The sequence below is a fragment of the Schistocerca gregaria genome, chromosome X (assembly GCF_023897955.1).
Source record: "Schistocerca gregaria isolate iqSchGreg1 chromosome X, iqSchGreg1.2, whole genome shotgun sequence".
In the NCBI taxonomy this organism is placed as follows: domain Eukaryota; kingdom Metazoa; phylum Arthropoda; class Insecta; order Orthoptera; family Acrididae; genus Schistocerca; species Schistocerca gregaria.
In genome coordinates, this window is record NC_064931.1 from 671,247,950 (window position 1) to 672,401,382 (window position 1,153,433).

Below are 1,153,433 nucleotides of genomic sequence, written 5' to 3' on the forward strand. Positions count from 1 at the left end.
GCCATATAACAGGATCCCCCCTTTTGAGCCATTTCCCTGGAAATGTTCAGTCTAAATACCGTCGCACATTAATTCCGAAGTATGGAGGCGCACCATCATGTTGGAAACGTATCTTTTGCCGGACTTGAAGTGGAACATCTTCCAGTGCGTCAGCCAAATATTTTGAGAGAAATGCATGACACCTTCGTGCAATCAATCAGTCAGGCAACAAGCAGAGACACAAACTGCTGTCTCCCAATATTCTGGCCTAGAATGTTGATGCCAAAGTGGTATCTACGTCGCGGGTGACATGTGGGCTAACGTCACACCAATGGTGGGCGTTGTGCATATTCAAAACACCCTCACCAGCGAACGGTGCTTCATCCTACCGTATTACACAGCTTATGAAGTCGTCGTTGGCTTCGTGTTGTTGTTGGAACCATTCACAGAATAGTATCCGCAGATGGCAGACTGAAGGACACAGGTGTTTTGTTAAAGTATAATGACTGGGATGCAGCCCACGCTCGTGCAGCACGTAAACGACCGTGAGCAGCTACCTTGCTACCTTAAGTTTACTTCGCTGGGGTTCTTGGTGTATGACCAGTATAGTTTCTCAGTAACTGAAGTACGGCAAGTCAATGGACGACCTCTGTCACATGATGGTGGAAGGAGAGAACCTGTCTGCCACAGGCGAAGCTCCTGACGACGGAACACATTTTTATCTGGATGATTCTACCAGGATATCCAGCAGCACAATCAAGAGCAGCAACACCAGCTCAGTTATTGGTGCGCCATGGAACAGACGCATATTCACACTTTGCTGAAGGAATCAAAGTTGGTTCATTGTTTGCGTGCGCCTTACTTCTGCCACACAGTTTTAGAATAACAAAAGGAGAGAATACAATATGTGTACGAATGTACATGGAGTCTTGTCACGGGCGCGTTACTCCGTTAGCTACTGGTCCCTGTCTAGTGAACAGCGCAAACAGTATAAACACGCCATTAGTCGCAACGCGCGTCATCTCTCTTGTAGCTTTTGTTCTGCATGATTCATCCTGAATTGCTAATTGTGAAATGTTCGTTTTGGAATTACACCGTTTCCCTAATGGTAATGGACGAGATTTTTCCACATTTCCATCGACAGTAAAAATAATAATAATAATAATAATAACATTAATAGTAACGCATGGAGATATTACTAAGCAGCATCCAATTTTCAGACTCAATGCTGAAGAGTATAATTTGTGGTTCCATGGTGATAATATATACAAATGTTAACCGAGTTTGGAAATTATTAGCAAAGAACGTTGCTAGCCATGTTGGAGACGTAAATTCCTAACGAAATGTAATGGACGTGAACGTGGCTAGCATAATAATTGGTACCAATAGATGAGACTATTGGGGGGGGGGGGGGTTACTCAGAAAGCAGGTTTGAAATCTAGTAGATGCAGTGTACGAAACTATTTGGATCCACATGTGAAAAAGGCTTCTTTAAAACCTTACCAATCAAAACGATTGTACTTCCATGCGCTTAAGTACAAATTTTTTGTAGAGTACCCACTGTAATCGCTGCATGACGACTACGACGCCTGATACCATACCACGCAGACTTCATTTAACAAATAAAAACAAATACCCTTCGACCGAGAACCGAAGCCCCGACCTTCTGCATACCAAGCCAAGGCGCTAGACACTGCACCAATTGCACAGCACTATTCGTGTATCCGAAAAGAGCTAGTTGCCGTGCATGTGTGCCAGATTGCCAATCATTAATGTCCAGTTATTGCCGGAAATATGCGCCAGACGAAATTTTATGAGAGACATTTTTGTCACTATGTTTGTAAGGAATCGCGCTGTGAAGTCCGAGTGCCCGAATTTTTCTTCACCCGGTATGTGATATATATACTGTTAATTCACTGATGTTTCCATAATGCTTTAACGTTGGCTTCCTCAGACTTGAAGTAGGCTAAGACCCGACTATTTCGATGACGTGCTTTTAATTTCTGTATCATAGACTTAGGATCTTGCAATGCCCAACTGACCCACACAAAATTTGGGAAAACTGCACTCCAATCTAAACCATCGTCTTAATTGCCGCAATTAAGTGTAAACTGCTCCGTAAATCATATAGAAGAAAGTTGCGGGTTTGCAGCTTTTACAGGGAAAAAGGGAGGAAGGATGGAAGATTAATGTTTAATGACCTGTCGATATCGAGGTCATTAGAGACGGAGCACACGCGCGGAATGGTTCAAGGATAGAGAAGGAAATCGGTAGTGTCCTTCGAAAGGAACCATCCCGACATCTGTCTGGAGTGATTTAGGAAACTCACGAAAAACCTAAATCGGGATGGCTGTACGAGAATTTGAATCAGGAGTGCAGTGTGCTAATCAGTGCACCGCCTTGCTAGTTTTCACTTAGGAGGAAAATATTTCGGAAATGAAGGTCGAGAAACTGAGTTCTTGTACTGAAGCGAAAAATGTTCAAATGGTTCAAATGGCTCTGAGCACTATGGGACTTAACATCTGAGGTAATCAGTCCCCTAGAACTTAGAACTACTTAAACCTAATTAACCTAAGGACATCACACACATCCAAGCCCGAGACAGGATTCCAACCTGCAACCGTAGCGGTCGCGCGACTGAAGCGCCTAGAACCGCTCGGCCTCTGCGGCCGGCGCGAAAATGTCCAGCAAGCTATAAAGCTACAATATTTACATCGACATTCGCATCAGTAACCAAACAAATGTGTGATGCAAAAATCACTTTCAGGCAGTTGTAACAACAGAAATTGGAATAAACACATGTTGCTGTAAGTGGTCCTGCAAAGATTCGCTTTCTGTGAAGTCAATTGTCTCTTTCAGGACGTCAGAAGATACATACAATAAAAGTGCACACAGATTCACAATGTCGTCACAACACACGAATACGAAAAATTTAATATTTTACCTATAATCTTGCCTTTCCTTTATGAATGACAGATAAACATTTACGAAGGCAATAGACCTCAAAAAATATGTTTAAAATCGTCAGACCACTCCAAAAGTGTTCTGCCTGAAGAATCAGAAGAGGAATCACCAGCCAGGGCCGGAAAAGTTAGCCTAGTGTCCACGTGGAGCACCAAGATGAGAGGGGCCCCAGAGGCAAAACATGTTCACAGGGCATAAAACAATAGGTGTCGAAAACTGGCAGGGGTGAAAGTATATAATAATAAAAGGAAAAACATAACGGTAAACATGGATCCACAAACGAATTATTTGTGAGGTGATTGCGAATGTGTGGTTGCGAGCAGTTCTTGAATTCAGTGTCAAATATTGTCCCAGTTACCATGAATTTATTAAATTATTTGATTACGTTCCCATCTAATTGGGGTCAAATTTCACCCAAGGCTACCTTAACAAGAAATAGTACATACTTCAGCACTTGACATGTCACAATTTTTTTGGAACTCTTGCCTGTTGAAGGAGGTATTGCACTTTCTGTAACCCATTTCCAGAGTCACTAGAGTTAGACTTATTTTTAAAGGTCCTGCCAAGAGTCCAAGGATACACAACTAGTGTCTGACTGGAGGTGAATGATCCATCAGTTTTGTGGAAAAATGTTCTCAACCTGGCCATCTCCAGCAGAATGTATGACCTCGGAAGTAAGCAAGAGGGAAACCATAAAGACCCTCAAAGGAGCCGCCAATCGCCACAGGTTCACCTTCTCAGTGCAAAGCAAGAGACAAAGAAAAACACATCAAAAAGAAAGCCACCAAAATAAGAGATCAGCAAACAACCCATATGCTGTACAGTCACAAGGCTTATTCTTTCATTCCTTACTACCCTTGAATCTAAGGCCACACGTGTTTGCACAGATGAAAGCGATGCAAACCATTTTTGAGCAGCTTATTGTGAAGAACAAGATTGGGTCATGCAGAGCGTTGCTAGACCACATAAACTGTTCTGCTAGTTCCATTCAAATATGTAAAATCATTAGAACTATTTTTGAAAAACATAGTAATCCACCTATAGCAACTGTAGCCTTACAGAAGAAGAGATAGCTTCAGATGACACCTGGATTCTTCACCTACACAATAACAAAGAATTTCACTAAAACCGCCACTGTTCTCAGCCTGCATTGTGCATTCTGTCATTACTGTCTCATAAAGTAGCTGCCTGTGTCGTAATTAAGATTCAACAGTGATGAAACCTGTGTCTACCTGTGCTTGACATTAATTCAGCTCTCTTGGAGTATCATGGTACTGCACCTTACTATGCCTGAAAAAGTATAACATATCCAGGATTAATGAAAATGAACCAATGGAAATCTTCATAGAACTTTTTAATAAAATTCGAGTGACAAGTCAGTTTCCATTTCTAGGAGGGAAGCAATATTAGTCATCCTTCTCAAACAGTTGAAGGATGTTGGTGCCCCAGTATCAGTTGTTATCAAGGTACATACAAATAATCTTGTAGCAAATGGTAAGCCATCATTTTGTAGCCATCATTTGGTCTGGACCCTAGAGACCAGGAACTTCATCAGCCAGTCTTCATGGGATTCAGGTGTTATGTCTTCCCTCCATTGTAAAATGGAGTGTACCAACCATGTGATCTTACATTGGACAGATTTGGACAGGTGAATGTCATCACTTATGGAAGTGGCTTAAATTTAACCCTTGTTGCCATAATTACTGTAAGAGAGAGAAAGAGAGAGAGAGAGAGAGAGAGAGAGAGAGAGAGAGAGAGAGTTGTTTCATCTGCTTTCATTTTTAACTATTCTCATTGTGTTTTTAATTTACATATTTTGCAAGTGAGGCTGTAAGGATCAGTGAGGACTGTTTATCTTTACACTATCAATACTATCTATCAGCCCCACATGTTTCTTCAAGACTAACCTAACACTTAGCCTCTACACTGAGAATGGGGCTCTGTCATTTGGCATCCAATGGCAGCTACTAGTGATGCCTCAGGAATCCAGATTCTTTGCTTGTCCAGAATCATTGACATACTGTATTGTGGTACCAGTACCAATGCTAACTGAGGGCTGCAGATTACTGCTGGTCTGTTTGTCAAAGAAGCTCAGAATTATTGCAGATTTTTAGAGGCACAGAAGACTTGGTACTCCTGAACATGTTTTACCTCTATGCTTCATGAAATTTTTAAGAGCACACTGAAAATACAAACCAGTATTCAAAAACGGGTCAAATCAGAGGGAGTCCTTTGCCTGCTCTGTAATCTTCCCAGAGTATGTCTTCAATACTCATTTACCAAGTGAATTCATTGTAAAATATGAAATAAATAATGAAAAAATAAAAAATAATCAGAAAGAGATTTCCCCATATGCAGTACACAATCTGATTAGGTTTGTTTTACCCAAACACACTCCAGCACTTTCTCTGCTATCGTCAGTGGTTTTTCTTATTTACTTTGTTTCTCATGTGACACTATTAGTTATGTATGTATCAACATAAATAACTGATAGTGTCATGTGAGAAAGAAAGTAAATATAAACCCACTGAAGATAGCACAGAAAGTGCTGAAACATGTTTTGGTAAAACAAAACTAATAAAACAGTGTCTTGCACAAGGTGAAATTTCTCTCCAACTTTTATTAGCAAGCAAAGAAAATAAAAAGAGCTACAACATCAACTAGATGATTATTTTTGCAACAAAGCTTCCTTGTCTGCTCCAACAATCTGGGTGCCCTTTAGGCTACACAGTCCCTGTACACATCAGGTTAATTAGTCCATACTGTCTATGATACCCTTCTCCACCTACATAGATTGGGTAAGGATGTATCATTCTGCTGTTTGCCAAGTAATGTGAGATTTTGTATTATGCTATTACCTAATTCACGATATTTAGAGTCATGCATCAGTGGAAAAAGGATTGGCTGAAAGTGATGGGCAACACACAACACTTGGCAAGTCAACTGTTTGGTTGTGATGTACCTTGCTTCAGCCATTTAGATGAGGTGGAGCCATCCCAAATTGTTTACAGGTAGGAAAAAGTCCAGTGACACATGTCTTGCTGGTCTGGTAAGTGCTTGTGGTGTAAGGATTTATGTATGCCACAATCTGACAGATTGTATGTGTATATTAAGACAATAAAGCAAAGTCCAGATTATCAGCTGACCTGCAGTCAATTTTAGCAGATTACTGACCTGATGTAGTAAAACCTGTGAAGTTTTCAGAATAGTCCAAGCTGCACCAAAATTATTAGGTGGTGACAGATTTTAATATTTTCTTTTCTTTTTTTTCCATGGTGGATGAATCATCCATGTTATTTATAAGTGATTAATGAACCACACATTCTTGATTTGTTATTTTAGCAGTTATTCTGTTAGTGTCCCTAAGTGTTTAGAAGGCTTAGGTCATCAATAATACAGTATTTAAAGCTTTATAATCTGAGTGACAGGGAGGGTGAACACAACTGAAAATGAGAGAGAGTGAGTGCAATGATAACTAAGTTTGTGTTTCATACATTTATAGTTTGACACATTTAAAACATATTGTCTCAAATTAACTGACCATAGATGTTAACAACCTCACCAATGACTATCATAAATATGCAAGCACACATTATTATTGTTATTATCATTAATGTTATTAAACTATACCTCTTGCATGAAAATCAGAATGTTGCTGTATATTAAATGTCACCACTTGATACTCTGCCCCCCTCCTCATAGTTTATGCTCAAATGTTGTCTCACATCTGACTGACCAACTGACTCTTGACACTCATTCTATTTTCTTGCATCCACACCACTGCTGTAAAGAGATCTTCTAACTTTGTAATAAAACATCAGACCATATGCAAACATTCTAATGATAGAGTGAATATTAGTGCCTACACCAGTCATCATCACACTTCCCTTTGGTGCAATGGACAATTATTTTTACTTTCTCTGAAATTCCTTTTCTTAATCTTACCCTTTGGATTCTGCCAATTAGAAATGCCTTTGTAGGAGCTACCATTCTGTCTTCAATTCCAGTAATTCTTAATTTTTTTATTAAGAGCCCATGGCAAACTGTGTCCTATAACTTTTATAGCCCCTCACTGAAAGAACGTAGCTGCCCCCCACCCCTCTCCTCCTCTAAATAGGTGTGACTATCAATTTCTGTGATAATCCTACAAGTTTAATTTAAAGAGCGTAATTCCCTGAAACCATGCTGAAAATCTTTAACCCGTTGCACTGACTTGGATCTTGTATATATATATACAGTAGTTGGCTATTAACATTCCCATTATTTGCTGATGCAGATGTTATAGTGACTGACCAATAATTTCCAGCATCATAGGAATCACAGTGGCTACCCATCAGTTTTCTTGTGATTCCTCTCTCTCCAACTGAGTTTAACCAATTGCCACCATTTTAGGTACAATGTGTGAGTCAACCTGTCTCAGAAGACCAGCAGGCCCACATGGCTTGCCAGCATTGCTCTTTGTAACTACTTTTGCTATGTCCTTTACTTATATTTGAAAATTCCTTGAGCCAGCTATTGCTATCATCCCATCTAACTCTTCCATTAGTATATGGTTTGTGCACAACAGTTTACACACTGTCTCCCCTAATAGATTACTAAATGTGTCTGTATTTGTCTTGTTAGGTATAAATTGTTCTGTGTGCCGGACCGAGACTCGAACTCGGGACCTTTGCCTTTCCCAGGCAAGTGCTCTACCAACTGAGCTACCCAAGCACGACTCACGCCCCGTCCTCACAACTTTACCTCTGCCAGTACCTCGTCTCCTACCTTCCAAACTTTCATAACAGCGCACACTCCACTGCAGAGTGAAAATCTCATTCTGGATAAATGGTTCTGTCTACACCCTTCTCAGACACTGAATTCTTTCATTTCATTTCACATTTGATACATAATTATACAAACTTCTGCATAGTAAAATAGTTCTGGTATAATGTAAATACTTCCAGAGTAAAGGAGACCACTCACTGAAAAGTAGAAGTGTTGTGTCATCAACAGGGGTACACAAAAAGATAGAAAACCACAGACACATGCACACATGCACATATATAAATGTACTGCTGGAGACACAATGCTAGGATTGTAGTTTGAAAGGTGCACTAGGGTGGGGTAGAGGTTGTGTCAGATGGACTGGGTAGAGGGAGAGAGCAATGGGAGACAGTTAGAGGGGTTGAGTGGGTAGCTGGCAACTCAGATAAAGGCAACCAGTTTGTCAGCTGGGAATGTGGGATGAAGGGGTGGTAGGTGCACTAGTTAGGTATGTGGAAATGGGTGTCAATGCTGGTGGGGAACAGGGCACGATGAAGGGGACATGGAGATGTGAATTGAGAAAGAGTGATAGGACAGAGGAAGGGGTAACTGTTGTGTGGAGGATATAGGGAAAGTAGGTTAATGGAGATTGAGGCCAGGAACATTAAAGGAGCAAAGGATGTGTTGCGAGGATAACTCCCAGCTGTGCAGTTCGAAAAAGCTGCTGGTGGAGGGAAGGACCCAGATGATCTGGGTTATGTAGGTTGGGTGGACAATGGAACACCAGTGTAGGAGGGTGGGAAAGATCTTGGGTAGAATGTCCATCATTTCAGGGCAAATATGCCAGTCCAGGGTGATATTGGGTGACAAGTAGGGTGCCCCTTTGTGGATGATTCTTGTGGATGCTGGAAGGATTAGGGAGGGTCTGAAGGGATAGCATGGGAAATCAGTTGGCACACTATGTTTGGGAGGTAGTGCCTGTCTGTGAAGGCCCTCGTGAGACTTCGCATATTGGGAAAGGAAATCTCACCACTGCAGATAGACTGACCATGGGTGATCAGGCAGTATCAGAGCAATATTTTTGGAATGGAAGGGATAACAGCTGTCAAAATGGAGCTACTGTTGATTAGTGAGTCTGACATGGCCAGAGGTGTGGATGGAACCATTTGAGCAGTGGAGGTCAACATTCAGGAAGGGGGCATGTTGGGGAGACTGTGATGGAATGAGGATAAGGCGTCTTGGCCTTGAGTCCAGATAATGAAGGTATCATCAATGAACCTGAACCAGATGAGGAGTTTGGAATTTTGGGAGGCTAGGAATGTTTCCTGTAGAGGGCCATAAAAAGGCTTGCATAAATGTGTGCCATGCTTGTGCCAATTACTGTGCTGTGGACCTGTAACTTCTCCTCAAAGGAGAAATAGTTGTGTGCCAGGGTATAGGTGGTAATATGTATGAGGAATGAGGTAGTGTGTGTGATGTCTGAAGGATGTTGAGAGAGGTACCATTCAATAGTGGCAAGGCCAGGGGTGCTAGGGATATTGGAATATGGGAGTTATCCTTGCAACACATCCTTCCCTCCCATAATCCTTCTGACCTCAATATCTTTTAACCCACTGTCTCCACTCTCTTCACCCTTCACCTCTCACCATCTTCAACACCTGTGACCACATGCCTAGGCTGTGCACTTGTCACCACTTCCTCCTGCATCCCTAGCCAACAAACTGGCTGCCTTCCTCTAAGACACTAGCTAACCACCTCAATCCCTCTTCCTGTCTCCCACCTCTCTCCCCTTCCACACACCTCACCCAATCCAGTCCACCTGCTCAATTGCAATCCTGGGATTCTGTGTAGGGGCATAGGGGTGCAGGTGTGTGTGTGTGTGTGTGTGTGTGTGTGTGTGTGTGTGTGTGTGTTTGGATGGATGGGTGGGTGGGATTGTATTGTAGCTTGAGAAAGCACTTATTCCAAAAGCTAGCATGTTTTCTGTTTTTTTCTGTATGTCCCTGTCAATGACACAATGCTTCTGCTTTTCAGTGAGATGTCTCCATTACTGCTGAAGTATTTGCATCATACAGTCTTCTTATCTTTCCCTTATTTGTTATTGTATTCCCTACCACATTCAACATGAAACCATATCTTGCTCCCTATATAGCAGCCAGACAGTTCTCTCTTTCTTCCTCTTAAGTTTTCTGTGTGACTAACCCCTTTTTGACCTTATTATGTTCTGTTATGCATTATCCTTTTAAAAAATCTTTTACTTTTTGGTTATAGTACACTGGCTCCAATTATAGCTGCTTGTTTGTCACTAATGTCACCCATTACATTTGCTCTGTGAGATAAACTATGCGGTCTTGCCAAAAATACATTCAGAATTTGTTTTTTGCTTTTGCTGACCATCACCACTTACTTAAAAACCCTCACCTGTCAATTCGTTATCTGTTGCTTTTTAGTTCTCATCTTTGTAAATCCTCTCTATTTACTTACTCTGTCTTAATGTTTATAAGCTTCCATAAGTAAACTCCTTGCTCAAGTGTAAAGACTTCACAGAGAAGTATATTACTATTAATCAAGACCCAATAACAATTACAACATGGCACTCATACATTTCTAACAGTTGCTAGAAACTTTCCAATTGTCCTACGACACTGCAAAAGTTTACCAGCAGTAGGTCTTAAGTTGTCCACTCTGTCAAAATTTTTTACATTCACTTCTTTCATTTCTGAGGAATGGTGTTTCAGTTAAAATCCACCTAAGGCAACTTAGTTTCTGAAACTCACTTGTGAAGCACTTTTCCAAAAGTTTCAAAGATAAAGTGACACTTTTCTGTTGAGTTAGTACCTCTTGTGTAAACACTGTTTCTGATCCACAGATTTGTCTCTATGAATAGTATGTTTTAGCACCTGAGAATCTGTCAGTTCCTTGTTTTACATACTAAATGAATGTCCAACCACGGGACTGTCAACTTAATTAACTGAGATGGTCTTAACCCCCCTCCCCCCCCCCCCCCCCCCCCCCACTTCATTATTAACAAGTTTGTAGTCTGTAGAGGCAGATACATACAGAAAATTAATTTTGTATTCCTCTTTTCCAATCACTCTTTTTCTACAGGTCACTGTAAATTTATTCAGTGATATACCATCATTTAACTCATCTCTTTCCTCTGCTGCCTCTTACTGCATAATAAAATGGATCAGTTTTCAATACTTGGTTGACACCACATGCATACACAATCTGTTTGTTGTCAAGAGTACAGGTTATACTGTCAGAATGATTATAATTTGCAAAATCTCAGCAATTAAAATTTTGTTATTCAACTTCATGTCTTCCCAACATTCGTCTTTTATAATATTGTTATAAAGTGAAAATACCATGACTGGTATTTGGTCATTATTGTTAGAAGCACTTCTACATCTTCTCCTTTTGTCTACTTGTAAGTAGCCTCAGACTGTCTTTTTTTGCTACACATGTATTTCCAAAGATATCTACACTTACTGTTCCAATCTTGCTTTCACAGTAGACTTCATACAGAATTTTGAATGTCTCACAATGTGGACTTCCATTTCCACAGATTTAAACGTTACACCTGAAAAATTACCCTGGACATTTAAGTGCATATTGCTGTTATTTTTGTAGTCATAATTTTTATACCTCAAAATTCACATTAAATACACAAACTCTTGCCATAAATTTTAATAGCTTGATCAGTAGGACCTTGGGCTTTATCATGCTCTTCATATATTATCATCTCTCTTTCTTATAAACTCTTCTATTTTATAACATCTCTTATTCCATTGTCTAATCATATTCTGTAGTGCTGATAGTGTGGGGCTACACCAGAATCTTTCTTTTGAAGCTGATGTGTAAGAAGTTGTCACAGAAAAGGATATGCATCAATTTATTGTACTAATTGTTATCAAGGGTTTTCTTTTCAGCCAGCACCATATTTTTTATCACTCTTTCCAATATGCACATCTATATTGCTTGTAACTGCTTTATTTCATGTTCCCCTAGAGTTTTAATCTTAGTCTGATGATTTGGAGTACCCTCAACAATTGTCTTTACAAAGATATTTCCTATTTCTGTAACATGTATGAGAGCATGCTGAAAGGTAATGCCGCAAACATTTTTTATCTGACAGCACTTCAAGTTTTTTAAGTGTAACAAACATTATCAACATTCTGCAGCTTCATTCTTCTTGTCTGCTTATTTATTTCTCAACACAGTCACCCAGTTAATGAACACATTACTGCCAACAAGAGACCAGTTTGTTGATACCATCACTGTAGAATGTTTGACTTTGATAACAGAGCCACAACCTCAACTCTGCTGGCATCACTTTATCACTATCAAAGTGAAGTTCTCAAAGATGTTTTTTAAGTCCTGAAAACTGACAAAAATCGGATAGGGCCATGTTGCAAATGTATTGTGTATGATCGATGACAGGGAACACAAGGTGTCAAATACTTGCAGATGTTGCAACTGTCATGTGTGGTGTGGCATTGTGATGTTGAAGGAGAGGTTGCTCCATGTGAGGATGAACACTTTGAATTTGTTCTTTCAAAAACTCAATTGCAGCACACTGTTTCACATGCATGGACATAGTTAAGGTACATTCCACCATGTTACACAATACAAATTAGGGTCTTCCAGTGGCAGAGGATTGCACCTTGCATCAGTAAAGTGGGAACTCAACCAAGAAATAAGCATGATATCAACCAATGTTGAGAACAAATTAAAAAATTCTGAGCCATTGCTCTTCAGCATGCCCTCATAGTTGCTCATTAACAGCAGTCTTTTGTTTCTAACATCTTTATCAGTCATAGTGATTCTTCCATTTGGACAATAACAATCTGAGATTAAACATACAGAAAACTCAGTATCTGTAATGTGGTGGTAGACTAATGGCACCATCATGATAAAGAACAAACCATTCAGCAAAACTATACAGTTAAAAATCTTGAATACCTAATAATTTTGCACATTTGCTATGCTACTGCTCTTCCACTCACACTGTCTATCACTAATTAGGAATGACCATGACTCAACCAGTAGGCACTGGGCAAAAATGATAGCAATTGTATGAAGTGACTACTTGAATTGCCATTCTGTAGTATGTATTTATTGGTAACATGATGAATTCAAGCTACAAGTTACTAAACTTATGAAATTTATACAGAATTCTGGCATCCACTGTTACCAGACACAATTACTCTAACCTTGTCCCCACAAGCACTATGGGAGTGTTACATGGGGCGCTGCAATGTTTTCCTAAAGTCATCATTTAAAGCTGGTTCCAAAATTGTCATAAGTAGGATTTACTGGGATAGTTTACACATGTTTTCTAAAGTCTGTCAGTTCAGTTTCTGTAGCACATCCGTGACACTCCCATAGATCAAACAAACTTGTGACCACTCATGCTGCCCTTCTTTGTATATGTTCAGTATTTCTGTTAGCCTTATTTGGTACATGTCCCACACACTTGAGCATTTTTCTAGGATGGGTCACATGAATGATTTGTAAACAATCTCCTTTGTAGACTGATTGCATTTCCCCCGTATTCTACCATTCAACTGAAATCACTACCTGCTTTATCCACAACTGAGTCTATGTGATCATTCCATTTCATATCCCTACAAAATGTTACACCCAGGTATTTGTATAAGTTAAGTGATTCCAACTGTGCCTCACCAATATCATATTCATAGGATATAACACTTTGTTAGCTTTGTCAAGAGCACAATTTTACATTTCTGAACATTTAAAGCAAGTTGTCAATCTTTTCACCACTTCAGAATGTTACCAAGATTGACTGAATATTTATGCATCTCTTCTTAGACAGTACTTCATTATAGATGACTGCATCATCTGAAAAAAAAAATTGACGTTTCTATTAATATTGTCCACATATTCATTATATGCAACATGAACAGCAAGAGTACCAACATGCTTCTTTGAGGCACACCCAAAGTTACTTCAACATCTGTTGATGACTCTCCTTCAAAAATAACTTGCTGCATGCTCGCTACAAAAAAATGCTCAGTTTAGTCACAAAATTCACTTTATACCCCATACAGTCATACTTTTGATAATGAACATACATGTGGTGAGTGAAATGCTTTCTCTAAATCAAGGTTTACTGCATCTACTTGACTGCCTTGATCAAAAGCTTTCAGGATATCATGTGAGAAAAGTGTGAGTTGAATCTCACATGTCCAATCCTCGCTGGTTGACATGGAGGAAGTCATTCTGTTTGAGATACCTCATTATGTTGGAGCTCAGAATATATTGTAATATTGTAAGATTCTACAAGAAATTGATGTCAAGAATACTGAATAGTTTTGTGGATTATTTCTACTACCCTTCTTGCAAACAGGAATGACATGTGCTTTCTTCCAACAACTGGGCATGGTTTTTTGTTCAAGGAATCTGTGACAGATTACAGCTAAAAAATGGGCTAACTTAGTCACACAATTAGTACAGAAAATTATAGGGATTCCATCAGGCCCTGGAGCTTTGTTCAATTTTAATGACTTCAGCTATTTCTCTACACCATTGGCAGTTATATGTGCTGTGTTTCACTCAGTTTTTCAGAGGCATGGAATTAAAATGGGAGAGTTCTATTGCATTTTCCTGCATCTGCATCTACATCTACAGAGACATGATTACTCAGGAACTCACAATTAAGAGCCTGGCAAAGGGTTCACCTAACCACTCCACTTTCAAACAGCATTTAGCAAGAATGAACACTTAAAGTTTTCCCTGTGAGTTCTGATTTCTCGTATTTTATTATGATGATCATTCCTGCTATGTAGATTGGTTCCAACAAAATATTTTAGCATCTGCAGGAGAAAGTTCATGATTTAAATTTCATGATAAAACCCTGCCACAACAAACAACACCATTGTTTTAATGATTGCCACCTCAGTGTACATATCATATCCACGTCACTCTTCATTCTCTTCCTTTGTAAAGGAACATTATAAAACTACGTTAGGCATTTCTAATTTTGCTTTGCTACCCTTAATTTTAGTTCTTGTCTCATCTGTGAGTGACTGGACACTAACTTTGGTGCCTCTAATGGCCTTTATATGTGACCAGAAGTTCTTTGGGTTTTGTTAAAAGTCATTAGATAAAATGCTGGTATAGTAGTCACAGAAGGCTTCACACACTGCTCTCTTGACAACCAAATGTGTTTCATTCAGTATCTAAGTATCTTACTACTCATTTTTCCAAAGCATCATATCCTATGGTATTATTTTATGGGAAAACTCCACTTGTGTGTGTGATATACTATTGCTGCAAAAAAAGCTATTAGGATAATTACAGGCTCACCATACAAGGCTCATTGTACACCTTTGTTTACTCAACAAAAAATCATGACAGTAATAAACCTATATATTTATTATGTTTTAATCTACACAAAAAAGAACTTACCTAAAGTAAAATGCAGGGCAAATATACATTGTTAGAGCACTAGGACAAACAGCTCTATCTATATGCCCTGCCACAGACAGTCAAAATCAGTTAACAGTTATGAACTTATGGGCCACAAATTATTTAACAAACTTCCACAAGCTATACAAAATTTACCAGAGCAACAATACAAACAAACACTTTATGACTGGTTAGTTGTAAACCCATTCTACAATATAAAGGATTTCATGACCTGTCATATTAAACTAATGTTCTGAACAATTCTGTTCTTTTATAGCATGTACTGTACTGTATTGTATTATGTGTATGACTTTGTCTATTGCTGTAATGGCTTAAAGACAATAAAATTATTATTATTATTATTATTATTATTATTATTATAGCACTATGCTTTGTTTTACAAATATTATGCAACTGTCTCTGTTTATTTAAAAGTTTCTTTGCAATGACTGTATACCATGAAGTGTCCCTCCCATTATGAACTGTTCTACTGGATGCATGGTCAACTGTTCTTCTAAACTTGGGCCACAGTTCCTCTACATTCTCCAGTCCTGAGCTTAAAGTTTCAAGATCCTCATTAATATATGACACTACTGCTTTTTATCTGGTTTACTAAATATGCATATCTTTCTAATATTTTAGTTGCCCATTATACTTGGTAATAATTGTTGCCACAACCATATTGTGGTCATTAATACTAGTTTCAAAGTGGACATCCTCAAAGAGGTTAGGTCTGTTTGTTGTCATTATATTTGAAATATTTCCATCATGAAAGGGGTTCCAAACTATTGGTTCTAGATACCTTCGTTTTCAAAGAGAGGCTGTCTTGTCATGCCCATCACTAACAAAACTGTAATTCTCCCAGTTGATTATTAGGTGATTTAAGTCTCTTCCAGCAGTTACAGTAGGACTAGGCAACTTAAGAACAAGCAAACTTAGTTTTCTCTTACGTTTTTGGTTACATGAGGAGGTGAGTCTGGTGGTCAATGGAATGATCCAATTACAGTTTTAAGCCAACCAATGATACTGAGTCTTGCCCAAAGGATTTCACTTGCAGTTTCAGTCTCTTTCATGGTGGATTTGAATTTCTTGTCTACTGTGACAAATACACCGCTTCAGTTTACCATTTGCTTAGCCTTTTGATCCTTACCCTTTCATATTTTCTCCAAAAATTGCATTGCTATCAACTTTCTGCACCCAGTATTATGTGATGTTCACTCCTTGTCATGAATGCTACAAGCTCTGGCACTTTGTTGTGAATGCTTCAGTAGTTAAATACTATGATCTTAATGCTCTTGTCTGTGTAACGCATTCTTTTGGATCTTACACTAATACTTTTAAGTCTCCTACAGTTATCATTACCTGTTTTGGATAGAACATCGCCTAATAAAAAGACCCTAGTGTGTATGCCACACACAGTTAACTACTTGGGTAGCGGTCTCTGATGTGTAGTGCACAGCTGATCCATTTAGGGGGACCCTTCAGTTTTCAACCATATGGCACAAGTCCAGAAAATAATGCCCTAGCTTGCGACAGAACCTTCAAAGTCTCTGGTTCAATCCTTTGACTTGACTCAGAATCAGAGGTCCAAAAGAAATTTCATGTACAGTAAATAGGGGCAAAGCTAAGGGCAGTATCAACATACTTCATCAAAATATCAGGGGAATAAAAATAAATTAGATGAGCTATTAGTGTGTTTAGATGATCTCAAAAATAAAAGTGAGATTGATATACTCTGTCTGTCTGAACACCATGTAACTGTGGAGATGGATAGCATCAGTATAAATGGGTATAATTTAGCGTCTTCCACTTGTAGACCTAGGATGGATAAAGGAGGAGTTGTCCTTTTCATAACACAAGGGTATAATTACAAACTGTAGAAGTAAGCAAATTTTGTGTTCATCAGCACTTTGAGGTTTGTGCATGTGAACTTCAACTAGATAATGTAGTATTGATGTTAGCAACATTGCAAAGGTCCCCATTAGGAGACAGGGAGCTACTCATAAAAAAGTTTGACTCCCTATTGTCAGACAAAAAGAAGAAGTTATTAATCTGTGGTGACTCCAGTGTAAACTTTTTAAGTAATTCTGATAGGAAAAGTGAACTAGAAGTATTATCAACAACATACAACTTAGATTCAGTGGTCAATTTCCCTACATGTATAGCTCAAGACAGTAGCACTCTAACAGATAATGTATTTGTACAGAAAGAGGATATAAAACAAACACATGCTTTGCCTGTGGTAAATGGATTGTCAGACCATGATGAACAACTGATTAACTTACAAAACCTAATAGGGTGTACAGTTCAGAAATCATTAAGTAAAAATGTAAGGCTGCTCAATCCAGTATCTATAAAGCACTTCACAGAAAGTTTAAGAAATGTTAATTGGGGAGATGTATATAATGAGCCAAATGCTAATGAAAAATGCAACATATTTCTTGATAAATTTAGATCCCTTTATTAACATTGTTTCACAAGGAAAACTACTGAATGTAACAGCACATACTTTTCAAAGAAAGATTGGACTACCACAGGTATTAAAGTGTCTTCAGAAATAAAAAGAAAACTGTATGACACAGCGATAACTAGTAAAGATACAGAAGTAGTTTTAAACTATAAAAATTATCGTAACACACTGAGAAAATTTTTAAGAAAATTAAGAAATATGTATGTTAGAGAAGAAATTAACAACTCCAGCAATAAAATCAAGTCAATTGGGAGTGTTGGTAGAAGGGAGACAGGAAAAGTAACCATTGGGGTAGGTAGTACTACTATTAAAGAGAATGAGAGCATTCTAACCAATAGTACACAAGTAGCTAATGTATTTAACAACCATTTCTTAAGTGTAGGAGAAAAAATTAGTGAGAATAGTTCAAAAGAAAAAGCCAGGCAGTACATGGAAGAGTCAGTTTTGAAAACTTTTAGTCATATTAAGTTTCACCTAACAACCTCTTGTGAAATAAGTAAAATTATTAAATATTTGAAAAATAAATGCTCTGTTCGAGTAGATGATATCTCTAATAATATATTAAAACAATGTGGAGCAATTATAGCTGATGTTCTGAGTCACATATGTAATGCATCACTAACTCAAGGTATTTTCCCAGACAGGTTAAAATATGCCATTGTCAGGCCACTCTACAAAAAGGGTGCACCACAGATGTCATTAACTATCGGCCAGTATCCTTGCTTACAGCATTTTCAAAAATCTTTGACAAAATAATGTACTCAAGAGTGGTTAGCCATCTCAACAGTAATGGGATACTTAGTAAATCACAGTTCGGATTTCAAATATGCTGTTCCACTGAGACAGCAATATACAATTTCACTGTCCACATAATACAGTCTTTAAATAGTAAAATATCACCAATAGGAATTTTCTGTGACTTGTCCAAAGCATCTGACTGTGTGAACCATGACATTATGTTAAAGAAATTACAATTCTATGTATAAATGGAATAGCATATGAGTGGTTCAAGTCATACCTACAGAACAGGAAACAAAAAGTTTCCTTATATGGGTCAAGTGATTCAAATAAGTTTGCCATTTCACCTAACTGGAGTGAAATTACATTAGGTATTCCACAGGATTCAATCATAGGTCCCCTTCTGTTCTTGATATATGTGAACGACCTCCCTTCTTATCTGAAACAAGAAGCTGAACTGATACTGTTTGCTGGTGATACAAGCATCATTATTAATCCAGTAAAAAAAACTACAATTGAAAATGATACAAATAAGGCCTTTGGGAAAGTCATTAATTGGTTTTCTGCAAATGGGCTGGCTCTAAACTATGAAAAGAACACAGTACATCCAAATTTCTGCTGGAGAAAGTACAGTTCCTTCAATAAATATAACACATCAATAGAAGTCAGTAGACAGAGTAGAGCATAGATAGATGAGAATCTTAATTGGAAAATTAATATTTTTGATCTTCTAAAGCAACTAGGTTCGGCAACTTTTGCAATCAGAATAATTGCCAATTTTGGGGATACAGAAATTAGTAAGCTAACATACTTTACATACTTTCGCTCTGTGATGCCATATGGAATAACATTTTGGGTTAACTCAACACTTAGACAACAAGTATCACTGCTCAAAAGAAAGTGGTTAGAATAATGCTCAGGGTTCAAAGTCATGTGTCTTGTAGGCATATTTTTTAAAAGATTGGGAATTCTTACAACAGCCTCACAGTACATTTACTCACTAATGAAATTTGTTCTCAACAACATGGACCAGTTTAAAAAGAACAGTGACATTCTTGATTATAATACCAGAAAAAAGGAAGACTTACACTATCCTTTACTCAACCTATCTTCGGCACAGAAAGGGGTAAAATAAGCTGCTATAAGATTTTTTGATGGATTACTAGATGGAATAAAATGTCTGACAGACAGCAGTAACAGCTTCAAAAATAAATTGAAATCATATCTCCTTAATAACTCCTTCTATACCATAGATGATAAATCAATTGATATAGTACTCTACTGGACATTAAAATTGCTACACCACGAAGATGATGCACTATAGGCGTGAAATTTAACTGACAAGAAGAAGATGCTGTGATGTGCAAATGATTAGCTTTTCAGAGCATTCACACAAGGTTGGCGCTGGTGGCAGCACCTGCAACGTGCTGACATGAGGAAAGTTTCCAACCCATTTATCATACACAAACAGAAGTTGACCGGTGTTGCCTGGTGAAACGTTGTTGTGATGCCTCCTGTAAGGAGGAGAAATGCATACCATAACATTTCTGACTTTGATAAAGGTCGGATTTTAGCTTATCGTGATCACAGTTTATTGTATTGCAACATTGTTGGTTGAGATACAATAACTGTTGGACGAGACACAATGACTGTTAGCAGAATATGGAATCGGTGAGTTCAAGAGGGTAATACAGAATGCCATGCTGGATCCCAATGGCCTCTTATCACTAGCAGTCGAGATGATAGGCCTCTTATCCATATGGCTGTAACAGATTGTGCAGCCATGTCTCAATCCCTGAGTCAACAGATGGGGACGTTTGCAAGACAACAACTATCTACACGAACAGTTTGACAACATTTGCAGCAGCATGGACTATCAGCTTGGGGACCATGGCTGCGGTTACTGTTTGATGTGTATGGAGAAGCGTGGACCACATAAAGAAAGCTACTGAAAAAATAAAGTTTCAAATTTGTCTACCAGAAGTTTCAATATAGTAGGGTCTTTAACAAAAGTACACATGATGTGGGCTGCACATGACTTGTGAGAACTTCTTAACTGTTTGAGTGGAAGATGACCTGCATGCTGTTGACGTGCGATGGTGTACTCAACAGCAAACCTGGGTGCACGAATGGCAAAACGTCATTTTTTTGGGTGAATCCAGGTTCTGTTTACAGCATCATGATGGTTGCATCCATGTTTGGTGACATTGCAGTGAACACACATTGGAAGTGTGTATTTGTCATTGCCATACTGGAGTATCACCCGCCATAATGGTATGGAGTGCCATTGGTTACACGTCTCAGTCACCTCTTGTTTGCATTGATAGCCCTTTGAACAGTGGACATTACATTTCAGATGTGTTACGACCCGTGGCTCTACCCTTCATTTGATCACTGTGAAACCCTACATTTCAGCAGGATAATGCATGACCACATATTGCAGGTCCTGTACAGGCCTTTCTGGATACAGAAAATATTGACTGCTGCCCTGGCCAGCACATCCTCCAGATCTCTCACCAATAGAAAACATCTGGTCAATGGTGGCCGAGCAACTGGCTCATCACAATACGCCAATCACTACTCTTGATGAACTGTGGTATCGTGTTGAAGCTGCATGGGCAGCTGTACTTGTAAATACCAACCAAGCTCTGTTTGAGTCAATGCCCAGGTGTATCAAGGCCATTATTATGGCCAGAAGTGGTTGTTCTGGGTACTAATTTCTCAGGATCTATGCGCCCAAATTGCATGAAAATGTAATCACATGTCAGTTCTAGTGTAAGATATTTGTCCAATGAATACCTGTTTATAATCTGCATTTCTTCTTGGTTTAGCAGTTTTAATAGCTAGTAGTGTATATGCATGTTGTGCCATTTAAGGGACTGGGGTAAAAAATATGTGCATTTCTTGTGCACTTGAAATGTTCCACATCATAACGTTTTCCATACCATGCATCTGATCAGTGGAACACACAGCCAACTAACTGACTATCAGCTACTTCACAATAGGATATATGGGTGAATTTAAATTTAGTGGGGTTACATAAACTGGAAACAGGGTACACGTTTGGCAGTGAAAGTTCATGTTTTACATGGATTTATGAAGTGGCTGTTAAATGCTTCACAGATTTGTATAGGGTCACAAAGAGTCTCACTTTCAACCACTGTTTCAAGTTTCGATTGTCTGCCGTTTTTTATACCTATTTCATTCTTTACAATGGTCCAATTTGCTTTAGACTTATTTTTAGCATTTCAAATGTAACTGTTATTCACCAATTTTTTGGCTTGTCTGACAAGTTTATCAAAGATTTTCTTATATTGCATTACATAATTTAAGAATTCTGGGTCTCTTTTCCTCATGGTTGAAATCTGAATACCTCTTGTTATTCATGAGCCCATCTTAGGTGTGTCAGTTTTTATAGTTATAAAAGGAAAGCATTCATTGAATACCATCAAGAAGGCCTCCATCAAGTTATTGGAATTTTCATTTACTTAGGACTTAGCAGCAAATGGCCATGGTATGAGGTTGATTTTATTGATGAACATTTCTATATTTTCACACACACATAAAGGTTGGCAACAATCAAAAACATAAACAAAAACAAACAAATAAGCATAAACACTACAGCAGTGATGAATGAAGAACAGTTAAGAAAGTCAATTATAAACAGTGAAGAACAGGTAATAATGCAAAATGCTAAAAACTGCAGATGTGAAATGAAGCCTGTTGACATCAGCCACTGCTAGCAAGAGAGGAAGGTGTAGACTATGTAAAGAAACACTGTAAGTAGCTTACAGACTAACTTTGTAAAGAAAACACTGTTTTTAACCTAAAAGATTCCAAAAATAAATGTACAAATGTATGTATCCAATTTAGAGAATGCCACAGAAGATGCTGTATAAATAAAAGCGAAACACGTCTGGTGTAATTCTTTTTAATTTCATTGCAGTCAACATAAGACAGATAACCTATAATAACAGAAGTCAGTATTCAGTTTTATCTTTATGTCCAATTTGTCACTCCTGTTTGTAATGTCAACTACATACTTTTAAACTTTCATTTCTTAATTGTAGCAATAGAGTCAAACAAAATTATCTACCAGTGCATTTTGAATTCTAGAAAATCATAATCCATACTTAATTTTTTCAATATCTGCTCCTGCTCCATGCAGTTCCTCAATCTGAGCTAAAAATCAGCATGTTATTTTATTAATCAGACACAGAACCTCACTGCAGTTACTGAAGTTTTGTCACATAGAAAGAATCTGTAATATATATTTTTACTTACAAAATGTTCTGAAATTCTCTCTCCAAAGTAAAATGGGTTGTGAAAGGCACAAAACTGAGCAATTATTGACAAAGAAAACTGAGCCATAAAAGTTACATTTACATACTAGAGCATGCAAGTCAGTTGTACAGATGGTAAACATTAGCGGAAGTGGAAGGATATTTTTTTGAAATAATGGACTGCAAATGGAAATAGACAAACTGTTTGACGTGTGTGGAGGGGAGTGGGCCACATAAAGAAACCTACTGCAATAATAAAGTTTCAAATTTGTCCACCAGAAGTTTCAATATAGTAGGGTCTTTAACAAACGTACACATGATGTGGGCTGCACATGACTTGTGAGAATTTCTTAACTGTTTGAGTGGAAGATGACGTGCATGCTGTTGACCTTATCTATATATGGGCACAAAAGTTAATGCCTGTAGGTTTGGTATAAGACATTCACTCATGTAAATGGCTTTAAATGATGAAGGTTTACATTGGGTAAAAACTTTCAGAATGGAAACCATCCTGAAACTAGTTATTCAAAACACAGTTGAATTAACATAGATGTAACTGTCAACATCACAATTCACATGTGTGGGAACATAATAACCTTCATGTGCCATGCCCACATGCCTACTAATAATTGTTTAACGTGTGTTTGGATATGGTTCACAATTATATTTTTGGATCACATATCTTATTTTGCCACTCAAATTGGCTCACATACAAGAGACACAACCATAATATCTGGTCACTGTACCTGGGTTTATTCAGTAACTTATGTATCTTTCAATGAGTGGAGTGTCTGCAGTTTTTTGCACATATCAGATAATGCCTGGAAACTGTATATTTCTGTAAAAGGATTGGTAGAGTCACCCAGTTCTTTGGGGTTCTCATTTACCTGATCTATCAAGTCTGTATCTTCTCAGGAGTGGGTGCTAAAGATCAGAATATCAAAGGGCCTAAATCTTGCATCACCATTGTATTTTCAAGGGTGCACTTAAATAGCACCAATCTTCCTTGACTTCAAACAAGATTCCATTGCTAGTCTCACTGCTGCAGCTGGAAAGGCTTAAGATTGGGTGGTTGGGTGGTGTGTGTGTGTGTGTGTGTGTGTGTGTGTGTGTGTGTGTGAAGTAAACACTGCACTGTCTCGTTTACAGTTATTGCAAAACAGAAATATTAATTATTATTTCATTAAATGTTCTGCAATAACATGTTATTTGACTACAGAAAGGTTTTTGCTTCAAAATTGATACCAATACAGCGTGTACATAAAATCTGGGAACATATTCAATTATTTATTACACAAGAACTAAACAATGTATAGATGTCATACATATTGCATTTTGACGAAAAACTCTGAAAGTTTCTTTTACAAACATTTGATATGCATGATGCACCAGTTTCTTTGGACTCCTTATGAATGACTCTTGTAGGTGCTCCACACTCACTTTACTCAAGCTGGGACATAGGCTTCTCTTTGCTGGGCACAAGCAACCTGTCATAACAAATTTGTTGTGCCAGTGGTAAACGGCCTTCCTTGTTGATGGCTTCTTACAGTACTTGGTTCTAAACATCTGTTGAACAACTGTAGCACATTTGTTTTTGTCGAACTCCAATGCACAGAAAGCTCGATCCACTCCTGAACTTGCCATATTTGCGACTATTGACAGGTTACCAAACTATGCTGTGGTGGTATACATGAAGGAAAAAAAAATTTCAAGGTTTCTCTTCAAAATGACATATGTATGTTATCTGTACAATATTTGGTTCTTGTGCAATAAATAATTGAAAGTGTTCCCAGACTTCATATACAACCCTGTATTTGACATATACCTTCCTCTTGAGACTGAGTGAAACGGTGTAGCGCCACCATTGCACTTGTATTCAGAAGAACATCAGTTCAAATCTCTGTCTTACCATATAGATTTAGGTTTCCTGTGATGTCCCAAAATCACTTTAGCTAAATGTCAAAACAGTTCCTTTCAAAGGGTACGGTCAGTTTCCTACTCCATTCTTCTCTACCCTGAGCTTATTCTCTGGCTCTAATGACCTTGCCATTGACAGGATGTCAAATCCTAATCTTCCTTTTTCCCCTTGAGCAAAATAAACCAAGACACTGCTCAACAAATAATGTCTATCAATTGTAAATGACTACAGTGTCAACATGGAATCAGATGATAAAGTTGGCCAAAGTGTATGAAATTACCACAATGAATAAGAAATGGTGTTAATAAATTTACATTAACTGTTCTCAGTTGTCAAGAATGGATCATATAAATTCATCTTCATTAAAATGACAGTAGTATTATGTTTAGAAATTTATATAATTTTTCAGCTTAATGAAATAATAATAATGCTAACAATAAAAGAACAAGAATGTAGCAAGGAATAGAAACATGAAAATACCAGAACGTGAGATCTCATTCTGGAAACATCCCCCAGGCTGTGGGTAAGCCATGTCTCCCCTATATCCTTTCTTTCAGGAGTGCTAGTTCTGCAAGGTTCGCAGAAGAGCTTCTGTAAAGTTTGGAAGGTAGGAGTCGAGATACTGGCAGAAGTAAAGCTGTGAGTACCGGGCGTGAGTCGTGCTTCAGTAGCTCAGATGGTAGAGCACTTGCCCATGAAAGGCAAAGGTCCCGAGTTTGAGTCTCGGTCAGGCACACAGTTTTAATCTGCCAGGAAGTTTCATATTAGCGTACACTCCGCTGCAGAGTGAAAATCTCATTCTGGAAACATCCCCCAGGCTGTGGCTAAGCCATGTCTCCGCTATATCCTTTCTTTCAGGAGTGCTAGTTCTGCAAGGTTCGCAGAAGAGCTTCTGTGTAGTTTGGAAGGTAGGAGTTGAGATACTGGCAGAAGTAAAGCTGTGAGTACTGGGTGTGAGTCGTGCTTCAGTAGCTCAGATGGTAGAGCACTTGCCCACGAAAGGCAAAGGTCCCGAGTTCGAGTCTCGGTCGGGCACACAGTTTTAATCTGCCAGGAAGTTTCATATCAGCGCACACTCCGCTGCAGAGTGAAAATCTCATTCTGGAAACATCCCCCAGGCTGTGGCTAAGCCATGTCTCCACTATATCCTTTCTTTCAGGAGTGCTAGTTCTGCAAGGTTCGCAGAAGAGCTTCTGTATAGTTTGGAAGGTAGGAGTTGAGATACTGGCAGAAGTAAAGCTGTGAGTACTGGGCGTGAGTCGTGCTTCGGTAGCTCAGATGGTAGAGCACTTGCCCGCGAAAAGCAAAGGTCCCGAGTTCGAGTCTCGGTCAGGCACACAGTTTTAATCTGCCAGGAAGTTTCAATATTATTTGTAGTTGTGCAGAAATCAGGGCCCATTCATGCACGGTGAGCATGCACATGTATAGTGTTGTTACACCTAATATTACAATTTGGAGTACATTGTAACACAACATGATCGAGTGTCATGACCTCTCCACATTCATATATGTCACACTGCCTTTTGTTGATTTTATTACATGTACTGATTCTCCAGCAATTTAATTGCATTTTTTCATGATTTTGTTCCCACTGATGTCTTTCACACCCTCAATGTACAATCAGTAAAATGCTCTCCCATACCTGGCTGTTCCATTGGCATAATACAGTCACATACTCCCTTACAGTTCTTCTGCTGGTGGCCTGTTAATCTTAGAATTACAGCTCACTGCTTTGCCCATACACTTGTGAAAATCTAACAATGACAGTGGAGATGGCACTATGATATTGCCCATTACTGTAAACAGTATTACCTATAGACACAATTCCAACTCAAAATATATTTCACATAACTTTGTTAGTTTTCACAGAGACTTTTTCATCTAACCATAATCCTAAATATTTTCATAGTTGCCTCTTGTGAATGAAAATTCCTCATGATTTATGAATAGGATTTCTAGTTAGGGACAATCAACCTTCCATAATAAACAGCTTGCCTTATGGGCAGATGTTGTGGGTTTATTGTTTACATACTTCTGCTGCATCAGCAATACAACACTTGTTACTTTTGCCTCAAGATTTGCCCTCAGATCTTTTGAGACAACTACCTGCCTGTGATCTGTGTATGTGATGACACTGTTTACATCATCCTCTCCATACACCATGGCTATTAAGTGGCTGATAATTAAACATCAAAAATTTGGGCTGCAGATAAAAATTAGTGGGCATCCTTTGTAAGTGTGTTTGATGACCTTAACCTTTCAATTTTGCCAGTAAACAATTTGTCCTCTACAGTAATTAACCACACTATTGTGTATGCAGATCTCTTAACTGGACAAATATTCCAGGCCACCAAAAGCTGTTGAATGCATTTACAGTTACTACCATTAGAGCCATAACATATTTCCTAGTGATGCCTCCCACTATGTGTATTGACCTATCAATGACTTCACCAATAGGTTTCTTCTTACGAATCCGAAATTACTCACACTATTAAGCTTACTGTGAGCTTCCAAATGGCTACACAGGAGCCTCTCCTCGATTTATACAGAGTAATCTTGATATATCTGGGTCTATAACTCTTCAGAAGTGATGTGTCTTTATCTTCTCCTTTTTTAAGAATTATTTCCCTTAGTGTTTTCCAGATCTGCAGAACACCACCTACAAAAATGAAAAAAGAATTATGTGCATAGTTTAAATTGATAGTAAATTGTACTATGTTGAGATACAGGGGATAGACAAAATAATGTGAACATCTGTACTTTCTTGGGAATGGTTTATGAATAACGGACTGGACCCCCATTTGTCTGTAATACAGCTGCAATTCTTCTTGGAATACTGGCATATAATGACTGTATAGTCTCCAGTGAAATGTTATGCCACTCTTCTAACTACTGTAGTGACAGGGGAGGTGGGAATCTGCTCCAGAGTCTGTGCTCCAATACCGCCCACAAGGGTTCGATAATGTTAAAGTCCAGGGACAGTGCTGGCCAAGGAAGAGACTGCAATTCAGTTGCTTGCTCCTCATACCACGAGTATACTGTCCTGGCTGTGTGAATGGGTACATTATCATCCTGAGATACAGTGACATTGTTGGGAAAAATATTTGGATCATGGGGTGCACCTGATCACCTAAAGTGTTCACATAGTCGTTGGCTCTAACACTGCCTTTGAGGGTAATGCTGGGATGAGCAGAATATCATGATATGGCTACCCACACCATCACACTTCCACCTCCATGCTTAACTGTTGGAATCAAGGACTCAGGATTGTAGGCTTCTTTTCGTGTTCTCCAAATGTAAACTCAGCCCGAAGTTGGAAATAATGAAAATGTTGCCTCGTCAGAGCATATGACATGTTTCCACTGGTCAACCATCCAGAGTTTATGTTCCTGATACCATTTTTATGCTTATTTGTGTTGGTTGTCATCACTAACGTCTTTCATATAGCAGCTTGTCCATGAATACTCACTTTATGAAGTTCTCAGTGGACAGTGTCGATAGATACGGGGTCTTTAAGCCACCATAGTTTTGTGTTGTTTTGATTCAATTCATGTTAGCATATGACAATTTCTGTCATTTAGTTTAGATTTCCAGCCACTATTACATTTACACAATGATGTCTTTTCATGTTTTGTGTAGGTTGTCATGACTGTTGAAACAGTTGCACTTGAAACATTCAATAAGTCAGCTGTCTTGTTTACTGATACTACAGCTGATCAGGCTCCCACAGTTTGTCCTCTTTGGAACTCTGTTAGGTCTTTCATTGTGCATCGACTTCAACCTCTGAATGCAAATATGAAGTGTGCACTACTCGTAAACAATCTGCACTGATGCTGGCACCTGTGCTTAACATGCACAGTCCAGCACACCATGTGCCTTGCCTGCTTTCTTGACCATCAAACACAACCATCCCATCACTACCACTGTTCACATTATTTTGCCTACCCCCTGTATGTGCCATGTAAGTGGACTGAGGATAGAGCTTCCTTCATACATTAGCAAAATCTCTTGCCAAGAATCCTAAAAAATTCTGGTTCTACATAAAATGACTAAGTGAGTTAAGGGCTTCTATTCAGACACTTGTAGACCAGTCACATGTGACCATATAAGGCAGTAAAAGGAAAGCTGAAGCTTTAAATTTCATATTTACAAAATCATTGACACAGGAGGGTCATAGAGATGTGCAATAGTTTGACTTCCACACAAATTATATATGGACAACTTAGGAATAGGCAACCCTGGTATGGGAAAGCAACTGAAAGATTTGAGAGGAAATAAGTTGCCAGGTCCAGATGGAGCATATTTTAAATTCTAATATAATAAATTTGCTTGAGGGAACTTATATCCACAAGTCTACATGGATCTAGAAAGCATTGGTCATGTAAAACTCAACTGCTCACAGTATCCTGTAAAGCATGGATGAAGGGTAATATGCAAAGTCCATACTCATAGATTTCCGTAAAGTGTTTGACACCCTGTCATACTGCAGGCCCTTAACAAAAGTCTTGAAGACTTTTTTATTAATAGAAGCCAATACGTTGTCCTGGATGGTGAGAGTTCACCAGAGACAAAGGCATCATCAAGGGTGCCCAGATAGCACTGTTTTCTGATGATCCTGTAGTGTACAGGAAAAGTTGTCTTCGAACGACTATAGGAGGATAATGAGTGACATGGGCTAATTTCTGTTTTCTGTGATAAATGGCAGCTTGCTCTAATTGTGGGAAAATCAAAGTTAATCAATATGGTTAGGAAAAACATGCCTGTAGTTTTTGACTACAGCATTAATGGTGTGCTGCTTGACATAGTTACAGCTATTAAATATCTGGGTGCAACATTGCAAAGTGACATAAAATGGAATAAGCATGTAAGGTCTGTTGTAGGGAAGACAAATGGTTGCCTTTGGTTTATTGATAAAATTCTGGGGAAGTATAGCTCATCTATAAAGTTGATCACATACACAACAGTTTTGGAACCCATTCTTCAGTACTGTTCAAATGATGGGGGGTCTCCAAAGGGTCAAATTAAAGGAAGACATTAAGGCAATTCAGAGATATACTACTGGGTATTACAGTAATGCTCCATGAACTTAGATGGGTATCCCTGGAGGGAAAAAGACCTCCTTTTCACAAAACGCAGATGAGAAAATTTAGAAAACTGTCGTTTGTGATAGACTACAAAACAATCCAACTAGCATCAACATAAATCTTGCATAAGGACTATTAAGGGAAAAGTAATCAGCTTGTATGAAAGCATACAGACAGTAATTGTTCCCTCACTCCATTTGTGAATGGAAAATTAATGGGAATGATTAACAGTGCTACAGGTAATGTGAACAATGTTGGATCATGGTTTACTGGATGTGAACAACATCTGACCAGGATTATACAAGGGGTTTAAAGGAGATTTATTTGTAATAAATGAAGCATGCTCTGCTTGCTTTTATTCTATTAGATCATGCAGGATCATATTTTGGGATAGATCCACAAACCAATAGAGTTTTAGGGTACAAAAGCATGTAATAAGCCTCATTTGTGCTGTAAATAGAAAAGAATAGCATGTTTAACCCTATTCAAACAACTAGATATACTAATTTCTGCTTCTCAGTATGTCTGTTCCTTAGCAAGTAATATATATCTTTTTCCACTTCTTTGAACCAAACTGTCTTCCTTCTGTGGGAGCATGAACAGGAAAAGGACTGTATGTTGACAACAATATTGATCAATATATGAAAACTTTTTGAGTTCTGTCAGTCAGGGAATTTGAACTCTGCAGGAGTAATATTTATGACCGTGAACACTGGTGAAACATGTTGGAGAAATCAGCAATTTAAAACAAATAGCTTTAATGTGTGTTATCCTGAGAAATACTGGAGAGTTGGTCACCATAGTGCAAGGTTCCCTATGTCATGCAGTGTATGGTGACTTGCAGAGTATATATGTAGATGTAGACTTAAGAACAGATGTTAAAGAAAGCACTATTTGTGGAGCAGTATCCTGCAAGATCTCTGAATAAATGTTGTCAGAATCTGAAGCTTTACCTTTCATCGTCTTATAGATGACTGAGGTCGAACCCTTCTTTGGAAAAGAAGGTACCACACCACTGTTAAGATAGTTAATATGCATTTCATTTTGAAGGTGACTGTGATTCTCACTGTCTGTATAGCAGCATGCTCATTAGCAATAAATGTCCAGAGAAGGTGTTCTGCTGAGTCCACAAAGCTCCTAGGTAAACTCCTGTTATCTCTTCATAGATGTGAAATAATTGCAAGTGATTTAACTTTTTCATCCAGGAATATGTATTGCTTTCAATATGCATTGAACATTAAATGGTTATATACACTCCTGGAAATTGAAATAAGAACACTGTGAATTCATTGTCCCAGGAAGGGGAAACTTTATTGACACATTATTGGGGTCAGATACATCACATGATCACACTGACAGCACCACAGGCACATAGACACAGGCAACAGAGCATGCACAATGTCGGCACTAGTACAGTGTATCTCCACCTTTCGGAGCAATGCAGGCTGCTATTCTCCCATGGAGACGATCGTAGAGATGCTGGATGTAGTCCTGTGGAACGGCTTGCCATGCCATTTCCACCTGGCGCCTCAGTTGGACCAGCGTTCGTGCTGGACGTGCAGACCGTGTGAGACGATGCTTCATCCAGTCCCAAACATGCTCAATGGGGGACAGATCCGGAGATCTTGCTGGCCAGGGTAGTTGACTTACACCTTCTAGAGCATGTTGGGTGGCACGGGATACATGCGGACGTGCATTGTCCTGTTGAAACAGCAAGTTCCCTTGCCAGTCTAGGAATGGTAGAACGATGGGTTCGATGACGGTTTGGATGTACCGTGCACTATTCAGTGTCCCCTCGACGATCTCCAGAGGTGTACGGCCAGTGTAGGAGATCGCTCCCCACACCATGATGCCGGGTGTTGGCCCTGTGTGCCTCGGTCGTATGCAGTCCTGATTGTAGCGCTCACCTGCACGGCGCCAAACACGCATACGACCATCATTGGCACCAAGGCAGAAGCGACTCTCATCGCTGAAGATGACACGTCTCCATTCGTCCCTCCATTCACGCCTGTCGCGACACCACTGGAGGCGGGCTGCACGATGTTGGGGCGTGAGTGGAAGACGGCCTAACGGTGTGCGGGACCGTAGCCCAGCTTGATGGAGACGGTTGCGAATGGTCCTTGCCGATACCCCAGGAGCAACAGTGTCCCTAATTTGCTGGGAAGTGGCAGTGCGGTCCCCTACGGCACTGCGTAGGATCCTACGGTCTTGGCGTGCATCCGTGCGTCGCTGCGGTCCGGTCCTATGTCGACGGGCACGTGCACCTTCCGCCGACCACTGGCGACAACATCGATGTACTGTGGAGACCTCACGCCCCACGTGTTGAGCAATTCGGCGGTATGTCCACCCGGCCTCCCGCATGCCCACTATATGCCCTCGCTCAAAGTCCGTCAACTGCACATACGGTTCACGTCCACACTGTCGTGGCATGCTACCAGTGTTAAAGACTGCGATAGAGCTCCGTATGCCACTGCAAACTGGCTGACACTGACGGCGGCGGTGCACAAATGCTGCGCAGCTAGCGCCATTCGACGGCCAACACCGCGGTTCCTGGTGTGTCCGCTGTGCCGTGCGTGTGATCATTGCTTGTACAGCCCTCTCGCAGTGTCCGGAGCAAGTATGGTGGGTCTGACACACCGGTGTCAATGTGTTCTTTTTTCCATTTCCAGGAGTGTAGATAATGTTCACAATGCACAAGTTTATGATTAATAGATTTATCTTGTACTCCCCTTTTAATTGTGGCTATTCTCTAAACTTAGATTATGTTCGTGTGTTGGAATTGATCAATGGTAAACTCTTCGTGGTTCATATCATTGTTCTTAAATTGATCAGTTCTCCACTCCACGTTGTTCTGGTTTTAAATTTTGTACCCCATAGTTAACAGACATTATAACACTTCTATCAGTTTATGTGCTATTTAACTGACATTGCCTTCATCATAGGGCATGGAAACAGCTCTATTACATGAGGTATAAGATAACAGTTGACATTTTTCAGGTCAAAAGCAGTTTCCATTGAAGTCTGTTCAGTCCAATTCACATTTGGAATTCCTTGATGAAATGTGATGACACAGTGGTTACTCATAGTGATACTTTTTACAGTTCAACCATGATTCTCTCCATTCAATATACACAAACAAATGTGCATACTTATAACCATTACTATGAAAATAACTTTGACTATACGGTACCTTTGTTGGTCTAACCTTTATTACTGGCTGCTAGAAAGAGAGTCACTAACAGTAAAAGAGCTATTATATCTGTGTTTCTCCAAGCACATTAAGTGACAGAACACTATGTGTTGTCCAAAAGTGAACACATCAGTAAACACATTGTATTACATAAGGTACAATCCAATTAGTACACATAATGTGGGACTTTGTATATAAAGTACACACAACTGTCTTGCTGTGTATTGTAAGAAATTGTAATATTAATTGTAAATGAAACTGGCATAGGTCACCCACATGAAATATTTTGGAATGTAATAACATTTGTGTACTGAGAATGAATAAATCAAATTTTATGAATTATTATGATTTTTATTTCTGAAATTTGTTACATTGAGTCTGAAATATATCAATTTACAACTGACTTATGATTAAAGTAAATATTTTATATGTTTTGCCTTTTGGGTGACAGTGGCTTCCACAAAGGCAATTAAACAATATTTCTGTGAACTACAACTTCCAACACAAGTTTTGTTTCAGAATGCAGCATGAGTAGCAGGAATAATGAAGTCGGGTGCCATTAGGCATCATAATTTATCTTGGTTTATGTGAACAGAAATTATTGGCCGCAGGAATAAATACCTCAAGAAAGCTATGAAGGCCATAGTCATACCTTTCTTCAGAACACCTCTGATTGACCCGTAATTAGACATATCTTTTTGCACCCTGCCAGAAATTATTTCTTGTCTGGAATGCCTGTTTACCATATGTGTTCCGAAGCAAACACACAAACTTATGAACACTGCCAGAAAGTGACTATGAATTATAGTCTTGCATCAAATCAGCCTACTAGGTAATGCCATATTTAATTCTTTATTTACATTTTCTTTGCATGGAGCCATCACAATATGACTTTTGCAAACAGGAATTATACACTAGTGTTTGTCGAAATTGCAACACCAAGAAGGAAATGCATGAATTCAATACCACAGGTTAGGTACATGACAAGTAACAAATGATTGCATATTCAAATCTGTACATGTCATTTGAGCCCTACTATTCAGTATGTCTTGTGGCCACCAAGCACTGCAATTACAGCTGCTGTACACCATGACATTGAATCAATAGGGTTCTGAATACATTCCTGAGAGATTTCCCTCCACACAGTTTGTATCAGAGCCCACAAATCCATGACACCAGTTACTGGAGGACTGTGATGCACTATGTGCTGACCAACCTTATGCCAGACATGTTCCATGGGCAACATGTCTGGCAAATGTGCAGGCCAGGAAAGCAATGATACCTGTCACTCTTCAGAGAAAGCCTGTACATTCCTTGGAATATGTGTCCAGGCATTGTCCTGTTGAAATGTGGCCTGTGGAGATGCCTGAAACAGGGGGAGTACCTCAGGCTCCACAACCTCTGTTAGATACTGGTTGCTGTTCAAAGTGCCTGCAATACATATGAAGCGAGATTGGTTGCTGTAACCAATGGGCGTCCCAAATCATCATGCCTGGTGTTTGTCCACTATGCTGCTCCATAATGCAGCCTACCAGGTTGCGCTCACTATGGTACCACAAGACATGTATGCAGCCATCACTGTATGACATGTTGTAGTGGGACTCATCCGAAAAGGTTACATGTTGCCACTCAGCACCCCAGTGATAGTGTTCACATGCCCATTGCAGTCAGAGGAGCTTGTGGTTTCTGGACAAAGGAAGCCAATGTAATGGAGTGTGTGCAACCAGTCCAACCTGTAGCAGATGGTGACAGCCCGTCAACGCAGACAAGTTCACACCTGTTGCAGTTCTCCACCAATGAGCCAACACTGTGGATGACGCTGTATGATCTGTAATGGCCATGCAGACAAGATGATGGTAATCACATGCTTGGTCATGTTCCATGGTCCAGTTACCATGTGTCACTGCATTCGACCTTCCTCTATCCACTGCTTCCACACACGCATCACTGTTGTAGCAACATGCCCTGTGCGAGCCAAACTGTCACAGTATGACAACCTCGTTTCCCAAAGACCGATCATTCTGACCTGTTTGAAATCGCTCACATGCCAATATGGCTCCCTTTGACATTGACAAGGCATACTGGCACTCACTGTATTGTTTACACCTTGTGTGACAGCTCTGCACCAACTACACTGGACGCAACACCGACCCTATCGGACCGACACGATAGGCTGCTGTTCGGCCTACATGTACCCCATCTCACTGCAAAATGTATCACGTATTGCTTGCATACATGTGGCCACTTCCACCAAGTGTGACACTATTCAGGTAACTCCTTCTAAGTGTTGCACTTTCCACAAATGGCAATATAGTATTACAATATTTACATTACAAAATATCAGTACATATTATAAATAAAAGTCTGCTGCCATGTTTTTCTGTCTGTATGTGAAGGTAATCTCAGAAACTGCTGCAGAGATTTAAATACAGTTTTCACTAACAGATAGAATGATTCACAAGAAAGGTTTGTATATATAATTAATTGCCTCTAAACCAGCAAAGTCGTGCAGCCACAGACACGTGGTAACTTCTGACCCCTTGCAGTAGGTGAGGAAATAGCAACATCAACACTCATTAACTTATTGAACACAGTTTTATTTGCAAATATCAAATACACAAGAACACACTATGCTAAACAACCAGCACACAAAACATGAAAGTGAAGTTAAACCAAAGAGTCTCTTCAACCAAAGCCCAAAGGTGCTGTTTGAGTGGTCAATAGCCAGCACATAGACCTCACACCCCAGTAGTTCAGAGCACAGTGGAGAAAGTGGATAGGATATGCTGATCACAACAAAGTCCTCTAGCCATGTAGGAGCACAAAGGCAAAATCGTGCATGAGAGGGAGGAGGTTCATCGATGGAAATGTGGTCCACAAATGGCAGCCATAGAGGGACGATAATAAAGAGTGCACCATCACCTGAAATTTTAGCCATGAAGTGGTCCTCATCTGCATCTGCCAGCATATGGAATGTGGGTTGTGAATGTGTCAAGTTGTACTGTCAGAGAGACAAGGAAAGTGGAGGCTGTACCATCTCGTACCTCAATGGAGAGTTCATCACAGTTAAGGCTCACATCAACTGTAAATGTTGTGGATGGGAGAGGGGAGGTGGAGGGATAGAGAGTGATGTGTTACATGGGAACATGATGTCATTGGACAGAAGTTGTCCGCTGGCAGAAGAAAGCAATTAGATATACTTTTAATTTAAGTAACTTAATTCCTTTTGTTGAGCATAAAATGCTTGCAGTCCCCAGTCTATACGTACTCAAAGTACTTACACATGCCAGACAGAAGGTGCAGATGTACATTCATATGGATTGACAAAGAAGAACTTCTTGGACATTTCTTGGACTAGGTTGAGTAAAGCCAAAAATAATTTTATACATGTTAACCAAATGTTTTTCACATGACACATAGAATTGCTTGAAAATGGTAGAGTCACGCATAAAAGAAAAAGCATTCTATAACATAAATGATTTCATAGATAAAGAAAAAAGTATGACCTTTAACTATAAATGTGAATGTGTACAAAACAGCACAGGACTTAATTTGTAGTCTCATGTAATTTGTGTAAAGAAATTAAGTAGTACTTAATGACTACAAAATAAAATGAGGTGCCACATCATTATACCCGTTAGTTCCTCTGTTTTTAATTTGCAAAGAAAGCATTATGTGCTTCTGTAAATTCCTCAGAAAATAATCATATAATTTATATTCTTACTGATCACCTAGGATTTTTTTTTTTTTTTAAATTTGTACCGCAAACTGTAATAGCATGGTGAAAGACTCAAAATAACAGTAAAGGAAAGAACACTCAGGCATCAATCATGCAGGGAAGCAGATTTAATTTCCCACAGCAACATCTGCCTCACTTCTCTGTGGAAAAAACTAATCTGGCTGGCTTTTGGTCTCACAGTATTTCTTCCCAGTTACTGACATCTTCTAAGAAAATATTAACTATTTCTTCTCCTGTGAAATGTGTGTAATCTGCACTTAATTTGATGATCCCAGAGACCTTAAAGAATTATAAGTCAATCAGTAGTTCAGCTTCTGAAGTATATCGTTCATGGCCATCTGAATAAATTATTATACTATAAATTATAAACCTAAGTGAGAAATTTGTATGTACCGCAGTATGAAAACTGTGTTAGTTACAGTAACTTCTAACAAAACATATGCCAAAATCAAACTCCAGATCGCAACACACTCTTAAAAGAGCTTCCACATTATGGCATTAAAGACAAATCTTTGATTGGATAGAATCATACTTACAGAACAGGAAGCAAAGGGTTGCCTTAAGTGAGACAGGTACAGCATTAAAATCGGACTAGGGGGAAATATAAAGTATTGAGTTCTGCAGGGCTCGATTCTTGGGCCACTACTTTTCCTGATCTACATTAATGATCTACAAATCACAATTAATAAGAGCAAAAATAGTAATGTTTGCCAAAGATACAAGTATCCTCATAAAAGGACCCAACTCCACAGTGCAGGATACAGCCATGGCAGTCTCTACTGAAGTACACAAATGGGTTACGAGACTGTTAGTGTAGTTCAGTTATTATTAATAGTTGTGGATTTACCATTTGAGCTTTTATCTCTCAGTGATCAACATTGGCAATTGTTCCAATAGAATCACCTGTAATTTTATAAAGTTCATTATTTGCAATGATTATGATGTTTATAATTTTTGCAGATTTTTGAATGGTAGATATTTACAAACTCCTCCTGACAGCACTACTTGCTGCTTACTCAGTGTCATAACAGCCAGTTCACACTGGCATTTTACCCACATCTCTGTCTGTCACAACATAACTTCTCTTAGCTATTCGACTATCCAAATCTTGAGGTAAGAATCTGACCTCTTCTGCTGATTTCCTCTCCAATCAACGCTAAATGCCATCCTTTGCAGACTCAGTTCCTTACTAGGCATATGTTTATTAATGAAGGTTTATGTAACAAGATAAATAACACATCTCATTAGACATAACTTGTTGTCAGGAAAGGGTGGACAACAGAAAATGCAAGTTATTCTTTTTTTTACTTGCAAAACTGAACAAAAATTTGGGAGCATTTGGTATCTACATGTACAAAAGGCATGGAAAAGAAGAGAAGGATGATTAGGGTTTAATATCTCATCAATGACTAGTTCATTAGTGATCAAGTACAACCTCAAAAAAGGAAGGGAAATTGGCAGTTCCCTTCCAAAGAAATAATCTTAGCATTTGTTTAGGCAATTCAGGGGGAAACACACACAGATACATTTGGATGTTTTCCTCACAATATTCTCTTGTGTAAATTGTAACATTGTGGAATCAGTGAAAAAGCATATCACAGATTCCTTTTACTTTCTAGAAAAAAAAACAGAAATAGAAGTGTTTATAATGTCAACAAAAAATGAAGAAATTAAAATCTTAGTGTGGTGTCACTGATTTCCTGAACATTTTAATTGTCTTCTACAAAATATGAGAATTATTTTAAAATTACAGTTCCTAATGATTTAATTATCATTTTGGAATGCAGGAAATGAAATGTAAATTACTTAGGAACTGGCTTATTAAAAACAAATGCACACATAGTTATGCGCATAAAATTTCATCTAATGGCAACAAGACACTGCATACCATTTCAGACAAGAATAGACATAAAAGTAAGGTCTTTACTGTTGTACTATTTTAAGATTGAACATTTTAGATTTTTTATAGACCACATGTGCTTCTCTCTTCAACTACAGGGTGTTTCAAAAATGACCGGTATATTTGAAACGGCAATACAAACTAAACGAGCAGCGATAGAAATACACCGTTTGTTGCAATATGCTTGGGACAACAGTACATTTTCAGGCAGACAAACTTTCGAAATTACAGTAGTTACAATTGTCAACAACAGATGGCGCTGCAGTCTGGGAAACTCTATAGTACGATATTTTCCACATATCCACCATGCGTAGCAATAATATGGCGTAGTCTCTGAATGAAATTACCCGAAACCTTTGACAACTTGTCTGGCGGAATGGCTTCACATGCAGATGAGATGTACTGCTTCAGCTGTTCAATTGTTTCTGGATTCTGGCGGTACACCTGATCTTTCAAGTGTCCCCACAGAAAGAAGTCACAGGGGTTCATGTCTGGCGAATAGGGAGGCCAATCCACGCCGCCTCCTGTATGTTTCGGATAGCCCAAAGCAATCACACGATCATCGAAATATTCATTCAGGAAATTAAAGACGTCGGCCGTGCGATGTGGCCGGGCACCATCTTGCATAAACCACGAGGTGTTCGCAGTGTCGTCTAAGGCAGTTTGTACCACCACAAATTCACGAAAAATGTCCAGATAGCGTGATGCAGTAATCGTTTCGGATCTGAAAAATGGGCCAATGATTCCTTTGGAAGAAATGGCGGCCCAGACCAGTACTTTTTGAGGATGCAGGGACGATGGGACTGCAACATGGGGCTTTTCGGTTCCCCATATGCACCAGTTCTGTTTATTGACGAAGCGGTCCAGGTAAAAATAAGCTTTGTCAGTAAACCAAATGCTGCCTACATGCATATCGCCGTCATCAATCCTGTGCACTATATCGTTAGCGAATGTCTCTCGTGCAGCAATGGTAGCGGCGCTCAGGGGTTGCCGCGTTTGAATTTTGTATGGATAGAGGTGTAAACTCTGGCGCATGAGACGATACATGGACGTTGGCGTCATTTGGACCGCAGCTGCAACACGGCGAACGGAAACCCGAGGCCGCTGTTGGATCACCTGCTGCACTAGCTGCGCCTTGCCCTCTGTGGTTGCCGTACGCGGTCGCCCTACCTTTCCAGCACGTTCATCCATCACGTTCCCAGTCCATTGAAATTTTTCAAACAGATCCTTTATTGTATCACTTTTCGGTCCTTTGGTTACATTAAACCTCCGTTGAAAACTTCGTCTTGTTGCAACAACACTGTGTTCTAGGCGGTGGAATTCCAACACCAGAAAAATCCTCTGTTCTAAGGAATAAACCATGTTGTCCACAGCACACTTGCACGTTGTGAACAGCACACGCTTACAGCAGAAAGACGACGTACAGAATGGCGCACCCACAGACTGCATTGTCTTCTATATCTTTCACATCACTTGCAGCGCCATCTGTTGTTGAAAATTGTAACTACTGTAATTTCGAAAGTTTGTCCGCCTGAAAATGTACTGTTGTCCCAAGCATATTGCAACAAACGGTGTATTTCTATCACTGCTCGTTTAGTTTGTATTGCCGTTTCAAATATACCAGTCATTTTTGAAACACCCTGTACCAAATCAGTCACCAATGAAACACAGAAGCTTATGTATTTTGTTTATTTACAGGATATTTTGTTCACTGGTATTATGTTGTCATATTATTTGGTAGCTGTGCATTCACAAAGGATAATCTTAGCCAAGAAAAATATCATCAAAATTCCCATGGACGAAACTGAGAAATGTACAGCAATCAGTTTCTAATAATCTGTTTATAACAAATCCAGCTAGATTTGAAGAAGTGTTTTGCTACAGTCAGTGTAGAAAAGAGCAAGTTAAATCATCATCAATATTGACATGGACAGTCTACTAGGGGGCATTTGTTTTGCCAAGTGATGGTGGTGATTTGACTTTCATCTTAACACACTGATGATACCCACACAGTGGTTGAAATCTAGCTAGAGGTGCAATACAGAGATTATTAGCGACTGATTGCTGTACATTTCTCAGTTTCCATAAACACAGTCACTGATTACACCCATTCCATATGAAGTCTAATCTGATTTCCATAGGCCATTCCAGTACATACATTATCTCAATGGATTTATAATTTCATTCAAAAGAAACTCATAAACACTAGTCCAAAAATATTCTTTTGGTTCATACTTTCTTAAAAATAGTTCTAGTGCACAAAAGTGTCATCATTCTTCCAAGTTCTGTTTTCGGTAGGCTGCCAACAGAAATGAAATCACAAACTTAATATTTTCAAATTTAATATGAATGGCTTTCTGGTCGAGCATTTATTTGATTTTGAAAAGAAGTTCCAGTAATTTACAGCCCTTACTTGTATGTATATACTACTACATATCGATTTTTATCAGCATTTTATGAATTATGTAGTACCGCATTACTTGACTGAAGTATTTTGACTCAGATTTACTATGGAGCCTAGAAATTTAATTCACAAATTAGCAATTTTCTCTTTGACTGTCTCATACAAAATGCAACTGTTGTGTCTTGTGTACTAATTAGTATTATAACTAAAGATGTTTTTCTTTTAGGTGTGTAATATATGTGCAGTTCATTCAATTTAATTTTATACAAAAACTGGAAAATGCTCACTTTGGTTCTCTGAATATTATTAATGCGGCTTCTGGCAATAAGCAAATGTGTATAGGTGAAACAATATGAAAGAGGTTATTAATATTATAGGTGCTTCATTCTTGAAGAGTGTAATACCTGTTCTATTAATAAAGTGGAATATGTGGCATCTTTGTGTAGACAGGTAGTCCTTTGTATTTTTTGCAGTTCATAAAGTGGCCTTGTATATAACTACATCACATTATTTAGAAACAAGTTGATAATATCGGTAAGGAAAGTATTTCAAGGGTATGAGCACATTTTGTATTAAAGAACTGCCAATTTCATAAACTAATTCATGACTATATAAATCACAGACAGTAACTTCCAGTACTTAGCTAAATGTGATTCTGCTCTTGTTACTATTGTGTTGTCCTAGAAATAAATTTGTTCAATTTGACGTTATAACAAATGACAACGAGGTAGTGAATTTTTCTTTTTCATCATTGACCCACAGGTTTCCATGGCTACTTTAGAACAACTATTGCAAGGTCTCATTGAACATCAAACGCTTCTCACATCTGCGATTCGTGATTTTGTCACGGCATCCAATGCAGGGCGTCTCTTGTCATTGTCTCTACCTACTTTTCCTCCTTATGACAAGACGACGGAAGAATGGCCTGATTACGAAAAATGTCTTTGACAGCCCTTCTTGGCATTTCATGTCGTGGATGACCAAACATGTAAGTCTCTGTTCCTTTCTTGGATTTCAACCTCAAATGTATTGGTTGTTGTCGCAATTGGCTCCTTTGAAAGATCCTGCATATTTGCCCTTTGCTGAAATGTGCTCACTTCTTTCCGTATATTTTCAAAAGCATACGCATGTGGTAGCCTCTCGTGTTGCCTTTTATTGTTGTCAAAAACAACCAAATCAATCCTATCATGCTTGGGCTGCTGAACTTCATGGCCTCAGTCGAAGGTGTCAATTTGTTACTGATGTTCACAAAGAGTCCTGCGCCGATTCCATGGTATGGGATGCTATTATCCGGTCGGTGCACAACAAAGAAGTTAGGCAATGTGCCCTTCAGTTGGCAAATTTGACTCTAGATGAAGTCCTATCCATCGCTCAGTCTTTTGAAATTTCTCGTGCCGCTGGAGCGCAAATAGAGGCGTGGGGTGATGTCAGGCAAGTACAACCTCTGTGCGCTGTTGACAAAGCTTGTGGCGTGTCCCCGCCGACCGACATAGCCGCAGTATGCTCCCAAATGCAGCCTCAGCCTGACCATAAACAAACCTCTAAGAAACTGCAGCAAAACCCATGGCAACTTCCTTCATGTCTGCGGTGTTTTACGAGACATTCAGGGGAGGATTTTCCCCAACGTTGGGCCACGTGTTACAAATGCAAAAAGAAGGGTCATGTGTCATCTGTTTGCAAATCCAACCACATACCTGACATTTATGAACGTGACGCTGATTCTGCTTCTGTTTTGTCTGGCAATGGTACTTCTTCCCTTTCAGGGAAGTTATTCCTCACTGTACAAATCTTTGATCGGGATGTTTGCATGCAGGTGGATGCTGGTTCTGCTGCCACTATCATCAATTCTCAGATGTATCTTCAGTTGGATTCTCCAATCCTATCACCTGTCACTAGGCAATTACGGACGTACAGTAAACAGAAGATTTCTCTCTTGGGACAATTTAATGCTGAGGTTTCTTACAAATCCGTCATTCGCACTGTTCCCATATTTGTGGTCAACCATAGTAACAAGGAGGATCTTTTTGGTTTTGATGCCTTTCACGTTTTTGGGTTGTCCATAGATGACTCTGTCAATATTGTCTCTGATGCTATTCCTTATGCTCAGTTGGATTCCTTGTCAACAACATTTTCGTCCCTTTTTTCTTCTGGCTTAGGCCGTGCAAATGACTTTGAAGCTCATATCGTGCTCAAACCCACTGCTCAGCCTAAGTTTTTTTGGGCTCGGCCCATTCCTGTGGCCCTCCGTGATCAGGTCAAATGGGAGCTGGATCGTCTCACTGCTTTAGGGGTCTTGCTTCCTGTCACTTCCAGTGAGTGGTCCTCTCCTGTCATTGTCGTTACTAATTCCAATGGCGATATTCATCTCTGTGGCGATTTCAAATCCACTGTAGATGCTCAGTACCTCATCGACACTTACCCTATGCCCTGACCTGAAGAATTGTTCACTAAACTTGCTGGAGGCCAGTATTTTTCTAAACTTAACCTGTCAGAAGCTTAACATCAACTTCTTCTTGACGCTGCTTCCTGGCAGTTCCTGGTCTTTAACATGCTTTTCGGCCTCTGTCAATACCAACTATTGCCATTTGGGGTTGCCAGCGCACCTGCTCTCTTTCGGCAATTCTTGGAACAATTATTGCTCCCTGTCCCTGGGTGTATAAATTACATGGATGACATTGTTGTCACTGGCTCCACCACTGAAGAACATCTTCAGAATCTCCACACACTTTTTCATGTCTTACAGACTGCCGGTCTTAAGTGTAATCTTCAGAAATCAAACTTTTTTCAGGCATCTATCACATACTTGGGGTTTCAACTCTCTCGGGATGGTATTCGTCCGCTTCAGCAAACTGTCACTGTGATCAATGCCCTTCCTCGCCCTACATCTGTTAAGGAACTGCAGGCCTTCTTGGGGAAAATGGCATACTATCACAGGTTTTTACCATCTACGGCTTCGGTGGCTCAGCCCTTGCATCGCCTGTTGCATAAAAATGTGCCCTTTGACTGATCTGCGTCATGCGATGCGGCTTTCCAGAAACTGAAGACTATGCTGAAACAGGCCCCGTGCCTGGCTACTTATCGACCTGGCCAACATCTTGTTTTTTCCACGGATGCCTCTCAATACAGGCTCGGTGCAGCCCTTGCGCACCATTTTTCTGATGGTTCTGAACAACCCATTGCTTACACCTCCAAAACGCTCACAGATGCCCAACGAAAATATTCTCAAATTGAAAAAGAAGCTATGGGCATTATTTATGCTCTTCATAAGTTTGGTGTTTTTCTCTATGGATCCAAATTTCATCTTGTTATGGACCACAAACCACTTGTTTCCTTGTTTCATCCATCAATGTTGCTTCCCGGCAAGGCTGCACACTGCCGCCAGCATTGGGCTCTTTACGTGTCACATTTCAATTATGAGATTCATTTCCGGCTGACAGCTCAACATGCAAAAGCTCATGCACTGGCTCACCTTCCCATGGGTCCTGATCTGGCATACAGTAGGGACGAACTTTTGTATTTCCACCTGGATGTTGCCGAGCAGCGGCTTGTGCACAGGTTCCCCATCGCCGGGGACTGGCTGGCGACTGCTACGGGTTGTGCTCCTACCCTCTCCCAGGTTTTACGCTGTATTCAGAACGGTTGGCCAGATTGTCTGTCCACTAAGACTTCTGATCCATTGCGGAACTACTACGCTTTGCGTTACCACCTCACAGCTAGGAATGGTGTTATCCTCCTTTCCACCGACAATGCTTCTCCGCGTATTGTGGTACCTGCGTCTTTGCATGCTTCAGTCTTGTGCCTCCTTCACCAAGGGCACTGGGGTGTCTCTCACACAAAATCTCTGGCGTACCATCATGTGTACTGGCCCAGCATTGACTCTGAAATCACACACATGGTCGCTGCCTGCGGCCCTTGTGCGTCACAGGCCGCCACCCCGAAGTCATCTTTGTCACCGTGACCTTCGCCTGAGAAGCCCTGGGAGTGTATTCATGCTGACTTTTCGGGACCTTTTCTAGGTACTTATTGGCTTATCATTATTGACGCCTACTCTAACTTTCCTTTCATTGTCTGTTGCATGTTGCCTACCACCGCAGCAACCACCAATGCTCTAACTTGCATTTTCTCTTTGGAAGGCCTTCCCTCTACTCTTGTTACTGATAATGGTCTGCAATTTGCCTCTTCCAATTTTGCGGATTTTTGTGCCCGTCATGGCGTCATGCATGTCACGGCCCCTCCATTCCATCCACAATCAAATGGTGAGGCTGAATGATTGGTCCGCACAGTTAAGGCTCAGATGAGGAAACACTTGACTTCTTCTGCTGCTGATGATGCGCTTCTCCAATTTCTGGCTTCTTACCATTTCACCCTCATGGGCGACCACAGCTCTGCTTAGCTCTTACATGGCCAGCAGCCTCGCACACTACTTCATCTTCTGCGGCCTTCCACCTCATGACCGCGGGTGCATTTGCTTGGCCGGTTCACCACCGGCGACCTTGTATGGGTACGGGAATATGGCAGGCAGCCAAAATGGAATCCTGGCCGCATCTTACAACACCGTGGCTGATGCCTGTATGAAATCCAGACAGACACGGGTGTTGCAGTACATCATTCAGACCAGCTCCGGCCTTGTGTGCCGGCAACGCCTGTTCCGAATGCCGCTACACCACCTTCGGCTCTACCTGACGCTCAGGATCTTGGAATCTCCCATTACTCACAATGCAGTCCTCTCACCATCATCTCGGTGCCAGCACAAGAATTGACACCACCAGGAGACGTGCCCATGCAGGAACCAGATGACCATCATCTGTCGGAGCAACTCTACTCGCCTTATTCTCCTACGGACGCCAACACATTGCCCATGTCTCTTGTTATAACAACCGGACTTGCCGCAATGGGCAGATTGTGGCACGGGGCCCCAGCAGATTCGTCCCCCACGTCTCCTGTCATCTCAACCCGTTATCATCGGGGACACTTCCGTCCATACGAGAAGCCTCCTCCTCGAGACTTTAAGGCCAGTCAAACAACACCTATGGACGTTAGCAATCTACAGGCCACCTCCATCAAGACCAGTGCAAAAAATGCAAAGGGGTAAAAGTGTTGTGACTCGCTGATCTTTCAAACTGCTGCTGCGCAGTTACGCACATCCTCTACGTGCGGCGCTGTCTTCCGGCCATGCAGCAGCCACGCCACCTAAGTGACCAGCCAGTCAGCGGCTGCTAGACTTGGACTCAGTGCTGATTTGACTACTGCAGTGTACACACGTCTTACTTTGTTTACTTGATCTGAAACTTACATGTATTGTGTCATCCTGGAAATATATTTGTTCAACTGGACGTTATAACAGCTACACGTTTGCGTTGTTTCCAAATTCTGCATACATGCTTCTGCTATTCTGCTGTTCAAAATTACACTTACACCCTTAACATTATCCTTACATTGTTTCCAGAAACACATTTTTGCTTAGGCATTGTCTTACTGTTTGCATTTTGACATAAGTGAAGTTATTAACACTTACTATCACTTTTTGTTCAACAGTTTGGCAGTCATTCAGTCTTGTACTTTTTTTTTTTAAAATGCTCACGGCAAACTAAAGTGTTGCAGCAAAACTTGTTACTGGTATATGATATTAAATCATAAACAAGAAAACCTTTTCAATTTTATTCATATATCCACTCACAATAATTCAGTTACAATGTATGTGGTACTGTCATGTGGAATGTCCTATTGTTTTCCACTGAGAACAAGAAACAGTAAGGGTTAACGTGGTAAAAATCAAGGACACTTCTAATCAATGCTATATTTGCTATTAGCAAGAGACCAGTAAATAAAGCAATCTCCATCTACAAGAAACATTAATAAGTTCTATATGGGAGACTACTCTAAGTCTGAACAAATGGACAGCATGAGGGGATCAGTTCTTAAGAGAGACACAGTCTAACAGTAATCGTAGCTGTGTTAAGTCCTGGAAGATGTCACAAGGAATTTGATTGTTTTGGTTAAAATTATACTCGTAAAGGAAGCCCAAATTTCAGAGTAATTGATGCAGGTGTTAACATCCGTTGTAGTGTAACTAAAAGAGCTAAACTATTTCAGATAGAAGGAAATTTTGATGATGAAATGTTCCAGTAACGTTTGAGTGAGTTTATCTATGTTCTGTTGTTAATGGCAAACATACCATATAACCAAGAACAACTTGACAGAGATGAATGCAGAGAATTAAGTCTGACATTCTGCATCTTGTAACTGCCTGGTCTGTAACACTCACTGGAGATGCCTTTCATTACACTATGTTATTTCCATGGCTGATAAATAATATATAGGGAGTCCATAAAGCCCCTTTACAACTTCAGAATTGTATTTCAATGGCAGTTGTTGAAATATTTTAACAAAATTTCTTTTATTGTAATCACTATTTACTAAATTTTTTATATACAGGGTGTTACAAAAAGGTAGAGCCAAACTTTCAGGAAACATTCCTCACATACAAAGAAATAAAATTTGTTATGTGGACATGTGTCTGGAAATGCTTACTTTCCATGTTACAGCTCATTTTATTACTTCTCTACAAATCACATTAATCATGATATGGAAACACACAGCAACAGAACAAACCAGGGTGACTTCAAACACTTTGTTACAGGAAATGTTCAAAACGTCCTCCTTTAGCGAGGATACATGCATCCACCCTCCATCGCATGGAATCCCTGATGCGCTGATGCAGCCATGGAGAATGGTGTATAGTATCACAGCTGTCCACAATACGAGCACGAAGAGTCTCTACATTTGGTATCGGGGTTGTGTAGACAAGAGCTTTCAAATGCCCCCATAAATGAAAGTCAAGAGGGTTGAGGTCAGGAGAGTGTGGAGGCCATGGAATTGGTCTGCCTCTACCAATCCATCGGTCACTGAATCTGTTGTTGAGAAGTGTACGAACACTTCGACTGAAATGCGCAGGAGCTCCTTCATGCATGAACCACATGTTGTGTCGTACTTGTAAAGGCACATGTTCTAGCAGCACACGTAGAGTATCCCATATGAAATCATGATAACTTGCTCCATTGAGCATAGGTGGAAGAACATGGGGCCCAATCAAGACATCACCAACATTGCCTGACCAAACGTTCACAGAAAATCTGTGTTGATGAAGTGATTGCACAATTGGGTGTGGATTCTCGTCAGCACACACATGTTGATTGTGAAAATTTGCAATTTGATCACGTTGGAATGAAGCATCATCCATAAAGAGAACATTTGCACTGAAATGAGGATTGACACACTGTTGGATGAACCATTTGCAGAAGTGTACCCATGGAGGCCAATCAGCTGCTGATAGTGCCAGCACACACTGTACATGGTACGGAAACAACTGGTTCTCCTGTAGCACTCTCCATACAGTGACGTGGTCAACGTTACCTTGTACAGCAGCAACTTCTCTGATGCTGACATTAGGGTTATCGTCAACTGCACGAAGAATTGCCTCGTCCATTGCAGGTGTCCTCATCGTTCTAGGTCTTCCCCAGTTGCGAGTCATAGGCTGGAATGTTCCATGCTCCCTAAGACGTAGATCAATTGCTTTAAACGTCTTCCTGTCAGGACACCTTCATTCTGGAAATCTGACTCGATACAAACATACCGTACCAAGGGTAATGTCCCGTGCTAATCCATATATCAAATTGGCATCTGCCAACTCCACATTTGTAAACATTGCACTGACTGCAAAACCAAGTTCGTGATGAACACTAACCTGTTGATGCTACATACTGATGTGCTTGATGCTAGTACTGTAGAGCAATGAGTAGCATGTCAACACAAGCACTGACGTCAACATTACCTTCCTTCAGTTGGGCCAACTGGTGGTGAATTGAGGAAGTACAAGGATATAAGATGAACATCAACAAAAGAAAAATGAGGATAATGGAATGTAGTCAAATTAAGTCGGGTGATGCTGAGGGAATTAGATTAGGAAATGAGACACTTAAAGTAGTAAAGGAGTTTTGCTATTTGGGGAGCAAAATAACTGATGATGGTCGAAGTAGAGAGGATATAAAATGTAGACTGGCAATGGCAAGGAAAGCGTTTCTGAAGAAGAGAAATTTGTTAACATCGAGTATAGATTTAAGTGTCAGGAAGTCGTTTCTGAAATTATTTGTGTGGAGTGTAGCCATGTATGGAAGTGAAACATGGACGATAAATAGTTTAGATAAGAAGAGAATAGAAGTTTTCGAAATGTGGTGCTACAGAAGAATGCTGAAGATTAGATGGGTAGATCACATAACTGATAAGGAGGTATCGAAGAGAATTGGGGAGAAGAGGAGTTTGTGTCACAACTTGACAAGAAGAAGGGACCGATTGGTAGGACATGTTCTGAGGCATCAAGGGCTCACAAATTTAGCATTGGAGGGCAGCGTGGAGGGTAAAAATTGTAGAGGGAGACAAAGAGAAGATTACACGAAGCAGATTCAGAAGGATGTAGGTTGCAGTAAGTACAGGGAGATGAAGAAGCTTGCACAGGATAGAGTAGCATGGAGAGCTGCATCAAACCAGTCACAGGACTGAAGACCACAACAGCAACAACAACACCAACAACAGTACATACTGACGAAACTAAAATGAGCTTTAACATGGAAATTAAGCGTTTACAGACACATGTCCACATAACATCTTTTCTTTATTTGTGTGTGAGGAATGTTTCCTGAAAGTTTGGCCGTACCTTTTTATAACACCCTGTATACTAAAATGTTGTGTTTCAGATACTCTGTTGATGGAAGGACTGAACCTTTATAAAATGGCAACTCCTCAAGAGAAGGCAAAATGTGTGTCCTGGTTTATTGAGACAAAATCGGATGTTCAGACTCAATGAAACTTCAGAATAATGTATGCAAGAAATCCATCATCGCACCCTTCAATCTGTGCATGGCTCAAAAAATTTATGGAGACAGGGACAATGTTGGATAAAGGGAGGAGCGAGCAACCAAGAACATCCGAGGAAAACATCGATCGCGTTTTAATCATCATCTCCCATTCACCTAGATAGTCCATCCGCACTGCTGCCAGACAGTTGCAACTACCACATTCAGCTGTGCATAAGGTCTTCCACAAGAACATATGGTTGTATGCTTACAAAGTGCAACTGTTACTGACTCTTGAGCCAAATGACAAGCCAAAATGGACAGAGTTTGCACTCAACATGCTGGAATGCCTTTCGGAGTATGAAGCATTCCTCAAGCGAGTTTGTTTCAGTGACGAGGCAGCTTTCATGTTTCTGGGACATTAAACAGACACAATGTGAGAATGTGGGGATCTGAACACCTCCATACGACTAGGGAGCTTCACCGGATAGTCCAAAACTGAATGTGTGGTGTGGATTCATGTGCAATTCAATATTTGGTCCATTTTTCTTCAACGAGTCAACAATTACTGCAGATGTTTACCTCAACCTTCTGACTGAATATATAGCACCACAACTGACTGACTTACAACCATCATTTTCCAGCAAGATGGTTCACTTCAACATTGGGAACTGCATGTTCGTCAGTTCCTCAATGAAACATTTCCAGGCAGATGGATTAGTAGGGATGGGCCAATTCCTTGGCCACCACGTTTGCCAGATATCACTCCCTTGGACTTTTTTATGGGGGTATGTAAAATATAGTGTGTATCAAACACAGATATGGGACACTGCTGACTTGAAGCAAAGGATCCGTAATGCAATTGCCACCATTGATGATGCTATGCTACAGCGAACAAGGCAAGAAATCAAGTACTGTCTTGATGTGCTTCATGCATCTAAAGGCACTCATATAGAAGTCTTTTAAAGACTCTCAAAAAACTTTTATAAACACTGATTCCAATAAAAGAAATGTTGTTAAAATATTTCAACAACTGCCATTGTAATAAAATTTTTATGTTGTAAAGGGACTTTGTGGGCATCCTGTATACCATTTGTCACTAGTATAGTTACTTGTAGGAGGCATAACTTGATCTTCCAATACCTGCTGATGTTTCATTTCAGCTTCCATGAAATTACACTTTTTAACACTGAAATAAAATTTAGATGGTTAGTTATGTGTTCAAGTAAATCCTGCTGATGAGACACTGCAATTCTGTTGAAGTAGGCACAGACAGCTACTGGTACTCCAAAATTTGAGAAATGTCCCATTTGCTGGTAGGGATGGGATTTGAGATCAACAACTTCTCAATGCTTTTCTCGTTAGGCACTTTTAATTAAAATCTCAAAATAATGAGCACATTTCTTACAAACACATAGGGACAAGAAGCTTTGACTTCTCATCCAATGGAATAATGCACACTGTTCCAGCTCATGTATCCACTACTGGGCAGCAAGGTGCCCATGGGCACAGGCTGGCAAACAGCTAACATGTGGGCAGTGAGGCAGCTGGGCCATAGCCTAGAAAATATATGGCATCAGTTGAAAACATGTATACAGGTGTGGTCAAGTGCTTACACATGAACAGAATGAGTGCAATTGGTCTGCCACATGGTAACCTATACTAGCTGTGTCTGCCTCAGCATGAGCTGAGAATGCCCAGAGTTGTCTTTACCTTATGGTGGGATTGCTGGAACAGCCTGCAGTAATGGAGATACTAATATCTTGCATTCTAATGCACTCTTAAAGTAGTATTTGAGCCAACTAATAGTACGTCTGGAACACAGTACAATGAATCAAAGGAAAAGATAAGTTTCCATTTCCTCTGAGCCTAATCACTTAGCACACAGAACAGCATCACACCAACAACAAGAAAAATCTGTACCATATATTATTACAGTGCCCGTGTTATTTTGAATACGCTGCATGCATGCACGTCCACAGGAGCAGGCACTGTAGCGACTACAGCCATTATGGAATACACAAAATTATTTGCAATTGCAAATATGTACAACCATCAGCTGTAGAATCGAATGACAACCAAGATAATTTGTGCCAGACCGATACTCAAACCTAGATTTCCCACTTATCGAGAGCAGTCACCTCACCTCTCGGCTATCTGTGCACGACTCATGGCCAGACATAAACTTCCATTCATTGTCAACCAGGCATCTACAACCTGTACTCGTACATCCATTATGTATATTCCCATCCAGATGAGACATTTTACTTGAGAGTCGCTTGCCCAGTTTCAGTGGATAAATACAATATTGCAGTGCCTGTGTTATTTTGAATAAAGTGCAAAGTTCCTTGAGACATGCATATATATCCAAAGGAACAGGCACTGTGGTGGCTACAGCCACTGGGAAATACATATAATGTACTTGCAATTGTGAATATGGAGTGATGACAACGAACACCTGTATGGGAATATACATAATGAATGTATGTGTAAAGGTGTAGGCACATGCTTGATGAAGTACGGAACTTTGGGTCTGGCTGTGAGTCACACACAGATAGCCAAATGGTAAGGTGACTATTCACAAAAAGCAGTAAATCCAAGAACAAGCCCCAGTCCAACGCAAATTTCCATTGTTGTCATTCCATTCTAGAGCTGATGGTTGTCCATTTTTGCAATTGTGAATACATTTAATGTGTTCCATAATGTCTGTATTCATTGCAGTGCCTGTTCCTTTGGACATGCATGCGTGTACAAAGGAACTTTGAATCACATTCAGAACAACACAGGCACTGCAATAATGTATTTATCCACCTACACAGGGAAACTGACTGTCAAGTAAAATGTCTCACCTGTACAGGAATATAAATAATGGATGTATGAGTACAGGTTGTAAATCCATAGTTGATGACATATGGAAGTTTGGATCTGGCTGTGAGTCATGCTTGGATTGCCACACAGTAAGGCAACTGCTCACAATAAGCAGGAAATCTGGGTTCAATTTCCAGTGTGGCACAAGTTTTCATTGTGGTCATTCCATTTTACAACTGATGGTTGTCTGTAATAGGGGAGAGAATGTGGCAGATATGATACGCGAGTTGGGATGGAAGTCATTAAAGCAAAGACGTTTCTCATCGCGGCGAGATCTACTTATGAAATTTCAATCACCAACTTTCTCTTCCGAATGTGAAAATATTTTGTTGAGCCCAACCTACATAGGTAGGAATGATCATCAAAATAAAATAAGAGAAATCAGAGCTCGAACAGAAAGGTTTAGGTGTTCGTTTTTCCCGCGCGCTGTTCGGGAGTGGAACGGTAGAGAGATACTATGATTGTGGTTCGATGAACCCTCTGCCAAGCACTTAAATGTGAATTGCAAAGTAATCTTGTAGATGTAGATGTATTCACAATTGAGAATATATTTAATGTAGATCTGTACCAAGCACATAACACACAGTTTCACTTACACATTACAGTTTATTGACGTACAGCTTTCAATGGCAAGCATCTATTATCAAGTTTCCTACAAAAATCTAAAATTACGGAAAATGTTCAAATTCTATTAACTGAACATCACATAAGTAATTCACAATGTAATATAGTATAAACTTTTTGTAAAGCCCCTGAGAAAGTGATACTTTCATCACTATTTGCAAGCCTTTTGGCAAATCAATATTGTAAGTAGATTTCTTGTAGATTTTGAACATTGTCATTAGTTGTAGATTTTAGCTTTTTTTAGATGACTTGATAATGGATGCTTGTCATCCAAAACCAGTTGTCCATCAATTGGAATGTGAAAGTGATACTGTATACTACACACTATGTTCCGACCGGTTGCTGTTATTCTGTGCAAACATAGCAATTATTACCAAGTCCTGCCTTTAATCCAAAAAGTGCTTGTGTAGAATAGTTGTTTCACATTGCTGGACAGAGGTGCATACCTCACTGGAAAGATACGTAGAAGCCTAAGTTCTCACTAACCTTAGATTTTTCTTGTGAGACCAAATGAGAAGATACTTTTGAAAATAAGTGATAAAACTGATATGTAAACTGCCAAAATGGTATAAAATGGAAAGATTTCCTGACTGAGATGAATAACTAGAGGAAATCATAGATTTTGGAATATTTTGTGAATATCATGTCATTTTAGAGAGTAAAAGTAAAATTTCATCATTTTTGTGGATTAGGGGCCCTTTTGATGTGTAATATCCCAATTGAAAAGGATTTTCTTTGTGGATAAACATTTAGCTTGGTAAATTTCCTCTTGATTATAACATATATTGAAATTTCTGACACGAGAGGATAAATTGGTACAAAGTCCGCCAAAATTTGCTCAAAAAGTGGTTTAATGAACCCAAAGAGTTTTCTTTATGTTCTGTTTCTCTTATAAAACACTGAAAAAAACACTGGAAAATGCAAAAAACTTCAGCCAACAATATTCATCAAGTCTTGCTTTGATTTGTTCCTAGAATTCAATCTTCTGCTTGCTTGCTGGCCTCTAACATATTATTTTCATTTTGTGTGAATTCTCTGTTACTTCTTTTGCCCAACTCTCTATGAACTGTCCATGACATGGCCACTTTGAAACTTGCATTGGCTCTTCAAAAAGTTTCTTATTTCTGATAGTTTGAGTACACAAGTAAGTGGAGGTTCATACATGTATTCTGAGTGGCCTATCAGTTCCAAGAGTGAAGTTGCATGTGGATTTACTGCAGGTATCTTCCTAGGCCAAACAGATGTCTCCTAACGTGTTGTCATCTTTATTCCTCATTTCAATTGTGTTCTGGACCCCTGCCCTTTCTTCTTAGTCTTCTGAGCATAAAAGTGTCTGGAACACCATGTCATGACTTCTTTAAAGAAAAAAAAAGGAAAAAAGAAAAAAAGATAAAATAAAAAAAACCTCTCATATTTTAGATGAGTTGATTGTAAACCAGTAGTGGCAGAAAACGCAAACCATGTTTTCGCAAGCAGTTGTAACATCAAGTTGTTGCCTTTAAGGCCATGTTTTGAAATCAATCTGTGACAAATCCTATTTCCAGTTGTTTACTACAGACAGTGGATTATAGGTCCAATTTCTAATGATGCCAGATCAGTTCGAAGTGCAACTGTCCCTAAAACCTGAGTTACCCTGTAATCATAAGCCTGATCTGCAGAGACATCTGTGACAACAGTGTCACTCAATGGAACCAAAGGCTCTGGAAAGGATATTTTGACAAATGAGGGTTTGATTTCAAGTTCTCTTGCAGTATCAAGCATGTTGCCAACCTTACCACTCCACTTGTTGTTAGACAGTTTTCTCATCCAACTGCTTGATCAAGTGGCACAAAAGTAGCTCATTGGTATGAAGAGCACAAACAAACCAGATGAGTTTACAATTCAACTTTGTATCAATCCAATGCATGACTCCTCAACAAGTGTTCAAATTCCCTGAGTCACCAATAGCCTCCGAACTTTTATCAATGCTGGTTTTATTTAAAAACTCCAAAAGATTGTTAGCAATAACTTCAGCAGGTTTCCTTTTAGGTAACTCTTTCTCTGGAGTAAAATATCAAAGATGCCTGTAACATCTGCTTGTAACATAACTTTAATGGAATCTTGACATCAATCAGAGAACATACATTCAAGCTCACTTATCGTGTGTTGAGCATGAATTATTCATAAAGTGATTTTCTGACTTTTTCTTGGGCTCTTTTTACTTTGTTGTGATCAACCACAAGTCTCCTTCACTAATTAATTCAGCATCCAAATGTAGAGCTGTTGTAATGGCAGCTCTTCCAAATAGACCAACACTGTAACTAATACTTTGCAATGCAACATTGCAAAGTTATAATGTGTTATATTAATATATACGTGAAGCAGAAGGTACATCAAAATCATCACACAGTATCTCCAAAAGGATCTCCAGATTCTTCATCTTTAACATCAGTTGTCTCTTCATCTTCTTTGGAGAAAAGAATTTAATTTGATTGCAATGTTAACTCTTCTTTCCTTTTTTGCTTATATTCAGAAATTCTTCTGAACTCGTCTTCTTGCCTCCTCTGATTTTTAAATTGTATCTTTGCTCAGGTAGCTCTAGTAACCCAATTTGATTCTGGCCAACAGATCCATCTTTCTCTGTTTGACATTTAATACTGTAGTTCTTTGACAGGAATCTTCATATCCTTAGAACAAGAGCACGAGACATACACTTCACATTTACAGTCAGCACCACTTAGGCATGGACCCTCAAATTCTGAACATACTTAATCTCTCATGTGAAACTGAGAACTGAAAGCAGCTTGTCTAATGTTCCTGTGAAAGCCTCTTTCACTTCCAGTTATCCTATGCCAAGTAACAGCTTTTATACAGTTTATACAATACTATGCATTAATTTGTATTTCTTGAGTTTATGCCCGAGTACAGGAAATCAGGTACCATACGTTGTTTTGAACTTTTTTTTGTTTTTGAAACTTTACAGACCATCCACACACGTACTGAACCGAACAGAGTGGACCATGCGACCGCCAGTAGGCACACATCGTCAGACACAACTCTGTGCTGTTTATTGAAAAGCATCTTCATGACCTGCATATGAAATGTTTATTTGACAAATCGGTATTAGGGTGTATAACCCATCATCAATGGCATCTGATACAGAGGAACAACCAACTGTAAATACATCAATTTCTACATAATTTTAATATATCAAAGATATGACAGCAATAATATATATGACAACCTTTTCTGTGTACCATGTGATAGGATATGAAATCCATTCTATCATACTGACATGTTATTATTACAGAGATAAATTATATAATTAAATTTATATTTCTGTTATACACAGTGGTCCACTTACACATTTCCTTGCAAATATATCTGAAATAATAGATACTGAAAAACAACTTTTAACAGCTGGGAACGTAAGGCAAGGGCTCATGAAAGCAAATACTATGAGACATCCTATAAATTTAGTAATTTTTAACACAAAATTGTTTTTTAACACTTTCGCTGCGGCTGACACTTATAAGCATCACAACAGGCCATGAGCCAGTGTGGCTGACGCTTATAAGCATTTGCACTCACTATCAGATTACTGCCTAGTTGCAGCGTCTAAGCTAGCATTAATGCGTGTAAACTTCTGTTTTGTGTGATCAGTTATCGAATGTATATTGTTCGTAATGGATCCAATGTGAAGAGCAGGAAAAGTGTTAAATTGACAGAGGAACAGTTACTTAGTGTACTAGATGACAGTGATTTTCTGTGTAGTGAGGACGAGGCATACCACGGAGATTGTCATTTAGAGGCTGCAAAAGAATTGCAGAGTGATGATAGCATGGAAGCACAGCTTTCAAATTGTTTCGTGACAGTTCCGAATCTGACGATATGGATCACGATTGTGTGGAAATCGACGACAAAAAAGAGCCTGACTTGTCACACTGAGATAATCCAGGTGAGTCCTGGTATAAAGAACCACATAATATGTAGTATCACACATTTACAAAGGAATAAGTTCCGCAAATTCATCCTGCTGGCAATTCTCCTACAGATTTCCCCAAATTATTGGTAACAGACAAAGTGTTGCAACTTGTAGTTGACGAAACAAACGATAAAGCAGTCAACATATTGCTGACCTAAAATACAAAAGAGTGATCTAGGATGTGTAAATGGAAACCCCTAAATATAGGCGAATTACTAGTTTTCCTGGGAGTTTCGTTACATACGCCTAACATATATATCCGCGATTACAAGACTACTGGAAGAAAGAACCGTTGTTTTAGAATAGAGGAACAGTGATGAGATCAGTATTTGATCGTATTACACTCTCTGCATTTTGCAAAAATCCACTTCCAGGAAACCCGAAACAAGACTATCGTTCATATAATACACAACCTATATTGGATTATTTTAACACAAGAATGTCTCAAGTGTATTACCTGGGAAGACACTTAACAGTAGATGAATCAGTGATTCTTTGGAGGGGAAGACTGTCATTTAGACAATTCACAAAAAGCAAACATAATAAAATGGCATTAAGGTATACATGGAATCCAAATTTTTCATGAATGCAGTGGGTTTGTTGCTTGTTTGAATTGTATTTTTTGTTACATTATCAACAAATCACGAACATTTGAATGACACCTGTGACCCCTATAGGTGTCAGACAGCAAACATACTTTAAAACATGACCACAATACAGTCTAAACTTATTTGAAGTAATGCATCTAAGGTGGCATTAAGTCAGTATAGAGCATGATCCTACATATCTCACAAGGACTTGACATCAGCCTGTAGCTCAGGTGTGCTCAGGAGCGTCTGCTCCAAAAGGTACCTGCGGTTTCAGTGTTACCGGCCAGACATCGCACTGGAGAGTTCCGCGCCAGCATCGGTGCCGCAGCGGAAGTTAAATGGACACACAATGTTTCTTACACAGTTAATAACATGAAAAAAATCACAAAAAAGGTTTTGGTTGCATCACAATATGTCAGTTACATCCAGAGAAATTGAAAAGTATTGGCGATGCCTTAACTAAATAAAATGCCCCTCTATTGCACATTAGGAGACGCTATTTGAACCCCATATTGCTCATAATCGCAATGTAATTTTCGTACTATGATGCAACAAATGCTTTACTTACTGATATTTACACTTAAGTGGACTGGAAACATTTATGTACATTCATCAGTTTGCTACTCTGCATCAAGTACCATTACCAATGGATCATACACCTATGCACTGGTTTTACACATTTCAAGTGCAGTTCATGTTTTGAATATGTTCTTTCATAGCTATATTAAAGCTGCAGAGTACCAAGCATTCAAGATGTTAATCCTCTGCTATGTTAGCTGGCAGCCTCGAAGCAGTCAACGTTGTTAGCAATTAGGGCATGGATTTAATTGTCTGTTGAATGAAATATTGATAATGCCATTTATGGCAGCTTTAGCACGAGTTAAGTTGCCAACAAATCACATCACACATTTAAGATCTATTTCAACTTGCTGTAGCTAATCACATACCTACACATTATGTTTGGTGACAGATGCTTCATTAGTGAAAAAAATAACTGCAGGGAAACACTAAACACTACACGTGAGTCCAGGTTTTCTCAGCGAATTTCATGTATGAAGTCTTCACGGGTTGTCAGCCGAGTAGCTTCGTCATCTCGTAGCAACGTTTCGATGGAATGCGTCACAGCAGATTTCCTGCTCTGACAACATACATGCCTGATGTGTTCATTGCGGCACTGAGATGCAACGCTGCATCTGTCCTGTATATTGCATACCACATTCGCATCCAATCTTGTACACACCAGGTGCCGTCAGACCTAGTGGATCCTTGGTTGAATCGATAAGTGATTTTTTCCGCTGCACGGAAAAGGGACTCCACTTTATGTTTTTGAGAATTCTCACTATCTTGGCCGTTACAAGATACTGCAGAAGCTACAGAGCAAAAAGGGGAAGCTGCTTAGCAGGTTGGCCTTCTTACTCCAATGTCGGTATAACGAAATGATGCCCAAGTTCGCCAACTTACAGCATCCTGTCAATACCAACAGGACGAGACATCTTACGACAGGCGAGCATGGCCCTGGTACGAGAACACATCAGGGTCGTAAGACGAACTCGAGAAGAACGCTAGAAGCCTGCTTTCTTTAATCCTCTGATTGGCTTCCTGTCTCCTGGAACACACCTGGGATTGGACAGAAGGCAATACCTTTACCAATGGTGAATAGTCCAAGAAGAAAGCCACCGAAAGACAGTGCAAGAAATTCCTTCAACTTCCGAAGTGTGACAACAGAAAGAAAAACCATCTCCCAACAATGTGGTAATTAATCTAATCAAACAAGGAACTGGATGGGCCAACACAAGGGGTGCTGTCCAAAGGAATAAACTTCGCCCTGTTCCGAAGATCCTGCCGAAACAGGACATCATAAGTGGGGTAGAGCAAGCTGTAAGGAGACTACCTGAAGAGGCTGCAGATGAAGTACAGACACATCTGCATAGTAATAGACAAAGGAAAGATGCCAAAGAATAACATTTCGGCAGCAGAACACAAGGCACTACGGGCACTCAGGGAGGACCAGGAGACAGTGGTCCTGGCAGTGGACAAAGTGAATGTGACGGTGTTGCTTAAATCAGAAGACTATTGGCAAAAAATCGACTTCCTCCTGTAGGATCCTGCCTACAAATGACTAGGGAAGGATCCCACCCCAACAGTGACTCGCAAGACCGTTGACATGCTAAACAACTCGGGACTTAAGAAGAATATCATCAAGAATCTGTACCCGAGCGCACCAACCACCTCATCTCGATGGCCTCCCAAAGGTCCACAAAGAAGGCACCTCATTACGACCTATTTTGAACACTAGTAACTCACTGACATATGGTATTGCAAAGCATTTATCACATATGCTAAAACCTGTGAAAAACGCAGCTGAGTTTGTGAAGGTACTACAGGGCATGCGGCTGGAAAACTAAGACCTTTGATGTGGCATTCTTATTCACATGAGTACCAATAGAAGACTACCTGGCTTTACTCAAAGAACACTTCGAGGAGGATATCATCAAGGTCTTTCGCCATGTGCTAATAACCACCTATTTCAAATGTGGTCGGAAGTTCTACAAACAGATAGATGGTGTAGCTATGGGATCCCTTAGCAATAGGCATGGCCAACCTATACATGGAGCACTTCGAAAAGCTAGCACTGGACACTGTTAAACACAAGCCAAAAGCCTTCTACAGGTACGTTGATATTTTAGTTTGGCCACATGGCAGGGACAAACTGCTAGAGTTCCATCAACACCTCAATGGGATACATGGAAATATCAAATTTACCATGGAGATAGAAGAACAGAAGCTTACCGTTTCTGGATATCCTCATCACAAGAAACATGGACAGCACACTGGGACACACCGTGTACAGAACCCCCGCCCCCCCCCCCCCCCCCCCCCCCCCCCACACACACACACACACACACACACACACACACACACACACACACACACACACACACACACACACACACACACACACACACACCCCTCTATCTTAATGCCAGTAGTTGCCACCACCCTGCGCAACCCAATTCTGTACTCAACACTTTAGTGCACAGGGTGAGGTCCATCTGCGATAAGGCAAGTTTGCCAGGAGAATTGCACCACCACAAGGACACCGTCAAGAAAAATGGATACAGTGAAACACAAATAAGGAGAGCTCTGAAGACCGACCACAAGGGGAGAGAAGAGACCAGATGAAGACTAAGCAATGGGCTGTGCATTCTTGCCATATGCCATTTTCCGTGCAGTGGGAAAAAAATCAAAGACCACCTAAGTTCAACCAATGATCCACTAGGTCTGACGGCACCTGCTGTGTACCAGATCGGATGCGAATGAGGGATGCAATATACATGACAGATGCAGCGTTGCATCTCACAGCACCGCAATGAACACATCAGGCATGTACGCTTGGGTCAGACCAACGTATCTGCTGTGCCAGAACATACTATTGACAAGAAGCACACCTTTGATTTTGAGGACACAAAAAAAATGCAGTACAAACGGATTTTGGGACTCAGTAGGCAAAGAGTCCATAAAAATACTGTTACACGACAACATAATCAACCATGACAGTGGCTACCATCTCAGCATAGCCTGGGAGCCTGCAATCAAGAAAATCAAACATTCCATTCCACCAAGGGCCATGGACAGAGCAGACAGACGGATGTCGGGACACTAACCCCGCACACGCGTCCCACCACCGGCAGCTCCAGGTGCATCGGGCGATTCCGCGGACGATTATACGGCAGCGGGAAGCAAAGAGTGGTCCAGCAGAGCCCACGACCGACGATATCCCGACACTTCACCTGAAGATGGAGAGACAGTCCATCGAAACTTTACTACGAGACTATGACGCTACTTGGCTGACAACATGTGGAGACTCCATATACCAAACACTAAACTTTTAGGAAAATACGATATGAATACTACGGGCAACTTAACCTTTCCAGGGTTTCACGTTCCACTGGCAATAACGCTAACCATTTTTGCAAACAGGAATTAATCTGGTACACTACAGACCCTTGTAGCAATCACATCAACTGATGCAAAGAAAACTCAACTCATAACTGCTTCCTGTTGTCTTCTTAAATACACACAAACTTTGGTCCCCTTCACTTTACACAACAAAAATGCAGAACTCGACCTCTTCACCATTCACATACGCACCTGCCTACACACGTGTGCTCTGCATTACCTTCTTGAGTTTCCTACATAACTGAACTACTACTATTGAGACTTGTTTCACATGTTTTGAACCTGCAAGTGACAAACCACAAGTTCGCATTTGATAACTAAGTTAACTCAATTTTTGTCTCTCTCAACAATAGCACAAACAGCAGTTGGCTGAAATGCTTAATACAATTCTCTAATTACCCCACAGAAGCTTTTTCAGCCCATGACAACCATCTTCCCCTTCACACCTTACCCACAATTTTTCTTACCTCACTGCACAAGACGAACTAATTATTTTTTAATGACACTACACACACAATCTTCTTACCTCTTAACTTTCTCGTAACAGTAAAGGGCATCTTACAAGTGGATACTTGCTTCATGTGAAGTAGACAAGTAACCCACATTTATTCGGGGACTAAGTTTTCAGCTCTCATCATAATACATTGCTAAAAACAGCTTGGACCAGTAGCAAGAACTTTAGTAACAGCAAAATTTTATTCACAGTTGAAATCATGCCATTTAAAATTTATTACAATAAATTTCTTCATTGCTAAACCTAGCACTCTTCTTACTTCGTTTGGTCATTGTGCCTATTGTTCTTGCACTCTGGATGAAATTTCAAATCAGATCCCACAATTCTCCACAGTCACTTAAATATTTGAAATTCTTTATCCCAAGTAATTTTCTCTCCACCTTTTACCCAAGAGTTTAGTTGCAAGGAGATGGTGTGCTTTTTATAAATATAGCACAAAAAAAGCATTAGACATGATTTTATTATAATTCTGATACAATATATTTTATTGCACTTCTGCAATGAAATTTTTATATATGATTGAAACAATATATTAAGTACAAACTGAAGCCAAGCACAGCAAAGGGACCAGATAAATATATAACATCTAAAATATAGTTTCCAAATTCATAGAACGCTAAAAATCCTTGCAACAACAACATTCATAAAATACCAACACCATATTTCTCATGGCAATCTTCATAAAAGAACGAAATAAAGTTGGGGGGGGGGGGGGGGGGGGGGGGGGTGAAAGGGCAGGAGACAAAGGGCAGGTTGTAAATACCCACCAAATTTATACAAATTCAGTATAATCAATAGTTAGAAACAGTTCATTTCACAAGTAACAGGAACATCAAGGACTGTTACTTCTTATTAACAAATTATTATATTGTTCACAAAAATTGCAATATATTCTCAAGTATACATAATTACATATGACATTAAAAGAAGGGACTATATATAAACAAAGTAAATAAAGTTATGTAAAATTACACTGAAAAAAAGAATACAAAAGTACGTCCATAGTAGTATTTAAATGCAAATAAGTTACAACAGATAACATGATTCAAATTATGTATCACTGCCATTTTTATAATTTGAACTTAACCTGTGGCAGCAACAAGTTAGCTCAAATTGTTTGTTTTCAACATACTGACTTTGGTGGAAATCAATCAACACCTTGAAATACGTCTTTTATATACTATGCGTTCCACACGACATAGTATCAGTTTACCTGTTTGATATTTGCAGATTTTCTTATGTTACTTATTTGCATCAGTTGAACTAAATAAAGCAGTCGATCTTATTTCACCAGTGACCCACCCATTCAAATTTCATAACTACTTCAAAATATTTTTCGAAATTTTTTCCACGAATCCTGATAAGCTATCTTTTACATTAACATTTAATACTACTTTTGGCAATAGTTTTTATCTGCCCATGTATACAGCCTCTTTACACAACTCAATGTGTGTCTAATATAACCACTTGCAACAACAGATATGATTTTCCTTGGCTTACAAGGCATGCAAGGTGAGAAATACTGATTACTAAAACACTGTTAGCACTTCATGATGGTTGCAAGGGTAAGTGGAATGACTTATAGCGGGATGGCAGTAAGATCCAAGAGTTTAGTGTGGAATATGCACCTCAGCTGATGCTCCATAACTTATTACTCAAGGTATTAATACTATTGATGTTATAATTATTATTAAGGTTATTGTTATGATTCACACTTGAAGTAGTTAACTGAATAAGCAACTGGTGTTATATCTCAACCGCACATAACCATACGAACAAATTCTTCATAATTAATATTTCTTGAGAATCTTCCTGACCAGCAAGTAGTTGCTCAACTTCTTCATCTGTCAGTTTTTCGCCTGTAAAATAGTACGTTTGTCTCAGTATAATTTCACAAACAGTAAGTGAACATATCACTACTAAAAAATCGGAAGAGAAGCTGAAATCAACAGAAAGTCTCAAGTAATCTTTAACTCAACAGAACTATTACTTGTTCCACAGCAGCACATAAATCTCAAATTTTTATTAGCAATTCACATGCAGTGGTGGTAGTGTATTACATACACATTAAGAAGACACACAGCGAGGAGGTTGATGTGATTAGTTTGGTCAACAGAATCTGATACTGACGCACTGATCAAGTTCTGGTCATTACCAACCACCTTTAGATGTCAAGCAACCTTTTCGTGCAACTGTCTACAAAAGCAGAAGTACAACAAAATTAATGGTCACTTAATGTCATATGTAATTGAGTAATTAATTTATTGACATTTGAAGTGTAGTCTGCTAACTAACATTGGCACTGCCCCAAGAAGAGTCAATAACAGCTTACATCAGATTTCCATCAGTAACTATTTACATGCACCAGCCACCTTACCATGCAGTATCTCATTAAGGGACCATTAATTTTGTTTTTGTAGGCAGATGCATGAAAGGGTTGCTTGTTAGCTAAAGTTGGTTGGTAACGACGAAAAATTGGCCAACACCAGTCAGCGTCAGTTTCTACAGATTCAGCTAACCCCGTTAACCTCCTCCTCTGTCTGTGTGTGTGTGTGTGTGTGTGTGTTGTGTGTGTGTGTATTAATATACCACAACATTTGAATTGCACACACAAATTTATTTGAAGTTTGTGTGCTGCTGTCGAGAGAGAGAGAGAGAGAGAGAGAGAGAGAGAGAGAGAGAGAGAGAGAGAGAGAGAGAGAGACAGACAAAACACACGATACTCTCCTGAAGTTAAACACAATGTTAAATATTTACAAAAGAAAACAATTTTACATTAACAGTACATTGTACTGTTACCATACCTAAAGTTGACAATAAATGACGTAATTCAGCTGACGAAATATATCCATTCCATCTTTATCAAATGCCTCAACCCTTCGATGAAATCATCTGCAGTGTCTGAAGTGCGGTTCTTTGAAATAGCTTGGTAAATTGGCAGAAACACCTCAAAACTTATTCTTTCATCTGCAAAAGAAAAACAAAAGTGATGTTAAGTATATGAGACCTGTAAATGACTGCCAGTTTGTGAACAGCAGTTTCACATCCAGCAAATAAAATGTTGACTAGTGTTCTCAAATGTTATCAGATTCACATACAACAATAATTTCCTACTCAGGAGATCCTAGGAAACAGAACACGAGTTATCAGTTGTAATTCTATGAATATCACCACAGAAAGCATTATTTTCTACGATCAGCAACGATGGAAAAAATATTTAATCTTACTGTAATATATTCTTTGTTTTAAGTTCTACTATCAGTAAAGTAAAATACCACAAAGCAAACAAAGGTATCACTGTTGCTATCAACTACAACAGTAAAACTAATATGCACACCTCCCTGAAAGACCTACACTACCATACAGCAGTAACTACATTTTACAGAGAGGACTTTTGCATCATCACATGAAGTGCGATACAAGGTGACAAAGCCAAAAGCTGCACCAATATAACAACACTGCAGATCTGTGAAGAAACTTGTCTTATTTTACACTGCTGTTTGAATTTTACTGTGATGCATAAGAGCTTCTGGCAACAAGAAATCCACACTTTCTTATATGAAGTCACTTATCCATGAAATGAATGCTAAGTTTCAATTACAATGCTACCATTTGTGTTTGGTGTATATTGCAACTCGTTATGACCTGGCCTCAAGATAGAGTTGGTTAGAATGTGTCAAAGTTCGTTCCACACCAATGAAAGTTGAAAAAATCATTCTTCTTGAATTTAAGTCTAACTGCAACAAGATGTACATGATTTTAAATGTTAGATTTAATCAACTGTAACTGTTACTCACAACTTATGGTGCTGTGATTTTCACATTAGGAAGGTAATTTTTTACTAAACTCAAGAATTCCAATAAAAATGAAGGTCAAATTTTTTGAAATGCAGGTCTTTTGTTAACACAAGTAATACGGCTTATGACCTACATGGCTTTTCAGTGAACCCCGTGAATCTGTCTAAGAAATGGCTTTGGAAATGCAATGCAAGAGCAAAACAAAGCTGACAATTTTCCAATCTATGAAAAAATCATACCCCTTTAAGGCAGATGCCAGTTTCAACACTATTTCTGTCCAAGTAGTAATTAAGCAGCACCTCACATACAGAACGCAATATACTTCGGCACTTTTCCTTTAAGATGGGATCCTCTGCAAACTGAGTTGATCCTGGGCTTACAATTTTAAAATAATCCGATTCATACTGGGGCTATATGGTTTTTCACATACTATTCACATATTATTGGTAAAATACTGCAAGCTATCAGCAGGGAAAAACCAGACCAACAAATTGATGAACATTACTTCCCTCCCCTTCTAAAAAAAAAAAAAAAAAAAAAAAAAAAAAAAAAAAAAAATATCCTCACTAATTATACAATAAGGAAATTCCATGTCAAGTAGTGGAGTACAGGTTTCTACATCTACATCCATACTCCACAAGCCACCTGATGGTGTGTGGCGGAGGGTACCTTTAGTACCTCTACTGGCTCTCCCTTCTATTCCAGTCTCGTATTGCTCGTTGAAAGAAAGATTGTCAGTATGCCTCTGTGTGGGCTCTAATCTCTGATTTTATCCTCATGGCCTCTTCGCGAGATATATGTAGGAGGGAACAATATACTGCTTGACTCCTCGGTGAAGATATGTTCTCGAAACTTCAACAAAAGCCCGTACCAAGCTACTGAGCGTCCCTCTTACAGAGTCTTCCACTGGAATTCATCTATCATCTCCGTAACACTTTTGCAATCACTAAATGATCCTGTAACGAAGTGCACTGCTCTCCCTTGGATCTTCTCTATCTCGTCTATCAACCCTATCTGGTACGGATCCCACACCAGTGAGCAGTATTCAAGCAGTGGGCGAACAAGTGTACTATAACCTACTTCCTTTGTTTTCAGACTGCATTTCCTTAGGATTCTTCCAATGAACCTCAGTCTGGCATCTGCTTTACCGACAATTTTATATGGTCATTCCATTTTAAATCACTCCTAATGCCGACTCCCACATAATTTATGGAATTAACTACTTCCAGTTGCTGAACTGCTATATTGTAGCTAAGTGATAAAGGATCTTTCTTTCTATGTATTCACAGCACATTACACTTTTCTACATCAAGATTTAATTGCCATTCCCTGCGCCATGCGTCAATTTGTTGCAGATTTCAGTACAATTTTCCGTTGTTACAACCTCTCGATATACTACAGCATCATCCACAAAAAGCATAGCAATGGTCCTATGACACTCCCCTGCAGCACAACTGTAATCTCTTACTTTAGAAGACTTCTCTCCATCGAGAATGACATACTGTGTTCTGTTATCTAGGAACTCTTTAATCCAATCACACAATTGGTCTGATAGTCCATATGCTCTTACTTTGTTCATTAAACGACTATGGAGAACTGTATCAAATGCCTTACGGAAGTCAAGAAACACGGCGTCTACCTGGAAACCCAAGTCTATGGCCCTCAGTCTCGTGGACGAATAGCACGAGCTGGGTTTCACACGATCTTTTTTGAAACCCATGCTGATTCTTACAGAGTAGATTTCTAGTCTCCAGAAAAGTCATATTCAAACGTAATACGTGTTCCAAAATTCTACAACTGATCGATGTTAGAGATATAGGTTTGTAGTTCCTCACATCTGTTCGACATTCCTTCTTCAAAACAGGGATGAACTGTGCCCTTTCCCAATCTTTTGGAATACTACGCTCTTCTAGAGACCTATGGTACACAGCTGCAAGAAGGGAGGCTAGTTCTTTTGCATACTCAAGAATATATTTTTGATTAGATTTTTAAATACATCTGTTGACAGCTGTACTTCAAAAAAAGCAGGAATTTGAGTGACAGAGCCTATCTTTATCAGCCATAAATAAGATTTATGGATGGATTGATTTAGCACCAAGTTTGTGATAAGACCCATAATCATGATGCCTTGTGCTTTCTGTACAACAGTCTTGACCTCTGTCAAAATATATTTGTCTGCAAATTTGATGTAAACATTTCTGGTGATAAATTGTGGATAGTTTTGTGGTTGCACATCTCATCTATGTATTTGAATCATTTTATCTTGCTATATCTCTAAAGATTCTGAAATGGAGGAGAAACATTTCGAGAACATTTTCAGAATCAGCTGCTGCCTTATTTGGTTCCAGGTTTTGTAACTGTTATGGACAATGCAAGCTATCACTGCTATAGCAGAGCAGAGCCGTTTAAGCTTGTTAAGATTTCGAAGGTGAAAATATACAAAAGTATTTCCATACTTCTGAAACACGGCCACAGGGTTACAAGGTAATACAAATACCACCCCATTGCCATTATAATCCAATAGACCTGGGGTTAGCATTGAAGAAGAGGTATGTGATAGATAAAAATACTATGTTTAAAGTAGCAGACACAAAAGCTGAGCCATGAAGCAACAGACAAAAATCATTGATGATTGAGAAGCCTGCATATCACACTGAAAACTGCAAGAAAATCATCCGAAAGAAGCAGAGATGAAATAATGGCTTTGTTAATCATCAGTCTGGCACACACATCCAGAGACTGCAGTTTGAAAGGCAGCAATAGTTAAACATCTCAGTTATGAGATACATGAATGTATTGTAAATTTATTTTGTAATTTTCATGTATCATTTACTTTCTTGTAAAGCTGTATGTGCAGTAGAAAGTAGTTCATAGCATAATGTGTTCTGTAATGGAAATTTCATTTTACTTAATCTCACTATTCTGACCACAGTACAGCATAATATAAAATGATGTTCATCTGCTGTTTTTTAGATTCAATTCTTTCATTGTTATGTTAATTAATTAAGGGGCAACAGAACATGTACTCTGTTCTGTAAGATGAAATGTTACAGAATTCATTCTGCACCGTGACAATCTGTATAACAGATTTCTCTTCATGTCGTCATGTCTGGGGAACATGACAAATTTGTTTCCGTAACATGTATCTCACACTTATTAGGTACAATTGAATTTATCATGAAATAGTTTGCAGCACACAGTGAACCTGACCATAGCAAGGTAGGTTAAATGTCCACTATTGCAGCTGTCTGATGGGTCTGCTGTCTATTCGCTTTCAAACAAGTTGACAACATAGCATTCCTTTTGAGCTGCACAGAAGGAGGCCATTATCACTGTTGCCTACTATAGACACATCATGAAACTGTAAGGGTTTACAACACCATTGGTTCTACAGATTCATGGTCTGGAAAGCCACCATTTCATTTTAAATAAAGAAGCCTTTATTTGTGGCAACTGAAAAAACCTTGCAGATGCTGAAAGGATCACTTTGATGGATTTTGCTGGTCAAGGGTTTCATTGGGAGAACAGACAAGCCACATTACATACCTCTGTGGTTTGCTTTGGTGGTGAAGAGCTACAGATTATCAGAGACTGTTGTATTAGTGACTGCCTTGACCATGGTAACATTGTAGTTCATGCATCCATAATGAGGCTGATTAAATATTTGAGAATAACAATGGGTGAAATCTAGCATATTCTTTCATTTTGCAATTTATCTGCAGTCCAATACAAGAATTGTATCAATTTATGAAAAGGACTTTGGTATCTCTGAAGAGAGCAATTTCTTTGCAACCAGCCAGAGAAAATCTCCTTGTGAGGGAATTTGAGGACCAACTGAAAGATTAGCAATTCATGCCAATTTGCAAAAGCCTCTAAACAAATACTGATGCTTTAATTTTATCAAGTTCTGCAATGACAACACTTCAGACATCTCAAACAGAAAGGAAGTGAAAAATGCAGTTTGATCAGGAAAGAAGGTTTGCCAAAGCCCACACAATTTCTGGGACACAAGAAATCACTATCCCAACCCTACAAGTACTTATGCATAGCGAAGTTCATATAAGTGAGCAATACAGGTAAAGCAGTACATCTCACGTGGCATGCATATTTGCAAAAGATGTTATTTTGAGATGTCACATGCCAGACTGTAGGCAGCAGACTTGAGGACCAACATTTCAGTTTTGTGCCAGCTGGCATTTATCTTAGATCAAAATGCAGGAGAGACAGCTTTTATAATATACTATTTCACATTGGAAATGAAGAAACAGACTATGTTATGAGGCAAAACCCGTCATCGGACATACACAAAGATTGTACTGAACACAGGACACAATCTCCAATTATGAGAGAGAGAGAGAGAGAGAGAGAGAGAGAGAGAGAGAGAGAGAGAGAGAGAGAGAGAGAGAGAGAGGAGAGAGAGAGAGAGAGAGAGAGAGAGGGGGGGGAAGCTGTCATAAAGGAATAATTACAATTTTTCAAATAATTCATGTGATCTTCAACCTATTGATGCCACATAAGGGCCATGTCAAAAAATAAAGCCTTATCACAAAAATAGTAAATTTTCCAACTGCATCAGGGTGGACTTGACACAGGATTATGAGGGAAGGGTAGGGAGTGGGTAAGACATGTTTAAGTAGTTGATATTGGGGAGGTGGAGGGTAAAGTGGGAGGAGAGTGGGAAAATTGACAAGGGATGGTGGGGAGAGGGAGGATGGGAGGTGGACAGAACTGAGGAACTGGAAGGAAGAGTTGCATGAAGGGATGGAGGGGAACAAAGAAGGAAGGGAACAGGGATAAATGTTACTCCAATGGCAGATTTTCACTAAGTTTTATAACAAACAAATCATTAATTTAAAATTACATTATAACAGAAATGACATGAATTTTTCAGCAATTTTTTAAAAAATTAGACCATTAACATGAAACCTCATGAATGTGTTTACATGCATGACAGTGCCATTACAGAATATTACTGGAGAGGAACGGAAAATGCAATATGCAAATACATAACATTATTCAAGTAGGAAATGCAACTACATCACATTATATAAATACGATGAGGAAACATTGTGCGCATAAAAAGAGAGAGAGAGAGAGAGAGAGAGAGAGAGAGAGAGAGAGAGAGAGAGAGAGAGAGAGAGAGATTCAAATGGCTCTGAGCACTATGGGACTTAACATCTTAGGTCATCGGTCTCCTAGAACTTAGAACTACTTAAACCTAAGTAACCTAAGGACATCACACACATCCATGCCTGAGGCAGGATTTGAACCTGCGACCGTAGCAGTCACGCGGTTCCGGACTGAGCGCCTAGAACAGCTAGACCACTGCGGCCGGCCATAACCCACATACAATAAAAATGTATACCTCTTAGTTTAGAATAAAAATTAAAATGAAGACCTCTGATGGGTCATGTCTAGAAGACAAATCATCATATACAACAAAATTTTTAGACGTGTTAGGGTGAACAGGGATAGATACAAGGGGAAATGGGGGGAGGGGGGAAGTGGCAGATGGTATGGATGCTAATTAGTTGAGAATGGGGAGGGGGGAGGGGGAGCAAAGGATCAACAGTATTAAAATTCCCCCTTCCGGTAACATGCTCTAATGACATTGTTATACATATAAACATATTCATGAGATATCAGCTTAATGGTTTACATTTAAAGAGAATAATGTAGTGGGGGTAAAAACCATGGTCATTTCTGTTATGTAATTTTAAATATCATTATGGTTTGTTACATAAAGTTTAGTGAAAGTGTGCTACTGGACTAACTTTCTCCACCCCCCCCCCCCCCCGCCCTTCTATTTTCCCTCCATCCTATCATGCTACCCTTCCTTCCAGTTCCTCAGTCCTCCCCCACCCCACCACCCTTTACCAATTTTCATACTCTACTCCCACTGTCCCCCCACCCTCCCCTGCAACTAATTCAACATCTGTCTTATCTGCTCTCTACCCTGCCCCCCGAGTGCCACTGCCCCCCCCCCCCCCAATATTCTTATCTACCTCCAGTCCATCCCGACAATTTTTTGTTTTTTGGTCTCATTATGTTGAAGGTAGCGTGCTTTGTTCGCAAAACAGCAAATTAACAATTGTAATTTTTTCCTTTATAGTGGTCTTTACATTGCTCCCTCTGAACAGAAAATTTGGACATTGTGTCTTGTATGCTGCACAATCTTTGTATTATGTCCCATACCATGTTTTGACTCTTAATATATTCTATGTTTGATTTTTTCACTGAAGATACACTTATTGTAGAAAAATGTTTACTTTTCTTCTATATTATGAAATCTATGTCCTGTTCTGTTTCCATCTGAGATCAATGCCATCTGCCACCATGTTGAAATAATATGCCCCTCAAGTCTGCTGCCTTCAGTTTGGCACATCTCAATATCTGTTGCAAATACACCTAATGGCAACTGAACATAAGATTTTTCATTTTTCTTGTATTGCTCACTTATATGAGATTTCCTAAGCATACTGTAAGTACTAGTCCTCAGTGTGTAACAGTTCTTCCATTTCTGTTGTTACACTGACCTTGTAATATTTGTATATAAGATACCTTAATTTGTCTTTTCCGCAAATTTTGCCAGTTATCTGCTAATTACTCAAAATATGTCAAAGTTTCAAGCAAGGAAGACGTTTCCACATAATTACCACAGGCCAAGTCTGGATGGTTGTATACCCTACACATGGAGGACTGCAGGAATTTATAGTTTAAGCATTTAAATTAATCAAGTCCAGCTGCTTCAATAACAGCATTACAAACAGGGAGGGGTACGTTGCTTGTATGGCGACAATGCTTTATGTCTGGGAAATTTGTGTGTGGTTTCATTAGAATGAGAAGACACTTCGGTCACCTTTATGCATCCCCAGAGTCCTACCCATTTCTTCCACTTGCTATCTACTCAATATATTTGCTAGATTCAAGAGCAACACACATTTAAAACCAAAAGCACCATCAACAACACTGGGAAGGTTATGTATTTACCCAGAATCTGAATCAGTTTTAGCAATTTATTTTATCTGAAGAGAGAATCATTCCAGCCATACAGTGTTTTTAAAGTTTTAACTTCATGGAGTTTCACTTTTAACTTAACTATACTGTTTACTCATTAACATCACACTCATGCTTATATACTGTATGGAAAGTGAATTTTGAGCATTGGTTTTCTAACATAAGCAAGCATGGGTCAAAAATTGGGTTACACAGCTTCTGAAGCTTAAAGAATACTCTCTCTACATACAAAAGATTAGAGAACATACAGTTGACATCTGGGTCCCCAAAAGTAACCAAAATTTGGCACCCAAAACATTTTCTTCAAATTCTTAGATGCATATATTTTAATGTATGAGGAAAGAGGCTACTGTATAAAAAGGACAAGAAGACAGCATGGTTGTGTGTCAATTATTGGCTGGATCTGCCTGTTAAAAGACTTCTGATGTCTGGTTGGTTTAAGATGAGTACCCCAAATCACAAATTTTCTGCCATTTATGAAGTACAGCTGTCATCGGATGCATTTAAAACCTAATTAGTAACATATTCAGAAAAAATATGTTGTTTAAATATACAAAACCATGTGCTTTTATGTTACGAAAAACTTTCATAGAAGTTATCCAAAGTTGGCACTTCATCATACACGTAGGTGGTGCAAACTTGGGATCCCTATCTAGGAGAGACTGCAGAAATGGAACCAAAGACAATATGAAGCTGAAAATTTGTGCATGTTCATCCAAGATGTTGCTGTACCAACTCAAAAAATTTCATTGGATTCAGAAATGGTTGAGCAGGTACCATCTCTAAAAATGGTCCACTTTACATAGAATGACTGAATAAGCTGCTTACACTGCTGAAGCACAATTATACAGTAACACAAATGAACACAAGTTTGTAATTATCATATGCTGTAAGTAATAGACCAAAAAAATATATTAAAGATAATTCTGTAAAGGAGAAATTTATCAGGAACAAGGAAATAGCAGCATAAAAATTTGCAGATATTAAAAGGCAGTAAAAAAGCCGCAGGTCTCATGATCTGCTAGAAATGACTCTTACAAATAATGAAAAATCAAGAAAACAACTTAATATAAAAATGTGAGTGACAAGTTGTCTACTATATACTACTCCAACATTCTGTAAGATTACCATGTTGTCAAAATACAACAGATATATTTTATGAATTTTACTATTTGAAAAGTCTAAGTCATCAATGTCTCATCCAAAATAGATGAAGCAATGTGCCAAATATTTCCAGAAAATTACTGTACTTGCACAGTTGACAATAAAAAGGCAAATGTCAGTTGCTATATGTATATTTTTTCACTTTTTACACTTTTGAAATTTGTGAAATATACAGGACAATGCTGAAAATTCCTCAGTTTTTAAATTTAACTACTATGGAAGTTAAAAATTATTAAAATAAAATCCCCAAATATCAATAGATGTCAGAGCAATGTTCTGGTCACATACTATATTACTCAACCTGAGTAAAAGCCAGTCTACAGCTATAGTGTCAGTTTAAGGACAAAAGACCAACAATGACAAGAGTTTCAGAACAAGATTGGTCTACCCAAATTCCCCAATTTCTGAATCACTGTTGATGGAGAATGAAGTTTCGTGTTGATTTTGGCATGCACTTTGGTCACACGAGTTAAGGCAATTTTTTAGTGACAGAGCACCTATGCAGTATCCCCAAATATCTATGTCTTGCCTTGTTTTTTGGTAAGCATCAAGAATTTGACCACATTTTCATTTGCTGTTTTAACTGTGTTTAATAGTGAATTCAAGTCTGATGAACAACAAATGTCTGTGCAAGATCAGTTTTACTTATGATGCAAAAAGTATTCAAAACTTACATTTTTCTGTAAATTGAGTGAGCACTACAGTTATTTTGAGCGAAGAAGCCTGATGTGAACTCCTTGTGCAAAGCTTCTCTTGTGTTCCCTTGAACTGTGTAGCCTATTGGGAATTAACCACATTTAGTTTGCCTTTTGTTGACTGTTCAGATTTCTTTTGTGCCCACCACCCACTTCAAGGTTGGTATGGACACACTAAAGTCCAGCACATTTTTTATTGGCACGAAGTGGAGCCAAGTCTGCCTAACACATTTATGAACTTAAATTACATTTGGTATTAAATCATCCTTAACAATACATTTTGCAATTGTGTCAATTTTGCTGTGCAGATACTGACAACTGCTGTTTTAACCTGTACAGAGTAAATGGTAATTGACAAATTTAGAATGATGCTTGTGAAAGCTAAACCAACTTCTATGAAAAATAAGCACACTGACAGTAGAAATAAACACTAAGTTTTTTTAAGAAACAAAAAGAATACTATCGAATCAAATGTAGTGTTGTGTGCAAAAACCAAGCCAAAACAGAAATTCTAAGTAAATTTAGTGACTTAGATCATATTACTTCCCCTGAAAATTAAAAGAACAATAACAAAATCATTGCACAACAGTATAAATATTAACAAGTAGGTTTATGTCAATGTACATTTCCAGTTAAGTGTTTTAATTAGAAGATAGAAACAATGGAATGTATTTATGGTGTAACATAAATCTCTTTAATAACTGTGAAATATCTTTATATTTTAATGTCAGGTGGATTCGTTATAATTTCTTGAAATTACCACTACTTCACTGGAAATTAATTTTGGTCATTGGGGCATTATCTCAAGGCAATAACAAGAAACCTAACCAGACAAGTACAAGTTGAACTCTCAGTCTGGGGGTTGTTTTATTATTATTATTGGTGCATGTCTCTATTGGACATCACTTTGGCCCTTACCTACCACAGCTATTCAAACCATGTGTCTTTTCTGGAGACTCCTCACATAGCTGAGTTAAGGCTATGTTAAAACAGATTAAAAATCTGCTGTTCAACCAACATTTGATCCCCCGATCTGTTTCCAGGCAAGTGCTTTATGAAACTGCCTATTGGCTTCTGTCTCTGGTTTTTCGGCTGGTGTCTAATGATTTTACTGACGTTTTGCCAGCACAAGTGCTTGGCATTGTCAAAGCTTCACCCTCCATTGCCGATGGTGAACAATTCACCACCAACAATGGAGAGCGAAGCTTTGAAAATGCCAACCACTTGTGCTGGTGAAACATCAGTAAAATCATTAGATGAACATCTGCCTAAGAACCCAAGACAGAAGCCAATAGGCAGTTTGTCAACAAGTGGCGGCAAAAGCCTTAACAATTTTGTAAGTGCTTTATCACTAGACCACCAGGCCCAACATGTATGTAAATAGGTTTAGAGAGAGAGAGAGAGAGAGAGAGAGAGAGAGAGAGAGAGAGAGAGAGAGAGAGAGAGAGAGAGAGAGAGAGAACTTCTACATAGGTGTCACACGCTGTGTACCAAGTAATTTCACAATCTTACACAGCACTGCACTGTTTGCCACACTAAAACTACAGTATTTCAAATTGGTAAATATATCAGACACTTTACAGCAAACAAACCAGTCATAAATGCTTTCTACAGTGGGACAGCTGGAAACTGGCAGTAAAATCCCACAATAACATTTGTACAATATTAAAAATAAGTGAACAGTTCCACTCTTTCATTATACTGTTCCACTGATTTGTGCTTTATATAATTTGTTACCTCCTGAAGCAAACTAGATAAGTACACACACAGTTTTCCCACTAACTGCAAAACCAATTCACTATCATGCAGCTGTGCCTCAATAATTCACACCCAGCTACACTCCTGATTATTGTTTTTATAGTTGCATTGCCAGAAAATTTTCATACTGTGGTACAAAGAGAAATTTGTCACTATCAGATCAATTCGAATGCGTAAGTGCTGCTGAGCTGTCCACTGATTAACATTTCTGCAAAGTGTCAGCAGCTTAGGAAAATATGCCTCTTTTTATATTAAAAATATCATTTGGCTTTCAGGTGCACTTCTTTGACACTAAGTGGCTCATGTATTACTTTACTGCTCATTTATTCAAATGTTTTGGGCTTTATGAGGTACAACAAACCTTGTTCCAACAAAGAAAAATTTGAGACTCACCAGGATTGTACCCTGGGGTCTTCTATACAAGCTACTGATGCTAACCTCTCGACCATTACGCAATCTATCTGTGGCTGACAACAAGAAATGGTATAGCAAAATTAAACATACAAATTCTGTTACACTAAGATTGTCTTCAGGATCTCAACCATAACCCACAGCTTCTCTAAAACTTTCCTTATCAATGAAATACATGACTTTTTCCGATACATACATAATGTCTGACAACAGTGTTCCTTATTCTGACAGATGACTGAAGTTTTATCCAAGAAAATGTAATAAGAGACTCAGTCCTACATAATTATGAAACTAGAGAATTCCAATGAATATTAAAATTAAGTTTCATCTCCAAAGAATCTACAGTGCTTATGCAAATCTTTCAGATAACAATTTTTGGAACCTGTAATTCTAAAGATGTGACAATTACCTGGCTTATGTTGCTGGGTGAATTTCTTGACGTCTGATTCTGTTGGATTCTGTCCCAAAGCACGCAGAACATCACCTATCTGAGTCACGTGGATTTTCCCATCACCACGGGAGTCAAACAGCTGGAATGCCTCTTGAAATTCTGTAAAATTACACAAAATATAAACTGATAAATATGACACAGAGAAGCACTTAGAAAAAGTTTTACACATACACTTCCTTACCGTATCAGTGTCAAGGTTTATGTATGTTCTGCTATCATTTGCTAGTTCAGGAAATATCAGTAGCACCAGTAATAAATTTTGATGACATTTCTTAAAGTAACAATACAAACGTTTCCATTTACGAACAGTTACTGGCAAGACTGCAATGCTTCGTCTAGAGTCTAGACAGTATTAAGATCTAGATTTTGTCTCACTTTTCTGAGAAACTAGAAGGCAAGTTCCCTACCTAAGTCTGTACACTTGTCCTAAAACAAAAAATTAACTGATAGAATATGGCATACTGTGAGCTGAATGCCACAAGCAAAACACAGTAGAGGCCCTCCATCATAGAGGATGAAACATTCAGTGAATGATCAAGGTAAATTTGTACCACCTGTGCCAGCAGTGAGATGTGTGCCATGTCCAAACATATTTTTATTTTCTCAATGACATCCGATTACCACTTCTCAACATCAGCCATTTTTAAGGGAATGGAAACAGTCACACTACATCCCCAGCAGGTGACCTTGGCCACTATGAATGTGTGTTCATAGCCCCTCCAGTATGACCTCGACAATGTCTAGTCTATGGAACACCATTCCTCAATTCAACACTTTTAAGGTACTTGTGTGCATACAGGAAATAACCATGGACACTCAAACAACTGAAGATTTGGTGAAACAATATGATGGAGTTACAGAATTTTGCCCATGCTACCCTAAAGGTAGTAACTTTTCAAAAATTTGATATATAGTCCAACTTCTGCAGAATCCCTTCCAAGGTTTTTAAGCTGTCCTGATGCGTCAGCAGCAAGATTGATTGTGATATTGTTGTGATTCATCAATAGACACTGCGCACTCAATCAAAGCCAGTTAGGTATAAGCAGTCCCATTTGCCTTAGTAACAAGGGGAACTCCTCATTGCACCCCAGCAGATTTAGTGGAAGAGGGCCCAGTGGACTGTCTGTAAAAAAACTGAACAGAGAGAAAAATAGCATCGCAGTTAAGTGGTTATGGTGTTGGACTGCCAAGAGAGCGAGCCATATTCAAACCTCCCTCATGCCAATCCTTTTCCTGTTATTCAAATTTGTGTGTTTGTGTGTGTGTGTGTGTGTGTGTGTGTGTGTGTGTGTGTGTGTGTGTGTGTGTGTGTGTGTGTCGTAGTGTAAAGTCCATTTGCAACAGCAAGGTTTAAGGTAGGGACCTATAATGACAGCTAATTCTGCACAACCACTATTAGCAGCAGAAAGGAAGTGGCTTTTGAATGGGAACCGTATACATTTGATGAGAATGTGGAAAGTCAACCAAAACCTCCACCTAAAAACACATCTGATGTGTCATACACAGGATTAAAGGCAGTACGTGTGTCATATGAGAAGAGACTCCTGTTGACACACCTAACTTGTATGACTGGTAAGTGAAATATGCCGCCTTGGCTGATATAGATGTTCATATGAATGTGATCACTCCCAAGGATATGTGAACATGACAGTTTGTCACATACACTGCAACAAATGAATGCACCAGTTTCACAATCACACAGTTTCTCTGTGCTTTGTCAAAACACGTTTTTAACTTTTTTGAAGTTGCATTCCATTTTGGAAGTCTTGATTCTTGACTTCCTTTGTTGTACCATAGTTCACACTTGTTTGTTGTTTTCACTTCTGTGAGCTGTCTATGTTTTATCTTGCCTGCTCTCACTAAGTCATCACGTTTACTTGCGATGATAATATTCTTACCACATGACTCATTCTACAGCCAGTATATACGACTACGGAAAGAGGATCAACATTTCAATTACCGGACAGACAGTTCATAATGTTGCGAAAACTGAACTGCAGTTATCTACTAGAACACCACAGAAAATGTGATGATCACTTACGAGTAGCATCTCTTGTATTTTACTGATAAGCCAAAATATATGACCCACTGCTTAATAGTTTGTGTCCACCTTTAGAATGGAAAACAGTAGCAATTTTACATGGCAGAAGTCTTGACAGTTCTTTGTTAGGTTTCCAGAGATTTTTGGTACAAAATCTCTCTGCGAAAGTCAGATGTTCAACATCATTCCAGACATGTCCCACAAAGTTAAAATCAGATGAATTTGGTAACTAAGACATCAAAACATATTCACTACCACACTCCACAAACCACTACACAATATTTCTTGCCTTTGGCGAAGACACTTTTCCTGCTAGGAGAGACAGCCATAGGGTAGTGTATCAAATATGAAAGGATGAATGTTATCTTCAATAATGTTCATGTGAAACATCTATCGCTGTGCCTTCGATTACTACCGCAGGTCCCATGGTTGCCCACATGATTATCCTGCACAGCATAACATTGTCTCCATCGATGTGTGTCATTTGCAGGGAGACGGTTTCGAGAAGCCCATCACCCGGATGATTGTGTATCCAGACAACTTATCTGGAGCAACAAGACTCCAGGACCGTCACCAGAGATCACTGCCTATGCTGCTTTAGAGAGCAGGTAAGCCTCCAACCTCCATGTTCTGTGATGCGTTTATGTCTATTTGACCTACTCATGGTTCCACTGACCTCCAACCAGTTTCCATAGATGCTCATGACACCAGCACATGAGCAGTCAATTAGTTCCATTGTTTCCTATATTCTCTTTTCCAGGTACCAGGCCATAATTTGCCCCACACTGCTGCTAGGATGATTTTCCATCTCTGATCTGGTGATATACTTTCCTTACTTGACATGCCTGCAATAACACCAGGAGGTATTCAATCTCACAGTGGTCCTAACATTGGTTCGTCAGTATTTATCCATTACACAAATACTTTACTATATATGGGAGAGTTTCATTAAGTTTCATAGCTATTTGATGTTCACTCATAATTTGCTGATAGTATTTGCCTAGTCTGATGGTGGTAGCGAACTATGCTATGTATTCCATTTTTAAGATGATTCAATAACTTTAGTGTGTGTGCTTTTGCTTTGCCCTCAAGAGGCTTTTGCACAGGGCAGGGAAACATCTTTTCAAATCACCCATCCATCCTTTCATTAATCAAAATGCCACTCAAAAATATCCACCTGATACAATTAAGAGCACTTAATATTTTATTATTGCTCCCTGAAAGTACACCCATCCAGATGGAGTGTTTTTGCTTTTAGAATTTGATGAATGGGAGTTTCCAACAGACTCACTGGTATTATTGATCCCTTTACCTTTAACAGTAAGCCAGTAGGAGGAAGAAAGAGTAGAAGTTAAACATGAATCCAGACAGAAACATCGAAGGTTTCCCCGGTCAATGTTTCGCCACAACAGCCATCCACCTTATCGACAAGCAACCCACTTTGAGGTTAATTTGTGCACTCTAAAGTGACTACAAAATTTAACACCCACAACAGAACCAGCAATTCAAAACAGGTTGTCATTAAATTCCTAAATATTATGAATAAAACTTTATGCTACCACAAATACAGATATCCCTTACAATGTTTTACATCTACAACACTTTGCAAATCACTGAAGTGCATGGCAGAGGGTCTGTTCACTATACCCGTTATTAGGGATTTTCTCCAGTCCATTCATGAACAATGATTGTTTGAACACCTCTGTGTGTGCTGTAATTAATCTATTCTTATACTCATGATCCCTATGTTAGTAACATAGGGAGTTTTAGTATATTCCCAGTCACCATTTAAAACCAATGCTTGAAACTGTCAGCAGACTTTCTTGGGATAGTTTCCATCTATTTTAGAGTCTGCCAGCATCTCAATGACTGTGGGTCAAACAAACTTGTGACCATTCATGCTTCCTTTCTCTGTATATAAAGAGCGTGTAAAAAATGAGCAGGGGGGGGATAATTACAGAAACCAGTACCTGTATGTAATAAGTATTGACCCTGGCTGTTATGACACTTGTCTCACTACAACAAGGCGGTAAATGGTTGTCTCATAAAATTCCCGGGGCTGTGATGGTAATCAGTTGCGCATGTACAGCTAGATGTCATCGTCCGAGGTGAAAAGTTTGCCCTCGGAGCCTTTTTAAGGGGAGCAAAAATGGCGTAATCACAGGGGGAGAGAGGTCCGGACTGTATGGAGGGAGGCCGAGAACATCCTATCTGAATTTCTGCAGTAGTGCCGTGACTGTTGACCGTATGAGGCTTTGTATTGTCGTGGAGCAGAATGACCCCGAGGGTGAGACTGCTTGGTGGTTTTTATTTGGTCACTTGGAAAGGGTGGTCAAGATTCGGAGGTAACACAGGGGCATTCACTGTTGTTCCGTGCTGCAAGAAGTGAATCAGAAAGGGGCCATCTTGGTTAAAGAAGAAAGTCAGCATAACGGTTCACCTCTGATGATGACATGCTGCTGTACATGCACAACTGGTGAACATTGCAGCCCTGGCAATTTTATGAGACAGCCATTCACTGCCTTGTGTCACAGTGGGGCAAGTGTCTCAACAGCCAGGGTCAATACTTCTAACATACAGATACTGGTTTCTGTAATTACACCTTCAGCTCCTTTCTTTTCGAATGCCTCATAGATTCAATATCCCCTGCTAATTCTATTTGGTAGGTTACCCACACACTAGCAATATCCTAGGATGGGTCACACATGAGCTTTGTAAGCAATCTCCTTTGTAGATTGACTGCACTTCCCCAGAATTCTACCAATAAACCAAAGACTGCTACCTGATTTACGACAACAGCCTATGTTATTGTTTCACTTCACATCCCTATTATGTCTTACATCCAAATATTTGTGCAAGTTTATAGATTCGAACTGTGACTCACTAATATTATATTCATAGGGTACTAATTTCTTCATTTTGTGTTAAGATACAAATGAAAAATATCAAGATAGAGTAATTCCATTTGTACCATAGCCATACCACACAGTAACAGCATCTTCATAATGCCTTTATTTCCATTTGTACCATAGCCATACCACACAGTAACAGCATCTTCATAATGCCTTTATTATAGACAAATCTTTTCCACAGATTTCAATAGGTAGTCTAACACAGGTAAACACTTCTGTTTAATCAGGGTGTATAAAGGGACAACGAAAAAAATTGCCAGATTTTTCCCAGATTTCCTGGTTAAAAACACTTTCCTATACGAAAACACTTTTTTGTGTTAAGTGACAATATTTTCCTTCATAACTGTAGAACTTGTAAATCCTGGGAATGGTTGTGGTTTTATACATAAACATATAATTTCCCAGCACTTTAGAAAACAAAACTCAGGGGAAAATCACATTTAGGAAATATCTTTGATAAGCAGCAACATGGACACTGCATATTTTCGTATTACGAAAGTATAAATTCCAATTCCACCAAACACCGCATTGTACTTTCCAAAGCATTGAAATGAAGGTTGTGATGTGCTTTTTTAAGCCCGTCATAGCTCATGTCACGTGATCTTGCCAGTTGATGACATCGGTTATTCAGAGCATAGGACACATGATGTAGTCAGCCAATAGCAAGATAACTTAAGTAGTACAAACACACAAACAGGAAAAGTAAATGGTTTAAATTAATATACATAGCATTACAAAAAAGCAAAGCTAAGCTTTTCACATATAATGTTGACCTTTTTTTGCACATTTTACACTTTAAGATGTATCACACTCGTGCCAGTAAAATTTTTAACATAAATGTCTCTTCTTCTGGGCTCCAGAGCACCAACATCCAAGTGCCTATTACGCCTACTACAAGCAAAAAGCTTTGTGTTAGGAAATAGTTTCACATTCACTCACATGCTCCAGTTTCTCAAGCACGAGATTGAAAAGTAGTAGTAGTAGGAAATTTTTAAATAAGTTTGAAATCGTCATATTCTTCCATAATTTGTGTGATGTCCCCACTTCTCCTTCCTCATTCTAATAAACAATCTTATCACTAATTCTGTAACTATTCCTGCCACTGCCAACTTATTCGCTCTTCAGTTCAGTTATCCTGCAATTATTCTCCGGTTAGGGAGTTTTTACATGTTTGTACAACACATTGCTATTTCCAGAATAGAACTTAAGCGACTGCTAGCTGGGAACTGTACCACTGGACCCTAGCGTTGTAGCGATCTGGCGAAAAATTTGTCAAAATTTCATTTTCTTGGGTATACCGAGAAGATAATGCATAGTCTTTATTACGTGTTATTCCTGTTAGTAGTTTATTTCCACCCTGGTAGCCTGAATCTATGGATTTCGCTAGTAATTATAACAACATTGATCATTCACAAACCCAATCAACCACATATGCAAACAACAATTGGCGTTCACCCGATTGGCTTTACTCCACTCAGCTATAGCCCTGTCCTCTTTCATCTGCAGGACAGTTTATTTCTAGATGTGACGAGGATTCCCCTGAGACATGACATGTACACTATGCACGCATTTGGAAACCAACTTCTTATTTGTTCAGAAATCAACTGACGGTGTGTTCAAAAATGGTCGAAAATCAACAGGGCTGCATTTCAAAATCATATGAATAATCTATAGATCAACTTGCGCTGGAGGCTAGTTGCTTTTTGTAACGTCTTCCCCCCCTCAAGAGTATCAATATGGCACCCCCCCCCCCCATTTATTGCCAACCACATCGGATATCTCAGTTTGCCCCCTGTATCCTCTGTTACAGTTTCAATTCTTACCAGTCAAAATTACAGAAAATTAAGTTGAAACTAAAACAATGAAAAATTCCCAGAATTCTAAACAATTTGCGGGCTCCTCACAGTTTTCTCCCAGATGAAAAAATTCCCAGGTTTTTCCCGGATCTCTTGGGTCATACACACCCTGCTAATATAATTTTGAATTTCTCTGCAAGAGAAAGGATGTGAGGAAGTTAAGCTTTGGTACACCATGACAACCCTGACTATTTTGACAAATTAAGCAAGGATGTGACAAAATACACCAAAAGCTGCTTAACCTGTGTACAAAGTCCAGAGTCAAAACCTGTGTAGTGTAGTTGCAGGCATTTATTCTGCTGTTTAAAACAGATACTACACAGATTCTGGTTCAGAATGTACATGTCAAATGCTTCACATGCAGTGGTCACAAAAAATCTATTCCAACAGAATATTAGGTAACTGTAACCTGGCAGGTTTTACACAAACATGCTGGTGATTTGTCAAACTGTAAATCTGGAATTTCTCAAAAGACAGATAATGTTAAAAAAGCCAACCTACTTTAATATTAGTAGGCCCTAATTCACTGCCAAATTGCTCTCACATAGTAAATTCTATATTCCAAGAGAACAGAGGGGAAAAAATTCAATCTGCATTCTCAAAGCATTACTCTTTTCCATTTCTGTACTGTACAAATGTATGATAAGGAACTTCGTAGAGTCGACAATGTTCTTTGGTTTGTGGTCCCAACATAATCTTAAATAGGAAAGGGGGAGGCATATTGGAGAAGAAATTATACATTGCATGCTACTTTAATGGGAATATTAGAAGGATGCTGTAACAAAGAGATTGAGAACTGTATACTATGCCTACATGCACTCACAACTGAAATACACAATTCTCTTTTGGGATAATTCTCTCAGTCAAAAACTCTTTAGGCTACAAAATGGCATTGTAATAATGGAAGAAATAAAATAGAACAAAACCTGTAAACCATTCCTTAAAAAGCTGGAAATTCTCCCACTTCCATGTATTTGTGCGCATGAGAACTGTTTCGTGGAGAAGAAAATGCAATGGGAAATCCAGCTCTTCCCCAAAAAATGAAAATGTTCATTCCCATAACACCATGCACAAATAAAACTTTCACACAGAGCCAATAAAGACTAGCCTAAATAATGGCATGTCCAAATTTAACACTAGTAAAAGCAACACATTCTCCATGTTGACTACCAAGGAGGGGCATCTTTTGTGCCCACCACAAAATAAATAATTTCACTATTTGTTGTTAACAACAAAATACTATTTAAATAGTATGGTAATGGACCCAAAACTATCTTTTAGCACAATCTTTGCAATACCAACATTTTTTGAAATGTGTACACCAATGGGAAGGTTACTTTAGGATTCCCACTATTTTTTAAGCAAACTTCTGAAACACATTTACTTTTACTTGCAACATACTTTTTTAAAGAGATCCACAGGCCTGTATGGAAGATATATCCCACATGGGGAAACAGGAATGACATTTGTTGGGAAAATGTTGTATTCACTGCTAATGTTTTGGATTAAATTTTACTGAAAATGTGAAACAATTACTGAATATGGCAAAAAAATGTTTACAAATATTTCCAAAATTTTAAAGTATGAAGTATACAACTATATGATATATTTGAAAGATGGAGATAACACACCCTCCCCAGTACTGTGACAAGTTACCCACCAAAGCATAATTGACTCACTACTACTGTGACTTGCTCAAGTTCCTACAGGAAGTACACAAAATATTTATCTTTGTCCCTTAATGATTTCTATAAATGCTACTCCAATACAAATATTGCTTTAACTATACAGTATATACAATCTCTCCACCTGTACAATATAACGGTCTGTATGTATAACTTTGCACGCATTTTATGTAAAATTACAATATAAATTAAATCATTAATACATTTTGTTATACACTTACTTCCCCTAATCAGCATAAACCATTTGTGTAATATTTTATTACTAGGACTAATAAAGATCTATTAGATAAGGTCTTAAAGTGTAATTGCTCTGACAAATCATACAGGATGAAAATGATAACTTGAGCAAGGGGTAATCAAATGTTAAATTTTATTGTGTGTTTTATAACGAAATTTTATAACTGTGATGCTGTTTGTTAACATCATCTGTTCTTTGTTTATGGTGAAATTTTACCACAATTTGACGTGTCTCTTGTACCTGAATCAAAGGATTTAGATTATGTATGTTGTGAGACAAACAAAACAATTCACAATGCATTTTTAAAATGTTAAAATAGTACAGAGAGAGGTAACTGTGTGTCCTAGGCAAATGGGCAGTCATTATTGTCTGTTTTTAATTTATGTTACAGCCAATGAAGAAAGGTTAACAGATGTCCCTCCAGATACTAAATATGTGCAGTACAGTGGTAAATTATGAATAGTCTTGCACATAGGAACTTCGTCAATAACTACATAATTAAGGAGTTAACCACAATCCAAATTACACTGTGTGTGTGTGTGTGGGGGGGGGGGGGGGGGGTGAACTTAAACAGGTTTTATTAGAAACTTGCCAACACATCGTGTAGTCAAAAGAAATATATGCACAAAAACAGCAAGAACTCATGGAAAAAAAAAAAAAAAAAAAAAAAAATGCTGTATGGGTGGAAAGGGGAGGGGAGGGGGCACAAATTCACTGTACTGAGATGTTATCACCTGGCCCACTGACAAAAGTATTCATTCTAGTTGTATGTGATACAGGGTTTTAGTCACTTCCAGTTCCCCATTTTATTCCAACCCACTACAAAGAATTCTTCTAGCATACAGAAATAACTAGTCTCTGATTCCACACAATGAAGTGAAGTGCCACAGGTAAATTATATCCTTAACTGACAGCAGTAGCCAATAGCAATTAGAGACCACACACACACACACACACACACACACACACACACACACACACATCGTGGAACAACACCTACAAATTGATATAGTGAAATCAACTATCGCAGATGTAGGCGAATATGCAATCACCTAGTAAACAAATTACATGGGAAACTAGCACCCGTAAAATATCAGGTTAAGTAGTTGGGATCATTTAACCAATTATTACTGTAACACATCATGATGGTTCCCAAATGTACAGAATTATCACAATAAGCAGCGAGGTGTTGCTCGTTCAGATCCTAACTGTCTAAAACAATTTTAATACCTGCTCCGGTTTAATTAACATTTCCGTTCTAACTTCATTCAAACAGAACTGTAGTAACAAACTTACTTACATGAAGCTACTGCAAACACAAAAATCGAAACAAACTTCATTGTGCATCAAAACTGACATATTCGCATGAATTTCACAAACAGTATTAATTGCTCCTCTTCTGTATCTTTAAACTGTGCACGCATACAAAGACGAAACCTTAAAAAAATCTCTGAAACGTTCACAGTTTGTATGGTGCGTATGCAGAGTATTTTCTCAAGTTTTTGTTTCGCTGATGTATGGTTTCTTACTTTGGGGGGGGGGGGGGGGGGGGGGGCGTGGTTCTAATATACATTCTGATACATTCGGTGCCTTACACAAAGCACACCTCTAGCACAACATTAGATCAAAGCTCGTTTAAATTTATATGGTACACCATCCAAACTGCCATACGCCTACTTACTACAATTAATGCTCGCACCAAAACAACAATACATTACGTACCCTCAACGGATGTCATTATCTTATTTGACACTTCGTAACCGTACATTTTGATGCAGTGTAACGCAGTGCACACGGAATATGAACAGAGCTCGAAGACAGTCTCAAACGTACTGATGCGAGGTACTTCTGCACATAATCCACAAAAAGCAAGCACACCGCAACCAGTTATTTAGCTTTCAAAGTACTGCCTAATAAGGAAAAGTTTGGCGCGGGGCGTGCCCAGAATGAATCATGATGTAAAAGTTGACCTCCTTTTACAATGCCTTTCAGCACTTACCGGCCAGCTGGTCCTCTGTATAAGAAACCTGCAAATATTAACAGAAGGATTTCAATTTCAGAACAACAACAGTAACTCAAAAATCTGAAATAATCGACTAATTAAAAGAATATCGAAATCTACCATTCCGCCTATCTGCTATCACAGCTTCTTTCAAGAATGGAATGTACCATAGATTATGACACCTGTAGAAGTGCAACTGCACCTTAGCGCCACTCTTTGGTTTAGACAGAGGTGTACCACAATAATGAAGTCTAGGATGTAGGTCATTCATGAACAACCTATAACAATACGTTGGAATTAAACGTTCTTCACTTCGCAATCGGTAAGTATTTTTCTATCGTCATCCCAAGGGTTCTTTTTAATGGAAAAGTGCAACTGGTGTTACATATCTGTTTGACGCTCGTAAAGTTTTCAAATGTAACCACAACGGTATTCCGTAAAAATATAAAAATATAAATGTATCCACCAGTCACGATTTCGTTACTTAACGTAACCTATAAATGATGAAAAGTACGTAGGATCCCGAAAATTAATCCATAAGAAGCGATACTAACATGAAACGAATACTCTAAAATTTTGTCTCGTGTGAAACGTTATCGTTCTTTATTTTTGTTTTTCTTCTTTGAGGTAACGTACCTTTTAACTGATAAAAATGGAATATCTGTAATTTGCGTGTAAAATCTCAAAGGATAACAAAACGAATGAACATGTGATTTGGTTGGATGTCTGTATCTAATAAACATATGGATAGTATGATCTCTTTTAGAATATGATTTAATAACCTGAGTTTGGAATGCAGATTTTAATCGGATGCCTACCTATGGTTTGATATCCAGTTCCCGTTGGCTAGATCTCGAGAAACAGACTGCCACATGTGTGTACTCATTCTATTCCGTTGAATGATGTAGTATTGAACTTTTGAGTTTTCAGCTTTCACTGTTAAGCAAAATGTAGACTAAGCTTTCCCAGCTAATGTTTGAATTTTAAATTCAGTCACAGTGTGCCTATATGGCATGTTTGTCTATCATTTTTCAACATATTTCTGTAAATGTTTTAAGTTTAATGTTCAATCTATTCAAATACGCCAGTGTACTCGTTCTATCCCGTTGAATGATGTAGTGTTGAGTTTCCAGCGTCCACCGTTAAACACAACGTAAACCAAGCTTTCCCAAGTAGTGTGACAGTTTACTGAACAGTATAGTATGTTACGAAATTTTGTCCAGTTGAGAAGACTAAACTTTATGAGTTTATATACGACACGTTTTATTTCACAAGTTATCTGTGAAGTTTAAAATCAAATTCTAGGCATTTAGTACACCATAACATCTGCACTGGCGAATAGTTATCCATTTCACTTATCAATAATTCGAGCGACGGTAAAAATCTTGTAACAGTGCTTACATCTCACCTTGTGCAGATAAGATCAGGAACCCTGTGATCACTTTATCAGTTTAAGTGTACACATGGCCTAAGTACTGCTGTCGGAAATACATTATTCTGATTCTATGTTAGAGAGGCTTATTATTCGTAAAGGACAAACTGAGTAACTGTTTCAGACTTTTGACAGTGGCATTCAAGCGACAAATATCACGAATATCTCTTCAGCTTTTAAGCGAACATGCTATACTATGTAATACAGTGATTAACATTTGTATCCCATGTGACATGTTTTATACACATGAAATACGAAACCAGATCTCCCACTTGTCAAATGTGACCGATTTTTACCAATTTCTCGCATCAGACAGGCCCAACTCAAGCTCTGAATGTCATACGACTTAGCCTCAAATATTGTTGGAGTATATATTAAGTTTTCATCTATTTAAATAGTATTGTTCACCACGGCGGTATGAAGCTCTATTATCATCCGGCTGTACCCTCTGTTGTGATGCTCTCAAGCTACAGAAACGAATTGCTTTCTCTAATTTCAAAAACACATTTTCAAAATTGTTGCAATTAGGATGAAGATCTACATAACGAACTCCATATGCCTTCTGTATGGAGCTTTTTGCGTAATACATCAGTGTTGCCAAGAAACATTTATAAAGTATCATTAAATACTGCCAAAATTTAAAAAAATCCTGAGCAGCTTCTCAAGTCATTAAATGAATCATATCACGTATTAGTGAAATGCATTTCTATTTCTGACAAACTGTTGCATGCTTCACAAGGTTACACATTTGCAACTTTCAGTGGAGCACACCAGACACAGACGTCACAGCAGTTGCAGAAGCTGATTTTGGCGAAACAACAATTCACTTGATACCGAGTGTATTCGTGGCAGTATGATAGTTTTCTATTTTTTGTGCATGACTCCCTTTGAGATGCCACTTGTTTGGACATGTTTTGTGGATACTGCAGCACTGTGTCTGCTAATATTAATACAGCACAGCTTATAAAAAATATGTCTGCTGTGTACAATGTTAATGTAACCCTTGTGTGTCTGTATATTTATAAGGCACAGTTCTGCGTTTTAATGGCTGTCTAAAGTATATTTCCGCCATCTTTAGTATGGATAGACACTGTGACTACTGTGTTCAGACGTGAGCTGAGTTTGTGATCCTCGCCACAGCTCCATAAAGTCGTGGCTTCGGTCATGCCGGCCAGAAGTGGGGATCTAAGGGTTTTCCAGCACGTCCCAGGTGTCCCCAATTAGTCCACTACTGTGGCCATCCAAGGTACTGCCTGCACTGAGGTTGACACATAAACTGTGGATGAGTGGAAAGTCATTCCAAGGTGTGGCCGCCATAGGAAGGCTTCCTGTGGCGTCGATTGAAGGACATCTTCGGTATATCTCATGATCAAGTATCAGGAAACCCCTGTTCCAAGGCAAGTCTTTTGGCCTACAAGATCTGGGCAGTCACAGAGGGTGGGATTCCTGGCAGTTGGGAGCTCCATCATTATGTGTTTCTTGAGGCCCCTTAGAGGTATCTCTGCCAGGGAGGATAAGAAATCCAGTGTGCATTCTGTGTGTATACTGGGAGGAGTGATGCCATATGTGAAACGGTGCTTTCATATGCCATGAAGGGCACACGGTGCAGCCAACTGCAGTCAGCTTATGTCAGTACAAACAATATGTGTCGAGTTTGGATCAGAAGAGAGTGTCTCTGATTTTGGGCAGCTATCTTAAGTGGTAATGATGACCTGTCTTGCTTGTGAGATAAAGGTGGAGCTCACCCTTTGTAGTATCATCACCAGGAACTACTGCAGACCTTTGGTAAAGAACCAGCTGGAGGGTCTGAATCAAAGGCTCAGACCGGTTTGCAAATGTGTAGCCTGCAGATTCCTCGACTTGCGCCATAGGATGGTGGATTTTCGGTTTCCACTTAATGATTCAGTGGTCCATTACACATAGGAAGCGGCTACACATGTGGTGGGGGCTGTGTGTAGAGGACCTGGAGCTTTTTCAAATTAAAGGGTCACAGGAAACTACAAAAAGGGCGTCAATCTAAAAGGGTGTAGTTGTATAGTGTTGTAGCTGTGGTGGAAAATAACCAGAGTTTCAAGTGCTAATAGAAAGCACTAAAGCTCAAATCGTTATAGGTACTGAAAGCAGGATAAAACCAGATACAAGTTTAGCAGAAATTTTTACAAAGGACCTAACCCGTTCAGAAAGGATAGATTAAATACAACTGGTGGTGGTGTTCATTGTGATCATAACTAATTTGCCTTATAGTGAAATTGAAGTAGATAGTTCCTATGAATTAGGTTGGAGAGAACCAGAATAAATTAATAATTGGTTCCTTTTACTGATCACCCTGACTCAGATGATAACGAAACTTGAGTCTCATTCCAAACAGGTACCTCACTCATACGAATATAGTTGGTGGTGATTTCAATCTACCCTCGCTTTGTTGGTGGAATTACATGTTTAAAGTCGGTGGTAGGCGTAAAACGTCATCCAAAGTCATACTGAGTGCTTTTGATTTTTCTGAAAACTATTTTGAACTGTTAGTTCAGGTGCCCTCTTAAAGTGTAAATGGTTCCAAAGTCGTATTTGGCGTCTTAGCAACAAATAATCCTGAACATACAGGAAGTATTATGAAGAATACAGGAATTACTGACCACAAGGGCGTTGTAGACTGAATACAGTAAAATTCAATAGTTTGAAGATGGTTTGACAAAACCTCTGATAAGCACTTAATTGTGAACTGCAGAGTAGTCATGTAGATGTGTTTGATTTGTTCTCATATTTTACGTTGAGCCATATGATTCCTATATACAGATATAAACTGTAATATTTAGATGACAAAATGTTATGCAGACGTGACTGACATGTATTGATATCTTTCCCAGATACACTTGATCATGGTTCAAAAGGTGATACTGTTATAGTGAAAACAATAAAAAAACATACAGTCATACGATGTCAGTGTTATGAAAACTATGCGTATGGTATGCAATAAAGGACAGATATTTACACTCTTTACCGAAGAAACTGGTAATAAACTGTAATCTGAGTCTTTGTCATACTTTTCCCGCTTAATATCAGTTATTACAAGAATGATGTGGTGACTTATCAATATTTGACTTCAAAACTTTAAGCAAGGGATTTCAGGACATGGTAGCAGAATATGGTACTGCATTATTAGGTAGAGACAAATTTCTTATAAAAGCTTTGAGTGACACAATACAAATTGCAGTTAAGCAAAATGCGACACAGTCTCCAACATTTTTGTGTGACTGGCCTTCTGTGCGTGTTTTGTCTAAATAGGATGACTAATCGTTAATTTTATCGGTGGAGTGATATTTTGGGGTAACTCTTCAAGTCAAACAAAAGTTTCCAGAGTCCAAAACCGTGTAATACGTATTATTTGTGGAGTAAACTCACGGACGTCTTGTAGAAACGTCTGCAAAGAACTGGGTATACTAACTACTGCCTCTCAGTATATTTACTCCTTAATGAAATTTGTCCTAAATAATATATCTCTTTTTCCAACAAACAGCTCAGTTCATACATACAATACCAGGAACAAAAATGATCTGCACAAGGACTTAAAGGCACTTACTTTAGTTCATAAAGGGGTCCACTACTCAGGAACACTCATTTTCAATAATTTGCCAGCAAACATAAAAAATTTAGTTACAAATAGAGATCAGTTTAAAAGGAGCCTGAAAGACTGACTAGTGGCCAACTCCTTCTATTCCATTGACGAATTTTTTAATAGAAACAAATGATGTGTTGTTTATATTTATACTATCAGTATTGTTATTTCAGCTTAAAAAAAAATAAAAAAAAATGTGACATGTTCCACACCCACAAGGATCTCCTCAACACGGATCTATGGAACGAAAAACTAATCTAATCTAATCTAAAATCTAATCTGGCCATCAACGGAATAGAAGGTAATGTTACCAGCAAATGGCAGTGTGTTCATACTGGATGAAACATCAGTATAATATCATATTGCTTAGCTCAGTGCTGAATGGTGAAAGGGATGTTATGAGAAACCATCTGCCTCACTGAGAGTCAGGTGATACAGAACAACAGAGATAGTGGCATTAATTAATCACTCACAGGCATTACTAAAGAAACTAGCACTAGCAGTAGAGTTCATTAATGGTCAGAGCAAAATTCGTTATGGATATTCTCAACAATGATGGTTTAGTAGGCTTTTCGCACTGATGAGAAGTGAAAGAATAGGAAAAGTCATGATCAAAAGTTTGAAAAATCAACATTTATTTCTATGACAAAATATATTCATACAAACATGTGAATCAATATTTAATGGGCAAAGAATAGCGCCCTTTTATTCTATTTACAGTGTTTTACCTTCTTTCTCAGTGTCAAATAATGTCAAAGAGACTGTATTTTCCTCCTACCATGGCTAAAAAAGGTCCTAGAGTTTCATTTATTTGTATGTATATTTATGCACACTATAGTGTTCTTTCTTTTTCCAGATACTCTAAAAACTAAATATTTCTTCACTTTTCGAAGTTTGGCCTCTTTTGTGGAAGAACACTCATAGAGAAAATACACAAATCCTGCGTCTTTTGCAATATTTCACAAAACAAAGCAAATAATTAAAAGTAAAGACTAAGAAGATACATAAGCACATAATCCACTACCATACATTAAATGAGTGCGGCGCTAATAGGTTAACTTTCCATGTTAGTAGACGACACCACTGTACCCTCCATCGCTGTCAGTGTCAAAACTTTCTTCCTGAGATTCCTTGATGTTGACATTCCATTTCATCCCACTTTGTTGATGGTCAGTATTTATTCCATCATTTGAAATGTAATGTGGACCATTATGATGTACAAGTCTGTTCTGTTCCACGATGTCCGCTGTGAATCGAGCCTTATCCAGCGAACCACATGTACCTATATGGGTGATGATAAACACCCTAGAATCACAATGATGCTGACTAGCAGGTTCAATGCAATATGATGTGAGGGGTTGAATTGAGACAGCACATTCCTTCATGACTCGAGAGATATGTCACACTGAGACACAGGCAATGCAGAAGATTATAGTTTATTTCTGGAAAGGGTTTCAAACCAAGGGTTTTAATTTCACTATTTAACTGTCTAAAATTGGTTTTTCAATGATATATGAATTGAGCTAATAAAATCCAACTGAAAGAGTTAGTTTTACTGTGCTGAGTAATGTTTAGCTTGTTGCTCACATATGGTTTCAAAATAAAAGTATACATTATCTTTTGATTATTAAATTAGCTGAATAAAATATTAATAAAACTTCCCTTTGTATTTTATATGGAAGTAAAATAAGTTAAAAAAATATGGGTTGATATTGCAGGACAGTGGCGCTGTAGTACATCTGTTCTACAGTACCACAGCAATCATGAAAGAATCCTGGTTACTCACGGCAAGATTTTTAATATCTAAACGTAATGAAGCAATGCTTAAATTTTCTGTATATTTACTATCATACAGCAGAATAAGGTTACCCATTTACTACACATAATCTAAATGCATGTATCCAGTTTGCAATGAGGCAGAGTAGACACCAACAATTGATGTTGATAATGATTTTACATGCACTTCCAACTATGAAAGCATAGTATAATTTTTTGGGCACTGCCCTTTCAAACAGTATTGATTAACAATTGACATTTATATTATAGTGCCCAATGAATAACATAAAGAACTGAAAATTCATGAGTATATAAAATGAGCATACTCAGAAATTTATCCAAGAGAAGGCAATATTCTAAAATTGCTGTTTTTGGTGTAATTTGTTTGATATGTTTGAAGGTATGTCACACACTAACATTTACAAGAGATACAAAAAACAGGCCACATCTCAAAAATGATAGGTGTCCACTCAATACGTTTTTGGTAGATTACTTTAATATTTAAAAGGTAGGTATATTTCATTAGCATGCATAAGTTACACCTCTTTAGTTTATTAATATGATTATGGATACCATATTTTTTGAGTTAATGATCACAAACTACACCTGCATATGACTCAAATGAAGTACATTCAAGAGTTATGAAATATAGATAGTAAAGCTAGTATATAACGATAATATTGAGTCTACATTGAATATTAGAGACGTAAAAATTAACTTACTCCCCGAAATCCTTTTGGATATCAATAAAAACAAGCAGCAAACAAATACCACCAATAAATATTCTAGATTGTGGAGACAGAGGAACCAAACTTTAAAAACCCCTAGTCTATTCAACTTTGATCACATCTGTAACCCTGTGTGCCTACAAAGCTTCACATTCGATTGTGTTAATGAATTTCTATCATCATTTCTTCTATTTTTGAATGTCAACTGACATAATTAAAGCTTGTCCAAATGCGTTATGGAAGCCACATTTTTCGTGTAGTTTGCATAAAATTCTTTCCACGCCTAGATGAATGTCAGAGACTTCACAAAACTACTACCAAACTGGCTTTTAGAAGTGACCCTTAGCAGCCTAGGACAGAAACAAGAATTTCTTCACATCACTTGCCAGACACCTTATTATGCAGCCTTTCCATCTGAACTGAGAAATCTGTAACTTTTTGACAGCATGTTGCATTGAGTTGCAGTCTGTAGAGACTAAAGAAGTTTGCGCTTCTCAAGGGGATATCTTTTCGACATTACAACTTGACATAATTTGTCTGTTTTCTAGCACAGAAAATAGCATTTTGTGTTTGTGACTTTGCATCCACAGCCAAATCATAGATGGGCGCATCTACAATATAGCGTGCCCATTTTTTCAGGGTCTGCTACAATTCCTGCACTGAATGTAGCCCTAGAAAGCCCTCATAGATCTAAGTTGTGCAAGATAGGAAGGGAGAGGCTTTGCAAGATTTTAAGATGGATTCCGCCCAGGTATGTTACAGGCACATTCATGTTCTGCTATTGAGGGAGGAAAGGAGTGTCTGGGTAATTAGCATCAGACTCAGCTTTCAGCTTCTGACCACTCCTTTTTATAGCTCAATAAGGGCTCCACAAGCAAGCGATGAAAAAAAACTGGGATCTCTATTTTGGCAATGTTCTATAAAATTCACATTCTCTTTGAATGCAAGGCAGCAATGAAGCCAGCATTGTGGGAATAACATATTTTTCTATGAACAACATAACAACGAAATAAACTTTAACTGTGTGCCAACTGTTAAATTCACACATTATTAGAGACTGCCCACCTTGGAATGGAGGACCAAGCATACAGATTAGGTTCCCAAATGAACGAGAAACTCGAAGACTTCTTAAGTAGCAGAATCCAGAATATTGTCCTCGATGTTGAGTGTTCATCACCACCAAGCGTATCGCCACGAGTAGCACAGGGAAATGCGTTAGGGCCACTCTTATTCTCTGTATAAATAAATGATCTGATGCACAGGGTGAGCAGTAATTTAGACTGAGGTGACAAAAGTTATAAGATAGAGATGCACATATGTAGAGGGTGGATGTATCCCATATAAAAGGTATAAAAGGACAGTGCATTGGCAGAGCTGTGATTTGTACTCAGGTCACTTATGTGAATAGGTGTCTGTCATGATTATGGCCACGCAATGGGAATTAACAGACTTTGAACATGAAATGGTAGCTGGAGCAAGACACACGGGTCATTCCATTTTGTAAATGGTTTGAAAATTCAATATTTCGAAATCCATAGAGTCAAGAGTTTGCTGGGAATACAAAAGTTCAGGCATTACCTCTCACCATGGACAACGCAGTGGCTGACAGCTATTGTATTGTATTGTGTGTTAACCGGGGGCCTAGAAACGACGGAGAGGCTCCGTCCCTGCCGCAGCTGCAGTGGTCCACAACCTCACGATGGATACCGCAGTCCACTTCACCCCTCTGCCGCCCCAAACCGAACCACTCTTTCAGGGTTATTGTGCAGTATGGTCCCCAATGAAACACCCCCCCCCCCCTCCCCAAGGAAACGTCTCACACCAGATGAGTGTAACCCATATGTATGGATGGTAGAGTAATGTTGGTGTATGCATATGTGGAAATAAAAGGAACCAGACCGCATTCGCCGAGGCAGATGGAAAACTGCTTAAAAACCATCCACAGACTGGCCGGCTCTCTGGGCTTCGACACAAGTCCGTCGAACGGATTGGTGCTGGGAACCAGGCGCTCCTTCCCAATCGAGAAAGCAGTGCGTTAGCCTGCACGGCTAACTAGGCGGTCTGCCGACGTCCATCACTTGCCGACCGAGAGCAGGGGCATTTGCATAGAGTTGTCAGTGCAAACAAAAGCAACACTGTGTGAAATAACCATAGAAATAAATGTGGGACCTTACGACGAACGTACCTCTTATGACAGTGTGGCGCAATTTGGCGTTAATAGGCTATGGCAGCAGAAGACTGACGTGAGTGCCTTTGCTAACAGCATGACATCGCCTGCAGGGCCATATAGGACGGACGCTAGATGACTGGAAAACCGTGACCTGGTCAGATGAGTCCAGATTTTAGTTGATAAGAGCTGATGCTAGGGTTCGAGTGTGGCGCATACTCCATGAATCCTTGGACCCAAGTAGTCAACAAGGCACTGTACAAGGTGGTGGTGGCTCCATATTGGTGTGGGCTTTGTTTACATGCAATAGACTGGGTCCTATGGTCAACTGAATCGATCATGGATTGGAAATGATTATGCTTGGCCACTTGAAGACTATTCACAGCGATTCATGGACTTCATATTCCCTAACGATGATGTCCTGTCATCAGGCCACGGTTGTTCACGATTGGTTTGAAGAACAGTCTGGACAATTAAATAAAATGATTTTCCCATGAAGATCGCCCGACATGAATCTATCGAACGTTTATGGGACATAATAGAGAGGTCAGCTCATACACAACATCTTGCACCGGCAACAGTTTTGCAATTATGGACCAGTGTAGAGGTAGCATGGCTCAATATTTGTGTAGTGGACTTCCAACGACTAGTAGAATCCATTCCACGGTGAGCTGCTGCGCTACGCCAGGCAAAAGGATGTCCAACCCGATATTAGGAGGTATCCCATGACTTTTTCTCACTTCAGTGCATAGCTGTTTGCAGGCAACATTGTGGTACATGGGAAGTTGTCGTTGAGTGAGTGAAGGAGGATACACGATGACTTAGAATTTCTGGTGGGTGTGATGAATGGTAACTTACTCTAAATGTAGAAAAATGTAAGTTACTGCGCATAAGTAAGAAAAACAATCATGGAACGTTAGAATACAGAAGGAGTAGTATGGTGCTTGACACAGCCACATTAATTAAATATCTAGGCAAAACGTTGTAAAGTGTTATGAAATGGAACGATCACATCAGACTGGTAGTAGGAAGAAGAATTTTGGGAAAATGTAGCTCATCTATCAAGAAGAGGGTGCATAGTTTATTAGTGCGACACATTGTTGGATACTTCTCGAGTATTTGGGATCCACACCAGTTCGTGTTAAAGGAAGACATCGAAGCAATTCAGATAGATGCTGCCAGATTTGTCCCTGTTAGGACTGATCAGCACACATTTATTATGGAGATGCTTCGTGAACTCAAATGGGAGTACCTGGAAGAAAGACAATAGTCTTTTCGTGAGGCACTATTGACGAAATTTCTTGCGAGTATAACATGAAAGGAAATGCCTAACAGTGATATGTGATACCCTCCACCATGCACCGTATGGTGGGTTGCGGAATATGTATGTGGATGTAGAACGCAGCTATTCAAACTCAAACTTGCATGTCGAACCCTCTCACACAAAACGCAATGAAAGCTATACCTCGATGGAATAACTTCGTGGCCGGCCGCGGTGGTCTCGCGGTTCTAGGCGCACAGTCCGGAACCGTGCCACTGCTACGGTTCGAATCCTGCCTCGGGCATGGATGTGTGTGATGTCCTTAGGTTAGTTAGGTTTAAGTAGTTCTAAGTTCTAGGGGACTAGATGACCACAGCTGTTAAGTCCCATAGTGCTCAGAGCCATTTTTGAATAACTTCGTGATTGGCGTTTGTGCGAAGGTGATGAACTTCCGAACGTTATTTTTCACGCACACTTTTCCCGCTTCATACAACTTGGTTCTCCCGTCTCCTCCTCTCGTCTCACTGGGAACTGCATTTTGGTCCAGAATTTTGTGACACAACCCGGTGACCCCACCTTTTTTAATTTGTAAAATCGACAACAACGCCGCTTTTCAAACAGCAACATTTTCTATCTCCTCGCCTCTCTTTTTAGGTAAAGAAAAACTGGTGGTCATCATTCGTTTCCTTCTTTCATCCTAGCCAGATCCTCCTCCTGAGGTAGATACTCATCGAGCTTCGTACTTGCTCTGCCACTCTTGGTTACTTTTCTGGTAAAACGTTTGGCAAATTTTTCTTATGTCTTGCATGATATGTTCGTTACATCTTAGTTTTACGAAGGGATTTTTACAATCAGACATCTTTGGGAACGCGTTGGGTATGTATGTGACACAAAGCCCCATGCTTAAGTACGTAGAAGCAATAGACGGTGACGAGGGGTGGGCGGAGGGGGAACCACAGCCCGGGTCTTGAAAAGTAGGCAGAAATCTATATATGCAGAGAAATTAAAAGGGATAGTAAGTACGACGAGCTAAGTTAAAAAATCAAGTAGCATATATTAGAAGAGGTGATTAAACTACAAGACCGGTGGAAAATTTCATTCGTTACTGCCACCATACTCTCCCCCAGTTGTTGCGTAAAATCCTCTACAATGGACAATTCGTGCGAAACTGAAACTGGGAGCAATCTGACACCAGTGTAAGTGTAGTGCATAGCACAACTAAGCGGGTTCACTCGCATTCCTTGCTGCTCCCTGCGAGATCTACTGCATTTAACAAACATTTTCTTTAGTTTTGTTATACAGTACACTTTTGCTTTGTTGACGGATAACCATTCGATTCAGTTTCGCAGAAATTGACCATTATTTTGATCTGACTACGCTACTGTGTAGGAGAGAGCACATATCGTACCACGAATTTGTTGATGCTATGTCATAATAATTAGTGCCAACACAATCAAAATATCCACGGGTGTACTGCCGGTCTATAGTGTCCAACGAGCACAATATTTCGGCGGTCAAACATGTCGCCATCATCAGGTGAACTGACGGACTGAGCTCCTGTGAACGTGCCGGCACGGAGATCCGTACGCTATGGCTGCTCAGGGGGACCTGGGTTCGGTCGCGGCGGCGGCCGATTTAAATACCCTCCGCCCGCGGCGCGCTCCCTCCGCCGTCCGCGCCCTGCGCCACGGTAGTGCGGTGGAACAGATTGCGACGGCGTCTGAGATGACGTCGGTGTGATGCCTCTGTCCGCCGTGGTCGTCACAACTATGCGTTTGCTCGATTTACTCTTGATTAACCCAATCGCTGGTTCCCAAGCCATTCTAAGATTATAGCCACAGTCACGGCTTATGAGGTCGTCATTGATGCGAATTTCGATGGCCTCTCTAACAACGCTGTCCCAGTATCTCGACGTCTGTACCAGAATCCTCGTGCGGTCATACTCCATAGCGTGATTTTCCAACAAACAATGTTCAGCGACCGCCGACTTGCTCGGATACATCAGTCGAGTGTGCCTCTGGTGTTCACGGCATCGATCTTCGACGGTACGCATCGTCTGACCAATATACGACTTGCCACATTGACACGGAATCTGGTACACGCCGGCCTTCCTCAAACCGAGGACATCTTTGGCGCTCCCCACCAGTGCACGAGTTTTATTCGGAGGACAAAACACAGTTCCGACCCGGTGTTTCTTCAGAATGCGGGCGATTTTCCCCGAGAGTGCGCCTGTGTTTGGAATAAATGCAGTGCCTACCTCCTCCCTCGTGACTTCATCCATCTCAACAGGTTGTGCTGCAGTGGTTGAGCGGAGAGCACGTTGGATCTGCCACTCTGAGTATCCATTCTTTCGAAACACAGTTCTCAGATGTTCCAATTCCTGGGGTAGACTCTCTGTGTCAGAGATAGTGCGCGCCCTATGTACTAGAGTTTTAAGTACCCCATTCCTTTGTGAAGGGTGGTGGCAGCAGTCTGCGTGCAAATACAGATCAGTGTGTGTTGTCTTTCGATACACCCCATGACCTAGGGTGCCGTCAGCCCTTCTCCTGACCAAGACGTCAAGGAAAGGTAATTTACCCTCTGTTTCAGTCTCCATAGTGAATTTGATGTTGGGGTGTATGGAGTTTAGATGTGTAAGGAAGTCAAAGAGTTTATCCATACCATGTGGCCAGATGACGAACGTGTCGTCCACGTAACGGAAAAAGCAAGTAGGTTTCCATTCGGATGACGACAGGGCTTCCTCCTCGAAGTTCTCCGTGTACAAATTCGCTACCACCGGTGAGAGTGGGCTACCCATGGCGACTCCTTCCGTTTGTTCGTAGTATTCTCCATTAAAAAGAAAATACGTGGAAGTTAAGACATGCCTAAAAAGTTCAGTGGTATTCTCGTCAAACCTCTGACCAATCAACTCTAGCGACTCTCGCAGGGGTACCCTCGTAAACAAGGAAACGACGTCAAAACTCACCATGATATCTGACTCATCCAACCTGAAGCTATCAAGGCGTTTAACAAAATCCACGGAATTACGGATGTGATGAGGGCATTTACCCACATAAGGACTTAATATTCCCGTCAGGTATTTGGCCAACAAATATGTAGGTGCCCTGATGTTGCTGACAATGGGGCGTAATGGTACCGCCTCCTTGTGAACCTTCGGGAGTCCATATAGTCTAGGCGGTACCGGATCTTGGGGTAACAATTTCTTAGCGTCACCCTCCGGTAAATCTGCGTCCTTGAGAAGAACCCTCGTCTTGTTCTCCACCTTCTTTGTAGGGTCAACGCTGATCTTCCGGTAGGAATCGTCATTTAGCAGGCTCTGCATCTTATCAGTGTAGTGCTTATGAGAGACAACAACTGTAGCATTGCCTTTGCCAGCCGGTAAGACAACAATTTCAGAGCGTTCCCTCAGATCACGAATGGCCGCCCTCTCTTTACTGCTGATATTTGACTTCATCGGCTTGGATTTCGTCAACGCACAACAAGTTTCACGACGTATTTCCTCGGCTGATTTTGGCGGAAGTCGAGCTGCAACCTGTTCAACAGCACTGACAATTTCTGCGACCGGAGTGAACTTGCGGTTGGGAGCGAAGTTGAGACCTTTCTGCAAAACCGAGACCGCATCATCACTCAACACCATGCCACTCAAATTGATGACAGTCTTGCACGGAACCTGCAGAGATGGTTTGTCAAGGAGACGTGAGAACTTATCTGTTTGACGTCCCGTAGCCTTCTTATGGGCGGAATCAGCTGACACCCAGGTGACACCATCAATCCAATCCCAGGAAAAAGAAGTGAACTTAGTAGCCAGTTGCAAATGTAATTTGAGTAATTCCTGTGAGATAAACTCAAGGCTCCGGCGGGTGAAATGCACTCTCTCACGTACCAATGCGAGGCTGGCTCGTTTCTTGATTCTCCTAGCTGCTGCAGAATCGATGTGATGCACAACCTTAGCAAAATTTGGAACAACATTCTCTGAACGACATCTCTTTAGAAAGGCAAGAGTACTTAGGAAACCACATCTACGTTTTGACGTCGTTTCCTTGTTTACGAGGGTACCCCTGCGAGAGTCGCTAGAGTTGATTGGTCAGAGGTTTGACGAGAATACCACTGAACTTTTTAGGCATGTCTTAACTTCCACGTATTTTCTTTTTAATGGAGAATACTACGAACAAACGGAAGGAGTCACCATGGGTAGCCCACTCTCACCGGTGGTAGCGAATTTGTACACGGAGAACTTCGAGGAGGAAGCCCTGTCGTCATCCGAATGGAAACCTACTTGCTTTTTCCGTTACGTGGACGACACGTTCGTCATCTGGCCACATGGTATGGATAAACTCTTTGACTTCCTTACACATCTAAACTCCATACACCCCAACATCAAATTCACTATGGAGACTGAAACAGAGGGTAAATTACCTTTCCTTGACGTCTTTGTCAGGAGAAGGGCTGACGGCACCCTAGGTCATGGGGTGTATCGAAAGACAACACACACTGATCTGTATTTGCACGCAGACAGCTGCCACCACCCTTCACAAAGGAATGGGGTACTTAAAACTCTAGTACATAGGGCGCGCACTATCTCTGACACAGAGAGTCTACCCCAGGAATTGGAACATCTGAGAACTGTGTTTCGAAAGAATGGGTACTCAGAGTGGCAGATCCAACGTGCTCTCCGCCCAACCACTGCAGCACAAACTGTTGAGATGGATGAAGTCACGAGGGAGGAGGTAGGCACTGCATTTATTCCATACACAGGCGCACTCTCGGGGAAAATCGCCCGCATTCTGAAGAAACACCGGGTCGGAACTGTGTTTTGTCCTCCGAATAAAACTCGTGCACTGGTGGGGAGCGCCAAAGATGACCTCGTTTTGAGGAAGGCCGGCGTGTACCAGATTCCGTGTCAATGTGGCAAGTCGTATATTGGTCAGACGATGCGTACCGTCGAAGATCGATGCCGTGAACACCAGAGGCACACTCGACTGATGTATCCGAGCAAGTCGGCGGTCGCTGAACATTGTTTGTCGGAAAATCACGCTATGGAGTATGACCGCACGAGGATTCTGGTACAGACGTCGAGATACTGGGACAGCGTTGTTAGAGAGGCCATCGAAATTCGCACCAATGACGACCTCATAAACCGTGACTGTGGCTATAATCTTAGCAAGGCTTGGGAACCAGCGATTGGGTTAATCAAGAGTAAATCGAGCAAACGCATAGTTGTGACGACCACGGCAGACAGAGCCATCACACCGACGTCATCTCAGACGCCGTCGCAATCTGTTCCACCGCGCTACCGTGGCGCAGGGCGCGGACGGCGGAGGGAGCGCGCCGCGGGCGGAGGGTATTTTACTTCACTAGGGCATTTGACTCCGTGTGGCACGACGGCCTCGTGTACAAACTATTCGTGCACGGGGTCCCGACATCGCAGGGGGTGCTACTGAAGTCCTACCTCGAAAACCGGACCTTTCATGTGCGCCTTGAGGAGGAAGTGTCTACCCAACGACCGATCCAGGCTGGAGTGCCGCAGGGGTCCGTACTCGGCCCCCTGCTGTACTCCCTCTACACTGCAGATGCTCCACGAGTGGCGCGAGTGTCGTTCGCATTATATGCTGACGACACTGCGCTGCTCGTCCGGAGCATGAATTTGCAAGAAATGAGACGGCGTCTCCAGCTAGGGTGTGAGGCTTTAGGAAGCTGGTCCACGAAATGGTGGCTGAAATTTAACGCTGCCAAAAGTCAGGCAATAATATTCACAAAAAGAGTGCTGCCACCTGACTTAGAGCCAGTGACGATCACGGGAGGGCCCATCCCGTGGTGTAAAACGGCCAAATATCTCGGGGTAACCCTAGACCAGCGGTTAACATGGCGTCCCCACATAAAGGAGGTAAAGGGTAGAGCTGCAGGGCGTCTTCGTGTCCTGTACCCCCTACTCAACCCGACTTCGACGCTTCCCCCTCGCCACGGCATCACCTTATACCTGGCACTGGTTCGCCCGGTGCTGGAGTATGCAGCCGTGATGTGGGGAAATGCAGCCGAAACCCATATTGTCGAACTCCAGAGGGTGCAGAACAGAGCACTTCGGCTCGCCCTCCGTCTACCCCGGCGATATCCATCTGCCCAGCTTCACCAACAAACTGGTATACCTCTGCTGAGAGATCGCTTCCGACAGTCAGCGAGACAGTTCTATCAAGAGGCCAACAGGTCTCAAAATCGGCTCATACAGGCACTGGGCCACCAAATACACCACAGGCCGACCACACGTTGGCCCGACCTGTTGCGAGCATTAAAACTCGCAGCAGCCAATGGATGCAACGCATCCGATAGGCCAGCCCGAATTAAGCCAGTTCCCTCCCACACCTTGTAAGACAAGATTAGCAGGAATAGCACCTGATGCTCACCCTGCCTCTTCACGAGCACAGGACTGCTCGCAAGTAATAGTGAGTGAGTGAGTGACCGAACCCAGTTCCCCCTGAGCAGCCATAGCGTACGGATCTCCGTGCCGGCACGTTCACAGGAGCTCAGTCCGTCAGTTCACCTGATGATGGCGACATGTTTGATCGCCGAAATATTGTGCCCGTTGGACACTATAGACCGGCAGTACACCCGTGGATATTTTGACTATCAAACACGCCGGGAGAAACTCAAGAATCACAGTGTCAACACAGTTTTCATTGTGTAACATTGTTTTAGTAATACTTTTCGTTTTCTTACTTTTATGTTTCGGAAAAATTTCTCTTCCACTGATCAGGATGCCAATTCCTTTTCCTGGACGAACCGTCAGTCTTAGTCATTTGCAACTACTACAATGGGTTCGACTTCTGGCTGAATCTTACTGTTTCAATTACTTCCACTTCGTTTATACCATCTTCTACATTTAAACCGTCCACGAAATCAGTCATTTTCTTCAAAACACTCACACAAATACGTCAGCAAATACCCTACTGATCAGCTGAATTGTGCTTATCAGCCTATATTTCGACAATGCATGGGCAGCGAGAGCTTCATTGTTACGTACGCGTTCGATACAGTGTAGCCAACCTAACTCTGAATAAGAAAAATATCCCTTTTAATCGTAAAAATCTGATAGGTCACTTTGAATGTCTCGACTGATAAGTCTGATATCAGTTGGCGTGCTTTGCATCCGGCCATGGCACAGCGGCTGCCATAGCTGTTTTTGCAATATTTGGACTTCTGGCGGACTTTACATCCGAAGACAACGTGCAGTTAGCAGCTTTTGCAACCGAACACGATTTTATACGACCATTTTCAACGGTTTTTTAGCGGGTTTTGCACCCAGAAACTTATTCCATCGTATAGGCGCTGAAAAACTCTATACTGCAGCGTGGCCAAGTCAGAATCGACAAAAACGTACACTACTGGCCATTACATTTGCTACACCTTGAAGATGACGTGATACAGACACGAAATTTAACCGACAGGAAGAAGATGCTGTGACGTGCAAATGATTAGCTTTTCAGACCATTCACACGAGGTTGGCGCCGGTGGCGACACCTACAACGTGCTGACATGAGGAAAGTTTCCAACCGATTTCTCATACACAAACAGCCGCTGACCGGCGTTGCCTAGTGAAACGCTGTTGTGATGCCTCGTGTAAGGAGAAGAAATGCATACCATTACGTTTCCGACTTTAATTAAGGTCGGATTGCGGTTCATCGTATCGCGACATTGCTGCTCGCGTTGGTCGAGATCCAATGACTGTTAGCAGAATATGGAATCGGTGGGTTCAGGAGGGTAATACGGAACGCCGTGCTGGATCCCAACAGCGTCGTATCACTAGCAGTCAAGATGACAGGCATCTTATCCGTATGTCTGTAACGGATCGTGCAGCCACGTCTCGATCCCTGACTCAAAAGATGGGGACGTTTGCAAGACAACAACCATCTGCACGAACAGTTCGACGACGTTTGCAGCAGCATGGACTATCAGCTCGGAGACCGTGGCTGCGGTTACCCTTGAAGCTGCATCACAGACAGGAGCGCCTGCGATGGTGTACTCAACGACGATCCCGGATGCACGAATGGCAAAATGTCATTTTTTCGGATGAATCCAGGTTCTGTTTACAGCATCATGATGGTCCCATCACTGTTTGGCGACATAGAGGTGAACACACATTGGGAACGTGGATTCGTCATCGCCATACTGGCATATCACCCGGCGTGAGGGTATGGGGTGCCATTGGTTACACGTCTCGGTCACCTATTGTTCGCATTGACAGCACTTTGATGTTACATTTCAAACGTATTACGACCCGTGGCTCTACCCTTCATTCAATCCCTGCGAAACCCTACATTTCAGCAGGAGAATGCACGACCGCATGTTGCAGGTCCCGTACGGACCTTTCTGGATACAGAAAATGTTCGACTGCTGTCCTGGTCAGCACATTCTCCAGATCTCTCACCAATTGAAAACGTCTCGTCAATGGTGGCCGATCAACTGGCTTGCCACAATACGCCAGTCACTCTTCTTGACGAACTGTGGTATCGTGTTGAAGTTGCACGGGCAGCTGTACCTGTACACGCCATCCAAGCTCTGTTTGACTCAATGCCCAGGCGTATCAAGGCCGTTATTATGGCCAGAACTGGTTGTTGTGGGCACTGATTTCTCAAGATCTATGCACACCAGTTTTGTGAAAATGTAATCACATGTCAGTTCTAGTATAATATATCTGCCCAATAAATACCCATTTATCATCTGCATTTGTTCTTGGTGTAGCAATTTTAATGGCCAGTAGTGTATTTAGCGGCTTTTTCATCTGGGCTACCAAATTTTGGCACAATATCAACTGAAACACTGCACGTTACCTTTGGATTGCCGCCGCTTGATGTACATTTCAGAGAAAAACAGACATCTGATCGTGGAAGAAAGGCCAGCTACATAAAGCAAATGAAACTCTTGCGAACCGAGCAGGTAATCGCATCTCCATTACGGGGTATATATTAGATTAAAGACAAGAGAGATGGCACGTCTCTACCCTTGGAAGACGAACGCATTTTTTTGCGATACGTCAGAAAGGAATTCCAAATGGTTCACACTGGACCAAATACTGTCCTTGCTCGCTATGTGGCAGGACACTGTCCCTATCTAGAATATCTGCTTTGAATTAAACTGTGGAACAACAGGTACCTCTGACTGCTACCGGAATGTCCAGTTTATGAAACATCGATGGCGGAGGGGAGACAGTAATTGCGGTACTTTCTTGTCTAGGAAGCATTGTGCAATGAAGCGAAATGCAGCTCTGAGAACGCAATAGTTGCAATTTTCTCAGAGGCAAACAAAAATAGTGCCCGCTGATTAGCTAATGAATACTCGTGGCAGCAGGACACGACATGCTGCGCAGGAAGGATAGGGATTAACATCTACATCTACATATACATGATTACTCTGCTATTTACAATAAAGTGCCTAGCACAGGGTTCAATGAACCACCTTCATGCTTCTCTTTACCATTCCACTCTGGAACGGCACGCGGGAAAAACGAGCACTTAAATTTTTCCGTGCGAGCCCTAATTTCTCTTATTTTACCGTGATGATCATTTCTTCCTATGTAGGTGGGTGTCAGCAGAATGTTTTCGCAATCGGAGGAGAAAACTGGAGATTTAAATTTCATGAGAAGATCCCGTCGCAACGAAAATCGCCTTTGTTTTAATGATTGCCACTCCAATTCACGTATCATGTATGTGACACTATATCCCCTATTTCGTGATAATAAAAAACGAGCTGCCCTTCTTTGTAATTTTTCGATGTCATTCGTCAGTCACAGCTGATGCGGATCCCACACCGCGCAGCAGTACTCCAGAATAGGGCGGACAAGGGTAGTGTAAGCAGTCTCTTTGGTAGACCTGTTGCACCTTCTAAGTGTTCTGCCAATGAATCGCCGTCTTTGGTTTGCTTTACCCACAATACTATCTATGTGATCGTTCCACTTTAGGTTATTTGTATTTGTAATCCCTAAGTATTTAGTTGAATTTACAGCCCTCAGATTTGTGTGACTTATTGCGTAACAAAATTTAGCTGATTTCTTTTAGTATTCATGTGAATAACTTCGCAATTTTCTTTATTCAGGGTCAATAGCCACTTTTCGCACCATACAGATATCTAGATCATTTTGCAAGTTGTTTTGATCATCTGATGACTTTACAAGACGGTAAATGACAACATCATCTGCAAACAATCTAAGACGGCTACTCAGATTGTCTCCTGTGTTGTTAATATAGATCAGGAACAATAGAGGGCCTATAACAATTCCTTGGGGAACGCAGGATATTACTCCTGTTTTACTCGATGACTTTCCGTCTATTAGTAAGAACTGTGACCTTTCTGACAGGAAATCGCGAATCCAGTTGCACAACTGAGGCTATACTCCGTAGACCCGCAGTTTGATTAGAAGACGCTTGTGAGGAACGGTGTCGAAAGCCTTCTGGAAATCTAAAAATATGGAATCAATTTGACATCCCCTGTCGATAGCACTTATTACTTCATGTGTGTAAAGAGCTACATGTGTTTCACAAGAACGATATTTTCTGGATCCGTGCTGACTATATGTCAATAAATCGTTTTCTTCGAGGTACTTCACAATGTTCGAATACAGTATATGTTCTAAAACCCTACTGCAAATCGATGTTAGTGATATAGGCCGCCGGTCGGAGTAGCCGTTCGGTTCTAGGCACTACAGTCTGGAACCGAGCGACCGCTACTGTCGCAGGTTCGGATCCTGCCTCGGGTATGAATGTGTGTGAAGTCCTTAGGTTAGTTAGGTTTAATTAGTTCTAAGTTCTAGGCGACTGATGACCTCAGAAGTTAAGTCGCATAGTGCTCAGAGCCATTTGACATAGGCCTGTAATTCAGCGGATTACTCCTACTTCTCTTTTTGAGTATTGGTGTGACTTAAGCAATTTTTCAGTCTTTAGGTACGTATCTTTCAGTGAGCGACTGGTTGTAGCTGAACGAAAGCACATAGCTTAAGTAAATTGTCAACTTGTCTTCAGATGCATAGCAGAAATACGGAAAGAGACTGGATCTCGAGTATCTTATGTACCACTGCCTGAAAAACAAAACCTTAACCACACAGAAAACATAGTCGGACGTCAATGTAACTTAGTACACGTACACACCACTGGCCGATATCTAAGTGGCACCAGAAGTCATCAGTGTCGTTCGAGCTTAACGCTATTACCAGGCCTGGTAGGATGTATAAGGGGCCCGAATAGCGTTAGACGTTGAGTAAACACTGTGAATAACACGAAGATACCGCGTACTTGAGTAAGACAGCGTTATCAGCACCTGACAACGTTTGAAAGGGGCCTAATTGTGTGTCTTCATTTGATGGGTTGGTCGAATCGTGCAATAACCATATTTATGGGGCATCGGATGTGACAGTCGCCCAATGTTAGATTACGTGGGAACGTAAGGGCAGGCATATTCGTCGTCAAGGTTCTTGTCGACCACGTCTGGCCACCACAAGGAAGGATCGCCGTATTGTGCACCAAACGCATCTTTAACCCCTTCACAACTGAGCCTGTCACCTGAGAACAAGTAATGGACTCTCTGCGACATTCTGTGTCATCTTGAACCATTGGTCAGAAACTAGCAGCAGATAGTCTAGAAAGTTACCGTCGCAAACGTGGGCCGCCGTGAACACCACAGCACAAACGGCTGCATGTGGAGTTGTACCGTATCCAGGAAGCATGGAATGCTGATGAATGACGTCGTACTGTGTTCAGCGATGAATCACAGTTCTGCATTAATCTGTATAACCATTGTGGTCTTGTATGGTGGCGACCTGGGGAGAGGCCCCTTTCTTCCAACATTTTGGAGGGGCACAGCGGTGTTATCCCTGGCGTCATAGTGTGGGAAGCCATCGGCCATGACTACAGGTTACAAGTGGTAATGACTGAGGGAACTCTGACGGCACAACGGTGTGTCACAGGTGTCACAGACATCCAGCGTCCTCATGTGTTACCTCTCATGCGACAGTATGTTGGTGCCATTTTTCGGAAGGATTATGCTCGTTCATACATGCCACGTGTCTCTGTGAACTGTTTAAGTGTTGCTGAGGTACTCCCACGGCCATTAAGATCCCCAGATCTGTCCCCAATTGAACACAGGTGGCAGCAGTTCGGACATCAAATCTGTCCGTATGTAAGTATCCAGGATATCAAGGACCAGTTACAACAGTTGTGAGACAGCTTGCATCAGGAGAGAATACAACTGATTTGTGCTCACCTTCCCAACCGAATTAGAGCGTGTATCCAGGACAGAGGAAACGAAATGAAACTTCAAGGTTGGACAGGCTATGTGATGTTATTTCAGTTGTTACAAATTCGAGTCAAATTTACAGAGAACTCGACAGTAAGAGCTCCCTTATCTCTATGACGTTGTAGTCCCTCTTGCCTGGAGGTATACTCTGAATCGGTTGGGAAGGGTGTCATAAAGCCGTTGAATCCTCTCCTGGGGCAAGGTGGCCCACGCCTGTTATAACTAGTCCTTCTACATCTACATTTACTCTGCAAATCACATTTAAGAGCCTGGCAGAGGGTTCATCGAACCACCTTCACTATTCCCTATTATTCCAACCTCGTATAGCGCGCCGGTCTTAGTGGCCGAGCGGTTCTAGGCGCTACAGTCTGGAACCGCGAGGCCGCTACGTTCGCAGCTTCGAATCCTGCCTCGGGCATGGATGTGTGTGATGTCCTTAAGTTAGTTAGGTTTAAGTAGTTCTAAGTTCTAGGGGACTGATGACCTCAGAAGTTAAGTCCCATAGTGTTCACCGAGCGAGGCGGCGCAGTAGTTAGCGCACTGGACTCGCATTCGGGAGGACGACAGTTCAATCCTGTCTCCAGCCATCCTGATTTAGGTTTCCCGTGATATCCCTAGATCGTTTCAGGCAAATGCCGGGATGGTTCCTTTGAAAGGGCACGGCCGATTTCCTTCCTAACCCTTCCCTAACCTGAGCTTTCGCCCCGTCTCTAATGACCTCGTTGTCGACGGGACGTTAAACACTAACCACCACCACCACCATAGTGCTCAGAGCCATTTGAACAATTTTTTTTTCGCGCGGAAAGAATGAACACCCATATCTTTCCGTACGAGCTCTGATTTCCCTTATTTTATCGTGGTGGTCGTTCCTCCCTGTATAGGTCGGTGTCAACGAAATATTTTCGCATTCGTAGGAGAAAGTTGGTGACTGGAATTTCGTGAGAAGATTCCGTCGCAACGAAAAACGACTTTGTTTTAATGATGTCCAGCCCAAATCCTGTACCATTTCTGTGACACTCTCTCCCATATTTCGCGATAATACAAAACGTGCTGCCTTTCTTTGGACTTTTCGATGTACTCCGTCAGTCCTATCTGGTAAGGATCCCACACCGTGCAGCAGTATTCTAAAAGAGGACGGACAAGCGTAGTGTAGGCAGTCGCCTTAGTAGGTCTGTTACATTTTCTAAGTGTCCTGCCAATAAAACGCAGTCTTTATTAGCCTTCCCCACAACATTTTCTATGTGTTCCTTCTAATTTAAGTTGTTTGTAATCGTAATACCTAGGTATTTAGTTGAATTTACGGCTTTTAGATTAGACTGATTTATCGTGTAACAGAAGTTTAACGAATTACTTTTAGCACTCTTGTGGATGACCTCACACTTTTCGTTATTTAGGGTCAACTGCCACTTTTCGCACCATTCAGATATCTTTTGTAAATAGTTTTGAAATTTGTTTTGATCTTCTGATGACTTTATTAGTCGATAAGCGACAGTATCATCTGCAAACAACCTAAGACTGCTGCTCAAATTGTCTCCCAAATCGTTTGTATAGACAAGGAACAGCAAAGGGCCTATAACACTACCTTGTGGAATGCCAGAAATCACTTCTGTTTTACTCGAAGACTTTCCGTCAATTACTACGAACTGTGAACTCTCTGACAGGAAATCACAAATCCAGTCACGTAACTGAGACGATATTCCATAAGCACGCAATTTCACTACAAGCCGCTTGTGTGGTACTGTGTCAAAAGCCTTCCAGAAATCCAGAAATACGTAATCGATCTGAAATCCGGTGTCAATAGCACTCAACACTTCATGTGAATAAAGAACTAATTGTGTTTCACAGGAACGATGTTTTCTAAACCCATGTGTGTAAATAGACCGTTTCCTTCGAGGTGATTCATAATGTTCGAACACTATGTATGTTCCAAAAGCCTGCTGCATATCGACGTTAGCGATGTGGGCCTGTAATTTAGTGCATTACTCCTACTATCTTTCTTGAGTATTCCTGGATACTGGCACCGGAGATGACGTTCGGGCTGGTACCATGCATATTTAACCAGGAACAGATTGGGAATCTTGCTCGCCATGGAAGTGCCTCAACATCACGTAGACACTTCATAGAGACACATATCATGTGTGTATGAGCATTGTCCTGTTGAAGACTAGCACCATAATATCGTCGCATGGAAGGTAACACAAGAGGACGTAGAATGTACTTGATATACCGTTGTGCGATCAGAATCCCTTCAGTCACTACCAGTCACTAACTAAAGTCATACCCGATGGTTGTCCACATCATGAGGCCAGGAGTAACATCACTGTGCCTCTCCAAAACATTGGAAGAATGGTACCTCTCTCCAGGTCGGCGCAGTAGACGTTGACAATGGCCATTCGGGGTAATGTGGAACCAATGCTTCGCCATTCTTCAGCAGCCCATGCTTCCCAGTCATCACATCACTCCAGCAGCCGTTTTTGTTGTCGTGTTAACAACAGACTCCGCACAGGGCGGAAGTTCCTTAGTCTGGTTGCTGCTAGTCTCTGACCAGTGGTCAGTTTATCAGAAACAGTCTGAAAAGCTTGTAAGGTTGTTGCAGGAGATGTTGTGCTGAGAAATCATTGTTAAGAAAAAGTCGATACTTGAGACCCTTTTCGAGTTATTTAGTATTGAAGTTAACTAATTGCGTCGTCACGCGCGCTAATTTAAGCAGCCTGCCAGACACAATGTCGCCAAACGTGTCCGTTTGGTTTCCTCAAACCCAAAGAACGTAGCTTTTTCTCACCTACCTTCAATTTGTCACTTCCGGAAAGGCACGGTTTAACTGGTAATGAACATTCGAGCAAGTGGTAACTCATGAAGGCACAAACGTCTGTGCATTACCGCATTTTAACGCGCGCAAGTGCTTAAGTTTGCGCAAGCTGCAACCTGACTGTCTAACTGCAGTGCTAAACAACTCGAAAACGAAGTGTATATAATTTTTTTTTCTTAACAGTTATTTCTTAGCACAGCCTCGCCTGCACCACCCTTAAAATCTTTTCTGACTGTTTCTGATCATCTTGTATATTTGTACACACTACCAGGCCAGTTATCAACACTAAACAGGAACAACACTAATACACTCTAGTGGCCGTTCTGCCCATCACGAAGAAATGAATTGCAACTAAATTTTAGCAAACGTAAACACCACTCAGGGGTTAGGCGATATGTTTCTTCCGACTGGCCAACTGTGGCTTGCAAGACTGTAGGGGGAGCGATGTATGATCGCGGGTCATGTGATTAGCATGTCGTCCATCCCTCCAGCCATTATGGAGACGAATGCTGACGATACTGTCACTTCTCTATTCAAGCAGCTCCTGATTTGGCGTCAAAAGGGATGAGTGGACCCTTTGCCAGACCTTCCAACTTCAGAAAAAGAATCTTAATAGGTACCAGTAATCGAATCCGCGTCCTGCCATACAGAAGTCAGTGACGATACCCTGTTCGTGTACAGAGTCGATCGAGAACCTCACCTCTAATCATTTACACGCCTGCCAATGGTGTGTACATACACCAAGTTACACTACTGGCCATTAAAATTGCTACACCACGAAGACGACGTGCTACAGACGCGAAATTTAACCGACAGGAAGAAGATGCTGTGATATGCAAACGATTAGCTTCTCAAAGAATTCACACAAGGTTGACACCCGGGCGACACCTACAACGTGCTGACATGAGGAAAGTTTCCAACCGATTTCTCATACATAAACAGCAGTTGATCGGCGTTGCCTGGTGAAACGTTGTTGTGATGCCTCGTGTAAGGAGGAGAAATGCGTACCATCATATTTCCGACTTTGATTACGGTCGGATTGTAGCCTATCACGATTGCGGTTTATCGTATCGAGACATTGCTGCTCGCGTTGGTCGAGATCCAATGACTGTTAGCAGAATATGGAATCGGTGGGTTCAGGAGGGTAATACGGAACGCCGTGCTGGATCCCAACGGCCTCGTGCCATTTGCAATCGAGATGACAGGCATCTTATAAGCATGACTGTTACGGGTCGTACAGCCACATCTCGATCCCTGAGTCAACAGATGGGGACGTTTGCAAGACGACAACCATCTGCACGAACAGTTCGACGACGTTTGCAGCAGCATGGACTATCAGCTCGGAGACCATGGCTGCGGTTACCCTTGACGCGCATGCGATGGTGTACTCAACGACGAACCTGGGTGCACGAATGGCAAAATGTCATTTTTTCGGATGAATCCAGGTTCTGTTTGCAGCATCATGATGGTCGCATCCGTGTTTGGCGACATCGCGGTGAACCCACACTGGAATAGTGTATTCGTCTTTGGCACACTGGCGTATCCGCCATCTCTCTTCCCACGTCCACCACTGCTGGCGGCTCACCTCCAACTGAGCAACGCTACGCGCCGTTAGCATCCAGCTGCCGTTGCCCGACACTACAATGGCAGACAACAATGCAAACTAAACACAGACTGTGCACAGCACAGCCAGTTATTTTTCATACGGAGCGCTAAGCGGCGTTACCAATAAGAAAATGTAAGCAGCCTACTTACAATATACTTAGGTTGGAACTTATCACTGCTGTGGAGACACTATGCAATGGAATCTATCATTGTCGTTGATTGCACACGTTGTTGACGTACCTACCTTACCAACGAGCAAATGGACTCTTCCGTCCCACGTCACCAGCGTGCGCACAATCGAGGGAAACAGTCACTTGTCAGCGAGCGGCCTAACGTAACGGTGTCACCATGTTTTTGAAACAGGAACAACGGAGTTGGATCAAGATTAAATGTGGCAGAGGTCGTACAGCACGACAATGTCATCAAGGTTTTCAGGAGGCGTGCGGGGATTCGGCTTTGCCCCAGTGTGGTGAAAGTTATGGTGATTCTCGTGTACGACTGTGATGGTGTTGTCCTAACGCATTACGTTCCTCCACGGCAGACCGTCAGTGCACAGTATTACTGTTCGTTTATGGAGCATCATCTGCGATCAGCCTTGTGAACGAAGCGGCGACACTTTCTGCGCAACCCACCCATCATTTGCACGACAATGCGCGGGCGCATTCAGCGCAAGATGTGGCTGCTCTGTTCGGTCGATGGGACTGGGAAGTACTGTACTAGCCACCATACTCCCCGGACTTAAGTCCTTGTGACTTTGATTTGATTCCGAAGATGAAGGAACCACTTCGTGACATTCGCGTCATCTACATCTACATCCATACTCCGCAAGCCACCTGACGGTGTGTGGCGGAGGGTACCCTGAGTACCTCCATCGGTTCTCCCTTCTATTCCAGTCTCGTATTGTACGTGGAAAGAAGGATTGTCGGTATGCTTCTGTGTGGGCTCTAATCTCTCTGATTTTATCCTCATGGTCTCTTCGCGAGATATACGTAGGAGGGAGCAAAATACTGCTTGACTCTTCGGTGAAGGTATGTTCTCAAAACTTTAACAAAAGCCCGTACCGAGCTACTGAGCGTCTCTCCTGCAGAGTCTTCCACTGGAGTTTATCTATCATCTCCGTAACGCTTTCGCAATTACTAAATGATCCTGTAACGAAGCGCGCTGCTCTCCGTTGGATCTTCTCTATCTCTTCTATCAACCCTACCTGGTGCGGATCCCACACTGCTGAGCAGTATTCAAGCATTGGGCGAACAAGCGTACTGTAACCTACTTCCTTTGTTGTCGGATTGCATTTCCTTAGGATTCTTCCAATGAACCTCAGTCTGGCATCTGCTTTACCGACGATCAACTTTATATGATCATTCCATTTTAAATCACTCCTAATGCGTACTCCCAGATAATTTATGGAATTAACTGCTTCCAGTTGCTGACCTGCTATTTTGTAGCTAAATGATAAGGGACCTATCTTTCTATGTATTCGCATCACATTACACTTGTCTACATTGAGATTCAATTGCCATTCCGTGCACCATGCGTCAATTCGCTGCAGATCCTCCTGCATTTCAGTACAATTTTCCATTGTTGCAACCTCTCGATACACCACAGCATCATCTGCAAAAAGCCTCAGTGAACTTCCGATGTCATCCACCAGGTCATTTATGTATACTGTGAACAGCAACGGTCCTATGACACTCCCCTGCGGCACACCTGAAATCACTCTTACTTCGGAAAACTTCTCTCCATTGAGAATGACATGCTGCGTTCTGTTATCTAGGATCTCCTCAATCCAGTCACACAATTGATCTGATAGTCCGTATGCTCTTACTTTGTTCATTAAACGACTGTGGGGAACTGTGTCAAACGCCTTGCGGAAGTCAAGAAACACGGCATCTACCTGTGAACCCGTGTCTAAGGCCATCTGAGTCTCGTGGACGAATAGCGCGAGCTGGGTTTCACACGACCGTCTTTTTCGAAACCCATTCTGATTCCTACAGAGTAGATTTCTAGCCTCCAGAAAAGACATTATACTCGAACATAATACGTGTTCCAAAATTCTACAACTGATCGACGTTAGAGATATAGGTCTATAGTTCTGCACATCTGTTCGACGTCCCTTCTTGAAAACGGGGATGACCTGTGCCCTTTTCCAATCCTTTGGAACGCTTCGCTCTACTAGATACCTACGGTACACCGCTGCAAGAAGGGGGGCAAGTTCCTTCGCGTACTCTGTGTAAAATCGAACTGGTATTCCATCAGGACCAGCGGCCTTTCCTCTTTTGAGCGATTTTAATTGTTTCTCTATCCCTCTGTCGTCTACTTCGATATCTACCATTTTGTCAACTGTGCGACAATCTAGAGAGGGAAGCACAGTGCAGTCTTCCTCTGTGAAACAGCTTTGGAAGACGACATTTAGTAATTCGGCCTTTAGTCTGTCATCCTCTGTTTCAGTACCATTTTGGTCACAGAGTGTCTGGACATTTTGTTTTGATCCACCTACCGCTTTGACATAGGACCAAAATTTCTTAGGATTTTCTGCCAAGTCAGTACATAGAACTTTGCTTTCGAATTCATTGAAAGCCTCTCGCATAGCCCTCCTCACACTGCATTTCGCTTCGCGTAATTTTTGTTTGTCTGCAAGGCTATGGCTATGTTTATGTTTGCTGTGAAGTTCCCTTTGCTTCCGCAGCAGTTTTCTAACTCGGTTTCAGAGATTCGACAGGCATTAGACAGCTCCATTCGCACAATCAACAGAACAGGCTCTGCTAACGTTATATTATGCCTTCCACATCGCTGGCAACGGATTCTACACAACGTTGGTGAATATTTTGAAGCACAGCAACAGGTTCAAACATGTAACTCTTTTGTATCGGCTGTCAATAAATACACTCCTGGAAATGGAAAAAAGAACACATTGACACCGGTGTGTCAGACCCACCATACTTGCTCCGGACACTGCGAGAGGGCTGTACAAGCAATGATCACACGCACGGCACAGCGGACACACAAGGAACCGCGGTGTTGGCCGTCGAATGGCGCTAGCTGCGCAGCATTTGTGCACCGCCGCCGTCAGTGTCAGCCAGTTTGCCGTGGCATACGGAGCTCCATCGCAGTCTTTAACACTGGTAGCATGCCGCGACAGCGTGGACGTGAACCGTATGTGCAGTTGACGGACTTTGAGCGAGGGCGTATAGTGGGCATGCGGGAGGCCGGGTGGACGTACCGCCGAATTGCTCAACACGTGGGGCGTGAGATCTCCACAGTACATCGATTTGTCGCCAGTGGTCGGCGGAAGGTGCACGTGCCCGTCGACCTGGGACCGGACCGCAGCGACGCACGGATGCACGCCAAGACCGGAGGATCCTACGCAGTGCCGTAGGGGACCGCACCGCCACTTCCCAGCAAATTAGGGACACTGTTGCTCCTGGGGTATCGGCGAGGACCATTCGCAACCGTCTCCATCAAGCTGGGCTACGGTCCCGCACACCGTTAGGCCGTCTTCCGCTCACGCCCCAACATCGTGCAGCCCGCCTCCAGTGGTGTCGCGACAGGCGTGAATGGAGGGACGAATGGAGACGTGTCGTCTTCAGCGATGAGAGTCGCTTCTGCCTTGGTGCCAATGATGGTCGTATGCGTGTTTGGCGCCGTGCAGGTGAGCGCCACAATCAGGACTGGATACGACCGAGGCACACAGGGCCAACACCCGGCATCATGGTGTGGGGAGCGATCTCCTACACTGACCGTACACCTCTGGTGATCGTCGAGGGGACACTGAATAGTGCACGGTACATCCAAACCGTCATCGAACCCATCGTTCTACCATTCCTAGACCGGCAAGGGAACTTGGTGTTCCAACAGGACAATGCACGTCCGCATGTATCCCGTGCCACCCAACGTGCTCTAGAAGGTGTAAGTCAACTACCCTGGCCAGCAAGATCTCCGGATCTGTCCCCCATTGAGCATGTTTGGGACTGGATGAAGCGTCGTCTCACGCGGTCTGCACGTCCAGCACGAACGCTGGTCCAACTGAGGCGCCAGGTGGAAATGGCATGGCAAGCCGTTCCACAGGACTACATCCAGCATCTCTACGATCGTCTCCATGGGAGAATAGCAGCCTGCATTGCTGTGAAAGGTGGATATACACTGTACTAGTGCCGACCTTGTGCATGCTCTGTTGCCTGTGTCTATGTGCCTGTGGTTCTGTCAGTGTGATCATGTGATGTATCTGACCCCAGGAATGTGTCAATAAAGTTTCCCCTTCCTGGGACAATGAATTCACGGTGTTCTTATTTCAATTTCCAGGAGTGTATATTTGACTAATGTAGTGTCACGTGACAGGACACAGGACAGAGGATAGTGGACAAAGGTCGTGGTCTTTTGATCGTTGTCCGTCGCTGCGGTAAAGTCGGTGCGGCTAAGAGCCGCCGACATAGTATCACGTGGCCATCAGTTTGTTTTGTGGATGTGATTCAGTAAAATAAAAACGTTTTCATTCTAAACTGTTGTCGGTGTACATCATTTGTGAACGATCGTGATTTAGACAAATACTTGAATTCATTCACATTCATTGACTGCTGTACTTAGGCTGGCTATTTACTCAGTATAGGGCGCGAATGCAACTGTGCACAACCGAACACCTTTTGCAGACGAGTCATGATAAAAGGTTGTGTACAAGCCCGAGTGAAGCTGCGGGACGCAAAAGAAGGATTGAAAATATCTAGATTATTCCTTCGCGTGTAGTGTAGTTTCGGGTCATGCCTCCGATGAGACATTATTTCCAAGCGCAACGGAGCTTGATCGCACGGACCACTCCGTATCACGTGAGGTCGGTCACACCTTGCTGCCTCCGACGGCGTTCAACTGCTACGAAAACTCTACATCCACAATTCTTCTCTCAGCTTCAATTCAGTACACCATTGATCTGAGGATGGAAAACTTATGAAATTCTAAAACTGCACATTAATACCTTGTATTTTTATACTTCTGAGAATACTCTGATTCTGTCACTAATATCTGGCCAGAAATTGTTTTTAATAATTTCCAGAGTCAGTTGAGTAATTACACTCCAATAGTACACAAAAAAATTTCAGGTCAGTATAGAGATAGCTGTTAAATAACTGCGTTATGTGATCATTGCAAAATGTTAATAAATCTTTCTTTGAATTTAATTAATTTGAAAGGGTCCAACGGGAATCAGCCTTTAATATTCGTTACGTAAGAAAATTTCTTGAGTTATTTTGTGTAAATGCGTATTGTATACCGTCACGATCCTATCCGCTAACTTGTTCCGTTCAGCCGTGCAGTGGGTTGCAATGGGACGGAAGAAACCAATACAACGTCTGACTAGAGATAACTAACCTCTTTCACCACGGGGAGAGTCACAGTCAAAGAGATACTGCTAATTTGTTGAGTATGCACAGAAGTGTGGTTGGGGATATTAAAAGATGATTTGAGATTAACGATTCCATACAGTCTGTCCCTCAAAACGGACAGCAAAGTGAGCTAATCGAAAGAGAAGCGTGATTAATCATGACAAACATTATGCGTAATCTTCGATTAATTGCTCTTAAGACTGCAATCCATCTGCTGTAAGACTGTGGTAAGCAAGTAAGTGAATCATAAGTCCAGAGGATTATAAGAGAATAAGGATACAACGAGAAAAGAGCAACAAAGAAATAACGTCAAAAATTGAACTGCAGCAAAAGGTACCAGTTCGCAATGAACCACATTAACAAAGGGACAGAATGGTAAAATGATGTTATGCTTGCTGATGAGAGCAAATCCAACTTCTTTTCAACAGATGGAGAAACTATAGTGTCGCAAAAGTCTAATCATGAGTTGCAGGCTTAACATTTGCAACCTAGAATAAAACATGGATGCGAAGTTCTTTCGTATGGTGCTGTGTTTCGTCATCTGGTGTGGAAGACAGCACGTTAAAAAAGGAGGGGCACCTCAGCTACCAGATGGAAACTATTCAGAAGATTGCTGAGAAGTTGGAGATTAGATCTATATTCAAACTTTTCTAAGACAATGACCTGAAAGGGCATATCACACCCTGTAAAAGAATGACTTCTTTATAACAGCCTCGGAATTATTCAGACCCCATTTCAGTATGCACACTTTAACCTCATAGAGAACGGACAATCTCGATATGAAGAGAACTACAATTAACTGGAAATAACAACTGGAAAATACACTGAAGGCAGGATTTTTGCATATACCTCTAAAAACAGTGGTACCATGCAAGAGCGTTTTCAAAGAGGTTGTAAAGCAGCGGGGATATCCTTCAAAGTTCTGAGCTCGAACATTACTCCTGTAGTCAAGAACCATTTTATTTTGACAGTATAAATGTCTAGCTTATTGCTTGCTGCTCGGCTTGCGTAGGCTGTATGGTCTGCACAAATCTTCTTGTTTATCTTTAATCGAGTGTTTATGTTTTTCACAAATGGTAACACCTACTACACTTTTCATGCTAATTTAGACCCTAGAAGTATGATATTTTCGAAATGTACTTATGACTAAAATGCGATTCTGGTAGCTGGAGTCCAAAGTTTTTGTTAATCATGCTTTTTGTATTCTTGCGGTGATATTTCCATGGAAACTTTATTCCTTAACACATATTTCTCTATATGTAACCGAGAGGAGAAAAGCGAATTTCATAGATCTGGCTTTAATAACTTTTTAATACAACGAAATATTTTCTTAATAATTTTCAAACCGTATTTCACCCCCTTTGGGAATGAAGTGAAACACATATTCTTTTTTTATTTCTAGCAGAGAAGCCAAATACAACTTTTCATAGATTTAGATTTGAAAATTTTTTCGTAATAAAATAGTTCCATAAAATCTTTCATCACCTATTTCACTCACGTAGGGGGGTTGAAAAGTCTACAAGTGCTATTTTACTTCGTTAGTGGTTGAATTTTCAAATATGCTGAAACACAAATGGTTTTTGTATCTGATTGAGATACCAAACACCAATTTCCGTAGTTATGAGTGGTATTTAAAACAGTTCCTTCTAAAACGATGCCTACAGTAAAAGATCAACACCCTGTCCAAATTTCAACTTTTATCCTTCGCAGATTGAGGAGAGCGATGATGAGTCAGTGAATACGTTTTGCCCTATATCACCCTCTCAGGGGTTGAATATCGAAAAATAGTGAAATGTGTATATTTCATTACCAACCAAGAAGCCAAATTCAATATTTCGTAGATTTAGCTTTAAAAATCCTCACATAATGAAATAGTTTCATAAAACATTTCATCCCCTTTTCCACCCTCTGAAGGGATGAATTTCCAAAAACACTAATAACGATTTATTTCCAAAAACCTTTTGCCCACTATTACACCATCATAAGCGTTAAATTTCTGAAACCGCACACATGTTTCTTTATTTCTGACTGTGAAACCAAATACCAGTTTTTGTAGGTCTAGCTTCAAAATCGCCTGAATAGCGATATAGCACCAAAAAACTTTTCATCCCTTATTTCACCTCTTTATAAGTGGTATTTCGAACAATCCTTTTTTTAAACAGTGCCTACAGCAGAAGATCTACACCATGTACACATTTCAACTTTCTATCCTTAGCAGCTTGGGGAGGGCGATGATCAGTCAGTGGCTCAGTCTTGCCCTATATCACTCTTTTCGGGACGGAATATCCAAAAACAGTGAAATGCGTATATTTCATTTCAAACCGAGAAGTCAAATTGAAAATTTAGTAGATTAAGCTTTAAAAATGTTTCCATGATGAAATAATTTCATAAAACATTTCATCCCCTTTTTCACGCTCTTAAGAGATGAGTTTCCAAAAACACTGATATGCGAGGAGTCAAATACCTATTTTCATAGTTGTAGCTTTAAAACTAGTTTAGTAATTCTCTAATAATGATTTATTTCCAAAAAGCTTTTGCCCAATGTTACACCATTATAGGGGTTAAATTTCCGAAGCTGCTGAAACACATGTTTCTTTATTTCTGACTGCGAAGCCAAATACCAGTTCTCGTAGGTCTAGCTTCAAAATCGCCTGAAGAGGAGGTTTACTATCTTTTGGTTTAAAAAAAAGATTTTTTTAAATTGCACTTTTGGATGCATAAAAGTGCTTAGAATCCAGCCCTGACACAGTTTTTTCGAATACGGAACGGAAATATTTGTTATTCGCGGTGGAACAAAAAAATGCACCTGCCTGAAAGCAGCCTTTTTCATGCACGAGTTTCTTTCTTTCGGAAGACTACACAAAATTGAAATCAAAGTTAGAACGCATGTGTTTGGAAGTAAGCCCCCCAAGCATTTGCATTCTGGTGCGAAAAATGTGGAGATTGCGACTTTCCTAGCAGTGAGCAGCTTCATCGAAGGGTTTACAGCAATTCTGAAGACCATGACAACGATGGACGCCACCCTGGGACTCTATTCGACGCGTTTGCCAAGCATTCGGACGACTACCGGATTCAAGCGGCCGAAAACCGCTTGCCATCAGCCGTACGAGCAGCTCTGGAACAACGCAGGATGGCCCAGATCGAGCAGAACGCCCTCTATGAGGAAGACAAAGGACTTTTTAATGGACTCGGAATAGCACATTGAACGTACGTTGTATAATACTGCATTTATATGTAGTCAAAACTTCAAACCTGTTTTTCTCGAAATGATTTTTTTTTTATCGCGGTATGGTAACTTCAAATCTACTGAAGCGATTGGCATGATTCCTTGTTTGCGACGAAGCTTACTAAATTGTCTATGAATTGTACCACTTTTGTTGTACTACTTTTATTCCGATCCATCAACTATAAATATTTTTACTTGGCCGACGAAGTCGGAAAAACAAAGAAACAAAACCCTATTTTTTTTCAAATGGCCGCCATCTTGTTTCCTAAGATCCAAATACCTTAAGCGAGGCACAAAGGCTAAATAATCGTATATATTTCGCTAATGTTAATTCAATTTTGATATCAAACGAGCCGGCTGCCCCCTGACATACTGCGCTTGGAGGTCTACACCGAAACTTTGTTTCGTTCCGACGCCACTTCCGCCTTTGCTCATCCACATTTCCTGTCGAAAAAATTCCAGTTTATAGAGGAAATATCAATAAACATTGTGACCAAATTTGACATTGATATCAATAACAAATCCCGAGAAAAAAACTCTCAAAGAACATGCTTTTTCGGGCCAAAGATAGTAAACGTCCCCTTAGTAGCGATATAGTTCCAAAAAGCCTTTCATCCCTTTTTCATCTCTTTATGAGTGGTATTTCGAACAATCCCTTTTTAAACAGTGCCTAAAGCAAAAGATCTAAACGCTGCCCAAATTTCAACTTCCTATCCTTAGCAATTCGGGGAGGGCGGTGATGAGTCGCTGGATCAGTCTTGCCCTATATCACCCTTTTAGGGATTGAATTTCCAAAAAAGAGAAATGCTTATATTTAATTTCCAAGCGAAAAGCCAAATTAAAAATTTCATAGATTTAGCTTTAAAAATCCCCACGTAATGAAATAGCTCCATAAAAAATTTCATCCCCTTTTCCACCCTCTTAAGGGATGAAATACCAGAAACACTGATACGCGAGAATTCAAATAACTATTCTCATAGATGTAGCTGTAAAAATACTTCAGTAGCTTTCTAATAATGATTTATTTTTTAAAAAAATTGCCCACTATCACACCACCACCATAGGGATTAAATTTACGAAACTGCTGAAACACATGTTTCTTTATTTCTGACAGCGGAACCCAATACCTTTTTTCGTTGGTCTAGCTACAAAATCGCTTTAATAGCGATATAGTTAAAAAAAACTTTCATCCCTTATATCAGCCCTGTATGAGTGGTATTTCGAACATCCCCTTCTTATACGATGTCTATAGTAGACAATCAACATCCTGTCCAAATTTCAGCTTTCATCCTTAGCAGTTTGGGGAGGGCGATGGTGAGTCAGTGCATCAGTCTTGCCCTTGCCCTTTAGGGACTGAATTTCCGAAAACAGTGGAATGCGTATATTTCATTTCCAACCGAGAAGCCAAATTCAAAATCTCGTGGATTTAGCTTTAATAATGTTTTCATAATAAAATAGTTTCATAAAACATTTCATTCCCTTTTCCACGCTCTTACGGGATGAATTTACAAAAGCACCGATATGCAAGGCGTCAAATGCCTGTTTTAACAGTTGTAGCTTTAAAAATGGTTTAGAACCTCTCTAATAATGATTTATTTCCAAATGAACCTTTTGCCCACTATTACACCACCATATGAGTTTAATTTCCGAAACTGCTGAAACACATGTTCTCTGTTTCTAACAGCGAAACCAAATACCATTTTTCGTTGGCCTAGCTTCAAAATCAGCTTAATAGCGGCATAGTTCCAAAAAAACCGTTCATCCCCTATTTCACCTCTTTATGAGTGGTAATTCGAACAATCCCTTTTTATACAGTGCCTGCACTAAAAGATTTGCACGCTGTCCACATTTCAACTTTCTATCCTTAGCAGTTTGGTGAGGGCGACGATGAGTCAGTGGATCAGTGTTACCCTACATCACTCTTTTAGGGACTGAATGTCCAAAAAATTTTAATGCTTCTATCTCATTTCCAAGCAAGAAACCAAATTCAAAATTTCATAGATTTAGCTTTAGAAATGCTCACATAATGAAATAGTTTCATAAAACACTTCATCCCCTTTCCACCCTCTTCAGGGATTAATTTTCCGCCGGCCGCGGTGGTCTCGCGGTTCTAGGCGCGCAGTCCGGAACCGTATGACTGCTACGGTCGCAGGTTCGAATCCTGCCTCGGGCATGGATGTGTGTGATGTCCTTAGGTTAGTTAGGTTTAAGTAGTTCTAAGTTCTAGGGGACTAATGACCACAGCAGTTGAGCCCCATAGTGCTCAGAGCCATTTGAACCATTTGATTAATTTCCAAAAACACTGATATCCAAGAAGTCAAATACCTATTTTCATAGTTGTAGCATTGAAAATACTTTTGTAGCGCTCTAATAATGATTTATTTCCAAATAAACTTTATGCCCATTATTACAACACCATAGGGGTTAAATTTCCGAAACTGCTGAAACACGTTTCTTTATTTCTGACTGCGAAACAAAATACCAGATTTCGTAGGTCTAGATTCAAAATCGGCTTAAAACCAATATAGTTCCAAGATACCTTTCATTCCTTATTTCATTTTTTTATGAGTGGTATTTCGAACAATCCCTCTTCAGACAGTGCCTACAGTAAAAGATCTACACCCTGTCCATATTTCATCTGTGTATCCTTACCAGTTTGTGGAGGGCGACAATGAGTCAGTGGATCAATCTTACCCTAATCAGCCATTTAGGGTCTGAATTACCAAAAAAGGAAAATGCTTGTATTTCATTTCCAACCGAGAAGCCAAATTCCAAATTTCATAGATTTAGCTTCAAAAATGCTAACATAATGAAATAATTTCATAAAATACCTCATTTCCTTTTCCATCCTATTAAGGGATGAACTCCAAAAACGTGATATCCGAGAAGTCAAAAACCTATTCTCATAGTTGTAGCCTTGAAAATACTTTAGTAGTTCTCTAATAACGATTTATTTCCAAATAAACGTTATGCCCACTATTACACCACCATAGTGGTTAAATTTCCGAATCTGCTGAAACACATGTTTCTTTATTTCTAACCCCAGAACCAAATGCCAGTCTTTGTAGGTCTAGCTCCGAATTCTCTGTAATACCGATACAGTTTCAAAAAACCATTCCATTATTTCACTGGGTATGAGTAGTATTTCACTGGGTACGAGTAGTATTTCGAACAACCCCTTCTTAAACGATGCCTACAGTTGATCAACGCCGTGTCCAAATTCCATCTTCCATCCTTAGCAGTTTGGGGAGGGTGATGGTGAGTCAGTGGATTAGTGTTGCCCTACTTTTATTGAGTGGATTTTCAAAAAAAAAAAAAAAAAGTTGAAATGTTTACATTTCATTTCCAACCGAGAAGCCAAATTGAAATTTCATAGTTTTAGCTATAAAAGTTCTAACATAATAAAACAGTTTCATAAAACACTTCATCTCCTTTTCCATTCTCCTAAGGGATGAAGTTCCAAAAAAAAAAAAAAAAAAAAAACATTGATATCCGAGAAGTCAAATACCTACACTCATAGTTGTAGCTTTGACAATACTTCAATAGCTCTCTAATAATGTTTCATTTCCAAGAAAACCATTTGCCCACTATTACAACACCAAAGAGGTTAAATTTCCGAAACTGCTGAAACACGTTTCTTTATTTCTGACCGGTAAACCCAATACCAGTTTTCATAGGTCTAGCTTCAAAATCTCCTTAATAGCGATGTAATTCCAAAAAACCTCTCATCCCTTATTTCACCCCTGTATGAGTGGGTATGAGTGGTATTTCGAACAACCCCTTCTTAAACGATACATAAAGTAGAAGATCAACACCTTGTCCATATTCCATCTTCCATCCTTAGCAGTTTTGGGAGGGCGATGGTGAGTCAGTGGATCAGTTTTGCCTACCTGCTAGGGACTGAATTGCCAAAAAAGTGAAATGTTTATATTTCATTTCCAACCGAGAAGCCAAATTCAAAATTTCATAGATTTAGCTTTAAAGAAATAGTTTCATAAAACATTTCATTCCGTTTTCCTCCCTCTTAATGAATGATTTTCCGAAAACACTCATATCCGAGAAGTCAATAACCTATTTTCATAGATGTAGCTTTAAGGAAACTCTAGTAGCTCTCTAATAATGATTTATCTCAAAATAAACATTTTGCCCACTACTACACCAATATAGGGGTCAAATTTCCGAAACTGCTGAAACACGTTTCTTTATTTTTTACTGGGAAAAAATAATACTAGTTTTCGTAGGACTACCTTCACAATCTCCTTAACAGCGATAGAGTTCCAAAAAACCTATCATCTCTTACTTCAGCTCTTTATGAGTGGTATTTCGAAAAATAACTTTTCAAACAGTGCCTACAGTAAGAGATCTACAGCCTGTCCACATGGCGACTTTCTATCCTTAACAGTTTGGGGAGGGCGACAATGAGTCAGTGGATCAGTCTTCCCCTATATTATCGTTTTAGGGATTGAATTTACAAAAAAGTGAAATGCTTATATTTCATTTCCAACCGAGAATTCAAATTCAGAAGTTAATAGATTTACCTTTGAAAATGCTCACATTATGAAATAGTATCGTATAACACTTCATCTCCTTTTCCATACTCTTAATGGATAATTTTCCAAAAACACTGATATCCGAGAAGTCAAATACCTATTATAATAGTTGTAGCTTAGAAATACTTAAGTAGCTCTCTAATAACGATTTATTTCCAAATAAACCTTTTGTCCACTATTACGTCACCATAGGGGTTATATTTCGGAAACTGATGAAACACCTGTTTCTTTATTTATAACCACAGAACCAAATACCAGTTTTCGTAGGTCTAGCTTCAAAATCGCCTTAATAGCTACATACTTCCAGAAAACCTTTCATCCCTTCTTTCACCCCTGTATGAGTGGTGTTTCGAACAACTCCTTCTTAAGCGATGCCTACAGTAGAAGATCAACATCCTGTCCAAATTCCAATTGCCATCCTTAGCAGTTTTGGGAGGGCGATGGTGAGTCAGTATATCAGTCTTGCCCTACTTTTACAAACTGAATTTCCAAAAAAGTGAAATGTTTATATTTCATTTCCAACCGAGAAGCCAAATTCAAAATTTCATTGATTTAGCTTTAGAAATGCTCACATAATGAAATAGTATCATAAAACTTTTCATCCCCTTTTCCATCCTCGTAAGGGATTAATTTCCAAAAACACTGATATCCGAGAAGTCAAATACCTATTGTGATAGTTGTAGCTTTGAAAATATTTTAGTAGCTCTCTAATAATGATTTATCTTGAAATAAACTTTATTCTCACTATTACACCACCACAGCGGTTAAATTTACTATAATGCAGAAATACATGTTTCTTTATTTCTGACCACAGAACCAAATACCAGTTTTCGTAGGTCTAGCTCCAAAGTCGCCTGAATAGCGATATAGTTCCAAAAAACCTTTCAGCCCTTATTTCGCCTTTTTAAGTGGTATTTCGAATAACTCGCTTCTTAAACGATGCCTACATTAAACGATAAACACCCCATCCAAATCTGAAGTTTCTATCCTTAGTAGTTTGGGATGAGCGATGATCAGTCAGTGAGCCAGTCTTACTCTATATAGCCCTCTTACGGATGGAATTTCGAAAAATTCCTCCTTAAACTGTCACCTACGGTATAAGAACAACAGTCTCTCCAAATTTCAATGTTCGATTCTTTGCGATTTGGGCTGGGCGGTCGATCAGGACATTAAAGTATTATTTCAGTAAATACTGTCTTATTTACTTAAAAACTGTATGCCGTTGTTCAAATTTTTTAAGGGAATGCATTTTTCATTTATTGATATTTCATTTGTGTGTTGTAAGTCTATGTGAAACAGGGAAGTAATCGAATACTAACGGCATGCTCTGTAATTTTATGTTTCTTTGTGAATACACAATCTGACGAATTATTATGCGGTACTGAATAATTTGCTGACTGTGTTTCTTTGTACGTACTCCCATTGCCAAATTTCCATGCTTCCCTGGTATTGCTGAAATGCTACTTTTGTATGACACGAGATTGAACCTAGACACATACCATTTGGAAGTCAAAGGTTCAGAATTAGTAAAGTTTTGGGGAGGTATATGTTACAGACCATTTTTGTTTCATTAAAATAAACCTTTGTCGTAAAATTATCATGATAAGTAGCAATTCATGTGTATTAGTATTGTGCATATTTTCGTTGCGTTCCTCTGCTGTTTTATTGCACATTACCGAGGAACATTAGAGAAAAATGAATATTAAACAATACTTTATCATTATCTACAACACTCTTGATGGCATTCGTGTAGTTTTTCGATTCTACGCTTCTATATGCCTTTGATTTGGGGTTAAATAAATCGCCAAGCCAAATTTGAAGCGCATTTTCATCCGTGAAACAGTGTTCTCGAAGGTTGTTCGATAGTACACGAAAGAGGTAAACAGCTGAGGGTGAATCATCAGGATGAGTGCGTCAACTTCCCAAGCAAGATGGTAAATTAATTCAGCAAAGTGCTGGCGGTGGTTATTGTTCAGTAGTAATACTCGATTTAGCCTTTTTGGTAGTTTTTCTTTTATTAAAGCCAACAGCCACTCTGGTAGTTGGCAACAAATGTCAACTGCGATGGCCACACCCTACGGAAGTATTTCGTAAAACACAACACTATCTTTGCGCCACTTTGTGCCTGCAAACTGACCTTTGTTTGAGGGAAACGTATTCGTTAGGGCTCAGCCACCACTTACATTTTATAAGTTAACGCAAAGGCACCGCATCTTGTCACCAACAGCGATATTTAGTGTGAATACTCCGTGTTGTTCACGAGCCAACCGATAACGTTCAAGCAAAAGTGCAAATATGGCAATCCATAGGTTTTTGTTGTTTTGAACAAGCGCATGCACTACCATACACCGCACTTTACAGCCTAAGCTATTGAAAATAAATGTCTCATCAAGGTTAAATGGTTGCTGTTCATCAAAACTGTCATACGTCGGGTAAAATGTCGTCAACCATCGTCGATTAGTGTTCATCTAATTGTTTCAGAACGACTGTCCATGAAACAAGAAAACTATTTTCTGATGAGATATTTCCGATGGCGCTGTTCCATGGCACAAAAGTTTCGGAATGCCTCTTGCTACCAACACTCTGCTATTAAAATGTTAGCTTTTTCCTAGTTGAAACTCCATTTCCTGATGTCCGTAACTGCATTTCAAAATACAAAAATCAATATCTACCCGCAAGAACAATACCAGAGCTTCAAATAACAATAGTAATTGATAAGTGCGCTCGTAACAACCTTCACGCAACAGCATCAAACAACGACGATACGAATTTACGCACCAACATAATTTTTCAGATGAATTTAACGGCGACGGTACAGTACATACTTTAATAGTCCTCATGCTGAATGCAGCATGAGCAGTTGTTACATCGCTGTGCACGGTGGTCACTTGGTTTATCGTAGACATTTCACGTTGAAACTCACGTTACAAAAACAAATATTTTTACGCGCAAAGCGAGAGCAGCTACATGCACTGTAGATCATAGGCGTAGGTGCGATCACTTACCTGGGCGGGCACCGGCTGCGACGAACCGGCTCGTGGTCTTCCGACGCCTGGAAGTCATACTCCCGAGCAGAAAGAGTTCTGAGTAACCACGGACTCCTTCACAGAAAGTGAAATAAATTATCATAGTAGTTCTATCTGGCAGATAATTTTACCAACTAGAATAAATGCAGTTTAAAATATTTACCGGTAAGAGAAGAGTGGCCTCAAGCGCGTCCACAGCACGGGGAGTTGCGCACCAGGCACTAGACCACCAGACTACTACCACACAAAGCGGTGTAACAGCACGAGCAGACGACAAAGTCTCCTCCTGACACTGACGCATGCCACAGTGTTGCCAGTTTGGGCAGAGATCGATATTTGGATTTGAGGGTGGCTAATCGACTCGTAAAATTTATTTATGTTTATCGAATTAGAGCTAGATGATCTTAATTATTTTTATTTTCGTCTTTTAGAAATGGTGTTAGTGGCCTGTTCTGCTAAACAAAACTTTTAGCGTCATAGCGCCAACTCCTTGGCTATTTTAATGTCAATGAAATAAGCTCTGTTTTGGAGTTACGAGGTTTAAAATATTATGTTGGATGTCGATCTGGTTCCCTGATATAATGGTATGATCATGGGTTAAATTTTATTTCGCAGTACTGTTGATTTTTACCGCTAATAATACACCCATATAAACCCGTTCAACAGCAAGCAAATTAATTACACTCTGGCTAGGTATTTCTATGTTACTGAGTTTGGGCTGTCTTTGAATGACTCTGCGATCGACATGTCTTCATGCGATAGCTCGCAGAAACCTTCGATTATTAATCCAAGTTCGCATGAGCCAGTTACACTTTTCACTATAGTTTCACAGTCAGATTCGCCTTCGACCTCACTAGAGCTAATATTTTTTCTCGCAACTTCAAATACTCTACCTGTTGCAAGATCTAACCTAATAGTAGTGTAGAGTTCAAGGCTCAAAATAAAGATGGTAGCGAGCTTTCCCACTACTTTCAGATAGGAGAAGTCGGAGGTAACATTCCGTCCCCCTCTGCTCTCTGACTGGTTTAAGCACACTAATCCTAAGTACAAGCAAAAATATGAGGGAAAATCGGAAAATAGCACAACCCTAAAAGTGGAAATGGTAGAAAAATTGCTATAGTGTCCTCACAATGCCCTTCCTCTGCAGATTGAGCGTATAATCCTCGTACGCGTATTTACACCCAAGATGTCATGAGTTTGGGCCCTGACAACAGCAGTTATCCGAAAATTACCTAATTTTCACCATTTATGCACTTTCCAAAGAAACACAATGTTGTTACTTGGTTAATTTACTTGTTTTACTACTAAACAAGCTGTTTTATCAATTATGGATTTATTATTTTCTGGTTTTGACAACTGTTGAAAGTATGCACATATGCCTTTGGTATGTCAATATTGCTCTGTACCAGAAGCAACTCTTGTGTGACAAGAATTTGTTTCATGTCTTCAAGCAGCCCTATCAGCTGTTTCAAATAGCTGCGGATGAAGTAACAATCGTATTTTAGAGTCGTTCACAAATAACTTCAAGTCTTACACTACACTTAGCTCAAAGTTTGTACAAAAAATGTATGTTTTGTCAATTTAGGCAATCATGTTGCGAGTCTAATCAGTTTTAACAATGATCTGTTCATATCGGGTTACTTGAAATTAAAAAAAGGGAATGCGTTGTGCATATATTATACAGTATCTGCTGGACTTCTGCCAGTGTAGCGAAACCAATCTTGAAGCTACAGTATAGTGCAAGAACAGTTTCTTTCGGAGAGTTGATGCTGAAAAGACTCGTGGTTTGGTTTGGTTGTTGGTTGTTTTGGGAAGAAGACCAGACAGCGTGGTCATCGGTAAAAGACTCGTGATTTCATCCTTATTATCAAGTCATCTCATGATACAGTTTCAAATAAAATGTCTCCAAGGATCCAAATCTACATCTTCACACATATTCTGCAACCACCATGAAGCGCATGGGGGTGGGTACGTCCCATCGTACTACTCCTACGTCTGCATATAGACACTTTGAGAGCCATGGTACGGTGCATAGCGGAGAGTACCATTTACTACTAGTAGTCATTTCCTTTCCTGTTCCACTCCCAAAGAAAGCGAGGGAAAAGCGAATGTCTATAAGCCGCTGTATGAGTCCTAATTGTTCTTGGTACTTACGCGAAAGGTACGTTGGCGGCGGCAGATGGTGATCCTCTAAATGTCCGAAATAGTGCCTCGCGAATAGAGCGGCGTCTACAATTCAGGAATTCCTGTTTCAGATTAAGAAACAACTCTGTAACACTTGCTTGCTGATCGAACCTACCGGTGACACATCTATAGCACCCCTCTGAATTGCTTCGGTGTCTGTCTTTAATCCGACCTGGTGGGGATCCCAAATACTCAAGCAGTTCTCAAGAATGGGTCGTTCTAGCATTCTATACGCCGTCTCTTTCATAGATGCGTTACACTTTCCTAAAATTCGCCCAGTAAAACAAAGTCGAGGACTTGCCTTCCCTGCCACGAACCTGATGTGCTCTTTCCATTTCTTATCGCTTTGCAATGTTACGCCTAAGTATTTAATAGATGTTACTGTGTCCAGCATCACACTACTAATGCAACATTCAAACATTACAGGATTGTGACACCAGATTACAGGTTTACTGACACCAGACTCAACATATTTCCCATCAGGTGAAATATTTCTCACTTGCTTTGATTCACTTTCAGTGGATGACGACACCTCGAACTTGTTAGTTAGTGGGACAGGTGCAATACCCTGAGTTCTCCCTCTCTCCCCTGTACAAGGTTCTAGATTTACCACTGAAATGTCAATCACAGTCAAGTTGACGACTGGTGACAGATCTTGCACCTCCTGTAGAGAAAACAGTATCCATTGGAGAATACAGAGCTTGAAGTCTCTTTGGTGTCTCTGGTATATGTATCTCGGTAGCTCTTCCAACATACTGATCAGCAGCAGCTTCCAACCGCTTGACAGCAGTGAGGTCAATTTCTGGCTGCTTATGAACAACAACTAACTCATCCGGTGACCGGGAACAATGTTGACAGTGAGGTTAAGTTTTGGCTGGAGCAATATTCCATACAACTGTAACAACACAGCTTTCAGTTAAGCTCGCTCTGAGTCTCTTTAAATTTCTGGATCTTCTATGCTGTAAGGATTATAAGTTATCTTTAAGAACAACAAAGGGATTTTTGTTGAGAGGATTAAAACCCGTTTCGGTTCATTCAGAACCATCTTCAGATCTGATATTTCAGTTACAAGAGTAACCCGTCCAAATCCAGCAGTTTTCACATGCATGTGACGTAGCATGTGAAAACTGCTGGATTTGGACGGGTTACTCTTGTAACTGAAATATCAGATCTGAAGATGGTTCTGAATGAACCGAAACCGGTCATATGAATAAAAATATTTGCAATCAAGACGGTTTTTAAGTAACATTATAATTTCACTGATTGCTGTTGTCCCATAAGACATTATGTCTGTTTTTGCAAAGATTAAAACCCGGTTAAAAATTATGTTCAGCGTCGCATTGTTTTTTTCTTTTTTTGTAACAGACTCGAAAATACTGGAAATTTACGTATAAATTCTTGTCACTGTCGCTTGAGTCGCAATACTGTAGTGACAAATTTAGCTTCACGCCCCGCGCTGCGCTAACGTTATGTAGTGCTGGGTTTCTTATTTAATCAAGGTTAAATTTATTAATTATACCTCAATTGAATTTGAGAGCAGGTTTAGCAAAATAGTATTAAACAAAGGATCTGGGCACACCAGCTGCAAGAACGTGAATGAATTATGCTATAAGTACTTATTTACAGAAAAGGAAATGTTCACGACAACGGCTATTAATCTCAGTTACCATTTTAAAATTACAGTTACAAAATAATTAACGCCTCTTTATCATTGCTAATGAAATAATGAAATAAAAATTTTCTTGCAGCGTGGTTGTCAGGGTTTGTAGTTATTGTTGCTAATAGACAAACTGGCTGTTGACAGGTGGACATTGATGGGAATGCTGAGGTGCAAGTTTTTTACCGGGTAGTGATCTGTCTCTTGGCTGATTACAGACGAGCGTCGGCTGAGAGCATCTACGGGACATGGCTGGTAGTAAATGTCTTTCTGCGTAAGCGGCAGTGATTCTCAGAAGTGTGCATCACAGAAGTAACTCAACTGAGGGCTACAGCTGAAGCGTCTACCTCGAAATCTAGCAGTGGTGTGGCTTCTCCGAAGTCTCGCCGTGCAGTCCCACACTGGGACGATCTCTCTTCTAGCATTCCTCAAATATTACTCTTCGTATATCCCTTCATTCGAGTGTTCTGCTCTGGTTTGTTAGCACTTTACAACAACTTTCACCGTTGTTGCATTCGGAACGCAGTTCCCGCAGTAAAAATGTAGGGGATGAACGAAAATATGGAAACAGCAAAAACACAATACACCGACGCGACAAAAGTCATGGGATAGCGATACACACCTACACAGACGACGAGCCGGCCGAAGTAGCCGAGCGGTTCTAGGCGCTACAGTCTGGAACTGCGCGACCGCTACGGTCGCAGGCTCGACTCCTGCCACGGGCATGGATGTGTGTGATGTCCTTATTCCTGTGAAAAGTTTTCGGCGTGATTATGGCCGCACTTCGAAAATTACCAGACTTTGAACGGGGAATGGTGGGTGGAGCTAGACACATGGGATATTCCGTTTCGGATATCGTTACCAAATTCAATATCCCGAGATCAACAGGGTCAAGAGTGTGGCGAGAACACAAAATTTCCGACGTTACCTCTCACGAGGAACAACGCTGTGGTCGACGGCCTTCACTTAACGATCGAGAGCAGCGGCGTTTGCGTAGACATGTCAGTGCTAACAGACAAGCAATACTGTGTGAAATAACCGCAGAAATCAATGTGGGACGTACGGCGAACTTATCTGTTAGGATAGTGTGACTAAATTTGCGGTTAATGGGCTATGGCAGCAGACGATAGAAGTGAGTGCCTTTGCTTATAGCACGACATCGCCTGCAGCTCTTCTCCTGGACTCTTGATCATGTCACTTAGACCCTAGATGACTGGAAAACCGTGGCCTGGTCAGATGAGTCACGACTTCAGTTTTTAAGAGCTAATGGCAGGATTAGAATACGGTCCACACCCTTCAAAGCTATGGCCCCAAGTTGTCAACAAGGCACTGTACAAGCTGGTAGTGGTTCCAAAATGGTGTGGGCTGTGTTTACATGGAATGGACAGGATCCGTTGGTCTAACTGAACCGATCACTGCCTGGAAATGGCTATGTTTGGCTACATGGGGACCATTTGAAGCCATTCGTAGACTTCATTTTCGCCGCGCGGAGTGGCCGCGTGGTTAGAGGCGCCATATCACTGATTGTGCGGCTATTCCCGCCGGAGGTTCTAGTCCTCCCTCGAGCATGGGTGTGTGTGTGTTGTTCTTAGCATAAGTTAGTTTAAGTAGTGTGTAAGTCTAGGGATCGATGACCTCAGCAGTTTGGTCCCTTAGGAATTCACACACATTTGAACTTAATGTCCCCAAAAAAAGATGAAATTTTTGTGGATGACAATGCGCCATGTCATCAGCACACAGTTGTTCGCGACTGGTCTGAAGAACCATTCAGAGGAAGTCATGCTTCCAAGTAGAGAAGGAATTGGTAAAAAATTGGTTGAAATGGCTCTGAGTACTATGGGACTTAACTTCTGAGGTCATCAGTCCCCTAGAACTTAGAACTACTTAAACCTAACTAACCTAAGGACATCACACAATCCATGCCCGAGGCAGAATTCGAATCTGCGACCGTAGCGGTCGATCGGTTCCAGACTGTAGCGCCTAGAACCGCTTGGCCACTGCGGCCGGCGGGAATGAGCATATTTCATCAAAATAAAAGAGGTATTAGAGATAAAGTTAATGAATTGCTTATAGATGTTGACTCTGAAATTAATGGTGTATCTGAGCGCCACTTAAATAATTTGACAACTCAGAGGCATCCTTTTTCAGGATACAGATTAGCTGGCTGTTTTTCAAGGAGTTCCTTGCGGGGTGGAGGAGTGGCTATGTACATAAAAAACAATATTCCATTTCAGTCCATAGACGTATTACGGCACTGCAGTGAACAGATATTTGAATGTTGTGCAGGGGCAGTTGAATTTAGTGAAACTAAACTTCTAATTGTTTTTACTTATACGTCCCCTAATTCTGACTTCAGAGCATTTCTGCTCAAGGTAGAGAGGGTTCTTGATTCACTTTGCAGGAAGTACCAGCAGTTAGTTATATGTGGTGACTTCAATATAAATTTTGTGTATGGTGGTGCAAGAAAGAGGATGTTGGTAGATCTCTTAAATTCATATGATCTGATGCAGACTGTTTTTCCCAGCTAGCGTGCAGGGGAACAGTAGCACAGCCACAGACAATATTTTTATTCATTCTTCAATACTAGAGGGGCATTCTGTTAGTAAAAGGATGAATGGTCTTTCAGACCATAATGCACAAATTTTAACATTAAAAAGCTTTTGTACTCAAACAAATGTCACATGTAATTACAAACTGTGTAGGAAAGTTAATCCAACAGCAATAGAGTTTTTTTTAAACCTTGTCAATGACAAAGAGTGGCAGGATGTTTATAGTGCCAATAACATAGATGATGAACATAATGCTTTCCTTAACACATTTCTCATGCTCTTCGAGAGCCGCTTTCCATTAGAACGTCCTGAACAGGGTACTAGCAGTAATAGGCAGCGCAGGTGGTTGACTAGTGGGATAAGGATACTATGTAGAATAAAGCAGGAATTATATCAAAATGTTACAAGTGGTCACAGTCAAGCTACAGTAGTCCATTACAAACATTGTAAGGTACTTAAACATGTTATTAGGAAGGCAAAGAGTATGTGGTATGCAGACAGAATAATTAATTCACAGGTTAAAATTAAAACCATATGGTCAGTTGTGAAGGAAGTGTCTGGTCAGCAGCAGAAGGTCAACGATATGAAGTTAGTTCATAGTAAAAATATTTCTGCTTCTGATAAATCATATATATGTACAGTGTTTAAGAATCATTTTTTGAGCATTGCTGGTGAATTAAATAAAAATTTAGTTTTTACAGGGAATCATATAACTTTCTTGGCAAATGCCTTTCCGAGATTGATGTCTGAAATACTCCTCTGTGATACAGACAAGGGGGAGATTGAGTCAATAATTAAATCACTAAAGACTAAGGACTCTCATGGATACGATGGCGTGCCTAGCAGAATATTAAAGTACTGTGCTGCACATGTTAGCCCTGTATTTAGCCATATCTCTAATTTTCCCATTAAGAATTGTCAGTTTCGTGAACTACTAAAATACTCAGTAGTAAGGTTGCCTTATAAAAAGGGAGAAAGAGATAATGTAGACAATTTTAGACCTATTTCTATGCCACCAGTGTTTGATAAAGTTATTGAAAAGACTGTGTATGTAAGAACAATTGATCATTTTATATCGCACGATTTGCTTTCAAATATACACTTCGGCTTTAGAAGTCGTTTAACAACTGAAAATGCTATATTCTCTTTTCTTTGTGAGGTGCTGGCTGCATTAAACAAAAGGTTTCGAAAGCTAGATATATATTTTGATTTAACTAAGGCATTTGATTGTGTTAATCACAAAATATTGCTCCTGAATTTGGGCCATTACGCATACTGGGAGTCGCTCATAGTTGGTTCACTTCTTACTTTAGCAACAGGCCGCAGATCGTCATTATTCACATTGTTGAGAATGGCTGTTATGTGGGGTCTCAGTGGGGTACTGTCAAGTGGGGGGTGCCCCAGGGATCAGTGTTGGGGCCACTCCTGATCCTTATTTATATAAATGATATGCCCTTTAGTATTACTGGTAGCTCTAAAATATTTCTGTTTGCTGCTGACACTAACTTGGTAGTAAAGGATGTTGTCTTTAGCATTGGCTCGGTTTCAAATAGTGTGGTTCGTGACATAAGTTCATGGCTTATAGAAAATAAGCTAACGCTAAAACACAGTAAGACTCAATTTTTACAGTTTCTAGCACACAATTCAACAAAACCTGACGTTTTAATTTCACAGAATGGGCATACGATTAGTGAAACTGAACAGTGCAAATTTATAGGTGTTCAGAGAGACAGTAAACTGTCGTGGAAAGCCCACATTCAGGATCTTGTTCAAAGACTTAATGCTGCCATTTTTACTATTCGAACGATATCTGAAGTGAGTGATCGTTCGTTTCGAAAATTAGCCTACTTTGCTTATTTTCATTCGCTTATGTTGTATGGTAATATATTTTGGGGCAACTCTACCCATTCTAAAAGGATATTTTTGGCTCAGAAACGGGCGGTTCGAGCAATAAGTGGTGTAGGTTCACGAACCTCTTGTCGAACCCTGTTCACGAGTCTGCGTATTTTGACATCGGCCTCTCAATTTATATATTCCTAACTGTCATTTCTTGTTAACAGTATTAGCTTATTACCAAGAATAAACACCATTCACTCAGGTAACACTCGGCAGAAATCAAACCTGCTTTTGGATAATAGTTCCTTAACTCTTGTGCAGAAAGGTGTGCAGTATACTGCTGCATCTATTTACAATAAGCTACCACTCGAATTCAAACTTCTTAGCAGTAATACACGCGCTTTCAAATCGAAACTGAAGAGTTTCCTCATGACACACTCCTTCTATTCTGTCGAGGAGGTCCTGAAAAAATTATGCTGATTCTTGTGGTGTTGTTGATTGCGTTTACTTAAACTTATGGATAGACATTTTTCGGGTTCATAAACATTTTATTTTTATCTGTTATTATTTTTATGTTGTAATTCCATGTACTGACATGTTCCATGATCTTGGATATTTGCTCCTCAATTTGGTCCTGCGGTACTTGACGTGTAAATAAAAATTAAAACATTCTGGACAATTCGAGCGAATGATTTAGCCACCCAAATCGCCCAACGTGAATGCCATCGAAGATGTAAGGGGCATAATAGAGAGGTCAGTTCAGTTCGTGCACAAAATCCTGCACCGGTAACATTTTCGCAGTTTTGGACCGCTGTAGAGGCAGCATGGCTCAATATTTGTGCAGTGGGCTTCCAACGATTTGTAGAATCCACGGTTCTAGGCGCTACAGTCTGAAACCGCGCGACCGCTACGGTCGCAGGTTCGAATCATGCCTCGGGCATGGATGTGTGTGTTGTCCTTACGTTAGTTAGGTTTAAGGAGTTCTAAGTTCTAGGGGACTGATGACATCAGAAGTTAAATCCCATAGTGCTCAGAGCCATTTGAACCATGTTTTTTGTAGAATCCATTCCACGTTGAGCTGCTGCACTGCGCTGGGCAAAAGGAGGTCTTACGCGATATTAGGAGGTATTCCATGATTTTTGTCACTTCAGTGTACATTACGTTGCCTAATCGGTGCCGGCCGGAGTGGTCGAGCGGCTCTAGGCGATTCAGTCTGGAACCGAGCGATCGCTACGTTTACAGGTTCGAATCCTGCCTTGGGCATGGCTGTGTGTGATGTCCTCAGGTTAGTTAGGTTTAAGTAGTTCTACGTTCTAGGGGACTGATGAGCTCAGATATTAAGTCCCATAGTGCTCAGAGCCATTTCACCAAAGCCTAATCGGTGAAAAGTACCTTTGGCATTGAAAACATCTTCCAATCGCCTCGGAATGGATAAATACAGGTCCTGTATGGTTTTCAAGGGAATCTTATTTCATTTTACCTGCAACATAGTGGGGAGTTCAGCTAACCATTATGGAGCTGGATAGCGATCACAACCTTCTTTCCTGTGTAGATCACCAAGACTCCATTATACTGAAATCGGATGGCTGTAGTGGCCAGGGGAGATGCGACAATGCACCATAGTGCTGACAAAGCTAGTGCTTGACGATGCGAACTTTGTGAACAGGACCCTGTCGTGTGGGAACACAGCATCACCATTGACGAACAAACATTGTACCGTAGAATGGACCTGGCCAACTAAAATGGTCACAAAATCCTTGGCAGTAATGTGACCTTGCAGAATAAGCCTAGAGGCCCTGAAATACTACGATATGACCGCCCTAATCGTCACCGAACCCTCGCCATGTACCACTCTTGATACGTAAACTTGGCCACAAGCTGGGAATACGTGAAACAAGACTCATCCGACCGAATGACTTTCTTGCATTGTTCCACAGTCCGGATTTTATGACTTCGGCAACAAGTTTTCATTTTAAGGGCATTTGCATCACTGGTCAGTGGTTTTTGAATTCCGGTTGGCCCAGCACTCTCAGCTTTTGGAGCTCCCTTAGTGTTGTTTTGATGCTGACAAGGTTCGCGGGTGTGACATTGGATATTGCAGTGACTTTTACAGCTATTATCCACTTATTTTTCGTAACAATCCTCTTCAATGACCGTCCGTCACTATCACTCAACACGTACTTTCGTCCACGTTGCGACTTTTACGCTTTCCTTTGTTGTTGTTGTTATGGTCTTCAGTCCAGAGACTGGTTTGATGCAGCTCTCCTTGCTAGTCCATATAGTAAAGCTGCATGCTCTCGGGAAAAAATTACGGCTGTAGTTTCCCCTTGCTTTCAGCCGTTCGCAGTACCAGAACAGCAAGGCCGTTTTGGTTAGTGTTACAAGGCCAGATCAGTCAATCATCCAGACTGTTGCCCCTGCAACTACTGAAAAGGCTGCTCCCCCTCTTCAGGAACCACACGTTTGTCTGGCCTCTCAACAGATACCCCTCTGTTGTGGTTGCACCTACGGTACGGCTACCTGTACCGCTGAGGCATGCAAGCCTCCCCACCAACGGCAAGGTCCATGGTTCATGGGGCGGGGGGGGGGGGGGGGGGCGGTTTCCATTATGCGGTATGAATCTTTGGTACGGTGCCTCTTGAAACACAAAACACTTCGGCTACCTCGGTTAAGGAAACACGCCACCACACGAGCACCATCAATTTGACCACACGTAATAACGGGTTGGTTCATAACTTCGTATCGATTTTATTTTTTTTTGCATGTTGGTATTCCGGGTTCTGTGGGTTTATTTATCGATTGTAATTTTTTTATTTGTAGTTCGCTGTTGTTATTTGAGTTTACGTATTGTGATTCTGTCATTTGTAGATAGTGAATGGAGCTGTGGACGCTAGAAAATGGAGTACGAAGTGGAAAAATGGGAACATTTCCGACGTATCCTTCTGTTTGCGTTCAATAGAGAGGTGACAGCCGCGGATGCAGCCGGAAACATTTGCGCCGCGTATGGCAGTAATGCCATTAGACACACACAGCAAGAAAATTGTTAACTCGTTTAAAGGATTATCGATTTGACATTAATGACACTCCACGTTCGCCGGTCGGAGCGGTCGAGCAGTTCTAGGCGCTTCAGTGTAGAACCGCGCGACCGCTACGGTCGCAGGTTCGAATCCTGCCTCGGGAATGGGTCTGTGTGATGTCCTAAGGTTAGTTAGGTTTAAGTAGTTCTAAGTTCTAGGGGACTGATGACCTCAGATGTTTAGTCCCATAGTGCTCAGAGCCATTTGAACCATTTGAACTCTACGTTCAGGGAAAGGTTGCTCAACAGCACACGTCCGTTTGCCCGCACACATCTCCACGCCCGCCGTTTACACCTGTCATCAATGGCCCGAAGAGTAACACAGTTGCCTCGTCGCTGGTTTTGAAGAATGCCATTTTCCCATGCAAGACATATCGTAGCCGTAGCGGTTCACGAACAGTTTACAAACGTAGTTTATTCGGAAGTGCTTCCACCCTCGGCTCGAAAGCCAATGACCATGTCATTTTTGACGTAAGACGAATCGCTCCGTTTCCGCATTACAACGACTGCACTGTTGTGAGCGCCTCGCTTCTTTCCCCTTCTCCTGACATGCTTGATTTATCCATCTCTGCTGGCGCGACCACGTGCCGTCTGTGTGCGGTTATTGGGTTATTGCACGTTGACGTCAAACTAGGCTGTGGTCACATTAATGTGACTGGAGTACGTATCTTAGACGCAAAGGGCACACGTAGTAATTTGTCGCCACTCTAAAGTAGATTCATAGTGATAAACGCACGAGCTGTCTCAATAGACCTATTTCCTACGAGACAAATATTAAGTGAACCAGTTATTCATTCTACCTTGAAAATCGTGAACTTTAAATTTGTCCTAAAACTCTGTAGAATGCCACAGTCGAATATCTTAGACATATCACAACAATTTCGGATGGTAGAATTCCGATATTTAATACACGGTCGGTGAAATGGCAACTGACGCATTCTGTCGAGAGTTCGTTTTGGAATACAAACTTCGAAAGACATATACTATCAATCATTCCTAGCCACATTCAGTTTTACTAAGCTTTTCAAATGGAAGTTAAAAGTGAAACTGTTCTTTAATATTCGTTCCAATACAATTTTTAAAGAGAACTCTAGCAGTGGCACGCTTTAGTCTACCTGGATAGATATCAAATGAAAGCAATGCATTACATTCACGGCTGAGTGCAGTGGTTGTTCCAGAAGAACATGCTTTTAATATTGGTCATTGTCGTTTGGTATTACAAACTCGTTTCTTGTATTAAATCGTCTTGGCACCAGTTTTCTCCCCCGCCGAACAAATCTACCCGAAACACATGGTGAGAGAAATTTTCACATTTGGCTGCCACATGCTGCTGGCCACGGGGACGTTCCTTCTACGACAGTCAGGTTTCGAGATAGTTTTCTTTGTCCAGTTGGACGGGCCAGGGTTTAGAGAGGTACGACAAACCGTCTGCCGACAAGCAGCTAACAAGTATTTTCCAGGAAAACCTTTTCTTGTAGTAGCGCGGTACACCGCGCTCCCACGATATGCCGTTGTGAATTGAGCTCTTCACAGTGACTACGTCAGTGTATGGAATCATATCACACGCAAGTAAAATCACGCCATATTAAGTCACTTAGCTACTACGTTTGGTACCCACATAGTGTTCTGTCACAGGAGAATAAAACTGCTACACGTTAGTTTGTAATTGGAAATTCTGGAAATTTGAGGTAAGTTCCTATGGGACCAAACTGCGGAGTCCCTAGGCCTACACGCAACTTAATCAGCATAAGCTAACTTACTCTAAGGACAACACACACACCCCTGCTGAGGGAGGACACGAACCTCCGACGGGGCGAGCCGTGCGAACCGTGACAAGACGTCCTAGACCACGCAGCTACTCCGCGCGGCAGTTTGTAATTGTTGAGTAATATTTTCATATCATGGTTTTGCCCCGGCTTCTTCAAACAATTAATACTGAAATCACCACAAATTATTATCGATATTTATCTCTATGGCAGGTGACTAAACAGTGTTCCGCAGTACCCTAGAAACGTCTAAAACTTTCCTGGTGGCGAACTCTAAAAATAATAATAATAATAACAATACTAATAAGTGTGCCGATAGGCACTACCACTCTTCACATGCAGATGTTCTCACATATGCATTCTGTAAAATATAATAATTGTAAGTGCGCTAATAGTCAGCAACAATCCACATGCACGTGCTTTTCTTGCATACGTGGCAACTTATTTTTCTCCATGTTTATTTTGCAATAACTAACTGCTAATTTGTAATTCTTGAAGTTTAGCATTTCTATTCCTCTGTTTAAATGGTGCTTAGACAGGCATATTGCATCAACAGCGTATTCAGTTCCTCACTACTTAAGCAAACAGTACGTTTATTAACTTTATTTTTCAAACCTCTGACGTTTTGGTTCATGACACAAAATATCCTCATCATTTTGTTTTTATTTACAGGATTTGTAAAGTCAATTATTTTACTGTTTTTTAGTATTTTCTTTCTGAATGGACAGGCTAACGTAAATAAAGGAGCCCCAGCCACACTATTAACTAAAAGAATTTTGTCGCATGTGATTGCACTCCACTTCCATCACTTTACTCAACTAAACTGTCTTGTAAGCAATGTTTCCTCTTCCTTCTAAGTTCTAAGAATCTTTGTGTATTTCCAACTCCCAGTAGCACCAAGAGGCACAGCTCTCAAATGAGCCCCATCCGAAGGGAACACAAACCACCCGAGTTACTAGTCCTCAGGTGTACAGCTTTGTTAAGCCAAAGTACATCACACAGAACGTCGGGAACACTGACGTTTGTGCGCACAGTTGCTGCTCATAGCCTGTCCACGTCATCCTTAATACTACTGCTCACATTCCTGATGAGGCTCTATCTACGCCCTCAAACATCAGTAACTTATCCTCCTCACAAATTCCCCAGATAAGCCCTCAATATTCTGTACGACCTAGTCAAGGTTCGCACTTGGTTTCGTAATGATTGTTACCTGGAAATCGGAGCTTAAGGGGATGTAAATAAAATTAGTCAAATATGTTCAATCTCCCCTCCCCCCCACAAACACACTTGACAGTTCTATAGCATGTTAGAAATACTGTCTCCAATTTTTAAAGTTCGGTACGTGCAACAAATGATGTAAAAAACCATCTTGTTTCAACCAATGTGCAGTGACGCGTTCCGTTTTCTACACGACTGTGTAATTGTTTGAGGTGTTTTATTATTTCTTACCGTCAGAGAAGCATCTGAAGAAGTCTTAAATGTCAAAGCCAACATTTCAGTATTTAACTCAGCCAGATTTATTTGCACATGCACGCATGGTGCAACAAAAAACTAAAATGAAAGTTTTAATAACCTCATTTAACCCCTATGAAACTGGGATTTGACGACGTTGCTTCTCTGAAAACCAGTTGATGAAGATTGATAATGCGCGTAGTGCTAGTTTTGAAATGTCAGCGAAAAATGCCGCCAAAAGGGCATGCCATCAGGGCCAGATTAGAAGAAAAGGGTCACATCAAGACCAAGAAGACCAAATGTCTGTTTATTGCGAACATTAACGTACTTGTTTATGGCATAATTGCTAATAAAATCTTCTTTTTGCCTTACCCGCAACTTCCATTTTCCAGTGCGTAAGGGACGTTTTCCGTTGGAAAATTGCATATACTCGCAAAAAGGTGAAATTTGCTACAGACTTTGTAAATGCTGTAACACTACTTCCTGTGGTACAAGATTTTTCAAAGTGTGTTACTGCCTGATTTATTACAATTTTTGTGGGATAAAAATTTGTGTTCATCGTACACATAAATTTAAAAAAGTTGTTGCGAGAGTACTGAGAATGATATATTTATCTGATCACTAAGAATAACCTACCACATTGTGAAAGTGATAAGTAAAGTAATCTTTGATAAAATGTTCTTCATGTCATAGTATGTGTACTAAAAGTGTCCAGAAATGCGATACCCCACGCGCCCAGAATTGCTACAGAGTGGCTCCAGGAACACTCTTCTGAGTTTAAACACTTCCGGTGCCCACCAGATCCCCCCAGACATGAACATTATTGAGCATTTTTGGGATGCCTTGCAACGTGCTGTTCAGAAGCGATCTCCAGCCCTTCTTACTCTTACTGATTTATGGACAGCCCTGCAGGATTCGTGGTGTCAGTTCCATCCAGCACTACTTCAGACATTACTCGAGTCCATGCTACGTCGTGTGGCGGCACTTCTGCGTGCTCGCGGGGGCCCATTAGGCAGGTGCACCAGTTTCTTTGGCCCTTCATTGTATGTACCTGTGTATTTTCTTGTAAGACCTCCTCTTAACTTTTTCTCGGCAGCTGGCCTATACGTCACGCTTCGTTACCGGGTTTTCCCTCCCGCCTCCCTCTGTCTCCTGATGAAGTTGCGATAAAGTTGCCTCACTTTCTGTCTTCCCGTACTTCCATCGATGACATCGACAATGTTAACATTTAGCAATACCCACTAGTGCTAAGTAAATACGACATGAAATTAAAAATTTTTGAGGCAAATATCAGGATTATTTGTTGTATATGTCCACTTGTACTAAATAAATAAGAGTAACCATGGTGAATCTTGTTAAAGCTTAAAAATCTCCGAAGCGACGTGGATGGCACTGAGGCAAATAATTTCATAGGAGGCACATGGAGTCCCAAATGTTGGGGAATTTCTAAAAAGTGGATTACAAGTGTTGAACATACGACGTCACTAGGTCACTAGATACCGTGCCTCCTGCCCACATGCAGCGGTTGAGCTTTTCGGTGTATCGCATCTTATCATCCCAACCCAAGTATCCACGTCGGTGAGGCTCTGGACCCAAGTGCTCGACTTCAACGTGTGGGACTCAGGGTTCGAGTCTTGTGTCTGATAGGAATTTTTTTGTTTTTTGGTTTTCATCGCGATGAGCAATTATGTGTTTACATTGAGGTATTTTATTTACCGGTATTACGGTCTCCGCTGGTTTAGTGCAAAGTACAGTACAAAAAAGAAGCCTACCGTAAATGAGTATAAGGTTCCGAATTGCACCGTTACCAGTAAATGACTACGTTTTCTTCACTGAATAATGTCTGTAAACGTGATATAAGGGACAAAAGAAAAGAAACACAAAACAAGAACAGCTTTTACTTGGTTAGAGCGAGGACAATAATTTTGTAACTTTTACGTTTATAACAGATAGCATATACAAAAGGTGTTCGAAATATGCACTGTTTGCTCGAAAGCAAGTAGTGCATCGCTCAATCATCACTTCACTCTCAAGCCTAACCGCTGCAAGTGCTGTGAAATAAGTCACGTGTTCAACATTTCTGATCCGTTTCTAGGTTATTTCCCGACATTTGCGACCCAATGTGTCGTATATTAAATTTATTTTCCTAACATCACCTACGTTGCTTCGGGGGTTTCTAAACGTTAATAAGAATTACCCTGTAGAGATAGGACTTCTTACCCTTCCCCACTACCGAGCGAGGTGGCGCAGTGGTAAACACACTGGACTCGCATTCGGAAGGGTTACGGTTCAAACCTGCGTCCGGCCATCCTGATTTAGGTTTTCCGTGATTTCCCTAAATCGCTTCAGGCAAATGCCGGGATGGGTCCTTTGAAAGGAAACGGCCGACTTCCTTCCCTAATATGGTGGGACCGATGACCTCGCTGTTTGGTCCCTTCCCCCAAATCAATCAACCTTCTCCACGGGGTGAAAACGCAAGCATCATAAACAGTTCAAAAGTCCTGCTGTCCTCTGGGGCAAAGCCTTAAGTGTGCACACTTCATCATGTGGTTCGACTTGCCATGTTCTCGCAGTTTTTATAATTGCATTGTTTTCGCACATTGCAAATATTGCATAAGTGGCAGTTGCGCTAACTGCCGCTTTCAAATCATCACGGCTCAAAGTATTATAAATGCTTGTGTGTAAGGGTGGGTTGAGGAAAGGATTCGTAATATTTTTCCCAACAAGTGTACAAGGTTGTAAGGAAGAATTTATGCATTTATATCAAAGTTGCATTTTAGTAATATTACTGGGCTAGTTTCGAGCGTGATTCATGTTAACTAAAAGCACTCCGTCGTCAGGCCACGAGTGGCCTACCGGGACCATCCGACCGCCGTGTCATCCTTAGTGGAGGATGCGGATAGGAGGGGCGTGGGGTCAGCACACCGCTCTCCCAGTCGTTATGATGGTGTTCTTGACCGAAGCCGCTACTATTCGGTCGAGTAGCTCCTCAATTGGCATCGCGAGGCTGAGTGCACCTCTAAAAGTGGCAACAGCGCATGGCGGCCTGGATGGTTACCCATCCAAGTGCCGACCACCCCCGACAGCGTGTTAATGCGACCCGTAATAAACGTCTGCGCAACAAGAATATCTTGTCGACGGCCGTGAATATGTAATGCGGCTTGGGAAGGAGATTCACCTCATTAGTCACGGGCCTGTCGAGTAACACATCAACTCCAGACGCTCTCACGCAGCGTGAGTCACTGCAGTTCGCTCGCTACCTAGGACAAACACTTATCAGAGCTGAGTGCATGTTCGTCGCGTTTGGAATTCATGATGCGTCCCTTGAGAGTCACGCCTGTGATGAGTCACACTTCCTTCCTAAACTGACTGACAGACATGCGGCGACCGTATGAAGATCAGGCTAGCTCTAATCTAGTTCAGCTAAACAATAATAAAATACAACTTTGTTATGAATGCGTAACACCTTTCCGACAACAAAAATGAGTTGCTGGGCGTGAGGGACCGGAAAATTCTTCTAGAGTGTGAGGGTGACAGCTGGTAGGAATTGGAGCACATAATGAATTCAAAGTTTACGCACAATAATAACTCACACTTTGATGGTTTGCACGAAGCTGTAGAAGTGTACACGGTAACAGTAATAATATCCTCTTCCTCTAAAAAAGACACCTCTCTATGAATGCTATAATTCTCATACTTTTCGTTCGTTTTCCTTGATTAGGTTCAAACATTACTTGCTCAATTTGTTTCTCAATATGACTATTAGATATGGAGCTCTGATAATGAATGGTAATAAATTGAAGGTTTCTTCTTATTAAATAAGAGAAACGTAAGATAATATATTTTTTGTGTATTCAGATTCAAGACCTTACGTAATAGGAAATACAAAAATTATGCAATACTTTTAATTAGCGGTCTGCATCAATTTTTATGCAAAATATAGAATTCATATACATTTACAGCAATATGCGTATCCGAAAGCCGAGGTACTGTGCATGGCGCATGAAACTTCTTACCAATATTAGCGATTTTTTGTCCTATTACATTCCTGTATGGAGCGAGTCTATATGCCTATGTGCCTTAATCTCTCTCGTCATATTCTTATGATCCATAGACGAGATATAAAACGAGGGCATCAGAACTGTTCCTTACGAATAAGTGACTGCTCTGAAATTCACACTTAAAGTGTGGGACAGAGGGTTCATCGATCCACTTGCTGACTGTTACCCTTCTGTTCTGCTATCGAATAGCAAGTGGGAAAGACGAACACCTAAATCTTTCTGTGTGAGTTCCGATTTCTGTTATTCTATTACGATGATCTTTTTTCCCTGTATACATGGGAGTCAACAAAATATTTTAGCATTCAGAGGCCAAATTTGGTGACTGAAATTTTGTGAAATGATCTCGCCACAATGAGAAACCCCTTTTTATCATCGCGTCTTTATTAGGTCACTTTCTTGTCTGTCTGCCTATCTGTTCGGTACAAAGTCTGCATTTAACATTAAACTAACCTCTTGATGAGCTAGAGACTTGAAACTTAAAAGCAGCTCAGAATTAGATGACAATGCAATATTGACCTTCTTTCTTGTCGGTCTGTTCGGTGCAGGTGAGGATGGGGCTAAAAAAGGTTCTTTAATGCCTCACGTCTCAACTGCACTCCTGCAGCAGCATGTTGTGCAGGTAGTACCAGAATCTGTGCTAGGCTGTATGCGAGTGTGCGAGTGGAAGGGCACGCATTGGCAGTGAGTGACACGGGCGGGGGGGGGGGGGGGGGGGGGGGTAGGGGGGGAGGGGGAGGGGGGTTATGAGGTGGAGGATTGAGGTGGAGGACTGAGGGGGAGGACGAGATGTGAGCAATATATGTGACATATGTATACTCGGGCGGAACTATGTGTTAAAAGCTTGTAAGGATGTTGCAGGGTAGGTAGTGCTGAGAAAGAATTGTTAAGAAAAAAACGCTGCGGCGTTTCCGATTTAATTAACATTGAAGTTAACCAATCAGGTCATTGCGTGCGCAATTTTAAGCAGCTTCACAGAGGAAGTGTCGCCAAACGCGTTCTTCGTTTGGTTTCCTAACTTAAAATTATCACTTCCGAAAAAGGCCGTTTAAACTAGTAATGAGCATTTGAAGAAGTGGAAACTAAAAATGTCACAAATGGCTGTGCATTATGGCATCTTAGTGCAAGTGCTCGATTTTGCGCGCGGGCGACGTGCTTGGCTAACTTCAATGCTAAATAACTCGGAAAGGGCGCAACGTATCTAATTTTTTGTAAACAGTTATTTCTCAGCACAACCTCCTCTGCAACACTCTTAGATCTACAAGCTTCTCACACTATTCCTGACCACGCTGTAAAACTAGTAATTTAAATAAAAAATATAATTTCATTAAAAAGGTTTAAAATGCAGGACTAAAAAGCAGAATATAATTATTTAACTAAAAATAAATTTTTAATGACTAAAAACTATAAAATGATTTATCCTAACCCCATACAGGCAGCCCTGAAAATTTTTGCTTGTAAAATTTTAATAGGTATGACAGTATTTGTAAAATTTATAGTGGAAAACGTTGGGTGCCTGCATTGCATACGACCCACGTTCTTCGTTTTAAATTTCACAAGTATTGCCGTTCAAAAAGGTAAAGTTCCGCGTTCTGGCCATAGACGGGCCAGTCGGTCCCGACTGACCGCCATGTCAACCTCTGACAATAGTGTCATTGGATGCGGTATAGAGAGTCATGTGGTCACCACACCACTCAACCGGTCGTTGTCGGGTTCCTTGACCTTGGAACCCCCATTTATCGGTCGAGTAGCTCGTCAGTTCGGTTCGCCTCACGAGGCTAAGTGCACATATACCAGCGCTACCAATCTTGATAGTTAACTTGTAATGGTGCAGATATCAGATACCGGCCAGCGTTGCCGAGAGCGCTAACGCGCTGCTTCCTGGACTCGGGTAGGCGCACCGACCCCGGATCGAATCACCGCGGCGGATTAATGACAAGGGCCGGTGCGCCAGCCACTCTGGATGTGGTTTTAGGTGGTTTTCCACATCCCGCTATGTGAATACCGGGGTGGTCCCCACGTTCCACCTCAGTTACATGGCTCGCAGGCATCTGCACACATTCGCACTATTCCGTGGATTACCCTAGACGCAGACAATTGGGGTACACTAATTCCTTCCGGGGGGGGGGGGGGGGTACACAGGTGGCGACAGGAAGGGCATCCGGCCACCCCTTCCAATTAATATGCCACATCCGACTAGCCAGCGTAGAAGAGATGTGTTTCAGTGCAGTGAAGGTTAAGAAGTGACCATAGCTTTTAAGATTTGCACTTTAGAGACTATGTTTACTGCATGGATAGCAAAGAGCTTGCAGTAGAAGAGATTTGTTTCACAGTGTCGCAGACTAAGAAATGCTCATAGCTCTTAATATACGCGTTTTACAGCCTATGTTTACTGGGCTTATATGCTTCGAATGATCGTTTCCTTCCGTATCCCTGAATATTGATGATTTCTCCTGGGGCACCCTGCAGATGCTTTCTGGCATCTGCCGATGTGGCGTGTGGGTGTCTGATGTGGGCCACCTGCAAAGCGAATAGCAGGATAACAAGACGTGCACAAACGCGCATCCTTGTGTGGAAAGTAGGCGCTGAAAGAAATATTTATCAATTCACGTTATTTTTGTGTGAAAAGGAGTACGCACATAATACTTTTATGGTGAACAGGCTGAATCTGCAAAGCAATGATTAACTCAAGTGAAGTTATGATATCGTGTGAATGCTAATGTATTGTGGATGGATGAACTTTGGACATTGTAGGGACATTTTCTATGAATTTAAAATATGATAAAGTTAGTGTTTGATGTAAACTGTTTCTGATTCCAATAGACCTTTCTCGCCATTTTTATGAGTTATGTGGAGAACTGAGAGTAGGTGTTTGATAGGTATGTGTCACTTAGACAAACGTTTAGAAACTTTGTCATTGTGAAACTTGTGAATCTTGTGAAACTTGTACTTTGGGAGTAAAGCCACCAACCAATGCTGTAAAAATCAGGACTCTGGTGCCATACGAATACGACAGCAATCTAAAGAATTCAGTATTCAAGAACCAAAATTTAATGTAAATATATCCTGCGGGGGCTACAAACTCATATGAGTTCTGAATACAGTGCAAGTGTTTGTTTCTGCACGATGTCGACATTATGTCAGCAAGTAGTAAAGTAAAGACCACCCTCCCGTTGGCAGATCTGAAACATACTAGTGAATATTTAACCACAGGATCTTCGCTGAAGGCTCTCCAGGCCCATGTTCCTTAAACTCTAAGAATTGTCCTAGGATAGTTGCTTTGAAAAAGACACAGTCTATTTCCTTCTCGATCGTTTCCCAACCCTAACTTGCAGTCCTAGTCTTTCCTCCTTCTTCCTAAGAAACGATTTTTCTTATCATTCCACCAACGAGATAGGCAAATGTAATCACACAGAGCAGCCTCCAGATATTACACTAGTGGGCCTGAATCTCCAAATCTTTTGTAATGGCAAAATTTCAGTACAGCAATATTTGCTCTCCATCGAGAGTGTGTCCAAACCTCAAGAAGTTTTGAAAATCCAACTTTCCAAACTACCGTAACAAAATAGATGGGAGCTTTACTTCTATAGAAATTATGTACACAATAGAGAAAAATCCTATTTTAAAATGCACATTACATAAAGGGTAATAGCCATTATGTTCTACATGTCTGGTTATCTCATCATTAACGTTATCAAATAGGGTAGAGAAATAGCTGCTGGCCGAGAGAGTCGATAAGTCATTATCCAGTACAACTTTGGCAGTGTCAACTACATTACTCCAGTTCTCCTGTCAAGTCGACAATGATGATGATGATGATGATGATGATGATGATGATGATGGTGGTGGTGGTGGTGGTGATGTTTGGTTTGTGGGGCGCTCAACTGCGCGATCCTCAGCGCCTGTACATAGTTCCAATTTTGTACACAGTCCAATTGTTTTTACACAGTCCAATCGAGCCACAGTCACGAATGATTAGGATGATGATGAAATGATGAGGACAACACAAACACCCAGTCCCCACGCAGGGAAAATCCCGAACAAGGTCGGGAATCGAAACCGGGACCCCGTGATCCAGAGGTAGCAACGCTAGGCAGTAGATCACGAGCTGCGGACCTGTCTAGTCGAAAAGCTTAGTATTAAACAGTGTATCGTTCAATATACCTCACATAGAAGTGGTATAGAAGCATATTGGATAACCAATATGTAATCCAGTTTATGCTCCCCATCCAAATCAATACCCATAAAAATCTTTAGTCATTGTAACTGTGAAGCATCGACAGGTACGTTCTCAACCATATTTGGTCGTAGCGAGAACACGGCGATAAAAGACATATTATCATCGCAAAAGAAAAATTCATAAGTGTACAAACAAGGCTACCTACAGGACCTTAAAACACACACACACACACACACACACACACACACACACACAAAATTGCAAAAAGAATTTCTTACTGTAACTTCCAGTTACTTCGATTTACTCGACTGTTATTCCTCTGTTGCTGAATAGCTCTCGCTCATGGTGTAGTGTCTGGCTGGGTAGCGCATATTTTACCGGCCTGCCGCGATAGCATAGTAAAGCAACGGTGGCAGTGGAGATGACTTTAAGGTCATGACCTATCAAAAAAAAGGGAAAAATGTTAAGTGTATATTCTGCACTGAGCTTCAGCCTCTCTCTCTCTCTCTCTCTCTCTCTCTCTCTCTCTCTCTCTCTCTCTCTCACACACACACACACACTCACGCATACACACACACTCACACACACACACACACACACACACACACAGTGGAAAATAGTGATACAAAAGATACTTTGGTTTCATTCCAGGTGTCTAACTGACTGTAGCAAAATCAACATACCTGCCATTAAGATATTCTAGTGATGTGTTACATGCATTCGCTGATTAACTGTACAGGCACTGCTCTATACTACCTTTTCAGAAAGGAAGATTGGGAGGAAGAAGTGGAAGGGGGTGGGAGGGGAAGGATGGGATAGGGTGCTTTGGTTTTCCCAAGGGATACGTTTATATTGGAGAGAGAGAGAACCCAGTTTTCCAATAATTTATTTTTATTTATTTTCTACCCTTTTCCCTATAGATTCGTTCATGTACGCGTTTGACACATATATTGCACAAATCTCTCCCCCCTCTCTTTGTTCATATTCTCTGCCTCCCCTTTCCGACCATATTTTGCTGCCCCCATCCATCTGTCCATATACTCTTCCCATTCTCTCTGTCTGACTCCTCCTTGCCTTCGTCCTTTCCCCCTTGCCCTCTGCACAACTATATATTCCACCTGCCTCCTTCATTTCCCACACCACCCCTGTCGCTATCTGTCTCCTCCTCCCACTCTCTCTGACCATCTCCTCCCCCATCTCTCCATACATCTGCTCTTCCTGCCCTGTTTGTCCATTCCCTTCTCGCTTTTCTCTCTGTTCATCTTCTCTGCCCCCCACTCTTCGTCTGTTTCATTCTCATGCAAATTCGCTCTTTACATCTCCTCCTCCCCACTCTATCCCTGTCCATCTCATCTTCCACCTCTTTCTGTTTCTATTCCCCTCATCCCATCTCTCTGTCGATCACCTCCTCCCTCTCTCCATCATCTCCTTCTCCCACTCTTTTTTCGTCTCCACCGTCTCCTCTTTCCGACCATATTTTCCTCCCCTGTTCCTCTGTCCAAATCCCCCTGCACCTCCTTCTGTCCATCACCTCCTTCCTTCCTTCTCTCGAGAATCTCCTCCTATCCCCCTCACTGTCTATCTACTCCTCCTCCCTCACTACCTACCTCCTCTTCTTCCTCTTTGTGTCCATCTACTCCTCCTTCCTATTCTCTCTCTGTCCATCGCCTCCTTCTCTCTCTCCCGCTTTGTCCATATCTTCTTCCACCCTCTCTCTCTCTGTTTATATCCTCCTGCCCCCTCCCTCTGTCCATCTCCTCCTCCAACCTCTCTCTATTCATCTCCAGCCCCCATCTCGTTGTGCATCTCTTCCTGCCCCCTATATATTACATAAAATTCTTTAGTGCCTTTCGTAGTAGTATATATGTACTGATATTTTACACACGATTCTACTTGTGATTTTAACAAGAGGTGAATGCTTCTCGTTTTTCTTGGATCTTCTCCTTCAGATGATTTTGTGATAAAGACTCATAATCTTCCATGTTCATTATTATGGCGTATACAAACACTTGTAGCAACCACACAAATTTTTAGATGCCCTGAACAATCAATGTGCATTTGACGTGGTCAAATTTTCTCAGTCACTGTGGCTTGTCATTGTATGAAATCAATGTATCATTCCAAGAAATACGATGATGGCTATTACTGTTTGTAGAACTTGGGGGATGTGGGGAGTAGAGAAAGCAAATTCAGACAGCATTCAACTGCCACAGGGCTAAGAGCGATGCGAAGGTAGCAATTTACACTTCCCTTGCTTGGTGTTGATATAACACATATACTTATACTTTGTCTTTCGCACCGAGCAACAGTAAAAAAGTAGAAGTGACACCTGGAAGTAAGGAAACTTGAAATATTTCATGGAAGTTGCTTATTGACATGCTCGTTTTCAAAATTGGTACCAGCCATCATGGGCGTCCACAGAAATTTTCCAAGGGGGAGAGAGGTCGGGAAAGCCTCTTAATTTGCCATTTTTGATTTAAATCAACATTTTGACAACTACACAAACGTAAGTTATACAGCAACTGCTAAAGCCATAGTAGTAAACCACTGTGAAGGAGAAGTTTGGTGGCATCAGCGGAAATAATTTCTAGAAATGTATGAGAATTCTGTAGTGAATAAAAACTCTGGACTTCATATTCCAAGTGAGAGGGGGAGTGGGCGACTAGTGCCCCATCTTGCCCTCCTCCCCCCTTTCATTTGCGCACGCCCATGATAATTGTTACAAGCTCTTTGACAGCTCTCAGAAGTAAACTACGCAATACCTGCTACAATGCTACACACCAAATTTCTACTGTGAAATATGTAACGTTGGCAGTGGTCCTACGTAAAACACTATTATCCGAAAGTCTTTCGATTTGTGCTGATTAAGAACTAGAGAGCCCAACGCTCAAGAATAGCACAGAAAATAGTGGTAAATACTTGGAAGTCTTTTTTTTGTGTTTTGGCATTTCAGCAATGCTAACAACCTGCTTGACGCTACAGACATATTGATTGTTGTTCATTGCAGAGAATAGGATTTACCATTTGTGCATTTGATTGATTTTCTTTTACTCGATATGAGTGACAGAATGAAAGATAGATCTCACATAGAAAGAGAAAAACTCGTCCAGCCGCAAGGTACTGTAGAGATAAAAGTGTTCAATCATGAATATCTTAAAATTAGCAACCTGAAAATTTCGGCTACCAGTGTCTTATGATTTTCCTTTACATCTATAATATAAGCTTTTGTAACCTCAAATTCTAGTGTAAGTTGCAACTCACTGAATTCAAATGATTTTATGAATTACGGATTTAATATTTTCAGTGTAGGTCCATGTTATAAATATGAACACATTCAGTAGCAGTCTGTACTATAATCAGCTCGTGTATTAATATATGAAACGTATTCTCGTTAATGGCAAGGAACCCAGTTATCTGTTTCAGCTGATTATATACAGTGTAACTTATGGTTCAAATGGCGCTGAGCACTATGGGACGTAACATCTGAGGTCATAGTCCCCTAGAACTCAGAATTACTTAAACCTAACTAACCTAAGGACATAACACACATCGATGCCCGAGGCAGGATTAGAACCTGGGACCGTAGCAGTCGCGCCTAGAACCGCTTGGCCACAACGGCTGGCAGTGTAACTTAACTAGTCAGTTGGCAATCTTTTATGTTAGCTTATCATCCTGAGTTTTCTCTACACTTAGCTCAGATTACTAACAAACATGATTATTTTCTTGTAAGATGAGGCAACCCCAACATTCTGAGTACGATCAGATACAATGCAGTTCACTTCATCGGTAAAAGTGACAGCATGCGCTATCTATGTCCCAAAACGCCACGCATTGAAACGGGGTCATACCTCGGGTCATACCTGTTGGTGACTGAAAGGTAGGGTAAAGTTTTTTTGGATTGCCTTTGTGCTTAAGATAATTTGTACACCCAACAGAAGGATTGTATTACTGTAACTATCCTACAGTGCAAGGCCAAAATTTGAATATTGCACATTTCCTTTAGCTCAAGCAAATGGAATAAATCTGTTGTTCTTTCTACATTGGATTTGGTCTATGGTGCGCCTTAAGGGGCTTATGGGGGCACTATTTAGTTCATGGACTGTTCCTGATAAAACTCGTAAAAAATGGTTTTTGGGCATCAAAACCGAGTCATGGATTGCAAGCCGGTTACGCATAGCAAATGGCTGAAAGTTTTAGAATACATTCCTAAGATCTAGATCTCATAAAGTGTTAAAAATTTTATTGATATCTTTAGCGATTGAGTAGTAGGTGTGAGCAAGTTACATTTAGGGGAGCTTGTGCAAGTGAGAGGTGAGTTACATGTTGAAAAGAGCGCGAACATGTTGTTGTTGTTGTTGTCTTCAGTCCTGAGACTGGTTTGATGCAGCTCTCCATGCTACTCTATCCTGTGCAAGCTGCTTCATCTCCCAGTACCTACTGCAACCTACATCCTTCTGAATCTGCTTAGTGTACTCATCTCTCGGTCTCCCTCTACGATTTTTACCCTCCACGCTGCCCTCCAATGCTAAATTTGTGATCCCTTGATGCCTCAAAACATGTCCTACCAACCGATCCCTTCTTCTAGTCAAGTTGTGCCACAAACTTCTCTTCTCCCCAATCCTATTCAATACCTCCTCATTAGTTACGTGATCTATCCACCTTATCTTCAGTATTCTTCTGTAGCACCACATTTCGAAAGCTTCTATTCTCTTCTTGTCCAAACTAGTTATCGTCCATGTTTCACTTCCATACATGGCTACACTCCAAACAAATAGTTTCAGAAACGACTTCTTGATACATAAATCTATATTCGATGTTAACAAATTTCTCTTCTTCAGAAACGCTTTCCTTGCCATTGCCAGTCTACATTTTATATCCTCTCTACTTCGACCATCATCAGTTATTTTACTTCCTAAATAGCAAAACTCCTTTACTACTTCAAGTGTCTTATTTCCTAATCTAATTCCCTCAGCATCACCCGATTTAATTTGACTACATTCCATTATCCTCGTTTTGCTTTTGTTAATGTTCATCTTATATCCTCCTTTCAAGACACTGTCCATTCCGTTCAACTGCTCTTCCAAGTCCTTTGCCGTCTCTGACAGAATTACAATGTCATCGGCGAACCTCAAAGTTTTTACTTCGTCTCCATGAATTTTAATACCTACTCCAAATTTTTCTTTTGTTTCCTTTACTGCTTGCTCAATATACAGATTGAATAACATCGGGGAGAGGCTACAACCCTGTCTCACTCCTTTCCCAACCACTGCTTCCCTTTTATGCCCCTCGACTCTTATTACTGCCATCTGGTTTCTGTACAAATTATAAATAGCCTTTCGCTCCCTGTATTTTACCCCTGCCACCTTTAGAATTTGAAAAAGAGTATTCCAGTCAACATTGTCAAAAGCTTTCTCTAAGTCTACAAATGCTAGAAACGTAGGTTTGCCTTTTCTTAATCTTTCTTCTAAGATAAGTCGTAAGGTCAGTATTGCCTCACGTGTTCCAACATTTTGACGGAATCCAAACTAATCCTCCCCGAGGTCTGCATCTACCAGTTTTTCCATTCGTCTGTAAAGAATTCGCGTTAGTATTTTGCAGCCGTGGCTTATTAAACTGATAGTTCGGTAATTTTCACATCTGTCAGCACCTGCTTTCTTTGGGATTGGAATTATTATATTCTTCTTGAAGTCTGAGGGTATTTCGCCTGTCTCATACATCTTGCTCACCAGCTGGTAGAGTTTTGTCATGACTGGCTCTCCCAAGGCAGTCAGTAGTTCTAATGGAATGTTGTCTACTCCGGGGGCCTTGTTTCGACTCAGGTCTTTCAGTGCTCTGTCAAACTCTTCACGCAGTATCGTATCTCCCATTTCGTCTTCATCTACATCCTCTTCTATTTCCATAATATTGTCCTCAAGTACATCGCCCTTGTATAAGCCTTCTATATACTCCTTCCACCTTTCTGCCTTCCCTTCTTTGCTTAGAACTGGGCTGCCATCTGAGCTCTTGATATTCATACACGTGGTTCTCTTCTCTCCAAAGGTCTCTTTAATTTTCCTGTAGGCAGTATCTATCTTACCCCTAGTGAGATAAGCTTCTACATCCTTACATTTGTCCTCTAGCCATTCCTGTTTAGCCATTTTGCACTTCCTGTCGATCTCATTTTTGAGACGTTTGTATTCCTTTTTGCCTGCTTCATTTACTGCATTTTTATATTTTCTCCTTTCATCAATTAAATTGAATATTTCTTCTGTTACCCAAGGATTTCTAGCAGCCCTCGTCTTTGTACCTACTTTATCCTCTGCTGCCTTCACTACTACATCCCTCAGAGCTACCCATTCTTCTTCTACTGTATTTCTTTCCCCTATTCCTGTCAATTGTTCCCTTATGCTCTCTCTGAAACTCTGTACAACCTCTGGTTCTTTCAGTTTATCCAGGTCCCATCTCCTTAATTTCTCATATTTTTGCAGTTTCTTCAGTTTTAATCTACAGGTCATAACCAATAGATTGTGGTCAGAGTCCACATCTGCCCCTGGAAATGTCTTACAACTTAAAACCTGGTTCCTAAATCTCTGTCTTACCATTATATAATCTATCTGATACCTTTTAGTATCTCCAGGGTTCTTCCACGTATACAACCTTCTTTCATGATTCTTAAACCAAGTGTTAGCTATGATTAAGTTGTGCTCTGTGCAAAATTCTACTAGGCGGCTTCCTCTTTCATTTCTTAGCCCCAATCCATATTCACCTACTATGTTTCCTTCTCTCCCTTTTCCTACTGAAGAATTCCAGTCACCCATTACTATTAAATTTTCGTCTCCCTTCACTATCTGAATAATTTCTTTTATTTCATCATACATTTCTTCAATTTCTTCATCATCTGCAGAGCTAGTTGGCATATAAACTTGTACTACTGTAGTAGGTGTGGGCTTCGTATCTATCTTGGCCACAATAATGCGTTCACTATGCTGTTTGTAGTAGCTTACCCGCATTCCTATTTTCCTATTCATTATTAAACCTACTCCTGCATTACCCCTATTTGATTTTGTGTTTATAACCCTGTAGTCACCTGACCAGAAGTCTTGTTCCTCCTGCCACCGAACCTCACTAATTCCCACTATATCTAACTTTAACCTATCCATTTCCCTTTTTAAATTTTCTAACCTACCTGCCCGATTAAGGGATCTGACATTCCACGCTCCGATCCGTAGAATGCCAGTTTTCTTTCTCCTGATAACGACATCCTCCTGAGTAGTCCCCGCCCGGAGATCCGAATGGGGGACTATTTTACCTCCGGAATATTTTACCCAAGAGGATGCCATCATCATTTAATCATACAGTAAAGCTGCATGTCCTCGGGAAAAATTACGGCTGTAGTTTCCCCTTGCTTTCAGCCGTTCGCAGTACCAGCACAGCAAGGCTGTTTTGGTTAATGTTGCAAGGCCAGATCAGTCAATCATCCAGACTGTTGCCCCTGCAACTACAAAAAAGGCTGCTGCCCCTCTTCAGGAACCACACGTTTGTCTGGCCTCTCAACAGATACCCCTCCGTTGTGGTTGCACCTACGGTACGGCCATCTGTATCGCTGAGGCACGCAAGCCTCCCCACCAACGGCAAGGTCCATTAAAATTTTAGGGAAAATTTATGAAGGTACTGAGGACGGTAGAATGAGGCAGCTGGTAACTCAATTTTCAGAGTCTTTGTGCTTCGATAGGAGCATTTTCAGTCTTGAGGGATAGAGCTTCAATGTATATAAAAAAGTTAGATTAGAATGTTAAGGCTCCATGATATTAACCGGAAACGCGAAATACGTCATTACTACTAAACAGTGAAGCAAATGGTCACTGTGAAAAATATTAAAGACAAAAACCGCTCAGCCAGCCGGGGTGGCCGAGTGGTTCTAGGCGCTACAGTCTGGAACCGCGCGACCGCTACGGTCGCAAGTTCGAATCCTGCCTGGGACATGGATGTGTGTGATGTCCTTAGGTTAGTTAGGTTTAAGTTGTTCTAAGTTATAGGGGACTGATGACCTCAGAAGTTGAGTCCCATAGTGCTCAGAGCCATTTGAACCAAGAGCTGCTCACCGTCTTTAGTACCTCTGGTGATACCAAGCGTGTCTTATTTTGCTTCTGTCTCCACAAAAGTCAAATGGAGCGTTATGTTGCTCCATTATGCTTAAGACTCAGTGATCTGATGTTTGGATACTTCTCTTCCTCTCCCTCTATCTATCTGTCTGTCAATCTGTCTATCTACATGGCGTATTTCGAAAGTAACGTCCGATCGGTCACGAAATGGAAACCACAGTAAAAATCAAAAGTGTTTACTTTGCAATAGTTAGCCACACTTTCCAACGACCTCTCTACATAGTCACCGGCCGATGTGGCCGAGCTGTTCTAGGCGCTTCAGTCCGGAACCGAGCTGCTGCTACGGTCGCAGGTTCGAATCCTGCCTCAGGCATGGATGTGTGTGATGTCCATAGGTTAGTTAGGTTTACGTAGTTCTAAGTATAGGGGACTGATGACCTCAGATGTTAAGCCCCATAGTGCTTCGAGCCATTTGAACCATCTCTACATAGTCGCCGCTCCGTCTGAGACATTTGTCGTAGCGTTGTACCAACTTTCCAGTACCTTCGTCATAGAAGGTGGTCGCCAGCACTTGTCGCCGATTCTCTACGCTGATCTGCAGTTCGTTGTCTGTGCCAAGACGTTGACTCCATAGCCAGCGGTTCATGTCAGCAGAGATGAAAATCAGAGAGAGAGAAGTTCGGGCTGTATGGAGGGCGATTAAACACTTCCCATCGGAAACGATGCGATGCAGGGGCGTCCTCATTGCCCCTGCAGAGTGCGGCCGATGATGATGATGATGATGATGATGATGATGATGATGTTCGGTGTGTTGAGTGCTCAGCAGCGCGGTCTTCAGCGCCCGTACGAGGTCCCAATTTTTACATAGTCCAATTTTTACACTGTCTAATTTTTACACAATCCAATCTAGCCAATGTTACGCATGATGATGATGAAAGTGCGGCTGAGAAGAAGGAAATGCATGACTGTTATGTTGTATGGGCTACATCAAATCAGGCGAAATCTCTCATGAACACTCAAACTTCGCGGGAGACACTGTGCGCTCATAACAGAAAAGACACACGTACCGCAATCAACAGGCACACTAGAAACACCGTCGAACACACCTATTAAAAGATTTACCGGATTGTCACTGTGGTTTCCATTTCACGACCGATCGGACCTTACTTTCGGAATACGCCTCGTATCTATCTCTACTCTTTAGTGGTCAACTCTGAAGTTGATTTGCAGCAGTGTACAGTTCACTCTTCTATCTATCTTTCTCGTCATTCCTGCCTATGTAGCACATTTCACATCAATCAAAATCTGTTACACACATGGTATTCTTGTTCATCCCTAACGATTCCTTCCCTCAGCATCTCCTTGAGTTATCGCTTCACTGATGCAGTTCTATCTTAAAGTGTATCATATAGGCATTTTTCTTCTTGTCTGAATGTGCTTCCAGAGTGATCTAATTTCTTGTATTCTTTCAGTAGCTTCTCACTTTTAACTCCGCCTCTCCATCTGATCTTTAACATCATCTGGCAGCACCAATTCTCTGGGGCAGGATGTTCCAACACAGCTTCATAGGGCACGGTAAGGATGTGAAAAACCAACTCGTTAAATCCGATACCGGTATTTTGTTATGAATAACTGGTATTTTTCTGTATTTGTTTGGCCTCGGTTTTAACAGGTGTTTTTTTGTTTTTGTTTTTTACTAATAACAGGTAAGAAAACGAAATATCAATTATACATAGCAGCAGTGCAAAAAGTTTTGGTTTTTAAATAAGCCTTTTCTAAAACAATTTTTATTCGTAAAGTTTCCATTGCTTTGAAATATTGCGCTACAATGGAAAATGGGGATAAGCGATAATAACAATGCTGACAGAAACGAGCAATAAACACATGGCGTAAGAATTGGAACAGCGTTGCTGAGACAGTAATATGCCTGTTACCATGTGGCATGGCCTACTGATGGTACACACGTATATGCAATGTGTAATATTTCCTCCATCTGTCGTTATCGGACACAGTTGTATTACAAAATGGCACCATCCTCAGTCTGGAAGTATTATGAGAAGTGCGTTTTCAGTGAAGTACAATGCTTCATTTGTTCTAAGAGATTTTAAAACGGGGGAATTCACATCAAACTTGTGACGTCATATGGGGAGAAAACTGAAAAGTTCATAATTAATTCATAGTTTACGAGAAAAACAGAAAGTAGCTGATCTGCTACCTATGTCTACTTAATATGCCTTTATCTGAAAACGGACAAATTAACAAGAGAAATAGAGTTCTTCAGTCTCAGTTTTCACCCTTTAGCGCTGACTATTCGTAATGGCCAAATAGTGGCATGATCCTCGATTAAAATGTGATTTTTGAGCAGAGTTTAAAAAAATTAGAACCAATAAGAGAAATTTTTTATGCAAACAACCACTGTAGCATTCAACAACTTTTCACTTTTTGGAGAAAAGCAGCGAACGGTGGACGGACTACATTTTCTGTTATTTGCCAACTTATTTTACACTACTGGCCATTAAAATTGCTACACCAAGAAGAAATGCAGATGATAAACGGGTATTCATTGGACAAATATATTATACTAGAACTAACATGTGATTACATTTTCATGCAATGTAGGTGCATAGATCCTGAGAAATCAGTACCCAGAACAACCACCTCTGGCCGTAATAACGGCCTTTATACGCCTGGGCATTGAGTCAAACAGAGCTTGGATGGCGTGTACAGATGCAGCTGCCCATGTAGCTTCAACCCGAGACCACAGTTCATCAGGAGTAGTGACTGGCGTATTGTGACGAGACAGTTACTTGGCTACCATTGACCAGATGTTTTCAATCGGTGAAAGATCTGGAGAATGTGCTGGCCAGGGCAGCAGTCGAACCTTTTCTGTATCCAGAAAGGCCCGTACAGGAACTGCAACATGCGGTCGTGTATTATCCTGCTGAAATGTAGAGTTTCGCAGGGATCGGATGAAGGGTAGAGCCACGGGTCGTAACACATCTGAAATGTAACGTCCACTGTTCAAATTGCCGTCAATGCGAACAAGAGGTGACCGAGACGTGTAACCAATTGCACCCATACCATCACGCCGGGTGATACGCCAGTATGGCGATGACGAATACACGCTTCCAATGTGCGTTCACCGTTATATCCCCAAATACGGATGCGACCATCATGAAGCTGTAAACAGAACTTGGATTCATCCGAAAAAATGACGTTTTGCCATTCGTGCACCCAGGTTCGTCGTTGAGTACACCGCTCCTGTCTGTGATGTAGCGTCAAGGGTAACCGCAGCCATGGTCTCCGAGCTGATAGTCCATGCTGCTGCAAACGTCGTCGAACTGTTCGTGCAGATGATTGTCGTCTTGCAAACGCCCCCATCTGTTGACTCAGGGATCGAGACGTGGCTGCACGATCCGTTACAGCCATGCGGATAAGACGCCTGTCATCTCGACTGCTAGTGATACGAGGTCTTTGGGATCCAGCATGCCGTTCCGTATTAACCTTCTGAATCCACCAATTCCATATTCTGCTAACAGTCATTGGATCTCGACCAACGCGAGCAGCAGTGTCGCGATACGATGAACCGAAATCGCGATTGGCTACAGTCCGACCTTTATCAAAGTCGGAAACGTGATGGTATGCATTTCTCCTCCTTACACGAGGCATCACAACAACGTTTCACCAGGCAACGCCGGTCAACTGCTGTTTGTGTATGAGAAATGGGTTGGAAACTTTATCCTAATGTCAGCACGTTGTAGGTGTCGCCACCGGCGCCAGCCTTGTGTGAATGCTCTGAAAAGCTAATCATTTGCATATCACAGCATCTTCTTCCCGTCGATTAAATTTCGCGTCTGTATCACGTCATCTTCGTGGTGTATCAATTTTAATGGCCAGTAGTGTAACATTTTTATTCCAAATATCTAGAAAGTAAGGGAGTAAAAATTTTTCAATCTTTGTTCGATTTCTGAGCTCATTGCTGGGAATAATAGGAACAGAAAACCTAAAATCGGTTATTTCGGAAAGCGGTTATTTTGAGCAGTTTTAACAATCAGGATGCAATGGTGCTGAGAAAGAAACGATATAATCGAAAACCGGTTGTTTCAGCAATAACTGCCATCCCTAGGACACGGCGCGCGCATGCGACCGCCAGCTCTCCCACAGACAGGAGCAAGTAGTATAGGCTACCCGTCAGACGACATCATTGTGTGCGTTCTGTGCACGCAAGACCTGCTTGGCTATACCTGCCAGTGCTCACCATATACCTGCATGTACATACATACTCCGAAAGCAACCGTTTGATGCATGATGGGGGGTCCGCTGTACCACTACTAGTCGTGTTGTTCCACTCGTAAGTACGACGAGGGAAGAACTCATGTCTATAAGCCTCCGCACGGGCCCCAGTTTCTCTTACCTTCGTGGTCCTTACGCGAGATGTACGCTGGAGGCAGTAGCATCGTTCTGTGGTGAGCTACAAATGCCGGATCTCTTAATTTTCTCGGTAGAGTTTAGCGAAAAGAACGTCACCTTGCTTCCGGGGAATCCCATTTGAGTTCACAAAGCACCTCCGTAATACTCGAGTGTTGATCGAATCTGCCGGTAACAAATCCAGCAACTCGCCTCTGAATTTGTTCGATGTCTTCCTTCAATTCGACCTGGTAGGGATCCCAACTACTCTAGCAGTATTGAAGAATGGGTCGCTCTAATGTTCTGCACGCTGTCTCCTTTATAAATGAGCTACACTTTCCTAAAATTCTCCAAAGAAACCGAATCCGACCATTAGGCCTCTCTACTACCGCTCTCACGTGCTAGCTCCATTTCATATCGCTTTGAAACGTTATGCACAGACGTTTAATCGACATGACTGTATCAAGCAGCACACTAAGAACGCTGTATTTGCACATTATGGGATTGTTTTTCTCCTCATCTACATTTACTTACATTTTTCTGCATTTAGAGCCAGCTGCCATATATCGCACTAACTAGAAATTTTGTCTAAGTCTGTCTTTATCCTCCTACAGTTATTCAACGACGATAACTTCCCGTACACCACAGCGTCATCAGCAAATAGCACCAGATTGTTTGCCACTCTGCCAGTCAGATAATTAATGTATGTAAAGAATAAAAGCGGTCCTCTCACACTTTCCTAGGGTTCTTCCGACGATATCATTGTCTCTGACAACGTACTGGGTTCCATTACATAAGGGGTCTTCGAGCCACTCACAAATCTGGGAACCTAATCCCTAGGTTCACAACATCTGTAGTGGGGCACCGTGTCAAGTGGTTTCCGGAAATTTAGTACGTGGAATCTGCCTGTTGCCCTACATTCATGCTTCGCAGGATATCATGCACTGAATTTAGAAAAAGTGATGCTTTCTATATCCGTGCTTTTCTATCTCAAGGAAAATTATCGTATTGAACATATGTTCAAGAATGCAAACGAATGTAAAGGATATAGGTCGGCAATTCTGCGGGTCCTTCCTTTTAGCTTCATTGTATAACCTGTGATTTTTTCCAATCTCTTGTGACTTTATGCTGGGCGAGAGATTCGCGATAAATGCAAGCTAAGTAAGGAGACAGTGCCATAGAGTACACTCTGTAAAACCGAATTGGGATTCCATACCGACCTGGCGACTTGTTAGTTTTTAACTCTTTCTGCTGCTTCTCCACGCCAGGGATGCCAAGTTCTATGTCCTCCATACCAGGGCCAGCGCGACGCTCGAACAACTGTATGTTTGTACAATCCTCCAGCGTGAATGGTTTCTTAAACGCAAAATTTTCAACAACAGCTTTTGTTTTGTTTTCTTCTTGTACTACACTAGTGTGATCAACGAGTGGCTGTACAGAAGTCTTCGAACAGCTTAGCGATCTTACGTAGGACCAGAATTTTCTCGGTTCGTGGCGAGATCTTTTGCTGAGGTTTGACGCTTGCAGTTGTTGTACACTTCGCACGACGATCTTTTTACATACGCCCGAATTTCTACTAACTTCTGCCTGTCGTCAGTGGCGCTTTTTTAAAGCGAGAGGCGAAAAGGCTGTGCTTCCTTAGCTTTTCCGAATTTTGTTATTAAACCACGGAGGGTCTTTTCCGTCCGTAATCCACTCACTCGGCACACACTACTCCAGATCGTGATTTACAGTCAGTTTAAACTTTTCCCATAATACCTCTATATCCGTCATATTAGAAATAAATAATGCCTTTTCATTGTGTAAGTGGAATGCTAACAACTGATTATCTGCTCTTGCTAGCAAAACTACTTTCCTAGCCTTCTTCATGGATTTAACTTCGGTAACCATTGTCTGAATGATGAGATCATGATCACTAATCCCCAGCGATGAATTCAGAGGGTGACCCGGGGGGAGAAATTCTCCTCTCCCCCCCCCCCCCCCACCCGAAAATTAAAAATACGATTTTAGACCATCAAGATGAAAAAAAATTCTCCGCGATAAACACTTATCGTTAACGGTAGACGAATGCACACGTGTTTCTAATCAAAGCGAATTGTCTTTGCTAGTTCGTTATGTTGCGCCGTCTGCGTCTTTTGAAGTGAAGAAAAGTTTTTTTATGTCTTGTTGAACTGAAGGGTACTACAGTAAATTGAAGGTGAACTAAAGTAACGAAAACTCTCTGATGAAAATTAATAACATGCTCTTTCGATGGTGCTGCTAATTTTCGTTATTCTGTCAGTGTAGTCCATGCTCAGTTATCAAACAAAAGGGGGCACGAGTTGCTATACATTCACTGAAGAGCACATGTTTTGTCAATTGCTGCCACTAACTGTTTGCAATAAACACCCTATAATAAAACGCACGTTGCATATTGCTAAGGACATTTGCAGACTTTTTCATGCTTCTCTTAAACGAGGAAAGTTATTGCATGAAATTTAGTGTGCTTTAGGACAACCTGTTTTAAAAATACCCGAAGCTGTTGGCAGCCGCTGGTTGATAACCTATCACACCGTTCATGCTCTATTAATATGCCATATGCCATTATGATGACATGTGAACATATACACGAGGACGATGTGGATTTAGCAAGTTGTGCATTAGGAATTTTGTTGGAAATGATGAGTTATAATTTATTGCGAGCTAGCACCCCAAAGATGTTTGGGCTCACATGCGGTTCCCCTTCATCGAAATGTCTTGGCTCAAACTCGTCGAGGGGCTGAACCGCACAGACATCGTTTCTATTTTACTCAATGACTTTCCATCAGTTACTACGAACTGTGACCTCTCTAACAGGAAATCACGAATTCAGTCACATAACTGAGACAATATTCCATAAGCACAGAATTCTAATGCAAGCCACTTGAGTGGTACAGTGTCAAAAGCCTCCTGGAAACCTATAAATATGGAATCAATTTGAAATTTCCTGGCAATAGCACTCAACACTTCGTGTGAGTAAAGAGCTAGTTGTGTTTCACAAGAACGATGTTTTGTAAATCCGTGTTGACTGTGTGTCAATAGACCGTTGTCTTCGAAGTAATGCATAAAGTTTGAACACAATATATGTTCCAGAATCCTGCTCCATATCGACGTTAATGATATGGGACTGTAATTTAGTGGATTACTCCCACTACCTTTCTTGAATATTGGTGTGAACTGTGCAACTTTCCAGTTTTTGGGTGCGGGTCTTTCGTCGAGGGAACGGTTGTGTGTGATAGTTAAGTATGGAGCTATTGTATCAGCAAACTCTGAAAGGAACCGCAAGACTTCCTTTTGTTATGTGATTTAAGTTGCTTCACTACTCCGAGGCTACCTGTTTTTAAATTACTTATGTTTGCAGCTATTGTTGATTCGAATTCTGGAATATTTACTTCGTCTTCTTTGGTGAAGGAATTTCGGAAGGCTGTGTTTAGTAATTCGGCTTTGTCAGCACTGTCGTCGATAGTATTTCCCTTGCTGTCGCGTAGAGAAGGCATTGATTGTGTCTTGGCGCTAACATACTTCACGTACGATCAAAATCTCTTTGGATTTTCTGCTAGCTTGCGACACAACGTTCGTTGTGGAAACTATTATAAGCGTCTCGCATTGAAGTCCGCACTAAATTTCGAGCTTCTGTAAAAGATCGCCAATCTGAGAGATTTTGCTCCCGTTTAAATTTGGCATATTTTTTTCGTTGTTTCTACAAGAGTGTTCTGACCTGTTTTGTGTACCAACGAGGATCAGCTCCGTCGTTTATAAATTTTTTTTGGTATAAATCTTTCAATTGCTACCGATACTATTTCTTTGAATTCAACACACATCCGGACTACACTTACATTGTTAATTTGGAAAGAGTGGAGATTGTCTCTCAGGAAGGCGACAAATGAATTTTTATCTGATTTTTTTGAATAAGCATATTTTTCGTTTATTTTTGGAGGATTTGGAGGTTGCAGTATTCTGTCTCGCTACAACAACCCTGTGTTCACTAATCCCTGTGTCCGTTTTGATGGTTGTTAGTAGCTCAGGATTATTTGTTGCTAAGAGGTCAAGTGTGTTTTCACAACCATGTACTATTCGTGTGGGCTTATGAACTAACTGCTCAAAATAATTTTCAGAGAATGCATTTAGCACGGCTTTATGAGTACCTCCGGATTTTAACATGTATTTTCACTAATATACTGAGGGTAAATTAAAGTCTCCAACGTCAAAGTATGAGTCGGGTACATGTTTGAAATTAAAATAAAGTTTTCTTTGAACCTTTCAGCAATTGCATCGTCTGAGATGAGAGGTCGGTAAAAGGATCCAATTATTATTTTATTCCGGTTTTAAATTATTGCACGCAATTATATTATTTTATTGAGTCTCATTATTTTATTGTTTAAGGTAATTAATTAATTTAGACTATACCTGTTTATTACCAACACATAATTTAATGAAATATCAGAGATGAAAGTATGAACTGTTGCTATCTTTAGCACGGTATCACTAAAATTTGAAGTCTGAAGTATTAACTGTTGCTATTTTTAGCGCAGTGTCACTAAAATTTGAAGCCTACACCATTACACGCCTCCCCAGTCAAGCTTAATATGCCCCCTCTCACCCGAAGGAAAATGGCTTCATTCATCAACGCTAATCCTTGTCTCTATACTGACACTGTTCTTAAGATCAGGCCTGTTTGTAGCTACAAGGACTAAAATATTTCCACTGCGTGTAGGCTGTCGAACTACCTGCTCAAGACAGTTTTCTGGAAATTTGTTTAAAACTGCTTCACAAGACTTTCTCTGCTTTCCACCTCCAATAAATCCATAGGAATCCCACTCTATACTCTGTAGGTCAAAGTCGCTTTCAGCTGTTATTGCATGCTTTGGGTACTCCGCGCGGCCGTAGTCTACGAGATATAGAGCCTGCAACAATTAACAGATAGCCCACATGACTCCGGTGGAGAGGCAGGAAGACTCCTACGTGAAATTCCGCTGCAATCTTAACAAATCCCTTGGGTTCCAGCCGAGACCTAATCCCGTCAAAGGCAGTATTGTATACCTCAAATATTCATAAGTTAAATATCACATGGGCAGTGTGTCTTTTTGGTAAAAAATAAAAGTGTCAGTTTCGCAATCTTTTTTCAAGAGCAGTATTTAGTTGGCAGAGTAGAATTTATTCAGATTGTTACTTCGTGGTGGGATGTTTTGAACGTTCGTTCTCCTAAAACTAATTTCCTCTGATATACGTTGCTAGAACCACTACACAGTGTTGATGATGCCAATATTCATTACTTGAAAAAGTTATCACATTGCAACCACACGCCCGTCTCCATAGCTTAGTGATCAGCATGTCTGGCTGCTATGCTGAGGACCCACGTTCGAATTCTGATACTTCCAGGGATTTTTCCTTGGTACGAATGTAGCCCTCAGACTTTTCGAAGACGTTTAGAGCAGATGGCGAAGTCGCAGCTGCTGTCTAGTCCATACCTATTACAAAGTGAGAGTTGTTGTTGTTGTGGTCCTCAGTCCTGAGACTGGTTTGATGCAGCTCTCCGTGCTATTCTATCATGTGCAAGCTTCTTCATCTCCCAGTGCCTACTGCAGCCTACATCCTTCTTAATCTGCTTAGTGTATTCATCTCTTGGTCACCGTCTACGATTTTTACCCTCCACGCTGCCCTCCAGTGCTAAATTGGTGATCCCTTGATGCCTCAGAACATGTCCTACCAACCGATCCCTTCTTCTAGTCAAGTCGTGCCACAAACTCCTCTTCTCCCCAATTCTATTCAATACCTCCTCATTAGTTATGTGATCTACCCATCTAATCTTCAGCATTCTTCTGTAGCACCACATTTCGAAAGCTTCTATTCTCTTCTTGTCTAAACTACACTCCTGGAAATGGAAAAAAGAACACATTGACACCGGTGTGTCAGACCCACCATACTTGCTCCGGACACTGCGAGAGGGCTGTACAAGCAATGATCACATGCACGGCACAGCGGACACACCAGGAACCGCGGTGTTGGCCGTCAAATGGCGCTAGCTGTGCAGCATTTGTGCACCGCCGCCGTCAGTGTCAGCCAGTTTGCCGTGGCATACGGAGCTCCATCGCAGTCTTTAACACTGGTAGCATGCCGCGACAGCGTGGACGTAAACCGTATGTGCAGTTGACGGACTTTAAGCGAGGGCGTATAGTGGGCATGCGGGAGGCCGGGTGGACGTACCGCCGAATTGCTCAACACGTGGGGCGTGAGGTCTCCACAGTACATCGATGTTGTCGCCAGTGGTCGGCGGAAGGTGCACGTGCCCGTCGACCTAGGACCGGACCGCAGCGACGCACGGATGCACGCCAAGACCGGAGGATCCTACGCAGTGCCGTAGGGGACCACACCGCCACTTCCCAGCAAATTAGGGACACTGTTGCTCCTGGGGTATCGGCGAGGACCATTCGCAACCGTCTCCATGAAACTGGGCTACGGTCCCGCACACCATTATGCCGTCTTCCGCTCACGCCCCAAAATCGTGCAGCCCGCCTCCAGTGGTGTCGCGACAGGCGTGAATGGAGGGACGAATGGAGACGTGTCGTCTTCAGCGATGAGAGTCGCTTCTGCCTTGGTGCCAATGATGGTCGTATGCGTGTTTGGCGCCGTGCAGGTGAGCGCCACAATCAGGACTGCATACGACCGAGGCACACAGGGCCAACAGCCAGCATCATGGTGTGGGGAGCGATCTCCTACGCTGGCCGTACACCTCTGGTGATCGTCGAGGGGACACTGAATAGTGCACGGTACATCCAAACCGTCATCGAACCCATCGTTCTACCATTCCTAGACCGGCAAGGGAACTTGGTGTTCCAACAGGACAATGCACGTCCGCATGTATCCCGTGCCACCCAACGTGCTCTAGAAGGTGTAAGTCAACTACCCTGGCCAGCAAGATCTCCGGATTTGTCCCCCATTGAGCATGTTTGGGACTGGATGAAGCGTCGTCTCACGCGGTCTGCACGTCCAGCACGAACGCTGGTCCAACTGTGGCGCCAGGTGGAAATGGCATGGCAAGCCGTTCCACAGGACTACATCCAGCATCTCTACGATCGTCTCCATGGGAGAATAGCAGCCTGCGTTGCTGCGAAAGGTGGATATATACTGTACCAGTGCCGACATTGTGCACGCTCTGTTGCCTGTGTCTGTGTGCCTGTGGTTCTGTCAGTGTGATCAAGTGATGTATCTGACCCCAGGAATGTGTCAATAAAGTTTCCCCTTCCTGGGACAATGAATTCACGGTGTTCTTATTTCAATTTCCAGGAGTGTATTTATCGTTCATGTCTCACTTCCATACATGGCTACACTCCATACAAATATTTTCAGAAACGACTTCCTGCCACTTAAATCAATAGTAGATGTTAACAAATTTCTCTTCTATTTATAACCCTGTATTCAGGGTATATATATTTGTTCAAAATGGTTGAAATGGCTCTGAGCACTATGGGACATAACATCTATGGTCATCAGTCCCCTAGAACTTAGAACTACTTAAACCTAACCAACCTAAGGACAGCACACAACACCCAGTCATCACGAGGTAGAGAAAATCTCTGACCCCACCGGGAATCGAACCCGGGAACCCGGGCGTGGGAAGCCATATATATTTGTTCCTCCTACCACCGAACTTCACTAATTCCCACTATATCTAACTTTAACTTATCCATTTCCCTTTTTAAATTTTCTAACCTACCTGCCCCATTAAGGGATCTGACATTCCACGCTCCGATCCGTAGAACTCCAGTTTTTTTTCTCCTGATAACGATGTCCTCTTGAGTAGTCCCCGCCCGGAGATCCGAATGGGGGACTATTTTACCTCCGGAATATTTTATCCAAGAGGACGCCATCATCATTTAATCATACAGTAAAGCTGCATGCCCTCGGGAAAAATTACGGCTGTAGTTTCCCTTGAGAGAGGACAATAAAATTGTAGCCTAATTTCCAATCACAGATTCAGATTGTTTAGGCCGAACTGCCCTTCTGGAGAAAGCCTAAGGGACCATCGGCGTGTCCACCGCTAATTAAATTGACTAGAGGAACCTTTTTCTCTCGGAGGAAGCAAGCAGTTGTTGACGTCAGATGTAACAAAACTGCTGAAGACGCCCTCTCGGCCTCATTTCGTTACTCTTCCTGGTAGACATCACTTCATGACCAACTCTAGTGCGGTATTTGCCGCCTTTTTAATGATGCATGTGTTTTTTTCCACCACTTTGAAAGCAGTCGCACACAGTTACGTTCAGATTTCGTCAAGACGTCCGCGGTAGAATGCTTGTAGCACAGAAGTCCGTGGTTAAGTTGCAAATATTCAACTGGCAACACAAGGAATTAACTTCACGCTATCTACAGTGCATCGCGCTGCCCTCGTTATTTTCGTTCTTTATTTTAGATTTCCAGGGCTTTCTCTGATTTTTTTGATTCATACTCTCTCTAGCGACTGGACGATGGTCATTATTTAAAATGTGGTTCTGTATCTTTTCTCGTACATTTGGTTTGATACACAGCAAGCCTGCGGATCGCTGTACAGTCCAGAATTGTGGGCTGGGAAAGTCACACTTTATGTAACGAGACTGCATCGCATTTCTGTGTTTCCTTAATAACAAATCCCTGCCGCCGTTGGATAAGCAGCTGCTGCAGCAAGTCGTATAACCCTAGCTTACTTATTTGTTAGATAGTTTAATTAATTTCTTTGCGTGTTTTTGGGTATTTGCATTGTTTAATTCATATATTTCGGGCGTATTATAGTATTTGAGGGTTGTAGCATCGCGCCTTAGTACCTGAATAGTGTAAATTCGCGTAGTCGTCTGTCTTCTGTTTTTGTTTTGAACGGCCAGTGTCGGTTGGTCAGTCAGTCAGTGTGCTCCCGGCCGCCGTTGGATAAGCAGCTGCTGCAGCAAGTCGTATAACCCTAGCTTACTTATTTGTTAGATAGTTTAATTAATTTCTTTGCGTGTTTTTGGGTACTTGCATTGTTTAATTCATATATTTCGGGCGTATTATAGTATTTGACAGTTGTAGCATCGCGCTTTAGTGTTTACATCGTAGATTCTTATTTAAATTGCGTGTGAGTTTCGTATAGGAGGTGCAATTTCGAGTTTTAGTTACTGTAATCGTAAATTCAGCAGATTGTAGCGCAGTCGTTAGGCATTTGTACAGGTTAGTTGATACATTCTTTGTGTGTTCCGCTTGCGTTATCTAGGCACGGACTCGTGTTTCAGTAACTGTTGTTAAACATCAATTAGAATGGACAGGGACTGCGATTGCTGTGTTCAGATGAGGGCTGACTTGGCATCCCTTCGCTCACAGCTGCAATCGGCGCTGACTTCGGTCGCGCAGCTTGAGGCTGTTGCCAATGGGCACCACTGTGGGGAGCCGGACTCGGGTATCACGGGGATGTCAACCTCATCCCGTCTGTCCCCAGATCGGTCTGCCGCTGTGGTTGCCCCGGTTGCTGCCCGCAGTGGGGCTGAGCCCTCGCCTGTGGTTGATTGGGAGGTCGTTCCAAGGCGTGGCAGGCAGCGAAAGGCGTCCCCGGAGGCTGATCAGAAAGCCTCCCCGGTGCGTCTGACAAACCGGTTTCAGGCACTGTCTCTGGCTGAGCCAGATGCAGCTGCCTGCCCTGTTTCAGAGGATCATTCTCAGCCTTCAAGGTCCGGGCAATCGCAGAGGGTGGGCTTATTGGTAGTTGGGAGCTCCAATGTTAAGCGCGTAATGGGGCCCCTTAGGGATATGGCGGCTAAGGAGGGGAAGAAATCCAGTGTGCACTCCGTGTGCATTCCGGGAGGAGTCATTCCTGATGTGGAAAGGGTCCTTCCGGATGCCATGAAGAGCACAGGGTGCAGCCAGCTGCAGGTGGTGGCACATGTCGGCACTAATGACGTGTGTCGCTTTGGATCTGAGGAAATTCTCTCTGGATTCCAGCGGCTATCTGATTTGGTGAAGGCTGCCGGTCTTGCTTACGAGATGAAGGCAGAGCTCACCATCTGCAGCATCGTTGACAGAACCGACTGCGGACCTTTGGTGCAGAGCCGGGTGGAGGGTCTGAATCAGAGGCTCAGACGGTTTTGCGACCGTATTGGCTGCAGATTCCTTGACTTGCGCCATAGGGTGGTGGGGTTTCGGGTTCCGCTGAATAGGTCAGGAGTTCACTACACTCAGCTGGCGGCTACACGGGTAGCGGAGGCTGTGTGGCATGGACTGGGCGGTTTTTTAGGTTAGAAGGCCTCGGGAAAGTGCGGGATGGGCTGCAATGTCAAAGGGTGCTTGGCAATTACAGGACATGCTTGGATCAAGGAACAGTCGGAATTATAGTTGTAAACTGTTGTAGTTGCGCTGGAAAAGTCCCTGAGCTTCAAGCGCTAATAGAAAGCACAGAAGCTGATATCGTTATAGGTACAGAAAGCTGGCTAAAGCCTGAAATAAGTTCTGCAGAAATTTTTACGAAGTCTCAGACGGTGTTCAGGAAAGATAGATTAGGCAGAATTGGTGGTGGAGTGTTGGTGTCTGTCAGTAGTGGTTTATCTTGTAGTGAAGTCGAAGTAGATACTCCGTGCGAATTGGTGTGGGTGGAGGTTATACTTAACAGCCGAATTAAGTTAATAATTGGCTCCTTCTACCGACCCCCAGACTCCGATGATACAGTTGCGGAACAGTTCAGAGAAAGTTTGAGTCTCGTAACAAATAAATACCCCACTCATACGGTTATAGTTGGTGGGGACTTCAACCTACCCTCGGTATGTTGGCAAAAATACTTGTTCAAAACCGGTGGTAGGCAGAAAACGTCTTCCGAGATTGTCCTAAATGCATTCTCCGAAAATTATTTAGAGCAGTTAGTCCACGAACCCACGCGAATTGTGGATGGTTGCGAAAACACACTTGACCTCTTGGCCACAAACAATCCAGAGCTGATAGAGAGCATCATGACTGATACCGGGATTAGTGATCATAAGGTCATTGTAGCTAGGCTCAATACCATTTCTTCCAAATCCATCAGAAACAAACGCAAAATAATTTTATTTAAAAAAGCGGATAAAGTGCCACTAGAAGCCTTCCTAAAAGACAATTTCCATTCCTTCCGAACTGACTATGCGAAAGTAGACAAGATGTGGCTCAAATTCAAAGATATAGTAGCAACAGCAATTGAGATATTCATACCTCATAAATTGGTAAGAGATGGAACGGATCCCCCGTGGTACACAAAAAAGGTCCGAACGCTGTTGCAGAGGCAACGGAAAAAGCATGCGAAGTTCAGAAGAACGCGAAATCCTGAAGATGGGCTAAAATTTACAGACGCGCGAAATTTGGCACGTACTTCGATGCGAGATGCCTTTAATAGGTTCCACAACGAAATATTGTCTCGAAATTTGGTAGAAAATCCGAAGAAATTCTGGTCGTATGTAAAGTACACAAGCGGCAAGACGCAGTCAATACCTTCGCTGCGCAGTGCCGATGGTACTGTTATCGACGACTGTGCCGCTAAAGCGGAGTTATTGAACGCAGTTTTCCGAAATTCCTTCACCAGGGAAGACGAATGGAATATTCCAGAATTTGAAACACGAACATCTGCTAGCATGAGTTTCTTAGAAGTAGATACCTTAGGGGTTGCGAAGCAACTCAAATCGCTTGATACGGGCAAGTCTTCAGGTCCAGATTGTATACCGATTAGGTTCCTTTCAGATTACGCTGATACTATAGCTCCCTACTTAGCACTCATATACAACCGCTCGCTCACCGATAGATCTGTACCTACAGATTGGAAAATTGCGCAGGTCGCACCAGTGTTCAAGAAGGGTAGTAGGAGTAATCCATTTAACTACAGACCTATATCATTGACGTCGGTTTGCAGTAGGGTTTTGGAGCATATACTGTATTCAAACATTATGAATCACCTCGAAGGGAACGATCTGTTGACACGTAATCAGCATGGCTTCAGAAAACATCGCTCTTGTGCAACGCAGCTAGCTCTTTATTCGCACGAAGTAATGGCCGCTATCGACAGGGGATCTCAAGTTGATTCCGTATTTCTAGATTTCCGGAAAGCTTTTGACACCGTTCCTCACAAGCGACTTCTAATCAAGCTGCGGAGCTATGGGGTATCGTCTCAGTTGTGCGACTGGATTCGTGATTTCCTGTCAGGAAGGTCGCAGTTCATTGTAATAGACGGAAAATCATCGAGTAAAACTGAAGTGATATCAGGTGTTCCCCAGGGAAGCGTCCTGGGACCTCTACTGTTCCTGATCTATATAAATGACATGGGTGACAATCTGAGCAGTTCTCTTAGGTTGTTCGCAGATGATGCTGTAATTTACCGTCTAGTAAGGTCATCCGAAGACCAGTATCAGCTGCAAAGCGATTTAGAAAAGATTGCTGTATGGTGTGTCAGGTGGCAGTTGACGCTAAATAACGAAAAGTGTGAGATGATCCACATGAGTTCGAAAAGAAATCCGTTGGAATTTGATTACTCGATAAATAGTACAATTCTCAAGGCTGTCAATTCAACTAAGTACCTGGGTGTTAAAATTACGAACAACTTCAGTTGGAAGGACCACATAGATAATATTGTCGGGAAGGCGAGCCAAAGGTTGCGTTTCATTGGCAGGACACTTAGAAGATGCAACAAGTCCACTAAAGAGACAGCTTACACTACACTCGTTCGTCCTCTGTTAGAATATTGCTGCGCGGTGTGGGATCCTTACCAGGTGGGATTGACGGAGGACATCGAGAGGGTGCAAAGAAGGGCAGCTCGTTTTGTATTATCGCGTTATAGGGGAGAGAGTGTGGCAGATATGATACACGAGTTGGGATGGAAGTCATTACAGCATAGACGTTTTTCGTCGCGGCGAGAGCTTTTTACGAAATTTCAGTCACCAACTTTCTCTTCCGAATGCGAAAATATTTTGTTGAGCCCAACCTACATAGGTAGGAATGATCATCAAAATAAAATAAGAGAAATCAGAGCTCGAACAGAAAGGTTTAGGTGTTCGTTTTTCCCGCTCGCTGTTCGGGAGTGGAATAGTAGAGAGATAGTATGATTGTGGTTCGATGAACCCTCTGCCAAGCACTTAAATGTGAATTGCAGAGTAGTCATGTAGATGTAGATGTAGATGTATCCGTCTGATAGTGATCTGTAGATTCTCCTTGTTCCCTTTATTAGTCGTTTATTTACTTATTTCGGCAACTGAATTCCCTCCCGTATAAGAATAAAGCCAATGCCACCACGGTCCAGGGAGCAGAGATTATCAAGTGGGGTCACTTTAATCTGACGGTATAGGAAGTAGTAACAAGTAGAGTTCTTTTACTTCTTACAATTATCCGAGTATTCGGCTTGCATTTATTCCAGTCTTCTATTATTCCATCTCCTCCTTTCTCCTCTCTCTGTGGCTCTCCTCCCCTTCTCTCTATCCATCTTTTCCTCTCCCTCTCTTTGTCCATCTCCTCCTGCCTGCTCTCTCTGTCTATCTCTTCCTCGTCTCTCTCTCTGTCCATCTCCTGCTCTTCCCTTTATTTTTCCTTCCCCTCTTCCTTCCTTTCTCTGTCCATCTCCTTCTCTCCACTCTGTATCCATCTCCTCTTTTTTCCCTTCTGTCCATTTCCCCATCCCCCTTTCTCTGTCCATCTCCACCGTCACCCTACACCCTATCTGTGACCATCTCTTCCTTCCCTCTCTCTGTCCGTCCATCGCCTCTTACCCTTTCTCTCTCTACATTATTACCCCTGCCCCATTACGAGGTTGCTGGTTCTTAAACCCATAGTATTTCTTTCCATATAGTAAGTAGTATGTGTACCAAGTTCGGTTGAAATTGATACTAGGTTTTGGGAGGAGCTTTTTACCCATGGCTTTGTCCACGTATGCCACATATACACTACAGGCCATCAAAATTGCTACACCACGAAGATGACGTACTACAGACGCGAAATTTAACCGACAGGAAGAAAATGCTGTGATATGCAAATGATTAGCTTTTCAGAGCATTCACACAAGGTTGGCGCCGGTGGCGACACCTACAACGTTCTGACATGAGGGAAGTTTCCAACCGATTTCTCATACATAAACAGCAGTTGACCGGCGTTGCCTGGTGAAACGTTGGTGAGATGCCTCGTGTAGGGAGGAGAAATGCATACCATCACGTTTCCGCCTTTGATAAAGGTCGGATTGTAGCCTATCGCGATTGCGGTTTATCATATGGCGACAATGCTGCTCGCGTTGGTCGAGATCCAATGACTATTGGCAGAATATGGAATCGGTGGGTTTACCACTCACTACTCTTGATGAACTGTGGTATCGTGTTGAAGCTGCATGGGCAGCTGTAGCTGTACACACCACCCAAGCTCTGTTTGACTCAAAGCCCAGCCGTATCAAGGCCGTTATTACGGCCAGAGGTGGTTGCTCTGGATACTGATTTCTCAGAATCTATGCACCCAAATAGCGTGAAAATGTAGTCACATGTCAGTTCTAGTATAATATATTTGTCCAATGAATACTCGTTTATCATCTGCATTTGTTCTTGGTGTAGCAATTTTAATGGCCAGTAGTGTATTTAACATATATCAAAGATATTTGTACACGTAGTTCATCTGCATCTCTAACGAATTTCGCCCTGCAGTTTCGTCCTTACGCAGCTCAATTTCTATAACGTCATATCTCCTGAACTGCGTGTCGTACAATGATATAGTTATGCAGGTACATTCAGTGGTACGTATGAATACTGCGTACATAATGCGTCACGGATACAATTAGTAGTAAATAGGCAATTTCATGCATGATGCGGCAGTTTTATCGCATGAACAAAGAAACTGTGGTAAGCGATAAACTTTTCTCCTTGCGTCATTTTGTGGGGGTTGTAGCGAGAGTGAGTTTCGTGAAGGTTTGAGTTTATGTGTGAAGATTGTCGCAAGGCACTAAGTGCTCTCATTCTCACATTCTGGGTGAATAGATCCGGGTAGCCACGTGTCGTGGGCCACACCTTTTTTAACGCCTCCCCCTCCCCCCTCTACTTTTGATAGGAAGGTGGCTCCTACCCCCACAGCGATTCATCCCAGACAGTATTGGATATGTATACCACGTTTCGATGAAATCGGTCCATTGGTTTAGGAGGAGATACGGAACATACATACCTACAGGTGTGTGTATATTCACCTTTGAGCCTCTATTTCTCCCTCAATTAGCATCTCAAGGCTGAGTGCACCCCGCCCCAGTCCTCCAGAAGATGATTGAGACCTTGGCTGAATGGAACATCTACTGGACCATCCACTGGAGGACTGGAAGTGGGGGGGGGGGGGGTGCACTCAGCCTCATGATGGAAGTTAGGAGCTACTTGAGGAAGTAGCGGCTCCAAAGTGAAGAAAGCCGACAAGTCCGGGTAAACGGTGTGCTGACGCCATGACTCTCCATATCACATCCTAATGACGCCACTGGCAGAGAATTAGACTGCGGTCGGTAGGATCCATCCGATTTTCCCATCTGTACCAGAAAGTGGAGCTTTACTTTGCTTCTGGAAATACGCCGGAAAGGTTTACCACTCGCTATACCTACCTCGAAACATACTGGAAAATGTACACCTGATACATATTTTTCTTTGCAACAAACAACAACCACAATCAATCGTTTAAGTGAGTTTCAGACAGATTCTGTACACAGAAGGTTTAGTAGCAGTAAGTTGTTTTATGTATAAACAGCATACGAACATGTGTCTATTAGGTCTTTAGGGCCTATTCATGACAACGAAGGTAAAACAGAAACATCTCAGAATGAATTAAGTATACTGTTTTACATAGGACGTTACACATCACATTTCTGTGTTCACGAAATACACTTGCTATCCAACATAAATAGGTGGCACGAAGAGAAACCTTACTACTGAAAGTAGTTGCTATAATTGAAGTGGCTTGCATGCACGCAGAAATTTTACAGCCTCGTCACAGGGCCAGACACGGTTAGACAGCAGCTAAACAAAAATATGTAGCAACACAGATTAGCAGCAGTTTATAATAATTTATTAAAATGAAGAATACACTACTTAACTTCAGTACGAAGGTAACAAACAAGATTTATGTGACAGCCATTTAGAATTGCTCTCATATGGAGTAAATACACTCCTGGAATTGAAATAAGAACACCGTGAATTCATTGTCCCACGAAGGGGAAACTTTGACACATTCCTGGGGTCAGATACATCACATGATCACACTGACAGAACCACAGGCACATAGACACAGGCAACAGAGCATGCACAATGTCGGCACTAGTACAGTGTATATCCACCTTTCGCAGCAATGCAGGCTGCTATTCTCCCATGGAGACGATCGTAGAGATGCTGGATGTAGTCCTGTGGAACGGCTTGCCATGCCATTTCCACCTGGCGCCTCAGTTGGACCAGCGTTCGTGCTGGACGTGCAGACCGCGTGAGACGACGCTTCATCCAGTCCCAAACATGCTCAATGGGGGACAGATCCGGAGATCTTGCTGGCCAGGGTAGTTGACTTACACCTTCTAGAGCACGTTGGGTGGCACGGGATACATGCGGACGTGCATTGTCCTGTTGGAACACCAAGTTCCCTTGCCGGTCTAGGAATGGTAGAACGATGGGTTCGATGACGGTTTGGATGTACCGTGCACTATTCAGTGTCCCCTCGACGATCACCAGAGGTGTACGACCAGTGTAGGAGATCGCTCCCCACACCATGATGCCGGGTGTTGGCCCTGTGTGCCTCGGTCGTATGCAGTCCTGATTGTGGCGCTCACCTGCACGGCGCCAAACACGCATACGACCATCATTGGCACCAAGGCAGAAGCGACTCTCATCGCTGAAGACGACACGTCTCCATTCGTCCCTCCATTCACGCCTGTCGCGACACCACTGGAGGCGGGCTGCACGATGTTGGGGCGTGAGCGGAAGACGGCCTTACGGTGTGCGGGACCGTAGCCCAGCTTCATGGAGACGGTTGCGAATGGTCCTCGCCGATACCCCAGGAGAGCAGTGTCCCTAATTTGCTGGGAAGTGGCGGTGCGGTCCCCTACGGCACTGCGTAGGATCCTACGGTCTTGGCGTGCATCCGTGCGTCGCTGCGGTCCGGTCCCAGGTCGACGGGCACGTGCACCTTCCGCCGACCACTGGCGACAACATCGATGTACTGTGAAGACCTCACGCCCCACGTGTTGAGCAATTCGGCGGTACGTCCACCCGGCCTCCCGCATGCCCACTGTACGCCCTCGCTCAAAGTCCGTCAACTGCACATACGGTTCACGTCCACGCTGTCGAGGCATGCTACCAGTGTTAAAGACTGCGATGGAGCTCCGTATGCCACGGCAAACTGGCTGACACTGACGGCGGCGGTGCACAAATGCTGCGCAGCTAGCGCCATTCGACGACCAACACCGCGGTTCCTGGTGTGTCCGCTGTGCCGTGCGTGTGATCATTGCTTGTACAGCCCTCTCGCAGTGTCCGGAGCAAGTATGGTGGGTCTGACACACCGGTGTCAATGTGTTCTTTTTTCCATTTCCAGGAGTGTATTTAGTTTGTAACTATAAAAGCCTATCCAGAAGCTGAGGAGAAAGGAAAATATGTTAATTAGCCTAGAGATAATGAAGAAAGATACCACGAAAAAGTGCAGCAGCATATGATATACCCATTAAATACTCAACATATGAGACGAAAATTTTTCTCATCGTAAATTAAGCAGCGTTAAGAATCATTTTGCTAGAGTTAAGATAATTACGGTAATTACTCCTTATTGGTACAATATATAATAATTTTGTAGCCACAATGTAAAAGTAGATGAAACGGTAATGCAGAGTGATGTTTGCCACTTATACACGTGGAGAAGATACAAACGTAATATATTTTAATCAAAATATCCACTGGTGTACTGCCGGCTTCTTCTTGAGAGCTCGCAGCTCTTCACGCAGCTGCTGGAGCTGACGATGAACAGCTGCGAGCTCTTCCTTTAGAGCGGCCCTTTCGGCCGCAAAGGCGACTTGGAAGCCGGCCACAGCTTGGTCGGTGGCAGCTTCGAGGCGGCGCGGCTCACACCCCCGAGAGCCTACCCCAGGAATTGGAACATCTGAGAACTGTATTTCGAAAAAAATGGGTACTCAGAGTGGCAGATTCAACGTGCTCTCCGCCCAACCACTACAGCACAACCTGTGGAGATGGATGAAATCACGAGGGAGGAGGTAGGCACTGCATTTATTCCATATACAGGCGCACTCTAGGGGAAAATCGCCCGCATTTTGAGAAACACCGGGTCGGAACTGTGTTTTGTCCTCCGAATAAAACTCGTGCACTGGTGGGGAGCGCTAAAGATGACCTCGGTTTGAGGAAGGCCGGCGTGTACCAGATTCCGTTTCAATGTGGCAAGTCGTATATTGGTCAGACGATGCGTACCATCGAGGATCGATGCCGTGAACACCGGAGGCACACTCGACTGATGTATCCGAGCAAGTCGGCGGTCGCTGAACATTGTTTGTCGGAAAATCACGCTATGGAGTATGAACGCACGAGGATTCTGGTACAGACGTCGAGATACTGGGACAGTGTTGTTAGAGAGGCCATCGAGATTCGCACCAATGACGACCTCATAAACCGTGACTGTGGCTACAATCTTAACGAGTGGGTTAATTAAGAGAAAATCGAGCAAACGTATAGTTGTGACGACCACGGCGGACAGAGCCATCACTCCGACGTCATCTCAGACGCCGTCGCAATCTGTTCCACCGCGCGACCGTGGCGCGGAGCGCGGACAGCAGAGGGAGCGCGCCGCGGGCGGAGATTATTTAAATCGGCCGCCGCCGCGACCGAACCCAGTTCCCTCTGAGCAGCCATAGCGTACGGATCTCCGTGCCAGCACGTTCACAGGAGCTCAGTCCGTCAGTTCACTTGATGATGGCGACATGTATGATCGCCGAAATATTGTGCCTGTTGGACACTGTAGACCGGCAGTACACCCGTGGATATTTTGATTATCAAATACGCCGTGAGACACTCAAGAATCACATAATATATTTTAACCTTCAGTATATTCTCGATGGGCCAATATGACCTTTCGGCGAACTGATGGTAGTCTTGTCTTGGAATCGAGTGAAGCGGCGATATCACAGGTCGCTGAATGAAGGGTATGCCGGATAAATATGCGCCTTTCAGGATTCCCTTGAGACAATAGTGCACCCACGACCACAACTCTCGCAGGTAAAAACGCAAAACATGAATTTACTCTTGTTTTGTTTTTGAGATAAAGTTTATTTCAACTTATTGATCCCGATCAGATAATAGATAAGTTTGCAAAATAAAAATTACAAAAGAGTCTTTATGCCAATATTTTCATATTAAGTCATTTCGTTGTGGCCTCTGTGTAAATTTTCCTCGTAAATGCAAAAGGGCGCACACTCACAGCATATTGTTGTTGCTTGTTACGTATCTCCCCATTTTGGAAAGTAGTTCTTGAGCCAAGACAGCGTTCCATAAGACGATCTAGACAATGAAAAAACCTGTTGCTCACTAGGCAGTAATGTGTGAAAACAGAGATCTGTTTTTGAGAGTGATTGACAGCAATCAGACACTGCTCTAATCGTCGATTCTTTCCAGGTTCTCCTACATATCACTACAGCCTTCTTGCGCTGCAGACTCTCTATAGACAACAACATCGCTCACGAACAGCTTCACGGAGCTTCCGAACTTCCAGTCACGTGATATTTCACTCTTTTCTAGTTACGCGTAATTTTGATTCTTTTTTTTAGGTTGCTTGACTTATGCGGTGCTCTTTCAGTTTCATTGTACAGAACTGAAAATTTATCATTTCTGCGATAATAGCAGATGCATTGACTAAAATCAAAAAATCGGAAAAAATAGTTACGTAATATGGTTTCTTCAAGGACTATTTGTCATTTCAATGAAATTTAACCTCTTTTTCAAATTTACAATTCAGTTCCACTTATACTAACCTGCTTCTACGTTTCCACAAAGAAGAAACGAGACTCATGAAAAATACCTTAATATTAATATGCATTTACGCCTGTTATCCTGCTCTTTTTACGAATATTCTCTCGCCTTGAAAGATTTCTGGTCATTTGTTGTGACACCTCTCCGTCTGATCTCCAGCAGACTTACGTTTCCATGCCAGAAATACAGCTGGACGGTTTTTACGCGCTGCAAACTGACTCAAAATAATCGAAAAAATCCACACCTATATCAATACACCGCAAGTCAACTTACAGCGTATGGCGGAAGGTATGTGGTGCGTCACAGTTACTCTTCCCCTTTTCCGCTCTAGGCGCGAATGGTGTGCGGGAATAACAGATGCTCATATGTCGCTACATGATTTTGAATCGTTTTCACTTTTCCTTCACTATCTCATGGAAACACTTGAAGGAATACATGCTCGAACATAGCTGTTGGTTATAATTATCCCTTCCCCATTTAACATATAATAACACGTATACTAATTACCGCACGAGTACCAACCTTGGTAGCATTAATGTCCAGAACATGAGATGTATGATTCCAACGCGTCACAGCGTCCAGTTCCGACTATGGCCACCAAGAGCCGTGATCAATTATCGTGATTCATAATCTCACACACCTGGCTGGCGCAGTGCACTTATTGACGTATCAACATGAGCTTGGACAACAGGAGAAGGGCACTATTGGTGAAGCTCTATTATCAAAACAACAGTAAAGCTGCAGAAGCACTTCGAGAACATCACCGGTTGAAAGGATTACGCAAGGGTCCTCTTTTTCCAGTTGCTGTGGGGAGCATGTTGAAGAAGTTCGAATCAACTGGAGAACTAGGCGTCGCTCTGGGAAGAGGCCGACGACCGTTTGCACCACAGGTGATTGATGAAATCGCTGTTGCAGTGGCAGGCAATGCTGCGAGCAGTACTCGATCGTCAGTCAGTGAGCGTGCTGTGTCACTACAGTTGAACATATCGTCGTCCACTATATGGAAGGTGTTTCGAACCATTGTTAAATGGTATCCGTACAAGATTCATATAGTACAGCAGCTTGCACAACAGGACGCACAACGACGTTTTGACTTCGCTCTTCATTTTCACACAAGGATTGAAGTTGACGAGGGCTGGCCCTAGACCATCCTATGGAGGGACGAAGCTCATTTTTCTCTGTCGGCTGAGGTGAACACACAGAATAGCCGAGTGTGGGGATCTTCAGCTCCAGTCATTGTGCATGAAGTCCTCTGTACGGTGAACGTGTCACCATATGGTGTGACTTCACGGCTACGTTCATCATTGGCCCATTCTTTTTTTGAACAGGTTGGCGGTCAAGGACCAAAGAAGTGCAGTGTGACTGGCAAGCGATATTGCAGTATGCTTCGTCTGCGTGTCATACCCTCCCTACAGAAGAGAGACGCACTGAACTGAGTTCTCATGCAAGGTGGGGCCCCACAGCACATCGCTCGTGAAGTTCACATGCTTCTCCGCAACACATTTGTAACGATCGAATTATCAGCCGATCGTTTCCAGATACTTGGCCGGCACAATCAGCTGATCTCACCCCCTGTGATTTCTGGTTGTGAGGCTACCCGAAGGACACGGTTTACCAGGGGAATATTAAAACATGTGCTGATCCGAAGCGCAGCACGTCAAGAGAGGTAGCAAGCATACCTATGCACATGCTTCGTTCTGCTGTGCAGAATGCAGTCGTGCGCTTCAGACTCTTCTCGACACTGCTGGACGCCATATTGAACCCATTTTGTGCCAGCCATATTGAGCCCCTTTTGTGGCGGTAATGATTACCGGTATGTAATGGTATAATGTACCGTAGCAGCACACTATAAGTGTCTCGGTTGAACTGATTCTGCATTATTTCTCTTCCCCACATCTAAGTTTGGTACCCGTACAGTAGTTATTTTCCGTGTTACAATGTGTTAAATAGGAAAAGTTCAGTTATAACCACCCAGTATATGCAGATGCAAGCCTAGTCTGCAGGTTGCGCTGTTGTATTTGACCACGAACTGCACCTGTGCTATGTACTCAATATGTTTCAAGTCTCATTCGTGGTCAGAACAGTGTTCTACGAAGTTGTACGTTCGTTATGTTTGGAACGGGGACAAATTGCTGGACTCGTAGGGTGGGTGCTTCCGTAACCAAGACAACCGAAGTGTTCGGTATTTCAACAGGCACCGTACCGAAGATTTTACCGCATACAGAGTGCGTTCTATAAGTAATGCGACCAATTTTTTTTCTGACGCAACGGTACACCACAGCGTGTTGTAACCGGCTGGGATAAGTGGAGAAGGGTGTTAACTTCAAAACGCTCTTTGTCTCACTCAGCTGCGAGCTGCTGGAGAGTCAGGACGTGCGTTTCCGTCAATACCGTTTTGAGTTTATGTAATACGGCACAATGGATCATTCTGCAGAGCAACGGTACGGTATAAAATTTTGCGGTAAACTTGGGAAGGCCGCCGCCGAAACGTTCCCATTACTTCAGCATGCCTTTGGGACTGATTGTTCGTCCAAGTCACAAGTTTTCCGATGGCACAAGTCGTTCATGGAGGGCGGAGAGGAGATCACCGACGAACCTCACAGTGGACGGCCATCAACCGCACACGTCGACGAAAATGTGACGTGTATGCGCGATTGTTTGAACTCTGACAGACGGCTGAGCCTTCAATTGATAGCACAAACTCTAAACATGTCCAAAACATCCATTTTCCGCATTGTGACAGATGATTTGAACATGAGAAAGGTGTGTGCCAAACTCGTCCCAAAAGTGTTTACCGACGAACACAAGCACATGCGAGTGCTTCGGTGCCGAGAAATGTTGGAAATGTGTGAAAATGATCCTCATTTTTTAAACTCAATTATTACTGGTGCTGAGTCGTGGATTTTTGAGTACGACCCTGAGACAAAAAGACAGAGTTCAGAGTGGCACACCCCATCGGTGCCCCGTCCCAAGAAGGCACGCATGAGCAAGACCAGGATAAAAAACCATACTCATTGTCCTCTTTGACGTAAGAGGCATTGTCCACCACGAATTCGTACCTACCGGGACTACAGTGAACTCAGCTTTCTACTTGGAAGTGCTCAATAGACTGAAAAGGAGGGTCTCACGCTGCCGGAGCGACATCAAACACACGTGGAAAGTTCACCACGACAACACGCCGAGTCATAGCGCCTTCATTGTCAACGACCTCTTGGCCGGAACCAAGACCCCATTGGTTCCCCAGCCTCCCTACAGTCCTGACCAGGCTCCCGCTGACCTTTTTTTGTTTCGTCGGTGAAAAGGAGTCATGAAAGGAAAACACTGGGACACGATTGAAAGCATTCAGGCGCATGTTACATCAACTCTAAAGGACATTCCGGAAAAGGCATTCCAGAATGCCTTCCAGGCATGAAAACACTGCCTCCAAGAGTGTATAGACGCAAGAGCGTGTTATTTTGAAAATTTTTGATTATTTGTACGAATATATTCAATAAATGATTTTTTTATGAATTTGGTAGTTTTCTTATGGAACGCACCTTGTACAAGGAAAGACGTAAAACATCGTCGGCTAAGTCACAACGCGGACGAAAGGGTGTATTGAGTGATCGTGTCAGAGGGTCACTGAAGTGGTTTGACGAAAGATAAGAGTGACGAAAGGTAAGTGACGAAAGGTAAGAGGATAACAGCTCCAAAAGTCACTACAGGACATAATTTCGCACCCACGAACCCTACAGGCACAAATAACAAGAACTTGAAGGAAGCACCACACTCAGGGAGTGCCGGCCGGAGAGGTCGAGCGGTTCTAGGCGCTACAGTTTGGAACCGCGCGACCACTACGGTCGCAGGTTCGAATCCTGCCTCGGGCATGGATGTGTGTGATGTCCTTAGGTTAGTTAGGTTTAAGTAGTTCTAAGTTCTAGGGGACTGATGACCACAGCAGTTAAGTCCCATAGTGCTCAGAGCTATTTGAACCATTTTGAACAAATATATATACCCTGAATACAGGGTTATAAATAGAAGAGAAATTTGTTAATATCCACTATTAATTTAAGTGGCAGGAAGTCGTTTCTGAAAATATTTGTATGGAGTGTAGCCATGTATGGAAGTGAGACATGAACGATAAATAGTTTAGACAAGAAGAGAATAGAAGCTTTCGAAATGTGGTGCTACAGAAGAATGCTGAAGATTAGATGGGTAGATCACATAACTAATGAGGAGGTATGGAATAGAATTGGGGAGAAGAGGACTTTGTGGCACAACTTGACTAGAAGAAGGGATCGGTTGGTAGGACATGTTTTGAGGCATCAAGGGATCACCAATTTAGTACTGGAGGGCAGCGTGGAGGGTAAAACATGGGGGGGGGGGGGTTAAGTGAAGATTTGGGAAGCCATATTGTGGTATTCCACTGGCCCCGTAATTACTCTGCGTCGCGCTATTGTCAAGGATTATGTGTTCATTTTGTCTGATCAGGTCCATCCCATGCTATAACGTTTGTTCCACAATGGTGATGCCGTGTTCCAAGACGACAGGATCCCTGTCCACACAGCTCGCGTCATCCAGGACTTCACTCAGGGGGCTCAGCATTCGTTTTATGGGTACGGGCTTGACGAACCCGGGGTCCTCGAGCTGTGGACTGGCGTGCGCCGCCAGTCTGCTGATACCGTAAGCTCTGGGCATGCTTCAGCGACCACCGTTTGGCGCAACGGTGGAACGTTGTGTGTCTTAGGGACCGGGGATCTTGGCTTGGTTGCCTGGATCGCGAGGACGGTACATACCTCTATAAAAAAAACCTTTAATCTTAAGGTGTGCTGCGCGCCGATAAGATGCATGGCTGTTGAGGTGGAACAGTCGCTAGCGGGCAACCTCTGGGGAACCTGCCGCACCTCAGTTGTACAAGGCTTATCCAGGCATGCGGGGCTCTGTCTGGATGGACGTAAGTTTCCCTAGCTGCTCGTTGGACGACCATGAATACCATGAATTCTTCCTCTTTTCATCCTTCTAATTTTTCGCTGGCCAGTGGGATGGGTGGACCGCTGGTAGGCACTACCGCCCAATCCAACAAGAGGGCTAGGTTAGCCAGTCCTCCTGACTCTGGCGTCAGCAAACGTACAGCAGTTCAGAGTAACAGAGCACATACTGAAAACCAGAATGTGTTTTTAATAATAAATAGGAAAGAGGGTTCCTTTGAAAAGGTTTCGCCATTATATATCCAAAAGGGTCTAGAAGGAATAGCTGGAATTTTAAAATCAGTGAAGCGTTTACGGAATGGGACACTACTTCTTGAAACATCAACTGCTCAGCAAGCAGTTAACCTTCAAACAGCTAAAAGCTTGGGGGAATACACTATCGATACAGAGCTTCACAGCACCCTGAACTCCAGTAAGGGTGTTGTTACCTGTAGGGATCTCGTGGACATTCCTGTAGAAGCATTAAAGAGTGAGTGGGCTCAGGAGGGAATTGTTGACGTTCAGAACATCATGAAAAGGGTGGATGGGAACCTGGTGAAATCAGCCTCCTTCATTCTTACTTTCAATACCCCCAAACTCACAGAACACGTCAAGGCAGGATTTCTTCGAGTAAACGTCCGGTCTTATGTCCCAAACCCAATGCGCTGTTTTAAGTGCCAGCGTTTTGGGCATACAACTCTAGGGTGTAAGGGAGAAGCGATGTGTGGCAACTGTAGTAAGGCTGCCCATGACGGAATTGACTGTTCGTCGCCTGTCAGATGTATAAACTGTTCTGAAAGCCACCCTGTTTGGAGTAGGGACTGTAGACTCTTCCTAGAGGAACGTAAAATACAAGAAATAAAAACAACTAAGCGTATCCCCTACAGTGAAGCCAAAAAGATCTTTAAGGCCATGCAGCCCCCCACATTCGTTACGTCCTTTGCTTCCATTGTTCAGAAGCCGCCTCTGAAGGTCGATGCATCTACACAGACGGAGGTTGTTAGTGTTGGCACGAACACGTGCACATGTCAGTGCACTTGCAAGGCAGCAACTGTATCAGAGCCTGTAGCCCCTCCTAGAACAGCAGAGAAAGGTACAGTAGCTCACACTGAAGAGCCCCAGGCATCTCCGACTGCTGAGGCTGTTCCAAAGCCCAGCATGTTCAAAAACGCCCCAGCTCCGGTTCCAGCAAAGCCCTCTAAACAAAGGAAAGCACATATGAAGCAGCACCAACAGATTAAATCGGCTGGTAAACCCTCGGATCATGTTAATGTGGTCCCGCTATACGCTTCATCAGACTCTTCCCCAGAGCTGATGGAGTCTGAGAATATGGGGCAATCATCTCGCCCCAAGACTGAGCCTCCACCCGCTGCAGTCTCCCCACCTCGGCGGAAAGAGAGGCAGAAAATACAACCACCGTGATGGCTCCCATACTACAATGGAACCTGCAAGGGTTCAGGACACATGTGGAGGAACTACGTCTATTGATTCAGGATAGACCTATGTGTGGATGTCTGCAAGAGACAAATTTCAGTGAAACATACACCCCAGAGCTACGTGGTTATGTCCTCCACAAAAAGGACGACCTGAGTGGACAGAGAGCCCGAGGAGGAGTAGGTATCTTCGTCAACACCGACTACCACTCCTCGCCTCTCTCCCTCACGACGGATTTACAGGCAGTTGCAATATTAGTACATGTGCGCCATATGCTAACAGTATGTTCGCTTTACCTGCCCCCACATGATGTGCTTGACGAAGAGGCTCTCAGGGATCTTCTTACACAGCTCCCCCACCCCTTCATCCTCTGTGGTGATTTTAATGCACACAAAATGCTTTGGGGCTCTGTGAGTACTTGCCCCAGGGGTAGAGCAATTGAGAGGCTTCTTCTGTCTACCAGTGCCTATTTGCTAAATACAGGTCAAAGCACGCATTTTTGCATTGCAACTGGGTCGTTCTCTGCCATTGATCTATCGCTTTGCTCTCCAGCCATCGCCCACACTGCTGCATGGGAAGTGGTTGATGACTTACATGGCAGCGATCACTTCCCCATCCGGATTCACCTGCCACATGCAGTGGAACCAGAAAGGAAACCGCCTCGATGGGTGCTCGGTAGAGCCAACTGGGCACTGTATAGTCAACTCGCCCAGTTTGAACATCGGGTCAGTGTCCAGGAATGGGTGGATCATTTTACTGACGTGATCCACCGCGCCAGTGAAGCGTCCATCCCACAGTCCACGGGACAACCGAAGCGGCAGCCTGTCCCTTGGTGGAGCGACAAATGCCGCAGTGCAATCAGGGCTAGGCGGGCAGCTCTGCGTAGGTTCAAATGCCGGCCAACTGTAGAGAACCTTGCAGCTTTTCGGGTGGCGAGGGCAAAGTGTCGTCGGATTATACGAGAGAGCAAGAAGAGGTCGTGGCAGCAGTTCCTTAACACCATTAATCGTTCTACACGAAGTTCCATTGTATGGGAGACCATTAGGAGAATTTCTGGGAGAGGTGGGAGGTGCCCTATGGCTGCTATAATGTGGAATGGTACTCTCCACACGACCCCAAAAGATATTGCCCAGTCTATGGCGGCTCATTTTGCAGCTATTACTGCAACCGCCAGTCAGAATCCAGATTTCCAGCCGCACAGAGTGGCTGCTGAGAGGAGCAGTTTTCACTTCCGCTCACCCAATACGGAAGAGTACAACTGCCCGTTTTCCATGTGGGAACTGGATTCTGCATTGTGTGGGGCTCGTGATACGTCCCCTGGTCAGGATAGAATCCACTATAGTATGCTGCGGCACCTCACAGGGAGAAATAAAGAAATCCTCCTCCGACTTTTTAATCTAGTTTGGATGTCCGGTCACTTCCCCGACTCGTGGCGTGAAGCAATTTTAATTCCTCTTTTAAAACCTGGGAAAGACCGCACGTGCCCGGGTAGTTACCGTAGTGTTGCCCTCACTAGCTGCGTGGGAAAGACCTTGGAGCGGATGGTCAACCGCCACCTTGTCTCGATGCTAGAATCCAGACAACTCCTTAGTTGCTTTCAGTGTGGGTTCTGGAGGTATCGCTCCACCTTTGATAACCTGGCCGTCCTGGAGGCGACCATACAACAGGCTTTCCTGCGCCAGCATCACCTGTTGGGAATATTTTTTTGACATTGAAAAGGCATACGACACTACTTGGAGGCATCTTATCATCAGGCAGCTCCACGAATGGGGTTTTCGTGGATGTCTTCCCAGTTTTATTCGGTCCTTCCTGTCGCCACGTTATTTTCGGTACCGAGTCGGAGACGTACTGTCTAGTCGCTTTGAACAAGAGAACGGTGTCCCTCAATGTAGTGTTTTAAGTGTGACGGTCTTTGCTATTGCTATTAATAGTATTACGTCTGTTGTGAAAAGTCCTGTGCAGTGTTCCTTGTTTGTGGACGATTTCTCTGTATTTTGCTCTTCTTCCAGCCTTGCAACGACGACTCGTCAGTTGCAACCCACTCTCCGACGTTTGGATGACTGGGCACAGAAGAGTGGTTTTCAGTTTTCAACTGATAAGTCGGTGTGTGTTCTTTTTAACCGTTCTCGTTCCATTTTTGACTTGCCTGAGTTGAGGATGAGGGACACCGTTCTGAATTTTAAAGACACGGTGAAGTTTCTGGGCCTCACTTTTGATTCTAAGCTTACGTGGCTGCCACACATTAAGGAACTGAAAAAACGGTCTCTTAAGGCGCTGTCTATTTTAAAATGTCTTAGTCACCTCACATGGGGAGCAGACAGGACTTGTCTGCTCCGATTTTACAGAGCCTTCGTGCGGTCCCGGCTTGATTATGGATGCACGGTGTATGGGTCTGCAAGACCCACTTATTTGAAGCTGTTGGATGTGGTGCACCATGAGGGGATTCGGCTGGCCACTGGGGCGTTCAGAACTAGCCCCATACCGAGCCTGTGTGCAGAGGCAGGTGAACCGCCACTTCACCTCCGGCGGCGTCTACTAATGGTGCGCCAGGCCTATAAAACATTATCCACACCATACACGCCTGCATACGACACTGTTGCTCGGCCTCCACGGGAAAGGCTTTTTCGCAACCGGCAACGAGCAACAAGGCCCTATGGGATTCGTGCAAAGGATTACATTTTAGAGATGGGTGTGGCCGGTTTTAATGTTTCATGTCGAGGTTGGAGCAGATATCCACCTTGGCTCCTCCAGAGGCCCAGACTGATTTTAGATTTGGCAAATTTTAAGAAAGACAGTACATCAGATTTTACTTTCAAGTCTTTATTTTTTAACATTTTAGATAGGCATCATGATTTTACAGTAGTATACACTGATGGATCCCAACAGGGGGATTTTCTTGGCTGCTCAGTAGTGTTCCCCGAACGTGTCATCAGGATTCGCCTTCCCCGGGAATATACTGTTTTTTTCCGCAGAACTTCACGCGATCCTAAAGGCATTGGAGCAGATACGGTGTACTCAGGGCAAAAACTTTCTAATTTGCTATGACTCAATGAGCGCATTACAGTCACTGCAGATCCTGTACCCAGCGGAGAAGTTGGAACAGCTGATTTACGACCAACTGTACATCCTCCAACGACAGGGCAAGCAAGTGTCCTTTTGCTGGGTGCCAGGGCATGTGGGCATACGGGGAAATGAACAAGCTGATAGAGCTGCCAAGGGCGCCTGCAGATTACCGGAGGTGACACAATGTTCTATTTCTTTGCAAGGTATTGTTTCTGTGCTGCGGCGGAAGTATATGCAATTGTGGGAGGAGGAATGGCTGGCGGTGAGGGAAAATAAGCTGCGATTGGTGAAACCCACCATCCAGCCGTGGTGTTCCTCCTGCTGGTCACCTAGGCGTGACGAAGTGACCCTTACACATCTTCGCATAGGGCACTGTCCTCCTACGCATGCCTTCTTACTACGGCGAGAGGAACCCCCGCTGTGTGACGCCTGTGGCGTACGAATCACTGTACGCCACATTTTAGTTGAGTGTGATTTATATCGTTCTGTCAGGGCGGAAGTTAATATTAGTGGGGATCTGCCCTCGATTCTAGCCGATGACGAGGCGAGTGTCAAGAAAGTTTTAAGATACTGTGATATTTCTGGCCTTCAGCCAAAAATTTTAGGTTGGAATTTTTAGTGTGTTGCCGAGTGGCTTACTACTCCTTTTTATACTTGTAATAGGCCAGTTCCAAACATGTGCTATGTATTTCATTTTAACCCTTTCACCTACGTTCTCTTGCAGTTATCCTCTTTATGTGCTGCATTCCACTTTGCAACTGTTGACGTGCAAACTGCCTATGTAGCCCTTCACCTTTAATTTTAGTCCTATTTTAGCACTTGCTGCATTTTAGTGACACTTGTCCGTTGTTGTTTCCGTTCCGGCGCTAAAGACTACACTGTTGAGTGCCCATATCCACCATATCCATCCATCATCCAGGACTTATTTTGCGAGCACTACAATGAATTGTCGCACTTCCCCTGTCCACTACAGTCACGATATAACAATATTATTGAGCTTTTGAATTCTACTTTGAACGAAAGGGTGCGTGAACACTATACACTTACATCATCGTTACCTAAAATTACCGCTATTTTTCAATAAGAATGGTACAAGACTTCAATTAGAATCGTATAGGAAATGTATTTGTTCCTCCTAAGACGACTGGAAGCTGTTTTGAATACCAGCCGTTTCCCTACACCACATTAGTCATAGTAATGCGTTGTATATGTGTTGTTTCCGTATTTTTGCCCACTCCGTGTATGTAGGTGGGGACAATATCTTCCTCGACTCTTCTAGGAACATAAGATTTCTCAGTTTTCACAGTGAACCAATCTAAGATTCACAAAGCCTATTATGAAGTTCGTCATTTCCCTAAATCACTTAAGGCGAACGCTGGAATAGTTCATTTGAAAGGAAATGGCCCATTTTCTTACTCATCTTTCCCCAATACGAGCTTCTTCTCCGTCCCTAACGACCTCGTCGTCGTCGGTACTTTAAAGCCTAATCTTGCAGCCACTGGAGTCGAATGAGCATCTCAGTTATACTTTCGTTGTTTCTGAACGAACCCTTAACGAAACGGGCTGCTTTCCTTTGGGTCTTTCCTCTGTCAACCCTATATGCTACGAATCCCAGTCTTACGAGCAATATTCAAGTACTGGTTCAACTATGGTTTTAGAAGATACCTCCTTCATGGGTGGACTGCACTTCCTTAGTATTCGTTCAACGAATCTGTCTGAAATATGCCTTTCCATGATTAGTTTTATGTAGTCCTTCCACTTGAGGTCGTTCCGTCACGTACTATCAGATATTTGTTGGATTTGGTTGTGTTTCACTGACTGTTCGGTAATCATGTAATCATACAATGACGTGTCTTTCCGCCTGTTTATCAGCAACACACTACACTTGCTTAGGTTGAGGTCAGTTTCCAATCTCTGCACAAATCATCGATACCCTACAGATCCTTCTGCATTTATTTACAGTTTTCTAGAGTTGTTCCTTGTTAATATTCAACAGTATCATACGACAACAGTGTCATGGAACTTCCGACGTTATCCACTTTGTCATTTATAATACTGTGAGTAGTAATCCATACATACACTATGTAATCAAAAGTATTCGCACACCTGGCTGAAAATGACTTACAAGTTCGTGGCGCCCTCCACCTTTAATACTGGATTTCAATGTGGTGTTAGTCCACCCTTAGCCTTGATGACAGCTTCCACTTTCGCAGGCATACGTTCAGATGCTGGAATGTATCTTGGGGAATGGCAGCCCATTCTTCACTGTGTGCTGCACTAAGGAGAGGTATCGATGTCGGTCGGTGAGGCCTGGCACAAAGTCGGCCTTCCATAACATCCCAAAGGTGTTCTATAGGATTCAGGTTAGGACTCTGTGTAGGCCAGTCCATTAGAGGAATGTTATTGTCGTGTAACCACTCCGTCATAGGCCGTGCATTATGAACAGGTGCTCGATCGTGTTGAAAGATGCAATCGCCATCTTCGAATTGCTTTTCAGTAGTGGGAAACAAGAAGGTGCTTAAAACATCATGTATGCCTGTGCTGTGATAGTGCCACGTAAAACAACAAGGGGTGCAAGCCCCCTCCATGAGAAACACGACCACACCATAGCACCACCGCCTCCGAATTTTGCTGTTGGCACAACACACGCCGGCAGATGACGTTCGCCGGGCATTCACCATACCCACACACTGCCACCGGATCGCCATATTGTGTACCGTGATTCGTCACTCCACACAACGTTTTTCCACTGTTCAATCGTCCAATGTTTACGCTCCTTACACCAAGCGAGGCATTGTTTGGCATTTACCGGCGTGATGTGTGGCTTATGAACAGGCGCTCGACCATGAAATCCAAGTTTTCTCAGCTCCCGCCTAACTGTCGTAGTACTTGCAGTGGATTCTGATGCAGTTTGGAATTCCTGTGTAATGGTCTGGATAGATGTCTGCCTATCACACATTACGACCCTCTTCAACTGCCGGCAGTCTGTCAGTCAAGAGACGAGATCGACCTGTACGCTTTTGTACTGTACATGTTCCCTCACGTTACCACTTCACTGTCACATTGGAAACAGTGGACCTAGGGATGCTTAGGAAAGTGGAAATCACAGGTACAGATGTATGACACATGTGACACCCAATGACCTGCCCACGTTCGAAGTTCGTGAGTTCCGCGGAGCGCCCCATTCTGCTCTCTCACGATGTCTAATGACTATTGAGGTCGCTGATACGGAGTACCTGGCAGTAGGTGGCAACGCAATGCACCTAATTTGAAAAACGTATGTTTTTGTGGATATCTGGATACTTTTGATCAAATAATGTATTATACAAGTGGATGTATGTACGAGGGACGTTCAATAAGCAGTTGTAGATATTTTTTCTTGATGTAGGTTGGTTTTATTAGGAATTCCGATAAACCGTATTATTCCCCCCTCTTTTATCGACAAATCCGCATTTTTAACGTAGCCTCCGTTCAATGCGATGGCCTTAGGCCACCTTACTGGGAAGGCCTGTATGTCCACATGGTACCACTTGATTGGTCGACGTCGGAGCCAACATCTTGCTGCGTCAATAACTTCTCCATCATCTACTGCTTTCCGCGGAGTGAATTCTTCATTGCGTCAAACAGATGGAAGTCAGAAGGTACGAGATCCGTGCTGTAGGCTGGACGAGGAAGCACAGTCCATTGAAGCTTTGCGAGCTCCTCTCGGGTGCACAGGCTTACGTGAGGCCTTGCGTTGTCATGGAGAAGATGTTCATTTGCATTTTTGTGGCGACGAGCACGCTGAAGTCGCTTCTTATATTTCCTGAGGGTAGCACAATACACATCAGAGTTGATCGTTGCACTGTGAGTTAGGACATCGAACCGAATAACCCCTTCAGAATCCCGGAAGTCCAGGGGCTTGACTTTACCGACTGAGTGTGCGGCTTTGAACTTTTTCTTCGGTGGCGAGGTGGTGATGCATAACTACATGGATTGCCGTTTTGTTTCCCGTTCGAACTGATGATCCCGTGTTTCATCTCCTGTCACGGTGTTCGACAAAAATGTCACAATCAGCGTCGCAATGTGCAAGCAATTCCACATAGATGGTTGTTCGTTGCCTTTCTTAGTCTGCTGTTACGAGGCGAGGAAACCGGTGGGCACACACCCTTGAGTACCCCAACTGGAGTAAGAGTGTGTCAACACTACCAATAGGGCTGTCTGGTTGTGCAGCGAGGTGTTTGACTGTGATCCGTCGATCACTTCGTATGAGAGTGTCTGCGCACTTCAACAGTGCAGGAGTCACAGCTGTGTGCGGCCGGACGCCGTGCTGGAGATCGTGCACGTCTGCGCGACCTTGTTTTGATGGTGATAAACCCCTCGCCCAACGACTCACCGTGCTTTTATTCACTGCCAGGTCTCTGTAAACATTCTGCAAGCGCCTTGAGCATTCTGTTTGGAGTTCATCCCCGTTACAGACACCATTTTGAAGGCTGCGTATAGCGCCGCCACTTATCGAAATTTTATGAAACAATATAAGCCGAACCGGGAATATTCTATAATGTCCCACTGCAAATTCCGCATTTCTTCAACCCAAATTGGCTGAGGAAATGTGTTGCATTACATATTGAACGCTTCTCTTATGTGTGTACACTGATCAGCCAGAATTTTACGACCACCTACCTAACAGTCAGTATGCCCACCTTTTGCTCGGATAACAGCGGCGACGCGTCTTGGCATGGAAGCAATGAGGCCTTGGTAGATCAGCGGAGGGAGTTGACAACACATCTGCACACACAAGTCACCTAGTTTCCATAAATTCTGGGATGGGGAAGATAACCTCTGACGCCACGCTCAATCAAATCCCAGATGTGTTCGATCGAGTTCAGATCTGGCGAGCTGGGAGGCCAGCACATCAATTGGAAGCCGCCACTGTGTTCCTCAAACCACTCCATCACACTCCTAGCCTTGTGACATAGTGCATTATCTTGTTGAAAAATGCTACTGCCGTCGGGAAACATGATCGTCATGAAGGGGCGTATGTGGTCTGCAGCCAGTATATGATACTCCTTGGCCGTCATAGTGCCTTGCACGATCTCTACCGGACCTATGGATGCCCACGTGAATGTTCCCCAGAGCATAACGGTGCCTCCGCCAGTTTGTCTCCATTTCGCACTACAGGTATCAAGGAGCTGTTCACCTGGAAGACGACGGATTCGCGCTCCCCATTGGCATGATGAAGAAGGTTTCGGAATTCATCAGACCATGCAACGCTCTATCACTGTGTCAACGTCCAATTCAAATGTCATGGGCCCGTTTCAGTCGTAGTTGCCGATGTCACTGTTAACATTTGCACATGCATGGGTCGTCGGATGCGGAAGCAAATCTTTAAGAGTGATCGGTCCACTGTGTGTTCACATACACTTGTATTCTGCCCAGCATTAAAGTCTGATATCAATTCCTCCACAGTTCGGCTCCTGTCCTGTTTTACCAGTCTGCCTAGCCTATGACGTCCGACATCTGTAATTAGGGGCGGTCACCCAACCCCACGACGCCTGGACGTGGTTTCACCTTGTTTTCGTCACGTGTTGAAGGCACTCACCACAGCACTCCTCGAACACCCGTGAAACCATGCAGTTTCCGAAATGCTTGTGCCGAGCCTCCAGACCAACACAATCTGCCGTCGGTCAAGCTCAGATAGACAGGGCGCCTTCCCTGTTCTACACACGGACAGCACGCTCACTGATAATACATGCACCGTGTATGCTTCTGACTAGCAGCCTTTTCTCCCCAGGTGACGCTGCTATCGCCTGGACGGGTTTATATCGATAACAAGTCGGTAGTCGTAATGTTCTGGCTGATCAGTATATGTTCCACACCTACTCCTAAAGCACTGGACCTATTTCAACCTAACTTGGAACACGTATTCCTTACCGTCAGGCAGCAATCTCTGTGGGGTAAGAACCACCTACCTATCATAGTTCAGAACGTCTGACGTCACAAAAAGTAAGACGCGAGAAAAGTTGTTGATTCATGCATGACGTTTAAATTTGTTACTTCTGTACTACGAACTGAAACACTGCTGCATCATGGATAATGTTAACATTTATTGCTTCTTTGCTACTACCTCTGTTCACAATATATTTCACAGACAGTATCCGCGTATGCCATTGAGTTTACCTACACAAATATATCAACGTACGACACATAGTTCAAGAAATATGACGTCATAGAGGCTGACAGCAGGAAAAATGTCGCAGCATGTCTGAAGTTTTAATATATTAATTCTTTACCACCAATACATTAAACCTAACTAACCTAAGGACATCTCACACATCCATGTCCGAGGCAGGATTCGAACCCGCGACCGCAGCAGCAGCGCGGTTCCAGACTGAAGCGCCTAGAACCGCTCAGCCACAGCGGCCAGCAGTTTTGCGGCCTACAGTAAGTTCATAATAAAATGGTCCTAACTACTACTTCTTCTTTACTTTGACTGATTCCGATTTAGCACTGCTGTTCGGTTAACACTGTTTTATGAATAGCAGAAGGGACTGTCTTACGAGTACGTGTTTTATAACGATTTCCACAGTGTTCTACAAGTAAGTCAAGTAAATACGCAGTTGATACTTTCCTCCACCTTGTCAATTAGCTCGTAGTATCTGAAAGGTCCTTATGACGCAAAATCCGTAAAGATTCTGCAGCAAAACGTACACTAAAACATCTCATAAGCTGTTATTAAAGCCCCTCCTACCTGCCCATTTAATCTAACGCTAAACAAACTGTTTCTATCCTGGATTAATTTTTCTCTGATATGTTCTGGTGGATAGCTTCTATTTTTACGAAACACTGAGATACGGTTCACAAGCACACATCAATCACATACAATATCAATACGTATAAGTGTGACAAATAAACAGATAAAATACACAGAAGTATGATTTGTGTAAGTGTTACCGTAACAATAAACAACTCTACGTTACTGTTTGTTAATGAAAGTGGACATGTGAACAGGCAGAGCAACTTTGTTATCCGGAAACGTCTTCCACAAAACTAGTAAATTTGATGCGTATTGGCTTTTAGGAGATTACATCTGTTAGTGTTCAAAAGCCGGCAGGTGTGGCCGAGCGGTTCTAGGCGCTTCAGTCTGGAACCACGCGACCGCTACGGTCGCAGGTTCGAATCCTGCTTCGGACATGGATGTGTGTGATGTCCTTAGGTTAGTTAGGTTTAAACAGTTCTAAGTGCTAGGGGGAGTGATGACATCAAATGTTAAGTCTCAATAGTGCTCAGAGTCACTTGAACCATTTTGAAGTTTTCAAAATGTTCTTGGTGGGAAATTTAATTATTAAGCAGTGCAATCAACAAACAAGAAATGATCCGTTATTGGAATAAAGATAATGTCAGCACTAAAGAATGGGTTATGACCTGTTCATGAGTATTATCTTTAATAACGTGACTTCGCAGTATCAACATAGTAAAACTGTGTAATCCTTATCCTCAGTGTCTTCAAAATATCGTTATTTAAATAATGGCTTTGATATTACCACGAACTGACAAAATAATAGACAACTAGTGTCGCCAGCATAATCGTTATCTCAACACACGTTGCAATGTGACAGTTACGTTTAGTTCTGACATTGAAATGGCCCCTAACAGCACAAATTAGTCACCACATGCTAAAAGGGCCTTAGTCATTCCAATCTAGTTTCGAGAAAACTAATAAAAGCGTAATTACGGTAAAACCATTCATTCTACTCTCCTGAAAAAATATCAATAAAGCATAATATTCTTGTGGATATAAGAGTCTCTTCCAAACAGCGAAGAAATAAAAATTCTGCTTAAATTCGGTGACTGAAGCGCTTTTAGCACGTTTCGGATTTTCCTCAAGTAGATACTGTTTTTTTCTGTCAATAAATGCATGCAGCAGTGGCTTTAATAATAAACAATAATTACATATTTCTCCACATAAATGATTCGCCTTTGCTAGACTTTATTATGATATTTTTCGAGTTCGTGTAACGTATAGAATCTGTCATACTTCCTAAGTTCTTTTTTTACTATGTTGAGATTCCTCTCACATGGAAGAAAGAAATTTCTCCTGACAGGGAAATAGTGTAGTACACTCAGCCATCGCCAGTAAAATTCTTGATACAACAGGATTTGTGTTCTGTCCCCTACAGTTCTCTAAATGTGAATGTAATTCAGCGGCTGCTTAAGAAACGCTTTGTAGGTAATTGTAGAGGGAAGTGCACTCTTCGCTAGGCGCTTGTTTTCATTCCCTCCATGATGTATATAAATATTTGCATTATTTTTTTAACACCATGAATACAAAGTATATCAGCTAGAAACTGTCGTAGATAAAATGTATCTTGAACGGGAATTTGTGGATTCTGGAAATTTTGCATGTAGTCGCAACTCATAGCTAGTACATGGGGCTCGTCTGCCCTTTTAGCTGCTTCTCCAAGCGTAGTATGAAATATCTGGGCCCTTCTCTTTTGAGCCATTAGCTTTCCAGTAGCACACAGCTTTGCAACATCGTTGAAGGCTTGACATATTCACCTTCAGATTTTTACACGCGCAGCAGCAGTCTGTTTGAGAGCGATCGAAATGCAAACTGAAATTTTCCTCTAAAAATGTTGCCTAAAGTGATAAGGTCATTGAATCCTTAGCGCTGACAAAGTCACTGAAACAAAAGTCATGGATACCTCCTAACATCGTATTCGGCCTTTTGTCCGGCGTAGTGTAGCAACTCGATGTGGTATGGGCTCGAAAAGTCGTTGGAAGTCCCCTGCAGAAATATTGAGCCATGCTGCCTCTATAGCCGAACATAAGTGCGAAAGTGTTGCTGTTGCAGATTTTGTGCACGATCTGACCTCTCGACTGTGCCCCATACATGTACGATTGGTATCATGTCGGGCGATCTGGGTGGCCAACTCATTCGCTCGAATTGTGCAGACTGTTCTTCAAACCAATCGCGAACAATTGTGGCCCAGACAGATTGTCATCTGTAAAATTTTTATTGTTGCTTGTGAACATGAAGTCCATGAATGGCTGCAGGTGGTCTCCAAGAAGCCGAACATAACCGTTTCCAGTCAGTAATCGGTGCAGTTGTACCAGAGGGCCCAGTCCATTCCATGTAAACACATCTCACACCATTATGGGGCCATCGTCAGCTCGCACAGCGCCTTGTTGAAAACTTGTCTCCGCAACTTCGGAGGTCTACACCACACTCGAACGCAACCATTAGCTCTTATCAAATGAAACTTAGACTCATCTGATCAGGCCACGGTTTTCCAGTAGTCTAGGGCTCAATCAATACGGTCACGAGCCCAGGAGAGGGGTTGCAGGCATTTTCGCGCTGTTATCGAAGGCATTCAAATCGGCTGTCCACTGCCACAGCCAATTAACGCCAAATTTCGCCACACTGTCCTAACGGGTTCGCTCGTCGTACGTTCCACATTAGTTTCTGCTGTTATTTCACGCAGTGTTGCTTTCTATTAGCACTGACAACTGCGCAAACTCCGCTGCTCTCGGTCGTTACGCGAAGGCTGTCGGCAGGTGTGTTGTCCGTGGTGATAAGTAATGTCTGAAGTTTGGTTAAAATTGGTGCTGAGCACTATGGGACTTAACTTCTGAGATCATCAGTCACCTAGACTTAGCACTACTTAAACATAACTAACCTAAGGACATAACACACATCCATGCCCGAGGCAGGATTCGAACCTGCGACCGTAGCGGTCGCGCGGTTCCAGACTGTAGCGCCTAGAACCGCTCGGCCACTCCGGTCGGCTCTGAAATTTGGTATTTTTGGCACACTCTTGACACTGTGAATCATTGAATATTGAATTCTCTAGCGACTTCCGAAATGGAATGTCCCATGCGTCTAGCTCCAATTATCATTCCGCGTTCAGAGTCTGTTAATTTGGCCATAATCACGTCGGAAACCTTTTCACATGAATCACCTAAGTAGAAATACACTGCCCTTTTATACCTCGTGCATGCGATACTACCGCCATCTGTATATTTGCATATCGCTATCACATGATTTCTGTCATCACAATGTATGTGGAGATCTTTTTCGTTAACCAACTCATACATCACTAGACTATTAAGTCTGGCATCTAAGTATTTTACATCCTTGACGGCATAATGACTTTCTTTTAGTGGAAAACTTTTAGGGTGTAGTCGGATAGCTTCTTTTGTTTCTGCTGGAAGGGCGCCCTTTACATGCTAGAAGAGCTTGAGTAACTGACATAACATGATTTTTGTAGCATCTTTCCTACTATAACCAAGCATCTGACAGAGTGCCTTCTAGTATTTGAAGATGCGGCTACCCTTCATCGACATATTTACGTGCTTATGTATATTCCGGATATTTCCTAAGGCTGTTTTAGCATCTGTAAATTCAAACGTAATTTTAACTTGGGGTGTTACTGGAGTAGTTCTCGTGGAAAGTAATTCGAAAACTGACTTGAACTTATGTAAGACACTTTAATGTGTGCCTATCGGAGTTCGTTTGTTTTGATGCACCCTAGCAATGAAATGTGGTTGGCAGTTGACAGCATCATTGCAGAGACGTGTGTTCTGTAGCTTCCTGCGTGAGACGACTGCTGCAAGATGTCTGTTGCCAAGGCTCCGCTATCGCCGATCGCTGGTCTATCAAAATACACCAGAAGTCGAGTTAATGCAATATTAAGAACGCAGATTATTACAAGCAACAGTGGACGGCTGGCCGAAAACCAAGCCTGACCTCCAGTCCGCCCGTTTATTTTTCACATTACCAAAATTAAACTGTTTAGGATGGTTCAAATGGCTCTGAGTACTATGGGACTTAACATCTATGGTCATCAGTCCCCTAGAACTTAGAACTACTTAAATCTAACTAACCTAAGGACATCACACACATCCGGTCTTTTTTCTGGCACCCTCCGTTTAGGGGCCACTATTATCACTTTGTGACTTGTTAAAATGACTTCGATTCAGTTACTAACCTAATACCACAATTTCGTACGATTGTTTGTTCGAATTTGTTGAACGCTTAATGCATTGTTCTCCTTATGGTCAGTTGGCTTCATTCAGTTCTTCTTCGTCATCAAGACTTTGATCGTCTGCCTTTAAATGTTTGGTGAAGTTCTCTTTCCTTTCGGAGCAACTCCTTAACACAACTGTCGAAGCACAGCTTCTCTTTTTCCATCACTCAAAACTTTCCTCGGCACGTACTTATTTAAGGCATGTAGTATAATCATCCTGAATTTTATCAATTTCTCGTCAAAATGCCTAATTTGATAGATAAACGTTATGTCGACCGTTCAGATAATCTGGAATCTGCTGTTGTCATGCCTGCTAAGCAGCAGTTTCTTCCTACCTTTCTTTACTTCCGTATTTCATACGTTTTCACTGCTGTTACAAGGGCCTTGCGATCAATGATTCCCTGTTCCACGTTAACTGAGTTGAAAGTTCGGACCTGTTTGTAACCAAGAGATCTTTGATATTACCTTCACGAGTCTGTTCACTGATGAAATGCTCAACATAATTATCGAATAAGGCATTTAGAATAACAGCCGGCCGTTGCGGCCGAGTGGTTCTAGGCGCGTTAGCCCGGAACCGCGCAGTTGCTACGGTAGCAGGTTCAAATCCTGCCTCGGGCATGGATGTGTGTGATGTCCTGAGGTTACTTAGGTTTAAGTAGTTCTAAGTCTAGGGGACTTATGACCTCATATGTTAAGTCCCATAGTGCTGAGAGCCATTTGAAACATTTTTTGTGGGTAACAAATCAGTATACCTAGCAAACCAGACAAGGATCCGTACGTTCCACAAGGCGTTTGTAATGTAAACTATTGTGTGGGGTCTTGCGTTACGCTGCTGAAATATGCCATTCTTGCTACATAACGGCGAGGATTCAGCCTCCCTTCAACAGTTGAATCGCCACATGCTAAAAGGGCCATAGTCACGAAATACCCAAAACGTAGTAAAGCCATTGAAGGGCTGCTGAGGGGTAGCCACAGTTTTAATGCTAGAAGGCACTCTGTCATGTGCTTGGTTACTGTAGGAAAGATGCTGCAGAAATCATGTTATGTGCTATAAGGACTTTAGTCAGTAACTGAAGTTTCCTAGCATATCAAGGGATCCCTTCCAGAAGAAACAAGCGAAGCTATCGGGTAACACATTGGAAGGTTTCCACTAAAAGAAAGTCATTACGCCAGCAAGGGTGTAAATTATTTAGATGCCTGACTTAACATCCTTGTGATATACAAATTGGTTAAGGAGAAACATATTACATACAAGCTAAATGTGAATATGGGAAGCCTTCACCTTAACGATGTTGCAGAGCTATGTACCACTGCAGTGCTAATGGTTCGCAAGAGAAGGGCGCAAAATTTTTATACTAAGCATACAGAAGTAGCTAAACGTACAGACGAGCACCATGTACTTGTTATGAGTTTTGATTAAATGCGGAATGTCCCAAATCCACAGATTTCTGTCCAGGATGCATTATATCTGCTACAGTTGACAGCTTATATATTTTGTATTCATAAAATTAAATAAAAAATGCTAGGTTCGAGTATGACTCGCGCATCGAGGATTCCGTACAAACTTAATTATGCATACAAACAGCTCATCCATTCTGGGAATCGAGAATCTAACATTTTTGCCTTTTATGAGCAAAAAAAGTTATTCCTTTTCTGATGTCTGAATTTTAACCATTGCGACCCAGTCAGCCTTAATGCAGAACAACTGACTGTTTTAATTTCAACCTTGACGTAGGATAACAAGCGACAAAAGAAATATTTTTTTGGCAACTGCCTGTCGGCTTCTGTCTCTGGTTCTTCGGCCAACGTTTGTCTAGTGATCTTTCTGGCGTTCCGCCAGCATGAGAGCCGGCAATTGTCAAAGCTTCACCCTTCATTTCTGGCAGTGGACTGGAAATGGAGGGTGAAGCTTTGACAATACCAGACACTCGTCCTGGCGAAACGTTAGAAAACTCGTCAGACAAACGTCGACTGAATAACGCGAGACAGAAGCCAACAGGCCGTTTGTCAAGTGTCCACGAAAGCCTTTAAAATTTTGTATATATTTTTTCGTGTGATATAATTACAAATTAACAATTTTCAGTGATTTTCCTTTACTTGTACTCTGAAACCTTACATCTTGCAAAATATCATCATTGTAGATCAACGTTAAGTACCATATAGATTTGATGAGTGAGTTTGCGGGCATCAAAATTTGCGATATAAATGGCCATACCTTTTGATATCATTGACTTAAAACTTAACGTTTGTTATAGCGCCAAAGAACTATAGACCTTGGAATGTAACATAAATTTCAACTTGATCTTTCCACCCGGTCCACAGAAAGAAGGATCTGACACGCAGACAGTCTGATAACATATGACAGGAAACTTTTTTTCGCGTGATATGACTACAAAATAACAATTTTCGATTTTTTCCTTTGGTTGTAATGTGCGACCTTGCTTCTTGGCAAATTTCATGATTCTAGGCCAACGGGAAGTAGACGACGGGTTTTGCCGAGTGTGTGCGCGAGTATCATTTTATGTGACACAAATGGCGGTATCTTTTGACCGCATTGACTTAAGAAGCTTCAGTTTGTTTACATAGCCAAGGCACCATAGGCCTCAGCATGTGACATAAATTTCAATTTGAAATGTCTACATGTTCCCTCGAAAAAGGGCTTTTAACAGTCGGAAAGTTAGACAGACGGATGGACGGATAACAGAGCGATCCTGTACTGGTTCCGTCTTTACCAACTGACGTACGGAACCCTAAAAATAATATACATAGGTATATACATCATGGAGGCATTGGAAAGCAAATCCCTAACAAAGTATGCACTTTCCTCTGCAAGTATCTGCAGAACGTTCCTCCATCAATCACTGAATTACACTTACATTCAACGAACTGTGGAGGATAGAACAAAAATCATGTAGTATCAGGAATGTTATTGTTACTGTCACTGATTGACTGCAATTGGTTTGAGAAAAGTCAGCTCTGTTCCCCTGTCACATGACTATTGTTTCTTCCTTGTGACTGGGAGTTCAGCAGAATCAAAAGAGAACTTATAAACTACGACAAGTTCTTTACGATGCAGGAACTAGCAATGCTTACCATAAATTCCAGTGAAGTTCAAAACTTTATTGTGGCAGAAATTTTTAATTATTGCTTCTTATTAAAGCCACTAGCAACGGCCTTGCCGCAGTGGATACACCGGTTCTCTTCAGATCACGGAAGCTAAGCGCTGTCGGGGGTGGCCGGAACTTGGATGGGTGACCATCCGGGCCGCTATGCACTGTTGCCATTTTTCGGAGTGCACTCAGCCTCGTAATGCCAAGGGAGTAGCTACTCGACAGAATAGTAGAGGCTCCGGTCAAAGAAACCATCATAACGACCGGGAGAGCGGTGTGCTGATCACGCACCCCTCCTATCCGGAGTGGCCGAGCGGTTCTAGGCGCTACAGTCTGAAACCGCGCGACCGCTACGGTCGTAGGTTCGAATCCTGCCTCGGATTTGGATTGGATTGTTTGGGGGAAGAGACCAAACAGCGAGGTCATCGGTCTCATCGGATTAAGGAAGAACGGGGAAGGAAGTCGGCCGTGCCCTTTCTAAGGAACCATCCCGGCATTTGCTTGGAGCGATTTAGGGAAATCACGGAAAACCTAAATCAGGATGGCTCGACACGGGATTGAACCGTCGTCCTCCCGAATGCGAGTCCAGTGTGCTAACCACTGCGCCATCTCGCTCGGTAATCCTGCCTCAGGCATGGATGTGTGTGATGTCCTTAGGTTAGTTAGGTTTAAGTAGTTCTAAGTTCTAGGGGACTGATGACCTTAGAAGTTAAGTCCCATAGTGCTCAGAGCCATTTGAACCATTTTGAACCTCCTATCCGCATCCTCAACTCAGGATGACACGGCGGTCGGATGGTCCCGATGGGTCACTTGAGGCCTGAAGACAGAGTGCTTTTTTCAAATCAAGCTACTGTTGAATGCGTTTATTAAGAGAAGAAACAGTATGTACTATAGGAAACCCTGATACTTGCTAAAATGTCCTCAGCCATCCAAGTTTAAACTTTTTTGTGTACACAGTTTTTTTTCACAGTGTGAAACGAACGTGTAACACGAATATTAAGCATTGCTGATATTTTTTTTGGAGAGAAAAGAAAAATGATTGAAGTGTTATTACGTTTTTATTACTTTCCTTTTAACTAGTTTGGAATGACTAAGGACCTTTTAGCATGTGGTAATCCATTTCGCAAATCGGTGCTGTTATCATGTCCGATAGCTTTCCATGCATTGATTCCAGAAGTTGGAGACGAATAGGTCTCGAAAATCGCTGCTTCCTCTGACTTTTCACTACGTCATTTAGGGACACGTTGACGTCGATCTCACGTTCTAAACATAATCGAGACTCATCGCAGTGACGGAGAGTAGGTACTTTTGTACAACTGCTGTTTCCCCGTTTTCTTGTTCCAGTCGCGTTACTCACTTAAGAACGATTGCTGCTAAGCTTCCCTGTCAGCTCAATTCTCTCCAGTTTCTACATTCACGGTCATCTCGCGAGATATCCCTATGAGGAAGCAACATATTGGTTGACTCATTTGAGAAGAAACTGAAATAAACCTGAAGTTTACCACATGCTCTGTTGCAATCTCATCAAAATGCTCGAATTCACATGAAAAAATTCACACACACAATGCTATAAAAGCAAAAAAAAGGCCTTTAAAAAAAAACTTTATTATATAAGACGGTTTTAAAACAGACTAATGAATATTAAATAATCTCTCCTAGCCCCATACAGATTACTAACGCCAAAAAGATAGTCCTGAAAATTTGCGCTTGTGAATTTTCAAGTGCTATGACACTACCTGTAAAACTTAAAACTGGGAGCGTGCGTATATAGCTGATGACGCAATTTTCTGTACAAAATATTTAGCTTCCACACAAATAAATGGCTGATTACTCAAATGATTTTGTATTCGTGGACATCATCACACATTGCCTATAAAACGGAATGCAAACTGTCGCTAAAACGAGTTAAAGTTCCTTTCTTCTTCATATATCCTGAAGGGAACCATTGCACTCACCTTGGACCCCAAATAGGGCTACGCTACGTACCACGGATTGGTTCTAGGTTTGAAGGCGTAGAGAGATGTTCTGGAGGGATTTTTATACAACTCTCCAGCGTAGACCTGGAGCTTTTTTCGTGCCTGTGGAAATACGTTAGATTGGAAATAAATTGCAATAAACATTAGTTAAAGTTCATTAACGGAGGACCTAACTATATATAATTTCCTCGTCTTGGTCTACTAAAAACGCAGCTCTCCTATGCGCACACGGTGTGTTCCAGAATTGTATTTACAACTTTGATCAATTATATTTTTGAAATGGGAATGGGTACAAAGGTCCAGTTTTCGGCATAATGTTCACGCTCACCTAAATCTGTGTTTTCCTTAGTTCCCGTGGTAATTATTGCCTGACCACCATCCAGCAGTTGGCAAAGTGAGTGGAATGGTTTGTACAGACCAGATCTGATACCCGGATACTGCGAAACCTCATTATATTTTTTTCTTCTGGAGGGACTTGCACAACCTGTGAGCTCTCATCAGAGCAGAAATAGCACACTTTAATGACGACATCTTAGGCCTGATATGGAACTAGATAATTCGGGACACCTATTTGTCTCCGGTTTAAAAATTATGAAACGATTTATCCCGAATTGTATTTTCATTTCACCAGTATCGGTAAGCTGTTACAGAAACGGTATTTTCCCAGATACGTAATGTATGGAGCAATGACCAAACACAGTTTGTTGTAGAAGCTACGAAAGCAATGTTGGTGACTAGAGTGAATTATTATGAAACTTGAATTAAATGTTGTCATAAGACTGTTGAAGAATACAGACATACTGAAGAAAATTTACAGTACTGATAAGCACTGTATGCCTGCTCACACTACTTCATCTTAGAAGATATATAATAATATAGTTTTTGTAACGAAATAAAGTTATAGTTTACATTTATTACGTTCTATTCAGACTTCGTTTGTAATATTAAAATTTCGTAATGTGTCCCGAATTTGGCTCTAGGAAATATGTCAGCTTAACACACTGATCTTTGTTAATCGGCTACTAGAACATTAGTTGCATATAAACATTACGCAGCAAACAGCGCTTTTCTACGAATCCCCATTTCTGAAATATATGTGATCAAAGTTGTAAAGAAAAATTTGGAACACCCTGTATTTTCCATACTTCTATATTGAGACAATGAGAAGCCACTGACAATGGGCGATCGCATACACACCTACGCCGCCCCACCCTCCAGACAACTAAAGGTCTTAAATGTCATTCGCCTTCTGCTCAGTGATCTGTATAAAACTGATTTAATCTACGTTCGTTTTCTTTACTGCATATTAATACTACCTCTGAATATGAACGTCTCTACAATGCGCTTTCCCAACTCCTTGTATACTCACGTATAATTTGTATCTGCTGATCGGTAGGAGTTGAGCGGGATTAGCCGAGCGGTTTACCGCGCTGAAAAAAAAATTAAAAAATGGTTCAAATGGCTATGAACACTATGGGACTTAACTGCTATGGTCATCAGTCCCCTAGAACGTAGAACTACTTAAACCTAACTAACCTAAGGACATCACACACATCCATGCCCGAGGCAGGATTCGAACCTGCGACCGCAGCGGTCGCGCGCTTCCAGACTGTAGCGCCTAGAACCGCTTGGCCACTCCGGCCGGCTGAGGCGCTGCAGTCATTGACTGTGCGGCTGGTCCCGGCGGAGGTTCGAGTCCTCCCTCGGGTATGGGTGTATTTGTTTGTCCTTAGGATAATTTAGGTTAAGTAGTACGTAAGCTTAGGGACCGATGACCATAGCAGTTAAGTCCCATAAGATTTCACATACACACATTGATCGGTAGGAAGCGCGCGCCCGCTGGCATTGTGCGCACTGAAACGCAAACGAGAAAACATTACCTCTGTCATTTCCCCGCTCCCTGCCGAACATGGTGGCCAGAGACCAGCTCATCGTCTACAGTCTGTTTGTGTGCGAGAAAATGACCAGATTTGACCCTCATGTCAGGGGTTTTTGAAGTTTTTGTCTGGGGTCGGCAATTTAAGTGATGACCGGCTTACCCCATAGATACGTCAGGTTAATTATTTTACAGTTTAATCCACAACAGTACATGAATTAGTTTTAAATTATGAAAAGGGAAATTACTCAGTTCATAATTTAATGAACATGTATACTGCGTATGTTAACTTCGGCATACCCCTGGGATATGTCTTCACTTAGGACCACCCTCTGTCAGTATAATGTAGCACTGCTTTAATTCAGCTAATTAAAGTATTGGAGGCTTGTTTCATGAGAAGAATGAATGGGTAGCTCAATCAGCTAAAACACTTAAGAGCGGTTTCAGTTAAAAGGATGTGTACATAATTCGTCCGAAAGAAAAACTACCGATTGTTTTCACTTGAAAAGAAAGAATGAATAAATCAGTCAATACGCAAATCTACAATAGTGTCCAATCTTTTCATTCGACTGCTTTCACTAGAAAAAAAATAAATGGGTAATAATCCAACCGAAAGGTAAAACTACAATCGAATAACGCAACTGTTTTTATTCAGTTGCTCCCACACACTAATTTTGTTCAAAAGAATGGATGAGTATTCCAGTCAACTAAACGGCTATTTTCATTCGGTTGCTCCCCCAGACTGATTTCACTCGAAACGATGAATGAGTAGTCCAACCGACTGAATCGATTGTTTTCATTCGGTTGCTCCCACAGACAAATTTCACTCAAAAGAATGAGTGAATCATTCAACCAATATGTATAACTACAACCGAATGAGTCGATTGTTTTCAGATCCATTTTCAAGCCATAAGAGGACAGCTGTAGACCGAGCATGAACTTTTGTTGGGTTTTGTGCAACAATTGTAGATATTTTAAGTTCTACACAATTAAGTGTTGTGTAATATATCAAAGCTATTTGGAAGATATCGTTTATTTTTCAGTTACTGTATTTTATGACATGTAATTTTCAACGTATTTTAAAAACTAGTTACATAACGTATGGAAGACTAATCCATAATTCGAAAGGTCATTAGAGATAGAGCACAAGCTTGGATAGTGCCAAGGATGGGGAAGGAAATCGACCATGCGCTTTCGAAGAAACCATCCCTGCATTTGACTGGAATGATTTAGGCAAATCACGGAAAAGCCAAGTTGGGATGACCGGATGCGGGTCTAACCGTCATCCTCCCGAATGCGAGTCCAGGGTGCTAACCACTGCGTCACCTCGCTCGATTCCGTACTTCGCCGGTCTACGCCATCTTGTGCCTTGGAAAAGAAGGTCGTTTATCATGGACCATGTGATACTTGCAAATGGTCTGAGTTTCTTGAATGTCTTAACAGTTTTAACCGTCGTGAAAATGAAAATCTGGGTTACTGTCCAAAATCTTATACACTCTAAGACAAAACAGCAACGCACCACGAAGTAAGTATCCGAATGGGAAAATCGGTACATGTGAGGTACATGTACAGACGAGCAAATGATGACAGTTTCAGAAAAAAACTGGATGATTTATTCAAGAGAAAGAGCTTCACAAAATGAGCAAGACAATAATGCATTGGTCCACCTATGGCCCTTTATAAGCAGTCATTCGGTTTGGCATTACAGAAAGAGTTGTTGGATGTCCTCTTGAGGGATATCGTGCCAAATTCTGTCCGACTGACGTGTTAGATGGTCAAAATCTCGAGCTGGTTGGTGGTCCCTGCCCATATGGCTCTAAATCTTCTCAGTTGCGGAGAGTTGCGGTAACCTTGCTGGCCCAGGTAGGATTTGGAAAACACGAAGACAAGCAATAGAAACTCTCACAGTGTGCGGACGGGCATTATCTTGCTGAAATGTGCGGGGTTTCATAAAAGGAAAAGGCGTGGGTGGTGGCCTTCAACAACGTACCCTCCGACTCAGTGTTGTAATATTAAAATTTTTGTCTGGTTTCGTTGTCTAGGGACTGGGATACGTAGTTGCCGCAGTACAGGCCAAATACCGCTGAATCTGCAGTATACGATAAGAATACACACATGAATCGAATGGTCGAAGGTTTCTATCACTTAGCAATTACGAATTATGAATGTAACATTTAAATTTATAAATGAAAGACTACAATTAAATAAAATCTACAGGTACTATCTTAACGACTTTAAATGAGGAGTACGATACTAGAAGTACTTCTGAGAATGCAGTGTATTTCTGCAAAACACTTATTGATGTCGGTGGTCCAGCAACGAAATAAATTATAAGTTGAATAACAGGGAAACAATAGATTCCTACTTCACGTAATTAGTTGGGAACAACAACATAACTCGTTACATATTCACTTCCAAACGCGTACTACATCTTCATTCTCTAAGTCCTTCCGCCGACTCCGCATCCGTCGCGCCGTCGCGCCCAGCACTTCCCGTGTCGTGTGTCGTACCCTCCAGAACTCCTCACCCGAACTCCCTTCCATCCAGCCTCCCCATTCACGAGCGCTGTGATTAACTAGAGCACTCGCACCATGTCATCATGCCAACGCATCCCCGCAAACATAATGAAACACATTCGAAGTACTGGATTTACACTTAAATAACTTGAAATTATATAAATGTTCCTACGGCTGGACCATAAACACGCTATAAGACACATTATAAACAAATTAAATAAACATATATAAAAGAAATAGAACAAAAGGTGGGCCAGTAGCCTAATGTCTCTGTGCTTCCTATAACACAGTAACTATTTGACCAATTTCTTCGTGAATAGTATATATCGGATATAAACAAAGACATAGACGAAGAACTATATTTATAAGCATGCTTCTACCGTTTTTTCGTGTCACTGTGGAGTACTTATGGCCTGACACGATCGATAGTAATCAGCTACTTTGACCTCCAATAACTCATGTACTATTCAAGTTACATGTCTGTAATTTGTACCAATTTAGGTTTACACTAATAGCTGTCTAAAGACACGCAGATCGACAAAATCGGATGAAGCGTTTATATTTTGGAAATTCGTTTCTGGGTGTTACATGTCTAATTTAGCATCAGATACTAAACTTTAAACTAATAAAGATATTGAACATCTGATTACATCATCAGAATCGTCGTGCAAATAATATCTACATCTACATCTACATCCATAATCCGCAAGCCACCTGACGGTGTGTGGCGGAGGGTACCCTGAGTACCTCTATCGGTTCTCCCTTCTATTCCAGTCTCGTATTGTTCGTGGAAAGAAGGATTGTCGGTATGCTTCTATGTGGGCTCTAATCTCTCTGATTTTATCCTCATGGTCTCCTCGCGAGATATACGTAGGAGGGAGCAATATACTGCTTGACTCTTCGGTGAAGGTATGTTCTCGAAACTTTAACAAAAGCCCGTACCGAGCTACTGAGCGTCTCTCCTGCAGAGTCTTCCACTGGAGTTTATCTATCATCTCCGTAACGCTTTCGCGATTACTAAATGATCCTGTAACGAAGCGCGCTGCTCTCCGTTGGATCTTCTCTATCTCTTCTATCAACCCTATCTGGTACGGATCCCACACTGTTGAGCAGTATTCAAGCAGTGGGCGAACAAGCGTACTGTAACCTACTTCCTTTGTTTTCAGATTGCATTTCATTAGGATTCTTCCAATGAATCTCAGTCTGGCATCTGCTTTACCGACGATCAACTTTATATGATCATTCCATTTTAAATCACTCCTAATGCGTACTCCCAGATAATTTATGGAATTAACTGCTTCCAGTTGCTGACCTGCTATTTTGTAGCTAAATGATAAGGGATCTATCTTTCTATGTATTCGCAGCACATTACACTTGTCTACATTGAGATTCAATTGCCATAATAGTAACGTACATGTTTCGTTTTTAGTTATCATGATTCATCTGGCTACTATTCATTTCTATACGAACTGTGAAATGTCTGCCATTAATGTTTCACAAAGTCCGCCATCTTTGACACTCCTGGCGTGTCTTCGAGCTCCGAACATACAATATTTCCAGGGTAACACAACTCGTCCGTTACCTCACAAATGTAAGCCCAGGATGGCTTACCATGAAGGGCAACTAAACGGGGCGTACAGTACCGTCGACGTACTGCCGTTCTATAATGGTGCCGTGGATGGCAACCAAACGGATCCTACTATGAAAAGAAGTGGCACCCCAGACCAGCACCTCCTGGCTATCCAGACATGTTTTCGCTGGTCGTCACTGAAGACAATTCTACTCCAGTCAATGTTTTCTAGAGCGAAGACTTGTCTGGAGAAGTCCTGGCCAGCCGCGAGATACTAACTTAAGGGGAGTACGTACGTCCTATGCCCACAGTGTTAAATCAGCAATATTGATGACCCATTATCTCAGAACATGTTACAGATTGGGATGTGTAGAATCACTCCTTTTCTGATTACTGAATCAGACTCAAAACGCACAGAGAAATAATTAGTTAGTTATGATTTTTAAATGTTGTTCAATATTTTCTTTTAAAAGTCCACTTTTTCTTCCGTAAGTAAAAAACCGTTAGAGGTAGAGATGTTTTTGGAGGTTCAGTAGCTGCAGTTTACTAAGTGGTAACATTGTGTAAAATTAGAGATAAGTATCTGTAATAGCTCCTGAGATAATGGGTCAAATAATTTTAAAAATGTCATTTCCGGCAAATAAAGTTCAAACATTTTATTTGATATTAACTTACACATGGAGGCATGCCAGATTCTAGAAACAGTCAGGTCCATAATCAGCATTATCTGGATCCTGTTCTTGACTATCCTGCAAACCTAGAAGCTTCCTTCTTTTCCTGCCTCTTGCTTCTTTAGTCATTTCTTCTGCTGCACGCTGGGCTTTCATGATCCTAAGTCGATCCATTCGTTGAAAGGCTTGCAGTGTGTTGGCACCTGAAGTGATACCAAGTTCCTCTAGTACCTCAATTCTTCCCTTTATACCGTCATTAAACGTTATCACAGCATCACAAACACTCAAACATAGAGTTTTCCTTCTTACGAAGATATTTTTTGGTATGCGGGTCCAGATAACATTATTGAAAGACTCATTCGGGTTTTGTGTTCGACCATGGAGACATTTGGGAAGAAAGTCAGGATGAGCTAATTCTCTACATATTGGTTTAATAGCTTCCATCATTGCAGATGGTATGTTATTTTTGTGCCTAAATTGTTCCTCGCTACCCGCTGCCTGAGCTTTGCGGTACTTGCACCATGAATCAGCACCAGGTGGACAAAGACCATCTATAAGAGTACCATCAGTGGAAGATTTGTGGAAGAACGTAGCCCTCACTGCTCGTTTCATCCCTTGTAGGTCATGTGTATTGTTTCTTATTGCCATTCCATAATAATGCTGGAATTCATCAATGTTTTTGTCTGTAAGTCTTCCTTTGCCATTTAGAGTCTTTCCATCTGATAAATTCTCCTTCCTTTTTGTCTGCTTCAGTTTTCGGAAACGTGTTCCCATCCGTTTGTGAACGTAGCCCACGCATTCAATCTTAACAATCTGCTTATTACCATCAGGTTGGCTTTCCACTACTGATTTGTAAGCTTTTGAATCACCATCCCCCAAGTACTCAGTGTAACACACACCTCTCTCCTGTTGTGGACGTCTGAGCATAGAAACAACTGCAGTAGCCTCCATAACCCCACTAGTTCCCTCATAATTCTCAGCACAATTTGTTTTATGGCTTCCACTTGTTTCGTCAACTGATTTACACTGATGATTTAGTTAGCACTTCAGTGTCTAAAACTTTACCTTTGTCAACACTAGTGACAGTTGCAAATGAATTTTTTGATGTGTGACCTCTCTTCTGCCACGTGCCATCAACTGCCACAGATAAGTCTGTTGTGTTATTTAATTCTACTGCATCTTTAGCAGCAGCTTTCATAGAAGCAACAGCAACAGATTTGACACATTCTCCGATTTCTTCTGCGTACTTACTTGATCTGGTTGGTGGGTTTGGCAAGTTCAGCGTTGCACATAATACTTCAGCTGCAGTCAATCCTTTCCCAATGCACCTCATTCCATACAGGAATCTAACATTGCTCTCAAACAAGTCATTCTTGCACTTTTCAGAAGTCTAAAATGATGTCGAGAGCCTGCAAACTTCGCACTGAATATCAAGTTTGTTAGCCAGTCCAGTCCTTGCAGATGAGTCCTCAGAGATGCTAATTTGCCCACCACAAACCTTACATGACACAGCATCTTGCAAAACTTGTCCTAACACACTCAAATCTAAAAGAACATAACCTAAACTATTTTGATCTTTGCCAATAAATCAATCGTCATGGTCTCCAAGTTTCCTATTCGAAGCACTAGTAGACGTGTCCTCATCACGGGTCTGTGAAAAATCTGTTTCAGGATCAACACTGGATTCAGATTTTGTGATATGCTGATATCCATGGAAACGTCGCTTCGTAAAACAACCCTTTCTTTTCGTCATGTTGAAAAAAGGTATAAGAGCGTATAATAACACACCAAACCACTATGTTTTCAGTTCAAAACTTATGAAACACGACAACCACAAAGTAAATAAACAAAATGCATATGCTATACCGCCATTTCTGTTTACACAATGCATCGTACCTTTTAACACGGACATTAACATGATTTCAAGGAATAAATAGCTGAAAACCACAGCCTTCTGGATTGAATAGTTCAAGAGATAGAGATACTTAGGCAAGTCAGTGCACAACGACCGGATAATTTTACGTACGCACTATTAACTTTGAAATGATAAAACTACACTTCCAATTGGAATTTTTCAACAAATAATGCATCAAATTATTCAGAAGAGATCAAATATTAATAAGAAATAATAATCCGAAAATGTCACTTTTTGACCAAATCCGCCATACTCCCCTTGAGTACCGACTGCAATACGGCCCGAAAACCCGGAGTGATGGTCTGGAGTGCCATTTCATTTCATAAAACCTTTGGTCGGCATCCGCGCCACACTTACAGCACAGCGGTAAGTCGATGCTATTACGTTTTGTTGCCCTTCATGTGGGCCTACATTTCAAAACGGTAATGCCCGCCTGCATACAACGAGAGTTTCTACTACTTGTCTTCGTACTTTCAAAACCCTTCCTTGGCGAGAAAGGTCGCCGGATCTCTCGGCAACTGAGAATGTTTGGAGTGTTATGGGCAGGACTCTCTAACTAGCTCCGGATTTTGACGATCTAACGCGCCAGTTGGACAGAATTTGGCACGATATCCCTCAGGAGAATATCCAACAACTCTATTAATCAGTGCCAAACCGAATAGCTGCTTGCATAAGGATCAGAGGTGAACCAAGCGCGTTAGTGACTAGCTCATTTTCTGAAACTATTTCTCTTAAATAAATCATCTATTTTTTCTGAAATTGTTATCGTTTGTTTGTCTGTACATGTACATCAGACCTACCGATTTCCGTCCCATTCGGATGATTCCATCGTGGTGTGCCTTTTTATTTACTTTTCTGTTTTTCTTGGAATGTATTTCAAAATGTTTATGTAGTAACCGACGAAAAATCTTTGACTAAAACAGAAGTGGTATCTGGCGTTCCCCTAAGAAGTGTTGTAGGCTCTCTGCTGTTCCTAATACATAAACGATTTGAGACGATCTGAGCAGCCCTCTTAGATTGTTTGCAGATGACGCTCTCATTTATATCTTGTAAAGTCATCAGATAATCAAAACAATTGCAAAATGTTTTAGACAAGACAGCTGTACGGTGTGAAAAGGGGCAATTGATACCAAATAGTGAAAAGTGTTAAGTCATCCACGTGAGTACTAAAATGAATCCACTAAATTTCAATTACACGAAAAATCAAGCAAATCTAAAGGCTGTGAATTCAAGTAAATACTTACGAGATTACAGTTGCGAATAACTTAAATTGGAACGAGCTTATAAGTAACGTTGTGGGGAAAGCGAACCAAAGATTGCGATTTAGTGGTATAACATGTATACTAAAAGAGACTGCCTACACTACACTTGTCCATCCTTTTCTGGAGCACCGCTGCATGATGTGCGATCCGCACCAGATAGGACTGACAGCGAACATCGAAAAAATTCAAAGAAGGGCAAACTAGTTTTGTATTATCACAGGGGAGATGCTATCATAAATATGATACGAGAGTTGGAGTGGCAGTCATTAAAACAAAGGCGTTTTTGGTTGCGCCGCTATCTTTTCACGAAATTTCAATCACCATCTTTGTACTCCGAATGCGAAAGTATTCTGCTAGCGACCAGCTACATAAAGAGAAATGATCATTGTAACAAAATAAATCAGAGCTCGCACGGAAATATTTAAGTGTCCGTTTTTCTTGCGCACTCTTTGAGAGTGGAACGGTAGAGAAATAGTTTGAAGGTGGTTCGATGAACAATCTGCCAGGTACTTAATTGTGAATTGCAGGGCAGTCGTGTAGATATAGCCCGCCCGGCTAGCCGCGTGGTCTAACGCGCTGCTTACCGAGCGGGAAGACATGCTGGTCCCGAGCACGAATCTACCCGACGGATTAGCGTCGAGGTCGGTTGTGCCAACCAGCCTGTGGACGGTTTTAAGGCGTTTTCCATCTACCTTCGCGAATGCAATCTGAATTCCCATATTCCGCCTCAGTTGCATGTACGCGTACACCATAGTTATTCTACCACTCAAAACTGAGGGCCGAACACACAATAATACTGGGTTCGGTGTGTGGCGGCAGTGGGGTGGGTGGACTGCTATGGATTGTTGCGGGGTTGTGAACCACTTAGGACTAAGGCGGGAGAAAGCCTCTCCATCGTTTCTAGGCTCCCAGTTTAAATACACAATACCTACATACACGAAGATATAGACATAGATGTATAGTTAATTCGTTTTCGATAGTATTATACTTAATTTTATGTCATTTATTGATTACACAGGCCAACAATGGAAAAACGTTTTTGCTGAAAATATCTTATTCTTATGTTTCTTAATGTGGGAAATCCAAATATGACACTGAAAAAAATGTGTCACCCACCACCGTGTGGTCTAAGGCGCCTAGTCACGGTTCGCGCGGCTACCCCTGTCGGAGATTGGAGTCCTCCCTTAGACACGGGTGTGTGTGTTGTCCTTAGTGTAAGTTAGTTTAAGATAGATTAAGTAGTGTGTAAGCCTAGGGACCGATGACCTCAGCTGCTTGGTCCCATAGGAACTTACCACAAATTTCCAATTAGTCACCCACAATTTCTTCACACTTTACAGTTAAATTTATTAAATTAAGCGATTGTTAAAGAATTTAACAGCTTTTATACAGTTAAAACAATTTAAAAAGGAGGTGTAATGAATGTAGATGGCGTTGGTAGCACTGCTAAAAACACTTGCTGGCAAAAAAGGTCGTTTCTGTTTTTGCATTAACAGATGGTGTTTTGGTTACTGTTAACCTAACCTTACTTTCCCGTTTCCTGTGCTTAGTACAATGTCTAATCATGGTTGTAAAAGTCTGCTGACAATTTTTGTTATATTTGTGGTGAATTTGTCATTAAAAACACCAAAGGAACATTACAGACTTTATGAAAAAGGTTTATCTATCATACTTTGGGTCTAAACTCGGTGATTAAGATTAATCTTGGACGCCCCATAAGGTGTGTTATGTGTCTGTTGAAGATCTGAGAAAATGGTCCAAAAAGGAGAAAAGGCCTTTAGATTAGCAGTTCCTGTGATATGGAGGGAGCCAAGAAATCATTCCAATGACTGCTACCTTCGCAGTGTTGATATTACTGGTCATAATTCGAAAAACAAGAAGGTAATAACCTACCCTAACCTTCTGTCCACCATCCGACCAGTAGGGCATGGTGTAGATTTGCTGGTTCCTGAACCACCAGATGATTTAAATTCTATTCCAACAGAGGTATTTTCTGGTGCACAATCTGATTTAGATGAACCAGATGATGATAAATTCCATTGTAATACAGAAAGTGTAGAGCCCAAATTGTTTACTCAGACAGAGCTTAACGATTTGTTTAGGGATCTGAGTGTAACGAAAGAAAAAGCTAAATTGCTTGGCTCTAGATTAAAAGAAAAGAACTTACTGGCAGCTGAAACCAGCATATACACAATTAGAAAGGGAGAGCAGCAAGTTTCCAAGTTTTTTCAACAAGAAGGTGATTTAGTGTACTGCTCAGACATTCCCAGTCTGATGAATGAGTTTGGTATTGAATAAAAAAAAGGAAAACTGGAGGCTGTTTATTGATTCATCCAAAACTAGTGTAAAGGCTGTTTCATTACACAATGGTAACATGTTAGCATCTATACCTGTTGGACATTCTGTACATATGAGAGAAAGCTATGAAAACCTAGAAAGAGTGCTAAATAAAATAGGCTATTCTGGTCATGGTTGGATGATATGTAGAGGTCTAAAAGTAACATGCATGCTCCTTGGTCAGCAAGGTGGCTTTACCAAATTTCCATGTTTCTTGTGTGAATTGGACAGAAGGGTTAGGGATCAACACTGGTGCCTGTGAGAGAGTCTTTAAAACCTGGTGAGAAGAACATTCTGTGCAAAGATCTTATAGATCCATAAAACGTACTCCTACCACCTATACACATAAAGTTAGGCCTAATGAAACAATTTGTAAAGGCTTTGCCTAAAGATGGACCACGTTTTCAGTATCTCTGCCAAAAGACTCCACACCTTTCAGAAGCTAAACTAAAAGAAAGCGTCTTTGTTTGACCTGACATTAGAAAAGTGATGTTTGATGTTAACTTTGAATTCACAATGACCTTAAATGAGAAAGAAGCAAGGGTATCATTCAAGCAAGTCGTTACAAAGTTCTTAGAACATGAAAAAGACCCAGAATATGTTTCTATTATAGTTACAATGTAAAAGAAGTTTAAAATTTAAGGATATTTAATGAGCCTGAAAATTCACTTTTTGAACAGTCACCTTGATTACTTTCTGGACAATATGGGAGCTGTTAGTGAGGAGCTGTTACTGATTACTGTTTTAACGTCCCGTCGACAACGAGGTCATTAGAGCAGTGAGGAGCAAGGAGAGCATTTTCACCTGGACGTTACAGTGATGGAAATCCGCTACCAAGGCCACTGGAACACCAACATGATGGGGGACTACAGTTGGTCACTTCACCGAGAAATTCAGCAAGCGACTCATCGAAGAAAAAGCTACACAAGAAGCTTCAAAGAAAGAAGAGAAATAAAATACAAACCAATTCCACCTGACAAGTGAAACATATGTTAACACATATCATTGTTTTAAGTAGCTTTCTGCTTATGTCGTAACAAAGCATTTCATTAATTTTCCCATTTACAGTACAGCACAGGATTCTTATGCTATACAGTAAAAATCATATTGCTCTAAAATTATGGCTGATACAAAAAAACTAAGGTTAGATTTGTATTCAGCTCATAAAAATCTATAAAGATCAGCTATCAAAGTAAAAAAAGTTTTCAAAAATATTGTTTCGTTGGCCTGTGTTATTGTTGTGTAGCAGAGTAATAATCACCCCTTCTGAGGCAAACTGAGGAGCTACTTGACTGAAAAGAAGCGGCTCTCGTCTTGTAAACTGACATACGGCTGTGAGAGTAGTGTGCTGACCACATGACCCTCAATATATCTGCATCCAGAAACGCCTGTGGGCTGAAGATCACACGAGGCCGGTCGGTACTGTTGGGCCTTCATGGTCTGTTTGGATGGAGTTTAGATTTAATTTTAGCAGGATACTAATGTAACACACTGTTAAATACATACTGACAAGATTTTTCTCAATTGTAACACTTTTAAATTTCAATAGAATATTTGTTCCAAGGTACGTGACCATGTTGTACCTGGGAACAGTATTTCACATTTGGAATGACCTTAATTTTCGAGAGTAATTTTTGTAAATTCAGAATTAGTCTGCACCACAAAAAAAGTTAGAGCAATCATTCCATAATGGAAAAAGTAAATATACACTCCTGGAAATTGAAATAAGAACACCGTGAATTCATTGTCCCAGGAAGGGGAACCTTTATTGACACATTCCTGGGGTCAGATACATTCTAAACATTCATGGTGGTGTCTGATTGTACTATATCGTGTCTCCCAACCACTTTCGCGCAACGACGCTCAGAGCGTGTTTTTTAGGGAACTAGTTTGAACCTGGGACCTGTTGCTGGTAAGGAGACGCCAGACCACACATGGCATGTAGAATTCAGAAGAGTTCAGTGAGACTAGCGATGATATAACCAAATACTAAATGATCTCAGCGTCAGCTCCACTGCACTCCCTGTAAAAGAATCTTAATTCTAACTAAATATAGTGGAAAGGGTTCAAGGCTTTCCTATTTTTAGTTAGTTGGTAAAATAACGTCGAAAAAGCAGTTAAGTTTACCATTGGAAATTTATTCTAATCATAAAACATCGTTTATAAATTGCACTATTGATAAAAGGAAATGTTTTAATACAGGATGGTAAAAACCAACAGCGTTCAACAAAAATGTGAACGAATATTCCCTAAATGGGTTTCCAAGTTCTACAAGCGATCGAAGGATGACCTATGCCATATCACATCTATATTCTAGGTTTAATTTAAGTTTCACAAAAGAGAAAACTATCAAAATGGTCTACAGTGACCCTCAATTATCTTTAATAACTTATCTAACTTGTCGTAAATTACAGTGGCTGATGTGGCTTCTCAATAACTATATAAAAGAAAAATCATCGCGTTTCAGATCTTTTCTTCAAGTGGCAAATGTGAACACCACGAGTTTTAATTAACGATCACCATTAGTATTACGGAAAAAAGGGGTGTAACAGATGAGACTTCTGCAGTTCTGAGTGAAGCCTCATGCGCTCAAAAATGCGGCATCGCGTGCGTTCATTACTTTGTCGGTGTTTAAGCAGCGTCAGGGCGGCAGCGGCCGGCGCAGCAGCCATCCAGCCCGCCGTCTGGGAACCAACTCTCGAACTTCTCCTTACTACAATTTACCGAAGTTAGTTTAAAAAAGCTATCTGGCTGTGTTTTCATCTGACCAATCAGGGTCTCAATGTTAACCTTTTGCTCCGCCTACAAAAATTCTGTCTATCCAATGGGAAACGTTATACTTTTCGTGGTGGGGCAATGTTTTTAAAGTTTGCAACGTAACAGAGACGCTAAAAAGTCTCACGCTAAAACCTGCAGCTAGTGTGGTCCTTTTAGCGTTATCGTGAGATCTATACTGCTCTTCTGGAGGGCTCTATCTTTTAACATGGGCTGGGGAGTGATCCTAATGTAACAGACACGCGAAAAAGTCTCACGCTAAAACTTGCGGGTGGTAGTGGCCCTTTTTGTGTTATCGTAAGATCTATACTGCTTTTCTGGAGGGCTCTAGCTTTTAACATGGGCTGGGGGTTGTCCTTGACATACCTGAGACGCGAAAAAGCCTGACGCTAAAACGTGCGGGTTGTATAGTTGTACAGGTAGGCTCGCGGCGTGGGTGCCCGGCCCCTCCCCACGGTTCTGCTCTCGGCTTCTGTCCTCGTTTCCCCCCTCGGAACTGCGTCTGCCTCACGGTGGGAAGGTACGACATGCATTTAGGCATTCTTGTGTTAGTCTGTGGTATTCCATTTGCTCACTCGTTACTCGTATTACTTTGGTTAATTTAATGTCACGATTTATTCCGAGCTATGTGACATACTAGTAGATTTGCTTATTATGTCAGGGTTTTCATGTAAGATGTTGGATTTGCCTGACACCTTACATATCACCACCCTTCGAACTTAATTTTTGCACTGAATTTGGCAATGATTGAATCGTTGTGTAAGTCAGTCAAAAATTTTCTAATTTATCTAAATTTTTTTGCGTATTGTTCAGCCACGTTATTCTGTTCTATGCTAGTTTGTATTACTAATTTATTTTTTATATTCTTCCACATTATAATTAAAAATGACAAGAGAAGAATATTTTTATACTATTATTAGTTTTTAATTATTTTTCTTTCTTTATTTAAGTGTGAAGTTTGTTTTTTAAGAAGTTTGTTATCGAAAGTGAGGAGTCTTTCACATCGATTTTCTTAGATATATTGTTTTTATAAATGTAGTAATTAAGTAAAATCTGTTCCTAACACATTTTCTAAATATCATGTGCAAGAAAAAATGTTTTTGTTTCTAGACACACATTTCAACATTGTTACACTAACAAATAAGAATTATTTCCAAGAATTGCTTTGACAAAGTAATACACATACACAAGTATTGAGATATTATCCTAACAAATTTTACAAATGCTAAAAAATTGCTTTGACAAAGAAATATACATACACACGTATTGAGGTATTATCCTAATAAATGGTACAAATGTTAAAGAAAGGGAAAATATCCAACAAGATAATTATTTATTCTTTGTTTTTATAAGGAGAAAATAAGTAAAATATAGTTATTCTTTCATTTTTATGAGGAGAAAATAAGTGACATATTGTTTCTTTATACACTGTCCATTTTAGAACTAATGACTTATTTTTATCGATAGTCCATTTTTACTTAAGTCCATAGTCAATGAATGTTATTTTTTTAGTTTATTAGCTGTCTGGTGTGTTTAACTTATTTAGTTTTTCACACGTTTCTTTTGCACAATTCCTACATCACATAATTTGATTTCACACGTTCACACAATCCTATGAATGTTCAAGCATGAGGTTGGCGAATGTTTTTGCACGAAGGTGATGGACTTGAGCGAGATGGATGTGGGCAAGCATTTGATGTACAGCTTCGTTCGTCGTTCCTTGTTGGCTTTGCAAGTGTGTGTTGCTGTTGTGGAGGTCCCATAATGGAATGGAGGTGTGAGTGCAGAATCTCGTGGTTTACTGGCTTTGTATGCTTGAAAGTCATCGTTATGTGTCGCTGAATGCGGTCGTTTTTCGTTGTAATACTTCGCAGACGACTAGTTTACAATAGGATAGGGAGTTGGGAAGGTATGTCGTCTATTCTTCACCCATCTTCTTTCTTGGTCTCAATCTTGCGAATCTTCAACTTCTGTTCTTCCCGCTTTTTCTCTGCTTCTTACTTGCTTCTTGGTTCTTCTCTGGGCAGGATATGGAAATATTTATTGATAACTAGTCGCTTTGAAGCTCTCCTCCTAGTAACAGTTTGATAAATTGTTTGGGCGCGTCATTTTTACTTTGTGGAAGTTCTTCTTCAGTTTCGTGCATCAGCGTGCTGTTTAATAGCAGTAGTGTGACTTTTACGCTTTTTTTTTTTTTTTTTTTTTTTTTTTTTTTTTTTTTTTTTTTTTTTTTTTCAGCGGTGGCTTCGCCCTGGGGTTTACGAGCGGTGAAAATCCGGTGTCCTGGCGTCCCGTGGCGCCTCTGCAGGGCTGTCACTGTGCGTCTTCCTGTTCCATCCCAGCAAGGTTCTACCTAGCGGGCACATTTATTGCCCACTTTCGCTACAAGGGCCGTCTGTTAGTTTCGCCTTTCCCTTCTCTCGACGCTCCTGCTATGTAGGAATCCTGTCTTGCTAATTACGTCCTTTTCTTTCTTGATACATCTCGCGTTGCAACTTGTGGGTCGTTGCATCTCTTCCTTGCTGGAGTTTTTACAATGGTTCTTACAAAAAGTTTTACTTATAATCATCTAACATATATCTACTATCTACTTGTTTTGCGCCTACTTAAAAAGCTTTACAAATTTCGGCGCCCTTTCCATGTTACAATTCTATGATGTTCGGAGTCTTAACGTCTACTCAAGAATCCTCAAATTCGTTTTTTATTTTTGTGTAGTGTCGTGGTGTATAGCATTTTAGTATTTCATGCTGTTAGACTATCTACGCTTTATCCCTTCACCTTAAGCTATGGTACTATTGTGTTATTATTGAAACTACTTTCTTTTTCCCACCTTCCTCTCTCTTCATTCTTCTTTCTCCTGACGATCTTATCTGCAACATAATCTTGAAATATTGTGCTGATTATTTACGAGTAATAAAATTAATCTTCAAACTTTTACTGAAAGTGTTTAATACTGCCAGCCTTAGGTAAAAATACCTCTGCTTTATCTCGTAAAATACCCTCTAATTCTCTTTTACTGTGTTCCGAAATACCTTGAACTTCTTGTAATTTTTCGTCGATTTCTTTATGGACTTCTAACATGAGTTGAGGCGATTCCCCCTTTTGTGCATACCATTCTAATTCTTCATCCTCTTTATCTCGCATCATTCTTAATTGTTTGTTTATAACTGGTATCTCTTCTAATTTTAGCTTTTGCTCAAAGAGAAGTGTGACATTCCCGAATGTTACGCTACCTTTCCCCATGTCTATTATCGCTCGTCTCTCATTTAAAAAATCTGCACCTATAATCAAATCTACATTTAGTTTAGGTATAATCATGAAGTTGGCTTCGATCTTTTGACCTTGCCACGAAAGAGTTAACCTTGTTTGTCACGTAACTTCCGCAGCATTGTTTCTAATAGGACCTCTTACTTTAATCTTACGTGTTTTCGGAACTGGCAATTCCTCATCGGCATTACACTGCATGAATAAATTTTCTGAGATCGCAGTCAGTTCACTTCCGCTATCAATTACAATATTGACTGGGATATTCTTTACCATGGCCTTCACAACTGGTTGAATTTGAAAGGGTTGGTTCTGTTCTTCTTCCTCTTGCATCAACGAATCCTCCACTGAATCATACATGAGTCTTTTTAGGAATTTCCCTTGTGAAATCGAACTTGCTGTAGGATAAGCTTCGACTGCTACTTCTCTCTCTTTTATTTCCTCTTCTCTATTTCTTCCATCATTTACGCTTTCTTCAACATCTTCTACTTTTTCCTCATCCTCGTCTATCTTCTCCTCTTTCGTCGCTCCTTCCACATAATCGCATCTAAATGCTCTAATTATCGCTTCATAACTTCCTTCATTATATACGTTGGGTTGTGTGCCCACTTGTAACTTGTTTTCAACTTCTGTCGACTGCGCATTATCCTCATTGAATTCGCTTTCCCTGGTTTCCATCTCAAATAGCTCTGCAATACCCATTACTTCGTCCTTTCGTCCTACATTCGTTGTGCATGCCTCTGGTAATTCATCTTCCTCGTCAGTATTCTCCCAATTAATTTCGTTCCAACACGATATTGTTATTTTCTTTTCTTCGTTTTCATCTGGTCCCTGTGGATTTGTTTCTCCTTCCTCTCTTCTCGTGATAAGATTTTTACTTCTCTGTTCAAGATGCTGCAATTGTCCTGGGTCGGTGTGTCATTCTCTTTGGCATGGGCGCTTAGCTGTCAACTCGAACGTTTATTGGGTTTTGGTGGTCTTACCTCAACCTCTTCTATCTGTATTCGCTTTCCTTGTTCAGCTTGTTGATAGTGGTTTCTTTGTTGATAATTTGTCGGTCTATTGGTTCTCCAGTACCCATTCCGGTTGTCGTTATTCCCTCTGTAATAGTTGTTGCCGTTCCTGGGTGAATTATAGTTATTGCCATATTCTCTTCTAAATCCATAACCGGTTCTTTGTTGAAATCTATTGTCGTTTCTTGGTGCGAAGTTATCACGTGGTTCGTAATTATTGTTTCTTCGTACTGTGTCTTGTGGATTCCACTGTTTTTTGCTTTCGTTTTCACGTGCGCTTCGCATTTTTCTTGCGTCATCTTCCGAAAATATGAACTCTAGTTCCCTTAGAATACCTTTAAATGCTTCGACGTCATTGCCTCCGCGACCTACTAATGATTGCTGGTATTTCAATGGTAGCTTCATCGCGCATAATTTAATCAACTCTCTGTCACTGTATGGTACATCTAAGAATTGATTTTTGTTTGCCATTGCTTCGAAAAATTTCACAGGACTTCTCTCCAGAATTTTCAAAATATGGGTTCTGTAATAATCCGTACTTCACTCTGTTCTGTGCTTCGCGGGACCAATACCATGAGAGAAACTTCTCTCTGAAATCTTCGTACGATCGGCATGTCGCTGCAACATTTTGCATGATTTCTGTGACTGTTCCTGACATGTGTGCACATATAAAGTCTAATTTGTGTGCTAGCGGCCAGTGTTCTGGTAATCCTACTCGGAATTGATCAATAAAAGATCGTGGATGTAATGAGTTTCCTTCGCGAAAGTGTTGAAATTTTCTGACTGTGAGGAAATGATCGTTGTCGTACTTCGTCATAGTTCCATATGAAATTCGCGATTCTTCGTCACTTTTTTTTTCTGATCATTTCTCCCGTCGTTCTTTCCGGTTGTGGTAGATCCATTGGATATTGTCCACTGTAACTTTCGCGTACCCGCTGTGCAGGTTGTCTGATTTCACGTATGTTACCTTCCGCTTGTGATTGTAATCGCAAATGCGTAATATCTTCGTTAATTGCTTGTTTTTCCGGTGCTGTTACAGATACGGATGTAGTTACAGACTCTGTGCTTGTTCGATCCTGTTCACTACGCTCTTCAGTGGTTTGCAACAACTCTGTTCGCAATTTCTGAAATTGTCGCTTCGTTTGCGCTTCTATTTTGACTATGCGGTTATCATATCTTTTCAGCGCTGCTTTTGTGATACGTTTGTGTAACACACTGTTTTCAACAATTTCACGCGCTGTACCTGCTGCTTGTCTAGTAATTTCGTTTATCTGTTTCTTTAGTTTCTTGACTTCTTCCTGGGTGTTGTTACGTAATGTTTTGATCTCGTCCTGAATGTCATTACGCAATGTTTGTACGTCCGCTTGTACCTTGTCAATGTCTGTTCTCAGTTTATTGTGACCTATTATTAAGTTTCCTATCACTTCCCGAGATTCTTTTGCCTCATCTTCAATATGACTTAGGTGTAACTGAATTTTTTTGTTTTGTTCTTTAATCTCACGCATTTGTCTCGTGGTTTCTGCATTCTGAATTTGAATTTGGTTCGCTATGTCTTTATTCTGCCTTGTCATGGTTTCCGTAATTTGTTGTAATAATTCTGCCAGATTGGTGGGTCCTATTGCGTTTTGTTCCGACGTCCTACGCTCTGTGTTTTCGCCCAAGTGTTGGTTCGCAGCCGATTGCATTGAACTGTGCTGTGACACGTTTCTGCTCGCATTCCTTGTACTCTGTGGTGAGGGATCTCTGATTACTTGTACTATGGGTTCTACGTATTCAAGACGCAAGTTAGAATCCTCATCGACTGTCTCTCTACTTTCCTGCTCCTCTGTCGTATGCTGACCTAGGTTTTCTGTGCCTTGGCGTACATTATGCTCGTTATGGTTCGTTATCTGTCCTGCTTCCCGCGATACTGCATCGTCTGTTGTACTGTCCTTTATTCTCTGTCCATTTTCATGCTGGGTCTCTACCTCAATTCGGTCAAGGTCTCGATCTGCCATTGCTAATCTTTCCAAATCCCTTATTTTCTGTTTTAAAAGCAATTCACGCGCCCTACTTCGCGTCAAAATGCGCTCATACGATCTCACACGTTTCATAAACTTTTTGTTCACACAATTTGACACTACCAAGACTGACAATCCATTCACTTACTTGTTGGGTCAGAACCAACTTGTCAACGATGTATCCGCCACCTGTGCACTTGCATTGAAGAGAAAACTTAATTCTAACAATTTTCAAAACTCATAATTTAATTATGCAATTGTCACTGCCAGACTCATTTCTATTTAATAATTCTACTATCTATCGCGCCAGCTACTGTTTTCGACTATATAAAACTTTAAGAAAAATTTTTTTTCACCTAAAATATTTTAGCATGATATTTTTCTGACCTTATTAGGCATGTCGTCGACCTTCAATCATGGTATTTTACCATCCTGGCAGGGTCGCCATATTCTAAACATTCATGGTGGTGTCTGATTGTACTATATCGTGTCTCCGAACCACTTTCGCGCAACGACGCTCAGAGCGTGTTTTTTAGGGAACTAGTTTGAACCTGGGACCTGTTGCTGGTAAGGAGACGCCAGACCACACATGGCATGTAGAATTCAGAAGAGTTCAGTGAGACTAGCGATGATATAACCATATACTAAATGATCTCAGCGTCAGCTCCACTGCACTCCCTGTAAAAGAATCTTAATTCTAACTAAATATAGTGGAAAGGGTTCAAGGCTTTCCTATTTTTAGTTAGTTGGTAAAATAACGTCGAAAAAGCAGTTAAGTTTACCATTGGAAATTTATTCTAATCATAAAACATCGTTTATAAATTGCACTATTGATAAAAGGAAATGTTTTAATACAGGATGGTAAAAACCAACAGCGTTCAACAAAAATGTGAACGAATATTCCCTAAATGGGTTTCCAAGTTCTACAAGCGATCGAAGGATGACCTATGCCATATCACATCTATATTCTAGGTTTAATTTAAGTTTCACAAAAGAGAAAACTATCAAAATGGTCTACAGTGACCCTCAATTATCTTTAATAACTTATCTAACTTGTCGTAAATTACAGTGGCTGATGTGGCTTCTCAATAACTATATAAAAGAAAAATCATCGCGTTTCAGATCTTTTCTTCAAGTGGCAAATGTGAACACCACGAGTTTTAATTAACGATCACCATTAGTATTACGGAAAAAAGGGGTGTAACAGATGAGACTTCTGCAGTTCTGAGTGAAGCCTCATGCGCTCAAAAATGCGGCATCGCGTGCGTTCATTACCTTGTCGGTGTTTAAGCAGCGTCAGGGCGGCAGCGGCCGGCGCAGCAGCCATCCAGCCCGCCGTCTGGGAACCAACTCTCGAACTTCTCCTTACTACAATTTACCGAAGTTAGTTTAAAAAAGCTATCTGGCTGTGTTTTCATCTGACCAATCAGGGTCTCAATGTTAACCTTTTGCTCCGCCTACAAAAATTCTGTCTATCCAATGGGAAACGTTATACTTTTCGTGGTGGGGCAATGTTTTTAAAGTTTGCAACGTAACAGAGACGCTAAAAAGTCTCACGCTAAAACCTGCAGCTAGTGTGGTCCTTTTAGCGTTATCGTGAGATCTATACTGCTCTTCTGGAGGGCTCTATCTTTTAACATGGGCTGGGGAGTGATCCTAATGTAACAGACACGCGAAAAAGTCTCACGCTAAAACTTGCGGGTGGTAGTGGCCCTTTTTGTGTTATCGTAAGATCTATACTGCTTTTCTGGAGGGCTCTAGCTTTTAACATGGGCTGGGGGTTGTCCTTGACATACCTGAGACGCGAAAAAGCCTGACGCTAAAACGTGCGGGTTGTATAGTTGTACAGGTAGGCTCGCGGCGTGGGTGCCCGGCCCCTCCCCACGGTTCTGCTCTCGGCTTCTGTCCTCGTTTCCCCCCTCGGAACTGCGTCTGCCTCACGGTGGGAAGGTACGACATGCATTTAGGCATTCTTGTGTTAGTCTGTGGTATTCCATTTGCTCACTCGTTACTCGTATTACTTTGGTTAATTTAATGTCACGATTTATTCCGAGCTATGTGACATACTAGTAGATTTGCTTATTATGTCAGGGTTTTCATGTAAGGTGTTGGATTTGCCTGACACCTTACAACATCACATGATCACGTTGACAGAACCACAGGCACGTAGACACAGGCAACAGAGCATGCACAATGTCGGCACTAGTACAGTGTATATCCACCTTTCGCAGCAATACAGGCTGCTATTCTCCCATGGAGACGATCGTAGAGATGCTGGATGTAGTCCTGTGAAACGGCTTGCCATGCCATTTCCACCTGGCGCCTCAGTTGGACCAGCGTTCGTGCTGGACGTGCAGACCGCGTGAGACGACGCTTCATCCAGTCCCAAACATGCTCAATGGGGGACAGATCCGGAGATCTTGCTGGCCAGGGTAGTTGACTTACACCTTCTAGAGCACGTTAGGTGGCACGGGATACATGCGGACGTGCGTTGTCCTGTTGGAACACCTAGTTCCCTTGCCGGTCTAGGAATGGTAGAACGATGGGTTCGATGACGGTTTGGATGTACCGTGCACTATTCAGTGTCCCCTCGACGATCACCAAAGGTGTACGGCCAGTGTAGCAGATCGCTCCCCACACCATGATACCGGGTGTTGGCCCTGTGTGCCTCAGTCGTATCCAGTCCTGATTGTGGCGCTCACCTGCACGGCGCCAAACACGCATACGACCATCATTGGCACCAAGGCAGAAGCGACTCTCATCGCTGAAGACGACACGTCTCCATTCGTCCCTCCATTCACGCCTGTCGCGACACCACTGGAGGTGGCTGCACGATGTTGGGGCGTGAGCGGAAGACGGCCTAACGGTGTGCGGGACCGTAGCCCAGCTTCATGGAGACGGTTGCGAATGGTCCTCGCCGATACCCCAGGAGCAACAGTGTCCCTAATTTGCTGGGAAGTGGCGGTGCGGTCCCCTACGGCTCTGCGTAGGATCCTACGGTCTTGGCGTGCATACATGCGTCACTGCGGTCCGGTCCCAGGTCGACGGGCACGTGTACCTTCCGCCGACCACTGGCGATAACATCGATGTACTGTGGAGACCTCACGCCCCACGTGTTGAGCAATTCGTCGGTACGTCCACCCGGCCTCCCGCATGCCCACTATACGCCCTCGCTCAAAGTCCGTCAACTGCACATACGGTTCACGTCCACGCTGTCGCGGCATGCTACCAGTACTAAAGACTGCGATGGAGCTCCGTATGCCACGGCAAACTGGCTGACACTGACGGCGGCGGTGCACAAATGCTGCGCAGCTAGCGCCATTCGACGGCCAACACCGCGCTTCCTGGTGTGTCCGCTGTGCCGTGCGTGTGATCATTGCTTGTACAGCCCTCTCGCAGTGTCCGGAGCAAGTATGGTGGGTCTGACACACCGGTGTCAATGTGTTCTTTTTTACATTTCCAGGAGTGTATTTTATTTTTACTACAGGACTAGCTAGACGTGAAAGTCTGAAAAGTGTTCCAAGGTACAACACTCTCACCTGTACGTTAAGAACACAAGTTATATAAAATGTGGATTTGAGGAATAAAAATCCCTGGGCATTTATGTTCAACTGTTGTTGTGGTCCTAAGCCCAAAGACTTGTTTGATGTAGCTCTTCACGCTACTCTAACCCGTGCATGTCTTTTCGTCTCTAAATAACAAGTGCAATTTACGTACTTAATCTGCTTGCTGTATCCATCTCTTGGTCTCCCTCTACAATTTTTACCTCCAACATTTCCCTCCATTACTAAATTGGTGATCCCTTGATGTCTCAGAATGTGTCCTATCAACCGATCCCTTCTTCTGGTCAGGTTGTGCCACAAATTTCTTTTCTCCCCAATCACTGAAGGAGGTGACGCAGTGGTCAGCACACTAGATTAGCATTCGGCAGGACGAAGGTTCAAACCCGTGTCCGGCCATCCTGATCTAGGTTTTCCGAGATTTTTCTAAATCACTTCAAGCAAATGTCGGGATGGTTCTTTTGGAAAGGGCACAGCCGATTTCCTTGCCCATCATTCCCGAATCCGAGACAGTGCTCCGTCTCTTATGGCCTCGTTGTCGACGGGACGTTAAACACTAATTTACTCCACCCCCTCCCCCCAAATTCAGTTAAGTAGCTCCTCATTACCTCATTAGTTATGGAATCTACCCATCTAATCTTCAGCATACTTCTGCAGCAACGCGTTTCAAAAGCTCCTATTCCCTTCTTTTCTAAACTGTTTATCGTCCGTGTTTCACTTTCATACATGGCTGCACTCCACACAAAAACTTTCAGAAAAGACTTCCTGACGCGTATATCTAAACGTGATGTTAACTAATTTCTCTTCTCCAGAAATGCTTTCCTTGGCTTTGCTAGTCTACATTTTATATCCTTTCTATTTCGCCCAGCATCAGTGATTTTGCTGGCCAAGTAGCAAAACCCATATGCTACTTCAAGTGTCTAATTTCCTAATCTACTTCCCTAATTTGACTATATGCCATTACCCTTGTTACCCTTTTTTAAGTGTTCTTCTTATACCTTCCTTTCAAGACACTGTCCATTCCGTTCAGTTACTCTTCCAAGTCCTTGACAGAATTATAATGCTATCGGCAAACATCAAAGTTTTAGAAACTTCCTGGCAGATTAAAACTTTTTTTTTTTTGAAGAATCTCATTTTATTCGTCCCATGATATCCGTTCAAGTTCATCGTTGATCCAGTTATTCAGTTTTTTGTATTACAGGGGGTATCTAACCCTCTGACCAAACACGATGAGTTACTGTGGCGGCACTAACTGGGCTGCCGTAGCACCACTCACAACCCAGCCTCAGAGCTTCAATTCTGCCAGTATCTCGTCTCCTACCTTCCAAACTTCACGCAAGCTCTTCTGTGAACCTTCCAGAACAAGCACTCTTGGAGGAAAGAATATTTCAGAGACATGGCTTAGCCACAGCCTGGGGGATGTTTCCAGAATGAGATTTTCACTCTGCAGCGGAGTGTGCGTTGATATGAAACATCCTGTCAGATTAAAACTCGAAATCGGGACTTTTGCATTTCCTGTTCTGCAAGGTTCGCAGAAGGGCACCTGTGAAGTGTGGAAGGTAGGAGACCAGGTACCGGCAGGACTGAAAATGTGAGGACAGGAAGTGAGTCGTCCTTGGGTAGCTCAGTTGGCAGCCAGCACGGTTACTCAACGTGTTCGGTCAAAGAGATCCTTGTCCTCTGTAATAAAAAAAACTGAGATAGAAACCAGCGATCAACTTGAACGGATGTCATGTGACGTCCGCCCTGACCAAAGGCAACAAACAATATCGAACACAATGAAAAAAGAAAAAAAATGAAAAATGTTGGCATAGCACTTGCCTTCTAAGGAAAAGTCCCGAGTTCGAGTCTCGGTCTGGCACACAGTTTCAATCTGCTAGGGAGTTTCATATCAGCGCACACTCCGCTGCAGAGTGAAAACTCATTCTCAAAGTTTTTACTTCTTCTCGCTGAGCTTTAATTCCTACTTCAAATTTTTCTTTTGTTTCCTCTACTGCTTGCTCAATGTACAGATTGAATAACACTCGCGATATCCTAGAACCCTGTCTAATTCTCTTTTCTACCACTTCTTCCCTTTCATGCTCCTCGACTCTTTTAATTGCCGTCTGGTTACTGTACAAGCTGTAAGCAGCGTTTCGCTCCCTGTATTTTAGCCCCGTTACCTTCAGAATTTCAAAGAGAGAATTCCAGTCAACATTGTCAAAACGTTTTCTCTAACTTGAACGTAGGCTTCCATGTAAGATAAGTCGTAGGGACTGAACTGTCTCGCGTGTCCCTGCATTTCTCCGAAATCCGAACTGATCTTCCCTGAGGTCAGCTTCTACCAGTTTTCCCATTCTTCTATAAAGAATTCGCGTGAGTATTTTGCATATTAAACGGATACTTCAGTAATATTCACATCTCTCAGCAGCTGCTGTCTTTGTAATTGGATTTATTACATTTTTCTTGAAGTCAAAGGATATTTCGCCTGCCTCATACATCTTTCACACCAGACGGAAGAGTTTTGTCATGGTTGGCTCTCCCAAGACTGTCAGCAAGTGTGATGGAATGTCTTCCACTCCTAGCTCCTTGTTTCGACGTAGGTCCTTCAGTGCTCTGTCAAATTCTGCGCACAGTATCATATCTCCTATATCATCTTCATCTACATCCTCTCCCATTCCTATCATATTGCCTTCAAGTTCATCTCTCTTGTATAGACCCTTTACATACTCCTTCCACCTTTCAGCTCTCCCTGCATTGCTTAGGACTGATTTTCCATCTAAGCTTTTGATATTAACGTGTCTGCTTCTCTCTTCTCCACAGGCCTATTTAGTTTTCCTGTAGGCGGTATCTACACTGAAGAGCCACAGGAACTGGTACACCTGCCTAATATCACTTGTGGCCCCGCGAGCACGCAGCAGTACGGCAACATGACGTGGCATGGACTCGAGTAATGTCTGAAGTAGTGCTGGAGGGAACTCACTCCATGAACCAGCAGGGATATCCACAAATCCGTAAGAGTACGAGAGGCTGGAGATCTCTTCTGAACGGTACGTTTCAAGGCATCCCAGATATGCTCAATAATGTTCATGCCTGGCGAGTTGGGTGGGCAGTGGAAGTGTTTAAACTTATAAGAGTGTTCATGGAGCCACTCTGTAGCAATTCTGGACGTTTGGGGTTTCGCATTGTCCTGCTGGAATTACCCAAGTCCGTCGGAATGCACAATGGACATAAGTGGATGCAGGTGATCAGGCAGGATGCTTACGTGCGTACCACTTGTCAGAATCATATCTAAACGTATCAGGGGTCCCATATCACTCCAACTGCATACGCCCCACACTATTACAGAGCCTCCAACAGCTTCAACAGTCCCCTGCTGACTTGCAGGGTCCATGGATTCATGAGGTTGTCTCCGTACCTGTACACGTCCATCCGCTCGATGCAATTTGAAACCATACTCGTCCAACCAGGGAACATGTTTCCAGTCCCCGTCAGTCCAATGTTGATACTGACGGGCCCACGTGTGGCGTAAGGTTTTGTGTTATGCAGTCATCAAGGGTACACGAGTGAGCCTTCGGCTCCGAAAGCCCATATCGATGATGTTTCATTGAATGGTTCGCACGCTGACACTTGTTGATAGCCCAGCATTGAAATCTGCAGCAATTTGCGGAAGGGTTGCACTTCTGTCGCGTTGAACGATTCTCTTCAGTCGCCCTTAGTCCCGTTCTTGCAGGATCTTTGTCCGGCCGCAGTGATGTTTTACCGGATTTCTGATATTCATTTTACACCCATCAAATGGTAGTACGGGAAAATTCCCACTTCATAGCTGCCTCGGAAATGCTGTGTTCCATCGCTTGTGCACCGACTATAACACCATATTCAAACGCACTTCAATCTTGATAAATTGCCATTGTAACAGCAGTAACCGATCTAACAATTGCGCCAGGCATTTCTTGTCTTTTAAAGGCGTTGTCAACCGCAGCTCCGTTTTCTGCCTGTTTACATACTCTGCACTTTAATACGCATGCCTATACCAGTTTCTTTGGCGCTTCAGTGTATCTTTCCACTGGTGAAATATGCTTCTAAATCTTTACCTATGTTCTCTAGCCGTTTCTGCTTAGCCATTTTGCTCTTCCTTTCAGTCTCACTTTTTAGACGTTTGTATTCCCTTTCACTTGCGTCATTTGCTGCATTTTTACATTTTCTCCTTTCATCAGTTCTATTAAATATCTCTTGTGTTACCCAAGGATTTCTGTTAGGCCTTGTGTTTTTACCTATTTGATCCTTTGCTGCCTTCACTGTTTCATCCCTCGAAACTACTAATTGGTCTTCTACTCTTTTCCTTTCCCCTGTTCGGGTCAATCGTTGCCTGACGCTCCCTCTGAAACTCTCAACAACCTCTTGTTCTTTCAACATACCCAGATCCTACCTTCTTAATTTCCTGTCTTTTTTGCTATTTCTTTAGTTTTAATCTACAGTTCATAACCAATAAATTGTGGTCAGAGTCCACACCTGCCCCTGTAAATGTCTTAGAATTTAATATCTGATTTCGCAGTCTCTGTCTTACCATTCTATAATCAATCTGAAACCTTCTTTCATGATTATTAAACCAACTGTTGCCTATGATTAAATTGTGCTCTCTGCAAAAATCTACCAGGTGACTTCCTCTTTAATTCCATTCTCCCAGTCCACATTTACCTACAATTTTTCTTTCTCTTTCTTTTCCTAGTATTGACTATCAGTCCCCCATCACAGTTAAATTTTCGTCTCTCTTAACTATTCGAGTAATTTCTGTTATCTCATCAGACATCTCTTCAATGTCTTCATCATCTGAGGAGCTAGTTCGCATATAAACTTTCACTACTATGGGGGGTGTGGCTTTGTGTCTATATTGGCTATAATGAGGCGTTCACTATGCTGCTAACGGTAGCTTACCCTCATTCTTATTTTCTTATTCTTTATTAAAGTACCCCTGCATTACCCCTATTTGATTTTGTATTGCTAACCCTGTATTCACCTGGCGAGAAGTTCTGTTCCCAATGCCACTGAACTTCACGATATCTAACTTCGACCTATCCATTTCCGTTTTTAAATTTTCTAACCCACCTCCTCGATCAAGGGATGTTTCTCAAGATAACATCTTCCTGAGTAGAATTCTGGAAATGTGGGTATAGCTGCCGGATTCTGTTTCCACAATCGATTTTCCCTTCCATGCAAATGCACAACCGTTTTTGAAATGTGTTTGGCTTGTCAGATTACGTGTTGTTTCTATAAAAATTTCAGCTAACCTGGACGGAATAACTTTTTATCGAGTGAAGAGGTAGGAACATTAGACTGTGCATGAAGTTGTCTTCATCTAATATTTAATTATTGAGAAACAGCAATTTCAATGCCTTGTATCTGACCACTCTAACAGAACTATACCAGGCATAACACGACAGCGAAAACAGGTTTCCTAAATTCTGTTTTTGTATTCCAGAAGTTGTGTCACATGTAAACGTAGTGTACACTGTGGTAACAGAAGTCGTGGTGTAGCGATATGCACATATACAGATGGCGGTAGAATCGCGTACACGAAGTACAAAAGGGGAGTGCATTGGAGGAGTGAAACGATTTCCGGCGTGAATATGGCCGCACGACGGGAATTAACAGGTTTTGAACGCAGAACGCAATTGGAGCCAGATGTATAGGACATTCCATTTCGGAAATCATCACGGAATTTACGATCTACAGTGTCTGTAGTGTAGCGAGAATACCACATTTCAGGCACTATCTCTCACCACGAACAACGTAGTGACCGACGGCCTTCACTCAATGACCGAGAACAGAGGCGTTTGCGTAGAGGATTTCAGTGCTAACAGACAAGCAACACTGCATGAAATAATCGCAGAAATCAGTGTGGGACGTACGACGAACGTATCCGTTAGGACAGTGCGTCGAAATTGGGCGTTAATAGGCTATGGCAGTAGACGATCGTCGAGAGTGCCTTTGCTAACAGCATGACATCGCCTGCAGCGCCTTTCCTGCGCTCGTGACCATATCGTTTGGACCGCAGAAGATTGGAAAATCATGGCTTTCTCAGATGACGCCCGATTTCAGTTGGTTAGAACTGATAGCAGGTTTCTAGTATGGCGCGGACTCCACGAAGCCGTGGAATAAACTTGTCAACAAGTCACTACTAACTTGTGGTGGATTCATAATGGTGTGGGCTCACAACTGTTGGTAACTGGTTTGAAGAACATTCTGGACAATTCGAACGAATAGTTTTGCCACCTGCGTCGTCCAACTTGAATTCTATCGAACGGTATTAGGAGCAATCCCATGACTATTGTTACCTCAATGTATCTGTACCGCACTGTTTCGGTTGTCAGGTGATTACTGACATCACGTTCTGGTGTACCATTGGGCAGTCTGAAGTGAAGATGCATATTGAGGGTGACTCTACGGTGGGATATTGTCTATGCTATTCTGGCAGATGATTGGCTGGCAACAGCGAGTCGACAGCTTGAACTCAGAGATAGTATTTTTCTGCAGCGAAATGTCAATGCCGCACGGCAGTTTTCTTGCGATCTTTGACACTCTAGTCCAATGGACCGCGTGTATTCGTCAGCCAGTTGATGCACAAGACCCGGTTTTAACAGTATATAGAAGAGGCCACAATAGAATTACTGTGTGGCATCGACGTCGCCCTGCAGGGGAACTACCCCTGAGTACAAGCTGCTGATTGGCTGTTGGCTGCCAATCAACTGCAGGTGTAGCACAAGCAATAGCCTACCATACAGCCAACCGTACATAGGCATCTTTATTTCAAACTGTCAAGTGGGACACCAGAATGTGGCGTCGGTAGTCACGGGACAACCGAAACAAGACAGTATATATAGGGAATACCATCCACCGAATCTAGCCAATTGTTTCCCAGTCCTTTTGGTTTTCCGTCGAGTGTAAGACGTCGATCACAGAGGACGCAAGTGACGCGGACTTGGCTTCGGTCGAGGGTGGCTCGAAATCTATCAATCGAAGACTTCAGACACTCTCCTAGAGGAAGCGTCAGTCGACTGCCCCATTACGTGACTCAGGCTATGGAAGAGAAAACGAGCTAAAAATAAACCCGGCGACAGACATGGATTACGAGCAGAATCGGTTTAAGACCCAAGTGGCACAAACAGCTGCTTGGGGAGCCAAGCTGTGGAGGGCGCTAAAGGCGCACCTAGTGTACAATTTGTACACAGTGCGTATCGTAACTAGTGCTGGAAACATATTTGCACGTTCACTAGATTTAGTGTTATTTTTACGGGTCTTATCAAGAGACCAATGAACATCAAGTAATGTATGTGAGGTGGGTGTGGGGTTTGGAAGGGGGTTGGGAGGGCGCCAGATAATTGGTTGCATGTGAAGGGGGGTGGGACAACAAATGATATGTCACTTGTGTGGTAAAACGTTATGGAACCTACGCCACAGGGACTTGCCTCCCTCGTAGTGCGTGTACAGAAGATCAATGAAAGACATCCAGCACTGCAACTGCCGCAGCAATCCGCAACCAGCACTGACACCAACACGGAATCACGTGGCTTTTGGAAACCTAAACGAACCATTAAAATTCGTTGACCATTTGAAGTAAAGCCATTGCAGGTGTCAAATCCCGTCGCAGCTGTAGCTGAAGAAGACGCATCAGGGAATTGGATGACGTCGACAGCGCCCAAAACTTCGTGTTGTGGTGATGCAGCTCGAGGGTGATTGGCGCGACTGTACGACAAAGTAAAGTACTTCTTCGGCGGCCACGCCTTCGAGGCCAAGCCTGCGGGCAAAAGTCTGTACAAATCCACCTGACCGCGCGACCGCTACGGTCCCAGGTTCGAATCCGGCCTCGGACATGGATGTGTGTGATGTCCTTAGTTTAGTTAGGTTTAAGTAGTTCTAAGTTCTGGGGGACTGATGATCTTAGTAGTTGAGTCCCATAGTGCTCAGAGCCATTTGAACCAACCAAGATCCACCTATCCACAACAGAAGACGATCACAGGATGGTAAACTTCTGTTCACAGAACAACTTGAAATTCTACACATATGCAACAGCTCTTGAGAAGTCTCTGAAGATCAACCTCGCGGGCTTCCATTCAGCTTCAGGCAATGCCTCAGCTCCCACCGGTGGGCAGAAAACGGGTCCCAGAAAACTCAGACGCATGCGGTGTTCAGAGGCAGATGGTCATCCAGGAAATCTCTTGCTAAAATATTGTTGAACCAAACTGTTATTACGAATCTGACAGCAAGCGAAATATATTGCAGATTCGTTTGAATTAACTCATAGCTTCAGCACCGATAGGAAGGGGCGATAAAAATTTTGTCTACGTGTGCTCTCGGTTGCCAGACGTCGTATTAACTAGTCTCGCGTTTTACCTCAAGACTACGATCGTAGTCGAGACTGACGTACTCAGACTACAGTGAAGACCTCCTCCGGGAACTGCCGCAGTCTAAAATGTTGCCAGATCGAGCGTATTGCCGGACATAGAATTCAGAGTGAAGTACGACTGTATTGTCCACCTTACGTGAACGAATCAGCGGTCATTTTTTTTTTTTTTTGCTTAAGACTGTATCTACAACACATATTGCACGCTGAAGACCCAGAAGAGTTAAAAAAAAATAGTTTATGAGAGCAACGTTAACTATAGCGTTCGAAGTATTCATAGTATTGTATACGTGCGTGTGAATACCTTCCAATACCCGCTCAAGGAAGACAAGAATACACAGTCTAGCTTCAATATTATAAATACGCCTCAGTTTGTGGCTGAACTCAGACTTAGGTTGATAATCATTTTGAATATTTAGCAGTACTGTACCCATTGGTGTTTAACTTGTTTTCAATCAATGATTCTCACAGCTACAGGAACACTACTTGTGATACCTCTTAGACAAAATGCAGTGCTACCACACGGAAAGATCAACCTGACAAACTGGGGAGAGTTTGTTTTACAACCTTCGTACCTGGATAAAGAGCTTTTCCTATTTGAGATATCTGTGAACGTTGCTGCATAAGACGATTTAAGAAGAAACAAAATTCCTTCAGCTACGACAATGTTTAAAGAAATCGTCTTAACGGCACTAAATCGGTGTTTGTGAATCGTTTACCGGCCGTGCTCTACCGCATTTCGCTGGTTGGAAGGCAAAAAACTTACTGACAAATTCCACAGAAGGTAAAGGGGGACAAAATGTCTCCCACTGGAAGGTCATGATGTTTTATTTAAATGTTTACAAAATCATGTAAAACGAACAATGAGGTTGTCAATATAAGCACTTACTGTTGTCAGTATGATGTTGCACTGCCCAGGGCCTATAATGATAAATAGCCCGTTTAGGTCAGGCATATTGTATACAGAAATGGAAGAAAGAGCACCACTAAATTCTACAACCCGTATGCATTGCGTACACAGAGAAATTACTGTTATAGTGTACGTATGGAGCCCAATAAGTGAACTGCGTATTCTCCAGTGAGAAAGAGCACTGGCAAACAGTCTTCGCTACATTAGGTTACTTAAACTGGTGTCACCCTGAGCTAGAATTTGTGGTCAACAACTAAGTGTAAGGTCAATGAGACGGATGCGGGTCTTGCAACTGTAAAATACTTTCCTATATTCTAGAAGCGAATATTAAATTTGAACTGATATTGCGAAAGTTTTGAACTTGGATGGCTTAGAATGAAAATCTTTCTGTTTCTTGCAAAGGAAAACAATTGATTTTCTAAAACATTCTCTCTTATACACAACTTGAAACTGGTCACGTCCACCAAATCATGTGGAAGAACTGACAGCAACGTATATCGGAAGGCAGTAAAATCCCTTGGCTTTTGGTTTGCCAGTATTCGATAGCCATTGCTAGGCGCAAGTAAATGAAGAAAGGCAGCGCGTTTTTGTTGTCAAGTAACGTCTTCATCAATCACTTTAGTTTTAATGTAATCTACGAGGAATTGCTGATGTTTGATATTAACATGAAAACGATTCCGTAGACAGGGAAAGAACATGTTCTTGGGCAACTACTTCTATAATGACCAAAAGGCGTTAAATGATTTTCTAGCACATGTGTCGCAGCAGCAGTATGAAGAAAATGATAGTAATGATGACGGTAATAATCGAATTATCTGGTAACTTCAAACTTGACAGTGGATTTTCTCGAACTAAGAAATTTTCTGAATTAGTGAAAATTTCAAAATGGCTTCACATCGAGGCTATTATGCCTAGAAGAGTCTTTACATCCTGCTGACATGAGAATAGCATAATCTTCGCGTCAGAAGCTTGCTTCTGCTTAATCATTTAACAGACTCAAATTTTTTCCACCGTAACTAATTTTGTAAGCTAAGCACATCATCCGTTACAGCACGCTCCTGAGGCTGGGAAATGTGGGCACAATGGTCTGGTGGAACGAACTATCACACGTGCAATGCATGGGTTTCAGGCATTTACTTTTAAGAGGCACAAACAGATTTATTTTACCTCTGGTAACCTCAAGAGAAAGATGTTACAATCCAGAATCCGCATTAAACATCACGTTCCTTCGTTACCAACTGGGCAGAACCGGTTTACGTTGGGAAATGACATAGGCGGAAGTCATGGTAAACGGAAATACTGCCGCCAGTAAACTTACTTACATTAGAAAATTTTATTTTATTTGTTCAATCGATAGCCATTTAAAGAAAGAGGGCTCTTATTTTACTTGTACTTGATTGAACTAGAGACGTTGAAAAATTTGGCGCTGGACTGTGATCCGGATTCGTATCTCCTATTTCAAGGATCTGAATCTCTCAGAACAGTATAGTTCAATCATTTCGTTCCTTTTCCCAAGACTGCAATCTTCTCTAGGTCTCCTCCAAAGGTAAGTATGTGGAATCTGAATCCAGATCCATTACAAAAACATTCATAATTTCATTTCAAGCCCTATCACGTGCACACCGGCCTGCTAGTGAAAATTAACGTGCATTTTTAATGTCTGTTCATGTGTTGCCAACAACCGCAATAGGTGTCGTTATTTCTGGTCAAACACGCACACATCTTACTGTTGGCGATTAAGCAATTGATACTTAAGCTATATTCATGGATGATAGAGAAGGATGGTAGGTGTGCGGTCGCTCAGGCACAAAAACTTGTATCCTTATTTTAGATTCAAGCGTCTAGCAGCTGGCAAGAAAAACCGATACGTAACAATCCGATTACGTGTTGGGTTCGTATCTCCGTCACAGAACTTCATATCATGCACTTCATCTTTAAGTGTATGCACACTTTGTTACTTTTGAATGGAGGTATATCAGACATCTTTTGTGGTTAGTTAACAGGGACGAAAAACTGTAGTCTCTCATTTTCAAATTTCGGTAATTCATGACTCTTCATGGCTAGTCAACAATATGATATGATTAGATTAGATTTGATTAGATTAGATTAATACTTGTTCCATAGATCATGAATATGACATTTCGTAATGATGTTTAACGTGTCATTTTAATGAAAGATTGCTTTACATACCATGATTCAATTTCTTTACAACAATTTTTTACTCTCTCTCTCATTCTTTTTTATTTCTCTCTCTTTCTCTCTCTCTCTCTCTCTCGCTCTCTCTCTCTCTCTCTCTCTCTCTCTCTCTCTCTCTCTCTCTCTCTCTCTCTCTCTCACACACACACACACACACACACACACACACACACACACACACACACACAGTCTTTTTTTCTTTTTATTTGTTTGTTGTGCTCGATTATCAGCGAGGCACGAAAATGTCCGTGAATGAGTTTCTTAGTTTTGAGTACACTTACGAAAGAAATATAAAAACAACTATGAGAGTTACTGATATATGATGCTTAGTTTGCAGTCAGTTCTGAGTATTATTAGTAACTACGCACCAGTCCCTAAACCTAGTTACAGAAATGCGAATCAGACGCATTACTTATTCCAGGCCGTAACAGCCGCGTCTTTGAGACGCCAGCTATGATCACTTCCCAGTCCGCTGTAGGAACGCATCGGTTCGTCTTCTTCGTGTTGGTACTGTAACTGAGATTTGGCAACAGGGTAAGGTATGTTTGGCAACTCTGTAATTGACGAATTACTTCTTGGTGTGCCCGGAATTAAGCCTTAAAGTTCATTTGATTTTTCCTGTCATTTCCATTGAATAATCTGAGTTATTATTGCTTGAGGTGTAACAAAAGTTTGTAAATTTACGGTTTTCAGCCCAGAAAAGTCGTTGCACGTGGAAATCGCAACTAATCTCGTCCTTTAAATAGCGATTTACGAGTTCTAGCCACTATTGGCCTCGTAAGAGGAAGCCAAGATACGTAAATCTTCGCTAGGTCTTTAATAACGCGCTGACCTGTAATAAAGCGTGAAAGAGCTACAAGCAGTCAGACCAAACATCGGTAGGGAAATCGCATGAAAATACTTTCGGCTCATAGTGCAATGGTGAAAAACTTACAATGCTGCACAACACGTAATGCCTTTTTCCGCTGCTGACAAGCAGATTTTTGGTTTCTAGGAATACAAAACTTTATTTATGAAATGCCACATTTGCATACCTTTTGAGTATGACACAGCATACCAATTAAACACCCAATCGAAATCTAAGTGAGCAGTATTTTACTAATTCGTGCTGAGAGGCACTCTTGTGTACAGATACTACTTGACTTTCGTCGTAAGGTTATCGTGGGTAGTTTTATTTCATTTCTTATAATGCAGTGCACAATTTTCCGGAGGTTTCTTTTAGTGTTGTTAAAACAATAGAAAACATGAGAGAGAAATTAATCATCAACGATATATGCGAATTCTCTGATGTTATCTATAACAGTCTGACAATGCTCATGCAGGTTATTGGTTGCATGCACGTAGAAAACTTGTTCTGAATTAAAGCTGTCAAACAAGGTTTGAAGAAGAATAAAATGCCACTACCATACGACAGCAAATGTAGAAAATACTTTTCTGACATATTTTGGCACGATGCGCTCTCCCCGTACTTAATACAAAAGTTTCGAGATGCATCTGCTGCCTGGCCGTCTATTAAACCAGAAAAGAACAAAATGTCGCAGAAGTTAGCCCTTTTTCCACATGCGACTATTTTGGGTTGAGAAGTGAAGGGAATTATGTTCAAAGTTCCATTAGTTTGATAACTTCAGCAGACAGCAGAATTGCGTTATAAAAAATGTAGCAGTGAATATACTAGATCTCGTGACATCTTTGCTACAGTGCGCGACGCTTACCCTTACGCTACTAACTGACACTTCCTATTTAAATTTCTGCATTCTACACTGTTGGCAGTTCTGTGTAGGTGTCAGTTACGTGATTTAATTTCGGTGATTACAAAATAGAGTCGAATGTATGCACTGGGTAGCAGAGGCAGCTAGTTCATGGCGATTCGGTCAATCAAGTAAATGAATGTACTGAACATGCTGCAAACCACTACAGGGAGCCTGTGTGTCAGAATTCTCATCCGGTGTGCCGCAACGGCATTACGATAGAAAAATGAGTCACAGAGCGGAGGGTTTGGAGGTCTGTTGGATTGATGATAGGTTCATATACGTATGGTCTGGGTTCGATTCCACCTCCTGGCGATGATTTTTGATAGGGAGAGACGGGTTTTATTCTCTTCTGGCTACGCCAAGTGAAGAAGGTATAATCGCATTGTGGTCTGAAATTCACATTAAACATGATATTCCTTCTCTACCAAGTTGACGTTAGGTTGAACACAATAAAGTCAAGAGTGGAAACATGTAGAAACTCTGTCACCAGTAGCCTTTCTTATACTAGTTATTCATTTCTAGTGACGAAACAAACGCTGTGTAGGGTCACAGGACACTTATTCCATCTTTTATTTGAGCTTCTGTATGTCGATAAAATTGGTTCTGAACTGGGAATGCAACTCAGACCGCTCTTAAACGCGGAATTTGATCCCTTCGTGACAATACAGTTCGACTACAATTTGATGTTTGTTCAAAACTGCAGACTCCTCAACATCTCCACATATTGTACGTGAATGGGTTCGAATCCTGGCTCGGCACTAAAGTTTTCATTGTGTAATATCAAGCTCTAGCATGAGAACACCTATCTGTTGGTGGATAATAATTTTGATTTTTTAATGTATTTTAATTCGTTGTCAACACTAACGATATCTGACGTTTTTGGCTCCCGGTGAGTCACAGAACTATTTGCGAGATCACTGTAAGTTCAAGGATGTTATTCCGAGCTGCTGGTGGAGAAAAATTCGGTAGCTGACGTCTCTTCGTGTGCAGTCAACAGGGATATGTGTGCGGTTCGATTCCCAGTCAGCATTGAACTCTTCGTCATATTATTTATAGTTCAAACATGTTCACATGTCCCTGCTGGTGTAACAAACCCTTATTTAATGTTCGTTTTCTCTAGAATATAACAGCGATAGGTGCCGGGTTGGAGTCCTGGGAAGGAAAAAATTAATGTTTCGTCTCGTCATTTCAGTTAAAACATCTTGCTACTGCCAACAAAATCCGATATATCACAGTTGGTTGTGCTTCGATATCAATACGATTAGCTTCTGGGTTCGAATCCTGTCCAACACATAGCTTTACCGCACGGCATGTCAAGTAGGTTACTTGTGAAGAAGCAATCTTTAACATCTCTCGTAGTTCGTTAACAGGGACAATAGATGCTGGGTAGGAATTCGCGTCCGTTAAAAAAGTTTACGTTATGTGATTTAAAGTTGATATTTGGTAACTGATTCTGTCTAAAACCGAGGTACATCACTTTTTGTATGCCTAGTCAGGAATGACTGTTAGTTTCCGTCAGTCACGAAATCTTTGCTTAGTCTGCATGACCTGTATTTGAATCCATATGCAGAACGAGACGGTTCGTCGTGTCATTTGAAGTTCATACATATTCTCTACTAGCTGCTCGTGAATAACTTAAATTTTTAATGTCATTTTCGGTTAAATAATAAGTACGGTATGTTACTTTGAAGAGGAAATCATGAATACGACGAACTTACTACGTGCATTTCATATCTGACGTAATAATGAAAGTGGTAACATTTCAGGTATGTCATTTATTGTAATAAATGTGGGCTTACAAGCCTTAAGGACAGTCTTATCTGTGATAAGATGTTCTCTAATATTTGTAGTATCGTGGTATTACTTTACATCCTGAGTTATTGCGATACAGAGCAGTGTTTTCTAGTGGTGACTTGTTGGAACCAATTTCAATAGTCAAACGACTGTACCGAGGAGCGATTAGAGGACCTGCTAGATAGCTGCGTTATGCGGGTTGCATGCGAATAAGGTGAAATGCAATTCAGGTCGTTCGGATACTTTTGAGCACGACTGTACATTCTTGTGTAACAGACCTTCAAAGGGCGAGTCAAGGTGGCCATCCACGCCGGAATTCATGGTAGTAGGCTATTTTCACTAGAAAGGCCTGAATCTCCTTCGCAAACAAGGTGCGAGACGTAGACGTCAGCATAGAGACGTGGTCCGGCTGAGGGTAAACACCATCCCGGGATCCTCGAACCTCAAATAAACAACAGAACGTTGAAAAAACTGAGATTTCGTGAAATTACACCGTAAGCCTGCAACTTTAAGACAGAAAACTTAGTGCAAAAATTTTGCGAGTGGTGACCGTGGAGGACCCCGTGAGAACAATATCATCCAAATAATTAATGATACCTGGGACAGGAAAAACCTGTTGTAACAAAAATCGTTGGAAAATTGCAGAGGCGCAAATATTGATAGTAACCAAAAGGAGTATTCCAAGCCAGAACTCGCCGAGGCTCTTCGTCCGCAGGAACCTGGATATACGCATCAGACAAATCTGTTTAGAAAACTACTGGCCACCCGATCATTTCTCCGACAGTTCCTCCTAACACAGGAGAGGATACGTGACCACAATCGACTGTGCGTTGACAGTAGTAGCGTCCCCGACAGTTTCCGAATTACAACCAGTGGAGACAACCATCCACTAGCCGTAATAAGTTGTACCATCCCTAGAGATTGGAACCTGTCCAGTTCTGCTTTCACTTGATCTTTCAGGGCGACAGGAAAACTATGAACACAACAACAACAAAAATGAGGCCAAACCATTGATTTAAAAGAAAAATGAGCAAAAAAGTTCATAGCGCAACCAATAGCTTCCAAAGACAAGTCCGAAAAATCCTCACACTGTGTTTCCAACTGAGAATACGGTACATGATCGGACACGAGGTGAACTGCGTCGGTGATAGAGAGTTGGCCTGAAATGCGTCCATCCAGAAGAAGTTCTCAACACCGACAACACTAACCACCGAAAACGCAATGGACCGAACCACTGTCTTCTAAGAGGCAGAACTCGTGCCGCGCGGGGTAGCCGAGCGGTCTGGGGCGACTTGTCACGGTGTGCGCGGCTCCCCCGTCGGAGATTCGAGTCCTCCCTCTAGCATGGGTGTGTGTGTTGTCCTTAGCGTAAGTTAGATTAAGTAGTACGTAAGCTTAGAGACTGATGACCTCAGCAAATTGGTCCCATAAGACCTTACCAAAAATTTCCATTTTTTGTTGTTGCAGATGTCGTAAATTGTCCCAACAGGCCGGCCCCTATGACCGAGCGGTTCTAGGTGTTTCAGTCCGGAACCGCGGTGCTGCTACGGTCGCAGGTTCGAATCCTGCCTCGGGCATTTATGTGTGTGATGCCCTTAGGTTAGTAAGGTTTAAGGAGTTTTTAAGTCTAGAGAACTGATGACCTCAGATGTTAAGTCCCATAGGGCTTAGAGCCATTTCTATTTGTGTCAACAGTGCAGTGTTCTGTTTGTTATAACTTCCGTGTGGCAGGCGTCGACGACTTCGACCCTAAATTCACATAGATTTTAGAATTAAATAAGGTAACTGCAGCACCTCTGTCGACCTGTAGCCGGATCACTTGGCGGAAAACATTTAACTCGATAAACAACTTAGGAGAAGTCACAAGCATTGGAGTCACAAGGGAGGCGATGCGGCTTGTCTTCTGTTAAGCATTACAAGTATACTTATATGGATATGGATATTAATACCTTCAGCTGCTGACGGGCGCTGATATATATCAACGGAGATAGGTGAAAATGTGTGCCCCGACCGGGACTCGAACCCGAGATCTCCTGCTTACATGGCAGACGCTCTATCCATCTTTTTTTTGTAACCTCATTTTGTTCGCTTTTGTTTGTTGCATCTGCTCGGGGCGGACGTCGTGAGACATCCGTTTAAGTTCGTTGTTGATCGATTAACTCAGTTTTTTTTATTTTTTTATTTTTTTATTTTTATTTTTTATTTTTTTTTTTATTACAGAGGACTGCTAACCCTCTGACCAAACACGCTGAGCTGCCGTGCCAGCAGATCTCATTTTGTTCGCTTTCGTTCGTCAGCATTTGCTCGGAGCGGACTTCGTAAGACACCCGTTTCAGTTTGTTGTTGATCGATTAACTCAGATTTTTTATCACAGAGGGCAGCCAACCCTCTGACCGAACACGCTGACCGTGCCGGCAAGAAAGCAAAGCATTTTCATCTATCCCCGTTGATATATATCAACGCCCGTCAGCAGCTGAAGGTATTAATATAATTCTAATTTAACATTACAAGTAGCCCAGCGTTAGAGCAAGCCGAACGTTGGTGCTGGGCAAAACAAGAAGGACGAGACGGGAACATAGAACGCTGACGCCGACGCTGCTACGTTTGCAGTTGCGTCTACTTTTCCCTGCCTTGGTCAACTCGGCGGTGGCCCTGCATGTTTACTAGCAACAGTGCCGCTTCTACGTAGAAGCTATCTGTCGTTCTAGTTGGCACTTGGTGTGACGCTACTGTCACATCACGCTTCAGGTGGGTCACCCAGTGCAAAGATTGTGGTACTGTCAAAACTTCAACCAACGTCTTTTTTTTTCGTCGTGCACCATAGAGCCTACAGAGTCACTACAGGTATCAGTGCTGCCCAACACGTGTATGACTGGTTTGGTCCCTTGCGGAATCGGTAGAATTCAACTTGCATCGCTCTGAAGTGCATTCTTTTGCGATAGTGGTTGGGCAATAAACTGCACATGTGATCAAAAGTAAGGGCTGCCGTTTCTTGTAAAGAATAAGCAATACACATTATGTGGTAACCACGAGAGGAGGAAGGCTTTGCACAGATTCGAGTTTGCCACACCGAAAGCCAAAGAATGATGTCTGAGTCTTTTTTCATAAGCGCCCCAGTCCTCGGTTAAATCCTCATACGCAGGCAATATGGGTGGATGGAGCGGTAGAACGGTACCCTGTTTGTTAGTGGAAGCCGAAGTAAGTTTATTAATTATAGGCGCCGTGGTATCGACCCTGACTGAAGAGCGCACTTCGGCTGTGACCTCCTTGTTGGCTTCCATTAATAGACAGGGTACCGCTTCACCGGTCCATCTACCCACGTTGCCTGCGTATGATGACTTAGCCGAGGACTGGGACGCTTAGCCCGCCGAGGTGGCCGAGTGGTTCTAGGCGCTACAGTCTGGAGCCGCGCGACCGCTACAGTCGCAGGTTCGAATCCTGCCTCGGGCATGGATGTGTGTGATGCCCTTAGGTTAGTTAGTTTAAGTAGTTCTAAGTTCTAGGGGACTGATAACCACAGAAGTTAAGTCCCATAGTGCTCAGAGCCATTTAAACCACTTTTGAACTGGGACGCTTACGATAAAAGATTCAGACAGCATACTTTGGCTTTCGGCGTAACGGGCTCGGATATGTGCAAACACTTCCTCCTCTCGTGGTTTCCACGTAAGGTGTATCACTTATTCTGTCAACTTGCCCCTTTACAAAAACCGACAGCTCTTACATTTGATCGCATGTGCAGCTTATTGCCAAACTACTCTCGCAAACGAACGCATGTCATAGCGACGCGGATTGAGCTTTACCGATGCCGCAAGAAACCGAACCAGTCATACAGGGCAGGGAGCGTCTAATTTCACTGCATTAGGAGTAAGTGTCATTTCGTTACTGATACTCATAGTGACTCTTATGCAGACTCTATGATGCACAATGCAATTGTGTGATTAGCTCCAAATAAGGAAGTGCGCCAGATGGCTTTACTCTAAGAAAAACGCTTGTTGGCTTGAGTTCTGAAAATAGCGCAATCTTTTGAAGTTCTCGGGCAGCGGGTGACCAAATTCAAGAGTGAAGTAATGGGGCAGTAGTGTCACACCATGTGCCCACTAGAACGACAGATAGCTTGCACGAAGAAGCGGCAGTGGTGGCGATAAACATGCGGGATCAGCACTGAGCTGACCATGGCGGGATAAAGCAGCCGCAACTCCAACCGCCGCAGAGCCGGCGTCAGCGTTCTATGTTCCCGTCTTGTCCTTTCTGTTTTGTCCACCACAAACGTTCGGCGTGCCCTAGGAGCTAGGCTATTTGCAGTGCTCGCCAGAAGGAGGGCCACATCGCCTCTGTGTGACATTCACCGACGGTTGCTCAGGATATGGACATGGACGTAAAAAGTGTGACTCTAATGGTTGTGACTTTTCCCACGTTGTTTACGAGTTACGTGTTTTTCGCCAAGTGATCTGGCTACAGGTCGACACAGGTGCTGCAGTAACGTTATGGAATTCACAAACGTTTGTGAATTTAGGCGCCGGCCGCTGTGGCCGAGCGGTTCTAGGCGCTTCAGTCAGGAACCGCGCGACTGCTACGGTCGCAGGCTCGAATCCTGCCTCGGGTATGGAAGTGTGTGATGTCTTTAGGTTCGTTAGGTTTAAGTAGTTCTAAGTTCTAGGGACTGATGACCTACGATGTTAAGTCCCATAGTGCTCCGAGCCATTTGAATTTAGGCTGGGCGTCGTCGACACCTATCACGAGAAAGCTCGTCACTATAACAAACAAAACACTGCACTATTGGGACAATTTACGGCATCTGCCTCTTAAAAGCCAGTGGTTCGCACCATTACGTTTTTTGTGGTTACTAGTATTGAGAACTTTTTCGTAATGGAAGCATTTCAGGCATTTGGATTTTCTATCACCGACGCAATTCACGTCGTGTCTGATCAGGTACCGTATTCTCAGTTGGAAACACTGTGTGAAGAGTTTTCGGAGTTGTTTTCGGAAGGTATGGGATGTGCTATGAATTTTTCTACTCGTATTTCTTTGAAATCCACGGTTCGGCCTCGTTTTTCCTGTCGCCCAAAAAGATCAAGTGAAAGCAGAATTTGACTCCAGTCTCTAGGGGTGATATAACCTGTTATGGCTAGAAAATTTGCTTCTATGGCGACTTAAGTACTATTGTCAACGCACGATCGATTGTGGATACTTATCCTCTCCCGCGTCAGGGGGAACTGATGGCGTAATTATCAGGTGACCATTACTTTTCTAAAATTGATTTCTAAAACTGATTTGTCTGCAGGTTCCCCGACCATTGTGGCCGAAAGGTTCTAGGCGCTTCTGTCCGGAACCGCTCTGCTGCTACGGTCGCAGGTTCGAATCCAGCCTTGGGCATCGATGTGTGTGATGTCCTTAGGTTAGTTAGGTTTAAGTAGTTCTAAGTCTAGAGGACTGGCGGCCTCAGATGTTAAGTCCCATAGCGCTCATAGCCATTTGAACAATTTTTTTCTGCAGGTTCCTGTGGGCCAAAAGTCTCGACGAGTTCTGGTTTGGAATACTCCTCTTGGTCTCTATCAATTTTTGCGCCTTCCTTTTGGTGTGGCTAGCTCCCCTGCTATTTTTCAATGATTTTTAGAGCAAATGGCTATGCCTATCCCGGGTTGCATCAGTTAATTCGATGATACTGTTTTCATGGGTTCCTCCACCCCCGATCATGTGAAGAATTTTTGCACTTCGTTTTCTGTTTTACAGTCCGCAAGCTTATGGTGTAACCTGACGTAATCTCAGTTTTTCCAAATTTCTATTGTTTATTTGGGGTTCAGGGTCTCACGGTATGGGGTTCACCCTTTGCCAGATCTCATCTCTGTCATCTCTGCTGATAGGTCTATGCCTGGCTCTCTTGTCTGGGAAGCAGATTCAGGCCTTTTTAGGGAAGATAGCTTACTACCATAAATTCCTGCCGACGGCGGCCACATTGGTTTCCTTGTTTAACCCTCACGCTCCCTTGCCTGACAAGACAGGGCATCGCCTCCAACGCTAAGCACTGTTCTTGTTTCGTTACAATTACGAACTCCATTTGCAACTCAGGTAAAAAAAAAAAAGTGGACTCCTTATACCATCTTGTCTGCCGCGGTGGCCGAGCGATTCTAGGCGCTTTAGTCTGGAACCGCGCGACCGCTACGGTGCAGGTTCGAATCCTGCCTCGGGCATGGATGTGTGTGATGTCCTTAGGTTAATTAGGTTTAAGTAGTTCTATGTTCTAGGGAACTGATGACCACAGCTGTTAAGTCCCATAGTGCTCAGAGCGATTTGAATTTTATCCCATCTTCCTTTGGGTCCAGATCTCGACTTTTACCGTGAAGAACTGCTTTGCTTCCGTCTTGATACCGAAACGGCGCTCATTATCGGAGGGTTTCTCAATTACGAGCTCGCGCATAGCAGCTGCCGCCATTGCTGCTGACCGGGTTCTCCGCCAGGTGGTTCGGTTTGTTCAACAGGGATGGCCATTTAAACCGCCGGGTCGCCCTTCGCACCCTCTGCGCAACTACTTTTCTTACAGCATCTCCTCTCTGTTTTTGATGGTGTTTTACTGTTGTCCACGGAAGATCTATCTCCCACGGTAGTCATTCCCGCCTTCTCCACGAGGGCATTTGGGGAGTTTCGCGCACTAAACTATTAGCTAGGTGACATGTTTTTTGTCCCGGATTTGATGGAGAAACTGTCCGTTTTGCCGCGGCTTGTGAACAGTGTGCACGACAATAAACGGCTACCAGGGCGTCTCTGTCCCTCAGGCCGGCTCTACGCCAGCCACGGGAATGCACTCATGTAGACTCTTCGGAACCATTCTTGAATTCCTACAGACTCTTGATTGTGGATGCATTTTCCCAGTTTCCTTAAATTCTCCAGTGTGCATCGACATCGGATCAGGCCACAATTCGTACGCTTTTGAGGTTCTTTTTCTATTGAGGAGTTGCCTTGTACCTCAGTTTCCGATAATGGGCCTCAGTTCGTTTCTTACACCTTTCAATTGTTTTGTTCCCGTTATGGAATTCGTCATGTTCCGGCTCCACCTTTACACCCTCAATCAAATGGCGGGGAAGTACTGTTGTGGCGACTACTGTGGGAGTCAGCACCGAGACAAACAAGCAATGAGAGAAGTTGCGATGGCCGGGGCATAAATCCAAAATGATCTGTACAAAACACTTGCAACTTAATGGACAACTTTATTTCTAAAAAGGCAAGAAACTAACTTAACTTCTTGTTATGAAGTGGCTTGGTGTGCTTCCAGTGCCTCCTAGGTGCAAGTATTTTACACAGTATTACTTCTCGTAGAATGTAGGCCAAGTATCCTTTTCCTATTACTCAGTGCTGACGCTCTCGAAGTGGGCCCGACCATCGATGGGCGTCTGGTTATGTCAGCGTTGACAGAGGGCGCTGAGCTCTGTCTTCCTGAAGGCGTGGTGCTACCCGCTCTTTACTCTGGAATGCAGGTCAGGCGCATTTTTAATGCCGTTTTGCGACGCTGGTCGGTTTGCAGCAGATGCTTTAGGAATGCACATCCCCCCCTCCCCCCCCCCCCCACATGAAGCACCATTGCTCTGTAGGAAGGCATCTTAAGGCAACGAGGGGGAAGGGGGAGGGCGGGGTGATGCAGGAAGCTGGGCGGAGTGAGGAGCCGGGAACAGCAACTGGGACCGACGCCAAGCTCCTGACGCGCCCCGAAATCCATCCTGTGCTCCGAGGGCAACGTCGGTCGTATGATACCTGAAAAGGCGTCCACCGGCTTCCTGACCAGTCCGACGTAAAACGGGGAGGGCGACGATGACGACGTAACTTTTCCTTTAGGAGTGGTCGGTTTCCTGACCAATTAAAATACTCGGTAGTGAAGCCACTTTATAAAAAGGGAGACGGGGATAATGTTGACAATTTTAGACCTATTTCTATGCCATCGGTGTTTGCTAAAGTTATCGAGAAGGTTGTTTATACAGGGTTACTGGAGCATTTAAATTCACATAATTTGCTGTCAAATGTACAGTTTGGTTTTAGAAATGGTTTAACAACTGAAAATGCTATATTCTCTTTTCTCTTTGAGGTTTTGGACGGATTAAATAAAAGGTTGCGAACGCTAGGTGTTTTCTTTGATTTAACGAAGGCTTTTGACTGTGTTGGCCACAAAATATTACTGCAGAAGTTGTACCATTACGGATGGTGCAAATGGCTCTGAGCACTATGGGACTTAACAGCTGTGGTCATCAGTCCCCTAGAACTTAGAACTACTTAAACCTAACTAACCTAAGGACATCACACACATCCATGCCCGAGGCAGGATTCGAACCTGCGAACGTAGCAGTCGCACGGTTCCGGACTGCGCGCCTAGAACCGCGAGACCACAGCGGACGTCAAAATGGTTCAAATGGCTCTGAGCACTATGGGACTTAACATCTATGGTCATCAGTCCCCTAGAGCTTAGAACTACTTAAACCTAACTAACCTAAGAACATCACACAACACCCAGCCATCACGAGGCAGAGAAAATCCCTGACCCCGCCGGGAATCAAACCCATGAACCAGGGCGTGGGAAGCGAGAACGCTACCGCACGACCACGAGATGCAGGCACCATTACGGAGTAAGGGGAGTAGATTACGATTGGTTCGCCTCTTACTTTAAGAACAGAAAGCAGAAGGTAATTCTCCGCAATATTGAGAGTGGTAGTAATGTGCAGTCCGAATGGGCACGGTTAAGTGGGGCGTTCCCCACGGGTCGGTGCTGGGGCCACTGCTGTTTCTTATTTATGTAAGTGATATGCCTTCTAGTATTACAGGTGATTCAAAAATATTTCTGTTTGCTGATGGTACCAGCTTGGTAGCGAAGAATCTTGTGTGTAATATTGAAACAGTATCAAATAATGTAGTTCATGAAATACGTTCGTGGCTTGTGGAAGATAATTTGATACTAAATAACAGTAAGACTCAGTTTTTACGTTTCTAACTCACAATTCAACAATAACGGATATTTTGATCAGACAGAATGGGTATATTACAAGCGAGACAGAACAGTTCAAGTTTCTAGGCGTTCAGATAGATAGTAAGCTGTTGTGGAAAGCCCATGTTCAGGATATTGTTCAGAAACTAAATGCTGCTTTATTTTCGATTAGAACAATATCTGAAATAAGCGACAGTTCAACACTAAAAGTAGTCTACTTCGCATATTTTTATACGCTTTATGTCATGTGGTATTATTTTTTTGGGGTAATTCTTCTGATTCAAAGAGGGTATTTTTTGCTAAAAAACGGGCTGTTCGAACTATATGTGGTGTAAGTTTGAGAACCTCTTGTCGACCCCTATTCTGAGTCTGGGAATTCTGACATTGCCCTCACAGTATATATTTTCTTTCATGTCATTTGTTGTTAGCAATATTAGCTTATTCCGAAGAGTTATCAGCTGTCACTCAGTTAATACTAGGCAGAAATCAAAACTGCATGTGGAATGCGCTTCCTTGACTCTTGTGCAGAAAGGAGTGCAGTATTCTGCTGCATTAATTTTCAATAAGCTACCACAAGAACTCGAAAATCTTAGCAGTAGCCCAAACACTTTTAAGTCTAAACTGGAGAGTTTCCTCATGGCTCACTCCTTCTATTCTGTCGAGGAGCTCCTGGAACAGCTGAAAAATTAAGCAAATTCCAGTTTTACAGTGTTGATTTTCTTTATTTAAACTTACGACTTGTCGCCTGAATAAGTTTCTTATATTTCATTTTATCTGTTTCTACAATCGTGTTATAATTTCATGTATTGACTCGTTCCATGACCATGGAGACTTCTTCTTAATTTGGTCCCAGGCTAGGTTCTAGGCTCTACAGTCTGGAACCGCGCGACTGCTACAGTCACAGGTTTGAATACTGCCTCGGGCATGGATGTGTGAGCTGTCCTTAGATTAGTTAGGTTGAGGTAGTTCTAAGTTCTAGGGGACTGATGATCCCAGATGTTGAGGCCCATAGTGCTCAGAGCCATTTGAACCATTTTTGGTCCCACGGAACAATAAATAAATAAATAAATAAATAAAAGACGACGGCGGCGGTGCCCGGTCCATGGCGGGCGCCGGGACGAGGGCCGGTAAGTGCAGCTGATGCGGCAGCTCTATCGGTTCCACAGACGGTGCCGAAGACGCCCCCGGGGGCGGCTACGCCAGCTGCAGGCTCCCGGTAGGAAGCGAATCTGTGGACAGAAAGTCTGCGAACGAATCTCTCAATCGATACGCACAAATTTGGTTCTGATGGCCGAGCAGCAACCAAGCAGGACCAACTGGAAAATGGAAATGAGCGTTTGGCGTCATTGGCCGGAAGGCCCCTTACGGACCAGGTCCGGCCGCCTTGGTGCAGGTCTTATTACATTCGACGCCACAAATGGGCGACCTGCGCTCCGGATGGGGATGAAATGATGGAGACAACACAGCACCCAGTCCCTGAGCAGAGAAAATCCCCGACCCAGCCGGGAATCGAACCCGGGCCCGTAGAACGGCAATCCGTCACGCTGACCACTCAGCTATCGGGGCGGGCAGGACCTTGAATTAAATACGTGCAAGCACCCACATTTCGTTCCTCTATCCCACAGCCTGGTGCGAACAAAAACAGTGAAAAGAATCGAATCATTAGGCTCAAAGCGATACTTGCAGAGCGTGGGAGGCGGGGTATGCTGTGGTGTTTGTAGCAAGTGAAGTAGCTGTAGTGAAGTAGAAGTGGATAGTTCCTGTGAAATATTATGGGTGGAGGTTACACTCAACAACCGAGCTAGGTTAATAATTGGCTCCTTTTACCGAACTCCCGACTCAGCAGCATTAGTGGCAGAACAACTGAGAGAAAATTTGGAATACATTTCACATAAATTTTCTCAGAATATTATAGTCTTAGGTGGAGATTACAATTTACCAGATATAGACCGGGACACTCAGATGTTTAGGACAGGTGGTAGGGACAGAGCATCGAGTGACATTATACTGAGTGTACTATCCGAAAATTAGCTCGAGCAATTAAACAGAGAACCGACTCGTGGAGATAACATCTTGGACCTACTGATAACAAATAGACCCGAACTTTTCGACTCTGTAAGTGCGGAACAGGGAATCAGTGATCATAAGGCCGTTACAGCATCCCTGAGTATGGAAGTTAATAGGAATATAAAAAAAGGGAGGTAGGTTTATCTGTTTAGCAAGAGTAATAGAAGGCAGATTTCAGACTACCTAACAGATCAAAACGAAAATTTCTGTTCCGACACTGACAATGTTGAGTGTTTATGGAAAACGTTTAAGGCAATTGTAAAATGCGTTTTAGACAGGTACGTGCCGAGAAAACTGTGAGGGACGGGAAAAAACCCACCGTGGTTCAACAACAAAATTAGGAAACTACTGCGGTAGCAAAGAGAGCTTCACTCCAAGTTTAAACACAGCCAAAACCTCTCAGACAAACAGAACCTAAACGATGTCAAAGTTAGCGTGAGAAGGGCTATGCGTGAAGCGTTCAGTAAATTCGAAAGTAAAAGTCTATGTACCGACTTGACAGAAAATCCTAAGAAGTTCTGGTCTTACGTTAAATCAGTAAGTGGCTCGAAACAGCATATCCAGACACTCCGGGATGATGATGGCATTGAAACAGAGGATGACACGCGTAAAGCTGAAATACTAAACATCTTTTTCCAAAGCTGTTTCACAGAGGAAGACCGCACTGCAGTTCCTTCTCTAAATCCTCGCACAAACGAAAAAAATGGCTAACATCGAAATAAGTGTCCAAGGAATAGAAAAGCAACTGGAATCACTCAACAGAGGAAAGTCCACTGGACCTGACGGGATACCAATCCGATTCTACACAGAGTACGCGAAAGAACTTGCCCCCCTTCTAACAGCCGTGTACCGCAAGTCTCTAGAGGAACGGAAGGTTCCAAACGATTGGAAAAGAGCACAGGTAGTCCCAGTCTTCAAGAAGGGTCGTCGAGCAGATGCGTAAAACTATAGACCTATATCTCTGACGTCGATCTGTTTTAGAATTTTAGAACATGTTTCTTGCTCGCGTATCATGTCGTTTTTGGAAACCCAGAATCTACTCTGTAGGAATCAACATGGATTCCGGAAACAGCGATCGTGTGGGACCCAACTCGCTTTATTTGTTCATGAGACCCAGAAAATATTAGATACAGGCTCCCAGTACATGCTATTTTCCTTGACTTCCGGAAGGCGTTCGATACAGTTCCGCACTGTCGCCTGATAAACAAAGTAAGAGCCTACGACATATCAGACCAGCTGTGTGGCTGGATTGAAGAGTTTTTAGCAAACAGAACACAGCATGTTGTTACCAATGGAGAGACGTCTACAGACGTTAAAGTAACCTCTGGCTTGCCACAGGGGAGTGTTATGGGACCATTGCTTTTCACAATATACACTCCTGGAAATGGAAAAAAGAACACATTGACACCGGTGTGTCAGACCCACCATACTTGCTCCGGACACTGCGAGAGGGCTGTACAAGCAATGATCACACGCACGGCACAGCGGACACACCAGGAACCGCGGTGTTGGCCGTCGAATGGCGCTAACTGCGCAGCATTTGTGCACCGCCGCCGTCAGTGTCAGCCAGTTTGCCGTGGCATACGGAACTCCATCGCAGTCTTTAACACTGGTAGCATGCCGCGACAGCGTGGACGTGAACCGTATGTGCAGTTGACGGACTTTGAGCGAGGGCGTATAGTGGGCATGCGGGAGGCCGGGTGGACGTACCGCCGAATTGCTCAACACGTGGGACGTGAGGTCTTCACAGTACATCGATGTTGTCGCCAGTGGTCGGCGGAAGGTGCACGTGCCCGTCGACCTGGGACCGGAACGCAGCGACGCACGGATGCACGCCAAGACCGTAGGATCCTACGCAGTGCCGTAGGGGACCGCACCGCCACTTCCCAGCAAATTAGGGACACAAAATTGTTAAGACTTTCGTGGCCACTTGTTGACAAACTGCTTATTTGCTTCTGTCTTGGGTTCTTCGGCCGACGTTCGTGTGATGATTTTGCTGACGTTTCGCCAGCACGAGTGGCTGGCATTGTCAAAGCTTCACCCTCCATTGCCGGAGGTTCACCTCCGGCAATGGAGGGTGAAGCTTTGACAATGCCAGCCACTCGTGCTGGCGAAACGTCAGCAAAATCATCACACGAACGTCGGCCGAAGAACCCGAGACAGAAGCAAATAAGCAGTTTGTCAAATTAGGGACACTGTTGTTCCTGGGGTATCGGCGAGGACCATTCGCAACCGTCTCCATGAAGCTGGGCTACGGTCCCGCACACCGTTAGGCCGTCTTCCGCTCACGCCCCAACATCGTGCAGCCCGCCTCCAGTGGTGTCGCGACAGGCGTGAATGGAGGGACGAATGGAGACGTGTCGTCTTCAGCGATGAGAGTCGCTTCTGCCTTGGAGCCAATGATGGTCGTATGCGTGTCTGGCGCCGTGCAGGTGAGCGCCACAATCAGGACTGCATACGATCGAGGCACACAGGGCCAACACCCGGCATCATGGTGTGGGGAGCGATCTCCTACACTGGCCGTACACCTCTGGTGATCGTCGAGGGGACACTGAATAGCGCACAGTACATCCAAACCGTCATCGAACTCATCGTTCTACCATTCCTAGACTGGCAAGGGAACTTGCTGTTCCAACAGGACAATGCACGTCCGCATGTATCCTGTGCCACCCAACGTGCTCTAGAAGGTGTAAGTCAACTACCCTGGCCAGCAAGATCTCCGGATCTGTCCCCCATTGAGCATGTTTTGACTGGAAAGCGTCGTCTCACGTGGTCTGCAAGTCCAGCACGAACGCTGGTCCAACTGAGGCGCCAGGTGGAAATGGCATGGCAAGCCGTTCCACAGGACTACATGCAGCATCTCTACGATCATCTCCATGGGAGAATAGCAGCCTGCATTGCTGCGAAAGGTGGATATACACTGTACTAGTGCCGACATTGTGCATGCTCTGTTGCCTGTGTCTATGTGCCTGTGGTTCTGTCAGTGTGATCATGTGATGTATCTGACCCCAGGAATGTGTCAATAAAGTTTTCCCTTCCTGGGACAATGAATTCACGATGTTCTTATTTAAATTTCCAGGAGTGTATATAAATGACCTAGTAGATGGTGTCAGAAGGCACTTTGTGCAGGGAGTGGCAACTGACCCTTAACATAGACAAATGTAATGTATTGCGAATACATAGAAAGAAGGATCCTTTATTGTATAATTATATGATAGCGGAACAAACACTGGTAGCAGTTACTTCTGTAAAATATCTGGGAGTATGCGTGCGGAACGATTTGAAGTGGAATGATCATATAAAATTAATTGTTGGTAAGGCGGGTACCAGGTTGAGATTCATTGGGAGAGTACTTAGAAAATGTAGTCCATCAACAAAGGAGGTGGCTTACAAAACACTCGTTTGACCTGTACAAACACTGGTAGCAGTTACTTCTGTAAAATATCTGGGACTATGCGTGCGGAACGATTTGAAGTGGAATGATCATATAAAATTAATTGTTGGTAAGGCGGGTACCAGGTTGAGATTCATTGGGAGAGTCCTTAGAAAATGTAGTCCATCAACAAAGGAGGTGGCTTACAAAACTCTCGTTCGACCTGTACTTGAGTATTGCTCATCAGTGTGGGATCCGTAGCAATCGGGTTGACGGAGGAGATAGAGAAGATCCAAAGAAGAGCGGCGCGTTTCGTCACAGGGTTATTTGGTAAGCGTGATAGCGTTACGGAGATGTTTAGCAAACTCAAGTGGCAGACTCTGCAAGAGAGGCGCTCTGCATCGCGGTGTAGCTTGCTCGCCAGGTTTCGAGAGGGTGCGTTTCTAGATGAGGTATCGAATATATTGCTTCCCCCTACTTATACCTCCCGAGGAGATCACGAATGTTAAAATTAGAGAGATTCGAGCGCGCACGCAGGCTTTCAGACAGTCGTTCTTCCCGCGAACCATACGCGACTGGAACAGAAAACGGAGGTAATGACAGTGGCACGTAAAGTGTGTGTGGCGTGCGGAGTATAAATGTAGAAAAAAAAGTGCAGCAGCGTGCGGTAGGCGCTCCGCCGGCGACAGACCGTCGCGGGGCTGGGGGTGGTGCGTTGCGAGGAAGAGAAGCAGCACTTGCTCCTGTGTGTGGGAAGCATGTAGTTTGTTCATGTTTCTTGAACATAGACACAAATTGTTCAGTTTCTCTGTTCGTTTGGGGATGAAACGAAGCACTGATAAGGTGACTGATACGATTGACCGTATAAAGTTGTTCAAAGTCATGAGCCATAAACTGGAGTCCGTTACCAACTCGTCAGGCAAACCCTCCCAAGCAAAAAATAGATGACAAAGCCTGATGGCACTATGTGATATATTCTAGTTCACGATCACTGCAAACGGATATTTGCTGAAAGAGTCCACAAAAAAAGCCAACGAGTGTTCCAAAAGGGACCAGAAAAGTTAACATGCATTCATTTTTACGGCGGTTGAGACTCTGGCCAGCCGGATGAAGTGGCCGCGCGGTTCTAGGCGGTGCAGTCTGGAACCGCGAGACCGCTACGGTCGCAGATTCGAATCCTGCCTCTGGCATGGATGTGTGTGATTTCCTTAGGTTTAACTAGTTCTAAGTTCTAGGGGACTAATGGCCTCAGCAGTTGAGTCCCATAGTGCTCTGAGCCATTTGAACCAACCAGACTCTGGCCAAGATGAAAACTTGTGCGGTGGGGCCGATAGATTTTCGGCACAAGCGCGACACTGTGACATCATCTGTTCAATGTGGCCGTCCATGCCCGGTCAAGTACAGTGCCGATGTGCTTAGTGTTTTGTGTATACAATTCCTCAATGTCCTTGATGGGGCAATCAACACATCTTTTTGCAACACTTTAGGAGTAAGCACACGTGATTGCCCAGAGTCATTTTGCAATAAAATCACAATGCGATGGACACGAGGCTATGCCGACAAGCAAAATCTCGGCGTACAAAAGAATTCTGAGTGTTTTCCACTAAACGGTGTCAAGCAGTACGGACGTAGTGCAACAAAAGGCGCAAGACAAGGTCTGCTCCTGTGGCCTGTCCTGATGTTCAATAATTTATAACACTTGTTCCAACGTTTGAGAATATTTTTCACTACTTCTACCGTCTGGCACATTGTACGTAGCTGCATCATGAGTAATTGCGTCACTATAGTACTGTCCACAGCTACAATCAAAACGACACTTGTCTTATCAAACCCTGAAGTTTAGTGACCCACTGACAGTATGTCTGTTCTGTAACAATCAGCAGCAGGCGCGCGGGATTAGCCGAGCGGTTCCCGAGTTCGAGTCGTTTTAATCTGCCAGGAAGTTTTTACGCCAGCACGGTAGCTCAGCTTCTTCGGTCAGAGAGCTGGCTGCCCTCTGTGAAAGAAAAAAAAAAACAAAAAAAAAAAAACAAAAACTGAGTGAAACGTTCAACAACGAGCTTCGACGGAGGTCATGTGACGTCCGCTACAACGACATACATCGAACCATAACGAACAAAATGAAAAAAAAAGAAAAAAGAGGTCTAAGGCACTGCAGTCATGGACTGTGTAGCTGGTCCCGGCGGAGGTTCGAGTCCTCCCTCGGGCATGGATGTGTGTGTTTGTTCTTAGGATAATTTTGGTTAAGTAGTGTGTGAGCTTAGGGACTGATGACCTTAGCAGTTAAGTCCCATAAGATTTCAAACAAAATTTTTTTTATCAGCAACAACTTGTACCTGATCATCATAATTCTTAGTGAGGGCTGCAACAAAATCTTCAAAAACTAGCATCTCCGACCTACTAGTCCGGCATAACTTCTGAGCAAGGCAATAAACTCCTGTGCCGGTCGTTGACAAAAAAGGAAGTTTCACAGTACTTTGCACTTGATGTGTAGCACAATGAGCGCTGAACCGACCGTAACACTCATTCCGTTCCTCTTGTTATTCATTGAAAGCTGGGAATGGTGGAATACGCAGAGGCGGTGCCGTGGATGTAGCTGGCTGTTGTGGTGGAGTTGATGCAGCAGCAACTTGTACAGTAATGGGCCGCTGGACTGCCGTCACAAATTGCAACATTTTGTGGTTCTGGAACTGAATAACCTGCATTAGATCAAAGCCAGCAGCAACCTGAGGCGTAGGCACAGGTGGTGTAGGAGTTGAGTTAGAGACCATTTTGACCAGAGTAGCACCACAACAAAATAGTTAGAATCAAGGCAAATACACAAATAGCGGAAGCGTTGCGGCTATTCTGCAAGAAAGAACACAATTAGTAGCAATACTCCTCTGAAAGATAAGAGAGAAATATTAGTAACGGACTGTGACGGAGTGGTGAAAAGCGAAGGCAGCGTTAGTTCTATAATCTGTGGCGACAGATGTTGTTTCAGCTGCTGTGGGGGTCAGCACCTACACAAACAAGGAAGGAAAGAAGTTGCGATGGCTGGTGGTGGGAATCCAAAATGATGTGTACAGAACACTAACAGATTAATGGAACACTTTATTTCTAAAAAGGCAAGAAACGTAACTTTTCGTTATGAAGTGGCTTGATGTGCTTCCTGTGCCTCCTACATGCAAGTACTTTACACACTATTACTACTCGTAGAATGCAGGCTAAGTATTGTTTTCCTATTACTCAGTGCTAACCCTTTCGCAATCTGCGACCAAACTGGGCCCGACCATCGGTGGACAGCTAGTTAAGTCAGCGTTGACATGGAGTTCTGAACTCTGTCTTCCTGGAGATGTGGTGCTGCCACTCTTTCCAATGGAGCGTGGGCGAGCAGCTTCTTAACGCCTTTTCGCATTGCTGCACTGGTCAGTGTGCAGTCGATGCTTTAGGACTGCACAAGATTGACTAGTGCAGTCATTCAAGTCCTAAATGAAAGAGTATGTTGTGAGTTCTATACCAGACAACGCCATTCTCCATTTTCTGAGCAGCTACCACTCCACGCCTTTGGGGAGCGGAGCCAGTCTGAGTTGCTTCATGGAGGCAGCCATGCATGCTCCTCCACCTTCTGCAGCCTTTGCCGCACCAGCTGCAGTAAGCTTCATCTGGCTACTTTGCTCTCAGATCACTGGTGTGGGCACGAGGCTTTGGTCTCCAGCCCAAGTGGATACCGGCTACTGTTGGTCACTGCCAGGAACGCTGCTTGTGTGACATCTGCGTGGCTGATGAGCTGGTGACAGGTCACCTTGATCAGCTGCGTCCCTGCTCGCTGCCGGAAGCTACCGGTTTGCAGCAATGCTCCCCATTGCCGCAACCCACACTGCTGCCTTCCACCTTGAGCCTATTGTCACCTGCTGTAGTGGCAATCCTGTCCCATTGGCTGCCTCCTCCATGTATGGTGCCCTCAGGTTCCAGCTTCCCTGTCTGTCTCTGACCATGAGTCTATTGCTACAGCCTGATGTTTAGGTTGGGTCACCTCCACAGGCTCCTCGCCCATCATCACATCAGCCATTGTCACCAGCAGGTCCAGCCCTGCTGTCCCCTCACTCAGACTTGCTTGGATGACACTGAGATGGCGATGTCACCCTCACCTCTGGTGCTGTCATTGGGCACTGCACGGGCCCACCACCCTCAGGCGAGCCCGTGTTCCTGTGCATTCTGGCCTTATGTTCCAGTGCCTGCCCAACACATCATCCCAGCCCTTCCATCGGCACTGGCTGCCAACACTCGGGCCTCGACGAATGTGTCTCTCATCAGACCACTGTGCACCATGTGTGGTGTTGCCACGCATGCATGTTTGAATTGGCCACCAACTGTATCAACATGAGCTGGTCGCTGAAGGCCAGGGTGGTGTACACAGAGCAAGGTCTCCACCATTTCATCTACTGGCGACTGATGCATATACCTTTGTGGGGCAGTGTTAACTGGCTCTCTTGTGTATCTTTTCAATGTGACATTCACGTCAGTGTACTGTGTCTTGTTACGTGGGAATTTACAAGGGTCCATTTTTCCATTGTAGTTGTTTGCTTCATGAATAAAGCTATGCTTACGTTAATTTAGACCGGTCTTGTGTACTACATAGGTACAACACAAATATATCAATAACAGTTTATGTAGTGAAGACCTTTGATAGAAATTACAGAACAGCAGTGTTAGAGTATACAAGGATATAATTCTCAAGACTCATTTCCTCCAGTGCTCTCTGACAGATGACGCAGACCAAAATCCAATCCCTGATAGTTACTGGTTTACAGATAACCAATGGGAGATCTGGAAATCTACCAAAGTATGTAGTGACTTAAAGAAAATCCAGTGGGTGATGGGAACATTTCAAATTTTAAGTCACCAGGCCCACTTGAAATTTTAACAGCTCTGCTGCAACAAGCAGATGACTGATTGATAAGAGGTTTCTGCAGACTGTTTAGAGTCAGCCTAGCATCAGGAGTCATTCTTAATGCTTGGAAGACAGTGAAGGTCATTTTCATTCTAAAGCCAGCAAGACCTGATCATACAGACTTAGTATATGAGACCAATCAGTCTGTCCTCCTTTCTTTTAAAGACATTAGAAAACTGGTTAATGTGTATACTATAGAAAGGAGGTTAACTGAGGTTCCTATACACGAAAATGGACCTGTGTATCAACAAGGCAAACCATGCAAAGGAGGAGTTCACCAACTTGTTGGGAAGGTAGAGAAAGCTCTACATTTTCAGGACATTGCTTGCTTCATCTTCCTGGGTATTTAGGAGACTGTGAGAAATATAACTTTTGAATCCCCAACTAGATCCACAGAAGAGCATGACAGTAATACTATTTTATGTAGGTGGATTAAGACAATGCTGAGTATACAAAAGATGAAAGCCATTAAGATGAATGTGAAAATGATGATCAACACCACCAACCCATGTTCATAAGGGTTGGGGGGGGGGGGGGGGGAGGTCTTGTCACCTTTACTGTGAAACCTAGTGGTAAATGGACTCATTAAAGAGTTAAATGCCAAAGAGTGCTTTTGCTGAGGATACACAGATGTTTCAGTCATCATAATACTTGGCAAAATTGCAGATACTGTTAGAACACTGGCACAGTGGTACTCTGAACATTGTGAAAAGCTGGTGTAAGGAACAGGATCTAAGTGTTAGTCCCAGAAAAAAAACTGTTGTATTACTGCTCATGAGGAAGCATATTCAGGAGATTACTGGAAGTTGAAGCTCTTTGAATAATTCTACCAGTAGCAGTATGGCGAAGTATACAGGGATAACCCTGGACTGACATGGACTCCTTACATAAGGAAATTAAGTTACAAGGCAAAAGATGCTCTCTTGTGCACTAGAAGGGTCTAAGTCCTAGGGGCATGTGCTGGATGTACATCTCTGTAATAAGACCTATGATTAATTACAGGGCTGAAGTATATTGGGATGAATAAGAACAAAATGTGGCTGCTACAGATCTTGAGAATGTACAGAGACTGGCCTGCCTGGCCGCAACAAATGGAATCAGTAGCACACCCACTGCTGGGATAGTGACCAGGCTGAACATCATTTCATTACATCTCTGGGTTGCAATACAGGCTGCTACGGGGGCATAAAATTTAAAAACTGGAAAAACCTGGAAATCATTAGGATATTCAAAATCTCATATTAATGTACTGAATGTGTAAGTATAGAAATGATCAGGGATATGCAAGATGACTATACATTAGCTTCCATGTTCTTCAACACACCTTTCAATGTAACAGTTCAAGGTAGGGAGCAGAGGAAGAACGAACCATGGTGCTGTTCAGGTGACAAAGTCTGGTTTAATGATGGTGCTGAGGCCATTGCATGTGGGACACTACCCAGACCAGAGAGTGGAATTTCTCCAGGCATGCTGGCTATGGAATTTCTGGTTGAGATATTATCTATCAGTGTGCATGGAGGAGAATTTGTGTAGAAACTACATGGATTGTAGCATCCACATTCTCACAGACAGCCAAGCAGCTCTGAAATTTCTATTGAGCCATGAGATCAAATATCATCACAGAATGCCATGAATCCCTTATGAAGTTAGGTGAAAGCAACAGCGTAAATCTATTGTGAGTCCCTTATCCCTCAGGTACTGGTTGGTTATATTTAAACTGATCATGTTTTGAGTGCTGGAGTGCAGGCTGTGTATATTGCAATATGCTAAAAATTCATAGGTATGTTCATTAATTGGTGTGCTTGTAGAATACATGAAAGCAATAATAATTCCAATAATGGCTGCCAAGTAAAAATGTTGCACAGTCAGAATGTGAAATGTTTCCTGTTTTGACATCAGTATGCTCTTTGTTGCTTGGGAATGCATGTTGATTTATTTGTGAAGTGACTGCTGGTGTAAAGGGTTAAGAACGCAGATTTTTCTGTATGAAACACAATGACTATTGAGAACAAAGAGTGTACACTGCTGGTAAAGTTGTTTTATCAGAATGACAGCAATAAAAATGCTGCATTGTGGGACTAAAACCAACAGAAACAACTGCAAAGGGCCCCATCTCAATAAATGGACTAAAGAATATGATCAAGAAATTTAAAGAAACAGGCGAGTTAAGTGATGTAACAGGGAGAGTGAGGCAGTTGTGAGGCAATTGTTGATGAGGTTGCCGTAGCTATAGCTGATCAAGTAGGTCATGCCTCAGATACTGCAGGCAGTGCTTGAGCTTTGTCATGGGAATTGTCTCTCCCTTGGTCAAAAGTTCAGAACATTTTGCAGTCCTCTTTCACTGGTGTCACTACAAAATTTGGAATGTATACCAAATGAAGCCCCCAGATAGGCTACAATGTTATGACTTCGCCCTTTATTTTCTTGATACACACTGAAATGGATGCCATGTGGCTGAGGGGGATTCTTTGGACAGACAAGAAACATTTTACCCTCCATGGTTCTCTGAATCCGCAGAACTGTTGCATAAGATGTTCTACTCTACTACATATTGTGCAGGAACATTCACTCCTCTCAGCTTATGTGACTGCTTTGTGTGACTTTACAAGCTCCTTCAGTCCCGGTCTATTTTTCCTTTAGGAGATCACACCTTGCAGGCACTTTATATGTGCAGTGACATCTGCACATTATAAGGACCTCCTTGTGCAACATGTAATCCCAGCTTTGCAAGAACACAGTTGTGTCCACAATGCTATTTTCATGTGAGATGGGGGTGACACGACATGCTGCTTGCCAGATGAAAGACTTCCTCCACAAAACCTTCAGTAATGACTGCATCATCTCCAGGCAATTTCAAGATGTGTGGCCTTCCAGATCTGCTGAACTAAATCCATGTGACTTCTGCTTATGAGGATAGCTGAAAGACCATGCCTATCAGTGATTTATCCACACTAGAGTTGTAAAACTACTGTAGGCTATCATAGACTATCATTAGTGAGAGTAGATGATGATAGTTTTCCTAGTAACTTTGGTCAGTTAAGAACATAACCTTGTTACCTGAACATTAGGTGTGTTTTATAACAACTGGGCATTACCCCATTTCAATAGGTTTGTTTGCATATACAGTCAGTGTCTCACTAGATTCTCCTAGAAAATGAAAGCCATGAACTGTTTGAAAACTGAGCATGGATATAGCCTGTGTAACCTACAGAACATTTTTGTTCTACATAGTTTATATTTTATAAGTATATAAAATACACAATGGACTAACACTGAATGATATGCAGTGCTAATTATGTGCAAAACAAACCAAAAAACATTTTCTCTCTCACACATTCCTTTATGTTTCTTTCCCTACTTCTTGTCTGTTGCTTAAAAATAAACAATACTTGTAGGAAAATTGAAATTATCAGTATTCAGTTCAGGTTTTATTAGAAAATTGTTAATTTGTAACATGAAACATGGAATGTTGTAGCAGAAATAAAAAAAACATAGAGTTATCATATAGTGCTAGAAAATGCAACTTCCTCAAAAAGAGATAAAATTAAATAAATGAAAAACAGAAACATACCAAACATTGCATCATTACTTTATTGAGCTTATATAAAACATATTTCTGTCATTGTTAAACAACTTTCCCACTTTTCAGCTATAACAGGAAACTCTTACCATTGATCAGCAAGAAGACAATTCTGTTAAGTACAAAATAACAACAATAATTATATAGATGTTTTTGTGTTTGTGCATGTAAACTGTACTTGCATCAAAAGCAGCTGTTTTGGTTACATGAAAGTGCAGAAGTTATGCAAGTGGCTAATTTTATATTTCTTTTTTTACTTATAAAATGCATTTATATTTTATAAGAATATAAAATACACAATGGACTAATACTGAATGATGTGCAGTGCTAATCATGTGCAAAACAAACCAAAAACATTTTCTCTCTCACACATTCCTTTATGTTTCTTTCCCTACCAATGCTACCAATACTACTGGTAGTCCCATTTTCCAAATCCTTTATGTACTGAACCATAGTTTTGGTAGAGCACAACTCTAATCCATACTCTTTCTGATCTGAAGAATTGCATACAATGACTTATTGCTCTGATTACACTGGATATGTTGTGAAGAACTGTCAACCATGCTGTGTAATGGATGCAGAGACGATATTGTACACATATTGAACTTTTGACCATGTCCCAATAAACATGCCACAACAAGTGTTATCATGTGTTTGATTATTCCTCCGCTTTTCCCATACCCACACCACATTTTGACTGCTTAAAGTGCCATATTTTCACCTGGTGGCAGAAAACGGAACAATTATTTTTTTTTCAGCATACTCCATGAGCACAGCAATACCTATGATGATGGATATAGTGAAAAAAACCCTAAGAGTAAACTATGTGGTGGTGTGGGAGATGAACTCTTTCTGCTACTTTCTTATACAGTACTTAACAAATATACACTACCATGATGTTTTAGCTGGAGGGAATCCTCATAGTGAACCAGAGGATTTGATAAAAACTCCTTTTACACTACATGTGACATAAGCTTGTAGACAGTGTGAGACACAGATGTTTGACTTAGTCTGGGGAGTATTCACAGGTAGCTGAAGTTTTCAGGGTGACCCCTGATGATAAACATAAAATCTGGGTTTGAGTCCCAGTGTGGAACAAATTTTCATGTGTCACTATTCCGTAGTAGATCTATATGTAATACAGCTGATGTCAAGGAATTCACTTTCAGCAAATTAGTTTCAAATTATATCCTTCTCAAGCTACAGTTATGTCACTAGCTTAATTCATAACCACAAATTCAGGATTCTTGACCACAATCAAACAAACCTTTTTAGTCTCAAAGTACTAGAGGACAATTCTTCTCATGACACAATACTTGGTTATAAAAACTGTTACACATTTTGATAAATAACCTACTTCTCTACTATGTAATAAATACATGTTTTTGCCATTGCTATTTGGCCAGTCAGTATTATCAATGGAAGCAACATATGGAAGTAGCAAAACACTTGAATGATCATCTTAAATTTTATTATGTGTAGTGCTTTATTGCCACTATCAGTTATGTTCTTAGAACATTATCAGGGACATTATAGAGTGCATATGGACACTGCCCTATAGCAACACTAACCCTTCTGGAGAGAAGGCATAGTGAAGCAGCATTGTTAACTTTTTAGTCTGGTCTCTGCCCTCAATGCGTGTAGGCACATGTGTCAAGTGATAGAACAAACTGTATGCATTACAGAATGTATGTGTGCCTTTATCTTGCTACCAATACCCACTGCCTACATGTTTATACAAAACATTCTAAACATACTTGAAAATTTCTTCTTCCATGAGTGTGCAAACTTTAGTGACTCACAAGTGCCTGTCATGACATTGTGCAGGGTACATGACAACAATAAGCACATCATTCCCTATTATTGGACTACGTTATGACTGAGTTCATACTGGATGCAATGACTTTGGGCAATCACTTCTTGGAAAGTCTGATCATGTCAAATCCATTTTTTTTATGACTGTCTTGCACCTGCGAATCTCAGAACATATTTGTATTTCATGCCACATTCAGATCCATTTGCTCTGGCCAGAATTCAATGCCAGCCATATTGCTTCCCACAGCAAGCAAAGCTTGTGCTGATGGCTACCAACCTCACATGACTTCCACCAAACACAGGATTGCCCATTCCCAGACCCCTCTACACCAGTTGCCATATGCCATGTGCCATTCTGTCAAGTGGGACCCACTGCTGATACATCCCTCTACAGCCATCAGCACTAGACACTGGATACAACATGCCATATCACAAAGCATGCCTACAACCTGTCAGGACATTCCTGCATGTGAATGACACACTGCTATGTCTTGCATCCCTGAAGCTGTCACTATGCCTCCATAGGGATGACAGCCTAGTGCAGGACAGAATACCAGACTTTGGTATTGCATGCTGCAACTTTGCAATGAGGATCCTATGATGCACGCACTCAATCATAGGATCAACATATCAGGGTTCAACCTCCTCCATGTCAAGCCATGGTTTGCTACAGCAGAGCTAATAATGCAGCAAAACTTTGTCCTTGGTATCAGATGAAGTTCGTGACACTGACTGCAGATGTAAGCAGCAATGACAGTTTAATGAACAACATCATTGTCTGCCCACCAGCCTGGGACAAGTATGCAACAGTGAAGTGCACCATATTAGAGTGCCTATCTCTTTCAGCAGAATAGCAGCTGACACAGGTCATCTGTTACAATGAACTAGTCTCATGGACACCATCGCAGTTGTGACACAGACTCCATGCAGTCGCGAACCATACTGTATTGTCTGATGCCATGTTATGATCTCTCTGGCTACTTAAGCTTCCACCGCACATCCAGTCATCATTCCCGGTTGGTGAGTATAATCTCATGACCAAACACATCATCTTTGCTGACACACCTCACAGGATAAGGATGGACAACAACGGTATAAACCAGACACCAATCTGTAGAGTCAATGCACATGAAACGCATTGCTGCACATGGCACCAGCTGAAAACTAGCTGCCCCTACCAGCACTTTCACTGACTGCACCTGACCACAGCCAACTACCTTCAACCTCAGTCTGCGTCCAACTGGCAGACTGCCATGCTCATCAGCATTGCACAAAGCAAACCAACTGATAGGGAAACAAGCAGCCCATCACCCACATGCCACTGCTGGTTTCTTACACATTTCAGAGTGCAAGTTCAGAGCTGCAAGCTACCTGTCATTACCTGGACTAATATATCAGCCTGACAAGTTTGCACCAGGCTGTTGTGACATATCAAGCTGCCCAACCTCTATGATGTATGCCACTGCCTTGAATGTGACTCACCTGCCTCCCTCACGTAGGTTGTATCTTATGGGTTGCACAATAGGAAGATTTTGTCTTGTGGACACAGGTTTTGATATTAGTGTACTCCCTCATACACTGGCTTCTCTGCCTTCTGGGACACTGTTGACTGCATTATGAGATTCTAATAATTCCACAATTGAAGTTCACAGATCTACTACTGCAACTATCGACTTGGCACCCAATCTACAACTGCACTGTAACTTCCTTTGTGCCACAGTTGTTAAACTGGTTGTTGAGGCTGACTACATTTCTCACCATGAGTTGGTTTCTGACCTTGCCTGACACTTGGTCAAGCACATCCCCACTGGATCAGTTATCCAGGGATTTTCGCTGCCTACAGTCATGGAAAGACTATCCACTAATTCGCCACCTATTTGCATCTTCTTTGAATCTGTGCCACTTTGTTATTAATAACAGTACACTCCACTGCATTATAACCACTCCTAGACCACAACAGAGCAGAAAGTGCACTGCTTAGCTCCTGATTAACTTAGGGCAGCGAAATAGATGGCGGAGGAAATGTTAGCTACTCAAATAGTCCAGCCACCTGACAGCTCCTGGATGTCTCCAATCCATCTCATATGTAAAGACAATGTAACTTTTTGGCCATGCAGTGATTATCGATATCTTAATGTATGGACCATTCCAGACTCTTACCCTCTCCAAATCTTTAAGTCATTCCACATGTCCTGATGGTTGCTACCATCTTTAGTGTAGTAGATTTCTGGACCACATACCTGTAGATACTGATGCACCTTGAGGGCATTATCAAGACTGCTATAATTACATGCTTAGAGCTCTTTGAATTGTTACGAATGCTGTACGGTTTAAAAACACTACTCAGGTCTGGCAGAGATGCACCAATGGCACACTTTGCCATATTGATCAGTGTTATTCCTACTTGGACAACATACTGGTATGTTTGCCTTCCCCAGATGAAGACGAACTACGTCCCAAATGAGTTTATGAGTCCTTGGACCAGGGGGGAGTAACTGTTAATGACAATAAGTGCCAATTATGCAAACATACTGTGCCTTTCTTTGGGCATTTACTCAGTGCTGATGGTTACAAGCCAACTGATGATCACACTGCTCTTATCAGTTCAGTGTTTCCTCCTCAAATGTATTGAGAACTCTGTAGGTTCTCGGGAATGGTAAATTTCTATCACAGACACCTATTACATGCTGCTAACATTCTGCTTCTGCTAAATCAGACCCAACAGAGACAAATATGGGAAAAAGATAGTCACATGGACACCCCACATGCTTCACACTTTCAGTGACCTGAAATAGTGCTTCCCAAAGGCTGTCACTCTTACATTACCAGATCATTGCACCCACGTTATCACTACATCTGACATGAGAGATACCACCATCAGAGCCATCCTTTAGCAACAAGTTGACAGGGACCTCTGCTCCCTCTGTTTATTGTCAAAAAAACTCCTGAATTCTCAGAAGAAGAGGTCAGCATATGACTGGGAGATCCTGGTAACCTATGAGGCCAGTAAATTCTTACAGAACACATTGAAATGCCAACTCGTCCTCCAGATGCTCAATGTAGAGTTTCAGGCATTTGGACAATGTTTTTCAATTCACTACCAATGTCCAACATTTAAACGGCGCTGAAAACTTTATTCCAGAGTATCCATTTTAGAGTGTCAGCAATTGTTGACAACCTTGACTTTGACATGAAGGTACAGGCCCTTTCTGAGTGCCTGACCATGGGGACAACATCTACAAAATCCTCCACCATATTAAGCCTGTTTCCATTAATCAGCTCAAGCCATTAATCAGCCAGTCACACTGAGGCTGACTCAGAGAAAAATGAAGAACCTCTGCAGACTGACCCTCTATGGAGCATCAAAAGTAATGTGGAAGGATGCAAGTCTTAGTCAGTCTCCATCTCATCTGTTCAACATGCAACTTACAAGCTAGAGCTCTTCATTGTATATAAACAAACTTTTTGAAAGGGTAAATTTAGATAGAGGACTGAACAACTTATTCTGATTTTGATTTATTTTTATGCTTGTTAACACAGGTGCAGTGATCATTCATCTGGTCTTTAGATTTACTCCAGATGTTTAGAACTGTAAACTGAATATGATGTCAACAATTTTTACAGCAGAAATAACTGTAAAATGTTGATGGCTGAGTTTTCATAGTCACCTATTTACGCATCTTAAGTCCTGATATTAATATCTTTTCCTAATTTTTTATTTTAAACTGGAAGTAATTTCACAACACACCTATGCATGATGTTTGCTTAAAAACTTCTTTAGTCTTGGAATTACTGAAAAATCTATGCCAAAGATTTAACAATGCTCTATGCCAAAAATATTATTCTGGAAGTCTCACTGCCAATTCAGTACTAAAATTGTATCCAACAAGAAAATTATAGCTACGTAATTTGACAGAAGGCAAAAGCACTATTGGCTCAGTACTATACTTTGGTAGCAGGCTGTTGCACTACAAATGTTGGCAATTACAGTCTTTCTCGGTGTACTCCACAGATGAATTCTTCTCAGGTTATCAGCCTAGTGGTGGCGTCATCTTGTCACAATGTTTCAATGAGTTTCATACCCATCTTCTTCTGGACTGAAGATGATGGGTACAAAACTCACTGAAACGTTGTGACAAGATGACGCCACCACTCGGCTGATAACCCAAGAAGAATTCATCAGCACAACAAATGTTTTTCCAACCATATTTTTTCTTCTATAAAATGATATAAGAATCTGTGTAAGAAGACATCAAAATGTGTTATTGCCTTTGTTAACAAAATAAAGTAGCGAATGAGGCTACCAGTGATACAAGCTTGAACAGTTTATTATTATAAATTTCCATTTTTTTGTTTGTTACTCATCTGAACAACAGTGAATGCAGATTATGTAGTTTTGATTGGTGTCCCATTACCAGTGCCAGTATTTAGGCCGTGTTAACCTCCTCTACCATTTACACATGAGATGTATTTTGCATGGTTTACAACTATATCATGAGTTCTAAATCATTTAATTGCTTGATCTGATATTATTAAACTTCTGTCTATAGTTGTGTTGAGGTTCTTCATGATAAAATTCATGTAATTTGCATTTATTTTTTAAAGTGCATCACAGATATCACTTGTCTATCTTAGTGAAGGTTAGGAAAGAGTGAGGGATAAATGAATTTTACTAAATCTTATGTTTCCTTTGTCTAGATTTAAGTGTTTTATCAAAGTAATAATAATTCTGATAGTGTAAATGTCTTTGTTTAACTCATGAAATTTGTTTAGAAAAACTTCTGAATAATAATGCATTTATTAAAGATCCCTCTCTTCTGCAAACTTTTATTTTCAGATATTCTAATTTCATTTTAATGGGATATTGGATATTGTTCTCTGAATTTGCAGTGAACTCATCTGCTTCCTTGATTTCCCATATATATATATATATACTCCTGGAAATGGAAAAAAGAACACATTGACACCGGTGTGTCAGACCCACCATACTTGCTCCGGACACTGCGAGAGGGCTGTACAAGCAATGATCACACGCACGGCACAGCGGACACACCAGGAACCGCGGTGTTGGCCGTCGAATGGTGCTAGCTGCGCAGCATTTGTGCACCGCCGCCGTCAGTGTCAGCCAGTTTGCCGTGGCATACGGAGCTCCATCGCAGTCTTTAACCCTGGTAGCATGCCGCGACAGCGTGGACGTGAACTGTTGACTTTGAGCGAGGGCGTATAGTGGGCATGCGGGAGGCCGGGTGGACGTACCGCCAAATTGCTCAACATGTGGGGCGTGAGGTCTCCACAGTACATCGATGTTGTCGCCAGTGGTCGGCGGAAGGTGCACGTGCCCGTCGACCTAGGACCGGACCGCAGCGACGCACAGATGCACGCCAAGACCGTAGGATCCTACGCAGTGCCATAGGGGACCACACCGCCACTTCCCAGCAAATTAGGGACACTGTTGCTCCTGGGGTATCGGCAAGGACCATTCGCAACCATCTCCATGAGGCTGGGCTACGGTTCCGCACACCGTTAGGCCGTCTTCCGCTCACGCCCCAACATCGTGCAGCCCGCCTCCAGTGGTGTCGCGACAGGCGTGAATGGAGGGACGAATGGAGACGTGTCGTCTTCAGCGATGAGAGTCGCTTCTGCCTTGGTGTCAATGATGTTCGTATGCATGTTTGGCGACGTGCAGGTGAGCGCCACAATCAGGACTGCATACGACCGAGGCACACAGGGCCAACACCCGGCATCATGGTGTGGGGAGCGATCTGCTACACTGGCCGTACACCTTTGGTGAACCTTGAGGGGACACTGAATAGTGCACGGTACATCCAAACCATCATCGAACCCATCGTTCTACCATTCCTAGACCGGCAAGGGAACTTGGTGTTCCAACAGGACAATGCACGTCCGCATGTATCCCGTGCCACCCAACGTGCTCTAGAAGGTGTAAGTCAACTACCCTGGCCAGAAAGATCTCCGGATCTGTCCCCCATTGAGCATGTTTGGGACTGGATGAAGCGTCGTCTCACACGGTCTGCACGTCCAGCACGAACGCTGGTCCAACTGAGGCGCCAGGTGGAAATGGCATGGCAAGCCGTTCCACAGGACTACATGCAGCATCTCTATGATCATCTCCATGGGAGAATAGCAGCCTGCATTGCTGCGAAAGGTGGATTTACACTGTACTAGTGCCGACATTGTGCATGCTCTGTTGCCTGTGTCTATGTGCCTGTGGTTCTGTCAGTGTGATCATGTGATGTATCTGACCCCAGGAATGTGTCTACAAAGTTTCCCCTTCCTCGGACAATGAAGTCACGGTGTTCTTATTTCAATTTCCAGGAATATATATATATATATATATATATATATATATATATATATATATATATATATATATATATATATATATATATATATATATATATATATAAGGTGTTCTTTTCTGTCTTGGCCTCTGATGGTGTTGCCTGGTGCCATTGCAATATACAATGCCATTATGCCTTCTTAACTTATTCCAAATGCCAAAATTCATCTATTCTGTTATCCTGCATATCATGTAAACTACATTAAATAAATTGGATATTCTTGCAGTATAAATCAAAAGAAAATTCATGATTCAACTGAATATGTGTCAAAATCAGACTATAATTAGGTCCATACTAACACTTTCATGACAAGTTAGAATTGGTTGCCACACCAAGCCGCAAACATGGTTAATTAAAACTCTGTATTGTTTCCTTACCCGCTCAGCAGCTGGTCTAAAATATATGGAGCTTGGAAGGTAAGTAGCACAATGTGACAAAATGAAACTTTGAGTCAATTTACCAGACATGTATTGGCAGTTACACTGTTAGTGCATCACCTGTGAACTGTAGTGTCCTGAGTCTGAGTCACTGTCCAACATGCAATTTTATCTTTAGCATAGTACCCCTGATATTCACATGTGTGACATGTATAGGTTTTAAAATGCATACCTTAAGAGCTATGAACACTTGTTCAATAGAGGAGATGTGTATCACAATAACAGGGATGAACAAGTGCTCATAGACCATATGTGTGCATTTTATCACCCCTTTTTACTGGACTATTTTTCTTGTTTTGGTCCACACTACTTCCTCCCAAAATACGGAACGCAAAGAGCTTGCAGTGGAAGAGATTTATTTCACAGTATTGAAGATGAACAAGTGCTCATAGCTCATACTGGGCCCTTTCTTGTTTCTTATGAAGGTTAATCATCAGTCATTATTTATTAAGCCCAGTTCACTGCTGTACACAGATGATACAACATTTCTCCATAGTAACAATGATTTTAGTAGTCTTAGAACTTGTGTTGCAAAGACAATTGATCAAGCACCCTACTGATTTAAAGCAAATGGATTCTTTCTGTATGGATGGTATTTAGTCTAAAAGCCAAGCTTTTGTCAGGCGACGTAAGTTGTTATATGTGTTCTGGGTATATTTAGATCATAAATTACTTTGGGACCAACATGTACAATATATTCGTGGTAAGTTATCATGAGTAATTTATTTATTAAGGTGACTTAGGGATTGTATACCTGAAATATATGTTATAACATCCTATTCTTCATTTTTTCAAAGCATAGTAACATATGATGTCAAGTTGTGGAGAAACACTAGTTGTGTTCATGACATCTTAATATTGCAGAAGAAAGCTATTAGGGTAGTTACTGGTTATTTCTATAAGACACATTGTAAACCTTCATGAAAAAAATCTTGACTGTAATAAACTTAATTTATACAAAGAAGAATTTACTGGAAGCAAAATGTAGACAAAATGTATATTGTTACAACAAAAGAAGCAGGAGCTGCATTTATACTTCACTCCAAAAACTGTCAAATCATTTAGTAGCTGTGAATTCACAGCACACAAATTATTTAACAACCTGACACAGTGTGAACAAGCATTCAAACAAATATTGCATGACTGGTTAACTGCCCATCCATTCTACATTATAAAGGAATTTATCAATTGTACTGTTAATAACAAGTCCATTGTTTCTTTTAAATTATCAGTTGCATTGTACTATGTGTGTGATGTTGTCTATTGCTGTAATGTCCCATTGCAATAAAATTATTATTATTATTCTTATTGTTGTTGTAATCGTCATCATCATCATCATCATCATATTGCCTTTGATTTTAGACTTCTAATTTGTCTGACAGATAGTTAAAAATTAATATTAAAAACCCTTAATTCTCTGTTTTTGACACCCTGACAGGTAAGATTGTACCTTGCAAAATACATTATTCAAACTGAGAAGTTCAAGATATTGTTTCCTGTAAAAGGTTTTACTTGAAAGTCCAACTGTTTTTAAAATAAATGATGTTAATTTTTCTGAAACATAATACACTACATAGATAAATAATCATAAGTGGCACCCTACCTGGACTTAAAATATGTTATTTTAGATTATTACTCCTTCAGGAGTACAAAATTTGGAATGGTTCTCTCAGAATGACTTATGATGGAGATACATAAGTTACGAAATGTATGTTGTCGTGTTGGTGGGTGGGTGGGTGTGCACACTGTATGAAAAATGAGGTTCAACTTCCTATAATGGATTATTTGTAATGATAGGAAACACTTCTCATATAATCATAGAGCAACTAAAAAACAATTTGTAACACTATCTGATATCTCTTGATTCTGTTATATTTTCTTCCTTCTGCCATTTTCCAAAGTTTTCTATGCTTAATTCCTGAAATAATTCTAAGGAAATTATACTCTTAATGTATAGTAATACTATGTTTATTTTCAAATTATCTTGAAAGTTTTCCTGAAATTAGATTATTTGCAGAGTATTGTATGACTGAAAGTTGTGTAAGTGATTCTTATTTATTTTGTTAATTGTTTTGTATAATTTGAATTCATAAAAATAAGCAGGTCAGCAAAAATTTGGAGCACAAATCAAAAGCTAGGGTGAGTCACATCAAAAAATAACTGCACCATCAGGCAATTATATCTTGATAGGGAAGGTGGTTATTATCCACAAAGTGGGAGTGTCAAAGAAAGCACAGCAGATTCCTTACAAGTATGCCTTATCTAAAACCATTTTTTTGGTGTTGTAGAATAACAAATGCACAAATACTATAATGTAACAATATATTTTTACTTCAATCAATATATATTAAAACAACACTGCCCAAACACTCTTTATGCATAAACAACAATAGGAAATATACACATTCATGAAGCTGAAGAATAAATCTGTCAAATATAAAACAGTTTTCTGTACAAAATAACATTGAACTTGGAAGTTAAAGTAGTTATTATTGAGAGATATTTCCTGCTCAATAAATGCAGATCACAAACTTTCAACAAATTAGTAAGTGAGCTATTGAATCCCGAAAACAAATATTCACTGTATTCCACACTCTTTAAACAAACAAAAATTGAACAAAGCATTTCTATGTAGTAACAATTGTCTTTTATTTCATACTTCTTGAACTCAGAGAACTGTTTTTATGCAGCCATAAAGTCTCTATCTTGTAATCCAAAGACACCTTTTCCTCACAAAAGCCATGTACAATGTAACACTAATCCATTTCAAGCTAAGACAAATTACAGAAGTAATGAACTTTTCTGCTAATATCTTACACAATATCACCTTCATCATACAGTTTCCTTTAATTCCATTCCTGAACTGATGTTGATGATTCCAATTATGCGTATTATATTGCATCTTATTTTAAATAACACACTTATTGAAAACATATGACACAAACGCCTGTAGCTGTAAGATATTATAGTAGAATTTTCAAAATTATTGTTGGACATTCAAAATTGGTTTTGAATACTGGTAGCATAAGTGGAAAGTTGTGTCTCTAATTAAATTGTTACAATGTTTACCTAAACATGAGTTTAACAGTTAAGTTACAGACATAAAAGAAAATTACAGATTAGAGTATCATTGTTTTGCAATGTGAAATTCAGATGAAACACAATGACAATTTCAAAATATACAATGTGTGTTGCTGTTAGTATGTTTCAGAAATATAATTATTGCTTTGTCATTTTATGAACTATTTTCCAGAAAACATTCATATACTCATATACTCACAAGCATTCTCTGCAAAATATAAATTTTTGTACACACTGACCTCAGCAGGAACTATGAATATAAATTTTTCAAGACATGAAAGTTATCCTGATATGAAATGCCAGAAGAATTACATTAATATCTGAAAGAAGGATTATGACTGTAATTTTTAGAAGCATGGTTATGTATTGTGGAATGTTTGTATAGCCTCCACCTATATGTCTTATGCTCTTTAGCTTGTATAGATTTGAAGAACATTATTGTGTTTCAGAAATCAGTCAAAGCTTTCACTGATTCCAAAATCATAAAGATGCGCTATATTCTCAGTTTCAGATTCTTGGATTAAATAAATAGCACCAAGCCAATGTGAATGAAAACTGAGTTAACACTTTTAAGATGGTGCCCGAGTCTCATTCAGGCACCTGAGTGAGACTCAAGCACCATCTCGGAAGCATTAAAACACTATGATGAAAGTAGTAAATACATAAATGTCTTTATCAGTGCAGTTGGAGAAATGCCTGGTACACATTGTGCTGTCTTAGGATTTGTCTGGTTTTGATCATTGATCATCTTCACAGTGGAAAAACATCTATTGTGACAACTTCATGTGTCATACATGCTATTTAACCAGAAAAGTATAAAACATATCTGACTTGCAAACATCAGAAAATGACACTTAATGCCATAATACTAGCTTAAGCATTCTGAAAACATTGAAAACATGAAACCACGTAACAGCAGTAAGTGCACAGCATCAATGTTCAGGCACATTGGTTGTTGTGTCTAAGTAACGGTGCTGTGTACACAGTGGAAAAACATCTATAGTGATGACTTCACGTGTCATACAAGCTATTTAACCAGAAAGTTATAAACCATATCTGACTTGAAAACATCAGAAAAAGACACTTAATGCCATAATGCTAGCTTAAGCATTCAGAAAACTTTGAAAACTTGAAATCATGTAACAGCGGTAAGTGCACAGCATCATTGTTCAGGCACATTGGTTGTTGTGTCTAAGTAATAGTGCTGTGCACTAATTGTTGTTACATGGCTTCATGTTTTCAATGTTTTCTGCTTGTGTAAGCCAGTATTATGACGTTAAGTATCTTTTACTGATGGCCTCAAGTCAGCCATGGCATATACTTCTTTGGTTAAATAGCATGTATGGCATGTGAAGTTGTCTCACTAGATATTTTTCCAGTGTGAAGATGATCAGTGACTGAAACCAGTTGTGAATAAATATACTGTAAGACAACACAATGTGTATCACACATTTCATCAAATATATCAATGCTGTTCACACTCGCCTGAAAAAATGATGTTTTTCAGTGGAGAGAGAGAAAATATATGACAGTTCGTTAGAACAGTGTGATTGAAATGTATACTGCCATCCAATATCATACTCAAGTAAGCCTGTGAGGTGTAGTAGAAAACAGGGAAGAGTAATTTAAGTGTTTTAGAAAATAACTATTGATAAGTTACATGAAGGAAACCCACTAACTCCAAAATTATTACTTTGTTTCTGATTACAACTAACTTGTGAATAATTCCTACAATGAAAAATTTATTGTACTATGGAGTAAATCATTTGAAAATAGTTGTCCATTTGTAAGAAAAATGCAAAAAAGGAAATAAAAGGAACATGCGGTGATGAAGAGTAACACCATGTTCTGTTATATAAGAGTGACGTGCATGAACAGAACTATATGCTGTATTGTTACTTTTTGGACAGGAGCTGGAAGGAGCCAAACAGCACTCAGGGTAGTTGCAGGCTTCAGTTAAATTGACACATCAGTATGCAATACAAACAGATTTTTCATATGAAATGATGGACACATATAATATTCTGTGATAGATGATTCTTTGGTAACTGAACCAACTGAGCCATGACAAATACAGTTCTATAATATAGAAACCAATCACACAAAATTGCAAGCCAACAATGAAATTCTTTTCTGGATCTTTACAATGCTAGGAGTCGTCAGGTGCAAGGAAGATGATTTGCTAATCAGAGAACTGTTTCCAGATACTTGCAGTAAGGGATGTCAACTTATTTTTCTGGAGTTGTGTGTTTTTGGAGTATTCTAGAGCATTCATTTATCACGTGGATTTTTAATGAAAATAATATCTCAGTTTTTCCTTGCATTTTTATGATTATTAGCCAAGTAAGCATGTTATAACATAATTATCTACCAACTCTTTTTATTTCTGTGTGCACAAAATCATTGTGCTGTAACAGTTCCATATAAGACTCATTTAGGAATCTATAAATAAACATATAAGCTCACTTCTCCTTATCTGAAGACACCACTCCATGCCACAATGGAAATTACATTTATATTCCATTATTTTTTTTTTTTAAAATTAGATGCAAGACAATAGAATTTATATATTTCAATTTTTATGTCTTCTGCATTGACACTTGTGTGCTGTGTATTTTATTGTTATTTGTCATTTTGTTAGTTCCTGTAGAACCTGATTATTTTAAATTATCTCTTTAATCCAAATTACTCATCGAATCTCCTCTTCATTATTCAAGCTAATTTCTCTAAATCCATCTTATCCTCAACTAGACTGGAAATTTAATCCACGATTAAAATACACTTCTCAGTAGTATTTACACTTACATTTTATTGGTTTAATCCTCAACTGGAATTAAAACGCATTTCCAAGGTTACATTTTTGCTGTGCCCACTGATTCTTTTGTATAGGCTGTGTACATGGTTGCAGTGACCTTATTGTACCTACTTCTTGTACAGATTTTTATAACTCTGAGAGTATTTCATGCATTTCTTTGCAAATATTTGAGGCCAGAATTAATTAAACATTTTTACAATGAAATTACTAAACTCACTCTTCTGTTTCCCTATCTCGATGCTTTGGAAGATGGTTGGATGTGTCTGTTTGTCTCTTGTTTAGGACTTCCAAATTTGTTTCCACTGTCTCCAGCACTTAACAGTAGCTTCTACTCCTAAAGATTATTTTTCCCAAATGCCATTATTTTATCTGCAATGATTGCCTTCTGAATTTCTTCACAGGTAATTTCAATGTTATATTGGTTTCCCTTTTATTTGTCACTACACAAATTCTTTATGATTTAATATGTAATTAGTTGATATGCAGCTGAGCATTTTGTTCACTATCCCTAGAATATTGCTTGAACAGATGTCTGCAACTTATTACAGTTTTCATTCCAACATGATATCTATATCTCTGTTTAAATACACTGTTGTATGTGTGATACATTCCTGTCCTCCAAGCATATCATCTTCCCTTGTGATATTTTGAAGTGTGTTAGCTAGAAATAGTCACAGGAAACTATTTCAGTTTCTTATTTTCCTGACATTTTCTGCCCTTGAGCACATGCTGCTGTAGAACAGTGGCTGTTGCAGGTCTGTTTTGTTCTCAGTAACAACAGTTCTTACTAGCAGTGTGTCAATTATAAGTCCATGACCAAAAGTCCTTCATATACTTACATTTTATTAAAGTAAAATAACTTCACCTTATCACTCCCTGCTCTTTCCCATGCAGCGAGTTTATGTGTTGTAAGAGAATATCAGTCAAGTCATAGCAATGGCATCATGATATCGTTTCCTTATTTGTATCTATAACAATATCACAAATTTCTATTATTATTCATATTGCAGTCTAATTATTTAATCGTCAAGTTTAAGGCACACTTAATCAATTGTTCAAACTCTGGACATGACATGTTTGCTAAGGAAAAAGCCACTTGCTGGTGATAATGATAAGGCTACGTTATTATGGCTATATTTGAAATTGATCTCTGTAAAGTAACAGTGCATATATTTAACCAACAAGGATAACTACTTTAAAGTGTAATGTCTTCTTTTGTACATCAATAATGTGAAGGAATTTCACTAACATGCATAACCAGTACAAATTACTGAATTTATGTAAGTTTTGCAGAAGCCCATTCTTAATGAAAGTGTTTTCTGTTACAATACTCTATCAGTACAAGAAATAACATGAGACTCTTGCAACAAAGTCTGGGAACAATACAGATCTCAATATCAGGCATATTCTTACAATGTACATAGTAAAATTAGGGCACTGAGACTGAAAATTTGGCTTAATTTATCATCCCCCCTATCCCTCAAAACGATAACATTTCTAAATTTTATGTATAGTACTGAATACAAATATAAATTTTAAATATGCTCTTGTTTTCATACTGTGTGATAATAAATTAAATTTTGCCACATGTGTTTCACACTTCTGAAACAAAGTTTATTGTAATAATGCTCTAGTTAATTTCCATCTTGGAAATTTCTGGAGTCTTCAGTTTATCTCTGCTTTTAACTTACAACTAGGAAGCAGAAATGGGTACAGTCTAGCCATAAAAGGCAGTTTACTTATTTCTATTACAATGTTTGAAGTACCCATGAAAATTTTGCAGAACATTAATGGGAGATGCAGGTTTTTTCTTTCACACCATCTGAATTATTCACTTTTTAAGTTTCTCATTTGTGTGAGTACACAAATGAGTAAACATTATATTTAATTTTGGGTTGTGACTTTTCAGTTTTTAGGAATTCATCTTTTAAAAAAATGACTGAAATAGAGTAGCATTTTTTCTCAATTGAACATATGATAATGATAAACAGAAAGAAAATAAAATACATTTTCCAAGTACTCCTGTTGTGTTGGGAAGATTAGTAGAATGAGAAACAAAATTAATCAATTTCCCAAGCAGATTTGATGGAAACAATACAATAGTTACACAATATTGGACCTTAGAAAGAGAGGATAGACACTGTCAAACAAGTAATTTTTTTCAGAATGTGCACATAGTCTTGACATGTTCCTTAAATATGTGTACTCTTCTACAGAAAATTAACAATATTTTAATAGTAATCACTTCCTCACTACATGGGAAGTTAACATTTTTCTATAAATATTATGCATATGTTTCTGATATTGTACACTGTCAAACTACATTTAACTTATCTGATACTGCATGTAGAATTATTGTTGTTCCCCTCTGCATTTGCAAATGAACAGCACTCAGTCAATTTGAATATAAGTGATATTTGAAACATTACAAACAACCAGAAAACCATCATTTTCACTGTCTTTTCAGTGTCTGTCTTCAGGATGACTTGAAACTTGGTCAAAAAATTGGTTTTATAGCCGTTTTAGTGTTCCAAAATGATACAGCTTTATACTGCCATATTTATTCCAGTTGCCCTGGGTGTGAAGCCTACACAGTTATAGCACCCAGTGAAGTCTGTAACCAAAATCTCAGGATATGAAATAAATTGGGCATTAAAAAATGGTATCGTATTGCATTATCTTCTGTTCTTGATCCCAGAGTTCGGTGTCATAACAGGTTCCTTCTTCCAGAAAGGACCAACAAATGGGAACAACATGATGACATACTACATTGTAATGTATGTTAGAGTCGCTGCAGATGGTATGTACAGTTATATGAAACAAATTATTTGTATTTTTTGACATTAAATGATACAAAATAATTGCCTGGTAAAAATTAACATTAAAATAACCATCATTTGCACTCTGAAAATTCTAAGTGAAATTATTCGTCCACAACAGTGCATAATATGACAGAATATTAGATCTGACACCATGTGAGCTTGATAAATTTTTTTAAATGTTATGAAGACTGAGAAATGAACACAAGATAAATATGACACTAAAGCATCAAGTACTTTCACATGATAGGGAACAGTGATGACATTAAGCAGCTTACTGGTACATGTTTCATAACCAAATGGAGACATCTAAACTTGTTTGAGTATTATAAAATATTATGATAAAGGTGACACTCTGTTTAGTTACTTTCAAAGCGGTCTTTATGACATGATACACAATTAAAATCTTGTGTCCTAAAATAGCATATATTATTTTTTTCAAGATGATATTTGAAATAAGGGGCACCTAGCAATTGATGATGGTTTAGCAAATCCAATGAAAAGTAAGAAGGAAAGATGGAGGTGGAGGGAAAAAGAGAGTAAAAAGAACAAGGAAAGGAAGAACTAAATGAAGAGGAAGGGAGTCATAGAGAAATTCAAGAATGAGAGACATTCTGAGATTTTGTGGGATGAGAATCCAGTTCATTGATGACATCTAGAATGAGATAACTATTCAAAACTATGCAAAGATAACTAACTGAAACAATTTGAAGGACTGTAATGATTTTCTTACAGACAAAAATTATTATTATTTTATGCTACAATGATCAGATGCTCTCAAAAATATGTTGATTTAGACATAAAGTGGACAGTGTAACTAGCACAATAGCAGTGTACACTTAGTACAGATAAAACATTTTACACTATGGTTGGGATGTAAGGAGTGTCTAAATGAGGCATATAAGATGAGCTATCACCTTCATAAAAAATTCTAAGTATAAATTCTTGCTACAGCATACATGTATGTCATTTTCCAAAGATCTGGTGTTATATTTCCTGTTTCTGTGAATGACAGGCTTTCTATACAACCACTGGTTGCTGTTTTCCTACAGTTTTATAGTACACTAACATGAAGCCCAAATTTAATTCTATGGGGAAATGATTTACTATCACATATGATATCTGAATATTGTATGTCAGTTGGTAACAAATGTCCTGCAGTAATGTGGTGTATCACACTTTCTGATGACAATGGGTAATTTTGAGATTTTTAGGGTCATTTAATATAGATATATCTGAAAAAGCTGCACTCCTCCAAGTGCTGAGTACCAAATTATTAACTAATTTCTGTTTATATTATAGATCTACATATATGGTATATTTCATGCAACCTAATCAGTGACATTTTGTTACAGTGTCTAGCAGCTACAACTTTATTTTCCTGTGTAAAATTTTAACAGTCTATGAGTCGATGTTATGCATACAGAATAAAATCACCTAAACTTAGACTTTTTTTTAGTGTTTCAATTAAAAGTGCATTCAAATGTTCAAAAGGTCACTAATGTCTGAAAATACAATAACACATATGAATTTATATTATGACTGCTGGATGAAGACTAATTCAAGCTGATCTCACAGAAGAGAAGGCAATGCCAATGATCGAGTACATTGGTGACAGTGCTACGGAACAAAATATCTTGGCAATTTAAATGCAGTTTACAATCTACTTGCATCAGCCAGCTGTTTACTTATTTATTAAATAATACTCAATAAACGAATTCAGAACTGCACCTTAAAGGATTTAAAGTAGTTACAAAATTCTACTGGTAACTGATTTTTAATGTAATGAATATGGTTTATTTTTGTAGACAACTGTGAATTCGAAATTAGTGATGAAATTAAATGAAAAAGGGGCATTTAAAAATAAAAAATGTAAACTAAAATATGAAGTAAGGTCACATCTATCAGCTGCTGACAATTTTAACTAAAACAATAAAAAGTTGACAGGTGTTACATAAACACTAAGAAATGGTTATCACCAGTAATTGAAAGATACTGTGAAACTTCTTTAAAGGAAAATTTGATTTTTTGCCATGAACATTAACTGCAGTTGAATAAAAATATCGTTCTAAATTAAAGAAGTAAAAGACCTTGAAATAACGTATCCCAAATGCCATGGAATGTATATTATAATTCTATCTTGATTAAGTGATTTTCAAAAGAAGGAGAGGAGTGTATATCAGAAAAGAGGGAAAACCAGTGAATTACATTCAATCAAAAGAGAATATAATGTCTCAAAATACCAAAATACTACTTTCAGTTATATAGACACATTTATTCCAGACACCAAAGAAAGGATTTATATTCTCCCTTCATTTATCAAAATCAACACACTTTAATATCAGTTCCAAACTGGTGATACGTTCCAATCATTTTGTTACAAAATATAACACAGAATATGCAGATGAGTATGGGGAAAATGGGGCTACCATACATTAACAACATAAAATTAAGGAGACATTTCCTTTGACTTTATATTATCTCAGATGCTTGAAATCAATGATAAGCAGAATTGAATAGGTTTAATTTACACACAATCATTTTAAGTACAAAATTGTAGCAAAACATATGCAGATATGCCTGAAGCTACAAGCAATTATCCCAAGCGACAAAATATTAAAAGCTTATCAAATTTTGTGCAGTAACAAAACTCTCATCACTCATCATTCTAAATAAATAATGTTTATGAATATCACTGATCATACTTATTACAAAGAGAATGTCTATGATTATGGCTAATTCTATTTATTGAATATGCTGTTACTGTTATTTGACTGAGATCTAAGATGACCTAGTAACTACATCACACCCACCAATTAAGATTTGGAAATTCAAATAAACAAATGACCTGATTATTTAACAGTGGTACCTGTTCATTTACATACAAAAATTTGTTTCTTTGTTTTACTTAAACCATACAGAGTAAAAAAAGAAAACAAAATGATTGAGCATATTCTCACACATAACAGCATGTATCAAAACTTAATTTTGATCATATTATTAACAGAGTACAACAATGAAAACATATTTAATAACAGCTCTGTTTAATAGACTGCATCATTTTGATCAATGACAAAAAATAAAAATAAAATAATTTCATAATTTTGTCACTGTACACATACAACCAGTCACCAAAACTGCATTCTTCTAAAGGAAAGTGATAGGCTTGAAATACCCCATATACATAGCAGTTATGGATCTGTTTATTTCAGTAGGACTTTCATATGAATTATCAGTCACAAAATTAGGCAAGGCACAAACACATATTATGAAGAATATCACAATATTTAAGTGCAATGTATACAGATTACTTAATATTTAAAATCTTTGATAACATACTCCTGCAAAAAAACAACAGTTCATATATTTGGCATCCAAAATATATAACACTAAAAAAATAAAGCATTCACCCAATATTTGTTTGAATCATGTTTTAACAATTTCTATACATTTTGTCTTTAAGTGACATGCTTATAAATTTTTCACATTTTATTTTTAAATTGTTCATTCATTGCAGGATGTGTGATTGAAAGAGCTTAAACAGAAATGTTCAGGATAAAACACTCAGCTTTAAGTAAAAATACTTGTTGAAATTTCAGTCTTGTTGCACTTTGAACAACACAGCTGTTGCTGAGATGATGTTTGTAACTCATCAAAGTATCTCATTCACATTTGTTTTTGTTATGTACAGCATACACAGAAACAACAATGTATTATGTCTGATGTATAATATTCGATAACTTTGCTGTAAACACTTGTGAAAGAAATCTTCAAGGGAACATGTCTACTGTATCATGCAGCAGATACCTCCAACTGGAAACGGTCCCTTGTCCTTTAGGTGCCTCATTAAAATAGCAGATTCATGATGTAATCCATTTGATGCCTTTGTTATATTTACACCTGATGATGTTACAAAATTAATATCTTTCTGATGTGAATGTGCAGCAGACGAAATCTCTGAATTCAGCTTTGAAAAATTAGCATAACCGAATTTGAAAATATCAATATTTTGATTCATTGCTGCTATGACATCTATTGCTTCTTCACTTTTGACATCATCTTCTGCCATATTAACAGTGCTGTTAGATGTTTCTGACAACCAGCTTTGTGATGAATCACTTTGTATCATTACTTCTTCTTCTGATTCAGTGTCAGTCTGTGAATCATAATTATTTCTCTCCACTGGAAGACCCAGACTGTAATATTTCCCCACAAATAATGATGGGTCACACATGCATGATACATTATCTGATGATTCCAGCTTAAGTTCAGTTTCAACTTGACTGTTCAACTGTTTTTTCAATAGCTCAGAATCCCAAATGTAAAATTCAGCTTCGCAGTCAATCATATCAGAAGTATCTATTTGCTCTGATAATGAATTATCCATATTTACCACTTCACTTAAAGCACCTTTAGTTTCATATTCTTCACTTTCAAAATGTTTGTCTGATGATTTATAAAATTCATTAGTAATGGAGTTATGGATGTGATTTTTATGAGGTGAGTTTTTCACTATCCTACAAGGCTCCTTATCCTGCAGGGAAAGAGTAAATCCACAGTCAGTGTTAAGGCCATGGATCTTAATTATTGAGCAGATATTTTTTTCAGTATTATTATCACATTTCATATTGGAATTAAACTTGAGCAGTTTCATATGAGGAATTAAATTAGCTAAAGACACACACCCTTCACAAAATTTTATTGCAACCCTTATACTTGCATCATCCATGTACAAAAAATTAAGAGATGATGCAAGCAAAGGGTTGCGTAGCACGTTTTTTGGACCGGATAAAATAGGTTTTGCTAATTCTTCATCTGTTTCTGGACTTTCACTCTCTTCATCACTCCCACACATATAGCTTGAAGCAGCACTTGTAAGACATATAACTTCCTTTCCTTTTTGTGAGTGTAGCCATTTTTCAACAGCCTCTTTAATTTTCAAGTTCTTAAAGTGCCTTAACTGCACTTCATCTAATGCCTCTTTTACAATAATGGCTGACATATTTTCTGCATACTGAATTAAGCTAGTGCTTGGAGTTACTTCAGTTTCCTGGTCATTGGAATCATGGAGTGACATTTGACTGATAACAATTTGATCACTTTCAGTTGATGTGGAAGTAGGTTTCAGCTTAATTTCTTTGTGCCCTTGTTCAAAATTTTCTTCAGTGTTTTGGCTGCTCTGTATTTCAGTTTGAAATTTATCTTTGTTACTTTCATCATGTTCACTATGGTCTGCATGGTCATTTGGACAGTGTAGCCCTCCTGAGACATTCTCTGCCAGTAGGGTGTGTGTTTCTTTGAGAGATTCAGAGATAGCTGCAGTATTTAAGGTAGAACAGCTCAGATTACCTGTTTCATTTGTCTCCTCATGAGGTAACTCGGTGTCATCAGTTGAACTGAGGAAATTCTTTGATGCAGTCTCATTTGACTCTAATGCTGTTGTTTTGGAATCATTTTGTGTGTGTTGTATTCTGCTTGACTCATCAGAAAAATAGTCTGATGACGATACTGTAAATGCATCTTGATTGTTGCATATGGAAACAGTGTCTTTTAATTGTGATTCATTCATATTTATTATATCTGGAATGCAGTTCAACTCAGAGTCATGATCTACTATTGTGAGAGTTTCCTGACTGGTGGGATGTTCTGAAGGCATTGTCTGTTTCACAGGTGACAATGTACCGTGGTCATCAGGCATACCATTTTGCATGCTATGGTCAGCACCAGCTTCTTCAAATACACTTCTTGGTTCAGTTTGTCCTTCATGTCCTTCATGTTCATACTTTGAATAGCTTTTGCAAGACCTATCGTCATGAGCTATTCTCTTGATGGAATTTTCTTCAAAACATACAGTGCTACTATTGTAAGGGACATTATCTCCTTTTTCAACTGCTGAAATAGACCCTTTTTTAGTAGAGTCTGCTGCATTTTGTGTGGTTCCCTTATTTCCTTTCTTTGATCGTCTACTCCCAGTATTCTCATGTGCAGTTAATACATCGCTACCTTCTGACACCACTTTCTTTTCAGTGTGTTTCACCTTTTTCGCTTTTGATTCTGACAGATGTTTCTTGTGACCTCTACTTTCACTTTTTGACAAGGGTACATCAGCCTTCTTGACAGCATTGTAGCATGATTCTGTCCGTAAACTTGTTTCCACATCCAAAGAACTCTCAGCTACACAACTGCAGTTCTGTGAACTGTACATCTTGACTGATTTGTTGTTGTCAAGGAGGTGCTCTTCAGATATCCCTGCAATATCCTCACTGGCTTGTACATCTGTAACATGTAAAATAACAAATGGCTTCTATCATCTACACCATTATTAGTGAAACTACTGTTACTACAACAACAAGAACAACATACTATTATTATTACAATTACTGTTATTTTAATTATCAACTAATAAGAACATGAATATGTATATTCTACTTGGATGAACACTCACTTATTTGAATGAAAACTGTAATATGATGAAAGAATGACTAGAATGCAATGCACCTTACAAAAACACAGTATGGTGTAGGACTTGCAGATGTTTATAACCATGAACTATTTTTACATGGCATTTTAAGTGTCCTCTGAATGTATATGTAAGATTTGCATGTACAGGGTTCTTTAAAAGAATAGAAGAAAAAAGTGTTATAGCTTAACAGGGTTATTATAGCTTTATGGTTCAGTCACAATGAATTCTTATTACAAGAGACATTGCACAATTTCAGCTGTAGAAACGTGATGCAAAAACTGGCCATAACTTTTTAAAAGAGCAATTCTAGTATTTTCCAAGAATTATTTACATAACACTTGGAAAACTTAAATCATGATGAGTGACTGGATTTCAAAATCTTCTCCTTTGGCTTTACTTAATCACTGTAACACAGCACTTGGTGAGGTTGTGGAACAGCCAGCTGCTTATTATATTATTCTCAGTGAATGGTTAACTGGAAGGCCAAAGAATGAGTTAGTTCAACATTCAATAAACATTGATGTCAGTAAAGATGGAGCAATAGTTCAGATCAAGACAGACAGGAGACAGTGCAAGTTATGAGTTTGTTAATGACACAGTTGTGGCACTTCCCTTAACTGATCCATGTAAGCTCCAATTACCAGTGTCTAGGAGAAGGCATGGTACATTAAATTATTACAGCATCAACAAAAGGACATTATGCATCATAAACTGAGTCAATGATTCAGTTTGTCCAGTTCCCCTCTCCAACCGTGTCTTCTCAGAAGCCCTTGGGTTGCTCAGAATAAAAAATAACAATGAAATGCACATGGAGAAGGAAAAAGACAGTTTTAACATTTAGGAGATAACATATCCATAAGCTTAATGTATTTTGTTACCACGTTTTCTGTACTGTTTCAAGGTTGTTTACTCACAAAATCATACATCTATGTAAGTACTCATGAAAATATAAGGAAGTTACAGCTAGATATTGTTGGTGTGCCTAGTTTCATTACTGTATGTCAACTCTAACATTTTCTTATGAGCCAGATTTCCTTTATATCTAGATAATTTCTGTCTGCTGCTATGATCCAGTTGAAGGTTATCAATTATGAATGGTGTATTAGCTTTTACATGAAGTTGTACATATAATGTAAGCGTAAAATATATTTTAGGCATTTTTTATATGAAAAGCCACAAAAATGCAACATCGCTCCACAATTTCAAGATACAAAATAAGAAAAGAGGCTCTGTAACAGCACAAACCTTTACATGAAGCTTGAGTAGCTGGCTCGGGTATATTTTCTGAAGTAACTATGTTATTAGTTACTGAGGTGGTATTGAATTCCACTTCCATACCTAGGGCAGATGTATTTGTACTTCCCACTTGGGCTGCAACAGCTAATTCACAGTCTTTTGATGCATCAGGCCCAAGTTGGCTTAACGGTTTTTCTGCTTCTTTCTCATATGAGCTAGACCCTTCAGAACCATCATCTATCTGGAATGTAAATTTGAGAATGTAGTTATTATATGTACTGTTTTCTTTGTCACATTTGATGTTTCTTCACATTACATTATTTAAAATTTTTAAAGAAAGATATTTGCAATTAAAGCAAAATTTGTTACTTCATACACATAAAAAGACATCATTAATTGGAAACCATTATTCATTGAAACCATTACACTTTTTACATAAAGCAGTTTTAATTTAGAATAAATTGAACTAAAAGTGTATAGCCATGTTTTCAAAACATTTTTAGAAACAAGCAGAAAACCCAACCTTTGAATACCAGTGCATTTATACTTTAATGGTATTTACTACTGATAACAAAGTGAAGTTTTAAATGAGCAGTGGATCACTTAGTAATAACAAGACAAAATTAGTTATCATGTGTATCCTTGTTTATGATCTGAACTGTAATCTTCGAATTTTGTTATAAAAATCTTCAGTAAGCTGCCCAAAGAGAGAAGATAAAAAATTGTGAATCTACAGAAGTTCACAAATAAGTTGAAGGGGAATCAGATGAGCCATTCCTTCTATGTACAATAAAGATATGAGGATTCTGATTCTCCAACATCTGTTAGCATTAAAGGATAATGTTTATGCAAAAACAAAACTTCATTCTTTTAGTAAATCTATTTATTTATTTGTGTGGCTCACTGCATGTTGCAAGCCTTTTTAGTTGGTGTCTCATTTCAACAACTGTAAGTAATCATATGTCAATGTGAAGTGAAACATGACAGGTATATAGCAAATGAATAGTGTACAATATATTGCAGATGGATAGCAAGAGTTTCTTCCTGTGTAGCAGCTTTTCTTCTAAGGATCTATCTGATGCTGAACTGTACTTTGATCTTATCTGTTCTTGTACTATCACATCAACTGAGACTGCAAAAACATTGACCATAGTTGCTAATTATGAATGAATGAAATGCTTCTGATCTAACTTTTATTTTAATAAATGTTTAAAGTTCCAGTTTTCCTCTGACTAACAAACAATATTAAAAGAGTTTCCAGAATTAAAAAGGATGGTAAACAGCTGCCACAGATTAGTTAAAGACCATTGTTAGTTATTTAAGTACTTTGTCATAGTAATCTTGGGAAAGTGACCTCCTTTATAACAAAGAACCTGATTTTCACAAGGAAGAAATACCACTGCAGTTCTTTTGGGAATTAATGTAAAATATTAATATATTTTTTAATACAGGAATGTGGCATCACTTTTTTTCTGTGACCATTGAAAAGCCACTGAGTGAAGTCCTAGTGATATTTTATTTGGGAAACTGGATTTTTATGGAATACATAATCACACTTGACTGTAATTACTTCTCATTTTAACAACAGAAAGTGATATCTTTCAATCAAAGCTGAACATGTCTTAGTTGAAATTAAAATTAGAACACATCTGCTCTATATCAGAAAACAATGAGTATCTTGATTCTTCTTTCAGCTAGCGTACTGCTAAAAAAATTCTCTTTAACAAGACAAAACAAATCATCTTCTGGTTGAAGTGTGAAGGGCCATAGAAACTGAAACACTAAAACCTTTAGATGTCCATATTGGTCACCTAGTACAGAAACAAAGAGAAATAGTCAACAATTACTATCATTGTGTGACATACTTTGGGATATTCCCATCACTCTAGGGACATTCCATCACATTACCAACATAAAAAAAAAGAAACAGTTTTTAAAAGAACTTGAGCATCAAAAAGGGGTTTTAGGAAAGGTCGTCCAACAGCTGAACAGATCTGTAATGTCAAAAGGATTATTAGATATTGTACTCTATGTCCTAAACAATATTTTTTATGGACATAAAGAAATTCCAAATTTCAATAGACCATAAAGTTCTGTTAATTTGAGATTGACTTTAAACTGCTGGCATTAATTACAGCCACTCTGACACATACAAACTCCATAATAAAGTTCCTAGGATGCTTCTCAGATTCATTTGAGATCAAAACAGGAGCCAGACAACATGATGAGATGTCACTGATGGTCTTCAACTGTGCTCTTGAAAAAAAAAAAAAAGAAAAATATCATCATCAGGATCCAGTGAGCAAGAGTAATGAAAACTGACTACAGCCTGATGAGAATGAGAACTAAATTGTAGGGAATCATGGTGGACTGTCTAGCTTTTGCTGATAATATAGCTGTTTGGTCAAATTATGTAGACACTACAAGGGTTCAGATCGAAATGTAAAAGCAAACCAACAAACAAACTGATCTCTAAACATAATTTGAAAAAAACACCAGAAATAATAACTAACATGAAAGGTGTCACTCCTAAAACCCCAGATGAAATATGGAGACACCAACAGACTAAAAATGTTTAAGTAGCTGGTAGAAGTCATTAATAAAAAAAATAAGAGCCATTCATATAACACTAAGATACATCACTATGAAACAGTTCCAAAGCCAGTAGTCATGGATGCAACTGAAACTGTATCTCTAAATGCAAATGAAAACCTCCTTGAAGGGCTATAGAAAAAAGAGCATAGAATACATCTCTACATCTACATCCATACTCCGCAAGCCACCTGGCGGTGTGTGGCGAAGGGAGAATAATTAGAGAAATCATGGGATCTAATGATAAGAATGGTGTTCACCAAAAAAGATACAGTAAGGAAATTTATGAAAGAATAGAAAAAATTTCAGACTTGCAAAAGATGTATTATTTTATGGTCACCTCAAATAAATGGCCAGGAAAGCGTTTAACAAGGAGATCTTCTAATTATTTACTCAAACCCAAAACCATAATTCCCAAGTTTAGAAATACTAATGAAGATCTCTTACTCCTACAAATCAAACCTAAAAATTCCTGTAACAGGGATTTCCTCCACAAGAAGATGATGATAAACAGGTTACACTAATATGAGCAGACAGAAAGAAGAAACACTGCCACTTGCATGGAGCTGAATAAGCAAGCCCAAATGCAAAGACTGAAGGATATCTGGGTGACAAAGAACGCAAAGTTCACTGCAAGGTGTAACAAGACTTAATGTGGGCCTAGATGGAACCACCAGAATAAATGAAAATAAAAAATAAAATGGTCATGTAATTTGTATGATTGATCAAGGAGGTAGCATCATATATTTTTTCATGAGGGCCAAAGTACTTACAATTGTGAATTTAAACATTTATGTTTCATTACACTGTATTAAGAATAATATTTCTTAACTTGTAATGAGGGAAGAGGTTCACCAAAACAACAATGGAAAAAGGCTAATTTGAATTTACAATGACACAGATTACTAATAACATAAATTCTCAGAAAGTGAAACTACTCAGACTCAATGGTATGTTAGTACACTCATTCCAGTCTATATCACTAAAAAGTTTCAAAATGAAAGAGTGCAGCTGGCAGTCAAACAACAAATTGCAGCCTACAACATTACTTAGTTACTTGATGTGCATAGTGATGAAGTTTTTTCTATGAAAATTCATTGTAATCTACTGTACTATAATTAAATGTATATCTGTATCAATGGCAAAGCCTATTTCCTACTTAAATGACCAAAAGCTAAAAATGATTCTTTATTCTATTTATTACTAAATGAAGCATAGGCAGAATATTCTTTACTAGCAAAATCTGATGAGAAAATCTAACAAAGGGTAGTTTTTAGTGTTGTGTACATGTGTAATTAATAACAGTTTTTTGTTATTATACTTTTAATTTATTCAACATTGTGGAGAGCCCTCCTTGATGATGGTCTCTATGGAATGGAGCACATAAGTGAGACAGTTATTTCCAGGTTTGTTAACTGGAAATATCCTGTAATCCAGATACATCATGTCTTTGAGATTGACAGTTGATGTGGACCATTTAACAACAGCAAACTTTGAAAGCCAGGACAATTTATCCAACAGTAACCACTCAAAGCCATTTTCTAAGACATTTTTTTTTTTTTTGGTCATCAGTCTACTGACTGGTTTGATGCTGCCCACCACGAATTCCTTTCCTGTGCTAACCTCTTCATCTCAGAGTAGCACTTGCAACCTATGTCCTCAATTATTTGCTTGACGTATTCCAATCTCTGTCTTCCTCTGCAGTTTTGCCCTCTACAGTTCCCTCTAGTACCATGGAAGTCACTCCCTCATGTCTTAGCAGATGTCCTATCATCCTGTCCCTTCATTACCAAAGTTATTATATCAAATATCATCATCAAAAGTCACTTAGGTCACTTACAGTGAAATCATAATTTCTGTTAACATAACAAGTTACAGACATTGCAGTACAACAATATTTGTATGAAACACATACACAATCCAAATGACTGTGTGAAGTTCCATCCAACTACCAATTACATAAACCATACTTTATTTGCAAATCTTGTAACTAGGGGATCAACAGGTTAACTCGGTACGATTAGCCAGTTGAGTGCCAAGAGACAGATTTCATTGCTAGAGTTGGGAAGTGCTTAATCAACTTCATGATGGAATGGGGAGGAGAATGAGATGACTGTTCACATCCTTCTATGTGAATGGAAAGAGTAGTCAATGAAATGACATTACGTGATGCAAGAGAACAAGAAAAACATTTTAAAATGTGCATACCACAGGGTAGGACATGGAAAGTGTCTTTTAGGATCAGAATGGTGCATTCCTGGTGGATTTTATGGAGAAAAGGAAAACAGTCAATCCTGTGCAATACATAAGCAGTTCATATAGAAATTTAAGCTTGTCTTCATTGAGCTGGCCTATTAAAAGCTCCATCCGATGAGCATATTAATGCAAAACAGCGCACAAACCATTGCTCAGACACCAAAATGTGAAAGGGAAATCTTACCTCATCCACCTTACAATCCACTTCTAATGTCATTAAGTTACTAACTGTTCAGGCTACTAAGTGAAGCATTACTTTGAAGATGCAAAGAGTTTGCAAAATTCTGTGCAATAACAGCTGAGAAATAGAGGCAGTGATCTTTGGCATTACCTTGTTCACAGGCATATAAAATATTGAAAAGGACAGAATATAGTAAAAAGAGAATAATTACTGATACTCACAAATTCTGTAATTACATGTATTAACTTCACTTCACTTTCTTGTGGAATAAGAGAGAAATTACTTTATAGGAATTGCCTTCTGGCAAAACCACATGATAAAATAAATAAAATTGCAAAAAGAAGACTCCAAATGAATAACAAGAAATAGAATGGTTGTACTTAGAAAAATATGCCAAGAATGACAGAACCTTTTATAAAGTGGACTGAGTACCTTAGTGTTGCAGCAGTAGTCAGGGGTTTCTTCTGTTGTAGAAAATGGCAGACAAGAAGTGCTGCAAGATGAAAAAATGGCATGCAGGCCACTCAGAATCAGAGAAAACGTATCTCATAATGCCTTTGGTTAAAACAGCTGTCTTTTTACATTTACATTTACTAAAACGTTTTGTAAATTAAACATTATGTAGGCTGATTTAGAAACCCTGTTTTGACTAAAACAACAAAACTTAATCAGTGGTAAGATATCACATTGTAATATTCACTGTAGGATTATGAAATATGAAAACAAGCTCTCTGTTACAAAGCTACTTTCCTACTGTATTCTTTTGCAACGTTTTAGCATCTTTCACTTAGTTCCTTAAGGCTGTAGTAATGATTTTTATATCCATTGTTAGTAAATAATTTTAGTTTTCATTGCATACTTTTTTAAGCTACAAAGTTTCCAAGAAAGTGAAATGCACATGTTGAGCTACCACCACCAGAGCAGGAGCAATAGCAGCAGGACAAGAAAGAAATAACATAGTTGCATACAATGGATCCTTGACATTGAAGGACAAAAGTTCTGCTGGTTAAAGCTAATACAGCAGTTCCAAACTCTAAGTCTCACCAATAAATCAGTAACCTTCTGATGTCTGCAGGTCTCTTCCTCATAGACAACCCTCTTTCATGATTCTTGAAGCAAGTGTTTGTGATGATTAAACTAAAATCTGTGCAAAATTTTAACAAGTGGCTTTCTCTCCCCCAATCCATATCCACCAAACATTTTCCCCATCCTGCTTTTCCCACTATTGAATTCCAGTCCCCAACATAATTAAGCTTTCATCTCTCTTAATTACATGAATAATTTCTTTTATCTCATTATATTTTTCTTCAATTTCTTCATCATCTACGCAGCTAGTTGGCATATAAACTTGTGCTACTGCAATAAGTGTTGGCTTTGAAAATGCATTCACTAAGCTGTTCACAGTAGCTTAGCTGCATTCCTATTTTCTTATTCATTATTAGATCTACCCCTTTATTACTCCTGCTTGATTTTGTATATATAATCCTGTACTGACCTAACCAGAAGGCCTGTTCCTCTTGTCATTATAATTCCCTAATTCCCACTATATCCAATTCAAAACCTATCAAATAATGGAAAATACAGAATGGAAAAACAACAGCATAATGAAAAGGATGGATTGCTATTCGCCATGTACAAGAGACACTGATTCACAGACAGCCACAATGAAAAGACTGCTATACATTTTAGCTTTCAGAAAAAGGCCTTCTTCTGCAGCAGAATGCAGACGTATTCACATACGCACAACTCACTCACAGTCACATGACCACTGTGTCTGGCCACTGTTGCTGGACTGAGTCATAATTGCATCCAATGGGAGCAGCAATCTGAGGTGGGGTAAGGAGGAGCCATGGGGCAGGGATGAGGTACAGCAGAGTGGTGTAAAAGAAGGCTTAGTGCTGTATGTGGGACCCTGCAGGGACATGGTCAGGACAGGGTAGGTTTGAGGGTGGGGGCATACAGATGTGAATAAAGAGAAATAGAGAAGGGGAAAAGGACTAGTGAGTGCTCTGGTGGAATAGAAGGCTGTGTTGTGCTGGAATAGGAGCATGGAAGGGGGACAGGTAAGTAGGGTACAGGGGCTAGGAAAGTTTGAAGCCATGGAGGTTAGGGGAACATAGGATATACTGCAAGCAGATTTCCCACTTGTGCTGGTATTGGTAAGAAGGACCCTAATGTCACACACTGCCAAACAGTCATTGAAGAGAAGCAAGTTGTGTTGGGCAGCATGTTCAGCAACTGTGTGATCCAGGTGTCTCTTGGCCACAGTTTGTTGGTGGCCATTCATGCAGAAAGACAGCTCGTTAGTTGTCATGCCCATGTAAAAAGCAGCATAGTGGTTGGAGCTTAATCTGTAGATCACATGATGGCTTTCATAGGTAGCCAAGCCATTGATGGGATAGAAGATGCGTACCTGCAAGTGGAGTAAGTGGTGTGGGAGGATGAATGGGACAAGTACTACTCCTAGGTATAGTGTAAGTACATGAGTACTGAGACAAGAGTTTGGGGACATGGGAGGAGCAGAGATGGACAAGGATATTGCGTAGGTTTGGTGGGTGGAGCAATACCACTGTGGAAGTACTGGGAAGGATACTGGGTAGGATATTCCTCATTTCAGTGCATGGCAAGAAGTAATTGAGTTCCTGGTGAAGTGTGCAATCCAGTTACAGTCCTGAGTGGTAATAAGCCATGAGGAGAGGACTCCTTTGTGGCTGGGCAGTGAGTATGTGGGAGGTGGTAGATTACTGGAGAGACAAGGCACAGGAGATCGGTTTGTGTACAAGTTTGGGTGGTTAAAAAAATTCAGTCTGTGTGGGGGGGGGGGGGGGGGGGCTCCATGAGATCCATGGTACATTTGGAGAGGGACTGCTTATGTCTGCAGATGGGATGACCACAGGTGGCTAGGCTGTGTGGTACGGACTTCTTGGTGTGGAGAGGATGACAGCTGTCATTGCAGAGGTATTGCTGGTGGTTGACAAGTTTGATTTGGACAGAGGTACTAATGTAGCCATCCTTGAGGTGGAGGTTAGCATCAAGGCAGGTGGCTTGTTGGGTTGAGAAGGACCAGGGGAAATGAGAGGTGGAGAAGGTGTTGAGGTTCTGGAGGAATGTGGACATGCTGTCCCCATTCTCACTCCCAGTTATGAAGATATCATCAATGAATCTGAATGAGGTAAGGGTTTTGGGATTCTGGGTGGTTAGGAAGGATTCATCTAGATCTTCCAGAATAGAATGGCATATGATAGTGCAGTGCAGATGGCCATCGCTCTAAAATGGATTTGTTTGTGCGTGTTGCATTCAAAGGAGAATAATTGTGGATGAGAATATAGTTGGTATTGCTGACGAGGAAGGACATTGCAGGTTTTGAGACATATGAGCACTGAGAAAGGTAGGGTTCAATAGTGACAAGGAATGGACATTGGCCCTGCTGATCACTGTTGGTGCCAGCTCCCTCTACACTGACATCCCAAATGCCCATGGACTTGCTGCTGTTGAACACTACACTTTCCAGTGTGAAACTGACTCCAAACCTATGACCTCCTTCCTGGTAAGCATGACAAACTATGTCCTCACCCACAGTTACTTCTTCGAAGATATCACTCACAAACAAATACACTGTACAGCAATGGGTACCTAAATCTTCCTAGCCACCCAACAATCCCAAGTCCCTCACCTGGTTCAGGTTCACTGATGACATCTTCATGATCTGGACTGAGTGTGAGGAAACCCTGTCCACATTGCTCCATAACCTCAACACCTTCTCCACCACTTACTTCACGTGGTACTCATGAGCCCAACAAGCCAGCTTCCTTGATGATGACCTGCACTTCAAGGATGGTTACATCAGTACCTCTGTCCAAATCAAAGCTGCCAAACACAAGAAATATGTTCACTTTGACAGCTGCCATCTTCTGTGCTGAGAAGTCCCTTCCATACAGCCTAGCCACCCATGGTCATCTCATCTACAGTAATGAACAGTCCCTCAGCAAATACGCTATAAGACAATAAATAAATATATAAATAAAATAAAAAAAGAATAAGCACCTCAATATTCATTATGCACCTTATGTTCATACAAGGAAAATGCAAAATTGCAAATTGTTGGCTGTTGGAGGAATATGTGATGCTGCAGCACATTTTCACTGCACAGGTGGCAAGGATAGTAAACAGGGGACAGTTTGATACCAGGGCACCAAGTGTTTGTGAATTTTAGTCCATGTACTCAGTTGGATAGTAACTGTACCTCACAGACAGGAGCATGAAGAATATATACAGTTGTCAGCATTGCAGGAGGATGTGTAGTTGGGCTTCAAGAAGCTGGTTGGAGTAATCATTGAATTATTCAACATTTGAATAGGAGTGATGCCACTATTCAATGATGTCAGCAGCAGTTGCATCAACCATGCATCAACATAGCTTCAAGAAGGTAGCAGTCGACGAAGGGAGACAATAGGCTGTGAGGACTGAGTAGTTGTCATGGGGGCACTCAGAGCCCCAGATTCATCATTATCATCAGACATTCAGCTGGTGTTTCAGCAACCACTAGTACCATTAATAGGCAGCTCACAGAAAGGGAGGGGGGGGGGGGGTGAGCTCCCAGTGCCCCTTGCACTGACTACCACTGACTTCTATACACCAAAGTGATGAGGCTTGCTTTGAGCTGAGCCCCAATGACCAGCCAAGATTTGTCTGGAAACATCCCAAACAGTGGTGGGATGTACGGCACAACAGTCAGGAGTGATGGTCTGGGGGGCCATTCCACTTTGAAGCAGGATTCCTTTGGTTGTCACCCATGGCACCCTTACAGCACAGTGGCATGGTGACGATATTCTACATCTCATTTTGTTGCCCTTCAAAGCAAGCTCTCCTGGGCTTACATTTCAGCAAGATAATGCCCTCTTGCACCTAACGAAATTTTCTGCTGCTTGCCTTTGTGCTTGCCAAATTCTACTTAGGGCAGTGAGGTTGCTGGATTTGACAATCTAAACACCAACTGGACAGAATTTGGCACAATATCCCTCAGGAGGACACCCAACAACTCTATTAATCAGTTTCAAGATGAATAACGGCTTGCATGAGGGCCAGAAGTGGACCAATGGGCTACTACTGACTTGCTCAATTTGTGAAGCTCTTTTCTCTTGAATAAATCAGCCAGTTTTTCTGAAATTGTAGCCATTTTTTTGTCTGTACATGTACACCACATCTATCAATTTCCATCCCACCAGGATAAATCCTCCATGGTACGCAATTTCCTCCCCTCCCCTTAGAGTCTATATCAAGGGCCTTCCTGAGGCCTTCACAGACCAAAATTAACCACCGAAACTTGTACAGAAACAGTTCTCCTTTGACTTGTCTTTCCAGCCAACTACCACCTCCCACATACCCATCATCTGGCCACAACTGAGCACTCCCATTGTAACTTAGTACTGCTCAGGACTGGAGCTATTGAATCACATTCTCCAAAAGAGTTCTGACTACCTCTTTTTATGCTCTGAAATGAAGAACGTCCTACCTTCTGTCCTTTTCAAACCTCCCACAGTGGCATTCCACTGTCCACTAAAGCTGCAGAATATTCTGTACATTCCTACTCCACCCCTGCTCACAACCCTCTTGTTTTGTGGCTCATATCCCTGCAATAGACCTAGGTGCAAGACCTGTTCCATACAGCCTCCCACCACCACCTACTCCAGTCCAATCACTGGCATCTCCTGTCCCATCAAAGGCAGGACTACTTGTGAAAGCAGTTGTGTGCTCTAAAAAGTAAGCTCCAACCACTGTACTGCATTGTATGTAGGAATGATTTGTAACAAGCTGGCTGTCTGCATGAATGGTCACCAACAAACTGTGACTGAGTGACACCTGGACTTTCCAGTTGCTGAAGATGCTGCCCAACATAATGTGCTTTTCTTCAATGACTGCTTCACAACTTGCACCTTCAGGATCCTTCCTACCAACACCAGCACAGGTGGAATTTCTGTCGCAATATATCCTATGTTCCCTTAACCCCTTGGCTTCAACCTTCATTAGTCCCTGTCTATCCCCTTCTCTGCTCCCACTCCAGCATAATACAGCCTACTGTTCCACCAATACAACCACTAGTTCTTTTTCCGTTCTCGATTTCTCCCTTTTCTGCTCCACCTGCCTCCTCTCCCCCCTTCCCCCTCACCCCTCCAGACTGCAACCTAGCAGCCCCCAAACAGCACTATGCCTTCGCCCTCCCCACCCTGCAATTTCCCTATCACCAGCCCATGCCTTCTCCTTACCCCCACCACTGGATTGCCGCTCCCATCAAGCATAGTTAAGACACAGTCCAGCTACAGTAGCCAGAGACAGTGGCCATGTGCGTGTAAGTTGTGCTTGAGAGAATTTGTGTTCTTTGCTGCAGAAGAAGGCCTTTTGGCCAAAAGCTAAAACGTCTGGCAGCCTTTTTGTTATGCCTGTCTGTGATTCAGTGTCTCCTCTGTGAGTAGCACTCCATCCTTTTCATAGTATTGTTGTAACTTCAGCCTGTTCATTTCCCTTTTTAAATTTTCTAACCTGTCTGCCAAATTATTGGATCTAAAATTCCATGCTCCAACCCATAAAATGTCTGTTTTGTTTCTACTGATAACGTACTCCTGAGTTTTCCCCACCAAGAGATCCATATAAAGGACTATTTTACATCTGGAATATTTTACCCAAGAGGAGGCCATCAACATCTAACCATATAGTGGAAAATTACAGTAGTAGTTTCCTCTTGCTTTTAGTTATTAGCATGTCCAATCATCCAGGCTGTGCTGTTACAAGGGCAGATCAGTCAATCAACCAGACTGTTTCCCCTGCAACTACTGAGAAGGCTGCTGCCCTCTTCAGGAACCACACACTTGTCTGGCTTCTCAACAGATATCCCTCCCCCCCCCCCCCCCCCCCCCCCCCCACTGTGGTTGTACCTATGGTATGGTTGTCCATATTGTTGAGGCACAAAAGCCACCCCACCATGACAAGGTCTATGGTACAGGGGAGGGGGGAAGGGACAAATACATTGTACCAAACAGATGATCCCTCAATAACCATTCACTCCATTAATGGACAATGAAACACATGACCTGTTATAGGTACTTGCTAGTCTCACTACACACTATTAATTGTTAATAGTGCTTACATGTAGAAGTAATGAAATTTATGAAACATCAACTGTGTCAGGGTAGAGTTGCTTTCTGCCATTAATGCAGCATATGAATAGTCTGCACTAAATACAATGATGATATGGGAAGGAATGAAACTGATATGCTTTCAAAACACATATTTTGATAAGCTTTCATTCCAGAAAATGCTTGTCTATAGTGTTTAACCTTCTCGAGTCTCATGTTTTTCTCATATTTTATGATCAAAGTAATAATAAGCAGTTTTGTAACTGGAAACATGGTATTCTATTGCTACAGTATCCAACTCATGAAAATACCTGGGTGTAACACTTTGTGGGGATATGCAGTGGAAGAAGAAGAACCTACAAGATGTGAAACGTAGAGAAAATGTACATTGTTACAACACAAGAAGCATCAAACACATATACACGCCTTACCACAGACTATCAAAATCAATAAATAGCTATGTCGTCACAGGGCACAAACTATTTAATAAGCTGCCACATGCCATACAGGATCTTCCTGAGCATACATTCAAAGAAATACTGCGTGAATGGTTTATTGCCCACCCGTTCTATGATATCAATGAATTCTTCGACTGTAAAATGCAGTAATCCAACAGATGACCCACTGTACATTTATTGTAACATAAGCTAAAATATTTCAGTAGTCAATACCTTATCACACTGTATTATAAATTGTGGCTTCATTTGACGTTGTCAATTTCTGTAATGGCCTAAAGACAATAAAATCTTTATTATTATTATTTTTATTATTATTATTATTAATGACAACATAGGCTCAGTTGTAGATAAAGCAGGTGGAAAATTTTGGTTTATTGATAGAAGAGTAGGGAGATACAATCAGTCTACAAAAGAAATTGCTTGGAAGTCCCTTGTGTGACCTATCTTAGAATACTGCTGAATTGTTTGGGGCTCATACCAAGTAGGACTAACAGAAGATATCAAATGAATACAAAAAGGGCAGCACACAGGGTATAGGTTAGTTTGATTCATGGGAGAGTGTCACAGATATGCTGAAGACACTGAATTGGCATATGCCTAAAGACAGATGCAAATTATCCCAAGAAAGTCTACTTACAAAGTTTCTGGAACTAGCTTTACATGATGACTCTAGAAATGAACTACAACATCTCTGTATCACTCCCATGGGGTTGTAAGCACAAGACCAGATTAATTACAGTATACACAGGGGAATTCATTTCGGTTCCATATACACTCCTGGAAATGGAAAAAAGAACACATTGACACCGGTGTGTCAGACCCACCATACTTGCTCCGGACACTGCGAGAGGGCTGTACAAGCAATGATCACACGCACGGCACAGCGGACACACCAGGAACCGCGGTGTTGGCCGTCGAATGGCGCTAGCTGTGCAGCATTTGTGCACCGCCGCCGTCAGTGTCAGCCAGTTTGCCGTGGCATACGGAGCTCCATTGCAGTCTTTAACACTGGTAGCATGCCGCGACAGCGTGGACGTGAACCGTATGTGCAGTTGACGGACTTTGATCGAGGGCGGATAGTGGGCATGCGGGAGGCCGGGTGGACGTACCGCCGAATTGCTCAACACGTGGGGCGTGAGGTCTCCACAGTACATCGATGTTGTCGCCAGTGGTCGGCGGAAGGTGCACGTGCCCATCGACCTGGGACCGGACCGCAGCGACGCACAGATGCACGCCAAGACCGTAGGATCCTATGCAGTGCCGTAGGGGACCGCACCGCCACTTCCCAGCAAATTAGGGACACTGTTGCTCCTGGGGTATCGGCGAGGACCATTCACAACCGTCTCCATGAAGCTGGGCTACGGTCCCGTACACCGTTAAGCCGTCTTCCACTCATGCCCCAACATCGTGCAGCCCGCCTCCAGTGGTGTCGCGACAGGCGTGAATGGAGGGACGAATGGGGACGTGTCATCTTCAGCGATGAGAGTCGCTTCTGCATTGGTGCCAATGATGGTCGTATGCGTGTTTGGCACCGTGCAGGTGAGCACCACAATCAGGACTGCATACGACCGAGGCACACAGGGCCAACACCCGGCATCATGGTGTGGGGAGCGATCTCCTACACTGGCCGTACACCTCTGGTGATCGTCGAGGGGACACTGAATAGTGCACGGTACATCTAAACCGTCATCGAACCCATCGTTCTACCATTCCTAGACCGGCAAGGGAACTTGCTGTTCCAACAGGACAATACACGTCCGCATGTATCCCATGCCACCCAACACGCTCTAGAAGGTGTAAGTCAACTACCCTGGCCAGCAAGATCTCCAGATCTGTCCCCTATTGAGCATGTTTGGGACTGGATGAAGCGTCGTCTCACGCGGTCTGCACGTCCAGCACGAACGCTGGTCCAACTAAGGTGCCAGGTGGAAATGGCATGGCAAGCCTTTCCACAGGACTACATCCAGCATCTCTACGATCGTCTCCATGGGAGAATAACAGCCTGTATTGCTGCGAAAGGTGGAAATACACTGTACTAGTGCCGACATTGTGCATGCTCTGTTGCCTGTGTCTATGTGCCTGTGGTTCTGTCAGTGTGATCATGTGATTTATCTGACCCCAGGAATGTGTCAATAAAGTTTCCCCTTCCTGGGACAATGAATTCACGGTGTTCTTATTTCAATTTCCAGGAGTGTATGAATGGAATGGTAAGAAGCCCTGATAACTGGTACAATGACAAGCACCTTCTGCCATACATTTCATGTGGTTTTCAGAGTGTGGCTATACATGTAGATTGTGACAAGAGTATCTTGGACGTGGTCCAAGATGTAGACAATTTTTTTTAATATTTGCTCACCACAGCAGCTTTCAAGTTTAGTCTGCCTATAACAGGAACCTCAACAGTAGAAGTGAGGTGCACTGCTTACAACACTACTTTTATGCAACAGAAGAAGACTACACAGAAGTAGAGACTTGTTTTCAGTTTAAGAAGCATTTTTGAATCAATGTTAAATAATTTATTTGCAACTTTTCCTTCGCCATTATTAGCCCTCATTCCATGTTCTTTAGTAAAAATATGTTTTTATATTTTATTATGTAAAATTTGAATGGAATAGTAATAAAATTTTATGAGAAAATTTATTCTGTGGGAGTAACACAACTGATAATCAACAGTGCACTGTTCGCAGCATATGAGGGTTGGAACTTTAATAGTGGCAACTATTTATTTACAGCTTGTACAAAGCAGATATGTGTTTCAAATTTTACTGACCTTCAGAACAGTCACCAGCATTGTGTATAGTCTGTCGCTAGTGATGTGGAAGTCGTACGATACTCTTAGCAGTGCCAGTTGTGTTGAGAGTTCAAGCAGCGCGCTCTATTATCCGACAAATTTGTAGCAGTTCTGAAGTGAATGCCATGAAGTGTTTCCTTCAGTTTAGAAATCAAGTAGAACTTATTAGCGCTTAAGTTAGGGGAGTGCAGCCCCATCAGTCAAACAATTCAGTAACAGCTTGCACTGTACGTGCTTGAGCACTGTCCTGCAAAATGACAGTCAGGTCCTGCAAAAAGTGTCATCACTTCTGTCTCTATGCTGTCCATTTTTGGAACACAACCTACAACCAGCTTAGAGACAGAAATGATGACACTTTCTGCAGGACCTGACTATCATTTTCCAGGTCAATGCTCAAGCACTGTTACTGATTTGTTTGACTGATGAGGCTGCTGAGTGCTATGCCACCTACTGCACTCTCCTGACTTAAGCTCTCGTGAGTTCAACTCGAATTCTAAACTGAAGGAAACACTTCATGACATTTGCTTCAGAACTGCTACAAATTCATCAGGCAATAGACCATACTGCTCAAGGTGTCAACACAACTGGCACTGCTAAGAGTATCCTATGACTTCCACATCACTGGCAATGGGTTATACACAATGCTGATGACTACTTTGAAGGTCAGTAAAACTTTGAAACACATATCTATTCTGTACGAGTTGTAAATAAATAGTTGCCACTACTAAGGTTAGAACCCTCATATCTTTATAAAATTACATTCTTTGATTTCATTTTCTGTGGTCTTCGCTGATGATTCACATGTGCTTTCTATTAATTGCACTAATAAAGTCAATTTTTGGTGTACAGTATCCATTTACATGTTGTTTATGTTGTCCTTCATAAGCAGTTACCCTGGAACTAAAGTGATGTGGTAGTCAACCGTTCATTAATCCATAGGTCACATTGTTACATATTGGCATGTCACCCAAGCATAACCCATTGTGCACTATTGACGGTGCAATCCATGACATCATGAATGAAACTGACATTCTAATACACCTCCCTATGTCACTGCTGCCATGGAATTATGCACCTCATGCTGATATCAGCTGTGATATCATGGGATCACTCATGCCAGTTGTGCCATCAGATTTGGTGCCACTGCCATAGGTTGTTGTTTTGCACAACCAGACAGCGGGATAGTGTGACATCAAACCAAAGGTGAACATACTCCCAGTTCAGTCATGTGTGCTGGTACCAATCACATGAGCTATAAACTTTCCACTCAACAGCTCTCCTGCCCTACCAAAGTGGCAATTACAAATCCAGGTACCACTATTCATACTCAAACAGCCAAATATTTGGCTTGCTATTGTGGAGAATATTTTTATAAAACAGCAAATATATGATGTATTTGAATAATTTACATTGTTGATCTACAACTTTGATCAATGTGCTTCTATGGTGGTGTTGGACATTATTTTACACATTGTTTAACATACCTGCTGTCCTCTCCCTTCCCTGCTGCAAGACTACAGCACCTTCAAAGTGGTGTTGACCCCTCTCTGCAAGAAGCCATCAGGTCAGTGACTAACACAGCTTCTTTACCACTAGCAGTGCATTAACTGGTTGCTTTTGGTGACACTTATGTGCTATCATTGATTACAGCATTCTTTTGGATGTTCTGCTGTTACACATTTAGCAGCAATATTTACTTCTGCATGTGCATTCAACCTTAACTGCACATGAAAGTCAGCCATTATGTAAGTGGCTGATAGAGCACATGGCCTGATGGACTCAAATGCAACCTCGAAGAGCACTGAGTGTTGCCAGACGCAGCTGACATAGAGCTGCCAAGAAGCACTGCCACAATTGACCATCAACCACCAAGCTTCACTGAGGATCTCTGATCTCTCTATGCTGCCATGACGAAGCTGACTAAACAACTGAGATATTGGAACTGTGGAACACAGTAGCAGATGGCTTGGCCATACAAACTTACCAACCACCACAACTAGGATGTCGTGAAACCAACCCAACAGGATTCTCCTGATTCCACAGACTTTTTGGTTTTTAAGCTATGAACTGTAAAGTTACATGTTCTCCTTGAAATGACACTCAAGATCTATTTTAGACATGACAGATCATGGCAACTATGCTTCCAAGGGGAAAAAAACAGTATACCTGGAAAGACGATGTTGATTTTATTCTGATGACAGCATACGCCACTGATAATGGTTTCAAAATCATCCACCAACAGATAGCTTAGTGGATAACTACCAGAGTGCCATCTATGACTCCCCTTTAATAGGGAATGCTCATAGCCAGAAGGCTTTGTGTGGTGCACATGTGAGAAACAAGCAGACAACTATGCCACAGATATGCTCTCATGCTTCCTACAGCCACCTGAGTGAGTTTAAAAGAGGTCAAATTGTGGCCTTCTGCATGGAAAGATGGTCCTTTTGGAGAGTTGCCACACAAGTTGGATGTGCTGCATCAGTTGTGCAATGATGCTGGTATCATTGGTCATGGCAACATTCTCACACCTGTAGACACAGTTCTTGACATCTACACAGCACAGATGCCCACCAGGATTGTAGCATTGTTGGGGCAGCAATGGCAGATCATATAGCTTTCACAGATTATATATGAGGGCTTGTGATCCAAGACATATCAACATGAACAGCTGTGAACTGGTTATTAGCAGTGAGACTATGGGCATGCACATACCTAGCTCATCTTTCACTCATACCACAACATTGATGTGCACAGCTTGACTGGTGTTCAGGGGACCACTTGGAAGATGTAATGGCACACCACAGCCTTCAGCAATGAAAGCAGATTCTGCCTGCATGCAACTGACATAGACCTGGTGAGTGCTGATGTGACAATAAGTGATTCATGTGACTCTTAAGTCCTTAACTCTTATAGAACTACAGGAACAGGTTGAGTAAGTGTGGTATAATTTATCCCAGGACAGAATTTGCTGTCTACATGATTCAGTGGATGCCAGAGTCAGTGTCTGCATTGCTGCCCATGAACTCTACACTATGCGCTAATATGGGTATTTCAGCCTGGGTCAACACCTGATACCCGAGAACTGCTTGTGCTATTGATCTATAAATGCAGTCATTTCACATATTCCATATGCACTGCTGCAATAATAAATCTTAAGTGAAATGGAAACCTGTAAAAAGGTGTACTAAATTTTTTTCCCCAGCAGTGTACAAGCAGCATCTACCTCCACAGGTTGGTGTTGGAAGACGTGAACTGTGAACAACTAAAAATGATGCTACAGTATGCGATTTGACTTCCCCGGCAACTGTCAGACATGCAACACCATTAAAACTGTTTATTTATGATCACTCTACAGGGCTGATGTTTATAGTCAACACTGGGTCAGATGTCAGCACATTGCCCGTTAGAGACTTCCCGGATGTCAAATACACTGGCACAGCTCCCTTGAAAGCAGTCAGTCACATTGCCATACAAACATATGGACTAAAAACAATGGTGTTTGACAATGGACTCTCTACCTTTGTACTTATATGGATATGGTGTCTGTTCTTTTGGACATGTCCAAAAGAACAGACCTTCAGCTGCTGACGGGCATTGATATGTATCAACAGGGACAGGTGAAAATGTGTGCCCTGGCCGGGACTCGAACGCGAGATATCCTGCTTACATGGCAGATGCTCTATCCATCTGCGCCACAGAGGGCACACAGGACAGTGCGACTGCAGGGACTATCTCATGCATGTCTGCTGCGAGATCCACATTCTCACCTTATATGTCCACACACTCATTACTCGTGGAAGACATTCTTACCAAGTCCTGTAAGAGTTTGGGTAATATGTGAGCATCCACACAGAAGGGGAAGGTCATGGCTGGTATTTCCAGAACTATATACTTATATGGATATGGTGTCTAGAATGAAATTATAATTTTATATTAATACCTTCAGACACCATATCCATATAAGTATACACACTCATGCTCATAAATTAAGGATAATGCCGATACATGGTGAAACAATGCTCTGGTGGACAGTTTGTGGGTTTAAATCAACTCGAGGTATGCCCATGCAATGAAACTGACCTGTGGTCATTGCATCGTGGTGCTGGCAGCAGTCCCCATATGCAGAGGTGTGTTGGTGCATGTCAGAGGACGGTGCAGCAAGTAAGTGTGCAGACATTTTCAGATGTGCTAATGGTGACTGTGTGTTGAAAATGGCTCAAAGAACACATATTGATGACGTTATGAGGGGTAGAATACTAGGGTGACTGGAGGCTGGTCAAACGCAGCAGGTAATAGCATGGACCCTCCGTGTGCCACGTAGTGTGATCTCAAGATTATGGCAATGATCCCAGCAGACAGGAAACGTGTCCAGACGCTACAGTATGGGACGTCCACAGTGTACAACACAACAAGAAGATTGAAATCTCACCGTCAGTGCGTGCAGATGGCCATGGGGTACTGCAGGTAGCCTTGCTTGGGAACTTACCACAGCCACTGGAACAGTTGTCTCCAGACACACAGTCTACAGATGACTGAACAAACATGGGTTATTCATCCAGAGATCTGAAGGTGCATTCCACTGACCCCTGGTCGAAGGAGAGCCCTTAAAGCCTGGTGTCAAGAACACAGTACATGGTCATTGGAACAGTGGTCCCAGGTTACGTTCACGGACAAGTCAAGGTACAGTCTGAACAGTGATTCTCGCTGGGTTTTCATCTAGCATGAACCAGGAACCAGATACTAACCCTTTAATGTCATTGAAAGGGACCTGTATGGAGGTCATGGATTAATGGTGTGGGGTGGGATTATGATTGGTGCACATACACCCCTGTAGGTCTTTGACAGCGGAACTGTAACAGGTCAGGTGTATCGGGACGTCATTTTGCACCAGTATGTCCACCTTTTCAGGCGTGAAATGCGTCCCACCTTCCTCCCGATGGATGATAACGCATGGCCCCACTGAGCTCCCATCATGGAGGAGTACCTTGAAACAGAAGATATCAGGTGAATGGAGTGGCCTGCCTGTTCTACAGACCTAAACCTCATAAAGCACGTCTGGGATCTCATTTGGTCAACGTATCACTGCACATCATCAAATCCCTATGACACTTCAGGAGCTCCGACAGGCACTGGTGCGAGAATGGGAGGCTACACCCCAGCAGCTGCACAACCATCTGATCCAGAGTATGCCAACCCATTGTGCGGCCTGTGTACGAGTGCATGGTGATCATATCCCATATTGATGTTGGGGTACATGCACAGGAAACAGTGGTGTTTTGTAGCACATGCATCTTGGGATGGTTTTCTGAACTTATTACCAATACCATGGACATACAGGTCTGTGTCGTGTTTGTTCCCTATGTGCCTATGCTATTAGCACCAGTTTTGTGTAGTGCCACATTCTGCAATTATCCCTAATTTATGAGCATGAGTGTAGTCCTGGCAATACCAGTCATGACCTCTTTTGTGCAGATGCACACATATTACCCGAACTCTTATGGGACTTGGTAATAATGTCTTCCACAAGTAATGAGTGTGTTGGGTAGGGACACTACGAATGTAGTGTGTGGACACATAAGGTGAGAATGTGGGTCTTGTGGGAGGTGTGCATGAGATATTCACTGCAGTCGCACTGTCCTCTGCACCTTGGTGGCTCAGATGGATAGAGCGTCTGCCATATAAGCAGGAGATCCTGGTGGTTTCAAGCCCCAGTCGGGGCACATATTTTTACCTGTCCCCATTGATATATATCAATACCTGTCAGCAGCTGAAGGTATTAATATGTAAATCTAATTTTGTTTCTCTACCTTTGTGCTTGCTAACACTGACCAACCCATTCTAAGCACCAATATCCTTATGAAAAACATTTTGATTGTGGACTTGCATTGCACAATGCCCACCTTGTTCATACAACCAATGGACTGATTATTTCCAGAATCAAAGAACAATTGACATCCTACATTGAGTTCAGGAAGGACAACCTCACAAGCCTATCCTGCAGATGACAGAATCTGGTGGGAGCAGTATCACATGAACCTGGAATCAGTAATCCTTAACTTGGAGGAGAAGACTGAAGCAATTAGTTGTGAAACAAATGAATTATATCAACAGAACAAAGTTGTGGTAGCTACTATTTTGGAAATTGTGTCCAACCTTCAATTTGCTCAAAACTTGACAGAATGGATCACAGCAGAACAAAGAGCAGTTATTTCTTCACCCTCTTCAATAGCCTCCAAGCCACTATGATCTATGACAGATAGGGGTGTGGTAAGACACAAAATGGTACACCACATATGGCAAATCTGCCAGTTTCCTCATGTGATCACAAAATAGTGCCTGATCATCTACATGAGACCAAGGTTGTCTTCTACAAGATATTACAAAAAGGTGTCATGCACCAACTGAAACCTATTGTCCTCTACTCTGCATCTCATGCATAAAAAAAGGCTCATGGCATCCATGTGGCAACTATCAGGCACTGAATGCCAGAACCATTCCAGACAGATACCCCATGCCATACATCCAGGATTTCACAAATTCACTGATCAGCAGAAAAGTTTTCAGTGAGTCAAGTTGTCATAAAAGATACAATCAGGTATCTATGGCAAAGCCAGACATATCAAAGACTGCATTGATTACCCCACTTGGGCTATTTGAATTTTTGATAGCTGTTTGGGTTTTAAAATGCTGCCCAAACTTGGCAGTGTTTTCTGGCTGGTGTAGGCCAGCTCACTGATTTTCTTAACTTGATAAGGTTTTGGTATTATCAGAAAATGCCAAAGACAGTGACAAACATCTGAATGAAGTGCAAAGCAGGCTAAGTACCCATGGAGGCACTCTCAATGAAGGAAACTGCATGCTCAGTGAATCAGTGGTAACTTTCCTTGGCTACAGAGTGTTGGTCCAAGGCATCTCCCCTTTACTGGAGAATTTGGAGATGTTATGTTCTTTCTCTCAACCTCAGAACAACAGGTTTCTCAGGATGGCAAACTTTTATCATTGCCATCTTCCCTGAACTGCTGCCATTTGGACACCTCTAACCAACGCATTAACTGGAGATGACAGAAGTGGCAAATGCCCCCTTCTGTGGACAACAATGTAAATTCTGCTGTCAGGAACCGCAAAACTGCCCATCTGATGTGGTGGCCCTTGCACATCCCACCCTGAACCATATCTGACCATAACATTGGATGCCAGCCAGTGCATGATCAGCACAGCACTCCATCAAAAAGCGAACAGACATTGGTAGCCATTGAGTTTTTTCCTCACAGAGATTACAGTTCACTCAAATTTGCTAGAATGCTTAACCAGGGAACTCCACACAATGTATGAGAGCATTAAACATTTCCACCCCTTTATAGAGGCCAGACTTGTCACTATTTTCACTCACCACAAACCCATTGAAGAAGCTTTCCAGAAAGTCAATGACAAGTGCTCCTCACCATATTGAGTACATATGCCAGTTTATTATGCTCATGCATCACACCCACACAAAGCTGACAATGTTGTGGCAGACTATTTCTCACACATTAGTTGACTGAACATCACGTTGAAATGTATAGAAACTGCCAGTCCCCAGCTTTCTAACTCACAGCTGCAGAGAATATTAACTGACTCATCCAGCCTGTATTTACAACTACTGGAAGTATCATGCAGCACAGCTAAAATATAGTGTGATGCCTCTACTACTGGACTGAGACTGTACATTACACCCAAGTTTCCATTGCATCCACAACCTGGGATATCTTAGAATGAACTCCACAGTGAAACTGGTGATGGACTGTTTTGGCATGCACTTGTACCCAGTGCCAATGCAGCAAAGTGGGACACCACTAGATGCTCCAGTAGGCCAATTCCCAACATCAGCAGAGTGATTCAGGTATTTCCACATTGATTTGCTCAGGCCCCTTCCCCTTATGAGGGTTATAGGCACTTATTTATGGCACTGGACCATTGCACCCAGTCCACAGAGGCCATCCTGATCAATTATATTTCCATGGAGACAATGACATGGGCATTTACTGGAACTCGAGTGGCATAGTTGAGGTGGCCCTTTTCCATTACCGCTGGCCAGGAGCATCAATATGAATCATCACTTTTCCAGGAACTGTTGATGTCATGTGGCTTTCAGCACCATTGAACCACAAGCTACCAGCCGGCAAGTAATGGTGTGGTGGAAAGGTGGCACCAGACCTTAAAGTCACACAGATCTGCCAACAAGATTTCTGGAAGCACACATTGCCACTGGTGCTGTTAGGTCCATGTACTGTACTGAAGACTGTCATTGGATGCTTGTCAGCAGAGAACCACTACACATCCCAGCAGAATTTCTAGCACTCGCTGCACTTCCTGGCGAGGTAAATTTATACAACTATATGCAACAGCTCTGTAAACACACTGCAAAGCTTCATACTAATCCATTGTTGCAGCATGCACTCACTCAGTTTTTAGACACAAATCTGTCAAAAATTGTTCATATTTCATGCTCCTCGTGGGTAATCTATAGCCTCCATATTATGGCCTGTACCCCGTTTAACAATGTGACACACATGGAATAGACATTATTCTCCAGGGAAAATGAACCAACATTTCCATCAAGTGGATAAATCTGCTTGGGTGCTTTTGACATCTTCCAACAGTTCCCCAATGTCCTCAAGTGCTCCTGTGACAGGAACTGTGAGCCCAGCATCTCTGGTCAGCTGTGCCATGAGACTGTAGGAATTGTCTACCTTGACTGGCAATCCACACATGTGCAGACCACAAGGTCAAATTCATGTACCCTGATATCTCTGTTGTTCTGCACTTTAGGACATGGGCTGTGTGAGAGTGATACAATCAGTAATTGAGACAGTGCACTCTTTGCAGTGCATCTGTATAAAACCCCTCCTTTGATTTTGTTTATGGTTGGCAACTGCTGATGATTCACATGTGGTGCTGTATTGGTTGTGCTAGTAAAGTCAATGTTTGCTGAACAGTACCCGAGGACATGTTATTTTTGTAGTATGAGTGCTCCTATAATTCAATGCCACTTCAAGCTAAAATGCAAGGGACTTCCACTCTAATGATTTAAAATATTTCTTACAGTTCCTTGATGTCTTCTCCTTCGGCGCTTTTTCTTGTGATGCTTCACAGAAATTACTTCTGTGGGTGGAGGCTGTGGAGGACCTCCTTGAATTGTGAGACCTGAAACAATTTTACATAACCCTCCTTCATTTGTACATCTTTAACTGACAAACAGTAATAAGGATTTATGTTCTGTTGAAACCTGTAGTCAGTGGTACACAAAATGTAATGAAAAGGATGAAATATGATTAGTTCAAATGAAGCTGCATCAGAAAAATAACAGAACTGTACATGGTGCAACAATAGTGGTAAACAGTAATAAGCAGCAGTACATAAAATTTCTTCAATTTAATGAGTAACATGTCTAATAATAAAAATAAATAGAAAGTTCCATAAGGATCTGAAACTTCCTGGCAGATTAAAACTGTGTGGCGGGCCAAGACTCAAACTCGGGACATTTGCCTTTTGAGGGCAAGTGCTCTACCAACTGAGCTACCCAAGTGCAGCTCAATCCCCATCCTCACAGCTTTACTTCTGCCAGTATCTCGTCTCATACCTTGCAAACTTTACAGAAGCTCTCCTGCAAACCGTGCAGAACTAGCACTCCTGAAAGAAAGGACGGGGCATGAGTCATGCTTCGGTGGCTCAGTTGGTAGAGCACTTGCCAGCGAAAGGCAAAAGTCCCGAGTTTGAGTCTCGGTCTGGCACACAGTTTTCATCTGCCAGGAAGTTTCATATCAGCACACACTCTGCTGCAGAGTGAAAATCTCATTCTCTCCATAAGGAGCTATCGTAAATGAAAACATATGTGCCTGATATAAACAATTCCATAAACAGCAGAGCATTAAGGACACGACATGTATATGACTGTAAAATATTACAGTCTTTGGTTGATATTTCATGAGTAAGGAAGCCAATCATGTGTACCTTATTTGTGGACCATTTTTCCATATTTCTGTTCATATTCGAGTATTATATCATTATATTTCAATCTGAAAATTTCAATCAGCTGCTGGGAAAGAAGTGAACTAGGTGCACAGTCTTTTAATTTTTTCTTTTGTTACCACAAGACAGATTTAATTATTTAACAGACAGAAACAACAAATAGAAGCTATTTATTATAAATGTAGAAGCAGCAGCCATTCTTCCTGCAAAGCAGAATTTTTCCTACTAATTTTGTTTTGTGAAACTCAACTCATGTAAGCAGAAGTAGTAAACAGTACTGATTGGGAGCATGTCATGTACAGTTTAAGATTTTGATAACTGCTTCTCTTTTATTAATCAGCTATTCATAAACTTCTGATTGGATATTTAAAATAAACAAATGACTCTAGTTTCAGGGTGGTTATGGGGCTGGAAAAGGAGACTTTGAAGGTCACATTGCGCTAGTCAGTTCTCTGTTGCATTCTCCAATGTGTAAGCAGCAATCAGACTGAAAATAAGAGTGTTATTGTGTGTCCCACTAGTTGTGAGATATGTTCTGTCATTTGCTTCCTACAAGCAGGAGTCAGGGCCACCAACATTCATCATTGACTGTGTTGTGTGTAGGGATAGGGATGAAATTGTCAGTGATGATGTTGTGAAGAAGTGGAGCAGAAAATTTAAGGTTTGTTGCACAGATGTGCATGATTAAAATCATCAAGAAAGACAATCAGTTATAACTGATGAACTCATGGAGCATGTTGCCAAAATTGTGCGTATGAAATGTTGTGATGCAGTTCCTGAATTTTCTGATGGTGTTCCTCAGATTCCAAGCACAACCCTAATAACATTGTCACTGAGATGTTAGCCAACCATAAGTGCTGCACACAGCGTGTACCAAAATGAATTGTATTGTACGGAACTGGGAATCTAGAAATGATGGAGAGGCTTCCGCCCCACCGTAGCCCTCAGTGGTTCATAACCCCACAACAGGCTACAGCAGTCCAATCACCCCACCACTGCCCCACACTGAACTCAGGGTTATTGTGCAGTTCAGCCCCCTGTGGACCTCCCTGGGAATGTCTCACACCAGATGAGTGCAACCCAAATGTTTGCGTGGCAGAGTAATTATTGTATATGCTTACATGGAGAAAGTGTTTGTGCAGCAATCGCTGACATAGTGTAACTGAGGCAGAATAAGGGGAACATGTGCTGAGGCAGATGGAAAACCACCTTAAAAACTATCCACAAAGTAGCTGGCACACCGGACCTTGACACTAAGCCACAGGGCGTATTCATGCCAGGAACTGGCATGGCTTACCGCCCAGAAAGCAGTGCGTTAGACAGCATGGCTAACCAGGTGGGCAACAAAATGTATTACTGATATTCACAAAACTGAAAGAATTATCATGCAGAGGTTTATTGTGAGACTCGTTTGAAATTCTGATGGTCAGCCCAAAACAAACAGGATTGGATGACTAATGGAGAAACCATTCTGCTTCACAATGATACCTGACCAAATACTGCAAACTAATCAAAGGAAAAACTATGACATTATAGGCGGGAGATTTTTCAGCATCCTTGCTGTAGTCCAGACTTATCACCAACCAACTTTCATCTCTTCATTAAACTGATAATAAACTCAAGGATGCTGTCAATAACTGACTAAAGCACTAACTGGCATAACTCTTTGATGAAGGGATGAAGCACCTGGTGTCATGGTGTGACAAAAGTTGGAATTCAGGTAGTGACTACATGAAGAAGTAATGTCAACATGTAAGTGCAGACTAAATACAGAAAAATAATTTCCTTTTTCTTTTTTGATAGCCAGTGAGAGATTAATTTAAGAATAGTCACCATATAATCTGACTTGTTCTACACCCTTGAAGTTTTTTTGTGACAGGCACTAAAAACACGAATTAATAAAAACTAGACACTATTACTAGTGTCTAACATGCAAAGAAGATAACACTGCCTCCTTTTTCACCTGTGACTTGTGGTTTCATATGACTTTGGTTCAGAGCTCTGTGCTTTTCTGTAATGACTCATTGTCATGAAGATGCTGTAAGCATGGGGAAACTTACCATTATAATCTTGCTTGCAAATTAAGGTATCAGTCACTTGTATGCCCATGAAAGTGACACAAGTTAACTTCAATTATTGGTATTTTTATAGTTTTTTTTAGATTTCATTGTTTTCTATTTTATCATGTGTTTTTATTTCTCAAAGTAATAAAATTTAATGATGTAGGAAATATAACTTATGTTCTTTCGAGTTGTTATGTCTTTCTGAACCTTTTACATGACCTATTGCAATGTTTTGTTGGTAATGTTGGCTCTTTCATTCCCTAGTAGTTCTGTTTTCTTCCTCCTTCCCACTGGCTGAACATTACACTAGACGGAGTGTATTGCTGAAAATAAAATTTAATGATGTAGGAAATATAACTTATGTTCTTTCGAGTTGTTATGTCTTTCTGAACCTTTTACATGACCTATTGCAATGTTTTGTTGGTAATGTTGGCTCTTTCATTCCCTAGTAGTTCTGTTTTCTTCCTCCTTCCCACTGGCTGAACATTACACTGGACGGAGTGTATTGCTGAAAATAGCACTAATAAATTCAGAAAATATTTGTATGCATATGTATTTATGGTGGAACACCTGAAGTCTAGCCATGAGATAATTGTTATAGAATGTTCTCCTTAACCTTGAATAAGAGAAAGAGAATAAATATTTCTGTCAGTCGTAATAGCTTACATTTATGAGTGGCACTACAATGATACAAATTATTACCTCTCATTACACCATAGCCTTATTTACTGTACATAAATTTAAATCTGACTTATTATCAATCTACATACTAATGTGTTTTTCAATAGAGAAGACTTTTCTTTAAAAATAGTTTGGATCTTTGACATTTTAAGAACTGTAATTTCAGTACATATGCAAAATATGATAAAAATCTTACCATTCATACTGAACACAGGGGGCCCAAACATATAGCCTGGGTAGACATATGCAGGAGGATGGGGTGGGTAAAAAGTTGGCTCTTCCTCACAAGCTATAACTTCTTCACATTCCTCAGGACTTCCAGGAGATTCTGAGCTCTGTGGTCCAGAGTTCTATTAAGAAAATAATAGTTATAAATTTTATGTATAAACACTTTCTTGTCATATTTAGAGACTAATTTATGGTAAGGTACTTACTAATATTGGCACTTCATCTAAGCAACTGGTCATATATAAGTGCTAATAAATTAGAGTTAGTTTGTTACTTTCATGTTCCATGGATCATTTGCGTGACTAATCATAATCACATTAATATTACACATTCATACATAAATGCTGATCATCTACATTAAAATAATATTACCATACTTTTATGAGTTAATAATTCCTACTCATCATCTTTTACACATCACAAAATTAGAAATTCATCTACAGAGGAGGAGGAGTTGTCAAGAAAAAACTTTTCCAGTTTGACTCCAAATTTAGCTTTATTGTCTATTAAACATTTTATGTCATGTGTAGGTGTTCAAAAATATTGGTGGTTGTGTTGTGCACCCCTTTTTGTGCCAATGACAAACTTACTGTGGAGTAATGAATGTTATTTTTTCTTCTGGTACTGTAATTATGTACAGAATTGTTCCTTTTGAACTGCAGTGAATTATTCACAACAAATTTCATGAGAGAATAAATACACTTTTAAGCAGTGGGCAAAATGCCCAACTCCTTAATCAGATGTGAACACAATGATCAAGGGTGAGCACCACATATTCATACAGCACATTTCCGAGCAATGAACACTTTACTTCTTAAAGTTGAGCTGCCCCAGAACATTATTCCATATGACATTATTGAATGAAAAAACACTGAATATGTCAAGTTACTGATTTGTCTCTTGCCAAGATTTGCAATGAGTCAAAGTGTAGATGTGGCTGAAGTTAGTTGTTTTAGGAGTTCCAATAACTGTTTTTTTGAGTTTAAATTCCATAAATAGGGACACCTAAAAATTTTGGTGTTTCAACCATAGTTATCATTTCTGCACCATGTGTTAGACTTATCATTGGGGTAGTACCTCTAGATATGCAGAACTGAATATGTTGCATATTTTTGAAATTGAGAGTGAGACCATTCACAGAAAACAGCTCAATAATGCTTTCAAGGACATTATTTACCACTTCTTCTGTTGCTGAATGTATGTTTGAGTTGATTACAATATACAGTAATGATTGGAGGCACTAAATATGTTTACAAGAATGCATTATCCAAAGCCATTAACAATTTGAAAGAACTTTTGAGCTCTACAGTAAGAATGCCAGTAACTGTCATTCGGATTCCCCACAGATATGATCTTAAAAGCACTTCTATTGTGAATGAAGAAATCACTAAGGCCAATAGACAGTTTGAAAAGATTTGCTAAGCATTCAAGAACTCAGATTCATTGTGTGTAGATTCCCTGGATAACATCTAAATAGCAAGGGAAAGACCATTAGGCGGTAAGATGTGAGACTTCCTCAGTTCATTAGGCAGATTCAAGAATACTGAGCCTTTTTGCCTCCTTCATCTGGTATCTGATTCAAATGTATCTTCTGCAGCACAGAAAACATCACCGTCATCAGAAGCAGAACAGCCTACACCACTGGTACCATCAACAATAGTATCAATTAAACCAGCAGAAGCAGTAAGAATCAACCACCTCTTAAGCAAAAGAAGAGTGTCACCACCAGGCCATTTCAAGGATTTATTATTGGTGATGGCAGTAATCAATCAATGAGGTAAGCAATGTGACAGATTCTAAGGATGGCAAATCACTAGGTATATCAAGTCCCCAGGAGTAGACAACATTCTGTTAGAACTACCTATGGCCTAGGGAGAGCCAGCTATGACCAAATTCTTCCATCTGGTGTGCAAGATGTATGAGACAGGTGAAATACTCTTCGACTTCAAGTGGAATATAATAATTCCAATTCCAAAGAAAGCTAGTGCTGAAAGGTGTGAGAATAAATAAACTATCAGTTTGATAAGTCACAGTTGCAAAATACTAACACAAATTCTTGACAGATGAATGGAAAAACTGGTTGAAGCTGATCTCGAGGAAGCTAGGCTAAGGAAAGCCAAACCCATCTTTATAGCACTTGTAGACGTAGAGAAAGCTTTTGACAATATTGGCTGGAATACTCTCTTTCAAATTCTGAAGATGGCAGGGGTAAAATACGGGGAGCAAAAGGCTATTTACAGTTGCACAGAAACCAAAGGAATAAGAGTTGGGGGGCAGGAAATGGAGACAGTGGTTGAGAAGGGAGGGAGACAGGGTTGTAGCCTATCCCTGATGTTATTCCATCTGTACATTGAACAAGCAGTAAAGGAAATCAGAGAAAAATTTGGAGTAGGAACTAAAAAAAGGGAGAAGAAATAAAAATGTCAAGGTTTGCTGATGACACTGTAATTCTGTCAGAAACAGCAAAGGACTTGGAAGAAGAGTAGGATGGACAGTGTCTTGAAAAGAGAATACAAGGTAAACATCAACAAAAGGAAAATGAGGATAATGGAATGTAGTAAAATTAAATCAGGTGATGCTGAGGGATTTAAATAGGCAATGAGTCACTTAAAGTAGTAGATGAGTTTTGCTATATGGGCAGCAAAATACCTGAGGATGGTCGAAGCAGACAGGATATAAAATGTAGACTGGTTTTGGAAAGGAAAGCGTTTCTGAAAAAGAGAAATTTGTTAACATCAAGTATAGATTTATGTGTCAGGAAGCCTTTTCTGAAAGTATTTGTATGGAGTGTAGCAATGTATGGATATGAAACATGGGTGATAAACAGTTTAGACAAGAAGAGAATAGAAGATTTTTGAAATGTGGTGCTACAGAACAATGCTGAAGATTAGAAGGGTAGATCATGTACCTAATGAGATGGTACTGAATAGAATTGGGGAGAAGAGGAATTTGTGGCACAACTTGACTAGAAGAAGGGATCAGTTGGTATGAAATTCTGAGCCATCAAAAGATCTGCAATTTAGTACCGGAGGGAAGTGTGGAGGGTAAAAATCATAGAGAGAGACCAAGAGATGAATACTTTAAGCAGATTCAGAAGGAAGCAGGTTGCAGTAGTTACTCAGAGATGAATAAGCTTGCACAGGATTGAGTAGCATGGAGAGCTGTATCAAACCAGTCTTTGGACTGAAGAGCACAACAACAACATTTAGTAAGACTGCAGAATTAGTTTGATCGACTAAAGGATATTTCAGCCTTATGTATTAGTGGACACTGACTAAAGGAAAGCCAAGCTTGTGCTGGCAGCATAACAGGATTTGTAATTGTCAGAAGCATTTTAGAGGAACTTTTAAAGGTGGAGGAACATGTATATATATGTCAGGCCAGAAACTGAACATAAAGATATTAAGATCATTAAGAAAAAAAAGATTGAGAAATTGACCAAGTATTGTGTGTGCAAACTTATAGAACTGAAAATAACTATTGTCTGCGAAAACCATCCACCATCAGGTAACACTATGGAATTTATGGACAGTGTTGAAAGAGTTTTTAGTGAATTACAACATTTTACAGAAAGCAGTATTGTACTCAGAGATTTCAATCTTAGCTTTAAAATTAGCTATCTATAAGTATAAAAGCTGACAAGTTTGCTATGTTCAAATAATTTAGCACCAACTGTCTATCAATGCAATAGACATAGAAAGAGCTCTAAAACTATAATTGATCAAATATTTTTTGACCTGTAAATACCAGATCATGATGTAAAAGTGACTGCCACTCGATTCTCAGGACACACAGCAATAAAAATTAGAGTAAATAATGTACACAGTAGAAATTGTAGGATAAGTGAGAACTACATTGGCAGGAGATGTATTAATCAGGTCTATTAATGAGGATTTAGGATTAATTTATTCCTAAAAAAAAAAAACTGGAGTTTGGATGAATATGACAATATAGATTTGAAGGTTGAGTTATTTTTAAATAATTACAAACAAAACTATGAAGCCCATTCCTTCTTAAGTAAATGAAAGTAAAAAAAGTAGTTCTAACATGTGGATAACACAAGGGGTAAGAAAATCTGAATAGTGACTTAGAAAGTTAAGTAAACCAGCAAGATTAAATCCAGCTCTGAAACAGTATGTTAACTGTTACAGGAAATTGTACAAGAATGTCATTACTGCAGCAACAAACTTAAACTATGATTCATGTATCGTTAAAAATGAGGGTAACAAAAAATAAAATCTGTTTGGAAATTGATCAGTGGAAACTGAGGCAGAAGTAAAGTAACAAACAACGACACTGTTGTTAACAGTGAGGAGAAAACTACAAGTGCTCCTTTGCTCCTTCACAAATTACCAGTATCCTAAACTGTCATTATACAAGTGTAGCACAAAACCTTATGAAAACCTAAAATCATTCAAAGATTTATCATAACAGCTCTAAAAATTCTAAAGCTATTTTTTTGTATTCTTTAATAGTAGAAGAAGTGGAGAATAAAATTGGGAAACTAAAAAATAAACTGTCCTATGGCACTGATGGCATTCCTGATAAAGTAATTAAATGCAGCGTGTATATTGCTTTTCTGCCTGCAAATATACTTAATGCTTCTTTCAGAACCGGCATTTTCACTAGGGAACTTAAACTACCAATTATAAAACCATCATATAACAATGATGATCCTTATGATGTAAAAAACTACAGGTCTTTATCAGTGTTGTTTTGTTTCTCAAAAATGATAGAAAGTGTAATGTATGAAAGACATTCGGCCTTCCTGAACAAAAGAGGAAGATTTTTCAACAAACCAAATGGCTCTAGAAAAAGCAGATCAACTGAAACAACTATATGTGATTCCCTAAAACTTGTACTAATTACATTAGAAGGTGTGAAAATTATTTGTGAATCTCAGAGTGAACTGCAGCAGTCAACAATAAATTTGTAAGATGTACATTACCAGAAAGACTGCAAATAGCTCAGGCAAAGTTACAAACAAACAGTAACCAATTTTATGGTAATGTCTGTTCTGTGTCTCTCCTCTTACATAACAGAAAAGATGCTAAACAACAGAATCATGAATTTGCTGAACAAACACAGAAAAAACAATTTTTTAAGAACAAAACAAACATTTTTGTTGGCCAAAATATTGCAGCCAATAATAAATGCTACTCTACATCAGTGTAACACAAGAACAAAAGAGAAGTGGCTCAAATTTAATAGCCACAGGACACCTCTGTATGAGAGGAGTTCACTAAATGCAGGACTCAGGTCAGCAAATGTATTTCTCAATGCTTTTTCAAATGCTTCCAACACTGAAGCTGAAACTCTGCCTAAAAAGTATTTGTTCTCAATCATGAAGGCGCCTGTGAAGGATAATATTATTTCATGTAAAATAAAACATCATGCAAATAAACAATGCCTTGCTAAATACTAAGTAATGACTATATTATAAAAAGGATAAATTGCTACTGATTATATAATGGAGATGTTGAGTCTCGGACAGGCACAACAAAAGACTGCTAAGCAAATAAGCTTTTTGCCAAAAGCTCTTGTTCCAAATTAGACAACATATGTGTGTGTGTGTGTGTGTGTGTGTGTGTGTGTGTGTGTGTGTGTGTGTGTGTGTGTGTGTGTGTGTGTAGGTTGTCTACTTCAGAAGAAGGTCTTTTGGCCAAAAGCTTATTTGTCTAGCAGTCTTTCTGTTGTACCTGTCTGTGACTCGACATCCTCTCTGCAAGGTGAGGCTGGCTGGTTTGGTCAACTAGTTCTAAGCACTTCAGTCTGAAACCGTGTGACAGCTACTTCGTATCTAAAAAATCATTTATTGAGTAGAAGGAGCCGTCATTCAAAAATTCTTTTAATTTGTTTTTAAATGTTTGTTGGCCATCTGTCAGACTTTTAATGCTATTTGACAAAAGACCAATCACCAGAAAGATGAATTTGAATTCTATCTGAAACCATGACGTTTAATACAGTTTAGTGTATTTGGAAACATCCTTCTTTCATAAAAGTGTACACAAAAATTAAAAGAGACAGTAGGAAACAATACAGGTACATTACTTGGAAAGAAAGTTACAGGATCTTTATTAATCAGCTAGCTTGAAAATAAATAGTTTAGAATAATTGGCTATCATATTAATTACAGCTGTCAGAGAATCCTCTCTGTGATACTGGATTGAGATATTAATTCATAAAAAAACAGCTGCCACACAAGGAATTTAGAAGTTTCATCAACACTTTTGATCAAAGTCTGGAGTAAGAATCCCTACAAGGCAGAGTAAAATATCAAATACACTGAAAGACAATATAATAATGAACATTTTCCAGAAATAGTCACAAAGGACAGTTGCTGAGTATATTTATAGCAGACCACTTTGATCAAATGCTTGTAATATTACAAATGAAAGAGAGAGAGAGAGAGAGAGAGAGAGAGAGAAAGTCTCAGGTAAAGTGCTTACACTGAGAAGGGAAATGAAACCAGCCATTTTAAACAGGTAGTAAAAAAAAGGGTATTAATGAGCTTTATGTCAATGTAACAGATAAAGTCATTAATCACAGTAATGCAAAAATAAAAAGTTTAAATAAGTGCAACAGAATGTATTTTATTGTTCCCAACAATTGTAATAGAGATTGCAAAAATAACACATATTCTAAAAAGCAAAAATAATGAGAGAATAGATAGTATATCTATTAAGTGACATGAACACTGGTCTCATTATTTGATGAGACTACTGCTGTAGTAAAATCAACCACTAGTTAAGGAATATTTCCTAACTGTCAACAGTAAAAGTAAAGTAACGCTTGTATATAAAGAGAGCATATGAAAATGATAAGTCTTGAGTTGTTAGTGACAATGCAATAACGTATGTAGAGGTTGCATATCCTGTAGCAAGGAATGATTTAAGAGATGAGCTGAACAATATGTTTAAAAATGAATGTATTACAAATAAATACTTGTCTTCTTCTTATTCTTATTCTCCTTGCTGTGCCAGTCTCAGGTGTTGCCTCCATCCTCAGATACTTCTTGCCAATTATTTATTCTCATCCTGTTGCATATTGTTTTAATTTCATTTAGTCATGTAATTCTGGGTCTCCCCTTGGTATTTTGCCAAATTACTTCTTCTTGAGTAGTATTGCAACTACTTCGTCCTCTGTCAGCCTCCTCAAATGGCCACTTACTGAAGTATTCTGTAGTTTATTATGCTCATTATTGTTGTTTGTTGTGATAGTATGTTGATTTTTGTGTTGTGTCTTCTCTTCCAGCTTGCCAATACTTTGTCATAGTATGGATAAAAAATTTTCCTATAAACTTTGTTTTCAAAAACTTACAACTGGTATTCTTCCATTTTAGTTAACTCCACACTTCTAGTTCATAAGTTAGGATAAGTTTAATGATTGTAGAATATAGTTTCATTTTAGTGTGAGTAGTTTGAATCCAACAAGTTTTTATATGGTGTAGTGGGCTCTGTTAGCATTTTGCAGTTTATTTTCACTACTACTTGTCTGTGATTTTGTTTATCTAGCATTGCACCAAGAAATTTGTTCAACACATTTGAATTTATGTTTTCCAATTATTAGATGCAATTGGTTGTCTAAATCATCTCTGCATCTTTGAACTGTAATGTATTTTGTTTCTAGGTCATTTTCTTTTAGGCCAAGTTTGGAGGCTTCTTATGTGAGCACCACAAATAACTGTCCAGTCACAGATATACTTTTTCTGATGAGCCCTACATCATCTCCAGATGCTAACACTATTTCTTGGCAGGATACCAGTGGGTACTTGTCTGAGTTTACTCACAGCTCTCTCCAAGGCTTCATTAAAGAGAAGAGGGGACAGAGTATCTCCCTGTCTCAGTCTTGATTTATTTTTAAAATAGTCCAATTTTATTCCTTTCACAAAAACCCTGCTTATATTACTATCTATGTACATTTTGCAAAGATTTGTAAGTTTCAATGGAAATCGAAATTCCATAATTATGTTCCAAGGGCTCTACCTACAAATGGAGTCATAAGCTTTCATGAAAATGATGAACAAGTAATGTAGTTTGTGTTTAGAGTCCCATACTTTCTCATTCACATGGATTTGTAAAGAGACAGCATTGCCCCACCACAGCTGGGAATATGAAATGATACTACAGACATTATCAAGGGCTTGCAGCAATCCACAATGACATATGGATGGTGCTCCTGAAGATCACACCTCTCTTCTCACCATAGCAGTGCCCTCATACTGAGATCAATATAGTGTTGAGCCAGCAAGAGTTCTAGCACAGTTTGTGACCTCATCTGAAGGAGTCAGTATCATAGTATAGTACCAATTTGATAGTTAAAGTTTCTGATGGACTTGTTCATTTAAAGGTGGAACATTGTACTGCATGAGAACAGTTTCTTAATCTGTGCATCAGGTGATGCTTTAATAGTCAACTACAATTGTAACTTATCAAGTAATCCCACAGCAAAGGATTCTGTCAAACTTAAGTAAATTTTTCATTCATTTATATAATAAAGTGAAGCACTATTTCATGTGTTCTAATGTGATGAGCCTTCGCCCAGTGCAATTAAAGAACCCACAGTTGAGATTGTAGTTTCATCTAGTCACAAAAGTTTATTGTTCTGATTATGAATATATAGTCAGTAGTGGACTTACTTCTGTGAAAGCCATTTTGATAATCTCTGGTTGTATTATCTGCAGTTCAGCAATAAACAAGATAAAATCTGAAAGGCTGAGTTAACTAATGATGAGCCCCAATAGTTTTTGAAGTCTTCCCTGACTCTTTTTTTGTGTATTGAGACTATTAACGATTCTTTCCAATTTGCTGGATATGGTCTCAATTTACAAGATTACCTGTATTAGGTGAAATAAACACCTATGCAGTGCTTCTCCTCCATAGTTTAGTATCTCTGATGGAATATAATTACTCCCAGTTGCCTTCCCATTTTTTAGTCATTTGATACTTCCACCACCTACTCTTGTTTGGGTTCCAGAATTTGCTCAGTCAGCGCAATGTCTGTGAGATTGATGACTGTCAGATACATAGTGTATCTGGATATCAGAATAACACTATCAGATTTGTTTTACTTCCTCTCAACAACACAGTATTATGCCAACCATTTGATGTTGCCTTTTTCAGGTCTTTGATAATTAAATGGAAAACTGTTATTGATGACTGGGAAGAAAAGAACAGTGGGAACATTCCAAAACACAAGTTTCCTGGACTGCTAAGGAAATGTCTTGATGAGCTTGGTGAAAACTGTGAAAAGAATCTGAAATCAGGGTTCAGAAGTACAGGCATTGTCCCCATAGACAGGGAAAAAGTGCTGAGAAAATTGGCTGGATCCAAAACCACCAGTCTCAATCTTGAGTGAAATGAACCATAATGGGTTCAAAACAGAAAATTTTCTTCAGCAAACCAGAAGAAAGAAACACAACTCTCGCAAAGTAAATGGAAAAGAACAGGTGTTCCTGCATGAAAAACTATATCACTGAGAGATTGCACTACACCTACAGTTCCAGGGACTTCAAAGAAACATGTCAACAGCAACAAAGTTAAGAGACCCGGCACATCATCCAGTGATAAATGTGAAATGTATTCAGTTCATGACTCTGATTCAGATAGAAACATGTGCTTCCTTGACACATCTGTAGAGGAGACAGCAGGAGAAAATGAAGAAACCCAATTTCTATCTGAAAGTATAAAATGTTCTTCAATTTGTGTACCAGTAGGTGCATGTGTAGTCATAAAACTTGTGTACAACAAAGACAGTAAGAAGAAACATGAGAAGAAGTTTTATGAACAAGTGCTTTCCACTACTAGGCTACTGATCAGGGAAAGCTTCAAGTCAAGTTCTTGAGAAAATCATTGAAATGCATAAAAAAAACCGCATGTTTCCCCTGATGCTGATGATTTAATGAAAGTGGAAACGACATTGATAATGGCATTAGTTACACCACTAAGTGTGTCATGAGGACACTAAAAGTTTCAGTTTGAACTATGGCCTGATTTTGTTTCTTATCAATGTAAATTTGAAATTATGACCAATGCTTGATATTGAAATAAAACAAAATTCTTTTTTCTACCAAATTACTCGATTTTCAATAGCTTTCATTACCTTTCTGTTGCAAAAAAACAGCTTTTTGTAAAATAAAATGTCAATGTCCTATGTTACCCCTTTCTGTAGGATAACATAGAACACGTGAGTTTTCATTTGAAAAGGCTGTCAGATGGAAAACTAAATTGAAAATGTTCACAAAATGTACAGACTACAAAGGCACCAGGATTTTGTGCATAAATGTTTATAGATACACTTGAGTTAAAGTGGAGAAACCATCAATGATAAAAGGTGTCCTATTTTACCCCATACTACAGTAAGTATTATAATCTTTAAATGACTTAATAAAAAGGACAATAAAGAAATGAAATTTTTATTCCGTTTATTATATTAATTTGTTCTTTCAGAGAATAATTTTTTGTATCTCTATTCTGATTTTATCTGTCATAAGTGTCTGTTGGACTCAATATCTTACTGAGAGACAAATTTTTGGAAAAAAATACATTTTGATGGCATCTGTTGCTGATTACACCTTTGATCAGTAATACTTTTAATTTTGATCAAAACTGTTATTTTGTTCTTGTATTGTCAATTAAATGTGTAACAATTTTCAGATTTTTTTATTATCTGTGATTATCTGTATATTTTGAGTTTTGTTGCTCTATATTATTGCTTATATGTGTAAAATGTAATGCTTCTGATTTGTTAAAATTTTGACATCCTTATGTTTCTGTTTCAAGGATTATCTGTACAAAAATTTGCATATTTTTTATTATTTTTTAAAATTTTACTTATGTCTGTACTTTACTCACATATATGTACCTGACAACTCTTATGAGACATGAGATGTCTCATAAGACTCATCAGGTAAATTTCTTCTGGGGTTCTGGAAGACATCTGCAGTTTTATTTTTGCAATGTGTTGGTGGTGTCAGACCAAATAAATTTCTCTCATCACATTTTTCATGCAACATCCAGTGTTGATTGGAAATGTTGTTCTATTTCTCATCACAAATAAAATGTCATTTAAAATGAAAATTTGTTAATACATTGAATATCACAGTTGACTGATTTGGGACTGCTCTATTAAACCGTAAAATATAAATTAATTAAAAAAAACATTTTGTTTATGTTGAGCAAAAAACTGACATTTTCTGTCGATACTGGACATTATGTGAAAGACATTATGGGTAGTATTTGTTTAAGCTGATTCCATCTACACATCATGAAGGCACACTTGGTAATATCACCGAAATGCATGAGATAAAATGTGTGTGAAACTCTTAGGAGAGACCTTTGAAATAGATGTCAGCTGTCACACAACAGAGACGTTTGCCCAGTAATAAAGCCGTACCTGTGACTCTGAGGAACTGTGCATATGTGGCAGGCAATGAACAAAGGCAGTGGGTGGATTGAACCATTCCAGTGGTTGCAGTGGCAGTGGTTGACAAGGAATGGCAGCCAGCACAGGCGCAGGTGCTGGGGCAGGTCCCACCAGCACTGTAAAGTTGCACAGCTCATAACCATCTCCTGCAATAAGAATAAACATAGGCAAAACGTCACTACAGAAAAGTCCAAGTGACATTACTGTCAAATGTAAACAGCTGTGTAATTGACTATGCATTGTACATTGTGACAGGGACTCTGCTTCTTCTAGAACATGGTGATAAAATGTCAGGTGATCAAAAGGTCAGTATAAATTTGAAAACTTAATAATGTAGATAGAGAGGTAAAAATTGACACACATGCTTGGAGTGACATGGGGTTCTATTAGAAAAAAAAAAGTGTTGCTAGACGCGTGAAAGATCTGTTGCGCGCGTCATTTGCTGGTGATCGTGAGCTCAGCCGCCACTTTCGTCATGCTTGGCCTCCCAGATCCCCAGAACTCAGTCGGCGCGATTATTGGCTTTGGGGTTACCTGAAGTCGCAAGTGTATCGTGATCGACCCACATCTCTAGGGATCCTGACAGACAACATCCGACGCCAATGCCTCATTATAATTTCGGACATGCTTTACAGTGCTGTTCACAACATTATTCCTAGACTACAGCTATTGTTGAGGAACATATTGAGCATTTCTTTACTTTGTTATACTAGTTATTGCTATTCTGATCAGATGAAGCGCCATGTTTTTAACTTTTGTATTTTTTTGCTTCTAATAAAACCCCATGTCCAGAATGAGATTTTCACTCTGCAGCAGAGTGAGCGCTGATATGAAACTTCCTGGCAGATTAAAACTGTGTGCCAGACCGAGACTCGAACTCGGGACCTTTGCCTTCCGCGGGCAAGTGCTCTACCAACTGAGCTACCCAAGCACGACTCACTCAGGAGTGCTAGTTCTGCAAGGTTCGCAGGAGAGCATCTGTAAAGTTTGGTAGGTAGGACTCGTAGGAGACGAGGTACTGGCAGAAATAGAGCTGTGAGGACGGGTCGTGAGTCGTGCTTGCGTAGCTCAGTTGGTAGTGCACTTGCCCGAGAAAGGCAAAGGTCCCGAGTTCGAGTCTCGGTCTGGCACACAGTTTTAATCTGCCAGGAAGTTTCAAAACCCCATGTCATTCCAAGCCCGTGTGTCAATTTGTACCTCTCCATCTACATTATTCCGTGATTTACTCAGTTTTCAAATGTATACTGACTTTTTGATCACCCGGTACATTCCACATTTGTGGAAATTTGATTGTTAGCTTAAATACAAACACAATACAAACATCTAAATCTACATTTATACTGTTTGTCCACGATAAGCTGACGATTCACTACGGCTGCAGCGCCGATGAGCGGTGAGAGAAAGGCAGCGTCGGCTGCTTTCGGCAGTGTTGTCTGGCACTGCTACCCGCATTTGTACTTAACAGGAAATCGGAGGCGGCACTCGCGGAAAGACTGGGCGCTGAAGTGACACTTCCGTCATATCGGAAATCACCCAATTTGTGCACATATTCATGCTCGAAATTTTTACGTACAACTTAGGTATTATTTATCTATCGGAAATAATGAAAAATGAAAGTAGACGAATGTACAACTTACTACACGATGAATCGAAAGTCAAAAATTTATTTTTGGAATCTGTTTGCACATTTCATTTATTAAACACAGCACATCAGTAATATTTACGAAGTGTAATTAACTGCGTCTGAAAATATTGTCAAAATGATGTTCACTAAAGATCACAGTCATTTCTGTTTGATTGAAGATCATCATCATCGTAGCTTGAGGGCGTGGCACTGATGATAGCTTAATCGATGACTATTTCCATTATTCCATCTCATGTCCAACACTTTTGCCCTAGCTACTGCACTTTCCTGCAGTAATGTTGCCAGTCCTGACCAGTAACTGGAAGGAAAACAGCATTAACAAAATTCTTCTACCTTTCCTTCGACATGCTAACAGTGAAACTGTTCTCCCTGAAATTGTGTTTTATTTTGACTCATGCCAGCTCTGTCAGATTTATATCGCAGTTGTGGGGCGGTAAACGGTCATTTTGTAGGCTCTGCTCTCAGCGATTTTATCTACGGCTGGTTTGTTTTGCTAGTTAGTGAAAACAGTTTCTTGCATGAAACTTCCTGACAAACTAAAATTGTGTGTCCGACCGGGTTCCCAGGTTCGAGTCTCTCTGTTGGAGAGTGGGGGAAATACACGCACCTAAGGAAAAATCGATGTGAACCATAAGTTACGTCATTAAAACCTACGAAAATAAGTACATATTATACAATAGACATTTCTCTACATATTCCAATCGTCTGTAAATAGTTAGAAACAGTACCTTAATTTTGAACATTAAAATAAAATAAAGTGCAAATGCGTGGCATTCCCCACCCCTGAGGGTAATGACACGCAAAGTACTGGGGAATAACACGTAAAACAAACAAACCGTAAAAATGTGCAATACTTTATATTTTTATTTGCTTATTAGTTACTACAAATAGTAAACAGTATATTTAAGAACGAAATAATGTTATTCTACAAACATCTCTTATAATTTTCGTTTTTTACATTTTTATTGATGTGAAAAGAGTTCATTTTTTCCTACAGCAAAGATCGCACTTGTAACCTTTTGGAGTGTTCCAGCCACTACATTCTTCATGACTTTAGCTGCTACAAGAAATACATCGGTACCATAGTTCTCCATCTTTCCCAAACTCTCCACAAACTAAACAGATATCTTCTGAAATCGCCAATGGATCAATATCATCCATTTCATCGTCATCGGAAATGTTCTGCAAGTCCATATTTAGGTCATCCTCGCTGCTACTTTCACTTTCTTGGTGGTGTTTCTTTTCTTCTTCGAGGCTTTTTTAAGTTTCAGATTTCTGCACTTATCTGCTTTCTTTTTCATGGCTTCTTTTTGTTTCTTTATTGATAACTCCATTAGCAGTTTATTCTTCTCTGGAGTTGCTGTAAGGATCACAGACTTTCCCTTAGGCTTTCCCTTGGCTTGTTTCGTCTTAGGAAGAACTTGTGTTTGTTTCGCAACACGAGATATGTCAAATACACTAACGTGCTTGATACATGCACTTTTAGTTGATATTGTTGTGACCTCTTCTAGGCCTACTAGAAGTGGAACATCTTCTGCTGAAGATCCAGGAATCTGTTCTTGACTCCTTTTGGGGATATGTGGCTCGTTTGTAGGTGCAACCACTTCATTTCCATTTGTTACATTCGGAACCTCTTCATCTTCAAGGACAACATCTCTTAAGATCTCACATTGGTTTAAGTCGTCATGCTGAAATTTGTTTGGATTGAAAGGGCAAATCCCACATGCCTTAAACCCTGACTGCCCTTTGTCCATGGTAGCGACCTTAATATATGCCTTATTAAAAAGTTCTGCTAACTCATGTGGTGTAATATTTTGATACACCTGTGACTTCATATACATTTCACATTCACGATTGAAGGCTGATTTATAAGAAGAAGAGAATGTAACATCTAGTGGTTGAAGCTTGTGAGAAGTGTGTGGAGGTATGGTTACCATGTTTTTCACAAAATTCAAAAATATCATGTGAAATGTGGCTGCTGTGATTATCTAAAATCAGCAGCACAGGGTCATCAATAGTTGATTTTACATTATTCTGAAAATGTTGGATCCATTCGAAAAATAGTGACTCATTGGACCAGCCATTGACGGAACAACCGTATATTTCTCCAACTGGTCCACCTTTACTTAAGAGATTTGACATCCTCTTCCTGGGGAAGATAAACATAGGGGGGATGGAGGAACCAGCAGCACTGAAACAACATATCACAGTCACGTTTTTTCCCCTTTCCCAATACGTGGCCCCACCTATTTGTTTAACATCTTTAGGAGCCAAAATTCTCTCGGGCTTTTGTACAGTATTTATGCCCGTTTCATAGACGTTGAACACTCGCCCCTCTTTAAATTTATACTTTTCAAAGACTTTTCTAAATTTTTAAAATATGCAATAACCTCTTCTTCATTAAATGCCTGTATTCTGTATTCTGGATTTTAATACCTACTCCAAATTTTTCTTTTGTTTCCTTTACTGCTTGCTCAATATACAGATTGAATAACATCGGGAGAGGCTACAACCCTGTCTTACTCCCTTCCCAACAACTGCTTCCCTTTCATGTCCCTCGACTCTTATAACTGCCATCTGGTTTCTGTACAAATTGTAAATAGCCTTTCGCTCCCTGTATTTTACCCCTGCCACCTTTACAATTTGAAAGAGAGTATTCCAGTCAACATTGCCAAAAGCTTGCCTTTCCTTAATCTTTCTTCTACGATAAGTCGTAAGGTCAGTATTGCCTCACGTGTTCCATTATTTCTACGGAATCCAAACTGATCTTCCCCGAGGTAGGCTTCTACTAGTTTTTCCATTCGTCTGTAAATAATTCGCGTTAGTATTTTGCAGCTGTGACTTATTAAACTGATAGTTCGGTAATTTTCACATCTGTCAACACCTACATTCTTTGGGATTGGAATTATTATGTTCTTCTTGAAGTCTGAGGGTATTTCGCCTGTTTCATACATCTTGCTCACTAGATGGTAGAGTTTTGTCAGGACTGGCTCTCCCAAGGCCGTCAGTAGTTCCAATGGAATGTTGTCTACTCCGGGGGCCTTGTTTCGACACAGGTCTTCCAATGCTCTGTCAGACTCTTCACGCAGTATCGCATCTCCCATCTCATCCTCATCCACATCCTCTTCCATTTCCACAATATTGTCCTCAAGTACATCGCCCTTGTATAGACCATCTATATACTTCTTCCACCTTTCTGCTTTCCCTTCTTTGCTTAGAACTGGGTTCCCATCTGAGCTCTTGATATTCATACAAGTAGCTCTCTTCTCTCCAAAGGTCTCTTTAATTTTCCTGTAGGCAGTATCTATCTTACCCCTAGTGAGATAAGCCTCTACATCCTTACATTTGTCCTCTAGCCATCCCTGCTTAGCCATTTTGTACTTCCTGTCGATCTCATTTTTGAGACGTTTGTATTCCTTTTTTCCTGCTTCATTTACTGCATTTTTATATTTTCTCCTTTCATCAATTAAATTCAGTATTTCTTCTGTTACCCAAGGATTTCTACTAGCCCTCGTCTTTTTACCTACTTGATCCTCCGCTGCATTCACTACTTCATCCCTCAAAGCTACCCATTCTTCTTCTACTGTATTTCTCTCCCCCATTACTGTCAATTGTTCCCTTATGCTGTCCCTGAAACGAGAGTGAAATAGAAGGGAGAACCGATAGAGGTACTCAAAGTACCCTCCGCCACACACCGTCAGGTGGCTTGCGGAGTATGGATGTAGATGTAGTAGATGTAGAACTCTGTACAACCTCTTGTTCTTTCAGTTTATTCAGGTCCCATCTCCTTAAATTCCCACCTTTTTGCAGTTTCTTCAGTTTTAATCTACAGGTCATAACCAATAGATTGTGGTCAGAGTCCACATCTACCCCTGGAAATGTCTTACAATTTAAAACCTGGTTCCTAAATCTCTGTCTTACCATTATATAATCTATCTGATACCTTTTAGTATCTCCAGGGGTCTTCCATGTATACAACCTTCTTTCATGATTCTTAAACTAAGTGTTAGCTATGATTAAGTTGTGCTATGTGCAAAATTCTACCAGGCGGCTTCCTCTTTCATTTCCACCCCGCAATCCATATTCACCTACTACGTTTCCTTCTCTCTCTTTTCCTACTACCGATTTCCAGTCACCCATGACTATTAAATTTTCGTCACCCTTCACTATCTGAATAATTTCTTTTATTTGATCATACATTTCTTCAATTTCTTCGTCATCTGCAGAGCTAGTTGACATATAAACTTGTACTACTGTTGTAGGTGTCGGCTTCGTACGTATCTGTCTTGGCCACAATAATGCGTTCACTGTGCTGATCGTAGTAGCTTACCCGCATTCCTATTTTCCTATTCATTATTAAACCTACTCCTGCATTACCCCTATTTGATTTTGTGTTTATAACCCTGTAGTCACCTGACCAGAGATCTTGTTCCTCCTGCCACCGAACTTCACTAATTCCCACTATATCTAACGTTAACCTATCCATTTCCCTTTTTAAATTTTCTAATCTACCTGCCCGATTGAGTGATCTGACATTCCACGCTCCAATCCGTAGAACGCCTGTTTTCTTTCTCCTGATAACGACATCCTCTTGAGTAGTCCCCGCCCGGAGATCCGAATGGGGGACTATTTTACCTCCGGAATATTTTACCCAAGAGGACGCCATCATCATTTAATCATACAGTAAAGCTGCATGCCCTCGGGAAAAATTACGGCCATAGTTTCCCCTTGCTTTCAGCCGTTCGCAGTACCAGCACAGCAAGGCCGTTTTGGTTATTGTTACAAGGGCAGGTCAGTCAATCATCCAGACTGTTGCCCTTGCAACTATTGAAAAGGCTGCTGCCCCTCTTCAGGAACCACACGTTTGTCTGGCCTCTCAACAGATACCCCTCTGTTGCGGTTGCACCTACGGTACGGCTATCTGTATCGCTGAGGCACGCAAGCCTCCCCACGAACGGCAAGGTCCATGGTTCATGAGGGGAGGAGCCTCTGCATACTCAAATGCAATCTTCCGCAACTGGATGCATGTAATGCCATAGAACAGCTTGGCCATTGTAATAACATGATCCCCAGTCTCATTTTCCTGTTCTGTCGAAAATGAGTTTCTTCCAAGTTTTGCACCCTCAGTATTTTTAGCCTTCATTCTCGTTTTCAGAGTAGCTTCATGAATTCCGAAAGCTCTTGATATTTCTCTTATTTTTCTTCCAGATTTGATGGCATCTAGAGCCTTACAAAGTTCTTCTTGTGTCCATTTTGCTTCCTGGGTTTTTCTTTTATAATATCTACCCATCTGAAATTTAAAAGATAAAACCTCGTTAGTATTGAAAATATAACCTGCGAGGGGGAATCCCACGCACTTCAACACCTGCGTGGCATTACCCCACCATAAGTTCGATGACTAATGTAAGCATAACTCAGCACCTAATTCAAATAGCGGGACAAATCTACAATTATATTTAAGGTTTCATCTAGGGTTAATAGTTGAAACGAAAGAATTACATTAAAGCAACTTACAGTAGCACTTACCATGAAAAACACAGCTGACCAAAATTACATGAGACACGCCGAAAATAAACAATACTTCACTGCTCCAACAATGCCACTGGAAAATGGCTGGCGTGAGCTGCGCAGTAGTTGTTACTCCTGCCGGCAGGGTGTAGCAAATTGCATTAATCAGCCTGCGTGGGATTACCCACATGCGTTTAATTTCCCCATCTTCCCCTAGAAACCACACCATATTTGCAAACACCTTCAGCCGACGTCCGGTACTTTCGTCATCTTCAAGAAATTAGCTAGTTAGTGAAAACAGCTTCTTGCATGAAACTTCCTGATAAACAAAAACTGTGTGTCCGACCGGGTTCCCAGGTTCGAGTCTCGGTCTGGCACACAGTTACAACTTGTCAGGAAGTTTCAAACCAGCACACACCCCTGTGCAGGCTGAAAACTGGTTGTAGTTTCTTTCAATTTGCAGCAAGTACTTGCCGAATTTGTCATTTTGTGGAAGTTTTTCTCAAGCTTACAGAAGTGGCCTGTGTTCAGTAGCGATGCGAAAAAGTCAGTGTCGAAAATGAGAACGGCACAAAGACAGATGGGCAGAAAGAAACGTACCAGTGGAACCCCTAAAGATTTATACAGGGTGTTACAAGAAGGTACGGCCAAACTTGCAGGAAACATTCCTCACACAGAAATAAAGAAAAGATGTTATGTGGACATGTGTCCGGAAACGCTTAATTTCCATGTTAGAGCTCATTTTAGTTTCGTCAGTATGTACTGTACTTCCTCGATTCACCGCCAGTTGGCCCAACTGAAAAATGGTTCAAATGGCTCTGAGCACTATGGGACTCAACATCTTAGGTCATAAGTCCCCTAGAACTTAGAACTACTTAAACCTAACTAACCTAAGGACACCACACACACTCATGTCCGAGGCAGGATTCGAACCTGCGACCGTAGCAGCCTCGCGGTTTCGGACTGCAGCGCCAGAACCGCACGGCCACCGCGGCCGGCTGGCCCAATTGAAGGAAGGTAATGTTGACATCGGTGCTTGTGTTGACATGCGACTTAATGCTCTACAGTACTAGCATCAAGCACATCAGTAATTAGCATCAACAGGTGAGTGTTCATCACGAACGTGGTTTTGCAGTCAGTGCAATGTTTACAAATGCGGAGTTGGCAGATGCCCATTTGATGTATGGATTAGCACAGGGCAATGGCCGTGGTGCGGTACGTTTGTATCGAGACAGATTTCCAGAACGAAGGTGTCCCGACAGGAAGACGTTCGAAGCAATTGATCGGTGTCTTAGGGAGCACGGAACATTCCAGCCTGTGACTCGCGACTGAGGAAGACCTAGAACGACGAGGACACCTGCAATGGACGAGGCAATTCTTCGTGCAGTTGACGATAACCCTAATGTCAGCGTCAGAGAAGTTGCTGCTGTACAAGGTAACGTTGACTTTGTCACTGTATGGTGAGTGCTACGGGAGAACCAGTTGTTTCCGTACCCTGTACAGCGTGTGCAGGCACTATCAGCAGCTGATTGGCCTCCACAGGTACACTTCTGCGAATGGTTCATCCAACAATGTATCAATCCTGATTTCAGTGCAAATGTTCTCTTTACGGATGAGGCTTCATTCCAAGGTGATCAAATTGTAAATTTTCACAATCAACATGTGTGGGCTGACGAGAATCCGCACGCAATTGTGCAATCGTTATCAACACATATTTTCTGTGAACGTTTGGGCAGGCATTGTTGGTGATGTCTTGATTGGGCCCCATGTTCTTCCACCTACGCTCAATGGAGCACGTTATCATGATTTCATACGGGATACTCTACCTGTGCTGCTAGAACATCTGCCTTTACAAGTACGACACAACGTGTGGTTTATGCACGATGGAGCTCCTGCACATTTCAGTCGAAGTGTTCATACGCTTCTCAACAACAGATTCGGTTACAGATGGGTTGGTAGCGGCGGACCGATTCCGTGGCCTCCACGCTCTCCTGACCTCAACCCTCTTGACTTTCATTTATGGGGGCATTTGAAAGCTCTGGTCTACGCAACCCCGGTACCAAATGTAGAGACTCTTCGTGCTCGTATTGTGGACGGCTGTGATACAATGCGCCATTCTCCAGGGCTGCATCTGCGCATCAGGGATTCCATGCGACGGAGGGTGGATGCATGTATCCTCGCTAGCGGAGGACAGTTCGAACATTTCCTGTAACAAAGTGTTTGAAGTCACGCTGGTACGCTCTGTTGCTGGGTGTTTCCATTCCATGATTAATGTGATTTGAAGAGAAGTAATAAAATGAGCTCTAACATGGAAAATAAGCGTTTCTGGACACATGTCCACATAACATATTTTCTTTCTTTGTGTGTGAGGAAAGTTTCCTGAAAGTTTGGCCGTACCTTTTTGTAACACCCTGTAATTGGCACCACCAGTCAAGAAAGTGGGAAATGAGTTTATCAAACAATTTGTTTCACCAGAAGGGAAAGCAGAATGACAGTATAGACGTCTTTAAATTTTAGCTGACTTTTTTAAATGTTACTGTAAACATAAACGCATTTCATTTGTGATAAAAGTAGTAAGTACAGATTTCAAAAGTCGGACCGTAATTAAAAGGCAGTCTCTTGGTGAGATACCACGCCGAACTTTTGTTTCCTGTTAGCGAATATTAGATTGTACAGTAGACAAGAGATGTTCGAAATTTCCATATGACATACCGGCACTCAAAGTTTTTAATCTGAGTGAAAATTGAATAGTATTTCTTGGTAACATCTTCTAACATTTTTTATTTTGTATTTCGTCACGATTTTTATTCATTAATAATAATGAAACAACAGTGAACACTGCTTTGGTTTTTTAAGAATAACTGCACTTCTACAGCAAGTACTTGCAGAAAGTTTCTGACATAAACTTACCCAAGTGACATGAACAAGTAAACTTGCGTAACATTTTGTTCTAATCTAAACACCTTAGCAAACGCTTACAGAACACTGCCCGCATCTCGTGGTCGTGCGGTAGCGTTCTCGCTTCTCACGCCCGGGTTCCCGGTTTCGATTCCTGGCGGGGTCAAGGATTTTCTCTGCCTCGTGATGGCTGGGTGTTGTGTGATGTCCTTAGGTTAGTTAGGTTTAAGTAGTTCTAAGTTCTAGGGGACTGATGACCATAGATGTTAAGTCCCATAGTGCTCAGAGCCAGAACTTACTTAGTAGTAAACAGCCTTTCGTAATAATTCGTGCCTAGGGGCAGCTTGACGTTGGCAGCGTGCGGAGAAAAATGAATATGCTTCAAATGGTGCCGATCTTCTATGCTTCTGGCAGCACTAGCGCAATCGTCAATTTATTGTGGCGAAACGGTATTACTGGTAGCACTATCTTCTCGCTTCCCTATTCATTTATGAATGGTGCAGGGGATGAATGAGTATCGGTAAACATATGCATAAGCTTTAATTTCTCGAATTTTCTCGTTTCGGTCATTACGCAACATGTTAACTGGAGGAAGTGGTACGTGGCCTGACTCGTGCCGGAACGTATTCTCTCGAAATTTCAATAGCGAACCTCTCTTTGTTGTACAACACCACTCTTGTAGCGTCTGCCAGTGGAGTTTCTTGAACATCTCCGTAACGATCACGCTCCGACTAAATGATTCCTTGACGAGACGTGTCGATCTTCGTTGAATCTTGTCTATTTCTTCTATTAATCCAGACTGGTAAGGGTCCCGGAAAATATGTACTAACAGGAATCAGTCGTAGAAGTGCTTTTGTTAGCTACGTCTTTCGTGGGTGACTTACATTTCCTTAATACTTTTCCAGTGACTCTCAGTCTGGCATCTGATTTTCCTACAATTAGTTTTATGAGGTTATTCAACTTCGTGTTGCTCTGTACATTTACTCCTAGGCATCTTACGTTTTATACTGTTCCAGTGATTTATCGCCAACAGAGTAATCATACACTGGTGGTTTTCTACACCTATTTATGCACGCTACGTAACGTTCAGATTCAACTGCCTGTCGCTGCGCCAGTCATCGACCCCTGCAGGTCTTCCTGCAATTCACTGGACTGCTGACATTGCTACCTTCGTATGGAGAATCATGTCATATGCGAACAACTTTATGGAGCTTCCAAAGTTATCCACTACTTCATTTATGTCGGTGGGTGTTGATAATCTTGGCACTGAGCACACTTAAACTCCACACACACACACACACATTTAAATAGACCCTGTATTATGAATGAAGAAACACACCGCACTGGTGTAAATTCTACAATATTTATTGTTTGCAAACCGATTTTCAGTTGTTACACCACTGTCAGGTACAAAATTAAATGTCAAATGTGTGGTGGTTGGCGGTGAGCAAGAAATCATGTAGGCCCCTATCTATTATAAATCACAGTGACTGAAAAGTCGCCGGCCGGGGTGGCCGAGCGGTTCTAGGCGCTACAGTCTGGAACCGCGCGACCGCTACGGTCGCAGGTTCGAATCCTGCCTCGGACACGGATGTGTGGTTGGTGGTGAGCAAGAAATCATGTAGGCCCCTATCTATTATAAATCACAGTGACTGAAAAGTCGCCGGCCGGGGTGGCCGAGCGGTTCTAGGCGCTACAGTCTGGAACGGCGCGACCGCTACGGTCGCAGGTTCGAATCCTGCCTCGGACACGGATGTGTGCGATGGCCTCTTTTGAGCAGGAAATCGCTGCATGATCTATTTGGAATTCTCCCATTCGCTGTTTAGGTGACCTCCATGTTTTCTTTTTTAGTGGGGATTTGGTGAGGGACGTTGACATAAACTTCAGATTGTTCTGTTGTATATTTGTGCACGGAAAACTTTCCCACAGCTCCCTGGTGACTTTTTTCTCTGCCGATTTGTGTTTTAAAATCACAAAGCAAAATTCTTATGTCATCTTTGGGGATCTTGGCCATCACTGTCTCTAACGTTGTCCAGAATTTCTCTGTTGATTTGGGATATTTTTTGCTATCCCCATTCGTTGGGCGTGTACATTGATCATGGTATATTTCTTGTTTGCGCACTGTATTCACATCGTTATTAGCCTGCTGTTTATGGCGGTGACTTCTCTGATTGAATGGATTATGTTCTTGTGTATCATGAAGGCCATGCCCCGAGGTGGAACACCCCTGGCTATTCGTTTTTCTGTCTTGCTCTTGGTGTGCAAAATTTAAAGGATGACAGTAATTTTCGCATGGTGTGTCACTGCCAAGTAACATAGGACGATGAAATTCGGACCATACATGGAAAAATTCTGTTACAGTATAGTAGAGCACAGTACAGAAGGTAAGTGAAAGAAATACGCTGTGAGACGAACAGAAATGATACTTTCATTCAAAAGCAATAATTACACTGAAGTCATCGCGATTTATGATGGTCTCTTGGACATTATAGAGGGCAGGAGATATTTCGTAATAGGAAGTGAGATCACCACGGTCAAAAATACATGCACTGCAACCTGCTCGCCTGCTAGCCCCAAGGTTGGTAAGGAGTTGGTGTGGTAACGGCGTTCCATTCGTCCACCAGTGTGTTTGGCCACTGGTGGACGATCATTTGTACATGTGGACGGAGTGCAGTACGACTCCCCAGCGCATCCACACGAGCTCGACGGGATTTAAGTCGGAGGAACAGGCAGGCATGGCCCTTCGACGACTATACTCTCGTTCCAAGAGCTGCCCCGCCTGTGCAGTTCCATGCGGCCGCCTTTTGTCATCCATAAAAATGACGTCGGGGCCGAATGCGCCTCTGAAAAGACGCACATGGGGAAGGAGTACAGTGTCACAATAACGTTGACCAAGGAGTGGACCATATTAAAACATTTGGAGGTCAGTGTATCCATGCAACATTCTGTCTCTCCAAATCAAAACACCTGGACCACCAAATTGTTCCTGCGTGCATTACGTGTTTCCACCTCTCGACAGATGTGCGTACGTTCTGAAGAGCGTAGGTACTGCAGACGACTCTGCCGCAGGTTAAAGGTTTCTGTGTATTATATTTTTTGTTTGCAGTTTGATTGTTGATTGAGTCTTCAGTTGGTAGTTTCCCCAGTTTATTTTGCACCTATAAAACTATAATTGGCATCCGATGTATCTAATTTACTTTCAGGAAGTATGCTAAAATTTTGTATACCTTGGTAATTGCAGAGCAACGCATGTGCAATCTCTCCATCCCCCTCGCCACTCGCCACCCCCCCCCCCCCCCCCACCCTCCGGCTCCCTCACCCAACGATCACCAAAGGGAGGGAGATACGGTTATGAATCTCATATCTTAACATGAGAAAATGAGTAGAAATAAATCAGACGCAAATCATTTAATAAAGGCAAGTCTTCCGGTCTACACTGTATACCAATTATTTCCTCGCCCAACGAAATGTTGTACTCAAAGACTGGAAAGTTTCACAGGTCACGCCAATATTCTAGAAAGGAAGTAGGAGTAATCCACTAAAATACAGGCCGATATCACTAAGTCGATTTTTAGTGGGATTTTGGAACATGAACTGCGTTGAACATTATCAGTTACCTCTAAAAAGACAATCTATTCACAAGTCGTCGACACGTATTCAGGAAATGTCGTTATTTTGAAACGTTAACAGGCTCTTTCTTTTTGCGAAGTTACGGAGTGCTATCGACGGGAGATCTCAGACTGATTCAGTAGTTATAGATTTCCAGAAGGCACACCGTTCCTCACTAGCGGCTTCAAATCGAAGTGCATACTGAATAGCGTCCCAGTTACGCGTGCTGAAAAGTAATACCTCCGTATTTTGTATGCGAAAAGTCTTAAAGCTTTTTAAACAGAACGAACTTAACATTCTGCATCTTTAGTCTTGACGTCTACATATTTATTTCGCAACATAATCACCCTGGCGACGCACACATTTCTCCCAGCGAGAGACATATTTGTTGATATCGTCAACGTGGTATGTATGAATTTGTTGGTGGAGACACAATCTCATTTCTGCCTGCTCCGCTACATCACTATCAAAGCGAAGTCCTCGAAGGCGTTCTTTAACTTTCGGAAACAGATGAAAATCGGATGGGTCTGGGATTGTCATGCTGAAAGGAGTGGCTGCTCCATGTGTGGACGAAATTTTCCTATTCTAAATTCGATTATAAAACGCTTTCTCTCACTCAACTACATAGCTACAATTCGGAATCTGCTAACGGCAGTGGGCTGAAAATATGTAGACATGGGGAATAAAGATGTTAAATGTTAATAACATTTAATTTATTTAAAAAGCTAAAAAGTTTTCACGTAATAATTTCGGAGACATTACATATCAGCACACCCTCGAATTATCCTTTTTTTCTATCCCATGTTTTAGGTTATTAGCCTATCATCTAGCATTATTGACAAAAATGATGAGCAAAATGGCACAAACATAAACAGCAAAGAATTTACAATCATCAAGGAAATTAACTGTTAAACTAAATGCATAAAATGTTACATTTATAATTATAGAACATTAAAATAAATAGATGGCAAACCCCTTAATAGTGGCGCACAACTTAACAAAAGCGAATAAGAGAATCAGTGTGTATTTTTTCCCGTGTGATAAGTTTTATCAAGTATTCACTGTGGAATGAATAGAACGTAGTAAGGTAAGTGTGTCTGTTATTCTGCTGTATAAATTGTTACTCCAAACAGAAGATAAATGATTACGATTCATACGATAATGCACTGCTCGTGTTACTCTGAATTACGATGCAATTCTCCTTGTTACATGCATCCATGAAATCTGTAAATGTTATGTTTTTTCTTTTTCTGTGTAAGATTCACTATGTATACATGTCCCGTCACTGCATTATTGGTGTGAAAAATGTCAATGCCTTACTTCATATCTCGTATGATCATATACAACAAAATAGTATAAAAGGATCTATTAGCACGCATTCAATGTTATTTTCAGTGCATACAAATGTGAGAAGGATGAACTGAATATCTGAGGATAAGGAGCTGTGTGTTAACCTACGTATAGTGGGTATGAGTCGTGTCAGTAAGAACACCCCCCGTGGAAGGCAAGCTTCTGGGTTTGAGTCCCAGACCTGTGCACAGTTTCAATCTACTAGGATGTTTCAAAACAATGCACACTCTGCAGCAGAGTGAAAGGTTCATTCCATAAAGTTTTGTTCCTGACTCAAAGCTCAATATCACCTTAGACGCCAAATGAAGCCCTAGACGAAACGAAATCAACTCTTTTCCTTCTTCTTCTGTTTCCTGGTCTTACCCTGTATTTTGACGGAGTCGCCATGTTAATAACTGGATTTGGCAATGTTAGTGATAAAGGGTGACCAGATACCCTTCCGCTGACCACCCGTTCCTTCCCAGTACAGAATTTGTGTACCCCACCAGTCTGCTTATAGTGTTATCCCGTGTGAAAGTGTGCAAACGTTTACCAAATGTTTACGAATCGTATAACTGAGGTGGGATGTGGGATTCAGCCCAGTAATCACCTAGCCTGATGTGGCAAACCAACTGAAAGCCACATGCAGGCTGGCCGGCACACTGGCCCTCAGAGTTAACCCACTAAGAGGATTCGATTTGGGGCCAGTGCACCTCCCCAAATCCAGGAAGTGGCGCGTTAACGCTCGTCGCTATCCGGGCGGTAGGCAATGCTACATCAGGTAAGTATGTCCACAGCAGTTGTGGATTTGAGTGCCTAACAACAGGGGCTCCATTAAATGCTTGAAAATAAGCATAGGTGGATCTCAGTCCCCTATCACTGTCAAAGTTAACAGACAAGAAAATTTTCAATTGCACCACATTCGAAGTACATACTCAGTACTGCAGTATCCTACTCTTTTTGTCTTTAGTTTTCTTTTTTCATAGCTAGAACGGGAGTGTTGTTTGGTACACTGATGTTTGATATGTGATGATGATCAAGTCCCATACTCCGTGATGGAGCGTAGGGGAACGAAGCGGAAGACCTGCACCGCCGTACTAGGCAAGGTCCTAGTGGAGGTGGTTTGCCATTGTCTTCCTCCGACCGTAATGGGGATGAATGATGATGATGAAGACGACACAACACCCAGTCATCTCGAGGCAGGAAAAATCCCTGACCCGCTGGGAATCGAACCTGGGACCCCGTGCTCGGGAAGCGAGAACGCTACCGTGAGACCACGAGCAGCGGACGTTTGATATGTACACATGCACAATTTTGCAGGACCTGTTAAGACAGTGTGGAGTAGTAGAACATAGCAGGAGTGGCCCCAATCTCCATTGTTGCCAAATTTATTCAAGCTGGCGAATCCAAGGTGGCAGCGATAGATATAGCAACATCGCAATGATGTCATGGTGGGAAGTTCAAATTTTGGTGGGAGGATAGGTCAATTGAGCTACCTCCACTAACCTAACACCCTCCTCTCCCCCCTCCCCTCCCGTCCCCAGAAACTGACGAGAAGTTAAAATTCCATCAGGACAATGGAACACATCACGGCTACCTCTACTAACACAAGAAAATGGCGGGAAAATAGGTCACTTGGGCTACCTCCAATAACCTAAGTCATCCGACAGCCACTTTTCTTAGGAATTGGCAGGAAAAGACTCAACCTATGCTGGGTAGGATGGATGTATGTCTTTATTTAAACACCTCCATCCAGAGTGTTCATCATGAGGTCTGGAGTCCAACTGACCTAGTACACAGTACCGCCACCAGAGGGCGCTGTTATCCCTCCTGTGACATAATCCAATGTGGCGGTCTGGAGAGGAAAAAATGTCAAGAAAAGGACTCAGTCTGTTCTGCGCTACTGGAGAGAGGAAGGAGTTACTTTACTTTTGGAACACTTTATTTAGGGACGATTTTCACATATAGTTTATTTATTACACTCATACAAAACACTTGCCCCGACGTGCTTAGGGTCACAGTAAGTAGTCCGCATACCTGCAAACTACTCGTAAATAATGCAGTACACTGATGTGCAGACACGCAAACAAATCGTAAATCACCAAAATAATGCAGTTCACTGATGTGCAGACATGCTCACTAATTATAAAATGTCGAAATAAAGAAATACAATTTATTTAGGGATAGATTTCACCTGCAAACGACTCGTAAATCACCGAAATTATGCAGTACACTGGTGTGGAGACGCAAACAACTCGTAAATTGTAAATTGTCAAAATAATTCATGTAAAAGGCTCTGCAAACACACTTGCTAATCGTCAACTGTCGAAATCATGCATTGCACAGCACCCAGACTTGTTCACAAAATAATGCGACAGACATGACAACAAAACGTAAATTACTGAAATAAAGCAGATATAACGCTCTGCCAACACGCTCACAACGCTTAAACAGCCGAAAATAATGCCATGCACAAACACTCAGTGCATGTAAAAAACGCGACATATCAGCGAACTGCCTCCCCCCCCCCCTCCCCCCTACAGAACTTCAAGGCATGCTCTCGCTGGTCCCATACGTGATACGCCTCTGGCCATGTGTGTTTACCATTGCTGGCGCGATGCCTGTGGATACTGACATCACAAATAGTACTATAGAAAATCTGTTCCAGAATAACATCAACTGCTTTTTCCCTAGTGATCCTAACAGGACATATGAGGTGCATCTAGCCAAGCACGCTTGCTTACCTCCCCAACGTGTCTCACGCATCACCGCAAAATGTCCGTGTGGCGACTCACCATCAAAAAGATTCTCAATGCTATATTGACGTCACATGGCTATGTAAAATAAGAGCCAAGGCAACCTCTCGGAAATTGTATAGTGTCCCAGAAATAGTTAATGGTCGCTTTTGTAGGAGCATTTGTGATGTCTCAGGTTGTTTGCATGGTAAAACTTGTCCTAACAGTACCTGTTTAGCGAAATAGCACAGAATAGCGCCGAATGCATTCCTGCTGATGGTCCTAATGCGACACCCCTTCCATCATGTGTTAAGTGCTGCTTTCAACAAACATCTTCAAAATGCAAACGTTCTCACTGCTACATGGAGGCTCCAACGTCCCGGCACACAGGATGTCTTGTGAATGAATGGAGCATTATGATTGGTTCTTATGGGATTTACCCACCAAATTACTGGCGCGCTGGTGTGGAAGCACTGTCTACCTTTTTCTTTCTTTCTGCAGATGAAACTTTCAGCTGCAAAAAGTATTTTGTACTGATCACCATATTGCACCAACAATTAAACCTTGCAAAGTGGCACACAGATCGTCAAATATGGAAAGATTCTTACTCAGTTACACTGCTCTGCCACTAAGGACAGGGGATTGAATATTAGAGCATGAAACCGATCTCCAACCCAGCAATGTATCACCGTGTACCGTGTCAGTGTAGTAAACATATAATTCGTATCCTGCACCATGCAAAATCGCCACTTTTACGTCATTCCTACATCATCAGCCACCAGACACTCGTACATTTATTGCGAAGACAGACAGCATAACCACATGCGCTGTAGGTATACTCCTCTCTGCACTAGATATTTCCCACGAGGTCTGGTGGTCATCCACTCCCGACACTTGACCAGAGCGCGAGTGCCTACTTTAAATTTCTGATTTGCATTGGCTGGAAGGCCTGAACGTTAAATAATTACGAGGTGTAGCCTGGAGCTCATCAAAGTGATGAGTTGTCCGGCAACTCCCGTGGTGTTTAGGTGGCGGGCCGTGGGCCCTCTAGGCCGGAGTTTTGCGTTATAAAGTGGTTATCATCTGGATGCCTGTAGTTAGTGATCTTACTTGGTCAATGAGGTTATTTTTCCGCTACATAAAGCCTATAAAGCGAAATTGTGTTCCAGTACGCGCGTCGAATTTCACTTGGGCACTTTTGTCGTGTGTTGCTGTTTAATGAGCGTAGACTTGTTCGGTAATAGGTCCAAGAGCAGAGCGTATAGTTATTAGCTATAGGTGGTACTGGATAAAACTTACAGAGTTGGCTAAAATTGATTCACGCCAAAAAATGTAGTTTGTTACTGGATAAATATGAGTGTGGAGATTTTGTGAGGCATTTGCCGTTATAGACATTCAACTGTATTGTTGTTTTGCTTTGTGGAGATTATCGACAGTTGGAGACAGTGTATGAATTACTGGTGGTATTCCAGTCCAATGTTCGGATCTCGGAATCTTTCCTAAAAGTAGTTATACGAGGTGTGGCTATAAAGCAGCAGGATTGATACTGTCACAGAGTAAGTACGTATGCGCCAAAGATGAGCGACCAATAGCTGTGAAGTGTGAAGCCTCCGCAGTCGAATGAGGCATCTCTGATGTCTGTAGGCAAGTCAGTGTGGCAGTGGCCTTCGTTTGTGTAACAGTTGTTACTTTGTTCTGCCGCAAAAATTATACTTATAGTAATAGAGCAACAAATTCTTGAGAAGTTTGTCACGAAATTTGGAAAAAGCTGCTACTGAATCCTATACTTAAGTTAAAATAAGTCTATGGCAAATACCGTTTATCACGTACGCGAGTTTCTAAGTTTCTGAATGGTTCAAGCGTATCCAATATGGCGGAGAAGATGTTGAAGATGATACACGCGTGGGACGCCCTTCAACATCAAAAACGGATGAAAAAGCGAAAAAGTAGGAAATCTGATTCGATATGACCATCGCTTGAGTATTCGATCAATTGCTGAAACAGTCGTAACTGACGAAGAATGCGTAAGACAAATTTTACGTAACCACTGTAACTCGAGGAAAGTGGGTGCAAAATTAGTGCTGAAATTTTTCACGATCGAACAAGAAGCAGCTCTTGAAAATGTTTGTAGCGACACTTTGAATACCACTGAAATTGACTGTAATTTCTAGCAAAAAGTGGTAATACGTAACGAATCTCGGGCTTTTCACTTATGATCCAGAAATTAAGCGTCAGTCCATGTACTGGAAGGGGCTAACTTCACCCAGAGTGAAAAAAGCTCGAAAGAGCAAATCAAGGTTCAAAGTGATGATGATTGTTTTATTTTTCGATATTCGTGGTATTGCGTATTTTCACTGGATTCCTGAAGATCAAACTATTAATTAACGTTACTACCTTGAGGTTCTTGCGCAACTTTATGTGAAAATAAGAAACAAAAGACCTGAATTGTGGAAGAACCTGTCACGAACTTTGCATCAAGAAAACTCACTGCCTCATACCACATTGTCTATTAAGAGGTTTCTAGCAAAGTACAGCATCCTATTGTTAGATCATCCACCTGATTCCACTGACCTAGCGCCATGTGCCTATCATCTATTCCCAAAGGTTAAATCTGCAAGAAAAAGGGAGAATATTTCGGTCCGTTGAAGCAGTGAAAGAAAATGCGACACGCTTCATGAAAGAGCTCACAGAGGAAGACAAGAATATGGCTCTGGGCACTATGGTACTTTAAATCTATGGTCATCAGTCCCCTAGAACGTAGAACTACTTAAACCTATCTAACCTTAGGACAACACACAACACCCAGCCATCACGAGGCAGAGAAAATCCCTTACCCAGCCGGGAATCGAACCCGGGAACTCGGGCGCGTGAAGCGAGAACGCTACCGCACGACCATGAGATGCGGACAGAGGAAGACAACCAGCACAGTTTCCATTAATGGAAAAATCGCATGAAATGTTGTAGGGACAGCGAATTGGAGGGTATTGAGGGTGACAATAACTAATTATGTACGTTTTTGAAATAAATATTTTGCAACTTTAGCCACACCTCGTATTACTGCAGGGTTTTTAATTATTGACTTCGGAGTGATGAAAAGTTTAACCCTGTCTCGTGGCTCAAAGCGAGGCTGGCGACCCTAATTTATACTAATTTTACACGTGTAGCAGTGCAGAAAATTAATCCAGTTCCGCTAATAAACGTTTCCAATTAAATCCACTGAACAGCGCGTTGCGTAATTAGTTTCACGCGCCGCACACCGCCAAGAGTTCGTGAATTCTGGCCGAAGCCGCTAGTGTTGTTTCGCACGACACTACGGAAGCCACGAGGCACGGACGAAAGGAACGTGTCACGTGACAGATTAAGTAAGACATACATATACTGGTGATGAGCTAATAACTTTAATGCTTTCATTTAACATACGTAACAAATTTATAACATAGTCACGGAGAGTTGTACAATGAATAAGGCACTCACGTCTAACTTATAAGCGGCAGTCAAGTGAAAACTATGTAGGAGGGAGAAAAGTAAGTAAACTGTTTATTATTTCAAAAATAATCGTCATAACTGTTGATAAATTTATACCATCGTGAAACAAGTCAGTCAATGCCGTCATGAAAAAATGTTTGTGGTTGCCTGCGCAACCATGATTTTCGTGTGAAGCAACTCGACGGTCACGAATGTGTTTCTTCAGGGCACCAGAAATATGGAAATCGCATGGGGAGAGATCGGGGATGTGTGGAGGATGTGGAAGAGTTTCCCGGCGAAACTTTTTGCCGCGTCGTCAAAATAGCCTTGGTAACATGGGGGCGGAGATTACCCTGCAACACGATCATGCCTTCTGTCAACATTCCTGCGCGTCTGGACTTGATGTTCGTTAATTGTGTTGCCGTTTTCCCAGAAAGTCAATGAAAGGCCGGCCCTTTCAGTCAAAGAAAAAGGTCATCTTGACTTTCGGGTACCTGTCGTTTCGACTAAGTGACAGATGTTTCGCTGGGAAGCCCTTAAGTATACCTTATACAGTCCTCGTCTCTCCCCATTCGATTTCAATATTTTTGGAAGCCTGAAGAAAGACATTCGTGGCTGTCGATTTGCTTCTGACGAAGAGGCACATGCAAAGAACAACCATGGTTTCGTAGGCAACCGAAAACCATTTTTCCATGAAGGCATTGATCATCTTGTCTCACATTGGAATAAACTTATTAACAGTTACGGCGATTACTTTTGAAACAGTAAACAGTTTACTTATTGTTTTCCATCTTCCTTTGTTTCATTTGACTGCCCCTTAGCCGGCCGATGTGGCCGAGCGGTTCTAGGCACTTCAGTCCGGAACCGCGCGACCGCTACGGTCGCAGGTTCGAATCCTGCCTCGGGCATGGATGTGTGTGATGTCCTTAGGTTAGTTAGGTTTAAGTAGTTCTAAGTACTAGGGAACTAATGACCTCAGATGTTAAGTCCCATAGTGGTCAGAGCCATTAGAACCATTTTGAACTGCCCCTTATACATTCTGTTGTTGGTGGAGGAAAATTGGCTCATATTTACAGTTTTTTACTACTGCTGTCAAAGTTTTAAGATGAAAATTCTGTGACACTATTAAAGAACTGACGTGTTTTGTCGTAATGTTTCGTACTGCAGGTGTCGGCAAAAAAAAAAAAAAAAAAAAAAAAAACGAGAGAGAGAGAGAGAGTGAGTGAGAGAGAGAGAGAGAGAGAGAGAGAGAGAGAGAGAGAGAGAGAGAGAGAGAGAGAGAGGACACTCATGATTGCACTTTTTCAAAGAATGTACCAAGTACAGTAAAGCCTACAAATGACCAACGCTTACAAATATAAGTAAAACATTTTTCCGCATTAGTCACTTCTTTATCATAGCACTATGTGTGTCGATGATTCCCATCGTTATTTTCTGGTAGAGAATTACGTAGCTACACACTTGGTGCTAGTGCAGGGCACCAATGCTTTTACACAGCTGTAGTCCAAGTGCGAAACAGGCTATGTTTCTACTTTTGAGGTAAAGCAGAACCAAAAAGATGTTGCGTACTGCTATTTATTGTATGTAGAAACTTTTTGGTTCTACTTTTGCTCAAAAGATGAAACAATCTGTTTAACAATTGGCTTGCTGATGTGAAAATGCGTCTCTGACCTCCTTCAATATTAAGAAAGTAAGTACGTAATTCTGCACCTGAAGATAACGATGTAGACCATATAAACGAGTGTTGATTCTAAAACAAAGTGACTGGCACAGAAAACTATTTTGTTTATATTTAACCATCAGTCGCAATTCTCGTTATGCCGTCCTTTATGGACGAAATAACTAAATGATCAGCATTTGTTGCAAGGACGAGGTATGTCTCCGTTCACCAGCAAGTTGTAATCACCATTTGCGGAGATGCACAGGTGAGCGCGGTCTAGCGTCTTGGTAGCATGGTGACCAGACGAAGGCGCCGGCCGCACGTGGGGAGAAGCAGGTGGCGTGCTGCAGACACCGATCAATGCGCCAGCGCCGCCACCACCGCCTCGCGTCCAGGAGCACGGCTTCATCAGTTCCCGTTTCTCTCAGCATTCTCAATATAGCTGCGTCACGTGTTCCACTGACTGCGCTTCCTGAATGGTTCTCCTGTTCTGGCCGACTGTGCTCACACCGATATCTGGCAGCCCACTGAACTTTTAGTAAGTTTGTGTAGCGCCAATGATCCCGGACATCTGGGATTATGAACTGGCTGATGCAAGGAACATCTGAAGATAAATTTGACGTTCAGGTTCGTTAAAAAAAAAGGGAAGTGAAAATATTTACAACAATAGGCCTACACGTTTCACACACACACTGAATTGTATGTCGCTGAATGTTTAGTTGTTTAGTGGAATGGCTCTTGTTCGTAGAATGTAACAAGTTTCCCGGACACGACGGAGTCCCCGACGAAATCTATGCCATTACGGAGTTTTCAAAAAGTTTCTTATTAATGGATTAGCCTTCTATACCTCGGAATTATAGCAGAAAATGCAATAATTTATAAGGAGGTATTAACATGGCTCTATTTAGTATCTATAGAACCCTGCGCTGAACCTGTGGTACAGACCCTAACAGGAGACATTCTGTAGTAACCAAAAAACGAAAACAGTGAATTCCAGAAAAATTTTACAATCTTAATTATATATAATACATAATTATTATTTCATTCTGTAACAAATATGCTGTAAATTTATGATTTACAGAATTTTTGATATCAAAAAATATGAACAAAAATTAAATACTGAAAGTATAGAACTGTGTTCATTAACGTCGCTATGAAGAAAGATGTATTTTTTAAAACAAAGAATGGAAAGTTGAAATCCAGATATTTCAAATTGTAACTATAAGCAAACACGTTGTTAGCAAAATACAAGATAACAAAAGGAATGTAACAGTCAAGAAATTTTTTACTTTTGTCAAATTCAAATACAACTTTCTAATATTGTTCATCTTAAAGACCGGAGGTGGCGTTTGTTGAGACAATAGTTGTAAATATTTTAGCATACAGCCACTAATATTACGAACATTATCCACAGCAACCCGTTTCGAGAGTCAAGCTCTCAACATCTGGTTTACTAACATAATCTTACATAAAATATACTTCAAAAGCACTCAGGGTCAAAATATCAAAACAAACAGAATTATTCGGACATGAAGTCCTGGTCTTGCTTTAAAAATGGTAGCACCAGATTCTCTAATCCGTTTATCCACGTTACCGCACATCCTCCAAATCGTTGCTTCCGTAAGGCACCGGACATATCACCTGCCTCTCCGTGCAGCACTAGTTCGTAAACCTATGTACGGATCCGACATACTGCACTGAGCCATCAGCCATTCCGTAACTTGAGAAAAACGTTACAAATGACATGGAGAGGCACCGTACAAACTGTTATTCTGCCTAATTGTTCACATATACCATACTGACGTCAACCTAAAAAAGTCTAAAAAAACATTGAAGAAGTTGTCAAACATATACACTATGTGATCCAAAACATCCGGACACCTGGCTGAAAATGACTTACAAGTTCGTGGAGACCTCCATCGGTAATGCTGGAATTCAATATGGACCCTTGATGACAGTTTCCACTCTCGTAGGCATACATTCAATCAGGTGCAGGAAGGTTTCTTAAGGAATGGCAGCCCATTCTTCACGGAGTGCTGCACTGAGGAGAGGTATCTATGTCGGCCGGTGAGGTCTGACATGAAGTCGGCATTATAAAACATCCCAAAGGCGTTCTATAGGATTCAGGTCAGGGCTCTGTGCAGGCCAGTCCATTTTAGGGATGTTATTGTGTAACCATTCCGCCACAGGCCGTGTATTGTGAACAGGTGCTCGATCGTGTTGAAAGATGCAATCACCATCCTCGAACTGCTCTTCAACAGTGGGAAACAAGAAGGTGCTTAAAACATCACTGTAGGCCTGTGCTGTGATAGTGCCAAGCAAAACAACAAGGGGTGCAAGCCCCCTCCATGATAAACACGACCACACCACAACACCACCGCCTCCGAATTTTACTGTTGGCACTATACACGCTGGCAGCTGACGTTCACAGGGCGTTTGCCGTACCCACACCCTGCCATCGGATCGTCATATTGTGTACCATGATTCGTCACTCCACACAACGTTTTTCCACTGTTCAATCGTCCATTGTTTACGCTCCTTACACCAAGCTAGGCGTCGTTTGTCATTTACCGGAGTGATGTGTGGCTTATGAGCAGCCGCTCGACCATGAAATCCAAGTTTTCTCACCTCCCGCCTAACTCCGCCTAACTGTCATAGTACTTGCAGTGGATCCTGATGAATTTTGGAATTACTGTGTGATGGTCTGCATAGATGTCTGCCTATTACACTCTACGACCATCTTCAACTGTCGGCGGTCTCTGTCAGTCAACAGTCGAGATCGGACAGTACGCTTTTGTGTGCTGTATGTGTCCCTTCATGTTTCCACTGCACTATCACATCGGAAATAATGGACCTGGGGATGTTTAAGAGTGTGGAAATCTCGCATGCAAACGTATGACAAAAGCGACACCCATTCACCTGACCACGTTCGAAGTCCATGAGTTGCGCGGAGCGCCCTATTCTGCTCTCTCACGATGTCTAATGACTACTGAGGTCGCTGACATAGAGTACCTGGTGGTAGGTGGCAGCACAATGCACCTGCTAATAAAATCGTATGTTTTTGGTGTGTCCAGATACTTTTGATCACGTAGTGTATGTGAGACTAATCAAACCCTGAAAGGAATGGAAGAGGACTTAGAGGTGATATTGATGGATAAGAAAGGAAAGAAATTCGACCTGCTTGAGGAACTTGTGACCGACGTTTACAGTATTACCGACTTTAGAAAATGTGCGGTAACATGGATAAGCGGATTGGGGAATCTGGTGCTACTGTTTTTAAAGTAAGACTAGGACCTCATGTCAGAATACTTTTATTTGTTTTTATAATTTTACCCTGAGAGCTTTCGAAGTGCATTTTGTGTAGGATTAACTTCGGTAGCCGGATGATGGGAGCCTGACTCCCGAAACACGTTGCTGTGGAGTAGGTTCCTAATATTAATGGCTGTATGCTAGAATATTTATAACGATGAAATACAATGTGTTCCCATAATTTTTCACTGTCGAGTAAAGTTATTCGATAAGGGTTCTCCTGCATAAAGATCTCAAGAATCCGATTCTTGTGACAGGAAGTAAAAGACAATTATGGTGCCATGTGTATGATCAGGCACCACTGAGAATTTGACGCGATGGATCGCGAGGTTTGAGACGTTCATGTTGACTTAATTCATACCAGCTGTTCACCAAACCATTCAGCAAAATAAGTCCATACAAAGTAATAATGTGTATGTCTTTTACGAACTTATACACCACAGTATTAAAACGAAGAAATTTAATTATTTTACATTTTCGTGGTGCGAGCGCCTGGGCAGCATATGGCCCTAGGTGTTAACCTGTAGTTATAACCAGCTGTACCTTATCAGTCTAGTGTTAACACTGAAAATATAGAGGAATGAAAATATGTGAACTTTACTAAAAATACAAATGTAACTAGCCTTTGACTACACAGTTTATGAGTAATAACTGGAGTCAGTCATTTCTAAGAAATACTTGGGAGTAGCCCGTAAATCCACAAACAGTGTGATTCTGTGATGTTACAAACTTTTTGGGTTAATGAAGAAGGATACATGTATCCATTTGAGGTAAGCGACCCTGGTCCGGAAACGACCGAGTCGACAGTCATAGGCGCAAATCGTTCTCATATCTCTGACCTAGCTACTGTGCAACACATCTTTTCTACCGAACAACTGCCCATAGCTCTCAAGTATGCATTTTACACCCGATAGTTACTGGAATTTTTTTTTATGGTTTCGGTCTGTACTACCTCCTCCAAGAACATGGAGATCAAAGAGCCTGCAGTAGAAGAGACTTGTATCACAATATCGAAGATGAAAAAGTGCTCATAGCTCTTAAGGTATGTGTTTTAGAACCCACGTTTTCCAGACTTTTTTCCTTGTTGTAGTTAATATTACCACCTCAGGAAGTTGATTAACCTACAGTCTTAGCAACAACAATATCGGTACATGTATTCCACTGTCAGAAGTATGAGAATGATTTTCGTTTTCAACATTTTTACTCGGTCGTTTTCGAATCGGAGGCCCTTACCTCAAATTGATACATTTACCATTTCCATCATCCCAGAAAGTTTATAACATCATCAAGGTATCACCTTATATACAGAAGCATTAGCGTATTTGCGGGTTCTCCCACATATTTGTTAGAAATGGCTGACTCCAATTGCCACTCATTAATTGTGTAGTCAAAGGCTACTAACATTACTTATACTGTATATGTAAAATTATCCATGTGTGTGCCCTTGTCTGTCTCAGTTTTATTGTCTGAGCTATGTCTACATCTAAAACTGTCTAATTTCATAACTGTAACCCATCGCATTCTTCTATTAGTTACAAAATTTATAAAGACCTTAATTTACATATGTGATGTACATCTACAGCAAAAAAAAAAATGATTAAAACTGAGCAAGTGAATATCGCATTGCGCCATCTCTGGCCTTTACGGAAGCAGTTATTACGCTTGCCATTGATTGACAGATTTGCCGGATGTCTTCCTGAGGGGTACCGTGCCAAATTCTGGCCAACTGGCGCGTTAGATCGTCAAATGAGTTGGTTTAGGGCTCCAACAAAAATTCTCAACTGCCGAAAGATCCGGCGACGTTGCTGGCCTAGACAGGGTTTGCCAAGAACGAAGACAAGTAGTCGAAACCCTCACCGCAGACGGGCAGGCATTATCTTACTGAAATTTAAGCCCAGAATAGCTTTGCGTGAAGGTCAGCAAAACAGGGCGAGAATATTGTCGACATACCACTGTAGTGTAACGGTGCCGCGGATCACAGCCGAAGGGTCATGAAAATAAATGGCACCTCAAACCATCATTCCTCGTAGGCTGGCGACAGTCAGGTTGGTAATCCACCACTGTCCAAGGCGTTTCCATACACGTCTTTGCTGGTCATCGGCCTCAGTTTGAAGAGGGACTCATCACTGAAGACAATTTTTACTCCAATAAATGAGATTCCAGACCGCAGACATGTCTAGAGGCGCCCCGGACAGCGCCGGGGTACCAGCCCTCTAATTTACGTCAGTAGCTGCATCACAGATGGTGTGTTGAAAAGTTGTTCTACGATCAGTATATTGGGACAAACAGTCACATAAAGTTTAAAGAGGTGACAGCCGTATGGTTAATTCAGTTTAATAAGTTAATGTTTTATCTAAAGGCAGTCGTTTAATCTACAACTGGCACACAATTAATAGTATTAGGTAGGTAGAGATTTTAAAGGATAAATGAGGATACATCCGTTCCATTGTGTAAGTAAAAGGAAACACAATAACTCAGTTCTCAAATCTCAAGCGACCTACTGTAAAACGAGCATCTCGCCAACTCTCTGAAATTGGGGGAAAATCGATGTTTGTAGGGCATAGTGAGAGAAATGTTGGTAGGATAAACTGCGCTTTATACACTGCAGGAAGTAGTGTGTGTGTGTGTGTGTGTGTGTGTGTGTGTGTGTGTGTCAGGAGGATAAGACATCAAACAGCCACTACACTGGTTGAGGTGGCGCAGTGTTTAAGACACGGGACGCGTATTACGGAGGGCCAGGGCTGAATTCCACGTCCGACTAACCAGATTTAGGATTTCACTAACGACAGATGCCGCTTTATTCCCCACCTTTGTTGAGCGTAAGCTTGTACTCCGACTCAGATAACCTCTTTGACGAAAAATGGTTAAGACTATGAAAGAAAAAAGAAAAAAATAAATTTAGCGTTAATGTCTCGTCGATGACAAGGTCGTTGGTGAAAAAGCACTAGCTCGGATTGGGGAAGGAAATCAGCCGCTTCTTTTTCGAAGTAACCGTGCCAGAATTAGTTGAGCTTTAAGGGAATCGCGGAAAACCTAAATCTGCCTGCTAACCTCCAAAATGCTGGTTTATTTTGTCATCCTGCTCGGTGAGCATGATGAGCTACTGTGTTTCGTATTTGAACCTCGCCGTTACAGTTAGCGACGCTGTTTTATGGTAATAAAACATGCTACAAAAGGACGGTTCTTGACTTACGGTTCAAAGAAAAATTATTAAAAAAACTAAATACGCTATGGGATCAGCCCCTTCCCTAGCTCACATAAACCGAAAATCTCTTGCACAGCGAATAGGCTAGCGAGACTGATAAAAAGCGCTCTTTACAACTCTTTTTTAAAAAAGTAAAAGAACGGAGCCAAATGTTCAAATGTGTGTGAAACCATATGGGAGTTAACTACTAAGGTCATCATTCCCTAAGCTTACACACTACTTAACCTAAATTATCCTAAGGACAAACACACACACCCATGCCCGAGGGAGGAGTCGAACCTCCGCCGGGACCAGCCGCATAGTCCATGACTGCAGCGCCCGAGACCGCTCCGCTATTCCCGCGCGGCGAACGGAGCCACAAAATATCGCTAAAGTGCATTTGCAGCAGAATCCTAGAGAATCTTCTAAGCTTAAACATTACACTGAGGTGACGTGTCATGGGGTAACGATATGCACCTATACAGATGGCGGTAGTATAGCGCACACAAGGAGTAAATGGGTAGAGCAATGACGGAGCCGTCATCTGAACTCAGATAATTCACGTGGAAAGGACTTTGAACGCGGAATGGTAATTGGAGCTAGATCCATAGGACATCCAATTTCGGAAATAGTTAGCCACCTCACTTTTCCGAGATCCACACTGACAAGAATGTGCCGAGAACACCAAATTTCAGGCATTACTTCTCACCACAGACAACACAGTAGCCGTCGGCTTCACTTAACGACCGAGAGCAGCGGCGTTTGCTTAGAGTTTCCAGTGCTAATATACAAGCAATTCTGCGTGAAATAACCGCAGAAATCAATGTGGCACGTCACACCAACGTATGCGTCAGGACAGGGCATCGAAATTTGGCGTTAATTGGCTATGGCCACAGACGACCGATGCGAGTACCTCTGCTAACAGCACGGCATTACCTCGGCACTTCACCTGGGATCGTGACCACATTGGTTGGACCCTAGGTCACTGAAAAACCGTGGCCTGGTCAGATGAGTCTCGATTTCCGTTGGTAAGAGTTGATGGTAGGGTTCGAGTGTGGCGCAGACACCAGAAATCCATGGACCCATCTATTTACATGGAATAGACTGGGTCCTCTGGTCGAGCTGAATCGATCATTGACTGTAAATGGTTATGTCGGCTAATTGGAGATCATTTGGAACAATTCATGGACTTATTGTTCCCATACAACGATGTCACGTCACTGGGGCACAATTGTTTGCGATTAGTTTGAAACACGTCCTGGACAATTCGAGTCAATGATTTGGCCAACCAGATCGTCCGACATGAATCCCATCAAAAATTTGTGGGACTTAATTGGGAGATCAGGCCGTGTACATAATCCTGCACCGGCAATACCTTCGCAATTATCGACGGCTATAGAGGCAGCATGCCTCAATATTTCTGCAGGAGACTTCCAACGACTTGCTGAGTCTATTCCACGTCGAGTTGCTGGAAGACCGACACGCTATTAGGAGGTATCTCATGACTTTTTACACCTAAGTGTATGACGATCCTAGAGGAAAAGAAGCCTCTGCAAGTGTTAGCAAGGACTCATAAAAAAACACTCAAGTGAAATACAGTTCATTTTATTTTCAATAACTGACTTAGTGTTTTTTGTTTTTTTTTTTTTTAGACAAAACCCGATACAGTGGTTGTGCAACATGTTTTATTATCCGTCTAGATAGCGTATGGCGTTAAAATTGTGACCGATTCCGGTTCCGCGCCAGCTACCTCCAGATCAGAGTATGGTGGTTATCAGCAGGTGCGGATTCAGAAAGAGAGGAAAGGCTTTCATGAGAGTCGTTGCAAAGTCCCCCGTACCCAGAAAAGCAGCAACACTGTACTAACCGCTGATGTAAACAAATTAATATGATTGTGTTGAAGCATTTTATATGTTGTTGCTATTGTTGTGGTCTTCAGGCTGAAGATTTGTTCGATGCAGGTTTCCATGCAAGTCTATCGTATCCAGGTCTCTATCTATGCATAACTACCACAACCTATTTCCATTTCAACCTGTTTACTATATTTAAGCGTTGGTCTCCCTCTACATCTTTAACCCTCCTCCCTTTCCATTTCAAAATTAACAATTCCTTGATGCCTCACGATGTGTCCTGTCGACCCATCCCTGCTTTTAGTCAATTTGGGCCATAAAATTCTTTTTTTCCCCAATTCCGTTCAGTATTTTCCCATTTGTTATTCTCTGTCGCCATCTAATCTTCTGTAACACCACATTTCAAACGCTTCTGTTCTCTTCTTGTCTGAACTGGTTACTGTCCTGTTATACTTCCTCAAGAGTTCATATTCCAGCCAAATGCCTTCAGAAAAGACTTCACAACACTTAAATTGGTATTAGATACTAACAAATTCCTCATTTTCAGAAATGCTTTCCTTGCTGTTGCCAGTGTGCATTTCATATTGTCTCTAGCTATCATCTGTAATTTTACTAACGAACTAGCAAAACTCATCTGCTTCTTTCAGTGTCTCTGTTTCTAATATAATTCCCTCAGCACCGTCCGATTTAATTCGATTACATTACATTACTTTTGTTGATGTTTATCTTATAATTTCTTTTCAAGATACTATTCATTCAATTGAACTGTTCTTTAAAAGGCTTTTCTTTCTATACGGAAGCATTTATATATTTTATTTTTATCATTATTAAATTCCTAGGCGTTGTGGACGAAGAGAGACAGTAAAAGACTGTTACCTCTCCACCTCACTCCCCCCCCCTCATCCACACCCACACACGCGCCACCCCCTGGATCCGCGCCTGGATACCAGAGAATAAAAATATTCTCTACGACGTCGCATAAAAATTTGATCGAGACTTGGGCACGTTACTCTTGTAAGCAACATATTCAGATTTGATGACATGTCGTGTCGAACAGAAGCCGGTTACAGTTTTAAAACACATGCAGTCTAGACGGATAATTAAATGTGTTGTTCGCTTAATTCACACACAATGCCTTGCAAACAATACACATAGGAGAACAGGTAACTTCCGTCTTCCTAGCTTTCTTCCGTTCGGCACTGTGCCACATTGTCGACTAATACGGGATACCTTCACAAATAAGCGACACGCTAGATAACTCTTTGACTAGTAGAATCTAGCAAATTATACTTGACGGCGAATGTTTAACTGAAATAATAATAGCAATGGGTGTGCCGCAAGGAAGCATAACAGGACAAGTGTATAGGTGAGGTGCCTGCCGCTCGGACATAGGTGGGTGGCGTTGAATGAGACGTCAGGTGCCCGAGGCATGGGGCCATAATTGCTTCATCCTAACTCGGGAGATGGCACTCGAAAGTTGTTATAGAAGGATCGGCAAGAGCCATTGTCTGACAGGGAGGGTCGGTTTCGCAAACAGTCATTGTTTTGGTCGGTTACAGGCCTCATAGATTCACACAATTAAAAATGCTTTTCTAAGACGAAGGTGGAAAAAAGGTACGTCCACCAGACACATGACATTTGTAGGTATCTGAGAAAATGCAACTGGCCATAGTGAGGGTCTTTTTAACGTGGAGAAAGAAGACGTTACGGAACAGCAACGAAATTGTTATTAAATAATTCTACTGGCGAGGAGAAGACCTGGAGCTCGTCAAGCAGATGCATGGACATATCCATACAAAACTTTGCTAGCGTTGGGAGACAGAATGAACCGTACCAAAGGAGACCTTGCGCCCCTGGCAGAATAGCTTAGGTTGCGTCCACTACCCTGCCCCTCCCACCTCCGGAAAAACTGCCTACTAGTAATTTCATACTGTTGTCATAATAATCCACCAGAGCAGCTTAAGATTTACCGCTGCTTCTTTCGAGCGAAGGGCCATTCTCAAGCGGTACCTAGAGACAGTCAAGCTTTTGGAATATACACACTGAAGAGGCAAAGAAACTGGTACACCTGCCTATATCGTGTAGTACCCCCGCTTGCATGCAGAAGTGCCGCAGTACGACGTGGTGTGTACTCGAATAATCTCTGAAGTGGTGCTGGAGGGAACTGACACTATGAATTCGGCAGGTCTGTCCATAAATCCGTAAGAGTACGACTGGGTGGAGATCTCTTCTGAATAGCACGTTGCAAGGCATCCCAGATATGCTCAATAATGTTCATGTGTGGGGAGTTTAGTAGCCAGCGGAAGTGCTTAAACTCACAAGAAGGTTCCTGTAGCCACTCTGGACGTGTGGGGTGTATCATTGTCCTACAAGTCCGTCGGAATGCACAATGGACATGAGTGGAAGCAGCTGACCCGACAGGATGCTTACGTGCGTGTCACCGGTGAGGGTCGTATTAGGGGTCCCTTACCACTCCAATTCACACGCCCCACACTATTACAGAGCATCCACCAGCTTGTACACCCCCCTGCTGACACGCAGTGTCCATGAATTCATGAGGTGGTCTCCATACCCGTACACGTCCATCCGCTCGATACAATCTGAAACGAGTCTCGTCAGGCCAGGCAACATGTCTCCAGTCATCAACAGTCCAGTGTCGGTGTTGACGGACCTAGGTGAGGCGTAAAGCGTTTTGTCATGCAGTCATGAAGGGTACACGAGTAGTTGAATGGTTTGCACGCTGATACTTGTTGACGGCCCAGCACTGAAATCTGCTGCAATTTGCGGAAGGGTTGCACTTCTGTCACGTTGAACGATTCTCTTAACTCGTCGTTGGTCCCGTTCTTGGAGAATATTTGATGTTCTATGGGATTCCTGAAATTCACAGTACACTCGTGAAATGTTCATATTGGAAAATCCTCACTTCATCGCTACCTCAGAGATGCTGTGTTGCATAGATCGTGCACCGATTATAACACTGTTTAAACTCACTTAAATCTTGATAACCTGCCATTGTAGCAGCAGTAACAGATCTAACAACTGCGCCACACACTTGTTGCCGACCGCAACGTCGCATTATGGCTATTACACTTGCGTTATAAGATATTAAATATTATTTTTCGATTGTGAGGTACTTTTGCTTTCTCATATTTGAGCTTTACTTTGACAATGTCGATTTACGTGCTAGAGATTTGGTTTTTTATTAAATTTAAGTCTTATATAAAAATCAGTTCATAAATTTTCACACGATGTAAATCAATTTTCATTGAAGATATAAATTTAATGAAAAGCCATATCTTTGGTACACAAATCGATAATGTAACAGTCGTGTAGCGAGAAGACGAAACAAAAGTAGATCATAACTCAAAATTAACATTTAAGATCTTATAACATAATTAAAAATTATGGACAACTAAAAATTGAAAATTTATATGTATAACTCGATTGTACCTGGTGGTTATAATTAAAGTGCAGCTACTCACAGAGGTGCACTGTGGGCTGTATAATTATCGTAGGGCAGCCTAACTGGATAGATATTCTATTGCGTTAATGCTGAACCGATTTACTCTGGAAAAACAGTTGTTCAAGTTTTGGCTATGAGGTGCAAATCTGGCTCTGTGTATCAAGAAAGACTTACAGAAATGTTTTCATATGTAATGGATTAGGGACGGGACGTGGATATAAAAGGTGAAACACGTGAGAAGGGCATAATGTTGATTTTATTATTAACCGCCTCTTTCACATTTTGTTCAGTATGAGCATCGGAGACGTGGACGAGATGCTGTACAGGGCCAGATTTGCACCTGGCACCCAAAATTGGAAATTTTTCAGCGTGAACGGTTCCGCATTATTGCTGCAGCATACATACCAAGTTTCGCCGCCATATGATAATTACAGCTCACGCTGGACCTCCGTGAGTATCTGCGCTTTGATTCCAATCACCAAGTATCTAAGTACCCCTTGAATGGGCTACTGCTAGAAACTGAATGTGGTTAGTAAACTATAAGAAAGTAGCCCTGGTGGGTTATTATTGCAACAGTATGCAACTCATACATGGGTTAAATGCTTAGAAACGTGATTAGCATAGAACGTTACTATTTTCGATGCTTTAACCTAAATCAGGGTTTATTCATTTGGATTAGAATAGCAACAATATAAGTAAGGCCTATTTTCGGTGGCCTTACGACAGCAGATACTTGAGCAATGCAGCTGATGACCAACGTCACAGCATACACCTGTTTATACAAGGGTTCATTACACATGGACAGAGTACAGACGTCTATAGATACAACGACTAATAGCTCCTGTAATATCATTAATCAGCCACAGAAGGCTTATTTGTGAATTCATTTTTATTTACACAGCAGATCGTATGAACCGTATCTCGCTCCAGTGGCAGCAATCGGAAGCCTTCGGTCAAACAGCATAACAGCATTTTTCCTTCAGTACCCGCTCACCGGCCTTTTAGATCCTACAGTTCGGTAGTGAAACAGCACCAAGAACACTGTTAAACACGAGCGAACTGTGTAGGCAGCAGCTGTGCGCACCACGTGCGCTGTTGACACATAAACCATACAACGATATACTTCAGTTCGGTATTAATCGTTTCTATATTATGCTAATTGGACACAGTGACGCTGTAGAAATGGACACTGGGACAATAGCGTGCGTTTACAGCCGCCAGCCGGGGGAAAGGCTTCTTCTCACAGGCAGAATATAGTAACACGAGGGGCATTGACGGCCGTTTGAACAGCCTTTGGCCATTTACATAGACAAGTTGAAATGGCACTGTTCAGACTGTGTCAGGAGCATTTGTGTAGGAAGCGCGGTCGGCTGTAGTGACACTCGAGTTAAATCCTGCAAAGAAAAGTAAAAATTCAGCGTAGGGACTTCGGTGCGAGCATTCATTGAATTTTGCTGCAGCTTGCAGGTTCGTCTCTACTTCGGTTGCAAGCACAATAGCGAGCTGTAAGCGGCAGCAGTCTGTTCCAGGTTAACACGCCTTCCGGCGCACCTGCGAAGCACACAACAGCCACCGCCCGGGACTGCTACCGACGGCTGACAGCCGTCAAACTCTCACGCCAGCTCCTCACCACACACCGCCCGGCAATGACACGCTCTAACACACTCTCGACATAGTCCTCCTGTCAATGTTCCGTTTGTCTTAAAAGAGTTGATAAGTTCCATTTCGATGTGTCGATTATCAGCCTCACTGAGACTCTTTGGACAGTCTGTCGTCGCAATACAGAGGCCCTTATTATGCCGTGCGCAATCGCGGGGTGGAGATTCTGATAGCAGCAGACTGGTCGTGTGTGACTTGCTTTAATACTCAGTCGTGCACTGTTACATTTGCTAAAACTAAACATTTTTGCTATTTATGTCCCACTGCTTGTGAGACATGTCAGAAGAAGTTTTGATGCACATGATTTGCTTCAGTATTAATCTGCGCATTGTTGCCTTTTGCATCTGTAAGACTAAATCATTTTCGGTATTTATGTGCCATTTCGTGTGAGGCGCGTTAGAATAAGATTTTGGTATATACGACTGCTTTATCAGGTCATGTAAGTTTATTCTGTTTTTCTCTGTTACAGAAATTCAATGGTACAGTATATTGCGTATTGAAAGGCGTCCCGGCGTAAGTTGAGGCTCACGGGTGCAGGCTATTAAAGTTGACTACGACCTCATAAGCCTTCTTCACGAGATACAGCAACCGCTACGTTTTCCTTAAAGATTGTTACAGTAACGTTGTGGTTATAAGTTTTGCATCTCGATCCGGCCAGATAACTGAAGTTGTACATAGACATTTTGGTGAGTGCCGTAGTTAAGTTGTCAGTTGTGCTTTAACGATTTCAGACAATTTACTTGCCTTTTGAATTTTAATATATTTTATTGGAATTATCTGTTGCGTTAAAGATTTTAATTAGTCAACGATGGTTGGGATGGGTTGTTTGGGGAAGGAAACCAGACTGCGAGGTCATCGATCTCATCGGATTAGGGAAGGAAGTCGGCCGTGCCCTTCCAAAGGAACCATCCCGGCATTTGCCTGAAGCGATTTAGCGAAATCACAGAAAACTTAAATGAGGATGGCCGGACGCGGGATTGAACCGTCGTCCTCCCGAATGCGAGTCCCGTGTGCTAGCCACTTACCTTGAATTTAAAAGCTATTGTAGTACTGTCAATTATCAGAATGAAATTTTCACTTTGCAGCGGAGTGTACGCTGATATGAAACTTACAGACAGATTAAAACTGTGTGCCGGACCGAGACTCGAACTTGGGACCTTTGCCTTTCGCTGTCAAGTGTTCTACCACTTGCCTGCGAAATGCAAAGGTCCCGAGTTCGAGTCTCGGTCCGACACACAGTTTTAATCTGCCAGGAAATTTCATTGCGAATTGTGTTTCAAGATGTTAGTCTCTTTCCGTCCCACTAAATTTAAAATAATTTCATTTGCAATTGCCTTAAAAATCTCTGATTGAATTAAGTATCTCATTACTACAATTATCAATTCTGTCATAAAGATTTCTGGCTAATTAACTTGTATTCATGTGAAGTTATGTTATACAAGTACCAATGTACTCAAGTTCAAAAATGGTTCAAGTGGCTCTAAGCACTATGGGACTTAACATCTGAGGTCATCAGTCCCCTAGAACTACTTAAACCTAACTAACCTAAGGACATCACGCGGATGCATGCCCGAGGCAGGATTCGAACCTGCGACCGTAGTAGCAGCGCGGTTCCGGACTGAAGCGCCTAGAACCGCTCGGCCACAACGGCTGGCCTGTACTCAAGTATTTGACATTTAATAAATGGTGTAAGTGAAAACTGTAAGCAAAGACGTTCCTCGGCAGGCCTTGAAGACCCAAGAGATGTCTACCTGCCGCAGTGTCATCGTCTGCGTAACAGGCGTCATGTGGATGCGGTACGCAGGGGCATGTGGTCAGCACGCCGCTCTCCCGGCCGTTTTGTAAACTTTCCAGACCGTGGAACCACTACTACTCGGTCAAGTAGCTCCTCAGTTGACATTACAAGGCCTGAGTGCACTCCGTACCAATACTCCCAGCAAGGAAAATTCCTTGGCAGTAGCTTGAACTGAGCCCGGGTCCTTCGCATGGCAGCCGTCTACGCTGACCACTCAGCTACGAAAGCTGACGTCTTAGTGTAACAGTAACTACAAAGGATTAAACGAATCTGAGACATTTTTATTGATGTAGTGGGCGTATTATTAAGTTATTATCTCAACTGGAATTCAACAGCCATGTTTTAAACGAAGAATTTTGTGAAAACTAATTACTGTAACAGAGTAAATTCCCATTCCTGAAGTTGGCACGGCCGGCCGGAGTGGCCGTGCGGTTCTAGGTGCTACAGTCTGGAACCGCGTGACCGCTACGGTCGCAGGTTCGAATCCTGCCTCGGGCATGGATGTGTGTGTTGTCCTTAGGTTAGTTAGGTTTAAGTAGTTCTAAGTTCTAGGAGACTTATGACCTCAGCAGTTGAGTCCCATAGTGCTCAGAGCCATTTGAACTTTTTTTTTTTTTTTTGAAGCTGGCATATCGATTCCTTTTATTTACTATAAAACAGCAATGCCGCACTCATCTACATCTTCATCTGTACTCCGCAAGCCACCTTAACTGTGTATGGTGGAGGGTACTATGTCTACAAGTCACTTCCGTCTTTCCTGTTCCAATCGCGAAAATTCTGCGGGAAGGACGATTGCTGATAAGCCTCCGAGTGAGCTCGAATCTCTCTAATTTTACCTTCATGGTCTTTTCATGGCGTATGCGTAGGAGCAAGCAGGATTTTGGTTGACCCGTTTGGGGTTAGGTTTAAGTAGTTCTAGGGGACTGATGACCTCAGATGTTAAGTCCCATAGTGCTTAGAGCCACTTGAACCATTTTTGAACGTGAGTACATTTTAACAATAAATCGCATCGTGATCCAGAACGCATCTCTCGTAACGTCTGCCTCGAGAATTGACTGGCCGGCCGCTGTGGCCGATCGGTTCTAGGCGCTTCAGTCTGTAACCGCGTGACCGCTACGGTCGCAGATTCGAATCCTGCCTCGGGCATGGATGTGTATCATGTCCTTAGGTTAGTTAGGTTTAAGTAGTTCTAGTGGACTGATGACCACAGATGTTAAGTCCCATAGTGCTCAGAGTCATTTGAACAACTTTTTTTTTTTTTTTTTTGAATTGCCTGAACATCTGCGTCAGACTTTCGCGCTTGCTAACTGAACCTGCAACGAAGCACGCTACTCTTCTTTGAATCTTCTCTATTTCTTCTATCAGTTTTATCTGGTACGGATACCAGGCTGACGAGCAGTATTCCAGTATGTGTCAAAGAGGGGTTTGTAAGCTTCATCCTTTGTAGATGACCTACGCTTCCTAGGGATCTTCCAATGTATCTCAGCCTAGTATCTGTCTTACATGTGATAAGTTTGATGTTGTCGTTCCACTTTAAATTGCCCCTAGATATTTGATGGATGTAATTCCTTCCAACAATTTTTCTGCAATATTGTAACCATACAGTGCTCCCGCTCGGTTAGCCGATCTGTCTAACGCGCAGCTTTCCGTAGTGGGACGGAGCGCCTGGTCCCCGGCACGAATCTGCCCGGCGGACTTGTGTCGAGGTCCGGTGAGCCGGCCAGTCTGTGGATGGTTTTGAGGCGGTTTTCCATCTGCCTCGGCGAATGCGGACTGATTCCCCTTATTCCGCCTCAGCTACACTATGTCGGCGATTGCTGAGTAAACAAGTTCTCTAGGGGCACCGTGGGAGGCCGAACCACACACAATAACTCTGGGTTCTGTGTGGGGCGGCGAGGGGTACAGTGTAATGCGGTAGTCGTCGTGGGGTTGTTTCTAGGTCCCCGGTTAACATACGATACAATACAGTACAGTCATACAATAATGGGTCTTTCCGTCTAGATATGCACAATATAATAGATTTTTTCGTGTTACGATGCGTAAATCCTCTGAGGCTCTTCCTGCATTTCGCTACAGTTTTCTAGCTCTCCGACTTCTCTTCTTTATCCAACATCAACCACGAAAAGGCTCATATAACTTACAAATTCATCTGCTAGGTCATTTATACATATTGTGAAAGGGTGGGTTCTTAACACTCCCTTGGGGTGCGCCCGAACATACTTTTACGTCGGGAGATGTCTCTCCATTAAGAGTGACACGCTGTGTTCAGTCCAATCCCACAGCTAGTCTGATATTCCGTAGACTCGTATTTTTTTCCTTAGGCAAAAGTCAGGAACTGCATTAAGCGCGTTGTGGAAGTCTCGGAACACAGCATCAGCCTCAGCGCCGGTGTCTACTGCTTTCTGCGTCTCGTGTACGAGCAAAGTGAGTTGGGTTTCACACGACGGTGTTTTCGGAATCTCCAAGGGGCGTTCGATAAGTGATTGAACATATTTTTTTCTCAGCCAATTGTTGTGCGACATTGTGGACTATTCCCACTTCAGCCCCCGTGGCGGCGCTATACGTAGCCTGCAAAATGACGTCTCTAACGGAGGTACGTTCCGAGAAGAGAGTCTCTTTTGGCCGAAAGCCAGAGTATCACAGATAGTCATAGGCGCTTGCAGAATGTTTAGGAGATCTGACAGTGAACAAAAACACGGCGAGTCGTTGAGCGAGGCGTCTATCATCATCGCAACAAGGTGGCGCAAACCTGTCCGAGCTCCCGCATGTAGGCCGGCCGCACACAACTATGGCTCCTGCAATGTTAGATCGTGCTGACACTCTTATTCGTGGTGATCGACGGATCACAAACACCTCGCTTCGCAACTGGACGTCTTTTTGGGTAGTGCTGACAGAGTCGTCCACCAGTTGGGGTACACAAAGGCGTGTGCCCGCTGGGTTCTTCTCCTCCTAACAGAAGACCTTAAAAAGTAAAGAAGGACCATCTGTGCGAAACTTCTTGCGCTTTACAATGCTGATGGTGAGAATGTTTTGTCGAACATCGGCGCAGGCGATGAAACATAGGTTAATCACTTCGAACCGGAAACACACTGGCAATCCACGCAATGACACCACACCGCCTCTCCTCCCAAGAAAATGTTTGAAGTCGCGCCCGCAGCCGGTAAAGACTAGGCGACGTTCCTGTGGAACTCTAAGGTGTTATTCTGTTTGACGTCCTGCCTCATGGTGCAACCATCAACTCTGAAGCGCATTATGCTATCCCACGCACTTAAACCGCGTGAGTCTGAGGCAAAGCGCGTGAGTCTGAGGCCGACACCTACATGCACATGCGGGGAAGAAGGTTCCCCAGAACACAGTATTTTTCTGCGGGCAATACGCGAACAATAGACATACACTACACTTAGGCTACACAGATACTGACATACATATATACACAGCAATAAGAGATGAAGAACAATGGGCACAATTAAACGCACTGACAAAAAGTATTTCAAAAACAACACATGAAGAGTACATGCGGACACGACATTACAGACATTGCCTATGTGCGGCGTAACAGCAATCTCCAGAGGGTGGACAGCGATAACGACAGTGTTAGCGAAAATAGTGACAATGAGGAGGAACAGGAGGAGGAGGAGGCTGAGATGTGACAGTAAATAAGCAAAAGGTGCTGGCGATCTAGCCAAGAAATCACCAAATGCTGTACATGGATGGGCACCTAAAGTAGTTAATACTTAGGATTAGTAATAAATAGGATAAGCAACATTATTTCACTACTAATAACCATTTGTGTGTGTGTGTGTGTGTGTGTGTGTGTGAGAGAGAGAGAGAGAGAGAGAGAGAGAGAGAGAGAGAGACTGGCGGTCAACGGCTCGAAGAAACCATTCCGAGGTACTCACCGTCAGTCACATTCGGTGATGCTACTAACAAATCTCTCCTCTATCCTATCTTCTTTTATATTCTTCTTAAAAAACAACAAAATGTTATTTATATTTCAACCTTAAATTATTGTTATTTTGAAAAGTATCATTCTTTGTAAATGTTGTAGATAAAACAAAAGAAAAGAAAACTGTAAAAAGATGAAAAACGAAAATTGTAAGATGTACGACTTGTTTTAAACATTAGGTAACAGGTATATAATTTGACAATAAATAATTAAAAAATAAGAATACCCCCGAATACTGAAGAAACGACTTCAGCGTGGTCGTCGCCACAAACGAGTTTCTCCTTCTCCATGACAACGTAAGGCCACGCACAAGTCTGCACACCCGAGATAATCTCGCAAAACTTCATTGGACAGTTCTTCCTCACCCACCCTACAGCCCGGATGTCGCACCTTCCGACTTCCATCTGCCTGGCTCAATGAAGGATGCAATTCGCAGGAAGCGGTACGTGAATGGTGGCGAGGTTATTGACGCTCCAAGACGTCGGCTCCGACGTCGAGCAGTACATGCGGCTATACTGGCCCTTCCAGTAAGGTGGCGTGAGGCCGTAGCATTGAACAGACATTATGTTGAAAAATAGGGCTTTGTAGCCAAAAGAGTGAGGAAAATATGGTGTACTGGAATCCTGAATCTGTACTGAACAAAGGAAGTAGGTTAAAGTACGCTTGTTCGCCCGCTGCTTGAATACTGCTCAGCAGTGTGGGATCCGTACCAGATAGGGTTGATAGAAGAGATAGAGAAGATCCAACGGAGAGCAGCGCTCTTCGTTACAGGATCATTTAGTAATTGTGAAAGCGTTACGGAGATGATATATAAACTCCAGTGGAAGACTCTGCAGGAGAGACGCTCAGTAGCTCGGTACGGGCTTTTGTTGAAGTTTCGAGAACGTACATTTACCGAAGATTCAAGCAGTATATTGCTCCCTCCTACTTATATCTCGCGAAGAGACCATGAGGATAAAATCAGAGAGATTAGAGCCCACACAGAGGCATACCGACAATCCTTCTTTCCACGGACAATACGAGACTGGAATAGAAGGGAGAACCGATAGAGGTACTCAAGGTACCCTCCGCCACACACCGTCAGGTGGCTTGCGGAGTATGGATCTAGATGTAGATGTAGATGAATAAAACCAGCCTGCTTTCAGAAAAAAGTGTTGCATTACTTACTGAACACCCGTCTTATGGTGACTTCTGTACAGGAGATTTTCGGTCTCAAGAAATTCATAATACGCAAGCATAAAACATGTTCCAAAATCCTACAACAAATTGACGTTAGCGATATAGTGTTATAGCTTTGTGCGACTGTTCGACGACCCTTTTTGAAAATGGAGAAGATTTGCGCTTTCGCCGATCACTAATAATGCTCTGTTCCCCTTCTCTAGTGCAGTTATCTTATTATTAATGGATATAATCATCTTTAATTAACGTCAAAGTGGTGCCTAAAACATTAGACACTACCTAATTGGCACTCAACGTGGAGCTTAAAAATTACGTCATTACAACATAAACGACTTATCCAATAAGACTAGGAGCACTATCAGTTTTTTCGCTAATAATGTATTTATCTCTTAGGAACGTGTCGTAAGGAAATGCAGACAAATTTAGAACCAAGTACCACTTGTTGTGATGAATGGTGTCTCTCGTTAAACGCAAATAAAATCAAGCAGTTCCCACAACAAAGAAAATAAACCCAATACTACCCGATTACAAGATTAGTTATGAAGAATGTTCTCTTTCACACACACACACACACACACACACACACACACACACACACACGACTACGGAGAAGAAAAAGGAACATACTTACACATGTTGGCAACGCTTACAACGTACACATAAAACAAATTAATAAACATAACTACTTTGCTGAGTGCTACACGCGGAAGTACAGTGCTATTTATCTCGCGAAGTTTTAAGAAAGTACTCAGATCTGGATGTATTCGTCATGAGGGATTGTACGCGATTGTTACTAATACAAAACTGTCCAAATTCAGTCTACAGATCGCTTTTCTCTGTTTCCACATACCGGTTTCGTTCGAGCTGTCCATTTTTAGCTCTATTAAAAAAAAAATTAAAATTACAATTGGTTCAAATTACAAGAAGTTTCAAACTTGTGTTAAGAGACGGCCGCTGTGACAGAGAGGTTCTAGGCGCTTCAGTCCGGAACCGCGCTGCTGCTACGGTCGCAGGTTCGAATCCTGCCTCGGGTGTGGATGTGTGTGTTTTCCTTAGGTTAGTTAGGTTTAAGTAATTCTAAGTCTAGGGGACTGATGACCTCAGATGTTGAGTCCCATAGTACTTAGAGCCATTTTTTGTTAAGAAAGTTTTAAAATCTTCAAGAAATTAGTTAGAATACAACAGTTGAGCAAGTATTATTTTTTACAGTGACAGAGTAACGTGTGGAATTTGGGAAAGAAAGTTCACTGTCATAACTGGCCTGCTGCAGGTTCAGAAAATTCTTTAAGAAACCTGACTGGTGCAACACATACAGCACTGAAAAGCGGCCTTTATCTGTAGAGAGTGAACTAACGTAATCCAAAAAATTATCTTAAGTATAGCATTAGAGACACTGATGTGGAATTTAATAGTATTAAAATATTTTAAAAGAACATTATAAAACACCTAAAAAAATTTTCTAAATTTTTTACAAGGGTCCTAACTGAAGCAAAATTTGCAACACTCAAAAGTGCCTTCCATCGCCTGACAGAAATATGAAACATTTTCCTAAATGTGACAAATGAAACACAGATGAGGAGATTATTATTAAAAAGTTTTATAAAACCTTAAAAAGTCCACAAACTCTGCTCCTCTTGCCATCTGGCAATCTTAGAGCCAGTAGCGTTCGAAAGAGCCCTCTATAGCCAGAAATAATTCATATATAAAAATGTTCCTAAGCTTAACATAAATGAGGCGTTTAGTATCATCACTAAACTAGTTACATTAGAACATTCCAAAAAAAAATATCTCCTCTTCCTTCTATTCGGCGATCGTAGAGGAGTTTCTACTGTGGCAGGCCGAACGCCCCACGCCACGATGAAGTTTCCCCGGCCGTGTCCAGTTCGCCGCTGCCAGTGTGCAGAGGGCCGCCGCAGCTGCAAATTAAGGCTACAACATGTATTCAAAAATTTCGTAATAGCTGCTATGCATGAAGTCACTTTGCTCATTAAGTAGTTTCTTTCGGCCTTTCAGTTGGTGGGCGTAAATTTCCAGTTCCTCCAGCACATTCGTATAAAATCTTTTCGTAGATCTAGCCGCATTTCCATTTGTTCACTTATTGTGCTAACCTTATGCTAAACGATAGCAAGCGTAAAGTTTGCACAATAAGTGAAAAACTGGAAGTGCTACATACAGCTCCGAAAAGTTTTTATATGAATGAGCAGTAGCAACTGGAAATTTGGGCCCAAGTGAAAGGCCCAGAGAAAGTACTTAATGAACAAAGTGACTTCATGCATAGTAGCTGTTACGAAATTATTAAACACATGCTATAGCCTTACTTTGGGATAGTGTAGGTCTCTGTACCAAACATTTAAAGTTCTTTTAAAATATTTTAATGCTATTACATTCCACATCAGTTTTCTATTCTGTACTTAGGAGCATTTTCTATCAATTATATCAGCTCACGCTCTACAAATAGAGAGTGCTTTTCAGCGTTGTATGTGTTACACCAATGAGGTTTCTTAAAACATTTTTCTAGGGTCGCAGCAGGCTGGTGTATGGATAGTTTTGACAGTGTACTTCCAGTTCCACATTCGACAGATTTCTCTGTAACTGTAAAAAATGGTATGTTGCTCAACTGTTGTATTGTGACGAATTTCTTACAGATTGTGAAGCTTCCTAAATATAAATCTTAAATAATTTGTAATTTGAACCAACTGTAACTTAAATTTTTTTCTGTAAAAGATACGAAGACGGGCAGTTGGCGCGAAACCGGTCTTGTGGAAATAATGAAAAACGATCTGAAGACCGTATTTAGACAGTTTTCTTTAAAGTAAGTTGAAGTGGGAAACACCAATACTGGATAAGAGAACGTGTGTTAAAAAAAAGGCGAAATTTGCCAAAATTAAACGTGCACCCAATTTTCTTTCGATCTTAACCTCCGCTAACAACGAAAGAAAGAGCAGTGGTTTTTCAGTATACGCAACTAAAGGCAAGAAGATGAGTAAAATGTACGCCACTTTTATAAGGGAAATAATACTTCTAATCTATAAATACCAAAATCTGTAGACATTTAATATTAATGTTTTCAGAATGACTACAGAAGACGCTTTATAAATAAAAGCGAAAAGTACCCGTTGAAAAATACGCTTTAATAACTTTCAGTAAGATTAAGACGGAAAAAACAATAATAATTTATTAGTGGTGAACGATGGAGCACATGATTTCCTAAATGTTTAGGGGTAGTGTTAAAGAAGCTAAATGAAGTGAGATGAACACAAAAAATCTGGAGGACAGATGTCTGACGTCGGCGCTCTTCATATCCAGAAAAATTTATCGTATGGCCCTTGGCTACAAAATTTCTGAAGATGGCTGCATCTAGCGAAGCACGCTGTAGAGGGAAGTTGTATGCTACTTGCGTCTACTTCACAATTTTATTTACTAGCTACTGTTATGTAGGACAGTAAATTAGATTTTTCTAATACATTTTCTTTATTTATTCCATTATTATATTTAAAAGCAGACGGAGGTTACTGCCCAGGTAATCCTTGCCCGTCTGTATCTACAAGAATGCAAATCAATGTTGGTGGTGGTTTAAACCATATATCAAACAGCACATTATGACGGCATTTCTTAGGTTACATAAAGGAAACGTTCCAATATACGGCAGTGTCCAAACCAATTAAAAGATGCAAACGTGGATTATGGAGTGAGATTACAAATAAAATCAAGAATTTTGAAAGGATGAATGAAAAAAAAACACAGTTAAATACTGTAAAGAAGTCGTTGAACGGTGTGGAACCTGAAGACAGAAGTTTAGTGAATTAGAAACTCTTGTATATCAACAATTTAAAAAAAAATGGCTCTGGGCACTATGCGACTTAACTTCTGAGGGCATAAGTCGCCTAGAACTTAAAACTACTTAAACCTAACTAACCTAAAGAGATCACACACATCCATGCCCGAGGCAGGATTCGAACCTGCGACCGCAGCGGTCGCTCGGCTCCAGACTGTAGCACCTAGAACCGTACGGCCGAACAATTTATTCAAGTCAGAAATGAGTTAAGTGCAGCGCATGATACAGATTTACAAATTCTGGAATTTTATTATGCTACACTAACAGCTCTGCACGTAAAGGCTTCATCTGATTGGCTATTCGTTTTAAAGAGGGAATACAAAATTACGAGCAGAAAGATTACCAAAAATGTAAGTAAAAACTTTGTCAATAAACTGGAAGAACTTGTAGACTGTCCGAAGGTGTTTGTTACAGCAACTAATGTCATATGCCAACAATATGAAGAAGCATATGTCATCAACACAGAGTAATCCTGTTTTAACTACAAAATGAACTCGACCCACAAGTTATCGTTAGGTGGAGAAGATGACACTAAATGTAATGTAGACCATCTGTATGCCACTTCCCACAGTTAAACCACAAAATATGTTCTTAACGAAGCAGGATTTCTTTTACCTACATTTCTCTTATGTTTGCAGGAAGAAAATGGTGTATTCGGACCGCAAGTTCAGCAACAGTGCCGGCTGCTGTGGCCGAGCTGTTCTAGGCGCTTCAGTCTGGAACTGCGCTACCGCTACGCTCGTAGGTTCGAATCCTGCCTCAGGCATGGATGTGTGTGATGTCCTTAGGTTAGTTAGGTTTAAGTAGTTCTAGGGGACAGATGACCTCAGATGTTAAGTCCCATAGTGCTCAGAGCCATCTGAACCATTTTTTTTTCAGGAACAGGTGAATAGGGTACTTGCGCAAACACCCAATGTCATTGTGAATTGTAGTGCGTCAGGCAAAATGAAGAAAAGACTAGTGAAAGATTTTAATGTACGTGTAATTGCTCCCTACGCGAACAAAGATTTTGCTGTGCTCCTGGTCAGTAGAACAGGACAGAAGGATGAGGCGCTGTGCAATTTTGCTGGGGGAGTAGACGTTACGCTATGACACAGATATAAAGTTGCAAACGGATAACAGACACGTCAATGACCGGACGGACTCTTCATAATTTGTGAATAAAAATGAGGGGGACACGACGTAGATTTGTATATAGATCTCCCGATTCGTAGTCGAACACCATGAGCACATGACCGTGACACCGTGCCTCTGCGAAGTCAAGGTTGCATGTCGTTAGCTTAGACCGTTCACTGTTTCTATTTTGTTTTTTGTTGCACAGTTCAGTGCAGCTTCTTCCTGTTTTCATGCTTGATTTATGTTTAGGTTACGACGGGCTGTCCACTGGGCCACATTACCACTAAAGCGATGAGGAGTTTTCCTTGTCAGTCCAAGTTCGAATTTCTCGACCTCCGTTATCGTGTGGAAAAATGTAGAGTTGCTGATAAGAGGTCAGCAGTGCTCTAACGTGGTAACGGCTATTAGGGTGGCGGTCGTGCGTGTTGAGTGATCATGGTTCTTTTTAGGTTACTGGACCTCCACCCCTCGCCGTCCCTTGGGATCAGAGATGAATTAAAACTAAACTCCGCGCGATAAGGCCCTGAAGGCTCAACGGTACCGACCGGCCGCCGCCTCATGAATTGCCAGCCGAAACAGAACATACATCAGCCCTTCTCAAAGAATACTCGATTTCGCACATCGGGAAAGAAAGTTACTATGACGTCACTAAACTGCAGGAACATCCTTGGTAAAGTCTCATAATTAGTACTGCTTCCTAAAGGTAATAATACCTAGATAGTATTAGGTACAGTAAAGTGGTCTCGTGACATTATTTTGAATGTCCTCTCCGAAAACTGCTTCGATCGGATAGAAAATCAATTCGTGAATTGTTAACGTAGAGAAAGTTATCAGTGGCCACAAGGCACTTCAAAAATGGCTCCAAGCACAATGAGACTTAACATCTGAGGTCATCAGTCCCCTAGACTTAGAACTACTTAAACCTAACTAACCTATGGACAAAACACACATACATGCCCGAGGCAGGATTCGAACCTGCGACCGTAGGAGCAGCGCGGTTCCGGACTGAAGCGCCTAGAACCGCTCGGCCCCTAAGGCAGTGATAGCATCTATGATGACGTGTAATTTTTGCTTATCAAGAGTGATAGGGCAAACACTGTTGAGTATCTGCGCAGTCAACATTAAATATTCAGTGCTGAGGACGAAGATGTTGACTGTAAGCGGAAAAAAATTCAGAAGCATCCTTCAAAGTTAGTGAACTGTTTATAGATGTTGACTCTGAATTTATTGGTATGTCGGAGCACCACTTAAATAATTTGACAATTCAGAGGCGTTCTTTACCAGAATACGGATTAGCTGGCTGTTTTTCAAGGAGTTCCTTGAGGGGTGGAGGAATGGCCATGTATGTAAAAAACAGTGTTCCATCTGAGTCCATAGATGTATCACGGCACTGCACTGAACAGGTATTTGAATGTTGTGCAGGGGCAGTTGAATTTAGTGAAACTAAACTTCGAATTATTGTCGCTTATTGGTCATCTAACTCTGACTTCAGAGCATTTCTGCTGAAGCTAGAGAGTGTTCTTGATTCACTTCATAGGAAGTACCAGAAATTAGTTATATGTGGTGACTTCGATATCAATTTTGTATATGATGGTGCGAGAAATATAATGCTTTCCTTAACACATTTCTCATGCTCTTATAGAGTTGCTTTCCATTAGAAAATTCTACATGGGCTACTACTAGTTATAGGCAACCCAGGTGCCTGATTAATGGAATAAGGCTATCATGTAGAACAAAGCGGGAATTATATCAAAATGTTAGAAGTAGTCACAACAGGCTACAGTAGCCCATTACAAACAGTATAGTAAGGTGCTTAAAAATGTTACTAGGAAGGTAAAGAGTATGTGGTTTGCAAATAGAAAAGCTAATTCAAAGGATAAAATTAAAACCATATGATCAGTTGTGAAGGAAATGTCTGGTCGGCAGCACAAGGTCGACGATATAAAGTCAGTTCGTAGTAAAAATATTTCTGTTACTGGTCAATCAGATATATGCACAGTATTTAACAATCATTTTCTGAGCATTGCTGGTGAATTTGCCAAGAAAGTTAAATGTTAGGAAAACCAGATGCCAAACTTATATTGATAGGGAGAAACTTAAGAAAATGTAACGAAAGAAGTGGTTTACAAAACACCCGTCCGACCGATTCTTGAGTATTGCTTATCACTCTGGGACCCTTACACGTAGAACTAGTAGAGGACTGAGAGGAGATCCAACGAAGAGAGGCGCGTTTCGTAGCATGATCGTTTGGTCAGCTCGAGTGCATTACAGAGTATCGCTCTGCTCAGGTGTCATTTGCAACTGAACAGGTTGGGTCGGGGGGTGGGGGGGGGGGGGGCAGGTCTCAATGGTTCTAGAAGTAGGGGAAAGTCGGGAAAGAGTACGCACTTAGAATTTAACCGCTCATACCCAGTAGATGAGAAGATTAAAACGAACTTTTCGTATATGAAATTATTGTTATTTGGGAACAACACATATCAGTGACAGCTGCCTAACCTTTTACATAAACTTTAAATATCAACATATGTAAGATGCTTTTCGTACGTACTGCTAGCCGCATCGTCTGGTAAGAGTAGAAGACACTTAGTCAAAGCGTATGCACTAACATATATCACAAGAAAATTCACCTTGTCTTTCATAATAGGTGAATTCTTCATGCTACCTTAGGGAGTCATTATCACACTTCATCCAGTCTTCCACAATAGTGTCCCTGTAGATTTCACCACACTCTGCGTAATTCAAAACATCAGATCCCACCTTGGATTTGGACCAGGTTGTTCCTGAAGATAAACTCCAGATTAGCCCTAGAGATTCTGCGTTGTTGGTACTGTTGTTTTGTCTCTTCTTGGTTTTGTCAGATTTAGCTTGTTCATCTCAGAATGCATTTTTCTCGGATTTTTTTTGACACTTTCTTCTTTGTTGTTGATCGATTATATTTTGGCAGTGGGTAAATACTGGATAGGCCTACGCCTTTTCGTATATCAGCCCTCTGAACTTCATTTGAGTTACGTTCTTGGTTTTTCCTTAGTGACTGCACAGTAAATCATCTGTCACTGAGGAGCAGAAGTTGTTCGTGGGCTCCTTTGCTTTCTTGAGTTGTTAGAAATTCGAATCTCTCAGTGATTTCTGATAGAGCAAAGTCTTCTGCTGTGGAGGCATCCGGATTGAACGGGAATACCCAGGATTTCTCAGCTGTTTGGATTGCGGCTGCTTTAGATGATGATGATATTTGATTTGTGCGGCGCTCAACTGGGCGGTCATCAGCGCCCGTACAAAGTCCCAAGTTTTACATAGTCCAATTTTTTCACGCAATCCAATCTAGTCACTGTCACGAATGATGATGATGATGACGACGAAATGATGACAACACAAACACCCAGTCCACAGGCAGAGAAAATCCGCAAACCCAGCAGGGAATCGATCCCGGGACCCCGTGATCCAGAGGCAGCAACGCTAGCCACTAGGCCACAAGCTGTGGACAGGCTGCTCTAGAAAATGCAGCTCGAAACAACGCACTCACACCTGTCTGCCTAATGGTTCTTCTCGTATTAGTAACTGCTAGAAACGAAGAGGGAGGGGTGTTAAGAATACGCGCCTAGTATTTCCCGCTATCACAACGTACTCTTAACCAATGCGTCACGGAGTTGGAAAAAATATCACAAATGGCAGTCTCTGCTTGTTTCCGCTGTCAGTCGTGCCGTGGGTTGTTCTTCACAGAACGGTGATTCTTTTGGCATCAATTTTATTTTCTAGTGCATACCTCGAGAGTGTTTACTGCTCACGATATACGACATAACGATTACATAATTTGAAACAAAAACTTATATTTACCTGCTACAACCACTAAACCTGACGAAGCTCTTCAAGATTACATGTGATGGCGTCAATATCCACTGAAGAGTCAAAGAAACTGTTACACCTGCCAGATATCCATATAGGGCCCCCGCGAGTACGCAGAAGTGCCGCAACACGACGTAGCATGGACTCGACTAATATCTGAAGTAGTGCTGAAAGCAACTGATACGATGAATCCTGTAGGACTCTCCATAAATCCGTAAGAGTACGATGGGGTGGAGATCCCTTCTGAACAGCGCGTTGCTAGGCATTCGAGATATGCTTATTAATGTTCATGTCTGGGGAATATGGTGGCCAGCGGAAGTGTTTAAACTCAGAAGATTGATCCTGGAGCCACTCTGTAGCAATTCTGGACGCGTGGGTGGCGCATTGTCCTGCCGGAATTGTCCAAGTCCGTCGGAATGCACAATGGACATGAATGGGTGCAGGTGATCAGACAGGATGCTTACGTACGTGTTTCCTGTCAGAGTCGTATCTAGACGTATCAAGGGTCCCATATCATTCCAACTACACGCTATTACAGAACATCCACCAGCTGACATGCAGGGTCCCTGGATTCATGAGGTTGTCTCCGTACCCGTACACGTACACGTCCATCGGCTCGATACGATTTGAAACGAAACTCATCCAACCAGGCAACGTACACTCCTGGAAATTGAAATAAGAACACCGTGAATTCATTGTCCCAGGAAGGGGAAACTTTATTGACACATTCCTGGGGTCAGATACATCACATGATCACACTGACAGAACCACAGGCACATAGACACAGGCAACAGAGCATGCACAATGTCGGCACTAGTACAGTGTATATCCACCTTTCGCAGCAATGCAGTGCAGGCTGCTATTCTCCCATGGAGACGATCGTAGATATGCTGGATGTAGTCCTGTGGAACGGCTTGCAATACCATTTCCACCTGGCGCCTCAGTTGGGCCAGCGTTCGTGCTGGACGTGCAGACCGCGTGAGACGACGCTTCATCCAGTCGCAAACATGCTCAATGGGGGACAGATCCGGAGATCTTGCTGGCCAGGGTAGTTGACTTACACCTTCTAGAGCACGTTGGGTGGCACGGGATACATGCGGACGTGCATTGCCCTGTTGGAACAGCAAGTTCCCTTGCCGGTCTAGGAATGGTAGAACGATGGCTTCGATGACGGTTTGGATGTACCGTGCACTATTCAGTGTCCCCTCGACGATCACCAGAGGTGTACGGCCAGTGTAGGAGATCGCTCCCCACACCATGATGCCGGGTGTTGGCCCTGTGTGCCTCGGTCGTATGCAGTCCTGATTGTGGCGCTCACCTGCACGGCGCCAAACACGCATACGACCATCATTGGCACCAAGGTAGAAGCGACTCTCATCGCTGAAGACGACACGTCTCCATTCATCCCTCCATTCACGCCTGTCGCGACACCACTGGAGGCGGGCTGCACGATGTTGGGGCGTGAGCGGAAGACGGCCTAACGGTGTGCGGGACCGTAGCCCAGCTTCATGGAGACGGTTGCGAATGGTCCTCGCCGATACCCCAGGAGCAACAGTGTCCCTAATTTGCTGGGAAGTGGCGGTGCGGTCCCCTACGGCACTGCGTAGGATCCTACGGTCTTGGCGTGCATCCGTTTGTCGCTGCGGTCCGGTCCCAGGTCGACGGGCACGTGCACCTTCCGCCGACTACTGGCGACAACATCGATGTACTGTGGAGACCTCACGCCCCACGTGTTGAGCAATTCGGCGGTACGTCCACCCGGCCTCCCGCAAGCCCACTATACGCCCTCGCTCAAAGTCCGTCAACTGCACATACGGTTCACGTCCACGCTGTCGCGGCATGCTACCAGTGTTAAAGACTACGATGGAGCTCCGTATGCCACGGCAAACTGGCTGACACTGACGGCGGCGGTGTACAAATGCTGCGCAGCTAGCGCCATTCGACGGCCAACACCGCGGTTCCTGGTGTGTCCGCTGTGCCGTGCGTGTGATCATTGCTTGTACAGCCCTCTCACAGTGTCCGGAGCAAGTATGGTGGGTCTGACACACCGGTGTCAATGTGCTCTTTTTTCCATTTCCAGGAGTGTATTTCCAGTCATCAACAGTCCACTGTCGGTGTTGACGGACCAGGCGAGGCGTAAGGCTTTGTGTCGTGCAGTCATCAAGGGTACACCAGTGGGCCTTCGGCCCCGAAAGCCCATATCGATGATTTTTCGTTGAATGGTTCGCACGCTGACACTTGTTGATGGCTCAGCTTTGAAATCTGCAGCATTTTGCGGAAGGGTTTCACTTCTGTCACGTTGAACGGTTCTCATCAGTCATCGCTGGTCCTGTTCTTGCATGATCGTTTTCCGGCCACAGCGATGTCGGGGATTTCATGTTTTACCGGATTCCTGATATTCACGGTACACTCGTGAAATGGTCATACGGGAAAATCCCCTCGTCCTAGCTGTCTCGGAGATGCTGAGTCCAATTGCTCACGCGCTTACTACAACGCCTCGTTCAAACTCACTCAGATCTTGCTAACCTGCCATTGTAGCAGCAGTAACCGATCTAACAACTGCGCCAGACACTTTTGTCTTATATAGGTGTTGCCGACCGGAGCGCCGTATTCTGCCTGTTCGCATATGTCTGTATTTGAATACGCGTACACCATCATTGCCATTCAAACATTTGGGATTACACTCGTCCGGTATGAGATTTTCCCGGTGAGGGGGCATGGGGTTTCACTGCTGTCCGATCCGCACAATAACCATGGGTTCGGTGTGGGACGGCGATGGGTTGGGTGCACTGCTATGGTCTGTTGTGGGGTTGTGAACCACTGAGGGCTACAGCAGGACGCATCCTCTCCGTCGTTTATGGTCCCCAGTTTAATACACAATAACACACACACAATACATGTAGACGTAACTAATAGTAATATTAATTTAGGTACTCACCATTCATGTAATACATGTTCCCATGGTCCACGTAGCCGTTCGTGTACACGTATTGCTCTTCAGGAACATTCACCAAACCGCACCGCTCATTTGGAATTACTTCTTCGCCAATCTGCGCTGCAAGAACGAAAAACCGCCGTTAGCAGAACACAGAGATTCCTATAGCATTAAATACCATTCTATGATTTAAGATTATGTAGAATAACCTTTAGGTTTCTATGTCCCCATCGAGCGATGGTTTTGTACGTAAGTATACAAAAATACTAAACAAGGAAGAAATACAGCGTTACACATCCTTAAAAAGAACTTTCCAGCTAGATATATTTTACAGAGAAGGGAAGTTTTACTACAAGCTTGTCGTGGTAGATCGTGAAGACAGAACTAAGGCCAACACCAGTTTAAAAAGAAATAGTCAATTTACAAGACAAAGCAAAATAAAACAACTTAAACTTCTTTGAACCAAAAAAATCGTAAGTTTAAGTGGACGTAGCTTTCAGTTCGCTTATTTCCCTATTTTCTTTTCTTTCTTTTAAACGTTTACTGATGTACTCGTGACCGTGCTTATTTACTGCCTCGGTCCAGGTGGCAGCACCTGCTACAAAGGGAGAAGACTAACTTCAGAAAAGAAAATATCTCCTCGCCTCAGCGACGAGGTATTATTCAAGGCATCAGCAGCTGCAGAAGTTAGTTGTTTTATTTACTAATAAATGCAAGTCCGCCAACAGTAAAGAACTGTGCAGATTAATATGGTGAATCATTCGCTATTTGAGAAGCTGCAGCCCTCATACATGACACTATCAGGACGGATAAAATGCTTCATCGCTGCGTAACAAATGCTACTTCTTAATTTAATTGTGTTGCCTTCTGTGATACACTTATCTTCTACTAAGTTCTGGTTGCAGTTTTCATACATTAGTCAGCTGTTCTGTGATACTGCTTGCGACCAAAACTAACTGCACAGCTAGGAGGTAAATCATTTTATTGTATCACATTTCACTGTGCAACGGCCTTGCCGTGAGATCACCGAAGTCAAGCGCTGTCGGACGTGGTCGGCACTTGGATGGGCGACCATCCAGGCCGCCATGCGCTGTTGCCATTTTTCGGGGTGCACTCAGCCTCGTGATGCCAATTGAGGAGCTACGCGACCGTATAGTAGCGGCTTCGGTCAAGAAAACCGTCATAACGGACTTCAATGCGAGATGCCTTTAATAGGTTCCACATCGAAACATTGTCTCGAAATTTGGTAGAAAATCCGAAGAAATTCTGGTCGTATGTAAAGTACACGAGCGGCCATACGCAGTCAATACCTTCGCTGCGCAATGCCGATGGTACTGTTACCGACGACTGTGCCGCTAAAGCGGAGTTACGGAACGCAGTTTTCCGAAATTCCTTCACCAGGGAAGACGAATGGAATATTCCAGAATTTGAAACACGAACAGCTGCTAGCATGAGTTTCTTAGAAGTAGATACCTTGGGGGTTGCGAAGCAACTCAGATTGCTTGATACGGACAAGTCTTCAGGTCCAGATTGTATACCAATTAGGTTCCTTTCAGATTACGCTAATACAATAGCTCCGTATTTAGCAATCATATACAACCGCTCGCTCACCGATAGATCTGTACCTGCAGATTGGAAAATTGCGCAGGTCGCACCAGTGTTTAAAAAGTGTAGTAGGAGTAATCCATCGAACTACAGACCTATATCATTGACGTCGGTTTGCAGTAGGGTTTTGGAGCATATACTGTATTCAAACATTATGAATCGCCTCGAAGGGAACGATCTATTGATGCGTAGCCAGCATGGTTTCACAAAACATCGTTCTTGTGCAACGCAGCTAGCTCTTTATTCGCACGAAGTAATGGCCGCTATCGACACGGGATCTCAGGTTGATTCCGTATTTCTAGATTTCCGGAAAGCTTTTGACACCATTCCTCACAAGCGACTTCTAATCAAGCTGCGGGCCTATGTGGTATCGTCTCAATTGTGCGACTGGATTGGTGATTTCCTGTCAGGAAGGTCGCAGTTCGTAGTAATAGACGGCAAATCATCGAGTAAAACTGGAGTGATATCAGGTGTTCCCCAGGGAAGCGTCCTGGGACCTCTGCTGTTCCTGATCTATATAAATAACCTGAGTGACAATCTGAGCAGTTCTCTTACGTTGTTCGCAGATGATGCTGTAATTTACCGTCTAGTAAGGTCATCCGAAGACCAGTAGCAGTTGCAAAGCGATTTAGAAAAGATTGCTGTATGGTGTGGCAGGTGGCAGTTGACGCTAAATAACGAAAAGTGTGAGGTGATCCACATGAGTTCCCAAATAAATCCGTCGGAATTTGATTACTCGATAAATAGTACAATTCTCAAGGCTGTCAATTCAACTAAGTACCTGGGTGTAAAAATTATGAACAACTTCAGTTGGAAATACCACATAGATAATATTGTGGGGAAGGCGAGCCAAAGGTTGCGTTTCATTGGCAGGACACTTAGAAGATTCAACCAGTCCACTAAAGAGACCGCTTACACTACACTCGTTCGTCCTCTGTTAGAATATTGCTGCGCGGTGTGGGATCCTTACCAGGTGGGATTGACGGAGGACATCGGAAGGGTACAAAAACGGCAGCTCGTTTTGTATTATCACGTAGTAGGGGAGAGAGTGTGGCAGATATGATACGCGAGTTGGGATGGAATCATTAAAGCAAAGACGTTTTTCGTCGCAGCGAGGTCTATTTACGAAATTTCAGTCATCAACTTTCTCTTCCGAATGCGAAAATATTTTGTTGAGACCAACCAACATAGGTAGGAATGATCATCAAAATAAAATAAGAGAAATCAGAGCTCGAACAGAAAGGTTTAGATGTTCGTTTTTCCCACGCGCGGTTAGGGAGTGGAATGGTAGGGAGATAGTATGATTGTGGATCGATGAAACCTCTGCCAAGCACTTTAGTGTCAACTGCAGACTAATCATGTAGATGTAGATGTAGATAACGACCGGGAGAGCGGTGTGCTGACCCCACGCCCCCCCTATCCGCATCCTCCACTGAGGATGACACGGCGGTCGGATGGTCCCGGTAGGCCACTCGTGGCCTGAAGACGGAGTGCTACATTTCATTGTGTCATTAGCTCGTAAGAACTCTTGTCCTTTCTGTAAGCACTCGCGACCTCGGGACGTATTATAGAGTGGTTATAATTAAACTTATGCTACTTGGGTCAGTGTAGACGGAAAACTATTTACCTATGTGTACCCAACTTTATACGAATGATGTTCAGAACGTACGCTGCAGGATTTGCTTTGTTAGTAGTGTTAGTGTCATGACTTGCTGTCAGGCGCCGGTACCTGAACAATGACGCAGGAGTGCAACACACACATCAGTGTGCATTACAGCTGCACGCAATCGGCATGGGTCTGGACAAGACGAGCAGGTCCTTATTCGTAAAGTTGTTTTATCAAAACAACAGCAATAGTACTCGCGAGTGTCGACGCATTAAAGGAATACGGAGAGGTCCTCTTTCCGCATCGGGGTTGAAGAGCATGGTTCGAAAACTGGAATTAAGTGTCGATTTGGGAAATTCTCCCGGGAGAGGCGACGGCCAGTTGTGCACAGCGCACAAGCTGTGTTACGACAGTTCTACATTCCATGGTCCACCGCTCAAAAAGTGCTGTTTAATAATTAATGTCGTGTGACTAGGGCCTCCCGTCGGGTAGACCGTTCGCCGGGTGCAAGTCTTTCGATTTTACACCAGTTCGGCGACTGGCGCGACGATGGGGATGAAATGATGATGATTAGGACAACATAACACCCAGTTCATGAGCGGAGAAAATCTCCGACTCAGTCGGGAATCGAACCCGGGCCCTTAGAATTGACATTCTGTCGCGCTGACCACTTTTTTTTTTGTTGGTATTCTATTTGGATACAAAATTAGGCATTTCACAAACATTAAATGAAATGCATCTTCTGCACAAAAAAAGAAAAAGAAATCATTTTAAAACAAATCACAAATTTAAAGGAACAGGGATGTTGTTTTTTTTATTTATTTATTGATTTTCAATAAAGATCACTCTGTTAAAAGAAACATGTAGATCATTTCATCGTATAGTATGTGCATTACATATTGAGTGGTGAGAGAAGCGTGAGGTTCATTATCAGCTGTCAAATATGCACACCGACTGCACCTGGCACATCCCAACTGCGTGGGTGGTCAAGGAAGACTGCCTGAAGAGAGTTGGCAAAGGTTTTCCGATAGTGTGACCATCTATGAACCTCATTGTGGGCTTGCTGCAACAAATACCAAAAGTCAAGTCGCGACTTGGCACCATCCCCATAGAGGTACGCGACTTATCCGTCGTAGCATCCAAACATAAAAATCCTTTGCGCATGGCGGTCTCGTGCGCGGAAGCTCGTCTCTGACATAACTAAGTTCCACGATAAATGTTGATACATGCGCAAAATGTGGCGTAATGTTGCCCACCGCCACCGGAGGTGTGAGAGACGCTGGAACCAGGAGATCCAGTAGGCGGGATGTAAGGGAATCACGTCCGGTACGCCATTGCTTGTACATCGTGGCTAGAAGGAGCGCCGTCGCTCGGCAGTGAACATTCGTAAGTCCGAGTCCCCCCTTGTCCGTAGGGAGTGTGAGCGTTTCGTATCGCACCTTGAGGGGCGATCCAAGCATCACAAAATAGCCTAGTGCTGATTGAAGTCGACGTCCGAGCGTGAGTGGTAGGGGCAGGATCTGCGAAATATGCACCATTCGAGAAACCACATAAGTGTTCAGATACTCGACTCGCTGCAAAGGATGAAGGCGCCGTAGGAGATGTTGTCGGACCATGGTACGTGTTGTCTGTAAAATACGTCGGTAGTTAACTGCCGCAGTATGTTTTACAGTTAGGGTAAAGTCTATGCCGAGATAGTTGGAATCTTTGCACATAAGGAAACGGACTGATTTCTTCCGGCGTAAGGCCCCTTCCAACCGGCATTGCCGCCGATTTGTTCATGTTCACTGCACTACCCGCCATCACTCTGTGGTCCAACAACAGTTCAAGGACCGTCTTCACCTCTTCCTCTGAACAAACGAGCAGCAGGAGGCCGTCCGTATAGGCACGACATTTGAAGGTGTAGCCCCGTAGTTTTATCCCAGAAAGAGAACTGGTTAGCCTCCCAATTAATGGTTCCAACGCTATCGCGAACAGCAGCATCGAATGAGGGCAGCCCTGGCGAATGGATCGTCGAATTTGAATGGGCCCTGCTATACGCCCATTAACCTGTACCAAGGATTGTGCGCCCCCATAAACCTTCTAATCAGACCAGTAAAACGGTCTATAAATCCCATTTGTTCCAGTACAGCGTACAGTTAGTTGTGGCGCACATTATTAAAAGCACTGTCAAAATCAACCGTCACCATCACCGCTTTAAGCCCGCACTCCTCCGCCAGCGCTATCACATCACGGCATTCGCCAGTAGCTGTTTGCACATTCACCGATCCACCCGGTGTCGTCTGTTCTCGAGAGAGAACGCTACGAATTAACATACGACATTGGGACGCTAACAACCGTGCAAAGATCTTATAGTCGGCATTAAGCAGGGTGATGGGGCGATAATGTCTGACCGTAATTCCTGGCTTCGGTTTATGCACTGACACCAGGAGGCCTTCCATAAAAGCCGGTGGAATAAGCGCATCGGAATTTAACATCTCGTTGCACATTTCCGTCCATCGTGGTGCCATTTCGTTACGAAATTCTCGATAAAATTCACCAGGAAGCCCATCAATGCCTGGGGACCGATTCAACGCACCTTGTGCTATCGCATTATGTACTTCCTCAGAGCTAATGGCTTCCAGTAAGGTTTCCGCGGCTTCCACCGTCAGTGTACGGGAGACATGCGTGGCTATACGGTCGAGGTCATCGACAGGGGCTGCGTCTTCCCGATAGATGTGTTGATAATGGTCGACGAATGCAGAGACAATCTCCGCTTGACGCGTCACACTTTGGTCTTCGCGGGTAATTAATGCCCGTACCAAAACGCGTCGTCGGTGCTTTCGTTCATTCACGACGTGGTGCATGGAAGGAATCTCGTGCCTTATCGTATCGTGAAATCTGGCGCGCACCATGGTTCCCTGAAGATCTTTCCGAGTTGAAGTCACTAGTTTAGCTTTTATCCTTTTGCGTTCGATCCAGATGTCCTCTCCCGGCGGACTATCATCCAGGTCGCGCAGTGCTGCAAAATAAAAGTCGGTCGCACGGCGGCGCCATTCTGCCATCTCCCTGCTATGTGCGATGAACGTACGGCGAAGCGCCGGTTTAGCACAAGTCAGCCACCAATCAAGCTTCGTCGCATACCTTCCAACCCTTCGCTTGCACACCGTCCATGTCTCAAGGATCCTTTGACGGCATCAGGATCATGTAGATGTTGAATGTTTAGTTTCCACGGGGCCTTACTGTTCCACACCTCTCTACGGGGACAGATGTAAGCGCTGTGATCGGAAAATGCCAATGGCCAGCGTTCCGCCTCCTGGACATCATTTGCATGAGCCCGTGAGGTATAAATGCGATCTAACCTGCTCACCGAATGACTTGTCACATAGGTGTATCCCGGTGCATCTCCATGTCGTAATTCCCACGTGTCACTAAGTACAAGGTCGTTGACAACGATTCGCAACTCCTGGCTGATGTTTGCTTGCGGCCATTGGTCTTTCTGGCTGGGAACACAGTTGAAATCTTCACCAATTATTACACATTCATAACGTCCATAAAATCACGCCCTTTCCCGCCGCCGATTATTGCCCGACGGTGCATAAAGATTGATGATGCGTGTCCCAAACGTCGTGAAAGCCATTCCCCTGGCCGACGTTTTCCACTGGGAAGCCATCTCGCACGTAAGCTGCCATCCCACTCCCATTGTGATCTCCATGTGACTAATAGGATTGGTAGCCTGCGATGTATGGGAGTGCAGCTATGTGGACTTCCTGCAGCAAAGCAATATCCACTTCAGATGCCCAAATCGTTTCCTTCAGTAGGTGTATTTTGGCCGGTGAACGCACGTCATTTATATTTAACGTCGCAATACGGTTCGCATGGCGTTGAATCCCACTCTGTCGAGGCGCAACAACATCTCCCTGCATCGGCGCTGGGGGCTGAGTTAGAAGACGTTCTCTCGCCCCTCTCCCTTCACCTTCAGCAATTATGAGGCCGTCTTCGTGAGTGCCGGCTGCCTCTGTATGACGTCCGGCGCCTCCTCAATATCGTCATACCACATCTTTTCAGGCTGTGATATATTCGTGTCCATAGCCACAGTATCTGCGTCTGGAGAGCCAACTGGCTGTGATTCCTCTTCAGCATCACCAAGTCCCGGTACCGTCAATGTGACAGACCGCTATGGGTCTGATCGAACAGTTCCCATTGCCTCATCCATTTTCGTAGAGGCTGTTGTGTCGTCTTGGTCCACAGGCAAATCGTCGTCGGGGCAAGGGGAGTCATCCCGAGGAGATGTCGTGCGACGACGCCGTTTCCTCCTTTTCGGGGAACGTTGTTTGCGTGATCTTCCTTCCGTGTCCTCAGATTGTAGGGAATCACGGCTGCCCGACAGAAAAGCATCCGTAGGAACTGGAAGTGTTTCGAGTCCCATCGTTGTACTTGGCGGGAGTTCGGTCGAAACTAATGTTGTCCTCTCAAAGTGCGTTCCAGACGGAACTGCATCCGTAGTGGTTGGAACTGCTTCGTGTACTATCGGTGTGCTTGGTGGGAGTTCGGTCTCATCTGACGTCGCCGTAGATTGTATGCTCGATGGAGCAGCATCCTCTGTCATCCCGACGTCTGCGACAAGGTTTCGGAGAGTGCCATCTTGATCTTCCACCGGGGCTGTGTCCTTTCGGTCATCAGCGGACGCAGTGAGGGCTTTGGCATAGGTGATCGGTAGTACTGTCATCGCCGGCGATGGCTCCCGCACACCAGAAGGCAATTGCGTAATCCGCCGTTGCATACCATTCAACCTGAGGTGTCCCTCCTGGCCACAGCCAGGACATGTACGTGGTTGACCATCGTAAATCACCACCGCCCGACAACCACCAATTCTCAGATAGGACGGTACATGCTTCTGAAGATCAATAGTGATCTGTCGTACTCCGTTAAGAACGGGGTATGTGGCGAATTGTGTCCAGCGTTCTGCTGTGTGACCTTGTACCGTGCCGTATTGCTTAAAAGCCTTGATAACTTCTTCAGCCGTGAGCTCAAATAACAGCTGAAAAACTCATATTGTCCGTATACCCAGACCAGCATGTTCTACAGTTACCGTGCTGACATTCCCGTCACTATGGCAAAATCGGAGACCTGCTTTTGTGGCCTGTAGAATTCTCTCACACGCCGCGTCATTTATCATCTTAACATGCACCGTGGGACTAATGATGGACAGGTGAATTCCGACAATATCGTTTGGCGGCATCTTGACTTCCTCTCGAATGAATCGTTCCACTCCTAAAGCCTTTGGTCGTTCGTAGTCTTTGCAGAAATTGAATCGTAAAGTGGTTTTCCTGTACTTGTTCGCCATGATCGTTGTTACTAGCCCGCGTGCAGACTAAGCCCACAAGTAAACAAACACTCGCGCACGCCGCACAGGCGGAAGTACCGGACCTCCGCTTCGCACGGCCGCTAGCGCCGAACTACGTCCCTGAGCGGAGAAAATCTCCGACCCAGTCGGGAATCGAACCCGGGCCCTTAGAATTGACATTCTGTCGCGCTGACCACTCAGCTACCGGGGCAACGGAAAGTGCTGTGAACAGCTGTGAAATGTTACCTCCAGTGCGGTGTCGTAGATTTACATGGTGGTCACTTTGAGCAACGTTTGTAACATGGAATGTAAACGTGGTACGCAGTTAACAACAAATATAACCCTTTCATGTGGATATTAAAATGTGTTTCTTTCGATGGTTTATTCGTTATTTCTCTTCCGAATGTCTCTACAAATGTTTCCACAAAGTTTCGTTGTCCTGAAATCCCTCGTTTTCCATAGGCGCCCTCTCAAGTAGCGAGAGTTCAGTTACAACCATCCTGTGCGTTAGAGTGAGATTGCCAATTTTTTGAGTCATTGATATTTAAGACATTACTAAGAGACTTACTATGGAGAAAGGTGTGAGTGATGAACAAATTACTTAGAGTCTGTGTCAAATGTTACCTGCATTATCGGACATTGCACCAACGACTGGGTCTTTCTAATAAAAAGACATATAATAAATCACTAGCAATATTCCAGACGAAAAGTGAAGACAAGGCGTGTATTATTAAAGTTTCTTAGTCTTTTGAACCGCTTCGTGAATGACTTACATTAAAGAGATTACACGTATTAGTAACGCATAAAAATATCTTCTATTCACTGAGACACTTTTAACGCATGGGAACATACCTTGCCTAGTTATTCATTTGACATCAAACCCTGAGAGCCATCTTTATGGGAAATATTTAAGTACCGAGGTGTGGTTCCTCTTATTTCCTCAGCGCAATGTGCCAAGCTTGTTTCTCCGCGCTATTTATGACTTCAGTGAGTGTTTATGTAATGTACTGAAGGATTTTATTTCAATTGTTAGTGGTGTTTATGCAAATTAAACAAGGGCAAGATCCCGTGCATAAACTAATCCTCTAAAATAGTAAGAAAAGGTAATGTCCCCGCCGGCCGCTGTGGCCGAGCGGTTCTAGGCGCTTCAGTCCGGAACCGCGCTACTGCTACGGTCGCACGTTCGATTGCTGCCTCGGGCTTGGATGTGTGTGATGTTCTTAGGTTAGTTAGGTTGAAGTACTTCTAAGTGTAGGTAACTGATGACCTCAGATGTTAATCCAATAGTGCTTAGAGCCATTTGAACCATTTTGTAATGTCCCCACCTGATGAATGATCCACCACATATTTGTTTATTGTTCTCTTTATTTTCACAGGTTGTTTCCGAATGATTGAGTCAAAGTAACTTGTTCGTGAAACTATTCACCCTAGCTTACATAGCGAAAGAGTTCATTCGGTTGAACGTTATGACCAGGCCGTTGTTTGAAATCCAATAGTGTTCCCATGTAAGTTTGGACAGTTACTGTCAGAATGGACAGTTACCCTGTTGTAGTATTCCACCACTTGGAATGGACGCTTAAGGATTAAAGATTGGCTCCTTTTCACCTTTAACATGTTCACTCCGGCGCTGAGAATTGTGTTTCTCGCTATGGGGCGCAGGGCATATTCATGCTTTCCTTCAGCTGGCTGCGCTGCTTTTGCTGTTTCTCGTCGCAGGACAATCATCATATTCAAACGCCCTAGGCTGCTATTTTAATATATCGACCTTTTATTTTGAAAGTGGTAGAAGTCCAGTCTTTTAAAACAACGGAAAAGCACGTAAAATAATTTGGCACAAAATTAACCACAAATTATGAGAATGCTCTCTCGTTGAAGGGGCACACAAAATTGTATTCACAGCTGTTCGTTGTGCGTGGCTTATAGGTAATACATCGTAGGTTGTCATACTGCTGGTAGCATAATGTGTAGAGTCGAGCGTGAGCCACCAGTAGTGCACGCCGCCTGGTGAGAGGGTCTAGCGTGAGCCACCAGCGGTATACGCCATCGTGAACGTGTTAATGGAACTCACTATCGACTGACATTTATAGGAAAACTAGTGCATGACTTGCTAGTTGAAACGCAATATACCTTGTATTTACAGTATCAGCGACAATTTACAGAATACCGTCCTAATTATCAGGATTATGGCCTCATGACGTTTGTCCGATACCATAACACTTGTAACATCGAAACAACCCTTGAAGAATCCCATCCTCTAAAGTCGAGAGGAAGACTTCACGAGTACAGCTGCCTGCCTCGCTGTAGTACTCCTAGAAGCACTCTGATGAGATTTCAGCTTACATATCCCATAGAAGCTAACTTTAAATTTTAGTGGTGTGTTAACCATTGTTAGCGGCTTGATAGAGCCTTCATACAAAATCGTCCAATTATCGTTAGCGACGATATCATCTACGTTTGACCAGCGTTCTACCCAAAGTTGGTTCAAATGGCTCTGAGCACTATGGGACTTAATATCTGAGGTCATTAGTCCCCTAGAACTACTTAAACGTAACTAACCTAAGGACATCACACACATCCATGATCGAGGCAGGATTCGAACCTGCGATCGTAGCGGTGGTGCGGTTCCAGACTGAAGCGCCTAGAACCGCTCGGCCACACCGGCCGGCCTACCCAAAGTGGGTCGTGAAGTTTTCAGTGGTGTATTTCTGACAAAAAAGATGAATAGTGCATGGAGGACCACTGAATGTTCAACAGTTTGTGACATTATTAGTCCAAATTCGATCTCCGTAATTTAAGCTCTCACGTAAACAGCTTAATCTAAAAAATGGTTAAAATGGCTTTGAGCACTATGGGACTTAACTGATGAGGTCACCAGTCCACTAGAACTTAGAACTACTTTAAACCTAACTAACCTAAGGACATCACACACATCCATGCCCGATGCAGGATTCGAACCTGCGACCGCAGCTTAATCTATATTGGATGTAAACAAACCAGTACAAATTCGGTTTATCAATATTTTATATGATTTATTTTTATTTATTAAGGTGTACTCACAATGTTTTCCAGTATTTAGTCCAACATTCACAACCACTAGAGTGTATCAGGAATTTCCGTGACGTAGTCAACTCGAGTCACCACATTGATGAGCATTTAAAATGGAAGAAATACAATTTGGAACTCCGAAACAACTTAGTTCAGGCCCATTTTCATTTCCAACCAATGCAAATATGGGAAAGAACAAATCAGTAAGTTGAAATATATTCCGTGATTTCATTCAGTAATGATATGTGGAATAATGTTGTGAGGTAACTCATCTTTAAGAAAGCTCAAAAACGTGCTGTATGAATAATATGTGGTGCACAAGCACAATCATCTTGTGAATATCTGTTTAAGGAAATAGGTATTTTGACAACTGCCCCATAGTATATTTATTATCTCAAGAAGTTAGTTGTATATAATCTACTGCGGTTCAAAAGGAACAATAATATACATAATAACAATTCCAGAAAGAAAATGACAGTCATTACTCCACATTAACGTTGTCTTGAGAAGAAAAAGGGATTCACAATGCTGCTACCAAATTTTTTGATCACTTACCGAATGATATAAAATGTGTAACATACAAGAAAGTTAAATTTGAAAACAAACTGAAAAAGTTTTTAATTCAGAACACTTTCTATCCGACAGACAAATTTCTATTTATGCAATATGCAACTGAATTCTAAAAAAATAACTATAAATGGCTAGCATGTAACCGTATTTGCATATGAATATCTAATGTAAATGTGTAAAATGACTTGCCGGCCGCGGTGGTCTCGCGGTTCTAGGCGCGCAGTGCCGAACCGTGCGACTGCTACGGTCGCAGGTTCGAATCCTGCCTCGGGCATGGATGTGTGTGATGTCCTTAGGTTAGTTAGATTTAAGTACTTCTAAGTTCTAGGGGACTGATGGCCACAGCAGTGGAGTCCCATAGTGCTCAGAGCCATTTTTCTTTTTTTTTTTTTTTTTTGTAAAGTGACATATTCCTCACCGTTACGATCAATCATACAAATGATCCATGAAACACGAAACTAACTACACTACTGGCCATTAAAATTGCTACACCACGAAGATGAGGTGCTACAGACGCGAAATTTAACCGACAGGAAGAAGATGCAGTGATATGCAAATGACTAGCTTTTCGGAGCATTCACACAAGGCTGGAGCCGGTGGCGACACCTACAACGTACTGACATGAGGAAAGTTTTCAACTGATTTTTCATACACAAACAGCAGTTGACCGGCGTTGCCTGGTGAAACGTTGTTGTGATGCCTCGTGTAAAGAGGAGAAATGCGTACCATCACGTTTCCGACTTTGATAAAGTTCGGATTGTAGCCAATCGCGATTGCGGTTTATTATATCGCGACACTGCTGCTCGCGTTGGTCGAGATCCAATGACTGTTAGCAGAATATGGAATCGGTGGGTCCAGGAGGGTAATACGGAACGCCGTGCTGGATCCCAACGGCCTCGTATCACTAGCAGTCGAGATGACAGTCATCTTATCCGCATGGCTGCAACGGATCGTGCAGCCAGGTCTCGATCCCTGAGCCAACAGATGGGGACGTTTGCAAGATAACAACCATCTGCACGAACAGTTCGACGACGTTTGCAGCAGCATGGACTATCAGCTCGGAGACCATGGCTGCGGTTACCCTCGGCGCTGCATCACAGACAGGAACGCCAGCGATGGTTTACTCAACGATGAACCTGGGTGCACGAATGGCAAAACGTAATTTTTTCGGATGAATCCAGGTTCTGGTTAGAGCATCATGATGGTCGCATCCGTGTTTGACCACATCGCGGTGAACGCACATTGGAAGCGTGTATTCGTCATCGCCATACTGGCGTATCGCCCGGCGTCATGGTATGGGGTGCCATTGATTACACGTCTCGAACACCTCTTGTTCGCATTGACGGCACTTTGAACAGTGGACGTTACATTTCAGATGTGTTATGACCCGTAGCTCTACCCTGCATTTGATCCCTGCGAAACCCTACATTCCAGCAGGACAATGCACGACCGCATGTTGCAGGTCCTATACGGGCCTTTCTGGATACAGAAAATGTTCGAGTGCTGGCCTGGCCAGCACATTCTCCAGATCCCTCACCAATTGAAAATGTCTGGTCAATGGTTGCCGAGCAGTTGGCTCGTCACAATACGCCAGTCACTACTCTTGATGAACTGTGGTATCGTTTTGAAGCTGCATGGGCAGCTGTAATTGTACACGCCATCCAAGCTCTGTTTGACTCAATGCCCAGGCGCATCAAGGCCGTTATTACGGCCAGAGGTGGCTATTATGGGTACTCATCTCTCACGATCTATACACCCAAACTGCGTGAAAATGTAATCACGTGTCAGTTCTAGCATAATATATTTGTCCATTGAATAGCCGTTTATCATCTGCATTTCTTCTTGGTGTAGCAATTTTAATGGCCAGTAGTGTAAGTACATCCAAACACGTTATGCAATGCCGAAAAATACTGTAATATCCTCTAGGATTGGTGCACGTTGAGGGGCTGTACTGTTAGTAATTCACTTGCCACGGTTACTGGCGATCCATTGGCGCGCAGGAGCTTGTCTGTACGCCCTCTGTTTTTTCCCCGCATACAATAACTGTGACGAGTTTAGAAGTGAACATTGATTAAAACTTCAATTATACGGTACAAACATGCCCCACCGACGAATACATATTCCTGTTGACCAACTGCAGCCATTTGAACGAGATCGCATTGTGGGTCTGCAGTAAGCCATATGGACACATCGACGGACTGCTGTAGATATTGGGCACAGTGTCGCTGGTATGTGGTTGTTTCCGTCAGTGGTCTATGGAACATTCGCATACCTGAAGACCAGGTTCTGGACTTCTGCGTAGTACAGAATTAGGCCGAGTCTGACGCATATAGCCACCGCGAGGTCTCAGGCGCCATATCACGGATTGCGCGGCCCCTCTCGCCGGAAATTCGAGTCCTCCCTCGGACATGGGTACGTGTATTGTTCTTAGCATAAGTTAGGTTAAGTAGTATGTAAGTCTAGGGACCGATGACCTCAGCTTTTTGGTCCCTTAGTAATTCATACACATTTGAACATTTTTTCTGACACATATTTCGAGCAGCGGTGGCCAACCGAACATCAGCCATGGAAGAAATTAGGGCATATGTTGCACCTAATGTGTCGCCGAGTAACATTGGAATCCGTCTGCTTGCAGTAGGTTTAAGGTCACTTGCGTCTCTGGCCAGGCAGCCACCGACACCACGACACTTTCAGACAAGGCTTCTCTGGTGTCGTGAAAGACTCGACTGGAAGACTGAATGACGCTCTGTCGTCTTCAGTGATAAGGGTGGGTTCTGTCTTTATGCGAGTATTGGACGTACACGCGTATGGCGTAGAGCTGGTGAGCGGACCATTGAGTTGCATGCGTTCACGACACACAGAGCCCGCCCCAGATCTCATGGTGTGGGAGGGCACCAGTTACAACTCGCTGTCACATTTTGTGTTTCTACATAGTAAAGCAGTCATTGCCCGCTACATGCTACATTGCATGCGTTGTTATGCCCGTGATACTGCCATTTCTTTGACTGTGAGGTGGTGTGGTTTTTCAGCAGGACAATGCACGTCCATATGCGGCTGCTGGTATGGATCGTGCTCTTGTACGTATACAACAACTGCTCTGGCCAGAAATGGCTCCAGATCTCTCGCCAGTGGGACACATAGAGACATGGTGAAGTGGGAACTTACTCGTTCCCCAGTGTGGTGTGCGTACTGTAAGACCTTCGGTACACACACCATCAGATTATTTGACTTGTCGCTCTAACGAAGTAGGTGAGTGTCAGCAATATGTCTCGTGGTCTTATCGTGGCGTGTTTATATTCTGCCGTTAGGTCAGACGATAGAAATGCCACTTGCATGCTTTGAGAAGCACATTGACGGTGACTAACTTTAAACAGAACTTGATTAATTTTCACACACATTTATTAAATTAATAACCATCATAAACCTTACTTAACTTGATTCTGGATGCTATTTGCAATTGACAATCTGAAGTTCCTTTGGTCTTGGTACGTTAATCTTATTCTCACATATCTCTGATACTTGACAAAGTGTCTATACATTTATCTTCATGGCTATGTACAGGAATATGATAATCTTATTAGGCGCAGACTGAAACTTGACTATAGACTGGTACAGACTGGTGCAGACTGGTACAGACAAATGCAGACTAATGCAGACTGACTAATCGGAGGTCTGTACACTCGATATAATACCTCGAGCGTTCATGTATCAATGCGCGAGTGTGATCCGCGAGGAGGAAAGGTTCTACTTTAGCAGCAATTTCATTGGCGGCATTACATATTAATACGCGGATCGGCGGAAGCAGAATTTGGTCCGTCTCTATGACAGCGACATCTCGTAGTGCGGAGACGGCCGAGCGCTGCGCCTGCGCTGTTGTGCTTAGCGGGCCGCGCTCTATTGGAAAAGTTGTGTACGCGCTGACTACGCGGAACTATGTACACAACACTCAGAGTCTGCGAGAACCACTGCCGAATTGCAACAAAGGTTACAAGATGCTTGGGACAGTCTGTTGCAGGCTTTCATTCAGCGTATAATCATTTGTATGCGAGGACACACGCCTAGGTTGCTGCCAGAGGTGGATACGTGGTGTACTGATGCGACTGTTTGGGTATCCATTATTGTGAAATGTTATTTTCACCTGAATTTATCACATACTCCTACAATAATGAACTATTTCCGGCACATCACTTGTCAATATAATGACTTTAAATTTTTATGGGTGTTGCTTTTTCTCCGTAGCGTATGATTTAGTTTTATTTTCGTCAATGTAAATGATATACCTACAATGTTTTACTATATTTAGCCCAATACTCGCAACCACTAGAGAGCATCTGGACTTACCGTGACGTAGTCATGATATAATCCCAGCTAAAAATACGGTGATCTGTTTCGAAGCGGAGAAGATTAGGGCTTAATGTTCCGTCAATGACGAGATCATCAGAGGCTGGACGAGGATGAGAACGCTCATCGGTCGTTATCTGCTGGAAGGTGCTTACCTGAAGTGATTTAGGGGAACCACCTAAAACCTAAAATTCACATTATGGAAGGGATTATGAACTCCGCTCCACCCGAATGCGAGCACAATACCTAAACTATTGTGTCTCCTCTCACGGTAAATTATTTGTTTCGCTGTACTACATTCATCGCGGAGATTAAGTGTTTCCCCACTTGAAGTGGGAAATAATATGACTCCACAGTCGTAAACTTCTTTAGTACGTAAGTCTGGCGGCCAGATTTATTTAAATAAGGTTTAGTTCTTTCACCTGCTGTCTCTATGGAAACAATCTCAAGATGTTGAATGGCACAATTTGTTGACAATGGTTCACACAAACTAGAAAATTGTTAGTATTGTCAAATAAAAAATCTAGAAGTTCTTGAATTGATGGTTTGGTAGCAGTCGTGGAGTGTGAGACAAAAATTGTTCTTCAGTCTTACAGTGTGATTCAGCTGCTCCTACCGAAATCGTTTTATGCAACCCGCAATATTTTATCTGGCTTTGAAGAACCTCGCGCAACATTTTCTTATTCTCTTGCTCGCTACGTGCTTAGTCCTATAGAAAAAATGAACAAGACCTTTTTGTAGGAAATTTAATGTAGTTAAATTTTGTACTCGGATATGTTTTCGCTGGAGGCCAGGGTTTTTCGAGTGAATCAAGAAAAACGCACTTCCATCCCCACTCATTCCTCATTAGTCATTATTTCTAGTATGTTGTTCGTGGCACTACCTTCTACTACTGTACATGAATTTCCGACTTCACGAACTAATCCCGATGTTTGACCTTTTTGAGTCTCTATTGATTGGGCTTTTACACCACCAGCAGAGCTAGTTATTTCGTTAACATTATTAATTTAAACGTGTCCGTGATGGCAATGAAAGAAAAAACCCTTTTGGAAACGTTACTCTAAAACTAATTATGTTACCAATTCGATCCAAACTGAACCCTTACAAATGGTTCAAAGGGCTCTAAGCACTATGGGACTTAACATCTGAGGTCATCTGTCCCCTAGACTTAGAACTACTTAAACCTAACTAACCTAAGGACATCACTCACATCCCTTCCCGAGGCAGGATTCGAACCTGCGACCGTAGCAGCAGCGCGGTTCCGGACTGAAGCGTCTAGAACCGCTCGGCCACAGCGTCCGGCATTAACACTTACAAACACATCAGTTTCGTAGTCCGAAGGTTCTAATACAACACTGTCATCGTATATTTTACGCTGTTAAAATTCAAAAAATGTTAAACAAAATTTATACAAACGTCAGTCTTACAACTTGTAAGCGTTCGATTAACCCGGTGTCGTAATAAGGCCAGTCAGTGAAGACCAAAAAAGGTCGAATGTGGGAAATAATCTGTGCAGTTGTACGTTTTGGTACAGTGACAGAAGGGAGTGCCATGAACGACACACTAGAAATTCTGACCGGTGGAGCTGAGGTTCGAGTGGAGGTGCGTTTGAAGGTCACTTTTGAACGTTTTTTCTTGAATAGCTCGAAAACTACAGCCTCTAGCGATATCATATCCCAGTAAGAAAATTAACTACTTTGAATTTTCTTCAGAAAGGTCCCGTTCATTTTTTTCTATAGTAATAACAGATTGCACGTGGCGAGCGAGAGAATATGAAAATCTAGCACGTTTTTTGAAGAGGTAGACATAACATTGCAGGTTGCAGAAAACGATATCGCTAGTGGCACGTGAATCGCCCTGTTTATTAACTCAAATAGATAACGCAGAACGTGAACTTTGTCTTTTCGATGAATACAATGAAGTACGTCCGCGAGGCACTTTAACTGCATCATATTCACCTAGCATTACATAAAGGTTCTTGAAATATCGAGCGAGCCAGTCCCAGTCACATCCCTAAAGAAATAAATTATATTATTCGAAGCTTCTTACTGTTAACTGCCTAACATCTAATACCGCAAGTCTAACTAGGGAAATCTTGACTTGCGGTCCCTGTCTACAAAAGCGATAAATTAGTTTTAATACGAAAAGTATGAGGCACTGATGTGGGACATAGTATGCATGTGACAAATTTATGCACCCATTATCGCGTTGTCAGGACAAAAATAGAAAAACGCAGTGTGTTGTATACATTTGTTGGCTTGATTTCAACGTGGCCGCATTACTCTTGTCTCTTTATAAACGCAACATGTTAAGGACCATTTTTCTCGGAGCTCCAACATTATTAGGGAACTTTCCTCCATTGGAACTCTGCCAAAAAATTTCATTGTGAGTGCTGGTCTGTGTGTTTAACCATCCCAAAAATTTTAATTTCGTGTAAGCAAGTCGATGGCGTAAGAAATGGATGTCAAATTTATAACGCTATGGAGGAGGTTATAGCATAATGCGACGATGAAAAATCGAGGAAAACGTTTCAAAGTAGATTACATTATATCGTAGTGGTGGAAAAACTTATTACAAAATATCAGTATCACCTGGATGCATTTTAAAAGTTGCATTGTGATGTTGTTGGGCTTCTAAGGAATATAGACAGTACTAATTTACACTGTACTAATCACAATGTCGCTAATGCAGGCACATTCGTTTGTACTGGACCCTAAGATACCCAGTTTGAATCCTAATGGTGGAAGACAGTTTCGTTATACGTATTTGACGGGTAACAGGAGTGCAGGTGCCACCCCATTGTCTCGGCGCGAATACCAAAACTCTCCACAGTTGTCTTTAAAACGGTTCTGAGCACTATGGGACTTAACTTCTGAGGCCATCAGTCCCCTAGAACTTAGAACTACTTAAACCTAACTAACCTAAGGACATCACACACATCCATGCCCGCGGCACGATTCCAACCTGCGACCGTAGTAGTCGCGCAGTTCCAGACTGTAGCGCCTAGAACCGCTCGGCTAGTGTTCTTTAATTTTTCTATTAATGTGATATGGTCCCCATGGAAAACCGTGACCGTGATGTACTAGAATTTAACACAGGATGCTAGCCCGTAGCAATGAGACAGGAATTTTTTGATTACCAGTTTATACCCTTACGGGGTAGATCTAAAAATGGTTCATATGGCTCTAAGCACTATGGGACATCTGAGGTCACCAGTCCCCTAGACTTAGAACTACGTTACTGGCCATTAAAATTGTTACACCACAAAGATGACGTGCTACAGACGCGAAATTTAACCGTCAGGAAAAAGATGCATTGAAATGCAAATGATTAACTTTTAACAGCATTCACACAAGGTTGGAGCCGGTGGTGACACCTACAACGTGCTGACATGAGGAAAATTTCCAACCGATTTCTCATACACAAACAGTAGTAGACCTGCGTTGCCTGGTGAAACGTCGTAAGGAGGAGAAATGCGTACTATCACGTTTCCGACTTCGATAAATGTAGGATTATAGCCTATCGCGATATCGGTTTATTGCATCACGAAATTGCTGCTCGAGTTGGTCGAGATCCAATGACTGTTAGCAGAATGTGGAATCGGTGGGTTCAGGAGGGTAATACGGAACGCCATGCTGGATCCCAACGGCCTCGTATCACTAGCAGTCGAGATGACAGGCATCTTATCCGCATTGCTGTAACGGATCGTGCAGCCACGTCTAGATCCATGAGTCAACCGATGGGGACGTTTTCAAGACAACAACCATCTGCACGAACAGTTAAAAAAAAAAATGGTTCAAATGGCTCTGAGCACTATGGGACTCAACTGCTGTGGTCATTAGTCCCCTAGAACTTAGAACTACTTAAACCTAAATAACCTAAGGACATCACACACATCCATGCCCGAGGCAGGATTCGAACCTGCGACTGTAGCAGTCGCACGGTTCCGGACTGCGCGCCTAGAACCACTAGACCACCGCGGCCGGCTCACGAACAGTTCGACGACGTTTGCAGCAGCATGGACTATCAGCTCCAGACCATTGCTGTGGTTACCCTTGACGCTGCATCACAGACAGGAACACCTGCGATTGTGTACTCAACGACGAACCTGGGTGCACGAATGGCAAAACGTCATTTTTTCGGATGAATCCAGGTTCTGGTTGCAGCATCATGATGGTCGCATCCGTGTTTGACCACATCGCGGTGAACGCACATTGGAAGCGTGTATTCGTCATCGCCATACTGGCGTATCGCCCGGCGTGATGGTATGGGGTGCCATTGTTTACACGTCTCGAACACCTCTTGTTCGCATTGACGGCAAATTGAACAGTGGACGTTACATTTCAGATGTGTTACGACCCGTGGCTCTACCCTTCATTTGATCCCTGCGAAACCCTACATTTCAGCAGGATAATGCACGACCACATGTTGCAGGCCTATACGGGCCTTTCTGGATACAGAAAATGTTCGAGTGCTGGCCTGGCCAGCACATTCTCCAGATCTCTCACCAATTGAAAACGTCTGGTCAATGGTGGCCGAGCAATTGGCTCGTCACAATACGCCAGTCACTACTCTTGATGAACTGTGGTATAGTGTTGAAGGTGCATGGGCAGCTGTAATTGTACACTCCATCCAAGCTCTGTTTGACTCAATGCCCAGGCGCATCAAGGCCGTTATTACGGCCAGAGGTGGCTGTAATGGGTACTCATTTCTCACGATCTATACACCCAAATTGCGTGAAAATGTAATCACGTTTCAGTTCTAGTATAATATATTTGTCCACTGAATACCCGTTTATCATCTGCATTTCTTCTTGGTGCAGCAATTTTAATGGCCAGTAGTGTACTTAAACCTAACTAACCTAAGGACATAATACACATCCAAGCCCAAGGCAGGATTCGAACCTGCAACCGTAGCAGCAGCGCGTTTACAGACTGATGCGCCTAGAGCCGCTCGGCTACAGCTGCCGACGGGATAGATCTATGTAACATAAGTAAAGAAAATTTACATAGGGAAACTTATTTTTTTGTTTTTGGTTCGATAGATTGTACACAACCCAAGTTGCAGTTGCAAGAGTCGAGGGGGATGAAAGAGAAACAATAATTGAGAAGCGAGTGAGATAGGGTTGTAGCGTATCCCCAATATTATTCAATTCGTTCATTGATCTAGCAGCAAAGAAAAGATAGGAGGAATTTGGAAAGGAAATTTAGGTTCAGGGATAAGAAATGTAAACTTTGAGGATTGCCGATGATATTGTAATTCTATCAGAACGGTAAGAAGATAGAAGACTAATTCAAGACAATGGGTGGTGTCGTGAAGAGAGGTTGTATACTGTCCAGACACAATAATGTGCCCACATGACAAAAGCCTGAATTACCACCTTTTGCAGTGCGGACCCCTGCGACACGTACAGGAAGAGAGTCAGTGAGATTATGTAAGATACCGACGGGGGTGTGGAACCATATGGCTGGTCACTGTGGCCGAGCGGTTCTAGGCGCTTCATTCCGGAACCACGCGGCTTCTATGGTCGCAGGTTCAAATCCTGCCTCGGGCATGGATCCTTAAGTTTGTTAGGTTTAAGTAGTTCTAAGTCTAGGCGACTGATGACCTCAGATGTTAAGTCCCACAGTGCTCAGAGCCATCTGAACCTTTTTTTTTCCCATGCCGACTCCAGTGCGGTGGCCAGCTGACCTAGATTTCTCCGTTGAGTTTCCATGGAGCTAACAGCCCGAACGAAGTGATTCTACACCTTCTCGGTCAGGGAAGTACAGTAAGCTCATCTTGATGCTCTGCGAATCACGCACATAAACTGGGAGCTGTGCGACACGTTGCATTGTTGTGCTGGTAGATGCCATCTTTCCGAGGAAAAACAAACTACATTTAGGGGTAGACATGGTACCCAAGGATAGATAAATACTTCTGTTGATCCATTGTGACTCCCAGAATGACGAGATCATTCAGAAAGTACCAAGAAAACATCCCTCAGATCAAGACGCTGCGTCCTCCGGCCTGGGCCCTTCCGACTATTGTTGCAGGGTGTTTGCATTCCGTCCGATGGAGCATAAGAAGTGATTCGTCTGAAAAGGCTACCTGTCGCCACTCAGCGGACGTCCAGTTGCGATATTGACGTGCAAATACCAGCCATCGTCGCCGATGAACAGCAGTCAGCGTGCGTGAGTGGACTAGGAGCCTGCTGCAGAGGCCTCTACGCAGAAACTTTCGTTGATCGGTCGTTGGTAATACACTGTCGGCATCCCCTTCGTTCATCTGCACGGTCAGTTGCTCACCAGTTGCGAGTTTATTCTCCCGTACACATCTCCGCAGCCGTCGTTCACCCCTGTCATCTCTGGCCCATTATGCACCACAGTTGCCCCGCCACCAGTTTTGGATAGAGCGGTTTTGCCATGCACTGAATACTTTAACCGCAGCGGCACGCGAACAGTCTACAGACTTACCCGTCTCAGAAATACTTCAATTCGTGGCCCGAAAGCCACTTATCATATCTATTTGAACGTCAGATATATCGCTCCGTTTCCGAATTACCACCACGACTGCACTGTTTCCCCCCCCCCCCCCCCCCCCCTCCCCGGCACACTTGATACACCATCCGCCGTCTGTGAGTGATTGCACGTTGACGTCGAACATAGGCGGTAGTCACATTAATGTGACTGGACCGTGTAATGTGAATATCAACCAAAGGGTAACAGAATGTAGCCGAATCAAGTGATTCTGAGGGAATCGCAAAAATTGACTAGAAGGCATCGGTTGAGACACTAAAAGGATTAGGCGTGTTTGACAGTACGGCAACAAAATAACTGATAATGACAGAAGTAGAGGGGACATAAAATGCAGACTGGCAACAGCAAAAAAAGCGTTTCTAAAAAAGAGAAATCTGAATCACTGAATAAAATTTAGGTGATGGGTGGTCTTTTCTGAAAATATTTGTCTTGAGTGTAGCCTTGTATGCAAGTGAAACGTGGACATTGAGTAGTTGAGACAAGAAGAGAAAAGATGTTTTCGAAATGGGGTGCTACAGAGGAAAGCTGAAAATTAAATGGATTGAACGGATAACTAATGAAAAGGTACTCAATCATCTGAGTGGAGGGAAGGTTAGATTTGAGACTAGTCTGTCGAACTTCAAAGGATAACGTTTAAAAGGAACTGATGCAGAGTGTGTGTATCTGATGTACTACAGTTTGCTCATTTAAGTAAATAGTGCTGTAGAATGGTTCAGATGGCTCTGAGCACGATGGGACTTAACATCTGAGGTCATCAGTCCCCTAGAACTTAGAAATACTTAAACCTAACTAACCTAAGGACATCACACACATCCATTCCAGAGGCAGGATTCGAACCTGCGACCGTAGCGGTCGCGCGGTTCCAGACTGAAGCGCCTAGAACCGCTCGGCCACCAGCGGCCGGCGCTGTAGAAAGAAAATAGATACAAGTTGTGAAATGTGAGGACATAGTACGTCTGATTCCATGAAAGTAATAATCAATAAACGATCGCCCATTTTATTCCACTAAAATCTGAATGTGCAGTCTACTGAAATGAAAACGAACCCTGCCATAAACTGTAGTACACAGAGTTCATTTTTAGAAACTCCCAGATTATAGCGATTCATCACTCGTTTACAACCTTCAACAATTTTAACAGTGAATTTTGTGATGTTCAAAAACAAGAGTCAGCCGCTGGACACAGCAGCGCAGTAGCAGACAGACGGAACAGAGATGGTAGCATCAGTCGCCACTCACATATGTCATCAGGTAGGAGAATATTCCTTGCATATAACTTTGGTCTTCCAAAATATTGATAGGAAACAGAGGGAAAAAAGAAACCATGTCATGTGTCCTTTCAAAATGTAGCGAGCATTTGTTTTTCGAACTGACATACACTTTAAACAATTTTTTCTTTCATCTTGTAAGAACACAGACATCAAGGCAGATAGAATCAACCCTTAGGGAGTGACCCAGCCAGTTAGTGGCGCTCACGGGAAGCTCCGCTGAACTGAAAGGATACTGCTTGGCGCTAGCCATTCGTTTTGGCGCGTAAGTGAAGCAGTTGTGTCTGAGCCTTTAGGAAAATAGTAATGCGAGTGTGCGCGTTGTGCGCGTTCGGGTGTAAAACTTCTTAATTTATATAACTAATGGTATTTATAGAGTAGGAGAATGTCACTTCAATTGAAACCTATTCTAAAGACCGTTATGGAAGTGGCGAACTCGATTCAAACGGTGCCAAGTGCATGATGCGGTTGCAGAGGGAGTATGACCAACTCTTAGCAATAAGCTTGCTTATGTTTGAAGTATAAAAATCAGTGCGAACTTCATTTTAATTCATCATATTAATGGTAGACAGTGCACATATCAGCAACAACAGGGTTAAGAACTTTCTTGAACTGGAACGGGTACCTTGGTTGTAAGTTCGCCGTCCATGCTGTCGTAATCATCAAGTCCGAATGCCTGTCTAAAATTTAGAAAGCCAAAAATACGCGAGTTGGCTTAATAACAAGGAGGGGCCACTTACAATCTGGTAAACAGTATGCTTATCTACAAACATCCTCGCAGCCGAAATTATTCGAGCGTGTGTTATAATGACTGGGTCGTTTCGGTGTTCGAGTGCGTGAACTTGAAACAATTACATTCACATTTCCTTGTTTTATGTGGTACTAAATTAGCAGCTGTTGTACCTGACTAAACTAATGACAAAGTTTTAGTAACCAGCAATAAATTCATAAGCCAATGGCACTCGCCGCAGTGGTAACACCGGTTGTCGTCAGAAAACTGAAGTTAAACACCTTCGGGCTGGGCTAACACTTGGATGAATGACCATTCTGTCGCCGGCCGAGCGACCGAGCGGTTCTAGGCGCTACAGTCTGGAACCACGCGACCACTACGGTCGCAGGTTCGAATCCTGCCTCGGGCATGGATGTGTCTGATGTCCTTAGTTTAGTTAGGTTTAAGTAGTTCTAAGTTCTAGGGGACTGATGACCACACCACAGAAATTAAGTCCCATAGTGCTCAGAGCCATTGGAACCATTTTTTGAACCATTCTGTATACCGAGCGCTGTTGGAAGGCGGGGTGCACTCAGTTCTTATGAGGAAAACTGAGGAGCTTCTTGATTGAGAAGTAGCGGCTCTGCTCTCGTAAACTGACATATTGCCGGGACAGCGGTGTGCCGACCACGCGCTTCTCTATATCCGCATCCTTTGACACCTGTGGGATGAGGATGACACGCCAGCCGGTCGGTACCGTTAAGCTTTACATGGCCTGTTCGGGCAGAATTCAGTTTAGTTTAATAGATTTATAAACGACGAGTGGCATTAAAATCTCCCGTTATGTAAATTGTGTGACAGTGTTGTGTATTTGATGAATTCAACGCGTGTGTTGTTAATTCAGTTTTTGCTGCCGAATTAAAAATTAGTGGTGGAGAAAGATAGTAAAATAAAAAAAAGAAAGCTATAGCTAAAATGCGTCTATCCGATAAGGGCATGAGGTAGGTAGTCTCTTTAATGCTTTTCGAGAGAAGAGCTGGGACCTGCCGTTCCGATCAAATCAGTACAACAACTCAAGAACGACACCATACGCTACACGCACTCATGACACACACATGAACAGCTAACACTTACGACACATGATGTGCAAGTCCTTGACGTGACTTCACGTCGAAAGACTTGTAACAGATCGTCTGCCACAAGAGTAAAACAAAATTAATAGAAATAAAGTCACCTTGAAAGTTTCTACTCATTTTCCCACACCACAATGCCGTGTGCACTATCATAATACGACATTCAAACATCCCGCAACTTTGCTACTGGGAGACGGAGGAAGGTGTACTGGAACATTCCTTCTATTTACCTGAAATCAGTCATTGTCATAATGACATCCTCCCTGAAGCGAAAGAACTGACAACAGCAATAAACTTCTCTGACTATGCCTTAGTACACTCTTTTAAAACCTATAACAAAAAAGAGGCTCCATTTTGCATACTCCGTTTGCTGCTTGTTTAGACAGACGCTCTTCCATCAGCAGTAGGTTTACAGTTTAGTAGCTGTCGTATTTGTACACTAAGGGAACAGACACACGTTTTTCCATCAGCAGTTGGTTTTAGCGAATTATTGTAATCACTTACAGTTAAGTAACTTTCGTATTTTTACACTCAGGGAACAGCTCTCGTAGAAGCTCTTGAAGTGGAAACTTAGATACATCTTAAACATCTTCAGCAAATATCAGAAAGTGACGTCACAAACGAAAAATAGTAGCAAATTCGTGATTACCACTGCAAGAGAAGAGCCTAAAGAATTAAAATATGTTTCGCGTCGGGTCTGTTAATGAAAAGAAATAACCCAACCTGACTAGTCTATGAGGCCCAGAACACAGATCGTCTGCCTATAATTCAGTCGCGCACAAAATTTAAATCCTAGACAGCAGAAATCGCATAAAACAGTCATGGTAATTCACGGCAATATTCTGTGTGGACAAATGCCAAGTCTGCTTTCATGTGTCAAGTCTGCACGACCACCGAACGTCATCGCTCCCTGTATCATCCTTTCATGTTTTGTTTGTTTTTGGCGCTACTATTTATACAAGGTGCGTGGTTTCCTCAACAGTGAAGGTTAGGCAAAGAATGTCGTTGTATTTTCCTGAACTATTACAACACTTACAATGTTCTAAGTTCTCTAATGTGGGTAGACGTTCTTCGCAACCACTGGTGTCTCATTTATCTTCTACGCAAATGGACATAGAACGTAATGTAACCATCATCAGAATCATGTCTCTCAATCAAAGAAAGTGATCCTCGTACGCACACATTTGATCTCAGACGTAGCTCGACAAGAAATAATGTTCTCACACATACCACAATATTTGTAAATGCTGCAATCGAGAAACTAGCGTACTACTGGCGAAATTAGAAGTTGCAATTTGAAGTGTTATTGTCGTGGCAACAAGGAAAAAAAAGCGGAACATATACAGGGCGACTCACCAACTATTGCCACCTAGAATAACTCAGAAAGTATGATAGCAGCTAAAAAATTTGTGGGACAAATGTTGCATGGAACAATGGATCCAATAATATGACTTTGGTTTTTGGTTGCTTGGTGGGGTCGCGTCAGAGATATGAAGGTCAACTTTATTTTTTTTTTTTAAATAGGATACTATAGTTCGGTACTTATTTTCTGATAGCGGCTATCGAAACGAATACAATGATGTGTAACAGTAAGGTCCTTTAAGGTCAACGAAGGTCAAACAGGTGGCATGAACGTCCATTTACAAAAGGTGTTCGAAGTGATGACCATTGGTATCAATGTAGTGCTGCAATCTTCTTATCATGGATTGAGTGGTATTCCTTATCACTTCGGCACTTACCGAAGCACATGCTTTGACAGTTCTCTCTCGTATATCGTGCAAATAATAAATATTCACCGAATACGGCGTATCCATCTAACGTGCCACTCAATGCATGATAAGAATATTGCAGCACTGCTTTGGTACGAATGGTCATCACTTCGAACACCTTCTGTAAATGGACGTTCGTTGACTTGCACAGGATACTTTCATTCTTTCGGAGTTATTTTGGTGGCAATAGTTAGTGACTCACCCTCTATTTTAATTCTTTACGGTAAGTCTCATGTGTGCAACAAATGCACACATTAATTGTTAGAACAAGTCCGTTTCGTTTTTGTAGTGGAAACGTCGTCCTATGCGATTTGTGTCTAATGTACTACACGTACATTATTGCTTTAACACAGCACTGTCGGTGGAATTACTAAATCTCTCAACTTTTATTCTGACAAAGGAATCAAGTAATGGTACAGGCTACCCTCCGCCACTCACCGTATAGTGGCTTGCGGAGCATGTATGTAGATGTAGAAATGATTGTTATATACGACAGAGAGGTGCGGTTGTTGTTGTGGTCTTCAGTCCTGACACTGGTTTGATGCAGCTGTCAGTGCTACTCTATCCTGTGCAAGCTTCTTCATCTCCCAGTACCTACTGCAACCTACATCCTTCTGAATCTGTTTAGTGTATTCATCTCTTGGTCTCCCTCTGCGATTTTTACCCTCCACGCTGCCCTCCAATACTAAATTGGTGATCCCTTGATGCCTCAGAACATGTTCTACCAACCGATCCCTTCTTCTGGTCAAGTTGTGCCACAAACTTCTCTTCTCCCCAATCCTATTCAATACCTCCTTGTTAGTTATGTGATCTACCCATCTAATCTTCACCATTCTTCTGTAGCACCACATTTCGAAAGCTTCTATTCTCTTCTTGTCCAAACTATTTATTGACCATGTTTCACTTCCATACATGGCTACACTCCATACAAATACTTTCAGAAATGACTTCCTGACACTTAAATCTATACTCGATGTTAACAAATTTCTCTTCTTCAGAAATGCTTTCCTTGCCATTGCCAGTCTACATTTTATATCCTCTCTACTTCGACCATCATCAGTTATTTTGCTCCCCAAACAGCAAAACTCCTTTACTACTTTAAGTGTCTCATTTCCTAATCCAATTCCCTCAGCATCACCCGACTTAATTTGACTACATTCCATTATCCTCGTTTTGCTTTTGTTGATGTTCATCTTATACCCTCCTTTCAAGACACTGTCCATTCCGTTCAACTGCTCTTCCAAGTCCTTTGCTGTCTCTGACAGAATTACAATGTCATCGGCGAACCTCAACGTTTTTATTTCTTCTCCCTGGATTTTAATACCTACTCCAAATTTTTCTTTTGTTTCCTTTACTGCTTGCTCAATATACAGATTGAATAACATCGGGGAGAGGCTACAACCCTGTCTTACTCCCTTCCCAACAACTGCTTCCCTTTCATGTCCCTCGACTCTTATAACTGCCATCTGGTTTCTGTACAAATTGTAAATAGCCTTTCGCTCCCTGTATTTTACCCCTGCCACCTTTACAATTTGAAAGAGAGTATTCCAATCAACATTGTCAAAAGCTTTCTCTAAGTCTACAAATGCTATAAACGTAGGCTTGCCTTTCCTTAACCTATTCTCTAAGATAAGTCGTAGGTCAGTATTGCCACACGTGTGCGGTGACGCATCAAAAACTGTTTTCAGTGAAGATACTCTATATTGAGTATTAGAGAATAATTGTACTGTGATTTTGTCTGCACCTTAATACACTTATAGCTATGAAGACAAAGACAGGAGCAACTGAACAGTGATCCCCTGTAGAGCATTCTACCATCCTTAGCGGCAGTGTTTGCACAATCTAGTAACAAGCAGAAGCGGTTTCGGCAGAAGGTGGTAATTGCTGAGCGGTCTGAGATTGCCAAACGCATGAGCTACAATTGTACTGGTGTTCCGAAGCCGAAGTATGCCTCTACAACACTGCAGGCGACTTCCGCATTAAAAGTTATTGGGAAAGACTGTATCGTACACTACTGAGATTTATAAATTGTACTATTTCGTGCTTAAGTAGTACGCACAATTAATTCATCTACATTAATAGCTGAAGAGCGCCGTGGTGGTATATTGAATTGCTTGTAGAAATACAGCAGTCAGGCACTTTCTTTTGTAGCTTCATTTTAAGCTAGAACGCGTTTTCGGCTGTCACCCATCTTCAACTTGCGTAATATAAGCGGCAGTGAAATGAGAAAGAGATAGGTGGTCCACACGTTGCCAAGGTTGTTTCGAGTACGCTGCGGGGACGGCCTTACACATCCTCCATTCGGTTTCCACCTCTCCCCAGGCGATTTCCATATTTGTGGAGCCATGGAGAAAGACAGTCGTGGCCACCGATTTCCTTCGGGCGAAATGGCGCACGCCTGGGTACAATCGTGATTCTGTAGACACCCGCAAGCATTTTTGAAGGTACTGACCTTCTTGTCTCACAGTGCGATAAATGTTTTAACGGTTATGGTGATTAATTTTGAAATAATAAACAGTTTACTTATTTTTCCCATCTGTCTAGTTTTCCTTTGACTGCACCTTTTACATTTAGCTCATCAGTATAACGTTTTTATCGACTGCATTTTCAATTCTGCAACTTCCCTGTGCAAAATAACGATTCATTAAGGTACCACGCTTTTGATTAGGTTGTAGCGTTCCTTTCGTTTGCTCTTCGGGGATTCGGCTGCGTCCCGCGAAAAAATGGTTCAAATGGCTCTGAGCACTATGCGACTTAACATCTGTGGTCATTAGTCGCCTAGAGCTTAGAACTAATTAAACCTAACTAACCTAAGGACATCACACACATCCATGCCCGAGGCAGGATTCGAACCTGCGACCTTAGCAGTCTCACGGTTCCGGACTGCGCGCCTAGAACCGCGAGACCACCGCGGCCGGCGTGTCCCGCGAAAACTCAGGTCGCTTTAGTTTCATTCTCGGCTTAGTCGGAAGTGACGTCAAAATGATGTGTCACTCAATGCGACCACGAAACTCGATTGCAGTCGACCCAGCAATCCGAGTAAGGACTTTCTCGGTAAAATGAGGCCTCAGAGCAGAATGTGGAGTTAGCACCTAGCCGGCAGTGGTGTCGGATAAAAGTGACTGACTTCTCTGGGATTATTTCAGGCCAATAAATTTAATCTATTTCGGTAAAAAATTGAGAGTGAGGTTTTTGGGTGACTTTTCCCCTACTGATTTGGATCTACGAGGTCGTCCTGGGAAGTAATCCCTCGGAATATTTTAGGTGAAAACTCTTAAAGCTTTTAAAATGAAACAGACGTTACCAACATTCTACATCTTTATTCTTCATGTCTAAATACTTGCAGCCCTCTCCGCAACAGGACTCAGAATTGTTGCACATAACATTGCGGTGTGTAACCTAACTATGTCGGTGCGTGATAAACAGTGTGCTCTAATCGATTTTCGAATTCTAATCCACGACACTTCCCGAAAAAACAAGAAGGTGCTAAATAGTGTACCATGCCTACCCTCGGGAATGCACTTACGATTCTCTCAGTCCTCCCTACCCTCCTAACTAATTTCGTTAATCACGAAAGGTTATCTACTCCAGACTTGAGGTATACACATCGGAAACACTACCTCCATCCCAGAGGGCACACAACCTTTCAATCTCCACGAAATTGATTTACCTTTAGGTATTCCACCATATCAGAATCAGGAGCAGAATGTAGCCTTTCATTGGCCATTCCCTGTTCTCACTTAAAGCTTTTGTAAGGTGCTGCTTCTGGTAGGTTCTTTAGAAATCTCTCTCTGAGCAGTGTTTGAGACACCAGCCCAATAGGGGAAATATTCTCCAGAAAAATCCGAATAGTCAGCTTCGAACATTACTCATTTAGGAGGATTAGGGAAAAACGTTCTTCCCCCTTGCAGGTGGAAGCTGGCTGAGGCGACTACGAAAGTGGACAGGTCCGCTGCTCGTGGTCTAGTGGCTAGCGTTGCTGCCTCTGAATCACGGGGTCCAGGGTTCGATTCCCGGCCGGATTGGGGATTCTCTCTGCCCGGGGACTGGCTGTTTATGTTGCCCTCATCATTTCATCATCATCATCATATTCATTCGTGACTGTGGCTCGATTGGACTGTGTAAAAATAATTGGACTGTGTACAAAATTGGAACTTTGTACAGGCGCTGATGACCGTGCAGTTGATGCCCCACAAACCAAATATCATCATTATCAAAACTGGACAGGGATATCACACATGGGCAGGCATGAAAAGATATGTTACGAGGCGCATTATCTTTATTCTGTAATTTATGTATCATGTTTCCGTCCAGATACATTGAAGCACTAAAGAAACTGGTATAGGCATGCGTATTCAAATAGATATATATGTAAACAGACAGAATACGGCGCTGCCGTCGGAAACACCCATATAAGATAACAAGTGTCTGGCGCAGTTGTTTGATCGGTTACTGTTGCTACAATGCCAGGTTGTCAAGATTCAAGCGAGTCTGAAAGTGGTGTTGTAGTCAGCGCACCAGCGATGGGACACAGCATCTCCAAGGTACCGATAAGGTGGGGATTTTCCCGTGCGACCATTTCACGAGTGAACCGTGAATATCAGATATCTGGTAAAACATCAAATCTCCGACATTGCTGTGGTCGTAAAAAGATCCTGCAAGAACGAGACAAGCGATGATTGAACAGAATTGTTCAACGTGACCAAAATTGCTGCAGATTTCAATGCTGGCCCATCAACAAGTGTCAGCGTGCAAACCATTCAACGAAACATCTTCGATATGGGCTTGTGACTGCACGACACAAAGCTCTACCCCTCGCCACCGACATTGGACTATTGATGACCAGAAACATGTAGCCTGGTCCGAAGAGTCTCGTTTCAAATTATATCGAGCGGATGGACATGTACGGGTATGGAGACAACTTTATGAATCCACGGACCCTGCATGTTAACAGGGGACTGCTCAAGCTGCTGTAATGCGGTGGGGTGTGTGCAGGTGGAGTGATATGGGACGCCTGATATGACTGTGACAGGTGACACGTAAGTAAGCATCGTTTCAGATCACCTGCATCCATTCTTATCCATTGTGCACTCCGACGGACTTGGGCGATTCCAGCACGACAATGCGACACCCCACAAGTCCGGAATTGCTACAGAGTGGCTCCAGGAACACTTTTCCTTGACTGGGACTCGAACCCTGATTTCCTGCTTCAAGCGAGAGATCTCCTTAACCGGTTTGGCCATCCGTACACGACTCACGACCACACCAAAACTTTCATATATCCTAGTGTCTGCGTCCCATAGTGCTCGCTTCAAATCGTATGGCTCCTACACAGGGAGGGACATTGCTTTGTTAATCAGATTGCCTTGCTTTGGCATGAAATACATTCGTGCATGCCCGAAGGAACATTGCGCCCAACTATACAGACACTGTAAAATGCAGATCTACATCTACATCTACATTTATACTTCGCAAGCCACCCAACGGTCTGTGGCGGAGGGCACTATACGTGCCACTGTCATTACCTCCCTATTCTGTTCCAGTCGCGTATGGTTCGCGGGAAGAACGACTACCGGAAAGCCTCCGTGCGCGCTCGAATCTCTCTAATTTTACATTCGTGACCTCCTCGGGAGGTATAAGTAGATAAGTAGGGCAAGCAATATATTCGATACCTCATCCAGAAACGCACCCTCTCGAAACCTGGACAGCAAGCTACACCGCGATGCAAAGCGCCTCTCTTGCAGAGTCTGCCACTTGAGTTTGCTAAACATCTCCATAACGCTATCACGCTTACCAAATAACCCTGTGACGATACGAGCCGCTCTTCTTTGGATCTTCTCTCTTTCCTCCGTCAACCCGATCTGGTACGGATCTCACACTGATGAGCAATACTCAAGTACAGGTCGTACGAGTGTTTTGTAAGCCACCTCCTTCGTTAATGGACTACATTTTCTAAGGACTCTCCCAATGAATCTCAACCTGGTACCCGCTTTACCAACAATTAATTTTATATGATCATTCCACTTCAAATCGTTCCGCACGCATACTCCCAGATATTTTACAGACGTAACTGCTACCAGTGTTTGTTCCGCTATCATATAATCATACAATAAAGGCTCCTTCTTTCTATGTATTCGCAATACATTACATTTGTCTGTGTTAAGGGTCAGTTTCCACTCCCTACACCATTTGCCTATCCGCTGCAGATCTTCCTGCATTTCGCTGCAATTTTTTAATGCTGCAATTTCTCTGTATACTACAGCATCATCCACGAAAAGCCGCATGGAACTTCCGATCTATCTACTAGGTCATTTATATAAATTGTGAAAAGCAATGGACCCATAACACTCCCCTGTGGCACGCCAGAGGTTACTTTAATGTCTGTAGACGTCTCTCCATTGAGAACAACATGCTGTGTTCTGTTTTCTAAAAACTCTTGAATCCAGCCACACAGCTGGTCTGAACTGTGGTATCGTATTGAAGCTGCACGGGCAGCTGTACCTGTACAAGCCTTCGAAGCTCTGTTTGACTCAATGCCCAGGCGTATCAAGGCCATTATTACGGCCAGAGATGGTTGTTATGGGTACTGATTTCTCAGGATCTATGCACCCAAATTGCCTGAAAATGTAATCACATGTCAGTTCTAGTATAATATATTTGTCGAATGAATACCCATTTATCATTTGCGTTTCTTCTTGGTGTAGCATTTTAATGGCCAGTAGTGTACTTTCATGCTGTTGCAGCATATTATGTCTCTATACTCAGTCATAAAGAAGGATAGTAGAAAGGAAGGCTACAATTTATCTTCCCGTCGACATTGAGTATTTGGAGTGGACTCAGTCATAGAATTACTTAACATAAAATTATAAGAGCCTAAACATTTCGGTAACAGGCCTTAGCAATTAGCTTGAGTCCTTAAGTACATAAAGGACACGTTTTGGTTGTTTAGACGAGAGGTTACCGGATTTTGAGAAGCAAATATATATCATTTGTCTGATGGTGAGGTTTTTGCGTCGTCTCTCTGACAACACCTGCAACTAAGCATGAAAATTTCGTCAATTTAGGGATAACTGGCCTTCCTTCCGTTTATTGTTGAGAAGGTTCACGTATTTCTTGTTCGATCTGACTTGATTCATCTGTGTGCCAGGTCTTGAATGAAGACAAGGTGGTAATGCTGCAACATCTAACCCATAAATATAATCATACTCTTAGTATGAATCAAGTTAACATGTGCTGGTTTTGGATAGAACAATACTCTTATAAAATGCAAATTATTATAGTGGAGCAGGTATAACTGTAGACTATGAAGATATTAAAATAAATAGCGTCAGTTATACTGCAGTTTACGCTTCATATAATTCAAAGAAAATTGGAATAAATGGTATAAGAGGACTTAGGGGGCAAATGGAAGGAAACTATAGTCTGCAGAGAGGTGAAACATACGCAGTGGTGATTTCTGTGCAATGAGTAATGCTTCCAGGATAGATGAAGATCAGTAATTTCCTAAGAGGTTTCTTAATAAAGCACAAACGACAATATTAACGCAGTTTTGCTATTTTCCCATAAATATGTAAAAAGGGAAACGGGTGCTGTCATTGTTCTCATCACAAGAATTAAAAAGTCCTTCGTGTAATGTCTATGTGACGATAAATCACAGTATTGCGCAGAAAAAGAGCACAAACATCTAGATCGCCGTTAATGTTTCATACTAGAAGGCGCCCAACGCTGACTGCTCTGAAACAACACGACAGTGTTCTGTAGATGGCCTACGCTCTAGCTTCATTGCTTATCGCAGCCACGGCTCCCGAGTGCTAAAATTCACCAGCGTGTGCCTCTCACCGTGATCTGTCTGAATCAGCGTTACACGTAAATACGGAATTTTTAAGGAGAAGTGGACGTTGATTACAATTAGCTCGCTTACGTACCGACTCGTACTTCAGAGGTACGTGATAGAAACTAATGACAAGAAGTGGAAGTTTGTAACAATGCCATCAGGCATTATAAACGGCCTCATAGAATAACACTATGGACGCACCCGGAGATCAAGAAAGTGTACTGTTCGCACTATGCAGAGACTTGGTTCCAGAGAACACAAAAACTGGCAGAAAACCCAAAGAGATTCTGGTCATACGTAAAGCACACCAGTGGCAAGACGCAATCAATACCTTCACTGCGCGATAAGAACGGCGAAGTCACTGATCACAGTGCCACTAAAGCAGAGTTATTAAACACGGTTTTCCTAAACTCCTTCAACGAAGAAGACGAAGTAAATATTCCTGAATTCCAATCAAGAACAACTGCCAAGATGAGAAACATAGTTGTAGATATCATCGGAGTAACGAAGCAGCTTAAATCACTTAATAAAGGCAAGGCCTCCAGTCCAGATTGTATACCAGTCAGGTTCCTCTCAGGGTATGCTGGTAAAGTAGCTCCATATTTAGCAATTATATAAAACCACTCGCTCACAAAAAGATCCGTACCTAAAGACTGGAAAATTGTTCAAAAAGGGAAGTAGGAGTAATCCGCTGAATTACAGTCCTGTATCACTAACGCCGATTTGCAGTAGTGTTTTGGAACATATACTGTATTCGAAAATTATGAAGTACCTCGAAGAAAACTATTTATTGACACACAGTCAGCACAATTTCAGAAAATATCGTTCTTGTGAAACACAACTAGCTCTTTATACTCATGAAGTAATAAGTGCTATCCACAGGGAATGTCAAGTTGATTGCATATTTTTAGCTTTCCATAAGGCTTTCGGCACCGTTCCTCATAAGCGTCTTCTAACCAAACTGCGTGTCTACGGAGTATCGCTTCAGTTGTGCGACTGGATTCCTGATTTCCTGTCAGAAAGGTCACAGTTGATACTAACAGACGGAAAATCATCAAGTAAAACAGAAGTAATATCCGGCGTTCCCCAAGGAAGTGTTATAGGCCCTCTGTTGTTCCTGATCTATATTAACGACATAGGAGACAATCCGAGTAGCCGTCTTAGATTGTGTACAGATGATGCTGTCATTTACCGTCTTGTAAAGTCATCAGAGGATCAAAACGACTTGCAAAATCATTGACATAAGATATCTGTATGGAGCGAAAAGTGGCCATTGACCCTGAATAAGGAAAAGTGTGAAGTTATCCACGTGAGTACTAAAAGAAATCCACTAAATTTCGATTACGCGATAAGTCACACAAATCTGAAGGCTGTAAATTCAACTAAATACTTAGGGATTACAATTAAAAATAACCTAAATTGGAACGATCACATAGATAATATTGTGGGTAGAGCAAAGCAAAGACTGCGACTCATTGGCAGAACACTTAGAAGGTGCAACAGGTCTACTAAAGAGACTGCTTACACCACGCTTGTCCGCCCTATTCTGGAGTATTGCTGTGCGGTGTGGGATTCGTATCATGTGGGGTTGACGGATGACATCGAAAAAATACAAAGAAGGGCAGCTCGTTTTGTATTATAGCGAAATAGGGGAGATAGTGTCACAGACATGATACGTGAATTAGAGTGGCAATCGTTAAAACGAAGGCGTTTTTCCTTGCGACGGGATCTCCTCATGAAATTTCAGTCCCCAGTTTTCTCCTGCGATTGCGAAAACATTTTGTTGGCAGCCACCTGTATAGGGAGAAATCATCACGATAAAATAAGAGAAATCAGGGCTAGCACAGGAAAATTTAAATGCTCGTTTTTCCCACGTGCCGTTCGAGAGTGGAACAGCAGAGAGACAGCTTGAATGTGGTTCATTGAACCCCCTTCCAGGCACTTTATTGTGAATAGCAGAGTAATCACGTAAATGTAGATGTAGATGCAGTTGACAGTGTGGGTCTCAGAAATGTAGGGGTTATTGGTATCTGTCAAAATGAAATAATACGAGGAATGCTGAGTAATGAGTTACTGAGGAATCAGAGAGCAGAATGGAACAAGAACGAAAACTACAACTTCTTTCTTTCGTGTATTGTGGCTTGATTTTCCTATTGCTTTAGAGCTACCGGTCCTAATGCAAACCACTTCACTACGTAAGAATGCCGGAGGTTTCTATTACTGTCTTTATCTAAATTTAGCTAGTTCTTACTCCGTAATAGGTTATCTATCAACAGAGGTGGTCCAAAATATTGTCAGTCACTAGTTGTGTAAGACAGTGAATCAATAGAAAACATATATCTGGGAGGATAGATTGATTTTTGATGCCTGAATGGCACCGAAGAAAAAAAAAGTATGTGATCATTCCAATGAAATTAGAAATCACGATGTATATGAACGTCATTTTTAAGTTGCTTCTCGTAGTTCTGATCACCTAGATACTTTGAAGTTTGCCGACGACACTATAATATTTGACTGGAGTGTAGCCTCGGCCGGAAATGAAACTTGGACGATAAGCAATTCAGGCAATAAGAGAATAGAAGCTCTTGATCTTTGATACTACAGAACAATCGTCGAGTTTAGTTTATTGGTATTATTCTAGGAAAGTGTGGTTCATCTGTAAAGGAGACCGCACATAGGACGTTAGTGCCACCTATTCTTGAGTATTTCTCGAGTGTTTGGGATCCGTACCATGTCGGATTAAAGGAAGACATCGAAGTAATTTGCTGGATTTATTATTGATGGGTTCGAAAAACATGCAAGTGTTACGAACATGCTTCGGGAACTGAAATGGGAATCGCCAGATGAAAGGCGACGTTTCTTTCGAGGAAGACTATTGAAAAAATTTGGGAAACCAGCATTTGAAGCTGAATGCGGAACGATTCTCTTGCCTCCAACTTACATTGTGCATAACGACCATGAAGATAAGATACGAGAAATTAGGGATCATACGACTGCATATAGACAGTCTATTTCGGGTGTACATATTGAGGCAAACTTCAACTGGAAGAATCATATTACTTAGCTTCTCCAATAATTAGGTTCAGCTACTTTTGAACTTCGTATAGTTGCTAATTTGAAAAAAAAAAAACAACAAAGAAACGAATCAACGTCCTGACACATTTTGCATATTTTAACTTCGTAATGTCTTATGAAATAATTTTAACTCATCACTTAGAAAGAAAGTATTGAGCGCACAAAAGCGAGCAGTAAGAAGAATATGTGGAGTTCAACCAAGGACGTCATATAAGTACCTCTTCAAGGAGTTACGCATTTTAACAGAGCCGTCACAATACACATATTTGCTAATGAAATTCGTCATAAATAATACATCACAATTTCAGAAGAACATGATGTCCCTGCTTACAACAATAGAGGAAAAAATTATAAAAAAAATTATCTTTCTTATCCATTGTTAAAGTTGTCAGCGGCTGAGAACGGATATCTGTGCACAGCAACAATTTTTTTTTTATTATTTGCTCAATAACATAAAATGACTGACAGGTAGCGAAGCAAGTTCTAAGTCTAATTTAAAATCATTTCTCCTGGCTACGTCCTTCTATTCCGTTGATGAAATTCTACTTCAAACTGATAGCCGGTATAATAAAAAATATTAAAAAATTGTGAAGTTGCACGAACACGATTAAAAATAATAATGTGTTTATCAGTGTTAACACTAGTCAGATGTACATACCCTGGAAGTTGACAGGTTCCAAATCATTTCGACAGAAGAATCGTCCAAATGATCTACGGAAGATGTAACTAACTGCGTGGAGGAATAGTAATGGAGGAAAGTTTGGAGAGTTAAAATTGCAGTGAGAGACCTAGGCTTGAATACTGTAAGCAGGTTTAAATACTTTTAGGTTGCAGTAGTTATGCAGAGTTGATGAGGATTGGATAGAATAAACGAGTGAAGAGCTGCATCAGACTTGTCTTCGGAGTGAAGACCGCAAGAGCCTTTCCTCATTTCACACACTCTTGTTTCATACACTTACGCAATATTATGCTTTTTCCTACTCACAGCAACTGTCTTTATGGAATCTTACATGTTTTATAGAAGACAGCAACAGCAACTTCCTTCAGTTACTTAAGTTCAGGTTAGTTGGCTTGACTATAGTTTCTCACTGAGAAACCTCGCTGCTGGAAATAAATATCCACGGTAGAGAGACTGTGCAGAAAAATGCCAGTTCCAGTTTTTAGTTCCCTGCTTCACCGAGCAGAGTGGGAAAGTGGTTAGAATACTGGACTCGCATTCCGAAGAAGGCGGTTCATTCCCCGTTCGACCATTCAGATTGAGTTTCTTGTTGAGTTCCCTAAATCACTTAAAGTGAAGGATTATTCCTTTGAAAGAGCATAGCCGATGTCCATCGCCTCTCTTCCTCAATCCGAGCTTGCTTTCAGACTATAACGACCTCGTGGTCGACGGGACGATAAACGCTAACCTTCCATTGTTTGCGCTATTTGATAATTTGATGGCTGCGTTAGGGATGCGTTCGCGGAATGGGATTTCACATGGGCTCTGCATTCGTTTCAGTCGGTTAAAAATTTATATCTCTGATGTGATATCCTGTGTAGTATTTTCCACGGAGTACATTTTGCAAGATTTTTGTCCAGAGCTTCAGTCCGGAGCCGCGCTGCTGCTATGGTCGCAGGTTCGAATGCTGCCTCGGGTATGGATGTGTGTGATGTCGTTAGGTTAGTTAAGTGTAAGTAGTTCTAAGTCTAGGGGACTGATGACCTCAGATGTTCAGTCCCATAGTGCTTAGAGCAATTTGAACCATTTTTTGTCTAGAAAGGAAAAAAAGACTCTCATGTGCGATGAAACGTTTCGCTACACAAGGAAGTTGCCACTTCAAGCCATGGTGGTAGTACTAAAATCGCAGGATTTTTGGCACAGGTACATGAGATACAGTTCCCCATAGGATATCAGTTCTCAATCTGGCTGGTTAAATTCAAAGTCTCTTTACAGTGTTGTGCTGAAGTGTGAAGGGTGAGATGTTCGTCAGCTACGACAGTGAAATATCGCAGCCAAAGTAGATTATGCGTCAACTAGGGATTTCGTTGTCTCCATTTCGTTGGATCCATATCAACACAAACATTAATGTTCAGTATTTACACTCCACTGCACTCTGTACTGAAATATCAGGCACATCTTAATGAAGACCTGCAATTAGCACTGTGTTGAAGATAGTAACGTTGTGTACCCACATTATCGTGGTCATTGCCCGCATCTCGTGGTCGTGCGGTAGCGTTCTTGCTCCCCGCGCCCGGGTTCCCGGGTTCGATTCCCGGCGGGGTCAGGGATTTTCTCTGCCTCGTGATGGCTGGGTGTTGTGTGTTGTCCTTAGGTTAGTTCGGTTTAAGTAGTTCTAAGTTCTAGGGGACTGATGACCATAGACGGTAAGTCTCATAGTGCTCAGAGCCATTTGAACCCTTTTTTTCCTGGTCATTCACGGACAAACACGAAACAGTGATGCAAAGGAAAAGCCGTACTATTATATGTCTCAGAGTATTCGTAACTCTAATATCTACATGTTTTCAGACAGCGTGAGATGGCACCGGCTAAGATAATGGACTCGCACCACAAAGACGGCGGTTCAAATCCATGTGCAGCCATCCAAATCTGGATTATCCACAGGTTATCTAAACGGCTCATGGCAAATACCGGGATAATTACTTTGAAAAGAATCTAGCCCATTTCCTTTTCCATTCTTCTATAACTTAAGCTTGTTCTTCGTCTCTAATGACCTAGGTCATGACGGGACGTTAAACCTTAATCTTCCTTCCTTCCACATACATTCAGTATGTCTTACATGTTAGGACAGAGACTGTCGTCCACTCATTAAAAACGAAGGTTAATAATTCACAACGTATTTTTTACATATTTGTAACCAAGGGGATATGAACAGCCACACTTCGTACGGTCTATAATTTTCGGCACGTTAAAATACGATCAGCTCTATTAATAAAGAGCGGAGAGCCTTAAAATGCCACAAACGCCACATTTACAACACGTTCAGACCCATGAGTCCTTCCCATCGCATCAGACAAACCATCCATTAAAATCAGGAGTTAACATCCACCGACATCATCATCGTCATCTTAGCAGTCCTCTGTTAACAACAAGAAAACAGCCACTTATTAAATCCAGAACGAATTTTCAATCTGCAGCGCAACGAACGTTGACGTGAGACTTCCTGGCAGATTAATACTGTGTGCCAGATCGGGATTCGAACCCCGGACCTTCGCCTTTTACTGAGCACGTGCTCTGCTATCTGAGCTACCTGAAACATGAGGTGCTGGCGGAAGTAAAGCTCGGGTAGCTCAGTTGCTAAAACACTTTCCCGCAAAAGGCAAAGGTCCCAGGTTCGAGCCCCGGTCCGGCACACAGTTTTAATCTGCCAGTAAGTTTCATCTATTAAATGTTTATATCATCATTTCAATATCTTTGCATGGGAAAACACCACACGACGACATTTATGTTACGCAATACTCATGAAATCAATATCGAACGTTTAGAATCCATTTTAATCTATATCCTGGAAAGAAAAATGTGCACACCTCGCCACCCTGCTCTCCCAGCCCCTGAATACCAGTATTATTTAACAGCTATCTTATTTTAATACGGATTCTGTGCTAGAAGAACGAGTTCTCCTAAACATCCCCACAAGCTGGGATGCGTCTAATTTTACTGTTATAATCATTACGTCAGATGTGCTTTTTGTTTTCTTACATACATGGAAGGTACTCTGCACGGATTTTATGAGCAAACTTTTACTTAATGAACACCTACTGTGTAGCTCTACCATCAAAGACTGTTAATCGTTTCTGTGACTTTATCGCCATGATTAAGAAACCTGCGACGAGTTATAGGGCTCTTCTTTGCATCTTCTTCTTCTTCTTCTTCTTCTGTCTCTCTCTCTGTCTCTCTCTCTCACTCTCTCTCTCTCTCTCTCCCTCTCTGTCGTTCTCTCTCCCTCATCCGTTAATCTAACAATACAGGGATCCCATAATTATGAATAACACTCAATAACCGAATAATCGATCGGTCGAATGTTTTGTAAATAACCCTGTAACATTTATCTGGTGCATAGAAAGAGAGCGCTCAGTCTCTATATCTTTGAAGCAAAACGTTGAGGTGGTTGCATCAGCCCTCTTGCGTCAGCACTTCAGGGAAGCCGGGGCGTGCCAGCCGCTGATTAGTTGAGACACCTGCAGCGTGTGACGAAGTATAAATGGCTATAAATCTTGTAAAATTGCTGAAGTCTATTAACTAGATTGTCTCAATTTTCTCTGCGCAGTGCTGATTGAAATTTTAATAAATACACTCCTGGAAATGGAAAAAAGAACACATTGACACCGGTGTGTCAGACCCACCATACTTGCTCCGGACACTGCGAGAGGGCTGTACAAGCAATGATCACACGCACGGCACAGCGGACACACCAGGAACCGCGGTGTTGGTCGTCGAATGGCGCTAGCTGCGCAGCATTTGTGCACCGCCGCCGTCAGTGTCAGCCAGTTTGCCGTGGCATACGGAGCTCCATCGCAGTCTTTAACACTGTAGCATGCCGCGACAGCGTGGACGTGAACCGTATGTGCAGTTGAAGGACTTTGAGCGAGTGCGTAAAGTGGGCATGCGGGAGGCCGGGTGGACGTACCGCCGAATTGCTCAACACGTGGGGCGTGAGGTCACCACAGTACTTCGATGTTGTCGCCAGTGGTCGGCGGAAGGTGCACGTGCCCGTCGACCTGGGACCGGACCGCAGCGACACACGGATGCACGCCAAGACCGTAGGATCCTACGCAGTGTCGTAGGGGACCGCACCGCCACTTCCCAGCAAATTAGGGACACTGTTGCTCATGGGGTATCGGCGAGAACCATTCGCAACCGTCTCCATGAAGCTGGGCTACGGTCCCGCACACCGTTAGGCCGTCTTCCGCTCACGCCCCAACATCGTGCAGCCCGCCTCCAGTGGTGTCGCGACAGGCGTGAATGGAGGGACGAATGGAGACGTGTCGTCTTCAGCGATGAGAGTCGCTTCTGCCTTGGTGCCAATGATGGTCGTATGCGTGTTTGGCGCCGTACAGGTGAGCGCCACAATCAGGACTGCATACGACCGAGGCACACAGGGCCAACACCCGGCATCATGGTGTGGGGAGCGATCTTCCACACTGGCCGTACACCTCTGGTGATCGTCGAGGGGACACTGAATAGTGCACGGTACATCCAAACCGTCATCGAACCTATCGTTCTACCATTCCTAGACCGGCAAGGGAACTTGCTGTTCCAACAGGACAATGCACGTCCGCATGTATCCTGTGCCACCGAACGTACTCTAAAAGGTGTAAGTCAACTACCCTGGCCAGCAAGATCTCGGGATCTGTCCCCCATTGAGCATGTTTGGGACTGGATGAAGCGTCGTCTCACGCGGTCTGCACGTCCAGCACGAACGCTGGTCCAACTGAGGCGCCAGGTGGAAATGGCATGGCAAGCCGTTCCACAGGACTACATCCAGCATGTCTACGATCGTCTCCATGGGAGAATAGCAGCCTGCATTGCTGCGAAAGGTGAATATACACTGTACTAGTGCCGACATTGTGCATGCTCTGTTGCCTGTGTCTATGTGCCTGTGGTTCTGTCAGTGTGATCATGTGATGTATCTGACCCCAGGAATGTGTCAATAAAGTTTCCCCTTCCTGGGACAATGAATTCACGGTGTTCTTATTTCAATTTCCAGGAGTGTATATTGTTTTCAAGTTTTTTTAAAAGTCATGAACCAGTTCAGGACCTAAAATTAGAAGACGCAGGAGTATCGATGGTTGACTGAGACAACAGAAAAGTTCTACATAGAAAACGCTGTTTGCAGAACAAGGCGATTAGTAGGATAGGCACGTGTCTAAAGTTGCAAGCGAAGCTGAGGTTGTTGACAAATCTGTCAGTTACTGGGACGAGTACAAACGATGGATGATTTAAACGGCAGAAACTCACATTTTAATTGAAATAGTGGCAGTAATAATAGTGACGTCAGTAGTAGTAGTAGTGGAGTTGGTGCCGGTGGTAGCAGAAGTCGTAATAGCATTAGTTTCGGTTGCACTAGTGTTTCACAGCAACTTGTAGTTTTCAAAAGCCGTTTCATCGTTGGGTCAACGAGGTGATTACAGAGATGCATAATAATTTGTAAAGATGTGTAACAAAGTAATTATTGACTGGAGCTGGTAACTGCTTTGTGACGGATATGCGTTACACCCACTAAATAAATAAACGTTAGAATAATGAATTCTTGTGGTACCAGTTTAGAAGAGACTTCATATTAGTAACCAGGCCTTGTAAAATGCGGAATATCTCTCCAATTTTTCTCCTCAGGCACGGAAAGGAAGGAGATCATCGGCATATAAGAGGCAAGCGAATGAAAATGAGATTAATGAAGGAAAATTAAGAAACCTGCTTATTATTACATGTCAATACATGAGACTGTGAGACAAGAAAGTCAGTTCCTTCATGGAAAAATATTTGCGGTTGCCTGCGGAAACATTACTGTACCTCAGACCTGCACCTCTTCGTCTGAAGCAAATCGACGGCCCCGAATGTCTTTCATCAGGGCTTCAAAAATATGGAAATCGCAGGAGGAGAGATAGAAAATGTATCGAGGATGTGTAAGGGCTTCCCATCGAAACTTCTGCCCGCCTACGTGTTGCCAAGGCTGTCTCGAAAACGTTTCTGAAGTAGTCCTCATCTCTCCCCAATTTTGGAGCCCTGAAGAAAGACATTCGTGACTGTCGGTTTGTTTCGGAGGAGAGGTGCACATTTGGGTAAAATCATGCTTTCGTAGGCAACCGCAAACATTTTTCCACGAAGATACTGACCGTCTTCTCTCGCAGATGTGTAAATGTATTAATAATTATGGCTATTACTTTTGAAATAAAAACAGTTTACGTACTTTTTTTCCGCCTCTCTCGTTTTCATTTGACTGACTCTCATAAAAAAATGGTTACCGCGTTTCGCTCGGAGGGCTTTCATGGCTGCCTAGGTTCTAGTTAGAGCAGAGACTGTGTGCTCTCACGAGCAGCTCGGTAAGGTAAATACGCCTCACAATATGATAGAAGAGCTGGTTAGTAGTCATGTTTGCACATCTGACTAGATCTGCAAGTACTTCGAGAGGTCGAGAAGGCACCGTTTGTTTAAAACAGTCATCTTAAACAGACTCGATTAATCGCTGAACGTTAGTGTTTGGTTCAGTGTGGTCTATATTTACCAAAAACGCCTCTTAGATTGGTGAATTAATAAGAGCAAATAGTGTGATGATCCACAGAAGCAGGGCGATTATAAAGGCTGAGAGAATTTGTAGACAGCGAGGGGTGGACTCGGCGGCACGATTCCCCTGGCGCGGGGCCAACTTCGGTCGATATGGCGCGTCGACGTTTCCCACCTCCCTGCATGCTGTCTGCAAAAAGCTCCCTTCTACTTTTCTAAAATAATAATTAAAAGTTTCATAAACTTATGCAGTCTTTCACTACCGTCGTTATAGAATGAACCACCAAGTGATAGTTCCATAATTCCCGTAGCGAATACAACCTGTGCCTATAGCCACACACAGGTAAGCTATGTACTGAGTTACCACCTTAGAAAATCTATGTTTCTGAAAAGTCAATATTTGTGCTAATTACAGTAAAGCAGGGAAACCGTTGAAATTCATTAACTATTGCATCAATGACTTGAATTTAGTAGCTCAAAAATGGTTCAAATGGCTCTGAGCACTATGCGACTTAACTTCTGAGGTCATCAGTCCCCTAGAACTTAGAACTAATTAAACCTAACTAACCTAAGGACATCACACACATCCATGCCCGAGACAGGATTTGAACCTGCGACCGTAGCGCCCGCTCGGCTCCAGAATGTAGCGCCTAGAACCTTACGGCCACTCCGGCGGCGGAATTTAGTAGCAAGTTGTTTCAGTATTAATTTATAAATGCAGGTGTACAAACATTAGTGAGTAAAAGGTAAGTCATCTGATGTTAGGCCTACTCTCGATTTATTTGATATTGTGTTTTTTTACATCATCTGATCAAAAGTATATGGACACCCATTAGTATTCATCAATATCGGTGTGTCCATCCTTTGCCTCTCTGACGGCTTAAGCTCTACCTGGGACACGTCCACTGATATGACTGAATATCTGTGGAGGAATGGCGGCCAGTTCTTCCTCCAGAGCCGAAACCAGAGAAAGTAGTGATGTTGGATGCTGTGGTCTGAAGCGAAGTTGACGTTCTAACTCAACCCAATGTGTTCCATTGAGTTCAGATCGGGACTTTGGGTAGGCCAGTCCATTTCAGGGATGTTATTTGCCCACAAACCATTGTCTCTCAGCTGCAGCAAATACGACAGGATGCATTGTCATGCTGATACAAACAACTAATGGGTAAAAACTGTTTCTCTGATGTACGCAGAACACAATTCTGTAAAATGTGTTCGTATCCAGTCGCATTTAACGTTTCCTTCAATACAATAATAAGACAACACCTTAACCAGAAAAATAAAACGCATACCAGAATACCACCTCCTCCTTACTTCATTGTTGGCACTACACACGATGACATGTAACGTTCTCCAGGATTCGCCAAACACATCCATCCGAATGTCGAGTAGTATATCGTGGTTCATACCTCCAAGTAACTCATTTCCGATCATTCATTGGCCAGTGGCGTCTCTCTTTACATCGCGTTAAGTGTTGCTTATCACTGACTGCACAACTGTTTGGCTTGTGAAGAGCTGCTTACTGTCGTACCCAATCTTTTTTAACTCTCTACGTACAGTCATCGTGCTGAATGAACTGCTGATTCCTTCCATTGATTTTAAGCGATTTTTTTACAATAATCCACCGTACTGCTGTGGGGTCTTGTTGTAAAGTTCACAATTATTTCACCAATAGCCGACGTGGGCAGCTTTAGTAGACATGCAACAGCCCTGATGGATTTATAGCCAACGTTAGAAACGACTGAGCTCTCGTGACCAACCCAGTCTGCTGCTACCCCTTCTCAACTACCTACACAGAACTCCCCACCTCGTTTTATACTATGATCCACCTCTCGCTACATCTAGTGGTCACTACCGCGGTACATATGCTTTGCAAAAATGCAGGAAAGTTCGCATCCCGGACAATTTAGCTGTTCTCTCTCGTTTTCTGAGACTTCTTTCCTTAGAACCTTTGAGAAAGTTATTCTAGCTGTACAAGCAGAGTAATTACAAAACAAAATAAAACGCAAAACGTGAGACCCCGTGATCGTCCTGAGCTGGAAAAGGAACTCTCTTTCCAATTGAAAGATGTGAGTATCTGTTGGTCAGGCACTCGTGTATTTTCATATCGAAGTTTGATGGTGAACCGTCATGCTGAATTCTCATCCACTTGTGGACAAAAAGAGATACAGTCTCAAACAACTGACAACGCATCACGAACGAATACCATGTCAGTTGCGTATAATATTATGTTGATAATTATTACTTTGGATCTGCCTGATCCCAACTGAGTAAGACATTTTTTATTTGCAAGGTATCTTCAGTGTCCTAAAATATATATACATACTTTTGTTTATACTGTTTTTCTTTTCATTTCTTACGTTGTATATTGTGTTTATGCATATTTCTGGTATATTCGGCTTTTCCTTGATGTAGTAATAGTTTAAATTTCTACTTAAAATTTTGTAGATGTTGATCTACGAGGCGCCTTCAGGGAGTAATGTAACAGATTTTGTTCTGAAAGCAGGTTGGTTTTGTTCAGGATTACAATGCATCACATTATTCCCCACTCTTTTGGCTACGAAACACTATTTTTCAACATAATCTCCGTTCAGTGCACCGGCCATACGTCACAAAAATGTTTCAAATGGCCCTGAGCACTATGGGACTTAACTTCTGAGGTCATCAATCCCCTAGAACTTCGAACTACTTAAACCTAAGTACTCTAAGGACATCACACACATCCATGCCCGAGGCAGGATTCGAACCTGCGACCGTAGCGGTCGCGTGGTTCGAGACTGCAGCGCCTAGGATCGCTCGGCCACTTCGGTCGGCCATACGTCACATTAATGGGAGGGCCGTACGCCCGCATGGTCCCACTCTACTGGTCGACGTCAGAGGTAACGTCTTGCTGCATCAGTAACTTCCCCACATCCACGTATTACTTCCTGCGGCGTGTATCCTTCGTTGGGCTAAACAAATGGAAGTCACAAGGTGCGAGATCCGGGCTGTATGATGGATGAGGAAAAACAGTCCGGTGAAGTTTTGTGAGCTCCTCTCGGGTGTGCAGACGTGTGAGGCGTCGTCCACTTGTGCAGCGCGGTGTATGATTGTGATCTTTCGATCACTTTGAATGAGAGTGTCCACACGTTCCAACACTGCAGGAGTCACAGCTGTGTGCGGTCGGTCTGCACACGGGAGATCAGATGAGTTTGCGCGACGTTACTGCGATGGTGACAAACGCCTCGCACAACGACTCACCGTGCTCTTGTTCACTGCCAGGTCTCCGTAGGCATTCCGGGAACTCTTATGAGTATCTCCGATGCTCTAGTTTTCCGACAAAAGAAACTCAGTGTCAGGTCTCTGCTTCTACTGCACCTCCGTTACAAATGCTATTTTGTGGACTACGTATAGAGCCACCACCTATCGGAAATTCATGAAACTATAGTGACTGAAGCGGGAATATTCCATGACGTCCTACAGTAAATTCCTCATTTTCCAACCGAAATTGGCCGGAAAAATGTTTTGCGTTACGTACTCAACGCCTTTCGTATATGCGCAGATTTTTCCAGTTTTGCAGCTGTTATTCTTCTGCTTACTGCCATAGGAAATTTTGTTTTAGCAACACTAGGAAATGAACTTTCGTTTTGCTGTTATGTTTTGGATGGTATTGCTGACTGTCAAATGTTCCTGGTAGCTATTCAATGCGTGTTGGTGATATCAATTATCTCTCTCTGTCTCTGTCTCCGTCTCCCTCTCTTCCTGTGTGTGTGTGTGTGTGTGTGTGTGTGTGTGAGAGAGAGAGAGAGAGAGAGAGAGAGAGAGAGAGAGAGTGTGTGTGTGTGTGTGTGTGTGTGTGTGTGTGTGTGTGGACGGAAGTGAATATGCGTTTGTCTTAATGTGGTTGGATGTATAAATGAATTTTTTTGCCTTATCATTCGTTTTTTCAGGTTTAGCAGCGATTTTTTTATATGTGTCTGGTCGTTTATCAAGTGTTTTTTCTCTGCACCAGCCTTCTGAATATGATAGTTTTCCTGCATTGGTATAAAGCATTACTTATGGTGTTTTTCCTGATGAATTTCATTTCTTGTTGTTGGCTGGAAGGATAATGGTTACGGTGTTTTAAGTGCTCGGCAACTTTGAATTGATTTCTTTCGTACTTACAACCTCTGATGTATTCTTTGTAGCGTGTTTTAAAATTGCTGCATGTCATGCCTGTGCAGGCTATCACGTATGACGTTCAATTTTTTATGTTCCTGACCCCAAGAATTTGTCCTCCTTGATTGTCGATTGGCTTAAGTCTGGGGAGTTTTATATGAGGTGGCCCCATTTCTTTAATTAGTTTGCCATTCTGTGAGTTAACTTATGAGTCTAAGTCATAGTGTACCAAGTGCATTTGTTTCTTTGTAGAATTGTTATTGTGTATACACAGAATACACATACACAATGACAACATCACACAGAGACAAAGAATATGATCACTATGACTTTACATACGTCAATTAACTCGCAGAGTCGCAAATTTACTAAAGAAAAAGGTCCACCATATATGATATACAGCTGTACAAACTCTCCAACCTTAGGCTATCCAACAACAAATAGGGACAAATTCTATGGATCAGGATTATACGAACTTGAAGGTCAAAGTTGCAAACCACTATAGCGAATAGAGGCATGACATGCAGAGATTTTAAAATACAGAACAAAGAACACATCGGGGATTGGAAGTATGAAACAACCCAATTCACATTTGCACAGCACTTAAAACGCCAAAATCATCATCCAACCAACTAGGAACAAGATATGAAAATCACCGGGATAAACAACCATAATAAATGCCTTGCACCAGTGCGGGAAAAATATTATATTCAGAAAGGCAGTGCACAGAACAAACAAATGATCAACGACCAGAAATATATCAACACAAATTCTCTGTTAAACGTAATTGTTGAACCTTATAAAACAAATGATAAGTTAAAAAAATCCTTTCTTACATCGGACCATATTGCAACACACACACACACACACACACACACACACACACACACACACACACACACACACACACATTACAGTCATCTACGCTAACAGGTACACATACCCACGCAAATCTCATTTTTTTTCACGACTGAAATGTGGCTGCTAGTATGACGAATGGGAAAAACGTTTTTAATAAGCCGGATTACCATGACCTTCTATGTCTCTCAGCTATTCAGGCCATTCGACTTTACTTAGTTGGAGACCTTACTCTAAAGTATTCAGTTTGGAATTGTTCACCATATGTCCAACACTGGCTCAAGATTTGGACACTCAGTGTGGGGTGAACGGCAGTGAAGTTGAGTAAAATACTGAAGCCATTGGTGACAGCATGATTCCTCATTGATATTCCTTATCATAATATGTGCCAATGTGATTACTTTCGACTAGCTGATGGCCTTTAAAAAAAAATGGTTCAAATGTCTCTGAGCACTATGCGACTTAACTTCTGAGGTCATCAGTCGCCTAGAACTTAGAACTGATTAAACCTAACTAACCTAAGGACTTCACACACATCCATGCCCGAGGCAGGATTCGAACCTGCGACCATAGCGGTCGCTCGGCTCCAGACTGTAGCGCCTAGAACCGCAGGCCACTCCGGCCGGCATGGCCTTTTCAATATTACCATCAACCTGGATAGTTATACTGCGTCGTCAACGGTACTGGAATCAGAAACTCCCAATTATAACATCACTCCTTTGTACGACCTACTCTCACGTGAGAAGTTTTCTTACCGAAGTATCTGCCCGCTCCCGGTAGCTCAGTGGTCAGCGCGACATTATATCACCAAAGGGCCCGGGTTCGATTCTCGGCTGGGTCGGAGATTTTTCCGCTCAGGGACTGGGCGTTGTGTTGTCCTAATCATCATCATTTCATCCCCATCGAAGCGCAAGTCGCCGAAGTCGCGTCAAATCGAAACACTTGCACCCGGCGAACGGTCTACTCGACGGGAGGCAATAGTCAAACGACGATCGCAGTATCTGCAGTTTTGATTCAGCTTCGCTGATAGCAAAGCACATTTTCACCTATCTCTCAACATTATTTCGTTCTCTCTAAAAGCAGTTAAATGCAACTCTCAAAAATTCTCGAGAAAACCGAAATTGAAATTTTCTGAGTCTCTTTAGCACGCTAATAGATATAATAAGTTCGTTACTTCGAAGGGGCAGCGATGCTCCGTGGTAGAATACTCGTTTGCCATTTGCGCGCCCTAGGTTAGATGCCTGACTGCCTAAGTCCAACTAGCATTTCCGTGAAGCGTAAAATACATATAATAATTTTTATTAACTAATCTTTATTAAATAACTTTTATAAAAGATCAATATTTAATGTGTTTTGTCTTTGCAATGAAAACTACACTGATGAGCCAAAACATTATGACCACCTGCTTAATACCTTGTTTGTCCGTCTTTGGAACGAAATACATCACTGATTCTGCGTATCAGGGATCCGACTGTTTGTTAGTAGGTTTTTGGATGATAATGATGATGTTTGGTTTGTGGGGCGCTCAATTGCGCGGTTATCAGCGCCCATACAAATTCCCAACCTTTGCTCAGCCCAATCTCACTACTTTCATGAATGATGATAAAATGATGACGAAAACACACCCAGTAATCTCGGGGCAGGTAAAAATCGAACCCGGGACCCTGTGCTCGGGAAGCGAGAACGCGACCGCGAGACCACGAGCTGCGGACAGGTTTGTGGAGGTATGTGGCACTAGACGTCTACCCGCAGGTCATGTGATTTGTGTAAATAATGGGCCGCTCATTTGCGTACGCGGTGATGGTGCCCGATAGCAACCCATTCGGGTTCCATAGGATCTACATCAAGCGAATTTGTTCTCTGAGACATCATCGTGAGTTCACTATAAAGCTCCTCAAACGACTGTAGCACAGTTCTTGCTGCGAGACACTGACAATTATACTGCTGAAAGACGACGTCACCGTCGAGGACGACATCAAGCATGAAGGGATGGAGGTGGTTCGCAGCTGTCAGCGTGTCTTAGATTATTGCCGCAAGTCCCATGCAAGCGTAGGAGGCTCACCAATAGCATAATACTGCTCCCACCAGCCCACCAGCCTGCGCCCGTGGCGGGCTGCATCTTTCGAGCCGCCGTTTACCTCAACGACGGCGTTCGAGGAGATGACCATCGAACTAGTGCAGCAAAAATGTGATTCACCCAAAGAGCCGACAGGTTTCCATTGATCGACGGTCGAGTCCCGATGGTCCCGAGCCCACTGCAATCGTAACTGACGATGTCGTTGGGTCAACATGTGAACACGTAGGGGTGATCTGCTATGGAGCTCCATGCTCAACAATGCAAGATGAATGGTGTGCTCTGAAACACTTGTGCGTGCACCAGCACTGTGCTATTTCGGCAGAGATGCCACATATCACCATCTATCCTACTTTACAGAACAGACAAGCCTCCCAACCCCACATTCTGTGAAGAGTCGTGGACATCCAACCATTTAAAGTTTAATGGCAATTTTACTGCCCTTCTACCGCTTTCCGTAAATACCCACGACAGTAGCACGTGAACATTCGACCAGATTCACTGTTCTAGAGATATTCGTTCAGAGGCCCTGCGTAATAATAATATGCCCTTTGCCAAAGTTGCTTACCTCAACGTATCTCCGGACTTGCAGCCCGTATCTTCGCTAGAGTGACCACCCGTTCTGTTACCACGTCACGTGCCCACGACGACACAAGAGGCCTCCAACGTCGCGGTGCGTAGTGGTCATAATGTTTTGGCTTATCAGTGTAGATTTTTGTGTGCGATATGTTATTAGAAATAAGATGTGCATTTTTCGTAAAAACCGATAATTTTGTGTGTTTATCGGCATATATTTGATGTATTTTATAAATAAATTACGTAGGTATTCGAACTGAACGAGAAAAAGTGGGAAAAATGATGACCGAAACGAGACTCCAATCATCAATTACACTCGAGGGCTACCGATGTTTTCCATTTTTATGTACTTCTAACTTCACAGAAATGGTCGTTGAACATGGACCCGTGTTTAAGAATTTGCGTCGGCAAGAAATCAAACGCAGGCCAGCCACAGGCAGACAAGCATTCTACCACGGAGCCACGCTGTCTGTCGAAATATCTACTGTAGTGTCCTAAAGACGCCTGGAGAACTTCAGACTCGATTTTCTCGAGGATTTATGAGAGCTGTATCGAACAGCTTTTGAGGGTTGATATTTGAGCTGTGTACTTCACGAACCACAAATTTAAAAAAAATGACAAAAATCCAATTGTCGTGTGGTCTCCTTGTAAGTCAGAATTGAAGTCATTTACGTACATTCTTCTGTTCTTGGACAGGCGGATAGTGAATTTTCCAAATTCCCAACCAAGATGTGTTGGTTTCCATTGTTTTCAATGATAAGATGTCTGTTTCAGCTTCAGTGACAGTGAAAGCGGTACTTAGACAAGGATAAAGACGGTAGCCGAGGGCTTCACTTTATGCCTTTGTTAGACAAAAGTACTTGTCAGACGTTTTTCTACAAGAGACAAACGACCTATTGTTAACATAAACTACAAGATATTTAGAAGATGCAGAGTGGTCAGAAACAGTCTGAAAAGTGTGTAAGGGTAATGCAGGCTCGGTTGTGCTGAGAAACAATTGTTAGGAAAAAATTCATACGTTGCACCGTTTCCGAGCTAATTAGCATTGATGTTAGCCAAGCAGATCGTTGCGCGTGCACATTCAAGAGGCCCGTCAGCAACAGTGTCAACAAATAGATGACCGCGCGGGATCAGCCGAGCGGTCTGGGGCGCTGCAGTCATGGGCTGTGCTGCTGGTCCCTGCGGAGGTTCGAGTCCTCCCTCGGGCATGGATGTGTATGTTTGTCCTTAGGATAATTTCGGTTAAGTAGTGTGTAAACTTAGGGACTGATGACCGTAGCAATTAAGTCCCATAAGCTTTGACACACATTTGATCATTTTTGACCAAATAGATGATTCGCTTGGAGAGTGACACAGAAATTGGACATGGGACGGTAGCAAGGATCGAACTCGAGTCAAGGACTGAGCAGTCCCGTGCGTTACCATCTACACGATGAGAACAACTGACACTCATTTTATCTGGTGGGCTGCCTGAATTTGCACAAGCAACGTCCTGATCGGTTAATTTCAATGCTAATTTTTATCGGAAACGGCGCAACGTTTCGAGTTTTCTCCTAACAATTATTTTTCAGCACAACCTACCTCGCAACATCCTTCCAAGTTATTCATACCGTTTCTGTCCACCCTGTAAAGGCGTCCTGATGACGTGCCTCTCATAGCGGCTCCAGTGTAAGGTTGTCACAAACTGTAACCTAGGCATCACTAGCTTCCTTACGAGAACTACATCCGTTGTGAAATGAACAGGGATTGACATCTAAAATAAAGAACTACCAATGGAATCGTACAATCTTCAAGGACGAACCATTTTTTTCATCTTGTAGCAAGTACATTTAGGCATGAAAACACTTGTTTTACTAAACAATAAATTTCTGCACACCTGAAAGGTAAGCTACTGCTGAAACAAAAATTTTACACATATTGATGCACGTTCTGTCTCTTGAAGCGTTAAGTGTTAGATCTTGGGAAGTAGCTCTCTCGTGTAATACCTTTTGTGAAAACAAACATCCAGACAAAATGTACCCACATAGATCCACTGTCAAATGATGTGAAGACAACTGACAACCACTAAGTGATTAATCACTGCAAGGAGATGGCATACATGCATGCTTTCTTTGTGTGATCAGTGATCAGAAATGTAGGATTGAACGTCATGTTCAATAAGTTAAGAGGTGTCAAACGAAACGGAAACGTGAAAGCAAAAACCGCTAGTCCCAAAGCCGTAAAAATGGCAATTTCAGCAATCTGAATTAGTTCTGACAAACGAGAATGTCCACTCAATGAAAAATTGGTTCGGTATTGTGAGACATTTCGGCTCTCAAGGGGGGTGGTGCTTCAGTGGTGATGCCTATGTTCAGTCAGTGGATATAGTGGGTTCCGTGTACTGCGACATGCCGTACTGGACAGCGCAGTGTCACCACAGTACAGGATTTACATCTACATAAATACTCCACAAGCTATCAAGCAAACGTGTAGTGCATGGAAAAGGGTATTTCGTAACAATATTAGCGGTTTTCTGACCTATTCCATTCGCGGCTTGAGCGAGGGGAAAGTGACTGTCTGTATACATGGTCGCGCCCTAGTTTCACTTACGTTATTCTCTTGATTTTTACACGAGTTATACGATGGTAGCAAAAGAATTCTCGCAGTCTTCCTCGAGTAAAGTTCTCTAAATTTACTCATAGTGTTTCGTGAGAACTAGATGGCCTTCTTTTCAGAGATTTCCATTTAAGTTCCCCAAATATTTCTCTTACATTTTCACATGGGCTATACTGAGTCCTGACGGTCCTGGCAGCCCATCTTTGAATTCTTTCCGTGGCTGTTGTCAGGCCTACTTGATAAGAGTTCCAAAATTTGGAACAATACCCTAGAATTAGTCGTACTAATGTCTTGTACGTGATTCCCTTCACAGATTCACTACACTTTCAGAGAATCTTTACAACAAATGAAAATCCTTCATTCGCATTCGCATATATTGATTTTATGTTTTCGTCCCATTTCATATCGCAACGTTATTACTACCCCAAATACTAATAGGGTGAGACATGCTTAAAATTTTCGGCAATAATCAGGTAGTATCAGACACCTAGTTTGCAAGACCGTAAAGGATTTCACAGCTTCGCCCACAATGCTGGCTCGACACTAGAGCACAGCAACGGATGAGTACCTGACGCCCGCATCTCGTGGTCGTGCGGTAGCGTTCTCGCTTCCCACGCCCGGGTTCCCGAATTCGATTCCCGGCGGGGTGAGGGATTTTCTCTGCCTCGTGATGGCTGGGTGTTGTGTGCTGTCCTTAGGTTAGTTAGGTTTAAGTAGTTCTAAGTTCTAGGGGCTGATGACCATAGATGTTGAGTCCCATAGTGCTCAGAGCTATTTGAACCATTTTTTGACTACCTGACGCAACATTTTTATAACGTCCGCTGCGAGGTGGAATTTTGGCACGCGTGCTATTGCTTCGGCTTGCACTGTCTAGATGCCACAGACTACAGTGGGCACGTGAATGACGTCGCTTGTGTGCTGAGAGACAAAATGTGTTTCCAGCCATTTCGTCCTGTCTTTTAGTGACAGTCGTATGCATGTAGGACGATACCGTGGTGCCCTCAGCCTGCCAACTAGCACGGTTGAACAGCATAGCGGATAAACGCCACGGATAATGATTTAAAATTACGATGGTTTAAATGTGACACCTAGACTCATAAGCATTGAGGGCAATGTTAACAGCAACCACTATATCACAAATGTCTTAGATTAAAACGTTTTCCCCTCTTTCAAGCAGGCCTGTATACCCTATCTCAGCAGGGCCACATTTGACAACGAAATTGAAAGTTTTCTTCTAAGAACGATAGATTTCATGCCTTTCCTTCTGCCCACGTTCGGATGAAAAGGTGCTTATCTGACCTGACTGGGGTATAACTGGTTCGCAGCTCGTTCGTCACATTTTCCACAAGCCAGTGTGGGTGCTTTGCTCTGTGCAGAGAAATATTCCTGGCTCTCTTTGATACGTGGCATGACTTCAGAGACTCAGAATTCAATATGCGGTGCCTTTTCATGGTGATGAATTCTCATTGTCAGTAATCATAGGCAATTTTTTTCATTGTCATAAACCTAATCAGCACTTGAGTAATTTATGTTAATTCCCCATCCACATTTTTCGTTGATGTATTATGAAACACGTATCCTTTTTGTCAACAGAATGTCTAACTTCAGTGTACACTAGCAATCCGCCCCGGCTTCGCACGTGTATCTCTAAGTGTCTATGGTAAACGACTTGCATGTTATGTACATAACCTTCCTCGTGAATCAGCCTGTCTATTAGTGAAATCTGTATCAAAACCCCTATAGCAGTGCCTGTATTTAACCTTCACGTACAGTCAAAAAAAGGCGGCGGGGAATTTTAATTCATAATAATTCAGCCAGTTTGCACAAAATACATATGAACTGTATATACAAGCCTCCCTCCTGAATCAGTATATCAGTTGCTGACAAACTTATCAAAATCATTACGTTATGTCCTATAATTAATCTTCACATAAAGAATAAAAACACAGCAAGAAACATTAATTTATAAATAATGCAACACATTTCTTCCGAAAGTGAGTCGCCAGGTTAGCCAAGAGCGCTAACGCGCTGCTTCCTGGACTCGTGTAGGAGCGCCGGCCCCGGGTCGAATCCGCCCGGCGGATTAACGACGAGGGCCGGTGTGCCGGCCAACCTGGATGTGATTATTAGGCGGTTTTCCACATTCCACTAGGTGAATACTGGGCTGGTCCCCACGTTCTGCCTCAGTTACATGCATCGCAGACATTTGAAACACGTTCGCACTATTTCACGCTTTACACTAGACGCAGACAGATAGGGTACACCGATTCAGTCCTGGGAGGGGGAGGGAGGGGGGGGGGGGGAATGGGGTGGTGGCAGGAAGGACATCCGGCCAACCCTTCACATTAACGTGCCAAATTCGATTTAACCACGCCCTGCGCAAACTGAGGGACAAAGGCGCAAGCGAAAGAAAGAAATAAAGAAATTTCTTCGGAAAGTAGGTTGGTTTTATTCAGCATTCCAATACGCCATACTATTCGCTTCTCAGTTGGCTACAAAACCCTCTTTTTCGATTCCGCATGATACCACTCTACTAGTCGTGTTTGGAGCAAACATCTTGCTGCATCAATAACTTCCCCATCATCCACGCACTGCTTCCCGTGTAGTGCATCCTTCATTGGACCAAACAGATGGAAGTCGGGAGATTCGAGATCCGGGCTATAGGATGCATGGGTAGCAACACACCTCTGAGTATCCTAACTGGTGTTTCAGTACTACCAACAGAGACTTCCAGTTGAGCAGCGAGATATTTTATCATAATCCGTCGATCAGATTGAATGGAAGTGTACTCATGTTCCAGCATTGGAGATGCCGTAGCTGTGTGCGGCTGGCGGGTACCCTGGAGATCGCACAGGTTTGCGCGACATTGTTGCGATGATGACATACGCCTTGCCCAACGACTCATTGTGCTTTTGTTTACTGCCAGGTCTCCGTAGACATTCCGCAAGCGCCTATGAATATCTGCGATGCTCTGCTTTTCCGCCATAAGAAACTCAATGACAGCACTCTGTTAAAGGAGTCATTTTGAAGGCTACGTATAGCGCCTCCACCTATCGGAACTTAATGAAACTACAGTGGCTGAAGCGGGAATATTCCACGAAGTCCAACAACAATTTCCGCATTTTTTTCAGTCGAAATTAGCAGAGAAAAAATGTGTTGCAGTACTTACTGAATGCCCCTCGGAGTATGTAGTGATACTGATTGCAGCTTACCACCTGAAATTACAATCGTGGAAATTGTAATAAATAGCACAGCCGATGGCGAACATGATGTCGTTTAAGAAATTCAACAGGACTTTAATCCCAGAACAAATACAACTGTGGCGTGACGCTTATTTCAGATCTCATGTGGCCTTCTTGGTGTTCCAGTTTTCACAAATGTTTTGAGTGTTTGAATAGTTTGTGCCTTAGTGAGTTGGAAAGACGCCTGATTATTACTTTGCGTACGCTTTCCCTATCACAAAGCAGCTCCAGGCATTATTAATGGAATTCATAAAGATCTACACGTGTTGCATGTACCGTCGAATAAAGAAGCAATCTGACAGAACTGTACGTACACTGCTCAGTGCGACCTAACAATAATCTGAAATAATTGCTTATTTGCTCTGTGAATCGGATAGAACGACTTCCTCGGAAAATTTCTTCCCGAAGCCAGATTGTGCCCATGCCTTCACTGTTGTCAGATAATATCGTTTCCACAATCATTTGTTGAATGAAATGTTCTTGACTTTTTCCAGTGTTGATTTTTTAATGGAGACAGAATGCGGACAGCCTTTAAACGCTGGCAAAGAAGAATATAATATTCAGTTCCTGTATAGCACCAGCAATTTCCATAAATGGTATGGAGGCACACGCTACTTATTCATTAAATGTATTCGCAGTTTCGAATATGGATAACCATCAGCAGTTAAACAGAATATCAACAATGAAAATTTGTGCCGCACGGGGCTCGATAATGATGATGTTTGGCTTGTGGGTCGCTCAACTGCGCGGTCCTCAGGGCCCGTACGAAGTCCCAATTTTTACACAGTCCAAGTTTTACACAGTCATATCGAACCACTATCACGAATGATGATTATGATGAGAAGATGAGGACAACACAAACACCCAGTCCCCAGGCAGAGAAAATCCCCAACCCTGCCGGGAATCGAACCCTGGAGCCCGTGATCCAGAGGTATCAACGCTAGCCACCTTTTTTTTTTAAAATCTCATTTTGTTCTATATTCTACGTAGAATTTGTTCGGGGCGGACGTCCGATGACACCCATTTAGGTTCTCCGTTGGTCTGTTCACGCAGTTTTGTGTTACAGAGGGTAGCTAACCTTCTGACCGAACACGCTGAGCTACCGTACCGGCGTCACTAGACCACGAGCTGCGGACGCCCAGGACTAGAAATCGAATTTGCCACTTATCGCAAGCTGTCGCCTTACCATTTAACTATCTGAGCAAGACTCACACCGACTCAAACTTCCATATGTCCCCAACCATGTGTCTACGACCTGTGCTCTTACATTCAGTATGTATATTCCAGTGCAAAAAATGGTTCAAATGGCTCTAAGCACTATGGGAGTTAACATCTGAGGTCATCAGTCGCCTAGGCTTAGAACTACTTAAACTAACCTACCTAAGGACATCACACACATCCATGCCCGAGGCAGGATTCGAACCTGCGACCGTAGCACCACGCGGTTCCGGACTGAAGCGCCTACAACCGCTCGGCCACAGCGGCCGGCTATTCCCGTGCAAGGAAGACATTTTACTTGAAAGTCTCTTGTCCTGTGTCGGCGGATAAATACGATATTTCAGTGCCTGTGTTATTTCCAATTACGATGCGTGCATATCTGAAGGGACATTGCATCGTAATTGGGTATAACACAGGCACTGCAATATCGTATCGCTACCTATTCTGTCGGTACACAACTTCTTTCGGTGCCCAGACCTCTTACTAAAAATGTAACTAGCGACGGTGTAATTAGTCGAATGTGATGTACTGACATTCACTCCCACCTGTCCTGGGATGCTAAGTGCTTCCTATTTACCGTTGAAATTATTTTTGCTCTAATAATTAGACCGTTTTCTTGTCCCCGTAGGTTGCGCCGCAAACACCTTGAGGAGTATTTTTACTAGTACGTTTTAAAATAGTTGCCATTCCACACGTGAGCGAAGAATTTAACCAGGTGCTTTGTTTTTCTATTGTTCTGCCTCTTATGATTACTTCGTGCCAGCTGGCAGTCAGTTTCGAAATGTGCGTCACACTTTTGTGTAAACTTACGTGTTATCACTTAGTTCTTGAAATAGTGCATGAGGGCCTGTTGCATCTATTGAGTACTCTGTGTGAAACAGCCAATTTGTTCGTCTAAGAAACCATTTTAGCTACTTTATCATATTATTAATCATTTCATAAAAGAAACTCTACATCGACACAATATTACAAGTACGAAAGTGATTCTGTTACCTTCAATCCCATTAACAGGCAAAGCCACTGCTCTTGCCAATGGTCTGTTTAAAGAGCAAAATACAGAGTCAACGTTCATCAATGTTGTTAATTACTCATCTACGTGCAAGACTACTGTATCAGCCACTGATTACATACACTAGGGATAATATTCAGTAACTTTCATCACAAAGCGGTCTTACAGTATCCCTTCCAACTACTAAATAATTTCCCTTATTGTCAGCTGTTGTAGAATTCTCCGAGACGGGCTTGACATTCAATCACTGGCAAGAAACAGTCATAGGGGTTAAACACAGGCTGTTAGACCTACTCCACGTTCTTGAATAAAACCGCTTGAATATTAAGCAGCGTCATATTTTAATATTAAACGAGATTTTTAAAACAAGTGCCTACGTTTAAGTCATAGCACAACGGACCTCTTAGTTGCGATGAGACTGCTGTCATTTCGAAGAGAATCCCTGCAAATCGCTTGAAACGCTGCTCTTTTTTTCAAATAATTGTTACTTCGTTTTACAGTATGATGCAGTTTATGAATCAAAAGATTTTTATTCAGATAGACAGCGCCTACGGAGGCCTAACCATTAATATTTTTCGCCGTTAGCTGAGCATTCTACGTACTTGAGATAAACAGCACGAGTGCGTGAATCCCCCCATTATTTTCAATTGTAATAACACTTGTTCCTAGAACTTGTTATCTACAGACTACTTCTATTGGTGCATGAGAATATATTTATTTTCCAAGCTCGGATTACATCATGTCCATGCAACATTTAGTGGCATTAACAGCTGGGCCCCGTCACTCAAAACCCGGCCGGAGCGTGACGTCTGAGCGACAGAGAACGAGGTTCCCATTTCGTCTGTTTTAAAATGTATCCGGTTTCTCAGTATTCAGAGTCCTGAAGTTGAATTTCTATTACCAAAATAAATATTTATTTTGCATCTAGTTAACAAAAATCCAGGTCGTTCATTAGATCACTCACTGGCTGGCTGAATCCATATTTTTATCCCTATACTGATATTCCCAACTATTTTCCGTTTTATTGAGTAACACGACTTCCTCTTCGAACACAGCTAAGATTTTGACCACCGCGTCTGTCGAAGTTCCTATTCCCACCACTGTTTTGCTTTTAAGAAGTAAGTTCACTAGTTTGTTTAAAAGTGACGTCTTTCCTAAATTTTAGTCGGCATCTCCTCACTGTTCCTCGACAGTCTTCCCTTTATTAATTCAGGTGACTGAACTCTCTTGACGATAGCGCCATTCAGCATCTGCCATTTGGCCTTATTCACCCTGAGTTACGCTATTGTTTAGTTAAGCATGTATCAGTTGCCCTCATAGCTGTATTTCTATCTAGTTCTTCGGCTGCCAGTTTGCTGCAGTTTTTGATTAGAGGCTATTTATTGTTGCCAGCCTTTCAGGAGATGTACGTCTGGACTGTTTAGACAGTTAGCTTTTGTTTCTTTCTCTTATATAACATGCGTTAGTGTCTCCTAGTTCCTCACATTTGATACACATTTTGTAGAAGCGACATTGATTGGTTGCGTAGCGAAGTTGTTTGTACTTCTGACACTTCCTCTGCAATGACTTTTTACTTTGGTATGATTATATTTGTGAATCCTTCTCAATTAATAACTTTTTTAAATGAATAATTGCCAATATTATATATGGTAACTGTTTATTACTTGTCGCTGAAGTCACTACACAAGCGTACAGAATAGTGTTACACCTTTCTTTTTGAAGAGACTCATTAGTGACGCTTAATGCCTTTTTTTCTTCTTAGCTCTCTGTCACTTCATCTCTGGTTATCTCCTCGTGCACATGTGTAGACGGCGTATTCGTACTTTTTCAGAAATGAATGGTGTTCATGAGTGTTACAAGCCCTCAGAATATTGTTTTAAGATGCTTCAGTGTAAGTAACTAATAAAATTTACTCGCATTCGCGAAAGCGGGTATAAATCCTCAATGGGTCATCTGGAATCAGTTCTTTGAAAGCCTTCAGGCGATTGTTAAAGTGGTCTCACTGCCGACAGAACGTTAACAACGTTCTTCTTCATATTACTTATGGTCAGCCGCTATGTGCTGACTAACGATAGACTATCTGTAGTTCATTCGTCCTCAAACTGTACGTATAGTGTCCTTGGTTGGTTGAATATCCTGGCTTTCGTCTTCTTTAACCTACCAATTTACTGAACTGATGAGCTGAGCTATAAATTTTACACGAAACTGAGACACTACGCGGTCATCAAAGTTAGAGTGTCTTTATGGGGCTAAGATTCTCATTTTAAACAGTAAGAGAGACACTCAAGAAATACAAAAGAGGGTATGAAAAGCAATCAGGAGAATTTTAAATTCAAATTATACTGCAGAAGGAACAGAAAGACTCAACATGGAACAAAACCGACAAATGTAAAGCTAATTTCGGGTTTTTCCGAAGGAAGTCTTACAAGACAGTTACTATTTATAGTGTATGTAAATAATCTGGTAGGATGCGTTGGAAAATCTCCAAGGCTATCCGCAGGTGATGCGGTTGTCTATAAGTCGGTAGCTACGCCAGAAGACAGTAAAGATTTGCAGAAGGGACTACAGACGATTGATGAACGGTGCAGGGACTGGCAGTTGCACTGAACGTACACAAATGTAACATGTTGCACGTACATAGGAAAAGAAATCCACTGCTGTAAAAAAAGACTGCTGATGATAAATTGCTGGAAACAGTAACAACCGTAAAGTATCTAGGAGTATCTATCCGGAGCGACCTTATGTGGAATGACCACACAAAGCAAATAGTAGGACAACCAGACGGGAGACGGAAATTCATAGGAACCAGTTAAAGAAGTGCCTTACAAGACACTTGTTCCACCGATTCTTGAGTATTGTTCAACAATCTGAAATGATAGAAGAGATAGAGAATATTCAACGAAGTTACGGGGTTGTATGGTCGGCACGAGAGCGTTAACCAGATGCTCAACGAAGTTTAAGCGCATGTTGCCACATCCAAAAAAGTAATAATTATTCATTATGACATATTTTATTGTTTTAAGATTTAATCTGTCCACTATTTGTATTGCATTTCCCGTGTTTTACTGCAGATCTGAAGATGGTCATTTCTGACCGACAACGGTAGTCTAAGGACAAAAAATCTTGTGAACATGGACGAAAATAACGAAATTTATTCTATGCTCAACAAACTCGTTACAAAAGAGGCATTGTGCAGCAAAGAGTTGTTTAGTATTGAAATCTCGAGAGAGCACTTTCCAGGAAGAGTCGGATAATACAGGATGTAAATTTTAAGTTGACAAACCAGAATAACTCGAAAAATAAGCATCACACGAACAAATGTGTAGAATCCAAAGCTGATTATTTTCGAGGGGGACATCTGCTGGTGCTAAAATTAGCCCGCCACCCCAGCCACCTGGGGGTGGGGCGGGAGGCAACTTTAAAATTTCAAATGGGAACCCCATTTTTCATTGCAGAATCAGATTCTACTTTAAAAAAAACTACGTACATTTTGTCTTAAACATTTGTTTTGATTCTTGGTAGGTGGCGCTGTAATTCAAGAAAGTCCATGTTCTCATTTTTGCGTGGAAAATGGTTACGGATAAATAAAAAATACTTATTTACTTCGTAAATTTTGATTAGCTAAAATTAAACTCTCCCTCTCTACCCACAGGGTGGGGTTTGAGAGAGAAGAATTAAAGTTTTACAAATGTTGACCCATTAATATTTGGGTCAAGATTTGCAAAAACTCTCGCGGGGACCCTACACGATATTAGGCAGGTTTACCAGTTTCTTTGGCTCTTCAGTGTATATACATGCCTAAGATAGCCAGACAAGGTACGTAGCCATCGGTGGGAAGCAACAGTAATGTGCAGAAGACAGAGATGTAGAGAAAACTCCCTCTGTGACTATGAAAATGGTATAGAAGCCCATGGAACGCCTGGAACTGCCCAATCGTAGGTAGCAACGATGATCTCATATCAGTCACTACGCTGGCGATAACACTGACTTGGAGCACCTAGTAGTGGAGGAGAATGCAAGTTCTATTAAAAACACTAAAATATCTTTGTTAAATGTCTCATTACTTCTCGAGGATATACTCCAGAAATGAAGTGTTGTTAACATTCCACATGTTGGTAAAGTTCACCTGTACATCTGTTTACTGAAACTGTGTGTATATTTTTTTTCTATCTTTCATGTCCTATGCACGTCGATTGCTGATAGAGATGTATAGTGTCTTTCTCTTCTCAGATTTATTGTCATTAAAAATATTTAGATAAGATTTTTCCATACTCTCCACATTGGTTTTACCATGAAAAACCTTACAATCCGCCATGTTAGCTTCTAGACATAATTGGACTTTAGATTGGTTCAGACAGGTTAAAATATGTACTAATAGCATACCTTAGAGAAATTTCAACACAATCTGTTGCGTGTTTCTGTATAAAGTAGACAGTTAGTAACGACCAGTAAACTGTCTTGATACATAAGCATTCTCAACTTTACGTCCCTCATGGTTTTCCCACTACTACGATCGAATCATCAAGTTAAAAGCGCTGGACGTCGGGATTTACATCAAAGTCTCTTTCCGTGTTTCTCATGTGAAGTTATAGCAGTAAGAGCTGTAGAAGTGCAATGTCTATGATAGCGCCATTGAAGATGAAGCACAAGTCGGCTAATATTATAGTAGCCTGTATATCTCTGTTTAAATCTTTTCTTTCATTCTCTTGTAAAGCGGTAAATGATTAAGTTCCCAGCTGTTATATGACAATAAACCTTGCATATGAAGATTTACTCATATGGTTCGCACTCTATTGGATAGTTTTTATGGAAGATTTACGGAACCGTGTCGTTTCTTGCCATGGAGTATGATTTGTAGTATTAGTGACCAATTCTCTGCTAAATGCGAGAAAATATAAAAATGGATGCAAAGAAAAACAAAGTATAATAAAAACACATTTAAATCGAGCAGTTCACACACCGATTCATAGGTAGGACGAAAAGTACACGGGTCCACTGAACACCATGTGACAAAACCGTTCCGTTTCATATGAAATAAAAAGAAATATGGAATCGTTTACTCCCAACAATATAATGGATGCGAACAAAAATGAAGCAGCATACGAGCAACATACTTGCAATGCAGTTTAAAAAGAGCAATATACACACGAAATCGCATAGGGAACATAATACGATGAAACTAGTTTCAGTGTCATGTCATGTTTGACGACTTTTAGGTTTTCACATGAGCTAAAGTGAGAGTATCTCCACTTGATAATGGCCACACGGTAGAAATTGCAGTATTGAGTTTTACAAATAATTAATTTTACACTCAATAGGTAAACACAACGACATTTAAAATATTTTAGATGACGCTGAACCGCAGCTATGAGAAGTTAACCTTAGTTTCCGATTGAAATTTTACAAGGACACAAAAATCTTTCCGTATCCAGGCAAGCACTTTATTAGACGGCTACTTGGCTCACACACAAAGAATAAATGAAAAATATTGTCCTTTAAATCGCCTATTTTGAATAAAAATTACAGATTTTCGTGCCTTATTTTCTCGTGTTCAGCGTTCACTGCCAGGACAAATGGAGCACTACTGTCGTTCTGTTTCCGAGCTGTAACATGGTGCTTGCATTACTAATATTTTTGTGTTCTGTGACCACTACACAAATGTTGGAACCAGACTGGATATTTAGAAAGAAATTCAACGATGTTCCGCTCATTTTTTACTCACAGTGTAATATATTTTGCTATTTGACAACAGATAGCACTGTACAAAAGCATTTTATTGAAGTATTTCGTTACATGTATGGATACAGTCAGTCCCATTACTTAATATGTCGTACTTTTATTTTCACCGAGTAATGATGGAGTTACTACTATTTGATATAATAGGTTTTAAACCCCCATATAAGTTATTTAAAATATCTCAAGTGAGTCTATGGCATCTTATTATATGAGTTTTCATGAGCTTGCACACCACAACCATTATTTTGACCATTTAATACGAAATGCATTTCATGTGTTGCCTCCCTAGGTATACAAGGTACCTAAAGGTAATCAGAGGACGAAAACCTGTGGTAATAAAGAAGCAATTACATGTTGTAATTTTTGTTTTTTTGGTCTCCTTTTTTCCGCATTCGCACTTATACAAGTGATAGGCAAAACTTAAGGATGAAAGTAACTTCCGCAAGATGTGCCACTGCCAAGTAACATAGCTCGATGAAACATGGACCATACATGACTGCTACAGTACAGTACGTAACTGCTACAGTGTAGCACAGAAGGTAACTGAAAGGAACACGCAATTAGGCAAACAGAAATGACACCTTTATTCAACGACAATAATTACAATGAAATCACCACGATTTATGATGGTACCCTGGACATGAATAAATGCGGGACATGGTTCTTAATAGGGTGTGTGTTCTCCACGAACGGCAATGCATACTCTGCAACATGCTCCCACGCTGTTCATAAGGTTGCTAAGAAGTTCTTGTGGCGGGGCGATTTATTCCTCCACCAACGCAGCCTGACTACTGGAGGATGGTCGCTGATGCATATGGACATGCTGTAATACGACTCCCCAATGTACTATACACGTTTTTGATGTGGTTTAAGCCGTGGGAACGGGCAGGCCAGTACATTCTTCGAATATCCTTTCGTTCCAAGAGCTCCTCCCCCTGTGCCGTTCGATGCGGTCGCGGATTGTCATTCATATACATGAAGTCCGACCCGAATGCACCCTTGAAATGACGCACATGGAGAAGGATTGCAGAGTCACACAAATTCTGACTGGAGAGTGAACCTTGTTCAAAGATTTGGAGGTCAGTACGTGCAGGCAACATTGTCACCCCCACCATAAAGCCTGGATCACCAAAACGATCATGTTCGACAATGTTCCTGGATGCAATATTTCTTCTCACTTCTCGCCGTATGTGTGTACGTCCAGCTTTGTTTACCATCTCATGTTGGTGGTCCAGATATTACGGCGTGGGAAGGCATAATTTTGCATGGGCGTATTGCCTTCACATTTTTGAACACGGTTCACTCACTAGGCTGTGTAATTGTGACGCTATACACCTTCTCCAGGTGCGTAATTTCAAGGGTGCATTTGGGTGTGACTTCATTTTTATGAATGACAACGCGCGACCACATCGAACGACGCCGGTGGAGCAGCTCTTGGAACGAGAGAATATTAAGCAAATGGATTGGCCTGCCAGTTCGCCCGACCTAAGTTGTATCGAGCACGTGTGGTATGCGTTGCACAGACATATAGCAACAGTTCTACATGCATCAACGACTATCAAAAAGTTGTCAATTACGCTGGTGAAGGAATTAAGCGCCCTACCAAAAGAAATTACCAACGCTGTGGCCACCATGGGAGCACGTTGAATAAAATGAGTAGCTGTGCGTGATGATCACTCATCCGATGAAGAACCATGTCCCGAATTTTGCAATGCCCAGGGACTATCATAAATCGCGGTGATTTCAGTGTAATTATTGTCTGTGAATAAAAGTGTCAATTCTGTTCCTCTCACTACGTATTCCTTGTTATCTTCTGTAATGAACTGTAATAGCTCTTTCTATGTATAGTCCAAGTTCCATCAAGCTATGTTACTTGGCAGTGAGACACAATGCAAAAGTTACTTTCGTCCTTACGTTTTGCACCCTGCATTAAGTACGTGTAACATTATCACCACCTATGTGATGTGGGAATGAGCGTACCCATGTCACATGGAAGGCACGTGACGAAGGTAAAAATTATGTTACTGGCGACAGTAACACCAACATGGGTTACTCGATATGTAGAAAATTGGTAAAGCTGATGATCTATAAATCTTTGAGCTACGACTAAGGTCGGATTGTGACATTACGGCAACTATAAATGCGTATCCTAGAAATGGTGAACCTCGTGGGATGTTTATATGGTCAATACTATATTTTTAAAAATACTAATTATCGTGAGACAGCTACTGAAGAATGAGGTATTGGTCGTCCACGAATCATTCACGACCATTTTGTAAAACAAAATAAGTGTCAGTCTGTGACACAATCGCCATACTACAATGCTGGAAAAGGTTTAAGCCTCCGCAACAGATATTCTTCTCGTGTACCATTTATTTACCACATGCATATTCAGTTACGAACGTCGTGGTTTGAGAAGCATCATAATTAGATCTTAAAATATTAAAAATGAGGTGCCTGGTGAGATGGCAGCACGTCGGTAGTCGAGTTTGACAAAGGCCGCAGCTGTGTGCCATACAACTGCCACGTCACCGTACATGACGTTTTCCAACGAATTCCAAATTCATCTGTTTTCTATGGTGTCCCACACACAAGGTTTGTCATCAATCATCAGCCCTAACCAGCTTTTCATAATGCACAGAGATAACGTGGCATATGCCTGGGCGTCAGGCGATGTTTGCCTTCGGCCATGTACTTAGGATTTCGAAAAGCTATGCCGCGATTGATTGCACCTGTTTCCGGCCCCAGAGGTAAACCAGAGAGTTATAATGTTAGCGGTCATAAAATAATGCTTAATTAGTGTAAATGCTGCTGCTTGTGTTTACTATAGAGATGTGAAGAGATCTATGTCGTGTATAACCGCTGCCTCGTTTGCTTACTATAAATAACATTCAATTATTTCAAGTGCCAAGAATCTCTATGTTTTTACGGCACAAATTGAATTCCTGCAACAGTCCATCTGTATTTTATTATTTTGGTAAATCCAGACTTAGTACCTAAAAGCGTCATGTTCGTAGATTCTACTCATGGCCTCAGAAAATCAACTATCAACGATGGACGATGGTCGATGGAATACGGGAGATAAAAAATTAAGTCGCCGTGGCAATTTGTAACTATTGTAAATCAATTCTTACCACTAAAGAAACTTACCACGAAGTGCGTAGGTTTTATCATATATAAATAATGCAAATGCCCTATGTTTGCTTAGCATATGATTTGGAAGAAGAAATTGAAGTACCATAAAATTCCCGTAAAAGTAAAATATAGATTACAACAAAGCTTAAACGCGACACTTGTGAATTCACTACTATCCGCTGCGCTAAGAGACAACATCCTTAGAGGACTCATGTCTATAACTTAGAAATCTTCTAAATTTATAAAGCAGTATGAAATACGGCGATAATGTCTACCGTAAAAGTCACCCTTTAACAATGAGAAATGCGACACAATAATGCAGATACAAGGTATACCAGAAAACAAACCATTTGTGACACTCGGCGTTTATGGCGTGCCTCTTACTGTGACATACATAACGTGGTTCTCTCGAACGAAAATACGGGATTCACAGCGGCTCCCCTTACTACAGCATTACGGCATTACGTCCCCTTCGCTAGATAACCGCTCTCTGGGTGTCAACGGAGGTCCATTGTGGCGGTGATGCGGACGCATGTCTCCGGGCGGATATTCAGTCGCTCTGAGTGCAAAAAGTTAGTTCGCCAATGTAGGCGCTCAGTGCCTTCATACTGCAGTTATTCGTCCACCAGGCCGGCCCTGCGAGGTCCTACATTATCGTCCATCAGATGGAAACCACACATACGACTCACACAGAATTCCATCACTATAGACAGAAGTCGTCTCAGTTCACTTAGGCAACAAAGCAACAGTGAATGTTCTCCTGACATTACCCTTCCTCAGACGAGAACGCTTGTGGGCGACATATACACAGTTGGCCATTAAAACAACAGCAGGATGTATATCACGTAACGAAATTTACGTTACCGTACAGCATGTCAAATTGATTTTTTTTTTTATATTTCCAGAAGGCTTTCGACACCGTTCCTCACAAGCGTCTTCTAACTAAACTGGTGCCTATGGAGTCTCGCCTCAGTTGTGAGACTGGATTTGTGGTTTCCTGTCAGAAAGGTCACAATTCGTAGTAATAGACGGAAAATCATCGAATAAAACAGAAGTACACTCCTGGAAATTGAAATAAGAACACCGTGAATTCATTGTCCCAGGAAGGGGAAACTTTATTAACACATTCCTGGGGTCAGATACATCACATGATCACACTGACAGAACCACAGGCACATAGACACAGGCAACAGAGCATGCACAATGTCGGCACTAGTACAGTGTATATCCACCTTTCGCAGCAATGCAGGCTGCTATTCTCCCATGGAGACGATCGTAGAGATGCTGGATGTAGTCCTGTGGAACGGCTTGCCATGCCATTTCAACCTGACGCCTCAGTTGGACCAGCGTTCGTGCTGGACGTGCACACCGCGTGAGACGACGCTTCATCCAGTACCAAACATGCTCAATGGGGGACAGATCCGGAGATCTTGCTGGCCAGGGTAGTTGACTTACACCTTCTAGAGCACGTTGGGTGGCACGGGATACATGCGGGCGTGCATTGTCCTGTTGGAACAGCAAGTTCCCTTGCCGGTCTAGGAATGGTAGAACGATGGGTTCGATGACGGTTTGGATGTACCGTGCACTATTCAGTGTCCCCTCGACGATCACCAGAGGTGTACGGCCAGTGTAGGAGATCGCTCCCCACACCATGATGCCGGGTGTTGGCCCTGTGTGCCTCGGTCGTATGCAGTCCTGATTGTGGCGCTCACCTGCACGGCGCCAAACACGCATACGACCATCATTGGCAACAAGGCAGAAGCGACTCTCATCGCTGAAGACGACACGTCTCCATTCGTCCCTCCATTCACGCCTGTCGCGACACCACTGGAGGCGGGCTGCACGATGTTGGGGCGTGAGCGGAAGACGGCCTAACGGTGTGCGGGACCGTAGCCCAGCTTCATGGAGACGGTTGCGAATGATCCTCGCCGATACCCCAGCAGCAACAGTGTCCCTAATTTGGTGGGAAGTGGCGGTGCGGTCCCCTACGGCACTGCGTAGGATCCTACGGTCTTGGCGTGCATCCGTGCGTCGCTGCGGTCCGGTCCCAGGTCGACGGGCACGTGCACCTTCCTCCGACCACTGGCGACAACATCGATGTACTGTGGAGACCTCACGTCCCACGTGTTGAGCAATTCGGCGGTACGTCCACCCGGCCTCCCGCATGCCCACTATACGCCCTCGCTCAAAGTCCGTCAACTGCACATACGGTTCACGTCCACACTGCGCGGCATGCTACCAGTGTTGAAGACTGCGATGGAGCTCCGTATGCCACGGCAAACTGGCTGACACTGACGGCGGCGGTGCACAAATGCTGCGCAGCTAGCGCCATTCGACGGCCAACACCGCGGTTCCTGGTGTGTCCGCTGTGCCGTGCGTGTATTCATTGCTTGTACAGCCCTCTCGCAGTGTCCGGAGCAAGTATGGTTGGTCTGACACACCGGTGTCAATGTGTTCTTTTTTGCATTTCCAGGAGTGTACTTAGTGATTGCAATTACAAATAACCTAAATTGGAACGATCACATAGATAATGTTATGGGGAGAGCAAACCAAAGACTACAATTCATTGGCAGAACTCTTAGAAGGCGCAGCAGCTCTACTAAAAGAACTGCGTAGGGAAGACACGAATGCCACACTAATCCCTTATCTACATGTCGATGCTTATATACCCGCATCGGAGTCGCGCTACGTTGTACACTGAAGAGCCAAAGAAATTGGTACACCTGCCTAATACCGTGTAGGGCCCCCGCGAACATGCAGAAGTGCCGCAACACGACGTGGCATGGACTAGACTAATGTTTGAAGAATTGTTGGAGGGAAATGACACCATGAATCCTGCACGGCTGTCCATAAATCCGTAAGAGTACGAGAGGGTGGAGATCTCTTCTGAACAGCACTTTGCAAGGCATCACAGATATACTCAACAACGTTCATGTCTGGGGACTTTGGCGGCCAGCGGAAGTACTTAAACGAAGAGGAGCGTTCCTTAAGCCACTCTGTAGTAATTCTGGAAGTGTGGGGTGTCGCATTTTCCTACTGGAATTGCCAAAATCCGTCGGAATGCACAATGGACATGTATGAATGCACGTGTTCAGACAGCATACTTTCGTACGTGTCACCTGTCACAGCCGTATCTAGACAATCAGTGGTCCCATATCACTCTAACTTCACATGCCCCACACCTTTACAGAGCCTCCAGAAGCTTGAACAGTCCCCTGCTGACATGCAGGGTTCATGAGGTTGTCTCCATACCCGTACACGTACATCCGCTCGATAAAATCTGAAACGAGTCTCCTCAGGCCTGGCAAATGTTTCCAGTCATCAATAGTCCAGTGTAGGTGTTGACGGGCCCAGGCTTCGTGTCGTGCAGTCATCAAGCGTACACGAGTGGACCTGCGTCTCCGAAAGCCCATATCGATGATGTTTCGTTGAATGGTTGGCGTGCTGACGCTTGTTAATAGCCCAGCGCTGAAATCTTCATCAATTTGCGGAAGGGTAGCACTTCTCACGCTTAACAATTCTCTTCAGTCGTCGCTGGTCCCGTTCTTGCAGGATATTTCTCCGGCCGCAGACATGTCGGAGATTCGATGTTTCACCGGATTTCTGATATTCATTTTACACCCGTGAAATGGTCGTACGGGAAAATCCCCACTCCATAGCTGTCCCGGAGATGCTGCGTCCCATCGCTCGTGCGCCTACTATAACACCATATTAAAACTCACTTAAATATTGATAACCTGCCATAGTAGCAGTACTAACCGATCTAACAACTGCGCCAGATACTTATTGTCTCATATATGCGCTGCTGACCGCAGCGCCGTATTCTGTTTACGTATCTCTGCATTTGAATACGCATGCCTACACCAGTTTCTGTGGCGCTTCAGTGTATATTCGCCGCAGTAACGCTCTCAAACGGAAACTTTTTGATCACCCATCATATTAGTTTCTGCTGCTTTATAAAGAGAAAAATCGAAAATGTGAACACTTTTCCTACGTATTGTAACTGAAATTATGACAAATGCCTAAAACTTGTAAGTATTACGCCAGTAATTAAATAAAACTTGAAATATTAGATCATTTTATCCCTTTATTCATAACTGAATAGACTTTTTCATATTAACTGTTGTTACAGGACTTCTTGTTTTACGAGATTGCAGAGTGGTCTTGAGTAAAAGTAGAATCAGCCGGCGGCTATGAAGGTCCGATAGAAAGTTCGATAAATTAATATTTTCTGGTAGTCAAGAAACTGTAGCCTCCTAGTAGTGTGCGCGGAAAATCCTGTAAACATTGCCTCGCGGCTGTTAGTACGTATGGGAGCTATTGTTATTGGTTATAATGGAAGCCACGTCTTGACGGTGCGACGACGGTCCAAAGTACAAGTAGAAAGAAGGTACCTTTACTCAACGGGGTTTGTAAAAGGAGCCCATATATCTTAAAACAGACCGCCCATAAATGCAGAGGAGCGCCCTCTTCTTTCACTGCAGTTAAGTAAAGCCTGGAAGAAGCACACTTACCTTTGGCGGCGGCGTCTTCGGCGACCTCTGGGGCTGGCCTTGCGCGGCCCAGGTAGCCCTTCTTGAACAGCACATCCTGCCGCGGCGTCGTTATCTTGGTGTACTCATCTGCAACACAAAGAAAACCAAGCGCGGGATCAGTATCTGATACTGGTTTGAAACAGAATATCGCTTACTGCCCGTCAAAACTATTTCAGAAGTGAAGTCCATTAAAGGTGCTAAGTGCTTCTTATGAAAGGGAAACTGCTTGAGAAGTGAATGAAGCACGTTTTTAGCCAATTCTAGATGTTATTCAATATGTACATTGAACACGAAACCAACGATAAATTTCGAGGTGTAATTGGAGATCAAGAAGAAGAAATCTAAACTTTGTGGTTTGCTGATAGCATTGTCCGTCTGTGAGAGACAGCTAAAGACTTGGAAAATCAGTTGATGGAATGGATACTGTCTTGCAAAGAGATTATAAGATGAACATAAACGAAAATGAAACAAGGTTAACGGAATGTAGTCGAATTAAATAAAGCTATGATGAAGGAAAAGAAACATGAAAGGTAGTACAGTTTTTCTATTCGGGCGGCAATATAACCGAAGCTAGCCTAAGTAGACAAGATATAAAATGAAGACTGGCTATAACATGAAAATCATTTGTGAAAAAGAGGAATTTGTTGATATCGAACATAAATTCAAGTGTTAGGAAGTCTTTTCTGAAGGGCTACCTTGTATCGTCACACAAGAAGACGTATGAAACGTGGTCCTACAGACAAATGCTGGAGATAGTGAGATAGAGTAACTAATGAAGAGATACTGAATCGAACTGGCAAAAAAAGAAATTTATAGCACAACTTGACTATAAGAAGAGATTGGTTGATAGAACACATCATGTGGCTTGACAGAATCGTCAGTTTGTTAATGAAAGGAAATGTGGTGAGTGGAAATTGTAGAGGAGACCAAGGGATGAATACAGCAAGAAGATTCAAATGGATGTAGGTTGCAGAAGTTATTCGGAGATGAAGAGACCTGCACAGGGTAGAACAGCATAGCGTTACGCATCGCACCAGTCTTGGGACTGAAGACAGCGACAACTACATCTTCAATTTTCCCAATATTGCATTAAAAACTACAATCGGGTTGAATAACATTTAATGTTACGTTATCAACAAGATGCACTACCATAGCCTAATAAAGTCCAGAAAATATTTGATTCATTTAACAAGTTCTTTGCTGAAAAACGGATGTAAAGAATGGTGCCAGTATCTATACAGATTTATTCCATGTAATTTTCTCTTTTCAGTTCTGCTTGATATTAAATACATCTTTCATCTGCATGTTCATTAGATAAATTTACAGAGGGAGGTGACGGAGTGATTCATACAGTCGGCTCTTATCCGAGAGGGCCATGTTCAAATCCTCGTCCGGCCATTCTGATTTATGTTCCCCATGATTTCACTAAACCACTATAGATTGGTGCCGGGTTGTTTGCTTTGAGTAGACAACTGCCGGTTTCCTTTCCCATTTGTCCACCTGAGAAGCTATTCTGTATTTAGTGCACATGTATTCGATGAGACTTTAGACTTCTCATCTAATCCTTCTGTTCCATAAGTCATCTTAACTCGAGGTGATCCGCACTGAAGATAACAAATTATAATGTTTACAAGAAACCAGTTAAAAACCCAATGTGGCAGACTGTTGCTCCGGATAGACGCTGAACTCAGTTGTCTATTATTTTGAAGTGGACAGATGAGGATCAACAGCAATGGATACGTAGAGAAATCCTCAAAGGAGGAAATGCAAAGGGGCATGATGGGATACCGATACGATTCTATATAGAGTATGCGAAAGAACAAACTCCTCTTCTAGCAGCAGTGTACCGAGGGTCCCTTGAGGAGCGAAACTCTCCTAATGATTGGAAAAAAAGAGGCAGGTCATTACAGTTTTCAAAAAGGATCCTCTATCAGACGCAGAGAACTATATATCTATATCAGTGACGTCAGTCTGTTGTAGAATTTTAGAACACGTTTTGTGCTCGTGTACGTCCTTTCTGGAGACCGAAAATCTCTTCTGTACTAATCAACATAAATTGCAGAAACAACAGCAGTCTGAAACTCAGCTCGCTTTATTCATCCGTGAGACCCAGAGGGCAGCAGATACCAGCGCCCTGGTTGATGACGCGCTACTTGACCTCCGGCAGGCGTTCAGTATAGTTCTGCACTGTCGCTTAATGAATAAAATACGAGTGTAGGGGTTAACAGATCAGATGTGTTATTGAAATGAAGAGTTCCTATCAAATAGAACACAAAACATCATTCTTAACGGAGAGAAATCTTCGAGTGTTATGGGACCATTATTCTCGACAGTATATATAAACGCCCCAGTGGATTACGTCGGAATTTCCATGATGGCTTTCGTGAATGATGCTGTTGTAAACAGAGAAGCAGCAACACCAGAAAATTGCAGCGAAATGCAGGAAGCTATGCAGGATATTTGGGCTTAGTGCAATGATTGGCAGTTGATCTTCATTATAACATATGTAAAGTATTTCGTACAGTTAATCTGAAATACCCCTTACTGTGCGATAACACCATAGTCAAGCCAGCACTGGAAGCAGTGACATCCATTAAATATCAGGGAGTACACTTACTGAGCCATTTAAAGAGGATCGACCACACAGAACGAATTGCAGGAAAGGCAGATGCCAAATTGAGACTGATTCGAAGGTCCTCCTTAGAAAGCGCAATCTACTCAAAAGGAGGTAGCTTATAGAAGTCTCGTTCAACAGATATCTGAATATTGCTTATCAGCCTGGATCCGTACTAGAAAGGGTTAACAGAAGAAATAGAGAAGATCTACAGTAGAAAACAGAGCATTTCCATGCAGGTTCGTTTAGCAAGAGCAAGGACATAACGAAGAGCCTCACCCAACTCTGTTGGCAGACGTTATAAGAGAGGCGTTGAGTATCACGGTGTGGTTTACAGTTAAGATTCCGTGAGCGGACTTTTCAACAAGATATTGCTTCATCATAAGGAAATCCCACGTAAAGACCATGAAGGTAAAATTAGAGACATTCTAGCTCATACAAATTGTTCCCAACAATCGTTTTTCCCACTCACCATTCACAAGTGTAACAGATAAGGGGAGGTGACCGTGGTACAATAACTATCCTCCGTCACGTACCATAAAGTGTCTTCTGGAGTTTAAATGTAGAAGTAGATGTAAACGGTGGAACATCTGCCGTGGCGCGCACCGACCACCAGGAAGGAGTCACTTTATTACGAGGCAGGCGAGGACAAGGCCAACAGCGCACTGTCCACCGCTTGACTAGAGTAAAATATCTCAGGGTTAAAGCTGTTACAAAATAGAGATCAGCTGAATGAACGCTCCGATTTTTCTCAAATTGTTTATCTATGGAAACGTGTTTTACAGATAAAATTTCACAAATATCCAGTCCGTCTTTGGTAAGATTTAGCACACTGTAGATGAGAGTAATCATTTTACAACAGCACGCTCGCCTTGCTAGTGACCACACGAGTTGGCGTAGTGGTTACCACACTGGAATTGCATTCTGGAGGACGACAATTCAAATCCGCGTCCGGCCATCCAGACTTAGGTTTTTCGCGATTTCCCTAAATCGCTCCAGGCAAATGCCGGGATGGTTCCTTTGAAAAAACACGGCCGATTTCTTTTCCATCTTTGATACCATCCGAACTTATGCTCCCTCCCTAATGACTTCGATGTCGACATTAAACCCAATTTTCCTTCCTTTTTCTTCCCTTGATAGTGAGTGACCTGACACACTGTCTAACTACGACACATGACATTGTTTTTCATTAGTATGAATCGGATCATCATTCGGATCTGCCTTAAGTGATGGATACGCGTGAACTGGCTTCTAAGAATCCACCAAATCGGGAAAGCTTCGCTGCTCTTACGAGGGCCTGCTGAACAGTAATGCATCCGATTTTTTAAATTCTGTTCTCACTGTGTGATCGGGTATTACATGGCATGTATTTCACTCCGTCGACTTCCCGGTTTCGCTGACGTAAGTTGCAACCCTCTGCTGTTGGAGGGCTCGGAATTGTAGCGTAACACGGCTATGTGTAACATAACAACGTCGGTGCTTGAGGAACAGCTTACCGTAATCGAGTTTTGAATTCGAAGAGTTCGTCCACACTTGGAGCATACTCTATTTCAGCATGATAATGCCAGACCACACACGAGGTCTGCGACATCCGCGGCAGTCCGGCGCCTGTGTTCACTGTCATCGATCATCTTACATACAGTCCCGACTTGGACCCCAACCGATTTTTATCTGTTCCCAAAATTTAAATAGCGCCTTCGAGGACTTTAATTTGATAGATAGCGATGAAGCGGTGCTCGCAGAGGTAAGGTTGTGCCTACATCAACAAAGTCAACCCATTTATAATGAAGATAAAAGCAAACTAGTCTCTTGTTGGGAGAAATGTGTTCGTCACCAGGTGACTATGTTGAGAGATAAACATGTAAAAATGAAGAATTAAGAAGTACAATATGAATAACTTATGTTTTATTTGAAAAGCTTTAAGAGGCCTCACATAAAAAATTCTGAAGCATTACTTTTCGCCATGCCCTCGTATAAAGTTTTCTTCTACACTTTCACTTGATGCTCAGCCACTACATTTGTTGTCTTTTGTTTTTGAACAAAAGATAGTCCTAAATTTTACGCGCGATATAAATAGATTTTCATCAAAGATAGAAATTCAATCGCAAACCATACATTTGATACATAGATCGATAATGTAACAAACATGCTCAAATGTAACAAAAGAAAATACGTCATATTTGAAAAATAGCATTTACGATCTTATTACGTAAGTAAAAAAAATTATAATACAATCAAATATTACACACACACACACACACACACACACACACACACACACACACACACAGAGAGAGAGAGAGAGAGAGAGAGAGAGAGAGAGAGAGAGAGAGAGAGAGAGATCCTGGTGTTAGTAATAGCTTGACTATATTTACCGCTGGATAATGAGCCACATTAGCAATGAGTAAAAAACATATCATTACAATGGTTCAAATGGATCTGAGCACTATGGGACTTAACATCTGAGATCATCAGTCACCTAGACTTAGAACTACTGAAACCTAACTAACATGAGGGACATCACACACATCTATGCCCCAGGCAGGATTAGAACCTGCTACCGTAGCAGCAGCGCGGTTCCGGACTGAAGCGCCTAGAACCTCTCGGCCACCACGGCCGACGATTTGATTATAGGATATATTTTAGGTTACTTCCGTAGCTAGATATGTATCAGGTTCAATTAGCTCATTATATTAAATGTGTAGATCTGTGGGTAACGCGGATATTCAGGTGTTAGTTCAAAAAATGTGTGCGTTAGACAGATAATTTTGCGAAACTTACCGTCAAGACGTTTTCTTTGACGCTCAGCGGAACACCCACATATGACGTTTATTGAGCACAGATTACCGTGCCTGTTCGACATACTTCCTGCAGGAGGTCGGCAGAATGTTTGTGATCATTGTTTCTGAATTTCATCTTTGACATTATACACGCCAATCAGACCGATTATATCATAACTCGGTAACCTGAAGAAGTTCTGAGAATAAAAATCGTAGCTCAACAAATTTGCGATAATACAGCTGAGATTGTTTTCATTAACCATTAAAATTTCTGTAAGTTGCTGTGTTTAACAACATGAAGATTATTATGGCCCATACAGGGATCGCGAAGAAAGTTTATGTATTTCTCTTTTACTGGTTATCGGGTCGTATCTATTCAGCCATCTCAGTAATTTAAAGAAGATACGATAGCGTAATGGAGACGATTTTCTTGTCAGTTGCGCCGGTGCGAACGTAAGTACAACACAACACCCTGCGGAGAAAATCTGCGACACGGCAGACAATCGAACCCGAGCCCCTTCCGTTAGCAATTTGCTGCGCTGATTGCAGAGCTACTGAGGTGGGCGAAGTATTAGCTTAATTACAGCACCTAAATACGAATATGAGCACTCCTTTCCCGTTTTTTATGCTGCTCACTTGAGTGAAAAGTGAAATGAAAATTTTTCTCTATCACCTCTTTACAATCTTGTGCGTTGTACAAAAGTAAATCTGCTAACTGATGATTGCACAGCTCTGTACTTTCCAGTAAATAATGCAGATTTCGAAGTCTCCAAACTTCCTCAGTTTACGAGAGGATTATGTCTGTCACGCGCCGTAGCATGACCGGATGGATCAAAAAATAATGCCTTCTGTGTCATAAAAAATTGAATAATGAACATAAAACTGCGGGAAATAGTACAGATGATAGCTTGAACTGTCCTATACTCAAAATTACCGTTCAGCTTAGTCATCATGGATTTTTCATATTTGCGCCCACAGAACCGAGGTTATGAGAGAAACAGGCCGCGGCGCGTACGTCACGAAGGTAGATCTGTGCTCACTCGCTCAACTCAGCAAACGAACTACGTTTCATTACCTGTTAATTCGTAACTAGGTGTGTAAGTACAAATGAGAATTCCATCTTCTACTGGAATCCGCTATTATGGGGTCTTACTGTTACTAGTCATACAATGATCGGAAGTCCATAGGCCTACTTATAATTTGTTACGGCTGTATTGGGGTACAATAAAATTAAAATTATGCCAAAATGATTATCAGTGGCATAAGGCACCAGTTCTTGCATGAAATCAGGATTGTTAAGCAGAAGAGACTAAATGCTATAAACAAGCCTTCTACCATTTATATCGAGTACTGATCTTAAATTAAATTTTGTTGTATTACTGTTAATCAGTAAGGCTTCATAATAGCAGATTCCAGTAGAAGATGCAATTCTCATTAGTACGTATATGCCCAGCTGCGAGGTAACAGTTTAAAAACGTATTTTGTCTGCAGAGCTGAGCGGGCGAATTAGTTCTGGCGTACCTTCGAGACGTACGCGTCGCGGCTTGTCTTTCTCGTGGGCCTCGCACTGAAAACACGCATCAAAACCAATTTGGAACAATTCAGGGTTTTGCTTCTTCAATCATGTTTTTAAAGCGGTTTTAACATCATTCATGAAGCAAGCGTAAGGGTACGCTGTAACAGACATCAGTAATATGTGGCGTCGGCTGAAAAAGTTTGGCAACAAAGAAATGGAAATCCAGATTAGCTGCGCACCGGACAGCCGGCATCTGTCACAGATGCCAATCGAGGACGTGTTGAGGAAGAGATTCGAGAGAAAAGACGCGTTAGAGTTCCCAATCAACAGCGAAATTTATGTAACCAAACTTAAGGAGACAATAAGAAAGAAGAGACCATGCCATCACGTCAGTGCACGCCCCCGTACCTCATTTTTCACAACCAAAGCGACTGAAAAAAGGGGCTGATCACTGGTGCCCCATACACCTCACAGTCCTGATTTTGCACCGTATGACTTCTGCCTGTTTGGACCTATGAAAGATAATCTAGGTGGTTATATATTCAATGACTTGGATGAGGTTAAAACAGTGGCCAAGAAGCAAAACCTTGAATTTCTCTAAACAGGTTTTGTTTCTTGGGTTCAACGATAGCGCAAATGTGATCAGATGCATGGTGATTTTCAGCGGTAGTGTTGTGTAAAGGACAGTTCAGGCTATGGTCTGTACTAATTCCGCTGTTATACGTTCATAATTAATTTTTTATGGCTCAGGAGGCATTTCTGTTTGATTTACCATCTTACTTAGAAACAATGTCTATTGATGGCAACGTAAAAAGTCTGTAAACAATTGTACCCCATTATTCTGAGATTCCAGAACGTACAGTGGATTGTCTCATCTTTAAGCGGAACCAAGCACTAGCATGTCATCAGATCCTCGAATGATGCCGAATGTGTTCCTTTTTTGTCGATGCCTGTTTACCGTCTAGTAAAATTATTAGAAAATAATAGTGTTGTGGCTACAGCATTCAGTCTGAAAAATCAATAAGCAGAAACAATTCACGTTGTATCTGTCCTACAGAAATAAACGGTCGTTTTGAAGTGAGTGTTCTCAGCTAGCCTTGCAGTATTTCACAACAAAATTAATGTACATGTTTCAACAAATTACCTTAGAAGCCCTATGTGACGATGTGATATTCGTTTGTCGTTACTTCTTTTCACTAGCGCTGATCGCAACTGTGACACAGTCGTTGTATTCTGGTACGTACGTTTCAGAGTAAAGAGAAAAATTATATTTCTTTCTCTGTCAACATTTCCAGCCATGTACATAGTAAGAAAAGAGTTGTGTGGGTTTTGGATCAGTGCACGGTGTCTAATGAAACTGTGCCAGAATCGAAATTCTTCCGTTAACAAACATTCTCTGCCGTACAAGCTATAATTGAAGAAACAAAAAGATAGTAACTATTTAAGAATCCTAGAAAATGACAACCGGCATAGCGAGCACCATACCAGTATAGAGTGGCTGTAACATAATTCAGGGTTTCCGTGATTCGGTAAATACAGGTTCATGTCATACTATATCCTAATGCAATTACCTGCTGTGTTCGACGTGTTCACTATAATTTGGTTAATTCCGAAGAGCATGCGTACAACTCTGTTTTAATTTTTATGCAGTTCATGTTCGGCAAGTAACGCTGTTTTTTTGCAGGTCATCTGGGAACCTGAAAATAATCCGATATAAAGCTGTTCGTAGCATACATTATGGATGGATTCGAAGAATTTAAGAGTAAGAGGAGATCAACGAAGCATCTGTCCACGAATATGAATAAAAGTCTTTGAGTTAACTGCATACCCTTGACTATTTTTCTTTCTCCTAGACTGGTGGTTTTTTTAAACAGTGCAACGATAGAATGAGAATAAAACCATCATTTCGAAATCCCATGCATTCACTACTTGGTCGATTCTTCGAAACAAGTGTACGTGAGAAGACTAAACAGATTTGCGGTGGCTCGGAAAATATTGGCAGCCCGCTAACAGCTCTGTTGCTTAAAGTTTGCTTTCTTAGCCTACGTTTTTAACGAGTCGCTGTTATTTGGCAGTACCGCTACCGTCTTCACACCTCAACCAACCGTACGGACTGCAAGCGTCAGCAGTTGCTCCTTGCTCTACAATAGCTGCCGAAAAGTAAGGTAAAAAGTATCCTCTCACAAAAGCATTTGTAGACTGTAAATTCAAAACATAACGACTTATTCTGTTTATTTTTTCGCAATGATAAAAAAATAGTAACAGAAACAATATACACTACTGGGCATTAAAATTGCTATACCAAGAAGAAATGCAGATGATAAACGAGTATTCAATGGACAAATATATTATACCAGAACTGGCATGTGATTACATTTTCACGCAATTTGGGTGCATAGATCCTGATAAATCAGTACCCAGAACAACCACGTCTGGCCGTAATAACGGCCTTGATACGCCTGGGTATTGAGTCAAACAGAGCTTGGATGGCACGTACAGGTACAGCTCCCCTTGCAGCTTCAACACGATACCACAGTTCATCAACGGTAGTGATTGACATAGTGTGACGAGCCAGTTGCTCGGCCACCATTGACCAGACGTTTTCAATTGGTGAGAGATCTGGAGAATGTGCTGGCGAGGGCAGCAGTTGAACATTTTCTGTATCCAGAAAGGCCTGTAAAGGACCTGCAACATGCATTTGTGCATTATCCTGCTGAAATGTAGGATTTCGCAGGAATCGAATGAAGGGTTGATCCAAGGGTCGTAACACATCTGAATGTAACGTCCACTGTTCAGAGTGCCGTCAATGCGTACAAGAGATGACCGAGACTTGTAACCAATGGTACCCCATACCATCACGCCGGGTGATACGCCAGTATGGCGATGACGAATACACGCTTCCAATGTGCGTTCACCGCGACGTCGCTAACACGGATGTGACCATCATGATGCTGGACAGAACTTGAATTCATCCGAAAAAAAGACGTTTTGCCATTCGTGCACCCATGTTCGTCGTTGAGTACACCATCGCAGGCGCTCCTGTCTGTTATGCAGCGTCAAGTGTAAACTGGAGTCATGGTCTCCGAGCTGATAGTCCATGCTGCTGCAAACGTCACTGAACTGTTCGTGCAGATGGTTGTTGTCTTTCAAACGTCCGCATCTGTTGGCTCAGGCATCAAGACGTGGCTGCACGATCCATTACAGCCATGCGGATAAGATGCCTGTCATCTCGACTGCTAGTGATACGAGGCCGTTGGGATCCAGCACGGCGTTCCGTATTACCCTCCTGAACCCACCGATTCCATAATGTGCTAACAGTCATTGGATCTCGACCAACGCGAGCAGCTATGTCGCGATACGATAAACAGCAATCGTGATAGGCTACAATCTGACCTTTATCAAAGTCGGAAACGTGATGGTACGCATTTCTCCTCCTTACACGAGGCATCACAACAACGTCTTACCAGGCAACGCCGATCAACTGCTGTTTGTGTATGAGAAATCGGTTGGAAACTTTCCTCATGTCAGCACGTTGTAGGTGTCCCCACCGGCGCCAACCTTGTGTGAATGCTCTGAAAAGCTAATCATTTGCACATCACAGCATCTTCTTTCTGTCGGTCAAATTTCGCGTGTGTAGCACGTCATCTTCGTGGTGTAGCAATTGTAATGGCCAGTAGTGTATTACCTTTGGTAGATGCTGGTGTGGTACTGAATAAAAATTTTTCATGAGGCCAGAAACATGGAATTCACTACATAGCCTGAATCAGTGACACTTTAGTTATTATGATAAAGATCGCGGATTGCGTTTCACATGATCAATATTTACGGAATCTATGCTAGTTTCTATGGAAAAGTCACTGTCTCGCCAATCAGGTCGTTGCATCTGAACACAGACCTTTTCATATAACTCTGTTACCTATACAGATGAGTGCTCTCTGGTGGCCACTGTTGTTACAGCGGCATCATGATTATTGCCACCAGTCTCTCTGTAAATATGATGAAAAATCTCAGGTACATTTGTTATCAACAAGTATAACACAAGTATATTTCTGTCGTGAGTAGGGCTCCTAATTGTTCGTTCTCGGCAGTTTTTAGCGATAGTTTTTATAATTCTCCACTGGGACGGAGTTTACTACCGACGTTGCCCCACACGGTTTCTATTGGAGAAGATCTGGGATCTTGTTGGCCACAGGAGTACATCAACATCACGCACTCAGTTCATACAGATACGTGTCATGAGTGGACGGACATTGTCCTGTTAAAAATAGCATAACGACCCCGTCGCCTGGAGGTAACACATGAGGACGCAGTATGTCCGTGACGTACCGTTGCGCCATAAGAGTTCCCTCAATCACTACCAGCCATGACCTGAAGTCATATGGCACCGCACATCATGACGCCAGGGTAACACCGTTGTGCCAGTCTGAAGAATAGGACCTTTCCCCAGGTCGCCGTCATACTCTCTGACGATGGTCATCTGGGATAGTGCAGAATGACGATTCATTGCTGAATAACATGCGAAGCCATTCGCCAGCAGTCTATGCTTTCCGGTCACGGCACCACTCCAAACGCAACCCATCCTGCTGTGGAGTTAATGACAGCTTAAGCATAGGACGGTAATTTCTTAGCCTGGCTGCTGCCAGTCTCCTACCAGTTGTGCGCGATGACACACAATGTTGCTGGGAGTCCATTACTTGTTTTCGAGTGCAAATTGCAGATATAAAGGGGTTAGCATGTGCCTGGTGGACAGTTCGGCTATCATCCCTTGTTGTGGTCAGATGTGATCGACTGGAGCCTTGACGAATATACCTGCCCTCCCGTTCCCATGCAGTTCAACATACAGCCACTGTCATAAGTTAATGCCCCAAAAACCTAGATATTCCGCGATTCCACCAACTGACCAAATGGAGGCCCCGTTCAAACTTTGTCAGGTGCTCATAATGCTGTCTCACACGAATACGCGGCATCTCTGTGTCCTGCACAGTGATCGCTAAACATCTGACACTTTTCACGCCGTCTATACGTACTCCACCAGCCCTGGTAACAGCACTAAACACGAAAAACACTAATTCACTATGGTGGCCGTTCTACCTGTCACAGAGAATTACAGTTCTAATCACTTACGTACCCGCTGATGGTCTGTACGTATACGAAGTTACATTGACACCCTGCCATCTCTTCTGTGTGCGCCACGTTCTTTTTTTTTTCTCATACAATGTAATTTCGCATAAAGTTCTATACGATTCACAGTTTTTAAAATTCTGATTTTTCCAAATCAACTGTGAGTTTCTTAACATTTTGCAGAATGATTCAGTAATATACATACCAGTGGATAGAGATTATCTTCTGAAATTAGCAGATTCTCCTGCAGGAGAGTCTGGTAATCAACAGAAGGATTCAACTTTAACTTGTATTCGATTGATGTACTAGGCCAAATATTTTGCGTGCAAACTCATTTACTGTTATAATTGAATTAAGATTTAAACCACGTCCCATCTGTCATAAGTAATTCTGGAAAGCATTTCGGTTTTTTCTTCTAATAATATTCGGGTGCGCAACCGTATCTCGTCGACATTCTGCCACAATATTTCGGCCCAGAGATATACAGCCATCTTTAGGTGAGTAGACAACTACTGAAGAGCCCAGGTTCACTCACGGTGTTTTTGCCGAATCTTGCGCATGCGAAATGTGCTGGCATCCTTCGGCGCATGCGTCAGGTGACGACATGCGCGGGCGGACGAGATGTGTGTGCTGCCCTCGGTGGTGGAAGTAAGAGATGACCTAATCACTAAGTATCGAATGACCCTGTCGATTTCGTTGTGACTGGATAATTTTAATTATACGATTCCAGTTTTTACGCAGTTGAAAGCCGTTGTCACGATTCATAAGATTATCCTCAATACGTATTTTCGCCGATTCTTTGATTACTGAATCTCAAAAACTGGAAACTGGAGCTAAAATTTTTGTTCTATTGTATTCCATTGAGGTTGACGTCGAAGGACGCCACGCTCTTTAACCATTATAAAGGAAATTTGTAGGCATGTTCGAGCCCCATTTCGAACTTCTATTTTGTAATGGGAGAAACTGACGGGGTTTAAAAATAATGAGCTGTTAATTTTATTGCCCAATGTATTTTGGGCGTGATATGGTGATTTTCTTGGTCGTTTGTACGTAGATGGTGAATAGAATTTGTGTATGAATCGTGAGATTTTGCATTCAATTCCCCAACAATACAGTAAGTGCTCATAAACTTAGAATTCTTACAAACTAATTTTTCACTCCTCTGATCTTTGTTCAAAAGTCTACAGACGCTCATTTACAAACTGCATTTTCGAAAGTACTACGTACACTTTAGGTACATATATAACCGAGACGAAATAGACTGCTTTCAGCAGCGGAGAGATTTTTTATTTGAATGACATTTTGAGGTATCCTGGTAAGTTCATGTTGCTGTTGAACTTCAAGACATCTGCTTGTGGGGACTTCAAGATAACTTTCTACTATTACGCTAGCTCAGACCTGTTCCATTTATAAGGTGTTGTAGTACACAGAGTGTAAACAAATTTGTATTGCACGAATTATATATGTAAGATGAAATTCGTATACACATATACTGAGCAGTTGCATGAGGTCTTTACAAGGAGTATGCGTCAAAAAATGGTTCAAATGGCTCTGAGCACTATGGGACTTTACTTCTGTGGTCATCAGTCTCCTAGAACGTAGAACTACTTAAATGTAACTAACCTAAGGACATCACACACATCCAGCCCGAGGCCTGATTCGAACCTGCGACCGTCGCGGCCTCGCGGTTCCAGACTGTAGCACCTAGAGCCGCTCAGCCACTCTAGCCGGCGAGTATGCTTCAGTTTTATCCTTGTTTATCTCCTGTTAAATTCCACTTTAATTTTTGCATTTTGCTATGAAAAATTTCTTGCCACTGCAAAATTTAAAAACATAGTTAGATTGCATTTATTCACATATGGGTTAGTTTCCATATGAAGGGGTAATGTTGCAGGACAATAAAATCTTGGGTGTAGTCTATTATGAGCTCACTGGTTAAAGTATGAAGTAGTGCAATGTTTTCACTGTGGTGAATGTATCTTGGGATTGAGGATGTTTACATGTGATAAAATGGATCCCCAGCTGCGTCTACAATTGTCTACCACGATTAGATAATACAGGGACCTGCTGTCCAATTATTTGCTTTAGTTTGTTCGCCTGCAACACCCGCCAGGTGATATGTACACTTGGTGTGACAATGTACCAACCCGTTTTTATTGACCAACAAAGACTGACAGTAGCAATCCATTCCTCTCGAACTGTGCCTGAATGGTCTGAGGAAGACTTAACGGGACATGTCACCCCATCTCAGTCGTATTGAGCACACCTGCGTCGCCATCCAGCGAGATATGCGCGTCTATGAATCAACTCTGAACATCTCCTTTAATTGTGAGAGGTGATTGAGCGATCACGGATCATGATAGTTCCCCACGGCCGTCAGTGTCTTGTGCTCATGCCACACACACCACTAGGTATGCATATCTAGTTCATTATTCGCCTGCTTAGCTGAGTAAGCCGGCACGGTAGCTCAGCGTGTTTGGCAAGAGGGTTAGCTACCCTCTGTAACATAAAACTGAGCGAACTGATCAACTATGAACTTGAACGGGTGTCGTGGGACGTCAGCCCTGAACAAATACAACGAACAAAATGTTTTTTTTTTTTAAGAAGTTGTAACGTGCTTGCTTCCCGTGCAACGGGGCCAGGTTCGATTACCGGACGGGCTGGAGATTTTCTCAGCTCGCGGACTTGTCTTGCAACTCGGCGGCCGAATTTCCCCGGATGGGGCCTTCCAGCCATCAATGCCACACGATAATTTCATTTTCTAGTTCAATTTGCTGATGAGTGTACTTGAGATTAGGCTATTAAATTTACAAACATTGTTGTATCTGATATACTGTATCGTCTAATAGAATTTTATGCAGATTTTTTAAGGTATAAATAAACTTCACCTGCTTAACTGGGCTACGTATACGTCACTATCCGGTGATTGTCTGCAAACGCTGCTTCCCATACTTTAGTTACTTAAGGACAAAATCCACAAAAATATATACGCAATCGAGATGGTATTTCGTGTGCAGAACAATCAAAAACAATTTCATGAAATGTCATACTGGTTTCAAGACGCACTTTCATCATCGTTTGTGAAGGAGAAGAACTTACAAGGGAGTTGCGACAGATGGGTTCTTGTGGGCAAGAACCAAAGGACTGCAGGCAATGTCACGGGAAAAATCTTCTGTGTTTCAGAGGGTATTTCGCTGACAGATTATCTCCAGGAGGGAGGGGACGGGGACAGCGAACACAAATTACTGTTGTGACCTGCTATTCAAACTGGAAGAGGCGGTGAAAGTGAAAAGGCCATGGAACCTGCGGAAGCCGACCTCTTATTGCGACACAATGCTTCCGTTCCCAAGGCTTGTGCGACTCTAGACGTTTTAAGAAAGTGCTTTAAGAGCGTGCGTATCTTCCACCCTAACTACATCTCATTATCCAAATCTGAGAACACATCCCAAGTTTGCTACTTACAAGCGGTAATGACAGCATCAGGAGATATTTCGGTGCGCAGAAGTGTTTCTTACTTGTTGCTGCTCAAATGAATTTGAACTACACTGCAGAAAATGAGTTTATATCTTTCGTGAATGTGTGGAAAAACTTATAGCATTCTTTTTTTTGTTATTTGAAAATCCTTTTAACAATCTCGATGCTTCTAGAGGTCGATTAACTTCACTAATGGAGAACTGCAAGTTACCATCATCAAACAGTTTTCGAGTCGAGGCTGACAGATTGGATTACGGACAGTGATGACAGTTTTCAGTGACCCCTCTGTGTATTTGTCTAACCTCCATGTAACCTATCAAGATTAATGCTGGAAAATTTGTGCCTGCCATTTAAGTTCAAAGAAAAGGTACTTTTGTGCTCTATTTCACAGATGACCAGTAAAAAGAACGATTGATCCAAGAACGAAAAAGGCTGCAATATGATTCCTTAACGACTTTCTTTTCCGGGTCGATTTTAGTTGCATATGTCATCTGCAAGATAGCGAGCCGGATGTCCATTATCTTACGCTCTGTTTCTGTACACTATAAAGTAAGGTCAAACTGTCAGGAACCCGAAGATTGGCTTGAACGTCGTAGTCCTTTACCAGACATGTATAACTGGGGGGGTGAGATGCTCCTACATTCCTCCGGCTTTGAACTGACTTACCCAGACCCTTGTAGTGGGACCTACAATTTAGATGGTCTCAGAAACACGTCAACACTCGACATTTTTCATTTTCAAAATCATTTCCAGAAGTGAAAGAAGTGATAATTACCAGATAAAAGCCTAAGACTGAGTATCGTAACATAGATTCTTATAGCCATAGTCTGGAAGTTTGCGAACTGAATACTAAACTAAACTAAACTCCGTCCGAAGTGCTAGCCCAGCCCGACAGCGCTTAACTTCGGTGATCTGACGGGAACCGATGTTACCACTGCGGCAAGGCCGTTGGCACTGAAATATAGGGTGTTAAAATAAAAGTTTTTCATATTTTTAGAGATAATAATACGGTCCAAAACACGCAAATAGTCCAGTAAAAATGGGCTCTACAATGCGCATCTTAAGAACTATGAGCGCTTGTACATCTTCGCTCTTGTACTGCAAGCTCTTTGCTATTACGAAAAACCTAGACAATGCAGTAAACAAGTGAGTAAACTAATGAGCCACATTGTTCTGTTACTGTAAAACACTTTTTAATGTAATCTATTTTCTATTACACACGACCTCCACTTGTGAGCCATCGCTGAAGGAGGTGCTGAGTATGGCGTCCATATATATTAAGGCATGCTTCTGTCCGGCGTCTTAGAGAATCGCGCACTCTCTGAAAAACCCTAGGTTTCACGGATGCCCTGGCAGGCACTGATGACGTGTCCCTGTAGTGTTTGTACATTAATGGGCTTGTATACACCAAAGATTTCAAGTGTCACCACAACCAAAATTCCAAGGGATTAAGCTCGAGGGAATGGGCTGGCCAACGTACTGGACCACCTCGACCAATGCATTGCACATTAAATGACTGTGTGAAGTGTTCTCGGACATTTAGGAGGAAATGGGCGAAGGTGAATAACCCCTCACAGCTCTTAAGGAATGCAGAGCCCTTTTCTACTAGATATTTTTGTCTTGTTTCAGTCCATACTACATCTCAAATTATGGAATACCTTTTTAACGCTCTGTATATCGATGAAACGAGTTACTCTGTTGTCCCGCTGACATTTTTCTTGTTTGAATTTAAGAAACTGATAGTTGAATGCCCGGTATTATTGAAAAGCTGTCAACAGTTGTAATTACAGGAGTTCACAGTACGTTCCTAATGCCAGATGTGATGCTACTAACCAAGGCCACACTAAACAAAGGAGGCGTGTCCTCAACAACTGCGGCATTTCCATGCAGCGCCATTGAGCCAGCTGAGTTATTTCATTGTGAGCGCCTCCTTCAGCTGTCCGTAACTTGGAAGGCGGCCGCCGCAGGCGCTACCATCGCCTGAGCGGCACCGTGAGTGTCGGCGTCGTTCGCATTTTATTTATTCTTTTCCAGCGGCTAGCCGCTTCTTTTTCTGTCAGCATCTCGCGCTGGTTATAATAATAGCTGGCATGCTGTGGCTCGAGCGCAGGCCCGGCACGCTTCGCCGGACTGCACTCCATATAAACGCCGCTCTTTCGCTCGGTTGACGCCAAGCAGACCCACCACTACAACCGCCGCCAGAAGCCAGTTAATTCTATTCTACAACACCTGGGCCATTAAGAAAACATGGTTAATGTTTCATAGACGGAAAGAAAGTAAGCTGCGTAGTTGAAAAATGTCATATTATCGCCTTGAGCTACTGGTAACATTCCTTATTTCGGCAACCACTTAGGATCGACTGGCCATCATCAGGTTCATAAAAGTATTACAGCTTGATTTTAGGCTAAACGCAAAATCATTTCGTGAAATGTTGAAACCATATCGTATTATAAATTAACTATAATTACAGTTATAACCTGAATGAGTACACTGTCTAGCACAGTTTTTATACCTATATTGACGATGTAATTTACACTGAGGTGACAAAAGGTCTTAGGATAACGATTGCGCATATACAGATGGCGGCCATATCGCGCACACAAAGCATAAAAGAGTAGTGCATTGGTGCAGCTGACATTTGTTCTCAGATGACTGATGTGAATAGGTTTCCGTCGTGATGATGGCCGCACGACGGGAATTAACAGGATTTGAACGCGATATGGTAGTTGGAGCTACACAAATGGGACACTCCCTTTCGGAAATAGTTAGGGAACTCAATATTCCGAGATCCACAGTGTTAAGAGTGTGCCGAGAAAACCAAACTTCAGGCACTACCTCTCACCACGGACAACACAGTGGCCGACGGCCTTCACTTAGCGACCGAGAGCAGCAGCGTTTGTGTAGAAATGGCTCTGAGCACTATGGGACTTAACAGCTGAGGTCATCAGTCCCCTAGAACTTAGAGCTACTTAAACCTAAGGACATCACACACATCCATGCCCGCGCCCTACTGCGACTGCCAAGCATCTACCTTTCAGTGATATAGGAAGCCACCAGTGCTAGTGAATCACACTGTGAAAACCATGCGATAACTACTGTTGCACTCTAATAAAAAATCAGATTAAATTAGGACACACTGAAGAATTTCAATAACTTAACACTTCTCAGTTTCGAAACGTTCTCTGCTATCAGTACTTCATTTATAAATCTTTGTTAGTGGATAAGCCTTTCATTTTTATATAGCTAGGGTAAACAGCTGTGCTCAAAGCTATTCTAGAAGAGATAACCTTCGAGGAATATCAAAGGGCACAATATCAGTATGTGAATGAGTCTGAACGAGCCAGAATTATCGCCCTCTAGGAAATCGGTATGTCATAATGTGGATAATAAGCTCTTCAAGCAAAATATTATTCACCCCCTTGAAAGACCACAGTGGCCACTTTGGAACATTGTAGATGGTACAGATTGGTACCAGGGTGTGATGTGCCTCTGCATCGCTGACGTAAGTCATGATAGTGAAGTGGTACTTATTTGTTAGTCGGTTGTATGTATTTAGCGTAGTAATCTGGGTCGACATGAAGGCGTGACAGAATGGCAGAAAGAAACTATCGCGTTTGGGTGTGCCCAGGACCTCACTGTGAATAACGTTGCCCGATTTGTAAATGTTTCAACGCGAACTCTCCAATATGTCACCAAGCAAAGGCGCCCCAATCTCAGCCGTGGAACATGGCATAAAAACAATACTCGTAAGAGTTCATAACCGACAGGGACCAGATACGAGACAGTTCCTGATTGTAGGCGCGTAGTGTGATCCGATAAATTGCGGTTTGCCGCTTTTCAAATAATGCGAGGCATCGAATAATTTTATAGTACATGTTTTATTTTTCAAAAATTCTACCCGGCGAGCTCGGAGTAGAGAAGGTTACTTCTGGGGCGGTGTACCAATTAGAATGTCAACAAAGTACATCACGAATGCGACAGATCTTAGAGAGAGGCGGGCAGAGATGCAAACGTTGCCATGCTACATAAGAAGGCGCGGTGAGGTAACACTACATAACTTCACCAAACGAGCACCTTCCTAAAATCAAAAGTAGGCAGAAAGAACCGAACTCGGCGACTCAGAATAATTAGTGAATTACCACAGCGAGCTGCCATCGACCACGCGCTGCAGGGTTGGTAAATGCGCTCATACACCCAGAGCCACCACGTCATAGGATTGGGCTCGCCCTTCAAATAACGAGGCTTTCGGGGCTCAAAGACGCATTCAGTGCCGGCCGCTGTGGCCGAGCGGTTCTAGGCGCTTCAGTCCGGAACCGCGCTGCTGCTACAGTCGCAGGTTAGAATCCTGCCTCGGGCATGGATGTGTGTGATGTCCTTAGGTTAGTTAGGTTTAAGTCGTTCTAAGTGTAGGGGACAGATGACCTCAGATGTTAAGTCTCACAGTGCTTAGAGCCATTTGAACCATTTTGAACACATTCAGTCATGCTGTCATGTTGTCCAGCTCGCTAGAACGAGACAGAATGACAGTCTATTGAGTTTCAGCGAAACCATGACAAGTTGCTCGATTATGAGCCTGCGACCTGCATGCAGACTTCAACATCGAGATGCAGCCAACCTGATGCATACCACAGCTGTGGTGTGCCGTTGCTGCCTGTTGGGTCACCGTGGATGAGAAGACTGGTGCGCAGCCAGCTCTTCTACACTACGAGCCATCGCAGATCTGCAAGCTGCCACCACCGTCCGAGCATTCTCGTGGCTGACCACTGAGCATCTGTTTATCGACCCATGGTGCATAACCAGGGCCTAGACTTCACCACAACCAGCATCCTGGAGCAGTTGGCAGTCTCCATCTGAGCACGCGACGAGCTGCCTTCGAGAGTACTGAGATGGAGCCACACTGTCTTGTGGGACGTTCGGCGACGCTAGTACAGCGCGCGACCGAAGCGCTGACATGCGGACCGATATCGCCACTCGCTGAGGAGCTATCGGCACTTCTTCATGACATACATTTACGTCCAGTCACTGAAGACACTTATAACACTGTACACATTGTACAACAAATAAAACTCCATTTCCTGAACACGTATCCTTTTTGAAGGTGCAAGTTTCCCTGAAGTTAGTTTATTTCGATCAATGTAGATTGATATTTCTTTAGCTTCGGTTGAAATATTACATCTGAGTCTTACAAGTAATGTATTTGTAAATTTATTTTCTGTTTTGCCATAGATCACTGCTTACCAATTCGTTTAAAGTTGTTTCGAATAATCGCTGCACTTCAAGACCCCTAAGCTTGTGTGGTAAAAAACATGACAGTTTTTTGCTAGTGGTCGTGCATGTAAATTGTGAGACCCATGTTATACTTAGACAAAGGAATTTAAAAAAAGCCACTCTGCCCAAATGTATAACTTTATGGAACAAGCTACTCAAGAGGTATTGCATCCTACTCATAAAATTATATTAGTTAGTTTTTCTATACCCATCCTATAGTCCCTAACGAAACTAATGGCGTGCACTGGAGTTTGAGGATCCTATATCCTCATACATTATTATTTTTTCGGCATTTTTACTAAGTTTATGCTTCCTGTGGCTTCATGTAGAAGTGTGATATATCGACGATCACACAGCAACAGTTGGTGTTGCTGTGCCCAGTGGTAAAATATAGTCTTTGCCTGTCGACAGTATTCTGTGAATTGTTATTCTTGTTCACGCTGTGTGAGCGCTGGGTGCCAAATTTCAGTAGTTGCAATTGGTTGTTACAGTTGGTCGGTAAAATCCGTAAGATGTGGGAACATCAATATGCGTGTCATATCACACTATCACATTAATTACTGTGTAGACAGGACGTTTGATATGCTGTTAGTCAGGCTGCTTGGTTGAACATAGGTACCACTGTGAAAGAATTTCTGGAAGGTTGTGACATGCAGACATTTTTCAGACAGTAAATAGGAAGTCATTTTATCCGAACTGAACTGTTCTACCTTAAAGCCTTCACTGTCCTCATGACCGTCCACGTGTGGATAAGTTTGCACAGTTTCTTTTATTCAGATAGTTTAATGAAGCAAAGAGAGACTCATGAGTCACAGTTGGACAGAATTGGAATTGAAAAGGGAAGAGGATTAACGTGGCACTGTTATTTCGGTGGAAATGTTACGGAAGGTGCTCAGGAAACAGGATTTTCTGCGTTGAAAGTTAATTTCGGATGTAAAATCGAAAAGCATTCCAGGAGAAATTAATAAATGATGGTTGAGGCCAGAGTTCATCAAAACATCAGAAAAATTAATCATGTGTGCCAAAGATAGTTTCACAAGTAGCTCAGCAGTCAAGTCTGGTGCTGATATGTTAAAATGTGTTTATTAATTGCATATGCGCCAGTGCGTCTTGAATCAGATTGAGGAAGTGTTTGAGAGGTAGAGAACGAAAGCATCGAGGACAATGAAGCAGTCGACGGCTGGAGAGTGGTGACCCTTAGGGAAGCTGCCGCCGCAAGAATATCTCTGAGGCTGGGAAAAGGTCAGCCGCTCTCGGCACTCGGCCAGCGGACAATCAGCCGCCCAGACACCTTCAGAGCTCACCACGTGCCTTCCTTCCGTTATTCTTATAGCTGCACGTCAGTCTAACTCATACTCCACAACACGGTAAACGCAAGGCGACCCAAAACTAGCACAGAAATTTAAAAGCCAGCAGCTTGCTGAATACTCATAAAGATTCAATCAATTTCACAAGACGATATCTTCTATACAAATGAAGATAGAAACTCCTGGTGAATTTAAAATGATGCATACAACGTTTCTGTACTTTTTTACAGTTGCTTTTAGGATCAAAGTTTTCATTTACATTTCACAAATGTTTAATGCGTCCTCCACTCTGCGCTCGACAAAAGACCCTGCGATATCAAACTCACACCTTGCTTTTGCAAGCATATCGACAGCTACTGCGTTCACTGCTGTTGAAATATGTGTACGGTATATTTTGGCGGGAGTCCCCTTTCGGCCACTTGGTGCAAGTTTTTTTTTTTTATTTGACACAAAAAATGGTTCAAATGGCTCTGAGCACTATGGGACTTAACATCTGAGGTCATCAGACCCCTAGACTTAGAACTACTTAAACCTAACTAACCTAAGGACATCACACACATCCATGCCCGAGGCAGGATTCGAACCTGCGACCGTAGCAGCCGCGCGGTTCCGGACTGTAGCGCCTAGAACCGCACGGCCACCACGGCCGGCTATTTGACACCACTTCGGCGGCCTGCGTGTCAATGATGGTGAAATAATGATGAGGACAACACAACACCCAATCCCCGATCGAAGAAAATCTTCGACCCGGCCGAGAATCGAACCTGGGCCCCACGCATGGCTTCCAGTTGTGCCGAACACAGCTACGGGTGCGGAAGCTCCTGCTGCTACACGGCGTTGCATTTCACCCAACGTTGTTGGAAGGTGAGATACATATACTGTCCTTCACAAACCCTAACAAAAAACCACATATACCGCGAGGCAAGGCAATGCCACATCTGTACGCCCCCTACGGGTGATCCGTAGTTGAAGCAGCTCATTAAGAGAGGCTCCTACATGCGGGTGTCAGAATGGACTGTAGATCATTTCTCGAGAAACGGTTAAAAAAAAATTAAGCTTTGGACAATCTCTCTCGTACTCGACTACGGTACGTCACTGCTGTGTTCTCCATATTTTTAAGTTACGGCGGTTCACTTTTCCGCTTGAATGGAATTTAACCTCATCTTTCAACGCCAAACGTGAAAGGGAGTTACGATATTGCAGTGCCTTGTTGTTCCGAATTACTATATTTTGGAAAAACACAACACTGCAATGGCATATTTATCCGGCGACACCGGGCAAGCGACTTTCAATTAAAAGTGTACGGGAATATATGTTGTGTATGTATCAGTACAGGTTGTAGACGTGTGGTTGACAACATGTTGGAGTTTGGACCTGGCCGTGAGTCGTGCTCAGATAGCCTAATGGTAAAGCGACCGCTATCAATGAGCGGGAAATCCGGATTCGAGTCCCAGTCCGCCACAAATTTTCAATTTCGTCATTCCATTATACAGCTCATAGTTGTCCATATTCACAACAGCGAATTCATTTCATGAAAGGAAGTTGCCTTCCAGCCCTACGCCCAGAGGAAGTGACAAGACAAGTAGCAGAGTTCTGTGGACTACGTGTAAAACTCTGAGGAATTTGCTCTAACGTGGGGACAGCGCCTACTCATCATTAACAATTTCGTCAAAATGTATGGTACATGCAGTGCTTGGCCAAAAATGAAACTGACGGAAGTGGGGATCTTCTGATAGCCAAGCGTTAAGAGAAAATAGCATTTTTGATGCGGATAGGGTGAGGCATTGACGACGGAGTTGTCGTACCCAGTCCTGGTAGCAGCGCTGAAATGGTTCTACTGGTAGGGCCTTTAACATATCGATCACATTCTTTTGAATGTTCTCCAGAATCCTAAACTGACGTCCTTGTAACACATTTTTCAATTTCGCGAGAAGACAAAAGTCACAGGGATTCAGATCAGACGAATGGGAGGGGGCTGTGGAAGACAAAAATTCCGTGATGGCTGCGTGACATGGGGCATTGTCATGATGCAGTACCCACTTGTCTGCAATGTCCGGTCTCACTCGGTTCATCCTTTTCCTGAGCCGTTCAAGAACACCTTTGTAAAACACATCATCCACAGTTTGTCTTGGAGGAACAAATTATTTATGCACGATACCCTACTGTCAAAACAGCAAATTAGCATTGTTTTGGTCTTTGATTTGCTCATTGGAGCTTTTTTCGGTCGACGAGATGTCCAATGTGCCACACCTCATTTTGTCGCTTTGTCTCAGGATAGTACTCAAGAATCCAGGGTTCACACGACTGTGATTGTTCTCAGTTGTGAGCTTTTTCGGTATCATTTTGGCACAAACATTTCGCATGTGCAAATCTTTGGTCAAAATTTGATGTACGGTGAAAGTGTTTAACTTAAACAGGTCACCGACCATCCTTATTGTTAACGATTGGTCTGATCTCACACGACCACGCCACAATCGATGTTTCCATCGGTTTTTGAAGCTGAAGGTCTTCCTGAGTGAGGTTCGTCTTCGATGTGTTCTCCACCTTCCAAAACCGATTTGTGCCAGCGAAAAACGTGCGCTCTTGATAATGAATATTCCCCATAGGCCTGTTTCAAGATTTCAACGGTCACACTCGCAGATTCTACGAGTTTAACACAAAACTTGATTGCATAATGTTGCTCTAAATTCCACTGTTCCATTTTCGTAACATTCAACAGAAACATAACTTCCCTGATGGTGCTCCCAAAAATAACGTGATGGCTGTAGGGAGCTGAAACTCGGACTGACGAAAACACGGAACTGTAGGTTAGGACATGTTTCTATGGCGTGACAGCAGTGTCCAATAAGACCAAGAAGTGCGGCTGTTTAGCGTTTGACAGCTATAACATATACGCACGACAACCTATATTCCACAAAGGTCCACATTAATTTCAAAATCATAAAGAATTTATTGCTGACACACACGTCACTTGGTACAGAAGTAAGCAATATATGGCACTGATGACGAGCTGTACACTGATCATCCAGAACATTATGAGCACCCACCCAATATCGATATAAACCTGTCTAGGCGAATCAGCGTCACCTGGCGACGAATGATTGCTAGTCAGACATACTCACGGTACATGTAGTACCAGTGAGTGTGCTGTCCGTGTGTAGAATGGGAAAGGTGCGCGATCTAGCTGAGTTTGACTAAGGACAGATTGTGACGGCCCGGAGACTCAGCACGACCATTTCAGAAACTACAAGGCCTGTCGTGTGTACGAAGAGTGCTCTGGTGAGTGCCTTCAACATGTGGCGAAACCACGTCCAGACGACGTGGGGTTGAGTGGCCACCTCTCATTACAGATGTAGGACGTCGTAGGCTGGGCAGAGTGGTAAAACAGGACAAGAAGCGACCTGTGGCGGAACTAACATTGGACTTTAATGCTGGGCAAAGTAAAAGTGTGTCTGAACACACAGTGCACCGAACACTCCTACCGATGGGCCTCCGCAGCCGACGACCAATGCATGTGCCTATGTTAACACCACGACATCGGCAACTACGACTGAAATGGGCATGTGCCTATCGGCACTGGACGTTGGCACTGTGGCAGAGCGTTGCACGGTCTGATGATTCCCGATACCTTCTTCATCATGCCGACGGGAGGGAGCGAATCCGTCGTCTTCGAGGGGAACAGCTCCTTGACACCTGTACAGCAAGACGGAGACAAGCTGGCGGCGCCTCCATTATGTTCTGAGGAACATTCAAGTGGGCATCCATGGGTCCAGTGGAGCTCGTGCAAGGCACCATGGTGGTCAAGAGGTACAATACACTGGTTTCAGACCACGTACATCCCTTCATGGTGATCATGTTTTCCGACGGCTGTGGCATTTTTCAAGATGATAATGCACTATGTTTCAAGGCCAGGAGTGTGATGGAATGGTGCGGAGAACACAGTGGCTAGTTCCAATTGATGTGCTGCCCCCTCTGTCCCAACTCGCCAGATGTGAACCCGATCTAACACATTTGGGAGGTGGCTGAACATGGCGTCAAGAAGTCATCGCTCCCCCTCCCGGAATCTATGGAAAGTAGGTGACTTGTGTGTGCAGGTGTAATCCTCCAGCGACGTAACAAGGCCTCATTGCCTCCTTGCCACGACGCGTTGCTGCTGCTATCCGTGCCAAAGGTGAACATACCAGGTGAACATACCGGCTATTAGGCAGGTGGTCGTAACGTTCTGGCTGATCAGTGTATGTCAAAACACCGGTCCGGCAATGAAATATTTTTATTTGGTGTACAGCAAGGTGTCTTTTAACAAATATGTAAGATTGCTTCCCATCACCATCAATAATTATTGAATTGTTGTCATTTTCCCATTATTATGATGAAACTGTTTGTTAGAGGAATATTAAAGGTTTGGTGGCGTCGATTACGTTTCTTCTTCCAGGTTCTGCGAAATTTAATTCATTTAACTAAATCTGTAATATTTTTTGTAAAATTATTGTTAATTAAGAAGTAAGTATAAGTAAGTTCCTAATATTCAAACCATAAATTTCATAAATGTAGAATCATTGCTAGAGTACTTCTCCATCATATGACTTTAGAAAAACACATAGCAGCAGAAACTAAATCTTTGATACGAATGTTTGATGAACAATGTTACAATGCTTCGCTGCAGAGAGGTTTAGAATTGAACAGAGAAAGTCGGTGCATACTCTGGGGGCCAGGAACTGTGCCATCCAAGCCTTCTCCCACTGTCAATCAAATTATGTCGATAGACAGTTCTTCCTCCCTTAAAACTGGAAATGACAACGTGCGAGCTGGAATCGCACCGTGTTACAGCCTTTGTAGCCACCTCAGCCACTTAGCAGACACCACGCTCACACAGCAATGCAATAATGTATCTTTCATTCACGAACGTTGCAAAATAAACACGCAAGTGAGAATTAAATGTATGAAATTTTCCGTTCGCTTAACTGTAACCTTCCGTGCATTTTTCAGTTTTCTTTCCAACGTTACGATCTATCTGTCACAAATACTAGGGATTTTATTTAAAGACTGAAAGACAAATCTTACAGCTACACGTTTCGTCGTTCGCTGCAGACCTGGACCATACAAGGGAGGGATACTTGTAAATTTGCAGACGACACCCCTCTACTGATTTCTTCTTTTTCCTGTTCTGTTCGCTGTTTATGGTTGGGAACAGGACAAATTAGTGTCAGACTATAAATTCAACGGATCTATTGCGAGAACCTGTTGGCCGTACGATTTTATTTTCTAGTTGGCAGCATGACCCAAATCGCTTCAATTTTCATTCATTCTTTTCCAAGGGTATGAGACCAACAGTGGTCTAACCTGCAAAGAGGCGGTGGCAAGGCAGATGAGATTGTAAATGTCCTCCCTTATAAGATGCGATAGCTTTTACCTTTTTGTAGCAGCAATATATTGCGGGGAGAACTCAGTTTCTGTGAGTATTAGGCGGCTGCTGTGGCGGAGCGGTTCTAGGCGCTTTAGTCCGCAACCGCGCTGCTGCTACGGTCGCAGGTTCGAATCCTGCCTCCGGCATGGATGAGTGTGATGTCCTTAGGTTAGTTAGGTTTAAGTAGTTCTACGTCTAGGGGACTGATGACCTCAGATGTTAAGTCCCATAGTGCTTAGAGCCATTTGAACAATTTTTGTGATTATTATTTTAACTGTAAACGTGATATGCATAAAGAATTATGGATTAGATAACTATTGCAACATGCTGGTCGTAGCCTGACCGAAGAATATAGAAGGTGTAGGATGAATGTTCCATTTTTGATACAATTCTCTTGGGTAAATAAAATTTTAGTTTATTTTACGGGAGTTGCAAACCAATCCTTGGATTGACCACTACAGAAGAAGAAGGAGAAGAAGAAGAAGAAGAAATGTTCATTTGGAAATTCTAGCGTGTTGAACCCAATTATATCATTTTTATTACTATTATTTTAATTCTTAAGAAAAGAGCACCACTCATAAAATTTAAATTATGAGACTAACAATCAATCAATTGCATTTTAGTTTTTCGGTGGACGCTTTTCTTACAGCAACGCTCTCTTCCAGCTGATGTGAAGTAAAGACCCCATATTGTTTTCATAGCGCTAGCGTGAACGACTGTTTTTTCCTTGTGTATTTTACTACTACAACGTAGCCGTTACGAACATGCATGTTTGCCATTTTTCTTTTCCGTTGTTTGTGACCAAATTTCCAAAAACAAGACCGGTACCCCAGCGTAAATAACGGTCGATTTTGATAACAGCATCTGGTATTTTGAGATCACGTTTTGGCACCAGTTTAATAAACAATTATCAAACAATCAGCAGTCTAGTAGGACAAGTAAAGGTTAATTGACGCTGAAAATGTTTACTTCTTGCATGGGTTTCACGTATTCCTACCACAGAATCGTATGTTATGTCACTAGTATGTGAAATGAAATGTTTGTTCTCGTCCTCAGGTCACAGTGTTGTCATTCGTTAATTTTGAAGGGTACTGCCAACCAGTATTCACTCTTGAATGAGATTCTCACTCTGTAGCGGAGTGTGCGCCGATATGAAACTTCCTGGCAGATTAAAACTGTGTGCCCGACCGAGATCTGCCAGGAAGTTTCACATCAGCGCACACTCCGCTGCAGAGTGAAAATCTCATTCTGGAAACATTCCCCAGGCTGTGGCTAAGCCATGTCTCTACAATATCCTTTCTTTCAGGAGTGCTAGTTCTGCAACGTTCACAGAATAGCTTCTGTAAAGTTTGGAAGGTAGGAGACGAGGTACTGGCAGAAGTAAAGCTGTGAGTACCGGGCGTGAGTCGTGCTTCGGTAGCTCAGATGGTAGGCAGTGGCGGGGATCGAACCCGGGGCCGAAGACGTTTTTGATTATGAATCAAAGTCGCTACCCCTAGACCACGGGTAGATCTGATGGTAGAGCACTTGTCCTCGAAAGGCAAAGGTCCCGAGTTCGAGTCTCGGTCGGGGAACACAGTTTTAATCTGCCAGGAAGTTTCAGTATTCACTCTTGTGATTACATTACGGATTCACAAAATACAAAAACACGATACACTAAAATGCGTGTTCCAATAGAATTGCTTTAATAGTTTCAACTGATCTAGAGATTCATTTATAATCATCTCAACGCTCACATGACATTAAACTCTAACGTATCGAACTTGTTGAATCTAGTTCCTCCCAGATTCAAATCTCATTTTCAGGTACTGAGAACACACCGAAGAAATCTTTACCCAAAAGTGTATCACTTTCATTTATGCCGGGCGACATTGGAACTACATGAGCTAAAATTACAAAAGATATATATATATATATGTTTTAAAATATCATGTTAACGTGGAACTTAGCTTATTAACGATATTTCTGACTCCATGCTTGGACTCTAACTGTTTCATATATCCCAAAATAACACTTGTGCGTCACTGCTCCTCTTACAAAACCACAGCCCAGTCCACTGCTTACATGTGGTCACGAGTTCTTGCTTTCTGCATCGACTTCTACATTTATACTCCGCGAATCACTGTGAAGTGCCTAGCACAGGGTACTTTTTACCGTACCATATACAAAGATTCCTTTCTGTTTCATTCACGGTTCGAGCGTAGGAAGAATGATTGCTTGTATGCATCTGTGCGAACGGTTGCATGCCTGATTTTATCAGCACTATCTCCTCGGGATATATACGAACGGAGCTGAAAAATATTATTAGTTTCTGTCTTGAAAGACACTTCTTAAAGTATTATAAGAAAATTTTAGTGAGTCTTACGGCATTTCATTCGAGTGTCCGGAAGTCAAGATTTTTCTCAACATTTCTCGAGAGTCAGTGAAGCTCGTGCCATTTCGCACGGCTCAGTGTCATTTGTTAGGCCGAAATAGAGTTGCGCTGTACCAAAATTACTTTTCGGTAGTTTTGGTACAGGTCATAAGCGACGTAGCAAATGGTAGGGCTATCGGTAGTATTGGTAGAATCGGTAGTGAAAGATATGTAAATGAATGTGTGAGAGAAACTGGGAGCCGAGGGCTTCCCTTTGTTTTTGTTTGTTTGTTTTGCACACAATTAGAACCACACATCGTTCACTGTTAATCCATAGTGTATTTTAAATCCTTACAAAATATAAACTGTAATTTATAAGCAATAAAAATTAGTTAATTGAGTAACTTCTGCGCTTTTATGTATCCGAAGCGATTACTTTTGATGTAAGCACAGTTTACATGGCCCGAAAACTTAAAAAAATCTGTTCAGTTATAGTCGTTATTTTGTACTCAGTAGAAGTTCTTCATCATGATCAAAGGCAAGCAAGACTTTCCTGTTATTACTGATAAGTGCGAAAGTTGTTTATGAATAAATAAAAATAAATCAGATGACTCTAAGCACTATGGGACTTAACATCTGAGGTTGGCTCAAATGGTTCAAATGGCTCTGAGCACTATGGGACTTAACTGCTGAGGTCATCAGTCCCCTAGAACTTAGAACTACTTAAACCTAACTAACCTAAGGACTTCACACACATCCATGCCCGAGGCAGGATTCGAACCTGCGACCGTAACGGTCTCGCGGTTCCAGACTGTAGCGCCTAGAACCGCTCGTCCCGGCCGGCCATCTGAGGCCATCAGTCCCCTAGACTTAGAACTACATAAACCTAACTAACCTACGGACTTCACACACATCCATGCCCGAGGCAGGGTTCAAACCTGCGACAGTAGCAGTAGCGAGGTTCCGGACTGAAACGCCTAGAAACTCTCGGTCATAGTGGCTGGCGTTTATGAATAACAGAAGTATGTTTTATATAAACTCGAGGAAATATTGAAGATACTCCTGGAAATGGAAAAAAGAACACATTGACACCGGTGTGTCAGACCCACCATACTTGCTCCGGACACTGCGAGAGGGCTGTACAAGCAATGATCACACGCACGGCACAGCGGACACACCAGGAACCGCGGTGTTGGCCGTCGAATGGCGCTAGCTGCGCAGCATTTGTGCACCGCAGCCGTCAGTGTCAGCCAGTTTGCCGTGGCATACGGTGCTCCATCGCAGTCTTTAACACTGGTAGCATGCCGCGACAGCGTGGACGTGAACCGTATGTGCAGTGGACGGACTTTGAGCGAGGGCGTATAGTGGGCATGCGGGAGGCCGGGTGGACGTACCGCCGAATTGCTCAACACGTGGGGCGTGAGGTCTCCACAGTACATTGATGTTGTCGCCATTGGTCGGCGGAAGGTGCACGTGCCCCTCGACCTGGGACCGGACCTCAGCGACACACGGATGCACGCCAAGACCGTAGGATCCTACGCAGTGCCGTAGGGGACCGCACCGCCACTTCCCAGCAAATTAGGGACACTGTTGCTCCTGGCGTATCGGCGAGGACCATTCGCAACCGTCTCCATGAAGCTGGGCTACGGTCCCGCACACCGTTAGGCCGTCTTCCGCTCACGCCCCAACATCGTGCAGCCCGCCTCCAGTGGTGTCGCAACAGGCGTGAATGGAGGGACGAATCTAGACGTGTCGTCTTCAGCGATGAGAGTCGCTTCTGCCTTGGTGCCAATGATGGTCGTATGCGTGTTTGGCGCCGTGCAGGTGAGCGCCACAATCAGCACTGCATACGACCGAGGCACACAGGGCCAACACCCGGCATCATGGTGTGGCGAGCGATCTCCTACACTGGCCGTACACCTCTGGTGATCGTCGAGGGGACACTGAATAGTGCACGGTACATCCAAACCGTCATCGAACCCATCGTTCTACCATTCCTAGACCGGCAAGGGAACTTGCTGTTCCAACAGGACAATGCACGTCCGCATGTATCCCGTGCCACCCAACGTGCTCTAGAAGGTGTAAGTCAACTACCCTGGCCAGCAAGATCTCCGGATCTGTCCCCCATTGAGCATGTTTGGGACTGGATGAAGCGTCGTCTCACGCGGTCTGCACGTCCAGCACGGACGCTGGTCCAACTGAGGCGCCAGATGGAAATGGCATGGCAAGCCGTTCCACAGGACTACATCCAGCATCTCTACGATCGTCTCCATGGGAGAATAGCAGCCTGCATTGCTCCGAAAGGTGGATATACACTGTACTAGTGCCGACATTGTGCATGCTCTGTTGCCTGTGTCTATGTGCCTGTGGATCTGTCAGTGTGATCCTGTGATGTATCTGACCCCAGGAATGTGTCAATAAAGTTTCCCCTTCCTGGGACAATTATTTCAATTTCCAGGAATATATATATATATATATATATATATATATATATATATATATTTGACATTTTTTGAGGGAATCTTGGTTTAGATCGCTATATGATAAATACGTATTTTTTAATTTTTACTACAACATCCCTATGTATCACGCTACAAATCAACAATTTGCAAATAAAACCTGAATCAAACACTGAACATTTCAATTCTGCTATAAATCCTATATACTTTTAACTAACAGGCACGCGGGTAACTGTGTAGAACAACATTTTTCTGTAGGTTACTCGGCCCTTTAGGTATCCTCACTCAGGTTCTAGACAGTTCACCGCTTCCAGTTTCTAGGGGATTCTAGTAAGACACTGATCGCACACGCAAACAAAGCGATCGAAATGAGGTAATGCCCGAAGTTATGCAGCACACCTAAGACGCAGGAAACGCGCCTACGATCTTAACTGACCAAGGCTACTAGGAAACCTACCGTTGTCACGTGGTAAAGTCAAGCGTCGGCACGCCACTCAGAAACGAGAGAGCAATTGCGGCTGTGAAGTTGACGTCAACCAATTTCACGCTGACCGACCCATTTCCAGGACGACAACGCGACAGCAGTGGCCTCTATGCAAAGAGGACATAAGCGCCGCGCCGACTGGTCGCAGCCCCCGTCACATCATCACCACTGCAGGTGTCCAGGTCCCATGGTCCCCTGGTACCAAATACCTAGGTATTGCTCTTCCATCACCATGCAGAATTCTTTTCTTTCTTGTTTCTTTTGCTAACGCCTTTATCCCGCATTGTGCACAAGATCGGCAGGGGTTAAGTATGGAATTGCCATGGTTAATTTGAAGGGGTGGCAGGATGCCTTCCCTGCCGCCAGCCCATAGCCCTTGGGACGGAAGTAGTGTACCCCAGCTGTCTGCGTCTAGTGTAAATCGTGAAACAGTGTGAATGTGTTTCATTGTCTGCGAGTCTTGTAACCGAGGCGGGACTTGGGGACCAGCCCGGTATTCACCTAGTAGGATGTGGGAAAACGCCTGAAAATCACATCCAGGCTGGCCGACGCACCGGCCGTCGTCGTTAATCCACCGGGCGGATTCGAACCGGGGCAGGGCGCCTACCCGAGTCCAGGAAGCAGCGGGTTAGTGCTCGCGGCTACCCTGGCGGGTCTTCCATCGCCATGCAGAATATGAAACCAAAAAAAGGACTCAAGCTGATAAAAGCGTTGTATGCAATGTTCACCAGCAGGGAATTCAACCTCGACACCAAGCTCCGGCTGTATCAGATGGCTGTCCACCCTCCCCTCACCTATGGCTCCATAACGTGGGCTATGGTTAGTGCCTCCCGGATGCGTACCCTCCAGCGCCTGCAGAATAAGGTTTTTCGGTAGAGCCTGCATGCCCCTCCCCTCACGAGGGTAGTTACCCTCCACGACGAACGGACGTGGCCACGTTTAAAACGTCCATGAGAGAAAAGGCAAGGCGTCTCTATGCCAAAGTAGAAACCTTACGCGACACGGTCGCTGGCTTGCAAAACATTGGCACAACGCCTCCCGGCCCTGGCACCGACACACTGTTCCTCTCACCATCCTTGAGGATTCCGATTCTGACCATAGCTAACGATAGCACTATTACAGCCACTAATGAAACATTAGTGTTGACTTGACCACTCAATGGGTATCGACCATCATCAACCACCACTGTGGATACGTAATGTAGTTCGTAGTTAGTAAACATTTGCCAGCGACCTGAACTTCCACCGTCGGAGTGTGGTATGGGACTTCAAGTCCCACCGCCATACCTTCAACGTGCACTCCAGTGATGTCTTTGGAATGACATCATTGTCGAATGGAAGCGTTTTACTATCCACCAAGACAGTAAGACCGTGAGCCACTGGTGAAGCTGTATTTCTCGTTGCTTGCGACATCTGTTCAACACAAAGTTAAGTATTGTCATATGCTTTTCGTAATAAAACTCATTAATATAATATCCTTGAATTATTGTCTAGAGATCCGAGGAGCAGGTTTCCTCGACCCCCCGTCTTTGAGAACTAGGCAGTATTCAACAACCATAGTCTACGCCTGCTTTTGAAAGACTATGGTAGCCTAGGGTAATTTTAAAATTCTAGTCCGAACTGATATTGGCCCCACAGTCTTGAGGAAGAAAGGAGATTAAAGCTTAACGTCCCGTCGACCACATGATCTGTTCAACTACGGACCGTACTAGTATTACATACGCAATCTCTTTTGCAGAAAGACTGTTGCTTCCCGTTACCCTACCAATCGATCATAGTCCTCCATTTGCTCTGTTTACATCTAAGTCTATATAAGCGTACAACTTAATAATTACTATTGAGTATATGACTCTTTTAAACAAATGTCTGTATAATAGACCCATCAAAAGTGACTTTATTGAAAACAAAAATTAATTTACACCCAATCACCGTTGAAAAACCGTCAAATTACCCTTACTTCAAAATGTAGCAAACGCATAGAAGGAAGACAAGTGCTTAATTTCAAAGTAAAAGCATGCCAACACGTATAGGCATTTTGCATCGGTACAATTGAAAGCCAGATGCCGTTATAAAGTGAGAAAGTTGGTAGTGTAATTGACTCCATGTGTTACGTCTAAGAAAGGTAGTCGCCAACTTCAGGCCCTCATCTGAAAATGCTTATAGCGTAAGAGGTATTGTATGCAAATCTTTCACCCGTGACTGTTCTTCCGCATATCTAACTTTTAATGTTGCGTACCAATCGATATACAACGGCGTCCTTTATCTCTGTCTCTATATTCTAACAAACTTTTTTCAGCATTTTTCTTCTCGTTGTACAAAAGGAGTCTTCGCTTTCCCTGAAATATACTGACGAAATTTATTAGTATCGCTACGAAAAACATAGTCCGTAATTCTGTTGATAAATTACAACATGCGACTGTACGATTTTCTATGAAAAAAGTGTATACTAATGTCACAAGACGCTGTGCATTATCTAGACCGAAGCTGCAAGTTAAAATTTGTTATTTGTTGTGATAAATACTTTTTGCCCGTTAGCATAGGGATCACATTTGAGCATTTTGACTGGCATGATCGATTTTGGGTAGTGCTGGTCATTATCCAGCCATCGCCAGAATGAACACTGATCGTAGCAACACCAAGACACGAGACCTATTAGATGCCAACAATGTATGGGGATGTATAGAAATTCTCATTCCAGAGACTTATCAAGCACGCGAACTATCGATTCTGTGGACGGTGATCAACGTAAGTCAGGGTTAGACAGAAATGGAGTAGAACTCGTAACTACTCCCTAGGTAGTTGTATCTACGTTTTCGTCAAGGGAACCGCAGTTCATGTGTTTTTAAAACTTAAAAATTGAAGTTCTTACGAATAATTTCGACTAGACAAGCTTCTGTTTCACAATGCATTCGTACCAAACGTATTGATGGCTTCAGAGATAGTTGATAATTCCGTCTAAGTTTTCTTGCAAACGAATGAAAGTTCCTAATAAACTTCTTTCTGTATCTTTTTTAGGGGCGTATAGTTTTGTAAGAAGACGGTCGGCCATACATATTTGAAAATAATTTACTAATTTTAATAATTGTCATTTAATAAGACGAGAAAGTTCTACTGCCAGATAACCAGCATTATGGAAACGGTGCAGCGTTGTCAGTGCCGAGAAACAGGCAACGCCCCTAACAATATCCGAGCGAGAGATGGATGAATGCTTACCCCATCTCAGTGGCTCATTCAGAAGTAAATCACGATTCTCCGTTAATCTGAGTAGGGCTCCAGAGGACGTACTTAGGAAAAGCAATCGGCTTTGGTATCTTTCGAGGGAATATGTCAGGGTTTACTTGAAGAAACTTATAGAAACCAAGAAATTTTAAATCATATCGACGGGCAGACTCTTTCCAGACTGGCAGTTTCGCGTCTTTACCTACTAAACGTGGTTACTAGAGCTCTGATAATAGATAGTGAAACAAATGAGACCTGGCACACAAGTGCTCTCCTAGCGTAATTAGCTGTTACAGGTGGAACAAAAGCGAGGCTGTTGCATCAGTTTGGAATATATGTGGTTCCGTATGAGTATCCCAAATGAAGACCTCGGATATAGACAATGATCAGGGACAAGATGGTTGTCTTGAGAAACAGCGCAATAAAGTTTCGATAAAATCTCATACATACGATGTTTTAAGTACATCCATTGTTATTTTTTATTCAGATAAGTCTCTATTTTCAAGTTCGCCCCTTTAGCTGAGTAGTCAGCGCGTCTAATTGCCATGCACCGGGCCCAGGTTCGATTGCCGACGGGGTCGAACGGTGCCTCCGTTCAGGGACTTGGTGTTGTGTTGTCCTCAACGTTACGTCATCATCGACCCGCAAGTCGCCCAATACGGCGTCAGCAAAAAAGACATGCAACACGGCGTCTAAGTTGCGGCCATCAACGCCATACGATCATTTCATTTCCCTTTTTTTCTGTTTTCAGATATTTCTAGAGGAATGATATATTTTTAAAATAACAAATTATATCCTAAATTTTATTCCAAAAATGCATCAATGAATACTTGACATTCTTTACTTGCAAACTGATTGCATTTAACACAAGTTAGCTGTTTACGTGTGGGGGTAGTTAACGAAACATTACTGTGAACCCACTCAAAAATACAAATTTAAAAGTTCCGAATACTTTCAATTTACGATACTAAGATCTACATAACCAATTGCAGCATTAAAGTATAACACCCTCAAAAGTTACTCTATGATTCAGTGCAATATGTAATTAATGGCGCTGTCGCCTTACTATAGCACGTAAGCAATATTAAGGATGGCCCTAAAAAATCCTGCCATAGCACTGTTACGTATATTCACGTAAACTATGGAAAGGGACACAGTATTGTTTAGTTTTGTTTAGTTCCTTAAATAACTCTTTACATTTACCATATTAGCAAGAACTTCTGAAGCGTATTCCAAGAGCAAATTCCGGATCTTTGCCTGAGTCGTATTCACCGGCATCGTCCTCGGATTTGTACAAATCATCACTGAACAGGATTTTCCTGGCTGGAACATCACAAATGGTACTACTACTGGCAGCCATGTTTTTGTCACTTACTACAGTTAACATGCACACATCCTAACAAAGTTGCCACTAGCAAGAATCTGAAATTATATATAGAGCAGCTATTTCTCGGTTTATCTTGTAACTGCCAATTAATATGGATAAAGCATATGACGTTCCATGTGTTACATGTAATAACTCTGTTTATCATAGATTGTCCCTTACCACAGTTTACAGCTCAGGTCTTCAATTCACTTTTGCCTATTCTTCTATTGCTTTGCCTCTCAGGTTTTCAACACAATTAGAGGTATCGCGGCAAAACACAATAAGACGTATTTAGAGATTAATGAGTGTATAAATGCTTCAGCTTTTGATAAACCAAGCAAGAATGGAAGTAAGATAGAAGCCCCGACAAAAACGAGGTCATTAGAGATGGTGAAACATCGAATGGAGTCTAACTTCCTTATGTTGCCTTCAGTGTTGCCACATCTCTCTCTCTCTATCTCCCTCTCTCTCACATACACACACACACACACACACACACACACACACACACACACACACACGTTATTTCCTCACAGTCCATCAGATGCTACGTTTTCTGCGCAAATTAATCAGGCGAGTCCTGGGCATTTGCCAGACAGAGTTCTTCAGCCGGTCTCCAAGCTCTCACTACGTCTGTCGTGGAAAGTGCGGCTCTTGTGCTTCCACTGCTGTTGGCCGTTGGACAGGAGGTGTGTCTTTCTCGTATCCTCCTTGGTGTTGCCCCCAGCAGCTTGGCTGCTCGCCCTACGGAGGCACGTGCGTAGCAGGTGCGTTCTTTATTCTCTTCCTACAGCCGCTTGCGCGTCTTTGTCGCCTTCCCATGCGTACTTCATTCAGCCGGGTAGCAGACTACGACGCACAGCATTCCTCTAGATTTCTGTAGAAACGCTGCCAAGGCGCGTGACTTCCCGTAGAAGCTTTTTCGGGCCGGCCTCAATAAAAAGCACGCTTTCGCTTGAGTCTTTTAGTTTTTCCTGGAGTTTATTTGTAATATTAATACCTTGTAACATCTTCAGTCTCCTGGGTAGAAAAGTGATCTGTGCTGCCAGCTCCTAAATTGAGCAGCTGCTCAGACTTATGAATGAAGAGACACAGAATTATCTGTGGTATCTGCTTCACATATGTCCCGCTACAGTTTTTAGTGTTGGGTGATCTGTGTCCCACATCTGTCTACTCCTGCCAGCTAGCGAGAAGCTCACGGAACTTGGAGAAAAATACTATGGTGCATGCGTTGGATAGTTAAAAGGCTGTGTGAAATCAAGTTTTGCGGCGTGTGTGTATAACTGGCACACTTCCCCCGTTTCACAAAAATCGAATCAGATCACTATCTTCTCCATTCGAAGAGTATCTGAAGTGTGTCGTTGTGTTCCCTCAAACACCATAAACTTGTTTTCGAAACGTTACTGCTCTCCTCAGCGAATCTGCTATTTTTTTTTTGTTGTAATTATGGAACTATACACCCCATCAAGCGTAAAGAATTTTTTTTAGAGATAGTGGTACGTCTTATGTCAATGGAATTTTTAGATTTTGTTGAAAATTCGTGTGTGATAAATCATGTTTTTCATCCTAATGAAAATGAATATCTTCTGGTACTGACCACACTTTTTTCCGTATTTACTATCCTGATAACGTCCCACCAAAAACACATATATAGCTTTTAAAATCCTAGATACAAATGAAAACAAGGAAGTAGTTAGGATCATGGGACACATATGTCCTACAACACTGATTTTCAAAATCGATCAACTTTTAAAAAATGGTAGTGAAAGTGTAATACTGATCGTAACAGAAGCTAGTTTTTGACCTTTTAATTTTGAAATGTATCTAAAATGAGTTTTACCCACGTAAGGGCCAAGCTGATTTCTGGAAAATATAAACTGCGTAGACTGTGCTAGAATTTGAATGTTATTAAAACTTCAAAATTTTGTTCGACCTCAGATCGTATTATGAGATTTAATAGAAGACAAACTCATAGATTTTCGTGCTGGGCACTGCAGTACACAGTGTTTAATGACACGGAGCAAGATCAGTTCACACATAAAAACGACTTTAATGTCATTGGAGCAGCGCAGGCTGGAGCAAAGCAAGAAGTCAAAGGTTTCCACTGAAGTGCGTAATCACAAGTAAAGTTCGTCCAAAGCACAGAGGTGAACAGTCCGATCAAGAGTCCCACATCCATACGCCGTTACAACACTCCAGGATCCTAACAGAGCTCAAGTCGAAGTTACCGAACCTTCTTTATTAACAATCTTTCATAAAAATCGGTAATTAAGAATTTATATTTGGAATGCAAAATGGATTTTTAGGTACGATATATAGTTACAAATAAGAAGACGTGTATTTTTCATAAAAATTACAATTAGTTATGTGTTAATTAGCATGTATTTGATGAATCTTATATTTAAATAACGTAGATATTCGAAGTGAACGAACAAAATCAAAAACATTATGACCAACACGATACTCGAAATAGCGAGTACCAGTCTCGTGTCCTACCGACTTTTCTTCATCAATATGAATTTTATAGTTCATCTAAATGCTCTTAGGATATATATCATTGATTTAAAAGCTTTCATCGACCAGGAATCGAAACCTGACCTCTCAGCTGACAGGTTAGTGTTCTACCATGGAGCCAAACTGCCTGTCGAAAAAAATCGACCTTACGTGATGGTGTTAGCGACGAGCGGAAAGCTTCAAAATAGATTACGTCCATGTTTTTAGAGTTGCATCGATATGCTATGGTGGACTGATATTTGAATACTGAACTTCACCTTTGCAAGACTCTGGGCAAATAATAGCTCTTAAAATGAAAACAGAACTTTGTATAGCATACCAACATAACGCTGCGTCAGTGGTGTAGAAAACGCAACGTCAATATTTATTAAGTTGAGTACACTGCTTAGATTAAGTGAATAAAAATCAATGTTACCATTTTATTAATATATAAAAACAGCTCGCTACAGCACCAAAGTAGGCTTCGTTTCTTTAACTCTAGGTCCATTAATTTTCAGAACTTCAAATGGATTTTACGCAATAGGAACATGTTTGATTGACTGACTGAATCGAAGTTCTCATTGCTTGAGCATAACGACATTTTGAAAGATAGCGCTCTTGTCTCATGACAAAATGCAAGTGAAAGTGGTATTCCTTTACCGTCATCCTATTACATGTTAGCTATTTTATCGTATGGATAATTCTGATAAGTGTTTATGCAGTGTAATGTAGTGTTTTTTCTGCTATGAGTATTTTGTAAAAGTGAGACGAGTAGAATGGTTGAAACCTGGCTCTCGAGTAGAGCCGTGTGGGCCTACAAAGTTAACGTCTCAATGAATCAGATGGATCATCATAAACAGTCTCTCACTCCATTACACACAAGATGGAGGTTAGGAATGTAAGACAGGGAACTGACATACTGTCTCGCTACTCAGAAACTGTAAGGTACCAATTCACCTGTCCTTACTGGGCAACTAGAGGCGATGAAAACTATCTAAACCACATGTTTCCTGGCCCAGCTTCATCGCAAAGTTGTTCCAGGTTACGAAGGTAGAACCTGTAGGCTGTTGCAGTCACAATATTTCAATATCCATTGTTCGATTATGCGTAATTTACTTACGCTCTACGTTCGATATGACAACAGAGACAGACTCTTCATTAAACAATCGGTAATAACCAGTTCGTCCTGTCACTCACATCCCAGTTTGATACAGAACAATGGAAATGATAATCTTCCTGATGAAACCCCTGAAACAGCTGCGCTTATTGTCGCTGTACAAAAGACATTTAAAATTTCAGCAGAGCTTCAGAATGAAGCATCTGCGTCTACATACACACCTACAGCCTATAAAGTACATAACGAGTGTATCATTTTAATATGTACAAAGGCTTTCCTCGTAACATCTACGAGTGCCACTCCAAAAGAAATGCACACTTTTTTTTTAATCCACCTTTTATTCTACATGTCTGAAAGTTTTACAGTGTGTAGATACATCCTTTAGAAACAATATTTTCATTTCTCCACATAATTTCCATCCCTCTCAGCTGCCTTACGCCATATTGGAACCAGCGCCTGTATACCCGCACAGTAAAATTCTGGACAAACCTGTTGGAGCCACTGTTTGGCAGTGTGTACAAGGGAGTCATCATCTTCAAACCTTGTTCCACGAAGAGAGTCTTTCAGTTTCCCAAAGAAATGATAGTCACATGGAGGCAGGTCAGGACTGTAAGGCGGGTGTTTCAGTGTTGTCCATCCGAGTTTTGTGATCGCTTCCATGGTTTTTTGACTGACATGGGTCCGTGCATTGTTATGCAACAGCAAAACATCCTGCTTTTGCCGAAGTGGTCGAACACGACTCAGACGAGCTTGAAGTTTCTTCAGTGTCGTCACATATGCATCAGAATTTATAGTGGTTCCACTTGGCATGATGTCCACAAACAAGAGTCCTTCGGAATCGAATAACACCATAGTCATAACTTTTCCAGCAGAAGGTGTGGTTTTGAATTTTTTTTTCTTGGGTGAATTTGCATGATGTCACTCCATTGATTGCCTCTTAGTCTCTGGTGAAAAATGATGGAGCCATGTTTCATCACCTGTCGCAACTCTTCCAAGAAATTCATCTCCACCATTCTTGTACTATTCCAAAGGTTCGCTGCATACCGTTTTTCTTGTTTCTTTGAGAGCCACTGTCAACATCCTGGGAACCCACCTGGCAAAAACCTTTTTTAACGTCAAAACTTTCAGTATTCTGCAAACACTCCCTTTCCCTATCCCAACTTAGCGTGACAATTCGTTCACTGTGATGTGTCTGTCAGCAGTCACCAATTCTTTAACTCTCTGCACACTGTCTGGAGTGTGAGCAGTACGAGGCCTGACGCTGCGAGGACAATCCTCAATATTGCCGTGCCCGCTGTCATCACGTAACCTGCTTGCCCACCGACTAACTGTACTGCGATCGACAGCAGCATCTCCATACACATTTTTTCAATCGCTTGTGGATGTTTCCCGCTGTCTCGTTTTCACAGCATAGGAATTCTATGACAGCACGTTGCTTCTGACGAACGTCAACTGTAGCAGCCATCTTTTTTTAATACGCTGTGACGGCGCCACTCACGGGAACAGGTTGAACTAAGTTTGAAAACAAGTGGGGAGGATGCATCTACACACTGTAAAACTTTGACACATGCAGAATGAAAACTGTATTTTTACAAAAATAGTGTGCATTTCTTTTGGACTGACCCTCGTACATCTACACTCCACAAGCAATACCACTGTTTGCGGCGGAGGGATCTTCTGGTACCACGGAGTTTTCCCCGTCTCCACTATTGGATTTACAAAATGTACCGGGGAAGATCGACTGTCGACAAACTTCGGAATTCCCCTAATTTTCTCGTCGTGGTCAGTTAGCGAGACATGTGTAGGAGAAAGTAGTATGTTGCTGTACTTTCCTTGGAACATACTCACTCAATTAGAACAGTAAACATCTCCGTCATGCACAACGCCTCCGTAGTAGCGTCCACCTCTGTAGTTGCTTGAGAATCACAGGATTAACGTATGGCATGTTGGAAAAACACTTGCGTATAGGCTTCTTTTTGTAGCAACTCATACGCGGACAAACAACTTTGTTTACTAAATAAGTTTCTAAATTCCTCGTTGAAATAAAATTTTTCATGTTTTGTCATTAGTTTCTCACAAAACAATGCATCAATAAATTGAAAGTTAAAGCATGATCAGCACATAAGAGCATCAAAAGGAGATGGCATTTTCCACTTCTACTGCATTTATTGGATTATCAATATAATAAATGCAGCAGAAGTGAAAAAGCCATATCCTTTTAACAAATTTCTTCATCTATTACCCACTATAAAGGAAAAGAGTATATTCCATGAGCAGGAAGGTTTATGGGGCAACGTAAGGCTTAAGAAGTCCTGGAATTTCAATGGTATCAGGTGGTTTAATTTTACTATTTGATTTGGTTGGAAGCTTGAGAAGTAGTTATTAATTCATATCACCGCGAGAGACATGCGTTCTCGTTTAAAATCGGCTTAATCACAAGATACTGGGCAACAACAGAGCCAGATATGTAATTAATAGTCATAAAAGCCATTACATATTTCCTAAAAACGAAAAAAGAAGTAAGGCTGTAAAATGTCTTCCATAACAATAAAACGATTTGTGGCGAATACAGTTGCCGGTAGATGCCAGACATTATGACATTAAATGCTCACTATATGATGTATCATGAGCTCAAACGTCACTCCATTGCCTTCCTCAGAAAGATATGCAACCTTTTCGACACACTTCAGGTTTGACATGCGACCAGCAGGCACTATATCGAGAGGGTTGGCTGTCCCTCTGGCGAGTAGGGATCAGTGGAGGGGTGTCTCTGTACACATGCATTTTTAAAGTGACCAAAAACGGTGTGTAGGTGGCAGTGAAGCAAACTAGGGCGTCTTAGAAGCACGCTTTGCCGTTTTATTCACACATACGTCAATGTCGCAGCCCCCATGCACACGCCACAGGAGGGCGTGAAAAAGGAGGGATGGAAATCATAAACACCCTTTTCTGCTTCGGATCAAGATCGAATTTCGTCGAAGGGCTTTGAACGGTTCCTAATGGCTTCACACTGTAGACAAAAAAGAAATTGTGGTCGCGCTACACTCCATAGGAGTGAGTTCACGTCCAATGTCCTTTGAGAAAGGGTGAACAGTAGTGTGTCAGCACTGTCAGACATTGTCAAGAACTCCGTCCCCTTGCACATCGTCCGCAGCTCGTGGTCGTGCGGTAGCGTTCTCGCTCCCCGAGGCCTGGATCCCGGGTTCGATTCCCGGCGGGATCAGGGATTTTCTCTGCCTCGTGATGACTGGGTGTTGTGTGATGTCCTTAGGTTAGTTAGGTTTAAGTAGTTCTAAGTTCTAGGGGACTGATGACCATAGATGTTAAGTCCCATAGTGCTCAGAGCCATTTGAACCATTTTTTGAACCTTGCACATCGCACTGCAAACTGTTGTTGTCAAGGGTGAAATGTCTGAAAATGAATGCCTCAAAGGAATCGGTGGTTACATCACGCCCTGAGGCCGTTTCGTGTCGTCGATGTTGAGTAGTGGTGAGTCCAAAACGTTATCCTCCGCTACCCAAAAAGAAAATCGCGTGATTTCGACGCTGGGAGTCGCACTTCTGACCTCGGTCGCAGAGGCGTCAAGTGAAGGTGTGAGATGTGGGTAAGGAGAGATGTGGCGACCTTCTCATGTTGTGAGACGTTCATGGTGGCATTGGGCAGAATTGTGGTGACGTTTTGTACCAATATGACATCATTAACATACCTTACACTTCACATGAACAGAGCCATAGAGTGACGTTTCAGGGCTCCACGTTTTTGCACTATTACAGTCAAAGGTTGTAGGCATGTTCGAGCCAAATTTTAAACTTTTGCGTCGCAATGGGAGAAAAGCTGACCCATATTTCCATACACAAAGCGAACCTAATGTTTTCCAGAAGTTAAAAAAAAAGGAACAGTATTTCAGTTTATCGCTATTCCCTGTGAACCCATTAAAAGTTACTATGAAGAGGGAAAAAATATATAGTCTCTCTGTATGAATGTAACTTGTACTATTTAGCCCTATTTCTAGATTTTCAATTAATCTTTCGAATCTTATGAACATTCTACACAATGGAAACCTGTTTTCAGTAATTGCTTAGCGGGAAATTCTTAAACGTTGTATGAAGTGAACGTTTCTTTCTTCCGTTTTATGTATCACGACAATCTGCGTTTTCTACCTACTGATTAAACAGAGTGCCGGAAGGGTTGGCACTGAGCGGTTTTCTAAATCACTTCAGGTGAATGACAGGATGATTCTTTCGGATAGGACGCGGCCTATTTCACGTCTTTTCCTTGTTCAGACCGAGCTGAGCTGCATCTCGAAGGCCCTCGTTGTTAACAGGCCACAAAACACTAATCTTCATGCCTTCCTCCCTGTTGTTACTGCGAAATGGTTTCAAAATGAAAATCATGCTTACAGACGAGAAACTGTTTGCTGGCTGCCACGCAATATTCAGCGTGTGTCATTACTGATACTTCCTTCAGTGGGGCTCTATTATGTAGTGTGGAATATCTACAGCTGCCTATGAACCTAAGCTGCTAAACTTAGCAGCCATTAAAGAAGGGGTACCATAAGAACACAATGGACAAATAATTATTGCTTTCTTAGATAGTTTTCGCCACGCATGAATTAATTTTCTTTTGGAATCGTAAATTAAAACGGTAAAGAAAGACTTAGCGCATATAAGAAAGTTGGCAATCAACTGAGTTATCAACGCGTAAAGACGCAGACATAGTGAGATAAATGAAGGAAAAGTTTCCCAAATGTCGCAAGATGGATAAATAGGGATGACCGAAGAAGAATGTTTTAATGTGACTGCATTGCTTACCAAATATCGCGCATATAAAAACTTAATCACAAAATGAAGCAAGCTGTAATAATGCACGATCTTTAGCGAGACATTTTTCGTAGAAATTTGTCGGTCATAGATAGTAGAACAAAAACGACATACACACAACAAAGTTCGAAACAGTTCAGTCATTTTAGATGAGCACCAAACAGGTATTAACTAATTTTCCTCTGCTCATTACAATACCGAACATTAGTGTACTTGACACGAGGAAAAGCAACGCCCTATTTTATTACATCAATAACCGGTGGTGCTGAACTGATGGCAGCTTAGGCGTAACTTTTAAGTGTTCTTTACCTCCATGTAAATGAATGTTGGGCTATTCCACGGTTTTGTTTCAGTAAAAAATACGCCAACGCTGAAAATAGGAAGACACAATTTTTACAGTTTGCAGACAGATTACATACATGTTCATCCCGTTAGGTAATGGTAAAGTGAAAGCAGGTAATTGCTGACTGAAAAAAGATTGCTAAATATATAATATACCTACATCCACCATCCATCAATACACTAAGAGCGATAATAAACATATGGTAGTAGTATAGTACGAATTTTTTACCATCAACGTTGGCATCTCATCAAAAGGAAAAGCAAATATTTTAACCTAACATTAGAACCCAGTTTCAGTTTTTCTACCAATAAAAAATGGTTTACTGTAAAAGAATACTACCCTGTATTCTGATCTTTCTCGCGTAGCATCCAGCTAAGGGGTGAAGAGCAGAGATTAAATGAATCACACGCTTATTAAAGCTGACTGAAATGCTGCCTACAGTTCCGATAGTCAGTCTTTTAAAGCACTTACTTATTTCAGCCAATGACGGCAGACAATATCGGCTTCATACTACTGTTGGTTGCTTGGATCGCGCATGAGTAACTCACAGAATGCGGGAGATACAAATGGAGACAAATCTGTAGAGATAAACTATTCGTCTGCGGTGTCTAGCTTTGAGCGCCGTATCCATTACTTTCGCAATAACGTCGTCCCCACACTCTTCTGCCCAGTGATAAGTAGTGGTAACTGCTTCCGTACACGCGTAAAGGAGATGACGTATTGGGTGCAGCTGGTAACCACTGTACATGGTGTTTGGCACGTTTCAGGTGTGGAACGAAAGGCAGAAGAAAAGCGTGGAAGGGGTCGCCGATGTTTACTGCGGCTTGGAATGCGGGCCAAGGAGCGTTACGCAACGGCGCCTGTTTAGGAGGGTACACACGGCTGCACGACCGCCATTCACAACAGACCGCCTCTCCACGCACGTTCAAAAGATAAAAAAAAGAAACCCCTCTCCTCCGAACTGTAAACGGCCGAGCACTAAAATAACGGCAGCTTCGGTATTATAACTAGTATTCTGCTTCGTTATCTTTATACGTATTCTCATTTTCCGCCTTTTGTATGCTGCAGTAAATATTTACAAAAAAGAGATAATAAATGCTATTAAAGTGTCTAACCTCCCGCCGGAGGTTCGAGTCCTCCCTCGGGCAGGGGTGTGCGTGTTGTTCTTAGCATAAGTTAGTTGAAGTAGTGTGTAAGTCTAGGGACTGATGACCTAAGCAGTTTGGTCCCTTAGACGTTCACAGACATTTGAACATTTTGAAAGTTACTAATGGTGCACCGTATTCAAAATCCTGACACGTTTGTGAAGTACTCTCTTTCATCTGAATCGATGGATTTAAAGAGAATGTTGTTTACAAGCTTACTTACTCAAATTTTCTTGATCAGGTTGTTTTAACACTTGTCAACAGCGCATTACGTGGTTCCGTAAACTCTAGCAAGGGTTATTGCTGTTTTGGAGGCATGCGTGCGCTCCAGCTTCCAGTATTTTTGCACTGTTGTCTCGTTTACCCGCACACGTACTGACATACACTCAATCACTCTCTCTCTCTCTCTCTCTCTCTCTCTCTCTCTCACACACACACACACACACACACACACACACACACACAATAAAATATATTAACATATGAACTGTAGAAGTTACCAGAAATGACCTGTGAATGTTAAGAATCTACAACAGTTCCTGCTCCCCTATATATCCAAAAACGCCTCCTCACCGAGACTACCTTTATCCATATGACAAGGTCGTACGATCTGCGTTGGACTCTTCAGTCTTCCTCGAAAGTGGGTGTCAGCTTTTAAATTTATTTAATAGTCCTTCTGTGTCGGGCAATCTTTTTTAGTTAAAGGACCTGTCGATGTTTTCGAACCTATCCTGCATTATATTTCCATCCTAACGTTAACCATGATAAACTAAAATTAATTAAAATCACATTCCACCAAATTCCGCGGCATTTTCTCGGTGTAACAAATAGTTTGACGACCGGCATCAAAATCTTACACAAAGGAGCAATGATGAGTAGGCAACGAACCGATGAAAACAGTTGTCTAGTCTGATGAATCACTGATGCCGACACTCGTATTAGAATATACGGGCTTTCAGGAGAGTTAAGACGAAAAAAAAGAAGAAAAACGATTGTACAGGAGCGGGATTTCCAAGGGTCTCCTGCTTACTAGACAGATGCGCTGACCCCTGCACCATTCCCCCCCCCTTTTTTGTTGATCCTTCCACTCAGTTTTTTATTACAGAGGCCAATCGGCTCTCTGACCGAACGCGCTGAGGTACCGTGCCGGCTCTGGACACAGTGGCCATCGCAACTGCACGAACTACACTAGCACGCCTCCCGCCAGACCAAAATTCTCAACTTATCCACGCATTACTACTGTAGTGTGCCTTGCCCATTATCCTCATTATACACGGCATTTCGCCGATTCCCATACGATTTCGAGCCTGGTGTGCATCCGCGCTGAAGAGATCATTGGCAGTCTCAACGTAATTATATATGTGTGATGTCTGTTCTTTCGGACGTGTCCGACACCACATACATATTTCAGGAGGATATCTCCTCAATATATCAATGTTGGATATACACAGGCAGTTGGTGGTCACTTATGCTGTGGGAGAAATTTGCCTCGTTCCCTTGGGACACGTGGTGTTTATAGAAAGCATTATGAAATTTGCTGATAACGTTTACATTATTGCTGCCCACATGTATCCCTCTGTGGCTGATATCTTTTTAAACCAGACTTGGAACTTTCCAGAAGAGCCTTAGTACATGATGTAATGCCAAAATTGTGCTCCAGTGGCCTGAGGAGCATGTTGATGACTTCCATATAAGGCACTGGTCCCCACAAGCGAGGAGTAAAGAACGTTATCAAACACACATGGGATGTCGCTGAGCGGCAGCTCGAGCTCAGAACTAAGTCAGCGTGATCTATGGAAATTGCGTGCGCTGGAGCCGTTCGCCACCGGCTACATGTCAAGGACTTATAGAACCGTGCAACGATGAAGTACAGCTGTTTTGCTTCCCACATGTGGACCAGCACTGTATTAGGATGCTTCAAATACGTATTAGATGGACGATTATAACGCTTTAGCTGATATCTGTACATCTTAGGTGCATTTAAGTTATAGACAAATTTTTAAATCCCTACTATGCGCGTAACATGTTCATGCTCTTTTCACAATTTGGAAGATTACTCTCTGGGATAACTACTACATCATTAACGTTATCATAAAACAAGAGGCTTTCCTGCACGTAGAAAAAAGCTTTCCCTCACTGTTACATAGAAATACTGAGATCGGTAGCTTATGAGCCTCGTGAATGAACAGTACGAATGTAAAATGAATTTGGATATCTATCACAGTATGCAGCAATATGGTTAAGGATTCAGGCCCGGTGGACTTGAGGACATCGAACGCGGGATAATATCTCATCTGTACAAAAAGATTGGGAGGGGCTAGCCGTGTCTTGAGGAAGGAATTATCCTAGCCTTTGCATGAAGCTATACTGAGAAAAAAAAAAAAAACCGACAAAACCAGTGGAGATCTAATTCACAATGGACTGACGGAGATTTACATTTAGTTTCTCCAGAAAAAGTCTACAATTCATTCATCATTCTTTCGTTTACTCACACACCGTGTTCCGAAAACTCTAATGATGGAGGACAGCACTCAGTGAAATGTCTGTTTCGATCAACAAGCAAAAGCAGTCATTGCTGACAACGAATATAGCTATAGAAGATGGCAACAGCGACTAACAACTAGTGTTAGTCGCAGTGTTAATTACGAAGAGTACGTATTGATTATCTTTTTAGAAATGTATTGTAAATCAGGGGCTTACAAATATTTGCAAGAAAGCAGATACTTTGAAATATGTTAAAAATTCTTTAAAATCTTTTTATTGACAACATGTAAAAAAAAAAGCTTCTGCAAAGAGCATTAGCTGTTGACAATCCTTTATTCCAAGATTATATAAGACCAGTTTCGCGATCTTGTAACCGCATCTTCAGGTGAAGAATCTACAAAAACATAGACTGTGGATTAGGGACAAACAAATAACACCAAAAATGAGCGATGGATTTTATCACCTGAAGATATGATTACATGATCGCGAAACTAGTGTAATCTTGGCATAAAGGATCATAAACAGACAATGCGGTTTCGAGAAGTTCTTTTACAAGAAGTTAACAAAAAATTTTAAAGAAATTTTTTGACATGTACTAATTAAACTATGGATACCTACACCATGAAACCATGTGTACTCTGAAATAGGCTAAGCACTGGATCTAACGCTATTCAGCTGCTGTTTCTAGGCCCTTCTTCATACAAAGTACGTATGCAACTTTACTGATTTTACAGAACACTATCAGTTGTCTTTTAACTGTGATATATAAAACATATTTAATATGAACATTACTGTTAACTGAAATTTACATCCCCTAGCACAAATACACAAGTACATCATTGAATTGGTGGCTATTACGACTTACTTTAACTCTATGTTCGCATATCCAGGGGTTTAAAGTCTCCTGCCTGATGTCCTCGGCACTTGTTAAGGACTGCGTATCTTGCTTGGACGTAAAGTTTATGTGGAAATTATTTTTACTTCTACTATTGTAATTTTGCATTTTAAATTTCATCCTCAAAAGTTCATCCTCAATTCACCTTTATTATCAACATATTCAATTCGAAAGTGAATACCACTATTGTTTCTCATATATATACGACTTTCCATACCATATACAACAGGCAGAACTATTTCTTTTTGTGGTTGACACTAGTAGTCTAATCAATCCAAACATACATATATAGGTACGGATAGCAGCAGATGAAATTGTAAACAAGGTGTTCTTATAAGTATAGTTGCGTGGTTTTCTGTGAATAGTCTCACTCTTTATTTAAGAAAATAAAAATAAAAAATCAGTTCTGCACAACTAGGGGTACTACACCAGTGATAAGTAACACATGTTGAGGATATAATAACCAGGATGGAAACTTCAAAAATTTTAGGTGTCCATATTGATGAGGATTTAAACTGGAAAATAGCACATTTCAGAATTCATAAAACAAAATTTCTTCGGCAGCCACATTTGCACTTTGGAAGACACAAATCAGTAAGTTGACCTACTTCGCGTATTTTATATTATTATATATATTCCACATACTGTGTGGGATACTATTCTGAGGTAAGAATAATGTGGTGCTCATCCCCTATCAACTTGCAGGCACATGTTTAAGGAGTTAGCCAATTTGATTATTGCTTCACAATATAGTTATTCCCTCACGAAGTTTGTTGTGAATAATCCACTGCGGTCCAAAATGAACAACTGATGTACATAATTATAATACTAGAAGAAAAAAATTACATTCATTCTGCACATTAAGGTTTCCTTTAGCACAAAAAGGGAGCACAATGCAGCCACCAAAACCCATACGGCAAAGTTAAATTGAAAACAAACAAAAACGTTTCTCTCTGACAACTCCTTATATTCCTCAGAAGAATTTCTGTTTTAGTAATATGTGAAAGGTGGTGGCTAGGAATTAATAATTCACATCTGTATTTAAAAATAAATAGATAAATAAAACCACTTGTAAATAGTCAGCATGTAGCGATGTTAACATATGAATGTGCAATGTTGATGTAAAATGGCTCGTTCCACATCATTACGATCAATAGTGCAAATTATCGACGGAAAACGAAAATAACTAACTGGACATACAGGCACCTGATTGGACGTATTCTAAGGTCCGTGAAGATGCTACTGCAAGGTATTTCGTTCTACTGCACGATGCTGTGAAATAAATATTTGCTTGACCATAACTGCAACGTTCCAGAAGATGTACAATCGAAGAATATCGAGTGAAAGAACACATGATATGCTAGCAATCCTGGCTGCAGGTAAACTTAGTGAGAAAGATTTCCGTGTGCAAAGCAGGCAGAATTGAGCTTTCTAATCAATTTACGACACCTCACACTGTAATGTCGCTATCTCGTGACGCAAAATCTTCAGTTCGAAAGTACGAGCAATAGCCGTTAAACTATCCAATAAAAAAATTCTGTACTGTTACGCTATACTGCTACGACAGGAGAGTCGGAAGGTATGCTACACCCGTATATGTGTTTGGAACAGCACGCGGTATCGGGTACGTTATCACGTTACGGGTGTCAAAAAAGCAATAACGTTTCGAGCAGTACCCTTATCTGTTCTTCTCGTCCTCATGAGTTACCGCGTAACTTGCAATCAAGTTCTGCCGTGTGATGACGGAATAGTCATAAAGTTTTACTAAAACCGAGAAAAAAATAAAGTTACGTAATTAATTTGTGTTTGTTTGCAAGTACATTTCTGCGGTCCTGGAGCAGTTTGAAATTCCTGCGCAACAGCACCGATAGTACCCCACAAGAGGAGTAAAAGAACTGCGCAGCTCACTGATTATGTGAAGTGTCGCGAGGTAATTCGTTTTCGGCAGCCGCGGCAATATTGCATCTGTATCAGTCGCTTTAAACTGCCAAAGAACTCATCTGGATTGGAGTGAATCAGCTCAAATGCTTCCTCAACTCACCTATTACAAAACCACCTTAGTAGGTAAGTGCATTCTCACATTTTCTTCTTTCCATCGATATTTTATTAATCCAAGTGGGCCTGGGGTTGTGTAGTATTTTCTGGTTATTATTTTATCATTTGCGTCCTAATCAAATAAGAAGAATCCTTGTTGCACCTACGACTGTACGAGCATTAACCTTCCTGCAAGTGGAACAGCTACCGCTCTCTCTTACTGTTTTGATTTCTATTTAGTTTCTGGAGAGTAGGGGTGAACCTGCGTTTCAGTACCAAATCAGTCCACAAAATCAACTGTATTATTACCGAATGAATCTTCCAAAATAGCAGCGAACCGCGAAGTGTTCTGAGTCTCCCAGATTAAAACTGTGTGCAGGACCTGGACTTGCCTTTCGCGGGCAGTGCTTTTGCCTATACTTTTACCAAGAATTTTTACTGTTTATTTACATTTGAATATTTGTCCCTATAATTATAAAAGCGATATAAGATTATTGAAAGCTTAAGGTCAGAGAAAATCTATAAGAACAATCATTTGTTTCACAAATAGTGTTAACGTTAAGAAATTATCGCATCTAAAAGAAACTGATCCAGTTACAACAAAACCATCTTACGACAAATCTTTGACAAGATATTCTACATTATAGACATCACTTAAATTATGAAGTGATTGAGAATACATTCAGTACCAAGAACTAACCGAGCTAGAAATTAAAACTGTTATCTCTCATATTCACGAGACCACAGCACCAGAAATCAACATAAATAAGCCTATATGCCTTAATGAGGAAAATATTTTCCACCACTTTACATGCCTGTGCAGCCTTTACTTAAATCTTAAATAAGTTATTGTTTAAAAAATCCTCAAAAAAACTAATTTTTTTTACTTCTGCCGAGCTAGAAGCTATATCTGACTTCGTACTAGTACTCTGCTTAGGAGGATTGGCATTTCACTTTTTACCAGTCTTCTTTTTCTGTATATCAGCTTCTTGTTTTGTACCTTATCAGAGCTTTGTTCAGAACTGACATTTTATTTCAATGATTCTTGCTCTGTTTCAATCAGTTCTTCCGTTTTTGGAGGGTACATCGATAACACATTAAACTGACGAACATATTTATACGCGTTGTTTATGCTTCTGTGCCGCATTTTATGTACTGCAATGATTCCTGCAACACCTTCTGCCTTTCTTCCGAAATATTATTTGTCACATGTTACCAGATTCTTTTCTGTGGTTCTTTTTGTTGAATCGTTTATCGGAGTCCATTGGAGTTTAGCATTTGTATGTAATCTTCAGTGTTGTCCGAACTTCTTTTACGACTGATGGAATTTAAAAAAAAAAATTCACATAACTACATAATTGCTGTAATTTTTTCTGGATCGTACGTCACATCAGCAGCAGTTAGTACTTCCGTAGTGGTGAATCTGCCACTATTTCTTCTGAAAAATGCTACAAACTCTTTTCATTTATTTGAAACCGAAGTGGGTTTCAGACAGGAGTCTCATTTGTTCGACGAGATGTTATACTCTAATCTTCCTTTCTCTTCTCGTTTGTGCCTACAATGCCATTAACAACCTGATACCCTGTCGATCGTACTTCTGTAGTTATGATTTTGGTACCAATGTTCTTCCATGGATTATCCCAATGGCCGACTGAGCTATCCAGACAAGACTAACAATGCGTCTTCACAATTTAATCCTATCAGTACCTTACTCGCACTTTCCAGACTTCACAGAAGCTCTCCAGCATACGTCGATGGAGTAGCACTCCTGGAAGAAGGATATCGCAGAGAAATGGCTTAGTCACAGCCCAGGGAATAATTTCCGCAACGAATTTTGTCCTCTAAGTGGAGTGTGCGCTTGTTTGAAAATTCCTGCCTTACCGGTCCGGCGCGTGGATTTAATCTGAGTGGAAGACCCAAACCAGTGCATACTCCGCTGCAGACTGGAAGATTCATTCTGGAATGCAGCTTAACAGCTTTTACAGGATTAATTGGCTGTCGTCTACTAATGTTCGTTGTTAGCATGTTCAATGCGTTACCAAACACGGCAGCAGAAATCTCACTCCTACTGTGTATACAGCTATAACACTGTATATACTGCCCTTCACACAGCGCTAACAGCCGCGAGCGTAGTTTTGCAGATACAAAGCATCGATATTACTCCTACATCATTTACGTATTGTGTTTATTCCGGTAACTGATACTCTCTTGTATTCACAGGGGCAACGAAGTAGACATAGCAGTAGCTGAGTTACTGAAGTCGTGAAGACAGAGCTTTCCGCGCGAAAATTCATCTGTTATTAGGCGTCATGCACACTGAGAATATTCAAAAATTGTGAAATAATCTTCTTAGCTGCCTAATTAAGCAGTAAAATCCCCTCGTCTCTGCACTATTTCATAGCGCTTAAGTAGGGAGCGAGTTTTTGTCGCAGCTGGAATTCTCCGACTGACGCCCTTTCTGATTGCCTAGGGCATCTCCGCGGCTGCTGCTGTTCTGTTTCACACGACTATAACAGCTACTTAAGTTGCTTGCGTATCTTGCTTCATCCCGTAAAATTCTTTTACCTCAAGATATCGTGCTAAAATCACTCTAAGTAACTAAATCCTTTATGTGTTATAACTCGCGCGCGTTTCGAACGGTAGTTTCAGGAAGGAAGATTCGGATTGAACGACCCGTCGATAACGGAATCATTAGCGACGCAGCTCTAACACGGGTTGACAAACGATGGGGCGGAAAATCTGTAGTGTCTTGAAAGGAACCGTATTGGCATTTGCCTTGAGCGATTTAGGGAAACCACAGAAAACCTAAATCTTGATGGGACGGGATTTGAATCTTCGAGGTCCAGAATGCGAGTCCAATGTAGAACAGCGCCACCTCGATCGGACATAGGTTCACGAAGAAAAGTATTCGTTTGTGATGTCTGGCTGAATGGCTACACGTTGTCGAAAGCCACTTAAAAATTAAAAGGCTCGGCAGTCTAGTGTGAAGTTTAAATAGCATCACTCACTCTCAATGGAAGGATGAGTACACAGGCTCCTGTCATATCATCGAAGTTAAGTAAAGCCGAACATGGCCGTTCTCGCGTGCATATAGCGCAAGTTGACTGATTTTTTCGATCGATGAGGATGGGAAGTGTTGTCCCATATTACCGATAAGCGTCCGCTGAAGAACATTTTAGAAGAAATGCAAATCTACATTTACCCGAAAAGAAGAGCGGATAGAGTTATTCAATGACCAGAGATTAGCGAAAAGTGATTTAGTGAACTTTTTACAAAATTGATATCAGAGGATGAATCGAGACTTTTTATCCATAACTTACTGATCTTGTTGATAATATCCTCTTCTCCTCGCCCCCCCTTCCTCCACCTGGGTCCTATTCTCAGGCAACTGGCCCACAACTGTTGCAACTGATCCTTGATATCCTGGATCCTGGATACTGACACTGGAACGGAGTTGATGTCCGAACTGGTACTACACATGTTCTATCGGGGACAGATCTAGGATTCTTGCTGACCAAGGAAGTACCTGAACATGATGCAAACTGTTCACACAGACACATGCCATGTGCAGACGGGCATTGACCTGTTGAAAAATGGCACCACCATACGGTCGCGCGAGAAGTAAAAGATGTGGCCACAGAATGGCCGTGAGGTGTCATCAAAGTTCCCTCAATCATTACCAGCCGTGACATAAACTCATACCCGATGGTACATCACACCATAAACTGCAATGCTAGGACTTTATGCACAGATATGGATGGTCTTCTGGTTATCAGACTGCATCTATTTAACAAATATTTAAATATGATGAATATAGACTTAGTGATATCGAAGACTAATAGTGTGCAGCAAGGTATACACCATCGATAATAGCGCGTGGATTCTACTTTGAAACAACTAACGGCAGTTATCGGTATCAGAAGAGACTTGTACAACAAAACCAGGACTTCTTTCCTAATATTTGATCTAAATTCGAATAATGGGGTACGCCGATAAAAGTTAGTCTTACGAGGAAAATTCTACATTCAATCTCTGTTCGTTTACCCTCATGTAAGTTTGTCATGCATTCAATCACTACGTGTAGAAGAAATCGGCAGTACTTCTCTGCGCATTTCAATGCCCAACCCGTCCCCAGGTTATTGTCGGGAACGAGAAAGTCAAAAGTTAAATGTTATCTCATAATAGAGATGGGTGTCGTACAACGCAAATGAAGCCGCACAATCCAGTGTTCGCTATTAATCGTATCATATATCTTCACGCTAAGAGAAATTTCACAAGGGTCGGGACACTGGTGGGCAGCTTGGTGAACAGAAACCTGTTCGCTAGCAGCTCCTCTCTCATTTTCGGCGAAATTCTGGTGCTGATAATATACTCCATCACAAGATTCGAACTGAGTGCCTACGGGTCTGACACTTCACGCACAGACTGCGTTACCCTCAGCTATGCAGGCGAGTTTTAATGGGTGCCGGGTGGTTATAATTAAAGTGCATCTACTCACAGAGATCCAGTGTGTGTTCTAATTAATTTATGACAGCGAAACTTGGTAGATATTCTAATACGCTAGTGCGGAACCGATTTACACCGAAAAAATTAGTTCCAATTTTGCCCACTAGGTGCAAATCTGGCGATATGAATGCAAGAAAGACGTATAAAAATGTTTCCATATGTAATGGATTAGCAACGGGCCGTGGACAGAAAGGTTAAACAAATGAGAAAGGCATAATGTTGATTTTATTATTAATCCCTGTTTTCAGATTTGTTCAATAAGAGCAAGAGATGTCGACGAACAGCTGTACTACCTCATATTTGCACCTAGTGGCCAAAATTTGAACTAATTGTTTTCAGTGTATAACGGTTCCACATTAAAGCACAAGCTTATCTGTCAAATCTCGCTGCCATGCGATAATTACAACCCACACTGGGTCTCCTTGAGTAACTGACTTTAATTATAACTACCTGGTATTTTGCGTTTAAAATAGCTTATCTATATGATGTAAACCACTAAAAAAAGGAAGGAGCCAATTGTTTAGGCACTTGTTTTTGAACGATTTAGTCTGGCTGAGACAGACTCCTCCTGTGTGTGTGTGTGTGTGTGTGTGTGTGTGTGTGTGTGTGTGTGTGTGTGTGTATGTGTTGCTTCTTGCATTAAAAAGATTGAGAATCCGAACACGGAGAGACCGGGCCTTAGACCGTAGGTTTTGTTTCGACAGCTCGAAGACAGAAGCAAGTGCTGAAAATATGAATTATCATACAAGTCAGTAACTTCGTCGAACGTAAAAAGAAGTAGGACCTTCGGTTATTATTACGTGTGTTCTAAAAGGTTTAGCGAGAGCATGGAGGTAACGGCCTGCCTTGCTGGCCCTGCCTTGGTGGGAACTGCAGACACGTAACGCTCCTGTGAGAGCAGAAGACAGGTGGAATCCGTACGAAATCACTGCGGTGGCTCTTCAACTTTGAAAACAAAAATGCAACATATTAAGTAAACAATTTTGTTAACCTTCTCTGTTGCAGAACTTGCTGAAAACTATATTGGAGGTGATGTTACACGCCATACAATGAACACGTGAAGGTTGCTGACCGAGCGGTTCTAGGCGCTTCAGTCTGGAACCGCGAGACTGCTACGGCCGCAGGTTCGAATCCTGCCTTGGGCATGGATGTGTGTGATGTCCTTAGGTTAGTTAGGTTTAATTAGTTCTAAGTTCTAGGTGACTGATGACCTCAGATGTTAAGTCCCATAGTGCTCAGAGCCATTTGAACCATTTGAAACATGAAGGTGCAAACAACAACATACCTGTTCAAACAACTTGGGGAAAAGCAGCCGGGCTGCGTCTTCGACAACAGTCGGTATATCGACAGGTGCTTCTTCCGTCATTTCAAAGGTGCAAATTGAATGAGAGAGGGCTTTGCAAGGAATTTGTAAACCCTCGGCAGGCGACTAAATGGGTTGAGAGGGAGACTAAACAGCCTCCTGAAGAAAAGTTCCTTATCGCAAGAGCCTGTCAAGAGTCTTAACTCGCTTTGTGCTGTCCCCCCTAGAAGATTCCCAGGAAGCGGTGCCTCTTATTTCGATTGTCATTACCGAAGGTGGCCCGACATGAAGTGTAGCAAAACACCCTTGGATTTCTTATGTCGTTTCTAGGGAGTCCGTTTGAATTACTTATATTTTAGTAGGTTTTGATGTGGTCTCTGTCTTCACTCGCGAGTCTCTCTCTTATTCGTTACAGTTAATTGAGCTTAGGTTTGGTGTCAAATTAATAAGGCTATTTCGACTTTTGTTGACTAACGCTTACTTTCTACTCAATAAGCAGTTGTGTGAACAGACAGATGGAGTTGCGAAGGACAGCTGTTTGTCACATGTTGTTACCAACATGCTTATGGAAGATCTGCCCTGAAGTCGGATGCATATAATCCTGCGTGTCTCTTTTTTTTCTTTTAAATATGTCGATGATACTTTTTGTTTCCTGGCCTCGGGCAGTGAGAATTTAAACAGCTTCTTAGAGCGTCTGAATTCAATCCACCTGAATATTCGTTTCACTACGGTGGTGGAAAAGGATGACTGCTGTCTTCCTTGATGCGTTGCTCTGGAGGAAGGGTTACGGTAGGTTTGACCATGACGTTTATAGGAAACCAATTCACAGTGGTTTATATCTTCTGGATGATACTTGTCACCCTCCGAATCAACTTGAAGGTGAATTTTGTATCTTGGTTCATAATGCCCATGTCATCTCAGACTCTGGAAGATAGCCAGCTGAAGTAGCCCATGCTGAAGTCACTTTAGCCAGAATGGTTACAGTGAAAGACAGAGGAAACACGCGTTGCGCTATCGACCAACCGTGAACTGGGTGAGGGATGAAAATAACGAAATGGCACCAAGGTCTAATGCCTTTTTACCTTAAGCCGATAGCATTTCTAACAGGAATGGTCGTCTTCTGCGGAAACTCGGTAAGAAGTGTGTTTTCCGGCCGATATCTACGATTAGAGCCCTTTTAGTGTTTATAAAGGAACAATGATGGTTTGCATAAGGCGGATGTCTACCGTATACCTTGCAGTTGTAGTATGTCATGCATTGGTCAGACCATCAGGTCCGTGGAGAACCGGTGTATTGAGCATAAGCCTCACACACCCTTACAACAGCCGAACAAATCTGCTACTTCGGTGAATTGTCTTGTTAGCGGTCAACGCACAGCTTCTGGCGTGCAATTGGGATAGTGTTGTCAAGGAAGCAATAGAGATTAAATTAAATTAGTAAGTGATCTTTTAGCTACAGACGGAAGTTTTTGCTTAAATTCTATTTGGAATCCTGCACTGTACCCGGTCAAATAACAGAGGGACAAAGTTAATGCTACTTAATAACCAGTTGGTAATTACTATTCACTATCGATAACATCTGACGTTGGTCGTCTTTGCTTGTGTGGTTTCGCTAGTCGTCTACGGTGTTTTTTGTGTGTTGCCTTTCTGCATATGTCGGATAACGGATCTTAGTCTGCGTAGCCCCACCTACCGTCGTTTTAAATTTGCTTGTACAGCGCTCTCTCCTTGCATCTGTATCTTGAAAATGACGTGGTGTGCATCTGTCACAATATCTGCGGTTGTCGAAGAAGTCATTCGGAAGAATTTGTTTGAGCATTTTATGCACAGGGAGGAACTCAGGTTTCACAACGATATATCTGAATGTCAAATACTTGTCTTCCCGCGTTTCGAGGAATGCAGAGGTGTCACATGAGGCACACTGATGATAGTCGATCTCCTATACATAGTTAACACTTGCCGCCACCTCATTAACAATGTAATCTGGACTGATAAAAATTTCTGCACGCAAAAGCTATAAGGGGCGATCAAAAGATTTCCGTTAGGTGGCCGTACACTCCAGAATCGATATGCCAATTAGGAAAAATTGCCGTGAGCACTGAGGTTATCATCCAGTCGATGCATCAGGTTTTAATCGTTTGGTAAAACACCGCTTACTGCTGTGTGAAGAAGTCCATAACTGCCTGCTGCACATCCTCGTCCGACACTAATCGTCGAACCTTCAAGGCATGTTTTAGGGAACCGAAGGCATGATAATCACAAGGGGAGAGATCAGGACACTGCTCGAGTGTCTCCCAATTGCGCTGGCGTTACTACTGCGTTACGACATTTGCGACATGGGGACGTGCGTGATCGTGAAGCACCAGCACACCTTGTCGCACGGAACATAGCGTGTCATTTCATTATGGTAGTTTTCGACAGACCTGCTGCCCCATACACATTCTTCATTCTCACGCACGTCAGAAAGACACGAATGCCACTCTAATCCCTTACCTGCCTGTCGGTGCTAATAATCGCGCATCGGATCCGCGCAACGTTACATATACGCTGCAGCAACGCTCTCAAATGGGAACTTTTTGGTCGCTCCTTATTCATAATGAAGCATCCCTACGGAATATAAACAGCCCTACGTTTTGCAAAAGCACAGACTTGTCTCAGGTGTTTCTTTCTAACCAGTGAAGATGGTTTTGGCTGCCTAAAAATGTGTAACAGCCGGACCGAATATTCCATCTGAGAATCACTCGGCTATTCAACGTGTAGCGTCTGGGATAATGTTAACATCTAAATTTTCCGTCAAGCCAAGTTTAACAAGAGTCGCTTCCTGGACCAGAGGTTGCGAGCACGCGACTTGCATATACGAGAGTGAGTCAAATGAAAACCTTAAATATTTTTAAATATTATTTATTGTGCAGAAATGGACAAAGCTGTATCACTTTTCAACATAATCTCTTCCACGCTGAATGCAAGTCCTCCAGGGCTTACAAAGTGCATAAATTCCTTCAGAAAAAAATTATTTTGGTAGTCTACGCAACCACTCATGCACCGCGTGGCGTATCACTTCATCAGAACGGAATTTTTTTCCTCCCATTGCGTCTTTGAGTGGTCCAAACATATGGAAATCACTTGGGGCAAGGTCTCGTGAGTATGGTGGATGAGGAATACACTCAAAATACAGGTATGTGATTGTTGCAACTGTTGTACAGGCAGTGTGGGGCCTTGCATTGTCATGTTGCAAAAGGACACCTGCTGACAGCAATCCAAGTCGCTATGATTTGATTGCAGGCCGTAGATGATTTTTTAGGAGATCTGCGTATGATACTCTGGTGACAGTGGTCCCTCTAGGCATGTAATGCTTCAAAATGACGCAAGTTTCGTCCCAAAAGAGAGTCAGCATAACCTTCCCTGCTGATGGTTCCGTTAGAAACTACTTCGGTTTTGGTGATGAGGAATGGCGCCATTCCTTGCTCTCTCTCTTCGTTTCCGGTTGGTGGGAGTGAACCCAAGTTTCGTCCCCAGTAACGATTCTTGCAAGGAGCCAATCACCTTCTCGTTCACAAGCATCAACACATCGTTCTCTCATTTCAGGAGTCAGCTGCCGTGGCACCCATCTTGCAGACACTTTGTGAAACTGGAGCACATCATGCACAATGTCGTGTGCTGACCCATGACTAATCTGTAAACATTCTGCAATGTCATTTACTGCTACTAGGCGGATTTCCTTCACTATGGCTTCAACTGCTGCAATGTTCTGTGGAGTCACAACTCGTTGTGCCTGACCTGGACGAGGAACATTTTCCACTGAAGTCACACCATTTGCGAACTTCCTACTCCATTCGTAGAGTTGCTGCTGTGACAAACATGCATCACCGTACTGAATCTTCATTCGTCGATGAATTTCAATAGGTTCACACCTTCACTACGCAAAAGCCGAATAACAGAACGCTGTTCTTCCCTGGTGCAAGTCGCAAGCGAGGCCGCCATCTTTATACTGCCAGTGCGACGGTATGTGTGCATATGTACTATGCTGTCACCTACAGGCCATTCTGCACGCTGTTTGAAGTACGCTTACCAACTTACAGGAAAACGGCGAGAAATTTCGATTTGTTATTACAAAGTTAAGATTTTCATTTGACTCACCCTCGTATAAGTCATAGTGAACCTTCCATCACATAAAAGGCAGAGGAAATGACACATTAGATGCTGGTTCTTCAAACGAAACTATGGACGTGAGTCTACTTGTCTAAAACCGACGTTCTTAAGACGCCTCTGTAGCGATGGCTATTGAAACTTAATAACAGTTTCTCTCGATCTATAGATAGCAGTGTCCAGAATTTACCAGGAAATTATTGTCATCACCGGAACTTCACCAACAACTTTGTTTGATCCAGGCAAGTGAACCACGTCTGCACTGGCAGACGGTCGAGAAAAAGAAGTTGAGCCTTGACAGAAACTTCTACCTAAAGAGTTATCAAGGCACATTTTGCAGTGAGGTATCTAGAACGGTTTAGTATTTATTTCAAGTTTCTGCTGCCAGTCACTTCTTATTTTATGCTTAATCTAACATAATGCAACGCGTTTCGAACATATTCTGTTTATCTTCAGGCGTTTATACATACATACATATAGAGAAATGTTACTTATAAATAAACAGTCTTAAACTAGAGTAATCTAGAACTCTGTCCATTGTTTTTTACTGTAGCTGCTGGTGTGGCATTTGGGGGGGTAGGAGGGAGGCAGTGTATGGCTAGAAATCGAAATCAGTGATGTCTTTTGCTGGTTTTCTCCCTTGTGGTTGACTATGTATATCACAGCCTGTATAGGATGCAGATAGATCTGCATCAGTTATGTGTTACGAAAATAGTGTGAAAAGCTTTTATATGATAGTTGATCAAACGCCTGAAGATAAACAGAACATGTTCGAAACGTATTGCATTATATTAGATTAAGCATAAAATAAAAAGTAACTGGTAGCAGAAACTTGAAGTAAATAATTATCTCACATAGTTACGGTGCACAAATATAGCCATTATTGCTGAAAATAATCTAGAAAGGTGTCATCTGGCTATCCTTTAGGAATCGATGAAGTTACAAGAAGTTTATCTCGTACATACGTATATGATCAGTCATTCCTGCCACCTTCCAACAGTGAATGGAAGGTGAAGACCGGAAACTGTACAGTACACTAATGTGATCACACTGCCACAACAAAACTCAATCTCTCTTTGCCGTCGTCTCTTACGCATAGTGTATTTGATCAGTGAAGCTGAGCAATACGTGCCTTAATTGTACGTTTTGTAGCTGTAGACGAGATGCTCGATTCCTTCTTAAGGTTGACGTGTGCTACTGATCATGGGGCACGTTATAGGTAAACCAGCGTTTGAAAGATGGCGCGTCGTTGCACGTGTATAGCCGGCGCTGCCCCAGGCGCGGGAGGCCTCTGGCGGCGGAGGTCGCGCGCTATCGATTAACAGTAGCGCCGCGGCCACCACTACTAACGGCTCCCGAACGTTCGAAGCACTCCACTTTGCTGATCGAAAGGGTAAAGGGCAAACCGCGCCCATTACTAACGCGTCTGAATGTCATAGCGTGGCTCCAGCTAAAATACAGACCAATTGACCCTGACAGCAAGCGGCCAGCACCCTGAATTAACAGCGACGTGATACCACTAGTGACAGCTTCTGTTTCATCAGATTGATTTAGGTCCAGGGAGGTTGAAGTGGAGAATGTGCGCGGACTAAATAGCTCTAGGAAACCGATTCTCACAGTACCAATCCATATTTTACATAAATAGTTTTGCTTAGAGTGAAACATTGAAGCCGGCCGGTGTAGCTGAGCGGTTCTAGGCGCTTCGGTCTGGAACCGTGCGACTGCTACGGTCGCAGGCTCGAATCCTGCCTCGGGCATGGATGTGTGTGATGCCCTTAGGTTAGTTAGGTTTAAGTAGTTCTAAGTTCTAGAATATTGACAACCTCATATGTTAAGTCCCATAGTGCTCAGAGCCATTTTTGAAACATTGAAAATGAGATAGTCATCCGCAGGATTTTCGAAAGTTCTCGTTATTTACGTCCGTATGTACAAAAAAAGAATAAATTTTATTAAGGATTTCGCCATGGACAAATTGAAAATTCTATTTTTTTCACTTTTCCCCATATCAGGCATTTTTTCTTTGTGGAAGCTTCGAGGTACAGGAAAAGGGAGGAACGACGAACCGAGAAGTCCAACAGCATAACAAAAGACCAAAGAATGAACTACTACTATTCCCGGTTTTACAATGTACTTACACTTTCCGGTAACCCAAAATTATACATCAAATTTAATTGCCATTTTCCATTTGTGCTTACCTGTAGATAAATTTTCTTCAGTATTTCTTCTTCTAAATAATATTTGAATTCCTTGTATTCAGGTGGCCGTAGGTCTCCCTCTTTTCTTAATTGCGAGTGGTTCCCATTCCATGATCCGCCGTGGCAGTCTTTCCTGTGACACCCTTTTCGTGTGTTCATACTGTATGAGTCGTTTTTCTTCCACAAAATCAATGATCGAACTTGTGACAGCTATTTTCTTTCTGATAAGTTCATTTCTGACTCTTTCCAGCCTGGATATCCCTGCAGGCTGTATCGAAAAGTCCACCTCAGTTGCTACTAATCTTTTAATTTATTGGGATTTAATCCTCATATTTCTGTTCCATATGTCATAATGTTTCTAATAATTCCTTTGAAGATTATTTCATTTGTTTGCTTGCATAAAGAGATTTGAGCTCACACGGAGTCTTGCCGGAAATCGTTCTTCCCGTGAACCATTCACGATTGAGCAGGAAACCTTGTGATAATGGTACAGGAAGTACTTTCCGCCACTTGGCGGAGTGTAGATGTAGATATAGTAGGTGTAATGTGTTGATCCTATAAAATATTAGGGGAAATAAGTCACGAGGCATAAAGAAGGGTTTCCGATCAGAACTTACGTCGTAGGACGTTATGGGATTTCGAACGGTTTCTTATCTATGACATGTTCCTCATAGGTGGAAAAAAAAATACAACGCTGAAGAATGTTATTGATTCACAGTCGACTATGACCTGTTATTTCACAGTCGATATACACTTTCACTATTTTTGAAATTAATCGACATATTTTTCAACACGGCTCTTTTTCATACGGATGGTATCTTAAGAAACGTATATTCGATAGTGAGAAGTATTTGTGTCATCGATTCTAGTCTCTCGACATGTTTCTGGATTCCCTTGTTAGTCATATTTCCTGCGATTTCTTGGAAGCCTGTAGGTCACACAAGAACCGTGTGTGTGACACTTTAGGTTCCTGCTTTCTTTCTGCAGATATCTTTGTTTTGCTTTTTGGCTTCGTTGTCATTTTAGCGTGCCATCACAGCGCGACCACATGAGGCCAGGTCAACTGTACAAGGATGGGTCGCTGCTCCCAGATACACCGCAGCAGCCACAACAAACAAATCCATGCGCGCAGTTTCTGTAGCTGTCGCACGAGGTGACTAAAACACTCGACTTGTATACGGAGTTAACTGAGCTGAAATACCCTATCGGCTATCATGATTTAATCTTTCCCTGAATCACTTAACGATCAATGCTGCGATGGTGACTTCGGGACAGTCGCTTTTAATTTGTCAATTATGATTTCAGCGCAGTAAACGTAATTTAATATGGGTATAATCGAAGTTTGCCTTGAATCAGGTAAGATAAAGGACATCTTGTTGCACACGATAAGCTGCACTGCAACATCATTTATTTGCTAGACCGATATTCGGGCATATAGCTCATTATCACTTGCTTGTAACCTCCCAACAGTTAAAAATATATTTATAGCAGTCACATTTAGTGTTAACCTCCTCACACTAAAAGTAATTATGTATAACATTCACATTTAGTATAATCTACCAACAGATAAATTCCGTAACCTACCAATAATAAAAATGTGACTAATCTCTCAATAAAATTGTGGCTCACTTATAACCTTTCAGTAATTGACTGTGAATTTAAACTGGTAAATTTTGGACGTCAGCAGTGCTGCGTCATGGCCCTTAAAGATCATACTGAATAAATTGAAAATTCTTACCTCAATAAGATCGCCGGATAACGCATATATATATTTCCTTCCGCCACGCACCGTATGGTGGATTGCGGAGTATGTATGTAGATGTAGATGTAGAAATTTTTCTGACATAGTGCAGTGCAATTCTGGCCGATAGATTTGTCAGGTATAAAAAGAAACAACTGATTTTTCTTTACAATAATCGGGATGGCCATGGATTGGAGAAATTAGGAAATTCTTTAAATTGAGACGAATGATTGTCAAAAGTTAATTTTTATAAGAAAGATTATTATTAAGAGATTTTTTAAAAAAACATTTACATGGACTTGATATAACAATAGTACATATGCGCGAGGCTGCTTTTGCCTTATACTACAACGCTCAGGAATCGCCATTGCTCCCCACGACCGGCCCAAGCCAACTCCATATACCAAACTCCTCGCTACTACTTACTCCTACTGCGACACAGTTCGTACTGCAGTGAACACTGCTCTTTGGTCTGAGATTCTCTTATAGCTTACACATCGCAGGCAACGCGTGAGCAATCCATTGAAATTACATTACTCTTCATGGACCTCTTACAAGTTTCTCGTACAGAGGATAAAAAACAAATGTATGCATGTCGATATCGATAACACGGAACATTTTGTGTACATTAAAGTAGAAACGGAAAATTACTTACTACTGCGCACATACACTTTAAAGAACACAGATTATATTGCATTTACGTCCGTCTTGCTCAATCTGTTGTTCATAGCAACTGGAAACGGTTTTTATTTTTTTTTATGTATATACTCTACTCTTATATACTATTTGTCCAAACGCTATGTTCAATGTTCATAGCAAGCGCATGCCACCAATTTTGTCTACATATGGTCTAAGAAGTAACAGGTGAAATGTACAACAGGCTGTTCAGAAAATCATCGTGCGGCTACAATAGTGTTGGAAATGATGTTGACGGGTGGCTATAAATGCCTGGGCCCGCTTAATTGTATTCGAAAATACTTTCTGCAGTTCGGATTGTGATACGCTTCTCACGTACGCAGTTATTTCAGTTTTTCAGTTACAAAGCGTGCGTGGTCGATTGCGATACGATACAGATTTTGCTGTAGCGTCCAAATGTTGCTACCCACACCACAGTTTTATGATCACGCAATGACGTTTCAAGCACAGCATGACAAGTATCCATCGACAATAATCATGTGTTTTGTGCGTCGACATGACGACTGGCCTCGCCTGTGTAGAAGGTGAGGTCAAGAATATCTGTGGTACCCTTCTCAATAGAAGATGTAAACCATTTGCAGTAACGGATTCGCTTTTTTTTCTTTATTGTATTTCAATTCCCCATCGGAGCGGGCTGGCAGCAGCATATGCGCTGCTCTTCAGCCGAAAGACATAGAACAAACAATAGAAGACATTTAAAAATAACAAAGGAGAGAATATGGTGAACATAGATAGAAGAAAGGGGGAACATCATGGAAGGCAATAGACAAAAAACGGGGTGACTGTAAAATGGAGACAAAAAACTGTTTAAAAGTAGCACACACAAAAAGCCACACACTGCGACGATTAAAAGAACACAAGGCACAGTATGACTGGGGCATAAAAGTATCGACGGATGGCGTAGCACATAACATAACACTGACGGCGAACCTCAAGGCAGTACACAATTAAAATCTCACCTCTTGACGCACAGGAGAAACAGCACTAAACACAACACTGGTATAACACACTGACGATGATCAAAACAGAGGATCTGCCAGGCGCTAGGAGATGAGGGTGACCTGAAGAAGGGAGGGAGGGAGGGGAAGAGATGGGGGAGATGAGCGGGGAGCGCGCTGAAGAGGGCCAGCTAGGGAAGGATGTGGGAAGGAAAGAGGCAAGTATGGGGTGCAGGGTCTCGAGGGGGGGGGGGGAGAGGAAAATCCGCTCTGGGAGAAGGAGGGAAGAAGAAAAAAGGAGGCCCTGGAGGGGGAGGGGACAAGGCCAAGTTATAGTTGGAAGGCAGGGTAGATGTCACGGCGAAGTTCGTCATCCGGGAGGGGGAGGCGAATTCGCTTTTCATGATCAACAGATTTCAATTCCTCAAGCTGACACTTTGTGTGGGAATAATTTCAATGCTTGCCAAACCACTTTATGCGCGGTTGCAAGCCTGATATCTTTTTTTGCGTCAACTAGCGCAACGATTTTACTGGATTCTGCTGCGCGAAGTCATAAATATCCAATAACTTCTGTTCGTTTAGTTTAGGTGGTCCTCCAGTTCGTTCGGCATCTAACACTGAGCCCATCTCTCGAAGCTTCACTGTAAGTCGATGAACTGCATTACAATGAGGTAACTGAGCGAGGTGGTGCAGGACTCGCATTCAGGAGGACGACGGTTTAATCCCGCGTCCAGCCATCCTTATTTAGGTTTTCCGTCATTTCCCTAAATCGCTTCAGGCAAATGCCAAGATGGTTCCTCTGAAAGGGCACGGCCGACTTCCTTCCCTAATCCGATGGGACTGATGACCTCGCTGTTTGGTCTCTTCCCCCAAAACCAACCATCCAACGATAAGGTAAAGAACAGTGCCTCCTGCACTAAATCCGTATATTTAACGCCTTTTTGAAACACAAGTTGAACAAAAAAATACCTTCCCCGTTTGAAAGCACCACAATTTAAAAACAAATTGAACGTCCCACATCACCGGCCTTAGTGGCCGAGCTGTTCTAGGTGCTTCAGTCCGGAACCGCGCCACTGCTACGGTCACAGATTCGAATCCTGCCTCGGGCATGGATGTGTGTGATGTCCTTAGGTTAGTTAGGCTTAAGTAGTTCCTAAGTTCTAGGGGACTGATAACCTCAGATGTTAAGTCCCACAGTGCTCAGAGCCATTAGAACCAGTTTTTCGTCCCACATCGCATTCAACAGCTTTTATCGACTTACCCAAACAGTGCAATTGTACGCAACAGGAGAACGAATTAAAAAAAAAAAACATTCGTTTATCTATGAGAAAACAGTTCTGTCAAATTGCGTTGTGCCACATTTGTTTCAAACTTTTATCATAATGTACGTCGGTATTCCAGTCCACAGCGACTAGTCGTCACCACCAGTGCCATATTTTCTTACTGTGACAGTAGTGTCTGATACGACTATGAAGTGTGGCCATAGAGGGTGTCAAGATTATAACATGTACACACGATGTTCTGTGTGCCTCAGAGGTAAGACAGATACGTACTGGAGTACGTGGTTACGTACGGGAGTATAATTAGATTTTATTCGTAAATATTCGCTAGCTTTTCTGTCCTCTAGCTCCACATAAGTTTGAACCATCATGCAGATTTTATACTCAACAGACGCGTTGCTTGACGTAGACGTGTACATTATGTAGATAATATTATTTTCGTACACGTTATTAATGCCGCAAAAGACTTGTGGAACAAAGAAGCCAAAAAACAAAGAAGGCAACACGTATATTACGTTTCTACTTCAGTGTTATCGAAATCAGTATGATCCGACCATTGGAGCGGAAATTATAGACCGCTGACAGTATTCATTTAACATCTCAGTTGGTTTACGGCAGCGTTCTTGAAGGTCTGAGAAGAGAATTTCCAGAATAACGGTTAGAACGTTCTAGACTCTAAATAACAACCAAACATCAAACACGCTTGCTGCAACAGATGCAACACAGTTTATTCGAACGCAGAGTTTCGCAGCAATATGAATTAATAAATTTTCTGGAGCTTCTCGACGTGTCAAGTGGTTAAATTCCCACGATCTTGCGGCCGAGTGATCCTCGACCATTGTCAAGTGGTTACTGACTAGGTTAATACCTTAAACGGGAGAGGAGTATGCGCCAGAAAGTCAGTGGGAATTTAACCACTTGACACAGCTGCAAGTTCGAGAAGATTTCATTAACGAAGTTTATTCACTTCATACAAACTCACACAAGTTAGTTGCTTTGAACAAAGCGTTCTCCATCTATGTGTGAGTTCAACAGCTTAACACAGACCTAAGACAACTCACTCCAGTAACCCCTTGCACGCAGTAATTTTTGGGCATACTGATACGGTCACTCGCTCCACACAAAATGTAAGCCACAAGCAGAATTAAAATCCAGATCAATTAGGTTGTTACTGTAACAGCGATTTCCCTAAAGGATCGTACACTGTAGATTTAGCACTAACTGATACACTTCGATTACCAACAATAACACGTGCCATGACAAGGACTGCATTACTCAATAGAGCACGAGTCAGATGTCGCAGATCTGCAGAATATCCTCAATACGCAGCCAGAGTTTATACGGTAAAACATTTGAATGAATTAAATGTTGACTTCAGCAGCCCCTCCGTAAATGCTGGACGACTCAAACTATATATTCCGCTTCCATACATGTTATGCAGGATTCCCAAAATGTCCCATGCAGTGCGTGCCTGAGCACAATGACGCATAAACGACGAGAAACGGCAATTAACAGAAATCTAATCTTTCAGAAATACCACTAAGCGGGAGATATAGTCGACGATTTTGGGGATCAGGAGAGATGATACGACTACCGATGATGTTTGACCAAGCAATCGGCCGGAACAGCACATGGACTTTCTGTTTTGCAGTCAGTATAATGAATTCACAATCATGATCCTGTAGAGCATCGTCTCATACATGTTTAATTACGTCTTCTTTCGTAGGATAAAATTTTCGTTTTCTGGGCAAGTGAATAGAATTAATTGCTGTAGTTTTTACTCTTTGCGTTAGTACCGAATGTCATTTGCTTTTCCATAGCACTATCTCATTGTAAATGACTGAACAAAAAGCAAACGGCCGAGATTATAGCTGCTTGCCGAGATCGACAACGTCATTACAGCTAAGGCGTGCTCACATCTTTTCTACTGATACTCTAAATACAGCTGTACATTTTGATGGCATATTTGGAGGCATAGCGGTAATCTATTATGTAATTATCTGACTGAATAAGTAAAAATTCACAAGAAACGCCATCAGCATGAATAAAAGTCCACATATCGTGTTCGTTCTGTTCATGCGACATTACACTCCCTTCGTTTATAAAATTAAGGCGCTTTCATCTTGTTATTAGTCAGGATCACTCAAACTCTTCTATGACAGTCTCCTCCTCCTTCTTTCCCATCATCATTTTATCACTTATTAGGTTCTGTAGCCAATTCCGGTTTGAACTTCATCTGGCGTCGTTGGCCTTCCCACCTTTTCCTTGGACGTCCAATTTACCTTCGTCCCCTTGACTGACACGGGTATTTATTTTTGAGAATAACAATTCTGTCCATTCTACGTGATCTATCAGTTTTGTAGTGTAGTGAAGTATTTTGATAAGTTAGACTTTGTATTTATAGTATTATCCTTATTTCTGCAACTTTTTTCTCTCTCTCCGTATGCACTTTGTTGTTCTCCTTAAGAACTTCCAGTTCTCGTGCCTTTAATCCGTCAAACAGTTTTTCCTCTTTTGATTGAAATTTAAAAATTTATGATAGTCTTGTAGGTGACGTAATAGTTTTTAGAGGAACTGTCCGATAAATACATTCTGGTTACTGCCAATAATGACTGATACTGGTGTCTAATGCGCAAAAAGAAAGAAAGAGAGAGAAGGGTGGGGGGGGGGGGGGAGGTGGTGACGGGAAAGTTGTCGTAGGGCAGGAACAATAAATTAAAAAGGAAAGAACTTGTGCGAATTGCTCGTGAGTCAAGGAGCTTCTTTAAGAAAGCTAAGCTATTACAGCATGAGAGAGTGAATAATTTCATATGAATTCCTCGTATTTCTGAAAAATAATCCCAGTAACTTTCGTCGCCGGATCTTTGTCAGTGGCAGCGTCTGCAAAGTTAACTAGCTATTCCGCTCTCCTTGGGGCACGCTACGGCTGGAGAGAGGGGTGCTGGACGTGATTGGCACTCTTGCACAGGGAGGCGCTTCGATCCGCGGCTCTGTGGAATGCCGTGTCGCCCGCTGCGAGGCTCCTCACCTTTTTGCCAGACTGCGCTGCGCGTCGTTCAAGAATACATAGTTCGGCAATTTGTTAACAATATTCCGCGACCCACTTTAAAAAAGGGTTATTTATATTATCAACAGAAGCGCATATTCTACTGTGCATTTCATTAATTAAGCTAACTCTCTTTGATAACGATGGGCAAGGAAATGGGCCGACGTTCACACAAAGGAGCCATCTGACATTCACTTGAAGTAATTTAGGGATATAATTGGAAAATTAAAGCTAAGTTACATGAGAGGAATGTGAGCCCTGTTCCTCACATTCGTCACATGAATCACTCGCCCAGAAATCAATCTCTCCCTGAATCAAACTTTCACTCTGCAGCGGAGTGTGAGCTGATTTTGAAACTTCCGGACAGATTAAAACTGTGTGCCGGACCGAGACTCGAACTCGGGATCTTTGCCTTTCGTGGGTGTTGTGGTTGGCAGGAGAGACAACACCGTATTACTAAAGGAGGCCGAAATGCACGCGTTTTAGCTCACGCAGGCTGGCGTGAGGGAATTAGAATTGAGAAAACCGGACGTAGCTGGTGGAATACTTAACTTTAATCCATTAATGGAGAACGTCGCTCTTTATGGTACATGATTCACAATATCAGTAGTACGGATACTGGCGCCTTGCTAGGCCGTAGCAAATAACGTAGCTGAAGGCTATGCTAACTATCGACTCGGCAAATGAGAGCGTAGAAGTCAGTGAACCATCGCTAGCAAAGTCGGCTGTACAACTGGGCGAGTGCTAGGAAGTCTCTCTAGACCTGCCGTGTGGCGGCGCTCGGTCTGCAATCACTGATAGTGGCGACACGCGGGTCCGACGTATACTACCCGACCGCGGCCGATTTAAAGGCTACCACCTGGCAAGTGTGGTGTCTGGCGGTAACACCACAGTGGGCAAGTGCTCTACCAACTGAGCTACCCAAGCACGACTCACTACCCGTCCTCACAATTTTACTTCCACCAGTACCTCGTCTCCTACCTTCCAAACTTCACAGAAGTTCTCCTGCGAAACTTGCAGGACTAGCACTATTGGAAGAAAAGATTTGCGGAGACATGGCTTATCCTCAGCCTGGGGGATGTCTCCAAAATGAAACTTTAACTCTGCAGCGGACTGTGCGCTGATTTTCAAACTTCCTGGCAGATTAAAACTGTGTGCCGGACCGAGACTCGAACTCGGGACATTTGCCTTTCGCAGGCAAGTGCTATACCAACTGAGCTACCCAACCATGGCAAAGCCATGTCTCCGCATTATCCTTTATTCCAGTAGTGCTAGTCCTGCAAGTTTCGCAGGAGAACTCCTGTGAAGCTTGGAAGGTAGGAGACGAGGTACTGGCGGAAGTAAAATTGTGAGGACGGGTCGTGAGTCCTGCTTGGGTAGCTCAGTTGGTAGAGCACACCGGCACGGTAGCTCAGCGTTCGGTCAGAGGGTTTAGCTACCCTCTGTAATAAAAAAAAAAAAAACCTGAGTGAACGGATCAACGAAAAACCTGAACGGGTGTCATCGGACGTCCGCCACGATCACATTAAACGAACTATGTAAAACAAAATGCGATAAAAATAAGTTGGTAGAGCATTTGCCCACGAAAGGCAAAGGTAACGAGTTCAAGTCTCGGTCCGGCACACAGTTCTTATCTGCCAGGAAGTTTCAATCTCTCCCTGTTTGAGATCCAGTTTTATCTATTACAGTCTCCACTATTTTCCCTTGATACGTACTTGTTTTTTGTCCTCTTTCACGAGAGTGACAGCGCGACGGTGTATATAGGGTGTTAAAAAGTAATATTCCATGCTTTGAGAGGTGTTAGTATGGACCAAAACAAGATAAAAGTATCCCGTGAAAACGAACTCTAAAATGCATATCTTAAGACTTATGAGTACATGTTATTCTTCATAAATCTGAGCCATTTCTTCTACTGCAAGTTCTTTGCCATTACAACGACCTACAGATTGTAGTAAACAGCCGGCCGTTGTGGAAGAGCGGTTCTAGGCACTTCAGTCAGGAACCGCTCTGCTGCTACGGTCGCAGGTTCGAATCCTGCCTTGGGCATGGATGTGTGTGATGTCCTTATGTTAGTTAGATTTAAGTATTTCTAAGTCTAGGGGACTGATGACCTCAGATGTTAAGTTCCATAGTGCTTGGAGCCATTTTTTGCTGAGTTCGTCGGTGCCTCAGCTTACACACTACTTAATCTAACTTATACTAACTTACGCTAAGGACAACACACACACCCATGCCTGTGAGAGGACTCGAAAAAGGCCGGGGGTAGGGGGGTGTGGTGGGGGGGGGGGGGGGAAGACACCAGAGCAGTGACAAGGCGCCTTCGAAAGCGCGGCTACCCCACGCGGCAAATGAGGACACATTCCTTTGTTATATCCATGGATATAGTGAGCAGCAAACATTTGTTGGTGTTGTTACTGTAAACCGCATTCACAGTCCTGGGTAAATGCAAGGCATACGTTAGTTCTAAACGAACCAGTTTGTGTTTCATAACCAAGAAGTGTGGGCTGATACAAATCAGCATCTACATCTTAATACATACTCCGCAATCCACCGTAAAGTGTATTGCGGAGGGTGCCTTATATTACTAGTAGTCATTTCCTTCCTTATCCCACTCGCAAATAGAGCGAGGGGAAAACTAAAATAATCTATATGCCGCTGTACTAGCCCTAATTTCTCTTATCTTCGTGGTCCTTAAGTGAAATGTACGTTGGCGGCTGTAGAAAAGTCCTGCAGTCAGCATCATACGCAGGTTCTCTAAATTTTCTCAATAGCGTTTGATGAAAAAACATATCTTCCCCTCAGGGATTCTCATTGAGTTAATCGAACCAACTGGTAACAAATCTAGCACTCCACCTCTGAACTGATTAGATTGCTTCTTTTAAACTGAGCTGGTGGAGATCCCAAACACCCGAGTACTACTCGAGAACGGGTTGCACCAGTGTTCTTACAGATGAACCACACCTTCCAAAAACTCTCTCAGCAAACCTAAATTGACCATTCGCCTTTTCTGCCACCGTCTTTACGTGCACGTTCCATGTCATACCTCTTTGCAGCGTTATGCCTAGATATTTAATCAACGTGAATATGTCAAACAGCGCACTGCTTATGCTACATTCGAACAATACAAGACTTTTTCTGCTCATCAGCATTAACTTACAGCTGAAAGTCACATCCAATTAATATTGCATTACGTGTGTATTTGCACGGTACTGTGCACAGACTTTTTTTTGAATGATTCTAAAAGTCTCACGGCAGAATCAAGTTGCCCGTAAAACTATCCGATAGTTAATTTAAGTTCATGTGGACCTGTTGCACGAGTGGGTAACTTCACAGTCAGAATGAATTTCGACCTCGACAGGTATAAAGTTTTTGTTGACTGTAATATGCGCTCCCCCTTCTACAGCGTCTAATCTGCCTTTTTGATATACTTTCGATGCGCCGCAAAATATCTCGGAGCTTCCTACTTCAGGTATCAGCCAGCTTCCATTTCCGAGAATAATTTGAGAGTGACAGTTTAACTGAAGGTCAGTAAATTCAAGAACTTTCGTACAAATATTTCGAAACTCTACTATTAAAATTTTTATATTCGAAGGATCTTTACTTTGTACGCGGTCTGATTTCTCACTCTGCGTATCGACTGGCGAGGATTCATCATAGGATCTCGAACTATTGTCTAGCCTAAGAACTCCTTGTTCTACTACCCGAGTACCTGTTTCCTTTGTGCAGTGCACCCCTGATCTATCAACGGGAGTCATAGTTCACCACTCCACAGCGCAGTTCCAGAGATATGCAGCGAAGACCATCACGGAATCGACGGAGCCTTTGACTGAGACCATTCATTCGGCTCCAAACCAAAGGACCCCGATCAACTTTGGGAAAGATGCAAAGATGCTCCAAAACGTGAGCTCTGCTTGTACCGCGCGAGCGAGGCCAGCAGCCATCACCACTTCCGCCAGCCGCCCGTATAACTATGGATGGCCTAAGAATCCTAGCGACAGGAGTTATTGTTACCGATGTGAGCCACAACTTGCAGAAGACAGCACACTGCAAGCTCGATAGCCGCAGACAGGACCTCTTCCATCTCGGATGAGACCCGCCGACAGACATACCGAGTGCTCACTGGATTTCTTAGTGGCTACGGGCGTTAATTCGTTAAGGGGCTCCATAAAGCGCCTAATATTGGAACTCCCAATAACTAGCAAACCCTTCCCACTCAGAGGGTGAATTGGCGAGCCCGTGAGACCAGTCTCCACACTGACTGTCCGCCTCCAGCGACGCAAACAGGCAACCACGTGCCACTCATCCTGCTGTGAGTGCTAATCTCTCGTGACTGGTACTGCGAAGTGCCTCGGCAGCACACCCCCTGGGATAATACGTTACACCTGAGGTGCCCCAGGCGACGCGCCATATTCTCCGCCATCGCTACTCCTCGAGGCAGCTGTCTCACAACGACTGACCGTGTCCAAAAGCGTCTCCATCTGTTCGCAGACTACTGCCAGTTCTTGCTGAGCCCACACAGAGCCTGCTCACTTCCTATCCGTCCTTGTTCTACTACCTTAAGTATTAACTATAAAAGCACACAGAGAACGCTACACATGTAGCTTTCTAACTTCTTGACGTGTCATGAACGAAGACTGTAGCTTTACTGAGCTCCATCGCTGGTCGCTCAAAAGAAATGACAACTGTTCTACAGACAGCGCGATCCTATATTTACCAGTTACTAAAACACGAGATTACACATCCTAAATACAAAAAGCAAGGAATTTAAGAATTAAACGATGAAAAAACACAGAAAAAGTGTGCTTGCACCAATTTGTACTTTGTCGTCATTTCTGCCACAGGTCGCCGACCATCTTGCTTTACAGAGCGCCCAAGTCTTCAAATATGGCTCTGAGCACTATGGGACTTAACATCTGAGGTCATCAGTCCCCTAGAAGTTAGAACTACTTAAACCTAAATAACGTAAGGACATCACACACATCCATGCCCGAGGCAGGATTCGAACCTGCGACGTAGTGCTCGTGCGGTTCCAGACTGAAGCGCCTAGAACCGCCGCTCGGCCACACCGGCCGGCCAACTTTATTTTCCCATGTTCGAACTCACAGCCTGCTGACGAACTCTGCCATTCATTAACCAAATCGAGACGTGATTACTCTGTTGACAGAAGCGGTATTGACTCTGGGTTACACGAAACTTTTTCTGGTAGTGATGTGTGTACATTAAGGCGGAACTAGGAAGCCGACTCTGGATTTGCGTAAATGGGCATACAAACCACACTGCTGTTGGCTGCGCGCCAAGCCTCCCCACGCTTAGCTTCGATCTGAATCTGGCTCACTTCCATGGCCAAAAATGAAGTACTTAACGTGCAAAGGCATGATAGGCGCTGTTGAAAATAATTCAGCCGTACATATATGAAGGAATTACATGAGTTGCTTTCTTCTTTCACGTCAGTAAAATTTATTTCCACGAATTCTTACTCTGTACTATACTCAGTCTCACAAGATCTTCGCAGTACATACCAAATTTAGTCGTTTTGGTAACAGCATCTAATTATATATATATATATATTTTTTTTGAGTTTGTCTCGTCCCTTGCCGTGTATAGCAGTTGACTACCTGTACTGAATTTGTTAATTTTTCAGTCGGAGAGCAGTCTAAAATTTAAAAACGTCTAAATGAACAGTCATGTCTACTGTACACACATGATCGTGTAATTAAGAGCACCATAAAATAGAAGCAGCTTTGAGCTGTAAGAACATAATATGAAAAAAACTGTCCAGTACTTAATGATACTATGCTGTCAAAAAGAATAACAATAATAATACGTAATATTGCGAAGCAAATATGTGGACTACGTCTCATAATAGTAAATCATTCTTTAATACGAAAAATATACAAGAAGGTTCCACTTATGGAACGCAAGCACTGAAATAAAATAAATATATATTTTACAGTTTTGGTTCAAAATGGTTCAAATGGCTCTGAGCACTATGGGACTTAACATCTGTGGTCATCAGTGCCCCAGAACTTAGAACTACTTAAACCTAACTAACCTAAGGACATCACACACATCCATGCCCGAGGCAGGATTCGAACCTGCGACCGTAGCGGTCACGCGGTTCCAAACTGAAGCGCCTAGAACCGCACGGCCACACCGGCCGGCCACAGTTTTGGCATTAAACGTCTAGAGGTGATTGATCCTGTCACGGGAACAACTTTTGTTAGAGACAAAATCATTGGGGGGCTTAGAGGGGGTTACAGAAGCACGTGTCTCCCACCTATGGGGTTTGTACAAAAAAAACATTGCTTGTTTGAACATTGTATTCATGACCCAGGCATTTTTCACGTATGCACTTGCAACTTTGGCCGGTAGTTGGTTGTTGTAGAAGCACTGCTGTTCCTATTCGGTATAATTTAAACAAGCAAGGTTGGCAATGGAACAAACGTGGCGAAGGTGATCACTTCAGTTATTGTTTGTAAGCATATATTATTATTTTTCTTCCCACTGTCCGTTAAACAGCAGACGATATGAGTATAAACGACGAAAGACACTTCACTATTTTTTTTCAGCGATTGTGGATTCAGCTTCTACTAGTAATTCCTCTCTAAGTAATGTGAGTGATTTATGTGATGATGAAACTATTGTGTATGAACATGATATCGGTCATTTGGTGAACAGAAGTCGACAACTGACCGACGAGGAAATATTTCAATAGTTAAACTGCAGAATATATCCTTGCGGGGGCATAGAGATGATGGAGTATTGCTTGGTGAGGGCAGTCAAGAGACGGATAGCGAATCATTCGGATTTACTAATAAACGAATCTTTCGTGCTTTACTGATATTTTGAATGGACGCAGGCGATGAAATATTAATACAACACATGCAGTCCGTCTCAAAAAATACCAGCAATACCAGTAAAACAACACAAAATGATTTAACAGATTGCTGTGCTGATATGATCACTGGAAAAATGGTTGAATCCATAAAGGAATCCAAATTTTGCACCATAATAGCAGATTAGACAACTGATATAAGCATTTCTGAACAATTATCTGTATGTATACGTTTGTTTGATGTTCAGAGTAGCGTTGTAAGGGAAGAATTTCTAAAATTCATTTTTGTTACTGACCTGACGGGTGACAACTTAGCAAACACCATCCTGCAGGAAGTAAAAGCAAATGGCATTGATGTAGCTTATTGCCGACGACATTCCTATGCGGAGGAGCTAATATGAGTGCTAAGTTTAAAGGAGTTCAAGCACTTTTATCACAGGAAAAGCCATTGGCAATTTACAGTCACTGTGTTAGTCACAGGCTCAATCTTGCGCTAAGCAAAACCTGTACTCCGAGCAACCTACGAAATGCTATGTGTATAATTGGTTCAGTAGCGAACTTCATCAGGGAATCTGCTCAACGACCACAACTACTAAAGTAAGAAATACAGTCATTTCTACCAGCAGAAAAGATTCACACAATAAAGAAACTATGTGAAATACTTTGCGTAGAGAGACATGATGCTGTCCTGCAATTTCCCGTATCAAATGTTTATTTAACTTGCTTTGCTGTAATTAAACCAGTAAAATTTGAATAAAATAATGAAGTTGATTTAAATTTATGACAAGGTTCTTGTGAAGACCACCTTGACCTTAACATATAGGTACCCTTTCTTAGACAGATACACTGTGCTCTGCTGTGACACGGATAATTATTGATGTGAAAGATTGTGCTCTTGAAGCTTTGAAACCACTCACGACGCGTTCTTTCACTAACAGCGTCCTTACCATACGTACTTGAGAGCATTCGATGAGACTCAGCCACTGTTTTCTTCATATTGAAACAAAACAGTAACACCTCCCGCAAATGACGAGAATTAGGCCAGTAAACTGACATTTTCAATCAAGAACAACTTTATGATGCAGACACAAATCGACTAATGTATGAATGAGGTTATGTTGACCGAGGTCCAAGCTAACTACCTGACGTCTGCGATCTGTTTCTTTCGATCGCTACTTACCGTTGTCGCCACATATCGGCAAACGGAGGAAGCAAAGTTGTTCACCTTTTAACTCATCCATTAACCGCTGTTATATATTTTTCCCACTATTCTCAACGATTTTCCGTGTGGAGATCGCAATGTTTGTGACAGTCTCGTAAATATAGCCGCTAAGTCGCCTTGAAATGATCTCATTCGATCTGGCGACGTCTGACTCATTTAGTGATGGTGGTGGTGGTAGAAAGTGCCTTCCGCACAAATTGGCTCGCAAGGGGATGAGAGGTGGCGGCGCGTAGCTCCTGATTGCGGGACAGTCCGTCAATGTCGTGGGTTAAACTGTTAATCTTCCGTAGTGCTAATTCTACTTAGGCGTACAAGATTAGCCTTCTGCTTTTATTGGCGTTGGTCCTCCATCATTTCCTGCCACCATCAATCAGCAACACAAACATAACGTTGCATCCTGCACTTTAGACACACCCCTGATAACTCGCTGAGGAGGAATATCAACGATTCAAGTAGCAGAAAATCCTTCCAAACAGGCAGCAGAATCTCCTTTAGGAAGGTAGAAGATAACATTGTTAAGACGTTTTTCAATAATATTTTTGTACTTTAATCACATGTGTGTACCGCCAAGCACCGCAAATGACCTGCAATCAAACATTTCGTGCAGCAACGACAGATAGTTCTTGGTGAATAGCAGGACGTTCTGCCATTGTGATTAGTCGTTTCTGTTTAGTTCCTCGCAAGACAGTTTCTAAAATCTTTATAATAACTAGAGATGGCCAGCCACACGGTTTTGTTCATGAACTCTGTTCTGCCTTAAGCAAATTACCATTACTGGCGAGTGTTGCGTGCACCGACTCAATTTGCCATGCCCTTCGGTGGCCTCAGCTTCGTTCTGCGTGCGGTAATCCAATTACACCACGTACATTGCAGACGGTATCTTTTTCCTAATAAAGGCTCTTCTAGCACTATACCTTTACAATAACATAGACATGCCAGACTAAATACCCATACACCCTTAAGTGTAACTTCGCGAGTTACTGCCAACAACGATTGAGTAAAACGGCTAAATCTTAATTCTGGCTCATACTCATGAGATTTTGGGGTAAGCAGAACGCTCATTATTTTGGAATTTTCCAGGCGTCACAAGCTAAGGAAAAATGCCACTTTTTTGTGTGTGCATTGCCAGCGCACTCAACTGCATTATTATCTAGTCGTAAGAAGAAAAGTTTAAACAAATCATGCAGTGCAGCAACGAAAATTATTGTGTCTCTGTGCCATCGAAATTCGCACCAATGACGACTTCATAAACTGTAACTGTGGCTATAATCTTAGCAAGGCTTGGGAACCAGCGATTGGGTTAATCAAGAGTAAATCGAGCAAACGTATAGTTGTGACGACCACAGCGGACAGAGCCATCACACCGACGTCATCTCAGATGCCGTCGCAATCTGTTCCACCGCGCGACCGTGGCGCGGGGCGCGGACAGCGGAGGGAGCGCGCCGCGGGCGGGGGGTATTTAAATCGGCCGCCGCCGCGACCGAATCCAGTTCCCTCTGAGCAGCCATAGCGTACGGATGCCCGTGCCGGCACGTTCACAGGAGCTCAGTCCGTCAGTTCACCTGATGATGGCGACATGTATGAAATATTGTGCCCGTTGGACACCGTAGACCAGCAGTACACCCGTGGATATTTTGAGTAGGAGAGATGTTTCACATTAGCAAATATGAACAATTGCTCGTAGCTCTTCAAGTATGCTCTTTAGAGCCATTGTTTACTGGGTACTGTTGGTCTGTACCACCACTTCTAAGAAAACTAAACTGCATCCGAACAGGTACCGGCCGACTGCCGTGTCATCCTCAGTTTTAAGGCACTGCTGGATGCGGATATGGAGGTGCATGTGGTCAGCCCGTCGCTCTCCCGGACGTTGTCGGTTTTCGTGACCGGGGCCGCTAGTCCTCAATCAAGTAGCTCCTCAGTTGGCCTCACAAGGGCTGAGTGCACCCCGCCTGCCAACAGCGCTCCGCAGGCTCGGACGGTACCCACCCAAATGTTAGACAAGCCCGACAGCGCTTCACGTCGGTGATCTGACGGGAACCGGTGTTACTAATCTACTAACGCTTCTAAAAATATAGAAAGCAAAGAGCTTGCAGCAGAAGAGATTTGTTTCACAGCATCTAAGATGAAGAAGTGCTCATAGTTCTTAAGATACACATTTTAAAGCCAATGTTTAGTAGACTCTTATGCTTTGAATCATTGTTCCTGTCATATCCCTGAATGTTAATCACTCCACCTGAGACACCTGTGGCCGTGCGGTTCTAGGCGCTACAGTCTGGAACCGCGTGACCACTACGGTCGCGGGTTCGAATCCTGCCTCGGGCATGGATGTGTGTGATGTCCGTAGGTTAGTTAGGTTTAAGTAGTTCTAAGTTCTAGGGGACTGATGACCACAGCACTTACGTCCCATAGTGCTCAGAGCCATTTGAACCATTTTGAGACACCTGTATAGTGCACTCCACTGTATAGAGAGAGTCTTATTTAGGAAATGTAGTTAGTAATTCCTTGCAATATCTTTTATTCTAGGATTGGTACTAATGCAAACTACGTAGGACAACTTCATAGACTGAAGCACTGGGACAGACGTTTTCGTACAACTCAGCTGGTATGAATGCTGTCCACGAAAGGCACATATCCAGATTCGAGTCTAAGTACAAGACATTTTGAATGTTTCCAAATTTTCAAGAAGTTCCAGTGCTCTAAAGTTGATTATGTACAGAGTTAAACAAAGAACACTGTAAGACTAAGAGAAATGGTACGAACGCTGCGTTACGCAAATGATGGGACTCATTGGCCACTGGCTATTGCTGAAGTTTGGGATAACAACCTTGTGCTTTGGGAAAAATAATTTAATCCATCTCTTTCGTAAATTATATATATAAAGGGTGGCCAAGGAGAGTATGCAAACATTCCAGAGGACGACGGTTCAAACCCGTCTCCAGCCATCCTGATTTAGGTTTTCCGTGATTTCCCTAAATCGTTTCAGGCAAATGCCGGGATGGTTCCTTTGAAAGGGCACGGCCAATTTCCTTCCCAATCCTTCCCTAACCCGAGCCTGCGCTCCGTCTCTAATGAACTTGTTGTCGACGGGACGTTAAACACTAACCACCACCACCACCACCACCAGTATGAAAAGTTTGTAACGGTGTTGCATGGTAGGCTGTAATGAGAAATAATTGTTAAGAAAAAATGTCTATACGTTGAGCCGTTTCTGAGTTAATTGGCATTGATGTTTGCCAATAATGCAGTTTGCCGCACAAATTAAAGCAGCCCGCCAGATACAATTAGGGTCAGATAACTGCAATGCTAGTTAAGTATGTATCGCTATTTTTCTCTTAATAATTATTTCTCAGCACAACCTATCCTGCAACATCTTTACAAGATTTTCAGACAGCTTCTGACCACTCTGTATATATTTCGTGTGACTAAGTGACCGCTTTCAAATCTTTCAATTAGATACCACCGCCGGCCGGTGTGGCCGAGCGGTTCCTGACTCGGGCATGGATGTGTGTGATGTCCTTAGGTTAGTTAGGTTTAAGTAGTTCTACGTTCTAGGGGACTGATTACCTCAGAAGTTAAGTCCCATAGTGCTCAGAGCCATTTGCACCGTTTGGATACCACTTCGGCGACTTGAGTGTCTCTCATCTACCTTAGTTACTCAATCGAAGAAAGAGGGCTTACAGTTTAACGTGAAATCCGAACTACGTGTCGTTCCTGGAAACTCGACGCATCGTTGACAGGTGAAAGCTAGAGTAAAGGCTGACTGAAATTTTCAGTAGAGCGGCCGCGATATGATACCGTGACCTCTCGGTTTCCAGGCACCACTAGATCACCAGGGGTTTTAGATAATCTCACAGCTGGAAGAAAAGTTCTTCCATGCGAAACAGCATTCCCAGCTTCTTTTTCAGCAAGCTATGTAGGATGAACTTGGGATTCTTTTCTGAAAATAGATATACAGTTTTCTACTCTGATTTGTTACAAGACAGGTTTAAGAAGTCTGAAGGACTGCATAATTCTATAACGGTAGGACAACCAGGAGCATGAATACTTATTCTCCAATACTAAAATTTAATTAGAAAACTTGGTCGTATAGAAACACTTTTCTTTTGAATAAACAAACGCAAACAACGGAAGTAAAGAAGACGACGTTCTGCACTCTGCGACATGAACAAGACATTCTGTACTATATATAACGCAGGTTTTGTCACTATGCCACCAGTTCCTTTAAGACTCCATCTGCTTCATTTTCAGAACATGCTGCTTACACAATTGAAAAAAAAATACACACACACACAATGTTCTGCGTGTAGTTACTGCCTTCTCACCTTGTGAAGATGCCAAGGTAGACAAGACTTCAAATACCGTGAGATGTAGGGCACTGATAAGAAACTGGGCTCACTTTTTCGAAGAAAGTGGTTGAAATCCCCATCCAGAGACCGACATTCAAGTTTTCTGTGTCTCCCCTAAATCACTGACATCAAATTCCGGAATGGTCCGTTAGAAAAGGACACAGCCGATTTCCTTTCCTATACTTCGCCATACCAAGTTTGTGGTTCGTCAGTAATAATCTGATTGTCGATGGCACATCAAACCCTATTTTTTTTCCATATGATGGGGATGTTACGCTAGGCGTTGGCTGTGTATTGGTTCCAAGTTTCCCCATCTCCCATGTATCTCACCGTTGTAAAGGCACCTGTGTAGTTTGTGGGTTATGATATTAAGGACATTATTTCAGCTATCAGTGAAAGTACACTGCACAACACAACTAAAAGTTAACTTTTTTGAAACCCCGTGATTATGATTCATTTAGACGCCAAGTTTGAAATATGCCTCAAAGGTGCCTACAGCCGTCCTCTGTAATTGTGCAAAAGCGTGGTGTCCTTCGACGTTACTCTCGGTCTTCTAACACCAAGGTGTCGACACATGGGAAACAAAGGTCAGATGTCAGAAGTTCATGGGAGCTGTAAGGTGGGTTAATGATGTCTCACTGGCGCCAAATTTCCCGCAATATTACTCCACGCTACCGTGGATGCGTCACTCCCCCTCTTAACCACATTTCACCCCTTCGTTTGACGCCTTTATGATGGAGCTCAAAACCGTGACGCTCAGCGTTGAAATCATGAGGTTTTCTGATGGGTGACCGATGGAAACATTTCAGATCCACTGCTGATCAGAATCGACACGAAAAGGCCTCAGAACATCACATAAAGAGCGTAAATGAGGCCACCCTCTCCCTTGGGACATTGATTCCCATGCATTTAGCGGTCGAAAACGATAGTTAGCCGTGCGAAGAGCAACAGGTTGATGTTCTTGACAAATGTGATAGGAGAGGTAGCTAGAATGAGGCATATGAGAAACAGTACCATCCTCTAGGAGGAAACCATGCGTAGTGTAACTTTGGCTGCGCGGTACAGCGCGTATCAGGCCGCAGTCTCTGTAACAACATATGTGTGAATAAGTGCTCTCTAGCATGGAAACCATGTATTTCCGGACGTAGGTCCATTAGACCTTTTTTTACTCTGTATCCTCTCATCGATCAATCCCTAGAGCTTGTACACGGTGAAAAAATCACCCTGTATACTGGTGAATGTCCTCCTTTATATACTGTCATTTTCGAATATCTGATGGCTACCGACTTCACATATCTGAGATGTCATTGGAGAATTTGAAGAGGTTGTTATAGAGTGGGTTGCTGTACAGTAGCTATTGTCTATGTTACCCTAGTGGCTGATTGGAAGGTGTCTCTAATAGGTGATTGGTAGAAGGTAGCGTATCGGTTGTCTGTTGCCTGTACCATTCTGGTAAGTGATTGGTAGGCAACCTCTCGTTGGTGATTTTCTATTGTCTTCCAATCACCAACGAGAGATTGCCTACCAATTACTTACCAGAACGACGCAGGCAACAGCCAGCCGATTACGCTATCTTCTACCAGTCACCTACTTGATTTACTTTCAAATCAGCCACCAAGGTAACACAGGCAATAGCGTATCGTACACCCATCCCCTCCATAACAGCCTCTTCAAACTCTACTGTAACATCTCAGATATGTGAGGCTGGTAGCCACCAGATAACTGAAAATGACAGTATTAAAACACACACACACACACGCACACACACTCACACACACACACACACACACACACACACACACACACACACACACACACACAAACAAACAAACACTTCCATTCAGTTTAGCGAATTAAATACTCTGTATCATGCATATAATGTGGTTCATATGAAGTTTGGGTATCGGTCTTACCTACTACGTGTCATTGTGCTGCTATGAGGTCGTATGGTAATCTGTTCGCTCGATTTCTGAATTAATTGTATGATCTGGAACTTCAATTTTCTCTGTCGTTTCAACTTCCCTGACCATTTACTTCATATTTAAGCATATTTGCATTACTTTTATTCTGCCACCATTACATCATTGTGTGTAGCGAAACGGAAGCGTTTTTTCTCATAACCGGTACATTTCGTAATTCTTGACTATTATTTCACATCATTGATAGCATCCACTATTCTAAACTTCATGTATTCCCGTTATGTACATGCAATTACAGTAAACAAGGAGAGTGAGACGCTGTTTCAGCTTCCAGAGATGCAGTATTCGCTTCTACTGCAGTACATATATTCAATGTTGTAGTTTGACGCCGGCCGGATTGACCGTGCGGTTCTAGGCGCTACAGTCTGGAACCGAACGACCGCTACGGTCGCAGGTTCAAATCTTGCCTCAGGCATGGATGTGTGTGATGTCCTTAGGTTAGTTAGGTTTAATTAGTTCTAAGTTCTAGGCGACTGATGACCTCAGAAGTTAAGTCGCATAGTGCTCAGAGTCATTTGAACCATTTTTTTGTAGTTTGACTGTTATGACTACGTAACGGTCACTACAGTCCAATGGCGCTGTGATCGACTATAAGTCGTGTAGCTACAATATTTTCACTACTGTAGGACTGTTATAAACGGTTTTCATGGCCAGTTTTGTCCACTGTCATATTTCTATGCCCACTATTGTATCGTTGCGCTGTTTATGTGTATGTGTGTATTGCTCAGATAATCTTGATTCCGAACTGTAGTCACATTGCAATCAGTACTTAATCACTTGGGTTGTAATTTTATCTGTGGTAGGGCATAGTCTGTTCAGATCAAGGCATTTGGGTTTCTTTGCACTAGTCACCAAATTTTAAACCACAGCAGATACCTTAAAAGCTCCACACAGAATTGTGGTAATGTCGCAAATGGTTACTCAGAGGAGCGCAAAATAGAACGTACGGGGAGGAGCGTATTGTACTACATGTGTAAGCAGCAGTGGTAGAGAAAAGATCGGTGCTCAGTTGTTTGTGTTCAATATAAACAAACAGACTGTGTCTCTATCAGAAGTTTAACCTCTGCTCTTTTTGCAGAGGGGAGGGAGGGAGGGAGGGAGGGACAGCTCATTTTTCTGATTCGAGTTCTGTAGTCACAATTATTTTCTTTTTGAAAATCGTATAAATTTCGATATACGAGAAGTTATAATTTATTAACTGTGTTCTTCCTTGGTCATAAGCTCTAATTCTGAACATCCTTAACTCAGTCGCCGGCTTAATAATTATTCTCAGTCATTGGACATAGAGGTGAGTACAAACAATATTGTTAATTCGTCTTTACGCGCAATGACCCATGCAGTTCTCTGGATCTGAAAAAAAGTGCAGTTAAAGTACAGGGTTCACTGCGAAAAGATGGCGGAACATAGATATATCTAGTATTAATCTGTCTGCATAAATAAACAACTAAATGCCTTGAATTTGAAGATAATAAAAATCCACCTGAAATACAGTTATTTGAGCTAATTTAAATTAATAAAATATTACATTCTGACAACGAATTTTCAAAAAAGATCTCAGGTAGTATTAACCACCTGAGACCTAAGCGTTCTAAGCGTTGATTTCCCAAGGTTTTAATGCCCATTGAGGTTCATTTGTGGCTTACTCTGTACGTGTCACCACGCATACTCCGTTATACTGTATGCTGGAAAAATAATGTATCTCTAAATGCTCAGATATCTCAAGATTACTTGAAATATCATTGCAGTTGTCAAATTCAAGAAGAAAAATGGCTCTGAGCACTATGCGACTTAACTTCTGAGGTCATGAGTCGCCTAGAACTTAGAACTAATTAAAGCTAACTAACCTAGGGACATCACACACATCCATGCCCGAGGCAGGATTCGAATCTGAGAACGCAGCTGTCGCTCGGCTCCAGACTGTAGCGCCTAGTGCCGCACGGCCACTCCCGCCGGCAATTCGAGAAGTGTCCCACATGTGTGTAACATATATTCCAACCCTAAGCAGTCACATACACTTCTGTTTAGAGAGCTCACCTTCACCAAAAGAGAGCGCTGTGCGTACTATTATGAAACAATCGACGCGAAAGGTTGTGATTTAAACTTAGGTAGCAATATGTGGAGAGGTTGCTCATGTTTGCTTTACGTGGCGTTTCCTGGATCGCCAACTATTATATATGCTGGACTTACGCAGCAGTTGAAAGCCACCATGTTAGGAAGAATTTCGCTAACAGCTGGTAAAATTATTGCTCGTTGAGATACAACAGGTTTCGCGGCCTAAAGCCACCAGATGCACCCTACGTGGTAAAGAGCAAAGTACTCAGTCACCACATGTTGTGGATATAAAAATTAACAAAGGAATATCTAACATATGCTCACAGCGTTAAAGGGCATAGGCATACTCATCACTCCTAATCAAAATTTTCTATCCATTGACAATATTCACTGCCAATACCTATAACCTTTTTAACTTGTGTGTATTTTAGACATTCCTTTTTAATTTTAATAGCCACAAAACGTGGGAACACTGTATTTTGCTCTTTACAATGCAGTTTGCACCTGATGATGCGACTTTGGGCCGCGAAACCGGTTGTACTTCATGGACGTTTGCGTCAATGAACAGGAAAACTCACTGACATTTTCTAAGCTATCCTCGGCAAGTTCGCTCGAAGGAGGCTGATGTGTTTGCCGCCGCAGGCGGAGAGAGAATCTGTGATTGAAAACACGCTACAGCTCAGCTTTCAAGAAACTGTCAGACCGGGTTTCGCAACATAACAGGCTCTGCAAGATGGAAGTGGCAGCAAGAGAGGGCTGGCAGTAAAATGGAGTTGGCAGCAAGATGGGGGAGGCAAACTTGAGACAGAAACAGATAGGCTGCAATGAATGTCGCACCGACATGAAGGATATTAAAGACGAAGCGATAGCGCAGGTGAATAGGGTGACGGACAGGGAATTATCCGTGACATAGCTGAAGGAACTGTCCCGGTAGTTGTCAGAAGTGGTAAAGGGAAAACAAGGAAATCACAAACCTTGATGGCGTAAGGTGTGCGCCTCTAAAGTCTGGTAGGTATATATATGATTTGATAGTCTCGGCTAGAGTCTGCTGTCGCTGCCATATTTCTCATCAGTTCCACTAACAGATTCGTTCTATTTGATTAAAGGTCGCACTCCAGTGGAAAGATAAAAAATTTCTTCTCACATTACGTTGCTCATATACCACGAAGAGAAGTTTCTTCGAAGTTAGCGTATTTTCCTGTCTTGAGTCGTGCACTTGTGCCCAAATCATATACAGGGTGGCGCACGAAATGTTACCAGTTGTTTCCTTCACAATTTACGCCGCACATTAGATATCCCGCTAGGATCTCTACAGAAGTACCAGCAGTGTTTGGAAAAAACAAATGAGTTACGAAATGACGTGTAATTCACGATACTGCATCTAGGAGACTAGTAAGCAGCAATGGCTGACAATGGAAGACTGACGACACAGCAACGATCGGCAATTGTGTTACTTTTGCATGAAACGAAAAGCCTTGTTGTGACTCAGAGGCGTTTTCGACAACAGTTTGGGTCTCTTGCAAGAAGACCATCCACAGGTTTTACGATAAATTTGTACAGGAAGGAACAGTATTGGAAGCGAAGCGACCTCAGCCTAAGCCTGTTTGTTCGCCGGAGAATGTTGAAGCGGTACGAGTTGCTGTACAGAGAAGTCCCAGGAAATCGTGTAGAAAGGCAGCAGTGCAACTAGGAATATCCAGACGCTCCGTTCAACGCATTCTTAAAAGTGACCTCCATATGTACCCATACAAGATGACCTGTGCACAGAAGCTCACTGAAGAACACAAGCAGCAGAGACCACTGTTTGCTCAGTGGACGGAGGATAGGGAAGAAACTCTCAACAACGTTTGGTTTTCAGACGAGGCGCATTTTCATTTAGACGGTGTGGTTAACAAACAAAATGTACGCTTTTGGGGCACTGAAAACCCACAAGTGCTTCATGAACGACAACATTATTCTTCGAGGATTACAGCGTGGGCAGCAATTTCCAGTCACGGACTTATTGGACCCTTTTGCTTTGAAGAAACTGTGAGCATGCTTCGCAATATATTCATTCCACAGCTTCTTGCTACTGCCTCGCCCTTCAACACGCAGTGGTTCCTGCAAGATGGAGCAAGGCCACATACTGCAAACACTGTGTTGGAGTTTTTACACGAGCATTTCGACATGCAGATCATTTCACTCAGGTTTCCAGGTCGCCTCAAAGACGGACAAAATTGGTCCCCCAATAGTCCAGACCTCAATCCATGTGACTTTTTTCTTTGGGAGTACCTAAAGGAAAAAATTTTCCCGAAACGTTCACGTGATTTAATGGAGCTCAGAAGACTTATTCTTCAAGCTTGCAGTGAAATTACTGAATACATGTGCCGTAGGGTAATCACTATCTTCAGTGTTCGTTTGAAGGAATTAGGAAACGAAATGGTGGACATATTGAGCATGTGCTGAGTTAGAACAAATCTCCATGGACGGCTCTTCATTGTAGTATATGTTCCTTTCAGAGTGTATTGACAATAAAGTTTATATTCGAAAACAAAATGGTAACACATTTCGTGCGGCACCCTGTAGCTTTCCTGTGGTCTCTCCTAGTCAATAATAGGCATTTTCTTCATAAAGGCTGCGCTCGATTTGCTTAGGTTTTCCGTTTCTAGAGATGTCGATAAGGACGGAGCATTCATATCTGATCGCCAGTCATTCCTTCCTACATTCCTTACAAGCAGACACAGAGAGCCACGTGTGTCATGCGAAGCGTTACACGTGTCACAACCACAGCTTGCAGACGAGGCAAGCTCACTTACAGCTGACGCGACGAAGAGTCGAGTATTAACGCGCAGCTCTCTAATTGCTGTGGAGTCGTCGCAGCTACGGCGTCGTGTCAGTTGTCCGAGAGCCCGCTCGTGCGGGGACGTCAGCACTTCTTCCATATAAAGCACGGTCTTTATCCATCCCGTTTCCTTTCTTACATCTTAAAGTTCCGCAAACAGGAAAGGAAATGTACGTAAACTTACTTACTTTGAATGTGTCGAAAACTTCAGCCCCACATTAACGCACTGGACTCGCATGTGGGAATTTTACGGCATGGTTTCAAAGCCGACTATTACGAAGTGGGTTCTGGTGTGTCTTCAATGAAAGAAATACCAGGGTCAGAAGTTATCGATAGTGAATATCAATTATCAATGTGCCAGGTAGCATTAACTGTGCCCCTCTGTTGTTTGACCAGAGAAAGTACAGGATTCGAAGCAGAGTTTAAGCAAGAACCTCAGTATCTATTTGTACGGTTAAATGCTACTTTAATCTCAACTGCTTCCTTTGGTACCACCTCGTTATTTTCATCAAACTGTACAGGCGTTTTAGTTTACACAAGTAGCATTTCCGACAGCACTGGTCACATTCTGCGGAAACAACTAATGAAATGAAGTTTTCGACAACCATCTAAGATTAGGGCACTTTGAGGGTTATCAAAGGATGATCTTGGTTTGCGTAAGGTGGATGTCTAATGTACCCCATGTAGCTGTGGCATGTCATACATGGTCAGACAATCAGAACCATGGAGAAACTGTGTATTGACCATAGGTGTCAAACACGCTTACAGGCTGAGCAAATCTGCTATTTCAGAACATGGCCTTGGCATCAGTCGTTCTACGAATATAACATATGGAATATAACAACATGGAGATTCTGACATGCACTTCTAGGATAGACATTTTCGATTCCATGATGTAACCAAGGATAGAAAGAAGGTCAGCATCGGTCGTAATGTCATCTGACTTTTTATTGCATTGCATATATTGATTTCAACTGGCAGTGTAGCTATCATCAGTGCGTTATAAGTAGTAAAATAGACTGAACCTCATTATAACGACACAAATTGCAATCTAACTCAGGCGTGTACAAGCATTAATCCAACTAATAGTTGGGCTAATAGTTGGACTAATCCTTGTACATGCCTGAGTTAAGCTGGAACAATTGCGTTCAGTCTACATGACTACTTATAACGCACTAGTAATAGATGTACTATCAGTTGAAATCTAGATCTGCAATGCAATAAAAATCGCATATGACATTACGACCGATGTTGAATTTTTTTCTGTCCTGTATTTGGATAGCATTATTAAGAAAACAGTTAGGATTAGATTAGCAAATAACCTCATACATAGAGAGGGAGGTTTTTGCTTAAATTCTGCTTAGAATAGCCGCCCGGTCTGAGGCATCTTGTCACGGTCCACGCGGCTACTCCCGTCGGAGGTTCGAGTCCTCCTTCGGGCATGGGTGTGTGTGTTGTCCTTACAGTACGTTAGTTTAACTTAAGTAATGCCTAAGCTTAGGGACCGATGACCTCATCAGTTTGGTCCCTTACGACCTTACCACGAATTTCCAAATGTTTCTGCTTGGAATCCTGTCCTCTTCCTTGTCAAACAACGCAGAGACGGAGTTAGCGCTAGTTGCTGTTGGTAATTAATATTCACTATCGATAAGTACTGACTTTAGTCCTCATTGGTTGTGTTTTGTCTTTCTCGTTCCATCTGTCTTGAAAACGACAGTATGTACATCTGTCGAAATGTCGGCGGTTGCCGAAGACGTCAACGGTTACATCCCCATAAGTTGGCTGAACATTTTTTACACCAGGAGAAACTCGAGTTTCATGACGAATGGAACTATTACTTGGGAAATTCCAAATTATAACTGAACCTCACTGACTGGAACGATGTTCATAACTCGCGCGATTGGCTTCTTTCCAGAGAAATAACTTTGTGTGTCTTAAGCGTATATAACTGACTGAGAGTGTGTGTAGAGTTTAATTTTGTTTTTGTCGTCGACGATGGAGGGGGAAGAAGAGAGAGAGAATCAAATCTGGGTGCCAAAATATCCCGGTTATCAAAATTTCTTCTCCAGTCACAACTCCAAACGGCTATTTCTAAGTCGGGCGTTTCTCTATTACAGTGGTTTATTGACCTGGCTGGGAAAGGGATAAATTGATTCGCCAGAACACCTCGGATGTACTGCTTCAAGTGTACTTTACACTAAGCCGCAGTCGATTGCTTCTTTGATGCTACCTCACACTACTTACTCTTTCGTCTAATGAACTCACCGTCGATGGGATAACTGGTTAAAAAAACACATGTATTTCGGTCACAGTCTCTTCTAACTGCAGACCGATAACAACTGATACTTTCTAAGTGTTTGTAAAAACATTTAGGGTAAAATTACACACACTGCAAAAATCCACAAATAGAGAATTTTGTAAGGAACTGACGTCGGAAATGAATACTGCAGGCAGTACAAAGTATTGGATGAATAATGCATTTGAAGAAAATGTTTGTAAACTGATTATGTTTGATAAGAAGCAACTACAGTGCGGACAGTACAACGCGGCACTCGGCCGCGAACGTAAACAAACGAAAAGTTATAACGCCCGAGAGGTGAGGAGCTGTGAGAGGCAACACGTCCGCCTCCCTATCGCAGGATTGACAGTTTTCTGTGAAAGAAACACTGACCTGTTGTCATAGGGATCGCCAGTCCATTCTGGTGTTGTGGTAGTCGTACTGTCGGTCCTGGTGGCCTAGTTTTCCACGTCTGAACGACGCAACAGCAAAAGGCCTTTATGTCAGTTAAAAAAATGATAAAGTCATAAAATAAAAAAGACAGTGAGGAGATTTCGGCTGATGGCGCATTAAGAGAAGTTGAGATCAGACAACCAGCCATGTAGAATCAACGCAGGGATGTGTATTAAATCGGACAAAATACTTCTGAGTAGATGATCTTTAGAGTCGTCATAGAGGTGAAATTGTAAATAAATAAATAAATAAATAAATAAATAAAAAAGTACCAATTAATTGTAAGCTGCACTTCAACACTTCAAAACAAGAAAGATTTGGTTTTAAGATGAAATACAAGTTACAGTTCATTTCCAGCAAAATATTATAGTTAAATCAAGAAATTCCGAATATGGCTACAGGAAACAAATAGGAAAAAAGGGATTTGAGTCCTGCTTTGGGTACAATTCGAATCGCGGGCAAGCCCTTGAGTTTTGTAAAAACGGGTGGAAACTAAAAAATTAATAAAAAGAAAGAGGCGGCAGGGAGATTGTCTAGCAAACCAGGAGCCGTGAGTTCTAACCATATAAGAGGCAAATGCATTCTGAAAAACAGTTGCTCATTGTGCCCATTTCGAAAGTAGCAGCCAGAGCTACGATAGGTTAGCAATGAGCATTATCTTCAATAGCACTCTCGCATGCGAGTAGTGCAAATGGTGTTATTAAAGTAGTGCCAAAAGAGCACTATTTCTGGCGACCTTATAAGAGAGAGAAAGAGAGAGAGAGAGAGAGAGAGAGAGAGAGAGAGAGGCGGCGGTGAGGTGCATGCCTGGAATCCGAGATGTAGCGGGATCGAATGCCGGACAGACCACGGAAATTTTCAGTGTGCTTTTAATGAAGCCTTCACCTCTCAACGATGCGAAGAGTCGCCAGGAGAGACACGTGGTTCGGATTCCACGTTACACTGCAGATCCTCTTGGATAAACGGGGTCGAATAGGGACACGCAAGTCGCCGAAGTGGCATCCACTTAGCCACGAAAAATTATTATTACAGTCGTTCTTGCATCCCATTCTGGACCAGGATTAATTCCTTCCAAATAAGAAAAGGAAACAATAAGTAATGAGCAACCCAAAGGAAAGCAGAGTACTCAAAGCATTTGGTAATGGCTACCACGCCATTACATGCTTTGAATGGCAGTGTCGTAAACGTGGTAGTTTAGGCCCGACCTGTAGCAGTATCTTACACAACCATAGTTCAATAACACACCCCCTCCCTCCCCAACTAAAACTGCCACCTTAAAGGGTCTGAATAACACCGGTAACACCAACATTTGTGACGCGACCTTATAAAAAATCGTCGATTTCGTACCCAGCGTTGATGATTACCACTATTTACAGTTCAAGAAAAAATGGAAATTTGTGGTAAGAGCCTATGGGACCAAACTGTTGAAGTCTTTGGTCCCTAAGCTTAGACACTATTTAATCTAACTTATATTAACTTATGCTAAGGACAATACACACACACGCACGCACACACATACACACACACAAACACATGCCCGAAGGAGGACTCGAACCTCCGACGGGGGAGCCGCGCGAACCTTGACCAAGGCGCCTCAGACTGCGCGGTTACCCCGCGCGGCTCAAGTTCATGATTGGTCGCCAAAAATGGAGCATCACTCGTTGTAGGAACTTGCAATCAAGCCTTTCCTAACTGAAAGAAATTCAGCTCCGTGGCTAGGAAACTATAAAAAAAAATGGCTCTTTCAAGCCAAAGAGAGCTGGATAGGGATCTCGCCAAAGAACTGTCTGTACAGTTTGAGGAAATCGTGCTGGAACACGAGGGAAAAAATCGTCAATAGCCCCTTGAAGTTCACACTTTGAATACTACAGTGTGGAGAGTACTGGCAGAACAGCAATTACATACCTATCATGAAGAAAGTGTGCAACCAATGGGGCAAAATTCTGCCAGTGGGTTATGTGCTGGTGGTAAGTTCCTCTGGGACCAAACTGCTGAGGTCATCGGTCTCTATGCTTACATACACTTAATCTAACTTAAAATAACTTGTGCTGAGGACAACACACACACACACACACATACCCATGCCAGAGGGCGGACTCGAACCTTTGAATGGGAAAGAGGGGGGGGGGGGGGGAGGGGCGCGGCAGTGCGTTATGTTTTAATGTTCTGCATTGATGAATGCTTTAAATGTAGCTGCGAACTCAAGATATTGCAGTAAGGTGTGTTTTATGTTGTATTCACCAAATATTCTTGTCGTAAAACCCAATGTCACAGGAAGAGAACCCCCTATCAGAGGAAGTATTTTCCATTATGAGATGAACTGCTTGGAATGCAGTAACTATACAGATCCGTCACAGGGCTAAATAGGGTTACGCAACGCTACGACTGAAATGTTGCCAACACACATGCAAAAATTTCCGATAATTTATTAAAAATACTGCAACACTTGTAAGCCAATTAGTTCATTGTTCTTGCGAGAACTGAGATGGCATTATAATATGCACGCAACTCCAGACATGCGCATGTATATAGCCATATTCTAAGACTAGGGATGAGTACAGGTTTTCCCACACAACGAGAAACATAAGGAGAGTTCATGCTGAAAAATGTCACCAAAGGTTTTAATTAGTTTTGAGCGGCCTAACAGACGACAGATCATCGCAGCTTAAGGTAAATACCGCGTGCAGAGGCGTAAACTTCTTGGTACACCAGCTTGTGTCCACTGTAAACTCGTTCGAATTTGGGTAATCTTTTGCTCAATTTGATGCTTAACTAACCGTCCACTGTAGACTTGATTGTCATCCTAAAAACAGTACCGAACTTTGAACCACAATCGGATGATTTATCGTAGTACTAACCAACATCATAGCGAAATCGTAAGAATAATTTTGTAAAGAAACTTATAGTTAAACTTCAATATTGTCGGGTTTAGGATAATTTAACTTTCTGAGCCGGCCGCTGTGACCGAGCGGTTCTAGGCGCTTCAGTCCGGAACGAGTCTGCTGCTACAGTCGCAGGTTCGAATCCTGCCCCGGGCATGGCTGTGTGTGATATCCTTAGGTTAGTTAGGTTTAAGTAGTTCTAAGTCTAGGGGACTGATGACCTCAGATGTTAAGTTCCATAGTGCTTAGAGCCATTTGAACCATTTGAGCAGATGTTGACGAGATGCGTTATCCTGACAACTGTTTTAACATTGTCACATTGTAAACTGTGTAAAAGCGTATATTTCTATGCAAATACTGCGGCACTAAACAAGTCAATACGGCTCACACAGTTGTGTTCAATCCTAGATCAAGTAAACCAAATAGATCACACTTAATTTTAGTATGAAGCTAATGCGTGGCACTAGTTTGCAGTTCACTTGCACTGATTTACTTTGAAAACTGGTCTCGTCCTGAATCAAGTGGACGATGACTAACATAGCTAGTAGAATATCGAGATGGGCTCTTCTGAGCGGCGGCGGTAGTTAAGTCCTGGTAGTGTTTCGATGCACGCTGTTGATATTGTCGAACTAACTGTTAATACGCTCTTTCTGAGTAGAGCTATGTGTCTTCTATTTCCGGCGTTCAGCGAGTGGTTGTTCACCTGGGAACCGTTTGCGTGACGTAAGGCGCAAGCGTGATATAAGCCGTGTTGTGTGAGCCGTCGTTAGCGCCTGATCATAGCTATTTAGTGTAACCCTCAAGGATGACCTCGGCGTATGGCGACCTTTCTGTGAATAGGTCTGTATCGTACAAAAATTAAAGACTAATTTTCAATCATTAGTATCCCCCCATGAACAATAGACCTTGCCGTTGGTGGGGAGGCTTGCGTGCCTCAACGATACAGATAGCCGAACCGTAGGTGCAACCACAACGGAGGGGTATCTGTTGAGAGGCCAGACAAACGTGTGGTTCCTGAAGAGGGGCAGCAGCCTTTTCAGTAGTTGCAGGGACAACAGTCTGGATGACTGACTGATCTGGCCTTGTAACAATAACCAAAACGGCCTTGCTGTGCTGGTACTGCGAACGGCTGAAAGCAAGGGGAAACTACAGCCGTAATTTTTCCCGAGGGCATGCACCTTTACTGTATGGTTAATTTATGATGGCGTCCTCTTGGGTAAAATATTCCGGAGGTAAAATAGTCCCCCGTTCGGATCTCCGGGCGGGGACTACTCAAGAGGACGTCGTTATCAGGAGAAAGAAAACTGGCATTCTACGGATCGGAGCGTGGAATGTCAGATCCCTTAATCGGGCAGGTAGGTTAGAAAATTTAAAAAGGGAAATGGATAGGTTAAAGTTAGATATAGTGGGAATTAGTGACGTTCGGTGGCAGGAGGAACAACACTTCTGGTCAGGTGAATACAGGGTTATAAATACAAAATCAAATAGGGGTAATGCAGAAGTAGGTTTAATAATAAAAATAGGTTGGCGGGTAAGCTACTACAAACAGCAGAGTGAACGTATTATAGTGGACAAGATAGACACGAAGCCCATGCCTACTACAGTAGTACATGTTTATATGCCAACTAGCTCTGCAGATGACGATGAAATTGAAGAAATGTATGATGAGATAAAAGAAATTACTGAGGTAGTGAAGGGAGACGAAAATTTAATAGTCATGGGTGACTGGAATTCGACAGTAGGAAATGGGAGAAAAGGAAACATAGTAGGTGAATATGGATTGGGGCTAAGAAATGAAAGGGGAAGCCGTCTGATAGAATTTTGCACAGAGCATAACTTAATCATAGCTAACACTTGGTTCAAGAACCATAAAAGAGGGTTGTTTGTATACATGGAAGAATCCCGGAGATACTAAAAGGTATCAGATAGATTATATAATGGTAAGACAGAGATTTAGGAACCAGGTTTTAAATTGTAGGACATTTCCAGGGGCAGATGTGGACTCTGACCACAATCTATTGGTTATGAACTGTAGATTAAAACTGAAGAAATTGCAAAAAGGTGGGAATTTAAGGAGATGGGACCTGGATAAACTGAAAGAACCAGAGGTTGTACAGAGTTTCAGGGAGAGCATAAGGGAACAATTGACAGGAATGGAGGAAAGAAATACACTAGAAGACGAATGGGTAGCTCTGAGGGATGAAGTAGTGAAGACAGCAGAGGATCAAGTAGGTAAAAAGACGAGGGCTAGTAAAAATCTTTGGGTAACAGAAGAAATATTGAATTTAATTGATGAAAGGAGAAAATATAAAAATGCAGTAAACGAAGCAGGCAAAAAGGAATACAAACGTCTCAAAAATGAGATCGACATGGAGTGCAAAATGGCTAAGCAGGCACGGATAGAGGACAAATGTAAGGATGTGGAGGCTTATCTCACTAGGGGTAAGATAGATACAGCCTACAGGAAAATTAAAGAGACCTTTGGAGAAAAGAGAGCCACTTGTATGAATATCAAGAGCTCAGATGGAAACCCGGTTCTAAGCAAAGAGGGAAAAGTAGAAAGGTGGAAAGAGTATATAGAGGGTCTATACAAGGGCGATGTACTTGAGGACAATATTATGGAAATGGAAGAGGATGTAGATGAAGATGAAATGGGAGATACGATACTGCGTGAAGAGTTTGACAGAGCACTGAAAGTCCTGAGTCAAAACAAGGCCCCGGGAGTAGACAACATTCCATTAGAACTACTGAAGGCCTTGGGAGAGCCAGTCCTGACGAAACTCTTCCATATGGGGAGCAAGATGTACGAGACAGGCGAAATACCCTCAGACTTCAAGAAGAATATAATAATTCCAATCCCAAAGAAAGCAGGTGTTGACAGATGTGAAAATTGCCGAACTATCAGTTTAATAAGTCACAGCTGCAAAATACTAACACGAATTATTTACAGACGAATGGAAAAACTGATAGAAGCCGACCTCGGGGACGATCAGTTTGGATTCCGTGGAAATTTTGGAACACGTGTGGCAGTACTGACCTTACGACTTATCTTAGAAGAAGGATTAAGGAAGGGCAAACCTACGTTTCTAGCATTTGTAGACTTGGGGAAAGCTTTTGGCAATGATGACTGGAATACTCTCTTTCAAATTCTAAAGGTGGCAGGTGTAAAATACAGGGAGCGAAGGGCTATTTACGATTTGTACAGGAACCAGATGGCAGTTATAAAAATCGAGGGGCATGAAAGGCAAGCAGTGGTTGGGAAGGAAGTGAGACAGGGTTGTAGCCTCTCCCCGATTTTATTCAATCTGTATATTGAGCAAGCAGTAAAGAAAACAAAAGAAAAATTTGGAGTAGGTATTAAAATCCAGGGAGAAGAAATAAAAACGTTGAGGTTCGCCGATGACATTGTAATTCTGTCAGAGACAGCAAAGGACTTGGAAGGGCAGTGGAATGGAATGGACAGTGTCTTGAAAGGAGGATATAAGATAAACATCAACAAAAGCAAAACAAGGATAATGGAATGTAGTCGAATTAAGTCGGGTGATGCTGAGGGTATTAGATTAGGAAATGAGACACTTAAAGTAGTAAAGGAGTTTTGCTATTTGGGGAGCAAAATAACTGATGATGGTCGAAGTAGAGAGGATATAAAATGTAGACTGGCAATGGCAAGGAAAGCGTTTTTGAAGAAGAGAAATTTGTTAACATCGAGTATAGATTTAAGTGTCAGGAAGTCGTTTTTGAAAGTATTTGTATGGAGTGTAGCCATGTATGGAAGTGAAACATGGACAATTAATAGTTTGGACAAGAAATGAATAGAAGCTTTCGAAATGTGGTGCTACAGAAGAATGTTGAAGATTAGGTGGGTAGATCACGTAACTAATGAGGAGGTATTGAATAGGATTGGGGAGAAGAGAAGTTTGTGGCACAACTTGACTAGAAGAAGGGATCGGCTGGTAGGACATGTCCTGAGGCATCAAGGGAGCACAAATTTAGCATTGGAGGGCAGCGTGGAGGGTAAAAATCGTAGAGGGATACCAAGAGATGAATACACCAAGCAGATTCAGAAGGATGTAGGTTGCAGTGGGTACTGGGAGATCAAAAAGCTTGCACAGGATAGATTAGCATGGAGAGCAGCATCAAAACAGTCTCAAGACTGAAGACAACAACAACAACTACAGTATCTTATCTCAGAGTAGTCAGTTTATCATCGTCTGTCATCTGTATAATTTTGACCCTGAAGCTTTGAAATATCTTTCTATTCGATTTGGATCCCTTAACCATTTGATTGATCAAAACCAATTACACTACTTAAAATTTGTTTAGTCGTTTTGCTTCCACCACAGTGTCATGTCGGGCAGTCGTGGAAGCAGAAATACGTGTTGATCTCTTTGACAGAACGTGTTTTCAGAAAGCTTACACAAAATAACTTCTTATGCATCACATTTAATCAGCTTTGGAGTCGCGGTCGATATGAGAGTCACGCATCATATCAAAAAGGCAACAAGGCGTTATCACAGAGAAGGTGAGAATGGTTGTTGTAACTGTTCGTCATCGTTCTTGAAAGTATTATTCGATAGTGCCAAAAACTATGCATAGTCAAGAAACAATAGTACAGATCACCAAAGGGCTGTCAGAATTGCTATAGAATAAGGCGAAGCACAAAGCCAAGATATTTGGTGTAAAACTGTATCCAACGCACGCAATTACAAAAATTCTGAAGCAGAAAATTCAAATTTAAAAGCTATTAAAAACCCGTAAATCACTTCCACGGCAACAGATGTATTAGACGTATGGTGACTCGAGCTTGGCAAGGCCTTTGTAGGCCCCCTATGAAGTGATTCAAGAGTTCTATTGGCAGTAGATTGCATTCCCGAGGAGGTCTTGCTCAGTCCTTGGCAACCTTTCATTAATGCAGTTCGTCTAACTATTGTATCCTACACACCTTCTGCAAGATTCAGAACCGGAGATCTTTAGGCCAGTCCTTAGGCACCCGCAGACATTTCTCCAAGAGTGCACGAAATTCTAAAATTGCTATTTTGTATATAAATGATTCTGTGAGTATCGTGACCGAAGCACTCATTTTGTCGAGAAGTATACGACAGTAATTGTACGTCAAACTATCGATAACTAGCCACTCAGTACTTTTGAGGTCGATGGATAGGTTACTTTGAATCCTAAGCAGTATGCATTTATCAATAGTGTACGAAATCTTTTGAAATTATTAATGTGAGTATGGATGCTACCTTTTTCAGTCAATATTCTAACGTTATAATTGCGGTGTGCTTACATGTTGAGCAACCAATCGACTATGAAGCACAGATAGAAAATATTGACATAAATTTTATTATATGATAATTATTTTAGGCTGATACTGAAATTAAAAATGTGAAATACAAAATAAAAAGACTCAGAAAATACTGTTGGAGAGCAACAAAAATAACAAGAAACAGAAGATGAACTTCAAAAACACGAATTGAACTTCGATGATTTTTACAACACTTTCGCAGAAAACCTTGTAGACAGAGCAACCACAGCTGTGACTAATCATCCTGGGGATCAAGAAACCGCTTCAGAAATATTTAATCTTTTTAGTATCTGATCGCAACTGGTTTGGTGGCACTAAAAACCACATCCTCAGGTTACATCTGCATAAAAACAAATCATGAAAGAGTAACAGACCCCAAAATATGCTCTAATATGAAAAAAATTAAACAGCTTTTAGGAGCACGTAAAATAAGAAAACTGTACTCACGCAATTATGTCATAAGACGTAAATTGCGCGGAATGTGGAATCTATCATTCGTTGTCAGAACAAACTAATAAACCGCTAAATGATGGTACGTCAGTGAATCCAAATGAGCCCGACATAGGGAACCAAGTCCAAATGGTCCGTGGAGCCTAAAAAAATTATATGATGCTAATCCTCTGGTAAGACAAAGATACATAGAAAAATCATATAAAGACCTGATGGGCGGCTAGTTTAAACAACAGAGGGAGAGCTTACAGCGAGATGGTGCAATAGCCCCGAAAAACTGGACAATATGTGACAAGAAAGTGGATTATTAACGGAAAAAGAAATGTGAATAAAGTAAAGAAGTATCACAACTCCAGTCTATGTGCATTTCAGGAAACACTGACCGCGAAAGTAATCAGCCAGCTCGTGGAGGCCTCCCGCATACATTTTATGTGGTGGGTGGTATTTTAGGGACTGCTAATCTTCCATGATTCATTGTTATGCAGACGTTACCTGGGGATGTGGTTTGTAATGCCACGAAACCGGTTATGATCTGATAACAAAAGATTAAATATAGTTGATGCGGCCCCTGTAACACTTTGCTTACGAAACTTCGCATCTCATCACGTTAATAGATTTATTGCCTCACTTCCACGTGTTCAGTATTTAATGTCGACTGGAATAAATAAAGCTAAATAAAACGTGTTTTGAAAGCTGCATTTTTTGTGTTAGTTGGAAAAAATTTAACCACGGGCCAGCATTCGACTGGATGAATATGAAAATCTCTGAAATCACTCTTAAACTGGCCGGTAGAAGTGGCTTTTAATAAATTAGGCACTTAAATGTGATTTGCAGAGTATTCACGCAGATGTAGAACCAGGGCAGTTCTCGTCTCTTCAGTCTGTCACGTTATTGTGCAATCAAGCCAACTGGACTTCTGAATTTGTAGCTCTGTGAGTGCACTGGGTGCTGTGTTGCAAACTATAGATTTTGAGAAGGTTGGAATTCTTAGAGGGGACATATTTTTAAACGTCTAAGCTTCACGCTTTTTCCTCTCTTTTGTCATAGAAAACGGTATCTTTTTGAGACTGGTGTGTATAACTCGTAAGATTAAGTATAAATATAATAGCACAGCACAACTGTGTTCTTCAGAGAGCACTACAATAGGTCTGCCGTGTAAAACAAAGTATATTCAGCAGACCACGACGCGATTTCTTCGTCCGCAAAAAACGGTAGGCATCTGATGTGATTCTGTAGCAAAGGGATTGGGCGGCCTTATGGGAGTTGGGGGACGGATGACAGATGACGGGCACGTATCTGTTGATGTGTTTTTGCTGCTCTGGGAATTGGAGTCGGAATTCATGCGCCAGGGAAGCGACAGCTCGATAAGGGCTGTATGAGGAAGTGACAGGAAAGATTGAGGATACTGTTTCGGCACGGTTCTGTGAAATTTCACATCCATCTTGCGGACGCCGAGGGGCCAGTCCACCCCGTGAATACACCGACATCTACATCTGTACTCCGCAAGCCGCCGTACGTGGTGTGTGGCGGAGAGTACATGCTGCACCGGAAAGGCTTCACTCATCCTATTCCAGTAGAAAAAAATACGCAAGAAGAAAGACCTCTCCGCATAAGCTCGAATATACCTTAATTTTACTGATGTTCATTAAGCGGCATGATGTTGGAAGAAGTAATAAGTTCCTGAGTCGCAATGGTTATCTTACTCTCGAAATTCTGTGATAGGGAACCCTGTTCTTTCACAGATTCTCACTACAGTTTGTCGAACGTCTCTGTGATATTCTGACGTTGACTAAACGAACGTAGCTCTGAGAATTGCGATTCACTATGAATCTTTCCTTTCTCTTCCGTTAAGTCAACTTGGCATGGTATCCAGACCGTCGAACAATACTTCAGAATTAGTAGAACGAGGGTTTTTTTTTTCTTCAAGTGAACTCCCTCACGTGCAACTTACTCTAATTTAGAATCATTCCTATAAATCAGGGCCTAACATCTGACTTCCAGAAGCGTTCCATCTGGTCTGGGAAGACACTTCCAAAACCTTTACAGCTGTGAGTGATTCCTGTGACTGATAGTCATTCTTTACAAATGTTATTTCGCCTTAATTGCGCCGAAGAACAGTCAAACCATCACGAACAATATAAATATTAAGTCATCACAAACAGAGCACGTAATTTGAATACGCTGCCATTTTCATGGAAATGGTACCTTGTGCTGGTAAACACTCTGAAATGGTTTTCTAAATCGTAAATCGTTGTATAACTAAGACGAGATCTTAATAAAGTCGGCCAAAGAGGAAAATGTCACCTTCATTAAAATATCACCCTATGTATCAGAAACAGCACATGACACTTACGAATTGTTTCCGAAGCATTCAACCACTTCGATATTTAATGTAACTTATTCACCATTTGGTGTCGAAATTCTTTTAGTACCCGTGATTGCACATAAAATTACTGGACTTCAGGTCTGTCTGTTATGTAAATAAATTGTTTCCTCCACAAGCCCAAACTTGGTTCGACACATTTTTGCATCGTTAGTGGATACTTTTTATTCAGTTCTGTAAAATGTAAACATGTTTCAAGTAACAATTAATCTAATGCAATTAGGTCTAAAGCAATTTCTTCCTGTAATTGTCATTAGCTTAATTTTTTCTTCATGTTCAAGTTACTGTGTATTTGGAGCATGTCATCTGCAAGTAAATGAAGTTATTGTTATTCAACACTCTACAAAAAATTAAGATAGTAACAATAACAGACAGAAACTGTTTTAGGCCTAATTTCTTTATGTTAATTATTACTTAAAATATGTTTACATTTTAAAAACTGAATGAAGGATACCCACTGATGATGGCTCACAGGTGCAGAAACACGTTTGAGCTTACGCAGAAAGGAGTTTTTTATATAACAGGTGGACCTGAAATCCAGCAATCAATGTAAATTGTCTACTATTTTTGGCTCACTTTCCACGCCTTCCTCCAACCACATTATTTTGCGGCAGCATTATACCATCAGTTACAGCTGTGTTTCACAAGAAAATCGATCTAAACAGAAACAGATGGAGGAAACAACTAAATAGAATTCATGGAAATAGACCTCTAAAACAAATTCTCGACTACAAACATAGACGGACAAAAGAGACAGAAAGACGACGGAAGAGACGGCTGGACCTTGTTAACCGGAACAGGTGAAATCGCCTAATCCATGAAGGGAGGAGAAGAAGAAATATGCCGCCACCACTACGCTCCAGTCTGTCTTTGCAGTATACGAGTCTTGCACTTGCCCTCGTCACTCTAGTTTACGCAGTTGATAGTCATACTAAACATCGGCCGCTTTCGACAGACGAAGCTAGCACGAGATGAACGGGTTTAAACATTGTAAGATAGCACAAAAATCGAGAACCCCAGTTTCAATCCAATACTGAAAACAGAACCAATTCACGAAATCATTATAAATGCAAATGAGACATACCTCACAACGGGAAGTGTACACTGAAACTAGGGAAATATGTGCATCTTCGTGCTCACCCGACGCACTAAATGATCCATATTTTGGGTGTGCGGCAGTAACATCTCGATTTCTGATAGTGATTTTTCGGAAATATGCCTTCTAGTCATCTTCCGATCGGCTACCGTGTCACCAGGAAGATGGGCAGAATATATAAGGCTAAAATATCGGTACAACAAATGTAGCTCCCAGCTCCCACGGCTGAGCTCCTGAAGTCTAGCAGGTTAGGGAACAACATTTTATTACTAGGAACCGCTAGAAACATGGCTTCACAAGTCCTTATTTGGGGGGTGGCGGGGGGGGGGGGGGGGGGGGAGGCGCCGGGGAACGCAGTGAATGATCTTTAGTGGTTTAGTGGACAGAACTCGAGCCTTGAGTTTAAAGTTCTCTGTATCTCTCTCTCCCTCCCTCCCTCCCTCCCTCTCTCTCTCTCTCTCTCTCTAACTCTCTTCCGTTGTCTATCACCTACGAGAGGTAAAGACCGCCGAATCACTTCCAAATACTGCTTCGTGTAGCTGAAATGAGACATATGTATCAAAAATGGCTCTAAGCACAATGGGACTTAACAACTGAGGGCATCAGTCCAATAGACGTAGAACTACTTAAAGCTAACTAACCTAAGGACATCACACACATCCATGTCCGAGGCAGGATTAGAACCTGCGACCGTAGCAGCAGGGCGACGTATGTATCGTTTCTCAGGTTGTGCGTCTCACACAACGACGATTATACACACTCCAACAGCGCATTTGTTGATGATTTATAGCTCCGTTGCTGTGGAGTCGCGATCCACCTAGAAATATTTAAAAAGCGCTATTGTACAAGCTGTATAAGATTAATCCACAGAACTCTACCCACTCGACAGTATCTTACTCCTTGCAGCTTCTACAGTAACTGTAGCTGTCACGAGTGATATCAGTGCTAAACCTAAAGATACTTTTTCCTAGCTGTGGGAATTTCTCGCAACGTGCTGCGTACAATGCGTGCAAAGCCGCGCTCGCCATGCACTGCAGACATACCAGCCAGTTTTCCTGGGGTGTGGGCAACGCAGTGCTGCTGCGGGCCCTACCAGCGGGAAAGGCTCGCGTGCTTCGGGAGGTGTGTTTTCCGCACGTAGCAGTCATTTGCTTGGTCCGAAGAGTGAGGGAAGTCTAACTGAGCAGCAGCAAACTACCACGCGACAGCTGCATTATTTGTTCGCGCACACGGGCAGTCTCAGAAAAGCTAACTCTTCCGATCTAATTATTGAAACATTCACCAGAAATGTCGGCTGATCGCTTATTTGCCTCAGAGGATGAGCAGCTTATCGTGTTGGTATCCGCCCAGCATATTTTGTGGAACATGGCAGAAGCCGAGTTGAAAAACTAAATGCAAAATGAGTTAACCCGGGCACAAATCGGAAGAAAAATGAATGAAACATGTAAGAAGAAATGTCTTTGATTACTTCCAATGTAATAATTTGTAAATATAATTGTACTGAATTTTTAATCACAATTATAATGAGTTGAATGTTGTTATTATGATCCAAACTGTGAATGGCGATTAAAATTCGGCCTGCTGACGTAATCCGTGAATCAGAAAGTGGCTCACATGGCTCTGAGCACTATAGGATTCAACATCCGAGGTCATCAGTCCCCTACTACTTACAACTAGTTAAACCTAACAAACCTACGGACATCACACACATCCATGCCCGATGCAGGATTCGAACCTGCAACCATAGCGGTCGCGTGGTCGCGCGGTTCCAGACTGAAGCGCCTAGAACCGCTCGATCACTGCGGCCGGCTCAGTGAATCAGCTCCTCACAGTGAAGCCCTCAGCTTTGGCGTAACCGCTAACACCAGTCAAGGCTATCATGTGGTTCTTGCACAGTTCATTAATTTGTGATACGTCTGCGTTGTAAGACAGTGGGAACTGGCATTCTGCGCATTGTCGAGCAACTGTTTTTTTTCTAAAATGTTGTACGCTCGCTCTTTTTCACGATGTATGAACATCTATGTGACTGCTTTGTGCTTCCTGAGTACTCTTCCCAATAATATACGGTCTTCCTCTTCTCCTCTAACTTCTGTGTACTTTCTGACTGCCAAAATTAACAGCTTTTTAGATCGATCACTGGGCAGCATGTATGCCTTTGCTGCTTCCGCTACTACTGTCGCAACGCCCCGCACCGTGCCTATAATAGCGAAATTCTCCTCGCAGCGCGCTGGAACTCGCGTGCGCCAATGAACCACACAATACAGCTTTTGTCTGGGGGAAATTAAAGCAACACCGACTTCCAACGAACTGTGAAAATAAATTCAAACGTTTCGGAAACTTCTTCTCGCTTTGACCTCCGCAAAAAATGTAAAGTGAAAAAGTTTGTCGCTCACTACATTTCAGATGTCGGCTTGTGTACTGTGTATTGTGTATGGAACCGGGGACCTAGAAACGACGGAGAGGCTTTGTCCCGCCGTTGCCCTCAGTGGTTCACAACCCCACAACAGGCCACCCACCTCACCGCCGCCCCAGGGCTATTGTGCGGTTCGGCCCCAGTGGACTCCTCCCCCCCCCCCCCCTTTCCCCCTGGGAACGTCTCATACCACACGAGTGTAACCCCGATGTTATGTTTGCGTGGTAGAGTAATTATGGTGTACGCGTATGTGGAGACGCGCAGCAGTCACCGACATTGTATAACTGAGGCAAAATAAGGGGAACTAGCCCGCATTCGCCGCGGCATATGGAAAACCGCCTTAAAAACCACCCACAGGCTGGTCGGCACATCGGAGCGCGACACTAATCCGCAGGGCGGATTCGTGCTGGGGACTGACAATCGCCTTCATGCTTGGAAATCGGGGCGTTAGACGGCGCGCCTAGCTGGGCGCACGGGTGTTCGCTTACTGAAAGTTCCTTGTCATATCTACATCTACATCTACATTTATACTCCGCAAGCCACCCACGGCACGGAGGGCACTTTACGTGCCGCTGTCTTTACCTCTCTTTTCTGTTCCAATCGCGTATGGTTCGCGGGAAGAACGACTGTCTGAAAGCCTCCGTGCGCGCTCGAATCTCTCTAATTTTACATTCGTGATCTCCTCGGGAGGTATAAGTAGGACGAAGCAATATATTCGATACCTCATCCAGAAACGCATCCTCTCGAAACCTGGCGAGCAAGCTACACCGCGATGCGGAGCGCCTCTCTTGCAGAGTCTGCCACTTGAGTTTGCTAAACATCTCCGTAACGCTATGACGGTTATCAAATAACCCTGTGACGCAACGCGCCGCTCTTCTTTGGATCTTCTCTATCTTCTCCGTCAACCTGATCTGGTACGGATCCCACACTGACGAGCAATACTCGAGTATAGGTCGAACGAGTGTTTTGTAAGCCACCTCCTTTGTTGATGGACTACATTTTCTAAGGACTCTCCCAATGAATCTCAACCTGGTACCCGCCTTACCAACAATTAATTTTATATGATCATTCCACTTCACATCGTTCCGCACGCATACTCCCAGATATTTTACAGAAGTAACTGCTACCAATAAAGGATCCTTCTTTCTATATATTCGAAATACATTACATTTGTCTATGTTAAGGGTCAGTTGCCACTCCCAGCACCAAGTGCCTATCCGCTGCAGATCTTCCTTTATTTCGCTACAATTTCCTAATGCTGCAACTTCTCTGTATACTACAGCATCGTCCGCGAAAAGCCGCATGGAACTTCGGACACTATCTACTAGGTCATTTATATATATTGTGACATTTTAACTTATTACTTCAATGCTACTGTCTCTGTTCTCCAGAACGTTTGCACACGTTATCGACATGTGTTACTGAAGTCAAATATAAATTTATGTTGTTGTAAAACACATAGTTTTGGAGATAAGGCGTGATAAATATTGTGTAGCGAGAAAAACAAACTTTTCTTAAAAGCTTAAATCTTTCTCTATTTCAATTGCACAAAATTTTCATTGAATTAAAAACGGGTGTCAGAAGGTAGTTCTCGTATCACTTTGTCATGTACAGTTGTCGCATAATAAAAACACCACCTCCAATTTTTACGTTGTGATGCGCACCGCGCCCAGGCCTAGGAAAACGTTTCACGCAGCGTCCTTGCGGCCCGTATCGGATAGCGGAAGACGCATGCGTATTCTGCAGTACGCTGCGATAGATTTCCGCGCCTAGGAAAACAAAGTGGAACGGCTGTCTGTTGCCCTCTACACCAGGCCTGTTCGGGATGCGGCTAGGCGAACACGAGCGCTCACGTTCGCTCGCCGCCTGAGTAGTGAGCGCTCGTGGGAAAATGTAGCTCTTAGACGTCATTACGTAGCGCAGGGGAAGTGCAGACTGTGCATGTATTCAAAGGAATGACAATATGTTAAGTTCGGAGTATTCATAAACAGAAGTGTACATACTAAATGGCACAGTGCTTAAATTGGAGAGCAGCTCTTATAAAATCAATGAGAAGCAGCATTATGGCCAGGTTGCGAACTTCAAAGCGAAGGTCAGACACGCCAGTATCAATTTATAATAGGCCAGTGCAGACTGTCTTACTACCGTTAGAATTTATAGACATGCAGTGTGACAGGCAGTTGAGCGATAAGTTTCATAATAGGTAAGTATTGCAGGCTTGTATAAAAATTTTCTTCAACCTAAGTTCCCACAACTTTTTAACTACATTTATGTCGATTCTGAGCCTACATATTTGTGCGAGCAATTTTTTCCGCAATAAAGAGAACGAAATCTACCCACAGAAGCTGACTAACAGACGTCAATTTACGTAAAAGTTTACTTTTCAATTAACAGTGCTCACGAGGTGGTACCAGAGTTTGATGCTCAAGTGAAATGCAAAATAAGTAGTATTGATTGACATGCAGTGTTGCTATGTTTAGCATGTGAATAAACTAGTCGTGTAATACATGTTTGTGTCAATTTAAACTTCGTAAATGACAGTCATCATCAGGCTGCTGCAAGCGGAACAAATATCACGTTTCGTACTTAGTTGTCACAAGTTCTCTGCTTCATCAATTAAAAGAAGCCCAAGTTTTAATCATTGTCATGTCTCTTCAATGCAACACATTTAGGAAATAATTTTTGCCACGAATGGCATTAATTAGCCACCGTGAAGTGGTACATCTCTGCATAACTATTAGCTTCCGTATATTTGGTTCGTTGATGAAGTTTCTCATGCCGAGCTGCCTTGTTCTGATTCATCCCCCCCCTACCCTCCCCTCCTCATCCCTTTCCATTACTCGCCGTGAGCCGGCCGACTGCTCGCTGCTGAGGCATGAGCGCCAACCAGCTCGCACGGGCAGATTGGTCAACAGGCCTGGTTCACACGATGGTGTTATTAACAAAGACATTGCACTTCCAAATAGTTTAGTCTTGCTTCCCCATATATCAGTGATATATTCATGTTTGACTCCAGACGAGATGACCATATCGTACCTTGAAAAAGGTGCTGCATATCTTGATTTATGTTACCATCTCCTCCACACACCATAAGGTGGCTTGCGGACGTGGTGTAAATGTAGATATTTTAGCGATTGTCACTCCAGCCAGTCGTGGAAAGACATCGATGTTTATGACTGAATCACAGCAAAGGACTTCATTAGTGACGCCATGAGCTATCATCTGCAGCCAGTTGAACTCGCCGCGTTCAGTAGCCACAGACAGAATCTCTCCAACGTTTCTGACAAACACGTACTGACGGAAACGGGTTTGCACCGTGAATACCTTGACCAAATATGACCAAAGTGATACTCCAGTTATCCTTGCCTATGGGATGTTTTGATTAAATTTGCATTCTTATACCAGCTTATTGTCAGTAATTTGTATCAGAAAGAGAACGGATCCTTCCTTTTGATGAAGAATTTTGGGAGTATGTGATGGCTGTTGGGAAGATCCACCGTTACTAAAAATTTTCAGATGGAGTTTGCATAGTAGTATGGCAAGAAGGCATGCACATGCAGATTATCGCCATCTTTAGCACTCTGAGAAAGGTCCAAATTTGACATGAGGGATATGGGAGCATCACACCGTCAGATTGCACGGGGAGTTGACTGTTGTGTAATGACTGCAGAACGAGATGAACGAAGGATGATAGTACAGCAAGAAGAGCAGGCACGCGTCCTTCCATAACAACTACGCCACCAGAAGATTGTGGAAATCGTCGACAGGCTGCGACGAATATACGGATGACAACAGCTGAAATCAGGACAGAGAATACTGGCAGAGTGCCACAATCAACCGATGGGAACAGATTGGGTTGAGATCTCGAGCTGCTATGCGTCGATTACTGCTGACACAAGACCACGTAGAACACCTACTTGCATATTGTACAGCCAGAGTCAAGTGCCATTCTTCGGTGTTCAGTGGTGGGCCTCGATTCTGCGTGTGGCGCTCAGATCGACGCTGAAGTGCCTGTAAACGACCTGGCGAAAGCTCACAGCAAGCAGCGACTTTTGAGATACACACCTTCCCAACTCATGGAATCACGATCTGGGGAGCTATAAGATTTGACAAAAGGACTGATTTGGTAATTGTTGAAGGGAGGCTGAATAATCGTCAGTGTGCAACACCAATGTAAAAACCTGTTGTCACATCTTTCACAGCCAGGGTGCAAAATCATACATTCCAGCAGGATAATGCAACGCCCCATAATGTAGATCACACCACAATCGCCTTGGGGAATGTACATATCCTTGTTTATCCTGCTCAATCCCATGATTTGCCGCCCATAGTGCATGCCAATGGATGCGATGGGAAGATATATGTTTTCATACTAGCCTCCAGGCAGCATTCTTATGAACTAAAGCAGCACGTGTTTCAGGCATGGCAAGCAATTCCTTAACATGACATTCAGAGGCTGTTTGTTTTCATGTCACAACGAACACAAAGTTTTATTTGTGTATGTGGCGGTTACACTTCATTTTGATATTCCGAATGGAACGAAAATTTAATAATTTAATATCCGTTATGTGATGAATATCTTCGTAAAGTTGGATAAATATCGGATTGGTGCTTCGCGTTTTCCATTTCCGTCAGTGTGCTGAGTGCACACTGTATTTTTCGAACTGACCGATTTTTCTCTAGCGGGCTCATTATCTGCCCAACTATCGGGCACTATTAACAAATTGACGCTTCTCTTCATAATTATAGAGAGCTGCACGGAAGTATGCAACGATTCAAGGGCTGGTTAATACTAGTTCAAACGCGACAGAAATGGGAGTCGACGTCTCCTATCTGCCGTTAAGGCGTACAGGTGCAGACGTATCACATGCACCTTCCGCCCAGAGCGTCTTGACGGTCGGCTATTCATCCGCCAGGGGGGACAGACCAGCTGGTGAGAAGCATGGGATGGAGCAGCAGCGTTAGAGGCGAGGGACGCCAGAGCAGCCGCCTGAAGCATGTCGGCAGCAGTCAGCGATGCTTCTAGCTGTTCACAGACAGCGGCTGGTACCACTTGCACCCATACAAAAGCATCACATGCTCTATCATCTTTCGTTGCTAAAAACAAGTCATTAATCACAGGGAACACATTTTACGATGTAAAACTAACTGATTTGTGTTACATTTTGAAGAGCTTGCGACGGGTCAGGCTCTTATCGCGCAGTTTCCTTTCCCTGAAAGAGAATCCACCTACCTCGTTTCTTAGGTAGTTGCTGCACTCGCCTCTCCTGATAGCAGCTACTGGAAAAATTGCAGAAAAGCAGTGTTGAAGAAACTGCAATTTAATAGCCGCTCACCGGAGGCCGCGATACATGTTTGCTGAAATACAATCTATGAGCAATCTTCCTAAATAAATTGAGTTATTGGAATGGTAGTAATTGTTTACTCAAACGAGAACGCGAAGTTGGTAATTCTATTTAAGCTCTTTATTGTCTTTAAGCCTGATCATCAGCCCGCTAATCTACGTTTGAAGAAAGTTCAGTTCACAATTCTATCCACACTCAAACCCCGCCAGAATTAGCTTTCAAAGTTACGGAATTTACTTAACTGCAACACAGACGATTTTCTAACATACACGTTTGCAGTCGATGTTCAATAATAGTTCGTTTTTTTAACGTTAATGCTCGCCATAAGCACTTAGTAAAAGTTTACGAAGTACCGCCACGCTTTTAATTATTAAAGTTACTCGCGTCTTTCGCGGAACGAAAAGTCACAACTCGCTCAAACTCACACTACGCGTTACTGGACTCTTCCAGTCTCAAATCGCACAGTACCGAACCGATGAAGCCGTTTTATGACTTCATTTTACACATTATTCGCGAGGACACATCAAGCATGTCTCTTCTCGATCACAGTTCCTTCGCGACTCTTCATCCACTCGCGACTCTCTCTCCTAGTCTGCTAACCGTCCTCGCATCTCATTGGCTCACACATCACACAGCCAATCAGAATTAACTCTTTGGGTGCGCCTCGCGCCAAAATCTAGCACGCACCAGTCATGACTTCTGAATCATTTACGTCATGATTTCTTGTTACACAAAATTTACTGTATAATTTAACAAACCGAAAGGAAAACTAGACTTTACTTTATTTCCAGAAATTATTTAAATACTCGCGAACGTTCTGGCTGCTTGTACAATACCATACACTCTTGGACATCCGACATTCACTAAGATGGGGAACCACTGGCGACTCTGTTCCCACGGTTACATCGTCTGAACACTTGCGAGTTCCAACCTAGATTTTATACACTTGCAAAGAATGGCGAATGTCCCTCTTTCATTCACTCAGGCACACTCATTCACTCTCACCTACTCATATAAAATAACTGTTCACAAAAATTCAAAACATTTATGGTTTTAACAAAGTTATAGGTGAATTTCTAAAAGTAAAATTCTCAAAATAAATACAAAAGCACGGAAGGTGATTTTGTTTCATAGTTGGATGGTCACTGAAGGTGATCTATACATAATGGTATTTATTTAGACTCGAAAATTGTAGAAATTTGCGTTTTCTGTAAGATTTTTCTAATTTCCAAAATATGCAGGTTTCAAAGCTCAAATTTGGATGACTTATTTTTATTCATAACAGAAACTAGTATATTAACTTTTAATTTCCTCAGGTTCCTCAGTTAGAAGTTATTAAAGATGAAAGTTCCACGTTATACACGCGGCTAGTTAGCGCACAGGTCTTACATTCTCACGGTACAGACATGCCATATGGTCGTGACGTCAGACGAACGGACACCGGTAATCTGCCCGCTACAGCACATATGCTAATCTGATGGCTACTTTACAGTCTGTCTACATTTCACAGTAAATATTTGATAGAAAACTGTGCGCTCGCACTAGTTGCGACGCCACAAGCTGGATTTGGCCAGAAGTGTTGAGAAGCTTGTTTGTGTGTCACATTTTCACAGTTGACGAGCAGAAAATGAGGCTAATTTTGAATAATTCTGCTTGTACATGGAGTCCTACGCAACTATGACATCCATACTACGTCATCAAATATAAATAAAAAATCACCGCGGTCCTATAGAGCATGCAATGCCAAGCAGCCAGTGCATCATCCTATCCCAGTGGCGTCATTTGGCTGCGCTGTGGAAGAGTATGTGGTCTACACACCACTTCGTCAGCCGTTGTTAGTTCTGCGAGGCCTGCTCTCCCAAGTCGACCCTCAACTGACATCCTGGATGTCATTCCTGTCGCTACCCCGTTATCCCCTGGGACAGAATATGTTCGTCCCAGCTGTCTGGGTGTAGTGTTGTTCGTGTGAAAGTGAACAAGAGTTTTACAAATGCTTGCGAATCGTGTAACTGAGGCGGAACTTGCGTACCAACCCGGTTTTCAGCAAATTTAATATGGGAAACCGCCTAAAAGCCACAACCAGGTCGGACGGCACACCGACACTCGTCGTTAATCGATTCGATCCGGGTCCGACGCACCTCTCCATCTCGGAAGTGTCGGTATAACATTCATGACCGTCCGGCTGGCACATTGATTAAGGTTTACAGTGAAAATATTAACAAAAGATGCTACGCAAAGTGTGCTAAATGAGGAAATCAAGAGAGCTGGTTCTGGGCAGTTTTATCTTCATTGCATTACTGTGCAGAAACTACCCTCCAACGGCGACTTGAGGTTCAAATTTAGCGCATTTCCCGTGTCTTTTGGGAAAAGTTTCATTGCAAACTTTAACAACTTTCAAATCATTACGTTCATTACAGTAGCTGTTAATCGCTATTAAAAAACGCAGGACGTTTGAGAAAATCGCACTTGTTTCAATATCTCGACAGATAAAAAGGCGTTGCGTGCATTAATCATGCATCAACATAATCTCCTCTCTGTAGTCCATCGTTTTTTTTTTTTTCGAAACCATGGATTAACGTCTCCATTATTTCACGAAGCATTAAGTCAGTCCACGTTAAGTAATAAACTTTGTACACAGGGAGTATAACACTTAATGGCGTAAACGCGTATAGCTGAAGGTACACGATACCTGAAGCAAGCATGGGCTCTAAAATATACACCTAAGAGCTATGAGCACTTCTACCTCTTCGACTTGTGAAATAATCCTGAGGTCCCGGATTCGGTTGCCGGCTGGGTCGGAGATTTTCACCGCTCAGTGACTGGGTGTTGTGTTGTCCTAATCATCATCATTTCATCCCCATCGACGGGCAAGTCGCCGAAGTGGCGTCAAATCGAAAGACTTGCACCTGGCGAACGGTCTACCCGAATGGAGGCCCTAGTCACACGACATTTTACTGTGAAATAAATCTCTTCTACTGCAACCTCTTTGTTTTCCAGATTCTGAGAGAAGGTAGTAAGGACCAATACAATTTAGAAACACTGTCTGTAAAATGAATACCTTAAGAGCTATGAGCACTTTTTTTCAGAAGCAGAGATGTTTCGCAATAGTGAAGATGCAAAATTGCTCATACCTATTAAGGTATACTTTTTAGGTTCCATGTTTACTGGACATTTTTTCCTTGTTTTGGTTCATACTACCATGTTTCAAAACATAGAAAACAAAGAGCTTGCAATAGAAGAGTAGAATATCGAAAAATTGCTCGTACCTCTTAAGGTACGCATTTCAGAGCCCATGCTTATCAAACTTTCTTGCTTCCAGTATCGTGTACTTTCAACTGTATGCGTTTAATTATGATACATCCAGTGTTCATCAGGCGTAGGTGGCGTTTCTGGTAGCAGTTTCAGTCTTCAGCCATCAATATGCGAAAATCACCATTCATTAAGTAAATCGATCTAAGGACGCAAAGTAATAAATGGGTCCAGTTGTAACTATGGGTAATAAAAGTGATAAAATTGGACACAATAAATACACAGAACAAATGAACAGCACTAAGGAGAAAAAGAAAAATGGAACTTGGTATTACCGTTCACTTCAGGAACAGAAGTGTGAAGGAAAAGTTAGCTGCACTGCACAAAAATAGCCAATACGCAGCAGTCGCTGAGGATGGTAACGCTGCCTAACGATGGCTGCCGTTACTTTACAAATGCAGTTGAGCAAGCTTTTTAAATAAACATTTTCATTCATGTTATCTAATCCTCAGTTCCTATAGTTGTATGATTTTTATGACAATAAACTATTCGTTCGAAATGGCGTTCGCTGGTTTCATGATTTTATTGCCGTTTGACAAGCGCTGTTCCGTCTATGAGTTCCATTGTCGATAACCTGCTTGAAACTTCTTACAAATAATACTTCCTTCTGGCTTCCAGGAAGAGACCAGGCGAGCTCACTCACGAAGACCTTGGCCGCAGATTGCGCTACACCTCGTCTCTGTGATGACACGGCGAGTTATCTGCATAGCTCTTTCCTGCTCGCACGCTGTGCTCAAGGTTATATGTCGAGAGGAAATGAACACCGGTGATGTTACCATGGTCTAGGTCATAGTTGCTCAAACAGCGCTCCGCGGAGCACTTAGTGTTCCGTGAAACAATTCCAAGTGCTCCGCGAAAAGGTAAGGGCTTTTTAGGGTCCAATACTTCAGTTGGTAAAAGTAGAACCCTTATAGGATGACTTTCTTGTATGTCTGTCTGTTCGACAGTTCAAAACCCTTTCTTTCATGAACGGGTCGACATATCAAGTTAGAATTTATGTCACATATTAAGGTGCACGGTCCCTTGGTAATGTAAAAAAATCTAAGCTTCTAAGTCATTGCAACCAAATGATACGGCCATTTATGTCATATGTTCTTATACTCGCAAACTCACTCATCAAAACTTATAGGGTACGCTGTATCATCACACGATAAATAAAAAAAAAGAAACAGTAAAAGTAAAGGAAAAGATCCGCAAATTATTAATTTGTAATTATATTACACACAAAAATATTTTGTCATTTGTTATCTGACTGTAAATTTGAAATTAAAACATTTTCAAAAGTCTTAGAATCCCGGGGGATGATTCTAGCTAGTATCAATTCCGATAAAAGGCAAAAGTCATCGAGATTCCCGGAATGGATAAAATGTCTACATACACAATTAAGTTTGTACGGAAACCTCAGAACGCGATTCCTATTCGCACATGGCCAATTTTTTTTATTAAAGTTATTTCTTTATTTTTAAGAAATAAATGGGGCAAAGATCTCAATATAGCAATTTTTCTCCGTTGAGTGGCGTGTAAGGTAGAGTAAAGTAGAGTAGAGAGTAATTTTTATAACCTTCCACGTCAAACAGAGACTATGCAGAGGCTAGCTGGCTTTCAGTTTAACGTTTTCGCCCGTCGGCTTCTAAGTACCAAAACATTGGAAGAATGTACAGTGCATCCAGATACGCTCGCTGCCAGAAGCAGTGTCTCGCCTCTGTGTCGGTATGGCAACAGACACGGGGGCTGAACATTGAGAAACACTACGTAAGCGAGACAAAAGTCGCTTCCAGTGTGCTTCAGTGCATACGAAACTGCTATTCACTTGCTTCTTAAGTTAGTAATTGCTCCTCGTTTCTTCTTGCACTTCAGTCACAGGGGAATCGACAGATTAATTTAAAAAAAAGGTTATTCTTGTACATACCTACAACTCTCCCAATTTAGGCTGAAGACTCCCTATTTTCCACTTTCTCTCCCACCTCCTGGTTAATCTATAATTTCTGCCAATTTTTGCTAATTATCGTCAACCCTAAGATATTTGTTTTTAAAAACCGCTATTTCCATTTTTTTCCAATAGTTGGAATTCGTTTGCTCATTCGTCAGTTTTAATCGATTTCTTGCGTGAACTTCTGATAATGTGAGCTGGTGGATAAAATAAACATTTGCAGTGAATGAAATTAATGTCTTGTATGCTTAAATTGTGAGACTACCTTGCTTCGTCAATAACGTTGTCATTTTATTTACCAAATACAGTATGTATCCGGACCATAAAATTTAGTGCTCCTTCTTGAAGTCCACATTTCAGTGGTGCTCCGTGACTCAAAAAGTTTGAGAACCCCTGGTCTAGAGCAAAAGACCTTGCGTGAACAGCTGTACAGAAACTTAATTTTAGTGATTGACGGAAATCAGAAGGAACAAAATCGCCAACACCACCATCATCGTCGTTATTAATTAACAGCTTATTTGCGGGTGTTGTATACAGGCCTCGACCATATCTTCCGATAGAGCTAAATATTATTGTTTATGACATTGCCTAGTCTTCCTCCTCTGTCTGTAATGCCCCTATTATCAATCCAGTGTGTTCTGTCTTTCTACTCGCTGAGTCCCTTCAATTTCTCTCTCCAGATTTACCCGAGCTATTCTCGTTGGTTCCATCATTACTGTGTCCCAAATCACTTGAGTCTAGTTATTCTGACTTCCTCTAATAGAGTTTTCTTAATCCCAGCCGTTTTTCTTAACTTTATTAACTTGTCCACTTTTGTTTTCTGTTTTGTGGATCTCAAAAACTGAATCTGCAACGTCTGCAAGGGCACATATTCCTATTGCATGCCTTAGGACTAATTAGCAGCAGCTGTTGTACGTGACTGCTTTTGTATTCTTGGAAATTGGAATCCCATAGAAGCGATGTATGATGTTAGGAGACCGCCTTCCTAGACGAATTGTCTTGAAGTTACACTGGCAAGATAAGCAAGGGTTTCATTATTAGAAAGAAAAAAATCAGGTGCAGTAATTAGGAACGCTCTACTGCCGCTTAGAGGATGGACCCCATACTGTCGTCAAATATGGTAATTAGGTAACGTAATTTTCCTGAGCGGCTTAGGGCTTAGCTAGAAGAAATGTAAACTCCCATAGCACACGAAGTGGTAAAACACTACAGCTTGTGTCACTGGATATAACTGAGTTGGGAAAAATGGTATTGGTAAAAGTATCTCAAACTTTTAGGGTAATTCCTAAAGGACGTCCAAGAAAAATAAATTAGGTTTCAGTGTTCCCGCCTCAGAAATTCTGAGACGAAATACAGTTAATACAATATAATGTTTCCACAGCTACGCTAAACCATGTACAGCTGTACAGAGGAAGGCGGCTGTTTCCCACCACCACGTCAAGTTAGGTAATGCTTGGATGGTTTCAAAGTGGCAAGAGATTCTATACTTCAATGCCATTTCATAATAAGATTAGATAATGCGGAAGAAGTTGAAAGAAGAACTGTCGAAGAGTTTCATATCATTCAGAATGTCTCCTACATGCGTACGAAGAAGCAGGTGCCTTATCATAAGCAGATTTGGGACTTTCCGAGACAACAATAAAGAAAGCATTACGCCGCTTACATTGAATAGCATTCCAGACACACATCCCATCTCTGTGCTCTCTACTCTCAATTTCATCGTGTCTTTGAGTGACGTAATGTCTGTTCTTACGCTCGGATATCGGCAGCAATGGGAACGACATCATAACATCGCATTTGGTATGTATTCTGCTGTCCGCTATTCTTAATGCATACAAATTCTGTTTCACACACTCTAAAGACATTATCAACAACATGTGCAACTTAAATGCGTTTACAGTTCCCTCGTTGCCCTCCATATGAAAAGACATAAGGTCTTGGTTAATATCTTGAACTTGTATTCGGGAGCGGCAGGTTTCACAACGCCGCCTCACCATCTTGATTTGGATATCCCGTGACCTCTCCTATTAATTTCAAGTAAATTTCGAAACGATTACTTCTACAGGGTGAATCTGAATCATCTGCAATGTTTCGGAGGTGGTTCAGGGATATATTCTAAGTATTTTGGTATCAGCGACCTGTGGTTTCCAGTGGCTCACTGCAGAGTAATAATGCAATTATGATTTATTAGGTTTGTTGCCAAAATTAAATTTGTTTCTGTGACTCCATTTACATTTGTTTCTGTGAAAATACCTTCAAAACAGTGCATGAGCTTATAATATTGAATCATCAAAACCTTGTAACATGTGTGTAGACGAGCTAATCAGCCGCCTAGAACTGCTGCAAGGTAAGACAAGTTTGACATACAGCTGAACTCTGGTGAGCACTGGACTCAGGCAGGCCACAGCGGATGCTCTAGGTCAGCTGGGGATGAGACAATGAGCATATGGCCGGAAACTGGGAAATCCGGGTATGGGGAATTTCGACGACACGTCGATCGCTTATGACCCCCGGCTATGTTCGCAGCAATGGCAGGCATTGAGACAAACTGAAAGACAGCTCTTACTGCTCTCTGAGGCTGTAATAATTTATAACCAAATATTAATGCAAATATGAATGCATCAGCAATCCCAGAAAAATGAGGTGCATTCAGTGACACAACAATATTTCAGTATTTTGAAACTTCAGAAGCTAATATTTAACACCGAATAAACATTTACCCAATGGACCTCTGAAGTAAGTACTTGTAAATGCTTCATGTGATTTCAGCATACAATATCTGAGATGATAGCATTGCATTATAGTTATCATCCTCAAAAGCTACACATCTGAATATATTTTATTTATTGGTTTACGACGTTTTTTTATATCATTTTCATTATGCAAATGTTAGTCAGAACATTATATTCTCCACATTTACGCAGCAAATGAACACAGCATCAGTACCTCTCATTTTGCCATACTTTTATTTTTATTTAATGAACAGTTTACTATTTTGTCAGAAACTTTATTGAAATGTTGATTCCAAGTGCTATTAAAAAACTGTGCTAATTTAAAAGTGGTCAATCAGATGTGTTAGTGGACAACACAATTGAAAAGAGAACCAAAAACCGCTTCTGTCAGGTAGGCATTAATATTTGTTTAAATATTTAACGATAATTGATTGTCATTAAACATGAGCGCATTAGCGCAAGTATGCTGGCTTATTTATTTATGAACCAACTCTCACTTACAATTATTATAAATTATCTGAGTGTGACAGAATGTTAATAACATTTCTGTATTTAAATATTGTTGTAATATACTACGCAGAATGTTCTTGTTGAGTGAAATCATGCCTTCAGAGTTTAAGAATGGTGTATTTTTTGAGTGAAATCATGCCTTCAGAGTTTAAGAATGATGTATTTTTGATGGGGACGGCCTTCAGCCGATGGAGAAGCAGACAGTAGTTGAACACAACGAGAGTCAAACGAAGACTGGGACTTTTCGAGTAAAGAGCTCAAGGGAGTGATTCTGGACACTTTATGTCAAGTTCTTGAAGATGGTGGAGCCACCTACGGTAACGTGCTTGATTCTGTCGCGGAGGTGTTCGACTCCGGATGTTGAACAGGTGCTACCATTCTTTAACTTCTGAGGGGACTTACATTTCGAGAGCACTGAACGTGCTCCATAGTATGACTCTAAATTTTTCCATTTGAGTTATGGGACTGAGAATAGACAGAGTATGAGTTACTAATCTTTGTGTGTGTTAATTTGTTAATCACCATGATGAACTCTGAACTGTTTTGAGCTGGGTATTTGCTATCTGAAATTTAACTCAATAATGTAGGACCATTTCTCGTTTGTTTGAAATGTCCTTTCTTGAGTAAACATTATTCAACGTTATTATTTGCAGCGAATTAGCTGCTTGCCACGAAAGCACACGTGCGCGGCTCGACCCTATGACCACATCGAGCTACTCTGTTTAAACAGAGGCGTGCATAGCCACGATATCTAAAGTACGAGTAACCGCAGGTTAAGACGCAACTGGTTTGCTCGTTTGGACTGCTGTTTTGAAGAGCAACTACGCAGCAGTAACCGTTTCGTATCGTCGCAACCTGCAACACAAAATGCTGCGCATAGTTCCAAAGTACTGTGGTGTGGTTACAGCCATCGTGATAACAACTCCGCACAGCGCTGTGTCGCTTTTCGAATCCATACAGGAGGCGTGCACAGGCCAACTCATCGTCAATAGACCTATCAATTCAGCCCTGTATCACTACTAACATACAACACTGCCGGAAAAACTACTGTAGGATAGACCAGAGCAGTACTAACTTCTAGCTTGAGAGAGAAGAGTAAAGTGTGCATTACTGTTGTCAAGAACAAGTAACGTGAGTAAATGGAACAAGTGTCTTTCCAAACAATACTCACAGCGCATACTGTCGATATTTACGCTGCTGTGCAGATGTATCTGCGCTGTTATGCAGTTCAATACAGTTACGAAGATAAATGTGGGTAAGAAATTAAACGAAATGCAATTACTATGAAACGACCCACTGGGGTCCAAGGGTCCCTTATAACATAATGCTCATAAAATATCTATGAATAATCTCCGAAATTTTGTCGGTTCGGGTTTTCGCTATATTCGCTACATTAGGCTGCGGTTGACTCATTTATTCGTTCTTCTCCGACCCAGCGTGTATTTCAGCATGACTCACGGGATCCACACGTATTAGAATAAAGCTGCTAGCCGGTAGGAACTGAGAAAATGACGGTGCTTTTAGAGCCGCAAAGAGCTGCAATTACATCATCGTCTTCCACTTCCTATTCTTGCGAATTCCGTAATTAACTCTTGGCGAATACCAACATGTATCCTCCCGCAAGGAGACAGGAAATTCCTTCTCCACCCATGTCAAGTGTGAGCTGGTTCTTCGTGTGTGATGACACCAACATAAACGTCAGAATGAAGTAGTACCAGCTGTCAGTGGAAATTTTAACACCAGAGACGGGCATCTAATGAGTGAAACGTAGCAATGCAACTGCTACCTCACACTATGAAATAAAGTACACCAGTACTCGAAGCAAGGTATGACGTGACGACAGAAGCAATAAATGAACTGCCTTCAACCTGTGGTATCTTCTCAGACTTACCTTTGAGAGTAAACGCCTCGCCGAACTCCATGTCTGCCGCGATCATTCATTTTATAAACACACACATAAAGAGTTACAACTTGCAAATATTACGGTTTTCACGCGATATTATACCACGTAATCTACCACACTTAAACGTCTTGAGTCACTTTTACACTACAATGTTTAAGTGGCACATTTCGATAACAAATCTCTTTATCTTCGGTTCTAATAAAATCCCATGTAATTCCAAGCATGTGTGTCAATTTTTACCTCTCTATCTACATTATTCCGTGGTTTATTAAGTTTTCAAATTTATGCTGACTTTTTCATCACCCGGTATATATATAAAGGTCCGATTTTAATACAGTTTTTTTTATTTCAAAACTGGTTTAATCGGGATGTTTCTTAGCTATGGTCCATTAAAGTCCCCTACACTTATAACTACTTAAACCTAACTAACCTAAGGACATCACACACATCCATGCCCGAGGCAGGATTCGAACCTGCGACCGTAGCAGCAGCGTGGTTCCGGACTGAAGTGCCTAGAACCGCTCGGTCACAGCGGCCGGCCTGTCCTTGTCGAAATCGAAAAAGTACTCACTTTCGGTAACGCTTCTTCAGAATATTTAGAGAAGTTCATTTAACCAATACGTGGTGTATGAAGTCTGAATTCGGGCTCCACCGTAGATAAAGATAATGTTAATCGAAAATTGGGATCAAGGAACGCAAACCGTTTTCATCACAGTAGGTCTTTTAGATACTACCAAATTTAACAGCAGAGTCACTCCTATTTGCTCATTAAATTACTGAAAATCAACTATCTGATTTAGTGCAAATTTTTTTCCGATACAGGAGTATTTCTTTGTCTCATGACAAAGTATGTGATACGTTACATTGGCAAATGTGAGAGGTTGTGCAACAGTTGCGACTGAAGACATACTGTAGTTAACAAAGTCCCTTTCAATTCAATCTTATTTTGGTTTTTCACGGCTTTCCTAAATTACTGCAGACGAATGTAAGGACGGCGTTTTCTTCAAAAACACTGTAGATGATCCCCTTTGCCAGTCTTCTCAAATTGAGCTAGCGTCCCTTACTGTGAAGACTGTACTGTCGACTGACGTTAAAACACATTTCTTTTTCCATTCTGCACTCCTAAGCCAGTCCACAACATTTTCCTATGTAAAGAACTTAAACTCGGAAACAAGTCGTTTCCGAAACGTGCAGTAACGAGCGTACCTAGCAGCTTGTTATACAATGCACAGTTTACTTCAAGAGTGCTTTTAAACGTGTTAAATGTATGCTGCATCAAAATAATTCTGTTTAATTACTTGATAAATATAGAATTGGTGCTTCATGGTGTAACTTTATATTTCCGTCAGAGTATTTAAGAATACAGCGAATCACTGGGTATTGTTGGAGACTGCTGGGAACGGAAGTATAATGTAGCATATGGAATTCAATAGCATGTAGTGGCAATTTCTACCCTCCTAAGGTCCAGATAATGTCATAGTCGTCTTATTAGCAACTTGTTCTCTATTTCTTCGATACCTGCATTTTTTCTAATTGAATACAGTATTTTTGGCCAAGTTAGGAGATATTTCTTATAATTTACAGATGTATGTAGATTGACTAGCGGGCGTCGTTCACTTTGAAGAGGCGAAAACCAGATTCAGAATATCTCGATCAGAAGACCGTGGATACATGTTTATCAACATTGTGCTAGCTCGCTGGCACTTGCCTGTTAACAGATATACACGTACCTAGCAAGTGGGCTGCCATGCAAGTATTTCAGAGGTTCGACACTCGGAAAGCGTTCATTTGTCGTACAGAGACAATACGTTGTAACATATAAGTGCTCTGCAACAAAGCAACGAATGCACTAGTGCTGTTGGAAAAGAGCGAACTGGTTTGCTGGGCTACATCTAACGAAGAGCGCCGGCCGCAAAGCATTAAAGATGTCATTCCCAAGTCCAAGGTTGGCACCGTAGGTTTCCGAGAAAAATGGAGATAAAACGTACGTCGCCGACAAATACTCGTGCCACAGCGCCTCCTCTTGGCAAAAAGGACGCCGTTAAAACGGTGAAGTAGGACTGCAAGCTTGTTAGCAGATAAAACGAGTCGAGAACAACATAACCACCGTAAAACTCTTGCGCCAGCTGCGACAAAATTAACGTAGGGAAACGTGCGAAAATACTAGCAACCTGTTGCCTATGAATTGCAAACTGCGATGTGTTGTTTGCCGAAGTATCGCTCTTTTCTTAGCTATTATTCTGACCAGGTATCAGAGACACTTGAACAACGAGAAGTTTTGATGCAATTGACTCTTAGAGACAGGCTGCCCGAGTAGGTCGAATATTTGGACATTAAATGTACTTGGATGACGACAGGTTTACACTGGTAATACCAGTAATAGGAAATGTGTATATTAACCATCTCATATGCGACTCTGTTACCAACTACTTTGATGTTCAATGTGATCGTATGAGAGACACTCGAGCAACAAGAAGTTAATATTCAGTTGCTCCTTACAGGCATGCTGCCGGAGGAAGCCGAATATTTGGACATTCAATTGAATTGGATGGCGACAGATTTATACTGGCAATACCAGATGTCTCTAAGAAATGTGGATATTAAACCTGTCGCCTGTTCAAAGTGATCTACCAGTGTTGCATTTTAAATAGGTCGTCTTCAGTTTTCCTGTCGATGACTTCTCATCCACGAGGTTTCCACGGTCCTCTAGCCATTTTCCTACAATCCCCCTCCCCTGCCCCCACCACACACACACTAAGGAAGAGAAACTGCAATGGAAATTACTATAAGAAGTGCCATTTTTTAGAAAAAGGAATAATGATTAGAGTTTAATTTTCCGAACAGCTTGAGATCAGTAGAGAAGGCATAGGAGATCAGTCAGACAAGGGTTGGCAAAAAATCGACTCTAAATAATGTAAAGTGTGAAGTCATCCGCTTGAGTATTAGAAGAAATCCACTAAATTTCGGTTGCAAGATAAATCACACACATCTAAAGGTTGTTAATTCGACTAAATACTTACAAGGGAAACTCCCCATTGCATCCCCTCAGATTTTGTATTAACGTGGCCCAGTAGATATCCCGTCAAAAACTGATCACAAATCTGGCATGAAGACAAGAAGAAGATATACTGAACTGTGAAAAAAGAAGTAAAATGGAAAAAGTGAACGATCCATGCATAAGATGTGCAACATCGAACAAACTGCGAGAATCACGCTGTTGTGGTTGTGTTGTCACGATGATGCACCTAATCTGTCGACACAATGCAGGAAGAATTGAGACTACAATGTAGATCTTGTTAAGAACTGGAACTAAGGATGTAGCTATTAGGTGAGATGCACTTACGTAGTGTGGTCGAAATGAAATTAGCAGAAATTGCAGAAAGTTTAGCTCGCACGTCGTGATAATAGCTCTAAAGCTCATGAGAATGAAGTATACTGCGCAAAAGAGTAAAGGGTCACTTTTCTGAAACCCTGTCATTTTCATTTACTGCGTCGCAGAAGTTCGAAATTTGGTTCTAATGTGTCTAAAACTATATTCTGTAACGGTTGCCCTGCGGCCTCACCCTCGGATTCGGCGGCTATTAAAGCGTCAAGGTGTCGACACATTCGAAATTAAGGACAGAGGTAAGAAGTTCATGTGAGGTGTAAGATTGGTTAATGATGTCACAGTTGTGCCCAACGCCATCGTTGACATGTCACACGAGGCAAGTTAGGGAATCGTCGTACCCCTCCCCTCCCCCGCCCCACCAATTTCGTGCTTTCTCTTGACGCTTCTCCGATGAAGGTCACAAACGCGACGCACAGCTTTGAAACAATTGAAACCACGCGATTTTCTTATGGATGGCCGAGGAAAACATTTCAGACAGCTCACCGCTCAGAATCAACTCGGTAAAGAATCAGGTTGGATAAAGGGCAACAATGAAACCGCCGCTTCCGTTGGCGCGTTCACTACTGTTGAAAACTGAATTTTACAGAGCGATGTGCAGCAGAACAACGTTCTTGATAACCTTTGACAATACTGACACGCCCTGAACGAATCAGCTCTTCTCTAAGGACATCGGGAGCTGCAACCCGATTGAATGTGATTTGATTCCTTTGGAGTATAGTGTGACAACAATTTTTGTTCTGTTGTACAGAGTTGAACCACTAGGGACGGCTCAAAACCATTCAATGAAATCTTAAGCAGAAAAGGGTTTACTGTTACGATATTGTTCTCAAGGTGTAATTAGTAGAAAAGGTGGACGTAGTAATTAAATTCAAGAGAGGAAGTGTTTTTTGTGCTAGGATATGCGTAACAAACTAGAAAGTGAACCCCGTTACATCAAGTTCGGTACATGTCGGTCAGAAGCAGCCTGGAAAGCTTGCAAGGGTGTTGTGCTGAGAAATAATTTGTAATAAGAAATTCGATATTTTGTGCCTTTTCCTAGTTATTAGCATTGACTTTAGCGAATCATGCCTTTGCCGCGCAAGTTCAAGAGGCCCACCAGAGACGGTGTTGCCAAAAGTGCACATCGTTTTGTTTGCTAAAGCCGAATAAGAGAGCGATACATAAACTGGACATGGGACGGTAATAAGGATGGAACCCGAGCCAGAGGCTGAACATTCTCCTGCGCTATCATCTGTGCTATGAGAACAAATGACTGACTGTATCTGGCTGGCTGCTTGAATGTGCGCGCGGGTACGTCAATGGTAATTAAATCGGAAACGGCACAACTACCGAATTTTTGCTTAGTAATTGATTGTCAGCAGAACTTTCCTTTAACACTGTTACAAGCGTTTCAGACTGTTTTTGACCACCCTGTATATGAGTCAAATATTTGAACACTATTTCAGTGATTATTGGACGTTTATGTATTTTGTCCAGGCTTGTTATATTGCTCAGCGTCTGTAGTACTGTGGGAAGCTAATGATTATTTTTTTGTCTTAAGCTATGTTAACTCTTTCAGTTGCGATGTTTATTGTTAAGAGGGTTTGCAATCACAGGTGCTTACACATTAACTCATTCTTGCTAGTGCGAATGCTCTTGAGGTATAGTAGACGCTACACAATGCAGGTAACTGTCTGCTTTTAGAATCTTTATATTATTCAGTTCCATGAAGTATTACTGTGTGCGTGACTGAGTAATGATTTTCGCCTTTTTGGTACACAACCTTCAATTAATCTACATTAACTAAGGAGACCGCCTACACTACACTTGTCCGTCCGCGACTAGCACCCGAGAGTACAGACAATGTTCACTCGAACTCGCAGGGTTGTAAAGGCATGTCACGTATCTTCCTTCAGAAAATCAGCTAGTTTACAGTATGGCAAGTATCCACACGGACAGTGCGATGATATCTAGAGCACCACGGACTGACAGCAAGGCGGCCTTTGAAGGAGAAGCAGAGAGAAGTGCGCCAACATTCATTCGCCCAACGAGAACAATGGAAACAGCAATGGCACCATATCGTCTTTTCTGACGTGTCTCTGTTCTGCGTAGGGCACACGACATAGGAACCAACTTGTGAAGCCTTCGAGGAGATCAAACATTGTCAGATTGAACTCGTAATCGACATACGGGTCCAGCACGCTGCGTGATGTTATGGAGTGCCATTAGGTACTTCTGATTAGTATTGCTGGTAATGTGGACAGCAGGCATTACATTTCTGATGTGTCAAGACCAGAGGCGGTGTCCTATCTCACAAGTGTCCGTGACATTATCTTATTACATAATAACGAAAGACAGCGTGCTGCCTGTACACGCCTGGCGTACCTTCATACACTGGTCAACAGGTTCTCCAGATCTCTCGTCCACTGAAAACGTGTGGCCGCAGGTTGCCGAGAGACTGACACGCCACCACTCGCCAACCAACACAGTTGGATTCTGGCACAGAGTTGCAGCAGCATGGAATGGCGCACATGTATCTGTCATCCAAGCTCTGTTCGACTCGACGTTCAGCCTGTTTAGAGCCACTGTTGCTGCCACAGGTAGCGCCAATGTCCGCTAACTTTCGCAGCCCGCATACTCTCAGATCCACTACAAATTTAATGGCGTTTTGTTCCTCCTTTACTGTCTACGCACAATAAGTAAAACTGAATTATTTTCTATCGTTCGCGGTGTTCCAATTTTGATGTCCAGCGGTGTACTTGTAAGGTGTGCTAAAATGTATGGCGTGACTTACCGTCGTTAAAGGAGATGGTACGGCTCGGGGGCGGAGGCTGCGGCTGCGACTGCGGCGCGTGGGGACGGTACGGGCTGTGGCCGCGCCCCGACGAGCCGCCGCCGCCGCCTCCGGCACGCGGACGCGTCGCCTCCTCGCCATCTTCTGCAAACACCACCACAACATGCTCACTCCTGCACGCTCCACACTCTTACAGCAGCTGCACAAGTCCACAATAACAATAAGCACAGAGCCGCAAAGAAAAGTTAAGCACCCAGAACACATGGTCGGATGTCAATGTAATTTTACCTACGTACACACCATCAGCAAGTACTTAAATGATTACAGATACGACTCTCTCTGACAGGTAGAAAGACCACCAGAGTACATCAGCATTATTCGTGTGGACTCGCTGCAATACTGGTTGGGGACTAGCAGCAGCCGGAGTAGAGAATTAAAGGCACATGGGTATATGCTGCCTTTTCTGTCAAAAGACAAACGGCTGCGTTTGGACCAGTCCTGTAACTGGGAAGTATCGAGTGTTCATGAATGGTGGTCGCAGTGCGTTCACCGATTAGCTGTGGTTTATTCACTGCTCTGAATGACCATCGTCAGCAAGTACGGCGGTGACCTGGGGAGAGATGTCTTTCTTGCGAGGTTTTGGAGAGGCACAGCGGTGTTACTCGTGGACTCATGGTGTAGAGAGCCATCCCGTATGACTTCAGATCACTGCTAATACTGAATGAGGAAATTCTGACGACACAACGGTGCGTCAAAAAAAAAAAAAATGGCTCTGAGCACTATGGGACTTAACTTCTGAGGTCATCAGTCCCCTAGAACTTAGAACTACTTAAACCTAACTAACCTAAGGGCATCACACACATCCATGTCCGAGGCAGGATTCGAACCTGCGACCGTAGCGGTCGCGTGGTTCCAGAATGTAGCGCCTAGAACCCAACGATGCATCACGTTCATCCTACTTCGTCATGTGTTACCTCTCGTGCAAGAGTATCGTGTTGTCATTTTTCAACAGGACAATATTCGTCCACGCATGGCACGTGTTTCTATGAACTGTCTGGGTGATCTTGAGGTACTCCCAGGGTCAGAAAGATTCATAGATTTGCCCCCAGTAGAAAATGTGTGATATCAGTTCGGACGTCAACTCCGCCCCATTGCCAGTATCCACGACATCAAGGACCAGTTACAACAGTTGTGGGCCAGCGTGCCACAAATGAGAATACAACGGCTTCATAATACTCTTCCAGATCGAATCAGTGCACACATCCAGGCCAGAGAGGATGCAAAGTAATTATGATAAGTTGGCTCATACGCCAAAGTTCTTTACCAATTTCACTCGATATAGGAATCACCCTCTCAACCCGTAAAGTTCCCTTTCATTTGCTCCTTCCATTCTGAGTGCTTTACTTCTGTCGGGCAGTGTTTGTGCAATATATGCTATCGGCCCTCAGCACATACGTACTGTGATTTTTTTTGTCCGCAGCGGAAATCTTGCAGCTGTGTCAGGTCAATTCAGATGACTTCTTTAACCCACTGGAGTGGCGCAGCATAAACGCGAGATTTCCTCTGGTGTTGAAAACGAATTAACGCACGATACTTCACTTTATCAGTGAGCTGCGACACATTGTTCTGTCTCCTCTAGTGGCATGCTGCGATACGATGGCGTCGAGATTTCAATGTGTACCACCGCTGATGAGATATACCCGGAAAAACACAAAAGTTAATTACGTAACTTTATTTTTTCGAAGTGATAATTGAAACTTTCATTATCTTACGTCCGTAAGAAAACCCGACAGCTCTTAACTGCCTAACGAATCAGTGATGAAAGTGTAGAAAGGCACGGAATTCGTTGTGTGATACGGAATGCCTTATGGACTTTAACCAGATGTTGTATTCGCATCATAGTTAAGTTTCCAAACAACATTGCAGCACGTCTTTCACTAATAATTCCGCATCTACTTACGTATAGAAAGTATAATTTTCATTTATTACAGTATGCAGTGAAATGACATGACCTGCCCAGATAGCTGAGAGCGCTTTAGCTAAGTTACAGGACTCGGGGAGGCAATCCAGCCCAGGATCGAATCCGCCTCGCGGATTAGCGACTGCCGCCTCGGATACACACTACGCAAACACTTAGAAAACGTTATCACACGTGAATACGAGATTACACCAGACTTAGACAGATGCGGTACACAAACTCCTTCCCGAAGGGAGTGGCGTCGTCAAGAAGAGCATCCGGTCACGAACTGCTACTAACACTGCCAAAACCGTTCTGTAACAAGGCCGACCCCGTAGATAAATGTGAAAGGGCAAAGAAGGAAAGAAGAAAGTGAAATAACTTAGTCGAAACAAAAATATGCGAGTCATAAAGCATAAAAAAGGTTAAATTGGTGATATTCTCGGAGAACACACACATTTTGCTGTGGGAGACAGAAAGTTGCCAGTTAGAAGTTATTAGTCATGGCATTTTTTTTATTTTTAAGGAATCTTTTCAGCATTCACCGAAAGAGACTTAAGGAATCCTCAGAAAAATCGGCCTGCCTTTTTCCAGAACACTTTTACTACCAACTCGTTGAGATAATTCTTATTGGCGTTCTCGAAAGTGGTTAGGCATGGTTGGGGATAACCGTTAGAACAAACACTGCACATTGTGGTGCCACACTTGGTCCACGCAAACAGTGCTCGTTCTGCACTCTTTTGTTACTCCAACTTATGATCGGAAGAATTAAGTCGAACCCACATGTTTCTCCCCATCTCGGGCGATTCTACCACAATTTGGTTGATTTCGGAGACTTTTTTCTCACAGCAGATCTATTCGAATCAGGAATCGGTACAGAAGATGCGATCGTAACTTTTCTGCTCCCCCCACACTGGTCGTCCTTGTCTGAGTGCACAGAACTCTGATATATCAAAATGCTGGAGATGTCCTCGAACTTCCGTGTGCTCTCTGAGATACCTCTCCAGTATCAGTATTCGAATGGTCCACCTTATACTAGCTGCTAGAATGCATGCACACAGCCGCGCATCGGATCGCTGCATGTGGGAGCGCATTCGCTCTGTAGCAGCGGATTAAGTCGTAGTCAAGAAAATCAGGGCCATAGGCGAATCTGTCCGCAATAAAACATTAACAACATGCCTTGTTTGTACTTTTCTTAACGAGACCAGCAGGTGACATGAATTTGAAGAACCTAACAGTAATCGTAGGTTAACATATTTACGGTTCTTTTTGATAACTTCTATAAATGTGACGCATAATGAAAACTGCACGCATGTAAAAATATGTGAACTTTGCACTTAGTACTCCTAGAAACTACCTGCTCACTAAGTCACGTCCTACTTGCATCCCGATAGTCTTCGTCCGCAGGAATGCTATCTATGTGTCACCATCTAAAAGTGTGTGTGTGCGAGTTGCTAAGGGACCAAACTACTGAGGTCATCGGTCCCTACACTTACACAACTTCTTAAAGTAACTTATGCTAAGAACAACACACACACCCATCCCCGAGGGAGGACTCGAACCTCCGACGGGACGGGTTGTCACCATCTATCTTCCCTTCGACGCTCCCAATTCATCCCAGTGGATGTCCGCTTGAACAACTACCCTTTGTTCGACTCTAATTTTCGTAGTGTTCAGTTCGTCCGTCTTTTGTGTTTGTGTGATTATAGGTTCGATATGGAAGTGTCAAAGACCATCCACTGTCAGCCACGTGGGTTTGATTAAGAGTACCCATATATCCTAAAGAGAAGGAAAGTAAACAGGACTGTGATTCTGCGCTGATCAAAAAAGAAATCGACGTATTGCCGAGGAATGTTTATGACCAAATATCGGAAGGTTCTTAGTTCAAACGAGCATCAAAGTGGAGAAACAAAATTGCATTATATTGGTATTTGATAAGAAGGAACTTATCATAGCTCACACCAAAGAACGGTTATAACTGGAGATCTACGCTGCAAAAAGAAATCAGCCTGAAAGACTGCCTAATGACCAAAATGAATTTACTACTAACACCCTTTTTTAACGTTTATGATGATCTGCTGAGCACAGCCAAGTGGTGCGATTCATTTCTGATAGAGTCGGCTGGTGGCCACAGTGAGGTGCTGTGCTTCCCTGCAACTAACCAGCTACGTAAACTTCCTGCTACGGGGAGAAGAGCGCCTCAAGTAGTCGACATAACATTCTACGACTAGCACTCTTACATTTGCAAATAGCACTGATCCTAGTGGTTTAAAGATGAAATCCTTATTTTCCTTCTTTTATGAAGTAAACGCTGTCCATATATGAAAGATCACGTTGTACATTATCACGTTAAAATGGATTGTTTGTTATTACGCAAATTACATCCTTCTGAAGTATTTCTTACCTCATATAAAATTTTATAATGATCATATATCTTATACTTGGTAATATTCACGATTATGAACGAGACTGTTTTCATGTTTTGAAGACACATACAGAGAATGCGCGCATATGGTTCTAGAAGTTGGAGCAGAAGCTATGTACAGCTTATGTCCCCTCTATATGTTCATACTCATGACCTATTGGTTATAATGACAAAGTATCTTACTTGCTTTACATGTACCATGAGCTGACCCACGGGTATGGACCATATTTTAATTTATGTTTAGTAGCCTTCGTCAAGTCGAAGAATTGTGATATTTCAGCTCCGTTTTGTAACTTGGCTTTCAGGATTTCGAGTGAAATTTCTGAAAATCTGGTCACAAGTAAAGCTTTTGTGATTGTGTCAGGGATTTGATAAAATAAATTGCGATCATTTCTATTTGTAAAAATTTTGATATTGCAGTAGTTGTTCGAGCATCTTCGTTTCTCTTCATTAGTAGTTATCCCAAATTAAAACATCACGCAAAAAGCATCGGCTCTTCTACCTGCCGGCCAAGTTGCGAAATTTGGACTTAATGCACCTTCTCTCGAACTTCTTTGGGAACTATTTTCACTGGGTGCAGCTTACATGACAGCAAATGTGACTGCTGCAGAGACTAAGAAGAAATGTCATCTTTAAGCTATGTTCGGCAAAACTACAACAGAGCATAAAATGGTTAGCTCTTTCCGGATATCATGGTGTAAACAATGGAGAAGCCGAGATCTGTGACTAAAAGAGCCTAAAGTACAAATACACAAATACTAGGACAGATCCTAGAGGTTATTTAATCTACTTTGTAGGGAAACGTACACTGAAGCGCCAAAGAAACTGGTATAGGCATGCGTTTTCAAATACAGAGGTATGTAAACAGGGAGAATACGGCGCTGCCGTAGGCAACGCCTGTATAAGACGTCAAGTGTCTGGCGCAGTTGCTAGATCGGTTACTGCTGCTACCCTGGCAGGTTATCAAGATTTAAGTGAATTTGAACGTGGTGTTGTAGTCGGCACACGAGCGATAGGACACAGCATCTCCGAGGTAGTGATGAAGTGGGGATTTCCCGTACGACCATTTCACGAATGTACCGTGAATATCAGGAATCCGGTAAAACATCAAGTCTCCGACATCGCTGCGGTTGGAAAAAGATACTGCAAGAACGGGATCAACGACGACTGAAGAGAATCGTTCAACATGACAGAAGTGCAGACGTTTCACAAATGCAGAAGAGTTCAATGCTGGGCCATCAACAAGTGTCAGCGAGAGAACCATTCAACGGAACATAATCAATATGGGCTTTCGGAGTCGATGATCCACTCGTGTACCCTTGATGACTGCACGACACAAGGGTTTACGCCTCGCCTGGGCCCGTCAACACCGACACTGGATTGTTGATGACTGGAAACATGTTGCCTGGTCGGACGAGTCTCGTTTCAGATTGTTTCGAGCGAATGGACGTGTACGGGTATGGCGACAACCTCATGATTCCATGGACTCTGCCTGTCAGCAGGGTACTGTTCAAGCTGGTGGAGGCTCTGCAATTCTGTAGGGTGTGTGCAGTTGGAATGATATCGGACCCTTCATATGTCTAGATACGACTCTGACAGGTGACACGTACGTAAGCATCCTGCCCTTGTGCAGTCCGACAGACTTGGGCAATTCCAGCAGGACAATGCGACACTCCATACGTCCAGGATAGCTACAGAGTGGCACAGGAAAAACTCTTCTGAGTTTAAAAAGTTCCGCTGGTCACCACCCTCCCGAGACATGAACATTATTGAACATATCTCGAGTGCCATGCAACGTGCTATTCACAAGAGATCTCCACCCATTCGTACTCTTACGGATTTGTGGACAGCACTGCAGTATTCATGGTGTCATTTCGCTCCAGCACTACTTCAGACATTAGTCGAGTCCATGCCACGCCGTGTTGCAGCACTTGGGAGTGCTCGCGGGGACCTACACGGTATTAGGCTGGTGTACCAATTTCTTTCGCTCTTCAGTGTATATTACAGTATCCACAATTCAAAAAGTTCTCTTTTTTCGCTAGCTGTGGCAACATTGCTTTTCGTTTCTATGGGTACTTCATTCTTACATGTGGTCGACTTCGAGAATCTTGTTCAGGGCATACCGGCTGCACCCAAGCTATGAATGTTTGGCTCCAGAACCTGAATGGTTCATTTACTGTGGAGGACGGGAAAACATTACGTCTTTATTACAGAGTGCATGTGCCCTCACCTTACGACGATAGCATATGTGTTCCAGCACCGCTTTTGTTGTACTCGTGTGCAGTAGTAATTAAAATGGTCGGAACTGTGGTAAGGCTGTCCCTCTTTCCACCTGAATAAGAGAGGGAAGTATTTGCTTGTAATTAGGTTCTTCAGATACATGAGAACCTGATGCACAACCTTTGGAGAATGATATCTTTGCTGCGACATTTTACAGAGTTTCGAAGAGCCTTCAAAGATAGTATTGGAAACCTTTTTCTGGCTATTTTGTTGCATGTGAAGAATAAACTAGATTACTTGGCGACATAGAAATATGTTACTAAATGCAAGAAGTCCTTATATTTGTACCCTGTTAGTAAATCAAAAAAGTTGACAACAAAGGCAGTCCAGTTAGTATTCATTACTCATCACATGATGGATCACCTATGTATCCATGGTCTTTGTAGGAATCGTATAAGAATCCACACTGTAGAAGTAAATCAAGTGTAAAACGCTAACAATCTGCCACGACTTCGGAGGGTAGTACTTCGTATCTACGATCGGAGGACATGCCTGGCACATCGGTAATAGATTATATACACAAATCTTCCTCGTGAATCAGTCTGTCTATTAATGAAAACCGTATCAAAATCCTTAAAGAAGTTCCTGAGATAACTGTTCACCTACAGACAGACGCAGCGGAGGAAAATGTTCAAATGTGTGTGAAATCTTATGGGACTTTACTGCCAAGGTCACCAATCCCTAAGCTTACACACTACTTAACCTAAATTATCCTAAGGACAAACACACACACCCATGCCCGAGGGAGGACTCGAACCTCCGCCGGGACCAGCCGCCACAGCAGAGGGCTTTAGTTTATATAGAAGGTTTCGTGATTTACATCCCGATATAGCACCCAAATAGAGTGTGTGTGTGTGTGTGTGTGTGTGTGTGTGTGTGTGTGTGTGTGAGAGAGAGAGAGAGAGAGAGAGAGAGAGAGAGAGAGACAGAGAGACAGAGACAGAGAGACAGAGAGACAGAGAGAGAGAGAGAGAGAGAGAGAGAGAGACTGATTTGAGGTCTGATGTTCTGATTCGATTCTGGTAATTAAAATATTTACAAGACAAAGCACGTTATTAGTACGATCAGTTGCTAAGCTTTGCGTTATATACTGGCCCTCTACGCTCATTTGCATTTGTAACTTTTCTTATGTGGGACGACCGAGGTTAATCATGCAATGACACGTGCGTGCAGATGTTAACTCAAAAACTATCCGCATTGCTTCTAGAATATCAATGAGCGAACTTGGAACTACCGTAGTTTTGATTCAATGATACATCACTCATTTTATTGTGGTCCTTTCTCCTTTTAATTACGTCACACAGATTTTGTCTTTTCATAGACATGTGACACTGTTAGCACAAGTGTCTGCCTTTAATTGCAACTGCTTTAACTCTCGTGTGTAGTCAAATATTCCGAGGGCAGTAAATTATCTGAGGCTGTGTTACACACTTCTGTTGTAGAGCAAAGGAGATCTTTTGCCATATTTTTTATGAGAGGTCACATATAAAGTGAAATTACACACTATTCTAAATTCTAAAACTGCAACCCAGTCTAGATAAAAACCGTTTTAACTCATGTGTTCATGTTTTGAAACCAAGAGTACGCTGAACTGACAGCACGTAAGATTAAAGAACATGTAAATTTACCCCACACGAGGAACCCGCGACGCAGCTCTGTGAAATCACTAACACCGTATGGCTGACAGTACTAGTTGTCGAGTAAGTCACTTCACTAACGCAAAGTAGCGAACGAAGTAATTATCAGTATATATAAGCCGCCACTGAACAGTTTTAGTTATCCATCAAAACGAATGATATGTGCTTCTCTGTTGGACAATCACATAGCAAATCCCTCGTGTTGTATATGCATATTACTATTTAATACGTATGATACCGTAGGAAATTACATGTCAGTGATGAAAATGTTGCATACTTAACGGTGTTATACCAGAAAATGACTGAATATGCGGTGCCCGGAAAAAAGTCGCAACACCAAGGAGGTGTTGTGCGACATAAACGAAAGTTGGTTGTCGTGTTTCTGCAACGGAAAGATGTCTTTTCAAATTTCGCACTGTCGAATAAGAGTGGCCTTTCAATGGTAATTCCCTCCCCACTGACTCAAAGCAGTACGCCATTGAGGGCCCTAGATGCATACCACCACCACCACCACCACCGAGTCAAAGTTACTATCGGCCACTGCCTATGCTCTATTGTAGCTGCGTGAAGGACAAGGACCCCGGTTCGGACGTGGGTCTGTACAGCGTTTAAAGATGATAGAAAGTTTCGCCACGAAATTTGGTTTAAACCATGAAAAGCACCGGTAAACAATATTCATAGATTTCAACCTACAGCCTTCGTATTTAAATCGTTTCTAATCGTGTCAGGTTTCCAGTCAAAGAGCTTGCGCAATCAAACTGCTATGGAATTTACTAGCTAAAGGACCGCGATTACTCGTCTTCATCGATTTCGTCAACATTTACAACATTTAAGTTAATTCTCAACTTGGCCAGTGACAGAAGTGGAAACTCCATATGGCCAGGCGTTTAGGAAAGAAAAAGCACTTTTTGTGGTGGTCGGGCGGTGCATGAGCCACTTGTGCTAGCGTAGTTTCCGGGCAGCAGTTTGCGCAGCGGAATGATTACAGAATGGTGACCCGAGGATCGAGGGATCGTGTCCTACGCTTCTTTTTTTCTCATTTTCAATTTTTACGTTACTTACATTGCAAATAAAACAAGATAATCTACATCTACATCTACATCGATACGCTGCAAATCAGATTCAAGTGCCTGGCAGATGGTTCATCGAACCACCTTCACAATTCTCTATTATTCCAATCTCGTGTAGCGCGTGGAAAGAATGAACACCTACATCTTTCCGTACGAGCTCTGATTTCTCTTATTTTATCATGGTGATCGTTCCCTCCCTATGTAGGTTGGTGTCAACAAAATATTTTCACATTCGGAGGAGGAATTTGGTGATTGGAATTTCGTGAGAAGACTCCGTCGCAACGAAAATCACCTTTCTTTTAATGATTGACAGCCCAAATCCCGTATCATTTCTGTGACACTCTCTCCCATATTTCGCGATAATACAAAACATGCTGCTTTTCTTTGAACTTTTCCGATGTACTCCGTCACTCCTATCTGATAAGGATCCCATACCGCGGAGCAGTATTCTAAAAGAGGACGGACAAGCGTAGTGTAGGCAGTCTCCTTAGTTGGTCTGTTACATTTTATAAGTGTACTGCTCATTATATTGTACTTGATGCGACGAAAAGCTGTTAGCAGGAGAACAAATTTCTTCCGTTAATCGACTCATGGGGAGGGCAAACAAATCCACAGTTATACGATGAGATTTTTCAAGATGAAGAAGGACTGCCATCATGCGGTATTAAAGAGATTCTCCCCAAATGCACACCGTTAGTGCAACCCTGCGATGGCTACTTTTTATCGTCAGGTAAATAATTTGATTTAACAGCTTCAAAGCTTGTCTTATCTCGTCCACAGAGTAAAAGAAATCAAATCACAAGAACACTGCGTCGAAATAAATGCCTCTGTACATCACAGTGTCGTCAGTGACGAAATGTGTTACAGGTGTTACACGTGGTTCACTGCCAAACTGTGCAATGAGGGGCAAACTTTTATGAATGTAAACCAATCTGGTTTATTTACTTATTTTTTGTATAGAAAATTTAAAACAAACATGTAAATGTAAAAATGCGGCGTTTGTAATGTGTGCAAGATGCCTGGAAAATTACTGATTCCCTTGTTTTTACGATGACTATTACCCCAGAATACGCAAATCATGAACTGTTAAATAATAAAAATATCCAATTTTATACACGAAGAGGTCGGTCGTGGTGGCCGAGCGGTTCTAGGCGCTCCAGTCCGGAACCGCGCGACTGCTACGGTCGCAGGTTCGAATCCTGCCTCGGGTATGGAAGTATATGATGTCCTTGTGTCAGTTAGGTTTAAGTAGTTCTAACTTCTAGGGGACTGATGACCTCAGATGTTAAGTCCCATAGTGCTCAGATCCATTTGAACCATTTTATACACGAAGATCTTGTGTATTCCTTGCAATCATTTCCTCTAAATTTCTTTGCAATCCCAAATTTTCCTTTACCTTTTCTTTTCATATCTGTTAAATATTAATAAATATAATATGTGGGCATTATTTCAGTTTAGTTGCAATGTAAGTAACGTAAAAGTCGAAAAAATAGTTTTCGGGTAGGGATGCTATTATACAACCTTCAGATTACCGTTCTCTACACTTTCTGCTGCGCCAACCATTGCCTGGAAACTACGCTAACGTAAACTGCTGATCTCTCTCCCGACCTGTGCCAAATATATTATTTTTTCTAAACGCATGACCATCCTGTCACCCTCTTGAAACATAAAAATTTCACTTATGGAGTAGTCCATGATTTTACTCCTTGTAACCAGTGTGCCAATTCCATGTATTAGTCACAAAGACTGCTGAATGAACACCTTCCAGCTGTAGCTGTTTTCTGTTCAGATGAATTTCCCAATGTTGTAAAAGCATTTCATATGTCACTTCAGAGCGTGATAAGTTGTACAGTACGCTGCAGTGCGCAGACGCGGCTTGTTTCCGGTGCCGCACGCGAAGGGAGCGGCAACAACTGTCATTGGCATAAACAAGTAGCATTCATCAGCGATACGCAGGGTACGAGTATTTGTACACGGACGCATGTGTAGCGCCAGCTGCTGCGTTTCGGAGCAGCGCGCCCAGACCTTCGGTGCGTGCAGCGAAAGCAGTCTGCTTTATTCCGTGCCAAGCGTGGTTTCTGTTTGGTGCTTTCAAACAAGTATACTGCGTTTTCTTTTCTGGGAGGTAAACATTGCATTGGCGGTTAAGACACAGCAGAAGTTAACATTTTTACTCTAATCTATTGTTCTGTAACTGTGCGTAAAAACACTGTGCGCAGAGCAACAATGTCTCGTAACAATTTGAAGTTAAATACAACTTCCTATTTGGGTTGTTTCGTATGTGTCGGATAAATAATGTCAGGCAAATGCCGTGATGGTTCCTTCAAGAATGACACTATCAGTTGCTCCTCTTGCCATACTCCAAGTAATTAAGTTCTTCAGAGCAAATGACTTTGTTGTACACAATATGTTTGTTGTTTTGATCACTAACATTAACTTTAGTTTAATTCAATCATTCAGTCTTCACACTTGCCAGCTATTCTCATCATTTCATGATAATGGCAGCATCTCACAATACACACGATCTGCCTTCCATCCACGTATCTCGGCTTGTCCCTGGAATTATTTACTTCCAACTCCCTTTCGACAAAAATTCAGTGAACTCATATTATAATTTGTCCGCAAGCACTCAAGCTCTTCAATTCATGTGTCCCTTCTAAGGTAGTTTTTCGTTGTAGAACCTCTTTATTCCTTACTCGACCTCTACAACTAATTTTAAACACTCTCCTATAACACGACGCCTCAAAAGCTTCTATTTGTTTAGTTTTTTTCGTAGTGCCTGTTTCACACCCATAGACAGCTGTGATGCAAAAAAGTTTATTGTTAAAAGCTGTTTCTTTTTACAGAAAGCCCATAAGCCTTTTGAAATCCCTGCTGCTACGTCTGTCTTGCATCTTCCTTGTTTAAAAATTCTACGTACGGAGTTCAGGAGGGAAGTGACACATGTCGTACCACGCTAAGACCATTGTGCAACAAGAGAGGTGTTTGGTCAGAAGAGTTTACATGTCTCATGTCACCTGCAGAGGCAGTTCTATCATGGTACGGGTACCAGGTGCATCACAGTGTGCGATTGAAAAGGCGCTGCAACCAGAAATATACTCCAAACTTGAACTACTCGCGACAGTATGATTTTGTGGGCAAAACTTCTAAATTGCATACAGATTGATTTGACATTCTGACTGTATATGTACCGAATGCAACGTCGCGTCCATCCGTAGATAAAGGGTGCCGATAATTTGACCAAGGCCACACAGACGTGCGTGAAGCTGATCGCGAAGTTCAGATCTTGCACCACGCGATTTCCGTCTGTTAGGAAACCTGAAAGAACATATGTAGGAAAAAGACTTTCCAACGAAGAGAACATTCACACAGTGGTTCTCGAATGGCTCCGTGACCAAGAAGCGAGTCTCTATCGTCGAGCAACTAAACGACTGGTAGAAGCGACCGTTGTTTACAGAGACTTGGTGGCTATGTTGAAAAATAGTGTCATATATCCGTGTCACTCCGATGTGTAGTGTGTCTCTCAACAACAGTTACTTGACATCTTGGATATTAGAGAATCCAGCCAGATGTTCGCGTCGTTCTTGCACGATATTTCAACAGCGTGCCTCGCTGTCTTCTTCAGATGGTACCTGAGACTGGTCCTTGGGTCGATCGATTCCAGTATTTATGCCTGGAAGGCCAGATAGGTCCGCGCCGAGTCGAGTGTTCCGTCTGTGGTCCGCGCCCGCCAGACTCGTCTTCAATGGACCCCTCCAGCCGCGGATGTTCCGACTGCCGTCCGCGCTCCAACAACCAGCCGTGCTGTTGAAATATCGTGTGAGAACGACGCCAACATCCGGCTGGACTCCCGAATATCCAAGATGTCAAAAGATCGCCGGGAAAGCATGAAGAATTAGAATACTTACTTGGTTTACCGTAATAATGTGTCGCTCACATTTTGAATTTCCCTTGTACTTCCAAGGTGGCATAACTGGTACACCTCTTCAAGTGTGGTTAGTCCAAGTCCAACTTTTATCCTTCCCAGCATGCCTACCTGCAACGTGCAACATTGGCTTAGTTTTCCTTTTGTTTCTATGCATATTGTAGCCATCTGCTAGCACACGTTCCATTTCATTAAGAAGCCGACTCTGTTCCTGTTCGCTAATGGCAATCACTGCTATGTCCTCGCCGAATCGTGCTGATTTCCTGTGTGGGTCAAACAATCTCCCATTAAATAGCGCTTTACTTCTTTCATTACCTCTCTAACACATAATTTAAATACAAGTGGTGACAGAGAATAACCCTGGATTACTTGTTTCCTGAATTCGACCTCCTGTGTCATAGCATCTTAGTTGACTACCGCCGTATGTTTCTCATAATGAGACTGGTTTATCGTTACATTCCTGTAGATATTACAACACTGCTTAAGCGTAAAATATTTCGTTCCATTCCACTACTCTGAATCCATCTCCAAATCTAAAAATACGGTGTATAATTCCTTGTTTTTCCTAAATCTGTCGTCTACCAAAATTGACATCTACATCTTTAGTCCACAAGCCACCTTGCGGACTGTGGAGGTCGATACTGTGTACCACTGTCACTTCTTCCATCTCTTGTTCCAGACTCGAATGGTTCACGGGAAGAGCGATTGTTAGTAAGTATCCGTATGAGCCAGAATCTTACTCAGATTACCTTCATAGTCTTTTCGTGAGATTTACGTGGAGGACGCAACAGATTGGTTGACAGTCCTAAGAACGTATGCTCTCGGAATTTTAACAGTACATCACACTGTGATGCTCAATGCCTTTCTTGTGGCATCTGTCACTAACGTTGGCTGAGCATCTCCGTGACGCTTTCGCACTTGCTAAATGAACCTGCAATGGAACGCGCTGCTCTTGTCTGGCTGTTCTCTATGTCCTTTATCAATCTTATTTTCTACGTATCCCAGACGGACAAGCAGTATTCAAGTATTGGTCGAACGATGGTTTTGTAAGCTACCTTTTCTACGGGTGGACTACACCTCCTGAGAATCCTTCCAATAACTTTGTATGGTATCTACCTTAGAACTACTTAAACCTAACTAACCTAAGGACATCACACACACCCATGCCCGAGGCAGGATTTGATCCTGCGAGCATAGCAGCAGTGCGGTTCCGGACTGAAGAGCCAAGAACCGCTCGACCACAACGGCCGGAGCATGCACTGCAGTCCATGGTGATCACACACCGTATGAACCACCATGCCCAGCTGTTTCTCATGTTCAGATCGCGGTGACTTCGGTTTAAAAATTGTCCGTAAATATAAATGTTACTTCTGTTCGCCTAATTGCGTATTTACATCTGTTATCTTTTGTACGACACTATAGCACTTCTTCCTATGTATAGATCAGGCTTCATTGAGCTATGTTACTTGACAGAGACACGTAAAGCGAAAGTTATTTTCGTCCTTAAGTTTTGAACACCAGTATATGATTCCTCCCACTCTTCTTTCCTTACCCACTGAAAAAAAAAATGGCTCTGAGCACTATGGGACTTAACATCTCAGGTCATCAGTCCCCTAGAACTTAGAACTACTTAACCTAACTAACCTAAGGACATCACACACATCCATGCGCGAGGCAGGATTCGAACCTGTGACCGTAGCGGTCGCGCGGTTCCAGACTGAAGCGCCCAGAACCGCTCGGCCACCAGCGGCCGGCTTTACCCACTGAAAATTTACGTTTCAATTGCTTTCCTAAATTAAAATCACTTAATAAAATTTTAAGTTTTTTATGCACACATGCATCAGTTAGCGAGGGCGGAAGTAAACTTTTAGTTCAAAAAATCGTTTTTTTTAAATTCCATTTTTGGATCCATAAATGTGTTTCGAATCCACCCCTGAAACGGTTTTTCCGAATATGGAACGGAAATGTTTGTTATTCGCGGTTGAACAAAAAAATGCACCTGCCTGAAATCGGCCTTTGTCACGCACCAGTATTTTTCTGGAATTTCTACTTTGTAGCAGCGAAAAATTATTCTATGTGCTTGCGCATGACTAAAACTGATAAAGCGATCAAGGAGCTTACGACGTACTACGGCTTGGCAATCCGACGGCATTCCATTTCGGTGGAACAGATGAAGAAGGCAATTTGGGCAACGTATTTCCACAAGTGTTCGACGGCGGGGAAACTAGTTGGTGCAAGTGGCGCATTGCAGAGGCTGCCGGACCTCTGGACGAATATCAACACGACCAGCCGCTCTCCAAAGAAGTTCAAAAAGTGATTCATCCGATCTACGAGGCCCTTTCGGAGGACGAGTTATTGTTCCGGTGCTTGGGAGGAAACACACAAAATTCAAATGAAAGTTTGAACGCGTGTGTTTGGAAGTTAGCCCCGAAGCATTAGCATTCTCGTGTGAAGACTGCGACTTTCCTGGCAGTGAGCAGCTTCAACGAAGGGTATTCCGCAATTCTGAAGACCATGACAACGATGGACGTCACCCTGAGACTCTATTCGACGCAGTTCGCCAAGCATTCGGACGACTACCGGATTCAAGCGGCCGTAAACAGCTTGTCACCGGCCGTACTGTCGGTTCTGGAGCAGCGCAGGATGGCCCAGATCGAGCAGAACGCCCTGTATGAGGAAGAGGAAGGACTAGTTTACGGACTCGGAATAGCAGATTGAACTTAAGTTGCATAATATTGCATTTATATGTAGTCAAAACTTCAAACGTGTTTTTCTCAAAACGACTTTTTTATCACGTGGTTTGGTAACTTCAAGTCTATTGAACCTATTGGAATGATTCTTTGCTTCCGACGAAGCTAATAAGTTTTCTAGGAGTTGCATCACTTTTATTCCGATCCATCAACTATAAATATTTTTACTTGGCCGAAGAAGTCGAAAAATAGATGAAAAACCCTATTTTTTTCATATGGCCGCCATTTTGTTTCCTATGGTCCAAATAACTTAAGCGAGGTACAACTCCCAAAGAATCTTATATAATTCGCTAACGTCAACTCAATTTTGATTTCAGACGAGCCGGCTGACCTGTGACATACAGTGCGTGGAGGTCTACATCGAAATTTTGTTTCGTTCCGACGGCATTTCCGCCTTTGCTCTTCGACATTTCAACTCAAAAAAATTCCAGTTTGTAGAGGAAATATAAATAAACATTTTGATCAAATTTTGAGATGATACCTATAACACATACCGAGAAACAAATTCTCAAAGAACATGCTTTTTTCGGGCTAAAGATAGTAAGCCTCCCCATAAGTTGAAAGGTTGCGTATGGGTATATCTTGCTGTGTAACAACGTCAGTAGAACGCTGTATTCTTCAATAACACACAACAGTTATGCACAATATATCAGACAGTTATCTTAAAGCATTGGACCAATACTTCACGGGAATGTTTCCAGGAAGCGCGAATAAAAAATTCATTTCTATTAGGGCGACCAAAACGCCTCTCGGAGAGCTCCACACTAGGCTTTTGTGAAACTTCCGCGCAGCTTTCTGAATGTAATTACACGTAACTCTTGACGCTTTTGATCAACTTGTAAGAAAGCTAGTTGCATAATTACAGATGTAAGGGAACTGTTATTGTCAAATCAGAATCAATTACGCTCGTTTACTCGGCACTCCACGTCATGAAAAATCAAGACAAACTGTTTGAAGTGAGAGCTTTTCAATTTATGTGATTAGATAAGGAGGAACAGATTACCGTAGCGTCAGCGATATACCACTACTGTCGGAAACGTCGCTGTTCAGATACGCGAGGTGGAGCGCAAGGCAAATGGCAGTCTGCGGTTATTGCGATACACCTTGTCTCCTCTCCTGTATTATCAACGTACAATGTCCATTAACGCTCTTGTCCGTACAACACAGCGGAAACAGTCGTTCCCATCAGAGCGAAATCCTTCTATCCCATTCCATTACCGATTCTCTTTTTCGAAATCTTTGTCAGTAGCAGGAACGAGACTCTCGAATGATCTCCCTCAGTAAATACTGTCCAGTCACATTAACCTTTTCGTGGGCAAAATTATTGAACAGTTTTTTTAATGAATAGAGAGCAGATAGTAGTTAACAGATAGGTATATTTATCATACAGGATATCAAATTTGCTCCGACTGTGAAAGTAAGGTCACACAACAAGGTGGGAAGTATTCTTCCCACTGCCCTTCCTTGGAGTTAAATGAAAAAGAAACAACATTTTCAATATATGTCATATTTATTTGATAAATTTACTTCTCTTGTTACAATGATTGTTCACAATTACTTGCCATGAAATTTCCTGAAACATGGGTCTATGCAAACTGATATTTGACAATATGTACAAACACAGCGAGTGCTCAGCTTTGATACTACAATGACGGCAGGTCCAGTAGGTTCCTCCTTAATGGGTTGATGCTCTCCTACAGCCACATGATGAAAATCTTCAAGTACTTTACCCCTTTTTGCCAGAAAGACAGGTTTTTGTCCACGCCTTTTTTGGGATGAGAGGCCAGCTATCAATTGTCTGGCTAGATGGATCCTGTATGTGAACTGATCATGCTGTCCACTTTCTCTTTTACTTATTTTCCACAGGATAAAACTGTTCACTGCAGCAACGTCCACCAGGAAATAAAATATTCTGTGCCACCAGTTTACAGAACGTCTGCCAATAGCATACCTTTCTCGTAATTGATCAAACTTATCTACACCACCCATTATTTTGTTGTATTATGCCACAACTTCAGGACAAGAAATCTCTGTACTAGTACCATCCTTGTTTTTCCTTTCCACTGTGGCTGTTTCTCACGGGTCATGAATTGAGGACAGGAAAGTGACTGGACGGTTATCCATCCATTTTGCTGCAGAAATGGCTCCTTTTGTTTCATACTGGAATTCTCCTCGTTCCAACAGCACTGAAAGGCTCATCTACAGAGCAACACTCAGCTATACAGTGCCTCTGCGCGAAGGTACTGCAAAAACGGCGGAAACTTCCGATTGGAAGTAGTAGCCTATACTGTTCACTAGGTGGTAGCACCGTGCAGATGTGGGAACTGTGACTCCCACGGGACTAGGAGCGAGTTCATTGTAGTGGGAAGCATATTTCCCACGGCTCACGAAAGGGTTAATGTGATCACCTGTGAGTAGTCTGAATTACCACCTTTTGCAGCGCGCACCGCTGCGAGACGTACAGACAGAGAGTGAATGAGGTTCTGGAAGGTACGGACAGAAATGTGGGGCCGTGCTTACCCTAGTTCCGCGGGTAATTGCTCTAGGTTTCTCGGTTGAGGATGCATGACGTTAACAGCCTTCTCGAGATGGTCCACACATTCTCGACTGGGTTTAAATCCGAGGAGTATTATGGAAAGGGCTTTACGCTGCTCTTCGAACCATGTATGTACATTACGACCTGAGTGACATGTTACATTGTACTGCTGGTACATGCTATCGTTAAGAGGAAAGTCGAAATGCATGTAGGGGTAGACATTTTCCCCAAGGATGGATTCATACTAGTGTTGATCCATTATGCCTCACAGATTGACGAGATCACCCAGTGAATGCCTCGAAAACAATCGCCAGACCATAAAACTCTCTCCTTCTTCCTGGACCCTTCCGATGCTCGATGCAGGGCCAAACACGCAAGTGGCCATCTCTGCGCTGGAGCATAAAACGTGATTCTTCTGAAAACGCCACCTGTCGCCACTCAGTGGACGTCCAATTGCGGTACTGGCATGCAAATTGCAACCTTCATCGCCGATGAACAGCAGTCAGCATGGGTGCATGAATTAGGTGCCTGCTCCGGAGCCCATAATCAGCAACGATCGCTGAACAGTCGTTAAAGCGACGCTGTTGGTAGCCTCTTGGTTCATCTGGGCTGGCCGGCCGGTGTGGCCGAGCGGTTCTAGGCGCTTCAGTCTGGAACCGCGTGACCGCTACGGTCGCAGGTTCGAATCCTGCCTCGGGCATTGATGTGTATGATGTCCTTAGGTTCGTTAGGTTTAAGTTGTTCTAAGTTCTAGGGGACTGACGACCTCAGATGTTAAGTCCCATAGTGCTCAGAGCCATTTGAACCATTCGAACGTTGACGCTGAACACGGGCGATGGTCGTGACATGTGACTGGATCGCGTAATATGCAGACTGGCAAAAGAAAGAAAAGCGTTCTAAAGAAAAAAATCATTAACATCGAATATAAATCTAAGTGTTATAAAGTCTTCTCAGAAAGTATTTGTATAGTGTGTAGAGTGTAGTAATCGCGGAAGCGTTACGGAGATGATAGATAAACTCCAGTGGAATACTCTGCAGGAGAGACGCTCGGTACGGGCTTTTGTTGAAGCTTTGAGAACATACCTTCACCTAGGAGTCAAGCAGTATGTTGCTCCCTCCTACGTATATTTCGCGAAGAGACCGTGAGGATAAAATCAGAGAGATTAAAGCCCACACGGAGGCATACCGACAATCCTTCTTTCCACGAACAATACGAGACTGGAATGGAAGGGAGAACCGATAGAGGTACTCAAGGTACCGTCCGCCACACACCGTCAGGTGGCTTGCGGAGTATGATGTAGATGTAGATGTCGAAATGGGACGTGGGCAATTAGCAGGTCAGACAAGAAGCGAATAACCTTCTGCACTGTGTTACAAAAGTGAATAGTATCTCCAGCTTCCAGAGACAGCTATGACTAGTTCGCTGAAGCAACGGTAATGTCTATCTTTGCCCCTGAACACACTTGTTACCCCATTCCGTCCTTCTTTCCAGCCAGATCTTCCTCATTTCCCAGCGGACTTAGCTGGGGCAGTCTACAAAAATTTCCCTCACTCAGAACTCTCTATGTGAGAAAATTTCACTCTTGTACCCCTATTATTATTGTTATTATTATTGATATTACTATTACTATTAATAACAGCAGCAGCAGCAACACCAGTAGTGGTAGAAATACTACTAATATTAACTTTATTAATTCTTAGTACTCCTTATTCACATTGTCTCTGCAAACGTTCATGTCATTTTAATTTCATTAATACTATTTTATTACTATTTGTCACACTAAGAGTATAGTTATTTATTAGGTATCTATAATATTTAAAAAATGACTTATGTGTGAAACACTGGCTTAATGTAAGAGAGGGCCTGAAGGATCTAATAGCCGGCCAGGGTGGCCGAGCGGTTCTAGGCGCTACAGTCTGGAACCGCGCGACCGCTACGGTCGCAGGTTCGAATCCTGCCTCGGGCATGGATGTGTGTGATGTCCTTAGGTTAGTTAGGTTTAAGCAGTTCTAAGTTCTAGGGGACTGATGACCTCAGAAGTTCAGTCCCATAGTGCTCAGAGCCAAGGATCTAATCAGAGCAGAATAAATAAAGCCACGAGAACTTTACAGATCAATATCGTCTACACTTAATCTCTTATTGTTATCTGTCAATAACTTTCTGCAACAGCCATTAATTTTCAAGCAGTTTCATGTAGAATATATACAAAGACATTTGAAATAAAATTGTCTGTGAAGTATCTTCAGTTAATTTTTTGTCATTCACTGCCCAGTCAGTTATAAGAAAATCATAGTATTATCCTAATACATAAGCGACTTTGAAGAGATTCAGAACATTGGGATAGCTAAATTTTAACAGAATGGAGGTTCTTCGTGGTCTGTGAATCCTCTAACAGTATAGCGGATATAGTGTTCGATTTGAGATATAATTTAAGTAATCGATTATCGATTACTAAAGTAAAGCCGATCACAACACCTTGCAACAAACTCTTTCATTTAACCTAACTTGACATTACGTTAATGCTGTTTTTGTTACACACAAAACTTGGTTTCAATAACAACACAACATTGCTGATTCAGCAGATGCCTAACAAACCTTCCGAAATTGTATTTTCATATCTCTGTGAGAAATCCATATTTCGGATGTTGAAACGAGATAAATCCATTATCTCATGTTTTACTACCATAAATTGAGGACCTATAACAACTAGAGATCACTACAAGATGATAAGTTTCATGGGCGACCTATGATACTCTTCTCGGTAATTACAGAAATTTATCCTGTATGGACAAAGAAATCTGCTGTGCAGTAGCAAAACCGGGAGGTCATCAGCTAATGTCAGAGGAAAAAGATTTTATACACGTATAACTGGATTCCAAATACATTAAGTGTATTAACATTAAGAAAATATTAATATCAATATTGAATTATCCATAACTTTGGAATTATGGTTCTAACCGATAATCTAAGACCAGTTTCGGAATCAGCACAATTCCTTTAAGATGAGACAGTTTACGCGTCAGTTCATTGTCTTCCTGAAGTTCAAAAAAAGTACTTTTCTTTGATTTTGCTGAGATGGCAGAAAGAATCGTGGAAGGAATTACTAACTAAAATTTTGTTGCTACCACATTTGTGTGCATTTGTACCACTTTAATGTTAGAGGGACAATCTCCTTTATGTTAAAAGTATTATAAATTAAAATATTTCTTGCTTCCAGACAGCTTACTTCTACTATGAAGTACGTAGTTTTACTCTGTTTTTATGACCTCATATCCCCTAAACTGGTTGGAATAGGCATGTTTGCCAGTAAACCAAAATCAGTAACGCGTCTGGACCAAATGATAGCGAAAACGCTATTGCTTGCATTTGCTTAACTTCTCATTTGTTTCCTGAGAACGACAGTCACAGGATGCTACCTACCGTACAATACTGTGAATTCTCTGATGAAAGATAGTTTTCTCAAATTTCATTAAGAGTTCCATTGTTGGTGCGGAATAGAGGAGACATTGTGTGGGCAATTGTTTGAGACTTCTAGTTAGGTCACTCTATAGCTACCGTATAATGGTGCGCTACGTTTCCCACTCAAACGTAACAGCGGTGGGAAGAACGTAAGAAACGGGGAAGCGCGTTGCATAATAGATACCAGACGGCAGATAACGAGCAGTCGAGGATTACGAGGCGCGGCGATATCGCGTAAGCGCGTGACGTAACGCCGGTAGGCGCTCTTCTGCAAGCGCTCACCGATGACCTAAATCGGAAGCTCTTATCACATGTTCGTTACGATGTTGGTCGAATCTCAGCAAGTGCCCTTTTTCTAGTTTTCGACAAAACTTTGAACTACAACGTAGGGAATGCTTGCAGGCCCTCGAATTTCTCCTTCAGAAAAAAGTGCCTCCTGCCATGAACATAGTTAATATTACTGTCGAGGTGTGTAGCACACTCGTGAAGATCACTAACGCTTTAAGCTATTCTCTACATCCAGTCGTAATTGAAGTTTCTACGCTAGTTTCTAAAGCTTTCGGCTCGATAGTGGACATGGCGTCACCTACCTTGACTTCGTTGAAATGTATGTTATTGGTAGTTTTACTGCCTTAAAAAGGTAAAAATAGTTCTGTTGAAAACGTGGAAGATTTTTCGTTAGGCTTCACGAGTGTCTCTTTTTTTGCCTCAACAATATGGTCCGCTTTAGTCGCTCTATGGTTTGTTTTATTAGTCATAAAAAGCAAAACAATGCTATTAAAAAAATCATGGAAGACGCTTCAGCTCTATACATGAATCGTCCGATGTTGTGCATTGGACTGTAACTAATTCTCACTTATCCTCACATCTCCTTTTGTGCAGTATTATTTCCAGGACTGCGTGTAAAGTAGATAGTATTCTTGGAATACGGAATGTTAGTTAAGGAACTATGCTAGCATTACAGTGGAATAATGCGGATAACCTATGTCAGAAGAATCTTTGCACTGAAAAATGTAAGTATTGAAGACAATATTATGGCGTAGCCGTAATACCGTAATAGAAAGAGAAAGAAAGATAGAGAGAGAGAGAGAGAGAGAGAGAGAGAGGAGGGGGGAGAAGAGGTGGGAGTTGGAGGGTGGAAGAATATATTTTTACAAAAAAAGTATTTATCAGAAATCTGATTTCGAATGGCACATAGTTTCTATAGTTTGAAAAGCATACTATTAAAGGAAACGCAAATAGGAACTTATCATTCCCTGTTTACTTAAGCAGATATTTGACCTTTATAATTCTTACTAAATAAGACTGCATTAAAATTAATATTATTTTCTCGAGATCTTCCATGTATAGAAAGTATGAGAGCTTGTGAAATATTGTTATACAGCCTCAGTAGTAGATATGAAATAAAATGTACACTATCAACGCAAGAAAAGGCGTTTGCAAAGAACAGAAATTTGTTAACTTCGAATACAGATTTAAGTGTTAGGAAGCCTTTTTCTAACTCTTTTTGTCTGGAGTGCAGTCGTGTATGGAAGTGAAACATGCAAGATAAATGGTACACAAGAACAGAATAGAAGCTTTTGAAGTGTGGCGTTACAAAAGAATGTTGAAGATCTGGTGGTAGATCACGCAACTAATGAGGAAGGACTCAACAGAGGTGGAGAGACAAGAAATTTGTGGTCCAATTTGACTAAAAGAAGGGATCGGTTGATAGGACACATTCTGAGACGTTAAGGGACTACTAGTTTAGTACTGTATGGAAGTTGAGGGGGGGGGGGGTAAAAATCGTAGAAGAAGACCAATTTATGAATACAGTAAACAGGTTCAGAAAGAAGGATGTAGATTGTAGTTGTTGTTCGGAGATGAAGAGGCTTGCACAGGATAGAGTAGCGAGGAGAGATGCATGAAACCAGTCTTCCGAAGAATGAAGACCACAACAACAACCCTTTTACTGTCTGCATCGATACTCTGCAAACCACTACGAAGTGCATGGTGGAGGGTACTGCACATTGTACAAGTTATTAGAGCTTTTTCACGTACCATTCACGTATGGAACAATAATATATTCAACGCCTCTGTGCACGCTGTAATTAGTCTAATCTTGTCTTTGCGATCTTAATAGGAGCGATACGCTGCTGACTGTGGTATATTCCTAGACTGAGAAGCTTTATTCTAGAAACTTTCTAAGTAGGCTTTCACGATATAGTTTGCGTTTATCTCCAAAGATCTGCCAATTCAGTTCTTTCAGCATCTCTGTGACGCTCTACCGTCCATTCTTAATATACGTTTAGTGTCCTCAGTCATTCCTACTTGGTATGGATCCCACAGATTTGAACAACACCTAGGATGGGTCGCGCAAGTGTTTTGTATGCACTTCTTTCGTGGAAGTAGTTGAAACTGGGGCAACTTGACTATATTAACAGTGAACCATTTTTAATTAATTCACTTTTCAAATTTTATTTTCTTTCTGTGTATTAATACAACGAACTTCTATTCTATTCTACCTAGTTTTATAGTTTTTGATTTAGTATAATCACAGTCATTTTGGCAATTCTTGCTGGAGGGCCAACGCAGATATCAGCACGTGCTGGACACCACACTGCACTTTTTTTGGACGTTTTCGTCTGTCACTTTAAACGTTCTTGTCTCATCTTGTGTGTTTCGTCATCAACCAACATCTATTTCATAGGTGACCTTTTTAAAACACTTGCACTTGGCGTACAGTGGTTTGAAATCAAAAATATTTCGGCGCTGCTTCGGGGCGATGGGAGCACAACTTGTCGAAGGTACTGATTCTTCATTTTTCTGTACCCGCTGTTGATCAGGAGATTAATTATGAGCTACTGTGGATTACCTTTCAGGTGCTGCAGCCTGGTTACGATCATTTTCAGTTTTGATACCAGAACACGGTGTGTGTTTTTCGGTGCAGAATACTCGTGGTTCAAAATGGCTCCGAGTACTATGTGACTTAACTTCTGAGGTCATCAGTCGCCTAGAACTTAGAACTAATTAAACCTAATTAACCTAAGGACATCACACACATCCATGCCCGAGGCAGGATTCGAACCTGCGACCGCAGCGGTCGCTCGGTTCCAGACTGTAGCGCCTAGAACCGCATGGGGATACTCGTGCTTACGTGTTTAAAAACCAATAACAGCGTTACCGACTGTGGATGTTTTGCAATAAGCAGTGCTTAATACATTACGAAGACCTCAACTTTCCTCATTCGTCCTACCCCAAGCTATCTACATTGAAAGTCTTTGAATTTATAAAGAAGTCTTTGAATTTAACAAGAATAGGATATGAATGAATTGTGACTGTGAAAAGCATATTGCGTTAAGCAGTCATGTATAGATAAGAATAATCAAATATCTACCTTGACACTTCAAAGGAGTTTATGTTGAAGTCTTTGAAAATCATAACACTCCAGGAAATGTAACTACAATCAACTGAACTGGCGGCAGCGGCTCCACTGTACGAGCTTGCAGTGCCTCGTCTTGTGAAGTTATTGTAGCACCCGTACGCTACCTCTAATTATGAACTTAAACCAAGTGATCAGACATCTTGCCCCGCTCGTTAAATTCTCACGGTCTCCCCTATATACAAATACTTTTCCTTTTATCACGTTCAAACAGTGTTTTCCTTAGTGTAGTTTTACTGTACCGAATTCGCATAATATTACTGAACTGATTTTAATTTTAGTTGTTACTATTATTATAACCAGCTTTCTTGGCGTGTTTACTGACAGGTTTCAATTTCTTGTATTCAGTTTCCAAATGTTAGAAATATTACATTCTTCTCGACATATCATAAAAACTTAACCAAATCGTAGTACGTAAGTGAGATACATCGACCAGGATGACCAGAACAAAAACCTTATTTCATTTGCATAATGCCAAAATTGGGAGACGCGTCGCTACACTGGAGACGTAACTGGTGACAGCAGCTTCTCTGTTATTTTATCTAGTCCTTCTAGCTACTGGTATTGTATCTTCTTGTCCATTGTCATCCTCCAAACATCAAATGAAAATGTCTCGCTACGGAGAAGTGGATATAAAATGGAATGAACGCATACGCTCAGTCGTACGTAAAGGAGGTTGCAGAGTTGGGTTCACTGGCAGGATTCTGGGAAAATGGAGTGGCCTACAACGCAGACTGCATACAAAACACACTTGCTACCCATCTTAGAATATTGCTCACGTGTGTGTGACCCATACCGTACAGGACTAACAGGGCAGTGCCAAATGGTCACAGGTTTGTATGATTCACCGGAGAGCATGCTTGAAGATAGATGCCATTTATCCCGCGAATGCCTACTTACGAAGTTACAAGAACTAGCATTATGTGAAAGATCTAGGGGAAACGCTGTTACAAAAAATCTCGATATGTCGTTTGCACGATACTGCAATGAACGTTCGGACGGTCATAGGCTATATATTTTTAATATATCTAATATATAAATATAAATGTAATATATAAAGGAGAAATGTCGTTACCAAAAATTTCGAAAAGTTCTTGATTGATTTATTTCAAATTTTTACATGTTCGGTGCTACAATATATAATACAGTGTTAGCAAAAATCTCTAGATCTTCTCGACCTGATTACTTCATATTTTTAAGTGATAATGTAATAAACATTCAGACAGTAATGAACTACATACTTTTTTTAAACAACTTTAAGTTTTTCTGTTAAAACCGATGGCGAGAAAGAAAATGTTGCGCTATGCTCTGCTGTAAAAATGGGTGATTTTGTTTTCTTTCTCGTAATCGGTTTTAATTAAAATTGCAGAGCATTTAACCCATAGGCAAATTGTTTCTAGCATGTATATTTTTAAACAAAAATTGTATGCACAACAATAAGCTGTTTTGTTTTCTTCCTCAGAGACGGTTTTCACAGAAAACAATGAAATCGTATTTATGGCTTATCGGCTTATTGTTTGAATACTGCTACGGAGTCTGAATTTACTATAACAATAAACGAGACTCAAAGTCAGAGAGAGCGGATAAGGAAGGATGGACAGAGAGTGGAGGGGGTGGGGGGGAATGGACATAGATTGGAAAATGGAGGAGCCGGAGATGGATAGAGAGAGGAAGGAGCTATGCACAGAGAGAGGGGGAGAAGGAGATCAGGACGTTCATCCAATTCCTATAGAGATTTAGCCATTACAAAGCATTGCCAGATGCGCTAGTATCGACACAAGTTTTGTATCATCTCTTAATTTCGAAATTCATTGCACAGAAAAAAAACTGACGCTGTGGCGTGTGTATACATTCATCTGCAATGTGTCCAGACCATGAAATTTAAAAAAAAAAATACATTTGTGTAACGACAAAGTCGTCTGTTTCCTGTGTAGGGTTTCTCACAGCACTCCTGGGCAACGACAATACGTGATGAAACGTTCCCTTGCGCGGATGCGTACCTGAATCCATCGTAACATATCGTCGATTAGATCAACAAGCCAGCCCTTGTCCAAATTGGCCCACTCTTCAATGGTGCAGAGTACGTGGTCGTTGTCGACGTTCAAAACTAGTTCGTTTCAGTCGATCACACACATTTTGGATTGTGTTCATGTCCGCGGGAGAGGCAGGTCACTTCATTCTGGTGAAGGAACGTGCTCATGATAACAGAACAACGTGCATGCGAGTTATCATCCATCAAGACGAAACTGTCACCAAAATGTTGGCGATAAGGTCCCAGTATTGGTTGCAGATTCTTGTGCTTGTACCGTGAGCCTCAAGAACCGTGACAGATCTATGTTTGCCTCATGTAATGCCACCGCAAAACATCATTCCACCACCATCTTTTTCCACATGTGGAACACAGTGCAAGAGGCGTTCGATATTACCGGGTTGTCTTCAAACACGTTGTCTGCGATTATCAGGGCACAAACAGATCCGAGTCTTGTTCGTAAACAGCACCCGACGCCAATCTTCAGGAGTCCATTTTGCACAGTTGTTTGCCCATCTGTAACGGAGCCCATGGTGATATGATATACGACGTGGCGTTCACCTTGGTCATCGGAAATTGATATTCTAATCATGTAATCGTCTCCTTCCAATTTGATGCAATACACGATGTCGTGTAGCCTCTTCAAATGCCGACTTCAGTTCTCGAGCGGTCAGCCCACGGTTCCTTTGACTCAAAAGCCGTAGATATCGATCGGCCTGTGCGCCGTGAATGGGCTGTGCAGCTAAGTCCTCAACAGCGCCTGTCAATTGGAACCGATTCCATGTCCCCACAACATCACTTTGAGTCCGGGGCACACGTCGAACAACTTCGCTGATTTACAAGCCTTCTGCGCGTCACGTGGTCATGCAGACCCGATCAGTGGTTACGACTTCGCTTCGTGGCACGACTGTTCCACAGACTGCCCTAATGTAACTCTACTGGTCCTTAAGTTTCAACTGAAATGCTGCAGTTCAGTGGAGCGCGTCGTTCTAACCATAGGTAACGCTCATGGTACTACTCAACCACGCTATTATTGCACTTGGTCGTAATCGGAAATACGCGGGGATGTTACTTTAAATAATCGGAGGTGTCTAAGGGAAACGCATAGCACTGTCGATGCTTTCAGGTCACTTGTGCATTTACCATCAACCTCAATTATGCGGCGGCTCACGGTGAGCCAACAGAGGCGCCCTCATCCCCAGGTGCAGTAATGTTATGGTCGAATAACAACTGAGTATATGTTTATAAACAACGTCAAGGGTAAATTTACTGTCGGTGCAGAAACAGTAATAATAGCGTCGTACCTGTACGACATATATGGGAGATGCAAAAGCATCATTGACGTGTGTATGTAAGACAAGATTAGACTAAATGATAGCGCACATAGACGCACTTAAGTATTTATTCTTCCTGTGCTCCGTACCCTGTTGGAACAGGGATAAACCATAACATGTAGTACTCATCTTGTGGTTGAAGCGCACTTTTTCCGTGTTTGTTTCCAAATATATAATTATGGAAATACATTTGTATCTTGAGCAAACATATATTTCCTCCAGAATGAGATTTTCACTCGACAGCGGAGTGTGTGCTGATATGAAACTTCCTGGCAGATTAAAACTGTGTGCCGCACCGAGACTCGAACTCGAGACCTTTGCCTTTCGCGGTAGAGCACTTGCCCACGAAAGGCAAAGGTCCCGAGTTCGAGTCTCGGTCCGGCACACAGTTTTAATCTGTCAGGACTTTTCATATATTTCCTCAATTAAGAGTAGCGTTCAATAAGTAATGTAACAATTTTTTCTGAAAGCAGTTTGGTTTTATTCAGGTTTCCAATACATAATGTTATTCCCTACTCTTTTGGCTACAAAACTCCATTTTTAACATAATCTCCATCCAACCTTGCGGCGTTAAGGCACCTTAATGGGAGAGCCTGCATGCCCGCACGGCTCCACTCTACTGGTGGACGTCGGTGCCAACGTCTTGTTGCATCAATAACCTCCCGATCATCAAGGTACTGCTTCCCACGAAGAGCATTCTTCATTGGGCCAAACAGATGGAAATCGGAACGTGCCAGATCCGGACTGTACGATGGATGAGAAAGAACAGTCCAATGAAGTTTTGTGAGCTTCTCTCAGGTGCGCAGACATGTGTGAGGCCTTACGTTGTCGTAGAGAAGGAGAAATTCAGAAATTCGTATGTATTTTTGTGTCTATGAACATCCTGAAATCGTTTCTTCAATTTCCTGAGTGTAGCGTGGCTGGCAAGCTGGAGATCGGACAGGTTTGTTCGAATGTGTGTGAAACCTTATGGGACTTAACTACTAAGGTCATCAGTCCCTAAGCTTACACACTACTGAACCTAAATTATCCTAAGGACAAACACACACACCCATGCCCGAGAGAGGACTCGAACCTCCGCCGGACAGGTTTGCGCGACCTTGTTTCGAGGATGACAGACGCCTCGCCCAACGACTTACAGTGGTCATGTTCACTGCCACGTCTCCGTAGACATTCTGCAGGTTCCTATGAATATCTACGATGCTCTGATTTTCCATCACAAGAAACTCAATAACAGCTATCTGCTTGTAGGTCACCCCCGTTACAGACGCCATCTTGAAGGCTACGCATAGCGCTACCACCTATCGAAACTACATGAAACTATAGGTAGGAATACTCCACGGTGTTTCACAACAAATTCCGCACTTTGTAAACCGAAATCGGTCGTCAAAAAAGTGTGTTGCAGTACTTATTGAACACCCCTCGTAATATATTAGAAAGGAAACGCAGACAGAAGTGAGTTGTAGACTCAAGACGAATATCTCAGCTCCATTCCAGGAATTTCGAAGTTAGCTCTTCAGCAAATTCCGTAGGTGTTAAATGAGAAGAATTTGTGTTTCTTCAAAACAGAACCATATGCCCATATCTTTGGTATTAATAAACCGCTTCAACTCTTTAACATATAACTAAGACATGAGAGCTCGAAACTTTCTACGAAGCATTCGTTGTCTGTTAAAATAAGACACTGCTAAAGGGTGGTACGTCAACGAATAAAACAGCTGGATGCATAGATTCCAGTCGAACACGTTAGATGGGACCGCTTCTCCAGTCTATACGCAATCGCGGAGCAGAGGACGTGACCACGTGCTGTCTAATACTGGGTACGAAGTTCAGAGCTTTTTAGCTCTAACGTTTTAGTTAACCTATTCATCTGAAGATGTGGCTCTTAGTGCCATGAAACCGCCAGTAATATAAAATAAAGGATTAAGCACAGCTGCCGGCCGCTGTGGTCGAGCGGTTGAAGGCGCTTCAGTCCGGAACCGCGCTGCTGCTACGGTCGCAGGTTCGAATCTTGCCTCGGGCGTGGATGTGTGTGATGTCCTTAGATTCGTTAGGTTAAAGTAGTTCTAAGTCTAGGGGACTGATGACCTCAGATGTTAAGTCCCATAGGGCTTAGAGCCATTAAGGACAGCTGAAGCGGTTTATTAAAACCCAAGAGGACTACTCATAACTGTGGTTGTACTATCCATCACAAGGTTGTCTGCATATGTTCATAATTACAGATATGGTTAAGTATTTAGTACCGTCTGCCATGCACTCCTCAGTGGTTTGTAGAGCATGTGTAGATGCAGAAGGCATATTTGCCATCTAAAGGACTTATAAAACTACATTTCTCCTACTCGGCGTAACCTTTGTTCCCGCAGGCTTTCTGCCTTGCGTGTGGGAGCGTCTGTCCAAATTGTCGGCCGCGTGCTTAACGTCCGCCAGAGAAAACCGGCCGAGTCCAGCCTCAGCTTGTTGCAAACTCCACACAGCGCTGCAAACTCTTGAGGCGTTGTCCGCGTCAGATGTGTTCTTTCATCTATTAGATCGCCGTGATTCCGAGTTCCATCAAAGGAAATTTACAGAACTATGGAACCAGAATGAAATTTACACTCTGCAGCGAAGCGTGCGCTGATTTGAAACTTCCTGGCTGATTAAAACTGTATGTCGGACCGAGACTCGAACTCGGGACCTTTGCCTTTCGCGGGCAAGAGCTCTACCATCTGCGCTACCCAAACATGATTCACAACCCCTCCTCACAATTGCACTTCCACCAGTATCTCGTCTCCTACCTTCCAAATTTCACAGGAGAACTTCTGTGAAGTTTGGAAGGTAGAAGACGAGGTACTGACGGAAGTAAAATTGTGAGGACGGGTCGTGAGTCATGCTAGGGTAGTTCAGTCAGTAGGGCACTTGCTCGCGAAAGAGAAAGGTCCCGACTTCGCATCTCGATCCGACACACACTTTTAATCTGCCAGGAGGTTTCAGAACTATGGAACTTCAGCGTGTTTCCGGTGAAATTCTTCCTAGCTTATTCACCACAAAAGCTAATTCCGTGAAACTGTCAGGCATCAGAACACCCATAAACTTTCAGAAAGCAACAGTTACTGACATATATTTGTTTCATTTAGGTCCAAAGCTTCCAGCAATGCAGAGTAGACATACATTACACTAAAAAACAAAAGCTTTTTGACTTTCAATAGTTCATACCCATGTTGAACATGTTCTTATTCGTTTCAGTAGAGATGTATAGTTACATGAGGGTTTGAGAAAACGGATGGGTGCTATATTCATATTTATCGGAATAGCTTTAGACATATATATATATATATATATATATATATATGAAGTCAGTAACTGTTCTCGAACAAAAAACAGAATACTGTTGATGACCGTCCAGCTTTTCCCTGGAAAAAATGATGACTAACTGAAGCCCTCAGCTGCCGACAGGTGTTGTTGATATACCTCGATGTGGACAGCTGCAAATGTGTGGCCCGACTGGGACTCGAACCCGGGATCTCCTGCTTACATGGCAGACGTTCTATCCATCTGAGCCACCGAGGACACAGATGAATAGCGATACTGCAGGGACTTATCCCTTGCATGCTTCCCGTGTGACTCACATTCCCAACTGTCCACAATTCTACAATGTACCTTATAGACATTTGCCCATCCACTCATTACTCGCGCACGCTTTGGCGATTCCTGTAAGCGTTTGGGCAACATGTGCGCATTCGCACAGACGAAGGTCAATGGCTGTGTAGCCTTTAACTATATATATGAAGACAGTAACTGTTCTCGAAAGAACAGAATACTGTTGATGACCGTGCAGCTAGGTTAGAAACATTGTACCATGGGGTGGACCTGATCAGCCACATAATCCTTGCCAGCAATACGACCTTGCAAAGCAACCATAGGGCACATGGAATACCAGGGTATGGTTACCCAAATCATCACAAAGCCCACACCATGTGTCACTGGTGGAATATAAAATCGGCGAGAAGTTGGAAAACACTGAAACAAAACTCTCCGAGCAAATGATTTCCTCCCATTGCTCCTTGGTTCTGGCTTTATGATTTCGGTACAGTATTTTCCTGTTATTGGCATTTGCATCAGTGAAGAATTGTTTAGAAATTCCAAAAAAAATGGATCTGAACACTATGGGGCTTAACGTCTGAGGTCATCAGTCCCCCAGAACTTAGAACTACTTAAACCTAACTAACCTAAGTACATCACACACATCCATGCCCGAGACAGGATTCGAACTTGCGACTGTAGCAGTCGCGTGGTTCCGGACTGAAGCGCCTAGAACCGCTCGGCCACAGCAGCTGGCTTTGAAATTCCAGATCGCTGTACAGTTCCCTGCTTCTGGGGCTACCTTCGTGTTGTTTTGGTGCTGCAGGGTTCGCGAGGGCGATAATTAGTTCTGCAGTGGCTTTTACAAATGTCGTTCTTTTCTTTTTCTTCACATTCCTTTACAATGTCTGTCCGTCATGATCACTCAACACATACTTTCGCCCACGTTATGTCTTAGCGGATGATGTTTTTCCGCTTTTCTGTAAGCGGTATAAATCTCACACACGGTGCCTCTTGAAACGCAGAACCGTTCGGCTACCTTGGCTACGAATCACCCATCATAAAAGCACCAGCTTGCTCAAGGTTCGACCTCACTTAGCTCCGACATATTTACATTCAACATTGGGGACGGGCCAACAGCAGTGTTAGGCGATGAGGGGTACGGTATGCCAGGCGGCATCGATAGGGTGGGTTGGACCCTCAGTTCAGATGTAGTGGGGTGTGCAAGGCGTGTCATGGTTGGAAGAAATTGTAGATATCAGAGTTGATTTCAACATCTGGGAAGAAAAGGCCACCGAAATTCCGATGGAAAGGACGTTGATCATTTGGAGATTGAGGGAGCGTTAATATATCTAATAACTCTCGTGCAGAGTTTTACATTCGATGTGTTTTCTGCAGTAATTAAGTACAAGTGAATACCACAAAACGAAGCGATGTTTTGAGTTGTGAAAACAAGGGAGTGCAGTTTTAAATCGTCAATGGCGATGGTGATTTAGATTAAGCACACTCAATGTCACGATTACCAGAGAAGAGCAGAGAACAAGAAGAGAAGGTTTACAAGACACGCTTTTATTTTTTGGATGCAGCCTGTACAATGACTGTGAGTAGTTGGTTTACCCGCTTGTTCTGTTCATCAAAGAATTTCTCTTTCTCGAATCCTGTTCGTTTCCAATTCCTGCTGTGGCATATTAGCTCTAAATGATAATCGAAACTTAACGACATTTTATCTGCATACATAGCATTAGAAATGTGTGCCATTTATGTATGTATCTCATTCACTTAGTTGTAGTTATTTAACTGTTGTGATTTATACGTCTTGTGACGTATGCTTCAGTCGCACACTTGGGACTAATATAGAATTCAACTAGATAGATGCAGTCTCCCACTTAGAGTCCAACCAATACGAACAAGGTTCTAGATAATACGGAGAAAATACGAACAGTGGACTGAAACAGGGCTTGACTCACCATGCGCTTAGCTAAAATTCTGTGATTAACTACAACCGAAATGTCTGGCAGCCGTATAACAATCGATAAAGAATGCAGATGAGATAGCTTTAAACGTACTACGCACACTTCCTGATTTTTCTTGTTAGTAATATATCTTTTTGTTCTTCTTCTACCTTTTTCCGTAAGCCGCGCGGGGTAGCCGGAGCGGTCTAGGGTGCCTTGTCGCGGTCCGCGCTGCTTCCGCCGTCGGAGGTTCGAGTCCTCCCTCGGGTGTGGGTGTTTGTGTTGTCCTTAGCGTAAGTTAGTTTAAGTTAGATTAAGTAGTGTGTAAGCTTAGGGACCGATGACCTTAGCAGTTTGGTCCCATAAGACCTTACCACAAATTTCCAAGTCTTTTTTCCCGCACCTTCTGCAGAGTTGGTATTGATATATGTGTTGAGGAAATGGAAATGATAGTCGTTGGCCGAGTCACGTTTTCAGTTGTATCTCATTGGCTGATAAATTATCGAATGAAGTGTCGGAGTATTTGAGCCATTATTCTCGTATTTTAATCATTGTGGGGCATCTACTTTTCACAAGATTAATTTAAGCTAATGGCACGTTAGAGCATTCGATAAGGTTTGTGACTACTACTTTCCGCATGACTTTCTATCCGTGCTAGTTTATGTCTGTCTATGTCTCTGGAATGTTAAACCCTAACTACCCACCCGTAAATCTTATGAGTCGCCAAAGAAATATCGTCTTTTACAGCGATGATCCTTAAGATATGTTGCTAGAAGCATTGAGCATCCAACACTTCCAGTTCAAACGGGGGTAATGCTCAGCAGAACTGTCTAGGATAGTTTTCTGCGAAACTCCAGTTCCCAATCCTCGGGAGCTCATCTGCACCGCCACTGCTCTGGTATCGACAAATTTGCGCTTGCTTCAGTGAGTACTTTTAAGCGTTATGACGGGAAATTTCAGACACTGGCGAGATTGACTTAAATGATTATATCGCAAAGTTGGTAGAACCCTCCTTAAAAAGCTTACCTCATGGTGAACCGCTTTTCATTGAGGTTTATGGACGCAGAAACGAAACTGTTGTTAATGTTAAACCACTGACACATCTGTAGCACTCTTGCTGTATTACGGTTCCTCACCCATATGAACTCTGTGTCAACTTGAGTTCCCCCAGTCTCTAGCGAGGCGTCAACAAAGCTCATTAATTCAAATAAAAACGGTCTGCTTACCCCCCCCCCCCCCCCCCCCCGGCAGCACCAACATCCACACAATTAAGAGCGCCCAACTGTCGAGTCATGCTGAATCTGTATACAATCAGATCAAGTGTAACTGTAACACGACACGGTCTATCATTCACAATGTGCGTCTAACTGTTGAGAGAGAAAGATCCTGAATAATTTTTATCTCCTGCACTAGAAATTGCTGGCAAACGTCTGCTCCTGTAAAAAAACATTGTGTTCGTTCTTTCGTGACGACTGGGTGTTGTGTGTTGTCCTTAGGTTACTTAGGTTTAATTAGTTCTAAGTTCTAGGGGACTGATTACCATAGATATTAAGACCCATAGTGCTCAGAGCCATTTGAGCCATTTCTTCGTTCTTGAAATAATGCAGCTCCACACACATTGAAAACGTCACGCAAAAATGTGATAATATACGGAACAACGCACCAGAAAATGGATACCATTTCCCAAAATACGTCATGCAAGAAATAAATACAAAAATATCTTGACTGGCAGCAGCAAAGGTTATTTTGTAAACTAACCCGTTCCAGAATGAATCTTCGCTCTAGAGCGGGTTACGGGCTAATTTGAAATATTCTGGTAATGGACATTGTATACCGGATCGGGACTCGAACCCTGAACATTTTCTCACCGCAGAGTGTCGCTCTACTGGACCCTGCACTGGAGTCGGCATGGTTCCCTATCCCGTCGCTACCTTTCTTAACCTTATCGCCGGCCGTTGTGACCGAGCGGTTGTAGGCGCTTCAGTCCGGAACTGCGCTGCTGCTACGGTCGCAGGTTCGAATCCTGCATCGGGCATAGATGTGTGTGATCTCCTTAGGTTAGTTAGGTTTAAGTAGTTCTAAGTCTAGGAGAGCGATGACCTCAGATGGTAAGTCCCACAGTGCTTAGAGCCATTTGATCTAACCCTTATTGACTCTTTTTCCTGCACGCCTCGCAGCGGTTCGCGCTGCAGAAGGTGGCAATTAGAGATTTTGACAAGTTGTCATGTCAATGTGACTGGACGGTGTATAAGACATTTAATTTTAGTTAGTGTGTTATCAATTGTCGTGAGGTAATGACGTTTGAATTTAACGAATTCCAAAAAGAGTGAGTAATGCGCGCGCAACTTCCGTGAGAAATACAGCAGTTTGATGAAGTGAGCAACTTGAACTTTGACTGTAATCATAGCGACTTTCAGCTTTCCATTACTGAAGTAATATTTCAAGGCATGGTACCTTCGACTCGAAGTTCTTCCGTACATTCCCCAACCCTACGCACAATGGTAACCACGAATGACTTGCCCATCGCAGTTAGTATGTAAGGACAACGCAACCTGTAGCATGTGCCAAGTGCGTAAAAGCTGTCCATAATATGGAATGTTGCGTACATCGCCAAAGTATGTGTTAACTCATCAGGTTTGATGTCATGGGAATAATTGCGCCCCACCATCGTGATCTAATACAAGACAGAAAGGTGATCAGCATCAGTCGTAACATCCTTTGTATTTTATTGCACATACAGATTTCAGCTAACAGCGTAACTATCTTTAGTGCGCTATAAGGAGTTATGTACATTCGGATAGTTATAACACCATGTATTACAATATAACTTTGGCATGTAATGGCGTCAGCGAAACTGTTTGAATTTCAGGCATAATACCCTCGGAACGCCCACAAACGATTACCTATATTCAGATGATCCATCTTGTATTGATGCTTTCCTCGTTAACGCGTGGACAACGTTATGTTTGACGATCTGAAACAGCAGAATCATACGGCTCAGGAAACCGTTCTAGTATTCCTCTGCAGTAGCAATTAACATCATAAAGAGGCTCGATTTACCCCTAAAAATTTTGACTGAACCTCAAAGAGACGCGAAGTTACGACTCAGCTCTAGCTTCGACGGCTGATTTTGAGAGTTATTCACAAATATGGACAAGAGAATTCCAAATCCTCCATCTTAACGTTTTAAATTTAAATGATAACGCACGTTTACTACGACTTCCTCCCTCGTGTTCGTCAAGAGTAACTGATGCCGTCGGGCGATTTTATATCTAACAGTTAGATGAATTACGTCGTGGTAACGCCATGTGAAAGTCAACGAATTAGCATACACTGCCAGAGATCATATCGTTGCCTGCGATGGAGTGATGTTTGTAGCGCCACAGATAGCATTGGAAGGTAAACAACTCGGCGTATTCCTTAGCACCTAGCTTCCGCTTTTATGCGGCGTACGTTTGTAGAGCTGCTGACTCGGTCAAGATGCTTGTTGCACAGTTTGATCTCTATCGCCTTCACTTGTAACATAATTCTAGTTATTCGATGCAGCAGACAAGTTCTTCGTTTCATGAAAAGTAATTCTGTTCTTGTGTGTCGTCGGGAATAGCTATATTACCATTTCATAAAAGTTTGGTGCTATACAGTACGTAAACTTCGCTACATCAGAGTGTGAGTATTAGATATAAACAGAGGTGCATGAGGAAGAGAGCTCAGTTACTTTTGCAGTACATACTGTTTGCCCAAGTGTGTCAGAGCAGTAGGGCACTCTAAAACAGTATATAACGAGAAACTGACATTTGTTATGTCATCACGTTCCTGGAAGTAAACATACCGGACGGTGACAGAACGAAATGCATTCGAACATTTTCCTTGACGACGTGACGGTTACAGTAACAGAGGCACAGACAAATAGCACAACACAAATTCCTTACAGATTCTCCGCCCTCCGTTACGTAAAATATTGTAAACGTATAAAACCTCTTAAAAAAGTCATATTTGAAAACCGCTAAGAGCTTCGGATAAAATAAATCTTTATTAACGACTCGTTGCGATCATCTGTTCACTTTTCGATACCATGACATTACTTACTACAGCCTGTTTGGCAACATTCCTACTGCGGCTTCAAGTAAAATAAAACCCTTTTTTTAAGTTCATAAAATAAGTTTTATCCTTCAGTCACTTTTCACTGATATTTTTAGTAACTCGTCTCCTTTCAGCAGCTTGCTGCCATTATCAAGTGCAATACAATTACAGTACGTTACATTAATCTGAAGTATGTAGAGTATTATTTTCTGGGTATGCCAGTAATTGAACCCTCTACAGAAAGATATATTTGATTGAGTAAGTATCTTAAATGAGTTGAAAGTTTAAATCTTCGTTAATGTCTTTTACTTACAGTTTTGCTGGAAATTTGTTTGTCGATTCTCGTTTTTCCTTAACGCTTACATATTCACATGTTTACATTATTTCAGAGACTGCTAAGATAAAATTATTTCAACTGCTAAAATAGTACAAACAATGAAGATCGAATGTTTTTTATATAAGTGTATTTATCTCAAGCCACAAATTAAGTAGTATGACTATTTGGTATGTCTTGATTATACAGTAATATTAGGATTTTTTAACAATGGAGAAAATTTTTAAGAAATTTCAATTGTTACTTTCTAGCTTATCATTCGGCAACTTGTTACCATGCAGTGTCCCATGAACGAAAATGTCTAATTATTGAGGGTATTTTAATTCTGTTTTGCAACAAAAAGAAAATGCTTGTTAAGTCACCAAAGCTGTGCGGGGTAGCCGCGCGGTCTCAGGCGCTTTGCCACAGATCGCGAGGCTTCCCCCGTCGGAGGTTCGAACCTCCCTCGGGCATGGGTGTGTGTGTTTTCCATAGCGTAAGTTAGTTTAAGTTAGAAAAGCCTAGGCACCGATGACCTCAACAGTTTGGTCCCATAGGAATTTACCACAAATTTCCAATTTTTTTCGTAACCAAAGGCGTTTCATTTTATTGAAACGAAACATCATCAGTCGTCTGTAATGAAAGAGACTTACAATTTCACTTACTTTCTAGCTCAAGAAACAGTTTGTTACGAGAAGTTGATTTTTACTTATGGAATTTCATGTCTGAATTTTCGCTCACGTCAGGAAACGCCGTTTACTTGCAAGTTTTTTGGTTATTTCTGCGTTTGGCACCGTTTATTCCAGCCTGTTCCCGTATTGATTTGCAGGAATATACATTTTTTAATGTCAAACACAACAAAGTGTAGTACTACCACTGTTTATTTGCAACCTTAGGCTAGATATGTATCTTGTGTTTTGTGTAGTGTTGCCAACTTTCTCACTAGTTTCGTTTGATGTAATACTGGCAGTTGTGTGTTATTCCTTTTAATTATGTTACTATGTATTTAATTGACGAATAGAGAGAAATGAAGTAGTGGTGGAATAGAAAATCTTCGTGGGACTAGGTAGAGGAGGGGATAAGGCAAAGTTGAGTGAACAGTAAGTGTACAGTGCGTTGGAGGAAAGAGTAAGGAGCAAGAGGTGAAATGATATGGGGGGGGGGGGGGGGTGAGGGGGAAGAGACAATGAGAGAGTGAAGTTAGGCAAGGGGAAAGTAGTTTTCTTTTCTTTTTATTATATATGATTTTTTTCAGTTATTTTGTACCGTGTCTGGATTCAAGTATTTATTTATCTTCTTTTACAGTGCTTGGTCTGGGGTATTCCTGTTTAAGGTGGCCTGCAAATGTTGAATGGTTTGTACCGTATTTCCATGCCCATAATGTGCTCTTTATATCTTGTGTAGAATGAAGAAGATTTCTAATTCTTCACGTAAGTTCATTTGCAGTCTTTTGTCTATTTTAAATAATATAGGAAGAAGATTCGCCATATCATGGATTGGAGACCAGTGCACTTTATGTGGCCGGCTGATTTAGTCAGTCATTTACAAAATAGTGTGTAGACATGCAAAACCTTCTACCTAGGCCAACCTGGGAGAAACTTCCAAAAACAGGTACAACGAAAACATAAATGCCTTCCACGCAAACAATTACACTAAATTAGCAGTACATATATGCATAAAGAACACTGGCCACCCACTCCATGATACTACTTCGATCTTCGTATACTACATAAAATGGACAAGGAAGGACAAATGGACTTACGAAAGATTAGAAATTTTTATTGGTGTCACAGTTTATGGTGACAAGTTGTTAAATTGTGAACTATGATAAGCTATGAAATAACAATGTGAATTTCTTCAAACATTTATCCAATGTGAAGTGCACATTTTACATAGTGCTTGACTTGTGATGGAACGCAGCTCTGATGAAAAACGAAACAAAGAACCGCAGATCTTGAAATGTGGTATGGCAGCACTTTATTTTTTACCAGTACAAATATTATAGTCGCACTTTTAAAATGCACAGAAACGCGTCAAAATAACGTTTCAAGAATTCTAAAACTCAGAAATATCTTCCCGGAAGGCCACAGTACCGGACCCTCTTTCTTTACGAATCAAGCACTGTGTATGTAAACATTGCTGAATAACTAAGACAGATTAAATAATCTAACTGTTTAATTTGTGCCATGACAAATATACTTCTATAAAAATATTCGATCTCCATTGTTTCTTCTTTCGTAGGAACTGAAATAAGTTTATCTTAGCAGTCTCTCAAATGATGTAAACATTTGAGTGTGAAAACGTCAAGGAAAGATGATGTGTTTATTGCTGTGCTCTGTATGTCAAACAAATACATTACCAGCAATAGCTAAGTAAATACATTAATGAAATGATTTAAACATACTAACTGCTTGAGTACACAATAAAATTAATATATCTTTCCATATTGGGTTAAATTACGATACATAACCTCACTGGCTCCACCAGAAAACAATATTCATCATACGTCAGAATAATGTAATGTACGTGTAACTATAGTACAGCTGATGATGGCAGTATGCCGCCGAAACGCTTCGTGCTAATAAATCTTAGTAAAGAGTGACTGAAGCAGCTAAAATTATTTCATAAAAATAAAATCTATCCCGTGCCACAGCCGTCATTGGATAAATACATTATACAGGATGGATTTTGTTTTATTTGACGTCACAGTAAGAAAATTGCCATACAGGCATTTGTAGTTAATGTTATGCTATTATAAGATGATCAAAACCGGCAGTGAATGAAGGTTTAGTTAATCATAAGCTCTTAGCAGTTCTGGGATATGACAATTTTCAAATATTTACAACCTGTGGGGCCACCACCTGCAAAGAATAAATCATAAAATCTTCATTCTTAGGTGGCGGTAATCAGAGAACATTTTACGACTCTTAAAAACTTGAATCCGAAAAACAAGGTAAAAGCACAATCGATTACTGGTTATTTTGGTTGAAATATGCAGTGTTTTAGGAATGTATTATTTGCAGTTTTGAAGATTTCTTTGTTAAGAATACTAATCAAGTCTTATAATGCAGAGAAGTCAGACCAATGTCACATAGCGTACGTTATACAACTTACGTGTAGTTGCCGGTCTTGAAATCTCAGACTCTACTTCTAAGTGATGCTGTATGGTATCTCAAAAAACTCTGTCAACTGTCAACAGAAAATACGGATCTAGAAGATATCTTTTCATTTCCTAGAAATACAACTACATCAAAAGAATGTTGATGGTAGCAGTGGAAATTGTACAGGAGCTCTGTTGAACGGAATTCACGCTCTTTAACGTTAGCAACTTAAGGCTATAATTATATAGAAACTTATTATTATTTTCGCTGGTTCTGCCTTAGACTTAGTACCTTCAGTGCTAGTCAGCATATCGGGTAAGAAGTTTACTCCAGCGAACTGTATCAGCTACTGTGTTTTCAATTTCCTCCCACTGAAGATTCTTTGCAAAGATTCGTTTCTAGATGTTACGAGGTTTACCTCTACTTCTGTGTCCATCCGTTGATTTCCGCAACAGTGTTAATTTGGGGATTCGCCCATCTTTTAGGCGTACAATTTACCTTACAAGTTCCAGTCTTCTTCCAGCAACGATTCTGCGCAGGCTGCATAGACCACTTCTTCTCAGTACTTCGTTATTTGCAACGTGGTCACTATCACCGATCTTCAGGACCCACCATAAATCCCTTTGGTGAGAAACATTGAGTTTGTGTGCTGATTTATCTGACATTTCCGAGGTATTACATGTGCATGTGGCCATCAGAAGGATGATAGAGGAATACAGACGAAGCTTTGTGGACATACCTATAGAGTCTAATTGCCACATGGATCATATTCATGGAAAGACTGCAGGAGATTTCCGAATTCTGCTGCTGATGACTGCATATAATTCTCCGTCATTACATGTATGGAAATCAGTCAACATCGTGTAGTACCTTCTGTTGCCTTACGACTTGAATAGAAATGTTTCCACTTTTTACGCACGTCATTTTGGTTTTATCGCAATTTATTTTTAGCCCTACAGAACTGACCATTCCATCCACATTGGATGTCATTAGTTGGAACCTTCGTGTTTTTCCTGCCATAAGAACGATGTCATTAGCAAAATCCTTATCCATATGCCTAGATCGCTCATTTCACTGTAATGCCCATGCTGTTCATAGTTACTGCTTTAAGCGTAGTGAGAACTGAAAAGCTCCTTAACCAGGTATCTTTTAATTTGTGATACGCTTGAGACTGAAATAACTATAATAATAATTTTTTAACAGCTGTCGATCGAGTTGGCTACCCAAACAAACGTAGGTATAACAACCACAGGCTGGTCTGTAGAGCAAGTCTTCTCGATGAACGTGCTCGATGAGAGCGCTTCGAATATCAGGCATCAGAGGATGCTGTCCATAGAGAGCCGCGCCAGATGCGACGCCTGGGGGCCATCGACCGGGCTGTGACACATCGGCAGCCACGCGAGCCTTCCGCGGTGCAGCAGCAGGCCGGAGTGGCCAAGCGGTTCTAGGCGCTTCATTCGGGAACCGCGCTGCTGTTACGGTCGCAGGTTCGAATCCTGCCTCGGGCATGCGTGTGTGTGATGTCCTTAGGTTAGTTAGGCTTAATTAGTTCTAAGTCTAGGGGACTGATGACCTCAGATGTTAAGTCCCATAGTGCTTAGAGCCATTTGATCCATTTTTTGAACCAACTGCTGTATTAAGCATTTCATTGAATATGGGAAAAATACAGAAGAAGCTTAAACATTGTATATCCTCTATATACACCAGGGGGGTTCAATATGTAATGCAACACACTTTTTTCTGAAATCAGGTTGGATTTATTCAAGATTCCTATCACAACGCTATGCCCCACACTTTTGGCTATAAAACCCTATAATCTTCGTTCAGTGTGACGGCGTTACGCCAGCTTACGTGCAGAGCCTGTATGACAGCATGGTGTTACTCTACTGGTCGACGACGGAGCCAACGTATTGCTACATTAATAACGTCCCCATCATCCACGTAGAGCTCCAGAGGAGTGTATCCTTCATTGGGCCAAACAGATGGTAGTAGGAAGGTGCGAAAGCCGGACTTTAGTGTGGATGAGCTGAACAGCTCAAGGAAGTTTTATGAGCGTCTCTGGTATGAGACGTTCATTTGCATTTTTGTGGCGACTGACACCCTGAAGCCATTTCTTCAATTTCCTTAGGGTACTAAAATACATGTCAGATTTGATCGTTGTACCATGAAGGAGGACATCAAACAGAAAATCCCTTCAGTCACAGAAGACCGTCGCCATGAATTTACCGGATGGGGGAACGACTTTGAACATTATCTTCAGAGGAAATGTGGTGTGGTGCCACTCCGTGGATATTTTATCGCCAGTGACGATGTTCGACAAAACAATTGTCGAGATCAGCCTCCTAATGCGCAAGCTATTCCTCTGAAAAAAATGGTTCAAATGGCTCTGAGCACTATGGGACATCACACACATCCATGCCCGAGGCAGGATTCGAACCTACGACGTAGCGGTCACGCGGTTTCAGACTGAAGCGCCTGGAACCGCACGGCCACAACGGCCGGCTATTCCTCTGAGATAGTCCTCTGTTGATCTCTACGGTCTCCTGTTAGGCGGGAACGAATCGAGCGATAAGACACTTTTGAGTACCAAACTGGTGGACGAATGTGTCAGCACTACCGACTGTGTCGTGGAATTGAGCAGCGAGGTCTCTGTGATCCGTCAGTCACCCCGAATGAAGTGTCCGCACGTTCAAACCATTTCAGGAGTCACAGCTGTGTGCGGCCACCGAGCGAGGTGCCGCAGTGCCTAGCACACTGGACTCGCATTCGGGTGGACGACGGTTCAATCTCGCGTCCAGCCATCCTGATTTAGGTTTTCCGTGATTTCCCTAAATCGCTACAGTCAAATCAGTCAAATGCCGGGATAGTTCCTTTGAAAGGGCACGGCCGACTTCCTTCCCTGTCCTTCCCTAACCCGACGAGACCGATGACCTCGCTATCTGGTCTCCTTCCCCAAATAACCCAACCCCCCAACCATAACTGTGCCTGTGTGCGGCTGACCGGCGCGCTGGAGATCGTACAGAGTTTGCACGACGTTGCTGCGATGATGACAGCGCCTCGCCCAATGACTTACCGTGCTACTGTTGACTGGCAGGTCTGCATAGACGCCTATGAATATCTGCGTTGCTCTGGTTTAGCGTCAAAAGAAACTCAATGACAGCTCTCTGCTTGGTATGCACCTCCGTTACATACGCCATTTTGAAGGGTACGTATAGCGCCGCCATCCATCGGAACTTTATGAAACTATAGGGGCAGAAGCAGGAATATTCCACGATGTCTCACAACAAATTCTGCATTTTTTAAACCGAAACTGTCCGAGAAAAAGAATGTGTTGCATAGCTTACTGGACGCCCCTCGTATATAAATAACTAACTCTCTCAAAAATACTCTATAGAGTTATTCGGTCAAGGGAAAAAATAGACTGAACCATAGCTCTGTGGCTGAGACTTCGGAAGGTGTGGTGATCAGATGTCTGTCCGGGCGTGGCTATCCTGACTTGGGTTTCGCATGGATTTCCTAAATCACATGACGTGAAGCCCGGGATCATTCGTTAAGCACAGGCATGGGCTGTTTCTTTTTCAGTCCTCTTCAAATCCTGGCATGTTGACGTCTTTAATGATCACTTGTCGAAACATTGTTGCTATAGTTACCTTTTGCCACTATCAGCCGAAGACAATTGTTAGAAATAACGAAACAGGTCAGACCACGAACTCCCTTCTCAGTCTCTTGTAGAGCGAAAAAAGTTAAAATAGAAGTAAAAGCATTGAGTATCAAACTCTCTTGCAACCTTAGTTTTGTTTCGGTTGTTACATAGGTCAGCTTTTGTTGACTTTAGAGAATATATTATACTGGGAGTTAACTTTTTTTAATGAACGTGTGTATTTTCAACCTGTTGCCAGCCATAACGGTGATATTTGTATTCGCAGAAAGCATCCAAACTTCGGTTTTGTTGTGTGGAGAGAGTCTGTCCCTACCGGTGGAAGCAACGAAGAAATTAGATGTGGCGAGAGTGTTCCACTTAGTCGGTTTATATAAGAATGATAGGAGTACTGCATGACAAAAGTTTGAATTTATAAAATGAAGACGCTCAATATGGCGCCCCAAATTATCATGCAACTCTGTTTTAAAGGATGTCTTCCTAAACGATTATAATACGTTTTCTTAAAAGAAACCAAAGGAGTAAAAATAATTCCACAGTAGTGATCAGAAGTCGTGATATTGTTAAGTTAACATAAAAGACTGATGCTGGCTGTAACAAGACTCTGATAACGCTTATTTAATTACAAGTAGCTGACAATACAGTACCTGACATAATAACCGTTTAAAGTAAATAAAGATTTGTTTTCTATAGAAGTGAATGATGACCATACGAACCACTCCACGATTCAGCTTCGTTATCAGACGGAAACTAAGGCAATTGGCTCTGGAAATAATAGGCCTATCAAATCATCCAGTTTCATAATAATGCCCTTCGAGAAATGTCTACAGCAGATACAATGCTACCATCACTATTTCTGCTCTGTTGAAGGCGTAACTCAAATAAGTCAAATTAAATGTAAACAGAAAAGAGATTATTATAAAACTTTGCGAAAAGATCCTCGACAACAGAAAATATTGCCCAAGTAAACGATACCCCGCAGAAAGTCCGACAACACCGCTGTGACGAACAGCTGTGCTACTGTGAATTATAAGAGAACCGAGCCTGTGCACTATCAGACACGATCTGCATCTTCATCCTTACAACTTTTCTGTTGTGTATGTGTTAAAGGTTTCAGACGAACCTGCATCCGTTCAGCTTTGCTAGTGGTTTCTGAATCAGGTAGTACGGGGACATTTAGATCATCAGTATTTCGTTTCTTCAGATGAAACATGGTGCATATGCCACGCAACATGTGACATTATTCATCAGGAACTCCTCATCAGTAAGTTGGACAGATGTGGAGTAGTATTAATATTAGTGTTTGATGCACGGTTTCCGGGCCAGATTTATTTTTCCCTGTATAAATCCACCTAGATAATAATATTCCAAATCAGTAGATGAATTTCCACATATTGTTTGTGGAAATTAAAAATCCTGCATTCCGTCGCAGAACAACTTACAGTATACGTTAACTGAATCCCGAAAGACGCTATTGAGGAGCATAACTTAATGGGTCACGAATGATTTGTACTGGGATCTCTTTAATTTTCTATAAGTATGTAAAAGACAGTAGTTTTTCAGTAATGATTCCATACTAAAGCAGACGACATTCAACTACGTCTGAGTTTCAGAGCATAAAATCTAATGGCAACTGCAAACTGTTACAAAAGACCTACAAGCCTATTTTGACACTTCGACCAAAATGGGTCTGAGGATGATCCCTAAAAATTATCATAGTTCACTGAAAAATAATCAGCTAACATGGAACCATTTCCTTACGCATGTCGTTCCAACTGCTGCAGAAGTTCGTTTCAGTTTTTTAGTCGGAGATCTGGGTAACAACACTAAACTGAAACTTGATGAGGAATGGAAATACAGAGCGAATAACCTAAAATTTGCACCGCAAATACTGCTGAATCAGAAAGTGCTATTGATGTGGTGTTTTCACAGAATAGAGTGGTAATCAGGAGTTCATACTGTTAGCGAATAAACACATTGTAATAATACTTAGAAAGTGTATTTCTTGTGCGGACATACACTTTTTTTAAATGGAACAGTGTCAGTTGACAGTAACAAACTAAAAGTAGGGTAAATTAGAATGTCAGAGGAGTTTGTTGCAGGATTCTAATGCGAGTCGTTTATGAGATATCGTGTTTTGAAAAGTTTCCACACGGACACTTGGCTGTGCCATTCAACTTGCGTAGTTGCTACGTACGATGCCGATATGTTTGCTTAGTGTGCTTGTGTGTTCCTTGGGTGCATTGCGATTTGCTAGTCAGTTAGTGTGCGACAATCCTAGCAGTAGACCGTGAGTGGACGATGGGATTTACTAATGCAGAAAACGCCGACATGCTCATGTTGGGCCGGCCGTTGTGGCCGAGCGGTTCTAGGTGCTTCAGTTCGAAACCGCGCTGCTGCTACGGTCGCAGGTTCGAATCCTGCCTCGGGCATGGATGTGTGTGATGTCCTTAAGTTAGTTAGGTTTAAGTAGTTCTACGTCTAGGGGACTGTTGACCTCAGATGTTAAGTCCCATAGTGCTTGGAGCCATTTGAACCTTTTTTTTTTTTTTTTTAATACCAACAGAAGTCAACCATATCCGCAATTATTTATCAGCCTCTTCAACCAGTTACGCGAAAGTGGTAGTGTAACACCTAGGCAATGTAACACAAGGAAACAAGATAAGGCAGAAGAGGGGGAGATTAATGTTCTTGATGTTGTTGCCGTTGACCCTCATGTTACCTCCCACGCAATCGCACGAGGATGTGGCATGAGTCAGGCAAATGTCCTATGCATTCACCATCGACATTGGTTCCACCCCTCTCTTATCTCTATCCACCAAATGTAGACGATAATGAGAATCGTGTTAACATCTGTACATGGGCATTAAGACAGGAGACTCCAGGTACATCAAGTACCTTGTTTAGTGATGAAGCCACATTTACCAGTCATGGCCAGGTAAACCGCCGAAACATTCGCTGTTGGTCTGTTGACAATCTCTTTGACATCATCAGGTGGAACTTAAGCGTCCATGGAGTGTAAACGTAGGATAGTGAAACATCAGCACATATGCTCGCTTTTCATAGACGGAGCACTGAACGCGCACAAGTATCGCAGGATTCCTCTGGAATGCAGCCACCTAACTAATGCTAGAATAAATTCCTCTGCGGGCTCGGAGGAACTTGTGGTACCAACATGATGGTTGCCTAGTCCATAGTGGACGAAGTACTACATCATGTCTCCACGAATTGTTTCCAAATCGTTGGAATGGACGCAGAGGACCTTATGCTGGCCGGTCCGTTCCCAGATATGAAGTTTGTAAACGTTTTTTCTGCGGGAAAAGCTGAAAGCCGCTGTCTAGAAGGACATGCCAACTACATCCGATGATATGCAACGATGTGTTACTGCAGCTTGCTCGGACATCTGTGCTGAAGTGCTAGCACGTGTACAGCAGTCGTTCTATACCAGACGGGAACCTCGTATTGCCGCTGCCGGTGGTCATTTTGAACATAACCTTCGGTGGTCAGTTGTTTCGTTACTGGTCAAAATCCTCATAACTAGTGTATGTACTTCTATTTCTTTAGTGTGTGTTACCACAGGTGTATCACAAATGCTGGTGTGGGAACTTTTAAAATAGATATTTCGTAAATGACTCGCACTAGAATCTTGTAAGCCGGCCGCGGTGGTCTCGCGGTTCTAGGCGCGCAGTCCGGAACCGTGCGACTGCTACGGTCGCAGGTTCGAATCCTGCCTCGGGCATGGATGTGTGTGATGTCCTTAGGTTAGTTAGGTTTAATTAGTTCTGAGTTCTGGGGGACTAATGACCACAGCAGTTGAGTCCCATAGTGCTCAGAGCCATTTGAACCAATAGAATAGAATCCTGTAACAATCACCACTGATGTTTTAATTTACCCTACTTTTAGTTTGTTGGTGTCAATAGGCATTGTTCCATTTCAAAAATTGTATAGTTATACAAAAATACACTTCCTAAGTAATACTGCAATCTGTTTATTGGCTAACAATACGAGCCCCTGACTACCAATCCATTCTGCGAAAACAGCACATCAATAACGCTTTCCGTTTCCGCAGTATTTGCGAAGCAAGTTTTAGGTGATTCATTCTGTATAGCTTCTGTGACTTTCCTTGTGCTGTGTTTATGGCGTCCGCAAACGAAGGGCATCTAATCGTCTTGGATTTAAGGATTATTAATTTCTCTGGTCAGGTATTCTTTCTGATGGTACATTATCATCATTTTTACGACAAGGGTGCTATGATGTACATATTTTCATGTTTCAGGTACTCATATGTGCTGTTTCTGAGGCGTATGTCAGGAACCAGACAGGCAGTTGGCAAGACAGGTATGGGAAAGCGCCTAAACGTCGTATCCAGACTTGCCGCTAACCATGGTAACGCTCGTCGTTAAACCAGCGTGGTCGTTCCCGGTCTGAGTCATCTTCCTGTTTCGTGTAAGCTAGCACGCCACGCATCAAGCTGCAACAGCAGGTCTTCTCGTAAAAACGCTATTCGTATGTGGCAGATTAAATATTCGTCACTTCATATCACTCAAAAAACAGCTGTTTTCCAGTACATGCAATGAAAATGGTTTAGTATACATTACTGATTATCTGCGACTATTCTGATTTTCTACAACAATGTCCGAGCTGCAACAAGTCTTGGTGCTTAAATCATACCCTAAATTGCTGTGTTAGATGCATAACTAAAAGACTATCCGGTTATCTCATTAACCGTTACTACACAGAACTATCCCAGCCATTTACTCTAGGCACGCAGTCCGGAACCGTGCGACTGCTACGGTCGCCGGTTCGAATCCTGCCTCGGGCATGGATGTGTGTGATGTCTTTAGGTTAGTTAGGTGTAATTAGTTCTAAGTTCTATGGGACTAATGACCACAGCAGTTGAGTCCCATAGTGCTCAAAGCCATTTGAACCATTTGAACCAGCCATTTACTGGCTGATGACAGATTTGACATACATTAATGTTAACCCATTCGTCTCGATAGTAATAAAATTCCTACATACGTTCTACAGCTTTGCTTTACCTACATGAACAATATCAAAGACACTGTCGATAAATATGTTCTAAATTACGAGGACCATTCGTTTATTAAGGTCTAAATGGTTATGAAATGGAAGCCACAGTGAAAATCCGATGAAGCTTTGCACAGATGTGTTGGTAGTGTCTCTAGTATACCGTTCGATCGAGTCACTTCCTCTTTTCAGTTCTGTGCTCATAGTGAGCACGTAAAGATGCATAGAAAAAGTGTCTCCCGCCAAGTATGAAAGCCTGCTGAGAGATTCGCCTGATTTCGTGCAGCCCATGTAACGGAATTGTCACGTATTTCATTCTTCATGACAATTCTCGGCCGCACACTGCATATACAATGAAGACGCTGCTACAGTGTTGCCACTGGGAGGTGTTTGATCACCCATCATACAGACTTGTCTCACTATGAGTTCTATCTCTGCTCACATGGCTGTTAAGGCATTTTGGCATAAATAATGGGCTGCAGGGTGGCATAGAGAATTGGCGAGCAACACACGCGGCTGCCTTCTATGACGAAGGTATGGGAAAGTAGGTACAACGCAACGACAGCGGCGGCGACTATGTAAAGAAGTAGCTGGAAGCTGTAGATAACTGTTGTAAATTAGCATTTTTGATTTTCAATGTTGTTTCCATTTCGAGACCGACCGGCCTTAAAATAAACGAATAGCCCCTCGTACTTGATCGCCTCATACCATAAGTCTTTTCCCGAAGTTCTGTACTGTAAATAGGAGACTGCAGAATAAGCTGCCTCGTAACATTAGAGAAGTTGCAGAAATAAACCAATGCTTCCTCTATCATAATAATGGTGATCCAACTTCTTCTCATTACTGAGTCTCTGTATACCGAAAACAGCAACTTCTTATAAATTGTTATCCAAAGCTTGTGTGCTGCTGTTTCCCTGTAAAGTTTCTAATCTAATTCCCTCGGCATCGCCTGATTTAATTCGACGATTATAATTAAAGTTAAACTTTCAAAACGCTGTGAAAATAACACCACTGGTCAGAATGACGTCAAATTGCAACGGAATATAATCGTAGAAGGAGGAAAACGTATGGCAGAAGGAAAAAAATAGTATGAAAATAGATCAATATATGTCGCTGTATGTGTCAGAATACGTAAATGACAACACCTGTAATGCTCACGACCCATTGAAGTTGGTACATGGGTACACGGGTACACGGGTTTTCATCCTTTCGCGTCTGCGACTTTCACCATGACTGCCTGAATGCAGGATCGCGGTCTGCTTGTAAAGCTGTATTAAAGGAATGATGTCTGTGGACACGCCGTTTTGCAGAAGTTCCGGACACTGAAGGGTTTGAAAAAAGGCGTTGGTCCCATGACTGTCGTGGGTCTGGAGAAAATGATTCGGAAATTCGAAACGACGGGTTCTTTTGGTGTGCAACCTGGTAGAGGGAGCAAATGAAATGATTCGACGCCGGTAGAAGCAGTGGCCACAGCAATGCAGGAAGAGACGAGTGGTGTTGTGTAAACGTGTAGTGCACGGAGAACTGCCCGAACATTGGACATACCCCTGAGCACGGTGCGTAAAATCCTACGAAACATCCATCTTTGTTATCCATTCAAAATTACCCATGTGCACGAGTTGCTTCCTGTTGACCTGCCAGCAAGAGAGACCTTTGCTTTGGAATTTCTTGCTCGGACGGAAGTGGACAATGATTGGCTGTGGAAGATTTTGTGGACGGACGAAGACCACTTCCATCTGAGAGGATATGTCAATACACAGAATTGTCGAATATGATCAGCGGTAAGTCCACCTGCAAAGCAACCAGTACCACTTCATCCTGAAAAGGTCACTGTGTGGTGCGAGTTTGCGGCGTCATTTATCATAGGGCCACATTTTTTCGAAGAGACCGGTGCATCCGGTCCTGTTACCTGTACCGTCACTGGTAAGGGCTATGAGTGTTTGCGCAGCCACGTAATTCCAGCTCTCCAACAGCGTGGATGTGTGGATGGGATCATTTTTATGCAAGATGGAGCACCTCCGCACATTGCAAATCCAGTTAGTCAGCAGCTGAAGCGCCATTTCGGAAATGATAGAATTATCAGCCGCCATTTCCCTACAGCCTGGACGTCCCGATCACCTGATCTTAATCCATGTGACTTCTGGCTGTGGGGCTATCTGATAGATGTAGTGTTCAGTGTTCCGATTGCAAACTTAGCTGCATTGAAGACACGCACCACGCAACACATTCTGAGCGTGACCCCGGAAACACTTCGATCAGATGTGAAAGGTGCTGTTTCTCGATTTCAACTTGTTGCAGAAAACGGTGGACAGTATAACATGATTTGATTTTGATTGATGCTTTTTATGCGTTTTTTGGCCTAAGGACAATTAAAAACCGACGTGATAGATGCATTTATTGCGGTTTTTGGACTCAGGACAAGTAAAAACCGAGTGATGCTTTTTATGCGGTTTTTGGTCTCAAGACAATAAACGATTTTTTCCATCCGATGTAATATGACCTTGCCGTGGTGGATGGGCTTACATAACTAAAACAGTATTACACCTGTACATCCATGCACACTGAGTAGTACAATTTCTTTAACGTCAAACGTACACCTTAGGCATTGTCGTATGATTCATTTGTCATTTGTAGTCGATAACTATTATGATGCTTACAGCGCCATCTATTGCTTCATTTTGTACCTATTTATTTTTCTTCTGCCATAAGTTTTCCCCCTTCTCCGATATAATTCCGTTGCTATTTGACGTCATTCTCAGCATTGGTGTTATTTCTGTAGCAGTTTGAAAGTTTAAATTTAATTATAATGACCCTGTATATATCCTTTCATCTGATCTTCGAATTCCTTTGCTGCGTCTGACACAATTACCATGTCGTCAGCAAAACTCAAAGTTTTCGTTTCTTCGCCTTTAACTTTAATTCCATTCCCAAATTTATCTTTAGTTTCCTTCACAGCTGTCCCTTTCACGTCCTTCGAGTTTATAACTGTAGTCTGGACTCTATACAAGTAGTGGATAACATTTCTTCAGAATAAAAAAAAATCCAGACAACGTTGTTAAAAGCTTTCTTCAAACCTACAACTGCTATAAACGGTAATAAGCTTTTTTTCAAACTATCTTCTAAAATAAGTCTCAGGGTCAGTTTTATTTCACGTATAATACATTTCTCTTGAATCCAAACTGATCATTCCGCAAATTGGCTTCTTCCTGCCGTTCCATTCTTAACTTGTAGAACTAGTACTAAATTCTTCTGTGAAGAGGATCACATGACGTAAATCTACACCCATGCTCATAAATTAAGGGTAATGCTGATACTTGGCGAAACAACGCTCTGGTAGGCGGTTTGCGGGCTCAAATCACCTCGGGGTATGATCATGCGGTGCATTTGACCTTCGGTCGTCGCACGGTGGCGCTGGCAGCAGTCCACATACTCAGAGGTGTGTTGGTGCATGTCAGAGTACGGTGCAGCGAGTAAGTGTGCAGACGTTTTCAGACGTGCTAATGGTGACTGAGTGTTGAAAATGACTCAAAGAACACATACTGATGACGTTATGAGGGGTAGAATGCTAGGGAAACAGGAGGGTGGGCAAATACAGCAGGTCTTAGCACGGGCCCTCCATGTGCCACAAAGTGTGATCTCAAGATTATGGCAATGATTCCAGTAGACAGGAAACGTGTCCAGGCGCTACAGTACGGGACGTCCACAATGTACAGCACCCCAAGAAGACCGATATCTCCCCATCAGTGCCGGTAGACGGCCACGGAGTACTGTAGGTAGCCTTGCTCGGGACCTTACCACAGCCACTGGAACAGTTGTCTCCAGACACACAATCTACAGACGACTGAACAGACATGGTTTATTCGCCCAGACACCTGCAAGGTGCATTTCACTGACCCCTGGTCACAGGAGAGCCCGTAAAGCCTGGTGTCAAGAACACAGTACATTGTCATTGGAACAGTGGTCCCAGGTTATGTTCAAGGACGAGCCCAGGTATAGTCCGAACAGTGATTCTCGCCGGGTTTTCATCTGGCGTGAACCAGGAACCAGATACCAATCCCTTAATGTCCTTGAAAGGGACCTGTATGGAGGTCGTGGTTTGATGGCGTGGGGTGGGATTATGACTGGTGCACATACACCCCTGCGTGTCTTTGACAGAGGAACTGTAACAGGTCAGGTGTATCGGGACGTCATTTTACACCAGTATTGCCGCCTTTTCAGGGTGCAATGGGGTGATAACGCACGGCCCCATCGTGGAGGAGTACCCTGAAACAGAAGCTATCAGGCGAATGGAGTGGCCTGCCTGTTCTCCAGACCTAAACCCCATCGAACACGTCTAGGATGCTCTCGGTCGATGTATCGCTCCACGTCTTCAAACCCCTAGGACACTTCAGGAGCTCCGACAGGCACTGGTGCTAGAATGGGAGGCTGTACCTCAGCAGCTGCTTGACCACCTGATCCAGAGTATGCCAACCCGCTGTGCAGCCTGTGTACGTGTCCATGGTGATCATATCCCATATCGATGTCGGGGTACATGTGCAGGAAACAGTGGCGTTTTGTAACACTTGTATTTCGGGACGGTTTTCTCAACTTATCACCAATATCGTGGACTTACAGATTTGTGTCGTCTGTGTTCCCTATGTGCCTATGCTATTAGCGCCAGTTTTGTGTAGTGCCACGTTTTGTGGCACCACATTCTGCCATTCTACGATTATCATTATTTATGAGCGTGAGTTTATATCATTTATAGCCTTCTAAAATTATAAAATAATTTCATGCCATTGGTAGTTTTCAAGCGTTAGGTTTTAGAGACGTATTAGAGACAGACTTGTAAAGTCATTGCTTGCGCGAGGCGCCTCGTCGGCAGAGCTCTCTACGTGGTCGCTATGAAGTGGAAACCATCATAACGAGCACAGACGGAACACAAACTACAGCGAAGAACAGAATAAGGATGGGAATTGTTTCCAACAGTTTATACACCAGTATAGACTCATCGGTTGAATCTTGAGTTTCTACCAGCACTTGACACCACACCTGACGAAAATAATGTGAAGGATAGCATGGTAAACACAGACATCAAATAAGTATTAAATTCTAGGAATAATGCAACTGGGAAAATCTTAATCACTCGTTTTCGTAATGTAAATTTTTTATATCAATTTCATAAGAAGAAGAAACATATACAGTCTGAAAGAAATGTGAAATATTCCGCTATTGTATCCAGTAACAGTAGCATATGCTGTAGCACCATGTCTGCTGTACTCCTCGGAACATAACACAAGTGACTGCATTGCATAGTAAAGACTGATCCATTATTTCTTGACTAACAGACTGAACAAAAGGGCTGAAGCTCAATCACGTGGAAGTGTTTCCACTCATGCCTCTTTAATGACAAGCGTTCTGTCGCAAACACCACTCAAAACAGTGTGACTGTAAACGCTCATAGTAACTTATTCAAAGCCTGAAACCTGTTTTAATACATTATATATGCTAAAGTTACGTCACATTTCATTACTTACAGACCAGCTGTCTATCTCATACCTCTCATTACCTGAAATTTACTTGCTGGTCGAGGTGTATACAACCGTTCACTTGCGTTTACGTGTTGTTTTTGCCTCATTTATAAAACGTAAACATTAGCTAATGGTACCAGAGCATTACTTCATACACCTTACTAAAATGGGACCACAAATAGCCGGCCGTTGGTGGCCGAGCGGTTCTAGGCGCTTCAGTCTGGAACTGCGCGACCGCTAGGGTCGCAGGTTCGAATCCTGCCTCGGGCATGGATGTGTGTGATGTCCTTAGGTTAGTTAGGTTTAAGTAGTTCTAAGTTCTAGGGGATTGATGACCTCAGATGTTAAGTCCCATAGTGCTCAGAGCCATTTGAACCATTTTTGACCACAAATACTCACAGGTTACGTGAGATTCCTCTTTCATAGCACAGATTATTAGCAACAAGGAGGAAGCTCAGAGTTTTGATTAATATTGTTATTGCCAATTTATAAAAAAAGAAACCAATGCGGTATGCGGAATAAGTCGAGAATACTGTTATCGTCGACTACAAAAATATGTCGATGGCTATACGCGTTAAATCGAATTTGGAAGCCAAACTTTCGATGACTCCGATTCCCATCAGTGTCAAGAATAAGCCTCTCATTATGTGAGAAGTCATTAGGGCTAAACTATGTCATCATACGATGTTGGTTTCTTTTTTTATTAATTAAAACGATTCAATAAACAATCTACTGATAGCCTATCGTAACAAGAAGACGAAGAGCAATTGTTACCTGAACTAATGCGTAACTATAGCAGTTTCGTTCGTGATGTTTGACAGCTGTTCCGATAACTTACTTGGCACAGGGCTGTTAACTGCATACGGACTGTTAATGTATCAAATTACTAAATACCGAGACAGCAAAGCGGTAATATTAAGAAAACTTTTGTTCCGAGCACGTGTGTGTTTCGTGCGTCTTTTAGAGGCCGATAGGACGCTGCCAAGAGGACGGCGAGCGCCAGGCCAACAGGTTGAAGGAGCGCCAACTCGAACGGCTGAGCCGTAGTAGTGTCACTTTTAGAAGAATACCCCTGCCTAAGTCTGAATCAGCGGAATATTTCCACCGTTGCCGGTTCACGCTACAGACGCCGTCGCGACGGCAGCGCCGGTAACCGGCTTCTAAGGGAATAAGCGAAGCGGACGGCAGAATGGAGTGTACCTGTCAGAATGAGACGCACGAGGCGGCAACACGGCACACGTCAGAGGCGGGACGCTGACAGCGCGAGGAGCCCGACTTGAGAGCTGCACTAGCAGAGGCGCAGTTTTCAGGGAAAGCAGCGAGCGGAGACACCCGAGCTACCGGCGCTGGCGAGCGCGACGCAAATAGCTGCGCCGGCCTCTCTGTCTCACGGGGACGTCAGCCGCGCGCCGAAATAGACTTACTGTACTGCTTGATGAGCAGGGCGTGGTTGGCCGATCCGATGACGTAAAGCACCCGCTGCTTCCTCCTCCACTGCATGCTGCCCTTCCGGTGGCGGAAAGTATCCTGTCGGTAGCACTACACACGTTTCAGGGATAGCGCGCGGGAGTGCCTGCGAGGCGTGAGGCGGTCACTGTGTGAGCACCGGCAGCAGGGGAGGTGTATGCGTCGGTGGCGGTGCGTCGCGGGCAGCGCCGGCCGACTGGCGGCGCGGCGGCGGCGGCGGCGGCGGCGGCGTCTTCTCGCGGCGCATCGAGCGGCCGCCGCTCATGCGCACAGACGCGCGCCGCCTGCCCAAATTCTGCGACCTCTCGCCGCCCATCTAGCCCTGCAAAATCGCCTTCGCGGTATAAACACCACATTTCCGGAGCTCGTTTTCAGGCTGATCTGTAACCCACCGCCATCTTTTATTTTAGCCTTCTCTGCATCTACAGGGTGTTACAAAAAGGTACGGCCAAACTTTCAGGAAACATTCCTCACACACGAATAAAGAAAAGATGTTATGTGGACGTGTGTCCGGAAACGCTTAGTTTCCATGTTAGAGCTCATTTTAGTTTCGTCAGTATGTACTGTACTTCCTCGATTCACCGCCAGTTCGCCCAATTGAAGGAAGGTAATGTTGACTTCGGTGCTTGTGTTGACATGCGACTCATTGCTCTACAGTACTAGCATCAAGCACATCAGTACGTAGCATCAACAGGTTAGTGTTCATCACGAACGTGGTTTTGCAGTCAGTGCAATGTTTACAAATGCGGAGTTGGCAGATGCGCATTTGATGTACTTATTAGCATGGGGCAATAGCCGTGGCGCGGTACGTTTGTATCGAGACAGATTTCCAGAACGAAGGTGTCCCGACAGGAAGACTTACGAAGCAATTGATCGGCGTCTTAGGGAGCACGGAACATTGCAGCCTATGACTCGCGACTGGGGAAGACCTAGAACGACGAGGACACGTGCAATGGACGAGGCAATTCTTCGTGCAGTTGACAATAACCCTAATGTCAGCGTCAGAGAAGTTGCTTCTGTACAAGGTAACGTTGACCACGGCACTGTATGGAGAGTGCTACGGGAGAACCATTTGTTTCCGTACCATGTACAGTGTGTGCAGGCACTATCTGCAGCTGATTGGCCTCCACGTGTACACTTCTGCGAATGGTTCATCCAAGTGGCAATCCTCATTTCAGTGCAAATGTTCTCTTTACGGATGAGGCTTCATTCCAACGTGATCAAATTGTAAATTTTCACAATCAACATGTGTGGGCTGACGAGAATCCGCACGCAATTGTGCAATCACGTCATCAACACATATTTTCTGTGAACGTTTGGGCAGGCGTTGTTGGTGATGTCTTGATTGGGCCCCATGTTCTTCCACCTACGCTCAATGCAGCACGTTATCATGATTTCGTACGGGATACTCTACCTGTTCTGCTAGAACATGTGCCTTTACAAGTACGACACAACATGTGGTTCATGCACGATGGAGCTCCTGCACATTTCAGTCGAAGTGTGCGTGCGCTTCTCAACAACAGATTCGGTGACCGATGGATTGGTAGAGGCGGACCAATTCCATGGCCTCCACGCTCTCCTGACCTCAACCCTCTTGACTTTCATTTATGGGGGCATTTGGAAGCTCTTGTCTACGCAACCCCGGTACCAAATGTAGAGACTCTTCGTGCTCGTATTGTGGACAGCTGTGATACAATACGCCATTCTCCAGGGCTGCATCAGCGCAACAGGGATTCCATGCGACGGAGGGTGGATGCGTGTATCCTCGCTAACGGAGAACATTTTGAACATTTCCTGTAACAAAGTGTTTGAAGTCACGCTGGTACGTTCTTTTGCTGTGTGTTTCCATTCCATGATTAATGTGATTTGAAGAGAAGTAATAAAATGAGCTGTAACATGGAAAGTAAGCGTTTCCGGGCACATGTCCACATAACATATTTTCTTTCTTTGTGTGTGAGCAATGTTTCCTGAAAGTTTGGCCGTACCTTTTTGTAACACCCTGTATATTGTAAACGTAAACTCCGCTCACAGGCTCTGATGGGCTCAACGGTGGCCACCTCCCACAGTGTCTTCCTCTGCCAATGACATCAATGGATATGGTACGGAGGAGCGTGGGGTCAGCACACCACTCACCTGGCCGTTGCCCCCTTTCGTGACCTGGAACCGCTACTACTCGTCAAGTAGTTCCTTAATTGGCCTCACGAGGCTGTCCGGTCTCCGCTTCAGTCTTCCCGCCTAGAAAAATCCTTGACAGTACTAGGAATCGAGCCCGGGTCCTCCATATACCTGTCAGCTAAGGTGACCACTTTTTCTTTATGTTTATTCGTCAGTGTTTCTGTGCGGCCAAAGTGACTGCTGCAGTCCTCCTGATATAAACTTTTTCGACTTCTTTGTGTGGCTCCTGCTTCTACATATCTACATATACACTCCGCTAGCCACATATACATCTACATGGATACTCTGCAAATCGCATTTAAGTGCCTGGCAGAGGGTTCATCGAACCACCGTCACAATAATTCTCTAGTATTTCAATCTAGTACAGCGCGCGGAAAAAACGAACACTTATATCTTTCGGTACGAGCTCTGATTTCCCTTTTTTTTATTATTGTGGCCGTTCCTCCCTATGTAGGTCGGCGTCAACAAAACATTTCCGCGTTCGGATAAGAAAGTTGGTAACTCAATTTTCGTGAGAAGATTCCACCGCAACGAGTAACGCCTTTGATATAATGATGTCGACCGGAAATCCTGTATTATCTTAGTCATACCCTCTGCCCTATTTCGCAATAATACATAACGTGCTGCCCTTCTTTGAACTTCAATCCTATCTGGTAAGGATCCCACACCGCGCAACTGTATTTAAAAAATAAAAATAAAAGGTTCAAATGGCTCTGAGCAGTATGGGACTTAACATCTGAGGTCATCAGTCCCCTAGAACTTAGAACTGCTTAAACCTAACTAACCTAAGGACATCACACACATTCATGTCCGAGGCAGGATTCGAACCTGCGGCCATAGCAGTCACGCGGTTCCGGACTGAAGCTCTTAGATCCGTTCGGCCACCGCGGCCGGCTGGTACTTTTAAAAGAGGACGGACAAGCGTAGTGTAGGCAATCTCTTTAGTAGATTTGTTGTATTTTCTAAGAGTCCTGCCAGTCTTTGGTTAGCCTTCTCCGCAACATTATCTATTTGTTACTTCCAATTTAAATTGTTCGTAATTGTAATTCCTAGGTATTTACTTGAATTTACGTCCTTTAGATATGACTAATTTATCGTATAACCGAAGTTTAACGGATTCCTTTCAGCACTCATGTGGATAACCTCACACTTTTCGTTATTTAGGATCATTTCCCAATTTTTGTCCCATACAGATATCTTTTCTAAATTGTTTTGCAATTTGTTTTGAACTTATGATAACTTTACTAGTCAACAAACGACAGCATCATCTGCAAAGAACCTAAGACGGCTGCTCAGATTGTCTCCTAAATCGTTTATATAGATAAGGAACAGCAAAGGGTCTATAACCCTACCTTGCGGAACGTCAGAAATCACTTCTGTTTTACTCGATGACTTTCCCTCAATTACTGCTAACTGTGACCTCTCTGACAGGAAATCACGAATTCAGTCACATAACTGAGACGATATTCCATAAGCACGCAATTTCACTACAAGCCTGTTGTGTGGTACAATGTCAAAAGCCTTGTGGAAACCTGAATATACGGAATCCATTTGAAATCCCTTGTCAATAATACTCAACACTTCATGTGAATAAAGAGCTATTTGTGTTTCACAAGAACGATGTTTTCTAAATCCGTATTGACTTTGTGTAATTCATATCGTTCGAAGAGAACATGTGTTCCATAATCCTGCTGCATATCGACAATAATGATATGGGCCGGCATTTTAGTGGATTACTCCTACTATCTTTCTTGAATATTGGTGTGACCTGTGCAACTTTCCAGTCTTTGGGTACCGATCTTTCGTATGATTGTTATGGAAGAATACTTAGCCTTGAATATCAATGAGAAACTACCACAGCTGCATTAGTTCACATTTAGTATGTAACGAGCGGTGTCGTTCAAATGAACATCATAATGTTCCACAGCCAGCGGTCATCGTAACAATTCCTCACAGAGTTGGGCCAATACCATGGTTTAAGAAGTCTAGTTATCTTGCACGGCGTTTAAGTCAAATTCTGCAACAGGACAATCATAAACACTCCGTCGACTGCATGATAAAAGGAAGGCGAGCAGTGAGTGCAGGCAGCTTGGCATGTTGTGTACGTTACACGAGATTCCGGTGCTCACAGATTGCCAAGTTTCCTCCACTTACTGCTCACCGTGCTTCTACCAGGCTGCCGACGGAATTTTTGATGATGGCCTGTTGCGAAATTTGCCTTTAACGCTTTGTAAGATTACTAGACTTCGTAAGTCATGGTACTGGCCCAACTCTATGGGAATTTTTTATGAAGACTGTTGGCTGTGTAACGTGATGTTCTTTTGAACGAAACTTCTCGTTACATAATACTGTCTATTACTACAGCTGTTGTGGTTTCCTACTAATATTAATAAGAATAATTGGTGTTTCACGCCCCGTCGATAACGACATGATTAGATATTCTGCCAGTTTTTTAGGAATGGTATGTAAGGAAATCGAAATTGTTCTTTTCACAATAACTATTTCGGCATATGCGACAAACGAAGTACGGACATTAAGGAAAATCCAGATCTAGGTGGCAGGATCTGGATTTTAACCGCTGTCCTCCAGAACGACAGTCCTCAGTCTTACAACTCTGACATCTCACACGGCCTAAAATGGAAGTAAAAGTTCACGGATCCGTGAACGCAGTCACAAATCTATTGTGGGTAGATACTGTGTCTCATGTAATGGCAGCACAGATATTTCATGGAAAAATCTTTTAAAACCAATACGGTGGAAAGAGCCCTAAAGGTATTAGCAGCACATGCTTGCATTAAAAACGCTTATTACTTCTAATAAGAAAACAACAGCTAAGAGAGCGAATCATAGGCTTTTTATGCCTTTGAAGGATACAGCGCAATGAAAATGGTGCAATGATGACTGCATACAAAATTAACTGTAGATTTGTTGTTGGCAGTGCTCCTATATACCATATAAATGTGAAGATTAGGCTTCACTGGCTCAAGGAGCCACACCGACCAATGGAAACATGTCATTGGGTCTTACGAATCAGTTCTGAAATAATGCCTGTAGTCACCTATATGCCGGAGAAATGAAAACCTTAATCTTATAGATGAGTAGCTTTACTAGCAACTAGGAAACATTACAATTTCGTGCTGCAGTTTATTTATGTTACGCATTAAACCTTTTCCAAGGAAGTTAAAAGAGTGCGTAATAAACATATATTTTCTTTTGCCAAATGCACATACATACAGCCGGCTCCAAGTTGCTATGCTGCTAGCAAATATTGAGGAAATTGGAAATTTCTGGTAAGATCCTGTGGGACCAAACTGCTGAGGTCATCGGCCCCTAGGCTTACACACTACTTAATCTAACTAATACTGACTTACGCTGAAGACAACACGCACACCCATGCCCGAGAGAGGACTCGAACCTCCGACGGGGAGAGCAGCGAGAACCGTGGCAAGGCGCCTCGGAACACACGGCTACCCTGCGCGGCGCAAGTACGTAAATGTGTCCTCTGGTGATATTTTACCAATTACCACGTATTTTAGGGCTACAAAGCCAAATTCTACACATTGTACCCGACGCTGACGTATATATGCCAAACTCCTGCATTAGAGTCTCATTAGCGACTCCAATATTCCATAGCAAAAGTCTAAGAGTTTTGCTGCAAAAATTTTACGTTCAGTTTTCTCTTTCCATCATTAAAATTATTGCAACAGCGAGTAAAACTCGGTTAATAAATCTTCGAAGGCAAGCATTCTAATGAACAGTTGCTTGTCATTCCTCTCCACCCCTTCCAGAAAGGTCTTAGACCACCGCTTTGGAAAGAATAATGGTATTTCTTCCAGAAATTCCAATTTAAGCTCCTCGAACATTTCTGTTACTTTTCCATAAGTACTATACCGTCCTGTAACGATTCTAGTAGTGCATCTTTGAATTCATGCGATGTCTGTTGTCATTATTGTCATACCTACCTGATGCGGGATACAATCGCTGGAATAAAACTCCAGAATTTGTTACGCTTGTGTCTACTATGCAGTTTCCTTTACATATGGACTGCACTTTCCTAGAACCTCGCAAACAACGTTTTTTTTTCTTTTTAGATCCTATGGGACCAAACTGCTGAGGTCATCGCCCCCTAAGCTTCCACACTACTTAAGCTAACTTAAACTAAATTACGCTAAAGACAGCACACACACCCATGCCCAAGGGAGCACTCGAAACTCCGACGGGGGAAGCCGCGCGAACCACTGGACTCGCATTCGGGAAGACGACGGTTCAATCCCGCGTCCGCCCATCCTGATTTAGGTTTTCCGTGATTTCCCTAAATCGCTCCAGGCAAATGCCGGGATGGTTCCTTTCAAAGGGCACGGCCGACTTCCTTCCCCGTGCTTCCCTAATCCGATGAGACCGATGACCTCGCTGTCTGGTCTCCTTCCCTAAAACCAACCAACCAACCAACCGCACGGCTACCCCGCGCAGCTCTCAAAAAACTCTAAGCCTTCCAATCGCCTTCCTTGATACTGAATCTATGTATTCATCCCATTTCATAATGGCCTAAATATACGGGACAGTCAAATGAAAACGAGGCACGTGGATAAAAAGTAAGTAAATTGTGTATTATTTCAAAAGTAATCGTCATAATTGTTAATATATATATCCCACTGTGAGACAAGACAGTCAACACCTTCATGGAAAAAGTTTGGTAGTTTCCCACGGAACAATTATTGTAGCCAGGCGTTTCACATCGTCCGAAGTAAATTAACGGCCACGAAGGTCTTTTTTCAGGGCTTCAAAATGCGGATATCGCATTTGGGCAGATTGGGACTGTATGGAATATGTGTAAGTGCTTTCCAGCGAAACCTCCGTTGCCGCGCGGGATTAGCCGAGCGGACTCGGCGCTGCAGTCATGGACTGTGCGGTTGGTCCCGGCGGAGGTTCGAGTCCTTCCTCGGGCATGGGTGTGTGTGTTCGTCCTCAGAATAATTTAAGTAGTGTGTACGCTTAGGGACTGATGACCTCAGCAGTTAAGTCCCATAAGACTTCAAACACATTTGAACATTTGGAAACATCCGTTGCCCCACATGTTGCTAAGGTCTTTATGAGTACGCTGCCGAAGTTTGACTGAGAAACCGTTACGTATCCTCCATACAATCCCGATCCCTCCCCATGCGATTTCTGTATTTCTGTAGCCCTGAAGAAAAGCTTTCGTGGCCGTAGATTTGCTGATGAAATTCACAATTAATCTTGTAATCGGGTACTACTTAGTTCCTTTTCCTTGTTATAAGTATTAACTTGAATTCATCTACGTTTAAAGAGAGCGTAAGTTCATTATAGTAAGCAGAAATTTTATTCAAGCTTGTCTCCATTGCCTCATTTAGTATCGTCGCCGGATTTTGACATCGATATTGAGATGAACACACCAGCTTTGGCCGTCCAGAATTGTTAAGTTTCGTAGTCGTATCGCCGGCGGCACGGACTTCGCGTCAGTTGGCAAGATCCTGTGGCGGCATAACCTAAGACGAAGGCGTGTGCGTTTTCCTAGTCCATTTGTGTTGATGTATCAAAAATTCTCTGATCGTCCACGTTACTACCCGTACACAGTTATTCGCTTGTTCTTGATTATTTATCTCGGTTCGTTATTGTGATTTTGTTCGTATGCTGTTGACAATACTCCGCTTTCACGTTTTAGATTCCTCTCGATTTGTCCTTCGGATTTGTGCACAATTTTTGCTGTCGTCCACTCGGTCCTTTCAACCACTCAGTGTTTTCTTAGAAACCCCTAAAGTAGCGCATTACTAGATCTCACGTGACTCCAACGACGATACTTTCCTGTAGACAACAGAGTCGTCAGCAAATTGTTTGATACTGCTAGTGATCATATCTGATAAATCGTTTATGTATATCGCAAACATTAGGATCCTATTACGGTACACCCGGTATTACATTTGTTTCGTGAACGTTCCACGTCTGGTTTAACGTTCTTGGTTCTATTACTCAAATATTCAATCGAGACAATCGTATATCTACGAAGATACTCCGTATTATCATATTTTGGGTGGTAGTAGTGGGCGATGTGGTACAGTGCCGAACGCCTTTCGGACATCTAAGAGGACACTTGGTTCAAAGTGGTTCAAATGGCTCTGAGCCCTACGAGACTTAACATCTGAGGTCATCAGTCCCCTAGAACTTAGAACTACTTAAACCTAACTAACCTAAGTACATCACATACATCCATGCCCGAGGCAGGATTCGAACCTGCGACCGCAGCAGAAGCGCGGTTCAGGACTGAAGCTCCTAGAACCGCTCGGCTACCGTGGCCGGCTAAGAAGACAGTATCTAGCTGTTTAGCTGCAGTGTCTGATATATGATACGAATAATGCAACCTGTGTATTAAACCAGTGCTTTCCTGAATCCGTGCTGATTTTTTGACACACTCTTCTTTCCCTCCAGAGATGTCATAATGGTTGAGTTCAGAATATTCTCTAGAATTCTTTAGCAGATGGACTTCAGTGACACTGAATGTGCTTCCATTAATTCTCAGTTTTGTAAACAGCAGTGACCTGCGCTTTTTTCCAGATACGCTGTAGTATTCTTTGTACAAAAAGTCTCAACAGAAAGGTTTTCAGAGACTCCTATTGTGGATGGCCCGACAGGTATTTAGACTCTACTCCAGACCAATGCAAGTTCAGTGTCTTAACCACTGTGTCAACCCGCTTGTTGATGATAATGGGCCGGCCGGGGTGGTCAACTGGTTCTAGGCGCTTCAGTCCGGAACCGCGCGAGTGCTACGGTCGCAGGTTCGAATCCTGCCTCGAACATGGATGTGTTTGACGTCCTTAGGTTAGTTAGGTTCAAGAAGTTCTAAGTTCTAGGATACTGATGACCTTAGAAGTTAAGTCCCATAGTGCTCAGAGCCATTTGAACCATTTGATGATTATGGAATACACACAGCCAGTAGTCGGTCAGTAGTCAGTATTCAGTTTCTGTCATTGAGACCAGTGAGAACACATTTAACTGGCAGCTATGATTAGTTTCAAATATTGTCTAGACACTAGAAAACCGAGTAAGATGGCTCTAAACTCGTGTACTCATGGAGCGATATTCAGATCTCCGTCCGGTCATCACGATTTTGAACTTCCATGGTTTCCCTAAAGCGGATTACATGAATCGTTGAATTATTCCTTCAGTAAGGCATAGGACGATTTCTTTCCCCACTCTTGTCGATATGAGCCTGTAATGCAATGTCGACGTTATTTTATACTTTAGCCTTCCTTCCTTGAAGAAAATAGATACGATGTCAAAACTCGAGGGAAAGTTTCTGTCTGATTTCGGTAACAACGGAATAGAGAGGAGAAAAGAAGATATCAATAAAAGAGTCGCTTAGAGAAAAATAAGAAGTAGAAAACTACTTGCAAGAGTTGCGCAGTACAACCAGGTGTAAGGCTAAGTGTCGTCACCCGCCACAAGAAGCAATCCGATAGTTACAGCAAGTCGGCAACGTTACCTAACACTAGTTGAGCGTAAATACACTGAAGCCACCAAAGAAACTGGTGTAGGCATGCTTATTCAAGTACACAGCAGTCGGCAACGCCTGTATAAGACAAGTATCTGGCGCAGTTATTAGATCGATAACTCCTGCTACAATGGCAGGTTATCAAGATTTAAGTGAGTTTGAACGTGGTATTATAGTCGGCGCAAGAGCAATGGGAACAGTATCTCCGAAGTAGCGATGAAGTGGGGATTTTCCCGTACAGCCATTTCACGAGTGTACCGCGAATATTAGGAATCCGGTAAAACATCAAATCTCCGACATCACTGCAGCCGGAAAAAGATCCTGCAAAAACGGGAACAACACGACTGAAGGGAATCGTTCAACGTGACAGAAGAGCAGCCCTTCCGCAAAATTGCTGCAGATTTCAATTCTAGGCCATCAACAAGTGTCAGCGTGCAAACCATTCAACGAAACATCATCGATATGGGCTTTCGGATCCGAAGGCCCTCTAGTGTACCCTTGATGACTGCACGACACAAAGCCTTACGCCTTGCCAGGGCCCGTCAACACCGACATTGAACTGTTGACTGGAAATATGTTGGCTGGTTGGACGAGTCTCGTTTCATATTGTATCGAGCTGATGGCCGTGTACGGATATGAAGACACACTCATGAACCCATGGACCTCGAATGTCAGCAGGGGACTGTTCAAGATGGTGGAGGCTGTGTAAAGATTTGGGGCGTGTGCAGTTGAAGTGATATGAGATCCCTGATACCCCTAGATACGACTCCGACAGGTGACACGTACGAAAGCATCCTGTCTGAACACCTGCATCCATTTATATCCTTTGTGCTTTCCGGGGGACTTGGCAATTCCAGCAGGACAATGCGACATCCCACACAACCAGAATTGCTACAGAGTAGTTCCAGGAACACTCTTCTGAGTTTAAAGACTTTCGCTGGCTACCAAACTCCCCAGTCATGAAAGTTCTGTTCAGAAGAGAGATCCCCAGCCCTCGTACTCTTACGGTCTTATGGACAACCCTGCAGGATTCATTGTGTCATTTCCCTCCAGCACTACTTCAGACATTAGTCGAGTGCATGGCACGTCATGTTGCGGCACTTCTGCGTGCTCGCGGGGGCCGTACACGATATTAGGGAGGTGTACAAATTTCTTTGGCTCTTCAGTGTATGTGCTGCGTGGCGCACACATACGCCAGAACATCATATTACTTATGATTACATCTATTCTCATTTAGGTCTTTCAAAAAATGAAAACAAAATAACGTCTCATACCCTATGTCATTTTTGTGCAGAGTTGATAGTAAGACGGCAGCTTTCTAAAAACTTTAGTAATATGTACGCAATTACTGACCAGAGCTTGGAATTATTATAACGTATCTTTATGAAAAATATCCATAATTGGAATTAAAATTACCATCCGGTAGTTAGCATCCACGTGATCTGTACCTACTGCTCGGTCATCTGCATCCATTTATCTTCGCCTATTGCACGCCACAGGTGTGATCGCGGTGACCTCAGCCCTATTGACCACACGAATCACTCATCGAGCGTGATTTACGCAAATTGGGCCTTTGTCGAAATAAGTTTTTTATTGCTGTTGCGCTGTCATGGTTTAGGATGAAACACAGCATGGTTCTGTTAACAGAGTCCACGAAAGTGTAACAGGACCAATGCTGTCCACCGAGCAAGTTGGCGCAGTGGCTAGCACACTGGACTCGCATTCGGGAGGACGACGGTTCAATCCCCGTATGGCCATACTGATTTAGGTTTTCCGCAATTTCCCTAAATGGCTCCAGGCAAATGCCGGCATGGTTCCTTTGAAAGGGCACGGCTGCTTCCTTCCCTAATCCGATGAGACCGATGACCTCGCTGTCTGGTCTCCTTCCCCAAATAACCCAACCCAACCATTGCTCTCCTCTATTTACATGTAAAAGAGTTGGTGGATAACACGGGAAGGTCTATGAGGCTGTTCGTTGATGATGCTTTTGTATACTGGGAAGTAACAGCAAAATAAAATTGTTAAAATTGTAATGAAATGCAGGTAGATCTGTCAAGGATCGGCGCTTGGCGCAAGAGCGCGCTGTTGACCCTAACTGTAAGCAGATTTAATGTATTGTGCATACATATGTAGGCCGGCAGACTTGTTACTTTTTCATATCGAAATTGATGACCGATAACTAGGAACAATCACTACTGATAATATCTAGCTGTATAATTCTGGAGTGACATAAACTGGAACGACCATTTAAAACTTCTTACAGTAAAGCCAGATACTTGACTGAGATTCACTGCAAAAATTCTAAAGAAATGTGGTTCATACGTGAAAAAGAGAGCTTACACAACCCCCGTTCTACCAGTTCTTGAATACCACTTTGCAGAGTAAGTCTCTTACCAAGTGGGATTGAGGAGCTGAAAAATATTCAAATAAGATTGGTGTATTCCATCATGGATCCGTTAAGCCAATCGGTGATGTTCATCAAACTACATAGGCAGATGCTACGAGAAATTTTTATTAGCTTCATTGTGAAACAGCATTCCTTAATCTTCTGTCAACAAAGAATGACTCAGATATGAAACCTTGATTTGATTTACACAGGGTAGAGTAGTATTCTTGATTATTAAAAAATTCTCATTAAAGTGCGAAATTATGCAGACTAACAATACAAGAAAAAACAAATATTTTTAAATTCATTCGTTTTTGTGACTCGTAAGATATACCGTTCAGTTTGAAACTGAGTTATATCGGTGTAGCAGAGCGTCTGGAAAATCCTTTGCGTACGCAAAGCATTTCATTCCTTACAAACAGGTGTTTTGGGGAAAAACTAACTTTCTCTGTGTTGCTGAACTGCGAAAGTCCTACATATCGACGAGCACTTAATTGCAGCAAAATCCAAATTTCCTACCAGTTACCCACATCTGCGTTTTCTCGTCTTTGTCGAATCAGAGCTTGTGCTCCGTTTCCAATAACTTTAAACCCTAATCTTCCTTCTATCCTAGTGAGTGAAGTTTTTATAACAACGCGGCCATAATAGTAGGCAATAATCCATCCTGAATCACTTTTGCATAGTTCTCCTAAACTAATGTAAGTGAATAATGGGATTTATCAGCCTATTCTCTTCCATATTATTATCAAACGTGAGCTTAATTTCTGTATCAAAAGAGCACTGGTCAGCAAGACTTTAAACGTCTACCCGTTGAAAAGTGGTGAGTTAAACAGCAACCCAGCTTCGACAGTAGGCGCATACACGTTTGCAAGTCAGTGTGGCCGGGTTCACACTGCCGCCGGCAGACACAAAGCAAACACAGATAAATGGGCGCCAACGAAGCAGAAATCTGACGAGTCTCGAAGCGTGTGGGAGCGGTGACATAGCAATCATAGGTGCGCCATATAACCCGTCCCGACGCTGAGATAAAATATAGATTCGTAATCGAGAGCACAGGATTTCGAAATGTGAATCTGCTTTATCCCACTGCATCACTCGAGGATAACGGTTGTACGAAGTCTCCAACAGTTCCCTTCTTTGGGAGGTAATTCGACTCTAATACTACCATTTTTATAGGAAGTTAAGTCCTACATAAAAGGAATTTGCTTTTTCTTGGAGCCGATTGTCGACACTGAAGAACCATTCACAGTGTCTGGTAATGTGAAGCTTCTCGTTATTAGGATATTACCTGGAAAAGGCTGTCTGTAGTAAACAAAGCATGTAACTCTGTTGAACCGTTGTGGACGCGGGACAGAGGCTGGTTAAACATTTAACAAGGAAAATCGCCAAACATCTGTGCTATTTGAAACGTTACTTTATTTTATTTTCGCCCGCATCTCGTGGTCGTGCGGTAGCTTTCTCGCGTCCCACGCCTGGGTTCCCGGATTCGATTCCCGGCGGGGTCAGGGATTTTCTCTGCCTCGTGATGGCTGGGTGTTGTGTGATGTCCTTAGGTTAGTCAGGTTTAAGAAGTTCTAGGTTCTAGGGAACTGATGAGCATAGATGTTAAGTCCCATAGTGCTGAGAGCCATTTGAACCATTTTTTTAATTTTATTTTCACAACCAGTTTCGGCAATACAATATGCTATCTTCAGGCCTCACTTTCAGCTCTAGTACTGATGGCTCCAGTATGCCAGTATCGACACGTTTGAATGTCTATTCATGAGGTGTATATGGGGCCTGAAAAAGGCGTGTTGAGTTGCCAAAACTGGTTGTGAAAATAAAATAAAATAACTTCTCAAATCGCACAACTGTTTGACGACTGTCCTAGTTGAAAAAGTAAGTCACTGTTCACTGAACGACGAGAAGAGAACAACACTACGACACAATTGTAAATGTCATTAAAAGGCAGATGTTTAAAATTTGATATCTGAAAATTTCTTCGATATTTAATTTTGGAAACTAGGTCCGCCTACTGCAAAAATTTTCTTTTGGCCAAACGCGTTCCACCATGCAGATGTCACTGTTGATACCGAAACTAATGCTCGTTAGAACTATTACACTATTTGCTTTTGTTCTCATACTTTTCAAATTTTTCTTACTTACTGCACCATCGAAAGTCGTTCCATGCACATCACAGAATTGCGAATTAAACCCGCGTTAGTTTTCCTAGAAGTTTGTGTGGCGAAAAGTACTTGAGGTAGAAGATGCGGAATTGTATTCAGCAAAACATGGTCTCAGCCTAATAGCATTTATATGTAAATACGGGGAAAACTGACCACAGTTACAACTTTACTCAAGCAGTTTTTTTTCTTATTGTGTTATACAGTCTGAAGCAAGCAACCAATACTACGCTGATGAGCAAATACATTATGACCACTGCCCACCGCGAACTTTAATGTCTCTTGGTGATGTTGCGGTCACGTGACGCAGTAAGGAAAGAATGTAAGCGGAGGATAGACGATTGGGCAGTCATTATAGCGCGCCTGCATCGCTTCATGCTTGAAGTCTCCCGCTACGGCTATGACATCTTTCAGCAGGATAACTGTCGGATGTTGCAAGGCATAATCATGCTACAGTGGTTTGACGGGCATTATAGTGAACTCATTCTGACGTCTAGGCCGGAAAATGTGCCTGATCTGTACCCATTGGAACATATATCGGGCGCCAGCTGCGTGCCAGTAAATCGCCACCCTGTAATTTGTGGGACTTCCTTGACCTGCACGCGGACACCTGGTGCAACATAGTTCTGGAATCCTGTCAATCCCTGCTGTATTGTGTTTGCATAGTAGACCAACACGCTATTAAACAACTGGTCATAATGTTTTTGCTCATCGGTGTAGTTGCGACCTCCTCGGCAGATCATACGAAGTTTTATCTCATTCCTTGATTCAGTGGTACAAAACTTTGTTCTCAAAAATTACAAGCGAAAGCGTCGCGCTTACAACTTGTCACAAATTCCTCATCATCCTTTTTTAGAAACATTACGAAAAGTAGAAACAATTTATGCTGGGATTTACATACAGAATAGACAATCAGTCGCCTAAAAACATCAAGCCACAAGTTTGTTTTAGATTTAACCATGAAAGAGAGAGACTGTACTACCTTTTAGAAAGGCTTTTTTTTCGTTGTGAAGTAAGGGGATTTGTACAATTATCACAAATCACTACCGACAGAACATTCTCGTCAAATTTTGCAGCGTTTAATGGCACTATCATTGTTCGATGCTTTCACTGAAAGACTAATTTAATACCACAACCGTTGGCCCACTATGCGCAAAATTGATATACCTAGCTGAATATCACATTCCATGTGGTCAGGTAACTTATTATGTCTTGAAGTTTTAAATCCTTTTCTCTGAACAATACCATATGACAAAACTATGACAACGTATCAAAACAATCTGTTTACACGAGAATGAACATGTACTGTATATGCCATAACATAGGTCTTCTTCTTGAAATCAGTGCGCTCGATAAAAAAAAATCTTTAAAACTTCCGACATATACAGTTTTTCATCTCTGCCAGGGGTTAATTCTTTGGTCCAGGTCTTCCGTGGTATAAAAAGAGAAACAAAATGAAAAATTTGATGTTACTGTTGTTAAAAGTTAAGCAACTAACAGTACCTGTATCGCTCCTATACACCATGTACGACATCACAAACTACACTTATGGAAGCAAAGCAAAATTTTGTTACTGTGAAAACTGTAATCTGAAGAATAAAAGCTTAAAAGCAATACAAATATCCATCATGCCTGAAAAGTTGTCGTCTGAAAAATTTAGAACGACTTATAACGTACTTCCTAGATCGGATACAGCGCTTAAAATCCAAACAGCCATCATAGGAAATCCATGTTACTGAAGGGCATCAATGACTGTTGAAGCACATATTTCTTTAAAGTTTTGTCTGTCATATTTGAGAAATATCTATAATGATAGCAGTGTTCCTTGTCACGAATTAAAAGTTACTTCGGTGAACTTATCTACTGATCCTCGTTATATAATCGATACAGTATTCCATTGTAAACGTTATCTAAATTTTCAGTAAGTTACAGAGCTTATTCAATATCAGTAAATAGCTACGTTAATAATATGAAATTGATATACCACGTGTAAGTAGTGCTTCGACTTCGTCCTCGTTACAGAGAACCGTATAGAGTCGGACCACCTTTTCATCAGCCTGCTAATTCTTAACTGTAGAGACAAAGAACTGAATAAAGAAAAGTGCTTCAGTTATGTGAAAAGAAACTCGGAGTTAGAGAAATAGAAATATTCACAGCAACGAAATAAGAACAAGATGATATAACTGTCGACGTTTAAGATAATTGCTTGGCGTAACACGGCATTTTTTCCTGCAACACGGGGCGAGCGCTAGTTTTGTATTTACGTTTTGGTTTGACCTACACCTAAGCTGTTTCTTATTTTTCGTTCCATGCTTCGAAGCGCGACAAGACTCTCTTTCCTGTTGTCTTTTTGGAGTAGCGCAGTCCTTTCCTTCAGCAGTCGACAAAAGGAAAATGACAGAAGCTTTTACAACTTATCAGACAGTCTCCTCCGTAGTAAGTATTACATTCATCACGTGTTTGGCTCGTAAATATATTTTGTCATCCAGAAGGACGTTATTAACATTGAAGCTGAACTTCTTTACCATTTCACTTTGATTTTGTTCTCCGCATCGAAATTTTGTCTGGACAACTTCCTTACGTCTTTAAGCTGTGAATGTTGGGGGAGTCAGGCAGTTTCTGCTGGCAAACTGTGCCAGACTTCTGGTGAACGCCACCAGCGTATGTTGGCACCCCAGAGAACCAGTAGTCGCACTCAGTGCCGCTACTCGTGTTGGCAAATACACAGGCGGCGTGTTCACCGCGAGCAGTGCTGAAGCAAGGAAGTGCCAGGACATAAATCTCGACGTCTCTGCAGTGACTGTCCATGGTGTCAACACAATATATTGCCGGCGAAACCGTTATTCGCCGAAAGAACGCAGAGCTTCGATGGCGATATCTAGTTACTCAGTCTTGGACTCGTCAGAGAATGACATTCAGACAACTTTCACGAATTAAAGCATTCGGACGCATACATACATTTTATCCTCAGTCGTGTTAATCACTGCCTGTTTCGTCAGCGAACAGCAGGTATGTGGCGTCTTTTGTATTTATACAGGGTGAAGAAAAATTCGCTGACTCCGCAGAACAATTCCTCACATAGTGGCAATACAAAAATGTCTCTTACAAGATTTCATTCCAACGCATATTTCGGGCGTAAATGGTTGACATCGTGGAGAAAAATTCTTTGCATATTCTGTAGAAAAGAGCAGGTCACTCGTCATCAGTCCACTGTCTTCATTATAGATGGTAGCGTAGTTTACAGAAGATGCGCAACAGACGTTTTCTTTTCTTTTCTGAAGTCAACAGTTCCCAATTTTCCACTGACTGTGACAACACTTCCTAAAGATTAGAAAAGGATGGCTAGGAATAGTATCTCGCCGAGGACAGGGTAAATAGAGACGGAGTATTAGCACGATGAACAAAATGCCGTAGGAAATCGGTCGTTCGTTTGTACAGCAATCGTCCCGGACATCACTATACAACGTTTATGGTAACAATATTTCACCTAAATTTGAATGGTTCAATTACACTGTGACAAAGTCATCGGATAGCGATATGTATATATACAGATCGCAGTAGTATCGCGTACGAAAGGTATAAAAGGTCAGTGCATTGGCGGAGCCGTCAGTTGTACTGAAGTGACTCAGGTGTCCGACGTTATTATGGCCGCACGACTGGAATTAACAGACTTTCAACGCGGAGCTAGACGCATGGGATATTCCATTTCTGAAATCGTTAGGAAATTCAATGTTCCGAGATCAACTGTGTCAAGAGCGTGCCGACAATACTAAATTTCAGGCATTACTTCTCACCACTGGCAATGCAGTGGCCTACGGCCTTCACTTAACGACCGAGAGCAGCTGCATTTGTGTAGTGTTTTCAATGCTAAGAAACACGTAGCATCGCGTAAAATAACTCTAGAAATCAATGTGGAAAGTATGTCGAACGTACCCCTTACGATAGTGCGGCGAAATTTGGCGTTAAAGGGCTACGGCAGTACACGACCTGCGAGAGTTCCTAAGCTGAAAAGCACGACATCGCCTGCAGCAGCTCTCATGGGCTCGTGACCATATCGGTTGGGCCTAGACGATAGGAGAACAGTGGCCTCGTCATATGAGTCCCGATTTCAGTTGGTAAGAGTTGATGGTAGGTTTCCAGTGTGGCACAGACCCCACGCAGCCGAGGACCCAAGTTGTCAACACGGCACTGTGCAAACTGATGATGGTTCCATAATGGTGTGGACTGTGTTTACATGTTATGGACTGGGTCCTCTGGCTATGTTCGCCTAATTCACCATTTACAGTAATTCATGGACTTAATGTTCCCAAAAAACAATGGAATTTTTATGGATGACAATCTGCCATGCCACTGGGCCACAACTTTTGCGACTGGTTTGAAGAACATTCTGAACAGTTCTAGCGAATGATTTGGGCACCCAGATAGCTCGACATGAATCCCATCAAACATTTAAGGGTCATAATCTAGAGATCAGTTCGTGGGCAAAATCCTGTACCACCAACACTTTCGCAATTATGGACGACTATAGAGGCACCATGGCTCAGTATTTCTGCAGAAAACTTCCAACGACTTATTGAGTCCATGCCATGTTGAGTTGCCGGCCGGAGTGGCCGAGCGGTTCTAGGCCCTTCAGTCTGGAACCGTGCGACCGCGACGGTCGCAGGTTCGAATCCTGCCTCAGGCCTGGATGTGTGTGATATCCTTAGGTTAATTAGTTTTAAGTAGTTCTAAGTTCTAGGGGACTGATGACCTCAGAAGTTAAGTCCCATAGTGCTCAGAGCCATTTGAACCATTTTTTGAACCATGTGGAGTTGCTGCATGACGCCGGGCAAAAGGATGTCCTACACGATGATAGGAGGTATCCCATAATGTTTGTTACCTCAGGGAGTAGCTCATTAATTTCGGCGCTACCTCGCATGTTACGAGTTTCATAACAGACTTTCGTTGATCCACAGAAACGAGAACATGGCCCCGATAACACAACAGTGAATTCCCCTGATATCAGTCGGCATTCGGCTCTTAAAGTTCAAACACTTCATAAATTAACGTTAATCTTGCTTGATGTTCGTTACATACCGAGATATCTGCATAACAGCTCTTCATCTGAATTAGTGTCACTGCTCGTAGTTACATATGACTTGTCATATTATCACTTCTATTTCAAAACTCAAATTGCAGATACCGATGTACTCATACGAAATACGCCTTTGTATAAGTGCACCTCACTCAAAGTGTCCAGAATGAAATTTTCACTCTGCAGCGGAGTGTGCGGTGATTTTAAACTTCCTGGCAGATTAAAACTGTGTGCCGGACCGTGATTCGAATTCCCTAGTTCGAGTCTTGGCCCGGCACACAGTTAATCTGCCAGTAATTTCACTCAAAGTTGTTACAAATCTTATATGCAAAATCAGTGTGTGTGATAACAGCTCAAAAGACGATAAAGTCAGCTATGAAGACACGCGTGATATAAGAAAGTAGCGATTGCTGATTATTGCAAAACTGATTAGCTTTTGGGAATACCGCATTATTTTATTGCGTTTTTAGCTTACGTGGTTCACTATTCTTTCCTTCTTAACTGTGGATCATGTTTGACGCTGAAGTGTGGATGAGTTTGTTAAGTACATTGAAGTTAAGTGTGACGTTTGTTTTCAGCTTGATGAGTACGAACTGATCATTTGATTGAATGTGATTCCGTTGCATTCTGGCACGGAGGAGTAATTCCAGTGCCAAAATACCTCGAAAAACATTCTGGACTTCATTAACGGGGAGCCTAGTACTTTCTCTTTGCGCCAAGTATGCTACCCGTACCTTCCTTGTAGGGGTTACTTGTTTTACCACCTCGTGACCTGATCCCTCGAAGGGAGTGACTGGTTGCAATTCGAGACTGCCACAGGTCGAAATTGGACGGATATTAGTCACGAAGTTCACGTACCTTAACCAATGTTACTTGAATGGCATACTGGAATAGTTAGTGATTATTGTTCCTAATTACCATCTTGTGCGTCTTCTTCCAGAATCAGCTACGTGTATTCAACTCATTGTCTTGTGAATTGCATTCACGAGTAATGTTTGGTGAATTTCAGCATGCAAAGTAACGTATCACCAAATCGTTTTATTTTGTCTCTACACGATTAAACAATCTTCACAATTACCGTGGCCGATAAGAGTGTATTGGCGATCAAACTGGTGACATGCGGTTGGAGTAAGAAATTTTGGTAGTAGAGCTTTACTGGAAAAGTGTTATCGCTATCGCAAGATCGTGCCTTTCATCACCAGACTGTTCGCTTAGGTCCCGGGCATAACTCTAAAGACCATACAAACGTCTTGTGAACTGATCCACGAGCCACTATTCAAGGAAATCCGCTTATCGGATAACAGAGTCAAGCTCAGCGGCACCTTCGTTTCGAACCAAGACGAGTAGCCAGTTCCCACGCATATGATTTCTCACGACCTTCTTTCCATTTCCATAATCATCCCTGATAAATAATGCACTGTACAATTTTTTTTCATATAACCGATGTAACTAGCCGCAGATCGGGGAAGTGCAATGACCGATCATTTCCTCAAGAACTTTTCTGCGAGCGAAATGTTGCCAGACTTATAGGGGAAACATACACCAAACGGTTCACAAACTTTGCTCACCGTTCACACGATTGTAGTGCGTACTTAGATGTAACTAATGCTGCTCTAGTACGATGCACTTCTCTACCGTTTCCGGGAAATCGTGGTTCAAACTTTTATGTGCCTTTTAAAAAGTGGTCTTGAGCCAGACATGGAACAGCGGCGTTAGCGCAACTGTCGAATGCCCAAACTAGAAGTCTGCCCGTGTGTATTCGACTCTCGTCTTTATTTTAATCTTGCACCTAATATTTCTGTCGTCACGACGAATCATGTTTCTTCGGAAAGGAACAATAATAATAATGACAAATATAGTGGTAAATCGGAGGCGATTTACTATGAGGAATAGTGATTGAATTAACATTTATTTATCAATACATTGCTGAGCGTACTGCAGTGAAGTCATACCTGCTTCGAATAAAGTGCCAAGTGAAAGGGCGCAGTGGTTAGTATAATGGACTCGCATTCGGCAGCACGACTTTTCAAATCCGCGTTCGGCCATACTGATTTGGGTTTTCCATCATTTCCCTATATCGCTCTTGACAAATGCTGGGATGGCTCCTTTAAGAGGGCACGGCCTATTTCCTTCCCTGTACTGGAATCTATCCAAGCTCGATGTCGACGCACGTTAAAAATTCCTGCCCTCTTTCCTTTTTTTACCATAAGATACACTATTTCTTTTGGAAGATCAGTAGAAAACAGCTGTATTTTATACAGGGTGACAGTTATTGAACTACACTCCTGGAAATTGAAATAAGAACACCGTGAATTCATTGTCCCAGGAAGGGGAAACTTTATTGACACATTCCTGGGGTCAGATACATCACATGATCACACTGACAGAACCACAGGCACATAGACACAGGCAACAGAGCATGCACAATGTCGGCACTAGTACAGTGTATATCCACCTTTCGCAGCAATGCAGGCTGCTATTCTCCCATGGAGACGATCGTAGAGATGCTGGATGTAGTCCTGTGAAACGGCTTGCCATGCCATTTCCACCTGGCGCCTCAGTTGGACCAGCGTTCGTGCTGGACGTGCAGACCGCGTGAGACGACGCTTCATCCAGTCCCAAACATGCTCAATGGGGGACAGATCCGGAGATCTTGCAGGCCAGGGTAGTTGACTTACACCTTCTAGAGCACGTTGGGTGGCACGGGATACATGCGGACCTGCATTGTCTTGTTGGAACAGCACGTTCCCTTGCCGGTCTAGGAATGGTAGAACGATGGGTTCGATGACGGTTTGGATGTACCGTGCACTATTCAGTGTCCCCTCGACGATCACCAGAGGTGTACGGCCAGTGTAGGAGATCGCTCCCCACACCATGATGCCGGGTGTTGGCCCTGTGTGCCTCGGTCGTGTGCAGTCCTGATTGTGGCGCTCACCTGCACGGCGCCAAACACGCATACGACCATCATTGGCACCAAGGCAGAAGCGACTCTCATCGCTGAAGACGACACGTCTAGATTCGTCCCTCCATTCACGCCTGTCGCGACACCACTGGAGGCGGGCTGCACGATGTTGGGGCGTGAGCGGAAGACGGCCTAACCGTGTGTGGGACCGTAGCCCAGCTTCATGGAGACGGTTGCGAATGGTCCTCGCCGATACCCCAGGAGCAACAGTGTCCCTAATTTGCTGGGAAGTGGCGGTGCGGTCCCCTACGGCACTGCGTAGGATCCTACGGTCATGGCGTGCATCCGTGCGTCGCTGCGGTCCGGTCCCAGGTCGACGGGCACGTGCACCTTCCGCCGACCACTGGCGACAACATCGATGTACTGTGGAGACCTCACGCCCCACGTGTTGAGCAATTCGGCGGTACGTCCACCCGGCCTCCCGCATGCCCACTATACGCCCTCGCTCAAAGTCCGTCAGCTGCACATACGGTTCACGTCCACGCTGTCGCGGCATGCTACCAGTGTTAGAGACTGCGATGGAACTCCGTATGGCACGGCAAACTGGCTGACACTGACGGCGGCGGTGCACAAATGCTGCGCAGCTAGCGCCATTCGACGGCCAACACCGCGGTTCCTGGTGTGTCCGCTGTGCTGTGCGTGCGATCATTGCTTGTACAGCCCTCTCGCAGTGTCCGGAGCAAGTATGGTGGGTCTGACACACCGGTGTCAATGTGTTCTTTTTTCCATTTCCAGGAGTGTATATAAAATAAAATCGTCATAGTTCTGAACGGTTTGCTTTAGGACGTTCAAACTACATGGTTGGCCGCGGGGGACGATGGGAATTAGTATGCGCATGCGCACGCGCCTTGTTGTCGGCCATTTGCACTTGAAAATGTCACGGTACAGCGTGCCTGAGCGTACAGCGCTTGCGAAGGCCTACTGTGCGAACAATAACAGCCCACCTACAGCTCAAAGGAAGTTTGCGACCGAGTTCAAGCTAAAGACAACCGCTCAAAGTGTCTTAACAATAAAAAAGTCGATTCGCAAGTTTGAGAGAACGGGCAGTGTTCGTGATGACAGTGTTGGCAATGTCAGTCGTCCAAGATGCGTGAAAACGCCTGAAAACATCGAGAAGACACGCGCTGTGTTTCAAACCAATCCGAGGAAATTGATGAGACGAGCTGCGCAACAGACGGGAATCAACTGGGAGACACTGCGGCAAATTGTTGTTGAAAAGCTGCATCTCTTTCCATACAAAATTCAAATCCATCAGCCATTAAGACACAGGGCCATGAAACAGCGGTTGTGTTTCGTCAACGCTATTGTCCACAGAATTGACGAACAGGATTTTGATGTGAATATGGTTGGTTTAGCGGCGAAGTCCACTTTCATTTGGATGTGTTCGTCAATAAGCAAATTTGGCGCATTTGTGGGACAGAATCAACATTTCGCGACTGAGAAGCTTCTTCACCCTCAACAAGTGACTGTGTGGTGTGCAATGTCCAATCACGGATTAATCGGTGTGATATTCCTTGATGTCAGAGTGACTGCCGGACAGTACCTGAAGGTTTTGGAAGATCATTTGATCGCCATTAACCAAAGTGACCCTGATTTCGACAAGATTTTGTTCATGCAAGACACAGCTCGACCCGATCGAAGCAGGAGAGTGAAATGGTTCAAATGGCTCTGAACACTATGGGACTTAACATCTGAAGCCATCAGTCCGCAGAAGAGTGTTTGATGTCCTGGAGGAGCACTTTGTGAACCGCATTTTGGGATACGCAGAGGCAACTGGCATGGACCTCGATCGGCCGCCATATTCCCCGGATTTGAACACGTGTGACTCCTTTTCCTGGGGCTATGTTAAAGACAAGGTGTACAACAATAACCCCAAAACCACTGATGAGCCGAAAACAGCCATTCATGAGGTCATCGAAAGTATCGATGTATCGTTGTTCCGACACTTCAGCTGGTCATGCAGAATTTCACCCGTCTCCAGCCATCCTGATTTAGGTTTTCCGTGATTTCCCTAAATCGTTTCAGGCAAATGCCGAGATGGTTCCTTTGAAAGGGCACGGCCGATTTCCTTCCCAATCCTTCCCTAACCCGAGCTTGCGCTCCATCTCTAATGACCTCGTTGTCGACGGGACGTTAAAAACTAACATAACCTAACCATTAGCAGCAGCGTCACTACAGAACTACCGTCCCATACATAGGCTGCCACTAACTACACCACACAAACGGTTATGCTTGCAGTGATTGCGTCACCGGGAAGGATGGACTGCTGATTAATGGCGTCCCACTGTGTTCAGCGACGAATCGAGTTCTGAGCTACCCCAGACGATCATCGTCAGCGATTATGGCGGTGATCTACGGAGAGATCCCGTTGTTCCAATGTTTTGGAGATTCACATCGGTGTTACTCCTGGCGTCATGATGTGGGGAGCCATCGGGTATTACTTCAGATCACGTCTAGTAGCGACTGAGGGAACTCTAACGGCACAATGGTGCATCGCCGGCTTTCTGAATCGTCATGTGTTACATCTCATGCGACAGTATTGCAGTGTCATTTTTCAACAGGACAATGCCCCTCAACACATGGCATGTGGCTCTATGAACTGTCTGCGTGATACCGAGGTACGTCTGTGGCCAACGAGATCCCAGATCTGTTCCAGATAGAACATGTGTGGGGGCAGCTGGGACGTCAACTCCCTTTCGGTACCCAGTATCCAGGATATCAAGGTGCACTTACAACAGTTGGGGGCCATCTTGCATTAGGAGAGGATTCACCGGATTATGACACCCTGGCCAACCGAATCAATGCATACATCCAAGCCTGCGTTCTTGTAACATCATACTGATAAGTGGGCTCCCATTGTTAAGTTCCTTGTCAGTTTGACTTGATTATGTTGTCACTACAAATAATATCACATAGCCTCTCAACTCGTGAAGTTTCACTTAGTATATCCTCCCCCCTCCCGCCCCCCTTTTTTTTGGGGGGGGGGGGGCAGGTAGTGTAATTGAACAGACTCGGAAGCATTACGGAGAGACATTCAGCCTACGCCGCAGTCCGTTGCAATATAGCCGTTGATAGACAGATAGTGCTCTCATTTGATATCCAACAGGCTCTTAAGACTTCCAGTCTCGCTTTGGCAAAAACGCTTGAGAATCTTACACACCAGAGCATCAGTTGTTACGCAGAAATATGTGCTACATCCGTGCGACCGATGAACAAATTTGAGAATCCATTGGCGTACTCTTCCCTTGTTGGTGAAAGGACATGGATGCACTAGATACAATGACAGAAAGAGAGCACTACTCTCTCTGCGCTCATGTGCACGTTTTATGTAGGAAATTACATACAGAGTCACTATACTGTTTTCTGATCACCGTTTACTAATATCGGAAGCAGTTTCCAAATAGTATGTGTTGCTATCTCATTCATCTGCGGCTGGATATTAGATACATGCCACAAAGCAAATGGCGTCAAATAGGTCCTCTTTAAAAGCAGACGTGGCTTAGGAAACCAGCAAGTGAGAAATTTCTGGTCTGTTCCAAAAGTTTCTTGCGAGCGGCGATAAGATAACGGGAGCGAAGCACACGTGGCTACGGCCGGCGCTACTACAAACGCTTGCTGCCGTCCCGCTATCTCTCTCACTACGATAGCGATAGCGTTAACTAGCTATTTATTCTTTTGAGGTCAATCCAACGACGGCTCTCCTTTCTTGGCTAACGTGGAGTACATTTAAGGTTACTGCAGGCAATGAAATTATACCGTGCAACGAACAGTCAGTAATTAGCAGACAATCGTTTCGTTGGTTTGAAAGACATCGTCATGCGGCTAGAATATTTCACATCCTCTCACAATGTGAAGCTGAAGAATGCACGTTCTCAGGCTAGAAAAGAAGTTATCTGTTAGCGTGTCGACGACAGTGTACACTGCCTGATAAAAAAGTGAAGTACCCTGAAGACATGGTCGGACGTCAGTATGACTTTGGACTCGTACTTACTATTTCTGGCTATGTAAATGATCAGAGTTGTAATTGTATCCGACAGACAGAAGGGGCACTGGAGTGCTTTAGTGTTGCACATGATTAGTGTAGTTATGAGGCCTGTAACCGCCTCTCTGCGTATACGAAGTACGTGGATATCTCTTCCACGGCGTTTCCTATCCCACTATAGGTGCCACAGGTACCGTGACACTTCCGCCAGAGCCTCCCAAACTGCTGCTTTACATCAGTCGTTCATCAGCAGCGGATGTGTCAACATCAGTGAGGCAGTGCTCTCTCCGACAGCCTTCGTTTCCGTGTAAATTCGTACACACTGTGAGTACTGGACATAATTACAACAACGAAAGGAAAAATTATTCAAATGGTTTTGAGCACTATTGGACTTGACTTTTGAGGTCATCAGTCCCCTAGAACTTAGAACTACCTAAACCTAACTAACCTAAGGACATCACACTCATCCATGCCCGAGGCAGGATTCGAACCTGCGACCGTAGCGGTCACGCGGTTCCGGACTGTAGCGCCTAGAACCGCTCGGCCACTCCGGCCGCCCGGAAAATGGTCCAAATGGCTCTGAGCACTATGGGACTCAACTGCTGTGGTTATTAGTCCCCTAGAACTTAGAACTACTTAAACCTAACTAACCTAAGGACGGCACACACATCCATGCCCGAGGCAGGATTCGAACCTGCGACCGTAGCAGTCCGCCCGGAAAGAAAGCCGTGATTTCTCAAGAATAGTCATCGCCACTTGGTACACAGAAAATGTGGCGCGTAAACGAGCTGATTGTACGTGATTACCAAGCGGAGTAAGGGCCGAGGTCATTTAATGAAATTGCAGATGGTAGAATAATTGTTGAACAGCAACATTCTTGCTCTCATGACGATCGAGATGTGCAGGTTAAAAATGAAAGCGTAACTGCCTGAAAGGGTGCCTGTTCCCCATATTTTTGAAAGGGAGTTTCCAGATTTGAAAGACCAAGGTTTAGACTTCGTATCAGATACGCCGAATCATGAGAATTCCAGAACTGGAGTGTGAATGGCTAGAGGGGAAACTACTGGCACGTCCCAGAACCCTGGCACTAGTTCGGAGATTCAACTCAGTGAAGACATTTTGAAATTAACTGAAGGTAATAATTTTTTGAACACTTATGATGGGTTCGCTCCTGGCATAAAAATCCTGGTGTTCGGCTGTGAGGAAACGGAGAAGATCCTGTGTGAAAATGGAACATTGGGTACTTGTTTGAAAAAATTTAAACAATTATACACAACCCACGTCGCTGTCGGAAACACAGAAGAGGAGATGAAGGTATTTACTGTTTTATTTGCTCTCTCGCGCGGGGTAGCCGTGCGGTCTCAGGCGGCTTGTCACGGTCCGTGCGGCGCCACCCGTCGGAGGTTCAAGTCCTCCCTCGGGCATAGGTGTGTGTGTTGTCCATAGAGTAAGTGATTTTCACTTAGATTACGTAGTGTGTAAGCTTAGGTACCGATGACCTAAGCAGTTTGGTCCCATAAGATCTTACCACTAAGTTACCACAAAGCTACAATTTGCTCTGCTCCCAGACAAAATTCAAAATATACATGAAAGATTTTTCTCCAGATTGAAAAAAAAGAGGTATCTCGGTGGTTACCGAAAATGTCAGTGTTAAACTTCGAAATAGCTACAATAAAAGCTATGAAAACAGTGTTCCCCAAAACATCCCTGTATGGTAACAATTTTCACATAAACCAAAGTCTGTGGAAGAAAATACAAGAAATGGAGTTAACGGAAGAATACAGGGTAGAGGAGACGTTCGATTGTTTTGCCAAATATATGTTGCAGTGGCGCATCTTCCACTAATCAGTTTTGATGAAGTGTGGATAGTAACAACGGAGGAAATGTCAAGTAGATAAAAGTACTCACAATTCGCAGACTACATGGTCAGTCAGTGGATAGAAAATCCTAGTATACCAAATGAAATGCGGAAGCTGTTCAACTAACGGCTCAGGACGCTGTCGAACCTTGGCGTAGGAAACTAAACCTCAATAAACCAAAAACAATCCAACGTATTCTTTCTGCTAAATAAGTTGAAGTAGGGAGCAGTGAGTACTATATTAGAAATTATAAAAGATCCTGTCACTGGTCTGCGTGCTGTGGGAGGGGAGGGGGAGTACTCTGAAAACTTCGTTGACTTGTTTGAAACGTAGCGAAATGTCCAGAATTTTTCGAATGTTATGTTAGATTGCATGAATTCCATATTAAAGTTCACAAACAGAGAAACACTTGAAAAGTGATATGTTTCAGGCGATATTTTTAGAATAGAGTTTCCATTCAGAACGGTTGCATGTAAATGCCTCAATGTGAAGGTTGCGCACCTCGCGTGACAGCTTGACACTGACTGGAAATAGCCCTAATATCAATACGCACGGAGCTTCCAACCACTACTGGTGTACCTTAGGCAAGAGAAGCGGATGCCTGAAAGCATTGCTTTCCCGTGAGAATATAGCGAAGACTGTGCAAGGCTGTAGTTGCGCTTGCAGTTTTAATTCTCCTCGAGTATACCAGGAGGTGAATGAGTTTCCCTCCGAATTTCGAGACAGCATAGTGCTGATATAATCATCGGTCAAGTACTACGCTAGTTTTTGAATGATAACACGACTGTAATTATCTACATGATGACCTTAACTGCCTCATATATTGCATCGCTGTCCAGTTTTCAGACATAGTTGCGACGGTGATGTGTTTGTCACACCCCATCGAAAATCTACATATATATAGTCTTGTGCGTTAAATACTGCACTGAGGAATGCATTTTCATATAACTCATTTGCTTGAAAAAAAGATTACAGCCAGATTTGCAGCACCCATTTCCATTAGGCATGATTAGTTCATCTTTGTGCGAGGAACATGTCCTTAAAATTTAGGTGTATCATTGGTGACAACTAAGTCTAGGTTTTTTACGACAAAGCATATAAATACTCGGTAAGACTGACGTGTTCCTTAAATACATATCAATGATTGTTATGAAAAAATTAAATGAATTACTGTAATTTGTCAAGTCATTTTTACGAATACATTGCAATTTTTCTCTGTTAGAGCATATTTTAGTAAGTAAATGGACATATTAATTAAATTTTCACTACCTGAAGAAGACGCAAGAAATTTTCTCACGCAATTTCTTTCTTCCGTTTTACAATTCTCAAAATTGCGCATCTCATTTTGTTTCCTGGAAAACAGAAAATATCTACCTTCCTCCTCTATTTCGTTTCAATTCACAATACTGAGTTCACCCTTAGGCAACAGCGAATTTGTGTAGCCTATTGCTATTCTGTGAGCACGTAGTTTCTTAAGTCATTCTGGACCCAGAATTCCAGACAAGTGTCGCACTGTGTTGCGCAATATGGTTAAAGCCGGAAGTGTGGGCTGTATATTTCAGGAAAAATTTCTAAACTAAAGCAAAGTGTCAGAGTAAAATTACAACGATTCGCGTCTCCATATGTTGAGAAAATATTTGCGACTGATGGTAAAATAATGCATTGTAAACTGTGCGACGTACGAGTAACTGCGGAGAAATCATTTAAGATTCATCAATCTGTGAAGAACCTTTTTATATTTTTCCTTTGTGGTGACATGCCATTAATAAACTGAACTATCCAAAATTTGGTGAATTCTTAAAAAAATGCACAGGCAGAACTTCAGATTCTTCCACATTAAGGAAGGACTAAATCTGCCAAAATTGTGAAAAATCAATGCATCAAATCGGACAACGAGTTGCAAATAGAAAAACAAGGGTATCAGCTGATGAAACCACGGACTCTATGGGAAGGTATATTGCGTATTTCATTGTGAGGACTTTGGAAGAAAATGATCCAGGAAAAGAGTGTCTAATAAACTGAGAACATTCAGTACAAGTAAAATTTTCACCATTCGTAAATTTTTCGACAGACCTACGAGTGCGATGTGGCCCGAACGTGTTAATCATTACAATCGATTCACTAAAAGCATTGCCCAGTAAAATGGTGACTTGTGTAGCTCACGCTTTACACAGTGTTTAAGAAGAGATTCGCAGTAAATTCCGTACTGCTGACAAATTTACCGGGCGTGTCAAGAAGGTATTTTTGAATGCCCTCCAAATGTTGCAGCAGCTAAGTTGTCAGCTCCAGATTTTTTCTTGCCATTATCTTCCATTTTGACAATATGTTGGGCCCAGATTGATGTAATTGTGCATATTTTTGTAAATATTTGGTCATAACAGAAATTTTTGAGCATATTTTAGTGATTCTTAGGTCACGAAAAATTCCTAACTCCACTCGTAACACGTATACAGTACTAAAATCCCAAGACGAAATCGCTGACGCATTGTAGTAAGGTTGTTTTCGAGTAGCCGGTTCGAATATCGCTGGTGAATGAAATTTTCATCAGTAATGCTTGACCAGCAAGGGAAACAGAAGTGGTTGTACGATTTCACCGTTTACACGACTGAGTATCAATATACCTGGTCAAATCTCAACCCTATATGCAATTTGACTATGAGCTGCCCGTCAGATGGGGACGTTAAGCTAGACCACCCTTGGTGCTAACAAGGGAAGTGCGTGCCCTCGAACACTCAGAACAGAACGAAAATGTGGTCGAATATAAATCGCTCATCCTAAAAACAGTGATAAGAACCATTCGCATGCAAAACTACGCGTCTCATCGAGCGACAATGAAAGATCACCTATTCAAGGTCTAACGAGGAACTTCGGCCAGTCTATGATGCTTGTGGCGTGCAAATCACTGTACGCCATATTTTAACTGAGTGCAGTTTATTTTGTGATGAGGGGGCGAAAGTGAATTTCTGTGGGAATCTGCCCTCTATTTTAGCCAATGACGAAACAAGTGTGGTAAAGGTTTTGTGAAGTGTCTGGACTCCGCCCTAAGCATTAGGGCTGGAGATGTTAGTGTGTTGCATAGTGGCTAACTCATCATTTTTATTTCAGTGATCAGCCAGCCACAGCTATCTACTGTATTATTTTACTCCCATTCCCCGTTTTTTTGTTTTTCCTGAAGGTTTCAATCTATAGTTGTGTGTGTGTGTGTGTGTGTGTGTGTGTGAGTGTGTGTATGTGTGTGTGTGTGTGTGTGTGTGCGCGCGCGCGCTTGTGTGCGCACGCACTTATTTTTACGAAGTTGTTTATATTTTTCTTGTAGTTACAATTTTTAATAATTTTTTGCCCTTTATCCACACCCATCTCCTAAAATTTTATTAAGGGTGCTAAAGACGTTGCTTTGTGCGCCCACATCGGTATCACCATGTGGGACTTTGGTAACGCGAAGAACCAAAATATCGATATAATAGGACAAAAAACCCACCGACGACAGCAAAATATTGCTAACTTCTTTTGTGTACTTATACAGGTTATATAAGCTAGCAATGAGAAGAATCGTTGGGTTGTTGCTACGTTAAAAAATCAAAATCAAAGTAACACGATCGTCATTTCATCATCGGACTTGCACTCTGTGCTACACAATCAACTTCTGCTCCGAAGTACTAGCCTATGTACAATACGCTTAGCAAAAGGCAGGCTATGACATCGAAATGCCAATATTATCGTTCGAAAATGTAATTAGTGCGGCGTTTGATGTTAAACTGCTTGCATGCAGAAGTGGTGTTGAATGTGAAACTATGGCTTTAATCATATGTGCTTATTGTTCTGTTTCAATTTGCTTTGACCACTTAATTGAAATCTCATACCTGCACTTTGAAGACGAAGTCATGACTTTGAAATATGTGTGTTAGCTACATCTACATACATATCCGTAGGCTATGGTATGGTGCGTGGCGGAGGGTACATTGTACCAATACTAGTCATTACTTTCTCGTTACACTCGCCAATAGAGCGAGGGAAAACCGTCTGTATGTACGCCCCCGTAAGGCCCCTAATGTCTCTTTATCTTCGTTGTACTCACGAGAAACGTACACTGGCGGCAGCAATATCGTTCAGCAGTTGGCTTCAAGTGTCGGTTCTCTAAATTTTCTCAATAGCGTTCCTCGAAAAGAACGCCGCCTTCCCATCAGGGATTCGCATATTTGAGGGTTGTCCAGAAAGTAAGTTCCGATCGGTCGCTAAATGGAAAACACAGTGAAAATCAGAAACATTTTATGTGCAAGAGTTAGCTACACTTTCTAGATACTTCTCTACATAGTTGCCGCTCCGACTTAGACATTTTTCGGAGCGGTGTACCAAATTTCCAACACCATCGTCATATAAGGCAGCCGCCTGTGCTTTATGATAATTCTCTAAGCTGGTCTATACAGCGTATCCTGCGCCCAAGTGTTGTCTTCGTATCTAGCATTTCACGTGAACAGAGATGATACCAATTAGGGCTGTGTTATGGGTGATGGAACACTTCCCATCGAAGAGGCAGCAGGAGCATCTTCACTGCCCCTGCAGAGTGCGGCTGGGAAATGCCATGTAAAAGGAAGTGCGTGGAAATTGTGTTAGGTGGGCTGCATTCATTAAGGCGAAGCCTGTTAGCGGGCCCTCCTACTTGGCGGGAGCCATCGTTGTTCTAGGTACCTTTACTCGCTCACAGTGAGATCAAGACTGAAAAGAGCGTCTCGATGCGATCGACGGTCATACTAGAGGCACTACCCAACACATCTGTGCAAAGCTTCATCGGGTTTTCACTGTGGTGTCCATTTCGCAACTGTTCGGAACTTACTTTCTGGACAAGCCTCGTAAGTTCCCTAAGCATTTCCGTAATACTTGCGTGATGATCAATCTACCGGTAACAAAGTTCCTCTCTTTGACCATCAATAGGAGATCGTTCGAATGCCTCTCGTCGTTAAGACGCTCAGTTTAGCATGTGGATGTTTCATGCCACAGGTTTGGGATGAGCTGCTTATATTTTAAGCACATTTTCGTGCGGTTCTGAGAGACAGATGCCACGCACTTCCCTTGAGGGAAGAATGAGCTTTGTGCCAACACTTGGTTTCAATCTTTACCTTCCCTATCATCATCATCATCATCACCATCTTCTTCTTCTTCTTCTACAACAACAACAACAACAACAACACAACCCTAAACATGACACACGCTTATCAAATTCACCTAGACTACAATTTTATGCGTAAGACAAACAGTTGCACATCGCAAAAAGAGAGTAAGAAAAACCGTTCCCATCAGGCAGTCAGACATTTCACTGGGTTTCCAGAGACAGCAATTCTATACCATTTTACTTTACTAACTGCGGCTTAAGAGGTGAAAGTTCGCGTACTTCAAGCGTTGGATATTACGCTACTGAACCTCGACACCTTCCCCTCCCCCCTCCCCCCCCCCCCCCCCAGTTCCCCATTTCAAGGAATGTCTCTGGACTGCGCTCAGACTCGACACAGAAAACGATCTGGCGACGAAGTCAGTGTAGCTGAACTGTTAGTAGAGTGGGAGCGGCCGTGTGGAGCACGGGAGCGTTAAGGCGCCAGTCACGGCGTGGCCACTTGCATACACACGGACACCCGCCAGTCAAACATCGCCGCTACACAACGGTGCTCCCAGCAGACACCGCTCGCACCATAAATCACCAGGAGCTGTTCTCTTTCTTTCTCTCTCTCTCTAGTCACACACACACATACTCTCTCTCTCTCTCTCTCTCTCTCTCTCTCTCACACACACACACACACACACGCACACACACACACAGACATAGACACACACACACACACACACACACACACACACACACACACACAGTGCGAGCTCTGCCCACAAAGCGCTACCCGCAAAATTCAGGTGTCGGTCCGGGACATATGTTAACTTTCTACAGATGATCTTCGTTGCATAATATGTTGTTGTTGTTGTTGTTGTTGTGGTCTTCAGTCCTGAGACTGGTTTGATGCAGCTCTCCATGCTACTCTATCCTGTGCAAGCTTCTTCATCTCCCTGTACCTACTGCAGCCTACACCCTTCTGAATCTGCTCAGTGTATTCATCTCTTGGTCTCCTTCTTCGATTTTTATCCTCCACGCTGCCCTCCAATACTAAATTGGTGATCCCTCGATGTCTCAGAACATGTCCTACCAACCGATCCCTTCTTCTAGTCAAGTTGTGCCACAAGCTCCTCTTCTCCCCAATCATATTCAATACCTCGTCATTAGTTATGTGATCTACCCATCTAACATTCAGCATTCTTCTGTAGCACCAAATTTCGAAAGCTTCTATTCTCTTCTTGTCTAAACTATTTATCGTCCACGTTTCACTTCCATACATGGCTATGCTCCATACAAATACTTTCAGAAACAACTTCCTGACATTTAAATCTATACTCGATGTTAACAAATTTTTCTTCTTCAGAAACGCTTTCCTTGCCATTGCCAGTCTACATTTTATATCCTCTCTACTTCGACTGTCATCAGTTATTTTGCTCCCCAAATAGCAAAACTCATTTACTACTTTAAGTTTCTCATTTCATCACCCTACTTAATTCGACTACATTCCATTATCCTCGTTTTGCTTTTCTTGATGTTCATCTTATATCCTCCCTTCAAGACACTATCCATTCCGTTCAACTGCTCTTCCAAGTCCTTTGCTGTCTCTGACAGAATTACAATGCCATTGGTGAAACTCAAAGTTTTTATTTCTTCTCCATGGATTTAATATATACTCCGAACTTTTCTTTTGTTTCCTTTACTGCTTCCTCAATATACAGATTGAATAACATCGGGGATAGGCTACAACCCTGTCTGCACTCCCTTCCCAACCACTCCTTCCCTTTCATACCCCTCGACTCTAATAACTGCCATCTGGTTTCTGTACAAATTGTAAATAGCCTTTCGCTCCCTGTATTTTACCCCTGCCACCTTCAGAATTTGAAAGAGAGCATTCCAATCAACATTGTCAAAAGCTTTCTCTAAGTCTACAAATGCTAGAAACGTAGGTTTGCCTTTCCATAATATACATTTCCGAAAGAAAAAGTAATTGTTATTGTGATTTAGTTTGATAATGCACAAGGAGATCAAATCAGTTAATTGCCGAAATAGAGTGTTCATTAAAAAAAAAAAAAGAATGAGCTACGCAGGAAAACGGCCTTCTTTACGAGACTACTTATTTGACACAGAGTTCTTATTCTGGCATACGATAACGTTTTCCCCTTGGTTTAAGATCTGAAACAAAGCCAGTTCGGTGTCGTGGAGACGAGGTGATGTTTTATAGAGAACTTCAGGCGTCAGTTTCGAAAGCGATCATCGGTGGCTGAGTGAGCGGTATGCTAAGAACCTGCTCTTTCATTACAGCCGTGTAATGATACTAGCCCAGTGCCATACAGCACGATAGTGCTACGGAGTTTAGTTGGTTTTACGAATTTTGTGCTATTGTTCAGCTTTTAATGCAGGATTTGTCATTACCTTTATCCCGTATTACACTGGTCAGAAATTTATCGATTCCATATGCAAAGATATCCGATTATTTTTGGAACCTGGAGTGCGTATGATGTGAAGGTATGTCTACACGAAGTGAAGCATAGCTTCAGAATTGTTTAAGATTTAGTATCTTGCAGAACGCTCTCTAATTTTTACGTCATACTTCTGTCATCACGATTTGTATAGGTTAGAGATTAATTTGTATGGTAATACCATTATGGTTCCAAAGCATCTTTTGGAATACGGTAACGTCGAACACTGATTGTAACTACATGTCAATATAAAATGTTTGACACATGGAGTGTTTCTTGTGTCATTCTGGCCCGAGATAAGAGATACGAAAAAAAGTTTCAAAACACATTTTGAATATAAAAGAAACTGATTTTTTCCTGCGGAGTGCAATACAATACGCCACCAGCATACCTAATTTTAATAATGGCTACTCTACATTTCATTTGATTAAAAAAAAAGCCGTAATATATTTCTCTCCGGGTTTTATGTATGTTTCAAATACGACACTCTTGAATATCTGATAATTTTGGCTCAAATTTTAATATCTGTATCTGCAACACGGTATTACAAGCCTTTTTTTTCAATTTCCGATCAGTCGTGAAATGGAAACCACAGTGAAAATCAGAAATGTTTTACTAGCAACCTTTAGCTACACTTTCCAGATATATCTCTATGTAGTCGCCGCTCCGACTTAGACGTTTATCGTAGCATGGAGCCAACTTCCAGTATCCTCGTCATACAAGGCGGCCAACTTTGCTTTCCTACAATTCTGCAGGTTAGACTGCAGCTCGTTTTGTGTGCCAAAATGCTATCATATGCAGCGGTTCATGTGACCAAAGAGATGAAAATCGCAGGGAGCCAAGTCCGGGATGTATGGTGGGCAATCAAACACTTCCCATCGAAAATGCTGTAGGAGGGTCGTTGCACCTGTAGTGTGCAGCTGAGCAGGAAATGCGTGACAGTTACGTTATGTGGCCTGCATAAAAGCAGGCGGAACCACTCAGCAGGCACTTCACACTCGGCGGGAGGCTCTACTGTTCTAAGCATCTTTTGTGCTCTCTGTGCGCTCAGAACTGAAAAGTGCGAAGAGACGTGACTGAGCGGCATACTAAGACGCTGCGCAACGTATCTGTGCAAAGCTTTATCGGGTTTTCTGTGTTATTATAATGTCACGACCGATCGGAGACTGCAAGAAAAAATATCCCTATAGAATAAAAATTCAAAGAGTCTGAGTACATTTCCAGTTATACTTGAACCAGCCACCCAGTAAGCAACTTTCCAGTGAGCACGACAAATTGTTACACATAAAGTTAACAGGCTCTGCTGCAACTTCGAACTAAGTCAAAATGACGAGACTGTGGTTGACTTTTATGATTACTTAAAAGTCTGTGGTCAGTTGCGTATCAACGTAGTGACTGTATACAAGTTTTTAATAGCTAAAACTTCTTGCAACATGGACACGGTGGCGTACAGCTATAGCATTAGTTGTCTGTGTTGAGGGAGGCGTCGCGAGATTCGAGCCTGAGGTTGTTGCTCGTTTATTCTTCGATTTTCTTGTCTTTTTATGCATTCGTCTAACTGAATGATGGAGCTGGGTATTTCTCGCTGCTACTTAAACTCCATCATAACATGAAACAAAGAAGCGTTGTAGCAGCGTGACTGTGAGCATTGATTGACTCGACTTTATCTTGAGAGACGCAGATGTTTGTTTTAGTGGCTACTGAAGTTAAACTTCCTGCATTTAACGCGTTTCAGTGAAGTTAAAAGTTATATTTAAGTGAAGCGTGTTATCTGTGAGAAAGCAAGCTCTGTTAGTGAGGTGTTAGAAATTCGCATCAGAAAACTCAGATTTGAGTTCCTGTCATTTAATGCGAAGCACGAAAAGTGGAGAGGAACCGATGTCTTTTTTTTTTTTTTTTGTCTCAGGGAAGCGCTGGTCTCGTTTCTTATGATGTGCTTCTTGCTCACAGATTCAAATTCCTAGCGTGCACAAAGGCCATCTTTGACGGCCTCGCATCGAGACAGGCTACAAAAGGAGCCACGTGATGTGCTATGTTGACAGGACTTCGTACTGTGCTCCAGTACGACCTAATCTGACGACTAGGCGATGTGGAACTTCATCTGGTCTCCAGTAGATGACGAATATGTAAGAAAGTTTTGAAACACTCCAATGAGCAGGCGGACGGCCGTGGAACCACACGAAGGTTCAGGACAGGGAAATCACGTAACATGGGGGAGTTTAGCTTCCAGTGGAAGTTGTGATAGAAAATTCAGGTGAAAAAGGAATGCGGAATGAAGCTGTTGCGATTTGTAAACAAAGTCAAGAGAGTCCTTGAAGCTATAGGAGGGTAGCTGACAGCAAATGGTGTTCCGCTGGAGCCACAGAGTACCTGCCAGTGCGTGTGGCTGACCAACACGATTTCTGGCGAGATTGTTAGATGTCTGCTGTATGCGTGCCCCAACAATTTCAGCCAAATGCGGTAACTTTTATTCAAGGAAGAACAATGAGCGACTGGTTGCTGAGGACTGAGGGACCCTCTATTTTCCGCCGTATTTGCAATTACATTCTAGTTTGGTAACAAGCCTCTATACACTATCTGATTAAAAGTTTCCGGACAGCCCTATGTAATGCGGAATCGCCTGTTTCTCATGCGTTCAAAGAGGGCTACCCCTTAAGCAGTTTAGGGAAATGACGGAAAACATAGATCTGGATGGCCGGACAGGGACCTGAAACGTCCTCCGGAATCCAAGCTAAGGTTTTCAGATTACAGAGACATGTAATAATTCATATTACATGTATTATTTGTGATGTGAATTGAAGAACGTTCTGCAGGGGCTTGGTTAAGGGATTGGGCAAACTTTTGCTTTCCAATATATTTATTGCTTATTGAAATTTATCATTAAAAATATCTCTTTTTCAAACCAAGTGTTCATGTAATCAGTACTAGAAATAAGAATAGTCTTTACAAAGATTTAAAGTCACGTGCTTTGATATAGAAGGATGTTCATTATTCAGAGGCACGCATTGTCTATAAATTGCCACTTTGCATAATTTGACAAGTTTTTTATTACCTTTTAAATGAAAATCTATTTAAGATTTTTTCTCATTCCATGTCCATGAGAATCATTTCATTTGGACTCTGTGGTAGGTATATTAACGTATCTCTTTTTATCCGTAAAAATTTATTTTATATTCTTGTTTCCTGATGTGGTCTACATCCTGGACGATCTTCTCACTATAGATCTATTCGAACAAAAAGTGCATCTAATGTAATATAATCCTTAGTATTAATATAGAAATCAAGCTGCCGTCGCACTGAATAGCGGATGCTTTAATGTATCACTGCATCAAAACATGGTGTCGCATCCATTCTCAGTACAGGCATGCAGACTATCTGCTTCATGTAGTAAGGTTCAATACACAATGTCTTTCAAGTCGCCTCACATATGAAACTTTAATGGGTTTAAGTCTGGAGAATGTGTTTCCTACGGTTAATATCTTATGAAGAGTTGTGAAGATAAGTTCTAAGATGGAAATATACTGTTTCCGGAAACATGCCTAAGAAATATATATCCTTCTGTCTATGATGAATATGTCCTGAAGTTTTGTGGCTCGTTTTTGTTATTCCCTCCACAAACTTCGGCTGTGATCTAGTATCCAGTAGTGATTAATGAAAGTAATTCCCAACAGCTGAAAAAGAAAGAAATCCGAAAATACGTTTACGTGTGCAATTGCCAAAATATGGAAGTTGGTGCAAACGAAACTTTCACCGTCATTATTGACGAAGAAAAGTGAGCATCATATTTATTTTGTTGAAAGCCAGCAACTACCAGAGGCGTCCAAGGTTCTGGTGTATATTGAAGGATTCGTCACAGGCCTCCCTAGCCGTTCTGACACATGGCAGGGAAAAGAGAAGGATTGCGATGCTGCTGGCGGGCTGGAGATAGCGGCTGGAGGACGGGATCGGTGTAAAGTGCACAGATAAGCGGCCGCTCTCATACATCATCCGCGTGTCACGCAGATATCGACGCACGCCACGCATCGCTCGAGCATGCGGCTCTGCGGCTGCCTTGGAGGATAGGATGAGGTGCAGCTGGTTTCCCAGTACTGCTGAATCATGCCGATTGCTTCTGTCGCGACCGCCATAATTTAGGCAAGCTTCTGACACACCTTTTCCTTCCCTACTTAGCAAAGATATCGAGATGTTTCCTCAATCACAGGCGAAAATTTACGTTCCTTTGCAAAGAAAAGTTTTTTTACTATCGGTGCATCGAAGCAACTTTAATCACTTACTAAAGGCAAGGCCTGCTGTCCAGACTGTACATCAAATAGTTTCCTTTCAGAGTATCCTGAAACAGTAACTCTTATTTAGCTATCATATTGTGGTGTGCGTACTGTAAGACCTTCAGTACACCCACCATCAGATTATTTAACTTGTCACTCTAACGAAGTAGGCGAGTGTCAGCAATGTGTCTCGTGGTCTTATCGTGGCGTGTTTATCTTCTGCCTTTAGGTCAGACGATAGAAATGCCAATATGCCACTATGCTTAGAGTAGCAGATTGACGGTGACCAACTTTAAACAGAACTTGATTAATTTTCACACACATTTATTAAAATAATAACAAGCATAAAAATTACTTAACTTAGTCCTGGATGCTATTTACAACTGACAATCTGAAGTTCCTTTGGTATTGGTACGTTAATATTATTCTCACATATATCTCTGATACTTGACAAAAGTGTCTATACATTTATCTTCATGGCTATGTACAGGAATATGGTCATCTTATTAGGCGCAGACTGAAACTTGTCTATAGACTGGTACAGACAAATGTAGAACTCATACAGACTGGTGCAGACTAATGCAGACTGGTACAGACTGGTGCAGACAAATGCAGAGTGATTAATCGGAGGTCTGTAGACTCGTTATAATACCTCGCGCGTTCATGTATCACTGCGCGAGTGTGATCCGCGAGGAGAAAAGGTTCTACGTTAGCAGCAGTCTCATTGGCTGCGTTACATATTAATACGCGGATCGGCGGAAGCAGAATTTCGTCCGTCTCTATGGCAGCGCCGTCTCGTAGTGCGGAGACGGACGAGCGCTGCGCTGTTGTGCTTAGCGGGGCGCGCTCTAGTGGGAAAGTTGTGTACGCACTGACTACGCGGAATTATGTACAAAACACATATACAAGGCTCGATTGTCGAATGGCCCATAACTAAAGACTGGAAAGTTGCACAGGTCATACCAATACCAAAAAAATAAAATAGGGGTAATTCGCTGAATTACAGACCCATGTCGCTGACTTCTATTTGCTGTGGATTCTGGAACATGTACTGTGCCCAAACACAATGAATTACCGTGAAGAAAACAATTTATTGACAAATAGCCAACACCAATTCAGAAAACATCGTTTTTGTGAAACACAGCTAGCTGTTTATTCTCTCAAAGTAGCGACTGCTATCGAGGGGTGTCTCAAATTGTTCAAATGGCTCTGAGCACTATGGGACTTAACATCTCAGGTCATCAGTCCCCTAGAATTTAGAACTACTTAAACCTAACTAACCTAAGGACGTTACACACATCCATGCCCGAGGCAGGATTTGTACCTGCGACCGTAGCGGTCGCGCGGTTCCAGACTGAATCGCCTAGAACCGCACAGCCACCAGATGCCGGCTGGGTGTCTCAAATTGATTCCATATTTCTAGATTTCCAGAAATGTTTTGACATCATTCCTCAGAAGCAATTTTAATAACATTTCGTGGCTACGGAATATCGTCTGAGTTGTACGACTGGATCGTGATTTCCTGTGGAGGAGGATCTTAGTGTTTAACGTCCCGTCGACAACGAGGTCATTAAAGACGGAGCACAACCTCGAGTGAGGGAAGGATGGGGAAGGAAATCGGCCGTGCCCTTTCAAAGGAACCATCCCGGCATTTGCCTGAAGCGATTTAGGTTAAATCACGGAAAACCTAAATCAGGACGGCCGGAGACGGGATTGAACCGTCGTCCTCCCTGATTTCCTGTCATAATGATCATAGTTCGTACTATCTGAGTGAAAGTCATCCAATGAAACAGAAGGAATAGCTGGCATTCCCCAAGGAAGTATTACAGGTGCTCTAGTGTTCCTGATCGACACAGGAGAAACAAAAATGTACGACACAATTTGCATGGCGCATTCCTTACCCGTTGACGAAGAAATTATGTCATAAGAACGTGGGTATGGGAACGCTTTGTTTCCATGTTACAATCATTTTCTCCAACTCATTAATAATGGGAAACACACAAGAACAGAACGTTAGATTCATGGGGAACACTCATTCATGGTGACGTATGGTTACAATGTACACCGCCCGTGTTTTGTTTTACATGTCCCTGTTGCCGTGCGACGTACTTCATTGCTTGTTTAAGGGTAACATCGACTGTTCCACCGGTCAGTACGACCGTTGCAAGCACAAGGTTACTACGTAGAGTTAATCACAGACTTGTCCCGTGCAAATGCAGAGATGATTTTAGCCAAATTGATGTGTGGCTTAGCTGAAAATTGCGCTCGTGTTCAACGTTCGTTGCGGGAGAGACTACCAAGACGAAAGTGCTCAGACAGAAAAACGTTTGAAGTCATCAATCGTCGACTTCGGGAACATGGGGTATCTATGCCTGATACTGGTGACCAGGGGAGGGGGAGAGGGGGGGGGGGGCTAGAAGGACAAGGACACCGCAACGGGAGGCCGGGAGGCGGCAGTTCTTCACGTAGTTGACGATGACCCTAGTGTCAGCACAAGCGATGTAGCTGCTGCAACGCTGAATGTTGACTACATGACTGTCTGGACAGTGTTACACGTGCACCAGCTGTATCCATACAATTTACAGTGCGTGAAGGCGCTATCAGCAGCTGATTTTCCTGCATTGCTCTTCTGCGAATAGTTTATTCAACAAAGTGTCAACCCAAGTTTTAGTACAACGGTGCTGTTCACAGATGACGCGTCGTTTCAGCCGAGATCAGGCTATAAATTTTCACAATCGGCATGTATGGGCAGACGTCAATCCTTATACAACTATTGAAGCGAGTCATCATCAAAGATTTTCTGTCTGTTTGGGCCGGCATTGTTGGTAATTGTTTGGTAGGGCCTCACTTTCTTCCGCCCAGGCTCAAAGGACAAAGTTATCGTAATTCCGTAGAGAATATTCTTTCGGATCTGTTAGCAGATGTGTTTTTAGCTGTGCAACAAAACATCTATTTTTTGACACAATGGAACACTTCCTCGTTTTAGTGTTTCCGTCGGCTTCTAAATAACAGGTTCGGTGACAGATGGATAGGTAGAGATGGGTCAATTGCCGGGCCCCCACGCTCCCCGGACCTAAACCCACTGGAATTTTATTAGTGGGAGCATTTGAAAGCTCGTGTGTATGGAACCCCAGTACAAGAAGTTCAGAGTCTCCGTGCCCGTATTAAGGAAAGTCTGTGAAACCATACGCAATACTCCTGGGATACAAATCTGCATTCGAGATTCACTACAACGGCGAGTTGAATATCTCCTGTGAGAAACAGTTGCATGTCGTATGCTGGTACGTTTTGTTCGTTTGTATTTCACATGATTAATGAGTTGGAGAACATGAGTTGTAGCATGGAAACAAAGCGTTTCCAGGCCCATGTTCATACTATACAATTTCTTCGTCTACGTGAGAGCAATATCTCCCGCAATTTGTGCTGTGCATTTTTGTTACAGCCGGTATAAACGATTTAGAAGACAATACGGACAGCCTCTTAGATTGTTTGTAAATAATCCTGTCATTTACTGTCCTTTAAAGTCAGCAAATGATCAAAACCGATTGTAACATTTTGTAGAAATGATATCTGTGCAGTGCGAAAAGCTGCAGTTGACTCTAAATAACGAAAAAGTAAAGTCATCCACATCCACACGAGTATTAAATGCAGTCATCTAGATTTCCGAGAACTCTGTTGCAGGAAGCACATATATCTATATGCTTGAGACCTTTTTTTCTCATGATTTCATTTACCAACAGGATGGGGCACCGCCACACTGGCATCTGGAAGTGTGGGAATTTTTAAATCAAAGAATTACTGAACGATGGATGTGTCGTACTGGACCAAATGATGCAGCCTTACATTACTGGCCTCCAAGGTCACCCGACCTGACTGATTATTTCTTGTGGGGATTTATTAAAGACTCTGTTTATAAAAGGCTCCGTTACCAACAACAATGAATGAACTGAGACATCGCATAAAAGCAGCTGTGGAAGCTGTAACTCAAGACATGCTCGCTGCAGCGTGGGAACAATTTGAATACCGCACTGAAATATGCCGTGCATCTCGAGGAGGGCATATTGAACACCTATGAAACAGTATGAAAAAACTTTTTGAGTTTCCCGTTCATCAGAAAACAAAATTCATTGTATATGTCTATTAGATTCCGAAATATAGACGTGCCAAATCGGATGTTTCTTTATGATACACCCTGTATAACCATCATACTCCTTAATGAGATTTTCACTCTGCAGCTGAGTGTGCGCTGATATGAAACTTCCTGGCAGATTAAAACTGTGTGCCGGACCGAGACTCGAACTCGGACCTTTGCCTTTCGCGGGCAAGTGCTCTACCAACTGAGCTAACCAAGCACGCCTCACGCCCCGTCCTCACAGCTTTACTTCTGCCAGTACCTCGTCTCCTACCTTCCAAACTTTACAGAAGTTCTCCTACGAACCTTGCAGAACTAGCACTCCTGAAAGAAAGGATGTTGCGGACACTTGGCTTAGCCACAGCCTGGGGGGGGATGTTTCCAGAATGAGATTTTCACTCTGCAGCGGAGTGTGCGCTGATATGAAACTTCCTGGAAGATTAAAACTATGTGCCGGACCGAGACTCGAACTCAGGACCTTTGCCTTTCGCGGGCAAGTGTTCGCAGGAGAACATCTGTAAAGTTTGGAAGGTAGGAGACAAGGTACTGGTAGAAGTACAGCTCTGAGGACGGAGCGTGAGTCGTGCTTGGGTAGCTCAGTTCGAGTCTCGGTCCGGCACACAATTTTAATCTGCCAGGAGGTTTCATCATACGCCTTGGTGTAACTATTATATTAAAGAGACTGATAATTAATTTGAACATTAAAAACAAGTACTCGTTATGATTTTATGAAGACGTTTTCGCGAAAAATCTACGGCGTGGGCCCCAACTGCGCACACAGAATTTTTTAATATTTGTCTGCTTTCGAACAGAAACTACAATTATGGGTTCTGCACCTTGGCGACAAGGAACACTTAGGTTCAAAGCAAAATAAAATATGGTGTTACGAAGGGAGAGGGCTTGATAAGAACGGTACCCTATCTGGTTCATAAACGTGTGTGTTTGCCTTTAAGCTTTGCTTGTTTATGTCTGGCGTCCCCTGTCAGAGGTTCACGCAGGAATTTTGGCGCGTCTGGCTATCTTGAGCGGCCTTTACTCCACTCCTGACTTGAGCCAACAGCGTAGGCCGTGGACACAGTCGTAAGCCCTGTTCCCATTCCCAAGGTGCGCTTACGCCGCTGCCGCCGCCTGGATGCGCAGCACATCCGAGCTGCGACGCGCCGCCATCCGCAATCATCCGCGCACGTGCTAACGTATTTAGCTGGCAGATGCTGGCGATTTCCGAAAGGTCAACAGCTTTCTAGGGCAACGGTTTATCGCAACCAGCGCACTGCTCCTCACCTGGACTAAGGCGCGAGCTCTAAGTGCATTTGCAAAATAAGGAAACAGGCTCGGAGGTATTCTACAAATGTTAAACAATGTAACTTGAATTAGAAGGATTTAGAACATCTTTACAGTCAGCAAATATTTTTAGTGCACTGGGGCAAACAGAAAGTGTTCCACCATAAGAAGATCCAAAGAAGAGCGGCGCGTTTCGTCACAGGGTTGTTTGGTAAGCGTGATAGCGTTACGGAGATGTTTAGCAAACTCAAGTGGCACACTCTGCAAGAGAGGCGCTCTGCATCGATGTGTAGCTTGCTGTCCAGGTTTCGAGAGGGTGCATTTCTGGATGAGGTATCGAATATATTGTTTCCCCCTACTTATATCTCCCGAGGAGACCACGAATGTAAAATTAGAGAGATTCGAGCGCGCAAGGAGGCTTTCCAGCAGTCTTTCTTCCCGCGAACCATACGCGACTGGAACAGGAAAGGGAGGTAATGACAGTGGCACGTAAGGTGCCCTCCGCCACACGCCGTTGGGTGGCTTGCGGAGTATAAATGTAGATGTAGATAAACACCTTGACCGATCGTTACCAAACAGATACTCCAGTATTTCTATGATTGTGGGATATGTTGATCAAAATTTCGTCGTTATTCGAGCTTATTTTCAGTACAGACAATAGCCTTTCCTTTAGTCTATTAATGGTGTGAGTACGTATTGGCTACTGGGTGTGTTCACTGGAACTCTTCGTGTGGAGATCGCTACACAGCATGTCCAGAGAACGTGCAAGTGCAGCTTACAGCCATCCTTCGAACTTTCAGAAAATTCAAACATTGGCATCAGGAACATGGGAGCTAAATACCAACAGATCGAACAGGCAGTTGATTGTAGTGCGGAATGACTGATTACGAAATGGACTCAAAATAACAGTGTTACTAGATGGGTGGGGACGGATCCTTTCAGAAGGACTACGCCACCAAGGATTTTTCGACTGGTTCTGACAGACAGACAGATGACAAAAGCTGAAAACCGGGAGTAATTTTATCAGTAACGATCGGTAACAGAGTACTGGAAGCTGGGTTGAGACCTCGAGTTACCATATGTCCTTTAATGCTGACGCCATAACAGGGACTCGTATGGTCAGAGTCAGTTGATGTGATGTTCAGCGATGTATTTCGCAACTGTTTCAGTCAGTTAGTCCGACGCCAAAGTGTCCGTAGAGACGGCCTGGAGAAAAGTCACTGGAAGCAGCGATTCTCGAGACTCAAAGGTCTCCAAGTCCTGGAACTGTGGTATGAGAAGCTATTTCATATGATAACAGGACTTATTTGGTAATTGCACAAGGGAGATTGAATGCTCGGAAGTGTAGGGCAAGAATGTTAAACACTCTTGTCATGTCCTTTATCACCAGGGTACGAAATGGCGTATTCTAGCAGGATAACGCAACACCTCACATTGCAGTTCACACCATTTGTGCAATGTATTGATCTTTGACTTGCATGTCCGATCCGCTGATTTGTCACTCATAAAACATGTCTGAGATGCGATGGGAAGACGTATACTATCATACGCTAACTTCCAGACAGCAGTCTTAATGAACTGATACAGCATATTTGCAGGCATGGCTAAAAGTTCCTCATGATGACATTGCTTCCATGCTACAACGAATACAAGAGTGTATCATGCCCGTGAGGATCACAGCTCATACTGATGTTGATGAGTGACATCATTTCCGAATGTAATGAAAATTTAATCGTTTAATACTTGTTATGATCATCTATTTCTCGAAGTTTGCTTTTATAAATATCGGACTGGTGCTCCACGCTTTCCATTTCTGTCAGTTTTTTGAACGCACAATGTATTTCTGTTTCTCTGGCGGGCCATTATCTGTCAAACTTTGGGGTCCCCTTAATCACTGACGTCTTTCTTCTTACTTATCGGAGCCTCCATGGAACTCTGCAACTATCAAAGGTGTGAGTCGTGCTGGCTCAGACACGTTGGCAGTAAGTCAACGTTTCGCATCTGTTGTTAAATCGTATAAGTTCAGAAGCGTCACGTACATCTTCCGTTCACAGACCCGTGATATTCGTCTGTTCACCTCCTTTTAGGGACAGACCAGCTGGTCAGAAGCATCCGATGGATCAGCAGCGCCAGAGACAGGAGATAAGAGGGGTCTCAAACCATAGTATCAGCCTAATCGTCATCTTTCATTACTACGCACAATTGATTAAGTAAGAAATAGAATTTAAAGATATAATACTAAGATATTTCAGCTGACATTTGAAGAACTGATCTGATGTTCTGAGAAGCAACATGTCAGCGAAGCAAATAATGTCTTTGAACCTAGGCGACAAGCTTGTAAAACAAATCAGGACCTAAAGATAAAGTTTCAGGTTTTTAACGCATCTCTGCAATTCCTGATTTCACCCCTTGTAGCTCAGGTATTAGAACCCTGGTGCTTTGGCCCTCGAAATGGGGGCAGACTGCGCTGTACTATTTTGTGTGTGTGTGTGTGTGTGTGTGTGTGTGTGTGTGTGTGTGTGTGTGTGATGGCGAAAGTGGGGTTGTCACTTACAGTTCCTAAGCACCAGACTGGGTATTAATGCATTGGGTTGAAACCATTGTGCCTGATATATGAGAATATGTGATAATGTTGCCAGTTCGTACTAGTGGAATAAATTCTCACCAAAAATATTTGACCGGCAAATGTACAAGAAGTAGTGACGTTCATTTAATCACCAGGTTATGTGCCAATGTCCGAACTTTTTCATAGTGCTACATCAATCAGAGAAAAGTGGCTCTGCTGATGGTGATTCGTCCGTCGAATGGTTGACTAAGTTCAGCTGAGCCCTTGTTGCTATATACTTTTAAAACAAGCAGGTACTGGGCTGGCGCCCGGTTTCACATTATTCTTACGTTGTCCAAAATACTATGCTCTTCATATCTCATCAGTAATCTACACCAAACAAACACTCCTAAGACACAACACAATTCGTGAGGAAAAGAAACCAAAAGAATTAGGTTATGAACTGCCTCTAAGAGCCGCCCACTCAACAAACCAAAGAGACTCTTTCCTTATTTACCTCTTAATGTTAGAGACTTTAAAATTTGTCTATCAACTCATTCTACAGCTACATCTGTGGAAGAAGGATTCAGAGCAAAAAAGGCTTAGCTACAGTCTGAGGTAGGTCCACAGCGAAAGGGCTCGCTCTTCAGTTGTATCAATACCCAAACAAATGTTGCCGACTGCCGACAATTCTGTGTTGTGAACATTAGAGTATCTGTAGAAGTTCAATGAGTAGGAGAGTGCCATACTCAATCTTTGCGACCTTCCGAGAGTTGTTCCCAAATAGCTCAGATTCTATAATACAGAACGCAAAATACAGCGATCAGTTGCGCGTCAGAATGAAGTTTAAATCTGTCGCAAAACCACACTCAAGAGTATAACATGCTTCCTAGCGAGAAATTACAGCTGGGTAACCTTGATCTCTTGAGTAACAGCAAATGAAACGGAGACTCAGACAATCACAGCATGGGTAAGGTCGTTACACCGTAGCTACCTCCGCTTCGTCATCGACCCGTACCTCGTCTATTTGCATGCATAAGAAGGCAGCTCCTGATACAGACTTACACGTGCCCTTTATAAGATGTTAACAGATGATATAGCACGATATATACTGTGTTTTTAAAGACTGTAGAGTGACCACTTTTGCCCCCGAACACCACAGTTTGCAATGAAAAATAGTGGAATTAAGTAAAATATTCCTCAAGATTGTTGGTTATGTACGGTGTTGTCTTACGCGTGGCTCTAATAGAAGAAAAATTCTTTAATAAGGTAGCTAGCAGTCACGGTAGCATCTGCAGTTTTCTGAGGAAGTTCAAAAATGGTTCAAATGGCTCTGAGCACTATGGGACTTAACATCTGTGGTCATCAGTCCCCTAGAACTTAGAACTACTTAAACCTAACTAACCTAAGGACATCACACACACCCATGTCCGAGGCAGGATTCGAACCTTCGACCGTAGTAGTCGTGCGGTTCCGGACTGAGCGCCTAGAACCGACAGACCACCGCGGCCGGCTCTGAGGAAGTTGGTGACTGAAATTTCTAGAAAAGACCCTGCCACAACGAAAAACGCCTTTGTTTCAATGATTTCCACCCCAAATCCTGTATCATGTCTGTGACACTCTAACCCCTATTTCTCGATAATACAACTCATCGATCAGTGTTTGTCACAAATATGTGTTTCATTTGACACGGAAGCTTGAACATTTGCTATTGACACCGTTTTCAGGAGATGCGGATTTCGATTCCCCATCGACCCCCCCCTGGTTTTCTTTGCTCGCACTGTCCACATAAAACAGCTGCAGGGATGTTTCCCTCAAAGGCTGACGGCAGATGCCTTGCAAAACAAGTTACTTCTCTGTCTCTAGACACCATGATTTCGATAGGACACTGAAATCTAAGCTTATTCTTTGGTTAAAATGGCTCTAAGCACAATGGGACTTCACATCTGTCCGCCGGGGTGGCCGAGCGGTTCTAGGCTCTACAGTCCGGACCCGCGCGACCGCTACGGTCTCAGGTTCGAATCCTGCCTCGGGCATGGATGTGTGTGATGTCCTTAGGTTAGTTAGGTTTAAGTAGTTCTAAGTTCTAGGGGACTGATGACCTCAGAGGTTAAGTCCCATAGTGCTCAGAGCCATTTTCAGCTTCACATCTGACGTCATCAGTCCCCTAGACTTAGAACTACTTAAACCTAACTAACCTAAGGACATCACACATATCCATGCCCGAGGCAGGATTGGAACCTGCGTCCGTAGCAGCAGCGTGGTTCCGGTCTGAAGCGCCTAGAAGCGCTCGGCCACAGCGGCCGGCGCTTATTCTTTAAAATACATTAGAAAGCTATGAAAATTCAATGTGAAAAGTAGCTGACTACTAGAGATCAGGAATAACACACAGCTACTTGTTCTTCCCCGTAACGACTAAATTACGTTTTCAGCAAAACAGGAATATGACGTGAGTACCCTCTCGTGGATTACCATCACGTAACTGCGATCTGTTGGCATCGACCGCAGAAGTGGAATTGAACCTACTTGTATGATCGTAACGACTTCTAAATAAACAATTTTTACCGCTGTTCTTTTAAGTGCATTATCTCCCAAGATTCTTGCACTCGAATGAAATTCTGAAAACAAAACGAGTAAAAGAGCGTCCTTGGTTAAGAAAAACGGTATGTAAAAGAAACACTTCAGTCTTTTTTCTTATGAGTCAGGGAGAACAATTACTTAAGATGTAGCTCCTAATTTAGTTTAAGTGGGCAGCTGGTGTGTGCTCTGTCCTTGCTTGAGAGCTCAAGCTTGACGACAAGTGTGCAATCGTTGAGGATTGCCCAGCGTTCCCAACCAATAATCAGTTCCACATTTCTCGCAACGAAAAACGCCTTTGTTTTAATCAATGCCACTCCAATTCACGTATCATGTCTGTGGCACTATCTCCCCTATTACGCGATAATACAAGACAAACTGCCCTTCTTTGAACTTTTTCGATGTCATCTGTCAGTCCCACCTGATGCGGATCCCACACCGCACAGCAGTGCTCCAGAATAGGGCGGACAAGCGTGGTGTAAGTAGTCTCTTTAGTAGACTTGTTGCTGCTCCTAAGTGAGCTGCCAATGAATCGCAGTCTTTGGATTGCTCTACCCACAACACTATCTATATGATCGTTCCAAGCTAGGTTATTTGTAGTTGTAATCCCTTAGTATTTAGTTGAATTTACAGCCTTCAGTGTGACTTATCGCGTAATCTAAACTTTGGCGAATTTCTTTTAGTACTCATGTGAATAACTTCACACTTTTCTTTATTCAGGGTCAATTTCCACGTTTCGCACCATACAGATAGCGTATGTAAATCATTTTGGAATTTGTTTTGGTCATCTGATGACTTTACAAAAATGACAGAATCATCCGCAAACAATCTAAGAGGACTACTCAGATTGTTCACTACGTCGTTAATATACACTCCTGGAAATTGAAATAAGAACACCGTGAATTCATTGTCCCAGGAAGGGAAAACTTTATTGACACATTCCTGGGGTCAGATACATCACATGATCACACTGACAGAACCACAGGCATCAGAGCATGCACAATGTCGGCACTAGTACAGTGTATATCCACCTTTCGCAGCAATGCAGGCTGCTATTCTCCCATGGAGACGATCGTAGAGATGCTGGATGTAGTCCTGTGGAACGGCTTGCCATGCCATTTCCACCTGGCGCCTCGGTTGGACCAGCGTTCGTGCTGGACGTGCAGACCGCGTGAGACGACGCTTCATCCAGTCCCAAACATGCTCAATGGGGGACAGATCCGGAGATCTTACTGGCCAGGGTAGTTGACTTACACCTTCTAGAGCACGTTGGGTGGCACGGGATACATGCGGACGTGCATTGTCCTGTTGGAACAGCAAATTCCCTTGCCGGTATAGGAATGGTAGAACGATGGGTTCGATGACGGTTTGGATGTACCGTGCACTATTCAGTGTCCCCTCGACGATCACCAGAGGTGTACGGCCAGTGTAGGAGATCGCTCCACACACCATGATGCCGGGTGTTGGCCCTGTGTGCCTCGGTCGTATGCAGTCCTGATTGTGGCGCTCACCTGCACGGCGCCAAACACGCATACGACCATCGTTGGCACCAAGGCAGAAGCGACTCTCATCGCTGAAGACGACACGTCTCCATTCGTCCCTCCATTCACGCCTGTTGCGACACCACTGGAGGCGGGCTGCACGATGTTGGGGCGTGAGCGGAAGACGGCCTAACGGTGTGCGGGACCGTAGCCCAGCTTCATGGAGACGGTTGCGAATGGTCCTCGCCGATACTCCAGGAGCAACAGTGTCCCTAATTTGCTGGGAAGTGGCGGTGCAGTCCCCTACGGCACTGCGTAGGGTCCTACGGTCTTGGCGTGCATCCGTGCGTCGCTGCGGTCTGGTCCCAGGTCGACGGGCACGTGCACCTTCCGCCGACCACTGGCGACAACATCGATGTACTGTAGAGACCTCACGCCCCACGTGTTGAGCAATTCGGCGGTACGTCCACCCGGCCTCCCACATGCCCACTATACGCCCTCGCTCAAAGTCCGTCAGCTGCACATACGGTTCACGTCCACGCTGTCGCGGCATGCTACCAGTGTTAAAGACTGCGATGGAGCTCCGTATGCCACGGCAAACTGGCTGACACTAACGGCGGCGGTGCACAAATGGTGCGCAGCTAGCGCCATTCGACGGCCAACACCGCGGTTCCTGGTGTGTCCGCTGTGCCGTGCGTGTGATCATTGCTTGTACAGCCCTCTCGCAGTGTCCGGAGCAAGTATGGTGGATCTGACACACCGGTGTCAATGTGTTCTTTTTTCCATTTCCAGGAGTGTAGATCAGGAATAATAGAGGGCCATAACACTTCCTTAGGGAACACCGGATATTACTTCTGTTTTACTCGATGACTTTCCGCTTATTACTACGAACTGTAACATTTCTGCCTGGAAATCACGAATCCAGTCGCACAACTGAGGCGATATTCCATAGGCACGCAGTTTGGTTAGAAGACGCATGTGAGGAACGACACAGAAGAGGCTGTTGTGCCACGAAATACATTTCAATCAGAACGGATCGCAGCATGTATACGAACATGGCATATGGAAACTGCGTGGTCGAGAAGGCATTCGGAAGCAAGCAGAGGAAGCACCGAAGGCCAGACGACAGCGAACGGTCCAGAACGATTCAGGATGCATTTTCTCCAGTAAAGAGTAGTTCAAGCAGTGGTGATGATGATTAGAAATAAAGTATTTAAAATGACATAGATTGGTCATTTTATGGACACGATTTTCATACAAGTCTATGCACTTTAGGGACCATAGTTCGTTGTTGGCTGATTACGACCTTGTCAGCTCCAAGTAGGTCGGTAAAGACCAACTGTCTTGACCAGAAATTACGGTGAAAAACGTGATACCACAGAGATTATTAAATGTAGATGATTAAAAAACAAAGCCTCAATGTTCGAATACAGCATTATTAGTGTGCTGCTTGACACGGTCAAGTCGATTAAATATCTAAGCGTAGCTTTGCCGATATGAAATGGAACGAGCATCTAAGGATTGCAGTAGGAAAGGCGAATGATCGACTTCGGTTTATTGGGAGAATTTTAGGAAAGTGTGGTTCGTCTGTAATGGAGATCGCACGCAGGACACCAGTGTGACGCAGTCTCGAATACTGCGTCGAAGCAATTCAGAGGCAGGATGGTAGATTTGCTGCCGGTAGGTTCGAGCAACGTGCAAGTATTACTGAGACGATTCGGGAACACAAACAGGAATCCCTGGACAGATGCTAACATTTTTTTCGAGGAACACTATTAAGAGAATTTAGAGGAGAAGCATTTGACACTGACTGCACAACGGTTCTACTGCCGCCGAAGTACATTTCACGCAACAACTACGAAGATAAGAGAAAATAGGGCTCGCATGGAGGCATGCAGATAGTCGTTTTACCCTCGCTCTGTTTGCGAGTGGAACAGAAAAGGAAATGACTAGTAATCGTGCAGGATACCCTTCGCCATGTACCATACAGTGACTTGCGGAGTATTTACAGTATGGAGATGTAGGTAAAGAATAGTTGAGAACAGGCAGCCCCGTGGACGAGTCGAGGATCACATTAAACAGGCCGCACCAAACTTATGGTTTAATGTAGGGGAACATGTGAATTTGTCGTTGACGGGGTTTTCCACTATGTTTGTATTGCTGTTTCTTTTTTAGTTTTTCCTAGATTTATTTTTTCAGTTTTTCGTTTCTTTTTTAGGTATATTTCGTTTATTTAGCTGTAGGTTGCTCTCAATCTAAACGGCTTCTCCGTTTTTTGTTGATTTTATTGACAAAAATTTGTAAACATAGTTTGCAATAGCGTGTCAAACTGAACTAAATGAACGTCTTTACGGTCACTACACCTAAAAAGCAGCAGCGGCAGCCATTGCGACGGCGACGTGTGAGAGAAGAGTGACTTCCCCAGGAAACAGGAAACTTTTTTTTTCCCGCGCCGACTGACACGGAAGGGCGTTGTGTAATCTTGGCCAGCGGGGTGCTGCTGTCTGTGTTATGGGACGCCTAACGAGGACGACGATTCAGATTTGACACAAGCTCTCTCAGGATAAACACAATGGAGGTTCGTTAATGAATGTGCCGATCGATTGCTCGGTCCCCCAGTAAATTAATTACTCCTCCCTGGCAGGATTTGAACAACATGCCAGCCATGGCCCTACAACAAAAAGTGCAAGCATTCTTCAATCAATACGTATTCCGAACTTTACAGACTGAAATTTACTATCAGTTGCATTTTTTACTCTAAATATAGTCGTGGATGGACCCATTAAACAAACCCCGTCAGTCCAAAAGGTTTAGAAACTTGACTGGTAAAAAATAGAGAAATTTTGTGATGGTGGTTTTATTGCTTCAGGTGTTCTACATAGTTCCCCCCCTCCGCCCCCCCTCACACACACACTTGAGTACAATGCACAGAACGTTCTTACAGCCATATGAAACTATCTCAAAAATCCTTGACTTGAATATTTGAATGTCGTTTATTTTGTCGTCCGTGATTTTTTTTTCCCGAAATCAGTCAAGTCGTAGCAAGCGTCCACGTGAAGTTGCCCTGTTCGGGTGTCAAACTGTGTAACACAAACGTTGCATACACTTTTCTTTTTTTTTTCGTTCTTTGGGGTCCGCAGTTCAAAATATATCTTGTAGTGACATGATTGCGATAAAGATATACCAGTTACACTGCTCTGTATATGATTTTTATTGCGTGAATCATAATGAGCTCATTTCGGCGTATTGCCATCGTCAGGTGTTCTCTGAATACAGGTGATAGCCTTGATATTATAACCTGTAGCTGTGATTGGAAAGGTATTATACATGATTGATGTTTTTATCTTACGTGTATTATCGATGGTGCTATGTACCCTGTTGTTGGAATTTTATATTTAGACGTTACTTGGACGTTCGTTGTAGTCGTGATGTTATATCTTACTTTTAAATATAAATTAGCCAGTTTTTGTGCGTTTTTACCAGCCTTACCGATGGAGGACGCCACGAACTTGTAAGTCATTTTCAGCCAGGTGTCCGGATGCTTTTGATCACATAGTGTATCTGTCACCCACGAGACACACGGTGTCCAACGTTTGAGGGTAAAATTTAATACAGACGGTAGAGAATCCTAAATTGAGTATTTTGAGATAAGGAGCATTAGTCAGGAAGGAATGCTTAAGATGGTGCGAGGTCTTGAATGAGCAACACATGTGTGGCCCGTGTTCGTAAACTATTTTTCATAGATAACTCCCTGACACATCCACGATGGTCATAATACATGGAGAAACAAAACACAAACGTCTGTGATGTGCGCACGGTGGGATACACAACTGTTTTCAGTTCATGGCTGGATGTCAAATACGACTCATTAATTATTACAATAACTTGTAGATATTTGTTTAATGTGTACTGTCCATTCAGAAAGTTTCGAGACTAATTTCATTCGTGGCGGATAAGCGACGTCAGCCCAGTAACTATGATGGAAGTTTGAATTAACAGTTGTTAACAACAGATGTGCATTTGTCCAGTCAGTTGTGAGCAGACAGTGTGTAGTACTGACGTGCGGCCATAGTGTGTCAACATTGTGTCACAAACAGCAATAGAGCAACGTCTCTAAAACAAGTGTTCAAGAGATTCTCCAGAGTGTTTTGAAGAAGAGAAAATGTGTCCAAAATTTGTCCCGCACAAATTGACTCCTGAACAAAAGCATTTGCCGATATAGGCATTTCTTCATCTGCGTACACAGGGTTATTCAGCTAAGCTGTTTCCTTCAGATATTTCTTGAACTGTTTAAGATATCGTATTTCTGTTTTCAACCAAATGAATTGTGAAAAATGCTTCGCTAACTGCCGTACTCACTCTTTTCATAACAAATTAACTATAGAGATATCGGTACCAGCTTTCGAATGGAACTAAAGTAATTTCTGCTGCTAGTTTCTTGATTATGAAACAAACGAATTCAGTGGCGTTTCACTTTTCACAATCCCACTAGTAATTTCGGAGAATCTGTAAGTTTTAGAACCTAGAATGTTTCCGTTTATAATATGAAACCGATTGCTGTCTTATTCGGAAGTTCGTGTTGTTACCCGTAAATGTCGCGTCATGCTAATGGGGCGACGCAACGTTTTATGCAGCCGAATCTCCTCATAAAAGTGCAATATTTGAGAAAAGTGTTATTTAAAACTGATAATAATCAGTCTTGGCTACATGTGGTTGGACCGACACAGCAACTGGAAGGCAAAAGACATGGTATCCAAGGACGGTTCACCAGTTAACTGTGATAATAGTCCTGTTCTTGTTTTTTCAGAGCCTTGAAAGAAACATGCACCTTAAAAGTTGAATAGATCTGTAAAAAAAAAGAATTGAACAGTTTAGTTGAGTCACCTCATATACCCCGCAATCCTATGTACAGAGTGTGATATGTGGCACTTTTCGGAATATATTCCCAATCCTGGTTCTTGAAATTTTTTAGAACATCGTTACCAATCATTATAGTGAAGTTCCTGGACATCTTCGTAGCTCTAACACTTACTAAACTGGCCGTTTGCAGCTTAACCAGCACGCTACCGAATCACATTTATCTTTAAGGTCGCGTGATGTAGATCCCAGATAACGATTAATAATAGTTTTATTAGAGTCTTTTATGTGGTCGCCGTTTCACTCGCACTTCACTTGTTTATGTTTCTTTAGATACAACGGGAAGGGTTTGATGCACTATCCTTCCAGTTTAATGTAAGTTCGTTTTATTTAACATTGTTAAACGATCGTAGTTTTAGATACACGACTGATATGTCGACGGCTAGAGATCCACCACTCATGCTGTAATCAAATCGCATCCAGATATGTGTTTTCACAAAGCCGAACAGCATTTTAAAGCTTTTTCGGTTTCGGGATTAAGCTAACGCACCAAAAAAATGCCTTCCTCTTCCAGCAATGGCTTGACGGTGAGTTGTTGTGAATTAACTTATTCGCTTAATTTTTTTCCCTGTTGTATGAAAACATACACGGGTTTTAAACGTTAACTTACATAAATTTATTTTTACTGGGGTCGACATTATATCGTTACGCAGTCTCAATGAGAGCTTGAGCAAAAACAGTATGATTAAAAGTTGAATGTATGCCACTATTGGCTTTAACCGATGTCACATACTCATCGTAGTCACCTGAAGATGGGAATGCGCTGCTGAAAGGCGACGCTACAGTATTGCTTGGCAAAAAACAAGTAAGTGACACAAAGAAGGCTAAAGGAACTAGTAACTGGAATTTTATACAAGGAGACAAATGTACCAGTTTTTAAATTAGCCAGGACTGTAGATTCAACGATCAGATATCCCCCTCGTCATCAGCAATGAACCATTTCTAGTTGCCTGTGGGCAGTATAAGATCGTTTTCCGCTTTTTTCTCTTCAGGTACACTATTCCCTCTCGACTTGGTGCAATTATACTGCTCTTACATCAAAATCCTATTTCACGTGGTTGATTGACCTTTTGCAGTAGTACTTTCAAGGTTACTAATTTCATCCCTAAAATGTTTTACCCGTAACGTATTATGCCCGCGGCCTACTCCATCACTGATTACCGCCTTTTCCAGGCATTCTCAAGTATCTACAGCGGTCACAAGTTTCCACGGTCGCCAGCACAACAGTTAATTCTTCCGCACGAAGATGAAATAATAAGACTGTTGAAATGAGCCGAGGAAGGGTGAGACAGAAATGTTCGTATTCACTACCGCTGCTCCTACTGCGCCGGCTGCGGGCTCGTTAACCACAGGACTTAAATCAGAGGGAGGCGGAGAAAGTGGTGTGTGCTGTAACGATCAGCGACCGCCTGCTAACTCTGTTGGTTAGTACTCTTGCCAGCCACATTCCCAGATGGCCCAGCGCCGCACGTGCCTTTGTATCCCGACGCAGCCAGCAGCAATAATGCATATTCTACTATTCTTCATTGATGATCTCCGTAATTTCTACAGTTCCAAATACTTCGTTTTATTTGTCACTATTTTTGCGGTGGCACTTGTTCCCTACAGTTGGACGAACAATACGCAGTTAAAATAGTTGCGAAGAGATATTTCTTCTTTATGTCTCATAAAGAAGGGTAGGAAAACCGATTAGGTTTAACGACCCGTCAGCGACGAGGTCATTAGGAACTGTTTGGTGGGAAAGGTGGCGAAATATTCCACTTCAGAACTTTTATGAATATTACGGGAAACCTCGATCTGGATGGCCGGACGAGAATATCCCCCCCCCCCCCTCGCAGCCCCCCCCCCCCTCCCCGTATATGAGTCCAGTGTCTTATGACTCTGTTCCCACGCATGCCATTCTCGTACGAAGCGTAACGCTTTAAACGTTCCTACTTACAAAGTGCAACAGAGACGACCAGTTTCCTAGAAAAACTTAAAGCAACCAGCACAAAAATTGGATGTTTTGTCTAAAACTGACATAGTGATACCGTGGCTGTGTACAGTTAATGTAGGTTGATTCTTACAAAGAAGATAACAGCAACCAGCCATTATTAATACTGATAAGTAAATAGCACCGTAACCGGTTTAGAACTGGCAAGTTCATCATCAGACGGTTGTTCACATGATTTGCAAGATACACTTTACATAATCGTAATTTTTTCGATTATTATTCTTCCACTGTGGCGAAATATTCTTGGTGTGTTGGTGCCCTACGGTAGAAAACAGTGTTAGAACTGTTCTCTACTGACAGTGTTAGAACGATTATGTAAAGTGTATCTTGCAAATCATGTGAACATGCGTCTGATGATGAACTTTCCAGTTTGAAACCCGTTACGGCAATATTTACTTAAATAAATAGTATTAATAGTGGCTGGTTGCTGTTATCTTCTTTGTAAGAAACAAACTACATTAATTGAGTGTTTTACTGCTTAGAAGTACTGCGCAAATCTACCAAGTGTAAACCAGCGTATCTGCTATACGTTTGTATAACATTATACAGAAGAATGGAAAACAAAAATGAAGATCTTTTAGATTACGATCAGTTTGGCTTCACGAAAGGTGAAAGTGGTGTTAGGGGCAGTTCCGGCGTTGTGGTTGAAGAAAAATCAAGACACGTTCATAGGATTTGTCGACCGGGAAAAAGCGTTCGACAATGCCAAATGTTGCAAGATGTTCAAAATTCTGAATAAAATAGAAGTAAGCTATAGGGGAAGTCGGGTAATATACAGTATGTACAAGAACCAAGAAGGAACAATAACGCTCTCTAACAAAGTTCATGTAAACTATAGCTGCACAGCCTTCGTTGGAGATTACATACTTATGGCAGTACAAAACAGGAAGATTTAATTGAAGAAAGCAATAGGCTAGTCTCCTTGTCTAATATCTCCACAGTTAACAGTTTAACGCGTAGCGTGACCGGCTCGAGTTTCTAAATGAATCCAACAGAAGATGTTTTGGATTGTCTTGGGAGACGTGTTATTACTCATAGGGGAAACCTGTCTGTACTATACCTCAGAAGAAGCTCTGAGCTGATGTTTCGTAAACGTTAGGTCGCTAGAGACGGAGCCAAACATAAGCTGGAGATGCCATTGCGGCTTGTTTAGGAAATCAGCTCGTCATTCACCAGACAACATTTATGGAAACCACAGGAAAACTAAATCAGCATGACCGCACGAGGATTCAAGTTTTCTCTTGAATGTTGTTCAACGTGGCAGATAACTACCACGTCGCATTCAAGGAAGGACCTAGAAGATATCAACAACGAGTTGCTACAGTTACAACGAATCAGTACTAGGAATGAGTTAAGAAAATATTCAGAGAAGTCATAAGCGAATCTTTCGGTCAGACATGACTGCCAGATCGTAAAAGCTGTAGTGTAAATATATACAATTAGTATTCGAGACAGTCAGCTACGGTTTGTGTGATGACTAACCGAGCGCCAAATGAATGAAGAAGAAACTTGTTTTGTTTTGGATATGATGGGACCACGGAATATCTATAGGCATATAACTCATGGCTACCGTGAAATTTTCCGGTGCATTCAGGTCCATATAAATTCCTTCTTCATTACTACTACGGGCTACTCCACAAATGAAATATAACTACGTGGCAAAGGATGTAAAACCATTATCCTTCGTTGCTGAAGCTATTACAACTCTGGATAATTCGACTGTTTGTATGCTTTCTCATGACCGTTATCTGCCAGTGTCGTATATGAAATCCGCAGTAACGTCGGAGAGTTGTTCTCGGAATTCTGCCAACTGCTTAATGTGAGATAGCGTCGTTCTTCCTTGCTGCACTTCACAGAAATGCAGGATTTGCATGTCAATAAGCTTTCTGCCTTCTGTACCGTTGACTGTGTTGTGTGTGACTGCGAACTTAGATCAAACATAGCACGTCCCCGAGAAAGAGTCTGGAGAAAGATGTCACTGGTAGATGATGCTCCAGAATGGTACAACTAGGTAACAGAAGATGTCAGTTCTAATAAGCCTTGACTACCCTCGCAGAGAGTGAAAGACTTTTTCCCTTGTGGGAGTCTGTACTTATGTTGAATCACTATCAAACAGTACTGAGATCATATTCCCTTTTACAAGCCTTTGAATGATTGACAACCAAATGTTTAAAATAGCAGTAGTGAGCTGAGGGGCCTGACATTGAACTTTGTGTAACGTGCCGATTCTTAAAACGAAGTGCATGTTATTTGTGAGTTGTTAATGACTTAAACATTTCTGCTGTATTCTGTACACAGAGGTGGCAAAAGTCATGGGAACCTCTCAGCCTCGTCTCGTACCTCCTCTTCCCCACTGTCGTGCAGCATCACAATATGGCATAGACTCAACAAGTCGTTTGAAGTCCCATTCACAAACACTGAGTCATACTGCCTCAATAGCCACTCATAATTGTTAAAGTGTTGCCAATGCAGGAGTTTGTGCACGAACTGCTCTCTCGATTATGTCCCAAAAATGTCCGATGGGATTCATGTCGGGAGATCTGGGTGGCCAAATAATTCCCTCGAATTGTTCAGAATGTTCTGACATGAGGCATTGTCACCCATAAAAATTACACCGTTGTTTGGGAACATCAAGTCCATGAATAGTTGTAGTGGTCTCCAAGTACCTGAACATAACCACTTACGGTCAATGATCGGTTCATTTAGGCCAGAGGACCTAGTCCATTACATGTAAACACAGCCCAGACCATTATGGAGCCACCACTAGCCTGCACAGTGCCTCGTTGACTACTTGGGACCATGGCTGCGTAAGGTTCTCACCACACTTGAAACCTACCATCAGCTCTTACCAGTTGAAATCGAGACTCACCTAACCAGGCCACGGTTTTCCAGTCGTTTAGGTCCAACCGATATGGTCACAACCTCAGGAGAGGAGTCGCAGGCGATGTCATACTCTTAGCAAAGGCACTCGGGTCGGTCGTCTACTGGCATAACCAATTAACGCCAGATTTCGCAGCACTGTCCTAACGGATACGTTCTTCGCACGTCCCACATTGATTTCTGCGGTTATTTACGCAATGTCGCTTGTCTGTTACCACTGACAACTCTACGCAAACGCCGCTGCTCTCGGACGTTAAGTGAAGGCCGTCGGCCAATGCGTTGTCTGTGATGAGAGGTAATGCCTGAAATTTGGTACTCTCGGCACTATAGATCTCGGAATATTGAATTCCCTAACGATTTTCCGAAATCGAATGTCCCATGCGTCGAGCTCCAACTACCATTCCTCGTTCGAAGTCTATTAATTCCCATACTGCCACCATAAACAAGTCGGTAACCTTTAAACATGAATCACCTCAGTACAAACGAGAGCTAAGCCAGTACACTGACTTTTTACATCTTGTGTACAAGATAACGTCGTCATCTATATACGTGCATAGCGCTATACCATGACTTTTTGTCACCTCACTGTATAAGTATTTCTGCTTCTTTGTGGCCACGGCAGTTAACCATCTCTTAGTGACGCCGCAGTCCTTTAGTCTTCGCAAAGTGATTTTTCTCCTTGTAAAGGCAGTAAATTTATTTATCAGTTTTTGACGAAAGAAGTCGGATACATGGTCGTGTGAGTAATCTCCTGCTAGGTTTCATGTCTCAGGTCCGTCAAACATAAAGCTAATATTTTCGTGTATGTTGACGGTAACCAAACTGCCGGAAAGAAAGACAAGTCTATTGGCCGCTCGGGGTAGCCGCGTGGTCTTGGGCACCTTGCCACGGTTCGAGTAGTTCCCCACGTCAGAGGTTCGAGTCCTCACTCTGGCATGGGTGTGTGTGTTGTTCTTAGCGTAAGTTAGTTTAAGTTAGATTAAGTAGTGTGTAAGCCTAGGGACCGATGACCTCAGCAGTTTGGTCCCACAGGAGCTAACCACAAATTTCCAATTTTCCGTGTCTATTGGCCCATTAATGCTTTCCAACAGAAAAGCTATAATGTTACTGCAAGGTGATCGAGCTGAGCAGACCAAATCTCATAACGCGAACGCAGATATTAACTTTCGAAATGGAAAAATGAGACAGATCTTGCAGTCCACAAGAGAGGGCCTAGAGCTTTTCTGATTAATTCCAGTCTGGTTCCTCATTTTCACTGACATGCGCACTAAGTTAATATTTATGCAGCGTGTCCCATTTACCTTAACTGCCCCAAACAATCTTTTGTTCAGAAGCAAAATAAAAAATGGTTCCTGTAAACGTTGTTTAGATACCAGAGGAACAGTAACCATCGTCTCTGGCTTTCTTTTTACTTTGTTCATTTAAAAGATAAGAGCAGCTCTACGTATTTTTTTCAATAACAACTTTTTTTATTCCGTAATCCACTCATTCTCCTCAAGACCCATTCAACAACATATTACGTGAACATGGTGTTATTTTATTTTATTTAGATGTCAATTGCCGTAGGACGAAATTGAGGAGCAAATCTCCGAGGTCATGGAACGTGTGAGTACATGAAATTACAACATAAAAGTAATAACAGATAAAAATAAATGTTTATGAACCCGAAAAAAGTCACCCCATAAGTTTAAGTAAACGCAATCAACAATTCAATGAGAATCAGCTTAATTTTTCAAGAAACTCCTCGACAGAATAGCAGGAGTGACCCATGAGGAAACTCTTCAGTTTCGATTTGAAAGCGCTTGGATTACTGCTAAGATTTTTGAACTCGACTGGTAGCTTATTGAAAATAGATGCACCAGTATACTGCACACCTTTTTGTACAAGAGTTAAGGAAGTCCGATCCAAACGCAGGTTTGATTTCTGCCGAGTATTAACCGAGTTAAAGTTGCTTATTCTTGGGAATAAGCTAATATTGTTAACAAGAAGTGACAGTAAGAAGTATATATATATTGAGAGGCCAATGTCTAAGTACCCAGACTATGAACAGGGATCGACGAGAGGTTTTTGAACTTAACACCACTTATTGCCAGAACCGCCCGTTTCTGAGCCAAAAGTATCCTTTTGGAATGGAAAGAGTTATTAGAAACGTAACACAAAACTGACATTGTGTCTCCCGTCCTATCACACAGTGCAAGTACCCTGTGTACCATAATACACCCACTTGTCGCAGTCGACAGTAAATAAATCGAATCACCAAGGAAATGCACAGTGGTCATTCAGTTAACCGCCTTCAGTTGAAGGTTTGTGTGAGTACGATGTACACCAACGTCGAGAAGGTAGAAAGAACCTTCAGCTGAAGGCGGTTCACTTATGAGCGGTGTGCGTTTCCCTTGTGTTCCATTTTGTTTACTGCCAACTGTTACAAGTGGATGGCTTACGTAATCCCCGGGTACTTCTATATCTACATACATACTCCGCAAGTTACCGTAGAGTGGGTGCTGCAGAGTATCCTTTACCACCACATGTCACTATCTTTCCTGTTCCACTCGCAAACAGTGCGACCGAAAAACGAGTATCTATATGTCTCCGTACGAGCACTACTTTCTCGTACATTGTCTTCGTGGTCTTCACGCGAAGTGTACACTGGCGGCAGTAGAACCGTTCTGCAGTCAGCTTCAAATGCTGGTTCTCTAAATTTTCTCAGTGGTGTTCCTCGAAAAGAACCGTTCTGCAGTCAGCTTCAAATGCTGGTTCTCTAAATTTTTTTCAGTAGTGTTCCTCCAAAAGAACGTCGCCTGCCCTCAAGGGATTCCCATTTGAATTTCCGAAGCGTCTACGTAATACTTGCATGTCGTTCGAGCATACCGGTAAAAAATCTAGCAGCCCGCCTCTGAACTTCTTCGGCGTCTCCCTTCAGTCCGACCTGCCGCGGATCCCAAACGCTAGAGCAGTACTCAAGAATAGGTCGTACTAGTGTCCCACATGCGGTTTCCTTTACAGATGAAACACTTTCCTACAATTCTCTCAATAAATCGAAGTCGACCACTCGCCTTCGCTACTACACTCCTTGCGTGATCGTTCCATTTCATATCACTTTGCAGCGGTACGTCCAGATATTTAACCGACTTGACTGAGTCAAGCAGAACACCATTGGTGCTGTATCTGGACATTACGGGCTTGTTTCTCATCAGCATTAACTTACGTTTTTCTACATTTAGAGCTAGCTGCCATTGATCACACCAACTAGAAATTTGTCTAAGTCATCTTGTATCCTTCTACAGTCACTCATAGACGACACCTTACCGTACATCATAGAATCACCAGCGAACAGCCGCATACTGTTGCTCACCCTATCCGCCAGATCTTTTGTGTATACATAAAATAACAGCGGTGCTATCACATTTCCATGGTACACTAGAGGTGACCCCCTTGTCTCTGATGAACACTCGCCGTCGAGGGCAACGTACTAGATTCCGTTACTTAAGAAGTCTTCGAGCCATTCACATATTTGGGAACCTATTCCGTATGCCCATACCTTCGTTAGCAGTCTGTAGTACGGAGTCGAGTCAAACGCTTTTCGGAAGTATAGGAATATTGAATCTCCTGCTGCTTTCTAATACAATACTGATTCGTGGACAGAAGCTTTTCCGTCTCAATGAATTTTATTATATTCCAACTGAGAATAGGTTCAAATGGTTCTGAGCACTATGGGATTCAACATCTGAGGTCATCAGTCCCCTAGACTTAGAACTACTAGCCTAATGACATCACACACATCCGTGCCCGAGACAGGATTCTAAACAGCGACCGTAGCGGTCGCGCGGTTCCAGACTGAAGCGCCTGCAGGTCTGTTCTTTTGCCTTTTTATATATAGGAGTCCCCTGCGCTTTTTATACAAACTCTGTGTGCTTGTAGAATCAAAGTCAGTTCACGTGAATAGTGCACTGTAATACGTTTTTGAGCAGTTCTTGAGGAGAGTACATGGAGTACCGAATAAAAATGTAGTGTGCTAACAGGTGTGACCGTAAACGGTTTTCTTCTTTTGGAATGATATGACATAGTGGTGACAAAAAGGGTATTCGGTCACAAAAACCAGTGCCAAGCAGATGCCAAGCATGCAATTATCTCGACAGACCATGTATCGACAGCGGGATAACACCACGAATAATAATACAATAGATTAATTTTGACACATGGATTATTGTTGCACTACCCAAATTAACAGCAAAGAAGAAACTGTTTAGTTTATAACTCTCTGTCGTCTCCGCGCCTGCCGCTGTGGCCGAGTGGTTTTAGGCGCTTAAGTCCGGAACCGTGCTGCTGCTACGGTCCCAGGTTCGAACCCTGCCTCGGGCATGGATGTGTATGATGTGCTTAGGATAGTTAGGTTTAAGTAGTTCTAAGTGTAGGGGACTGATGACCTCAGATGTTAGGTCCCATAGTGCTTAGAGCCATTTGAACCATTTTATCGTCTCCGCTGTATTGTTCCTCTCATTGATGGAAATAAATTCTGGATGCAGGCTTAAAAGAAAGAAGGTGCCTAACCAGTTTGCTTCTTAAACAGAATTATTTATGCTGAAACGTGAGTTCACTGCCAAGTGACGTCATGACTGTTCTTATCAGAGACAATAAATTTTTGCTGTGAAGCGTATCCATTTTAACACGAAGTTGTAAATAAGTTAACAAATGACAGAATAGCTACAATTTTGCATTTATGTCTTCACTTGTGACTCACAGACCAAATACAGGAGTGGAAGTAAGTCTACATCACCACATTACTGACGGCAGTTGCATCACGACGCGCTGAGGACATTCCTGTAATCGGTTCAACTGTTAAAAGACTAACTGCGATCAGTATATGTCATGATGTGCCACATACTGTTTCCCTCATCAGCACAGATATCTGCAAATCATTCGCCACTTTTCCTGAGATTCATCTTGAAAGTTGGCTGTGTTGCCTGTATGTACGGAAATAACCATTCACCGTCCTAACTTTCAGCACGCTTCTACTGATTCGTCTGTATTCAGCAGACAATGAGCTAGCTGAAGCAAAGATATCGTGTCAGCATCGATATTCCTGAAGCAGGAGCTCTTTGGGCACAAGGAATTCGTGCGTCTTTGTTAGGATGGTCAGAGAAAACAACGAAGATTTCCAGTTGCGCGGAAACACAGGTACCAATTCTGGTGTGAACGGACACAGACAGTACCTATGATGAGCAACGCTGCTATCTGTGGCTAAGGAAGCTCCGTTATTCTCACTCATGTACCACCGAAGGCTTTTAATTATTCCTATTATTGGATCAACCAAAAAAACTAAAGACACCTTCTTGGCGTATTACAGTGGCAGAATTTAGATTAGTTGGTTTTCTCGAGTCTTAGCGTGTATAACGTCAAACCGGTATTTCGACACGTTTTCTGGTCCACACAGACGTTCTTGTTCCCCCTAATCGTTCTTTACGCAATTTTTCAATGCCTTTTCCTAATTATAATCATTGTTAAGAGTTCGTGTGACTTCTATTATCGACAACAAGTGCTCATGCAATGTGTGGCTTTAGCGTTCGGTCATGTGTACGCTTACATTGTGATTGAAGCTCCCACTGCGTTCTGCGTTTGATGCTTTTGTCTCTCTCTCTCTTGTCTCTCTCTCTCTCTCTCTCTCCCTCCCTAAACTGTTGGGTCGCAGGGGGTCTGAGGCGTTTTGTCACGGTCCGCGCGGCTCCCCCCGTTGGAGGTTCTAGCTCTCCCTCGGGTATGGATGTGTGTGTCGTCCTAAGCGTAAGTTAGTTTAAGTAGTGTGTAAACTTAGGGACCGATGACCTCAGCAATAAAATGGCTCTGAGAACTATGAGACTTAACTTCTGAGGTCATCAGTCCTCTAGAACTTAGAACTACTTTAATCTAACTGACCTAAGGACATCACACACATCCATGCCTGAGGCAGGATTCGAACCTTGGACCGTAGTGGTCGCCCGGTTGCAGAATGTAGCGCCTAGAACCGCTCGGCCACCACGGCGGGCCTGACCTCAGCAGTTTGGTCTCATAAGACCTTACCACAAAGTTCCAAAAGTTCTAAATTGTTACCGATTCAGCTCACACTCTGTATAACATTTCCGTAATCCAAAACCTATCTTTGCCATGGTCATAATCTCGCCTTTTTGTAATAGACTGAGCTGCTTGTATGTTCCTTACGTACACCACATACCTAAATGTTCTTTCCTTCAACATATGAGGTAAGTTTCCCGCTTTATTACTCTACAAGATGTAGCATGGGTAGACAGATATTATATTGCGCAAATTGTTATTAACTACTGATTCATTTCAGGGCTATAATTCCGGGGCTATAATAAGGATTGTTAATGCGTATAATTTATGGAGCTCATCCCGTAGAGAGTTAGCGTTGGATCTCAGTAAGATGGATTGCTAAGCATGCAAGAAAATAACTATAAGCATACGAAAGTTTCGTTTAATAATCAGTCAGAAACCATAAGCAAGCACAAGTAAGAAAATTTCAAACTTCGCTCTACAGTAACGTCGTCTCATAGATTTACAATCCGTGGATGTGCCACTGGTAAGGAAAAGCCTTCCTTTTCGGATCCCTCACAAGAAGGTTTATATTTGTAACATAAACCGCGTTGTGTCCAGCGTTTGCCTTAAGCGATTTAAGGAAACGACAGATCACCTATATCTGAATGGCTGAAGTGGATCATCCAGCTAAATGCGAGTTCGATGTCTTAAGCATTGCGCAGCAGCCCTCCGTCGCTTTTGAAATGAACGAGGTCTAAATCCTCGTCGGTAACTTTTATGGAACTGGAGTTATTCAATCTCAGAACCTTACGAATGTCTCATGCGCATAATCGGTAACGACAGTTTAGTTATAATGATTTATGTATGCTCTGTTTGCGATCTATTGTTCAGCAAAGTTTGTGTGGTGAGATCCTGAAGCATACTGTTGTTTCTGGCGTCAGTAGGGCCTACTACGTCCAAGAAAAATTTGCTTGCTAGTGAATGAAAGAAATCTGTGTCGCTGTCAGATTGCTTTTCATGAAAAAAGCTAAACTCCGGTGACAAGGATGCACATGCTGTGTTTACACTATCGCGTAGTAGAATTTAACTTACTTGTAGGCGTTTATAAACTCCGTGTGCCTGAAATAAAAAATACCGTTCTACGACATGTATTCAGATATGCAGGAAGACGTAGTGGGAACGAGAAACTCGAGCTCCCGTATGTGTGTGTGTGTGTGTGTGTGTGTGTGTGTGTGTGTGGACAAGTCTTCCTTCTCACCAGTCGACACCTTAGCGTGCGTGACGCAATCCCGGCAGTTGCACGACACATCCCAAGTGCTGGCACGTAACAAGTCTGACAGTTTCCTCTGCACACAGCTTAACATTTTCTTTTCTCTTTTTTAGACGCGTCCAGCGGAAGAAAGCTGTAGTACATTCAAAATAAGCAACTACCAAGAACAGACAACTCGTGGAGGAAAACACGGAGCAGTTATTGACACAGTTAAAAGAAAGGTGATTAGTAAATCCATGTCATCGCTTTGGAGTTACTTCAACAGGATTCTATTATCCGTGTCCGAGCTATTCGCATCTCCGCAATTAGGAACTAATGAGAGACACGGGGTGCGGCAATCGATAGCGCTACTCTAGACAAGGGTGCAGTAAACAGGTCTCGGTTACAAATTTACTCCTACCAGGGCGGAGTAAATAAGCAAACTTCTCCATGTCCTAACGACTTAGTTAATAAAGGGAGCTCCAATAACATAATTGTAAACTTGCAAGTTCATCGTACATTTTTCGTTATACACATGAAGGCGATGCACGAAAGCTGTTGTCGCACTATACTGCAAACTAATTCGTCTTACGATTATTTACTACTTCTCAAAAGGTAACTGGTTAGTACCTAATTGTTGAAAAGCGAGGTAGGCTACACTGATCTATCACAACTTGACGATATGTCATCTAATTGAGTACTGGTTGAACTTGGTACTCAAAATCATTGCTACTCGTCATGCAATCAATGTTTTCCATAAGCTGTCAGTGTGTGATCAAAAATGATACCATATACTGAGGCGTAGGTTGAGCTGTACATGTAGATGACATGGAAACTGTGAGCTGCGGTCTAATGACGTCTATGAAGTGTACGATATTGGGTAGATATTTGAGTACGAAATCAGCTTTATCCTCAATACGCTGAACCACACTGTGGACTACTAAACATGATACGATCATACGAAGTATCTTCGGAAATGTGTGGCTGTTTCGATGACTAATCTAATGTGTTATAGCCGGCCGGAGTGGCCGTGCGGTTCTAGGCGCTGCAGTCTGGAGCCGAGCGACCGCTACGGTCGCAGGCTCGACTCCTGCCTCGGGCAGGATGTCCTTAGGTTAGTTAGGTTTAATTAGTTCTAAGTTCTAGGCGACTGATGACCTCCGAAGTTAAGTCGCATAGTACTCAGAGCCATTTGAAGGCATAATGTGTTATACTAGACGGCAAATATCCCACAGAAATGAAATTAACACAAGGTGTGACCATAGGACCTCTGTTTTTGATATACTAAAATATATTTATCAGACAGGATTTGTTGTTGTTGTTGTTGTTGTTGTGGTCTTCAGTCCAGAGACTGGTTTGATGCAGCTGTCAATGCTACTCTATCCTGTGCAAGCTCCTTCATCTCCCAGTACCTACTGCAACCTACATCCTTCTGAATCTGCTCAGTGTATTCATCTCTTGGTCTCCCTCTACGATTTACCCTCCACGCTGCCCTCCAATACTAAATTGGTGATCCCTTGATGCCTCAGAACATGTCCTACCAACCGATCCCGCCTTCTAGTCAAGTTGTGCCATAAACTTCTCTTCTCCCCAATCCTATTCAATACCTCCTCATTAGTTATATGATCTACCCATCTAATCTTCAGCATTCTTCTGTAGCACCACATTTCGAAAGCTTCTATTCTCTTCTTGTCCAAACTAGTCATAGTCCATGTTTCACTTCCATACACGGCTATGCTCCATACAAATACTTTCAGAAACGACTTCCTGACACTTAACTCTATACTCAATGTTAACAAATTTCTCTTCTTCAGAAACGCTTTCCTTGCCATTGCCAGTCTACATTTGATATCCTCTCTACTTCGACTGTCATCAGTTATTTTGCTCCCCAAATAGCAAAACTCCTTCACTACTTTAAGTGTCTCATTTCCTAATCTAATTCCCTCAGCATCACCCGACTTAATTCGACTACATTCCACTATCCTCGTTTTGCTTTTGTTGATGTTCATCTTATTATCCTCCTTTCAAGACACTATCCATTCCGTTCAACTGCTCTTCCAAGTCCTTTGCTGTCTCTGACAGAATTACAATGTCACCGGCAAACCTCAAAGGTTTTATTTCTTCTCCATTGATTTTAATACCTACTCCGAATTTTTCTTTTGTTTCCTTTACTGCTTGCTCAATATACAGATTGAGTAACATCGGGGATAGGCTACAACCCTGTCTCACTCCCTTCCCAACCACTGCTTCCCTTTCATGCCCCTCGACTCTTATAACTGCCATCTGGTTTCTGTACAAATTGTAAATAGCCTTTCGTTCCCTGTATTTTACCCCTGCCACCTTCAGAATTTGAAAGAGAGTATTCCAGTCAACATTGTCAAAAGCTTTCTCTGAGTCCACAAATGCTAGAAACGTAGGTTTGCTTTTCCTTAATCTAGCTTCTAAGACAAGTAGTAGAGTCAGTATTGCCTCACGTGTTCCAATATTTGTGCGGAGTCCAAACTGATCTTCCCCAAGGTCAGCTTCTACGAGTTTTTCCATTCGTCTGTAAAGAATTTGCGTTAGTATTTTGCATCCGTGACTTAGTAAACTTATTGTTCGGTAATTTTCACATCTGTCAGCACCTGCTTTCTTTGGGATTGGAATTAGCAGCATTATTATATTGTTCGCTATTGTGTGTAGTGAATTATCGTCGTTGGGAAAATTGTAGAATGACTTGGAGAAAATCTTCATTTGATGTAGTGTATGGTCGCTCTTTTTAATAAAAAAAAAAAGAAAGAACTCGACAGCATCTGAATTCATGATTACTGGTGAACATCATGGGCACACAATATCGTATGAAAATTTAGCTGTTATACTAAGATGTAAAATCAATATTAAGAAAGGCGAATGAAAGACTTAGATTTATTGGGCAGGTTCTGGTAAAATGCAATGCCTCTGTAAACAAATCAGAGTAGAGGACGCTAGTGCGACGAATTCCATAGTATTGTTCCAGTTTTTGGAATCCTTATCAAATAGCCAAGACAACAGACAACGAGCGAATTCAGAGATGCGCTGCCAGGACTACACTGTTCAGTCACATTAATATGATCATCTTTTAAAAACCTAAACAGCCACCCTTTGCAGTGACACGTGCAGGATTAGGTTTTGGAAGGTACTAATAGTAATATGGAGCTATGCCGACTCCATTGCCTTGGCCAGCTGCACTGAGTTTCTCCGTTCAAGATCCGTGGCGCGAACAGCCCGACCGAGGTGTCCAGAAGAGTGTGGTAAGCTCATCCTACTGCCCCTCAGATCATGCACGAGAACTGCGAACTGTGCGACACTTAGCATTGTCCTCCTGGTAGACACCATCGTGCCCTTGGAAACATCGGACGGCGCGAGAGGAGGACATGGTCCCGAAGGATAGATGCATACTTGTGTTGAACCATTGTGCCTTACAGAGTGGCAACACCATCCAACGAATGTCACAATAACACTCCTTGCACCTTGACGCTCCCTTCTCAGGCCTGGACTCTTCCCACGATTTTTGCAGGGTGTTAGGAGTCAGACGTCTCACCCCGTAAACGCCAGCGACCGTCTGTCATCTGAAGAGGCCCTCTGCCGTCCTGTTGCAGTATTGGAGTGCAAATTCCAGCCTTCGTCGACAGTGAAAAGCAGTCAGCATGGATGCATGAAATAGTTGCCTGCTGTGGAGGGCCATACGCAGCAACATTCTCTGAACGGCCGTTGAGAAGAGACTGTTGATAGTCACTTGGTACAGCTGGGTGGGTAGCCACTTATGGAACCACTATGGTTCATCTGAGACGTCAATTGCTCAAACTCGCTCGTCTGTTCACTAGTAGACATCTCCGGAGCCGTCGTTCACCCCTGTCATCTATGTTATGGACAGAAGAGCACCACAGTTGCCTTGGCGCCGGTTTAGGATACGCCATTTTGCCATGCATAGTATATATACAGTTTACAAACTTAGTCGTTTGGAAAATGCTTTCACTCTTGGCCCAAACCCCAATGAAGATGCCCTTCTGGACGTCAGATAAATCGCTCTGTTGCCGCACTGCGGCAACGACTGCACTGTTCTTCCGCGTTCCCTCGACGTGCTTCATATACCAAATAGTTCAAATTGCTCTGAGCACTATGGGACTTAACATCTGAGGTCATCAGTCCCCTAGAACTTAGAAATACTTAAACCTAAGTAACCTAAAAACATCACACACATCCATGATCGAGGCATGATTCGAACCTGCGACCGTAGCAGCAGCGTGGTTCCGGACTGAATCTCCTAGAACCGCTCGGCCACAGCGGCCGGCTTAGTCTCTTCAGATAAATCACGTTATATGCTCCATTGGACAGATGGTCATTGGCGGGTATGGCGTGAAACGCCTGAAAGCGAACACCTTGCAACAATCGTCGAAAGGGTCCACGCCAGAGAAGGGTGTTTTATAGTCTGAGAAATGTCTTCTTGGCATTCCCTGTGTGATCTCGTCAGTCTGGAAGACGTAACGGTCGGATCAACACGAGTATGCATCTATCCTTGAGGATCGTGTCCATTTCTCCATGCAGTTTGTTTTTCCTCGGCACGGTGGCGTCTACCAGCAGGGCAAGGCAGCATGTCACACAGCTCACAGTACACGTGAGGAGTTGGTAGAGCACCAGGATGAATTTACCGTACTCTCCTGGCCCCCAAACTCCCAGATTCAAACCCAGTCGAGGATCAGTGGGAGCACCTCGATCGGGCTGTACGTGCCATGGATCCTCAACTGAGAAACCTAGCTCAGCTGGCCACGGCACGGGAGACGGCATGACTCCACATCCCTGTCGGTACCTTCCACAATCTCACCGACTCTTTTCCTGGTCGTCTTTCAGAGGTCCGTGCTGCCAAAGGTGCTTATTCAGGCTTTTGACAGGTGCTGACATTAATGTGACTGGACAGTGTATGTCTCTGATGTCCCTCATTCAAATAGGCGGCGATCTGATCCTCAGCAGACCGTTGATTGGCCCATAAGACCAAACAAAGACGCCATCGTTGATATTCGTCAAACACTTTTGGCCGTACTGTGCGGCGGTTTACGGGTGTTGAAACTTCATCTCTGCGATATTGAAGATTCAGCCTAGGTCCAGAAACCAGAATTCTTTTGTGCTCTCCAATATGCTATGACTCATGCGTTTCCCAGCAGTCGCCATGCCCCGTTCTATGTTGGTTAGCTGGCGACGTGTTGCTGTGTCCAGCATACTCGTACACCTGTCTGTAACAGACGGCTCAGACATCGCATCTATAATCGCGTCAAACGTCGCGCCAAATCCTCAAATGGAACAACAGTGTCCGCTTAACTGTTGAGTACAAGTGACTGTAGTTACTGCGCGACAAAACGTTGCTCGTAGGTGCATCGTAGCTCGAAGCACTCACTTCTCTTACTGTTAGTTAACTGCACGTCCTGTGTTGCTTGCATCGAGGAAGTGCTTTCCAGAAGATGATGCTTGGTGAAATTGCCATCGACTTGAAACAATGGTAGGTGTCATTAAACTGAGGAGCCAATTCTCGCTATTTCTGCGTGATCCAAGGCCGATTTTAGCGTGGATCTGCAAACGCATCTAACAGTCATTCTTGGTGTCAGCAGAGAACAATGCGGAATTTGGAGGTCCACTTTGCTGCCAAACACCTTACTTGTTTTACACAAACTAAAAAGATTTAGACATCAGCAGTGGATTTCTTATAGATTTCATAGCAAACATGAGAAATTTTACGGCTCTGTGTAATATTAAATACACACCACGAACAGTTTGATGGAAGAAAAGGCAAGACGTTTAAAATCCACCCAGGACGATGGAATATCGCTGAAAGTAGTTCGGGTGAAAAAGAAAGTGCTTTTCGTCTAGGGGATCCAAAAATTCTACATCGTTACCAACGATGTCGTTGAGTCTGTCACGGTTTGTTCCTTCTACTGGAAAACACCATTTGTGAAAACAGTGCAGGGAATAACACGTTGCCGGCCGCAGTGGCCGTGCGGTTCTAGGCGCTACAGTCGCAGTTTCGAATCCTGTCTCGGGCATGGATGTGTGTGATGTCCTTAGGTTAGTTAGGTTTAATTAGTTCTAAGTTCTAGGCGACTGATGACCTCAGAAGTTAAGTCGCATAGTGCTCAGAGCCATTTGAATAACACATTCCAAACACTTTTGTCACACCCAGAATTGTTCTCCGCTCTCAACTGTGTATGTTGTTCTATAGATCTCACAAGCCTCTGACTTCACCGTTTCCGAGTGAAATAATATTTAACCGTACACCAGTAATTTAGCCATTACTCGTTCACCTGCTATGGATACTAATGGCGCAAAATGCGAACGTCAGAGAGCCTTACCGTTTGTTTCATTCTCATTCCAGCTACAGAGCTTTCATAATCTTTCATTTGTCGATTACAAATTAAGATTAAACAGATTTTTCTCCATACTAGTACCCATTTATTTCGTTCTATGATGCAACTTTATTAGTTTTCTCTAAACTGATTGAAGAAAGTAATACTTCCTGTACTAGAAAAAAATAATGTTCTGCACCAGATAGTGATCGTAGTTATGTAGGGTAGCTCGTAAAGTGAAAATAAACCTCATTGGCAGCAAACAAGCACGCTGATGCAACAACGAACGCTATAGAGATAGGCCGACCATGTGTTGGCTTACTGCCTCTTCAAGCTCATCCGTACTGGCAAGCGACGGAAGACATGACCTTGAGCCCTACGACGGCGAAGTAAGTTTTTCTTTCTGTTTGGTGGCTTACGTGCCAGTTCTGTTTACAATTACATATCAAAAAGTTTTATTCCACCTCGAGACTAATACCTTCGTACGTCCTAATTCAAACTGGCCTAACTCTAAAATGGAACCGACATAGTAGTATCAACAGAAACTGCAGCAGAAGTTTGGAAGTGGACACTCGCCTAATAAATTAGGCATTAGAATACTGGTGCGAAAACTGAAAGCCAAGAGAAATACGTTGCACGCAGGGCCGGTGGCTGGTTCGAGAACACTTTTCCACAAGCAACTTGTTAAACTTATCATTTGCCTCCCCCCCCCCCCCTCCCTCTTCACTTTTACCCGAGTCATTTCATCTACATGTACATCAACATGGATACTCAGAAATTCACACTTAAGTGCCTGCCAGAGGGTTAATCGAACCACTTTCACAATAATTCCCTATTATTCCACTCTCGAACAGCGCGCGGGAAAAACGATCGCCTATATTTTTCCGTGCAAGCTCTCATTTCCCTCAGTTTATTATGATGATTGTTTTTGTCCATTGGTAGGTTGGCGTTAACAAAGTATTTTAGCATTCAGAGGAGGAAGATGGTGACTGAAATATCGTGAGAAGATCCTGCCGCAACGAGAAACGCCTTTGTTTTAATTATGTCCACCCCAACTCCTGTATAATGTCCTTGATACTCTCTCCGGTATTTATCGATAATGCAAAACGTGCTGCTCTTCTTTGAACTTTCTCGATGTGCTCAATTAATCCGGTCTGGTAAGGATCCCACACTGAGCAGCAGTACTCCAAAAGACGACGGACAAGCGTAATATAGGCACTCTCTTCAGTAGATCTGTTGCATCTTCTATATCTTCTGCCAATGAATCGCAGTTTTTGGTTCACCTCCCTCACAACACATTCTTTGTGTTCTTTCCGATTTAAGTTGTTCGTAATTGTAGTTCCTAGGTATTTAGTTGAATTTACGACCTTTAGATTTGATTTACATATCGTGTAACCGAAGTTCATCGGATTCCTTTTAGCACTCATGTGGACTACGTCACACTTTTCATTATTTAGGGTCAATTGCCAATTTTCGCACCATATAGGAATCTTTTGTATTAATTATGATACGCTCTGTATATAAACCTTGCACTTCGGTTTCCCTTCTCAGCTTGACGCCCCAAGCAGCCGCTACTAATTATGATACGTCATGTATAGAAATCTCACAGTTTTGGCACCTCTTGCACTCTCTGCTTGGCACCACAAGCGGCGATTTATGTCGCTTGGCATTAAACCGGTCCCAGCTGCTCGAGTCCAAACATGATAGACGAAGCTATCCACAACACTAATAAATATATATTTGGAACCAAGGTCACTGTTTATGTAGCAGCAGCTGACATGCTGTTATACTTCTTATGTACCTACATTAAAACAGTTGGCAGACTTAGTAGCGTTTTCGAAAAACCCCAGGCATTATAAACTGATTTAATACATATAAAGTATCGCGTTTCACCATTTCTTAACTATCTGTAAGACGGGAAACATTCAGTTACACGTACCAAGAAGCACGCAGTGGTATAACACATATCATACATAAAGAAGACCGACGTTTAACTTTCTTCTGCGAGCGCACTATTTCGAAGCTATTCATCCGCCAGAACTGAGGCTGTCCTATTATTTGCTGTGGTCATACACCAGTGAACCAAAGCATTATACTCACCCGCTTTGTAGCATATTCATATAGTTTTGCAACGCAATATAACAGCGATTCTGCTTGGCCTGAATTCGACAAGTCCTTGTCAGGTTTCCAGGGGCATGTGGCACCATATGCATACTCCCAAGTCATGCAGTACCCTTAAATTCCGTGGTTTGTGGACGTAAAGCTTGCGCCCATAGCGACTCAGATGTATTCCCTCGATTTCAGATCTGGTGGCCACGGCATAAGGTGATTTCATTAGCACATTCCTCAAACCACTGCAGCACGATTCTGGCCTTGTGCCACGAATAATAAGATGCTATCACCTTCGGGGACGACAGCAAGCATGAACGGATGCAGGTAATCCGCAATAATGTTCACGTAGCCCACAGCTCTCATGGTACCTTCAATTACTACCACAGGTCTCACGGAAACCGAGATGAATGTCCCCATGGCATAACAGTTCCCCCCCACTGGCTTGTGTCCGTGACGCGATGCATGTTTCGAGCACCCGTTCTGGTGGACGTCAACGTATCCGGACACGACAATGACATAGTGTAACAAGAAACGTGGTTCATTCGAGCAAGCGGCACGTTTCCATTGTTCCACGGTCCAAGTCTGATGATGCCGTGCCCACTGCAGTGCAACTGACGACAACTTTGGGTCAGCAGAGGAACACAGTGGTCGTCTGTCTAACAATGTGCGCTGAAGAGTCTACTTCGACACTTTGTGCCACGACCAACATTGTACTGTGTCGTCAGATCTGCCATAGGTCACCGCCTACCCTGCTTTAGAGAGGTTCACACGTATCTCCACGTTCTGTGATGAGGCGTGGGCGTGTTCATAGATACTTACAAAAGTAGCACATGAACAGCCAACCAGCTTCACCGCTTCCGAGATGCTCGTTCCCAGGCAAAGGGTCTTAACAATGTTCAGTTCGTCAAAGTGGCTTACGCCGTTGACTTCCCCATTTGAGGCCCGTATCGCTGCTAGAACGACTCACCATTCGTGTCTGCTACGCTTATATACTTACTACAACATCACGTGATCGAAACACCGCCAGGCGGCATTCAAGCTCTCAGTAGACACTGGTGATAGTGAATTGGCCCACCCCTTACGATGCTGGAGAAGTTTTCTAGTGGAGCGTTTCTCAAACATCCGTCCAGCCATCCAGACTTTCACTTTTCAGTATTTTTCTAAACATCACGTATTGCGAATGCTGTGGTGATTTCTTTGTCACATCCACTACCGATTTCCTTCTCTATCCTTGTCTTCTAGGCTCGTGCATCATATCTGATGACCTGCCTTGGCCGAGACGTAAGGTTCTAATTGTTCTTCCCTGGGGATACCTGAAGAGGAGAACTTACATACATAAACCAGAACTAGTGTACTCACGATCCAAAGTAACAATAAATCTGAATAAACCTTTTAATTTGAGGCGGCTTGCAATGGAACTTCCTGACACATTCGTACATGGCACTAAATCTGGACGCCGGCCGTGGTGGTCTAGCGGTTCTAGGCGCTCAGTTCGGAACCGCGCGACTGCTACGGTCGCTGGTTCGAATCCTGCCTCGGGCATGGATGTTTGTGATGTCCTTAGGTTAGTTAGGTTTAAGTAGTTCTAAGTTCTAGGGGACCGATGACCACAGATGTTATGTCTCCTAGTGCTCAGAGCCATTTGAACCATTTAAACCTGGACTTTGGCATTCCCGGGCAACTCATTACCGACTGTCTCATGCTTAGATATGCAGGCAGATTGCAACTCTGAGATAGACAAATTGCTGTTCTCAGTTGACTGTTTGTACAGTGTTACCCAAGGTAACCCAAGGGTCTAGTCTAGCTTCGGTACAGGGTTTGGACAAAAATATGGAAACACCAAAAAAACAAATATAACATATTACCATGGCTCATACGGTTTAGAAAAGCTGCTAGCATTCACAACAGCTTCCAGTCGTCTCGGAATGGATAAACATAGTTCCTGTATGGTTATCGAGGGAAACTTATACCCTGCTTCCTGCAAAATAATAGCTGGTCCAGGCAATGATGAGGGAGGTGGGTAGCGATCACATACGCTTCTCTGAAAAGTGCACCACAAACGCACAATAATATAGAGATCTTGGAACTGTGGTGACCAGGGAAGAGGCGACACATTATCCTCCTGTTCACAAAACACGTCATGGACGATGCAAGCTGTATAAACAGGGGCCTTGTCTTCTTGGAACACAGCATCACCAATGAGCAACAAAATCTTTTACCATAGGATTTATCTGATCAGCCAAAATGGCCACATATTGCTAGACAGTAACGCGACCTTGCAGGGTATCACTGAACCTCCGCCATGTTTCACTCTTGGGACCTAAACTCAGCCAGAAGTTGGATATAGTATGAAACATGACTCTTCTGACTACATGAAATTGTTCCATTGGTTCATAACCCAGGTTTTATGGCTTCGGTACAATATTTTCCTATTATGGGCATTTGCATGACTGATGAGTGGATTAGGAATTCCAGTGCGCCCTACAATTCCCTGCTTAAGGAGCTCCATTCGTGTTGTTTTGGTGCTGACAGGGTTCGCGAGTGCGACATTTAGTTCCGTTTTTGCCACAATCCCCTTAAATGACCGTCTATCACGATTATTCAACATTTACTTTCGTCTGCGCTGTGGCTTAGCGGACGGTTTTCTTCCGCTTTCCCTGTATGCAGTATAAATCTTCGATATAGTGCCCCTTGAAACACCAAACACTTCGCCTCTCTTGCTTATGGAGACGCCCAACATATGAACACAAACAGTGTTCCCACGTACGAATCCGCTTGGTTCCGACATACTGCTCTCACAACTGCACAGGACACTGTTCTGAACAGGACTGAGACTTGCAGCGTGTTGAGGACATCGCTCAGGAGCTGTTCGTGGTCAAATACAACGGCGCAATATCCCAGCTTGGCTGGAACCTGCATTTACGTTCAAGCATCCATTTCTCGGGGAGTTTCCATAATTTTGTCCATACCCTGTATTTACAAGATTTATCGAGAGGGAATATCAGGTAGTAATAGTGATTCTGTTAGAGTGTTGTCCACCCCCTGTGACCAAGAACAACCGTATTCGATTACCTGACAGAAAAAAAATCTCTACAAATTTTATTGAAGAGAATGAAAGCTTGGAATGAAGCTAACAATTGTGAGACAAGAAGCACAAAAAGTAAAAAAGAAAGACCTCACTATGGACCTAACTTACAGCAGTAATTAACCTCTCTATGGATGCTGTCTCTCAGAGGAAAATACGCAAGTCTGACGCAGAATATTTACTGCCAAGTGGGGTTGTCTCGGTGACGGGTTGCACGAGCACGTGAAAGCTGACGTTACTGTCAGCCGACGCTCGGGCAAGTGAGGTGACATAAAACTGTCAGCAGATCTTATGCCTACGGAAATTCCAAACTATCGGGGAAAGACTAGATATGTAACAGCTTTGAGACTGGGATTCTGAAAACATGTTGATTTTACCTATAAGCCTATCTGGGAAACTGATCATCAGAACAGCAAAAGTCTGGTTCTCGGAAAATAAGAAGCGAAAGACTGAGTGGCGTGGGCCAATGGTTAAAATGTTGGGCTCGACTTTAGGCTCGAATCTCATCCGGCCATCCTGATCTGGGAGATCCGGGATTTTTGCGTATAAGCGTCAGCAGTTCAAGGTTTTGTGATTGGCGTTGGCCTTGTTGGAGATTTGCTTCTTCATCATCGACGCGCAAGTCGCTGAAATAGCGTCAAATAAAAAGACTTCCACCAGTTAGCTAAACTCTACAGAACGAGTCTCTCTGCCAAATATGCCATACGCACATTTCGTTTCACATGTAAATAAGACAGTCAGTAAGTGCAATGTAATGGTTGGATAAAACTTTAAAAGTATCTGACAAAGGAAATATGTTGCACAGTATGGTACATAGATATTTAATGCAATTAGTTAGTCTGTTTCTTAGCTATATTTTTTTTTCAATATCGACACACGGGACAGAAGCTACTTTTTCAAATTTCTTATTCTTGGACAGAACATTTCTTGTATTGATGTTTCGATACATGCAGTTTCGTCAAACAACGTGTGGGAAGGCAGAGAGGTTACAGTTAAAGATCTGTCGACCTTCCTTTCATCGGGGACTGAACATAAGCCCAGTTGGACGACGACGGGATATATCGGGGATGACTTGACAAACGTGTCCTGGTATCCGACTGAACTGATTATGAAGACCACGGAAAATATAAATCGGAATTTGAATCCAAATTCTTTTGAATACTAATCCAACGTTTTAACCGCTTCCTCATATCGCTAGTTAACGCAGTAATACATGGCGATACAAAGCAGACACATTAATCACACGCACACCTATCAGATATGTAAAATTTGTTCATTTTGAAACTCTACACATTTAGAAAGAATTCAATGTCAACTGGGCAGGGCGTCTTCTGCGGTGACTCTGCGAAATCTCAGTGTCATAGTGTGAATGTCTCAAAACTAGTTTGAACAACTACACATTTATGGTAAGCAGAGTCACTATTTTTAACCACTACGGTAGTGTGCCATTTACACATATTGTCAAACTTCTTCCGTTTATCAAGTTTCACTGTGTCAAAACTGCTTGGTGGCACTCTCCAGTGGCCTGTCTCCAGCAGTTAAGTATTATTTCCACTCAGCGTTGCCCCTTATGGTGTTGTCTATGGCAGGAATCACAGCCACACTAGTATTTAGTTGTATTCGTTAGCAGTCCACATGTACTTGTATGTTCCTGCTGAACCAGACACTTATTGTTATACTCGTGCACAGAACTGGAAATACTGTAAAGGAAAATGAAAAGATATATTTCAGTTGCTTCATGTTATGTTTCATTTTACATTAAAAATTGCTGTAACGATACCCATGTAATTAAATAACTAAGACTATGGTAAATTTGGGTTTCCGTTAGTCACCTTCACTTAATCTACAAAGACCCTCTTTCAAAATAATAATGTTTCCTTGCTGTCTATTAAAACTCAGTCTCGTAAGTTCAGACAATATATTCATAAGGCGCACCAAAATTCATTACACTTCGACCTACAACACATTACCACTTACATATAGTCTTCGGGTTTTTATTTTTCAGACGGTGTGATTCTTTCAAAATTCCACCGATGGGATTTATTGATTCTTGATCAGAAGCTGCGTGTAGCATTTATCGCCAGGCTCTGCAGTCTGGTGACAAACAGTGTAACTGTTTCTTGCTCTCTATTTCATCCCAGAGTTCACAGAACTCGCTTCACTTCACGCCGTTTACAGTGGAAATAAAAAAATAATAAAAGAACACCTTAGAATCTTGTTTTTGTGCAGACATACATCCGTACTCTTTCCCCTCCCTTTGCTAATAAAATGGTAAGGAACAAAATAGAAAAAGCAAGGAGAATAAAAAATAAGAAATACGCAACCACTACGCTTGTCAGATCAAAGTATGACCTGACATGTTCCTTAAAGAATGAGCCGTGCTGTTTCAGGCGTCTTGCCACGGTTCGTGCGGCATCCCCCGTCGGAGGTTCGAGTCCTCGCTTGGGCATGGGTGTGTGTGTTGCCCTTAGCGTGAATTAGTTTAAGTTAGATTAAGTAGTGTGTAAGCCTAGGGACCGATGACCTCAGCAGTTTGGTCCCACCAGACTTACCACAAATTTCCAATGTCCTTAAAGAATAGCATTCCCATTTCTTCTTCCAACGTGGTGGAGCACAGCTATTGCTGGATAATGGATAATGATTTCGATGTCAACTGGATGTTAAACCACAAAGGCAATTTACTTCTGTCACTCACCCCACACGAAATAACGCGTTTCGCTCGATGTGAAGGCGCATTCAGAGGCACGGAAGATGCACTAATCGTGACAGTTATGATCTGTTACGTCACTCGAGTCGACGCTTAAGAATTACTGATATAACTACATCTATTAACGCTCCAAGTAGTCTCAAAGACGAAGCACAACGCGTGAAGTAGGAAGTAAAGATATTAGCAGTTTGGGATGACGTAAGCTGCGCGATCACGAAAGCGTCGTGCGAATGGCGTCAGAAAGCAGCTAGGCGTCACGTTCCGCCAAGAACGACCCAGAACCGTGTTTTACTGTCGGAGCACTGGATGTCACAGACAATTGTCAACAACCCTTTCCATTTTTCGTTCCTTAACAATAGAGAAAGCGTAGAGTTGTCGCGAGCAGCGCTCTGCGTGTGGCAACGTGCGGCCAGAAATAAGCTGCCAATAAGGTCGCGGCTCGCACCTAGCTATTACGGCCGTCTGCACACGCACACCGCACGAATAAACTTGCAATTTTATCACTACCGTCGCATCTCTTCACCAGAAGCCATACGGGATGGGAGAACCAACGGAAATCTGGCTCCCCCTATTAGTAAAAGTCGTATAAAACGAAGTCAGTTTTAGCTGCGAGTTATGGAATCGGCACAATCATTATGACACAAACTTCCTTCGAGGTGATTGTTTAACCACAGCATTAAACTTAGCAAACGTAGGTATCACCTGCTGGGGATACAGCGACCTTTGTAATTAATATTAAAATACAGGTTAACGCACAAAAAATGGCTCTGAGCACTATGGGACTTAACATCTGTGGTCATCAGTCCACTAGAACTTAGAACTACTTAAACCTAACTAACCTAAGGACATCACACACATACATGCCCGAGGTAGGATTCGAACCTGCGACCGTAGCGGTCACGCGGTTCCAGACTGAAGCGCCTAGAACTGCACGGCCACACCGGCCGGCGTTAACTCACAATTTGAGTCACTATGACCAGTTTCGCTCGTCAGAAGCGAATATTATCTGATCTGTGGTAATTACATTATGTAACAACATCAGATAAAGCTAATCACTAAAAGTCGGCATAAAACACGGTAACTTACACACTAACCCCTAACGTGTTATCACGAGGTCAATGATTGTAAGTTACCATGTTGAAAGCCAACTTTTAATGATTAACTCTATTTGATATTGAAATTAAATAACGCAATTTCCACATATACGATGAAGCTCGCGTCTCTCTATCGAAATCGGTAATACTGAATCAAATTTTGAACGGCCTGTTGCTGTTTAATCAGAATTTTTACGCAGAACTATACGTTAAAGATAACCCGTGGCGCCGACACTTGATTCTACGATCGAAGCTCAAGATTTAAAACTAATTGCAAAAAATATTGGATGTATCATCTGCACTAATCCTACCTGCTCGTATAGCTTAACGCACATGCTTACGAGGTCGTGAGGTGAACTTGACCCGGACTAAACTCATATTTGAGTAACGACAGATATTCTGGTTCACTGGCAAGCATATCGAAGCTTAAAGACCAGAGTACACTAACAGATGAAACGCGAAAATCCATGCACAACAGTATTTACATAACTTTCCCTCCCGTCTATAAGTCTTGGAGAGAACAACAAATGCAAATCCTTGCTGAGGCAAGTGTCCATCGCTCGGGGACAGAGAGATATTTGTTTTAAGCCTAGGTAATGTCTTTACCTATCCTTAACCTTTTTATCTAATGCTGTACGCGTGTAATTTTTTACTACTGACACCAGCACAAATTTGTTCTGGCAAGTTTGATATTATTCAGCACTGAGGCACTATAAATGCATTACTAACAGCAACATTTTTGACACTTTTACGCGTGCGATGCAAATACCATATTTCACATTGTTTTCCCCGAGCCTACTATATCGCACATTGTTGTTGGCGTGGTCTTGACGCTAGTCTATCTTGTAACATCCTCTTTTACAATTTTTACATTCGTAACTTTATTTTTTTCTCGGTTCCAGATTTATATGTGTAATACCAATATATTACCTGTTACTTGTCTTTGTGCAGTTTCCTTAGGCTTATAATTACGTAACTGCCTTCCCTGATTGAGAAGTATTTCTCGTTGTTTCTGCTGTAAAGTTGTAAAGTTGTTGCATTATGTGCGGAGTACACAGTTCGCTGCTGCACTGTTCACAGCCGTTGGTACTGAAAGACGGCGAGGCTCGTTGAAAGGCGACGCGTTTCCGTAACCTTGCGACAATGCACAATGTCCGAAATAGACGTACGGAATGTGGCGCGTCGGCTTGGTGCGTCGTGCCCCACGACGTGGGTATGTGTTTTGCACTTGGCGCTGTTCTGAATACTTAAGATGCACCATGCACTGCAGGTGTTGATCGCTTTATGAGGTTGTGCACGCATCTTCTGAAAACAGTACCACTCTTTCCACGGGAGAGTTTTCCTCCATTCTCCGCAACAACAAAAGCATTATTTTTGTCAGTGCTACTTAGTTTTTTTCCGCCTCTCATGAATTCTACCACTCCTTACACATGCTTGAACACAATGCACTACTTATTAACTTCCCTGTCCAGTTAACCTCTTCCTCTGCCTGTTAAAAAAATTCCATCCCTTTTCCAATTCCTTGAGTATCTCCATAAATCCTACATATTCCACCTCCTCTTCAACTTCTTACACTTTGTATTCTGATCCAGGACCACTATAACAGACTGCCTTTTTTGATTCTCGAACATATCCTCAGTTCGAGTATAATGAATTTCCTTGAGACAGAGAAATTGCTGTCCAGCATGAGCACCCTTTTTTCACATGATACCTTGCGAACCATGGATGAAGGGTATCAGACGGATGCCATATTCCTTCGACTTCCGGAAAGCGTTTGACTCGGTGCCCCACTGCAGATTCCTAACTAAGATACAGGCATATGGGATTGGTTCCCAAATATGTGAGTGGCTCGAAGACTTCTTAAGTAATAGAACCCAGTACGTTTTCCTCGATGGTGAGTGTTCATCGGAGGTGAGGGTATCATCTGGAGTACCCCAGGGAAGTGTGGTAGGTCCGCTGTTGTTTTCTATCTAGATAAATGATCTTTTGGATAGGGTGGATAGCAATGTGCGGCTGTTTGCTGATGATGCTGTGGTGTACGGAAAGGTGTCTTCGTTGAGTGACTGTAGGACGATACAAGATGACTTGGACAAGATTTGTGATTGGTGTAAAGAATGGCAGCTAACTCTAAATATAGATAAATGTAAATTAATGCAGATGAATAGGAAAAGGATCCCATAATGTTTGAATACTCCATTAGTAGTGTAGCGCTTGACACAGTCACGTCGATTAAATATTTGGGCATAACATTGCAGAACGATATGAAGTGGGACAAGCACGCAATGACAGTTGTGGGGAAGGCGGATGGTCGTCTTCGGTTCATTGGTAGAATTTTGGGAAGATGTGGTTCATCTGTAAGGGAGACCGCTTATAAAACACTAATACGACATATTCTTGAGTACTGCTCGAGCGTTTGGGATCCCTCTCAGGTCTGATTGAGGGAGGACATAGAAGCAATTCAGAGGCAGACTGCTAGATTTGTTACTCGTAGGTTTGATCATCACGCGAGTGTTACGGAAATGCTTCAGGTGATCGGATGGGAGTCTCTGGAGGAAAGGAGGCATTCTTTTCGTGAATCGCTACTGAGGAAATTTAGAGAACCAGCATTTGAGGCTGACTGCAGTACAATTTTACTGCCGCCAACTTATATTTCGCGGAAAGGCCACAAAGATAGGATAAGACAGATTAGGGCTCCTACAGAGGCATATAGGCAGTCATATTTCCCTCGTTCTGTTTGGGAGTGGAACAGGGAGAGAAGATGCTAGTTGTGGTATGAGGTACCCTCCGCCACGCACCGTATGGTGGATTGCGAAGTATGTATGTAGATGTAGATGTAGATGCTGATGCTGCAGCTGACTAAACATTTAAGGAGACTAAACAGCTAAGGTCATCAGTTCCTATTCACCCCCCAGGACAGAAGCAGTGCACCCAGTCTGTCAGCGTACAGAGAAATTCTGTATACAAGCGTCGGGAAGCGTTCTTAAAGTTTTCGTAGCGTGTGTCCCAGGCAGAACATGGGAACCAGCCCAGTGTTCACCTATTCGGTGAACCACGTCGACGCCGGCCGGCACATCTACACCTCGTCGTTAATCCGCTAGGAGGTTTCGATCCGGGGTCGGCATTTCTCGCTGTCCCCGAAGCGATCGCGTTAACAAGCGCGTCTCCCCTGCGGATCCCTCTTTTTGAAAGATAGTGACACTTACTCATCCTTTCAGCCTGAGGCGCTCACCTCCCATAAATCGTCCTGATGGATCAAGGCTCCATTACTCCACTCCACCTCAAATTCACATAGGCTTATCGCAGCACCATCCACGCCAAAATTCCACATCCCGTTTGCATAATTCCCAACTCTGAAAACACGGCTCCTCCCTCATACTCTCCAACATAGTTCTTCACTCCTCCTTCCCCCTTTACTACCTTCACTGAATGCTAGCTGCATACAACGACCAGTTTCCGCCAATAGCATCGGCATCGCACTTCAATAAGACCCACACACCATCACCAGTATTTTCCAATAAATTCCCTGTGTGTCAAACGACTTTAATTAAATTTTAATCCCGTAATTTCATAGTTTTAATTGTAAAAGTATATCTCTAATTGCGTTAGGTTAAATAGTAACAGTATACCAATAAATCACAAAAAATGAACGAAGAACAGAGCCATCAGTGGTATAGCCTTCACGTTGCATCATTACAATAGGACGTGCGCAATTCGATTCCTAAGAAACCTCGGTGCTTTTCGAGTGATCTGATGTCGCCACGTTTGACTCGTAGTTATAATTTCTCGTCCACAACTTAAAAATAGCTACATTACACAAAAAATACGATGTAGTAATTGCAAAATAACTCGTCTTCAGCTGAACAGCGGCTTTACTCGGTAATCAATGATGATAAATTGTGGAAATGCAACAGCGAAAAATCTTAGAAAAGCTACATAAATTAATTTGAATTTCTTTATAAATGAGCTGGCTGATCAACGTTAGCTTGCGACACGGCTTGTTGTTACGTGCTGTTTTATACCTGTCGTGAATATTGGACGTACCTGTGCTGTGCATTCATATGGAATTTTTTATGTAGCCACGTACAACAAGGCTGGGATAGGATTTGATCCGCACTATCTAGGTTAAGACGTTTTATCTGAATGTAGTTGAATTGAATCAGGTGATGCTGAGGGAATTGGATTAGGGCATGAGACACTTAAAGTAGCAAATGAGTTTTGCTATTTGAGAAGCAAAATAACTGATGATGGTAGAAGTAGAGAGGACATAAACTGCAGACTGGCAATGGCAAGAAAAGAGTTTCAGCAGTAGACACATTTGTTAACATCGAGTATAGATTTAAGTGTCAGGAAATCCTTCTGAAAGTATTTGTACGGGTTTTGTCATGAATGGAAGTGACACATGAACGATAAACAGTTTTGACAAGAAGAGCATAGAAGCTTTTGAGATGTGGTGCTACAGAAGAATGCTGAAGATTAGATAGGTAGATCATATAACTATTGGGGAGGTACTGAAGAGAACTGGGGAGAAAAGAAATTTGAGGTACAACCTGACCAGAAGAAGGTATCGGTTGGTAGGACACATTCTGAGACATCAAGGAATCACCATTTTAGTAATGGAGGGAAGCGTGGGGGGGGGGGGGGGAGGGGAGGGGGTTTAAAATCGTAGAGGGAGACCAAGAGATGAATACAGTAAGCAGATTGAGAACGATGTAGGTTGCAGTAGTTATTCGGAGATGAAGAGGCTTGCACAGGATAGAGTAGCATGGAGAGCTGCGCCAAACCAATCTTTGGACTGAAGACCACAACAACAACAACGTTTTGTCTCGACACCATTCGTACTGGTGCCCTTTTTTTACTATATTTTCACGTTCGTTACGTAGTTCACATCGTGGACGTAAATTTTATGTACAAACTTGCGTCTAAATTCCAATACACACAGACACACTCTTATCTCTATGTCACAGGCATGCATTTAATCAGGACTTTACACCGATTATCAGATTATGTCAGAGTTCAACAAACTATGGAAGTCGTACATCCCATCGACAGAGAGTTCATTAGAGATAAGCCAAATCTGACGTTGTGACTTGGCCTCCTCCCTGTTAAAAGCTCCCTGGCACTCAAACTTGTGATCACGTGAAAATCATAACGCTAAGACGTTTTAGTTTTTACAAGAGTCGGTACGGAAGAATATATGCACGTTCTTACAAGTAAGAATTAATATGACTAGAATCTGATCCTGCATTTGTATTCTACGTAGATTTGCAGCATCTTCTCCAAATTGTAGAGCGAAATTGCTTCTTCCTTATCGAAGGCGTCGATTACTTCGGAACTGTCCTATCATTTAGTTGCTTTGCACACAAATGATCTATTGTGTTCTTAATGGTCATGAAAGCAGTAAAATGAGTTAGTCATTTTACAGTAACCAGTTTGATTACGTCGTAGCCGTTATCAAAATATTGTTAGTCTTAATACAACATTTATAGTTACCCAAATCCTTCCTTTGATTAGAATATTAACAGATAATTGTTGGGGTTCTACGTAACGACTGTGCTGCAGTTGACGAAGCAGAATATGTTTGCTTCATATCAGTACGTAGGATCTGATGGTATCAACAGCACAAGAAGTCAAGATGTATTTAGTATTGCTACAGCCACTCAAAATCAGAGCAAAGAAGAGTAGGTGGGTATGATGTCAAAACCATCAGGGATCGACAGTGCACTTGAGACGGACAATAACTGGAAAATAAATAGATTGGGCCCTGTTAAACAGCACCATCACGACATTCGCCTAGGATGCATAGGTAAAACTAGGGAAAAGGTAGATCTGATGATTGAGCTCCTACGACTAACGTCCAGGCGACAGCGATGTCATTAGTGATGGAACACAAGCTCGGATTGTTTCATGGGGAGCGAAGTTGGCCGTGCCATGTCAAAGGAACTATCCCGTCATTTACCTGGGACGATTTTGGAAAATCACGGAAGACCTAAACATAGATAGTCGAACGCGGCCTTGTACAATCGTCCTCTGAATGCAATTCCTGTGTGCTAACCATTGCGCCACCTCTCCCGGTGTGTTGTGTCCTAATTTACTACATGTTCATATATACTGTTCGGGCCACTGTTACCGGCTCTGTTAAAATTAAGCATAAACTGTAATATATATACTTGAAAATTTAGTTATTGAAAATAAGAGAATTTGTAATCTCTGTGTTTAGCTGCATACGATATTTTGATAATAACGTAGTTATCAGTACCACAGTGTTTTTGTAAAGCGTCTGTACTGTAACATCACAGTGGCAAAGACATGTATGTGTTTAAATTTCCACCATAATTTGCTTTTCATTGCGTACAGTGTGGACAGAGGTAGGTGACGTAGGCTTTACAAACACGTCTGTTACAGTTTCCGCACAACAGTTTCGTCGTAGTGTTAGTGCTTGAGCAGAATCCTCAGCAAGCGAGCACATTTTACAGTTTTCCTTATTGTTGAGCCACCTAGGACTGAGATAGTATTTTCTGATTTTTTTATACTCTCGTGAAGCTCAGTGTTTCATAGAATATTCGAAGGTGTGTGGTTGATGTAGTATGTTGCTTTAAAAGTGACTGTTGAAGCTGTTCCAAGTATACTTTCCTTCTTCTTATTTTTGTTGCGTTCCAATCGGGACAGTATCAACTGAAGTCCACAAAATACATGCACTGTACGCGGAAATGCATAGACTGTTGTAGAAAAAGGCCTTTGGCCAGCGATTTGTCTTTCGTTTAAAGATGTAAGTACTTTTAATTTGATAGTGTGTCAACAGCGCCTAAGGTTCTAATGTGATCTAAGAACATTTCTGAATTTTTGTTGTCTCTTTTTCTGAATTTCCCATCCTGAAGCATCTTACTCTCAAGTTAAGCTACTTTTCTTTAGGATGTAATTGATCACAGTTGTATCATTTGCAAAGTAAAATGAGCTATGAAATTTCCTGTTTGATATTTGCTATGGAGGTTCACGTTTTTTCCATACAACTCTTGGTAGTTTCACTTCCCTTTTAGCAACTGCTGTCCCAAAGCGTAAGAAGTGGAATAGCTGTCACACGTTACATTCAGACCTAATAGTGCGCTGGTGAGACCAAGGACAAAGTTCAGTCCGTGATATGTTTCAGAAGCAGACATAGCAGCGATTCCATAACATAATTTCTGGAAGAAGCCCTCACTTGCAGAAACTTTACTCATTCGATCATCACATTCAGAAGCTGATTCGTCACGATCAGAAGAATTTACGATAACTTTCTGTCTCAGCATCAGTAACAGATTTGTTCACTAAGGTGAGAGTTCACGAAGTAAGTTATTCTTGGCAAGTGTAACTTGGCAATAGATCCCACCGAAGTGGCTAAAGTAAAAAGACGTCTTATCGAGTCATATTGATTTGAACATCACACACGTAACAGTTGCCATTTGGGACAGGATTACTTTAACACTCAAAAAATATTTTTGAGTACAAACTACTTTTGCAATTACGGAAGAAATCCGTTACCATCACAAACATAATTTATTTTACAAAAAATTATGATAGTACTAAAAGAATACTGACGCTAGAAATTGTGAAACGAAGGATTCCCAGGAGTGTGTTGAGACCTCGAAGAATTATGCAGCCAGACAGAGAGAACCTCGAACACCATTAGGAAAAGGACTGTGTGCTTCGGGCACATTCTTTGATTGGATCAGGGGAGGTTGACACATCAATAACACAGCTATTTTCTTTCAAACAAGGGGAAAAGAGTATGCTGAATCCAAGAGGTACAAAGGGATCGGGAAAAATGGGAAAGCAGAAACAGATTTGCAACATGGTGACATTTAAATAAAAAAATCGGCTGTCACACATTTCAGAGACAGAATTACACCCAGGGAAAAATCATGATGGACAGAAGAGCGAAGAAGATTACGAAGTACGAATACTGGACAGTGATAAAGACCAGAAGAAACAAAGCCGAGGAAACTTAACTTGGTCCTCATGTCGGCGACACGAAAAGAAGAAGAAAATGAAACTGTTTTTGGGTCCTACAGACACTAATTGAGCAGCAAGCTTTACCTACGTATCAGCTCGTATAAAAATCACTCTTGTAGACTGACAGGCGGAAGCGTCAGCAGTTCAACTGGGAGCTTGCTGAGCCTTTCGATCGGCGGAGGGATCCGCGTCTTATCTAGAATGTGACCTATATCACTTCCTGACTCAATTTATATACAATGCGAAAGTGACCTTGTTGCCAGCAATATTTTCTGCGTAAACAGGAATATTTGTATGAGATGGGAAGGAGTCGCTGCCAGCGGTGCCGAAGCCGCAGCGCGCTTCCACAGTTGGCGCGTCCTTTGTGTGTTAAGAATAGTCACGTGCGGCTGATGGCTCGCCTCAATTAGACTGGCCGCGCTGCCAGGTAGCGCCTCAACAAAAGTTCATCACGCTGCCCGACACTCGAAACTGGACCAAACCGCTGCGCACGCACTTCCCGCTTCGTAGTCTTTAACAGACATCTCAGTTCAAGAAATTTATAGACATAAAAACATAAACGTTCCTAAAATTTCTCTGCTGCGAAGTCTTTGATTCACTCCAAGCAAGGAAAATAAAGAGAGAAACAGCAAGGCGACAGCTTCCGCTCCAGCAGCGCACAGGAGGGGTACATCGTTCGTTTGTGAATTATTTTACGAGCTTCTAACTGGAAATGACTCGTTTAGCTGTGTACTTAGTAGTTTAATTTCATACATTTCTTGCACATTTGTGTATTTATTAGGCTCACTCTTGCGTTTTAATAACAGTACGGTATAGAGTTCTACCGTCTTTTGTATGGATAAGGACTGTGATTTCTGTGATTGGATGCGAGCTGAAATGGCTCAAATGGCTCTAAGCACTATGGGACTTAACATCTCAGGTCATCAGTCCCCTAGAACTCACAACTACTTAAACCTAACTAACCTAAGGAGATCACACACATCCATGCTCAAGGCAGTATTCTAACCTGCGACCGTAGCGGTCGCGCGGTTCCAGACTGTAGCGCCTAGAACCACTTGGCCCCTCAGGCCGGCAGATACGAGTTGAGTTGGTGACCTTCGCTTACAGCTCCAGGTGGTGCTGGCTTCAGTCATGCAGCTTGAAGCTGTTGCCAATGTGCATCACTGTGGGGTCTGGACGTGGGGATCCAAGGAACGTCCAACATGTCCTATGATGGGCCCACTGTAGGATGATTACTCACTAGTTGCGGAGTGGAAGGTAATTTCAAGGTGTGGCAGATAGTACAAGACTTCCAGTGGGGTGGGGGGAAAAGTGAAAGGCTTCACAGGTTCGCTTAAAAAACAAGTTTTGGTCGCTATATGTAGCTGACAAAAATACTGAGCCAGGCAGTCACTTGCCCTGTCTTAGAGGAAGCCTCTCGGCCTGCAAGATCCGGGCATTCACAGAGGGAGGGTTACTGGTAGTCAGGAGCTCCAATGTCAAGCGTGTAATTGGGCCCTTTAGGGATATGGCTGCAAAGGAGAGGAAAAAATCCAGTGTGAACTCTGTGTGCATACTGGGGACGGATTCATCCCAGATGTGGAATGGGTGCTCCCGGATGCCATGAAGAGCATAGGGAGCAGCCAACTGCAGGTGGGGCCTCATGTCAGTACTAATGATATGTGTTGCTTTGTATCAGAAGAGATTCTCTCTGGTTTCAGACGGCTGTCTCCAGTGACAAAGACTAATACTCTTGCTGCCCAGGAGGAGGCAGAGCTCGCCATTTGTAGCATCATCGACAGGTGCGATTGAGGAACGTCAGAACAGAATCTAGTGCAAGGTCTGAATCAGGGGCACAGACAATTCTGCGACAATGTAGGCTGCAGGTTCTTCGACTTGCGCCATAGGATGGTGGGGTTTCGGATTCCGCTTAATGGGTCAGGGGTCCATTACGCACAGGAGGTATCTAAACGGGTAGCAACTGCCGTGTAGAACGAACTGGGCAGCTTCTCAGATTAGAGGGTCTCAGAAAGAACAAAAACTCTTCAATATCAAAGGATTCACGGCACAAATGGAACGAGAATAGACCTAGGAAGAACAGATATTGCAGCTGTAAATTGTCGTAACTGTATTAGGAAATAATCAGGGCTCCAAGCGCTAATAGGAAGCACTGAAGATCAAATCATTATAGGTACTGAAAGCTGGTTGCAACCGGAGATAAGTTCACCAGAAATTTTTACGAAGGCCATAACGGTGTTGAGAAGGGAGAGCTTAAATACAGTTGGTGGGAGCGCGCTTGTTGCTCTTAGAAGTAGTTTATCTTGTTGTGAAACAGAGTCAGCATGGGTAGAGGTTATATTTGCAAACCCCACCCCTCCCTCCACTCAGGTGATACAGTTGCTGAAAGGTTCAAAGAAAACTTGAGTCTCATTTGAAACAGGTTTAAAGTCGATGGTAGGAATAAAACATTGTCCGAAGTCTTACTGAAATACTTTCTTCGAAAATTATTTTAAACAAATAATTAAAGAGCCCAACCGAAGTGTAAATGATTGCGAAAACATAGTGGATCTCTAAGCAACAAACAATCCTGAGCAATTGTGATCACAAGGTCGTTGTAGCAAGACTGAACATCGTAACATCCAAATTCACGAAAAGTAAGCGCAAGATATACAGAGCAAATATAAATTCGATTGACGCCTCCTAAGAGACCGTCTCCTGAGACCGTCTCCTCTCCTTCCAATCTAACTACGTAAACGTAGACCAGATGTAGCTGCCATTCAAAGAAATAGTATCGACGGCAGTTGAGAGGTTTATGCCAAATTAATTAATAAGGGACGGAAGTGATCCCGCATGGTGCCCAAAACAGATCAGAACACTGTTGCAGAAGCAACGAAAAAAGAATGCAAACGCTCAAAGAACGCAAAATCTCCTAGATTGGTGATGTATTACAGCAGCTCCAGGTTTAGGGCGTACTTCAAAGCGAGATGCTTTTAATAGTTGCCACAAGTTGAACTTCCAGGAATTCCAAAAAGCTTCTGGTCGTATGCAGAGAACAACAGTAGAAAGACAAAATCAATACCTTCAGTGTGTGATAGCAGCGGTAATGTTATCGATGAAAGTGCCACTAAATCAGAGTTACTAAATACATTTTTCTCAAATGCGTTCACCATATAAGACGAAGTAAGCCTAAATATTCCAGAATTTTAATCAAGAACAGCTGTCAACATGAATAACTCAGAATTAGATTTTCTAGGTGCAGCGAAGGAGCTTAGATCGCTTAGTAAAGGCAAGTCTGATATAATAGCTCCACACTTAACAAGCGTTCGCTCGACGTAAGATTCGTACGTAAACACTGGAAAGTTTCACAGGTCGCACCAACACTCAAGACGGGAAATAGGGGTAATCCGCTGAATTATCGATCCATACCACAGACGTCGATTTGCAGTCGGATTCTGGAATACATACTGTGTTCGAACATAATGGATTACCTGGAAGGAAACGATATATTAATACGTAGTCATAGTGCGTATGGTATGTCGTCTTAGTAGGGCGACAGGATTTGTGATTTCCTGTCAGAAAGGTCAAAGTTCGTAGTAATTGACGGGAAGTCGTCGAGTAAAACAGAAGTGAATATGGCGTTCTCCAAGGAAGTATTAGAGGCCCTCTACTGTCCCTAATCTAATTAAATATCAACGATTTAGGAGACAGTGTGAGTAGCAGTCTTAGACTGTCTGCTGATGATGTTGTCATTTACCTTCTAGCAGGTTCATCAGAAGATCACAACCAATTGCAAAATGATGTAGATAAAATATATGTATAGTGAGAAAAGTGGCAATTGGCTCTAAATAATGAAACGTGTGATGTCATGCGCACGGCTACTAAAAGGTATACGTTAAATTTCAGCTATACGATAAATCACACAAATCTAAAGGCTGTAAACTCAACTAAATACCAAGGGATTACAATAAGGAACAATCTGAATTGGAACTATCACATAGATAATATTGTGGGGAAGGCGAACCATAGACTGCGATTTATTGGCAGAATACTTACCAAGATGCAACACCACGGTTGTCCGTCGTCTTTGGAGTATCATTGCGCTGTATGGGAGCCTGATCAGATAGGGTTGACGGAGGATATCGAAAAAGATCAAAGAACATCCACTAGTTTTTTCTCATCGCGAAATAGGGGAGAAAGTGTCATGGGTATGATACGCGAGAGTGGATGGCAGTCATTAAAACAAAGGCGTTTTTCGTCGCGGCAAAATCTTTTCACGAAATATCAATCACTAGCTTACTCCTCTGAATGCTAAAATATATTGTTGGCGTCCACCTTTGTAAAAAAATGAGTGAAGTCAGAACATTGAAAGACTTTTGTTCGTTTTTCCCGCGCTGTTCGTAAGTGGAACGCTAGAGAAATAGTCTGGAGGTGGTTCGATGAACCCTCTGACAGGCACTTAAGTATGATGTGCAGAGTAGCCACACAGATGTTCAGGAAGTCTTTTACTTAGCAATTAAGTTCTCGTCTTTTGGTACACTTGTTAACTAGAATGCATCTAATGGGAAACTTCTTCTTCTATCAGGTGCCATAATTCACCAGATTTGCCCGTGAGAGTTGTTTAAGCTCATAAGCGTAAGAGTTTGCGATGCGATTCACTTTGAATTCGTACTCCGGAAGTGAATTGTGGTTTTAAGATGTTTTTCTCTTCAGGCAAATGCTTGCTTTAGGTTTCCGTCTCTGCTACAATCGCACCTCTTGCTAACCCACAGTAAACAGAATCTTTTGCAAGGAGATTAATCGGCGCACAGTCATATTACTTTAACTGTTCTGTAGATCACTTAAATCGCATCAGGCGAATGCCGTGATGGGTCCTCCAAAAACCCCACAGTTGTTTTCTTCCATTATCCCTTCCCAATTAAGTTCCTGCTTCTCCTGTATTTACCCATCTTTCGACGAAACTTTAAACGCTAAACTTCCTTTTTTCTGTCCCGTATGTGAAATAAAATTAAACCGTTAACCAAGAATGCGCTAAAGTTTCTGCAGTAAACAAAAATTAACACCTATGAGCAACTGAATAAAACATTACGTTTTGTTACTACGTTTGTACAATTATTTACACCATATCAGTTGTCAATATAGTGCTGACTGACCACGCTAATCATAAATCTTACATTTCAGTACGGAAATGCTTCAGTGGCCGAAGTCATTAAATTTTAGTAATGTGCCAGCGCGTCGTTTCTCGAAACCTGCCCGGTGAAGGGAGAAGTCTAATTCGTCATATTTTGCTGTCAAATGGAGGTGAAGCAGATTTCTTCTTTCCATCACGACACCGTTAAAGGCTGTAGGTCGTCGGCCTTGGAGCTTTACGGGAGAATTGGCACGTCTTGTGCCTTTTATTTCATAATCAAGCCCAACAATACAACCCTACGCTATGGTACACTACGCTTCTCAGATACTCATTACGGATATCGTCGTTGCGTATTTATTTACGTAAGGTTATATGTTGGTTGGAGAAAGTAAATGGTAAACCTCCGGAACGCATACTATGTCAATGAAACAACGTGCGAATCACAAATTGCCTCCAAAGCGCATACTGGTCCATTGCTCTAGTGTGTGGGATCCACATCAAATAGGACTAACAGTAGATGTTGCACATATACGCATACGGGCAGTATGAATGGTCACAGTCTGTATGACTCGCAGGGGAACGTCACAGGAAGGCCGAAAAACCTGAATTTGCACAAGCTTCAATTTAGACGCTAACTATGAAGCGATAGCCTACTTACAAAGTTTCAGGAACCGCTATTAAGCGAATAATCTAAATATATTCTTCAGCCTCCCTACGATCGCTCCGTTAGCTCACACAGTCATTCTTCCCACGCTTCATAGGAAATAGGAATGGGAAGACGCTCTAATACGTGGTACCATGCTATCAAGGGAACCTCCCCATCGCACCCCCCTCAAATTTAGTTATAAGTTGCCACAGTGGATAGGCCTTGAAAAACTGAACATAGATCAATCGAGAAAACAGGAAGAAGTTGTTTGGAACTATGAAAAAAATAAGCAAAATATACAAACTGAGTAGTCCATGTGCAAGATAGGAAACATCAAGCATAGCGTTTTTTATTTTTATTTTTTTTATTATTATTACTGAGGCCAACCGACAAAGGACTACGGCGCTCCTGAGATCACACTATCCTTGATGTTGCCTATCTTCCGCATGGGTTACTCAGTTTGTATATTTTGCTTATTTTTTCATAGTTCCACACGACTTCTTCTGTTTTCTCAATTGATCTGTGTTCAGTTTTTCAAGGCCTATGCACTGTGCCAACTTATAACTAAATCTGAGAGGGGTGCGATGGGGAGGTTCCCTTGTAAGTAACCTCTGTCACGCGCTTGACAGTGTTTTACAGAATATGTCTGTAGACGTGCATGCAAAAAATGGTTACTTATTTGAAAGTATTATCGATCATGTAGATTTTAGGAGCTCGTTAACATACTACGACGCTTGATGGGCAGTCGTGGTAAATTGCACTCCCACTCCCGCTCAGCGGAGCCTTAGCTGCCTTGATGCTTGGGCCTGGTGCTGCGTTCGTCCTTCATTGTTGTTTCTTTTTGAGTGCAGGTGCCAAGGCTACTGGGGGGACTCCATGGGATGGCTAGTAATTAAGACCAGCTTTGTTCCTGTACAAACAATGGTACAGGCCACGCCTGCCGACGAGGTGGCACGGACATCTGTCTCAGAAACGATGCTTTCCGTAAACAACACAGAAACGTTCCTCTTCTCCACGATGCATCGCATTTGGCTGTGTTCCACGGGCGACCTCTCCTGCCGCCATTCATTCGGCGTACCGCGATCGCAACGCTAGCCAAAAAAAAATTAGAAGTTCAGTATATACCTTTTTTGCTGTCCACCAATAAAGTGATACTGCTGTCATTGTTGCCTGCTCAAAGGTTGTTGTCGCAGAAGTTATTCTTCTAAAGTCGTACTTCCGAATGAACGTACAATGATGTTGTTTGCAGTTCGACTTCAACTCTCTCAGTTTTGAACTAATCTCGTACCAATCTCTAATGTAACAAACTTTGCACCAAGTAATGACTTGATTATTAGATCGAATGAAACTCAGTAAGAATTCGCAGTTTGCAATACATCCCTGGCGCTTTACTACTTTAATAATCGGTGGCCGGCCGGGGTGGCCGAGCGGTTCTAGGCGCTGCAATCTGGAACCGCGCGACCGATACGGTCGCAGGTTGGAATCCTGCCTCGGGCATGGATGTGTGTGATGTCCTTAGGTTAGTTAGGTTTAAGGAGTTCTAAGTTCTAGGGGCCTGATGACCTCAGATGTTAAGGTTCCATAGTGCTCAAAGCCATTTGAACCAATAATCGATGTTTTCAGTCCCGGCAGCAGCGAGGTCAATAGTGAGAACTGTGGCTCAGTCTGGGGAGACAGGTGGCGCCATTCACGAAATCAGTCCTTCGTTCACCTGAAGTGATATAGGTATATGTTAACAAATCGAAAGTAGGATACCCTCACCAGTACTTGACTCAGACTCCTCGCAAATACACATATGTACAGTAGTTGCTGCGCCACCCCAAAATGTTCTAATGCTAAAATAGCCATCTACAGGCGTCCTGAGTTCTGACCGTTACTTTCCCTCTGCACGCTCCAAACTAATCACCAGATAATATAAAGATAAAACAGTATTACATTCTTTACAAAAAAAAGGCCATTCCCATGGGGCTCTGTCTAAACTACTACAAAATTTCAGTCACTTAAATAATAATCATATCTGCAACATAAGCATGTTACAGCAAATCTTGCATTTATACACATGGTATTTTAGAATGCAACCGTAAAATTCCGAGGTGTTGTAAAGGGCGCTTGCAGGAAAAATTTGAGGGAAAAAATGCATTTTCTATGATGAAACAGAGCACCGAACATATGGGAACTTTATACTTGGTCATTTCGATCGTATAACGTAAACCAACTACACCACCTTCTACGGAAACATTTGAAGAGTGCAGCTTTTGAAATACCAGTGAGATCAGACGAGAACTTAATTGGCTGCATGAAGAATTTCGCACCGTAATAGGCATCTACGAGCGAGTACGTCAGTCGTTAGTACGCAACAAGTACATCTATACACCTTACGGTGTGTGGTGGATCGTACTTGGTGTAGCACTGTCGGTTCTCCCTTCCTTGTGTAAGACATGGTAAAATCCTGAAGGAAGGTACTTTTTACAAGTCTGAAAATGTTTTTCGTTTCGTTTTAGTATCATTTTCGATGAGAGCACCTATTTTTCAGACATGTCTTCTTCGCTAACTACAGTAGGTGCTCTACACACGCAGTGTCCTACGTATCGTGCCCACCCCAAATGAATTTTTGTCCAGAAGGAAAATTAAAACCGCATCAAGCAGATCTTGTTTTGCTACCAGGGGGACAACAATCGCCATGACTGCCCTTTTTGTAACTTTGTTAGTTACAAATATATAAACAGCAGTACATCCTTTTTTAAATAGCGCTCTATGTTTTCTATTCGGTAATCCACTTTTCTCGTCAAAAACGGATCATGATCTACCATTCACATAAACATATGTTGTTAAAAAAGCAGCACAAAATTGATTTCGACTTTCTTGTACTAGCACACAGTGCACGCAGCCAGAGTAGCGTAACTACTTATCGTTTAAAAGTTGAAACGTCCCCTTAGAAAAATTATACAAGACTGGTCTAAGTGAAACGTCCTCTTTGAACAATTATACACGAATGTGCTTAAACTGAAACACAATATTTTTGGCGCAACGCAATCTGACTTCCAAAAATCCCTACGAAAGAATGGCCCTGACTAACATTAACCTATACGTTTCACAAATCACTTACCTCACAAAAATCTTCGTTACTCAAGCTACTGCAATACAGCGAGCGCCACTGCTGCCAGCTAAATAAAAGATTCAAACTACTGAAGGCACTAACTACTGATAAGCAGAGTCAGCAAATGAAAGATTTTAATAGAGAACAAACAATGTATTTACCTTAATAGTCATAATATATATATCAGTTCATGTCATCAATTCTTACAAATTTCAGAACTCCGCCATCTCTCTCCCCACGTCCATCACTGCTGGCGGCCCACCTCCAACTGCGCAACGCTACGCGCTGTCAGCATACAGCTGCCGCTGCCCAACACTACAATGGCAGACAACAATGCAAACCAGCCACAGACTGCACACGGCACAGCCAGTGATTTTCATACAGAGCGCTACGTGGCGGTGGCGTTACCAAAAAAAAAACCTAAACAGTCATGAACTGATATATATATATATATATATATATATATATATATATATATATATATATATATAATGACTATTAAGTGGCGCTCGCTGTATTGCAGGAGTCCGAGTAACAAAGATTTTTGGTGAGGTAAGTGATTTGTGAAAGGTATAGGTTAATGTTAGTCAGGGCCATTCTTTTGTGGGGATTATTGAAAGTCAGATTGCTAAAAATATTGTGTGTCAGTTTAAGCACAGTTATGTATAATTTTTCTAAGGGGACGTTTCATATAAAGTACTACAGTACCCGTCTTTTAAATAAGAAAACATTTTTGCAATTATCCTTCTGGTAACTTAAATTCTCCGCGGATGAGTAGCATTTCTACTTCCTCGTCATTGGTGAACTCACACTAACCGTCAACTGAATGTGATTGATTCAATGACCGACTTGCATTTCCCTTACGTTTCCATTTGCGACTCAATCAAGTGGACAACTTACGTAACCTCAGATACCTCTCTGTGTGCTATCTGAGTCACAGTCAGTTTGATGTTACGTTTTTAATAACATCATCGTTATGTGAATGGTACATAATGATTCGCGTTTGAATAGGAGAGTAAGTGGATCACCGAATAAAAGAAGAGAGTACTTTTAAAAGAAAGACGTGCTGCTGTTCATATCGTCGTAACGAACAAAGTAATAATAAGTTCAATCATTTAATGTCCCCCTGGTAGCTAAGCAACTAATGCTTGAAAGATTTTTTTTTATTTTGCTTCCGGACAAAAGGTTTTTCGGGATGATCGTGAGAAATGGGACACGCTGTACATTTTCCTTCAGTTTTCTTTTATTTTTGTTTCCTTTCCTTTCTATTAAAGACCATTGACTAACTCTTCAAATATGGATTATTTCCACTGACTGTCACATTGTCGAAAGATAGTCATCACGTCCCTTTACTGCTGTTCGCAATTTAGCCACAACACTTCGAAATTCATTATTTGTAAGGACCACATATCACTTCAGTCTAGAGTAATCTCCCATTAATTTCTTACATGTCAGCGTAACAACTACAGAAATCGGACAATCATATCACAAACATATAGCTTCTAACAATATACCAGAAAGGTGATTTGTGGTGGAAAATTTTTATGAGCATGTATCTGAATAAGACCTGTGTCTGACATGTTACAAAAAAGGGAAGATGTACATTTTTACAATTCATGGACATCGTCGAGATTAAAGCTGGAGAAATGGTTCCGTGATACAACGATGGAGGAAGGAAGCGACCAAGACCTCTTCAAGAAATCATGCTGCATTCGCTTGTAGTTGTTTAGGGAAATCACGGGAAACCTAATGAAGATTTGGAACCTCTGGGTAGATTAAAACTGTTTGAAGGACCAGGACTCGAACCCAGCACTTTTGCCTTTCGCACACAATTGTTCTACTGACTGAGCTGTCCAAGTACTAATGACGATTGCGGTGAAAGGGGGGGGGGGGGGGAGGGGGCTTCGAAACAGAATACAGGTCTAGCCATTTAGCGTGTGCGCGACATCAGTCGCTAAGAGGCATCACAGTCGTGATGAGGATACTAAGCACAGATGTTTGCCTGGAAGGCGCGAGGCGTGCGCGGGTTCTGGGAGAGATGTGACAATGTCGGCGCTAAGCCATGGTACGGAGGCACGAGCACGGAGACGCTGATAAGCGGGGAGCGAGGGCCGCGCTGTCGCAACGCCGGCCTTGGCAGCGCCTGACCTGCCCGCCTGCCTCCGGGAAATCCCTTTTCTCGTACTTCAGTCGCCGTGTGGACCGACTTATTACCCGTTCGAGGCCTTAGGTAATGATCGCGGCACCGACACAAGTGAAGTATGAAGAAGCAAATGTCAGCACACTCGTCGAACGTGTTCTCTTCTGGCAAGCAGCGTGCGTCGTAGAGGCAGGAAACGTTGAAGTGATCCTAAATTCAAATTCCTATTCTCTTACACCTTAAATTTCGGAGGAATATCTTGAAAACATGTGATATATAGCGCTGAACGACCGGTAATATTCCGTCGTCTGTCGTTCAGTATGCAAGTAAACATATCCTGAGGAGATACGCAGGGTAAACCCAAACTCAACCGAAGAAATTTCGGAAATTGTTGCTGGATATTTTCTGCGACCTGTGTTCTCCGGTAGTTCGTTACAGGGTAACAATGTAATTGCACCCTCCCTACCCGCTCCGTAGCCGAGATCGCTAACGTACCCCTGTGGGGTGACGCTCTACTCGGCGGTAATAAGAGTAAACAGTATTTTGACAGAAAGGGAAGAAGAGGTGGGGGCGTACAGTTCCTAATCACCAGACTTTGCTGAAATGTTCGGATCAAATTCCAAACCTCTCCGCAGCGTCGCATGAAGTGAAGGCATGTGCCACTGTCGAGGCTGATCCGTTCGTTGGATGGGGACGTGTAGTTCGGCGGCCAACCCTTCATGAATAAACCTGTCCATACTGCTGTATGTCATTGGGAGAGGGTAAGCTATGTGTCGGCACCACGTTTTACTCTCTCCCTTCCCTCATCATCTCATACAACACAAACGTAACACTACACTATACACGCTTGTTATACTCACCCACACTGAACAAAATACACATATAGCACCCCAGCAAGAAAAGTGACACAAATAAAAACAGGTCACTTTTAGTTTATATCACTGAAAAATATGTGGGAAGTGCCAGAATATGCACGCGAAATACAATGGAATTTACTGCCCACAGTACTCACTTGAAATTTTAAGAAAGTTTATATTATTTCAGTGTAAGTTTTATAGAATTAATTCTTTAAGTCCAGTTCTCTCAATTGTGTTCAAATCTGTGTAAAATCTTACGGGACTTAACTGCTAAGGTCATCAGTCCCTAAGCTTACACACTACTTAACCTAAATTATCCTAAGGAGAAACACACACACCCATGCCCGAGGGAGGTCTCGAACCTCCTCCGGGACCAGCCCAACAGTCCATGACTGCAGCGCCTAAGACCGCTTGGCTAATCCCGCGCGGCAGTTCTCTCAATTACTGCATTTCTGTTCAGTCCGGGGTGCGATATGACACAACCCTCACATATCCGCAAGGAAAGGGGCCAATTTTTTTCATTTTTTTTCCAAATGTAATTACGATTTTATTTTTCTTTTACCCTAATTACTTTTGTTTCTATAAAAATACCTTCGCATTAGTGGAAAGGACTGTGATGTGGTTGTCGTCGCTGTAGGAATATCTCAGCATTGTGTTGTCGCTCAGCTCTTCCATTGTAGTCAGGGAACCACACACGAGATGCATATCGGCCAACTCTTCACTAGTAAAACTGTCCATACTGCTGTGTACGTACAACTAAGATTGCCGCAAAAATAAACCCGCGACAGAAGCGAATACTACCGAATGCAAGGTTGATGGTGAAGAGTAAAATAGAGAAAACTGTTATCTACAGAAAGTATTATGAGTAGAATGGAACAAGTTTGTTTCCTAAGACACACCGCACACCGTCTATATTTGTATCCTTGCATAAACACTTTATTGCAATACAGCCACAAAATAGAACTGAGAAGTCAAACGAAATACAATACGAGCCACCAGACACCATGGTCATTTATACCAAAATACTAAGAAAATACCTCTCACGAGCATTTGAAATTTTATCGCTAAAGCTCGAGTTTAGCCAGTATATAGCAAATGTAACCTTTCTTCCGTACATTAATATGTTTCCATTGTGAAATGTTTCTCAAGTGTATCGTAATAGCCTATACTTAAAGAATTTAATGTGCTGTATTACTTTTCTGACGCTGAGAAAGGAGAGAGACCATTAGGAAGAAAGAGAGCTAGAGTTTAATTATCCATCAATAATAAGAACAACACAGATGGAATCTGTGGGTTGGACAGGGCTGGTAGAGGATCTCTGCAGTGTCATTGAATGAAACAACTCAAACAATGAAAACAATCCCAGATCTTCGAAAACAGATTTTATCCGACTGATCTTTAATATGATTTCAATATGCTAAACGGCATGGGAATGGGTTGCTGGGATACATAGAAAAAGATTCAAAGAAGAGCTACACACTTCGTCATAAGTATTTTGTAGTGTTAACGGCGGCCTACACTCGGGAAGATAACTCCTCAGTCCGGCTCGTGCTAGTCTTCGATCAAGGGTGCGAGATGACACAGAATGTTGCATCACTTGTTCTCAGATGGCTGCCGCAGATGTGAAGGAGCTACGATGTGCTTGGTGCACCATACAGCGATCCTCCCTTCTGGCGATCACGCGTGGTAGACCGGAACCTTGAAGACGAGTATGTCTGTAACCTCATTGCCATGGAGTCCAACGTCGAGCGTCTGTCGCATCCGAATGCCCCACAAATCTGGATATTGCACGATTCGTCCAGCAGGCCAAATGGAGACCCACAATGGGGCCCCACTCAAACTTTGTCAGGTGCTGATAACGCTGCCTCACACAAGTAGGCAGCATCTCCGTGTCTTTCACAATGATCACTCCAGATCTTACGCTGCTCAAGCCCCTTATACATCTTACTAGACCTGGTTACAACACTAAGCACGAACGGCGCCAATGCATTCCCGTGGCTGTTCTACCTGTCATAGACAATACTGCAACTCTAAGCATTAAATATACGGCGATGGTGTGTACGTGCACGAAGTTACATGACATCTGACTATGCCTTCTGGGTGGTTCACTTTTTTTGTCATACAGTGTATATCTCGGGAAACGACCACGACGCTAAAATTAGAAAATTCGGGCTTTTACAGAATGGTCTTTCTTCCCGCGCATTATGAGCGAGTGCGATAGGAAGGGAGCACCTGATACGGGTATGCTGTGTTCATTCCGAGACAAACAGTACGGTGGCTTACAGAGTACAGACGTGGACAAAGATAGAAAGGTATATTTAAATGGGGACAAGGAAAATAAACGAGAGCGTCAGTGAGTTTAAAGCGCTATCTGATGTGTGGGCAACTACCAGCAGTGTGACGCCATGAAACGCCACGGAGAGTGTTCGGATATAACCCTGAACGTTGGCGCTCAGGCTACTGATGGGAAATGAACGGCAGAACAAGTACCTCACTTTCCCGGCCAGCCGGCCGCTGTGGCCGAGAACCTTTTTTTTTCAGCCAAATGCATGTGATGAAATATTCTATCTCGGCCTGGATGCCAATCGACGGCATCTGGGTTGAGAGACAACACGTTAGCGTGTATTTTCTCTCTGTTAGAATGCTGCCAGAAAACGAGACTAGAACTGAAATTCGTTAACTTCTCATTACTAGATGATGTGAGCAAACGCATTTCAGTCTGCACTATAGTTACAGAATCAGTACCTGTTGTTTTTATCGTTGTTGTTTGTGGTGATAGTGTTGCTGGTGGTGGTGTTGTCTTCAATCCGAAGACTGGTTTGCAGTACCTCTCTACACTAGTTTATTGTGCGCAAGCCTCTTCCTCTCCCAATAATTACTGCCACCTACATCCAACTGAAGCTGATTACTGTATTCATACCTTCGACTCCCTCTACAAATTATATCCCCTCATATTTCTCTCCAATCCTAAACTGACAATTTGTTGATGTCACAGAACGTGTCCTATCAACCGATCCCATCTTTTATTCAAGATTCGCCATAAAATTCTTTTCTGCCCAGTTCCGTTCAGTGCCCCCCCCCCCCCCCCCAAATTACTTACGCGATCTACCTATATATTCTTTAGCATTCTTCTATACATCATATTTCAAAAACATCTATATTCTTCTTTACGGAAATGCTGGTCGTCAATCTGTCACTTACGTACAAGTCTACAATTCAGAGATATACTTTCAGAAAAGGCTTCCTAACACATAAATTCGTATTCGATGTTAACAAATACCTCTTTTTCAGAAACGCTTTTCGTGCTATAGCAAATCTTCACTTCATATTCGCTCTACTTGGGAAAGCTCATCTACTATTTTAATGTCTTATTTCCTCATTCCGCTCGGCTAATCCCGCTGGGCGAAGAGGTCTCTGATTATTTTACCGGTTCTAGGCGATTCAGTCTGGAACCGCGCGACCACAACGGTCGCAGGTGCGAATCCTACCTCGGGCATGGATGTGTGTGGTGTCCTTAGGTTAGTTATGTTTAAGTAGTTCTATGTCTAGGGGAATGCTGACCTCAGGTGTTAAGTCCTATAGTGCTCAGAGCCATTTTAACCATTTTTTTGGAAGAGAGGATCAAAGCCATAAAAACTGGAAGAAAGTCATTTGGTCGGATGAGTCTTGTTTCACACTGATTCCAACTTCTGGCCGAGTTTACGTCCCAAGAGTGAAACATGGCAGAGGTTCAGTGATGATCTGTACACCCATATCATGGTGTTCTATGGTCCCCATGGACACTCTGCAGCATAGCTGCCAAGGATTATGCAACCATTTTGGCTGATGAAGTCCATCCCGAGATACAAGGTTTGTTGAAATATTAATATTATTGAGCCTTTGTGGTCTACTTTGGAGAAAAGGGCGCGTGATCGCTATCCACCTCCATCAAATGGTTCAAATGGTTCAAATGGCTCTGAGCACTATGGGACTTAACATCTGAGGTCATCAGTCCCCTAGAACTTAGAACTTCTTAAACCTAACTAACCTAAGGACATCACACACATCCATGCCCGAGGCAGGATTCGAACCTGCGACCGTAGCAGTCGCGAGGTTACAGACTGTAGCGCCTAGAACCGCTCGGCCACCCAGGCTGGCTCCACCTCCATCATCGTTACCTGAGTTTGCCACTGTTTCGCAGGAAGAACAGCTTACTATTCCCTTGAAAACCCCATAAGGACTTTTATCTATCCATTCCGAGACGACTGGAAGCTGTTTTGAATGCGAATGTGTTTCCTACACCGTATAATAATGCGTCATGTTTTTGATGTTCCCGTATTTCTATCCAACCATTGTATCTATATAGCTAAACATGAAAGATCTGTTTTCCTTTTGCGAAACAAAGCACTAGAAGCAGCAAAGAAAAGCAGTCGTATGGATGAGGCAGCTTACGCGATGAGACGGTTCTCGCAGCAATATTCTGTTGTGCTTAGCATTCATCGCCGGTGGCCGCTTGCCAGTTCAGCGATTTAATAGCGACACTGCTGAAATTCCAGACGAAACTAATCAATAGAGTGAGGCAGACAAAACTTTCTGAAAAAAATGTTTTTGATAAGCCTTCCTACTCAGCGAGGTTTACATCTTTCGTTGGACAGCATGTAAATCTAACTCTACAGGCAAGGAACCGATTTCCAAGTCCTAACTGAATTATTTGGTATATGTTTAGGAGCTCCGTACGATTTCGCATTCTATTAAATACACTCCTGGGAATGGAAAAAAGAACACATTGACACCGGTGTGTCAGACCCACCATACTTGCTCCGGACACTGCGAGAGGGCTGTACAAGCAATGATCACACGCACGGCACAGCGGACACACCAGGAACCGCGGTGTTGGCCGTCGAATGGCGCTAGATGCGCAGCATTTGTGCACCGCCGCCGTCAGTGTCAGCCAGTTTGCCGTGGCATACGGAGCTCCATCGCAGTCTTTAACACTGGTAGCATGCCGCGACAGCGTGGACGTGAACCGTATGTGCAGTTGACGGACTTTGAGCGAGGGCGTATAGTGGGCATGCGGGAGGCCGGGTGGACGTACCTCCGAATTGCTCAACACGTGGGGCGTGAGGTCTCCACAGTACATCGATGTTGTCGCCAGTGGTCGGCGGAAGGTGCACGTGCCCGTCGACCTGGGACCGGATCGCAGCGACGTACGGATGCACGCCAAGACCGTAGGATCCTACGCAGTGCCGTAGGGGACTGCACCGCCACTTCCCAGCAAATTAGGGGCACTGTTGCTCCTGGGGTATCGGCGAGGACCATTCGCAACCGTGTCCATGAAGCTGGGCTACGGTCTCGCACACCGTTAGGCCGTCTTCCGCTCCCGCCCCAACATCGTGCAGCCCGCATCCAGTGGTGTCGCGACAGGCGTGAATGGAGGGACGAATGGAGACGTGTCGTCTTCAGCGATGAGAGTCGCTTCTGCCTTGGTGCCAATGATGGTTGTATGCGTGTTTGGCGCCTTGCTGGTGAGCGCCACAATCAGGACTGCATACGACCGAGGCACACAGGGCCAACACCCGGCATCATGGTGTGGGGAGCGATCTCCTACACTGGCCGTACACCTCTGGTGATCGTCGAGGGGACACTGAATAGTGCACGGTACATCCAAACCGTCATCGAACTCATCGTTCTACCATTCCTAGACCGGCAAGGGAACTTGCTGTTCCAACAGGACAATGCACGTCCGCATGTATCCCGTGCCACCCAACGTGCTCTAGAAGGTGTAAGTAAACTACCCTGGCCAGCAAGATCTCCGGATCTGTCCCCCATTGAGCATGTTTGGGACTGAATGAAGCGTCGTCTCACGCGGACTGCACGTCCAGCACGAACGCTGGTCCAACTGAGGCGCCAGGTGGAAATGGCATGGCAAGCCGTTCCACAGGACTACATCCAGCATCTCTACGATCGTCTCCACGGGAGAATAGCAGCCTGCATTGCTGCGAAAGGTGGATATACACTGTACTAGTGCCGACATTGTGCATGCTCTGTTGCCTGTGTCTATGTGCCTGTGGTTCTGTCAGTGTGATCATGTGATGTATCTGACCCCAGGAATGTGTCAATAAAGTTTCCCCTTCCTGGGACAATGAATTCACGGTGTTCTTATTTCAATTTCCAGGAGTGTATGTAGCATGGTTCTAGGCTAGCTTTCTCTTGTTATTTAAGAATATCCTTCATATTTACAAGGTTTCATAACCTTGCATACAGTACTAAAATTCTGAGTGTCGTTTATCCGTTACAATACCGGTAATGTCGCTTTTTTTTCTCCTTCTCCATTGCGGCCGCATTACTCTCGACTAGTAGGCTCACATCTGGAGGTTTCCCGTTGGCTTCCTTCGAAGGACACTTTTTTAGGCTACACACACACACACACACACACACACACACACACACACACACACACACATCTTACGCTGCTATAAGCTCATAAATCACAAATATCCCAGCCTATAAGTTTGTTTACTAGTTCTAAGTCTAAACAATTCACGATCGTTAGGAAGGCTAAGGCTTCCATATATTAATAGTGGTTCACTTTTTCCTCTCATATGCTTCACCTCTTTCATGGTTCACTTAGTAGAATAGCAAGGTACCAGTATCAAAGAGAATGAAATACATTGGCATCCTGGACTACACCTTAGCTGTATAAGATTCAGCTTGTTTACATCATTTGTCGCTGTTACTGTTCTCCATTTTATGCGAGGATATTAATTTCTATTCAGGTTACTCATCTAGTTCTCAACAGCCATGGTTTCTGTCTTATATGTCTGATTCCGCTTCTGCGGCTCGTTCTTGTCACTGCTATTGACATTTCTTAATATTTCCTCTCCGCGTATTGATTGAGGTTAGCCAGAAAATAGCGTGAGAGAGGCTGTTCTTTCTTAGACTGGCCTCAGTATTCCCATATTGCGGGCTGGTTTTACCGAGGACACCAATTCCTGTGTTGAAGAATGATAGCATTGCTACACCGAGGGAAACAAGACTTCTTTTCTCATGGCTTCCACAAGCGAATTTTTGCCCTTATTTTCACATGACAGAGCCTAAGTTTTGGTTGAAGATTACTGGCCAACTTTTCCGCGCGAATCAATATTTTCTGATAATATGATGCACGAAGACTTCAAACTACCAACATACTATTAATTAATTGAGAAGGTCACAATAACATTAGTTCCAATAATTTAAAAGGAATTCATAACGAGGAGTTTTACTGTTATAGAAAACGTTCACAAACACGCTTACATGCTGTCATCCCAATGTAGATCTGATACTTTGCACTGAAAACAAACTCAAATAAACTTGAGATAAGTGTATCAATTCATGATTTTTCATTTCATATAATGTGGGAGCAACACGAAAACACTAAAAATAGCTTGATGAGCAATCATCGATAAGAGGACTAATTGTTTTCGCGAGAAAATGCTAAAGAATTTGCACTCCAAACGTTTTCCAGGATTACGGTAATTTTTACTCCATTCCATTCGTCAGACGCCCAAAACTATAGGCCTGTATCTCTTTTGTACGTCAGTTGTAGAATTTTGGAATATGATTTATGCTCGCTTTTTGTGCATTTTCGGCGGCCGAAAATATCCTCTGTATCAACCATTATGGGTTACAAAAAGAACGATCATGTGAAACCCAGATCGCTCTGTTCGTCCACGAGACCCAGAAGGCGGTAGATACCTGCCGTTTTCCTTCACTTCTTCTGGAAGGCATTTGATATATTTCTGCAGATACATTCTAATGAGAAAAACACGAGGATACGGAACATCGGACAAACTGTGTGATTGGATTGAAGAGTTTGTACCCAACAGAACACAGCATGTCATTGTTAACGGAGAGCAGTCTTCAGACGGAAAAGTAACTTCGGGCATGCCCCAGGGGAGTGTTGTAAAATCATATTGCTTTTCACAATATATATAAATGACCTTGTGGATAGCATCTGAAGTTGCACGAGGCTTTTCGCAGACGATGCTGTTGTATACAAAGAAGTCGCAACGCTACAAAATTCTAGCGACGGGGGGTGGGGTGGGAGGGGGGAGGGTGTCAACTGGCCCTCAACATGAACGAATGTAGCATATTGTGAATACATAAACAGAAAAAATCCATTGTTATATGATTATACGATTACAGAACAATCACTGGATGCAGTTACTTCCATAAAACATCTAGAAATATGTATACGGAGCGATGTGAGGCGGAATGATCACATAAAACTTACTGCGAGTAAGGCAGATAACAGCCTGAGATTTATTGGAAGAATCTTCAGGAAATGTAGTCAATCAACAAAGGAAGCATCTTACAAAACACTCGTTCGACCAATACTTGAACATTTCCCGTGAGTATGGGATCCGTACCAGAAAGATCTGATTGAGGAAATACACTCCTGGAAATGGAAAAAAGAACACATTGACACCGGTGTGTCAGACCCACCATACTTGCTCCGGACACTGCGAGAGGGCTGTACAAGCAATGATCACACGCACGGCACAGCGGACACACCAGGAACAGCGGTGTTGGCCGTCGAATGGCGCTAGCTGCGCAGCATTTGTGCACCGCCGCCGTCAGTGTCAGCCAGTTTGCTCCATCGCAGTCTTTAACACTGGTAGCATGCCGCGACAGCGTGGACGTGAACCGTATGTGCAGTTGACGGACTTTGAGCGAGGGCGTATAGTGGGCATGCGGGAGGCCGGGTGGACATACCGCCGAATTGCTCAACACGTGGGGCGTGAGGTCTCTACAGTACATCGATGTTGTCGCCAGTGGTCGGCGGAAGGTGCACGTGCCCGTCACCTGGGACCAGACCGCAGCGACGCACGGATGCACGCCAAGACCGTAGGACCCTACGCAGTGCCGTAGGGGACTGCACCGCCACTTCCCAGCAAATTAGGGACACTGTTGCTCCTGGGGTATCGGCGAGGACCATTCGCAACCGTCTCCATGAAGCTGGGCTACGGTCCCGCACACCGTTAGGCCGTCTTCCGCTCACGCCCCAACATCTTGCAGCCCGCCTCCAGTGGTGTCGCGACAGGCGTGAATGGAGGGACGAATGGAGACGTGTCGTCTTCAGCGATGAGAGTCGCTTCTGCCTTGGTGCCAATGATGGTTGTATGCGTGTTTGGCGCCGTGCTGGTGAGCGCCACAATCAGGACTGCATACGACCGAGGCACACAGGGCCAACACCCGGCATTATGGTGTGGGGAGCGATCTCCTACATTGGCCGTACACCTCTGGTGATCGTCGAGGGGACACTGAATAGTGCACGGTACATCCAAACCGTCATCGAACCCATCGTTCTACCATTCCTAGACCGGCAAGGGAACTTGCTGTTGCAACAGGACAATGCACGTCCGCATGTATCCCGTGCCACCCAACGTGCTCTAGAAGGTGTAAGTAAACTACCCTGGCCAGCAAGATCTCCGGATCTGTCCCCCATTGAGCATGTTTGGGACTAGATGAAGCGTCGTCTCACGCGGTCTGCACGTCCAGCACGAACGCTGGTCCAACTGAGGCGCCAGGTGGAAATGGCATGGCAAGCCGTTCCACAGGACTACATCCAGCATCTCTACGATCGTCTCCATAGGAGAATAGCAGCCTGCATTTCTGCGAAAGGTGGATATACACTGCACTAGTGCCGACATTGTGCATGCTCTGTTGCCTGTGTCTATGTGCCTGTGGTTCTGTCAGTGTGATCATGTGATGTATCTGACCCCAGGAATGTGTCAATAAAGTTTCCCCTTCCTGGGACAATGAATTCACGGTGTTCTTATTTCAATTTCCAGGAGTGTAGAAGAGTACCGCAAAAGAGCATCGCGTTTCGTTTTATTTCTTTTAGTAAGCACGAAAGCGTCGAAAAGGTGATCAACGAACCCCAGTGACAGACGATGCAAGAGAAGTATATTGCAGCACGTTATGGTTTATTTTTAAAGTTCCGAGAGCGTGCCTTCCTAGAAGAGTTAGCAAATATATTGCTTCCTCCTACGTATACCTCGTAAAAAAGCCATGAAGATAAAACTAGAGAAATTCTCAAGTCCACAAGGGGGCTTACCGGTAATCGTTTTTCCTGCGAACTATTAGCGACTCCAACAGGAAAGGGGGGAAGTGACAGCGGTACACTGAGTCCCCTCCGTCACACACCATAATGTGGCTTGCGGAATACAGACGTAGATGTACATCCAGATCCGTTTAGCACAACCAGTTAATATTTTTGCACAATAACTCATATGTCGCGATGCACAAACTTTCTTCCTACAAGCAGGGGTTTTACACCATGCGGCGCAGGAGCAGGTGACGCCGCTGCTGAGTGTCACGTTGGCGCACAGGAGTCCACACCTCGCAGCTCTGAGCCACACTTCAGAAAATTACTCTTCTAACACCGAAAACTGCACGTCGTCACCCAGTCGGCAGAATGCCCATCTTCCCCAGCTCGCTCCCGTTTCATAAAGCTTCGCTCTTCCCTTGTTCGCCTCATAAGGATGGCCTTTTGCGGAAAGCTGGTCCCGGACCCTACAGTCCTCGCCGCATGCAATAGCATCTTTTTTCAAGTTGACTGTAATTGTTCTACAAAAGTGCGGAGGAGTTAATGCCAATGAGCGAGTATAGTTTGTCACCGGCAGCCAGTCGCTATCTCGCCTTTTTGTCGACGGCAACGTCCATCTTACTTGCGCACGAGGAAACCTGGAGCAGTTTTCTCAGCAGCAGTTACAAAAAGGGCAATTTTTTAAGTTATGAGAGAACGTGGCTCTGATGCCTACGTTCTACTAGTGAGCTTAGTCATAACGCTATTACAAGAGGAGAGCTTAGCAGTATAATTTCAGCAGTGGGAAGGAAGGATGAAGGAAGGAAGGAATGAAAATAAGGGTTCAGATGAAATAAAGGTTGGGGAAAGAGAGGGAAAAGATGGGTGGGATTTAGTGACTTCACCGGCACAGGAGATTGTGTTAATGCAATGGCTAAATTTGAAGATTTATGCCAGACCGGGACTCGAACCCAGAGCTTCGCTTCTTCAGAAGGCTTGTCTTAACCGCCTGGGATATCTCGACAAGCTCGGCGTCCCATACAATCCAAATGCTCAATTTACCGCACCTGACATGCAGCGTCGTCTCTCGTCCATTAACTGCCTGTTCGTAAATTGTTGATTCCCTGATAAACATATGGCATTGATGGCTGAGAGTCCCCACCTGGGAAAGTTCGATCGCCGAGATGCAAGTCTTTTCAGTTGACGCCACACTGAGGTACTTGCGTGTCGATGATGAGGAGGACAACACAACACTCAGTCCCCGAGCGGAGAAAATCTCCCAGCTGGCCGGAATCGAACTCGGGCCCGCTGAATAGCAATCAGACGCGCTGACCCCTCAGCTAATGGGGCGAACTAATAAAATATATAAATTAGGGTTTAACGTCCAGTAGACGACGAGGTAATTTGAGATGGAACACAGGATCGAAATGGTGAAGGATACTAAGGAAATTGGCCCTGCCCTTCCAAATGAACCACCCTGTCCCGAATACAATTCTAGTATCTTAGCTTGCACAGTGTGGTTTTACAGTCAAGATGCGGTGAAAGTTCTCTACACGGTATTTCGGTGTCGACCAGTGTTGCAGCAGTTCGTCTCGTCATTACAGATTTAACTCTGCCTTGCCTCCTTGTTCTTAAGACGGAATACTTTAAATTGTGTCTTGCCACTCCGGAAATAACTTGACGCCAACAGGGTGTGTTTCAAGCAAATGTCTTCCAGAAATAAATTGCATGTAAAACCATGTGAACTGACAGATAATGTCTTTTTTCTGTACTAATAATGTCGTGTGACTAGGGCCTCCCGTCGGGTAGACCGTTCGCCGGGTGCAAGTATTTCGATGTGACACCACTTCGGCGATTTGCTCGTCGATGGGGATGAAATGATGATTAGGACAACAAGACACCCAGTTCCTGAGCGGAGAAAGTCAGGAATCGAACCTGGACCCTTAGGATTGACATTCTTTCGCGCTGACCACTCAGCTACCGGGGGCAGACTTCCCTGTTCTGAAGAAAGAGCCGAAGAACAGAGACATACACTGTGTTTGAGAATTAGTCGCATGCTTATACACATTTCTTTTACTTACAGTCGTCCCTTTCATCGCCTCTGTAGATATTTACTCGTCCATCTGCATCGTCCTTGTTCGTTTTATTACAACTGCTTTACTCAAGACATATGAATAAGCATTCTAGATGTGCCATGTAACTCATATTAATGGACTAGGCTCTTGACATGAAGTCGGGTGCCTCGGAAAGAGATGGAGGAACGAATTTTTAGCTTCATGTTGTCGCCGATACAATAGGAGTAGTCTCGAAGACGTACATAGTTTCTGATCACCAGACTGTGCACCAAAGCCTTGTGCTACATTCCGAACCTTTCGGGTAGAGACTATCTTTTTCTAGAGGAGTAGTCTTCTGATGTTACCTATGAACGCAGACGTGAAAGAAAGGGAGTTTTTAACACCCTGAATGGCTATATACTATACTTGAAATGTGCTCAGCAGACTCATTTACACTGTATAACGGTATGTCATATATATAACCAGTAAATCACCGATTCTTTGAAGACTCTAGCTCCCATGTGTAAAACAGCCTCAAATGTCTGATTACTTTACGAATGAGTTAATGTGTTAAATAATTGACGTCAAGCACGTAAGTAACAAAAAGTTTATGAAAGGTTTGAAATAATGCTTAAAGTTCGTTTGACGTCGCTAGACGCTCTCCTTACGAAACACCGGATGAATATGATCTGGGTAATTAGCTCTCCTTTTTAAGCAAAAGCTAGGCCTTAATGCATCTTAGTGTTTATGACGTCGTATCTCCTTAAATGTATGTCGTAAAATGATATAATTTTGCTGACACATTCAATGATACATATAGATACTCTCTGCAAAGTAAGCTGCGAATAGAGTTCGTAGTGAAAACGTAAAATAAAGCGACATGCCTTATGTTAACGTTTCACCGCGTTCCATTACAAGCAGAAACTAGTTTTTCACACATCTAAATGTCTATGGCGTCGTATCTCCTGAAATATGTGTTGTACAATGGCATAATTTTGCAGGTTAAATCAGTAGTATATGCGGATGCTTTCTGCAAATTGTGTTGCGAATAGGCAAAGAAGCAATAAATCAAATCGTCACGTCTGTTGCAAAGTTTAGTTTTCTGGATGAACAGCGAAAATGTAGTAAGCGATGAATATTTTGCCTTTCATCATTTTGTGGGGGGGAGGGGGCTAGCCAGAAAAAGTATAGTTAACGTTTGAATTTATGTGTAAGTTGTTAAGTGCTCAAAACGCTGGATGAATGAAGTCCGGATACTTACGCTGAAAGACAAACATATAGTTACTAACTGTAGTACTTGTGTTACTGTCCTAAAATTTTAACGAGTAACTTATGACAGCATTTTAAACTTTTTAATTCGGTCAATAATTACTGGAAATGTTGATGGTAAAATTTTTGTTGCCCCTCGAAGTCGTTAGATTGGCAAGTGGCAACTGAATATCGTTCTGGGTCCCGTTGGAAGAGAGAGAGCAGTAACGACGACAATAGGGGCGGCCTCCTGTTACTGCTGAACTCCGCTTTAACGTTATCTTAGTAAGTGTCGCACTTACAGTACACGTGACTCAAACTTTAGTACACTCCTACTCATTCCTCATCCACCCTTCTTCTTCTTCTTCTTCTTCTTGTTATGCTTCTTCCCCTTTGCATTCATTGAATTTACTTGAACCACGTTTTAATAACTTGTCTCGCTATTCTTCGGAGGCTTATAATTCTGTTTCTCTGAAATGTACAGTCAGAACTCCCCTTAACCTGTCTACTACAAATGTGGAAAATGTTTGAGCAGTTCGTCCTTGAATAGTACAGTCCTGTCCCGACTGTTACTGCGTTTCACTGTTGTGTGCTGGTATAGTGTGTTCATCAAAAGCTAGAGGTCTATTAGTGATTCACTCTTCCGACACAAAGTACAGAGTTTCACAAGTCGTGGCTATAGGACCAAATACTAACAGTACTTACAGAGTGACAATTATTGAACTATATGAAAAAAACGTAACTTAGTTACAAACTACTGCGTCCACACACTTTCAAATGTTCAAATGTGTGTGAAATCTTATGGGACTTAAGTAGTAAGGTCATCAGTCCCTAAGCTTACATACTACTTAACCTAATTATCCTAAGGACAAAGACACACACCCGTGCCCGAGGGCGGACTCTAACCTCCAGCCGCACAGTCCATGACTGCAGCGCCTAAGACCGCTCGGCTAACCCCGCACACTTTATTCGGCATATAAACGTCACTACAAATATTCGGATTTAAGTGATGACACGTTCAATGTGCCTCCCATCATTAGTAATGATGTGGCGCATCCGAATAGCGAAATTCTGCATGACCCGCTCAAGTGTCGGAATATAGGTGCTGTCGAGGACCTCTTCAATGGCTGTTTTCAGCCCAGCAATGATTTTGGGGTTATAGGTGCACACTTTGTTTTTAATGTAGTCCCACAAAAAGGAATTGCATGTGTTCAGATCCGGATCGAGGCCCATGTCAGTGGTCTCTGGGTACCGCAGAGTCGGAATGCAAAGTGCTCCTCCAGGACATTGCACACCACACAGTCACCTGTTGAGGATGACGAGTCTTCTACATCACGAAATGCGGATTCTCAGTCCCCCAAATATGCCAATTTTGCTTATTGACGAACCCATTCAAATAAAAGTAGGCTTCGTCGTTAAACCAAATCATATATGCGCTACTAATTCCCGTCATGCTCCGAGGCCGACCGTGCAATTTCAACGTCCTAACGCAAACCCGTTCAGAAGTTATGACGATTTTATTTTATATTATTCAATAATTGTCACCCTGTCGGTTGATGACCAGAAGTTATGAATAAACAAATAGAAAGTAGCAGTTAGCAGTCATTTTAAATGACTCTCAAAATTTCGTCACTACCGAAATTGTACAATGTTGGTAGTTTGAATTCCTTTCCGCTGTTGACGAAGAACCGGCCAGTGTCACCAAGCGGTTCCAGGCGCTTCAGTCTGGAACCGCGCGACCGCTCCGGTCGCAGATTAAAATCCTGCCTCGGGAATGGATGTGTATGATGTCCTTAGGTTAGTTAGGTTTAAGTAAGTCTAAGTTTTAGGGGACTGATGACTTCAGATGATAAGTCCTATACTGCTCAGAGCCATTTGTTGACGAAGGCTGGGCAGTAGTTGTACCAAAGCATAGCGGACCGCGACACGAGACCAGTTTAACAGTAGGAACATTAGGCTTTCAGAGCTGTGTGTGACTACAGAGTGAGGTGAGAAGAACAGACCTATTTAGAACTTTGAACATAACGAGTGTGGTCCTTGCCAAACAGAATGCGCGGGAAGTGTGACTCTCCTGCTTTCATCTCAAGAAGTCTGCAGCGGAAAGTCTTCGTTTGCTATTGGAAATGTATGGAGGACGGGCTCGGTCGGAAACAACGCGTAGAGAATGGTTTCAACTATTCAAAGACAACGATTTTGAGGGAAGTCACAAAATGGGTGTTGGTTGGTGTGGTGTTACATGAGCTGCTGCAGCCTGGCCAGACGGTGAACATTAAACGCTACGAAGGACAATTACTCATTTTGCAAGGCAAACTTGCAAACAAACTCCCTCAGTATGCTCAGAAAAATGACGAAACCATGAATGCCAATGTCGTATGACTAGAGCCTCCCGTCGGATAGACCGTTCGTCAGGTGCAAGTCTTTCGATTTGACGACACTTCGGCGACTTGCGAGGACGAAGACATTATTTTTCATGACAATGCCAAGCAACATGTTGCAAACCGCGAAAAGGAAACTTTGTAGGGACTTCGATGGGATTTCTTACCCTATCACTCATATTCACGAGACATCTCCCCTTCCGATTACCTTTTTTTTCGATCCATGCAGTATGGCCTTTCTGAATAAATTTCACATCTTTCAGCAATGTCGAAAACAGGCTCCATGAGTGGACCGCCACAAGAAACCCTGCATTTTTTGTTGTCGAATCTACTTGCTAACCGAAAAGAGATTATAGCTGCCGAAGGACATTACTTTCAGTAAATTATCTCATGCCATTCTGTTAAAACGAGCATATGTTTCCCGCTCAACAGACATCGAGAATTAATTGTTCAAATGTTCGAATGTGTGTGAAATCTTATGGGACTTACCTGCTAAGACCATCAGTCCCTAAGCTTACACACTACTTAACCTAAATTATCCTAAGGACAAACACACACACCCATGCCCGAGGGAAGACTCGTACTTCCGCCGGGACCAGCCGCACAGTCCATGATTGCAGCGCCTTAGACAGCTCGGCTAATACCGCGCGGCGAGAATCAATTCAAGCATCCAAAGTTACAGGCAAGAGGCACTTCTAGCTACAGATAAGGACGTTATTTAAAAGTAACGAAAATCAGTGTTTTATACCATTAATGTTTCAATGGCATTTGCACTTTCGATGTCAGCAGTTAGTCGCCTCTTGTTGAAGAGTGTCCATCTGGGCTATATTTTGTAGAACGGAATCCTCGTACGTCGAGAAGCATGTCAGACACCGACCGCAGTTTTAGCAGGGCTGAACGCGCCACGTAGTGTCATTTAAAAAACGTGGTTACCTTTGAAACACAGAAAACGTTTTCACAAGGTCGTCCAACACTAACCACTCCACAGCCGGATCGTTTCTTGGCCTTAAGTAGGTAACAAAATCCAGTGACAACAACAAAGCAATTGTCTACAGAGCTAATAGCTGTCTAAGTTTGTTTTCCAGAAAACTGTGCTCCGTACGCTCAGAGCACTTGGACTGAAGACAGAAAGCGTTTGCATCGCTCTCTGCAGTGTTGATACGAGTCTGTTTATTGTGGAGTCTACAACATCGAGACAGGACCCTGGATGACTGAAGGGATGTGTTCTTCACAAATGAATTTCATGTGGTTTTCATCATGACTTCCGTCTCACATTCGTTTGAAAGTGCAGCGGTAGGTGGCACAATCACATGAACACCATGCAGAGAGACCACTGTAATGGTGGATCTACATCTACATATATACTCCGCTAGCCACCAAGTGGTGCGTGGCGGAGGGCACAATTCGCACCAAAGTCATATTTTCCGCCCTCTGTTCCACTCGCGGATTGCAGGGGGATAAACGACTGTCTGAACGCCTCAGTACGAGCTCTAATATCCGTTATCTTTGAATAGTGATCATTGCGCGATTTGAATGTTTGTGGTAATAATATATGCTCTACATCCTCGGTGAAGATCGGATTTCGGAATTTAATGAGCAGCCCCTTCCGTTTAGCACGCGGTCAATCTGCAAGTGTGTCCCGCTTCAAACTTTCTATGAGATTTGTAAAGCTTTCGCGATGGCTAAATGTACCAGTCACGAATCTTGCCGCTCTTCTTTGGACCTTCTCAATCTCTTGAATCAGACCCAGCTGGTAAGTGTCCCATATAGGTGAACAATACTCTAAGACTAGACGAACTAACGTATTGTAAGCTATTTCCTTTGTTGAAGGACTGCATCGCTTCTGGATTCTACCATTAAACCGCAATCTAGAGTTTGCCGTACCCGTTACTTGTGTAATCTGGTCATTCCATTTGAGATCATTTCGAATAGTCACACCCAGATACTTGACGGATGTTACCGCTTCCAAAGACTGGGCATTTATTTTGTACTCGTACATTAATGGCGATTTTCGCCTAGTTATGCGCAGTAGGTTGCACTCACTAATATTAAGAGATAACTGCCAGTCATTACACCACGCATTTATTTTCTCCAAATCCACAACTTTCGTGTGATACTACTTTCCTGTAGACTACAGCATCATCGGCAACCAGTCCTAGAGGGGAGAAGCATAATCTTGGATGAGCTTACGAAGTTCCTATGTCCATCCACGGTATAACCCAGAAGAATACTTTTAACGCCCAGAGTACAGAGTTGAGATTTCCTCATCATGAACGAAACTGCCGTTCTACAAAGAGCCTCTGCGGTGAATGAATTTCTGGCAAGTTGAGACTATCGGCAACATGGAGTGGCCAATGAGCCCTCCGGATCTGAATTCTACGGTTCAAATTTAGGTTACAGTGGGTAGTTGAACTGCATCCCGTCAGACACCACAAATGGTTCAAATGGCTCTGAGCACTATGCGACTCAACTGCTGAGGTCATCAGTCCCCTAGAACTTAGAACTACTTAAACCTATCTAATCTAAGGATATCACACACATCCATGCCCGAGGCAGGATTCTAACCTGCGACCCTGGCGGTCTCGCGGTTCCAGACTGTAGCGCCTAGAACCGCACGGCGACTCCGGCCGGCTCAGGCACCACAAAGGACTTAATAAGACCACCACTCCCAATATAGATCTTCGTCAGGCATGTGATAGACTGCTACCAGAGTTTTGGAACAGCCTCACAGAGAGCCTGCCCTAGGCCTACAAAGCATGTGTGACAGCTACAGGCCATCGTATATCCTATTAAGTTTTGCTATTGCAAAAACGTTTTACCAACTTGTTGTTTTTTATAAAAAGTATATCTTCTGTTTCAATAACTATTGCGTGTTTTGGACGCTGTTTGAGGCAAACATCTTCTGATGGAGATTTTCTCTGTTGTGTAACGCTCCCGGAATCCAATTCAGGACATGTATTGTCATTTCATGTTTACGTTTAGCTTTTAAAACGGGTGTGGTTACCTAAATTGGTCACTTCCGTTTCTACTGATAACGTGTATCGGTTTACAACAAGCCCTGAAGATGAGTACATCACTTCTTTGTGCGTTTGTTTTCTGTAATTTTCTTCTCTTCTTATCTTCAGTGTAATATGATTAATACGTCACTGTAACCGTTTGTGTTCTTAATGAAGGTAGCATTCACTTTTGATGTGCTCATTTTCAGCACCAATATTCTTAAAGAGAGCTTGACTTAGAATCTACAATAAAACGTGAGTGTTCTGAAATGGTTCAGATGGCTCTGATCACTATGGGACTTAACATCTGAGGTCATCAGTCCCCTAGAACTTAGAACTACTTAAACCTAACTAACCTAAGCACATCACATACATCCATGCACGAGGCAGGATTCGAACCTGCGACCGGTGAGTGTTCTAGGTTTTCACAGTGCAGTAGGATTCAGTTACCTTTTTGCTATTACAGCTCTGCTTGTAAATAACGCAGAGTAGAGTCACATGTATAGCTATGGTTTAGTAGCACAGAACAAGGATCATTTGTGCGGAACACACAGAAAACCTGTTGGTTACAATTCAGCCATAAAAAGTCGGTAAACGATGATTTCATTTCCTATTTAATAACGACGATAAAGATACAAGTGTTTCCGGGATATGGTGTTGAGATGTTTTCCATTAACTAGAATTGATACGTGTACAAACTTTCCTATTTATATCGCTCCCAAGTCGTCTTTGCTGTGAACTGGTCCGCTTACAAATCTATTTGTTCTGCTCTATAGGTATTGTAGACTTTGAGATACGGATCCGATGAATGCTTTACTGATTTTGTAATATAATTTTTGTGGCTTTCCTGGATGGAGGAAAACGTACATGGATTTCTTTTTTTATCGCTCCCAAGTCGTCTTTGGTGAGAACTGGTTCGTTTACAAATCTGTTTGTTCTGCTCTATAGGTATTGTAAACTTTGAGTTACGGATCCAACGAATGCTTTACTGATTTTTTAATACAATTTCTGTGGCTTTCCTGGTCGGAGGGAAACCTACATGGATTTCTTTATACAAAGCAATAATAAACTATTCAAAAAATTGTTCAAATGGCTCTGAGCACTATGGGACTTAACATCTATGGTTATCAGTCCCCTAGAACTTAGAACTACTTGAACCTAACTAACCTAAGGACAGCACACAACACCCAGCCATCACGAGGCAGAGAAAATCCCTGACCCCACCGGGAATCGAACCCGGGAAGCGAGAACGCTACCGCACGACCACGAGATGCGGGCTAAACTATTCATATTAAACCTGTAATAGTCGACTATAGGCAAACTAACTACATAGCTCAACAACTGAAATGCTGGATTTGTATTTGGTAAGCTTCAAATCCATGTTACAACGACCTGATTTACGTTTTCTGTGCTTTAGCTAAATTACGTCAGTGAAGTGTTTCGAATCGCGTCCAGGGATCGTAAAAATTATGTGGTACTGATGTCTAAAAGCATAATCCGCAAACTTACATACGGTGCATGGCGGAGAATACCTTGTCCTACCGCTAGCCATTCCGCCGCGCGGAGTGGCCGCGCGGTTAGAAGCGCCATGTCACGGATTGCGCGGCCCCTCCCGCCGGAGGTTCGAGTCCTCCCTCGGACATGCGTCTGTGTGTTGTTCTTAGAGTAAGTTAGTTTAAGTAGTGTTTAAGTCTAGGGATCTATGGCGTCAGCAATTTGGTCCCTTAGTAATTGACACACACACACACACACACACACACACACACACACACACACTAGCCATTCCCTTTATTGTTCTACTCCAGCATGGTGCGAGGGAAAAACGACTGTCTATATGCCACCGTACGAGCCGAAATTTATCCTATCTTGTCTTCGCACTGTTTAGGCGAGATGTATGTTGGTGGTAGTAGAACCATTCTGCAGTCAGTTCCAAATGCCTTTTCGCTAAACTTTCTCAAAAGTCTTTTGTGAAAACAACGTCGTCTTCCCTCCACAAATTCCTATTTGAGTTCACGGAGTACTTCCGTAATACTCGCGTATTGCTCGAACCTACCGGTAACAAATCTAGCAGCACGACTCTGAATTATTTCAAAGTCTTCCTGTAACCCGATCTGTAGGAGAACACAGACACTCGAACAGTACTCAAGAATGGGTCACGCAAGTGTTTTATACGCGGTCTCCCTTACAAATGAGCCACATTTTCCCAAAATTCTCCCAGTTAACCGAGGACGAACATTCGCCATAGCCGATGTCATGTGCTCGTTCCATTTTATATTACGTTTCAATGTAACGTCTAGATATTTAATCGAAGTGACTGTGTTAAAAGGCCCACCACAAATATTTCATTCAAAAATTACTGCATTTTTTTACTTACTCATCTACTTCAACGTACATACCGCTACATTTCATTTAGAGCAAGATGACATTCATAACACCAAATAGGAAATCGATCTCAGACATCCTGTAGCTTCCTACAGTCATTCAACGGTGACGCTTTCCCATACACTATAGTGTCATCAGCAAATAGTCGGCAATATCTACTTACACTATCCGTCAGATCGTTTTTGTTTACAGAGAACAAGAACGGACTTGTCACATTTCTCTGGGACTCTCCTGACGATACTCTTTTCTCTGGTGAAAAGTCGCCGTCCAGGGCAATATAATGGGTTCTGTCACTTAGAGTCGTCGAGCCACATACATACACTCCTGGAAATGGAAAAAAGAACACATTGACACCGGTGTGTCAGACCCACCATACTTGCTCCGGACACTGCGAGAGGGCTGTACAAGCAATGATCACACGCACGGCACAGCGGACACACCAGGAACCGCGGTGTTGGCCGTCGAATGGCGCTAGCTGCGCAGCATTTGTGCACCGCCGCCGTCAGTGTCAGCCAGTTTGCCGTGGCATACGGAGCTCCATCGCAGTCTTTAACACTGGTAGCATGCCGCGACAGCGTGGACGTGAACCGTATGTGCAGTTGACGGACTTTGAGCGAGGGCTTATAGTGGGCATGCGGGAGGCCGGGTGGACGTACCGCCGAATTGCTCAACACGTGGGGCGTGAGGTCTCTACAGTACATCGATGTTGTCGCCAGTGGTCGGCGGAAGGTGCACGTGCCCGTCGACCTGGGACCAGACCGCAGCGACGCACGGATGCACGCCAAGACCGTAGGACCCTACGCAGTGCCGTAGGGGACTGCACCGCCACTTCCCAGCAAATTAGGGACACTGTTGCTCCTGGAGTATCGGCGAGGACCATTCGCAACCGTCTCCATGAAGCTGGGCTACGGTCCCGCACACCGTTAGGCCGTCTTCCGCTCACGCCCCAACATCGTGCAGCCCGCCTCCAGTGGTGTCGCAACAGGCGTGAATGGAGGGACGAATGGAGACGTGTCGTCTTCAGCGATGAGAGTCGCTTCTGCCTTGGTGCCAACGATGGTCGTATGCGTGTTTGGCGCCGTGCAGGTGAGCGCCACAATCAGGACTGCATACGACCGAGGCACACAGGGCCAACACCCGGCATCATGGTGTGGGGAGCGATCTCCTACACTGGCCGTACACCTCTGGTGATCGTCGAGGGGACACTGAATAGTGCACGGTACATCCAAACCGTCATCGAACCCATCGTTCTACCATTCCTAGACCGGCAAGGGAAATTGCTGTTGCAACAGGACAATGCACGTCCGCATGTATCCCGTGCCATCCAACGTGCTCTAGAAGGTGTAAGTCAACTACCCTGGCCAGCAAGATCTCCGGATCTGTCCCCCATTGAGCATGTTTAGGACTGGATGAAGCGTCGTCTCACGCGGTCTGCACGTCCAGCACGAACGCTGGTCCAACTGAGGCGCCAGGTGGAAATGGCATGGCAAGCCGTTCCACAGGACTACATCCAGCATCCCTACGATCGTCTCCATGGGAGAATAGCAGCCTGCATTTCTGCGAAAGGTGGATATACACTGTACTAGTGCCGACATTGTGCATGCTCTGTTGCCTGTGTCTATGTGCCTGTGGTTCTGTCAGTGTGATCATGTGATGTATCTGACCCCGGGAATGTGTCAATAAAGTTTCCCCTTCCTGGGACAATGAATTCACGGTGTTCTTATTTCAATTTCCAGGAGTGTATCTGAGAACCTAGACCGTATGTATGAACCTACACTGGCAGTCTGCATTGGGACACTGTATCAAACGCTTTCCGGAGATCTAGAAAAATTGAATCCACTTGTCAATCATCCGTGGTTCGCAGAAACGGCAGCCTTCAGCATACCCATGATTTTAGGCATTGTTACACGCATTAGTTAATTCAGATAGTTGTCGACTACATCAGTACTATCAGAATCACATGTATAAAAAACACATGATAATCACAACACTCGTAGTTAAACCCTTTGTCTGGAAGGTATCTGCCGGCCGCGGTGGTCTCGCGGTTCTAGTCGCGCAGTCCGGAACCGTGCGACTGCTACGGTCGCAGGTTCGAATCCTGCCTCGGGCATGGATGTGTGTGATGTCCTTAGGTCAGTTAGGTTTAAGTAGTTCTAAGTTCTAGGGGACTAATGACCACAGCAGTTGAGTCCCATAGTGCTCAGAGCCATTTTTTTGGAAGATATCTAAAATCAAAGTGAGGGAGTGAACGTTGGAAGCAATGCGGAAGTCCCACATTCCTGTTCTGGGAAAGGCCCTAGTGCAGATGGATTGCCATTGCTGATCTGATACGAACCGTCAGTTGTGTATGTTTACCGTGAGGATGATGAGATGAGTTCTAATGTAGTATTGTATCGTCTGATCTGCTTTGTTAAGAACGAGTTTTGAATTACGCCATATGCCATATCCCTCTCTAATATCGACAAGGGACTCCTTGAGTTTGATCAGCTGTACCACATGCCGTCTCACTAAACAGATTTGCCCCATGCCGAGCGCCACTACATTATTGTAAGTTATCTGTATCGGCTAGGGAGATGAGCTTCCAGGGGGTTAATTACCTCAGTTCTTAGTTTACTGTAAGGATTGTTGATCTAAGAGCCATAGCTACTATTACAAAGATTTTCCCGTTAAGGCGAAATAAATATGGGTCAACTCTCTCTCTCTCTCTCTCTCTCTCTCTCTCTCTCTCTCACACACACACACACACACACACACACACACACACACACACACACACACACACACACACACAAGAAAAATATAAACTGGTCAATTTTCTGGTAGCACAGTGAATCACAAGGAGAGCCTGTCGCCCAACTCGTTAACACGTTACGGATATATTTCTCTTTTAAGAAGTCACTAATGGAGTAAAATATATGAGGAACATGTTAGTTCTTCAAAAAAATAAAAATAAAAAGCCGCATGTGAGTTGGTTTCACGTAACTCACAGTTGATGAAATATCGTATTGCTGTCAGCTAAAAGGATTTGTTGTTACCAGAAAGGTTCCGTGCCACCGCAGTAAGGGAACTAGTGTTTTCGCCACAGCCAGGTCATCTCTTATCGTTACTAACGCGTTGTTTATCACATTACATAGGAGCAATATCGGTCTGCCTGTTTTTTGTGATGGAACAGGAAGAACGCCTCCGATAGTATAATGAGTAGCAACTATGTTTCCAAGGCACTCGGGTTAACGGCCCATTGTCTGACATAACACGTATCCTGAGCACCGTCTTCATACACTTCCCCACACGTTAAGGAGAAGGCCAGACTCTTTCTCCATTTACGTGGCAATATTACAAGAGGTGCGAAACTGAAGTTCCTACGTTCAGATAAAGGGTTTACAAGATCCACAGAGAGATAGCTCAGGCTGTTTCCACCAAGCCGATTTTAAGGTGGCGTTGTGACGCGTGGAGGGCATTCGGCCAAAGAAATTCATGCCAGGTCGCGTGATGCGTGAGTGCTCCCCGTGTTGCGACCACGCAACTAACGTGCTAAAGAAAATAAAAGACTGTGACAACAAAACGGACGCTTGGTGAGAGTTCTGCAACTTTCTCCTAATTATAACTGATTACTGGCAAGCGCATCATGCGCGCGTTTCAAATACATCGCCAGATTTTAAACGATTCTTGAGAACAGATACTTCCTTCGTTTTCGAAGAACTTTGAAGAAGGCTATTTTTAATACTCTTCCTTCTTTCATTGTCCTCCATCTTGTTAGCTTCAACAGTTTTTTTGGACTGCTTTCTAGCTCTAGTAGCCTTTGGTGACGTATCAAGGAAGACTCTTACTACGTACAGCTGTTTGGTGTCAGCTGACAGGTTTCGATGATGACACGCACAAGGAACTTTCTGGCACCACTCTGCTACGCTTCCGCTGTCTAAATGTGACACATAAGCAATATTCACAACTTTAGGTAATTCTCAGTTTCTACAACATATACAATATTGGCATAGTAGCTACTTAACACACGAAAATTAAAATTTATTTTGCACGCTTCTTACGACTCGTGCCAACAAAGGATGGGACAGGATTATTGCTTAACTGTCCGCGGCTCGTGGTCTTGCGGTAGCGTTCTCGCTTACCGCGCACGGGGTCCCGCGTTCGATTCCCGGCGGCGTCAGGAATATTTCTCTGCCTAAGATGACTGGGTGTTGTGTGTCTTTCATCATCAGTTCATTCTCATTCACTCGCAAGTCGCCATTCTCGTTAAATAGCTTGTGGAGCGGCGGCTGAACCGCCCCGCGAGGGGTCTCCCGGCCACCAATGCCATACGCTCATTATTAATTATTATTATTAAGTAACTCATTTATGTTATCTTATGTGTATACATTTTCAAAAAAAAGGGTTCAAATGGCTCTGAGCGCTATGGCACTTAACTTCTGAGATCATCAGTCCCGAGGCAGAATTCGAACCTGCGACCGTAGCGGTCGCGCGGTTCCCGACTGTAGCGCCTAGAACCGCTCGGCCACCCGAGCCGGCTAAATTTTCAATCAATAGGGTGAGCACCGAGAGGGATGGCACAATGGTAAGACAAGAAACTTGTATTCGAGAGGTCGACACTTCAAATCGCCGTCTGGCCCAACAGGTTTAGGTTTTCCGTTATTTCCATAAACTGCTTAGCCTTAATCAGTTTATGGAAACAACGGAAAACCTAAATCTGTTGAGCCAGACGGGTATTTGAAGTGTAGACCTCCGGAATACACGCGGACAGATCGTTCCGCATCATTCTCCAATCCGAGATTCTGCTCATTCTCTGATGATGTCGCCATAGACAAGACATTAAACTCTGGTCTTCCTTCCGCAAGGGTGAGTGATACCGATAAACATAACTTTTACGTAGTTTACCAGTTCCGGCGTTACGCTCAACCGATTCAAGATTCTCCCTCAGATACAGGATCTGTGCCCTCTCTCATCAAATCTGTTACTGTGTTCTAATCCCTAGGGGAGGTATATTTCGTACTTCTTGAAGACCTTATTACTTTATTTAGAGACGTGTGTCTTTCGTATGCTATTCATAAAAAGGTACCCATAGATCTAAAAATGTAAGTATGTATGTATGCTCCACATCTCTTCGCAAACCACTGGATCGATTTTGACCAAACATGGTACACATATTACTTGCTGTCTGTGATGAATCTCTGTGGGGGTAAGAACCATCTACCTTTCAAAGGGGTGGCTGTGGAAAAGTACTGTAGCTCATGACGCGCAAATAGACTATATTGATGCATCATTTGAGAATGAAAGCACTTAGTGACTTGAAACGAATATTACACACGACTTCAAACAGTAAAGAAAATTATTCTCGCTGACAACCTAGACAAAATTACGAAGGAAAAAAAGTTTATCGCTTAGTACATTTTTACTGCTGTTGCAGTAAAAATGCCACATCAGGAATTACCTTTTAATTTATTACTTCTTTACTATAAACTCCGTTTACAAAACGTTTTGCAGACGTTAGTCACATCTGCCACTGAATTTAACATTGTACGACATATATTTCAGAAGATATAACGTCATAAAAACTGAGATGCGTGAAAAACTGGCGTATCATACATGACGTTTAAATTTTGTTACCGCTTTGCTACTAACTCTGTTCGTAGCATATTTCGCAGACAGTAATCACATACGCTGCCGAATGCAGCCACAAAATTATACTACTGCACGACTCATATTCCAGGAGATACCACATCATAAACATTGAACTGCGAAAACGAAACTACAGGGCGAAATTCGCTAGAGATACAGGTGAAATACGTGTGCAGATGTTTGTGAGATATATTAAATATATGTAAAATATGTGACATATGCGTATGTGGGCAAAGCCGAAGTTAAAATTTCCTCCTAAACCATTGGATCGATTGCGGCCACTGGTACGCATATTACTCGCGGAGAGAGAAGGGGGGAAGAAGAGAGGAACAGAGAAAGAGGGGGAAGAACGAGATGTAAGTACCTATGGGGGAGGAGGAGGTGGACAGAGAGAGAGGAAGGAGGAACTAAATGGATAGAGAAAGGGAAGAGAGGGGGGGGGGAGATAGACAGAGAGGAGTTGGAGGAGGAGATACATTGAGAGAGTGAGGAGGAAGAGGTAGACAGAGAGAGTAATAGGACGGAGAAAGGGAAGAGCGGATGGGCATAGAGAGAGAGGAGAAGGTGATGGACTGAAAAAGGGGGACGAAGAGACAGAAAGAGGCAGAGGAGGAGATGGACATAGAGAGGGGCAGTAAGCAATGGACAGAGAGAGGGGCAGGAGGAGATGCAGGTGGTCAGAAGAAGATACAGGCGGCAAGAGGAGATGGACAGCGAGGGAAGATCTACTGTCTCATCGACATTTAGGTTATTTATAACGAAATGTAAGTTCAGACTGGAAAAGGATGGAGCCTGGGGTCGGTAGTGGCCTTTTAGAAGAAACCATCATGACATTCGTTGGTAGTTTCTTATGGAGACCACGGGAAACCTTAAATCGCTATTACTGGACGGAGACTTAAACTCCGCTGCTTCCGTTGACGATGGTGGTTTCTTAACAATTTTTGCGCCTCGTATGATCGATAAGAGATCTACAAGGAGATAGTGGTGGAATTAGTAGCGAGCTACTTCGCTTTAGAAATCGTAGACGAAATGCAGTGGACATCTAATAATACTAGACACGGGCGATATATCCTGTTCCATAATTTAAGTTGTTCAAGAACCAAGCGACCATGAGGGCGCGATAAAGCGTTTCACGTGTTACACGTGAACACTGTTGTAATATTCTTGTTAAACGTACGAGACTGCAACAGCATGTGTTCTTATTAAAATACCTTTTCAGCTAATCATGACTAAACACAAACATGAAACGCATTGCGACATGATAGATAAGAAAAGGGAGACTTGCCCGAGTAGGAATATTCAACTTAGTGCAAGTAAGCTTGAATGGTATCACACAGACTTCCATTCGAATGTTAATTTTCCCTACAAAACTTGCAAAAGAAGAAGATTGGAGGTTAGTGGCCTGATATCTACGGTATTAGGTAGGATGCAGGAACATGGAGCGCGAAATTATTCGTCACTTGTTCATCATGGAATTGGTCTAAGGTGGTTTAGAGAACACAAGGAAAAGAACAAACATGATGATATCATGGAAATGAGGAATTCCTTTTCGCACTAACGTGTATAATGAATAAAATATTTCATCATTTTACACGGTCCCATTACCTCAGGAAATAGCTAATGGGACATATAAGTAAACTCGTATCTAATTAACGCTCCCGATCATGGAGAATGTAAAGGTAAATTTTCTATTAGCAACGAACCCTTTCTCACTTAGAGTTTAACAAGTCAGTAACATCATCCTCAAGATCAGAAAAAACGATTTTATTGGTTTTTATGCATCAGGAGTGGAAGTAATCAGATGTGAATCGATTGAACCACAACAACAAAAATATTCATCTAGTATATTTCGTGGAAAACATGGAGAAATGTAGCAAATATTGAAAGATGTGAGTGTTGGAGAAAGTCGTTGAGTGATCCTTGAGATGGCAATGGAGGAGGGGGAGAGCCGACGCTATTCTGTGACCTTGGCTCGCACTACTCGGATCTTGTTTTTTCAATAAACTTATAGAACATTTGCAGAAATAAAAGGGTTGCACCCTGCCATAGTTTTAAAAGAGAAATAAATAAATTGTCAGAAAGCCAGGAATATGCCCATAAAGCTAGAAAATAAATTTACTAGGCGAAAGTGGTTACTTTCATTGAGTAATCTTAGAGAATGGGAATTTTCGAAACATAGCAAAACATCTTCGCATTTTTTTTGTATGTTTACAGGTGGCAGTGAAGAAGGAAAAATAAAGAAAAATTTCTCATCACTCTCTGGAAGCTAACTCATTGAAAACTACGAAAGTATTTTCAAAAAGACCCTTCTTCGTGTACATAACTAGTATCAGCGCCATAAACGTCGTGCCCACAGAAATAAGACTTTGTTTTCACTTTTTTTCTGACGCTTAAAGTCCGATGTTATCATATAATACAGTCAATGGCAGCAAGATTTCTCTACGAGCCATAAATCGGATATGACCTGTGCCACTGCGACACAATCTGTGGCCACTTTATGGCTGAGCGCGCCGAGTAACGGTATCTTCTGTCTCGTGTGGTCCACCAACTCGCAGGTGTGTTACACACCTCTGCATCAGTCCAGGGGCGGAAGGAGCAATACGGCGATCGTCACCGCCACCGAGATATCGTGTTTGCTAAGTCAACATCGCTTACGTAAACTAAACAGACATTTCAAGTAAGCGCTGACTTTTCAGAAAAAGGTCTCCCTTTTTAAGAAGATACAGGGAGCTAATACTGTCCAGTAGCTGCATTTTCCGGGGAACTGTTTTTCCATGACGCTACGTTTCTATGGTTAAGTGATTAAAAAGGTGAAAGTATGTAACATCTATGTGTGAAACGCACCAGGTTTGTTAACATAGTAAACGGAGTGCACGTTACTTCCTTGCCCTAATGACGACTACGGATCGAACTCATTTTTGGCTACAAAATAAACAGTGTCCGATAAGTTTGTTGGTTAAGACCAGCGGAAACAGTGTATTGTCTTTAAATAACTAACTTTATAAATTCTTTACGCAACAAGAACAAACGGATTTGACGCCTAATGAATGACTACACGAGGAGCAACATTGACTACATGGCGACACGGGAGTCTGTTGAGAATTCAGACGAAGCACTAAAAGCTGTTCCGTTAAGTAGGTGGGCGCAGAATGGGAGGCGGATGCGAGTAAGAAAGAGATATTGTTCCAGAACCGTAAGATCACACACCGTGTGTACAGGAATAGGCACGTTGGCGTCTGAAATCAATATGGCCGCGCACGATCGAGCACTGGAACCAACGTGTCCGAAGCGTCGGACGCTCGGCCACGAGATCGTTTAGTTGCGAACAGAAGCCTGCGTAAGGGCCGTGATGGACACGAACGCATTTTAACATCTAAATGCAAGCAGCCTGAGCTAAGCAGTAAGTAATGCTTTAGAACACCTTGAAATTGCGAAGCTGCTTGAGGTTAAAAGCATTAAACTACAGAATGTATCGACTGAGAGAGCGAACGATTTGAGAATCCTAGTCTCGACAGGTCTTTTGCAAGATAAATACTGCATATCAGCAGTGCCACTAGAAGCAAAACTACTGGTACATTACCACTGACTCTGAAGCTATACCGCCGTTTTAAGATAACAATTTAGGATGTTGGACCAAGCCATTCTTTCCAACACGCTGCTTTCAGCAAGAGTGATTTTAAAAACTGTTTAATTCGAGAAACAACAATGATATATTAAATCGCTAGCACTGAATGTGGCGCCTAGTACATATTCAGTATTAAAATTTGGAAAAAATTGTTGAACTGAGAGCGTAAACGCGTGTCTTTCATTGAAAGAAGCAGCATTTCAAATTCTATGGGTTATAACTTCTGATTACTGAAAAGAAGAGCAAGGCAAAGTAATTTACGGCCATTATTAGACTATCAAATAATCAAGCATAAAATGTGTAATGGTATTGATCTCTCGACACTCTACGATAGTGGCTGTAGCAGAAAAGAGGCGTGAGATATGGCTACAGACCGTGGCATTCTTTGACCGACATCATACCATCTAGCAACACATTATCCGAATTACCGAGTGTTTACAGTAGCCAAGGGTTACATGAGCAGCTCCAGAGAACAGAGATGATCTAGGACAGGTAAACAACTTAACGACGCGAAGGAAACGCTGGTGGAAGTTAGTCCATCACGACGCCTCGCGTTAAATCCATTATAGCTTCCTAACGCACTGTAAATGTCTACAAAGTGGAACTGAACCTAACCACAAAAACGCCACATGCTCAGCCGTCGGTCTCTGTACGTTGTACGGTAACCGTGCCAAACGACAGAAGCCATAAAATACCTGCGGACGGCTGTTCACGATGCACCGGAGCACAGCCACAGTGGCGTCAGAGGTTTGCTCTTCAAACGCCCTCTGCGCTTATGCTGGAAACGTGACACACATTCCGAAGCCTAGAGCAGCGTTCTCTTCAGCGTCGTACCCGGAAGACAAACGCGTATTACTGAACTGCAGCCTCAGTTTATCACGGACACGCGAAAGGGTTTTTTTATGCGATTTCGATTACAGAAAATTGGTCCGCCTCTTGGGACTCGAAGAGAGGCAGAGTCGAAAACGTGCCGTGTGGTGGAACAACATTCTGTTGTAGAAGAGGAAACTGCAATACGAAGAGCGTCCTCGAGTGAGAGTCTCATAGCCCAGGAATCCTTCGTGCTCGCCACGAAGAGGAGTCCCAACCTTCGATCCGCACGTCGGGGTCAGTACGGTGTGTAAAGTGAGTGCAGCGGCCAGAGTCGAGCACGGAAGCTAGTGCGAGCAAAGGATCGGAGAGACGAGGTGATTGATTGCGGCAGTGGCGGCGACACTGATCGCGGGCCGCGTTACGTAAGCGGCAGGTAAAGCGGCGCGCCGTTACACAACGGGGGACAGACCGGAGTCGGCGCGGACGGCGTTTTCGGAAGGAGGCCGCGGACCACCGGAAGGTGGTGATCGATAGAGGCGCGCGCTACTCACCGCAGATGGGGAGCACCCTCCAGCGCGTCTTCCGCTTGTTGCCCTTCTTGCCCATGGGCCTGCCTGCATGCTCGTGTGCGCGGGGCGGAGGCTGCGGCGCGTCTGGTGCGCGCCGGCGGCGGCGGCGGCGGCGGCGCCAGCGCAGCGCAGTCACATGGCCGCGGCCGAGGCTCCGCGCACGCGCACACCACCCGCTGGCGCCGACGCCCCCCCGTGCAATTTCAGCGCCGCTTCCCGCTTCCCGCTCAATTCTTTTGGCCATGCGCCATGCGGCGCGGACACCGTCTCTTCTTGCACGCGCCCAGACGCTCCGTCGCCACACCGTGCGCGACTCCGGTGCCGGACCTCCCTCTGACGAGTTCTACGCGGCAACCACTGCACGCCATCCCCGGCAATGCCTTCTCGTCTCTCCCCAGTCATATACAGTCGGCTTTACGTTTGTGCTCTGCGAACCACTTTACGGCGTGCTTGTTCTGTGTAGGGTACCCATCTCACCTGTGCCATACAGGGTGTCTCAGAAGCAATGGTCAGTATTCAGGGATACACCAGGAAAGATCATTAGAAGCAAAAAGGGCTAGCAAAATGCATACCCTATGAGCTATGCGCTCTTGTTCATCTTCGCAAGTGTGAAATGCATCTCTTCTACTGTAAACTCTTTGCTCTCCATATTCGGGATAGAGGTAATATACACTACTGGCTATTATAATTGCTACACCACGAAAATGGCGTGCTACAGACGCCAAATTTAACCGACGGGAAGAAGATGCTGTGATATGCAACTGATTAGCTTTTCAGAGCATTCACACAAGGTTGGCGCCGGTGGCGGCACCTGCAACGTGCTGACATGAGGAAAGTTTCCAAGCGATTTCTCATACACAAGCAGCAGTTGACCGGCGTTGCCTGGTGAAACGTTGTTGTGATGCCTCGTGTAAGGAGGATAACTGCGTACCATCACGTTTCCGACTTCGATAAAGGTCGGATTGTAGCCTATTGCGGTTGCGGTTAATCGTATCGCGACATTGCTGCTCGCGTTGGTCGAGATCCAATGACTGTTAGCAGAATATGGAATTAGCGGGTTCAGGAGGGTAATACGGAACGCCGTGCGGGATCCCAACTGCCTCGTGTCACTAGTCGAGATGACAGGCATCTTATCCGCATGGCTGTAACGGATCGTGCAGCTACGTCTCGATCCCTGAGTCAACAGATAGGGACGTTTGCAAGACAAAAACCATCTGCACGAACAGTTCGACGACTTTTGCAGCAGCATGGACTATCAGCTCGGAGACCATGCCTGCGGTTACCCTTGACGCTGCTTCACAGACAGGGGCGCCTGAGATGGTGTACTCAACCAGGAACCTGGGTGTGCGAATGGCAAAACGTCATTTTTACGGATGAATCCAGGTTCTGTTTACAGCATCATGATGGTCTCGTCCGTGTTTGGCGACGTCGCGGTGAAGCGTGCATTCGTCATCGCCATACTTGTGTGTCACCCGGCGTAATGGTATGGGGTGCCATTGGTTACACGTTTCGGTCACCTCTTATTCGCATTGACGGCACTTTGAACAGTGGATGTTACATTTCAGATGTGTTACGACCCGTGGCTCTTCCCTTCATTCGATCCCTTTGAAACCCTACATTTCAGCAGGATAATGCACGACCGCATTTTGCAGTTCCTGTACGGGCCTTTCTGGATATAGAAAATGTTCAACTGCTGCCCTGGCCAGCACATTCTCCACATCTGTCACCAATTGAAAACGTCTGGTCAATGGTGGCCGAGCAACTGGCTCGTCACAATACGCCAGTCACTACTCTTGATGAACTGTGGTATTGCGTTGAAGCTGCATGGGCAGCTGTACCTGTACACGCCATCCAAGCTCTGTTTGACTGAATGCCCAGGCGTATCAAGGCCGTTATTACGGCCAGAGGTGGTTGTTCTGGGTACTGATTTCTCAGGATATATGCACCCAAATGGTGTGAAAATGTAATCACATGTCAGTTCTAGTATAATATATTTGTCCAATGAATATCCGTTTATTATCTGCATTTCTTCTTGGCTCAAATGGCTCTGAGCACTATGGGACTTAACATCTGAAGTCATCAGTCCCCTAGAACTTAGAACTACTTAAGCCTAACTAACCTAAGGACATCACACACGTCCATGACCGAGGCAGGATTCGAACCTGCGACCGTAGCAGTCACGCGGTTCCGGACTGAAGCGCCTAGAACCGCTCGGGCACCGCGGCCGGCTTTCTTCTTGGTGTAGCAACTTTAATGGCCAGTAGTGTAGATCAAAGAAGAAAAAACTGTCCGGTAAACATGGGCTCTAAAACGGATAGGTTATGTGCTACGAGCACTTGTTCAGTAGTAGAGATGTGTTTCATAGTACTGAAGAAGGGTAAGTGCTCACAGTCCTTAAAGTATGACCCACCCGAATAGCCGATACAATGCAATGGACATGCTGCAGTTCTGGATGAACTTATACGAACAACGCAAGAAGATACAGCGGCGAAAGAAATATGAAACACAGTTTGCCAGTTTTTTAAGAAGAGAATTCGTGGATCCTCTTAACAGCTGGAATTTCTCTGTTCTGAGAAGTTTTGTTGCGTTCTTAGTTACGATTGGATACACAAACGAATCCTTGCGGATTATGGATTCTGAGAAGCCGACTGGAGTTCCTCTGATCGAGAGTTGGAGATAATGGATGTTCTTTTTATTTCGCATAATGATGCAAGCCAGTTATTCTCATTTATTGCGGGAGTACCTACCTGATTTTCTGATTTATGCCATTTTACATTCTTTTACGTGGCTCTTTGTGATCAGTGTGGTTTTTTTTTTTTTTAAGCGTGTTAACGCAACCGCTACCGGCATGGGTAGGTATGCCGGCCCAAAATCGAGTTTGTTTAATGGGGCAAAGTACTGGTGTGTCAAGCAGCCTGGATGTGGTTTTTAGGCAGTTCCCCACATTCCAATAGGTAAATGCAGGATTGGTTCCCATCTTACGCTTTAGATATACGCTACACAAACATTTAGGACACTTTCTCACACTTGCACACAGAGTTTACTCTATACACTGACAGATTGGGTACACTGCTTCCGTCTTGGGTGATGAATAGGGGACTGACGACCTTTGCTATTCGGTATTCTTAAACACTTCCTCAGCATAAACATCTTAAAGTAGCATTTTTAAGGCCGATGTTTACTGGATTTTTTCCTTGTTTTAGTCCATACTACCACTTCTCAAAATATGGAAAGCAAAGAGTTCGCAGTAGAAGAGATTTGTGTCACAGTATAAAGAAAAATATGGCTCTGAGGACTATGGGACTTAACATCTATGGTCATCAGTCCCCTAGAACTTAGAACTATTTAAACCTAACTAACGTAAGAACATCACACAACACCCAGTCATCACGAGGCAGAGAAAATCCCTGATCACTCCCCCCCCCCCCCGGCCCCCCCCCCCCCCCCCCCCCGTCCCCTCGGGAATCGAATCCGGGAACCCGGACGCGGGAAGCAAGAACGCTACCGCACGAGCACGAGCTGCGGACTAAAGAAACATATTCATTCATTTGTCTTAAGATATGCAGTTTAGTTCTTCACTAGACAACCTTTTGTTTTGGGCTGTACTGGCTCCTCCCAAAATATGGAAAGCAAAGACCTTTCAACAGAAGAGATTTTTCCACTGTATTGAAGATGAGCAAGCGGTCATAGCTCTTAAGGTATGCAGCGAAGATTAGGGAAAAGTAGCAACAAATTTTGAAAAAGGATTTACATATGAGGTGTTTCAAAATCTTTGCATCAAATTTCTAGAGGTGAGAGATCACGTCACGGGGAACAGCTTTTGTTAGAGTTAAAATGTTCGCTGACGCTTCTCGGCGATGCTACACCTCTGTCATAATTAGTTATGCCTCTGAAGGCGGAAGGGCGGAGGCACACTGCGGCATTCGTATGAAGTGTGTGTTGCCTACAATCCAGTCACCTTCCCCCTTTAAAAAGTGGGCAAGCCGATCTTATAAAACATCTTACTCTGCTTAAAGCGTCTCATTCTTAAGGTTTTCTTGTCGAAAATCACTCTATCAATTTTGCTGGTGTATGCATTACGTAGATGTAACGCATGTGGTTAGTAGACCCAGCTAGTTCTGTGAAATCTCGACGCTCCATGGTCGTCAGATTCAGTAAAAAGACACCTAGCGTCGCTGAGGAGCGTCAGTAAACATTTTGTCCCTTACAGAAGTTGTTTCTCAGGGTGTTATCTATCACCTGTAGACGTTAAATATGAAGTTTCTGAAGCTCCGTGTATACAGGGTGATTTTGAAAAATGGGGACAAACCGCGGGAATGGTCCCTGTAAGGATGGACATAAGGCTGGAAATGCGTTTCGAAGGAAGTAGTGAGGTAGGAAGGTGAGGATGAAAGATCTTTGAGAGTGAAATTTTCAGTCATTCAAAGTACACATGAGAAAACGGCAGGTAATCAGGATTGTTCTGTCGGTATAGTGTTTTAGCTACACACTTAAGAGGGCAGTGCGCTGGAACACCTTAATGTAGTAACCACACTACCCATCGTACAACCGAAGGTACGCCTTCCAGCAGTGGAGGCAGGGTCGCCCTCAGGAAGTGCAGATATTCCTCGCCAATGAAAAGTTCTAAAAGGATGACTGGTCCTACGTCGCGGTCGCCAATAAGTACCGCCACACACTGAAGCTGAACTGGTGCTGATGGTCCGCTGCCACCGTACCACGCGGATTCGCTGTAGTCCATAAGTGGGTGTCGAAGGTTGTCGGTACCACACCTGTTTTAACATAGCCTCATCTGTGAATAAGAAGGATGATAAAATTCCAGCACAGTGGCGGCCTGTACGAAGAAACAGAGACAAAGCTATCGCCGTGGAGGCAAGTCCATAGGAAATAAAGCCTGCACGCGTTGTGATACAGATAGTGGCAGTTGTCGTGGAGAATGTTATCTAGAATACCCCTGCTGAAGGGCCATCTGCCTGGTGCTGATACCACGGTCATTGCTAAAAGTCTTTTATCTTAGCCTTCCAGTAGGTGTAGCTCTCTTGGATCGCATCTCTGGCCATATATTCATATGACCTTTTTTGCTCCTTATCCTCTCAGGGGTGTTTATCACGATTTAGAAAAATCACTCTATACACATTATCTTGGCTATTTTTTGATCATCTCAAATAAAGTTTTGTACAGAAGCAGAATGAAAAATATATCAGCAAAGTTTGTTTAGCTATCAGTGCAATATTAACCAGCCTTTCTCTAAAATTCGTTCATTACAAAGGTTCGCAGGAGAGCTTCTGTAAAGTTTGGAAGGTAGGAGACGAGGTACTGGCAGAAGTAAAGCTGTGAGTACCGGGCGTGAGTCGTGCTTTGGTAGCTCAGGTGGTAGAGCACTTGCCCGCGAAAGGCAAAGATCCCGAGTTCGAGTCTCGGTCGGGCACACAGTTTTAATCTGCCAGGAAGTTTCATTACGTAACTTGATTCTGGATGCTGTTTACAATTGACAATCTGAAGTTCCTTTGGTCTTGGTACGTTAATCTTATTCTCACATATCTCTGATACTTGACAACGTGTCTATACATTTCTCTTCATGGCTATGTACAGGAATACGGTAATCTTATTAGGCGCAGAATGAAATTTGACTATAGACTGGTACAGACTAAAGCAGACTGGTACAGACTGGTGCAGATAAATGCAGACTGACTGATTGGAGGTCTGTACACTCGTTATAATACATCACGCGTTCATCTATCACTGCGCGAGTGTGATCCGCGAGGACAAAAGGTTTTACATTAGCAGCAATATCATTGGCTGCGTTACATATTAATACGCGGATCGGCGGAAGCAGAATTTGGTCCGTCTCTAAGGCAGCGCCATCTCGTAGTGCAGAGACGGACGAGCGCTGCGCCTGCGCTGTTGTGCTTAGCGAGCGCGCTCTATTGGGAAAGTTGTGTACGTGTTGACTACGTGGAACTATGTACACAACTATTTCTTTCGCGTTTCCACTTCATAGTCACATCATCAGAAGTAGACTTGATAAGCTTTAGAAGGACTGTAATGTCCATGATGGCTCTGTAAGCTGTGTGACATCTAATGACTATGATAAGCTTTAGAAGGACTGTAATGTCCATGATGGCTCTGTAAGCTGTGTGACATCTAATGACTAATGTACATTCCAAATTCCTGAGCTCTCCTAACCGACCAATTCTGCTGTAACTGTTTCGCTACTGACAACACGATACTCCTCCCATCGTTTTATAGCGGTGAGTCTGCCTCACGTGACATACACCATGTGATCAAAACATACGTTTTTCATATTAGGTGAATTGCGCTGGCACCTACTGCCAGGTACTCCATATCAGCGACCTCAGTCGTCATTACACATCTTGAGGGAGCAGAATGGGGCCCTATGCAGAACTCACGGACTTCGGTCGTGGTCAGGTGGTTGGGTGTCACTTGTGTCACAAGTCTGTATTCGAAGTTTCTACACTCCTAAACACCCCTAGGTCCACTGTTTGATAGTGAAGTGGAAACGTGAAGAGACACGTACAGCACAAAAGTGTACAGTCTAGCCACGTCTGACAGAGACCGCCGACAGTTGAAGAGGGTCACAACGTGTAATAGGCAGACATCTATCCAGACCATCACACAGGAATTCCAAACTGCATCAAGATCCACTGCAAGTACTATGACAGTTAGGCGGGAGGTGAGAAAACTTGGATTTTATGGTTGAGCGGCTGCTCATAACCACACATCACGTCGGTAAATGCCAAGCGATGCCTCACTTGGTGTAAGGAGCGTAAACATTGGACGATTCAACAGTGGAAAAACTTTGTGTGGAGTGACGAATCACGGTACACAATGTGGCGATCCGATGGCAGGGTGTGGGTATGGCGAACGCCCGGTGAACGTCATCTACCTGAGTGTGTAGTAACAACAGTAAAATTCAGAGGCAGTGCTGTTATGGTATTGTCGTGTTTTTCATGGAGGGGTTTTTACCCCTTGTTGTTTTGCGTGGCACTATCACAGCACATGACTACACTGATGTTTAAAGCACCTTCTTGCTTCCCACTGTTAAACAGCAATTCGGGGATGGCGATTTCATCTTTCAGCTTGATCGAGCAACTGTTCATAATTCACGGCCTGTGGCGGAGTGGTTACACAACAATAACATGCCTGTAATGAACTGGTCTCCACAGAGTCTTGACCTGAACCCTATAGAACAACTTTGGGATGTATTGGAACGCCGACTTCGATACCTCTCCTCAGTGCAGCCCTCCGTGAAGAATGGGTTGCCATTCTCCGAGGAACCTTCCAGCACGTGACTGAATGCATGCCTGCAATAGTGGAAGCTGTCATCAAGGCTAAGGGTGGGCCAACACCATATTGAATGCTGGAGCATTACCGATGGAAGGCGCCACTTTCATTTTCAGCCAGGTGTCCGGATACTTTTGATCACATAGTGTATAGTGGTCATTTCCGTATTACATAGGAGTGTCGGTATATTTTTGACCAGATAGTGTATTTCATGCAGTTTAAAATAAGCAGTCCAGTTTTCATCATTTGTCTGGGTAAGGATAATGTAAGTTGGATTACGTATGTCAAAGTGCATGAAATAGTTTCGGGCAAGTTGTATTTTGCCCACTCCGCGTAAGGCTCTAGTGCTAGATAAATGCCTTTGACCACACGTTTGGTGTTTCGCTGTTTGTCACAATGTTATTTCTTCACGTCGACCTCCTCATCAGAAAACGTCGATTCCCATACTGTATCCAAAAGAAGTAACTCAGCCAATCCGTCAAAATCGTGGAGCAGTCGGCAGTAAGCAATTTTGTGTTCTAAATATCATTCATAGGTCTTGAAACACCCAATGAAAGTAGCTGGAATCTTTTATGAGGCGTGAGTGGTATCTAGTATTCTATAACGATGATAGTACCTATTCCGTAAGGCAACCGCACACTAAAGAGGAACGAAATACTTTATTTGATCGTGTGCAATTCCTTCTCAGGGGCAGCATCACTTACCAGTGATTCTCATAGTCTTCATTTCATTTTGGTATGATAAAAGGCTTATTTAAGGATTCAGATTCTATGTTCGCACTGATTATGTAGTCTTCATGAAGACTTCTCAACGAAAAATTTTGACATTAACCGTCAATGAGAAGAAAACCCTCTCCTTACAAGGTGAGTATGTATGTATAGCCATTTCTAAAGCACATGTGCCTTTATATTCGCTCAGACCTTGGAAAAAGATCAAAAGAAAATGGACCTGGTTAGGCAAGATATACAGACGGGTGTGGGAAGATGGACCAAAGGAGTAACCTCTTGCAACCCAGCTATGGGGCTCAGTGGTTAAGATATTCTATTCGTATTCTGATTGTTCATGGTTAGTCTACACTGCTTCATCGAAATGCCATGATAGTCCTTCAATAAAATCACATCTGATTCCTTCCAATCTCCTTACCTAACTTAACTAGTGCTCTATCCTTAATGACCTGGATGGTGACAGGACTTGAAACTCTAATTCTCTCTCTTTGGGGCTGCAGACCATGTTCTGTGTGTTCTTTATGACTACGCGTGCGTTAAGCGTTCGTGGTCACCAAATAATGTGCACATCTTAAATGTAGACAACGCCCATGAAGTACGAGGGCGTTGCGCAAAGTAATGCCTCCAAACTTTTATGTGGAAACCCTAAAAGCTTTTTGAATAAAACAAACTTTATTAACATTGTACATCTGTATTCTTCATGTCTACGTATTTACTTCTCAACGTAGTCACCCCCTGGCAACAAGTTTCTCCAAACGAGAGACCTGTTTGTTGATACCGTCACTGTAGAATGTCTGACTTCGTTGAAGGAGCCACAAACTCACCTGTGCATTCTCCGCTTCATCACTATTGAAGTCCTTGAAAGTGTTCTTCAAGTTTTCGAAACGGATGAAAATCCGATAGGGCCAAGTCGGAACAGTGTGGAGGATTATCGATGACAGTGAGCCCAGGACATCAAATAGTTGCACATGTCGCAGCGCTTGTGTGTGGTCTGGCTTGTCATGCCGAAGGAGACATGCTCGATGTGTGGACGAACGCTTCGAATTCGTGCTTTGTTTTCTGAGGATCCCCCACGCACCGACAAAATTACGTTACACGCAATAACTCGGTGCCCTCTAGCGGCAGAAGGCTGTAACTTGCTTCAGAGAAGCGGGAATGTTGGGAGTAATACACATGACATGTAATACCTCAACCGGTTTTGAGAACAAAATAAAAAGTTCGGAGGCTTTACTTTTCAGCACGCCCTCGTATAACAAAGAGTCTCTAAATTAATCTGCATTAGTAACAGTTTGAGATATGGTATGAAAGCCTGCGAACACTACCCACTCGTCACCACAAGAAACAGCTTTGCATGGTATGCAAGATTACGTTAGTAATTTAGCCACTGCGCACAATTAAAATACCATCACCCTGGTACAACACCTTACTGTACTCCTGATCATATCTAGTAAATATGAGTCGGCTAATTCTGAGCGAAGTTGTAGGAAGCAAGGTTCATAAACTGAAGTTGATTTCACAAATTACTAAAGTTATATTCAGATTTAAAAATCACATTAAATTTTACACCAGTTTTGTTAGGAAACAAACACAATTAAAATTAACGTGAAAAAAATGAATCTAATAATGTGAGACTTTGATTGACCTCGTTAGGAAGGCTGAAACAACAAATAAGAGTCCCTCATAGCCGCAACTCACATTTTCAAATAAACAACAGAAATAACCCAATGAACTTCGCATCCAAGTAGCACCGCTGATCAGAGTACGGCCTCTGAGATGTGAAACAAACACCTCATACTATAGCAGAATGTGACACTTACATTTTCAAACTACAAAGTCAATATGGGACGACAGCCAGGAAGCGAAAGATAGTCGGCATGTAACGTCTCCCAGTAAAAACGAATGATAAGATTACGAAGTTCTCCCTACTCAGCCACCACTCTCTTTGGAGGTGCGGCAGCAGTCTTGTAGCCAATATTAAGAACGAGAAAGTGCCTCGAAGCATGAAAATATAGGGAAACACTGCATACGTTTCCTTAGTATTGCGTATAAATAAGCATAAAGAATTTAAGATTTTTACCCAGTTTGAACGGTCCTTTGCTATCGGTTGACGAAGAATAAACAGTGTCTAGAAGAGGCGGCAATACACAAGGTTGGACAAACAGAAATACTGTTGAGATTGAGCTAAATTTCTCACGTTTTATGGGAACGGAAAGGCAGGAATTTTGTGGACATCCATGCTGAATAGTTGCTCGCTGCATCACAAGTGGGCACTTGGGGACGAAGGCATCTTGCGGTCGCGCGTCAGGGATTAACTCCTGGCAACCGCAAATTCAGAATGAGTCCAGCAGGCTCTGGGTATCACCCCCACCAGTACATGACAGCGACCACGAATAGTCATAGAAATCTACTTCCTTGCGTCAGAACCTTTCGGCCACCACCCAGCCGTCCGCCCACTTTAATTTAAGAAAGAAATGTAACTGAACTGATACAGAATCGCGACTCTATCTGTACCAGTCGCGTACAGTATGTTTTCAAACATCTGTAATTTAAGGAAACTCGATAATCTAAGAGAGGTTCCCGTTTCTCATTGTAACACGAGCAGACATCCTTGGTCTCCATCCAAGCTGTTGTGGCCAGATACGGCGGGTAGAACGACGAAATACAGTCTTATGGTTCTCCGTGTTCGGCGATCCGAAAGTAAGCTCTTTCATTGAAACCCTCTAATGACAATCACTATCAAAAACAAAGGATGTTCGTACCAGCCAAGTACGAGATTTAGGAACTCCAAAACTGTGCTGTGGCTGCCTGCGTTACCCAAAGGAAATTCCTAAACTGCGATAACACGTTGCTTTACGAAAGTGTTATCGAAAAAGCGCCTGATATAGTGCCTGAAGAATGTACAGTTGTAGATCCGAGAAAGTCACAATCAAACGCACTCCATAGTTTCCTGATAATCGGTAGTAGTAACTATTGCTGTCGTGATTGTCAGATTGCGTAGTTACAGATCAATTTGATGATGCGATACTTCTCGCTACAAAATGTTTGTCGGAACACAATGCGGACCCGATTCGACTTCTTGGTGCTCGGAAAATCAACTTCTTGGATTATCAAAACTTCGTAGGATTAGAAAAAAAAAGACCGAACATTCCAATTACTCAAAAGACCAATGCATCATTGCAATCATTAATTTTTTCTATGGTCCAGAGCGACGTGAGGCAATAACTTTTGGAAACATCCGCTTCCTTGGTCGATATACTACCATTTAGCCTAGTTACATACCCCACCTACCTGCACATAAGCGCCTTTAAGTATTTATTCACCAGTAAATTATCTAAAGACGTAAATAGTCAAAAGGTTCTCACATTACTTCTGAAGTGTACGGTGCGAGAAACTGAGCATTTCTCAGGTAGCACTCAGAATTGTTTACAGTGTTTTATTGTTTCCAGAGTCATAGAAAAGTACAACTCACAACTTTTTTTAGCAAGACATCTTTAGGATTGGCTTATATCTATGCAATAACCCAGCACGAAGTTGTCCAACAACCTCAAAACTTCATAATGTTCATTTGAGTATTTTATCTCTCCATCTGCTCTATATTAGGTGTCTCAGAACCTAATCTGGTAGCAACTCTAACAGCTCATGTAGTGGTAGAACTGCCTATCAGCCATCAGTGCTATGAAAACAACAAATTTGTAATGTGACGTGTGGATACTGTACACTTAGTGTGTATCTTATGATTGTAAACGGTCACCACATTACTTAGTCGGTCGTAAATGTGGCAATTACCAGAGCCTTAGTAAACTGTTGTCACACTGCTGAAAAAAAAATACATGTTGAGCAGTGGTATAACAAATTTATATATTGTTCAGTTACCACTGTAACTCATTTTATGTATTTTTTGTTACAGTTGCGTATAAGTATGATTACACGGTTGTCAAAAGATGGTGGTCAGTAAACTGACATTCCTTATGTCAAAATGTATTAACCACTGCTCCATAGTCATTACATCTCAACACAGCAGCCTAAAATTTTTCCATTACGCACTGAATCAAACCGCTCAGTAAATATTCCTTAACGAACGGGGAAATTTTTTAATAGAGATCACAGTCACTCTATATACACTGCCTGACAAAAAAAGGAACACCCAGAAAACGGGGTCAGATGGCAATGTAACTTCGTCCACATACGCTAGCGGCCGGTATATAAATGATGAGCCTGAACTTTTACATAACGTACCACTACCCACTGTATCAAACCGCTCAGCAAATATTCCTTAACGAACGGGAAAATTTGTTAATACAGATCACAGTCACTCCACATACACTGCCTGTCAAAAAAAAAAAAAAAAGTAACACCCAGAAAACATGGTCAGATGGCAATGTAACTTCGTCCACGTACGATAGCGGCCGGTATGTAGAGAATGAGAGTTGCAACTCTCTGTGACAGGTAGAACTGCCACCAGAGTGCATTAGTGACGGTCATGTTTAGTGTTAATACCAGACCTGATAGGATATACGAAGTGCATAAACAGCGTCGGATGCTGAGTGAGGGCTGTGAGGTACCACGTACTCGTATGAGACAACGTTATCAACACGTGACATAGCTTTAAGGAGTCTCATTGTGGGTCTTCATTTGGCCGGCATGTCGAATCATGTAATATCCATATTTCTGGGGCATTGGGATGTGACTGAGGCACGATGTTGGACTGTATGGGAACGTGAGGGCAGGTACCCTACTGGCCATTAAAATTGCTACACTACGAACATGACGTGTTACAGACGCGAAATTTAACCGACAGGAAGATGATGCTGTGATATGCAAATTATTAGCTTTTCAGAGCATTCACACAATGTTGGCGCCGGTGGCGACACCTACAACGGGCTGACTTGACGAAAGTTTCCAACCGATTTCTCATACACAAACAGCAGTTGACCGGCGTTGCCTGGTGAAACGTTGTTGTGATGCCTCGTGTAAGTAGGAGAAATGCGTACCATCACGTTTCCCACTTTGATAAAGGTCGGATTGTAGCCTATCGTGATTGCGGTTTATCGTATCGCGACATTACTACTCGCGTTGGTCGAGATCCAATGACTGTTAGCAGAATATGGAATCGGTGGGTTCAGGAGGGTAATACGGAACGCCGTGCTCGATCCCAACATCTCCGGCGGTAATCCGGAAGGATACCGCCCTTCGATTGGCCTTTCGGACCTAATCGAAGTGTTAGGTGTATTGCAGGGTATTGCAGGTACCAGCCACCCTGGAGTGGTCCCAGCCAGCGGCCTGCAGCGGTTCCTCCCAGCAGCCAGCAGCCAGCGTCCAGCATCGGTTCCTGCCAGCAGCCAGCGTCCAGCAGCGTTTCCTGCCAGCAGCCAGCAGCCAGCGTCCAGCAGCGGTTCCTGCCAGCAGCCATCGTCCAGCAGCGGTTCCTGCCAGCAGCCAGCGTCCAGCAGTGGTCCCAGCCAGCATCCCACAGCGGTCCCAGCCGGCGTCCAGCAGCGGTCCCAGCCAGTGTCCCACAGCGGTCCCAGCTGGCGTCCAGCAGCGGTCCCAGCCGGCGTCCAGCAGCCAGCCAGCGTCCAGCAGGCAGCCAGCGTCCAGCAGCCAGCCGGCGTCCAGCAGCCAGCCAGCGTCCAGCAGCAGCAGCAGCAGCAGCAGCAGCGTCCCCACCGGCCGACCAGCCAGGTCGCCTCTCCCGCCAGCAGCAGCAGAATGGGGCTTCGGCCCCAGTCTCCTTCATAGTTTCTCTGTCCCTTTTCTCTGTGTTTCTCGTCGCCTTGTCTGTCCCTCGTTTGCTTCTTTGTCCTGTCCTGTGTTTTTCCCCTTCTCATAATGTCGACCCCCACCATCACCACTACTGCCACCACGAATGCCATCATATACACACCCGCCTCCGCCGCCGCCACCACTATCACGTGGTGTACCACATCACTCCCCCCTCAGTCCATCGCCCCACTCCTCACTCTCCCATCTCCCTCACTCTTTGTCACCCCATCCCTGGCTCCTCCCTCCCGCACCTCTTCTGATCCCTTCCCTCCACTCCCTCCCCCTTCACCTTCCGTTTCTGCGGCCCCTGCCAGTGTGGTCGCCCGGCGGGCTACGGCCCATGCTCAACTCTCCCCTGCGCCTTCATCATCATCATCGTCTTCACCGTCGCCTTCGCCATCGCCCACACCGTCTCCGGCGCCAACTCCAGCACCGGGACCTGCCACTCACCACCACATTCCAGTCAATCTCATCCCCCACACCTCCTCCGCCGCCGTCAAGTGCCCCATTGGCACCCCTGCCTTCTCTACTCCCAAAAAGGCTTTGCCTCGTCCCACTTCCCCAGCCCATGATGCCATGGATGTCAACCCACCTGTCCCTGCCCCCTCCTCCTCCTCCTCCACCCCCTCCTCCTACGGCTACCTCCTCTCCCGTCCTGATCCCTCCCTTCTTGAAGCCCCAAACCTCACCCTCTTCCTTCGCCAGAATTTTCCTGGTGCCCCCATCTCCCTCCTCGCCATGATTCGGTTCTCATCTCCTCCCCCAGCCCTACCCTCCACACAGATCTCCTTTTCCGCATCCCTGTCACCTGCTTTGGCTATCATGCCTCCCTCACCCCTGCCCCTTCCCCGCCTCCCTCCCGCCAACCCCAACCCCCACATCGCCCGCCGACCTTCACCGCCATGATCACTCGGCTTAGTCTGGTGATCACGGAGGAGGAGGTGTTTTCGGAGGTCAAGGCGCATCCCCATCTGGAGGTGCGTGCAGTTCGCCGCATCCATAACTCAGCCGGCCCCACCTGCCTGATGCGGGTCTTCTCCGAATACGCCCCCTCCATCGACCATCTCCTGAAGGAGGGTGCCCTTCTCTTTCACCAACACTACCAAGTTGACCCTTCCCGATCCCCTTCTCAATCCCTCCGCTGCCAGAGGTGCTTGCGGTATAATGCACACTCGACATCTGAGTGCCGCGAGGCCCCCACCTGCCTGCACTATAGGCAAGCCCACTTTTTACTGAAGTGCCCCAATCTCCAGTCCCCCCTCCCTTCTGTAATACCTGTAACCTCCCTCATCCGACTTACTCCTAGAAATGTAAGGCCCGACCCCCTCCTACCAATTCCTGAGCTCACCGTTCCTGTCTGCCCTTTGGACGGCCCCACCCCTCCCGGCAATTCCCTTCACCCATCCCCTACTGCTGAGGACATCATCAGATTCCTCACCATCGTCCTTTAGAATGTTCATCCTTTTCAGCGCCCCCACACCTTCCAACAGATATCCCTCACCACCCGTTCCGTTTTCCAACTAAAAATGTACGCCACCTACTCCAACAACCAGGCCCATTTCACCTTCTCCCGTCTTGACACCCTCGTCTAAATCCCTGTCATGGAGCGACAGCACCGTATCCTTTTCAACAATATCCGCTCCCTTCCCACCAACAAGAACCTCTTCCTGCACACCCTTGCCACCCACTGTGTGGATGCCTTCCTCCTCAATGAAACCTTCCTCCAACCCCACCACACCGTCCAAACATCGCGCTACATCCTTCACCGCTCCGATAATCCCCTCCTGATTGCACGTGGTAGAGTTGCCATTGGTCACCACCGCCAGATCCCAGTTTGGCTCTAACCTCTCCTTCCCAACCCCACCGAACACCTGATCCTTAGTCTCTTCTTCCCCGGCCTTACCATCACCTGCGCCACCATCTATGTCCGCCTTAACGTCCCTATTCCCTTCGACTTCCTCTCCCACATTGACCATACTTTCTCCTCCTACGTGATCGCCGTCGACCTCAACATCCATAGTCGTTCCTCTATCCTCACCCGATGCATCCACCAGCATCTCCGCCAGCACCGCCTCCTTCCCATTACCCAGTGTGGCTTTTGGCCATCCTTCTCTTCTGACGACCTTCTCCTTCACCTCACTCATCTCATTTCTGACCAGCTTAATTCCTGTCGCTGCGCTATCTTCCTCTCCCTCGACCTCGAACGAGCTTATGACCGTGTATGGCAATCCAATCTCCTCTTCAAGCTCCGAACCTTCACCCTTCCCATTAACTACGTCCGTCTGATCGGCTCCCTTCTCTTCCACCGTCCTTCCTACGTCACCACCCATAACATGGATTCCTACACCTTTTTTCCCCTCCGCCGGTGTGCCTCAAGGCTCCGTCCTCTCCCCTCTTCTGTACCTTTTGTATACGGCGGACATGTCGCCGCCGTCACCCCCCATCCACCTTCTCCAGTTTGCCGATGACACAGCCTTCCTTGCCCTTGCCCCCACCCTGCAGAGCTCCTAACACCTTCTCCAATCCCATCTTGACCGGTTCACCACTTGGTGCAACCAATGGTTGCTCAAGGTCAATCCCTCCAAAACCCAGGCGATCATTGTAGGCAAAACCACCCCTTCCTTCTGCCTCCTTGATTTCTTTCTCACTGTCTATGGCCGTCCTATCGCCCTCACCCCCACCCTCAAGTACCTTGGCGCCACCCTCGACCGTCGCCTCTCCTGGACCCCCCATCTCCGGACAATCCAAGCCAAGGCACGCTCCCGACTCCATCTCCTCAAGCTCCTTTCGGGCCGTACGTGGGGTCTGGACCTCTCCACCATCCTCCACACCTATAAATCCCTCCTCCACCCTATCCTTTGTTACACCCATCCGGCTAAGATCTTCACCCCCCCTACCTATTATAAATCCCTTCAAATCCTTGAACGCCATGCTCTCCGCCTCGCCTATCGCATCCATCTCCCTTCCCCACGCGGATCCTGTACGATCTCATTCCGTTCCCCACCTCTTCCTTTTCCTTGAAAGGATACGGAACCTGTACACCTCCCGCAAACTCGACCCTCCTCACCCGCTTGTCTCGCCCATCCTCTCCCACCCCCGCCTGCTGCCACGCCTGTATTCCCACGTCCCACCCAGTCTCCATCTCTCCACCCTCCTTACCCTCTCCCAAGTGACTTCCACCAGCTTCCCCTCCCTGATGATGTCCTCCTCCCCCTCCATCTACCCCTCCTATCAACTTTGATCCTCCCCGCCCCCACTTCCTATGTCCTCTCCTCTAGGCACCCTCCCTCCCTTCTCTTTCCTTTTCACCCGTCCCCATCATCCACCCCCCTTCCCCCGGGCTTCCCCCCATTTCCTCCCCTCCACTCTCTCCCCTGCCCATGGCATCTGCTCTCCCCTCTCCCTCTCCCACCCTCCGTCCTCCTCACTTGGCAGGTTCCCATGGTTATTGAACATTCGCGCGCCGGAGATCGACGCCTCATGTTTCTGTGTGTGCCGTCGTTTTGTGCTTAAGTGGTTCAGTGTTATTTGTTTTGTGCACCTACGTTCACGTGTGACAATTTTCGTCTATGTCTGTGTCCAAGTGTCTGAACATTTTTTATCTTGGACTCTACGCCCATGAACGGCTCCATGTATTTTAAAAAGTGTTTGTCTCCATTTACTTGTCCACCGTATTTATTTATCTCACACTGTCATCATTTATATCTTGTATGTTTCTCTGCGGCCGAAGAGCGGCGTAGCATGCTGCTGCTGGCCTGCCTGTAAACAGGTTTGAAAATAACAATAAAGAAAAAAAACTGGATCCCAATGGCCTTGTATCACTAGCAGTCGATATGACAGGCATCTTATCCGCATGGCTGAAACGGATCGTGCAGCAACGTCTCTATCCCTGAGTCAACAGATAGGGACGTTTGCAAGACAACAACCATCTGCACGAACAGTTCGACGACGCTTGCAGCAGCATGGACTATCAGCTAGGAGACGATGGCTGCAGTTACCCTTGACGCTGCATCACAGATAGGAGCGCCTGTGATGGTGTACTCAACGACGAACCTGGGTGCACGTATGGCAAAACGTCATTTCTTCGGATGAATCCATGTTCTGTTAACAGCAGCATGATGGTCGCATCCGTGTTTGGCGACATCGCGGTGAACGCACATTGGAAGCGTGTATTCGTCATCACCACATTGGCGTATCACCCGGCGTCATGGTATGGGGTGCCATTGGTTACACGTCTCGGTCACCTCTTGTTCGCATTGACGGCACTTTGAAAAGTGGACGTTACATTTCAGATGTGTTACAACCCGTGGCTCTACCCTTCATTCGATCCCTGCGAAACCCTACATTTCAACAGGATAATGCACGACCGCATGTTGCAGCTCCTGTACGGGCCTTTCTGGATACAAAAAATGTTCGACTGCTCCCCTGGCCAGCACATTCTCCAGATCTCTCACCAATTGAAAACGTCTGGTCAATGGTGGCCGAGCAACTGGCTCGTCACAATACGCCAGTCACTACTATAGATGAACTGTGGTATCGTGTTGAAGCTGCATGGGCAGCTGTACCTGTACACGCCATTCAAGCTCTGTTTGACTCAATGCCCAGGCGTATCAAGGCCGTTATTACGGCCAGAAGTGGTTGTTCTTGGTACTGATTTCTCAGGATCTTTGCATCCAAACTGGGTGAAAATGTAATCACATGTCAGTTCTAGCCTAATATATTTGTCCAATGAGTACCCGTTTATCATCTGCATTTCTTCTTTGTGTAGCAATTTTAATGGTCAGTAGTGTATATCCGTCGCCGACTTCCCGGTCTGACCACCTCAAGGGACAATGGCCGTGTTGTACGTCAAGTACACTGTAGCCACTCCATATCTGCACCAGCCATTAGAGAGCAAGTAATGGACATCCTCCAACAATTTGTGTCAACCCCACGACTTTGATCGAAGAGTTTCAGCGGCTGTGCTAGGGAATTTTCGTGCCATGCGTAGGCTGCTGTTAACAACACAACACAATAAAGGCTGCGTTTGTAATCGTCTATAAGCATGGAATACTGATGAAAGGAGTCACGGTGTGTTTAGGTATGCACAACCCCAAACGACCGTCGTCGGCGAGTATGGCGGCGACTGGTGAGATATCTCATTCTTCTAATGTTTTTGGAGAGGCATACCGCTGTTACTCCTGACATCATGGCGTGTAGAGCCATCTGGTATGACTTCAGATCACGACTGGTAGTGACTATAGGAACTCTGACGGCACAACGCTACATCACGGACATTCTACGTCCTCTTCGGTGCCTTTCATGCGACAGTATCGTGGTGCCAAGATACCATTTCTCCACAGGACAATGCTAGTTCACACATGGAATGTGTCTCTATGAACTGTCCGCGTGGTGTTGAGGTATTTCCGTGGACGGCAGCATCCCCAGATCTGTCACTCCCAGCAGGCCGCTGTGGCCGAGTGGATCTAGGCGCTTCAGTCCGAAACCGCGCGGCTGCTACGGTCGCAGTTTCGAATCCTGCCTCGGGCATGGATGTATGTGATGCCCTTAGGTTAGTCAGGTTTAAGTAGTTCTAAGTCTAGAGGACTGATGACCTCAGATGTTACGTCGCATAGTGCTTAGAGCCATTTGAACCGTCTGTACCCTATGGGACGTGTGTGGGATCAGTTCGGATGTCAACTTGGCTCCAATGCCATTATCCAGGCTTCCAAGTCCAGTTACATCAGTTGTGGGCCAGCTTGCCTCAAGAGAGGGCACAATAGTTTTCTTTGGCCCCTCTCAGCCGAATCAGTCCTTGCATCCATGTCAGAGAGGACGCAACGTCTTATTCATATGTGGATTTCTACTTCCAAATTCTTTGTAAATTTGGCTCTGTTTTGTAATCACGGAAATAACACCTCATATACCGTCAATCCGCGAGGTTTCATTTTGTTACCTCCTCCTCTTCTGGGTGCTTCACGTTTTTGTCAGGCAGAGTACTTCTTCCGTTGCGCAAAGAGGATTTCGAAACCTTCATATTTCCCTTACAGACTCTTTGCATCAGTTACATCGCAAATAATATGGTCTTTGTCGCTAGAAATGTCTACTCTTTGGTAACCGCTGCCTATATCGTTCAGCCATCCTGGTTGTCTTCAGTGCCTCCCGATATCAAAAGGTAATGGCTGTAAATATCTCATCATATTTTAAGAACTTTTAGCATATTGCAGCCCCGTCAGCAACTGTGATAGACTAATATTTTGAGGAATCAACCTCAACTGCACAAATTTTCCGGTCTTTACCAGGTTTCGGCTGAATTAATCTAGCCTTCTTCAGAAGCATAAAATTACTATAACATGCCAGAGTAAGGCGCAGTCAACACTATAATTAAAATGGCTGCCGCTGCCAATCGACCGCGTGGTGAAGAGATGCCGGGGCTGGACTTCAGCTAAGTAGTTTTATTCGACATGGTACCACGGTACTATAGGATTTAATTTTAATGTTGACTGTGCCTCACTCTAGCATGTTATAGTAATTTTATGCTTCTGAAGAAGGCTAGATTAGTTTAGCCGAAACCAGGTAAAGACCAGAAAATTTGTGCAACTGAGGCTGAGTCCTCAAAATATTCATCACATTTTGTAGTAGTAATTGACTATTATATACAGTGATGTGCCAAACTTCAGGATGAATGTAACTTTTGGATCAGGTGTCACTTCTAAGTAACATAGCTCAGTGAAACATGGTTCACACATAGAAAAAACTGACACACTATAGTGCAGGAGGTAACTGAAAGAAATACGGAATGAGACGAACTGAAATAACGCTTTTACTCAAAGACAATAACTACACTGAAGACACCACGATTCATGATGGGCCCCTGGACATTACAAAAGGAGGGACATGGTTCTTAATACAGCAGGTGATTACCGCGGACGGCAGTGCATGCTCTGCAACGTACTTCCTTGCTGGCTACAAGGATAGTAAGGGGTTCTTGTGGCAGGGCGTTTCATTCCTCTACTAGTGCGACTGACAACTGCAGGATTGTCATGGGTGCATGTGAACTTGCTTCAGTACGTCACCCAATCGCATACCATACGTGCAATGGAATTGAAGTCGGGGGAACGGGCTGGCCAGTCCATTCGCCGAATATCTTCTCGCTCCAAGAGCTTCTCCACCTGTGTAGTTCTATGCGGTCGAGCATTATGATCCGCAAAAATGAAGCCAGGGTCAAATGCACCCCGGAAAGACGCACATGGAGGAGTAGTACAGTGTCACAATAACATTGGCTGGTAAGTGTACCGTGTGCAAAGATTTGCAACACGCCCATGCAAAATTATGTCTCTCCACAAGATAACACCTGGACCACGAAAAAGATCATGTTCGACAATTTCCTCGGGTGAATTACGTCATATGAGAGGTACGCCCGGAATCACTACTCATCCTGAATCTGCTCTCATCCGAGAAGTGCGCGCGACCCTACTCCCTGTTGGTCCAGCCCCTGTGCATAACAGTTTCATAACACAAACAAAAAGTAATAGATACAAAAATAAATAGAGAAAATAAACAGGGTCGACCCCTACATGGCAGGGACACGAGTGGTGTTTTTTTTATTGGGATAGCCTTTCGTTAATCCCTATGTATACTCCCGGACGTCCGTCCCCAGTAGATGAGTGGTCAGCGTGACAGAATGTCAATCCTAATTCCCGGCTTGGTCGGACATTTTCTCCGCTCAGGGACTGGGTGTTGTGTTGTCCTCTTCATCATCATTTCATCCCCATCGACGTGCAAGTCACCGAAGTGGCGTCAAATAGAAAGAATTGCACCCGGCGAACGGTCTGCCCGTCGGGAGGTCCTAGTCACACGACATATAGACTCATGCTCATAAATTAAGGATAATGCTGATACATGGTGAAACAACGCTCCGGTTGGCGGTTTGAAGGTTTAAATTTCCTCGGGATATGACCATACGGTGCATTTGACCTGCGGTCGTTGTACGGTGGCGCTGGCAGCAGTTCACATACACATAGGTGTGTTGGTGCAAGTCAGAGTGCTAATGGTGACTGTGTGTAAAAATGGCTCAAAGAACACTCATTGATGACGTTATGAGGGGTAGAACACTAAGGCGACTGGAGGCTGGTCGTAGCACAGACTCTCCGTGTGCCACAAAGTGTTATCTCAAGATTATGGGAACGATGCCAGCAGACAGAAAACGTGTTCAGGCGCTACAGTACTGGACGTCCACAGTGTACAACACCACAGGAAGACCGATATCTCACCATCAGTGCCCGCAGACGCCCAAGGAGTAGTGCAGGTAGCCTTGCTCGGGACCTTACCGCTGCCACTGCAACAGTTGTCTCCAGACACACAGTCTACAGACAACTGAACAGACATGGGTTATTCGCCCAGAGACCTGCAAGGTGCATTCCACTGACCCCTGGTCACAGGAGAGCCCATTAAAGCCTGGTGTCAAGAACACAGTACATGGTCATTGGAACAGTGGTCACAGGTTATGTTCACGGACGAGTCCAGGTATAGTCTGAACAGTGATTCTCGCCGGGTTTTCATCTAACGTGAACCAGGAACCAGATACCGACCCCTTAATGTCCTTGAATGGGACCTGTATGGAGCTCGCGGTTAGATGGTATGAGGCGGAGTTATTTTGGTGCACGTACACCCCTGCATGTCTTTGACAGAGGTACTGTAACAGGTCAGGTGTATTGGGACTCATTTTGCACCAGTATGTCCGCCTTTTCAGGGGTGTAGTGGCTCCCACATTCCTCCTGATGGATGATAACGCACGGCCCTACCGAGCTGCCATCGTGGAGGGGTACCATGAAACAGAAGATAGCAACGGAATGGAGTCCCCTGCCTGTTCTCCACACCTAAACCCCATCGGGCACGTCTGGGATGCTCTCGGTCGACGTATCGCTGCACGTCTTCAAACCCCTACGACACTTCAGGATCTCCAACAGGCACTGGTGCAAGAATGGGAGGCTATACCCCAGCAGCTGCTCGACCACCTGATCCAGAGTATGCCAATCCGGCTGTGCAGCCTGTGCACGTGCGCATGGTGATTATATCCTGTATTGATGTCGGGGTGGATGCGTAAAAAACAGTGGCGTTTTGTAGCAAATATGTTTCGGGACGGTTTTCTCAACTTATCACCGGATCTGAGTCGTGTGTATTCCCAATGTGCATATGCTATAAGCGCCAGTCTTGTGTAGTGCCACGTTGTGTGACACCACATTCTGCAATTATCCTTAATTTATGAGCATGAGTGTATTTTATTACAAGACGCAATGGTTAAGATACTCCAACGGACGACATTGAGAAATTAGGCAGCCGACAACAGGTCCCAGAACTTAAAACAACGTATTCGACGGCTATGGTATTCGTGTGTGCTGTTACGAGCTTTTATAGGTTGCCAGCTGTTGACATTGATATTTAGACGGGTTGGTTGTTTGATTCGGGGGAGGGGACTAAACAGCGAGGTCATCAGTCCCATCGGGTTAGGTAAGGATACGGAAGAAAGGCGGCCGTGCCCTCTCAAAGGAACCATCCCGGCATTTGCCTGAAGCGATTTAGGGAAATCATGGAAAACCTAAGTCAGGATGGCCGGACGTGGGTTTGAACCGTCGTCCTCCCGAATGCGATACCAGTGTACTAACACTGCGCCACTCTGCACCGTACTGATATTTAGAATTATCGTGTATGCAATTACAAAGTTAGGAAAAGAGCGTGTGAGCAGTTTCTTAATTTTTCTTTCATCACCACCAGAAGCGTTCCGCTTTTTTTCCTTTTTTTGTGTCAGAGTGCTATTAATGGTTTATCTTTTACTAAATACTGAGTGCCATAGCAATTAAATGGAAAACAATACAAAACTCAACACCATTCATTAGAAAAGTACACACATATGATAACACAGTAATGTTAAGCCTTTACATGAAGACGTTTCTGGACTTCATCATGCAAGATGAAATTTTGACATGACCAGTAACGTAGTATTAAGCCCTACAGCGTGTATGTATTCCAAGTATTTCAAGTCGGGATTCCTTGTGTGAGAAATTACAGTGATTTTAGTGGGCTATAGGCATATAGGTCTTGGTATTCTTAATATAAAATGTTCAAGCATCACGGCTGTCCACTTACGTCTTAGCAACAGATGTGTACTGACTGTTACGGAAAATAGTTGAATCAACACAATTTGTCTCTTTTGTTGGGACTGAGACAAAACTTCCTGGAACGTCCAGACAAACATGATGGAAGAAAAAAAAAACGTTCAAACGGCTCTGAGCACTATGAGACTTAACATCGGAGGTCATCAGTCCCCTATAACTGAGAACTACTTCAACCTAACTAACCTAGGGACATCACACACATCCATGCCCGAGGCAGGATTCGAACCTGCGACCATAGCAGTCGCGTGGTTCCGGACTGAAGCGCCTAGAACCGCTCGGCCACCCCGGCCGGTCATGAGGGAAGAGATTGCTCCTTCTTTCAAAGTCCTATGTTAGACAATAAAGGTACAACTCAGGAAAATACGCTGATGAAAAAATATCGCAACATAAAGAAGGAGTTGTGCGACATGTGTTTCTATATATGAAAGATGATGTCTATTCATATTTTGCAGCTGTCGAATAAGAGTGGCCTTAGTAGCGCCACTATGAGGATACAAATCAGGTTTGCTTTAAATACACGCTGCAACGCTCGTGATCGTTAGTTACATTTCAGACTGGACTTTGTGAGTTGATGTCAGTCAAGAAGGCCTTTAAGACGACAAAGTTTGAACGAGGTCATGTAACAGAGCTTGGATAAGCTGGATGTTCCTTCTGCGATATTGCAGAAAGACTAGGCTGAAATGTAGCCACTGTACATGACTGCTGGTAGTGGTGGTCACGAGAATGTACTGTCTCAAGAAGACCATGTCCCGGACGATCACGTGGCAATATCGAGAGGAAAGGCCATCGTGTTCGGCGTATGGCTCTGGTGCATCGTACTGCATCTGCAGCAGCAGTTTTAGCAGCAGTTGACGTCACAGTGACACAAAAAACTGTTACAAATCGGTTACTTCAAGAACAGCTCCGAGCCAGACACCCTGTGTGGAGCATTCCACCGGCCCCAAACTACCGCCATTTGCGATTTCAGGGGTGTCAAGAAAGAGCTCATTTCAAGGCAGGGTGGAGGTCTGTTGTGCTTTTTATTGATAGCTGTTTCTACCTTGATATCAGTGGTGGCCTTATGTCGGTTAAAAAAATGCCAATTGGGAGCATGAATCCAGTCTGTCTTCGAGCTAGACACACTGGAACTACACCTAAAATTATGGTCTGGGGTGCGATTTCGTATGACAGCAGTAACACACCCTGAATCGACCTGTTGTGATGCCATTCATGAACAGCATTCCGGAAGGTGTTTCCCAACAGGATAACTCTCCCCCACATAACCGCTGTTGTAACCAAACATGCTCTACAGAATTCCGACATGTGGATCGTCAGATTTATCTCCAATCGAGCACATATCGGTTATCATCGGACGACAACTGCAGCGTCATCCACAAACAGCATTAACCGTCCTTGTATTCACCGACTAAGTGCAACAGGCATGGAACTTCATCCCACAAACTGATATCTGGCACATGTACAACATAATGCATACATGTTTGCATGCATGCATTCATCTTACTGGCAGTTACACCGGTTATTAATGTACCGGCGCTTCACATTTGCAATGACTTATCTCACACTTACATTAACCTATGATCTTCCAATGTTAATCACTTAAATAAGTTACCTAGAAAAATTTATTCGCAAAATTTCTTTACTCGAAAGTATTTTTTCGTGTAGCGACTTTTTTCCGTTGGCGTAGTTGTCAGGTCAAGAAGGAAATACTGTGTGCATTCAGTAGGTTTGCTACTGGGTGTGGTCATGAATGTAGAAAAGGTAGAGTCGACGGCTATTGAACGCGTAGGGTTCAGCCAGCGTCAACTCTTGCGTTATATTTACACAAATGACACCTATCACTAGTATTCAAAAGCAACTATTCACTTTCGAAGGCTCGATGAAATACTGCAACCGCTAACCAAGCACGAGTGGTGATATCACAACCTGTGATTTGCAATGTCTTTCCCACATTCTATTCCGTCCTCTCGTTTGTACCTGAGTGTTGACTTGAATCTGAGGTTCTATGAAGTCTTGTCGATCCCCGACTCAGATTTCTCGACCTTCGCTATTGGATGTGCAACTTAAGTGTTCCATTGAGTAGATCAGACGTCCACTACAGGCAAACAACTGCTACTCATACTGCAGAGTACGAGAGGTGGGTGCACGTCGGTTATTTAGATAAGTGAACCCTTTCTTTGTGCTCGATCAGGACTGCCATCCAGAACTCCCCAGAGAAAAGACTCGATTACTCATACAATTCATGGAGAGAAATACACGTGCTTTCATATCAGGCAAAGAAAATGTAAATGTGGCCTTTTTAACTGCAGGACCGGTCGTATAATACTCTTACATAATGAAGGTAGAACTGCACACGTAGTGTATGGAATGGAAATATTCTCGAAGACAGAAATAAGTAGCAGCGAAATCAATAATTCCAACTGGAAAGATAGTCTGAGCGTCAAATATTGTGGAATATTTATCGCTGTAAAAATCTGTCTGAACTGGTGACGTAATTTCGATTCAGGATGAAAAATACCCTGCGTAAAGATATTCTAAAGTGTTATTCACTGGTTGTTTTTGTCATACACCTGGATTAAGTATCGAAGTGCATGAACCCCCCCCCCCCCCCCCCCGAGGAAGCTTGGATAATGGACGAGTTAATTCCGTGATCATACTATCGTAAAGTGATATTTCAATTTGCCAGCAACAGACTGGACTATACACAAGTTGAATATGGCAGCAGACACAAAGAGTTTTTCAATAATTTTACCAACTGTCTCTCCCGAGAGTTGTGTTGAAGGACTAGCTAGAACACTCAAACGTGATGGTGACGTATTAGACATCTTTTCAGAATACAGACACAAACTTTTCGAACCATTAAACGGAAAGGAAGGAGTAGTTCTTCTGATCAACGTTTACTCATATTAAAAGAAAGGTAACCCATCTCCACTCATTAATCAGTGGAGGGAAAAAACAAAACTGGAGTCACGTACCACACACATATGAATGGTGCAAGATGAATTATGAGAAGGAAATGGTGTAGTTCAGCGGCAGTGTTAATAAGTTATCACAGAATCGAGCAAGCTGATTCGCTGAACTTGCACTCGAAAGAAGCGCAGTTGAAACCCCTCGGTCAATTAGGTTTTCCTTAGTTTCGCTAAATTACCTTAACCGAATTCTGAGAGGATTTCTCGTTCGATTTCCTTCCTTATGTTCGTCCAGTCTCTGTTTTTGCTCTGTCTCCCATTGCCACGATGTCCACGGGACGTTACACTCTAACATCACTTCCTTCCAGTTACTGTGGAAACGTAGAGAAATGCATAGCTGCTTCAAACTATGCTGAAACACTTCTGACAAGCGAAACTGAACAAAGTCAAAAAAAGCAAAAGGACTTCGATGTGAGAAGAGTTCAATGAATGAAAGGAAAAATTTCCTAGCGAGTTGTAAGCACTCAAAGAAAGCAAACTAAGTATATTTCGTTTTACTTAAACTCAGTCAACGGGTCGACATTTTCTGTCCAATCATTCGTCGATAATACTGACACTGAAAGTAAAGCTGGATAGAGAAGGCAGAAGCCTAAATTATGTCTCCTTAAATTGTTTCTTTCTATAAATAATAGTACATAACATCCTTATGATGGACACGAGGAGACCGATAATTTGTAAATCAGCTAAGGCCACTCTACGCGATGGGCTATCTGTTAGATTCTATCCCTACTGTGCTCAGAAACTTCCACTTCTCATGGCAGCAATTTTAAGTACACATCTGGATTGATGGAGCATCTTACATCATTGTAAAAATGCAAAGAGAATTTGGGTGCTTCTGCAGGTTTCGAGTTCAAGCAATGAAGTAAACACATATATGACAGACATCAACATGTTGTAGAATTATGTAAAATATATTTTACTTGCATATGTTGACATTTTCGTATAATGAATAACTCCTATATGAAAATGTACACGAATTCCCTAAACAACGCTAGTATGAATGCCTGCTCGTTCTCTTCGTTCAAGAGTTACTGCTATTTCTTATGATTTGCTGCAGTTTCGCTCCGCCGCCCAAAAAATTGAGCAAGTGCTTACGGAATATAAGATCTTATTCTTTAGAAATAGAACTTAGCACACTCTTCTCATTGAAGAGACATAGACTGAAACTAAAACAGCATTGACCGTATTGGGAAATCTTATCTTTAGAAAATAGTTGTGAAATGCAAAAAGAAAAAAAGAAAGAAATAATCAGCAGTTGATCCACGCTTGATGGACAGACCAGCATTTACCTTTCCATTATAACCTAAGGTAATGTATTCCGCGTACATAGGCTGAAAAGGCTCACTGTTGCTTATGTACATAGTCGTCGATCTAGGGAAGTCCATCTAAAACCATTCAAAGTCAAACGATAGTGTAATACTCAGTCTTGATCTCTTTTCTATCGTATAAACTTTACGTTCTTATGCGTTTTGCTTTCAAGCAATATTCAGCATTTGTCACATAAAAAGACAACTATTGGAAGTGGTTATCCTTGACACAGGTTCATCGTGAAATTCTGGCGGTATACGGACCAAATGCAATGTCGCGTCCAGCCGCAACGAAAGGATACCAAAAATTTGGCTAAGGCCGCACACACTTGGGTGGCGCTGATCGGGAAGTCCAGGTCTTCCATCATGCGATTTCCATCTTACTGGCAAGGTGAAAGAACGTCTAAGGGGAAAGAGAGTTTCTGACGATGAGGTCGTCCACACAGTGGTTACCGATTGGCCCCACGACTGTGGAGGGTCCTTCTGACTTCGGCGAATTGAATTATTAGTAGAATGTTCCGACCGTTGTTTAGAGATAGTTGGTGTCAATGTTGAACAATAGTGTCACGTATGTGTATAACTTTGAAGTATAGTGCAGCATTCAATTAAAGTTACTTGACTTGCCACAACAATGTGTGACATACTTTTTGAAGTCGCCTCGCGCAAAAACTTGTAGATGCTATTAGCGAGCCGCCCCGGGGGACGAGTTGCCTGGCGTAGCGGTAACAAATATATACTTTTCTCGTGAATGAGTCTGTATATTAGTGAAAACCATGTCAAAATCTCTGCATTAGCTCCTGAGATTAACCTTCACATACAGACAGAAAAACGCGGAGGGGAACGTTTATTATAAAATGAATAGATATTCCAATGCGAGTTTGCACTAACGTCAGCTGACGGTCACAGCTTGTTTTGGTCAAGACTGTTTATACCACTAAACAGTAGCACTAGTCCATAGTAGTCTTGTACGCTGGAATTCTTCCAGACAAAATGTTTATCAGTTGATATGGTTTATCTATATAATATTTTGTGCTACGAGATAACTACCTCTCATTGTTGTCATTATACCTGACAGATTCTGAACATGGCTTGATAGCCGAAACACATAATATCGTAAAGTTTATGCAGTGAAACAGCGACCACGACAGGGTATTACAATGTCTGTCGCAATTGTGATAGGAGACTCTTTTAATTGTCTCATGTCATTTATTGATAAAAGCCAAAACGTCGAAGAAAATATAGCAGTTGCTAAGGCAGATGGACAGACATCCGCGGGAATGCGGAATTACACAGATATAATTATGGAGATTTGTTTTGCAAACCCTCATAGGCCTCGTCGCTACTACTGTGGAGCCCGGGTTGCCACTGTTGTTACCGTAGGCCAAGTTTTTGAGTTAGTGAAACGACTTCTGGTGCAGTACACCGCTAATGCAATTTCTCCCTGCCACTATTACACCGCTATGTCCCAGGGTCAGGTAACAGGATAGGAGAAAGCAGGTTCTACAACATTGCAACAAATTAGTAACAACGTCACCCAGATGAGTTAATAAGGTTTACGTATCTTTGTGACTTGTTGAATAATGAAGTCAGCTACACTGCAATATAACATAAGAAGGTCCTCAATGGCTAAGAGCAAATAATCATAGGTATATTTTACAGCACATAGCAAATGCAATTTAAAACTACTGCATGTTCACTTATAAGAGTTTACTAAACGACGTTCCCTGTCTAAGTCAGTCCTAGACGATGATCTATAACAAAGTGGGCGAGAGCTGCTCTTCTATCTTCCAACTAGGCTTCTGTCCGTTGTCATCCGGTCATTGGCGACTGTACTCGACGAGCAATTGGCCGAGGCGAAGTCGATATGTTCGTCCTGAGCGCCGCCCGTGGCGATCTTGGAACTCGCGCAAGTGGCGAGTGTCTATGGCACTGGCAACAGCTCACAGCTTTCGGCCTGTGGTGCTTTTGCCCTGTCTGTGTCTTGTTCGAACGACACAGCCGTTTGTGCCTGAAGTTAAAGGACTTTAGCAATAACACTTTCATTTACTTACATTACATGCGATTGACGTGTATTAACATGAGACGACAGCGCAGTTCGGTTGTAATGACGGCTGAAAATAAGCGATCTGCCGATATTGTTTGAATGTTTGCGGTTATAGTGTTCAGCTGTCTGTTTCCGTCCTAAGCTCCAACTTACAACCTCGTTTGCCGCAACATCGACATGAAACCAAATCTTTCGCGAAAATTAAGAGCATGTGCCTGGAGACATACGTAGCTGTGAGTTATTTGTGATGTTTGATGTGCGAACTTCACGATCTGGCAGAAGTTTGGTTACTTTTTAAGACAGAGAGAAAATCTAAAACACAGTGGCAAAATCGGGTGCAAATGTCTTCTATCAGAATGCTCTGAACATAAACAACATAATTTTGCAGACAACCTTGTAGGTAGGCAGTCACAGCTATGACTAGTCACCTTGGGTATTAGCAAACGTTTCAGCTGTATTTAGTCCTTTATTATTGGATCACTACCGGATTCGTGGCACTAAAGGCCATATTTTCAAGTGAACGTCCCGAAGGAATAACAATCCTGGAATATACACTGGAATGGTCAATTACTTTTAAGATTGTATGTCACTGTAAGCGTCTCCTGAAAATAAACTTAAATTTGCTGCCATTATATACAGACGATGCATTCACAGTACCTAACTTGTGCTACAAAAGTTGCTTCTCACAAAAAAAAAAAGAAACAAGAGAAAAATACGACAAAATGTAATATAGCAGCATATTATATGTACCACATAATAGTTTGTTGTATGTATAAAAGGAAACATGTATTTCAGGCCACTGATAACACTTCCCAAATAAAAGAAGCGAAACGCGTATGGCGATAAACAAACTGCCTTCATTTAGTTGCATGGACGGTGCATACCTCCATAAATCCGATTCTATCAAGTTCATATAGCTTAAATTTAATACTCGCTTATGTAATCAGCTGACATGTTGCAAACTTTAAGAGCAATAATTATGTTGGCTACAGTGGTGAAATTATACATAAATAGCAATTTTGGTTGAGGTACAGAGATAGGGATGAGAGGCTGGGGGCAGAGGGACAGGAAGAGAAAGAGAGAGAGAGAGAGAGAGAGAGAGAGAGAGAGAGGGGGGGGGGGGGGGGGGGGGAAGAGCAAACTTTCCAAAGCGGGGTGTTCTTAAGATTATATCTGTTATGTGTAATAACTAACTAAAGGCTGGGGTAATACATTGGTTAATATTTTAAAACATGCAGATAGATGTACAATTTGTGTCATTAGTTCATGTACGTATACTTTCAAGCTTTCAGGGGTTATAAGCTGTTGGTGTGATGGTAATTTGTAAATGAGGTCAGTCCATTGACATTTGGGGGATAACTAACTAACATAATTAAAGGCTTATGATAGATATTAAGGTAGGTGTGTGTGTGTGTGTAAATGTGGCAAGTGTGGCTCCATCAGGAGCTTCTATGTTTTTAACATATTGTGTGAATTCTGCTATGGTTTTAAGTGCTCTATTATTGTCTATGTGTATACTTCTTTGAGAATTTTGAAGAGCATTTTGCTGAGTTTGAATGCTGGCCTGTTTCTACAGTTCCCTATAGGCATTATGTATGCACCATTTTTGTGTATCTTTGGCTGAGATCTAAGACAAGGTGATTGTGGACTGATTGTTACAATGCTGGTGTGTGGGAAGTTTATGTTATTTGAAATGGGTTTAAACTCTTTTTATATTCTGGCTTGTGGATCTTTTGGTATTTCTGTTATGTTCTTGGCTTGGAAGAAGTCTAACGTTTTTTCTATGTGTTGTACATTACAACAATTGTATTACCTTTGTCTGTTCTTATAGTTATTGCATTACTCATGTTTAATTTAGTCTTAATGGTACACGTAAGGGTTTCTTCTCTTTTCTTGTATGCTGGGAATGGTTTTCCAATTACCTTCTCAATAATTTAGTTAATTTTGTGGCAGTTTGCTATTCTGTCATTTCCCTTTTTAAAGGCTATGGTTGTATTCTGTGTGACACTAGTGATGAGCTTCTCTTGGTTCTTTCGGCCCAGTGGAGCTTAAATATTGAGTTTTAATCACTTGCAGCATAGTGCCTCTTCTTGGAAGAATCCAAAGGAGCTACAATTCGTCAACGAAGGAGGCCGTGTCACAGAATCCAAGTCTGGTCGATACTCTAGTATTATTAGTCAGAATGGGATCCTGACCAGTGTTTAATCAACGACAGAAAAGCTTCAAGAAAATGCCGCGTAATTCACCACGGTCTGTATAGTCAGTGCGAAAGCGTCACGGAAATGTTCAAAAAACTCCAGTGGGTGAATACTAGGATGGTGGTGTGTACTATAGAAAGTATTAACCTCAGAATTTCAAGAGAGGACGGACATCCCAGGACACGTACAGAGAGGTACTGAAATGGGGCGACTCTTATACAGGATGGCGCAGGGAAACGGGAAATTTCGAAATAACGTCATTTCCATGAATAAATTCATAAAACTAGTAATTTATTAACGAAAGTGAATGTATTCAGTATGCCATTATTCAGTATGTCTTTACAATCAAAATGTCCAAAAGTGTGTCTTTACTTTTTAAAGATGACATCGGAAAGATGTGCTCCCATTCGGCGTCCACACTCTAACAGCCTGTTATGAAAACTGGAATGCGCAGTGTAGCAAATCTTGGGGAATTGCAGTGATTTCGTTTTCAATGTTCTCCTTCAGTTAATGGATTGTTGCAGGACGTGTACAGTACACCTTGTCATTAAGATATCCCCACAGGAAGAAGTCGCACACACTAAGATCAGGGGATCTCGCAGGCCATGCAATGTCACCGTTACGTGAATTAATGCGTCTTCCAAACAATTGACGAACTGCTGCCATCGATTGTCGAGCAGTGTGTGACGTGGCTCCGTCCTGCTGAAACCACTTGTTTTCGACGTTAAAATTAAGCTCGTACAGTTTCAGTGTAAAGAATTTTTGAAGCATTTCAACATATCGAGCGAATGTTACTGTCACTGCACTACCATCCTCACGTTCAAAAAACAAAAAAAAAAAAAAAAAAAAGGGCCGATAACACCATGACATGATACAGCACACCATATTGTAACCTTGGCACTATGTAGTGGTCGCTGGTGAAACTCACGAGGATTGTCCTGTGCCCAATAACGAAAATTCTGTTTGTTCACGAATCCGTTCAAGTGAAAATGGGCTTCGTCTGATATGCGTAAGTTACCAAGGAAATTCGCGTCCTCGTTGATTTTAGCCAATATCTGGCTACTAAAATCCATACGTGACGCTGAGTCTCGTTCATGTAAGTGTTGCACAATCTGCAACTTATAGGGATGGAAGTCTAATTCGTGCAGTATTGTTTGTAAGCTTCGTCGCTTAACCTCTAGCGAAGATGCATGCTGTCGAACGGAGCGGCGAGGACTTCTCTGATTGCAGCTCTAGCAGCTGCAATGTTCTCTGGAGTACGTACCGTTGGAATGCCACCTGTAGGTTTCTTTTTCAAGGCAGATCCTGTTTCTTCAAAATTACGCACCCACGCTGTAATCGCATGCGCAGATGGGACACGTCCATGACGACCAAGCTGGTAATGCCGTCGAAATGTTCTCTGCGTGGCAGTCGCACTATCACCATTTTTGTAAAGCGCTCTCACAGCTACTGCACGTTCCGCACCAGTCCAATTCTCCATGATTACTAAATGGCAATGCGTTCACATCAATTGTGCAAAGTTTTGAACATCTGCCAACTGTACCGTTCAAAATTTTCCGTTCGCCTGCACCACCCTGTAGTTACTGAAGAGAGTATAATTTTCTGGTGCGATCTTTTTCTTCGAGTAAGCAAGTGATGATATTTCCGGCGTACAGCGAACCGTCTGTACCAATGTGTGTTGATTTAATATTATAGGATACGCTAGGACACATAAATAGCGTAAGCTCTCTGTAACTTCAGGTTTAATCTGGCAATTGGACTGGTACGACCGAACTCTCCCCGTTCCACAATTACAGTACACCCATTAAATAAGTCTCCATTAAATTTCACTTTAACCAAGGGTTGATTTATTATCCTGTCTAGTTCAACCTCAGGTCAAATCATAGAAGATTAATTTAGGTAGTGAAACTGACTACTGGAAAGTTATACGAAACTAGCGATCTGCCCGGGTTCTAAAGGGTAGCAGAAATTATCCACACCTGGACGGTTTATCTGGCGTAGTGATTATAAGTCATACATACAAACCTTGTTGAATCAGTATTAGTGAAGACCATTTCAAAATCCCTACTTGGGTGTCATCCGAAGAATGTGGTGTCATAGCAAAGATGGTGCCTCACGACGGAACCACAACTAAGGAATGTCTCTGCCTAACGCAGCAACGAATGAGAGACTTCGGAGTAGACACGCCCTCAAGAGGCTCCATACGCCACCGCTGCTGGCAGAGTTCTTACGTCAGAGCGCAGCGCCGCTTAAATCCCAGTCTGCAGTCATCCCTTATGACGACAGTATCGTCTTATTCCACATTCAGCAGCGCTAGTTGTATTAGAAGCCAGAACTGTCTATCAAAGTTAATAGTCAACTGCGCATTGAGAGTATCAAGGGATGAGCTGTAGTGTACAGTGACAGTAATAAGTCCATTTGGCATTCTGAGGACATGGATTGTTTCCAAGTTAAGTATTTCAGATTGTTCTAGTTTTAATAAAGTGGTCTAGTACTTTGTGTGTGTTTTAGAATCTGCTCGATCTCCTCCAGAAGTAAATCTAGGCTTGCTAGAGCCTACTACAGCGCCGTCGTGAATGTCTCAATTGTTTTTTTCGTCCGGCACTACACCTACAGTATTTTGTGAGTTTAACCTCCAGACAGATAAACGCAGCAGGAGACTTAAATTTACAGTATATATGGATTGGTATGTATCGATTCTGGTCAACCTTCGCTGCTCTTTGGAGTTGGGCTTCTGTGTAATTTACTGCTTTTCCCGTCAGACACCGCCTCCTCTATAGCTGACCAGCTCATAGCTCCCATCATTACCACTAGATGTCACTTCAAAAGCGAATTAAATATTCAGCAGATAACAATACATGTATTACTCACTAATCATTACTATAAACAATAAATAACCTTTGTCGTGAATCAATCTATCCGTTAGTGAAAACCGTATCAAAGTTAATACAGTACTTCCTGAAGTGAGCTTTCAGATACAGACAAAAAATCGGCGAGGGACTTTAATTTATAAAAATGCAACTCATCGTGACATGATGCTGCTGAAATAAAATAATTATTTATACATTCTTTCATATTAGCACTCTCTTTCAACACTTCCATCAAACTATGTGTTTTAACGACTCGAAATGTTTATAATTGCAAGGGGCACAAGGTATATAAATACGAGGGTCGTTCAATAAGTAGTGCCCCAGATTTTTTTCAGAACATATTTATGGTTAATATCAGAATTTGGTGACAATATACATCAACATGTCTTGTCCATATCCTATGTTTGTATGTAGTCTCCATCACGTTCTATGGCTGTACGCCAACATTGTGGAGGAGCGTGTGTTCTCTGCTGGTTAAACCTCTTGTCCTGTAGACGTAGCCATGTTTTCACTGCATGACGGACACTCTCGTCATCTTCAAAGTGTGTTCCTCATAGAGTTGTGATGCGCCGGTCGGCACGATTCAGCATGTCTGGAGCAGAGGCTGTGCTAGAACATCCCAATACAGATGTAGAATAAAAGCACTTACCGTAATACCTTGTTGACTCACATAAATGTAACCACCTGTCAAAATCCTGAATAACCACCTTTCGTAGCGCTGATCGCTGCGGGTCGTACGGGAAGACAATGAGTAATATTCTGGAATGTACCGACAGGGATATGGAACGATGCGGACTTCAGTGCCGTGGTCAGCTGCGCTAGGTCTCTCGGCTGAGGATCCATGGCGTGAACAGCCCGATCAAGGTGGTCCTGCAGATTCTCGATCGGGTTTTAATTCGGCGAGTTTGGTTACCAGTGGAGTACGGTAAACCCATCCTGGTGCTCTTCGAACCACACACGTACGCTATGAGCTGTTTGATATATTGCATTGTCCTGCTGGTATATGTGAAGTGCCTAGGGAAAACAAACTGTGTGTAGAGGTGTAGTACAGTTTCACACTTGTGCCAGTCCATTGTGCCTTCCATAAAGACAAGATCACCCAGGGAATGCCACGGAAACATTCCCCACACCATAACGCATGCAGGGTGTTTGCTTTCAGACGTTTCATGCCGTACACGCCAACGGTCTTCTGGCGGATGAAGCATAAAACGTTACTCATCTGAAAAAAACACCCAGTGGCCGTCCAGTTGAGGTACTATTCCATCCTTCGTCGTCGATGAACAGCAGTGAGCATGGAAGGATGAACCAAGGTCCTACTGCGGAGACCCATATGCAGCAATGTTCGTGGAATGGTCGTTGAGGAAACACTGTTGGTAGCTCCTCGGTTCATTTGGGCGGTCAGTTGTCTCAACAGTTGCACGTCAGTTCCGCAGCTGTCGTTCAGCCCTGTCATCTGCGGCCCCACAGTTGCCTCGGCGCCAGTTTCGGATAGCGCCATTTTGCCATGCACAGTGTACTGTAACCACAGTGTTATGCGAACAATTTACAAACTTTGCCGTTTCGGAAATGCTTCCACCCTTGACCTGAAAGCCAATGATCATGCCCTTTAGGACGTCAGATAAATCGCCCACTACCCTTATTACGACAACGACTACACTGTTCGCTGCATCCCCCCGATATGCTTCATATACCCTCCACTGCTAGTGAGTGGTTATTGCACATTGACGTAGAACATAGACGGTGGTCACATTAATGTGATTGGATCGTGTAAAATGGGAGCTGTACCATAAAATACATTAAAAATATCTAGAATTGTATAAATACAGCATTAATATAGCCAGTTTTATCTACTAGGTATCGTTATTTGCGTAATAACAACAATGAATGAAATGAATGTATGAGACTTGATATCACACATGCTTACTCTTTTCGATTAGTACAGGGTCTTGTTAAATAGCTTAAGAATGGGTGGTAGCTAAATCCAGTGTTTTGAAGTTACAGTGCATAATGGAGGGTGGCTACATATCTGCCATCTGTCTTGCGTTTGAGTAACATTTTGGTATAAATTTGCAAGAGCGGTAAATTAATTGTTGTTAACACCTATTTAAACTGAATGCTTTATTTGTTAGTTTTGAACTATTTACCGAATTTAAAACAATACATTTAGTATAAACACAATCTGTAAATAGTAGACGGCATCGACTTGGAATAAGCATCATAGGGAAGACCCCTGTGAAGACAGATATGTTCGGACTGAGGGCCAGATCCAGAGTTGTCTAGAAGCTGCAGCTACTCGTAACACCGATAGAGGATGCTGGCACGGAGCCGCTGGCTTTGCAACTTGCTGAATGTGGAGTCGACGTAAATTCTGATTGGCAATGGAAGCCAAAATTAGCGACTGGGTCACTAGCTGTTATCATTTTCTTACTGACGACGAATGAAATATCGCAGTCGAGCAGATATCAGTGAAAAGAGCTAAGATGTCTCAATTTTGGCGATGAAAAGGAATGACTATTGGGCCAGGTCCATGACGAGATAATTAGAGACAGAGTACAAGCTCAGGAAATGTGATGATATCGTTATATAGTCGTCGTTTATTATCAGAACACATTTTAATCTCCTGCCTGTCAATCTGACTGATTTTGAAATTAAAGACTGTCAGCTTGAAGTTGCACTCGTGTGTAGTGTATTATTTTCTGCGATCAGTATCCGCTTCTTTAGTTGATTGCCACATTCTCGTGATTACAGCAGTAAGTTTATTTAAAAGTGCTTCAAATCCTTTGCAGTCACCAGCGGTACCTGAGGACAGTGTTAAATATAAGAGGGTCGTTCAATAAGTAATGCCCCACATGTTTTTAAAAAGCCATTAATATAAATAGGCAAAGGTCCTTGTTGGTGCTTCTCATTTGATGTATGTTCTGTGCGCCGGTGAAGTTTCCAACCGTTCTGGCCAATGGCAGAGCCGTAGTACAGCGTCAAAATGGCGTCTGCATACGACTCAAGTTACAAGCAGCGTGCTATTATTGAATGCTTGTGTGCAGAAAAAGAAACCGTGATGAACATCAATAAACGTTTGTGTGCAGTATATGGCGATGTTGCAGTCGATAGGAGTACAGTTGGGCGATGCGTAAAGGAAGTTACAGTCTCAAGCAATTCAGAAACAGAGCTCCATGGTCAGCCACGCTTGCGATGTTCTAGCACAGTCTCTGCTCCAGACATGCTGAATCGTGCCGACCGGCGCATCACAACTCTACGAGGAACACACTTTGAAGATGACGAGAGTGTCTGTGGTTACTGTGCCCAGTAGAAGGCAGATTTCCGGTCCAGTCGTGTAGAGCCTCGACTACAAGCTATTCTCACAAAATCACAGATGTGGTCAAATGAAGTGTCGTGTGACTAAAGCCTCCCGTCGGGTAGACCTGTCGCCTAGTGCAAGTCTTTTTAGTTGACACCACTTTGGCTATTTTCGTGTCAATGTGAATGATATGATGACGAAGATAACGCAACATCTAGTCCCTGAGCTGAGAAAATCTCCGACCCAGCCGGGAATCGAACCCGGACCCCTTATATGGCATTCTGCTGCGCCGACAACTCAGCCATCGAGGCGGACACGGATGTAGTGAGACATTTTTGGGCAAGAAAATTAATAATAATTTCCTTTTTGGAAAAACAGGTGTAATCCAGTACTTTTTTATTGAGTCTTTTCAGTCTGCTGACTGGCTTCCTATTACTCAAAAATAGTTATCGTAGCTATGCCAATTCACTTCAGATGTCAACGGCTGGAGAATAAACCTCCATGTGACGTGACAGACAAATGCTACCAAGTCCCTTTTTACATACTGCTTTCGTCTTACATTGGCCTCATTACTCCACTTTGAACTGCGTCTAAGATGTCGGAGAAAGAACTATTTTGTTTTTTCCTTATTCATTCTACTTTGATTCTCGTAAAGAACTAAACGATTATGAGTTCCATGTTTTACTTTTATGTTGTAAACTTCAACCTCGTTATTTCTGGCTGCAGTGACCGTAATATTTTTTAGCGGTCTGCGCTGTCATACGAAACATTCCGTTTGAAGAACGAAAGTTACTTTCAAGAGCATTACATATAACTTTACATACAAATATATATCGGTTTCCATTCTACGCTTAAAATAAATTTTTAACGGAGAAAACGAATTTTTATGAGCCTGTATCACGTATGCGTGGATCATGGAAATTAGGATCCAAACTTACGGGAAGGTAAAAACTATTGTCAAAAGAACGCTATTTTACTCCGTCGTCTCTTTCTTTAGACTGTAAGATATATCTATAAAATTTAGTAACGGCGGCATGGTCAGTTTCAATTTTATTGGGTTACTCCTACACTCTTGATAGTTAACAACTCATTCAACCGATATATTAGCATACGCCACCTTCGCTTTAAAAATAATTTCGTATTTCTGACCATATTTCAATCAAACGCAAAAATATTTAGACTGTTCCCATATCTGTAGAAGCTTTACAACAAAAATGAGCGCCGGCCACGAAGGCCGAGCGGTTCTAGGTGCTTCAGTCCGGAACCGCGCGACTGCTACGGTCGCAGGTTCGAATCCTGCCTCGGGCATGGATGTGTATGATGTCCTTAGGTTAGTTAAGTTTAAGTAGTTCTGAGTTCTAGGGGACTGATGACCACAGATGTTAAGTCCCATAGTGCTTAGAGCCATTTGAATTCGCAAGCTACTTCAGATCATTAACGACATTGTTTATCAAAGAATTTGTGCCAGTTACGAAGTACAACTTCCTCGTGAAGATTATCGCAGGAAACATAACACTTTACCCATGGTTCAACTCATGTCTTGCAGTGTACATGTATATGATGAAGGGCACTGGTAACCCAGTATTTATTACAGCAGACGTAGCGTTTGTAAGAATTTTAGTAGTCTGAAGGTGTATTTAAATCAATTGCCCGTCTTTGTCGACATGTGACACCAATTTAAGTAAAAAAAAATCCGCTCTTTTTTCAGTAAATATTTTCTTAGTACAACGTCTTTAGTTTCGTTCATTTTAAAGGGATCTTGCGCAAATTGCACATGAGGAAATAGTGTTACAGGTCTTTTGCTCATTACTCAGACAATAGAAACGTATTCAAATAAATAAAATAGCACCCCAAAGATGAGAGGCGCAGTCACATTACAAATGAAGATTTGTCAGTTGAAACGTGACATCGTTTAGGAAGAGGATGGATTCTGGGTCATGCTATGTGCACACACTACCGCCTGGATATCGAAAACAATTACACAGACCACATTTTGTCAAGAACAATACAGGAAAACAATCTGTTTTGTACTAAAAAATGAGATATTCGCTAACAAATTATAAATTCTAAACTGGCTGCTGAAAATGAGGAAATATCTCGGTGTGAGTGCTCAAAGTACCCTTCACAGCGCAGCCGAAGTTAAGGGTCACCAATTAATGACAGAAGATAATGCAAACCCTAAAACATATCAGATGTCTCCGAGAGTACCTAACGAATGATACAGACATTTCACGACGAAATCACTACAAAAATTTACTTGATTCTACTTCTTGTGTTTTGTCTGCTTTTCCGTCTAACGTCGCATGGTAGCGTTATAAAACAAATGATTACCTTTTTTGGAACATACATAGACTTCTGTTTAGAAGTTCGCACCTTGTCTTTGAAAATCAGTGCATTTGAACGCTAAATGGGATATAAATAGTCGATATTTTATGGCTGTTTTTAAACTAATGTTATTTACAGGGCGCCACATTGTAGTATTCTGTCACGTACTGGGATCACTCTTACGAGTCACCAGGCGCATTTCCTCTAGTGTTTCGACAGATATTTGCAATTTCGTTATAGCAATGTGCAGCTGGAATCAGCTGAAACAAATACTGCTCAACATGTTTTGCCCGCGATGCCCAGAGTCGACGAAAAGCGTCGGTATGTTTGCCGTTAGAAACAAAATAATTTTTAAAGCGGAATTTTACGTGCCCATTCGACAGAGCGGTCTCAAATTAATCTAGTGCAGCGGTGGGCAATAATTTTGGCTCTGGGGCCACTTAGTGGAAGCGGAGGTTATCGGAGGGCGGCACCTTTTAAAATGAGTGCACGCATTAGTTAACTTTGCATTTCAGAAAAGATATAAATTGTTGCATAAAAATTCTGATATTGCAGGCCACACAAATATCATTAGCAGGCAGCTATTTGCACGCGTCTGGTCTAGTGCGATGTTCACTTTATCTATATGTGTTAACAGAGACACTAAAACACGATGAACAACAAGTATTCAAGAAGGGTAGCACCACCCTGGCCCGCTCTAACTCTTACCGTTATTCAGCAGTGCTGATCAGTCGCTGCTGGAGTACTGATGTGGTCGCAGGTTCGAATCCTGCCTCGGGCACGGATGTGTGTGATGTCCTTAGGTTAGTTAGGTTTAAGTAGTTCTACGTCTAGGGGACTGATGACCTCACATGTTAAGTTCCATACTGCTTAGAACCATTTGAACCATTGTTTTAAATAAATACCACGATTATCACACTGAACTAATCTGAGACCGCTCTATCGTATGGACATTTAAAAATTCGCTTTAAAAACCACTTTGTAGTAACCGGGAAACAGTCAGACGCGTCTCGTCGACAATGGACGTCGCACAAAATACGTAACGAGCAGTATTGTTTGAGATGACTCCAGCTACAATTTGCAAAAACGACAGTGTATGTATCTGCTTAATCATCGGGAAAAATATGCCTGATGACTCTTAAGAAAGACACCTGCTATACTCAAAAAGTTAAAAGTTCCACGTCATGGCCCTTGACGGGCCAGTCGGGCCCGACCGACCGTGGTACCATCCTCTGCCAATGGCGTCATCGGATGCGGTATGGAGGGGCATGTGCTCAGTACACCGTTCTTCCGTTCGTTGTTGGGTTTCTTCTGCTTAGAACCGCTGTTAATAGTTCGAGTAGATTCGCAGGTGGCCTTACGGGGCGGAAAGCAAACTACAACTCCTCTCACCGAGGAAAACATCCCTGGCAGCACCACATGGCGGTCACCCTCATTTACCACTCAACTACAGAGGCAGACGGTATAAGCACACCGAAACCGCCTATAGTCAGCTACTGCCCAGTTTCTGTGTCGCATGGCACACAAAAAAATTAGTTACCCCCAGAAATCAACACACCGCCTCTAGCGTTGACAACGGCCTCAATCCGAGTGCCCACAAGTTTCTTCAGGTATGTCTTATCCCACTGAAGCCACTCATCGATGGTTGCGCTACGAGATGCCCCAAAATGTCGGGTGTACTGATTCCTCCTTTTCATCCGTTGTTCCAAATAGTCCCACACATTTTCTATGGGATTAGGAACGTGTGATTTGTGAGGCCAGTCGAGATGCGATAGGATGGCTGAGTGTTGGTCAAACCTGGCTGTTGTCATCTCGAAAGACGGGAGTGTCCACGACTTATTCATCAAGAAGATGTACAATCAAGGTCAAACTTGGGCACCGAGTATGTCGTAATAAACATGCTGCATGAAGTTCACGGTATCCTGAATGAATGGCCCCATTCTCAACGCATCACAGAACCACCTTATCCTGGACTACGCCCTCCACACACTGCACATCAAATGCCTCATTGGGCAGTCGGTGCGCTCAACACCCGGTACCATTTGAGATGAGGCAAAATGGCGGCAGTTCGGACCATACTAACCGCCTATAGTCAGCTACTGCCCAGTTTCTGTGTCGCATGGCACACAGAAAAAGTAAACCCTTATGTGCTGCTGTGAAGAATGGCGTTTTCCGTTGTACCCGTCTCTTCGCAGTGTTCGCTCGAAAACTGGTATTATTGTGCCTGCATTCACTGACAGCTGCAATTCCTGTTGGGTTTGGAACCAATTGCTATTGACAAGGCGTGACAGTCATCTCATGTACCTGTCGGTCAGAATTTTTTTTACAACCACTGTTCTTGCACCATGTTACATGGCTGCGAGTGGTACCCATTTCCTTGTAAACATGTTATACAGTCCGCGTTAATACACCAACAAATCGGGCCGTTTTATTCACGGTGTGGTCATAGGCACAACCAAACACAATAGCTCCTTTGGGCGATTCTGCCACGTCTCCACGTCGACTCACCTCACTGCGCTGACTCCCTACAAACCGACTGCCACATACATAACATATTACTTCCATGACTTACATCAGCGGTGGAGGGTCACATGGCCCACACCTTCAAGTTGTTTCGAAATTTCACCGACAAACTACGAGGAACAAAATGAGGCTAGGAATCCGCAGTAGACGTGACTTTGTACGAGAGCAAGTCGCGGGCAGAACGTCTCGCACTATACCAGACAGCAGTCTGGACGTTAGATGGTGCTGAGCGCGACCACGCCTGTAACACCAACACTGTACGGACAGCTAACAGCAGTAGCGGCAGAGGGGAACGAGAAACATGTGCAGCACAAACACAGCTCTCAGTCGTAGTTTGTCGCATGTCATGGAGACGTTCACCACTGTTGAGCAGCGCAGCTAGCATTTCTTATATGGTGAGGCGAGAGCCAATGGTCACTCAACGTTACGCATGTGTGGGAAGTTACGAGGGTCACTCCAAAAGATACGCACACTTTTTTTTTAATCCATCTTTTATTCTACATCTTTGAAAGTTTTTCGGTGTGTAGATACATCCTTTAGGAACAATATTTTCATTTCTTCACATAATTTCCATCCCTCTCAACTGCCTTACGCCCTCTTGGAACCAGCGCCTGTATACCCGCAAGGCAAAATTCTGGACCAACCTGATGGAGCCACTGTTTGGGAGCATGCGCAAGAGAGTCATCATCTTCAAACCTTGTTCCTCGAAGAGAGTCTTTCGGCTCCCCAAAGAGATGATAGTCACATGGAGCCAGGTCAGGACTGTAAGGCGGGTGTTTCAGTGTTGTCCATCGGAGTTTTGTGATCGCTTCCATGGTTTTTTTGACTGACATGTGGCCGTGCATTGTCGTGCAACAGCAAAAAATCCTGCTTTTGCCGATGTGGTCGAACACAACGCAATCGAGCTTGAAGTTTCTTCAGTGTCGTCACATATGAATCAGAATTTATGGTGGTTCCACTTGGCATGATGTCCACAAGCAGGAGTCCTTTTGAATCGAAAAACACCGTAGCCATAACTTTTCCAGCAGAAGGTGTGGTTTTGATTTTTTTTTTTCCTTAGGTGAATTTGCATGATGCCTCTCCATTGATTGCCTCTTCGTCTCTGGTGAAAAATGATGGAGCCATGTTTCCTTACCTGTCACAATTCTTCCAAGAAATTCGTCTCCACCATTCTCGTACTGTTTCAAAAGTTCACTGCATACAGTTTTCTTGTTTCTTTGTGAGCCACTGTCAACACCCTGGGGACGCACCTGGCACAAACCTTTTTTAACGCCAACACTTTCAGTATCCTGCAAATACTTCCTTCCCCTATTCCAACGTAGCGTGACAATTCGTTCACTGTGATGCGTCTATCAGCAGTCACCAGTTAGATAACTCTCTGCACATTGTCTGGAGAGGGTGCAGTACGGGGCCTGCCGCTGCGAGGACAATCCTCAATATTGCCGTGCCCACTTTCATCACGTAACTTGCTTGCCCACCGACTAACTGTACTGCGATCGACAGCAGCATCTCCATACACCTTTCTCAATCTCTTGTGGATGTTTCCCACTGTCTCGTTTTCGCAGCACAGGTATTCTATTACAGCAAGACATGCTGTGACGGCGCCACTCACGGGAACAGGTTGAACTAAGTTTGAAAACAAGCGAGAAGGATGTATCTACACACTAAGACTTTCACACATGCAGAATGACAACTGTATTTTTACAAAAATAGTGTGCATTTATTTTGGAGTGACCCTCGTATATCCCAATAGGTGTCAGCAGCACCATTCTACGTTTGCGGCAATCCATCGACGTCTTGGTGAAACTGGTGGTTTCACAGGGCGTCGACACGACAGAGGTCGTGCGGGAAGGGTACACATGACACGATTGGCGGAGGACGTACTAGAGAGGTTCAACGATAACCCATCCACAAGCACCCACACTGTGGCACACATCTACATTTACATCTACATTTATACTCCGCAAGCCACCCAACGGTGTGTGGCGGAGGGCACTTTACGTGCCACTGTCATTACCTCCCTTTCCTGTTCCAGTCTGCTATGATTCGCGGGAAGAACGACTGTCTGAAAGCCTCCGTGCGCGCTCTAATCTCTCTGATTTTACAATCGTGATCTCCTCGGGGGTATAAGTAGGGGGAAGCAATATATTCGATACCTCATCCAGAAACGCACCCTCTCGAAACCTGAACAGCAAGCTACACCGCGATACAGAGCGCCTCTCTTGCAGAGTCTGCCACTTGAGTTTGCTAAACATCTCCGTAACGCTATCACGGTTACCAAATAACCCTGTGACGAAACGCGCCGTTCTTCTTTGGATCTTCTCTATCTCCTCCGTCAACCCGATCTGGTACGGATCCCACACTGATGAGCAATACTCAACTATAGGTCGAACGAGTGTTTTGTAAGCAACTTCCTTTGTTGATGGACTACATTTTCTAAGGACTCTCCCAATGAATCTCAACCTGGTACCCGCCTTACCAACAATTATTTTTATATGATCATTCCACTTCAAATCGTTCCGTACACATACTCCCAGATATTTTACAGAAGTAACTGCTACTAGTGTTTGTTCCGCTATCGTATAATCATAAAATAAAGGATCCTTCTTTCTATGTATTCGCAATACATTACATTTCCCTATGTTAAGGGTCAGTTACCACTCCCTGCACCAAGTACCTATCCGCTGCAGATCTTCCTGCATTTCGCTACGATTTTCTAATGCTGCAACTTCTCTGTATACTACAGCATCATCCTCGAAAAGCCGCATGGAACTTCCGACACTATCTACTAGGTCATTTATATATATTGTGAAAAGAAATGGTCCCATAACACTCCCCTGTGGCAAGCCAGAGGTTACTTTAACGTCTGTAGACATCTCTCCATTGATAACAACATGCTGTATTCTGTGTGCTAAAAACTCTTCAATCTATCCACACAGCTGGTCTGATATTCTGTAGGCTCTTACTTTGTTTATCAGGCGACAGTGCGGAACTGTATCGAACGCCTTCCGGAAGTCAAGGAAAATAGCATCTATCTGGGAGCCTGTATCTAATATTTTCTGGGTCTCATGAACAAATAAAGCGAGTTGGGTCTCACACGATCGCTGTTCTGGAGTCCATGCTGATTCCTACAGAGTAGATTCCGGACTTCCAAAAAACGACATGATACCCGCGCAAAAAACATGTTCTAAAATTCAACAACAGATCGACGTCAGAGATATAGGTCTATAGTTTTGCGCATCTGCTCGACGACCCTTCTTGAAGACTGGGACTACCTGTGCTCTTTTCCAATCATTTGGAACCTTCTGTTCCTCTAGAGACTTGCAGTACACGGCTGTTAGTAGGGGGGCAAGTTCTTTCGCGTACTCTGTGTAGAATCGAATTGGTCTCCCGTCAGGTCCAGTGGACTTTCCTCTGTTGAGTGATTCCAGTTGCTTTTCTATTCCTTTGACACTTATATCGATTTCAGCCATTTTTTCGTTTGTGCGAGGATTTAGAGAAGGAACTGCAGTGCGGACTTCCTCTGTGAAACAGCTTTGGAAAAAGGTGTTTTGTGTTTCAGCTTTACGCGTGTCATCCTCTGTTTCAATGCCATTATCATCCCGGAGTGTCTGAATATGCTGTTTCGAGCCACTTACTGATTTAACGTAAGACCAGAACTTCCTAGGATTTTCTGTCAAGTCGGTACATAGAATTTTACTTTCGAATTCACTGAATGCTTCAGGCATAGCCCTCCTTACGCTAACTTTGACATCGTTTAGCTTCTGTTTGTCTGAGAGGTTTTGGCTGCGTTTAAACTTGTAGTGAAGCTCTCTTTGCTTTCGCAGTACTTTCCTAACTTTGTTGTTATACCACGGTGGGTTTTTCCCGTCCCTCACAGTTTTACTCGGCACGTACCTGTCTAAAACGCATTTTACGATTGCCTTGAACTTTTTCCATAAACACTCAACATTGTCAGTGTCGGAACAGAAATTTTCGTTTTGATCTGTTAGGTAGTCTGAAATCTGCCTTCTATTATTCTTGCTAAACAGATAAATCTTCCTCCCTTTTTTTTATATTCCTATTAACTTCCATATTCAGGGATGCTGCAACGGCCTTATGATCACTGATTCCCTGTTGTGCACATACAGAGACGAAAAGTTCGGGTCTGTTTGTTATCAGTAGGTCCAAGATGTTATATCCACGAGTCGGTTCTCTGTTTAATTGCTCGAGGTAATTTTCGGATAGTACACTCAGTATAATGTCACTCGATGCTCTGTCCCTACCACCCATCCTAAACATCTGAATGTCCCAGTCTATATCTGGTAAATTGAAATCTCCACCTAAGACTATAACATGCTGAGGAAATTTATGTGAAATGTATTCCAAATTTTCTCTCAGTTGTTCTGCCACTAATGCTGCTGAGTCGGGAGGTCGGTAAAAGGAGCCAATTATTAACCTAGCTCGGTTGTTGAGTGTAACCTCCACCCACAATAATTTACAGGAACTATCCACTTCTACTTCACTACAGGATAAACTACTACTAACAGCGACCACCAGGCCATCACCGGTTGCATGCAATCTATCCTTTCTAAACACCGTCTGTGCCTTTGTAAAAATTTCGGCAGAATTTATCTCGGGCTTCAGCCAGCTTTCTGTACTTATAACGATTTCATCTTTGGTGCTTTCTACCAGCGCTTGAAGTTCCGGTACTTTTCCAATGCAGCTTCGACAGTTTACAATTACAATACCGATTGCTGCTTGGTCCCCGCATGTCCTGACTTTGCCCCGCACCCTTTGAGTCTGTTGCCCTTTCTGTTCTTGCCCGAGGCCATCTAACCTAAAAAACCGCCCAGCCCACGCCACACAATCCCTACTACCCGTGTAGCCGCTTGCTGCGTGTAGTGGACTCCTGACCTATCCAGCGGAACCCGAAACCCCACCACCCTATGGCGCAAGTCGAGGAATCTGCAGCCCACATGGTCGCAGAACCGTCTCAGCTTCTGATTCAGACCCTCCACTCGGCTCTGTACCAAAGGTCTGCAGTCAGTCCTGTCGACGATGCTGCAGATGGTGAGCTCTGCTTTCATCCCGCTAGCGAGACTCGCAGTCTTCACCAAATCAGATAGCCGCCGGAAGCCAGAGAGGATTTCCTCCGATCCATAGCGACACACATCACTAGTGCCGACATGAGCGACCACCTGCACATGAGTGCACCCTGTACCATTCATGGCATCCGGAAGAACCCTTCCCACATCTGGAATGACTCCCCCCGGTATGCACACGGAGTGCACACGCAATGCGAAGCTCTCACACAACGGTGTGGCGGTTACAGGATAAGGAGGGAAGGCATACATTCCATCTCCAGAAGACAGAGGAGCTGTGGGCCCATGATTTGGCTCCGCGTGTGGAGTTCGGGGAATGGTGTTGCGCAACGTAGCCGTACTATGCTGTGCATGTGATGTTCATGGACGAGGCGTCCCTCACCAGTCAGTGCAATTGTGTTCAACGGGGAAGGGGTTGAGGCGAACCCCTATGCCACACACAAACAAGGTCATCAGGAAAAGTTCACCATCGATGTTTGGCCGCGAGGAGTAGCCGCGCGGTTTGAAGCGCCATGTCAGGGATTGCGCGGCTCCTCCCGTCGGAGGTTCGAGTCCTCCCTCGGGCATGGGTGTTTGTGTTCTTCTTAGCATAAGTTAGTTTAAGTTAGTATAAGTAGTGTGTAAGTCTAGGGACCGATGACCTTAGCAATTTGGTCCCTTAGAAATTCACACACATTTGAACCATCGATGTTTGGGGTGGTGTGGACCAAATTTACTCGAATCGCTCCTCCATAATTGCCCCTCGAATCACAGGCGACAGCTGTACAACGTTCATCCGGGAAGTGCTGTCGCAATTACTGGATGAGGTGTTACTTGTAGTCCGTCGACGTATGTGGTTCCATCACGATGGGTCACCCACACACTTCACTCGAGCTGCCAGAACCCAGAACGGACGGATGTTTGGGGATCATTCGCCTGACCTCAGTCCCTCGGAGTTCTTCCTGTGGGGCCACGTGAAGAAAGTGGTGTGCGAAACCGTATTGGAGTCCTCGGAAGCCCTAGTGCAAGGCTACATGCATTGTGTGAGGTTGTTCACACCACGCCAGATACCTCTGAGCGAGTATGGCAGTCAATGATACGCAGATGAAAGCGAGGGAGGATGTAGGCATTTTGAGCACCTACTATAATTGTATTTTATTCGGAAGTGGTTGAAGCATTATTCCTAGGAGTACCAGCGATCCGTTAAACTAATTTAAACAAGTGCAGAAAATAGTCTCGGTCACAATGGACTCTTTAATTTTTAACTTTTATTTCACATATTGTTTACTTTGTACAGTGTATTTAATTTCCTTTGCCAGCGGAGTATATGCTAATATACATTCCTCGGATCCTGTTGTCTGATGCCTGCCAACAGCGTGGTTCCTGTCCTGTAAATTCAATAAAGCGCCGAGTTCTCGGAATGTCTGCCGCTATTCACGTAATGCGGCCGATTGTCGCACACTCCAGCCTAGTAGACAAAGATGGCTGCCGCGAATGTCGACGTTCGCCCACGTAATTTCGATACTGCCGCTCTCGGTCTGTTACATCCTGTACACCACATTGCAAAATATCGGAAGCCGTATAGGGCATTCCGTGGGACAGTACACTGCGGATAGAAGTCAGTGTCTGACACTGTCAGACACCACGGCAACAGAATATCGCATTCATTGGAGACAAGGCGTGCCTGTGCAGCAACTATTTCCATCTGTTCCACTGGCGATCGTGGCAACTGTCGCCATCAACGAATATCTAAAACCACAGATCTCGACTTGGCAGCTGTCTTTTCGCATTCAACATCAGGCTTGTTGGCGGAGAGGAGGCCTAGAGGCTAGTGCCGGCGCCTACACTGAGGTGACAAAAGTCACCGGATAGCGACATGCACATATACAGATGGCGGTAATATCGTGCACTCAAGGCAGAAAATGGCAGCGCATTAGCGGAACCGTAATTTATTCTCTGGTGCTTCATGTGAAAAGGTTTCCGACGTGATTATGGCGGCATGACAGGAATTACCAGATTTTTAATGTGGAACGGTAGTTAGCGCTAGATATAAAGGACATTCCATTTCGGAAATCGTTAGGAAATTCAGTATTTCGAGATCCAAATTGTCGAGAGTGTGCCGAGTATACCAAATTTTAGGCAGTACCTCTCACCACGGACAATGCAATGGCCGACGGCCTTCACTTAACGACCGAGAGCAGCAACATTTCCCTAGAGTTGTCATTGCGAACAGACAAGCAACACTGAGTCAAATATCGGCAGAAATAAATGTGAGAAGTAAGACGAACGTATGAGTAAGGACAGTGCGGAGAAATGTGGTGTCACTTGGCTATGGCAGCAGACGATCGACGTGAGTACCTTAGCTAACAGCACAACATCGCCTGCAGCGCCTCTGTTGGGCTCGTATCCATATCAATTGGACCCCGGACCAAAGGAAAACCATGGCTTTGTCAGATGAGCCCGGATTTAAGTTGGTAAGAGCTGATGGTAGAGTTCGAGTGTGCAACACACCACACGATGCCATTAACCCAAGTTGTCAACAAGGCTCTGTGCAAGCTGGTTCTGGCTCCGTAATGGTGTAAGCAGTGTTTATGTGGAATAGATTGGGTCCTCTGGTCCAGCTGAACCTATCATGGACTGGAAATAATTATGTTCGGCTACTTGGAGACCATATGCAGCCATGCATGGACTTCATGTTCCCAAAAGACCACGGAATTTTTATGGGTGACAATGTACCATGTCACTGGACAAGATTGTTCGCGATTGGTTTGAAGCACAAATGGTTCAAATGACTCTGAGCACTATGGGACTTAACATCTGAGGTTATCAGTCCCCTAGAACTTAGAACTACTTAAACCTAACTAACCTAAGGACATCACACACATCCATGCCCGAGGCAGGATTCGAACCTGCGACTGTAGCGTTCACGCGCTTCCAAACTGAAGCGCCTAGAACCGCACGGCCACTACGACCGGTTTTGAAGTACATTTTAGACAGTTCGAGCGAACGATTTGTCTTCCTGTATCACCCGACATGTATCCCTTCCCCACAGATAATGTCAAAAGTAGTAGGACTTCCGGCGATCGGGTCTTTAGCTGGTGGCGCAGCGGTCATTGCCTGAACAGTGAAATATGCAAAAAGGTCTCAAGAACAGTTTACGAGGCGAAAAGACTCAATAGGATGATAGCGTCTGTGACTATTGGAAAAGGACTATATTCAAAACCACGTATAAAACTATATCACCTAACAGACTGCTCTCACCGATCCGCTGCAATTCACAAAAAATTCAACGGTCCAATGTTTCATGAAGTGTCTATGAAGAATTTGGTAAGACTATATTCAAATCTAAGGAATGCCATATTGCGAATTTACACTGAAGTGCCAAAGAAACTGGTATAGGCATGCGTATTCTGTAATAGAGATATGTGAACAAGCAGAATATAGAGCTGCGGTCTGCAACGCCTATGTAAGACAACAAGTGTATGGTGCAGTCGTTATATCGGTTACTGCTGCTGCAATAGCAGGTTATCAAGATTTAAGAGAGTATGAACGTGGTGTTATAGTTGGCGCACGACCGACGTGACACAGAATCTCCGAGGTAGCTATGAAGTGGGGATTTTATCGTACGACCTTCACACGAGTGTACCGTGAATATCAGGAATCCCGTAAAACGTAAAATCTCCGACATCGCTGGGGCCGGAAGAAGATCCTGCAAGATCGGGACTCACAAAGACTGACGAGAATCGTTCAACGTGACAGAAGCGCAATCCTGCAGCAAATTGCTGCAGATTTCAATTTTGTGCCATCAACAAGTGTCAGCGTGTGAACCATTCAATGAAACATCATCGATGTGGACTTTCGGAGCCGAAGACCCACTCGTGTACCCTTGATGATTGCACGACACAAAGTTTTACGCCTCGCCTGGGCCAGTCAACGCCGACATTGGACTGTTGATGACTGGGAATATATTGCCTGGTCGGACAAGTCTCGTTTCAAATTGTATCGACCGGATGGAAGTGTACGGGTAAGGAGACAACCTCATCAATCCATGGACCTCGCATGTCAGCAGGGGTTTGTTCAAGCTGGTGGGGCTCTGTAAAGGTGTGGGGCGTGTGCAGTCAGAGAGATATGAGACCCCTGATACGTCTAGATACGACTCTGGCAAGCGAGACGTACGTAAGCATCCTCTCACATCACCTGCATTCATTCATGTCCATTGTGCATTTCGACGGACTTGGGCAATGACAGCAGGACAATGCTACACCCCACACGTCCTGAATTGATTGAGAATGGCGCCAGGAACACCCTTCTAAGTTTAAACACTGCTGCTGGCCACCAAACTCCCCAGCCATGAGCATTATCAGCATATCTGAGGTGCCTTGCAACGTGCTGTTCAGAAGAGATCTCCAGCCCTGCAGGATTCATGGTGTCAGTTCCCTCCAGCACCGCTTCAGACATTAATCAAGTCCATGCCACGTCGTGTTACCGCACTCACTGGGGCCCTACACGATATTATATACCAGTTTCTTTGGCTTTTCAGTGTAGATGTTGCAGGAGGACCTGGAACCCATTGGGTAGCTAATGCTAAAAAAAATTAAGAATAAAAACCTGGATAGCGTCTACTTTTAGTCATTCGGAGACATACACCAGCCTGAGAAATGTTATTGCTTCTTTACCAACAACCATGTCTTCCACAATTTTCAGTGATACCAAAATTTCAATACTTACTAGTGTGGACACTGCGTCTCATGTTCCTCCTGACGCTTGCAAAGAATAAGAAGAATTACAGACTGGAGTGACAAAAGTCATGCGATAACCTTATGCAGGTGGCGGTAGTATCGCCGACACAAGGTATAAAACGGCAGTGCATTGGCGGAGCCGTCATTTGTACTCAGGTGGTTCATGCGAAAAAGTTTCCGATGTGATTATGACCGCACTACGGCAATTGCAGACTTTGAATGTGGAATGGTACTTTTCGCTAGATATATGGGGCATTCCATTTCAAAAATCGTTAGGAAATTCAATATTCCGAGATCCACAGTGTCAAGAGTGTGCCGAGAATACCAAATTTCAGGCATTACTACTCACCACGAGCAATGCTGCGACAGGCGGCATTCAAGTGACGACCGACATCAGCGGCGATTGTGTACAGTTGCCAGAGCTAACAGATACGCAACACCGCCTGAAATAACCGCAGACATAAATATGAGACGTACGACGAACGTATCCGTTAGGACAATGCGGCGAAATTTGGCATCAATAGGCTATGGCAACAGACGACCGACGTGAGTGTGTTTCCTAATAGCACATCTCCTGCAGAACCTCTCCTTGGCTCGTGACCATGTAGGTTGGACCCTTGACGACTGGAAAACCGTGGCCTGCTCAGATGAATCCCGATTTCTGTTGGTAAGAGCTAATAGTAGGGTCCGATTTGGTGCGGACCCCACGAAGCCATGGACCCAAGTTGTCAACAAGGTACTGTGCAAGCTGGTGGTGGCTCCCTAATGGTGTGGGCTGTGTTTACATGGAATGGACTGGCTACTCTGGTCCATTTGAATCTGTCATTGACTGGAAATGGTTGTTTTCGGCTATTTTGAAACCATTTGCAGCCATTGACCTCGTGTTCCCGAACAACGATTTTTTATGCCCCATGTCACTGGGCCACAGTTGTTCGTGATTGACCTGAAGACCATTGTGGACAGTTCGAGCAAATTATTTGGCCACCCGAGTTGCCCAACAGGAATCTCATAAAACACATATGGGACATAATCGAGAGGTCAATTCGTGCAAAAACACCTGCACAAGTAACACCTTTTGCAAATATGGATGGAATAGAGGAAGCATGGCTCAATATTTCTGCAGGGGACTTCCAACAACTTTTCGAGTCCATACTACGTCGATTTGCTGCACTACACCGGGAAAAAGGGAGTCCGACATGATGGAAGGAGGTACTCCAAGACTTCTGTCACCTCAGTGTATGGCCACCACGCTGTTTAGCATCGTCCGATGGCGTCTCCGGACACAGGTTCCTATCCTCATTTTGTTCCTCACGATACACTTCGAATTTTCTGGATGTAATTTTGAAGGAGCTTCAAAGCGATCACTATGTTCTTTCTACGATGACTAACATTTTATCCGATGTGTTTATCTTTAGTCAAAGGTGTGCAACAGTCGGAGTATTTCTGCTGTGAATAGTCAGTTTGTTCATGGAGTAAAAATTGATGATGGGGATAAGGCTTGTCTACAGACAGCTGGTATAATTTTTTTTATTAAAAATGAAACTCCTTCAGCTGTACTTAAGATTTTATATTTACTTGGCTACTAGTTTCGACATTGCGTCAACGCCATCTTCAGGCCTTATATAACAACACCATACATAAAACAAACAATGTGAGACATCAGTAGTCTGTGAGCTAGTGCACATATGTAAGGTCTGATTGGCAATACATATTTTCCTTCCTTTTAGTTACATTGTACACACAAAGAAGAGTTTTTAGGGTATTATTATTCGTTTTTAACACAATTCTAGTACTGTTTCATTCCTTTATTATTATCTCTGAGTAATGGCATGTCACTTAGACTTATATACACCCCATTTTATTCTAATGTCTGATATTGATCTATAACGGAAATAACCGTGTATATTTAACATCATTTGTACTTTTTGTACAATAAAAATTGTAAATGTCAAGGTAAATTGCATCTTAGTGAAAATGAACGAAATCCAACTACTTTTAATGAATTCATCCTATATATATATATATATATATATATATAATATGTTTATAATATATTTATTATATTTATTTTGTACACTAGCTCACAGACTACTTATGTCTCACATTGTTTGTTTTATGTATGGTGTTGTTATATAGGGCCTGGAGATGGCGTTGATGCAACATCGAAACTAGTAGCCAACTAAATATAAAATCTTAAGTACAGCTGAAGGAGTTTCATTTTTAATAAAAAAAATTATACCAGCTGTGTCCCGCCTTCATCCAATTGAAATATGGATGTACAAAGAAAAATCAGAGTGGTCTCATACTCAGAGAGTGAGTGTAGGGGAGTTGCTCGTAGCAACGCCCTAACGGATGTGGTTTGTCATTGCCTTCCTCTGACTTGTTATGACGAGTCGAGTAGGTGTCTGTGTCTTGTGATGAGTGCTTGTACAGTTCAGTGTTGCGTTCGTGTTGTTATGGACGAAGGGAAAGGAGAGGGTGAAACACAGTACCGGTACATTGCCTACTCCTCTCGAATAGCAGCAAGTTCCATCGAGACCATACGACGGACGGACTACCATCACACTGTCACGACTAGCGAGACGCATTTAAGTACAGCAAGCACGTTCAGATGGATGTAGGATGTCGTAGTTATGCAGAGGTGAAGATGTTTTCACAGGATAAACGAACGTGGAGCACTGCAGCAAACCAGTTTTCCGATTGAAGGCCACAGCAAAAACGACATTAAATATGAAACATAATGACAGTTTTGCCAGTTATTCTTGTATAACAATTTATTTTACTTCCTGCTCAAATAATTATGCAACAATTAGTAGTTAGACCAGTTGACGGACATGTAGGATATGATGGAATCTGAGCAACATCACATGCTATAAACGTGTCTCTTAATATTAGCGTCGTTTTTTGACTGTTTCGTTTTCTCAACCAGAGTGCCGAGAAGAACCTCACTGACTAATTGCCTCTCGGATTCTGTCTCGGGTTCTTCGGGTGACGTTTTTTTGATGAATTTTCTCCACCGCCAGTACCAGAGAGTGAAACTTCGACAATGCTAGGCACTCGAGCTGACGAAACACCATAAAAACCATCAAAAAATCGTCGGCCAAAGAACACGAGGTAGAAGTCAACGGAGAATTTGTCAACAAATAGCCACAAAACCCTTAACAATTTTGTAAGGACGTCTCTTTTAAATCACAAAATATCTTATGCATCGATATACTCTTCAGTGTCGAGACTAGTTTCACAAAAGGGCATCTTTACTCGGTCCTTAAAGAAATAATTTGACATTACCTGAAAAGTTATACATGTAAGTTCGCGATGTCAAAAATACAGATGAAAATTATCGCTATGTCACTCGTTTACAAGTAAGTTTTCTTTGACTTGTAGAATGATTTAGATAAGATATCTGTATGATGCGATTAGTGGCAATTGACCCTGAATAAGGAAAAGTGTGAAGTTATTCACATGAGTACTAAAAGAAATCAGCTAAATTTCGATTACGCGATAACTCACACAAATCTGAAGGCTGTAAATTCACCTAAATACTAGGGAATTACAATTACAAATAAACTAAATTGGAACGATCACATAGATAATGTTGTGGGTAGAGCAAACCAAAGACTGCGATTCATTGGCAGAACACTTAGAAGGTACAACAGGTCTACTAAAGAGACTGCTTACACTACGTTCGTCCGCCCTATTCTGGAGTATTGCTGTGCGGTGTGGGATCCGCATCAGGTTTGACTGACGGATGACATCGAAAAAGTACAAAGAAGGGCAACTCGAAAAATGGTTCAAATGACTCTGAGCACTATGGGACTTAATTTCTGAGGTCATCAGTCCCCTAGAACTTAGAACTTCTTAAACCTAACTAATCTAAGGACATCACACACATCCATGTCCGAGGCAGGATTTGAACCTGCGACCGTAGCGGTCGCGCGGTTCCAGACTGTAGCACCTAGAACCGCTCGGCCACTCTGGCCGGCGAAGGGCAGCTCGTTTTGTATTATCGCGAAATAGGGAAGAAAGTGTCACAGACATGATACGTGAATTGGAGTGGCAGTCATTAAAACAAAGTCATCTTTCGTTGCGACGGGATCTTCTCATGAAATTTTCTCCTCCGATTGCGAAAACATTCTCTTGGCACCCACCTACATAAGGAGAAATGATCATCACGATAAAATAAGAGAAATCAGGGCTCGCACAGAAAAATTTAAGTGCTCGTTTTTCCCGCGTGACTTTCGAGTGTGGAACGGTAGAGAGACAGCTTGAAGGTGGTTCATTGAACCCTCTGCCAGGCACTTTATTGTGAATAGCAGAGTAATCACGTAGATGTAGATGAGTTAAAAAACGTAAAAGAAACATGCAGGTGGAAACATAGCACGTGGTGATGTACTGCCTGTTGTCTTATATATTTGAGTCGTAGCGTCAGCAATTGCAAACGACATAATAGTAACAAGCCTGTCAAACGTATAAGGTGGTTGCCAGAGTCGCACCGAAACTAACAGCTGAATCGGCTGACATCTGTTTACACGTGGAGTCCTGCATGTGTGTTCTTAACATTAGAAACTTATTCTTACAACCTTTCTGGATAATGGTAAGTCATGTGTTTCGCTGTATGTGTAGGTTGACTGAAGTTGATGTTTTGATCTAAACTAAGATCACCGGACAGAAAATGAGTCGTCCAAGTGAGCACGCACAGACGAATCCCTAAAACCTTTGCAGGTGGCGCGGCGATCGAGTCACGTGCTCAACCTTGCGCGCACTGCTTCTATATACGTGTGACGCATTTGTGTTTCAAGCGAACATCGTACGCAGACAGTTAGATGCAAGGACGTAACAGAGTGTCAGAAAGGAGCAATCCTGTTTGGCCATGCTCACGGCCACGCAGTGTATGAAGTTGCTGGATTTGTTGGTGTTTCGCGACGGGCTATTCAGCGTGTCTACAAGCAGTGGTGTAATGCACGTCGCCATGGTACCGGCGTCAGATTTGTGGTCGAAATAAGCTCCTGGTCGAGAGGGTCCGGAGACTCGTTTCACGGAATTAAAATCGCATCCAAATCCGACAGGAACTGCAGGCAGTGAATGAAGGTCCAAGAGAACACTGCGACGAGTCCTGAATTCAGTGAACATGTGGAGTCGGTCACCTTGCAAGGGGCCACTGCTCATACAGGTAGATAAAGAGACAACCACCGAGTTCATCGCACTGGAAGAATACGTGACTGGTTTTATGAACACTGTCCCACTCTATTACATCTTGATTCGCCTGCAAAATCACCTTACTTGAACCGCACAGAAAATCTGTGGCACATGTTAGAACAGAGGGTAAGACGTCGACATCAGCATCCTCACAATTTGGTGGAATTGCACTACCAAATCCTTAATGAGTGGCTTAACCTAGAAGCAACGTACCTCAATAACCTTGTGGACGCGCTTCCTAACCGAATACACGCGGTTATCAAGTCCAGCAGCAGTATTAATATTAAACTATGCTTGTAATGATTTCTGTAGGTGTGACTATTTTTTTGTCTGGTGAGCTTAGTTTTGACAATATATGCTTTCAAGACAGTGTCGGTAGCTAATTATGTCGTTCTTCAAATGTTTGGGAACTATGAAACACAACTTACAGGAAATATTTTATGGTTCAAATGGCTCTGAGCTCTATGGGACTCAACATCTGAGGTCATCAGTCCCCTAGAACTTAGAACTACTTAAACCTAACTAACCTAAGGACATCACACACATCCATGCCCAAGGCTGGATTCGAACCTGCGTCCGTAGTGGTCGCGCGATTCCAGACTAAAGCGCCTAGAATCGCTCGGTCACAGCGGCCGGCAGGAAACATTTTAGAATGCTGGGCTTGTGCCCATTGTAGCTATAAAAAAAAAAAGGCTTCAAATGGCTCTGAGCACTATGCGACTTAACTTCTGAGGTCATCAGTCGCCTAGAACTTAGAACTAATTAAACCTAACTAACCTAAGGACATCACACACATCCATGCCCGAGGCAGGATTCGAACTTGCGACCGTAGCGGTCGCTCGGTTCCAGACTGTAGCGCCTAGAACCGCACGGCCACTCCGGCCGGCTTATCGCTATACGTAGTGTACAGGAACACATTTACAACATGATGTGAATTTCTATTAAACGTTACACTGCCAGATAGTGTAAACAGGTTTTATTGCACGCATAGAAGGGAAGGAAAATTGGGGTGTAACGTCCCGTAGAACATCGAGGTCATTAGAGACGGAGCACAAACTCGGAATGGTTCAAGGATGGGGAAGGAAATCGGCCGTGCCCTTTCAAAGTAACCACGCTGCACTTGCCTCGAGCGATTTAGAGAAATCACGGAAAACTGAAACCTGTATGGACAGACACTGATTTGAACCATCGTACTCTCGAATGAGAGTTCAGTGTGCTAACCACTATACCACCTGGCTTGGTTACACGCAGAAAGGATAGTGTGAGTGCATATAATTCATTCGGTCTGAGGCGCTGCAGTCATGGACTGTGCGGCTGGTCCCGGCGGAGGTTCGAGTCCTCCCTCGGGCATGTGTGTGTGTGTTCGTCCTTAGGATAATTTAGGTTAAGTAGTGTGTAAGCTTAGGTACTAATGACCTTAGCAGTTAACTCCCATAAGATTTCACACACATTTTCACATATAATTCATTGTGGGTCCTTTATAGTTAGTAGCATGTTAATGAGGCAGTACTCTACTAATGGAAAACACTAAAAATTGCTACACCAATGCGATCTTTTCAGGCTTCGAGTGTACAGTAGCTAGGGTGACCAACTCTCCCGTATTTCCCGGGATCTCCGTTATCACAGCAGTTTTTCTTTAATCCTCTCGGCTCCCTTATCGACCGCCTCTTTCTCCCGTATGTTTCGTCAGGAATCACTGTTATCAGTATTAACCCCGTGAAGTGCTATCGATAGTTCAAATTCCCCTACCGAAAAATCTCGAAATATTTTCCTTTAATAATCGACGCTACTGTCGACAGTTACACGCCTCGCAGACATTTCATGGTTTACGCTAGACGCAGACAGCAGGGGTACCTCATTCTGTCCCAGGGGGTATGGGGTGGTGATAGGAAGGGCATCCGGCCACCCCTTAAAATTAACCATGCCAAATCCGACTTTAACCGTGCCGACCCTGCGCAAAATCCGGGACAAAGGCACTAGCTAAATAAGAAGACTATTGTCGATAAAGTCTATTTTCCTGTTCGTGGTTCTGCGGAAATATGACGATTTGGCTCAAGGCAAATCGAGGAGCGGAGAAAAAATGACGTAGCCTACGCGTCTAGAAGGGGTCGTGAGAGGAGTATGTTTACTTGTTTCTCGGTCAGTACTGGCAATCAACAAACGCGCTTGCCTCGAACCGACGGCAGCTGTGGTATAAATAAGGCACGGAAGTAATAAGGGCTCGCGAAAGTGGCTTATAGGGACGTTCAGATTTAAACACATTTTTTCATTATTTACTTCTTAACTGCCTTACACAAGCTCACTGTGCGCTCTGTAAGCGCGACTTCAGCATCGCTCATAGGGGTGATTCCGACTGCACCCAACATTATTCTATACAAGTTTATAATGAGAACGAAAGAGAAGTGAAGGCATCCCCAAATTTACTCAGATATTTTGATAATGGCAGTAAGTATATAAAAAACGTTACAGGTTAGGTAGCAATAGGTTATTATACTGTCAAACATAATATCAGCTACAGAAGTATGAACCAAGGAAATATATTATCGTAGGATGTCTTCCATGATTCTAATTTGGTGTAGATGATGACATGTGGTCGAACTAAAGCAGAAGTACTTGTGAAAAAGATTTTGGCTCCAAAAAGTATTCAGAACCTCAAAGATATCTTGAAAGATCCAGCGAAATCAAGCAACTTCTTCTCTATTGCAAATGATGCTTCTCGGCACAAAAATAGAAAGATGTTCCCTCTAATTGTAATGTATTTTAAGAGTGAATACATAATACGAAACAGGCTCAGAGACTTCACTGAACAGGTTGATGAGACAAATATTGATGTTCACAGTCTGATTAATTCTTTGCTGAAGTTTCATAATTAAGTTGTAAATAATCTCACTGCATACTGTGCAGATAACTCAAATGTAAATTACGGGAAGCATAATTCTGTGTTCAAACTGTGCCAAGAAAACAAAAAACAGTTGGTGAAACCAAATGCTCAAATCACATATTCCGTAAGGCAACAAAACGTACGTGTGATGCATTAAATATAGCTATTGAAGTACTCCTCTTCAAAATATATGGACGTTTGTCTGTATCACCCATTACAAGAAAACGCAGTTGAGACTTACTGTGACTAAATCTCCCTTAAAATAATGGTCTGATGTTGAACATTTCCTTTAAAACCATGATTAGATGTTGGCGCCCTAATAATAATAGCAGTAGTAGTAGCATTGTAACACTAGAACTGCCGCTGTTTCTTAATTCTTTCGTTTGTCACTCTCTTGCATTAATGCCTAGAGTGTTGAATTCACTTTTTATTAAAGGAAGTAATTAGCGATTATACTTAGATTTACACTTTACGGGAAAACCTTAAAAGAGAAAATGAAGATTCACCTAGAACCGCGGATGGGTCAGTTCTGACCCCTCTACTGTAGCCGCTATAACAACTGCATTATTCGTGTGGCTTCATGCTTATTATTAGATTGTGTTTGGTCAACAATCCCAAAACTCCCATTTATCTCACTGCCTGACGATGTTGCAGTTTTCCCAGGGGAGGAGAGGGAGAGCAGATTGAAACACGTCTGACTGTGTATGCAAGTAGTGAGCAGCCAGTGTTTTGTTGCATGAAATACGGTTTTAGTAGTGCATTCTAACTTTTTTAAACATTACTTGCAACATACAAATTTATTATGGCCAAACGTCTACGAACAGAAATGCGCTAAATGAGATTGTGACTCATTAGTCTGAGGGCGAGCTGCTGAAGTCCTCATCTGAGGAAGAATAACCCTCGCCTGTAGTTCCAGATTTTTCATCAGAAGATGATGTTACTTCTCAATATGTTCTACTGAATATTGATAAGGAAGGTATGCATGTTTGTGTGTTTGTTTTTATAATAATTACTGTTTATGTATGTGCTGCAGAGACACAGATTTTAATTGCAACACTTATGTTTATAGGTTGTTGGTTTCTTGAGTTTTTAGAGATCTTACATTACATTTATGAAAGCGTGTTATTTGTTCTAGTATTCCACAAGATATTGGATACCAATACGATTTCTAATACTAATAACTAGTATTACTGCCAGGTCAACTCATGGCCGTGGGCAAACGTGGCTTTGAGCACTATGGGACTTAACTTCTGAGGTCATCAGTCCCCTAGAACTTAGAACTACTTAAACCTAACTAACCTAAGGACATCACTCACATCCATGCCCGAGGCAGAATTCGAAACTGCGACCGTATCGGTCGCGCGGTTCCAGACTGTAGCGCCTAGAACCGCTCGGCCACAACGGCCGGCCATGGCCGTGGGCATCGTGGACAACGAAATGACAAAGTTCTGGACTATTTCATTTTCCTTCAGGTAGAAATATTGTATCAAAATATGGAACGACCTGGAAAGTGGGAATTATAGGTGACTGTTCAAGTAGAAATGGAAGTGCTTTGTGGCTAGGGCCTCCCGTCGGGTAGACCGTTCGCCTGGTGCAGGTCTACCGAGTTGACGCCACTTCGGCGACTTGCGTGTCGATGGAGATGAAATGATGATGATAAGGACAACACAACACCTAATCCCTGAGCGGAGAACGTCTTCGACGTAACCGGGAATCGAACCCGGTCCGTTAGGAATGACATTCCGTCACGCCGACCACTCAGTTACCAGTGGCGGAATATTTACAAAGACCATGCAGGACCATAACCGCACGCAAAATGAAACGTGACTGAGACCTGCTGCAGTGCTTGGCACCTTATGATAACGGACATAAACTGAAACACATTGCAAAATGCACTGAGACCAAAGCACGTCGAGTACTGGGTTCAGATGACTGTACTACGAACGTTGAAGATCTGGAAGCTTTTATAGCTATGTCCTACGCCCATGGTGCTATATGAGTGAAGAACTTAGAAATAGACTCATTATGGGCAATGAAGTGGAGAAATCATTTTGTGAAGTCAACAACGGTTCGTGAGGGTTCAGAGAGATAATGCGTGACTTCAGGTTTGACATTAGATCCACAAAATCAGAACGACAAAAGAAGACAAGTTTGCTATGGTATCAGAAATTTGGTATGAGTTCACTGCGAACGCACAATGTAGCTACGTACCAGGTCCATATATGACAATCGACATACAGCTTTTTCCTTCAAACTTGATTCAAATGGCTCTGAGCACTATGAGACTTAACTTCTGAGGTCATCAGTCGCCTAGAACTTAGAACTACTTAAACCTAACTAAACTAAAGACATCACACACATCCATGCCCGAGGCAGGATTCTAACCTGCGACCGTAGCGGTCGCGCGACTCCAGACTGTAGCGCCTAGAACCGCTCGGCCACCCTTCAAACTGCTGTTGCAGATTCACCCAGTTCATGGCCTCACAACGGGACAAATACAGGCAAAGGTATTGGATGTCAGTACTTAAAGACTCCAAATACAATGTGAATGCTTTCCCTTGCAGTGGAAAGATTGACACCTGGCCGAGTGACGAGCGTCTTGGCGGGTTTGTCGAGAAAAATTTGGTACAACCTGACCTCAGTAAAGGAAGAAATGTCACCTGTGGCAATTTGTTCACCACCTCGGCTCTCCTGGAAATCTTGAAAGCAAATGTTACAAGTGTAGTGAGCACCATAAATCGGTCTCGCACGGAAAGTCCAGTGTGTATCAAAAGGGCAAAAGAAGTATTATACAACAAAGTGTTGTTGAAGAAGAATGATACTATACTGGCAGTTTACCAGGGAAAGAGCCACAAGAATCTTCTGATTTTCTGCACTATGCATCGTTATGTTAAAACTGAAGATGGTTTGAAAAGAAGCCAAATACAGTTACATTGCATAACGACGGCTGTGTGTATGTAGTGGACGTGGTCGATCAAATAGCTCACAAATACTCTGTCAAAGCACCATCAAGACGTTGGCCTGTTCACACATTTCACAACTTGCTGTATTTGGCTGGTATAAATGCCTGCGTATTGTGCAATGCTCTAAATGGGAAAAAGTTGAAACATTGAGACTTCATACTGCAGTGGGGGAGGAGGTTGCTGAAAATTACACAGCTACCAACAAGACCACTACCCCCGACACACCCGAACACATTCGTTGACGAGAATAGCGGACACGTTGCCTTATTAAGTCTAATTGTGAACGAAACAAATAATTTGTAAAGTGTCATATGTGCAAGTAAATTGTCTGAACAAATATTATTATTTGTGCTCATTATGTGATGGTAGCCAGTAAAGGCACCCAGAAAATGCGTGTGCTTTTTTCAAAATAATAAAAGATAATTTGTAAAAATCTACTTTATTTTTGTTGATTTCATAATAAAATTTACAGGAGTACAAAGAATGGATTCATAACCCACTAATACAGCATAGTACAAGGGAAAAGATACTCGGGTCATTAGTGACCCAAGCGCGGCTCTAGGCATGTCGAGGTATCAGCGGTTCTAGCTTTAAGGTGGTGTAGATCTCAGGCACGACACTGCGCGTTCGTTCTAAACGAGCAGGAAGTGTTCGTCCGTTGCAGTGTGCAGCGCTGCTGCATGCCAGAGGACTCTGTCGGCAGCTTGGCGAAACAGCACGCGACCACAGGCGCCTCCTACTGTTAGCGAGCCGCCTTTGCTCTCTAGATGTACTTCTCTTTATTGGCGTATCTGGTAAAAAGAATCGCCGAATCAGGATTTGGATATTTTATGTACGACACATTTTGAAGCATATTGTTTGCCAAGGGGCTACAGAAAGGACTGAATGCTCTTCTCTGCCTAATACTCATCCTTCCACCATCCATTTGGACGACACCCTTCCACTGTGTGTGTGTGTGTGTGTGTGTGTGTGTGTGTGTATGTGTGTAACGACAAGGTCATTAGCACCCTGACTAAAATAAGAAAAAATTAATGTGGTTAAAACGTATAAAACATTACACAGAAGTGAAAGATAATAAGTATTTAAAATTGCATTTAGCACTATTGCGCACGCTTTAAATTCCTGCACATTCAGTCAAATTTTCAAAAATGTACAATTAAAACATATATAACACGAGAAAGAAGCTAAAATAGCCACAAACGGAAGTGTGGCAAGCTGAACGCTTTAAAAGAACAGGGATGAGCCAGCAACCCTGATAAAAATACATCAAAAAATCCTCCCTATTATTTTAAGGAGCATGTCGCATGTTTCACTGAATCTTAAAAGTCGTACCAGATTCGTCTCGTTCTTATAATACTAGGGAAATCTGTGAGCAAATGAGCCGTTGCCCTCTTGTCTGAAAAGAAAACACGGTCAAGTAAAATGTGGCGCACTGTATTCTGCATGGGAGTGTGTTGCACCTTGAGAATAGTGTACCAATGGAAACATGATATTTCCTGGTCGGTGTGAGCGAGCTTAGAATCATAAGGAGGAGTGTGTGTTACAGACTGCCATAAGCAGATTCTGGCATTTTTTGCTGCTCCTGTTATTGTGAGACATGAGGTTGAGTTTAGCATTTGTAAATATTTTTGATTCTGCACATTTAAGTGCTGTGTAACGCATTAAAGGCAGTTTATAGCTATTGTCAATTATTCACTTTCAGACTTTTATGCCGATTAAAATACTATAAAATTTTAAAACTAGTTGTACAATGCGATGTCCGTCAGTTACACTTCGTTGGTCGTACACCACCTTGTAATTTGAAACGGAAGTAGGAACAAATCCAGGCTTCTATTACAGAGGTCCAAAATTGTTAGTGATTTAGGATGATTTTCTAAACGTTTTATCACTGACATCTCTCTTCAGGAGAAGAGGGAGTTTGAATTCTCGTATTACAAACGAAATAGAAACACCCACAAATTGCTTGCACACCTCTGCTATTTCTTTCACAATTACAATGTATTCTTCGGTGCAAGATGTGGACGAAGAGGGAATGAAAGTAACCCCTTTTTAGTGTGTTGGCTACATTTATTCTAGTTCTCCATGCTTCCTCCTCTCCCCTTCCAGCCCCCCCCCCCCCCCCGTCCCACCGAGCAAATATAATTTGCCAAAGCTTCATGGGATTGTAATATTAATACAAATAGTATCAGAGAATATGACATATTTTATTACACTAATATACACAATTCACAAGACAAACTCAGGCCGTCACTTCTTAATCTTTGCAAATCTCGTGATAACTGCATCTATGTTAATAATCCAGTGGATGTGCAATAAAGCAAGACCAGTCAGTCGTTCTTCCCCAAGCCAAGTACTGAGGCGACGAAGGGTTGAGAACGCTCGTTCTGCTATTATAACATTAACTGATAGCGTGGATAAAAATTTTAGATTCCTTCTAATGCAAGGACGCATTTCACTGTCGCATATCCCGATATCAAGCATAGACTCTGGAATTTTAAGACCAGCCGCGACGTGCACTTCCACCCAGCGACTGGCAGTTTAATTTCTTGTACTACAGATGAAATAGAAGCACCCAGAAGCGGCTTGTACACCTCCGGTGTTTCTTTCGCAATAGCAATGTTTTCTTCGCCGTAAGATGTACGCAGCAGAAAAATCCTTAAATTGAAAACATTCATCACACCTGGGCAAAGGCTCTCCTTCGGTGATTTTCTCGATTTATATGACGAGAAACAATACGTGATACTTTCTTATCCACTTACAATTGCTCAGTGACTTCTTGAGCTTTAAGAACAACTGTCGGAAAACCGACTCCATATCTTTCTTCTGTTCTAGAACGCCTATGGTGTCCTTCATAGCATTCAATGCTCTCTTTAAATCCGTAGTTGATGATTAAATAAAACAGCTGAGTGACGCAGTTACCTCTATAGTATGAATAAAGGTAATAATTTGTGTACTAAAAGATGAGAAAAAGGAAAGAAAAAAAGAGTGGTATACTTCATAGCATACCTAATAGTCACTCAAACAGACAGCTGAGAGAATGAATTCAGGGCTGCGTGAACCCTGCCAAAGGCATTGACTGGTCTACGTACTACATCTACATCCATACTCCGCAAACCACCTGACGGTGTGTGGCGGAGGGTACCCTGAGTACCTCTATCGGTTCTCCCTTCTATTCCAGTCTCGTATTGTTCGTGGAAAGAAGGATTGTCGGTATGCTTCTTTGTGGACTCTAATCTCTCTGATTTTATCCTCATGGTCTCTTCGCGAGATATACGTAGGAGGGATCAATATACTGCTTGACTCTTCGGTGAAGGTATGTCCTCGAAGCTTCAACAAAAGCCCGTACCGAGCTACTGAGCGTCTCTCCTGCAGAGTCTTCCACTGGAGTTTATCTATCATCTCTGTAACGCTTTCGCGATTACTTCGTTTTGCTATTACGTCACAGTCATAGACGACGTTGCATATCTTCAACAAACTGTCACATTCAAACCCCAGATGAGAGTCATGTCTCTCCACCCAATGTGTGTCGCAGATTCCCTGCATTGCTATTCTCGCAACCACTTCTTTAAAAACGCTGCATCTGTTTGCAGAGGCTTTAGCAAATGCTACGATCTTCATCCTTGTTATCAGTGCTTTGTGATAAATAGTGATCCTGGAAGAATTTGCGAGACAATTGTTCACTAAATGATTGACACAAGGGAAATGTTTTGCGTGAATGGCTGTCTTGGTAAGCTCTTGACTGACACTTCTCGACCTATAAACCATAAATAAATAGCTGTCGTGTGAGTTCCAATACAAATTTTCGTATCAACAAGGCTCTTTAACTATACGAACAAGAGCAAATCCAGTTAGTCGACGGTCTTCATTTGTATCTTTGGGACTAATCTTCTCATAAATATGACAAAATATAGTAATACCTTTCCATTGAATTTCTTCGTGAAGGTAACGGACAGATAATCTGAGCTGTATAATATCAGAAATATAGCTGGTTGCGACAAACATAGTGGAAAAATTTGCTTCTCTAACTCTAGATAAAAGTTGCCTTGAATTTTTCTATGCATACGTCAACGAGTTGTCCTTGCGCAGTTTGGCTGATGTATGTGACATTCCAAGAGTTCTTTTCTAAATGACAACATAGATTTGAATCACTCAAATTAGTTCCGAGGAGCAAAACATCACTGAAATTCCCATGATTGCTAAATGCTACGTTTTCTGTCTAATAACCATGAGTACCACTTTTTGTATTTCTTTGGTACAAATCCCGTAATCTCTTCGGCAACGCAAATACACTACCGGCTATTATAATTGCTACACCACGAAGATGACGTGCTACAGACGCGAAATTTAACCGACAGGAAGAAGATGCTGTGATATGCAAATGATTAGCTTTTCAGAGCATTCACACAAGGTTGGCACCGGTGGCGACACCTACAACGTGCTGACATGAGGAAAGTTTCCAACCGATTTCTCATACACAAACAACAGTTGACCGGCGTTGCCTGGTGAAACGCTGTTGTGATGCCTCGTGTAAGGAGGATAACTGCGTACCACCACGTTTCCAACTTTGATAAAGGTCGGATTGTAGCCTATCGCGATTGCGGTTTATCGTATCGCGACATCGCTGCTCGCGTTGGTCGAGATCCAATGACTGTTAGCAGAATATGGTATCGGTGGGTTCAGGAGGGTAATACGAAACGCCGTGCTCGCTCCCAACGGCCTCGTAACACCAGCAGTCGATATGACAGGCATCTTATCCGTATGGCTGAAACGGATCGTGCAGCAACGTCTCTATCCCTGAGTCAACAGATGGGGACGTGTGCAAGACAACAACCATCTGCACGAACAGTTGGACGACGCTTGCAGCAGCATGGACTATCAGCTAGGAGACGATGGCTGCAATTACATTTGACGCTGCATCACAGACAGGAGCGCCTGCGATGGTGTACTCAACGACGAACCTGGGTGCACGAATGGCAAAACGTCATTTTTCGGATGAATCCACGTTCTGTTTACAGTATCATGATGGTCGCATCCGTGTTTGGTGACATCGCGGTGAACGCACATTGGAAGCGTGTATTCGTCATAGCCATACAGGCGTACCACACGGCGTGATGGTATGGGGTGCCATTGATTACACGTCTCGAACACCTCTTGTTCGCATTGGCGGCACTTTGAACAGTGGACGTTACATTTCAGATGTGTTACGACCCGTGGCTCTACCCTTCATTCGGTCCCTGCGAAACCCTCCATTTCAGCAGGATAATGCACGACCGCATGTTGCAGGTCCTGTACGGGCCTTTATGGATATAGAAAATGTTTGACTGCTGCCCTGGCCAGCACATTCTCCAGATCTGTCACCAATTGAAAACGTCTGGTCAATGGTGGCCGAACAACTGGCTCGTCACAATACGCCAGTCACTACTCTTGATGAACTGTGGTATCGTGTTGAAGCTGCATGTACACGCCATCCAAGGTCTGTTTGACTTGATGTCCAGGCTTATCAAGGCCGTTATTACGGCCAGAGGTGTTTCTTCTGGGCACTGATATCTATGCACCCAAATTGCGTGAAAATGTAATCACATTTCCATTCTAGTATAATATATTTGTCCAATGCATACCCGTTTATCATCTGCATTTCTCCTTGGTGTAGCAATTTTAATGGCCAGTAGTGTAATTTAATGGACATAGGCGATTATGCTGCTGGTAATTGGACGCAACCGTTTTCTGTTCTATTTTAACTTGAGCGTCTCTCTGTGAACAAACCTCCTTAGCAACGATGAGTTCAGGATGATGAAAATTAAGGAGTTCTTGCCAGCCTTGACAGCCAATTGATGATATTTGTACCTCTGGTGAAAAGGGTTCCCCATTCTCCAAGCAAATTGTCAAGGTTCTCAAAGATTCTCTGATCAGTCGCATTAAAGGCGTATTCGCCTGAAAACCACCGCTAGAGCTTGCGGTTGCAACAGCTCAATATTTGCGGTAAAGCCTTTTATCATCATGTGGCATTACAAGCAACTGGAATTTTTTCGAATGTGATGTCTTAACAAATACTTTTCACTTTTCTCTCTTTTGATAACGACACACTAAGGAACTTCTGCCAGCAGCTCGTGGTCGTGCGACAGCGTTCTCGCTTCACGCGCCCGGGTTCGTGGGTTCGATTCCCGGCGGGGTCAGGGATTTTCTCTGCCTCGTGAGACTGGGTGTTGTGTGCTCTCCTTAGGTTAGTTAGGTTTACGTAGTTCTAAGTTCTAGGGGACTTATAACCATAGATGTTAAGTCCCATAGTGCTCAGGGCCATTTTTGAAGGAAATTCATATTCAGAAGGAGATGTCCGGTGTCGCTCTAGTAGGATAGCCTTAGGGTAATCATCCACAGGGGTTGGATAAAAATGGGGAAAAAAACCGCGAGAAATGCATGCTTGAACGTAAATGCAGATGCTAGTCAATCGTGGAGGTTACGCTGTTTTATCTGACCACGAATGGCACCTGTATGATGTCCTCAGCACGTTGCAAGTACCTGTCATGGTCAAAAAATGGTTCAAATGGCTCTGAGCACTATGGGACTTAACATCGGAGGTCACCAGTCCCCTAGAACTTAGAACTACTTAAACCTAACTAACCTAAGGACTTCACACACATCCATGCCCGAGGCAGGATTCGAACCTGCTCGGCCACCGCGGCCTGCTGGCATGGTCAGAACAGTGTTCTGTATAACTGAGAGCGTATTATGTCGGAGCTCATTACATTCAAGTGGACAAATTATTTGTGCTCATATGGTCTGCGATTCCGTGACGTAGGTAGCTAAGTCACAACACGATCGAAAGAGTGTGTTCAGGGATCATGGCGGACGGTCATTGAGGAGGACTGTGACGAAAAAGAAGGGGATGACAGCTGCAGGTCACATCAGAATTGACTGTCGCACACGCTAACCCTGTCAGCACCGAAAGCACACGAAGACAGCTCCATTTGCATGGAATTGCTAGGTAGTTGGAATTCCAAAACCGGTAATCAGTGATGCGAATGCCCTAAACTGGAAAATGTGGCACCAAAACCATAAAGCTATGGGGCAATAGATGAATGTTGCTGCTAGCTCTCATTACTGTCAAGGATTATGTGACCGTTTTGGCTAAACAGGTCCATCGTATGGTACAACGTTTGCTCACCAGTTCTGACGCTGTGTTCCAAGACGCCAGGGCACTTCTTCACGCAGTTGACATCTTCCAGAACTGGTTTCGTGAGCACTGTCGCATCTCCTCTGGCCAACACAGAGCAACATTATTGAGCCCCTGTGGTCTACTTTAGAGTGTTCCTCTTCATCCTCCATCCTAGTTACCTAACTTTGCCACTATTTTGCAGGAGGAATGGTATAAGAATGCCCTGGCAAGCATACAGGACCTTTCCTTATCCAGTTCGAGACGACTGGAAGCTGTCTGAATGCTAACGGATTTCCCACATCATATTTCCATGTTTTTGTTCGTGCTCGTATGTCACACTGACGCATGTGACATCCTGTATCTGATGAATCTGGAAGATCAAACTGTTACTGCGGTACGTTTGCGTTACTACATGTAGAAACAAAGCTAGGCCCGACTTTTCCAGGTTTCTCAACTGCAGCATCAGAACAATAAACACCATAATCATTACATCTTGGAGATGGAACTCTTAAGAGTAGATGGCGATTCTCCTGCTCTCTCGTTTTCTGACTTGACCTTCTTACTAAAAAGAAGTCCAGTCGTGCTGACAAATGAATGACCTCTCAACTAATTCATTTTCTTCAAGCAATCGCCCTGCCAAAGTAACAATTAATGTTAAACAATGGCTTACGTTGATTCATTACTTTAGCGAGCAAAGCGCTGATAAGTTATGGTTCAAATGGCTCTGAGCACTATGGGACTTAACATCTATGGTCATCAGTCCCCTAGAACTTAGAATTACTTAAACCTAACTAACCTAAGGACATCACACAACACCCAGCCATCACGAGGCAGAGAAAATCCCTGACCCCGCCGGGAATCGAAACCAGGAACCCAGGCGTGGGAAGCGAGAACGCTACCGCACGACCACGATATGCGGGCTGATAAGTTATGAAGAAAATGTATTCGGTCTGCAATTGTTTGTATTTCCACGAGCAGGTGAAACGTTTTCGTAAAACTTATTTTATATTTTGTGATTGCTTCTGTCTTCAAATACATTTAAATTTCTTTCGCTTCTAATGAGCACAGTGATGCAGTTTATGTGTATAGAAAAAAATATATTTGCTGCAGTTAGATAGACCTTAGGTCCACTCCTATTCGCAATATACATGGTGTTACAAAAAGGTACGGCCAAACTTTCAGGAAACATTCCTCACACACAAAGAAAGAACATATGTTATGTGGACATGTGTCCGGAAACGCTTTCTTTCCATGTTAGAGCTCATTTTATTACTTCTCTTCAAATCACATTAATCATGGAATGGAAACACACAGCAACAGAAAGTACCTGCGTGACTTCAAACACTTTGTTACAGGAAATGTTCAAAATGTCCTCTGTTAGCGAGGATACATGCATCCACCCTCCGTCGCATGGAATCCCTGATGCGCTGTTGCAGCCCTGGAGAATGGCGTATTGTATCACAGCCGTCCACAATACGAGCACGAAGAGTCTCTACATTTGGTACCGGGGTTGCGTAGACAAGAGCTTTCAAATGCCCCCATAAATGAAAGTGAAGTGGGTTGAGGTCAGGAGAGCGTGGGGGCCATGGAATTTGTCCGCCTCTACCAATCCATCGGTCACCGAATCTGTTGTTGAGAAGCGTACGAACACTTCGACTGAAATGTGCACGAGCTCCATCGTGCATGAACCACATGTTGTGTCGTACTTATAAAGGCACATGTTCTAGCAGCACAGGTAGAGTATTCCGTATGAAATCATGATAACGTGCTCCATTGAGCGTAGGTGGAAGAACATGGGCCCCAATCAAGACATCACCAACAATGCCTGCCCACACGTTCACAGAAAATCTGTGTTGATGACTTGATTGCACAATTGCGTGCGGATGCTCGTCAGACCACACATGTTGATTTTGAAAATATACAATTGGATCTCGTAGGAATGAAGCCTCTTCCGTAAAGAGAAAATTTGCACTGAAATGAGGATTGACACATTGTTGGATGAACCATTCGCAAAAGTGTACCCGTGGAGGCCAATCAGCTGCTGATAGTGCCTGCACACGCTGTACATGGTACGGAAACAACTTGCTCTCCCGTAGCACTCTCCATACAGTGACGTGGTCAACGTTACCTTGTACAGAAGCAACTTCTCTGACGCTGACATTAGGGTTATCGTCAACTGCACGAAGAATTGCCTCGTTCATTGCAGGTGTCCTCGTCGTTCTAGGTCTTCCCCAGTCGCAAGTCATAGGCTGGAATGTCCCGTGCTCCCTAAGACCCCGATCAATTGCTTCGAACGTCTTCCTGTCGGGACACCTTCGTTCTGGAAACCTGTCTCGATACAAACGTACCGCGCCACGGCCATTGCCCCGTGCTAGTCCATACATCAAATGGGCATCTGCCAACTCCGCATTTGTAAACATTGCACTGACTGCAAAACCACGTTCGTGATGAACACTAACTTGTTGATGCTATGTACTGATGATGTGCTTGATGCTAGTACTGTAGAGCATTGAGTCACATGTCAACACAAGCACCGAAGTCAACATTACCTTCCTTCAATTGGGCCAACTGGCGGTGAATCGAGGAAGTACAGTACATACTGGCGAAACTAAAATGAGCTCTAACATGGAAATTAAGCGTTTCCGGACACATGTCCACATAACCACATAACATCTTGTCTTCATTTGTGTGTGGGGAATGTTTTCTGAAAGTTTGGCCGTACCTTTTTGTAACACTCTGTATAGGTTAAGTTAGGTGAAACTCATTAATCCATAAGGGAGAGGCACTTAGCAAATTCCGTCGTCATACGTTAGGGGCAGAGGTGGACGCCGGATTTTTTTCTCGGGGGGAAGGAGACATTTGAGTAATTGGTAAAATAATCAGAACTAAAGTAATATATTCACAAATATTGTAATGGTTTTAATACACAGACAATGACAAAATGGCGTCCTGTACGTAAAGAAAGTTTACCTCGGAATTCTGCCATACACAATTACTCGATAACGAAGAAATCTAAAGCAACCCCGACAGAAGGCGAGATGAAGCAGTGAGTAAACAAGCAGACAGGGAAAACAGAAGCGCGACTGGTCCTGTGCTAGGAGCGGTACTTTCCCACGGTGTGGGGGATCGGGTACACGGCCTCCGGTTCATCGCCACGGGAAAGGGCCTTCTAATTACTTCTTTGACCTGTGGGCCTACCTGTAGACTTAAAAACCGTGACGGATTTGTTGTTATCAGCAGTCCTTGACTTGACGCCGTTACCTGGCGGGAACGTTTCCCTTAAAGCTGGTGAGACGGGAAGCCCATCTGCGTCAGCTAGACTTCTAGCAGTTTCCAGTGTGAAGAATAGCTTGTAATGCTCCAGAACTCCTCACCTTCGAAGCCCACTTTATTCTTTGAAAGTTGTCTGAAAAAATTGTAAACTAGTATGTATAAAAATATAAATGCTTCGAGTTATCTGATTATTGGTAGGTAGTCCGCGCCCGGTAGCTGAGTGGTCAGTGCGACAGAATGTCAGTCCTAAGGGCCCGGGTTCGACTCCTGGCTGGGTCGGAGATTTCCTCCGCTCAGGGACTGGGTTTTGTGTTGTCCTAATCATCATCATTTCATCCCCATCGTCGCGCAAGTCGCCGAAGTGGCGTCAAATCGAAAGACTTGCAACCGGCGAACGGTCTACCCGACGGGAGGCCGTAGTAACACATCTACATTGGTATGTAGGCTAATAGAGTAATAATTAAATAGATGCATTATTAAATGTATTTCTTACAAGATTTTTCTCAACTGCAGCACTTTCAGATTTCAGTAGAATAATTGTTCCTAAGTATATCACCATGTTGCAGCTTGGAATGGTTTTTTTTTTTTTTTTTGCATTTGGAAATACCTTACCTTTCCGAAGTAATTTTTGTAATTTCAGAAAGAGTCTGCAGAATGCACAAAATGAATGCTGTCATGTTCAAAAGAAATTAGGAAATAGTGTAAACTTTTATTACAGAGCTGGATATAGGTGAGAGCCTGAGTTTTCCTAGTTACAACAGCCCTTATGCTACTCCACTTTAGAGTGTATTCTCGCTGGTGCAAAAAGCCACTCGTCTTAGGGCTGTGCCGCATGCGAAGTTGAGTGAGAAAGACCTCCATTTATCGTGCTGACCAGCTATATTTGCTTGTCCATTCTTATTCTGTCTTACGAAGAAATGAGTCCATTTACAAATTTTGTCTTTGTATTCATCTTGTCTTATCCAGAATTACGTGAAGAGATTTAAGTACCGTCAAATCAACAGCAGAATCGTCTGCGAAGACTCCGTCAGACTGATAACCTTCCTATTCCTGAGTGACCATCCTCCTACCGGCAATTTGGTATTACAAATGAATTAACAACACCATGCGTTACCTACTTGTCAGTATACAAAATAGAAAACAGCAATAGTCTGCTTTGGAAAGTAACACACGTAAAAAGTTTTATAAATAAAAGTATTATTTCAAGTTGCTGTTAACTATGCTTGGCCCATAGGGTACATGCACATGATAGCGCCTGCAATTGATAAGCACATTTCAGTGCTCGACAGCAAAAACAAGTCCGTCATAGATATGTTATTTAAGCGATCTCTTTTGTGGAAAATACCTATCGGAACTAACGAAAGACTAACGTCTTAGCTCAAGAAAATCAAATTCCGGAATCGCCAGTTCAGGCTATGATGCACTGCAGTTCACTTTAATAAGGAATGCGATTGAAAGTAAACCACATAAGTGCGTAAAAATACATATATTTTTCTTCTTTTTCCTGGCCTTTATCCCGTATCTTCACTGGACTGGCAGGTTAATTTGTTAATTTCCGGTTGTGCCAATGTGAGTGATAGATGGTAGTCAGATGCTCTTTCTGCTGTAAGGTTTCTAGCTTATTTTTGGTATTCAAAGGAAGTGATGTGAGCTCTCGTTTCATTCGATACGTCATACTTGATAGCTGTTCACTGGATATTTTTCAAACAGAAAGTCTTGAGTAGTCAACATATTACGCCACGGCGTTTCTGACTACAGGCAGTTTAATCTTTGGTCGTCAGTAGCATTGTCGTTGCCAATAGCATTCGGTGAGAAGTATCTACATCTACATCTACATCTACATCCTTACTCCGCAAGCCACCTGACGGTGTGTAGCGGAGGGTACCCTGAGTACCTCTATCGGTAAGTGAGAGAGTCGGGTGTTGCATACGCTAGTGTGCGGTCTGAGCGCATTGATACAAATACAGAGGATGTTGAATTTTGTAAATATGATTTTGTAAAGATCGCTTTGAGAAGTGTGAAGTGTTTGATCGCGGTTAAGTTATCATCATTTTGAAAAAGACAAATACTTATTAGTTCAGATTAGTTGCTTTGACTGTCGAGACGAGTCCAAGTAAAAATATTTGTTCACATGGATTGCCGGAAACTGGGTGTTTGTGTTTGTCCTCATCATTTCATCATCATTCGTGACAGTGGCTAGATTGGACTGTGTAATAATTGGGACTTGTGTACGGGTACTGATAACCACGCAGTTGAGCGCCCCACAAACCAAACAAACTAAACAGGACTTGCACAAGGAGCTATAGATGCACTACTCCTTTACTATTTCAGTAACTAGTCTCTTGGTGGAGCAATATTTTTCTGATAGGAAGTAATTTTTATGAGGATGGTTGTAATTGTTAAGGAATCACAGTTTCGAAGTACAGTTTTTGAATAGGAAAGCGTTTCTGAAGAAGAGAAATTTGTTAACTTCGAGTATAGACTTAAGTGTCAGAAAGTCATTTCTGAAAGTATTTGTATGGAGTGTAGCCATGTATGGAAGTGAAACATGGACGATAAATAGTTTGGACAAGAAGAGAATAGAAGCTTTCGAAATGTGGTGCTACAGAAGAATGCTGAAGATTAGATGGGTAGATCACATAACTAATGAGGAAGTATTGAACAGGATTGGGGAGAAGAGAAGCTTGTGGCACAACTTGACCAGAAGAAGGGATCGGTTGGTAGGACATGTTCTGAGGCATCAAGGGATCACAAATTTAGTATTGGAGGGCAGCGTGGAGGGTAAAAATCGTAGAGGGAGACCAAGAGATGACAAAACTAAGCAGATTCAGGAGGATGTATGTTGCAGTAAGTATTGGGAGATGAGGAAGCTTGCACAGGATAGAGTAGCATGGAGAGCTGCATCAAACCAGTCTCAGGACTGAAGACCACAACAACAACAACAGTCTCTTTCGATCATTTAATAAGTCGAGTTTCTATCGCTGTCTTCTCAAGAAAGTATTATTTTCTAATAGTCCGTCGCCGCACTGCACTGAGCGGAACACAGTTGCACAAAAGTTAAATCAATGTGCTTAGAGTAGCCGTTCTTCCCTGGCTTTGCATTTGACAATGTTTTTCCTTTGCTGGTTTCCTGATGCGCTGCATTCTTATTTTCATCACTTACGGAGAGGTATCGAATTTCCTCTGTCACAAGTAACATGAAAATTTGTTAAGGCTAGCTCAGTATCACGGTTAGGACACTACGAGATCATTTATAGTTAAGCTTCGCATTTCAAAATTATTATCGGGTTCAGTTTAGGTAAAATTTAGTTCAGGTCTCATTTACTTTGTGAGACATTCTTCGAGTGCAGTGTCACATTAACGTGTGTATCATTTAATGTTTGGAATTGTATGTAGTCAATTTTGGCTCGTAAATGTACAGGGAATTTTATAGAAGTATTGTGGTCATTTATTCTTTCAAAACTCGGTTTGTGATTTTGTGTACAGTTTTCATTCTGCTAGTTTTGTGAATCGGAACTGCAAGTCACGCACTGTGACGCCACGCATTGTAGCACTGTTCACTGCACTGCACAGCACTGACTCTCACAGAACAGCTTCTTCAGGATACAGTTTTACGTTTTGTAATTATTTTTGGTAAACTTTAATTGCGATATAGTTATACAGTTTCAAAAATGGTTCAAATGGCTCTAAGCACTATAGGACTTAACATCTGAGGTCATCAGTCCCCTAGACTTAGAACTAACCTAAGGACATCACACACATCCATGCCCGAGGGAGGATTTGAACCTGCGACCGTTGAAGCAGCGCGGTTCCGGACTGAAGCGCCTAGAACAGCTCGGCCACAGCGTACTCAATTTCAGTTGGATCTGGGAGCTCTTTTTATCAGAGAGCGTTTATGTAATCTCACCACTTGCATTGTTCAGGTTCACATTCAACACACGTAACTTTAAGAACAGGAAACCAGTTCAGTTTAGTTAAGAAAAACAAGAACACATAAAAGCCCTAAACAGTTACACTACTCTCACTCCTAGCCTCACCCCTCACCCAGGACGGATATTTTGTGTACCCCAACCGTCTGCGCCAAATGTTATAATATTATCCCGTGTGAAAGTATGCGAACGTTTTTCTAAATGTTTGCAGTCTTGTAACTGAGACGAAATGTGGATACCAGCTCGGTATTAACCTAATCCACCTTTCGCCCTTATAAGGGCTTGAACTCTGCTGAGGACACTTTCAGTGAGGTGTCATCATGTCTGTGGCGAAATGGCAGCCCATAATTCCGCTAGAGCCGAAACTAGGGAAGGTAGTGATGGACACTGGACTGCAGAGCGAAGCTGATGTCCCACCGCATTCCAAAGGTGTTCCATTGGGTTCAGGTCGGGACTATGGCCAGGCCAGCCAATTCCAAGGTTTTTATTGTCCACAAAAAATTGCCCCACAGATGCTGCTTCATGATAGGGTGCATTGTCATGCTGGTACCAGAAATCAGTGTCTCCGAACTGTTCCTCTACTATAAGCAGTATACAGTGCTCCAAAATGTGTCCATGTCTTCCTGAATTTAGCATTTTGTTAAGCGCAATAAGCGGACCATTCCCAGACCGTAACACCACATCCTCCGTACTTCACTGTTGGCCCTACGCATGACGTCACGTTCTCCAAGTATTCGCCAAACCCATATCCTTCTATCCGAGTGCCACAGTGATTCATCACTTCAAATCACCTCTTTCCAGTCATCCACTGTCCAGTGGCGTCGCTTAACACCTCCCTGCGCACTGCCATTGTGCTGGATGGACTGGTGGTAGCACTTTTAAACTCACAAGTGGTTCCTTCCGCTGATTTAATGCGATTTTTTATAATGTAATGTTCGATTATCCCTGTCCACCAATGCATGACGTCTGCCTGGTCTTGATTTATCTGTGGCTGTTCCTTCCACTTCACAATCACATCAGCAACAGCCGACTTGGGCAGCTTTAGAAACGTTGAAATTTCCCGGATGGATTTGTTTCTGAGGTGACGTCTAATGATTATTGACGTTCGAAGTCACTGAGGTCTCCTGACCGACACTTAACGCTTCACTACTGACAGCACAACACTCCCCTTTTTCCTTTTACACTGGCAGATCTGTCTCTCGTGGCACATAGCGGTCAATTCCAAATTACACAGTAGTGTCTTGATAGCTTTGGTCAGATAATGAATATTAGTGACTATTCTTCTTGCAACAGACAAACATAAAACATCCTAAAATCTCAAAGACAAAATGTTCGAATGAAGACTGTGGTTCACTTTCTATTAATAGAGCTGATAACAGGCCATTTTTACATAGTAAATATATTAATACCACAATTGATAAGTCTAACCAAAGAAAAGGATGACCAACGCGTGATCAATCTGTATGGTTTCTGAGTCATGATACTCAAACTCTTAGAAAGAGGTCACTGGGTATCATCTGTATAAAGGGTCATGCCAGGCATTACGTGTGTAGTGGATGGATATCGACTTACAAGATGAAAACACGGAAATCGGATTTTTGTAATTTTATTTATTGTACGTCAAATTCCGAACTCAAATATACCTCTCCAAAAGCAGTTTGATTCAACTCTAAAAAATTCTTGAGAAAATAGACTTTGCAGTTTTCCAACCATGTTTAACACGCTTGAAAAAGGTACACATTTTTCGAGTAGCAGTGTGACTCGCTGGCTGTGGGGGTGTATGTTTGAAGGGGGGGGGGGGGGGGGGGAGGGAAGCTAGGTTAGATTCCAGGTGGAATCAAGTTTTTAAACAAAAGTCCATGTTCTGCGAACATCTCCGTGTTGTGTAGAATAGATAAAGCCCACGAGACTGGTAATCGCTGAATTGAGTAACGTTTCGGTCATTTTTTTCGTTTTCTTTTGCGTTCAGTTTCAATACCTACGTCATTTAAATACAAAATTCGTCTTATATATGCAAATAAACGAATGTAATTTTCATTTTTGTGAAAATGTACACCTTATTTCTCATTATGTATGTCACACAAAAATCCAGTTTTTATCGCAAAAAAAATTGTTGATTGCCGATATTTTATAGAAGGTTGTTAATCAAGACTGTATGATTTTTAAAAAATTACAAATTAATTTTTGTATCTTTTTGTATTTTACTCTTCACGTAAATTACCATAGCACATCCATCTTTGTTTAAAAATCTGATTCCGGCAGGATTTAAACCCAGTCCCCCCCCCCCCCCCCCCCCCCCCCCACACACACACACACACACGCGCGCTTCAGGAGAGCAGTGTCGTACGCAGCCACACCGCTTATCGGCAGAACGCCACCTTATGTTGGAGTACTAAGAATGGTCGGAAAACTTCGAAATCGATTTCCTCGAGTGTTTTTTAGAGTCGCATCGGACTGCTTTGGATGAGGTATAATTGAATTCTGAACTTCAAATACAATAAACGTAAGACATTATAAAAATCCTATTACCGTGTCGTTCTTTTGTTAGAAAAGAGCAGTTGGTCTACCCTTGTACTCAGTATGCAGAACAGCAGGTGGAACTACCACAGACATCTGCTCCATGTTCCGTGTCGAGGCACAGTGCTCGTAACTGTACACCTTTTCACTCACAATCTGGCAGAGGAGTGGAGTGATTAGTCGGCACGTTCAAGACTCAAATAAAACACAACGTTAGTGTGATCTCCGTGAAAAGCCTCTGTAGACTATTTCTACTACGTGCAGACCCACACCAATCATTGGGAAAAGAACGGCAGAATTTCTACAACAGCATAAACCTTTATCCTTTGTGAATCTGCCGCAACCTACACTGTGTATTGGCTTATAAGCCCAACTGACATACTGCAATCCTGACGCGAATATCGACTGATGTCCGGTATAGACATCGGCAGTTGCGGCTGTCGAGGGAGAGGGGTTGTCGCGACATCTTAATCAGCATTGCCCTTGGTGGTTGAATGGCCAGCAGCAACATCTGCAACCGTCACGACATTGTCTATCACTATCACAGAAAAATCGAGCTAAACTATTGTTTGTCGCTTCAGTGCTTTGTACGTAGGTTGGAACTTACATAGTAGCAACACTGCTGTGGAGACACTATGCAAAGGAATCTACTATTGTTGCTGGTAGCACACGTTGTTGACACACCTACCTTACCTCCGAGCAAATGGACTCGCCCGTCCCATGCCACCGGCGTGCACACAATCGAGGAAAACACAATCACTTGTGAGCGAGCGGTCTAACGTAACGGTGTCACTATGTTTTCGAAACAGGAACGACGGAGTTGGATCAAGACTGAATATGCCAGAGGCCATACAACACGACAGTGTCATCAAGGTCGTCTAGATGCATGCGGGGATTCGGAATTGCCGCACAGAACAGTGTCATATTGCGTAAGTCTTCAACGAAGGTCGGAAAACTGTGGCAGACATGCATCGAGCAGGTTGCCCTAGCGTCTCTGAAGAAGAAGTGTATGCTGTTGCCGCGTAAGGGGACGGTGATCGACGCCATACGATTCGTGAGCTCGCCCACGAAACCGGATTAGCCCATACGACTGGGCTTCGCATCCTGAAGCCGGCTGAGGTGGCCGAGCGGTTCTAGGCGCTACAGTCTGGAACCGCGCGACCGCTACGGTCGCAGGTTCGAATCCTGCCTCGGGCATGGATGTGTGTGATGTCCTTAGGTTAGTTAGGTTTATGTAGTTCTAAGTTCTATGGGACTGATGACCTCAGAAATTAAGTCCCATAGTGCTCAGGGCCATTTGAACCATTTTCGCATCCTGAAGGAACGCCTGGGCATGCGAAAAAATGTATCACGATGGATTTCGCGTGACTTGACGAAAATGCATAAATGGGTGCGTTACAACGCTGCTCAGGCGCACTTGGAGCGCTGTGCGCGCGAAGGAGAGGCTTTCTGGAAGAGGCATGGGCCACATCGTACGAGACAAAATTGAAACGCCAATCCAACGAATGGAGTCATTATGGGTGGCCGCGAAAGTCGAAAGTGCGTCAGAGCCGCAGTATGGTGAAAGTTATGGTGATGCTCATGTACGACTGTGATGGTGTTATCCTAACGCATTACGTTCCTCCACGGCAGACCGTCAATGCACAGTATTACTGTTCGTTTTTGGAGCGTCACCTGCGACCAGCTTTGCGAAAGAAGCGGCGCCACTTTCTGCGCTACCCACCCATCACGACAATGATTGGGCGCATACAGCGCAAGCTGTGGCTGCTCTGTTCGGTCGATGGGACTGGGAAGTGCTGTAACATCCACCATAAGGACTTAAGTCCTTATGACTTTCACTTGATTCCGAAGATGAAGGAATCACTTCGTGGCATTCGCTTCAGAACTGTTCCAGAGATGAGGCAGGCAGTAGACCGCTCCATTCGCACCATCAAAAGAACAGGCTCTGCTAACGGTATACTACGCCTTCCACGTCGCTGGCAGCGGGTTCTACACAACGCTGCTGAATACTTTGAAGGACAATAACAGGTGCGAACATGTAACTCTTTTTTATCGGTTGTGAATAAATAGTTGCCACTATTTAAGTTCCAACCCTCGTAATTTCACTGCTCATGCGATGATCGAAAGGACGAACCATTCTTCATTCGTCTTCAGTGAAACAGTTTCGGAAAATGTAATTCAGTACTTTGAAATGGTACAACTTTTGTTGTCTCATAATTACTCTACTTTTAATGGGAGGATTTACTAGAAGAAAGAGGGGCTTGCCATAGGCAGTAGTAGATCAAGCTTCCTGACAGACTTATTCTTAAACACTTAGAAAATAATTGTTTAAAGATAACAATAGGCTCAAAAGTAACCAAGTATATTACTGAGGACATGCTGATGATACATTACTAATATATTATGGCATAAAATAGACAATTCTATCCACAAAAATATAAAATTCACAGTAGAGAATGAAATCAACAAAATCATAAATTACGTTGACCTCCGAATTACCAACCTCGAACAAAAACATAAGTTCATCATATGCACAGAACATACACACAGAGATAACAATAATCAACTCATCATGCTGTCCAACAGCATAGAAATATGCGACATATAGTACCACGCTACACACAGCACACTCAGCTTAGAAGAATACAGCGTTAAAACAGAAACTAACAATAAAAGATGTTTCTCTGAACAGTGGCTACACAGCTGAAACAGTAGATAATATACACTCTCTCAATTACACACAAATGAAACGAAAATTGTCATATTAATAAAGAAGAGAAAATATATCCTGGCACCCAATAACTAGGACCCATTTCACCAAAAATTCCTAACATGTTTAAAAAATAACATAACAAGTACATTCTCCTCTAATAATAAGGCAGGATATTCATTAAACGGCAAACAGAAACAGTATCTCAAAACGCAATAATTCAATAACAGTAGATTATGAAAAATAGCACGCATCAATTACCTCGCCTACTATGTCAGGAAAACAGGTAAAAGTTTCAAAATCTGTTTTCAGGAATGCACGAATGCCTTTAGATCTAAGAACTTCGAAGAAGAAGCCATTGCAAATCATGAAATAAACATATTTTCAACACGACAAACTACTATTTGGTAGTACTACACAATGAACACAATGGTAAGAACTTAGATCTTCCCGAGGCAGCCATTATCAGTTATCTCAAACGCACAGCCATCATCTCACAGCCGATGCGGCCGACGATGACTCACCTCCAGAAAGACGAATGGGATTTGGCAGCGAACTATGAGAATGTACAAGATTTCCATTTGCCCAGCTGGCATGAAGATTCCATTTTTCTGCACAATATTTCAGCACCTATCTTTGTCAGCACGGTCGCTGAAATACACTCCTGGAAATTGAAATAAGAACACCGTGAATTCATTGTCCCAGGAAGGGGAAACTTTATTGACACATTCCTGGGGTCAGATACATCACATGATCACACTGACAGAACCACAGGCACATAGACACAGGCAACAGAGCATGCACAATGTCGGCACTAGTATAGTGTATATCCACCTTTCGCACCAATGCAGGCTGCTATTCTCCCATGGAGACGATCGTAGCGATGCTGGATGTAGTCCTGTGGAACGGCTTGCCATGCCATTTCCACCTGGCGCCTCAGTTGGACCAGCGTTCGTGCTGGACGTGCAGACCGCGTGAGACGATGCTTCATCCAGTCCCAAACATGCTCAATGGGGGACAGATCCGGAGATCTTGCTGGCCAGGGTAGTTGACTTACACCTTCTAGAGCATGTTGGGTGGCACGGGATACATGCGGACGTGCATTGTCCTGTTGGAACAGCAAGTTCCCTTGCCGGTCTAGGAATGATAGAACGATGGGTTCGATGACGGTTTGGATGTACCGTGCACTATTCAATGTCCCCTCGACGATCACCAGAGGTGTACGGCCAGTGTAGGAGATCGCTCCCCACACCATGATGCCAGGTGTTGGCCCTGTGTGCCTCGGTCGTATGCAGTCCTGATTGTGGCGCTCACCTGCACGGCGCCAAACACGCAAACGACCATCATTGGCACCAAGGCAGAAGCGACTCTCATCGCTGAAGACGACACGTCTCCATTCGTCCCTCCATTCACGCCTGTCGCGACACCACTGGAGGCGGGCTGCACGATGTTGGGGCGTGAGCGGAAGGCGGCCTAACGGTGTGCGGGACCGTAGCCCAGCTTCATGGAGACGGTTGCGAATGGTCCTCGCCGATACCCCAGGAGCAACAGTGTCCCTAATTTGCTGGGAAGTGGCGGTGCGGTCCCCTACGGCACTGCGTAGGATCCTACGGTCTTGGCGAGCATCCGTGCGTCGCTGCGGTCCGGTCTCAGGTCGACGGGCACGTGCACCTTCTGCCGACCACTGGCGACAACATCGATGTACTGTGGAGACCTCACGCCCCACGTGTTGAGCAATTCGGCGGTACGTCCACCCGGCCTCCCGCATGCCCACTTTACGCACTCGCTCAAAGTCCTTCAACTGCACATACGGTTCACGTCCACGCTGTCGCGGCATGCTACAGTGTTAAAGACTGCGATGGAGCTCCGTATGCCACGGCAAACTGGCTGACACGGACGGCGGCGGTGCACAAATGCAGCGCAGCTAGCGCCATTCGACGGCCAACACCGCAGTTCCTGGTGTGTCCGCTGTGCCGTGCGTGTGGTCATTGCTTGTACAGCCCTCTCGCAGTGTCCGGAGCAAGAATGGTGGGTCTGACACACCGGTGTCAATGTGTTCTTTTTTCCATTTCCAGGAGTGTAAATAAGAAAATTAAAACTTCCCTCAACCAGAAAATTTATTTAACACCGCAGTGCTTTACGAGGGGTGACATTATTGGGGGTGGTATATTGTCGCCTCCATCACATCTCAGAACTGTTTCATCCAGCCAGTTATATCGGGATATGCTGGCAAATATAGAGTCAAAAACCAAACAGCAACTTGACGCATTTTACTCAACAAATTATTGCAAAAGATGAAAGATGTCTGAAGCTTTGGATTTGTAGGCTAGTACCTACCCACAGTGTCAACGAGCCGCGCACAAGTATTATGCACCGGAATAGGAATCGATAGTCTGGATGGACAGCCGGAAGAACTACATATAGGGTAGTTTGAAAAAAAAATCTATCTACTCAAACAGAAATCACAATTTTGACAATCGTTGCTGAAAAAATAAAAACAGTGTGTAAAATACAAACGCTCTAAGCACTATGTGACTTAACGTCTGAGGTCATCAGTTCCGTAGACTTAGAACTACTTAAACATAACTAAACTAAGGACACCACACACATCCATGCCCGAGGCAGGATTCTAACTTGCGTCCGTAGCAGCAGCCCTGTTCCAGACTGAAGCGCCTAGAACCGCTCGGCCACAGCGGCCGGCTGTGTAAAAGGAAGTGGATAAATTATGAATATATGCACTGCATTTATACAGACTTTTAATATCTTTTATGACAGCTACTTTCAACTAAGGTACATTAAACACAATCGCAACGCAGATTTGTCATGCATTTAGTGTGGGCAACACAAGACACTAAAGTCTCATGTAAAAGAACGTGGAAGGTTGTAAATGTTGAAGTCTGAAGTTGTCGTCTGTTTGGACGAATCTATCAGTGCATACCTGTGTGTCCTGTGCGAAGCATTCAGATGGACGCTAATGCTAAGACAGTATCATAAATGAAGAACAAGGCTAAATGCGTGGTGCAGTGTTCATAAATCATTATAACCGATTACTGACATCACTTTCTTTCTCATACCCTATCTTTTTTTAGCATTTCTGTAAACCTAACATAAAAAATTCTTCTTTTAAAAATCATTATTCTCTTTTGTTTTAGTGTGCATGGCTATTTTAAGCAGCAGCAGTTATAACCAGTTGTTTTTGGTTATTCCATCTTAAGCTTACCCCAAAAAATAAACTGTACTTTACGCCACATGCTTTTTCTTTTTACTTATAAAGTACCTTCTGTGATCATTGTAGAAATATGGATACATAATATGCCTATAAATGTTGTTATTTATAGGTAAAAACAGTATTTCGCTGTAAAATTAGGGAGAGTACAATATACTGACTGCATCTTGCCTGTCGTTTAAATATTCTGCAAACCACGGCTTTTTCCTTCCTTGTTAGACGAAAGGTCAAATGAAAATTGGTTACACATACACGTTTGGCAGTTTTTCTCGTTTTTCAAACCACATTCTCTCAAGCTGCTCCCCGGCGGAGGTTCGAGTCCTCCCTTGGGCATGGATATGTGTGTTGTCCTTAGCGTAAGTTAGTTTAAGTTAGATTAAGTAGTGTGTAAGCCTAGGGACCGATAATCTCAACAGCTTGGTCCCATAGAAACTTACCACAAAATTTCCAAATTTCTCAAGCTGTGCTGATGTCTTTTCCACTTCATCTCACTTCTGCAAAAACTTCAGAAGACTTACAGTATTGTAGTTCCATGTGTGCAGCACACACCACAGTGTTTATGTTTATTCATTCGTTTTCTGTGTAGATTGTAAGTGCTACCAACACGTGAATGCATTTTGTTCAGTAATAGGGACGGCATTTTTCAGCGAGTGTAAATTAGTGAATATGTGTTAGACTCTAAATAGAAATGTGAGTAGTGGAGGGGGGGAGGTGGCTAAGAGTAATGGTTCTAGTTTGTACACTCCCACGTGAATAAATCAACGAAACAGTCAAGCTGCTAGAGCTAATAACAGAACATAACTATTTTCTATTCAATAATGAATTACATTTCCAAAATGAAGTAACCATAGCAAACATATTTATGAAACATGTAGAACTGTTAACAAATTAGTGACAAATAGGTACAACATCTTTCACTGGATTAGATGTACGTATGGCACCCTGTGCCTGATAGACGAAACAACATTGAAAATGAAGACCTCCCTCGAAGAAGGTTGTATACCACAGTTTCAAACAACTTCATAATTTTTCAGGAAGTAAAAGTAATTGTTGTTTTCCGTTGGTACTGTTTATTTGTAAATTTTAATATACATGGTCAAGTGGTAGAGTATTTTTCATAGAACAGAAACGTCTATTTGGCATATTTTACAATATTAGAAAGTTATCTTAGTTTTTATGTAGCTCTCCGTGTAGGAATGTTGAATGTCTTGTAAAAGTACATTATGAAATAACGTTGTACATAAAAAAAATTTCTGATGTTGCTGAGAAACAGTCATACAAAAATTTTTAAATGGACAAACCGTCATTCGAATGTATTGTTGTTTATTTAATTACGACCCAGGTTTCTGCCTTTTACGCCATTTTCAAGTAATTGAGTTTATTACATCATTAACATATATTGCAGTACATCAAGCTCAAAACTGGCCATAAACCTTGAATGGATCTGTCAATATCCCACTCTCGTCAGGATATGCATTTTACAGCTGTTTCCAGCAGCCGACACTCACGCTTTTATCTTTCTGGCCCTTTATGTGGACAGCTGTTAGCGATAGATGTGATACTTGCTTACTTCACTGATCACTGTGCCGCAGCTGTAACTTTAAATCATGTGCCACAACCAGTAAAACTGTATCGTCTCCCCTGGATGTTGAGCACATCCCTCTTAAAAGATCCTTCCCTCGGGATTATCGTTCGAGAGGTTTGGGCCCGTATCTTGCGTTCGCAGGACCGTTATCCTTCTCTTATGGAATGGTGGTCAGGGCATGTCAAACCTTTGCTCCGGAAGGCGTTAATCCGTTACGGCGCTGAGAGCGCGAAGGATCTCCGTTGGATCCAGTAATTTTACTATCCCGTCTTGCGTAAACTTTATGACGGTGCCAGACAAGCCCCCTTACGGATTATGGATATCCACCTTGTTAAGGTGAAACTTCTTCAGTTAAAGACGCAACAACTGGCTGGGCCCAGGGTGTGATCAACATCCCGCTCTTTCCTACAGGATGAACCGACCTCCTTATTTCATCTTATCCGGTTGCGGACGCGTCGCAATCGAGCATGTTTCATGTCCCCTACTCATACCGATAGTCACATACTGTTATCCCAACGTGACATTTTCACAGCGATCTACAATTACTTTATCGACCTTTATGATGAACCTGCTACTGATACGATTGTCCCTGATGGGTTTACTCCTCTCCTCGATTGCGTGGTTACTCCCTCATTAAATGACTTTCTAAGCGACTTTACTTGCGATGATATATATCACCTCATTGTTGATTCACCATTGCAAAAATCTCCGGGACTCGACGGTATTCCTAAGGAATTTTATGTACTTTTTTGGCCTCTTATCGGAGATACCATTACCTCAGTGGTGAATGAACTGGTTCGGGTGGAGGGATGGGTTGATTCTTGACCCCTTCATGGTTGGTAAAATCGTTCTAATCCCGAAGACAACGGGACGTCCAGACATTGATGAATTCCGCCGATCACACTACCTTATTTTGATTACAAATAGCCGTTTGTCGATACTGATAGAGAAATTTTTTGCTGTCCACCAAAGCTGTGTGCCTGGGCGCACTATCCTGATTTCTGTAGCCGAATCCCGCGACGTTGTCTCGGTGGCTGCAGCGACATCTTTCTCTGGAGCTTTGCTTTTTACTGATTTTAGTAAGGCATTTGACCGCGTCGGTCACGGTTTCTTGATGATGGTGCTCTAGGCGACCGGTTTTAATCATACTGCGTGTCAGGTATTGTCCAACACTTTTACTGATATTCCCCATCTGTCGTGGACAACTTACTCCCCAGATCACCATCGGAAGGGGCTTACCGCAGGGAGCTCCCTCTCCAAGTCGCTTTTGGTCTTGTCCTTAGAACCTCTGTTTTGCCGTATTGCTGATCAGTTAAGTGGCTAGAAGATATTAGGAGAAACCTTCTCTGTACGAGCGTAGGGAGATGATGTTTTGGTATTTATAAGTAATGTCGATGATATATCCTCGCTGAAGGACATATTGGATTCCTTTTGTTCTCTCTCTGGGGCCTGCATTAATGAACGGAAATGTACCCTATTACTATTGCAGAGTTTCAACACGCTGTCATTCCATGGGCAACTGTTGTAGTTCGCCACAAATCGTTGGGAGTTACAGTGGATCGCTGTCCGATGAAAATGGGTGCACTCAACTGGCGGGCCGTTCCCTTAGTCTTCTTCACAAAGTGCGGATCTTACATTCCTACATTTTCAGGAAAGCGTACTATGTTGCAGAAATATTCCCGCTCCCCGCAATGATGGCGCTCAAATTGATGCAAATGTCCGGTCGTTTCCTTTGGAAAAGTCATATTTTTTTACTTCGATATGAAGTGGTTGAAAGAGCCCGTCTCCTTGGAGGCTAGGGACTTCCAAATATCGAAGTGAAGGCTTCAGTATTGTTTATACGGCGTACCGTTTTAACATATACTCGAGCAACTCATTCTATTACATCTTGCTTATTAAAGTGTCTTCGACCGACCAGTCTGACTCCGCCTGCCGATGTTCACCGGATCAACTCTAAATTGCGGCACGTACTTGAAATTCATATAATAATAAGTTTTCTGGGAGCTGGCATTTTATCACAGACTCACCTTACCACCAGATCCTTGCTTTCTCGTTGGGGAGTACAATCATCCCTCTCTGCAGTTGGAATGGCCGCGCCATTAGTATCACGTTAGTCTTCCAATCCTCTCGATGGAAGTCGCCTCATCTTGGTATAGGGTCATTCACAATGGGATGCCGAACAACGAACGCCTCCACCGCATAGGTCTTACTCCGACTGGTCTTTGCGACACATGTCATCAACCTGATACAGTACCACACTGGCACTGGTTTCGCCGACAACTTGCTTTCCTTACCCGATCAGCTGAAGCTGCTTTCTCGGTTGATATTCTGTGTCCAGACTTTTCCGTTTTCCTCGGACCAAGACTAATTTGATCGCATGGCTCCTCCGACACTATGCCCACTATGTAGTCGGGCGTGACAATAATCCCGACCTTCTTGTTTTTCGCCAATATATGGTGAATGCTCTTTGGAAATGGCACACGCTCCCACGTTATCGTGTCTTATTTGGATATATGTTGCATCTTGTCTTTAATCGTCAAGGAACAGGGTTGTTGTTGTTGTTGTTGTTGTTGTCCTCAGTCCTGAGACTGGTTTGATGCAGCTCTCCATGCTACTCTATCCTGTGCAAGCTTCTTCATCTCCCAGTACCTACTGCAACCTACATCCTTCTGAATCTGCTTAGTGTACTCATCTCTCGGTCTCCCTCTACGATTTTTACCCTCCACGCTGCCCTCCAATGCTAAATTTGTGATCCCTTGATGCCTCAAAACATGTTTTACCAACCGATCCCTTCTTCTAGTCAAGTTGTGCCACAAACTTCTCTTCTCCCCAATCCTATTCAATACCTCCTCATTAGTTACGTGATCTATCCACCTTATCTTCAGTATTCTTCTGTAGCACCACATTTCGAAAGCTTCTATTCTCTTCTTGTCCAAACTAGTTATCGTACATGTTTCACTTCCAAACATAGCTACACTCCAAACAAATACTTTCAGAAACGACTTCCTGATACATAAATCTATATTCGATGTTAACAAATTTCTCTTCTTCAGAAACCCTTTCCTTTCCATTGTCAGTCTACATTTTATATCCTCTCTACTTCGACCATCATCAGTTATTTTGCTCCCGAAATAGCAAAACTCCTTCACTTCTTTAAGTGTCTGATTTCCTAATCTAATTCCCTCAGCATCACCCGATTTAATTTGACTACATTCCATTATCCTCGTTTTGCTTTTGTTGATGTTTATCTTATACCCTCCTTTCAAGACACTGTCCATTCCGTTCAACTACTCTTCCAAGTCCTTTGCCGTCTCTGACAGAATTACAATGTCATCGGCGAACCTCAAAGTTTTTACTTCTTCTCCATGAATGTTAATACCTACTCCAAAATTTTCTTTTGTTTCCTTTACTGCTTGCTCAATATACAGATTGAATAACATCGGGGAGAGGCTACAACCCTGTCTCACTCCTTTCCCAACCACTGCTTCCTTTTCATGCCCCTCGACTCTTATGACTGCCATCTGGTTTCTGTACAAATTGTAAATAGCCTTTCGCTCCCTGTATTTTACCCCTGCCACCTTTAGAATTTGAAAGAGTATTCCAGTCAACATTGTCAAAAGCTTTCTCTAAGTCTATAAATGCTAGAAACGTAGGTTTGCCTTTTCTTAATCTTTCTTCTAAGATAAGTCGTAAGGTCAGTATTGCCTCACGTGTTCCAACATTTCTACGGAATCCAAACTGATCCTCCCCGAGGTCCGCATCTACCAGTTTTTCCATTCGTCTGTAAATAATTCGCTTTAGTATTTTGCAGCTGTGACTTATTAAACTGATAGTTCGGTAATTTTCACATCTGTCAGCACCTGCTTTCTTTGGGATTGGAATTTTTATATTCTTCTTGAAGTCTGAGGGTATTTCGCCTGTCTCATACATCTTGCTCACCAGATGGAAGAGTTTTGTCATGACTGGCTCTCCCAAGGTCGTCAGTAGTTCTAATGGAATGTTGTCTACTCCGGGGGCCTTGTTTCGACTCAGGTTTTTTTTTTCTCTCGATCCTTCTCTCATTGTGTTCTTCTTAGAGAAAAAATGTTTCCGCTCTTGAGTCCAGGAGCTGTGGAATGTTTATCTATCAAGTTTTCTTTCAGAAAAAATGACAAAAATTAAGAAGAAATTTAAGAAAATATAAAAAATGAAATTTTAAAATAAAAGAGTGAAATAAAAAAACCACCCTAGTCGACCTCTTGGGTAAAGTGGGAAATCCAGGTTCGAGTCCAGGCACGGCACAAATTTTCACTATCGTCATTCCCTTATACGATAGATGGTTGTTTGTATTCGCAACTGCGAATACATTACATGTAAAATAAAATAAAAAATACGTAGAGACAAGGAAAACTAAACTTCCGGTGTTACTTAAGAAAATTGGTCCCTTTGTACTACTACCATAGCATCTAGACCTGAATCACATAGAACCCGTCTGGAATCTTGCATAGATTAAGATTCGTATTTATAATACGTGAACCAACTCTCTCACTAAACCCAAAAAATAACGGCTAATGCGTTCAGTAGCTAATAAACAAACGTTGTGTCACGTAGCTTGGTGCAAGCATTTCTACATAACTCTACATCCCCAACTTGTGCGTCAATTTCATTTGACCTCACAAGGGCGAGGGAGTTTCCTTCCAGACCTTATCACCATAGAAAATATTCAGGTGGGAATCAAGCTCAGGGCCTTAGCGTTATTAGCCAAAAACGCTAACCTACAGACCACGTGGTCAGTTTCCTTTTGGAACTGTGACGTTAGGTATTACTTCTGTGACATTATAAGACTAGAAAGACCATGTATCACGTCAAAAAGTGAGTGATGATTACTGGCGGAGAGATATTTTGTGCCGGCCGTGGTGGCCGAGCGGTTCTAGGCGTTCCAGTCCGGAATCGCGCGACTGCTACGGTCGTAGATTCGAATCCTGACTCGAGCATGGATGTGTGTGGTATCCCTAGGTTAGTTAGGTTTAATTAGTTCTAAGTTCTATGGGACTGATGACCGCAGATGTTAAGTCCCATAGTGCTTAGAGCCATTTGAACCTTTTTTGATATTTTGATGGACGACCAAACTGAAAATACTATAAAATCAGTAAGCATAGATTTGAACAAAAGTCAGTATTATCATCCATGACTGAAACAGCAAACAACGAATAACAGAGACAGCTGTGGAAAATAGGGATATCACCGAAAAAGGTAATTTTACGGTCACTGCTAACGAAACGTGCGCAGCCAACGTGATATATACTGCTCGCCCCGTTTCTGTTCATCATCTAAATCAACAGTGCAATTGTATCGGCTCGGTGGCCACTTTGTGGAAGTCGACGTTAGCGGAGGGTCGTGTACTTTAACATGATAGCATTCTTTAGTTAACTTTACATTTCAGAAGAAGTATAAATTGTCCAACAAACGTAAATAAAATAGTGGTAGTATTATTCACTTTATTTATTTTGCTGATTTGATATCATTTAAATCTGCACGCACATTTATCTCTACAACCGGTTTAGTGAGATAAATATGTCCTATCATGCATTTGGACAATTTTTTTGAAATCACGATTGAGACTGCTTGTTGAGATTCTCATCACAGCCTACAAGTTAATGTCTGTCGAAAAGCATCGATATTTGCTCCTGCTGATCTTCAAGCAAAAAATCTTTACTCACAAATATATATAAACCCAAATGTGGGGAACATTTTCCCAGTTACTTTCTTCTTACGTGTAAATTTTTCAGCCGACAAAGATTTTTACAAAGTCAACTAATGGCACAGCATTAAACATTCGTTTCACAGTGTGATCAGACTGGATGTCAATATCAACAGTGATGGGATAAAATGGCAAATTGAGGTTCATTTTTCTTAACATCCTAAAATCTTCTTGTGACTTGTCCGCCAAACTCTCCAAATCTTAGCAGAAACACATTCAGGTATTTTCCGTTTTCCTAATAAAGAGAAACAACAAAAATTTCTTTGACCTACTTGCCTTGCAAATAGATGCAGTGTTGCTTTGAATGATTTCACATGCGTCCACACTTCATGTGCAAACAAACCCTTTCTGTGCAATGTCACATTCAGTTCATTCAGTTTCTCAAACATATCAGCTGCTAAGATCATTTCATATCTCCACTCATCACATCCTATTTTTGTAACGAAGTTATGAGATATCTCCTTCCTGTCCAGAAACAATAGGATGTCATTTTGCAGCGTCCAGACTCTGAAAAATTCGCCCAGGCTCAACCACCTCACACTGTCGTTCGTTTACGTTTTCATACTCAGCCCCCACATCATGAAGAAGAGATCTGAACTGTCTGTGGTGGAGTGTCCTTGCTCTGATTGTGTTCACAACACCAAAACAACAACAAATACCACGTACTTTAAGTCCAATGGAGCTTTACAAATACTCTCCTGTCGCAAAATGCAATTAAAAGACAAGTACCACAGTCTGTGTCTTGTACTTTTAATTTACTTTTATAAACTATACCAACATTTTTCCTGCAGAAAGTTATGGTCCCATCTGTTGTAATGCTTAGCATTTTATTCCAGGACAAGCCACTTTTGTACACAGAATTCACAGCACACTCAAGCAATTCCTGACCAGTGCTTCGCCGGCCGGAGTGGCCGCGCGGTTCTAGGCGCTACAGTCTGGAGCCGAGCGACCGCTACGGTCGCAGGTTCGAATCCTACCTCGGGCATGGATGTGTGTGATAAACATTTTGAACCAGTGCTTGTATCAGTAACCGATTCTAGCCCAAGTAATTCCTCTGTGATGACAAAATTTACAGTCATTCGACGGATACAGATGAGTAATTGTGCAATGCCTTCGTTATCTCTGCTCTCATTAATTGCCAAGGAAAACCAAACAAAATCTTTGTTCGCAGTCTTTAGCTGTTCTTGTGAGTTCTTCACCAATTAAGTCAGTGGGCCGATCGAGTAATCCAAGCCAACATGTCGACACTCTGAAAAGCATGTTGGGTTATAACAGTGGTAAATGGGCGAGTGTTATCTGTTGGAAAACACCACGTGGAATGACTTTCATGAATGGCAGCACAACAGATCGAATTAACAGATTTGTGTGCAATTTTGCAGTCAGGGTGTGTGGACAACAACAAAAGTACTCCTGCTGCCGTACGAAATCGCAGCCCAGACCATAATTCAAGGTGTAGGTCCATTGCGCCTAGTATGTAGACCGGTTCTTTGCAAGCCCTCGACTGTCCTCCTTCCAACCAACAAACGGCATCACTGACTCCAAGCTTTCACCAGAACACACAACAGAACGTAGCATGTCATTCTCAATGGAGAGAAGTCTTCAGAAGTTAGAGCGATTTCAGGTGTGCCGCAGGGAGTGTCGTAGGACCGTTGCTATTCACAATAGACATAAATGACCTTGTGGATAACATCGGAAGTTCACTGAGGCTTTTTGCGGATGATGATGTAGTATATCGAGAGGTTGTAACAATGGAAAATTGTACTGCAATGCAGGAGGATCTGCAACGATTGACGCAATGTGGCAGGGAATGACAATTGAATGTCAATGTAGACAAGTGTATTGTGTTGCGAATACATAGAGAGAAAGATCCTTTATCATTTAGCTACAATATAGCAAGTCAGAAACTGAAAGCAGTTAATTCCATTAATTATCTGGGAGTAGGCATTAGAAGTGATTTAAAATGGAATGACCATACAAAATTAATCGTCGGTAAAGCAGATGCCAGACTCAGATTCATTGGAAGAATCCTGAATACTGCTCACTGGTGTGGGATCCGTACCAGACAGGGTTGATGGAAGAGATACAGAAGATCCAACGGAGAGCAGCGCGCTTCGTTACAGGATCATTCAGTAATCGCGAAAGCGTTACGGAGATGATAGATAAAATCCAGTGGAAGACTCTGCAAGAGAGACGCTCAGTAGCTCGGTACGGGCTTTTGTTGAAGTCTCGAGAACATACCTTCACCGAAGAGTCAAGCAGTATCTTGCTCCCTCCTACGTATATCTCGTGAAGAGACCATGAGGATAAAATCAGAGAGATTAGAGCCCACACAGAGGCATACCGACAATCTTTCTTCCCCACGAACAATACGAGACTGGAATAGAAGGGAGAACCGATAGAGGTACTCAAAGTACTCTCCGCCACGCACCGTCAGGTGGCTTGCGGAGTATGTATGTAGATGTAGACCTCCACCCTTACTCCAATGGGTTCTCGCTTGGCAACCCTGCAGTCGCAGATGGCGGTGGCTTGGGGCTCAGTGGAATGCACGCTACAGCTCGTCTCGTTGGGAGATGTCCTTGAAGTTAACAATTTATAACAGTTGGTTGTGTCACGGTATTACCAACTGCTGCTGAAACTGCTGTTGCAGATGTAGTACGGTGCGTCAGTCATACGCCGACCACGATGGTCTTCCGTCTCGGTAGTGCCACATGGCTGTCCGGAGCCCAGTCTTCTTACGAGCGTACATTCCCGTGACAACCGCTACCAGCAATCATGTGCAATGGCGACATTCCTGCATTCCTGCCAAGTCTTTTGCAATATCGTAGAAGCAAAATCCACCTTCTCGTAGCCCTATTACACGGCCTCGTTGAAACTCTGTGATGTGTTCATGGCGTCTTTGTAGCCTCAAAGGCATTCTTGACTAACTTCGTCTCGCCAAGTCCAGTCTCGAAGCCAACTAACGTTCACGACCGTTATAGCCTGAATGTAAAGAAAACCTGATTTGCATACTCATAGTGGCGCTGCACTAAAGATGAGCAACGTTATACTTCAAACAAGGGAAGCCGCAACACATACTGATGGTTCAAATGGCTCTGAGCACTGTAGGACTTAACTTCTGAGGTCATCACTCCCCTAGAACTTAGAACTACTTGAACCTAACTAACCTAAGGACATCACACACATCCATGTCCGAGGCAGGATTCGAACCTGCGATCGTAGCGGTCGCGTGGTTGCAGACTGTAGCGCCTAGAACCGCTCGGTCACTCCGGCCGACGAAATACATACTGAAAATGCAATATTAAGAGTCTAGTGGGAGCATAAAATAAATTGAGAAATAGTTGGGATATTGTTTACGCAAGAAGTTGCAAGGTATCAGAAAGTGTTGCAATATCCCCTGCCTTACGTATAACGATTCGTGGAACAGAGAAACTGAAACGCAAAGGAAAATGCTTTGTAGATGGAACACTAGAAGAAGATGATCCAAGAGGACGTTTTACACTAAATGTGTTCAATGTTGTTTTAGATACAGTTGTACGTAACTTAATTATAAGGTAAATGTAAATGTCGTGTGACTAGGGCTTCCCATCGGGTAGACCGTTCGCCGGGTGCAAGTCTTTCGATTTGACGCCACTTCGGCAACCTTGGGGATGAAATGATGATGATGATGATGATTAGGACAACATAACACTCAGTCCCTGAGAGGAGAAAATCTCCGGCCAAGCCGAGAATCGAACTCGGGCCCATAGGATTGACATTCTGTCGCGCTGACCACTCAGTTATCGGGGGTGGACATTATAATTTAAGCTGCCATAGGCAACATGATGGCCAAATCTGATATTTTTCGGAACTACTTAATCCTAGACGATTCATCACTATCAGAGCAATCAGAAAACATGATTATTTATACAGCGTAGACGTTAATCAGCGGGATTTGAAAGGAAAATATTTGCAGTTAAAAAAGATTCATGCAGCTAATTTTGGGTCCGAGACACTTTCCGCTCTACGCTTTCTCAATGCTCTTCATAAGTGGAATTTCAATAACACATTTCTAAATATAGTGGTAGTCTTACGAATTTTCTGCACTTTGCATGTTACTGTTGCTCAAGCAGAGCAGTCATTCAGCGTTTTTACAAGAGGTAACAATTTTTTGATAACTACAGCAGGGTGAGAGCGGCTTTTTGGATTGGCTATGATTGCAACACTCACTTAAGCACCTCATTAGTTTGTACCGGGATTATAAAAGAGTTCACATCTAAAAAAGCTATTAAGAAAGTATAGCTGCGTAAAATTTCCAATATATGTCAACTACGAGCATTAAAAAAATTCTTAAAAAGTTATTGTTTGATTTTTATGCATTAAAATTTTCTGACTTAATGAAAAACATAAAAAATTGTGTAGAGTCCTAAGAATGCTTACCCGGGGCCTGAAAACCCTAGCGCCGACCATGTGTGAAATCGTAACTACGAGTGAAAGTAATTCGTTACAAAATATGTAGCCTCTGTAAATTAGTTTTGGGGGCTTTAGTGGTCATACTACTTTCGAGTTGTGACATGTCTTATCTGGAGCTGCAATTGGGAAAACTGCGTGGAACCATTCTCCAGCTTGGCGGAAGACGTTTTTCATGCGAATAAGGTTGCCGGGAACCTCAGTTATCTCAACGAATTGGCTCCTTGTAAATGAGAGATCCCAAAGTGTACAACGATATACTGCTATCGACTAAAATAGAGGCAAAGCACGAAACTCGCAGTATTTATGCAACGTTTGGGCACGTGTGGTCCCACTTAAGGAAGTATTACACGGGCTGGAGATCCCCAGGGCACCGCAGCAGGCAAATCGCTATTGATTCCGGCAGAGCTGTTGTGTTCGTCGAAAGGGAAGACACGCCTGTGGTAGGGGAGATCCCCAATGCAGTTTCTTAAACGGAAAATCTGAGTTACGGACTGTCTCCACTGCGAATCGATGTAGACATATACCACTTGCAGGATCATTTCACGGTTATTCGGAAAGTAACGATGCAAGTCAGAAAAATATTCATGAAAAGTAATATTTTTGTATATGCTTGATATTCTTTTGAAACACACATTTAGATAGTTCTCTGCATAATCAGTCATAATGTATACGTTTTAGCTGTGCACAGGGCTTTTTTTTCTTTGTTAAACCTCCACCGTATTGTGAAAGTCGTCGGCGTCTACAAAAGTATTTCGCTGTCCTGTGAATCGGCTCTTCGGTCTTCATGACACTCATATCAGTACCACAATCAGTCAATTTCGTTTCTATTATTTACTCAGTTTCACATAATCCAGTCTGTCAGTAGGCAGCTCTAGCTATTTCATAGACTTGTTCGTGGAGTTCATTGATGGTTAAACGCATGTCAATCGGATGGTTTCTTCAATATATTCAACGATTTTATCAGTAACTACATATAATTTTCCTCTTCTTTTTCATCATGAATTTAACTTATTTCCCCTTAAAAGTATCAATGTCGCTTTGGCCTGTCTAGTCTCCTCATAAAGTTTTCACAATAGCTGGAAAAGCGTTGGCAATAAATTGCAGGAACTATTGCCCGCTTCGCGAACAGAAAACGAATCACATTTGGCGGAATTTAAAATTGACAACACACTTTTAAACTCACATTTAAGGGAAGCTTGGTTGTTACTTTTAATGCGTTACTGGCTGCATCGGAAGACGAACGAAGTTTTAGAAGTCCATATTTCATTTCATTGACACAAAGAATATGCTTTTTCGTAATTACTTACTTGTTCCTGTCATTTGAAAGAGGATCGTTGTACGAAACGGCCATGGCTTAAAATAAAATAATATTGTCACTCTAGGAGTTATGGTGTTCAATTCTGCAGGATTTTCTTCTATATTTATAACACAGCACCAACTAATTGCAAAAACATCAAATAATCATGCAGAACAAGTTAGTAACAAAACCTTTACCATGAACATTACGAGTAGACGCAGGAAAAAAGATAGATGCCTTCTTCCTGGATTTCCGAAAGATGTTTGAGACTTTTGGAAGTTGCTGGCAGATAACACACGATCATACGTGGCACCTACACTTTGTTTCCCCATATGATATTCTAAGCAGCGGATGCTCAACACAAACGAAACTTACCTCAGGTGTTCAGTAGAGGCATAGTAGAACCCTAATGTTGTCACAATATGTCTGATAGTGTAAGCCATCCTCAGAGTATTTTTCTGATGAGAGTATCATCGATGGATGATTGGAAGGAAGTGTAAACTAATTTGGACACTATTTTCACTTCGAGCATTTAGTAGTAGTTCTCCTTAAATGTGAGTAAATGATAAATAATGTGTATGACAAAGAAAAAGGACACAATATTAACTTATCACAAGGATTACAAGATTATCGGCAAACTTCGTTTAAAAATGTGACAGTATTCCTACGAAATGATGTGACGCTAAACTAACACTAGTAATTCCGAAGATAAATAAAGGAACTCTGCGATCATATGTAGTAGTCCCTCAAATGGTGCCAAAATGACCAAATAGCGGAAGGTTTTTTATAAGTTTCTTTAAGAATCGCTTTCTATATTTTCCAGGGTTCTGAATCAGAATTTTCGAAGTCCCACCAAAATTTCGGCGTGGAAATGAGTCAAAAATGGATAAACCTCGAAAAATGGGACTTATTTGGTTTTTCGCTTACAACTCCGAAACGACGCAATTTTCGGCAAAATTTACAATTTAGGAAAATAAAGAACATAAAATTTCCCACAAAGTAGGTCTGAGTGACGTTTTTCGCCAGATGAACCAAATGCCGTGGAGGGCGTTTTGACGTTAGTGCGCTTTTAATGCTGAGGAGATAGGACACCTCAGGGCCTATCCACGCGCCCTTACCATACTTCGTTGCACATCCATTGTCAAATTTCACCCTCCAGTAGTATCACGATGTTGTTGAAGTGGTTAGTAGTTGATACTTGCCGTGGTGGATGGGTAAGATGTTTCTGAGACGTCAATGACGTCCACCCCCCTGGCATGGGGGAAAGCCGGTCCTTTGTGTTTGGTCTCCTGTGCTGGCAGTTGTTTACGAGCTCACCCCCAGAAGGTTGCTTAGAACGTATCTGTGTTGGTACATTCAGTTTCAGTATATAAAATAGTAGCATTATTGAGTGCGAGTGAGACGTGTGTTCTACGTGATAAAGATTCTTGAAATACGTCGAAAAAAATTAATTGCTGCGCAGGCTAAGACGGTTGCGGCTGGTTGCAACCCGAAGGAAACTCGATCTGTTCAACCGAATTTTGATTTCAAAACCAACTATTTTTTGTGAATCGGCTATTAGGCCATAGTTTCTGGCTCAACAAAACAACTCCCAGCTAATCGATGGATCTTAGTATATTGCGTGGGTAAGCTGCGGCTGGTGGAAATTTTTCTGAACCTTGCTGAGAGACAAAACAGTGAATTAGGACTCTCAATAATACGTCTTATTTTACCACTTCCTGACACGGATACGGCAAATGCCCAGTACCATATAGAATGCGTGAAGGTTCTGCACTGTAATCTAAAGCAGGTAGGGAGAAAAAGAAAAAAAAGCAGTGAGGTCCATATGCCACAGAAATTGATGGTGCTATGCAGCAAATTTTCAACTACTTACGTGACAAAGATGGGGAGAGTCAATTTTCCCTTCAGAAGTTAACAGACCAGGTTCACAGTGACTACCATCCTGATGTCAAGTCTGAAAGTTCAATAGTTGAACTGTGAAAGTAATGTAGTAATTGCTTCATCTGTGAAGAAGTGAACCGTTGCTTGTTCCGAAAACGCTTGGTACAAAATTCTTACATGTAGTTGGTATCACTCACAAAGGTCATCACCAGGGGAAGGTCGTCGCCATGTGGTTAAAACAACAGCAGACGCATTCGATCGCAGATTTACAACACAACGAAATATTCCCTCCACACCAGATTCTTACATAGAACGATGTCCTCATCCCTGATACTGTGCAAAATTTCGATAACCGACTAGTGACGAAGAAGAAGGGAGGAACTTCAACTCTTTCGTCACCACTAACTGTTGGCCTGGCCACATTCATCTATAAGACGTATAGCTCTCAGAAACTGCCTTAGGATACAGTTCCTCCTACACAGAAGCCGTACGTTTTGAGGTGTCAGCAATGACTGCAAAGGGATTGGAATTTGATCCATCTGCGTCATTTTAAATTTTCTTCGATAGTACCGACTACAGTACCCAAACTCTTGGTGGAAACAAGATTTCCCCTGTAATGGGGGGAATCCAGCGTACCACACCACACGAAAGTAAGCCATATTTCACATGGTTGCTATTATAATTTTCCCACTGTGAAACTCATGAGTCAATATTGTAAGAAACGACGTACATTGGTTTCAGCCCTAATTATTTACCTAATACCTGGTATGAAGCGAAATTAGCCATCTATTACCTTACTTAGCTGTTACATAGCTATACGTGGTGTAACAAAAACGTGTGTCACAAATTGCAAGACACATTCCTGAACAAATAATGTTACATGAAAATGAGTCTGGAAAGCTTTTTTTCCATGTTACAACTCGTTTCCTCCAACTCGTTAATCATAGTGAACACACAAGAACAGACGTTAGAACCATGGGGAACATGCACTCTTGGTGACGTCTGGTTACGTTGTGCACCGCCAGTTCTTCGTTTTACATGTCCATGTTACCACGCGACGTTCGTCATTGGTTGCTTACAGATATGTTACCTGTACCTGTTAGTGTTCCAGCGATCAGTACGACCGTTACAAACACACAAGTTACTATGCAGAGGTGATCAGAGGTCGGGCCCGTGCAGTGGTAGTGTACGCAAATGCAGAGATGCCAGACGCCCATTTGATTTACGGCTTAGTTGACGGTAATAGCACTCACGTTCAACGTTTGCACCAGGAGAGATTTCCAGGACGAAGATGCCCCGGCAGGAAAACGTTTGAATCCATTATCATCGACTTAGGGAACATGGGACAATTAAGCATGATACTCGCAACTGGGTGAGGCCCAGAAGGACAGGGACACCGCAATTCTTCATGCAGTTGACGATGATGCTAGTGTCAGTACAAGACATGTAACTGCAACACTGAATGTTGACCACCACTGTCTCGCTGGTGTTGCACGAGAACCAGCTGCATCCATACCACTTACAGCGAATGCAGGCGCTAGCAGCAGCCGATTTTCTTGCACTACTCTTCTGCGAATGGTTTATTCAACGAAGTGTCAAACGTAATTTTAGTGCAACAGTGCTGTTCACAGATGAGGCGTCGTTTCAACGAGAGCAGATTGTAAAATTTCACAGTCGGCATGTATGGACAGACGTCAATCCTCACGCAGCTGTTGAAGCAAGTCATAAACAAAGATGTTCTGTCAATGTTTGAGCCGGCATTGTCGGTAACTGTTTGATAGGGCCTCACTTTCTTCCACCCAGGCTCAATGGACAAAGCTCTCATAATTTCATAGAGAATGTTCTACCTGATCTGTTAGCAGATATGCCCTTAGCTGTGGGACAAAACATGCACCTCCTTGTTTTAGTATTAATGTCCGTCGGCTTCTAAATAACAGATTCGGTGACAGATGAACAGGTATAGATGGACCAATTGCCTGGCCTCCACGCTCTCCGAATCTAAGCCCAATATACTTTTTTATTGTTGGAGGTATTTGAAGGTTCTTGTGTATGAAACCCCGGTACAAGATATTTAGAATCTTCATGCCCATATTATGGAAGGCTGTGAAACCATACACAATACACCAGGGATACATCAGTTTATCCGAGGTTCACTAAGACTGTGGGTTAATGCATGTATCAGTTCCCAAGGAGTGCATACTGGAAATCTCCTGTGAAAAAGAATTGCTTGTGGTCGCGGCGTTCTGTTCGTGTGTGTTTCCTAAGATTAATGAGTTGGAGGAAATGAGTTGTAACATTGAAACAAAGCGTTTCTTCGTCTACGTGAGAGGAATGTGTCCTGCAATTTGTACAGTACATTTTGTTACACCCAGCTCACTATCTCATTTTCCTACTGAGTAAAGTAAAGAAAGAGGCAGTGGTGCACGAAGCATTAAGAGGATGAAACACGTCTGAATTTCCTTAAAATTATTATATTAATAATATAATATAATAATAATTGTTATTGCTGTTACCAAATGCAAACTAAAGCATAATAAATATGTAAATCATGTAAATTATTTAAACACCTTTTAGTTGACGTTTGAATGAACATCGTGGCATACTGAGAGATGACGAGTTGGGTTTTAGCGGTTGCGTCTGGATTTACGCTAGCTTCAACATGCGCTACATGCCATACTGTTGGTGTGACGGAAAGAGACATTCGAAACTAGTTTATCGGAAATTTTATTCCCTTTATTTTCATAAATACGTCTTTCCCAGTTATATTCGAAAACCCCAAAAAGTCCCATTTTCTCGTGGTTCTTTCCATTTTTGGCCCAATTCCGGGCCGATATTTTGTTTGGAATTCAAAAATTCAGATTCAGCACCCCCTAAAACATATAGAAAGCTTTTCAAAAGAACTTCTACAAAATTTTACTCTTAGAATCACTATCTGACTGATCTGCAGAGGACCGCTCTACGACGACTGGAAGTCGTGTCATCCTCTGTCGTATGGGTTTATTTGAATGCGGTATGATGCAGCACAGTGTCAACACATCGCTTTCGCTGCTTTTGTCAACTTTCCAGACCTTGAAGCCACTGTAGTTCATATTCCGTCAACAGGCTGAATGCATCCTGCTCCATTCCTCCCAACAAGGAAAACTTCCTGGCAGTTTAAGTATTCAATCCAGGTTTCTCCGCATGACAGTCAGACACGCTGATTATTCAGCTAAGGAGGAGGAACACCAATGTGAGCGGAAGACTTAAAATTATTGAAAGAAATCTGGATGAAAGCAGTGCATCTGCTAAAATACCAAATATACACATTTGTGCAATCTATTCTGCAGCATTGTTCCAGTGTATGAAGTCCTAATCGCAGGCTTGAAAGCAGCCAGCGAAGGAATTCAGAGGCGAGTTGCTAATGATAGTATTGTAAAAGGTTAGTATGATACACGCTAAATTTGCAACCAAAATGCACAGCGATTTTGATTGAAAATCTTTTTTGCATCTACAGCTATACTCCACAAACCACGTAAGGGTGTGCGGTGGAGGATAAAAAAAATGGTTTCAAATGGCTCTATGCACTATGGGACTTAACATCTGAGGTCATGAGTCCCATAGACTTAGAACTACTTAAACCTAACTAACCTAAGGACATCACACGCATCCACGCACGAAGCAGGATTCGAACCTGCGACCGTAGCAGTAGCGCGGTTCCGGACTGAAGCGCTAGAACCGCTCGGCCACAGCGGCCGGCGCGGTGGAGGGCACTTCTGGTACCATAATATTTTCCCACCTTCCTGTTTCACTCACCAATGGTGCGCAGGAAGAGCAATTGTCAGCAAAGCTCCGTATGATATCTAATTTCTCCCATTTCCTCGTCGTGATCATTGCACGAGTCGTATGTGGGAGGAAGTAATATGTTGTCCGACTTTTCTTGGTTCATGAACTCTTGAAATGGACTCGCATTCGTGAGGACGACGGTTCAAACCCGCGTCGAGCCATGCTGATAGTTTTTCCGTGATTTCTCTAAATCGCTTCAGGCAAATGCGAGGACGGTTCCTTTGAAAGGGCACGACCGACTTCCTTCCCCATGCTTGCCTAATTCTATGGGACCGATGACCTCGCTGTTTGGTTGCATCCCCCCAAATCAACCAACCAACTAACCTCTTTAAATTTCTCCATGGTGCACAACGCCCCTCTTGCCGCTTCTGTCACTGGGGTTTTTCTAGTACCTCCATAACGCTCTCTCGCAGAGTAAACGATCCCGTTTGTATTTTCTCTTTTTCGCCTGTTAATCTTATTTGGTCGAACGGGTACGTTGTAAGCCATTTCTTTCCTGGATGAATAAAATTGCCTTAATATTATCCCACGGAACCTCAAATTGGCACCTGCTTTTCCTACTACTTGTTTCATATGGTCATTCCACTTTATGTCACTACAAAAAGGAGACGTTTCACGCAAAAACCTATGTGTGAATTCAGAAAACCGGTATTCAAGATAGAAAATGCAGTAGTTCGCTACCTCAATACTATGTGTCACACAGAGACTAGAGATAGTGATAACTAGCAATACAATATTAGGACGAGTACGGGGGCACAGAGATAGTCATTTTTCCTTTTCTCAGTAAGTGAAAGAAATACGACAGAGGCTCACTAATGTAAGTATGAGTTCCCATCCTCCATGCACTGTACAGTGCCTTGTGAAGCACACCTGCTGATGCGTCTTCACAGCCGTTGTCAGGTCTGCTCCCCTGCTACCACTGAACACAACAGTTTATATTCACAGAGTCGCAGTGCACTTCCCGAAAGCTACTGAAAGAAGCTGTGTGTCTCCATTATCTCTCATACCAATGGAACCCCTATATGCGAAGCTGTACGGAAAAGTATATCAAGAAGGACGCAAAGGAATTACAGACGTTGGCTCCAAGAATTACAGACGATTTCGCCTGATTGGCGTACTGATTCTGGACTGTACGGCCTTCGAACAGCCACTTTTGATCTCCCCTCATATGCAGGAATTACTCCAGTGAACTCAGTCTCTACAGACTTGACAAGTTCTGCACTGATAAACTTTGGTACTGTTCTAATTAATATGAGGGTTGGAACTTTAATAGTGGTAACTATTTATTTACAGCTCGTACAAAATAGATGTGTGTTTCAAAGTTTTATTGACCTTCAAAGTAGTCACCAGCATTGTGTATAACTTGTTACCAGCGATGTGGAAGTCGTAAGATACTCTTAAATGATTCAAATGGCTCTAAGCACTACGGGACTTAACATCTGAGGTCATCAGTCCCCTACACTTAGAACTACTTAAACTTAACTAACCTAAGGACATCACACACATCCATGCCCGAGGCAGGATTCGAACCTGCGACCGTAGCAGCAGCGAGGTTCCGGCTACGCTTAGCAGTGCTACTTGTGTTGACAGTTCGAGCGGAGCGGTCTATTATCCGACGAATTTGTAGCAGTTCTGAAGCGAATGCCATGAAGTGTTTCCTTCATTTTAGAAATCGAGTTGAACTTATGAGTCAGTGCAGTAGGTGGTATAGCACTTAGCAGCCCCATCAGTCAAAAAAAAAAAAGGTCAATAACAGCTTGCACTGTACGTGCTTAAGCATTGTCCTGCAAAATGATGCTCAGGTCCTGACGAGTCTCATTACTTCTGTCTCTAAGCTGGTCGTAGGTTGTGTTCCAAAAATAAACAGCATAGAGACAGAAGCGATTACACTTTCTGCAGGACCTGGCCATCATTTTGCAGGACAATGCTCAAGTACGTACAGTGCAAGCAGTTACTGATTTGTTATACCACCTACTGCACTCCCCTGACTCAAACTCTAGTAAGTTCAGCACGATTTATAAACTGAAGGAAATACTTCACGGCATTCGCTTCAGAACTGCTACAAACTCGTTGGGCAATAGACCGCGCCGCTCGCACTGTCAAAACAACTGCACTGCTAAGAGTATCCTACGACTTTCACATCGCTGGTAACGGGTTGTACACAAAGCTGGTGACTACTTTGAAGGTCAGTAAAACTTTGAAGCACGTATCTATTTTGTACGAGCTGTAAATTAATAGTTGCCACTATTAAAGTTCCAACCCTCATACATACTTGCACCATTTTTGCCCAGACAGTCAGCAAACTCATAGTACGCCCCTCTGACACAACGGAGTCAGCGGTACAATCCCTCTGTTGCGGTCAATAACACAAAGTACACATCATCTAAATGCACAACGTTTGAATGTTTTCGGTCCCATGAAGTTAATTTGTAAGGTGTCAGGCAAATCCAACACCTTCCATGAAAACCCTGACATAATAAGCAAATCCAGTAGTATGTCACATAGCTCGGAATAAATCGTGACATTAAATTAACCAAAGTAATACGAGTAACGAGTGAGCAAATGGAATACCACAGACTAATACAAGAATGCCTAAATGCATGTTGTACCTTCCCACCTTGAGGCAGACGCAGTTCCGAGGGGAGAAACGAGGGCAGAAGCCGAGAGCAGAACCGTGTTAAGCTAGAAGGCACTACGATAAGGGACGGACTGGACACCCACGTCGCCAAGCTTCCTCTAAGACTACCACCCGCACGTTTTAGCGTGAGACTTTTTCGCGTCCCTGTTACGTCAAGGACCACCCCCCAGCCCATGTTAAAAGCTAGAGCCCTAAAGAAAAACAGTATAGATCTTACGATAACACAGAAAGGGCCACTACTACCCGCAAGTTTTAGCGTGAGACTTTTTCGCGTCTCAGGTACGTCAAGGACCACCCCCCAGCCCATGTTAAAAGATAGATCCCTCCAGAAGAACAGTATAGACCTTACGATAACGCTAAAAGGTCCACACCAGCTGCAGGTTTTAGCGTGAGACTTTTTAGCGTCTCTGTTACGTTGCAAACTTTAAAAACATTGCCCCACCACGAAAAGTATAATGTTTCTCATTGGATAGACAGAATTTTTGTAGGCGGAGCTTAAGGTTAACATTGATACCCTGATTGGTCAGATGAAAACATAGCCAGATAGTTTTTTTAAACCAACTTCGGTAAATTGTAGTAAGGAGAAGTTAGAGGAGAGTTGCTTCCGAGATAGCGAGGTGAGCGGAGCTGTGCTGCCCGCCGCTGCCCTGACGCTGCCTAAACACCGACAAGGTAATGAACGCATGCGATGCTGCATTTTTGAGCGCTTAAGGCTTCACTCAGAACTGCAGAAGTCTCATATGTTACACCCTCTTTTTTGTGTAATACTAGTGTCGATCGTTAATTAAAACTCATGGTCTTCACATTTGCCACTTGAAGAACAGATCTGAAACGCGATGATTTTTCTTTTATATAGTTATTGAGAAGCCACATCAGCCAATGTAATTTACGACAAGTTAGATAAGTAATTAAAGATAATTGAGGGTCACTGTAGACCATTTTGATAGTTTTCTCATTTGTGAAACTTAAATTAAACCTAGATTATAGATGTGATATGGCATAGGTCATCCTTCGATCGATTGTAGATCTTGGAAACCCACTCAGGGAATATTCGTTCACATTTTTGTTGAACGCAGTTGGTTTTTACCATCCTGTATTAAAACACTTCCTTTTATCAATGGTGCAATTTATAAACAATGTTTTGTGAGTAGAATAAAATTTCCAATGGTAAACTTAACTGCTTTTTCGACGTTATTTTACCAGCTAACTAAAAATAGGAAAGCCTTGAACCCCTTCCACTAAATTTAGTTAGTAATAAGATTCTTTTACAAGGAGTGCAGTGAAGCTGACGCTGAGATCATTAAGTATTTGGTTATATCATCGCTACTCTCACTGAACTCTTCTGAATTCTGCATGTCATGTGTGGTCTGGCGTCTCCTTACCACCAACAGGTTCCAGGTTCAAACTAGTCAATTCCCTAAAAAACACGCTCAGAGCGTCCTTGCGCGAAAGTGGTAGGGAGACACGATATAGAACAATCAGACACCACCATGAATGTTTAGAAATTGTAGCGTTTCCTCACCGTCCATATCAACGATGGATACTTTACAGTCATACATACGAACGTGTATAGGATTATGGGATGGATCATCTTCAACCGTCGTTTTATTCATTATATATCCCAATATATTATTAATTTCCTTGACACAAAGAATGCTCTGTCCACAAATCAGCATAGATTTATAAGGGCTTGCTCGTGCGAAACTCTGCTAGTCCTTCTTTCACATGATATCCTACAAACCATGAATGGTGGGCAACAGGCACATTCCATATTCCTACATTTCCAGAAAGCGGTTGACCGGTGCCCTACTACAGACTGTTGACGGGCATGCTGATTACGTTCCCAGATATGTGAGTGGCTCGAATATCTCCCCTCATATGCAGGAATTCCTCCAGTGAACTTAGCCTCTACGTTTCGGTCACTCGGGATCATCTTCAGACCTAAAACGAAGTAAAACTAAATATGTACTGCCTAATATTTTACAATAAGTAGAACAGAACTGTACTTAGATGTAGACTTTACCTAATTAGTCAGGAAACCGTCTCTTCTTTTCAGATCCTGGTTTCTGAGTATTCTTGACGGGTATGCTGATTACGCTCTCAGATATGTGAGTGGTTCCAAGACTTTTTAAGTGATAGAATCCAGTATGTTGTCCTCTATGGCTGTGTTCATCAGAGACAAGGGAATCGTCAGGAGTGCTCCAGGAAAGAGTGATAGGACCGCTCTATTCTCTATATACGGAAATGATCTGCTGGACAGGGTGAGGAGCAATTTACGGCTGTTTACTGATGACACTGCTGTGTACAAGAGAGTGTCGTCACTGACTGTACAAGGATGCCACAGAATTTCTAGTTGGTGTGATGAATGGCAGCTTATTGCAAATGTAGAAAAATGTAAAGACAACGAAGACAATATGCGGGAAATTAGGACTCGTACGGAGGCTTGTAGACAGTCGTTCTTCCCTTGCTCCAGTCGCGAGTGAAACAGAAAAGGAAATCGCTAGAAGTGTTACGTGGTACTCCCCGCCACGCACAGTACAGCGGCTTGCGGAATAGGTATGTAGATGTATATACTGCACAGACATTTCCCCTAGTACCATGAATACTGAACTTTGGCACTGACGCGTTCATCTCCAGCCACCACATCAAAGTCACACAGTCCAGTGATGGCCCAGATTAATGCTTTAATTTAGATCCACTCACAGTCAAGTTATAAGTGCTGGCGAACAGTAGTACTCTTGACAGTCTTGCCTGCCGCTCCGTGAGCTGTGGTAGTTACAACGGAGCAACTACTGCTACAGCTGAACGGCACCAGGTCCGATAAATCAGGAAGACCACATGTGGGCTGCTGCTGTAGCATTTCCGAATAGTATGTGAATGTCCTTGTCCAGCACTTCTGCTGCTACCGGATCAGATTGCGCTATGATGCTGAAAAAAAAAAAATCACAAGTACAGTACAATCGAATATATTTATTAATAACAATATCAAAACTTTTAATATTAACAGATTTTACTTTGAAATCTAACAATCTCATTCTTCTTATGCCTGGGGGCGTTGGCTGACGCTTCATCCTGTCACTATGAAAATGAGACCTCAAATGAGGGGAGTTTGGGCGCCTGGATTCATAATGGAATAATGGGGAGGGGAAGGGCGAACTCGACTCCTATTGGTCCAGTTTTTCTGCCGGCCCAGGGAGTGAGAGGAGGGGGAGTGGAGGGTTGGGTTGGGGGTGACCTTGATCAATTGCCAGTGATTCCCAAAGGGGAGAGAGTGGGAATGGGGGAGGGAGGGGCGCATGGGCTTGAACGCAACCAGCACAAGTGTGTAACCGAACACAAAGTCTATCAGCGACCTAGAGATAACGTTATTATGTCAGTGACCTAGTTACTATCTCCTCCAGGAAGTTATGTCACATTTTTTAAATATACTGAATATTTAAATCGACTTTTCTTTATTCTTCAGTCTCAGTTGCATATTTTTAATTACAGGACATGTTTCGATCACTCTGGATATCTTCAGATCTAAAACGAAGTAAAACTAAATATATAGCCTAATATTTCACAATCTGTAAAAAAGGACTGTACATTAGTAGGACTGTAATTAGTTGCGTCAGCAAACCGTCTTGTCTCTTCAGATCCTGATTTCTGAGTACTGTGTTTTGCACCTGCGGTCAGTGTTTTACACAGGTATCTTCTGGAGGTAATGGAGTGAGGGTGATTGAGAGAAGGGGAAAGGAAGCACGGAGGGACAGCGGCAGGCATGTCATTAGTTTAATAAGAAGCATCTTGAGAAAATTATAAAAAGTATAATTATGTAAAAATTCTTGTTGAAATAATAATATTATTGAACAATGTGTGTATAAATTGCAAACAGCACAAAATAGCAAAATTCTAAAATGGAGCGAAGGAGACATAGTGTTGGAAGAAGGCATGGAGGGGAGGGGGGAAGCTAGTGGTAGAGATATTATGGGTGTAACAAGGGAGGGTCTTAAACTAAGTCATTCGCGTAAAAATTTTCCTTAAAATACTAAAAGGGCATAGCAGTGGTCGTGTCATACTGTAAAAGGCATAAAGCAGTGGATTTCAAAATTGCAAATAAGATAATTAAAACCGAATTAGCGTCTTACAACATTAAAAGTGCGAAATGTTGAAAGTGTAAAACTATAAGATCTTGCTCTGTAAGTATAAAAAATAAAACTGTATAAAAATTCACCGTGCTATATTAAAAGCACAGACAATGGATGTAGATGTATAAATACAATGTGTGATCAAAAGTATCTCGACACGTGGCTGAAAATTACTTACAAGTTTGTGGCAGTCTCCATCGGTATTGCTGGAATCCAATGTGGTGTTGGCCCACCCTTAGCTTTTATCACAGCTTCCACTCTCGTTGGCATATGTTAAATCAGGTGCTGGAAGGTTTCTTGGGGAATGGTAGCCGATTCTTCACGGACTGCTGCACTGAGGAGGGATATCTATGTCGGTCGGTGAGGCCTGGCACAAAGTTGGCATTCCAAAACATCCCAAAGGTGTTCTATAGGATCCAGGTCAGGACTCTGTGCGCGGGATTAGCCGTATGGTCTATGGCGCAGCAGTCATGGACTGTGCGGCTCGTTCCGGCGGAGGTTCGAGTACTCCCTCGAGCATGGGTGTGTGTGTGTTTGTCCTTCGGGTAATTAGGGCTAAGTAGTGTGTAAGTTTAGTGACTGATGACCTTAGCAATTAAGTCGCGTAAGATTTCACACACATTTGAACTTTTTTTTCAGGACTCTGTGCAGGCCAGGCCAGTCAATTACAGCGATGTTATTGTCATGTAACCACTCTTCCACAGGTCGTGCTCGATCGTGTTGAAAGATGCAGTCGCTATTCCCGAATTTCTCTTCAACAGTGGGCAGCAAGAAGGTGCTTAAAACATCGATGTAGGCCTGTGCCGTGAGTGTGCCACGCAAAACAACAAGGGGACAAGCCCCCTCCATAAAAACACAAACTACACCATAGCACCACCGCCTCCGAATTTTACTGTTGGCACTACACACGCTGGCAGATGACGTTCACCTGGCATTCGCCATACCACACCCTGCTATCGGATCGCCACATTGTGTACCGTGATTCGTCACTCCACACAACGTTTTTCCACTGTTCAATCGCCCGACGTTTACATTTCTTACACCAAGCGAGGCGTCGTTTGGCATTTATCATCGTGGTGTGTGGCTTATTAGCAGCCGCTCTACAATGAAATCAATGTTTTCTTACCTCCCACCTAACTGTCATAGTACTTGCAGTGGTTCCTGATGCAGTTTGATATTCCTGTGTAATGGTCTGGATAGATTCTACCTATTGCACATTACGACTCTCTTCAACTGTCGGCGGTCTCTATCAGTCAACAGACAAGGTCGGGCTGTACGCTTTTGTGCTGTAAGTGTACCTTCACGTTTCCACTTCACTGTCGCATCGGAAACAGTGGACCTAGGGATGTTTAGGAGTGTGGAAATCTCGCGTATAGACGTATGACCCAAGTGACACCCAATCACTTGACCACGTGCGAAGTCCGTGAGTTCCGAGGAGCGCCACATTCTCTTTGGCGATGTCTAATGACTACTGAGGTCGCTGATGTAGAGTACCTGGCATTAGGTGGCAGCACAATGCTCCTAATTTGGAAACATGTGCTTTTGGGGTTGTCCAGATACTTCTGATCACATAGTGTAGGTGCCTTTATAATGTACTGTTGTATTTTTGTTTTCGTTGACGAATATGGAATCAAAGTAGCAGTATATCTAACCTAGTGCAGCATATAATGTGCTGCTCTCGTACAAACATCAAAATCTACATCCTTATTTTGAAATTCATATTTAAATGCTTGTCAGGCCAGCTCCTTAACCTTACCAATCTTCTTTCCCTCCAACTTAATTCCCGTCGCTCTGCTATTTTTGTTTCCCTTGATCCCCAGAACGCCTATGACCGTGTCTGGCATCCCGGGCTCCTCTTCAAACTCCAGACCTATGTTCTCCCCATCCACTTCGTCCGTCTCATTACTTCCTTCCTCTACCATCGTCCCTCCTATGTGACTATCCACAATTACAACTCCCATACTTTCTATCCCTCCGCCTGCGTGCCCCAAGGTTCTGTCCTTTCCCCTCTCCTCTATCTCCTGTACACTGCTGATATTCCCAAACCTCCCCCTCCTGTTCATCTTCTCCAGTTCGCTGATGACACTGCCCTCCTAGCCCTTTATCCTACCCTTCAACGGTCCCAACGTACCCCCCAAACCCACCTTGACCAATTCACCACTTGGTGCAACCAGTGGTTCTTCCGTGTTAATTCCTCCAAGACCCAGGCGATCATCTTAGGGCGCACCACCCGCTCCTTCCGCCTCCATGATTTCTACCTCACCATTTATGACCATCCTATCCATCTCACTCCTACCCTCAAGTACCTTGGCCTCACACTCGACCGTCACCTCACCTGGACTCCCCATCACCTTACCATCCAAAAAAAAAAAGTTCACAACCGCCTCCACCTCCTGAAACTCCTGTCCGGCTGGACGTGGGGTGTGCATCCTTCCACCATCCTTCACACCTACAAATCCTTGACCCGCCCCATCCTCTGTTATGCCAGCGTAGCTTGGATTTCCGCCCCTCCCCGGTTCTATAAGGCCCTCCAAATCCTTGAACGCCATGTGCTCCACCTCGGCTTCCGCATCCGCCTTCCATCCCCCACGTGCATCCTCTACGACCTCATCCCTTTCCCCCACCTTCTCCTTTTCCTTGAACTCATCCGCACACTTTATATTGTCCGCCACCTTGATCCCCCTCACCCCCTGGTGTCTCCCTTCCCCTCCACTCCCAACCAGTTGCTGCCCCTTTACCGCTGTGTCCCACCCTCACTCCATCTCCACACCCTCCATCTCCACACCCTCCATCTCCACACCCTCCATCTCCACACCCTCCATCTCCACACCCTCCATCTCCACACCCTCCATCTCCTTTCCCAACGCAACTTCCACCGTCTACCCCTCCCGGATGATGAGCTTCGCCCTGACATCTACCCTTCCTACCAACTCTAACCCCACCTTCCTGCCTCCTCCTCAGGGCTCCCTCTCCTCCCCCTCCCTCCTCCTGAGCGGCTTCCCCATCTTACTCCCCCTCCATCTCTTGTGCCTTCTTTCAGTGTCTCTGCGCTCCCTCCTGCCCTGTCTTCTCTATTCATCTCTCGCCCCACGTGTCTCCTGCCTCTTCGTGTCCCACTGCTGCCCCTCCTATATTCATCCCGCCGCTTCCCCCGCTGCCACATGCTCTCTCCTCCTTTTCCATCCTCTCTGCCCTTTCCCTCGGCAGGTCCCGCCTGGCAGTTTTCTTCTTCATCGTGAGTGCTCCAAGTGGGTTTTAAGTGTGTTGTTCCAGAGTCTTTTTACTACTGTGGCCGACTTTTATCGTATGAATGTTCATTCAGTGTCTTCTGTGAGTTTTGAAGACTCGCCAACTGTGTTTTTTAACTTTCTGGTGACTTAACAGTCCTCTATGAACGTCTCCATGTTAGTCTATTTTTTACCTCCATTTTCTCCCATTATTCTGTTTTAAGTTCCCTTTTCTCGCCTTATGTATGAGACATTTTATTCTTATTTTATGTTGTTATGTCACTTGGCTGAAGAGCGGCGGATTGTGCCGCTGACAGCCCATATGCGGCAGGGGAATTAAATCACAATAAAGAAAAAAAAATGCTTGTCAGGTCATATTCAATGAAAACATACATTCTCAAATTCTGAATGAACAAGGAAATCACATGTGTAATCTGTTTGTCTTATTACCTAAGTTGTGTAATTTGTGTATTATTTTCTATGACATGAAAACAAATACAGGCACATAATCAGAGCATTAATAAATGTGCAGAACAATATATACGTCACAATGCTGGCTAGCATGGGCTGTGACGTCCAGTCTGCCGTGTTGGTGGTTCTGGAGTCTGCACTGTCATTCAAATATGACAAGCGCCATATTCTCTCACAAATGTCATTACATCGATACAATCAATTTACAGAAAAAATACTAATAAATACAAAATTTTTATCTGTACTTAATATATTTATTTATTTATTTTATTACTAAGGACGCAAATCTAAAAATAAATTTAATGACTGCAGGGTCCTGTTACCATTGTCTTATGTGGTGTGAGGTGTCTCTGTTTGTGTGTGCACGTGTTTTTGTTAGTTTTTAGTTAGTTCTACTCCTGTCATGCACATTATTTTTTTACGCTGGCGCTACCTCTATACCTCCACCAAACGTGCAGGCTTCTCACAATACTAAATACTAACTTATTGTACCACCCTATAACTTTTCTATTACTACCGAAGTGAATTTTCAGTCATTTCATCCCTTGTATACTCCTCTTTTATTTTTCGATGTCTGGCGGTGTTGTCTGCTGACGCTGAAGTGGCCAGGAAGTACGTCTTCTCACTCAGGTGCTGGTGATTTGCCTGAAAAAAAAAATGGTTGAAATGGCTCTGAGCACTATGGGACTTAACATCTTAGGTCATCAGTCCCCCCCCCCCTTTTTTTCGATGTATGATCTGAGTGCTTGTAGTTCTTTCACGGAGGGGATAAAAACGTTACAGTCAGCAGGACTGGAACCGCAAACCCTAACAGACGCTTTCCAGAGGGCTTTTTTTTTCCCTCTCGTCCGCCAAGGAATCAAGGAATCAAAATCAGAGATGGGAAGGGGAAATATTTTGTGGGAACTATTATTTATTTATTTATTTTTATTTGCTGTTTTAATACATTCTTAATGTGGTTTTACTTTATACCACAACAAAAATAAATGTATCTAGCACCGCACCGTGCTCTGAGAAAAAGAAAACAATATCTCGGCACGTTCCTACACCGAGGTAATGTATATGGGGAAAACGAAAAAAAAAAATTCTTGCTTTATACAGGATGCAGAAGGGTGTGTCGCTACTCTCCTTACGCTTCATCATCCAGGTACGTCTTCACGTATATCATGTTATTCCACCGAGAATCGAACTTAATCTTGTCAGCTCACTCAATGGGTGTCTTCTCCTACCTGTTGATGATCCAGCTGCGTGGAGGGTCGCGTAGGGCACTCCCCAAGTAATTAGAAAAATACTGTATGTATTTTGGGTTCCGTACGATCTTGCAATGACGTTCTTGTAGGTAGTTCCAAAAGTCGAATATATCTTTAGGTCCATCGTGAAATAAGTAGTGTACCGCATGCGCACGGATCCACGTGACAGCGTTGGTCTTGGTGCGCGGGAAGTACTGTTATGCGGAAATAGTAGAAACTGAGGTGCAATGTGTTCCGGAGTCACTCGTAGAAAATACGACAAAATTTGTCGCACCAAGCGCCATACGTCTTCTGCCGCGCCACATGTGAGACGGTGTTCGTCCGTGTCTGGTATCCCGCAGTCTACCCAGAGAGGCGATTCCAGTGGAACCGCGTGAATCGTCTTCCACACCACCTTCCAATTAACCTGAGGGCTTTTGGTCTCCACGATGTTTGGTGGGCGCCTCTGCTGTAGGACATGATATACATCCCGTGCCGACGCCTGTTTCGTCGGTGGCACTGCGATACGGACATAGCTGTGTTCAATGTAGAAGTTCCCGAAGTAGTAGAAGGGTGGGGGTATGTCTTGCGTCGTCAGTGGGGGCACAAGGGAGGGCGAAGCTAAGGGCTCCAACAACAAACCTGTCAAACTTTCCGGATGGTGGCGCCACAGCTTGATGTGTGAGCTCACATACAGGATCACAGCTCTGTCGTGGACATGGACTAGACCAAGACCTCCCCTTTCTGGGGGAAGGGTCAGTGACTCATAACTGACTTTGAAGAGCATGCCTGTACTGACGTAGGCTCCGAATGCCGCTAATAGACGTCGAGCCATCAGTAACGGTATTGGAAGAACACGCGCTGGCAGACTCTGCAAGAGAGGCGCTCTGCATCGCGGTCTAGCTTGCTCGCCAGGATTCGAGAGGGTGCGTTTCTGGATGAGGTATCGAATATATTGCTTCCCCGTACTTATACGTCCCGAGGAGATCACGAATGTAAAATTAGAGAGATTCGAGCGCGCACGGAGGCTTTCAGAAAGTCGTTCTTCCCGCGAACCATACGCGACGAACAGAAAAGGGAGGTAATGACAGTGACACGTAAAGTGCCCTCCGCCACACGCAGTTGGGTGGCTTGCGGGGTATAAATGTACATGTAGATGTTGGTGTGTGGAAGGCGCGATGCGAGGTAAACATTGACGAAGAGTGTCCTTTGGAGACTGTCGAGGGTCCGCAGACGAAAGTTGAAGATTTGGACCCGAATTTGTTGTAATAAGCGGCGGTAGTTAAGAGCTGCAGTGCGCCGTATGTCGTCGTGAAACTCTATGCCGAGACATTTGATAGTGCCACGAAGCTGTAGGGGTCTCCTATGGCCATGGCGACCGATTTGGCCACGTTGAGACAGCTGCCGGAAACCACACCATAAGTGGTAATCTATTCTAATTCTCTGTTGGCATCGTCGCGATTGCGGAACACGAGAACCAGGTCGTCTGCATATGCTGTACAGCGAAATGTGACGCCATTTAGGGTAAGACCAGTGAGGCGTTGACGGAGGCCACAGATGTGGTGGTGGTGGTGATGGTAGTGGTGGTGGTTAGTGTTTAACGTCCCGTCGACAACGAGGTCACTAGAGACGGAGCGCAAGCTCGGGTTATGGAAGGATTGGGAAGGAAAGCGGCCGTGCCCTTTCAAAGGAACCATCCCGGCATTTGCCTGAAACGATTTAGGGAAAACCTAAATCAGGATGGCTGGAGACGGGATTGAACCGTCGTCCTCCTGAATGTGAGTCCAGTGTGCTAACCACTGCGCCACCTCGCTCGGTGAGGCCACAGAGGAGCGGTTCCAGTTCCAGAGCATATAGTAACGTCGACAAGGGGCAGCCTTGACGCACGGAGCGGAAAATGGGGGCGACTGGGAGAGACGCCCGTTAACGAGCACTTTGGAAGTCGCCCCTCGGAGGAGGCGCATCACGACGTCTGTGAATTGCTGTGGGTACTGCATATGCTGGAGAACGGACGTTAGGTACGCGTGATCCACTCGATCAAAAGCTTGGCTAAAATCTAGTGATGCCAGCGCTCCCGGGATGTGGCGTGCCCTGGCTAGGGCTATTAAGTCACGGTATCGACACAATGCTGTGTGGATGTTGTTGAGACCCCCTAGGGAAGTCTGATCTGGCGAGATGACGTAAGGTAGTGTTGGTCGTAGACGGTTTGCTAATAATCTGGTGAATATCTTCATGCCACAGTTGACGAGTGTTAGCGGGCGGTAATCTTGTATTCGAGCTCCACCTTTAGGTTTGTGAACCTGTATAATTATTCCTTCTACGAAGGTCGCAGGGAGCGGCACCGCGGTGGACATAAGCTCCAGACAGATGTCTGTTAACTTGGGAGCCTGTAAATACTGGAAAGTTCTATAAAACTCCACAGGGAGTCCGTCGGGGCCAGGAGACTTATTCGCCGCTCCTTTACCGATGGCGTCGATAACTTCGTTTTCCGTAATGTCATTCAATAATTAAGTTTGTAAATCCTATAGGAAAATACCGTAAACCAGTTGTGAGACTGCTGTCACCGTCGTCGGGTCGGAACATTGAGCAGAATAAAATCGTGCGTAATGGTCGAAGAAGGCTGCAGCAATATCGCGTTGTGTGGTGTGATGGCGGCCGTCCTCAGTGGTGATGGCATGTATGAGCGCTAGTCTTCGCAGTGTACGTTCTCGGATGACGTGGTACATGGTGGGTCGTTCCGTTGAGAGCCTGTCTTGTGTTCGCGCTCGAACGATCGTTCCTTCGAGGTGTCGCCGCAAATGGGATACTATCTGTGCTTTCGCACGCTGAACTGTCAACTGTCGTTCCGGTGTGGGTGGCAAGGAGGCGCATTCGCGAAGGACGGTGAAATAAAAATCAAGGGTCTGCCGCCTCCAAGCAGCAGTCTCACGACCATACGTAATAAAGGTTCGCCGTAAGGCCGGCTTGGCGCAGGTTAACCACCAACTAATCGACGTAGGATATGTTGGGAGGCGACTGGCGCACAAACTCCACGTGTCTTCGACGGCGCGTCGACAATCCGGAGAAGCGAGATGAGCAACGTTTAACTTCCAGGGATGTCGGCTGTACCACACCCGTTGGCGACGAAGGGTGATGGCACATATATGAGCCTCGTGATCAGAAAAGGCTACTGGCCACACCTCCGCGTCACTCACCGTTGCCGCGAGAGACGTAAATCCTATCGATGCGACTAGACGAGTGACTCGTGAAATGGGTGTATCCCGGTCTATTTCCTCGGGCATGTACCCATGTATCTGCCAGCTGGAGATCGCCGATGAGTGTCCCAAGTTCGGGGCACGGTGAATGGCGTGGCAGCTGATCTTTAGGTGCTTGGGTGCAATTGAAATCGCCCCCTAATATCAAGTCATCGTGCCTGCCCTGAAAAAGCGGTGCTATTCCTTCTGCAAAGAAGAGCGATCGGTCACGACGGCGATTCGTTCCGGAAGGGGCGTACACATTGATAAACCGGACGCCTTGCACAGTTACGGCCATTCCTCTAGCGTCGGGGAGATATCGGACTTCGTCCGCCTCGAGGCCCTCTCTGAGGAGAATTGCGACTCCACTGTTAGTTGGCGAGGCGTGGGACACAGGAGCCGTATAACCATACATACCCGGGAAATCGGCAACGTCTGCTGCATTGAGCATGTCTTGGAGGAGCGACAACTTCGTACGTGTCCGAATGGTGTTAATGTTGATGATCGTTAAGCTATAGGTCTGTAGATCGTCTCCTGTGGTGGGGGCGGGGGCCTCCGCCAGTGTCGCCGTAAAAGGTGGGGCCTGTGATCTGTTGGCCGCGTCCGCGCCGTCATTGTTGCTACTCGGGAGGGGCCGAGGTGTGGGAGGAGAGACCCCTCTCCTCATCCACCACAGTGGCCGTAGAATCGTCTTCAATGTCATCCGCCCAAGGTCCGTAGGTTAACGGTGACTGCGGTAGAACACTTGTGGGCTGAGTGACTAAGGGTGAATCCGCAGTTGTTTCCGGTTGTGTACCAACGGCGGGCGCTGTGTTGGCCATCCGTTTGACCGAGAGAGCGGAATCGAGTTTGTCAAAATCAGACAAAGTGACAGGTGAGGGCGATCTCGTGTCATCCATTTTCCTCGTCGTTTCGTCGGCCGTCCGGTCGTCAACTGGAGAAGACGTCCGCTGGAGGCAATCGTCTGGGGGTGTGCGACGTCGGTTTTTATGTTTTCTCGGTGACCTTTGTTTACGGACGTGGGTTTCTGTGTCCGAAAGAGTTTATGGTTCCCGTATAGCATCCGCCTCAGGTAGAAAGGCAGAGGTCGGTACAACCCTAGCGTCGAGTACCATTCTCTCGTCCGAATCTTCATGTGGAATCGATGGGCGGCGTTCTTCGACCTCTGCAGACACCGTAATGGTGTTGGTCAATCCAGGACCGGCGACAGGTGCGCATTCTAACACTCCCTGTCTTACCGGGGGGGGGGGGGGGGGGGGGGGGGGTTGTCGTCTGTCATGACGGTCGATCGTGTCACCTCTGCGTAATTGAGGGGGAGGGCCGTGAGCGTAGGAGGTGGTGTCGTGTCATGCAATGGAAGTTGCGTAACCTGACGTTGAATACACGTCGAGCACACATGACCCTCCTGGCCGCAACCAGAACAAGTACGAGGTTGTCCGTCGTACGTTACTATTGCTCGTCAGCCACCTATGACTAAGTAGGACGGCACATGTTTCTTTAATTCAATTTTCACTTTTCGGACGCCGTTGAGGACCTGATTCGTCTCGAAGGTGTTCCATTTTTCGGCCACGTGGCTAATTACCGTCCCATAAGGGCGGAAAGCTGAGGTAACGACGTCCGGTGGTACTTCGAAAGGAAGTTCGAAGACTTAGTGTGCGTAATCAAAAATGGTTCAAATGGCTCTGAGCACTATGGGACTTAACATCTGTGGTCATCAGTCCCCTAATACTTAGAACTACTTAAACCTAACTAACCTAAGGACATCACACACATCCATGCCCGAGGCAGGATTCGAACCTGCGACCGTAGCAGTCGCGCGGTTCCGGACTGCGCGCCTAGAACCGCTAGACTATCGGAATGTTTGAACTTGAGTGTGTTCGCGCATCTGTTCACAACTGCGTGACATAACTCGTCATCGACCATCTTGACGTAAACGACGCTACTTGTGATGGATAGGTGGATACCGATGATGTGCTGTGTTGGTATTTGAACTTCGTCACGGATGAATCGTTCGACTTCCAAGGCTCGTGGTCGTGCGTAGTAGGGCTGGAAGCTGATCTTGATGGTAGCTTTTCTTTCGAATGAGCCATGGCGACTCAGTGTTAACGGACGCGAGTATTAGCTGCGGCGAGGAAGTAAACAAACTACGCGCTCTCGCGACTCTGCGGACGGGACGTAAACAAGACGTCCTCGCCGCTCACCGGCCGAAAGCAGACTGTCCCCTAGAACTTAGAACTACTTAAACCTAACTAACCTAAGGACATCACACACATCCGTGCCCGAGGCAGGATTCGAACCTGCGACCGTAGCAGTCCCTCGGTTCCGGACTGCAGCGCCTAGAACCGCACTGCCACCGCGGCCGGCCATTGCCTGAAAGCTATGAAGTAGCATGTCATTATTGTGTACACATAATTGTACGTAGTACGAGGATGCCTCCTGTCTCCCCTGCCAGGATCACTGCTACTGAAATGAAACATGAGCATTGTGGTGTCACCGATAGACATCACACTTGCCAGGTGGTAGCCTTTAAATCGGCCGCGCTCCGGTAGTATACGTCGGACCCGCGTGTCGCCACTATCAGTGATTGCAGACCGAGCGCCGCCACACGGCAGGTCTAGAGAGACTTCCTAGCACTCGCTCCAGTTGTACAGCCGACTTTGCTAGCAATGGTTCACTGACTTCTACGCTCTCATTTGTCGAGACGATAGTTAGCATAGCCTTCAGCTACGTCATTTGCTACGACCTAGCAAGGCGCCACTATAAGTTACTATTGATATTGTAAATCATGAACCGTCAAGACCGACGTTCGTCATTAATGGATTAAAGTTAAGTATTCCACCAGCTACGTCCGTTTTTCAACATTATAATTTCCTTGTCCTGTTCCAGACGTCACGCCAGCCTGCGTGAGCTAAAACGCGTGCCTTTCGGCCTCCTCTAGTAACACAGTGTTGGCTCTCCTGCCAACCACAACAAGCATTATGCATTATTTATATCTATGTATAAATATTTTTCTAATTTAACTCTCATCTATGGCCCGTCATTTCGTTTCTGCTTCCTATACCGGGTCTGGAGTTCCCCACTCTACCATGACTTGCACTTTACGTGCTAATTACCCATACACAATATTTCGCCGACGGTGCTCACATGGCGCTGGCAAAATTCCACCACGAGACAGGCTGCATCGCACGGCAGGCGACGGCTCATATCACACCGAGTCTCAGCGTCGACAAGCGCCTAAAGCGTGGACTGCTAACACCATACGAAACACATCCGAAAATCGAGGCGCACATGCTCTACGGCACGATTTACCGTCTACACACCATAAAAAACATAAAGTGACGTACATCCGTCCGTTGGACAGTGTACAAGAAACCACGGAAAGTAAACAGAAACAATTTCATCGACCATGGTGATAATTCTGAAGGCTCTTCTACGAGAATGCTATGACAGAGCACAATTGCGGAAATCAGACAACAATTGTGAGGCCCAAAGAAATAATAGCAGTATTCACACCACAAAAAGTGCCAACTGGTGATTACATATAACTGGCAACGGAATTTTAATTCATCTGACACCTTCCAGTAAATGTTGGCGTGAAGATGTCACAAATACGCAACTCATTTGACCACGTTCAACAAGGACTCAAACTGAAAACTAATGGAAATGACAAACAATACAACAAATGGACAATTACTCCAAGCAACACAATATCAGCATTAAATTACGCTAAACTGTTCATCCATGGAGACTATTTACATACTGCACCTTCTCTACTATGTAAACTTATTCTACGAATGGCCTGACATGACAGACATGGTGGATGCCAAGAGATTTCCTTTACTTCAAGGTCTCTAGCTCCAGAGCGTTCAAGTGAGCGATTCTCCGGACACAGGCAGGTCCATAATAGATGGGATAGAATATGTGGTACGGCTGTTTATGTTTGTTAGATAGACGGAAACTTCTAACGAACACTTTTTGCCCAATTCGGTAATCTCTCTCGCATGCTTTTCTATCCCAACTCTCTTTCCGTTTCTCACCTACCTCACGCAATCTCCTGAGCGCAAGGTCAACAACTCGTTGGTGTTGTTCTCGAGTTCGCGGGGGAAAATTTACAACTTCACGGATGAGATCTGTGGGTTGCCTGTTCTTGAGAACTGTTATTGGTGCTATTTTGGTGACACCATGTGGCAACTCGTTCATCACGTCCTGGAAGTCACGTAGGAAAATATCGCAGGTGGCGTGTCGTTTCGAGCAGTAGATACGGCGGAGGTTCCCTAGACTTTTCATCACTCTCTCTGCTGGCGACGAGTGTGATGTCATATGGAAGCGAATATGGGTTTGATTCTGAGTTTCCGCAACATCTCTTTCCACTTCTCTGACCGGAACTGAGGTCCATTGTCGGAAATGATCCTGTCGACATGGCCGACTTGGCGTGAGGAACTCCTTGCAGAATGCTCTACATACTGACTGCGCAGTTGCTTTCTTGAGCGGGGTTAAAGTGACATACTAGGATGTCAGCTCTACTACCACAAGGATCTACATCTACATACATACTCCGCAAGCCACCTGACGGTGTGTGGCGGAGGGCACTTTGAGTACCTCTGTCGGCTCTCCCTTCTATTCCAGTCTCGTATTGTTCGTGGAAATCCTCTATTTGTTCGCACGAGTGGTTATTGCAAGATGCTTTAACTTTGATGGGATGGTGGGATATAGAGGTGCTTGCGTTGCCACAGTGACGTGCTTTGACTTCTGATACGCTTTGCAGACAGCCAAAACCCTCCTGATTCTTCTGTCCGTATTCTTGAAATAGCACAGCGTGCGTAATTTTAACTAGCACTTCCTGGATCCAAAATGTGCGTAACTCATGTGCGTGTGTCAGATGATCTTCACCAGTTCATCTGGAAGCAAATGCGCCAGGGCGCTTCTTCTCCCTCACTTCGAAAGAACAGAATGCCTTTTCGTACTAAATAAAACTGCCTCAGTTTTGATTCCCTCTTGTCTTTCACTCTCTGTTAAAGAGCGAATAGACCTGGATCCTTGTCCTGCTCCTTGCTAATGTACTTGAGGTTCGAGGTTGCATAATTCTCAAATGCAACCTTCTTCATATAGAACAAGGTGTAGTGTTGTTCTTCCAATGGGCTAGCCTCACTTGTTTCTAGCCCCACAGGTGAACGGGACAGCACATCCACTGAGATGTTCTCCTTCCTTGGTATGTGTATGATCGTAAAGTCATACTCCTGGAGCAAGAGTGCCCATCTCGTTAGAAGTTTGTTTCGGAGTTTCGCTTTGAGTAGGCATTCCAAGGCTTTGTGGTCAGTGTATACTCTCGTTTTCCTCCCATACAAGAAAAAACGAAATTTCCCGAAGCCGAAAACAACCGCCATAGCTTCTAATTCAGTAACCGAATAATTTCTTTCACACTTGCTGAGAACTCAGTTTCCAAAAGCAATGGTTTTGTGCACCATGTTTTCCCCTTGGTGACATCGTTGGGAAATCACTACAGCAATCTCAGAGTAGGAGCTGTCTGACGCCATGCAAAAGTCCTCCTCCAGGTTGGAATGCGAAAGAATTTTCGCATTAATCAGCACGGTTTTGAGGCCTTGGAATTCATCTTCCGCCCGTCGTCCCACTCCCACGGCGTATTTTTTTCCTCTCAGCTGGCATAGCCGCAATGTCGCTAATTTCTTAACATGGAGGTATCGTTTATAGAAATTTGAGATGACAAGGAAGACAAGTAGTTGTTTCTTGGTTCTTGGCGTAGAAAATTTTGTTATTGCCTTGATTTTGTCCGGGTCTGGTGTGATTCCTTCAGCGGTAATGATATGTCCAAGGAATGTCACTCGTGAGGTTCCTGTGCATGACTTCGTGATGCTGGCGGTTACGCCGCATTCTTTGAAGGTGTGTAGGATTCCTCTGAGGAACGCATTGTGTCCACTCCACGCCGGTTCTCCTATCAAGAGGTCGTCCACGTAGGTGGTGATCCTTTGTTCAATGGAATCGTTTAAGATGCTATCGCTTGCTCTGATGAAGGCAGATGAAGACACGTTTGCCGGCCGTTCTGGCTGTACGGTTCTAGGCGCTACAGTCTGGAACCGCGCTGCTGCTACGGTCGCAGGTTCGAATCCTGCCTCAGGCATGGATGTGTGAGATGCCCTTATGTTAGTTAGGTTTAAGTAGTTCTAAGATTTGGGGACTGATGACTTCAAATGTTAAGTCCCGTAGTGCTCAGAGCCATTTGAACCGTTTGAAGACACGTTTATCCCGAATGGTAGACGTTTAAATAAAAAAATAGCTCTGGGCACTATGGGACTTGACATACGAGGTCATCAGTCCCCTAGAACTTATAACAACCTAAAACTAACTAACGTAAGGACATCGAACACATCCATGCGCGAGGCAAGATTTGAACCTGCGACCGTAGCGGACTGAAGAGCCTAGAACCGCTCGGCCCCATCGGCCGGCAGACTTTTAAATCGATAGCATTTCCCGAACGCAAGGAACGCCGTGTATTTCCTGCAGTCTGGGTGAAGCATAATTTGCCAAAAACTGGACCGCAAGTCAAGAGATGAAAAACCGTAACACCATCGAAATTTTGCAGGAGTTCCTCCAGCTTTTCTGGACGATCTGTCTCCGGCTCAATGTTTGTATTGATTTGTTGCGAATCCAGCACCAAACATATAGAGCCGTCAGCCTTCTCTACCACTGTGAGTGGGTTTATAACACTGCAACAGCATTTACGTAGCTTATGCAATCAAATATCAAATTTGGTTTATTACGTACTATGCCCCAACAGAACAAACAGTCCGGTCACGGAAAAGCCACGTATAACACTACCGTCCGCTACTGCTATACCATAACCTCAAAGTTGGAGGCAGGTCACGAAATAAAACTACCTTGTTAAAGTAATTATGGTATAAAGCAACAGAGCAGTGTTACCCTCTGTGAGGAATTTTGTTATATTGACTGTGTTGTACCTAACGGAGGTGGCTTATCGGAAGTGAAAGAATTACGTAAATATTCAAACAGTAACAAATATTTTACCTAGCTACACTGTTTAAAGAATAAAGGAAACGGTCGCCAGCCTAATTAGGCACGTGATCGTACTGTGTCATCCAGGTCTTTGAATGTAATGCGTTGTTTGCCTCCTTGTCGACTTGAAAATTCTGGGTCGTCAAGAAAAGTTTGTGGTCGAAAGTTCGACGTATTCGCCGTACGAATTTTCCCTCTCGTCTGCAGCGCCTGATTCCATGTATTCGTGCCCAAACGATCCTCGTGCACTGTTATGGTGTCCCGTCGTGTTGACAGATTCACGTAATATCGTTAGTGACGCCTGTAGACGTGTAAAATTGTTTTCCGGCTCGGTCTCTGACATGCTGCGTGTCACAGCCTGAGCATTTTCTATTACGCGTTCCGCCGCGGCAGGAGCTTTTCCTGCTGCATTCGCTCCTGTTCAGGGGGTGTGTTCTCATATAGCGGTTCGGAAAGTCGCAAAATTACAGTCCTGGAAATTGAAATAAGAACACCCTGAATTCATTGTCCCAGGAAGGGGAAACTTTATTGACACATTCCTGGGGTCAGATACATCACATGATCACACTGACAGAACCACAGGCACATAGACACAGGCAACAGAGCATGCACAATGTCGGCACTAGTACAGTGTATATCCACCTTTCGCAGCAATGCAGGCTGCTATTCTCCCATGGAGACGATCGTAGAGATGCTGGATGTAGTCCTGTGGAACGGTTTGCCATGCCATTGCCACCTGGCGCCTCAGTTGGACCAGCGTTCGTGCTGGACGTGCAGACCGCGTGAGACGACGCTTCATCCAGTCCCAAACATGCTCAATGGGGGACAGATCCGGAGATCTTGCTGGCCAGGGTAGTTGACTTACACCTTCTAGAGTACGTTGGGTGGCACCAGATACATGCGGACGTGCATTGTCCTGTTGGAACAGCAAGTTCCCTTGCCAGTTTAGGAATGGTAGAACGATGGGTTCGATGACGGTTTGGATGTACCGTGCACTATTCAGTGTCCCCTCGACGATCACCAGAGGTGTACGGCCAGTGTAGGAGATCGCTCCCCACACCATGATGCCGGGTGTTTGCCCTGTGTGCCTCGGTCGTATGCAGTCCTGATTGTGGCGCTCACCTGCACGGCGCCAAACACGCATACGATCATCATTGGCACCAAGGCAGAAGCGACTCTCATCGCTGAAGACGACACGTCTCCATTCGTCCCTCCATTCATGCCTGTCGCGACACCACTGGAGGCGGGCTGCACGATGTTGGGGCGTGAGCGGAAGACGGCCTAACGGTGTGCGGGACCCTAGCCCAGCTTCATGGAGACGGTTGCGAATGGTCCTCGCCGATACCCCAGGAGCAACAGTGCTCCTAATTTGCTGGGAAGTGGCGGTGTGGTCCCCTACGGCACTGCGTAGGATCCTACGGTCTTGGCGTGCATCCGTACGTCGCTGCGGTCCGGTCCCAGGTCGACGGGCACGTGCACCTTCCGCCGACCACTGGCGACAACATCGATGTACTGTGGAGACCCACGCCCCAAGTGTTGAGCAATTCGGCGGTACGTCCACCCGGCCTCCCGCATGCCCACTATACGCCCTCGCTCAAAGTCCGTCAACTGCACATACGGTTCACGTCCACGCTGTCGCGGCATGCTACCAGTGTTAAAGACTGCGATGGAGCTCCGTATGCCACGGCAAACTGGCTGATACTGACGGCGGCGGTGCACAAATGCTGCGCAGCTAGCGCCATTCGACGGCCAACACCGCGGTTCCTGGTGTGTCCGCTGTGCCGTGCGTGTGATCATTGCTTGTACAGCCCTCTCGCAGTGTCCGCAGCAAGTATGGTGGGTCTGACACACCGGTGTCAATGTGTTCTTTTTTCCATTTCCAGGAGTGTATTTTCTTCACTTTTGTTATCCTCTCGATAGCCCTCTACCGGACGAGATTGTGTTTGCAATTGCGCTGCCCGCTCATGTACCTGCCGAACGTCCTGAGCCAACTCATTTTGTTGCGCAGCGACTCAGGCTTGCTCATCTCTAACTTCAGAGATTTCGGCCTGTTTGATTTCTGTTTAATTCGCTTCGTCGCCTCACTCATTCTTTCCTACCTTTCTTGAAGATTTTTTTTGTCTTGCTTTATGAGAGTTCTAAGTGCCTTTTTTGTCTCACACACCTCAGTTCTCGCCAGTTTAACTTGTTCTTTGTCCACTGATGCATCCTTTCGTGCTACTTGCGCCACCAGTCGCGCTGTTTTGGCATCGCACTTTGCCTGGTCCGCGGCATCACGCGTTTCTACTGTTGTTTCCTTGACGTTCCCTAGTTCTTGTTGGATTCCTGCGATCTCTTTCTTGACTCCATCTATACCGTCTGTGACCGTTCTTATGACACATTTGTGTCTTTCCTTCTCTTCCTCCCGTCTTTTTTTCTCTGCCTCTTCTCTTTTCCTTCCTGCCTCTTGCATGAATTGCATGATAGCCTCAAACTGAGATCCACCCGCTACGGTCGCAGGTTTGAATCCTGCCTCGGGCATGGATGTGTGTGCTGTCCTTAAGTTAGTTAGGTTTAAGTAGTTCTAAGTTCTAGGGGACTGATGACCTCAGAAGTTAAGTCTCATAGTGCTCAGAGCCATTTGAACCATTTCAGATCCACCGCTAGTACCTTCCGTACTAGACGAACGAGATTCTATCTTTCTGTGACGTTTCGTTCGTGATTCTGGTCTGCCAGTTTCACTCACGGTGCGTCTCGTATCAGCAGCACCTACATTTCGTTCTTCTGCGGTCTCCCGTTCACTTTCGTCACCTGACTGAGACATGTGGGCATACTCTGCAGGTTCTACGTATGACATTTCTGCCCGATCTGCAACTGCATTTACCTGAGAATCCCGTATAATATCTGCCTGGTCATCGCTAATAATCTGACGAGGACACCATTACTTCCTCTACTCTTTATCAAACGTGCCTTGCTTCTTGTAAGCATGCACTAATTCGGACTACACTTTCGTATGCCACACAGATTCTACTCTAAATAACAGCACGCTTGTCTATGCTAACAAACCAAAATCTAAATCTGTCTTAACAAATCAGCACAACGCCGTTCCCCGTCAGGAACAAACAATCAAGTGACACAAAAGTCACAACCACAACATGAAAATACACACATACAATAATTGAATATTAGTATTATGTCTAGGCGCCAGCAACGCTAACCTATTCTACCCAGTGCACCACATTAAACCTGGGGAACAGAAACTTCACTATGCAGCACCACAGAAGGTGCCACCAATTCAAAATACTGCGCAAGGGACGTCGAATTGAATTACTACGCTACGCAACGCGATCTAACGGTCACAGTAGGTGCCATCAATCCGAAATCCTGGTAGGAGACGCCGCAATGAAAGATAATCCATGGTGCTGACTATATAAAATGATTGAGAATATAGTAAAATTTACTAACAACATTTATTTTTTGAAGAAAAACAGACGTAAATTATAGTTACTGATTAAATACAAGAAACAACTAACAGTTGGGTTAAGAGAACAATGGACAAGGATCCTGGGTGGCAGAAGAGAGTCTAGTACTGTGGCCCTAAAAATGTGGTTACGCAGTCTGAATTGATCTGACGCTGAGCAGACTTTGATTGATAATCTACAGAATTCTAGATAGGTGCAACTGAGAGCAAGTGGCTGTTGAGATCTGTACGCCCTGACAAGGCCGGAGCAGCAGTACGTTACCCTGTTTGCTTCGTGGAGCGATGTAACTTGCAGCTGGCGAGATGTGTGTGGCGGAGGCGAGGCGTAAGGCGGCACCTGTGAATCGATCGCGGCCACGAAAGAAATGCAAAATCTCACGGTGTAGCGATCAGGCAGACGGATCGCAATTTGCTCTCTACCAGAGCCCTGAAATCACGGTAGATTTCAGTGTGTGACACACCCGTTCGCTGGTCGTACTAAGGACCAATTTGGCTCACTCATATCATAAGGGGACCAAACGTCAAGACTGGTAAACCAAAAACGAATAAGTGTACCCTCAGCAAACAAGTAGTCGGAAACGTTTGAAGTCGCACTGTCGATACAGTAAGAACTTCATCACAGGCTCCCCAGTCTGAACAACTCATAAGTGAAAGTCAGTCTTAGGACAGGTTCCAAGCACCAACCACACACGCCAGAGTATCAACCAGATGTCCCTTCCAGACCGAAGTCCAGAACCTGAGTGCCTTGCACCTCTCCAGATTAAAAAAATCCGTTTTTCCTCAAAGTGCATGAATGACACCGTCTTCACCCCATCTTGAGCGAATCACAGCGCTTTAGAACCGCTAAATCTGCCCTCTTACATTACAGCAGAAACTCATGTCGAACGAGCACAAGAGTTAAGGACCCTGCATCTCTGGAAAAAAAAGAAGCAGCCAATTACTGGCTTTAAGTTTTCGCAGAGGGAGAAGATATTTTTCTCCGAAGTCATGTCGCTTCCCGCAGCAACAAGCGAACAGAAACAATCTTAGAGATCTTTATCTAAATCGCATGTCCCTTGGAGCAAGTTAGTCCTAGCTATGAGGTGTAATAAAGACTATCTCTAAATGTTTCTCAGACGCTGGAGTTTCTTATACAACCGAGGCGGCTAATGGCAGTGAGTCACAGGCCTATTTGCAGTATCAGTGAACATTATAACTTGTGAATGTTTATTACTTGTGGCTCTGTACACAATGCCTGGTTTACAACTCCACTGTGTAGACACGTCCCTCCAGTCTGTCGCCCCCAGCCCAGCCTTTGGCTGGCGCCAATGCAGGTATAGTGGCATTGTCCTGCTGGAGACCTGTCTCGACTAGGCGCTGCTCTGTCTGCCCTGTACGGCTGTGGGCCTGTCCGGCAAGATCTACTAAGGGATGGGCTCGCCGCCAATTCATTTCAACTTCCAACATGCTGTTTTTATGAACTAAGAACCATAAAAATACCTCATGCTTTTAGCTCCCCAGCAGGCTGTATCAACGTCTACTCAGGCTGTTAACTTTCTAGAGTCTCGCTCAAGGTGCATAAAGTTGTAATAAAATCTTTAATAATTTTCCATACACGAAAAATAGATGAGAGAGTAACTTGTCCTCTCTCAAATGTGTTTTGTATCGATATAGTCATAAAATGTCATATCTGTGCAGCATACTTGGTGCAGCTATGAATTCTCGCTGAAGTTGTGTGGACTATGAGTTCAGCATTTAGTTATCTGACGATGGCCTAAGAAGCCAAAAGCTGGTTCATAACGAACTAATAAGAATTATTGTAGAACATTAATACATTGTATTCAAGTTATTAATATGTCTATATTCCTCCAAGAATGGATGGAATATCGCAGGAATAGAAAGCAAACGTTACTAACATTCTACATGTTCATTCTTCATGTTGGTTGGTTGATTGATTCACGGGAGGGGACCAAACAGTGAGGTCATCTGCCCAACCGGATTAGGGAAGGATGGGGAAGGAAGTAAGGCTGTACCCTTTCAAAGGAACCAGCTCAGCATTTGACTGAAGCTATTTGGGGAAATCATGGAAAATCTAGATCAGGGTGGCTGGACGAAGGTTTGAATCGTCATTCTCCCGAATGTGAGTCCAGTGTCCTAACCACTGCACTACCTTGCTCGGTATTCTTCATGTTCAAATGTGTGTGAATTTCTAAGGGACCAAACTGCTTAGGTCATCGGTTCCTAGACTTACACACTACTTAAACTAACTTATGCTAAGAACAACATCCATGCCCGAAGGAAGACTCTAACCTCCGGCGGGAGGGGCTATATTCTTTGTGACTTTGTTGATGGAGCCATAACCTCACCAATGCTTCATCACTATCACGATCAAGTCCTCGAAGGTTTTCCTTAAGTTTTGGAAATGTGAAAATCGGATGGGGCCTAGTCGAGTCTGTATGGAGGATAATCGACAACAGTGAACCCAAGGCGTCCGATTGTTGCAGATGTCACAGCATTCGTGTGTGGTCTGGCATTGTCATGCTGAAGGAGAGAGTGCTCCAAGTGTGGATGTCCGCTTCGAATTCGTGCTTTCAGTTTTACATAATTACGTTACACACTGCCATGTCAGGAGCTACAATTTGGAGCCCTCTAGCGGCAGAGGGTTGTAACTTGCGTCAGCGAAGCCAGAAAGTCAACCAAGTAGTATGCATGACATTAATACTTCAATCGATTTTTTTCTTTATTTATTCAAAAGTTGCCCCATTGCAATATCTGTAATACTACATGTATGTATATATATATTGCATGTGTGTGTGGTGGGGGGGGGGAGGGGGGGGGATTTAAACCAGAGGATTGGCACAAGGCTACGTGATCAGGAACTTTACGCCAACATCTCTCCTTCCCTTGTCGGCCAAATACTGGTGGCGAAAGTTTTGTGCATGAGTAGGATTCGAACCTGCTAACCCCGGGTCGAACGCTACCGCACAAGCGTGCGTTAGCGACTTCAGCCATGGAGGTGGGTCCTCAACCGATTTCGATAACAGAACAAAAAATTCGGAGGTATTACTTTTCAGCACGCCGTCGTAAAATGTTATCGGAAACACGTGGATCCATAATGTTATCAACCAACCAGGTAAAACTGAACCGAATATCACTGTTGCAAACTGGTTTAGGTGCATACAGCACACCAGGCAATACAGACCAGTTGATAAACCGCTTTACATACCTCTAAGAATAGAATCATTCGGGCCACTCGTTCTGGGTGTTATAGTTTTCGCAAATGTTACAGAGAATTTCATTAAATCCAGCCGTTATACCATCACAAATCTCATTTCACCTACTCAAGAAACGCCTGTAATCTCTCCACACAAAGGTATTGCACATTCCTACGGAAGCACAATTTGTCACTTATACCGCAGGACGTTGCATTGGAGCGTGTTTCATACTCTGACAAGAGTGGTGCCTTTGTATGGCCTCGGAGTTTCCCCGTATTTTGAATGACAATGACATGTTTGTTGAATGAGATTTTAAGTCATTACTAATCCCACAGACTGAGTATTACATTCTAAGCCGGGCCACACTGGCTGGTTCATATATCTTTCATCAATAATCGGATAATCACATAACTTGCATTCCATTATAATCTTCTGTGTATTAGCGATTTTCTTTGCTTTAACGTAGCTTTTACGAGGCTGCATTATTTCAGGTATATTTCTACAAACTACTGTGGATATTTCTTAATGATTTTAGTAATTTGTTATACTACGAAACCACGATGCGCATCGAATATTAATCACACTTGCTGCATATATTATAAGTATTCTGACGATAATGATATTGTCATCATTATTTCTGGTGCTTGCGTGTATAAAATGACGTCTAATCCCCTATATGTACAAGAGCCGAGACTGGGTTTAGAACCGACAGACAAGCTTGGGATGGTGCAGCGAAGGCTCCCAAAATTCTGCAAACGCCAGACACTCTTTATCAATAGTTCGTGTCTGAGCCTTCAATAACATGGCCGTGATTTTTATTACTTCCTTTCCTGAAAAATTATGTTCAAGAGCAACGTGGCACGGCGTTTATCAGTTGTTATCCATGTGACATTTGCAGAGATAAATGTGAATGATGTGTTCGCACACGAGTGATACGCAACCTGATTCTATCAGTCAATGTACTTTATTACAGTTTTTGGAAGTGGACTTAGAAATACGTGGATATCTCCCGTGTTCCGTCCGTCAGATGTGTGATGAAATATTCGTCAAAGCTACTGCATTGTCGTCGGTTATCTATATTTCCCATTGTTATGACTGATTCATTTCACGAACCAAATTGCAATTACCTTCCTGCAGCAGTCCCCAGAGCATTATGGATTTTTTAAAAGATAGATTACGATGAAAGGTAGATAAATTGCTTTTAACATAAAAAATTTCACCACAACGTCAAAAAACTTAATATGTTGTATGCAAGATAGTTGCAGGTAGTTCAAATTCTCAAAGTAACTCATTTTGAGGGAACTTCAGTATCTTGTTATAAAGCTGTCTACATTGCACTTTTTTAGTGTTTATGCCTCGTACTCTATAGTACGCGGGCGTGCCGAAAAGTAATGCCTCCGCATTTTGTATGTGAGAACTCCTAAGTCATTTTTAAATAAAAAAACATTATTAAATTCTACATAAGAGGGCCACTCCAAAAGAAATGGACTTAATTTTTGTAAAAATACAGTTTTCATTCTGCATGTGTGAAAGTTGTACAGAGTGTAGATACATCCTTCCCGCTTGTTTTCAAACTAAGTTCAACCTGTTCCTGTGAGTGGCGCCGTCACAGCATGTCTTCAGAATGGTTGCTACACTTGACGTTCGTCAGAAGTAACGTGCTGTCATAGAATTGCTGTGCTGTGAAAACTAGACAGTGGGAAACATCCGCAAGAGGTTGAAAAGGTGTATGGAGATCGCAGTACAATTAGTCTGTGGGCAAGCAGGTTACGTGATTAAACCGGACACGGCAATATTGAGGATTGTCCTCGCAGCTGCAGGCCTCGTACTGCACCCTCTCCAGACAATGCGCAGAGTGTTAACGAAATGGTGACTGCTGACAGACGCATCACAGTGAACGAATTGTCACGCTACGTTGGGATAGGGGAAGGAAGTGTTTGCACAATACTGAAAGTGTTGGCGTTAAAAAAAGGTTTGTGCCATGTGGGTTCCCCGGATGTTGACAGTGGCTCACAAAGAAACAAGAAAAACGGTATGCAGCGAACTTTTGGAACAGTACGAGAATGGTGGAGATGAATTTCTTGGAAGAATTCTGACAGGTGATGAAACATGGTTCCATCGATTTGCACCAGAGACGAAGAGGCAACCAATGGAGTGGCATCATGCAAATTCACCCAAGAAAAAAAAAATTCAAAACCACACCTTCTGCTGGAAAAGTTATTGCTACGGTGTTTTTCGATTCCGAAGGACTCTTGTTTGTGGACATCATGCCAAGTGGAACCACCATAAATTCTGATGTATATGTGACGACACTGAAGAACCTTCAAGCTTGACTGAGTCGTGTGCGACCGTATCGGCAAAAGCAGGATGTTTTGCTGTTGCACGACAATGCACGGCCACATGTCAGCCAAAAAACCATGGAAGCGATCACAAAACTCGGATGGACAATACTGAAACACCCGCCTTTCAGTCCTGACCTGTCTCCATCATCTCTTTGTGAAACTGAAAGACTCTGTTCGTGGAACAAGGTTTGAAGATGATGACTCCCTCGTGCACGCTGCCAAACAGTGGCTCCAACAGGTTGGTCCAGAATTTTACCGTGCGGGTACACAAGAGCTGGCGTAAGGCAGTTGAGAGGGATGGAAATTATGTGGAGAAATGAAAATATTGTTCGTAAAGGATGTATCAACACAATGTAAGACTTTCAAACATGTAGAATAAAATATGGATTAAAAAAAATAGTGTGCATTTCTTTTGGAGAGACTCTCGTATTTCTTCTTCGTGTCTAAATATTTATTTCTTAAAATAGTCACCATGGCTATGAACACATATCTCCCACTGAAAGACCAGGTTGTTGATACCGTCACTGTGGAATGTTTGGTGGTGCCACAACCTCACCTCTGTTTGCAACGCTTCATCACTATAAAGATCAAGTCCTCGAAGGTATTCTTTAACTTTCAGAACGAGATTAAAATCGGATAGAGCTCGGAACTCTACGGAGGTGATCAATGACACTGAACTCAAGGCATCGGATTGTTGCAAGTGTGCCGGCCTGAGTGGCCGAGTGGTTCTAGGCGCTTCAGTCTGCAACTGCGCGACTGCTACGTCGCAGGTTCAAATCCTGCCTCGGACCTGGATGTGTGATGTCCTTAGTTAGGTTTAAGTAGTTCTAAGTTCTAGGGGACTGATGACCTCAGATGTTAAGTCCCATAGTACTCAGAGCCATTTGAATTTTTTTTTTTTTTTCAGCGGAATATCGTTCTGAAGGAGAAGGTGCTCCATGACAGAACGAAATCTTCCTAATCGAAACTCCAGCACGCTGTTTGTCATCGCCGACGTTGTTACGTTGCATATCGCCACGTTATACACTACAATTCGGCGCCCTCTAGCGGCAGAGGGCTGCAAAAAGGTAGACATGAAGATTGGAGATGTAGGATATTAATAACGCTTGTTTTATTTAAAATGCGGTAAGAGTTTTCACATAAAAAATTCTGAGGCATTACTTTTCAGCACACCCTTCTAGTTTGCGCAAGTCACTCATTTCATTCCGAGGCGGAGGAGGAGAGAAGTGTTTAACGTCCCTTCGACATCTAGGTCATTAGCGACGGATCACAATCTCGGATTAGGGAAGGATGGAGAAGGAAACCAGCTGTTCCTTTTCGAAGGAACCATCCCCACATTTGCCTTAAACGATTTTGGTAAATCACGAAAAACCTAAATCAGGATGGACGGACGTGGGTTTGAACCGTCGTCCTACCGAATTTTATTCCAATAGAGCTTCTGTACCACGTAATTTTATTTTTGATTTTTGGACAACATGGCTGTGGAGTAACAGCGATTACTATAAATAAACTTAGTATGAAGAAAACAGTCTTAATCGTGTTTTTTATTTATTTAGTGCCGACCGGTTTCAGCCCATTACAGGGGCCATCTTCAGGGCTAACATCTGGTCGACTCCTGGTGTCGTCACGTCTTCCAAGTCTACTACCACACCTTGAATGTATAGAGTTTTCGTACACATCTCTTACAAACTTCAAGGACGTGTAAGGTGTGCTTAATAGATAATCGTTTCAACAACAATCCCCGCCCGGAGGCGTACCTTTCTCGTGCTGTAGAAACAAACTTGTTTTACTATGTGTCCAGCTCTCCCGCGTCTATTAGATGAAGGATGATAGTAATTTACTGCGTCTCTGCTACTTACAAATTTATATATATTTTGTAATCAGTGCTACACACTGTCAACGTATTTAAAAGAACCGCCTCACGAAACCACCGAAGTCTGCTTAATATGCATTTATTTGCAGCAGCTTTCGATTGTTTAGTAATGCCGTTACATAGACACTAATATGCAAAACCCTGAGCAATGTTAAAGGACAAACGTAACGTACAGAAACACGGTCAGTGTTCCTTCTTCCACTGATGGTCCATATGCTGTTGCGCTATTATTACGATGTTTAACATTGACCGTCATTTTTACATTAATTATCTGATTAGAAATGCGGTAGCCAGTGGGTAAGACACTTTACTCGCGTTGTGGTGCAGCGAGACTCAAATCCCGGTTCGGGTATCCTGATTTACATTGCTGTCCATTAACATTGCAACAAGAGGAAGGATAGCACATAACGAAAATTTACTTACTTCATATACAAAGTAGAGTAGGAAGATTACTTCTGGCAGCCTCAGTTTTCCTTGGAGCCTGCACACATGGACATGTACATCGTGATGCTGTACGCAGAAAGGGGACTCGTCTGAAAAGATGACTTGCTGCAACTCCTGCGTGTAATGTCGTCGTTGGACGCACCACTATAGGCGCTCCACTCTCACCTGTTGGCTCATGTAGAGCCGCGACAATGGTCGATGCGCTGACAAATTGTGGTGCTCCATGCGTCGCTACATGCTCCACTCTTCGTGTGGTATTTGTCTTCCTGCACACAATTTCATTTCTGTGCTCTACATACGTGACGAGGTTGTGCGAACTGCCGAGCGAATAATACAGTGTTGCCATTAAAACTGCAAAGCCATGAAGACGACGTGTAATAAACGTCAGACTAGCATGAATTGTGCTACATGCTTGGATATGCAGATGATTAGCATATTAGTGCAATCTTACAAATGACATAAGTAACGCCATCTACATTCAGTATTTAAGAAAATATTCTACAGCGATTCTCTCATTCAGACATCGTATTTTAATCTTTGAATGCATAAGTGTCTGTACTCGCAACAAAAAAAAAATAAAATAAAATAAAACTAAATGTGGTAATTAACGGAAAAATTGTAAAATTTTGAAGCGGTCGGTGAGGCAGAATGAATAAGTAAACATTTGTTATGTAATTGGGATATTTATTTTGGTATAATATGGAATACAGTGTTATATATCCGCATCTGTTATCTGTAGGAATGACATCCCACTAAATACTAAGGCTACAATGGTTTAATTGTTATTCATTTATATTGTTCAGCATTAAGTTTATAAGGCCTGTAACACAGTTACGCTAAAAATGCAATTTATTCTCGAGTGGTCTTAGGCGCCTTGTCACAGTCCTTGCGGCTCGCCCCGTCAGTGGTTCGAGTCCTCCCTCGGGCATGGGTGTGTGTGTTGTCCGTAGCGTAGGTTAGTTTAAGTTAGCTTAAGTAGTGTGTAGGCTTAGGGACCGATGACCTCAGCAGTTTAGTCCCATAAGACCTTACCACAAATTTGAAATTTTTTTCCAATTTCTTCTTCTTCTGTTGCATGTTCTCCTTCTATGGATTTAGGTGATTTCACCTGTTTCGGTTAACAAGATCTAGCGAACACTTCCGTGGTTTTCACCTCTGTCTTGTCCCGCGTGATTTGTAGTCAAAAATTAGGTTTGAAAGTCTGCGTTCAGGCATTCTGTCTACATGTTCCCTCCATCGGTTCTTATTTAGATCTATTTCCTTGTGCATTGAATCAGCTTGTAATTCACTACTAATCTCTTCATTTTTGAAGCGATCGTTTCTCGTGGACCTTTTAACGCTATGGAGAAATCTCATTTCCGTAGCCTTGAGTCTGCTCATATCTTTGTGTGGGGGCATGATTTCAGACCCATAAAGCATAGTACGTACTGTCTTGACTTGTTAAATTTCATCTCTGTCTCTTTCGTGGTTTTTTTTTTACAGCGTTTTTCCAATTGTCCCACAGGTTGCGTTAAATTTTCGGGTTCGTCACCAGCGCGAGGCACTGTGTGCTGCAGTGGGTGGCGTCGGCCATGTAGAAGCTCCGCTGGTGACGGACCGTGGCGGGGCTGCGAGTGGTACACTGCAAGGAAGAGCAGCAGCACTTGCTCCTGTGTGTGGGAGGCACGTAGTTTGTTCATCCGTTGTTTGAACGTTCGCACAAAACGTTCAGCTTCTCTGTTCGACTGAGGACGAAATGGAGTACAGGCAAGGTGAATGATACCATTAGCTGTACAAAACTCTTCCAAGTTCTGAGCTGTAAACAGTGGTCCGTTGTTCGTAACCGGAATTTCAGGTAAACCTTCCCAGCAAAAAGTAGATGACAAGGCCTCGCAGTCGAGTTCATGGCCACTGCAGACGAATATCTGCTAAAAGAGTCCACAACAATAAGCCAACGAGTGTTCCAAAAGGGACCGGAAAAGTCAGTATGTACTGTCGCCACAGCAATTCAGACTTTGGCCAAGCTGAAAACGTCTGCGGCAGGGCCGATAGATTTTCAGTACAAGCGCAACACTGTGATGTCATCCGTTCAAAGTGAGCGTCCATGTCCGGCCGAGTATAGTGCCAACGTACCAACTGTTTTGTGCGTACAATTCTCCACTGCCCTTGGTGGAGCAAGCGCAATGTATCTTTTTGCAACCGTTTAGGAATAAGCACACACAATTTTCCAAAGTCATTTTGCAGTAAAATCGAAGTGCGCTGGACGGAGAGGCCATGCCGACGAGCAAAATATCGGCGCACAAAAGAATTCAGAATGTTTTTCACTGAAAGACGCCAAGCAGTACGGATGTAGTGCAACAAAAGTTAAAGTCAGGATCAGCCTCTGTGGCCTGTGCAGTTTTCCTGTAGTGCACTGGAAAACTCTGTAAAAGGTCAGTATCCTGCATATTGATCCGACTGCAAGATGTAGCAGTAGCATCGAATTCAGAATCAGAACCAACAGGAAGGAGAGAAGGGGCGTCAGAATTTCCGTGCTTCGACATGGGCCAGCAAAATATTTCGTACTGAAACTGAGACAATAACAAAGTCCAGCGTTGCGGCTTCTGAGCTATATGTGGTGGAAAATGTTTGGATGGATGAAACAAAGACTGAAGTGACTTACGGTCGATTACTAGGTAAAACTTCCGACCAAACAGATAATGGTGAAACTCTGTTACACCATAGATAATAGCGAGCACTTACTTCGGGATTTGAGAATAGTTACATTCAGTCTTAGTCAATAACTTGTAAGCGAAAGCAATCAGTCTGTCTTGTGAATCAAATCTGTGAGAGAGCACAGCTCCGATTCCGAAGTGTCCACTGCCAAAACCACAGACTTAACGGTATCAAAATGAACAAGGCATCTGTCACTCAACAAGGATTTTTAAGCCACTGGAATGCGTCCTGACACCCTGGTCCACATTCTTCCGGCGCAAACGATGCAATGGAGCCGTGATGGGTATTAACTGGATATAATGTGTCATCTTCCGGAGAACTGACTGCAATTCCGTCGCGTTTCGCGGGGAAGGAGGCCCCATGGGCAGCAAATGTGATTGAAGGAGATGAACAGCTTAGCTATTAAGAACATGACCTAAGTACTGAATTTCAGTCTGAAAAAGGCAATTTCTGTCCAGGAGACACTTCAAACCTACATCAAAAAGATACTTGAAAAAGTGTACGAAGGTCACAAGTATGTTCCTACGGTGTACGTCCTGACACCACAATACAGTCGACTGATGACCTCAGATGTTAAGTCCCATAGTGCTCAGAGTCATTTGAACCACAATACAGTCCAAGTAATTTCAACATAATGGAACTTTTGCAGTAATCTGTTTTAAGTAGCATTGGAATATGATATACACGAAAGCGCTGCCAAAGGGTAAGATCAAAAATCCGAATAGCCCTAAATGTGTTGTAGCGTCGCAAGTTGTTCCGAGCGAATGTTTGTATTGGGATAGCTTGCTGCATGTAACTTCGGGGGCTGACATCTTGCGGCCTACCCGGGAGGCACACGTGCAGCTGTCACTGCCTGTCGTGGGAAAGCTATTCAATGTCTCTTACTGAACACGTACATTCACCATCTATAAGAATCTAAATAAAGGATAGTAGTTTTTGTGTAACCTCTTTAAAAATTTGTATACTGCACTTTGTTATTAATAGAAAGTGGTGTGGAAATCTGAGCTTTCTAGCGGGCATATTTTTGGAGATAGAAAAATTACACTTTAGAAAGCCCACCCTCTCTCCATCTCTACACCCTCTATCTCCTTTCCCAACGCAACTTCCACCGTCTACCCCTCCTGGATGAGAGCTTCGCCCTGACATCTACCCTTCCTACCAACTCTAACCCCATCTTCCTGCCTCCTCCTCAGGGCTCCCTCTCCTCCCCCTCCCTCCTCCTGAGCGGCTTCCCCCTCCTACTCTCCCTCCATCTCTTGTGCCTCCTTTCAGTGTCTCTGCACTCCCTCCTGCCCTGTCTTCCCTCTTCATCTCCCACCCCACGTGTCTCCTGCCTCTTCGTGTACCCGCTGACGCCCCTACTCTCTTCATCCTGCCACTCCCCTTGCTGTCCCTTGCTCCCTCCTCCTCCTCCATCCTCTCTGACCTTTCCCTCGGCAGGTCCCACCTGGCAGTTTTATTCTTCGTCGTGTGTGCTACAAGTGGGTTTTAAGTGTGTTGTTCTGGAGTGTTTTTAATGCTGTGGCCGACTTTTAATCGGTGCATGTCCATTCAGTGTCTTCTATGTGTTTTAAGAATCGCCAAGTGTATTTTTTAACCTTCTGGTGACTTTTTTAGCTGTCCCCCATGAAAGTCTCCATGTCAGTCTATTTTTACCTCCATTTTCTCCCTTTACTCTGTTTTATATTCCCCTTTTTTATCGCCTTATGAATGTAACATTTTATTCCTATTTTAATTGCCGTGTCACTCAGCTGAAGAGTGGCGGATTGTGCCTCTGACAGCCCATATGGGGCAGGGGAATGAAATCACAATAAAGAAAAAAACTTAAGAAAGGAAATTCACGCGGGAACAATTACGACTTGTTTTTGGTTGTCAATTGAAACACTCACCTTAAGTATCAGGGTATAGATTTATTTCATTGAAATTTAATTTAAAAATTTCAAATACCTTACAATTTTCATAGTATGAAATCTAGAAAAACTTCAGAAAGAACTGATAAAATCAGTATTTATTTTATTATGTGTCATGTGAGCCTGTGAGTTAATGAGAGTGTGCATGTGGGACATTCGTCAAATGTCAGTATTGCATTATATATCGTCTTAGTAACCTGCAAGCGTTACACAAGCCTGTTGTGGGAAAATGATGGTTCAAATGGCTCTGAGCACTATGGGACTTAACTTCTGAGGTCATCAGTCAACTAGAACTTAGAACTACTTAAACCTAACTAACCTACAGACATCACACACATCCATGCCCGAGCCAGGATTCGAACCTGTGACCATAGCGGTCGCGCGGTTCCCGAATGCAGCGCCTAGGAGCCGGGGAAAATGATCCTGGGGGATTTAGCCACTTTGGTGATGACATATGTCTAGGTGTGATTGCTATTGTAAGGCAAAGCAGCCAGAAAGTCAGATGGAGTAAAATCTGGATCTAAAGAATATTTCCAGAATTATTGTCTTTTCGTTTTCGTTTATTAAACATTACTTTAATGTATGCATGCCAGATCGACACAAATGCGACTATGAAAAGGATTGGTGCTGGCCAGTTATGGTACAAGTGTGATCATGAGCGAGTATTCTGATATGCTGTCAGTATGGTCAGCCAATCAGAAATGAGATGGTTCCTGCTCGTTACCTGATAGTTATACTGGGAGTGAGGCTGGAAGTAGGGAGTCACTTGCTAGCTTTGAACATGGATGGTCATGTTACTAGTGCCAGTAAAAATAATGTGTATGATGAAGAATTACTTAGTGTTAGAGTTATTGGTGAGCTAAGTCGACAGCAGATGTTGAGGACTACTTGGCAAAATTTCAGAGGTTTTCACTAAATCTATTGGACAGATATTCGCGTGTGTAATATTGGCCTTCATAGAATCTGCGTGGCATGTTTCAGTATTCAACTACTGAACATTTTTTTTGGCGAGCAGTTTCTTTTTTAGAAATCCACACGAAGGACAGAATATAATAACTCATATTAGTGGTGAAATTAATGACTGTGAATACGTTGTTTAATTTGGGTCGGGTTTGGACAGATTTCTGGCTGCTGTGCATGTGAAATGTGTGTATGAATCGTGAACTGGAAGGAAATAGCCAATAGTTTAAATGTGGACTGAATAAACATTATTGTGTGGAAATTTCGGACATTATTTTCCAGAAGCAAATCCATTTTCTTCTGCTCGATAAAATTGGATGATAGTATTTCTACAGAACTTTCTTTCATAACAAGAGTTGCGTGGCCTCAGTAATTGTAGATATTAGGGGGTGTTTTTTTTCGAATGGTTCAAATGGCTATGAGTGCTATGGGGCTTAACATCTGAGGTCATCAGAACTTAGAACCACTTAAATCTAACTAACCTAAGGACATCGCACACATCCCGAGACAGGATTCGAACCTGCGACCGTAGCAGTCACGCGGTTCCGGACTGAAGCGCCTAGAACCGCTCGGCCACCGCGTCCGGCAGGTGTTTTTTATCAACGCTGCTTTTACATCATCTTGTAAGTATCTACGTTGCCGAGTGAAGGGGCATTGAGCAGACGCAGCTCTGAGATAGGTGAATTTTAATTTGCAGGCTGCACAGTGACAACGACGAATAGACACGAGAAATTAAACCCCGACACACCGCAGTGTGTTGACCACGAACACTTTCTGAGACTATTCATTTAACGTAATTTGCAAATACGTATCTTGTAAGTCAACTTGGGATAAATAACTGAGGCAACGCATGAGTATCAATAATTGTTCGTGGTTTCACATTGGGTTTAAAGTCAACAAAAAGAGGACGTCTTCCAGAAGGCTTTCGTAGGATTACTAAGGGAGAAGCCCATTGACTAGCCTTAATAGGAGCAATAATACAATTATCTTGCCATTCTTTAAGTTCACTTACAACTTTGTCTCTAAGTCCATGATGGACGGGACGTGACCGAAAAACCTTACATTGCGCATTGTCCTACATTGTCATGTGTGCACAGAACTAATTGTTCTGCAAAGTCCTTCAGAAAATAAATCAGGAAACTCCTCTATCAACTGAGTAACACTGTGTTTTAGATTGAAAACAGAAACAGAGAGTACATTGTCCTGAACATGAAGATCAGACAAGTCAAATGATTATAACCCAAAAATATTTTCACGTTCTCACGAACGCAGAATGGGAAATGTCACTGTTCTGATGTGAGACTGGAATGTGACTGTCAGACTACATGTACCAAGCACTGGAATATCCTTACCGTTATACACAGCAAGTTATGCACAAAAGTTTGGTAACTGTGGTGAGCCCAACTGTTCATAAGCGTCACAACTGAGCAATATAACAGAGCAGCCACTGTCTAACTGAAGTCACACAGAGCGTCCGTCAATGACTAAGCTCACAAACAGTTCTTTCGCCTGTCATTGCACAGCACTTGGGCAGGGGGAAAGCACATCATGAATTTAGTCATTACTAGTACCGTTAGCCAGTTTATAAAAAACCGCATTCACTGACGTGAGTGAGAACGTGCTCCCAGCTTATGAGACGAACGTGGGTAGTGTTCTTCTTCTGTTACAAGAGCACGGACTGTACGTGACTTGCTTTCCACAAGCAAAGCAAGTCGTGTTTTGCGAAGGGCAATTTTGTCTTTTATGTGTGGAAAAGCAGCGGGGACATGATTTCACAGCAGACACATGTGTTGACACTTGCTTACTCTGTCCACGGTAGGGTGGCCTCTTCGCACGCGGAGGTCGGTCGCAAGGCCATGCCTTTTTGTCGCTTTGCATTACACTGCAAATGGGAGCTACCTCAAAATTTTCCACGTCACTATCGCATGAGTCCTGATTTGAACTGGGATCAGAATGTTTGAGAATCTGTTCACGAAATCTACTTTCTAGAACATCACATGTAATTGCATCATGAATCATTGCGTCACGATAGTACTGTCTTGTCAAACCCTGAAGCTCAGTGACCCACGGACAGTATGTCTGTTCTGGCTTTTTCAGCAATCTAAAGAACTTGTAACGAGCTGCAGTAACCTGTGCCTGATCCTCGTAATAGTTAGTGAGGGCCGGCCGCGGTGGCCGTGCGGTTCTAGGCGCTGCAGTACGGAACCGCGGGACTGCTGCGGTCGCAGGTTCGATTACTGCCTCGGGCATGGATGTGTGTGGTGTCCTTAGGTTAGTTAGATTTAAGTAGTTCTAAGTTCTAGGGGAGTCAGTCTGCTTTCGGCTGCGGTGGGGCGAGGACGTCCGCTGCACCCCGTCGTGCGCGACCGTGAGCGCTTGCTTGTGTTTACCTTCGCGCGGCGCGAGTTGTATTTGTTCCAAGTTCAGTGCGACTATGGCACACACATGGCGCCACGATACGATCAAAATTACTTTTCAACCAGATCATGCGTGTCCTCGAGCCTATGAAATAGAACAGTTCATACGCGACGATCTACGTTTAGATCCGGCGACTGTCGTCGGAATACATTTTTCTATAACGGCGAGCGTGGTTTATGTTAAAATGACCAGTGCAGAGGTCTGCGCGACAGTGGTGTCTAAATACTCGAACTCACTCAGATTCAAACATTCTGACGGGCATATCGGTGCAGTGACGTTGGATCATGCAGGCATGGGCCTAAGGACTGTACGGGTTTTTGAGCTCCCCTTCGAGGTCCCAGAGGAAGTTGTCAAGGACGCCTTCCGACCATATGGCAATGTTATCAGCCACGTTGCAGAAAAGTGGCAAACTTTCTCGACGTACAAGGTCTACAATGGTGTGCGCCAAATTAAACTTGAGCTCAAGAAACATGTGCCGTCCTATCTGAACATCGGTGGCTGTTGTGCAATCATCATGTACGACGGTCAACCGCGTACCTGTTCCGGCTGTGGGCAGGAAGGCCGTGTACGATCGAGCTGCTTACAGCGTAAAATTACGCAGATACCAGTAGGAGACTCCCAGACGGGGACGACAATCCTGCCCCTCACGTACGCTCAGACGACGATGGGCACCATAGTTGAGGACGAAACGGGCGATCACACACACACATCGACGCCAGAAGTACCAACGGAGGAAGAGGAAGGACCCCTATGCCAACCCATATGTCGCCCACTCCACAGCAACAACAGCAGAAACAGTCCCACGGAATCCAGACGCAACATAACATTCAGACCGCGATGGACGTCGACACTAACATTGTCCCGACCGCGACTTTCCTAGCGGAAGGTGATATGATGCTGGATTGCCTCCCACATCCCGATACGGATGTCCACGTTCGAAAGCAACGTTCGCCTCGACTACGCAAGCTACGTCGGCGGACCCCTTCTGACGATTGCCTCCTACACACGGCAGGTCAAGAAGGTGACATCTCCTCAGATGGCATGGATAATGCGCCTTCTGAGGATCTAAGTGGTGTAAACGGTTCACTTGCCCATACTACGAGTGCTCAGTTACATCTTGCACCACAGATGCAGCAGGTCGCGTCGATGGATGGCGCTCTGTCTACCTCTACCAAAGACGACGTACGTGAGAGAGATTTAAGTTCCGATCAGCCACACAGCATCGTGTTGCACCCACTGTGGTCGGACGATGTTGAGGAACTTCCTGGAGAGGGCGCGGGTGACAAGGGAGGGGGTGGCATTGGGGATGCCACTCCTAGCGTGAAAGAGTCATAATTTGTAACGGGTTTGGTGGGTCCGGCATCTCTTGCAGTTATTTTTGATTGCCAAGGCGTCTACCCTGAGTGAAGAGGCTAGGCAGCACACCTTTCGCCTTGCCACCATCAGTATCAACGCGATAAGGGCACCACAAAACTGACAATGCTACAACGCATGCTCGATGCGGCGAACATCGACGTGGCCCTCTTACAGGAAGTATGTGTCACTAGTTTCCCTGGCTTCAACGGATATACCGCCCACATCTCCCACGCCTCTTCTACCGATTGTGGCGTGGCTATCCTGCTACGGGACGGCTTGGCAGCTACGGACGTACTGTACTTACCGAGTGCAAGAGCCATGGCAGTAACTGTCAGCGGTGTCCGACTCATCAATGTATATGCCCCTTTAGGATCAGGGAGATGGAGAGATCGGGCCCGCTTTTTTTCGGAAGATATTACGCGTCTGTTTATGGGCCGCATAGACGATATGGTGATCAGAGGAGATTTTAACTGTACATTATTTCCGTCTGATCAGCAGCCACATCACGTCCCGTGTGCGGAATTGGAAATGCTAGTGCGTGACCTCCACCTGATCGACACGTGGCGCCACATCCGTGGCCCAGCTCCTGGTTACATCCATTATACAAGTCATTCGTCAAGTCGGTTGGACAGGATTTACGTCACAGGCACCCTTTCGACGGCGACGAGAGGAGCAGAGCTCTGGCCCACTGCATTCACCGACCACACAGCCTATATTTGCACCATTGCCCTCCAACCTGCACGTGTATGGCGCAGTAGGCCACCCTGGAAACTGAACGTCGCCCATCTGGAGGAGCCGGCATGTAAAGGTGCTATCGAAGAGTCGTGGAACGCGTCCTTACAGCGTCGTGGTCGTTGCCGATCGACCCTCAGTTGGTGTATTGAATGTGCGAAGCCTGCTCTTAGGCGCACCTTCATGGCTTACGGACGAGAAGCGGCGGCATGAAGGAGGAGCACGGAAAACTTTTATTACACCGTCCTACGGGAATGTCTTGCTATGGAGCCCTCACCTGACAGGCAGATCATAGTCAATCGCGCGAAACGCAGCTCGTCTCCTTAGCACGCCATCATTTACAGGGCGCTGTTATACGATCGTGTGCTCAAGACATGATACAATCAGAAAGGCCATCTATGCACCACGTGCTCCTAGAATGCAGAAGGCGCCGTAGGGCACTGGTAACCAACATGATAACGGACGACGGACGACACGTGGCAGAACAAGCAGATATAGCAGAAGCCTTCTATGGGCATTACGCTCAACTTATTCAGCAGTGCTCCCTAATATGACGACGGTAGACGCCATTTCAGAACATGTCCACGGCACAGCTCCACCAGACATGGTACCGACTTTACTGGGAGAAGTGACAGAAGAGGAAGTGCTCGACGCCATTGGTAAAGGTGCTCCCCATAAATCACCAGGAATCCATGGATTACCATTAGAGTTATATCAAGCATTTAAACAACTGTTGGTACCGTGTTGGATTGAAATTTGTCAGAAATTTATGTCCCCGGGTATACCGTTGCCTGCACCGTTCTTGGAAGGTCTGATTCCCCATCCATAAGCCGAAGGGACGCAATCATGTCCGCGATTATCGCCCCTTAACGTTATTGAACAGCGACTTCAAGATCTTTTCGAGGCTGCTATCAGAACGTATTCGCGGCACATTATTGCACGTCCTGTCCAGCGATCAGACGTCTTTGGGGGGACCCAACAACATCATAACTGCGTTATGTCGTTACAGAGATCTCATCTCCCCTGCACGGGTGAGACGTATGCCGGCAGCGCTAGCGTCTATCGACTTTAGCCAGGCTTTTGACCGTGTGGGCCACACTTTCCTCACGGCCGTTCTACGGCACATGGGATACCCCAACCCCTTTATCACCGTGTTGACACGCCTTCTGCATGGGGCTACTTCTCGAGTTCTTGTTAATGGAAGACTGACGGCACCCATGCCGATCCGCCGATCAGTACGACAGGGATGTCCATTATCAACATTGTTATTTGCACTGGCCTTACAACCTTTGTTGTGTGGTCTCCGAGACAGGCTCACTGGGATACAGTTCGGCGGCTCCATCTATCGCTGCACCGCATATCCGGATGATATCATGATAGTCATACGTGGAGCTGACGATATGGCCGCGGCTTTGGACTTGATTGCAACCTGCGGTACAGCTTCTGGTAGCCAAATCAACATTGAAAAGTCTGTCGCCTTGAGCATCGGGATTGGACTACTGCAGGAACACATTGTCCCCTTACGCTTCAGTGATACTGTCCGCTGCTTGGGCTTAGATTTCATGAACGACATGCGACGCGCGACGACGCTCAATTATCGGCGCCTTCTTAAGCAAATTAGGGCCGGAATTGCAAATCAGCGCTTGCGATCCCTCAACATCGTTCAGCGGGCGTATTATGCAAATGTATACCTTGCGTCCCGCATACCGCATGTCGCCCAAACGCTACCCATTCCGAAACCTATGGCTCGTAGCATTATGGCAGCGCTCGGATACTTCGTCACCGCTGGTATGTTACTGAAGATCAGATACGTACCTCTTACCCTCCCCAAGGAAAAAGGTGGTCTCGGCCTAGTTAATGTCCATGATAGGGCCATTGCCCTCTATGTTAGCTCACATTTGTGTCTGCTGGGCCGTTGTCCTGCGAGCCTCACGAGTTTGCTTCACTAAGAGCGCCGGTGCCACTACAGGACATCCCAGTGCCCCTCTTTTAAATAGGACATTTCTATTTAGAACAAAGTTATTGCAGTGTAGCGCTCACGACACCACAAATGGCCACAACTCAATACCTCCCCCTAAATGTGGTCGAAATAAAATACCCTGACGTACGGTGGCGCGTGGTGTGGAAGACTGTACACGATGCTATGTTTAATTCCGATGTCGTTTCCCAAAGGTACGTAGCCGTTAATGGGAAGGTCGGGGAAGAAGGCCAGTGTTCACTCTGTCTGCTTGCCGGGGGTCTCATCCGAGATCTGGAGGAGGCCCTACCGGCGGCGATAGAGAGCACTGGGTGCACCCGACTGCAAATTATTGCTTATGTCGGCACCAATGACTCCTGCCGTCTGGGTTCAGAGGTCATCCTTAGTTCGTACAGGCGGTTGGCGGAATTGGTGAAGGCGGAAAGCCTCGATCGCGGAGTGGAATCAGAGCTAACTATTTGCAGTATCGTTCCCAGAACCGATGGCGGTCCTCTGGTTTGCAGCCGAGTGGAAGGGAGACTCAAACGTTCATAACGGGTGGCAGGGACAAAGAATCCAGTGAACTTTTTTAAGTGCTTTATCTGAAAACTACCTTGAGCAGTTAAACAGAGAACCGACTCGTGGCGATAACATAGACTTTATGGTGACAAACAGACCCGAACTATTTCAAACAGTTAATGCAGAACAGGGAATCAGCGATCATAAAGCGGTTACTGCATCGATGATTTCAGCCGTAAATAGAAATATTAAAAAAGGTAGGAAGATTTTTCTGTTTAGCAAAAGTGACAAAAAGCAGATTACAGAGTACCTGACGGCTCAACACAAAAGTTTTGTCTCAAGTAGAGATAGTGTTGAGGATCAGTGGACAAAGTTCAAAACCATCGTACAATATGCGTTGGATGAGTATGTGCCAACCAAGGTCGTAATAGATAGAAAAGAGCCACGTGGTACAACAATCAAGTTAGAAAACTGCTGCGGAAGCAAAGGGAACTTCACAGCAAACATAAACATAGCCAAAGCCTTGCAGACAAACAAAAATTACGCAAGCGAAATGTAGTGTGAGGAGGGCTATGCGAGAGGCGTTCAATGAATTCGAAAGTTAAGTTCTATGTATTAACTTGGCACAAAATCCTAAGAAATTTTGGTCTTATGTCAAAGCGGTAGGTGGATCAAAACAAAAAGTCCAGACACTCTGTGACCAAAATGGCACTGAAACAGAGGATGACAGACTAAAGGCCGAAATACTAAATGTCTTCTTCCAAAACTGTTTCACAGAGGAAGACTGCACTGTAGTTCCTTCTCTAGATTGTCGCACAGATACAAAATGGTAGATTTCGATATAGACGACAGAGGGATAGAGAAACAATTAAAATTGCTCAAAAGAGGAAAGGCCGCTGGACCTGATAGGATACCAGTTCGATTTTACACAGAGTACGCGAAGGAACTTCGCCCCCTTCTTGCAGCGGTCTACCGTAGGTCTCTAGAAGAGCGAAGCGTTTCAAAGGATTGGAAAAGAGCACAGGTCATCCCCGTTTCAAAGAAGGGGCGTCGAACAGATGTGCAGAACTATAAACCTATATCTCTAACGTCGATCAGATGTAGAATTTTGGAACACGTATTATGTTCGAGTATGATGACTTTTCTGCAGACTAGAAATCTTGTTCGCCCACTGCTTGAATACTGCTCAGCAGTGTGGGATCCGTACCAGATAGGGTTGACAGAAGACAGAGAAGATCCAACGGAGAGCAGCGCGCTTCGCTACAGGATCATTTAGTAATCGCGAAAGTGTTACGGAGATGATAGATAAACTCCAGTGGAAGACTCTTCAGGAGAGACGCTCAGTAGCTCGGTACGGGCTTTTGTTTACGTTTCGAGAACATACCTTCACCGAAGAGTCAAGCAGTATATTGCTCCCTCCTACGTATATCTCGCGAAGAGACCATGAGGATAAAATCAGAGAGATTAGAGCCCACACAGAGGCATACCGACAATCCTTTCCACGAACAATACGAGACTGGAATAGAAGGTAGATGCGATAGAGGTACACACCGTCAGGTGGCTTGCGGAGTATGGATGTAGATGATGTAGAAGCTGGTGACGCAAGAACGCCTCTATAATATCCACATGGCAGAATCTCCCAATTGTGTGGGTTGTAATACGGTAGATTCTGACGAGCACCGCCTCAGCTGTGGAGAGGCGGAACCGGTTTGGCACCTAGTGCGGCAGATGCTGGCTTATCTTTTGCGAGTTAGGCCGCAGCACGCACGTTATTGTTTCCCGATTAGCCATTTTACCCCAAGGCTCGAACCAACTCCGTCACCTGGATACGTGGACATGCGGTCCATTACCTCTGTCGTGACGGACAAGGATTTACTTGACTTCTGGCTCCATTTGCAAGAAAGACATCATGCTAATTCCGGGCATACCAGATATCGACAATCTACATCTACATTTATACTCCGCAAGCCACCCAACGGTGTGTGGCGGAGGGCACTTTACGTGCCACTGTCATTACCTCCCTTTTCTGTTCCAGTCGCGTATGGTTCGCGGGAAGAACGACTGTCTGAAAGCCTCCGTGCGCGCTCGAATCTCTCTAATTTTACATTAGTGATCTCCTCTGGAGGTATAAGTAGGGGGCAAGCAATATATTCGATACCTCATCGAGAAACGCACCCTCTCAAAACCTGGCGAGCAAGCTACGCCGCGATGCAAAGCGCCTCTCTTGCAGAGTCTGCCACTTGAGTTTGCTAAACATCTCCGTAACGCTATCACGGTTACCAAATAACCCTGTGACGAAACGCGGCGCTCTTCTTTGGATCTTCTGTATCTTCTCCGTCAACCCGATCTCGTACGGATCCCACACTGATGAGCAATACTCAAGTAGAGGTCGAACGAGTGTTTTGTAAGCCACCTCCTTTGTTGATGGACTACATTTTCTAAGGACTCTCCCAATGAATCTCAAACTGGCACCCGCCTTACCAACAATTTTATATGATCATTCCACTTCAAATCGTTCCGTACGCATACTCCCAGATAGTTTACATAAGTAACTGCTACCAGTGCTTGTTCCGCTATTTCATAATCATACAATAGAGGATCCTTCTTTCTATGTATCAGCAATACATTACATTTGTCTGTGTTAAGGGTCAGTTGCCACTCCCTGCAGCAACTGCCTATCCGCTGCAGATCTTCCTGCGTTTCTCTACAATTTTCCAATGCTGCAACTTCTCTGTATACTACAGCATCATCCGCGAAAAGCCGACACTATCTACTAGGTCATTTATATATATTGTGAAGAGCAATGGTCCCATAACACTCCCCTGTGGCAAGCCAGAGGTCACTTTAACGTCTGTAGACGTCTCTCCATTGATAACAACATGCTGTGTTCTGTTTGCTAAAAACTCTTCAATCCAGCCACACAGCTGGTCTGATATTTCGCATGCTCTTACTTTGTTTATCAGGCGACAGTGCGGAACTGTATCGAACGCCTTCCGGAAGTCAAGGAAAATAGCATCTACCTGGGAGCCTGTATCTAATATTTTCTGGGTCTCATGAACAAATAAAGCGAGTTGGGTCTCACACGATCACTGTTTCCGGAATCCATGTTGATTCCTACAGAGAAGATTCTTGGTTTCCAGAAATGACATGATAAGCGAGCAGTAAACATGTTCTATAATTCTGCAACAGATCGACGTCAGAGATTTAGGTCTGTAGTTTTGCGCATCTGCTAGACGACCCTTCTTGAAGACTGGGACTACCTGTGCTCTTTTCCAATCATTTGGAACCTTCCGTTCCTCTAGAGACTTGCGGTACACGGCTGTTAGAAGGGGGCAAGTTCTTTCGCGTACTCTGTGGAGAATCGAATTGGTATCCCGTCAGGTCCAGTGGACTTTCCTCTGTTGAGTGATTCCAGTTGCTTTTCTATTCCTTGGACAATTATATCGATGTCAGCAATTTTTTCGTTTGTGCGAGGATTTAGAGAAGGAACTGCAGTGCAGTCTCCCTCTGTGAAACAGCTTTGGAAAAGGTGTTTAGTATTTCAGCTTTACGCGTGTCATCCTGTTTCAATGCCATCATCATCCCGGAGTGTCTGGATATGCTGTTTCGAGCCACTTACTGATTTAACGGAAGATCAGAACTTCCTAGGATTTTGTCAAGTCGGTACATAGAATTTTATTTTCGAATTCACTGAACGCTTCACTCATAGCCCTCCTTACGCTAACTTTGACATCGTTTAGCTTCTGTTTGTCTGAGGGGTTTTGGCTGCGTTTATACTTGCTTCCGCAGTAGTTTCCTAACTTTGTTGTTGTCCCACGGTGGGTTTTTCCCGTCCCTCACAGTTTTACTCGGCACGTACCTGTCTAAAACGCATTTTACGATTGCCTTGAACTTTTTCATAAACACTCAACATTGTCAGTGTCGGAACAGAAATTTTCGTTTTGATCTGTTAGGTAGTCTGAAATCTGCCTTCTATTACTCTTGCTAAACAGATAAACTTTGCTCCCTTTTTTTTATATTCCTGTTAACTTTCATATTCAGGGATACTGCAGCGGCCTTATGATCACTGATTCCCTGTTCTGCACTTACAGAGTCGAAAAGTTCGGGTCTGTTTGTTATCAGCAGGTCCAAGATGTTATCTCCACGAGTCGGTTCTCTGTTTAATTGCTCGAGGTAATTTTCGGATAGTACACTCAGTATAATATCACTCGATACTCTGTCCCTACCACCCGTCCTAAATATCTGAATGTCCCAGTCTATATCTGGTAAATTGTAATCTCCACCTAAGACCATAACATCCTGAGAAAATTTATGTGAAATGTGTTCCAAATTTTCTCTCAGTGCTGCCACTAATGCTGCTGAGTCGGGAGGTCGGTAAAAGGAGCTAATTATTAACCTAGCTCGGTTGTTGAGTGTAACCTCCACCCATAATAACTCACATGAACGATCCACTTCTACTTCACTACAGGATAAACTACTACTAACAGCGAAAAACACGGCACCACCGGTTGCATGCAATCGGTCCTTTCTAAACACCGTCTGTGCCTTTGTAAAAATTTGGGCAGAATTTATCTCTGGCTTCAGCCAGCTTTCTGTACTTATAACGATTTCAGCGTCGGTGCTTTCTATCAGCGCTTTAAGTCCCGGTACTTTTCCAATGCAGCTTCGACAGTTTACAATTACAATACCGATGGCTGCTTGGTCCCCGCATGTCCTGACTTTGCCCAGCACCCTTTGATGCTTTAGCCCTTTCTGTACTTGCCCGAGGCCATCTAACCTAAAAAACCGCCCAGTCCACGGCACACAACCCCTGCTACCCGTGTAGCCGCTTGCTGCGTGTAGTGGACTCCTGACCTATCCAGCGGAACCCGAACCCACCACCCTATGGCGCAAGTCGAGGAATCTGCAGCCCACACGGTCGCAGAACCGTCTCAGCCTCTGATTCAGACCCTCCACTCGGCTCTGTACCGAAGGTCCGCAGTCAGTCCTGTCGACGATGCTGCAGATGGTGAGCTCTGCTTTCATCCCGCTAGCGAAACTGGCAGTCTTCACCAAATCAGATAGCCGCCGGAAGCCACAGAGGGTTTCCTCCGATCCATAGCGACTCACATCATTGGTGCCGACATGAGCGACCACCTGCAGATGGGTGCACCCTGTACCCTTTATGGCACCCGGAAGGACCCTTTCCACATCTGGAATGACTCCCACCTGTATGCACACGGAATGCACATTGGTTTTCTTCCCCTCTCTTGCTGCCATATGCCTAAGGGCCCCATTACGCGCCTGAAGTTGGAGTTCCCAACTACCAGTAAGCCCACCCACTGCGACCGCCCGGTAAAAGGTTTGCAAACTACCTATGAAGTGCCTTTCACAGCCCGCCGTGTAGCTGGAATGTTCCAGGCAGTGGCAGATGAGGTCAGAACGAACTGCAAACGATCATATATTGAACAATCTATGAGTGGGCGCAGTCGCTGGGAAGCCTAGCTACGAAGTGGTAGCTTTATTTTCATGTTATTTATTTTTACTATCTTCGATGGTGTCTTCATTCAGTTTTAGTTTTCCAGGTTTCATTAACTATGACTGTTCGCACATTGATATCTATATTAATAAAAAATAAATAAAAATTTAAAAAATAAATAAAAATTTAAAAAATTTAAAAAGTACAAAAATTAAAAAAATACCTTCCGCACCCTACTAGAAATACCCTTTCCTCCTTCCTTCCCTCATGTTTTTGTGGGTTGATGCACACGCGTTAGTCCCATATAGTGTAGTTTCTTCACATTTTAGTTGGGGGGTGGTTACGTATAGTGAGGAAGGCAACGCCTTAAGAGGTAAGAGTTCAGTTTTGTTTGGCAGGGACACAAGTGGCGGTGCCCGTAGTGATGGCTATGATTTTGTTCTATTTCTTTTGTTAGGTAAAAACCCGCGGAAGGTAAAAAAAGTGGTAAAAAACAAAAAATATATAAACAAGAAATACACTCCTGGAAATGGAAAAAAGAACACATTGACACCGGTGTGTCAGACCCACCATACTTGCTCCGGACACTGCGAGAGGGCTGTACAAGCAATGATCACACGCACGGCACAGCGGACACACCAGGAACCGCGGTGTTGGCCGTCGAATGGCGCTAGCTGCGCAGCATTTGTGCACCGCCGCCGTCAGTGTCAGCCAGTTTGCCGTGGCATACGGAGCTCCATCGCAGTCTTTAACACTGGTAGCATGCCGCGACAGCGTGGACGTGAACCGTATGTGCAGTTGACGGACTGAGCGAGGGCGTATAGTGGGCATGCGGGAGGCCGGGTGGACGTACCGCCGAATTGCTTAACACGTGGGGCGTGAGGTCTCCACAGTACATCGATGTTGTCGCCAGTGGTCGGCGGAAGGTGCACGTGCCCGTCGACCTGGGACCGGACCGCAGTGACGCACGGATGCACGCCATGACCGTAGGATCCTACGCAGTGCCGTAGGGGACCGCACCGCCACTTCCCAGCAAATTAGGGACACTGTTGCTCCTGGGGTATCGGCGAGGACCATTCGCAACCGTCTCCATGTAGCTGGGCTACGGTCCCGCACACCGTTACGCCGTCTTCCGCTCACGCCCCAACATCGTGCAGCCTGCCTCCAGTGGTGTCGCGACAGGCGTGAATGGAGGGACGAATGGAGATGTGTCGTCTTCAGCGATGAGAGTCGCTTCTGCCTTGGTGCCAATGATGGTCGTATGCGTGTTTGGCGCCGTGCAGGTGAGCGCCACAATCAGGATTGAATACGACCGAGGCACACAGGGCCAACACCCGGCATCATGGTGTGGGGAGCGATCTCCTACACTGGCCGTACACCTCTGGTGATCGTCGAGGGGACACTGAATAGTGCACGGTACATCCAAACCGTCATCGAACCCATCGTTCTACCATTCCTAGACCGGCAAGGGAACTTGCTGTTCCAACAGGACAATGCACGTCCGCATGTATCCCGTGCCACCCAACGTGCTCTAGAAGCTGTAAGTCAACTACCCTGGCCAGCAAGATCTCCGGATCTGTCCCCCATTGAGCATGTTTGGGACTGGATGAAGCGTCGTCTCACGCGGTCTGCACGTCCAGCACGAACGCTGGTCCAACTGAGGCGCCAGGTGGAAATGGCATGGCAAGCCGTTCCACAGGACTACATCCAGCATCTCTACGATCGTCTCCATGGGAGAATAGCAGCCTGCATTGCTGCGAAAGGTGGATATACACTGTACTAGTGCCGACATTGTGCATGCTCTGTTGCCTGTGTCCATGTGCCTGTGGTTCTGTCAGTGTGATCTTGTGATGTATCTGACCCCAGGAATGTGTCAATAAAGTTTCCCCTTCCTGGGACAATGAATTCACGGTGTTCTTATTTCAATTTCCAGGAGTGTAGTACAGTATTTTTTGTAGTATGCAGGTAATGTCGGATCATGTCTTACTCTTGGCTTTATATAAAGTTCCCTCCTCCTCTTACATGAGACTATTTCCTTTAGTGATCCACAGATTACTTGTTTTCTGAAAGTCGACCCTGACAAGGGCACCCTTGAGAGGCGACACCTGTGGAGGGCCGGACGGGTGGCCGAGCGGTTCTAGGCGCTACGGTCGCAGCTTCGAGTCCTGCCTCGGGCATGGATGTGTATGATGTCCTTAGGTTAGTTAGGTTTAAGTAGTTCTAAGTTATAGGGGACTGATGACCTTAGAAGTTAAGTCCCATAGTGCTCAGACCCATTTTGAACCTGTGGGAGGAGAGGATTATCAGTAACATGTGACCAACAGCAGCGACTGGTTCGACATGATGGATAATTATTGAAACGGTACACCCTGTGTTGGAAGCATTTTAAATAGCTCACGAAATGAGCTAATGGCATCGATGGCCGGGAGGCCCCATGCGGGGAAGTTCGGCCGGCAAGTGCAAGTCTTATTTCAGTCGACGCCACACTGGGCGACTTGCCCGCCGGTGATGAGGATGAAACGATGAGGACAACATAACACGCAGTCCCCAAGCGTCGAAAATCTCCAACCCTGCCAGGAATCGAACCCGGGACCGCTTGCATGGGAGGCGAGCACGTTGCCGCCCAGCTAAGCTGGCGAACTTAAATAGCTCAAATCCAATGATTTGGCCGAGTGATTTACTGATGGTATTGGTTTAAAGTTTAGATACTGCACAAGTGAGGTGCGCAACTTCACACACAGTGGAAACGGTATGTGTGTGGTTATTGGTGAATATTATTGCTGTTTATCATACCTCGGCTGGACTTATTCCATGATCTGGGTATTCTGATTGATGCGGATTTTTGAGCGCCAGATTGTTTATGAAGTGCGTTAGCATTTTGTTGTTCTTTCAGACATTACATTAGTTTGTTGTAGAGATGGACTGTCTGCTCGTTAACTGATTCAAAGAGTCAGATCCTTGTAAATAGTGGATGATTGGTGAATCGGAAAAATTAATGGTAGCTCATCTGATTTAAAAATGCATGTGTAGCGGCTGTAATGAAGGGAATGACGATTCTGTGGTAGGGAGCTGCAAAGACACCCCACGCCACATCCTTATAAAAAAAATTTCCCAACTGCATTCCTTATTACTACATATAGCTTTTCTCATCCATGAAAACAACAGAACAGAAAAGAAAAAGCTCTGTTTTTTTTCAATTTATTGGCTGCAGGCCATAGCGTTCAGACATCTCAATAATAATGCTAATAATGACATTAAGAAAATAAGCACAATACAACATCCACTCTCTGGCTGGAAAAAAATCTTCAAACTGGCCAGGAATCTAACCTGAGCCTATTTACTTAGCAATCCGCTGTGCTGACTGCACAGCTACCGACGCAAACCACAAGCCAGTTTTCTTCAGAACGCTGCATTAACACAGAAAATACTTCCAGCATCATATTTCTGCTCTTGATTTGAAAAGAAGTATCTCAAATTTCAGAAGCTCAATAAAAGTTTACGTACTTCTGAATGAGTTACTACTTCTTGTCCTTTGACTTATTATTGCACTCGATATGTGTTGTCAGCGATCATACAAGCTGCAGTCTGCAGCCACCATGCTGTCAGAGTGTATCGCAACAATGGTTCAATTGGCTCTAAGCACAAAGGGACTTAACATCTGAGGTCATCAGTCACCTAGACTTAGAACTACTTAAACCTAACTAACCTAAGAACATCATACACATCCATGCCCGAGGAAGGATTCGAACCTGCTACCGTAGCGCCTAGAACCGCTCTGCCACCCCGGCCGGCTTCACGCCCCTCCCATCAGCTCAACGCTCCCCACCGATCTCACCGATCAGATGGTAAGCTCACTGCGCCCCACCTCTCTCAGGGACTAGATTGCAAGGTATCTCACTGGCTCACTGTTCCCTTTACTCTTATAGATTAGATTGCAAGGTAGCTTACTGCTCCCCACCACTGTCGCAGACGAGATCGCACGGGGCAGATCACATGGCGACTGGAGGCGTCACTCTGTTCTTTTCGCTCTTTGCACAGTGACACAGCTTGCAACTCGCTTTCGTGACTGAGCACCCCTCCATCCGAGTTCAGTTCTTCCTAAAGTGAGGAAATGTATAACAATTATTCAACGTACATGATAGTCATAGTCCATGTATACAAGGTGTCTCGAGAGAAATAGTCAATAGTCAGGGATATGACAAACAATTATTTGAAGCAAAAAAACTAAATATGGACATATGCCCCATCATGAATAGTTTCTGAGGAGGAACCCATTTAATGTCATTTTGTATATTATTCTTGAATAATACGAAATCCGTGACCTCTACCGATAACTTGTTGCAGTACAAAATTAAACTACATTCAGTTTCCTCAGAAAACATCCAGAATTGTGCATATGTCTACATGAAGTTTCTTGCTTCAAGCAATCGTCTGACATCCTTGAATATTGACCATTCATCCTGGGACAACCTGTATATTATGTTTAATTTTTTTATTTTTTCATGTAATCTGAACTAATTAATACCTTCCGGAGCACTCTTACAACAGACCAGAGTTTTATGTGCAATTACAAAAGCTATCACAGTTTCTTAAAAATCTAAATATTTTTTTAAATGTTATCCCTCCTTCTCGCTGCATTTGCCTGTTACACTCTCTTGCCTGAAATTGTAGATCTCCCTCGGCCTTCCTAAATATCTTCTGCCCACTGGATAATAATTATCAGTTTTGGTTATCTGTCGTCTTTCAGTCTTGTGACAATCTTTCCAGTTGTTTGTTTCTTCAGTGGGCTCATTTAAGTTTTCCACTCTCAGTTCTTATCTTATGTCTACATTCATTCTCGCGTCAAACAGAATGTACCAAGCTATTATCAGTAATCGGATCAGTAATCGGTTCAGTGAAGGTTACCGCTGAAGTCAAGTATTGATTTAGTTCCTTGGTTGGGACAATGGGATCAGTTACAGCTTCTACTTTACCTGCTCTTCTCTACATCACATAAGCTTTTCCATAGAGCACCTTGTCTTTTAAGTTTTAGACTGATTAACTGGCATGCCTTGCTTATCGTTTCTCTGAGACCGATTGGCTCTGTTTGCTTTCTGCTTGTAATCAATTTTACTTTCAAGGGTAGGAGGTCGTTTGTAAATCTGATGTCTTTTGCCTCCGACATTCATGAACTGTTTCAGCTCTTCTGTTAGCCAAGGTGCATATTTTGCTTTCAAGTTTCCGGTGTTTGGGGGAGCATATTTATTGTGTAATAGTTTGGCATTAAATCCATGGAATTTATCTTTCACGCCCAGGAATGGAATGGAAGTCGTCTCCTAAATTATTCTCTTGTGCCCCCGATGCAAGTAAAGGTACACTGATCAACTTAAAGTGCCCTTATGTTGTCAGTTACAGTTTATTCCTTGGATATTTTAGAGAATAAGTCATGAATATGATGATGTGAGCTGACATTCCAGATGCGAATTTCTTTGCTTATTGATTTTGTGGCAAATGTGTATATGGGGGTGTGATTGTAGGCTGCATGATGGGCAGGTGCAAGTTGAAATGCTGTTACATTTGAAGAAGAAACTACACATTTGAATTTCACAGCGAATGGGAAGAATATTTATGTTAGTGTTACTAGCATAATTTGTATGTTCCTCAGTTGAATCTAATTTTGAAAAGTCAGTTTTGAAACAGACTATCCCACCTACTTTCGGAGGTCCGTAGCGGACGCAGTTTAGGCTAGTTTTTAAAGGAATTTTATATTTACGAACATATACGTGACTTGTGTACGAGCGCACCCTTTCGCGGCGATATCCGTTAATGAAACAGTCTCGGGTTTCAAGCCGCGTCAAGTGGTTTACTGCCCACGAGCTTTCGGCAGAGATCTCCTCTGCCATTGTTAAGTGGATGACTGTCTCGTGGTTGTCATTGCCGTGCTTATATAGCACCGCCATCGCTCGTGGCGTCACTGATGCTCGGTTCCGCACCCGATATGCTAATGTTTTGGCCGCGCGACCACCGGGCCCCGCTTTAACTCCCTCAACACCGGATCCCAAGCCGTACTCAGCTGCAATCCACCGTCTCTATTCAAGGTGTTGCCAGAAATTCTAATCTCTATGGCCTCGTTTATCACGCTATCACAGAAGCCATTAGCCGTTTAATAACAGACGCCTCGTCGAATGCAATTCGGTGTCCGTTTTCCAGAGCATGTTCTGCTACAGCTAACTTTTCGGAATATCTCAGACGGTAACACCTTTCATGTTCTATGCGGCGCTGTTCAATAGTGCGAACAGTCTGGCCGACACAGAACTGCCCACATCCACACAGTATCTTGTAAATTCCTGGCGTTCTGAGGCCTACATCGTCTTTCACAGATTTCATTAGTTGCCGGATCTTTACTGGAGGCCTGAACATTGTGTCTATTTTATGCCTCTTCTCTGCCGAAAGCTAGTGGGCAGTAAACCACTCGACGAGGCTTGAAACCCGAGAATGTTTTATATACTTGACTTGTTTGTCTTAATTGCTATTGGATGAGTAGCACAGTGCGTAATAAGTCAAAGCTCTTTATGCCGTTACTGCACTTCGTCATCTGTTACTTCTGTGGTGTCTTAGGACAGTGGAGTCTATATTTACGGAACTAGCGAGAATGCTTGGCTTGAGAAAGGTGTTCACGATCGTTAGAAGAAAGACATGGATTTCGATATCCTGAAATGCATGTGGAGTTCGTCGAAATGAATTGAAAGTCATGGCCAATTACAGTAACAATACAACACTCTGGTTGAACTGGTAACTGCATAAGTACAGAAGTTCATTTGAATGGCTTTTTCCAGCCTTTATTGGCACCATCATCCTGCCATCTCTTGTTCACTCGCTATCTAGCCCGAATTCGGATATCACATTATTCAAAATTATTATCTTTCAGCAGTGAAATCCTCGCGTATTGTCAGGCTTTACATCGCGAGTTTCTTAATTACTATGATTATTTCAGGCCTTTTCATATATAATACAAAATTCACGATTGTGGGTGTAAGTTTCGCAGATCACACCGTTCTATGTCCTACTCTATAACTTATGATTATAAATGTGCTGCATGTATATTTATTCTCACTTTAAGCTTTTACAATTTAAAATGTCTAAGTTAATAGCAAATATTTTACTTTTACCAGTGTACTTTTCAGTGCTGCACAACAATATGCCATCCACACTGCCTTCGCCTAGAAGAATTACGAGCAACGTTCGGTACCATTTTACAAAAATGGAAGGAAAAGGAAAATGCCGTTACTGTTGGCAGATAATTTCCATGGCTTCTGGTTCATCATCAAACCTCAAGAGACATGTAAAATCGAAGCATCCTACAGTACCTCTGGAACAATATGGGCCAGGAAGCCGATCAAGACTGCCATCAATCGATGCAGAAATTCCAGAAATCATTTATCGTGGACCGTCTTCACTGATGTCTGCTTCCACCTCGCGTGAAGGTATCCTCGCACAAAGGCAAATTGATTCTTAAGCTATACCCAGCCCACCAGTGTTGTTAGCGTCTGGACAAAGCCCTGATTTATTTCCTTTTGTGATGCCATCACCCTCAACTCTTCATTTCAACAACCAATAAATAATTTTTTTAGTATTATAAAGCCGTACACGTTAAATAAAACAATGTCATTAGATGTACAGCATTTAAAAATGATTTGCAGAAAATACCATCCATTCTCTATAATCGAAGACACAGAATTTAAACAATCGTGTATATATATACACTCCTGGAAATTGAAATAAGAACACCGTGAATTCATTGTCCCAGGAAGGGGAAACTTTATTGACACATTCCTGGGGTCAGATACATCACATGATCACACTGACAGAACCACAGGCACATAGACACAGGCAACAGAGCATGCACAATGTCGGCACTAGTACAGTGTATATCCACCTTTCGCAGCAATGCAGGCTGCTATTCTCCCATGGAGACGATCGTAGCGATGCTGGATGTAGTCCTGTGGAACGGCTTGCCATGCCATTTCCACCTGGCGCCTCAGTTGGACCAGCGTTCGTGCTGGACGTGCAGACCGCGTGAAACGACGCTTCATCCAGTCCCAAACATGTTAATGGGGGACAGATCCGGAGATCTTGCTGGCCAGGGTAGTTGACTTACACCTTCTAGAGTACGTTGTGTGGCACCAGATACATGCGGACGTGCATTGTCCTGTTGGAACAGCAAGTTCCCTTGCCGGTCTAGGAATGGTAGAACGATGGGTTCGATGACGGTTTGGATGTACCGTGCACTATTCAGTGTCCCCTCGACGATCACCAGAGGTGTACGGCCAGTGTAGGAGATCGCTTCCCACACCATGATGCCGGGTGTTGGCCCTGTGTGCCTCGGTCGTATGCAGTCCTGATTGCGGCGCTCACCTGCACGGCGCCAAACACGCATACGACCATCATTGGCACCAAGGCAGAAGCGACTCTCATCGCTGAAGACGACAGGTCTCCATTCGTCCCTGCATTCAAGCCTGTCGCGACACCACTGGAGGCGGGCTGCACGATGTTGGGGCGTGAGCGGAAGACGGCGTAACGGTGTGCGGGACCGTAGCCCAGCTTCATGGAGACGGTTGCGAACGGTCCTCGCCGATACTCCAGGAGCAACAGTGTCCCTAATTTTGCTGGGAAGTGGCGGTGCGGTCCCCTACGGCACTGCGTAGGATCCTACGGTCATGGCGTGCATCCGTGCGTCACTGCGGTCCGGCCCCAGGTCGACGGGCACGTGCACCTTCCGCCGTCCACTGGCGACAACATCAATGTACTGTGGAGACCTCACGCCCCACGTGTTGAGCAATTCGGCGGTACGTCCACCCGGCCTCCCGGATGCCCACTATACGCCATCGCTCAAAGTCCGTCAACTGCACATACGGTTCACGTCCACGCTGTCGCGGCATGCTACCAGTGTTAAAGACTGCGATGGAGCTCCGTATGCCACGGCAAACTGGCTGACAGTGATGGCGGCGGTGCACAAATGCTGCGCAGCTAGCGCCATTCGACGGCCAGCACCGCGGTTCCTGGTGTGTCCGCTGTGCCGTGCGTGTGATCATTGCCTGTACAGCCCTCTCGCAGTGTCCGGAGCAAGTATGGTGGGTCTGACACACCGGTGTCAATGTGTTCTTTTTTCCATTTCTAGGAGTAATATATATATATATATATATATATATATATATATATATATATATATATATTACTCCTGGAATTTTTAATTGTATCAAGTAACTCATGATGCAAACTATGTATTATAGAGTTTCACAACGTTAATTATAATTTGTACAAATTATATAATCTACAGAATTTAGAAAACACACACACACACACACACACACACACACACACACACACACACACACACACACACACACACAAATTCTGTAGATTATATAATTTGTACAAATTATAATTAACGTTGTGAAACTCTATAATACATAGTTTGCATCATGAGTTACTTGATACAATTAAAAACGATTTGGCCACCACAAAGGCAGTCTGTCTTACATCTGATGCGTGGACGAGTGTAAATAACATTAGTTTCGATGCACTCACTGCACATATCACGGACGAGAACCAAGCGGGGTAATGCAATGGCTAGCACACTGGATTCTTATTCCGGAGGACGATGTTTCAAACCCGCGCCCGACCATTCTGATTTAGATTTTCCATGATTCTCCTAAATCACTTAAGGCAAATTCTGGGATGGTTCCTGCGAACGGCCAATTTCCTTCTCCATCCTTCCCTAATCTGAGCTTGTGCTCCGTCACTAATGACCTCACCGTCGACGGAACGTTAAACACTAATCTCCTCCTCCGCATAGATTCGAAGAGTGAACTAAAGTCATACCTTATAGAGTTCTCACAATTCGAAGACAGATACCCTGCAGAAAACATCTCAAACTGGCTAAAGCCTGTTATCCTAAATACAATATCAATTTTAAAATCACTTCCATAGTAACAAACACTGCGGGGCAAATATGAAATTAACGGCAACACTTCTGAAACCTCCACATACCCCATGCTTCGCACATTCATTAAACTCACTGTGCAACACATAGTTCACAAGTTCTTATAGAAAACCGTTGATGAGGTCAAAGGAGATCTTACATTTTTTAAAGAGAGACCTTCTGCTTTGAGCAAACTTGCTGAAATGAAAGAAAATTTAAAAAGAAGACCAACTGAGATGTCCCAGTCAGATAGAACTACTTAAGAAATTTTGCAAAGATTTACTTTAAATAAAGATCCCATAATTTCTTGCCCTGCTATTTTAGGTGAAAAATCAATCACCTTAAACTTAAAAATACGGACTGGGAGATAATGTAACAGGATTTACAGATTTTGAAAGGTAACGAAAGAGGTGTACTCAGAGCAAACAGTCTCACTTTGAAACATGAAAATCTTGCCAAGATTAATGGAAGGGCAACCAAAATCTTTTGAAGATAAAAATAGAGAATATCCTCAAGAAATAGTCATTAGTTGATAATTTTCTTAAAGGGTTATCAGAGCGGTTTGTGGTTATCTCCAGCAGCGATTAGTCAGGTAACAGACTCCCGATACAAACGCAAGAATTTTCAGACGACAGAACATTTCAGGACCGCTATATGAAGTCTGTTGTAGAAATGAAAGCGTTGGTTGTTCAACAAGAAAAAACACAGCTCGTTTCTCAGCTAGTTGCCACTGAAACTACTGAAACTTTTTCAACCTGGGAAGAGTTCGATGAAACTATTAGTCAGCTTCAAGTAAGTCGGTACCCGGAAAGCGCAGCAATTGTCGAATATATGTAAATAATAATAATAAATTTTAGCGAAGGGATATTTGTCTAGAAACAGAGATCCCTTAAAGTCGTGAGAAACAAGAAAATCGATGTGGCCAACGCTAAATCAATTTGTTCTAAAAGTATTATGTATCACAGCAGCATCAGTTACCAGTGAACGAATATTTTCAAAAGCGGGACAAATATACACTGAGAAGAGAAACAAACTCACATCGACTAAAATGCGTCAAATTTTATTTATAAATTACGACTGGCTGTAAATGACGACTGCAGGTGTACTTTAGTTACAGTTGTTATATTTCTTATACTGTATTTTTATCAATAAATGTAACAAAATATAACAAGAAACAGACTTCATTCTTAAAAAATTTCCACTAGATAAAAAATATTTATGATTTTGTTGTAAGATTTATAAGTTTTACAGTAGATGAAATTTGAAACTTTTGTATCTAAAAATTACTTGGGACATCACAAAAAATTGTTACTCCTCTTTATATGTTCTTTTAAAACAGGACCAAATTAGATAAAAATACAGGTTTAGTAACCCAAATCAGAAAGGCAATGTGTCTTTCTTTTACTTATTTTTGTGAATGAATGGTGAGTGACGAGTCATGAAAAAGAAGTAGTTCATTCCAGTGACTCGCCAGTTTTGATCTGATCTCTGAAAAGAATAGCTTTGGCCATCTCTTGTTCGTTAGGGCTACGGCGTGCTATTGCTGTGACAGACGCTCTTGCCCGGCCTGTTATGTGTGCAGATAATCTCGCACGAAGCCTCTATCATTACTTGTAGAAAATATGAGTGAGTTCACCTGGTCTTTTATTGGTTCTTTTGTGAAACTGTTTGTTACTGTGTTGCAAGTAGTTATTGAGAACTGTGCCTTGATTCTGGATAGTTAGCACTGTCACTTCACCTAAGGATATCATTTGACAAATGCTGTCACTGTTAATACAGTTTAAGTTTTAGATTATTGCATTGGCATCTGACTTAGTAGTCGGAATTTGTATTACACTGTTTTACACCAACTCTTAACTGGGGAATTGTCATGGTTTTAAGGTATGCGTTGTTAGAGAAGTAATTGCCAGCACTATGAGCAAAGGGAGTTATTAAATGTTTCTGTGGTCAAGTTCTAAGAGTTTCCCATTCAGATGAGTCTCTTTTATATCTTTTGTTTCTTTTCTGCGAGGTTCCGGAGGCATCTGTGGACTACATTGTATATAACTAAGGAATCCACTTGCGTTGATTGTACTGTGACAGAGGACCCAGCTGACTTTGAAGATTATAAGATCAGGGTTCTGTATTTTTTACTTGCTTTGTTGTTGTGGTCTTCAGTCCAGAGACTAGTTTGATTCAGCTCTCCATGTTATTCTATCCTGGCCAAGCTTCTTCGTCTCCCAGTACCTACTGCAACCTACATCCTTCTGAACCTGTTTAGTGTATTCATCTCTTTGTCTCCCTCTTCGATTTTTACCCTCCACGCTGCCCTCCAATACTAAACACTGTAATTGTGGTAGTAAAGATTTGTTTGATGATTCAAAGGCATGCTTAAATTTTAGTGTTTTTGAATTGTATTTATTGTGTGGTAATTGTTTTGAAACACCACTCTGCAGTTATTGGACACAGTTCCCGCTCCAATCCTGTATATGTAACAGAAGTGATAGCAGAGGAAAAAGATGTGGTGGGAGACGTGCGGGGTGGGGGGATTTTGCAGAGATGCACATATAATATACACGGAGTACTATTGTTTCAGCATGGCGACTGCAATTGTAAAGTACATAGCTTACCTCACGGATGATTAATTGAAGTACGAATTGTTGCACAGAGAAGTAACACCACAGTAGAACGGTAGAGATGAATTAATCCAGACTACAAAAGAGAATGAGCCAGCTAGTTAATATTACAGGTTACATTACATGCTAGAGTGGAACATAATACAAACAGTGAAAGAATAAGAGCGTGCAGGGGCTGACGACATGGTTTACAGTGAGACATAATCTCAGTGGTTAGATGAATGATCTAATAAGCAAAAGCAAATTAGTGTTAAAACTAGTGTTACAACAGTTAGAAATTAGAGGGAATAATGAGTAGGGAGTGGAAACCAGGTGGATGACGCATTAGGAGCAGATGGAAAGTACGTTCGCCAAATTATCCAATCCTTAGCAGGAATATATAATTGTAAATTTAAAATTAAAAGAAGAGGTTGCGTGGAAGAAATAGTACAGTTCTTAGAGGCATAAATAGAATGAAGATAGCATAAAAGAATGGGTATGTGTGGATGCAATGTGTTACGTATGGGGGCAAGTACCATAAAAGTTTCGTTGGCCAGAATAGATCGTATAGGTGATAGAACAAAAACAGGGCATAAATGAATTAAGGGAAATACTTTGCAGAGAAGGAATACCGCCTAGGGCACTGCAGTAACTAGTATATGAACAATACGGTAGAAACAACGACGAAGAGTATTAGAAATTACGTTGATAGAATACGAAAAAGGCAAGAGTATTGTTCATCATATACGGAAGTAGACACTGTACAGACTATATTAAATGGATTATACTTATGACATGCAGAGACCATTATTTCGTAATAAGTCTACATCGTTCAAAGAATTGAATGTTATCGTACGTCATATACGAGCGATACAATATGTTACTGAAAGGCAGGAAAAGCAATGCGTATTGTACCACAGTCAGAAACAGTCAACATACTTTACACGTGATAAGAATGGCCGTATTAGTCGGAATTGCACTGAGAGTAAAACAAGAGCAATCGTACAGGACAAACCAAACAGGATCACAGAAATAGTGTTTGCGTTGCGGGGAACAAGGCCATTTTTGTCAGGAGTGCAAGGCAAACAGGATCTTGGGAAATGATTGACAGTGGGGGCAGAGACCAGGCGACGAGGAAAACTGGGCATACCCCACGAACGGGAATTAAAGGGATAACAAAAATGAGGAAACGATATATGGCTATTCGATTCAGGACGTGTGGTCGTGGTCATTGATGAACAGTGGTGTAGGGGCAACAAAGTATATAGCAATTGGAAGGACATTAGCGAAGAAAAGGATACAAGACCACCAATGGAACAGCAATAGGAATAATAGACCAGATTACTATTGCGATAAGAACTGGCCAATACACCTGGAAATTTCCAATAAGAATAGCGCACGGCTTGGCCTTCCCAGGTATTTTGCGATCTGACTTAATTGCCGAGATAGGACTGACAATAGATAGCGCAGACGAAATTCTATTTGAAATTCAAACCGGATGTCTCGCAATTTTGAGCTCAAAATAGGAAACAAAATAACGGGAACTATTCAGACAGTGCAGATCGATGGGTTCATGAAGGATAGTGCCTACCCTATAAACCACTTGAGACAGGGAGACGAGGAGAGAATTAGGCAAATTTGCCAAATTTCCGGATGTTTTGACTGCTGAATTAGGCAGTACATCGTTGACAGCGTACACTAGTCAAGACGATATTCCGGTGCGCAAGCCCAAACATCGGCTCGCGCCACCGAGAATGAAGATGCTGTGGGATCTGTTTAATAATATGAACATAAAGATGTGACCATCTAAATACCTATATGCTACGCCTATTTTCATGGCGCCGAAATATAATGGTGAACACCAGCCTGTAGTTGATTATAGAAATTTGAATAACAAAGTAATTACCTAATCAGTTGCCTTCCCTGACCTTCAGTCCAGTTTCGACTGGTTCAAGGGAGCCAAGGTCCTTACCACCCCTGACTAACCACTTAATCAGGCACCCCTGGCAGAAAAATCGTGACGTATAGCGGCGTTTAGTACAGATGGAACATTTACAAGTTCTATAGCGTTCCGTTCGGTTTATACACCGGAACTTCCGTGCTTACACAACTCATGGACTAGATATTTTCGGGTATTAAGTTTTGATAGTCTAAAGGTGCTTGGACGACCTCGCAATATACAGCGTGTTTGTTTCAACTTGATACAATCAAATATGTCGACAACGTTACATACGAAAAAATTTAGGTGAAAGTTAAGCAAAGGGCACATCCCTGTGCTACTGGCCACCTCCTAACCACCCTTCTTGCATAGGCGGGGCCAACTTTGTATTTTGAAACCAGAACCCCATATTTTTATTTCATATTCGAATTTTACGCTAAGTACGTACTGCTCACTCCAACCATTGTTTTCCATTCGTGGTAAATGGCACTGCAGTCAACAAATATCAAGTATACTTGTGTCCGCAATTAAGAACTAACGCATTTGTTTCTATATTTTACGTAGGATGTAAATGTAAACCTTAGTTTTCTAATTGTTGACATTTATGTTCGAAAGTTACTTTAATGTTGCAAATGTAATTGCATAGTTCAATATGGCTAGCCGTCTCAATGGTTAGAAACTACGTTTAGCTTGATCCAGTAACAATGACGTGGATGTTACAATTTTGTTCCCACCGGGATGCTTGCTATCAGTGCGTCCTTTTGCGTCTCACCACTATTACAGTTCACGATGCTTTTAAGCTGCACATATCCATTCCACTCACGAATCACTAAATACATCGAAATGGAAGGTCGCCAGTTCGAGCATTTATTGTGAATGAACATTAGGTGAGAAGCAACAGGCTCAGATATCAAGCTTCCGGATGGGAACAGAAAACTAACATTCATGTCGTTGTTCCTATATCACGCTAAACGTTGTTTCTAACTAAAAATCTAAACGGATAACCATACTGTATGTAAAACCAAATTTGCAACACTAAAATTTCGAACATACATACCAACCGATAGAACACTGAGGTTTACATTTACCTCGTAAATGAAATGTAGAATCAAATACATCGGTTCTTAGTTGCAAAAACAGGCGCACTTGATATTTTTCGATTACAGCGCCACTTACCACTAATGGAAAACAATTGTTTCAGTAAACCGTACGAATTTTTTTCAGTAGAATCTGAATACGCAACAAAAATGGATGTTCGATTTTGAAAATATAAAGCTGATCCAGCACACACAGGAGGTGTGGTTAGGTGGCCAGTTGTAGCACACTGATGTCCCATTTACTAATAATTTTTCACCTACAACATTCTTCGTACAATGCGTGACTCTAGATATTTTGCTGTTTCAGGTTAAAACAGACAGCCTCTATAGCGAGATTGTGGATGACCATTGGAACCAACTCTATGAAGTATTTACGAGGTTCAGAATGGTGAGACTTAATGCTAACCCTGAGAAAGTGAAAATAGCTTGTGCGACCATGCAGTTTATAGGCCATGTGGTAGCACCAGTAGTAGTGACTATTGAGCCTAAGAGTACAGTCTATTGATGATCTACCTCCTCTGACTAATGTGAAAGCAGTAGCTCGATTCGAGGAATGGCGATTTTGTTTTCGTAGATTCATTCCGGGATTTGCTCAAAAAGCAGCACCCTCTCAATGGGTTACGTAAAAAAAACAAAGTTTGTCGAGAGAGTCGCAAAGAGGCCTTCAGAGCCCTAAAACAATTGCTCAGTACTTCTTCCATACTAACATTAGTCGGTTTTGGTACACAATTTATTCTACAGGCAGTGCCCAAGTGCAGGGGCTGGGGTAGTGTTACAAGAGGGGAAGGGAGAAAGACGACCTATAGCTTACGCTTAAAGAGCACTCAGTAACAGGGAAAATAAGTACTGTTTATGAAGTCGAAGCCTTAGCTGTCCTGCTTGGCTTGTAAAGATCGAATTTCTATTTGGAACAGACGCATTTTTATGTTAAAAACAACCCAGTGCTGAGTTCGGTCTTTGGATAACCAAGGAAAACAGAGCTCATAGCCAGACGGGTGGTATCGATACTTGCATTAAATTTAAGTGGTCAACATTAGGGGTAGTAACAACATTATCGCTGATGTAGAGAATAGGATATTTTAAGTCAGACAGGGGAAGACGGAAAAACTACGTACTGAAAGTGTTAACCTAATTCTGACACCAGTTATTTGAAGGTATCATGGACTATCAAAAAGAAATCTAAGACATCAGCGAGAAGCTTCAAAATGGAGAATCTTAAGCCATATTTGATGCAGGGGGGGGGGGGGGGGTGTTGCGTAGCGCAATATGACGAAAAACCTAAAATTGTGGTGCCACAAGATCTGGTGCCGTACTTGTTTTTAAAAAAATGTTGCCATGAATCCGGTAGTTGGACACCTGGGGTATTTAACACTAGTTGTAAATTGATGATGATATTCGCAATGGAATTGGTGTAAGGCGTGTGCTGAATGCAAGGTGGCTCACAACTCAAAGGTCGGTCTATTACAGCTACATCTACTTCCATACACAGCAAGCCACCCGACGGTGTGTGGCGGAGGGTACCTTGAGTACCTCTATCGGTTCTCTCTTCTATTCCAGTCTCGTATTGTTCGTGGGAAGAAGGATTGTCGGTATGCCTCTGTGTGGGCTCTAATCTCTCTGATTTTATCCTCATGGTCTCTTCGCGAGATATACGTAGAAGGGAGCAATATACTGCTTGACTCTTCGGTGAAGGTATGTTCTCGAAAATTCAACAAAAGCCCGTACCGAGCTACTGAGCGTCTCTCCTGCAGAGTCTTCCACTGGAGTTTATCTATCATCTCCGTAACGCTTTCGCGATTACTAAATGATCCTGTAGCGAAGCGCGCTGCTCTCCGTTGGATCTTCTCTCTCTCTTCTCTCAACCCTATCTGGTACGGATCCCACACCGCTGAGCAGTATTCAAGCTGTGGGCCAACAAGCCTACTGTAAACTACTTCCTTTGTTTTCGGATTGCATTTCCTTAGCATTCTTCCAATGAATCTGTCTGGCATCTGCTTTACCGACGATCAACTTTATATGATCATTCCATTTTCAATCACTCCTAATGCGTACTCCCAGATAATTTATGGAATTAACTGCTTCCAGTTGCTGACCTGCTATTTTGTAGCTAAATGATAAGGGATCTATCTTTCTATGTATTCGCATCACATTACACTTGTCTACATTGAGATTCAATTGCCATTCCGTGCACCATGCGTCAGTTCGCTGCAGATCCTCCTGCATTTCAGTACAATTATCCATTGTTACAACCTCTCGATATACCACAGCGTCATCCGCAAAAAGCCTCAGTGAACTTCCGATGTCATCCACAAGGTCATTTATGTATATTGTGAATCGCAACTGTCCTACGACACTCCCCAGCGGAACACCTGAAATCACTCTTACTTCGGAAGACTTCTCTCCATTGAGGATGACATGCTGCGTTCTGTTATCTAGGAACTCTTCAATCCAATCATACAATTGGTCTGATAGTCCATATGCTCTTTGTTTATTAAACGACTGTGGGGAACTGTATCGAACGCCTTGCGGAAGTCAAGAAACACGGTATCTACCTGTGAACCTGTGTATGGCCCTCTGAGTCTCGTGGACGAATAGCGCGAGGTGACTTTCACACGACCGTCTTTTTCGAAACCCATGCTGATTCCTACAGACTAGATTTGTAGTCTCCAGAAAAGTCATTATACTCGAACATAATACGTGTTCCAAAATTCTACAATTGATCGACGTTAGAGATATAGATCTATAGTTCTGCACATCTGTTGTATGTCCCTTCTTGAAAACGGGGATGACATGTGCCCTTTTCCAATCCTTTGGAACGCTACGCTCTTCTAGAGACCTACGGTACACCGCTGCAAGAAGGGGGCGAAGTTCCTTCGCGTACTCTGTGTAAAATCGAACTGTTATCCCATGAGGTCCAGCGGCCTTTCCTCTTGAGCGATTTTGTTTCTCTATCCCTCTGTCGTCTTTTTCGATATCTACCATTTTGTCATCTGTGCGAGAATGAACTACAGTGCAGTCTTCCTCTGTGAAACAGCTTTGGAAAAAGACATTTAGTATTTCGGCCTTCAGTTTGTCATCCTCTGTTTCAGCATCTAAATCGGTTGAAATGACATTGAACAAGCTTTGTTGACTTTGTGCGACCGTTACCCAGATATCGGGAAGGGAACTGCAATATCCTCGTGTGAGTAGACGCATTTTCACGTTTCATGCGATTCTTCTCTACAAGTACTGCTATGACTAGTCCATTTCTGCTCTTAAAACATTGGATTATGCTGGGCGACCAAAACTTTAGTAATGGACAATGGCATGTGTTTCATATCGAAGGGGTTAAAGAAATTTTGTGTTGACCATGGTATCCATCATAGTATGTGTCGTTACTTGTCACCAAGGGCTTATACTGACGAGAACGGTATTTGCTTGCTTGACTGCGTGCGAGTCTACAGGAAGAGGACGTCACGCGTCCACTACGGGGGAGCTCAGGTGCAGAGACAATGAGCCTGTCGCCGGCAACGGAGAAATCCCAGAGCTGGCAATTTAGGCGGCTGATGTTCGCATTGCTTTTGTGAAGAGTATGCTCTAGGGCCTCCCCCCATGAACCATGGACGTTGCCGTTGGTGGGGAGGCTTGCGTGCCTCAGCGATACAGATAGCCGTACCGTAGGTGCAACCACAACGGAGGGGTATCTGTTGAGAGGCCAGACAAACGTGTGGTACCTGAAGAGGGGCAGCAGCCTTTTCAGTAGTTGCAAGGGCAACAGTGTGGATGATTGACTGACCTGGCCTTTGTAACAATAAACAAAACGGAATTGCTGTGCTGGTACTGCGAACGGCTGAAAGCAAGGGGAAACTACGGCCGTAATTTTTTCCGAGGGCATGCAGCTTTACTGTATGATTAAAAGATGATGGCGTCCTCTTGGGTAAAATATTCCGGAGGTAAAATAGTCCCCCATTCGGATCGCCGGGCGGGGACTACTCAAGAGGATGTCGTTATCAGGAGAAAGAAAACTGGCGTTCTACGGATCGGAGCGTGGAATGTCAGATCCCTTAATCGGGCAGGTAGGTTAGAAAATTTAAAAAGGGAAATGGATAGGTTAAAGTTAGATATAGTGGGAATTAGTGAAGTTCGGTGGTAGGAGGAACAAGACCTCTGGTCAGGTGACTACAGGGTTATAAACACAAAATCAAATAGGGGTAATGCAGGAGTAGGTTTAATAATGAATAGGAAAATAGGAATGCGGTTAAGCTACTACAAAGAGCATAGTGAACGCATTATTGTGGCCAAGATAGATACGAAGCCCACACCTACTACAGTAGTACAAATTTATATGCTAACTAGCTCTGCAAATGACGAAGAAATTGAAGAAATGTATGATCAAATAAAAGAAATTATTCAGGTAGTGAAGGGAGACGAAAATTTAATAGTCTTGGGTGACTGGAATTCGGTAGTAGGAAAAGGGAGAGAAGGAAACGTAGTAGGTGAATATGGACTGGGGCAAAGAAATGAAAGAGGAAGCCGCCTGGTAGAATTTTGCACAGAAAACAACTTAATCATAGCTAACACTTAGTTCAAGAATCATAAAAGAAGGTTGTATACATGGAAGAATCCTGGAGATAATAAAGGTATCAGATAGATTACATAATGGTAAGGCAGAGATTTAGGAATCAGGTTTTAAATTGTAAGACATTTCCAGGGGCAGATGTGGACTCTGACCACAATCTATTGATTATGACCTGTAGATTAAAACTAAAGAAACTGCAAAAAGGTGGGAATTTAAGGAGATGGGACCTGGATAAACTAAAAGAACCAGAGGTTGAACAGAGTTTTAGGGAGAGCATAAGGGAGCAATTGACAGGAATGGGGGAAAGAAATACGGTGGAAGAAGAATGGGTAGCTTTGAGGGATGAAGTAGTGAAGGCAGCAGAGGATCAGGTAGGTAAAAAGACGAGGGCTATTAGAAATCCTTGGGTAACAGAAGAAATATTGAATTTAATTGATGAAAGGAGAAAATATAAAAATGCAGTAAATGAAGCACGCAAAAAGGAATACAGACGTCTCAAAAATAAGATCGACAGGAAGTGCAAAATGTCTAAGCAGGGATGGCTAGAGGACAAATGTAAGGATGTAGAGGCTTATCCCACGAGGGGTAAGGTAGATACTGCCTACAGGAAAATTAAAGAGGCCCTTGGAGATAAGAGAACCACTTGTATGAACATCAAGAACTCAGATGGAAACCCAGTTCTAAGCAAAGAAGGGAAAGCAGAAAGGTGGAAGGAGTATATAGAGGGTCTATACAAGGGCGGTGTACTTGAGGACAATATTATGGAAATGGAAGAGGATGTAGATGAAGATGAAATGGGAGATACGATACTGCGTGAAGAGTTTGATAGAGCACTGAAAGACCTGAGTCAAAACAAGGCTCCCGGAGTAGACAACATTCCATTGGAACTACTGACGGCCTTGGGAGAGCCAGTCCTGACAAAACTCTACCATCTGGTGAGCAAGATGTATGAGACAGGCGAAATACCCTCAGGCTTCAAGAAGAATATAATAATTCCAATCCCAAAGAAAGCAGGTGTTGACAGATGTGAAAATTACTGAACCATCAGTTTAATAAGTCACAGCTGCAAAATACTAACACAAATTCTTTACAGCCGAATGGAAAAACTAGTAGAAGCCGACCTCGGGGAAGATCAGTTTGGATTCCGGAGAAATGTTGGAACACGTGAGACAATACTGTCCCTACGACTTACCTTAGAAGCTAGAATAAGGAAGTGCAAACCTACGTATCTAGCATTTGTTGACTTAGAGAAAGCTTTTGACAATGTTGACTGGAATACTCTCATTCAAATTCTGAAGGTAGCAGGGGTAAAATACAGGGAGCGAAAGGCTATTTACAATTTGTACAGAAACCAGATGGCAGTTATAAGAATCGAGGGACATGAAAGGGAAGCAGTGGTCGGGAAGGGAGTGAGACAGGGTTGTAGTCTCTCCCCGATGTTATTCAAGCTGTATATTGAGCAAGCAGTAAAGGAAACAAAAGAAAAATTTGGAGTAGGTATTAAAATTCATGGAGAAGAAGTAAAAACTTTGATGTTCGGCGATGACATTGTAATTCTGTCAGAGACGGCAAAGGACTTGGAAGAGCAGTTGAACGGAATGGACAGTGTCTTGAAAGGAGGATATAAGATAAACATCAACAAAAGCGAAACGAGGATAATGGAATGTAGTCAAATTAAATCGGGTGATGCTGAGGGAATTAGATTAGGAAATGAGACACTTAAAGAAGTGAAGGAGTTTTGCTATTTCGGGAGCAAAATAACTGATGATGTTCGAAGTAGAGAGGATATAAAATGTAGACTGGCAATGGCAAGGAAAGTGTTTCTGAAGAAGAGAAATTTGTTAACATCGAGTATAGATTTAAGTGTCAGGCAGTCATTTCTGAAAGTATTTGTATGGAGTGTAGCCATGTATGGAAGTGAAACATGGACGATAACTAGTTTGGACAAGAAGAGAATAGAAGCTTTCGAAATGTGGTGCTACAGAAGAATGCTGAAGATTAGATGGGTAGATCACATAACTAATGAGGAAGTATTGAACAGGATTGGAGAGAAGAGAAGTTTGTCGAACAACTTGACCAGATGAAGGGATCGGTTGGTAGGACGTGTTCTGAGGCATCAAGGGATCACCAATTTAGTATTGGAGGGCAGCGTGGAGGGTAAAAATCGTAGAGGGAGATCAAGAGATGACTACACTAAGCAGATTCAGAAGGATGTAGGTTGCATTAGGTATTGGGAGATAAAGAAGCTTGCACAAGATAGAGTAGCATGGAGAGCTGCATCAAACCAGTCTCAGGACTGAAGATCACAACAACAACATGCTCTAGGAAATGGCGCAGTATCAGACGATCACAAAGATGGCCAAGTTAGAACCTTGAGATTCGACTGTAACTCACGTCAATTATTAATGCAAATCCGGAGTGTGTGCTGATATGAAATTTCCTGGCAGATTAAAACTGTATGCTGGACCGAGACTCTAACTCGGGACCTTTGCCTTTCGCGGGCAAGTGCTCTACCATCTGAGCTACCCACGCACGACTCACGCCCCCTCCTCACAGCTTTACTTCTGCCAGTATCTCGTCTCCTACCTTCCACACTTTACAGAAGCTATCATACGAGCGTTGCAGAACTAGCGCTCCTGAAAGAAAGGATATTGCGGAGACATGGCTTAGCCACAGCCTGGGGGATGTTTCCAGAATGAGATTTTCACTCTGTAGCGGAGTGTGCGCTGATATAAAACTTCCTAGCAGATTTCCTTCGGGAGTGCTATTTTTACAAGGCTCGCAGGAGAGCTTCTGTAAAGTTTGGCAAGTAGGTGACGAGATACTGACAGAAGTAAAGCTGTGAGGACGGATCGTGAGTCGTGTCTGGGAAGCTCAGATGGACGGTGTTTGGTGTCTGTAATAAAAAACTGAGTGGAAGGATCAACAAAACGAACTTGAACGGATTGCATGTGACGTCCGCAACGACCAAACACAACTATCAACAACGGAAAAAAAGATGGCAGAGCACTTGCCCGCGAAAGGCAAAGGTCCCGTGTTAGAGTCTCGGTCCGGCACACTGTTTTTATCTGCCAGGAAGTTTCAGTTTGCTGTTTTGCCAGTCACTTTATTTAAATGTTGACTGCTAGTACTATTTTTTTAAAAAAAGTGCTAATTTAAAAGTGGTGAGTTGCATGTGTTAACGGGCACCACAATTGAACAGGTAACCAAAAGACGCTCTCGTCAAGCAGGCCTAAAATAATTGTTTAAACAATGTATAAGGAGAACCTGTAGTCATTTAATGTGAGAGCACTTGTGCAAGAATACTGGCTTGTTTATTTCTGGACAAACCGTGACTTATATTCACTATGAATGTTGTGAGTGTGACCAAATACTTATAACATCTCTTCATTTAAATATTGTTGTAATATATTAGTCTGATGTGGGAAAGTGATAAAGATGAATCAAATCATATCTGTAGAGTTTAAGGACGATGTATTTTTGGAGGGGATGGCCTTAAGTCAATCGAGAAGCAGACAGTGGAAGACCATTGGGACCTGGCGCGGTGGCCGTGCGGTTCTGGCGCTGCAGTCCGGAACCGCGGGACTGCTACGGTCGCAGGTTCAAATCCTGCCTCGGGCATGGGTGTGTGTGATGTCCTTAGGTTAGTTAGGTTTAAGTAGTTCTAAGTTCCAGGGGACTTATGACCTAAGATGTTGAGTCCCATAGTGCTCAGAGCCATTTGAACCAGACCATTGCGGGAGTCAAGTGGAGACAGGGGCTTTTCGAGTGACAAGCTCAACTGGTGATTCTGTGCACAGTGTCGAGTGTGGGAAGAAGGCAGATCTGCCTATGGTAATGTGCATGATTCAATTGTATAGGTGATTGATTCTGGGCAGTGAACGGCAGCTACAATACTCTAACTTTAGAACAGACTTTTATATTTTGAGAGGTCTTAATGTGCTCCAGAGTAGGACTCTTTCCGCACTTGCACTTGGAACTGAGGATAAACTGTATTGGTGACTATTCTTTTTATCATGTGTGTTAATTTGTGAATCATCATGTTAAACTCTGAACTTTCTTGACCTGGTGATTACTTCGAATGTTGCGATCACAACATGGACTTTGTTTTCGCATATCTTTGGTTATAGTTTAGTTTGGAGATTTTGCTGCCATTCTCGTAACGTTTTAACGTAACTTTACTACATTTGAAAGGGCATTTTTGTCTATATTTTAACTGGATATCGTAGGCTCACTTCTCATTTATTTGAAATGAGCTTTCTTGAATAAACATTATTCGACATAATGCTGTCGTCTACAACAATTATAAATGTTTGGATAGAAGCCTTGCTATACAATTATTCATTTAACATTTATTTCGTATTCCTGTGTATTTTATTAACTCGCAATTCTAGCCAGTTCATAGACTATTTGATGGCAGGACTACAATTACAGGTTATTATTTGCAGAGAGTTAGCTGTAGGGCACGAAAGCAGACATGCGTAGCTCCACTCTATGACTACACCGATTTATTCTTTTCGAACAGTTGTGCATAGCCAAACTACTTAAGTATAAGTAGCCACAAGTGAAGACCAAACTGGTTTGCTCGTATGGAATGCTATTAGGAAGAGCAACAACTCGGCAGTTAGGTACTGTCGCAAGCAAGACCACCCCACACTATCCTAACTCATTTTATGCGGAAACAGTGAATAGGAATTCATGCTCTGCGTTGATACTCTGCTATAGCAGCGATCAACGAGCCTGGGATCAATCATTAACCTTACTGATGTTGACATTTGATACAGAGAAACATGAGTCACTGGACCGCCCCATAGCTATCCATCAGGTTTAAGATTACAACCTCACTGAGTAATTTGTGGCTCATAGATGACCTGTTGCCGGAGAGGATAACTCCCTCAGAAATTGATTACACAGTGGAGGCAAGACAGAAGTAATATTTGAAGAGACCATTAGTCAGACAAGCAGTAGCATGGAATAAAGTGACAGTCAAACACGTACTTGGCAAGCGATCGCGTGATGGTACAAACCCTGGGAGCAACTAGCAAGGCAGCTGATAAAATTGAAAGAAATTATTACCGAGGTACACCGGTCATTGAGAAATCGCAGGAATTTTTAACTCTTGTTACTGTTATTGGTTAACCCCAAGAGGAAGAAAATGTTTAGATCTCATCTCTCCCAGATAAACAGGTGTCTAGAACCACAAGCAGTTAACACTGGGGCGATACTCTTCGTAAGTTTTGTGAGGAGGGGGGAGGGGTATATGCCGTAAGTTTTCACATCTTTGCTTGTGTTGTGTCGAGGATTTGCATATCTTCGCGGCGTCTGAGCTAGCCTGACAAGGGCCCATCGTGTGCCGATGGCGGGAGAGGCAGGACGGGCATGGAATCGGTTAGAATGAACTTTCCTATATGCGACCAGCACCAGTGACTGGGACACGATGGACGGCTGTTAAAGGGTGCTGTAAGGATTGCTGAAGGACAGTGCGCCCTGTGTTAGTATCATTTAATGCAGATGGAATCATATGATGGTCTGGCCAATTGATATAATTTGCTGCTAGAAGTGTAAAATTCCGATACTGCACAAGTGAAGTGTGCAGCTGGATATGCAGTGGAAAGTGTGAGGTTGTTGCTGCACATAATTGCTGTTTATAGTACCTTGCCTGGCCTTGTTAGACGATCTGTGTCTTGTAATCGATGCAGAGCCAGAACACGCAATTTCTTGAGCGCCAGGTTGTCAAAAATTAAGTGCATCATTGTTGTGCTTACACAGTCGGTTTAATCTCTGTACGTTCTTCTGTTACGCTACTTTGTTGGGGTTACCGCGTGCCGAAATTTTTACAAGGGCACAGACGGTGTTTAGAAAGGACCGATTGCATACAACCGGTGGTGGCGTGTTTGTCGCTGTTAGTAGTAGTGTATCCTGTTGTGAAGTAGAAATGGATAGTTCCTGTGAATTATTATGGGTGGAGGTTACACTCAACAACCGAGCTAGGTTAATAGTTGACTCCTTTTAGCGACCTCCCGACTCAGCAGCATTAGTGGCAGAACAACTGAGAGAAAATTTGGAATACATTTCACATAAATTTTCTCAGCATGTTATAGTCTTAGGTGGAGATTTCAATTTACCAGATATAGACTGGGACACTCAGGTAGTCTGAAATCTGCCTTCTATTAACATCTAACAGATCAAAAAGAAAATTTCTGTTCCGACACTGACAATGTTGAATGTTTGTGGAAAAAGTTCAAGCGTTTTAGACAGATACGTGCCGAGTAAAACTGTGAGGGACGGGAAAAACCCAAGTTAGGAAACTACTGCGAAAGCAAAGAGAGCTTCACTCCAAGTGTAAACGCAGCCAAAACCTTTCAGACAAACAGAAGCTAAACGATGTCAAAGTTAGCGTAAGGAGGGCTATGCATGAAGCGTTCAGTGAATTCGAAAGTAAAATTGTATGTACCAACTTGACAAAATCCTAGGAAGTTCTGGTCTTACGTTAAATCAGTAAGTGGCTCGAAACAGCATATCCAGACACTCCGGGATGATGATGGCATTGAAACAGAGGATGACACGCGTAAAGCTGAAATACTAAACACCTTTTTCCAAAGCTGTTTCACAGAGGAAGACTGCACTGCAGTTCCTTCTCTAAATCCTCGCACAAACGAAAAAATTGCTGACATAATTGTCCAAGGAATTGAAAAGCAACTGGAATCACTCAATAGAGGAGAGTCCACTGAACCAATTCGATTCTACACAGAGTACGCGAAAGAACTAGCCGCCCCCCCCCCCCTTCTAACAGCCGTGTACCGCAAGTCTCTAGAGGAACGGAAGGTTCCAAATGATTGGAAAAGAGCACAGGTAGTCCCAGTCTTCAAGAAGGGTCGTCGAGCAGATGCGCAAAACTATAGACCTATATCTCTGACATCGATCTGTTGCAGAATTATAGAACATGTTTACTGCTCGTTTGTCATGTCATTTCTGGAAACCCAGAATCTTCTCTGTAGGAATCAACATGGATTCCGGAAAAAGCGATCGTGTGAGACCCAACTCGCTTTATTTGTTCATGAGACCCAGAAAATATTAGATACAGGCTCCCAGGTGGATGCTATTTTCCTTGACTTCCGGAAGGCGTTCGATACAGTTCCGCACTGTCGCCTGATAAAGTAAGAGCTTACGGAATATCAGACCAGCTGTGTGGCTGGATTGAAGAGTTTTCAGCAAACAGAATACAGCATGTTGTTATCAATGGAGAGACGTCTACACACAAAGTAACCTCTGGCGTGCCACAGGGGAGTGTTATGAGACCATTGCTTTTCACAATATATATAAATGACCTAGTAGATAGTGTCCGAAGTTCCATGCGGCTTTTCGCGGATGATGCTGTAGTATACAGAGAAGTTGCAGCATTAGAAAATTGTAGAGAAACGCTGGAAGATCTGCAGCGGATAGGCAGTTGGTGCAGGGAGTGGTAACTGACCCTTAACATAGACAAATGTAATGTATTGCTGATACATAGGAAGAAGGATCCTCTATTGTATGATTATGTGATAGCGGAACAAGCACTGGTAGCAGTTACTTCTGTAAAATATCTGGGAGTATGCGTACGGAACGATTTGAAGTGGAATGATCATATAAAATTAATTGTTGGTAAGTCGGGTACCAGGTTGAGATTCATTGGGAGAGTCCTTAGAAAATGTAGTCCATTAACAAAGGAGGTGGCTTACAAAACACTCGTTCGACCTATACTTGAGTATTGCTCGTCAGTGTGGGATCCGTACCAGATCGGGTTGACGGAGAAGATATAGAAGATCCAAAGAAGAGCGCCGCGTTTCGTCACAGGGTTATTTGGTAACCGTGATAGCGTTACGGAGATGTTTAGCAAACTCAAGTGGCAGACTCTGCAAGAGAGGCGCTCTGCATCGCGGCGTAGCTTGCTCGCCAGGTTTCGAGAGGGTGGGTTTCTCGATGAGGTATCGAATATATTGCTTGCCCCTACTTATACCTCCCGAGGAGATCACTAATGTAAAATTAGAGAGATTCGAGCGCGCACGGAGGCTTTCAGACAGTCGTTCTTCCCGCGAACCATACGCGACTGGAACAGAAAAAGGTGGTAATGACAGTGGCACGTAAAGTGCCCTCCGCCGCACACCGTTGGGTGGCTTGGGGAGTACAAATGTAAGTGTAGATGTATTTCTGTAGCGCTTGGGGCCGCGTTGCCGACCTGCTGCGTTGTGCGCACGCAAGCACTTTGGTCTAGGTAAGTTCGCGCAGCCTATCATTATTCGTAGTAAACCTGAGTGATTTCTCCTGACTTGTTGTTTCTTTTGTCAAGTTGTATGTTACTGTGCTGCAGGTGGATACTGAGAACTGTTCCTAGAACCTGAATTCTACTGCTGACCTTTCACATTATGACGAATGTTGTAAATGTTACTATATCTGAGGTTTTCGATTATCGGATGATTCATTGGTATCTGATTTATCGACCAGAATTCAACTTTAGACTGTTACACATCAGTTTTCAACTGAATAATCGTTAATTTAATGATTCTAAGGTACGGGTGTTGGAGGGTAAATTCCCAGCACTATGAGCAAATGGATTTATTTAATGTTCCTGTAGTCAGATTTTATTATAGTTTCCCGCTCACTTGAACCTTTTGTGATTGCATTTGGTACTCCTCGGCCTCGCTGCGGCAACTCACGTGGACCGTTGCATTGTATACAACTAAGGGGTCCACTTGCCTTGATCGTACTTTAGCGGTGGACCCAGCTGACGTGGTAAGATTATAGTTATGCATTGTGTACATAAAAGCTAATTACGATGGTAAAGATTTTATGTTGGCGTCTAGTAATAAATATGGAACCAGTCGCTTTTTTAATGATTTCTTGAACCATGAACATATTTTCGAGCCACTGCATGTTCATCAGATGGAAGTGTTACAAGAACATTATGTTGTGGACCAAGTGTAGCTAGATGCAGTGCTCGCGCTGCTGGCGGAAATGACGGAAATTTAGTAATCGGTGATGACCATTTACGAGACCGAAATTTTTTATGTTTTAGGTACTTAGAGACACTGCTTTGTGATATTCACATCAGATTGCTTCTCATAACGTGCAATATTGAGTTATGTACACAAATAAACATACTATTTAGCTACAATTGGTTTTACACTGATCACAGAATGTAGACATTTGATGTTTTTACAAAGAATATGTATATGACATATTACACATTACTACATAATAGTCTTTGGCAAGAAGTGCATTGTATTATGGTACGAATATTACTAGTACAGATTTTACATTTCAGTAAATGTTGCTAGCTGCAGGAGTGTCTTTATATCGGCAAAAAAGTCATTTCAAAGTACATTAATGTAAAGATCAATAACAACAGCAAGTCAGCACAGAAAGCCAAAAGAAATTGTGAAATCTTCTGGCTAAAATCGGAAATTAGAGCACTAAAAAACCGACAGACCTGCTAACTAAACAGCTGTATGAGTTGAATTTTATACTATGTAATGTCATTGACCCAAGTCGCCTTACGCAGTTCCTTGACAATGTTGATGCACAAGTTAATAACGATTTACAATTAGAAACAGAATGCAGACAAAAGAAAAAATTTCAGATCTGATCACAAAGAAACCAAGAGACCAATCTGTAGACCTTGCATGTACACAACATAAATTTTTTCACAGAGTTGTGAACAACGCTGATATAACTTTCAACAGTAATAAACTGAGCCTACTAAATAAAGGGCTCAAACACAACATTGCTCCTAAACTAAATAAGAAAAATATCAAAAATTTAATCATTAGCACCAAAATAGACTGCGCTACAGTCAAATTAAACCACAACACACAGAACGCCATAGTACACAAAGCAAACCAAATTATAAAGAAAAATCTTGTAGAAAAAAATTTCAGCATCAGCCCATAATGATCAGATAATATTTGCAAACATCAATAAAAAAACTTACTGTACATGAAGACGTAGTAATAAAAGCAGATAAAAGCAACACAACAGTTATCTTGTACCAAAGAGACTACAACAACAAAACACTTGAATTTTTTAATGAAACAGTATCACTGAACTACGAACAGACTCCACCCAAAAGTACCAATATAAGCTGAAAAGACTACTTAAAAACTGCAATTTTCAACTGACTAATAGTGAAGCTCAGTACTATGTTACAATGAATCCACATACCCCGTAGTTAATGTCCCACCAAAAGATTCACAAAACGGGTTGTCCCATACATCCAATTGTAAATGGAATAAACAACCCAGGATAAAAAGTTACCAAAAAACTTCATGATATACTGAAGAAAAATTACACCTTTGGAAACAGATTTTCAATTAACAACAGTTTTGAGTAAATCAACAACATTAAAGATTTAATAGTTCCAGACACAGCAACATCTACCCCTGGGAAGATACGCTCAAAGTAAAAATGAATTGTTCCCATTGTTAATGACATTGAACTACAATGCTTTGAACAAAACCCGAAAATTGTTAATTAAATCATCTACTATAAGCGATATGTATATGATACACTTTTACTCTTCAATGGGACCATAGATGAAATAGATACCTTGAAAAATTGTTTAAATTGTATACACCCGAAACTGATCTTCACAGCAGAACATGAAATTCATAGAAGTATAAGCTTTTTTAGATCTAACTATTACAAACAAAGAGAATAGACATCAATTTGCAATTTACAGAAAACCAACAATGAGAGATGTCATTATTAACGCCACCTCGTGCGTTCCGTCCAGACAGAAAAAAGAATTCTTCCAGTCAATGATCAATAGACTAAATAAATTACAACTCACCACAGAGGAACTACAGAAAGAAAGACTAATATTGAAACAGACAGCTAGTATAAATGATTTCAATCCCAATGACATTGACTTCATGTTTAATGATATACAGGATACACATAGAGCACCTGAATCCGGCCATCGAAAATACTCCAAAATGATACATGGGGAATATCTCCGATACGATAAATAAATTATTTAAAAATACCGAGCTCACAATAGCGTTCATTACCAATACTCAGCTTCAAAATAGACTCAGGCACAATATTAATGCAAAAACAACGCTAAATATCAAAATTCAGGAGTATATAAAATACAATGTAATGAGTGTGAAAAAGAATACATTGGACAAACTGGTCGTAACTTCGCTATTCGGTTTAAAGAATGTGTGACTGGTACCAAATCCTTGTTTGGCCAACATTTGAATGATTGCAACCATTCTGAAGGTTTAATTCATAAGAATTTAAAAATTATTCACTGTGTCCCAAAAGGAGCGTTACTTAATGCATTCGAAGAAATTGAAAACTATGCACATCGTAAAAGTGAACCCCTAGCTCTACTCAATAACCAGCTAGACTTTAGGGAAAAACATTTTATGATCTTTTTGAAGTCGTATTACAAAGAACTGCTCTTTTGTTTTCGTATAATTACGTTCATATATATTTATATTTTATGCTGACGCTTGTTTTATCATTAGTATTTTACAACTACGTTTTTTAACTGTCTGTATCTCATTTTTACAATGGTTCTTATTTTAAAAACCACAACACAACTACATGTACACTGTCGCTTCACAATTTTCTTAATTTTTACTGGTATCCATATTTTTCCGTCAAAGGATGCTAGTCGTCGCTTATTTTTGGTGTCCGCATTGTACTTTGCTGTAGCGGTATCAGGCACCTGGTTCCCACCAATCACCATACACTTTCATTAGCATCCTGCTGCCAATATTAGAACCCATACTATGCCCAACCTGACAGACAATTTCTTGTGAATACATTTTAGAAAAAAAACGTAATTTTAAGCTGATTATAAACCTATAATTTTATCCTTTTATGACGTATAATTTTGTCATAATGACATATACTATGCTAATATTGACAAAGGCGTTAAATTCCGCCAATTATAACTTGTTGCAGCCACATAGATTGTTGCAGTGAGAATAAGACGCTATTTCCTTGTAAATCGCCGACATATCTATGCAAACACTGTTTTCGAGGACGAATTGTCAACCCTTGAGATATCTTTCGCAGTGCACAATAATCTAAGATCTGATGCCTGCCTCACCGGGCTAGGTCACCGTTTCCACGGCAACTATCGATGCAATTTAGTAACATCGTTCCGCTGTTATTACAGAAATGTTGGTATGATTCCGCCATAGGACAGTTATTTTCCATGGCGTTGACATCAGAAAAGAGCATAATTAACCGTATTTATATGGCATCACATAACTGTAACATACGACGTATCTCCCCCTAGTACAATCTTTGACAGCACCACTAACGTCTACAGCGGAAAAGGACGCCATTTCCATGGTAACCATCGATTATCCACGTAAACGCCGGGGCAACGACAATCTTTGGTGCATATTTTGTACTTCTGAGCTTAGAGGGCAGCATACTCTAAGCCTTATTTCATACCAATAACCATTTTAATTGTATGAAACTTCCTGGCAGATTAAAACTTTATGCCGGACCGAGACTCGAACTCGGGACCTTTTCCTTTCGCGGGCAAAGGCTTTACCAACTGAGCTACCCAAGCACTACTTACGGCCCGTCCTCACAGATTTACTTCCGTAAAGTTTGGAAGGTAGGAGACAAGGTACTGGGGGAAGTAAAGCTGTGAGGAGGGGGCGCGAGTCGTGCTTGGGTAGCTCAGCCGGTAGAGCACTTGCCCGCAGAAGGCAAAGGTCCCGAGTTAGAGTCTCGGTCCGGCACACAGTTTTAATCTGCCAGGAAGTTTCATATCAACGCACACTACGTTGCAGAATGAAAATCTCGTTCTCGATTTTAATTGTATAATTAATATTCATTGACGAATAATGATCAAAATTGACATTACGATGTATTCCAACTGTAACTCTTCCTTCGTAGTTATATATTAAGTTATCTAATGATCAACGTGTTTTCTGATTGGTTACTTATGATGTCATGCTCAGAGCGGTGGATATGACCAGCCTTATTAATACCCGTTCCCTCCATGCACAGTCAGCAGTTACACGAGCGTCGAGGGTCGCCGGAACTCATCTATTGGTGTCCATCCACTGCTCCGGGTATAATTTATTACTATTTATCTTATTTTTATATATTTTTTCAGATGCTTATTATAACATCTACACTATTTTGGCAATGTACCTTTCAGAGTCTGGAGATGTCTCTATGAAAGAGTCGAAACCGATCACTCATTCCAACAAAAAATACTTTAACAAGTTAGCGATCAAGATTGTTTTAAATTTTAATTTATCCCAAATATCAATTCACAGTTGAACGCCAGACCACTGAAGGACTTAACTTCCTTGACATGACCATCTCCACTCACATTAACAAATGACTGAGCACTATGCGACTTAACTTCTGAGGTCGTAAGTCGCCTATAACTTAGAACTAATTAAACCTAACTACCCTAAGGACATCACACACATCCATGCCCGAGGCAGGATTCGAACCTGCGACCGCAGCGGTCGCTCGGCTCCAGACTGTAGCGCCTAGAATCGCACGGCCACTCCGGACGGCACTCACATTAACAAGCATACCTTCCAAATATACAGAAAACCCACTACCAGTGATGTTACCATTAACAATACCTCATGCCACCCGAACCAACATAAAACTGCTTTCTTCAGGTCATCTGTAAGCCGTATGCTCCACCCCCCTCAACAGTGAAGAAGATGCATGTAAAGAAATTAACGTTCTTAAATCTAAAGCCCTCTCTGATAAACACCCTAAGAAATCCAAAGTAAACTAAGTCATCCACCACCATTACAAACTAAGAAAGAAATGCCAAAATTTGTCTGTCTTCCATTCCTTGGCAAAGTATCATATAAACTTGCAAATCTTTTCATACCACATAACATAAAAATATCCTTCCACACTGACAATAAACTACAAAATAAAACTGTTCACAATAATAAATCCACTGGAGATTGGCATGTGCAAAGTCACATGCTCCTGTTCTTGCTTCTACATAGGCCAAACAGGGATAAATTTTGCAACCCGCTACAAAGAACGTATAGATGCCATTCGCGTCAAGAACTTAAATAAGTCCAGTTTTGTTTCGCATGCTGCTCATCATAAACACTCTGTTGGTGATATCAATGACAATCTTTCTGTGCTACACGTTGCTGAGAAAGGAATACAAAAAGACCTCCTTGAACAATTACAAAATTTACATCCACAAACTAAAATCACTCAAAAAAATCGTAACTTAACACAAAACCTTTTCTTTCACAATTTGCAGGATATCCTGGCATAAAAAACAACAAAAATGACAATAATAACACATATCCATCCTCTTGCATAAATCTTGTTCTTCTTGGCATGTAACGACTACATTATTTTGCAACTTACTAAAAGTTTTTAATTGTATATTAAATATTCCACTCTAGCTGTTTAAATTGACAAAATTACCGAACATTGCCTGGCGAAACGATTTGCTGAACTGAAGCCTGAGTGTGAACACAAAACTTAGTAAGCATTAAAAATTAGATTTACCGTTGCTAGTTATAGCTTTCAACACAATTTTGTTACCTTTAATTTTTTTCGTAAAAATAGTTGCATGAAACCTTTCAATTGCAACAAATGCTTAATTCTGCTTTTACCATATCGACGCTAAATTTGTTTCTAACGTCGACGATAAATGGATCCCCTGTCTGAAAACTCTTTCTACAAAGGCAATGCCGAATGGAACCATTATCCTTTTGATAATTTTTAGGTGTTTTCCACGAAAATGAGTTTGTGAACGTAGATGCTTGACTTTGGAAGAATTACAAAATTTTATTTGATATACGTATATCTTGGTGTAAACTGTTTAGCAATGTCTTAAATGCCGACCACCTTCGACAGTTCTACATATTTTTATTTAGATACGCAGAAGCACTACACAGTCGAAACGCAACTGCGTTAAACACGCAAGTTCAACTGATAACCTGTGTGCGGCGTAGGCTGGAATGCAGAGAAAGGACTCGCACCGATCAATCACGAAAGCAACGGGCGCCGGCTGGCAAAAGCGAACCAAATGTTTGTCCTGATTTTGAAAATCAATAAATGATGTGAATGGAATTCTAAAAATGCCAAACCACTCATATTTCGGAAGCTAACACTGAACAAGGGCCAAAAATACTGAACAGTTCGGCGAAATACAAACACCTGGCAACCCAGAGCGTAACACGCAAGGCAGGTGGAACGATGGGTTGGTCAGCAGATTGCACACTTCACTCGACACACAACAATTCAGAGAGCTCTCACTGTCTGCGAACAGTAAATGCTTTTTTCCTCTTTCGCTCGTCACTCAGAATATGTCGTCGAAACAGAAATGAGCTCATAATGCTCTGGTGCTAAAACAAAAGCTGCAAATTCTACACGTGGTTGACAGTAAAGAGAACATTAAAACACAGGTTGCAGAACACTTTTAGATCGCTAGGTCTACTCTCTCATCGATAAGTTAGACTGAAAATAGAGACAAGTCTGTCAAGCTGTTCATTTAACGGCAATAGCAAGCGCATAAGGCCAGCTAACCTAGTAGTAGTGGATTCGTTATTGGAATGGTTCGAACACACACGCTTGTGGCAGATTTTGTTTTTCGGCCCCGTGCTTCAAGAGAAGGCTCGTGAAATCGCACAGAAAAAGGGAATTTCTGGGTTCGTGTGTTCTGAGGACTGACGTTTTTAAAATAGACATAAAATCAGTGCTGCCAATGTCTGTGGGAGGCACACAGTAAACGAAGAAGACGCCAAGGAGTGGGCGCGGGGATTTCAATCCAAGCTCTCATTTGTATCACCCGGACATGTGTTTAATAAGAAGTTTGCATTTTCTATGACTTGATGCTTGGAAAAGCACATGTCAATGACGAAAAATGTCAGGGAGGGAGGGGAAGCAAGAGAAGGCCAAACCATCAATGACTGGAAAATACAAAAATCCGCGATGTTTTAAAAATGTCAACCTACTCAATCTGGCATGCCACTACGAGAATAAAAATAAAGCTTGAATGACCAAATCTCCCCCGTAGTTGGTTCTTGAAGGTTCAACAAATGGCTACGAGTATGAGACATGTTCTGCTGATTTTGGTCTACTGTTCGACCAGTTTTATGCCCACAAACTTCGGAACATAATTTTCTTCTTACCAGTTAACATCACGAGCCTTCTGCACCCATTGGATCAAGGAGTAATTGACTAAATGAAAGTTAATCACAGCCGCTGACTTGTTAAGGCTGCCATCACTGCAAACGAACTATAAGGAATAGTGTGAAATTCCAAGGTACTGCGAGCTATCAGCAACATATCTGCTGCTTGGAATGAAGTTACAACAGACACCATAACTGTTTTAAGGTTTGGACAGCAACTCACGACGACACTTAAACTGAAGAGGAAACACATGATCCAACAACTTATAATGCGGATTCAGTTTTGGATTCTGAAGCTGCTCTTCTACAGCCTTACACCCGGTTGGTGCCCTCTTATACCGTTAATATGGAAGAATCGAAGTAGGCAGATGTCTGTGCTTCTGAATAACGAAGGAAGAAAGATTGGATTTAACATATCGTCGACATCGAGATCACTAGAGACGGAGCAGAGCTCGGATTGTGTCAGGAATGGAGGAAATCGGCCGTGCCCCTTCAAAGGGACCATCCCGACATTTGACTGGAGCGGTTTAGGGAAATCATAGATAACTAAATCTGGATGGCCGGACGCGGGTTTGAACCGTCGTCTTTCCGAATGCGAGTCCAGTGTGCTACCCGCTGCGCCACTTCGCTCGGTGCTGAAGTACCGGTCATCAGTTCTGCTGATGATACAGAAGAGAATAATTCCTTACTGTCATCTTCTGAGGAAGAACATGAAGATACGACAGTAAGCTCCTGTTCTCCACAAATTTGCTGCCGCTTCTGACGTCTCCATGGCGTTTCAGGCTCCTCTGGATTTGGTATACTCATAGTGCCATACTATTACGACCAATATTTCGTCTAGAAACTGATTTTATCAAATAATGTATAGAAGTAAAATGAGCAACGGATAAAAATTTTGTAAATAAAAACTTGTGCTCCCATTAAAACATAGTGGGATGAAGAACAGTTCATGAAAGTTCAAGATTATCGTTTGTTGTATTACATGACGCACTAATTAAACTGGTAAATATCATTCCATCATATGTAATTTTATTGTTTGAAAACAAGCATTTGTCAATACGTACATATACTTTTTCAATTAAACAAAGTCTAGAAATACTGTTGTACATATGGAGTATTTATTTTTTCTTAGAGGTCATGATAACGAGAACATCCATATTCGTTGGTACCCATAACAAGAAAGTTAACTCAACGATCGTATACTTTCACAAAAACTTGTTAATTCAAACGTTGTTAAAGCGAATAGCTTATTTCTCGGTCCCTTGAAATCTCATTTCCCACCTTCCTGAGACACTTCATTAGGCAAACACTAATGCACTTTATTTTCGCTTCCTCTCTTTGCTTCCAGTTCACATCACTTGTCAGTTCTATTGTTCTCTTGATATAATAAATCTGGCTCTGTTTTCCTAAATATCCATCACATCTTCTTCATTGTCAGTTCAAACGTAAATGAATAGTGGAAGGAATGATATGTGAAGCTCACTAAAACTTGTTAATAGAAACCACAGAAAAAATCCTAATCAAGAAACCGGAATGGTCACAGATAAAGAGTCCTTGACTCTGCTTAGCTTTCTAAACGTAATTTTGCATGTCTAGTCAATACTCGCATTTCACACTAACGTGTTATAACTTACTGTAAACAGTCACTGCCTGGGTTATGTGCTAGAAGACATTGTTACATTGTTACACTGTTACATTGTTACATGAATTACTCTAATTTCATTTCTGAGAACAAATGAATCGACAGACTGATACGTGAAACCTATGGTTGTGAAACTAATCTTTACCTTACATATGTGACACGTTCTAGCATAGGTGAATATACACGCAACTTTAACAGGGACGTTTATCGCTTGTTGGGAAAACTGCAGTGTGCAATCCAGCCACTTACTGAAGTAATTCTTGAAATTCGGATCAGGTGTAGGCAGGCGCAGTGCAGTAAGAATTCGCGTTCGCTCAGACAACCTGCGTGGTTGCTAGTGCGTCAGCCGGTACTAGGTTCTACAGTGCAGCGATAATTAAACGCTAATGATGCCACTTCACACACTTCTTTCAACATTTCTTCCATTCTTCACCATCCTTTACGAAATAGGAGATAACTTAAAGTATCATCTTCTAAACGTTCGAAACAAGGAAGGAAAATCAGGGTTTGACGTCCGTCAACGATGAGGTCATTAGAGAAGGAGCGCGAGCTCGGATTGAGGAAGTGAGGGTAGAAAACAGATTATGTTCATTTCAAAGGAACCATTCCGGCATTTGCTTTTAGTGGTTCATGGAAATCAGAAAAAACATAAGACCGGATGGCTTGACGCAGATATGAACCGCCATCCTCCCTCATCAGAGTACAGTCTCTTATCATTGCTCCTCCTCATTGGCTCTCTAAGCTTTCAGGATCGCTAATGTTGTGCTGTATATGATTCCACACACAAACTCACTAGGAAGCTCTACTAGTCATGCCCATTTCTTCGATTTGCTAATAGAGCGTTTGGAAAAGAACAGCATGCCTCCATAGTCGTTCTACACCTGTAACTTGGATTTATTTGAATTGTATGTGACAGGCACTGGTATGATTTCACGTTTTTCCTGAACTATTTCTACCAAACAGCGTTTCTAGAAAATGACTTCCTATTTCTTACAGTTTTCTGAAAACCTGTGCAACACTTCGGAGTCGACAGATCCCAGTCCTAGCAGCATGTAACTACACTTAACCCAATCCCTTTCTATCTCCAGGTTTTCCGTGGTTTGCTTGAAGCACTCTAGGCGAAAAACAGGGTTTTTCTTTAACGACGCAGCGACCGCTTCGTGTTTTTATTCAACAAACCTGGCATGCCGTTGTCAATAATACAAGGTATGAGACATTAAGGTCCTTAGTATTCTTCCACTGTATCTCCTAGGCATCTGCTTCTCCAACAATGCGATTAATGTACTGTGTCACTTTAGGTGGCTGCTTACACTAACACCCACATATTTTACAGTGGTTTCCAATGATTTATCTACATGTACATAGATACTCCGCAAGCCACCATACGGTACGTGGCGGCGTGTACTCTGTACCACAACTAGTCATTTCCTTTCCTGTTCTACTCGCAAATAGAGTGAGGGAGAAACGACTGTCTATATGCCTCCGTATGAGCCCTAATACCTCGTATCTTCGTGGTCCTTACACGAAATGTATGTTGGCCGCAGTAGAATCGTTTGGCAGTCAGCTTCAGTTGCTAGTACTCTAAATTTTCTTGTTCGAACCTACCGGCTAAAAATCTAGCAAACCGCCTCTGAATTTCTTTGTCATCTTCCTTCAATTCGACCTGCTACGGATTCCAAACACTCGAGCAGTACTCAATAATAGGTCGCACCAACGTCCTATATGCGGTCTCTTTTACAGGTGAACCTCGATTTCCTAAAATTCTCCCACTAAACTAAAGTCGACCATTCCGCTTCCCTATCACAGTTCTCACATCCTCGTTCCATTTCATATACACTCCTGGAAATTGAAATAAGAACACCGTGAATTCATTGTCCCAGGAAGGGGAAACTTTATTGACACATTCCTGGGGTCAGATAAATCACATGATCACACTGACAGAACCACAGGCACATAGACACAGGCAACAGAGCATGCACAATGTCGGCACTAGTACAGTGTATATCCACCTTTCGCAGCAATGCAGGCTGCTATTCTCCCATGGAGACGATCGTAGAGATGCTAGATGTAGTCCTGTGGAACGGCTTGCCATGCCATTTCCACCTGGCGCCTCAGTTGGACCAGCGTTCGTGCTGGACGTGCAGACCGCGTGAGACGACACTTCATCCAGTCCCAAACATGCTCAATGGGGGACAGATCCGGAGACCTTGCTGGCCAGGGTAGTTGACTTACACCTTCTAGAGCACGTTGGGTGGCACGGGATACATGCGGACGTGCACTGTCCTGTTGGAACAGCAAGTTCCCTTGCCGGTCTAGGAATGGTAGAACGATGGGTTCGATGACGGTTTGGATGTACCGTGCACTATTCAGTGTCCCCTCGACGATCACCAGAGGTGTACGGCCAGTGTAGGAGATCGCTCCCCACACCATGATGCCGGGTGTTGGCCCTGTGTGCCTCGGTCGTATGCAATCCTGATTGTGGCGCTCACCTGCACGGCGCCAAACACGCATACGACCATCATTGGCACCAAGGCAGAGGCGACTCTCATCGCTGAAGACGACACGTCTCCATTCGTCCCTCCATTCACGCCTGTCGCGACACCACTGGAGGCGGGCTGCACGATGTTGGGGCGTGAGCGGAAGACGGCCTAACGGTGTGCGGGACCGTAGCCCAGCTTCATGGAGACGGTTGCGAATGGTCCTCGCCGATATCCCAGGAGCAACAGTGTCCCTAATTTGCTGGGAAGTGGCGGTGCGGTCCCCTACGGCACTGCGTAGGATCCTACGGTCTTGGCGTGCATCCGTGCGTCGCTGCGGTCCGGTCCCAGGTCGACGGGCACGTGCACCTTCCGCCGACCACTGGCGACGAACATCGATGTACTGTGGAGACCTCACGCCCCACGTGTTGAGCAATTCGGCGGTACGTCCACCGGGCCTCCCGCATGCCCACTATACGCCCTCGCTCAAAGTCCATCAAGTGCACATACGGTTCACGTCCACGCTGTCGCGGCATGCTACCAGTGTTAAAGACTGCGATGGAGCTCCGTATGCCACGGCAAACTGGCTGACACTGACGGCGGCGGTGCACAAATGCTGCACAGCTAGCGCCATTCGACGGCCAACACCGTGGTTCATGTTGTGTCCGCTGCGCCGTGCGTGTGATCATTGCTTGTACAGCCCTCTCGCAGTGTCCGGAGCAAGTATGGTGGGTCTGACACACCGGTGTCAATGTGTTCTTTTTTCCATTTCCAGGAGTGTAGTTTTGCAACGTTAAGCCCAGATATTTAAACGACTTGAGTGTGTCAAGCAAGACACTATAAATACTGTATCCGAACATTACAGGTTTGTTCTTCCTACTAATCCTCATTAACTCACAGTTTTCCAAATTTAGAGCTGGCTGCCATTCATCACACCAAATAGAAAGTTTCTCTAAGTCGTCTTGTATTTTCCTACTCTCATTCGACTTCGACACCATACTGTACACCACAGCATCATCAGCAAATAACAGTAGACTGCTGCCCCACCCTGTCCGCCAAGTCATTTATGTGTGTACAGAACTACAGCAGTCTTGTCACCCTTCTATGAGGCACTCCTGACGACACCCTTGTTTCTGATTTATGGTCAATACTTTAATCGACCGATGGTTCAATCCACCTGTTTATGTGAAATTATTTACATTGAGGTTTAGCTTCCAGAACATGAACCAAGTGGAGATCTTTTGCAGGTATTATTGCACATAGCTACAGTTTTCTTGTGTTGAAACTTTTCTGTATGAGAAATAACAGCCTTACAAAACTTCAGACAGTTCTCTAACATATCATTGTGATATATTGGAAACAGTATCGGTCTTTTCACTCCCTCGCTATAATCCCGAAATAATTAAAAGCATGAGTCAATAAATAAATCTGAAACATCAGAATACCGCATATCGTGTTAAATTTTGCGCCTTTACGTGTCTACACGATGGCGCGTGGAAGGTAGCGGATAGCGTTCCACGGCCAGTGGTTAATGATCTACAGTCAGAGATGGCAAGTGTGCTGTGTGTATCTGACTAGAATAACGCCATTTTTGTGAGCCTGAGGGCTGTCCAGAGAGGACCTCCATAGCGACATTGTATTTCATGGAAATTCGTGTTCAGTTGCATACAGGTTCCAGAAAAGGACAAATCACAAACCATGAGCGTACTGACCGCCCCGGTTATCCAGTAATGCCACATTGTTTCCCCGTTTAGGAGATTTCGCTACACCCGGACCAATCCGTCTTGTGGGTTGCAGCAATTTAAGGACCCAAATAAACTTGGTACATCAGGAGAGGTCTTTTGTTAAATGGAATGCTGTCGCAAGGGTTCTATATGTTGCAGGCTTCCAGTGCCTTGTCGAACGATGGAATAAGTTTTTAAGTTTTTCAAGGTGGGCATGTTGAAAAGGCAAATAAATTTAAGATTGCTACGCGCGGTTCCGAGTGTTTATTCCAGTTTGCGGCTCACTGACTCACCTCGTACGTCCGAAGATTTTGCAACTTTACGAACGTGTCTAGCTCTGTCTGCGAGGGACGTCTGAATTCGTTCCGATAATCAGTAAGGTACACTACCGGCCATTAAAATTGCTACATCACGAAGATGACGTGCTACAGACGCGAAATTTAACCGACAGGAAGATGCTGTGATATGCAAATGATTAACTTTTCAGAGCATTCACACAAGGTTGGCCCCGGTGGCGACACCTACAACGTGCTGACATGACGAAAGTTTCCAACCGATTTCTCAGCCACAAACAGCAGTTGACCGGCGTTGCCTGGTGAAACGTTGTTGTGATGCCTCGTGTAAGGAGGAGAAATGCGTACCATCACGTTTCCGACTTTGATAAAGGTCGGATTGCAGCCTATCGCGATTGGGGTTTATCGTATCGCGACATTGCTGTTCGCGTTGGTCGAGATCCAATGACTGTTAGCAGAATATGGACTCGGTGGGTTCAGGAGGGTAATATGGAACGCCGTACTCGATCCCAACGGCCTCGTATCACTAGCAGTCGAAAAGACAGGTATCTTATCCGCATGGATGTAACGGATCATGCAGCCACGTCTCGATCCCCGAGTCAACAGATGGGGACGTTTGCAAGAGGACAACAATCTGCACGAACAGTTCGACGACGTTTGCAGTAGCATGGACTATCAGCTCTGAGACCATGGCTGCGGTTACCCTTGACGCTGCATCACAGACAGGAGCGCCTGCGATGGTGTGCTCAACAACGAACCTTGGTGCACGAATGACAAAACTTCATTTTTTCGGATGAATCTTGGTTCTGTTTACAGTATCATGATGGTCGCAGCAGGGTTTGGCGACATCGCGGTGAACGCATATTTGAGGTGTGTATTTGTCATCGCCATACTGGCGTATCACCCGGCGTGATGTTATGGGGTGCCATTGGTTACACGTCTCGGTCACCTCTTGTTTGCATTGACGGCACTTTCAACAGTGGACGTTACATTTTAGATGTGTTACGACCCGTGGTTCTACCCTTCATTCGATCCGTACAAAATCCTACATTTCAGCAGAATAATGCACGACCGCATGATTCAGGTCCTGTACGGGCCTTTCTGGATACAGAAAATGTTCGACTGCTGCCCTGGCCAGCACATTCTCCAGATCTCTCACCAATTGAAAACGTCTGGTCAATGGTGGCCGAGCAACTTGCACGTCACAATACGCCAGTCACTACTCTTGATGAACTGTGGTATCGTGTTGAAGCTGCATGGGTAGCTGTACCTGCACACGCCATCCAAGCTCTGTTTCACTGAAATGCCAGGCGTGTCAAGGCCGTTATTACGGCCAGTGGTGGTTGTCCTGGGTACTGATTTCTCAGGATCTATGCATCCAAATTACGTGAAAATGTAATCATATGTCAGTTCTAGTATAATATATTTGTCCAATGCATACCCGTTTATCATCTGCATTTCTTCTTGGTGTAGAAATTTCAAAAAATGATTCAAATGGCTCTGAGCACTATGGGACTCAACTGCTGTGGTCATCAGTCCCCTAGAACTTAGAACTATTTAAACCTAACTAACCTAAGGACATCACACACGTCCATGCCCGAGGCAGAATTCGAACCTGCGACCGTAGCAGTCGAATGGCTCCGGACTGCGCGCCTAGAACCGCGAGGTAGAAATTTCAATGGCCAGTAGTGTACTACACTGGTGTGCAAAACTTAAGGACGAAATTAACTTTCGAACGATATGCCACTGCTACATCATAGTATAGAAGGTAACTGGAAGAAATACAGAATGAGACGAACAGAAATGTCATTTATTCAAAGACGATAATTATACTGACGTCATTGATAAATATGGTCTCCTGGCCATTATAAAAGGCGGGACATGGTTCGTAATAGTGTGTTGGATCACCGTGGAGAGCAATCCATGCGCTGAAGTCTGCGCTCCTGCTCCCATGCTGGTTACAAGAGTTGTGAGGAGTTATTGTGGTAGACCGTTCCATTCCTCCACTGGCGCGGTTGACAGATATAGGATGGTCGTTTGTGCTTGTGGACGTGCACCCCACACGTGTTCGACGGGATGTCAGCTGGGAGGGAGATCGTTTAGGCCTCTTGCTCCAAGAGCTGCTCCTGCTGCACTGTTCGATGTGGCCGAGCATTGTCATCCATAAAAATGATGTCAGGGACGAATGTACCCATGAAAAAAACGCACGTTGGGAAGGAGTACCGTCGCAATAACATTGACCAGTGAGAGTACCTTGTTCAAAGATTTCGATGCCAGTACTAGAGATGAGCAGAGTCGTTCATCCTTGGGAACTAGTTCGCTGATGATCGCTCTTTTTTGGGAACCGTTCATTTTTACTCGTTCATCGTTCATTGTGCTTGGTATATGGTTCTCATGAAAAATTGAAAATTAGTAGCATAGGTGACTGAAGATGGAAGGCGTCAAGAGGGGGCACTTGCCTACCCCCTGGAGTACTGAGTTTTTATTCAAAACAGTATTCTCACACACTTTTAATTTTCGTGATTCTGCAAAACACCTCTTTTAGCGAACTGTAGCGTTATGTGGATGATCGCAGTGAAATAATATTAGGTGGCGCACAAAAAACCCGGTCCCGAGTACAGACTGCTCGAAATTACGCACGATTTGTTGACCGCTACGAGCAGAATAGATAAACATGTAAAAATTAGGCAGCAAAGAAAAAACAAATAAGCTAATGCAACAACTTCTAAACAATAGATGACGATTGATAAGGGACAATGAGCAGTCTAGTAGTCGGGGCCGATTTTTCGTGAGCCACCCTGTACCACTGAAATAATATTGTAGGAGTTATCATATTCTCTTTACAAAAGGTGACACTATACACTCGATTACGAAGCGCGGGCTTCATTCGGCTGTGAGTCGGTCTGCCTTCAATAACAGTGAACATACTCTTGTACCTTGGATAAAAAAAAGACGAAAAATGGCCACTCGTGTGTGCCGTGTTGAATTCCTTTACATGTGTAATAACAAAAAATCTTGCCTTTTTACAAGTATTTCTTCTGCTGTTTATCGAAATAGTGAAGTACGCTGATAAGCCGATTTGTTACCTGAAAAGATGTATGCATTGCATACCACGTAATTTTTATGTAATTTACGTGATCATAAAATACATTTTAATTACCGACCGTGGACGCTGAATAGAATACGTAAAGAACCAGAAATTCAGAGTTCAGAAAATATTTGAAACGGATCTAGAACGGGCGTGCGAAGCGAACGAAACGCACAACAACAAGAACTCGATTCTGAACTAACTATGAGCAGTCGGCAGTAGAATTGCGACCAGTGGCCACGAGAAAGACGAGTCCGGTCGAGCGAGACCGAGACAGACGGGAACGGGACCGAGGCTGGAACGAGAGCGGCCGACGTGCCGTTCGGGAACGAGACCGACCGTTTCCTGTTCCCGGGAACAAAGCAGAAAGCCCCAACCGAAGTGAACTATGAAAGACCGTGCCTTGGAATTCGTTCCTCGCTCGTTCTATTCATCTTGGTGAACCGTTCCTTTGGACCCGTTAGTTCGCGAACGACCCATCTTTAGTCAGAAAGCCTGTGGCAACATTATTCTTCGCCACACCATAATACCTAGAGCCCGCAACGATCGTGTTCGATAATGCTGGACGTACCCGCATACAGCGAGAGGTGGGATCACGTATTCCACCCGGAAAATTGCCGAACATTGTCGTTTTGGTAGTCCAGGTGTTAATGTGGGGAGGCATAATGTCCGAATCTTCGAACGAGGTAGAATCACTGGCCATCGTTATTGTGACACTACTCCCTTCCCACATGCGTCTTTCCAGAGGTGCGTTCGGCCCTGGCTTCCTGTGGGGAGTGATCGCCTCGCACACCACAGTTAGATGAACTCATGGAACGAGAGGATATTCGACGAATGAGCTGACTTACGCCAGCCGCGGTGGCCGAGCGGTTCTAGGCGCTTCAGTCCGGAACTGCGCGACTGCTACACTCGCAGGTTCGAATCCTGCCTCGGGCAATGATGTATGTGATGTCCTTAGGTTAGTTAGGTTTAAGTAGTTCTAAGTGACTGATGACCTCATATGCTAAGTCCCATAGTGTTCAGAGCCATTTGAACCATTCGAACCATTCGAACTGACTTACCTGTTCCTCCTGCCTTAAATCCCATTGTTGGGGAAATGTATTGCAGCACGTCCACGTGCACAAAGGACCATCCAGCAGCAGTAAAGAGCGCCGATGGACGAATGGAACGCTCTTCTAGAGCAAATACCGTTTGAATAAGTATCATTTCTGTCCGTCTTCAGTTAACTTCTGTACTAAACCGTAGCAGTTATATGCATGGTTAGTTTCATTGAGCTGTGTTGCTTGATAGTGACACACCATACGGAAGTTAATTTCACTATTCAGTTTTGCAGACTAGTGTATTGTCTACTACTCGACGTTGTGGAACTGTGTCGAATGCCTTCCGGAAGTCAAGGCAGCTAGCTCTGAATGTAGAAAAATCTAAGTTGAAGCAAATGAGTAGAAAAAATAAACACATAATGTTCGAATACAATGTTAGTGTGCTGCTTGACAGTCATGTCGATTAAATGTCTAGGTGCAACGTTGTAAGGCGATAGGAAACGGCACGCGCACGTGAGGAATGTAATAGAGAAGGCGAATGGTCGACTTCGGTTTACTGGGAGAATTCTAGGAAGTTGTGGTTCATCTGTACAGGAGACCGCATTTAGGACACTAGTGCGACCCATTGGTGAGTGCTGTTAGTGTTTGCAATAGACACCATGTCGGATTAAAGGAAGACATCGAAGCAGTTCAGAAGCGGGCTGCTAGACTTGTTATCGGTAGGTTCGAACAACACTCAGGTATTACTGATATGGGGGTTGAGTTGTTTGGGGGAGGGACCAGACAGCGAGGCCATCGGTCTCACCGGATTAAGGAAGGACGGGGAAGGAAGTCGGCCGTGCCCTTTCAAAGGAACCATCCCGGCATTTGGTTCAAAAATGGCTCTGAGCACTATGGAACTTAACATCTCAGGTCATCAGTCCCCTAGAACTTAGAACTACTTAAACCTAACTGACCTAAGGACATCACACACATCCATGCCCGATGCAGGATTCGAACCTGCGACCGTAGCGGTCGCGCGGTTCCAGACTGAAGCGCCTAGAACCGCTCGGCCACCATCGGCCGGCATCCCGGCGTTTGCCTGGAGCGATTTAGGGAATTCACGGAAAACCTAAATCAGGATGGCCGGACGCAGGATTGAACCATCGTCCCCCCGATTGCGAGTCCAGTGTACTAGCCACTGCACCACCACGCTCGGTTTACGGATATGCTTCGCGAACTCAAATGGTGATCACTGGAGGGAAGGAGCCGTTTTTTTCGAGGAGCGCTCTTGAGAAAATTTAGAGAACCGACATTTGAGGCTGACTGCAGACGTACATTTCGCGTAAGGACCACGAAAGTAAATTAGGGCTTGTACGGAGGCATATAATAGTCGTTATCCCCTTGCTCTGTTTGCGAGCGGAACAGGAAAGGAAATGATTAGTAGTGGTACTGGTTACCCTCCGCCATGTACCATTTGGTAGCTTCCGGAGAATGTATGCATCTAGATGTAGATGGAACACGCAGTCAACCTGCGAGCCGTTATTTAATCTTTTTACTGGTATTTGTCCCGTATCGTCACGGGGTCGTCATGTTTATCGGTTTGTTAATGTTGGTGGTCGTCGACCCCCTACCCCCACGCTGCCCCCACTTCTCGGCAGTGCGATCTGAAACTCGGAACTCTACAAACTGGAGTGTAATAGTTTCTACCTCATAGTTATTTAACAATGTCGCGTTACCGTTCATCAGAGATTGGCTGAATGCAATGAATAATGATAATAACAATAATAGGTACACAGAATATGATCAATCGTAGTGTTTAAAAAAATGACCGAGACTGTAGCTGATGAGTAGCTAACTTATTTTCTAGACAGGAAATTTAACTAGTAAATAGTTATATGCTAGTAAAAGGGAATTGTCTGATAAAGAGGATTGGGTTGTTTGGGGCAAGAGACCAAACAGCGAGGTCATCGGACTCATCGGATTAGCTAAGGAAGTCGGCCGTGGCCTTTCAAAGGAACCATCCCGGCATTTGCCCGGAGCTATTTAGGGAAATCACGGAAAACTTAATTCAGGATGGCCGGACGCGGGATTGAACCGTCGTCCCCCCGAAAGCGAGTCCAGTGTGTTAACCATTGCGCCACCTCGCTCAGTGTCTACCTGATAAAGAGAAAAAGCACATTGTACTGTGATTTATATATGCAACAGAAGAATTAGGGTAAAATGTCTGTGTACAGAAGTAAATAAGTGAATAAAAACACACTTTAAAGTATTAACTGGTTTTAAAGCTTTCCCTTCAGGGTTAAAAGCTGCGGTATCGAAGTGAATTTTTCGTCCCATGTGAAGTCAATAACAACGAATAATTGACGTTGGTGACAGTGACAAAGCATTACGGAAGTAAGCATGTAATGCGTGAGACATTGTTAAAAGCGATACAAACTGCTTTCTCCGTTGAAAACGCAAAGCCTGACCTTTCCGTCCACTCTTCCTACCTCTAAAACGCTAAGCGTAATTTACGAGCTGTGGTTTCAAAGCTAGGGGAGTTGTAAATCATAAAATAAACTACGAAGAAATATTACTTAACTGAGTTCTTCACTCTGCAGGTTACATCGCAAAACAGTGCGATAAAAAAATACTCCTCTGGACGACCATCATTCTGGTGCCTAAATCTGTGCGAAGGCGTGTCGCATATTTGAGGGATGGAATGATCGCTCTAGAAGAGTTTCAGTAAAAACTGGTAGCCTTTCTCAGAAGTTCCAGTTCAGAATGCATTAGATCTATATAGCGTCGACGGCTTCCCGATGACAAAAAATATATTACGATTTCGTGCTGTGTATGATATCTTGCTATACAAACACCCACAGTGGGTCACATTTTCCAGGTTCCATGATATTCTACGAACCTACACAGGAAGCTTGTGAGCCCAGTTTTCTGATTGACTCACTTGAGTCTGCACCCTTTGTAAACGAGCATCTTTGCGTAGAGAGGTTACAAAGGCAATATTTTGATTCCCTGTAAAGACAAAGCTGAACTCTTAACGAACACGTGGTGCTGGGCTGTATCTCAAGTCACAACGCAGATCAGAAAGCCTGTGTAGCAAATGGATACAATCACGCTGTTTGATTGTTGGAACTGATGTGACATCTTTCTCATCATTGGCTGTTATGCCATACAAGTCACTGAGCTAATCGATTTTGACAAAGAGCAGATTGTCCCAGCACCATAGAACGAGCATCTCGGAAAAAGCGAATCTATTCGCCTGTTCGCGTGCTGCTATAGTGAACGTCTCTGGAAAGTGTTTGAGGACAGACTACAGGTAGACGGCCAGTTGTTGGACGTCCATGCCTCAGCAAAGAACGTCGAGCTCGAAGGCTTGCCCACTCTGTAAGACAGGATAGGCGGCGATCTATGGCAAATCTGACAGTATAATGCTGGTGCAGGCACAAGTATTTCGCAGCATATTCACAGCACATTGACGAACATGAGGCTCTGTGCTGAATACTCCTGCGTTTTCCCACGTTGACCTAACGACATCGTCAGTCAGAATTGCAGGTGGCACTGATCATCGAGATTGGACCGTTTATCAATGAAAACGTGTCACTTGGTCGGATGAACCAAGTTTGTCACACCAGTTAGGTGTCTGTGTCTGGTTATGGCGTCACCCAGGAAAACAGCTGCTCGAAACATGCCGTCCCGCGGATGCTGAGCGGTTGACAGTGGTTTTATGCTATGGGGGGGCATTCACTTGGGCTTCAGTGAGAAGCATGGTGGTAATCGTGTGCACCATGAAAGCTGCGTACCATGTGGGTATTACCATCTGCATCTCTCCATACTAGGTGTCGTTCCCGATGGCGATGTAACATGGGAGCAGGATAACTGTACAGGTCCCAAGGATAAAATCGTGCTACATGAATTTGAAGAACATGGTGAACTCACGGCAAGGTTTTGGGCACCAAATCCGCCTGATCTGAACGCGATGGGGCACTAAAGGGTGCCAGGTCGGTGCCCACGAACTGACGGTCTAGAATTTTCGGAAACCGCGTGACCTGTATGTAGACATTTGGTGCCACATACCTCCGGGAACTTCCCAATAACTTGTCGAATCCATGCTCCGCAGAATCTATGTTGTATTGCGTTACAAAGGTGGACCATCACGCTATTAATCAGGTAATAAAAATGTCGAGTGACTTGGGCCTCCCGTCGGGTAGACCGTTCGCCTGGTGCAAGTCTTTCGATTTGACGCCACGTCGGCGACTTGGGCTTCGATGGGGATGAAACGATAATGATTAGGACAACACAACACCCAGTCTCTGAGCAGAGAAAATCTCCGACCCAGCCGGGGATCGAACCCGCGCCCTTAGGATTGACATTCTATCACGCTGACCACTCAACTACCGGGGACGGACATTAATCAGGTGACTAATGTTTTGGCTCGTCAGTGTATGTCCATTTATGCTTCTTTTGTACGTTTTCTAATGTCATCCTTCCACCTTTCACTATGTCGCCTTGTCAGTCTTTTGCTATGTCTCAGATACAGTAAAGAACTACCCTGGTCTATTTCCATCTGTTAGACTACGTGTTCTGTCAACCTCCATTTCATTTTTATTATCGTCATTATATCTTTCACTACAGTCATTCCTCAGCCAACATTATGTAAGTAAAATAAGTGCTTCCTGATTACTCTGCCTCCGGCCTTACGCATTTCTATTAAAACACCGTCTCCACGCCCCTTTCCTTTCTTCATACCTCCAATGGTTTAATACCGCTAATCTGGCGTTACTTCTACAAAGTCACCGGCCGCGGTGATCTAGCGGTTAAGGCGCTCAGTCCGGAACCGCGCGACTGCTACGGTCGCAGGTTCGAACCCTGCCTCGGGCATGGATGTGTGTGATGTCCTTAGGTTAGTTAGGTTTAAGTAGTTCTAAGTTCTAGGGGACTGATGACCTTAGCAGTTAAGTCCCATAGTGCTCAGAGCCATTTGAATCTACAAAGTCATTGTTTTCATCTTTATCTGCGTTAGGGTTTAAGAACTCGCTGACTGTGATCATGAGCACTCGAGCCAACTCCGCTCTTGATCGTGAGCAGAGTAGTTGCGGCGTGGTGGAGAGCGAGGGAAATGCACACTCGCCAGGTGGTAGTAACAAGGGGGAAACGCCAGCTGTGAAATAAGAGAGGGTCAGTTTTGACAGCGGTGCCTTCTAATAACATCAATAGGGAGTCGGCGTAGTGTACCACCGACAATGTCTCTGCATTGCTGGAAATCTTATTTAACACAAAAAGGTGTTCGAAAAGTTCAGTGTAATGTAAGACGCTGAATACATTCAGAAAGTTGAATTTACATACGCACTACGTGTCTTACCGTGTAAAAGAATACGTGAACGGAAAATGTCGATGACCTCAGAGTGTGCACGAGGTTTGAAAACTTAAAAGTGACCTCTCAGAAGAAGAAGAAGAAGAAGAAGAAGAAGAAAGCGATTGTGCCGTCTGGATAAACTGTAAAATTGCACTACTTTGATATAAAAGCCCTTTCGCCGTCGTAAAGCATAGTAATACAGTAAAAGAATACTTGGCAGTTGCAGCTGAACATTTATATTAATGTCAGATAAAACTGTTCGGTAGGGGTGCTAAATCTTTGGAAAGTTAGTTGCATATTCCTCAGCGCTCTATGAAAGTGTATATATCGCAGAAACACAGCTGTCTGTAACATTCTTAGCAGCATTGAAGAAAGACTAGAAAATGTGGATTTGTCGTGCAATTTATTAGTTTGTTAATATATACGGAGAGACATTCAAGTTGCGAAAAAACAAGTCGGGATTCATAACGAAAACTGAAAAAAAATTCCAGTGCGCAATTGCAGCTTGAAGTAATTGATGTCCGCAGCTCGTGGTCGTGCGGTAGCGTTCTCGCTTCCCGCGCCCGGGTTCCCGGGTTCGATTCCCGGCGGGGTCAGGGATTTTCTCTGCCTCGTAATGACAGTGTTGCGTGATGTCCTTAGGTTAGTTAGGTTTCAGTAGTTCTAATTTCTAGGGGACTGATGACTATAGATGTTTAGTCCCATAGTGCTCATAACAAGTAATTGATGAGGAATGCAAATAGGATACAACAGTCTAGATTTCTAGAAACATTTCCCTCAAGATAGGTTTCCTCTATCACATTTCTCCACACGTCTTCCCAACCCATTCTTGTGTTGATGGATAGGGTACGGTACTCAGTGCTCGCAGGCATGTGCTAATCGTCTGCTCGTGGAGCACGTTTGTTGTGAAACCCTGATCTATGCCTTACACTATATAACATTTTAAAAAATCTTACAGTACTTCGACAATGATCTCTGTTACTGTAACATCAGCGACCTTAAACGATGGAATATGCCGTACTTCTATTGTTTCCAATTATTTTTCGTAACGAACGCTCACAAACTTCTCACTTCCCCTCGAAGACATTTACGCATAGTTGTAATTCATTATATTGCATTATATTTCATTAACTCATTTGACGGCTCAATGGAAGAATTTGATAACTTCATTCACCTAGAATGGAAAATAACTAGTAACAGCATAAGTAAGCATTAAATTAAGTTACCGTTTGCAAAAGAAATGTTTTTACGGAAGTATTTGCGGTGGTTCATTAAATAAACAATTAAGGAAGATGATTGAATTGTTTTGTTTAGTGATTTTCCTGTAAAGTGCCGGAATGTGGACACAACAGTGGAGACGATAAATGTTTTCTTTCCAGATGTAGACATGGAGAAGAGTGGGTGTTAAAAACAAACTTAAAATAACAAGTGAGGACATACCACAAAGAGAGAAACACAAGACAAATATTGGACACATTTAAAAAGGTAAAGAAATTGAGTACTGGAAGAATATGATATTAGTTAACTGACATGAAGATAAACGCATCATACGCAGCTATTAAAAGGATGGCAGAAAACCAGGAATGCAGAATGCTGAACTTGCATTCGTGCGCCTCGGTGGTCAGCTGCGAATTACTAAACGAAGGGCAGGGCCGCTGAGAGCCACGACTGGGCCCGGGGCAGGATGTGTGATTGGGTCCCATCTTTAAAGAACCAGGCCAATCTTTTTGTTATTTTAAACAAGTTCTGACATGACTTAAACGTAACACAATTTGGGGAACATTGGAAATATACAAGAAATACTCATTTGGACGAAATATGTAATAAATATTTCTTATTAAACACCAAACGTATGTTCACAAATATGATATTTACAATGGCACTCTTTATTTCACGAGATATTGCCTGTGAAATACGAGCGAACTAACTGAAGAGCCAAAGAAACTGGTACACCGGCCTAACATCGTGTAAGGCCCCCGTGAGCACGAAGAAGTGCCGCAGTCCGACGTGGCTTGGATTACACCAATGTCTGCAGTAGTGCTGGAGGAAACTGACACCATGAATCCTGAAGGGTTGTCCATAAATCCTTAAGAGTACGAAGGGATGCAGATATCTTCTGAACACCACGTTCCAAGGCATCCCAGATATGCCGGGAAAAAAATGTTCATGTCTGTGGAGTTTGATGGCTAGCGGAAGGGTTTAACACTCAGAAGAGTGTTCCTGGAGCCACTCTGTAACAATTATGGACGTGTGGGGTGTCGAATTGTCCTGCTGGAATTGCGCAAGTCGTCGGAATGCACAATGGACGTGATGGATGCAGGTAACCAGACAGAGTCGTATCTAGACGTATCAGGGGTCCTACATTACTGCAACTGCACACGCACCACACCATTACAGAGCCTCCAATAGCTTGAACAGTTCCCTGCCGCCATGCAGGTTCCATGGATTCATGAGGTTGTCTCCATACTCCATACAACGTCCATCCGCCCGATAAAACCTGAAACGAGACTCATCTGACCACGCAATATGTTTCCAGTCATCAACACTCCAATGTCAGTGAACTGGGCCTATGCGAGGAGTGCAGGTTTGTGTCGTGCAGTCATCAAGGGTACACGAGTTGGTATTCGGCTCCGAAAGCTCATATCGATCATATTTCGTTGAATGTTTCGCACGCTGAGATTTGTTGATGGCCCAGCACTTAAATGTGCAGCAATTTGCGGAAGGGTTGGATTTCTGTCACTTTGAGCTATTCTCTTCAGTCGTCGTTGATCCCATTCTTGCAGGATCTTTTCCCGGCCGCAGCGATGTCGGAGATTTGATGTATTGCCGGATTCCTGATATTCACGGTACACTCGTTAAATGGTCGTACTGGAAAATCGCCACCTCGTTGCTGCCTCGGAGATGCTGTGTCCCATCGCTCGTGCGCCAACTGTAAGACCACGTTCAAATTCCCTTAAATATTGGTAACCTGCCTTTGTAGCAGCGGTAACCGATCTAAGAACTGCGCCAGACACTTGTTGTCTTCTACAAGCGTTGCCGACCGCAGGGCCGTATTCTGCCTGTTTACATATATCTGTATGAATACGCAAGTCTATACCAGTGTCTTTGGCGCTTCAGTGTATATGATAGAAAATTTATTTTACAGTAGCAGTCTGACATTTGCAACTGAGCTTCCTGGGGTATCCGAAACCTTGAGAGACTTGGGGCTCCCAGAAGGTTTGGGCCCCGGGGATTTTACCGCCGCCCCTCCTCTCCTCCTCTCCTCTTTCCACCTCTCGTCATACGTACCGAAAGACCCGCGTTCGATTCACGACCGGGTCCAAGATTTTTTGCGCTCAAGGACTAAGTGTTGTCCTTATGGTCGTATCCTTTTACTTGACATTCAGCTATTGAGTTGGCTAAATGGGTACGCTCCGAGAGCCTATAAAATGAAGAGAAAGAACTTTCAGTAGTCGACCAGCCTAATAGATAGCTCATATCATCAGAATCCATCATTATTTATACACTGGCGTGCAAAACATAATGACGGAAGTAACCTTCGCATGACTACCAAGTAACATAACTCGATGAAACTTTAACCATACACAAAAATGACTGTTACAGTATAATACAGAAGGTAACTGAAAGAAATACGCAAGGAGACGAACAGGTAGGACACTTCCTTCATAAAATAAAATTACAATTACACTTAAATCTCAGCGATTAATGATCATCTCCTGGACATTACAAAAGGTGGGACATGGTTATTAATTGGGTGTGTGATCACAGTGGACGATAATGTTCCTTGGTGCAGTACATGTTTCCACCTCTGGTCATATAAGGATACTTTCAGCATTGTCGAACATGGTCCTTTTGATGGTCCAGGTGTTGGGTGGTATAATGTTGCATGGGCGTACTGACCTCCAATCTTTGGACACGGTACATTCACTGCTCAGTGAACTCCTTCCCCACGTGCGTCTTTTCAGAGATGCATTTGCCACTTCTGTTGGTTTTGTCGCGCATTTCTTGAGTTACCTTGTCTACAGTAATGTAGCAGCTCTTTCAATGGATGTTCAAAGTTTCGAGTTATGTTATTTGGCAGACAAATGCGAATGTTGCTTCCGTCCTAAAGTGTTGCACACCAGTGTAATTTTATTATCGTTTGCTCGAAATTCTGGTCGTCTTTGTAATAGCTATCTTGTTCCAGTTTTCTTTTCTGTTGCTCTGTTTGTACCTAAAACATTCACTCAAAGAAAAAAGACGCATCGCGAAGGAATTATCCAAATGGGAAGGAAATCGATAGATGTGACATATATACAAACAAATTTTAGAAAATTTGGATAATGTGAGTTTCCCAAACGGAGCAAGTCAGTAATGCGTTGGTCCACCTTTAGCCCTTATGGAAGCTGTTATTCAGCTTGGCTTTGATATACTTGTTGCATGTATGACTTGTCATTTCTTGTATATTAATTTCTTATATCGTAAGCAAAGCTACCTACTGAAAAATGTTTTTTGTTTCCCCTACTTTCACATTGAAATGTTCAATTGGTATCTTTTAGTGGGATTATCTGTGTTTTATTAGCTTCCGTAACTTTTTAGAAGTCTTAATGATAATTATAATACTCATCATAATCATCTTTTGAGCATGCTGGTGCATACACCTTAAAGATTTCTACAGCATAGATTAAGTTTTTTTTGAAATGTGGCTTTATTTTGTTTGAGATTCCTTCAGTAGCGGTAATTTTTTTGTCTTCTTTACGAAAAGCCTAAATCCTAATTTCCTCCCTTCTTTGTTTCTCTGTAGTAAAATGCTGTACGCTATTTCAATTGTGTTTATTCTTCGTTTGTTCATAGCACGTCTGACATTCAGTGTATAGCCCACTTGAAGTTACTTCATTGTCACTAGCCTCTGTCCCCATCCCAGAGCTCTGCAGTTTGTCCCTCAAACACAGTGGTGAAATCAGTTGTTTTTGCAGTCAGTCATCCTCTAGCCTAATTTCGTACAGTTTGGTCTGGGCGCTGAAGTAAATGAGCGTGTCCTATTAAGATGGCTCTTATTTTTATAAAGTTTGTTTCTTTGTGCTACGCCCTAGTTTGGTTCCACTGCACGAGAAAGTTGTGTGCAATTCGCGCTCCGAAGGGAAGGGGAAGCCATGCCTCTAAGCCCCTAAGTTGCAAAGAACAGAAAAACCACACGAATCTCATTTTTAATCTCTAAAAATATTATACTGAAGTGGCTGATTAATCAGTTACTTTCAACTCATTTTGTTACATTAATATTAATAATTTAATTCGAACAATGTACAGAGTCTGAGTAAAATCAGGTGAGGAAGTCAAATTTTGTTTAATAAACCCACAGTCTTCGGTAAGGCCTCTTTAATGGCCTGGAAACTTCCGGCGATAATGATACACCTGCTTCTGTTTCTCACTTTCTAAATAACTGAGTCCTCCATGACCTTGACGTCTCGCTCTGCAAAGTCATTTTTAACTTCGTTTAGTAACTGCGCCTAAAGCACTGTAGAAATCATGTTTATGCTAGTGTGAAGGATTTGTCGTAAAGAGCTAGTTGAAGTCCAATCTGTTAACAGTAATACTTTTATTCGAAACAAATCGTTAGATCCCATTAATGATTTCTGTGATTCGATCGAGCCATGCTTCAACTCTTGTAATTTTTTCCTATGGTAGTTCCGCCTCGTTATTCAGTGCACTGGGAATTTTTATTTTTGAATTTGAATACAAATTAGAATAAAATTCTACATTACTGGAACTTCAGTCATCATTTTAGCAAGTCGGTGTGAGAAAAATTAGAAAAACTGTTAACAAGTTAAAAGAGCAAAATAAGAGTAAAATTAACAGCACTGAATGAGTAGTGGCTTTTATTTTCAAATGTGTTTAAATATAACATTCATAAATAAATGCTTTGTCGAACTGTTGAACTCTTATTCGCTTCGCTCTCGTCTCTTCCCAGTCGCTTATCGCTCAGATGTTCCTCGCTAAGTACCTGGTTACCGACTCCTTGTATTAACCCTGGCCGTACTTTCAAGCGTTTGTTGACCAAACAATGTTTGCCCTCAAAGCACTGGCATGTGATATGCCATTGTCAAAGTTTTTGAACAAAATCTATAGCTTTCCTCGTATCAACGCCCGAAAAACCTTCCAGCTTCTTTTTGTAAGTTTGATTCTTGATACCAAATTTCTAATTTTGGTACGCAGTTTCTCAGATACTATGTCGGAATTCATGCTTTTCCACAATAAATCACCTACTGCAAAGCAAGAATGGCTCTTCGATAATGTGTTAATTCACATTACTGTAAATTCTAGAGGAAACCCTTTAACAGATATTTTACTTCCAGTTATTTTACGGGAATAGCACCTAAGCAAATTTTTTCTTTCGTAAACGAACAGAAGACGGACGTTGCCCTTGCCAGTTGAGTCATGAAAGGGAGGTCCTAGGGTCACCCTGCCCTCTACCTATTTTGGGCCACTGACCTATTCAGTCATCTTGTCAAGGCTATCGGCAACATACCAGCGCATTCAGTTAAGACAGAGGTAAAAACAATTGCCTACATTGAGTGACGAATATATTTGTCATCAGGAAGCAATATTTTGAGGAGTTGATTGTTTTTTCTTTATGGATTTCAGATTTTGATGCCCCAGCTACAGGCATCCCCATTACACTACTGTGCCCAAATTTAACACTGCCCATTTTTTACATAGAATGGAATCAAACTGAAGGGTAGCTCAAGTAACAAAATTCAAAAAGTCTTTATTAGGAGGCACCTTAGGACCACAGACATAGATCGTCCACTGCTGACCTCCCATTTGTAACAACGTAACATGGAATGTGTTCTCCTAATCCCTATCGACATGTTCAGTATAGCTCTCAGCAGTCCGTTGTCACCCTTTTTATATATTCTGCATACAAATAGGGCAAGCCTGACATCCACGTCCTGGTTGAAGCACGGACATACAATGTCTTTTCTACCAAGGGTTGGGGGGTCAGTTTCTGCTTCTAATTGTCATTTATTTTAATTTAATAACCCTTACAACCAAAGCGGCACATAGCCGAATCTTTACCGAATGCAACTGTTTCACAGCTGAAGGCCTCCAACAAGAAATCTTAGCAAGATAAAAATCCACTTAAGATAGCAATAAAATAAATTAAAGAAGCAACATATGAAAGGTGCAATACCAATGGCTGAGGCCCACAATTAAATTTCAAAATTTTTAAATATATTACCATAATCTTTAAAGGCAGAAGGCCACAGTGTTTCAGCTTGAAAGATTAATTTAAAAATTAATTTTGCATAATTTTAAGAAAACAAAACATAACCATAAGCCTGAAATTTAAAGTTGCTGACAACAGATAATTAAACACCAGTGGCACTCAGAAGGCCTCCAGGGAGGTCAGTCTGCCCTCGTTCACTTAAGAGAGACAGGTGGTAAGCCTAACTATACTTGGTCCGTCGGAACCCAACCAAGGGACAGCCACGGACAGACCGACACAACGACTTTCTTCCCATCAATCAGTACATGAGAACTCAAAGCGGCAATGTTACAAACGTGATGATCCACAATGGAGTATGTGTCACACTGGAGTATGTGTTAGCTCTCAAAATTACACACCATGTTGGACAGCGACAACAGGTTAGACACTCCTGGAAATGGAAAAAAGAACACATTGACACCGGTGTGTCAGACCCACCATACTTGCTCCGGACACTGCGAGAGGGCTGTACAAGCAATGATCACACGCACGGCACAGCGGACACACCAGGAACCGCGGTGTTGGCCGTCTAATGGCGCTAGCTGAGCAGCATTTGTGCACCGCCGCCGTCAGTGTCAGCCAGTTTGCCGTGGCATACGGAGCTCCATCGCAGTCTTTAACACTGGTAGCATGCCGCGACAGCGTGACGTGAACCGTATGTGCAGTTGACGGACTTTGAGCGAGGGCGTATAGTGGGCATGCGGGAGGCCGGGTGGACGTACCGCCGAATTGCTCAACACGTGGGGCGTGAGGTCTCCACAGTACATCGATATTGTCACCAGTGGTCGGCGGAAGGTGCACGTGCCCGTCGACCTGGAACCGGACCGCAGAGACGCACGGATGCACGCCAAGACCATAGGATCCTACGCAGTGCCGTAGGGGACCGCACCGCCACTTCCCGGCAAAATTAGGGACACTGTTGCTCCTGGGGTATCGGCGAGGACCATTCGCAACCGTCTCCATGAAGATGGGCTACGGTCCCGCACACCGTTAGGCCATCTTCCGCTCACGCCATAACATCGTGCAGCCCGCCTCCAGTGGTGTCGCGACAGGCATGAATGGAGGGACGAATGGAGACGTGTCGTCTTCAGCGATGAGAGTCGTTTCTGCCTTGGTGCCAATGATGATCGTATGCGTGTTTGGCGCCGTGCAGGTGAGCGCCACAATCAGGACTGCATACGACCGAGGCACACAGGGCCAACACCCGGCATCATGGTGTGGGGAGCGATCTCCTACACTGGCCGTACACCTCTGGTGATCGTCGAGGGGACATTGAATAGTGCACGGTACATCCAAACCGTCATCGAACCCATCGTTCTACCATTCCTAGACCGGCAAGGGAACTTGCTGTTCCAACAGGACAATGCACGTCCGCATGTATCCCGTGCCACCCAACGTGCTCTAGAAGGTGTAAGTCAACTACCCTGGCCAGCAAGGTCTCCGGATCTGTCCCCCATTGAGCATGTTTGGGACTGGATGAAGCGTCGTCTCACGCGGTCTGCACGTCCAGCACGAACGCTGGTCCAACTGAGGCGCCAGGTGGAAATGGCATGGCAAGCCGTTCCACAGGACTACATCCAGCATCTCTACGATCGTCTCGATGGGAGAATAGCAGCCTGCATTGCTGCGAAAGGTGGATATACACTGTACTAGTGCCGACATTGTGCATGCTCTGTTGCCTGTGTCTATGTGCTTGTGGTTCTGTCAGTGTGATCATGTGATGTATCTGACCCCAGGAATGTGTCAATAAAGTTTCCCCTTCCTCGGACAATGAATTCACGGTGTTCTTATTTCAATTTCCAGGAGTGGAAAAGGACACTGCCTGAAATTACGTTAGTGGCCAGGGCAGGTAACCGGAACACTAACGGCCACTAGGCAGAAAATCCCGCTAGTACACTTGAATTTGAAACACGGTAATAGTTAACTTCGCTCAAAAGAACACTGCCTGAATTTACGTCAGTGCCCAGAGCAGGTAACCAGAACATTAACGACCACAAGACGTAAAATTCCACAGATGCACTCAAATCGCAGTCGACCAAAATAGTTAATTGCGCAGCATGGCGGCTAAATCTCAGCAGTAGGACCACTCGGTGTTGCTCACCGGAAAACCTCCCCAACAGCAAACCACCAAAGCGAACCGCCACAACATGAATAGACGTGGCTTGGATAGTTGAAGCCACTACTCAACTTTGACGTCCTGGGTCGGCGAACCACGAAGCTCGTAGCGATCGGACAGACGCAACAACAGACCGACTCACTCCAGACCCCCTTGCTGGAAACTATATACACCAAACCAAAGTTGGTACACTGCGCAAATATCGATACACATCACTGCTGCCACACGTAGAAGGAATAAGAACCACGACATAACCGCGACAAGGGCGGGAAACCAAACACAGATAGACAGCGAAGTTCACGAAAACGCATAGTTGGGAGAGAGAACGCCTCAAGCTATACTACAATCTGCAGACAAATGATTGAACGACTATAAAGTTATATTACTTGCGCGTAAGTTGACAGTGTATTTTCATTAGCATAAGTTATAACAATATTTGCATGATAATGTTAAGTTTCGTGCCGTTCTATGTATTCTTTACTTAGGTTCTATTTTGTCACATAATAATACATAACGTCTTGGCTCAAGGTTAGCTTCATTATTTTTCCTTGATTTGTGGGTCACTGTACTATCCGCCCGAAGAGCAGTGTGCATTAAATGCCGCTTTCAGAGTGGGAAGGTAAGCTTTTCACAAATAGAATCCGCCCAGCGAATTAACAACGAGGGTATGTGTGCCGGCCAGCCTAGATGTACATCTTAGGCGGTTTCCCGTACCCTATTTGATGAGTACTGGGCTGCTAACGAAGTACCGCATCAGTTACGTGATTCGGAAACATTCAGAAAATTTCGTTCAGTTTCACATGAGTAACACTACACGCAGACAGTTAGGATACACACATTCCGTCCTGAGTGGTAACGGGGTGGCAACAGGAAGGGATTCTGGCCACCCCTTAAATTAACCATGCCAAATCCGTCCATTACCATGCTGAACCTGCACCAGTGCAGGGCAAATGCACAAGAAGCCAAAATTTTCGGATCAGTGTATTATCAGTGGTGTAACCAGTGCCGAGAATAGTGTTACAAAATTTTCCTGCTGCTTCCATGTCAACTCGTAGCAGAGGGGTGGTTCTAATATCCTGGATGAACAGTGTATGTTTCTGAGTTGCACAGATTAAGTTCCAGAAAGCAAGTTCAATATTCGCTAATGTAAAGAATCGACGTATAAAACTACTGGAATTCCTCACTTAAGGGCAGCAGGGGATGATGTACGAAGTCTTGTGTCCAATAAAATGCGACTCAGATAGTTTACCATAAAACATGGACACTAGCTTTGTGCAGGAGGAGATCCCGTTAGTCTCTGTGACTGGAACTGGGAATATGAGCAGGGCTACTGTCGCAAATCATTGAGCGTTCAATGTTGACTTCACTGTTCTTGTCAAGATAGTTCCGCAAAATACTGGTTTACTGGTTAGGCTTTCATTGATTTAAATTGATTTCGGATGAACTTAATGGCTGTATACCATACTCACTTACTTACTTCCGGGACTCGATTGAACAGTGCTGTGGAACTACAAGTTGTATCTGGAAAGTTAGGTGCATGATCTCAGAAAATAGAGAAAACAAGAGCTAAAAAGTTCCTTTACTGGCTTTCGAGATAGTAACAATCAGCTACACGACACTTCTGACATCAATTTTTAAAGCTGTTGGAAAGTGTCAGCAAACACTTCTTGGAGAATCGTTCGAAGAACCGTGGTTACGCATTGTTGCATATCTACATTATTACAGGGTACGAGACCTGGTGCTGCCAATCCTGGTATGCAAAACCTTACGCTGTAGACGTAACATAGTGGGTTTATATTATTTGATAGGCTGATCTCGCACATATGAGCCAATATTCACCATCAAATAAAGGTTTCAAATATGTTTTCATGGCCACAGATACATATTCAAAATTCTCCTGGGCCCTGCCTGTGAAGGCAAAGACAGGAAAGTAAACTACGCAAGCGTTTGAACAATTTCTACACGAGTCGATCTCCTGACAATCTTATAAGTAACCATGGAGGCGAATTTTACAACATTTAAAGTTGGTTCAAATGGCTCTGAGCATTATGGGACTTAACGTCTATGGTCATCAGTCCCCTAGAACTTAGAACTACTTAAACCTAACTAACCTAAGGACAGCACACAACACCCAGCCATCACGAGGAAGAGAAAATCCCTGACCCCGCCGGGAATCGAACCCGGGAACCCGGGCGTGGGAAGCGAGAACGCTACCGCACGACCACGAGAAGCGGGCTTAAATTTGGTAATAGAACAATATAGAACCAATTAATAATCGACATTTTCTCAAATGGAAGCGAGTATTGTGTAACATTTAAAAAGGACTATAAAAAACGCTATGTGAATGGAACTAGGTATTGTGCACTTATGACGTGGCATAATTACAGCCTAATACTGTATGAAGATGGTAGATCCACACAAGCAGAAGTTCAATGTGGGTGATTTGTTGCATATTTCGAAATTCGAAAGTGTTTGATAAGTCTTACCTACAGAATTGGTGAACAGAGATATTTAGTTTCCGAAGTACAACGCACACACCTAAGAACTTACATCTTAAAGGACAGCGAAGATTGAGTTTTTTACAAGACGAATTACAGAAAAGCTCTGAATCAGACGTTTCTCATAGCCCTCCCAGACCTGTATTTTTTCTGGAGGTAGGAAAATTTTATTTATGTCGTAAAACTCTTAGGTGATTTTTAATGATTTTAGATGCAATATTTATATAAAAATATGTACCGATTTTCAAAACATACTTTGTATAGTTTGCTTCGTTTTATGGACTAAAATAACTAATTACGATATATTCTCTATTGTTATAAGTAATAAAATGATCATCGAGAGTTATGATGTAAAATAACAATATTCGATTATACAGAGGAATATAACGGACCTACCACATTCGTGTATTTTGGTGGTCACGAGCTGCTTTGCGCTGCTACACTGACTTGCACATATTTTCATAGTGATGCCCAGCAGTTGGCAGCACTTGCGCATAATGAAAAGATTGAACATTCGTAAATGTGTACTTCAGGTTTCCATAGGAAAAAAATACTTCTGTTGCAGCCAAGACACAGTAAAAGTTAATGTACACAATTGTAGCCAGAGGGTCTGTAAGGGATGTTACAAGATGTGAAGGTGACAAGGCTTTTGATAAGTGGCTCGGCTTCCCCTCAAAGTACAACAGTTGGATGAATGTTCATGATTTGGTATACAAACAGGAGACGCTAACCTCAAACCGTGCACTAACGTTAGAGGAAGCAAATTGGTGGTGGTGGTGGTGGTCTGGATAAGTTACCACTTGAATTGCATATCCCTGGATACAACTACTCTCGACCTGGAACGAAGCTGATAAACTGTATTTCTTGTGGTGATAAGGGAATTAATAGACCATACAATGCCTGCAAGGAGCATGATATTACTTAAAATACAAATAAAGATAGTAAAGTTGCAAATCGAATATTAGCTGATAAAGCTAGGAAAATACGTGGATGAAAGTAGATAGGTATCGGATGATGTAATGCTGTGTTTGTAGTTGATAAAGCAACGTGTACCAAACTTAAATATGGTGCAGGAATAAATCTCAAGCAAATTATGAATGCAGCTCGCAGTACTCTAAAGAAACGTGTAGGGTTTCTAAAATACATTGCATTCAGTCAGCATGGGGGAGGGGGGGTAAAAGTACTGAGGAGGAGGAGGAGACGACAGAGTTAAAACGCTAAGGGCTCTACAGATGCCTGATACATGACGTGCGATCTGTACCAGCAGGGCTATCGCCGCCGCTTCTTTAGCAGGAAGAACTGCCGCCATAGCTCGTAGAACAAAGGATGCACCAAACACAGAAGAGAAATTACAGGAAGCTGAGACGAATGATACGACAATGGAGGCCAAAGCTAATGGTAAAGGGCTATATTTAAAACCATAAAAGAAAAGATCTGTACCCTTATATAAAACGTTCCCTAACTATAGTACCACACAGACCACTTACCGATTCAGATCTGCTTAAATTCGTAAGAAAATTCAAGATACTGAGATTCTGTGGAGAGTTTTTATGAACTGTGTTGTCAGAGGTGACGCACAATTGAAATGCTGCACGAGTATATAGCGCACACTGTGCTGTATATGTTAAAGATAATTGAAGTACCTTCTACTACATCGACGTGTACAGCAATTTGATACTGCCTGAAAAATTGCGCCAATACTTTACCAACAAGAACCGGACGCTCTGAAATTTTTGACGCCACCGAGACTTCAATTCATATCTCTGTGGTCATTTCTAATCTTTCTTCTGACAAATGCATAAAACAAGCAGTACGCACATAACTAAATCAGTTGATGTCATACTTTCTTTGAAAGAACACTTCTTGGTATTAAGAGCAAACTACTTTCCTCCAATATATCCAAGCAAAGGGAAGTGGTGTTGCATTGGTCGCTCTCGAAACATATCGGCATATCTAACACCACTGAAAGCAACAAACTACATTTGAGTGGTGGAGTCGTGGCGGTACCTTCTAGCTAATGATACTGGTGATGTGAATATGTGTATAAAATGTTTCGTACAAGGCTTCGAGTTACGTTCAAACAATAATACGAGTAGAGCACAGATAAATACAAGAAAACTGACAACAGTCTAGAGACATAAGGCTTCAATAGGATTTCCACTAGATTTCTCGAGGAGCCAGATGAGGATGGATAACACTGATAAAATTAGCCGAATCAACAAGGGGATAATCAACCTGTTAGCACCATCCACGTCGAGCGTAATATCGCAAAGAATTCATACCTTAATGATGGTGTGAATCTGTCTATGGATTTTTACCGTACAGAGGGCGCCTAGCAGTCCAGTATGCCTCCTAGTAAGTGTTCAAACATTAGACTATCTTGGGCAGAAAATCATACATCAGAATGGTAAATGTAAATGTCGTGTGACCAGGACCACCCGCCAGGTAGACCGTTCAGCAGGTGCAAGTCTTTCGATTTGACGCCACTTCGGCAACTTGCGCGTTGATGGGGATGAAATGATGATGATTAGGACAACACAACAACCAGTCCCTGAACGGAGAAAATTTCCGACCCAGCCAGGAATCAAATCCGGGCCCTTAGGATTCAGATTCTTTCGCGCTGACCACTTTTTTTTTAAATTCTTTGTTGATCTCATTTTGAACCATTTTGTTCGTTGTATATGTTCAGGGCGGACGTCTCATAACACCATTTCAGGTTGTTCGTTGATCCGTTCTCTCATATATATTTTTTTTTTTATTTCGGAGGGTAGCTAACCCTCTGACCGAACACGCTGAGCTACCGTGCCGGCACCACACAGCTACCGGAGGCGGACATCAGAATGGTAATCTTGTCTATTTTCTTGATGAATAAATTATAGTATGTCTTCATCTAAAGCAGCAGCATAGCTATAAAGTGCAAATACAACGAACACAGTCCACAGTCATCAGAACACAACTTTTTTGTGGGAGCACGCAGCAAAATGAAAGAATTAAGATTCTTAAACCGATAGGACTGAAACATTGCAGATGCCGCCCAGAATAGCGCCAGTTCAGTATGACAATCTGATCACTTGTCAGGGATATTTCGCCCATGAACTTTCGTCTTCTATCATCAATAATAACGATGAAATAAGAATTCTTCAGTAAAAATCAAGATGAGGTGACACTTCCCAGCAACAGTTTCCTATATAGGGAAGGACGATTTGTGACAACGGAGAATGGAGGCACTCTGCCATCCGTAACATCGTGGCTTCCACATAATGCTTTAGCCTTTCTGTTTCAATAAGACTTAATGGTAACGATCTCAACCGCACAAAAAATGTTGGAATCAGATTGACCCTCATGCACCTATGCATCGACTTCGGACCTGAACGGATTAGAAATTACAGGATAGTTCATAGAGGGATCGATAGATGGTAGGTTTAGCGCCTGCATCCCACTCAAAATGTTAATAGGCTTCTTTAAGCAAAAGAAACCCTTCATTGTGAACGCGAAGCACGAGGTGATTCTAGTCCAGTATGCTGATAAGTAACTCATATTCTAGAGGGCCAGAAGAACAGAGTAAAATTGTTGCCTAAATTGGTGTGGAACATACTCCATTTAACAGTATCAGACGAAGAGTACCTGAAACTTTTACATGTTCTGCATGCAAGTGACCAGCTAGCATTAACTGATGTTCATGAGAGCCTAAATAGTATCCTTCCAGATACATTGATACTATCATGGACGATTAAGACATCTGTTAAATAGAAACTCCTCGATTTATTATTCCAGTGCTGCAGACAGACAGAAGGGGAATGTAAACAAGGATTCAAGTATATCTGACACTTGTAAACGTAACAAAGTGTCAGTTACAGCCCGTCATTTATTTAACAAGCAATTTTATTTATTCATTTATTGTCTCGTGGACTGTTGTGTTGTGGAAAAGCCAGTGATTACTTGGTTAATTTTCTTTACCATTACCTTTCTTAAGACTTTCCATATTCACTGCTCTAGTCGGCTGGCGAGTGTTTAATTATCCTTTTTTTACTAGTCAGTATTTTTTGTAATAAAATATTGCGTGTTATTATCAGTATTTAGATTAGGTTTAAAATAGATCCTTCAGAAGGGAAGGGTCTTTTGTACTCTTTCCTCCTACAAACAGGTATTATTTTCCTTCGGTAACGATAGCCTTACTCATTCCAAAATTTCATTAGGCATACGCGCAATCCAGTAGGCCAATTAGGAAGGGGGAGGTTATAAGTTCACATATAAAATGATTGGCGGTTTTTGAATATACAGAGCGGTTCAATTAGATTCCTGACCACAAATAGCCTAGGTCTCAAATGAAGTATACCTAAATTCAGAGTACTTATATAACTCACTGGTCGACTGGGACAATGACAATGCTGACGTGTGTGCAATGTTTCGCTTTTCTATTAGTGTGATGAATGTTTTGTATGGTCAGTCCTAAGAAGTTTAAAGAATTAGAAGCCATGGGGTGACTGCTCAAAGCAAAATGAGGTAGTTAAATGTGGAACTGTAGACATGAGTGCTGAATTTCTATCATCATAAAACTTTCCTCCAGGTACAGCAGCAAGTGCTACTACAGCACAATCGCCCAGTTAACTACTCAGCTCACATGAATCATAAATGTAGAGGTATTTAATCACATACGGCATATCTCACAATGACACCAGAGTGAAACATTGTTGTGGACATACAGGGGTTTTACGTATGGTGTGCACAATTCGTTTAGCAATTTTGGGTTTGCTACATTCTCCAACGCCGGAAAAGTATTAACAAAGTACTTCACAATCATTGTTTCGCCCAAACCGTTTAGTACAGTGCACTGCGCTAAAACTTGCAAAAAATTGCGCGGCTGACTCGTCATCCTCTGGGAAAGCTGTGGGATGCTGAGGGATCCTCATATCAAAATATGGTGCCATCACTCTGAACCAATATCTATAAAGACATAGTTTTGTGGCTTTGAGACATCAGAGTGGTTAAACACAGAATCTTGAGGAGTACAGATGCCCAGATATTTGGACTCAAGCAAACGTATCGTAACGACAGCAGCAGTTCTATGCTTCAGTCAATGTACGAATACTTTTGAGTTGTATTGTCAATAAGTTAAAAACAAAAGCCCTGTATTTATTCACTTAATATTTTTTCCAAAGCCCCACTTACGAGCTTCGGAGGGGGGAGGGCACCTGTAATATTTTAATACAAAAAATAATGAGTAGCAAAAAAGGATAATTAAACAGTCACCAGCCTATTAGGGCAATGAATATCCAAAATCAAATGAAAAGTAATGGTAAAGAAAATTTGGCACATAATTACTGGCGTGGTAACAGAAGGTTGTCACGATTTTCCACAACACAACAAAAAAATGGTTCAAGTGGCTCTGAGCACTATGGGACTTAACATCTGTGGTCATCAGTTCCCTAGAACTTATAACTACTTAAACCTAACTAACCGAAGGACATCACACACATCCATGCCCGAGGCAGGATTCGAACCTGCGACCGTAGCGGTCACGCGGTTCCAGACTGAAGCGCCTAGAACCGCACGGCCACACCGGCCGGCTCAACACTACAGTTCACGAGAAAATAAACGAATCAGAAGGCACTGAGTTTGAAGTTACTTATTCTGAAATAGTAAATTTTAGAAGTAAAGTTAAATGAAGTTGCTGGATAAATAAATGACTGACTGTAACAGAAACTTTGTTTCGTAAAAAATTCCTTTCAGTAACATCAGCGTGACGTAATGCAAAATTTAGATAAAGGTAAGCAGTTTACTTTTGATTATTGGAAGACGGAATTAAAATTAGTTTAAGCAAATGAGCAACTAGGGGAAGGCGGGGCAAGATGGGGAAGCTAACTTTAAACCCTTACAAAAGGGGCAAAAATAAACAAATTCAATTAGGTTTCATTATCATTTGTTTACTTAACCATTGAATTACAATAGCATGCAAAGAAACCTGCAAACTTGTTACATTCAGTTAGAAATATCTCGATTTGAAATATAGCCTACCAATTCCCCGTCTTGCCCCATATGCGGGGTAAGATGGGGAAATAGCATGAATTTATCTCCAAAGCTTAAATAAGGACTGCAATAACGAAATCATGTTACGATAAGGGTTCGAAACATGGTTCTGCGAATTGTAGACTCAGGTATTACGTTTCATTTAGGCCTCTTACTTTCTCATACTACACAAGCGTGGACAGACTCGTCATCATCACTTTCTACCTCTGCACAAGTGTCGTGGACCCAGCGTCCGCAGCTAATACACCGCATCGAGCCTCCTTCAGAGATTTCATAGCAGTATAAACATTCTTCACACTCTTCCTCGTTGTCATTCGTCCTCAGTTTATTATCCCTCGAGCTTGAAGGAGTGGCTAAGAAGTAAGTAACTTTCGTCACTTTTTCGTTGTCATTATGTCCTTTTGGTGGTATCTCAGGCTTATTAAACGTCTTTGGGAAGAGTTTTCGTTTACATGCAGCCCGTTTGGGGACTCCTTTTCGTTTAATTTCTTCAGATAGATCACTCCTATAAGGAGATTCGGTTAAAACAACGGTTTTTCCACGCCTGAACTGTCGAGAAGCCCTGAAAGAACCCACATGACCTTCTAGAACAGTATTTACAGCGCCTTCCATTGACTCCAATGACCTATCTTGCCAAGACGATTGTCACCGATACTTGCGAACCATCTGAAATAAAACACGTGGAACGTACTATTGAGTCAGATCATTCCTGGTAGTCTATAATATATAGTAAATACCATATTTCCAATAATCAGACGTTAAAGCATAGCAAGAATACTGACTTTGCACGTTTTGTGTATTTTTATTCACTATATAGCCTAAGGCATACTTTGTAATTAATTAGGAAACGTTGGAATAAAGAATACCATTCTATTTACAGTTGTATTCAACGTATAATGTACGTGTTCAAAACCCGCAGCGAGTTAAACACATCAGACGATAAGAACGTAATGGCTGGACAAATAGTAGGGGCAAGACGGGGAAGCTCTCCATCTTGCCCCACCCCGTCTTTCCCCCTATGTTACGCCTACATGAACACTATTTAGTGTACATTGACTACTGACACAGCAGTTTACTGTTAATAAGATGTACTATTCAGTGCTATATATACAGTCTGGACAAATGTTCACGAAACACATGTTTTAGGACCTCGAAAGGTGTAAAACATTGCAAATCAGTATAACAATTGTACGTACCTTGCAAATCTCACAGAAACCTCCGCGAAACTAAAATTCAGCAATGTCAACACACTGGGACCTGTGTATTGATGATGTTGACGTAGCTATCCACAGATAGCAGCACTCTAACTGTAGCTTATAGCCCTTCCCCCTCTTACCCCACCTCCCCGCCTTGTTCCGCCTTCCCCTACATGCCAGTACAAAATGTATACAAAATACATACCAAGCCAGGAAAAGTTACTCTCTAAGCTAAATACATAATAAATGAAATTGCGCACTCTGAATTTGTACTGTTTCTTTAGTTATTAGTTTTTCCAGCAAAATTTTACGTTACTTTATGTGAGTGAACTTAGGACTCAGAATCACATATTAGTTAAGCCTCTGTTATGCAGCACGAGAATGAACAGTTACTGAGGCAGCAAAATTTAGACTGAGACTGGTCATTAGCAAACAAAAAAACTGGCAGTAAATAGTTAATCAGTTTTTATATTTTTACGACACTCGGTGGTTGCATGGAAGCGAAAGGGACCCCCCTTGGTAATAATGCCTGAGGACAATAGCAACATAGGTGCCCTACAAGTTCTGACTACTGCAGGTTGTTATTCATGAAAACTATTAAATTTTGTGAAAGAAATGCCACTGGCTAATGCCTGTACAATAATAGTTAACGATCTTGCGATGTTGTAACTGTGCGGGCGACGAAGAATGTAGGCGACGACAGTGCTGAGCTGTCGATGTTGCCGGTTGAGAACCACAAGTAGCCTCCCTAGCCATGGGTGATTATGGGATGGGCAACAGTTAGAACTGCAGCTTCCTCCACCTGTCCACTCCTGCCGTGCTGTCAATACTCGCGGGGTGCCTACAGTGGCGCGAACATAGCTGCACACTCGGAGGGAGCGCCCAACAAACACTTCCGCACTCTTTCATCACTCAAGCCGCTCCGCTTCCTCTCTGCTCGCAGCGCGACACAGACTCTCCATAAGCAAATATAACAACGGCACATCTACTGCCATTTCGTCGTTGCTGTCGATACATTAAAATGAAGTCTTTTGGCTATACCCAACAATTTACAACATTTACATTATAATTACAATCAGTTATATACATTCACAAAGAAATACACTATTATATCCAGTACATATTAAATATAGTCTCTGTAATGAAGCTTACATAGAAGTACGGTACAGGTTATCAACAGATATTACACGGCGAAAAGTTTTGGATGGCGCAGAAAGTATTTTATCTGCAGTTTCCGTGGTACAAGCTGATATACAGTCCCCGTTTGGAAAAGGAGCTTCTCACAAGGGAACCTCCCCATCGCACCCCCCTCAGATTTAGTTATAAGTTGGCACAGTGGATAGGCCTTGAAAAACTGAACACAGATCAATCGAGAAAACATGAAGAAGTTGTGTGGAACTATGAAAAAAATAAGAAAAATATACAAACTGAGTCGTCCATGCGCAAGATAGGCAACATCAAGGAGACTGTGGGCTCAGGAGCGCCGTGGTCCCGTGGTTAGCGTGAGCAGCTGCGTAACGAGAGGTCCTTGGTTTAAGTCTTCCCTCGAGTCAAAAGTTTACTTTCTTTATTTTCGCAAAGTTATGATCTGTCCGTTCGTTCATTGACGTCTCTGTTCACTGTAATAAGCTTAGTGTCTGTGTTTTGCGACCGCACAGCGAAACCGTGTGGTTAGTAGACGAAATGACGTGCCTCTCCAACGGGAACCGAAACCATTTGATCGCAAGGTCATACGTCAACCGATTCCTCCACAGGAAAACACGTCTGATATATTCTATACGACACTGGTGACGGCATGTGCGTCACATGACAGGAATATGTTGTCGACCCACCCAACTTGTACACTTGGCGAATGGGTAAAAAGATTCTTCTACCTTGCCCAATTTAGGTTTTCTTGTGGATGCGATAATCACTCCCAAAAAAGTGATGAAAACGTAAGAGTTTGTCACATAAACTGAAAATAAAAAATTAAACTTTTCACTTGAGGAAAGACTTGAACCAAGGACCTCTTGTTACACAGCTGCTCACGCTAACCACGGGACCACGGCGCTCCTGGGCCCACATTATCCTTGATGTTGCGTATCTTGCACATGAACTACTCAGTTTGTATATTTTGCTTATTTTTTTCATAGTTTTACACAACTTATTTCTGTTTTCTCGATTGATTTGCGTTCTGTTTTTCAAGGCCTATCCACTGTGTCAACTTATAACTAAATCTGAGGGTGGTGCGATGGGGAGGTTCCCTTGTCAGTGTCCGCCAGCTCTGGGTTATCAATAAATGATATCGCCTTCAGTGTATGTTCATTAAGTGCTCACAGTATTTCAGGCCATGCACAGCGACAGACGTCCATCGCTGTGGCCAGCACTCATAGAACACGTCATGAAACTGGGCGGGCACCAGCACCGCACCGCGTCTAAAGTTCAAAGGGCTGCCATGCAACACGTGTGGAAAGCAACATCTGCGAAAACATTTCGATACATGTGAACACAGGCCAGAGCAGCGTCCCGATGCTGTAGAAATTATGAAATCATAATCACACACACAGCAGGTGATTGAACATAAACTCGAAACATGCATTTTGGTGTTCAGAAAGTGCGTTGATTAGCTCCTGTCCCACTTCATTGCGAGCATTGACTGTTGTGTCAATATGAAGGGACAATTTGACTTTGTTAATGGTGAAGGATCTAGGAAGCATACTCGTTTGTCGGATGTTGCTGAGTTGGTTCAGAGCAAAAAATTACTACTCTTCGAAGATCAGACCGTGATATCCCTCACAGCCAATTAATGGGAAGGTGGTTGCGATCTAGATTGTATCATATGACTGGGATTCGCAAGTCTCTACACAAACTTACTGGGGTTTCGCTCCATTCGTGGAGAATTGGATACATAAGGAGTATTACTTCTAATTTTTTATCTTCAACAACAGGTAACTTTTTACACTTGCATGCAATACTCGTTCTTTGTTCTAGAAGCCCTTGACGGGGACATAGCAACAGACCTAAATACTGGATTGGAGCATAAGATACCAGTATGTGCACACAATACACCAAATGATGGTGATGAGATACTAATATCACCTATCACCAGTGAACCACAATGTAAAATCAAAATTATTAGTGTGTGTGTGTGTTTTACCAACAGTCCGCAGCTCGTGGTCGCGCGGTAGCGTTCTCGCTTCCCTCGCCCAGGTTCCCGGGTTCGACTCCCGACGGGTCAGGGATTTTCTCTGCCTCGTGATGATGTCCTTAGGTTAGTTAGGTTTAAGTAGTTCTAAGTTCTAGGGGACTGATGACCATAGATGTTAAGTCCCATGGTGCCCAGAGCCGTTTGAACCATTTTTTTACAACACTGTCTACTTTTCTTTTTTCAGAAGTATTGGCGTCTCATGTACGGGAACTAAGACCTCAGCTAGACCTGAGTATATGCACCCAACATTACCACAATCCGGACCATCAAACTAGTACCTGCAGCAAACACTGCATGTGACCCTATCCACCCAGCCCAAGCTGATGTGCCCATAACCACCTCCACTTCTTTCGACAAACTCGCGGGCTCAAACACTGCGGCCCAGATCATCAAGTTTGCTATGGCCACAGCTTGCGACCCCTTCACCGCAGCTGCAGACACTGCGTGTGGCAGCCCCGCTGCCCCAACCTGGAACATCACACTGGTGTCGCCCATAGAAAATGGTTCAAATGGCTCTAAGCACTATGGGACATAACATCTGAGGTCATCAGTCCCCTAGACTTAGATATACTTAAACCTAATTAACATAAGGACATCACACACATCCATGCCCGAGGCAGGATTCGAACCTGCGACCTTAGCAACAGCGCAGTTCTGGGCTGAAGCGCCTAGAACCGCTCGGCTACAGCGGCTGGCCCGCCATAGAGTCTTGTACGTTTGGCGTGGTCACCACTACATGTGACTGTAACCTAAGCCTGGAGGATCACATGGCTGTCGATCATCACAGCAATATTATGTCTAGCAGCAGCAGCAGTCAAACAGCCTGCCTTGGTAACGAATATCAGGTAAATTACGCAGCCCCATTGAACTACTCAATCTGCCTATCTTCCTTCATGCTTGCTGAGAAATATTGGAAAGGAGCTCCCTGAAATCAGTGGCCTCTGGCATCCCGCCATCAGGTGCAAACCATTTCTGCGCTGTGAGGTGATGCACCCTGCCCGCTTTCCAAGAAGGCAGTTATGCAAGAGAAACCCACTGTCGAAATTTGGGGGAGGATGGGGTGATATCGTGCAGCGTGTCAACTGAACAATGGTGTGGAACTTATGCCAAGAGCCTCATAATGAGTCATTCTTCCAATATGCTGAAAAGAGGGACTGGTAGGGCACTCAGCCATGTACTTCTCCTTGATATGTATTCATGTTTTTGAGCCAGTAAATGGAGAGCCAGTTTCATCACTCTTCCAGAAGATCTTGCTGCTAAAAAGGCATGTATTAATGTCCAGAATGCCAAAAAGAGGACAAATACTGCTCAGTTATGGTCGCTTCTGGCTTGCGATGTAAATTGTCTGAAAAATGCATCTAATATTGATTCATATGAAATAACTAATGTCTATAGGCATTATAACTTTGAAGCCATCATTCACTGTCACACTCGTGGATATACCAAAATTCGAAGCGCAAAATCCTAATTATTCAGTTCACATTTGTGGGCAGGTAATAGATAAGAAAAAAGTCAAGCCTGGAGATGTGAGGCGTAATGTAATCGGACCCTTCTATTTTTCCAAAGAATCCAGTCAGTGTACCAAACCTGCAGATTCACTGCCATCCTCAGAGCATGAGAAATATGACCCCTTGATCAAAAATACTTTCCGTTTGTCGAAACATTGTGCCACAAGGCATTTTTGTTGCAGAAGCTTCAACTCTTCCACTAAGCACAAGTATTTAGCACACCTGATTGACAGTAGCCAGGAACAGGTATATGTCGAAATGTCTATCGAGAATGAAAAGTTATTAAATTTTAATGTTTTGAACATGGCAGTTCTCAGCTAACGTAGTTAATTATAATGTTACAAACTTCCAGCCAACCGATTGCAAATAGAATTTAAAATTCTGTAACTAGTTTTCAACGCCAACTAGGGGCGCCTTCGTCAGAAGAAACTGTTACGTTACCTAACAATATCACAGAAAGGTACATTAATAGCAGGTAGGCATAGAACAAATACTTAATTTTTACAAGTTAAATTGCATAAAAATACTCACATGTGGTTAAAAGGAAAATATGAGCGACATCGCTCTAGTCAAGTCGTTGAAACCACAACTAAAACATTTTCCATCTGGATTCATTTCAAAATAATGTGTAAACATGCCTCTAAGGGCACTACAGAGGTGTAGGCCACGAGTAAGCCGGCCGAGCGGTTCTAGGCGCTTCAGTCTGGAACCGTGCGACCGCTACAGTCGCAGGTTCGAATCCTGCCTCGGACATGGATGTGTGATGTCCTTAGGTTAGTTAGCTTTTAGTAGTTCTAAGTCCTAGGGGACTGATGACATCAGCTGTTAAGTCCCATAATGCACAGAGCCATTTGAATAATTTTGAGCCACGAGTAAGTAACAGCAACTGTGCGAGCTGGCCGTGCCAAAGAACGACGTGAACATGATACAGATCGCGCCATCTGGTAGCAGAGTTTATAAAAACTTAACAAAATCTACACGACATTAATATAATAGTGATTAACAGATTAATAAGATGTGAATTATACAAGTAAGGGAGAGGAAAACAATATTTAAGTGCTTACAGGGAAACGAATTAGCAACTTTAGCTGTCAAACATCTTTTAGTAGCTCCTTTAAGCCACTGAAAAAATTTATATTACGCAACTGCAGTTGTTCATTTAATATGAGGCTATCCTTCAGAGAAAAATGTTTGAAAATGCGTAACTCTTCCAAAATATTTAGCCTAAAACCTTCTCTTTCGCAGTTCAAAATTCCAATGTCATGAATTTCCATAGGTTTGTGGCCTGTGATCAACAGGCAGTTGGCTAGGGTTCAGTTATGAATGCTAGAACCTTTTTTTCCTAAAAGATGCTCTTTGTATCTGGTAGAGAAAGCATGAACTGTTTGGCCTCTGTAATAGGCTTTACAAGTGCCACAGCTGATTTTATAAATTCCTGAGTTCTGGAGGAGAGAAAGTTCTGATTTTAAATTACATATAAGGTTACTATGTAAGCTGTTGTTAGTAGAAAAGGCTACATTGCAGTTATATTTGTTCCTGAGTAATCGCTGAATCCTATATACGGAATGGAAAAATATTTTTTTTTCTTTTCGTCAACTTCATTATTAAGAGAAGTGCTGAGAGTAGCAATTCTGGTCGGCCGCTGTGGACGATCGGTTCTAGGCACTTCAGCCCGGAACTAGGGACTTCAGCCCGGAACCGCGCTGCTGCTACGATCGCAGGATCGAATCCTGCCTATGGCTTGGATGTGTATGATGTCCTTAGGTTAGTTAGGTTTAAGTAGTTCTAAGTCTAGGGGACTGAGCACCTCAGATGTTAAATCACATAGTGCTCAGAGTCATATTTAGTAGTAATTCTAGCTTTGGTCTTATTTCTGAACATTTTATCTACTACAGTCGGCTTATATTCGTTATTAACGGCAATGGTTTTTAACAGATTTATCTCAGTTGCAAGATTTTCGGCGGACAGTGTTGTGGAAACAGCTCTATGGGAATCAGGATGCGTTGAAGAGGCTGGTATAATCTGGTTAGTGTATGTCTCTTTGGGAAAAATGTTAAAGGATATTCTGTCGCCAGTTATCGTTAATGTTAAATCCAAGTAGTTTAACTGACGGTGTTCATTTTCGCGCTCACGTGTGAATGTGATTTTTTCGTGCAGTTCATTAAAGATTTTAAACAGACGGTCAGTACCAGAGTCAGGCTCGTTGTAAATGATCAAAATGTCATCAACGTATCGGCAATAAGATAAAATACCTAATGTTGAAGCTGAAAAATTTTTAAAGAAATTTTCTTCTAAGAAATTTATGAATATATCGGCTAGGACACTTGCTAACAGATTGCCCATAGCGAGTCTGTCATGTTGTTGGTATAACTGTCCTTTAAATTCGAAATAATTATATTTCAACACAATATGCAGTAAATTCATGACATCGGTAATATGCTCGTCAGTAATGTGTTTTTTGAAAAATCGTAAATTTTTTTCCACAATATCCAAGGTCGTGCGTACAGGTACATTCATTTATAAATTCTTAATATGAAACGAAACGATCTCGGTATCTTGATCACATTCCAAATTTATGATTTTGTGGACTAAGTTCTGGCTATTGGATACTGAATAATTAATTTGAAAAACAAAAGATTTTTTTTAATACATCGTGAAGAAACTTTGCTAAGGTGTGGTGAGCACTATTCATGCTATTAGAAATGCGACGCAGTGGATGACCAGTCTTATGTACTTTAAACTGAGAACGCAATTTTGGAGGCTGCGGGTTGATATTGATTAACTGTTTTTTTCTGGAATGGTTTCAGTCAAACTTTTGCATCATTGGCAGCGGACCTAATATCTTATTGCAACGTTGAGGTGGGATTATCTTGCAGCTCGGAAATACTATTCTCCTCAAAGAACTGCAGATTCCTTCATATTCATGTTTGCTACCGATAACCAGGGAACTTCCTTTATATGACCTCGTTACAAGAGCAACATTTTCTGTAAGCTTCTTATTAATAGCATTACAATTTTCTGTCACGGTTGATGGTATTCTCAGCGTTAGACAAACTACGGCTGACGATATTACATACGTTGTGGGATATTCTAGCTTGACAAACGTTATCTATTTTTAAGCAATCGAGGCCACTTTTAAGGTCTACTATCATATTTTTTATAACACTATGGTCAGATACATTAGGTGAGATGTTGTACTTAAGAACTTTTTCTAGTGACGATAGTTCCCCATTTGTAGAATTTATGTAAGTTTTGTTTACAATTCTGTTGTAAAATTTAGCACCTCTAATGCCCTTAGAGGCATGTTTACACATTGTTTTAAAATTTTAACTATATCTGTTATGAATCCAGATGGAAAATGTTTTAGTTGTGGTTTTAACGTCTTGACTAGAGTGATGTCACTCATATTTTCCTTTTAAACACATGTGAGTATTTTTACGCAATTTAACTTGCAAAAATTAAGTATTTGTTCTATGCCTACCTGCTATTAATGTACCTTTCTGTGATACTGTTAGGGAAGGTAACAGTTTCTTCTGAAGAAGGTGAACCTAGTTGACGTTGAAAACTAGTTACAGAATTTTAAATTCTGTTTGCAATCGGTTGGCTGGAAGTTTGTAACATTGTTCTTAAATTTTAAGAACGCCCGCCACCAGCAATAACGTGGGTTTGTTGTCTGGCTTGGAGTGCTTACTAATTCCTGTGGAATGTTGTGAAGGTGACCCCACCATCTCTCATTCTACCTTCACAGAACAGCACATGCAAAATGTAACATTGTATTAAATTGTGTTCTCGTATGACAGCAGTCTTAACAACTTCGAATCGTATGTCAGCAATAGTCTTGCGAGATGATTTCTCTCTGACCTTGAAAAACTTGCAGTGAGTGTTGATGGGATTTTACAACATTCGAAAATCAAAGTTGCAAAAAGATGATGCCTTACATGAGTAGGCAGATGAATGTTGTCTTTGTGGTCTGCTGTTGGGTACAGATGAGGCAACTACATGCAGAGACTACTGCCGTCTAATGGGGAACTTCCGTAGTTCTGTTCACAATGCAATTTGAGCAATTATGATAGTTTCTTGTTGAGGTCTTCATTAATTTCGGCTAGGGGAAGCGAAAAAGATAAGGTCAGTGTCATACCTGACTTAAAAAAGTAATTTTGTCTCCAAACGTATCATGTCAAAAATATCACTTCATTTCCTGGATACATTGTGATCCACGCATACATATGTTCAAAAACAGACAATGCACTGAGAAAATATCACTAGAGCCACATATCCCGATGTAAACTTTCTGCTTGTGGCAAACAGGAGCCTTCCCTTACAAATACTCTGTAAAATTACCAGAAAACTCACAGGCTCTGTCATAAGGGATACAGAGTATAAGCACATAGTGAATGTTTGGTAGACGTTAAACATCTGTAATTCAGAAGTATATGCTAAATTGTATATGGAGATAGATGTGCTGCTGCTTGCAGACATTTTGCGAAATTCAAAGGGTATCCCAGGGTGCATATTCTGTATCCTAGGGTTTTCGTTTGATGGAACGTTAAAAACGACATGTATCAGCACTGAACTGTTGACTGACATTGATATGGCGCTTTTGTCAGATGTGGAATTAGTCGGGGATTTTGCCAGTGCATGCACAGGTACGCTAAGGCGAATAACCTGTGAATGAATGAGTAGTACTACGGCCCTTCTGATGCTCTGAGTTACATCCTTTACGTGGATGTATCAATCTGTACACGCATGCCATGCAGTATTCTCTGCCATTTGAATGGTTCTGATCACAGTCCAAATATCAAGTCGTCAGACTGAAGGAGATCCAAAATGTGGCTGTGGATACTGGTGTGAAATATGTACTGGAAATAGCTCTGCAATACCCTGCCAATTTGCATGATGTGTACAGCTATGTGTCGCTGTGTCTCGAGAGCCTAGTCTCCCGAAACGGTTCCATCCCCAACTGATAACACTGGGAAATAAGCAGAGGTACATCTACATTACAGAAATCTCCAGCAATGTCTCAGATTGTGGATGAGACTTGTTACAATCATCATCCCTGTTTTTAAGAGTACATAGATGTAAATACTGAAAAAGCAACATATTCTTCTTATGCTGATGTGTAAAGCCGCATCTATTTTTGCAAAAAAAAAGAAGTGTGCAGTTCATACGTAACTTCACATTGTGATTAATAATTGTAATTAACATTTTCTTTCCAAATCAGTTCATCATCTGTAAGGATTGAGTTCTCTTGTATGTAATTAGTGATATATTAAAAAATAAGTTTTATTATGTGAGTTGATGGATTAATTTGTAAAGTTATTATTATTACTGTTATTATTATTGCCACTCAAATTATACAGTTAGACCTGCACTACATACATCTGTTGTACAATAATAGACGCATTTTTACACACCAGCATAAAAAAATAATCTGGCTGCGTGCCTGAGGGCAGGTGGCAGATGCCATTAGTGCATGGTGTGAAGGGGTGGCGGTGCTGCTTCTGTGAGCCTTCCCTGGTGGGAAAGCTGATAGTTAGGCCCCACCTCTGTGGACCCCATATGCCTGCCAGGTATTGCCTCCCACCTCATTGTGGGACTTAATTACTCTCTCACCTCACCCCGTGGGCGCAGCCAGTAGCACCATGTGGTGGAGAGTCATACTACACTACTGGCCACTAAAATTGCTACACCACGAAGATGACGTGCTACATACGCGAAATTTAACCGACAGGAAGAAGATGCTGTGATATGTAAATGATTACCTTTTCAGAGCATTCACACAATGTTGGCGCCGGTGGCAACATCTACAACGTGCTGACATGAGAAAAGTTTCCAACCGATTTCTCATACACAAACAGCAGTTGACCGGCGTTGCCTGGTGAAACGTTATTGTGATGCCTCGTGTAAGGAGGAGAAATGCGTACCATCACGTTTCCGACTTTGATAAAGGTCGGCTTCTAGCCTATCGCGATTGCGGTTTATAGCATCGCGACATTGCTGCTCGCGTTGATCGAGATCCAATGACTGTTAGCAGAATATGGAATCGATGGGTTCAGCAGGGTAATACGGAAAGCTGCGCTAGGTCCCAACGGTCTCGTATCACAGCTCGGAGACCATGGCTGTGGTTACCCTTAATGCTGCATCACAGACAGGAGCGCCTGCGATGGTGTACTCAACGATGAACCTGGGTGCACGAATGGCAAAACGTCAATTTTTTTCGGATAAATCCGGGTTCGGTTTACAGCATCACGATGGTCGCAGCCGTGTTTGGCGACATCGCTGTGAACGCACATTGGAAGCGTGTATTCGTCATCGCCATACTGGCGTATCACCCGGCGTGATGGTATGGGGTGTCATTTGTTACACGTCTCGGTCACCTCTTGTTGGCATTGACGGCACTTTGAACAGTGGACGTTACAGTTCAGATGTGTTACCACCTGTGGCTCTACCGTTCATTCGATCCCAGCGAAACCCTACATTTCAGCAAGATAATGCACGACCGCATGTTGCGGGTCCTGCACTGGCCTTTCTGGATACAGAAAATGTTCGACTGCTGCCCTGGCCAACACATTCTCCAGATCTCTCACCAATTGAAAACGTCTGGTCAATGGCGGCCGAGCAACTGGCTCGTCACAATACGCCAGTCACTACTCTTGATGAACTGTGGTATCGTATTGAAGATGCATGGGCAGCTGTACCTGTACACGACATCCAAGCTCTGTTAGACTCAATGCCCAGGCGTATCAAGGTCGTTATTACGGCCAGAGGTAGTTTTTCTGGGTACTGATTTCTCAGGATCTATGCTTCCAAATTGCGTGAAAATGTAAAATGTCAGTTCTAGTATAATATATTTGTCCAATGAATACCCGTTTATCATCTGCATTTTTTCTTGGTGTAGCAATTTTAATGGCCAGTAGTGGATTTAGTCGCTACTCAGTGCAGCCTGCCGGCAGTGATTTGTGGTATATTTATTTGTATTTGAATCATAAGATGGGGCAACGAGATAGATTTACTTTACTCTTCTTCGTTTATTCACATATACTTATATCATCATATTTTTTTGCCACATTTCCCGAAGAATAGTTTTCTACATGCTTCGAATTCATATCTATAGGTGCAATTACACACACAGCTATTCTTTCAGTAAATTCAGCTTCCACAGATTTTATAGTTCAGTCTCAACACTTACATTCTTTGACATTGGTTGAATTCAAGCGTTTCTACACCGTTATAATTGCTTTATATTTACAATATTTGCATGCAAATATTCTACAATGTCGTAGTACGCAGCTTTAATACATGGACACCGAGTGTTAGTCTATCTACGGCAATTGCTAGTGCACAGTACAGATCAAACTCAGAAAAATCCAATGCTTTGTGTAAATGTGCGTCTCACCTGACTATAATTTAAGCACAGCTTCACTCTACAAAATGGCTCTGAGCACTATGGGACTTAACACCTTAGGTCATCAGTCCCCTAGAACTTCTTAAACCTAACTAACCTAAGGACATCACACACATCCATGCCCGACGCAGGATTCGAACCTCCGACCGTAGCGGTCGCGCGGTTCCAGAATGAACCGCCTAGAACAGCTCGGCCACATCGGCGGGCGCTTCACTCTACATATCAACTATGAACACCTTAGTCCAAACATAGAAACAGCTTTTAGTGAAAATAATGAACCGTAGTCACTCATTTCATTAGGTACATACACCGATCAGCCAGAACATTATGACCCATCCAGGCGATAGCAGCATCACCTCGCGAGGAATCATTGCTAGTGAGACACACATTGAATACAGTATCAGTGAGCATATTTCCATGTGTAGAATGGGAAAGGCGTTCCATCTATCTGGGTTTGACCAAGGGCAGACTGTGAAGGCCCAGAGGCTCAGCATGAGCACAACTTGTTGGGAGTTCGAGCATTGCTGTGGTGTCTTCAACACTAGGCGAAACCAAAGTGAAAATGGTCCAGACATCGTGAGGTTGGGTGGCCAAACCTCATTACAGATGTCGGATGTCGCAGGCTGGGCAGACTGGTAAAACAGGGCAGATGGAGAACTGTGCTGGAACTAACATCAGACTTTAATGCTGGGCTGTGCACAAGTGTGTCTGAACACACAGAGCACATAACACTGCTAACAATGGGCATTCGCAGCTGGTGACCCATTCATGTGCCAATGTTAGCATCATTACATCGGCAACTACAGTATGACTGAAATGGGCACGTGACCATCAGCACTGGATGTTGGTGCAGTGGCAGAGTGCTGCACAGTCTGATGAATCTTGATACCTTCTTTACTATGCTGATGGGAATGAGCGAATCCGTCGTCTTCCAGGGCAACAGCTCCTTAACAACTGTACTGCACGATCGAGACAAGCTGGTGGTGGCTTCATTATGCTCTGGGGAACATTCACGCAGACATCAGTGGATCCAGTGGACCTTGTGCAAGGCACCATGTCAGCCAAAAAGTATCATACACTAATTGTAGACCACGTACACTCCCTCATGATGATCATGTTTCTCGATGGCAGTGTCATTTTTCAACAAAGAGAATGCGCCATGTCACAAGGCCAAGATTGTAATAGAGTGGTTCGATGAACACAGTGGAGAGTTCCAACTGGTGTGCTGTCCCCCCAACTCGACACATCTGAACTCCATTGAACACATCTGGGATGTGATTGAATGTGGCATCAGAGCTCAGCGCCCTGCTCCCCCCAATTTACGGGAACTGGGTGACTTGTGCGTGCAAATGTGGTCCCAATTCTCTCCAGTGAACTACCAAGGCTCATTGCTTCCATGCCATGATACGTCGCATCTGTTATCCATGCCAAAGGCGGACATACTGGCTATTAGTTAGGTGGTCATAATGTTCTCGCTGATCAGTGTACATCATGATGAACAGATAGTCCCACTCATACCTATAATACTGCACTTCAGCTCCAACACACTTTTTGTCACATTTTCCAAAGAATGTGTTAGACCTACATTCACTTGTTTAGATCGATTAGCAACCACTAATGTGTTGGAAAAAAGCACATTCATGGTACTTAAATGTGGGTTGTTAAGTTAAGGAACTTTCAGTGGTGGTACAAAATAGTCTAACAACAGCAGATATTGTAATCTGGAAGGTCGTCTGTGGGCCGCTGCTGAGGTGGTGAGTTCACTGGTGTATTCAACACACGTGTGATCGTCCAGCAGTTTCCTGTGGCGTGCAGCGCTGCTGGAATAAATAAGAAAACGTAAGAACGAATATATTTATAAATGATTAATAATAATATTAATTAATGGATAAATACTTAATTTCAACCTTTTACTTTTTAGTCTATCTCTACTGACAGTGAAAGGATCGTCATGAAGAGCTATCACATACAGACATCAAATGATCTCTATGGGGCGAGAGTAAAGTGGGGGGGGGGGGGGGGGTAGAGGGTAGAGGAGGGAGTGGAGCAGGTAGGGGAGAAAAGAGGCGAAGGTAAGACGATGATCTCGACATATGTCGGCAGTGACCTCGACGTGCTATTGTACAATAAAATTTCTATCATGTACACTGAAGCGCCAAAGAAACTGGTATAGGCACGCGTATTCATACACAGACATAAGTAAACAGGCAGAATACGGCGCTGCGGTCCGCAACGCCTACATAAGACTACAAGTGTCTGGAGCAATTGTTAGGTCGGTTACTGCTGGTACAGTGTCAGGTTATCAAGATTTAAGTGAGTTTGAACGTGGTGCTATAGCCGGCGCATGAGGGATGGGACACAGCATCTCCGTGATTGCAATGAAGTGGGGATTTTCCCGTACGACCGTTTCACTAGTGTACCGTGAACATCATAAATCTAGTAAAACATCATAAATAAACATTAGGATAAAATATCCTGCAAGAACGGGACCAACGACGACTGAAGAGAATCGTTCAAGGTGACAGAAATTGCTGCAGATTTCAATGCTGGGCAATCAACAAGTGTCAGCGTGCGAACCATTCAACGAAATATCATCGATATGAGCTTTCGGAGCCGAAGGCGCACTCGTGTATCCTTGATGACAGCACGACACAAAGCTTTACGCCCCGCCTCGGACCGTCAACACCGAAACTGGACTGTAGATGACTGGAAACATGTTGCCTGTTCGGACGAGTCTCGTTTCAAATTGTATCGAGCGGATGGACGTGTACGGATATGGAGACATCCTCATGAATCCATAGGCACTGCATAACAGTAGGGGACTGTTCAAGCTGGTAGAGGCTCTATAATGATATGGGACGTGTGCAGCTGGAGTGATATGGGATCCCTGATACGTCTAGATACGAGTCTTACGGGTGACACGTACGTAAGCATTCCTGTCTGATTACCTGTATCCATTCATGTCCATTGTGCATTCTGGCGGACTTGGACAATTCCAGTAGAACAATGCGACGCCACACACGTCCAGAATTGCTACGGAGTAGCTCCAGGGACACTCTTCTAAGTTTAAATACTTTCGCTGGCCACCAACTCCCCAGACATGAGCATTATTGAGCAGATCTCGGATTCCTTGCGATGTGCTATTCAGAAGACATCTCCACCCCCTCGTACTCTTACGGATTTATGGACTGCCCTGCAGGATTTATGGTGTCAATTCCCTACAGCACTAGGCATTAGTAGAGTCCATTCCATATCGTGTTGCGGCACTTCTACGTGCTATCCGGGGCGGTACATGGTATTAGGCAGATGTACCAGTTTCTTTGCCTCTTCAGTGTAATATGGCTCGATGAAACTTGGGCGGTACATAGAAAGAACTGCTATAACATACAACGGAAGGTAACTGAAAGGATTGCCCAATGAGACGAACAGAAGTGTCACTTTTGTTCGAATTCAATAGTTATACTTGTAACAGGAAGGTGCATGTAAAGGCACAGAGCGATTGAGTGTGAGTTGAAACACAATTTTTAAATACACTTATTAAGGTATACCAAGTGGAGGCAATCTTAAGGAAGCAGCAATAAAATGCCACATTTTGTAAATACAGAGTAGACTCGGGCAGACTGATACATCAAAATGAATATTCCAGCCTATATAAGAACACATAAACTGATATTCATTGTTATACCAGATCCAAACGATCCAATAACTTATCAGATATAAGCTTTCTCAGTAATGCACAAATAATTGATGCAGCAGAGAATCTCTAAGTGACATTAACAAGAAACTGGTCAACAGGCCACAAAATTACTCTCCCCTCATATCAACATGAATCTCATAAGCATGAGAAAGGAGTATAACGAAACCTTTGAAATGTAGCAATTCTCAAAGTGGAAAGCTAATAGTTAACATCAGTGCACTGGGAAACTGTTAGGAAAATCTTCATGTCAAGGACTCAGAAAATAATTCTTAGCCAAATAATCGTACATTCCAACCAACAGTTTGAAAGGCACCACCTTAGAGAATCCATGACAGGCAAATCACATGGGTGTATTAAAAAGAGTTTCAAATACATCGTTACCTTGAGTACTTAATGAACGATTTTGACTTTTCAGAGCAAACATAGAGTAAAACAGTAACCTAAGGTTTAAAAGACGAAACATATCCTCTCTTATTCTGTATGGTGACAAGAGGTCAAGTCCCTCTAACAATCACATATCAGCATCCATCGTCTCTCACGGAAGTTAAATAACTTCTGTAATCTCTTACTTTTCCATTGTGACGTGCATTCACCACTTAAAAGTCTGAAGGGCGATAGTGCCCCACCGGATAAATGCCCAGTCCACAGTGAGCCGAAGTTCGCTATCACATAGTAACTGTCCATCTCCACACTGTCTTTCACTTCCTTCTCCACCCGCCACCGCTCCCTCTAGCGCGCGCCGGCGCCACGCTTGCTTGTCGCGCCATCGGGAGGGGCAGACCACCAACAGAAGGATGCCGGCACCAGTGCAGGAAGAATAGGAATACAGCAATCAGTCGTAATCCCACTGGTTAGTTATTCTCGTACGGTATGTCTAGATTTCAACTATAAATAGCCCTCTTCAGTGAATTTGAGTGAGTTGTAATGAAATAAACTCCCAGCCGTACATGTCACCATATGACCCTGTTGCCTTACAGGCAGGACGAAACTGAAGATGGCTACTTATAGCTGAAATCTAGAAATGTTCGAATTATAAAAGGCAGTGGAATTGCTACTGATTGCTGTATTCCTATCATTCCTTATACAGTCGGTGTGCACAATGATTCCGTATGGAGTCAGTTGGCGAATTATACTGAAGTCTCCACCATTCTTGATGGGCCCTTGACATTACACAAGGCAGGATAGGGCTCTTAATAGGTTGTGTGATCACCACGGACGGCAATGTTTCTGTGTGCGTTATTTGTTCACACCTCTCGCCATATGAGGGTATGTAATGTACCCAAGAACATTGTCGAACATAATCGTTTCGATGGTCCTGGTGATTTGGTGTTGCGAGGCATAATGTTGCACTGTCGTACTAACCCTCAAATCTTTGAACACAGGCACCCCCCGGTCAACGTTATTGTGACACTGTACTCCATCACCACGTGCGTCTTTTCAGGGTTTGCCTTGACTTCACTTTTATGGATGATAATGAGCGACCACAAAGAACAGCGCAGGCGGAGCAGCTCTTGAAACACGAGTATATTCAGCGAATGGACTTGCTTGCACGTTCCCCCGACTTTCTTCCTATTGAGTACGCTTGGGTACGCTGGGGAGACGTACTGCAGAACGTCCACATGCATCAGTGGTTATCCAGCTGTCATCCAGGTGTCAGCACACACATCCACGCCTTAGGCAGGATTCGAACCTGCGACCGTAGCGGTCGCGCGGTTCCAGACTGTAGCGCCTAGAACCGCACGGCCATTCCGGCCGGCAACGACACAACACAATGCTTCACTAATCAGTGTTATACGCTACTTCTGAGCTTATCATTTCTTCACTGTCTACACTACCACTGTCCATTCATATGTAAGTCATCATTCGCATATTCCCCTCTCTGCTGTTAACGTATCTTCTAGGTGAACTCTGAACTTATTTAGTTGATTTTTAGAAAATTGTTTGTGATGATGTACAGTAACTTGAATATATAAACGTTTCTAATTAGGAATGTCGCTTCGCCCTATTGGCAGGCTCACGTCTCCTAGCTTCCACTTAGAGTGGGCATGCTCAGGGATCTTCAGCTACCAGTCACTCACTTCTGACCATCTCTTTCTTAGTCCCATCCTGTTCAGGATCATACTGCAGAGTCTCGTAAGAGGAAACTGTTAATCACGTGTTCTCCCCTTTGCGCGGCAAATTCTCGTGACGTAAATTTCTTCCACCGCAAGGAATACGTGTAAGCTAGAAGATTATTAAACATCTCTCATCATATATTTTAGAGCAATGAGCGCAACCAAAAGATAATAGACGAAAGCCTAGTCCATCTATGAAGGCGCTTCAGTCCGGAACCACGATGCTGCTACGATCGCAGGTTCGAATGCTGCCTCGGGCATGGATGTGTGTGATGTCAGTAGGTTAGTTAGGTTTAAGTAGTTCTAAGTCTAGGGGACTGATGACCTCAGATGTTAAGCCCCATAGTGCTTAGAGCTATTTGAACTATTTGAAACTATCATCATCATCATCATCAGTGTTCTGCCAAAAGGCAAGTTTTCACATAGTAGTTCTCTAGGCTGTCCGGTCTTCTGCCATCCTCTTCAGGTCTGCATAATTTCCTCTTCCCTTTATGTCGTCTATTATCTTGTATCTCATTCTTCCTCTCACTCTTCTCCCACAAACCACTGCTTCAAAAGCATGGGCTAGCAAGCACTCCCTTCTCAGTAAATGTTCCGGCCAGTTCTTTTTCCTTTCTCTTACAACCTTCAGCAGACATCTTCTCTCGCCAACTCTTTCCAATACTCTTTCATTACTCACTCTTTCCATCCAGCTTATCCTCTCCATTCTCCTCCATATCCACATCTCAATTGTTTCTAACCTTTTTTCATCCTCTGGTCTCAGCGTCCATGTTTCTACCCCATATAGTGCCACACACCAGACAAAACATTTGCCAAGTCTTTTCCTTAGACATTTATCTAATTTGCCGCATAAGAGTCTCCTCTTTCTGTTGAATGCCTCCTTCGCTATGGCAATTCGGGTTTTCACCTCCTGGAGACATCTCAAGTCTTCAGTTATTGTGCTTCCAAGATATTTAAATGCACTTACTTGGCTAATGGTAGATTGTCCTATTTTAATATTGGGCAGTTTGCGTCTTGTACTGATAATCATACTCTTTGTTTTTGCTGTGTTTATTTGCATCCCATATTCCACACAAGCTTCATTCAGATCTTTCAGCATGTTATTCACTGTCCGTTCACTTTCTGCCACTAATACCATGTCATCAGCAAATCTTATAATTCTATTCTCTTTCCACCAATACTTATTCCTCTTTTCCCATCTAAGCCTTTCGCAATAATCTCTTCAAGTTATGCATTAAATAACACCTCGTCCAATGCTGCTTCCTTCTGACATTTCATTTCCAATCCTTATCCTTACTTTCTGGTGTAAGTATAGAGTCTGTATCAGTCGTCTCTCTTTCCAATCTACTTCTTTCCTCTTCAAAATATCCATCAGCTTGTTCCACTGAACTCTGTCAAAAGCCTTTTCTGGATCTATAAAAACAGCAAAGATTTCTCTACCTTTTTGCATATATATTTCCCTTATAGCTCTTAACAGGCCAATAGCATCTCTTGTTCCTTTTCCTCTTCTAAATCGAACTTCTCCTCTGCAATCCCTCTATCCAGCTTGCCATATAGCCTTCTATTCAACACTCTCAGCAAGACTTTGGCTGCAAGAGAAGTTAGACTGATGGTCCGATGCTCTTCACATTTTTTAGTCTTTCTCTTTTTCTCTATTAGTATCATAACTGTTGCAAGGAAGTCCTCAGGCCATTCCCCTTTGTCATATATCTCGTTACAGAGGTAGACCTATGAAGGTAGTCATATTTACTTCGCTCCACTGGTAAATGGAACAGACACTGCTGTGTGCACGAAATAACGTCCATTATGTTACATACTGACCAAGGCAGTACATATGAAGATCGATTTGCTCATACAGAAAGAAAGTATAGTTATATCCAGACACCTCGCTAGGGCCATTAATCACAAATTCGGTTTGGAGAAAATTATAGCAGAAGATCGCTGCTTTCATCTTAAGTGGGTAAAAAAGAATAAACGAGAATAATCGGACGAGGATCTGAGCCCCGTTTGGCACAAATACGAATAAAATATTTTAATCATTGCACCAACTCCCTCGAATACCTAGTGCATTTCCACGCCACTGAAGTATAGGAAACACAACAGCAATGTCTGCATATACCTAAACCCACAATTAATTGTTCTGCGCTCTGCGTGTGAGAGTTTTTCAGTTATGAGATCGAACTCTGTTGCCCCGCCAATCTTATTACGCATTCTTCAGTTTACATCGTACATCACTGGAGGCAAATACCGCTGCGAATACTGGTGCAGTGCAGTTGTTTCGCTCCTCTTTGTAAACACTGTGCCGTCTGCTTTAGTTAGAGCGTTGACACGTAGAAGCAGAACAGGCGTAAGGTATTGGGATGACCCCTCAACCGCAATACCACCGGCCGAGTCACTCTTGTGGCTTCGGCGTAGCCGGTGTGCGTGCGTGTGGCAAACCGGCACTTACAGACAAGGTGCGAAGCATGTCTTGCAAACACACACTCTTAACACACGGCGCCGTCTTGCGGTGAGCGTGGGGCTGTTGCACAGCGAGCCATGTTCCCAAACAACAATTTGACAGTTTCGCTTATACCGTTAAGTCGCCCAAGTTTCCCGAAGAAAGGAACGAAGATTGAAGTGTAGCGTCGCGTCCGCTGTAAGGCCGTCATACGGAGGATCTTGTCAAGTCCGCCAAACCAACTTCGCGTTCTTCCTGGATAAGTGAATTTACTTCATCTTATTCTAGCAGCTGCTAGGGTAGGCGAGTACGCATGGCGTGCACATGTTTTTTTTTTTTTGTTTTTTTTTGTTAGGTTAGAGAAGCGTCCCCCTATCCTTTCGGATCAGAGACGAACCGCCTGGCAAAAACAAAGATACATCAGCCACAACGTTCTCAGGGAACACTCGTCCTTGCAGACTGGATACAGAAAATGTTAATTTGATATTAGTAAACTGAAGGAGCATCTCAGGAAAGATCCCATAATTAGTATCGATTATTGAAGATTGTACTGCGCAGACAGTATTAGGAACACAAAGCTGGTTGAAAACGGGAAATGAATAGGAACGAAATTCCAAGTTCAGATTGAAATATTCATCGTAAGCATAAGTTAGTCGCCAATGGTGGCGATATATTTGTTGCAGTAAAGACTATGATATCTGGCGAGGTTTCACGGATTCTGATTGTGAATCAACCTGGGTGACGTTAACCATCAAAGTTTGGTCGAAAATGGTAATTGAACCGCCTAGGTCAGGAGCTGTAGTGGCAGAGAGCTTCAAAGAGAACTTACAGAATATCTTTAATAGCTTTCCTAATCACGTCATTGTAATAGGGGCGTCTTCAGCTTCTCAGGTATAGATTGAGAGATCAAAAAATGGTTCAAATGGCTCTGAGCACTATGGGACTCAACTTCTGAGGTCATCAGTCCCCTAGAACTTAGAACTACTTAAACCTAACTAACCTAAGGACATCACACACATCCATGCCAGAGGCAGGATTCGAACCTGCGACCATAGCGGTCGCGCGGTTCCAGACTGCAGCGCTTAGAACCTCTCGGCCACCCCGGCCGGCTAGATTGCGAGACTCATTCTATCAAAACTGGTGTCAGTCAGAGGCCACCGCGGCCGGCGTGGAATAGAAAAGAAACTACAATCACTTAGCAGTGGAAAGGGTCAGGACCAGATGAGATACCTGTTGATTTTACAAAGATTATGCGGAAGAACTTGCTCCCGTTCCAGCAGCTGTTTATCGTGGACCGCGGGACCAATGAAAGGTACCTAGCGACTGGAAAGAAAGCGCAGGTCATTCCCATTTACAAGAAGGGTTGTAGGACAAATACAGAGAGATATCGTTGACGTCAGTCTGTTGTAGAATTATGGAACGTAATTTTTTTGCTCAAGAATGACATTTTTGGAAAACGAAAGTCTCCTCGGTAAAGATCAACATGAATTCCGTAAAGAGATCGTTCGAAACACAGCTCGCTTTGTTTCTGCATGAGATTCGTAGCGCTGCAGGAAACGGCACTCAAGATGATGCCGTGTTCCTTGATTACAGGATGGCATCTGACGATGTCCTGCACTGCCGTTTCAAAAAATTACGAATTACCGAGTATCGAGCCAACTTTGCGACTGGGTTAAAGACTTCCTTACAGATAGAATTAAACTTGTCTGTACAAAATAACAGATGTAATTTCCGGAGTACACAAGAAAGTGTAAAAGGACCGTTACTTTTCACAATGTGTACTATCTAGTAGAAAGAGTTGGATTTTGGCGAAAGAAGCGCTGTATCATTGGAGAGATACAGAGGCGACCGAGTGTTCCGGGACTGCTAGTAGCGCCACGTCACCACGACGTCTCTGTGCCTAGCACACAAGTATTACACCATAATTTAAGAATGGAATTAAAAGTTAAAGTTACTTTTCCAAATTTTGTTAGCATACTGTCAAATCTCAGAAAAATCAGGTCAACATTTTTCCCTAAATAGATCGTTTTAAGAAAAAATAAGTGGCGCTAAATACTAAAGCTAGAAACCCAAAAATTGGTCATAGTGTGCAGATGTATGTCAAAATCAACTGGTACAAGTCTCAACGTAATTAAACAAATGTTTTGGTCAGAATTTATGTTTTTAAGAAAAATTGAAGGCGCTTAATATTAGACTTAGAAATATGAAATTTTGTATGAAGCTTCAGTTCAACATAAAAACATTAATTATGTAATCCTATTGAGCTACCTCTAATAGTTCTCGAGTAATTTACAGAAAACTAAATTTGGAACTAAAATGTTCTTATTTGTAGTAGATTAAGTATGTGTTATATTAATGATAGAAAGATTTGGTTACAGTACATAATGAAACCTACTAAATAATAGAGCTATAACAAGTTTCAAGGCCTGGATGTAAATAATAACAAATACAAGGTCTCTTAAAGTTGTAGTTCAGAGGTCAGGTTCTACTCTCAGTTCCGTTCTGAAAATTCTAGAAGGCAAAGCTTAAATGCAGATGAGCTAAAACTGTTTCTGTGATTTTAACCAACTTAACTACATGCATAAAAAATGATGAAAAGTCTAAATTAATACACAACAGTGTTATAAAATACTATATGTCCGAGGAAGCGGCCGTTAGGAGGCTGCTACTGTGGGCATAGGGGGGATGATGGCAGGTGTTCCCTTGGCCATCCACTGCACCACATATAGGGTGGTCGAACCACTGGAAAGAAATGAAGTACTAGATACAGGCGAAATGTAGTACTAAATGCATACGGCAAAGGGATGGAGGCAGAATAGCACTTGACAATGAGGATAGTTTTGATGCTGAGGATTTGATTTAATTAAAGGAACGTTATGGGCTACACTAAAGATTCTGGATGAGAAAGATTGCAATACAAATGGTGGAGGCTATAAAAGGGCACTGGTTGTTGTTAGAACTGCTTTTCACGAGAAATTGAGCATTTAAAGCGGACAGAAAGGACACAGATGGAGGACCTATAGTTAGAATTTCAGGATCTCTTTTTTCAGCAAGGGTGTTTGCCTGGTACACCAGTAATGCAACACAGGATTCTGACAGAGAACGAATCACTGGTGTATCAGAGAACATACAGTCGCATCAATCAGTTTTGGAGGAATTTACAAATGAACTATTGGCTGATTCAATAATAGAAGAGAATAGTAGCCCCTGGGTGTAGGAATTGTGATGGTGCCAAAGAATCTATGGATGGCTCAAAAAATCATCACTATTGTTCTGATTATTGCCACTTGACTAGTAAAATGTAAATGTCGTGTGACTAGGGTCTCCCATCGGGTAGACCGTTCGCCGGTTGCAAGTCTTCCAATTTGACGCCATGATGATGATTAGGACAACACAACACCCAGTCCCTAAGCGGAGAAAATCTCCTACCCAGCCGGGAATCGAACCTGGGCCCTTAGTATGGACATTCTGTCACGCTGACCACTTTTTTGGTCTCATTTTGTTCTCTTTCGTTCGTTGTCTCTGCTCGGGGCGGACGTCGTAAGACACCCGTTTCGGTGTTGATCGGTGAACTCAGTTTTTTTTATTACAGAGAGCAGCTAACCCTTTGACCGAACAAGCTAAGCTACCGTGCGAGCTGTCCACTCAGCTACAGGGGGTGGACACTTCACTAGTGAGACTATGACAGACGCCCACCAAGTTCCGAACACGAGACGATAGATAAAGCAAAGCCAGTACTCCTCAACAGTGGACTTCTGGAGTGGGTATAGTCAACTGGAACTGCCTACAGAGCATAGACCGATAACGACCTTTTCTGCACTGTGAGGACACTACCAATACAGGAAGTCTTCTGGTTTGAAAAATGCAATGGCAACATTGCAGTGTTTACTGGATGGAGTGCTCAAAGGATTGAAATTGTCAGTGTCTATTGTATTTTGATGACATAATCGTCTTTCCAAGAGTTATGCAAGAGCATAGAAGACGTCTGAGGGAACTATTAAAAATATTGCAGGCTGCCCATTTGACACTCAGCATGGAAAAATGTTACTTTGCGCTGGAGGAAGTTATTTTGGCCATGTCATTAGTAAGGATGGTGTAAGAACTGATCCTCGGCTAATGTAAACAGTGAAAGATTATCGACCACCAGGAACAACTACGGAGTTGCAATATTCTCTGTGCCTCACGAATTATTATGGGAAGTTCGTGAAAGGGGTTTGCAGATCTTGCAATTTCACTTATTTATTTTTTAAAGAAGGATGTTGAGTTTGTTGGATTCGAGGAATTTCAGGAAGAATTTTTCGAATTAAGGGGGTGTTAATGTCAAGTCCGATTTTGGTGTTTCCCGACATTTAAACTGAGTTCATTTTATCATGTGACACATTGAATAATGCTCTTAGATGTGTTTTACATCAGGAAGTGGGTGGTCAGGAACATCCTGTGGCCTTTGCATCAAGACAGTTGAACGGCGCAGAAAGGAAATAATCCTCAATGGAGAGAGAGAGAGAGATGCTTACTTATCTTGGTGTATAGAGGAACACACTTCCACCGTTACTTGTATGGTAGGAAAGTCTATGTAATGACAGGCCACGCTGCTTTGAGGTGGCTGTAGGGTTGGAAGGAGCTATCCAGTAGACTGACGAAGTGGCCATCGAAGTTCAGTGAATTTGTGTACAATGTAATAAACAAACCTGGAAAAATAAATGGTAATGCAGACAATAAGTACAGGTCAAGGGACAAACTTCGTCAGATGTGATGAGAGTGGTCAGTTGCTAAAAGTAAGCTAACGGAAGTAAAGAATGAGTTTATTAGACAATTGAAAACATGCTTCTTTATTACACGAATGCGTCTCATTCAGACTGAATCTATACCTCCCTCACAGTAGGACCCACAGTAGCGATCACAAGACACATGTACGTATACCACGAAGACTGTTGTACAAAGGTACAAACGTCACTGTTTCTGGCCCCTGCTTGCTTGCTACACCGCCGGCGGCGGTGGTCTAGCGGTTCTAGGCGCTCAGTCCGGGACCGCGCAACTCCTACGGTCGCAGGTTTGAATCCTGCCTAGGGCATGGATGTGTGTGATGTCCTTAGGTTAGTTAGGTTTAAGTAGTTCTAAGTTCTAGGGGACTGATGACCACAGATATTAAGTCCCATAGTGCTCAGAGCCATTTGAACCATTTGCTTGCTACACCCATCTCCAGACTATGGGATTACAAGAACACATGTATTTTCACATGGTTTGTCAGAATATTATATACCATTTACGCGATACTTCTCGATATCAAGCACTTAACAGTATGCTACTGATCGCTTCCACAGTATAATTCTGAAGATGATAAAATGTGGTCCTGAAAAGGACCAAGATGATGTTTCTGGTGTGAAAGGATCAGCCGCCAGAGAAACCTGACGCCCAGGGTACGCCCGATTGCAAGTCTTATCTTGGTCGGAATTCATTGCAATCTTCGTGGAGGCTCCTTTCGCTGTTCTGCAATGGCACTATGCTTTTCTACTGCTGAATATGCTTCTCCAGTCTGGTACTGGTCATCCGATGCCAGACAAGTAGACATTGCTCTCAACGAAACCGGCGGGTTGATCACAGATTGTTTAAGACCTACCCCAACTGATAAGCTTTACTGCCTGGCTGGAATAGTACCACCATGGATACGCAGAACAGTGGCTGCCAACAAGGAGAGACTGAAAGTGGAACAGGACAGTGCCCATCCACTGCACGAACATAATCCACCACAGCAACGGCTGAGATCGCAAAAGAGCTACCTGAGAACACCCGAGAAGCTCGCCATTTCACCAGAGAAGGCAAGGCTGGAGTTATGGAAGAAGTCGACGCCTCACCTGCAGACGCCAGAAGCTGAAGAAGTACCGCCTGGGCACAGCGAGAGCTGGCTGGTGTGGAAATCTTTAAACAGATTACGATCAGGAATTGGACGATCCAGAGACAAACTGAAGAGATGGGGCCTCATAACAGAAGATACGTCCTGTGATTGTGGACGAGAACAAACCACAAGCCACATGCTCCAGTGCCTTTTGTGACCTACATCCCCTACATCCTGCACGAAGATTGATCTCCTGCAAGCCACTCCAAGCGCCTTAGTGGTTGCAAAGTACTGGGCACAAGTAATATAAATACAATATATATACAGCGACAGCTTGTGACCCCACAGAGCAATAAACAGTGACAGTGCTTGCCGACTCGGCTAGCGATGGCTACGGAAGTAGATGTCACAGGCTCAAATCACGGTCCGCCAAGGCAGGAAGCCGTTAGCTGATGACAGTAAGATGCCGGTGGCGATCCACTAAGTCTGCAGCATTCAGACTTACCACAAGCAGTGGCCTGCAGCTAGTGAAGATAGTCTGGAACCGGCAGCTTGCTCACTCAGTTCAGCTCTTGGGCTGGCGTGGGCCACTCCTTTTGGCTAAGAAGATAACGTGCTACAGACGCGAAATTTAACTGACAGGAAGAAGATGCTGTGATATGCAAATGATTGCTTTGCACAACATTCACACAAGGTTGGCGCTGGTGGCGACACCTACAACGTGCTGACATGAGGAAAGTTTACAACCGATTTCTCATACACAAACAGCAGTTGACAGGCGTTCTTGTGATGCCTCGTATAAGGAAAAGAAATGCGTACCATCACGTTTCCGACTTTGATAAAGGTCGGATTGTAGCCTATCACGACTGCAGTTTATCGTATCGCGACATTGCTGTTCGCGTTGGTCGAGATCCAATGACTGTTAGCAGAATATGGAATCGGTAGGTTCAGGAGGGTAATACGGAACGCCGTGCTGGATGCCAACGGCCTCGAATCACTAGGAGTCGAGATGACAGGCATGTTATCCGCATGGCTGTAACGGATCGTGCAGCCACTTCTCGATTCCTGAGTCAACAGATGGGAACGTTTGCAAGACAACAACTATCTTCACGAACAGTTCGACGACGTTTAGAGCAACATGGACTATCAGCTCGAAGACCATGGCTGCGGTTACCCTTGGCGATGCATCACAGACAGGAGCCCCTGCGATGGTGTACTCAACGACGAACCTGGGTGCACGAATAGCAAAACCTCATTTTTTTCGGATGTATTCAGGTTCTGTTTACAGCATCATGATGGTCGCAACCGTGTTTGGCAACATCGCGGTGAACGCACATATGAAGCGTGTATTCGTCATCGCTATACTGGCGTTTCACCCGGCGTGATGGTATGGAGTGCCATTGGTTACACGTCTCGGTCACCTCTTGTTCGCATTGACGGCACTTTAAACAGTGGAAGTTACGTTTCAGATGTGTTACGACCCGTGGCTCTACCCTCCATTCGATCCCTGCGAAATCCTACATTTCAACAGGATAATGCACGATCGCGTGTTGCAGGTCCTGTAACGTGCCTTTCTGGATACAGAAAATGTTCGACTGCTGCCCTGGCCAGCACATTCTCCAGATCTCTCACCAATTGAAAACGTCTGGTCAATGGTGTCCGAGCAACTGGCTCGTCACAGTGCACCAGTCTCTACTCGTGATGAACTGTGGTATCGTGTTGAAGCTGCATGGGCAGCTGTACCAGTACACGCCATCCAAGCTGTGTTTGACTCAATACCCAAGCGTATCAAGGCCGTTATTACGGCCAGAGGTGGTTGTTCTGTGTACTGATTTCTAAGGATCTATGCACGCAAATTGCGCGAAAATGTAATCACATGTCAATTCTAGTAGAACATATTTGTCCAATGAATACTCGTTTATCATCTGCATTTCTTCTTGGTATAGCAATTATAAAGGCCAGTAGTGTAACTGCAGGAAGAGGTGTTCACGAGAATGACGGTCGCAAAAAGACTAGGCTCCAGAGAACAATGTACCACTACCGAGAGGGAAGACCATCGTGTTCGGTGTATGGTTCTGGCGCATCGTACTCTATCTGCAGCAACAATTTGAGCAGCAGTTGGCATCACAGCTCCACAACGAACTGCTAGAAATCAGAAAGTTCAAGGACAGCTCCAAGCCACACTCCCTGTAGCGTGCATTCCACTGACCCCAAACCATCGCCATTTGCGATTTCAGTGGTTCAAAATGGTTCAAATGGCTCTGAGCACTATGGGACTTAACTACTGTGGTCATCAGTCCCCTAGAACTTAGAACTACTTAAACCTAACTAACCTAAGGACATCACACACATCCATGCCCGAGGCAGGATTCGAACCTGCGACCGTAGCAGTCGCGCGGTTCCGGACTGCGCGCCTAGGATTTCAGTGGTCTCTAGGGAAAGGATTGGAGGGCAGGGTAGCAGTCTGTTGTTTTTTCTGATGCAAACTGATTCTGATCGGTGTCATAATGGCCGTGTGTTGTTTAAGAGGAGTCCAGCTGAGGGCGTGCAACCAACCTGTCTGCATGCTAGACACACATGATCTACACCTAGAGTTATGATCTGGGGTGCGCTTTCGTATGACAGCAGGAGCACTCTTGTGGTTATCCCCCGCATCCTGACTGTAAATTTGTACGTCAATCTGGAGATTCCATCTATTTTACTGTCATTCATGAAGAACATTGTAGGGGTTGTTTTCCAGCACGGTGACGCTCCCCCACATAGCGCTGTTGTAGCCCAACATGCTCTACAGAACACCTTAGCCTACTCTATCACCAGATCTGTCTCCAGTCGACCAAACATGAGACATCAGTGGATGACTACTCCAGCGTCTTCCACAATCAGCTTTAACCGTCCCTGTATTGCCCAAGTGCAACAGACATGGAACTCCATCCCCAAACTGACATGTGGCCCCTGTACAACACAATGCATGCACGTTTGCATTCTTGCATTCAATATTCTGGCGGTTGCTTCGGTTATTAATGTACTAGCATTTCACAGTTCCAATGGCTTATCTTGCGCTTACATTAACCTGTGATCTTGCAATGTTAATCACTTAAGTAAGTTGTGTAGACAAATGTATTCCCGACATTTCATTACTCTACATTAATTAGCTTGTGAAGTTTAGATTTTTTCTGTCATTGTATTTTCTAATACTAACCCAGTCTACTGGCAACTGATGAACTGGAAGTTCAAGTGGGTGGGCAGTTTTCCGCCTAAAGTGAATACAAGCTACACAAAGTACAGTCAGAACTACAATGGTACCAGAAATTGACATACTCATCGTTATGAGTATACTGCGTCGTTCTTAACGGTATTGCTCTTTTACTTGCTGGGGCACCAGCTCCACGCTAATGCATTTTTGACTTGCTGTTAGTTCATCCAGTGAATGTAAAATATCAGATTGTGATGTGTTTTTAAGATAGCTGAGGTTGTCTGGCCAGTACAACAAAGACTGTCACATTCACGACAGTACTCCCAGTTATGGTAGCTGAGAGATGAAAAATTGTTCCCACGATGACACAAGACGTGCCGTTAATCAGCAATCCACTACATTGTAGTTATAATCGTGTCACACTCCTAAGTCGACCTCAGTCATAGATGTTTTCGATAATCACTTCAAGTTTTCACATGGAACATATCCAGTGCATGCCGATCCTTTGGAAGTACGGGTATGGCGCTAGGATATCTCTTGGCTATCCTTCTGCTCTGCTTTTCCTAAAAAAGATATTGTACGTCACATGCCTTTGTGTCGGTCTAGATCGGTTAGGTCAGTCTTATCGTGATCAGCTCTCTCTGAAGACGACGGAGTTCTTCAGCCGACTTTAACACATAACTGTTTCTTTAGAAATAAACATCACCTCCTGTGTTCACACCTGTACGTACTCCCTAGAACTCCCCACTTTATTGATGGAGATGGACTGTAAAGCATTTCTATCATGTGCAGCTAGTTGCTCCAAGAGGTTTGGCCAGCTCATGGAGTCTGGCTCTGTCGGTGTTGATCCATAACGCTGCATGTGACAGAATAACGACAAAGTCTGTTCATTCGGTGTAGCTATATTCTAGTTCAGCTGGCAGTTTATTCTGGACCTATCCAGAAATTCATAGAATGTATTCGGAATTGCGAATATGGACAACCATCAGCTGTGTAATGGAATGACTACAATGAAAATTTGTGCCACCGGGACTCAACCCGAATTTCCCGCTTATCGTGACTGGCCGCCTTAACATTTGGTTATGCGAGCGCGACTCACGGCCAGACCCAAACTTTTATATGTCGCCAGCGATGCGTCCACAACCAGTATTCGTACATCCACTATGTACAGGGTGTTTCAAAAATGACTGGTATATTTGAAACGGCAATACAAACTAAACGAGCAGCGATAGAAATACACCGTTTGTTGCAATATGCTTGGGACAACAGTACATTTTCAGGCAGACAAACTTTCGAAGTTACAGTACTTACAATTGTCAACAACAGATGGCGCTGCGGTCTGGGAAACTCTATAGTACGATATTTTCCACATATCCACCATGCGTAGCAATAATATGGCGTAGTCTCTGAATGAAAGTACCCGAAAACTTTGACAACGTGTCTGGCGGAATGGCTTCACATGCAGATGAGATGTACTGCTTCAGCTGTTCAATTGTTTCTGGATTCTGGCGGTACACCTGGTCTTTCAAGTGTCCCCACAGAACGAAGTCACAGGGGTTCGTGTCTGGCGAATAGGGAGGCCAATCCACGCCGCCTCCTGTATGTTTCGGATAGCCCAAAGCAATCACACGATCATCGAAATATTCATTCAGGAAATTAAAGACGTCGGCCGTGCGATGTGGCCGGGCACCATCTTGCATAAACCACGAGGTGTTCGCAGTGTGGTCTAAGGCAGTTTGTACCGCCACAAATTCACGAAGAATGTCCAGATAGCGTGATGCAGTAATCGTTTCGGATCTGAAAAATGGGCCAATGATTCCTTTGGAAGAAATGGCAGCCCAAACCAGTACTTTTTGAGGATGCAGGGACGATGGGACTGCAACATGGGGCTTTTCGGTTCCCCATATGCGCCAGTTCTGTTTATTGACGAAGCCGTCCAGGTAAAAATAAGCTTCGTCAGTAAACCAAATGCTGCCCACATGCATATCGCCGTCATCAATCCTGTGCACTATATCGTTAGCGAATGTCTCTTGTGCAGCAATGGTAGCGGCGCTGAGGGGTTGGAGCGTTTGAATTTTGTATGGATAGAGGTGTAAACTCTGGCGCATGAGACGATACGTGGACGTTGGCGTCATTTGGACTGCAGCTGCAACACGGCGAACGGAAACCCAAGGCCGCTGTTGGATCACCTGCTGCACTACCTGTGCGTTGCCCTCTGTGGTTGCCGTACGCGGTCGCCCTACCTTTCCAGCACGTTCATCCGTCACGTTCCCAGTCCGTTGAAATTTTTCAAACAGATCCTTTATTGTATCGCTTTTCGGTCCTTTGGTTACATTAAACCTCCGTTGAAAACTTCGTCTTGTTGCAACAACACTGTGTTCTAGGCGGTGGAATTCCAACACCAGAAAAATCCTCTGTTCTAAGGAATAAACCATGTTGTCCACAGCACACTTGCACGTTGTGAAGCGCACACGCTTACAGCAGAAAGACGACGTACAGAATGGCGCATCCACAGACTGCGTTGTCTTCTATATTTTTCACATCACTTGCAGCGCCATCTGTTGTTGAAAATTGTAACTGCTGTAATTTCGAAAGTTCGTCCGCCTGAAAATGTACTGTTGTCCCAAGCATATTGCAACAAACGGTGTATTTCTGTCGCTGCTCGTTTAGTTTTTATTGCCGTTTCAAATATACCGGTCATTTTTGAAACACCCTGTATCTTCCCATACAGAGGAGACATTTTACTTGAAAGTCGCTTGTCCGGATCCGCCGGAATAACACAAACACTGCAATATCGTAGGAATAGTTCCGAGGGTAACAGTGTAGGGCTCAAAAGCCATGCATCGCGTGGTGCAATGCTGTCACTTGTACTATAGACCCCCTGTGCTATCAATTAGAGGCCACAAGAGTCTTGCTACAGCTACTCTGGTATCTAACAAATTTATCAAGGTCTGTATCGTATTGTATTACATTGTATTGTATGTTAACCGGGGGCCTAGAAACGACGGAGAGGCTCCGTCCCCGCCGCAACGCAGTGATCCACAACCCCACGACGACTACCTCAGTCCAATTCAGCCCTCCGCCTCCCCACACCGAACCCAGGGTTATTGTGCGGTTCAGCCCTCGGTGGACCCCCCCCCCCTCTTCCAGGGAACGTCTGACATCAGACGAGTGTAACCCCTATGTTTGCCTGGTGGTGTACGCGTACGTGGAGAACTTGTTTGCGCAGCAATCGCCGACATAGTGTCGATGAGGCGGAATAAGAGGAACCAGCCCGCATTCGCCGTGGCAGATGGAAAACCGCCTAAACACCATCCACAGACTGGCCGGTTCACCGGACCTCTACACAAATCCGCCGGGCGGATTCGTGCCGGCGACCAGGCGCTCCTTCCGCCCGGAAAGCCGCACGTTAGAAGCGGGCGGGCTACAAGGTGTGCATCGTACTCAGACCTCGATTTACCACGCCCATGACCATTTTCACATACCCTGTCAATTCTGATTGTAGCTCTCGCAACGTTAGAGCGTTATTTATTATGCCGTGCTCCAAGTTCGTCAGTTGTATAGTGTGCCACATCCTCATAGCTTTATTACTACACAGTGCAGTCGTATTAATATGACCACCACCTACGTTCGACTTCAAAGTGCAATATCGACTCAAAACGAGGTGAGGCAGCACTACTGTGGAGAGTATATAAAAAAGTGCGTGGGGAGACGCGGAAAACAGTGCAGTCGTTGTCGTAATGCGGAAACAGAGCGGTTTATGTGACGTCCAAAATGATCATTGGCTTTCGGACATAGGTGCAAACATTTCCGAAACGGCTAAGTTTGTCAATTGTTCGCGTGCCGCCTTGGATGAAGTATACTGTGGATGGTAAGATGTTACTAGCCAAGACTAGCTGCCCACGGCAACGGAGTCAGCATGGTTCCTCATCCCTGTTGGTACCTTCTATAACGTCTCTTCCTGCACGTCTCAGAGTGGTCCGTGCTGCAAAAGGCGATTATTCAGGCTTTTGACAGGCGGTCACTTTACTATAACTCAGCAGTGCATTACCTATTTCTCTTACCTGTTCCAGCGTATCACTCAACTCCCAGATATGGATAGTATCCGTGGTCCCAATGAATCTCTTCAACAACCTACCACCTGCTGCAGCTACCCTCTCTTACGACACAGCAGCGTATGTGGTACCAAATACACTGCCTGGCGTAACTCCTCCCCAAATCGCTCGCAGGGGAGACGTATTTCTTGGTACTCCCTTTGTGTGTCCTCCAACACTGCCTTTTTCATGTTCTCGAAGTGTAGCTCTGAGAACGTCTTCTCCTGCTACCATACACTGTTCCGCACTTCCCACACATTGTATGTTAATTTCAGCGCCCAATAGTGGCATATGAGGATATCTTCCTGCCTGGAGAAGAGTATCCCTCCTTCCAGTTGTTAATTCTGCAGTGAACCAGACATTTACAGCTGAAAGCAAGGGAAACTACAGCCGTAATTTTTCCCGAGAGCATACAGCTTTACTGTACAGTTAAATGATGATGGCGTTTTCTTGAGTAAAATATTCCGGAGGTAAAATAGTCCTCCATTCGGATCTCCGGGCGGGGACTACTCAGGAGTTCGTCATTATCAGGAGAAAGAAAACTGGCGTCCTACGGATCGGAGCGTGGAATGTCAGGTCCCTTAATCGGCCATGTAGGTTAGAGAATTTAAAAAAGGAAATGAATAGGTTAAAGTTAGATATAGTGGCAATTAGTGGAGTTCGGTGGCAGGAGGAACAGGACTTCTGATCAGGTGAATACAAGGTTATAAATACAAAATAAAATATGAGTAATGCAGGAGTAGGTTTGATGATGAATAAAAAATAGGAGCGCAGATAAGCTACTACGAACAGCACAGTGAGCGCATTATTGTAGCCACAGTAGTACAGTAGTAAAAGTAGTACAGGTTTCCATGCCAACTACCTCCGCAGATCATGAAGAGATTGAAAAAATGTATGATGGGATAAAAGAAATTATTCAGATAGTGAAGGGAGATGAAAATTTAGTTGCCATGGGGGACTGGAATTCGATAGTAGGAAAAGGAAGAGAAGTAAAAGTAAGAGGTGAATATGGACTGGGGGTAAGGAATGAAACAGGAAACCACCTTGTAGCATTTTGCACAGTGCATAACTTAATCATAGGTAACACTTGGTTTAAGAATCATGAAAGAAGGTTGTATACGTGGAAGAGGCCTGGAGACACTGCAAAGTTTCAGATAGATTATATAATGGTAAGAGAGAGATTTAGGAACCAGGTTCTGAATTGTAAGACTTTCTAGGGGCAGATGTTGACTCTGACCACAATTTATTGGTTATGAACTGTGTATTACAACTGAAGAAACTGTAAAAAAAAGTGGGAATTTGAGGAGATGGAACCTGGGTAAACTGAAAAAACCGGAGGTTGTAGTGAGTTTCAGAGAGCATTAGGGAACGATTGACAAGAATAGGGGAAAGAAATACAGTAGAAGAAGAATGGGTAGCTTTGAGAGATCAAATAGTGAAGCCAGCAGAGGATCAAGTAAGTAAACAGATGAGGGCTGGTAGAAATTCTTGGGTAACACAAGAGATATTGAATTTAATTGATGAAAGGAGGAAATATAAAAATGCAGTAAATGACGCCGGCGAAAAGAAATACGAACGTCTCAAAAATTTGATCGACAGGAAGTAGAAAATGACTAAGCAGGGATGGCTACAGGACAAATGTAAGGATGTAGAGGCATATATCACTAGAGGTCAGATATATACTGCTTACACGAAAATTAGAGAAACCTTTGGAAAAAAGACAACCACCTGTATCAATGTCAAGAGCTCAGACAGAAAAGCAGTTCTAAGCAAAGAAGGGAAGGCAGAAAGATGGAAGGAGTGTATAGAGAGTCTATACAAGGGCGATGTAATTGAGGGCAATATTATGGAAATGGAAGAAGATGTAGATGAAGATGAAATGGGAGATATGATACTGCGTGAAGAATGTGACATAGCACTGAAAGACCTAAATGGAAACAAGGCCACTGGCGTAAACAACATTCCATTAGAACAACTGATGGCCTTGGGAGAGCCAGCCATGACCAAACTCTTCCATCTAGTAAGCAAGATGTATGATTCAGGCGAAATACCCTCAGGCTTCAAGAAGAATATAACAACTCCAATCCCAAAAAAAGCTGGTGTTGACAGGTGTGGAAATTAACGAACTATCAGTTTAATAAGTCATGGCTGCAAAATACTAACACGAATTCCTTAGAGACGAATGGAAAAACCGGTAGAAGCCGACCTCTGGGAAGATCAGTTTGGATTCCGTAGAAATGTTGAAACACGTGAAGCAGTACTGACCCTACGACTTAGCTCAGAAGATAGATTAGGAAAAGGTAAACCTACGTGTATAGCATTTGTAGACTTAGAGAAAGCTTTTGGCAATATTGACTGCAATACTCCCTTTCAAATTCTGATAGTGGCGGTGGTAAAATACAGGAACCGAAAGGCAATTTACAATTTGTACAGAAACCAGATGGCAGTTAAAAGAGTCGAGTACATCAGTTAAAAGAGTCGAGTGCATGAAAGGGAAGCAGTGGTTGAGAAAGTAGTGAGAAAGGGTTGTAGCCTATTCCCTATGATATTCAATCTGTATATTGAACAAGCAGCAAAGGAAACAATAGAAAAATTGGGGGTAGGAATTAAAATCCTGGGAGAAGACATAAAAACGTTGAGGTTTGCCGATGACAATGTAATTCTGTCAGAGACAGCAAAAGACCTGGAAGAGCAGTTGAACGGAATGGACAGTGTCTTGGAAGGAGGATATAAGATGAACACCAACAAAAGCAAAACTAGGATAATGAAATGTAGTCGATTTAAATCAAGTGATGCTGAGGGAATTAGATTAGGAAATGAGACACTTAGAGTAATAGATGAGTTTTGCTATTTGAAGACCAAAATAACTGATGATGGTCGAAGTAGAGAGTATACAAAATGTGGATTGGCAATCGCAAGGAGAGCGTTTCGGAAGAAGAAAAATTTGTTAACATCGAGTATAGATTTAAGTGTCAGGCAGTCTTTTCTGAAAGTATTTTTATGGAGTGTAGCCAGGTATGGAAGTGAATCATGGACGATAAATAGTTTAGACAAGAAGAGAATAGATGCATTCGAAATATGGTGCTACCGAAGAATGCTGAAGATTAGATGGGTAGACCACATAACTAATGAGGAGGTACTGAATAGAATTGGGGAGAAGAGGAATTTGTGGCACAACTTGACTAGAGGAAGGGATCGTTTGGTAGTACACGTTCTGAGGTATCAAAGGACCACCAATTTAGTATTGGAGGGTAAAAATCGTAGAGGGAGACCAAGAGATGAATACACTACGCAGATTCACAAGGATGTAGGTTGCAGTAGTTATTCGGAGATGAAGAAGCTTGCATAGGATTGAATAGCAGGGAGAGCTGCGTCACACTAGTCTTTGGACTGAGGACCACCACATCAACAACAACCTACCACTACCCCAGCACTGCTAACATTAAGACATACATCATGGTCAGCCTTAGTTGTGACGATAATCGGGGAAAGGGAACTACAATGACTCTTCTCCGCACCCCCCATCCCAGTTACGAAAATAACACAATAACGTCCAATGCAGCCTTCCTCGCAGACCTAATGTGATACCCACCCCATCATGTGATAACTATCCTGCTCTCAACATACGCAAATGTTCGCACAGCTATGTAGAGGCTCCCATTTCCCAGCACAAAGCATGTTAATGGATCCAAAATTATCAATTGGTCTTGCTGATTTTACTCGCTGAATTACTGATGTCACTGGTATTGAAGCACCATCCACCTATTCTTTCTAGGGCTCTCAGCGGATATTTTACACAATCGCTAAATTGCATTGACAGTTAAACACGTAAACACGTAAAATTCACTCCACATTGTCAAATACATGCCAGATTCACAAGAATATTGCAAGCCGGGAAGATATTTACTACTGTAACTACAATTAAATATTACGATTACTGCTATAGTCTGATACCTATCAATGTACAGATAATCTCTCCTCTTCACGACTGTGCTTCAGTATCTATAGCGCATATACACTACTGGCCATTAAAATTGCTACACCAAGAAGAAATGCAGATGATAAACGGGTATTCATTAGACAAATATATTATACTAGAGCTGACATGTGATTACATTTTCACGCAATTTGCGTGCATAGATCCTGAGAAATCAGTACACAGAACAACCACCTCTGGCCGTAATAACGGCCTTGACACGCTTGGGTATTGAGTAACATTTAATTGTAAGTATAATGATAGAAGATATATGCGGCCGATTTTCTAGAATGTTTCGGTGTATGTAAAGTCTGTGGTGGTATTGATATACGTTCGCCGTTAACGGCAGCAGTCTTCCGAATGCAGAGGCCTGTTGGAGTGTTATATAATGTATAAGAGTTAACTTTGCAGTCCTCTGCATGACTGAATAACTAACTAATACTTAATATGTGTTGGGCGGCTTTCGTGATCAAGTGGAAATTTGAGAAAATGGTGCGTTTGCGGTGGAGCGTTATTCCCTCCCGTGTAAATTGTTCGGTTGACTGCTTCTGCACATTTGGCGCATTTATTAGTTAAGGGAAGATCGATTGTGGTGCGTGGAATACGCGTTTGCCTGTTCTGGAGTCATGGGAAAAACCTTAGTTGGCTTGTAAATTATCTGGGTGATTTAGTGGCACAGCATGCTGCACTGCGCTTAAGTTTGGGTTTTGTAGAGAAATAATTTCCCGTATATATCTTCGGAATTATTTTGCGCTAGCGATCGGTAGGCTACTGCTGTTTGCTTGATATTGAGAAACACGGCGAAAATGATGTAGTATTATGGCGAAAATAGGTGTGTTCTTGTAATACCAGAGTCTGGAGATGTCTGTAGACACGCAAGCACGCAGACAGGTCTAGACCAGAAACAATAGCGCGTTTGTACAGAGGGGTCTTTGTACATCAGTTCTGAGAGTGACTTCTATTTCATGAAGGCATTCTGATCTAAATGGGTTAATTTTGTATGGTGTAGGATAGGAATTCTATGTTTCCTACATCGACATGGTACGTGTTGATGTATTGCTGATTTGGAGATCGGTTTCACGCACTAATATTCAAGCTCCTGGCGACAGTGGGAGGAGAGTGTAAGTGAGTAGGTGTCTTTACGTATTTGACGATATGTATCGCACTTTGGGAGGTTTGGTTGTCGGTGCGAAGTGGCGATCAGTGTAAAGAAGTTTATTACCACATAATGTCGCGTCTGTAGAAAGAAAGAAAAGGCTGACGGTGCTTACCTATGACTGGGAGGGGGAGGGGGGGGGGGGGAATCGTGACATATAGACTGTGTGAGTGTAGGTGTACGATAATTTTTTCGAGTGCTGTAGAGATATAAAAGATAACTACAGTGTTTGTCTAAAATGTGTGTATATTGTATTGTAAAGTAAGTATGGGTTGCATTGTGTAAAATATGTATACAGGGTGAGTCACCTAACATTACCGCTGGATATATTTCGTAAACCATATCAAATACTGACGAATCGATTCCACAGACCGAACGTGAGGAGAGGGGCTAGTGTAACTGGTTAATACAAACCATAAAAAATGCACGGAAGTATGTTTTTTAACACAAACCTACGTTTTTTTAAATGGAACCCCGTCAGTTTTGTTAGCACATCTGAACGTATAAACAAATACGTAATCAGTGCCGTTTGTTGCATTGTAAAATGTTAATTACATCCGGAAATATTGTAACCTAAAGTTGACGCTCGAGTACCACTCCTCCGCTGTTCGATCGTGTGTATCGGAGAGCATCGAATTACGTACATTTACAGTCCACGGTCGCTGTCGCTCTACCTGTCTGAGCCAGCGATGTTTGTCCACGGACCAGTAATGCATGTTCCGTACATTCACTGCCCCGTGGTTTGTGAAACCCGCTTCATCGGTAAACAGGTAGAACTGCAACGCATTCTCTGTTAATGCCCATTGACAGAATTGCACTCGATAATTAAAGTCATCACCATGTAATTGCTGATGTAGCGACACATGAAACGGGTGAAAGCGGTGACGATGCAGTATGAGCATGACATTACTTTGACTCAGTCCACCGGCTCTTGCAATGTCCCGTGTAGTCATGTGTGGGTTCATGGCAACAGCAGCAAACACACCAACTGCACCCGCTTCTCCTGTGACGGGCCTGTTACAGACCCTTTGCGTGCTACGACCATACCTGTTGCATACAGTTGGCGGTAGATATTTTGCAATGTGCGGCACGTTGGATGCTCTCTGTCCGCGTACCGTTCTGCATAGACCCTGCAGGCTTCAGCAACATTTCGTCGACACTCGCCATAGATGAGTATCATCTCCGCCTTTTCAGAGTTCGAATACACCATGGTCACAGTTCCTACAACACTACACTATCACAGACGTCTGGTAACACGGTACTACAGTTGGTCTGCGTGCGGAGACGAATGCAGAATAACAATAGCAGCAAGCGCTACATGCGGACACTGCGACAGCTAGACCAAACCACAACAGTGCACTACAGGCACACTCGTAAACACGGCCGTCATCGTAAACATGTCCCTGCAGATGCTGATCGCCGACCGTGGCCCGTGTTTGTTACAACATGCAATTGAACGTCGGAGGTTTCAAGCGTCAACTTTAGGTTACAATATCTCCGGATGTAATTACCATTTTACAATGCTACAAACGGCACTGATTACGTATTTGTTTATATGTTCATATGTGCAAACAAAACTAACGTGGTTCCATTTAAAAAAACGTAGGTTTGTGTTAAAAAACATACTTCCGTGCATTTTTGCATGGTTTGTATTAAACAATTACACTAGTCCCTCTCCTCACATTCGGTCTGTGGAATCGGTTCGTCAGTATTTGATGTGGTTTACGAAATACATCCAGCGGCAACGTTAGGTGACTCACCCTGTATATTGCATTGTAAAGTTAGTATAGTCTATGTTACTGCATGACAAGAGAGGGTGACTGTGTGTCCTATCATGAGGGATGTATAGACTGAGGAGATTGATAACAACAAGGGTATGAGATAGAGTTTTTAAGTGGAGAATTATATGCGCTATAGATACTGAACCACAGAAGCCAAGAGGAGAGATTACCTGTACAATGATTTGTGTCAGAGTGTAGCAGTAATCGTGATATTTAATTGTAGTTACAATGGTAAATATGTTCCTGGCTTCCAATATTCTTGTGAGTCTGGTATGTATTTGATAATGTGGAGAGAATTTTGCGGTTTTAACTGTCAATGCATTTGAGCGATCTGTGTAAAATAACCGCTGGAAGTCCGAGAAAGAATAGGTGGATGGTGCTTCGACACTGGCGGCATCAGTAACTCTGCGAGTAAACTGGATTAGAGCAAATAATAATGTTGGATTCATTAACATGGTTTTTACTGTGATATGGGGTCGTCTACATAGCTGTGCGAACATTTGCTTATGTTGAGAGCAGGATGCGTATCACGTGATGGGACGGGTATCACGCTAGGTCCGCGAGGAACACTGCATTGGACGTTATTGTGCGTTATTTTCGTAACGAGGTTCTGTTGGGGCATGCATTTCAGTGCATAAAAGCTGAGAGATGACGAAAACTAGAACAAAAGTGTACGTTAAGTATTTCTGGAGGCTATGGATTTTACTAGAGTTAGACTTGGTTGTTATTTTAGATAGCAATGTGACTTGAGTATAAGATTGATAACGTCGATAGATGCGTTTGCGATGGTATGTAGCTACACGTGGTGAAGCGTCAGTCAAACGTGACATATGATCCGTTAAAATCGCTAAGGAGAAGGCAGGTTCTGCTATATTGGAATGGAATTCTGCAGCGTCTTCGGCAGACCGCAGTTAGAGCGAGGGTAGTGACGAACGCCCCACGCGCCCTGTGTATACAGGGTGTTACAAGAACGTACGGCCAAACTTTCACGAAACATTTCTTCCAACACAAATTCCTCACACACAAATAAAGAAACGATGTTATGTGGACATGTGTCTGGAAACGCTTGATTTTCATGTTAGAGCTCATTTTAGTTTCGGTAGTATGTACTGCACTTCCTCGATTCACCGCCAGTTGGCCCAATTGAAGGAAGGTAATGTTGACTTCGGTGCTTGTGTTGACATGCGACTCATTGCTCTACAGTACTAGCATCAAGCACATCAGTACGTAGCATCAGCAGGTTAGTGCTCATGAAGAACGTGGTTTTGCAGTCAGCGCAATGTTTACAAATGCGGAGTTGGCAGATGCCCATTTGATGTATGGATTAGCAAGGGGCAATAACCATGGCGCGGTACGTTTGTATCGAGACAGATTTCCAGAACGAAGGTGTCCCGACAAGAAGACGTTCGAAGCAACTGATCGGCGTCTTAGGGAGCACGGAACATTCCAGCCCATGACTCGCGACTGGGGAAGACCTAGAACGACGAGGACACCTGCAATGGACGAGGCAATTCTTCGTGCAGTTGACGATAACCCTAATGTCAGCGTCAGAGAAGTTGCTGCTGTACAAGGTAACGTTGACCACGTCACTACATGGAGAGTGCTACGGGAGAACCAGTTGTTTCCGTACCATGTATAGCGTGTGCAGGCACTATCAGCAGCTGATGGCCTCCACGGGTAAACTTCTGCGAATGGTTCATCCAACAATGTGTCAATCCTCATTTCAATGCAAATGTTCTCTTTACGGATGAGGCTTCATTCCAACGTGATCAAATTGTAAATTTTCACAATCAACATGTGTGGGCTGACGAGAATCCGCACGCAATTGTGCAATCACGTCATCAACACAGATTGTCTGTGAACGTTTGGGCAGGCATCGTTGGTGATGTCTTGATTGGGCCCCATGTCTTCCACCTACGCTCAGTGGAGCACGTTATCATGACTTCATACGGGATACTCTACCTGTGCTGCTAGCACATGTGCCTTTACAAGTACGACACAACATGTGGTTCATGCACGATGGAGCTCCTGCACATTTCAGTAGAAGTGTTCGTACGCTTCTCAACAACAGATTCGGTGACCGATGGATTGGTAGAGGCGAACAAATTCCATGGCCTCCACGCTCTCCTGACCTCAACACTCTTGACTTTCATTTATGGGGACATTTGAAAGCTCTCGTCTACGCGACCCCGGTACCAAATGTAGAGACTCTTCGTGCTCGTATTGTGGACGGGTGGGATACAATACGCCATTCTCCAGAGGTGCATCAGCGCATCAGGGATTCCATGCGACGGAGGGTGGATGCATGTATCCTCGCTAACGGAGGACATTTTGAACATTTCCTGTAACAAAGTGTTTGAAGTCACGTTGGTACGATCTGTTGCTGTGTGTTTCCATTCCATGATTAATGTGATTTGAAGAGAAGTAATAAAATGAGCTCTAACGTGGAAAGTAAGCGTTTCCGGACACATGTCCACATAACATATTTTCTTTCTTTGTGTGTGAGAAATGTTTTCTGAAAGTTTGGCCGTACCTTTTTGTAACACCCTGTATAATCCCCTGGTCATCAATGGCGTCTACATACAAATTTCACCTGCGTTCGGCTGCAGCCCGCAGTTGCCCTGCCGCCCGATCGTCTCAGCACGTATGTCTAGGTGAACATGTATTTGGAGAGGAATTTTTCAGAAATGAAGAACGAATGAGATGTGGCCGCTAGTGCCACCCTGGCGTAGGGCTTGTGCGTGGTTTGCCAGCTGAGGTCCGTGCCACGCCATTGGGGCTGTGGGCAGGATGTGACGGAGGGTGCTTGCACGCGTTGATTGAATATTTTGCGAGCAGGTCTGTAGGCTGTGCTATGAGCTATTTGGATAATTTACGAGTACTGAGCGTGTTTAGACATAACCGCTCAATTATTTAGGAGGAGTCTGAATGCTTGTACTTAAATTATGTGCGTAAATTAGGAGTTGTTTGCGTGTTTATAGACTGTGTATTGTGATCCCAGGCATAAGACGGCGAGTGTTTTGCGTCAGTCTTATAAATATATTCGATCACTACAAAAAATGTTCCAAAATTAAATAGAGTGCACTCCTTCCTTACTCTCCCTAGCATCATGATCTGATGTCAGGAGAGCACGATATGAACTAAGTCATTTGGTCTCTGGACCCAGTGGTGAACACACTGGGTGTGGCCATCTTGTGTAACAGTACTTGCGTCATGATCTGACGTCAGGCGAGCGCCCTCTGATGGCACTGATGTGAATTAAGCCAGTTGGAGTCCAGAACCAGTGGCGAACACAACTGCTTGAAATTGGTTAAATAATAAAGATAAGTCCTTTTTCCCACAAATACTTAGGTTAGTGGATGTAGGCCAAGTGTCCTATCTTCCTGCGATTTTCTTTGCGTAGTAGAAATAAGCATTGCGTGATGCATTATCCTTTAGGAATTTGAACTTAGCACCATTTTTTTTGACGGGGAGGGTGTTAGGTTAGTGGACGTATGGCACATGTCCTATCTTCCCGCCAAAATCCGACATCGTGATTAACGTCATGGCCGCCATATTGGATGACGTCATCGGCGTCATCTTGGATAACGGTAGTTTGGAATGAGAGCAGCCTTGTCCCAATACTGACAGGCCTTGATCTCAACTTTAGACGTACCTGATGGACGATGGCTGACATCTCAAGCTCCCATCACTGATACCTTCACAACGCACTGCAGACATCTCTGTCAAAAAGTATTGGCCAGTGCAGAGGCTATTGCCAAGGTTCCCCAGGAGATCCATTGTACACTAGACACCATGGCAAAAACCCTCATTAGTGCCAAAGTGACGTCCAATGCACACATTCAACTGCTGTGTCTATGTGGACGACTTGACCCTTATCGTATGTTCAGTGGCTGAAGTACAAGCTACGATGCAATGGATTACTCGTTACAGTGCAGGGGCAGGAAGTGCCATGAACGTCGCAAAATTATGCGCCATGAAGATCAGCCATGGCCTTCTCACAGAAAACATAGTCCCCTTTCAACTGTTGGATAGCCTCTGGTGTCTTAGAGTGATGTACTCACGAGACATTTGCTGTACCTCGGTGATCAATTTTCAGGCACTACTGAAATACATCCAGGCAACCAGATGGTCACCTTTGTCAGAACATACCTACCAGCCTGGATAACTCACATCATGCAGATTCTGCTCATTACTGTGACAATAGCAGACAGAGTGCAGAGAGCTTTCTGGTATTTTATATGTTCTGAACATATCTTCAAAGTCCAATAGGTGCCCTCACCTTACTGTAGTGGGTTGATGTTCTCACCTTGGTTGGTTCAAATGGCTCTGAGCACTATGGGACTCAACTGCTGTGGTCATAAGTCCCCTAGAACTTAGAACTACTTAAACCTAACTAACCTAAGGACATCACACACATTCATGCCCAAGGCAGGATTCGAACCTGAAACCGTAGCATCACCTTGGTTAATGTGAGAGCTAAGACCATGGCACTTTACACCAGTTCTATGCTCCAGTTGTGGAAGACTCAGGATATTACTTTTACTGGAATATTCACTAACAAGTTCGCACCTATTTCGAAATGCCCTTCGATGTCATTGGTATATATCCTGTCTCAAATGTCCCACGTTGGTCAGTTCTTTTTTGAATACACCTACGTATGCACCGGGTTCCCCAGGACCAGGAAGAAGACCATCCATGACATCTATTGCCATTTCCAACCATCTTCACCCCGAAACCCCGTCGGAGCACACCACCGCCAGATTCCATGGCCTACAGCTTGGAAAACGATCCATCAACTACACCACAAAACTGACAGTACCACAACATCGTACCTTCTCGTCAACGGCAAATATACTACATGACAAAAACTGCATCGCATCGTGCTGGTGGACTCACCCCTGTGCCTCAAGCACAATGTCGAGTATGATGTGAGGTCAGATGGGTTGAGTATGGGCAGAAGCTAGCTGTTCCCTGGTCGCTTGTACAGTGCGCTTGGTGCAGCCCTGCCCACTACCCCACTACTGGCACACTGTAAGGCACGGAGTCTGACACCTCAACGTATCAGTTCAGGGTCGGTCGAGCCAGTGACAAGCCTCACATGGGAACTGATGCATCACACATAGCCTCTCCTTCCCAAGTAGCTCTTTCCGCCTTCCCATGGTGCCAGACATCAAGCTTGGCATTTCATGGGCCCACCCAGACATTGCCTCATGTCAGAAGGAAGAGCTGCGATCCAACCCGATGTGAAAGCAAAGGGTGCATGGCAGAGGGGGAGCTGTGTCTAGGGATCAAGATCTGTCCCTTCAGGTTGAGTGTGACGTAGGGAGGGCGCTGTGCATCGTTGGTCTGACCACAGAACTGCCTGGCAGCCACTGTTCCCTGCATCTCGAGCAACGATAAAATCCCCCAACTCAAGGCAAAGGCAAAGTGTGCCTGGTGCAGGGGGAGTTGTGTCTTAAGGGACACAGCCATCTGTCTCTTGGGGAGAGGGTTGAGTGGGCTGCTGACCACTACAGCCTCAGGTTCGAATCCTGCCTCTGGCATGGATGTGTGTGATGTCCTTATGTTAGATAGGTTTAATTAGTTCCAAGTTCTAGGGGACTGATGACCTCTGAAGTTAAGTCCCATAATGCTCAGAGCCATTTGAACCATTTGAGTGGGCTGCTGGGCCGAGGGTTGTTGCTCACCTTGTGAGCGACTCCACTGTGCTAAGTAGCTGTTGTTTCTCTCTCTCTTCACACGGAGCATAGAACATAAAGTACTCTGCATGCCTCCAATCCCATTTGCTGGCGTGGGATCTCAGCGCAAGTTGGCAAGGATGCTTTGCAGTACCTCTGCACAACCAGGAGGTGATGACATCACCTGGGCCAGGTTAGCTGGGTCCAGACCACTGAGCGACTGGGTGACTGGCTCACCATCTGAGTAGAAGTGGATCCATGGCCATCAGGTGGAAGCTCGGGCTGGTAGATGGCGAAGGGTGAGGAGTGTATCCACCTCTCCAGAGTGCATGATGTACTTGCCGAGGCGTGCTGAATGAAAGCGTGTGTGATGGGGCCATTGAGAGGCCCAGTATGCTGGCGACGGCGTGCTGAACGCAACGGCTCAGGGCTGCCCTTGACCTTGGGGCAAGGTTGGTGGGCAGGCCCCCACACCATATGAGCCAGTCCGAGGTAAGAGATGAGCTCCCAATCTTTTGCTTGTGTACTGCAATTATGGGTTCTAATGATGAGACAAGTGATCCATGTGCGCCCCCAACATCTATGATGTCTGATCACATGTCGTCACAAGAGGACTTGGGACAGGCGATGGATGAGAGCATTGTTAACAGACATGCCAAGATAGCTCAATAGCTAGATCAAAATCTCAGAAACGGCAAAATTATCCAGGCTGTGTTGCAGGCCATCAAAATTGAGTTAGTGGCATGGGCCATTGCTAATGTGAGGCTCGAGGACCACCTGGAAGATTTAGAGAGAGAAAATGAGAGATGAAGACCTGGGCGGGAGTGGCAGAACAAGAGGCATCCAAAGCACAAACCACCAAAGAAACAACTGCTTTGCCACCAAGCGGCCGGACATGGCTGTCGTTTTAAGGAGACACTGTATGCCCTATGCCGCCAATGTTAAACTATCTAATTTTGTGAACCATTATCTTGGAAAGTTTTTAAGACACCAACTTATAATTTTCCATAATTATTGAATGCACCTTTCTAGATACACTGAACTATAATTATTACTAAAATTGTATTGTGAGGCATGTTATCCTATTTTTTCAAACACTAAATTTTTTTGACAGAATTTTGTAAATAAATGGACATAAAAACAAAACAACTTATGATATTTTAATTATTCTAGCTCTATATGTGTCGAATCTCACATTTGGCATACTGTGAAAATTTCACGTCTCTAACATCAGTACTTTTTTAGAAAATGGGTCATTTATTGCAAAAAATGTAGCTCGGAGATATTGAAGTTTAAAACTTTTTTATAACAAATTCTTGTACAGACTTACATTTCTACGCCTTTTATGCACTAGAACTGCCCTGGCCCGTAGTCTGTGTCTTCTTCAGTGTCACAACAGCCCAGTGCTTGCGTAGTCCTTTTCTTTCTTGCTTCTTTTGTCATTTGCTGAGCAGTTAACTCTGCTTCACCTACACGAAGCTCATCCAGTTCCTGCAGTCCTTTAGCTGTGTTCTGTCCAAATCTTACCCCTAACTTCTCCAGAATCTTACATCTTTCGTAGTTCCCACCATTAAAAGTTATTACAGCATCAGGCAGTGCTGACTTTAGAGTCACAAGGCCAACAAATACATTTATAGGCACACAACACCATACAACAATATTGAAGGACTCTTCACATTCTGGGTCTTCCCATGTAAATACTTCTTTAGAAGCTAAGAATGCAAACTTCTGAGACATAGCAGTATGCACAAAACAAAGGTATTCACAGCCTCCTAGACTCAGTAGTTCCCAATATATGACTGCTCAATTGTGGCAGTACTCTAGTAGTCACGAAATTTGGCAGTCACATGTCAACATTCAAACTATTATTTGAAGGTGTCACAATTGTCTGATCTTAATGTATTATATACCAAAATGTTTAGGAAAGCCCAAAGTACATTATGAAGTAGAAAACAGAAAATGTCAGATTTCAAGGAATTTCATGTACAATGTCCTCTGAAGATCTCTGTCTGGCTAGGATGTAAAGAAAGTTCAGAAAAAAATTACAACAAAGAATTCCTGACAGTAGATGTGGCGACTGAGGAAGATAAAAAAAGCTGCTGAGTAACCAAAAGTTATGTAAAGCCATAAAATGCGAACTGCCAAAAAGACAGAACCCTTTAATCGTAATCACATTTACCAACTGTGATATAGGATGAAGAATTGTATGACATGATCAGGCAACAAAATTTTGACAATGTAGATGACGAAACTTTCAGAAAAGACTTCAAGCTAAGAAGGAACTGCCCTACATACAAAATGCTGGAGCAGCAACTAATCTCCAGAATCTACTATGGCTGAAGCCATAAATGCAAACAGGGTTCCAAAGAGAAGTCATCGAGCAGAAGAAGGAGGGATGCAGAGAGAGCAAGTAAATTTAAGGAATTCCTCAGGACGCTTTCGGGGATTCAAAGTATGACAACTGAAATGGTGGACATTGGTGTCCAGACAGAACCAGCAGCTCCATGTGGAACTCCCTCCCTCCAAAGCCAGGGACTTAGGCTGATTGAAGACCATGAGCGGCAGCAAAGGCGTCCCACGGTGGTTCGCTGACCGGTGGTGGTGCAGAGAGGTGAAATGTGCAGGGAAGGTCGATATGAGATACAGGACAGTACAGAATCTAGCACTAACGTGCTCCCATCTATGCGGGACGCTTCTCCTGTCAGAGTGCCACCTGTGGACCCAGTCAGGCTATGCCCTAACTTAGAGTTCGCCAGGCAACTTGTCAGATTGGAGAAGCTGGCGGTCCTGACCACTTGCTTTGCGGCATGTCGTCTGGATAGGTCACAGATAAGGAAGAAAAGTAACCTTCTCGGTAATGAAAGCTGTGGACAGAATACAGCTTAAGTCTATGAATCTGCCCACTCACTTTGGAGCCCAGAGAGACCTAGACATAAAATCTTTTGAAAGACGAGTAGAAGAATTCAACCTAGACGAGATATATATACAGAGTGGCAATGGGCGCATTGCGTTCGATTCGCGGAAAAATTTGCCGGAAAGTCATATCTGTACCTATTTTCCATCATGTATATAGTAAATACTGGTCAACTGAATGCACACAACAGCAGACTTATAATGCAAGAGCTGCAAAGGGTGGTGGAGGAGAGGAGACTAGATGTGCTCTACCTCCAGGAGCCATACTCCCAAGCTGGGTGAATTGTTTTAGCAGCCGCAACATGGAAAGTGATCTACAGTAGGGACAATCCAAGAGCGGCAGTAATTGCAACTGACAAAGCACTATGAGTAAAAGTCCTTTCACAACTGTCGATCAGTCACTGTAATGTCATGGAGATACAGTCACTAGTTGGGGTGCTATTCATGGTCAGTATATACTTTCAGTATGGTCATGAAATAGAAGAGCACCTGGAACACCTCACTAGGGTGTCAACGCCGTTGTGGGCCATAAGGAAGTTGTCACAGCAGACATGAACGCCAAATCCCCCCTCCCCCCTATGGTTTAGTGGCACAAGAGATGTAAATGGAAGCAAGATAGAGGAGACAATTATGCCCATGCAACTTGTGGTGGCCAATAGGCCTGGTAATCCCCCCACCGACATCGCAGGAGGGGATGAAGTCAGGAACATTGAGATTACACTTGCGACGCCTAGTGCTATAAATACAGTAAACAATTGGAAAGTACATGATAAGACCACCACAATTTCATTTAAACTATAACAGGATTGATTGCGAGTGCCTTGCTAGGTAGGGCGACAGCCTTGCATTTCCAGAATGTAAGGATAATGTAGACGAGTACGACAAGGAACGAGTGAGGGCAATCACAAGAGTGGTGAAGGCAACTGTACCGACCAGGGGGAGAGCCGTTGCAGCGTCTCCGTCACCATCGTCTGCCGATCCAGAGTAGATGCGCCAGTCTGTCATAAGGGTGAGGTGGCACTACCAGCGGAGTGTCATGTGGTGATAAAAACAGAGCTGAAAGAGACTTTTCAGCGGGAGCTTCGAGCAATGAGGCTCCAAAGCTAGGAGCCGTATGTACTTAATCAATTGGCTATTGATGCTTGGGGAGTAGGTGCGGAGATAGGATGACCGAATCCTGGCAGGAAACTGCTGAGGTTCTCCTGTGGTCCCTGCTACTTGATGATAGCGAAGAAAGGGAAACAGAGGGTCAGTGCCAAGTAAGAGAAGAGGACAGCGCAGTTTACATGAACGAAAGGACGGTATATTCCTTTCCAGAAGGAGGTGGCTGCTCAGATCAAATCTTTAAAGAAGGTGAAACCTATTGGGCCAGACGGCATTGTTACAGAGGTGGTGCAGTTCCTCGCCCCCCAGTTAGTGACAAAATTTGCCAAATTTATACAATGAATTCCTTAGGCTGCATAAATTCCCAAAAATATGGAAAAAGGCAAGTGTGGTCATCATTAAGAAGGGACGACACAGGGACACAACAGAAGCAAAATCGTATAGGCCCTTTAGCCTACTGGGTGTTCTGGGAAAACTCTTTAAAAAATTACTGGCTGATAGACTGGCAGCTCACAGAGCGCTGGGAGGCATGGGTGACGGGCAGTTCACCTTTAGTCCTGGCTGGTCAGCATCTGACACAGTCACCCTGGCAGCTGAGGTCTGTTGCTCAACCCTATACACGTACACCATTGACATCATGGTGGATATCAGTGACTCCTTCGACCATCTGTGGTGGCCTTCGCTCTTCTACTGTCTGCGGGAGAAAGAGTGTCCAGGGCCACTATACAGTTGTCTGAGGAGCTATTGTGAGTATCTGGAGGTCTAGCTATCATCCCACAGCGGGAGAGTCAGGAAAACAATAACAAAGGTGTGCCCCCAGGGCTCTGTATTGGAGCCACTTTTCTGGAACATCTGTATGGAGCCATTATTAGATAGTATGCAGCAGAGTGAGGATGTGCTAGAGGTAATACCCTATGCAGACGACCTCTTCCTGCTGGTCCGTGGCCTTAGCCACGAGGATTTAGAGCCAAGGATTGAAAGAGCTATGCAATTATTACAGGAATGGTGCCAGAAGACTAACACACTCCCACTAAATCTACTTATCTTCTTCTAAAAAGGCAACTTGTAAGTAACCCGACTGTGACATTTGAGGGCTCACCAGTTCTTCAGCGTAGAGAGGTATGGTACCTAAGAGCCATCATCGATGACAGGTAGAACTTCACAAAGCACATTGAGACTGTAACCCAGAGAGCCTTAGAAGTGCTCAATAACTTTAAAGGTATTGGTAACAAGAGATTCCATTTACTACCGGAGCTAATTAAACTTTATCACAGTAGTACACTGACATCCGTTGTGGGTTACGGTTCAGAAAGCTGGGCACACAGGCTCACGAGGGTCGTGCCTGCTATGGCCATGAGAAGGGTGCAAAGGAATATCTTTTTACGTTGGGTAGAGAACTATAGGACATCGCTAGGAGGACTTTGTCACCTAGACATCAAAATCAGGGAGCAAGCCACATGGTTCTGGGTTAAAACGGGGGAAACCGGAAAGGCAAGGGAAATTATGGGTGTTCAAGTAGGGGATAAGAAGTCAATTAAAAGAAAGGGGATAGAATTATGACAAGAATCATGAAAGGTTGAAAATACCAGAAGAAGAATGTTTCAACTCCTGCCAGATGTTAGGGAACTGTTAACTATGAGGTAAGTCAAACCAATGAGGGGATTATTACACTTTCTCACTGGCCATGGACAATATCCAGCATATTTATGCCGGTTTGGGAGAAAGGCTACATCTTCGTTTGACTCTGGAGCACAGAAGGGAACCACTGATCACATAATTTTCGAGTGCCCCTGCAAGATGACGTGGCAGCTGCATTACGGCACAAGTTACCCAGTAATGACACTTTCAACTTATTACAGCAAGAGGGTACATTTCAAATCTTAAATAACATGGCCAACAAGATATTACTCAAGGTTCTTCAGGAATACTTGAGGTATAATCGCCACAATTAGCAAAACATGAGATGTACACCTAGTCACACCCATCCCATACTGCCATGGCATGGACTGGCCAACCGCCGTTATGGTTGGTATCTATCACAATCTGCACTTTGGGAAGCGGTGTACCAAACACCTGATTTGACAATTGCACCAATCTTGACATAGGATGGGTTAGTACAGTAGAAATTAGTCATAGGGTATTATTAGGTAGACTGAAGACTGCAGCGATACTTGAAGACTTTTGGGCCATCCCAGTGCCAGGGGCACACCAACTAGGATTGCATCGGTAGGCATAGCCATCTCATACTAGATGATCGTAGCCTTCTGCCTACAAGTACCCCCACATCACATCTCCAATACTATGCTGATGTATCCTGACATGACCTGTTTTCCATCATCTCAACTGTCACAGAATCACATGGGGCAGTGGCATGGCCATCAATTTCCTCTCCTGGGACAACATCGTCGATGGGCAGGCTTCTGGACACATCTCGAAGTACAACACTACACCCTTCGCCGACATCGACACTATCGCATCAGTAGTAGAAGACACTATGTTTCAGCAGATTTTGTCAGTGCAGGTTGCCTACATCAGAGGCAGGTATGCACTCATGGGCAAACCTATTGTTCTCTTTTGTTTGACAGGTACTAAATCTATTGTTCTCCTTTGATTGACAGCTCCTCAACCTATTGCTCTGCTAAAAGGCTGCTTCCTTTTGACTGACAGGTCCTTAACCTATTGTTCCCCCACCCCCTCCTACTCTCCTCCACCCTCAGGAAACCTCCTACCCACCCCATCCCCCTCGCTGCTGTAGGTACACTTTCAGGTCTGAGTTATTGAAATAGCCCCTCTTACTCTGATCAATCTGATAAACTACTTAATTAAATTGATGAATTAATTAACCTCTCCCCCTCTCGTAAACCCTCTTCTGTCACACCCTTCCTCCCACAAATTGGTGGGGGAAAAGACACAGTTGACCTTTGTACCACCCCATGTTGCATTGTTGCCAAATTTATTCAAGATGGCGGATCCGAGATGGTGACAGTAGATATTGCAACATCGCAATAATGTCATGGCAGTAAGTTCAAATTTGGGCAAGGAAATTGGACTACCTCCACTAACCTAAGCCCTTCCCCTCCCTCCTCTCCTTCCCTCCCCTAGAAAATGGCGGGAAGTTCAAGTTCCAGCAGGATAATGCAACACACTATGGCTACCTCCACTGACATTAGAAAATGGTGGGAAAAAAGTGCACTTGGGCTACCTCCACTAACCTAAGTCATCCGACCGCCACCTCTTCCGAGGAATTGATGGGAAAAGGACTCAGCCAGTGCTGGATAGGATGAATGTAAGGCTCTGCAGCGCCTTTACCGATTTAATCTACAGCTGACCAGAAGTAGACCGCTACATTCCGCGTCTCGTGAATAAATGGAGCTTGCCGAGCCCTCGCCCATCCAAGTGCACAAGATTTCTCGAGGCCCGCCCATGTTGAGGAGGTTAGCACCCCTTATCAGTGTATAGTAGTAGATTTGTAAGTGTTGTGATGTGATAGCAGCCAGATAAGAAGAACCACAAACGGTTGGTTTTTATGCATAATGGAGCTCCAGACGGGTGGAGTTCGAAGCATTTTACGTAAATCAACTACGCTATCAATTTTAAAGCATTGTTCTAGTGTCATGCAGTGCGTGTGACCTATACTGTGCGATGTCTAGTTTTCTATGAGAAGCATTGGATCAGAACGTGTTAATGTCAGTTTAGAACCTGACACAGACCTTGAAGTCAAGGCGAAAAATCAAAATGTATGGCAATGTACAAAGTGTTTTACAGCGGAAAAAAACAATGTTTCAAACAACGGCACAGCGTCACAGGGAGCGTCTCTTGCGACTTATTGCATAATTTGCGGGATACGGTCATCCTCCAACAGTATAGACGATGCAACTTTAGACTGGTCTGTGCAATGGATCAATACCTGTATATTTAATAGGATCGTCACATGTGCTCGATGCCAGCACGCAAATGGTACTTGTTTACAATGTATGGGAGGAGTGAGGTGCGGTAAAAATCTTATCGAGTTCTCTATCGGACGGAATTAGTGTAGCTTTTATAGTTTTCTCTGTTGGATGGTACAGACTAATGAAGATAGCATGTTGGGGTGATAGACGTGATTGGGACCTGAAGGATACGGATCTCCTTCGGACAGCATTACTTGTATGTAGTTTTGAGGCAGCACCACAATGCAGTAGCAAAATCCTCGTCCTTCCCCCAGTTTCTGTACTTACATACTACCTTGTGTTGCAGGAACAAGCTTCGTTTGGCGCTGACCTTACACCATCGAATGGTCAAAACACAATCCTGTAGCACTAATTCAGCTTAGACTGTTTCTACACAGGTTGCACAAGGTGGTAGATATACCTTTCTCCGACTTCTGCTCAGTTCCAACTTAAATTGGAACGATAACACGCATAAAGCTGCAGAAATGGCAGCAGTTGCAAGACGCATAGGGACTATCTAAAACGACGTTAGAATTTTACTGCAGCAGGTATGTTCGAGAAAGGTAACTCGTTTCGAGATATGAGAGTGCCAGAAATATGACTCGCTAGTGGCTGTAATCATTAAAGGACTTTTCAATAGGATCCAACGCAGGTATGTGCTTGAATGGAGACCCTTGATTCCAAGTCCTAGAGAGAATTTGTATCGGATAGCGTTAACACTAGAAATCTGAAAAGCTACTGTACATTTCTTAAGACCTCAATCAGCACACCATCTACTGTTTGTGATCCTTCTCAATCAAACATTGCCTATAGCCCAGTCGATATATCACCAAACCTCTGACATGACATCAAGACAGAATAAATTACAAGTACTGGAGAAATATCTAGCGGCGGCGGCGTGAGGGAGTTGCAAATACCGGTTTCATACCACTTTTCTTAACCGAATCACTTTTTTAATTGGATAATTTTATTACAAGGTTGCACCATCGGCGACGTGTAACTGCACTGCTGGTTTGATAGTATACATTCCGGCGATCACCATATATATTCAGTGTCACGGTATTTGTCTGGAAAAAAAACACTTCATTCAGAGGTAATACCATACCTCGATTTATAAAGCCAGTATAGCTTTTAACATGGATACTTGTATGCACATGTAGAAGCAAGACCGTTTGTGACAGCAACATACAATTAGTTGCTGCGATCGGATTTTTTGACATCTGGCGGTTTCTAAGACGATTACGCTTCTCTTTCTAAGACACAGTGGTACCACTCACATGAAAAACTTACGAGACATGGCCACCCATCTCTGATTTTGGATCAGTATTATTTCGTAGCACCAGCAATCAGTTATGCATGATAAGTTCGCCATGAGCATCAGGCTTATAAAGTATGTGTGTGTGTGTGTGTGTGTGTGTGTGTGTGTGTGTGTGTGTTCAAACATGTGCAAAGGAAATAACTATGTCCTGTTGTAAGAAAGGTTTGGATTTGACGTGGGATGCTGTGACAGCAAAGGAAAGAGTATGTCAAGTCATAAGAATGGTACAGATATTTCTATTTACAGAGCTACATTCATCAGCAGGGTGTATTTCCATAGTTCACTCACTGTAGATGTCATCCAATTGAGACCATGATCGTAATATTTAATTGTAAGTACAGTGATAAAATATATATGTGACCGATTTCCTAGAATGATTCTCTTACTGGGGATGCATGCCATGGAGTGCCGATGGCCTGTGGCGGGTATGATTCACGTTTCTGGCTAACGGTAGGAGCTGTCCAGATGGAGAGACCTGTTGGGATGCATCAATGTAGCTGGCTTAACAGTGTCGTCCCCTACATTGCCAAATACCTAACTAATACTTAGTATATGATGGACAGCTTTCGTGATCACGTGGAAATTTGAGAATATTAAATATGGACGTGTTGTTGCGCCTTTATTTAGTTGAGAGAACATTTGCATCTCACAGGTGAAAGACGTGTTTTCTGCTTCTCTAGACATAAGAAACACCTTAGTTGACTTTGTAAATTATAGGGATGATTTGGAATCTGTTACATCATGGCCGGCCACTGTGGCCGAGCGGTTCTAGGCGCTTCAGTCCGGAACCGCGCTGCTGCTACAGTCGCAGGTTCGAATCCTGCGTCGGGCATGGATGTGTGTGATGTCCTTAGGTTACTTAGATTTAAGTAGTTCTAAGTCTAGGGGACTGGTGAGCTCAGATGCTAAGTCCCATAGTGCTTAGAGATATTTCGTTACATCATAGACATCGGTATTCGCAAGTGTCATTATCAGTTTTACCAATTTTTTCCGAGTTTTCACATAATGTTCTTAGCAGATGGGGTAAGTTTCTAGTTACTTAATGGTTTATAGCACGCTGCACCTAGCTCAAGTTTCGAGTTTCTAGAGAAGTACTTTCCAGCCTATATCTTCGGAATTATGTTGTGCAAGCGATAATGCTATGCAAACGTATTGCCATGTGCTTGATATCGAGAAATATCATGTAAATGGTATAATATTCTAACAAACCATGTGTGAAAATACATGTGTTCTTGTAATCCCCAGAGTCTGGAGATTGGTGTAGAAATGAACCCGTCTATGTACAACAGTTCGGAGAGTAACTTCAGACCACCAAGGGCACTCTGGTCAAGTGTCAGAAGCGGGTGACTTCTGACTGTAGGCTGCGAGAAAATATTTAGTGCTGCTAGGAGTACATACCGTGCTGTCTGTCTTCGTGGTATATGTTCGAGTGTCTGGCGGTCGATAGCTATAAGAATGATGCAAAAGGGATCGATTTTGTATGGTGCACGATAAGAATTGTGTGTTTACTACATCGACACGGTATATGGTGATATATTGCAATGTTGGTGATTGGTTTCACACTCTAATATTCAAGCTCCCGTCCTCAGTGACAAAGCAGTGTAATTGACTAAGAGTCTTTAAGTATTTTACGGTATGTAGGGCACTTTTGCACGGTTTAACTGTCAGTGCAATATGGCGATCTGTGCAAAATAGTTTTTTTGCCGCTGGAAGTCTCGTTTGCAGAAAACAATGGTGGATGGTGCTCCCACACCAGCGGCAGTTTGACTGGTAAATTAAGTGATGAATGGGCTGTCCCATTAGGATTGCTAGGGAGAAAGCAGTCACTGTTATTCTGGAACAGATTTTTATAGTGCATCCAGAGGGGGGACTTGCCTGGTATTTACATATACATGTGTCATCAGTATAACATTGAGAACCTTATAGCTGCCATGCAAACATCTCTCTTAATGCAAACATCTCTCTTAGTGCTGGACCCACATTGCAGCTATGTGTCATCGCGCCAGCAATGGTGTCTAGGTGAACATGTATTTTGACAGGAATTTCTCAGGTGTCAAGTATTAAAGGGATGCCACCACCTCATGCTTGCTGGATGTGAACGGACACCTGTGCATGGCTTGGCAGCTGACGACCACATCATCACTTTGTGGGGGCCACCGGTGCGTACCGACTCCTGGGACCATTTGCGGTAACGTCCTGTGCAGTCCAGTGAACAGGGCACAGCGGGCAATGCATTCGCTTGTTGGAGTTCTGTGACATCAGTATAACACTCGAAGAACTCTAACTGTAGATGTGACTTTCACCTGCTAGGTGCCATAAGCTGCAGTGGTGGCTTCAAAGACGGCGGCACATGTGCGCGTTGGAGCCTCTTATACATTGCAGTTGATGATAGTTCGAAAGCGATTTTTACATGCAATGAGTGTTTGTGCACTGCATTATTTTTGGCTGTTTAAGCATTATGAGCGTGTTTGCATAGTGCTATACTAGCATTATTTTTTGACAATTTGCGAGTTTCTTGCATGTCTGTATGCTGTGTACTGCATTATTTCGGTGATTTATGAGCAGCTTGCAGGTCGGAATGTTGTGTACCGCATTATTTCGGTAATTTACGAGTAGTTTACATGTCTGTAAACTGTATATTGTGACCCCAAGCACGTCAGAATGAGTGTTTTGTACCACTGTAATAAATGAACTATATGAAATCCATCCGTAAATAAATTCTCCCAAAATAAATAAATTACACTCCTTCCTCTCTCCAGCAGACCAGCGCAGGCTGAGTCCTTGTCCCGCGATTTTTTTCCCTCCAGACTGCCATCTTGGATTATGTCACATGAGGGGAGACGGTGCCCTCTGGTGGTGGTACTGTGTACTAGGTCAGTTGGACTCCAGACCCAATGGTGAACACCCTGGATGGAGGTACTGCCTCTAATTGTTTAAATAAAGGCTGCCAGCACAGGCTGGGTCCTATTCCCATCAATTCCTAAAAATAGGCGGCAGTCAGATGACTTAGGTTAGTCGAGGTAGCTGTGGTGTGTTGCATTGTCCTGCTGGAATTTGAACTTACCGCCGTTTTCTGGGGTAGGGAAGGGTAAGAGGGGAGTGGAGGGTTAGGTTAGTAGAGGTAGTCCAATTGAACTACCTTGCCACTAAAATTTGATCTTCCCATCATTGTGCCATTGCGACGTTGCCAAATCTATCGCCGCCATCTTGGATCCACCATCTTGAATAAATTTGGCAACAATGCAACATGGGGTGGTACAAAGGTCAACTGAGTCTTTTTCCCGCCAATTTGTGGGAGGAAGAGCGGGAGGGGAGGCGATTTACCTGAGGGGGAGATGTTAATTAACTGATCCATTTCAGTATGTAATCAACCAAATTGATAAAAGTGAGAGGCACTATTCCAATAACTCAGACCTGTAAGTGTAATGTAGCAGTGAGGGTGAGGGGGTGGGTTGGTGGTTAGTTGAGGGGGGAGGGGAGTATGAGGGGTTGTGGAACAATGGGTTAAGGACCTGTCAATCAAAAGGAAGGATCCTTTTAGCAGAACAATAGGGTAAGGAGCTGTCAACCAAAAGAGAACAATAGTATAAGTACCTGTCAATCGAAGGTGAACCATAGGTTTTGTACCTGCCAATCAAAGGAGAATTATAGCATAAGTACCTGTCAATCAAAGGGAACAATATGTTGGCCTCTGAGTGCATACCTGCCCCTAATGTAGGCAACGCACACTAACAAAATGCGCTGAAACATAGATTGTTCTACTACTACAATTTTCCTTCATCTCAAGTGGCACACAATCGCATGGGTTAGTGGCATGGAGAACAACTACCGCTCCTGAGACGACATCGTCAATCCGGCGGACTTCTAGACACGTCTCTACATACAACACTACACCCTTCACCGACATCGGCACTATTGCATCACTTTCGCGAACTGTTTAGAGTATTTTCGCCACACCGCCCAAGAGGATGAATCTGCCCCGTCCTCCTTCCAAAGATAGAAAGAGCGTTTTTCAGAGGGCTAGACAATGTGGCCCTTGGCGCAAGTCTTTCTGGTTTCCTTAACTTCTTTTCTCTTTATCTTCTAAGCATTTTTCCGTAAACATTTTTGTTCACAGATGGCTTTGCATCTGCAGCCTTATTTGTTTCCTTTTCCATGTGCCCTACTATTGTAGCCATTTGTTAATCATGTAAAACAAAAATTAATAAAACAGGGATCAGGAAAGATCTTACACGATGTATAGCGTCTCCTAGTGTTTAATTTTTGTTTGTTAGTTTCTAAAATAGAATACACTATACCGTAGCAGCTGAAAAAAGTGGTTACGAAGAAAAAAAAGTCATAATCGGTAGATCACTGGATCAAGGTCCTCTTCATCTTTTTTAATTTATATTTTGTTCAACACTAGTTATATGATCTCATACATATAACGTTTGAAAGGTAATATGATGAAAAGAGGTATGTATTTACTTGAACTGTTACTGATGTTCCAATTTTTATCGCTACAACAAATATTATATGACTTATAGAAAAAGTGATTAAGGCAACTGCTCGTGAAAAGCAGGTTCAAGGGCCAGTCCTGCACAAATTTTTATTTGCAGCAAAAAGCTGGTGCCAATCAGCATTTGCAAAATGCGAATCCATGTCATAAGAAAATGGTAGCTTATGCCTCTGCATTCTCGACCTCAGTCTGTATGGCATCTCTCATACAGCTCGCACGAGCGTTTCCACCTCTCTTTTCCCCTTTGCCCCCCTACCTTCTTCCCAGGTGATGGTGCTCATACTTGCACCAAGGAACCTGTGTTTAAAAGAAAATGCAAGCCACATGGACGATGATTGTCCACACTGAAAATGCAATTTAGCATTCAGTAGCAGCGTTATTTCCACAACTCTAGATAATTCCTGGTACTGTGTGACAAACTTCATCTTATCCATTGGGGTGTACAGGCTAGTTAACATCACACATTGAGCAACCTGATGCTCTTGTAATTTAGCAGTTTCTCATACTATTTTCTTCTGTCACTCCCTAGTGTTTGCCTTCATGACTCCCTTCCATGCATCCTTCAACATTCTTGCAAAGTTTGGCACATGTTACCCATATTGACCTAGCTTTGGCTTAATAATCTCAAAAGGTGATAGAATTCCTTTCTATACACACCTCATGTGTCGAGAGACAATTACTGTAATGTAATTTCGAATTATATGCTGCCACAACACACCGTAAGTTAACATCCTAATCATTATGGTGACAACTGACATAATATCTCAGCATCTTATCAACCATTCGGTAAACATATTCCACCATTCTGTTAGCCTGTGGATTCAATTGGCTAGTTCTTAGTTAAAATGTGTTTAGCATGTGTCACAACTGTCCCACTAGCGCTGACATGATGTTGGCACCGTGGTCAATGATACTTCATCTCAGGGATACCAAACTTCAGTAATCGGTTATTTACCACCACATGTGCTATTGTGCTCCTTTGCTGATTTGATATGGAATGGTGATCATTACAACATGTCATAGAAATTATCTATAATAGTGAGAACTAGCAGTTTCCCACTAGCATCTACATAAACAGCTCTGAGATATCCATCCGAATCATCTTGGAGGGTTTCGTTGCCTTTGGCAACCTCTGACATGGCACAATACTTGGTGGCACACAATTTCCCGCATTCTGGTCCACATCCTGTCTCCATACTTTCCATCAATAATACTCAGCTATCTGATATCTTATGTCCTCCATGTCCAGGTAACATGTGATCAAGTGCTTCTTTAAACAGTTCCTGCTGCAGTGCAGTAGCCGCTATGATGCGTGACCCAAGTCTCATTGTCCTACATAACAACCAATAGTGAATGGCGAACTGTGGAAGTGTTTTGAATAGCTCGCAGTTTGCGCCAGCATGCTGTGCTTGTTGCCATTCCAGAAGTTCCTATCATGCAAGTTTTCCTCATCATTCCATCTGCTTTTTTTTTCATTTTCTTCACTGGTTTGTGAATCAGTTCAAAGTCGAACTTACTTAGCTTCAATACCCACGATGTCACCCTGCGTTTGGACCCTTTAAACCTACCATTTTAACCCCATATTGTATATCAACACTTCGAATTTATTGCCATATACACTCCTGGAAATGGAAAAAAGAACACATTGACACCGGTGTGTCAGACCCACCATACTTGCTCCGGACACTGCGAGAGGGCTGTACAAGCAATGATCACACGCACGGCACAGCGGACACACCAGGAACCGCGGTGTTGGCCGTCGAATGGCGCTAGCTGCGCAGCAGTTGTGCACCGCCGCCGTCAGTGTCAGCCAGTTTGTCGTGGCATACGGAGCTCCATCGCAGTCTTTAACACTGGTAGCATGCCGCGACAGCGTGGACGTGAACCGTATGTGCAGTTGACGGACTTTGAGCGAGGGCGTATTGTGGGCATGCGGGAGGCCGGGTGGACGTACCGCCGAATTGCTCAACACGTGGGGCATGAGGTCTCCACAGTACATCGATGTTGTCGCCAGTGGTCGGCGGAAGGTGCACGTGCCCGTCGACCTGGGACCGGACCACAGCGATGCACGGATGCACGCCAAGACCGTAGGATCCTACGCAGTGCCGTAGGGGACCGCACCGCCACTTCCCAGCAAATTAGGGACACTGTTGCTCCTGGGGTATCGGCGAGGACCATTCGCAACCGTCTCCATGAAGCTGGGCTACGGTCCCGCACATCGTTAGGCCGTCTTCCGCTCCAGGAGTGTAGATAACACCTTAACATGAGCCATTTATCAGACTTAACATTTCCTCTTCTGGGACTGAGTAATTCTTCTCATCCTTATTCAAGTGCCACTGGGTGTTCCTTAACATTTACTTCTTGGCTTCGAGTATGCCCTATCACCTGGTTGCTGGCACCACATTACAAAATAAATGCATTGCTGTGGCTTTGAACCTCTTGAAACGCCATTCAGAAACTGTTTAAACATGGCCTGTGCATTCTTTAGACCAAACAGCACTTGTAGGTACTGATAATGGCCCCATGCAAATGTAAATACACCCTTTGGTCGGTCTTCTGGCACTACTTCCAATTGATGGTAACCACTCTGCAGGCCTATTCTAGTAAAATATTTGTACTGACTCAAATTATCCATGGACTCTGTAATATTTGTAAGCAGATATTCATCTGTAATTGTTATTCTATTCAAGTAGCAATAATAGCAACGAACAGGTTGGCCACGTTGATGGTAGTTAATGCTGGATACCACAGATGCTGAAATGTTTGCCTAAGCAGAATGATAAAAGGAGCTATATACCAACAGAAAGAAGACCCTGCTAAACGTAAGAACAGCACTTGAAAGCAAACACTCTACAGCTATAACTGTTCCTATAGCTCATCAGTAGTAAACTTGCTTTCTGTAGGAGAGGTGCTGAGTTGGATTCCTTGGCTCGAATTTGTTTCAAGGCCTATCGACATATGACAGCTATTTTGTAAGCAACACATAATACAGCAATTTGTGCTTCACAATTAGCAGTAATACATAAATAGTATCATATGCGTGATTGGAATAAAGAACAATGAATATATTGGAATACCATAAATGATGATCCTTTAAAAATATGATATGGACTGACAGATCTTTATAATTGCATTATTCATAACACAAATACTCAAATGCATGTTCGCCTTATTGGACGCATTGATGTAAGCACCTCTCAGTATTGGCATGGACACTTCATCACATTTCTGCAGATACTGATGCACAAGCATACCATATTCGTTCTTTTAACGTATTTGGATTTTCAAGTCCCATTTCATAAACCCTGGCTTTGATATAACCCCATAAGAAAAAATTCAAGTGCATAAAATCGTCTGATCTCACTGGCTATCGAATGCTACCAAAATGTCCTATCCACCATTTAGGGTACATATTGTTGAGATAATAGAAGTGACTGAGAGTAGATTCTGGTTCTTTTTTATAAGAAAACTCGCTCACTCGTTCACTTGCTCACTTGTTCACTCACTCACTCGCTTTCTTGTAAAAAAAACCTACCCAGAATCTACACTTATTCACTACTATCCCTACTTTTTCAATTATGTCTCACTATTTTCTTTATAAATATTCCGTTTTCCTGAAATGGTGCATGTAACAAAAAACTTGACGTTTTCTAAGAAAAATTTATTGTATAAAATATTCGAATATACGAAGACGATGGAAACAAACCCTCTTATTATATTTAAATCTTATACACCCAAAATTTTCCTAATTCTTTCTTCTTCAGCATCTGCGAGACTCTTACGAATTAATATTGTTCAATTATTTTTTAATGTACTCTTGACTATACATCTACCACATTCACATGTAACTTTAAGTTTATCTCAATATTTTTTACATTCTTTACATACTCTACAATATCCATCTGTTCGATATTTATCTTTATAAAATTCTTCAGTATTTTCTTTTTATTCGGACATCCAGCACATTCCCTTAGCTATTTAATAATGTCCATTTAAAGATAATAAATTTTAAAGAAAAACATCATTTTTTTCAAACTAGAAATACCATATCATAAATTTCATTATTGTTTTTATGTTTCTTTATCCCCTTCTTTCTGAATTTAATATTCCCTACTTCAAATAATTGAAAATCCCTACTACTAATTATTTTCAAATGTCTCTCTGGCAAAATAACTTCAAATTATTGATCTAGTTTGAAACATATTTTCTCTTCATATCTAGTATTCAAATATTCACAGTCAATAATGTTATACAAAACAGCTACCTCGAGCTCATTTATTTTTCAAACTCTTTAGAGCTACTTACATTGTTAAGCTCCTTCAGTAGAGCTTCCAATTATATAGAAAATTTTTATTAGAATTTTAAATATTGTTTATGATGAAGATGAGAATAATTAGTAATGTCTGTATCTTATTTTCTAAAATATATATTTTCTCATCATGAGGACCCAATATTTTCTTGTTTACCTCAATTCTGTGTATTTCATATTTTTCTTTTTGAGTCATATTAATTGTTTTGTCGTGCTCCTTGTTGTTTACAAACAATCTTTATAATTTTCTAAGATTATTTTATATTTAACAACATATATCATCACTCCTTTTAATTTTTTCTCCTCATTGTCGTCAATTTAATAAAAATATATTTTTGCTCTGAAACAGCAGAATTCTTCCAATCTTTTTCCATTAGATTCATACATCATTTTTCCTAAAACTTTCTTGTTTACTTGTGGAATACCATAAACATGGATAATCACTTGTATAAAAGTGATAATCATAGATTTCATGTTGTTATAAAATTCTTCCGTTTCTATATTGTAGATATAACTATCCACACCTTGATAATATAACTCAATATTTTCTCCATATTTTGGTTTTATAATTCTATTGTGAAAATCATACATCAGTTCTTTACTTAATAAAGTATACTCATGTCCATACAGATGGGTTTATTAAAAGTGATTTTCATCTTATTCATATGAATAGCAACAACATTATTTATTAGACATAGTTCTTCCTTTAATGTTTGGCTTTGATACAAGTTTATCACATTTTTCTTTAGCTGACATTAATTTTATATCCTCTGTCTTTCACATGTTTTCAAAGGCCTAGCCAAAAAAAAAAAAAACAATTGGATTTATGGATTTGCAGAAATTTTTCTCAAAATCATGATTTGTTTTAGTACTCATTTCTGTATTTAAATCTATGAGCTTTTTCAACAAGTCAGATTGGTTAAATTTTAAGACCTTGTATTTTTGTTATATTCATTCCTAGAGACATGTATTATTTAAGATTACTGTAGCGAACTACATAATTATTTTTGTCAGCCAGAGTAGTCAACAACTTGCTTTCTTTAGTTTTAGGTACAAGCTTATTCTCTATTGCAAGTGATAAATATTTATGCTAATCCTTTAATTGTTTGGATATTCTAGATCTACTTCAAATGTAATTCCATGTGTAGATTTATCTTGCATGATCAAAAGAATCTGGATTATCTCACTGAAATCCACCATATGGTAAATATTGGTTCATATCATAAACATACAGATTGTTTGCATCTAAATTTTCTAAATAATTTGATATCTTTTTGACATCATAATCTTTCACATATTTAATTTTTGGTTTTCTATGTATTTTACAACACTGTGATATACCACATCTTATTCCTTTTTCAACCACAATAATCATATCATTATCATGTAATAATTCCAGTGGTTGTGGAGCTAAATCAGAAGCATTTATACAAATATTTCTAAAATTTTCAAACACATCAGCCAATAACAATACATCAGTTTTAAGAATCAGATCATGTATTCACCAAGATTTTTGATATTAAATTTTTCTCAGACTAATTTTGCATGTTTATAATATTCATCATTTATTTCACAAACATTTAGTTTATTGTAAAGTTCTTCTTTTGCAGTAACCTGCGCCTCTTGAAATTTCTTCCAAGAATCCATGTAATTGTATGGAGTGACAGCTTTCCTCGTGACTAGATTCAATCAATCTTCTGTGAAAAATTTACTAATGTTTTTCATTTGATTTTTTTTCAAACTTGATGAAAGTTTTTCAAGTGAAAAAGCCATAAATTTAAATGCATCCATAAATGTCATCTTCAAATTTTCTGTCATCTTGCCAAAAGTAATGTATCTTTCTTCATTGTTGGGTATCAAATGAATTTGTTTTTTATCATACCCAAGTTCTCTTATGAACAGATGTGAGACATATCAAGATAAATTGAGTAAATAAATTGGTACAAAACTTGCATGTACCGGTTTTAGATTACAATTATTATATAACATGTTTAAATATTTTCCCATTAAGTCTGATGATGGTGAACCTCTTTATTTTCCTCTAAGTAATATCATATACACAGTGTGCAAAATTTTTGATCCCGTATGTCGTGATTGTTCTTCAGGAGTTAGTGGTCTTATTTCTCCAATTTGAGAATAAATTCTCCCAATATCTTTTGCTTTTTGTTACATACATTTAATTAATTTTTTATGGCAATTTGGTCCTCTGTATACAACCGGCCTTCATAATGTGCATTAATATATTTGATACAGTGAGAAATACCAATTTAATAATGCTTGTGATATTTCAAAGTGTATGATTCTCATGGGTTTTGTTGTCAGTTATCCATGTTTATGAGCAAACTTTCAAAATTGGCATAAATGACGAATGCAATTTTGGATATGCTAATAATTTTTAAAATGTAGATCTGTGCCTTTCGCTGGTAATTCTACTCTTGAAAGCTTGTTAACTAAACACTTTGGTGCATTACTATCTAATATTTCTTTACTATGGAAGTGGAGTAAACATGTATCACAAATAAATTTTACGTATTCATGTTTTCAAATTTGACACGAATCGAAGTTACATAAATGTTTTATACAATGATGCTGTGAATTACTCCCATTCTTGAAGTAAAGGAGGAGTACAGGTTTCTCTTTCATACATTCCATAACTTTTAGTTGATATATTTGATATTTTTGGCCAAATATGTAGACGCTGATAGACATTAATTCTGGTCTCAGCTGTTGAAATATTATTAATTACTACAGGAAACTGAAAATTTTAATTTTTATATTTTGATACCCTTTCTGCATTTTTATTTAAAGGATATTCCGATAATACACATTTTATAGCACACAGAAAACATTTTTGATCATTATTTTTTACAGTTTCACACTAATAAATGCATTTTTATTTTTTTGGTCTGTTAATTCGATGTAAGACGATCCTCTCAGTGGAATGTATCCATTAATGCCTAGTTGCAAATCGACAATTCTCTTCAAAGTCAAACCTGATACTCGTGCTTGAAAATTAGTCATTCTCGATAAAATATCTCATTTATCAGTCTTAACCTTTACAGTCAGCTCTCTTTCATTTGGGATCCTTTAGTTCTGTGTATTGAACTTAAATTCCATAATATTTTCGCTTGTCTGCATTTGGTACTCAGAAAAAACTTTAAAAGTTACTTTCATCCCATTGTGTATTTTTAGATCATCTATCACAATTTTCATAATTTTTGGCTTCGATGTGTTCAAGAGGAGGTTTGAGCCAAGCAAGTTTAGCTTCTTCTCGGAATTTATATGTCTGCCAATGTTTTACTGGTGAGGTATTAATTAACTGTTTTTCTATTTTTGTGTTTCCCAATATCGAAATATCTTTTTCAATGGTTTTTCCTAATTCGTTGCGAAAATTTCATCATCTGAATAGGGTAATTGTTTCAAAAGAGTGTCTATTAAAAACGTAAGTACACCAACATTCATATTTTATCGTCGAGAGCAATATTTTCGAATGTTCTTCCTTGGAAATCACTGTAAATGATATTTATAATAGTGTATACAAATATTTTTTCCACACACAAGGAATTCGTTTCAATTCTGCCCTTTTACATGACACACATTGCCTATACATTGTTCTATGACTGTCTCTTTAATATTTCTGGAAATAAAATTATCAATTGACTTCTCAGTGATGTGGTATTTACAGAATTTGGACTGCTTTAACTAGTGCTTTATGAGTTCCAGTTATGTAGAAAAAAAATTTGTTAGGAAAAGTAAAATTTTCTAGTTTTTGAAATATACCTCTTAACATGCAATTAAAGATAAATCAGTTGTACCAGCTCTAAATACTTTTCTGTGAATTCATTATATTCATAGACAGTATCATCCTTGAAAAATAGAACAATCCATTAATGTAGCTAAATGAAGAATTTATTCCAGTAGGCGCTCCTGAAAATTCTCTAGTCATAAGACCACATATCATCAATCTCTGCATTGAAAAGTTCATTAAAGAATATATATTTTTTCTGAATATATGTTCACTACAACATTTAATTTCAAATTTTGACATAATCTTGCACTAGAAAATGGTTTTGGATATCCTGAAATTAATTACAATGTATTCCAATTTATCAAATATATCATACTGCCAACAATTAAAACAACTACTCCACTTGGTCTTGGATATATTCCATCAATTTTTTGTAGGTCTTGTAGCCAGTTAGTTGTTTGCTGGGATTTTATATCGTTACCTATCCACACCCACTTTCGATAAAAAAACATATAAAATTCCATTCACAAGCAATAACTGGTCAAATTTCTTAGTTTGACATATAGGTTCATCTAGTTCAGGTGAAACAACAGGACATTTTTCGGCTGTGTTGGTACCAATACTTTTTTTACCATACAAGCTTTGAACACTGTAGATATCATCTTGAGATGCAATCTGAAGTTTTCCCTGTGTATATCCAATTTGAACAGTTCTCTGGTATCTGACCAGTTAGCGTCGTAATTTCCTCACAATATTTCGGTACTTGTACACGCTGCCATCTTCAGGTGGTTCCTGACGATTGCTGTGCTGTTCCTCTCGGTGCCCTATATATAGCAGCCTTTGCCCCCTCCACCGTTCCTCTACTGGTGTCTTTGGTGCGGCCGGCGCGGCAGCTACTGGAGGTGGTGGGGGAAGCGGCGCCTGGGTCTGAACTGGGGTCTGCAGTCTCCCTGCTGCCACCGTCAGGGGCGGTCCTCGACCTCTGGGACCGCATCTTTCTCTCCAGGCTGAGTGTAGGATTCCAAGCCTGACCAAGTTGAAGGCCGCTGTCTTGATTAATTACATCGTCCTGTAGTCGGATTATGATGGCCTCTTTAGTAACGCAGCCCCAGAAATAGGAGGACTGACAGAGTATTTTTGTTTTTTCATAGTACATAGCATGGCCAGTCTTTATACAATGGTCAGCCACGGCTGATTTAGTGGCATGGCATAATTCAGTATGGTGCTTGTGTTCACAGTACGTCTCTTCTACAGTGCGGACTGTCTCCCCAATGTATGATTTTCTGCACTGACAGGGAATTTGATAAACACCTGGTTTTCGAAGGATTAAGCCATCTTTCACTGAACCCAGTAGAGTCAAGATTTTTGCAGGGGGTCGGAATAAACATTTCACATTGTGTTTCCCCAGGATTCTGTTGATTTTCCTTGAGGTGTTTCCGAAAAACGGAATGCACGCCAACGACTTGTGTTCTTCTGTTTCTTCTTCTTGTTCTCCTGGCGCAGTCTGTCTGAGTGCGTGTCTTATTTGCTTCTGGTTGTATGCTTTTTTCTAGGTTTGAGAAAAATACAGGAAAAAGTGTAAGGATTTGATGGGTAAAAGTTCGTTACTCCAGCATTCACCCACTAATTTTATTAATTAACCTGGTCTATATTCATTAACCATAAATCAAAAATGAAATGGCGGAATGTTTCCTTGATTGTTTTTATGAAGAAGTTTTACTACCAATTAGTAAACATTTAGAATATAAAATTAAAAATCAAATAACTCACTTGGTATACATAAACGAAATTAAGGATGAAGATATAGAAATTTAAACTGAAGAACTGATAGTGCTATGGGAATAACAGAAGGAAAAAAAGAGAGATATAGATACTTTATTACCTAATATTGTTCCTCAAACAACTGATCACAATTTTAGAAAATTAACTTACACAATATAAGCTAAACTACTGTCTTATTAAATAAACTTTCTTTTGCCAAGGACATGGGTTAAAGAGACAGTAATAACACATTCGAAACATAAAGCAATGCATTTGCATCAGATGTCTGTCAACTAATTTTTCGTTTACTAATTATCTCATAGACAACTGTGTCGATGTGGCATTATGTTGCTAATTCATAAATGGAGTATTTTTTTTAACTGAATGTAATTTTTTTCTCTCCTGTTTCGCTTTGTATTTTATATTACTGCTGCTCACTTGGACATACGATAACAAAATTTATTGCTGTGTTACCTGAAGCAATACTGAAGGAATAGTTATAGGTTGGCAGTTGTGAAACAAAAGTGGAACTGCACAAAATCATTTTATTTTTGGTTGGCACACTTTATACATAAGCATGTCTGCTCGAGGGTTAATATAATCAACAGCTATATCTCCACATTTTCATTTATTAACAACAATTCATATAGTTGATCAAAACTTAATAATTTGTATAAGTTGTTGTTGTTTAGCTCTTACTTCATTCACTTCATTAGTGTTGTGAATATTATTGTTATTGTTAATAAGATCATTCACATTCAGTGTGATAGTCTCAGAGAGATGATCAGTAAGTTGCTGTTTTCTCCGTTTGGAATATTCTTTATTCCTAGTCATTTTTCTCCAGCTTTTAATTCGTGGAATTCTAGGGCTTGTAGACTCCCCATTCATAAGACTTACATTTTATTAGAAAGACGAAAACTGTCAAATGATATGTTGTGTATTATATATGATATTCCCAGAATCAATTTCTTGTCTGTGACAACTTTAATGATACGTAAAGGTGATATCCAGAATCCCTCAAATAAAATATATATTTCAAAGAAATACATCTCAGCAATCCACTTCCTTTAGAATATTAAAAAACCTATTAAAATTATTTTCTTTAAATGATAGCTGTGGCAAATACATCTAATACTGAGTCATCTTTGATAAATATACACTCCTGGAAATTGAAATAAGAACACCGTGAATTCATTGTCCCAGGAAGGGGAAACTTTATTGACACATTCCTGGGGTCAGATACAACACATGATCACACTGACAGAACCACAGGCACATAGACACAGGCAACAGACCATGCACAATGTCGGCACTTGTACAGTGTATATCCACCTTTCGCAGCAATGCAGGCTCCTATTCTCCCATGGAGACGATCGTAGAGATGCTGGATGTAGTCCTGTTGAACGGCTTGCCATGCCATTTCCACCTGGCGCCTCAGTTGGACCGGCGTTCGTGCTGGACGTGCAGACCGCGTGAGACGACGCTTCATCCAGTCCCAAACATGCTCAAATGGGGGGACAGATCCGGAGATCTTGCTGGCCAGGGTAGTTGACTTACACCTTCTAGAGCACGTTGGGTGGCACGGGATACATGCGGACGTGCATTGTCCTGTTGGAACAGCAAGTTCCCTTGCTGGTCTAGGAATGGTAGAACGATGGGTTCGATGACGGTTTGGATGTACCGTGCACGATTCAGTGTCCCCTCGACGATCACCAGAGGTGTACGGCCAGTGTAGGAGATCGCTCCCCACACCATGATGCCAGGTGTTGGCCCTGTGTGCCTCGGTCGTATGCAGTCCTGATTGTGGCGCTCACCTGCACGGCGCCAAACACGCATACGACCATCATTGGCACCAAGACAGAAGCGACTCTCATCGCTGAAGACGACACGTCTCCATTCGTCCCTCCATTCACGCCTGTCGCGACACCAATGGAGGCGGGCTGCATGATGTTGGGGCGTGAGCGGAAGACGGCCTAACGGTGTGCAGGACCGTAGCCCAGCTTCATGGAGACGGCTGCGAATGGTCCTCGCCGATACCCCAGGACCAACAGTGTCCTTAATTTGCTGGGAAGTGGCGGTGCGGTCCCCTACGGCACTGCGTAGGATCCTACGGTCTTGGCGTGCATCCGTGCGTCGCTGCGGTCCGGTCCCAGGTCAAGAGGCACGTGCACCTTCCGCCGACCACTGGCGACAACATCGATGTACTGTGGAGACCTCACGCCGCAAGTGTTGAGCAATTCGGCGGTACGTCCACCCGGCCTCCCGCATGCCCACTATACGCCCTCGCTCAAAGTCCGTCAACTGCACATACGGTTCACGTCCACGCTGTCGCGGCATGCTACCAGTGTTAAACACTGCGATGGAGCTCCGTATGCCACGGTAAACTGGCTGACACTGACGGCGGCGGTGCAGAAATGTTGCGCAGCTAGCGCCATTCGACGGCCAACACCGCGGGTCCTGGTGTGTCCGCTGTGCCGTGCATGTGACCATTGCTTGTACAGCCTTCTCGCAGTGTCCGGAGCAAGTATGGTGGGTCTTACACACCGGTGTCAATGTGTTCTTTTTTCCATTTCCAGGAGTGTATTTTAATTTATTCAAAAGAAAAACTGTCAGCTTAATTTAGGTAGTTAGCTTACAGATATTTGTATTCCTTTATTTGAAACGAAAAATGTATTGATTACCAAAAATATTTTATGATTTATTTATGAAAATTGGGATAATAATCCAGGGTACGAAAGATTGTACCCTGAAAGAAATAAACGAAATAAAATGCATTATATTCCCATTCTCAAACAAAATAATATTACCTTCATTATAATAAAACACTATAATCCTCTAACCCTAGAATAAGAATATATAAATAGTGAAATAAAAAATTAACGCTATTTAGTAGAAAAGTGTAAGGGTCTACAGATTTTGTGCAGCTGTATGGTACGTTAACATGCGCTTGCCATCTGACCAGCCTGGAATAATGACAGTTAGCTTGGTCAGTAGACATGTGTCCGGTCGCACTGCAATGGGGATTATGCCACTGGCCGCCGGCCGCAGTGCGCAGTCTTTTTTCTTAGCTCACCATGGAGCCTTTTGATACAACCATAGTTAGTCAGTGTTACGATGTCAGACACAGTGATGATGGTTGCGTGTAGCATGCATGTTTTACAATCCGCCTTTGGTAATGAAACTGTTTAAACTTACTTCTCATGTTCACATATTACCATACCTCAAGGAACCACCGCTTACCAATCCTGACAAAATATTCGTGTAATCATCAACTGGGGCAACGATACAAACTATAAAGAAATGGATATTATTAACATTTGATGAGTTTAAAGAATTGATTATCATGATGACTAATAAGAATAGTACACAAATAAGAAAATATTATGTTACGTTAGACAAAATATTACCTGATTATATTAAATACAGATCAGAACAAGAAAAACAACAACTGGTCATTGATTTCTGAAATAAACTAAAAATTGAAGAACAACAAAATCAACAAATAAACTGGAAGAAAAGGAGAAAGAATGGTTATGTTTAAAAGGTGTAGTAAATAATCTAACAGAAATGAAGAAAGAAAAGATTATTTATATTCTTACATGGGAACTACATTTAAAAGATAGATTTTCTACATATAATAGTGTCAGATTAGATGATGATAAATTATTTTGTGTGTTAATTCAAGACTGTTATAATTATAAAATTGTTGACAAAATGGTTGGAAAATATTTTGATTTGCATTAAGATAATAAAGAGAAAGCAGTGTATTAAATAAACTTTATTAATGTAAAACATTATATCAGCTTATTCTGTGAATATACAAAGATATTGGTTTTAATAAATTCTCACAAAAGTAAAATGTATTTGGATGTAAGAAATGAATAACGTATAGAGTTTTATCCAGTTGTTACTGAACAAAAATATATGTACTGTAGTTGAAGAATGGAAATAAAACACATAAAACAAAAACTACTGTGTTAGATATTTTGCCCAAAGAAAAAATTGTTTCAATTATTTCTGAAATTTATGAAGATTATCTGGAAAAAAGTAATATATTTCAAGAAAGCTTCAAAGAACTTATCGAATCAAAGGCATGTAAATTTAAGAGAAGGTTTTAAATATGAAATGAAATAGCGAATATTTTAAAAATAAACTTAACACAATAATCTGTTTTTCAAACTATTAATAAAAATTACAGATTTCTTCACCATTTAGATTGCATGAGTAATTCACATTCTTATCAGTTAATTGATCTATGAATTTACAGACTGTATCTTCATATCATCAGGCTAACATATAGACAGAAAATTTGAAAGTGTTAATTTTCTCAATCGCATTGCACGGTACATTTACATATAAGAATTTTCATTAAAAAATATGAAAACATAAGAACTAACATCTAACATAATATGAAAAAAATTTACCCTAGGTTAAGAGGTAACGAAAATTTAAATGTGAATGAATCATTCACCATACTAAATTCCAATTCCCTTACTATTTTTATTAATAATCAAGTTTATCAAATTAAATTAAATAGAAAAAACTAATAAAATGTTTCTATTAAATGGCAGCAATTCCAAATACATCGAGTTCGATGAATTTATTTGAATTTATTGATAACTACAACATACTTTCATATAATAGTAATGAGGCCTTGTTGGTAACTGGTGAACATAATAATTCATGGTTTAAAGCAAAAGATGTGGCTCAAATTTGAAACAGTGAAAATACAAAAGATGCTATTATAAATAATGTTTATGATAATGATAAGATGCAATGTATATATTTACCAGTTGTATCCAGAACGGACCTCCAGAAAATTAATGTAAAAACTATATTTATCAAGAAGGGAGGTTTGTACTCGTTTTTTTTAATTCACAAGAAAAAGAAATAGATTATCAAAATTATGAGTAGGCAAAGTTTTGCTTTCCGTTAGAAAACCGGTCAATACAAATGATAACTGAAAATTTCCATGAACAAATTGAAGATTTACAAACTGATAAAGAAATGAGTATATTCGCGCTGAAGAAAAGAAGAGAAAAAATCGAAACTTCAGCTGATGAGCGGAAGTTCTTGTAGAACAAATAAATGAATTACAGCCAACTGTATTTACGCCAGCTGAAGATATTCATTTTTAAAATATGTTTCTTACTTTCTAATTATTTTAATGACTTTGAATATGATTACTATATGAGTAGATATCAAAGAAAAAACTTCAGACAAGATTAAATGTACTTTTAGGCACACAATCAAGTTGTGAAGGACTAAGAAGAATAGAATGTAAACAAAACTCGATCAACTTCTACAATAAAACTGAAGAAGAACTTAATCATAATATTAATTTTTACAGAAATTACTTTTAGTTAATTCAAGGATACACTAAACAACAACTTTTTCAAAATATAAGATATCTTTCATAAAATGTTAAAAATTGTGAAGAATTTGGGTGTAACAGCATCTGCATCTACATTTACACACAAATCTTATTGACGAATCAGTATTAAAATCACTATCTAGACCCAACATATTACAGAGTTGAACTTTTTAAAAGTAACATTACTTTTATCCACCCAAATATTATATGAATTACCAAATTGTAACCATTTAACATAATATTTATCTCCCTTCTTTTTTATAAACATTTCCAACTAAATATACATCTGGCGAATTAGTTACACCCACAAAAATGTCCTTTTACTTTTTTACTGTTTAAATCTCTCAGTTCCTATGTGATTGGACTAAAATTAATAACATCTTCAGTTTCAAAAATTTCTGTTCACGAATTTGTTCTATAAACTTTCCCAGTAATTCTTTTATGTTTACTAACTCAAAATTTACTGCCTGCTTTAAATTTAGCATCATTATTAGATACAACAATGTTTGGCTCTACTGTTTTCATTTTTATTGTCGAATATTTAGTGCGATCATATTCATCAACTTCATTTTTGAATAATTTAAACAACTTATAATTTCCTTGATGTCTAAATCTCTTCCACACCTTTCCTTTATGCATTCTATTAAATATTTCTACAATAGATGCTTTTAATTCAGAAATAGTTGATTAATGATTTATACTGTATTTCTGCATCAGGTCTCGAAAATCTTTATTATAGAATTCCTTACCATTATCTGATTGTAAACTTATGGACTCTCTGTCTCTAAGTATTTTTTTTCAAAACCATTGACTACTTTCTTACCTGTTTTACCTTTAACCAGAATGTGCCCAAGCAAATTTTGAAAAATTGATAATTATATTTAATGAATATTTATATCCTTTATTTATTTTTGAAATTCCTTTTAAGTTACCACGATCCCTTTCTACTAGATCAACTTGTCATAAATCTCCTATGTCAAAAGAAATAATATTCCTTCTTTTAATACATTTATCTCATTGGTTTATGTAATTAATAATTGCATCACCTACAATTTTTTGTAACGAATGCACTCTTTCTAGGTTTGCAAATTGTACAAATTGTACAACTGTCATCCACTTTTAGTTGCTACTCTGAGGATTATGAGTGCCAGGATTTTTTCCCTTCAAACAGGGGATATGCCAATTTATGTACATTAAAAATTGTACTTAATATAAAATATTATTCTATTTAATCATCATCATTTGATTCTAAAATCAGTTCTCCAAATATGAGTAATTCACCTGAAACAAGTATTGTTTTAATAGATTGATTTAAAGATATAAATATTTTATCTATCAATTTCAAGTGATGAAATATTGAATGCAATTGGATATAAAATTTGTAGTATTTTTATGTCTATTTCAAAATCAGTAGATACGGGGTCAGCATTTACATTGGCTCCAATACAAAGTAATTCTCTTGATTGTTACATCATATTCAAATATATACACTAAAGTTTCATCACTTCTAACTAACTTATATTTCAGTATATGTTTGTCATGCAATCTTGAACATCACTTACCTAACTTAGGTGTGGTGTTAAAACTGTCTCTGAGAAATGATGTGTAAAAGCTTTTATTACTTCCTTTTTTGTAAAGTATTTTGCAAAGGTGTTATAGTTATCACTATGAAGTTGATTAAACTTTTCATTTAAGTATGTTCTAGTGATATAATTATTGCATTGTGTCAGAACACTTGTATATTCAGGTCTTGTAACGTATCATTCTTCTAAATATTGTTTGGTAACTGCACTGCAACTGCTTATTGGCTACTCCAATCTACTAACACTCTACCACTGAAATCAATACATCCATTAGTTACTTTGAAATACCTTGTAATTCTTTATGAAATAATTTGATTAAATTTTCTATTTTTTGATACATTTTTGCTTCAAATTCTTTTAAACTTACAATTGGTTCATTGATAATTGCAGATTGTTAACAGCCCAGGTAGTCTCCAGACTGCATCTGCATCTCCAGCTTATTCCCAAAAAAGTATATTTATTAAATATAATATATCATTAAACTTGTGCTTGGCAGATATAGCTATAACACAAATATGCACAAATGCCCGCAAATTACTTCACTAAAATATTGTATTTGTTTTTGATTGTGGTACAGCTGACTTGAGCCAGGATATTTAACCACTTCTTTAGAAATATTTCATCGAAATGAATCAAACACAAATCTTTTATCTACATAATTATAATTTTTATTTATTTATTTATTGTTCCATGGGACCAATTTAAGGAGAAGTCTCCATGGTCATGGAACGAGTCAATACATGGAATTATAACACAATAGTAGAAACAGATAAAATGAAATATAAAAAACATATTCAGGCCATAAGTCTTAAGTTTAAATAAAGAAAATCAACAATGTAACACTGGAATTTGCTTAATTTTTTAGCTCTTTCAGGAGCTCCTCGACAGAATAGAAGGAGTGAGCCATGAGGAAACCCTTCAGTTTAGACTTAAAAGAGTTTGGGCTACTGTTAAGATTTTTGAGTTCTTGTGGTTGCTTATTGAAAATGGATGCAGCAGAATCTTGCTCTCCTTTCTGCACAAGAGTCAAAGAAGTGTGTTCCACATGGAGATTTGGTTTATGCCTAGTATTAATTGAGTGAAAGCTGCTAACTCTTGGGAATAAGCTAATATTGCTAACAACAATCGATATTAAAGAAAATACATACTATGAGGGCAATGTCAAAATTCCCAGACTATTGAATAGGGGTCGACAAGAGGTTGTCGAACTTACACCACATATAGCTCTAACAGCCCATTTTTGAGCCAAAAATACCCTTTTTTAATCAGAAGAATTACCCCAAAAAATGATACCATACGACATAATTGTATGAAAATATGCAAAGTAGACTACTGTTCGTGTTGAAGTGTCACTTATTTCAGATACTGTTCTAATGGTAAATAAAGCAGCATTTAGTTTCTGAACAAGATCCTGGATGTGGGCTTTCCACAACAGCTTACTATCTATCCGAACGCCTAGGAACTTGAACTGTTCCGTCTCGCTTATAATATTCCCATTCTGTCTGATCAAAATATTGGTTCTTGTTAAATTGTGAGTTAGAAACGTAAAAACTGAGTCTTACTGTGATTTAGCATCAAATTATTTTCCACAAGCCACGAACTTATTTCATGAACTACATTATCAGATACTGTTTCAAAATTACACACAAGATCCTCACCACCAAGCTGGTGTCATCAGCAAACTAAAATATGTTTGAATCAGCTGTAATACTAAAAGGCATATCATTTACATAAATAAGAAACAGCAGTGGCCACAGCAACGAGCCTTGGGGAACACCCCACTTAACAAGGCCCCATTGGGACTGAACATCACTACCACTCTCAATATTGCGGAGAATTACCTTCTGCTTTCTGTTCTTAAAGTAAGAGGTGAACCAATTGCAAGCTACTCCCCTTACTCCGTAATGGTACAACTTCTGCAGTAATATTTTGTGGTCAACACAGTCAAAATCCTTCGTTAAATCAAAGAAAACACCTAGAGTTCGCAGCCTTTTATTCAACTCGTCCAAAACCTCACAGAGAAAAGAGAATATATCATTTTCAGTTGTTAAACCATTTCTTAAACCAAACTGTACATTTGACAGCAAATTATGTGAATTTAAATGCTCCAGTAACCTTGTATATACAACTTTCTCAATAACTTTAGCAAACACCGATGACATAGAAATAGGTCTTTAATTGTCAACATGATCCCTGTCTCCCTTTTTATAAAGTGGCTTCACTACCGAGTACTTTAATCGGTCAGGGAACCGACCACTCCTAAAGGAAAAGTTACAGATATGGCTAAGTACTGGGCTAACATATATAGAACAAGACTTCAGTATTCTGCTAGATACCCGTCATATCCATGACAGTTCTTGGTCTTTAGTGATTTAATTATTAACTCAATCTCCCTCTTGTCAGTACTTTGGAGCGGCATTTCAGGTAGCAGTCTCGGAACACTTTTTTCTAAGAGCGCTACGTGATTCCCTGTTGGGACTAGGTTTCTATTTAGTTCACCTGCTATATTCAGAAAGTGATTATTAAATACTGTACATATACGCGACTTATCAGTAACCCAGACATTCCCACTATACACTGATTCTATATCCTCGACCTGCCTCTGCAGACCAGCCACTTCCTTTACGACTGACCATATGGTTTTAATTTTATCCTGAGACTTAGCTATTCTATCTGCATACCACATACTTTTTGCCTTCCTAATAACATTTTTAAGTACCTTACAATACTCTTTGTAATGGGCTGCTGCATTTAGATTTTGCCTGTTTCTAACGTTTTGATATAATTGCCTCTTTGTTCTACAAGATGTTCTTATCCCTCTAGTCAGCCACCCAGGCTGCCTGTTTGTGCTAGTACACTGTTTTGAACATTATAACGGAAAGCAACTTTCAAAGAGCACAAGAAAAGTCTTGAGAAAAGCATTATATTTATCGTCTACTGTATCAGCGCTATAGACATCTTCCCACTCTTGTTCCTTGATAAGGTTTACTAAGGTCTCTACAGCAACTGGATCACCTTTCCTAAATAGTTGATAACTATATTTAACATGTATTGCAGGACAAAAATCTCTTAGAGTTAAAATTTGTGCATCATGATCTGAAAGGCCATTCACCTTTTTGCTAACAGAATGCCCTTCTACTAATGAGGAATGAACAAAAATGTTGTCTATGGTTGTTTTACTGTTCCCTTGCACTCTCGTTGGAAAGAATACGGTTTGCATAAGATTATATGAATTAAGGAGGTCTACCAGCATCCTTTTCCTTGCACAATCACTTATACAATTAATATTGAAGTCACCACATATAACTAACTTTTTGTATTTCCTATTAAGTGAACCAGGACCACCTCTAGCATTAGCAAAAATGTTGTGAAATCGGAGTCTGGGGATCTGTAAATAACAACAGTAATAACACTAATAACAGTAATAACAACAGTAATTTAACCACACCTGCACAACATTCAAACACCTTTTCAGTGTAGTACTTTCAAACATCAATTGGCTCAAATGGGATGCCGTTTTTCACATACATGGCTACTCCCCCACACCCCAAAGAGCTCCTAGAAATATACTATTATACACTATCACATGTGTGCCAGGAATAATAGATGTATCTAAATTAACTATTCCAGATTCATATTCTCTAGGATGTTTAGGTAATTCATCAATCATATAAACATTTCGAAAGTATTTTATTTTTATTTGCTTAACAATTTTTCAATATCAAAATTACTTAATGCATTAGGATTCATATGGTTTATTTTTGCAATCTTTTTACTCCAGCTGCAGCTGTTGGTTTAGTCATGCCACCAGGTAGCAAAGTGTAATCAATACCAATGTTATTCATTTATGTAGATAAAAAACTTTATGAGAATTAAAATTTTTAGGTAGCACTGATATGGTGTTATTGAAATTTTTATAATCCCCAACCATTTTCACATAGTTCAAGTTCAATACCTAATGTTCTCTTTCCATACATTATTCTCCTAACCACTATTGCTTCTAATTTTCCCCCTAATGAAGTACTGGAAGCATGTATTCCTTCTTTTGCAGCTGACTGAAGTTCTTTATCTGTTTCATGTCTTCTTTCGAAAATATTTATTATCTCTACAGGCAATAGCATATTTTTGGTGTGCTTCATCTAATGGATTTAGTCCTTGATCTCCTCTAGTTAATCTTTCAACTAGTTTGGTTCCCAGGCAATGAAATCTGTGGCCTGGATGATGCATTTTAACGGAATTTCGTTAGGTAATGTATTCACTAAGCATTTTCCAAATTTTTCACTTTCCCAAAATGTATGTGGTAAGTTATTCAGAAACCTAATCTGCTATGGAATTCCTTTTGGAATTTTGATGATAAAATCACCGAATTTATTACATAACACCTGTGTTATATCTACTTTTTTATTATAATAATTTTTATTTCCAGCAAATTCTTCTGTATGAACTACTGCTAATCGATTGATAAAATCTCTAAGAACACTCATCCAAACATAATCAACTTGTTTCTCTGTATATTCTGTTATTAAACCTTCACTTAGCCATGGCCTGAGGCCAGTTTAGCTGGCGCTGCTTCGCCTGGCAATGTATAACTGGCTCTGATGGTATTTGATGTAATTTTGGAAAATAGACATCAGCAATTACTCTTATCAGTTTATTGTACTGTTTACCTTAACTTCACTTTAATTTATTTGTATTAATTTCAAAATATAATGCTAGTGTATCTGCTTAATCTGATAAATCAACATCACTAAATTTTTCACCAATATCATCCATAGTACACTGTTTTTAGTTAAGAGATTCATTAGTCTATTTGTGCCCCTTGTACTGTTTTTAGCCAATTTTTAATATATCCCCATTGAATTCAACTAATAAATGACCAACAAATTTAAATGTTCCAACATGTTTCAATCCAAAAACCGTATCTTCACTATAGCTGATAAATTCTGATGTCCTTTCACTTACATTTGTTTTTTTAAAATTACTCTGTGCTTTATCTTTCAACTTTTATTTTACCTTTGGTCTCTTCTTCATATTTATTCAATACATTTTGAGTTTCTGATCCACTTAACGTAAAGCCATGCTCTGGACCTTCATATTGTTTAATTGGTGAAAATTATTCTAAATATTTATGATGATATGGATGTTTTTCAACCTCTCTATTTTCTTCAATAACTTTTGGAACAATATCACCTCAATCTTCAATCCCTTCTTTTACTTTTTCTATTGCATCAATAACAGCCTGATATATTTTTCGTTTTCTATACTTGGTTGTTTTTTCCAGAATTTGAATTGCTCTTTCATTTCTTCAACTTTTTTCCTATTGGAGTATTTTTCCTATTTTTTTTAGTATTTTAATGACCTCTGGGACATATTTCGAAAACATTTCATATAGATGCAAAAACATGAACAAAATGATTTTTAAGATTTTTTTTAATAGAGAAACACTTATATTTTTGTGAAAGATTTAATTTTATCTCTGAAGTACCTTCATTCTGTTTCCTAGTCATGTCCATTAAAAAATCCAAACTAATTATTCCTACATTTACTACACATGTCTTTATAATTATCAAACTTTAAATCACCACAAACAAACTTGTGTTAAATGTGATTTAAATTTGTGTCATCTTGTCTGAAAATATTTTAAAAATTTTATCTCTAATAATTTTTTTGGTATTTTAGATTATGTCTGAGTTAAATGAAAACTATTCCTTTATGTCTTCCTCTAGTAAAATATTCTCTAATGATACCCTGATTTTCAAGAATGTCGTCATCTTGTACTACAAATTAATTATTCCACCACTGAGCTAGCAGTATAATTTCATTGTTATTTGGAATAAAAGTAGCAGCTTTCAGATTATGATTATCTTGAATTTTTTCATACATTTTCATAAATTCTTGATGTATCAATTGATCTATACTTTTAGAATAAACATACAAATAATTTATTTTATTACGGTTTAACCAACAAGGGATTAAAATACAATTATCGATCATTAATGTTGTTGTTCCTCATCTTCTTGGTCCTGTTATTGTGCATCGAATAGAGTTGGGTGAAAACTTACCATGTTTATATTTTGATTTCATCTCTGGAATTCTTATTTATGGTTTCCAATTATTTTTCATTTAATTAAAATGATTTTTAATAATATAAATGAGTAGATTATCTCAACTGAGTGGTAAGTCATTTGTTCTGAAAAAACATTAACTGTGCCTATACGAGACAGCTATACTAATGCAACCCTAGTTGGTTTTTGTAAAACATTTCTAACGTCAAATATTACACAAAAAATAATAAATGTTATTGTGAAGGAGAAACGGTGCAAATTCTCATGTTGACCAATACAGTTTAAAATGCTTAGAATAGTTTATTCACACAAAAAAGCCAAATATTGATTTTAAAGCAGATGAAATTTTAAGTAGAATTATTACTGATAGCGATGTTCAACTATACATGCTTGTAAAAGATAGCATTGAAAGCATGCTTGGGTTTATTTATCAAACTATTGAAACTAATAAAAAATATTTTACTAAAGATGTTTCTAAAATTATACCATTCAAATTAATGAACATAAATTTTAATTTGGCTGATGAAATGTTTGTGAAGCATACTTATCATTTCATTGAATAACTAGTATTATTGCTTCATTCAAACCAATTGCAGAATTTGGTGGGCCAAAAATTCATGAACCAAATTATCCTGTATTTGAAGCTATTCAATATTTAGAAATAGCTCTAACCGACAAAAATGATAATTTGGTTGACTTCAGTAGTGCTCGTGTAATAGTTGTTTTAGAACTGGCTTACTCACAGATTAAAAGAAACTAAAGACATCAGTGGTCTTTCTTGGTCTGTCAGCAGCATATGACACTGAGTGGCTAGATTGATTCCTCCTGAAGTTAAAGAAAGTACGAAACTGATGACACTTGTAGAAAATATGTTAACCAACCGCTACTTCAAGGTTATCACTGGACAAAAACAGAGCAAGTCATTTACCTTGAAAAATCAGCTCCCCCAAGAGTCCATCCCAGCACCCCTACTTTTCAATCTGTACACCAGTGACAAGCCAAACACTGCTAGCACAAAGTTTTGCTGTGCCGACGACCTTGCCAAAGCTGTACAAACCAGCACACTTAAGGAAGGAGAAGCTATATTATCTAGACACTTAGAAATTCTCAACACATACTACAAAGCATGGAGACTCCATCCAAATGCAGCAAAAACAGAAGTCTGCATATTCCATTTAAACAACAGAATTGCAAACCAGCAGTTGAATGTCAGCTTTTGTCAACAATAGGTTAGACATAATTTCCAGCCTAAATACCTTGGTGTCAGACTAGATTGGTCTCTGACGTATAAAAAACACTTGGAAAAATCAAGCGAAAAACTAAAGACCCGAAACAACATCGTCAAGAAACTAGCTGGTACAGCATGGGGTGCCAACGCATCAACTCTTTGTACTGCAGTACTTATGCTCGTGTACCCAGTTGCCAAATACTGTGACAACATAGTGCCCACACGAGTTAGCTGGATGTACACCTGAACGAGTCAATGAGGATTATTACGGGCACATTAAAATCCACCCTTATCCCCTAGCTGCACACCATCAGCAATATCCCACCACCTGTATTCTGACACCAAGAAGCAATCAATCAAGAATGGAGGAAACATACCACCCTGACTACCTACAAGACCTTCCAATTTATACAGTCTGAAACAACCCTACCCCAGACCACCTAAAATGTCGCAATCCATTGTGGCATAATGGAGGGAATGATAAGAAGTTCGACATTAAAGAAGAGTGGAATGCTGCAACAATAGCCCTTTGAGGTATCCAAGACCCAACTGCTAGCCTACCTCGATTTCATCTGCAGAGAAGGGTGTGGACAAAGCTGAACAGAATAAGAACTGGCCACGCCAGGTGCAATGCTATAATGCACAAGTGGGGACTCCGAGATTCTCTAGCCTGTGATTGTGGGGCCCAAGAACAAACTGTTCAACATATTGTTAGAGACTGTCATCAGAGGAAGTATCCTGGGCCATATAGTGACTTTATTAATGCCACTCCCTCTGCTAGTAGTTGGCTCCAGTCACTAGATATTGGACTATGATTAAATTTATCTGCCTTTTTTTAACTTCCACTTATATCAGTCAAAGTAGGCAGTAATATTAAGTTAGTAATTTTCACAATTTAAAAATATGTATACATACTAAAGTATATGTAAATACTTAACTAAATATACATGTAATATTAAACTTTATATACTTGTCAATATTTGCTGTTCTTTCCATATGATAAATAAAATAGACCACGTCAAAGATTAAGTCACATACTAAGTCACATACTGTCACATATTAAAGTCCTAAGTCATCTATAAAGGGGGATTGCTTACATTTTTTAATTTATTTTTTCTTATGTTCACTTTTTTCACAAAAAATCAAGTTTTCCCCCCTTAAATTCAGCTTTTCAAAAAAAAAACTGAATTTTTATAGGAAAAATAGTGAACCATAACTGAAAAAGAGGGTCTAGTAGTGAATAATTGTAAGTTCTGGGGAAGATTATTATAAAAAAAGCAAGTCAGGGAGTGAACAAGTTTTCTTATAAAAAAAAAGGTCAAAAAACCACACATATTCACTATAGATATTCTCTAACCCCTCTACAGTAATGGGGTGGTGCACCATTGTGCTGAAGGCAGTGCCTCACAACTGACCAAAGTGGGATGTCTTCTAGGAGATGCCTAAGATTCAGCTCACTCTGTAGGAATTGCAAATACAGTAGACCAGTCAAATAAACTGATTCAATGATGTGGTCTCCCAGAATGGCGCACCATCCATTAACACCCCAATAAGCTCGCCTGTGATGATGTAGCCGGAGAGGATTTGCAGGAGCCCATTTATGTAGATTGTGTCTATTGACAGAGGCATCATTGGTGAAATAGCATTCATCTCCCTTTAAAATCTGCCTGAGGAATTCCAGATTTATGGCTACTTTATTTATGAGACACCTGCAGAACAATACCCGATTTTGGAAATCGTTTCCATATAGCTATTGGTGTACATGCACTTTAAAGGAGTGCAGTTTGTGTTCCTCCTGAATCCCTTATACCAAAGACGATATCCCTAGGCCTGCTGCAGCTCTTCTTTGTCCTAATTTGATGGCAAATTGGTATTATTCAGTGAGATCCAATTACTTTCATAATATTAATAATAATGACCATAACAGTATTATACAGTATTATTATTATTATTATTATTATTATTATTATAGGTACAAATTATACTGCAACCTAAATGCAATAGCACAATAGCACTTTTGTTTATACTATATTATACATATGTGTTGTTTTCATTTCAGCAATGCTTACCGTATATGAGATGTGCTTCAAAATACTCAGTAATGATCTGGGCAGCATTGGGTGCATCACGAATTGGTCTTTCCATGATACATTGTACTTGGAAAGCTCCCTCGGGGCTTAAACTCATCTCTGTAAGTCTAAAAACATGTGCAGAAGATAGATGTCATGTTGGAAAATGTTGTGAATATAGCCATTGGGCCTCAGCTGCATTGTAGCATATCTCCCCGTAGACCACTATAATATTGGTGTAGTCTTCACTGGAGTACATTGCAGTTAACTTGTACTACGAACAGATGGCCACATGACCTTATCAGAGCAGAAGCAGGAGGAAAACTCTAGCAGATGGCGGCACAGTTTGGTGGAGGTTTGCTTGTACTTTTACTTCCACTTTGGACAACAGTGATGAGGCAACCCTTCTCTGCGCTAATGTATGAGGGAAACATAAACCTACAGAGGACAGCTTGCAAGGGCCACCTGTTATATTTCCTTGAGCAATCTTTTTGGTTGTGATAACTATCAGTGCTCTCCAGGAACTAGTACTTTCTTCTATTAAGTCAGCGTACAATTTCTGGTAAATAAACTCTTCCCTTATTGGTCATTCATGAAGGGGCACACCATACGGCATCTCTCAGCTTTGTTCAGTGCTTCTGGGAAGCACCCAATACAGTGTGACATTTTGTTTAACATGGCAGTGTGGCATGTTTTGGATGGCACAACTCTCTTCAGTTCAGCAGAAATGAGGTGTCAGCGCTGTTTACCCTTTGCTACTTGTTCATGGCGTGAAATATGTTCACAGGTCCAGTGGCTCTTTGCACAAAAAGAGGAAGTCAAGCAATCTATCATCACAAGCCATTAAAAATGAATGAGAATGGAAGAAGAGAGGGATGAGAATTCTCAGTATCTGTTACACACTCACATGATTGATGGGTATTGCAAATTTACTATGATATGACATTAAAATAACACCCAGAAGGAATTTAAAGATTTAGATGACAATGAAAGGGAAAAAAAATTTTGATGATCAACAGTCAGGATTCATTCTTCTGTACATCCAGAAGCACTTTGCACTAAATTTGCAGGCATGGAGCATGTGAAGAAATTGGTGGTATAAATGTAAAATTTCTGCAGTTGCATACATTATTCCACTGCCAGTTGCTACAGTTCTTCATGGAATTGAGTAAAGAGTATGGAGACTTAATATATTACTACAAAGTACGGTGTAAGGAACATGCATGGGTAGTTTTTCTATTTAAAATGTGCTCTTGTTGAATTTATGAAGGAAAAAGGAGTGGAGGAATGGAAATTATAAGGGATGATCAAAAAATTTCTGTTCAAAGGCTGTTCACTCCAGAATCGATGTGGCAATCAGGCAAAATCACCATGAGGACTGAGGCAGACATCTTACTGATGCACCCCTTTGGGAAAACACCATGCCCTGTTGCCTTAAGAAGTCTGTAACTGCTGGCTGCACATCCTCATTCAACAGGATTTGTCTGCCCATCAGGGCCTTTTTTTTATGATAATCACATTGGGAGATATTAGGACTATAGTGTGGGTTCTTGAGGGTCTCATACTTGGGTTGGCGTAACTTCTGCATTACAACATAAGCGATATGGAGACATATGTACACAGCAGCACCACTTGTCACGCTGTTCCACGATGAAGGTTTTAGACAGATACACTGCCCACCAAACATTCTTTCTTCCCCAACTGATGTCTACCGGAGTCTGTCCTTCAGAAGCCTCCCATTTTTTTTTTTTTTTTAAGCATTCTGGTCCTCTTTGGTCAAATTCTGTAATAATATTGCCATAGTTCACATCTCTGCATTTATCGCATGCACATCAGAAAGACACAAATGACATTCTAATCCCCAGCCTCTATGTGAATGCTTGGATATCCACATCAGAGTTGTGCTACACTACATATATGCTGCAGCAGTGCCCTCAAATGGAAACTTTTTGATCGTCTCTTATAGAATATCTGGAAAGGATTGCAGACCTCACATTTTAAGTGGACTCAAGTGCACACTGCCCACATTAAGACACTGAAAGGTGAGGAACAACTTATATCTGATTTGATGGAGGTGCATTTAAAAAGAAAATCACATTGTAGAAAAGAGAAACTCTCACAAACACAGTCCAGTTACAAAAGGTCATGAACATTAATGAAAATGCAGGGTTTGAAGAATTCATTGTGGTCATGAAAGACTAGTTTTCTAAACATTTTGAGGACACAGCCAATCTTACATCTGTTTTTGAGACCGTTTGCCATCTCAGTTGAAAGTGGCCCCATGCGTGTGTAGATGTAAATGAGTGATCTGCAGTACAATTCCCATTTTAAAGACAAAAATTCCTTTTACATCAAAACTCTCCAGGACATCTACATTGTTTACCTTAGTCAGAATCTCCACATCTCCATGATGGTGTTGTGGATGTGCTACAATATTTCAAACAACATATGTCCATGAAAAATATTTTTTCCCTTATGAAACCAAATAAGTCACAATTACATGGGTTAAGTGAGCAGCGTAGCTCAGCACTATGGCACCTGTGCCACAGCACAGCTTGCATGTCAAATTCTTGGCTGACTCTGCCATACAGCGCTCCTGTAAAACTGAACTGTGATTCCATCTGGACCAGATAGGTTTTTAGTTTTCAGCTCTTTCAGTTGCTTCTCTACACCACAGATGCCTATTACTATGTCCTTCATACATGACTGTATAATGGTCAAACGATGTATATTTTTACCATCCTCCTGTGTGAATGGCTTCTTAAATGCGAGATTTATAACTTTGGCTTTCTCTTTGTTGTCTTCTATTGCCACACCTGACTGGCCAAGGGGTGACTGTGTAGAATCCTAGAGACACTTAGCAATTTTATGTACAACCAGAATCTTCTCAGGTTCTCAGTAAGATCTTTTGCTAAGGTATTACGGTGGTCGTTGTAGTGTGCATTGTCCATTTCTCTTTTTACAGATGCATGAATTTCTGTTAGATTTTGCCTTTCATTATTTGTGCATTCTTTTTTGAATTGAGAGTGCAGAAGTCTGCTTTGTCAGAATTTTCAGAATTTTGTATTACATGATGGTGGGTCTTTTCCATCTTTAATCCACATATTTCTCCATGGCAGTGTACAATCCATTTAAACTTTGCCCATAATTCCTGTATGTCCATCATACTGGAACCGAGTAATGTCTATTCAGCCTGTAAGTGGTATGTTAACAACTCTACTAGCGTTCTACTGTCCTAGCCTTCTTAATGGATTTATTAACTTCAATAAACATTGTCACTATGATGACATCATGAACACACTAATCCCTGTCTCTATATCTCCACCATTGATTATAACACACTTCTTTGAAGCTACAAGGTCTAAAAAATTTCCATTGCATGCGAGCTGTTGAATTAGCTGCTCAAGACAGTTTATGGAAAACTTTGTTTAAAGCTACTTCACCAGACTGCCTGTCCATACCAATTTGCAATGAATTCACACATGTCCCACTCTATACTCAGTAGGTTAAAATCAATCCAATTAATATTACATGAATTGAGTATTTCTGTCTTACTGAACTTAGACTTCTTTTGAAATTAATATAGGACATCTCATTATTCTTAAATAAGTTGTCAAAAATCTACATTTCTCGCTTCTTGCCTGATGAATCTGTTCAATGTATTTTTGGTTTAACTAAAAAAACTATCTTTTATTATAAAAGGTACTGAACAGATCAAATTTTAACTTATGGCATACAACCAAATTTGAGACTTTGTAATCTATTTAAGAAAACTAATCTATGTAATGAGTATGAGAAAAGCAAATATATTATTTGATAAAAAGTATAGTCAGATTCATTTTCAGTTCTATTTCGTTCTTGGTAAATCATTCTCACTACTGGTAGTCATTTTCTTCTGGAATAATGTAATACAGACAAACATGTTGTTCCTCCTGGCAAATTCCATTGAAGAATCATTTTTGCCCTGCTTTTGATTTAAAATCTCCCATCATCGTCTTGTAGTGGGAATTACTTTCATTTGTCAGCTTCTTGTACCTTTTCTAAAAGTCTTCTACTTAGCCATCAGGTTGTAGTCATCAACCCTTTGACTCGCCACACTGTCTACAGCAAGGTCATTGGTTCCATCAGGTTAGGTAAGGATAGGGAAGGAAGTCCGCTGTGCTCTGTCAAAGGAATCATACTTGCATTTGCCTGAAGCGATTTAAGGAAATCACGGAAAACCTACATCAGGAATGCCGGATTCAGGTTTGAACCATCATGCTCCCAAATGCAAGTCCAGTGTGTTAACCACTGCACCATCTCGTTTGGTTTGGATTCAGTGATCTACCCAGGTTGGTTCCCTTAATGCTCTCTAAGATGCAGTTAAGGACTCTCATCCACAAGCTTGGGTTGGGTCAGGGCTGGGAAAGGAAACTGGCCATGGCCTTTCAATGGAACCATCCTGGCATTTGCCTGGAGCAGTTTAAGGAAATCACAGAAAACCTAAATTTGGCTGAAGCAAAGAGGTTTTGCATTCATAAACTACATCACATTTATCATCTCAATAGTTCTTAGCACATTTTTTTCACTTTTCAACATCATTCTTTTCCATACTCATGTACATGACATTTTAATTATGGTACACCTCCACCAACACTGTTTCTGCTTGTGTGTACTTAATGGGGAGGGGTGGCCACTAGGGCATTGAAAGCTTTGATAAAGTAATGGGAATTTCTAATTTCCTGAAAGCTTGCCACCACAGTTCCTCAAAATACCTTCCTTTAAAAACAAGAATGCTGAGTCAGATTAAGGCTTAATGACCTGTCAAGGACGAAGTCATTAGAGATGGGGCACAAGCTCATATTTTAGATGGAAGTCAGCTGTATCCTTTTCAAAGATACAATCCGAGCATTTGCCTCAAGTATCTTCCTCCAAGTTTTATACATTGATAAATACCTTAATGGTGTTTTATTTAATTATTGAGAACATACCTGTTTTCAAAAGTTAGTCATAAATGTATCATAGGAAATATAGCTTTTTGAGGGACTAAAAGTGATGCTCACAGATGATCTCTTTCATTTCTGGACTGCATACAAAACAATATTATGCTGATCTGGGCTTGTTAGAAGTGTCAATTTAGAATGCTTCAAGAAAAGCTTCTATTTTGGCCACCCTGTGCCCTGCCATACAATCACAGTCAAAGAAAGCTACATGCAGCCTCACTTTTCGCTAGTCTCCCACAGTGCTTCAGATAGCTTAGAAATGCACAATATAGCACAGAAATTTGCATTTAATGACCCAGCCTTCAAGTATACATCATTTTCTGTGGCTCATAGCCTCAAGCAAGTCTTTCTAGTTAACGTTATTTGGACGATTATGTGCCAGAAGTTTTAAGAGCAACAGCATTTTTGTTAAGGTAACTGGTGAGTGCAGTATCATGTTTGTTTTGTTCCTTCCAAATTGATTATGTAAGCACAGACCAGAACTGGCTAAAATTCAAAGAAGTAATATTGATAACATTTGATTCATACCAAATAAATCAGGAAGAGATGGAACTGATCCCCCATGGTACACAAAACAGATCAAAGCACTGTTGCAGAAGCAATGAATAAAGCATGCCAATTTTACAAGAATCCAGAATCTCCATGGTTAGTGATGTTTTACTGAAGTCTGAAACCTAATTTGGACTTCAATACAAGATGTTTTTAATAGTTTCCACAATGAAACTATCTCTAAATGTGACAGAAAATCCTAGGAGATTCTGGCCATATGTAAAGTACACAAGCAACAAGACATAATCAATACCTTCACTGAGTAATGACATTGATAATGATAGCAATGACAGTGTCAGTATATCGGAATTACTAAATACAGTTTTCTGAAAGTCCTTAACCAAAGAAGACAAAGTAATAATTCCACAATTTCAATCAAGAACCGCCCCCAGCTAAGAAACAGATATTCTCAGTGTAGTGAAGCAACTCAAATCAATTAATACAAGCAGGTCTTGTAAATATCTAAAGGCTGGAAAGTTGTGCAAGTTACATGAACACTTAAGAAAGGATGTGAGGGTAATCTGCTGAATTATAGACCCATATCACTAAAATCAATTTGCAGTATGATTTTGGAACATAAACTGTGTTTGAACATTATGAATTATCTCAAAGGAAATAATTTATTGACACAGTTAGCATAGATTCAAAAAATATCATTCTTGTGAAACACAAGTAACTCTTTATTTACATGGAGTAATGAGTGCTATCAACAAGGGATCTCAAATTGATTCCACATTTGCTGATCTCCAGGAGGCTTTTGCCACCCTTCCTCACAAGTGACTTCTAGTCAACTTGCATGCCTATGGAGTGTCATCTCAGTTTTGTGACTATATTATGATTTCCTGTTGGGAATGTCACAGTTCGTAGTAAAAGACAGAGTCATTGAATAAAACAGAAATGATAGCTGGTATTCCTCAAGGAAGTGTTATAAACCCTTTACCATTCCTAATCAATATAAATTATTCAGGAGACAATATGAGCGGCCCTCTTAGATTGTTTGAAGATGATGCTGTCATTTACCTACTAGTAAAGTCATCAAAACCATTGTGAAATGGTTTTGTTAAGACATCTGTATGCTGCAGAAAGTGACAACTGACTCTAAACAATGAAAAGTGTAACGTCATTCACAGGAGTACTAGAAGGAATCTGTTAAATTATGATCACACAATAAATCACACAGATCTAAAGACTGTCATTCATCTAAATACCTAGGTACAACAACTACAAACAACTTCAGTTGGAACAATTATACAGAAGGCATTGAGAAGGTGAATGGAAGACTGCACTTTATTTGCAGAATACTTAGGAGATGCAGCAGACCTACTAAAGAGACTGTCTACACTATGCTTGTCTGTCATCTTCTGAAATACTGTTGCACAACACGAGATCCATACCAGATAGAATAGATAGAGGAAACAAAATAGTTCAAAGAAGGGCAGCTCATTTTATATTATTGCAAAGTAGGAGAGAGTGTCACAGATGTGATAGCCGAGATGGGGTGACAAATGTGTTTCTGGTTGTACTGACATTTCTCCTCTGAGTGCAAAAATAATTTGTTGATGCCAACCTACATAGGGAGAAATGATCATTGTAATGGAAAGATTTACATTTTCCCTGCACACTATTCAAGAATGGAACAGGAGGAAATACACACATCATAAAAAGTTTTGCATCACCCTAGTTCCCAGAACCGCTGAAGATAGACATTGACTGTGGATATTGTATCACAGACACTGTCCCTTTGACTGTTCAGGGATGTCACTAAACCCACCCCAGGATTTAAACAACCATGCATGAGCAGCTGATCAATTTGTCATTCCGCCAGGAAGGAGGTACACGGCTCATGTTGTCTGTAGTTCAACCATGCCTAGACAGTTAATACCATGGTTTGATTGTGTCCACATTGTTACTTTGTGCCTGGAAGGACTCTCAACAGGGGAAGTGTCCAAACGTCTCCGAGTGAATCAAAGTGATGTTTCCAGAATGAGAGCACTTGCCCGCGAAAGGCAGAGGTCCCGAGTACGAGTCTCGGTCCAGCACACAGTTTTAATCTGTCAGGAAGTTTCATATCGGTGCACACTCCACTGCAGAGTGAAAACCTCATTCTGGGAACATCCCCCAGGCTGTGGCTAAGCCATGTCTCCGCAATATTCTTTCTTTCAGGAGTGCTTGTTCTGCAAGGTTCGCAGAGAACTCCTGTAAAGTTTGGAAGGTAGGAGACGAGGTACTGGCAGAAGTAAAGCTGTGAGGATGGGGCGTGAGTCATGCTTTGGTAGCTCAGACGGTAGAGCACTTGCCCACAAAAGGCAAAGGTCCTGAGTTCGAGTCTCGGTCTAGCACACAGTTTTAATCTGTCAGGAAGTTTCAAAGTGATGTTCCGAAAAGTAGGAGGAACAGAGAGACAGGAACTGTCAACGACATGCCTCACTCAGGCCACCCAAGGGCTACTACTAGAGTGGCTGACCACTACATATGGATTATGGCTCAGAGGAATCCTGACAGAATGACACCATGTTGAATAATGCTTTTCGTGCAGCCACAGGACGGCATGTTACAACTCAAACTGTGCGCAATAGGCTGCATGATCTGCAACTTCACTCCCGACATTCATGGCCAGGTCCATCTTTGCAACCACAACACCATGCAGATCAGTACAGATGGGCCCAGCAACATGCCGAATGGACTGCTCAGGATTGGCATCACGTTCTCTTCACTGACGAGTGTTGCATATGCCTTCAACCAAACAATTGTCAGAGGCATGTTTGAAGGCAACCAAGTCAGGCTGAGCACCTTAGACACACTGCCCAGGGAGTGCAACAAGATGGAGGTTCCCTGCTGCTGTGGGGTGGCATTACGTGGGGCCGATGTACACCACTGATAGTCATGGAAGGCGCCGTAATGGCTGTACGATACGTGAATGCCATCCTCTGACCAATAGTGCAACCGTATCGACAGGATATTGGCAAGGCATTCGTCTTCATGGATGGCAATTCTCACCTCTATCATGCGCATCTTGTGAATGACTTCCTTCAGGATAATGACGTTGCTTGACTAGAGTGGCCAGCATGTTCTCCAGACATGGACCCTATTGAACATGCTTGGGATAGATTAAAAAGGTCTGTTTATGGACAACATGACCCACCAACAACTCCGAGGGATCCACGCTGAATCGCTGTTGAGGAGAGGGACAATCTGGACTGACAGTGCCTTGATGAACTTGTGGATAGTATGCCACGGCGAAAACAGGCATGCATCAGTGCAAGAGGATGTGCTACTGGGTACTAGAGGCACTAATGTGTGAGCAATAAAAAGGGCAGAAATGATGTTTATGTTGATCTCTATTCCAATTTTCTGTACAGGTTCCAGAACTCTAAGAACTGAGGCGATGCAAAAATTTTTTTGATGTGTGTAGTTAGATAGTGGTTCGATGAACTGTCTACCATGCAGTTAACAGAATTGCAGAGTAGACATGCAGCTGTTGTTGTTGTTGATGATGATGATGATGATGATGATGATTTCACCATTGATAATGCTGTAATGTGACTCATACTTCATTCATGGGCCTAGTCAGTATATTTTTATTTAACTTTTCAGTGACATTAGACGCATTTGCTCGCTGAAATGAATCGGTCGTATCAGATGATAATTTTGACTGGGAACCAAACCTGGATCTCTGCTTAACATGAGTGGTTGCCTTAACCACCTTGGCCATGTGAGTGGGATTCCATCCAACCCAAATTACCAGCCTATTACACACTACAACCATAACATCACCTAACCATGAGCCCCTTACTCACCTTTCCAGATTCCCACAAGAGATCTCTGACAACATGACCAATACAGGAGTAAACGCATATACAAGAGACTACACACTATCTGCTAGCTCATTCAGCATTCACTAAATATCTGCACCTGCACTGAAAGAATGGATCTTTGGTCATCACCACCACCTTATTGACATGGATATATGTTTTTGTTTCAACGCCATTCATAATGCCAAATAGCATTCTTGACCTGGTGGAATTAAATGTGTTACAGATCTGATGACAGATTTCACATGCTTCACCAACCTTCATGACACGAAGACTCATTTATCGTCTCTGACAACATGACCAATACAAGAGTAAAAGCATACACAAGAGACTATGTACTTCATCTGCCAGGTCACTCAGTCATTCTCTGAATATTAAATGCACTTTTTTCAGTTAATAAGTTGTGTGCACGTACCAATGTTCATCATCAAAATATTTTGTTCCATGTAGTAAACCATTGAATAAATGAGACACTTGTCATAGAAGGTGGAGAATCCCCAAGCCTTGTCAAAATGCTCAGTTCCATATCCAGTTATCTTCAAGTTGCACATTCAGCATCTTACAGAAACTGCAGCTTGCAAATTCATCTATGCTGACAACACCTGTATCACCACATAAAGAACATAGTTCAAATGGGCAGAGGGTGCACAGTCCAAATATTTTCATAATATTTGTACGATTATTTCATAAAGTAGCACCCACAAACTAGTTAATTAAAGACAAACGTAACCATGTTCTACTTCAGTAATAGCAAGGCAACTTACTATGCTACAGCCAGATTCAGGAGTGACACATTATTGTACAGTCTCACCCTCAAATGCCTTAGTTAAGCCTCAGACAGATTGTTAACCAGTCAATACCATCATCAGATACTGGCTGCTAAAGTTGGAGAGGAGACTAGCTGGAGCTTCATGAGGAGCAAATATGAGTATTCTATGAAGAACTGCTGTAGATTCATTACTAGCTGAATAAATTCCTCACTCTACAAGTAGTTGTCAGCATTGAGACATGATTGAGGGAAGGACTGCTTATATCATTCCTTTACGACCAGGTTAGAAAAGAATTAATTTGATTGGATTTCCTCTCATTTAGCTCATTTTGCACACTTTGTTTCAGCTCGTGTCAGCTCAGTCTTGGGTTATGTACATATTGTGGACACAATTTCATATTTGCATAATATTGGTGTTCCAAAATTTTAGGAGTATCTAGGTGCAATCGCAGCCAGCCAGTCAGAATGGTTTCCAAATCACCACTCTTGTGTTCCAGTTGGCACTGCTCCAGAGTGTGCACACCAAGCTTTGCCTACCATGTCCAAAAACCTACCAAAAGAATCTTCATTAAGTAATGTAACTGCTGGTTATCAGTTCCCTCTTCCTCATATTTCTGTCTGTGTAAGACTTAAGAGAAAATAATGTCCTCATCCCTGTGGCTAGTCAATGCTTTTCATATCACCTGAATCAGTTTCCCAGAGTATAAGTTTATTCTTGAGCCTTTTTAGTTGTCCACTGCAATATGCACAATTGTTAAATAGGCTTCTTAATTGCTAAATAAACTATGGTATCAAAGTGAGAGGGAGTACCGGACATTTGTTGTTCCAAATGTTTCTTGTAAACTAGGCAGAAATAAAACAATTGCATCCATATGTAATGTTGGTTTTATGGAAGCAATTAACTTATTAGGTGCCAGCAGCACAGTCACCTGCTAATCCAGTGTGAAGTCTGTAGTTACCACTGACTGATGTGATTAGTCTGATAAGCCCCCTTTCTCTGACATTAAAAATTGGTCTTAGGAAGGTCAGTAAGTTCTCTTCCTCTCACACAACTGCTCTTCACTTCAATGCTTGCATTTACTGAGCAACTTTCAGCCTCCTCACATCAGAGAGGCACATTATGAGCCAGAATACTGAAGTACAGCTCTCTTCGCATCATCAGGTAACATAAGAAAGTAATGCAGGCCCTGATTCACTTGCGTCTTCTCTGCCATATGCAAATGTTCTCGAATCAGACCAACTCCATGCTGACATGCATTCAGTTGTCAATGATAGGACTCTGTACTTGGGCAGTTTCTCAAATCTTGTCATTATTCAGTGTGCAGTTTTCAGCCGATACAATTTTGTGTATGTAGTGGTAGTCAACATAGAGTGTAGATACAGCAGGTCTCCTGCTTGAAACTCTGGTGTGTAGATACAAACCTTTGGCACACATCATGAAGTGCTACCTTCAGCAAGAATTCACTGGTTTGAAAGAAGAGCTAAATCAAGAATCCCCTTGAGGCACTCTTGTGGCTGAAAGAATTGGACATTCCTTTGTAAAAGACCACCTTCAGTGTACTTAATTTTCCGTGATGGGAATACATTTGTCTGTGTAACCTTTGCAGAGATCAACAAAGCCATGGCATTGATTGTTATAAAGGAACAAAGATAGAGAGAAATTTAATACTGCAGTATGCAGGGAGCAGGACCTACCATCACTTCCAGTACTTCCACACTGTTGGAACTTTACACACTACATTGTAAATATGGAATTACACCGTGCAAACCCCCTCCATGAAAAACACGGCCACATCATAACACCACCACCACCACCTCTGAACTTTACTGTTGGCACTACACACGTTGGCAGATGATGTTCACCGTGAATTCGCCATACCCAAACCCTGCCATCAGATCACCACATTGTATACCGTGATTTGTTACTCCACACAACGTTTTTCCACTGTTCAATCATCCAATGTTTACACTTCTTACACCAAGCGAGGCATCGTTTGTCATTTACCGGCATGATGTGTGGCTATTAAGCAGTTGCTTGACCATGAAATCCAAGTTTTCTCACTTCCCACCTAACTGTCATAGTACTTGCAGTGGATCCTGATGCAGTTTGGAATTCCTGTGCGATGGTCTGGAGAGATGTCTGCTTATTGCACATTACGACCCTCTTCAATTGTTGGCAGTCTCTGTCAGTCAATAGATGAGGTCAGCCTGTACGCTTTTGTGCTGTACATGTCACTTCATGTTTCCTCTTCACTATCACATTCGAAACAGTGGACCTAGAGATGTTTAGGAGCATGGAAATCTCATGTACAGACGTATGACACAAGTGTCACCCCATCACCTGACCATGTTCGAAGTCCGTGAGTTCCGCAGAGTATCCCCTTCTGCTCTCTCATGATGTCTAATAACTACTAAGGTCACTGGTGCAGAGTGCCTGGCAGCACAATGCACCTAACGTGGAAAACCTGTTTTTGAGGGTGTCCGGATGCTTTAAATCACATAGTGTATATCCAACAAAATTATAAAATTCTCTTAATGGCTTCATTTAGGATAAATAATCTAAATGCATATGACTCACTGTTAGAAGAAAAGGACCACACTCAGCAGTGAATTCTGATCTCCTATCCAAAAAAAATGCTGGCCATCCATTTGACGAGAGGTGTTAAGCAACAGCCAGCCAGAGTGGCCGAGCGGTTCTAGGAGCTACAGTCTGGAACTGTGAGACCGCTACGGTCGCAGGTTCAAATCCTGCCTCAGGCATGGATGTTTGTGATGTCCTTAGGTTAGTTAGGTTTAAGTAGTTCTAAGTTCTAGGGACTGATGACCTCATAAGTTAAGTCCCATAGTGGTCAGAGCCATTTGAACCATTTTTGTGTTAAGCAACATGTTGTCACATTCTGCATATATATTGCATACTGATCAGAGTGATAAAATTATATAGCCTCATACTCATACATAAGCATTAATGATCAGCTACAACACACCACATAGATGCTTGCAGAGTACAGATTTAGATATTCAAGGTTTTGCTTCGAATTTTAGTCCAGCCATTTTACATTCAGTCTTCCACAATTCTGTAAGCATTACCAAGGAAATGCAATGATATTTCACATCCTTGTCAAACTGAGCTAGTATTCAGACTCTACTAATGATCTTGCAGTTTTCTGGAAGTTAAAATGTAATAAAGAAAAAAAATTATCATCAGAAATGTTCACTAAAAATTTACTGAAAGTTTGCTAAAAATTGGCCTGATTTAGCATGTTAAATTCATATGGTAGGCACACAAAACAAACAATTACACCACACTAACTTTTAACACAGTGTATAACCAAGTTTATTCAAGTATTTATGGTATAGAGCTACGAAGTTATAAAGCAATGTACTGCAATTTATTTCTACATTTAGGCTACAAGATTTGGAACATTGTCAAACTTATCAAACATACATAAATTATAAAATAATGGCTGAGCACAATTATTCTTTAACAATATGACTCCATGAAGGGGAAAAATAAGACAATTTCATTTCTTTATTAGCTAGAAAAGAGCTTCATTAACAAAGTGACACTTTATTCTTGGCAGATAATATTGTAAAATAACAACTTTTCATCTCCCAACCTTACACATGTATATTATATTCACTATTTTGTATTGAAAATCGTATACTTTCATTGAAGAGTACAGAAAATATCTGTGCTGTGTACAATATTCACTGTTATCAGAGCACTGTCTTTCTGTAGAGACCAATTTTTAAACATTGCATTGAAAAATACTAGTTCACTCTTAATTTTGTTTTATAAACCAATTATTACTTTAAATATTTGACAGTATACGTTTACAGAGTTTGCAACTATGTGAGTCAAAACTTCAGACTGATATCATACTAATCAAATATGGTCACAACCTGCAGTAAAATTACCGATTACCGAAACAATGAAAGTATTCACTTAAACATTTTTTTGTAAAGCCAATTTATCACACAATACTCTATGCAGTAACAGCAGCCTCCTTATATATATTACCTACTCGCTAATTCACTGTTGTTCCAACACATTACACTTAACAATCACAATGCGCAACATGAGGTATAAATGACCCTAACAAATACTAAAAGAACTACATCTCTAGTTTTTTCAGGTAATCATTGATACGCAAATCAGACTAATAATAATAATAGCAAAAATTATATAAAAATATTTAATTAATTTCATGACTGGATGACATTGTTCAGTAAATTCAGTGAAATTACATTACATTCACAGGAAACAATAACCCATTGATAAGCAGTTAATAGGGAAACTAGGGGGCAATCTGTTAATATGATCAAGAAATGAAATTTTAAAAAAGTGTCTCCTGAAATTTTATCTTGTAATGTTCTCAGGAAAGTTGTTTGCCCACCGTTGGTTGGGGTTCCTGTGCTTCAGTACTAAATGAGAGCACAAAAAATGCTAGGTATGGTCAGCTTTAATGTTGAAAACAATTACACCTGCAGTTGTCTCAATATTAAACATGGAATCTTTTTGTAACTAATTTTAGAAAAGGAAATTCTGGCTACATATGCAACCCAAATCTTCATAAAGCTAGTTTATGTAGACAAATATAAAAGCAGTGCTGCATACTCTTTATGCTCATTTATTGACAAAATGGTAACACACACATTACAAGTGACCAAACAGTAAGACAGTTGTGAAAAAATAGCCAGAGGTAGATGCAGCACTGTTTCTTGCAACATATTTATTGCTCTCTGCTTTCTGAAAGCTTTACGAGTGTATCTACAGGAATTTTCAGAGTAGAAGGAATGAAACTTCCCATGCTGAATTCTGAGCCAACTTTCTCAATAACACAAGCAAACAAATTATGTTAGGAGTGTCAGATTAAAATACAGGGAAAGCTAAAATGATATAGTGAATAAGATATATTTTCATTGTAAAGCAAAATAAAAATAAACTGTTTTTGTATAAATAAATTATGATGACAATACTGAGCTTCCTCATTCTAACAAATAATAAAAACAAGGAACTAAAAGTGTAACTCAATTATATTATTTACCGAGGTCATCTTTGGGAGGACATAGTAAGTAACTTCTGTGACAAAGATGAAATTGGTGCCTCCTTGAGTGGAATAACAGTAAGGAAATTTATTTCCAACTCTTTACACCAGTCTCTCAACTTTCAGAAATGTTTATAGTGCATAAAAATGCTGATTAATTACTTTTTTCCATCTCATGACAGAAATGAACCTCAAAGTACCAAAAAAACAAACTCATCGTATCTTCAAACACTAAAATACGTTACAGCTTTACAAACACAAGTAGTGATATAATTCAAAATTTTGCATGGATGTTGTGCAACTTTGTAATGAAACTCAACTGAGCCACTTCAAAGTACTCACAAAATAATGTGACTCATTATAGAGAATCCATGACAGAAATACTATATATATATATATATATATATATATATATATATATATATATATATATATATATATATATACGTCATTAAGATTTCTTAAAGACCTGAAACTTACTATGTATCTGATTATGTTGCTTAGTGAACCACAAATATTGGCTAACGAATGTGCAACACCTAGCAAGCTGTTATATGTGAATATCAAAGGGTGCTTCTACCAGACTTCAGTGGCTGCCAAATGATGAAATTTGTTGGATCTGCTCGGTAAAGCATCCTCCCCCCCCCCCCCCCCCCCCCCCCACACACACACACACACACACACAAGCCAAATAACAATATGGACCCTGATTAGAATTTTTATTAATTTCTCAATATACTCTTTGCATGAATATGGTACCTCTTATAAATTTTGATGCAAGTATTTATGAAATAAGCACATTTCAGATAAAATTATATTTTAGAACACACATCTATGTTGTTAGTAAAACAAACAGTAACAGTGAGCAGTTTTTAACTTCATTGGTTAACACAGTAAAATTGTCTACTTAAAATTCAGTGACATATCTGATTCTGGGATATCCCTGAAAGTTTCATGTTACATTCCTAATCATTTTTTTGCTGTGCTTCAAATATTCTTTTTACACAATGTAATATTCTGTATACTTGCAACGATAAACACATCTGTTTCTCACTTTATTATTTAAATTTTCATGCAAAGTTATGGGCCAGAAATGATTCATTCTAGTTTACCTTTAAATGGTACTGAGCAAAATGCAGTATGCACCTCTTTTGCAAGAAACTTAATCAGTTTTGCCAGATATTACAGTGCAATTTATTACCGCTCTCATAATTTCTTACTTCAGCTTCTTTGTGGTTACTCTGCACAGTGAAGTTACAGCTTTACATATTTCATTCACTCCAAATCAACATGCTTTTAGTGAATAATGTAAATATGAGTCATAAACCTTAAGTAATGATGATTACCTGCTGTATTACTGACATAGGGGACTGAAATCCATCCTACAGAAATGGGGAATGTAATGCTGCATTACCATTATTTTTCCTTATGTCATAATTTTCTGCCCTTTGTTGTTTCATAAATTTCTGAACGAGATTTAATTAGTAGGAAATTGTTTTTGAGCCTTTAACTTATAACCCTGTAATTTTACAAACTCAATACTTGACACCATTCTATTATGGCATTTTAAAGCTGATGAGAATCCTAAATTTCTTCTCTTCACAATCTGGTTAAAGCCTAAAAGTTAAAACTTACAAAAATATTCATGATGATATGTTAACATTACATATGGATTCCAACAAATTCACTGAAAAATACGTATATGGATGGCGTATACTGTTGGAGCTCTGTGCATTTTGGTACAATGCTTTGCAACAGTTGAGAATATGTACACTGCTTTGTCACTATACGTATACAAGAAGTTGTTATTAATTTCCACATCATACTGCCTCATTTTTAGAGTATATCTCTTGATAACCATAGTCTATTCATTGTACAAAAACTCCACAAAATGAACCTCTCACTGGTCACTTAAATAAAACTTGTGCAAGTACAAGTTCACATGCTGCTCACTAATGGTAAATAATTACATTATTATCAACCCAATGCTCTAAATCCTTCATGTCCCAACAGATTCAGGTACTGGCAAATATTTCTTTTATAGATGTAATTACTGACCAAATAAAAAAAAATCTTTGTCATATACATATATAGGAGGCATCTCAAGTGATCAAATGATTTTGGTGAGCAATCTTCTGTTAAGTTATCCTATACTGGTATTGTACAGAAAAGGAGTTATGCCTTAAAACAATATAGGCCTCTTTTTATTGTGGCTATTGGTTGGAATAACAGATTTTAATAGACTTCCATACTCCTGTGCTGCCTACAAAAATAATTAAAATAAGCTTATCTGGATAGATGAATAACAATCAAGCCACACTAAGAGACTTATGCCTGAATATTGAGGATATATGTGCATGACAGAAAGATCTTTTAATTTATCAGTGGGTGGTACACATACCACAGCACTGGTTTTGACATTCTAACGTCTAAATCTACAGAAATTGCACAAACAAACAAAAATTCTTTTCACTGTGGGCCATATGTTTTACATTTCAAATTTCTCACTGTTTCTTTCAAATATGCACTACTACAGTTCTTTCACAGATATCTCATACATCAATTGAACAATTTGAAACTGGCTATAGACTATAGATGAACACAGAAATTTTCTTACATAGATTTTGAGTGAAGCTGCATTACTATTTTAGACATAAGGCAACATAAGAATTTAAAGTTATATTGAAAAATTCAATATAATAAAAAGAATGATGGTTTTGATCTTACTCTCCTTATACTCATTCCATAGATTGCTGCAGCTACCATTTGCAAAAGCTCCTACATCTTTAAAAAATCAAGATATAAAGCCTTTCTTAAATGAATGACTTATTTTTATTTACCTTTTTTCACTTATACTTAATGCACATTTAGCACATTTGGTTGTCTTTCAATTTGTATCCTTCAGGCCTTAGACATACATTTAAAAAAATAAATTTAAAAACATAAATAAAATGACAATACCAGCTTTCATTTCATTCTAAAATTGTTCTGTCCCATGCCTTGAGAGCCAAATATTGTTTGCATGCCACTACAGTAAGTGGAAGCTCTCCTCTTCTAATCTAACAACCAGTGAAATCTTTATTAGTACATACAATACCGCCTGTTGAATACTGAGAGAGTCCTACATCAATTATTAATGTATCTCTTGTCTGATAAAAAGGAAAAACAACAACAACAACAACAAAAGTTTAATTACTTCTACCAACAGCAGCCAACAAAGGTATAATAACCTGAAATGGATACAGCAACTGCCTCTGCAACAGTAAATATAAAATTACATTACTTTGCTAAACCATAAAAATTAAGACCTCTAATGCACTTAGTTTGGCATGCCATTTGATATTAATTAAGTGTGAGCCATTTGCACTGGACTGCTGTGCAGTAATGTACTCTTAAAATTTAATCAATGGTCTATCTACTAAGCTGAGGCTGAAGACTATTAAGATACAATTAAGAATATTAAATGTATTAAAGCCACAAGTACATTCATTGTGCTTAGGCCTTTAAGGATCCACTGCAGCTCCAGCCCTTAAATTCACATCATCTTTTTTTTAAAAAAAAAAATTCATTTTTGTTTCTGACAGCTACTAAACGTCTGCTAGTCCACTACTCAGTACTCATACTGAGGTCCTTCCACAAACTAATCAACAAATGGCAAGTAAGTATATATGAAGCTGGGATGCAGTTTCGTTGTCTGAGTTGCATTGAAGGGATGATAGCCCTAGAGTTTCTGCCTCTTCACAGAACCAGTGCCGTCACTGCTGTCACCGCTTTCATCGTCATCAGGATGCAGTGGCTGCACAGGAGGGAAGTCTGGAATCTGCTCCCTAGGCGGAGGCCCACTCCACCCTACAGAGCCAGGTCGCACAGGCGAGCCGGACTTGGGGGTGACGTGGCCACCCTGCACCGACAAAACAACTGCGTTACTACCACACCCGTGTCCTCTGCAATAAAAAACATATCTGAAAGGTAGAAGCTGATGCACTGGCTGCAAACTGACTGCTTTCACAAACATTTACTGTCCAATGAATTTACTATAGTCAGTCCACTTGACATTTGTTTGTTGCCCATGTCACCAAAAGAATTCTTGTGACACTTTTCCTTATGCCTCCTGTACCATACTAAGTTTCTGCAAACAATAATATTATAAGGCTTCTACTAAAAATTAACTTCGCAATACCGAAAATCTGATTTTGAGAAACACACACTAATATGAAGGAAGAGGTATAGAATTAAAAAAAGAGAGAGTAAATAAATACAGAAAAATCAACTCATTATGCACAAAGCCTTTCAGATCACATATTGCAAAGACAGTGATCTGCGAAAAATTCCCAGAAGCTTAACAGAAAGAAGTCTGAAAAAAAAGTTAATTTCTGAAAAAGCCAATATAATGTAAGGCAAGATACCTCACATTATTGAATTTTAGTGATCCAATGACACATTTGATAACTGACACACTGGTCAATAAGAAACCATAATTTTACAATCATAAGTATATTTAGGGGCCATAGTGATCTAGCAGGTAGAGCACTAGTCTTCATCCCTGAAGGTCCCAGGTTCAATCACAAATAGGGGCAGGGACTTTTCCACATTCCAGTCTCTCCAGTGTGGCAACATGTCCACTCAACCTGCTACCAAATGGGTACAAAATATTTCTCCTGCGGGTGAAAGGCAGCTGGAGCGATGGGACCACCAGCTGCCCCCTATTAGTGCCACAGCAAGAAAGCCTGTACAATTCCTACTGTCAGGCCCATAGCCATAGGTTTGTGCCACAGACCTTACCTTCACCTTTAAGGTACACTTATTATGCAAAATACAGTTCTGAATAATGTTTCATTAAAAGATTGATATTCAGCATTAATAAGAATAAATTATGTCCGTAATACTTAAAACTTGTATGTAAATGCATTTTGTCAAAGAAAAAAATTTAACTTAAACCTTCCTGTACCTTGAAATGTTCCTTTGCGTAAGGTACCTGTGCTCTCCAAGGACACTATCCCACCTGCACTACTTAACAGCAGCATTTGTACCTATTCTGTGCAGTACAATCTGTTGATAACAACATCATATTAAATTAAGTTGTATAAAATATTAGTAAATGCAAAGCACTGTTCAGCTACCCGATTAAAAAGGTTTCTTTACATCATGTAAATCAGTCCTTTCTTTTTGCAAAGTGTTATTGATGTGTCTTGGGTGCAAGAGGTTAACATGGCTGATGACAGCAATTGCATGTGCAGTCTAGTGTTGATCATGCTGTTGTTGAGGGGGGAGAGAGAGAGAGAGAGAGAGAGAGAGAGAGAGAGAGAGAGAGAGAGAGGGGTGGGGGGGAGGGGGTGACACACTGTACCAGCAGATAACCTACTCCTTCCAAATAGCACCAAGAGAACTAACCACCTTAGCATCCGCATCTGACATGCATATAATCGCTAACACAACTACTGATAGGTTTGGGATCAAATCCAAGACTTTGATGCGTAGTCTTCTTATCAGGAAATTGACACCATTTCTCCTCCTCTTGCCCACAAAACAATAGAGGAAAATTTCTTTCACTACCAGGATTCAAACTAATTCGAACCAGCCTGACCATTACAGCACTAATATATATTGCAAGAACAGTTATGGATGCATTACTGCAACACAGTAAGTCAGCTGCTTACCTCTGATATGTCAAAAGTTCTAACCCCTGTTATTTTCAGCAAGTCTCTTATTGGTCTCTAAATCAAAATTCTTATGGCATTTTCATAATAGTAAAAATATTTAGAAAGCTTCCTTGCTTTTTAGGGCTTTCTTCAAAGTGCTATGAAATGTAAAGGAATTTGAGAATATTTTGAATTTACTACACAAGTTTCTGAGTCTGTGAGACAGTACTCTTTATTTTTTTAAAAAAAAAAATAATGCTTGAAGTCCATCAATATCCAACAGAATCCACACAAACACTGTTAATTTAACATTTATCCGGCACCATATGCAGATTTTTAAAAATACAGTACATTTTCATACCATCTGGGCAAAGAAAGTTCATCAGTTTCAATTGGAGGTTATCAAAATTAAGCCAGTAAATAGATTAAAATTGTTGGAAGTTCTGACATTTTATTAAATAAATTAATGTCTCTTCAACTGCAATTTTTAAATTGTGCCCACATAACAAACCAGTAAGCCAGTAGACACAAATTACTATTTCAAAGAGGAAACAGGAATAAAATTAAACTTGGTACCATCTAGGCAATCAAATCACCATCCCTATTTCTATACAGTTTTTGCAGAAATATCATAATAATTCAAAATGCCCATTAAGTATTAGGGACGTTTGCATTTTCAGGTAGACAGCTCCACTATCATGCAGTTTGGTAAAGAATAAATAAGCCTCACTTCAGGTTGGTAATACGAACCAGTTACTGACATCAATAAGTTAAAGATATTAAGTGCATTTTCAAAAATGTATATTTCAAAACAAGACATCACTGTGAATTAGCTTTGTGACAACGTGAGTAGCGAGCTAGCCAGTGACGTCACAGGCATCGCATGACTCAAATGGAGCATTTTAGTGTGCTTTCACATTATTTCAATTTCATTTCCAGTTTTATATAAGAATACTGAAATTCAAGAGGGAAAAAGCACATTATGAGCATAAAATGACACAATTAACCATTTAAGATGGTGTCCAGAAAACAGTAAAATACCCTGATGGGGTTAAGGGCAAAAAGTGAAACAAATGTTTGGCAGGAAACATGCAGAAAGTGCACTGTAAAAAGTATGGGAAAAGTGTAGCAACTAAAAATGAAAATGGTGAAGGAAAGGTTGGTACTAGTTTTGGTGAACTATTAAATTTATAGGATAAGAACATTTGACAAAATACAAAAGCCCCAGTTGCTAGCCTTGCTCAGAAGTTCATATAATGAAAGAGTACACAAAAGACAGCACATGCCAAATTTCATCAATTGCAAGTGAATCTATTTTAACACAAATGACAGGTTCAAATACACAAAAAAAGTTTGGATATGCTTATAAGAGGAGTCCACTTTTAAAACATTTTTATGTTAGTGGGCAAGTGACCATTAAAGAAAGTGCCTTTATGATCAAAATAAAATATTTAGTGCAAAATTAAGTTATAGACACTGGATCTGAAAGTACACAAGTCTATCTGTCAGCTAATGTGAGAGGTAGTCAACATGTCTCAGATTCACAACTGAAATTCAACAGTATCAAAACATACACAAAATGTCAAATTGCAGCTATGAAATCCTGAACCTAAAAAAGAAAGTTTAAAGTGAAAGAGGGAGTGTATAAATTAAAAACAATCAAAGGGGAGAACAATAACATGTGCAGATCAGGACTTCCCACAGAGTTGCACACGTTCCTTGGTGACATGGTTTTTGGGACTAGCAGAAAATTGTTACAAAAGCCACAGCATATTTTTTTGTTTTAGTGCAAGACACATTGTCAGGAGCAGTTTTTAAATTTATATAGTCAGCTGCTTACAAAAGCAAATATTTTGAACACTTAAATGGTACCAATAGTGAGAAACTGTTGATGATAGTGCCACCAGTTAAGTATTGTGTGATAATGTCGAGATCAAGGGCCACTGTATGAGGACAGTGTACACTGAACAAAGACAAAATCAGTTCTCGAGCATAACTCAAAAAATATGAATTGTGCATTGATGGCAATCAACATTTCTCAGCAATTTTTGTGGTCTACAGGTCTTCCAGCAGAGGAAGCTCAAATAGATAACTGTAAAAAAATTCTGAGAATGTGGCCACAGCATTAATGACTGTTTTTTGTAATGTAATGATGCAGATCTGTTACAGACACTTACTGATATTGTAGAACACGAACTAGTAAATGAATTAGCAATTCTATTGCATTCATATGAAGAATGATTCACCATTGTTGTGTGGTTGATTCAGTTAATTTTTATATAATAAACTTGTTAAACAATGAATTACCATTCACATAATATTGCAACTGTGAAAGTATCTTCTCAATTTTATTTTAGGAATTTACGGAGAAGACAAACAACATGCCCAACCAATCGTCATGGGGTGGAACACGGAGCACTATGTGAATAATACATTAAACGTTTCTATATACACGGAAAATGACCAGAACTTGACACTTTAATGCTCTTACAAAACAAATATTAAGGTGTTTAGACAGATCCAAGCATCCATAAAAGAATACTGGTGTCCCATTTGTACACTGAAGTAATTTTAAAGATGTTTTAAACTGCCAAATGTAATGCAATTTAATAATAGCCTGGCAACTTAATGAGTAATCAGAAGCAAATAACAAAGGAATGCTAATTTTTTATTAAGTCTTAGACTATTCAGAAGTACATTGAGATTTACAACGTAGAACTTTTACCACAACACCCAACACAAAGTACTTATATGTTGAAAAAATTGCAAAATAAGCAGTATTAATACACATTAAAACCAAGAAACAATAGTTGTTTGTTGTAAAAATTTGCATTAGAATATCAGACAAAGGTACCCTTGCAAACAACATAAAACTGGACATAAATTAGAGACCTATCTACACAACCGTCAAATATATGCACCACTATCACACCAAGATCTGTCACAGATTTCTTTGAGTTTTAGAGGTTTCTCACAGAAATGTTTTAAAAAAACTTCAGCTGGCACATCTTTCAGCCTCTTACTCCACTCCCATAAGAGCAGCACAGGTAATACTGGAGAATAATATATTGACCAGTGATTTATCAAGAGTTGTTCTTATCCCATCTCATTTATAGATAGAATAGAAAGTAAATTTACAATATGGTACAATAAGAAGTATGCTCATCTTCATACTTATAGTGGTTGTGGAATATCAGTGTAGGCAAAGAAAGAAAATTATTTAGGAATCAATGGAGAAACTACACAGTTATAAAACTAAAAATAATAATATGCAGCTGTAATATACTACCACGACATAAAATAAATGACACACCGCATGCTCTTGTGTTCTGAAAGAAGGCAGAAATGTTGGAGCTGCTGCACAGCCTCACAGCAAAACACATACAGATGTTTTGAACTTTGAAAGGAATGAATGCATATTTGTGTACACTGAAATGAAATGAGTGCTACTTTGAAGAAGATACCACCAGATTAGCATATTTGGTAATTATACAAAGTTGCAACATCAGTTTAGCTTCTTGCATGTTGGGTCCTGAACTTAATATTTCTATGGTATGGATTTTGTCCACTGCTCTGAGTTTCCTGATTCTGTGATTTTGACTGTACTTGTCACAACGCAAGAAGAGTTAAAAACAGTTGGGCACCAGTACATCACAGGTAACAGTTCCTTAGTAATGCAAGCAGACTTTATCCTTATATATTCAGGCAGTACTTAATATTTGTATAATAATATACAAAAAGAGAGCATGTTATACCAGTTGATACATTCAGCCAAGTTTAAACATACTATTGCTCAAATTCCTAGACATACAATATATTAACTTCAGCATTTTTCACTGATAAAAACTACTGAAAAGGATAGAAGATGGGTAAAGCAAGAGGCACAGAAAATGGCTGAAAAGATATTCCAGGTAATTATAAAAAAAGTTCATTTGGTCAAATCCTAATGAAAAACAAAGATTTGCAAAAACTGAAAAAAAGAAAAAAAGGTAGAAGAAACGTTTTAGCTACTCAAAATACTCAGTAAGCACAAATAAAAAGGAAGTTATAGTAGGAAAATGTACTAAAAACGTTACATAAAAGCCAAGATTTCATTTCTCATACTCTTACTTTGTCTGTTCTTTTGCTCTGTGATTCTCTTACTAGATTCATATCTTATTTATGAATTTTTTCCAGTCACCTTCATTGTTTACTTCTCAGCACATGTCATCAGTCATAGCTGCTAGTCATCTAGTCTACTACCTTTAGCATATTAGCAATCAGGGTGTAGTACCTCACTGTTCCTTGTGGTTATCCTGTGTCTGTTGTCTTTACATAAAATCCTGAACAATTTCTACTACTTTCTTTTACATGTGTCATCTTTATTCACCTCTCTTCACCTCTATCTCTACATAAGAATAAGTTCATTTATAGTACTTGGACCCGACCCTGATGTGACAACTACAGCACATGGTTAAAGCAGGACTTGGACATAGAGTCGTGAGCATCTATTGAATATGGAATGCCGACAGGAATGTCTAACGGCAGCATGTGACATGAGACAAGACCATACAAGAGTCTTGACATTGAAACTTTGCACAGATCTCACATGCTATAAAGTTTAACAGTGGATGTTACACATGAATTGAGGTGTAACAAAAACAACCTGATTCACAACTACAATGAAATACTGAAATTACCTGGGAAATTTGTGCACTGAAAATTTCATGCTCAATCAACACTGATACCACAGAAAACAATAGAATTATCTGAGAGACATGATACAGAGCTCTGTTGCAAATACATGATGGATAATGCAAGAACACACAATGCATTATGATAACAATAAAGTTATGTTACTGATCCAAGGAGATCGTCAATGGGATTTTCCCAAAATCAGAAAGATCGCCATTATACTGCAGTACTATATGATAAAGTCAGTGTGTCATTAATGAAATTCCATCATTTTCAAAAATTAAAGGTAAGTTCATTTGGAGCTACATGTAGAATAATTAAAGCTGCACTGATGTACATACACACAATGAGGTGACAGAAGTCATGGGATACCTCCTAATATTGTGTGGGGCCTCCTCCTGCCTGGTGCAGTGCAGCAGCTATATGTGGCATGGACTCAGCAAGTCATTGGGAGATCTCTGCTGAAATATTGAGCCATGCTGCCTCTATAGCTGTCCATAATTGTGAGGAAGTGTTGCCAGTGCAAGATTTTGTGCACAAACTGACCTCTCAATTATGCACCATAAATATTTGATGGTATTCATGTAGGGCAATCTGCGTGGCCAAACCATCCACCTGAACTATTCAGAATGTTCTTCAAACCAATTGTGAAAAATTGTGGCCTGATGATTTGTTACATTATCATCCATAAAAATTCCATTTCAGTTTGGGAACATGAAGTACATGGATGGCTGCAGATGGTTTCCAAGTAGTTCAGTTGGACCAGAGGACCCAGTCCATTCCATGTAAACACAGCCCATGCCATTACAGAGTCACCGCCAGCTTGCACAGGGCCTCATTGTTTACTTGGGTCCATGGCTTCATATGGTCTGTGCCACTCACAAACCCTACCATCAGCTCTTAACAACTGAAATCAGGACTCATCTGACCAGACCACATGCCTTTTGTCACCACAGTGTACAGTGAAATGAACACTTCATTTAACATGATAAATTTTCCTACCATAACAAATGGTAAATTGGGATGAATAACAGTCTGACAACATTAAATAAACAGGAAGTAAATACTTGCTATCAGATATAGATTTTACTAACATGAACTGTAAAACTTATAAATGAAGCTGTCTTCAATGGCAAATTAAGGAAAACAGGAATCCCTCCCCCCCTTTCATGTGGCTTTAGATCCCCTTGGCAGTCTTATTAGAAATGACAAAGAAGAAATGTAAAAGTGACAGGGGCAGCTACGGAAAAGGGAAGTCAGCTGTACACAAGACTACAAGACCCACTGATGATAAATAGTAACTCATAGTACCAACTGGAATGAAATGTGATAATGTGGACAATTATGCAAATTATAGGGACTAAAATTAAAGCAAAATTAACATTTTAATAGTTCAAGGTAAAATGGAAATATTAAAACATTATTATTTGTATCAATTTAAGAAAACATCTAGGGTATGTGTCAAAATATTGTTCAAAAATGCAATATAAAACCAATCTTGATGCTCAGATATGTTTGATCTATCTATCACATCAGAAAAATCTGAATCATCAGGTAAACAGATCAATCATAAAAAAATTATAAAATTTCAAACAAATCTGGTATCTGGGGAATTAATAAATATTAATAATTAAGACTGAAGTGTAAAAATCTATATGTAAGAATACTTGAACACAGAAATTAGAACAAACTTGTGGTTGTGTGCAAAGAAGTGGCTTTTTATAGGATGAACATCTTTTTATTTTCCTCCTCAATTCAGTTATATTTGTCTTGTATTACTTAGCTGCTAGTTAATATTTCATTTGATATCAGCTAAACAAAAGGGTAAATGGGAACTTCATGCAATGGGAAACAATATTTGATAAAAAATATTATGAATAAGACACAAGAACAACAGGCAATCGGTCATCTCATTAACACAACAAGCTAAAAAATGCAATACACATGAAAGTGTTCTGCTTGGCAACTATAGACGAACAATTATATTTTCAGAATGAGATTTTCACTCTGCAGCGGAATGTGTGCTGATATGAAACTTCCTGGCAGATTAAAACTGTGTGCCCGACCGAGACTCGAACTCGCAGGTAAGTGCTCTACCATCTGAGCTACCGAAGCACAACTCACGCCCGGTACAGGCAGAAGTAAGGCTGTGAGTACCGGGTGTGAGTCGTGCTTCGGTAGCTCAGATGGTAGAGCACTTGCCCGCGAAAGGCAAAGGTCCCAAGTTCGAGTCTCAGTTGGGCACACAGTTTTAATCTGCCAGGAAGTTTCAATTATATTTTCATACCATTCTCTTCATTTCAGAGATTTAATTGTATGATCTTAGTGGTAGGGAGCAGTGAGAGACACATTGTCCTAGTGGAATTCACTAAAACCATTGCAGGCCATGCCAGGAGACTTACTTCTTTTGTGATTGTGATAAAAGTTGCAGAAACTGTGACCTGAAAAGTGAAGAAAACTGCTGCAGCAAGGATAACACTGCATTTCCTATGTGAAGGTAATAGAGGGTGTACACGCCAATTGGCAAAAAAGAATATGTCCACTGCTACTTTATAACATAGGAGACATCAAATTTCCACCAGGACCATTTCAAGAGAAATAAATTGTGTAGAACTAGATGCTTCTAGCTTGTCTTATGTGTGCTAAACATCTACACCCGCTGCCTTTTCAGACTGCAGTGAACATTGTGTCTGGAAATTATGACATTTGATCAGGATGATCATCTCAGATGAATCTTGGATATCAGTCTGTATGTAGATAATGGGGAATGCATTTGCATGTCAGAAACATAGTGAAATGTGACAACTACAGTGGACATTGATTGGTGGCCTAGGTAATGATCATGATAAATTCATGGTCATTACCACAGCCTTCCCAGGCAAACACAGCTGGTCTTGAAAAAATGCTATTGTAAAGAGATAGTGGGAAGATGTACTGCATTTTTCCAACAGTGAACAGTATTCTCACTTAAATTTCAAGTTACGAGACAATGCATCCCCAGGGAACTTTCTGAACTTCTGTGACACTAGTCAAAGGAAATCATTGAGTAATTCTCATATTTATATACACTTGTTACTATTTCTCTTTGCTTTGTCCTTTTACAGATCACCTCCTACCCCTCAGTGCCACAACCAAATGTACACTATTAGCCACTGATTTGTACCACAGAGTAACCATTTCCATCCATAACTGAATCCTGGTCAGGTACACAGTTCTGGTTTGTCACACACAACCATTGCAGGAAATGCATTATTAAGAGTAAAATAATTAGTTGTCAACTCATTTCATTTGGAGTAATAATTCTGCTACTTTTATTTATAAAGATGATGGAAAAGTTCCCTGACAATCAAACTCATAAAATCTCAATTTTTTTTTAACTAACAGACTCCAACTGGAAACTATTTCTTTCCAATTCTAAAAGTCATGTAACAAATGTAGTTCACATTATATTTACAATCTGAACTCTTTTACTGAGTGGTGTGGAGCAGTGGTAACCTACTGGACTTGCATTCAAGAGCACAGTAGTTCTATTCCTCATATAGCCATCATGATACAGACTTCCTGTGGTTTCCTATATAGCTTAAGGCAAATGTCAAGATGGTTCCTTTGAAAAGGACATGGCTGATTTCCTTCCCATCCATAGCAAGTGCTTCATCTCAAATTTCCTCATCATGCATATACGTTAAGCCCTAAACTTTATCATTTCTTTGCCCCTGGAAAATATATTCATTCATTGCATAATGACACACTATGTGATCAAAAGTATCCGGACACCTGGCTGAAAATTACTTACAAGTTCGTAGCGCCCTCCATCGGTAATGCTGGAATTCAATATGGTGTTGGTCCACCCCTAGCCTTTATCACAGCTTCCAATCTCACAGGCATACATTCAGTCAGGTGCTGGAATGTTTCTTGAGGAATGGCAGCCCATTCTTTACAGAGTGCAGCACTGAGGAGAGGTAGCAATCTCAGTCAGTGAGGCCTGGCACGAAGTTAGCGTTCCAAAATATCCCGAAGGTGTTCTATGTGATTCAGGTCAGGACTGTGCAGGCCAGTTCATTACAGGGATGTTATTGTCATGTAATCACTCTGCCACAGGCCATGCATTATGAACAGGTGCTCAATCATGTTGAAAGATGCTATCACCATCCCCAAACTGCTCTTCAACAGTGGGAAGCAAGAAGGTGCTTAAAACATCAAAAGGCCTGTGCTATGATAATGCCATGAAAAACAACAAGGGGTGCAAGCCCTCTCCATGAGAAACATGACCACACCATAACACCATTGCCTCCGAATTTTACAGTTGGCACTACACAAGCTGGCAGATGACATTCACCTGGCATTCACCATACCCACACCCCGCCATTGGATCACCACATTGTGTACCGTGATTCGTCACTCCACACAACTTTTTTCCACTGTTCAATCATCGAATGTTTATGGTCCTTACACCAAGTGAGGTGTCGTTTGGCATGTATCAACATGATGTGTGGCTTATGAACAACCGCTTGACCATGAAATCCAAGTTCTCTCACCTCCCACCTAACTGTCATAGTACTTGCAGTGGATCCTGATGCAGTTTGGAATTCCTGTGTGATGGTCAGGGTAGATGTCTGCCTATTATACATTATGACACTCTTCAATTGTCAGCAGTCTCTGTCAGTCAACAGACGACGTTGGCCTGTAAGCTTTTGGTGCTGGACATGTCCCTTCACGTTTCCACTTCACTATCACATTGGAAACAGTGGACCTAGTGATGTTTAGGAGTGCGGTAATGTCACATACAGACGTATGACACAAGTGACACCAAATCACCTGACCATGTTCGAAGTCCATGAGTTCCACGGAGCACCCCATTCTGCTCTCTCATGATGTCTAATGACTACTGACGTAGGTGATATGGAGTACATGGCAGTAAGTGGCAGCAAAATGCACCTAATGTGAAAAACATATGTTATTTGGGGAGGGCACATACTTTTGTTCACATACTGCATGTCTATTTCTAAAGAATGTTTTCTTAATGTTGTTTGAATCTGTATACTATTTTTGCGTTTTCTGAATTTGTAAAAAGGTGTTAGAATACCAAGTCAAATTCATAGTTGATAATGCACATTCCCTTTTTTCCTTACCTTTAATTCATAACCTCCATTTTTCAATTTACTTGTTGATCTTTTAATCTCTCACCTCATTCATTATATTTTCTCCATATATTTTATGAAGACAATAATGGAACCAATTAGGTTACAACATTAGCAAGTTTTGTGTGCAAAAGTCGTCATTGTCCTTAGTAAGATCAAGGTGTTCTTAGTAATTCTATTTCTTCCTTCTCCAATTGTGTTACTCCAGATACGAAGAAGAAATTATGCTTGGAATCATCAGTGTTATCCAACTGCATATATCTACTGGAAATGTAAAATAGGGAGAGTGAAATAACAAGACCAGAAAGAAGTAATGCCACACTTCACAAATGATGCAACTGGGTTTGATGTTTAAGGTGCAGAATGTGTCAAGGAGAAACAATTTTAGCAATAATACATTTGAAATTTAACTTGAGCAATAAAGCAGGAATCACATCCACTGTCAGTAATATCGAAGAACTAGCATAGACTATGTGTGGTAATGCAATACTAACAATCAGTTGGAAACCAAGATAAAAGCTATGCACACACAACTTTAAAATCAATAGCAGAATAATTCAGGGACATCAACTGTCATTCAAATGAGGAAAATAAGGAATTTTCACTTTGCAGAGTAAATATCTGCATGTAGCAAAATATAAATAATTGAGAAACAGTGAAAAGATATACTGAACAGTTTTGATATGTGCCATTATCAGGAATTTTACAGCTTTTAAAACTAGATGAAATTAGCAATAAATAAATACTGTGGCCAACATGATGTGAAGCTGAGACCATGAAAAGAAAGGAAGTTATAAATGCCAACAAGCTCATCAGAGATGGAAGATTAGTTTAATTACATAACAATAAGAAAGGAAATCAGCTATGATCTTTTCATAGACATTATCCTTGGATTAACATGTCTGTGTATGAAGGCCAGCACTGATGGGTAAAGTACTTTTACTTGTTTTGTTCATGTGGTTTTACAAAGTGTGTATGATATTCCATGTTGTATTAAAATTAATGTATGTATCACAATCATGCAAATATAATCCTGATAAGTTGCTCCTTGACATTCACCATCTAATATAGTCATTAGTGAATACTGACTCATAGTTGTATAGACAATTAGCACATTAAAAGGTAAACAAGTCGTAGCAATTCAAAAAATCTTACAAATGCAACAGAAAGGCCCTTTTCATTGTCATCAGATCAGCATACAGATTAAAAATTGAAATGGACAGCAGATCCCAAAAATTACATTAGTGACAAACTCCACTATCAATGTTTCAGTTCAAATCCTTTTCAAGTCTATTGCATTAAAGCTTTCCTCAAAATAAAACACAAATACTTTACTGTAACATTCTATTGTAGATCCTTGGATTGGTAGTGTGTATCTTATCTAAAGCCTCCAAATGAGAAGCAAACCTAAATGAACAAGTCAAATACAATCAGAATCAAAAGCCCTTGGTTCAAACAGCAAGTGGAGGATTTCAAATGTTCTTCACATTTTGTATTACAAAAACACAGAAGTACTGTTTCCTCCACCCTAATACAGCCAGGGAATAATAGAAAGATGACCTAAGTAGGAAAATTTCCTCAAGGAACTCTAACACAAACATTGTATAAGGATTATGGTAATGGTCATAAATACTTACTAAAATCATAAAGACACCATTATCCCAATTAGGAACTTCATTGTACCATATGATCTACCTGATTTAAAGACTGAAGTTTCTTTTGTATAAAGAAAAGATTAATTTATTATTAGGATCTGTTGTTTTGCTGGTAGTGAGACTAACACACATAAGTCACAGGTCTCTCAAGAGTTGTGTTGCATGACTTTGACTAAGTATATCCTGGGAAATATTAATCAAGATGAAAAGTATCAAACTCTAATCAATCCCAGTTATGAAATGGATATTTTACCTGTACATCATCTAAACTGACAAGAAACAAGATGTAAATGCAATCTACTATGGCATATCTTAAACATTTCAAAACTATTCAGTTAATTCTATTACTAGCATATATTTTGCCTCCCATACATTAAACGTATACAATGAACACAACATTCACAATTTTGTTTCATTTACTTGCTTATTTATAATTACTTACAGAGAACAACATAACGAAAGATGCAGATTATTAATGCTGATTACACACAACAAAACTGAAATGTAGCAGCAGTTTCTTTTAAAATGCATGCCATAAATCAATGGCAGAAGAAAAAAAACTGAATATATAAATAGCAACTGATATACACTGAACAACGTCCATGCAAATAAAGCTGAAATAACACCAATAAATTAGTAATAAACTATTCAGTTCATGAAAAAATTAGAAGTCACATTCCTCTTTTACATATTGTCGGATTGCCTCAACTTATTAATTTCTCTCAGGACAAACTCTACATTATAAAAGATTAATCTCTTGCGTGGGAGTGGGGGTGGGGGGATGCTGTGAAGATTCAGGCAGATATGTAATTAACAAATTGAATAACTTCCTTCTTTGGGACCTGAATCAACATACTGTCTAGTCTTGCATGAATCTTGCATAAATTGAGAAAAACTTATTTGTTCTCAGTTGTTAAAAACCTTGAACACAGTTTTTAAAAATTTTCAAAACCATTCTGTCATTGTACAGTAAAACAATTAGCTTCTGGAAATTCATGTAACTCATTTATTTTGCAGTGAAGCCACAAAAAGAGGACACTAAATAGAATGAGGCTGAAACTTTGAATGGTATGTTCTAAACAAAAACAATCAACTTGGTAATATTTACAGCTATTTTATTTGTATATTCTACTAAGAAGAGAATAATTAAGTATTTAATCTAAGATAAACTTACAGAGCCCTCTTTTAGTACTAGATGATAATCTTTATTTCTGTACCTTCATGCCTTGTAGCCATAATTACTACAGCAGGCTTAGCTAAGTTGTCACTATCACACCTCAATGACTTAAAATTTCAGTGTTTTATGTACAACAAAAATGCAAGAATAGCAAACATACAATCAAAATTCATACTGACACACAAAGCTCTGTATAACACTACACTGAAACAGATATAATACATGCATAAACAACTATGACAATGAACCAATGAAGACTCTCTCTCTCTCTCTCTCTCTCTCTCTCTCTCTCTCTCTCTCTCTCTAAAATTCTAACAAAAAGCTAAAACATAACAGCCTGCTATTTGCAAACACACTGAGAAACAACAGAAATAATTTGTAACAACCATCATAAAAATCTAAATGCCAATGTGAGTCAGCATTGTGAAGCAAAACCATTTTCAGTCTATAAATAATATAACGATTTATTTTTCATTTCTGAAAATGTATGACTTTAGTTGGTCATGACCTACAAATGTATTAAGGAAGATAGCTGCCAAACAGACTTTCACACAACTTTTTAAAAACAATAGTCAATAAATTTCCCTATATTGTATTCATCTCTTCAACCAACCATTCATTTTAAATAGTACTGAGCAAAGCTATTTAGCAAATGAGGAATCACAAGAACTGATTTCCAGTGCACAGAAATTTGGAAACTCTATAGAAATTGGTGATTCTTATGATCTGTTTGGTTACATATTTATTAACACCAAACACTGCACGACAGGGAATCTGCAATTAACTGTATGCTGAGTGGTAGACAAACATTATTGGTTTAATTCCACACTGTTCTATTAATAATATTATTGCACATAGCAAGACAGCAAAAGAAGTCAAATTCTTATGTTAGCAGTAACTCAGTTTTATCACAGTAAACATGTCACTGTAAAAAGTATTATCCAAGCTATACTATAAACTGGAAGTACTTTAAGTGCTGCCATTAATTTTTCATGTGGGCTGGTATGGTATGAAATTATTTCCAAAACGAAAATGTAGTAAATGTGTGTAACTCTGAACTACTGTCTAATTTATATATAAAAAGAAGAATGTCCACCAATAACAATGTATGACAACTGGAAGATAAGAGCCGCATCAATGCTGACTCACACAAACAGCAACAATCCTACACTGATGTAGTGATATCAGTATAGGAACACAGTCTACAGAAAGACTCTTCACAGTATGCATTAGTGTGAATGAAGATATGCAACTTAATACACAATTTTTCTGTTCTCCTCAGTATGTTCATCAGCAAAAAACATGACAAAAGCAACAAGCATATGAACAACTATCAGTGAAGAAGACAAACAATGACTCTGAGCTTAACATACTTGTGTGACTACTGAGGACGTATTGTGAGGCACTCTTGATGACCGCTCAGCTTAGCTCTTCCTTGATAGCTATGCCTTCAATCGCACGCCACTCCAAAATTCAAAATTACAGTTCTTTTTTTACTCAAAAACATTTTCACAAAGTTGAAGAAAATGCTATAAAAATAAATTTTCTGCTACATTATTTGATATTTATTATCTTATTCGTATACTGATTTATTGCTGTGTGGTGGATCTCAATAACTTCTCAGTTCTATGCTCCACAAAACTAAGGCGCATAGTAGAACACACGTCCGATCTCAACACCGGCTTCTAAACAGCAAGTTTCTTTTCCAGTAAAATTCTCATGAGTAAAACAATTCATCCCAAATTTCCAGTACTGTACATACTCTTGAGGTCTTTACTCAAGGATATAATTGAATCTTGCCTATGCAGAAACGGTACTTAAATGTTTTATGAGTATGTGCTGTTCTTCTTCTTAACATCCATATCTCACTGAGATTGTATGTGTCACTAATATCTTGTCCTACAATGAATATTCACATGAGCCTCACACACAAAAACAGGGAACGAAGAAAATTAGACTAAGAAATTTTGTTCTTAAAACACTTCACTATATTTTCTTAAGAAAACACTGATCGAGAATTAGCATTAGAACCAACACACGCACGCACACACGCCTACACAAATCCAGCGAAGGCCTGGGTGGTTGTGGCTGTTGTGGTGGGTGTGCTTTCCATCTTGTTCTCGACAGTTCATTGGTGTACCTATACCAAACCAAATGAATTCTCAGTCAAAGTTTTGGATGTATAGTCACAAAAGATTAAATCTTAAAAGAATTTTCATGTCCTTTTCAAACAAGCCACTGACCCTTTGCGCTAACATCTGTTTAGTAAACTCTCTCAAACATCAGTTTGGAAATTTTTTTCATCACTCAAGAATATTTGTTGAGTGTTACCAGTCCCACTGGGATCTTATGTGATCATATCCAGTATGAGAAAATTTTACAATGCTCATGTGAATGGTGTTTTTATACAAATTATTGGAAAATTCTGATTTAGAAATGTGGTCTTACGGTATTAAAATCAAAGAAAGCAGAACAGCACAATACTCCTCATGTCTTAATGTAGTGAATATTATGTGCACTACAGTGAACTAGCATGTGTAACTGGTAAAAGCATGTAGAAAACCAAATACAGATATCAGTATTCAGATGACTGGTAACCGCGAACAAATGAGCGCAAAGGGTAAACTGAAATCAAGAAATCACAATATAGAGCAACACCACCAAACACCATCACCACCCAACATCACAAACAGGCAGTTAATTCACAGGAACAACTAACAGTAACCATGCAACAACTACAGAGTTTGAAGTCCACATAATAACTATAGGTGAAATATTACAATGACCATTAATTAGTAATGCAGAGAATACACATTTATGATGGTATACAGAGATGAATTTACAGTGATGCTTAAATAATTTCTTTGCCACAAAAAGCTAAAGCTCTCACACAAAAAGGTTGGCCCTTAACTGCTGCCACATATCAAACAATATAATTTACCACCAGATTTAAATGTTTATAGAAATAGAGTGCACATGCTTAAAAAGTGGTCAAAGTTCTACTATAAATATCACTCTTGAAATGTTGTGAAATATGTCTGTTGAGGATATGAAATAACAGAGATGGGAGACATCTCTCTATTATTTTTTCAAATGTTGGAAAAGATGAAGTCTAAGCTTACTGTGGCAACTAACTTGAGTAATTTAGCACATTTGCTCCAGACTTTTCACCATACAGTACTAACTCCATTTATCCCAAAGTAAATCCAGCATTTTAGCACTGGTTAATGTCCCTCCTTCAAGTACATTACATTACATTAATACTTGTTCCACAGATCATGAATACAACATTTCGTAATGATGTGGAATGTGTCAGTTTAACATAAGTTTTCTTTACACAATATAAGTTTTTTTTTTTCAGTTGTCATTCAAAAATTCTTTAAATTTATTTTTAAATGTTGGTTGGATATCTGTCAGACTTTTAATGCTATTTGGCAAATAACCAAAGATTTTTGTGGCAACATAATTCACCCCTTTTTGTGCCAAAGTCAGATTTAACCCAGAACGGTGAAGACCATTGTTTCTTCTAGTGTTGTAGCTATGCCCTTCATAATAATTTTTGAAGTGGAATGGGTTATTAATAACAAATTTCATAAGTAAATTTATGTATTGTGAAGCTACTGTGAATATCCTTCAACAAATGTCTGCAAGGTGATCTTGGGTGGGCTCCACCTATTATCCTGATTATACGCTTCTGTGCAATGAATACTTTTTCTCTTAATGATGAATGACCCCAAAACATGATGCCATATGAAAGCAGCAAATGAAAATAGGTATAGTAGGTTATATTACTGATATTTTTATCAGCAAAATTTGCAATAACCCTAATAGCTTAAGTAGCTGAAACTAACCGTTTTAGCAGATCATCAATCTGTTCCTTCCAATTGAATTTCTCATCAATACACACACCCCAGATATTTTGAATATTCTGCCTTAGCAACAAACTTCTGTTCAAAGTCTATATTTATCAATGGTGTTATGCCATTTACTGTACAGAATTGTATGTACTGTGTTTTCTCGAAATTTAGTGAGAATCCATTTGCAGATAACTACTTAACAATTTTCTGAAAGACATTTTTGACAATTTCCTCGGCTTCTTCTTGTTTGTTGGCTGTGATTACTATACTTGTATCATCAACAAAAAAACTAGCTTTGCATCTTCATGAATATAGATTGGCAAGTCATCATTAATATATATTAAGAACAATAAGGGACCCAAGATTGAACTCTGTGGCATACCATTCTTGATATCTTCCCAGTTGCATGACTCCAGTGTTTTTTGCAGACTATCTGTGCTGTTAATTTCCACATTTTGCATTCTTCCAGTTAAACATGAATAAAACCATTTGTGCACTGTCCCATTCATACCACGTATACCTAAGTGTATCTAGAAGAATTTCACGATTCACACACTCAAAAGCCTTTGAAAGTTCACAAAAAATCCTAGTGGGTGATGTTCATTTATTCAGAGCATTTAATATTTGATCAGTGAAAGCATATAGAGCATTTTCTGCTGAAAAGCCTTTCTGAAAACCAAACTGGCATTTTGTTAGTACTTCATTTTTACAAATATGTGAAGCTAATCTTTAATACATTACTTTTTCAATAATTTTTGATAAAGCTGTTGGAAGTGAGATTGGGTGGTAGTTGTTAGCATCACTCCTATCCCCCTTTGTAGGCAGTGTTTTAATAATAGCATTTTTCAGACTATCTGGAAAAAAATGCTCTCTTTCAGGAAGCTATTACATATGTGGCTGGGAATCCTACTTATCTGATGCGAACAAGCTTTTAGTACTCCTTTGGGAATGCCATCAGTTTCATGCAAGCTTTTACTTTTGAGTGAATTTATTATTTTCCTCATTTCAGTAGGAGAGGTTGGCTGATTTTCAGTTTTATCATATTGCGTAGGTATTGCCTCATGCATATATTGCCTTGAATTTTTTAATGAACAGCTGGATCATATTTCTTCTAAAACACTTAAAAATGATTATTAATAATGTTTTCTACTTCTGACTTTTTGTTAACAAACTTTTGATTGAGTTTTGTGGAAATACAGTCTTCTTGTGCTTTCAGTTTGCCTATTTTCCCTTTTAACAACATTCCAAATTGTTTTAATTTTATAATCAGAGGTGCTAATCTCAGATATAATGCACATACTTCTGGACTTTCGCCAGTCTAACTGTTACAAGCTTTCCCTAAAATTTGCAGTTGTTAAATTATTGACTGAAAGCACTATTTTGGAGGACTATTTTGCATTACTGTGTGGAGCTATATCATATGCCTTAACTAGCTGTGCATCTTGTTCAGACAGACCATTCTTAACAGGAAAAGTTTTTATTTGATTGAATTTTTCTTGTCCATAGAAACATTATCTATCACTGTGCTGCTTTCCTGTACCACCAGAGTAGGGAAATCAATAACTGATTTCAAATTGAAAGAACCAAGTAATACTTTAAAAGCAAGCTTTCTATCACACTCCGTCCAAAAATCTCCATTGAAACAATAACTTGCGTCCCTCGGCCTGACATACAGCACAACAAAGAACACAAGTTTTTTTTAAAATAGCCTGAAATTTCCCAATGAAGACCTATACACAGCTATGATTCTAAAACTACCTTCATTTAGTTTAAGCTCTCACGCACATGCCTCTATCTGTTGCTCTACAAAAAAATTTTTAGTTTCTAAATTTTTCACACTATGATACATTTTTAACACATATGGCAACAACTCCTCTCTGCACAGTGTATCTACTTACATGTACTGAAAGCTTATGTCCACCTACATTTGCCTTTTCCATATCATTAGCAAATAATGCAACAGCCAATGGAAAGGTTAAAACACACACACACACACACACACACACACACACACACACACACACAAAGTTTGACTGGAAATAGGACAAAATGTCTGAGATTTACATTAAATAAATTTATTTCTGCTTATCTATGAAAATAACAGACAATATAATTAAACCAAAAGTTGCTTAATGTGAATGCTGTATCTAAATATCAAGATTTAGTAACCTATTATGGCGATAAAATGACAAGTTGTTTATGTTAATTTTTTGTATTATAAAATTATCATTTGGCCTGTAACACATCCTTACCACACTTCCTTGAACAAATGAACTATCTGCCAATATCTCTATCTCTATAGCTCCCAGAATGTCTATCCTCTAACCTGCCCCACACACAGTTACAGGTACCACCTCAAAACTTTTTCTCAGTGTCCATCTGTCTCATTCCTCCATCTTCTCACTCCACAGAACTTCTATTTCCCTGTCTCACACCCTATCCAAGATCACCACTCACCCCAGTATGCTCAATACAGCAGCAGTCTGTGTGTGTGTGTGTGTGTGTGTGTGTGTGTGTGTGTGTGTGTGTTACCTCCTCATTTCAGAAGTAGCGGTCTGTTCTCTTACACGTATTTTATTCTATACTGGATTTTCAATTGCAGCAAATTTTTAATGGTGTGTTTAATGGTGTTCATAAATTTTGAATGTGGGCATGGTAGTCTAGTGGATAGATTATTAGTCTTTATTTCCTATTCTTTATACTGCTCTACTATTTATCTGGAGGTCCCAGCTTCTATCACAAGTAGGAGCACAGAATTTTTCTGGTTCTAGTCCCTCTGCATTGGCCCAGGTCCACTCTGCCTGCTACTACATTGAATACTGGGAATCTCTCCCAGGGGTAAAAGGCAGCCGGGATGATGGGCTCACCATCCTCCCCCTCCCAGCAGGTATTTTTCACAGTGTGATTTACTTAAAATGATTTTCCTTTGTTAAGGTCAATGATCAATTGAATGACTCTTGCTATCATGGTAGATGTTAGACAGAACTCATCTACTCTTTTATTTAGTAAATGCTGCAGTGATCAAATGCAGACAGTAACCCTTTGTACCAGACCAGGACTATCTGATTCAGGTTCCTGCTTTTTTGCAAACAGCGTGCACTCTGCAGATCACCACTGACTTCTCTCTACTCCCCCTCAACTACAGAATGTATATGACAAAATGATTTGGATCTATCATCTTTAATATAAATCATATAGCAAGAAACATTTGTTTATTGACAACATCAGGGTATTCCTAAGATATTATTCATTATGTTTGTACACTGTATCTGCTGTATTTGAGAATTTTTAACTGTGTACTATGTGGATGAACAGAAAAGGCAAGACATTATGCTGGTATGTGGCACCAGCACAGCATGCAGTACGTAACTGTATACAAAGATGGCATGACAATTCAGAAAAAGGGTTACACTTAAATCGTTCTACAACAAGAAGTTTTTATTGGCCAAGACATACTATGCACTGCAGATACAACACATAACTGTAAGGTAATAGCCCAGACATAGTAATCAATTGTGCAACTTTCTGTTTATTTTCCAATTTCTTGATCATGAAGACATTGGATGACAGAAGTTCATACCAAATCATCTTTTGTCAAATGCTATCCACACAAGTAATTTTACAACTTGTTCAACAGGTCAATGTTCACAGGACAAAAGATGTGATTTATATAACAGGTGTACCCACTGAACTCGACAACAGCTTTGTAGCAAAGCGGAAGTAAGTGCTGAGCATACCACAGGAGAATGGCAACTATGATGCCCATCAGAGTGGTGGTGATATGTTGTGTAATTGCTTTACTTTGCTTTGCTTTAAGGTTGACACTTTGGCAAAAGAAAAGGAAATACGAAACACTTTCTTTGTTTTACATCTTAATTAAACTTTCACACTATTCAGTGTACAAGATGGAACATTTGTCAGTGCATGCCCGAAGAACTGTATCCTGCTTTCCATTTTTGCTTTATTTTATGCAACAAATTTCTATGCTGATATGTAAAAAATTAACATAAATGTGTTAATGAATGTCTCTGAATTTGTCATGCTGAAAATGTTTTCAACTATTTAATTTATGTGAGTATATGATGCAGATTAAATATTAAGAAACTAAACAATTTTGTCTGCTTCAAACTAAAAATCTTTTAGAGATCTCCAAAAAAGCATTAATCAAACAAAGTATTTATTATCAGCTGGGATAGGCTATACAAAGGGAACATCAATATCAATTACTCAGCTCTCTCTGATGAAATCCAGCTGTATTACAGGTCTCTCAACTAGCAGCTGCACAAGTTAACAGCAAGAGAGATAGGACAGGATATACTGTTTGAGAAGAAATTTCTTAGTCAGCATCAAAGAACAATAAGAGGACCAATGACAAATAAAACTGAAATTTAGCTATACTAGTGAAATCACTGTTTCTAACAGGGACAGTAAAGGTGATAACCATGAGAGAGGTAGGATAAAGAAACTTCTACTCCACCTAATGAATGACATGTACAACAGTAAAATGACATCAATTAAAACTAAGAGGTAATGTTACTCCAGTAACATTCACAAAAACTGCCGTATCCATAAGGATACATGAGACTGAAATAAACTGTATATTGCAGGTGGACAGTACACAAAGGTTAAGATTACAGAACTGTACATGATCTGATACTTTAATAATTCAGCCCCCCCCCCCCCCCCCCACATGATGTTATGTCTGTTGGATCCATTTGGAACATTCATTCTTGATATTGTAATTTTTACAAATGTTAGAGAAGACAATGTGTCATCTTGGATGCCTTGTATTAATGACTGAAAGAACTTTTATATATATATATATATATATATATATATATATATATATATATATATATATATATATATATATGTGTGTGTGTGTGTGTGTGTGTGTGTGTGTGTGTGTGTGTAGTCAGGCTGGGAGGGAGAGGGGTAGGGGAAGGTGTTCAGGTTGTTATTTTAGTTGTATCTCATAACTAAGCAATGCCAGGTTCACTAGAAGTTCTTCAACCACTTCCATAAGCTCAATCGGAAAAGCAACCACAACAAAAGTTAATTTCTAAACACCAAGGATGCCTTGAATGAAATTCACCTCACAAAATAAGATAAGTGACAAAACCAGATGCAGGATATACAGCTATTTAGACCATTGACCTCTTATGCTTCACTCTCTTCCTTCTGCATCATAACCAGATGAACTGTTAAACACAGCACTAACAACAAAATAAACTAAACATGCACCTTAGCAGGCCTACTGTCAACGTCTTACAGCTCTGATATTATGTAAGTTGTCTACATAATTCTGATTATATATTTTCAGACATCACTCTTATCCACTTCTGAGTGTCATTCTTGAATACATTATTTCATAATGTTCACACTGTCACAGCTTGAGGGAGGAGATTATGCAACAACTAAAGTAATTGTAACTGAGTACAACATGTATCTGTTTTGTCTTATTGGGTCTATTTCAATCACACTGTACCTCTTTCAGCCAATTTTTTTCTGAATGTTACTTTATGATTACTTAGGTTTTGATTTGTTTTGTTTTTATTGATAAAAATCCGTTTTTCTAGGTCTATTTGATTCCATTATAAGAGTCAATTTTTTTTTGCCATTCACAAATTCTATTGTTAGATCGCCATCTTTTGTACTATAGTAGTATCCCCGTCTAGGCAAAAAGAAGGGGGCTTTCTCTATTCAGTGACAGAACAATAGAAAATGTAGAGTCTCTCTCACTTAAAATTCATCATGCATGTTAGAAATAATGTTTGTCAACTGCACTCCACCCACCTACCACACTCCACCTCCATCCGCACACGCACCCCCTTCCCATCCCGAACCTCTGTGACAGACATTGCAATTCTGCTATTCAATGAGTGTTATCCTTCACTCTTAAACTATTTACATTCTGCTAGAACTTTCCTTGGTGAAAGTAAGTACAGTCAGTTTCAGTAAAAATGTTTTCCTGGCATTTAAAACAATAATGAAACATTTCACTATGAATGCACATATGAATGCAACAGATCAGTCATATAACCTTCCAAATTTTAATGTGCACCCACAGCTACTGGTATAGCAAACAGAACACTGAAACGTACTTCTTTACCAATGAATAACTGTAGATTTCCTTGCATCAGCATTATGTGCTGCACAAACTTTTCCCAAAGTTTTCCTTTTCTCCCAACTACTGCCACTGTGCACAGTCATGATTTATGCCATATATTAAAGTAAGGGGCTACAGTTAACATATGTATTTCATACTTTCTTTAATTCTTAGACCAATTTTAGATTGTCACTTACCTCTTAACTCCAAGTATAAATATCAATACAATTTTATGTTGCTTTGAATTTCTTGTTAAAATAAACTGAAATAAATCTAATAACTTTGCCTATATATATCCACATACAATTTCAAGGTAGCCTACTTCTGTCAATTTAGACCATAAACAAATTTATTACTGCAAGAGATCCTATTTTATTGACCTACTACCACAGTTCCATCACACACATTTCCAAAAATCACAGTTATCTTCAAAAAAAAAAAAAAAAGGACTCAAGTATTCACAACCTGATCCCCAGGAAGAATATAATCTAGACAATCAGACAACACCATTATTGCAGACAATTATTCAATGTTCTTTCTGTGCATACTTGTATGCAACATACTAGGGTCATTTGATAAATATGCACCACAATTTGATCACAGAATGCATTTATTCTTAAGAGTTAGTATTTGGTGACCATATCAATCAACATTTCTATTTTTCTACATAGTCTCCATGACACTGTATGGCCGTAAACAATCGTCGTCTAAGAGCATGTATTCCCTATTTGTAAAAGCTCTTTTTCAGTGCTCAATCAAATTTTCAGTGCATGAATTATATTGTCATCACCTCCAAAGTGTCTCCCACATACAGAATTCTTCAGTGGCCCAAACAGATGGAAGTAAGAGGGAACCAGATCTGGGCTATATGTTGGATAAGGTTCTCACATTCTGTCTGGTTTAGTGATTTGTTACTGGGTTCTGAGACTTGTATTTGGGCATGCATTGTCAGTTCGGAGCGAGATCTCTTTTTGAGTCCTGTCAGATGAAACAAATCAGAAATGGTGCTTCAGTTGGTTCAGAGTCTTCACACATGCCTCTGAAGCCTCTGAATTAATGGGTGACCCTTCTGGCAAGCC

The 1,153,433-nt window shown here is 42.3% G+C and overlaps 3 protein-coding genes across 9 annotated transcripts in view; all 3 read right to left on the minus strand.

Annotated features, from left to right (window-relative positions):
- Nucleotides 1-62,658: 62,658 nt before the first annotated feature.
- LOC126297579 (myosin-2 essential light chain-like) lies at nucleotides 62,659-88,458 on the minus strand. Its single transcript, XM_049988546.1, is given in 7 exon segments — nucleotides 62,659-64,018; nucleotides 64,021-64,077; nucleotides 65,023-65,075; nucleotides 65,077-65,185; nucleotides 77,470-77,610; nucleotides 88,243-88,270; nucleotides 88,366-88,458. Coding segments are annotated over 7 exon segments (438 nt in total). The 5' UTR covers nucleotides 88,369-88,458; the 3' UTR covers nucleotides 62,659-63,971.
- A 198,003-nt stretch (nucleotides 88,459-286,461) lies between these two features.
- On the minus strand, nucleotides 286,462-795,164 carry LOC126299189 (uncharacterized). Of its 3 annotated transcripts, none has more exons than XM_049990966.1 (9): nucleotides 794,818-795,164; nucleotides 601,424-601,567; nucleotides 470,453-470,560; nucleotides 395,346-395,462; nucleotides 340,353-340,528; nucleotides 328,927-329,080; nucleotides 325,061-325,161; nucleotides 300,673-300,811; nucleotides 286,462-299,147 (listed from the first exon to the last, which is right to left on the minus strand). In XM_049990966.1, the coding sequence occupies exons 1-9, from the start codon at nucleotides 795,077-795,079 to the stop codon at nucleotides 296,656-296,658; spliced, it is 3,693 nt and encodes a 1,230-aa protein (XP_049846923.1). In that variant the 5' UTR covers nucleotides 795,080-795,164; the 3' UTR covers nucleotides 286,462-296,655. The 3 variants fall into 3 exon arrangements, with proteins under 3 accessions (XP_049846923.1, XP_049846922.1, XP_049846924.1); XM_049990965.1 differs by having other exon boundaries at nucleotides 300,580-300,811; XM_049990967.1 differs by lacking the exon at nucleotides 794,818-795,164 and adding an exon at nucleotides 658,872-659,115 and having other exon boundaries at nucleotides 300,580-300,811.
- Nucleotides 795,165-1,124,778: 329,614 nt separating this feature from the next.
- LOC126299190 (homeobox protein extradenticle) overlaps nucleotides 1,124,779-1,153,433 on the minus strand; it is a 325,234-nt gene continuing 296,579 nt past the window's right edge. The window contains exons 9-10 of one of the 5 annotated variants that reach the window (XR_007552741.1): nucleotides 1,143,762-1,144,528; nucleotides 1,127,919-1,128,006 (exon numbers count right to left, since the gene is read on the minus strand). Coding sequence is in view for 3 of the 5 variants with exons in the window: in XM_049990968.1 (XP_049846925.1) it covers nucleotides 1,127,827-1,128,006 (180 nt within the window). In the remaining 2 variants the exon portion in view is untranslated. Of the gene's footprint in view, nucleotides 1,128,050-1,142,203; nucleotides 1,144,529-1,153,433 lie in introns of those variants that run through there. The other 4 variants (XR_007552742.1, XM_049990969.1, XM_049990968.1 and 1 more) reach the window with 4 other exon arrangements.

Coding starts and splice junctions, on each gene's coding strand:
- LOC126299189 (XM_049990965.1), bottom strand. CDS start 795,079: ATGGCCAAAAGAATTGAGCGGGAAGCGGGAAGCGGCGCTGAAATTGCA. Junction 329,081..340,352: donor ACAGTTCCTCAGAGTCACAG/GTACGGCTTTAT, acceptor TTTTCTTAATAG/AACTCTGGACCACAGAGCTC. Junction 325,162..328,926: donor CCCTGTGTTCAGTATGAATG/GTAAGATTTTTA, acceptor AAATTGTTTCAG/GTCTCACAATTCAAGGAGGT.